This window comes from Aythya fuligula, chromosome 17 (assembly GCF_009819795.1).
Source record: "Aythya fuligula isolate bAytFul2 chromosome 17, bAytFul2.pri, whole genome shotgun sequence".
NCBI classification, from domain to species: Eukaryota; Metazoa; Chordata; class Aves; order Anseriformes; family Anatidae; genus Aythya; species Aythya fuligula.
The window spans coordinates 2,786,621-3,725,756 of NC_045575.1; the positions used below are offsets into that span (position 1 = coordinate 2,786,621).

General features: G+C 44.0%; 36 protein-coding genes across 83 annotated transcripts; 20 read left to right on the forward strand and 16 right to left on the reverse strand.

Moving 5' to 3' along the window:
* The first annotated feature begins 13,228 nt into the window (after positions 1-13,228).
* Positions 13,229-87,775, forward strand: KDM2B (lysine demethylase 2B). 8 transcript variants are annotated; one of them, XM_032199163.1, is made up of 17 exons: positions 13,229-13,303; positions 16,661-16,754; positions 17,651-17,804; positions 28,821-28,936; positions 35,287-35,413; positions 43,485-43,939; positions 51,396-51,482; positions 70,056-70,280; positions 73,801-73,944; positions 78,606-78,692; positions 79,235-79,504; positions 82,167-82,840; positions 84,276-84,439; positions 84,938-85,099; positions 85,352-85,453; positions 85,781-85,999; positions 86,512-87,775. In XM_032199163.1, the coding sequence occupies exons 2-17, from the start codon at positions 16,671-16,673 to the stop codon at positions 86,691-86,693; spliced, it is 3,252 nt and encodes a 1,083-aa protein (XP_032055054.1). In that variant the 5' UTR covers positions 13,229-13,303; positions 16,661-16,670; the 3' UTR covers positions 86,694-87,775. The 8 variants fall into 8 exon arrangements, with proteins under 8 accessions (XP_032055054.1, XP_032055053.1, XP_032055055.1 ...); XM_032199162.1 differs by lacking the exon at positions 13,229-13,303 and adding an exon at positions 15,653-15,882; XM_032199164.1 differs by lacking the exon at positions 13,229-13,303 and adding an exon at positions 15,653-15,882 and having other exon boundaries at positions 79,244-79,504.
* A 713-nt stretch (positions 87,776-88,488) lies between these two features.
* Positions 88,489-97,799, reverse strand: RNF34 (ring finger protein 34). The gene is made up of 6 exons (XM_032199213.1): positions 97,774-97,799; positions 94,105-94,323; positions 92,309-92,698; positions 91,938-91,994; positions 91,473-91,674; positions 88,489-90,123 (listed from the first exon to the last, which is right to left on the reverse strand). Exons 1-6 carry the CDS (start codon positions 97,777-97,779, stop codon positions 89,936-89,938), a joined length of 1,062 nt encoding a protein of 353 aa, XP_032055104.1. The 5' UTR covers positions 97,780-97,799; the 3' UTR covers positions 88,489-89,935.
* A 3,011-nt stretch (positions 97,800-100,810) lies between these two features.
* Positions 100,811-115,446, forward strand: ANAPC5 (anaphase promoting complex subunit 5). Of its 2 annotated transcripts, none has more exons than XM_032199223.1 (17): positions 100,811-101,034; positions 101,688-101,767; positions 102,348-102,457; positions 102,789-102,984; positions 104,774-104,843; positions 106,222-106,323; positions 107,219-107,409; positions 108,327-108,408; positions 109,092-109,181; positions 110,130-110,311; positions 110,800-110,935; positions 111,171-111,245; positions 111,996-112,117; positions 113,293-113,400; positions 113,888-114,035; positions 114,648-114,810; positions 115,222-115,446. In XM_032199223.1, the coding sequence occupies exons 1-17, from the start codon at positions 100,831-100,833 to the stop codon at positions 115,434-115,436; spliced, it is 2,274 nt and encodes a 757-aa protein (XP_032055114.1). In that variant the 5' UTR covers positions 100,811-100,830; the 3' UTR covers positions 115,437-115,446. The 2 variants fall into 2 exon arrangements, with proteins under 2 accessions (XP_032055114.1, XP_032055115.1); XM_032199224.1 differs by having other exon boundaries at positions 104,777-104,843.
* Positions 115,447-116,877: 1,431 nt separating this feature from the next.
* On the forward strand, positions 116,878-131,595 carry CAMKK2 (calcium/calmodulin dependent protein kinase kinase 2). 7 transcript variants are annotated; one of them, XM_032198750.1, is made up of 18 exons: positions 116,878-117,070; positions 120,705-120,818; positions 121,245-121,714; positions 122,463-122,510; positions 122,871-122,924; positions 123,062-123,113; positions 123,214-123,347; positions 124,029-124,065; positions 124,251-124,272; positions 124,365-124,453; positions 124,557-124,756; positions 124,839-124,892; positions 125,177-125,250; positions 125,501-125,588; positions 125,834-125,929; positions 126,344-126,472; positions 127,533-127,633; positions 128,362-131,595. In XM_032198750.1, the coding sequence occupies exons 3-18, from the start codon at positions 121,301-121,303 to the stop codon at positions 128,435-128,437; spliced, it is 1,668 nt and encodes a 555-aa protein (XP_032054641.1). In that variant the 5' UTR covers positions 116,878-117,070; positions 120,705-120,818; positions 121,245-121,300; the 3' UTR covers positions 128,438-131,595. The 7 variants fall into 7 exon arrangements, with proteins under 7 accessions (XP_032054641.1, XP_032054640.1, XP_032054639.1 ...); XM_032198749.1 differs by having other exon boundaries at positions 116,878-117,050; XM_032198748.1 differs by having other exon boundaries at positions 116,878-117,020.
* A 340-nt stretch (positions 131,596-131,935) lies between these two features.
* On the reverse strand, positions 131,936-139,320 carry P2RX4 (purinergic receptor P2X 4). 2 transcript variants are annotated; one of them, XM_032199298.1, is made up of 12 exons: positions 139,148-139,320; positions 137,511-137,658; positions 136,473-136,544; positions 136,306-136,378; positions 135,732-135,828; positions 135,443-135,523; positions 135,195-135,336; positions 134,744-134,880; positions 133,586-133,679; positions 133,437-133,502; positions 133,255-133,350; positions 131,936-132,552 (listed from the first exon to the last, which is right to left on the reverse strand). In XM_032199298.1, exons 1-12 carry the CDS (start codon positions 139,276-139,278, stop codon positions 132,520-132,522), a joined length of 1,170 nt encoding a protein of 389 aa, XP_032055189.1. In that variant the 5' UTR covers positions 139,279-139,320; the 3' UTR covers positions 131,936-132,519. The 2 variants fall into 2 exon arrangements, with proteins under 2 accessions (XP_032055189.1, XP_032055190.1); XM_032199299.1 differs by lacking the exons at positions 131,936-132,552; positions 133,255-133,350; positions 133,437-133,502 and adding an exon at positions 134,173-134,258 and having other exon boundaries at positions 133,621-133,679.
* A 387-nt stretch (positions 139,321-139,707) lies between these two features.
* Positions 139,708-156,412, reverse strand: P2RX7 (purinergic receptor P2X 7). Its single transcript, XM_032198983.1, has 13 exons — positions 155,982-156,412; positions 154,250-154,382; positions 153,637-153,708; positions 152,668-152,740; positions 151,622-151,718; positions 148,498-148,578; positions 147,823-147,952; positions 147,247-147,377; positions 143,812-143,905; positions 143,316-143,381; positions 143,102-143,218; positions 142,211-142,306; positions 139,708-141,744 (listed from the first exon to the last, which is right to left on the reverse strand). The coding sequence occupies exons 1-13, from the start codon at positions 156,104-156,106 to the stop codon at positions 141,274-141,276; spliced, it is 1,686 nt and encodes a 561-aa protein (XP_032054874.1). The 5' UTR covers positions 156,107-156,412; the 3' UTR covers positions 139,708-141,273.
* A 5,077-nt stretch (positions 156,413-161,489) lies between these two features.
* Positions 161,490-203,985, forward strand: IFT81 (intraflagellar transport 81). The gene is made up of 18 exons (XM_032198960.1): positions 161,490-161,850; positions 162,670-162,773; positions 163,456-163,636; positions 166,627-166,716; positions 167,772-167,837; positions 168,157-168,267; positions 169,553-169,637; positions 176,923-177,086; positions 179,506-179,601; positions 181,570-181,716; positions 189,883-190,032; positions 192,045-192,173; positions 193,280-193,369; positions 194,565-194,651; positions 196,255-196,326; positions 196,413-196,498; positions 201,410-201,455; positions 202,409-203,985. Exons 1-18 carry the CDS (start codon positions 161,707-161,709, stop codon positions 202,589-202,591), a joined length of 2,031 nt encoding a protein of 676 aa, XP_032054851.1. The 5' UTR covers positions 161,490-161,706; the 3' UTR covers positions 202,592-203,985.
* Positions 203,986-237,291: 33,306 nt separating this feature from the next.
* Positions 237,292-281,688, forward strand: ATP2A2 (ATPase sarcoplasmic/endoplasmic reticulum Ca2+ transporting 2). The gene is made up of 21 exons (XM_032199123.1): positions 237,292-237,552; positions 238,616-238,633; positions 238,724-238,806; positions 246,769-246,873; positions 249,614-249,752; positions 260,450-260,530; positions 262,320-262,405; positions 263,328-263,792; positions 266,476-266,564; positions 269,088-269,190; positions 269,728-269,859; positions 269,949-270,071; positions 270,241-270,459; positions 271,763-272,098; positions 272,330-272,550; positions 273,242-273,444; positions 273,876-273,961; positions 274,412-274,545; positions 275,580-275,697; positions 275,811-277,374; positions 280,908-281,688. The coding sequence occupies exons 1-20, from the start codon at positions 237,435-237,437 to the stop codon at positions 276,078-276,080; spliced, it is 3,129 nt and encodes a 1,042-aa protein (XP_032055014.1). The 5' UTR covers positions 237,292-237,434; the 3' UTR covers positions 276,081-277,374; positions 280,908-281,688.
* A 9,825-nt stretch (positions 281,689-291,513) lies between these two features.
* ANAPC7 (anaphase promoting complex subunit 7) lies at positions 291,514-299,482 on the reverse strand. Its single transcript, XM_032199217.1, has 11 exons — positions 299,245-299,482; positions 298,737-298,923; positions 298,288-298,407; positions 297,041-297,152; positions 296,650-296,803; positions 296,402-296,544; positions 295,918-296,035; positions 295,286-295,482; positions 294,588-294,812; positions 294,044-294,194; positions 291,514-293,184 (listed from the first exon to the last, which is right to left on the reverse strand). Exons 1-11 carry the CDS (start codon positions 299,343-299,345, stop codon positions 292,995-292,997), a joined length of 1,698 nt encoding a protein of 565 aa, XP_032055108.1. The 5' UTR covers positions 299,346-299,482; the 3' UTR covers positions 291,514-292,994.
* A 1,157-nt stretch (positions 299,483-300,639) lies between these two features.
* Positions 300,640-305,901, reverse strand: ARPC3 (actin related protein 2/3 complex subunit 3). The gene is made up of 8 exons (XM_032199066.1): positions 305,821-305,901; positions 305,157-305,444; positions 304,208-304,307; positions 303,361-303,437; positions 303,007-303,075; positions 302,634-302,760; positions 301,974-302,068; positions 300,640-301,119 (listed from the first exon to the last, which is right to left on the reverse strand). Exons 1-8 carry the CDS (start codon positions 305,899-305,901, stop codon positions 301,057-301,059), a joined length of 900 nt encoding a protein of 299 aa, XP_032054957.1. The 3' UTR covers positions 300,640-301,056.
* Positions 305,902-306,016: 115 nt separating this feature from the next.
* Positions 306,017-311,183, reverse strand: GPN3 (GPN-loop GTPase 3). Of its 2 annotated transcripts, none has more exons than XM_032199114.1 (8): positions 311,089-311,183; positions 310,308-310,416; positions 309,981-310,148; positions 309,103-309,227; positions 308,288-308,403; positions 307,541-307,637; positions 307,245-307,373; positions 306,017-306,498 (listed from the first exon to the last, which is right to left on the reverse strand). In XM_032199114.1, exons 1-8 carry the CDS (start codon positions 311,137-311,139, stop codon positions 306,436-306,438), a joined length of 858 nt encoding a protein of 285 aa, XP_032055005.1. In that variant the 5' UTR covers positions 311,140-311,183; the 3' UTR covers positions 306,017-306,435. The 2 variants fall into 2 exon arrangements, with proteins under 2 accessions (XP_032055005.1, XP_032055006.1); XM_032199115.1 differs by lacking the exon at positions 311,089-311,183 and adding an exon at positions 310,532-310,671.
* DENR (density regulated re-initiation and release factor) lies at positions 310,774-317,036 on the forward strand. Its single transcript, XM_032199116.1, has 8 exons — positions 310,774-310,854; positions 311,392-311,506; positions 312,473-312,492; positions 312,731-312,815; positions 313,423-313,506; positions 315,147-315,263; positions 315,903-316,042; positions 316,760-317,036. The coding sequence occupies exons 2-8, from the start codon at positions 311,401-311,403 to the stop codon at positions 316,802-316,804; spliced, it is 597 nt and encodes a 198-aa protein (XP_032055007.1). The 5' UTR covers positions 310,774-310,854; positions 311,392-311,400; the 3' UTR covers positions 316,805-317,036.
* A 3,562-nt stretch (positions 317,037-320,598) lies between these two features.
* Positions 320,599-332,790, forward strand: CCDC62 (coiled-coil domain containing 62). Its single transcript, XM_032199366.1, has 8 exons — positions 320,599-320,671; positions 321,528-321,616; positions 322,641-322,741; positions 323,348-324,082; positions 327,818-327,998; positions 328,165-328,296; positions 329,933-330,025; positions 332,133-332,790. The coding sequence occupies exons 3-7, from the start codon at positions 322,725-322,727 to the stop codon at positions 330,017-330,019; spliced, it is 1,152 nt and encodes a 383-aa protein (XP_032055257.1). The 5' UTR covers positions 320,599-320,671; positions 321,528-321,616; positions 322,641-322,724; the 3' UTR covers positions 330,020-330,025; positions 332,133-332,790.
* A 2,165-nt stretch (positions 332,791-334,955) lies between these two features.
* On the forward strand, positions 334,956-350,986 carry HIP1R (huntingtin interacting protein 1 related). The gene is made up of 31 exons (XM_032199216.1): positions 334,956-335,071; positions 338,799-338,862; positions 339,247-339,389; positions 339,596-339,652; positions 339,962-340,042; positions 340,176-340,252; positions 340,589-340,650; positions 341,695-341,835; positions 342,030-342,087; positions 342,175-342,250; positions 342,442-342,579; positions 342,656-342,787; positions 343,094-343,277; positions 343,368-343,456; positions 343,723-343,839; positions 344,220-344,321; positions 344,490-344,684; positions 344,881-345,028; positions 345,237-345,323; positions 345,602-345,709; positions 345,857-345,993; positions 346,616-346,726; positions 346,854-346,912; positions 347,205-347,235; positions 347,369-347,431; positions 347,949-348,049; positions 348,453-348,558; positions 349,384-349,507; positions 349,602-349,663; positions 349,804-350,007; positions 350,090-350,986. Exons 1-31 carry the CDS (start codon positions 334,979-334,981, stop codon positions 350,135-350,137), a joined length of 3,198 nt encoding a protein of 1,065 aa, XP_032055107.1. The 5' UTR covers positions 334,956-334,978; the 3' UTR covers positions 350,138-350,986.
* Positions 350,987-357,916: 6,930 nt separating this feature from the next.
* On the reverse strand, positions 357,917-370,074 carry VPS37B (VPS37B subunit of ESCRT-I). Its single transcript, XM_032198852.1, has 4 exons — positions 369,932-370,074; positions 361,067-361,238; positions 360,349-360,431; positions 357,917-359,202 (listed from the first exon to the last, which is right to left on the reverse strand). Exons 1-4 carry the CDS (start codon positions 370,034-370,036, stop codon positions 358,705-358,707), a joined length of 858 nt encoding a protein of 285 aa, XP_032054743.1. The 5' UTR covers positions 370,037-370,074; the 3' UTR covers positions 357,917-358,704.
* A 6,230-nt stretch (positions 370,075-376,304) lies between these two features.
* Positions 376,305-389,864, reverse strand: ABCB9 (ATP binding cassette subfamily B member 9). The gene is made up of 12 exons (XM_032199157.1): positions 389,812-389,864; positions 387,794-388,478; positions 387,374-387,488; positions 386,863-386,993; positions 385,261-385,466; positions 384,510-384,707; positions 382,888-383,016; positions 381,736-381,924; positions 380,966-381,139; positions 379,449-379,608; positions 378,952-379,088; positions 376,305-378,066 (listed from the first exon to the last, which is right to left on the reverse strand). The coding sequence occupies exons 2-12, from the start codon at positions 388,398-388,400 to the stop codon at positions 377,728-377,730; spliced, it is 2,385 nt and encodes a 794-aa protein (XP_032055048.1). The 5' UTR covers positions 388,401-388,478; positions 389,812-389,864; the 3' UTR covers positions 376,305-377,727.
* A 5,993-nt stretch (positions 389,865-395,857) lies between these two features.
* OGFOD2 (2-oxoglutarate and iron dependent oxygenase domain containing 2) lies at positions 395,858-401,166 on the forward strand. Of its 2 annotated transcripts, XM_032199329.1 has the most exons (7): positions 395,858-395,982; positions 396,090-396,146; positions 397,165-397,275; positions 398,007-398,106; positions 398,954-399,078; positions 399,559-399,816; positions 400,489-401,166. In XM_032199329.1, the coding sequence occupies exons 1-7, from the start codon at positions 395,860-395,862 to the stop codon at positions 400,762-400,764; spliced, it is 1,050 nt and encodes a 349-aa protein (XP_032055220.1). In that variant the 5' UTR covers positions 395,858-395,859; the 3' UTR covers positions 400,765-401,166. The 2 variants fall into 2 exon arrangements, with proteins under 2 accessions (XP_032055220.1, XP_032055221.1); XM_032199330.1 differs by lacking the exons at positions 395,858-395,982; positions 396,090-396,146 and having other exon boundaries at positions 396,845-397,262.
* A 401-nt stretch (positions 401,167-401,567) lies between these two features.
* Positions 401,568-405,774, forward strand: ARL6IP4 (ADP ribosylation factor like GTPase 6 interacting protein 4). Of its 2 annotated transcripts, XM_032199244.1 has the most exons (6): positions 401,568-401,582; positions 401,989-402,184; positions 402,445-402,774; positions 403,201-403,318; positions 404,224-404,293; positions 404,523-405,774. In XM_032199244.1, exons 2-6 carry the CDS (start codon positions 402,001-402,003, stop codon positions 404,577-404,579), a joined length of 759 nt encoding a protein of 252 aa, XP_032055135.1. In that variant the 5' UTR covers positions 401,568-401,582; positions 401,989-402,000; the 3' UTR covers positions 404,580-405,774. The 2 variants fall into 2 exon arrangements, with proteins under 2 accessions (XP_032055135.1, XP_032055134.1); XM_032199243.1 differs by lacking the exon at positions 401,568-401,582 and having other exon boundaries at positions 401,698-402,184.
* A 653-nt stretch (positions 405,775-406,427) lies between these two features.
* Positions 406,428-539,128, reverse strand: PITPNM2 (phosphatidylinositol transfer protein membrane associated 2). Of its 6 annotated transcripts, none has more exons than XM_032199240.1 (26): positions 538,914-539,128; positions 523,799-523,898; positions 473,483-473,655; positions 458,263-458,477; positions 456,603-456,724; positions 454,696-454,929; positions 447,484-447,807; positions 444,396-444,491; positions 440,805-440,909; positions 439,853-439,923; positions 436,939-437,183; positions 436,277-436,466; positions 435,123-435,242; positions 434,626-434,837; positions 429,559-429,734; positions 429,027-429,197; positions 426,146-426,295; positions 421,046-421,207; positions 416,882-417,030; positions 414,211-414,327; positions 413,374-413,490; positions 413,017-413,165; positions 412,098-412,247; positions 411,825-412,008; positions 410,356-410,484; positions 406,428-410,060 (listed from the first exon to the last, which is right to left on the reverse strand). In XM_032199240.1, the coding sequence occupies exons 3-26, from the start codon at positions 473,558-473,560 to the stop codon at positions 409,713-409,715; spliced, it is 4,014 nt and encodes a 1,337-aa protein (XP_032055131.1). In that variant the 5' UTR covers positions 473,561-473,655; positions 523,799-523,898; positions 538,914-539,128; the 3' UTR covers positions 406,428-409,712. The 6 variants fall into 6 exon arrangements, with proteins under 6 accessions (XP_032055131.1, XP_032055128.1, XP_032055129.1 ...); XM_032199237.1 differs by having other exon boundaries at positions 421,046-421,210; positions 538,914-539,127; XM_032199238.1 differs by lacking the exon at positions 538,914-539,128 and adding an exon at positions 537,145-537,162 and having other exon boundaries at positions 421,046-421,210.
* A 2,125-nt stretch (positions 539,129-541,253) lies between these two features.
* Positions 541,254-567,409, reverse strand: MPHOSPH9 (M-phase phosphoprotein 9). Its single transcript, XM_032199227.1, has 23 exons — positions 567,281-567,409; positions 566,337-566,487; positions 564,917-565,006; positions 561,334-561,854; positions 560,225-560,348; positions 558,145-558,235; positions 556,787-556,893; positions 556,277-556,402; positions 555,014-555,450; positions 553,978-554,136; positions 552,777-552,864; positions 551,815-552,030; positions 550,892-550,939; positions 550,455-550,519; positions 548,650-548,751; positions 547,823-547,960; positions 547,226-547,401; positions 546,287-546,451; positions 545,849-545,969; positions 544,948-545,051; positions 543,866-544,077; positions 543,256-543,324; positions 541,254-542,610 (listed from the first exon to the last, which is right to left on the reverse strand). Exons 1-23 carry the CDS (start codon positions 567,385-567,387, stop codon positions 542,509-542,511), a joined length of 3,519 nt encoding a protein of 1,172 aa, XP_032055118.1. The 5' UTR covers positions 567,388-567,409; the 3' UTR covers positions 541,254-542,508.
* A 2,097-nt stretch (positions 567,410-569,506) lies between these two features.
* On the forward strand, positions 569,507-573,568 carry C17H12orf65 (chromosome 17 C12orf65 homolog). 4 transcript variants are annotated; one of them, XM_032198971.1, is made up of 4 exons: positions 569,507-569,567; positions 571,140-571,450; positions 572,074-572,314; positions 573,339-573,568. In XM_032198971.1, the coding sequence occupies exons 2-3, from the start codon at positions 571,175-571,177 to the stop codon at positions 572,284-572,286; spliced, it is 489 nt and encodes a 162-aa protein (XP_032054862.1). In that variant the 5' UTR covers positions 569,507-569,567; positions 571,140-571,174; the 3' UTR covers positions 572,287-572,314; positions 573,339-573,568. The 4 variants fall into 4 exon arrangements, with proteins under 4 accessions (XP_032054862.1, XP_032054865.1, XP_032054864.1 ...); XM_032198974.1 differs by having other exon boundaries at positions 572,074-572,309; XM_032198973.1 differs by lacking the exon at positions 569,507-569,567 and adding an exon at positions 570,667-570,767.
* Positions 573,569-573,614: 46 nt separating this feature from the next.
* On the reverse strand, positions 573,615-588,932 carry CDK2AP1 (cyclin dependent kinase 2 associated protein 1). Of its 5 annotated transcripts, none has more exons than XM_032198975.1 (4): positions 588,629-588,932; positions 578,209-578,315; positions 577,211-577,337; positions 573,615-574,443 (listed from the first exon to the last, which is right to left on the reverse strand). In XM_032198975.1, the coding sequence occupies exons 1-4, from the start codon at positions 588,693-588,695 to the stop codon at positions 574,376-574,378; spliced, it is 369 nt and encodes a 122-aa protein (XP_032054866.1). In that variant the 5' UTR covers positions 588,696-588,932; the 3' UTR covers positions 573,615-574,375. The 5 variants fall into 5 exon arrangements, with proteins under 5 accessions (XP_032054866.1, XP_032054869.1, XP_032054868.1 ...); XM_032198978.1 differs by lacking the exon at positions 588,629-588,932 and adding an exon at positions 586,997-587,199; XM_032198977.1 differs by lacking the exon at positions 588,629-588,932 and adding an exon at positions 586,151-586,461.
* Positions 588,933-599,576: 10,644 nt separating this feature from the next.
* SBNO1 (strawberry notch homolog 1) lies at positions 599,577-632,591 on the reverse strand. Of its 4 annotated transcripts, none has more exons than XM_032199335.1 (32): positions 632,471-632,591; positions 626,342-626,475; positions 625,644-625,748; positions 624,597-624,906; positions 622,368-622,468; positions 621,182-621,278; positions 619,887-620,047; positions 619,144-619,277; positions 618,914-619,004; positions 617,833-617,994; positions 617,123-617,258; positions 616,942-617,047; positions 615,507-615,660; positions 613,852-614,034; positions 613,630-613,727; positions 612,878-613,029; positions 612,088-612,285; positions 611,618-611,788; positions 611,351-611,520; positions 610,175-610,306; positions 608,821-608,956; positions 608,305-608,417; positions 608,129-608,200; positions 607,589-607,688; positions 606,990-607,064; positions 606,565-606,711; positions 606,392-606,486; positions 606,076-606,168; positions 605,513-605,650; positions 604,862-604,938; positions 604,102-604,295; positions 599,577-603,292 (listed from the first exon to the last, which is right to left on the reverse strand). In XM_032199335.1, the coding sequence occupies exons 2-32, from the start codon at positions 626,471-626,473 to the stop codon at positions 603,150-603,152; spliced, it is 4,176 nt and encodes a 1,391-aa protein (XP_032055226.1). In that variant the 5' UTR covers positions 626,474-626,475; positions 632,471-632,591; the 3' UTR covers positions 599,577-603,149. The 4 variants fall into 4 exon arrangements, with proteins under 4 accessions (XP_032055226.1, XP_032055225.1, XP_032055227.1 ...); XM_032199334.1 differs by lacking the exon at positions 632,471-632,591 and adding an exon at positions 631,395-631,766; XM_032199336.1 differs by lacking the exon at positions 632,471-632,591 and adding an exon at positions 627,829-631,313.
* Positions 632,592-633,957: 1,366 nt separating this feature from the next.
* KMT5A (lysine methyltransferase 5A) lies at positions 633,958-646,967 on the forward strand. 2 transcript variants are annotated; one of them, XM_032198784.1, is made up of 8 exons: positions 633,958-634,287; positions 637,105-637,199; positions 639,208-639,364; positions 640,488-640,704; positions 641,457-641,541; positions 641,899-641,958; positions 642,920-643,110; positions 644,230-646,967. In XM_032198784.1, exons 2-8 carry the CDS (start codon positions 637,113-637,115, stop codon positions 644,438-644,440), a joined length of 1,008 nt encoding a protein of 335 aa, XP_032054675.1. In that variant the 5' UTR covers positions 633,958-634,287; positions 637,105-637,112; the 3' UTR covers positions 644,441-646,967. The 2 variants fall into 2 exon arrangements, with proteins under 2 accessions (XP_032054675.1, XP_032054674.1); XM_032198783.1 differs by lacking the exon at positions 633,958-634,287 and adding an exon at positions 636,759-636,783.
* A 343-nt stretch (positions 646,968-647,310) lies between these two features.
* RILPL2 (Rab interacting lysosomal protein like 2) lies at positions 647,311-652,599 on the reverse strand. Its single transcript, XM_032198788.1, has 4 exons — positions 652,184-652,599; positions 651,279-651,430; positions 649,086-649,196; positions 647,311-648,627 (listed from the first exon to the last, which is right to left on the reverse strand). The coding sequence occupies exons 1-4, from the start codon at positions 652,532-652,534 to the stop codon at positions 648,603-648,605; spliced, it is 639 nt and encodes a 212-aa protein (XP_032054679.1). The 5' UTR covers positions 652,535-652,599; the 3' UTR covers positions 647,311-648,602.
* Positions 651,830-654,563, forward strand: SNRNP35 (small nuclear ribonucleoprotein U11/U12 subunit 35). 3 transcript variants are annotated; one of them, XM_032198786.1, is made up of 2 exons: positions 651,830-652,048; positions 653,340-654,563. In XM_032198786.1, exon 2 carries the CDS (start codon positions 653,343-653,345, stop codon positions 654,138-654,140), a length of 798 nt encoding a protein of 265 aa, XP_032054677.1. In that variant the 5' UTR covers positions 651,830-652,048; positions 653,340-653,342; the 3' UTR covers positions 654,141-654,563. The 3 variants fall into 3 exon arrangements, with proteins under 3 accessions (XP_032054677.1, XP_032054676.1, XP_032054678.1); XM_032198785.1 differs by lacking the exon at positions 651,830-652,048 and adding an exon at positions 652,601-652,770; XM_032198787.1 differs by lacking the exon at positions 651,830-652,048 and adding an exon at positions 653,119-653,138.
* Positions 654,564-657,264: 2,701 nt separating this feature from the next.
* RILPL1 (Rab interacting lysosomal protein like 1) lies at positions 657,265-679,371 on the reverse strand. 2 transcript variants are annotated; one of them, XM_032198769.1, is made up of 8 exons: positions 678,895-679,371; positions 675,396-675,546; positions 670,297-670,415; positions 668,899-669,117; positions 665,450-665,622; positions 664,939-665,031; positions 660,791-660,878; positions 658,266-658,329 (listed from the first exon to the last, which is right to left on the reverse strand). In XM_032198769.1, exons 1-8 carry the CDS (start codon positions 679,198-679,200, stop codon positions 658,324-658,326), a joined length of 1,155 nt encoding a protein of 384 aa, XP_032054660.1. In that variant the 5' UTR covers positions 679,201-679,371; the 3' UTR covers positions 658,266-658,323. The 2 variants fall into 2 exon arrangements, with proteins under 2 accessions (XP_032054659.1, XP_032054660.1); XM_032198768.1 differs by lacking the exon at positions 660,791-660,878 and having other exon boundaries at positions 657,265-658,329; positions 678,895-679,370.
* Positions 679,372-681,557: 2,186 nt separating this feature from the next.
* TMED2 (transmembrane p24 trafficking protein 2) lies at positions 681,558-686,766 on the forward strand. Of its 2 annotated transcripts, XM_032199121.1 has the most exons (5): positions 681,558-681,764; positions 682,661-682,853; positions 683,273-683,293; positions 684,999-685,106; positions 685,605-686,766. In XM_032199121.1, the coding sequence occupies exons 1-5, from the start codon at positions 681,585-681,587 to the stop codon at positions 685,727-685,729; spliced, it is 627 nt and encodes a 208-aa protein (XP_032055012.1). In that variant the 5' UTR covers positions 681,558-681,584; the 3' UTR covers positions 685,730-686,766. The 2 variants fall into 2 exon arrangements, with proteins under 2 accessions (XP_032055012.1, XP_032055013.1); XM_032199122.1 differs by lacking the exon at positions 683,273-683,293.
* Positions 686,767-687,472: 706 nt separating this feature from the next.
* DDX55 (DEAD-box helicase 55) lies at positions 687,473-694,094 on the forward strand. Its single transcript, XM_032199381.1, has 14 exons — positions 687,473-687,586; positions 687,811-687,861; positions 687,950-688,036; positions 688,309-688,400; positions 688,514-688,576; positions 689,282-689,431; positions 689,911-690,100; positions 690,367-690,449; positions 690,775-690,906; positions 691,029-691,121; positions 691,673-691,787; positions 692,558-692,726; positions 693,070-693,371; positions 693,861-694,094. Exons 1-14 carry the CDS (start codon positions 687,479-687,481, stop codon positions 694,026-694,028), a joined length of 1,803 nt encoding a protein of 600 aa, XP_032055272.1. The 5' UTR covers positions 687,473-687,478; the 3' UTR covers positions 694,029-694,094.
* Positions 694,095-694,261: 167 nt separating this feature from the next.
* On the reverse strand, positions 694,262-697,439 carry EIF2B1 (eukaryotic translation initiation factor 2B subunit alpha). Its single transcript, XM_032199186.1, has 9 exons — positions 697,331-697,439; positions 697,141-697,242; positions 696,909-697,045; positions 696,707-696,823; positions 696,115-696,227; positions 695,925-695,993; positions 695,397-695,472; positions 695,077-695,202; positions 694,262-694,638 (listed from the first exon to the last, which is right to left on the reverse strand). The coding sequence occupies exons 1-9, from the start codon at positions 697,425-697,427 to the stop codon at positions 694,483-694,485; spliced, it is 993 nt and encodes a 330-aa protein (XP_032055077.1). The 5' UTR covers positions 697,428-697,439; the 3' UTR covers positions 694,262-694,482.
* On the forward strand, positions 697,423-702,326 carry GTF2H3 (general transcription factor IIH subunit 3). Of its 2 annotated transcripts, none has more exons than XM_032199187.1 (13): positions 697,423-697,473; positions 697,628-697,707; positions 698,039-698,148; positions 698,542-698,705; positions 698,947-699,009; positions 699,265-699,294; positions 699,647-699,675; positions 699,760-699,834; positions 700,316-700,369; positions 701,064-701,132; positions 701,262-701,397; positions 701,479-701,515; positions 701,599-702,326. In XM_032199187.1, exons 1-13 carry the CDS (start codon positions 697,464-697,466, stop codon positions 701,666-701,668), a joined length of 927 nt encoding a protein of 308 aa, XP_032055078.1. In that variant the 5' UTR covers positions 697,423-697,463; the 3' UTR covers positions 701,669-702,326. The 2 variants fall into 2 exon arrangements, with proteins under 2 accessions (XP_032055078.1, XP_032055079.1); XM_032199188.1 differs by having other exon boundaries at positions 698,042-698,148.
* Positions 702,327-702,763: 437 nt separating this feature from the next.
* Positions 702,764-713,346, forward strand: TCTN2 (tectonic family member 2). Of its 3 annotated transcripts, none has more exons than XM_032199300.1 (18): positions 702,764-702,879; positions 703,208-703,321; positions 703,603-703,676; positions 704,756-704,951; positions 705,180-705,280; positions 705,522-705,718; positions 705,945-706,074; positions 706,684-706,819; positions 707,522-707,587; positions 708,226-708,354; positions 708,998-709,075; positions 709,374-709,454; positions 709,842-709,953; positions 710,350-710,453; positions 710,865-711,021; positions 711,554-711,679; positions 712,171-712,259; positions 713,051-713,346. In XM_032199300.1, exons 1-18 carry the CDS (start codon positions 702,807-702,809, stop codon positions 713,164-713,166), a joined length of 2,079 nt encoding a protein of 692 aa, XP_032055191.1. In that variant the 5' UTR covers positions 702,764-702,806; the 3' UTR covers positions 713,167-713,346. The 3 variants fall into 3 exon arrangements, with proteins under 3 accessions (XP_032055191.1, XP_032055192.1, XP_032055193.1); XM_032199301.1 differs by lacking the exon at positions 702,764-702,879 and adding an exon at positions 703,040-703,104; XM_032199302.1 differs by lacking the exons at positions 702,764-702,879; positions 703,603-703,676 and having other exon boundaries at positions 703,233-703,321.
* Positions 713,347-713,811: 465 nt separating this feature from the next.
* ATP6V0A2 (ATPase H+ transporting V0 subunit a2) lies at positions 713,812-730,694 on the forward strand. The gene is made up of 20 exons (XM_032198937.1): positions 713,812-714,067; positions 715,162-715,240; positions 716,480-716,577; positions 717,166-717,303; positions 717,831-717,931; positions 718,614-718,740; positions 719,840-719,922; positions 720,295-720,388; positions 720,720-720,932; positions 721,375-721,525; positions 722,298-722,437; positions 723,371-723,528; positions 725,027-725,117; positions 725,407-725,525; positions 725,991-726,201; positions 726,764-726,883; positions 727,142-727,261; positions 727,747-727,864; positions 728,455-728,626; positions 729,521-730,694. Exons 1-20 carry the CDS (start codon positions 713,951-713,953, stop codon positions 729,621-729,623), a joined length of 2,553 nt encoding a protein of 850 aa, XP_032054828.1. The 5' UTR covers positions 713,812-713,950; the 3' UTR covers positions 729,624-730,694.
* A 251-nt stretch (positions 730,695-730,945) lies between these two features.
* DNAH10 (dynein axonemal heavy chain 10) lies at positions 730,946-787,431 on the forward strand. The gene is made up of 78 exons (XM_032199067.1): positions 730,946-731,177; positions 732,029-732,174; positions 733,000-733,105; positions 734,467-734,582; positions 735,095-735,275; positions 736,256-736,413; positions 737,082-737,312; positions 737,956-738,146; positions 738,615-738,813; positions 739,548-739,742; positions 740,378-740,548; positions 741,001-741,177; positions 741,510-741,683; positions 742,007-742,176; positions 742,892-743,043; positions 743,441-743,605; positions 744,291-744,498; positions 745,395-745,551; positions 746,550-747,023; positions 747,481-747,639; positions 748,038-748,154; positions 748,224-748,326; positions 748,556-748,734; positions 749,426-749,637; positions 749,960-750,116; positions 750,528-750,761; positions 750,860-750,982; positions 751,133-751,366; positions 751,888-752,111; positions 752,596-752,865; positions 752,955-753,138; positions 753,426-753,560; positions 754,145-754,297; positions 754,849-755,037; positions 755,147-755,293; positions 755,697-755,888; positions 756,061-756,179; positions 756,353-756,511; positions 756,825-756,960; positions 757,086-757,208; positions 758,512-758,646; positions 758,951-759,167; positions 759,650-759,769; positions 760,676-760,821; positions 761,251-761,403; positions 761,969-762,229; positions 762,934-763,106; positions 763,487-763,580; positions 764,662-764,829; positions 765,149-765,337; positions 765,842-766,013; positions 766,937-767,140; positions 767,928-768,008; positions 768,423-768,620; positions 769,273-769,434; positions 769,974-770,148; positions 770,993-771,174; positions 771,938-772,074; positions 773,136-773,353; positions 773,741-773,962; positions 774,620-774,767; positions 775,283-775,562; positions 775,941-776,170; positions 777,229-777,502; positions 777,942-778,046; positions 778,586-778,740; positions 779,469-779,623; positions 779,859-780,042; positions 780,671-780,871; positions 782,047-782,256; positions 782,639-782,734; positions 783,421-783,592; positions 784,082-784,213; positions 784,709-784,920; positions 785,007-785,174; positions 785,452-785,632; positions 786,707-786,852; positions 787,118-787,431. The coding sequence occupies exons 1-78, from the start codon at positions 730,946-730,948 to the stop codon at positions 787,262-787,264; spliced, it is 13,755 nt and encodes a 4,584-aa protein (XP_032054958.1). The 3' UTR covers positions 787,265-787,431.
* Positions 787,432-787,567: 136 nt separating this feature from the next.
* Positions 787,568-806,480, reverse strand: CCDC92 (coiled-coil domain containing 92). 6 transcript variants are annotated; one of them, XM_032199234.1, is made up of 4 exons: positions 806,463-806,480; positions 791,868-792,014; positions 791,467-791,508; positions 787,568-790,419 (listed from the first exon to the last, which is right to left on the reverse strand). In XM_032199234.1, the coding sequence occupies exons 2-4, from the start codon at positions 791,995-791,997 to the stop codon at positions 789,644-789,646; spliced, it is 948 nt and encodes a 315-aa protein (XP_032055125.1). In that variant the 5' UTR covers positions 791,998-792,014; positions 806,463-806,480; the 3' UTR covers positions 787,568-789,643. The 6 variants fall into 6 exon arrangements, with proteins under 6 accessions (XP_032055125.1, XP_032055123.1, XP_032055120.1 ...); XM_032199232.1 differs by lacking the exon at positions 806,463-806,480 and adding an exon at positions 805,359-805,469; XM_032199229.1 differs by lacking the exon at positions 806,463-806,480 and adding an exon at positions 805,355-805,469.
* Positions 806,481-912,485: 106,005 nt separating this feature from the next.
* On the forward strand, positions 912,486-930,487 carry RFLNA (refilin A). Of its 2 annotated transcripts, none has more exons than XM_032199265.1 (4): positions 912,486-912,768; positions 922,758-922,867; positions 924,740-926,420; positions 929,842-930,487. In XM_032199265.1, the coding sequence occupies exons 1-3, from the start codon at positions 912,556-912,558 to the stop codon at positions 925,071-925,073; spliced, it is 657 nt and encodes a 218-aa protein (XP_032055156.1). In that variant the 5' UTR covers positions 912,486-912,555; the 3' UTR covers positions 925,074-926,420; positions 929,842-930,487. The 2 variants fall into 2 exon arrangements, with proteins under 2 accessions (XP_032055156.1, XP_032055158.1); XM_032199267.1 differs by having other exon boundaries at positions 924,740-926,310.
* Positions 930,488-939,136: the final 8,649 nt, after the last annotated feature.

Below are 939,136 nucleotides of genomic sequence, written 5' to 3' on the forward strand. Positions count from 1 at the left end.
CGTCTCCAAAGCTGGGCTTGCAATCCAGGCTACTGACAAAAGGGGTGATTTCAACACATGCTGAGGATTTTAAGCAGGGGGGAAGACTTTCAGTTATTGTGATCCCTGAGCTGAAGAGGTTAAAGTTGTGACCACAGCGGTCACTTCTGTAGGATCAGCAGCATTGTTGTGTGGAATTCACCGTGCACAGCCAGGCATTGTGTCAGTGGGAGCAGTGCAAGTACAGGACTTAGGCTGTTCATGGGGTGGTCTAACAACTCACAAACTTTTTTTTTATTTAACTCACTAAGAGTTTATTAATAGAATTTAAAAAATAAGTATGGTAGTAGCAAAGAACGTGCTATCAGTCATGAATTTTGCTATTAAAATCTGGCGTAGACTGAAGTGGGCCATAATGCTTATGTGGATGGAAGATGTTTGGTTCCCTTCATTTAGTTGCTTTGTTCTCCTCACAAGCTGTGGTGAAAAGCTTTGGAACTTTTAACTTGTATAAGGATCCAAGGAAAGCAGCAAAGCTCTTAATTGTGATAAAAATTTGTGCGAGATTTTCTGGAGATAGAAACTTGTCCCTTCAATTCCTGTGCTGTGCCCCTGCCAGACCATCACGTTGTCAGCCAGGCCAGCATCTAGCTTCTGCTGCTGCTGCCCAGCATGTGCCCTGGTACAGCATCTCTATCCCCTGTGCTGCCCGTTGGCACCGCATCTAACAACACATTTTTTTGGCCTTGCCAATTAAACAGCTCTAAATTGGTGTCCTGTGCTTCTCTTCCTTCACTCCCTACTTGCTGGCCTGGGCTTTGCTCTTTCTTGCAGTGAGCCTCACAAAGCTGAACCGGTAGAAACCTAACCCAGCTGTCCTCCTCCCTCACGGAGATGGGGAGGAACTTCCTATTTTTCTTCTTTTTTCCTCTGGTTTAGCTCCTGTCACTAACTGGTGCCGGGCTAAAACACAATGGGTGCAGCCACCTGCCTCGGTGGGGAGCATCCCCCGAGTGCCTGCAGTGAGCCTTGATCCCCAGACTTCTGGGCAGTAGAATAAACAAGAAGATGGCATTTGATGCTCCCTTCCTATGTTTTTTTTTAATTGTTGTTGTTCTTAGAAATAAAAGTGAAATATTATAACACTGGCCTATGTTTAGCATGTCCGCTGACTTGCCATTTTGGAAGTCAAACTGTCTCTATTTTTAGAGCTGAGCTTCCTGTTTGATCTCCCTTTAAGGTTGTCCTTTGCCTAACACAGTAAACCTCTCTTTATACAGAGAGAAAAATGTCAGCTAAACTGGGATAGTTTTGCTAAAAACAGTCCTGTTTGTGTCCAGATATAAACAGCAGTAAATCCACTTTGAACGAATGTTAGAATAAAAATTAAATCTCTAAAGTGTGGTGTCCTGAGCCCTCACGGGGTGCGCTGGGTAGGAGGACTGAGCTGGGGGCGCAGGGCAGCCACGTGCAGGCCTCTGAGCTGGACCCTTATTTTTTCCCTTTTGTTCTTCTGTGCCCTCTGGTGGATCTCAGCGCTGTGGTACGTGTTTCTTTTAACTTAAATTGTGTTTATGCTGGTTCTGAAACGTGGCGAAGGCCGTTAATAGCTCCATTTGAGCAAGGGCTCCCTGCTCAGCTTCCCATCCCTCCCGAGCTAGTAAAGCTTTCAGATTTCCTAGGGCTCTGTCCCTTATTGTTCAAGTTTGGCTCCTGGTTGTAGACAGCAAAGGGCATCCCTTAATCAATTCTATCACGAAGGGTTAAAATAATTGATGAAACCTACTTCTAGAGTAGCTCTGCCCAATTGATTTTACTTCCCAGCTTGCACCTCTGCAACAGACTCTTCCTGCTTTTGTCTGTGCCTCTTGTCAAAGATGGCACCTAGCTTGTCTCTTGGTTACTGGCTGTGATCCTTTGGGATTCACTTGTGCTTGATGAGTAAGCTGCTTCAGGGGAGGGAGATGTTTCTTCTTTAGGCAGCAAATCCACTCTAGTGAACCCTGGCATCGCCACTTCAACTCTGAGTCACATCAGCTGCAGCAGAGGAACTGCCACCCCTTAATCCCACACCATCCAGACCCTCCACAGCCAAGAAAAACCCTGGAGAGCCAAGGATGGGGCTGGTGATGTGCTGGAGCTTTCCATGGCAGCAGCAAGAGGTGCCCTTTACTAGCTGCAGATCCGTGTGCGTGTGCTGAGGCGAGGAATACAGCCCCTGTGAGGGCAAGAGGCTGCCAGGGTCACTGAGCTGCTGGGACTCCATGGGCAGCATCAGGCTTGGTGTAGTCAGGATATCTGGGAAATGGCTAACAGGGATGGTGCATCATGTAAAATGCGTGCAGACTGTCGGAAAGCCAGCCTGAACTGAGATCTCACAGCCTCTGTGTGCTCCTTTCCCTCGTTCTTCACCTGCCTCCCCTTCTGGATGATATTTAACCTTCTCCTAGGGGTGGGAAATAGAAGAAATAGAAACGTCTGAATATTTTCAGGAGAGAAAAAGCTGGCGGTAAGCCAGAACTGCTGGGAAGTGGGCAGTGAGCATGAGGTTGTTAACCTGTAATTACAGGTCTCAGATTTTGCAAGCGGTGCTCCAGGACTCATTATGCACGGGCTTGTTTGATAGTACTGTGGCTTAAGAGAAAAACATCCCCTCAAATTGCTCTTTAATTTGGAAGTCAAGAGACTTCCAATTCAAACCTTAGCTCTTCTGCTTGTAATTGATAATCGGGCACGTTTAACAAACCTGTTATTGAACTGGGCCCTGTATTTTTAATTCATCAGGTAACTGCTGATTTTTCTTTCAGAAAGTATAATTGAGAGGCTGTACAAGGTCATCTCCAGCAAGGCTGAGATCAAACCTACACTGTACTATGGCAGATCCCAGACTCGCAGCCCTTCAAATACAATTTTTCAGTACCAGTGTGCTTAACCCCTCTGGGCTGTAGCCCCTGCTTTAATCCCCTAGCCATGGAAGCGAGAAATCAGGCAGTGTCTAATTCCGGGACTGTTTAACAGGGCTTTGCTGCAGTTGGTAATTTGTTGAGTAGAAAACAGACTTTCTCCCTAGGTAGTAAAGCTTAAAAAGTTAAAACAAACAAACAAAACCCAACCAACAAACAAAAGCTAGATTTAATGTGCCTTGTTTCAAGCACAATACCGAATGTAAGGATTCTTCTGCTTTTTCAGACATAACAGAACTTTCTCCCCATCCTGCCTCAAGGTGGCAACACTAGGTACAGTCCTGAGCTCAGACCGAGGAATCAGCTCCTGTTGCAGCAGTGTTGCAGCACAGTTTGAGTGACAGGCCAGTGGGGCTCTTCCAGATTTACGCTGTATATATATATATTTTGATTACAAAGCTTTATGGTCTTGAGTTCCTTTCCAGAATCGTTATCACATCTGTCACTGTCATTGCTATCAGTGGCTAAGGATGGTTAATGGAGTGATGAAATCCAAGCTATCATTCTTGCTGAAATACTGTTCCCATGCACACAATAGGCCAGGTGCTGTAACTGTTAATAATTCCCTCTGACGGCATAATGTAGCTCCCCCAATTTTGTTTTAACATTATTTATTTAGAGTTATTTCTTCAGCAATGAAAATTGGTTTGGAGTGATTTTTTTTTGGAAGTGTCGGGAGTTTGTTTGCTGGAATCCTCTCCTGGAACTGAGGTGGGTCTCTCACAGGCTGCCGTTTGCTCACACGTGAATGAACTGCTAGTTAGGATGATGAAATTTCTGGGAGAGGTGAAACCTTCCAGTTGGCCAAAGAGAAGATTGTGGATTAATCTGTGTAAAGCTGAAGGCTCGCCTAAAACTGCTGTTCAACATTCTGGTGCTAATGAGGCTTGTCTGTCTGCCACTCGAGAAGCTGGAAGGATGTCCTGTAGTTCTTGGTTGGAGATCCAAAGTGGGGGCTCCCTCATGCAAGGCATTTACTGCTTTCAACTCCACCACCAATAACTGGAATCGAGAATATTCGGCAATCTGTATGAGGTGTTCAGCAGTTGATAGCATCCAGTTATGCAAGGTAGTTTGCTCTTTATGGATAATTTTTGTACATGAGCAAAAGCATCTTGAGAGGCATATGGATGTTTAGAAAATTGCAGAGTATGATTTGGAGAGCTGTTTGTCTTGCATGCCCCCTACTACCATTTTATATCAGCTCTTCATAGATTTTAATGTACTTCTGCTCGTGCCATCTATGTAAAGGAGGGAACTACTCTCTCCACGTCTCTGAAGCAGACTCACAGGTGACTTGCTCAGTGTCATACTCGGCACGCAGCCCAGTTCCAGGTTAGTTCCCTGCTGACCGTTTGAGCTGCTCAGGACTCGTGGAGGATCTGATGCTGGTCTCTTGTCCTCTAATAGCAGCTGACCTGCAGTTGCTGAGAGTTTACCCATTGAAAGCAAAGCAAAGACAAATGTTCAGGAGTGTTTCTGTCCGTTTGCAGGAAGCCGACGGATAGTGGATGTGATGGATGTGAACACACAGAAAGGTGTTGAAATGAGCATGTCTCAATTTGTGAGGTACTACGAAACACCCGAGGCCCAGCGTGAAAAACTCTACAACGTCATCAGCCTGGAGTTCAGTCACACGAAGCTGGAGAACATCGTCAAGCGCCCCAATGTGGTAAGGGATCCTGTGGGGACAGTGTTTGTTTTCAGCTTCTTCCCAGTCACCAGTTGCTTTGTGAGAAATAAAGTGTGGAGTTGTGGGATGAGCACTTGAGACAAAGTGAGATGAAGCACCTGCAACTCTTGCCCATTCAGGATCGCGCTTTTACCTAATAGAAAGCCGGTCTCCTTGACAGTGGAACTTAAATTACATGAATTAGGTACCTGGTGAGCTCTTAATCATGCAATTTGTACAGATATGCAGTTCTTCTGGAGGTATTTAGGGGGAATTGCAAAATTAAATACCTGTCTGTTGTCTTTGGTGTTCATGTGTAAAGGTAGCCTAATCCAAAATAACAGTAGAACTTTTTTTTTTTTTTTTTTTAAATTCCTAGCTTTATATTTTACATTTATTTGTGTGCATTTTAGAAAGGTGGAGGGCTCTTGTGACTTTATTACCCGATGGAGTCACCGGCAGTGACACCATGATCTTTATTAATAAGATCATTTCATTTATCACTAAAACATGGCCATGTGTGGGTGAGGATGAGAGTGTCAGCTCAGTAGTACACAGTGATGCAGCGGAGGAATTGGCGTTGGAGGTTTCAAAGTGTCTTCTCAGGACACTTGGCAGAGAATTTGGATATCAGTCCTGGTTGTTCAGAGGACAAAGGAACTTCTCAAAGCAGAATGAGTGCTGCTCCTTCCCTTTCAGTCTGCTCCTAGTACTAGACGATCAAGGTGCTGCTGGGTTTGAAACTGTAGCTCTATGATGCTTTTTTTTCAAACACTTTTCTCATTTCTAAATGCTGTTCTAGTTACACCAGCAGGTTTTTTTCACTGGGGACATCTCTTGCCTATGCAAACAGTATAAACACCACACTTGTCCCTGAACAAGTCAAAAATAGATGGCAGCTTTAATCACTGATTTCTGGATGTAATTCTGAAGTAGGCTTTTGTGTTCTGTTACGCACATATCACAACTTGAATATTAAGCACATATTTAGAAGTTTGGGCAGGTTTTTGTTGTCATTCAGACACCAGCAGGCAGTTTGGAGGTGCTCTGGGGAGTTTATGGTGTTGAGCTGATCCTAGTTTTTCCAAGCACATCATGCTCACTGAGCTTTTAGAACATCTGTGTACATTTCCTGAGTGTTCAGGACTGAAAAATGCAGTTAGGTAGCTGTTACCCCGTGGAAATGAATATCTCATGTCTATTTAATATGGCCTGAGTGCACAGTGCTTTGTAAAAGCAGCAATATTTGGATCTTGCATCTCTGTTAGGTATTGAAGTGAGAGATAGAAGAGAGGGTGCTGGGGGCTGTGAGAAGCTCAGTACACCAAGTCAGATACTAACCAAATACTACCTTGGTAGGAGTGGATCCCTTGAATGCTGCAGGGCTCTTTCAGCCCACATACGGCAGAAATACTTGATTCATGTTCCCTATTGTGTAAAGGACTGTGGGCTGCAGTTCAGGATGTGGGAATTACTTCAGAATCTGGGCAGTAACCATCAATTTTGTTTTCACGTACAGCCGTGATATTAATGGAATTGGTACTACTTCCACTGGCAGCACGATCTCCCCTTGCCTCTTCACAAAGTACTGTCTGTTATCAGCAGGACCAGGTGCAGATGGACAAATAGCTGAAAGCCAACTCCAGCCTGCAGGAATTTACCACGCTGGCTGCAGTATCATGAAAATGCTCTGGGGATACAAGCTGTTGGGCTGGCTCTTACAAACAGCATTCTTGTGATACTTTGGGCCTTTTAAAAGACCAAGCAGTCAGGATGCTAAGTCAGGTGCTGCCCATGACTGAATTAGACCTCTCAGTTCTTGCTGCACACAGGCAGAGGACGGCTTTGTGACCAACACCTAGGATAGGACTTGCATCCTTGTTGACCCACACAGGAGATTCATTCGCTCACCTAAAGTTTTGGAGCTGGCTCAGGATGTGCAGCCACGCTGTGGCCAAATGCAGCACTGCACCTGCCTGGCTGGACTTCCCTACTTCACTCGAGTTTCCCGTTTTGAAACCTGCACGTGTGATCCACTTGCATAATCAGAAGGGAGTGTTATGGATACCCAGCACAGGCTCCGTCGTTAAACAGACCAAAGAATGAGTCATGGGCTTGTCCTTGCTGTGGCTGCGATGGACAGAGCGAGCAGTTCGTGCTCTGGCACCCAAAGGAGATTTGTTTCAATGTCCCTGAACAATCTTCAGTTTCCATCTCCTCTTCATCTTGCTGGCAATGTCTTTCTCACTGCTCAGCATTCACTGTTTTCCTTCCTAAAAGTTTGGCTCTTGGACAAGAACTTTGATGAGTTTTATTCCAAGATAGAACAATGAAGGAGATGCGTGGTAGGCGATAATGTAATTATCCAAATCAGAATGTCCAAAACAATGGGGTTAATATTCCTTGAAATGTAAGGCATCAGAGTAATGTAATCTCTTTTCTGTTTATATTTTAATGTTCATAAATGCAGTTTCTAGGATACTGGCTACAAAAATGTGTTTGAAAACAGACAACAGGTGATGCTGAAAGAGGTTATGATGCTCACAGGTGCCCAGAGGCCGGACTTAACACCCAGTTAGATCAGTGGTAAAGCCCTCCTTAACCTAGGCTGCACAGGGCTAGGTTGCAGGGATGAAGTGCTGCTCCCAAACAACTTGGGTCCCAAGGACTCTCACTGCAACAGTGAGGTTCTCACTGTCTGTGAACATGTCAGCTGCTGATCTGCTGCTGTTGCTGTCAGAGTTTTAGCCAACAGGAGTAAATCCTACCATGTGCTCAGTGACTAACACTTGATTTTGGTGACACTTTCAGGTGGACTTAGTTGACTGGGTGGATAATATGTGGCCGCAGCATTTGAAGGAGAGACAGACGGATGCTACCAATGCTATTTCAGAGATGAAATACCCCAAAGTGAAAAAGTAAGTTTTTTTTTAAGTCTTTGCAATACTTTCCTCTTGACCTCCTTGTTTAATTCCTTTTGAACTTAAAAGCTGGTAGGAGAGGAAATAATGATTTATTTATTTTTTTCAGTGAGCAGGAAGGGGGATTGATATGGTTGACCTGCTTGAGCTGTGTAATACTGATAGACTGCTCCAAGCTTTGAAGGAGAACAATTTTGTATTTGAGAACTTTATAATGGATACATCATGTTCTTAAAGCCTGTGGTGAAGTTCTTTAGGAACAGAATATTCTATTTTTTCCTCTGTATTAATGTTAAAAGTTCTCAACACGTTTTAATCTAAATATTTTTAATTGAGAAGCAATCTAAGGTTTTAACACATTTTTAACCAAGTCACTTCAAAAAGTGCCTTTATTTCTTTATTTCTCAGTTTTGAGCAATTGTTCGGAAATGGCAGGCTATCTCTGATCTGAAATAATATTGATGTGAGGGGTGGTCAAACACTGCAACAGGCTTCCTAGTGAGGTGGTTGGTGCCCCATGTCTGTCAGTGTTCAAGAGGCCTTTGGATAATGCCCTTAATAGTATGCTTTAGCTTTTGCTTAGCCCTAAGGTGGCCTGGCAGATGTACAGGATGATCTACAAAGGTCCCTTCCAACTGAACTGTTACGTTTTATTCTCTAAAAGTGCTCCCTAAAGATACCATTTCACAGGATACAGATGTGCCATACAACTCGCACAATATAATTCAAAGTCCTTCCTCTGTGGACTGGGTTCAGATCCTTTCCAGGTTCTAAATTACTAATGGCTGAAAAGTTATTAGCTGAGAGATGTTTCGCAAAATGACCTTGCAGTCCATTTTTAATAGGCGTGGATCTCCCCCCAGCTTTGTCACTGCCATTCACAGGGGTTGTAGGGGAAGTAGGGGTTGCTGCTAATAATGTAATAGCTGTTGACCTGTATGGCCAATGAACAGCATTTAATCCTGGAAGCCCTAAGCTGCCTTCAGTGCTGTTTCTGGTTTAGACGCATTTTCTATTGGCCAGACCTAATGCTGGCAGCATCCCAGGCTCTGTTGTTGAACCGACCTCTCGTGTTTTGCAAACCGCTTAGAACTGTTTCCAAACTGTAATGTCTAAAATAGATTGATACCAACATATACAAAAGAGTGTGCAGTCACAAAGTGATACGCAGCATTTAGTCTCTTACTCTAAAAATACATGTTCTGGAAGGTGCAGGTCTCCATAACAGAAGGGGCTTTGTGGCAAGGACTGGAGGGAAGCCCTGTCCTGCAATGTGCTCAGCACCACTGATTTTGGTGGAAGTCAAAGCTGCTCTATCCTGAAAAAGTACACTGCTTGTTAGGGTAACCAGATAGGGATAGGAGTGCCAAATTTCATGCGTGCATTTAGAAATGTCCTAAGTGACTTGCCTAAGGTCACACGATCAGTCAGTGTCAGAGCAGAAATAGAACCCAGGCAACTTGCTTCCCAAGTGGTTAGTCTACTAAATAACATGCTTTGTTTATAATAAGCTAAAACTAAGAAACAAAATCATGATTTGGGGCTTCAGGATTCCTGGATTGTACAAGGTAAGAAATGAGGAAAACTGTCCCTTTCCTAGTACAGGCATTCTCCAGATGCTGAAAAAAAAATGCAGCAAGTAAACAAAACAAGGCAGAAATGCTTTAAAGGATAAGGTAACAACATGACTAACAGAATTTAGCAGAAAAAGCAGAGTATATTCTTGCAGTTCACTACTTGCATCATGAAATGCCAGATGGTAGGTTTCAAAGAGGGATTTTAGAGAAGTAGCAATTCAACAGATTCTGACATGGAGCTTTTCCCATTTGTGGGGGATGGCCTAGTAGAAAGGAAGGGATGGCTGATAAAGAAGCAGACACATAGCCATTGAGGTTGCTGTCAACTGGCAAAGTGAAGGTGGAGGTTGACAGCTTGATAAACTAGTAGATGTGATAGGTAAAGGGAAGCTAATCAGTGAAAGACTGAGTGCTTGAAATGTGAAAACAGTTTGTTGTGGGTAAAAGGAGTTACTGTGCGTGAGGATTAAAGGCAAGGGTGATGCAGCTGGAGTGAGGGTGTATGAGGATGATGCTAGATGACGATTACTAGCATCATCTAGCAGAAAGGCTAGAGAGATGATTTCCAGCACTGGTGGCACAAAACTCTCATTGGTTTGAAGAAGCATTAAAGATAAAATTAAAAACAAACATTGATAGCCCAGGAACATGAGAGAAGTTGTCCTGGATCGGGACAAAGATGCTTGGTGCTCAGTAACCTCCCTGCTGCTGCACGCTGTCGTAGCTGCTCTGAGAGAAGTGTGAGAACAGTGTGAGCATAAAATGGTGCTGCCCTTCAGTAGACTTCTGAACTTCCACTGTGTGCAGTTCAGGCAGGGCCTTTCTGAGGTGGAAGTGGTTTCTGTGTGCTCAGTTACTCAAGAGATTTCTCTTCCATGAACTTGCCCAGTTTAAATATGAACTCCTCCAGAGATTAGCTTTCTCCATCCCTGGGAATTCAGATTGACCCTTTTCTGTATGGATACCAGTCCCAACTATTGCTGGGAGTACCCAGAGGGCACGAGCCCTTATTAAAGAGATTGTGTTCAATCATGGAGCTAAATGTCAGTGCTGTCACTCGCTTCATGTGACCCATTCTTTTTCTGTGAATCACCGATATTCATATTCTTTAATACGGACTGTTGTTGCTTAGGAATCGCATTGTTTTATTTCATTCTTGTTTTAAGCGTGCTCATAATACCAGGAGTTTGCAGTATGCGATACCCACCATTAACGTGTTCCCTACAAACAAAAAGCACTCCAGCGAGCGCGTTGCGGTTTTGCAGACACAGATGGCATTACCAGACACAAATGTCTGTCTTGGCTCCTGCACGTCGAGTTCCGTGCTGGGAGTGAAGTTAGAGAACGCTCCATCTGCTGCGCTGCTTCAGTTACTAGGAGCACTACAAGCGCTGGAGACCGCCCTGGCTTTCACTTGGACTTGCACCATTAACTTGAAAAATAAATAAATAAAAAATCAGGGTAATAAGGTTATACTTCTATCTGTAAGTAAATGACTACTTTCCTAACGAGAGCCTTAGAGGACTGAATTAAGTGCGGCAAGAGTTTATGTCGAAAATATGTAAAACTTTCAAAGTACTACCTCTTAAGCAATAAGACAACAGGAGAAATCAGGGGGCTGGCCAGCTGAGACTGCAATGTGACAAACTTCAAACTGATAGAAGTTGGCATTGCCCCTGAAAAAAACAGTCCTGTGCCCACATTGTCCCATCCTCATCACTAGAACATGTCATTGTGCAGCTGCAAAGTAAACTGGACTGGGGACTGGTCTGGCTGAAAACTGACTCAGAAATAAAGAAAAATTGGTTAGTTTTCAGGCCATCCTAACCACCACATGGCTGCATAAATGCTTGTGCCAACTGGAGGGCAGTGCAGAAGTGTGAAAAAATCATAGCAGTGGGATCGTGGTCAAAGCCCTTCTGCAGCTTGCGCGAGGTGCAGGACCATGAGAGAGATGTTGGGGAGCAGAGAGCTGCTCAGTGCTGCTGAGATGAGGAAGCCTGTTTGCACAGCAGCTGCAGTCAAATAGCAACTGTGCCAGGACACCACAGCTATAGAAACAGTAACAGGCATTTCTGAAAACTTGATAAAGTTCGCACTGGGGAGCAAATGAGGATGAAACCCTCAGTCCCTGCAGCATGCTTTTTGCCTTCAGAATTCTTCCTATTAAAATACCGAAGCACTGCTGTAATAGGTCTTTTGTATCGCTGTTATCCTTCAATTAAGGATGGGCTATTTTACATGCAACATCCACCTGTTCACAGAAGGGTGCTGCTCTGATACTATATACTCTGTGTTAGCTGTTTCTTCCTCTGCCAGGCTGTTATTCACTCATCCATTCCTTTCTATTCATCTCTTTACTGAGCAGGAATGGATTTAAGCAGATGCTAAAATGCTTTTCAAACTGTGGTCTAGTTGGAAGCTGAGGGTGTGCCTCTGGAGACAGAAATTGCCCTTTGATTTGAGGGAGTTTGCAGGTCCTGCAGCGCAGCCTGGCACTGGTTTAAGCGTTTGTGATACTCACATGCACTTTGTGTGCCATTTTTGAATAGCTTTGGATAGAAAACTGCTCTACAGATGTAATTAAGGACAAGAAAATTGGGCCAGTAAGCACAAGTTCTCAGTCAAACTTTTTAAGCTAGCAAAGTAAATAGAATTTAATGTCTTCAAGTCATTGGATCCTCTTGGAGGATCAAGGAGCAAGTCCAGCTTGGAGGACTTGCAGTGTTACGTGTATAACTGAAATAAATGCTGGCGTTGAGAATTGCTTGTGGTGAAGCTGAAGCCGAGCAGCCATGTCACAAAGATGGAGAAATGAGTTGCATTTGCACAGGCACCAGAAGGCTGCTCCAGCTCCACGTGCTCACAGGGCAGCCAGGCCAGGTCTGCGGCAAAACGGCAGGTTTTGGTTCATCTCCTCGTGCCCGCCGCTGCCTCCTCAGAAATGTAAGCTTCCAATTAAGAGAGGCCTCTCAGATCTTAAAGTTCAAAGGTAACCTTCCCAGCATTAGCTGGACACGAGCTGTAGCGGCGAGGTTTGCAGGCAGCCTGAAATGGTAGCTGGGTGCAGTTCTGCTGTTCCTCTCTGCGGGCTGCTCGTGCCAAAATCTGATGGCTGGAATGTAAATAACTCCTTCCCTGCGAAGTCCCCGCATGCGGCGGGAGGCACGCGGGGATCATGTGCGCTCCGGGGCTTGGTATTTCACCGGGGCTTGGGGTTTTACTGACACCTTGGTTGGGAATGGGGTGAGGGTGGGATGAGGATGGTGCCACCGCTTCACAAAATCTCTGGTGCAGGCTGAGGTGAATGGCAGAAAATCAGCTTGCTCTTATCTGGGGTGTTGTTTTTGTCTGGCTGACTCAGATCGTAACCCCCCTCAGGGCAGGAACCGGCTCTTTTATGTGCTTTTTGAAGTGCCTGGCGCACGCACCCAGCTTAATGATTAGTTACTACTTCATCTTGATAGGTGCTGCTTTGCTCGCACCTCAGGCTGGAGGAGCGGCTCACTGAGGGGGGAACGGGGCTGTGGGGCTTCGCTGGGCCCCGGGGAGAGCGGCCGCAGGTGGGTGCCCGCCATGAGGGGACACCAGGGCCCCCTTCCGTGAGGGGAAGCTGTGGCCGTGAGGTGAGGGGAGCCCGGGGCCATGAGGGGAGGCCGCGGCCATGAGGTGAGGGGAGGCCGGAGCCCTTTGGGCCTTCCCTGCTGAGGGGAGCCCCAGGCTGAGGAGGCCGAGCGGGGGCCCTGTGGGGCTGGGGGCGTTGCAGGCCGGCCAGCAGCGGTGTCTCCCGGGTGACAATGGTTTCTTTTGTCTGGCGGCGTAATTTGTGGCTTTCGGTTACAGGGCCCCTGTGTGGGAGCGCTGCTGCTGCTGCTCGTGGTGGGGGGGGTCAGGCCCGTTAGGAGCGGGGCCTGCTCCTTCTCCCCCGCTTTGGCACTTGCAGCTGGCTCATGGGTGTGCGGTATTCGGTTTCAGGCTTAGGGATTTCAACCAGCCGGCGCTGCTCCTGGGAGGAAGGAAGAGTGAGCTATACTTTTCTCATTGGCCCGAACAAAAAACAGAAGCCTCTGCTGGGGTTTGGGAGTGGTTTATGGGCTGAGCTCAGTGGCAGGGGAGCCCTCGCAATGCCAGAGGGAATAGAGCCGTATGGTGCGCTGTGCCTCTTGCGAGAGACAAGGAGCTCAGCTCAGGGTAATGCTGCCTCCGCGTGTGCTCACGCGTCTCCCCCGAGTTCATGTGCATGTGCCTTGCGCCTTTGCATTTCCCTGCCTGCGCGTGTGCCTGCGCCTGTGCGCGTCCGCATCCCGGCGTGTCTGCTGCTGTCTTTGTTTCTCTGTTTGCTTGCGGGTTCGGAGCTCTGCGTGGCGAGTGCATTGTGGGTTTGCCTGGGAGTGCGGTGGCCGCGCTCGCTCCCGGAGCGCTGCCTCTGCCTTGTTCCTGCGTGCCCAGCTGCTCCCCGTGTTTGCTCAGCGGTTTGTCCTCGCTTGCAGCATCCCCCCTCAGCTCTTTCGGGGGGTCTCTGTGGTTGTTCTTCCCTGCGAACTCGCAGGTTACTCCATGTTCCTTCGCATCGTTTCCCTAACTAACAAATCCTCTCAGGTTTTGGGGGGAAAGCTCCCTTTTCCCTCGCACCATAGATCCTTCCTCCAAAATAACAGGACGTTAACCTGAACGATTCCAGGCTGGTGGAGAGCATAAAACAAACTCTTCAGTGGGGAAGGGAACCTCCCCCTCCACCCCCCAAGAGATTACAAGCAGCTGCATATTTTAAAACCTGAACTGATGCTATGCAGGGAGATAAAAGTGGAGCGTGCAGGGGCTGGATGTGGTGGCCGTTGCGAGGAAAATTAAAGTTGGGGCATCCTTTTGCATCGCCTGTGCTTTCAGGGTGTACATCTGGCAAGCTGCTCTGCCCGAGTGCTGCCTCGGGCTGTGCTCCTCTCACCCATGTTACCTGCTCCGGCCCAGGGCGCTGAAGCTGTGACCTGGAGGCGCTCAGCGGGATGTAGTTTCCAGATTTCTTTCAACATGGATGCTGTGTGATGGCTCTTTTTTTTTTTTTTTTTTTTTTTTTTTTTTCTTTTCTTTCCTTTTTTTTTTTTTTTTTTTTTTCCCTTTTTGGGCGGGCGTGTGTGAGGGGGAAAACCTGAAAAGTTGAGCCGTTCCCCGAATTAGCAGCTGTTAAGCGACGAGAAACCGCTCGCTGAGGTTAGAGCGGAGCGGTGTAAGATTAGCCGTGGCGTGGAGCTGCGCGGGGCCCATGTGACTGCGGTGTACATTGGAAGAGGAAGCTGTAGAGGTCAATGCAAAGGCATTGTGCCAGGCTCTGGCAACGAGGGACGTTGCTGGATGGCGGAAGATCGCTTTTCAGGCTCCCCAGCCCTTCGTTAGCTCCTTGGGGCTGGACAAAAGCAGCCCTGTTCGATGAACAGCAGAAATTAAACGTGGAATGGCTCGTTTGCGGATGGAAAGGAAAACTGTTTGCTTTCCAAATGCTTTGTAGGTTTTTGTTAACCACCATGTGTGGCTCTTACACTGAGCCCACCTTTATTGGGGTGGAAATTGCACTTAGAGGAGTTTCAAGAAAATAACAACAACAAAAAGTTGCGTGTTCACCATTCTCTCTGCCATGGTGTTTTCTCAGAAAACTAATTTTTAAACGCTTTGATTTGATGGTAGGATAAATCCCACTATTTTCTCTTTGAATGCAAACAGATCAACAGCTTCAGCTTCCTTTTATTGGCTGTTGAGGACTAAAATCTGGCTGGTGCAAGGCCATTTTCGCCTTTTAGAACGCCTCGTGTCAGCGGGCAATTGTAGGAAGGTAGCCCAGGCTTAGAAAATTGTTGTTAATGTGATGGATTTTACATCTGACCTTTTGCAAACTGACAATAATTGATTCCATCAGGATTTTAATTTTTACTGAAAAACAGTGGTTCTCAGCGCTGCCCGCAGACTGCGAATTTCCATGTTGTTTTTTGTTTTATTAGCAATTATTCAATCTGTGACTTTTTGCAGCTTGGCTCGAAGAAAGGCAACTTCCTTTCCGGGCTCCTTTTATTGTTTTTAATTTCTGTCTGACTTGTAATCAACAACATCTTGGTAGAAGAAAAAAACATAAAAGGAGAAATAAATAAAAAAAAATAAATGTATTTGGGAGGGAAGGACTCATATTTTGAAATGGAGCATATTGAGAGTCTAGACAGCTTCTTGGCTGGCTGTGATTTTTGAAGCATCTGAAATACCCCAGGGGCGGAAAAAGCTCTCTTCCTGCTCCTGCAGGAGGACGGATTCCAGAGCGGGCGAGGGGCGAGCGGCGTAATTGCGCCAGGAGAGGCTTTAATTGCGAGACGGAGGCGCAGGACCTTTCGAAGCCCGCAAATCGACCGTCTTCATGACAGCATTGCGCACGGGTCCGTCAGCTGGGCTCGGGATGTGGTTGCTTAGCAGCGGGCTCTTATGTGCCCACCGCCGCGCTGATTTGCCAGCCTCCCGCAGACACATGGTAAGGTCCTTTCCAGCCTATCATCTAGAGGGACTTCTGCACGCCGCCTGCATACTGCCGAGATTCTCCCTACCTGACTGTGATGAGAAAAAGACACAGTTAAACGAAACCTGTTTTCTTTCTCCTTTTTATTTTTTTCCTCCAACTCCCCTTCTGGTACTGTTTCCGTAACCAAAAAAAAGAAAAACAAAAACCAACAACCTAATAATAATAACAATAATAATAAAAAAAAGCCATGAAATGGAGACCGGAACAAGGAAAAGAGGTTAGTGGGTTAAGTGGTGTGTGTTTCCTGCGTTTGCAAAGGTGCCTATAGTGAGAAGGGCGGCTGTGTTTCGGCCATTAGTTACAGATGGTGGCTGGAGGCTTGAGATTCGTGCAGCGAGATGAGCGCTCGTGTGTATCTTGCCAGTGATGTCGACTTTAAACCGCTCTGAAAACCTGAATCAAGACGGCATAAAAAAATAGAGGATTTGATAATACCCAGCACTGCTGCCAGCTGGTTCCTTTATGCCTTTTGATGCAGAAATGCCTAGAAATGTGAACAAAAAGGAGTTAATCTGCCAAATGAGGTTTCTGTCCCCAGGTCCTTGCGGAAATGGCATTAGTGGCAAGTAGGTAATTAAACGTGTGGGAGGATTTATAAGCAAATTAGATTTTTCAAAACTTTGCTCTTTGAAGCTATTTGTGTACAACTTTTGCTGAAGGTTGTGTCTCAGTGCGAAGGAGAGCATTAAAGAGATCACCCCAGGGATAGGCAGTGGCATCAGAAATATTTCTGCACAACATAACTTTTATTATTTTTCCATTCCTTAACTCTGAAAGCTTTCTTTCTAGTTGTATGAGCAGCAGACTCAAACTTCAAGATGCACGTTTTTCAGCAGAAACCTAATTATAGTTACTTTGAGACAAAAAAAGCACTGTACTATAAATGCAAAAACTTGAGTGGATGGAAACAGTATCACACATGTTACCTCTGCAAATTAAGGCATGAAAAATACTGTTTCAGACTGATTCATTTTTGTCCTTTGCTCTGTTTTCAGGTACTGTTTGATGAGTGTGAAAGGATGCTTCACTGATTTTCATATTGATTTTGGTGGCACTTCAGTGTGGTATCACGTTTTCCGTGGGGGGAAGGTAGGTGAACCTTGTCTGAAATTTATTGTTAATCTTCTGTGCCTGTTGTGGAGGGATGGGGTTGCTTTATTTCATTTTTCTCTTTCACTCTTTTTTTTTCTTTTTTTTTGGCTAGTCAGTTAGCAGTCTATTTCATTTACCTTTGTTGATGTACATGGAGTGTGCTGAACTAGACGGACACCATTCACCTTTATGAAACAAGCAAGTGCTTTATTTGAAATATCTAATGTGTTATTCCTTGGTGGTTTTATGCTTGTTATTGCTGCATGGTTTAGAAGCGTCTTGCAGTGAGTACATGGCTGTGTGTACCCTTGTTGGGTCAGAGTGCCCTCATAAGTCTCCTTCTGTAGCTAGAGCTTTTCAGTTTCCTATTAGAGATTCTGTGTTCCTTTAGTGTGCACACCCAGCCTGAAATATTGCAGAATACAGAAATGATAGAATATACAGTGTGTGTGGCTACGTTCACATCTTTGCTATTTTAGGTTGCTTTTTCCTCATTCTAGTGTAGACAGCATATGGTGGGCAGTGAAGTAAATACAGCAGATTGAACATCTTTGTGGTACAGGCACTGGTCATCTGCATCCAGTGAAGTTGTGCTATGCCAACACATTTTTCTGAACTGAACGTAAACTGTGCAGGCAGCTTTTGAATAAGATGCTTCACGGAAGAGAGATGACAACTGACAGTTACCTTGACGTTTCCAGCCCCTGTACTAATTGCTGCTGCTGTCTGCTCTGGATTTCTGTGTACAGTACCTGGAAATCACGTGTTTTATGCAGAAAGCAGGCTGGGTGCTATGCATTCCTTCCTCTAACACACGATAAACTCCTCGGAATTTTTCAGTTGCGTGTTTTTGTTGATTGTTGGTAATAGTTAAATCGTTGCTTTATTTTTAGATCTTCTGGCTGATTCCGCCTACTCTGCAGAATCTAGAACTTTATGAAGAATGGGTGCTCTCAGGAAAGCAAAGTGATATCTTTCTGGGAGACAGGGTGGAAAGATGCCAAAGAATTGAGCTGAAACAAGGCTATACGTTCTTCATTCCTTCAGGTATCGTTTGTTAACTCGGTTTGGAATCACTGGAATTGTGCTTGACTAAAGTTGTCTGTAAAACAATTCTTCACATCTGAACCCCATGCTGACCTCTGTATTTCCTGGGCAAAGGAAAGGCAAGGAGCTGAATGCGCTTGATTTCCGAGCAATTGTCCCATTCAGACTGAGGAAGTGTATGCAGTGATCACTTGGGCTGTGCTAGGGAAAAGGAGAGAGGACTTGGGTCCCTGGGGCTGTCAGTCCACCTCTTCTCATCGGGGTCTTTTGTTACTGTTATTTGTCTTATTGGACAGGTACTTTTCTGTTTTTCTTATTCTGAGATAAAACTGGTGTTAAATGTATTCAGTGACCAGAGATGTCAAGCCTCTGGCACTCTTCTGGCAAGTTTCACCTGCGGTTCAGGAACCTACTTCTTTGCCTCTGTCTGTGGTCTGAGGTGGACTGAGTCCTTGATGGAGCCTTGTGGTGAAACAACTTTTATTTTATTGTTGTAACTCTTCAAGACTTCTGTCTGATGGAGGTCGTGCTGAGTCCGGGCATCTTCCAGGAGCCCAGCCGTGCTTTGTTTGTACACTGCTGCCCACCTCAGTGGCTGCATTGCATGATTCAGCCTCTTCTTGCAAAGCAACCAAATAGTTGCTGCTTTGAAGGCTGGTGGCTTTAGGCCTTTATTCTGCTGCCTAAAATGGATTAAGGATGGTGCAATCTGTAACGCTCTTCATTTCCAATGATATCAGGCTTTGCTCTCTTTGAGTATTACGGGACTGCAAGTTTTTTTATAATGGTATAATACATTGCCTCTGTCTAGCGGATTTTCCCAGGGAAAAAAATATGGATAGCCTTTTTACATGACAGAAGGACTGGTTGGTAGTTCTTCAGCTTCTAGAATTACTCTGTGGGGATAAGATTATTATATATATTTTTTAAATTTTGGAGACAGAATGCAGGTCACGAGAAGACACTGATAATGTTCCTGCTAACTAAGGAGCATTATTAGCATCAACCAAAGGCCACAAATTTGCATGTTTGGTAAGCATTTGGCAAGAATCTGCCTGGGATGTGACAGGCAGAATGACTTGGAGGGTGTAGGAGTTAATCCATTAAAGGAATTAGGTCTTCCCTTGAAGCAGGTCAGAATGTGCTGTTACTGTTTGAACTAGGTGTTTGAGTGTGCCTGTGCTGTTTGCTTAGATCCCGTTACTGCATCTTTGTATTTATCTTCGTTCCCTTGTGAGCAGCCTCCTACGAATAAGACTTTCTGTCTGTTAGTTCAGTCATGCTCAGCAGTTGGAACCCAGCAAGTTGTGGGAGCCTGAACGGGACACAACTGTAACATGGTGGCTGGAGCGAAGTGGTTCCAACTGTGTTTTTTGACTGTAGTTTCTGTTTTCCTAGGAAAGCCCAAAGAACAGAAATGCCAATACCTCAGCCATTTTAGGCTCCGTGCCACGTTTGAAAGGCATACATGAATAATTTCTCCTTAAGCACCTCACGGATTCCACGGTTTTGTTCTGGTGTATTTTGTCAGAAACCTTTTCCACAAATCTCTTACTTATGTGAAAGGATAATATTTCCCCGTTTGTTTTAAGAGCGTGGAAATGCCTAGTTAAAAGCTGTTCCAGGTCAGCAAATTGAGCATAGCCTTGTAAAACAGGTCAGTTCCTGTGACCTCTTCCCTCTGGTTTGTGAGAGTATCGCACTAGTTAATGTTTGAATGTGTTTTGTATGCACTCAGTAACCGCTGGTAGTGCTCAGCTTCTGGTGATGGGTGCCTGTAAAAGCAGCGTGTCCCCCACTTCCAGCTGAGCCTGATAACCTCTGAACCAGCCTCAACTCAGCCGCAAGGCAAATACCTCCTAATGACAGGTCCGGCCTCAGAAAGTGTGTGGAGTGATTCAGCTAGTGCTCAGTTGGACTGCGAATGGAGAACGTGTCGGTGACGGGCCTTTTTGCATCAAATCTCCCGCTGTGCCCTCATTTTCAAGTCCTTTTTGGGGGTGGTCCTAGCGATGCTATTATATCATCACAGGGTAAAGGATGAAGTCGGTAGAGAAGACTGTAACAAGACACATGGGGGAGTAAGATCATGGGCTGGTGGGAGATGGAAGGTTTCTTTGAGAATCTAGGATCAGCAGTAGATCCAGTAAATCCCTGAAACTACAAAGCACTTGCACAAGAATGGGAGTTATTCTTACAGAAGGCATAATTATAGTGCTCACCAGGGCCTCAGGGTATTTCCCTCTGCATCACCGCCTTCATCTTTTCAGGATTAAGTTTAAACCAGTTAATTTCTACCTGTGCTTCTAACCCTGGAAAGCACCAAAAGGCACAAATCACAGCTGTGGTATCAAGGAGAAAATGAGCCAGGTATTATCAGCGTAGTGAGTCGTCCTGGGTCAAAGTGCATCTGGCAGTGCTTTAGGAGTCCTTCCTAAGTATGGGGTGGAGGAAGTGAGCTGAGATTCAGAGGGATGCTGTATCCAGTGCCCTGTGTAGGACCCAAGCTGCACTCCTCATGGCCCCATAGGACTTCTCCAAGCAAGTGGTGCACTGTTACCAGCTCTCACTTCCCACTTTACCAGTTCCCACTGGTGAGTTAAGGATGATAAACTGGTAAAGTCTGCAGTAAAGTGATAATTTAACTAGGAACCCAGCCTTTTCCATTAGTACAATCTAAACCGATGTCAGAATTTAATTGTCAGTTGTCACCCCTTCATGACTTGTTGGGGTTTATGGCTCAAGGTGTGAGAGCAGCTGAAGGCTCAAGAGGGGGGAGGAAGCTACAGTAACTACTTGAGACAGTGAATGATTTTAATTTTTTTTTCCTGTAGAAATCCAGTTGTTTATCTCCAGGAGGGGAGATGTCTTTGTGCATAAGGACAAGATATTAGTGAAGAATGCTGTGGCCCTTAGGTGTTGGCACTGTGTGTGTTTATCAGAAACAATTTAACCTTTCATATGGTTGTGTGTTAACGTGGGTGAAATTTGGTCGAGGTAACACATCTCGCTGTGATGTAGCGGACACTGCATACCAGACCTACCTGCCAGACAGAAGGGAAGCTCTTTGTAGAGCGAATTTTTCTCTTTTCCTGTGTAAGCTGTGAGGGTCTTGAAGAGGAAACCATAATCTCTGTGTGCAGCTATTGTCTCAGCAGGGACACAACATTTTATCAATCACAATCAAATCTAGAGCTTGTCCAGCATTGTTTGTGCTGTTAGCGTTCTTCTGTACAGTGTGTGTGTGTGTGTTCAGTGGGGGTTTGCACTGAGGATGTGCAGAGTGGGAGCATTTGGAGTCCATTGTGGTGTTGGTTATGGAGAAAATGTTCAGGTGTTTGGCATCACTGTGGCAGGGATGGACTGAGCAGTGTCCCTCCAGATTTCTTCCACTCAGGATTTCTGTAGGCTCTTGTCTCTGGCTTGCATGCAGCCACTTCTTCAATTATCTCCTGATTGCTCCCCTGCAGCCTGCTTGCAATGTACTGCTCACTAAGTCAATGAAAATGTGCTACCTGGTTTTTGACTATCTTTAGTGCCCGTCTTTTTGCTTTGAGTATAAATATTTTTCTCGTTTTACATCACTGCATAACTTCACTGGAACCTGTTCTCTCTCCCCTTCGTGCCCTTCACCTGCCACTCCATTCTTCATGCTTTGTAAACCATCTCAACTATCTCTCACTTTTATCCTTGTGCTTCTTCTATATATTTTTTTTCCCGAACTGTTGCTTTATGCATGGAATTCCCTTCCCATCTTGGTTCTCTGAACATCACATTCATTCCTCTTGTGTACTTCTAAACTTCACTGTTGCTTCCTAAAGCTAAGCTCAAAATTAAGCATACACAAAATGAAAATTTGATCCTTTTTTCAATCCAGGTGCTCTTTTGAGTCTTCTAGTCTTGCTGACTGTGTCGTTTTGATTGTAAGTGCTGGGGGTCTGACAGGGATATTGTCTCTCTCCTCCTTCCCTGTTGTCCTCTACAAACAAGATCTTGCAGTAGCTGGGAATATGCTAAACTTGTTTGCTTTTTTCTCAATTTCCTCTGATACTTCTCTTCCAAAAAAGTGACCTTTTCTTGTGTGTGTGTGTGTTTATGCTTGGTGTAGGCGCTTGTACCTGAAATTCAAGAATGTTTGCGCATGCAAAATCAGGGCCTGTGAAAGCAGGCCAGCTTGTAGTCTCTTGAGGGAAATCTGTCTTGCAGTGTTTGTCTCTGTTGCTAATATTGTGAAGTAAGTGTGTAATTGTGCCTGGAAAAGGTGAACTCAGCTGGTTTTGGGTTGTTACCAACACTGCTGTCAGCTTGACCATGGGTAAGCTTGCTTTGGGTGTCTTTTACTGCAGGCTTTCCAAATCTGCAGCATTAATGTGAGTACAGGGAGGGATGTGATGTTGTAGTGTGAGTGAACTGGTAGCTGGGAGAGCTGTCTCTGGGGGGAATCGTCAAGTAGCCAGGCCATTCTGAGTGCTTTGGCTGTTCTTTAAATCTCACAGGAGCAGTTCAAGTAATAGGCCAATATGGTCCATAAAGAAATGCACAGAAGCCACCATGCATTTTTGATTTCCAAGACTCGACCGATGTACTGCCACTAGATCTTGTAGGCAACTTTTGAGCTTTTAAGCTTTTAGGCTTTCCTGTGATCAAAATCCAGGTGAGGTCACTTGCTGTCAGCTGGGCACGGTGTTCCTTTCTGCCTCCTCTCCAAACTTCTCCCTAGTGTTGCTGCACACTTAGGAGAGCTGTGTCTCACCCTGCAGTTAGCCGTTCCCCACCAAGTAAGCAGTTTTTGTTTTATTGTGTATGTTCTTTACTATAACACGCTGTGGGGCCTTGTGCGTGGAAAGATGCCATTATAATCTCTCAATTTCTTGAGAGATGAAAAATGAGCCACGGTCTAACCAAATATTCTCATTGTTCTGTGATGATTATTGCGGTAACATTAGAGTGCTCCAAAGTTCTGGTTCTCAGTCAAATACAGAAATAATGACTTCTCTTGGATGAACGCTTTTTGGGGGAAGGAAAGTAGCTGGAAAGTGTTAGACTGTGCTAGACTCTATGCTGTGGTTAGCAAGCACTCAGAGCGTTTCAAATACTGTATCTGTGGTTATCAATAAGATTCTGCCTGTTACGAGCGTGTGGTCCTAGGTCACCTCCGCCGTGCCAGTCAGTATTTGATGAATTATTGTGTAATGGGGCCAGAAGGTAGCACAGAGGCTTTCTATCAAGGAGAATGACAGGCTATTAAAATCTGACTGGTAAATTTTTTTGCAGGGAGTCGTGCTAGGGCTGCATAGCTGCCTGGCTATTTTCGGTTGCTGTTCACTTTTTCCATTTCAGGAGCTTCCACTGACATTAATGGAAGCTCCGTGCCTGGAACCTTTAGGGACCAAGCGATGGAGATCAGCGGAGAGCATCAGAGAGAGTTTTTGCCTCAAGTGGCTACTTTGAGATGGAAGGTGACAGCATAATGTTGGATTTTAGTTCTGTTCCTCTGCAGTGCTCTACCTGATTCTTATCAAATTATGTAAGATTGAGAATTGCTGGATTACTTGTATTACTGGGGACAAAAATCATTAATTTTTTACTCTAAAAATGTAAGGATGATGTTTCCTTGATATACTTGGTTATGGGTACTACTGTGACCCAATCATTATTCTTTTGAGGTCTGAGAAATTATATCTGGTTTCTTGGCATCCTTCCCCGTAAGGACATGTCTTTTGTCACTTTTGATTATTATTTTTTAAAATTTGTTTACATATTTTTTGCTTTTCCAGACAAAGTTGCTGTAGAATCACAGGAAAATATGTATGTATGTATATCACAGAGCAAAATACCTGTTCAGTTACTACTGGAAATGGATGCACCATGGTTTTGGCTTGGTGTTTGTGGTCCGTTTGCTCTGTAGCTTTCTTGATAAATTCATGTTCTGCTTTATTATTCTCGGAAGGACGATTCCATTCTTGAAGATATAGCAGGAATTTACAGGGCCCTGAAATATTCTAACAAGTTTGTAATGTTTAATAATACTTGTTTTATAAAATTCAGAAGATAATGAGATAGTATCTTTCTTTTAACTCTTAAGAAAAGCTTTTTTTACTGTTAATTTTACCTCCTTGATTTGCTAGAGATGATAACATCTAAATATTCGTGTGTACCTTAGTAGCAGTGGAATAATTTCTAACTGTAAACCAGCTGAGGGCATTTCTGAGTCTCCTGAATAAGATTCCTGCCCAATGCTGGTTTTACTTCATAAGCTAGGGGTGTTTTGGGAAGGAAGAAATGCTCATTAATCATCAAGAGCTGCAACAGGAAAGATCACAGTGGCTGGTTCCATGTTCAGTTGCTCGTTAGCCTCTTTCTTAGACAACGGGTGCTGGTTCAGCGGCATCTGCTGCAGCTGGGGTTCGGCCTCACCAAACAGGGATCAAATGGAACTGGTATCAACAGGCTGGTTTGAAACCAGTCACCTCTGAGGAAGGTTTCTCTTTATTGACTCATCCCTGAGGCCACACAGTAGGTGTCACATCTGTGCAATCTAGCAGTAGCTTTAGATAATGTTCAGCAGGTGCTGCTTTTTTTTTGTGTCTTTCAACCAAAAATTAACAATATCTTATTCCTCTGACTTTAGCATTTTTTTCCTGCCCTTAAACCCTTTCTTCCGATAACGCTCCAGTGCTTTTTTAGCGTTAAGGATGAAATTAAATTTGTGGTATTGTATTCTGTGTTGCATTCCTTTTCCTTTTTTTTTTTTTTTTTTTTCTTTTTTGAGAGAGAGGAACAGAGACAGAGAGAGGTTTCTGGGTTTGGGAATGCTGCCAAGGGGAGAGATGTTATCTTCTGTCTCGCGCTAACCCATGGAACATGCAGGGTTGTGCAGCAGTACCTGAGTTGATGTAGACAGTAGAAAGCAGCTGCGGAGGAGAGAATTGATGACTCCCTTCAGAGGTGTCTCTGTTGGAGGCTGTGTGGAAAAAATTTTGCTGTGAGAGCTGAAAGATGCAGACACAGGTGAGCAGATGTGACCATAGACACGGTGATGTGACCATACACATGTCAACAGACCTGTCAGTCTGTCCAGCAAAATAGCGGCGTAGCTGAAGTGAGACATGCAGGGTGTGTTGATGTGGATGATATCAAAGCAGTCCCCTTGGCCTTCATTGTTGTCTTAGGGATTACACACACCTCTGGAGGTCTCTCTTCCTCTTTACAAGCCTCCATAATTGGGAAGCTTCCAACGTGGGTGTATTTGTTAGCAAGTGGTCACAGTGAGCGTTCATCCTCCTCACAGTTTATTTCTGAGTCGTGCTTGCATCGAAGCTGTGGAAATTAATGGCATGTGCCATCCAAGTTTATCTGCTCTCAGAGCTCGTTTTCACAATATACAATGCTCATGGGAAGTGTTTCCTGCTCGTCTCTTTCCTCCTACTTCTGGTACTGGTGTCTTCAGTTTGTCTCTGTACACAGACTTGTTAATATTAGAACAGGAGATTTTCTTTTCCCTTGTAGCTTCTGTGCCAATCTTTCTGTTTTTTCCTACCTTGTCACTTCTCTCTCTTTTTTTTGTCTAATCTTGCACATAGTGTCCCGCGTCCCTGGAACACACCTCTTTGTGTTCATTTCTTTGCAGTCTCAATATTCAGTGTTCCTCAGGCGAGTTGAGACTATTTTGGGACGCAGTGTGACTGAAGAATGCTCAGCAACCGGGTGGCCAAGATCTGTGTTGCCAGCAGGTGACTCCTCTGTCAGGCCTGCATCCTCTCACTGGTAGAGGGGCTGTGGGCTGGATCCTCCCTCTGGGAGCAAATGAACTGCTGGAGATGTTAGGGTGTCCCTGGGGCTTGGCTGTGTCCCTAGCTCCATGCTTCCACATTGTTTCTCCACGAAGGGACAGTACCCACGGCATTGTCCTTTCTCATCCCTGAGCCGTGCGTGGAAGTTGTCTTACGCTCTGCTTTAGGTAGGAGTGGGGAACTTGACTTCCAAGGGCTTTACGGTAAAAGGCTGTCTGTGTGTGGCTTGGTCTCTGGTTAATTTTAACTTTTTTCCTGGCCCTCGTGGCTTTCTGGTGGATTTCAGTGCTTTATTATTGAGAACTATATTGTAAAAAATACTGAGAACTGTGTCATAAAAACAAAACAGTATTTTCAGTCTAGTTACTAGAGATACGTGTGTCTTGAAGGTCCTAATGCTTAGTTCATAAGTCAGGAGTTTGCATCTGTCAGTTGAAGGTACTAATTGTTTGTTAAATGAGTAGCTACCTGGTTTGGAAACATAAGTAGGAAATTCAGTGCATGATCTGCAGAACCAGAGGTTTTCTCACATATTTTAGGGAAGACTTCAGTTTGCACCTCTTCCAGCTTTTCTGTAAGGACAACATTGAAACTACATTTATGCTCATTAAGCTTTCTGTTGAGTTTTTGTCAGGTCTGGGACACTTTTTTTGTTTTGTTTTGTTTTGTTTTTGAGCATTGGCTACAGGCATTTATTGGTCTTTTCTAGCTTCTCTCAATTATATTGGGACTGCTACTGAGGAAGTCTAGAGGCTGTTAACGGTGACATTTAATGGGGACAGAGTTGAGAGGTCAGAGAAGGTGTGATGAGACTGAAACCCAAAGAGCAAAGAAAAAAATGAAATTGATTGCACTCCAGTGTGAAATTTTCACTGAGGAAATAAAATTTGTAGGAAGAGGCTGCTGTGGGGTTATATTAAAAACAGACACTTGAAGAACAATAGCACTGATGGTGTTTCATTTTATTTCTTCTTAAAATGAAGGATTTTACCTTTCTACCTTTCCTATGTGTCTAGAGAGCTCAGTTACTCTTCTTACTCGAGCTGTGAGTCTCTGGTAACAGGTTGTATTTAGAACGATGTTGATGATTCCATTAAAATACCTCGTTGCATCTGTCAGTCTGTGTTTACATTGAGTGATTTATGCTGGGAGGTGTGTGGTGTAAACAAGTGGCGAGGGCTCCTCAGTGTCCTGCTGCTAGCTGGCTGCTTGTGGCCTGTCTCCTGCCACCGCTCAGCCCTGTGGCCATGGATAAGTCGTTGCACTTGTTGGAGCTTCAGCTTGTTCACCCCTGGAACTGGCAATGAAGCTGAATTATCACACAAATTGACCCTGAGTTGTACCACCTATCCAATAAATCAGCTTTGGGGACCCAGCAACCCCTAAACTGCAGAAGTCTTCGATTACCTCGTGAAAGCAGTAGCCCCAAATTCCTTCACCTTGCATCTTTTTTTCCTTCCCGAAGACTAGGATCAGGAGTATCATTTATTTTGCAGTAGTTTGTTCTTAGTACAGGCTGATTGATGTATTTCATGTGAGGTGATGAACTTCTCTAACTGTGAAGTGTTTTCATGTTATTGACATGCATGGTTGCTGTACTACCCTTACAGGGAAAAAAAATCCTTTCTAGTTGGTCGTTCTTGATTTGGAAGTAATAAACATGCTGGATGATAGTAAGTGGCTTGTAGCTGAAATTACGCTAACTGGAGCAGGAAAGATGCAATACCTAGAGCTGTCAGAGCCACGAGCCACCTGCGTTTTTCTCTGCATCCAATTTACCACGTGGAGTCAGAGTTGTGAACTGACGGAGCACTGGGACAGGCTGCCCGGAGGGGTTCTGGAGGCTCCATCCTTGGAGATACTCAAAAGCTGCCTGGACGTGGTCCTGGGCACACAGCTCTCGGTGGCCTGGCTCACACGGGGGGGTTGGAGCAGGTGACCCCCAGAGGTCTCAGCCAACCTCAACCTTTCTGTGATGTTAACATTCAGGAAAAAATGTATCCAGAGTGATGTTTCCAGGGAAAAAATTCTCATGTTGATTTCTTTTCCTTCCTGACTCTCCTACTAATACGCCCTTAAATGAAAGCTGCAGTTCTGCCATCTGCTGGGGCTCGGGGACTTCTCAGGTGTGCCTCTGCAGGCCTTCAGGGTCTAGGGATTGCTGCAAAAGGCTCCCGTGGCTGCTTGCTGGAGAGCCCTTTAGGCTGAGCAGCATTTTCCTGCTCCCTCAATGATCTTGAAGTGAAGGAAAGCCACCAGAGCTTTAATGGAAAGTGCTGCCCAGTTAGGAGAAAATTGACTGTCCCTGATGTTGCTTTTATCTGCTGGTTTATAAACTGTAATACTTTTCATTAAAAATCAGAAAAAAAAAAGCCTCAGGTCTCCATGGGGCCCAGATCATTAGCAGGATCAATCCTTTCACCACAGAGATCAGAGGCTCCAGTCTTGCATAGCCAGGCCTTCGGCTGCTGGCACACCAAGCAAACAATGCAGAAGCAGACGAGCTGTGTGTGGCTGCCTGAATTGCTACATCTGGATTTCTGTTATGGCAGAAAGTTCTTCCCTCACTTTGGAGCCCGTGAAATGAATTCAGGCCCTTCCAGGATAGGGTCAGAACAGTCAGCTCAGGTACTAGAAATGTTAAGTCCTTTAACTTGGGGCTGGCAGTGAGGAAGGTTTCCAATTGCTGCTTCAGGAAGTTGATAATAGAACATAAAACTTTCACCCCTGAAGGAGGGCTGGCAATAACCTGAAATTGTTGACACCTGGAGACGTGTGCGCCAGAGCTGGCATGGCAGAAGTTTGATGTGACTCAGTCCAGTTGCGCAGCCCGAGCCCACCAGCACCACCAACATGATTTGCAGCCCTAGTGGAGGTGCCAGGAGATCATCTGAGCGCCAAGTGTACTGAGCAGGCTGAGTTTGCTTCTTAGTCATGGATGTGGTTGAGTCACAAGCTTGCGTGTTCTCAGTAAACACTGAAACCGTTCTGTGGATAAATAGAAGAACTCAACACACAGAGGGTTGTGAGACTGTGCATCATAAGATGCCTTCTGCTATTATTAGTCTTAGAGTGGCTATGAGCATACTATTTAACCTTTCGCTACTTAACTTCTCTTCCCCCCTCAGAACGGGGTTTATGGGGTTGTTAAAATGTGATTGTAAATTGCTCTGTGATGCTACATAGTGCGAGGCATTCTCAGTTCTTTGCTTTCCCTCTCTAGGGTGGATACATGCGGTTTATACTCCAGTAGATTCTCTGGTGTTTGGTGGAAATATCCTGCATAGCTTTAATGTTCCCATGCAGCTTCGCATCTATGAAATTGAGGACAGAACAAGGGTAAGGATACTTGATTCTCTTCTTAACTCTGTGACCGTGGTCTGCCCGTTTCTCTCTCTCTCCCCGCTTTTCCTTTCTGAGAAACAAGAACTGATGGGATCTCCATGCCAGAATTGTTAGGAGGTAAACATGAAATAACGAGACTTTCAAATGTTGGTGATTTTTAGTGATGTTTACTCATCTGTTTTTCCCTACTTCCAACAGCCATGCCCATTCTGTATCTTTTGTCTGCCTGCTAACCTTTATAAACAAACTCCCTCGTGCACACAAGCATATTGACCTTTACAGGGCAGTTCCTTTGTACCAGTACACTCCTGCTAACCTCCTGGAATGGATACCAGGGCTGGAGAATAATGGGACAAGGATGGTTTTACTGTCCACAGCTGAACTGAGAAAGCTGTGGAGGAGTTTACTATGAAACATCATCTTCTGTGCTTCTCAGGATTTTCTTCTGCAATGACTCCATAGAATGCAAAAATTTCATGGGGCTAACAAGAGTCTGGGCAGGGGCATTAGTCTGAATGGGGATATTCACCTGGCTGCAGCAGAGCATTACATCTGGAGGAGGTTTCTGTGCAGCCTCTTGAGGAGTGAAAATTATGCCCTTGATTAATAAGCTTGACACCTAGCTGTCATATGCTTTGCAGTTCCATGAAGCAGCAGCATCTGAAGGAAGTGCCGGTCTTTTACTAGGCTATTAAATAAACCGTGTAAGGCAATCACAGCATTTTGATGTAAATACGGACCAGTGTGTGTACAAATTTAGATGGGGCTTTTTGTGGCTGGCTATTTTGGAGGCACTGCACTGTGACAGTGCTGGTAGACTGCAAGCACAGGTGCCAGGTCAAGCGTTTGTGGAGATTTGGGCTGGCAAAACACACAGCGGGAAGCTGTGATGCTTCTTCACTAAAAAATCTTAAAATGGTGTGTGTTGAATGTCAGCTCATTGTGTTCACCTCTACAAGAGGGCACAGAGCTGGCTCCAAGTGGGCTTTTGCCCCAAATCCCTTTGCTTGCAGTGACAGTGCGTTAGTCCGAGACAAATACGTGTTGTTTCGAAAGGCATCTCTGGCTCAGTGAGAGGAAGGGTGTCCTCCCCTCAAGCCTCTCTCTGCCAGTGTTGTGTCGGGAACAGAGTGCTCCCGTGCTTCGCAGGGGTACAGGGCCTGTTAGTCTCCACACTGCAAAGCAGTGGTGGGAGAGATTGGTTTCCTGCAGTGATTGTAATGAAGAGAAGGAATCTTTAGTAGAAGAATGAATTCCTGGTGGAAGACAGATGAAGACAGAAGCTGAAATTCGGAAGAATTAGAACAGAGGGACTGCAGCAGAGGGCAGAAGTAGAGGGAAAGGCCATAAAGGCCAGAGTGGAGCTCAGCCTAGCTTTGAATAGGTGTTCCCAAGGCAAGATTGTGAAGTATCTTTAAAATCAATAAATAAATAAAGAGTAAAAGGACCAGACCAGAAAAAAGTTGGGATGGCAGAAACAGGAAGGGGCTCACCAGCTTCTTTTGCAGAGTGAAAGGCGATGGGATGAGCTGTAGGAGTCCTTCAGAAAAAGGACTGGCGGCCAGGGTTGAACTGTGGCTAAGTTCAACAAAGGAGCTCAGCACAGGAAGGGTTTTAGAGTGGCTGTAAGTAAGAACCAGCAATACACACTGGATACGTGCTGCAGCTGCTCAAAGGAGAGGCGTGTTGTTGCCATGAAGGGTGCTAGCACAGCTAACTGGAATGGAAAAGACAATTTATTTATTTCCAGTGATGTCTGGAAGGGAAATGCTCTTTTTCCTGATATAAGGAGAGCTGGCATCTTGTTCCCACAGGACCTGAGCAACCCAAAGCCACGCACATTTTATTAGAACTGCAACTGCTCAGCAGTGCTTCTTCATGTCAGGTCCTTCTGCTTGGGAAACTGGGGGCAGCTTTGATCTCCTGAGCTTTTATACCAGGAGGCCCCGTTAGTTTTTTGGTAACTTTCAGGATCTTATTGGGCAGCTACAGTGAAGTGTCTTTGAAAAGTCACTACTACCGTGATCCTGTGGGAAGGTTCTGTGGGTGTGATGTCTGCCTCTTCAAAAATGTCCTGTCACCATTTTTTGGAAAGGGGTTCTGTAACATTTGGAAATCCCAGATCAGACCGTTACTCTTGTTGGGTTTGATTTATTTTTCTTCAAAGTATCTGCAGTTCTTTATAATTTGCCCTCCAAGAAATACTTGAGTGCCTTAAAAGAGACTAATGAAAGCCAACAACCCAGAACTTCCACAACTTTACAGTAAGTTTCAGCACTTGTAAGTTGCTGTGCCAGCGCTGTGTCTTGCCCAACCCCAGGCCTTTGTTCACAAACTTGTGCTTGTGGGCAGCTGTATAATAACAATGCTGTGTGAACAGCCAAAGACTAGCAAGAAGTTCAAGACAGAAAATAGAAGACTTGCAACTAAAGCATACAGAAGTTTGATGAGAAAGAGGCAGAAAAATCAATACTGTTATTTAGAAATAATAACGCACGAAACAACTAAAAATATCACGCAGGAATCTTGAAGGGGCAAATGTTTTCAAAACAGAATTCCAGTGTGTACTACTTTATTTGCTTTGCCAATCAAATTTTGTAATTTCTTTGTTCAAATAATTTTATTCATACAGGAGCTAGAATAGCAGACTCAGTACAGTATGTAGTTCACACAAATTTGGCAGTGTGAACATACTGCAAATGAGTTTCTCATCAGTATTGATCTTTCCATTGTGTATAGCACAGAAGTAAATTACACGATGTGATTGACGAAGTAATTTGCCACGCTCAAATCAAAGTGTAATACAGGTGTGTTTCCCTTCTTCATTTTGCAGAGAGCAATTTTATGGAGGTTTCGCTGTGTTTAAAGCTGCTATATAATGCTTAATCATCTTTGATTGCTGATATTCAAAGTCATTTTTATGCTAGGTGTAGTTGTTATTGTCTTAGCAGCTAAGACAAGAATAAATACGTGGTTGAAACGGTAATGCTGATTTACAGCCTGATAAAATTGCCTAGTTTATATACTTGTCATGCTTATTCTAGCTTAATTTCTCAAATCCCTAGGAGACTTTTTAAGAGGGTTATAGCCATTTAAAAATAGTTTTAAGGAGTAATAAAAAACATGTCTATTGTTGGAAACAGCTCCTAATGTGCAATTGAGGTAAACAAATATTCTCCAGCCTTACAGTTTGTAGAGACTCTCATTTTGCAGTCTGGCTTTCCTAGAGGCCAATTAACAGCTAGTCAAATAGGCCAAGCTGTTTAGCTCTCTGCTAGACCAGCTTGAATAACCGCAAAGCAGGCTGCCATGCAGAGATTCATCATCTTGGCACAGGGGTGTTACAGCTCCGTATTACTGAAGAGGAAGAATGTGTCAAACTCACTCCCAACTCGTCTAAATTTAACGGCGTTAAAAGACTGGAACATGGATGGGGACAGGAGCACTCAAAATACATCTGTAAGGTGGTCACTCACAGATGACGGTGTTTGCTACTGATGTGGTTTTTTGGAACTTTGGATAATATCTAAAGTGGATAGATGGATTATTTTGTAAATAATCGAATGTTGTTTTTCAAGATTCTGATTAGAGTGATTAAACACAAGTAGAGTTTGTACTTGTAACAAAATCTTAATGGGTATTGTGGAAGAGAAATGATTTCGTAGGGAAACTTTGTGCCTTACTTCCTACAACGTTTTTTTTTTGTTTTGTTTTTGGAGGGCGTACAGGTCTCTAAAAGTATTTCACTTTGAAATAGATCATACTCCAGAGAGGATTTTTCTCACTGTACAGGAATAATTTTAAAAAATTATTCTGTGGATTGTAAATTATTAATCATAGAAGTTAGAGCTGGAAATGCTGGTTAGATGTAGTCTATTTCCCTGCTGGTAGGGGGTTTAGTCCTCTGGCAGAGTCCGTATCAGGTAGGACACTTTTAAATGATCACCTAACTTCCCCCCAAATAAGAGTTCATTTGACCGTGACTGTACAATGGAAAAATTACAGACTTGTATGTAACACAGCTCACACCCATCAATTAAGAAACGTTCAAGGCTATCATAAATAATGTTCCCTGTGCTTCTTCGTAAGGCAAATTTTAAAAGATTTTAAAGCTCCGTTAGACTTACTCTAATGGCGAAGGCCACGGCAGGTCTCTGCACAGTACCTCGTGTTGGATGTGGTAGCTCTTAGTTCAGAAGGCTTGCAAAGGCAGAGCCTTCCCAGGCAAACAGTGAATTACAGAGGCATGGAGGGATTTGCTGTGGGTTGGAACATTGATAGTGAGGCAATTAGGAACTCAAATTGAATATTAAAGATTGATATACATAATGGGAGCACTGCATGCATTACTGCCTTGTCTTTCACATTGAATTAACATTGGTAACAACTAAATTTGGTGAAGCTCAGAATCTGTCAACAAATGTTGAGCAATGATGTCTTTAATATTCCCAGGCATGTGGCTGAAAACCTTTTGAAGGCAAGGCTGAGGGGTGGAAGGCGGCTTCCTGTTTGTAAGTCAATTCTTTGCAAATTTTGTTTCCTGCAGTGCTCTCTTGGAAAAATTTGAGTTCCTTTATTAGCATATATTTTAGCATGGCTAATTTCCCCTGTGTTCCGTAATAGTGATACGTGACTCGAGCTCTTCTTTATGACAAATAACTAAACCAAAGGAAAGAAATTCTCCACTGCAAAAAGGCCCTGGGGTTAAATGTTCTCACATTTAGGGGGATTCTGGTTGGTTGGTTGGTTATTTTTTCCATTTTTTTTTCTTTGGTGTCTGTTCTTTATAACAAACATCAGGGAAACATATGAAAAGTTGCAGCATTGCTGGATGCATGACCCATCGCACCACACAGTTCAGATTTGCCAGCTCCACTTGTGGAGGATTTAAGAAATTTTAACTTCGGGGAATTGCCATGGAATATCGAAGTCCTACACTGTGATACATTTAGTGGGATGACACAGTGTGTTCTCCCTTAATTACATGTTGTTTCACTGCTGAAAGTGCTTGTGCTCCCTGTGGGAGCAGAGGCAGGTTCTTTGCCCATGTTGGGGACAGTTTTCAAGCCTTCTTGTGTCTTTGGCGTGGCCGAGTGGATGCTGGTGTCACCAGGCAGATGTGCAGACTGGGCCTGCTCTGCAGAGCCGGATCTGAGTTTCCAGGTGTTGCAGTAGTGGGTCTCTTTAGACCTCACAGCTTTTTGGGTGATGTGTGGTGGGGTGGTGGTTTTTGTTTTCAATCAGTTAAGATAATGGTCCTTCTAGTGCAGTCCAGCTTTTCATTAAACGTGGGTGGACACCTCTTAGCTAGGGGAGCAGTTAAAATCCATAAAATGCCTTAAAGCGATTCTTAAATACCAGCGCAGTGCATGCATGCAAACCTGCAAAATGCAATTTCTGTGTCACCAAGAGAAAAAGAAGCGTACAGAGCAAGTACAAGTGCAGGCAAGATGCGTGGCATCCGTTTCTAACAAATGACAACCAATATTTCTATGTTCTTGCATTTGGGGACCTTCCTAGGTTGTTCCTTGGTACAGTGACCTCCCATGGATAGAAAACTATTGGGGAAGACGAGGAAACCCACTTTTTCTTCTGAATCTGAAATGATCTCACAAATACATACCATTACAGATTAAGATTTTTGTGTACAAACAGGTCTGAGATGAAAGAAAAAATGCGCAGCTCGACAGTCTTTTGTCAAAATCCCGCTTTCAGTTTTGTTTGTAGCAAAAGTTAGCTCCCTACCAAAATGCGAGGTGTAAACCACAAAAGGGATTTTTGCTTTTAATGTGTATACTAATCATCAAGAATTTGTGTTTGTTCGTTTGTTTAATCAAATTGTTGGGAAGGTGGTAATTGGAAAAAGATGTATTTCCTGCTTGAGTCATTTTAGGTAGTGCTGCCATTTTGATTTAAAAAAATGATGATAATATAATCATGTGCTAGTGCTTTGGAAATGAAATAAACCACTTCTGTTTTAACTTGGATTTTAGTGACTAACATCTGTATGTGACCACCCTATGTTTACACAGAAGGTAAAGAATGCCGTGGGGGCCATCCATCAGTTTCATGATTTCACAAGAACACAAACCCTTTCCTCTCCCGCCACCCCAAGAGGATACAAATTAGTGAACCAAGAAATGATGCTATCATGGCAGGCAGGCAGGCGGCCTCCTCGCTTTGTATGCTGAAGGCATCCGTCTCACGCGGCTCCCCCCGCCCTCCCCTCCCCCTGCTGCATACTGTGTGTGCTCGTGCTAACACGATGAGAATGATGGCTGGCCCTTGTGCTGCAAACTTCTCCTCCCTTCCCCGTGGACTGACGGTCTCAACCTTGCTTTCAGGTGCACGCCAAATTCCGTTATCCTTTCTACTATGAAATGTGCTGGTATGTTCTGGAGAGATACGTGTCCTGTGTGACCCAGCGCTGCCACCTCAGCAAAGAGTACCAGAGAGAATCAATGTTAATTGGTGAGTGAGCCTGGTGTTAATTGGTGAGTGAGCCCGGTGTTAATTGGTGAGCGAGTCCTCCGAGCGCGTGTTCAGAAACGATGCTAGCACCTTAGGCTTTGGTTGCTTTGGTTTCTGCAGAGATATTAAATTGCATTGGAGAATTGTGGAAATTCTGGTGAACTGTTTCTTTATTTTGAGGTGGGGAGGCTTTGGCTCTGAAGCATTTTCATGAAGTACCAACTTACTTTGAATGATATTTATTGAGCATTCCTTAGCAAGTGGATCCTAGAAAAAACAATTTTTGGTTGCATCTCTTTCTTGGTTTCAGTACTGTTTGTGTTAAGGTGATGTGCCAAACAGTTGAGGATTTACTGCTGTGTTTGGCACAGTACCTTAGTAGCCAGAAATGTGTGCGTTGCAAATGTGCTCTGGTAGGATGGATATTTAGTCCTTTTATAGCGTGTCTCCTCCACAGAACGCTCCACAGTCACTATACCTGGCTTCTTTCTCTTCTCCTTTTTTAAATCTTGACTTCAATTCTGTCTGTTTGGTGACTGACTTCTGCTTCAAGAGAATACCAAAACCACGAAAACACCTACACAAATCTACATGATCTATAACCTCAGTGCAGGGAGGTCAAGAAACCTTTAAAACAGCTGAAAATGGACCAGAGCAGAGATGGATGGACGTGCCTGCAGCGGGAAGGCATTGCTTGACGCTGCTGTGAGCTTTACATCAGTGTGTTGCAATTCCAGTTGCTGCCTTTCTGAACTGCCCTTTTTTCCTTCCCTGGGCTGGAACAAGGCAGCAGGCCACGTTACCTCCCTGCACATTTTAAGCACAGAATGGCTGAAAGGAACACAGCACCAGCTAAATCTTCACTGATACGTATTAAGTCTGGAGGAGAACTAAAGTATTTCTGTGCTTCCCACCCCAAGATGCCAGTTGGAGTGAACTTGGACTGTGTGGAACTGCTCTGGACAGGAGGGAAATGATTGCTCTAGCATAATCTTCAGTAGGGGTTGAAGAACGTATAAGCCCATAAGCCCCACTCTAGACATATTTTCTGTCCAAGACTGACTGAAGGGACCTAAAAGGCCATGTAGATCAGCCAGAGAATTTTTTGGGGTCCCTGGGAACTTGAGTAGTACACATTTTGTGTCTTTGCTCCATGAGTCCCTGATCAGAAGGGATTAGTAAAGCAGGAATTCCATGTGGAAGAAGTGTGATGTAGGGTCATCCTAGAGCAAAGGACAAATTAGCCCTTCAGATCTGCTCTTCAAAAAAGCAGCAACAAAGCTGGTAACTGTGTGCCTTGGAAAATGCAGAACCAACCTCCCGTAGTGAAAACCAGTGGCATGAGAAGAGGCTCTTCCTGGTGGCAGGGTGAGGGTGCCAGATCACCGAGGTGTAATTGCAGAGCAAATTAGATGTGGGGAGTGGATGGTTCAGGATATTGAGACAGGACCTTTTCCAGCTAAATGACCAGTGTGAATTGAAGCCCAGCTCAGTGATTACTGATAATGGGTTGGTGATCCCCATGAAGTGTGTCTCAGTCCGGTTACTAGCTGAGAGAGGCTGAAATCATACAAAAGCTCACTGGGAACTGCAGTTGTCCAGCATCTAGAGGGAAAAAGATTGTTCTGCATGACTAAAGAGTGTCAACCGCAAAGGCATCAGCAAAAGCAACATTGGCAGCAGTTTCTGGGTCTTCTTGCCTCTTTGTGGTGGCTTTGGTTGTTGGCCTGCTGGAAGGTGAATATTAAACTGTTTACATATTGATTCAGTGTGGTTTTATGGTCGTTCCAAGCTAATACAAGAAACATGCTGCTCTCATAAGATGAATCTCTTCTGTGAACCCTCGAGGTCGTGTGGCTGCCCCGTGAGCTGAATCAGCTCAGTGACCCGACTGAAATGAATCCTCCCCAAAAAGGAACACGTTTGTTATCGGTAGGACCAATGAGCTGATCTCACCTGCAGCCCTGCTGCAAGGCTGCTAGTGCCAGCTCAGTGCTGGAGTGCCTGCCTGGCAGACCTTGGGCTGTTGGTGCTGTCTTGAATGAATTGGTTCCTGCAGTGTGCTCAAGTGGTATCTGCTGACAGCGTGTGGCTCATCCACCTGCCGGCTGTCTCTTGACTTCAGGGTATTAGCATGCTGATAAAATCTCTGACATTGACATCCAGGGCCTTTCTCTCCAGGAGTGACAGATTCCTACTTTGTCAGGCACTCGCTTTTTATTTCTTAGCAAAATCTTAACCTTAAAATAATTATTTAGCTGGAGATTGCAGTACAACAGCCCAGATCTCCTACTGGATCTTTCACTACGGCATTTATCAAATTCTCTGCAGGAGTAAAGGGACATCATTTACCTTGACAAAGCTGTGATGTTTTGTTTTGCTTGAGTAATACTGTTTCATAGACTTGCTTGTCTTTCTTCTACCTGGTCTCAGTGTCCAGCTCTTGACTCAAATAAATCTCCGTGAACTTCAGTCCTTGAATTACACTCGTTTGTCCTGCGGGGTCTGTATCTTGCTATCATTCACCTGCTATGGGATGGGAGATCTAAATGAAGTCGCTACTCCAAAACCCCACTGCTTTAGTTTTGAAGTTTTTCTTCAGAACTGTTAAGGTCCTTAAATTGTTAAATGCTCTTCTCTTCCTTAGAGACTTTCCTATCTGCAAGCAATGCCTTGATTTCCCATGAGAGAGTATCCCCTGACGAAGAATTTCCCGTCGTTCTCCTTAAAGAGTAATGAAACAAAGTACTTAACTTCCCTGCAGGCCCCTCAATAGATTTAATTGTCTTCTCTCCTCCTTGGTTTCAGAGAAAAAAATCTTCATGTCCTTGCATTGATTTTCAGAAACTTCTCTTGAAGAATCAGTGTTTCTACTGCTTATTTTTCCCTTTTTTTTTTTTTTTTTTTTTTTTTTTTAATTTTCTTGAAGTACTTTGTTGTGAATGTCTACTTAATAACTTTCTTTTGGGTTCCAGAACTTGTTTTTTTCCCCACCCCTAAGCTGTGCTGCTCTCTTTCCTTACAAACCATTCAATATAGTGGGCCCACTGGGTCTCAGAAGCCGCAGAGATGACCACAAGTTGATGAGGACACATCCTCCAGAGAGAGAGCAGCATGCTGCCTGTGATCTCTGGGATTCACAGGGTGGTGACTTTCATAGAGTCAATAGAAATCCAGTTCTCCTCTTTGGGAAAAAAACAGACACTACTGTGGTGATAGAGAACACCTTGGGAGAATACAGAACTGAGTTCATAATGGTTTGTGCTTTAAGGATATCTTTAGACCCCTCGTGTTATGTTTTCATCGCGTAGTATTTATTTACCCTGGCATGACGGCTGCCAAATTCAGAGTGACTCTTTCAAGATAAGGCCTACTCAGGAAAATGTATTCCTGTGATACCTCTGCCAATGCAGTTATATGCTAATATAGCAATTTTTACTGTTCTTTGTATTTCTGTTTCCTAAATGTCTGGACTCAGAACTTCAGAAAACAAAAACCAGCCTCAGCATAGGTGAGGCTGAAACCTTGGAGTGTTCCACTCCTGAAATGAAAATGCCAGCCCTTCTGAAGGAGTCAGAGGAAGGCTCTGTGGCTTCTTTTCCCATTCTTCAGGCCTGGGACGAGATTTCAGGCAGTTGCCTCCTAGGTAGTGAGTGTTCTTTGTCTGATCTCTTCCACAGAAGGGCAAACACTCAGGGGAATGACGGCACGACAGAAATCACAGGCTGCTGTAAAAGCACACAATCTCTTTCTCCCCCTTTTTCTTTTCCTTGTCCCCCTCAGCTGTGACATTTGTCCTGCCAGCTGAAATCAGAAGGGGATCCTATTCGGGTTTCCACCTAGATTTGAACACGCGCTGCTTCAGGAGGGATGTGTCTTCATTATTTTTACTCTTATCATGAATGAGTCTGTACTGGTTGTTTTCAGCCACAATTGACCTTCAGCGAGATACGGATCTGGAGAGTGAGCTGACAAAGAGTAATTGGGAGAAAATACTGGGCTATCAGAAATCCACTTTCTCTGTAGCCTGCAGCTTTTAAGATTCCCATTGCTAAAATTTTAACGGGATGGCTCTAACTATATATTAAGCCTGATGGATGAAGAAAATGTGCCCTATGGCATGGCGAAGGAGCCATGTCGTCTTTTTTTTTCCCTCTCCTTCTTCTCAGAGGATGGAATGGGTTTGCTTATCGGTAGGCAGGTACTGGACTACATTGAGTGGTATCTGTATGAGGTGCTCCACACAGCAACACATTTCCAGTATGCACAGTTTTGTTTTTTCCTTTTTTTTTTTTCTGCTAATGAAAATGTAATTTCTGTCTTTAGCAGGCCAATAGGAACTGCTACTCCCAAGCCACAGTGCCAAGGTTTGAAACTGGGAATGGCAAGGTAGATAATGGACACTGGACTTTTGTAAAGAGTTCAGAAAGATTTTGTACTCATACCTCACCCTCCTCCCTGTCTTTTAAGTTCTGTAATACAAGTCACTTTTCAGCAACGAAAGAAACTGTGTGTAATTATCTTTCTTGTACAAGTGGGTGACTGTAGGGAAAGTTAAGTGATTTGCCCAGAACCACAGGGAAGTGAATTGCTGTAGGGAAAAAAACAAAACAGTTTTTTCTAGCTTTCTGTCCTGTGGTCAAGCCTGTGCTGCTGCTTCTCCTCACTGAGTTCTGTCATTGATTGGTTGTGTAATGTGGTTTTATTCCCTCAAAATGGGGAGTGTTGAAGGTCTTTTAGGGCTATCTCAACTGGGTGGGAGCTTGGACTGGCCAACCACTCTGAAAGTGGAGTCCCGAGCAGGTATTGGTTGGGGCAGTGGCTCAGGAGGAGAAACCACAGTTGTGCTTAGCAGGGGCTCCTTTCCATGGAGACGCTTCATAAACTAAAATACTACAAGTCAGCGGAGCCCTGGCGATATAGTGCTTAAAATGCCCTTCTTGACAAAGTAAATGCAGATTTCGTTTATGTAGGACATAAGTGTACAGCATCATAATTCTGAGTCAGATACTGTTTTCATTACAATGAATAAATAAAACTCATGGCATGTTGCATTACACCAAAACACTTGGAAACACAAACTGAAACTTCCTCACTTTGAACTTACCCATCCATTATTGATTCCCTTGGAATTTTTTAATTGTTTTTAAATTAGCAACAGTAGCAGACAGTTGCTGCCCTTTGAAAGCAGTCCACTCTCGCTCCCGATGGTATAACAGGGCTGTAATCCCCTGGTGCTCCAGCATGGGCTGATGCACTTCAGGTTATGAGCAAGCCCCATCCCCACGGGTAAAGTTAGGGCCAGTCATCGTGTAACTGTCAGGCTGGCAAAGAACTGGCCCTTGTTTGGTGATGTTCATTCATCCTCAAGTCAGATTGGGATTATTTTTTGCATGTGATTATGCTTGCTGATTATCCGTACCCAGGTGTAGCTGGGCCAGCAGTGCCTGGTTTGTGCAGGCAGCAGCAGCTGGCAGAGCTGAATTGCTGAGCCCCATGTGTGCCTGCTTCCCGTGGGAATAGCCCCCAGGATGCTGCGATGCTCCTCTCCTCTCCTCTTTTGCCTTTTGCTTCATTAGATTAGAGCAAGAGACAAAAAGTGGAGCGCTGTCTCAAAGGCTGTTTTCTCTTAGCACCCGAGAATTCCTTGCAGTAAATTATTCACACCTCCATAACGTGATCTCCTTCTCTTTCCTTAAGCTTTGGCTACGCTTGCGATTTGCCCCACTTACAGCCAGCAGTTCGTGTTCAGCAGAGCCACAGCATAGGAAGACAAAAGCACGGTTTTCTTTGTAGAGTTTTACCCCAATTTCAGTCAGTGGCACTGCACTAGTACCACTAGTAACACAGTGGTACCCGCTTTCACCTGCTTCTCTTTCATTGCTGGCTTCTTCTCCCATCTAGCCTAGGCTTCTGTGCTTCAGGCAATTAATTGTTAAATGCTTCACCAAGGCAGTGTGGCCTAGAGAATGGGCTCCAGCCCTGAATCCAGCAGTCTGTGCTCTGATTCCCAGTTTTGCCCTAGATTTGGTGTGTGACAATGAGCAACTCGTTCTCCCAAGCATCTGTTTCCTCAGCTGTAAAATGGGAAAATGACATAAGCTGATTACATAGCCCTTTGAGGTGGGTGAGCGTGCTAGCTACTGTGCACAAAGGAGAAAGCAGTGTCAAAGAAGTTGGATAACCTCATGTTTTTAAAACGTCCTGGTTAAGGTGTTTTCTAATCCTGTTTATTTTTCTAAGAGCAGCTTGGTGGGGGCGTGTGAGCACAGACCAGAGGGGAGGAGCTGCTTTGGGGCGCTGCATGCCCCCACCTCAGCACGCAAAGCAAACTGCTCTGCTGTGCACGGAGCTGGATTTGGCTGAGAGCAGCCTTGCTGGTTGCTGGTATTTTTTATGAGTGCTGTATTTTCACAGGCATTTCAGCTTAAATATGTTTTTCAGGAACGATTTTATGGCCATTCTGGTTCTGAGGAAAAATTCAGATGTGCCTGAAGGAGCAGTCTGGACAGAAGTCCTTGAGTTTTGTGCACGCTGTGCCATTGGCATGCTTGCCCTGAGGGATAAAGTGGCCAACTCCTTTCTCAGGCCCTAATGCCCAGAGGTGCGCCTGGCCCTACAGAGCTTTTCTGTGAAATTGCAAAGCTAAGCAGGGAGGGCAGCTGCCCTAGGACAGGTACTCTACCACTGCCTGTTACATCTTTGTTACCTAGCTGACAAGCAACACGTGTTTTGTGAGAAGATGCAAGAGGCAAGGAGTTGCTCTGTGACAAGAATCAATTTGCCAGTTTGGAACTGGGCTTTGGCATTTGTTTTGAGCCTCGCTGTTAAACAACCGGATGCTGAGCTTTCTTTAATGTTCATTTAATCCTTCCTTACGCATGAGTCACCTAGTCCTGATCCAAAACTACTGCACAGCAAAGCATGAAAGTACTCAGGGTTTTGGCTTGCTGAAAAAAAAATAAAATAAATGAAAGAAACTTTTAATTAATGTTAACTCATTTTTCTGTACGACTTCCATTTCCCTTGCAGAGTGTTTTTGTCTACAGCTTCATCTCCTACCCATTTCAGTCAATGTTAAAATCCACATTGACTTAACTGGGTGGTGCTGGTGGTAACTGTATTTTCCACACAAGTTCTTGCTGTTGCTAGCCTGCATTCAGTGGTGTTCACTTAATAAGGGAAATTGTGTCTAATAAACAAGGGAAGAGCAGCGCTTTAGAGAGTCCTGGCTACCAGTTTCCTACGTTGCTTTTACTGCTTGACTGCATGCAGTTGGGCAACAGTGGGGATTTTTAGGGGAAACCTAGTATAAAGCTAAGATTAATAGTTCTTTGGACTTGGAAACTTGTATTTAAATTTTCCTAAAAATTTTCCTAAAAAGTACCTAGAACGTATGAGGGACTGCCTTAATTAAAACAATATCATGTGAGTGTCAGTCCTTGCATTTCCCGGTGTGTTTAGGCTTCTTGTACATGAAATAAGCAGAACTGTAATCCTCTGCCTCAGAAGAGCACTGGGTATGCGTGCAGTAACAAGTGGTAGTCCTTGTTTTACTAATTGGTGCTTGCAAAGAGAGAGTATTGGGAAGTTGATTTTTTGCTGTGCAGAGCTCGCGTAAAAGTGATGATGTGCTTCATTTTAACATGCTTTTTTTCCCCCCATAATTTTCCCTCCTTTCTTTGCTAACTTTCATCTTAAAGCTGTAAGATTACTGAATCCGGTCTTTTGGGTTTGTGGGAAAAGTGACTGTATGTGACTTAAGAGCTTGGCGTACTCTTAGTTGAAGGCACAGAAGGTTGAAGTTTTGAAGAAAGCATAATTTTTCCCTTAATTTTTCCCAGTCATTTGAACTGAGCAGATGTTAACAAAAACCAAAACCAGCATTAAAAACAACAAGAACAACAAAATTGGCTGAATGCAGCTCATTCCTTATGCATGCTTATCAAGCAATGTCAAAGGGCATTATCCAGTCCACTTCTAAATAGGCAGCTCCTGGCCCCAGTCATACAAGTGTTTAAGTTCCAAACTATATTGGGTAAAGCTTCAGCATTCTTTTTCTACCTTTCAGATGCAAGAAGAAAACACAGCCTAGATAGCTACTCATCAGATTCGTGGTTAGACATGGATGAAGAATCTTGTGATGCCCATATCCAAGAGGAAAAGGATGACAGCTTGGATAAGAACTCCAAATCCCTGATGGATGGCTCCTCCTCGCCCAACAGCACGCACTCAGAGGACAAGGAGGGTGCAGGGAGGAAACAGAAAGCCACAGTAATGAGGTACCTAAAAAGAACTTTGTCTAATGAATCAGACGACAGTGTAAAATCCACGACCCCCACGGATTATCCCAAAACGCCAACGGGGTCTCCAGCTACAGAAGTTTCAACCAAATGGACTCACCTCACAGAATTTGAACTGAAGGGTTTAAAAGCCCTGGTGGAAAAGCTTGAATCTCTCCCAGAGAACAAGAAGTGTGTTCCGGAAGGCATCGAGGATCCGCAGGCTCTCCTGGAGGACATGAAGGTGGGTGTGATCTCTCGCTGATCCACACAAACTGTACGCTGTGGGCAGGGCACAGGAGAGAGACAGGAGGAGGTCAGAAGGCAAAGTGCTGCAGTGTAGGGGTGGCAGCTTGTGTGGAGCGACCCCCTCGTGTCAGCCTGCTGTGCCGTGCTGAGGGAAATTATGCCTCTGACAAAAGCCATCTTTGCACTGGGGAGGCAGCTGTTCGCAGCCTGATTTAATTGATGCGCTCCTTTCTGACTGTCGCAGCTGTGCTCAGGGGCCAAAAGTTTACATCCTTTCAAGGCTTAGCGCTTGTTATGGCCCGTGTGTAAATATTATACCTCAAGAAGTCTGTTTATATTTATGGTCTTAATCTGCCCCTTTTGCTCTAGTTTCTTCTCTGGAGTATCTCTAACTGACACGTACAAAATACGCGATTTTAATGCAGAAGATTATCTAATGTTTGCTGTTGCGTTTTCTTTTCTTTTCTTTTCTTTTCCCCCCCCCCACCTATTTCATTTTCTTTTCCTCCATTGCCCTCTATAGGTTGGTAATTATTCTCCGCTGGTACAATTCGGAGGCGGTGTGAGCAGTGCATGCCCAGTAGTGACACAACTTCTGCTCAGATCTGTAGTGTACTGGAAGTGGTACTCATAGGAGGAATCTGTCCCTGTGTCCATAAGACCAGCACAGCCTTGCTGCTTCCTTATCCGCAGCATCCCTCTGAATTACTCGGTTAGCTTTTCTGCATCTTGTTTTCACGTTGTATAAAATAGGCATATTAATGCGTTTTTAAATAAAGCTGAGACCAGCATACTCCTCATTTTGCTTGTACTTGTTAAATAAGGCTAAAATTGTCCTCTAGTACTGGATAGATTTGATACCACGGAAATTTGGCCTGATTTGAAACTATTGGTATTAATTCATGATCTTGTGTTTGGACTGCTAGTTTCGTGCTGCTGCTGCATCGGGTGTGATTCTTCAGCTGTGCAGGTTCTGTGCATGAGCTGTGTGAGGCAAAGTCTGAGGGAAAAATGTGTTTATACGGTAAAAGGGGGAGCCTGTATTTTTTTAGTGCTGGTGCAACAGCTGCGTAGAAAAGGCTTCAAAGCCAGCTGAAGAAGGCTGGGCGTACGCAACGTGCAGTGGAAGCTTATTCCGCAATCTTGGAGCCTGGAAGTGTGATACGCGGCACTCGGTTTGGTAAACCACAAGAGCTCAGAAAGTCTCTTCTTGCAAAATCAGCTGCTTTGTGTATGAAAATGGTGTGCGTGCCCACGGTCGTGGCAGTAAGATTCACAGGCTTGCTTTGTGATCAGTCACGTTCTAATCGGAAATCAAAATGAAATTTCACAACCAGGGGTTGAGCTTGGGGTGAAGGAGGAAGAACGGCAGCATTACTTTTCTGAGCTTCAAGCCCAGACCAAGTTCCACCTAAAAATAAACGGCCCCTTCGTGAAATCCCAGGAAGGGGTACAACATGATAGATGGTACAGATGTTCGGAGTGTGATCGTGCATGCTCCTTTGGTGACGTACCCCGTACGCTGTGACACATCCCACTAGAGCCCGGCAAGATGCCATATGGGAGTCTGCTTTCAAGCACTTCCTAGGAGCAGGGCTGCTTTAGTCCTCTCCAGAGCAGTGGCTTCACAAGCTAGAGGTGGAGAACTTTGAGTGGACGTTTAAGAAAGAGGTCCAAGTCATGCACTTTCAGTGATTTAACCGTGCTTTAGCCAGTATTAAGTGGGTATTTGCCAGTTTATTTTGTTCATCTTGGCAGAGTTGTGATCTTGATGTTCCATCTCCTTTCACAATTGCTCAGAAAATTGCCTGCATCTCAACTTCCCTCCCCGTGCCAGCACACACTGTAACCATCAGGATGTAGCCCAACATCTGGATCTTGATGGTTCCCTGCTGGTTCAAGAGCCCATGACCACATCTAAACATCATCCATGCTGCAGAATTGTTTTCTCTGGAGTCACCTCTGTATGTTTGGCGAGCCTGGGACTGATTAGTCAGGGCAAGGCTCTCAAAAGGACGTTGACTGACAAACATTTGCTTGAATGGTGTTGAAAGCACTGTTAAAGAACTTTCTTTTCTTACCCATCTTCATACAGAGTGGGCCCACATACATGTATATGGCAGCCCTTAATTTTCAGAGAATGAGAGTGAGTACAGCTCAGTAAATAATGAACCTCCCCCCAGCCTGCTTCCTCCACACCTCCCCCTGCAGTTCCGTTGTCTTCTTGCCTGGTGCTCTGAAGGATTTGGGGCAGTTTGGGTGAATTGTGTTCAGACCAGTGGTTGCCTGAGTTATGTTGCTTCTCACGTCGGGACTGGAGTTCCCCAACGCGGCCCTGCCCGTTGTTTGCCAGCAGGGTGTCTGAGAAAGCTGCCGACAAGGTGCATCTCGTTGCCATCTCATGCAGGGACCCTGTGGGGACTGCTCTCTGTCACCGTGTCAGTCGTGCCAGAAAATAAATGGTAGAGCCAGAGCATCCTATCTCCCTGTAATCCCTGCGATACCGAAGCATGAAGTTTGTTTTAGTAGGTTCGTTGGCTTTAATAAACAAAAACAAGCACATCGGTGCGTGCTTAGGGCATCCACCTTCAAGGGACAGAGCTTACTGATGGAGAAGGTGCCGAGTGACTGATTTCAGCCCCTTGAGTTCCTCTCACATAACGATCCTTGCAGGGTTACTGTGCTGCTCGGCGTTTTGTTCTGTCCTTGCTGTGCAAGGTGTGCTCGGACCCGCGGCTGAACACGGAGATACGAATGTTCCCCGGGGTTCTCAGAGGTGCTCAGCCCTGCAGTACTCGTGTGTGCTTCACGAGTGCTAATTGCTGAGCTGTTGTTATCTCTGGTTCACAGGTGGGGAGCTAACGTGTGAAGAGATTCAGATAGAAGTGACCATAATTTCGGGTGCTGTTTTTCCACACCTCTGATGTGACTTTCGGAGCAGTTATTTAAGCGTTATTTAAGAATGATATTTGCAAAAGATGATTTTAATGGGATTGAAACTGCAATTGCTTAACGTTTCTGCAGCACGGAAGTTCTGAGCTGTAGCATCCAGTTCCCAAACCAGGCGTGAGAAGAGAAGGTGCACATAATTCTTGACTGCCTGCGGAAACTTGATTTAAAAGGTTTGCTGTGTGTCACTTAGAGACATAATGGCAGAGGAAGAAATAGAGTCCATTTTTCCAGAATGGTGTTTATCTCCTTGACCACCAAATCATATTTCCTCTTACTTTGCTACCAGTTTTCCAACCTGAACAGCAAATAACGTGGGGATTTTGCTGATAGCAATAGCAGTAGAGTGAGCGGAAGCCCAGCACCTCTACCTCAGCTCTGATGAATATCCAGAGCACCCGTCATGTGTGTGATTGAATGGAGGCCGAAATCCTGTAGAAAGAGCTTTGGCTTTGCAGATCCTGTGTGCTGGGACTGTATTCAGCTGTATTCATGAGGCTTGTGTCATGGGCAACCTGAATTTTGTGCACGTGATGTATTAATAATGCAGCCTATAAAAAGCACCCTTTTAGTGCTCCCGCTTGAGAGTTATTTTTAACAAATGTGTAGCGAGAACATGCCCTGACAGAAAGTCCGTAAGTCTGCTTGGAAAGTCTTAAGCAAGTTTCTTTCTGAAGAAAATCAAACCCATGTTTATTGTAGTAGCTTTATTTCTTAATGAAGTATGCTCAGGAACTTTTCTGTATGACGTGCAAGTCTTTGTGCCTCGGTAAGATAATTAACATTTTTGGAAGACAGGACAAGGGTGATTAAACTGGAGAAAGGAAACCATTTTATTCAGTGATGCAAAGTTTTACAGAACAACTCAGGGTAACTTGTAAAGAATTCATGCTTTCCTGTCTGAAGCAAGGATACAGTAAAGGATGGGTGAGTGGATCACTGCTCTTGGTGGTAAATACAACTACAGCTATATGCAGCTGTTTAATGTCAAGTAGGTGAGGCTCTCTGAAGTCAAGTAATTTATTTTCCTTATGGGAAGGGAGAGTGAAAACTAATCTAAGCCCGTGTAAATTCCTTACATGTCATCTAAGCTCCTAACTAACTGTGACTATCTAGTGGGGACCCAGCAATCCAGAAGTGTCCAGCTAATGCCTCTGCAGATTGAGATCCCATTTATCAGCATGATCGATGGAGTGCAGCAAGAAAAGGGAGGCTTATTTGCGGAGCACAGCACAGGCCTCGCTTGAGGAGCAGGTCAGTTCTTCCCTCAGCTCAAACGAGGAATTAAATAATTGCTGGATGCAGCTCTGCTGTATGGGAATTGTGTCCCATGAGCCTTGTGTTCACCACCGAAGGAGCTTCTCAGAGGCTCCAAGCAGCGATTACTGACAGCAACGTTCTCTCCCTAGCAGATGGCATCTGAACAATCGTCAGAGGAGATGCAGCATTGTCTGTATCCAAATATCTGTGGCTGGGCTCTGTGTGAGCGTGTATGTGCAGCGCATGTGAGGGGAAATCATTGCCCAGGTAACACGTCCTCTCCCTGAGGTGCTCGGCTGTCCCAAGTGGCAGAGGAACAGCAGGCTCAGCAGTGTAGCTGGTGGCAGGGTGAGCAGCCAGGAGATGCTCCAGCCATTGCTGCCACATCGCTGCTGCTGCTGTTACCTGTTGGAGGCACACACAGCCTGCAGTTACACCTTGTTTTCCATCCATCTGTGCACCCAACCATGCCTGCTCCCTGTCTTTCAATTAAAAAAAATAAAAATGAAGTAGCAACTGAACAGTTAAAGTACTTACAGTGAACAGATGATGAAGAAAAAAAAAAAAGGGATAAATATTCTTAGATGGTGACCCCTGGGACTGGAAGAGTTTCATTGTGCCACTTCTCTGTTTCATGTTTAGCTGCCAAATGGTACGGCAGCCTGCTAAAGATGCAGTTGGGGTGGACTTAGGCATGAAGAAGTGAATGGAGAATCAACCACCTTACACCCTGGTGTAGTTTGCGCACCCCACATCAGAAGGCAGGTAAAGCTGAGCAGTCTGCATCCCACATTAAACACTGCCAGTGATAGCTGTCTGCATGCAGGCTCTGATTTCAGCACACGGTGTTTCTGTTGTGTTGCTAGCAGGATGGTAATGCCTTCGCTGCTGTTGGGAAGGAGGATTGTGAGATCTGCCTCCTAATAATGCCACAGACCTTCCCCACTTCAAAGCAAAAATGCTGCTCTGCTTTCGAAGGGACTGTTGAAGTCCATTAGGGCAGAAGAAACTCAGTTTGCAGAGCAGAGTTTGTCAAATATCCGCAACTCCTTGGCAGCAGCAGCAGATTCTTGTGCAAGACAGATGATATCTACTGAAATATGTTCTTACTTTTTCTTGCCAAGAAATCTTACCCCATTCTTATTCTGATGGCAGAAAAACACTCCCTTTACTGAATGCATTTCAGGGGAGTCATTCCTTGCTGTGCTTGTGAAATTCATGGCTAAGCTGGATTCTTACATACTTACTCAGTTTCTTTCCTTCATACCTGCCATTGTCACCACAGCCTTCAAGTGTAGTGAATCGGGCGGTCTTGTGCTGGATGAGCATCGTGTTGTTTGTCTAACTGAAGCCCCACGGCTTTTCTTTATCTCCTTTTTTGTTTTTCTTTTTTAGCAGGTGAAGTGTGCATCCCCCAGCCCGTTGTGTGCTGACCTTTGGCACCAGTCAGTGCAGCTGTGGCTTGGTTATGGTTCTGCTGCTGAGACATCCGTTGTTTTCAGCTGGCTGATACGATAAACTGACATAGTTTTAAGTTTCTTCTTGGATAATATTTTCACGTGATGCATACGATAAGAAGAAACCCTCGGTACCCTGCCAAGTTCCAGGAATACGCTCTGCTTGCTATTGAACTTGGAGTTTCTGACAATCATGAGTGGAAATGTTAAGGTTTTCCGTCTCGCAAACTTCCAAATTTAAGAGTAACAAAGTAATGAGGGATGAATTTGTCCTTTGTTTATATGGCTCTCAAGCTGCCTTCTCGCTCTGGAGAATTTGGGCTTTGCTATAAAAATACCAAGCCCTCTCCATTTTTAGGACTGAAAACTGGCTTCCAGAATGTGCTCACAGTTACCACACTGATTGCTGCCTCAATACAAAGGGGCTGTGGGAATGGAGGTGCTCACTTGGCCTTGCTCTGCTTGGTCAGGAGTTGGTTAACTTGCCGTTAATTAACCTGTCTGTAGCAGCTTTTGGGGCTGGGTGTTTGCTGCCTGCCTGTGCTCCACAGCAGGGACAGAAGCCTGGAGTTAGGTGCCGGTGCTTGGGCTGCTGGGGTCTGGCACAGGGCCGTCGTGTGCCCAGCCCTTGGCGGACGATTACAGACAAATTCCAAGTGTGTTTCCTATTAAAAATGCCTGTATTTTAAGCTCTCTTTGTATAGTGTGTGAAATTTCTCATTATTAAATTAGAGAGTGCCGGCGGTGGTGGTGGTTCTGAGAGTGCCTGGTGCCTGTTGCTGTCTAATTAATTTTTTTTCAAGAAGTCGGTATAATTGGGAGCAATGGTGTTGACTTTTATTGTCTGGGGTTATCTCCGAAATTCTTTACAAGGCGGTTTCCAACCTGCTGCCCTTGTTTGTGTAGTTGGAGCAATTTTTTTCTTCCTTAAGCTGTTAGTACTTATTTGGGCCTCAGTTTTCAGCAGCTCCGCAGGATCCCCCTGGTTTGGGGTTTTCGTTTGTCGTCATCTTCAGCTGCTGAACTCCACCTGAAGAGCTGTGTAGCGAGGTTAGTAAGCGTGTACGGAGTTGGGGAGCGTGGACGATTCCCAACTACACCACTGAGTACACTTAAAAGGAGTCTTCCCCACCTCAGCCTTGGGTTGTGTGGCAATGGGAACAATTCTCAGCGGCAGAAGCTGTGTAGGGCAGCACAACGCACTCACGAGGTGTCTGGGCCAGTGCTTCAAGGCAGAGGATTTGGTGGGGGCACGAAGACCAATCTTTTCCCTTCGTCCTGTGCCATCCCAAGTCAGTTGGTTTCTTAGTGAATACTCAGGAAACTGAACGTCTTATCCGATTACATGAGTGAATTAGGTTACAACAGCTTGGCCTGCCCTTTGGTGTGGAAGGAAGGCCGGTGGAGGTGTTGGTTGTGGTGGTTGCTTGGGTTTTAGTGAGCTAGAGTCTAAAGGGAGAGCTAATGGTTGGCATTACCAGTGGAAAGCACTGGTGTGTCTTCTGGACACACCAATTTTGAAGAAATCTGTAATATTTGAGGCAATTCGTTGATTGGTTTTGCCGTCTGTTGTGCAAGAAACTGCACTTCTGGCATTTTAACAACGTGTGAGCTTTGTTGTGAATCGGAAGCTCTGAAGCAAAATTAGCTCGTAGAGGTGTAACAAGTCAGCAGGGATCACGTCAGTCTTTTTCATCAGGGTAGGTGTTGTGTTCTGTAAGTCTCTGCACTCGTCAGCTGGAAAAATATTTCTCTGGTTAATAAAGACCTTTTCGTTCGCAACAGAACATTCTGAAGGAACATGCTGATGATGACCAAAATCTTGCCATTTCGGGTGTCCCTGTGGTCAGCTGGCCCAAGAAGACCCCAAAGGTAATGAGACACAATTCACAATTCCTTACTAATCGTTGCCAGATCCTGGTGTTTTCTAGCTGTAATCTGACAAGTGGTTTCTGTGATACTTTGGCAGCAGCTAGCGCTTTTAACACGAAAAGTTATTTTTAATAGTTTTATGACCGTGTGTTGAAGCAGCACACATAAAGGTGCCTCAGTAGGGAGAAATTAGTAGGGTTTCTATTTTAAAAAGGATTTTTTTTGCGCCTTACTTATCTGTATAAAACTTTGATATGTCTTAGTCATTTACTAATCATAGTTAAATTTGAAAATGTTGATGCAACATTTTGTGTAAATTTAAATGCTGCGTAAATCCGACAGACTGATCACTTAGCAAATACTTTGATCTGGATGAGAGGATGTTTTTTGTGTCATACTGCACAAAATTTTTCTCATACACATCTTCCACTAACTTTGGAGGGTTTTTTGTCTCTGTACCTTCATTTTTCTTCCTATATATGGGAGTAATTCTCTCCACTTTGCAGAAGAACAGGGAGGTTTGCTTCATTAATGCTTATGAAGAGTTTGAAATAATTAACTAAAGAATAATGTCAAAAGGCTGAATGTTATTTATAACAGTGGTATGTTTACCACACTCCAGTTATTCAGCGTGCTGTAAAAGCAGCTTTGCTTATTTGGATGATGTCTCATCGCTTCTATTTTTATTGTCCTTTTTCACTGAATTAGTTTTATAATACATAATTTCTTTAGAAATCCTGAAAGGGTCAGTCAACTTTAATCAGGCTTCTAACTGAAAATCTGTTGTTATTATCATTGTAAATAACTTTCAAATCATTAACTGCGAGTGAATTATTTTCCCTGTTCTCTCTTTGCTGGTGTACTTGCTGTGGCTTGGTATATAATCACTTGTAGCCATGAGAGTTTGCTGGTTTCAGACGGGGAGTAGGAGACCATGGACTTCAGCAGCCGCTAGGGAAAAGTGGAGCAAAGGCAGCATGAGATCCTGCTTCTGCCTTATTTCTGGCTTTTAGCTGGGTGCATTTCAGATAAGGTACAGCTTGCTAAATGCCAATTTCCCTTTTACTTTGTAATAGGTCTGTAGGAGCATGCATTGTGTTTAAAACATTGAGTTGTTTAAAAACAACGATTTGTTTAAAAACCTTGAGAGGAATAGATGTCAGATGCTCCACTCCTCTGCTTCGATAGCTGCTGTTCACCAGCCAAGTATACTTTAAACATCAAATAAAAAAAAATATGTCTGGGACCAGAGGAAAACTGGTGTGAGAAACTTAGAAAGCAAAACTAAGGAACAGTTGACTCTTGTGCTCAATTTTTTGAGCTTGTGTTAAAAGTAAGCATCTTAATATTTGGAGGGTTTTTTTCATAAGCTTTGGTGTTTGTTCATGTTCTTGTTCACTTTATTTTGGAATCCTTGATGGATGTCTCACTTCTTATATTTTATTTCTGTGCATTGGCAACATAAGTAACTGTAAAAGATTGAGATTCTGTTTTTTTTTTTCATGATTTTAATCTCATTCCTTTTTGCAAAATCCATCTTGCTGCCTGCAAATTTGTGTATGTGTTTTTTTTTTTTTTTTTTTTTTTTTTTTTTTAACTTTCTGGTGCTTATTTTCCATCAGCCTTTTTGGAAGCAGACATTTTTAAAGGCATCATTCCTAGTGCTAAGTTATAATAACAAACAATTCTACACATCACACAAATAAGAGGAAAACTTTATAGAAAGTCAGAGTTTAGCTTGAGATTTGCAAATAAAAAACATTTACTTACCATAGTATTCATACTTATTTTGCTTAATCAGTAATCAGCTGGTATTATGCTTAACTTGAAAGGTACACACAGGTTTGGCTGAATGTTCTGCAAAAGGAGTTTGTTGGATTCCCTTCTGATGCACAAACGTGTGCATCACCTTTCATGCCACAGCTATTTCCCTTCTTGGAAGCAGAGGCGAAGTGAGCAGGCTCAGAGGACGTGTCTTAGTGTTGCATCTTTGGGCCCCAAATTAAAATAAGTTGGAAAGACAATGTAAGGGAAATTTGTATAAAAGCAATGGTGTAAGTGGTTAAGGTTCATTATTTCTCCTTTGTTCTTTGTAAATCCTGATAATGAAACAGATTTTACAGAGAAGAAACCCCTAAGGGAGAGGGAAACTCCCTTTAAAATTGGAGTGTAGCTGGTGGAGCAGGTCTCCATGGCTGGAAGATTCCACAAACGTTGAGGACAAGGCAGGGGAGTAACGCCCTGCACTAATTTTGCTTCTGTAGTATGGTTCTTCTAGTATATAGGAGAAATGCCAAATATTTAAGAGTGCCTTTCCGGAGATACTGATGTGTAAAGCAAGCAGCAGATAGGATGCAGCACGGCACTGGCTTCTGTGGGGCTGGTAAGATGTAGCTGGTGCACCAGCTTCCAGGGAAAGGAGGATTGTCTGCTTCAAAGTCCTTAAAGTAAGAGAAAGGAAATGGAATTCAGAAAGAGGAGGCAATAAACGAAAAACGTGTCTCTTACTTTCTCCCAAGAGAAGCCTCCAGAAGAGATTTAGAAAGACAAGAGCAGCAGATGGAGAAGGAAGAATAAAGCCGGCACTAAATGCCAAAACATTTCAAAGAAAATGGAAATGACTGTAAAGAAAGGAAGGGAAGAGGCTAGAAACAGCAAGAGAGCAGGATGAGGAGAGAAACAAGTATGGAAAAGATGGAACAAGGAAAACGTAGAGCAGAGGTAGAAAACTCTTACTAAGGTAAGAGATCCCCGAAGAAGGAAGGGACAGCAAAGAACTTAATTATGTGAATAACCCATGTTGTGAAAGGGCTTGCTTAGTTATGTTGACTTCCTTCTGAAAGAGCATGCTTTTAATAATCTGAGTGATTTTAGAAGCAGCAAATAATATTTCTATTTAGAATTGACTCACAGGTTCTTTTACACATCGTTAATGTGCATGACAACAGTGTGTGCAGTTCTGTGCTGCAAAACCATTGTTTGAAGACTGAAATTCCGGGTTTTAGGAAAGAAATGTTCACTTGCCTTGATTCACAGCTCACAGCAGACAGGGCGATGGGCAGACACTCAGCTGAATGCATGGGAGTCCCATCCGTGTACTGTGCTCCCCTCGTGCTGCATCCATCGCTCACGTCTACCCTTTCTAAAGATATTTGAGGCTGTCTGTTTTTCTGCAGCTCTCTCAAAAACTTTGTTCACTGAGAAAAGAAACGGAAGTATCGGTGAGATGTATTGGTGAGGAGATGAAACAAGGAGGTGACATTTGAAGGTGTAATGTACAGAAGGGGAGGCAAAGGTCTGCGTTCTGCTCCCAGCTCTGCTGCAACCTTCTTGGGCTGCATGCAGCAGGCAAGTGGCACCTCTCCGCTCCCAGAGCTCATTCCTGGTAGATGCTGCTGCTTCACATTCTGGGTTGTGATGTGGAATTACTGTTTGTAAAGATCTGTGGAAAATTTCAGCAGAAAGTTTGGTAGCAAACCATTTCATCTGCACAGGGATTAAGGCTAATGGCTTATTAGAGGAACCCATAGTATGGCCCAAGCAGCAAATGTATTTTTTCAGATCCTTTCCTATTTCTGGAAGACAACAGTCAACTACAGGAGCACGTAATTACACTCTGTGGCAGTGCTTTCAGTTTTTAGTGTGATAAAGATCTTCAGTTGTCTATGAAGAGTGGCTGTAAAGAAGTAAAACGTGTTTGGACTCTGTTGCTCTGTGAAGGGTTAGAAATGCAGACTGCACCAGATTCTCATCTCTCTCACCTGGCATAAACCTGAAGGCACTGCATTTGTAATGATAGCAAGTGTCCAAATATGTATAGCTCTGGCTGTGAGCAGGAGATGAAGCTGTAATTTTCAGTGGCTGGTTAACAATACTGGAAAATGTGGCTGGTTTTCTGACCTCCCTGTTCATACGCTGCTTCTGTGTAATTGTTGCTTCTTGCTTTTAAGAGAAAATACTTGAAAAGTATCATAGAGCAGTGCTAATATCCCTACTTAAAGGAGTACTATTAATTAGTAAATGCTACAAATCGAAATTTTAATTAAACTTTTGTTTGTTTTATTTTAAACACCGTTCCCTGCAATTGCAATGCAAAATAATGTTTGTAGCTATGTATTGGTGTGTGTGGGAATCAGGAAAAAAAAAGTGATTTTAAAAAATGGTTGAGGAAGCACTGACCTGGACATACTCGGTCAGACCAGACAGTCTTTGTATGCGGTGTCCTGCTTCGACAGTGGGCAGCCCCACTGTTAGAGGGGCTGTAAGAACAGGGCAGACAGCAGTCTTTCCTTTGCTTAACTTCACAGTTAAGCTAGAAGGTCGTATCATCAGCTTTGTTTTGCTGTCCCTTGGTAGGTACTTTTATTTCCTATGAATTTACCTAATAATTTGTGGAACCTGTTGATCTTTCTGGTAGCCATAGCATCCTGCAACAGTGACCCCGTTGGTTAATAAAGTTCCATGTAGAAAAGCAGAAAAACAAGCTGAAAAACACCAGGAACTTCAATGTCTTCTGGTATACAAACCATACCATATGTTCGATCATCTCTATCACTATTCTAGTTCCACTACAGGTGGTTTTGAGATGAGGGCGGGTATGGGACTCCAGAACCACATATAGAGTTCAAGATGTGATGTTTGAGAGAGGAGACTAGAAGAGCATGCCTTGTTCAGCATGGCACAACAAAGCTGAAGGGGGAGATGATTGCTGTGTGTAAGTACTTCAGGGGATATAAATACCACGGGAGGAGAAGAGTTATCTAAGTCAGTGGACAATGTTGGCATGAGAACAAGTGAGTATAAACACGCCATAAATAAACTTAGTCTGGAAATAAGGTTTCTGATCACTGCTCATAGTCTGAAGCAAATAGCGTGCATACATGCACACGCACAAAGTAGACTGGTGGGGAAAAGGGTGTTAGATTCTTCAGAATAACTTGTATTTTAAATAATAAAAGGCAGTGATGGTTTGTCTGGATCTGGATCCCATAATGGTCCTTTGGCACATGTCTGCTGCCATTTTCTAGCAAGGAAACTTCTCTCTTCTTGGTATTTCACATGAATAATGCTGGGAAGGGAAGATGATCTACCAGTTTCTAATAATAGAGCATCTTTATGCATAGCTCCAGTTTTATGAACATGTATGCAACTTTGTGCATGGCATCAAATGCCAGAAATAGTATTTAAATGGTCTAAGAGTTAATAAAATTGGAATGTATGTAGAAATTAGAAAGAAAAATAGCACGAATTCAAGAGGTTGGGTAAACTTAAACTTGAAAAAAAAAACTTAGCTGTGGTTAGCACCACTGATTTTTCAGAAGTGTTGAGTGTTGTTTTACATCGGGTTTTCTTTCAATTCAGAGGAAGAGGTGCTAGGTGGACAATGAATGTTTTTGAAAACCTTTGAATAAAAACTTCTAGTTTTTACTTGCTTGCTTACCAAGAATTCCTACCATAGCTACTGCTAGGCCAGCTCCTCCCAGAGCAGCAAGAGCACTGAGGTACTCGTTCCAGCAATTAGTGTTTTAACCGGAGTGGTGTCTGAAACAGATCTGAGCACGTATAAATGGCACAGCATCAAAACAGCATCAGTATCAGGAGCCTGCCCGGGGGCTACCACCAGGAAAGCTACATTCCTAGCAGCAGGAAACCTGTGCCAAATTCCCTAGGACAGAGCAGCCCTTGGAGAGCCATTCAGGGTACTTCCTGTGAAAATATGAACATGTTAGAAAGCAAAAACTGACAATTAAAAGCAAGCATTGAACGACTGTTTTTTTAGTTTAGTATTTATAGTGTAAGAAAACAGCTAGGAAGGTGGAGAAAGGGAAAAAACAAAAACAAAAACAAAACAAAAGGACATCAAAATAATTCTGTGTAATTTGTTGGGCTTTGTTTTTTTCTGGTTGTGATTCAAATTAAGTTTTATATCAGTCATTCCAATGACACAGGAGCAAGAAAAGGCAATTGAAACTGTTGAAACTGTCACATTTTGTCCTTACCAGGCACCAGTTTAAAGGTGTTTGAAGTGATCTCACACAGCAGTGCTTCAACTCTGCTAGGTGTCAACAACAGATACAAATGCCCATAGTCTGCAAGATTTGCATATACAAATCCGTGTGTATTGTGAACCCTATTTGTTGATAAAAAGTACTGATTATAAAGTTCATCATCTACTGCAAATCAGACATTTCTTGATAGTTATCAGATGCTAATATTTTTTTCTGCCAGAAAGTAACTTAAGTACAAAAGAAAATCAAGATTAAAATCAATTTAAATTTGTTTTTCTCTTTACCGATTTCATTTGTGATTGGAATCAGTGATTTAAATAATTTTTAGTCATTTCTGTTCTTTCACTCTGTAGGAATAGCAGTTGCCATGTGGTGGGAGAACCCTGGAATGTATTCAGACGAGTACCCCAGTTCTGGCTCCTGACAAATCCATTAAGAAACAAAACCACATAGTTGAGGTTTGGGGGATTTTTTTTAAGGGGACTTCCCACAGTCGCTGTACATACACAAAACGAAGCCCTTTCCTTGCTAAGTGCACTTGGGAGCAGGAAGAAACCTGATGCACCAGAACTGAAGGCTTCTTCAGGTTCTGCACAAAGCAGTAAGAGTTGCTGAAGCTACTGGGAGCTTCTGTCAAATGTCTGCTTTCCTGGGGCAGCGCTGGTGAGGAAGGCAGCTCCTTGCCTGGCTTGTTTATCTTTCTGAGCACTGCTTCAGCCTCTTCCAAACATTAGTTCTCGAGACAAATTCATTTCTGTGGGAACTCCACGCAGGCCAGAGGAGTTTCAGGGTTTGGTGTATGTATATCATACATAATATCCCCAAAGAGCTTCACTTCTATTGCCTCAGCATTCTTCTAAAAGCTTTGCCTGGTGACTTGACAGATTATTTCTCACCTCAAGAGGCTGTACTTGAAATATTGTGTCCCTTCAGGGAGTAATTATAAATAGCAAGGACTTGAATGAGCACCTTCTTAATCTTCCATCTTTGACTTAATATTTTCCCTTCTTATCAACTCTCAGCCACTTGCTTTGAAATTTGACCGATGCCTTTATGTGATTAATACATCAAACAGGTAAATTAGAGCCATTTTGGCTCTGAGTAGAAATTTGAACAGATTGGAAAAAATGAGCAGACATCTCTATTTTCAAACTGTTGTGCTCCAGGTATCATAGTGGAAGATTTATGTGTTCTTCCCATTGTCATTCTTCCAACATATGCAAGAATATTCAGTAACATCAATTTTTTCCAACTAAGGTCTTGACTGCCATTTTTCAAGATTGCCACTTTATTTCATGGCAGTAAAAGTGCTGATGAAAAAACTGCGTGAGTCCTAAGACCTTTTCTGAATGTGGTGCGCATGAAATGGGTTGATGGGTCTCAAATTTTATCACCAGGAGCTGGACTACATGCCTTGCCGAGTTGGCCAACAAAACCAAACCAAAAGCTAAGATTTGAATCTGATTAAATATTTGAGCATCCTTAGGCTCTCCCCCGCCCCGACATTAAAACCATTCAAGCTTTGAGTTCCGTATCTGAGATTTAATAGTTTTGTTTCTGGATCGAAGCACATTGGCAGAGCAACGTGGAAGGCGTTTGTCATTCCACGGTACGTGCTGCGCAATTATGGACATTAATCCTGCGTGCACTTTTCAGAACAGAATTGAATTGTATGTTCTGTCCCTGAGAAGATGGCTTCCTTTTAGTTCCATAGCACACTGAAATTAAAGTCTGCTGAGAATATAAATGAGGTCTTGTTTCAACTTTATGACTTTCCTGCAGGCACTGGTAGACCAGATCTAAGAGGCACAGAAGCGCTCTCCTTTTTGAAAATTAGCTAATCTAACAAAAGAAATAGAGAAGGTCTGATAAAAGTGAAGCAGCTTTGAGACATAGTTAAGCGTGTTTTGCTTGTTTTTGTCCTGCATGTTTCCCTACAAATCCAAATAGAGGTTGTAGTTGACAGCCCAGCACCTGAGCTCTCATGAGGAAAAACATACTTGAGCGCTTTCTTTGCTTACATTTCAGTGTACCGTTTGTTTGCCACTGAATGTTTGGGTTTGGTCTCAAGGTTTGAGAGCTGCTGCCAGACATCGGACACAACTGATTGTCTCAGCGAGAGCGTTTTGTGCTGTGTGTTGAGAGTGCAGAGCTACTTAAAGGAAAGCAGGTTACATATTCTGGTTAATCCACTCTTTTAGCTAGGAACCACATTTATTTGCATGTTCCTCCACAGCATGGCAGTCATTTCTTACCTTCTTTTGAGCCTACTTCACTAGTTTTTGGATTTACTGGCAGGACATGGCTCTTGGAGGTGAGCCCTCTGTGATATAAGGATTTGTGGAAGGAAGCATGGCAGGATTTTCCTCATTTCCCAGCAGATAGCCCCCGTCATGCCATGGCTCTTCATGTAGAGAGTATATTTGTACATCCCGATCTCAGGCACTGTTGAGTTTCTTGGTACCTCTCCATTTACACAGATGTGATGCTGTGAAGATAGAAGACCTCAGTTCTGTATCAGCAGGTTCCCAAGATTTGGAGCTTTTGCCTTATGTGGCAATGAAGTCAGTGTTTCAGCACACTTTCTGTGGTCTTATTATATTCTTAAGATGATGGGATGGCTTTTTTTTTAAACAAGGCTTCTGAGAAAGATTTGAGCGCGTGAGTTGCCACCAGCACGTTCTGTCTGGGCTCCTGTTGTTTCGTGTGTTGCTCCTCAGCTACCCTGTAATAGCCCAAGGTTGTCAGTCTTCAAGAGAGTCGTACAGCCCTTGCCTTCTTTGCCTCTCATGTGTTGGACACTGACTGGGTAGAAAGTATGTGCAGGAGGCATTATGTGGAGGGAGCAATCAATAGATTATTTCATCTTGAGTTACTTTATTTGATCTAAGGTTGATCAATCGGATGGTTTATTAAAGAGATTGCAATGGATACTCAGGGCATCTGATGACTACTCTTATGTCATAGTTCAGATAAAATAAATAGTGGGAAGTAGTAAGATCAAGACACGAGATGGATAGTTGAAGACAAAAGGTTGCCAGATTGTTTCTGACAGTGTTGAGAATATGACTGAAATACTGGCCAGAACTCTTGAGAAAAGTGTTATGAAATTTGACCAGGCCCAACAGTTAGGATCATATCTCATACGAATGGACACTTGCACCAAAATAATGATCCTTAGAAAGCTATTGGGTAACTTTCTTATTCTGATACAGGTCAAGAAGCTGACTCGTAAGCATCTCAATGGGTTTGTTTTTCAAAAACATACCTACTGGCCTACAGAAAGCAGCACAAGCTCAAATCACAAGATCTTTTTTCCAAGAACTTACATATAAACCAATTTTGCATTTTATTTTTTTTTAAACTTTTCTCTTAAATATTTTTCTACTGTCAGCAAAATACAATTAGTCTATAAAGAAACATAAGAAGCTTCAAAGGAAGGTTCAAATCAAAGGTATATTTGTATTGTATTGAAAACTTGTTCACCTCAACTTGGGAATCGTAGAATCATAAACTTCAGTGTGTAATACAGACACACGGGTGCTGTTTAGCACTGAGCACTGATAGCAACAGCTGAAATCTGTTGGTAGTAGAGCTGCTCGAGAGCAAGCACGTACAGTGCAGGTTGTAGTCCGTCCGTCCATCCCCATCTTGGTTTTACTAAAGGGTATTTGCATGAGAATGAAATCTGGTTGTTTGGCACTCACCTCCTCCTGCTGTTTATTCTTCACTTGAGGTTTATTGTCTCAGTTGGTGACAGTGTAATTGATTTCTGTGGAGATGGTGGTATTGATGAGACTTATATGGGACTTCAGGAGGGACACAATCAACACAACAGTTCAGAATGGGAAGTACTGGCTGTTTTCATGCCGTTTCTGTTAAGGCTAGTTCAGTGGTTCAGTCTAGGATGTTATTTATTCCTTATTACATCACGCAAATTACATCGCACAAAGCTGAAGTACGGGCACAGTTACACCAATACAGGCATGGCTAGGGTCAGTACTGCTTGTTTTGTTTTCTGAACTGCTGTAAACCGTAGCAGGACAGTGAAGTGTGCACTGCTAGAACAATTCGCACAAGGGTTGCTCACTATTTGTTGTAATTTAGTGTTCTCCAGAGTAGACAAGCCGAAAGGATCAAGCTGGAAAATGCTCTTTTAATAGTTCTTTCTGTGTATTAAATATATCTTTGAATGCTTAGCTGCTCTTGTACAAGATGAGATTTTCAGAGAGCAATTACAATTGGAAAGGTTCATTTTGTTGCGGTGTTTCCCCCCCCCACTGATTCACAATTTGCTATTTTATGTCATATCCTATCCGCTTTCTTTTTTTTTTTTTTAATGCCAGCTCTTCAAAGTTTACCTAGCATTTGAAAATCACTCTGAGATCTTGGCGCGTGCGTCTTCAGTGGTTAACGCAGGCCTCGTAATTAGAGCTAATTTGTCAGTTGTGTTGCTGTTGCAAGTGGCAGACTGGAACACGCTCGCGGGTGGCTGGGGAGCGTGGCTCGATGCGACCTGCTGCAGCCCAGGTGGGCTAACGCCAGTATCACCAGTGCTGGGGCTTGTCACAGATGAGAGGAGGAGGATCTATGTCATGATTTAATTCGTTGTGAATGACATTTCACCGCGGTGTGACCGGTGGATTGTCCTTGGGGGGTGTCATGAGTTGTTTTTTCTCCCATCTGGATTGTGGAGCTAAACGTGGAGTGGGGAGCCTGGAGTGGAACCTGAGCCTGGGCTGGAGGCTTGGCCTGCCCCAGGCAGGTGTGGGACCCAGCATATCCTTCCCGATGTTATCTGTTCTCCTGCCCCTGCTGGAGGCCGACTGCTCGAACCACAAACACCGCGGTAAGCGTGTCGGTTATCCTCGCTTTGTATCTTTAAGCTCTCCTCTGTAGGCCTCTAGCGGGAAACGCATCCCCCCTTCCCTCTCTCCTCCAGAAAATGTTGGATTCTGATCCTACCTTGTGCTTCTGAAAGCCAAGGCCTTAGGCACATGCCTTGCGTGCCTCAGCTTTCATCTGTTCCCGCTCTGGGTTGTGTACAAGCACAATGGGGGAGAGAGAAACCTGAGGAGACGGGCTGAACGTAGCCCATGGCACGCTGGAGAGCCACACCATAGGCTGCAGGTAAAGGCCTCGCTCCTGGCATCACAGCAAGCAGGGGTTGGGAGAATACCATCGCTTACCCATAATGGGAGCTTGATTTGGCAAGAGGACAGATGTGCAAACAAGAAATGGATCTTTAATGCGTTCACAATAAGGAAGGGGTGTAATGACACGATTCGCTTGGCTTGTCCAGCAGTCACCTGTAACTGTGTTTAAAGCTGGGCTGAACTTTGCTGCTTAAAGCTGGGAGGTGAGGCTCTGAGGGGCAAAGGCACAAGGCAGCATCGCCGCTCGTGTGCCAGCTCCTGCCTGTTGCTGCCTCTTCTGCCAGGCCACCGCCGGGCCGGTGCAGCCACGTGGTGCTGCAGCCCAGGGCACCGAGCCGCGACTCGTTTGGCAAAAATCCTGCCGCGAAGACCATTGGATCTGCCGCTGTATGGCTTCTCGGTTGCTCGGCACATGCAAATATTTAATCTCATCTTTAATTCTGCGTTGTGGGCGTCGGAGCCAGAGGCGAAATCCTACCAACTTGCATGGAAGCGGGACTTCCCCTGCAAGCAGCAGGCCCAGCGGCGCGATGGGAAACCCAATTCTCAGCACCCTGCTTCAGGCCTGCCTGCCTTGCCCCCCAGCAGCACGCCCTCCACCGTGCCTCCTGCAGCCGAGGCGCTGTCCTGGGGCTCCCCAGCAGCTCCCCCCGTGCCCATCTCACCCCCCAGAGGGGCCTTTATCCCCCTGGGCCCCTCTGAGTTGTGCAGGGCCAGGGGTGCAGAGGTTCAGGGGCAGCATCCCCAAAATCCCAGCTCCGTGTGGGGGTGCCCGGAGCCGTTCCCAGCCCGGTTCCTTTGTCTCCCTCTCAGCCCGTGCAGCGCCGCTCGGCCCGGCTCAGCCAGGCAGGGCCCCGCTGCTAGAGGGGGGAAAAAAAAAAAGGGGGAGAACCGGGGGGGTGCCGGGGGTGCCCCCGCTGTCCCCGCTGTCCCCGCAGGCCGGCTTTGTGCGAGCGGGCCGCGATTGGCCGTGCCGCCAGGGCCAGCCCCTTCCTGGCTGCCTGGCATGAATATGCACGGCCCCCCCCTTCCTCCTCCTCCTCCTCCTCCTCCTCCTCCTCCTCCTCCTCCTCCTCCTCCTGCATGTGTGTGTGTGTGTGCGGGGAGCGGGGCTCCGCCAGCAGCGCCGCTCCAGCCATGTCAGCTCGGCTCCGCCTGGGCCCACCATGAGCCATGGCCATGTCTGGAAGCGCCGACGAGGAGGACTACGAGTCGGAACCGGAGCCCGAGCCCGAACCGGGACCGGAGCCGGGACCGGAGCCGGAGCAGGTCCGGAGCGGGCGGGCGAAGTTTGCAGCGGGAAGGGAAGGGGAGAGGAGAGGAGGAGGAGGAGGAGGAGGCCGGGCCGGGCCGGGGGAACAATGTGGGGCCGGCAGCGGGCCCGGCTCGGCTCAGCACGGCCCCGGGCACCCGGCGGCGGCTCCGGGCGTGGCGGCGGCCCCGGGAGGAGCGGGAGCGGAGCGGGAGCCCCCGGCGGGGCCGGGCCGGGCCGGGCCGCGGGGCAGCTCCGTGAGGGCCCCGCGCCCCGCTCCGCCTCATGGGGGGGGGGGGGGAGCCCGCGGCTTCTCGTACCCCATCGAGGCTCTTGGGAGCCAATTTGGGTATTTTTTTACCTCACGAAACGCCTCAAATCGCTTCGCGACTTCGGGAGTGCTGAGCCCGGTTACCTGGCCGCGGCTCCGGGCACAGCCTCCTCGCTGCCTTCCCAGGGATGGGGGATAAAGGGGAGGATGCGTGGGGAAATGGAAAGAGAAGTTTTATCACTTCGCCCAGGGTTTATTCCCTGAAGGGTTCCCTTTCCCTCTGGGGGGGAAGGAGAATAAACTTTTTGAATTTATGAAGTAATCTGTGAAAAATAATCCGGAACGTGTGTTCTAGATCACGCCTTTTGCTATCTAAGAACTGCCTAAGCAATTAAAAATGCACCAGGGATAGAATTAAACATGCGTCCGCAATTTAAACACAAACTCGATATTTTTGTTCGTAACTCAAGGTGTTTTGCTCTTTGAAACCACCTCATAACGTGCTTTTAGAGACGAGTTGGTACGTAGGCTGGGTGTTGAGTCTGCCCTCCAAAACCCCTCTCATCCCTACCAGCTTTACTGTGCTTTTCTTTATAATTTCCCCAAGAAAACAGAGCTGCAGGAGCTGGGCCCGGGGGACAGCGGCGTGCCCCGGGTGCTCCCCGTGGTGGCAGATCCAGCGTGGAAGCATCAAGAGAGATGGGGCTGCGCCGCCCAGGAACCTCAGCCGGGTCTTGGAGGAGTAACTTCATTAAGCCTTTGCTTAATGCCGTGGGTGGTGTGGCACCTAGCAAGTGAAACTGCAACTCTCCATGTGTACCTGAACGGCACGGCTCCCATACGTGGGTAGCACAGTGGCTTTTATCAGTCACTTTCTTCTGATGTTGGCCTTCAGCCTCTCCCCTTCCCCTACTCCGTGTCTGGACTGAGCAGGTAAAGCCTGCCGTGTGCTCCAGCAGGAGCACAGATAGGATTTACCACGCTGAAGTGGCAGCCGATGCTGGCAGCAGGGCTCGGGAAGGTGCTTGCCGGGCGTGTGTCCTGCCTGCTGGGGGAAGAAGCGCGGTGGTTTTTGTTGGGCCAACCCCGATGGTTGGTCCCACAAAAGCTGCGTGCGTAACCGGACTGCGAAAAACGCTCCCGGGCGGTGGTAGTGGAATTTCTTCCAAAGATGAGAAGCTGTGTTTGTGTGATGTGCCCTAGCTTTGTGTAGCTTCCTGGTGCCTTTCTTTTTAAGAGCTCCTACTTTGGATGCGGCTTATCTACAAACGCATGTTTTTGCCAATGTGTCTTATTTCACCCTCCAGGCCTAACTTCTGCCTCCTCACCACCAGAGGAAAATACATGGGGGCACTTGCTTTGGCACTGACATGCCGGCTTATCACGCCCTGCACAATGTCGCTGCGTTGGCAGATGGACCTGCAAGGTAGAAACTTACGTGCAGATGGACCTGCAAGGTAGAAACTTTCCCATTTGGTTGGGAACGAAGAAGTTCCCCTGGTTTCCCTTACCCCGATGTGCCCCTTACTGCTCGGCTTGGGCCAAAACCTGTCTTGTTGGCCACATCCACCCAGCAGGAAGGTACAGGTGATGTGAGCATCGCCACCAGCAGAAAAGAGAGATCTGAGTTAGCACGTGTACACTTTGGGGCAGATAGGCTGGAGTCAGATGCGTCGAGTCTGTGGCGTTGGCTTCTGCTCTTCGCTTTGTGTGGCTTTTAAGGATGTTACTGGCCATCAGCCTGATTTTTGCTGCCTTACACTAGCTTCCTCCTCGTCGCCACCGAATGCTTGCAGCCACATCACCCTATCCTTTCTTCCTCCTTCCTCTGGCTAGGGTTTGTGTTAATGGTTGAAGGAATTGCATCGGGATGCAGCGCCTTACAGAGGTCTGTACAGAGGACTGGTGCCCCTCAAGTCCCCAGGTCCTCCTCTCTTTTGTTGCTAATATTGTTGCGTGGGTTTGGTCGGCATAACTGGAATCTGTCCCGTGCTACAGCAGGAAATCATCCCGGTCTTGGGAGCGGAAGGGATACGTTTATGTGGCACAGCACCTCGGAGCAGTGAAAACCACAGCTGTGAGATGTCTGCTCTTGGAGAGATTTACGCAGTGGGATACGTAAGCTGTACAGATCATACTTGGGTAGGAAGTGAAGTGCTTCGGGGTGTCAGAAGGGCACTGCAAGTGCCCTTGGATGTTTCTGGAGGTGCTCAGGCTGAAGTTGTGGTGCGGTGCTGCTGGCAGCAGCAGGCAGGTTGCTGAAGCTGGGTGGTGGAGCAGGACCCATGCCCGCTTGTAGAAGAGCTTGTTTCTGGGCTACAGGCTTCATCAGCCTTGCTTTTAGGGCAGGCCAGGACTCCTCCCGGACTGGCTCAGGCTGTCAGCTGATGTTCCTCTCCAGAGCAGAGGCGTTTGTATGCAAAATTGCCTGGTGACAACTCCAGCAGAGCCCGGTCAGTGCTGGGATAGCAGTTGGGGAACATCAGCACCCACTTAGCGATGCATTTACAGCTGATAGCTCTTGAAGAGTTGTCTCCAAAGTTTGATTTGGTATTTTTTTGCTAATCTGAGATCTTTTGAGTTATTCTTTGCAGCTGTGAAGGTCAGAAGCATGTTGCTGTAAACACCAAAGCTGTGATGCTGTTGCAGACAGAGTGTGGAGTTCAGAGTGTATTGCATCTGATGGCCAAAATGTGCTCCCAGCACCCAGGTGTTGTATGGGTCATGCTGTGTCTGGTGCAGGAGCAAGCTCTGAGCATTTAAATTTTGGTTGGTGTGGTTACCTTTGTGTGTTTCATAGTGGTAATATGGGGAAAAAGCCAGCAGAATGCCCTGTTATCACAGCTTGTTTTAGAGGGTAGTGCCAGTCCACCAGCTTTCTAGGTCTCAGTGTAACAGAAGTAAGTATTTAGTCTATTAATCCTAATAGGTTTCGGGAGCTGTTTGCAGAGCCTTTGTTAGGAGCCTGGGAGAGAGCTCAGCATCACTTCAGCATCCTCCTGCCCCTCTTCTGGAGGCTCTTCTGTGGCCAGAGAGGTGCGGGCAGGTTCTGCGGAGGTGCCAGAGAACACGGGACTGCTTTTGGGAGCAGTTCAAGCAGCTCTGCCTTGACCCTCTGGTGTTTTTTGTATGAATAGGGGAAAAAAAATTCTCTTCAGGTATGGTGGAAGCCTTCTCTTTGGGACAGCTGACAGCGGTGGCTGCAGGACAGCTCCATGGAGTCATCCTGGGAGGGTGCTGAGCTGGGCAGCCCCTGAGAAGGAAATCTCCACCAGGTTAACTACCTGGCTGCTGTACCGTGAGCCTGCAGGCTGAGCTGGGGGTCCTGCAGCATCTCTTCCCTAGCATTGACCTGGAATTCATCGGGCTGGCTGCCACGTGCTAAATAAACCCCAAGTCGTGTTGGAGGCTCCTTCTACCCCCCCTGAATCCCAGCACCTTTCTGGGAGAGCAACCCACAGGCCAGCTTTTCTTCTGTTGAGGTTTATAAAGCGACCGCATTCGAGCCCCTTGAAACTGGATACGAGTGGGAATTCCTGCTGGGCCTCTCCAGCCCTGCTGGCTGGGATTGGGACATCCTGGTAGGAAACTGGGGGAGGATCGAGGCTGGTGGGTTGTAAGTGAGCACAACCCCAGCTGGTCCAGTTGCTTGGGTTTCCTGAAGAGCAGTGAAGAGGGCCGGGCACAGATCCGTTACGTTCAGTGGGGTCAGAACTCTGCGTGGCTGCTTTCCGCTGCGTGGTGGTGATTTACGAGGAAATCTGAGCTGTGTGGTGTGCTCTGGCTTCCCACTTGTCCTTACAGCTTCACCTGCCTGCTTCTTTCATTTGTATTTTTTAATCAGGATTTTCCGTTTCTGCGTTCAGCGATGCCTCTCCACCACTTGAACCTTCCTGGTGTCCTTGTGCTCAAGAGAGTCACCAGAATTGGGGCTTGGTTTTTCTCACTGTGGCAAAATCAGGAGTTGCCTTTGGGCTGGGAAAAGCACTGAGTTTGAATTTTCCTTGCGAGAGATTGCTTTTAAAAAAAAGACCGTGCTGATGGCATTGTAACTGCTGTTTGCCCTCTTAAAAAACTTAATCGTGTTCAAACCTAGTGGGAAGGAGCGGGGCTAACGCAGAACCTTCCACGTGCTGTCGGCAGACGGGAGCTGCCCGGGTTGCTGAATGTGTTTCAGTTGAACTTAACTCCCTTCGGTTCGTTTTTCTCATTTCCTCTGCTGGTGGAAGGAGGTTGTAATAGAGAGAGTGGAGGGGTGATTCATGCCGAGGAAGGAAATTATCTCTTATCTAGGTGCTAAGCCAGTCCTGCCACAGCCGACTTTAGCCTTGAGAGGCTGCAATGTTGGTCTAAAAGGCAAATATTTATTCTTTAGAGTGTCTGAAATTGATCTGAAAGCTGTGTCTAGTGCAGTTTCCGATGGGAAGCTACACCTCTCTGCGTTCACAGAGCACAGCGGGATTCAGCTTGCGAGGAGAACAGAAACTGCTGTGGAGGAGCGTAATTAAAAACTCGCAGGGATCCGTGTAACGTCGTCAGCTGAGTAATGCTTTCTCCCACCTCGGTTACAACAGTGGGTCTGTGGGAGAGGAGGCAGAGAGGTGCAGCTCCTTGCTCTCTGCTGTGTCCTAAGTCACTGGGGGCTTGCTGGGACGGATGGGAGGAAGGTCAAATGCTCACCCACGTGGCTTTTTGTCAGGGTTACCATACAGCAGGACGCTTGGAAGCTTTTGCAGTACCAAGCCGAACGTGTCCGTAGCTCTTTCTTTTAAAAGCTGCGGTGGAAATTGCGCGTGGCTTTCTGTAGCCAACCTCCTCCTGCCTCGGTGACTGCCCAGAATTCAGCACAAACAGAAAGTGAAACTGCTTAAGTCTGGCCTCTGTGTGCTGGGGGGCACCGAAAGTGGAGGAGTTGTGCAAATACTAAACCAGATGAGCTCTGCAGTCCTGTCACTGTCATCTTCATGGTGAAAGTTGTCAGTGGTAAGAAAGCCACGCCAATCAGTGGGTGATTACCCCGTATGATGACACCGTGCTTGGCGATGTTTGGCTTGAGCTCTGTGTTCTTGTGCTGAGCAGGGAGTTTCTTATTTAACGTGAAATTCAGATATCTGGAGTGAATATGTTGCAGTTAACCTCATCATTTAAAATCTTTTCATGTTCCTTTAGCTTCTGCCTCAAAGGTCATTGAAATCTAGACCCGGGATGCCCTTTTTAGCCTTTGCACAGCATCAGTTAGTGTTCTGGTTTTGAGCACTTGTTAGTGTTGGACAGGAGGGGAGCTGTTCTGGAAGGGGTTTTGCAGGATTTGTGGTTTATTTCCTGGCTTGTCACTTGGCAGCAGTTTGTGCTTTTCTTTTAGGGAGACTGCTGTGACTTGAGCCGTTGTTGCAGAATGTTTCCCTGCTGTATCTAGCCTCGGAATTACTTTTGCTGCCTCCTTGGACTCTTCTGAAGGAGGAAAGTAGACCTGACTTAACCTGAGCACAGTCCTAGGAGCTCCCTAGCCCAGAGCTCTGCGCTGGCACGGGTCTTATCTTTGACCTAAGCCAAGAACATTACTTGGGGCTCGGTCCTGCATTGAGTTGTGCATAAATAGTTTCTCAGCGCCCTCCTGTCGTGTTGGGTTTACGATAGATTTGGCATCTCTCACTTGTGCCTAGGTTTCTTTGTCTTTTTACAATGCATCTTTCCCTCTAAAGGTGACAGAATTCCTTTAGCTCTAAGAGTGATTGCGTGCATCTGCTGGGTATTAGCCATCTGCGTATGGCTGATACATCTGCCGGCTTTACGTCTGCGCCGTGTGCGGCTCCTGCCCAAGGACTTTCTGTAGCTCAGGTGTTCCGTGGGATGTGCAACTAACTTTTGTGTGTCTGGCTCTTTCAGAACAGGGCGGTCGGACGGCCCAAAGGGAAGCTGGGCGCTGCCTCTGCGGTGAAGCTCGCAGCTAACCGGACGACCGCTGGAGCCCGCCGGAGGAGGACGCGATGCCGCAAGTGCGAGGCGTGTCTGCGGACAGAGTGCGGCGAGTGTCACTTCTGCAAGGACATGAAGAAGTTCGGGGGGCCTGGCAGGATGAAACAGTCCTGCATTATGAGGCAGTGTATCGCAGTAAGTGCACCTGCTGGTACAGCTCGTTCGGAGATTTCTTTCCTACAGCTTCCTCTCCTGGTGACAAGGTGTGGGACTGAGCCTAAAGCTCAGTGACGTGGCTTTTGTTCTCAGTAGTATAGAAGGTAGACATGGAGGTAATCAATTCACCAGAAATTGGCACTCAAATCACACTGAAATTCTGGGATTGTGGGGAGAAGAGAGAGCGGGAAGTTATCATTCAAATTTGAAGAGGCCTCTGCGGTTTGAGCCTCTGAAATTTCTAATAAAAGCCACCTTGCAACAATCTTTACCACCTTAGCTGCTTGACCACCTCAAGATGTGCAAAAGTCTTTGGCATCCCCCAAGACTTTGGCATTGGTGACCAGAGGCTACTTGGGATCCAAATTTCAATTAATTTGCCATTTACCTAAGCGTACAAGAGGGGTCTGATGGAGAAGAGCCAAAGAGCCATCCATCCCAGGGCCTTCTCTTCCTCAGGGACTGGAAATGGCTGTTGGGGGATGCGGTGAGTGTCAGAACAGGGCAAGTGGTAGTCAAAGGCGGTTTCCTGGCCTATTGTGATGTGTTTCTTAGAAGCTTCTTGAGTCGTAAGTGATAGCTTTGTGTTTAACACGTATTGACAGATTAGTCTTCCATGAAGTTCTGAATCATTGCTTTCATATCGACTGTCACTGAGCTCCTCAGGCCTTTTGTCCACAGTGCTCTCGTTGAAGAGGAAAAATTAGCTTTGGCTTTCTCATAATTCTTTGGGAAGGCCTTTTGTGTAGTGTTGTTCAAGGTTTTGTTTTGGTTTGGTTTGGTTTTCTTAATTTTTTTTGTGTGTTGTTTTTTGTTTATTTTGTTTTTAAGGGAAGGAATGTTGTTTATTCATAACTGAATTACACCATCTATCCTGATTCCTCAGTAACTCTTGATTCAGTCTTGTTACAGTTCCTTTCACTTACATTTTTTTCTCTAATCCTGATGAAGACACTGAAGTGGTGGCATTATTAAATGGCTCGGGTCAGGTTTTACAAACTGATTCACACTCAGGGTTTCCAGTAGTTGCTCCTGGTAGCCCACGCTGTGTCCTGCTCTAAGCCATGCGGTGCTCTTGACAGAGGATTGGATTCAGCTCTCCTGGATCTTTTAGTAAAGTGCACAGAATATCTATCTACCTTTCCTCAGAGTGCTTTTGCAGCTCAAGTGTCTTTTCTTTGAACACTTGATTTCCTGGAGTGTGGCATGAATCGAACAGCATGGATGAAGAATTTATCATTCTCCAGGGAGAAGAACTAGTGAAATCATGCTGCCTTTTTAGTGGAGGGATTACGTTAGGGCTGCAGTGTGCTTCCTCATCCTGCCTGTAGAAGGAAATTTTCATAGTAAGGTGTTTCAGTCTTCACACAGGCTGGGCCTTGTGGAGCAGAGGAGCTGGGTTCTCTTCTGGCTGTGTGCAGTCATCTTCTCATCCCCTCTTTTCTTCTGAAGAAGTAGTTTCCAGTTGTTACCTGCAGGTTTATTTCCAGGAGCCGTGTTTAGAAGACATGGCTCTGTAGTCGAGGCACTTTGCTTCCTTGTCCCATCTGTGCATGTGCTCAAGGGATATCTGCTCTTTGTGAGGTCTCGGCGGTATGAGTAACGGTGGGAATATTGCAAACTTCCTTAGAACAGCGAGAGCGCAGTAAATTAACAAGTTGAACCGTTGCAGTTTTTAATGGTGCCTTCCGTTTCTATAGGCAATCCAATTGTCTTTACTCTTGTTCATTATGTTCTCTAACAATCGCAGCAGTAATATATTGTGGTACGCATCCAACAGCTCCCAGCTAAAGGAAACCACCAAAGCGAGGCTCTGTGGAAGTAATGATCCCCACAGTGCTGGGACTGTGCCTTCCTCTGCTTAATAACACTGCCGATATTAACTAGGCGCAGGCTTTCATTAAACTCAGAAGCCTTCAGAGAGCCAGCACTGCCGCTCAGAGAACAGGAAACTCCTCTGCATCACTGCTTCAATCAAGGGAGGAAGGAGGAGGGCCTGGGACACTTGCTGCTGCGTCGAGTAGGTCTGAAGGAAGTGGGGGGCTCTGTGCTGGGAGGTCAGGTTGTGACAGCAGAGCTGCTGTTCACTCCAGCAGTGGGACAGAGCTAGGTGGGGCACAGAGGAGGTTCCCGAGACACCCTTGCTCCCAGCAAGAAAAGTTGTACTGCTTCTGGGCTGTTTGTTCCTCGGGGGTGGATATAAATAGGTGTCGTGTGGGAGATGGGACAGAACAGGAGGACAGAGCTGTCGCAGCTCTTAGCTTTCCTCTGGTTTACCTGCTGGCGGAGTGGGATCCTGGGGATTCCTCTTGTGTGCACGGAGGAAGGTTGGGAATTCAATAACATTTGCAAAATGCTTTGAAAAGGGACTGTGGGTAAGTACTGGCATGAGAAAGCAGAAAAGTGTTACCACATCTGATGCTGGTGCGTGGGGCAGCACGCTGTGCTCTATTGGCTTACCATAGTTAGTTTTATCCCTGTCTGAAACTTCCTGAAGGATGGGCTGTTGCTGCAGAGGTTTGATTCAGTGTGCAGTTTTTCACTTCCAGTCTTTATTTGCTCCATAAATGAGAGAGCCTTGCCATGAAAAGCCACATCTCTGCTTCCAACTACCTAATAGTTAGGGAGTTACAACCTGATCGATTCCATTTCACGTTATAGCCAGCTTCTTACAAGGATCTTCCGTTTATTTCTTGTAATGGCTTGTACCTTATTGCAGGAAACAAGAAGTTTGTTCCTCATTAGCACTAAGGTAGCTTTTTAATTAGACTGGCATTCAGTGCTTTGACTTGGGTGATGGATATAAGAGATGCTGCAGTTCCCTTTCTGCTTCAGCAAAAGATAGGAAAAAAAAAACACAGAGCTTCCCACTTGTGACACTTCTGGAAGAGGAATTCTCTCTTTAAGTGCCTGTGCAGTGCTTTTTGCAATGCTTTGGGAGCAGGGCCTCCTGTAGTAGGCTATCAGTCAGCGAAAGGTCTGTTCTGGGTCTGTCGTGGGCTTGCTGTGAGGGCTGGGTTGGGTCCCACAACATCTGCCTGCCCTGCCTGTAAAACAGGGGCGCTGCCAAATTGCCAGGCAGCCTGCGAAGCTTCACGGATGTGAACGGTGATGTTGCAGGTTGCTTCTTTTGCCTCCCATTGTACGGTAGAAAAGTGACACACGTGCCAATGTCTGTGTCAGCTCACAAAAAAAGAGACCCGCAAAAAAAAACCCAATGCTTTCATCCCTGCAATGCCCCGTGGATTAATGTTGCTAGAGGGAGGGCACTTTGATTCCCTCAACACGTCCTGCGATGCTTGGTCTGGGTACCCAGCCCCAGTTACCAGTTTTTCTTGCCTTTGTTGATGTGCTGGGACGGAGCCTTCAGCAGTTTGCACAATTAAGCCCTATTTATCTTCTCTTTGGAATGAAAATACTGTAAATGCATTTTGAATTCTTCTGTTCCCATATGTCTTATGTGCCCTGATCAAGACTTCCTTCTGATATGTGTAAACAGCCGGTGTTGCCTCATACTGCTGTATGTCTGGTGTGTGGAGAAGCTGGGAAAGAGGACACTGTGGAAGAGGAGGAGAGCAAGTTTAATCTCATGCTAATGGAATGCTCCATTTGTAATGAAATAATACACCCAGGATGCCTTAAGGTGAGTGCAAGGATGTAATACCTGTTGGAAACAAGCAAACTAAAAGTAGATTAGATGTCACCTTAACGTAAAAGTAGGGCACAGAAGTTAGAAAACTTTCACGGTTTCATCTTTGGAAACTGAGTGAGCGCAGAGTTGGGGTGAGAAGCAGGACTGAAGCCGTGGCGTGCGCGGTCCTGGCTGGCAGGAGGGAGCTTTCTTCTGATGTGACCAGCATCCATCCCCTGGCCGCCCAGAGCAAGCCTGCAAAACGTGCGTGCATGCAAGTGTTTTATTTATTTTTTTACTTCTTATTTAAGTGAGGTATCTCAGCTGGCACAGGAAGCTCAAGGGGGCAGAGGAATCTACCTGTACGTAGCGTTGGATGAGTTCGTCACAACCCAGCAGCTCCTTCCCGTGTCCCACAGAGGACAAGGAGCAGTTTGCTGTCTGGGTTTGTCCAGGCACAGAGCTGCCTTTTGGTGGCAGCTGGCTTGAAGGTGCTGTGAGCAGAGGTTGCAGTAGGACTGCAGCTCTAGAGAACGAACTGAGCAAGGTTCAGGCTGCAGGAACGCTCAGCCTTGGCTGCCTCGAGCGCTGCGAGCAGATACCCTCCTCGTCAGTACCAGAAGTGTGATTTTGGGCAAGTCCGTGTGTCTGAGCACTTGGAAGCCTCCTTTCTCCAGAGCTGCTCGTGTCTCGGCTGCTCAGCCATTTCCTGTTGCTGATTTGTTTATGGTTAAAGTGATTTGCCAAAGCAAATGTGCTCTGACATACCGTGCCCCACGAAGCAGCCTTGGGCCCCCGGGGATCTCCGGGAGGGGAGGCGCGTTCCTCGTGCAGGCCCGGGGTGCTGCTCTCCGTGCCTTTCACTGTTCCTGCACCGTGTGCTGAGATTCACCAACCGACCTGTGTGTCCCTAGAGCAGAAAGCAGGTGGCTTTGATACCCACAGCTCCTGCCACTTGAGGACTCGGGGAGCTTTGCTTGCTTAAAACAAAGCTTCAGGGGGTGAGGAAGCGAGGGAAGGAGCTGCTCCTTTCTCGGTGTGTCCCATTTCTGCCTTGCAGCTGCTGCTTTCCTACTCCAGCCCCCCTCAGAGTGCTCCACACCCCCCTTCCCTCTCCTTGCAGTGCCAGTTACGCTTTTTGGCTGGGTCCAGAGGCTGGGATTGTTGTCTAGTGGCAGTTCAAGCGTGGTTTCCTCTCACCGTACCACATCTGGGACTGGTTGCACAGGATGTGGGTCAGATCTGTGAACTCAAGCAAGTGCTGTTTGTTCCTTTATGCATATGTGATGTTCCGAGTGATGTTTTGGTAACTAGGAACAATGTTGCTCGAGGTATTGCTGAAAATGAAGCGGTGGGAGACTTGCAGCGTGTCTTGTTTTTTTAATTACTTGGTGCTTCTGTTGAGCTGGAACAGTGGGAGAGCTGGTGGTGGTCAGATACCCAAACAAAAGGGCTCCAGGAGGATTTCAGAATCACCTTGGAAGGCGAGAGGAGAACAGCAAAAAGCAAACGGGACCTTTTCCTTGGTTCCCTCCTTGCTCTTTGTTCCTGGGTTCCAGTTTTCTGTGAGACAAGAGCCTGGTGCTTTATTTATGTGCTGCCCCCTGATGTGGGCTTAAAAGCCCCGCAGACAGAGTCCCATAAACAGCCCTTGTGGGAAGTGCCTTTGAAAGCAAACGTGGCCCCAGGGCAGCTGCTGTGGGTGCCCACCGAGAGGAGATCCCCTCCTGGCCTGCTCAGAAAGAAGGCAGCAGGAAGACGTGTGAACTGTGGGGGTTGTCTCCAGTAAACATACTTTTGGGGGAAACCAGCAGAAATTGGGCAGGGAGGGGAGGAGTGAGGGGAGAATTCTCTCCGGGGTGCATCTCCAGGGCTTGGGCACAGGCACTGGGCTGCTCGTGGGTAGCTTGCTCTGTCCTGTTCCAGCTTCCCCCTTTGGCTTTACGTGTTCGTGGTGGGTTTTCTCCAGGAAAAAACAGTGTCAGGGGGTGGCCTCTGCTGCGTCTGTCTTGTGCTGGTGCCTAATACTTGAGCTAGCTTTAATGCTAGCTTCTGGAGGGGCTTTTACAGCTGATCTTTAAGAATTAAATGATCCTTACGGTTCCTTCCAACCCGAAGCATTTCATGAAGGTAGCTGGGGTGCATCTGTGCTCTGCCACACTCGCAGCCTCGAGGAGCTCCTGCGGGTGCCCCGCTAGCACAGGGCACGTTACACGCCTGTGTGGGAGCTGTGTGAAGGGCAGCCAGGTTGTGGCATGTCCTGAGGAGTGGCACGGGGTGCTTTCCGACACGCTGCTGCTTTTCTTGGAAAACACAATACCAGTGTGAGCGCTCGTTCTGCCGAGCAGCTTCTTAGGAAAATCATGTTGGCAAGCTTTCCCCCAGCACAGCGCTGCTTCCAGAGGAAGCTGCTGAGCTTTTCAGAGGGATATTGCCTTTCGCTGGAGCAGAGCGTTCGAATTGAACCGGTATTGATGGGTTTCTCTTGCTGCAAGCCCCATTACTAGTAACGCTGGTGAGCACGGGTGACCAAGTGCAGTATCTGATGCTGTTTCCTTAAGGAAAAGGGGTTCGTTTTCCCAGTCAGATCCTCTTCTTTTTCATCTTACGTAAATGTAGTGATAACGATGGAAAACGGGATATTTTAGTTGCATTGACAGAAAAGCAGAAAGAGTAAATGAAAAATAAAGACCTTTGCCAGCACAGCTGCATTTCTGCCCCTGTCTTCAGCCCAGGTGTGTCCGTGCCTGGGTTATTTCAGTCTTGGTGCTGCCAGAAGTCAGGGCTCTCGCTCAGCAATACCAGACCAACATCCCGGGGTACTTTACTCCCCAAAAGGCAGGGCAGGCTCACGCTGAGGCTTCCTGAACCTCCACCCTCGTGCTGCAGGTACGGTCCTGAGGCTGCCTCCCGCCGCGGCTCAGACGCCCACCTGCTGGTGGTAGCAAACACCCAACTGGCTCCCACCCAGCCCAGGAGGCTTGGGACAGATTCGGTGGCAGGTTTGTGTGTGTCTAATTAGTTTGCTTACAGTTCCTCACATCTGTTCGGTTCCTTCAACTTCACAGAAGGGACGGAGCTGTAATGCTTTCCCTTTGGTAGCATTTGTTCTATATTCGGTGCGGGAAATAACTTGTTCCCAACTTGGGCTCAGGCCAGGGATTGTTCCCCCGAGGCAGAGATGTATACAACAGCTCCTGGAGTATCTTACACCTACCATGGGAAAGAAGGTTCAAAGGCGCACAGTTGTGATAAAACCAGTATTTAAATTCTGCCCACTTCATTTACTCGTTTATTAACTCCAAAAGACTTGCTGAGAGAGACTGACATGTCATCACTCTTGCTGGATGGTGAAACTAGCAGGGCTGCTGTCTGGCTCGGGGACTGGAGGAAGCAGTTCCCTAAAAGCGGGGCTCGCTCCTGCACAGCCAGCACGTTTCCACCCAGCTGGGAGGAGGAAATGTTTCAGAAACAAGAAAAATCTGCAGATCTTTGCCCCTGCCTGTTTCAGCAGCAGCCTCCTGCTACTGTGCTGCTGATGCCCAGCTGTTTGTCTTGACTGTAGACAACAAAAACATGCTACTACAGCCACGAAATCATCTTCCCTTTTTCCCCTCAAGGCTTTTGTCTAAATATATATCGAAATCCTTGAGATGTGAATGTGCCATCAGTGAGCATATGTGTTTGTGTGGAGGTGCTTTTAGCCTAGCTGTACTGTTCCTCCTCAGTTTCATTCACAGAAATTTCTCTTCAAGCCACCGATCTCCTGTTTGGAGAGTAACGAGGGCTCCCGTGTGGAGAGGCAGAAAGCAGCTTTACAGCCCTCTGCTTTTGGCTGCGATGCAAAATGCAAAATGTCCCTGTCCCGCAGGGGTAGCTGAGCAGTAAGAGCTTCTCTTCCTCATGCTGGCTGGATAACTGGGGGGTGAGGAGCCCTGAAAATGATTTCATGTGTCCAGTCTTCTGAATAAGTGTGCCTGTTCTCCAGCTGACTTGGCAACCAGCGTTTTTACTGGCACATGAGCTTGGGGGCTGGGTGCACGGGGCTGCGAGCTCCGGCCATAAAGAAAAATATTTCAAGGAACACTTGATTACAGTGCAGGGTGCTCTGCTTCTAAAAATGCCTGCCAGTATTAATATATGTGAGAACGTGTGTATGGGAAAAATCCCTTCCTATGAAAAGCTCAGGCTGTGCCTTGCTTTGGGGTGGGGGGGGGACATGGGATGGGGCCTGAGCTTTTCATATCGAAGTGGGAGGCCTTTGGAGATGGCACAGTTACAGCCCTTCTTGGGGGGAGCTTTGTGTTTTGTTTTCTGTTTTTGCTTTTTTTTTCTTTTTTAATATTTTTGCAAGAGCAGAACGTCCCCTGTGTTAATTAGGATTGCCCCTGACCTTCACAAAACCCCAAACCTGAACCCCGTGTCACATACCAAGTTGACCAGCACGCTTGCCTCCCGTCGGTGTTACCACGAGGGTGGTTTTGTGGGACTGAGGCTGTGCTCAGCACCAGCACCTGTGGTGATCGGGGTTTCTTTCCTGTAGCCATCGGGAGGGCAGCAGTCGCTCAGAGAGAACGAAGAGCTGTAAGAGATGCCTCTGAATGATTCTGCCTGTAGACTTTTACAGCTTCCTGTGGCTTGCTGTGAATTGAGTTGTGCCTCTCTTTCACCAGGTGAAGGAATCAGATGGTGTGGTTAACGATGAGCTGCCGAACTGCTGGGAGTGTCCAAAGTGCAACCATGCAGGGAAAACTGGAAAAGTGAGTTTAATGGGGATAAGTGGTGCTGGAACGACCTACAAAATCTCAAGCTATTCCCTCTGGCTTGTAGATACAATTTCGCCCAGTACCAGCTTTTGTTTTTGTGTCTAATTCAGTTGAGTCAAAGGAAATAAGCTCTTGGCTTTCTGTTTGTTCCCCAGTCGTTTTCTTTATTTTTCCCCCATGCGCTTCACCCAAAATCTGGGGAGAATGTAGGTTAGTTCTGTGCATTGCTGCATGTTAAATTCTAAGATGAAAATACTTCTTTGGATTTTGTAAAAGGGAAAAAAAAATAGGCAAAACCTGAAGTGTTGTTTGTTTTCTTTTTTTGTGTTTTGTTTTTTTTTTTATTTTTTTTGTAAACTGAAACACTGCAAGTGTGTATAAGAACTTCTTAAAGGTTGAAACTACTTCTCCTGTAACTCCTTGTTAATGCTTTTGTCTGTTACAAAGTGATCAAGCCACCAGTGCTGGAGACAACTTACATAAATAGCTGAGAAAGGCATGAGATATAAAGTTTGTTTGTGTTTTGTGTCTCTTTGGCGTACAAGCAAAAGCGCGGACCAGGATTCAAATACGCATCAAATCTCCCAGGCTCATTGCTGAAGGAACAGAAAATGAACAGAGACAATAAGGAAGTAACAGATGCTGCAAAACGGAAAGGGGACTGTGAAGAAACTCCCAGGCGGAAATCTGAGGAACATTCCAAAAAGACTCAAGTTGACTCAATACTGAGGAGAAAGTCAGACGAAGTACATCTGCGGAGGAAAAGGAAATTTGAGAAACCCCAGGAACCCTCTATGAGAAAACGGGTATGACAAAACACCCTTATGTACGTACGCAGATGCGCGTGGGCTGGTTGGGGCTGATGTCTCTTGCCTTCTGGCTTGTACCTCGTCTTGAAATCCCAGATTGCTACAAAAGAAACGGCGATGTTTTACCTTCCGCCCTGAAAACTGCTAGTCTAACAGGACAGTAGTTTGAATGGTGAAGCTCGGGTTGACATTCAGAGGCTGAAAACACTGGGCTGTGGCTGTTGGTTTATTCAAAGTACTGGAAAACCCACTTTAACTAAAAAGTCACTACAAGATGCTTGGAGTAGGATCAAGGTGAAAATCAATTTTTTATGGAAGCCTTTTCATCTTTAGCCACTTGGTGGCGCGTGGCAGCATGTTTTGTGGCTGATTCACAGATGTACAATGCTCGTAACTGATCAGAGGACCTTTAGAAATGACACCTTCTGTAGCCTGCAGAGAGGAGGAGCTGCTCACAGCAGCATTGTAGGCAGAGCTTCTTCCCCGAATTTAAAAGTCAAAGCTCTTGGGCCAGGCAGGGACACTCCGAATTGTCATGTGGATTACAAAACACACTAATAAGGACATACAGAAATGCTGGTTTGCAGAGATAGAATTGAGGACCTAGATTTCACTTCTTTCACTAATCATCAGATGGCTTTAACACCAGGATCAGTAGCAGGTTTTGTACTGCTTGTGTAGTTCGTTAGGACTTGGTAGTCGGTCTGCCCCTCACGGCTTGGCAGAGGGAATGCTACGGTACAGTAAATACAGGGATTGTTGGTGCTTTGGTGGAGTGGGAGAGCAAAATTCATGACACCAGGTTATGCACATCTGCTTTCTGGCCATGATTTCCTTTTCCCATCCCTGCGGACTCACTGGAGTGTTTATGGATGGCTTGAATTGCTCCGTGAAAGCCCCCCAGCGTGTGAGGAAGGCATTGCTGGTCACCAAACCTTCAACAGACAGCAGAACAAATGTCATGTTTGGGGGTTTTTACTTGTCTTTCTTCCAACAGCTAAAACTTGGACAAGAAGAGAAACTCTTCAGGAAGAAGGTGCTTTGCCTTTTTAAAAGATGTGTTCTCAATCCCTTTTCATCCTTCTCACGTGAGCCGAGTGGTGAGCCAGTTCATCAGCCATGTCTTTATGTCACAGCAGGCATCTTCGTTATGCCATATACATCTTGAAGTTACAGAGTCTCTCTCTTGCAAGCCTTTACGCTCCAGAATAGTTAGCTGCAGTGTCTGGTTCTGTATGTCCTGGGTTTGTGTCCTGTATTAAAACACAGTTGAAAGCTGTGTTTTGATGACACCGAGGAATGAAATCCTGTTTCTGTACTGATGTTTTGCTCCCCCTGTGTGGCTGAGCCCTGTCCCTGCCACGCACCCCCCCAGCAGTCTGTGCCACAGCACACATGAAGCCCCCCGCTGGCACAATATTGATTCACCTCTCACAATCTGCTGTGATAACAGGACTCTGATACCTTTAAGTTATGCACTCGTCAGTACCCTGCGTGAAGGATGCTGCAAGCTGGCAGCAGTCTGATGGTTTACTTCTTTTCTTCTAACCTGTCATTAACGTTCTGCGACCTCTTCCTTTATAATGTGTTTAAGGACAGGGTGATCAGCTTTCTCTGCAGTCTGGAACACAGGAGCAGATCACTGACTTGATCCCAGTAGTTCATTGCAAAGGGATAGGCATTCTGATACAGCGAGCGTGTTCACAGCAGTTCTCCTTTCCTTGCCAGTCCTGATCTCTTCTCATTAAATCTGTTTCATTTTAACAGTTGCTAGCTTCTTCTTGCATGCAGCGATCAATTACTCTTGAAGTCTTCCTTGCTTTTGGCTGATCCATCTCCTACATTTCCATCCGGTGCGCATCCAGGAGAGACTAGATTAAAGCAAGCGAGCGAAGCGCGGTTTGCTTTTACGAACAGTGACCAGGGCAGGGAAGAAGGCGCCAGCCAGCCCTCGTGAGCCCGCGTTGCGTCGGAGATCGTGGCAGCGTGAGGTCCCGTCCGCCTAGCAGTGTCAGAGCTGTCAGTCGCATCCCCTGTTCTGCATGCACCGGAGGCGGGGGAAGCTTGAGAAGATGAACCGAGTTCAGTAGGACATAAAGGGGCAGCTAAAGTGTGGTTGACCGAGGCTGTGAGTATCCAGCAGTAAAGGCCACAACAGGAGCACAGCCACAGTGCGAGCCGGGGATGGCAATCCAGGAGCTTTCAGAAATTCAACTTCTGGCCATTGGGCACCCACGTGTGTCAGGCAGTGTTGACAGTGGGAGCTTTGCCCAATGAACGCGTCCCGAGCCTGGTTTCTTCTGGCCCGTTGGGGGAAAAAAACAAACTGTCTATCGTACGCTGTTCATCTCGTGTATGTAAATTGTCTGGTGTGTAACAATAAGGCCCTTAAATCTGCAGGATTGTGCATGCTGAATCAAGGCGTTTATCGCTCCCTTGGAGTCCGGAGAGCCCATAGCTGGCCTCCTCATCCCTGTGATGGCACTTGAACTTGATACCTTTGGCTGGCGAATGTGCCCATGTGCTGGGACGGGAGGGGCGCTGTGCTGGCAGGCAGCCCGGCCCCCCGTGCACGGCTGCCCTGTGGAGCATCAGCGTTGCCCAGTGTTGCCGGGCGCCTTCTTGCTCAAATAGTCAGCCCTTGTCTCTTCCTTTTCAGCGGCGATCGTGGAAGGCTTCAGATGACCGAGCTGCCATGATCAAACCCCTGCGGCGCCTCAAGCAGGAGCCGGAGGATGAGCTGCCAGAAGCACCCCCCAGGTCCAAGGACAGCGACCAGTCGCGCTCCAGCTCGCCCACCGCGGGTCCCAGCACGGAGGGTGCCGAGTCCAGGGACAAGAAGAAGTTCAAGATGAGGCGGAAAAGGCGGCTTCCCAATAAGGAACTGAGCAAGGAGCTCAGCAAGGAGCTCAACCAGGAGATCCAAAAAACCGAGAACAGCCTTGCCAATGAGAATCACCAACCCATCAAATCCGAACCGGAGAGTGAAAACGAGGAGCCAAAGCGCGCTTTGAGCAACAGCGAGAGACTCCATAGGTTCAACAAGGGTTTGAACGGGACTCCCCGGGAGCTGAGGCACCAGCTCATCCCCAGCCTGCGAAGCACCCCTCGGGGAATAACCCGGCCCCCGCCTTCGCTCTCTCCTCCCAAATGCATTCAGATGGAGCGGCACGTTATCCGGCCGCCTCCCATCAGCCCCCCTCCGGACTCGCTCCCCCTGGATGACGGGGCAGCCCACGTGATGCAGCGGGAAGTCTGGATGGCTGTCTTTAGCTACCTCAGTCATAGAGACTTGTGCATCTGTATGAGAGTTTGCAAGACCTGGAACAGATGGTAAGGAGCGGGGGAACCGAGCTGGGTCTGATGGGAGGTGGGTGACTGGCAGTGATAACGTCCACTCGGAGAGCTGTGCAGGTTATTACTGAAGCTCTGCTGAGCACAAGGGGAGAGGGTGCCCAGCAGCATCTGAAGAAGTAGCTTGTCTTCTTCTGGTGCTCTCTCAGAAGCAGCAGTTACCGGCACTTTTGGTGGGAGTTTTGTGTTTGTGCACCGGGCTGCTGGAGCTGTAGCCCCCAGAGCAGGCTGTTCCGTACGGAGACACCGCAATGTTCCGCACGCTGGAGCAGCCAGCCTGGGTCGTGCTAAGCCTTGGTGTCATTGTGCCCCCAGGAGCTGCTCACTGCTAGCACAGTTGTTTTTGCAGCTCAGCCATTAAATAACTGTTCAGATACAGTGAGGATCTCCGGTGCCCTCAGTGTACTCCAGAAGGTCCGTTCTGATCGTTGCCCTGTAGAGGGTACACAAAGAGCAATCCCCGTTGCTGATTCTCTACCAGCAGAGCTGGTGGAGGAATCCTTCATCATCGCCTTTATTTACAGTGTGTCTGTTGGGTGCTCAGGGCACCGGAGTGTAAAAATTAACAGGGAGTGACTGTACCACAGCAGGAAGCATTAGTGGACAGGTTTCCATGTTTCACTGAACTTGCAGTAAAATATCTTTTTGTCATCTGAGGTTGGGATGTGGTGTGCACACAGGTGGGCAAATCAGGCAGAGGCTCCTTGGTAGCACAGTGCAGTAACAAACTGGGTAAACACCAAAAAGGTCGATAATTTGGGGCAAGGTGATGCCCATGGAGCCCCCCCTCCCTGGGTTTCTTGGTGTCACAGAAAGGTGTTAGACTCTTTTTCCACTTAAGCACAATATTTTCTAGTGGAAGATTCAAGAAAATCTGGAGTCTCACAAACCCATTCGGGTTTCTTGTTGGTGGCCCTTAGAGAACCAGAAAGACAGTGTCAAAATGCAGAAGCCATCTAGATGGCAATAATGCAAAACCACAGAACCAGGAGAGGGGGATCTGTTTTATAAAATTCACTGGGTTTAGGTGGAAAGTGCGGGGAAAATCAGAACAGTAACTTTTAACCAGTCTTTTTATTCGAAAGATAAGAAAGAAGGTGCTTATGTTCAGGCTAGGAGATGGATTTTAATAAACAAACTGATGACTTAAAATGAGATCCTAAGTTGCTGACACTTGTAATTCCGTAGAAATAATTCCATACTTTATTGCATGATACATTTGATGGAGAAACTTCAAACCTATATAGCGTTGTTTCTATTTGCGTGCTCATCTTAGCACCACTGAGCCTTATTTTGGCTATTTCCCATTAAATGCTGTAGCTTTCCCTCCCGTTCAATGACACCTTTTAAAGTCTCACAGAAATGAAAACGAGTGCCAAATTAAAGCGCTGTTGGCTTTTTTCTTTTTGGGTAGGTGCTGTGACAAAAGATTATGGACCAAAATAGATTTAAACCATTGTAAATCCATCACTCCACTTATGCTTAGTGGCATTATTAGGAGACAGCCTGTAACCCTTGATCTTAGCTGGACAAATATATCTAAAAAGCAGCTGAGCTGGCTTATCAACAGACTGCCAGGTAAGTGACGTTTTCTTGATCAGTTTTCACCAAATGTGGCAAACCCGTTTGTATCTAACCTGCAATCTCTGAGGGATGGCTGGCGGGATCCCTCTTATCTGATGCGAGGAATAGATACGTAGGGATGAAGCATCAACATGTTAAAATGAGCCCAAAAAATAGTTATGCTGTGACTACTTGGCGTTGTAGGTAGAGTAATTTGAGGCAGGTCTCAGTCTACGGGTAACATTGCTGGGGGGAGTGCCTGTGCTGACTTGATCAGCGAAGCGTGCGGCTGAGGGCTGCTGCAGAACTGTTCTCCCCCACAGGAACGAAGTTGCAGGAGGAGGGTGGGAGGGAGGGCTGGGCAGGAGGAGGCTCACGGGGTCCCTGCTTGCCCTGGAGTGCTGGGATCATTTCAGAGCAGCACTGGGCTCACCCCAGCCTGCTAGGGATAGCAGATCACCGTGCACGCCTCTCTGGGTAGGCCACATGCTCCAATTTCTTCTGTATCTGCAGGTCTTCGAGACCTGCTGTTATCAGGGTGCTCATGGATAGCAGTGTCAGCACTTTGTAGTTCCAGCTGTCCTTTACTCCGAACTCTGGATGTGCAGTGGGCAGAAGGCCTGAAAGACGCCCAAATGAGAGACCTCTTGTCGCCACCCACAGATAACCGGCCAGGTAACAGGCGGGGGGAGCGCGGGAGGCCTGTCCCATCTGCTCTGTGGCACGTTCTGCTGCTAGTCCCACCTGCAGGGGATGGGCAGGAAGCCCTGCAGCTAGCACCGGCGGGGTTCTGGGCTCTGCTTGAGGTGGTTCAGTAGTGAGTCGCAACACCTCGCTGGAAGCCGCTGGGTATTGAGTGATGTTCTGACTGCTGAGCAGTCATCTGAGCCACTGTGCTGGTTTTCTGTCTGACTTTCTTCTCTTCAGGCTGCAACGGGTGTACTTTAGAGAGTATGGAAACACTTTCTTCCAGTTCAGGGAAGGAGCAGTTCTGTGGGTCATGCCACATTCGCCCGGATTTCAGCTCAGGTGAAATTTTGAGCAAATCAGATCTGCTTTCTGGCATGCACTGCACAGCCTACTGCTTATTCCCGACTTGTAATTCCGCTGGGCCCCTGCAGTTACTTTTATCCCTTTTTGTTTTAAAATCAGGAGGTGGTTCTTGCCCACGTGCCTGTGCCAAAAATAGACAAGTGTTCCTGCTGATGTCCCCTCCAAAGCAACAGACAGGCAAAAGCATCTGAAGTTAACTTAGGGCAGCAGTGTTGTGTGTCACAGTGCATTTCCTAGAGACGTGCAGATGTTCGCGATGCAGCGCGAGGCTCGGAGGAGTGACCTGCCTCTCCTGCTTTCCAGGTCAGATCGACAACCGGAGTAAGCTACGGAACATAGTTGAGCTGCGCCTGGCCGGCCTGGATATTACCGATGCGTCTTTGCGGCTGATCATAAGGCACATGCCTCTGCTCTCCAAACTCAATCTCAGTTACTGTAATCATGTGACAGATCAGTCTATTAACCTGCTGACCGCAGTTGGAACCACCACGCGGGATTCGTTAACAGAAATTAATTTATCAGGTACGCAGCACGAACTCTGGGGAGGGGAGGATGGGAATGGCTCATCGCTGTTAGACCTGTGTGAAATACTCAGCAGTGGAAGTGGTTTTCCCCAGCTACCTCTATCCATGCCCCCTGTGTAACAGCCCCACCAGCGCTCCATTTCTGTGCTGCCTGTGTAAATAATCCCGCAGCTGCCCGGCTTTCCCAGGGCCCTCCCTCCTCTGGCTGATGTGCAACAGCCCCTCCCTGGGGGGAGCCACGTGCTGTTACCTCGCTCATCCTCCTCCTCCTCGTGGGATTTACAAACGCTGCCGCTCTGTGCAGCTGGTGCTCTGCTTTATCTCAGCAGTTACACAACAGAATCTCAGGGATCAGAGCACGGCAGCCGGGCTGTTTGGGGTGATTTTGGTGTCAGCACAGCACAGGAGCAGAACGGGCCTTACCGTGGTCAGGTTAAATTGTCCTTGTGCTGAAGAACAAACCAAGACACGCTGTTACATTTATTTCTCTCCCCTCTTTTCTTTTGGCAGACTGCAATAAGGTTACTGACCAGTGCCTGTCTTACTTCAAACGTTGTGGAAACATCTGCCAGATCGACTTGAGGTACTGCAAGCAAGTGACAAAAGAAGGCTGTGAGCAGTTCATAGCAGAGATGTCAGTAAGTGTTCAGTTTGGGCAAGTGGAAGAAAAACTTCTGCAAAAACTGAGTTAGTTAAAGGACCTGTGTAAATACTGGGGCGGGGCGGGGGGAGGGATGGGACTAAGAACATGTAGGGATTTTATTTTCAATTGGGAACTTGGAATATTGGAAGATGCCGCAATTGGATTTTACAACTCTTGTCGAGGAGAGAACAACGTTAAACTACCCATGTTAAGAATTTCAACTTGTGCCACTAATTCAGTCTACCTGGGATGTCCTGCACTGGCTCTTATGCAAATTCATAAGGCGACTGTTATTGATGATAATTGTTCACACCCGGAAGAAGACTGATCTCCAAGAAATACTGTTATTTAAAGTACCACAGCATGTGCTTGGTAGTGTAAATTTGATTTCTGCTTTTCATTTCTTAAAACAACAAAAAAAAAGTTGGTGTCATTAAAGTGGACCACGCACTGCATTTCTGCCTTCTTAACACATTTTGTTTTGTTACATCTTACATTATGCAGAACTATTTTTGTACAAAAATTGTTTAAAAATTATTTATGCAATGTTTGAATGCATTACCAGTGTTTCGGTTTTGATTGCCAATTTTTATCTTTACTTATGGTAGGAGAGAACTTAACCTATACTTCGTAGACAGTATCTATCTACAAACGTGCCCAGGTCAGGAAAAGTAGGTTAATACTTTCAACTTAAAGCATGTTTTAATGGAAGTTTATATCCTGCTTTGTATACTTCAGAAGTGACATAAGCATGTTGTGGAAATAAGGTGTAAATTATAGTTGAAGTAAAACACTTTGCCAAGTTTTATCTGTATAGAAATCACCTTTTTCTCAAAATTTTAAAAATTCCAATTTCAGCTTTTGCACATAGGAGGGTTTCACTCTGTAGCATGAGCTCTTGTACTCAATATAAAATTAATTTATACAGTGAGTCCAGCAGTAGAATAAATGGTCAAACGTAGTCTCTCTTTCTTTGAAGTGTGAGTTGAGTTCTCATTTAAGGTTTATAACATGGTTATTTCCTGATTGTAAAATTCTGCATTCATAAGTGCCATTGTTGTAAGGTGTTGTTTTCGTAGACCTTCCTGATGCAGTTTTACCTTTGTTGAATTTGTATAAACAATTGTACAAAAACAGACACTGGCTCAGAGGGCTTTTGTTCCAATTTGGGATTGCCGGTGGGGAAGTTGTGGGGACTTTAGGGGTGGGGAGTGCTTGTAATTAGTGCAACTGAGCAAAGAGAGCAAGTAGAGGGACTTCTTGCTGAGAAATGGGACTTGTTGACTTCTCTTTCATGTGTTGTGCAGAGCCAGAGAAAGTAATTGTATTGTGCAAGACTTAGAGCAGAGAAAATTGCCTGGGTTGTTGGTTTGCCTTGTATAGCGTAACACAGCCAGGTCCTGGTTCTGCACACTGAGAAGGTAACTGCTTGCAGCCTTGGTGGAAGCCCTGACTTCTGACACATTACAACCAGGCTTTGGCCTGTGCCTCTATGGTGGCCTATTCCAGTACCTTATTACTGAGGGAAAATAGAATACACGTACCTTCTTCAAGCTGGTGTCTGCCACAGTACGTACCTGTGAAAGACGGTTAAAGCGCAAGCTGAATCTCCAACACCTCCTGCAGCTGGTTAAGAAAAGAGCCAGAGGCTGAGAAAGCCCATCACAAATCTTTATTGAACTTGTGTGGCTAATGATCAGCATGGAAGTAACATATATAGTAAGTCTGTCTTCATTAGCTTACCCATTGAACAGAGACTCCAGGAATTAAGTATCATTAAAAAGTTACTTCTAAAAAATAAAGCCATTGAGAGGTTTGCTCCCTTCTGAAAAATAACCAGCAGTGTCTTTAAGCTGCATATTTTAATTTAAGGAGGAGCTACTTTCTCTTTTTCAAGCCAGCCACGTAAAAGACGAGAGCAAGAATGACAGGCAAGGTAGCAGAGGTAAGAATTATCAGATACTATATCCATGGCAAAACATCTTCGTATCCATTACTTTGTTAGCATGGGGGAAATTTAAAGACAAAACTGTGGCTTTAGGTTCTTTCCTCAGCTTTTTGGAGCATGAACTTACTCTGTTAAGTGCCAGCATGGCCATGCTTAGGTATCCCGTCCCCACAATTCTAGTGATTTTTGCAGCTATTTTCCCTAAGAAGGCTGTCACAGATACCCCACAGGCACTGTTAAAACGTTTGCTCCAAGAGCACACTTACCCCACTGCGATGGCACAGAGCCCTGCTAGAACCCGGGCCAAGGGCTGACAGCAACACAGGTCAGGCAGCAGCTGATCGGAAGCGTGATTACTGGTGCCGCAGCCTTGGTTAAAGTCCATGAGTGTGAGGTTTTAAACAAACACCAGGCTTCCTTCCCCCTATCCTTAATAAAACCCTTCCCGTTTAAGGTTAGTAATACCGTACATTCCACATGTTAGCAGCAAGTAGTTTCATGACCCTGATTAGTATTCACAGTAATATCAGCTTGTCGGCACATGAAATACAATCATCACCTGTAAGTTAATAGTTACAATAGGCATGAGTGGATTAAGAACCACAAGAATATGGTTTACTCTACCCCCTTTTTAAAAAAATACTTTATTCCTAAACTAAAAACTAAACAAAGAAAAAAAACCCTTAGTATTTGGACACCACATAATAGAGCCCTACATAATGACAGCTTTTTGCACACTTAGAAAGAATGGCCAAGACAATACGCTGGTAATGTCAGACATTCTGAGCGAAGCAATCACCAGAAAATAGATTGCTTAAGGACTTCTGTGCAGGTACAGTTAATGGCAGTGCTTTCTACAGTCTTTATACTGTTACCACTGTTGCAGGAACAGTGCCGGAACAGTTACATTCTATATTTAATTACATAAGAGCTGAATATTCAACTGATAAAGTTGTTGCTTTTAACAGGCTAGACAACCTAACACTAATTTGGTCAAGCAAAGGTGTTTTCTGCAACCACTTGCTGAGTACTGAATGCGATAAATAGGGGTGGTATTCTTCAGAAGAGAGCAAGAACTGCTGTAAACAGTTTGACTCGGACAGTTTGCGGGTTTAGAAGGTAAGTCAGGCAGCTCTATTACTGTACACACAGGCATCGGCTGGTCCTGCCCAACCATGACTCAGTATGCTGTAGAAAAGTGGTTCATAAACTTCTGTATCCTGATGTTCAGACTGTTGTGGTTATTTTGAGAACTAAAAAGCTGACATATGCCCCAAGGGTCAGCACTCCTGCCCCCCAGAAATCCTGGTGGGATGACCATACCATCCACTTTTGGTCTTCGTTTATGATTTGAACACATGCACAGCCCGCACAACGTACTGTCGGCAGATGGGGCACTCGCTCATTCTCTTGCCGCACTTTGTGCATGTGACCATGTGGCCACACTCCAGCAGGACGCAGTCGATCACTGCATCCATGCAGATCCGGCACAAGTTGTCGTCATTATCGTTCAGCTGCATCTTCTCACCCTCTGAAAAGCAACAGAGAGAGAGGTCACATATTCAGGCCCTGAAAATCCTTTTAAGTTCTAGCCCAGACAACAGCTAAAACACCATTAGTTTAGCATCAAGTTGTGCTGCTCCATGCTTAGAACTGTTCTAATTGAGAGCTAAGAATTTCTATTCCTTAACCTCTACATGAACGTCTGATTCTCGACTGAGCATCTAATGACAGTGTTTAAAATTCAGAGCATGCTGCTTTTCTATTGCTGAGCTCACCTCACTTGGCAGAATACTTTCCTTGTGATTATACACAGTAATACAGAATAAAGTGAACCAAGAAACCAGAAGCATGAGTAAGCTGTGAAGATGGCAGAATTGAACAAAGCCTGTCAAGTTTCACTGCAAACAGACATCTCAGTAACCGTGTTCTGTCAGACCATACTGAAAAAAAATGAAGTTTAACACTTGATTTCAGACAGGTTTTCAATTCTAGTTTAATCACCAGACTGAGGTCTCATTTGAGCCATGCTTTGACATTCATTAGCAGTACCACCAAAGAAGTGAGCAACCATCACTTTCAGAATCATCCTTCTCCACCCTGATGAGCTGATTATTTCACACCTGACTACTGCAGCCACCACAGCACAGCAGCTGGCAGCACCTGGCTGTGAAGCAGCCCCAGGCTAGCAAGCTGCTCGCTGCTGTCCCCTCTTCCTTACAACCTGACTGGTGGATGCAGGAATGAAGAGCCAGGCAGGAATTTTTCAAGCCAGTGGTGTCTCAAGAAGTTGTTTCTCAGAGCACACTTTGTTAACAGAAATCAGACTGTAGCTATACTACAATCATGCAAGTGAAAGACTCCAATTGTTGAGTGGAACAGAGGTTAGAATATCAGTCATTGAGCTGCAGCCACGGGAGCACCTTATCATCAAAGCATGGATTGAGACCAAACCACTTGAACTTGGACTTTTGCCACTGTAGCTTTTAATGCTGTACCACAGCAAAAGACCTGAATTACTTTGGTCTGTTGACAGCTACAGAGAAGCTCTCTTGTTAATGCCTTGTGAAACCTAATAAAGGATGCGGAGGTGCCAAGTTTCACGTTCTCTGAGAAACTAGTTCTCTGTTGTGCAATTTTACCTTCCCTGTGAAAGCTGAGCTCTCTTATTTTCCAAAGCTGTCTTAAAAAAAAAAAAGGCATGAATCCTGAAAAGCTTTACGCACTAGTACGGCATTCAGCTCTCCTAGATGCAGCTCGAACTATGAAGACACATTGTCAGTTGTTCCAGAAAGGCAGACCAGGTTAGATACCAAGTCTGTTGGCAGAACCAGCTACTGGAACCCAGGAAAGGAAGGAGAGAGTTAAATATCAACCTACGTGTCTTGTGGTTTTCCTCGCTCTCTCTGTATAGCCTGCTCACTTTTTCCACAAGTTCCCATTTCTCACAGCATCCTGAGTAGTTGACAAAGTTACACGCGAGTATTTCCTTCAACTGCCGAACAGTCAAGCCTTCAATGTCTTCCAGACTTGAAATATCAGACAAAGATGCCCTTGCTCGTTTTCTGGACAACCCAGGAGTCTGAAACACAACAACTGCATGTTTTTAAACGTCCCGGTAAGTTCAAAGCACCAGGTTTATCCATCTTACCACCACAAACTACATTAAGCTGCAGCAGCTCAACTGAAGTTGTATTCTTTTTAGAGCAAGTATTTACAGATATGCATTACTAGACAGTTCTTCCAACATTAGCTCTACACCATGATACTGAACAGTGACAGAGATCTAAACACTTTATGGTATCACAGGCCAAAAATGTATTCTTTGCATAGTTCTTGTCTTACCTGCTCCTCAGCACTTTCTTCTTCTTCGTTATTTATAGAAGATGTTTCAGTTTGTCCCTGTGTACAAAATGAAATTAATCAGGATTTAAAAAAACCACACATGATCCCTTCTAAAATATATTCCTTTCTGCCAAACTAATCACAGATGACAAAGACATTTTGAAGTTCAATTGCTACTAATCATTACCAATTTAAGTCAACCCTATCATCTAAGCCAGCAATCTGATCTAGTAATCTTCCATGTTCAGGCCAGAAACACAAGAGGCATTTTTCCAGCCACCCCCAACTGTACCAGTTGGTCTTTTGTTTTCTTTTAACATGATGCGTATCCATTAAAAAAACACACATAAAACACATTCTAGTTATTGTACCCGTAAAGGTGTTCCATTTCCTGTGCTTCCCCTTCTGTTTGCAAGTTCTCCTTGAGAAGACACCGATACAGACATAGAAAATGGATGAGTAAAAAACCCAGAAGTCTGTGATCGTGATGAGCGCAAGCTACCAGCGTCCGTATCCTCCCCAGGACCTAACCCATGATGGCACAGCACAAGATCCACCAAGTCTTCTTTCTCTCTGCACGTATCTGTGGGTATGTTTCTGAGAATAAGGTACTGACGCAGATCCTTTACTTTGAGTCGCATTAACTGAGGTCGCTGAAACGCTGTTTCTTGCAGCAAGTGACAAGTAGAACACCTTCTGAGATTCTCTTGCGAGACTGAACAAACCGAGCAAAAATCCTTCTTGCAGTCACAACACACATGCTAAGAAGAAAGAGGAAGAAAAAAAACATTCAGCTGTTTCATAGAACACAAGCCTATAACCCTATTCTTTCTTTTTCCAGACTCCATTATTTATTATGTGTCTTTCCACCAATTTTGACATACATCAGTTTTAGGATCTAAGTCTAGCAATTGCCCTGTCAAATAGTTCTGCAGGTGTTCCAAGTTGGTCTGTTGCTTTTGTAGCACTACCACACACTGACTTGAGATTTTAGTAAGTAAAAACATTATGAATAAATAACCAAATAAAGTATTCACATTTTAGTTTACAAAATAAATGAAGTTGAAAGCTAATCAATGTTATGGTATGTTAAAATAGTTTTGAATATACCACCACTGCTCTTTTCACGAGTCTAAAAGCCAGTATAATCCCCAAACTTTAAAGAGCATTCTTCTTCCTCACTCGATTCAATGAGCTGTATGTAGGTCTTAAACGTGACAAATCAGGCTGTAGGTAAACAGTCTGCAAGCACTCAGATGTCATTTCTGCAGAGAACTGTGCTCGAAAGGCTGGCCGCAACATACAAAAGCTCCAATTGAACTTCCAGCTGCAATTTTACATGGTTCACCGTGGATGCACTGTGAACAAACACAAACTCATCCCCAGAGTTTTCTGTAAATTAACATTAGCTCTGGAAAATGACCCTACGCAACCTTTACTTCCACAGCGTGCTTGTATGCAAACAATGGGGCTCATGGAGAAACAGGACACAGAGGAAAGGGGAAACTAAATAGAAACTGAGGGAAGAGGCTTTATGTTTCTCCAAATGAGCTGCAGAGAATTAGGTCGCTACGTGCACAAGATAACGCTGCTGGATGGCCATCACAGGTAAAGGTATTACCAACAATCTCAGCTTTATTTATCTGGAAACTTCACTAACCCACCAGCTTGGCTCCAAATGAAGCAAGAGGCCGCTGGAGTGCAATAGCATTTAGTAGAACTAAGCCTGTTTAGGAAACAAGGAGAATCATGCCAGGATTTCACAGGAAGAAGCTGTGACGCTAAACTGAGTTTTTAGCTTTTCCATCCTCCAGTTTATTCATCTCAGCTCCCCACTTTTATGTTTGGTGTTACCTTCAAAACCAGATTTGCCTTACTATTCAGGATTCTGAAATTAAGGCACATATCTTACAAGTTAGAATCAACTAATTTTCAGATCAGTCCAGATCCAACATGTACCCGACTAATGACCATCAGACCTCTTAGCTTCTAATCCTGTCTGACATTAATTTCCTGTAGCCTCCGAACAAGGCACTTTCACCCTCCCTGGCTATCTGCCTTGGGCTTCCTCAACTAAGGAAATAAGATCCAATATATTCATATCCCAATATGACTACAGATTAGTTCATATTAGTAAAAAATGTTGTGTAACAGGAAATATACTCACTTTTTTCCTAAAAACTGAGAAGGAAAGTCCACAGGCTTTGCAAACTATGTTAGCACCTGCTGCAGCTGGAGACGGGTATGCCGAGAAGTCTGTATTTGGTGCAAACCTGAAGGGGCCAGCGCCTCCCGCAAAGCCAGACTGTTGGCCACGGACAGCTCCAGTACCCATGACTTCATTCAGCAATCCACAGCAGGAAGCCCACATGGAAGTAGCTCCCGCCTGCAAACATCCATAGAGCAAAAAAAATTAATATCTTAAAGCCCACGTCACGTGTGAGTTGCTACTGAAGAGCCACTCCATCTGTCATCATCCCAAAAGCATGTTGTGCGAATTCCCAGAGCACGAGGAATTCAGTGCACAAACATCTGCACAGCCCAGTAATCTCTACTTCCCAGCTGCAAACCAAAGTAGGTAAGATTTGCTTCTGAGACGCGCTGGCTTTCACAACTCCTTTTCTAGCAGAGTTCTGCACAAAAAGGGTAAGGAATTTGAGGAGGTAATGCAAGAGCAGAACAAAGAAGGAAGAGGCTAACAGCTAGTCTTAGGTGAGGGCCGTGACCTGAAAGGACAAGCCAACAATACAACAGTTTATCATAATTAGAGCAGAGCTGTCCCCCGTGGGATCTTCTCCAGAACTAATTCAGTTCTTATATGACTCACAGTGAAACTCTAAGAAAACATTTCTGCTTCTTCAAACTAACCAAGCTTTATGCAAAACTAGTTCTGCTCTAATTTCTCTGAGGGAAATATCTTCCAGCCCTCCCTGGACTTGCTGTTCTGTTGTCTTATAGAAAATTTAAGAAAATTAAAGTAACTATGAATCACCTTATTCCACAATGACTTCAGTTCAGTTTTGAATCAGACTCTACTATCTTGAACTCTAGAAAAATAGAGTAAGCAGATCTGTGGAGCTCTTTGCTACTCCTTTCTCCTTGGAAGCCTCTAGCACTAGATTCTCTATCAAAGCGCTCATTCTACTTTACGCCAGAATTTGGAACCCGTGTTGCTCAGGTCACACATTTAATTACGGTCATGTGGCTCACTGAAACCCCCTGAACAACAACAGCAAGCAACCAGAAGCATGCTGGGTTCTTTTTGGAAGGAAGCCGAGTGGTACAACTTTCCAAACATAATTTTTAACTATTCTGGTAAAAGCTGTTCTGTTTTTTATTCCAGGACAGCAACTCCCTTCCCCTCCCTCCCCAAGCACAAAGGCATGAAGTTAGTGGTTTTGAGCTTTGTAGTTCTTGCTGCAAAAGCTAAACCAACCAGAACGCGCACGTCAGCTCAGTAATGGCAGTGCTCCTCTAGTAACTCCACTGATTTCTACACTCAGGTGCTTAGTTCCCCTGGCTGAACACAGTCCTGTTACATTTGTGGGAAGTTAACGCAACAACTGGCAATACACCAGGACGCCTTTCTCCAAACGACTAAGCATTAAAGGCAAGAAAGGAGTCCTCTGGTTTAGTGGGAAACTACAAGACACAAGGCCATAGGACTAAACATGCTGTACTACACCACTGTTGTGTAACTGCCTTATGTATGGAACATCAAAAGTATCTCTCCAATGTACACAAACCTCGTGCTTTGCTTTTACTCCTGTAAGCTGACATTACAAGCACTGCAATACGAGCAGAACACCCCACGTGGTCAATCATTTTGCTTCTAGGCTGTATGACAGGTAACACTGTGAGCAGTAAGAACATCAAATGCATACACAACGGATTGGATTCACCGGTCTAAGGTTACAGGTATTTCGAGAGCAAAGGCCACCCCGGGTGTGACAAAAACCCCTCCCAACCCGGAGACAATCTTCCTAAGCCAGCTGTGAGCAGAGCCCAAGGAGGGTGAACTCCCACGACCCCTGACCCCAAACCAGACACAGGTATCAGCAGCACGCGGCGTGCAGAGTTCACCCCGTCTGACATGTGCTCAGACCTTCGTGACAATTGTGAAGCAATCAGGCTAAGACTTGCCTTCTGCTTCTCAATGACAAAGAATGGAAAGGTCGATGTGCACTCCTATACAAAACTAATCATGCATAATTATCCTAGCTTATTAGGCAAGAGTTAAATAACTCCTCAGGACTGCATTCTTCAAACTAAGGACTTAAAACTTGGAGCCCTCTCAGACTAAAAGCTGGTCTTTGAAAAGTGTTCTTCCTCACCTTAAAGGAAAGTTGTCAGTTACAGAAACACGACTAATTCTTCACATATCCTTAAAAATTGATGAGTTAGCTTCATAGCTTAAAAAATATTTTATAAATAGCTGCAGGCAAATTAGCACAAAGATAAAAACCAGTGACCCAGAAGCGTGTCAGAATTCAACTCGCTCCCTTACAGGACTACTGCCTCTTCAGAGGGCCCCGGCAGCAGCACACACAACGAGGCACTAACACACTTGCTTCTTAAACTTTATTCATGAGCTTCTAACAACTGATCAGACATCACCATCCACACTAAATAAATACCTACTTAGGAAGTTCATTAGCCACTTTTGATACATGAAGATTGTACGTATCAAACGGAAAAATCTTATTACATTTTCTTTAAGCCTGCGCTTGTGCAGCTGAAAGGTGAGGCAACACGGCATCGTTAATTTTCTCCTTAACCTAAGTCAGCTGTGGATTCTTTCTAAGCACTAATGCCATTAAGCAATAATTCAATTACAGAGTCTAGACTCTTCATAATACTCTGTAAAAGAAATGAGAGCATGCTGAAAAGCACCAATACAAGACACAAATGAGACACGCTGAAACTAAAAACTCCCTCTCTTGAGAACTAATTAAAACCTAGCCAATTTCTGCAGCAAGAGCCTTTGCAGCTACACCAGCCACCACTTCCTTATTCTCTTCTCACACTGCCATCAGTTATCTTTTCTCTCCATACTATACGTACATCCTATTTGGCTAAAAAAAAAAAAGTGTTTGAATCCCTCCAGTCTTTTTTTTTTTTTGACTTTAAGTGCCTTTAGTAACCTGACAGGCACTGCCATCCACCAAGGAGCTGGGAGGCTGCCCGCCTGCTCCTCACACATCTGTGCCAGCAGGACTTGGTATCAGGCGGTGTCAGCGCCAGCACGCCAAGCACAGGGTGACAGGAAGGCTTTCTGTTGAAGCCCAAATGTCATTAATTTCAAAATATTGGATATAAATCCATGCAACTCCTAGGTTTAACACCTGAGACCAGGCCGAGCTTTATCAGGCTCCCCTCAAAACCCACTGAACTGGGAGTGCTGTGAACGGCACCCCACAGCCCTGGCCTAAAGGCACCACAACGACAGCGAGGAAGCGGCTGTGGGGAGCCCCCTGTCACGCCGTCAGCCCCTATCACCCGCTCCAGCCTCCTCCAGGCCCCTCACAGCCCCACCAGTAGCCATGTGGAGCCTGAGCTCGGCCTCAGGCAGCATCCCCAGGCCCTCTCCAGGCTGCTCAGCCAGCGGAGGCCCCTCAGCGAGGCGGGGCCCGGCCCAGATCCCCTCAGTATCCCCCCGGGAGCCCTGAGGGCGGGGCGGGGCGGGCCGGGCGGCGTGAGGGGAGTGGGGAGGCGCCACCCAGCCCACCAAGGTCCCTGTCCCGGCCCAACCAAACACCACTTCGCCCCCTTTCTCCCTCCCTCCATCCCCCCAGCGCGGACAGAGCCGCGCCCCGGCCGGAGGCGCCGCCGTCACCTTCATGGCCGCCCCGCGCCGCCGCCGCCGCCTCAGCCGGGCGCCGCCCCCGGCCCTGCGCCGCTCTCCGGCGGGCCGCCTCACGGAGGGCGGGCCTAACCGCCGCGCCACATCCCATTGGCCGCTGTTCCCCTGACAGATAGCGGGAGAAGCCAATCGGAGGAGAGGAAGCGCCGCCGGCTGGGCGGGGGCGGGGGTTGGGCGGGAACGGGGCCGCCCCTCAGCGGGGAAAAGGGCGGGCACGGCGGGGCCGTGAGGTGGCGGCTGGCAGGTGCCACACGGACTTCGCCGCCTCGGGTCGCCCTTTTAGTGGTCGTGGGGCGGAGGAAGAGGCTGGCTTCTCTCCCTCGCCACAGTCTTTGAGAACTGAGGAATTTTATTATTTAAAAATCCAGTTTCGGCTGGCTTCCAAGGACCTCTTGCTTTATCTGTGCTAGGAATGGGGTGTGTCAAAAAATAAAAATAAAGAACGGTGTATAATAACTAAAAGCTTGCAGCCAAAAAGATTTCATTTAAAAAAAAAAAAAAGCCTTGAGGCAAGCTTTACATAAGAGCACACAGAGCCAGGAACAAAAGAGGCTGCTGCCAAAAGGAGGGATGGACAAAAGTGGCTGAAAATAGATTTTGACCACAAACCCAATTTACTCATACAAAAGGTTGCGTAGAGTCTCTAATAATTTGTGCAGGCTGGATCTATTTTTGGAGCAGGGCTCATGGAAGAACTGAGTCCAACAAATGTATGTTATTGCCACCAGAATGTCACAGTCTTGGCAGCTCCAGCAACAAGAGTGGAGCCAGCTCCTGGATTTGCTCTGTTCCCATGCTTTTGTTCAAACTCAGGTTGTCTCTTCTTGGAAGCATTTATGTTTCTCGAGAAGCTTCTGATAGACTATTAACTTTACACGTGTTTTAATAAAAGATATTGTACTAATATTTTTTTTTCCCAACAATAGCCTGCAATTTTAGTCAACGTACTCAAGAAGACAGTTGGAAAGCTTTATTTTCTCCTATCAGTGGTAGAACAAGAGGTGGCACATATCCCACATTTCTCATGAAAGAGATTGCTTTAAGACACCTTAAGACACCTTGTTTTTTATAAACTTTTATGTCACTTAAACTCAGTTGATTCAGAGAGTCATCCCTGCAGTACCGAAGTATACGCAGATATTTTGTTAATGATCTCACACTAAAACATGAGAGCTCCTCATGCAGTTGCTGTAAGTGACATAACAGCTCTGTCCCACAGATGAGAAAAAAACGAGCAAAACCTAGAGTTTCTCTTTTAGCTCTGGTGAGGACTTGTGACAAGAAATCCTCCCCAGCACAGATGTTTTAGTGAGCAACGTGGGCCTAACGGAGCTGAGATCTGGTGACTGTGCTGACAGCTGCAGTTGCCACTCCCGCCTTAGCTTGGGCAGATCTTGATGATTCATATTTGTAACATGTGATTTGAGATCAGTTTATCATGTCTAAATTGTAACCACATGAATTGTTTTTAAGCAGGGGACTTGACTGCATAAAAACCAGTTTAAGAACAGAACCCCAGCTGCTACTGTGTGGCTGACGAGTGGCATTTGTGGAGGTTCTATTAATAAGAATCTTGCCCTTGCTGAGCCTCTGGATTGTGCCAAAGAAGCATTAAAAGATTTAAATCCATTAATGCTAGATGTCCCATTTACTTCTGTCATGAAAGAACAAGTAATGATGACTCGCTGCAGCTCTGTAATCCCCCAAGGTTTTACACATCATGAGAGAGTGAGGTAGGGAAGTGATTCTTACTAGGAATCATTTTTTTTTTTAATGTAACAGTTTGCAAAATTTTACATTAATGTTGAAATAAAAGTTAATCTCTGGATTTTATCTGGGAATTTCAGACTGGTTGTTACCACGCATAGTAGCACCAGGCATTACAGTAGTCACTTTTTACACCAGAGACACAATACTTCGGGATTACCTTTTGAGAAGGTTTTCAGATTACAGAGTCTTGGTTCAGCAGATTTAGTGCTGCACTAAAATACAACAGTTTCCAAATCTATGTGCCAGCTATTTAATGCTTCATAACTTCAGGTACATTACACGGGGGCTTGAGCCTTGTTCTGGTGTGATAAAGGATGACTTTTCAATTGTGTAACTTAATCTTTAACTTAATATGACCAACATAATCTCTTGCTGTCTATTTACAGGGCTGGTTATTGGGTATTGCGGGTTAATTTAAATATACTTTAAAAACATATTTTAAACTTTACACAATATACTGTACAACACGCTGAAGGTTTATCACTTTCATTTGCATGTTGACTTTGGAGAGTTACACAGAAACGTCAGGATTTGGGCCAGATGCGTGTCACTTCCTTTTTATGCCAACTTCTGCAAACGCTGACCGCAGCGTTGGGTCTCTCTTCTCCCACTGCTCCCTGGCAGCCCATGTTGCTATTTCAGCGTTTCCGCCCAAGCTGTCATGCTTTGTTTTCAGGAAATACCAGTAAATTAACTCGTATAACCTCACAGCTGTCGCTACTTCCTGCTCTTCACATTCAGATATTATAACAGAAGCTCTTTATATTCAGATATTATAACTAATGAGCATTAGTTCCTTGAGATCTAGGGTCATGCCAGCAGCAACTAACCACAACACCAAGTTTCTTAAATGGAAACGAATCCTCGGAAATTACTCCTGGCTTGATTTGCCTCCTCCTCCTCTCACAGCCCGCAGGCATGAATCCAGAGCAAGTCAACTGAGATCCCTGGGGACACGCAGATGTCTAATAACAGCGGTTTGGGGTTCTCTCACCAGAAATGGAGCTGTTTTAAAAAACGGGTGTTTTGTTGGAAGCACGACACCTCAGGGAGGAACCAAAAAGCACCGCCCCCCCCCCTCCCGGAACGTCTCCCCGCGGCCCCATCCTCCGGCCGGCCCCTTGGTAACGGTGCACAACCCCCGCTCCCGATTGGCCGAGGCCCCTCCCACGTGACGGCGGCGGCGGCGGCGATTGGCTGGGCGGGCGCGGGCGGTTGCCTTGACGACGGGGCGGCGGGTGATGGCGGCCGGGCGCCGCCATGGCGAGCGTGCACGAGAGCCTCTACTTCAACCCCATGATGACGAACGGCGTGGTGCACGCCAACGTCTTCGGCATCAAGGACTGGGTCACCCCCTACAAGATGGCGCTGCTCGTGCTCCTCAGCGAGCTGGGCCGCTCCGGCTCGCAGCTCGGCCTGCTGGAGAGGCGGCGCCTCAACAGGCTGCTGCTGCCCCTGCTGCAGGTCGGGGCCGGGCCGGGCTGGAGGGGAAGGGAAGGGAAAAGAGAAAAGAGAAAAGGAAAGGGGAAGGGAAAGGAAAAGGAAAAGAGAAGTGGAAGGGGAAGGGAAAAGGAAGGGGAAGGGGGCTGCTCCCTGGCACCATGGCCTGTTCACTTTTGGGCACCTCACTACCAGAAGGACATCGAGGCCCAGGAGTGTGTCTGCAGAAGGGCTCTGAGGCTGGTGAAGGGCCTGGGACACAAGTCCTGTGAGGAGCGGCTGAGGGAACTGGGGGGGTTTGGTCTGGGAAGAGGAGGATCGGGAGAGACCTCATTGCTCTGTGCAACTGCCTGAAAGGAAACTGTGGAGAGCTGGGGGTCAGCCTCTTCTCACAGGTAACTGTGGTAGGACTAGAAGGGATGGCCTCAAGTTGTGTCAGGGGAGGTTCAGGTTGGAAATTAGGAGACGTTTTTTCTCAGAAAGAGCAGGCAGGTGTTGGGATGGGTTACCCAGGGAGGTGGTGGCATCACCATCTCTGGGGGTGCTTGAGGAGAGGTTGGACGTGGTGCTTAGGGACATGGTTTAGTGGTTGACATTGGTGGTAGGGGGAAGGTTGGACCAGATGATCTTGAAGGCCTTTTCCAACCCTAGTGATTCTGTGTCACTGTCCTCTCCAGGGTCCCGACATGCCGCTGTCACGGCTGCGCAAGGCCATCGAGGAGTCGTGCCCACACCTGGCCAGCTCCGTGCACATCAGGTGGGTGCCAGGCCCTGGCAGGCAGGGAGCTGCCCAGCACAGATGCTAAGTGGTGCTGCAGCTGGGGCGTTCCTACACTCTCACATCAGCCCCACTGTCTCTTGATAACCTCTCTGCCCATGTTTACGTGCCCAGTTGAAAGGGCCGTTTGTCCAGAGCGCAAACATGCTTCTGCAGCTTTCCTAGTTGTCACAAACAAGTTCTGAAAGGCACACAAATCAAGCATTGAGGAAATCTAGTTTAATTAAGTGTCTATGATAGAAACCACTTGTTTCAACATTAGCTAATTCAGAAAATGACAGCTTTAAAATCAGTATTTTTTTTGATTCCTAATTTTTGTTAGAGTAAAAATTCCTTCTGTTTGTTCTCTTTATTACAATAGCAGTTTAAAAAAACCTGATCATTAATTAGATTCTTATTAAAATTTAATGTGTTTTGATTTTATTCATTATGTAAAAACCTTCTGGACATAATGAACTATCTGCCTTTTGGATCTGTCAGTGCTTATTCATCTATACCTGAAATAGAGGAATATTATTTGATGTATAATGTTTAAATCCTATTTTTTTCCCCTTTTTAGGTTGAAACTTATGGCAGAAGGAGAACTGAAAGATATGGAACAATTTTTTGATGACCTTTCAGATTCATTTTCTGGGACAGAGCCAGAAGTTCATAAAACAAGTGTAGTAGGTAACTAGCTATTGCCTGTACGCTTTAGTTGATATGATAGCTGTTATTGAAGGAATTCACTCAAGATACAACTTTGTAACCAATAATTTTCCACAATCTGCAGTTCTTGCTGCTGTTAATTGTTCTGCGATCAGATAATCTGTGAGCTTTGCCACTGAATTAATTAGAGATTTATACTGAGCAGACCTGAATTTTATCAATTGGTAGGCTGAGATGAGACACTTAAGCTAAATTAAATAGTGCAATTTAAGGTTATTACACTGATTTGTAGTCTCCTCTGAATCGGAAACCTTACCTAAAGGTGTCATAACACAGATGTTTTCCTTTGCAGGCCTGTTTCTGCGCCATATGATCTTGGCATACAATAAACTTTCTTTTAGTCAGGTCTATAAACTTTACACTGCACTTCAGCAGTATTTTCAAAATGATGAGAAAAAAAGTGGAATTGATGAGAATGATATGGAGCTGACGAATACAGAAGAACAGGAGGGGAAAATGGAGAAAGAAGAACTTGATGCACCTCTAAGGTGATATATTAATACGTTAAGTCTTTTCCACTTCTGTCAGCAAATTAGTTGCATTTCAGATTGCTTCTGTACACATCAGTGTAAGCTGAACCTTTGTCCAGGTCAAGCTTCTACTCCTGTTAAACTTCGCGAAGTCCATGGACGCTCATCTGTGCCTGTCCTATCACAAATGCCACATTACAATCTGGGATAATTTAATTTTAGTGCAAGTGGACAAATTATAGGAACTTCAGCTGCAGTATTGAGATGTAGTGTACCATAAACTCGTATTCGCTCATATCCAACTTAGAGCAGGATGTCGCCGATTTGTCTAATGCATAAAGTTTAGGTCAAGGCCAAAACTTAAGAATATTGGCTTAAAAATTCATGAACAGTATTTTTGCTAAAGAAGTGATTATCATAGTAATCTGATCTTGTTGATTTTTTTTTTTTTTTTTTAGGCCTGTGTACAGATCACAGAGCTTGTGCTGATGTTGTTGGTTTGCGGTTACTCAACTTTAAATGGTTATTGTAGTTCAGCAATACACACTGAATCTGGTTTCTTTCCTGTAGCAGCTGCTTACTGTTTTCTGCACAGATAATGTTAAAATACTGCATGTTAAATGTTAAATATTATGTTTAAAATACCGATTTGCTTGAGGAGGAGGGGAAGAAAGGGGAAGTGATGTCACCTTTGTATTCAGAAAGTTCTGTCTTTATATTACTGATTAAGGCATGTGAAGAGGAGATAACCAGCTGTGTGTTGTTTTTTTTTTTTTTTTCTCTCCTGGAGCCTAGTGCACTCTGGCCGAGTTGGGTGGCCTCCCCGTTTCCGTGGTGCCACCCTGTGGTATCATTTGTAAATGGCAGCAGTTGTGCTTGCTCTCAGAAGATGGCGGTGCCCCATTCTCACGCTCACACAGGGAATTGCAGCCTAAAGGCCAGATGCTGCCCATTTTCCTTCTGTACAGCCCGCTGCTGAATGATTCTTACCTGGTTATGCTAGGGTGTGATGTGCTAAAGCTGTTGGAAAGAGCACTGCTGCTTCCAGCAAGGAAAGATTCCTCTTTGAGGAAAAAAAAATAAGCTTAATATTTTGGTTTCTCTTTTTGCTTTTCTCCAAATAAAAATAATGACATTTATTTAAATAAAAAGATGTATGGGAGGCATTCCACTCGCTAAAATGTTACACTGTAAGAATAATCCTCAAAGTATTTTGTGTATCCATTTACTTAAAGTGTGCTTTAAAAATTGTCTTCATATAAGCTCATGCTTGGGCATGCTCTGCTGTAGCTTGAGTCAGTTAACAATTTTGGAGTCTTGCTTTGTGCTGTAGCTGTTGTCTTTCCATGGAATGAACTTTGGGCTGCTTTGCAGAGCAGCTGTTTTCTGGAGTGATGTATGTGGTGAAAGTGCCAGTTCATTTCTTTGTGAATATCTTTAGAAAAAAAGGAAGAAGGAAAAAAAAAAAAGGAACCAGACATTTAAGTATATCACCACAAATCTTGTATCTGCTGTTGTTGTTTTTGTTTGTTTGTTTGTTTTTAAATACATGTGTATTTGGGGTAACATTCATACTGACCACAGTCTGTGCAGGCTGAAGATTGCAACTAAACAGTGTAAAATCACTTGGATTGTTAAGTTTGATGTGGTGGATTTTATTCTGTATTATTTTTTCTCCTTTTATTTTCCTTTTGTGCTGTTGAGCTCTACTATCTCATAAAAATTCATAAAGCGAAAGTGTGGAGTGTCTGATAAAAAGTATTTTCTCTATTTCATTGCCATTGTTTCTAACCAGAGTGCTTTTTAGCAGGGAAGAAGAGATATCTTGCAGTGGGCCTCTTTCCCAGAAACAAGCAGAGTATTTTCTTTCTCAGCAGGTATGTTAGTTCTGAATGAAGTTGAGTAAATGATCTGTAAGATGATCTTCACCTTCAGTTTTATCCACAGTGTCAAAATGATGTTTTTTTTAATATCTGTTAAAGGTTTGTTAATTATCTCAAATGTAGTTGCTCAGTATGAGCACTTGGGGTTAGAATTGTTTCATCTAAGCATGTACACCAGATGATGATATTTGATTCTGAGAAGGTCACTTCTGTTCTGACTGCTTGCTTCAGATGTGCTGTCTGCTAAATGTGCAATGTTGTTGGTTATTTCAGCTGGTAAATACAAAAAGGAGCAAAAATACACATGGGCACCATTGTTAGTAAATGCGCTGGGTGCTTATAATCATTTGCTAATAAAATAACATAATATGTACTGTTTCGTACGCATTTAAAAAGCTCAAAGTGACTTCTCAATCCCGCTAGGACCTTTACTTTTAAGGGTTGTTGCATCTAGCAGCCTGACCGCAGCAAGGTTCTGCAGCTCCACGCCCCCTGGTGCAACCAGTGGCAAGGCTGAATGTTACCTGCTACCCCAGTTCCCTCTGGCTGCTCAGGGTGAAGGTCTGTTAGGGGAAATGTGTGCATACTTTTGCACCCTTGCTCTCTCAATTCTGCCAGTAGTTGAGCTTCAAAACTCAGTTTATCAAGTAACTGTCACCTGGATTGCCCTGTGTCTAGTTCTGGCACAGGCACGCAGAGTCCTGCAATCCAGCTCCAGTTGCTGGCACTCTAGCTGCCTTATACACACGTGCATGTGGAATGGAGAGCCCCTCATCCAGGAGCAGTTAGAAGTGAGATTAATTGAGAAGACAAGACAGTTATGATTTACAGATTTTTTTTTACCTGTGTGTATAACAAACCTTTTCTCTCCTAATTAGAATATTGTGGAGGAATCAGATGCTTAGGATGGTTCTGAAATGTGAAGTCCTTTTATTATTCACTAATGCTTATTCCTGTAAATAGATTATTAATTTTGCTTATCAATTGATCTACTTCCTAAAGCAAAATATGGATTCACTTTTGCTTAGTTTGGTTTCCTGATTGTTTTTTGTTCGTGAAAGAAGCGTGTAATTCCAGTGAGCAATCTGCTGTACTAGTTCTTAAAAAGGAAACTTAAAATTCTTTAAGTACCTTTGAACAGTCATTTGAATAAGCTTTTATTTTACTCAGTCTCTCTGATCTCTGGAAAGTGAATGCTGTAATATAGGATAGAATAAAACTGCCACGGATGTTTCAGTGTCATAATAGAGCTGTTCTGAAATCTTCTTTAACGCTTTCTCTGGAGATGACAGAGAAAATGACAATCATGTACCAAAATGTATTCCTAATGCTCCACTTGGAGTTACTTAGCATTGGTTTCATTTTTTTCCAGGCTTCTTTACTAAAGAACGATGAAACAAAGGCTCTTACTCCAGCATCGTTACAAAAGGAATTGAACAACTTGTTAAAATTTAATCCAGACTTTGCTGAAGCAGTAAGTGTCTTTTTCTTCATCTGAAATGGTTTTAAAGGGATTTCTTCATATCTCTAGGATGGGATTATTTGGGAGTATTTTATTCTATATTGAAACATAAGCAGATGATGAAAATGTGAGCAAGTTCCATGTAAATGTTTAGTAATTCAGACCGAAACTCCTGAAGGTACCGAAACCTCAATTAAGCTAAGTACTTAACAACATGTCTGGCTTTATGCATAGAAATAATCCTCTTAATTTTGGTGGGTCTGTGTCAGTGCATTCTTATTGAACTAAATCTAAAACTTTTTTCCTCAAAAATGTCAGGCCTCACACTCGTATAGATTAAAAACTAGCATTGGGTGGAATACCTGCTGATTTTGATTTTTGATGTTCACTTCACTTCTGGAGCTTAGCTGCAATTTACAGTGAAAGCAACAGACAGCTCATGTTGAGAGTTGGTTCCAGACCTGCACTGCAAGCATTTGCCTTGTTCCTAGAGAACTTACTCTTGAGCGGGTGCCTTTCTTTCTGCACAACATTTGGAAGCCGTGTTCATGCTTCTGAGTACCTTCCTGAGTGCAGACACAGTAGGAGTTGTGCCTCCATTCCCACTCAGCACATAAATACAGGCATTCTGCCTATGCAGATGTCTTGGGCTGGGTGGAATAATTCTCATGGCCTGATCTTGGAAGATCCTGTTAGGAGAATGACCAGCTCTATTCAAGAATTAGAGAAGTTCTGCACATTTCATTTTATCAGTGTCATTGTGACTTCTGGTCAGCACTTTTCCTGGCCATATCTATCACTTCATGGTTGTACTTGCTGGACAGTAAGACAACACATGGTAAGTATAAACAAAAACTTTGTTTTAATAGCTCCATATAGTTAAAACTGATTTTGTTTCAATTTTTAGCATTATTTAAGCTACTTAAACAGTCTCAGAGTGCAAGATGTCTTCAGTTCAACGCACAGCCTTCTTCATTATTTTGACCGTTTAATTCTCACTGGAGCAGAAAGCAAAAGCAACGGGGATGAAGGTTATGGTCGGAGTCTGAGATACGCTGCTCTGAATCTAGCTGCGCTGCACTGCCGCTTTGGCCATTAGTAAGTCAAAATGTTGTACTGCACACTTAAAATTCATCTCACTGCATCCCATAAGTACTGATGGATAGGCCTTCAGTTCATTTTGAAAATCTGTTTGAGAGAAGGGACTTGTCTAATTTGATAGCAGCTATAGTTGGCTTGGAATTTTCTTGTAATCCTGATCTGTTTTGGTTTGTTTTTATTTTGACATTTATTTGGTTTCCATAATAACCGGGCCATTTACAGCACGGTGAGAGCTGACATTTGTCTGCATCCGTTTGTGACCATTTCCTAGGGATTTAAGTTCTCCATTGCTACATTTCCATGACCTCAGAAAGGTCAGTGGACATAAGTGCTTATTTCCAACTATATTCCCAAGAAAGTACAGTTGTTCTTCTGTTATATTCAAATCAATATAGAGCTGATCATCTGGAAGAAGAATAATTAAAGAAAAAGCCATTTAGGAGATGCATATTTTTAAAAAGCCGTAGCGGTGGGCGTTATTTTATTGATAAAGCTGGCTCACCTATCTCCATGTACAGTTTTCATTTATTGGCTGCTTCTTGGATGGATCCTGTAAAAGGACTGGAGATGGAAAGGAGATAAGAAAAATTAATGACCATTATTTCTATATAGGGAGATACTTAATGTTGCCCCTGTTCAAACACTAATTTGGCACTTTGGCATGTACACAGGTTTGAAAGCCTGCTCAGGGGTTACAGTTGCATTCTTGTAGTGGCTTGCAGATGCCATCGTGCTCATTAGCCTTGGGTCTAGAATATGTTGCTGGACCGCTAGGCTTTGCTGTTCAGTCTTTTAAATCAGTTTTCTTCTGAGTGCGATATGCATAATTTAGATCAGTATTCCTCTGTGGTGTTGTAATGCTGTATTTTAAGCACGGTGGTGATCCTAATATGTTCTTTTTTGTTTGCTGATAGTCAACAAGCTGAACTTGCGCTTCAGGAAGCCATCCGAATTGCACAGGAGTCTAACGATCATGTTTGCTTGCAGCACTGCCTGGTAAGATAGCCATGTTGAAACAGAGGTTAAGTCACCTTTGTCTGTTACCTCAGCCTTTGAACTGTTGCAGAACTACTCTTACAGTAACATTTTGTCAAGCGGATCAATAATTTGAAGGTGACTGTCCCGCAGTGGGGTGATGTTTTTAGCAGATGGGTCACCAGGAGCAACAAACACTGGAGAGTAGGGAGATCACAGGACAGTTTTGTTGTGACTCGGGTTTACTTCCTTAAACAGGAGTTGTGATCCCAGAGTTACTCAGTACTAAGCTCAAAGTTTAGTCTGATTTGCTTTAAAGAGCTGAAGTATTTCATAAACTTTCTTCTTACTGTCTTCTGGATTTTCACAGAGTTATCCTCCTTTTCAGCAAACAAAAAGGAGGAAGGGAAGACTTAATTTTCTCGCTATTTTTTTCTGTAATGAACATCAGGACTGTAATGAGAGAGAATCTCTGCAACCAGACTCTGGAGGTGCTGCATTCCACAGTTGACTGTATAATGGGTTTCTGTGCATTACTCTGAAACCTCCGGTATTGACTCCAGTATTGTCAGGCCCGTGCCCAGCCAAGCTAGACTTTTGATATATTTTGGTGATTCCAGAGTTTTCATGCATTCCGTGCAATGCTGTAAAATGCTGTAGCAATCAGCTATTTGCAGTGACATTTTAACTTTTTCCCTTACTAGAGCTGGTTATACATCTTGGAACAGAAGATATTTGATAGCTGTGTTCTGCTGGAGCACTCAGTAAACAAATCTTTACACTTTGGTTTGCCTGTAAGTCTGTTTCATTTATCCTTAACTGTATTCTAAAACCTTCATACGGGAGTGAAGGGGTGTGTGCATGGTAGGTTTTTTGCTTGTTTGTTTTTTTCGGGGTGGTCAAAATTATTAATACAAAATATGTAATTGAATTTAAACCAACCTATTTTATACTCCAAAATCTACCTGTTTCTATTATTTTGACTCTTTATATTAACAACCAGAATTTAGTTGCTTTACTGTGAGTGCATTATCACAAGGCATACTGTTTTTCCTTCTGCCTTGTTTGTTTTTCAGGCAGGAGAACTGTGGCCACTAGCCTGGCCCTATGCACCATTTAGGTCCATAATGCAATCTGCTGGTGCTCAAGGGAGGTTCTTATGCCTCAGCCTTCCCTGAAACTCAGTGCTGATGCCTCTGACAGGGCTTTGAATGCATTTACTTGTATGGCTCTGTCCCAGCTGTGAAATCTTGTATGGTAGCTCTCCCCTTAGATGGTTTTATGCCCTGTACTAATTGCTGTTTTCCCCAAGATCTGCAACCTCTTTGAATTGTTCTAAAAGGAACTAAACTGCTGATGTTGGGAAATGAAAGCAGACATGGCTATTTGGTGGGGAAGGGGAGGAAAGGCTCTCTGTTTTCACAGCTGTTTCATCACTGGAGAAATCCAGGTACAAGTCCAGTCATCCTCTTTAAGACTCCTGTGTGGAGGAGTGGAAATTACCTTTCACATCTATCAAACTGGCATTCATGTATGTGTGGGTGTGTGTAAGTGTGTATTTAAAGAAATGCCTGGAGCAGTGTTCTTTGTCTGTACTGAATAACATCACATCTTTTTCTTTGGGATTTTTTTCTTAATTTATAACTCTTGCTCTGGTATAGTTCACAGGTGTAGTGCGTAGCTATCATCTATCATCTTTCAATGACTTTCTTTTATGTTGTTTTTTTTCCCCCTCTTCCCAGTACCTTGCTTCCCTGGGAATACAATCCTTGGTTCAGCGAAGAGCTTTTGCAGGAAAGGCTGCCAACAAACTAATGGATGCCTTAAAAGATTCTGATCTGTTGCACTGGAAACACAGCTTGTCAGAGCTTATTGATATTAGTATAGCACAGAAGACTGCCATTTGGAGACTATATGGCCGCAGGTATTTCATTTCTTTTCAACTCTTGGGTGAGCTCACTGTACTTGGTAGCACATAATGCATTCTGAGTTATTTATATAGATGTAACAAGTGACTGTGTCTCTCCAGTGCACTAAAATAAAGCAATCAGATAGTGATTTGGTATAGGCTGGGTTCAATTATTTCCATTTCCTTGTGTTCATTCAAAAATCATACTGGAGAAGAGATTGAGTTTGCATTTAGTAGTGGCAAATAGTGCATAAGTCATTGCCGTGTCCCCGTTTTCAGCATCACTGTGCTTGGACCACGTGCAGCTTTTGGTTTGTAGCGCTGGATGTGCTTGCATAGTCTAGAGTTCCTGGGTAGCAGTTGTTTTACAAGTTTGCATTCTCCCCCAGGCCACTGGCTTACCCTGAAAATCAGTCTGTAGACCACAGTCATAACAAGACTCTAGATTAAAAAATGGTGGTTGGTTGTTGCTTGAAAGCTAAAAGATGTTTCTCTTGCTCAAGCACGATGGCACTTCAACAAGCCCAAACATTGCTGAGCATGAACAGTCTGGAGGCTGTGAATGTGGGCGTTCAGCAGAATAACACGGAGTCCTTTGCTGTAGTATTGTGTCACCTGGCTGAGCTGCATGCAGAGCAGGTGAGTTTTATGGCTAGTCGCACAAAAAGTCATTTGGTTGAGAGGATGTGTGGGTGGTGTTGACAGAGAGTGCGAGACTTGAATCATGTTTTCTTCTGCCTTTAATGTCTGTATTAGGAACAAAGAAAATAAAGGGCTTTTACCTGGCGAGTTCTTGCCATGAAGGTTGGGTCGAAATCAAGGGGAGTGGTGCTTGCCCTGGTCTGTTTATCAGAGTGCTGTTTTTGTGTTACAGGGATACTTTGCAGCTGCTTCTGAAATACTGAAACATCTAAAGGAGAGATTCCCTCCCAATAGCCAGCATGCACAGGTAGAATATATGCGATTTAGCCTGTAACTTGCATAACTGTTACACAATAGGACCTGAATTCATACCCTCTTTACTCTGGATGCTTTGGGTTATATGTTTGCTGATCTCATTTGGCTCATGACCCCTCCCAAAGCCACATAGCATAAACTCTGCTGTAAAAGCATGAAGAAGAAGCCTTTGTTTTAATTGCCTCCTAAGAAAAGGCTGATTAAATAGAACTGTAAGTAACAGAGGAATATACATCTGCTTCGTGAGCACACACAGGAATCAAATGGTCTGCGTCAATGTGGAGCTTCAAAGTACTGTTTAATTAGTGGTAATTATTTTGATATATTACACTTCAGAAATAACTGAGAAGAGGCTGTTTTTGTGCAACACTGGGAAACGTTAATATGTCAGTCTAAAAGGCACTGTTTATTTTAAAGTGTTTAAGATTCTATTAAATTTAGCTTGGTCCTTCTCTTTTTGTTATAGAACAAGTCTACTATTTTAAAGTAATAGTAATGGTTCTAAAGCTTTTTTTTAACTTAAAATATGGTCACATAGGTGAACTGTGCCATTGAAACACTACTCCAGGCCTAAGCATTTCTGTTGAGGACTGTAATTTAAAAAATACAGTAATTGGACAGTCGAGTTAGTTGTGTCTAGACATAAATATCCACGGGGGAAATAAAAATTAAGTTCTAACTTGGGGTTAGACAGTGAGCAGGTGCAACTTCTAAAACATGTTCCTGGATGTTCTTTGTTTAGCTTTGGATGCTGTTTGATCAAAAAATACAGTTTGAAAGAGCCATGAATGATGGCAGATACCATATAGCAGATTCTCTTGTAGCAGGAATTACAGCACTTAGTAGCATTGAAGGAGTATACAGGTAAGAAATCGTGAATCCGCATATGTTTGCAGGTGTATCCCATGAAGATAATGAAAAACATAGCAAAATGGTTGCTGGCAATCACGTGTGTTTGTGTTCTTCCCTTTCCAGAGTTAATTACAGTCGTGTTGTCTAATGTGTAGTGCTTATTCCATTACAGTATATCCTGTAATCATCATTTCTAGTTGTTTCTCTGGACGTTCTAAGAACAGGAATAGCACCGGTGGATTTCTTGTTGTTTTAGCGGTGTAGATCTGGCCTGAGAACACAAAATATTTCTTCAAAATTTGCCATGGTAGCTGTAGTCAAACCTGAGCACTATGCAAAATTTTATAAAAAGACAGATCTAAGGGACCTAAGGCCAAATCTCAACTCTGATACAGTCAGAGCTTGAGTTATGTCTTCATCTGTGTCCTAGTTTCCACATCCGCAAAATGGGACAATACTTTTTTCTGTCACCTCAATTTGTTCTCGTTTCTGAATGGAAACGTTAGAAATAGAATAGGGTTAAAACTTGTTATTTGCTGAGCATGAAGACAGTTTGCTGTTGAAATCAATTTCTTGTTGTTTTGCAATGAGGCAAAACACCTAAAAACATAGCCGGTGCCAGTAAGCCGGAAGATCGCTATTCAAGCTGTGGGACCTGATGCTTGTCCTTCTGGAACTGGACTGTCTGTTACTTCCCTGATCTTTAAATATAGCACTCAGTATATGGGTTTGGGGTGTTTTTACACATCCCCTACAGCTATGTATTTGTTTTTTTATTTCCTTGTTCTCACTCTTTCCCTCTCACTCTGTGTCCTTGTTAGCTTATGCCAATTTTAGCTACCTTACATCATACCTGTTTTTCATCCACAAATAATTACTTCTGCTTTCCAGTTTGCATGCCCTCCCACTTCTGCTGCCTCTTTGGCCTTTGTTTTTGGCAATCCCTATTTTCTATCTAAAGCTGTTTCGTGAGTTTGATCCTTTCTGCTGTGAGTTGTCCAGCAATCAGAGCTACTTGGTTTTCCCTCTGCCTCTGTGCATAGCACGAACATGCTTTGTCAGAGTGCTGTTCTGCTGTCACAAGAAACAGAGGTCACAAAATAAAGACCTGTTTTACCGTGTTCTGAAGAGCAGATTTGTGTTTAAAATATTTATATATCAGTGATGTCTTCTTTCTACCACGGCAGAAAAGCCATTGTATTGAAAGCCCAAAATCAAATGTCAGAGGCGCACAAACTCTTGCAGAAACTGTTGATCCACTGCCAGAAAATCAAGAACACTGAGATGGTGATTAGGTAAGAATGCTTAATTTTCAGAGTATTAAAGCCACTTCGCAGTGATTAGAATCAGCCACTTCAATTTGTCTGTGTTCGGACTTCACCAGTCCTCAGGTTACCTAAAATGATTTGGAGATTGTGAAATAATTATTTCATTTGTTAAACATGGTATGGAGGAATCCTCAAAATATCACGGAATTGAAACCTAGCACCACGTTATATATGTATATGTAACCTAAAAGGTATTGAATGTTTGCAAAATGAATAATAAGAAGAAACATGAATGTAACTGTGCCTTTGTGCCAACCTTCAGAGTAGTTAATGTTATTTCATCTTTGTAAGGAGGTGGGATTTCCTCTTAAGGGTGCAATTTAAGTTTATTGTATGTACAGTAATGTAATTCATAATAAAATCAATACTGTTACGGATGGAGTAATTGGGAAACAAGTGGCCGTGTTTCATCAAAAGAAAACAGTTTATAGTTCTCTCCTTCTCTGTTGATTAGCGTGCTGCTGTCAATAGCAGAGCTCTACTGGAGGTCCTCATGCCACACCATAGCCTTGCCTGTTCTACTGCAGGCTCTGGCCCTCTCTCGAGAATATAGTCTACAGTACTTGGCTTCTGAGACTGTGCTGAACTTGGCTTTCTCCCAGGTAGGTTTGATTTGTGTTTTCACAGGGCTGTGTGGCAACATTTTTGCTGGGGATCTGGGTACAGTTTTCACTCCTGTGAGATTTAAAACCATAACCTTGTCGGAATTAAATTATCGATTCTGATGAAGTACATTCTAAATGTAAAATCTTTTGGGGAAGCTAATAAAAGTTGAGTTCCATGTGTATCGGTAAGATGGGTAGCTATTGTATATACTTAAGTAGGCAAGCATAAATTGGCCCTGCCTTCATTTCTCCAGTTGTTATTTTTATGCTGTTTTTTCAGCTTTCTAGTAGCACAGTTTGGCATGTGGCTGAATTAAAAATAATGCTGGTACTGGAGTTCAGTTACACTGTTTATTCTGAGCTGGCAGGGACCTGGTTGTCAGCACTGACTGGAGTGGAGGAGCCATGCCTAATCATTCCAGATAGTAGTTCATGTCTCCTAGTAAATTTTGATTTACAAGAAGATTGTGGGGAAGAAAATGACGTCCTTGTCTGTAGCATTGCTGTGTTGGAAACAGATGTGGCTTTTGTGGCTTATTCTGGTCTTTGCAGAAGGTCATGATCTCACCAGTAGATTCCAGCATTAGACAAGCAAAGTTTCTCTTTCAGCTGATCCTTGGCATTCCTGAACAAGCCCTGAATATTTTGCATATGGCAATTGAACCTGTCTTGGCCCATGGAGCTGTACTGGACAAAGGCTGTGCCATGTTCCTGGTGGCCAAGTGTCAGGTGGCTTCTGCAGCTTCCTACGCTCAACAGAAGAAGATTGAAGGTAATGTGAAGAGTTAACTCTTCCCCACTGAAACTGCGCTCAGTTGAGAGATACAAACCAGGGCATTTATTGGAGTCCTGCTATACAATCACCATTAATGAAGTTTAAACGATATAGGGGAGTGTATTACCTGGTAATCAGATAGGAGAATTAATTTGGAATTAGTTGTTCAACAGATGCGGTGTTTATAACGGCAAGTTGTTTATGCGGTTTATCTGCGTGCTTCAACACCCGTATTTTGCAGCAAAGGTTGAATAACAGACACTAGCTGAAGGACCATGTTGCTAAGACACAAACTGTTTTGAAAAGCTGAGGAATTTATAATTGGGCTCCTTAGAATGGAGCTGCATTGCTCGGAGTTGTTGTTGTTGTGTTATTTTCTTAAGTATGACTGTCCCACCTTTCTCACAGCTTTGGAATCCGCTATTCTGAATCTAAATGAAGCTAAGACTTACTTTGCCAAAGTGGACTGCAAAGAGCAGCTCAGAGATGTTCTCTACTTCCAAGCCCGGCTGTTCCACACCCTAGGCAAGACCCAGGAAAGGAATAAATGTGCCATGTTGTTCCGTCAGTTGCACCAGGAACTGCCTGCACATGGTGTCCCCTTGATAAATGCATTCAAGTGACGCATTTAAAGATGAGATTTGTTTGTTTTCCTCTTTTTCTTCATTTTTTTTTTTTTTTTTTTTTACAAATGTCTTTTTACTATATTCAGTCATTTGTGTTTCAGAATAACTGCCAATAAATCATGGTCTTCTATGGAACATGCTTGTACTTTGTTTGCAATGACTTAGGGGAATGCATAGGTTTTCACCCATTTTGCTTTTCTTCTGTGCTTGAAATTAAGAATTGAAAGAGGGGGGGGGGGAAAAGAAAGGAATCGACTGCATTACAGACATGCTGTGGGGAGCAGCACTGTCACGATGAAATCTCTCAGTGACATTTTCAGAATCAGCGCTGCCCTTATGAACACCGGGGTACAAAAATAGTGAAAAATGTAGGTGAGGCTTCTTTGTGCTCAGTTTAAGTGGTACAGAAGGGGAAGTCTCATGTGAATGCTTTCCTTTCCTTGTGCTTAACCTGCCCATCATCTGTGTTACTCTGTAGACATGGATGGTGCTGGCAGAAGGGGAAAACAGGATTCAGTTGGAAGGCTTTAATGGTACAAAGTCCCGGCACTGTTGTGTTAGGCACGTCCTTGTGCAAAGAGTGGCTCAGAAAAGGAAAATGTGCAAACAAGAGCCTTAGCTCAGCTGAACTACGTTTACTGTGTGTGTTCTTCCTTAGGTGCTGGCTATAACTTAACCTGCGCTGGTTTTATCTGTGGATGACCGAGGACCGCAACTAACTCAGTATCTGATCCATTGCCATCGAGTGTAAGCAATTAAATCCTTGTTTGGGGGGAAAAAACAATTCGGATGCCATGTGGGATGTCATGGGCAGGTGGGATTGCACTGGTGCAAGTGCAAATGTGTGTGCTGAGTGAACCCGGAGCACAGGGCTGCCGCCGGTCCCTTCTGCTGGTACATCCTTACACCCCGCTGCTGTACAAAAGCTGAACCTCCTGGTTGTAAAGGCGGACAGGTACCGTGGCAGGAAGCGCTCCGTTAAGCCGTGGGGCTGGTAGCGATGAGAAAGCAGCTTTGGGACCAAAACCTGCCTCTGCTGGAGCCCTGCCAGGTGAGGCAGGAGGATAGTAATAATAATAATAATAATAATAATAATAATTTAGCCATGTTTATTAAAATGAAAAGTGGTCCGTGTGCCCTGAGGGATGCTGGAGCCCCTTGGGCCGAGGCCCGTTTGCAAACCCCGTGTGGGGACAGAGAGGAGGCCGAGCTGGGGACCCCCCAAATAAATAAATAAATAAAATAATATTAAAAAAATATATACAAACATCCCCCCGGTACCCCCAGGGCCCGGCTGCTGGCGCTGGGGGCGGGCAGGATGCGGCTGCCCGAGGGGGGCGGGAGGGGGGAAACCTCCCCTTCCCCGGGGCGGAGCGGGGCCTCCCCCCCGCCTCCCTGCCAGCCTCCAGCCTCCATCCCATCCTCCGTGCCCGGCTGCCTCCCTCCCTCCCTCCTTTCCTTTCCCTCCTTTCCCTCCTTTCCCTCCTTCCACCGGAACGGAACCGAAAGCAAAGGCGGCGCCGGGCGGCCCCGCTCCGGCCCCGCTCCGGCCCCGGGGGCCGCACCCTTCCCCGCGGCCCGGTCCGGTCCGGTCCGGTCCTATACAGCCCGGTACGGTCCTATACAACCCGGTACGGCCCGGTACGGCGCGGTATCGGTCCGGCCCACTCAGGTCGGTGCCTGCGGGCGGGGCGGGGGCGGGGGGGTTGCGGCTGAAGCCGAGACAAAGCCGAGCCCGGTGCTGGGGGACGCCCCGGTAGCAGATCCGGCCTGCGCGCGGCTCCGCCGTTATTTATTTCATTTAATTATTATTATTTTTTTTTATTTTATTGGGGGGGGAGGATCGGTGCTGGCACTGCCCCCAGCCTGGGTTGCGGGGTCCCGGTGGCATCCCGGGGGGGGGGGCTGGAGGCTGGAGGCAGAGGGGAGGCCGGTGCCAGGGGGCTCCGAAGGGGTCTGGGGGCTTTTGGGGTTCCCCGGGGCTTCCCCTGAGCCTGCAGGGTTCATGCAGAGAGCAGCAAGGCTCGCTTCACCTTCGGGACCAAGTTCCCATCTCTGCTGCACGCCGCTCGCAAACCCCCCCCGGGGAGCCCTGCGGCTCCGTGCCCCCCAGGGTTGAGGGTCCCAGCCCCTCCCGGCCCCCCGCCACGAGCCCTTGGGGTGGGTGCAGTGCTTTGGGTTAGGGCAGAAGGATGGAGCCTGCTCCAGGGAGCACTGGCATCGGATGTTCCAGGGGTAGGCGGCCTTAATGAGGCTGGGGAGGTAATTCGGGGGAGGTTTTGCTTCCAGCTTGGCCCCAGTATCTTTAATTAGTGTTGGCAGCGTGCGGGGCCATAGGGCGAGAGGCTCACAGCCCATCCTGATGCCAGGTCCGACGCTTGCACTCTCATTTTGGGATGCTCACTGTGTCCCACTGAAGCAACGTTAGGCGGTATCATCGCCGTTAAAAAGAAATCTCGTTCAAGATGCTTTTTTCTTCCAGTTTGAACCTGCCACGGGATTTTCTTCCCCCACAGTGCTCCCGGCCAGCCTTGGTGGTTTCCTCCCCAGCTTGTCCCGGCCGCGGCGATGAGAAGCCCGGGGACACCCGGCCTCGGTGGGGGCTGGGTGCCTCATTCCAGTACCTCGTTATTTTGGGTGTCCTCCGACTTCTGAAGAAGCCGCTGAGAGATTTTTTCCATTAAAAGTCAGCCGGGGATGCATATGGTCTTTGTATACTACGGTGACTAATAGATTTCTGGCAAGGTCCGAGCTCGCCCGTAGGAAGGGAAGCGGCGCTCGATGCCCCGGAGCTGCCGCTGACACCGCTCCTGGCACCGGTGCTTCCACCGCTCGCTGGGACCACGGAAAGCAAACCAGAGGCCAGATTCTGCCTGGCCGGAGCTGCCCCAGGCAACTTCCAGGCTGCTTTCAACTTCTGGGAGCAGGGGGAGGACGTGTGGGGGGAGCCTCTGCAGTGCAAACCGGCTTTGGTTTAGGTCTGTGCTGAAATCAGTAATTTTTGGATCGTTTTTTTGGGTAGCACGTGAGCTGATCCCCCCCGAGTGGGATGGATGGAGGTGGCGGCCTCTGCTTGCTTCTGCTGTGAAGGTGAAAATGGGGCTGTGAGGGGCTCAGAGCATCCCTCACCCTGGTGTTTTAGGGTCCGTGGGTGCCCCCTGGGCTCAGGCAGGACTGAGTGCCACCTGCGGGTGGCTGTGCTGTGTCCCCATGCTGCTGAGGGGCTCCTGGCCAACTCGGGTTAGGGTCAGGGGCACGATGTCCACAGAAACAACCCCCAGAGGTCTTGACTCTGCTTCCACCCTGAGCTAGGCATTGGTTTCTGTGTGCTCTGGCATCTATCAGTGTGGGGCCTACATGGGGACCCCGCTGGGTCACCTCGGTGGCCACGTGGGCTGTGTTGGTGGCTTCATCCTTGCAGGGGCCACTTTTGTCCCCATTCGTTTCCACCAAGCCACGTGGCCACGGTGCGAAAAGGAGGGATGACGCCCGGGCTTCCCAGCCCTCTTTCCCTTTAATGCCCCTCTCCTCGGTGAATTAGATGCGAGACTGATTGCTTTGATAATCCTGCTGCAGCCGCTATGGGTTAGACGTGGCTCGCAGCCAAAAGCTGGCCCGATAAATCATTCCTATACACCAGGCTGCTACAGTTCCTGAGGATTTTGTGGCATGTGCTTTTTGCTTTTACGTAAGGATCTGCTGGATTTCACACCAGAACGCGCCGCTTTTCCCTGCACAATGCTGGGGGTGGGCGGGTAAAGCCCCCAGGCTGTGTTTCTTCCCTTTGGCTTCATTCCCCCACAGTCAATTTTGGTTTTCCTCTGCCCAGTTACACGGCTGTCTTCCTCCTCCTCTTCCTCCTCCTCAGCATCCCTAAGTGCTTATTAAGGCTAACTGGCTGCGTTATCCTTAGAGGTTATTCCCCCTCCCTTCAGTAGCTGGGTCTCACTTTTGGGTTTTGCTTGGGAATGGCATCCCGGCGTCCTCTAAAAGGCCGGATTCTGCATCCACCCTTTTTTCCATACGGACAGAGGGGAAAAAGAAAACCACAAAACTTATTCTCCACTGTAGGAGTTGTGAGGATGGTGCTGGGGTGACTTTTAGCCTCTTCCCAGAGCCCTGGGACGCCTGCTTGAATTAATCAGCCCTGAGCTGTTTATCCTGCTCAAGCCAATTAACTCCATGGTCCAGGGCACGCTCGCTTCCGAGCCTTATTTCACACCTCCACTTTGCTGTGGCCCGGCAGAACGGCTCTCGCGTGGCCACCGGGAGGAGATGGGGACGGCCACGTCCCCCTGGGGACCAGCAATCCCCCGGGGGTGGCACTTGGCCGTGGCCCCCCTCGGCGCTGCCTTTTTTGGTGCGTTTTGCCCGGGCGGCCGCGGCGCTCAGCCAGGGTGCAGGGCACGGCGTTTGGGCCCCGGCCCCGCTGGGTGGGATGGCTATTTATAAACGCTGCCTGGCGCGCTTCCCCAAGCGATGCGGGCAGATGGAAACTGCCGCCGGGTCCGTCCGGGCCGATTTGGGGCAAAATCAAGGGGAAGGAGGGGTGTTCCTAATTATTTTAGCGTATTTTTGAGCGTGCTTTTAAACGAGCTGCCGTGGTCCTAACGGCTTCATGCGTCTTGGTGCTGGGATGCACTGCCAGCTGCACCGGGGGAGTTTCGCAGCCGTGGTTTCGCTGGCAGCGCCCGTGGGTCCCGGCTTTCTTGAATAACGAAGCCCCGGCCAGGAGCGGATTGAGCGGCGTTTCTGAAATAGTTCTGTCCTTGTTGCCGTTCGGCGGCTTATTTATAGCTGTCGCATCGCTCGCGCTTCTCCGGAGCGGCGAGCTGCGCTGTGCCGACTCGGCTGCGCTCTCGCTTCAGTGCCGGGGGTGAAATAACTCAGGTTTACAGATCAGGGCTGGAAGTGGCAATTTGGCCTTCAGAAAGTCTGGAGGAGGGGGGCACCGCTTGAGTTTGTCACTTGCCTTGTAATCGGTCTAAAGCACTTGTGAGCTGGGTGCAGCCTGGAAACTTCAGCACGGCCGAGCGGAGCTAATTTTAACCTGCGGCCCTGCCAAGGTGCAGGAACTGGGCGGAAAACCCAGCGAAGCCTGGTCCTGGGCACTGACCCGGGGTGGTTTTATTCATTTGCAGCTTGTGGCAACTTGGAAACCTAGAAATGAGAAATGATGGCACAGCACGGCACAGGAGGAACGGGTGTGTGGCTGCTGGCCCCATGATGTGCTGCTAACAGAATCGCTTTCTCGTTTCTTCCAAGGTGCAGAAATCCTGTCCTTGCCAAGGAGGAAGCAGGGAGGAGGAGAAGCCGTGTGGATGCGGCGCGGCGGGCAGAGGTGGTGAGCCTCAGGGCTGATCCCGCACCCCGCACTTGGTAAGTGTCTGTACGCCCCTGGGAGCAGCTTCGTTTGGGGGCAGTTTGGCAGAGATCTGCCCGTTGTGAGAAGGAGAGATGGGAACCGAGCGGTGTTTTTGTGTGCTTCATGCAGGGCCTGCTCCTGCCCACGTAAAATACCACTTCGGGGGCCTGGTTGCTGAGTTCCCATGGTGGTGCTGTGCCCTGGGGGTGCTTAAATAAAAGGGGTGAGCAGAGAATTAGCGGTGGCTGATAAAGGGGGAAGAACCCTGCCTGGTGCCACTTGGTTTCCTCCGGTCACTTCACCTAACGTTAGCTGAAGCCAATTTTTAGGTGTGAAAGCCCTTTAGGGACCTTCCCCATGCGGGATCCTACCGGTAGGTGAGGGAAGGGCACAAAACCTCCAAGTCCTGACGCAGCCCTTGTGCAACACCGTCCTTGCAGGTGCACATCCCCGTCGGAGCACCGCCGGCTGCCGGGATGAGGCCGGCGGCCTCGCCATGCCTTCCTGCGTCCCCGGCAGCTCCCCCACGGCCCCCCGGCCCCCACGCCACGCCAGAGGGCGCAGCCAAGCACCCGAGCTGCCGCTGAGCACCTGCCGCCGCCGCACCATGGAGTCGCTCATCGTGGTGACCGAGTGCGAGGCGACGGGGATGGCGAGCGAGGAGGAGATGAGCGTGGCCACCGGGGAGGACGGCCGGGAGCCGAGGGCGAAGCTGAACCTCTCCGGCCGAAAGCTGTCCCTGCAGGAGCGCTCGCACACCGCGCACTCGCCCAGCAGCAGCGACGGCGCCAGCGAGCGCTTCATCTACCCCTCCCTGCCCTACTCGCCCGTGACGTCCCCGCACTCGTCCCCGCGCCTGCCGCGGAGGCCGACGGTGGAGTCCAACCGGGTCTCCATCACGGGACTGCAGGTGAGGCTGCAGGGCCTCCTTCCTCCTCCTCCTCCTCCTCCTGTGTCCCTCCCTTGTATTTTTGGGATGAAGTCCGCAGGAGTGTGGGGGGAGGGTGGCAGGGTCCTGGTCCATCCCTGGCTGTGGGGACAGCCCCAAGCTGGGGGACAGCACAGCTCCCCGGGTTAATGCAGTGGGGAGAATGGGTTGGCTGTGATTCCCAGTGCTGCCAAGCTCGCCTGGCTGTGTTTTGGGGTGCTGGGGTGCGGAGCAGCCAGAAATCATCTGGGCAGATTAAGCAGGACCAGGATCTGCAGGCAGCTTCACCCTTTAGCTCCTTTCAGGAATTGGCAGTTTTTGGGTTTACCCTTAAAAAAGACAGACCTCAATGAGGCTCGGAGAGAAAAATTGTACTGCCTGCCCTGGCCTTCTCAGCACCGACAGCAAACGGGCAGCAAACACCCCCAGGGCAGCACTTCGGCTGTCGAAATAAAAAAAAAAAATTGGTGCCGGGCAAGCGTTAAAGCCCCGGGGCTGCCAATCGCCGCCGCCGCCCTTCATGCTCTCGTTTCGCATGAGCGGACAACGCCGCCTGCCCGGCGGTGAACGTTGGTAATTAGCTGTCTCTAAACGAGCCGGCGCGTGGCCGCGTGGCGTTATTGCCGCTGAACCCGAGCTCTCTGGCTCCATCCTGGAGCTGCCAGCCCGGGTGTGGAGGGCAGTGGCCACGCGCCTCAGCTCCTGGCAGATTTGCCCTCTCTCCCCGCAGGACTGCGTCCAGCTCAACCAGTACAAGCTGAAGGATGAGATCGGGAAGGTGAATATTCTCTGGCTTCAGGGATGGGGTGGGAATTCGGGGTGGGAATGCGTTGGTTTTGCTCTTGCTTTCAACCCGGTGACATCGATTGTTGAGTTTAGCCCTTCTCCGTGGCAGCTCCCCTGGCTCCATGCTTCAATGCTGGTCTTTTGGGGTTGTGCCCGATGATTTATTTCTTTTAGTGATCATTATTTGTCCCCTTTTGAACAAAATGGGGTATCTGAGCCTTTCTGTGTCCTCCTGGGAGAACTGTGCTCCCCGCTGACCTCCGGCATTGCCTGGGCTTTGCAGAGGAGCCTGGCTTAGTGCTGGTTTTTGTTTTTTTTCGGATGGGTCACCCATGGCTGTGTCCCTCTCTAGGGCTCCTACGGCGTGGTGAAGCTGGCCTACAACGAGGACGATAACACCTACTATGTGAGTGGCACACGTTCCTGGAGCACGCAGCGGGGACAGGGATAAGGATGGTGATGGGGACAGGGATGAGACAGGTCCCCTCTACTCACCCATGCCCAGTTTTTGCCCCAAATCTCACCGCTTCTCCCTTCTTGCAGGCAATGAAGGTTCTCTCCAAAAAGAAGCTGATGAGGCAGGCGGGCTTCCCCCGTAAGTGGCACCCGGCGGCATGACAGCTCCAGGGCAGGTGACACCTCGGGGACACGGAGGGCTCGGAGCCATTCCCACCCCATTTTTGCCTTTCCCGCAGGCCGCCCGCCGCCCCGCGGGGCCAAAGGCGCCTCAGAGGGCTGCGTGCAGCCCAAGGGGCCCATCGAGCAGGTCTACCAGGAAATTGCCATCCTGAAGAAGCTGGACCACCCCAACGTGGTGAAGCTGGTGGAGGTGAGCGGGGCGGGCCACCAGGACATCAGCATGGACAGAGGAACCATGGAGGGGCTGGGATTGGGGTAGAGGGGCTGGGCAGCTTCCTCTTGTTGCAGATTCATGTTTTCCCTGTTACGAAAGGTCTTTTCTTCCCTCCTCCCCCCACCTAATAATTTTCTTTCCTGCACAGAAGGGAAAGTGCAGAAATAATTTGCTTCCTTTGAGGACGCGGATCAGTTTTGGGGAGGAAGTGGTGTGCCCGTGGGCTCTGCAGCCGCACTGCCCACCACCCACTGCCTGCGTGAAACGGTCCAGAGGAAACAAAAATTGAGAATTAAGGACGGGCAGGCTGGAATTCATTTGGCTTATGAGTCAGATGATGCTTCCTGCGTGTCTTAAATATTTATTTCCAACTACATCTTTTCTCTTCTTCTTCCCCCACCTTGTGGGTAGAAGCTCCGAGATTAGCAGACCGAACCCACATGTTTTTAAATTAAAATGTCATGAGCAGGACCCGAGGGTGGGTGGGAGCTCACAGCCTGCCAGCACCCCCCTCCTTGCCCGCCCTGAGCTCCTGGGGGGGCTTGGTGCAAAATTGAGGTGGCTGATGCAAAATAAATTGCAACATTTCACTTGCAAGGCAATTTCTTGATTTTATTTTTGTTCATTGTCTAATTTCCTTCCTGCTTCTTCTGGCAGGTGCTGGATGACCCCAGCGAGGACCACCTGTACATGGGTAAGTGCCCACAGTCCATCCTCCCACATCTCAGTGTGGCTGCTTATGGGGCTGGGTCTCTGCGGGGTGCATGGGGCATTTTTCATATCTTCACCATTAAAATAATTGCTTTTGTGCTGGGACCATGCTTGCAGGAGCTCGCACCTGTACGTAATCAATAATTCCTGTTCCATTCTCTGTTGCAGTGTTTGAACTGGTGAAGCAAGGGTGAGTTTTCCCAATTTGCCCCCCGATGCATTAACATGGGGCCCCTTTCGGCACCTCCAGCCGGGAGCCAGCTCTGTCCTCTGCCTGTGCAGCCCCGTGATGGAAATCCCCACCCTGAAACCTCTCAGCGAGGACCAGGCTCGGTTCTACTTCCAGGACCTGATCAAGGGCATTGAATACTGTGAGTGCGGACAGCACCCGATTCCACATTTTTATTGTTCTTACCCCCGGGGGCTTGGCTCCTGCCTCCTTCTGCTGCATCCGTCGTTTCCCTTCGATCGCAGTGCACTATCAGAAGATAATCCACCGGGACATCAAACCTTCCAACCTCCTTGTGGGAGAGGACGGGCACGTCAAGATCGCCGACTTTGGTGTCAGCAACGAGTTCAAAGGAGCCGATGCCCTCCTCACCAACACGGTGGGCACCCCCGCCTTCATGGCCCCGGAGACGCTCTCAGAAACCAGGAAAATCTTCTCTGGAAAGGTATTTAATAGCGATTTTTTTCCCTAATAACCCTCCTTGCACATGCTGTTGCAGATCTGAGGATGCTTTCTTCTCTCCGCAGGCTTTGGACGTGTGGGCCATGGGAATCACGCTGTACTGCTTCGTGTTCGGGCAGGTAATGGTGTTTGGTAGTGCTGGTTTTGTTCTGGTGCCTGCATCCAGCCAGGCACTGGCTGGATTCTGGGGGCAGGAGCTGTTGTAATAATTTGGCCATTTTTAGTCAAATGTTATTTTCACGGCTTTTCAAATAAGACACTGCTATAATAAGAAGCCTTCCAGTATTTCCCTACAAGCATCTCCTTGTTCTCCCTGGGCCCCATGAGCCCCCAGCGTTCTCCAGGCTGCCCTGCTCCTGCTCAGAGGCTGTTCCTCTCCTCAGTGCTCTTTTCTTTGTGGCAGTGTCCTTTTATGGATGAAAGGATCCTGAGTTTACACAATAAAATCAAGACCCAAACGTTGGAGTTCCCAGACCAGTAAGTACTCAAAAAAAAAAAAAAAAAAAAAAAAAACAACCCACAACCCCTAAACCATCAGCCCTTATTTTAAAGCATGTCTGTGCTGTTGTCCTGGGCAGATTCCAGTTTTTGGGCTCTCCCAGCTCCATGCATGTGGGACCATGCTCCACATTGCCCAAAACAGGGATATTTTGGTTGTCTGGGGAGGACAGCGGCTCCATGCCTGGGGCTGGGTCCCCGTCTCATCTCTCCCCTCTCCTCTCCCAAGGCCAGAAGTGACGGATTTCTTGAAGGATCTGATTACACGTATGCTGGATAAAAATCCTGAATCGAGGATTTCGGTCCCTGAAATTAAGGTACTGCCCCCAAAACCTGCTGGTGGCTGTGGCCTCACTTTCGTGGGGCTCTCCTCGCTCGGCTTTTTTGGGCTCAGTTTGCTCGCGCCAGGCTAGGTTCTCCCCATGTGCCCAGGCCCCTCCCGGGCAGGTAAGTCCCTGCTCCTTCCCCTGCTCCGGGGCCCGCTCAGATTTGGGACCTTTGGTGCCTCCAGAAGTCGCAGGCAACGGAAATCCCCTGAGCCTGGTATTTCCTCTGCTACCAGGCAAGTACCTTGCAACAGCCTTTGGCAGGAGATTTCTGGTCCTTCGCCCCTGCGGGAACCTGGAAGGGGCGAGAAGCTGAGAAAATGGAGACGAAGGTAGGGGGAAAGGATTGCGGGGGATTTGCCGAACCGGTCCGTGCTCCTCCAGCGGCTGCCCGGGACGCCAGCTGTGCGGGCAAGGAGACCAAGGGGTTTCTGCCTGGATTAATTCTGATCCGAGCCCGGGGCTCGATGGGGCTCCCCATCACGGCTGTTCCTGCGTGCGGTCTGGAGGAAATCCCCTCTGTAAGATACGAGTGGCGATAGGTTTTCTGTAAAACCCACGGGGACGCGGTGTTGCGGCGCTGCACGGTGCCGAGCTGGGACGCCGCGTCTCTCCCGTGCTCCCTCGCATTTCGGAAGGGTACAGGCGCCGTAGCTTGGGCGAGGAGATGCGTTTGCCAGGCCTGTTGTGGTTGGAGTTACGAAAAAGAGGCAATCGTCCCTGACAGGCTGTGTTATTAATTGAAGTTGCACCCTTGGGTCACCAAGAACGGAGCGGAGCTGCTGCCCACCGAGGATGAGAACTGCACCCTGGTGGAGGTGACGGAGGAGGAGGTGGAGAATTCGGTCAAGCACATCCCCAGCCTGGCCACCGTGGTGAGTATGGGCAAGGCGCGGTGAGTGCAAGTGAGGCACGGCCTGCAAGTGTGCAGGCCCAAAGGGGAAAAGCCCAGGATGAGAGCTCGCTCTCAGTGTGTTTCCTTCAGCCCCAGATAATTCAACGTGCAACTCTACCTTTCTCCATGCAAGACTAAAATCCTGCTCTTGCTCTAAAGTGACTGCAGCAGATGAGGGTTGGTTTTTCCCCATTTGTGAATTTTGGGCTGACCTCTGTGGTGGGCGCTGGCTGCAGGGGCAGGCTGCCCAGCACTGCTGGCCCCCTCAAAAACCCAGGTGGGTTCAGCCCAGCTCAGGGTGAATCAGGGGAGTGTGTTCCTGGGAACCTTTTTAAATAACGCACTGCCTGTGGGTAGATTTGAATTTTCTCATTTGCATTTGTTCCTCAAAATTACCCTCCAGCCCCTGATCTCCATACATCCAACTGCGGGCATCACACTCGAGTGCCAGCCACACGTGGCTTCGACTCTTGAATTAAATTCCTTCCCCCACGGGACCTGGCTGGCACGGGCATTTCACATGTGTGAGGGCTCTCGCTGCACGGTGCTGAGCAGATGGAGAGCCCAGAGAGGGAAGAGAAGCAATAAAAATTCAGCTGGGGGTTCCCAGGTGCCGAGGGAAAACTGCACTGGTCCCTTTCTTCTCCTTTCCCCGTCCCTTTCCATTGAATTTTTCAGCCAGATAATAATGGGCAAATGGGGATTTGCAGTTACGGGATGCAGGAATCGGTGAAACCTGCTCCCCTGGGTGGAGGAAAGGATCCCAGACTTGGTTTTGCTCTCCTGCCCAGCCTCGCACCAAGCGTGGCTGTGATCTGCACCCTCATCTGTTGTACCACGGCTTTCAGATGAGGATACAACCTCTGCGTTAAGCAGTGGGAGGCTTGTCAACGTGTGCTTATTTATTTATTTTCTTTTAAAGAAAGGGAATTTTGTTTTCAGTAGTTTAATTTGTTGAGCACAAGGGTTGGGTGTTCCTGCTGCTCTTGAATGAAAAGAAAAGCAGTAACGCCCTGCCCAACCCCAACCTGGTCTTGCAGATCTTGGTTAAAACGATGATCCGGAAGCGATCCTTTGGGAACCCGTTCGAGGGCAGCCGGCGGGAGGAGCGCTCGTTGTCCGCCCCTGGGAACCTGCTGCCGTAAGTGTGAGACGCCCACGACCTGCCCTGCACCCCAGCCAGGATGTTAACACGTGCTCTGTCTGATCACAGCTCCTTTGTGGGGCCTTGGGGGGAGCTGGGTTTGTGGTTTCGAGCACCCCTGACCCTCCCCTGGGGTGCAAAGCTTCTTTTCCTGGTGTTTCCAGCCTGTCACCAGGAAGCTGGGGTTGGGGGAGCGTGGTCAGGATCATGAAGGCTCTGTGGTGGGGACGGTGCAGGTGCTGGTGTCACCTTCTGCTTTGTCCCAGATGCTCAGCAGGGGTTAGGGGGCTCCTCTGGAAACTCGTCCTGCCCAGAGGTGACTTGTCCTCAGCCCAGGTGACCCCTGCTGCCCTTAAACACTCCCCACAACTCCCAAAATATGAGACAAGGCTCAGTTTGCCTCTTTTCTCAGCCACGTTTTCTTCTTCCACACTGGAATGGGCAGGCTGAACAGCAGCACATTTTGTTACCCCTCTGGAGAGGGATCAGGATATTTCTGGGTCTCCCCCATCTGCCCATGGGGCCACTTTGTCCTGCGGTCCCAAGGGAGGGGGACTGCCAGGAGCACTGGGAGCTCCAGCCTGGCTCTGGTGCCTGCCCAGTCCTCCAGACACCCACAAAATGACATGCAGGGAGTAGAGGCAGCTTTCTCCTCCCTCTGTCCTCACCCTGCCCCAAACAAATTGTGGTGGAGGAGGCTTAAACCGCTTACCGTCCTTTTAAAGCAGGAAGCAAGGCAGTGAAGATAACCTGAAATGCAACGACTTGCCCAACGTGGGAGAGGAGGAAGTCCTTTCGTGAACGGCCGCTTTACGGTTCTGTTGAGCAACTCGGTCCGGGGCATGTTACAAAGCGTGCGGCTGAGGATGAGCGACATTAACAGAGCCCACACCAAACGCAGCATGACGCGGCGCTATTTCAGTGTAACGCTGGGTGTAGAGCTTACATAGCAGCATGTTGTAAGACATCCGACTCCCGTATCCGTCATAACCATTGAACATCTCTGATTGCTTGGACCGCAGACTTCTCGTGGGGGGAAAAAAAAAGGTGCTGGCAGATCCCGGAGAGGTGAGCGATGGTGTTGAGCAGCAACAGCGCATTGCAAAAAAAAAAAAAAAAAAAAAAAAAAAAAAAAAAAAAAAAAGGCAGTCAAACAAAAAAAGCATTTGGAACTGCTTTTACCTGGTTTTTCATGCCAAAAAAATTTCCAGGCACTATCGCCAATGTCCCAGGGGTGTTCTATGCCCATCTCGTGCGCACGTGCAGAAGTGTGAAGCTTTTGCAGAGCGGCATGCGCGACAGCAAAACGACACTCACGCACTTGGAGGGTTCACGACCTGCCAGAAATGTTGCATCTATTCCTCGTCGTCCTGTTTTGGTTTTAATTGACACCTTTTTAACTGCATGAGAACAAAGCAAAACCCACCTTTTCAGCTTTTTTTTTTTTTTTTTAAGAATGCCTACCTTTGTGAGCCGAGTTGTATTAAACAGCATCTACAGGATGTTCAGAAAGTGAGGCTAATTGCAGCGTTTCAGGACGCTGCCTCTCCTGAGGTCTTGGTGTTGGTGGGACTGCCAAGGGGTAAGTTCAATACTCAGTGTATGAAAGGAAAAGGTACTTAAGGGCTTAAGTTCAGTCTGAACTATTTTTGCTGCAGACATAAGAGTGAAAGGTGGTGTTTAGCTGGATGTTTTGAACAGCAGAGGAAGCACTAACAAAAGTTTGTTTCTAAATCTTTTACTTGATCTAGATAGCTATACTAGTAACTATAAAATTCAGGGTAAAATCCTTCACTTCCATGTACATTACATGGTTTACTACAATTAAAAATAATACAACTTATGCTATTTTTTAAGTATAGACTTAGGGCTTGCTTAGACTTTAAGATCTTAACGAAATACATAGATTAGCTAGTAATTTTCAAAGAAACCTTTGTTTTCCAAACTCTTCATTTGGATTTTGGGGCCAATGCTGTGTACTTTTTGCAAGTTCGTTACCAGTAATTTGTGAATGCCTGTGGATCAGAGACTTGTTAGTAAATTAAGTGTATACCTAATTCATGGATTGTTTCTTATGAAGAGCTCCTTCACCTGCAGTCAGATTTCTCTGATCATTTTTGTGGTGCTTGTTGAAAAAAAAAAAATAATCGTGTAGTGGGAGAGACTCTGGCTTCTGGACTCATGTTCACAAGGTCTCTGTGCTCGGCCAAAGCTGGAGAGCGGCAGCGTGTAGGTGAGCTGGCGGAGATCAGGGTTTGGCTGAGCAAAGGGGTCCGGGTAAGTACGGCTGGGCTGTGGCTGGAGCATGGGGCCAGGAGGAGAAGGTGTTTTAGGAAACTGAAGTGTTAGGAGTGGTGGGATGGCTGCCTGCTGACCCCGCCACAGCTGCCCCATTGTAGGCTTTTAGGACGTGACTGTTCCCTTGTCTTCCGTCACCTTGGGCACTGCTGGCAGCAGAGTGCTGAGGCTCTTGGCTGCGGTGGGAACTGGCCCAGTAAGTTCTGGCTCTGATGGCTCCTTGTTGAAGTCGGGTGGTGTTAGTGAGCGCACAGGTGCCTACACAAACTGCCCCATATGTCTTTTGATCACCTGAAGCGATGCTCCCCGAAGGTCGCAATTTGTTACTGAAAGATTGTGCTGCTGGCCTCTCTCCAAAACCAGTGCCTCTGGTTTGTGGTTTGGGAGCAGTACGGTGGATTTGGGAGCCATAAGATGCACTGTTCTCCTCCCATTTTTTGTCCAAGGCTATGCCAAAGCCCTGCAGCTTCAGCTTTGGGAAAACCAAACAAGTAACTTGGGTGCCAGCACTACTACCACTGCCTCCTCCCCTGTCTCTGAACAGAAATTGTTCATCGTGGAAACGATGATTGGGGGTGGGCATCTTGGTTCTATAACCTTGTAAATGGACTTATTCTGAGGGAAAAAAAAAAAAAAAAAAGAAAAAAGAAAAAAAAAGGGATCTGATTACTTGTAGCTGGTGTGTAGTGATGTGTGTGGTGTGTTTTTGTTAGAGGTGGGTGAGCTGTAGCGATGCTCCACGCTGAGCATCTCCAGCTGGTGATTTGGCAGGTGCCTAGCAAGACGGGTTAAATTCACCAAACAGGATTGCCAGGTGCAATGCAGCTTCTGAACAGAACCTCCACCAGTTCCTTGGTGCCCAGTCACAGTTACTGGGACTCAGATGCTAGCATAGATCGGTCTTATGGACAGTGTGGGCTTGGTTCGTATGGATCCTAAGGCTCAGCACTTCCTGAAGGTGCACTGCAAAAGGCTTGGATCTTAGTGCCAGCTCTGGTAAGGCTGCAGCCAAATGCACGTTTCCAAACGAAACTCGATGTAGATTTTCTTGTTGATTTGTTCTGTTGAAAGCGTAAAGCTTGGGTGTGTGAGGAAGATGTATCTCAATGCATGACCTGTTAGAGAAGCAGTACTGTATGTTTCAATCTGCCCAGTTCCCTGTCTGCTGTTCCTTAGTAATAAAGCTCGCTTTTTTCTTATAGTGAAGTAAACATTTTGCTTGTGCCTTGGAACTGGGCTACAGCTTGATTTCCCCAATTCCCCTCCTTTCAAGCGAGCCCAGTGCTGACTGTGGGGTTAATGCTGGGTACGAAGCCTTTTGGGCTCTGAAAGCACACACAGGAAAGTGCTATGGGGAAACCGGGCCTCTTGTGCTGAGTAGTTTTCTTGGTGGTCCCCTCTTACCTATCAGGCAACTGATCTGTTTCTTTTTTAGAGTCCTGAATATTGGCAAATTTTTATACTGTTTGTTTAATGACCAAGGCTTGTGTTTCATTCCTACCCCTTTATTATGCATTTAACTTTATCAGGTGTATCGAGTTTAAATACTGTGTATTTACCACTTTTAAATTATATTACCGAAGAAGAAAACAACTAAGTGTTTTTCCACACAGCTGTTCAAGCTTCTCTGTACAAGTTGAAATAAATGACATGCAACCACACCTTGAATTAGTTGATCAAGGGGAACCGTTATCCTGTTTGACTGGTCTTTATCAAACAGATTTTGCTGGTTGAAAAAGGAGTCTGAAAGCTCTTTCCTATGTTACTGGAGCCTGGTGCTGTACCATTACTGGGCAAGGAGGAGACAATGTGAATTATTTGTGGGCTATTCGTGTGCACAGACTGGAGAGCTGACTCTTGGCAAGACACCATTTGAGTTGTTATTCTCAGCTTGGTGCTCAGAGCAGCAGCAGGCAAATCAAGAATGAAACAAAAACAAAACCCAGCTTGCAGGACGCCAAGAGGGCTGATAGAAGTTAACATTTTATTAAAAAAGAAAGCAAATTTTAGCACAGTGGCACAACAAAACAGAAAACAGGATTTATAACCAGTAAACCACGTACCGTAGCACAAGGGAATGGGGCACCGCTTTATCTCAGTTGATGGCCACTGGAGCCTGGGGACAATTAAATAGAAGGAAGTCTCACCTAAACATCACAATCCCTCATGATGAGGAAAAGTGACCTGATAACTACTCTCCTAAGGTTAGGCAACACATGCCAGGAGCCACGTTTGCTGTAAGGAAGAGCCTTTGCTGCTCTCTGCTACCACTGAGCTCAGGGAAAGGAGGACTGTTGAAATGACAATGATGTTATCCCAAGCTCATCTGTGCAGAGGTCTGGCACAAAACCACGAGGCTCTGTATGTGCTTAGTGCGGTTCACCTGGAAAGAACAGACAGATCCAGTTCTCCTCTCTGGGGGTTGGTTCTGGCTAGCAAAAGGTGGCGAGTAGTGAAGAACATCCCTTTCTTAGGTTTGTTCCCCCCTTCCTTCCAAGGAAGAGAGGGGCAGGTCTCACAGCAGGGTCAGGGAAACATTCACAGCGTCGGTTCACAGCAGCAGCTGGTGCTGCAGCAGCAGGAGATCAGGAGTCGGTTCCGTAGGTCTCGCCGTCTCCCTGCAAAGATCAGAGATTATGTTTATCTGCCAGAGAACTGTTCTTCCACTTCCTCTCACACAAAACCCTCTCTGCACAGGCAATCTACTCTCTGCTACTGGACTCAGACTTTACAGTGCCAGTGGCAGCAGGTCTTTTGACTCAGAAATCCTCCTTTTTCTGCACTGCCTACTGAGCACAGGGCTGCAGAGCACAGCTCTGCCCTCAGCACCAGCCAAGGAACCCCACCAGAGGCAAGAGGAGGGCTAAGTCCTACTGGCCTGATGGATCCTTTAGCTCCAGAAAGGGAGTGGAACTGGCCATCAGCAGCCTGATCTCAGAAAGCAACTGCCCAGGGGCTGTGTTCGCTTGCAGCAGCAGGAACCTCCAAAGGCTTTAGGGGGATTTGAAAGCAGCAGAACTGTCTGCAGCTTGTGGGAGGCAACTGCCAAGGATGGCAACCCAGAAGAGAGATGCAGTGGGAGCACAAGTTCTTGAACATACACTTCCCTCTCCGAGAGTGGTTGCCCAGGAAACACAATATTTTTTTCTAGTGCTTCTCCCCACAACAGCTCTGAAGTAAAAATGAGCTGCTCTGAGGACAAAGTTTCCTCACAGCTGTGGTGCAAAGCCTGTGTTTGATGTGGACTTTGTACATCCTGTTTCAGAATGCTTCCTCCTCTGATTCCACAGGCATCTTGCCCTGCTTTCATTGATGCTTACCATCTCATAATCCTCCACATATTTGTATTTCTTCTCCCGATAGTAGTATTTCTTCTTCATGCAGTTCAGGACAACAAGGTCGCATAGCACTGTAGCCTAGTGGAGATTGGAAGAATTTAAGGCAATGATCCTCAGAACTCAGCCACTAACCCAGAATTCAGTCCTAGTGCAGCATCACTTACCACTCCAAACAGTGCTAAGCCAGAGCCAATGTTAATCATTGTAGGAATTACATCAAACTTTCCTGCCTGGAAGACAGTTACAAGGCTAAATATGTTTTTTCTGTATCTCTGAGAGCCCTCACCCCACAACCTCCATGAAGTTGCCCTACCTTTCCAAACACTATGATGTCAAAGCGGATTCCATAGGCTTTGACAAGTGTCCGCGATTCAATGCCACTGCTATCCTTGTAGTATTTTGCAAACCTAAAAAAAAAAAAAAGGTAAGTCAGAGCTTAGCTGGAAATATTGAGGTTCCTTATGTGATCTTCATGCAGCATCCAGGTGTGTTCCCCATCCCAAAAGGATGGGCTAAACATTTGTACTTCCACGGATTAGTTTACATGCAAGCAAGCACATACAGGAGAAAAGCCCAGAAGAGGCAAGTTTAAAACTGCAGTTAGCACCAGCCCAGTCAGGAGACTTCTAAAGGATAGAGAAAGGAGGAAGTTAGGTGAGCAGAAGGACAGATGGGGAGAAATTCAGCTACACATGAGAATCAGCCCCTCACAGAGGCAAGCAGGAGGCTGTAGGAGCACAGCAGCCACAAGAGGGCAGGGCCGGGAGCAGGCAGCGCAGGAGGCAGCAGAGCTCACAGCTCAGCTCGGCACACAAAGGCGGTTCCTTGTCCCACACAACGTGACTCGCACGCAAATGACACGGAAAAGGAATATGAACAAATAAGTGAGATTAGACTTACTCTGTCACATGGTTCACTAAGCCAGGAGGAAGCACAGAAGAGGGTAGAAGAGAACAGGAAGGATTGGTAAGGGCAGGCACCATGGTCTGCAATTAGCAAGAGCATCTCAGAGCCTGCACCAGCTGGGCTGTGATATCCTCCAGCCTGAATCATCTGACACCCCAATACCTGCAGGCCTGGCACCTCCCAAACACGGACGTGCTCTGTCTGCATGGCAGCAGCTTTACTGGTGGTACTGAACCCACCCATACCAACCAGCACCCGTACGTGGTGGTGTACGCCAGAAGGATGCTCCTGGTACAGATCTGGTCTCTGACTGACAGAGACACCTTCTAGAGGCTAGTTTTTCCCTCACCTTGTACAGTGAAGGAGGCCCTTCAGCCTCCCACCCCCGTGCTCCCTGCCCCTTACATCTCACAGCACCAAAGAAAACCTCCAAGCAAGTTTTACAGCATCAGAGGAAGTCCAAGGACCAGCTGCAACTGCCAGAGGAGCGCAGGCAGCCTGCAACACTGTGCCAATGGCAGGCGGAGCCACGGGCACAGCAGGGTCCCTTCCATTGCCACATTACCTGAAGTTGTACCCAGGTGAGACGGTGTGGGCAGTGTCCTTGTTGTCAAGGCGCCGGAAGGAATATTTCGGCACGCAGTAGGAAGCACCTCTGTCAAGGTTGCAGTCCCAGTTGATCTGCAGCCCCATGACTCCACCCTGCAGAGCAGAGGAGAGGAGCTGGTGAGCAGTCCAAGAGCCTGAGGAGCCTAGCACAGGGCTCTGGGCCAAGCAGGACCCTGATCACTGGTTCATGATGCATGCCCAGTCTTTCCCACTGCTACAGGAGAACATAGCCCCACCAAGGCACCCAAGGCCAAATGTTGCTAAGTAGAGCTGACTCTGCTCCCTCTGGCCAGGGCAGCTCTCCATTTTGCAGCTAATGCACGTCCCATGGCTCATGCCACCAGGCGGGGGGGATGATTACTTACTGCTCCTATCCTACACACCCGAGAGAAAGGTCTGCCAAATACCTCCACAGCCATCTCCTGGAAGTTCTGCCCTGCAGCTTCAACTATTTTCCCTAGGCGAAAGATAGGGCAGAAGGGATCTGTCTTGGAGTCATAGATGCAGTTCTTGAGGTAAGTGGAGTTGATAGTGGGGAGGATGTTTCGTCTATAGGGGAACAGAGAGAGGAGATCTGTTGCATCTTCTTCCGCTTCTCCAGCTCCCCTTTACTGTCCAGGAGGCCAGGCAGCACAACGCCTCGCACACTACTTACTTGGTGAAGTTGAATTTGGGATACCAAATATTGTTCTTCACCAGAATGGTGAAGTTCTCGGCTCCTTGCAGGAATGCTGGCCTGCAAAACAACAGAAAAAAATAAGTAAGTTTCATTTATATTTTCACATACAAGGTCTTCATCACTGCAGGGCCTTTGATGATAACCTCTTTAGCTTTTCCCAATAGTAATGCATAAGGAAACACCATTGGTTGTGGCAGAAACCAGCTGTGTACTGCTGGCCTGCTCTCAGGAGGGCCACCACAGAGTAAGAAGACAGAGCTCTCACTTGGGTACGTGATAGTCATCCTCCACGGGGCACCATGCAAAGACTTCACAGGTCTTGATGCTGTCGTTGTAATTTACACATTTCCCAGTTTGGATGCCTGGAAAGACATGCACACGGAGACACTCCCAAGGAAAAGTAAAGAGGTAGTATTTGCCCTGTGATGTCTCCTCACTCTTTAAGGTGAAAGCAGTCTGCTCGGAAGGGAAGTGCCACTGTCTAATCCTCATTATTTTCCATTGCAACTTGTAGTACAATTTCAGAGAAAGAAGCATTTTCCAAGTCAAATCCTCATCTATACATGTGAAACTGCTTCATGGACTTAAGGTCTTGAAAAAGCTCTCACACTGTTTACTAACTCACCAAAGCACACATCCATCCAGTATCCACCCAACGCAGTTAAGCCCATCTGCTCTTCCCTGGAAGAAAAATGTGAGCTTCCTTTTCAGTTCTCTTAGGTAGGAAAGAATGAGAACAAGGAGACTCAAGTGGAATGCTGCTTCCTTCACAGGAGAGTGGGCACAGCGCAGAGATATCACAACACAGAATGAAAGAGCCCTTGCAACAAGTTTCCTACCATTGCTGTGGGTGCTGACATATCCTGGAACACAGCTGTTGTTCTTGCTGCACTCTGTTTTATCATCTGGAAGCTGGACAGGAACAACAATTAAACAAAACTCCAAAACCATCCCTCCCCACACTCCTGACCACACCACGTAGGATTAAAGCAGACCCTGTACCTACCTCTGGACATCGGCCCTGGGTCTGGTTTAGTGTGAATATCATGTTGGTCATGACAAACACACTGTTCTCCTCCTGAGCATGCAAAGCGAGAAGGAAATTTAAGAGTGACAATACTATGCACAGCATATCCACGGCACTGCCCCAAATGTCAAAATGTCTTTACTGACAAAGCTGAGATGGTCCTGCAGAGGGGGCTTGCTAAAGGAGCAGGATCCCACGAGTATCGCCTGATACCACTGCCTTTGGGCAGAGGAAGGAATGTGGGGCTAGCAACCCCTTCTGTCCTCCCACTTGGCCCCTCCTTTACAATATGAAAACAGATCACAGAGCTATTCTGGAAGTTACAAGGCATGACTAGGAATAAAAATCCAACTGCAAGCTTGTTCACAACTCTCACTTTTTTTTTTTTTCAGTATATCTACTGAATATTTGACCAGTCTTGGTTTGTTTCTGCAGTGAACACCACTTCCATTACTTTCAGATCTATATGAGTTGGGATCTGTTCTTTCTTCCTGCTCAATTAACATGCAAATATGATCACTCAGCCAAAAACTGGCTGGATACTATCACTTTCTGCACCACAACTGACGCAGACAGAGTGACCCACAACTAGCAGCTTGGCCACGTCTGCCAACCCTGAAGGCCACGTACTTCCCACACAGCGCAGATTCCTGCAGACACACCACCAATCAGTAACTACAGCAATACCTCCTGTTCAGTTCCGGATCAGATGAGTGGCAGGCTATTCCTTGGGCTTCTGCCAACAAATTATCTTTGAATTGTTTGCCTTTGAGAGTAAGAGGGAGGATGTGGTTATTGCCACAACTTTTTCCTTAAGTCTGCAAAATTATCCTTCATATGCATACACACACACACACACACTTTGCTTGAAACAAGCTTCCTAATCTGCTTTATTTGCTACATTCTCTTGTATAAAGGCTATGCTGGAGCAAAAGCTGCTCCAGACCTCAGTGGATTTTGGCAGAGCAGCAGCTGTTTCTTAGAAAACCCACCGCCTGCATGTGAAATGATTCATACCTGAGGAGGGATGACATAGTCAGCTACATCCCAGACCCTGGCTCCCAAGGAGGATGTGTTTGTCAGCGTTACTCCTTTCACCTTTGTGGTTACAGAACTGACCACAGAGTCTGTTTCCTGGTAGCCCTTCTCCCACACAAAGACCCAGCTGCAAGATAGGGATTGCAAGAAAAAAATAAAGAAATCAAACCACACAGCACACAACAAAAAGCAGCTAAACATCATAAATTAGCACAGGCAGTGGGAATTTCACCTTTTTCCATATGTAACCTGAAAAGGCAGGTCCATATAGTTTCACAGTGTTTTGCTACAAAAGTCACAGGATCAGCCATCTCCCTTCTGTTTTTTTTTTAAGTGGTTTGGCAGTGTCTCATTACTGCATAATTGTATGTATGTCCTCCCACTCCCACAGGTGAAGATCAGTTCACAAGAGGGGAAACAGCACAGGGCTTTGCCATGGTCTCCACTACAATCGCCAAGCAAACATCACCTTGACTCGGGGCAGTCAGGATGGCCCTTACTGCTGTATAGGTGGTGGGTCAGGCCCTTTGGCTCTGGTCCACACCATCTATTTTTGGCTTTTTATTTAGGTATTAAACGAGAATAGGATGAAGTTTCCTTTCACCAGCTGTGTGCAGGAACAAGAAAGAGACAGAGAGTGCGCTGCAGAAACCCCCTGTTAGTGAGAGGTGTAAGGATGCAAGAAAGCAACTCTCAGGATAACCAGTTCGTGACTTTTCCCAACTACATGCCTTAAATAATTACAGTTTTCAGGTTTCCACTGGCACTTACTGTAAAAGCTATACACTCACATCCTTTGCTGCCAGTGAAGGATCCATCTCCTCAAAAAGCATTTCAGAACAACTGGAAATTAGGTTAACTTTTACAGCTTATACCGATATTTCATATCTTCTCAGACTGGAGCAATCCACACACAAAGCACAATCTTTGCTCCTGTGACCAGGAGGGGCTGCCCTGGTTTTTCCTTGCTCCTAGGGATGGGGCCACACTGCAGGAGTAATTCCTGTCAGTAAAACATTGACCTGCTGCCTCCCTGGTCTCTCTCATGGCGGGCTGTCCACCACCTGGTTGCCAGGTCTTTCCTCACAACACAACGCTCTTTGCCTCGTGCGAGCTTTTAAATGTTTTAAAATGCTACCTGGGACCTGGCGACAGGTGGGAGGGAAAGCCACCAACCCCTCTCCAAACTTTACGCCATTTACATCCTTCTGAAAAGTGATTTGAAGCAGCCAAGACCCAGTTACCGTCACCAACAGGCACACATCTGCCCTATTCCTGGAGCTCACCCCACATTTCTTCCCCCAAAACGCCTCTATCCCACACATTTCTTCCCCCAAAACGCCCCCATCCCACACACTCCCTCTCCTCAGGCACGACCCCAGCCCTCCCCTCAGCGCCCCGGGGGTCGCTTCCCGCCTCCCAGCGCCTCCCTGACAGAACCGGGGACCCGGGCAGCCGCCGGCTCCTTCCCCTCAGCCCCGGGGAGCCTCCGCCTTTACGGCAGCCCCAGACCGACCCCTGCTGCCCCCTCAGCCCCTCGGGACTCCCATGAGGAGCCTCCCGCCCTCCTCCCTCACAGCAGCCCGCCTCCCTCAACGCCCAAGCCCCCAGCTCACCCGATCACGTAGGCGAGGATGGCGAGCTGCACCCCGCGGTTGACGAGCCCCACTTTGCGGCTGCGGATCAGGACGATGCGGGGGGTGTCGTACTCGAAGAGAAAACTCTGCACGGCCCCGCACCACACCATGGCGGCGGCCGGGAAGGACGGGCGGGCTGCCCGCCGCCCTCCGGCCCCACACGGCGGGCAGAGGCCGCCGCCGCCCCGCCGCGGAGCCACAGCGCCCCGAGCAGCCCGGAGAGCGCCGCGGCAGCCCCCGGGGCTCGGAGCGGCTCCCGGCGCTTCCCCAGCTCCTTCCCCGCCCGTTCTCCACAAGCTGCCTGCCAGACGCCCCTGCGGCCTCTCCCCGGGCTGTTTTCGGCAGGGTTAAGGGGGTGCCCCGCGGCCCTGAGTCCTGTGGGGCGCCCCGGGATGAGCCGGGTCAAGGCTCTGCCCACAGGCTCCCCTCAGCTACCCCGGCAGGGCAGCGGGGGTGGCCTGGGGCCTAAAAATGCGTGTTAAAAGAAAGAACCGGGCACTTGTGGGTCCTGTGTTTTTTTTTTTTTTTTTTTTTTTTTTTTTTTTTGCTGGTTTGTTTGTTTTTCCACACTCCTCGTTGTTAGCAAGGTTACGGGGAAAGAAAGTAGCAGGCAAAGAATTAGATGAAGAGAGCTCACCAAGTGGCGGTGGGGTTTTCAGGCATTGCAAAATCACTGAAGAGATTCTAACTCAACTAGTAAAAATGCTCTGTTTATTGCAAAGCCAGTTAAAAGTGACAGGAGAAAAAAGGGGGGGGGGGGGTATTAAAGAAAAACATACATGAGAAAAGTGAAAAGAACTTAAAAATCACAGTTTTAAGTGAATATCCATTGTAATTCTTCCAAAAGGAAAAATAGCGCACATGTCAGAACAGGAATGCATTAATGCCAACTGTAATCTTTTCTCACTCCAGATATATAAAATGATGCAATGTGAATGTTAATACAATTAATGTATATTACAACTGAAGATAGAAATATAGCTGACAATCTCCCAGCCATACATCTCAAAATGTATGTTGGGAATTGAAACGGCAAACTGCTGGTTTAGCTCGGAGAGAACAAAGCTTAGTTGAAAGGAGTGCAAAATATACACGTTACAATCCTTCTCACCCTGTTTCTACAAAAATAGAACATGGCCAAGTACAACAAAAAGAAAGAACTGAAAAGGTGTTGGAGCACTGATTAATCTACCCTAAATTTGCTGTTCCTTGGCTGTGGCCTTATGCATCACTGTAAAAAGCAACTTGCACTGTGCTGCATGCAGTAGGAGGAGGTGTAGGAGGCAAGGCCTGTTAGAAGCTAAGAGCAAACAGGAGGACAAAGACTAACATTAAAATTCAATGAATATGAATGAAATGCCTGAAAATATTAGACAAAGATGGTAAAAGTACTTTCCACTGTAATTCCCGGTTTAAGGTAAAAGGACCAATACAAAGAGAACAGCTGGGCTTTTCAGAAAATGCTTTCTCTGTGCCACTGAAATCTAAAATAAGCCTGTTTAATCTGGACAGACTGTCAGGCCTTTAACAGCGAGTTATGAAAATGCATACTCACTGGCCTCCTTCCAGAACCTCTGATCCAGAGCTGCAGCAAGGTGGTGAGGCTAGGGGAGAGAAATGCTCAGGACTACATCTTCAACTGATCTTTCTTTTGGGCTTCCTTCTTTCAGGGGTCATGCTTTTAGATGGTTCTTGGCTCCATCTTATTTTCAGGGTGCTGGTCATCTCCTCACTCATCTGGGAGTCTGGCACACGCCAAAGCAAAGACAGGAGACCTGGAACCTCTCACTAAAACGTAGCCTTAAGAGTTCACCCCAGAGGCTACATTTCTAAACCACACAGGGTGAGTCACAGAGCGAAACAAAGGGAGAAGTACGTACTTTAGCTCAAGGTACTTGTTCCTCTAAGTCAAACAGTAGGCAACAGTCCCTCTCTAATGACAATATACAACAATTCAGCTGCACAGCAAAGATTTTGGGAAGTCACACACTTTCTTTTTCTTCTTCTTTTACACGTATCAAAAAAAAAAAAAAAATCCTATGAAAGAAATCAAAGGTTAAATGCCCAAGGTAAGCCACAGCATGAGCTCAAGTTGTGCTGCTTCCTCATTCTATCTTAAAACCAGTATAGTTGCCATCTGCTTTAGGATAAGTACTTCTAATCACCCCTCTGCAGCAACTTGGGATGACAGCTCTGTCTTCCAACTCAAAAGAGCCAAAACGCCAGTGAACATACTGCTTGTAAGCAGCATGACGTAGCTGATTGCTGGTATTGTCATCTTTCAGGTCCAGAAAGGGGTCTTCGTAGAGAAGGGCTTTATTCAGGGTTTCTTTGGACAGCACCAGCTTCTTAAACCAATAGGTGGTTGTGATGCATGGCCCATCTGTGCTGCGGCAGCAGAGCTGCTCGTGGAACTTCTGCGTCAGATTGCATTGGCCACAGCAGCACCACTTGGGGCACTGCGGAGAACGGGTGCTTTGCATTAGCCAACTAAGCTGAGATTCTTCAGTGTCATGGTTCTCCCTGGGCTCCTTGGTGAAGAATCTGCAAGGATCACTGAATTTCACAGGGTGATTCTGCAAAGCAATTCCCAACATAAATTAGATGATAAAGCATTGCTGCTGTTTCATCCATCTGCAGAGAGAATTTACAAGTGATCCTCACCACTGGGTCTTTCATTTGACACAGCACAATAAGTATAATGATGATAGATCAGCAGATCTGGAGGAGGCTTATCTTTCTGTGTTGCCAACGCCCACCCTTGCAAAATCGAATTGACACCTTACAAGTTGTTTCAACACCAACACACTCCCACTAGCACATGCCCACTACAGGAAAGCAGCAGTTTTTAGCTGACTCTAGAAAATACATCCTCTGGTCACAGGACTTACTAACTTTAGGGGGGCAATAGGAATCCATTTTTAGTCCCTCAGGATCTAATCTAGAAATATGGGGAAGGGGAAATCCAAATCAGTTTGATATGACATTCCTCAGTTCTCCTTTCTGAAGAGGGAATCCCGAAGGTTAAGTGTCTGCCTTTACCTCAAAAATGCTGCCTTCAGCATACTGCAAGCTTGTTTTCAGAGGCTTCTTTATCAAAATAACATGTGGCTTATCAACATAGGACACAAGCATCACCTGTAGAGCAGAAGAAATGAGCACTGTCAGCTGGAATAGTTACCTAGAAAGCTGGGGATATAGCACAGTTTTGCAGTCTGTATGCTGACAACAGTTCCCTGCAACTGTGTGCTGCAAGGGTAGATGTATCCCAGTATCTGGGATAGCAAGGACATGGGCAGCAGCAGGGACAGACAAAGCTAAGAGGAAGAGAGGTTATGGAACTAACTGTAGCTAACTGCAGGAGTGCGGTTGTGCAGGGCCTTTATGTGGAGAGTTCATCTTTGCCTTTCTTTAAAAAACATGTGTCTAAAATGCTGGGGAATTAGCAGGTGTACCCAAGAGTAATAACTGGTAATGCCTTGAAAAAGAGGAAGAGGAAATTCAGGTTGGCAGGGAAGAGCCTTTGAGCAAAGCCCTCTTTGTAGATAACCCTTCTGTGACCTCCTTCCCCTATTTTAAAGGGTCACTACTCCCAGCGTGTTTCTCTGATAGAGATGGTGTTGCTCTGCTCTGCCAATGATCTATGTGCAGAGCCCACTGCAGCCATGCAGTGCACAGCTCCATGGAAGCTCCCTGGAGATTCTCTGGCATGAAAAGGAGGAGGCAGTTCCCTTTGCCAACTCCTTTGTGCACTGGATCCCGCAATCCCTCTCACAAAAATCTCTGATCTCCTAAATCCACAACTGCAGGCTGCACGCAGGGTGCAGAAGAACAAAGCCCAAGCAGTGAAGCAGGAATGAACCACACAGCGATTACGAAGGGTTTGATCTGTGGCATTTGTGTGTCTACTGAACAGCAATTTGCATTCTTTACCTGTTTTGGCTCCAGCACAGTCTCATACTTCTTCCTGATTATATTATCACAGAATGGTATTTTGCAGCAGCAGGAGCAATTGTATAAGAAAAAAAAGATTTCAATGGCAGTAAAAGCCTGCATAAGAAAGAAAAGCAAGTAGTGATTCCACTTTCTTAATGAGACTGGAGTTCTCCAGAACTGGCTCTATTAACACAAAAACCAAGTCTCTCACCAAACCAAAATAGGTGATTGTGGATCCAATGAATGTGAAGAGTTCAACACTTCCAAATTTTCCACCCTAAAGGAAGCATAAAAGAATATCTGGGTAGCAAGATCTATAACCACTCACTCATCTGAATGCCAGTTCTCTTTTTGTCCTTTCACAATGATTCATCCATCCAATCCCAAGATTACATAAACTATCTCTAGCACTTTGCAGGGGAAAATAAACAATTTGAGAGGGAAACAGCGGTGACACACAAGGTTCATGATAGACAAGATACCTGTTATTCTTTGTCTAAACAACAATCCTGTCTCTCTCAACCCTGCTATTTCATTCTCAGTTTTGTTCTCCTATGCCAATTGAGTTTAGATCTACTAATCTGACATGACTTCCTTTCCAGAATGATGGACAGAAGAGGGGAAAGGGGAATATGGCAGACGTAGGGCTAAAGAAATGGTAAGTTTTTTTCTCTCCTCCCTCCACAAAGAAAAACAATTGCATTTACTGTGCCAAAGACGAGGATATCAAACCGTATTCCATAGACTTTGAAAAGTGTTCGCTGCTCCTTTCCATTTAGTAGCTTGTAGTACCTTGCAAATCTGCAAAAGAACAAATGAAGATCAGTGTGGCTTCCCTAGGGAATACAATGATACAACGGTGCAGAACACAAAAGGGGGTGTAGTTTCTTTTGCCTTCTTCCTTACAGCCTTCTGAAATGCTGGAAGAAGCATTCAGGAACAGTTCATGAAGCCAGCTTCATCACTGGCAGTCTAAACTAAATTAATACACATGTATGTAGAGATTTAAGCAAATTAAAAATCTAGGTAAGGTCCAAGGAGTGTTTTGCTGTCACCGTTCAAATCAGAACCTAAAGCTACAGAGAGAAGTTCAACCATGGGTAAAGCAGTTAGAAAACCCTAGCAAGAATATGTGAGGAACTGGCAATGGCAAAAGTGCCCATGTTCTTAAGTCTTTTAATGCTACATTTTCCACTACCTGCTCTGAACTCCTGAGGACACTTCAGCATGCTGGATTATCACTCATTTCCAACTCCTTAAGCAGCAGAGAGTGCCAAGAATCACATGGGCCTTTATGAACTTCCAGTTTCTTATTCTATCAACAACATGACCCTCCTGATGCACAGCTCACATCAGCTTATGGATAAATAAACAGTCACAGAGCATGCAACAATGAGATCTTTTTCAAGCCTGACAATGAAAAGCTGGCAGTACAGACAAAATCATTACATTAAACTGAAAGACTTACTAAAACACACAATGGCACTAATTCTCAGCTACTGAAAACAATACCGTATGTCTTTTGCCTCAGACTTGCTGTCAGGATTTAAAATGCTGTGTTGTTCTTGACTGGTTTACTTGAGTGATCTCCAAATCCTCTTCTCCTTCATTTAGATAAATAATTTGAATTGCAATTTGCTGAGCTAAAGGGCTGCAAGGTTAGTTCCGTGGGTGTCAGATACTCACAGATCACTCTGTCATTGTTAATCAAAGTTTGTTTTTATAGTTGGCTGCCTGTTCTACTACAAGAAGAGTAACTGTGTTTAAGAGGATATGTCTAGCATAAATACTATCAGCTTAGCCTTCTGATTTCCAGTGTCTTGGTTTACTCATTCAGATTATAGAGACAACTAAAGAAGAAATACTTTTTCCTCCTTTTTTTACTCTTTGGGTTCAGTCCCTGCAGCTCTGCTTTGCCATCTTGATGCTAACGAACCAGCCCAGAGCAAGCTTTTACTTGATTCCACTCTGTATTTCGCATTCCCTTTGCATTCTACTCCAAGCTAAGTTTGTCAGACTTTTAGACTACTCTTAATCAGTTTCCTAGATCATTTGCTTCTCATTCACAGAGATACGATATAAAATTCTCTGAAGGAAAGTCACTCAGAAAAACACAGCATAATGTGTTCTGCTTTCTTCTTGCTTGCACAGGTATGAAATACCCTTTTTGCTTGTGCTGAATGGTTCCAAAGTCTGTGACCAATGCATGTTTTACCAGCCAGCTCTTAGCCTCCAAAGCTTGCAGGTCATTTAGGCTTTATTTTAAAGTTTTCCTAACTGTTTTCAGGATCAGAGGTTTTCTCTAGCCCTCATGGTAGAGGTTATTCATATTTCTTCTTGATGGCATACAAGCTTTCTTCTCTGTAACAGCTTTGTGCTCAGAGATGACCTGTTGGGACCTTTCTTGACCACCGTCTGAAGCTTTGCTCCCTTGCACCTCAAGTAGTTATTTTCTTTTAGAAGGCTTACATCTTCCCATTCAAGTCTATCACAAAATTTCCTCTGGAACTGGGCTAAAAGCAATAGGACTCCATGCAGACAGGTTATAACCTGCCCAGAGTCCCCATCTGGACTGCAGGGGAAGCAGCGTTCTATAACCTGTTTCTTAGGGTCTTTTCAAAGTTTTCTTCTGCTACTGATCTCTGCTAGCTTTGGGATGCTTGGCTGGATGGACCTCTGATCTGATAGTATGTTACATTCTTATGAAATGCCACACTGATGAATACAAGTTTTCTTGAAATATATTTATTGTAGGATCATTTCCTTTGGGTAATTCTACTGAAATCAGCAGCCGTTTATACAGGTTTGCATACACTAGCTCAACACTGTGGCATAGTTTGTGCACATTCTTCCCTGAAACACCCATGGCTGTTTTAAATGGTATAATGTTCAAACTATTCATCATCCTTCAACTTTCACTGTTTTCACTTTTTGAATTGCTGCACAGACCTACTCTGCACCTCTTTTTTAAATTTTGCAGACATCAGAGAATGGCTTTCTTTTGCCAATAAAACCCCTTGATTAACAGCTGTAGAATCAGGCCATCTGGATGTTGTCTGGTATCCTGTACACTCTCCCAGCAGGCTTGCCTGTGTTCTCAGATGAAGCTCACTTCCTGGATACTAGAGTTTTATTTCCTTTCAGCACACATTTCAACTGCACCACAGCAAAATAATCTTTCCACTGGTATTTTGATGCTTAAAAAACAGGATTTCGGGCAAACCCATTCTTGGCATTTTGACCCTAGCTGTTAATCTGATACTAATATCCTCAAAACTACTCCAATCTTCCTCCAAAAGCCTAAGAAATCCCCTTTGCCTGCAGAAGTCTATTGAATAGAAACATCGCTGGCCTCAGCCTTGTAGAGCTGTCCCACTTTTAACTTGTGTTCTCCCCCATCTCCTGTCTGTGGTTGTCAGCTGAGAGGGAACACCTATTTGTTCCTTGTTTGCACAGCTCCAGCAGAACTCAGCTTTGACGTATATTGGCAGCTCTTTGACAGCTCAGACACTCATGCTAGCATCACCGACATATGAAAACCCACGATAATAACCAAAGTCAAAAAGTGCCGTTACACAAAAATTTTGTCCTAGATCTGAGGGATAACTTCAATTTTAAACACGCTGATATGCATTTGATAAATTGTGTAACTATTTAGAACTAGAGTCACAACAAGATTTTTTGTCAGAATTTTTCGTAGGTCTGCTGTATGAACACAGAACCAAATGCTCTAATTTACTTTTAAATAAATCTTGATTCAGTGAACTGTAGGGTTACCCAGATGTTAGCAAAACATTTTATTTTATTTTATTGCCTCAGGAAACTCAAAAATTTAGGTAGTTTAAAGCTTCAATTGCCATATGGTGGAAGCTGCCCAAACTATTTTCTGTGTTAGCTCCCAGAACACTTGTGGAAAATTTCTAGGCCTTTCAACACAGAAATAAAACCTCCTACCATACAACCATGCTCACCTGGAAAATGACCATGATGATACAACTGCAGTAACTGCAAGTTAAGGACATGAGTACTGAAGCAAAGCAGAATCAAATGTTCAGTTGTTCCAAGCTGTCATCCTCCATACCTCATCACATCTTCGCTTCAACTCAGAAAACACCTTACTTGCTTCATCTAACATTTTTTACCTGAAGCTGAAACCAGGGTATTGGGTTCTTGTTTTGTCATCAAGGCGGCGGAAACCATACTCTGGACTGCAGTAGTAAGACCAGCTGTCTAAGTTACAGTCCCATTTAATCTCAATGGCAATTATTCCTCCCTAGGAACAGAAAAAGTAAGTGTGAGGACTAGTGTGACTGCCTTTGCTGAACTTTTTAATGCCAAACATAAGCCACTATTTGTGCCAGTCCGACTTTTGGATAATTTTTTCCTGAAGTAACATGATTTATGACGTGCTTTGGTAGAATTGAAAGATGATCATGAGTGACAGCCTTATATAGGGCCTGTTTAAATGAAAGGTGGTACAAGGGCCTCTACAAGCTACAGTAATACAAACCAAATAGTGTCAACTCTGTCAATGCGGGTTTCATCCTGTGAGATGGTAAATACATTTATTTTTTAAAATGTGAGGCTATGTTGGTTCTCAAACAACCTGTTTCTAAACCTAGAACACTTCCATTATATGGCAGTCAGCAAAATATTCAGGAAGAAAAAGAAAGAAAAGTTTCCACGCTGAGCATAAAAAAGAAAGTAATATCACAGACCTTTACTGCCACCTCTGAAAAGTTCTCTTTTGCTTCCTGAAGGATATCTCCCAGACGGAATATTGGACAGAGAGGGGAAGTTATCTTGTTGAATGTGCAGGAAGAATTGAAATTTGGTGAAATATTTTGTCTGTGAAGAACACATAGAGTTGTTTAAAATAAAAAACAAAAGCTGGAGCAGCTATAAATACAGCTAAGGGACTTCACTCTTAATAGAAGCTGTGTTAAATGTGCTCAGATTGTACTTACATGAGCTTTTGTTTTCACATCTACCAGATCTATATTTCCCTAAGTGAGATCTACAAATCAAGATGAATTCTTTACTCTCTGAATATATCACAGGCAAAATTTACCTGAGTAAGCTAAATATTTTCACTTTATAATCTGGACCACACACCTGTTACATTGTACTTTAGTCGTTTTAGCCCAACATAAACCAGTATATCTGAACGAGCGATTTTATTGTCCTGTGCCTGGGAGGCTGTGATCCCAAGCTCTTCTATTTCTCTTGGTTCCTGAAGAATTAATAGGACTAGAGACTTAACAGCTGTTGCTCATGCAGATAAAGCCCTGAAGACAGCCTTTCTGAGTAAAGAAGGTGCCAATTTACACAATCCTTTCTTTAGAGCACAACCACTCACTCTTCAGAAAGCATTTGGGAATGTTTGCACTTACATGGTGTAATTAAATTTTGGGAAGTGAATGTTGTTCTTTATTAGCACTGTGAAGTCTTCAGAACTCCTCAGAACAGCAGGCCTAGAAGAGAAACATCAAATGAAGTAACTTCTTGTACTTAAATGCATCATTTAATGCTATGCTAATTTATTACCTGGAAAATTGTCAGTAGGAAGAATATTTTGCTGAGAAAGAGATTGAAAAGCAGAGTTAAGTGACTCAGGGAACCAAGAAAGATAAAGGTCATTCTCTTAGTTTTAGATATAAATTGTTCTCTCCCTCTTGCTCTTGCTTGTGTGGGCTGAGCCTAAATGTGTGCTACGTGCAGCTAAAATATGAGCTCACAAGACTTCTCATATAACTCTTGCTACAGAATAGTAGTAAGAGCTTATACCATTTGACAGCTGATTATTTCTGCACAATGACAAAGGCAGTTTCATTGCTGGTCTCCGCAGACAGGTGGTCATTTATGCCAGAGCTGCACAGCTAGTAAGAATATAAGAATGAGCCATGCTCTTATTCCTAGAGGATGTCTCTGGAAGTCAGGTGTCAATCACATCATCAAAGGCTGTTCTGCCTTTCTAGAAGATACCAGTTCAAGGGCTTACCCTGCAGACTGTGGGGAGACAGTGGTTTGTGTCACTAAATATGTTGGTGAACTGCAAACACCATGGGAAGCAGGCTGCCAGTCCTACCCTTCCTCAAAAGTCATTTCTCTGAAGCTAATGTGGCAGGAAAGAAGGCACTTCTCTACAAGTTGCCAGCTGAGTAACCTTGGCCTAGATTGCATGAGACAATCTCTGCTACACCCCAGGACTTGCCTGGGCTATAGAAGAGTAACAGATGCAATTTTTAGCAGTATATGTCGTGCACAGGGACAGTGCTGGACTGGAATATTCGCACAGCTCCGTTTTGAAAATGAGTCAGGAAAATTTTAATTTTCATCAGGACAGCCATTCCAAGGGGTGTAAACAGTCTTCAAAGCAGTCATCCATATCAAGGACAATGCTTCTAAGCATGCAGTATTTTTCCTATCATTGCACTTTGAGCAATGCCTCTGCATCAGAGATCTATGATGACTAGAAGCACATTAGTTGGGTGACAGTTTCCATGAAGGACATCTCACAGCATCTCCTAAACAAAGTCAATGAATGAGAGACGTGGCTGCAAACCAATTTAGTACTTGCAGGTACTATCTGGACATAAAAGCTTCTGAAGAATTTCAGTGTATAACAGTCAAGACATGAATAATGTATGTTAACTGTTAAAGAGCTAAAAATGAATGAACCTATAACGTGGAAGTGTCTGCAACTCATCCACTGGGAGGCATCTGAAATCTGATCCAAAGATGTTCTGGAAAACGCGGTGTAAACACCTATCCTTGGGCCAGCTAATCTGACAGCTGTGCCCTGTCTGAAGCAGAAATTAACAATCAAAAATAAAAGAATCTTCTTGCCAAAATGCAATAGCTTTGTTTGGCTCCTTTGTTCAGCTCCAGCCATAACTAACGGGAAGGAAAAGGAGTACTCCTGTATAGCTCATGAAACTTATCTTTCAAAAGAATTTGGACAATAAAGACAATCATGGGTGTAACCAAAACCCAACATTGCTCCCTCAGTATCTCAACCAGACGGCAAAACTTCCTGGGCTCTGACCTTTCTCTTATATATTGTTCTGGTAGCAAACAAACACTCAGCTTTGCTATTTAGCAATTCCTCCTTTTTTCCTTGCCAATGAAAATTGTGAAGGAACATTTTACATCAGAGGTTTGGATCAAACCTCTCATCCATTATTTTTGGTCCCTGGTAGTGATCAACTACTGGCACTGTAGAGGACGATTAGGAAACAAGACAGAATGTGTCAACTGTACAATGTAATAAACGACAAAATTCCCTTTGGAACACACGGCAGTAAGCCTACACAACATGGCATTTGGAAATGACTGGCAGTCACTGAGACTTTATCAAAGAAATCCTAAGATTCCAATAGCTCAGGAAGCTCATGCATATCTTTCCAGGATGCTGTATGAACAGTAATATCCTTCCTGTTTCTGGGCAAAGCCTTTTTTTGGATCACAGCTCTGTCTGCAGAAGTAATGGCACTTCCTTTAAAGAGCTGAAAAAATCTCAAAGTTGCTGCAGGAAGTGTTGTGAGCCCTGGATGGAACCTGGCAGTGGAAAAACTTCGCAGTCTCTGACATAAAGAAAAGATGGGATACATACACAGAATCATGCTTGTTATCTTTTAAAAGCAGTGACTTAATGGAAGTGGTAATTGACCTGGTTTCTTACATGTATATTTCAAAAGCTGGTTGAGAGAAGCTAAAATTGATTACTCATCCACTCTAAGTCTTAGAGCGTAATTTCCAGCATCTCTGTAGAAATCAAAACGATTATAAAATTTCTTCATGCTTTGGCTGATACAGAAAGAAAATGGACCAGTTTCTTCTTGGAACACTGCACACTTATGCGATTACAGAGCAAGATGGCCACAGGGCTCCTCCATTCCACTCTCTGGGTCACAGCAACATTGTTTCCCAGAGTCTTTTTCCTCCAGTTTTCTTCAGCTCACTATTATGTATTGCCAGCATTTCATCACTTGTCTAGAAAGTATGAAGATCCTGTTCTTCAGTCTGGAGAGGACCCCCAAATGCTACTGTGCAGCACAGACAACCAATCCAGTGCTACTGTTCTGAGTGGTGGAAGCAACCTTGCTGTGGTAAATGCACCCATAAGGAGCTTCTACACCCCAAAGCTCTGAGCCTGGCAGAAGAGAACCCCAAGTCAGGAAACCTATCTCACGCTTTCCTTGACATTTGAATTCATGATCTAAATGCCTCTAGTGAACTTAAAATGAGCCTGTGACATCTAAAATTGTTTTTCTGGAAGCTGTATGACGTTACAAACTGGAGGCTTCGGCTTCACTGCACAATCAGCAGGACAATTGTAGAAGGAATTCATTTAGATAGAGTAAGCATTAACAGTATGGCTATGAAGAAAATAGCTGTTTTACATGAGATCTGTACGTGCCTGAGCAAAGTGATTATCCTAAAATTGTATGACTCTGTCAAAGCAAATCCTTTTTTTTTTTTCACAAAAAAAAAAAAGGTATATTTTTTACTTACACAGGGGGGTGTTCCTCCATTGGCACAGGGCACCATGCCATGACCTCACAGGTTTTAAGAGTTGCATTATACTGCACACATCTTCCTGTCTGAACTCCTGTAGAGAAAGAAGCTCTTATTCAGCAAACACGAGTTTTGCACCATATAGAGAGTTTCCACATGGCAGTGGATTCCTCCTCAAATATAAAGCAGAGATTTTGACATTATAAATTCTTGCAGCTTTCTGTTCAGGACCAAATCATGGTCCTGCCACACATCATCAATCCTTATTTAGCCCTTTACTTGAGTCAACAATGCTTGCTGTTGTTTGGACTGAGGATGAAGTACTTTCCTGCAAAGTTTTACATGAAGTTACATATCTGAGTCTTGGTATAAACTGAGAAATTAGCTGTTTCAGTCAACTGAATTAATTAACAATTAATTAAACAATTAACAAGTTTAATTCAACAACATAAGCAAATTAAACAAGGATATAAAGGTAAGCAGAAAAACTTAATTCTTTCTATATTCCTGGAGAGTCAGCATTTTTTGTGAGTGCCCTGTCTTTACCAGCTAAAGCGCTAGTTCAGCCAGATGCCTGAATTCAGGAATCCCAGCACTACAAACAACTCACATAGCTGATGAAAACTGGACAACTGGCCCTCAAAAAAGGACAGATGTCATTGTCTCATTCTGAGAACTAATTATCATGGGGATGTTACAGACCCTTCAAAAAGATCCTGTAGTCACTCCCCTTGCTGAGCAGTCACGAACTTCAATGGGAGTGACTGGGAGTCTTAATTCACATCACGGTCTGCACTCCTCTTCACATTTGCCCTTCCTCTGCTCCCTTTCACTGTTTTTCTTTTTAGAAAGGGCATATACAAAATGGTAAGAACTCTGTTTTGTCATTTCAAAAATAGGTTATCAGATATCTCTCAGGATTCTGTATTGTTCTACTGCAATTCTTCTCCAAGTTGGAACTTGTACGTTCTGCACTGGTCAATAATGCAACAGAAGGTAGTACCCACAAACAATATTTAAATCTGAAAATGCCATTTACCTACCATTACTGTGGACATCTGCACTCCCTTTTTCACAGGACTTGTCTGTAGAGCAGATAGCTTTGGCAAAGGGAGCCTGAAAAAATGACATAAAAGAGCAATATAAATATATTCCTCTCCACACCTATGTAAAAAGTCTTTCTTAACTTCAATGCAAAAATAGTAAATAATGAGAAAATAATGCAGAGAAAGTATAATCCTTACTTATTATTATGCTTATAACAAGCACAAGGCTAAGCTAGCTGAAAAAAAAAAGGAAAACAAAATATTTTTCTCGCTTATAATAACACTTTCCTTTATTATGTCCTTTCCTGTTTTGTGTACTCTTTTCTGTACTACTAGGTGCAATAAATCTAATACTGGACTATTTCTTTGTTTACTAACAGCTCCATAAACTTTTGCCAGTGAAAGTCAACTTGTGTTTAGGAACTACTCTGCAAAGTCCCACTTCCAGGCCAGGCAGATGAATGAAGAGAAGAGCTACAGCTGACTACCACATTTGGGCTACAAAAAGGAAGGAACGGAACACGTAGGAATGAGCGACAGCAAGAGCACCATACCAGGAGAGAAGCCTGATAGCACTTCTCTAACTCTGTCATCCCTTCAAGTTTTTCTCAAGACCAGCAGCAAAGCCAGCGATGCTACACTGGCCTGAATGTCACCACTTCCTGAAAGTGATGCAGGTACATTTGGCAAGGTCATTGCTACAAGAAAAAGTCACAACTGACAACTGAATCCCCAAGAAACACCAGAGTAGAGGAAAGAAATGGAGCAATTAAAATAGATTTTGCATGCTTTCTGTTGAGATACAAGCATTAAAAGCAGCAGTATTTGCTTGCACAGGATGGTCCCAAGGACAGTCCGCTCTTTTACATCAACGTTAATATTTGCTCCTAACTACTGTCTATTTGTATTCAATACCATCATCCTAAATATAAATTACCAAAAAAAAATATAAATATATATATTTACCTCAGGGCATCTGCCTTGAAGCTGGTTTTCTGTCTGAATGACGTTGGTCATCACGAAAAAAGAATCTCTCGACTACACGGAGAAAAGAAAATGAATCTTACTGAAATTTCACAGACTTGTTTCAGACCTCAGTCACTCCAGATCATTACCTGGAAGGACTGTGAGGCTGTTTCTGCTCTACCACCCCCTTAACAGACATTAAAATTCAATCTGGCTTAAACAGGAAAAGCCAGGGACATCATCAGGGCATAAATGAGCAACCAGGGCAAAAAGGCCCTGATTTTTTATTTTTTAATCTGGCATTGCAGCCAAGAAAAACATGCTGGCAATAAGTAGTAATGATACTACTGTGTTTAGTACCACTATACTGGAATAAATCTTTTGATTTTGTAAAAATTCATAACAAATAGCACCACAGAATTATCATAAAGGAGGATAATCTTTTTCCTTGTACCGGGGAAGAAAGGGTAGATTTGGTTTCGTAGACTGCTGTCTCACTTGTAAAGTCTCCTTTAATGTTGCTGCTCATTCCAGGAGAGACATATCAGGAAAAAAAAACCACAGATGTACCAACAGAAGTTGAACATTATGCTGACATTAAATTAAGACTTGCCTGCATTGGTATGGCATATTCTGCTGTATCCCAGATCCTGCTGACTGCATGAGCCACTCCCTTCACACTAGTGCGAACTGAGCTGGTAACTTCTTCCTTCTCCTGATAGCGCTTGTGAGCGATGAGGGTGTAACTGGCAAGATTAAACAGAAAGAACAGGTACACTCATAAAAATAAAATTGGGTCAGGTTTTTTTGCATCATTTTTGGACAAAATGCAAAGCAAGATAAAGTCAAGCATTTTCAAGTAACTGAGAGCCTTTTGCTGTGAGACTGATGCATCAACTGGGCCAAAGTTTCCCTTGGATTCACCTTTGCAATGTTCAGCTTTGTCAGGAATGAGTTCAAATACACACAGAGAATTTATATTTTCACCACTTAAATGCTATAGACAGCATTAGGTCACATCCTGGTTCTTCAGATGCCATTTGTGAAACACCAACTAACTGCAAGGGGGCTTAATGTCATCCAAAAACTTTTGCCCATGGTGCATTACTCTACTTAGACTTTGACCTTTTGTGTCACAAACAGTAGTGTCCTCTCTATATTTGGGATTTATATATATTTTTTTGGGGGGTGGAGAGCTTAAAATACTTAGTCTTTAACTTTCCAGAGTGAGTACTCTTGCATGTCATTCTGATAGCTTTAAAAATCTTGTCCTAATGCTTTTACTTCCTCGTGCATTGTGTGTGTTAATAGAAAGTCATCTCTGTTTTTATGCTGACAGGGAAGTCATTTCACTCATCTAATTCATGAAAGAACTGACAACTTTGAAAACTATTGTATGTTCAGAAGGTACTTTCCTCTCTACATAAAAGTACCATAAAAGGCTTTATTTGACAAACAAACTGGCTGCATAGCCACAGGAGCCAGCACCATTTCAGTTTAACAACAGACTCTTCTGGAGGGAATAAAAGTTTCTGAAGGACAGAAACCGAAAGCAACCGATCAATGCTCCTCCATTTATAGTGTCTATTATAACAGTGTTTCAGCCTTTTCCTTCAGGAGAACGGTACTTTGGGATAATCATGCGTTTGGAAATTGGCAGTAGGAGCCCAGGTCTGAGCAGCAGTAGGTGCCTGCATTTCCTGCCGAATTGATTCTTACTGAGATTGCAATCAGTGTGCTCAATGTCCTGGCGTGTTGCCCTCCCATAAGAAAGAAACCAACCATCTAAATTTGCAGACTTTGTTCAGCAAAGACTTATCACTGAAAACAGCCCTACTTTGGGAGCAAAGAGGAAAATCTGCCCTTTAGAGGCAATGAATTACTGCATATTCCTAGAACACCTTATTGTTCTTGAAATCTGCTTCAAGGGCTAATTTGGCTATTTCGTCTGTTAGGTGTATCTAACCCTAGATAGGAGACTCCGGAACAAGATCTAATCTCAGAAACACTGGTGTAAATCTGAGATTTTTAGTGCAGGTAGTGTGGTTTTAATAGAACAAAAATGAGAACCACACAGCAATAAATGAAACTGAAAGCATTTGTTAGTAGAAACCCAGCTCTGTCCTAGTAACCCCACCCTGTTAAGTAACCTCCTGTGCCCAACTCCCACCACCAGGTTCCCACTGCCACATCCATCTTCCAAGAACAGCCCAACACTAGAACAATGGTCTTGAGTTGCTGCCACAGAGCTCAAAGCACTAAAAGCCACGTTGCAAGCCAGACAACCTGCGAAACAAGCAACATTTCTTAGTGTACAACACCGTGTCCCATCACCCTGCACTTACCAAATATATATGGCAATAACTACATAAATGAACCACTTCGCACATACACATCCAACGCTCCAAAAGCGGATCGATTTTGGAGAGTCATAGTGAAATGGATCCTTCAGACAGCCACACGAGACCATCGCTGACACTTCCTTTGAGAATGAAATTTCTAACAGTTGCAACTGGTTGGTGCTGTCTTTTTCCACTACTTCTCAAGCCACACCACTTAAAGGCACAGGCAGAAACCTATGCGAGTACCGGGGTTCCCCAGGCCTTCTACAGAAAGGCAGGTAGTGGATCAAGGACTGATATTAATCACAACTAATATAAAGAAATGGCAGACAGGATGCCAAACACCTTCTTTACCTGTCCAGAGAAGGAAAAGGACAAATTAACCTGTTTTAGTTTTATAAAATAAGGCGAATTCCACTAAAAAGCAGTCTGACTCAGCCTGTTGACAGAAAAACAAGCTCTTTGCAGCCACCCACGTTTATGTACGACAAAGACAGTTTTCAGAGAGGGAAGATTTTTTGAATTCCCTTCAACTGAGTACCCCTAGTGTAAATTTATGAATTCAGACTTTTTTCAAAGAGAAAAGTCAAAATGCCAGATGCATTAATGCTGCTAGTATGGTCCCCAGCTAGCCCAGCTTTCTACAGTTAAAAAGTTCTGGTTTGGAAAAAAATGAGAGAATTTCCTGCTAAGTTCTCAAGTCCTACTTGTTCAATGTCTGGGGGAGAATTTCCTTTCACTGAATCAATCCAGACATCAAGCCTGACTTTGAAAGCTCCGTGAAGCAGTAAATACTTTCAAGCCCCTGACCTGACTTGAAGAAGGATGTGAAGCTTTTATATTGCTTAAAAGGCTTGATTCTTCTGTGTGAATTCAACACTTTTTTTTTTTTTTTTTTTTTCAAAACGCTTCAGCAGGAACAGGATTAGGGTTCACATTAAATTTGGAACAACTACCGTGGATCAAACCACGGGACTGTTAGCACAGGACACTTATTTTGTCTCCAAGAATGGCCATAAATAGATGCCTAGGGAAGAACGTAAGGACCAAGAAAGCAAAAAAATGATTCTTCCAAATAGTTTCCCAGTCTGTTTGCAACTCAAGGACACCCTTAGTCAGATATGATTATTATTTTTTTTTTTATATTCAGTAACCTTTAATAAATCTCCCTTCCATTAACTTATCCAGTCTTCCAGGTAAAATTTTAGCATCTTCAAATCCCTCTAGTAAGCATTTGCACAGCTAACTGCACATAGCCTGAAGAGTCACAACCGTTGATTTGTTTAGAGAAGGAGCACTGAATTTCACCCTAGAGCTCCAAAGCTGATTGCTAGCACTGCTTGTCACCTTCTGCCAATAGCACCATCCCTCTGCCACCTGCAAACAGCACCACCAGCACTCAATCTTTCTGCTCCTCTGAAATCCCACAGACCAAAGGCCTTAAAATACAGTGAAATGGGAAAATGGAAGCTCACTAGTTTCTACGATGGAATTACTGTGCAGCCTTCCTCACATCAAATCCCCTTCCAGTGCACCTTACTCAACATCTTTAAAATGAGCTGATCATTTACTTCCCACTTCCTTGGCAAGCTGTGGGTGCATCACTAGCTCTGGTTTACATGAGGAACTGGGTGGCCTCAGCCACCACAAAAGAACCTTGCTGGGTGTCCCTTGTCCACATATGCAAGGGGGAAGCTGAGAGCTACAGGAGCATAACGGCAGAAGCAGCAGCTCAGACAGTGAGTCCCTGCACTGGGAGACAGCAGTACAGGAAGGTCAGGAGGCTCCTGGCCATGCTCCTCCCACTCCAGAGGTGTATTCCAGGCACTAGTGCAGCTCTTCTCAACAACCATATCAATAGGCATTTGCAAAAATAAACTGGGTTCTGGTTGCACCGGGAGCTGAGCACTGCACTGTGAATTATGCTGCTTGGCTTTCCAGGAGAGGGCACTGCTACATCAACCCGCAGGCCAGCACCTCACTGGAGGAGCCTCCTTGTGCATTGTATGTCAACAGCCTTGCAACCCTTGCTCTCAGCATCTCCCACAGTGAGCAACACTCTTGCAAGCAGATGCTTTGCCTGAAGCTGGGGCAACTGTAGAGATCAATCTAAAAGGACTGAAACCTGCACGATGTTGGCCTCCTTAGCCTGACTCCCCACCTCCCAACACTTTACATCAGTGCAAAGAAGGTGCCATATGCTTCCAGACTGGACAGATGCAGATGACTTTCATTTCACAGGGTTGACAATGATGACACAAGGAGCAGAGCAACAATAAAGCAAGCTTTGGGGACATCAGTGGCCACAAAGATTTTCAGCTTTTTTACCTCAGGTTGCATGGGACACAGTCCTGTTTGGTCTCAGGATAGTTTTGTGTCAGGTAGGATTAAAAACAAGTTCAGCTAGCTGACCAAGTCCCTAGTCTGAAGGCAACACAAAGTATGCAGTTTGGCTCCAGCTTCTGATACGCCATAGTTCCATGCACAAGCTGTTCAATGTGCTGCAAGCCAGCTACTGGCATCTGGCTCAGGGGCTCAAGGAGCAGGTGTGAGGCCACCATCTGATGCTGTAAACACAGGAGAAGGAGCTGTAACGAAGTAGAGCTGTTGAGGTGGGACCTGTAAATCTCATTTTCAGAGTCAGAGAAAAGAAGACTGGATCAGAATATATTAGATTAATAGGACTAGGTTCCTTCCTCTTGTAACAGAAGACCCACACAGAGGCACAAAATGTATAAAATCTGCAGAACAGATTTTTTTTTTGTTTGTTTGTTTTTTTGTTTTCCCCAATCTTTTACTATTTTAAATCACCTAGGATGCTATGGCTGTATTTGTGATTAACTATTCAGAACCAGTTTTTTTTAGCTGTTAGAATTGTCTTAAATGCTTTTAGCACACAGGAAGAGGTCACATTCTGACCACAAATATGCTTGATTGTTTGAGACATCAGTGATCATTCCTCATGCTTTTGCTGACCACAATCCATACCGCTACACTTGATATTAGTGACTTCAGCAAGCAAAATCCTGCTATGTACTAACAACTGCCAAAGCTGCAACTGGGAGGAACTAGAAACAGACCTGGGATGCATTTAAGTGCTAGAATAGCCAGAAACAAATTGATTTTTAATATAAGCCAGTCAGACCTAACTGTACGTATAAAAAAAACACAATAGCTATAATAAAATAAACAAAAAAAAACAACACAAGAGGACCTGGATTGCATAAGACATGCTGCAGTAATTGGTGTCTTCACTTCCTAAATACTCTCATTTTCACATTAACGTCTTCCATCTGTTTGGGATCTGAACTCAGCAGCTAGGCCGGATGCATTCATCTTCTTCTCCATGGATGTTCCCATATAAGGTGATCTCTCTTTGCCTGTGGAGCACGATTTCAATTTGCTCAGGTTTCGTTCCTCTCTGATTTGCTGGCCTCTATGGTCGAGCTCCTCTTGCAGTTTTGTAAGGCAGTCATCCACGCAACAGTAGCTATAAAGGGAGGAGAAAGTAATGAAGATGTGCCTCCAGATCTAAAGAGACCTAGATAGCTTATTTTGCTTCATTCTCTTTCTTCTGCACACTGCCTCTGCATGATACCCTTTTAATAAGCAGTTTCCATAAGCCTTTTCCATTCAGTATAAAACATGAGCCCTATCCAGAGAATTGGACAGAACTCTAGGGCAGCACTGTTGCAACAACTCACTTGTCATTAGAAAACTTTGCTTCAAATTCTGTATAACTCTCTATGCAAACTAACTTGGGAATTTGGAAAATGCCTGCAGAATTGTACAACAAATATGTATGAACATTGGCCTTCAATTCTGTGAGACCTGATCCAGGCATCACATCACCTCAATTAAGATCCGAGTTCATGGATTTTCACCACAACAGTGATACAATCTCATGACCTTTTTTTTTCTTATTGTTGTGTTTTCTAATTTTCAAACATCCTTCCTCTTCTTTATCATCTCTGTAACACTAAGGAGACATACAAAGAGGGGAACTGTCCTTTATTTCTTAGAAGGTGTGAGGAATGGAAGACTTAACAAGAATCAGAGCAGCACCCTCCCACCGTGCCCAGCCCAGATCCAGATCCCTCTCGCTGCCCTTGGCACTGAAGGCACAATCCATTTTCTCCCCTGTACTGAAACAAGGATGTGTTTCTGTATTTGCAGAAACATGGCATTTCTCCAGCATTAAGGAAGTACTGCCCAGGATCCATGGGTCTGCCACTTCCTATTACCTTTCTGTGCAGTCTACAGGGAGCAGAACTGGTCCCCAGTGCCTCCATGGGAAATACCCTTCTCATTTGCTCCCTCTGTGTATTCTATATGCTCAAAATACTCATCAGAAGAAAAGCGTAACTGATACCAGGAAAGCATGACAAGGGAAAGTAGATCTCTTCTGGGAACTTGTAGGTAGATACGATTCCTAAAGGTCAGTATACAGCCTGAAAGCACAAAGGAAACATGATCTGGTTTTTAAAGTTCAAATCCAGGAGTCAGGAGACTCGGATTATGTTCCTGGCTTTCATGCGCAATCAAAAGCTCCTCATCCATCCCCTCTGTGACTGAGTTTATCCAGTTAAAAGCTAGGACAGCAATGTAGTGTCACTTTTCAGGCTCTCAGAGAAGATCAGTAAATTAGGATTTTATGAAGCATTTTATATTCCTCAGAAAGAAGAAAGGAGCTAATCTAAGATAGACGCAGTACTTAGAATTGCAAAGCGTTACATTTATGATTGCTATTTACTGAATAAAATTCCGCAGTGATTTACAACCTGTGCATTTCAATTGGCACCAATTTAATATGACTCACTGCGTATTTTACTCCATCATCTGTGGACTCACGTGGGTTTCTAAGACAATCCAAAAAGCTAATTGTAGTAGCAGAGGCTCCAAAATCCACCTATTTGAGGTCTAAATGTGATTTTTGAAGGATCTGCAATTTAAAAAATGTGCAAATTGGAGATACCACTTTCATGAACAAGCTCCGGAGTCTATTTTTGATTGTTTGGTATTTTTGAAGCGCCTGTCCTCGTTCAGATGTGGTATTGCTCACACTGACTGTGTGCTTATTGCTCTGCTGAGGCACACTGGCAACCCAAGGACATAATTTGCCATTCCCCCCCTCACGAAGCGCCCCGTTTTCCACACAGATCCCCCGTGCTTTCCTCCACAGCACGGAGACAACCATTCCAGTCACGCACACCAGCGCCATTTCCCATCTTTTTATTGTGCCAACGACCGCCAGAAACCCTAACTGGGTAACGGCAGCAATGCTTTTATACATCTACACGCCACAGCATCCCCCTAATAAACCGGGGTGCTCATTATACGCGTTAAAAGGCGAATAAATTCCACCAGCGCCCCGCGCCGCTCTGCGCATGCGCAGCCCCCCTCCCGCTCTCAGCCGTCCCGGCGCGTTGGCTGAAGCGCGCGCGCGGCAGCGTCGGAAGTGACGCAATCGCCCCGGCCTGGCAACCGTTACCATGGTAACCGGGAGGCGCTGAGGGGAGGTGAAGGCCCAGGCGGCCCCGGCGCCTCAGGGCGCTGCCCCCCGAGGGTCTCCGAGGGTCCCGGCCCTTCCCTCGGAGCCGTGGGGCTGCCAAAATCCTCGCTGAGGTGGTGCCTGGCCCCGCTGCCCCTGTCAGCCCTCCCCTGGTCCCGCCGAGGCCTCCTCACATCACCTCCGGCCCCGCCGCTGAGGCTCGGCCCGGCCGCCACCATGAGTGACCAAATGCAGTTCATTGTTGAGAAGCTCAATCAGGAGCCCTTCAGGAAGAGCTACAATCTGATCACGTTTGACTCCTTGGAGTCCGTGCAGCTCTTGCAGCTGCTCAATGATGTGCTGGGGGAGATTGACCCGAAGGTAAGGGGGGCAATCGGAGCTGCTCAGGCCTGGGGAACTGCAAGCGTCATGGATGGGCTCGTCACAGAAACTGCGCTGAATGCTTTTATTTAGGTCTGGCTCCGTGTTCCTTGTGGCATGTTTGGTTTACCAAAATAGCTTGTATGAATCTTCCTGGAAGTAAATGTGCCTGGCAAAAATCCTTTTTGTCTCTACATCAACGTGGTTTTGGCAAACAAGCAAATGGTTCTTGGGCCAGGGATACTGGACCCTTGCCCCCTAGAGTCTGATGACTATATTTTATCTTGGGAATCAGGACACAGATCTTACATTGCTTCAGACTGACAATGACTCCATTCTTAAGTCAAAAGTCAGGCTGTGTCTTACGCACTTACACAGGACAGCGACTGATCAAGAACTGAGCCTTGTGATTTCTCACTTGTGATAGATATTGAGTTGTTAACTGCCTCAGCCTCGAGGCTACCAAAGGTGTGTGTGAGATCAGAAGGGTTCATTCACGTACTTGGGTGCAGATACATGTGCCCTGGTCTGGTAGGATCCCAGACTTCCTTGGTGGAAGCAGATGGTTTGTCTGTATAGAAGCAGTCCTGTGAGCAGGGAGAACATATGCCTAGAATAAAATTACCTAAATACACATGTAGGAGAAAAATCTGTTAAAGAGAATCAGAGCTTGGTGATAAAAAAGAATGTTCTGTATGGAACATCTCACTTCATTGACGTATCATATGAAAAGTAGATGAAGTCAATTCTTTTAATGTTACCAGTTAATTAACATGATTTGAACAAATACTGTTTATTTGTTTATTTACAACTATGTAGCATGTTGTTGACATCAGAGAGGAGCTGCCAGAGCAAACAGCTAAAAGAATGTTGACTCTCCTTGGTATCCTTAAATACAAACCTCCAGGAAGTATATCAGACTTGTAAGTATCTTTTTGTCTATAAATTGCAGCAAAATGTGCTTTACATATTATGTGCAATGACCTGTAATTCAGTAGTTTTTAAAATTTTTGACCTTGACTATTCAAGCGGGCACCTGTAGAGCTTCAAAGATTGTTCCTCGACTGTCCCCATGGCATATGGCTCCAGTGGTGGCAGGAGAAGGCTCCTGCAGGTGTAGGGCAGCCTCTGGGGCTCTGCTGCAGTGGCCGCCGTGCCCGGGACCTGCTGTGAGAGCTGCTATTGCGGAATCGGCCAGGAGAGGGTGCCGCCTGCCTGGCAGGGTCAGTCCTGCCCCGTCCCCTTCAGCCCAGCCGCACAAGGTTGCCTTGCACCGTCCTGCTTCAGGTTGTAGCCCCCAAAACCTGTGATCTTTCCTCATTGAAGACTATACTCTTCCTGAAGAATATCTCTGGATAGGAAGAGGTGTTGGTGCAGGCTTTAGGCTTTTTATGTGATACAGGGTTTTTATTTGCCTCATGGTAGCAGAGTTAGGATCATGACCAGCAAACTGGCATCATGAGTGCTTTTTGTTTTAACACCATTAAGAGAACCATTAGGCAAGTGGAGAGAGGATGTCAAAACATTGCTAACTGTTCCCAGCCAGCATTCTTGAGTTTGAGATTTATTGGTACGTGATGTTTGCTTTTTCTTGTTTTTGTATAGGAGTGCGTTTCGCCAAGGGTTAGTTACGGGAAGCAAACCTGTAATTCATCCTGTCTTATACTGGCTTCTTCAGAGAACCAATGAACTCAAGAAAAGAGCTTATCTGGCACGTTTCTTAGTAAAATTGGAAGTGCCAGTGGAGTTCCTGCAGGATGACACTGTGGCTGACGTCAATAAACAGGTAGTAATTTTCATGAATGCCAATGTTTTCTTGACATTAATTAATTGAAGTGCCAGTAGGAGAAGGGATAAATGAATCAGGGAGTTACCGTTGAAGTAGATGTTCAAGTGACTTATGCTAACAGTTAAAAGCATGTTGGAATCAAGGGTGGGCGACAATTCATAAAGAAAAGTATATGTATTGACCTGCTTTCTTCCGGTAACCCTGAGATTGTATGGTAATAGGTAGCATTGAATTAAAAGGTTTTAAGCTAATTAAATACTATGTGCTAAATAATGGCTAAGACAAAGACTTATTATTTTTTAAAACACTTTTTTTTCATTCCTGTGATCTCTGACATGGATACTTTTAACATTATAAATTACCACTTTAAATCAGAAAACAGTATGACCAAAAGCCACTGCTTCCTAATTGTCAACTGATTGTATAATATTTAGCCCCTAATATTTATATTAGCATTACCCCACTTCTGCTTCAACCATTTTTTAATTTTTTTGTGTGTGAATAAATCTTTTTTTTTTTTTTCTTGGGCTGACATTCCTACTCATTATGTTCCCACTTCTTTTGTGAGCATTAAATGTTGATTTTAGATAGTGAGTCTGGGTGGGTTTAAAATGCAAAGCTTAAAGTGAACCAATGTTATGTTTTTACATTTGTGTTATCTGAGGTACATATTTACTTAATTTTTATCCAGTTTTCTCTGCCTTTTGTTATATATAGTTGCTTGTAAAATCCCAGTGTTTTTTTAACGGTTGTAATAGGTAACTCCATTTATTAACTGTGCACCAGCAAAGCTGCATAGCCTGACTGAAGCTTGACTAAGCCTTTTCCTTTTTTTGTTACCACTTCTACCATATCTGATTTATAACTTAGAATAACTAAGCGGAAGTAGCATGGAGAGAAAGGAATGCAGATTGTAAGTTTTTTCAGTATGTCACAGTCCCAATATATATAAATATCCAACTCCATTAATTCCATTACATAAAATGTGTTCCTTTTTGGGATTACAGTAATGTAACCATCTTATTAAAATAATACCCTACTGATTTAATTCAGAACAGAAGCTGGGGTAATATAGTGCCTTTATGTAATTTAGCATAAGCATGCAAATAATTTAGATACTAATGAATTAAATAATTTTGCCTAGGTATTTAGATAGACAGGCACGGAATAGTGCATTTTAATAGAAACATTTAAAGTACGAGAATCTGGAAATCTTAGAACATGATCAAGTTTTATGGGTGTATAGAGTCAAACTCAAGTATAATTTTGCAAATAATTTTAAAAAGATTGTCAGAATACCTACCACCTTCCCAGTTGTATTGTGATTTGGACATCGGATTGGCTGCAGTGTATAATTGTAAAAACAAGCAAATCTAGGCATAAATCTAGTTGTCCACTCTGAAATTAGTAGCTCCCAGGTGCCAGGAATCTTTTTTTCCGTGGTTTAAACCTGGATGTTCTTTGGTCAATGAGTGTGTCACTTATTTCAGGTGTGCGTGGGCCAGCTGCAGAATGTTTTTTACTCAGTGAAAGTAAAAAAAAAAAAAACAAAAAAACCCTTTATTATGATTTGGCAAACTGTGCTGTGCCCTTGTTTGAATTTTGCCATTGGTCTTGAAATTTCATATCCCAATAAGGAAGAGGCTTGCTAAACTCACTTGTTGAAAAATAGCGAATCCACACAAAGGAGAGCTGTTGGACATCAGCAATCACGAATACAGTTGCTCAGAGATTCAGAGATTACTTGCTGTTTCATTATTAGCTGAACTACTTCTATAAAGCCTAAGTAACTGTAGGCTAGTTGCTTTTCTGCTAGTACCTTTTTTATTTTTTAACTCATTATTCATCATCCAGCCTGTGTATACCTTCTTATCATAACTTATTTGTTTAACTAAGATCTTTCTATTATTTAATCTGTTTCTCAGTAGCTGTTTTGCTTTTTTTTTTCTTTTTTATTTTTTTTTCAAATTAATTTCAGCTTGTCAGTGTGAGCCTCATAGTGAAACAATCAGAAACAAATGAAGTATTTCTAGAGGCTGGTTGCTCAGGGTTTTATAGAATAGGATTGCTGCTTCACCACTCAGGGATATGTCATCTTTGTTTGAACTGGCCTTTGCTGTTGCTATTTTGTGTTCAACAGTCATATCAATTGCTCTTTCCAGGAAGTAAAAAATGACTTGATATTCTCTGTTTAGATTTCTCCATCTTACTGAATGGCTGTTTCTGTGGAGATTATTCTTCCCTATATCTCAGCTTGCGTTTCTCCAAGTTGAATCTAAATTTATTTCCTATCCATATTTCTAAACTCTTTCTGTCCCCTGTTATTTCTCTGCCCACACAGACTTTCACACTGCCTCTCAGTTGAAGATTACTGGTGGGCAACGTACTGGTGTGGAGCTAGCACACTGTCTACTTCTCTCTAGCTGTCGAACTACATATATCAATCTCTATAACATACTGAGGGCACGATTATGCAATATGTCAAAACTATTTCTCACATGTTAAGTCAGGTGTGCTCTCGGACTGCTTTGCTGGATAGAAGTTCAGTGCTCTATAAATTCAAGCCCTGTTGCTTAGCTCAAGCATCTTGTTAGACCCAGCTCATCCTTTTTAGCCTGATAATTTTAACATGTGTGATGTACACAGATTTGTAGTAAGAGAGAATAATTTGTTAATGTAGCTTTGTCCCTTTCAGCTAACATCTTATCCTCCTGTTTTGAAAATACAGTATGCATTGCAAGGGAAGAGGTGAAAACATCGAAGACGTTGTGAAACTTCTCAGTGTACCTTCAAATGGAAGATAATTCACTGACAGTTTTTACTTTTGTTTTATAAGTTGATAAGCTTTAGTGGTGAAAAATCCCTTGAATTCTTGTCTTCACCTTATTTCTATTTCTATATTTACTGTCTCAATAGTAATGCAGCATGTTGGTCTGAAAGCCCATAGCCCTAGAGCTCATTCTGTGTATTTTTATCTCATTTTATAGTATGAAGAACTGATGGAAGCATTTAAAAACCTACATAAGGAGTGTGAGCAGCTCAAAACATCTGGTTTTTCTACTGCAGAAATAAGAAGGGTAAAAATATGAAAAAATAGCACAACTTTTGAGATTTTTTTTTTGAATGTCAGTTTTATTTTTCTGGTTCTGTGGACTCACAGTGTGGAAGTTGTAGAGGTCAGAGCTAATAGGCACTGCAGTTGCTTTTTTGAAACTGTTCTCTGTTGGCAAACATTAGAAAGTCCTCTCTCATGCTTAGAACTGAGCTTTCTGAAGCAGATTGGGAAACAAGGCTGCCAAGACTGTGTTCAGCATGATTTTCAAATATTAGAACTCCTTATTTTTTGTGACCACAAACTGATATAAAACCTTTTCCTTTACTGATACAGGGTAATAATGTCAGAGGTTGTTGAATGAATTAAGGACTTAAGTCAACAAAATGGTGCTTCTGTGTGGCTAGGGTGTTAAGTAAAGATATTTGCCCCATTTCAGCAAAATATTTAAGCATGAATCTAGCTTTCCAGTAAGACACACACATAAGTTAAGCAAGTATTGAGATAAAGACTAAATTGGAGAAGTTATTTCCTTTTCTCTCACAACTGTCAATCTGTGGAGTCCTGCTGTTGTAAGATAGGATTAAAGGAGGATAATAATTGGGTACATGTTTTAGAACTATTAAGTGTTTCTTTTAACAAAATTTTAGTGGGAAAAGTGGAAGCAAACATCACTCCTATGCAATTTCATGCAAATTATCTGCCAGGAAGTGTGTGATGGTGGTAACCTTTAAGAACATGTGACCACATCAGTTCTTGAATTCATGCTGATTTTTGCTTGTTTCTGTTTGTTTTTTATTTTAGAGAAATACACAAGTTTTTATTTTAAATGTTCACATTAGTACTCAAGGATGCAGATAAACTATTGTTAACATAAAGAGTATTTGAGCTGAGGAGGATGTAAGAGAGATGAAAGAGACTGGAATCCTGTGTGTTCTGATCATAGATTGATAAAATTATAACCAGTTCAATGTATTCAGAGAGGAATTATGATTTTCATGTTGGTTTGTACAGTATTTAGTCTCATCCATATTATATAGTAAAATACATTAACATTTATTTATTTTTGCTGCCGTTTAGGATATCAGTGCAATGGAAGAGGAGAAAGATCAACTCATCAAAAGAGTAGAGCGTCTTAAGAAGAGGGTAATAAGAGAAGTAATGCTGTTACATTTCAGTGTCATAGTCCTTGGCTTGCAACTCTGATTTTGGAATGCAAACAAGGATTAGGATAAACATACCGTATGTCTAGGAAGGAGTCAAATAACTAAATGACCCACAGGGAATCTCCCTAGGCGTTAGTCCAGAGCTTTTAAGAATCTTGAGTCCAGTACTTTGCTGTCATTTCTGAGTAGTAACATGTATGGAAAGGAAGTGCTAAGTGGGCTTGTGAGACATATGATCTCTTTTAATGTATTTCTCAACTATCTGACAGTAACATGCACTATTTATCCACTTGCTGTAGGTGGAGACAGTACAAAATCATCAACGAATGCTTGAAATAGCAAGACAGCTTCGCTTAGAAAAAGAGAGAGAAGAGTCTTTGGCTCAACAGAAACAAGAACAAAAAAATCAGGTATTGACATAAGAGAGTACCTATTAAAATAAATAATTGTTGACATCTGTTTGGGGGTCATGCATATAAAGAAATAAATCAGAAATAAACAGAGTTTCTCCCAACATCAGAAAATTAAATCTCGTTTAAAATAGAAATAGCTGTGTACATTTTAAAGGAAGAGGCTTGACCCTACAAGTTTTGAACATCTCATTTAAGATATTTGGCTGCCTCAGCTGCCCCTGACATAATCATTTAGCAATCCCAGGAAATGTTCCATGACTTATTGTGGTAGCACCCAAAGAGAGGTCATTATATTTATGGTAGCGAGCAAATGTTTCCTTAGTTTGATTATATCTCTGTACACTTGCACTAAGATTTCAGCGGCTAAGTGATACAGCAAGTACCCCAACTTTTTGCTGTGGATCAGTGCAGAGGGAATAAATATTCAGGAGCAACCTTTGGGTTTTGGTCCCTAAGTCTGACAAAGATGATGCTGTAGGAAGCACTGGAAGCAGCTGGAATCTGACTATAGGGCAGGGTTTATTCCTAAGATATGTTGTGGAAACAAGATTCTTTAATAATAAGTCCAGCACCAGACTGTTGTATCATCTCACCAAATTCTGTTGATTTCAAATATAACATGAGCTTCCACACTGTATTAAAAGGAGAAAAACTCAGATTTCTAATATTGCAGTCTATATCTGGATTTCAAATTAATGTGAATCAGGGTTTCAAGCTGTTGGGTCTTTGCTTGAGGGAGATCACAAGTAGAATGAAAGGGATGTCTATCTAATTCCACTTCTTTTTATGCCTTTCCCGAAATTGCAGAAATGCTATTCACTTGGATGTTGTTTGGCAACAAGCTTTGCAGTGTGTTCTCCACTTGGCTCAGCGTTAGAATGGTGGATTGCTGTGACAACTCAGCTGCCTTGCAGGAACTGCAGTAAAAGATAGCTAGAATCAGGGCTGCAGTAGAAAACTGTCTTTTTTTTATTGTTGTTTTAATGTTCAAACCACTTGAAGGTTTGGTTAAAAAAGAGTTGAATGATTTTCTGCCATAGAGAAAATATCGCTTGGGAATACAATAACACTTTTCTTAATTAACACTACAGAATATCAAGTCAATCCAGGCCAATTGTTGAAAATTTCTTTTGGCATGTTCCCTTGCGAACCAGCTGCTTATAGCTACCATTTTTTTTTTTTTTTTTGTATTTGGGGTTCTTTTTGATACCTTTTTGTTTTCATTGCTTGGATATGCTTTTCAAATGAATTAACTTATATGTGTCCAATTGTGTCTCAAAAGTTGTTCCATGCAGAGCAGAGACTGCAAAGAGCACAGCTCCAGCTGAAAGAGATGCATCATGCAGTAGTGGATTCAAAACCTGAAAGTAAGTGGTAATCTACAACGGTTGGGGGTTTATGCTTTTTCTCTGTTAGAAATGAAATCAAAACTGTATGACTGTCAATAATATGGTAGTGCCAAAAAGCCTATAGGAATACTGAGAAGCTAACAGAAGAAATAACTTGTGTTCTGAAGTCACATGCTTGAGATCCTAAGGCTGAATGTGCCTTGCCATAAAATGCCAGGTTTAGTGAAGTTTTATGTTTTTTGTGTTTGTAATTGAGCATCAGTGAAATACTGCTTCTTAAAATTTTTCTCAATGAATGTACAAATACATTGAATACTATGTTTTAGTCAGTGTAGATTTGTGGGATTTTTTTAGTTTCATTCAATAAAACATTCGCGTGAAGGGCTTTAAGGTCTGTTTCTTATTGTATTTTTGTATGGTATCAAAAATAAAGCCACTTCCTAATTAAGCTTTTATAGAGCATGGATTTTACACACACACGTGTATATACATACACACATACACCTATACGTAAGATTATATACACTAGATACTTGTATATTAATGTATAGACTTAATATAAATATTTATAATATATAAAATACTTTATTCTCGTGATGTCACTGTAGCTGAGTTATTCGTATGTTGCTGCATTACATTAATAATGTCGAGACTGCTTCTGCTCATTTTCAGTGGTATCTCAGTCTGCAAATAAACTCAACAAAATAAATTATACTACTTGTAGAGTAAGTTAGTCCTCTATGATCATTTATAAAAATAGCAGGTGGGAAGGAATTGTGGTTAGTAGATTAAATGCATAATAACTATCTCCAAAGGCTACAATTTTACAACATCTAAGCTGCTGATGGTGTAGTTACTTTGAAGGAAATGTAAGAAGGATTAGCCTGAGTCAATGTAGGGTTCAGTGTTTCTGATGCATGTGACCACAATAAGGTTATCAGGAACCCATCACAGGATTGATACAGGTTTTATGCGCTGTTTATACAGGCATTGTGGATCATCAATATAGAAAAATTCTACTGTATGGAGGATTGTATTGTGAAGGCATAAGACTCAGAATGGTTCTTTTCCCAGAACTTTTGCAGTTGCATTCGAAGTTGCTCTGGTAAAAAAAAAAAAAAAAAAAAGCCATAGAATGATTTTTGTTTTATCTACAAATTACTTCCCAAATGATAGCTATAGATTTAAATTTAGCAAAGTAAGTCATTGGCCTACTTTTTCAAGTACATTTAGTATTTCAGTTGCATCACAGAACAGCTTTGGCAGTTGTTTTGAGTTAGAGGATTTTTCTCAGTCAACAGCATGTTATGTTTTTATTAGTTCATAAATTTTATTTTTTTTTTAAACAATGTTCATCAGCTGCTGAACCACAAATGGAACTAAAAGAGTATCTGAACTATCTTCTTTACTCTGAGGGACCTGCAAGTAATTTTGTAACCGTTCCATTTTTGCAGTAGCTACCAGAGAGTTTATACAGCAAAGCTGTGTCAACATTTCTATTTCAGTTCCAGGGGTATTTTTAAGGCCAGTGGAAACTTGATGGGTTCAGTTCACAGAAGCAAAGGTAACATAATAAAAAGTCAGTAAATATGTCGTTTAATCATTGAGATGAAAATAAAGTTTACTCATTTAATTCCCTTGTCTTGAGTCCTGCTTGCAGGGGAAAAAAAAGTGTTTAGATGATCTGAAGATAAACTTGGAGTCATTACTTAAGAAAACTTCTTTTGAAATTTTGCCCAAACAAAGACTTCAGGACTTAGCTTTGTAATTGCTTTTCTCCATACTAGTTACAAAGACGCTGCTTGTCGTAGCAATTACAGAATGCTTTTTTATTTATTTATTTTTAATAATTAAAATTAGGTGACCAAAGTGCATTGAGTAGGATAACATTTATTTTAAAAGCTTTGTTGGTCTACAGTTAGCACAATTTATTTTACATAAAAAAAAAAAAAAAATCCCTTTGGCTGAAGTTCTGTATCTCAGCTGCATACTCGCATCAGTATAGCTTGTATGCTGACAATTCAAAGGCTGTTTGGTAGTTGTGGATTTTCTGTACAAATCAGATGCTTTCCCTTAACATAATTGAGTTCCATTTTTAATACTTAGGTGTTTTTACTTCCAAATCAAGATAAAATTATAAAAATTGTTGTGAATGAGTGGAAACTTTTTTATATGTCTTACGGACACATGCTGCTTCAACTACTTCATCTTATAATTACTTTAGGATGACACTTTTTAAAGAAATGTAAAGGAATTCTTTAAAGGATGCAACTAGCATGTATTTAAGAGTGGCGTTAATATGCAATTAGCATCAGTCTGCTTTAGCTGTACCAGGGAAGTATAATTTATGGTTAGTAGTTTACTTACTTTTAGAATCATAATAAGTTATTTAGAAAATCTTGTCCTGTTTCATGAAAAACAGTTGATCATTGTCAAATATCTTTCAGACTAAAATTGATAACATTGGTTTCCATAGTGCACTCCTTCCTTGTTTATTAACTTCAGTACCACCCAGCATGTTGCCTAACTACAGAGAGGGAATTCCTGCTGCTAGTACTGACATGAATTTCTGATTTTTTTAAATTCATCTTTCTTTGTTCTGGATATGAATAGTATTTTTATTGATACTGATCACTAGTTTGAATAACCTAGCCCATGATTCCTCATCAAGGTTGCCGTTTTTTTTGCTTGGAATATCTCTGCTGGAACAAACACAAATTGTGAATGCCAAGAAGTGAACCGAATTACTGAAATTCTTTATCTCTGTCCATTTTACAGAACTTTATTGTTCATTTTATTAGCAGAAATATCGAGAAGTAGATGACTAGCTTGAAAATATTGATTAAAGAATGGGTTAAGAGGATTTTTGTTGATAAACAGTGAAATGTGTGATTTATACACTAAATTAAGTTGGTATGGAACAACATTTAGAGCAAAGAGAACATCAAAGATACCAGTTAAAGAGGAAATGTTTTATACAGATGTCTCTTTTATATCATTTGAAACATTTTATGAAAAATAGAAACTTAGGAGACTATTACTAATATCTTCTATTTGAATGAAAAGGTTAACATTTTTCTTTTCGTTAAGTTTAAACCTTTTCATTTGCCACAGAGCTATCTTTCCCTAAAATTCCAAGTTTAAATAACTTCCTTTCAAAACTACAGACCAGGTTACAATTATGGCAAAGGAGAATGCTTAGGTGGAACTTGATAATAAAATTGCTTATAATTATCTATCGGAAATACAATCACTGTCAATTCATACAAGGTTAGGGGGAAACCACTTTTAAAGTGGTTTAAAAAACTAAGAACTCAGCACGACCTATGTTAAATGGATTAAAAGGAGTTTACTGGAGCTCCCAGGGTCAAAGAGTTGGTGCTATCCTTGCATTTAGTTGTAGAAGGAAATGTAACAGAAAAGTTGTTAGCTCTTTTTTTAACTCAGGTATTTCTATCACTGCAAAACCGCATCTGTGGTTTAGAATTTGAGATGGTCGTTGAAAGTTAGATTTCAAAGAGACACAATAATATTATAACATGGAAAGCATGCCTTACAGTACAAGATTCAGGAAGCTGTTTAATTTTTGAAGGAGATATTGAAGGGATGATCTGTCATCATCTGTCATTATTTGTATGTCCCAGATCTCTTTTTAATATGGGGAAATGGGAAGTGATATCATTAGAAGCTGTGGACTGAATCACTTAAATACTGCTTTGTAGAAGATGATTGCAGACAGGGAAGTGAAGGCTTTGACGTTTAGCAAGTGAATGCCACGTGGAAGTCTATTCTACACCTGCCTTTGTCATAGCCTTTCTATGTGATATTAAACAAAGCGTTGGTCAATAACCTATAAAATGAGCGCTCCTTTTTTTTTTTTTAATTATTAAATCAGTTAGTGTTGCAAATGTTTTTGGTATAGAATACACAACTGGTAGCCCATTGAGGGGAAAAAAGTAGTAATCTGAGCTCAAGGTGGATCAAACTTTAGCTCAATTAGCAGAATTATGCAGGGAAACTTGCCTTTTTCCTACATGACTGAGCAAGCATCAAGAAACTCTTTCTCCCACCCATCTCTTTGCAATAATAATAAAAATTGAATGGAAAACATGAGGAATTACTGTTAATAGCTCTTCACATGTAAATACATGGTTGGCACAGTCTTGCTAAAATAGCCTTAGGGCACGGAGCCAGGCTTTTTGTGCAGCTTACGTATGTAGATTTTGTAATCATAAGTCAATGTTAAAACATTAAAAACAGGGTTTATGTGTGTAATGGAAAGATTTAAAGTATGCTTGCTTTTCTTTCCTTGAGCCTGGGAATATGAAAAAGGGATGTCTTTCACTGAAAACAAATCTTAAAAGAGCTGCCCTGTGTTTGTTTTCTAAGGTTCAGTTAAGCAGCAAAAATAGCTCTTAGGTAGTTACTTCTCCATATGTCAAATCATATAGGAGGAAAATATCTCCAGAAGTATTTAGGAAAGAAACTACATTAGTCATGAGGGATGTTGACATCATCATGTCTTTCCCTGTCAAGATGTCAAGTTTTAACTTGCTTCATTGCTTGGTGCACCTTCAACAGCAAGCGTGAATGCAGAACCAGCCAGTGTTTAAAAGAAGCCGGTAATAGCTCTTGGGTTATCTGTGAAGCAAATCTAGATAGTGATCAGGGTTTTACCCTGTGAAGCCAATAGGCCTCTGCTCTTTTGAAAGCAATCATTTAGGCATGGTTGTTTCCTGAGTTTAGTGTCATATCTATGATGAATTATTTAGGCATATTTATGTGGTTTTATAAGAAGGCTGGAGTAGGATGAGAAATAAGATATGGTATGTATGCAGATTTTCTTTTGCTACCAAGAGGAAAGCTAGAAAACAAGAAATTAGTTTGATTAAACTGTTAATATTAAATATCAGGGTAATTTAATTGACATCACTTTGATTTCCACGCCAAAGTTCTTGGTTATAAATATCTAGTTGGGAGTTGTGCTTCTAGTCAGTTCTGAGGTGATAATTCAGCTCACGGTGTACGTGGGAAGCTTTGCTGCTTTTGCAGAGGTGGTGGATTTCTAGTGAGACTTGAGAATGTAGTCCTTCCTGCACAGCTCTGTGGTGGGCCGAGGAAGACTGGAACCCAGTTCTTTTGCAGGAAAGAAGTGGGAATTTTCATGGGTTGATTAATGTTCCCTCTGAATGTCCAGGGGTGTTTCTCAGGTTACAGCTGTAGCGCCCAGTGCCTAATGGTTATTGCATGCATATAGTAAGTACGCTTTCCATTCTGAAATTAGTACTGATGCTGTTTATTTTGTGCAAGATGAATGACCTTTCCACATAGAGGAAAAGAACCTATGACATTGTTGCTTTTCATAAACACAGAGATCAACAAACCGAACTGCTGGAAAAGAGGAATTCCCACTCATTTTTAGTTTGCGTTGACTTTATTTTTTTTGCAGCACTGCTTTCCCTAGGGTCTGTTTCCTTTCTTCTCATTCTCGAGGCTTTCTTAGAACTAAGAATGGCTTATTTCCTCTCTGGCAGCTAGACCAAGTAGCTTTCCTTTCAGTCTAAGCTGAGAGCAGAGGCTGAAGAGGATCTATCAGTACTGTTTCTAGAGGTAAATAGTTGCAAAAGAATGGGCCCCCCTTTTCCAAGGCTTGTATTTCACTGTGCTCTGTTTTCTTTTGCCAGTCAGTGATATGGTCAGCAGGCTCTTTAGCCTGAGAGCCAAAACTCTTCTTTCAACCTGCATCCTTTCCTCTGTCTGTTTCAGCAAGGTCAGCTCTGTTATTGTATCTCTGTACTCAAGCTTTTCTTTGTGTAGAGAAAGACAGAGATTTGAATTTCTTGTTTTTCTTTGTGTTTCATAGTAATTCCATGTTCTCAGACAAACAACAACAAAAACCACCCCACTCCCTCAGCAAGTAGTTTTAAAATGTACCCAGGATACGTACCTTTTAGTCATCTAGATCATGAAAAATACTCTGAAATACCTGTTCCCACTCTCATCTGACATGTAACTTGCGGATCTTACAGTAGTCCTTAGTAGAGGTGTCTTGGAGGAGTAATTGCACTAAACTGCCTGTTGTCAGCAGACGACTGTGTAATGTAATTTAAATAGCAGCTTCATTTTATTCTGTCATATTTTTCTAGCTGTGTATTGCTCTTACCTGTATATGCCTATGTTTATTTATAAATTATCTGTAAAGGAGGTTAAATTACTTTACCTAGCAAGAGCCAAGTCATAAGCATGGTATCATGCAGTGTGCATCAGGCTTGCATAGAGAAAAACTTAAGTGTCATTGCTTTTCTCAGTAGAATTTTTGACATTACACAGCATTTTCTTCTTTTTTTTTTTCAATTCTTTTTTTTTTTTTCAGTATTCACAGTCAATATACTGTCCCAAGACCGAACATTTGTTCATGAAAGAAAAAGTAGTCTGTTCCTTAGAGAAAAGCAATTTATAAGTGTTACAGCAATATAGAAGACTATTAAGTGTATGTAGGCATCCATTTAATTCCGCTCATTTTAAGGGCAAATTTTAGATGCCAAATTAGAACAAAAGTTTTATTTTAAGGAAGAATTTCCAAGTGTATAACAGGTCTTACATGAGGCTGGCCAAATTAAGATCTTTGTTCTATTTTGAGACACAGATAAAGGATTCATGCTGAGATAATTTCTGTCTGTAGATGATGTAATTCACATGAAACAATGACCCACGTAATCTATGGGTAGAACTGGCTTCAGGATGCTTGCTCCTCTGCGCCAGCCTGGGAAGCTGTAAGGGATACAATCTTCAAAGGAGCCCTGAGCAAGTCAGCACAGCTGTGATGTGTTTTGCTGTCCCTTACCCTGAATGCATATAAGCAACCCAAGCCTAGCCATCAACTTTTAAAATTTATAAAGAATGTAATTCACAACAAAATGTAACACAGAATCAAGTATCTGGATGTGTGAGACATGCACAGGGTTATCAGTGTTGTGTGTTGAATTTTAGAACTGATTCAGCTAGACTTTCGTCTAAGGGTTTTACTTGTTCATTGATTAAAATAATTTGTTGAGAAATTAATAGTTACATGTTAGAGATGCAGATGGATAATGAATGTAATGCATATTGTATCATTTAACAGCCAGATTAAAAAGCTAAAACGAGTAACTACCTGTTTCTTTGAGTTTTGAGAAGAAGACTTAAACGTTGTGCTGTTGTTACTGTAATCTGCTGAATACTTTAATATGTTGGGGAAATGAAACTTAATTATCCTCTACATGACTTTGGCTATAGACATACATTGATTTAATCTGTTTTTAAGGTTTAATGAAGAAACTGGAAGAGGAGATAAATTTCAATTCATACCTGACTACTGAAAAAATACCTAGGGAGCTTGAAAGCAAAAAAAAATCAGTATATTTCTTACAAAAGACAGTTGGAGAGCCAGCTTTGAGTCAATCAGATCTCAATGTACTTGAAATGAAGGTAAGCACTTAATTGGTGTTCCATACCATCTCTAGAGTTCTTGTATATTGCAGTTTTCCTATCCTTACTTTACACCCATGAAAAAAGGTTTAATTCCCAAAGGAACATCTTTCAGCTGTAAAAGAAAAGATGCGCTAACTTGCTGAATGCAAGCTCTTAGATAAGTTAAAAAAAAAAAAAATCAAACCCCAAACCACAAAGCCCACCCTATCCTTAAATGCTATATAGAAAATCATGTTAGCAATTTGCTATGGTATGAGCAGAGATGTTAATTCAGCGTTAAAGGTTTGAGCAAGTTAAATATCTGAAAGAAAAGTTGTTTATGGAAAAACTTAATTTATAACTCAGAAAAAGAGCAGGATTTATTGCCACTTAAGTACATTTGTATTGTTTTTATATTTGTATCATTCTAAATTCAAGATTAAATATGTAATGTGGTGGTTTAGAGGAATTTAGAGTAACACTAATCGTTAGTATTTCTGTTGATGGTGTTGAAAGTTTACAACAGTCTTAGCTAGGGTAGGAAGAGCAGTTCTAAGTACTACTATGTACACTGTTCAGTCTTAAATGTCCTCTCCTTCTCTCACCAGTTGGAGATCCTAGAATTATTAAAAAAATAAATTACTATGAAAGACAAATAGGCAGAAAACAACGTATTTGTAATTGATCAGAGAATGATTACCCCATGGAGGTGTGAGGGCTGTCATCCACCATTCTTCTGGTGTCTTATAGAGAGGTTTAACAACTTCATCAACATCATGATAGCCTGCGTGTGCCTGCATGCATTTGCTCTGTGGCACATGTCATACTAATGTAATAAATGCCCATAGTTTGGTTGTTTTTTTTTTTTTTTTTTTTTTTTTTTGGATCAGTCGTGAATCAGCAGTTGAGTGTCATCAAGAATACGCTCTATTTTAAGGTTACGACTACTTTTTGTGAAAGAAAAAATAGTGACAACCCAATGCCATTTTGAATCCTGATCGTTATAACTTCAAAGAATGACAGCATTATTAAACTGTAGATTAGGTCTGAAACATTAAACTAGCTCTGTGATTCAGCCTCTGCTTTCCCAGTTTCTTTCTTTAAATCAAAACAACATTTGTGGTTGCAGTTATTTCTTTTAGGCATAGTCGAAGCCCTGTTTTACACCTATCTTTTCCAAAAGTATTCTTAGGATTTTGGCAATATTTCAAAGAGCTTCAAGATTTCTTTTTCACCATGAGGTAACCTTTTAATTTGTTATATTTTGGAAGTGTGTTCTTAACAGATAATAAAAACATGTCATATACTTGGCTGTAATCACAGCATGGCCTTAGCATTTCTTTCAAAGGCAGTCTTCTATTATCTCAATGTCTTTAAAAGGAGCTGAATTGCAGTAAGTATGATATTATCATGCATTTTATAATATATAAAACAGGAATTTTATTAAAAAAAATTGAATCCTTATGCCATCTTCAAATTCAGACCTGTTCTAACCACCAGTAGGAAAAGAAATAGGCTTTTGTAAAGGAACAGAATTTACTAGTGAGTTTCTTCAGGTGTTGGACTATTCCTGGTCATATTAAGCACTTTATTTGAAATATTTAGCTTTAAAAATTCAGATATTACCCATAGTAATGTTAGGGTAATGTCCAGCACTGCACATGTATTATGTTTTGACTTTGTTGGATTTCAGCACATATTTACACTGCTTGCTTATCAACACTCATCTAGGTAGCAGAGAATTAAAGGAAGGTTGCTAGGGTTGTGGTTCAATGGCTGATGAGAGCCCCAGTTTAGCATTAAGTCAGGAGTGGAAAAGCTGGAATCAGTTCACTGGTGTAGCTGTTTATTAGTTTCCCGGTGCAGTTAAGTTTCAGCTAGAATGAAGATCAACAGTTTGAGCCTATGGACAAACAGGTGCATTTTGCGTCAGTAGAAAAAAGGTACCAGAGAGATGGAATATAATGAGACTCTTCAAACCACTGATGCAATTTAGTATCAGTTCAATTTTATCTGTTCCTCTTTAAACTTCTGATAGATACTTGAGTGAAAAGGAATTTTAGTTAATATCGCTAAAAGCACATTTTCATATAGTACATGACAACACCGTTCTTTTTTCTCCCTGTGTGTGCCAATTTACATGCGTCTTCTGTCTACGTGTACCACTTTACTTAATTTTCAGAATAAGCTTCATGCTTCTGCCTTATCATAAAGGCACAGAACTGGAAATAGAAAAACATAGTCTCTTCCTGGCCAATACTGAATGACTCATTGAGTTGTTTTTTTTTTTTTTTTTTCTTTTTTCTCTATTTTAAAAATGGAACTGGTAATATTTCCTTGTAACTGGGTTGTTAGTCTGGCTTGCAAAGCATTTAATTCTTGGAGAAGACAAAGAAAGAAAGCTCTGTTTCTTTTAGTTTTCTGCTCTGTTTTTCAGATAAATGAAGTAAATGCACAAATAAATCAGCTTATTGAGAAAAGAATGAGCAAATATGAGCCAATTGATAGTAAATTTTCCATGTATCGCCAACAGGTAAGGAGGAACAAAGCATTTTTTAAGTAGAAGCAGTAAAGCAGTTTTAGTCACTGACTATTTGACAGACTGATTTTTTTCTTTAATTTATTAAAGCATAAATCAGAAGAAATAAATAATAGTGCATGACAAAACCAAAATCAATAACTGTTGAATATATGTATGTTTAGGGCTTAGTCAAACAATTGTTTTCAGTCATTCTAGTGAGTTTACGTCAATTGCTGTCCAAGGTGTTGCCCTCACAGTAATTCTGGAAGGATCATTTTGGAGGAGCTATTTTGGTAAGTCTCCAGCTGTGGACAGATTCTTACAAGGCAGCATGTGGGCTGACTGCTGCAGTCAGACCTGGATGCAAAGCTTGCTTTGTGTTTGACCACATGCTACTTTTCCTTTTACATCTGTTAAGAAGGTATTCTTTGATTTTATTATTTTTTTTCATCCTGAGGCTATAAAATAGTCTCTCTGTAAAATGGGCTCTGTGGTCTAGTCTTAGTAAATTTGTAAGTTATAAAAAGGATTTATGAAATCTAAGATTTTTGGAGCTTACGCAGAAACATACGTGATTTCTTTTCCAGCCGACCTGTGTAGCTGCTGATTTTATTGAAAATTTTCATAATGATGCTTATGGTGATGAAAAAAAATAAAAACCAAAAAGGCTTGGGTAAAATATTCAGTGGTAGGAAAAATTGTGATAAAATGTATACTATAGTTCAATCACATATGAAATATGAAACACCCAATTCTGTTTTGTAAGAGATACGCTTCTTCCCTAAAGAAAAGCCTGCTACATAATATGCTGGTGCCAAAGACCACCTGGCTAGTGATACTCCTAGCTATTCTAGGAGTTCAGGTTGCTGCTGTGAGTTGAAAGCATATGGTGGTCTTTGCTTTGTTCTTCTAGGGACAACTTGCTTCTGTTTCACAAAATAAACATATATATTGTACTACAGTTTGTTGCTGCAGATAGCTCATGAAGCAAAGAGCTGAGCGGATCCCAGCAGAATTCTGTTAGATATATCTGTTAGAAATAAAGCTGGCCCTCATAATGTAGTGTGAGAAAGCCGTTACGTTTTGCTTCATTTTTTCTGATTTTTTTTTTCCTTCAGATGAAGAAACCAACCATGCATCCAAATTCAGGCGCATACATCTAAATTCATGTGTTGTGTTAAAATATACTTTGGCAAGATAAAAATACTTTTTTTTTTCCTGAACTAATGTATACTTATGTTCCTAAATCTGTTGACTTCCAGTCAAACATTAGGTACTTTTAAATATTCTGCCTGGTACAAAACATTATTTTTTAAATGCTTTATCTTCTAGACTCAAAACAACAAAAAAAAAAAGTAATCTGTAATCTACACTATTTCTGTACTGTACTGCTTTATTCATTCCCTTTTAGCTATTTGCCAAGATTCAGCGGCTAGGTTCTGCTGTTAGCATAACATATTTCTGTAGGTTGGAGTAGGTTGGAGTTATAAAAATCTGTATTATGACATTTGTGAAATCTTGGATATCTTTCCAGTTAAGCCATGTTGATGTATCTCACATATGCACAAAAAGGGACTAAATAGATTAAATGGAGCAGCTAAAATGTGTACCTTTTTCTTCAATGAAAATGAAAAATGAGGTGAAGAAACATACATCCAAAATGTAAAGTAAATCAGCATGAATCTGAGAAAAAGGCTAAGATAGAAATCTTGGCTATACTAAAGAAAGTTGGGAATTTGCAATTCGCTTCAATGAAGCTGTGGTTTAACCCGATGTGTATAATGTGTAACTGATGCTTTTTTCTTTGCAAAGAGATACGCTCATGTTTCCTAATGAAAATTAGTTTGCTACAATTGAAATGTGTTTACAGTGGTGCCGTGCCTGAAATTTAAGTGTTTATGTTTTACTAATGATTAAACAAGTCTAAGCAAGAGCAATTTGCACTTTACTTGTCCTTATACATTTGTAATATTCATGCAGGCATCTATAATTTCCCGGAAAAAGGAAGCTAAGGCAGAAGAACTTCAGGCTGCTAAGGAAGAGATGTCCAGCATGGAAAGACAGATGCTACAAAAGACAAATCAGGCCCAAGAGTTAGAAGGCTCTGAAGTTTTGAAAGGGGATGAGGTATGCAGTATAACTGTGCACGTGAGGAAAAGGAAATTTGTAAGAGAGATTAATTTTTTTGTTAACTAATAGTTTCCATTTAACTTCACATTTCAAAAACTGCATCTACAGTATCTTATCCATTTATATAGTATGGTGTCAAACTACATGGCCTCAGCACTGCAACAGGCTGGGCTCTGCTTTTTTATGTATTCTCAGTAAAAATTGGATGACAAACAATGTATATGAAGACATTTTTGAAGTGCAGATAGTACAGTGCTGTCTAGTGCTTTCTAATGCTTTCCAATATTTATGCTGTAACAACAGTTTTTTAAATACTTGATTTGTAGCTGTTTTCAAATTAATAATTTAAATTATTCACATTGTATCTAATAGATTATAAAGTACATGCAGACTTAATGTTGGGCTGTCTTAACATTCCAGAGCTTTGAGTTAAAATAATGTCAATATCATCACAATGGTATGATGATAAATAACTTTAACCAACTATAGAAGTCAACAAGACTAATGAGGGGATTAGGACTTAAAGTGATTAGTCATGTAGATCAATTTAATTATTCAATGTATAATAAAAACCTACAATGTTACTATCTATTCTTTATATGATAGATGATCATAAGGTGCAATACCAGCAATTACCAGAAATGCAGGTTTTTTTTGTGTGTTTATTACCCACAAATGCTTTTACTTCAAATAATATTTTCATAGACCCACCCTTTAGGTGCATCATTCTCTGAATTAGTGTATCTCTTTATTCCTCATGTACTGTCTTCATTTGTACTGCTATACTTTAGTAAGAGTAACGCTCTTTCCTTTCTTTTTCTTTGTCTGTTTCTGTGCTTTTTTTACATACTACTCAGTACGGTGAACGCCCTTTGTAGAAGGAACTCCCTTCCTGATCCCATAGGACATGCCTGTTCCACAAAAATCTGTTTTCTTTTAAAGGAGTCTTACAGAGTAAATAAGTATGGGAATGTATGTGTCCACTCATGCATAAAGACTTCCTGCATATTATGGAATCCGTGCATATTTCTCTTGTGCCTTCTTGCCTGTCTACCCTTCTCTAAATCAAGATGAAAACTATAGATGGAATTATCATCCAGGGTTACGTTTAGAGCAATGAATATCTCAAGTCTGCTGAAAGTAACTCATGCTACAAGACTTCAGCAAATCTTTGAAGAATTAACATGTTGATTTCTCTTACTATGATGTACTATAGACATTCATAGGTAGCAATAGTAACAAGACCACTGAATTATACTTCTCTCCACCACAAGGTTTTTATCTCCAGTGGGCACCTTGATAGAACCTTTGACAACTTTAAGACAAGAATAGAAAGCAGATAATCTGTGTTTCTGTCATGGGAAAGAAATGTTTAATTAATCATCAGGAATGCATTACAGAGACATCACATATGTTTTACATTATCTGTAAATACACTTGAAAGGTAAGAAATACTTGCGCCTACTCCTGAGCGGGGACAACATACTTTGATCAATAGCAATTTAAGGAGAGCAGGGCAGGTGGGAAACACAGTTACAGAACCTAGGCTTGATAATGAAAAAATGAAGTTAACTGTCTGATACAAGGAAGAGACTCAATACACAGGGGGAAAAAAAAAAAAAGACCTGTTTTGAACATAACATGCATTCCTTTTGTTCAAATCTGTTCTACTTTTGGCTTTTTAAATATTTTAAAGTCTTCATTTTGATGCATGCAGAATACATGATGGAGCACTTTGGGCAAAACATCAGCTTAAAATAAGAAGTGTTTGCCTTTTTCTAAAAACCATTTCTTGTTCTGTAAAATACTTTCTGTATGTTGGCCCAAGGAAGCCAGCATTATATGATCAATGTTCTGTTCCTGTTTATTAGTTCATTATTAGGTACACTGTAGTGGCACTCACAGGCACTCCAAAGCAGTAAAAAGTGTTTTCTATGGCTTAAAGCTAGCAAAGAATTTGGATTCTTGATGATTTTGATTGCTTCATTTTCAAAGGTCACAGTTACCTCCTCATCTGGAAGAAGGAGATAGTGATGTTATTATTATTTTCTTAAATGTCAGCTAACAAAAATGCTGCAAAGGAGTTTGGTGCTATAGTTTTCATATCTCCTTAAAGTAAATGCAAACACGTATTATAGAAGCAGTCCTGCTTCACAGTCAAAGCTGTGAGAAGATGAGACTGATAGATGATACAAATAAGTTGTTGGGGAAGAGGTGATGAAACAAAAGTGAATTGAACAGGTTATCTTTCATCAGTAAGTTTCAGTTCATCGCTCACCTAGACAACCTTTCACTGTAGATTTGTTTCTAATGTGATATGTTTTTCAATTTGTATTTTCTGTTTCACCGCTCTGTTACTCCAGCTTTGAGCCAATACCAAAGGAAATCTTGATTAGTGTAATGGTGAATCACTACTGCACTACGTATGTTCAATAGAGACAGACAGGTTGTAGATTCAACCTTCACTTTCCACTGTCTGACAACTGAGAGCTGCTTTTATGCTTTCTTGTTGCAGTCCCACACATTAGTATTTAGTTCCTCCATTTTCGAAAAGGAAGAAAGATTTATTTATCTTTTAAAACAAATAGATTTGCTGTCTTAAGTCGTAAACAGGCTTTAATCCTGTCACATTTAACTTATCTAAATGGTGTGTTTAAGTCAAAGAATTATTTTTCTCCTATGCTCAATGTTTCTCATCTTCTCTTTGTCTACCTTTACTGCATCCTCTTACATCATAGCACCCACAAGATTTGGCAATCAAAGAATTAGTGCCTTCCTAGCTTGTGCTCCTGTACCACAATTTGGATCTTCAGTTGAGGTGGTCTTAGCACTTCATTCACCCAAAGGTCAATCCTGGCTTATGTTTTTAGGTGCTAGTATTTTGCTTTCTCCTCTAATCATAAAAAGGAATGTTACAGCATTCCAGTTGGTTCAAGAGGTTGTACAGCTAAATAGAACTTAGAAGAAACAGCAGGGAATAATCAATTCATTTACATCAAACACACACACAAAAAGGTAGGAATAAATTGTCTGCTTCAATGATTACGAAATCTTTTTAAGTACTTCAAACAAAGTACAATGAACACGGGGCAAAGTTGGCAGGCTCCTAGCTGCAGCTGTCAGATCCTGAAAATTAGGGAATCAAATGTTGACACTTAGAAGGCTAGATGGTTCAATTACAAGTGATCCTAGGTAAAGCTGTGATATTTTTAGTTCTTTACACAACACATTGTACTTTTCAGAGTTCAGCATAGGGCCCCAAGAGCCTAGACTTTCCCAAGGTATCAGAATAGACTCGTACCATGGCTGTGCTTAGCTACAGTAGTTAAAATAATGTTTTTGAGAATGTGATATAGAAAGTCCTATCTGTTAGTTAGCAGATATGTGAGGTTTGCGTATTAATGAGTTAATGCATATTAATTAATGCATATTAAGGAGTTTAATCTGTTCATACAGATGCCTGCCTGTACCCTGGTAAAACTATAAAAAAGGTAGAGGTTGATACCCTTTGAAAACAGAAAACAAGATGTATGGCCAAAAAATCTGTCATTCTTCCTCTAAAATGATTGAGTCAATCCAAATCGATGAGAAACAGTTTTCAAGCCCCAAACTAGGCAGATGGATTTTTAAGAGAGTAGCTGATAAGGAGCTCACTAGTTGACCATTAAATGGCTTAAACCAGACCGAGGACATATTATCCTGTTTATTACCTTTCCCCTGACCTTTTCATTAAAGTCCTAGGTACAGTTATATTCCTGTTTGTCAAAGGCTCCTTAAACATGAAACGCGGAGAATAGATGGCAGCGAAGTCGAGAGAACAAAAGTGGCAAATCTGTAGGATTCTTACAGAAGCCAGAAGCTTTTTGCTGTAAGAAGTTAACCATCATTTAAGCCAAATGTATGCGGTGATTCAGACATAAAATATAGCTTCACAGAACTGCATGCTCTTTCAGCACCCACTGGCATGAATAAATCATCGATTTTATTGATCTGTGCATTTCCTGTGATAACTGAAAATGTTTTTTCATTAAAAATATTCTGATTGGCCCAAATTATTAGTAATGGCTATTTTAATATTTCTTTCCTGACCAGAAGCAAGCACTCCTAGAAAAGATATCCTAACTCAGTGCTAATGAAGAATTTTCCTGATCTATCTGTCTAATGAGCAGATTATAGGATACTTTCTTTTCAATAGATTGAGATAATACTGGTTGGATCTTTTAGAAGTTTGCCCTTCTGTGTATGAGTTAATAACTATATCCAACAGTGGCTGTACTTGCTCGATTTTAGAGCCTCTTAAAAAAAATTACTGAAAATCTGTCATGATAAGGAACTTTTCCTAACTGAATGTTAATACTTTGGACAGTCTGTATCCCATTAATTGGTCTAGTTAAAAAAATTAAAACATCTGCTCCTTAATTAATAGAAGTAGAGATAATCAACTAAGATTTTCTGCAGTTACTGTCCTTATGCAAATGTTATTAACAAAACTGTTTATTTGGAATCTTCTTTTGATTTTGTGTTTCAGAAAGATTTTTTTTTTTGGTACAATTAATACTTTATTTTCTGTAGCACTTTCATGTGAAGAATATTTTGATGATTATAATACAATCAAATTGATACAGTAATCCACAAAACTTCTAATTGATTTGAAAGTGAGGGATTAGTCTGTGGTCTGTTCTCTTCTGTAAACAAGTTTATCTATTTTCTCCTTTAATGATAATCTTAGAATAAGAACTGTAAAAACTTCACATAGGGCAAGTGTTACTTTTAAGGAGATGAAAGGAAGGATTTATAGTTACAGTATAGGCACAAGCATTCGAGGAGCTGGACTGTGATCATTTGATAGTTGCAATTCAATTTTGTCATATGTAAAATTACAATAACACTTACTTCAAAAAAGCGTTGAGAGAGAACCTGTTGATTGCAATTGCTTTCAGCTAAAGTAAGTGGAGAAGTCTAACATACCAGAACTGGTGGATTTTTCAATAAACATGGAACACAATACAGGAAATCTGCCCAGGGATGCTAGATACCTGCCTGCTACAGGACCTTATATGAGATAGCAAAGTCCTGCTTCCATTCAGTCTGTTTCACAGTCTGGATTCCACGCTTTTTATGTTACAGTCGCCCATAAAAATAGCCAAGGGGGAAAATCATAATCTTTCGTTGCTTTCATTTGGATAGTTTTTATATCTCAGGGGGCTCTGGCTCGGCTAGCAAACATGAGTCTACAGGCTTGTTTACTTTAACTGCTAACTCAGTGCCAACATTTGGTCCTTGTCCAGTCATTTAATCTTTGAAGCTTAAATAACTATTTGCGTTAAGTTGCTTGAGAAAGAAAAGCTCACTGGCGGACACAGCCTCGAATGGTGCATTACTGGGGGCACTGACAGATCCATGGGAATTCTGTAGGTTGAGCCTGCTGAGTTTCTACACAGGGAGCAGTTGACCTGGTCTATGGGAAAGTGCTGTTGGTCAAAAATGCAATCCTTTTGGGTGGTTAACTTTACTTTAAAGTGATATGTCTTGACATAGCTATTCTTTCTTGAACTCTTTGTAGTATTTAAGCCGCAGTAAAATCCAATCTTTTATAGCATTTTAAGGGCTTGATTTTTCACATACATATAGATGGGAGCGTGAGATATACAAAGCTTGAGAAGTAATGCTTACAACAGTGAAAGCACTATTATTTTGCAAGAAATTTATTTGTAGTTTTTGGAAACCTAACAGAATGATTCTTAGCTTTTAGACTGGAGAAACCTAATTTTTCCTGAAGATCCCTATTAGCTGCTGACTTAAGTGGAGTTAAATCTAACAGCTCCAGCTCTGCGTTTGGCCCTGGATCTAAAGAAGGTTTCAGTTAGTGAGATTTTGAGGGGTAATCTGTGCCACAGTTGGAGTAGGTGAAGTCTTTTGAAAATTCTGCCAAACTATTGATTGATTTTCTACAGGCATTATATTATCATTTTGCTGCTGTTTTTTGTATCTTGTTTCACCTTCTTTGTGGGGGGGGGAAAAAAAAAGTTATGTGAAAACTTGCTTACTTTTAAAAAGCCAGAGATTGCGGTGAAAGATAGACATCTATCTCCTAAATGAATAGATTTCACTTGTCAGTGTGAGCAGCTTGTAGTTCATTTTGCATGAATTTTTTATTATATAGACTTAATCAACTAATAATAGAACTTCAGTGGAATCAGTTCTTTAATCAACAAGATCCTTTGACTCCCATTGTAAAATACATTATGCTGTGCATATTGAATATGCAAATACTCTACCTCCCACTCAAGCTATTTTCAAGACCTTAGAAGTAGTTATAGAAGCGAAGAGAACAATAGTTTGCTTTTCACCCTGGGATAAACTGTCAGAAAATTGTTCAGTTTTGATTGGTGTATGTGGTCATACAAAATAAGTTTAATCCTTTACATAATTTTTTACTATATTCCACTGATCAAATGAAATCTCTTAGGAACTACTCCATCAAGACCAAAGACTCTGCTCCTCTTAAATTTTCCTTGGTTTGCTGGAGAGATTCTATTTATATTCTTATAATCTCTTGAAAATCACAGAAAACTTGGTGTTACCTAAATGAGAAAAAAAAAAAAAAAAAAAAAGTCTTTTATATTAACTAGGAGGATAGAAGTGAATTTGCTATGAAAAATAATTAATTCTGGTAATACCACACTAATTTGGCAATCATATAATGAAGACAGCAGGACTGTAGCAGAACTGCCTCCGTTGTGCAGTGCTGTGGCTTAGGTGACCTTGTCTATCCTTGTCCTAGGTAGTACGCACAATGTAAAATGGTATTCCAAAGCCACACATAGTCCAATCTGCATAGAGCACATTGAGTAATTTGTGGGTTTGTTCTTTCACCAAAAACGTTTATAGCTTTTGGCTTTAAAAATAGTTGTGGAGCATAGCAAGGGAGAAGCAGCTTTGGCCTAGATATTGCACAGGATGGCAGATGAACAGGGTTGATTTCATTTTGGGCGTTTTGCCCAGGACACTTTTTATAGAACATACAGTTACTCTGGGGGTTCTGAGGCTGTGGTCACATTGTTTTTTTGAATTTCTTCTTTAGAAGGGAGAGTGGCATCATTTTGCAAAAACAAGAAAATAATGTAATTTCAAAATCTAAGTTCTTTTGAGTTTTAAACTCCTATCAGTGGTAGCAGGGTTCCCATTTTCTGCCTGGGCCTGCCTGTTTTGCACTCACTCTGCACATGCTGAACCCTCCTCAACGAGGAACATTCTGCAGCCTATTCTTACGCTATTTACTCTAATAAATTGTATTTGTTTTCCATCTTTGGATCTGAATGCATTTAGAGCTGTGACTGGCAGCTCAAAGAGCTAAGCCTGTTTGACATATGGAAAGCATTCAGGCAAAGAAAAACATTACATGTTTCTTTCAACACCTGATTTTTCGTATCTCTTACAAATTGAGCACACTTGGATTCTGATATAATTTAGTGAAGGCTGCTATCTGTAAGGATATGAATTATTATGCTTAGTCTTTAATAAAAATACAAATTCTCCATTACATTAGGTTGGGGTGAAACATACTGCATTTCTTTGCTTTTATTTTTCTGTTTTTAAAACCCTAGCTTGTGATATCATTTAGTTCTGCAACAGTCAATGCAACAGAACATAAAATTGTAACTATTGAGAACTAGTAATCAAAAAGAAAGCTAATGTTTTTCCCATGCTCTATTTTTCTGCACTTTCTTACCATGTTTCTTGGTCTGCAGAGCTCTCTGCGGGTAGGCACTGCTGAGATCTGGTGCTCTGTTAAAAGTGCAAATTCCTATTACATTACCTTTTTATCATCCATGATTCTCAGAACATTTTGCAAACAGTGATTAGTTTTCCAGCTGTCAACTGGTGATGAGTAGAGCTGAATGATCTCTGTATTACAAATGAGTGAGCTGGGATGCGGAGCAATATAGCTGGTTTTCTTATCTCACACAGCAAACAGAGAGCTGGAACTAAGTAGACCCTGGGAATCCTTAATTCCAGTCCTCTATTTTAAACACTTAACCTTCAATATGCAGTCCAAATAGGATAATTACATGTTATATAGCAACAGTCAGTGATGAGGTCCTTTTTTGCTTTACATTGAATGACAAATGCTTCGATTCTCTCTCTTCTCTCTCATTCCAGTTTAAACACTATGTTAATAAGCTCCGGAGCAAGAACACATTTTATAAAAAGAAGCGACTGGAAATAGCAGAAATTACAGCTGAGTATGGTATCCTCCAGAGGACAGAAGAACTTCTAAAACAGCGCCACGAGGCTATTCAGCAGCAGTTGGTAATACAGGCATTTACTACTCCCACAGTCCATCATCCTTGCTTCCCTGATAACTAGCTATATAATAAGATAGATGCTGTTTTGTTAGTTTCTAATATATATCATCCTCAGTGCTCCTGCTGTCATTAGTCATTAGGGTACAAAATTTATTTTTGTCTGTTGATTGTGCTAAGCTGCTGTACTTTATGTTCAGCAACTTTTTTTTTTACAAGCAGTCATGAATGTTCTGCCATTTCTTAGAATGAGGGGCTTGACCCTGCTTTTTGAAGTCAATGGTAAATCTTCACTAACTCCAGTTAGAGCAAGGCTGGATTCTTAAATTAGTTTTTGGTATCCACATACATAGTAAGGGCTTTGAAAATAATACCAACAGCAAGTAGGATTCAAGTTACTGCTACGAAATACATAGGAATAATGTTTAAAAAAAGAGGGGGCAGGAAGTAAAGATTCTATCCCCAGAAAATCTAGCAGAAAATGTGTTTCACAGTAAGTGAAAAATGTTAAACTGGATGAATGATTTTTCTAGGCCAGAAGAGTAAAAATCTTTTTGCTCTTCTTAACTGTAACCATGTGGGCTGTATACAATCATCCCAAATGCAAAGAGATTCATTTTTTAGCTCACAAAAATCAATTGTTGTAGAATTTTCTTTTAATATCAGTACTCTTGTTATCAAAATATTTTTATTTATATCTGTTTTTGGTACATGTACATATTTTGCATTTTTTAAACATAAAACTATTTGCTCAATTAAAAAAAAAATACACAAAACAGTCTGTGAAAAGATATTCACATAGTTGCAGTGGATGATGTCATGGTATTTCAGTAAGGCACTCACGTTTAATTAAAAATAAAACCAGAACTGCTACTGGGTAGAAAGAAGCACCTAAGCAGTAGGATCAGAGCTGTTCTCGTGATTGCTACTCAGGTAGAAGGAGGGTGTGTGGATGTATGTTGTCACTTACGATGTGTTTATTTACAGCAGGATAACTAACGTACACCAGTCATCTCACAATATAATCACTGCAGACAAAAAGCACTAAATGTTTTTTTTGTGATGCAGCTACACATGGTCAATACCGTGTTCCTATACGAGTCTGACCTTTTCTAAACTACCTTGTAGCAAAACCAAAGAGCTTTGACTTCATAACGTTCTTGTTATCTGTAGGTTCATTCCCGGTGCATCCTGCCAATTCTACATTCGTACCCTCAGATGACTAGTGCACACGTTTTCCCTATGATATCAAAGATACCTTTCCTAGCCTTGGGCACAATGACCTGTCAGACTATACCCTGCTATTAAAGTCAAAATGCTCCCATCATAGTAGCAGTAGCTAATAGTAGATATAAATCTTTTCTTAAACGTATGGTTATAAAAGGTTTTGGAGGACAATGGGCTTGGAGTTCACAGATAGACGACGCTTTTAAGAATGAATATTTTGCTTTTTAATAAATTGTGGATGCATAATCAACACCTAGCTTTCAAATTAGAGCTCTTCCTTACATACTTAATGAGCAAGCATTGCTAAATACCATTACATCAGCATTTAATTAAATGTAAAGTTTATGTAAGTATATTATGTAGTATAATATATTACTATAGTATAGTGTATATATATATATAGTATTACTATAATGAATACAGTGTTCACTTAGTTTAGCTTGACAGTTGTTTATAAAATAATTAGCTACATTGCATCTTCTGATTAAGCATCTAGATTTACAACAGAGCCTGACCTAAAGCTTAGTTTACTTTGTGGAAACTTTCTGTTAATTTCATTGGGTGTTAGATGACACAATAGTGGTGTATTATAGGAAGTTGTTATTATCTTGCTGTACAGGCCCTAGATAAAAAGTCAGTTGTTGGAGCAGCTAAATTATTAATCACTTTCAAAATAAGTTGATTACAGTACGTTTCCACTTCCTTTACAGTATTTCACTTCTTTGAAGGAATTTGGTTTATTACTCAGTTAATGGACTCACACTCAGCCTTTGTTTGTGTGTGTGTTTGCAGCAAGCAATTGAAGACAAAAAAGGTATTTCTGGATATAGTTACACTCAGGAGGAGCTGGAAAGAGTATCTGCAGTAAAGAGTGAAATGGATGAAATGAAAGGCCGAACACTAGACAACATGTCTGAAATGGTGATTTTTGTCTTAAATTGTTGTACTACTTCAATCTCAATTTCTGGTTCCTCAGAGTATAAAACTAACTTTAATATTTTTGGTTGTTTTTTTTCATTTTCCTTTAGTATATGTTATATAAACATAAACATATATAAAAATGTGTATTTTCAAACAGTATAGACCTGCAAATGTATATTGGAAAGGTTTACTAAAATGTACATTTCTTTTGATGAGTGAAGAAGAAATTTAGAATTATTAAAAAAAAGAAAGAAAGAAACACCTACTTCCCTCCTCTTCAGAAACAGTAGAGATATCGTCTTGGTTTTAACTTTTTTTTTGTGTGTGTGGTTTCATATTTGTTCCTGCACAGTATTTGAAAAGTTAAGAGGTTTGAATTGTTAACAGAATCTTTTTTTTCCTTGTATCACTGGAGTTAAGCATTCATTAAAAACCAATATTTAACATTCCCAAAGAGCTAAATATTTTTTTCTTTTTCTGTGTAGCCTAACTTTCAATTATACTTAGATCTGTGGTCTTCCAACTTAATACATAGCCACAGAAGCAAAATAAAAGAGCCCAAAGCAAAACAGCGTTCTTTGAAATCATTAAGGCACGTTAGAAATAAAATGGTATAATTAAATAGAATGAATCTCAAATAGAAAGCTGGATAGAATTTGAATTTTCAGTATAAATATTTTAAATTGACTCTGTTTAAGCATGTTCCAATTTTATTTAACCTATGCAGGGTGTGTTTGTTTGTTTTGTTTTGTTTTAAGGATCTCTTTTTTTTCAGTCATGTCTATACAGCTCATTCCTTTTTCCCACTCCTTAAGTTGTTTAGGTGTCTGGCACATAGACTGTCTTCTGGACATGTCTGTGGTGTTCTCACTTCAAACAATGGAAACAGAATTTGTCTGGTTTGTGGTACTGACCCTACTGCAATATGGCCTCTTTCCCTTAGTTAATTAGGCCTGCGCTTATGTTTTATTATACATAGTTCAGTCTCCTTACGTCACATGTTTTTTCTTTCCATATTTTGGTTTTCTTTTTTCTCCTTACATGCCCAATCATGTAAATGTAGTATTAATATATTATTAAAGTATATTATTTTGTCACTCTATCAGGTAAAAAAACTGAATACTATGGTGGCAGAGAAGAAGTCCAGCTTAGCTCCTGTTATCAAAGAACTGAGACAATTGCGCCAGAAGTGCCAGGTTAGTAGAAAAACTTCAGAGAAGCTTTAAACAGTGCTTGTTAATGAATTAGGGTAGGCAGCAGCAGACTTTGGGAGGCAGTCCTATGTTTTGCTCTGCAAATTTGTCCATGTAGTCAAGTCTTACAGTTACAGCAGGAGTTTATTGTATGTACAGACTTCTAGTGTTTATATGTCTATGCACATCCTCTCCCTCATAAGGCACCAGTAACTTCATGGCAATGCAGTTTAGAGGTTGAGCTAAGACCACATAAAAATGGAAGTCAGAATATGATTAGTTTGATTCCACTTATCAGATGCCTAAATGCTTCAAATAATGCAAATCCCTTGTGTCTCATCAACTTTATTTAATTGCACACCTTGTTTTGTGTGTTTTTTCTTGCCTTTGAAGTAGGTTTATTTTAATCTATTAAACCTTCCTCTCATTCTATGTAAATAAGGTCAAAATTACAAAGAAACATCATTTACAGCTCTCTGTTGTGTTGTACAAGGACATAATCAACCCTGAAGGAAAGCTGGAAATACCAGAATAGGTCAACAGTGATTTTTAACAAGCAACAAGAATGGAATTCTTAAAAGCTGACAGTACAGGCACAAAATCAGGCAAATATTTTGTCCTTTATAGTAATTTCTAAAAATAATCTAAATAATTAAATAAAATAATCTAAAATGTAATTACTATACCAGGGGAAAATTTAAAAAATCGTAGTTTGAAATCATAGCAAAGTTAATTTTGAAATTAGTTTCAAAGCTTTTTCTGCTTTAAATGGATTGCAAATAATATTTAATTGATCTAAGACCTATATTAGTCCGTATGAATGACAGATTTCTCTCATTGCTCTAGAATTAAATAGAGCTATGAAATTTGTAAATTCTTAATTTTCAGTTTTGTAATTATATTTCCTTTCTTCTTGCAAACACTGCCATATTTGTCTACCACATTAAAGCTATGGCTGTGGCTGTAAAGAGGAAATTTGCATGCTGTGTTGTGGTGTATACAGCTGATCTGCCAGTATGCAGCTTTACCATGTGTAATAAATAATACCCACGTGCCAGCTAGTTTTATGTAAGTGCTGGTGAGCATGCCAATAGCTGAGGTTGATGTGTGACACCAACAAGAACGGAGCCTGCTTGAATGTCACATGTCAGTCAGTTGAAGGCTTTATTTATGTACTCTTTTGCCCTTTTCACATAAGGAATTAACTCAAGAATGCGATGAAAAAAAAATCCAGTATGACAGTTGTGCAGCAGGGCTAGAGAGCAATCGCTCCACGCTGGAACAGGTAAGATGGTGCCTTGGTCACACATTAATAAATGCTGTGCAACATGTTATTTATTATATATATTTATTATGGTTTGATATATCCCTGTCTTCCCTTTTGATATGGAAGCTCACTGCAGGTGGAAATGAGTAAGTGGTGATCTACAACTACATAAATCATGCATGAAGCTGCTGTGGACTAGCTACAGACCCACACATCTCCTGTTCTGAATGAGCTCAGTGGTACATCGCTCCATCCACTGAAGTCCAGCACCGGTTAGCAAAAGTATTGTAAAAGATCCATCTGCCAGAAATCCTGCTGACCTAATAGTATCCGTTAGGAAAGAATCTGACAACGAAATGTTAAGGATTAATTTGTGAAGACAAATCTTCAAATGCATTTAGCAGATTCACTACATTAGCAAAACCAATCCAATGGTTAATTAACGCACTGAAACTGATGGCAAGGATACTTATTAAATGTGATTTGTCTTGCATTCTTGAAAATTATAGACAAAAAAAATAAATATATATATATATATTTAAATGCAGCCATATAAGTATAGCTAAGGGCTTGTCTGTATGTAGTTTACATATTGCTTGCACTACAACACTTCTAGGAAGGGAGGTACCTAAACTAGTTTTATACTCTGATGTGGGGTCAGTATTAATGTACATGAATCTGCTTTATCTCACTAGATTACCTCCTATGAGCTTTGTCTGGACTTGGATTTCTCAAGGGTTTGCCAACATAAGTAATGTATTTTGCAATAAAAAAGGTGTACATTTAAAGTGTAGGTGGATATATAGATATTCTTTCCCTGCAGTAAAAGTACCTATATATGGTTTAATCCAAGAATAATAAAAGAACGTACAGATGAACCTGCTATGAGGTAGACCTTCTGTAAGAACTATTTTGCAATATCAACCTAGGCTTTTTCCTTGGCAGACAAACCTTAGTCATGTTCTAACACACGATGACAATCAAGTCCACTGATTAGGCTGGACGTGACTGTTAGCAAACTTTTGCAGCGGAACTGGTGAATTCAGTTTTCCAGCTGATGGTCTGAAATTCATATGGTGACACAGCTTTGGAGTTGACAACTTCATTGTGGTTTGGGAGTACATGTAATCCAAATTCCATTGAATTACCAATATTCTTGGTATGTTTTCTTTGACCGTTAAGGGATGGGACTAGCCCCCTATCTACATACCCCTCAACATAATTATTGATTGCTAATTGACATACCATCAACGTGTTCATAGCTTCTAACATACGTTTTGCAGACATGTTCTAGGAAAGGAACCATATTTAGCACTTAAGATGTGCTTAGAAACAAGACTTCTGGTAGTGCTTGTGTCTTGTAGAAGATTTATTAGTAAACAACAATTAACAGTCTTCTCTAACTGTGACTGAAACTGCACATCTAAAAATGTTACCCTTTCAGTTATCTTTCCCTTTAAGAGAGATTTCTGTAAAGCCCAAATATAAACATTTAAGAAAGGATCAGTTCAGAATTATGCCTGTTTCTGTTATGGACTCTCGTGGTTTATATAGCAACACAGGGCATGTACTATGGACTTTGAGTTATGTTATCCATTGAAATCTTATTCCTGTACTACAGGAAGTGAAAGGACTCCTTGAGGAGTGCATTCAGGAAGAAAGCAACTACCGTTATGTAAACTGCATGAAGAGGGTAAGATCACAGGAAGGACTAAATCGTTCTTTGTGAAATGAAATAGGAATTATATATTTTTAAAACATTTGTGTCTTCATTTATAGAATCTAGAAATACAGCTCCAACGTGCTAAAGAAGAAATGAAGATGTACGTCTCCCCAGATCCTCAGGAGAGGCGAAAGGCAATTCGGTAAATGGATTATTGTGTTTCCTTGTGTTAACTTGAGGGATATTCATAAACTAAGACTAAAGTTAGGAATTTTCTCACTGGCATTTGAACTGAAGGAGTTCACCTGATAAATTTAGAAACACTATAATAATCTAAAAATAAGCATCTTGAATTCCAGTATATACTGTTGTAAACCTATGAATTCTCTCAGACATACCAAAAGATTTTCCCTTCCTGCTGGAGATTATAGGCCCCAGATAGTGGTTTTAACTTGCAGCCCCTGCTGGCAAAGGCTCAGAAAAGCTGTGCTTCAGCTAGGTCCCGCAGGAAGTGTGACTCTACCAGACATAATCCCTCTGCCAAGTCTATACCAAGACTCCAGCAGGCAGGAGTTGGTCTACCACCTCTCAAAGACAGCAACCACATGCTGCCCTCAGATTCTGGCCAATTCTTACAAATCTACTGTTCTTTCAGGTGTAATAGCTATCACCATCCCTAGTACAGAAATGGAGGACTGCATAGACAGATCCGAAATGCATTTTGGTTTGCTACTATTTGCAGTTTTCACTGGAGGTAGAATGATTAATGTTCCATACCGTCACAGTAACCTTCATTTTTACACTCAATTTAATTGACAGAACGATTGCTTCAGACTGAGAGGTTTTTCAGGACCCCTTGCCTTTGTCTGGTAGGAAGAGAAACAGAAAAGGTTATGAATTGAGCTGATAAATTATTTTGTGTAGTTTTCCATTTCAAATAATGCAGTCCTGCCAAAAAGATTGAAATGTTTTTTGAGAATGAGATATTTTGGTTTAATTATCTGTGCAAAGAAATCTAAATATTACCATGTCATACAGATTTTTTATGCTTTACAACATACCAAATATTTTTGTAAAAGTATCCTGTTTAAAATTGTGTATATATTAAATCTTTTCATACAATATAAAAGTTGAAACAAAATTTAGGCAATAAAGTCCACAGGCTGGTTCAGCCCCACCAAAATTAAACGCCAGAAAAAAAACATAATGAAATATTTTTAACTTTCATTTGATAAAAGTGTGAAAATACCTGTTTTATTCTTCATATATTTTTTTAATTTTAGAAATTTGTATGAAATAGCGATCCTGTTTTCCAGCTAGTTTTATTTTTGACCAAAAAAAAAATCTTAAATTCTAGTTTTCGACAAACTGAGCAAGTTTAAGTTGTTGTGACTAGATTTATGAAGTTGTCTGTGGCTTTCACACAATAGTATTTATCAGTCATGAAAATATTTACCCAAACAGTAGATCTATAGTAGTAAAGTTAAGGTCTGCTGTGTTAGACCAATAAGTCTGTTTTTGTTTTTTGTTTGTTTGTTTTTGTTTTTATTTTTTTTACATTTTTAATGAATGGAATGAGTGAAAAACATTTTGATCTTTTGAAAGTACGATTGGGCCTCCTCAACAGTGCAGTCACACTGTCTAAAGGAATCTCTGCAGAGTACACCAGTTTTAGTTCACTGCAGAGGGGACAACAGCTCTGCCTTGTACCTCTCCATCTCACAACCTGCATCAGTCAGCATTCCTACAGTTTGCTTTATTGTGTAGGCTTTAAAAAGCCACAGCAATATCAATCTTTAACGTGAGGCCTCTTCCTAAATTCCTGCGTTTGTATTTCAGAGACGTGACAGATTGTTGCTTGAGATCTGTATAAACTGTCATGTCAGAGCTGTGGTTCATGTACAGCTTTCTGTGCAACATGCCAAAATGCTTCGCAAAATTGTCCCATTCACAAAACGATTCAAAGACATGACTGAGTGGTAAAGCAAAGACAAAACTAAATTAGATAAATAATAATCATTCTGCATTTCATTTTAAAGCTTTAGACAATCCATCATGCAGATGTCACAGCAAGAAAACAGAACCACTAGCTTTTTATCACTTCTTAAAGAAAATGGAAGAATAAGTTAATTTCCCAAGATATCTGTCCTCTTAGGTCTCTACCTCTCAGAACAATTTCTGGACAGTTCTCTTGCGGTGGTGGCAACTAGGGAAGGAACCGTAAGTGGGTAGTAAACACAGAATCATGGAATGGTTTGGGTTGGAAGGGACCTTAAAGATCATCTAGTTCCAATACACCTGCCAGGGATACCTTCCACTAGATCAGGTTGCCCCATCAAACCTGGCAAACAATCAAATATCATTCAGTATCACCTGAGGCAATTTCTTCACTCATTGGGGAAGTGGAGTGGAAAAAGGCAGTAGCTGATAGCTAAGATTTTACAGGCTCTGGAGTGGGGCCATTGATAGAGACAGCCACATGTCAATGAGAAAACTCCAAGGATTCTGTCAAGAGACACTGAGAGATGAGATCGTCTCCTCTGTCAGATCCTTCATAAACTAGAAATTGTCCTGATGCACCTTGAGAGTGGTGCCAGTGGAGCTGCATCTCTTGCTGTTCCAGAACATGAACCAGAAGTTGCTAGGAAATGAAAGGCTAGATTAATATCCTTCTGCAAGGATCCAAGCCATGAAAATAGTGAAATACTATGCAGAAAACAATGTAGGAAAAATAAGAGTAAGAAATGAATTAAAACCAATAATGTTATGGTGAGAGAAGAAAAAGATGTAAAGACATAAAGTGAGTGGAGGCTAAGGAGCTTCTTACTCTCACAAAATAACAGAAAGCTGAAGGATGCAAAAGATTTATTGAATGAAGGCAGATTAAAAAAAAAAAAAAAAAGAAGCAGAAGGGTAAAAAGAGAAATAGCTGTGAGAAAAATCTTAGTGATGATGTGAACATTCATTAGTATGAAAGGCAGCAGAGCTCAGCCAAGCAGCTGAGAGGAAATGCGGGTCAAGCAGCAGGCACTGGCCTTTTATGGCCTTGAAGGGAAGGGGAGGGTCCGAGTTTATTCACAAATGTTAAGCAAAAAAATGCTCCAGCTCAAACACTTGTGACAGAAACATCCACAGTGTCGATACTCACGCAGACAAGCCCCCAAATCCAAATGCTGGAATTAAGGGTGAGTCCAGCTATGTCATTCCAGGTATGGTGAGGAGAATGCGAACAGAGCATTATCTCTGCTGTCCCTGCTTCACTTGCTAACTGTGGGCACAGAAGCTAGAGAAATCATCCCTCTCACGGTGACTACACACATTTCTGACCTTCCGTAAGAGGTCGCAAACCAGTTGTGTTTAAATGAATTACAACGAAGTTCCATATAGAGATTTTTACAAAAAATGAGAAGATAACAAAATGTTTCTAGACATCATTTTAGAATGTGAACGTATTTTTCAGCAGGCACTGGAATGTAAACGGAGTGAAAATGAACCATAAATAGAACAGCACTTTCCTAACAACGTATTGAGCAAAAAATGTCTTAATTCCAACACTCTTTTTTTTGAACATAAACTCTCTGTTCCGTGGAGTCAGTTCTTAGGAATGTGAAAAGTTAATTTTCTTCTCTAAAAATAGAAGTTTGTGTGTGTGTTTTTTTTTTTTTTTTAATGAAGTTATCAAGTTGCATTCTTTCCAGTCATCATTATAAATAGTAAAGAAAAACTTACTAGGAAAGACATCTTATTTTCTGATGATTACTTTGAAAATTCTATTAAAGAAAAAAAAAAAAAGCACGTGTTCTTGAGGCCAAATGTGTGTGAACATACGCTATGCGCCAGTGGAAATAAGAAGATTCAGTGTTGTTCTGATTTGGTGAGGATTGCTAGGGATCAGCTGTGTCTGCACAGTGCTTGGAGCAGTCTCAAGACTGCTCTGATTTGTTCTGGCTTGAATTGTCCGAGAGTGACAGATCATAAAACGATCCAGCTGCATTCCTTGCACATCCCTTCTGCAGGGAGGATGGCAGGCAGGACCAGGTGGCCTGGGGCCCAAGTGCTCCAGTTGAAATCCTGGAGTAGCTCATAGAAATAGAAGGAAGGGATATAAGAAACATGATGCATTGGTTCTACACGGCTGCTCACTATGCTGTAGCAAACCTTCACACTGATAGCAGAAAGGCTGGTATTTCTTTCTGGAAATTAGGATTTCGCTATACCTAGTTCTTCTATCCTGAGCAATTTGAAAATTTCTTTAGATGAACTGGGTTAATTTTTATTCCACTAGCAAAAGCTCAGTCTCTAAGCGTACCATGACACATGAAATACAGTAATTTATTTTTAGATTGTTATTGTCCTATTTCAAAAACAAACAAACAAACACAAACATAGTAATGTATCTGAATCATGCCGTTATGGTTTGCAATATCGTATTGTCAGGTTTCATGTATTAAGTTTGCCTGTGTCAGAAGGCGACCCAGCCACTTGTTACAGGCAAAGGTGTACAGCCAAGATTTTTAATAACGAATGTCAACAGTTACACTTCTAAACCTATATTTAGGCACCTAAATGTGACGGCTGTCTTTGGAAGGTGAGGGACACACAGCGGTTCTATTGCAGTGACTGGATTTGTTAAACCTGGACTGAACTGCTATTCTTCATTCCTCTACTTTCCCACTCATTCTATCCCTACATTCATGGCAATTAAGGGCTGTGGATTTGTAAACTCTGATGTTTGTACAAATTAGGGCCAAGGGCTAAGCTTAGAATACCACTAGCATAAATACATCATTAAAAAGGGATCAAGTATGTCTTATCTAAACGATCTTGCTGTTGTCTTCAAGCTGGAAGCAGCAGTAATTATGCCTGCTTTGAAAATGTAAGGGATTTTATCCAATACCACTTTTGCCAGCTGCACAACTGAGAGAATCAAGGCAATCCCTGATGTCAAGGATATGTTGTCTAATGAATAAAAGGTTCCTTCATGCTTTCTCTTCTGACTATCTATGCATGAACCTCATAATACCTTCAGAATTTTCCATGGTTATATCATTATTCTGTCCTATTATTTAGAACCAAATAAAATCATAATAAAATTATCATATATTTCCTTTAGAGAGCAGTATACACGAATGATCCTTGAGCAAGAAAACCTGGGGAAGGTAAGAATGAGGTTTTTACTCTGTAAAAACATCACACAGTTCATATTTTTGTGGGCCTTACTACCAAATGTTGTGGTCAGTCTTTTATAAAAAGCACATTGCAGCCTACAAAGAAAATTCCATTACTGCTGGCAATGGTAATTAATACCCTGAAAAGAGATCATGCTCGCTCTTCAGGGCTTGATTTCCTGCAGAGTATAGCATGAGCCACTTGTAAAAGATAGTCAAACAGCTTAATGTGACAGCACATTCCCTGTAAACCATTTGGATAAGAAACTGAAACATGGACATAACAAACTGTGCCAGCTCAAATTTTATGTTGTATATAAAGCAACCCGTTGAAGACAATAAATTTTGAGCCTGTCAGCTTTATCACTGTTATTAAAGGCCAAGGGATCATCGTTGTAGCAGTGCTAAACAAAAGCAGTTGTCCGTTTTTAATCTTGCATGAAGCTCAGATCAGCGCGGAAGAAGTTAGGCTTACGATTCATGCTAAACATCTTTCTTTTATTAGTTTTCTTTTTATGAGTCAGTCTGTGAGTGATTTCTGCAGGTTTGGGCCACCACTATTAATGATCAATAGCAGGTTTTGCTGTGAAACTTTAATTTCACGTCTATAATATGATAATATGAATGCATTGCAGGCTGCAACTTGACACTGCAAGAGCTCTGTATGGAAATAAACTCAGATTTCTACCATAACTTCTCAAGTATATGAGACCATTATTTAGGCGGTTTTAAGACACTGAAAGGATTGTCAATCCATACAAAGCAGATAGATAAGTCCCAGGTGCTGATTCATTTATTGCTTGCAAGGAGTGTTATTAACTTGAACAAAAGGTAATAATATTTCAGTAGCATATAAAAATCCTTGTCATTCCAAGCTGTCTTTGTAAGCAATTTTTGTGGTTTAAAACCGTTTCAGTAATCTAATATTTTTGTATTTTTAACAGAAATTACGAGAGAAGCAGAAAGTTGTACGGGAAAGTCATGGGCCAAATATGAAGCAAATTAAAATGTGGCAGGACTTTGAGCAGTTAATGGAATGTAAGAGAGAATGTTTTCTAAAACAACAAAATCAAACAGCCATTGGTCAAGTCATTCAGGAAGGAGGTAAAGATAGGCTTGTATTATGAATTCTGCCTTTTTTATATCAGCATAAAGTGGGAAGACATTGCATTGACTTCTTAAAGGTAACCTCTTTCTCGACATTGTTGCTTTCATCATTTCTGAAAAAAACTGTTGTATTTTATTTGGTTTTGGTGGATAAACAAGGAGGGCAACTAAGCACTCGATGAAGCTTTTCCTCCATTGTTTAAGTGACAACAAAACATGGTTAGGAAGATCTGTTATGAAATCTGCACTAGGGTGAACCTCATCGTAAATCTGTTTTATGAGTCTGGGAATGGCATGCATCTGCAGAGAGATCAAAGGGAAAAAAAAAATCCTTTTCCAGGGTCACGGAAAACTTATGTAATTGCTCTGCTCCTTATTCTGTATCTCTAAGATTACATTTTTGCAAGGTCTGGGACTCAATATTGTATAATTGTGGACCTCCTGGCTTGGCCCTCTCCTTCCCTATTGTATTTATTCATCTAGTGTGACTGGCAAGAATGGAGCCATTTTCACTCCGAGCTGCACAGACCTTGCCTGCACACTCCTAGTCATACTTTCCTTGCATGGTTGAATTAAACTGATTGTGCTTCCAGGAGACAGTTCATTGCTACAGCGTCAGGAGTAGGTTCTGAGAACAATTACTTGGATTCTGAATTTTTTTCCATTGTCTTTTGTTGGTTTTAACAAATGCATTTTTCTTGCACATATACCTTTTTCTCATTTTTCTTAGTTGTCCACCTGTGCCAGCTGTGGTCCCCTAAAGGCTTTCTCCACTGAGGGCATCTTGCTGTTTCATCTGTGCAGCCTGATTCCAAAGTGGTTGCACTAGCCAAGGAAGGACATCCCAGGGAAGGAGGGCTATTGATGGATGTAAATATGGCACAGTGGTTCCTGTATACGTCCAGCTACACCAAACAGGTAGATATGCAAGGCTCCCTCGTACTGTGGTTTTAACCTGTGAGCCACAGGCAACTGCCACTGCCCTTAAAATTGCATCGTGAGACCCATGGCTGACCCAGGGTAAAAGGAATGCAGATGAGGCTTGAAACTGTCCCTCACGCTTCATCATTTCTGATGAGCGCCTCTTAGTCACAATCAAAGACTAGAAGCAGAGAGATAAGTCTAGGTGACGAGAGCTCCTGCTGTTCTTCTTTAGTCTCTTGGCTTAGTGAATTTCTAGATAGGTTTTTTTCTTCTCTTTTTTTTTCCTATTTCCTGCCTAAAGTAGAATGGACTTTATCACTGATAGTTCTTTCAGATGTAATTTGGACACAAAAAATTACTTGGTTTTCTCTGATACATACCTATGAAATCTGCTGCTGTTTTCTCTATCAAGAGAGAGTCTGGTAACTGTACAGTTCCTAGTTTGCCTTTACATTAAATATATTTGATAACAGAACTAAAATAAAATATGATGACTCCATTTTGGCTGTATGGTTTTATTTTTCACATTTTGTAGGTGAAAGAAGTGATAGAAGATAAATGCTTTGTGCCAAGTTTCTTGCTGGGTTACAGGAAAAAGAGGTTTGGAAAGCTCAGGGTCATTTAATGACATTTATTTCAGATGCCCCCCAGAAGGTTCAAAACCCCACCAATGCCTAAGGAGCACGTCCACAGATGCTCAGGACATCCTCATGTAAGCCCTCCCACACTGCTGAATAGCTGAAGATAGTCTTTCTCAACAGCTGCACGCTAATCTTTCCCATGACAAGGAGAAGCAGCACATTCTCCCCTACGCACATTTTCAGGGAGCGTGAAGGGAAGGCCGCTGTGTAGGACACAGGCACAGGTAGAGTTAGCTGAAGTGAGGGGAAGGCGATGCGTTGCCACCAGAGGCTGCTTCCATGATGGCAGCAAGAGAACAGGCTGGAGGAAGGCGCTGAAGGGAAACCGTATCAACCAGAAAGGGAGAAGCTCAGGAAAAAGGCATGTGCAGACTACACAGTGTGGGCACAGCCATCTCTAGAGCCATCTGTAAATTTTCTTCTTGCTAGCTCTGTACCATCATTACCATCATGTACCACCATCACCATCGTTACCATACAATACCCGCATTGCATTGTAGAGCCTATAGGTCTGAAGGTTATGGGTGTCATGTGCCTGGACTTCCAAATGAGGGTTTGCTGAATAAATGCCCCCAATAGTAAGATAACATAGACATCTAGACATAAGACATGCTGAAAACTTGGGATAATCACCAAAAACGGGCATCTAGGTTACTTAGGATGCAGTGCTGGAGGACTGCCTGTGGTTCAAAGCCAGCAGAAAAAGGGGGAGGGAAAGGGGATATCATACATTTCAATTCAAAACTTTTACCAAAATCCTAAAAGCTCTATTTGACTAGACCATTTATACAGAGATTTATTATGTGGATTAGTCTGCTGCCCAGGCAAAAGTAATGCTTTTGAAATTCATAGCAATGATGTAGAGTAAGACAGTATAATCATTTTCTGTTTTTCAGTTCAGAGTTACCCTAAAAATAGTTCATCTTTCTTCCTTGTAAAAACAGTTTATTGCTAGTTACTCAACGATGACGTGATTGTTGCTCTGATCTGATTAGTGCTCTGTCATTTGTACTGCACCAAGAAAGGGCACGCAGATTATACACTACAGCAGCAGCAAAATTACTTTCTGAGATGAAGCAGAAAATCATAATAACTGTTATGAAAAGAAAATTGGAAAAACTCAAGCTATTTTTAGCTTTTATATAAGTGGACATTTAATAAATGCAAATTTAATGGATTCTGTTCACTGGCTTTTCCACATAGTTTGGGATTTGATGGGAGCATTCAAAAATCTTTGAGTTTTGCAATTGTATCTTTACTTCCTAACTTGCAACAAAAAGCTTACTTCTGTTTTTTTTTTTTTTTTTTTCTGTTGTTATTATTAATAGTCTAGCTGGTTAATTAATAAGATTAAACATACCATAGAGAAAAAATACCTGCCTTTCCCTTGTGAAGGCTGAAATAAATAAAAAAATGTGCACAGTTAAACTTGGGGTCTCAGCACTTACCAAATTTCTTCCATTTGGAACACCGATCAGAGCAGTCACGAGCAGCAGCTTACTTTGCTTCAAAAGGCTTCTCCTTATCTTTATCCAGAACTGGATGAGAAAGTATTCCAGCTATAAAAACTCTTGTAGTGTTGTGCAGCTTTGCATTAGTTAGTCACGTTGACGTCAACTGTCCCTAGAGCCACAGGAGATTTGCACATAGTGCTAAGAAATGAAATAGTTACAGGCATCAGAAACAGGCATGAGAAAACATCACATTCACCATATTATTTAACCAGCCATTTTATCATCTGGAGATCAGATTATTTTGTTTATATTCACAGTACCATTTTACCTCCATAGGAGCTATAGTAAGTAAAGTAAATGTTCTTAGGCTTCCTTAAGTAACCCAAATCTATGAATACTTACTTGTACACCTTTATTCGCATAGGTATTACTGCGAGTGAAGTCATGTATAGTTGCCTACAGACATCACAGTTAGGTGCTGCTATGGTGTTTTATTATGTTTAAATATAGTGATTTCCAGAGCTTTCTTGATAAGGCTTTCCTACAGCTGTGATGGTGATCACTGTTATAAAACACAATACGGCAGAAGCATTTAGAACAGTTCAGAGCCTAGAAAACAGCCTTATGATGAGCATGAAAAACTGTTCTCCGAATGACTTGCTGGTTCAGGAGCTGGAAATGAAGTCGAGAGCCTTTTTTCCTTAGATCACTGTTTCTTGTCTGGCCCAAATCAACAGCGACTGAAAATTCTCTGTTATACCCAGTGGCTGTCCTCAGCAAGTGCTCTAAGCCGAGCAACTTGGCAGTATCGCTCCAGTTCCTAAATCACCACTCTGGCAGTGTCTGGTGAGCCTGGAGTCAGCGGCCACGAGAAGGCAGGCAGACACGGCTGGGAGGCCGCAGAGGCTGAAGTGCTGTCGCCTGAAAGGTGTCACCTTGGGAGAAAGGTCGTGACACGTGGCCGGGGTGGTGTGGGAAACTGGAACGCCGTCGTCTTGGTTGTGGATGAGGACAGCACGGATGCTTAGAGATCTGCTTTCTCTCATTGGCCCTGCCTGGATTTGCTCAGATTTAAGTGAAAAAGACAAAGAACTCATTCTCAACGTTTGCCCTACATTATCTTTTGTAGCACTAGGTCTCCTGCTGAAGGAATGCTGTTAACTCTTGAGCTGCCTATCGCAATCGGTAATGGGAACAGATTTTTTTTTTCAGGGATGTGTCAGGGTTCCAGTGAGGAAATACTACATGAATCAACATTTTGTCACAAGGTACTACCTGTCTTGACAACATCCAATTGATTAATTGTTTTTTAGCAATCAGAATTTGACCTACTTTCAGCTTGTTTAAAGAGTTCTTTAAATCTTCAGTATGAATTTAAAAGGGGTTCTCCACATTCTCAGTGTCTCTCTTTCTTTAGTGTTAGTTACACAGCAACAGTCTCCAAAACCCCAAGGCAGCCCATCTTATTCCAAGGTCATTGGGTGAAAAGGGTATTTTTCACAGTCGCATTACACTGATTTTCACGATTGTAACAAAAAAAACCACGCTGTCAGCCACGGTGCCGCGGTAACGTCAAACTCGGTGAGGAGCTCTGGTGTTAGCAATCATACTCCAGATAATCAGCAGGAACTGTGAGACAAATCGTGCAGTCCTTACTCTCACAAAACCCTTACTGACTTCAGTGGGAGTTTTGCCAAAATAAGGTCTGCTGGATTTAGCTCTGTATTCTTCCTCCTGACAGAACAAGTAGGAATTAAAAGGGCCAGCATCAGATTTATGAGACAGAGGAAAAAAAGAACTATAATTATCTTTAAAGTAATGACTTTCATCTAACACAAATCAATGTTCCATTAGACACATTCTAATTTATAACAAAAATTGTTTGTGCAAGTTTTTCTCAGCACAACCAAAATCCACAAGTAGTTAGCAATACGATTTGATTTTTATTAGACATGTATGAGAGGCTGTCTTGCACAAATCTAGTGCTGGAGTACTTAGAGTGTTTAAAATGCAGCCTTATGCATTACCTTGTGTTTAACGGCATTATTTTTATTTATTATAAAAATAAGAAGTATATTTTTACCTTTTTTAAAAATCTCCATTTCTCATAGTTTTGAGAAAAGTGTGTTTTTGCAAACTGGGATGCACACAACTGGCATTTGCTGAATGCCAAGAACTAGAGTACTTTTTCTGCAAGAGGATCTGCACAAGCCAATGCCTATTGCACCGTTTCAGTTCAGTCTGTCATTACAGAACAACATTTCATTTTTAAGCTTCTAAATTTTATTGCAACTGCTCAGGTCTTAAAAACACTCATTTATACAATAAGCACTTAATTAGGTCTACTTCTAAAACAGGATAAAGCCAAATCCTGCACATTTTGCTAATAACGGAAAAAATGCAGTTGATAGGAGTATGGAAAATGGGATCTTACCAATTTTCAAAGATAAATTCTCTTCTCTCTCCCTACTTCTTTTCCCTCTAATGGAATAGAAAATACGCCTGGCATGTAGGAAACAACAACAAAACTATAAAGGCATACATCTTATACAAAGAATAACCATGTAAGGGAAATAATAAAAGAAATAATCTCACAATGTCTTTATTATATATTTTACAACTGGTTCATGCTGAAAAAATCATGATTGAGATTTTTCTCTAATTAAAATAAGTCTGAATGCAATTTTTTATCAGATTACTGTTTTTTAAATATGTTGAAACTCTAAGGTTATAAAATGGGAAGAATAAAGCAGTTTATTTGGTTTACATTATTGCAGCATTTTCTGGCAAGTAACAGTGTTTAGGCATTTCTTTGGAGTTAGCACATAAATCTTAGAGCCATTAGTGATGAATTAGCAAAAGCAAAAAGGGTTGATTAATTTAGAATTCTAAAAATTGAAGATCTAAAAATTAAAAATCATGTGAAAATGATGCATTTTGCGTATCAACTAGCATTTAAATGATGCATTTCTCTGAGACAGCATCCTGTGGACTGCAACATTCAGAAACTGATTTTTTTTAGAGTATATATAAAACATCATACCCACCTCCCTTTTTCCATGTTTTAAAGCTTGCCATGATTTCACAGCATATTTAAAAGAAAACAGAACTGTATCAGAACACTGAAAGTCACCCACAGACAACCTGTTCCACTAATACTTTTACATTTATACAGCATCTTTTGTCCTAAAGGATTTCTCTACTTCATTTTCATTTTATGTAGGCTGATTAGAGTGCTCAGGTATCTGCATGAGTGAGTCAGGAAACACTGAGAGATGCAGTTAATGTTCAGAGGACAGCAACGAAAATTGGGAATTTATTATCTCATGAGCAATGACAAAGTCATCTCAAATCTCCTTAGGAAAATAGATCCCACAGCTACAAATGAGAAGAAAACCTGAATCCTTCTAACAAAGAGATGGAATGTGGCATACTTCGTAGTGGGTTGTTACTGATGTGCCTACTATTCCTTTTGTATTTACCACACTGTACTTCAACCATTTGTATGTGAAATGCATTGCTTTAAAATCTCTATACACTAAAGGTTCTTTTCTGCTTGTTGATTTAATTGCGTGAAGTGAAGCTTGATCATAAAATATAACGAGAGGGGAAGAGAGAACTCTTATCCTGGAAAAAGCACTATAAATATTTTCCTAGGATCATTAACACAACCTTGTAACACTTCGCTCAGTGCGGCGGAAAGAATTATACAATCATTTTATGAAATTTCTAAAAAGTGCTTACAATTCCATCCCAAATATATGTGTTTTTTTTTTTCAAGTGTAAAAAAAACATCCTAAAATTCTTAATTCTGTTATCAAAGTTATTTTCAACTTTTGAAGGGATTCACTTGCTAGGGACTTGGCAGTGTCAAACAAATGTTCGACTTTTATTCTGACACTTCTTGAAGAATTTGATTGAAACTATATATGTCTAGATAACACCCAACAAAGTGCCCCTCTTGCGTTTGTTTCAAGATATTTTTGGAAACAACAGAGGCGACCTTGGATGGAGCTGCTTTTCCAATTTAGGACTTCATTTGGTCTAAGAGAGTAAAATTATACTCTTCAATCCTTTTGTGTAGCCACAAACAAAACAGTGTTATTATTTTATGCTGTTGTAAAATTGTTTTTCTGTACCTTGCTAGCAGTGTCTATCTGTTTAGGATAACAATTATTTTTGGTAATCAACAGTTACTTTCAAATGTACATATAAATAGACCTCTAGTGTATCACATGTCCCTTTAAAATATTGTGTAATCAAAATGGGCACTGGTCCTTTATGGAATACCTTTGTTTCTTAAAACTAGCGTTAATAAATGTTACCCTTTGTCTTTGCTTATAGACAAGAATCTGATTTCAAGCCAGGGCTCGCACACACTTGATGTAAAGTCTAAATGAGGAGAGTGGTAATGCTGGCAAGTGCTCTGTGATGGGACTGCCACCTGTCCCGATCACAGGAGAAATATTGTTTGTCAAGCTTCAAGTTTAAAAGCCAAGGTTAGGAGCCAGGTTCTCTGTACATCTAGAGTGGGGTGATTGTTTTCTTCTGACTTTGGTCTGCCAGCTGTGCAATTGTGTCTGCAAACTTTTATTATATTTAATCACTTAGGAAGTTTTAAATAGTTTGCACTTAATTTTTGTTACAATCAATATAGTTTAATTAATTTGTATTAGTGTCTGTTACAGGCACAGTGCAATCTGTAACAAAATGAAATTAGCTTGTTGCAATGATAATGCAGTTTCATTGCTGTGAATAGAAACAGAATTGACAGAGTATGGTATTGTCATTTATCCTCTATAATATTTACTGTCTTAAATAATAATTTAGCCCTGTGTCATCTAATGGTCAAATGCAAAATATAATATGGAAACTAAAGCTGGGATCTATTTGGCATATGTGGTATATGCAAATGCAGATGTAAATCTACTGCTCGGGTATATTGTTTAAACTCATTTGGTCACGCTCCAATGTCAATACATATTTTTATAGCTCCATTTTCCACTCATTATGACTGATGGTTCAAGAGCTAACTCTAGAATATGTAGTTCCCTGATTTTATGGCATTGTCATGTACAGTAGCTGCAGACAGCTTAAGAGAAGTAACTGTTAATTGATCCTGTGAACCTGTATGTATATGAGTATGACTATATTAGCACATGCACAAATCAGGTTAAAATAAACTGTTTGGTACAGCAATTTTCATCACAGAATCTCAAGATAATTTACAAACAACCTTTACTAAAGTCTGTTGACCACACAGCCAGACAAACAAGTTGCTATTATTGTCTAGGTGAACAAACCACGGTACAGAATGAAGCAGAAGCAAAACTAGGAATCTGGTCCTTGTCTCTGGTATGCCCAGGATCCCCAGCTCGATGCTCTGCAAGAAACCTGCCTGAGTCCTCTCCTGACCCTTCATGTTCAGAAGCCCTAACCCTCATTCTAGCCTGATGCTTACCAGTGCAGTTGTCAGCGTCCCAGCTCTGAGTATCCTCGCCTGACCTCTGCCACTCCCTAAAAAGTAACTCAGAAGTAAAACATTTGTACATTTGCAATGTATTAATTTATTGAAATATGTAAAGGAAAGGTCATAACAGGTACTGATAAACAGATATGATACGAATGTGAAGCCATTTTTCTGAAATTTTAAATTAAATTCTAACAGGGAGTTTCAAACTATAAAAAGCATCACAGCTACCTTCACTGAGCTCATGGAGGCAACAAGACCAAATGTGAGATTTTCTGTTATCCTGACAGCTTTTGACAATCACGAAGAGAGAAATACCAGGAGAAGCAGTCCTAAGTAGAAACACGGTGTGCACATGCATACATACATGCAAACAAAGATTAGGTTATCTTAGTTATAAAGCAGTGGACAGCATTTTAGGGCAACATATTTGTGTGCCTGTCCTGTATAAATTTTTAGCCTTTTACAAGTGCCTACGTTGTGCTGTAATTGGAACATTAATTATACAACTAGAGAAATAACAAGAAACTTTTTCTTAAACACCCAGAGGAAATCAAGCTATTTTTCACTATTCAGTGTTGCTTTCAAAAATTTAAAGAGGCGTGACTGAAAGCACATGGGAAAACCTATCAGGCTTAGAGCGTGGTGAGGGATGAGAAAGTGTGTGCTTCTGGTTCAGTGCCCTGGCCACTTGTGGTCAAAGCTGTTTCTTCTGCTTGCTTGGTGTAACCTCAGTGTTCCGGCTGCTGGAATTGGTTGGAATTGGTTGCAATGAGACCCTCTCAAATACGCAGGAAGCAGATTTATCACTGGAGCACTAATTTTTGTTTTTATATGTGAGAACAAATCCAGGGTCACCTCAGTTAATGAATAACCCAGTCAGTGGTGATAGGCCCTATTTATTCTGATAAATTTGGCTTTAAACAAAAATTGAACTTTTGGTGATACAAGCGTATATACCACAAGGGAATAAAAAAACATTTTCCCTACGAAAAATACTCAGTGTCAACAACACAAAAGACTTACATATTAATATTGTATGTTGAAGAAAATCTGGAACATCATGGCTTTCACTAAAAAACAAAACAACAAACAAACAAACAAACAAACAAAACACCTTTTTAATGCAAAGTTAAAACTTTCCAAAGAAAAATTATACTTTCTGAAGAAAAAAAAAAAAAAAGTTTCCTCAGCAAAACAAAACAAAACAGAACAAACAAAACAAAACAACACTATTAGCTTTAATGGAAATCTTCTCCTTACTTACTAGATATTCAGCCTGTAATTCCATTAGAATCAGATGAACTGTTCACAGCAGGCTCAGTGATGCTTACAGCATTGTATTCTCCCTGGAAAGGCATGGATACTGGGGTTTAATAATAAGGGAATTTTTCTTTGCTACAGCAGCTGCATCAGAGCCAACTTTACCTGCAAATACACAGTGCTAATGCAATTTATCTTTGAAACAATCCCTATGGGTACATCGAGGTTTTATAAAAGGCATTCAACAAATAGAGCGGGTTGCAGTGTTATTGCTTCACTGATGCATAAATATTGAATATCCAAACACAACACTGGTTAATTAAGTTGGGGGTGACTATTGGTCAGAGATAAGGCACACGGTAAGTAAGCATGGATTAAGCCTGCCCTCTTACTGTACATACTGTGGTTGCTCCCTGCATACAATGAGAATGGAGGTTTCCAGGAAATTAAATCCAGCAATAATTTACACCTGGAAGCTAAAAGAAGGTCAACAAATATTAGATGGAGCTTCTTAAATTGCAGTGTGTTGTACAGACTGCATGGAACTTCAAAAACAAGTAAAATAACAGTGAGAACCTTGCATTTAACTGAAAGCATTACTTGGCATATACTAACACCTTCATGGAAAATGGTCTTTGCAAGGCAGGCAGTAAACGAAAATTCACAAAATGATGCTTCAAAACCTGACATACATGCAAACCATGCAGGCACGCACCCCCTGCCGCTAGACCAGAGCCAGCAGCAGGCCCAGCCAGCCAATCTGCCAAAAGCAGAGACATAACAAAACATGTTCTGTTTACACGATTTTATTTTCCAACATGACATGGTTCACAGCCATTACTGCACTGATGGTAAAACACTCAATCCTCATACCTATGTGCGTGCAGTTGTACCCACCTTGCACAAACTGCTTGCACAGCTGACTCCATGTGAAGAGTTTTGGAGAACTGACCCATCTGAAACCCCTTTTTCCAAAGGTTTTCACAGCCACCCATAGTGGACACACAGGTCCACAGACTTAGCTACAAGAGTCTGTATGCAGGCTCATGCAGCTTGCATTTTTTTTTTAAAGATAAATTACTACATAAAGTGCTGTCAGTGAACTAGAAGGGTCTACACCAAGAAGAGTGGGCAAGTTAAAGAACATGAAAGAAGCTAGGTGATGGGCAGAGCACGCTCCTGCTCCCACTTATCCTGCCTGTGGAACAAAACTGCTGTAAAGAAAACCCAGACTGCCCAAACAGAAAGTTATGCAAGACAGTTGCTTCACATTCAAAAGAATTCTGTCCCAGATGACTTAAAAAAAGCCTATGTTGGTATGTTCATTGACAGGTTAGACTAGCAAAGCAATGCACGTTACTGAACAGTTAGGAAAAACCACCTGGTAGCCCGAAAGAGGTGGGACTGCCCTTCTCTGCAGTACCATTGTTTAAACCAGCCTGCAATTATTGTGAAAACATTTCTTCCGCTGTGCTGGCACAAATCTTTGTGGGGCTGCAGAGCCAGCCTGTTATTAACTCAGTTACTCAGCCTATAGCCACAACTGAAGGGGAGAGCAGCAAGCAAGGAGCTGGGAACAAGTGGGCATGGATGAAGAAAGGGGTCTGGAGCTTCCGAGATTGCCTTCACTGTCAGAGAAAATGCAGAACTGCACGAAAGTCTGCCTTTTCTGTTGTCCTTGATGTGCTTCGGTGATTAGCCAAAGACATTCTGAAGACAAATTAGAAAAATAACAACTGTTTTATTAAAAAGCTCATGAGCGAAGGTGAAATATCCCCTTCATCAAAACCTACGTCCCTAATGGGATGTTAAGTGATCGCAGAGTGAAATAAATAATAATTAAAAAATAGACAGAAACGCTGCATCATTTAACAAATGCTTACCAGGCGACCAGTAGTGGAGGGCAGGAAATTAATACTCATAACTTCTGATTAGGTTTGCCAGAGGAGTCACATGCTGCTGTCCTTTGTGTGATTCTCAGAAAATGAAAGATGCAGAATGAGATTAACACATCCAAACTTCCCAAGCTCATACAAGCCTTTGATTTTCCAGGGAATGTTCTTCCCTCCATCGTCCTCCCCTCACAGGACGTATGCATTTGTTAACTAGACCAAGAAGTGGGGGAATCTGTTTTCCTAACAATTTACCTGATGGCATAAATCAGCCTACATCACTTTCCTGATACAGAATCTTGGGCAGATCCCTTCCCACTTCCTGACCAGGATTTTGGAACAACCAAAGAGAAAACAGTCTGCCCTAATTAGTGTACTCCATCATTAACACTGAGCCCTGCTTGTTAGAAGGTAGGACTTCACCACTTCTACTGAGTGTCACCTTAATGTCCAGGCACGTTGGATCTGTTCTGTAAGGCTGACAGTTAATGTGAGATAAAATACAGCAATAGGAGGATCATAAAAACGCTTATGCAAAAAACAGTGGAAAGTTCCAAAATACTGGAATGCAGTTATGGGTCATTCTGTAATTCAATTAGACAGTATTTTTCAATCTCTTTAGCTATGTGAATTTAAAATATGCAAAAAAAACCTACTTCATCATGTGTCATGTATATGGTCAGCTTAAGGTATGAACACATGAATGACAGGCACCACAACGGGCTGTTTTTCATACGTTCCTTTGCAAAAACAATACTGCTTTGTTACAAAAGAAGCACTCTTTAACGGTATTTTTCTAAGTAAATGCTTTCCTCCTGAGCTTCATTCAAAATATACATAACTAATACAAATGTAATAATAACATATCTAACTGCCAGCAAATCATGTCATAGCATTACGATATGCTTAACCATTTACAAAAAATGTCGTATAAAGTCAGAATATTTGCTTATGGGAAATATACTATTTTTCTAAGGATTAATAGGATGGCAATTATTAGGGGAATGATTCACTTGTGCTGTATCTTCTCCAAACTGAATGAACTAACCTCTTTTAAGTCAACCAAGTCACACCTAGCTAGGAGAAAAGAGTCCGACCCAAATAATCCATAATTAGATCATCAGCTGCTAACACTATTGATCTCCTGAGATTTGGGGTGGCCTCAGCTGCCCTCATTCTCCAGCTGCAACTCAGACTTCATTCTTGAAAGAAAGGAGAAATTTTAAAAAGACGTGTGGAATAGTAAAATAATGATGTTGACTATCTGCCTTAGAATTGTCTTAATTTGTTAACGTATGATCAGAAATCAGTTTATGACCATGTCAAACAGAACAGCAATTATATTATTGCTTACATAACTGGGGGTCTGGTTGCTGCCTTTTATTACAGCTTGCAGGAAAATTCAGGGGCTGTTCAAAGAGATTTAAGTCGATAATATCAGGCTTATACTGTCAAAATCACTGCATAAGGTTAAGCAGCAAAGACAGCCTTTCCACAGTTCCATTTTTACAAAGCCAAACAACTGGATCAACACTGAAGATATAAAACAAAAAATTTCTGTATTCTCACGTATTGAGTATTTTATGCTTAATGCCTTTAAGAACATGATATTCTTGGAATAATTCAAATTGGTATACTGCGTTTCTAGTATTTCTTTTCCAGTGGTCAGTATACGAATGTAGTAGGTTACACTGAACTTTCTTAATGATATATACTAAAGTAAAAATAAACATTTCAAATTTAGTAGCTTATGATGTAATTAAACAAAAAATGTTAAGTGCAACAATTTTACTTTGATTTAGAATATCTGACTCACAGCACAGCTCTGATGACTATTAAATCTGCTTGAAAAAGCAAATCTTATTGGTACCAGGTACAAATAAAACTCACAATCCTTTCCAAAAATATCTGTATTAAATCCTGTCAAGCACAAACATACTGAGACACACAGGATCCTTCAGAAGGATCAGAAGGCCCTCACACTAACTGCAGGGTTTTTTCCTCATTTCTATGGCATATGTTGTATCAAAAATCACAGCAAAAAGAAATTTCATGCTCAAAACTGAAATTTTTTCTCACATTTAACTCAGCCAAAAATCCTGTGATGGCAGAATTAAATTTGGGTTTGTTCTTAAATGGTAAGGAAGCTACAATATGGAACAATTACTGGTTTTTTACTCCCAACTACAAAGACTGTTACTTTCTCTGAACATTTATAATCATTTTAAAGTCATCTGTAGCTGTCAAATAAATCCATTGCCTCTGCCCAGAATTTCTTATGAACTTTGTTAAAGGAACTTGCGTATGTACTGATCTAGAAGAAATAATTAATCTTTTTTATGTAAAATGCAATGAGTAGAGCAGATGGGAAGTGACATTCACTTATAAACACTTACATTTAAGCAACATCTTAACCTAAGCTGAGGCTCTCTTCCTCAGATGAAAGATAAAAAGTGGACTGCTACCTTAGGGCCAGATCAGGCAGCACATCTAAAAATTAAATTCTAGACTGGTCAGACTCGGGCTGGGGAGAAAACGGTTTTGGTGATTTCAGTGTCTTTGTCTTCCGCCAATATTTTTATTCTCTTGCGGTATAAATATCCTTAGAGGGAAAGATCTCACTGCATGTAACTCTTTTTTTCTGTTGAGTCATTTGGCTTGTTTATGTATCCTATGTAGAGGTGTAGTTTTACAAAATGCCTACTGCATGCATGAAGAACTCCTCTCTGAACAGATCCTCTACCTGAGCATCAGGGAAAGAAATAAATGTGTAACCGATGATATTTCAAGGGCAAGGAAGACAACTGTTCAGAGGAGAATTAGCTGATTTGGTTGGTGTTTATTTTTACTTCTATCTAGCAATCTGCTCTCCAACAGAAGATGCTTATTTGCAGCAGAGAAGGCTGTCTCCTGTTTGGACTGGCGCCCGATCTGGAGAAAAGGTGCGACTAAGGACAAGAGGTATGTCTTAAGCATGTATTGGCTAATGGAATAGGGTCCTGGTGTGGGAAGGGATATTGTGTGTGTCATGTATGATAGCTAATGAAGGATAAATTCTGCATTTCTTCCCATCATGCTTCTCATCCACTACCATATATTAAATCTGCCTTACGCTCAGGAGTACTTGTTCCAAACTAAGATATTCCACATCTGGAATTTTAGAATTAATTATTCATCAATAACTTATGTAGGGAAGCTCTAAGGTATAGCTCAGTTAATTTATTTTACACATGCTTACTGCCAAGTTGGAGGGCATAACAATTTCACAAGTCTGTTCCTTTCAAGAACTGTTTGGAGAAACTTTTACAGTCCTGGTATCCTGTAATGAAGGTCTGAATAGCTGCAGATTGCAAACTGAAGTAAAACAGATTGCAGCAGAATGGCGAATAGGTTAAGAAGCAGAAAAGAGCTGTTACTTTTTGCTGCAATCCCTAAGAAAAATGTAAAAGGATAAAATCCAATTCCATCTGCCTAAGGCTCAGCCCTTATTTTTAGGTTATTTCTACTGTAATGATTTTGTCTTGCATGCTCTCTCACGTAAGACATTAAACAATGCCGAGTTACTGATGTGCCAGCTATGGTATCCAGTAGTTACCGAATATAAACCCGAGTGTTTGCTTTCTCCAAGTCTTTGCCTCGGTAATATCTTTAAACATAATAGCCTCTGCCTGTTGGCTTGCTTTCTCATGGGGAGGGTGACAGAACATTTTGTGTTCTCTTATCTTCAATAGCAATGAAACAGGAGGAGCTCCACAATGCGAAACCAAATCTACTGCTATTAATACAACATCCCAGCCACAGAGAAGAGATTTGTTTATTTATCAAAGCTAGAGATGCCTCTCTCTGACCTTTCCAGAGCTTGTGTGCTTTAGCTGGGAATAGATTCCATAGAACTGGATGCTCTTTTTAAAAATATACAGTAAAAAACTTACCCGTCCCTGAAACAGAGCCAAGGCTCTATCCCCAATTACATGAAATGCCCCGTAACTTGGAATATTTAGAGTCTAACCAGGGCAACAGTCCGTATTCAGTTTTGATTACTTTGCAGCTGCACAGAGACCGGCCAGCTTTCCAAAGCCCACTCGCCCTTCTTGCTGCCACTCAGCGGCATGCTCAGCTGGCTGTAACCATACATGGGCCCACTTCTCTCCGAGGCCTAACATCTGCCTGCAGCCTAAGAAACCTGCCAGCAGAGCTTGTTTTTTCTTTGCAGAATTAAAAAGTGTTTCAGACCGTACAGTTTTGTTCGTTTTTCTTCTTTTTTTTTTTTCTCCTCGGCCATCGAGTTCCCCAGCTCAGCACATCGATTCAAACACCGCTCACTTGGTGCCTGCTCCATGACTGCTCGGTATTTCAGCCTACACAGACTGTTAATGAGTTACAGAAGCAAACCTGGGAGTAAGAACTAGAAGCCCTATGTGTCCTGATTCCAAGGCAATAATCATATTATATAAACGAAGAACAATATTTATGCCATCTCCTCCTCCCCCAACAGTTACAAGAAGGCAGCACACAGCCCTAGGAAGCCTCAGTCTTACCTGATAGCTGTGCTCGGAGCGTGCCTGCTTAACAGGGCCCTTCCAAAGACCAGGGCCTATGTCTGCCTTTGTGAAATCCCACAGACTGGGTTGGTTCCCCTCTCTTGCCCGCTGTCCCTGTCCCTGGGCAGCTGCAGCATCCCTCAGCTGTGTTGGTCCAGCGCCCATGCAGAATTGCCAGCCGCATCACCGAGCTGTTCACCTGAAAGGTAACACAGAGAAAAAATCATAAGCAGTCAGTTCAGCAACTAATCTATCTGTCAGTTGTAGTGATAAAACCGCTTGTGGGGCTGAACAGGGAACCTTTTTTTTTGCTAAGTGACTTTGCAGTGCCTGTACCCGTGAGGGAAAGTAAAGGGACTGAAATCAGCACCAAGGTGTAAGATGGGAGCACTGCTGCTTCTTTGGGCAGAAGTACCAGATTTGGGGTAGGGTAAGTTGTTTGTTGACCTGTCTTATGTCAAAGTCTTGTTTTAATTATCACTTGCAGTTTTCTAGGCGTTACATGCAGGGTCCTGTGGTTTGACAGACCAATTATTAAAGTAGCCTTAGAAATAAAAGGCAAGAATCCAAGATAACTGTCTTCTCTCTCTAACCATTGGGCAATATTATCTATAAATAAAATCTCCAAATATTATTCTGAACCATATAGCAGCTTGGAAGGCCAAAAATCTGTCTTTCATTACTCTAGAAACTACTTCACACTTTTGAGGGAACTGGTTTAGCAGTGATGCATCCCCTCATGCTCTGACCAACTTCACACTTCATTTTTTATCCAAATCCAAGTAACAGGCTTTGGGGACCTTGTCTGTATTCCTTCCTACTCAAGTCTGTTCCCATCTGCCTGATCCCCTCAGTGACTTTATAATACTTCTTTTGTGTCACCAGAACTACTGCTGCCTCCCAGTCAAACTTCCCACACTGGTCTCTAAATCTGCACTCCCTGCTTTGCCATGTTCAGATTTTGGATCTGCGAGTGCATGAACAAGGGCTTGTTCGGAGGCACAAAATTTACTACGGCCATTTTATATTTTGGGTTCAGACTGAGCTCTGTCTCTGTGGAAAATCGCCAAAAGGTATCTGATCCTGGTAATTAGGGGACGGTTATGCGAGGAACCTGTGGAAAGAGGGCCCTCAGCCTGCCCGCTCTGCAGCTGGGGTTTCTCCCTGGCAGTTGAGCCCAGTGATGTGAGAGGTTAGTCAAGAGTGGGAGCAGATTCCTGTGGGGCTTCACCAGCCAAATTCCTATCTAGCAAAAGGTTGCTACAGCAACTCTGAGCCTCCCGAGATACAGAAATTATTGTAATGGCTGCTGAAACGCCTCCCTTCTGCTCTGAGACTGGATAAGGAAAATCCTTCCCTGTGATACAGCCTGGTTGCCCACTACCATGCTGCCACACCAGCTCTGTACAAGCTCCAGGCTTCCCAAACTTGCTCAGGAGCTGTGGCCACCTTTCACCTGAAAGCAAGATGCAGTTACCCATTTGCATGTAATGCAAACATAGGAATAATAAACCCAAACGCTACACAACTAGCACTACGCTCCCAGCACATTTTTCCCATGGAGAGGATATGAGAAAAAAAAAAAAAATCATAGGATAGGAGTGAATATTCTAATGAGTGAGCTGAACAGAATATAGAAACCTGTACATAGCCAAAATGTGTATAACCAGGGTTTCTCATTTACAAAAAACACATAGATACGAGAAAACATAAACAAAGCAAAAAAAAGGGACAAAACCCCTCATAGCTTCCCAATGACTGTCCAGAAGTTTTTTGGCTGCCTCCAGCCTGAGCATGTTTTCCTCTGGCATTTGGCCCGCTCACAGGTCATTCAGTCCACTGGCGTATGTAATAAATACCAGACAGAGATGATGCTTTGGACAGAATGGGAACACTTGTGACCTAAACAGGACCTGGATCTAGTACGGGGTGGACTAAGGATAACAGGGGCATAGAACCAGCAAGTGTCAGCATACTCCTAAGTGCAAAAACTTTCTCAGAATTGTTCCTGTTTACCTCCCTTTTGCTTTTGAGCTACTTGGTTTGCTCTGGAAGCCGAAGATGAAAACAGCCCAATATCTGTTATCTGAAATCGTAAGAATATCTGTTATCTGAAACAGCACCTGTGCTTACCTGAAATAACTGAATGACTTTTAAAATTAGTTCTTTAAAAGAGAGGCCGTAGCTTTTTTACAGTTGCTCAGTTTAAACCTGACCATTGCATTTTGGTCACAACAAAAAAGGATCAAATTGCTCTGGGTACAGATCCAGTAAAATTGATACAGTTACCTCCTGGCAGAATTTGGCCCAACACCCTTGGAACATCCTATGGGATTATTCAATTCAAAATATTGCACTAATCCAATCTTCTAAAGTTGCCAAATGTTGTAATGTCTGGTATCAGCATGTGGCTGATATTTTTTGATGCAAGCTTGGTCTCTAGTTAATAGGGTATTTCTCTGGTTTCTTACTTCCACCAGGTCTGTGAGTTTTTGGGCTAACCCTGAGAAGCCTGAGAACGAACTTTGCTTTCAGTACATCAGAACACCGTGCTCAAGTCAGAGGAAAGTTGTTTTTTTTTGCTTCCTTCAGTGTAGTGTCTCCTGTGAAACTGATTCTCACAGATCAAGAAAAGCATAGCATTTTTAAAACAAAACATTTGTTAACTAAGGATTTCCTGGATTTTTCTGCTTTCTTATTTATACTGTGATCTGGATACTGTGAAACCACTGTTTAACTTCCCGTATTATTTATGGAAGCCAGGCTGTTGCTGTTTCCAGCCCTTACAGAGAACTTTCAGTTTGCAGTTTCAGTACCAGGTGCACAACCCTGGCTTAAATTAATCAGCTGAGAAGTAACACACTGTAAGTACACAACCCTCTGGCGCCCTGTCTGAAGCTCCACAGGTAGCACCTTTTCTGCAGGCTGTAAGCTACCTCAGTAGTTGGGGTCCCGAATCCTGAAAGCTCCACATCAGTGACATCAGAACTTGGGATTCTCCAACCTTTTCAGTAGGTACAAGTTTGGGAGCATTCCTGTTGTGCACAGAGAGAAATTTGAAGTTTTATCAGCAGACTTCATGCCTAAGCACAGAAACAGATTTTAGGAAACGAACAATTTTTATGAGGCTTTGCATGTTACAACTACTGATCAAAACTCTTCAGTTCACAATAGAAGGAAACGAGCAAGGAAAAATGATTTAAGCAAACTGGATCCAGTTTCTGTGCAGTCAGTGTGACTATTCTGACTTACAACCATGGTGAAAACATCAGTTTGAAGTGTGACTCCCCCAGCACATGGGCCCTGGGTTTGCATGCTGTGGCATTATGTGCTGCCATTCACAGCTGCATAAACTAAGCGCAAGTAGTTTGAAATTGTTAGAAAAACAGAAATCATGATTTTTAATTATTTTGCATGAATAAAAATGACCATGTACGAGACAGTACAGAACCAGGTCAATGAAGCTCACGTGACTGCTAAGCAAGGTTGTTAATGATTGCACAATAGGGAGCTGTAACGAATACAAGAGGATGAGAGAGAGCAACAATAAGTAACTTATTGCAAACTCTGCTCAGGTGCTCCTTTACCTTACAGTTCTCCTGTCCGACACCTGCAGCTTTCTGTCACCTGGCAGAAGACCTGGCATCATTGCACAACCTTCACCATCACATCAACATCAGTTACAGCCGCCAGAAGTCTTCTAGGACAACAGATAAAGGTTACAGCCTGCTGAGGACCCAAGTAGATGTCAGTAGGATGGAATACCATTGTTTTCAAAGGCTTTTTTGAAAACCCGGGGAAACACATCCTCAAAGTCTTCATTTAAAAGTATTAAGACTACAAAACCAAACGCTTGCTGAAATTAGAAAATGCTGGGTTAGAAAAAGAAGCCCGGAATCACGTAATTAAAGATTACTTTAGGGTACATGCTTGGAAAGGCAACCTTTCTTCTGGCATTTTCTAGCTTCAGTGTGCAGCGAATTATTCATATTTTGGCAAAGATGTTGGATATGTAAAATGTATATATTATATATAGAACCGTATTTATCTCTGGTATATTTTTGTCTCATAAATGCAGTTTCCTGTTTCCATGTTAGAAATTACAACATTAACATATTCAGATGCCAGTTGCTGGATTTATTTGCTTCTCGATAATCCAAATGCTGAGCCTGGATGTGCTCAGCCTCTCCATACTTCAGCCTTATCTAGCACTTTTTCTAAGCCACCCAGATAAATTATCTCAATGTCCTGAGGTAAAATGATTCTCTTGTCCAGGGTGTCTGGATTGCTCCACTTTTTTTTTTTTGCCACACAAGCATAAGGTCTAGTGTTAAGACCGATGAACAGAAGTTTTCTATATTTCACTAATTTAATTTTTTAAAAAATGTGCAATGCTGTACCAAGAATTTTGAAATAAAAGAATTGGCTTTAAAAATACTGCTTTAGCAGGAATGTGGCCAAGTTATTTCAGTGTGCAACAATCCACATAAATAAAAAGCAACATATGAATCTGAAAATAATCTTCATGTAGAATGAGAAAAGCGGAAAAAAGAATAGAGAAGGAGACCCGCTAATTCATCTTCTTTCAAATCATGTAAGAATGAAACATTCATTTGCACTTGAACAGATTTAGTTCTCCAGAAGGAAGCAAAAACAGTTTCCCATGATTTTTTCCCTGTAAATTTTGTAAAAATCCTTTGAGTTACTAAGTTAATATAGAAGCAAAAGGAACATATTTAACTTTTATGGCATTCAAATTCTGAATCACACACCTCACTAAAAGATTTATTTTCATTCACGTCCTCTTTCTGTAATATGGATGTTCTGCAAAAGCAGCAAAACACTGCTCTTTGTTGCTCTGTTACTGTTCAGTATCTCAAAGTGCTTTAAATGGAAGTAAGTTTCGCAACGTATTGTGCAGACACTTCAGTTTCATTTAGCTCAATGCAAACTGAGGCACTGCTAAATCTGAGAGCAGAGTGCAGTGCCTTCAGTAACCCATCTGCACGCCCATTCCTTAGCCTTCCTCCTTCTTTCCAGCATATGCACACTTCCAGAAAATAAAAGGCAGGCAATGCACTTTGCATACTCTGGCCTGGTTAGGGAACTAACACGACACAGACCCCAGAAAACATACATGCAAGATGCAGGACACTGAACTTGTTAGTTTCAGGAAACCCTGATTGCCTCCATTCAGAGGTTAATGAAAGATAATTGTGTACATTTGCAGTTTGTTACTCAAATATCACTTCCTTATGACAATACATGTTACCTAATCTGCAAAGGTCAATGAATTACTCTTTAGTTCCTTCCAAATGCCTGTGCAATGAACTTTGCCATTTCTAATACAGACCTCTCAGTAAAGAACTGGTGGTGCAGGTTTGAGGCTTAGAGCACCTCTCAACCTGAAAGCACCTTTCATGCCAATGTACTTCTAGCACTAACCATAGACCTTTGTAACTCTCAGACCCAAGCAGAGACTTCCCTGTAGAGCTGATTCAGAATTTGCACAGAATCCAGCGCACACTAAGCACATAAGGAGTGTAGTTACGGGTTTTTTTTTGAATACTCATGTGATATAAATATGATTACCCAACGTATTGGTCCTCAAACACACGTGGAAGGAGATTTAGGAACACTGAGATGCACTATCATCTGAGGTATGATAATAGGTAATAGCTTGGGTGAACAACTTACTCCGCATTGTCAATTGGATCACTTGGAAAAAAAAAAAGAGGAGCAAACATGGAAAAATTGCAGATCCACAGCTGGTTAAAACTGCATAAATACACAGAGGCTGGTACCATTGAAATCAGTCCTAACGCTGCACAGAGCTGCTGACTTTTCACCCCCTGTGGGGCTGCACTGAAATCAGACATGTTTGTAGAGATCCTCAGCACAGCTTACGGGTTTGGGGGCTGTGTTCTGAACCGGTGTGGATAGTTTGAATAGCACCAGAAATCTCCATGTAAAACCAGGACAGCAGGGTTTAACTTAGCAGGTAGTGGAATGCACAAGCACAGCACAGAGACAAGGCTGGGGAATTAGGCTGCTGGCAAGGAGCAGCTGAAAGCTGATTGAACACAACAGATTGGGCTTTCATACTGGACAGATAGGCAGCAGCTATTTAAATGGAGCATTAACAGTTTTGCTCTTAATTATTTCCAAACCTTCCAGCTAATGCAAACTCAGTATGACATGTATCCTGGCCTCATTTACTTGCTGTTTCTGTAGGAATCCAGTTAAAGGAGAGTTGAATGGCTTGTTGAGAATTTCTGTTTAAAATCATTCTCCTGTAACTGCTGGGCTTCTTTCTTCAAGCAGCTCTCATGTAAGTAATCAAATATATACCTCACAAAAACGCTTACTTTCTCCGTTTGAATTAGGATTTTTTTCTGAAATGACGCTGCCCTGCAAGGCAAGGAATGGTCGTCATTCTGAGCCGGCAGCAGGTGGAAGGCCAGGAAACTCCAGAGCAAAAGAGAAACTTTATACCTTCACAAAAGGGAGATTCCTGTCCTCACAGTTGTGGATCATTTGCTTTTTGGTCTGGGATGACCTGAGATCGTGGCATTTCTATGTATAGCACAGCTTCTTCTAGAAGTTTTAAAAAGTGTATTAGTCACAAGTTTTATCTCAGATAATTGTTCAATTAGACTTGTGAAAGCCACAAGGGCTGGTTTATACCTCAAAGCACAAAACTAAATAACCTCATAAACCTTTACTAATAAAAACGTCAAATTCAACTCAAACATCCCTGAAATAAGAGAATGACCTTCCAGAATCATGTTCCAGCAAACTGTTCTAATGCAATTACTTCCAAAAATGAGCACTTTGAGCCTTGTTTTCGGACTTGTACTTTCTATACATCCTCTGATATACTATCTGCCAACAAAGATTGGAAACCCTCATCAGTACTAATGTAGTATGGATCCAGGGTAGGTATACAACAGCACTTGTGACAACAAAATGGAATGGAACAGAACAGAAGAGAACAGAATAGAAGTAGAATAGCTCAGTTGGAAGGGACCTTCATAGTTCTTGTAGTCCAACTGCCTTCAGGGCTAACCGAAAGTTAAACCATATCAAAGAGGGCATTATCCAAAGGTCTCTTTAACACTGACAGGCATGGGGCATCAACCACCTCTCTAGGAGGCCTCTTCCCGGCCTTGCCCACCCTCCTGGCATAGAAATTTTTCCTAATATGCAGTCTGAACCTCCCCTGGCACAGCTCTGTGCCATTCCCATGTGTCCTGTCCTCAGTTAGCAGGGAGGAGATCGGTGCTTCCCTCGCCATTTCCCCTCCTGAGGAAGTTGTAGAGCAATGAGGTCACCTCTCAGCCTCCTCTCCTCCAGACCAGGCAACCCAGGCGTCCTCAGCCTCTCCTCACAGGACATTTCCAGCTTTGTTGCCATCCTCTGGTCACATTCAAGGACCTTAACGTCCTTGCTGTATTGTGGAGACCAGAACTGCATGCAGTACTCAAGGTGAGGCTGCACCAACACTAAATACAGCGGGAGGATCACCTCTTTTGACCAGCAAGCTATGCTGTGTTTAATGGATCCTAAAGTGCAGCTTGCCTTTTTGATAATCTGTCATAATGATCTATCATAAAGACTGCTGACTGGCACAAATCCAGCCCATCAGAAATCTGTCACGGTGAATTTACAGCCTGAGATTTGTATATTCCTTTCATTAAAAAAATATGCAACGTCTGCTTTTTATTTCATCGTACTCAGGAAAGGAAGAACATCCTCTCACCAAAATGAAGTGAGAATGAATTTAACTGAGCCTCTTTCCTAATCAGAGTAATTGAATTCATTCTTCTTTGAGCCAAAATGGCAAAAAAATAAACTACTGGTACTGCCTCAGTTTACCGTGGTCATGAGGTATCTGTTCTGAATGACTGAGAAATTCAGAATGAATGAAAATGCTCAGAAAAAGAAACAGAGCACAATCTCACACGTGTCAGCCAGGATCAAACAGAAGGATTATCTGGAATGTCACAGTTTCAGGTGGCAACCACAGCTTTACATAAAAAGTGCAAATGTAAAGGGGATAAGTGTTTCCATCAGAAAGCTGGACATGCCACTTATTAGCAGTTGCGATCAGTAGTCTATATTCCTAGCCACATGGAAAGATAGAGGTTTTTCTCATCAGCCAAGATGTCTGTAGAAAGAAGAAACAGAACCAATAGGAGCTAATGGCTCTAGCACTTCTTATTCAGCACAAAAATGATTGTGAAATGCCCACTTCTAGTATTTTGAGGCCTTAACAGGTGTCACGATGTAGCACAACCCCGAATTTGTCTCAACATACAAGAATGCTGACCATGACTCTCTGTTTCCTTAGGGATGGTGAGCATCCACTGGCTTTGACAGAATGCCTGCGGAATTACCACAGCTCAGTGAGTGTGGACATTTTGAAAAAAGTCCTTAAAGGTGTTGCCTTTAAAGGTCAGTCTAAAGCAGTAGAGACCTTCCAGCTTTGCAGAGCAGCATAAAGATCTGCACAGTAAATAGGAATTAGCAGATCTGCTCATCCCTTCCTACAGCTGTCATAAACAGGCGCTATAGGCACACAAGCCAGAAACAATTCATGTCTTTATCACTCTCAACGAGATTTTCATTTGTCTTTCTGCTTGGTCTTTTCTGACACATTTGAACTGTGAAAACTCTTAAATGTGAAAGGTAATCAAGTTCACACTTGGGAATGGTACATGAACTCAACATGCTGCCCCAAGGCTTAGGCCTGAAGGAATTTCAGCTGTGCGGAGATCCGATGGAATAAATGAAGACAGAAATACAAGGCACATGCTGACATCGCTAACTATGAGAACAGACAGGCATTATGGGACTGATAAAAATAGGATGGGGGTAGAGGTGCATGCAAACCAACATGGCTTGCAACGACAGTGACTCACATTCCTTTTGCACATTGTTCTAGCTGCCATGTCCTCCCCAGATGAAGGCAACACCACCCAGCACAGCTGAGCCCATGTGGGACAGCAACAAGGCTTGCTCTGTTCTCAGAGGCTGCTGCAGAAGTTCTGCCACACCTAAATTATTCCTGGAGTACTTGGTCCTCCTCCTCCACTTTCTGCATGGCTGATTGAAGCTGCAACCTGGCCCTAATTTTGCAGCTAGTCTCAACAAGTACAGTTAACAGCCCAAAGCATTCCTGGCACCCTGGAGCAGACATGAGCAAGTCTTTTAGTAGCTGATACCCAAAAGAGACAGAATATATTTTCCAATTATGGATTTTGGATAAAAGTTAGGAGTTACGAACTCCAGCTAGACAGTTTGTACTGTACCTTCCAATTCAGCTACGGATGTGAAAGATTCTTGAATTTGCAGTCAGAACAAGGTAGGACAACGTCTGCTAATGCTTTTACTTTCTGTTTGCAGAGACTGGAAGAAAAAAATCTAGTTTCTCCACAATGAAGCAAGTTTTTGTTCCAAGCTTTATTTCGCTACTTCATTGAAGACAACATAGAGTGCTGTATGTTTTTCACATTTCTTGTGCTATAAACAGGAAAAATATATTGTTTTTTCATATTTAACCATCCTCATACCTCATATTTATCAGTTTTTATATTACTGTATCATCTGTGCTAAATGTCGTTATTTTTCTTGTACAAATAGGGCACTGAGACAAAATGCTTACCTACATAAGCCAGAGGCAGAGTTGGAAATAGAATTGTGGTGTTGTGATTTTTTTTTTTTTTTAAATTCCAATTCAATATTCATCAACAGAAAATTCAGAATCTTCATTGACAATGCACTTGGATTTAAAACATTATTCTGCCCAGTTTTAAGATACTGTATTATGTCTCCAGATGGCTTTTTCTTAGAGCTATACAGCTGGAGTACAAGTGTTCTGAAATGTCCCAACTGAATTTCAAATGAATATCAAAAATAGGCAAGGATATACATGATACATGCAGAATATGTATCTAGGGAAATCACAGAAGATCTAGTTTCCACTAGTTGGTTATACATAAATTATTTAGGCAATCTTAGTAAGCCTGTTGATTAGCTGGAGGCAAAGATATCTATTTTAGTTGTACCTAGGGTCAGGATTAACTCACAAAACGTGGATGGCATTGCCAATAAAACAGCTAGAATCATTTCAGCAACCTCATTAAAAAATGAAGTAGTCTCCTTTTATCCCTTAAAAAAAATCTTTTAAGCTTTCCTTAACAAAGAAGATGAGATTTTTGAAAATCATGTGATAAATGTCTTCCAAAGCTATACTAGAAACTATTTAGGGTGACTGGAGAAGGAACAGGACTGAGAGCCAGGAGACTATTTCTATTTCTAGTTCTGCCATCGACTGTGTGACTTTGAACCTCAGCGCCTGTTTTTGTGAAATGGGGATGATAATATTTACTGTTCTCTCAGGGATACTGTATAATATCATTTTCATCAAGGCTTATGGAATGCCTAACATCTTAGATTAGAAGAAGTTTCAAATTATTAATAAAATAATAGAAACCGCAATATCAGCACTACTATTAAAAATAATGTTTGTTAATGCTATTCATAATAAATTATAAGCTTGATAGCACGGTTCTCAAGAAAAACCCAACCTGGTCATAGCAGGAATATCATTCTAACACACTTCTAGGAACAGGAAAGCTGCCGGCATAGCTTCAACATGGGAGTGGAAAAGAATTCATGAAGTTCTCTGAGCAATTGTAGGTGGTAGAAATGAATATCTTTTCAATAATGCTTTGTGACACAGGAGCAGAAGCAGCTTTAAGAGCTGAGCAGTATTTTTAAAATATGACTCAGGAGAGGTTTTCTTTTGCTAACAGAATTGGGAAAAAAAATGCAAAAAACCACCCAGGAGTCAAACAATCTTTTAGAAACCAGGAACCTTGAAATAGAACAAGTATTGTAGGTCAGGATAATTTGAGTTCACATGTAACACCATTGGCACAGAAGAAATCTATGCATAATAAACAGAGAAAAGCAGACCTGATCTACTGGAGGCCTTGAGCTCTGAGAGATTAATCATAAGATTTTTTATTTTCTGAGTGACCAAAAACTACCACAAGTAATTTGGGAGGTTAAAACCCCCTTCAACAACCTATCATTTTCATGAAATACCTAGATAGATTGTATTGAACAGCAGAAATGAGATAAGGAAGCAGAAACACGAAAGATCAATACAGCAGTTATTCCACTAAAGCAAAATGCATTCAGATTTGGTTAGAGTCACATTAAGAGAAAATGAAGGCAGTCCTGCAGCTTCTCTTTTCTTCCTGGACAGCCCACATTAGGAAGCTGATGTGAGGACCTTAAGAAAGGTAGGGGAAGGTGACAGACATAGTTTAATTGCACCCTTTAATTGCACACTGAAATATTGCCTTTTTAAAATAAAACCCACACAGACTGTGGGTTACACAGACTTCTGATGGTTCAGACTGGAAGAATGTAACTGGTAAACCAAAGAGAGCATTTGGGTTTGATCTCTACTTTTTTTTCCTACATCATGGGAAAGGAAAAATATCCAACATAAAAGAATTTTAAGTATTTTGGAAATTCTATATAATGTATCACATGACTCACAAAAGGGCTTTGTTTGATGGTATAGCAGAATTTTATCAATGTCTGCAAACTGAAGTGTGCTCCTTCAGTACGTTGATAGTAACTGAAGATGAAGTAATCTCCATGACTAAGGTGCTACTCACCTACATGGAGCACATAAGGATGTCGTGCTTTCAGTCTTGAAAAGTCATAGAGAGTGTGACTTCACTGTGATTCAGCGAATATATTAAATGATAGATATGCATTGCACAGGGGAACTGATCATGGCACAGTACTGTAACACCGGAAAACACCCAAAATATACTGTTTACATACCACCCCGATTATAGCCTCTGATAGTGTCAAGAGATGCAAACCAGAAAGTTTTAAAAATAAGTAGTTCAGATAGTTCACTTCAACCTAAGGCTCTTACTATACAAAGCTTAATTAAATAGAAGGTGGAAAGACAAAAAAAAAATGGCACCTATGAGCTACATTCTGGCTGTCATTGCTGCTCACAGACTTATATGAACATATTAAAAGCATGTACTTTTCTCAGCCATCCTTCTTTCTTTCTTCCATCCTATCACAGGCAGGACCATGCAAAGCACCGTGTCCGAGTAATTTCCATTCTCTTTTCCTTTCAGTGTACAAGACTGGTTCTGTCCCCATAAATATCTACAAAGCAGGAAAGGAATTTGAATTTATAGTGCCCCTAGAGACGGATACAATGGTACTATTAATCTACAGTAATTATTGCCCTACCTTGTAGCTGGTAGTTTCTAGGACTTGTCATTAGCCTGCTAAGCACCAGACTAACTCACTTATACCTGATTAGTATAGAAACAATGTGCATTACACGTTCAAGAGAGCACACAATAAAATCTGAATGCCATGGTAGCATTTCTAATACACTTAATAATCACACAAAGAAAACCATCCAAAATAATTATCTTAAGTTTTAATACTGTGAGAAACCAGGCTGTGTTGTGTGTTTGTGTGTCCAACTTGGAGCTGGCACCGTTCTGAATGCCGGAGGCTGACTGATGGCTTCAAACCTGAAGCAATTTCCTTGCTCTGAAAGTGGTGGCCCGCTAAATTCTACAGGTAAGTAATATGTAGTGTGACCAGAACTATGACATCCCAGTTAGCCATCAGCTTGTTCCAGACATAAAATATAGGGCAATTTTATAACGCCTCCCAAACAGCAAACTCTACCATTCAATCAATATTGTGGCTGACCCCACATCCTTACAAGCTTGGCAGTATCCCTAGCCACTTCTACAGATAGCAAAATTGAGCTCCAGAAGCACACAAGGGATATTTACAAAGGAGAAAAATGGCAGCTAGCTGCCAAATTAATCAGAATTAGACCTTAATTAGATGGAAAATTCAGGTCAGGATGAGAACATAATTCAAATCTCATGGGCACCGACCAGTGCTTTGTTTCTAAAGTTGTTGTGCATTTTTAAGACAGCAGTCAAGCTGATTTCCCTTTAAGAGAAATGACTCGGCCAACAAATAAAGATAAAATTATTTTTTCAGATATGATGGATCTTGGTTCTGATGCTCTCTCCCATACTCCTAGATCTCCTATTGACGTCAGTATTAGGATAGGCAGATTTTTCCAAACAGGGAAATGGAGATGATCGTTGTAAATACTCTGATGGATACTTCAGTGAGAAACTAAGTGACTATCAATAGGACGCAGAAATCAGAGAGGAAATCTACCAACACAAACTGTGATCTCTTATTGATATTGGCACCAAGATCAGAATCTGTCTCGCTGTCGCTTTTACACTACTGAGGCAGCAAGCAGCTGCTCTGTGCAGGAGCAGTGATCCAGTTCTAGAAATCTCCCAGCAGCAACCCTACCCTTTGTGTTCACGCTCTCTCAGGTCTCTATGGTAGTCACATTCTACCTGCTGCTGATACAGGAATGCACGTTGCCTAAGCAGAAAACAGATAAAGAGTAAACTCAGATTATTTTAATTGTCAAATTTCAAACTCATATTTAATCCCTTATTTTTCTACTGTTTCTGTGTAACTGTTTCATCGCAAAATTTTTTGCATTTTGCTGTTTAAGCCATAAGCTTCTTAAAGGGAGAGAGGGGAAAAAAAAACCTTGACATAATACCATGAAATCAAAGAGCAAGCTGACTGGAAAAAAAAGAGTTACTATATTTAAACTGCATTATCCTATCACAGATTTGCAGTTTTTAAACCTTTCCACTTTGATCCAGCATTTTTGCAGTATTTTAATACATTTTGGTAGATTTCAAGTGGCTGAAACATTTTAATAACTGTAATTTAAGAGGAATAAAATAGCACTGTGGGAGGAAGAAACAATGCCCCCATTTGTCACTCATGGAGATGTGTGTTTGAAATCATCTGGGGTAGTAAGAGCAACGAGTCTGGTGGTCTCAACCTAAGTCTCATTAGGCAATTAGCCAATCTGCAAAAATTATTACACATTTTGGCACAGTTAAGCAGTATAACTTTATCTGTGTCCGCTGAAAGAGATCCAGGTCTGGAATAAAAGGCTATTGCTGGTCAGCACAACAAACTGCCATTTTGTGTGGGGCGCGCCTCTCTCTGCTGCTGGTAGATCCAGTTAAAACTATTAATCTTTGAAACTTGAGCTTGAACTTGATGTTTTTGTGTACAACAAGAGACAACTCACGTTACAACCAGTAACTCTGCTGTGAAGCTGCTTTGCAGCAATATGGATGAGTTAATGTTACTGCAATTTGAAGGAAGGCATCCTGCAGTCCTCTCTCGGGCCAAATTCCCATTTACTTCAATTAGTAAGCATTACAGGAACAGTTTTAATACTGCTGCCTGAAGTGTTGGCTTCTTCTTCTAATATATTACACTGAAAAAAAAAAAGATAGCAGGCCAAATGCATGAATGGTGTACTTCCATTATGTGAATGGAATTTCATCAAGGCTAAAGCTTGTTGTGCTCCTTTCCAAGGTAACACTAAAAACAAACTGCAACTTTATTTTGTAACAGCAAAATAAATCGGTTTCCTTCTTCCTTACAGATGGAGAATGTAAAGCTATCTCCACATGCTGGAAATACTTGTCTCCTGGAAGCTTTCATCGGGCTTGGACAGCTTAGGCGCGCTGAGGTGCCTTCCTTCTGATTGGGGTGAAGATAACCATATTCTTTAAGAGACAAGACAAGTTTCTTAGGAAACTTTGTGAATCCCTTGATAACAAAAGATGGGACATAAGACTGTCTTCAATTCACACTTTTAAGTTTATACGATATCAATTGATGCCAAAATTATCAGGTGCTTATTCTGCTGCAGCATCTGCATGGGTATTTGTAGTTCATTCTGCACTATGTTGTGTAGGCCAAGCACTGTGTCTGCAAATATTCTTCAAATTTTCAGCTGACAAATGATCTTTAAGGATTTGAAAGGTATCACTTGTGTAGAAATCCTCAGTGATCAGCTAGCATCAATCTTGCACATCTATGGAAAGGCAGGGAAACAATCCTAAAGGAAATGTAGATCTTTATCGTGCTCTGGAAGAGAAAGACCTAGAGCAGTCTTTGATTCAGCCATTCTTCTCCTGATGTTCACTGAGCTGTAACAGCACCCAGAGTCAGAAAAAACACAGGCAGAGAACTGTACTTTTGGGTTCTTTCCACATTTTATGTAGGGTCTGTGTTCAAAAGATGCAAAAGAATGGGAAGGATCAAGTCCTCTGTTCACAATGGAAGAGACAGAAACAAAGGAAGTGGAGTTGTCAAGCTGTAGCTGGACTACTGAATCCTAGAGAATGCCAAGAGTTCACCAGGATTTGGTAGAATGAAAACTCTACTCTCCTAGCCACATTTCTGCCTGCGAACAAGTTGAAAGGACACCATATCTACTTTTTTTTTTGTACACTCTGCCAAGTTCTAATTGCACATGCCATTGTTTTGGTATGCTTAAATAATTTTCCGTAAGCCTTTTTGGAGGCAGGCACAAAAAGGAAAACAATAATGACATACAAAATATATAACAAAGGGAAATGATTATGAAATAAGGCCTTTTTTTTTTTCCTAATACCAGTTTGTTTTGAAAATTGTTACTGATACTTAATTATATTGCTTTTTCTATAACATTTACAAATAATACTTCAAAGTAGTAAGAAAACGAAGCGCATGACTTTCAAGTGCTTTACAGGGGTTCTTGTATACAAAGTCTAGTAAAATATGTTTGTGGGGAAAAATGTTGGTGTGGTAAATGTATTTTTACATAATGTTACATATAATGTAAACTGTGTTAATATGGTAGAAGATTGGAAGCTACCCAGGCATACCATACTGCCAGTCAGTGAAATATATTAATTGAAGTAGCTGGGCTTACTGTGTATATATCCATTTGGGAAATTACATGTCCCTTAACGTTGCACATACACATGCTATGGGGACTGACACTGAGTCTATCATTTGGAGGTGCTTGATGACAGAGGTACATATGCACTTGTGTGTTGGAAAACTGAAAACTTAGGTGTGGCTTAATTGGGCCTGTGACAGGCATTCATTGGTTGTTCTGTTGGCACTGGGTGTTTTTTTTTCTAGGACATTGTTTTGTAAGAATATGAATTTCAGATGCATGTGTGCCCTCTGATTTCAGTTATGTTTTTGGGATGATGGAATCATGTATTCATAGAGCACCACGAAAAATATCAAAACAGCAACAAAATTATACAGTAAACTGTATATAAACTATATAGACTCTCATGTTAACATTCTTGCCTCTGTCACAGGGTATGTGTACGTATATGCAGGGTGATGCGGTGATACACGAAGCAACATAACTGTATTCAAGCAACATTTGGCCATGCAGATTAATCCTGCTGATAAGCAAGATAAAATTAATACGAGCATGGAATAACTAATTCTCATACTTGAACTAGGTCATCTGATTGTAACTCATGAATTTTATACAGAACTGCCCTGTGAAGTACAGACATACAGACACTAAATCCTTATCTGGACATTGGCTGGTTACACAGGAATCTCTTCTAGGACAGCTGTACTTTTGCTAGAAAGGATAGAGGGCAACACACAGCTTATAATGTCATCATTTAATATTGGCTGTCCCCTCTCCTCACTTCTCGTGCCAATACAGAGGTAAGATTAAGAGATTTTCCTTCCAGATCAGCCAGTTCCTCATAGCACGATATTGTGGGTGGTTTTTAACACTGGTGGATATGCAGATTGTATGTAGGATCTGCATTTATGTAAGCCAGGACACATGTACAGATCAGCTTTTGTGGTTGCACACGCATACACAAGAGCGTTGGTTGGAACTGAGTGCTTTTAAGGGAAGGTATTTATATTGTGTCCTGTATTGTTTGCTGTGTGTTATGTATAGCTGGTGTCACTCGTGGCGGTCAGTGCTGATCCCTCTAACAGCTTGTGTTGTGTTCCCTGAAGTTTCTGTGAATTGTTGGGGAGGATGGCTAAATCAGTCAGTTTTCTGTATTCTATATTAGTTTTTCAGTCTGTGTCACTTACCGAGATACTGCGCTGCGGAAGGCTGGTATCTCACACCACACACGCTGCTGAAATCACACCGTGCAGTTTCTACCTCCTCATGTTATCTCGGTGCAAGCCGGGGCTGAGTGTGTGTGTTACGGTTATGCTGGCGGGGCAGGGTGCGACGGTTGGAATGGGAACTGGGGAAGGCTGGAATGGGAACTGGGGAAGTCTCGTGGGAGGCACTGCTCTGTCAGCACAGGCCCCGTCACAGCCGGGGCACGATCTTTGGGGCACAAACCCCTCAGTGCATGCACGTTGGCACACAACTCGTGATTTTTTTCCCTCCTCGGGTGGATTCAAGGCTGGACGAGACTCCTGTCACCACAGAAGTCGAGACAGTCCCACTCCCCCCTTTGGGTACTTGACGATCCTATCACGACACAAACAGAGGCAACCCCACACGCAGCTCCAGTCACGACAGGCCGCTGCGCAGAGACACCCATCACCTCATCCCTCCTGACGGGGCTGCACCCCCGCGTCCCCTCAACCACCATATCGAGACCGCACCATGAGGCGGCTGCCACCGGGAGCCGGACCAGCTCGCCCCCCACCCTCGGGCCTCATCCCCCGGCAGGGCGGAAGCTCTCCCGCCGCCGCATGAAGCCTGCAGCGCCCGCCTCCTCCTCCTCCTCCTCCTCTTTCTCCTCCTCCTCCTCCCCCGGGCGGAGGGCGGCCGCCCCGCGTTGCGCAGGACCGCGCCAGGCACCGCCACCGCCACCGCCATCGCCTCAGCGGCCCCCGGGCGGGGCCGCTCCATCCCCCGCCCCGCTCCGCTCGCCCCGCCAATGAGCGGCGTCCACATGCCGCGGCGGCGAGTGGGGCCCCGGGCGGCCCAGCTCCCGTAAGTTACATTAGAGCAGCCGCCGCCGCCGCCGCCGGTGCGCCACGGAACCTCGCGGGGGGGAGGGAAGGAGGGGGTTGAACGAGCCCGCAGCCCTGACGGCGGCCTTGGGAGCGTGTGTGTGAGGGGGGCGTAGCGACCCTCACCCGGCTGGGAGGGAGGCAGCGGGGCGGCTGCGCCTTTTTTTTTTTTTTTTTTTTTTTTTTTTTGTGTGTGTGTCCCCCCTCCCCTCCCCTCTCCTTCCCCGCCTCTCCGAGCCGTTATCGCCGGCCGCGGGGGCGGCTCGGAGCGAGGCGAGGCGAAAGGCGAGGCGGCGAGGCCAACCGGCCGCGCTCTGCCCCGCGCCCCTCAGGCCGCAGCGGCTCTCCTCAGCCAGGCTTCGGGGGTGCCCGAAGCCCCGCTCGGCTCCCTCAGAGGGCGTGTGGGGTGGGAGGGGGGGCGGGGGCTTTTTTTTTTTTTTTTTCATCGGGTTTTTCCCCCCCCCTTTCCTTTTTTAATTTTTTTTTTTTTTTTTAACGTCCCCTCCTGCCTCCTTCGGGAAGAGAGAGGCGGTGAGGTGGGCTCGGGGGCTCTCCTGTGGTGCGGGAGGGGGTCTATGGTGATAGCACGGGGGCGGTGGGGGACAGAGCCAGGCGCTGAGGGGGCTGAGGAGGGGGCTCGCCGCTGCGCCCGCCGCTGACGAGGAGGAGGAGGGAGAAGAAGAAGAAGAAGAAGAAGCAGAAAAAGCCAGGCACCATTTGCTGCTCCTTGCCCCAGCCATGGAGAACGCGCACACAAAGACTGTGGAGGAAGTTTTGGCTTATTTCGGGGTCAACGAAAGCACCGGGCTCAGCCTGGAGCAAGTCAAGAAGCTGAAGGAGAAATGGGGCTCCAACGGTAGGTGAACCGGCCCCCTCAGCCGCGGGGATGCTGTCGCTGGCATTCGTCTTCTTTTCTCCCTCCGCTCCCTATTTTTTTTTTTTCTCTCCACTCTTTTCTCTTCCGCTCATCGTTCTGGGGGCCCGGCTTCAAGGCCTGACGTGTATGTATTTGCAAAGCCGGCATCTCTTACAGGACCCGGAATAGGAGCGAGGGAGAGAAGATGGCTGACTTGAACTCCACCTCGTGGGTTTCTTTCATACCCCGAGCTCGCAGGGCTGCTTTGGGAAGGAGGATGTCACCTCCGTTTCCTTTCACCTTAACGGTGGGAAATCTTCTTCCATTCTGAAATGAAACACCGTGGGGTTTTTTGTCCGTCTTGACCTTCATTTTTCTATGCTTTCCGATACCTTTCTGTCCCTCATTTTACATTCTTCTCCGGAGTCGGGACACAAAATTCGTCAGATAGGGCGATTTAAAAAAAAATCTTCATTATTTGTCCTTACTAGTCCCTTTTGAACTATGATGGCATTGTGTAAAAATGAAAAGCTGTGAGAAAATTATGTATATTTCTTTTTATTAGCTTTAACTCCCCTTTTATGCCTCTCGTATTGCTAAATGTAGTTGTGGGGAAATAAAGAGAGAGCAGAAATGAGAAAATCCTGAAATGGAGAAAAGCACTTGAAATATTTTGAACCAAGTTCCTTCTTTTATTTTTTTAAGTGGTTGTGGAGGAAAATCCGTGTCAGAAAGCATTTGGAAAGCATTTTAAGCCTTTGACCCTTTGTATGCAGCAACAGCAGAAGTCACACAGCTGGCTGGAGTGATGACTTGGCTGAATTTACAACCCTTAGCAGCTCCCAGCTAACCTGTATGTGTCTTAAAATGCAAGACTAGCAGGCCTATTCAGTTCTTACAATGAAAAGAGCTGCTTTAATGGCTCTTAAGGTATGGCTCTCAAACCCAACTGAGTCAAGTGTATGATGCAGAAGCAGTATCTGGTGGATGCCTTATAATGCTCTAATGTTTCTTCAATGATTTCTTCTCTTTGACATGCTTCCTGAAAAAATCTGACCGACAGAATTACCAGCTGAGGAAGGTAAGCATTTTTTCTTGAAATTTTCTAGTTCTTGTCAATAGTTCATCCTTTTTTATATTCATGACTAAATGTCATCTTTACACATTGCAGGAAAAACCTTACTCGAGCTTGTGATTGAACAATTTGAAGACTTACTAGTTAGAATTTTGTTGCTGGCAGCTTGCATATCTTTCGTAAGTATGAATTGTTCTTATTTCATTGGCTTGTATATTGCAGACTCAGAAATGACGTATGTTCCAACATATAGGAGCTGTACACCCTTCTCTTTCTTCAAGAGGTAGAAGTATAAGATGCTTAGTCAATCGCTCTCTCTTAAATTGGTTGCCTTGTGAATGGATTTTTTTTCCTATGCTAAAGAAGAAAGTTTTGGGGAATCTTTCACTGCATGAGTCAGAAGTACGTAACTATGCTAGGCAGGTATTTTAAAAGTACTTCTTATTCAACCCCGCTTGCTTATTTGAAGTGGGATTTCCCAATGCTTTTGTTGGCTTTGAAAACTAACCTTGAGTAAGTGTTTAACTGGTCATCCTTCTTGCCTTTGAGTTAATTGTTATCAAGCTCAATGTATAATCACCGCAAGACATTTTTGGACGCAGTGCAGACTGTAAATAGAATTTACATGGCGAATATTCCAGTTGCCTTCCCTTCCTGATAATAGCAAGGTGACAGTTGTTGCTTTTGACAGTGACAAGAATGATGACGGCTGTGATGGCACCATTGTTGACCAAATTTGGTAACTGACCTTTGGATAGTCTAGTCATAAAATGAACATCTTGCTTTGCGTACAGGATTAAAAGAACAAGAATGAAATTTAATTTTTTTTAAAAAGCACGTTTAGTTGGTCATCTTATGCAATATGTAAAGTGTATGCGTTTACAGAAAAAATAGAAATCTGAACAAAGTTTTAAGTCTAGAAGGAAGATGAGAGCTATGCATCTCAGGGAGCTGGATGACAGGAAAAAAAAGTGCAGAATATTAAATTGTTTCAGTAGAAGTAAAAGTTTATAGTAGACTTTACCCTCCAGTTGTAATTAACTACTTGGGAAAAAAAAAGCTGCAGCTGTTAGGGGGTGTGGAAATTGTGACTCTAGCTAAGGGCAAGGTAATTAGATGGGCAGAGGAGAAACTGTTCTGTAATGGGGGAGGATGTGGAGTTGGGGGAAGGGTTGACCTGTTGTGGCTGCTGCCGCATGCTGTGGTGCTGATCCTTGACCAAGGGAAGTTTTATCTATCCCCACACCAACACCTTTCAAAATGCGCTGGGTTTTGGTGTGTATATACCGTTACAAGCTGAGCAGTGGTTGGTGGCATTGATCTTGGCTGTGGACACAGAGGTGCTTTACTCACTCTTCTGTTTCCTGGGGAGGAAATTGGGCTGCCCATAGCAATTTGAATAAACAGGTCATTCAGAAGCCTTTTTTCCTCTTCTCTTTCTCATTTTCTTTCCCCAGAGGATGGAAAGGGGATGAAATAAATGACAGTACAGAATACTGTTAGCCTTTCCTTCCAACATATATTTTGTTTTTATTGTAACCAAGTGACAAAACCAACTTTACCAAACTTAAAAGATTTAATTGCCGAATGAGTATTCAGTACATTACTAGACTGACAGCAGTCATATAATATGCACTGCCAAGCACGCTTTGCAAACTTTATTAGTAACTGGATTCAATTTCTCTTTTTCAGTATGCTTAATTTTCCTGCCTAATTAAGGGGAGACTGTAGTCGAAAGGAGCATAGGGTAGATCTGGGTTCTCTGCTTTTGTGCAACTGGCATGGTGTATGACCTTGGGCTGCTGCTTTGCCTTTTCTCTGTCTCCTATTTAAGAGTTATGGCTACCTGCTGTAGGATTATTTTGGGAATAGCAGGGATTTTCCTTTTAATGAAATGTAAAGGAAAAAACTTGATACATTTTATTTCTGCACTTTAAAAGCACTCCTCCTTTGTGTTAGTTTCTGGCTTTTTCCCTGTTCAGAATGTGATCGTGCATTGTCTGATTTTATTTTGTTTTGACACTTCTTCTTGATGAAAGCATATTAGAGACTTCGGTAGTAGCTGCAAGGAACTGTTGAATGTGTTCATAGATTGTATTGCTGTAAAATTGGGTGGAATTAACATCAACTAAATTCTAGTGCTCCTGAAAACGTTTGAAGAGTGTGTGTAGCTGTGTTAAGCATGTGGACAGTAGTTTTTCCATGAGAGAACTTGAAAATACTACATTAAATACTGGAGTCGTACGTGAAGTTGAGACTAATAAATTATGCTAAGTCATTCTTATGGTAGAACAACTTAATACTGGAAGTTAACTTAAATGCATGTATTATGCTGTCTTTTGCAAGCCTTAAGAATTCAGTCTTGCCATTTGTACTGTTGGAAAGCATGCAAAACTTCCTGTACCTTAGAGATCTTGAAATGGATAATTAAACTTAAAATGGAGTCAATTAAATTTGTGTTGCTTTAGGATATTGAGTAATACCACTGAGAACTGCTCTTCCATCTAATAAGACTTTGCCTTTCTTGGGGGCAGTGTCAGACCCCTCAGACTTATGTGTGGGACGGATGTGCGCATTCACACTTCAGTTCAGTGACTACTTCTTCCTATATTTTATTGTTTGATAGACACTACAGTACTCAGGTAGGGTGTTGGATAGTGTACCAGCAGAAGGAAGACTGGATAATGGCTCTGGGTTGAAATAACTTCCAGCTGAAGACTTACAGACCTGGTGTACTTATAGACCTGGTGTATATCCAAAAGGGAGTTTCTGTGGAAACTCAGACAGACCCAACACAGATGCTTAAATGAATTGTTTACTTTGCATGACAATGGGGGAAAATGGCTTAACGAGCTTGGGTTTAAGAATGAATGACCCCCAGATCTTGCTAAGTCTTTGAATTACTAGTGAGAGGGCCAACAATTGAAATTAGGCATGAGTATAGGATTGACTTTATTTTTAAGCTTTGCGTGTGTCACTAAAACTTGCTAGAATTTGAGCTGTTGAGTTTACTGAAGATCAGATGGAGAATGTACTTCACCATGCTAGTGGCAGCCAGTTGGCACTGTGTGCTTGCAGGAAAGGCATGGGTGCTGTTAGGGCAGTGAAAGTAGTGGAGGTCTTCATTGTCAGTTTGAAGAAACCATTGAACTTGAAGGTCCAGGTCTAAGAGATGGAACCTCAAGGTATGTTAGGGTACTAGTTTGTATCACGAAAGCTTCTCTGGTAATTGTGTTGTGATCTTAAATCGTATTAGATTTTTACTATTATGATTGATGGCACAGAAAAAGGTCTTTAACATTGAGATCTGCATTCAGCTACATTTTTGTGTAGCAACATCACCTATTACATACCATAATATTCTGTGTTCAGAGTGCCTTTTGTGTCCTCTACTCCCACAAGCCCTGTCAGGTATGTGTCAGTAAAATAAATCAGACTAACAGCTGAATCCTTGTCACCCTAGCTGATCGCGGGGGTCATATGCTGCCTGTTGCCTTGGCTGTAGATACCGTGTGCTACATTCCAAGTCGGAACTGCTGTTACAGATGTGCCAAGTTAGTAACAGCTTCAATTCTTACACTGTTGTTTCTCCAATATTTTTACTGGCCTTAAGTATGGTTTTTGAAGAGAAACAATGTCATTTCTGATTTGAAGTAAATGGATCTACATGCGCACTCAGATCTTGTCTCAGTGTTTTGTCGGACACGGTGAAGCTTTTACAGAGGTAACTAGTGAAATGCATCTCAGTTGTTCAGGGGCTTTGGTAGCTTGATTCTCCAGGTGTAAGTAAGAGGATGTTCAATTTACCATGAAATCCAGCTTTTAATCCTTGCTACGTCAATAACACGCACTAAAATCTACAGTATTTACGTTAAAAATAAGCTTGCTTTGCTGTATAAATCACTTCAAGTTGTAAAATATTACTTGTGCCCCAGATTGGGAATAATGCTTTGAAGAATGTGATGTGTGCTTAACTGTACAGTCCTATCTTTGCATCACATTTCTACTGAGTTTTCTTCTACAAGATGAAGTATGTGCTTGTAAAAGCTTGTATTTTAAAGTTAAAACTTCAGCATCCTGAGAGCACTCCTCTTTGGTTCAATTACTTCTGTAATGCGTGGACTAACTTAAAAGTGAATGTTCTGGGTCTCTTTCTGCTAGTGGATGTGTGTGTTTAGAGGAAAACAATATATTGTGATTTAGGCTGGAGATGTTGGTTATATCCTGGAAATTAGCATTAAAATATAGGCTCATCTGTGTTAAAAGGTGAACAAAGCCGCTGGTGAAGGGAGTTAGATGTGCCAGTAAAATGTTGCAGGCTTTGCCCTGGGATCACCCCAGAGCTACCTGGTAAGGTCAGGAGCTGTATGTGACATGAGATAAGGGCTGCTGAAGTACATTACATTGGCATGCTTTTAGCCAAACTCAGATTACTCAATAGGACCCGAGACACCAAATGATAGGTGGGGTGACAAAGGAGTAGGAAGCAATTGTGATTCCATTTTAATTTGTATAAATTAAACTATAAGTACTATGTATCTTTATTGTCCCTGGTTTTGCTACAGTAATCACAGGAATGTACTTGATTTAGAAGTATGGAGTAGCAAAACTATTGGATATTTATGATCTGCTAACCCAATAAAATTCTTGATTCCTTACCAATAATTCTGGCCAAGATTTTTTTTTTTCTTGTGTAGCAATTAAAAATAAAATCTGTTAGCAAATTGGGGATTATTTCCTGGTCTTCAGGGTAACTGTCAAGTAACTAGAACAAGTATCAGGACTGCTAAAAAAGCTTGTATCTGCTTAAAATTAAGCAAATTTGTATTGAGAAGAAAAATAATTTAAAAGATTTGTGAGCAATAGTAGCTAGTACTCTGTCCAAAACATTCTGAATCCTAACTTAGTGTCCTGTGAGAAGAGGGCTCTCTTAAAGGCTTGCTGTAGTTCTACATGACTAGCTTTAATTAGTCTAAAACTTTTTTTGTCAGGATGAGGTCTTAATCTGCCTGCTTGCTTCAAAGTTTCCATTGTCAAAATGAAAAACAAACAAAAAAAAGCCTTGTTAGGTTGCTGACAACAAACTGTTTGCTTTTCCTCTGGTAGTAGGTACAGCCTGCTGGGCAACAGAATTTTATCTTGAAACTTTCATTCTTCATTTTATTCTTTCTGTTACTTAATGACAAATGGACACCTGAGGCAGTTTGCCACCATAACTTAACTTCACAATCCACAGATATTAATTTGTAGAAATGCAAAAGGCTGTAAGGACGCTTCTGTTCTTGCAGCTGTATTGATCAGTAGTCTACCTCATTGTTGGCTGACTTCTGCATTGTACTTCTGACCCTCTTTCTTTAAATAACCACAAAAACTAAGTGCAGTTTGCCTGTTGTTGCATGTTTTTGGACTTAGTATCCTGCGGGTCCACCCCATTATGCTCTGGATAAAGTAGGCTTCTGTAAGCCATGTATAGCAACGCTAAATCAGATGTGCTGAATGAAAGTTGTCCTCAAAGCTGCTTGTGTGGGCTGTTGGTATGGGACTGGTAGGTCTTGCTAGTGATTTTCCTTATGCTGTCAGGCTCCTGTTTCCCCTGAGCAATTATTTTATCTTTTTCTTGCTTTTTAAAACTTAAATGATAGTTTTTCCTACTGACCTGAACAGTACATTGGGGACCAATGATGTGGTAATTAAGCTTCTCTATGTGTGAGTTGAAGTGGTTAAAATATAGTGGGGCCCTTCTGAGTAGTAGCCAAAGATCTTTCATGGAAAACCGCTTTAGGGTTTTAAAGTGTGCAAATGGAAGCTTTTTTGACATAGACTCAATGCCTTGGGCAAGAATTACAGTCTCTACTAGGCTTTGATTTACAATCTGTTATCAAAAATGCATAATGAAATGGTCATAAACTTACATGTATTCCTTGCTCTACCTTTTGAGCTTGCTGTGTTTGTTAACTTTAGGCTACTACCAAAGAATAACCCTCGTTTGTTAGTACAGCATGTCTTGTTGGTCACAAATGTCCTCAGTGGAGTGCTAATGTAGCAGTAGTTTGCTATAGCAAAACCAAGGACTCACATTCAGGTGTTCTGTTATTTACATGCCTATGTTTGCACTCTAGGACTACACAGCGTAGGTTCTGTTACACAGTTCATGATTGTGTGGAAATTTTGCGGGTGAGATGTGTGCTGCTTGCCTCCAGGATTAACTGTATTTCATTTCAATCTAGTCACAGATCGGTAACTTTACCAAACAAGCAACAGTGAAGATCTAAAGCAACTTGATAGATTTGTACTGTTAGGATTTGAGTTCATCTGCTCTTTTTGAAATAATGGTATATTGAAAGAAAGATCTCAAACTTAATTTTGGCTCTCCTTGATGCGCGTGGATCATGCTGTTCTTGTAGCTACTTTCCTTCCCTCTTGAAGTTGCAGGCTTTCTCGATGTTGCTTTACAACCCACATGGTCTTCAATCTGCAAAGATTGTGGTTTAGTATTATGTAAAGCAGATGTTTTACTTCAGTTAACCTTGCAGTTGTCTGCTCTGTTAAGAATGCTACAAAATGATTGGATTTCCTTGCTTTTTTGGAAGCAGCATTGGCTTTGTGGAATCCCAATAAAGAAAGGGAAGGAAGAAACAGATACTAAGCAGCTTTTCTGATGGTGTGTGGCTTTGTATATGCCAAGGAAACTGGGACATGCTGTTAGCCATTTCTATAACTCTGCTAGAGGCAACAGTGCTGGTGAAGAATAAAAGCTGCCCATGATGTAAGGAGTAATGTGTTGAGTGAAAACTACCGTGTAGGCTGCGCTTCAGCAGGTCAAATGGCAGAAGCTGTTACTGGGAATTGAAGATGTGTGGTGTGGGAGGAGGGAAGAGGCATTGAGATGTGAAGAGCATAAGAATTCCTAAGTAAATCTCTCTCCAGAGGGATTACACAGACCCTCCAAATTATGCATTGCCAGTTGGAGTGGTTCAGTCTTACTAATCATAACCTGGGTCTTACGAGTTTATTCTTTTGTAATAAAATTTGTTGTTGCATTGGGTTTGCTTGACAGTCTGCTTTCTGCTTGAGGCTTTCATGCTGCTGCTCCTTCTTCCTTTTAACGTCCTGGAGTGTTTCACAATTGAGCAATAGCTCTGAGCAGCATGTCAGTGGAATTATGGTGCTTGCTTTAGTAACGGTTTGCTCACTGCAGTCAGTGATTCAGACTGCTGCTGTTGCCTGACTACCAGTCCTAATTATCTCAACACGTTGTTCCTATTTACTGTCACTTTCCAGGCTTCCTGTTGCTCAATATGTTGACGAAAAAGCTCTTCCTCTCTGGTCACGTTAGCTTGACTTTTCTTTGGTAGCTACAGAACTCTGCAGAGGCCCTGATGCTTACCCATTCTCCTGAAGCCAAATGAATGGCAGAAGCCTAAAACTAGAACATGATTTGAAAGCAAATGGATTAAAATCTTCTTGGAGTCCTTTATGCAAGTTTTTCTGTTGATTTACTTTAAAAAAAAAAAAAAGTTTAATTTTTATCAGATCCTTGGCTCTGAATTCAACTTCAGATGTAATTGTGTCGTTCACTTAAATGCTTCAATAGGACATTAATTGTATTTTAATTAGCAGATATTTATTTTCATATGCACTCAGTGAAAATTTGTAAAGCTATTTTCATTTGTGTAAGTTACTGATAAAGACCAATTTAGTTAAAATTCAGAATCTAGCTATGCATAAACGTTAATCATGTGAAGCTTTAGTGCTCTGAGTAGTCAAGCTAATCAGTCTGCATCTTGTTTTAGACAGTAACGAAAAATTTTTGCAACTTTTCAGTGCTGGAGCCGTTGTCACAACTTCTGCTTTCGTTTTTGAAGCAAGAGTAGCAGTATGGTTCCCAAAAAAATAGCTTTCTCCTTTAAAAGAAGAGCAGGTTTCAGAATGAACTTCGTACTACTTCAGTAAAGATTCTTTTTCTCCTTTTCCATTGCATATTGCCAACTCCTTCAGGAGCTAAAGCTTGGAAGATTTGAGGGTTCTTCAAAATTGCTGAAGTCTGAGGAGTTGAACCTCAAGCTGAAATTCACTGTGTCTTAGGTTTGCAAGGTGTCAATGTAAATCACTTGATTTAAATCAGTGTTTCTCTCTTTCAGGTCCTGGCCTGGTTTGAAGAAGGTGAAGAAACAATCACAGCATTTGTAGAGCCTTTTGTAATCTTACTTATATTAGTAGCCAACGCGATTGTGGGAGTGTGGCAGGTATGCAGATATTTTACAATACCAAATCACAAATGTTTTGGAGTTTCTTGGTTTAAGAGGAACTGCACACTGTAGTGTCAGGTGCTTCATACAATGCAAGCAATATGTATGGCTAGATTTAGATTCCTAAGAGCCTATGTATCATAAATTCCAGACAAAGTATTGACTAAAGGTGAAATGAAAGCTTCAGAAGTATTGCCAACAAGGCAAAGTGCCTGTCAGTTTGTTTAGCCATACACTGATCAACACATCAACTCAACTGTCCAGAATGAAGTCCTGAATTCAGGAAATAAACATTGCAAAGCTAAGAAGCAGTCATTTGTATAGGCTTACAAAATGTGGCTTTGTTCCAGCTGAGGAACAAAGGATGGGACATCTTGTAATTTTGTTTCTTGTCTGTTTCCTTTTGAGAACAAATACTAGTTTTAGTGCATTTGTTGAGGGAATTAACACAGTATTCTTCCTCTTCAATTACTACAGCTCTTAGTTATAAAATAGTATTGGCAATAACGCATACTGACACTTCTTAAAATAGTCAGAATGATATGAACAATTTTGACTTGCCAAATTTGATCACTTTTAATAGAACATTTTATTAGAATTTTTTTCTGCAGATAGAAAGTATTACGGGGTTTTAGGGTAACTGAAGTCCCTTGCAGATTTTTTTTTAAAGGGGTAGTGTTAATGTAACATAAGTACTTGCTATCCTAGCAAGTCAGGCTTCAGTCTTTTTTAGAAAAAAACAAGCAAAGCAAAACACAACAAACAACACAACAAACCAAACAAATAATGCTCTCCGAAATAACAATGAAAACTAAGGGAGAGACCTCTTAGCATGTTAAAACACGTAGGAGTCGAGCCTAAACACTGTTAACCACCAGAAGTGTCTTTCAGTGGCATTGCTATGTGTTTCTACTCTTTGCTTTGTTCAAATACAAGTAGCAGATTGATTTTTCTAGCAGAATCCTGCTTGCTGCACAACAGCTAGAGCTGGTAATGGGTGCAGAGGTTACGTAGAGTGAAGAACGAAAGCAGTGCATGCTTAAGTGTCATTTGTATAAAGCAGTTGTGGAAGAACTAATTTTTAATAACTTGAAACTGTGTGTTACAATTCTGCACACAATCTGAAGCCTGAAATCTAAGGTAAAGCTATCCGTATAGTTTGGGAACTTGCTTGTGTAGTCAGATAAACTCTTGTAGGGAATAACCAATTTTTTCAGATGTGCTAAGTGTGCAGAGAGTATCTGTACATCTACATGCAGCGAACTTAATTGTGAAACAGAATTGCTGCACAGATTAAATGACTCATTCCCTTGTTTTAATGGGCATGGAAAAAAGTCACAGTACGTAGTCTCCACCCATAACTGTATCTGTTTCTACAGGTACCGTGAGCAACTGAGTCATTGCCTTAGCTCTGCCCTTTTCAACCTTTCTTTCCATGTGCACATTTCCCAAAATGCCATCTGCTAGTACTTAAGTGGTTGACAGGACAGCGTACCTACCCTTCAAATCAAGCAAACTGGGAGCAAAAAGATATGGTCAAAGATGCTGAGATGTTAACTCTTAGATAATGCTGACATTACTTTTCCATGCATTATGTTGTTGAGGAGCAGAATCAATTTTCCTGGTGGAATATGAGGCTAGTATTACAGCTTTTGGGACCTGCACTGGTACCTCTTCACGGCCTGGCACAGAGCTGTACCATGTAAACAGAAGTCCTTCGAGGTAGCTTTGGTGAGCTGCTTTGTTGTATGGAAACACCTCATACCTCAACCTTGGACTTTCTGAGGATTAAGTGTCTGTTTTGATACATGCTGGGTCAAGTTTTTATCGTCTAGAAAGGCCGGTATGTATTTGAAGTGAAGACTTTCTAAAAACTAGGTGTACTAGCTGTACCCTTTGCATTTTCAGGACTGTATGATGTTTGTACTTGAAAATTGAGTGGGAAAATGAGAAATAAGTTATTCCTCCTTGAGACAGAGCAGCAGTAATGATAGGCTGCTGGTTTTTATGTTGCCCTATCTCTGGGTAGCATCACTGCATTGACAGCAATCTCTGGTAGTGTTAAGCTGAGGAAACTGCAATTGAGATAGAAAAGTTATTGTGCTAGTGTTTGTGGAAATAAAAACTTGTGTGTGGGGATTCATCTAAGTTTGTAAGCTGCTAGAGAATCTGGGGAAGCTTCTTGTCAGTGTGCCTAAATTTCACTGTAGCATGACTTAATTTGCTGAAATGAAACTGATGATAATGCTGTTGGGGAAACTTTGAGCATCTTAACTTGACTCTTGACTTCTATTAGTAAATCAAACTCAGTATTGCTAGCCCACTCCAGTTTGAATGTAAGCTGGTACAGCTGAGACAAGACTAGGATTACAACTCGTGGATATACTGACAGATGCTTTTTGACATGAAAAAAAAAAATCACTGCTACATAGAACAGTTTGTGCAGCCTCCCTGTAACAAGACATAAAGGATTTTCTTGATAGGAAATACTGCTGAGTTTGAATAAACAGCATCAAGCTTCTAAAAGTCAGCTAATATCTGAATTACATTGTAATGATTTCCAGTCAGCAACCTCATAAGGGGATGGGTCACACAATTTTCGTTGTGAATAAATGTAGCTGAGCTGAGTCAGTAGTATTCGTGTGATACTGCATTTGAAAAGTTGGGTCTGACATACTTATGTCTCCTTACCTTGGAGGCTCTTTAAACTGCATGTTTTTTTTTTTCCGTCTTTTAGGAAAGAAATGCTGAAAATGCTATTGAAGCTCTTAAAGAATATGAACCAGAAATGGGTAAAGTATATCGACAAGACCGAAAGAGTGTTCAAAGGATTAAAGCAAGGGACATCGTCCCGGGTGATATTGTAGAAGTGGCAGGTAAGGCTCATTTATGTGATACATACATGTATTAGTTTGTATTGTAAAACTGTTGTGGGGGCCTTGTCTTAATGATTTGAGGCCCTGGGGGGAGTTCTTAGAGAAATCTTAAGTATATGCTTCACATAAAGAACAACCTTGCTCCTGTTCATCTGTAATTACTTTAAATGTGCGTTTGCACTGAGGGGATTGTTTTTCAAATTGCCACTTAGTTTAATTAGCAGGTCTAAAAGCAAAGCATCTTAATTGGAGTACAGGTTTTAAAACACTTGTCACTACTCTAAAACTGCATTTTCGGCAGTGTGGGTTCAGACTATCATGTAACTTGTCTGTTTTCTATCACAATTTTTTTTCCTTGCTCTTAAATGTGATGACTGAAATTTTGGAATGCAGAGATTTTTTTTTTTAGTCACACTCTGTCCTTTAGATAAAGAAAGCTGTAATTTAATTTGAATTTTTTTCCAACTCTTACGCTTGCAGCGGCAGTCCTTTTTCAATTTCTTGTTACAAATGTCTTCCTCTGTCCTCAGCTAATATGTGCCTGGCATGTGACATCATTGGTTTCTCATCTTTGATAATGCCTTAGCACGTCTTTCTTTTATGTATTGCTGTACAGGAGGCTGCAAATAGAATAATTATTAAATAAAGTAGAGCATCCTGTTCTCTACTGTGAGCATTTGAACCCCATGCCTTCATTGCTTCTTTTTAAAATAGATAAATAAAGTCCTAGATCAAAAGATTTGATTCTTGCATCAATATTTTCAATAGACTTGTCCTAAAAGATGTATCTTTGTCTGGAAAGAGTACAAAAATGGAAGTATGAACTGAATATGTAAAACCCTTTCACTTTGGTGATAATGCCACAGCAATATCTCTTTCACTAAATTGGAGTGGTCAGTGACTTTGTTTCTGATTTCTTCCCGGATAAAAGTGGGTGGTTCTTGTTAAATGTCAGGAGTAATTGCATATTCATATTTCGTAGGTCATTATCAACTGTTAGCTGAGTGATTGCTCCTTTGGGAGCAATTTAGGGTGTACATCAAACTATTTCTTTTCCCCTAGCCTTCCTTTGCTTTTAGAAGTGGTAGCTGTCGAAGGTGGAGATAAATATATACCCTTAAAATTGACTATCCTGCTGTTTTAATTAGTAGGCAGAGAGAGTATGCACTCAAAATGAAGTTGGTGTTGGCTGGCTTCCCAGCTTTCATTCCTTGAGAAACTTTAATGTTTGCTAAGCCCTGTCCAGAGTCTCAGTCCTGTGCACAGGATGATTCAGCTACGGCAGCTCTGGCTCAGGTGACTGCAAGTGAGTGAGAATCGCATCAAGGCTGAAACTAGTTTGCTCTTAGTGTCCGTGGGTGAAGAACAAGTACAAATACAAAGTGCTGATAGCTGAAATAAAGGGTGAATTATGATACCTTGTCACTTACTCTGCTGTTTTACCTCGCCATTACTGTATTCTACAGTCAGTTTAAATCCATGAGTTCTGCAGTGAGATGTTGTTTAAGCAGCTGAAGTTTTCTTTCTCCCAATTTTAAGTGCTTGCAATAGACTGATAGTCCTGGAAGCAGTTTATCATGGGAGTATATTGATTTTTGTGGGGTACTTAAATGAGTATTGGTAGAACAGCAAACTGATGACTGTATTTTATACAGGTTTGGGGTATCCAGCTAAGGAAAAATGCTAGATTTTGTTGCTCTGACAGGTGTCTAGAGCACAGAAATTTCCCAACTGATTCTTTGTTATTTCAGAAGCGGCAGAGAAATCCCATTTTCATCTTGCAGAAAAAGACAAAGCTCAGGTTGTATGTAAAACAGCTGGGGGATGTGCAGGCTTTACTTACATTGCTGTGTGTTGTCAGTATCAATAAAATCAATTGCTTGTGACTTTAGACATCTCTTTGGAAAATCTTTGTCTGAAGGAGAAAAAGGAATTGGAAATAAATTGCTGACTAGAATGTCTATATTGCTAGGCTGTCTTTATCAAGCATGATACCCTATTTTTCACAGGGGAACTATTGCATTATTTTAAAATCTGATTGTAGATCAGTGTCTGATAGTTTGCGTGTGGAATGGATTTAAAAAAAAAAAACAAAACAAAACACTAGTATGCTTAGTAGGAAAACAAAATTGCCCAACTTTTGTGATTGTCCTTTAACATAAATAGTCTAGCCTGTTGACTGACTGTAGAAGTACTTACTAATTAAAACACTTGCTTAATCTGGTGGGTCAAATAGTCCTGAGCATGTTTTAAGCACTCATTTTTCTTACATTGGTAAGTAGTCAGTTGCATCTTCAATGAAAGTGACTATATGTGTTATATTAAGTATGTCATGTGGTTGTTTTATACAGAAAATTAGTGCTTCAGTGTAATATGAACAATGATACTGAAACAGTATAAATTCTAACTTGTAGTCAGACAATGATGAAATTTTAATCATATCAAACTCAGAAAAGCTCCCAAGCAAGTTGAGAAGAGCAATACACTATGTACCAGCTTTAGTGTCAAGACCTGGAGGTGAGGGAGAGTGTGTGCATGCCTGTCTCTCAAGTGCAAGAGTATTGTGATGGCCTTTGACATGGTGTTTGCAAAAAGATGACCATGTAGGGAAGTGACGGAGCACTTCATACTAGGATACATATCTGGGTATGGAATTCTAGGCAAAGTGCCAATGACATTTGTGTGTCCAGGCGAATATCTCTCAACCGAGTGGTGTAACTAACCAGGTGATAGGTTTCTCCCCTGTGTTGATATCTAATTTTAAAGAACTTTCTAAAGGTCTTCTATTACAGAACAGTTAATGCTATAACAGCTTTCTTAATTTGATGTGGTTACATTGGGGTCTGATGCAGAGAGAACTTGCTGTAGGAATTGGTGGATTGGTATTTCAATTCATGCAGAAGTATACATTTTTATATTTGCTTCTTTACACCGCAAGAGTTCTCTGAGAATAAGTAGCATTGAACCATTTCCAAAATCATTTGGTCTGTCTTGTAGTTTTGAAGCCTTTAAAGGTAACCTGTGCAGTTAAACATAACCAAAAGACAATACAATAATGGCTAATAGATTACTCTTTATTTTGGCTCCTTAGGCTGTTCCATGGAGCTTGACTGTGTTCATTACATAGACAACTATGCCTCTTGGCCTTCTAAAATAAAGCTATGTGAAGATACTTCCTTTAATTGTTCTGTCAACTGGGGAGATGGATGCTGGGGTATTGAAGTAATAGGGGGAAACTGTAGGTCTGCATTGTCACTGTGCAGTAAATGTGGAGTACCTTGAAATAGATTAGGCCATCTATCTCTTGAGGGGCACTGTCTTATGCTTATCTTGGGAATCAGTGTGCACGCAGGCACTGTGGAGCACTTGATGAGCAATTACTGGTTATTATGCCTGGCAGCTGACATTCGACATAAATGCCACGCTATAATTTTGCAGGTGTACCAGCAGACAGTTGATGGTTTGAATGCTTGGAGACTATGCAGACATGAATTGCTTAACTGTATATGTTCAGAAACTTTTCTTCCACATCTGCCTCAGCAGAGCCAGTGGAAAAGATACTGTATAATCATCAGGAAATCTGTGGGATGGAGTTGGAGTTTAGGGGTTTGGGATATATGCCTTAAATTGGCTTGCAGAGCTCTAGGGGGCATAGTTCTCAGAACTGTAGTGTTTGAGGGTTACTAAGCTACGCTGTTTGTTTCTTAGAATTGATGAACTGAAAAAAAAAAGTCCAGATGCTGTCCTCAAATGGCTTCTCTGTGTGCCTGTCTTAAATGGATTACCACTCTGCTCTAAAACCTTAAGTTTATTGGAGGATGCACTCTAAATTGGTAACTAGCAGCTGCCTTAATAGATTAAAGATGCCCTTTGATGTTTTGAGTGTTTGCCTTGGTTAAAGTAATATTTTAAAGAGAAACTTAAAACAGCAGGGCTTTAGTTCTTAAAATTTTATATGAAGCCCAGTCTGACAAGTTGGGATAAACTGGTTGCAAATTGCTTAATTATAAAAGAAGCACAGTAATGAATTTTGTTCTCTTTTTTGCATTATCCTGTCTAAAGTGTTCTGGCTTAGATGGTGTATCTAATTAGATTTCTGTGATTTAATAAATGGATGTTCACTAGTCGTAATTTGTAAGTGACCAAGCTGGAGTCATAGTAGTCCCTTTTTCCCTGAAATGCTGAATAGTGGTTTCTGTCATCTACTGTTACATCTGTAAGTACTCAACAGCTTAAAAATACACAGACTTCCCAGAAATTGATGCTTATTTAATTGGTGGATATGCTTGAATACTCACTTTTAAGTTTATACCTGGCATAAAGTATGCAAGTGTTGCTTTCCAAGGCTTTTAATTCCAACTGCAGAATATTTCAAGATACTTTCTAAAGCATAAATACTTTATAATTAAGGGAAGGTGAATTTTGGCATTAAAGTTGGGAAGGAATATTCTTGAACTGAATTACGTCAGACTCCAATGTGGTTATGAAGGAGCTACAGGTTATCCGTGTAGTATGAACAGCAGACATTGATTTTTGCAGAATTTATTCTAAAGCAACTTGCTCTCTGCATTTAACTTTTTTAATGACTAGAATTGATCTTCAGTGCTAAAGATACAGGTTTATTTTCTGTGGAGAAGTAGTTGGAACGGGTGAGGGTGGCATACCAAACAGCTACAACACAATGGAGTGAGAGTTCAGTCCAAAGTGTTGACCTTCTGGTGACTGTCCTAAAAGCATACTGCTGAAAGCAGCTCTTGATATGGGGGGAAAAATCAACTGTAGGTATTTCTTCTTGCCTAGTGCAAGTTGTTGGGTTTGCTTTGTAAAAATGAAGCACCAGCTGTTTTGCTTTTTCCATAAAGTACTGCTTTTGCACCAGAAAAAAAACACACACAGAAATAAAAACAGAGGTTAATAAATACATATATGCACAGTACATAAATCTGTGGGCTGTGGTGAACATTTTGGCTGTCGGACTCTTCTAACACATCAGAGGCAGTTCTGAGATAAGAGTGCAGTCCAAACTTCACTCGGTACTCCACTGACATCATTACCACGTTGGTGGTTATGCATGAGGTTCAACTCAGGGCACAGCCTAAACCTGTGTCACTCACTGCATGCATTTGTAAGTTTAACAGACTACTCTCTTGTTTTTTCCTGTTTCTTACAGCAGTTTCCTCTGGAGTTGCTGAACTGTTAGTGAAAAACAGTGACTGTAATTCTATTTTAATTGTTGGTATTCGTAGTATATCTGGTGTTCTATATTCTGAATAGAACTGATACTGCAGTGGGGTTTTAATACAAGTAGTACTGAACAAAATACTTGATCATCAAGATAATGTTCTGCTAATACCGTAATCACCCTTGCAAAGCAAGCCTTTCCTTTTTTAAGACTAAGGAAAACTTGCCCTTTGGTGCTGTGCTGCACTTCCAGAATGCTTACTGGTTGTTCTTGGATTGCCCAAATGCAGTCAGATTTGGAAATGGGATTTCAGCTTTGGTGGGGAAATGTCACCTGCTGCTCTACCTGATCTGGCAAAAGTGGAAGCTTAATGTAATGGTTTCTTCTTTCTGCTATTAGATATTTTAATAGGCTGATCACAAGAGTTTCCATCTAGAAGGTGGTGTTATAAATAAATCCACTGATTAAAAGCTGAAGCTAGACCAAGTCAGATTAGAAAAAAGTGCAGACTTACAGGCTGGGTATCACGTTGGCACAACTTACTAAATGTTCTGGTGCCCTCTTCAGAAAGACTGACATTCAAATATGATTTTCCAAAATGGAAGCATTAGAATAGGAATGATTTGTCTTATGTATTGCTCAATACACTATATACTTCTAAATAAAAACCTTAGTTCTGGCTTTGAAATATTTTGCTCCCAGAAAGCTGAGTTTTTTCCTGTTTTTTTCCTGTCTCCTTGGTTGTCATTTATGAGAATGCAACATGAATAACTTATGTATGATGTTTTTCTTCTACCTCTAACAGCTCTTAGGTTTGGATATTTAGACCTCTGCATGCACTGTGCAGTAAGCTCCAAGGATAACTTCTGTCTGTCCAGAATGGAGAACAGCATGTGGTAGAGAGGGCTGTTTTGTGAATGCTCTCTAATCTGTAGCATGTGTCATCAATGCAAAAAATTGACTCAGAATATGTTGTTTTGCTGTCTTGGCAGTAAAACCAAATGCTGTTTTACTAGTATGGTTAAAACTGAAGGGACCACTATTTTAGTCTACATCTTCTTGAAAAGAAATCCATCCTAACCGTCTTTGGGTGTAAATTCAGGTTTACAGTGTATTTCACAGTCACTCCTCATTTTGATAACTTGATGCTTCTGACCTTGTATGAAAGAGTAGGTGGACTTCTTGTTTTGAAGAGCTTCTGATTTTTCATAGCATTTTTTGTTGTGCCCTATATAGGAAATGTTAAATTTTATTCCTGTAACAACAGGTTAAATTTGTGGTCAAACACAATAGGAAGACTGGGCTGTATGTGAGAGGAAGACTAGTATGTGAAGAGGGAAGAAGATGAGCTAAGCTGAGTTCGTTAAAGAAGTTTAGTATCAAAATCACGCTGCAACAAATAAACTTCCAGATAGAAGCAGTTCATTATGTTCAGATGTAATTGCAATTGTTACTGTCTGTCCAGCAGAAACAATACTCAGCACTGTCTAGGGTCCCATATTAATTGTCCATACTTAAGCCTGCTCATTTCAGTTCTTAAATCTTGTGGTGGTATCTCTACTGTAGGGATTTTTTGATTGCTTGTTTCAATTACCTCAGTTTCATAGGCAGTTTATTAGTAAATACTCCCCACTGGTATGTATTCTAATTTAGAAGATAAACTCTATTTTTGGGCAAGAGTGGACTTTGAAATAACAGATTCTTTAAGAGGCTAAAGATCTCATTAGGAAAAGTGGCCTAAGTAACTGTACCCATAATAGTATGTAATGTTGGAACAGATAAAGAAAACGGTTGTTAACCCTTAATGTTTTGGCAAAAAAAAATAATACTCATCTTTTTTTGATGGCTTTAGTTTTTTTTCCTCTAACTTCATGATTTATAGAACATGTCTCATCACTTCATAGCTTCCTGGGCTGTTGGAACCATAGGCTTCAGCATGCTAAGTGCATTTCTGCTGTAGGAGTCTCCCAGTAACTGTCTCTGTGTTCTGACAGTTCTGAAAATAAATGTTTAGTGTTAACTGCTATCTTGGAAAGTGGTAAAGGGATATTGGTTCTCAAGGTAAACATTTTGATAATGAATTGATCGTTCCAGGACATGGTCACAGCGAGGTGTTAGATTAGGACTCAATGCATTCTATGCTTGAAGTCAGTTTGAAGACTTGAATCATTCAGGGTCACTTCCCAAGTCCAGCTGGGCAGCCTGAATGCTGGTTTTTCATTTAGGTTTTTGTTCATGAGGAAGCCCTGCTTAGGGAACTGCAGTCACATCTGCAAATGGCACCTGTTTTACTTGAAGTGTGCTCCTTTGCCAAGTAGGCTTTAAATTGAACACATGTAAATGATTGCACACACAAAGAGTGGAAATTGACCCATAATGCTGCCATGGCACTGGGAGGAGTCAGATAAGTGGGGAGCTTTGAACTCCAGAAGAAAGGCTAGGGGGTGAGGTGTAATCAAGATAACATTGCTAGGTAGTTGTAAGTAGCTGAAAAACTCAGGTATTAATTGTCCATATTTTCAGTGAGGCAATGTGGCTTGTTTAAAATACCTTTAACTTGTATCGCAACTAAATGTGAGTCCAGTTTCTATCAAGGAGAAGAGACTGTAAATCGTATGCTACAGTATATACTCACATGCAGTTAAATAAGTGGCTTTCTTTGGCCTCTTCACGTGGACTAGGCTTTTTTTTTTTTTAAGATTTCTTTGTGGGATAAAGCTCAGTATTATAATGCTAAAATGCTATTTTGTGCATGAACAAAAGGATTGTGAGGAAAGCTGTAATGATTTGAACCAAGCCCTGCTAAAACTGTTCCAAGTTTAATTTGTTAAAAATAATTGATGAGAATACTTCTGTAACTGACTTGTGCTTTTAGGCTTAAAGCTATGAGATTATCTAAAGTTAGACTATCTAGACTGTAGCAGCTCTGTATTAAGCAACGCAAATACACATTCTCCTAATTTCTTGTTGTCTTCTAAGTAATGGCTTTGGGTAATACTTGTAGTTGTTCTGTGGTCTAAAATAGTTTATTATCACAAAACAACATGAGATTGATTTGAGTTAAAGTATATGGAAAAAAAGCCTTCTACTTATAGATGAGATCTGCATTAGTCTGCTCACCAAAGAATTTCCTGTCTATCATAGGATAAATTCCTATCTATAGTAAGTTTCACTTATGCTCATTAAAGTGTATTTGAGACCATAAATGCCTTAGTGTTGTAGCTGTTTTTGCAGAGAGCTGCTCAAAATAGTTCTGTAATAGATCCTGATATAAAGTTGTTTTTTTACATATTGGAAATACTTTGAATGTTTTACTCCAGCCTTCTCAAATGGAGATGGTGAGGGAATATAACGCATCTTACCTTAAATTGTTGAGATAAACTTAAAAGCAGCAGTATTGTAACATTAAATGCTTCAGTTCTGATGATAGAGGCAATAATAATAGTGAGTAGCTCTTGTGGCAATATTGTTGCTTGAATATCAATCTACAAGAGCAGGAGTCTCTCCTGGCACATCAAATTTTTAGGAATATTGTGTTTGAGTTTGAACAATTTAGAGCTATTCAGAAGTAGTGCACTGGGAGATAACTCGTGCACTCTTCTGTCCAGTTACTTGAAGGTACTTGTTTACAGCTGCTTTTTGTATTAAGAAGCAATGAAGACTTCAGCATAGTCTTGGCAAATGTGGTAGTGTGTTGGAGTGGGCCGTAGCTCTCCAGCTGCTGTAAGAACTACAAAAATGTGTACGTGGATTGACAGGCATTATGCCCCATCGCACTGAGGCATTAGCCTGTTGTTCAGTGATATCTGAAAACCAGCTGCAATTACATGTCTGCATATGAACTTCCCCACGATGTCAGGAGAGCATATTGAATACTTTTGCCATTTTTGGCTGAGGTCACTGTTCGTCTAATGCTATTTTCTCTTGCTGCTCAAGGGCACGGTGGCTTAAATTAGTTTTCATATGCTATAAAGATACAAAAAGACAATTTGTGGCTATTTATGGGATCCCTTCTTATACACATGCTTATAAAAAGATGGGCAAATCCTCAAGCTAAACTGCTGGTTTTAATGGTGGTTGGGGCTTTTTTGATGTTATAAAAAGTCACGTGCAAATTTACTCAATGTTCAAAGTAGCACTTAATTCTCTTCAGCATTTTGTTCCTTAGCTTTCCTGTCTGAGTGATTGTATGTTCGAAGGCTGTAACACCAGTGCTGACTTTCTCATGGCATTATTTGTTAACGTGCATTATTGCTGTTAGTTGCATAAGCAGTTCCTGCAGGAATTGCAGCTTGTTTTAATTTTACTGCAGGGACACAGTCCATTTACTGAGAAAATCATCTCTTATTAGCTAGTTATTGAAGTATTCTCCCTTGTCTCTATGCATTCTTTTATAATAAAAATGAACTTAACACTTGAATAACTGCATTGCTAAAATCACGTTAGGAATAAACGTGATTATATGCATTTGTTAGAAATGCTGATGTGTGAATGTAGACCCCTCAAACATCAGTCAGAAATGTGGCAAGTTAAGTTGCTTGCATGCAACAATTTATTTGAAGTAGTAACAAAATAGTGAGGCTTAGTTCTTTTACTTTAGTTACAAAAACAGGAAAAGCTCTAGATAAGAGAAAGTAGAAAGATGGAAGAATTAATTGTGGGATGATAAAGATGCAGGAGCAAAACTGGCCATGCAGCTCTGGCAGCTGACTTCATCACTCTGCCATCTTTAGGAGTGTGCTGTTAACTGTTCTACCATCTGCTGCCTTGGTATCTCAAACACTTGATAGAGGAGGTGGTTCTTTATTATTATTATTATTTTCATCCAGTGTTGTGCTCTAGAAAATAGAAATGTATGACAAACACAGCATAGAGTTCTGCCAAAATTTTATGGGGATTTGGACTGTGGTATATTTCATACAGTAGCATTAATGAGAAGTAAAGCTAGTTCATGATCTGAATTTAGCTTTCAATTCTTAAATATCTGGCAGTATTCAAAGGAAAACATTTAAAAGAGCAGATCTGCATAAGCAGTTTCTAAATAAACATGGATAATGTTCTGATCTCTGGAGAACAGAAAACTGACTTTGTGCATAAAGAAAACAACCAGAAAACTGGCCAGGACAGTTTCTGAAAAGGAGACTTGATTCAACTTATAAATAACCAAAATTTGTAGCTATGTATTCTGAAATTGGTTATCTTTCTCCTGAGAATGTTCTCCCTTCGCTGTAATGTAGTCATGTGATTAGAAATACAAAATAGTGATTTTCAAAAATGTTTCTTTGATGGGGTGTAGAGATCTTGAAGACAAACATACAATTTCCAAAGTATATACTGGATACTCATAAAATGAGAGTATTGAGAACCACAAAATATTTAAGAAGCTGTTAATAATCTTAATCACCTAAACATTTACTGGAAAATTCATTTTCCTGGCTGATAAAGCTAATAGTAATTTGGTTAGAAATCTCACCAAAAAACAAATGCTAACTTTGTCTTATTAATTTCTTTGTAGTTGGAGACAAGGTTCCTGCTGATATAAGGATTACATCTATCAAATCTACAACTCTAAGGGTAGACCAGTCAATTCTCACAGGTATGAGTTCTGTGACTTTTGGAGAACTACGCGTACATTTGGAAGTGACTTTTTACTGTTCTAGAATACTATAGACTATTTCCCTATGGATGAGCCAGAAGCTATAGAAGTACAATGTTGCACTTAAGTGCAGTATATTTCAGATCTAGTTACTTAAATTTTAGTGGTTGAATGCGTTAACATTGTCACTTGTGCTCACATTTGTGGGGTGAATATTTTTCTGAGGTTTATAATACCTTTTTGATATTTTTAGTTGAGAAGCACAGGAATCTTGTGAGGAATAATTTCTTTCCTAGTTTATGCATTCTTCTAGGTCTGAACATCCTGTCACTGCTTGAATATGAAAGTATGGAAATCTTGCTAAATGTCTTCTGTAACACCAATTTTCTCTCACAAGAGCTTCTAAAATACAGGCAGCTGTTAAATTGCTGTTACTAAAGCCTTATTTGCTGAAATCCTGTCCATGCACATTCATGTGTTTTCTGATACTAGCTCTCAAGCGCAGGAGCTATATTTAGAGCGCTTGCAGATTAGTTGAAAACAAAACAAAGTAACGGTACTTCTGAATATAGGAAAGAAGCTAGGAATCAACCAAGCATGTTATAAGAGTTTTCTCAGCTGGAACATGAAGATCTATCTGCCTGTTTTGGTAGTATAAATAACAAACGTCAACTAGCTCTGAATTTTGAAACAGTAAATTATTCATCAAAAATTTATTTTTGATCCTTAAATTCGTCTTGAAAAACAGGCTGCAAATTTTCTTAGTACATATCCTGAATAGCACAAGACTGGTCAAGCTTACTTATGTTTAGCATAAGAAAATGTAAGCACTCTGTGTTTGTAAAGCTATCAGAACTGGAAGAAGTAGAAGTAGTCAACTGGAAGCTTGCATAAGGGGAATAATGAATTCCCTGCCATTATTTAAATAACTGAAAATATTTACTTTTTTAAAAGAAAACACTTTTTGAGCCTATTTTAAATTGATGTTTGTCTTCTAATTAGTAAAACAGGACTACAGTCTAAGATGCTCATCAAACCTTTTAAAAGTAGGAAGCTTTGGCTCTCTTGGGCTTACAAAAAGTAGTATGCTTAAGTAGTATGCTTTTAGCATCAGTCACTGAGTTACCACTCTTTTTGAAATATGATGTAGTAATTAACATCTCTTCTTACTGAGAAGAAGCTTTGTATTCCAGTGTGATGTTTATGGAAATTGAGACATTGAAGGTTTTTATGGAAGAGATTTCAGAAGGCTTCCAGCTAAAGGAGTTAACTGACAGATGGCTGCATAGCGTTAAAAAGAGAAAATCAAGGTTTGCCAATAGATGCATAACTGGTAACATGTAATTATTTAAATGAGAATGTAACTCTTCCAATGCATAGAGAACAAACTCATGAATGCATGAGAAGCACAAAACAACACTGAAGTAGAAACTTCCTGGTGAAATAATGAGAGGTCATCCTTGATGCAGTAGATCTTGATAGGTTAAAATAAGGAGTGGTGTGACTACCTATGTGACCACTTTAATGTCTCTTAAAAGACATGGTTTATGCTTCATTGATTTCTAACTCTATAAAATGTTTACTTAAATCTTACCTTATTTTTATTAAAAGCCAGCTGTTCAGTTCTTTGGTCAGTTGAATTATTTCCTGTTTTACTTAAGCAATTAATTTAAAGAAAGCAGTTTCACACACAGTCTTTTTAGGACTGAAGATTATAACTTTTGATTCCCTACAGGACTCAAGATGATACATGTATAATCTCTTCTTAAGGCTATTATCTTCATTTTAGGTGAATCTGTCTCTGTTATTAAGCACACTGACCCTGTACCTGATCCTCGTGCTGTAAACCAAGACAAAAAGAACATGCTATTTTCTGTAAGTTGTTTTGAAAGTTTTAAAACATACAAAACAATACAGATAAGCTGATAAACGAAAGTGAGGAGAATTTAAAGCCTGAATCTAAAGGCCATATGACTTTGCTATATTCTCTGTGCCATATGTATGTAGTCTCCATGTGCATCAAATGGAATGAAATAAAAGTTAGAAGTAACTTTTAATGAAAGCTGTCCTTAGGGAAGATGCTTGTTGAAACCAGTTTATGTGAGGAAATTCATTTTTGTCCTTTACAAGAAAGTTTTGAAGGTTGGAGCACGTGCACTTTTAAAGTGCGCCTAAATGACTGCTCTTTCTAAAGTAATTGTTCTCAAGACTGATAAGAATGTGTACCTGAATTGTGCTATTGTGTTGCTAAAACTGAGAACTAGCTTGATAAAACAGAAATACGGAGTTGATTTGAAATTTGTTTCATGGAAGTGTTGAATGCCTTTCAGACACTGAAATAACTCTTACTGTTGGTGAACTCCCTGTAGAAAACCTAACTTCTTGCTCACGTTAAACATGTTCACACAATCCCACAGAACATGTCTATTACTCACAGTAAATAACATAATTAGGATTGGTTCTTGCCAGGCTAAAACAAAAGAAACCCACTTGAGATGTCTGTAGACATAGGTACTGAATGTATAGCAGCTGGGTTTGATTTTGATGTTTATAGTACACCAGTATGGGTTCATATTGGGCCTAAATTGTAAATGTAAATTATTCTGTGCTAGGACATTCTCTTGCATATATTGGGGGAATGTCATTCTTCCTCTCTTCTCCCTCTTCCATATCCTAACTCAAACATGTTCTCTAGTCTGGCCTTGTATAAGTGTGTGTTGTTTTTTGTTTTCTTTATTAAAGGAAACTGTTTACAGTTTGAATGCAAGTTGTTTTCTCTTCCCTTTATGTACATTAGGGTACTAACATTGCTGCTGGTAAAGCTATGGGAGTGGTTATTGCAACAGGAGTAAACACTGAAATTGGCAAAATTCGTGATGAGATGGTGGCTACTGAACAAGAGAGAACCCCTCTCCAACAGAAGCTGGATGAGTTTGGAGAGCAGCTGTCTAAAGTCATCTCACTTATCTGCATCGCTGTTTGGATAATAAACATTGGTCACTTCAATGATCCGGTTCATGGTGGCTCCTGGATTCGAGGTGCTATCTATTACTTTAAAATTGCTGTTGCTCTTGCTGTTGCTGCTATTCCCGAGGGTCTGCCTGCTGTCATTACCACCTGCTTGGCTCTTGGAACCCGCCGAATGGCCAAGAAGAATGCTATTGTTAGAAGTCTTCCCTCCGTAGAAACCTTGGGGTGCACCTCAGTTATTTGTTCTGACAAGACTGGTACCCTGACCACGAATCAGATGTCAGTCTGCAGGGTATGTTGAATTGGCTTGCTCTGTTTTTCTTTCTCTCCTCAGCCATTCAGTTTGAATAGTCAGCGTTGTTTGAATTCTTTTGATCAGGATTTTTTTGTTTCTCATATCATGAAAATCTTGCTTTATTTTCCCAAGATAAACTTCTACTTTTAATTCAGTTTGCCAGTGTGTAGTGTTTAAAGGCTTTTATCTCTTCCCTTATTTAGTCATGGCCAAAAATAGCTGTACCCGCATTTGATGGAAGGAAAGGTTGTTTGAAAGCAGCTTCCTATGGGCATTCTGCAAGCATGTCAGAATACTGGTGATTAGTTAGTATGATTTGTCCAGTTTCAGAAAGTGGTAGGATGTGTAGAAGTATAAAAACATTCACTTCGTAGGAAGATTACGATGGTGGAGAAGCTTAGCAATGAGAAAAAGGTAGAAGGTTTACTAGCAGTAGCTTGGATGGTCTGAGTTATCTTCTCTACTGTTTCCACCTTTTTTTGGTCATCGTTGCTAGCTGCTGTTGCTCTGATGTAGATCCCTGTATTGGTTTCAATGTGCATGACTAATCTGGCAACTTGAGGTGCTGTTGACCCTGTCAGCTGCATTGCCAGGGTCCTCTTCAACGTATGGTGCGCTTTTATGTAAGCATAAGTGATGTGTGCACCTCCCTTTCTGCTAGCATTCATTCTTGTGCTGATTGAGATTTTTATAGCTAGTCACCTAATACAACACATGTTGTGTTGCCAGTTTTCCGTGCTTCCCATGTACTTGATATTCTGAGTAGGAATTTTATGGAGAAAACACTAAGTTCTTTTCACAATTGTAAATGTTCAGCAGCATAGCAAATTTATGATATCAAATGTTTGTTCAGTCATTACATCGGGTTAGAATTCCAAATGTGTAAATGTTGCGCACTACAGACTGGTATTTTTGGCAGAAGTTTTTAAGTCTTAACCACTTTATTCTCATGTGATTGATTTTTCTTTTTAATCGGTGGTTGACTTATTCTACATGCTTCAGTATTGTAGTATTTATACCTAAGAGACACAAAGCAGCTGCTCATCAGTATTCCAGAGGAGGTTACTTGCAGTAGAGTTGCATAACTGCCCTAGTCTTTGCAGAGATTTTTCATCACCAAATGCAAGCTGCCAAAAATGAAGATGCCAAAAGCAGAAGGCTTCATGGTTAACTCATTTAAGAACCTTCAGATGTATTTACGTAAAAACCCAAATGCTCTACTCCTTGGATTCAGAGGGCTAAATATTCTACATCTCTAGCAGTACAACTTACCAGGTCAGGCAGCTACAGAAAAACCTTAATTGCTTGACTTTGCGAAGCACAGCAAAATCCTAATATCTGTAACCAGTATGTGTATTCAGCTTCACTTGAAGCAGAGAGATTATCTAGCTTTTTAAGAAGCATTTTTACAATAGTAATTCCCTTTTGCAGTTAACAGTTTTCGTAATGTTAAGTAGTAATTCCTGAGTGTCCAAAGGAAATGTTTCCTAAATATTTCAGTCAAAAGCAACACTTCTTTAGGAGAAGATTTGAAGTCTTGTTTTAATGTCCTCCTGTCCTGTTATCTCAGACAAGAACACGTTTACTCTGTTTTATGATGTTCGTTTATCTGCTTGTTTAGCTTTTTAGTTTTTTAAAATTACTTTGAAGATTACAGGGACTTGAGACATTGCAGACCTAAATATTAGGCTGTATTTTGTGAATGCTTGCCTAAAACATAAGGCAGCAGAGTGAGGGGAAATGAAGATATTAAAATGAGGTATAGCAAAATGGCTCATAGTAACCAACTTCTAAGAAGTTGTATTAAAATACATTATCAATCAATGAGAACTTTCTCCTCTACTACCAGCTAGTCCTGGTAGAGTATGACAACTTGAGGTGCCACGTTTTTATCTCCACTTTCACTGATTTGAATCTGCTTGCAGCTCTCCTAGAATGAAAACGGAAACAAAGGACAGATGAACGGATGCATGTGTCTTAGAGCACAAATGCATCCTTCAAATTAGTGTATTCATTTGAAAATAACTTCAGTCTGTGCTGTAGGGACACTTGAGCTGTCTGAATGGTTCTAATCAACCAGTGTAGACTGATTGTAGATTAAGTCATTGCGAATGACTTAGAGAAACAGGATAGGAAATGCTTTGACTGATTTTAAGGGGAACTTGTAGTCTGCCTCTTGCCTCAAACCTTACCTGCTGCATAGAAAAGCTTCTGTTATTTGTAGATGCTTTGTATTTTTGCTTTGGTAAGAATTATCAGTGTACAAGCTGTCCTGTGCTGCTTTTGATTGGAACTGCTACTTCAAGCGTACACAGGAGAATTAATTTGAGTCTGAAGCCAAGGAAGAACTTAGGCACAGTCAGGACTGGGAGCTAGTCTAGTCCTAATAGCTGAAGTTAAGTGTACGCTCTATAGGACTTTTTTCATCTCTTTGATCTACTTGTGCCACAATTGAGTTTTCAAATAAGATCTGAACTGAAATGCTGTGTTCTGTACTTCATGCTTCAGTACAAGGAGCTGTTCAAACATGTATGGGAGTGAAGTTCAAAGTATTGTCTGGTTTTGTCTAGTTTGTTTACTGAACATGGACTTGCTTCTTGTACCTGCATACTTAAGGTTTAAATCTCATGCATTAATTACTTTTCAAAGGCACTTCTAACACTTCTAACTCTAATTTCAGATGTTTGTCCTGGACAGAGTAGATGGAGATAACTGTTCTCTGAATGAATTTACTGTAACTGGTTCAACATATGCTCCAATGGGAGAAGTGTAAGTGTTAAATATTTGTCTATTTACTCACTGACTGTTACTGTAGACTTGCAAAGTGATGTGTAAAATACTCAGTAATTGAAAACTCAACCAGTGAGAGTGTAAACTGCCTCAGAGAAGACTTTTGTTAAAGTATCTTATGAATGTGCTGAAGTTTTCTTGAATTTACTGTAAATTCCTCTGTCCTGCCCTCAGCAGTTTGTGGGGCTTGATGCCTCTGTACTTGGGTAGTGTATGTGTTTGTCTCAGCCTGTGGCATCTGAGTTGGTACTAAGCCACTGGCTTTGAAAAGGCATGATCCATTTATGTTTTACTTCAGCAGTTTCAGGTCTCTCCTAGTGGGATAGATGGTTCATCCTGAGAGCATCTAGAATCTTAGGGTTCTGATTCTAGAGGGAGAGAGCCTCCTTCTATCAGGTTGTTCCTGCTCCTTTTATTTGGCCAGTCTTTCACGTATTTTTATCACTTCAGTTTTACAGAATTAGAATTCTGTGTGTAAAGTAGAACTAGATTCAATTATTTTAAACATCTCGACCTTATGGAGTTTCACATACAGGCCTGAGACTTCATGCAGTCTTCACCAATCTCAGTAGCAATTATCCCTCTTTATGGTCTTAACTGCTATGAAAATTAATGTTCTCAGCAGCTGGAAATCTTAATTCCCCAAGTCTCTTTTTGTTTCAAAGCTAATTGCTGTCAAAAGCTTATGCTTCTGTTTCAGCAGACAGAATTAGACAAGGTGACACTCTAGATCCTGAAAAGCATCTAGCTATTATGCTTTTGCTGCTCTCTCAAGAACTAGAGATAAATGAAATAATAAAACTCAGTGAGGTGACAAATGTGAGTATAAGAAGTGTCATCAATGTATGTTAATGTTCTGTTTTTACTTGCTGAAACTGGGGAAATGTGAACAAGTGTGTGAGTAGCACTGCATTCATGTACATAGCATTTTGTAGTGACTGAAACTTTTCTAGTGACTGATTTCTCAGTTACGAGACTGTGTCCTGAGGCCTGACAAAACGCTCTAAACTGTTTGACAATGTGCGTGCTGGTTTGCAAAACGAGACCACAAAAGTAACAGTGATTGGTAAGAACTGCAGCAAAAGCTAGTAGACTGCATTTCTTCATTTTTAGCTGATCAAAAAACCTGAAGCTTAAGAAAAAGCTTCACCTAGAACTGACCCCACAACTTTGACTCCATGTGTAGTTGTGTTACTTCAGATGTTGTGATTGCTGATAAGGTACAGGCAGGGGAAAGCTGGTATAACAAGTTAGGGATATTCAAATATGCTGGTTGTCTGCAGGGTTCAGGACAGGTGAAAGCAGGATGTACCAGCTGTGACAGATGATGGGACAAACTGAGAGCTGCCGAGAACTTTAAAGAGTTAAGAGCTTAGAGCTGCTAAATTTTGCTTATGACTGTAGGATTATATGCAAAATGGAACTTTAAAGCATACTTATTTTTAAGATGCGTTTTGTTCATACGCTATTACGCGACGCTGGATTTCTTTTGCAGTACTACAAGAGGCTGAACAAAAAGCTTACATAATCAGACGTCATAGGCAGTGTTAAGCATTCTTATGGAGCAGTGATCCATTTCTTTCTATCAGACATTTTTCTCCTTGAGGGCTTTAATAAGAGATGGTACAAGAGAATTGTCTTGCTGATTCTGGTAAAAATAACAGCATTGAGCACTTTTTATGGTTCCTTTATGTTTACTCTAGAAGTGTGCTAATGCTACAGAAAATGAGTTCATTTATTATCTATTTCTAAATGTGGAAGCAAAGAAGTTCCTTTTATTTGTGATGCCTGAAGGGTATATTACTTCGGGAAAATGTACCTTTGCTTTCCTAAAGAGCTCAGATGTTCATCATTAAGTATATATAAATACAAAAAAGAGTATTTTTTTTTTTTTTTTGCTAGTGGAATTTGTGTTGTGAAATGACCTAGCTTTTTATTGGTTTAGGAGATTCGCCTACAGCACAGATTAATTTTTAAGAAATAACAAAGACCAAATCTACTGCCTGTCCAGTTCATGCATAGCAGTAAATCTGCAGAATGTGCAGTGAGACTAAGGAAGTTAAGCTCCTAATGTGTCCAGCAATATCCTTTTCCTTGGAACTCCCCTCCAAGTCATACATGCTGTAATACTGATTTCAGATTCTTCTTTCACTGAGCTCTTTATTTCTGTTCTGTGTTGCTGTATGACTGTCACTGGAGGAGATAAGGTTCTGTAATTCAGGTAGTAATTTCATCGGTAATGTTGTGCTGTTCATTTGTCTGATCTAAAATTCAGATTTCACCTTTATGAAATTTATATGATAAACTTAAATTTATTTTTATTGTCTAATAACTGCATATCTATTTAAAGGTATCCGGATTCTCTGGTGAACTCTGTAGTTCCAAGTCCTTAATAAGCATTGTATTAAATGGCAATACAGTAGTGGGTTTAAAGAAGGGAAACTTGAAATGCTAATTCTAAATAACTAATGTAAATTTCCCCCTTTTTCATCTTCTGGGAAGGCATAAAGATGACAAACTTATTAAATGTAGCCAGTACGATGGCCTTGTGGAACTTGCAACAATCTGTGCGCTCTGCAATGATTCTTCTTTGGACTACAATGAAGTAAGTATATATCCTGGAAATATCCTGGAACAGAGGGGAGTGTGAGAATGAGGATAAATGTTTGTTCTCATCTGTCTATGTAATACCTTTCAGTGGTAAATCCCCTTCTATTCAAGGAAGAGTATTTAGGTCTTCTTAAGCATTAATTCTGGGAATGACTTGTTTGTTGAACACTGAGGAAACTTAAGCCAGGCAGTAAGTGTAATCTGGAACTTGGAGATCTCTTGCTGTGTAGAATGCACTGCTGCTTTCTTGCTTTGCCTTGCCTCCTTAAGGTTGCTACATCTCAAAATGACTTGACTACATGATAAAATACTGACGTCATTCTCTGCTGGTATTGAGAGGAAAGGCTTGAAATTTTCTACAAATTAAACTCCTCAAAGTTGCTTTTTAAAAATAGTTTTGCTTGTTTCATAAGCCATATTAAGATTTGTTAAGCATTTTTTTTCCATTGCGAAACTTGAACTTTGTCTCCAGTAGGTTCCAGCTGAGGGTTAAAGTAAACTCTTGTGTTTGTTTGCTTTGTGTTAACTAAAGGCTAAGGGAGTATATGAAAAAGTGGGTGAAGCTACAGAAACGGCACTTACCTGTCTGGTTGAAAAGATGAATGTATTTGACACAGACTTGAAAGGACTTTCTCGAATTGAACGTGCGAATGCTTGCAATTCGGTCAGTACTCTTTTATCTGGAATTCACTGGGGAGTAAGTTTTGGTACGTATATTATCTAAAACATATTGTTACGCTGTTGTCTTAAAAGGTGATAAAACAACTTATGAAGAAAGAATTCACTCTGGAATTCTCAAGAGACAGAAAGTCTATGTCTGTCTATTGTACACCGAACAAACCAAGCCGCACGTCCATGAGTAAGATGTTTGTTAAGGTAGGTTCCATGCTAGAGAAGTGCAGTTATGGAATGGCTGCAAAGACACAGTAACGTTAGAAACTGTGGCCAAACTGCTTGGACATGAAGAACTTTGTTAGTGTAAGCAAATGCTGTGTTGGAAAGGAATTTTTTAACTAAGATTTCTTCTTTTTTTTGCCTCTGCAAGGGTGCTCCTGAAGGTGTAATTGACAGATGTACGCATGTCCGTGTTGGAAATGCTAAAGTAGCATTGACCCCAGGAATTAAGCAGAAAATAATGTCTGTTATTAGAGAGTGGGGAACTGGTAGAGACACATTGCGTTGCTTGGCTCTGGCAACCCATGACAATCCACCTAGAAAAGAAGAAATGAATCTTGAGGACTCCTCAAACTTCATTAACTACGAGGTAATTTTAGTTAAATGTCCTTTTAACATTTCTTCCTCTCCCAAACTGGGGAATGGTGACTCCTTATGTTTGACCCTTTTCTTGAGGTAGTTAATGCTGAGAATGTCTTACTGGGTGTTTTTGATGTCAGACACAATTAGCCACATCTATGGAGGGAATTATCAGTTTATAGAACAGATTGTATGTAGCTTTGAAGAAATTCAAAGGATACTGTCTGGTAATTCTGTGGTTTCTGGTAACTGTCTACCTTTTTCTTTCACCAGTTAATTTTGGGTTTAAAAGCAAAATGTGCATTTGTTCTTGATGGCTGGTTATACATGCTGTCACTTGGCTAAAAGCAGGAGAAATCAGCTAGAAAGCCACCTACAAGTTATACTGTTTTGCATATATGCATACAGTCCTGAAGGTCATAACGGCATAAACTGTTTCAGAGACTGAAAAACCTTCCCAAAAGTGCATTGTGGTTTCGGCTTCAATGATTTTTAGTTTGACACTGCTCAACTGCGAAGACCTCTGGGGATTTTATGATGAAACCTCACTACCATTTTGTGCTCTGAGGATCGGGTTTACTTCCCCTCCTCCATACTGTTGTCTGCGAAAAATCTGTCCATAATTATCATTTTAGCTACTCTGTAATTTTCCAATGAAATCTGTATCAAGGACTTGGGCTGGGGTGGAGTGTTGGGGGGCGTGATAGCAGTTGGTGAGTTTTGGTTTGTGCACTGTGCTGCTGGCTCTGATCATGAAAAAGAAAAACTTGACTGTAAGTTGAATTTGCAAGGGTAACAATTAGATCACAGATAATGAAATGAACATATTTGAGGCAAGACTTAAAAATGTAGGATCCCGTTTCAGTGTATGCTTGTGCTCTCGGAATTAACTATGTCCTCCCATGTGCCTCTCATGCATGGGGTACCACGTAGCAATGTGATTCCGAAAGCACCAAATGCTGCCTCACCTCCTCGTACTTGTCAATATGCGTATAGATGTGTGACATTTTGGTTCTCCCACTCTCTGAATTAAGTGTCAGACCTAAAGTGCTGTGAAAATTTAGCATAACAAAACAGGTAATCCTTCCAGAATGAAAACAAGCATATCACGCATAATACACTGGCTTTGGCTAAACATCAAGTTGACATAGGCTTCAGTGTCCAGTTGCTCAATATAGAATATTGGGAATGGGAGTAAACACAAAGGTCACTACACTGTGATGTATGTTTAGCATGCAAATAAAAATGATTGTTTTGCTAATGTCAGATGTCTACAGGTTTTTGTGCTAAAACTCAGTGCTGTATTGTTTCAGACCAATTTGACCTTCGTTGGCTGCGTGGGTATGCTGGATCCCCCAAGAATTGAAGTAGCTTCGTCTATAAAGCTGTGTAAACAAGCTGGTATTAGAGTTATTATGATCACTGGTGATAATAAAGGCACAGCAGTAGCTATTTGCCGACGCATTGGTATCTTTGTGGAAGATGAAGATGTGTCTACAAAAGCCTTTACTGGCCGTGAATTTGATGAGCTCTCACTTGCTGCCCAAAGAGATGCTTGCCACCATGCCCGTTGCTTTGCTCGTGTGGAGCCTTCCCACAAGTCTAAAATTGTGGAGTTTCTTCAGTCTTTTGACGAGATTACAGCTATGGTGAGGAATTGAACTTTTTACTTGATTTGAAAGGCAGATACTGTGTTTAAACCTAAATTATGCCCTGTCAGACTGATGCCTTGTTCAGGACTTCAGCTTTTTCCTGAACTCCATCTCATAATAGTTCTGTGCTTAAGTGATTTGATCTAAAATACCAGACGCGATGTGAAATTCTTTTCTTGTCCTATATAAAAGTGTCTGCTCTTCTTCAACTTTAAATTCTTGTTTTAGACTGGTGATGGTGTCAATGATGCCCCTGCGTTGAAGAAAGCAGAAATCGGGATTGCTATGGGTTCTGGTACTGCAGTGGCTAAAACTGCTTCTGAAATGGTTTTAGCAGATGATAATTTCTCGACTATCGTAGCTGCTGTGGAAGAAGGACGTGCAATTTATAACAACATGAAGCAGTTCATCCGTTACTTGATCTCTTCCAATGTTGGAGAAGTTGTGTGGTAAGTTTCAGGTGTTTTCTTTGGGCTAGAGTAGTGATGATGGAGTCTATTATTTATTTACTTCCAGTATTTCTCACTAAAACCAGAGAAACAGGTTCTGTTCTCCAGGTAGTAGCTCATTGTGACTGTGTGGAATGAGGTCTGTATACTTCCAGGGTCAGTAGCATTTACTGGAGAACTTTAGCATAGCACAAAAGCTGAGCGTTGCGTTGCATATAATACTCTAACTCAGTAGGTGGCTAAGATGCTTTAGTTACTTCTGTGTTTGGAATGCTTCTCTGTGGAACTTAATTGTAAAAATTAGAGGACAAAATCTTATAAGATCTGTTATTTCAGATAACATAGCCACAGATCCAATTTAAATGTTTCTGTAACTTAAACCTCAAGTTACAGAAGAAAGTCTCGTACATGTCCTGGGGAGAAATGTTGCCCCAGTGCCACAGAATGTAAATATTGATCTCCTAACTGTTGCTTACATCAAAGCATACTTTCTCCCTGAGCAGAATATAATACAGCATTTGTCTTGCCCTATTTTTTTGTATATTTTAAAGCATTAAGAACTTCAATGCTGTTTGTGATACAAAATGGATAACTCCATGTGAGAGAACAGAAAGGATACTTTAATCTTAAGCATTAAAGAACTTATTTGCGTTCACAAAAATAAGCTTATAATTGGTGGGTTTTCTTATAGTATCTTCTTGACTGCTGCCCTGGGTTTTCCTGAAGCTCTAATTCCTGTCCAACTGTTATGGGTAAACCTTGTGACGGATGGTCTCCCTGCTACTGCTCTGGGCTTTAATCCTCCTGATCTTGATATCATGAATAAGCCACCCCGCAACCCTAAAGAGCCACTGATCAGTGGATGGCTATTCTTCCGTTACCTAGCTATTGGATGTAAGTAGTAAGAGCTTTCTTATTTCTCTTAACTACAGCATGTAGATTTTTTGAGGCCCACTTTGAAATCAGTGTCTAACTTTTGCTCAAGTTCTGAAAACTAGCAATAGATGATCTGTAGAATTGGTATTCTATTTTGAGATTCACTGTTCTGTGTATTTGCAGGCAATGCCATGATAGAATGGTAAAGCGGTAACTTTTTCTGTTCATTGCTAACAACAGAGGCAGAAAAAGTTATAGTTGCATAACATCAGTAAGACATCTACCACTTCATCGGAAACTTTTAATTAGATTCTAGATATATCTTTTAGATAAATTAGTCTATTTTTTTTCAGTACTTGGAGGTTTCGAAGTAGAAGTTCAGGTGTGGCAAGTGAGATCTTCTCTTGCATAAAGTTCACAACACTGAAAAAAATTTTGTTTTCCTCAAGGTTATGTTGGTGCTGCCACAGTGGGTGCTGCTGCTTGGTGGTTTATTGCTGCTGATGGTGGTCCAAGGGTTACCTTTTATCAGCTGGTATGTGCTCTGCTTAGTTTCTCCGGGGAAAGGGGCACATTCCTTTTATACATTTTTTTTTTTCTTGAAATGACTGTAGAAAAACAGTAGCTTATTTTTAAAAAGATTTATGTAATGAGATATTCTTTTGGATTTGTTAAAGTAAAACTTATTTTAAAGACTAATCAATTGTGATCAAGCTCAAAGGTGGCATACCTGAGCTGCTAAACAATTCGGGGGACTGAGGGGTGTCTTGTAAATAAAAGACTAACAAATTTTTCTGAAGCTGGCAAAAGCTTTTTGTTTTTTTGGTGCTTGTAGTGTCATATTAGACACTTGTCTCTCCTGTAGTGTGGTGCTTGTAGGATTCATATTTGAAATTTTTTCTGATACTAATTACTTTCTAATAGCCTATTTTACATTTAAAAAGTTAACGAGCTGTAGAAATGAGTTCACGTTTTTCTGTTCTAGAGCCATTTTCTGCAGTGCAAAGAGGACAACCCTGACTTCTCTGGTGTCGACTGTGTGGTGTTTGAGTCTCCGTATCCAATGACGATGGCTCTTTCTGTACTTGTCACCATAGAGATGTGCAATGCTCTCAACAGGTTCGTATCTCCACATCAGAAAGCAAAGCTTTTGCGTAGCTTATCCAAAATCCCACCTTCTATGCAGCTTGGTTCAGAGTGTGTGGACAGCTCAACGAATAATGAGTCATACTTCCTTTCCAAATCCTGGCAGTGCAAACAAAATGACTCTCAGATAACAATTGAGATCCCTTATCATAAGGTGTATTTTTAATTCTGTCAGTTCATTCTGGCACTTTACTAAGCATAAGCAACTGACATATTTTCCGTTACTTTTAATCTGAGCTTAATTAATCAGATTATCCTTCCCATGTGATTATCAAGGAGAACTAAAATAAGAATGTTGAAGATACGGAAAATAATTTTTCCTGCCCAAAGGGAGTGTGGGTTTAGCCAATTAATGTTATTATAAATGGAAACCACTAAGTAGCACAATGTCAAGGGTATTTTCTTCAAATAGCTTAGAGGTCACTTTAAAGTTGGTTTTTAAAATTAAGTGTGCTGTGGTAGTCCTACATAGTGAGGTACTGCTCTACATTTGGTGTTCTGTATCTCAGACTCCTCTGCAGATTGAATCTGGAGTGGATTTAAAGAATAAGCATGAAGAAGGTACAAGTACATGACCTCCTCTATATTTCCAGTCTACAACTGACCTTTGGAGGAAATGGGGAGGGAGAAATAGGGCCCCAGCAGCTGACAGACAGGAGGATTCTGTCTCACACTGTTGTACCCAGCATTCTATTCTCTCTCCACACCTGTGGAGAGGATGTCAGGGTCTTAGCAAAAAAAAAAAAAAAAAGTAGATTAGGTCAGGAATGGGCAGAATGCACAAAAGTTTTCAAAAACAAACGTGAGACTGAACTGTGGTCACTCTGTGAAGCAGTCTTCCAGGGTAATCTAAAGTTGTAACTTACTTAAACCATGCTTTGGTGTCCTTTCCTTCATGACTGGGATAACTGGGGCTTGCCTTGCTGCTCTTTCCAGATCACTTCTGATTTACTGAATTTCCTATTGGTATCTTGTACATACACACACGTACTGTGTTTCTGTTGCAGTCTGTCAGAAAACCAGTCCTTAATGAGGATGCCCCCGTGGGAGAATATCTGGCTGGTGGGCGCTATCTGCTTGTCCATGTCACTCCACTTCCTTATCCTTTACGTGGAACCGCTGCCAGTAAGTGTTCTATATCCCCATCCCTGAGCTTGGAGATGGAGCAAAAACTTGTCGGGAGCTTGAGGCAAGGGGTGGAGGAGGAGCAGAGGTGTAATACTTGGCTTTTCTTTCAGATTATCTTCCAGATCACACCTCTGAATGTGACGCAATGGCTGATGGTATTGAAAATCTCACTACCTGTCATTCTGCTGGATGAAACACTTAAATACGTGGCCCGTAACTACCTGGAACCTGGTAAAGATAGTGTGCGGCCTGCCACCAAACCGTGTTCTTTGTCAGCATGCACCGAAGGAGTTTCCTGGCCGTTTGTGTTCATTACTATGCCCTTGGTTATCTGGCTTTACAGCACAGACACTAACTTTAGTGATATGTTCTGGTCTTGACTGACATGGTGACAGTTTTACATTGAAAGAAAAAGTTTAACTTAATCAATTTTTTTATTGTTTAGAGCAACTGTCTATTTCTGCTGAATTTTCACATGAACATATTTGCCGGTGATGGAGGTTTCATACTCTAGATTTTGGTTTTTTGCTTTTTCTGACTTCAGTGGGGGCAATATATTCCTCTTTTATACACAGTTAAAGTGTCCATTGACATGTACAGAGAACTAACACTATTTTATGCAATTTTTTTGTAGATGAAAAGCATGTACAGTGTTCTGTTCAATAGTCTATTCATCATGTAAAAAAAAAAAGTAAATTTTTTTGAGCCAGCGGACACTATCAAACTAAATTGGCAGCAGATTTTAGGGAATGAATGTGTGTTGTCTGAAACTAAAAAAAAAAAAAAAAAAAAAGAAAAAAAGCATGTAACTGTTTGTCTTCTGCATGATCATCCCAACTTAATTTGTCATACAGTCAGGTTTTATTTTTTTCATAAGCCGAACTTTCTGCACTGGGTAGAGAGTACTGCTACCTTGGTCAGGATTTCTTCTGTATCCCCTCTTCCTGCTCCCTTGCTCTTGGTTCTTGACTGTCCTTGTTTACACCAGTTTCTGTATGAGGTATGCCTAATCTTGCTCGTGCAGAAAATATCATTCCAGGTGCAGCCTCCTGGGGTTCTTCCATATTCTCAACACACAGTTTTTTTTAAAGATTATTTATTTAAGTGTCTATTGTATTTTTATTGTAACAGACCTTATTTTGCCAGTGTTGCCCATGATGCAGGGATAGGGAGGTTTTCTTCTGTCTACTTAAATCTAAACCAAGCCTTTTTAACCAACACAGCCTGTTTTAATTCCAAAAGAGGGTTTAAGTTGAGTTTTAATACCTTACTTACATGTGTCAGATCTTTTTTTTTTTCTTCCCCCTTTAAGATCAAAACTTGTAATGAGACCTGGAAAAATAACTTGCACTGCATAGCTAGAAATTGGATTTCCTACACTTAGGGCACTAATGCTAAGTTGTATACATGGAGTTACTCTGCTGGCCTGTTGTTAGCCTGACTTGAAGTAACAAGCTCGTGTGTGTGTTTTGTAAAATCTGTAAATAGCACATGACCAAATTGAACATATTGTATAGAACTATTTTTATTTTAATGTGGCACTAACCACCTTCATTATTACGGTAAATGTTAAAGCATGTTTTCAAATTCAGTCCTGTATCAACAACGTGTAAGTCATTAACAGTCCTAACTGTGGTGTTTTTCTCCAATGCCTTCCAACTTTCATCGACTAAAGTGAGTATTTCTCTTCCATTTCACCATGCCAGTGGTGACTTGCTGTAAAATAGCGTATGCTGTATACATGTTGAAGAATAAATAGTAATTTCCTTCATTCCCATGCTGTGTTTTGTCAAATTCTGCTGTGCTACATTATTATCACCACTTTAGACTCTCATTCTATGGTGTGAAGCTGAAATTACTGATTCTGAAGGTAAAGCGCTTGCTTTTGTTTTAGTGCATTTTAGAGCTTGTTTTAGAGCAGCCAGGAGCCTTAGTGTACCCCCAAGATCCTACAGCTTTGTCTTAAGTTCAAGATAAAATTGGATAAATCTGTAACTTAAGACAATGACAGGTGTTTATATGAATGTTTAGTGTGCAGAACACTAGTACTCATGGTCAGGTGCTGGTTTACTCTGAGGTTTTGTCCTCCTCTGAGCACACCAGCCCTTCTCTAGGAATAATCCACACAGTGCTCAATGTGCAGGTGCTTCTCTGCTCCTCTTTGCAAAAGCAGCTTATTGTTTCCAATGAATGGAAACACTTTGAACAGTGGTCATACAAAAAGACAAAAGAACAGTCTTGGCTTCACAGGATAGTCTTTGAAAATTGTACGAGGGTCATAATGCCTTTGTTGAGTAGCAGGTGCTGTGTTATCTTGTGTTGGCTCGAAATCTGCTTTAATAACCAAATTCAAACAGCTTTCTTACTCCTCGTAGCTTTTAACTACCATTTTCCTCTCTGCTCTTTTAGAGCCAGCTGGAATCCAGTGAGCACAGATTAATCCTTTAGGTTTCAAGCTTTCAGATATACATGCCAGCCTCAGAATACAGACCTGATTTGAAAGTCCACTGCATTGCGAATACTCCCTGTTTATGTAAACATTGATATACTTTAACTGATGCAGAAGTGACTCAGGTAGGGGGAGATAGAAATGATGTAAGAGGTTTTTTGTAGAACTGTAAGCGCTGAACTCACTTGAATGCCCTCTATGTAAGAAGGAACCTGTCTTTGCCAACCTGGATGTTTTGCATACCACAAAACCGATGGCCAGCACCAGTCAGATGCTGTCTGAATACTAACTGAGCATTTTAAGGCTTGCTCCTGTTCCTTCAAACAGGAAACTTACAGGTCATGTAATTTAGAATTCCTTGAGATCAAAATATATCCAAGTCCATTGTCATTTGTTGGAAACAATAGAATTGTGGCCAGATTTTTTTTTCAAGGGGGCAGGAATAGCCACTGAATCTTTGAGCAATGGCTCTGTGTAAACCTCCAGAGCACCCATGTTGCTGTGCTTTTCTAAGCCATGTATGTCGCAGTAGTTGAGAGCAATTCTTGTACAGTTCTTTTCCTGTCTATTACACAAAATAATTCTTGCATACAACACCTTTCTCCTTATCTCTAAGACACTGCAGGGGAAAATGGATGAATTAAAATTCAGTCTTTTGACACGTTCTGTTGAATCTTTGTCTGGCACACTCAGTTGTGCGTGTTGAAGACAAATCTTGCTGAGGGCTCACTTGTATCAGTTATCTCAGGGTCTCACTTGCAGTAGGAGCCTTCTGTTTCTTGGAGTTTACCTTTGAAAGCTAGGCTGTTGGTTGGGTGAATGGAGTGGCATTTATCCCTCCTGACTGCTTCTGCAACCTCAGGAGCCTGGTTTTGTAGGGTATGCTTAAAGAGCCCAAGCAATCTTAACCTACCTTGCTTTTCTTTATTATTTTTAGATGTCTCCTGGTCTTGCTGTCTAGACCTCTTTGCAGAAATGGAGCAGTAGGGTTCCCTATGATCAGTACTTCATTATTGCTGGTTCAGTGGCAACTTCTGTTATACTTCAGTACTTCTGTTCTCCAGGTGTTGCCACTATAAGATGCAGGCCAGCCTGGTGTGGTCTGGACTGGCCAAACATTAAGACTTACCATGTGCTTCTTCCCCTGTGGTCAAGCACCCAGCACTAAAATTGCTCTGCTGTGGGCTTTCAGGTTTTATTTCCCATCTCAACTTTAGAAGATAACTTCATACCTTTTGTTTCCCTTTGCTCTCATCTCACTGAGCTTCATCTCTCTGGTCTTCTGAATTCCTCACACCTTGCTTGTTTTCTAGCATGTGAGTGGTGTGTAAGATTAACATTGATTGTGACTGATGGTACCATATGTAAGAAACACCAGGAGGGATCCCAGCTTATGCTGGGAAACCAGTGGGTTTTGCTATGACAGCAGTGCCTCCTGAATTCAGTGTTCTGTGGGCTGGTCCAAAGCAGAGCAAAGAGGATGGTCAGGCAGCTGCAGTCATGCCAGCAACATGGAAACAAGGGCTTTTATCTTTGTCATGCCCCAGGTGCTCTCAGCTTTCAAATGGCAGTGATTCAAAGTACTGGTTTTGAGCTGCACAACTCAAGCTGCTCCTTCTTGCCTGTATCCAGGCACTAAAATTAGTCCATGGTTGGTTTCTCAAAGCATTACCGCAAATAAATCAGTATGAAAGAAGCTGCAGAAAAATACATCCCAGTCTCTCACAGTGCTGCAAAGCTGATGGTTGTAGAGAGGCCGTTCTGGAGAAAGCTCATGGTAAGAAAATGAGTTCTTAATCTGATGATAAAATGCAGTACAGCAGTCCTCTGTCACTGTTCGAAGAACACAGCTGATGCACAGAATATATGTGGTAAACTGCTTAAAGATGGTTAAATTTGCTGAGATGAAGGGAGGTAAAAACTGATACAAAATTGTCTGTCTCTTGCACCTGTCTTGTTTACCTTCTTGCACTTCTAACCATTAACTGTTTCCCTAATCTCTGCTAATTACATCCTTAATTACATTAATATTATGCGTTCTCAAATCCTAGCAGGAGAGCCTAAATTTTAGTGTTAAGCAGTGTTTTGAAGAGCCACCCTTTAGTTCTAGGCAATCAGAGTACACTTTTTCCAGACCCAAGGCTAACCTTACGCTGTATTTTAGGGGTAAAGTCCAGTAGTTATACTGTACTCTACCCTTTGCCTACGCATTAATCTGTGTAGTTTAACGACTTCTTCGGAGCTTTCCTACTGCTTCCCAGAATAAGCTGCGTAACTTAAAAAAGGGACATTGTTAGGTCACTTCAGGGCCAAACTTGCACTATAATGCCTCGATTAAAAGAACACTCTTCAAGATTATTTATTTTAAAGGGGAAAAAATAGCTCAAACTGGGTACTATAAGAAGCTGAAAGACAGACGAGTCTCCCTTTACTTTTTACTATTTACCACTAGTCAGGCAAAGAAATGCAAACGCTATCCAGACATACCTCAATTCATCTTCATTTATGGTCTTCTGGAGAAGGTGCTGACTTTGATGATAAAGGGAGCTCTGCTGAATTCAGAAGAGCTGAGACATAATCCAGAGTGTCCTGGGCTTTAAGAACAAAGTAACCTGAGAGTGTCCCTTCAATGACAGAGCAGTTGTTATCAGACTTAACATTCTTTCTTCTGTCACTGTTGATCTTAGTCTTGCTTTTACAATGATACTTTGCATTCATCCTTTTATTAACTGTTTCCTTTTCTTTCTTTCCTTTTCAGCAATACTGGAGTAATCGCTTCCTAAACAATTTTGCAGAAATGTAAGGTTGTTTTGTTGCGTGCATGTGTTTTTAGCAACACATCTACCAAAACTTCTGCATGTATCATGTGTAAAGATTCTTTGCTTTCCCTAAAAACAAAACTCATTGTGTTCTCTGTGGAAGAAATGTGTGGTACCATTAGGACTTCAGATGTACAAATGTGCAATATAGTTACAGAATTGGAAACTCTCTCCAGAGAAGTTTGGGTTCTGTGCAGCATGGAGAAGAGTTTGTTTATCTTTGAACAAGAATCGCCGAGCTGTCAGCCAATTTTCCATATTCCTGTATGTAAAATGTCAGTTTATAAAATGTACAATATCAAAACTGCATGCCTTCGGTTGTAGACAAATCTCTGTATTGTATCATCCAAACATACTACTCTATAACAGCTTATGTACAATGCTATCCTATTTATAAAACTCATTGAAAAGATTACAGATGAATGTTAAACTGTAAGCCTCCAATTCATACCTTTGGATTTTTTTATCATGTGTGCAAATCAACCTGTTTTGCACTGTAATGTAACTTATTTAAATCTAAGGCAGTAAGACAGATGTTGGTGCAATACAAAATATTGTGATGCATTTATTTAGAAAGCAGCAAATGATTTAGCCAGTTACCACAACTGCATGTATGACCTTTAGAAGTTGTAAATAAGATCAGTTGTCTATTTACATGCTGACAGTAAGAAGCATCACACCTAGTTTCATTTGTATCAGGTAAATAAATTTATTCTACAATACATACTTTGTGTGTTATTTTATGCACTTTGTTTTCCGCAGGTACATGCGTACATACTTCAGCGTGCTCTTATATTAATGCCAGGATGACACATATTTGCACCAACAGCATTGCAATCTTTCCTTCTAGAACTATGCAGATGCCAGCTGCTCTTCCAGCAGTATTGACCTCCTCGCTGGTGTGACTTCCTCTGTCCAGGGGCTTGTGTGTGTGTTTAAGGGACACTGTCAAGTACTTTGATCACTCAATTTTTTTTAAAATGCTCCATTGTTTGTAAATCCCTCTGAGAAACTTAAAATAAACATTTCTTTCCCAACTACATCTCTATTTTTTGTCCTTTTCTATTTCCTAAATTGCCCCAGCCCTCAGTAGCTGCTGGCCCCTTCCACCTTCCATAGGCAGAAGGAAGATAAACCAAGAGTTACATTTGCTACAAGCCACGACCAGCTTGCTTACAGCTGCTTTTGTTAGTCATGGCTTATTCCCTTCCTCAAGACTTAGGCAATTCTGCTGGTAAGCATGCTGCAGCAGTGCAGTTCCCTCCAGGTCACAGCATCAGAGCCCTCGTTACAGCGTTAGGCAAGGCTAAAGCACTCCGAAGGGTAAAAGCTGGGTTAGCCAAGTGTCCTGTAATGCTCTGCTCTGACTCCCATAAACCACGTTTTGTTTGGAGTAAGAGGAGGGAAGTAAGGGCACAAGCAGAGCCTCTCTAACTCTGCAACTTCAGCCAACTTCAAAGGGGAGTAATGCGTTTTAAATTAACTGTAATGCCTCTCCAACTAGCCCATGATACCAGCACAGCGCCAGCAAACAGCGTTACCCAAATTAGGTGACATGTCTGAGCCCCTTCAAACACAACAGCACGAGGTTTAAAAATACTAGAGCCGAATTCCGTGGCTGAGCTCTGCTATATGATGGTCGGCGCTGCATTAATACATAGGGCTGGAGGAGAAGGCTGCTTCCTACTATGGTAGTGTTGTTCCCAGCAAGCTGAGCTCTGCTCCTAACCTCTGGGCCAAGGCTGTCAGAACCGAGTTCAGCACAGCTTTTATCTGCAGCTGCAGCTCTTCCCTCCACCTTATTTATAGACCGGCTCCTGCGCACACCAACAGCACTGTCACCAAATAACCTCCCAGAGCTGCTCCCAGCACAGGCCAACAAACAGCAGCTGTCCATTACACTGTGCAGACACCTGAGCTAAACAATTAAAATCATTTGTTCAGCCCATTTGGGAAGAAACTGCCCCATTAGCAAACATCTCTAGGCTGGTGTTCAGGAAATGGTGAGAAAAACAAAGCTGTCTTTATCAACTACAGGCAGCTGAAGTCCAGTTTCTCAGAACACACACACACAGTGTAGCAACAGCTTGTAAAAGCTACTCCTGCTGCCCAGCTGAGCTGATGCCTTCTTTTCTACTTTTGTAAATACTTGCCAGTCTGTACGTTTGGTATCGGTGCTGTTGACAATTAATTCATTGTTCAGAAAACAGCTTCAGCTTCCACTCCGTACTGCTGCCATGGTGCGAGGATGGTTTCGGCATTTCTGTGTTGACAGCACAGCACTGGGGAGTGAACTGAGACCAAACCCTTAACTTAGCTTTAAACATTTTTTTTTTTAGTTATGATCTGCAAGCATAACTAGTCCCCAAATGAACTGCAAGCAGCACTTCTGGAGTACAGCCACACAGAGAAAACTTTGTGAAGCTCAGTGGGTTGCTAGGTACTCAAGTGCGAGAGCATGTGGGGTAAGAGATGCTGAGATAAACAGCTTCATCGCCCCCCTCCTCCTCCTCACCTCGCTGCACAGCCCTGCCTCCAAAGCACCGCATGGATGGGCCCCACTCTGACAGCTGTGGAAGGAAGAGAAATGGTTCCTGGCACCCTCAGGAATTATGGGCAAATTACATCAAGCTCCAGGACGGGGCAGAAAACAGCCCCGTCTCCTCAGCCAGGTGAATGTGACTGCGTAAGATCCGAACCCACAGCCACCCCCAGGCTGGTGGGTGAGAAATGAGGAAAGCACTTGGTAGAGGAGAAAGCTCATTTGTTTCACAACCTCAGCTCTGAAAAAGAGCCTCAGGAAAATCTACGGGCCGAGCCCACAGAAGCCACAGAATGAAGAAGAGCATCCCACCCTCTGCTCAGCCTGCAGAGCCCTGAGCACCTGAAGACAGTTTTAGAACATTTCATCCCCAACGATTCAGCTGCTCTAAACCAAACTCCACCAGAGCACCACACACCTTCCCCACCACCGGCTGACTTCTGTCCCCAGCAATCTAACACAAGCCCGCTGCTGTCATTCGATGCCCAAACCAAAGATGCACAATCAATACCGAAGGGAACCAATCTAACTGCAGTCATGGCCTCAGGTTCTGCTATCAGCCACAGACACCTCAGAAGCAGTTAACTGCAGCCCAGAGGTGAGGCTCTGCAAAGCCCGTGGGACGCTGCACAGAAAGCTCTAAGCTAAGTGGGGCAGCATCGAGAGCGGCGACCAGGGGCTGAGGTGGAAAATGTAGGTCAGCTCTACTGCTGCTGAAGAAACCCTGCAAGATCAGTAGTCACCAAGCTCGGAGTGCTCAGAAGCCTTCTGACATGGGTTTAGCAGGCTCAGCTGTCTGCCTAACAAGGTCAAGGCCCCTGCTGTGTGTTTAAATAGAGACAGAGGGACCTGAATTCATATGGTAAGAGTTATCTTCATCAGCCTCCTGGAGCAGCTTGAAGGGAATGCGCAAAATCATGAGAGCACCCAGAAACTTCCCTTTTAATTAGATCTTTTGGAGGCAGTACGAACTCCCACTTGCACATAATCCTAGGAATAACACAGGATTTTGCTGACATCACCAGCTTTAAGAGAAGTAAAATTCTCTACTCTTGCTCTTCAGCAATGGCCAGCCTCCAAGAGCTGCTTGGCATGTCCAGCTCAGTGTTTCTCCGAGACTGAGCTGCCATAATCAACTGAAATAGACTTCAGAAACAACAACAAAATCCCCAGACCTGATAAGCCTGGGCTGCTATAAACCCATGCTATTTTTGCAGGTGGCAGAGTCAATTTTTCCTACCGAGGCAGGCAAAGAACACTGCTTTACTATTGGGGTGAGATAACATCAGAGGCTAACAATCAAGCTGCAACCAGCTCATGCATCCAGAACCAAGTCACACAGCTCCAGCGCATTGTGATTGCAAAACAGCGACGCTTTGGTCTCGCGCCTGTTCCTGCCCTGCCCTGCATTCAGTGAGGCACGACACCCCAGACAGAATTTGTAACTTAAAAGTCAGTTTCTCTTATCATTGCCCTCCTGCAGGACTTGAGCACGAGCAGAGACCTTCAGTCGAGGTTTGAGACCAACCTTCACCAAGCAAAACAGGGGCACAAAAGAAAAAGCTCCCACCACCCCTGAGCTCACCCCAATGTGCGTCCTTTCCGCTCCTGGAAGAACAAACTCGCTGTTTCTCAGGACATCCACCACGAGGCTTTGTACCTTTGCTGAACTGCTAACACGAGAATCCACCCCCCCGTGCTCACAAACAACCGGCAGGTGCTGGAAATCTCAGCCTCTGCCAGGCAGCACTGACTGGGTGCGGACTGCTTGCCAAAACCGTGCTGCTCTTCAACACAGCTCCCAGGCGTTTCATGGACCAAAAAGAAAACCAGAAGGAAATGGGTGCAGCATTGACTCAGTCTCCAGCCCATCAGACGATGCCTGCAAACCACAGCTGGCCTCTCAGAAAACAAGGCCAAGCTCCCAAAGCACCCCGAGCCTGCTTTAACAAGTTCTCTGCCTTGCGGAATTACGGAATCTCCCAGAGCGACACTGCAGACATTTCCACCGACATCCCAGCGTTGTGTCAATCAGATTCCGCAATAAAACAGCAAAAAGCTGCACGTAACGTGCCAAAACTAGCCCAAAGAATGACTGTGTACACTGCGCAGCACTAGATCTGTATCAGCGCATGGAACAAACAGAGGAAGGCGAGTACTGCTGGTGGCTGCCCACAGCAGTGGGGAACGAGATGTTCCCTTAGTTTGGGTTGAGGGGCAGAGATAATAAAAGTGCTGAAGTAAAATTCAAGCACCTATAGTCCTGGAAAATTCCTTTCTCCAGTTGACGCTGACCCCGGAGCACACAGACTCCCTGCGACACTTCTCTTTTCTTCCTGGAACTGCTCTGACACCTTACGCTGCCTTTCTGCGTGCGCTCGGAGCTGCACTGGTAAGACCAGTTCAGCATTTAGCTCTTCCTGTGCTAATCAGGTTCCACACGCTCATTAGGCAGTCCTCAGCCCGAAGCACGAGGGCTTTTTTTCTGACAGATGTACACTGAAAGACTTAACACCATCCGGCCTTTCACAAAATGGAGTTGCTGTTGCCCTGCTTTTACAGCATAATGGGATTAAGAGCTCGCCTCCTCCCCTCACCAGCTGCCATTTGTCTTTGAAGTCCTCATCAGGACACTTCCATCTCAGTGAAAGCCCCACTGGCAACGTCCCACAGAACCACTCAATTCCTCTCCCTAGCATCCTAGTGAAAATGCAGCCATCACGGGGCTGGCACTAGGGCTAATCCAGGGTTAGAAATAGGACACACGCTTTTCCCTTCCCTCAGGGCAGGGGAGATGAAGAGCAGCCTCACCCACAGCAGGCAACGTTTCCCTTCAGGCCATGCCCAGGAGCTTTGGGAATTTCCTTCCCAAGGCCAAGAGCCCAGCAGCAAGTGAGGTTAGCCCCTGTGTGTGTCTCGAAACCCAAGTAAGGCCAGATGGTGCACGTTCTTCCTTCCGCCATGTAAAACCTCTGGATTGATGGCACGGATGGTAGATCACAGCACAAAGGGAGATCAAACCAACCTGCCTCCTATTCGCTCTTTTCAGACCATAGAGGCAGCAAGAACAAAAGCTGAAATCGAAGCACAGCATGGGAAGAGTTCAGCCCCTTTTGCAAAAACTCAGGTATTTCCAGGGATGGAGTGTTACTGGGTGGAAGGTCCTTAAAACTTCTTAGAGCCCAACATTTTGGTTAGGGAAGTGAACATTCAACAGAATCCTGCAGCCTTATCTAATTGTCTGAGCTGCTGCGTGACATCCTCTGCAGAACAGTGGTTAGCTGGAGCCACCTTCCTGCCTGCCTATTAAAAGCTGTCCTAGCGAGCTGAGGAAACATTAAAGTCCACCTCCATACACAGCTTCTCCTCTTGCAACAATCAGCAGCAGCACCAGAATCCAGCAGTTATCCAGGTCAGCTTGAATTTATGCTAACATAGGAAGGACTATTTTTCAGAATAATGCCAGATTTTCCCCTCATTAAACAGATATTTCAGCAGATGAGACAACTGAACTTACAGAAGGCACGAACTGCATGACCTGGGCCAGTTTGGAAGTCGCCTGCATTCCAGATCACTCAGGTCCACCAGACTGACAGCCCGCTCAGTCCACGCAAACGTTGCCTCCTTCTTGGTTCCACTGTGGACCTAAGGAGGAAAACCAAAAACCAAAACCTGAGGTTAGGCTATCTGCCAATTTGGTCTGCCTGCAGCATCACTGGCTACCAGCCCATCAAATATTCCAAGGCAGAAAAGCTCCTCAGTCACTGACTGCAGATACTCGCTGCCTTCCCAGCAGACAGGCTTTGCAAACGTTTATTCCAAGAACCATATGGACTGCAGCTTACCCAGACCAACCAGGGTAAAGAAGATTCATATCTGCATGCTGCTGTTCTTGCTCTACTGATGTCATCATGCTGAAGTTTCCTGGAAAACCGCTCAGTATCCAACAAGATGAAGCCAAGTTACCAGCTTCAGCTCTTCAAACCATACTACACATCGAGGGAGAACACAATATATTAGATAATAAACATTAGGCAAAAAGCAGAACAACAGAAATCTGATAAATAGTTCGGGGAAAGTGCTGGCATCTTAGTGACCTTTACAGCAATGCACAAGCAGTGTGCTGTCTCTCCAGCCAACACAGGAACGAAGTCTTTTGTGCCGCCAGATTGACCCAAGCTCTTGGATCAGATGCCAGCGTACAGATCTCACCTCTGCCAACTGCTAAACCCTCCCAGCTCAGGGAGCCCAACCGGGAGATGTTCCAAGCCACCAAAACCCCTCGTTAGCTGAGCATCGTGTGCTGCTGCCTGCCCGTCAGGCGACTTTGATGTAATTGGATTTTCTGTTCTCTGTGAATATTTTAGAAATTGTCAAGTCCAAGTCTCAGGATGTGGGCTTTTTTCCCCTCTTTTTCCTCTAGACAAGCATTCTGAGGCTCACTGTGCTCTAAAACAGACAGCTGACAGCTAAAAAGAAGCAAGTTGAAGTGATCAAAGGTAAAATTTCAGAATGCGAGGTCACTGTTTCCTGCCAGGCCACGCACTGGTTAAATATAATGTAGCCAGGACACAAGCAGGACAGCCAGTTCAGCAGATGTCATCTATTGTCCTTTAAGAAACGGTACTGCCTGTGAAGGGACAGATGTACAAAACCCAATCCTTTTTAAAACCTGTCTGTCAGGAATTATACTGCTGTTGGTAGATCCCCAAACCATCTGCATGCATCAACATTTTGATAAGCAGACAGAGAAAGAAGGAAGAGGAAACTGATCTCCAAACTTACAAAGCGCTTTGCCTCTCCCGGGAGCTGGTTGGGTGCAGGGAAGCTGTTTGAAATGGAGGCTTTTACAATGTAAACATCTGTCAGTGACCCGCCATGGTGAAAGCTTCCCCTGCACATTCCATATAGAGTATTAAACAGCCATTAGCATTAATGTTAGCTAAGTATGCGCAAGGCTCGAGACAGCAAGTGAAAACATAGATCATTCCTTCTGTTTTGCTGTCATCAACAGCAATCGATGTGGACTAGCCAAATAGTCTTCCTTAATACAAAGATATTGGACATTGTTACAGTGAAATCCCCCACATGAACAGTTTATTTTTCACCAAGCTGTGTTTGCATCAGAATACACCCTTCTTTTTCTGCACCCAAACACCCAGCTCTGTGTACTCTCTGCCTCCTCCTGACCAGCTTCCAAATGACATCTTAACCAGTCTGCCAGTTCTGAAAACAAGCAGAACTGCAGGAGCAGCAGCAGCTGCCCAGTTCTCTCCCTTTCCACACCACCACACCATTATTCTTCCTATCTTGTCATCCTTCCCTCCAAGATCTGGTCACTGGACCGTCACAAACCTGTTAATTATCAGCAGGGCCTTAGGCAAAGCTCCTACACAGCAATTCAACAGCAACACAGTTCCCAGCCCCCTCCTCCTCAATATCCTTGAACCAAGCAGCCTTTTGTGGGGCCACAAAGCAAGCAGATAAAAAGTAAAATTAAAAAAAAAAAAAAAAAAAAAAAACAGGATGGGAGAGGAGTGTGAATATTTCTGAGGGAATTTCAGGAATCTTGTTACAGGATTACTTTTCAAACCACTACCCAGGCAAAACGGGCAGTACAGGAACACGACTGCTAAGGGAGTAATTCCTTAAGCTCACACTGAATCCTTTCTATGAAGAAACTACTGCAAAAGTGACTGCAGTGTAATTGCTTTTTACTGGGTACTACATAAAGTTGTACCAATGTACTAAATTTAATCCCACCTAAGGCCACTAAATTTAAAACCCCTGGAGTCTGCATTAATTTAGATTATTTATTTATTTATTTATTTATATTTGGCTACAATATACCTGTGTAACTTGAAACCACAACAGTACAACGTAGCCTTTGAGATTTCCTTACAGCTGAGGTCTGAATGAAGAAATAGGGTTTGCTGGATAAAAAATATTCCTTGCCTCTATCTTCGACAGATCAGTTTCCACATCACTGAGCTTCTGAAAAGTAAGGATAGAAGAAAAGAATCACTACAAAAATAAAACAAAACAAAAAACCCAGGCCTAATAAGACAGTTATTGAAGAAAAAAAATCCCTAGTTAATCAAAAATCTCTCCATAATCAGCAGTAACAGAAAAGGAAAAAGCACCTCAATTAGAGAAAAACATTTATATTGGCCAGCAGTCCTCAGTTCTTTTCATTATCTCTGCTTCACAGTTCTTAGATTTTCAAGATCTGGAAATCGGAATTCTAAATACTGCCAGTATTTTAGTTATCAGCACATCATAGAAAGCACTGGCAAGTCGCTTGCTACAGAACATATATTATTTAGATAATTCCTAGCCACATCATTGATGCATGATACTTTTCGATTCCAGTAAATTAAGCCTTTTACCTCATCCCCAAGTCTATGTAAAGGCTTTAGATTTGAAGAAATCCCATCCCCTTATATCACTTCTGTATCTTGCCTATCATAAAGCAGGCAGGAATTAAGAACCTGTTAATGACATCTGTGATTTAAACGTCAAACAGCTGTCAGGATTTCAAGCAATCACTCTGTCCTTACCCAACCCAGAGACTAGCACTGGCAGATGTGTCAGTGCTGTAAAATACAACTGGATGGCAACAGCTTCTTGCCTCCCCTAAGAATTGCTTCACTTCTGGGAGCTTACATCACAGATTTGACACAGCCTGAACTTCAGGTTTTGGCTTTGTGATTTTTACTTCTAGCGTGCAGAGCACATGATTAATGGACAGAATGAGATCAACTACACAGAATTAGCTAATTGTTCCAGTCTCTAAACTAGAATACCAGTAACTAAATTTGAGTACAAGATTTCTGCAAAACCCAAGATCACATTCTAAAAGTAGAGCACTAATGAAGGCTCATTAATAGGCAAGAAAAACCCCTTTAGAATTCTCAAGCTAGTGCTAAGTACATCTATCTACATAATCTCAAATGCTTTGGCACATATGACATTTTAAAGTTCCTTATTCTCTACAATTAGAGACTACAAAAATAGTACAATTACTAGCAAAGACTACAAACAAGTGATATAATCCTAATACACCAGGTCCTTGCAGAAGCATTATTTACAGGTATCTTTTCACTGGAATTTTCACCTTCAATAAGGAGTAAAATTCTCAGAAAAATAAATCAGCAAGGATTTCATTCCATTTTGACAGCTATCTTAAGGTGTTCTTTGGTGTACCTAGACACTGTTTGCTTCACAGCATGCTCATTTATCTTGTAGTTTCACCTCTATCCTACAAGAGGTTATCAGGTTACCTACAAAAACACTACAGAACGATTTAGTAAAACTGTGGTTCTCAGCCTTCCTGTTCTATGCAAATGTTGTTTCACAAAAATGTGTAAGAGTAGTGGTTTCCACCTGTGATTAATGACTTATTTCAAGGAATCATTACAACAAAAAGGCCAAGCAGCTCACAAAATCTACATCATGTACCTCATATGCTTCTTTCATCAAAAATTAAATTTGCCTGTTCTTCAGTTTAATAACATTAAAAACTATATTCTTTCATCTACAATGGATGTTTGAAATAACAAAGCTAATGAACCTTCCTACTTTTCAGACATGGAATACAATTTGATGAAACCTTGAGTGTGAATAAAACACAAGGGAGGTGAAAAAGAAAAAATGCTTTGAATTTGCTTGTACATGTATACTTTTTCCATCAGACAGCAATAATATAAACACTTAGGTTCTTCATTAAAGAAAAAAAAGGGTTTCAGGCCTCTCATACACCAGAATGCAATTAACTAAGTGTTCACTAACTGAAACACAGCCATTTGGTGAATTTATTTAATTAAGGAGCAGTCACAGTTTATGCCAATTCAATCACCAAGATAGCAGCGTTCTGTTCTTTTCTGTTCTTCCCATATATTCTTCAATTAAGCATAACTCAGCTTGATATTTTGGAAAGTCTAAAGCCCCTAGAATTCCAGAGAGAACACATACCCAGATGTTTTGTTTTGTTTTGTTTTTTAATGGATAAACTATTAGACTCCCTTTATAAGATGTGACATAAAAAAGCATTTTCAAAATAGACTACGATAGGAGTAACTGCCTAGTCTCTTTGTTGTGCATTTTTCTAATTCATGTAGTGCATATTACAGAGGAAAAGAAATTTTACCCTTATCTGCATTGTACTTCTACAATTAGGGGGAAGCTTGTTTTCCATCTCATGTATTTGTAGCAAACAGGCATTTTTCCTCCAGCTGATACTCAGAACTACTTTTTAGTCTTGTAATAAAGTCTGTCTGCTCCAGCATAGCTGTGGTAACAGAATAAATACAAAAGGAATTAGATTGTCAAGATAAAAAGATGTTTTCGTAAGACTACGGAAATCAGAGCTATAAGAAAAGTAAGAGCACAAAGTAATTCCTCCTCCCACACACCAAGCCCACAGAATTGAGTTTCTGGATTACACGACAAAGCTCACCCTGGAAGAGATGATGCTGAGGAGAGAAAGTTGAGAATCTGTAATCAAAGCAATGTAACTTGGCTTCAAAAGGTGATGGAAAACACAAGAATTCAAACATTATCTCCCAAGAACAGGAAGTATCTAAACATGGCAAAAGCAAGACAATACATACTTGTATAATTTTATCATTTTTACAGTAATGCATGTGGAAAGGGATGAATTCTTTTTATATCATTTTAATTGTCATTGCTGTATGCTGAATGTGAAGTGCTTTGAGTCACTGATGAAAAAACATTTAGTAACATTCTGAAATAAAACTAAAGAGCATTTAAAAATAAATGTTAATGTACAGACTTTATGTGATTACAGAGTTCAGTAAAGATTGGGCAAACTGCCGTAATTCTCCACCATTGGTACAATTCCGTACACACAGAAAACGGTCAACTACAAAAATGTCCTCTAAGACAAAGCCGAGTGGCGTATCAAACGTCTCCTTTACAGCACACAGAAGATAAAAAGACATGCCTTATAAAAAGACAAATTAATTCAACAAACACAGCAAGAGAAAAGTGCTGCTTTCAGCCACACCAAAGCAACTCCTCCAGACTTCAACAGGAGTGTGAGCCCAAAAGGTAGCATACAAACAAGGGAACATACAAACCTTTTTCACAAAGGAATACAAACCGCTGTATTTACAAATCAATCAAGCACACTTAGCCCTGAACACAATTTAGACAGTTCTCATCATAACCAATAGGCTTATTATGCACTTTAGATTCTATAATGCTTCTAGTTTTAGCAGGGATTTTTTGAAATTAAAAGTTGCAAATAACCTTCAGTACAGTTAATCCCTTATACTTAATAAATAAGAAGCATTAAGAATCTTCATGGCATTGAGATGCATAGAACTATAAATGGTTTCAGAGTCTATAAAAAAAAAAAAAAGTCTTCTGTTACTGCAAAAAAAATAGCTGAAGTTCTTCAAAGAAGAATGGCCCTGGTGGTATGTTCATGTGCCAAAACACGCCTCAGTAAGAGAGGCCATCACTGCATGCCAAACCACTGTTCTTGATCTGCCCACTGGGCTGCTTCACTGTCACTGCCTTCCAAGTCCCCCTCTTCTCCACTTCCCTCCATATCATCCACGTCTTCTTCCTGGGTTGCATCTGTTGGGCTTTCCTCTTTTTCCATTTTCTGCATTCCTTCTAGTGACTTCTGATCGTTTGGATCCAAACTGAGGGAAAAGAAAGGAAAAGAAAGCATTGACTTAAAACTTAGTATTTTTTTTTTTTTGTATTTGTAATGCTATCATAGAAAAAAATCATCTTGTTTTGTGCACTTCCTGTTTAGCACCACCAAGAATTTCAAATTAGTAGATGCAGCTTCACCTCAGGCTGACAATAACACCAAGTATTAAATCTCTATACAAAACCATTTTGAGCCTCACGAATGCACTTCTCTAAACATCACACTCTTTAAGGAAACTTAGTCAACTCCTTCAGACAACACTAATTATAAGAATTTGGAAGTAATAAAAATTTAAATGACTATGACTAAACGCATCATTTACAAGACAAAAATAGCTGATCCATTTACGCAACACGAGTTTATTGTGGATGTAATGTGCTAGATTTAAGCTAAGTTTAACTTTTTGAAATCGAAATATGTAACATTTAACATAACTTTATAAGATAACATTTAGGTTCTTTATTGAATCACCTATTTAAATTTACATAATAGCTCATGCTCATAGAGCACCTTCTATTCTAAAGGAACAGATCCTAAAGTTGCCAATTTAATAATAAATACAAAAATCCACGCCTTAATCTTTTCATCAGTAAAGGAGCTGTACGCCTGGTGACATGTTTACCGTTAATACCATCCCTAAATTTTGCACTTCTCAGTTCAAAGCCTTATGAGCAACTAATTCATTATCAGGTCATGTTGTGTTACGTTTCTGTTTTAAAGGAGAATGAGGTAGAGCTACCTCTGATGCATGCCCTCACCAATTAGTGACTCAATGCTCAACTTTTTACTTGGAGTTGATTATGGATTCTTATAAATATGCTGCAACCTTGGAGTCTCTGGGTTACCTTAGGGCAATACTGTACTGGTCCATCGCTTCCTGGTATTCGTTGACAGCTACAAGAAAGTCTCCAAGTATTCGATGCAGAACACAGTCACTCTGATTAGCCAGCGCGTTCCTCAGCAAAGCAATTCCATCTTCATACTTTTGTTCTCTACCTGTTTATTTGCAAAACTACAGTTTTAATTAATAGTTTAGACGGATCTATAAAAGTCAGAGTGTGCAGTAAAAGCCATCAAAACACAAAACTATTTTTTCCCCTCAGAAGTGACAGCATGAAGGATAGTAGTAATATACTTTTTGTAAGCAGTAACTGCTACACTCATGACTACGTATACTTTGAAGTCAAAACATTTTGCCTGCAATTGTTTTAAGTGCTGCAATGCCAGTTGCAAGATGCAATTAATTCTTGTCCTTTTCCCTTCAGAATAGAACTGACAACCCCCTGGGCTGCAGCATCACCATCACATTCCTCGCATTGATGAGGCTGCATAATACTATAAAACATAATTAATGTTGTAAGTAAGTTGACATGGAAAAAGTGAACTTACTAAGAAGTTCTGCTTTCTTTACCACAGCTTTAATGTAATCAGGTCTTTGTGTCAGTGCTTTGTCCAATAACGTTTTTGCTTTTTCCTGTGTGACTGGGTCTTCAAGACAGACTGTTGCTAACAAAGTGAGGGTTTGCGCATTTGCTCCCAGAGTTTTATACACATTATTTGCCATAACCATAGCTTCTCGGATACTGTTAGATGCTAGGTAACATTCGATGAGACCTGATGATGAAAAAGGAAAACATTTTAACATTACTTTTAACTCTGCAAGAAAATCCATATTCCTCTGAAAATATATCTTTATATCTTTTCTTAACTACTTGCCATATAAACTTGTTCCTATTTAGGAGACAGTATGACAAAATGAAGTTCCCAGTGCAACTAACTACACAGTTCACATCATCATCTGAAACTGATTTTCCCAAAACACCCAAGTCTCTTTATAGCCAGATTAAAGAATTTAAAAACAAACATCTTTTTTGAAAATCATTCTTATAAATACACATGTTCTCTATTATCTCTCATCTAACCACTTTTCATAGAAATGTATAGTTTTGGGGGTAATAATAATGTACTTTCTAGTAAAGTCAGCCTGAGAAAAAAAAAAAGAATTCCTGTCTATTTTCTTGTTTGATAACAACAATAATCATCACCACCACATCAACGCTATCTTTCAATAGCTTCCCTTCACTCACCTTCATAGCAATCCAGCCTGCAAGGTGCAAGACGTATCGCTTCACGGAAGTGTATAATTGCTTCCTGTACCCGGCCCATGTTCCTAAGAGCAGCTCCTTTCAGCAACAGAGCTTGAACGCTATTACTATTAAGCTGGATAGCTTTGGCTCCTAAATATAAGGCACGGGAGTATCGTTTACTATAGAAACTATGACACCTACGGAAAGACAAGATGGATTGTAAACATGTACTGCCTGCACACATTCACTGAGGCTTACAAGAGAGAGGGAAAAAAAAAAGATTACAAGCAACTGTTGAGCTTCTTGGATTTCAAGTTAAAAATACATGTTCAGGTAAAAACAAACTGCTTTTCAAAAGCTAAAAAAAAAAAAAAAAAAGCAAAAATCAATATGAATATTAAACATTATAGCTATTTAATATATCATTACTACTGAACAGGTATAGTAACTCAAAGAGGTTTAGACAACCAAGATAGGTATTTATTACTAGCTAAAGTTGCCCCAAAACCAGAACACAGAGGTTAGAAAAGCACCCTCTGTACAAAAAAAGCTGAATCCACTCTATCAGCTGTAATCCACCTCATGCAGCAAATCAACAGGGTCAGGGTAAGAAAGGAAAGAGAACGTCTTACCCAGACACCACCCAGGGCTCTGCATGCTGATCAGAAATATTGAAGAGACGGCAGCCCAAGTTCTCCACATCCTCCAGCCGACCTTCCCGTGCCAATAAATAACCATATACATCCATTCCTGAAGCGAAACGTTTGAAGGTCAGTCATCAAGAAACGGAAAACTCATTCACAACAAGAAATAATAAAAGCAAACTTCTTAATTAAATTATTTTTAATATATGCTTCTTTGGCAAACCACATAAATGGCTATGCTACCTTTTAATTTTAAATAACTGGCAACACAAACACCTACTCTGACCTGTGCAAGTACCAGCAACTGGTCAGTGTACACAGTTTTGGAGTGTAAATTCTGAATTGAAAGCCAGGTAAAGCAATATTCAATATTCTACTGAATGTTTGTTTGCATGTATCTGCCACTCTAATGTTACTCACCAGATCATTACACTAAGTAAACTTTTTTTTTTTTTTTTTAGGATTTACTCACCTTTTATTAGGTAAGGATCCAGCATTTGTGCTTGTTCAAATTTTAGAATAGAGTTTTTATTATCTCCAGCTCTGAAATACAGGTCTGCTAAGCTCCCCAGTAAATCTACATTATCCCGCAGCAATGACTTTTTCTCTAAAGAGCTTTAAGAGAAAAGAAACAGCTGTTATTTATACAATGTCATTTTAATATAATTATACATAAATATAAAATATAATTTGATTACATCATGCTCTTTCAACTCTTACCAAATGGTATTGATTGCTCTCGTGTTATCTCCAGTATGCACAAAAGCATATGCCTTGATCCACACTGAAAGCCAGTCCAAGTTAGGAATACTCTGAATTACATTCATCGTCATAGAGGCCACTTCCGCACCTTTCACCGACAGTGAGAGCAAACCTATTCAGAAAGATACAAAAATGAATCAATTAAGTCAACATAAACAACATTAAATACAAATTAACTGTCTGAAGACCAGAAACTCCATCCCCTGACAAGCACAAAGAAGCAGTTTGTCACAATGTTCTTTATAATTTCCATAACGCATTCAAATTACAGTGAATTACCTAGTCCTAAATATAATTCAAATTATAACACTTTTTAGTGCTGAAGTACTTACAGTATGGAGAAACCTACCTAGTATGGCATCAAGTGCTAACGGGCACTGTCTCAGTACTTCTTTGTAGCTTGTAACGGAGGAGCGTTCTTGACCTGCTTTCTTGTACAGATTTGCCAGCATCATGTTGATCTGCAAGGAACACAAATGGCAGTAGTGTCAGGTACAAGAAAGAAGAAATCCTCACTAAGAAAAGGTCACAACTTTGCCTTCAAACATGCTCCCTCCCTCCTCTTCTGGGCAGAAGTTATAATTGCCAGCTTTTTTTCTGAGATCATTATAACATACTATATACTATAAAATTAAAATTGATTATTCTGAGTCCTAATATAAAATTTATATTCTTCTGTATTGACATAATACATCTTGAAATCTCAGTATTTTGCACATATGATGTCAAAAAATGGGCAAACATTTACATATGATGTCAAGAAGGACCTGTATATTCTTTGCATTAACTTTCAGTGCACATCTCTGATCAGATTGAGTTGATGCCTTTATCTTTTAGCCTTTATGACATAACAGAGCCAGAAGGCACAGACTCAACATATTTAGCACCTCAGTCCACAATGGGATCTAAATATTTAGCATTATCTAAACTGTTATTAAGAAGGATGGAGTGAACTGGAAAGACAGAGCATTGGCCTTCCTTTTATTTGCCAAAGTCTTCATCCTTTCAAGCATCTTGTGTTGCTCAAACTCTACAATAAGAAATGATGTGCAACTCCTTATACATTCTGGGCTCAGGAACATATTAAAACACTTGCTGAACTTTAATAATCATAGTTTAGCAAGTTCAACTGACTGCCTAGGCTACAAGTGTCTTCCCTTCAGCTCCAGCTGGTGACAGCACACCTTTCCTGTTCAGTGATATACAGCTTTTCCATGGAGGTTAGGACTCTGCCCAGCTACATCCACAAAATAAAGTACGGTACATTAAACCTGTACTTGGCTCTCACTTTTCGAGCCCCACCTCAAAACCAGAGCAAATTATTTGGTTATCTCGCACTCACTCGCTAACTTGCTGTAACTCAACAGTTTACAATCATATGAACTTTTTTCCTGGTAGAAGTGACACGCGTTTGTTGAGAGTAACCATGCTTTCCCCTATGAAAACTACTCACGACTACATCCAAGAAAGAATGGACAATGGATGGATAATACAGATTTCAAGCTCTATTATAGTCAAAGAGTACGTTGCTTTACTGGCCTAAGGATTAGAAATACACTGACCAAGGACTTGTGACAAACATCTGCCAGAACAAACCTTTGGGGTTCTCTGTCTGGAAGGAATCCCATCCAGAATAGCAATGGCATCTTTATCTTGCTTCAGCATTGTGTAGCATTCAGCCATTTTATATTTCACTTCAATTTCAGACGGTAAACACTGAAATAAAACACAAACATTAAAGCACATTAGAGTCACATAAAAAACGTAAGTAATATCTCCTCATTAAACGTTTACAGCATGTTAGAAAAGTCTAGTGCAAGAAAGTTAAAAATGCAACTGACTGTTGGTTCTCATGTCTTCAAAAAGCATGAATTGCATGTATAAAAAAACTCATGTTCCAAGACCACATTAAGGTTTTCATTAGAAAACAGGTTTATTTGACATGATAAATCCATAATTTAACACTACATCATTAAATGAGTAACATTAACTGGACAGAGCGGTGGTGATCATTTTATGCAGCACATTAGTCAGTTTTTAAATACCTGGCTTTGGGGGGTTGATGCAGCATTCCCAGTAGAAGGTCTTACTTTTGAAGTTTTACTTAAAGCCTTTTTCTGCTGCAAGGCCATCGTGTACTTACTGACAGCATTTCTATACTCCTTATCATGGAAAAGAGAATCCGCGTGATATACGAGGAGTTGGTATTTCTGAGATGGTGAAAACAGTTCCCTAGGAAAAAAACGCAAACAGACTGAGTTCAGCTAAGAGCCAAAGGGATTCCAAAGCATGTGAAGCTTGCTTTGTCTGCCTTCAACTCCCAGCTGCTGATGCTCCCTTGCTGCACTGGCAGGGCCCCTGGGTAACAGGTACAACCCCTCACAACGATGAACTGTGAGGATTTCAGAAGGGGATCGCGGCGTTAATTACTACCTCAAACAACTCTTTGGGGAGTTAGGGAGAGCCCTAACACTGAGCCCTCCTCCTCCTCGCCTGCTGCCCCCAGGCTCCCCGCGGGCCTCCCCCTCAGCCGCCGGCGGGAGGGCCACTCACGGGTTGTTGCCGCTCATCGTCAGGAGAAGCCCGCTGAGGAGCCGCACGTTCGAGTGGAGCCCGGCGGAGGCCATCTCCCGGACGTGCTCCACCACGCTCATGACGGCGGCGGCGGGAGGGCACGGCAAGGAGAAACGGGGCCGGGAAGGGACCGAAAAGGGACCGAAAAGAGACCGGGAGGGGACTCGGAGGGGACCGGGGCCGCCGCCGCCGCTTCAAAATGGCGCCGTCGCAGGCCCCTCACACGACGCCGCCTCCGCCGCTGCCCTGACAGGCGCTTGGCGGGGCAGCCCGCGGGCGGGGCCAAGGCCCCCCGATAGCTCCGCCCGCGCAGCGCCGCCTTCCCTCAGTCGGCTGAGGGGCGGGCGGGGGACGGGAAGAGGGAGGTTTGCCTCAGGCTGGGTACTGTGTTATACGGGGCTGGAAGAGGACTTCCCCAGCTCAGCAGTGTTTTGTGTAAAAAGATTTAGATTCTGTGTTTGCAGAGCTCTAAAACCTAGCCGTTTTTCTCTCATAAACCGAATTTTCTCCCCAAACTTCATTAGCTTTTGGCTGTGGCAGCTAAGTGTGACAGAGGTCTCGGAGGTAGCAGAGGTTCTGCCTGTAAAAATAGACAACTGAGAAGAATGAGCCTTTAAAATCCACGTTTCTTCTGGGACACAAGCAGAAGAAATGCTTTAACTTGTGCCACCATTAACTGTGAGGCATGGAACTGCCTCTCAGAGGGGTCAACCTCACACAGCAATAAGACAAAACACACATGTTGGGATTTTTTTCTTTCATCAACTTCATTTTTTCCACTCCCTTTTCTACTGTGAAAGGGAGTAAAACGTGCAAAATGTAGAACGTGGCTATTCTACAAGCATTACTGCCATCAACAGCAGGAGGAGCTGTCAGCTCAAGGCCACCACAGCTCTCAGTGACTGCACCAAGCAGCCCAATGTTAAGGAACACAAAGTGTGTTGGTGCTGTATGGTGGCAATGAAACAAGCAGTGCCACAATGTTTTGCCATTTACTGCAATTTTCTGTCTAGAAAATAAAACAAACTTACATTTGCAGATCTTCAGGAAGCCATCAGATTGATCAAAATAATTTTTGCTACTATCATGCTCATTGTTTGTCCAAATCTGCCATCACAAAGGCAGCTTTGGACTAAGTTGAGTGTAATCTGCCTGCATTACTCTTTGAAGATGTTTTAGTACAAGGAAGCACTGCTCTGAAGAAGATGTTAAATAATCAGGACATTGCTGGAGACCACAGCCCCTGCATTAATCCTGTTTACAATACAAATGATTCACTTCTGATTACTTTACCATTACACAATAATGATGGCTTTTTCACCAAAATTTTGATTTTATTTCTTTGAAAGCTATCCATAAGACATAAAGCAGTTATCACATTAATTACAAGCTAAGTTTATTGAAAAAAGGTAAAAATCACTGTACTTTAACACGTGATACTGAGACTCTAGCCAGCAGAGCAATTACATACGCCCCCAGGCACACACATTTCTCCTGTTTAAACAAAAGCCCTGTTTTAAATGCTAGCTGTAGCCACTGATAATAAAGCAGCCTGCATCTGAAACAGCACATTAGAAATCTTTTATTAAGCACCAGCTTAATATTTGCTTACAGTACTCAATGATCTTTTTGCTTTAACTTCCTTTTACCTCTCATTGATTATTTTTTCTTCGTAAGCACTTAATTCTTCCTTGGTACAAAACATACCCCAAAAAAAAAAAAAAAAAAAAGAGAGACAAAATCCTTTACACGTGTTCCTGTGGAAATGCTTAATGTTGCTACTTTGCCTCTTCACTGCCCAGGACCTGAGAGACTCTTGTTCATGAATTGTCTCTTCACGAAGCAGATCCACCACTGCAGAAGAAAGTACGAAATAAGAAAATATGCAAAAGCAGTTTCAATGCAATAAATGAAATAGTGACTTCCAAGTACTCTACCACTGACAAATAACAAATGTTAAGGCTCCAATTTTGCATGTACAGTTTTCCCTATTGGTTTCTATTGGAATTTAGGAAAACAAGATGACAGGAGTGGATCCAATGAGTTATAAAACAGGGCTGCAGACTCTGAATTAAGGTAAGACATTCTCCTTTCTACTATTTCAATACTATTTTTGCCATTATTCTGTATATGCTATCTCTTTCAATATATTTAGTCCAGTATAATAATGAACAAAGGGATGCATCAGAAGGCTATGCCTTTGAAACTAAATTAGCCTAACTACTTTCAGTATTAAAAACAGTCATATTTGCACATGAAACATATGTCCAAGAGGTAATTCGTGTATTGATAGGCTATTTTTTTAATCTGGGTATGAGGCAAAATGGTTTACTTCAAGGAAGGTATCAGATCAGAACCACCCAAGAAGATAAACAGCATTTCTCATGCCTGTAAATTTCTGAAAACCTGGAATCCTTAGCCAATGCATGTAATGCAAAACCTGGAATCCAAAGCATGTAATACTTTGAAGAACTGAATGAGACACCACTTATTACTACCCTGCTTTTAAAAGTTGCCAAAATCGTCATTTGCTGTCTTACAATATTACAGATGAAATGTATTGAAAACTTTCAGTCTGATAGCCATATAAAGTCAGGGAAGTCTGCTCCAAAGTTACGCACCCCTGATCTTTTACCCCATCACCTCACTTCTCTGAAAAAACAAGCAAGCCTCTCATTAAATCTGTGTTGATCACAGCAAAGCCTTACCTTACTAGGCTTGTCACTCTGAGGATCAAATACTTTTTCACAAAGCCGAAGACCGGTTTCTTGCCTGAGCTGCTGCAAGTAGGCTCTCATCACCTCTGAAACACAACACAAGCACAAAATAACACCAAGTGAAATTGAATTTATCATGAAAGCATCGGACATCAATGCCTACAGCAGAAACTGTGAGTTTTCACACCTTTCAGCTTGCTGGCTGGCTGAGTTGGTTCGTTCAATGTACAGCCACACTTGGGATTTTTATATTTAATTTTATATAATGTTAATATAATTTTATATAATTATAAAATCAGAAAAAAGGATCATCCAAACCATTCTTTTCTCTTTGGTACCTTTGCCCACAACTGGGGACTTCCTCTTTTCTCAGTGCAGAAGTTGTTTTGGGCTCTGTTACAGAATTTATCTAGCAATTATGTTGATGCAAAAGCCTCAGACCACTATTGCTCTGTTCTGTTGGATTTATGGACCCAGGGAAGTTTTTGAGCCCCTGAGGTCAGAAAATCCAGCTCATGCAGCCCGCAGAAGACAGAGCTACAGATTCAGAAGCTTCAGTTTTCAGGGTCACTTTTCTAGTCATAGTCCCAAAAATGCAGCTGGTAAAGTATGGGCCAAAGGAAGCCTTCAGAGTTCTTGGTTTATTCTTACCTTCCTCCTGCTTGTTGGTAGGTTTGGCATAAATGGCATTAAGTGGAAAGCCCGGTTCCCCAGGGATTGGGAAGTTAGTGATTCCTAGCGTGTACATCTCCTTTTCTCCTTGGCCTTTGGAGTTACACTGGAAGAACCAGGCAAACAATTGATTAAAACTTACAAACAAAAGCCTTAGACTCAAATATTTTACCAGTCACTAAAAGACTCATCAAAATTAGCATCACAACATCTCCTTGGAGATCCACAGCCTCAAGTATTTGTGGCTCTGACAACTGGGACTGTGGTGAGCAGTGTTAGTTGTGCCCCTAGGAGGAGAACATCAGCAAATATTCTTGAGTACAATCCCAGAACAGACTGTTTCCCTGCTTACCTTTTGCAGCTTTTTCAAGCACTCAGAAATGTAGAGAGTTATGTAGATCAGTGTTCTGTCGGCCTCATTCTGCAAAATAAGAGCACACAGAGTCCAGACACTGTTAGACTACAGGATGTTTTATGGAACTGGTAAAAGTTTGAAACAGGAGGAATTAATTCAAACCATTTGTGGTAACTTCCTCATCAAAAAGGAACTTGTAATTCACGACATTTATCCAATTAAAAAAAAAATAAGTGGGAGGAAGGGGAGGTTTTGTTATCTAATAGAACTATTTAACATGAAAAGAAATGTATATCTGTACCACCAAATATCCAAGTCTTACTGTATACACAGTATCACAAAAAAAATTACCTTAATTTCATAATTTTTGAAGAAAACATTGGCTTTGAAGTAGTAGATGGCTTCGTCTATAATATCTACATCCTTAGCTTAAAAAGAAAAAAGAAAACCAAAGTTAAACAGCGTACCAGTGCACCACATTTGATCATAACTTTTGTTCACTGAATTAGATAAACAATGATTCTTCCAAAAGCAAAATAATTCAAAAAAATGCAGAAAACAGGGCTACACTATAGTCTTTGCTACATGGAAGACTGGTGAACTCAGACCATAATATTTAAGTTTCCTACTCTAACAGGAGTTTTAAGTCCTTTTTCCTCCTTCCACCATGACTTCTCACAAGGGCAGCAGTTCGGCAGTTCCCCAGTTTCCTACCCGCTGAGTAACTTGAGTGTTCAGTGTTGGGATGCCCCAAACTAAAGTTTTGGTTTTTTGCTACCCTACAGTGCTGCCTTTCTTCCTCATCATCATTCGGCTTCTGAGCAGCCAAGCATCCTCAGCCTCTGCCCCAAAATGCGAGTTCTCTGCAGTTAAACCTCTGCTTCCTCTGACATCAGAGGGTTTGCACCACCACGTCCTCCTCAGAGCCTGCTGACAAGCACACTGAGACACTGGAGGAAGTGTAAAGATAGTAACGGTAGGCTTCATTTCAATTACTAAAGTAACCAAATTACCCAGAGCTGTTCCAGATAACTTGTATAATAATTTTCTATGGCTTGTAACACTTCAGTATCTGAAAACATCACCTACAAAGCAGTCCATTTCTAAGCCACAACTCCTCACTGTTACTAGGTCTGGTCTGGGACAAACTGAAATGACTACGAACAATACGCAAAGGGGCTTTCAGACATAAACTTACTTTCCCGGGGCGCTGGGCCTTTGAACTGGCTTCTGATGGGTAACAGCGCCATGTTCCCAACTAGCTTGGTATCAGAGTCCATTAAAGTTGAGTGGTAAGCCTACAGACAGGGGAGAAGACTTGTTATTAATGCCACTGAAAATGGGCATTTTGGCATCCACCTGGCAGTGCAGACTGATCACAGCTCTCTCCTGTATCCTCACCAAAGTCAGTTTTGTTGGTTAGCTGTGCTTCCAGCAACCTTTCCTTGCAGAAACAACTTATTTTTTCTAACTGGGCCCATATCTTAACACCATTCTGGTGACGACCACCACCCTAACCACCATTTCTGTTAGCAGTGATGGAAGAGAGGACAAAATTGGTCCAGCCAACCTGTGTGTGCTGCTCCAGCCCTGGGCTGCCTGAACCCAAGTAGCAGGGGGAGCAGCCCTGCACTGGGGCATGGCACAGGTCACGAAATTGGTCATTAAACGAGTTAGTTCTCCATCGTTAGAAAGGGATTTTGTTCCACGTCTAGCTAATAATAGGTAATAATAATTAAAATCAGGCTTATCGCATACACGCTCAAGAAGATTTCTGTGTGCTACAACAGGTGTAAGTGGGGTAAAAAAAAACAACCCTCTGAATATGCCACTTCCTACAAAATTAGCTTTGACCAGGTGACCATTTAAGAAGCCTTCCCCACCCCACAGCCCTGCCTTTGCGGGGCCGTGGCAGGCTGCTGCCCTCTAGGCGGGGGGGGAGGAAGAAGAAAGAGGAAGATGAAGGCTCAGGCCTTGCAGCAGCCTCCCACCGACACCAACCCCCTCCAAAGCGCCAGGCTCCAGCGGCTACGGCCCCGTTCCCCCCCCAACCCCAACCCCGGCCCCGTTCCTTTTTCACCCCCGGCCCCACAGCCGAGCCCCGGCCCCACAGCGCCCGCCCGCGCCCGGCCTCCCGGGCCCCTCACCGGCATCTCGGAGGGCAGGGGGCGGCTCGGCGGGGCCGAGCGGGTGGATGGCAAGGATGGGTTCCCAGCAAAACCTTCCTCTTCCTCTTCCTCGGCCTCCGGGGCTGCAGGAAATGAGGCAGCAGGGCGGTGCGAGCAGGGGAAGCCGCAGCCTGCGCCGCCCCGAGAGGCGCCGCTCCCGGCCGGGGAAGGAGCTGAGGTGGGGAGAGGGGTGAGGCAGGACGGAGCCAGCCCCAGCGGGGTGGGTTTTGGGGTGAGGTGTTTGAAAAGCCCCAGGTTCGTCTGGTACTAGCGACCCACAGCCCTCCCTGGGAGCCAAGGTGTCTAATTTCCCCCCCTAAATGACTCGTTGTGTGATTCAGGCAGGAAAAACGATGGGAATTTGAAGCTGAAGGGCTTGGACTTCTTTCCATGCTCCATGAGCAGGACACGGTCAGAAGGATGCCCCAGCCCCGCTGCATGGGGCTGGGAGCAGCCTTGGGACTGTGAGGATCCTTTCTGCCCAGACCACTCCCTGATTGTATGACTCAGCCCTAGGATGTGCCAGGCTGGAGGTGAGCTAAATCAGCAAAATTTAATTCAGCCGTATCAGGCCCCGACGTGATGGGGTTAAGGATTAATCCCAGACAGGCATCAAGACATCCACATCATGACGTTAACCTACCCTGTAACTATTAAAAAATGACTCGTTTTTTTGGCTCCATGTTTCAAAGTTCTGAAGAACTGCAACTTGGCTGATGTTCATGCTTTGTGGGAACAGACTTAATTTTTAATACACAAACCATATATCCCATATAGTGAGAGGTGTCATGCCTATACAGAGGCATCCACTGAATTTAAGCATTACATAACCATGAGACCTTTATGGAAAATATTTTAATTCAAGGACTCCATGAGCAAAACTCATTCCTTAGGGTTAAGGAAAAGGCAAGGCTGAAAGATACTTGGACATGAGCAGCAGAAAAACATCCTCCAATTCAGCTGAAAGTAGCTTAATAAATAATAAATTGGACTAATGCATTTTGGGAGAAGAAATAAAAACAAAATAAAATTGAAACATTTAAGAGAATCCAGGAACTTTCTGTACTTATAAAAGAATTAAAACCAACAATATAGTTCATAATATTCTGTCATATAAACTGACATATAGCCCACTTCTCAGTAGAAATGTTAGTTATCTTACAGATAAAACATCAAATATATTTGTACAGCAGTGGATTTTTCATTGTTTTAAACACACAGGCAAGGTATTTTCTTCCTCTTTCTGAGCATCTGTTTTTCACTCATTTACGTGATCTTGAAAATACTCATCCACAAGAGCAGATTTATCTTCTTCATTTTCCTGCCAGAAAGAAAACAAAAAAGGTAAAACCTGACTTTTTCCTAGTGGCTGTTTTACATTGTCTGTTCTGTGATGCTTTATTTTAGAAACCACAACAGAACAATGTCTAATATTGTTCCATAAAACAAATTGCAAAACTTTCTGAAAAGCTGTTTCTAGAGGTAGGAAAATGTATAGATCAAAATCTAAATGCAGGTATTTTGCATGTTCAGAGAGTACAAAACCAAATTAAAAGCATTATAGAAGCACTGGACTTGTTCCTTATGAGTTTTGAGCTGAGTAATAAAATTAGACAAACCCTGGATCTGATTTTAACCCAGTGGTCTTCTATCATGTATTTTACATGATAGATGTATGAGAGACACAGATGAGGAATAGCTTTGCAACATGAGATATTGATGCAGCAGTTTTTAGGGGAGTTTGAACAAACATGCAGGAAAAGATCTTGGTGATCTTAATGGCCCTTTCTGACCTTTAAAGGTTAAAATTCTATTATTTTTGAAATTAAAGCATTACTTTCAACACAACCATTTGAACGGTACTTGCACAAGCAAGACAGTATTAAAGAATCTCATTTTTTAACTGTAAACGAAGATGATATAAGCATTGTCACTAAAAGACTAAACATGGCTTCCTTTGAACCATACGAAGGCAATCATTTATTAACAAGGCAAAGAACACATTTATATTATGACTTGTATTAAGGAGCCCTTTTAGTTTTCATCTTATCATCAGAAGCACCTTACCTTTGGTTCTTTAAATTCAAGATCCTCTCCATACTGAATGGTAAGGTCTATGTGCTGCAGAACTATGTTTATACTTTCCTCATCAGAGCGATCAAAAGGTAGAAATCGAACCATACCATAATCATCGATCTAGAGAAAGGATTCAAAAGACATGAGAAGGAATATGCACTAAGTCTCCTCACAGCACTCTAAACCACCGCCTTAAACTACGCTTATATTTTTGTAGTCCAGAGTGCTAAAGCCATTTGACGAAAAACTGCAAACCAATGGTAGTTCCCAAATCAGAATATACGTACCAATCCACATATGGATTTAGTCAGTTTTTTGAACATTTTGCTTTTCAATAGGTTTGTAGAATCTTCAATCATAGAATACATATCCGGATCTAAGTACCTGGCAGAAACAAACTCATCATTAGCACTGACCTACTGAATATGTGAATCACTATGCTTTTAGACAGCTACCATAGCCAGCTATGATTGTGTGATCTGAATGAACCAACTTAATATCATGGCAACTTACAACCCCTGTTAAATATAGTTTTTGTAAATATTTAAAAATTTCAGATTATGATTGCTAGTAGAAAAAAGTGTTGGCGTTTTTACTTTTCTTTTTGCTACTATACTTCTATACTTAAGAAAGCTTTGAGAAAGACCACAGGAAATACTATTTTTTCGAATTGTAGTACAAATGTAAAAGTAACACCAAGGTAATTCAGTATGTTCAGTACCAAAACAAGTTAGGATCACCTTTAGTTTAGGTTTTCAAGGAAGTGCAGTATCCCAGAATGTCATTCAGAATGATGCAAGTTATTCAAGATATTTTTTTACAGAAAAATCTAGAGATATGTACACACATGGAACTAACTTTTTGACTTTGACTAAACTGTAAACATCCTATCCAGGCATTTAAAGACCACATTTGATGCAGAACAAATCCATCTTTTGCCATTCCAAAAAGACCATATTTTACATGGACTGAATTCTGAGTGAAATATACCTCAAAGTATCACACTACAGAGCAAGTAATATTTTGGAACTTACTTTTCTATTTCCTTCTTAGCTTTCTTGCTCAACAAATCCATTTTAGTCATGATGTTAATCTGTGGAATCTCTAAAGAGATCATTGCACTGAGTGCTGCCAGAATTCCAGAAATAAACTGAAGAAATATGAAAAATAACATGGTTAAGTACCAAAAAACACAAAACCGTCAAGCATGACACAATCTACCATACAGCAAGCCCAGCTAATGAATACGTGAAACATGGGCATGAGGCCAAGTGGGGAAGTCATTATCTCTGTTGGAAAAGGGAGGTGACAAGGCTCCTGTCTGCCAGCTGTTTCCAGAGCTTTAAATCTGGATCTGTCACAGAAAAAGACATTAACAAAACTCAAAGCCCTTCTCGGGATTCTTATTGCTGGCTTAGGGAAGGGTCATGGTCTCTCTCCAGATCTAAGAAGGCTCTCATAGAATCACAGGACAATTTAGGCTGGAAGAAACTTTTAGAGGTTATCTGGTCCCTACCAACACTCAAAGCAGAGCTAACTTCTCAGTCACATTAGGTCGCTCTGGGCTTTTTTCCACCGAAGTTTTGAACAACTCCACAAACTTCCATTACGCAGCCTCTCTATGCCCCTGCTCCCTCCTGACCATTCTCACAGTGCAGGTTATTTCCTTTACATCCAGCTGGAACTTTCCTTTTTACAACCTTTATCTGAGACAGCTAATGACAGAAATCAGATCTCCCTTTTTAGTATTCTTTCCTTCAGCCTAAACTCAGCTCCCTAAATCAATCAGATTCCTTGTTCTACATCAATATGAACTTTTACAATTGTTTACAAGATTTCAAATGGGTACCTTAAAAGATTCCACCATAAATTGAGAGTCAACGAGAAACACTCCACAGACACGGAATTCCCACTGCTGAAGCTGCTCCACCAGCTGTTTCATCACTGGCAAATGTGTATAGAGTTCGATCTGACCTAAGACACATTTGGAATATTAATATGCAGAAATGTAAAGATAACAGAAACATTTCAAAGTTATCGGTTATAGAAACATGGGCATTATACTTAGTATGAATGACAGCTGATAAAGAAAGCCCAATCTTCCAGACAACTGTGCCTGTATTTGGAAGGAATTGTACTGGCAAAGTGGAAATGAATTACGAACTTTGTTTTCCTTCCTTAACCTCCACTTAGCATTAGCATTGCCATAGTCTTCTCATGCTACATGCTGCTAGCAAAAGTCAGTGCTGTCACCCAAATTAGAATGGAGACAAGTTCACTTCTGAAGCATCTGGAAGCGACTCTGACAACTGTTAATAATACAAAAATACATGAAAAGGAGGCTGAACGAAGACCTCATCGATCTCTACAACTATCTGAAAAGGTGGCAGTGAGGAGGGTGTCAGTGTCTTTTCTCAGGTGACAAGCAATAGGACACAAGTTGCAGCAGGGGAGGTTTAGATTAGATGTCAGGAAGAATTTCTTCATGGAAAGGGTGGTTAGGCATTGGCCAAGGGAAGCAGTGGAGGTATTTAAGAGATGTGTGGATGTGCTGCTTAGGGACATGGTTTAGTCATGGACTTGGCAGTGTTAGGTGATGGTTTGACTTGATGATCTTATGGGTCTTCTCCAACCTAAATGATTCTGTGATTCCATGACCAGCACAGAAATCATCTTGAAAACATTATGCTGCGCACAAAGCACGACACCAACACAGGAATCGTTCACCTGGGCAGTCGAACAGTATGTAGTCATCCTCCACGTGCCCCAGGCTCTCCTCCAGCCAGTTGAAGTTATTGGCGAAGTACTCCATGCAGAACACCAGCCCCCCGTTGGGGCCAAACCGCAGCGAATCGTCCTCCATAACATCATCCACCTCGATCAGCTCGCGGATATCTGCAAGGACATCAGGTACACACGGCGCGTCTGTGGGGGGGGGTTCCCCGGCCCACCACCCCCCCGGCCCCCTCAGGAACCCCCCCAGTCCCCTCAGGAACCCCTCCAGTCCCCTCAGCAACCCAGTTTTCCCCTCAGGAACCCCTCCTTTCCCCTCACCTGCCATCACGGGGTACCCGAACAGCTCCGCCGCCGGGTCCAGGTTGACCACCTGCACGGCTCTGCCCAGCGCCTCGCAGTGCTGCACCATGGCGGCGCAGTAGGTGCTCTGCAAGGCACAGGCGAGCCGTCAGCGCCCTCCTCACGCTTCCCATCCCGTCACCACACCGACCCTCGCCCCCCCCCCCCCACCTCTCCCCATTACCCCCCCCGTCCCTCCTCACCTTCCCGCTGCCCGCCGGGCCCATCACCAGCTGCGCGTAGCGCGGCATGGCGGCGGCCCGGAGCTAGCGGGAGGATGGGGGGGGGAAAAAAGCTCCGCGAAGCGGCCCCGCTCGGTCTCTCCGCCTCCCCGTAGCCGGCTCCGGTCGCCTCACGGAGCGGCTCCGCCCCGAGGCTCTCGCGAGAGGGCGGCGGCGGGGCCGGGGGAGGCGCGCGGGGCCCGGGGCCTGCAGCCGCCGCCGCTGGTGCTGGAGGAGGAGGAGGAGAAGGAGGAGGAGGAGGAGGAGAAGGGGGAGCCGCGGCCTGAGGGGGCCGCCCGGTAACGGTGCGTGCTGCCCGGCTTTACCTCAGCCTCCCTCCCGGTCCCCGGGGTCCCTCTCCTTGTTCCCGGAGCCTCATCCCCGCACCCCACGTTCCTCCTTCTCCTCCTCCTCTTCCTCCTCCCGCGCCCTCCCGGCCCTTCAGGTACCCCCACCGGCCCCCAGCCCCTCACAGCCCCCGAGCCCCATCGCCCCCCGGCCCCGTTCCCTCAGCATGTTCCCTTAACATAATCCCTCACGTTTCGCTTAAAACAGCGTGTTCCGTAATCCCACGTGCTCTCCTTGCACATTTTTCTTCATTTTACACTACATTTCCTGCCACTTTTCCTCCTCCCTTGCGTCCTACAGTTCCAGACTGCTTGGAAGCTTTTGCAGCCATTTTCCCCTCATGGTTACTCCCGGATTTCTCCTGCTGTTCCTATGATCGCATGTCTTTTCTCTGGGCCTTGCACTTCCCTCAGTCTCCGAGGCTTTTGCTGAGCACAGGAAGATGTGAGTAACCTAAAACTGAAGCCCTGACTGTTTCGTTCTGTGACCCACAGGCTGGTGACATGGCCACAGACGTAGCCGATCCTGTGGTCCCTGACTGCAAAGGAGACGTAAGGAGCGGTGCCAGGTCAGATGCTGACTATCCTCTTCGGGTTCTCTACTGCGGAGGCAAGTGCTGAAGGGGCAGTGGGCCGCGATTCTTCCAGTGTGCTGTTTGTGAGGGCAGCCTAGTGGAAAGAGTGAGAGAATCGGAGGTTTTCTTCTGGTCAGCTTTTGTTGAAAAGATAGGCCGTGGTCAGCGTGACCTTTCTGAGCTTCTTTCTGAAGTAGCTTGTGTGGTGGATTTTATCCAAAGTGTTTTTGGTGAAATGGGGGGGGCTCATGTAAAAGTTAGATTAGCGGGAATGGTGCTCAGGCTACAAACTTCTGAGCAGATTTGTTCCTGCAGAAAGCTAGTAAAAAGCTAGTACCTTTAGCACAGATAAGGTCTCTGAGTATAAGTATGATAATAAATAAAGTTAGAATTAAAGTGATCGTTGCACTGTGTTTAGAATTCTGTTCTACTCATTACATTTTTAATTATATAGATGGATTTTTAGACAAGTATGTTATTTCATTTTAAAACATATCCCTCAAGATTATTTATTTCGCATTGTGCTTAAACACAGTTGCAGGGGATTAGAAAAGAATCCCTGCTGTGCATGAGTCTGCACAGTTGGTTTGGGTGTGTTTTAGAGTCAAGCCCATCCAACAAGTTACCCATCTTCTTTGATGGGCTTGGGCCTAGATTTTCTTGGATCTTTGGGACATTGGTAGCTCTTGGAAAATAGAGAGCTATCCAAATCTGTATCTTTTCTCCAAATTGTATGCATCTCCTACTCTTCCTTCACTGACTGATTGCTCTTGCTGTGATAGTTTTATTCTAACACACAGTATGTGATTGAATGACTGATGGGAGGAAAAACTGTGGGGTGGTAGCAATAAAGTAATGTTTCGAGTCAGCGTGAGGTTATAACCAGAAGTTGCAATGTAAGAAGTCATTCCTAGCTTTAAAATACCAATTTGAATGAACACCAAGGTTGTAAGTTGAACGTTTTTGTAATTTCTTTTTTTTCCCCTCCCTTCTTTCTCCAGTCTGTTCACTGCCAACAGAGGTGAGTTATTTTTTTTTTGTTTCTTTCTGACCTACGATTTCTATGATGATTCTTTCTGACTTTTAATTGTGGTAGTTCTGTGCTTCAGTCGCTCTCATCTTTAGGATGTCACGAGGCTCCTTATGTGCTGCTAGAATGTTGGTATTGAGTCACTCTAAGGAGAAATGGCTGAGCTAAGTAGAAAATGTATTTTGCTCTATTTGTTTGTGACAACATTCACATGTCCTTTCTTCTCTAGTACTGCGAATACATGCCTGATGTGACTAAATGCAGACAATGGTTAGAAAAGAATTTTCCAGATGAGTTTGCAAAACTTACAGTAGGTAAGAATCTTTCTCTGTGTTCTGGCTTATATGTGTACTTAAATGTACTCAGAAATCTTTGAGCTTGTCCATTTCTTAACTCTTCTATCTTGCAGTTGTCTGAAAGTTAAACCATTTTCTCAAAAGTCTAGTGTGTTTTTGGATGCTGTGAATATAAGTTTGTCAGAAAACCTCAGAAACGATATTTGATGTTGATTAAGGTTTCTGCTGTAACCAGGCATCTGTGCATTTGTTTCCTGTCAAAGTTAATGTATCCAATTCTGTGTCTTCCCAGTCAACTGGATTGCTGGAGGAAAGGTCATTAGTAGTAGGGAGCTTGTTGATTAGAATTTAAATGTTGTTAATTTCTGTTCCTTTTTGGAAATTATGCAGAGACTTTATTGAAACTAACTGCATCCTCGAGCTGAATGCACAGGTCTAATTTGTCCCAGCGGTAGAATGAGGTTGTAACGTGCATCAGTCAGGGAACCATGGCACTAAAGCCAGCTGCTTAGGGATCTAGCAAAACGTCACTGTGCCTTACTTCCTATTTCTGTAAGGGCGTGTGGTAATCTGACCACTAATTTTGTTCTCTTTCTTCTCACCACTCCGTTCTGATGTACGTAAGAAAATTCACCCAAACAGGAAGCTGGGGTTGGAGAAGGCCAAGGAACTGCAGGAGAAGAGGAAGAGAAGAAGAAGCAAAAGAGAGGCAAGGTCTAAATAGTTGTTTGTGGAATTGATTCATGAACAGTTTGGGACATCTTTTTCTCATCTGTAGGCCTGGACGAGGCACGGCTTTCTTGTGTTTTGGTTGTGTTAGCTACCCTTCGACTCCACGCAAAAGATACCCACTGGAAGAAGCGTATATGGTAGCAGAGTTGGTACAGCAATGTGTGCGGTGTTAGTGAAGAGACCTGGGTTGTGTATCTGATTGTCCCATCATTGCAATGGCGCTTATTCGGGGAGTAATTCTTTAATCCCCAAATCAGCTGGCATACCTCCACAAATGCCTGTTTCTGCCCTGTTTAATGTGAGCTTATAGGTTGCTTGCAGAGTAGAGCAAAGATTGTTTGCCTCTAGAAATGCCTCATGGTGCTGCTTTTGCTTTTTTTCCTTCCATCCTTTCCCAGTATTGTTAGTTATTTCTGTTTAATTAACACACGTCCCATCATAAATCAGAATGCTGCGGTTATTAATATGTATTTGCCTGCTTATTGTCAGCTTTCTATAGTGCTTCATAAATGATGGTTAATAGCCCAGTAGGATTCAGATTTTAAGCCACATATCGCTGCAGATGTTTTATTTTTGTGTCTTGGTAACCAGTTATGTTTACTTTGTCAGTGGGATATGTGTAGTGACAACAGTAACTTAGAATCTCTAGTTTGGATGCTTCTTCCAGAGACTTCAGAACATTTTCTTTCAACATTATTTTATTGTGTGGGATGTTGTGGCTAGTACGGGTTTAGTTATAAAATAAGTATTTAAAATCATTGAAGACTTTCTCCTAGAATCTCAAGTTTCTTGTAACTTAGGGTGTGGTGCTAAGTGTGATGGTACGAGATACTCTAGAAGAGAGGGTGAAGAAAATGAGCAAAAACTTAGTGCAGATGTTGACTCAAGAAACTTTGAGATGGCTGATAATTTAAGACAATAAATTGCTATCAATTTATAGTAATGTAGAACTGAAGTGCTGCACATTAAGGAAAAAATACTTGCAAGGGGTTAGTTTGCTTGTCATAAATTCTTGGTGAATTCTTGGCTTTCCTGGTGAGAAGGCTCTAGAACAAAATTTCACTTACCCTGTATAAACTTGAGTTTATACAAAGTCAACTACTGTGGCTGGCTTCTGTTTGAGGCATGTTTTTTTCTACTAACCCATATACATAAAACGTTTCATACATGTCCTGCATGAATATCTAGAATTTAACGTGCTGTTTAACCCAGCAGTCCAAGCAGGCAGGTTCTCCTGGCCTTAGTAAATGAACATGAGTAAGTTGCTTTGCATCAGACTCAAACCGTAGTGATTTTAAACTCATGAAAAACATTAAAGTAACAATTCATTCCTAAGATTACTATCAAAAAAACGGGCTACATGTAGACCAGAGTAAAGTGTTGAGAACCCCCCGTTTTCATCATTCTAATAGGGGTCTGATGTGTGTGCTGTGCTTTAATGCGTATTTGACATGCATAGGTCATTTTTTGTATACAGAGCTTTCTTGTGCAATGTATTTTTGTTTGCATACATAGATGGGGAGATAGGTTTCATTGTTTACAGGGTTGAAATCTGACAGTCTTTTGTCTTTAAGTGTTATGTCATTTAACTGTGTAATCTTACCTTCTGTTTTAAAGGTGGAAGAGGTCAGATAAAACAGAAAAAGAAGACTGTACCACAAAAAGTTACAATAGCTAAAATTCCTAGAGCAAAGAAAAAATACGTCACAAGAGTATGTGGCCTTGCAACCTTTGGTGAGTTTTGTTAGGTGTATTTTGTTTCCTTTAGATGTGCCTTTAACCTAAGATGTGCTTGCCTTTAACCTAATATTACCTAGAGTCTTGGCTTGCTTCCTGTGAGTAAAAAAGGTTTCAATTCTGAAACTTTATTCCCCCCACTGTAGGTATCTGGTCTTCTCTTCTGTTATCTCCTTCACTTCTTCTTCACAAACTTTTTTTTTTTTTTTTTTTTTTTTAAGTTAACTTAATGCTGGATACTGTCTTTTATTCTCTGCTGGTACACCTTGTCTGAAATATTTAACTAGTTCTTCATTCTAATTTAGCAATCATCAAATAAGAAGTCACTTAGAATTGATTTTTTTAATCAGTTCTGCATTTGTGTTTTTGGTGAGTGCGTGCAGCCTAGACCTGCAAAAGCAGAACGTATAGATGACTTTTAGTGATTTTGGCCTTGAAGAGTGCCAAATTTGTTAAGTCAGTTGTTTTGTATATAAATATCAGACTTTTGATTTCCATGGAAATCGTATTAAAGTTTTAACTATAAAATACCACTAGTCTTTTAATATAAATTTCAAAATAAATTTTGGTTGTAAACTTGAGGAAAAACTGGTATGACAATGACTGTACTTACACTGTCAATTTTCCCTTAAACAGAAATCGATCTTAAGGAAGCGCAAAGGTTTTTTGCTCAGAAATTTTCCTGCGGTGCCTCAGTAACAGGAGAAGATGAAATAATCATTCAGGGGGATTTCACAGATGACATTATCGACGTAATACAAGAGAAGTGGCCTGAGGTAATAAACAATTTATTCTGTAAGACCTCTAGTTTTCCACAGTAGCCTGTGACTTTTCCAGTGATTTTCAAAAATGGGTGTCACCTTCAGTAGCACAGACTGTTGTTCGAAAGTAAGACCAGTTGTTGCCCTTCCTCCTCCATGTGAACAATTAGGTTAAGGAGTGATTAAAGTTGAAGCTGAATGTTGCTTCCATTGTCCAAGAAACATTAAATCCTTAAAGATATAGTGTAGGGAGGAAGGTGTATCAGAGTAAGAGCTGTCAAATATCTACAGCTTCTCCCTGACCATTTCTTAATGGTGAATACTTAAGTGTTCTTGTGCTGCCATTCTATTTTTCAAAGTGTCTTAAAATATCGAAAAAAGTTGTTCTTTAGAAGAAGGGGTGAACTCATTTTGAGTCGAGCTGAAGTGTAGATGGTTGAGAATTTTGGTTGCACTGCTCTAAGTGCAGACAGTTTCTTTGACTCTCCCTTGTTCTGGTATTTCCTGGTTTGAATTCCTTCTGAATAACTCCGTAGGCTTGTCCTTCGTCAGAACCTCATAGGCTCAGCTGTGTGATATAGGCATGTGTCACTCCCTTGGCATTTACAGCAGAGAGTCTCAGATGGCGATGTGTGCTTCTCCTGCACTTCAGTACATGTACAGTGAAGAACATTGAGTGAGATGTGTAACAAGGAAATATACTTAACCTGTTTTGGCTTTTTTCCCCCGTAGGTGGATGATGACAGCATTGAAGATCTTGGAGAAGTCAAGAAGTGATAGCGAAAGACTACCTTTATTTAATTTTATGGTTATTAATGATGTAGCCAAAGTGAGGCTTCTAAATCCATTGACTCTGCAGTGAAACTGTGGAGAACCCGTATCCTTGGCATTTTCACTGTTCTGTATAGGCTGCTTCTTTTTTTTGTTGTGATATTTGCCAAAGCTAAATTGGGGTTCTATCATGCTTACGCATGAAGTAGATTTAAATAAAATTACTGTTCCTCACTAAGTAGTGTTTGTGGTCTGTAGAGCTACTTTCCATCCTAAGCATATAGGAAAATAATAATTTAAGTCATTAAACGTTTATTTTTCATCTGCTGCCCTTTCTGCTGAGCTAAGTATTTAAAGCATGTATCTGGTGTACAGAAACGTGTACCTCTGACTTACCTGCATAAAGTCTGACTGCTTGTTTGCTTCTGCACACTGTGTTCATGTGGCAGGTACAGTGAAGTGAAAGCTGTGCAGCCTTCCAGGCTCCTAGCGAAGAGCTCTGAGCACAGCTTTGGTGCTTTGTATTTCACCGCCCCATTTAAAGACATTAAATGCTCCCTGCTGGCGCTGTCTTGGAATTGCCACTATAAACTTAAACGACTTCAAACCCACTGTGTACATTATCCTCTGCCAAGTCCTTTTCTTTGCGATTTTTGGTGATAAACCCGTAGATGTAATTAGATTTAATTAGCGAGACAGCCGCCTCTCTGCAGCTGTTCCACGACAAGCCCGAGGGGGGCACTTGCCCTTCGCTGACAGCGCCTGGCGGGCGCGGGACTCGAACCCGCGGCCCTTCCCCTCCGGGGCGGGGCTTTTGCCTAACGGCCACCGGGGGCGGGGCGCAGCCGTGGCGTCAGGGCCAGGGCGCCGGTGGGTGGGGGGCTGAGGGGAGGGGGTCGCCGCCTCAGGGGTCTAGGGGTGGGACTCTCCAAGGAGTTTTACGTTTTTTTGTGATTATTTTTGGGTGTTTTTCCCCCTTTTCTCGCAGGGCTGCCGGATGAGAAGGCGGCTGGGTGGCCGTGCGGCGCCTCAGCCAGCGGGAGCCCCCCCCCCAAGGCTCCATGCCGGCTGCTGCCCGCTCCGGGCTAACGCCTGGCAGCGGCCCCGGCCCCTATGAACCCGGCCCGGCCGCGCTCCGCTTCGCCTCAGGTAAAAAAAACAAACAAATAAATAAATAAATACATAAAACGAGAACCGGGGCCCTGGGCAGGGGGCTGCTGGAAACGTGAAGCGCTCAGCGTGCTGCTGACGGCTTCGGGCAAAGCCCACAGGTGGCACCACAGCCGCAGGCAGCGTTTAGGGGCGGTCTCTGTGCCTAACATACAAAGATTTCAATTGAAACCGACCCGGAGTTTGTTATCAGGAAACTGGGACGCTTGTTCTTCGTGCTGAAGCGTGTTCTCCTTCTTGTGTTTCCTAGAAATTCAGCCCGAGCTTTGAGAGCAGCACCATTGAGAAGCAGAGGCGAGAGCTCCAGGTTTTAATCGCAGAACTGAAGGATCGAGATGAGGAGCTGAATGCCATGGTTGCCGTGCATCAGAGGGAGCGCCTCGCCTGGGAAGATGATCGGCAAAAAATACTGACTCTGGCAGAACGATGTGCCTTATTAAACAGTAAGCATTGTCTGTAAAGAATAGAATCCCGGTCTTTCAGTAAGTTTGGATGCTTTGAGCCCTGACTGACAGCGTTGAATCATGTAAGGAACCATTTCCTACACTTCAGCCTTACATTTAGTTCTTCTTTCTGAGATCAAAACTTCTACAGTGGTACTAAAATGGACTGATCATGTAGGACGTTCATTTGAATTTGTAAATTGCTTCTGTGGACTCATGAAGTAACTATGGAGAGAGAACAACTTGCAAGCATGCCGGTGGTCTGCAGAGCCCTGTGCCCTAAGGTTCTGCTGCAGAGCTTTGATATCATCCACGAGGCACCTGTATAAATCACCTGGCGGCTCCAAACAGCCTTGTTTGACAGCTGTACCACAGAAGTCACCATGGAGTTTGTGTTCTGTCTGACCTGGGTAACAGGAATCCTCATTTGGAGTGCACAAAGTGAACATTCATTTCTGAATTACGTGATTTTAATTGAACACTCATTTAATTAATGGACCCAGGATTAAATTCCTGTCCATACATTAGCATAAAATCACTGTCCAGTAATTAAAATCTCAGAAATATCTAGCCTGATTTCTCACAAATATCTTCTCTTTTTTTTTTTTTTTTTTCAGATGAACTGAACAAAAGAAATGACATTATAAAATCCCTAACCAAAAAGTTAAAGCTCTTAGAATCTCAGCAGAGTGACAGTAAGACAATATGCGAAATTACACAACAGAAGTTTAAAGAGCTGTCTCAAAAACTAACAGACATGACTCTTCACTGTCAGGGTCTGGAGGTAGGAGTTGAATAATGGTCTGATTTTGCAGTCCAAATGTGTGGAATGCCAGTGACACTTGTGAATTTCACTAGTGAATGAGTATTTCAGATTATCAGGCTCCTGAGTTGTGTGTCTTTTAGTACAGTAATCTTAGATCAAGGTGTCATGTGGGGGGAAGAAAAAAAAAAGCTTTTCTAAACTAGGATTTGGAACTTGATGTTTGCTTACTTAGTTTTGGAGAACATTGTTCAGAACCAACTTGCTTCCAAAAATCTCAGGAACCGTGACTTCATGTTAACCCCCAAAACTGTACTGGTACTTCACTGGGAAGTTCCAGAAAGTCTTACTTACACTACTGGTTACTATTAAGAACTGTTAATATTCTGTAACTGGTTTAAGGATATGATTTATTTTTTTTAATGACTTAGCAATGATGTGTTTATTGTAATAATCTTTCTCCGTGTCCAATACGGTAAAGCAGTATTCTGTGTTTCCATCTATCTAATAATTTTAAGGCATGCAGGCTATTAAGGCCCTTGATTACTAGCAAGTTTAGATGTGAAAGAACTGGGGAACAATTTCTGTTTCAGCCTTCTTTTGTCCAAATCCTCTGTTGCCATTCGTGATTTTTAAATACAGTTGTCCATACATTTGCTGGCAAAACTGTAACTGAATTAGTGAAGTAAAAATTGACATCGTTATTTCTGTTCACTAGGAGGAAAATCAAATTCTCCGCTGCTCCGTTTTGGAACTGTCTGCTAAGAAAGGCCAGCTGCAAGCTAGAGAACAGGAGCTTCTTAAAAAGCTTGAGCTGAAGGTAACATCTGTCATCTCATCAGGCACTAACTGTGATCAAAATGCAGTACATTTATTGGTGACTGACACAGTGTTTTAGTCTGTGTTGTTTTCACATCTGTTTAATTCTTTGGGTTGACTGAGAAGGAAAAAGTAGTCAACAAACAATAAGCTCGTTTATTTTCATAAAAAGGCATGTTTCCTGGCTTTTGATTTTTTTTCCCCTCAAAAACCCAGAAGGAAATTTGTGAAGTATCTACACCTACTGCAGTAAGGTGTACTGTTGTTTTGTTGAGATCCATATGTGAAGGTAAAACAATAATTAGGAATATGTTCTATACAGGGAGAGGCTGTACTTGAAACAACTGATTACATTGCTGAGTTTACATCTAAATTAAAGCTGGAGAGTGCACTGCGTGCAGCAAAGGCAGAAGAATTCAGTCTCAACAAAGAAAAGCAGGACCTCAGACTGAGACTGAGAGAACTAATATTTGAAACAGATAAGCTGAAAGGTAAATGTTTATACCAGGCACCTCATTTAGTATGGACCAGTGTGATTCCTTTTCATGCTGGGAAATACTATGTTTTGTTTTAAAGATGACCTCTGTGAAAAGATGAAAGAAAATAATAAGCAGCAGGAAGAAATCATTCACCTCAAACAAGAAAATGTCTTCTTGAAGAATGAACTTGCACTTAATGGTAAGTGCGGGCAGTTGGCTTTTCAAGCCTCGGCTTTCAACAGATCAGAACCTTCTAGATGACAGCAGTTCACTGGAATCTGAGGGAGGCAGCTTCCTTGACATTTAATAAAGGTAGATGCCCTTGTGTGTTATTCTGTGAAAGCAGTACCTAGGACTTCTGCAGGGACAGTTTATAAAACCTTGTAAAAGCACAGAGTTCACCAATGTGATGATGTGTGGAGGAGTAAATGGTTCAGAGGATTCTCTCTTGAGAATTTTTGAGACTTTCATGTCTCTCATGGTATTAATACAATAAATGGGGGTGGTGTTCTTCCTTCTGAGTTAGGTTGCATGGAAGTTAGTGATATACTGAAAAGATGCAACATGCAAAGTCTAGAGCTTAGGCCACGTGAAATTACTAGCCCGTTCACTCCCTCCTGTGGGCAGCAAGCAGGTGTTGCTGTTGAAGCAGCAATATGTTCACAAATTCAGTTTGGTACTTTGGTACTCAGTATTTCCCAGCACTTACCTGTACAAGGCATGTTTTAGAATTAATTGGTAAGCTTCTTTTCCATGAAAGAATGTAAACATGGAAAAGTAAAATGTATCAATCAATGAAGTTGAATATTGCTACTAGTAAAACTAGATGCTGGTTTAGGTGAAAAGCCCAAAGAAAATACCTAATAAATCTGTGAGACAACTTACTGTGTTTTTGTTCAGAGGGAAAAGAGATCCTGTTGATCTTAAGAAAGTGCTTTTATTTTGTTTAGGTACTAGTTTCTACTGCTACAGACATGCATAAACAAATGTACTTGATTTGTGTCTATTCACTTAAAGTAAGTAACTTGAAAACTATATAACATGTTTTGAAACAGTTGAGAAAGCAAAGAGAAAGGATCAACTTCTTCAGTTTGCCAAGTCTAAACAAGTACGGACTGACACGGAGCTATCAAGTTTGCGACAGGTATGACCCCAACTGTGCTTCTGTTCTGAGATTATAAAGACGTTTTTCAGTAACATCAGATTTGCACAGAACAGTGTGAAAGTTAAAACTGTCTGTTCTTAAATAAGAAAGAAAAAAAAATCAAATTTGCTGTTGCTGCCTTTTTGAGACACTATCAAATGTTGATTTTTTTTTGTTGTTTAAATTAAAAATCCTTGATACAAATCCTTGTATTTACACAGGCTTTTGGCCTCTATTGTGTAGTTGTATCTACTTAGTTCTGCAATGAGTAAACATCCCCGCAGCACCCTGGTGAGGTAACAGTTCATCAGTGTGTGTATAACCAGAAGGTGCTATGCTCCGAAGTCATCTGAAAGGCAGTGGGAGTTGGGTGTGCTGGCTCACGTGTGCCCAAGGTGAACTCCTGCAGCATAAAGGGCAGGGTGTACCAAAAGAGCTCGCTTCAAGGGAGACTTAAACCCAGTGTGTTCACCTGCACTTATTTGATGTTTCCAAGGCACGTTCAATATTCTTTTATTGCAAATAATTGATCAGTGTGTTATCTTTCAAGTTAGCTATACAAAACATTCCGTGCAGTGAAAACCAAAACTGCAGTCATCGTTCCTTGTTCTGTAATTTTGCTTTGAACAACATAATAACAACTTGTGCAGAGTACTGAATAGCAGTAATGATGTTTTATTTTTGGTTCATTGTGGTTTAGTTACAGAAGACCACTCCAGTCCTGTAATAAAAATACTGTTTATTTCAGAAAAATGTTTTTGTAAATACATGGAGAGAGAGTCCCTTAGATTTGGATGGCTTTGACAATAAATTGACTACAGATATATAAAAATGGGTTGTTTAAAAACAAATGCACAAAATAACAACAAAAAAACCTGCACATATATTAAAAAAAAAAAAAAAAAAAAAAAGCTTATAAAAATATTTTGAGGATCTATTTGGAACACCAGCAGTGTGTTAGTGCCTGACAGCAGTGTTCTTGCATTCCAGAACTTCATTAATGTGCCTTGCTATCTTTAAGCAGATCTATGTAAAACAGCAGCGTGACTTGCAGTTTCTTCATGTCAACTTGGAGAACACTCAGGAATTAAGGCAAAAGCATGAAAAGATGGCATATGAAAGGAGGTACAGAACTCTTTATTTTTATTTTTTTATTTTTATTTTTTTTATATATACTAATTCTCTCCAGGAGACTTCACTGTTGAGCCACAGTTGGCATTCTGAAATAATGTGTATTGTGTCAAGACGGCTTTGCTGGACTTGACCAGATATCCAGTGCAGTTGTCAGGTAGCTGTTTTACGTGGTCAGGACACCATGAGTATCAGTTACAGAACTGAAGCATTGTATGGAGGTCAGACAGTTCTTGATCTCTTTTAAAAACTGGAATATTCTGGTGGTACGGCTGTTAATCTGGCCCGCTATTCCACGTTTGAAAAACAAAATTCAATTTGCTTTCAGATTAGGAAATTGGTGCACACCCTGAAAGTTCAAACAAAATTATCAGTTGGGTAAAACATGAGGGAACTCTCAGACTCTCTTTTTACAAAGTAACGTGGTCAAATAGGGGCAGGCTTCTGTTGTGTTTGGGCAGGATGCAGCTGCTTCTTAGTATATAAGCCACTGTAGAACCATGGCTACAGCCTCTAGTTAATGTATAGCTTTATCCAGACTAGTTACATATGCTCTTTAAATACATTGTTTCTGATTATTTCTTTTTCACACCATTGTAGCATAGGTACTGTGTTCCCTGCTCCTGAAAGTAACAGCCAAACAGAGTCGGTTAGGACTGACGGTACCCACAGGGTGTGCGAGGATCATGGAACTGCACAAGTTCCGAAAAGCAGGGTAGAAAACACCTCTGAGATGTGTGAAGTTGATAATAGACTGTTACTGGATGCATCAGGCTTGGAGAAAACTACATCAGCACGCTTAAATCGGTGTCAAAAAGTTGTGAAAGGCTTGGCAGTGGAAGAAGAAGAAAAGCAGGATGTTGCATCAAGCTCTGATGAGCTAGACAGCAAGCTATTTTATGAGGCAAACAACACGAGGCTGTTGAGAAACAGGGAAATCTCTGAGAATGAAGTGGAAAGCAGAGACCAGCAAACTTTTGAGTCATCTTCACCTGAATATTGGCTTAACATCACTTCTTGTGTAGATTCGCAAAATACTTTTATCCAGAACGCCACATCTGACAAAGCTGATAATGAAAATAAAATCTGGGAAGAGAGAACTGGAATTTTGTTTGGTCAAAAAAGCAAAGAGACCTCTGTTGCAATTCACACATCTGAATCTGAGTCCTTTAGTAGTAACTGCATTATTAAAAAAGATGCAAGGTGGAAACCCATATCAGATCCAGAATGGCTGAAGATTTTCAAACCCGTAAAAGGGAATGGAAGTAAATTGCAGAGAAAAGATTGCAACTGTCCTAAGACTGCAGAAGAGATGACATATGCCAGTTCAAAAAGGTTATGTACTTGTTACATTTAAGAAGTAGACAGGGACAAACTAAAGTTATGTAGAAACTCGAGTGGACAAGCTCTCAATAATTTGTATTATTTCAGGGGATCTTTAAAGTAACTGCTGTTTTAAAATTAGACCACCAACTTGAAAAGTGGCAAATTTAAAACAAGTTAAAATAGCTCTAAGGTATCATTATTCTATTTTTATGCTGCATAACTCACCAAATAAACCAGTTGAAGAGAAAAATGCAGATTTTCAAAAATCTTTTGATTTTTGGAAATCCCAGATGTTACTTGTAAATCTGGTGGGTTCTGACTCAGTCCAGATGTGGACTTGTACAGTGACATTACTGTAAGGCAAGAAACAAGCCCAAATTTTGTGTGATGTTTTACTGACTGTGTTATTTCTGTTGAGAAATCACACAGCGGCTGGGCAAGAATGTAGGACATGGCTCTTCCGTGCAGGCTGCTTTTCCTCACTCAGGGCAAGATTTAAAGGACAGCATCTTTGTTCGTGGGGCTTTCTCCCTGTGTTTATACTGGGGGAGGAAAGCGGGATGTGTGGCTGGGGACAAGCAGAATGAGGTTTCTAATTCTGAGAAGTGTCAGAAAAATACTGAAGTGTCTCAGTGGCACTGGAAGGTGTCTAAAATATAAATGCTGCTTTGCAGTTATAGAAGTTGTTTTTATGCCTGCACAAGCAAGGGCATTCAGAGCTGTGACTGTTTCTATGGATTTTTTGTGCTGGTTCCTCTTCGTCCTTTTGAAAAAGTGACTGGCTTTCCAGTTAACACCTCTGAAGTTTTCTGAAGATTTCTAAAGTTTTACAAAGCAACTTCAGAGCTGCTTTTTAGATGGGCAAGGAAGAGGTAGCTTTCCAGCTGATAGTTTGACATGTACAGTAAATGAACAGCTGTTTAAACCTGAAAAGAGTTTTAGCCAGCAAGTCTGGCCCAATACTCAAACAATTTAATGTTATGGAAGGGAAGTATCTGATTGTACCAATGCTTTTATTCTATATTGCTTTTAAAACACAAATACCATAGAAATCATTACTGCAATGAGACAGACTTCTTCAGAAACAAGGTGAATGAGCAGCTGCTGGAAAAAATAATGCTGTCCTGGCACATTTCCATGCAGCTTAGCTGAGCTTCTTGTGTTATTGACTGTCTTCAGTTTCCACTGTCCACAAGTCATAAAACAAGACTTCCCCTTACGTCTACCCTCACCTCTCTGTATTTACTCTGTCCAGCAGCACAAATGACACATTGTCACCCCTACAAATCTCTTTTGAGGCTGAGTCACTCAAACTGCTTTCATTTTTTGACTCATCCTTAAGGGGATTTTAGGGGAGAAGGAAAAACTCAACCCAGGCAGTGCAGGCAGAATGGATATCAGTCAGTACAGGGGGGCTGCTCCAGCCATTTGGAGTTCGCTGAGCTATCAAGTTTCGATCCTAGGAGCTATGCTAGGAGAGACTGGAGATGGATTGACTCCAATGCCTGTTCTCCAGCCATTGCTGATTCTGATTTCCCACCAAATACATTCTCACCCTGTAAATGGGAGGGAGACTGTGGTATTGCAGTCCTCAGCATGGGCATCTTGTTTGGCTACTGCCATTAATGCCTTAACACAACATTCCTCCTAGGACTTGAATCTGGATCCTCCAGTTTCCCATTGCTGGCCTCATAGTGCTGATGATGTATTCTGTGTGTAGGGAAGGGTGCTGGCACCTCCCTGTCAGCCCAGCAAATATTTTTGACATGAGTTCTTGAATTCTGGACAAGCCAACAAGCAGCCTATTAACTCTGCCAAATACCATAGCCAGCTGCAGGAGCGATCGTGAAGTGCTGTAAGGCAGGAATCCTGTCTGTGTGCTCTGGCTTAAGTGACTCCATTTACGTTGGACCAACATTTACTGGCTTGGGATGTTTATCTCAGTTCTGTTTTTAAAGACAGCAGTTACTTGTTCGGTGTGCCCCCACAGGAATAAGCCACCCGTGCCTTGAGCCAGCTCCCTGCCTCAAAATCCAACCCATTTCTCCCCGCTCCCTCCCAGCCTGTGCAGTTCTTCAGACCTGTCTGTGCTCATTGCCTTACCTCTGTGTCCTGCTGCGAGGCTGCTGCAGCTTGTTTTGTCACAGCTCTCCAGAGCCTGCTCTTGTTAGAAGCTCACAAACACGAGCTCCTCTTTTTTAAGAGCCTATTGTACCCCTGTGTTTTACAAGAGAAGTGGAACGAGACACAGCATACGGTTCTCAGCTGGCACCTCTCACAAGGGTTTTTTCTTAGATTGAGTGGCACTGAAAAATAAAACTTTTTGAGGCAGCCTTGCCAGGTATGGAATAGATTGCACCACCAAAACAAGTATCTAAAGAATACTTAACCAAACATTGGAAATTTGAAAAGTCTTTTATTTAATGGATGTGTATTTAACTGATGCAGGCAGTGCTAGCAGTCATGTTTTGTTCAGAAGAGTGAGGAATATGGAGATGTTTTATTTGGGGAGATGGTTGCCATTTTATTTACTTTTTGAAAGCTTTATGAAGTGGAAATAGCAGCTGAAGATGAAATGCCCTGCAGAGCTCAAACCTGCTAGCAGAATCCAGGGCACGTCTTTGAACAAACTGCAGACTGCATTCAGTCTGGGGGCCAGGTGATTTCAGGGAAAGATTTCTTACGTATATTTGGGCTGCTGCTGGGTTCCCTTACTGCTGGAGCAGATGAGCCAAAACAATTCCTAATGTGCTTCAGCCTTTGTTAGTTTTAGGCTTGATTTGTGATCAGTTGTTGCTGGAGCTGGCAGAGGGATGTGGGACGTTCTGATAAAATTCTGATTTAAGCCACTGAAATTGAGAACTGTTTTTTTTGAAGGGTAGGCTTCAATAAAGTTAACTTTTCGTAGGAGAAAGTTGTGAGAAAGTTTCAATCCTTATACATGCATGTTAAGGGTTACAGACCCTATCAGGGCAAGCTGGTGGTATTTGTAAGTCAGTGTTTTGACAATAATAATGTTCTGGGCCTGATTTGTTGCTTTAATTGACATTTAAATTGCTTTTCAGATAGTCCTAAATATACTCAGATACACCCAGTGATAAATTAATATTTTGTTTTGCTTTAAAACCTAGGGGAAGATGCATGCCAATAGCTTGTGTGCGTCAACTCCACTCTGAAATCATAGGCAACTGAATGTTGGGTTTAATTGCAGTTTACCCAAACTGAACTTTAAATGTACTGTTTCCTTCTGTATTTGTAAATAAATATAAGAAAGCCTCTTTTGGAAAGCTCTCCTGTGATCTCCAAAGTAAGATAGTGGCGTTAAATGTCTGAGATTCTCTTGAAAAAGTTCACCTACAAATATTAATTTGCCTAAGTGGTGATTTCAAAAAAAGAAGAAAAAAGGAATAGTTTACGAGAGAAGGAGTACCACCGGAGTAGTGGGAGGAAGTAGATACTGCCTTTTGTATGCTCTTTGGGATATTAAATACATATCCTAGCACACGGCAATATCTTCTTGAAATTGGTTGAATGTCAAACCCTTGTCCTCAGAGACTGAAGCTCATCTAGTGAAGATGTCAAACATGGAACAGCTCTGAGAAACAGAGTGATCTCACATGTTTGGTTTTCTTGGGTCGGGGCCCATAAATATTTATTTATTTCTCTTTACAAGTTTAAAAAGAATTGTGTTGCTGTTTCTGGCAATATTTTCTTTTTCTTTTTCTTTCTTTTTTTTTTTAACAGTGAAGAAAATGTGGATCTGAATTCTTTTCACTCGGATTCTTCCCGTTGTTTGACTTCCACCCAGAAAGGAGACAGACCTCAAAGATGTGAGAAGTTCTCCGATGCAAACTCCCCTCTGGACATCGGTAACCTTTCAGTGATTGAGCCAAAAAATAGATGCTGCAATCCTACCGTCAACAAAGTCAGTACTTTATTGCAGAATGTGTTTTATTAATTTTATGGGGAATTATGACTGATTTTGAACTGAGACATTTTTTAATGGGAGAGATGATTCTTGCTGTTATAACTCTCTCATCTATTCTAGAAAGATGATTTCATAACTGCGGCTTGCTTTCTGTCTCCTCCAGGATGCCTGCTACCCCACAAGTAAGCTGCAGCGTGCATTGGCTGAGTCTCAACAGATGGTTGCTGATCTGGAGCTTAGCACTCTCCTCCACATGAGCCCTCACTGCGGTCCAAACAGCAGCAGCATTAATACGGTATTTGTTGCTCTTCTGTGACTAGATTTAGGTGGCTGAGAAGAGTCACTGTGAACACTGTGCTTGACCTGTGCGACAACATTATAAGCAATATCCTCCTCATGCTTTGCTGCAGAGCAAACCTCTGCATTCCTTCGCGTAAAATGCTTGGATTTTTTTATAGGATTCTTTAATGCTCCTCAAGGTCATGACAGGATTTGACTTTTGCATGTGTCTAAGCAGATGGAAGGAAGAAGGCATTTTGGAGCAAGCTGTAGGAGGTCTAGAAAAAAGCGAGCACAAGTATGACTTGCACTCAGAACTGGTTTATTATGCTGGCTATATTTGTGGAAAGGAGGACAGTACAGGAAATGGTGATATAAAGAATAGTTTTGTGTAGGAATATAAGCCTGACTCTCAGCGTAAATAACCTTTGAATTTTTGTGGGTTAATAGTTTTAGTTCTTTCATTGCAGGGTCAGAGAGCATACTGAAGGGGCAAAGAACCCGTCTAACAGCTGTCACAGCAATGCATTTTATGAACGTGAACTCTGATAGGAGGTTTCTGTCCTGAGTATGTGAGCTACAGGAGTCATTGGAGAAGGAGGCACTTGTTTGTTTTCATAAATAGCCTTAAGAATTTCTGCTTTGACAAGATTTGTAACAAAGGAGATTGTATCACTTGTCACTAGTGTTGATGTGTATCACAAAGGGAGAATTTGGGCTCCTAATGAGAAGGCTGCATGCTGAAACTTCACCTGTGCTTTTCCTCTGAAAGTATTACCTCTCCCTAAAAATGTTGCACTCCTTGAGGCCTTAGATGAACTTGACTAGAACAATATTACTGTAAGTACCGGACCAACAAAAGTAATTCTGATAACATTGAGAACCAAAAAACCTTAGTTGTGCTGGGACTGGCTGACAGAGGATAAAGGTTGCGTGCCAGCATTTGCATAAACTGAAAGAATATTTTGTTCAGAAGTTCATCTGCAGGATTTCATTCAGCCTGAAAGACGGCAGCAGTGTAGTCCTTTGCAAAGACTATCTTGTGGGATGGATTCCTGAAAAGCCCTCTGCAGAACAGTAGTTACTTGTGGCTCTTGCCCAGCCCCATCAGATGTCTGGCTCCTGCTCTGATTGGCATGCCACAGCTCGGCTGAACCAGCCATCCTTTAGGCGAGAGCACGACGCTGCTTTACAACCTTACACTGCGTTTTTCAGCTTGGGAATTGGCTTCTCCTTTGGAATGGCTGTTGCTTCGGCGGGTAGAAAATAAAGCACGCTCATATTTTCTGGCAAGGGTAGCTTCTGCACCACATCTGTAGAACTTTGATCTACTTTCGGAGCAGTTCTGGGCAAAAACTTGTCAAGCATGTTCTGGTTAATCTATGCAGGCTAACTAATCTGTGCTTAAAACCAGGTCTACCTGAGGCTGTTTTAAACTGCTCTTTAAAACACGATGCATATAAAAAAATAACCCTTAAAATTTAATCAGTGAGAATTTGTGCCTGATGAATTCTGTGCCCTCTTTAGGGGAGGGGGGAGGAGGGAAATAAAAAGTGTACCATTGCTGACCGCCAGTTTGAATGTGGGACATCTGTAATTCTTATTGTCCAAGTTCCTTGATTTCCATGTGGTGTTTTTGCATTACAATATAGACATCAGAACTTGCAGAGACTCTTCACAGAACGCAGTTGTCTGGTACAGAAGAAAGAGGTGCTAAGCTTCCGTTCTTTTCTCTATGATATTTTGTGAGTATGCTTTTTTTTTTTTCCCCACTTGATTTATTTTTGTTTGTTCTCATTATAAATGCATCTGCAATATTAATACAAGTCTCTGGGCTTCTGAGATGAGCCTGGCACAAGATTCTAAGTGCACTGCTCTGAATGCATTTCCAATAAAACTCTTGTGAGTACTGTAGCAGCAAACAGATACTAAGGCAGCCAGTAATTCCTTTAGTCAAATAATTAAACTTTTCTCAAGCATGTTTCTAACACTTCCTGCTCAGAAAAAGTCTGGGCTGTCAGATCTTGCAGGTCCATTCCTGAGCCTGCAGCTTTTCTTGTACCTGCACACAGCTTATTGTAGTTGGAGTCCTTCTGGGTGTTACAGATAACAGGATCAAGGATATGAACATTGTTGAGTAAGAGATTGGGAAGTGTTTTTCAATGCCACGGCCAAGGGCTGTTTTAGCATATTGTTCCAGGGCTCGGAGCTCCAAAAGTAGAATGTATTGAGTAGAGCTGTTTCAGAATATAAAAAAAGCAGCCTTGCCCATACCAGATTGTTCTTCCTTTTCTAAATCAGGAAATTTCTCACTGTCTGATTATTTGTTCTACCAATGTGAGTTGGATGCTTGCAATAGGCACCATGTCGTCTGGTTCTGAGGACAAAAGGGTAACCAGATATGGTTAAAACACAGAAAACCACATGAAACTGAGTAACAGCTAGCAACAATGGGGGGGGGGGGGGGGGGGGGGGGGGAAGGAAATCTTCCAGTGCTGACACAACCCCAGAGCATGTCTGCAAAGGGAAATTATTACTCTGTAAGCTGGAGTGTGAAGCTGTGTGGCAGTGGCTTTCTAGTACTGGTTCTTCATGGGGACACTGGGGGTGCTCTTACGCAATTTTGGGCCAGTGGAGGGCTCAGTTCTTTTCTCGGTATATTCAAACTGCACTCTGTGTCTCTTCTGTGTCTCTTCTGTGGAGCTGAACCTTTCATGCCCCTGGGAAGTGGTGTTGGTTTACAGCACCCCGACGTTCTGCTGTTTCGGCAGGTATGCTCTGCATTAAGTGCAGAGACACTGAGTCTTCTCTCAAAGTGAGTTGGGTCTGCTTACTGCACGCTAATGGGGCTCTCAGAGGAAATGGATGCTGAGTAGCTGGAATGCCCGGCCTCGCTGTGCTGTAATATTCCTGTGCAGAGATCTCTTCTTTTCCTATAAGGATAAGCCCCAAGCTAAAAGAAGCAGGAGGGTTTGTAGATCGAAACCAGTGCTGTGACTTGCATCCTGAAACCACTGATGTTAAAAAGTTTCAGGAGCAAATCCCCAAAATTGCTGAGCACCGTGCTGATGCAGCAAAGTGGTAAGCACATGCTTAGCCTACAGAAATAATCTCATTTGCTTAAAGTGAGAAAGAACTGATGGAACAAACGTACCCACAATTCACTGTAAATCCATGACCAGGTTTAGTGACTCTGCAAGTCACTGGTTGCTGAATAAATCTTAATTTTTTCTCTTAATAAAAGGCATTGAATCAACTGTGATGAGTTAAAAACAAAGCAGCTTTTGCAGGTTCAGAAGTAACTAACATGTTCATGTAATTTTGTATTGAAAAGTGATGGAATTTATTTTTTGTTGATTGCTTTCAAGTCACTTGATGGCAGATGCAGTGCTAAACATTAGGTTAATTTCCTGCTGACAGTGATTTAGCTGTTTTCACCAGTCAGTCATTTTCTCTTCAGAGAGAAACTGAGCTGGGGAGAGCTGAAGAGCCACACAAAGGAGGAAAGCATTGGGAAAAAAGGATCTGTTTGGTTTTGGACAGCGTACTGTGTGCCACTTCTTGTTAACTGTGACTCAGTGGCAGGCCAAGGGCACAAAGATCACTCCTTTTTGCAAAACAAAATGAAAACATTTTATTTCATAACACGCAAGTGGTATCCCTGAGAGTGTTGTCCTTCTGTGAAGCACTTCATTTACAAATCTGTCTCCTCTTTATATTTTTATTGTATTTTTTGGTCTGTCTTCAGTATGAAAATGCATATAGTAAATTGACGTATATGTGATTGCTTAATATATTTCAGAGGAAATAAAAGCCTTCTGTCTTTTAATACAAATCTTTAATTTTCTGCAGTGGATGAAGACATTTCCATTATAGAATTATTTTTGAGAACTGAAGATCAGCAGCCCATCAGCTACAATGGAAAGTTACCTAACTTTTTTTTCGATAGTTCTATGAGTGTTTGAAAGACTCACAAGTGGCAAAAGATGTGACTACGCTGGAATACATTTCAACTTGAAATAAAACATAGAATGATGCCAAGGTAAACAAAACTATTTTTTATAGCAATGAGGTCAGGTTAAATACTGGCTTGTTTTTCTAAGAATCTTCAATGTGTAATTGTTACCACACAGCAACTATTTTTCTTACCTTTTTTATGGTGGTTCAGAAATAATTTTAGAGCATGACACACCAAGCATTCATTTTTGTTAGTTTATTGTTTTTGTTCTGAACTTGCCATGTAGAGAGATGAATAATGTTTATAGGAAGTTCCCAATTAGTGTTGTAACCAGGAAATGCCTCCTACATTGTTGAAATTGGACAGCTGTCACCCACAAGGTGGGCAAAACAACTCTTCCCCAGTGAGCAGCTATTTATTCTAACAAAAGCTTACAGCAAGATCAGGTGTTTGTGTGGACTGTTTTAGCACTGTATGGCAATGGCTAACCATAATGTGACTGGCTTTTTAGTATTTAAACTCTTTTTATCTTTGACTACTGAGCAAGACATTTCATTTTCAGTTTGAACTTTTTTTTTTAATGAAAAGGTCAAATAAGATAATAAAAGAGATTATTTTCATACATCCTTCTGGCATATTTCACACACTGTCCAACACATTCCGTACTTAATTTGATGATTCTCTGGGACATGCGACACCAACTGCCCAAAACACGAGTGCAGGGCAGGCTCTGGGTGGCCACTCAGCCGCATGTGGCTTGCAAGCAGCCTGGGGCACCTCTGCCAAGTCCACGTCCTTGTACACAGTGCCAGCGCTTTCACTGTGTGGGGGTAGCTGAGCAAGGGGCGTCTCTGGCCCCAGCCACTGCTACGAATTAATTGCAGTGAAATAAAACACTTGCACCATGGTTTCCCCTTGTTAACTTTCACATAATTCTCTGCTTTCTCTTTAATTACCTAAATGACAGCCTGCTTTCTGTCCTGTACTAATGGCCTCAAAATTAGTTGAACAATTCCGGTCACAGCTGCCGTCCTGCAACCTTTCCCTCCTCTGCCTACAAGCGTTACAATTGGAGGGAGTCTCTTGGTTCTTTTTTCAGGAGACAAAGGCTATTTTCCACAAACCTTTAAAGCACATTTGATTCCTCTACCTGCAGAGAAAATTTCTACGCTCTAGCCTCAAAATGTAATGCTATGGGTATGACAATAATTCCCCAGAAAAAGTCACTGACAGCAATAGCACGATGCTCACCCTGAAGCTGTCCAGCTGCTACCACCCGACTGGTCAAGTTAAATCAAACCCATGAGAAATTCCTGCAACTTCCTAGCATGAGCTGAGCTTTTTGGCTAAAATGTGTTGTGTTAGCAAGCAACCGTACTGAACCCTCTTGTGAATTTAAAATGCTTTGCTGCTGGCATTAAGATCGGAGTGGAAAAGTGAGCTCAAGTGATATAACAAGGATCAGAAGAGCCAGAGGATTTCTTGTTGGGGCTGCCCTAGATTTCTGTTGCTGTATTTTCCTGTTGAGTTCCTGCCTGTGGAAAGCACAACCCTCCCACAGCACCCGCATGCCCTGGTTTGCAGTTGCTTTTCCAGCGTGCATGGGGCTTGTTCCGGAAGGGGAAGAAGCAGAATATTGGGGCACACTTAATCAGGCATTAAGTGACTTACAAACCAGCTGTATTATCTACTGCACTCTGCACTCTGGAGCTTGCATTGAAACTCAAGCTGTATCAAACTTGGCCGCCTTATTTCTGGAAGCATTACAAATACTCCAGGGAGCGCCTTTGCTATTGTACTCTCATACTGAATTATTATTAAAGGAAACAAAGCTCCTGTTCAACTGCAGCTTTCCACAGGGGTGGACGAGCCCTGTGCTGCTTGGTCGTTATGAATGGAAGGATGTGGGCAGCAATGAAACTGAGTCCCTGAAACGTGTGGTGGGGTTTAGGGAAGGGTAAAGAAGGGCTGCAGAGCTGGTGAAGGGCCTGGAGCACAAGCCCTGTGAGGAGCGGCTGAGGGAACTGAGGGTGTTTGGTCTGGAGAGAGGAAGCTCAGGGGAGACCTCATTGCTCTCTGCAACTACCTGAAAGGAGGTTGTGGGGAGCTGGGGGTTGGCCTCTTGTTGCAGGTTACTTGTGGTAGTGCTAAAGGGAAAGGCCTCATGTTGCACCAGGGGAGGTTCAGGTTGGAAATGAGGAGACATTTCTTCTCAGAAAGAGCAGGCAGGTGTTGGGACGGGTTGCCCAGGGAGGTGGTGGCTTCACCGTCCCTGGGGGTGTTTGAGGAGAGGTTGGACGTGGTGCTTGGGGACATGGCTCAGTGGGTGACATTGGTGGTAGGGGGACAGTTTAGAACAGATGATCTTGAAGGCCTTTTCCAACCCTAGTGATTCTGTGATTCTTCTGTGAAGGGGCTGGATGAAGGAAATAGGAGAACTCAGTCAGGGTGCTCGGGCACAAGCCTCCAACGCCCTGAGGCGAGGACGAGGGGGCCGCGTGAGGCCGTGTGGGACCGCGTGGGGCTGTGTAAGACCGCGTGAGGCCGTGTGGGGCCGTTTGGGACCGTGTGGGGCCGTTTAGGACCGTATGAGGCCGTGTGGGACCGCGTGGGGCCGGGCAGAGGCGTGTGGTGGCCGCCAGGGGCGCCGTGGGGCCGAGCGCAGTGCGCGGCCGGGAGGAGCCGCGGGCGGCGCCGCTCGCTCGGTGCCCGGTGCGCGGTGCGCGGAGCGGGGCCCGCCATGAACAGCATCAAGAGCGTCCCGGCGCGGGTGCTGAGCCGCCGAGCGGGGCACAGCCTGGAAGCGGAGCGGGAGCAGTTCGACAAAAACCAGGCAAGGGCAGGCGGAAGGGGTTGTGGTGTGTGTGGGGGGAGGATCGGGGATCCCGGGGATCCGGTCCCCGTCCCCGCGGCGCCGGCTGTGAGGGGAGCGGTGAGGGCGCTGCGGGACCGGCCCCGCTCCGTGGGGGCTCCGTGGGGGCTCCGTGGGGCAGCGGAGCTGCACGAGGGGCCTGGCCGGGGGTGTGTGTGGGGGAACACTGGAGGCCACCGGGCTTTGGGGACCCGCCGTCCGTCTGTCCGTCCTCCCCGGTGGGCACCGGGCTGCAGCACGGGGTTGTTCTCCCCTTTCTCCCCTCACATCGCCCACCCTGCCCCGGTCCCCGGGCTGGTTTGGTCCCGGAGAGCTCCCCCCACGAAGAGCAGGTGCTGGTTTCGGGTGTTGTGCTCGGCTATGCTAGGTGGGAAGCGGCGATTGTTGGGGTTGGGGTTGGGGTTGGGGAGCGACACGGGAAAACCGGCGAGTCCTGCTCCTGCCGGACCCGTCTCCTTCAACCGCCCCACCGGGCAGCGCTGAGAAATCACCACAGCGTGAGCGCTGCCTCCTGCACCCAAGGGCAGCTTGCGCCGGCTGGGCAGGAGCACGTCCCTCCACCTCCTTCCATCCCTTTCGGCTTTTCCTTCCCTTGGCCCAAGCCACAAGAGAGAAGTCGCATCGTACGAGCACGTCGTGGCCCCACACGGATGCGACTTCGCTCGCACGTCTTCACTCGCTGCAAGGCGTCCTACAAAAGCTTCATCCTAAGCAGGACGTTTCCAACATCGTTACAGGGGTATCGATCTGCCTTCTCCGTCTAATTATAGCTGCGGGGATGGCCACTGGGCGGTTGAGGCTGGTGGCAGGGTGGATTTCATGCCCCCACCGTGCTGCGGCAGCGGGAGGCTGAAACCGAGCGCTGCCCCATCACCTCTGCCCTATGCCGCTGGTGCAGGTGGGGATGCTGGGCCTGGTGTGAGCCTGGTGCTCGTGAGCAGTTTGGAGGCCGCTCAATTTTCCTGGAAGTTCTTTTTGAGGTCTTGGTGCAGGCATCCCCCTCGGAGAGGCTGCGTGTGGGACGTGGGACCCTGCTGTCCCCGCTGGGTGCTCACATTGCAATGTCATCGGAAGAAAAACTCATGTTGTTCTGTGCCTAAGTTTTTCCTTCTCTTAGACATGTGCCAAAAGGTAAAAATCCAACCAGCTAAGCATCCACATACGGCTTCTGAGTGGTACTTTTCTGGTATGATGTGGGGAGGAGAAGCGTTAGGAAAGGAGCTCTGGAGAGGATCTGCAGCTCAGCTGATCCAGCAGCCCCCGGGTCGCCCCAGGGGAAGTTTCCAGCCTGACATCCTGCTGCCAAAAATCATCCTGCTGCCAAAAATCATTCCCCGCCGTGGTGTGGGGACCTGGCATCCACCTGCCGGGTGGGGATTGTGGCACCGCAGGATGCCGGGGCTCGGGGGAGCCGTGGGCGGAGAGGCTCACGCTGTAATTAAAAGCAGCCTGGAAAGAAAGGGTGGATGTAAACCATTCTCCTTCATTTGGGCGCTTTGATCCCGGCTTTAGTCACCAGCTTGGTACGTGAGGGCTGTGAGTAAGGTGTTCGGGCTGTGCCCATGTGGGTTCCTGGGGCCTGCAGGCAGGCAGGTTTCGGGGTCTGACCCCCCCAGCTGTCAGCGCTGGGGTGGCGATGGGGAAATCGTCAGCAGGTTGCATAAAGGTTTCGGCCAGGCTCTTTGTGCACCCACGCTCACAACCAGGACGTGTCCATCTCCAGATGTCTCTGTTTTGAACCACTTTTTTGGGAACTTCCTGGCCAGCCCGGGGTTTGGAGGCAGCAGAAGCACATCCAAGTCGCTGTCCCCGGGCAGGGGCATCATTTTGGTGCTACCTTGGTTTATTTGGGACCAAGCTGGACGCGGCGTCTCCCATCTCAGCAGTGGTGAAGGTGGCCTGGGGGCTGCTCACCTGCTCCGGATATAAATCAGCTCAGTTCAGCCCTCAGCACCGAATCACTGAGTAAGAAACCAGCCTCTCCAGCAGCCCCCAGGCTCATGGGCAACAAGGCAATAAAACCACCAGCACCAATGGGGACTGCAGGCTGGTTTTGGGACAGGCAGGTTGGTCCCAGCCCATCCTGTTGGGTAGACATGAGTGGACGAGTTCACATCCCCTGGGATGGATCATCCCCTGGTGGTATTTCCCTTGTCCCGACCCCGTGGGGATCAAGGCTGAGCCTGGCTCCTGCTGATGATTTGAGCTGAGCTTGCTGTCACTCCTTGCAGGGCAGGAGACGGCTTTGCCCTGCTGCCCCCTGAGCAAAGCGCCCCGATAAGATGCAATAAACCACCCTTAGGGGCTCGTTAGGAGCCTTGGGGCTCGTTAACCTTCGGGGTTAAGAGGATTGCATCAAGTTGCCAGCTTAACTCTGCTGCCGCTTTACTGACCCACATGGCAGGGGAACGCCAGGGCTTCCCTGAGCACAACCAAAGCGAAATCGCTGCGGGCACAGCAGTTTTGGGCTCACTTTGGGCAATTTGGGGCATTAACGCCTTCAGCATCACCCCTGCAGCTGAGTGGTGGCGATGCAAACCCCAGAGCCTGCACCTGTGTCCTGAGGGCTGCTCGGCCCCAAAATGCTGAGACGAGGAGCGCTGATAATGCCCGTGGGGGGATCAGCTCTGTGAGTTTCTGGTCCCGGCTGATATCTGACGGGACGGCAGCGTGCTGGAGCTCAGGGCACCGAGTTCCTTGTGCATGAGCTCCTCTCACCATGCAGAATACCAGGTGACACAAACCCGGGGCTGATGTCGGGAAACCTGCGTGCTGCCGGGAGGTAAGGCTGGAGCAGGTTTTATGGCCTGTGCACAGGGAGGGACTGCGTTTCCCTTCCGGCACAAGCGCCAACGGCGCGCTTGCTTCCTGCCTTCCTGGCCACTTGGTTTTTCCTCCGCGAAGGCACCGGTGACAAAGGGCTCTCAGACGCAGGCACGGCCCCAGCGCTCGTGCCAGGGCGGAGCAGCCCAGCTCAGCTGAGCCTGGGACGGAGAAAAATCCTCGTGGTTCCCAGCAGCTCGGTTTTGGAGCCCAGCGTGAGCTGAGCGATGCGTCTGGCTCCTATTTTTGGGACCAAACCATAATTTGAAGTGTGATTAAATCCATTAATGTACTGATAACCATCCTGATAAGGGCGGCATGTGGCACTCCTCTCCATTAACCTCACTGCTCCCTGATCGTGGCATCGCAGCCCTGCTCCCTCCTTGCTTGGGGGCTGCATTTTCCTGGAGCTGCTCTCCCGCGGGGCTGCCATCAAAGCCGTGGAAAAACACCCGGTTCAAAGGCTTCTTGTGATTACACAAACAACCCGAGAATTTGGCATCTCGCAGTTGTGCTTTACCACTCGCCGGCGCTGAGTTCAGGCTCCAAAAATGCCGTGTGTTTACCGGGCCAGCCGAGGGTACCAGCGGCTCTTGTCGAGCCGCCAGCCATGCGCCGACGGGGAACGGGGAGGGCTTCCAACAGGCTGCTTTGTTCAGGGACAAAAAAGCCTGGGTTTGCGTGTCACGAAGGGTTTCGAAGTGACAAACGTGGTATTAAATTCAGAGTAGTCCCAAAGAGCCCCGGGTGGTTGGGCTGCTCCCAGCTGGCAGCACACCCGGCTCTTTGGTTGGGGGGGATGCGGGTTGGGGATGGGGTGGCCCTGAGGTTTGCTGCTGACTGCCCATCTCTCCTTCTCCTGCAGGCCATCAGCATCAGCAAGGCCATAAATACTCAAGAGGCACCGGTGAAGGAGAAACATGTGCGCCGTATCCTTTTCCTCAGCTGCTTGGTGATGTGGGAGCTCCGTTCTTGTCCCTGCAGGAGATCCGCTGCCTCTGAGCAGCGCGGTGCCAGGGCAGGAGGGTTTTGGACTCCTGCAGGAGGTTTGGGGTGTGGGACAGCTTGGCTGGGGTGGCATCTCGGAGGTTCATCCATCAGTGAAAATGCAAAGGAAATGCTCCACGGGATGATTTGAAATGCTTGTGGCAGGAAAACGTGGGAGTCCCTGGTGCACCCTGCAGCCAGGAGAAATAAACGGGGTCTTGTCTGTGGGCACAGCTCTGTGCTGGTGGCCTCTGAGCCCACGGTGAGCTCTGAGCCCACAACACGTCCCCCCTGTGTGTGTCTGCTTGGCCTTGACTGCCGGGAAGGGATCATCCTGGGGACGCACCATGAGAAGGGGGCCTTCACCTTCTGGTCCTATGCCATCGGGCTGCCCCTGCCCAGCAGCTCCATCCTCAGCTGGAAGTTCTGCCACGTCCTGCACAAAGTCCTGCGTGACGGCCACCCCAACGTGAGTGTCCCCTCCCAAACATCCCTCCCACCAGCTCGGTCTTTTTGGGGGGAAGCACGTTGCATCCCTTGGCAAAGCCCCCCGTTAGCTCCCAGCCCTGAAACCTCCCCAGCCTCTGGCGTTTGGGGTTGAGCTTTGAGTTTTGCTGTGAGGGGCTGGATCCTGAAGCTGGATCCCTGTTCCATTGCTCCCACTTCTGCCCCTAGGTCCTCCAGGACTGCCAGCGGTACCGCAGCAACATCCGCGAGGTGGGAGACCTGTGGGTAAGTGGCAAAGCTGGGGAGATCAGACGTTGGTGCCTCGCTGGGGGCTTGGGAGTGGGTGCTGGGACTTCCCTGGGGAGGGGATTTGGTCAGGGGCTGATCCCTGAGCACCTGCAGGGGATGGAAGGGCCAAAAAGCATCACGTGCATGGGGAAAGCAAACCAGCAGCAGAAATAACCTGCTGGGCAGTGGGTGTGGGTGAAGCGAGGGGCAGGTGGGAGAGGGCAAGAGCTGTGGGGCTGCTGTGGGTGGCAGGTGGTTTTCTGCATCGCTCCAGATACCCCAATTTTCCCTTTGTGTCTTCATCAGGGCCATTTGCACGACCGGTACGGGCAGCTGGTGAGCATCTACACGCGGCTTCTCCTCACCAAGATCTCCTTCCACGCCAAGGTGAGACCCTCCGCAGCGTCTGCATCCCCAGAGCTCCCTCCTTGCTGGGGCACCCGGCGGGGTTTTCAGGGGCACGTGCTACACCAGCAAATTTACCAGCTGCAACAGCTGTTTTCTTTTTCCTTTTACAAAGCACCATGAGTTCCCCCCGGGCCTCGAAGTGTCAGATGAGGTGCTGGAAAAGACGGCGGGGACGGACGTGAATAACATGTGAGTGTCCTCGTGGGAGCTGTGTGCTCCCGGGTGGGTGCATCCTGCTAACCAAACGGCCTCATGAAAGGCAGCCGGTGGCGTTTTCAAATCACCCCTGGTCTGTGAGGGTTCAACGGTGCCTGGTTTCTCCTAGAGCAATGAGACACAGTGTAAACACGGGGAGCAAACACACCAAAGTCTTGTAGATCAGAGGGAGGTGGGGGAAAAAAAGGACTCAGTGGGAGGAAATGCAGCCTGGAAAAGTGGCGTCCTGTAGGAGCACCTGTAGCAAGCATAAACAGCTGGAGCAACGATATCCGTGCTGCACAGTGACCCGTTTGTTTCTTTTGGCAGCTTCCAGCTGACAGTGGAGCTGTTTGACTACCTGGACTGCGAGCTGAAGCTGTCAGAGTCAGGTGAGGAGGAGGCAGGTCCTTCCCGGCTGCCCCGGGGCTCTTGAGCAATAGTTTCGCTCTTTGGTCAGGAAGCAAGTTCCAGTTTGGGTCCTTTCTCCTCCTCCTCCTCCTCTTCCTGGAGTCTTTGGAGAGAGTGTCTCAGCTGGTTTCCCTGTCGATGTTCTGTAGAGGCAGTTGTAGGAAAATATTTCAGAAATGTGGTTATTTTTAGCACACCTGAGCAGTGCAAAGCGTTGTACAGCACTGCTCTGAAATTCCTTTTTGTGCCTTTTCAGCGCAACGATGTTAATTGTGTGCATTACCCAAATCCTTTCCACCCCCCAAAGCAGAGCATGGAGGCTGTGTTCCTTTATAAATATTCATTTCCTTGTGTTGAAATACCTCCAGCAGGGCTGGTGGCCCCTGCCCCGTGTTTGCTTCCCTTGCCTCATTCTCCAGGAATTTTGAGATGGCTTAAAAATAAGGCGGTTTCTTCCCCTCCATCAGACATCAGGAGCACGATGCTGCCCTGGAGAACGGGGCGCAGCGGTGAGGCCGTGCTCCCGGCTTCGTTAGCCATCCACATCTCCTCCTGACCCAGTTATACGGAGAATTTATATTCATAAATATTTCAATGCTGAGCGGGGAAGAAGTCAATCGATGCGCTGCCTGGATTTCTGCCAGGGGAAGGGATCCATTTCTGTGCCATCCCTTGCCCTCGCATCCTGCCCCAGCTCTTTGCAGGGCAAAAAACATCACCTTTCCCAGCCACCCCTTGTGGTGGCAATTACCAATGGCAGCTGTCCTGCCCATTTATCATCTCGGGTTAAATTCCTCCTATTTGGGATCGGGGATATCCGTGGCAGAGCTGAGCCCCCATTGCTTCTGCCACCAAGGTCCCTGTGGGTGTTTTTCTTGCACGGAGCAGGGTTGTTCCCTGCTCAGCAGCACAGGATGGTGGTTGGCAAAGCCACAGCTGTCATGGTTAATGATCAAGCCGAGCTGGCTGGAGCCTGGTGGCTCTGCAAACACGTCCCCGGCGCCTCACCGTGCTCTCCCCTCCAGTTTTCCGGCAGCTCAACACCTCCATGGCGCTCTCGCAGATGTCGGCGGTGCAGTGCCGCCTGGCCCCCCTCATCCAGGTGATCCAGGACTGCAGCCACCTCTACCACTACGCTGTCAAGCTCATGTTCAAGCTGCACTCCTGTGAGTCCCCACACCCCGCGCTTCCCCTCACTGCATCCCCTGTCCCTGCTGCTGCAGTCACCCGGGGATGCCCCGTGTCCCTCCCGGTCCCACCTGGCCTTTGTAGCCGAAGGGATGTGGGCACGTGGGAATAAATTCACAGCTGGAGTGGGGCAGAATTTGCAGCCACTGCTGTCCCCTTCCCATTGCCACAGGTCTGCCAGCCGACACCCTGCAAGGCCACCGCGACCGCTTCCACGAGCAGTTTCGCAGGTACCTGGGGCTGACACAGGGCACTGGGGTCCCTCCAAGCCTCCCCGCATCCCCTTCAAGCCATTTTTCTTTCTTTCCCCCTTCCAGCCTCAAAAGCTTCTTTAAGAAAGCCTCCGACATGCTGTATTTCAAGCGGCTCATCCAGATCCCCCGGCTGCCAGAGGTACGGCGGGGTTTCGGCATGCGATGGTTTGAGAGGGTTTTTAGGGTGCACGGGGGTGTCCCCACAGCCAGGGGGCCTGAGGATGCTGCAGAGGGACACGCCAGCACCTCGTGGCAGTGAGGGGTCGCCTCCCTCCCCGTGGCTCTCCCGAAAATCCATGGAGGTGTCACCGTGACTTCTTGTCCCCACAGAACCCCCCAAACTTCTTGCGGGCGTCCGCGCTGGCAGAGCACGTGAAGCCAGTGGTTGTCATCCCCGAGGAAGCCCCCGAGGACGAGGAACCAGAGAGCCTCATCGAGATCAGCACAGCTTCCACCACAGAGCCCCAGGTGGGGTCACGGGGAGGGGCAGAGACCCGTGGAGGGGGGGGCAAGGACTCAGCCTGACGCCCTCTGTCCTCCCCAGGTCACCTCGGATTTATTTCAGCAAGCCTTCGGGCCGCCCAACGGCATTCGGGATGACAGGGATGCGCAGATCGAGAGCCTGAAGAAGGAGGTGGACACGCTCCGCGCGGAGATGGAGAAAATTAAGCTGGAGGTAAAATTGGGTGGGGGAGCAGCTGCTTTTCAGCGCTGTAGTGGGGAAACCCAGATGGGATCTGGCAGGATTGGGGCACGGGGTCCTGGTGCCCTGTTTTGGGACCTCTCCCAGTGCCAGCAGCCAGCTCCCAGGGAAGCAGACGGGACAGAGGACAACCTTGGGTGCTAAGGGGAGACTTTCCTGGGGCATCTTGCAGCTGCTTTGCCCAAAACTACAGCTGGGCACTTGAAAGGAGTTTTTTTGGGGTAAAGGGGGTGCTGGCACCCCCACGGGGCAGCACCCAAGCACTGTTTGACCCCACAGGCGCAGCGGTACATCACACAGCTCAAGGCGCAGGTGAACAGCCTGGAGGGCGAGGTGGAGGAGCAGCGCAAGCAGAAGCAGAAGGCGCTGGTGGACAACGAGCAGCTCCGGGACGAGCTGGAGAGGCTGCAGCAGGTGAAGCAGGACAGCGACCGGTCCCTGCGGCTCTGCGCCGAGGCAGAAAGTAGGTGCAGGGCAGCTGCTTCGCCCAGCAGCACCCGTGGGCTGCGGGAAGCCACTGGAGTGGGCGCTGATGTGTTCTCACCCCCTCCAGAGAAAGCCAACGCCACCGAGATTCGCTACACGAAGCTGAAGGAGAAGCACAGTGAGCTCATCAACACCCACGCCGAGCTCCTGAGGAAGGTAACACCACTGTCTGCAAGGACCAGATGCTGCCTTTGTCCCCCTGTCACTGTGTCCCCCCAGCCCAGCCCTGCGTCGATCCCATCCTCCTGCACTCAGAGCCCCCCGAGCACCCCTTAAATTAATGTCCGCCACCAGCCAACATATTGGATGCCACGAAAAAGGCATCGCCCCTATTGCCCCAGCCACGATTTAGGCAGAGGGAGGGTGGAGGTGGTTTTGCGGTGAGGGTCACCTCTCTGAAAGAGCCCCGTGTCCCTGCACAGAACGCTGACACGGCCAAGCAGCTGACGGTGACGCAGCAGAGCCAGGAGGAGGTGGCGCGAGTCAAGGAGCAGCTGGAGTTTCAGGTTGAGCAGGTCAAGCGGGAAGCAGAGATGAAGGTGAGCAAGCCATGGGGCCACAGGTCCTGCCCCGGCCCCGCATCGAGCCCATCCCAGCCTGGGGCACGTGGCACATGGGGAGGTGGCTGGGGACAATGCCTGGTCCAGGAGGGAAGGAGCTCCCACAGCTCTTTATCACGGTGTTATTTGATGTGTGCTTTGTTCGCTTCTTGCCCAAATCTGCCATTTCTTCCCCCAAGAAAATGCTGCGCTCCAAACCTCTGGGTTCAGTTGCTTTCGTTCCAGCAACCTGGGGGTTGCTCCCCAAACTCCAGCCCTTTCAGCCCCCCTGTTCCAAGACCCCCAGACACCATCCTGCTCCCACAAACTGCCACCAGGCTGGTTTCCACTGAGCCCCAGCGTGGGTTTTTTGGTTGCAGCTGGAGGACCAGAGCGTGCAGATGGAGCAGCTGCGGCGGGAGCTGGATGCTCGGCGGGACGAGCTGGACCAGGCGCAGAGCTCGCTCAGCCACGCCAAGCAGGTACCCGGGGAGCACCCAAATCCCCACTGAGCCCAAGAGCAAACTCACCAGGGTCCCTCAGTGTGGGTCCAGCCCATCGGTGTCGCGAGCTGAGCACGTTCTCAGCCCCTTCTGTAACTGTGGGGTGATGACCCGTGGGTGACAGGCGTCTCCTGGCCCTCCTGACAGGCAGGCACGGAGCTCAGTGCCCAGCTGGAGACCCTGCAGGCTGAGAAGGAGCAGCTGAGGCGCTCAGTGAGCGAGAAGGAGCGCGAGCTGCTCTCCACGCGCAGCCTTGTCCAGGAGAAGGAGCTGCAGCTGAGCCAGGAGGCTGACAAGGCCAGCAGGGAGATCTGCGAGCTGCAGGGCAAGCTCCTGGAGAAGGTACAGTGCTGCGCCCCTCGCTCGGTTTTGGGGAGGGTGCTGAGCATTTGGGGGGCTCTGCCAATCTGCTACCGATGCAGCCATCTGGATGGGACTTGCAGCATGGGATGCTGGCCTCTAATCCTACAAAAGGGACTCTTGGTGATGGGGTCGCTGTGCCCCAGCCGCGTGCCCACACCTCCCTCCCACCCCACAGAGCAACCAGGAGCAGAGCCTGCAGCAGAAGCTGCTGGACGAGCAGTTTGGCATCCTGCAAGAGGCAGTGCGGGAGGCCGAGGGCATCCTCCGCGACGCGGTGGCCAAGCTGGACGACCCCCTGCACGTCCGCTGCACCAGCTCCCCAGGTATGTCCTGCAGCCCCCTGTCCCCCTGAGACAGGTAACGTGGCATCTCCGCTTCCCCCAGGCATCTTCTCCCACCACACATTGAACCTGAGGAGTTTGGGGTCTGACTTCCAGAGTGGGGATTTTTTAGCTCTTCCTGAACTGGTCTTTAAGGGTTCCTTCCAACCCAAACCATTCCGTGATCCTAACGAAGCTGAATTCCTTGCAGATTACCTGCTCAGCCGTGCAGAGGCGGCGCTGGAGTCCACGGATGCGCTGGAGAGCGGGCACGCGCAGTACGTGGCCTCCATGGCAGGTACCTGGGGCTCGGGACTGGCAGCGTTGCTTGAGTGTTGCTGTGATTTTATATTTATCCAGCAGCCCCTGGCCGTTTTGGGGCTGTCAGCAAGCATTCACTGCCTGTGGCGGGGGGAGGACACAGGGGCTGGAGCTGGTGGGTCCCCACGTGCTCGTTTGAGGAGCCACCTGCAAGCTGGAGGGGTCAACGCCAACCTCTCCAAGCCCTTGTGCTGCCTTTGAGGGGGTGACAGTGCCCTGGGCTGGCTGTCCCTGACCTTATTCTCCTGCTGGCAGATGCTGCAGCGCTGGTGGGGGCTCTGTCTCTCTTCGCCCACCTAACAGCCGACACCATCGTGAACGGCAGCGCCACGTCCCACCTGGCTCCCACCGACCACGCTGACCGTGAGTGGATGCAGCAGATGCTCTGGGTGGGGTTGTGCTCACGGGGGTTTGGTTTTGGTGCTGTTTTTGGTGCTGGACCCTTCATCGGGTGAACATGGGACATCCCTGCACAGCAAGGAGCCCGCCACCAACCTGTCCTCTCCCCAGGGCTGACGGAGACGTGCCGGGACTGCGGGCAGCGGAGCCTGGACTACCTTGGCCAGCTGAAGGACAAGCAGACGCTGGGGTGTGCTGAGCTGGGGGACGTACGGCGGGCGCTGCAGGGTGTCCTGGGGCTGGCCCAGGTAGATGATGGAGAGCTGGTTTTTACTTTAAAAAAAAAAAAAAAAAAAGGAAATGTGGCTTTTCCTGTTGCCCAGAGCTGAAATTGGAGATGCTGGCTTGGAGTCAGCACTTTGGGGTAGTTTGTCCCGGTGACCTGCAGGTTCTGGTACATTTTCTGAGCACTGAGACACTTCCTGATGCATGGGGATGGTCACCCTCAGATCAGCTGATGTCTTTCAGCTCAGTACCCCTGTGGTATACTCCTGAGATATCAAATTTCCCAGCTTTCAGATGTTTCTTGAAGCCTCCTGTTAGTCTTTTCCATTAAAATACTGCAAATTTCAAAGGCCATCAGCTCTCTAGAGCTCTGCCATGTTAGCTCTGCCAAACTGCACCTGTATTTGTGTTTTGCCAACTTGGTTTGGGACATTTCCTACCTCTGAGGTCCTTGTGTTGTGTTTGCTGCAAGGTGCTGACCTAAGGGACTCTGCCCTTGCTGCCTGCAGAGTGCTGCTCTTGCAGCTTTATTTATTTAGGGGAGAAAAAAACAAATTCAATGCCTTCTGTGGTTTTATTCCTTACAAATACTTTCTTCTCTTCCTCTGCTGAAAACCTCCTGGCTGTTGCTGCCTCCTCTGGCAGGAGCTGAGACCGAAAAGCTTGGACATCAAGCAGGAAGAGCTAGGGGACATGGTTGAGAAGGAGATGGCTTCCACCTCCGCGGCAATTGAAGATGCTGTCAGGAGGATAGAGGTGAGACAAAGCCATGAGATGGGCCCTTGGGCAGCAAAATGTCCACTCCTCCCTGGTGTCTCCCCTCCTCCTGAGCCCTGCTTGCAGCAGCGTGGTGTCCCACCTTCCCTTTCCCATTTCCCAACAGGAGATGATGAGCCGAGCCAGGAACGAAAGCTCTGGCATCAAACTCGAAGTGAACGAGCGGTGAGTGTTGGGGGATTGCCATTTCGGTCCTGCAGCGGCTCTAACAGTGGGGCTGGGTGGTGTTCTGAAGCCTCACGTGCACTCTGGACCTGCATTTTTCTAATGCTAAGCATAAAATTGCCTTATGAAGGGTGGGCCTTCATATTGCACGTCTAAGTTAATATTTGATAGCTTCTCTGTGGGCTGCTTAAAGGTAACCTTCAGCAGGCTGGTCTCTGAAAAAACTAATTCGTTAACTCAGGCCAAAGAGGGCTCTCCTGGATGCTCAACCCTTTTTCTTGTTTCCCTACAGGATTCTGAACTCCTGCACGGACCTCATGAAGGTCAGTACTGCAGGAGCTGAGCTTCTCGGGGGGTCACAAACTGCACAAAACTTTCACTTCCCACCACTGGCAAAATTGATCCTTCTGTATAAAATCCACATCAAACACCAAAACCTGTTCTTCCTCGTTCCAGGCCATCAGACTTCTTGTAATGACATCCACAAACTTACAGAAGGAAATAGTAGAGAGTGGCCGGGTAAGTCCTCCCCTATGTTCATCCCCGTGCACTGACGTGAAATACCCACAATTTCCCCCAATTTGCAGAAACAATTGCAGAATTTCCCACAATTTGCAGAAACACCAGCTGAATTTCTCACTTTCCCCCATCAGTGGCACATTTGCAGCCCTGCTGGCTGGAGATGGGCTGCTCAGCCCCGTGCTCTTTGCAGACCTTACAAAGCTTTGTCCATCTAAAGATGATGGCCCAGAAGTGTCCTAAACCCAAACCAAATTCACAGTCTCAAGGTTCCAAAGTTAGTTTTCTTGGTCCATATTTAAGTAGGCCAATAAGAGCAACCTGAAGGGCACAGAAATGCTGCTCATCCCTTGATTTATGGCTTTATATATGGCTTAAAATACGGCTTTATTTATGGCTTTATACATTGTTATATCGTATGAGGATTTTTTGGTGGATTTTAATGATTTATGGATTTATTATACATTTATATGGTAGAAAGAAGCTAATGCAGGCCATAATATTCTTATAACAACAGGGGGCAGCAACAACTCAGGAGTTTTACGCCAAGAACTCGCGCTGGACTGAAGGGCTGATCTCTGCCTCCAAGGCGGTGGGCTGGGGAGCCACACAGCTTGTGTAGGTGTCCAGCTGCAGAACGCAGCCGTTACCCCACTCAGATACTCCCTGGCTGTTGGGGTGGTCGTGTGTGGGTGGTTGGGGTCAGGGCACCACGTCCTGAGCTGTGCTAGTGTGGAAAATGTAGGGGCTTGTTTGGAAAAAGCCCCTACAAGATTTAAATATCTTGTCCACTCTATTGCAGGGGCACAATCCTGCCTCCTGTGGTGTTTTATCCCCATCTAAAACTTCTGGATCTGGGGTTTGAGCAGTTTGCTTTGTAAATGAGCTTTAAATAACCAGACAAAGCTGTAGTTTCAGCATCTGATGCTGATTTCTGAGGGTATAGTGGGAGGCAAATAGCCCCCGCTTGTGCTGCAGTGCGAGGCGAGTGTCTCTAACACGCTCTCTCTTCTGACTGCAGAGAGTCAGCAGACAGAGTTGTCCTGCACACAGGCAAATACGAAGAACTGATCGTCTGCTCCCATGAAATCGCTGCCAGCACGGCCCAGCTGGTAGCTGCCTCCAAGGTGAGCGTCCCAGCAGGGCTGGCTGCACACCACGTGGCAGGTTTTGTCCTTTTGTTCCCATCGTTTTGTTCCAGGGCTGTTCTCAGGCACTGGTGCATGGCAGTCCTGCCCATGGCCTCCTTCCCAGGGAAGGGAAGCTCTTAATTGGAAGGGGATTATTAAAATTGGAAGGGGATTATTAAAATTGGAAGGGGATTATTATTTTCAAGTTGGTTTCTACTTTTAATATGTGTCTTCACCTGCATGAATGCTTCCACACCTCACAGGGCTTGCCTCTGATGAGAGGTGTAAAACCTCCCATCTTCCTCCTGCCCAGCTGATTATGTAAAGAAAATGTTAATAACTAGTGAGGAACCCAGGGAGAGCTACTGCAGGAGGCAGCATTGAGAGGGATGAATTTCGGTCCTTACCACCTTTCTTCTTCATGGTGACGGAGATGTGTTGAGGTTTCAGTGAGCAGAGAGTTGGAGGGAGGTGGGCCGAGACTGCTTTTTGTGGCAGATGATGTTAAAATGAAGAACGGGGTTGTAAAAAAATTATCTGTGCACCACTGCTGCTTGTTCGTGTGTCCTTGGCTCACGTGGGAGCAGAGGTGGCTTAGTGTCTCCAGGCTGAAGGAGGTCACCTTGTCCCTGATGGGATCAGCAAGTCCATCTGTCCTTTTCACATCTAGGTTGTCATTCCCAGTTAGGCCACTGTAACGTGGTGGGGTTGGTGTCCCTGCTCCCGTGCAGGATTTGGCTGCCTCACTGTGCACCTGTGTCCCCGAGCTGCAGGCTTTGGGGCCACGCTGGGGACCCGCGGCCATCTGTGTGTTCGTTGCAGGTGAAAGCTGAGAAGAGCAGCAGGAACTTGAGCAAGCTCCAGGAGTGCTCACGCAACGTCAACGAGATGGCGGCCAACGTGGTGGCTTCCACCAGGACGGGGCAGGAACAGATCGAGGACAAAGGTGAGGTTTGGTAAAGCAGGAAGGGAAAGCTAAAAGCTGAAGCCCTTGGTTCTTTCCTGGCCTAGTAAACACCCCCCCCCACTTTTCTCTCCAGACACCATGGACTTCTCAGGCATGTCCCTCATCAAGCTGAAGAAGGAAGAAATGGAGACACAGGTAAAGCCTCCGCACGGGGAGGAAATGAGGGCTAATTCCATTCCCTCTGGAGGGGGCAGTACAACATTTTGGGGGGTTATTGCATCTCCGTGGCTGTTGTTGCTGGGCACATGAGGACCAAGTGTGCTTTTGTGGTGCAGGTAAAGGTGCTGGAGCTGGAGAAGTGTCTGGAGGGCGAGCGGGTGCGCCTGGGCGAGCTGAGGAAGCAGCACTACGCCTTGGCTGGCGGCTACGATGCGGCAGAGGATGGGGAGGCCCGGCCAGCACCAGCCCCCAGGAGAGGCATCCTCAAGAAGCCAGCCCTGGCTCAGAAACCCGGCCACGTCCCGGGGCCGGACAGAGAGGTAGGGACATCAGAAGAGGGGGGACACGGGGCTGGGGACATGTTTATGCCCTGATCTTTGGCTTTGTCCCCTCTCGTTGCAGCCTGAGCAAGACGCCAGCCTGCACCGGGCGCACGCCGTCAACTTCTAGTGGGACCGAGGGGACGGAGCTGGGGCCCAGCCCCGGGGTTGGGGCAGCCACAGCAACGCTCTTATGTCTGTGTTTTAAACAGATCGCCTTGCCTCTGCACTGGTGTGCCTTCGTGCGCGGGGGTCTCCTCCCTGCCTGGCCTGAGAAACTGGATTTTTTTTTTTAAAGTGACTTTTATTTTTTTTCACTCAGTTCCTATCAGTAGAGTTGTTGGGGTCCTGCAGCTCCCCAAGCAGTGCAGGGTACCCTCCTCGTGGCCTGCTGAGCAGCTCGCCCAGTTTAACTTAATTTGGGATTCTTTTGGGTTGATTTTATTTTATTTTTTATCAGCTCTAGACATTTTCAGTAAATGTAGCTCTCTACTGTACTGCTTAGACCCTTTCAAAGAACTGTGAAATGTTTTTGAAGTAGGAAACTGCTGGGCTTTTCTTGCAACTGTTTTTTTAAATTGCCCTTTTTCAGGAATAACTTGACTTTGTTTTACCTTGGGATCAGCGCTCAGCAGAGAAGGGGAATTTAGCTTTAACAGGCGTGAGGAACGTTTTGTAAGGGAAAAAGCAGGTATTGACACACTGGCAATAAGGATATAAACATTTTTATTTCCTTTTCTATTTTGTATTACTACAGCAACAGCAGGGGATCAGTTGCATTATGTTTTATATGTAAGATAATTAGCAGAATTAAACCTAACCGTGGCCTGCAGGAGCCAGGGGACATTAAACGTGGCGAAGTCTGCAGCAATAAGGGAACGCTGATGGGAAGAGACAGGGGGCAGAGGAAACGTAATCAGCTGTATCTTCTCTTTGAACTACTACCATGATGTAGATTATTAAAGCAGCAATATTTAAACGAGGTGTGGTGCTTGGGCAGTGGTGGGGTTGGCACTAAAGGGGTGCTCCAGCAGGTGCTGAATTGCCTCCTGCTGGGGAAGTGCCTCGGGGGAGTTCAGTGATGGTACGGGGTGGGATGGGTGAGATGTGGCCGTGAGAGAAAGGCTCCTCGCTGCCCCTTTGGGCCCCCATGGGCAGGAACAAGATACCACCAAGGGTTTTGAGCCACGGTGGCTTTGTGGCAGATCATACCTGCGATGAAAGCTGTGGCTGAAGGCACAGGGCGGGCACCTGCACCCAGGGCTTGCTGCCGGCTGCAGGGCACCCACCCAAAGTCAACAGGGAAGTTTTTGGCAAACCTCAAGGTTACTGACAATTTATTTGAAATTGCTTCCGCTTTCTTCAGCCTTAGGATGACAGAAAGGAGATGTTTCAAGGAATCTCAGTTATTCTGCAGGGCTGAGTTTCACTTCAGCTTCTGGCACAACTCAGGTGCACCCATGGACACCTCAAGCAAAGACACCCATGAGAGGGTGAGCACAGCACCCACGTAGCTAAGAGGAGCACTGTGAGGGGCCATTAAAAAAAATAAATACGTAGAATCAACATTTTCATCCAGTTCCTCATGAAGGACTAAATCACTAAAGCAATTATAAAATTTCATACAAGCCACAGTACAAAGCCTGTAGTTCACCATTAAAAATAGACTGTGAAGCTGTTTGTTAGAATTACAACTTTCTATATCTAAAGAATGAAACCTTTAGAAAGCATTTTATTATTCAATAGTGTCGCTGCCTCCTGAAGACCTAAGTTTCCTGAGGTTACACATCACAAACCATATTATCGGGTTATAAACAACCCACCCTGGCAGCGCAGTGAGCTGTAATTCTTTCCCAACCAATCATACCCGTAAAGAAGAGCCCACATCTTGAAAATGGGCTTTGGTGTTTGTTAAATACTGGTGTCACTGGGCAAAATGAGCAACTAGTTGACTCCTGCAAGCTACAGGGAGTGCTTCCGCAGCCTGACAAGGCACATTCTTCCCTGGAAGGCAAAGCGAACCTCTTATCTGCAGCAGCACTGGAGGAAAGGCTTTAGTTTATTGGGTGACCAATAAATACCACACCGTGCTGTCACGTTACAGCACCAACCGTGGCCAGCCCTGTACTTCTAAGTTTCGTTTCTTCCTGAAACCCTTTCTCTTCACACAAGGAAGTGCTTGCTGCAGTAGCTTGCAGTCTATTTATAGGCAGTGATAAAGCTGTATTTGCTGGGAGACTGACGTCACCCTGGCCACTCACACCAGCACATCTCATAATGGAAATATTGATTAATCAAGAATGCTAACTTTCAAATTGCGCTACCGTAAAGCTAGCCACAGCTCTATTTAAAGTTTAAAGAATTCAAAAGCAAAGCGATATTGGCTTTAAAAGCAGTCCTATGGGTGAATGGAACTTGTTCAACAACGCTGCTGTTTCATTATGGTTTACTTAAATCAATACTTGCAGAGGCTGCAGGTAAAGTGACCCATGCAAGCATCTACAAAGTCAAAAAAAATAACAGCACACACTAGCCCCAAATGCCATTTAAAACAAAACTTACGTACTAAAGTAGTTTTATATCAAAATTAAGCTTGCTGTCCATTTTAAGATTGCCTCAATTCCCATTCTTTTTGGGAAGTATTTTCTAGTCATAGCAGTCATGAAAAAAAATAATAAACAAACCACATCACAAACTGTCTATGCAAAGGTTTAGTCTAAGATTCCATCAAGACGCCCTGCTGTACAGGATCCAATTTGCTAATGAGTTTTAAATGCCATTATTGTATCCGTAGAGCAAGGAAGATGCTTAGAACTGTGCCGAGAACAAATTTTACTCACTACTTGCGACAAAAACAGTGGAAAATAACCAAGAGAAAGATGTGAAACATGACAGTCTGCTCCCTCCTACCAAGGGTAGTTCAGTGCAGTTTATTTTTCTTGAAGCAGTTTTCAAGCAGCCTCTTATTGAAGCCCTCCTCTCCCCCACCCTCTGGCTTCCTCGGCAGCCAAACCTCATGTAACCACAAATGAGTTTGGATGTGAGCGCACAAAGCAGCTGAAATTGAGTACCTGCACTGCTAGAGAGAGCGAGGTTTAGAAAACACAAGTCTCCCAGATCACTAAGAAGAAAAACTCCATTGAAAGTAAGCACACAAATAGAAAAACGCTGCCATTACAAGCTCTAGGAAATCAGGTAAGAAAGAAACTTCTGTAAAAATGTTTTTAAGAGCCCTTAAAGCCATGAGCAGCCGCCACCCACTTGCGGGGTGGGTTATTTCCCTTCTGAGCCTAACCTTCAGGGCACCAGGTAAATGCTTCTGTGCAACACTGTTCTTGGCACAGGCATTCCCTGAATGGCCCAATTGGGAAAATTACTTGGGAAGGAAAGAAATCTCAGCCAAGACAGACATTTTACAAACACCCCTGGGGTCAGCTGGCTTAATTTAAAACAGCACGATGCAAAGAGGCTGTATATAGCCCTTGCAAAACATTACTGGTAGTGTGAGACAGCTAACACACACACACACACACACACAGGCACACACAGAGCACCCTAAAAGACAGCATAACATTTCCACAGCACAGTCAGCCGGAGCACACGAGTGTCATAAAGCTTCACTGAAGCTTCAGGTGAGAAATTCTCTCAAAAGAAATCAGTCTAAAAAGCAGCCCGTGCTTCAGTCACAGTGGCAAAGACTCAGAAGTAAACAGGCAAACCTATAGAAGATTCTGTCGGGGTTGATTAATGTACAACTGGAAGAGGACTCAAATTAGAGGAACAAGTGTTACAGAAGGACGTGTATAGGTTTGTGTGACCTCCAAAGCCAGCTTCCAAAGAGAAGGGAGGGCTCAAGACATGAAATACTACCTGTGTCACCAACACATCACTTGCAGCTGGTGTTAATTTTTTTTTGTTGTTATCCATTACACAACTGACATGTGGGTTCCCTACCTGGCAGCATCTCACCGCACTGGCTTTCTCTCCTTTGGCTAAGGAACGATCCCACCTAGATCAATGGTTTAGCACATGGTGGCCTTATGGAAGGGCATCCGAACACCCCCATTTTGGAACAGGCACTTCTTGAGGCTTGGTGCACACCTTCAAACCACGGGCGTTGCTGCAGATTCTTAGGAGAGCCGTGTTAAGGAGCTGCAGCTTTTACATAACACCACCTCCTTCCCTCGCCCACCTGCACTGAGTCAGCACAGCAAGCTTTCTGTAGTTGTAGTTCCCTATTTCTGCATTAGCAGAAGGTGATCAAATCTCTGCAGCCACCACAAATGGAACACATCAAGAAGAAAAAAGGAAAAAAAAAATTTAAAGGGATTTTCTCCCATATATTATCCTCAGTTATTCTGCAGCAGGACTTCTATTTAACATTGTTATTAAAACGACAGATATTACAGAAAATTACATCAGGTTCTTTCTGCTCTCTGACTCATATTCCTAAATAATTTTGGTTGACTCATTTCTCCTCACTTGGCTGAAATCTAAGTTTTTCCTCTATTAACAAATAAAAGCGGGCTTCCCCCTTCTCTCAGCTTTTCCAGGCCAAGACTAGACACTTCCACTGTTCTAGGGAAGTGCAGGAAACAAAACTGCAGGGATTTGACCTGGCAAAACAGCCCACCCACCTCTTCGCTATGATTAAGATGTGCAGAACCTGAGTATACATGTCCTGTATCAGCTGCACACACAGTGTATATCCAGTCACTAAAAATACGAACAATGGATTTATTATGAGCAGTTATTTTCCTGTAAATTTAAGTTCCACATTCAGCTACAACTGCATGTGATGTATATACATCATTAGTATTAAAAAACATGAGCATTATCTCCACCGTGATTGAAGGAAGCCGCAATGGGAACATGACACCAAGAGATATGATATTTTATTTAAAATCAGACCACAGTAGATTACAGAAAGACTTATTATGCAAACAAATCCACTGTACATTTCACAACTTGCTAGGCATATAAAATTGCCCCTTTATTCAACTGTCCAGCATTACACAAAGAAACCATTCAGGTGCAGGACGACTCTACCTCCTCTGAACTCAACGTTTGAAAAGTAGCTCTGTGTTCAGGCTCGAGGAATTGTCAGCTGGAGCTCTATGTCTAATTCACTATTCCAGTTTGAGAGGGCAGAAACATCCACAAGAGGTGGAGACTGAGGTTATGAAGTGGGAGCACTAAACAAAACGGCCACCCACGACTGGACTGTGCCCAGGGCCCTGCCTCCTGGAACTGCATCAGAGCTTGTATCCTAAAGAGTCCCTCCAGGGTCACGGTACAACCGCAACCCGTGTGGATCAGCTGTGTCGGAACAACTGACTCCGCTTCCTCCAAGAGACAGCACTGAGGTGCAGCAAAACTCATCCTAGAGTTAGACCCATTCAATGCTGACCACCATTCCAAAAAAAAACCCCAACAACCCTAACCACACACAACTGAATTAGTCATAACTTACAAAATCTGCGTACAAAAGACTGGCAAACGTAACGCCATCATTTTCAGAGAGCATTTTCAACCCTACCAACACTCTAAAGCCGTGTTACACATCAAGTTTAAAAGATTTTTCTCCGCTCCAATTGCTTTGGGGAAGTATATGCTATTTGCAGCAGACATGAAAAATCCTCAAGACAACATAAAATATATTTTGGCAAGCACACTGAGCTACCCCATCTCAAGTCTCGGCTTGCCTATGGCATTTTAATCTCACTATCTTATAAACAGTGCAAATTAGTACAATTCTAAACATCCTAGCCATAGCAGAATTTATTAACTATAACAGAACAGGAGAAGCTGTCAAAGGGCAATGGTTCAAAGCACTGACACAGCTCTTGCCCAACTCATTCAGATTAGTGTTCTGTAACATTTTTTTTTCTGAAAGGATTTAAACAGCTTTCCACAGTCATCTTTCTCCTATACCCTTAAACATTACCAGCAGTCAAGTACGTATTTACAGTTTGTGCGCACACACACACAATTAATGGCAAAAACATTTTCCATGAGCAGCTGGATTTCAGTTACGGGACTGCTATAACTGAAACATCACATTAGTTGTATCACCTATGTTCAAACTAACCCATCAGTGAAGGCAACTATACGCTCACAAATAGCAGATACAGCCTTTCTCGATTCTAAAGTATGAGGGTGAGATTTTTTTTTCCATTTTTTTATTATAAAGAAAGTGCTCTTGAAGAGCCCTTAAATTAGAGTTAAACAATGGCTATTCAAATGATAAAAATGCTAGTATCCTAGTATTACAATCACAGGTAGTGATCCTAAGGCACATCAGCCACATGCATATGCAATAATGCATTGTTTTGCTTTCAGACAGAAAAACTGCATTAGCTTTGTCTGTATTTAGTTAGCACAAGAGTTTGTTTTTAGATAAAGTATCCCTGAAAGATCATGTTATCACAAAAGTTACCAAAAGACAGAAAATTTAACAAGTAGTAAAAATACTTTTGGACTACTAATACCAATAAAGTTAGATACATAAAATGCAGTGCAAATTCACAATACACTTATCTATCACCTCCATCACTTCTGAGGATTTGCAACTCTCAGAAAAAAAGTTGGCACTTGATAAGTGTAAAATATACCTGGTTGTTTTTATTAAATGTTAGCAAAACTAATTTGGGATTGTTTTAGTTTGTGTAGCAGGCTCAACGTATGAATTTCTATACTCAACCACCACCCTGGTAGCCCCCACCAACTTTTATTCTTCCTAGGACACAAATCATTTCTACAGCAGATTTATATTTAGCATTCAGATACGACAGTTGCCATCCAAATACCAACACTAATAGCACAGCAAAATTTTTTTTTGAAACAAGTCATAATCAACCATGCTTACACAAATGCTTCAATGAGAAAATAATACCAAGAAAAGATATTACACTATTTTAAAAAACACATCCTGTACCATCACTAGATTACAGAAAAAACACACTTTGCAAACAAATCCAATGCATGTTGCTTCACAAACTCCCCCATCTACAGAAACTTTCCAGATTTACACTGGGGAATTGGTTCAGATGCCAGTAACACTGACCAACCTTCTGCCTTTTGTCTTCAGAAGGCAAAACAAGCCAAATAACCATATTTTCAGAATAGAGAGCTTCCTGTTATGAGATTAATTTCAGATCAGTATTTGCTAGCAACCACCACACTCCAGAGGAAATGATTAAGGGACAGTCAAGGGCCTTATGTAAAGAAAAAAATAATCAGATATTCTATTTTGACTGAAGCTGTTCGTAGCACAGACTTCCAAACAATGTAGTGCATTCCAGGACAATTATAAGAATGTTTTAAAATAGTGAAGAAGATATGACAGATTCCGGATCACGTCTTCCTTAAGTTAGCATGAATTAGTTGAAAGTTGTTTGTGGGTATGAAAAATTGATAATGAATTTGTGGACATATTCTGCACAAGCAAGTGTTAAAGATTTGCCTCTCCCAATGCTAGATTAGATTAGCAGCACGTGCCTAGAGTCATATTGAGAATGAGATCTGAACTCCCCTAAGCAGCCTCCCACAACAGTGGTATAAAAAGTCAAGAAAAGATGATATAAGAGGCAAACAGCCACCATGGAGATCAATTTTTTTTTTCCTGTTTCGACTGCCTGCACAGAAATGTTAACTGAAAATTCCAGATAGATAAGCATGCCAAAAAGTGCAAGACTAAAGGAAATGAAGAAGTTAAAAACAGTTCTGCCAAGCAAGAGATGGAGTTTGAGGGACAAAATGAAGTTGTGGGCAATTACATGATGTGAAAATCCAACACTTAATTAAGAAAATACCCTGCCTGGATTCCTGGAGTCACGTGGTATCAAAAGCTAAGCACCGGTATATAAAAAAAAATTAATTTCTGTATCCCAGGTGTGGAAAAAAAAATATGAAAATCTTAATAGGTAAAGAAATAAAAATTCCTGGTAAAATTTCTATAAAACCCTAAACTGGCTCTACAAACAGTTTAGTTTAATTTCAAGAGACCAGGACTTTCAGAGTATCAAACTATTTAGGAATGGGAAGAGTGCATACTTTTATTGTGAAAAATCTAAGGTAACAACTGAAATGTAGAACTGAAACTCTTGTAACTTTTACTGTTTAAAAACCCTAGAACGTTATCTGACAACAGTTTCAGCTCAGCGAGCTCTGAAAGTGTTGTGCACCTGGCCACAAATGCCACTTGTCTGGGCGCACTGTGAAGGCTGCTGATGCAGTCCCTTCCAACCCTTCGCCCAGCACTCAGATATGGCTGTTACCATCCAAACACTGGCACTCGTAGAGAATTCTTTAGAGAGACAAATAGCTCCCACTTGCCACACACACATCCAGCTGCAACAGGAATACGTCAGAACAGAAAAGGATGCTGATTTACCATCGCTAAAGAATTCGGAGATTTATAACGTCAGGAAATCCACTGTGCACTGTTTCACAATTTGATGGATTTACAAAATTTAGCCCCTATCACCTTCCTAGAAAGTTCTTGCTGTCACTGGTATTTGAAAACAAAAATAATCACATTTACTAAACACAATTTCAAACCTCTGTGCCAGAGCTCAAATTTTATACTCCACTGTGCAAAAAACAGAGGCTTTCCATTGCCTACATTAAGTCTCTGACAGGGAGAGAAAAAGGAAATATAAGCACCAATACATTAAGTCAGGCGCACCAAAATATTCACTGGAGGATAAAACCAGGATGTGGTGGGAAGCGAGCTGGTCTTTGGGGAAGAGCTGGAGGATACGGTGGTACGAACTGAGATGGGTATCCTGGCTGTGACACTTGACTTGCAGACTGAGCTCCCGGCCGAGGTGGGAGAGGAGGATACGGAGCACCTGGATAAGAAAGAGCTGGTCCTGAACTCATGGCTGCAGTAAAGGGAGTAGGAAAGCGTCCTGCTGGGACTGAAGGCGGAGGGGGTGGTATTCGTCGGGGCACAGCTGAAGGAGGAGGGTTTGCATCCGAAGTGTAGGAATCTTGAGGTGCTGGTGTTGTGTCAGGTGCTCTCGGCTGAGCCAGCGGCTGAACCTGTGGAAGTCTCTGTCCCTTCAGCACCATCTCTTGGAGCTTCTCAATTTTTACACGTCGCAGGTGAGCCAGTTTACGCTTGCTCTGGTACTCGTCAATGAAGGAATCCAGTGGTATTTCACCATCAAGAAAATTTTCTGCCATATTCTATCAAATATGGAATAATCTTTTAGAAAACGGCATACTCTGAGACAACCTAAAGGGCTTACGTCCTAAAAATAGGGTAATTTTGCCTGTGATTTTCCAGCTTGCATATGGAGGATGACTGGCATACTAAGAATTCGAAGCAGAATTTTGAATTAGTTATTACTTAGAAGCAGTGGGAGTTAAATACCATTTTTGCTGAAATTTATGCTGAAGTAACAGCAGTAAGAACATCTGAATCTGTCTCTGAACATTTCCATGATCATCAGAGGCAGGACTGAATCAAGCTCAACAGCTTTCCAGATTGCCAGCTAAGCTGAATTACGGTTTAGTACTGCTTGCAGTGCCAACAGAAACACTGAGAACTCTACAAGCCTCAGTACTGAGAGGTAGATTATTGCTAAACCAGATTTAATACTCATGCTTACTTGTGGCAAAGCAAAGCTTTGGGAAAATGATGTTTTAATAATCAAGAGAGGTGACCACACATACAATCATGAAATTCAACTTGACTTGTGATTACAAAAAAAACATTCCCAGGACAAGGCCAATAAGCAGATCTTTTCCTGGATGCTAACAAACTATGTAGTTATACAGAACGTCCTACAGGCAAATCCACTAACAAAACTAAACACTCCCATTGCTCTAAAAACAAGCCACCCTTCAAGCACTTGTAGTGACCGTTGGCACCTAGACAGGTATATTGAAATCATAATGGAATATTCCACCAGAACTGCTGCAGTCATCCCTCTCTTCTTACAGACCAGCACAGGCAGTTTTTCATTAGGTTACTAATTGACGTTTGTAATAGATTAATACATATACCAGGCAAACACCATTAAAAATATTTCCACGTTTGGATGCTGTTAGTTTGAAGGCAATGCCAAGGAACTAAGAGAGTTTGGCTTTCTCGTCTGAAAAATACTGTTGTGTCTTAAACCTCAAAGACCTTAAGAATAGAAAACAATTACTCAAAAAAAGTGTCACTGAAATCAAGTGACTGCTTAAGGAAGTTCAAAGACCAGACCACATACTTAAAAATATCCCTTTAGACTACTTATTACATATTCAACGGTATTATATACTTCAGCTACCCCAAGTCTTCACTAATGGGTATAAAGTGGCAGAATTGAAGTGTACTGTCATTACCTCTGTGTCTTCCTCAATCTTAGCCCCCTCTGTCTGAAGGAGTGCTAGCAGTGTTTCCAGTGAAGCATTACTGGATTGTCTGTCTGTAACGGCATGAAAACAAGAGTAAGTGACAGCTGTTTGTAAGTGACTTTTAACCGAAGCTATAAAGTATCATCAAGCATAAAAATCTTCTCAGGCACATCTGTATAAACAGCATACTCTACTGATCTAGACAGGATGACTGTCAGACTACAGTGAGACAATACGACATTTAAGTAGTTAGTTATATAGTCACGGTGCTACAAACAGAAATTATAATGTATAATAACGAAAAAAGCACTTCAGCAAGTGTAGTATCAGATGCACAATACTTCATAATTCAGTATTAGATGAGAACATTAAATACAAGGTTGTTTGATTTATGACTAATCACTGGAAATTCAAATTGGGTTTTACTTTTTAGCAAGGTGGGCAAATTTGATCATTTAGCAAACAATAGCTACGTAACCATATCAGTAATTGAAAGAATCAGTAGTGCATGTTCCTGGGTGTAAGAGACGCTTAAGTCATTACGTTCATGATCTATTTCAGAACTATGTGAGAATAAGATTTGATTTTATACCCTAATTCACAGATCTAAAAATGAGTGGAAAAAAAAAAAAAAAAGAAAAGATGCACAACAAATTTAAATCCTCTTAGGAAAGAGCAAACCATAATAACCAACAGAAAACATTACCTAGTTTTGTTTTCTTTATCTGGTATGCTTCAAAAAGAACTTGCAGCTCTTGATATTTTTGAGTCAAATTTGCTTTCAAAGACTCCAACTTCGGCTGGAACAGAAGATTGTCCTCTGCCAGACTGCGGTTGCTGGCAAGAGTCATGTCTTTGCTGTGTTGAACATTTTGGGCCTGCAAAAAGAAAGGTGTGTGAAGTGACAGTGAGGATGTTGAGCGAGATTAATGGTTATGTAGACAATATGGGAATTTCAAGACTACTACATAAACAGCAAAAGTAAGCTCTCTGCAAAAACCAGTACTACTGCACTGAAGCTGCAAACAACAACAATACTTTGGGATTTTTTATTTGGGAATGTCTCCTGTTTTGGCGGGTATGGTCAGCTCCAGCTATTGCGCCCATTTCCACTCTCTCTCCTACACCAAATCTTTCCTCACAAACTATTTCTGCTGCTCCGCGATATACTATTTTACTAGAAGAAATAAGGCCTATGCTGCAAACAGCACGTTAGGGACATCTACAAACACAAGCTCGCACACAGGGAACATCCCCTGAGCGATTCCACTACGAGCACGGTTCTCCCCCCTCAGCCAGCACCACCCGTGAATTCATCGCTTCCAAGCAGGAGTTAGCACTGACCTGAGGGCACCTCCCCACGTGTATTTTTAACCCCCACATGCAGCAGATGGCTCATTAAGCAGTATGATTTCCAGCTTGGAGAAGAACTACTTTTATTCCAAACATTTGAAGAGTTTGTGCTGTGGGAAAGGTCTCCTAAGAGGACCCTCCCCTCTGACAGGGGCAGTGGAGCTGGTGACGGGCCCTGCAGGCAGAATGGCTTTTGCTGGATCAGGATAAAAACATGAGTTCCTGCCACATCAAATGGCCTGCAAGAGTCCCGTTTCACCCCATTGCAGTGGTTACTGACTGGAAATCAGTGCCTGGGCACCCATTTGGACATCTCTGCTCGGTGGCAGAGGAGCACAGTTTGTGTCACCTGAGTTTCCTCTAATTCTTGTCCCCAGTTTTTGTGAGGCCTGACCTGTTGGCTGCCACGGCCTTGTAAGATCAGTTTTACACTCACACACTGCTACGTGAAGATGCTGTGTATGAATTCCTACCCGTTACTTAACCTGGATACTTCATCCCCACCTCACTCACCGCCTTAACACCCCATGATGAATACTGACAGATAAATCAACAGTTGCTCTTAAAAACCTTTGAATTCCACCCGTAAGATGCAGGGAGACTGCAGAAGAGTGTCATCCTTTATCTTACTATAATGCAAAAAAAAAAAAAAAAAACAAACAAGCACTGCATCATTATGGCTCCTTCTCCAGAATATTCTTCCCAAACTATGTTAAATCAAACCTGGATTAATGCCAAAAGCTTGTTTCAGCTCAATCCTGCTGCTTAACATATCCTAGCCCAAAGACATGGTTCTTAAGGAACAAATGACAATTCCCATAAAACCACTGCCAGCAAGATTCTGAGTTTGCTCACACATGCACGATTTTATCAAGACAGGCTTCAGGAGCTTTGGGAAAGACAAGTGTTCAGAGAAGCCTGCCCTGGACGTCACATTAGATTCATTAAAAAAAAAAAAAAAAAAAAAAAAAAGACATCAAAAAGAAGGGAGGAAAAAGCAAAGGATCTGATTTCAGTCTGAATCAACAAGTGGGCTAATTTTCCCATGGCACAACAGACTGAGTCTATTAAACTTTCTTCAAAACCAATTAAATGCTTGGTGCACTTCTTGAGACCTCCTACATTAATGTGCCCCTTCTACCCCACCTTCAGCGCAAGCGTGAAGAGTACAGTGCTTTCTTCCTTTCACACTCCTGGGGGGACATAGGAGAGGCTCACCTCTGAAAGGGCAAAAGAGGAAACCTGAATGAAAGGAAATCTGAAAATCCCTGAAAAGGAGGGGATTAGAACTCATGTGTTCCTGACAGTCTGAGCACAAGGCCATGTGCAACAGGTGGAAACATCTCCCCAGTATAGCAGCAGTGTCTTCATAAGGAGTTACTTCCTTTTAAAATTTTTATACACTGCTTTAACCTAACTTCAAATTTGACTCAGCATTGCTTAAATACGTATTTAATACTTAAATACATCCTGAGATATTGCTCCTCAAATATCCAAGCTTTACTTTTTTGCGCTGTTCTTGCTAAACCACTCAAAAAAATATCATCAAGTCAAGGATAATGCTGAGTCCTAAACTGTGCATCAATCAAAATAAAAGTCTATTCCAAGCTGTACAAATGGGAGGAACTATTTGTAATACTGTTTTGGCTTCTCAAGATTCTCACATCGAGCCTAAACAAGCTTCCAACCCTATGCTTGTGTTCAACTTGAATACTTTCCAAGAATAAAAAGAAAATCCTCTCTTCTCACTTTTGATTCCAATGCAAAATAATTTAAATTAAACTCATTGCTTCCATTTGTTTGTTCTCTTATGATCCAACGCAGTTAGACTCAATTTTAGTAAGCTGAAGTCCTTGTTTTACATTTTTTCCAAACAATAATGAATGGAAACCAAAGTACACGCTATTTAACAGCTTAATTACTGACATCCAGCTTCTTACCAAATTACCTGCCATCACCACAAGTTTTGTTAACTGGCTGCCTTGTGAACTGCCAGCCAAAGAAGATTGCGTGCAAAAAGATTTATGCTTTCTGATGCCTCTCCTCTTTCACCATTTTAACGAGCAAACTACTTCCTTCAAGTGACTTAAATTTGGTCTGGTGATCACATTTTCACTGCTTGTAGGGCTGACGTTCTCATTTCAAAGTAGTTGTGCAGTCAGGCTGGGAAGACCAGTTTTATGAGCGGACTTTGATCTTTCATCAGGACGAAGAACATGTTATGTACATTTTTTCTAGAGAAGTAAAAACAGGGGAATGAAAGATACGCAAATCTATAAACACTTCAAGAGTACAAATCTCTGGGAAAGGGCATTACTCAAATCATGTATGTAATAAGGAAGAGAAGAGCTCCAGGTAAACAGGCAGAATAAGAGAAAAGGCTTCTTTAAGTGATATAAAACTTCGGCTACTTTTTAAATAACTCTCCTCCTTAGGTACCATAATGTACTTAACCACGTACATAGCGTGCAGCAGGGCTACAGATATGAACAAGGAGACAAACACCTAGCTTTCTACAATGACTTTCTGAAGAACTTCACTTCTGAATCACTATGAATGTGCAAGATGAATAAACATCATCATAATAGGATATACTTGTCTCGTAGGTGTAAGAAACAAATGAATATTACAACAGCACTTGCAAAGTCAGAGTTACCTGGTTTGATGGCAGACAAGCACAGGTAACCCACCTACATCTGACGCAGTGACACCCTTTCCTGACCTTGCCACCTGATGTCTAGCGACTACAGACTAGCCTGTACTTAACTGGAAGTCTTACAAATATGTTTTTAAAGACGACAAAAAGCTGAGCTATTCTTAATCGCATTGTAAGTTACAGTGCTTGAAATTACACAAGCCCTAATGACTCAACTTCTCCCGTATTGTAGCACTTCTAAGAAGGGCACATTTTTCTAAGAAATTGAACAAAAAACACAATTCATATTTAATGATCAATGTTAATCTTGAAGTCTTTGCTTTCAGCTTTAGTCTCTGTGCCAAATTTCTTTTTGACAAATGGGCAGTTAAACAGATGAGAAACTCATATTGAATGTTTTTGAGAAACTCAAAACCATGCAAAGAATTAACTCTTCAATTACAAGGTAAACTTAAGAAGAACTTCTTTCCAAAACAAAGATAAAGACCCATTCACCTATTTGGGACATTTTAATGCTTCATTTCACTGAAAGAAGTTTGGGGAGGGAGTAAATTCTAATTCCTAACAAATAGAACTAATATAAACCCAAGCCAATGCAAACTGAATACTACGACAATTTTACAAACCAGAATAATCTCTGGCACAGATGTAAATTCAGTGCCATAAACTTTTCTGCAACTGTTCCACGACATTTAGAATTCAAGGACTCAGAAACGCAAACAGTTAAATTAGCCTAAAAAGCCCTAAAGAAAAGCTTTAAAAAATGTTGCCTGATTTAAAACCAAAAAAAAATAAATAAATTGCACAATCATCCAAGGGTCAAAGATACAGCATAGCGTGACCCGTCTGCTAAGAGTACCAACACTGCACAAAGCACGCTTTCAGCATCCATTCAATAGCTATAACAGAACAAGGAAGGAATAAATCCAAACCAAGTTATTTTGTTGTCAGATCTGCTCTGCAACAAAAAATTGTATTAATAGGGAACTGCTACTGCATTGGATGTTCGCCTGCCTAATGGAAGTAGAGGGAAAATAAGTTACCAACAGAAATAAGCTCAGAGCACGCAACTCGAGCAGAATTGCTAAGACGACTGTTGAGGTTGTGTGCAGGAAACCTGAATCTGAAAACAGATGAAAAATACCAGCCAGAATCATGAGACATAATGAGACAGGGCGATATTAAAGTAGAATGTGCTTTTTTTTTTTTTTCCCCCCAATTGTTTTCCTTTTAACTATCAAGGCCTTGCTATGAATTCTGAATGGGACAAACAGGGTGACACGGAGCTACTTACAATGGGATTTTGATGGCAGAGGGATTGCTCAGCACTGAGCTCTAAACCAAACTGTGGGCAAGGCAAGGCAATGAAGTCACATACACATGGAAGTTAAAGACAAAATCAGGGATTATGAAGTTATTCAAAACTTAAGATGCTTAAATAGTTTCTTTAAGAGACATAATTTGAGTAGTTTTACTCGAGGATTTACTTAATAAGCACTTGTAAGAACAGGCAGCAGCAACTGCTTTGGGAATGGAAATCCCACTGATCTCCTGAACTGCAGCTTTGTTTCATCCCACTTTTAAAGTGAAGAAAAGTGCTGGACAAAGTTAAAATACGAGCAAGTACTAGGACTAGCTTAGCAACATTTTTACTGTTTACCATTAATTCCAAAATAAATGTTTGCCCTAAGAGTGGTTTGTTCAAAATGACTCTGAGAAGCATCCCTCCTGTTGACCTAAGGCACATTCCCAGTAGAACACGTCCAGACCAGGTCCTTCTGCCACCGTCCGAGCAACTGAAACCCCAAGGAGCCACAAAGTGCACCCAGTGCTGCTGTAATTACAGGCTGGCTTTGGCAGGCGTCAGGACAAGAAGTCCACTGGTACTTTCAAGAAAAAGTCTCTCGAGGAGCTACAAATAAAACAAACACTCAAACTCTCTCTTTCACTTGAATTACATACTTGTAATTTAGGATTCCAATGCGCTGTCACACTGCAGAATTATAACTATGCACAGTTGGAGTGACAAATTAACCCTTGAAATAGGAGCCAACAGGTGCAGAGGAGGAGAATAAAGACGTCTTTTACAGAAGATTTAGGAATGCTTTTCATCAAGTACTGGTGAACGATAACGCACCCTCTAATGGCATCTGTTTGGTAATAAATATTAAGACATATTCCAAAATAAATAGATTTGCTAAATTTAGGTCTGATTATGCAAGTACTAGCTTAAAAATGAGAAAATAGAGGCTAAAAGGTAAAGTTGCAATTCCTAAATGTTTACTCCTGCTGCCCAGAACTGCAGTTTGTGCCCAGCAGACACAGGCAGGTTATTCATTCCGTGCTTAGCTGGAAAAGAAAATCCTATAGTTGTCACCAAGTCTAATTCTTGACTTTGTAGCTAAATTTCATGTTTGGCAAACAGGAACATAACCACTCACACCATGTGGTTTTAGGACAGGATAAGGAATCCAAGAAATCTGGGCATGCATTCACATCCTTTGAACTCGGACTTTCTGCAGACTGCCCGATCTTTTCAAACAGCTTTTGAGAAAAGGGCTACACTCAAAAACCCTTTCCATGCCTGCCAGCAAATTCCGAAATGCTGGAACAAGAGGAAGGCGATGCATTTCTGACGACTTCACTTCATACGATTAAGGTGTTGAAAAGCAAATAATTTTGGCAGGGGACATGGAGCGTTCAGTAACACAATGCTGCACTGTTAAAAGCAAAGTCCTAGTACGGGTCACGAGACGACCAATTCTCACCAGAGAAATTCATCGAGCTACCACCAGTATCCCATCACAGACTCACCTATGCTGTTTAGAATTAACATTCTGAGATTGACTTTTACAAACAATGTACTTTTATTTCGTGAAGATGAATACCATCGATGTACTACAGAAATTAACCTCAAAGGATTATCAAAAAACCTCCTCGATTTCAAAAGACGAGGAGTACCAGACAATTGGCTTCCTTCCTCTTTCTACCAGACAAGATGTTCGTTGTTCAAGCGCTAAAAGCCCAGAGGCTTCAAAAACAACCTTGCAGACAGAAAAAAAAGCAGCTTAGCTCTTTGATGCCATGTTTTTACACACCTGGGGTTACAGCATGAAGGACACTGCCTAAGCACATTACCCCGGTGAAATATATCTGCACACAAGCACACACACGCAGATATATATATGTATTTATATATATATATATATATGCCTACACCCCCAGGATGACATATACAAATCCTGCTCAAGTGCTGCACAGGAACACATTCCCTTCGGGGCTGGAAGGAGCCTATTTTTAGCTATTAGCAAGAAAGCCAAGTGGTTTTCCAATCCCTTCTCTCTGTGAACAAAACATTGTTTTTCTGAGCTGGGTTTCCCTCGCAACGACGAGTACAAAGGTTTTTTCAATTATGGGATAATCAGCTTTAGCCAATTTTGCCACTGAAAATACGAGTGACCTCAGAGAAGTGACTCAGAAAACATGATTTAATTGGCATGCCCCAATAAAATTACTAATTTAAGGACTTTGGAATAACGCTACAACCTAGATACATCCAGACTGCAAACCAAATACCTACACAAGCAGCAGTGAAGTTACCATGGCTTCCCCTTAACGTTCAGGATTTCCCTCTCTCCCTCTTCCTGCCACATACTTCATTGTGAAAAATCAGGAGCCAGCAGCACATACCCAAGGAGTAAACAATTCAGTGAAGGCAGTAACAAAACGAGGAAGTATTCAAGCAATTCCAGGATAGGTAAATGCTTCTGAGTTGAACACACTCTGGTAAAAGCCTCCATGCACAATAAACAAGGATTACACCCGACAGTAGTATAGCCCTATTTCCACACAGCTCAAATACCTTCAAACCTAGCCACACTTTCCTAACACCACAAAATATTCCCTCGGGCCCGGAGAACTTTACTCTACAATTTAAAAGCCTTGTGTTGCCAACTAAAGAGGGAAACCGGAGGGTCAGATCGAGAAGACGGTGTAATCCCGCAGAGAGAGACAAGCTTTGCCACGAAGGTCAAGAGGTTTTTTTGTCACTTCTGACCCACAGTCTGAAGTCTGCATTGACCGAAAACAAGAGGCTGGCTGGGCCAGCCCACCTAGCGCTGTACCTTGCCAGAGGTCACGCTGCAATCAGCAGCACTGCACCCGTTCCTATCTGCACCAAGTTAAGCCCGTTATGACCCGCTGGCTTTCCTTAAATCCTCAGTCTTGCCACGGAAGGGTTCTCCTGCCTCCCAGTAAGCCACTGGGGTCTCCAAGATCTTTTCACATTTTACTTTCCACATCAGCGGCATCTATTCCTTCAATGGTTTCTTAAGTCCTCAACATAAAAACTCGTACAGAAAGCTAATATGCCCAACCCTGTCTCGTAAATCTATTTACACGAAGTTTAAGAGACAAACGCTGCACAAAAAAAAAAGCAAAAAGCAGCTTCCCAGGACTCCTCGCTGCCAGCCTCGACCCTCAGAGGGCCCCTCCGTTGTCTGCGATACTTTAACGCTGCGGTGATCCCGAATGACTTCCTTGGAAGTACCAGAAGGGCAGGAATCGTACTTCCAGGAAAAGCAACAAAAAGGGACCTTACTCAACAGATGAGGCTTTTTAATCAGCTAAGCCATTTTGTTTGTTTGTTTCCCCTGGGACTTTGGTCCTCTGATTTAAAACAAAAGCAGTAACACCAGATCCTGGGAAATACAGCACGCTAGCTTCTTTCAAAAAAAATGTTCTCATCAGCAGCGGATCCATCTTACTTGCCGTCAGCTGACTGCTCGGAGCCTTTTTGGGGCGTTTGGTGGAGCACAAAGCTGGGGGAGGCTGCTCCCAGCACTGCCCCACGCTCACCCACCGGCACCTAAAAACCCCATAGGAGGGGGACCGGCAACAGCGAGGACCCCAAAAAACACTTCTTCTATTCGGTCTCAGCAAGCCCAGACCCGAACCCATGCTTTTAGGGCTGACAAAGAGGCTCCAAACGAGTACAAAAAGCCTCAAGAAGGCTGACAGCCTCCTCATTTTTGCCTCTTTTTGACTTAAAATCACCCTGAGCTCAAGAGCACGACCGGGACCGGCTTCACCCCAAGACCCCCCCCCCCCCCCCATCATCGGGGTTCGGCCACAAAACGAGGAATGTGTTAATGGGAAAAAACATATATAATAAAAAATAAACACGATACCGTCCGCTTCTCCCTAATTTAGCCCAAAATGAGCGATTTCAGTGCTGCCAGGCCCCTTCCTCCGACAGCCGGGCTCGGGATCGGGGGGAGCAACGGGAATCGGGGGGGCGGCAGACAAAGGGCGGGGGGACCGGGAGGGACCAGGGGGACACCGGGGGGACACCGGGGACATCGGGACAGGGCTGGAGGGGGGGGACCGGGGGAACCGGAGGACACCGGGACGGGGCTGGGGGTGTCCGAGGGGCACGGGAAGGGACGGAGGGGCACGGGGGGGGAGCCGTGGCACAGAGCCACCTGCGGCGAGGGCGGGGGGGGGCTGAAAGTCACCGGCACCCCCCGGCCACCGAGCGGCGTGGCGGGGGTCCCCGCTCACCTCCTCCATCTCGCGGGCCATGTCCTGCAGCCGCTCCTCGTCGTCCAGCAGCGCGCTCAGCTCCTGCAGGCTCAGCGCCTCCAGCCGCCGCGCGTCCACCGCCATGGCGGGCCCGGCCCGGCCCCGGCCCGTTGCTTTTTTTTCTCTCCCCCCCCCCCCACCCACCCCCCAAAAGCCCCAAGCGCAGCCCGGTCCCGGTCCCGGTTTCACCCCCCCCCCCCCGGTCCCTCTCCCGTTCCCGCCACCGCCCGGAAGTGGCGCGGCCCCGGTGGCCCGGCCCGGCCCCGCCCCGCCCGCGGCGCCCCCTGCTGGGAGGGGCGGGGCGGGAGGAGGAGGGGGCGGGACGCGGCGGGGCGGGGGGCGCTGAGGCGGTGCCATAGGGGATGGTGGTGGTTGGGGGGGCAGGATGGAGGTGCTGAGGGTCGCTGCTTTCGGCCTCCCAGGGCTGAGATGGGGGCAGCGGGGCAGGAGAAGGGGCTGGAGTGGTGGTGGGGGTGCCCCAGGGTGCGGAGGGGTGGGTGGGCTTCCCTCAAGGTGCCGAGTATCCGTCCTCAGAGCCCCTCGGTGCTGCCTGACCGCAGGGGCTGTGGGGCTGGCTGAGGTGTCAGGGCTTGGAGCATCCATTTGGTGGGCACCGACCAGCTCCGACTGGCCTCTGACCAGCTCAAAGCACCCCGCGAGTCCCATGTCCTGAGCTCTGTCATGACGTGACGGTGCTGCTGTGGGTATCCTCGTTCTCCTTTTTTGTGTGTAGCTGCAGCTGTAAATGAGGAAGGAAAACCAGGAGGATTATTTAATTCTCACTTCCTTACCTGGTAGGGAGTTGGCCACGGCAAATCGCAGAAGAGTGGCTGCGTTATTGTTCTCAAGCCTAGGCCGAATACCTATTTACGTTTAAAATAGCTAAAAATCGCATCTTGCTAAGCTTCAGTGCTATTCCTTTTGTCCATCATAGGCACTTTCTTCATCAAGCATAAAGGTCAAGAAATGATCTTTCTTTCACAATGTATTTTATAGTGAATTTGAACAATTTTGAAATAAAACCTGCAAGTTTTACATTAAGAAGCATCAATTAAAACATCATGGCTCAATTTGGTTTGTTTCTGATTTATATCCGTTAAGTACACTTGCAAATATATCTACATCATGGACATTTTGCTATGTACTTTGTGATAACACTTTGGAGCAGTAGCTCCCCAATCACTGCTGATGCTGGAGCATAGATGATACATACAATTATGCCTGGAAATAATTAATCGTGTTAACATAGCCTGGGCTGTATGCATCTCTAGGCACACACCACCTTCTGGCCTGCTTTCGTAGCTGATTGTGGGCATGGGTGCGCCCATTTCCCAGTGTGTAACTGGAGGGAGAGCCAGGATAAGCATGTGAGCCAAAGGAACAGGGTAGGAAATGGCCATGGGGTCTTTACCCTTTGTATTTGGCTTTTTTGATCATTCTGAAGAAAGAAAACAAAAAAATCAATGCGGTGAACTGAATCAATTTCTGATGTAATCCTACTCAAACATAATGACATTAGTCACGTTCAGGAAGTGACCCAGTACTTCCTGGCAGACCTGAACAAAGACAGCACCATTGTGATTGTTTCTTTTTGTCCTACAACTAAACTCAGCTCTCCATCTCCCCCAAAAACCCTCTCTGTCACCTCACAGGTCGCAAAGCCTGACAGTAACACACTGCCAGCAGAAGGCTTCCTGGCCTTCTGGCTGTTCAGTGCAGGGCTTCTGTGAGCTGAGTGCTAGAGGCAGGTAAGAGAGGTCAAAGCATCCGGCAGCTGAGCTTGCTTAGGGTGGGGAGAACGTGATTAGCGATATGGGCATGTGTCTGCTCTTCCACGTCAACATGCCTGCGTATCGCTGAGCTATGTGCCAAACTCCTCCTTGTGGGGGTGCTCTGCTCGGAGCTAAGATGAGTAAGCAGCTGTACCCCTTGGCTGTGACATGGCTTTTCAGGGCCACTACAGCCTGACCTTGTTATTTAAAACCAGCAGATAGCTGCCATGTCAACACGCTATCGCATGCCATATTTGCATACACCCATCAAAAAGAGTTGTAGCCTGGTGTTGAACCAGTCTTTAAATCTCTACATGCATGCAAGCATGTACACGTATGTGCCGACACACACATATAAACAGAGGAATTGGCTGAGGGATTAAAAGAAGCCCCTTCTTCTAAAGAACATTAGTGATTCTAACTTCATAGCATAGCAAGATAATTGGTATGGGGGGAGCGTGGTTTAGAAGAGTCTGACTCAGCTTCATGTTGTAAATCTAGTTTCACCACTGCCTCTTCGTGTGATCCTGAGTGGAGTTCTCAGCTTCCCTCAACCACAGGGCCTTTTGCTTAAAAGGAAAAAATCAAAATAACCACTCAGACCCATGCAGAGAGTGGAGAGGAATAGTTAACAGTGAATAATGCTTGTGGAGGTACTGTGGGTGAATATCTCAGGTGAAGGGCACTACAGTATTATCATCACTGTATTGTCAATATGCTGATGGGAAAGGTGATTCTATATTACAGTGACCTTCTCAGGGGATCTTCTATGTAATTATATAATTTGTTCTTGTTTATTTTGCATAGGGTTGTTCTTGGAATTGTACTGCTGTAGACATCAAGGAATGGATTATTTGAATTTGCCAATGGTAAACAATATTTAATTAGTTAGAAGCCATATAATGAAAAACAATGAAGTCCTCAGAAAATGCACAGGGAAAACAAAACTCATTTGTGCTCAAGTACAACATATATTGAAAATACTTTTTCTCCCCATGTAGATAAATTTGCATTCTGAGGTGTTGGGGAGGAGTGTCAATATTAAACATCTGGTCTGCTTTTTAGTACTCTGAACAGAATCTGCATGTGATTGAGAATTCGAGTTTGGCCAGAAAAACAACTGAGGTTGAGAGACAAAATAGGGGTCAGCTGCTTTTGTATAATTACATATTCTACTTGGATAGGTTGGAAGGTGCCTTTCCATTCAGCAGTCTTCACGAAAGATTAAGGTTTTGTGACAGCACATCACTTCGACAGAACGTGAAGAATAGCAGATAAACTAGGATTTTAGGCTACAGGGATTATCAAATATTGCAATGCTGCAGTTAGAGATTTATCAGCTGCCAAGCCCTGGTTCTTCTTTACCTTTGCTAAAATCCTTTTGAAAGGTGACAGTACTCATGAATGTTAAAAATGTAAGCAGGCAAAGTACAGAAGCCAGGATTTCTTATTAAAGGAGAAGTAGAACAAAAACTCTGGGAGGACTACAGTAGAAGCTGTGTCGTGGTGAATAAGAAGTCAAGCCACAGTCATGGGGAGAACTGGCATCCAGCCCAGTTGAAATTAAATGTTAGTTGTTGTTTTTTATTTTTAATTTTTTAAACCTGAGCCTGGATTTCCTTCTGTCACCTCATATCCCTTTACAGTCAACAGCACTGCGTCCATGCATATTTATTAGATTTAGACGTATTTTGCAAGTCACCTTCACAACTTCTTTTCTTTTCCTGGACAAACTGGTTGGTTACGTAGAGACTGAATTTGCAAGTCTAATCTTCGGAGGTTATTAACCCGTTTTAGTCTGGTTGCTCAATAGGTAGATAAGTTTTTAGGCTTCTTTGCAATTTCATTTCCTCATCGAAGTCCACGCTTCTGTCCAGATTTCACAGTTTAGATTCCTTCACACGTGAAATGAACTTTATATCCAGCCTCCTGGCGGAGAAACAGCAGTTCTGCTGTTAGTATTGCTTTCATTTAGTGAGCCAGAGGCGTGAAATGAGCAGGTTTATACACCTGCATACACATTCTTTGCCCTAAGCTCCCAGTGACGCTGGAGGAAACAAGGCAGACGCTATTTCTCCTCCCCACGCTAAGGTGCAGCTCCAAACCTGAACTGGAAGCACTCTGGGTATTTATTTGCTTGTGGTATTTCCAGCTCTGCTGAAGGCCTAGAAAGCCCAGCCACTGAAACACACACAATTACATATTGAGGCAGAGTTTGGGGTGCTGGGAGACAAGCTGTAGGAATAAACACAGCTATGTTTTTTCCATTACACCGCATTCACATTTACCTTCTCTGTGCAAACGTATGGGGGTAAATACATGTTGTTTGGGAATCGCTAAGAATGTAGGATCTGCTCTTAAACTTTGTCTTGGAGAGGGTTCTCCAATGTTTAAATTAAATAAAGCTGTGGTTATACTCATTACAGGGCATGGTTTGAGCTTATTAACTGTGAGGAAAACAACCTATTAGAGAGCATACAGTCAACCTTTGTCAGCACCTGTGCTTTTGAATGACCATTGGCTTCCAACTCTGCCATGACAGCCTTTAGGCTGTGCTCCACAAGTTCAGGTTTCGGAGAAACACATCTGAGTTCCCTGTGGAAAAAAAGACTCTCCCCTTCTAGGAGAATAAACTTATCCGCCTTGCTGTCATCCAGAAGTGCCTGAACAGATCTTCTTTGTGTTTCCATGTAAACATCAGCTCCGGGTAAACATGCAGCCACAAAATATTACGTGTCAGGGTCTCAGAGGGAATGGCGGCCTTTTTTCCAGAACAGCCTGAAATTCGGAGACTGCACACAGGCTGTGAGGCCCAAGGACAAGGGCAGCTCCAGATACAGCACTGAAATAATTGCCATTGCTACACCAAGTTAATATAGCCTCACTCCTGGCCCTTGCTTGACCAACAAGCATTTCTGACACCAATTTTTACATTACAAGCAAACCCTGAAGAGGAGATAGTGCTCCTATGGAGACTTAGCACAGTGTTTGTTTGTGCTCATGCTCTAATTTAGCTTTCAAGGAATTCTTTATGAGTTCAGGCACTTGGTTCCCACCCAAAGTTTCTTCTTCGGCTCCCTTGGGAGATCCAGTCCGTGCACGAAAGAGAGCAAGAGGTCTGAAAAGAATGCTTTCAGCTGGACCAGACATGATACTTCTCATGAAAACAGATTGAAAAATGCTCAGCAAGCAACTTCTGCGTACATGGAACTACAGCTGAATGCAGTGACCCCGTAAGGTAGGGGAGTCCCATCGTAAAAAGAAGTCATTGCCAGAATGATTTTGTAAAGCAAGATTTTCGTTACAGTTACAGGGTTTGTACAGGTTTGGGAACAGGGCCAGCAGAAATGCCTGTATTACGTTAGTATTGCTGGAGCCCTGGTGGTGTGTGGAGCTCCCACCACACTTCCAGGCCCTAAGAAAACCCTTGCAGCTTTAGCCTTCCAGCAGATCCACTCGTCACATGCCAGCAGCACAATAAAAGGACTTGTTCAAGCCCCAAGATGTAAAGCTCAGTGGAAAAGGAGCCTCGAGTTATCTGGATGCAAGAGAGAATTCAGCACCAGTGGCAGTGAACAAAGTCAGGCTCTGTTATCAGCTTGGCCTGGTGCCACCACAGAGACAATCTGCCCATTTCAATTCGTATTTCAATTGAAGCTTTTCGGACCCAAACTGGGAGTACAATGCTGGGATTATCATCACAACATGCTTGGAAGGCAGGGCTCCCTTCCCCAAATTCACTGTAGCCTTTGCAATAAAACTAATCCATGTGTATCCTCAGATTCTTCTTATTGCAGCACTGCCTGGGAGGCCACACACATCAGGATCTAATTTTCTTTTCTGCCATCTCATGTAATAGTGAGCATTGTCCTAACAGCACTTCTCAGGGTGTTGGCTTCCCTAATTCCCAGGTTACATGACTTTATTTTTTTTTCTTCCAGTTTTTCAATTAAGCAGCAATCAATTCCATTTCTATAACCCTAGAAATCTGCTCAGTCGCTGATAAGAACACAGAATTGCTTGCCCTCCAGCACTGGGTGGAACCCCCTCTTTATACCCACAGTGAATATTAGCATCAGGCAGGAACATACTGGCCACTTACTGAAATGGTGCGGAGAAATGATTTCAGTGAGCTTTTGCAGCATGATAGAGGTTTCACGAGTGGAGGAAGATAAGACAAAGAGAGCTCTCTTCCTTCCAAGGCACGGATTTTTATCCTATCACAAAAGCAAGCAGCTGAAAAGACTCCAGCCACAAAGCCCTGTGCTTTGACAACAGTCAGACTGCCTGTCCTTTTGTGTGGGACTGATTGCCAGATGGGATCCGAGATGGAAACAAGTTCTTAAACAAGTTATACCTAGTGTGATGGTTCACGGTCATTATCAGATGCTGAAGGCTGTTACATACCTCATTCTCCATAGGTACTTCTTGTTATTCCCCATGAGGGAACCAGAACATGTGTGGTAAGCAGCTGTATCCATCCATCATCTCAGATGAACATTACCTTGAAAAACCCAGATGTTCTGAATGCAAAAAAAAAAACAAAACAACAAAACATCCCCCACTAGACTGGCTCAATGTTGAGTGGCAGAGGTAGTATTTTATTTTTGTTTGAGCATCCCTCCTCAAGGACACTAAAGAGTTTGTAAAACATCACTGAACGAAATCAAAACAGTGCGAACAACGAAACTGCAAAACTGCCAAAAAGTAAAACACAGCAGCATTCAAATACTGAAAAACATGAGAGCTAAAGTGCTTGAGATCATTTCTTAACTATGCACAGTCTGAGTCAATCTTTCCCACAAAATCCAATGCTATTTTTCAATAGCATCTGCCTGGCTGCATAGGTTTCTTCACCAATCTATGGCAGCATTAACACTACTAAGCCAGAGCTATCACACGAAAGGACTAGGAGCAATATATGTCTTTCTTTCCCTCTTACTAAAAGTTAATAAATAGTACTCAAAGAAACACATTTCACAGTTCAGGCAGCGGAAGTCTGACTTCCAGGAAAGTGACTGTACGGATTTCCCATGCAGTGAAATCACTTGCATTGCCTGAAGCTGAACAAAGCTTTGGTGGGTTCTATAAAGTGCTGTCTTTTAGTATTTTATGCCTGTCTTTAGTAGTGTTTTTTTTCAAACCAGCACCGGGTTTGTGAGTTTAAAAAAATACTGAAGTAACAGACTGAATTTCAGTGGACACTGGAGCCAGACAGACATTGTACAGTGCACACAGAAATATAATAATAATTAAAAAAATCCCTAACCCAATTATGGTAAAACTCTTCGTCCTTAAAAAGAAAACCAAACACCCACCAAGCACCAAGAGTAAATCTGAAAGCAACACCTGCCTCCTGGTCCCCTGGCTCATTCCAGGAAGGATGATTACTACGTGAAACAAGCTCAGCAGCAATGGTTGTGAGCCTGAGCCTGCAGGCACTCAGTGCAAAACTCTCCCAGCATTCAGCCCCATGGAAGGGATCCCATTTTCCCCGAAGCTGAAGGGAGCTCCCTACAGACTTCAGCAGACTTTGGACTGACCCCATAGATTGACAGCAGGAGCAGGACCTTGTTTTACAGTCGCTGCTTTTCTACCCAGCCAAGAAAGCCACCCCCTGAAATTCCTGGAGGGGTTTTCAACCTTCCCCTCCATGCATGCATTTAACATCCAGTACAGTTAATAGCAGTTACACATGCATATCAATGGGAGAAAAGTCCCAGTCGAGAGGAATTACTGGTAGTAAGAAAAGAAACCCAGTAGAAATGCTGAGAATGGCTAAAGACCCAACTCCCCAGTCGGTTTCCCTGTTTAACCAGCAGGCATCTGCCCCGCCGGGCTGTACTGCAGGAAGCTCTAGAAGTGTGTGGTTTTGTGTGCACGGCTGCGTGGCGCACGCGGGACGGGCGAACGGGTGGCGTTGTGCGGCGTGCCGGCCCGTCGGCAAGCTGCCTCCTGCCTCGGCATCCCAGCAAGCGTCTCCAGCGCCGGCCCTCGCCGCTCTCACTTGTGAGCTGTGTTGTTATAATCGTCCTGCGCCGTGGCCGGGAGGGAATGGTCTATCCTGAACTCTTCCTCCAGCCCGCTGGGTGCCTTCGCTGAATCTCCCCGGGCTTCGGGTTGGTGGCCGCCCGTGCCGCCCGCCTCGAGCCCCAGGATCTGTCTCTGCACCAGCTTGGAATAAAGCCCTCCTTCTTCCATCAGCTCCTTGTGCGAGCCCTGCTGCACCACGCGGCCCTTGTCCAGCACAATGATGTTGTGTGCCTTCTCCACAGTGCTCAGCCTGTGAGCTATGACGAGCACGGTGTGGTTCTGCAAATCGCCGTAAATTGCCTGCTGAATCTGCACGGGAGGAAAAGCTGTTAGTGCATGAGCATCGCTGCCACCGCTTTGGGAGGGGAGAAGAGCAGCTTTGTGGCTCTGTGTTAAGAAATCTCTGGGCAGGAGGTTTGCTCTCCTCTGGCTACGCAGAGGACATGGGAGCAGGACTCCCTGTAGCACTACCAGCACCGGCATGTCCATCCTGGCTCTCAATGCCTAGCCACAAATCCTCTCAGTCCAGCCAGCTCACGGATGCGGTATGCACCCATCCACTGCCAGGAAAGGGCTAGGGTGGTTAAATGACAGGTCTGCTCTTGCATGCTGGGCTCTTGTTAGAGCTGGATGCAAATAAAGGCCACGCAGTGTTGGCACAGACTGCGGGAAGCTGATACCTGGGAAATGCAGCTGCTTAGAAAGGTGGGGCTGTTTCCTGGGAAGCTAACAAGGCAAACCAAGAGAGCAGCTTTCCAGCCAAGAGACAGACAAAGGCGCTAAGATCTGAAGGCTGGCAGATGGTCACCGGGCACACATCAAATTGACACCCCCAGCTATCCAAAACCAGCCCCAGGCCGGCATCAGATACCACGCATGATGCTGAGGACAGTGCTCTGCTGCTGGTAGAGCCATTTGGTTGTCACATCCCAGTGAGGAAAACCACGGCACATCTCACAGAGCTCAGGGCCTTTCCTGCAAGTATGGCTGGTTCGGTGCCTCAGCTGGGATTTCAGCTTGGGTAGTCCTACCCTGCCTACTGCAGAACCATTTTTAGAGTCTTTCCGTGCGTCTTGGCCCAAAAAGCTGCACGGTGTTGCTGTATGCCAGCTAACACTTCGCACACTTCAGCAGCTGGCAGGGATCCTGACCTGAGAGGGCTTGGCAGGCCCCGACACCCGGTCACCCACTCACCGCGTGTTCGCTCTCTGCATCCAGCGCGCTCGTGGCTTCGTCCAGGATGAGGATGGGGGGCGTTCGGATCAAGGCCCTGGCAATAGCCACTCTCTGCTTCTGGCCACCCGACAGCTGAGCTCCTTTTTCGCCTGCCTCTGTTGGATCAAGAGAGAAAAAGGGGGCAAAATAAAAATCAAGAGCTGCCACCAAGTTCAGCGCCCAGCCAACAGCACCAGGATGGTGGCACGCTTTGAAGCAAAGACCAGATAAATGCTACGGCTCCTGCTCACTTGGCAGATTAATTTAAATGTATTAAACACCTGCAAGGCTACAGTCCTTCCCTCCGGCAGCAAGTTCTCCAAGTCCCAGGGTGTGAGGGACTGATGCTCATGGAAACAACCAAAGGAGGAAGTCCCCAAGCCTGGGAGATTATCCAGGTCCCAGCTTCCCTCTCTGCCTTCTCATGGTCCCCTAGGTACAACTCAGGGTCAGGGCAAAGGGAGGGATGTCAGTACCTGTGTGGTAGCCGTCCTGTAGCTCCGTGATGAAGGCATGGGCGTTAGCCTTCTGGGCAGCCTGAACAACCGACTCGAAGGAGGCCGAAGCTAAGCCGTAGGAAATATTATCAGCAATGGAGCGAGCAAACAGCACCGGCTCTTGGCTCACCAAGGAGATCTGCAGAAAGAAAGGGAAGAGCAGGCAGTAAGGAGCTGGAGACACGACGTCTGACATCTCAGATCAGCAGCATTTGTTCCTGCCAGGTAAGGACTTGAGTGGGCAGAGCCCCACCATTAAACTGAGAGACAGAAATTCCTCAATGTGAGCTTCCAGCGACGCTGGTACTGACAGGGTGCTGGGAGGCTGCTGCATAGGAAAGAAAACGCAGGCAGTGCTGGTATGTTGGCACCTCAGATGGGCACCCCCTGTCCAGCACCCTGCTGTGGTTTTGCTCCAAGCCCATAATTCCCAGCACTGTCTGCTCTTCCCAGTATGGGAAACCAGTTGCTGGGACAAGGCAGACCGGACAGACCTCCCAAAATCTTGCTGATTTCCCGTTCAAGGCTAGTTGTCACAAATGGGCCCTGTGAATAATCCCCCCTGCGTCTTATAATCCAAAATTAGGAAGTTCTGGACATAGCTGATGCAATTCCTTAATTGCTTAGCAACGGTCTCCCTGCCCCACTGTACAGCCATCGCTGCTCACTCTCAAATTCCGCCTTTGTTAAACAGCCTATATTGAAATAAATTGAACCCTCCAAATTATTGCTCAGAACGGGACGTGAAGAGAGCCAGCAGGATACGGTCATATTTTAATTGACTTCTCCCCATGCTCCTAACACCACACCAGGCCTGCTAAGCTGAAAGACTTGCTTGTCTTTTAGTTTTCACTCAGTACAGGCAGGGAATGTAAATTAGTCACACTGACTTTGGCTTTCCAGCCTGCTTCTGATCAATTGTTTTCAGGTTTTCCTGCTGACTTGCGAGGCCATTCACTCTGGGGGCAAACAAAGCGAGCAGTTACTTGCAGAGGAGATGGAGACTGATCTGTGCTGACGTGCAGACAAGAGACAAGGGGCCCAAACCCCTCTCTCCTGGGGAAAGCACCCAGCCCCTCCACTGCTCCTGCTGCTGCTGGCATCCTGAGCAGTTTAAATCCCAAAATCTCATCTGAGAATTACTTTGAGATCTTAAGGTGGAACATGCTGGAGGACTGTAAAACACTTTTTCCAAACTCAGTTTAGACTGTAATTAATCAAACAGTGAAAACCGTATTTCTAATGGGTTGGCCAAAAAATACAAAAACACAACATGTTGCTTGTCCTGGTTTTGGAAGACTTCCCCCTCCCCACGAACCGATCACTGCCCCTTTCCCTTCTGCCCCCACAATCTAAATTTGTTTCCTGGGCCACCTCCAGCTTTCCAGACATTTCGGAGGCTGCCAGCTCAAATCCACAGCCACATGCACCACTGCCATCCATCCCCTCCGACCACGGCAGGCGCTAGCTAGAAGACACGTAGCAGTCGCTCGTACCACTGAGTGCAGGTACTTGTGATCGTACATGTTAATGGGACGCCCGTCGAGCAGCACCTGCCCGTCTTGCAGAGGGTAAAAGTTCTCCAGGATGTTGACACAGGAGCTCTTCCCGCTGCCCGAGGGGCCCACCAGCGCCGTCACTTTGCCGGGGTGCAGGGTGAAGGACACGTTCTGCAACACGGATGGGAGAGTGTGGTCAGGTGCTGGCCTTCACCAAGGTCCTGGGGCAGTGCTTTGGGCACTGTGCAGGGGATTTAGCCAAACTGTGGTCCCCACCTTGATGGCGAGCTGCTTCAGACATCTCGCCTACAAAAGACTAGCTGTTTGCTTCTCCTCCCAGCTCCCTTCCTCCAAGGAAGCAAGAAGCCTGCAAGCTCGCTTTGAATTTGCCTGCTTGCGTGGCAGGACCTCCAAGAACTGCACGGCTTTGCTGTCTCGCCCTGCCCTGTGACCCCAGCCCCTCTCTCACATGGAAGCAGCCTGAGACAACTTGGCACAAAGCCCTGTACCACGCTGACATGTTCAACGTCTGAGCTGGGAACAAGGGTTTTATTAATAAAACTCCTTCCCTGTAAGGAAAGGCAGCTCTGGACACCCACTGTTCATTATGATCTGTTTGCCAGCATCCCACTGAGCCTGCCTTTATGCATCTCCAGAAGGGCAGCTGACCTTCCCTGTGGGCTGGGGATCAATTACTGTCGTGACAGAGGAATATCGTGATAGGAATATCCTCCTGATGGGGAGTTCTCTGCACTGGTGGGGCTCACCTGGAGGACCTGCGTGGCAGAGCGAGTGCGGTAGGAGAATGTCACGTTTCTGAACTCCACCTTCCCATCCACGTGGTCCGGGGCCAGAGACCCATCGTTCACCATCGTTGGCTTGCGGTCGATGAACTCGAACACCTTCTCAGCAGCTCCCACCCCCTGCATCAGGCCGCTGTAGACGGAGCCCACGGACTGGAAGGGAAGAGGCAACGAAGAAACCCTCTCAAGTGATGGAAACAGCAATCACAGCCACTCGTGAGGAGAGTGGTCAAAGTGTTTCCAAATCCATCACCTGACGTTAACTAGAAGCAGACAGAGAAAGAAAGCTCTTACCCTCACCCAAGGTTTATTCCTCTCTGGAATAACGCCCCATCACGCTGGCCCTTCTCTGTTAAACCCAGAAGTGCCGAACAGCCTGTACTGCAACTGCCCCTCCCATCGGAGGAAGAAAAAAAACAAAAACCCAAACCATACGAAATGCACACCAAAACCACAGCCTGGAAACACCACCAGAGCCTGCAGTTATCAGCACAGATGGTGACAGCTGGGCGAGCTGTCTCCGGCTCTGCTCTGTCACTGAAGCACCGCTGAAACCAAACTTGGCTGCGAGGAAACCTGGACTTGCTAATTTCTGCCTCAATTAGCCAAAATGACACCTTGGCGAGGGGGAGGCAGCCCTGGGTGGGCTCCACTGTCCCGCCCACAATCCCAGCTCACTAACACGCTGCCAACACAGCAGCTTGCAGCCTGTTCCAGGGAAGTTAAAAAAAAATAAAGTAATGTAATTAAGCTCTTAATGAACCCTGAAATTTAACAGGCAGACGCACAATCTCGGCATCCTTCATACCACGAAACGTGCTTGGGAGACAGCCAGGATTCTCCTGTTCAGCGGGGCCAGCCCAAACCTTTTGGTGCTGATTGCCTTATTGGTGCTGAGCTGCTCTGGGTGCTTTCAGGTGTCCAGGCGTTAGCAGTGGCTGTGTTTGTGGGGCCACAGTGGGATGGGAGCAGGGAGCAGAGGGCACACAGGTGGGGGAAGCTGCCCGTGTGGCAGGGTGGGCAACACCGGGTCTAATCCTGCAACTGCAGAGACTGGGAACATCTGGAAGACGAACATCACCTTGATACGGGGTGTCCCAGAGGGATCAGGCTCACCTCCATGCAGTCTCCCAAGACGAACTCATAAATGATGAAGGATATCAGGTTTCCGCTTGTCATTTGCCCAGAGATCACGAGGTGCCCGCCGTAGTAAAGGATGCTGACCTGGACCACCAGGAGGGTCAGCTGAAAGCAAGCAAACAGCCCCAAATCAGCAAGGACGACCGATGTTTTGGTGTTGCTGTAGTTACCCACACAACAGCCCACAGCTCAGGAGCTGACATTTATTCTTTGAGCCCCAAACCAAGCATCCTTGACAGCGCATGGCTGACAGCAGCGAGGATGGATATGAGAAGGGAAAAACAACTCAGGTACTTGGGCTGGGATCTTTCAGCAAAACAGGAGTCCAGAGGGGCAACAGCCAAGGAAGGAGAATTTATCTGAAATCACAGTGCCTCATCGATGTCTCTTGAGCTAATATCCTCAAGGATAATGATCCATGCTCGAATTACCCAACACATGCAGTCACCTCGCCACTAAAATAAACTCTGTTACATGACTGTGACACATTTTAATTTAGAGCACCAAACCAAGCCAAGAGCTAATGCACAAAATCCCTGCAGCACAACCTCAGCTCTCGCTTGAGATCAGTGTGTGGGGGTGCCACCTACTCCGCGGAGACAGCTCAGCCCTGACGTGACAGATAACAGCCCTGTGCCTTTAGTCAGCCTGCTTCTTTCCACGCAATGCCCAGCGCTCTGTGCAACGTTTGCCACGCAGGCTGCTACTGGGGAAAAGTTCCTTTTCTCTCCACCAAGATCTGACCTTAAGATCCTCAGTTTCCTCTGAGAAAGGCTCCGCGAGGGCTGTGCTAAATCCGTCAGCTTCTTTTTATGTGAGCCCCACAGGAGCAGTTTTGATGGTTTTGGACTCCTTTGATTCAGCGGGATCTGTTCTGACCCAGTTCTTGCTGCTGGCTTCACCTGGTTGTGTAGGAACAATGCTAGAAATGCTCCGATTTTGCTTCCAGCTTTGGGAACCCGTAAGCCTCCCACAGCTGCACGAGGGCGTCATACCTCAAAAAACCTTTCAACAGCATCCCTGAAGTCGTGTGGGTAAGGGCAGCCCGACACGAGGGCTTTGCACTGCCTTAGCTGCTGGTGCAGAAGCCCTGGACCATCTGGTCCCAAGCAGTGAAAAAAACACCTTGCAAATAAAAATAAAACACAACAAAACAAAAAAAATCAGCAGCCTCCCCTCACCACTGCCCCCACACAGAAGATCCCTGTTTCTGAGCAGAGGCTCAACCAACGCAGCGGCTGCTTCCTGGCTGGAGCAGCCGGAGATGAGCTGGCACAGGCATGCAATGCAGCAACCCGAAAACACGGGGTTTTCCACGACCTTGAGCAGTTATCAGTGATATTTTTATTTACAGGAGAAAGCAGACTGCTCAGTGGCGTGATGCAATGCTGCCCTAAGGGGGAACGGAACGTATTTTCGATGAGTTCAAAAAAAATAATAAAAAATATCAAGAGATGGTGGTTTACTGGCAGCAGACACCAAGGCTGGGCTCATCCCACAGAGCTCTCTGAGAGCGTGGAGCAGCACGGACCTCACACCACGCGTAGTTTGTCACCTGAAGTGATGTCCCCTACCCGTCCCTAGTGCTGGACACCTACCCCGCTGGACCACACGTAGTAGGTGTAAGCCAGGGCCTCGCGCTTGTTCAGTTTGTACACCTGCTGCAGCTTCTGCCAGTACACGTTGGCCTCTGTCTCCTCGTTTGCAAAGCTGCGGACGGTCTTCATGGCAGAGATGGTCTCTTCGGCGGTGTTGTTGGCCTTGGCCAGGGCATTCTGCACGTCCTTGGAGAGTTTCTGCAAGGAGCAGAAGCACAGGGAGCTCAACACACATCCAGCTGCCCTTTCTCAGGCTCAGGAGACAGCACGGTGGCATATTCCAAGGCTATGGACTGAGCCAAGGCTGAGCACTGGGATGCATCCCCCACCTCAGGACAGTGGGGCACGTGGTGTAAGACTTGTGTGGGCCACAGGCTGTAGCATTAACCACGGGGGACAGGCCTTTGGCATAGAAATGGAGCTTGGGGCTAGGTTTAACCCTCCACCCGAGTCACTCCAAAGGGAGAGGAGAGGAGAGGACATTCAGCAGATGAACGAGCAGGCACATATGGGACATCTTGTGGGCAAGCTACCTCTCCTGTCAGCTCCTGAGCACGAAGATAACAGCCAGGCCTATGCTAATCTGCCCACATAGCTGTAACACTGTCCTTCTGCCCCCACTGCAGCCAGCAAAACACCCCAATATCAATCCCTGCAGCTCCAAGGCCACCCACAGTCCCCACAACAGCTTCCCAAGGGGGCCAGCCCAGCGCTGTGGCACACGACAGCCACACCAGCCCCTCCTGCCTACCTTGTAGTACTTGCCGTAGACGTCGGACACCAGCATGATGATGGGGAAGCCCATGAAGGTTACGAGCGAGAGCTTCCACGAGAGGCTGAACATGAAGAAGATCACCCCCGTGGCCTTCACGACGTTGCGCAGGAAGATGTTGATGTTCTGGGAGACCAGGTCGCTCACGATGGTCGTGTCTGACGTCAGGCGGGAGATGACGTCCCCTGCAGGACCGAGGGGTTGGGGAAGGGAGAGAGGGGACATATCACCACAGCAGGTCAATGCCTGGCTGTGTCCCATGTCCCATGATGGGACCACACACAGCAGTCCTGGCAGATGGAGGTCCTCACCCAGCCCAGGCCCTGACTGGGGGTTTGCTGAACAGCATGGACGGGGATCCACAACAGTGGATGAGAAGCAAAGCAGAGGAGCTCAGGCTGCTGGATGCACACGGGACATGAAATGCATCCAAAAGCACAAACTACATCCTCGTGTCACTCAGGACATCTGCAGAACTAAGGGGACTGCCTCTGCACTATACCCTGGAGGGCACCCTGTGGGCACACAGGCTGCCACGTGGGTGTTCACTGGGCTGAACACCCCTCTGGAGCTGTCACCCCAGCCCCCAGCTCATTTCTGAATGATGCCAGGAGCCCTCCACGAGCCTGCCAGGGGCTGCTGGCACCTTTCCCTGCTGTCCTCGCAGGACCAGAAGCACTCCTGGCACAGCACGCCCCGCAGAGCACGAGGCAGCTTTGGGTTTAGCTGTGTGTCCTGCAGCCTGGAGGAGGCCCAAGTGACCTGGAGGATGTGGGTGTGACAACTAAGGACAAAGCTCCTGCAGTGGAGATGAACATTAAGAGCCAGCAAACACCACCCTGAATTTCTAAGTACTTGGCCTGTCTTCGAGTGCAGCCAGGGCCGAATCCCCGTACTGAGCAACTGCTAGTCCAGGGTTACTGGATCCCACTTCCAGTAACATCTCCAGTGTCCTCAGCTACCAGGGCAGCTTGCAACGATTGCTAAATAGAGCGGTAACCTCAAAACTAAAAATATCGCCAGGAAGAAATTAAGTGTGGGAAAAGTTGCAGCCGACTGGGACCACGCCAGAATGACACAGCCGGGGACGGGACTGAGTGGCAAGCTGGGAAAGCCACAAGCAAGCACAGCAAGCTTTACACGCCCAAGGTTTCCAGTGCCTGGAGCAGAGATGGAGGGCAGCTGATCAGTGGGAACTGAAGGGAGGTGCAGGAAGGGGAAAAGAGGTGTTTTGGAGATGACATGGCCAGAGATGAATGTGTCAGCCCCAGGGCTGCTGGATGTCAGTCAGGTTGATGGCAGAGTGACATCCTCAAGGTGCTGGGCAATCCTGACTCCATGGCAGGGAGGTACCCAAAAGGTTGAAAAAATAAAAATAAAAATAAAAATAAAAATAAAAATAAAAATAAAAATAAAAATAAAAATAAAAATAAAATAATAGCTTTCTATCCCCATTTCTAAACACAAGCATTTGGGTGCCACTTCCAGCTACCTGCCAGGAGGGCAAACCAAGGGGAAAAATACCGTACGCTGGGACGGGATGGAGGGACTAGAGCAAACCCAGGGGAAAGGGGAACCCACCTGTACGGTTCTCATCAAAGAAACTCATCTCTTGGGACACCAGCGACCTGAAGAGGCAGTTGCGGAGGCGGATGTTCAGCCTTGCAAATATGAGCGTAAAAACGCCGCCCCGGATACCTGCGGCAAATGAGCTAATTGCAGATAAGAAACGTTATAGACCAGTGGACACGAAACCCACTCCTCAGCAACACAAACACACCAACGCCCACGCCGAGGGCTTGGGCAATGCTGTGCCGGTACCGTTTCCACCCCGGGAAGTGATGGTGTTACCAACCCCACAAGGGGGCACTGGTCCTAACCCCAGCAATGACACCCGTCAGGACGGGACACGGTGCTGCCAGGACAGCCTTCCCTGGGGGACCCATCCCCTGTGCCTGCTCCTGCTCCCCCACCATGGGTAGATGGACGAGGAGGGCTATGCGATGGCCTCCCCACCGCCACCACGGCCTCGCAGCACTGTGAAGCACCGAGAAGCCAAAACGCATCCCTGGGCGCCAGCCCCCGCGATTACCTTCCTATGGCGAGCAGCGACATGACCAGCACCGCCGTGGAGAAGCGGTCCATGCTCTTCTGCACCACGATGCCGTCGATGGCCAGCCCCGTGTAGTAGGGCAGGAAGGTCTCTCCTGCACGGGAACATAGGACGAGAGGTTACAGACACACCACAGGACCTGCATTCCCAGCCACGAAGGCCCTTGGCCAACCCCATCCCCACCATGGAGATATTCATACCTCACGTGAGATGTACCAGGAGGCACAGCCCTCAGCAACACGTCCCATTTCCCATTGCATTTTATCCTCCACTGTACATTTTGCCCTTTTAACCATTCCCCCAGCCCGTTTAGGAGGTGTCACCCATCTCAGGAGCCCCCTGTGTGGCTCCTTCCCTCCCGACGAGGGGCAGACGGCCCCCTCCAGCCCCTCTGCTCACCCAGCGCAGCCACCAGGAGGAAGAAGGAGGCGATGCCCAGGAAGAAGGCGTCCGGCTTGGTGTATGACAGCAGCTTGTGGATGGTGGGACCCGCCGCCTCCTCCCGCTTGTCCCGGGGGGAATCGCAGCTCTCCTCCGCCTCGGTGCGGGACTCGGAGCTGGGCCCCAGCGCCTCGCGGGAGGACGTCACGCAGGCCAGCAGCTGCCACAGCCCGAAGGTGGCCGCCAAAGCCACGTAGGTCCAGGCAAAGAGCCCCCAGAACCAGGGGTCCTTGATGGTCCTGCGCACCTCCGAGTAGAGCAGCAGCTTCACCATCATGTAGATGCCCATGAGGAGGCAGACGACGGCGATGAAGGTCCGCGAGGCCCTGAGGCGCCGGGGGCCGTAGGCTGTGTTGGTGGCCACCCCGATGGAAGCCCCCAGCAGCACGCAGCTGCGGTAGAGGCAGCCCCCCCAGACGTCCAGCAGCGAGTTGAAGATGTTGAAGTGCCGCAGGTCCTGCAGGATGTCCCGGCCGCCCCGGCCGTGGGCGTAGAGCAGCGTGGTGACCGCCACATCGACCCCGCTCAGCACCAGCGTGCTGGCCACCGCCTTCCAGGCACGCATCCTCCTGGCCGGGTTGGGAGCCACCGAGGCGGTGGGGGGGACGGTTCTAGTGCAGGGAGGACATGGCCACGGTGTCCTCTGCGTGGGGTGAGAAGAAGGGGATGGGGTTGGTGTTCGCCACCAGGAGGTGGTGGGGAAAGGGGAGCAGGGTGCGAGTGCCTGTAGGGAAAGCCACAGCAACCACCCTGCATCCTGATCCCAAACACCGCTATCTGTTCCTTCGTGCCCTCCTCTTCCCCTCTGTATATGCTCTGAGATAATTTCATGGAATTGAACGCCCAAATGAAGACAAATTCCCCCTCCCACATCTCTCCATCCATCCTAAATCCTAAGCCTGAAACCTCCCCTTGCATCTCAGTAGGAAACTTCATCCTCGCTTGCTGTGATGGCCCTGGGCCCACCCTGAGGTCCCAGCTGGGCGATGCCGGGACACGGGCACAGGCCCACGGGGCCAGGACATCTGTGTAGCCCTCGTGCCCTGCGCTATGGAGCCGTGTGCTTATTGAACCCAGATATTTGGGATCTGAGGGTCCCTCCCTGCTTTCCCTGGGAGGGAGCTGAAATCATGCACTTGATCAAAACCCTATGAAAACGAATCAAAGCAGAAGGGAGAGCAGCTCTGCTTTGTAACAGCTTCTCCTCTTAGAAAACCAACAAAAAATGCATTATCTCCAAAAAATGCATTATCAGTGGTGTCTTGAGGCCCCTTCCAACCCCTACAATCCTGTGATTACAGCTCCAGGAGCCACAGCACCCTCCCAAATAACCATTTGGGACAACCCTCCGAACGTGCTGCATAAAATTCAGAGGCTGCATAAAATTCATTAAAAAATCACGAGGGAAAACTACAAAGCAGCTGGAAACCCACAGCCGCATCCCACGGGAGAGGGAGGCTCCGAGGTGGGACACCGCCCTTGCTACCACGCGGGGCTCCGACCCCACGCGGGGATGCTTGGGACCGGCTCCGAAGTGACATAAAAAGCAGTTAAAAAAATAAAATTAAAAAAGCGGGACTTCCTTCCTGCCCACCTGAGCCATGCCCAGAGGTGCTGCGCTTCAGGACGAGGCAGCGTGACCGATCCACCCGGGAGCAGCCCCGTGGAGCAAGGAAGGGCCGTACAAAGGCCCCCCGCGATCCGTGGGCACCGGGGCGTTGCGGGGTCCACGGAGAGCCCAAAAGGGTGCCCGTGTATGGGGTCTTGCCCCACCCCAGCATCCTCCCACCCACCTACCCGCACAACCCACGCAGGCAGCTTTTCCCCGCGCCGCACCCCCTTTTCCCACCAACCGCCACCTCCGCCCACCCCTCCGTGCTCCGGCCATTCCGCAAAACCCCTCAAAACCGGCGCGGAGCCCCCCAAAACCCTCCCAAATCCCAACCCACGCAGCGCGCCCCAGCCCCGCTCCCTACCTGCGGCGGCTCCGGCGCCGGCGCGCCCGCTGCGGGAGAAGGTCGCGGGTGGGCGGGGCTTATCCCAACAAACCACGCCCATCTCCCCCTTAGCCACGCCCCCTCGCTGCGGCGCTTTCCCGCCGGCGCCACCGTGTGCCGGGAACGGAGGGTGACCAAAGGGGGGGGGGGGGGCACCGGTGTCGCCCTCCGGTGTCACCCCCCCGGTGTCCCCCAGCCCTGCACCGCCTTGGTCAGGGTCCCCTCCCCGCACCCTGCAAAATTTCACAAAATTTATTTTATTTGGGTAGGAAATAAGAGGGAAAAGATGAAAGGGCCCTAAACCGGGCTTGGCGGGGTTTTATATTGACCCCAAATACAAGGAAACGTCAAACCCGGCTTGATGGGGTTTTAAATTAGCCCCTAGTAATTAACCCCTACTACAAGGAGTGCTGCGAGGGGTCTGTTTTCAAGAAATCTGGTTTATAAATGTTTTTGAGCCCAGATAAGCTCGTGCCAGCACTCGGCCTCTTCCCTGCTCAGCACCCAGGTGGGTGACAAGTGACACCAGCGTGGCCTGGGTCAGGGGTCCTAGCACGGGACTTTAACAGGGTCTGCAACCCTGGCAGTGCGGGATCTGAGAGATTCCTGGAGTTCACCCCCTGTCTGGGGAGAACAGAAGGAAGAAGGCAGTTTTCTCCGCCTGGATAATCAACAAATGAGAATCTCGCGTTTCGTTGTCGATTTTAATTCTGCTAATGAGTGCTCACAACTAAACAGCTCGCTTCAAGCCATCCCCACGGCCACAGGGATGCAGCCAGACCTGGCGTGGCTCTTCCCGGGTCGGGCTGCCAGCGGGAAGGGCAGATTTAAGCTGGAGGAAGCAGACTGCGACCTGGTGAACGCCGCCTCCTTTCTGGTCCTTCCCCTCTCTGCCCCCAGATCGCTCCCCAGACCTCATTTCAATGATTCCCGTGTTGCAGGCGGAGCCTCGTGGCACCACCGAGCCCCCTGCTGCCCCCAGACGGGGATGGTGCCACTTCTCTGTGCCGTAGGGATGGTCCAAACCCAGACCAGGAAGGGACGGAGCAGAACTCCTTGTCTGAACCTTCCCCTTCCTCGCTCCCCAAGACAGAGCAGGTGCGTCCGCGCGCTGGGCTCCCACACAGCTGGGACACAGCCCTCGGGAACAGTTCATTCTGCTGGTCCCAGCCCCGCAGGACCCCCAGAAACTCCCCAGCAGCTAACTGGTTTTCTTCCCCCCGGCCATGCTCTGCTCAGGCGGCAGGACTGTCTCGATTTGGAAGGACACAAACTGGCCCTTCTTCAGCTTCTTGAGGGGAGAGGCGCCATTGCTCCCAAACACGTTGTCTTCCACTTTGAAGGCGAGAGAGGGCAGGCCCCGGCTTTTCCTCTTCATGCTCTTGCGCTCCCGCTTGTAGGCTGTGGTCATGTTGGCGATCACCTGTAAAGCAGAGGAGAGGCTGCTTAAAAAATCAGCTCAGCCCTGCTGCAACTCTGCGGGCAAAAGCTGTACCGACAGCGTCAGCACTGCTGGCGGCACCTCGAGGCACGGGAGGGACCAAACGAGGTCTTTCCACCTCATCAGCCCCGAACTCGCAGAACTCATGGTAAGAAATGACGATTTGTGGCTGTGCTCAGAGTTCGCCATCAGTAGAGGGCAGAATGGGATCTAGGCTGGAGCTTCAGGAAGCTCCGAGCACCTCCTGTCAACCACAGCTCCTGCTCCTGCCCCGTTTGCAGGTTGTACCAGCGACCCGGACACCAGACGGGGCAGGACACCTCAGTGTGACTTCGCCTACCTTTTTTTTTTTTTGGCACACAGGTCTCCAAGCACTTCCCAAAGGACACTGAGGCGATTTTTTGAGGCAGGAAACCAAGACATGGAGACAAAACACTTTGCCCAAGGTCACCCCACAAATTAGAGCCAGCCAGGAACTGAATGCTGGCCTCGCTCCTTGAATCCAGCCCATGGGGCCGCTGGCCTTCATGGGGGAGAGCCCACAGGCAAGGGACTCCTGTGGGGTGGCATTTCTGGGCAGACAGGGGGCTCAGCAGCAAGACTTACGATTTCTTTCACAGCATTCTGCTGCTCCTGCACGGCGGCTGTGAATGGCGGGAGGCCGTCTGCCTTGCTGGAGCTAACACCCTGCTCCTTGGAGTCCTTGACAAAATCCACCTGCAAGGCACAGACACGTGGGCGTCACCCCGTCACCGCACCAGCACCAAACCTCCTGCACGACTCCGCTCTGCCGAGAGGTTACCTCGGAGGACAGGCAGACGTATCTGTTGAACATGAGGAAGAAGGGGGTGTACTTGGTGGCGGCGTTGACCGAGGTGCGGAAATCGAAGAGCACGGGGTCGAGGTGGGCGTCCCACTCGCTGGGCTTCTCGCTCACCACGCTGCAGATGGAGGATCTCAGCACCTCGGCGCTGCGCTCGTCCAGGCTCGGGCAGTCGGCGGGGTCTGCGGGGGTGAGGATCTGTGAGATGTTCCAGCGCTCGCACAGATGCCGGCTGACCTGCAAAGGGCACCGCAGCAGTGAGCGGCCTCCCCGTGCCACGTGGCTGCAGGGGGAGGCACTCATAGCGCTGCCTGTAGCAAAAAAAAAATGGAGCAGAAACACTCCCTGAAGCCTGAGGTACTACAGGAGAGGGAGAAAGGTGTTAGCGGGCATGGCAAGCTCGCTGGAGAAGTCATGGCCTGACCAAGTATTTTGCAACAACCTTTGTAACTGAGCTTGAGGCTTCTCACAGCACTGGCAAACTGGGTTAATCCCAGCGTAGGGCAGAAAGCTCAGGGGCATCATCTCACGGGACTCTTTCTTCCGAGCAGAGAGGCTGCAGTGCAGCTGGAGGACTTGCACCACCCAACTACGGCCTCTGATCAGGGTGAAAGCTTTGGAAAGCACCTACAGGGTGGTAACAGGGCTGGGGCTGGGAGGTGGCAGCAGCAGCTCCTTGCACCCTGTGCACGGCGTGCTGTGGCTCTGCCTGTCGGACCTGCTGTCTAAAAAAAGCTTGAGATCACGTTGCTTTCCCCTGAACCACCCATCATGTGACCTACCTCCTCGCAGAAGTCCCAGCTCTGACTGGCGTAAATGTTCTTGGACGCTCCGAACCTGAACAAGAAGAGGACACACAATTGGTTTTACTCCACAGACCACAAAGCAGAGCAGCCGATCCTCACAGGAAATGGGGTACAGGAGGGACAGAGGGTCCCCAGTAGGGAGAGGCAGGCGTGACCTCGCCTTGCCGAGAGCAGGGAGAGCTCTGCTGCCCATATCTGTTCTGAAACAGCCAGGCCTGTTTGTTCAGGAATGATAAGGCAGCAGGAGAAGCAAGCAAAGTTTCTTGCTCTCAATGCAGTCTCTGCTGGCCCCACACATTTTCCACGAGGTACCGTGGTGAGGGGCACCACACGAGTGCAAAACAAACGCCTCCTGGAAGGGATCAGGGTACAGGTTAGAGCTTCTGCAGGGAACTGGGGCACAAACTTTCCTGACCTTGGAGCTACGCAGAGAATCATTTCTGCCTCTTTCTTCCTTCCCCTACTAACAGGAGGAGACCAAGCTGCTCCCAAGGACTTTGTAAAGAGCAAATGCAAGGCACTGCATGGCCTCTCCTGCAGGAGAGAGCGCGTGCTCTTGTGGGGAACCATCTTGTGGACACAGATCCTATCTGCAACACTTCCCAGAGTGCCCCACCTCACTGCAGAGGCGCAGTGTAACTGACAAGAGAAGAGCCCACCTGTAAAAAATTGTAGCTAGGGCTTTAGCCACTGACAAGGGATCTTTCTTCTGCAGAGGAACAGCCTCAATCCACTTAGTGAAATAGTCGGTCACAAGGAGGACATGTGTATTGCTCTGGCTTGTCTCAGGAAAAGGTCCTGCATAAACAAGCACCAAGAAAAATCAACATGATGCCACAACATCACCCAAACGAGGAAGGTAAAAACCAAACCTAGCAAAACAATTGCTGCAACAAGGCAAACAACCCTGATTCTGTTCGGCTCTGTCGTTTAGACAGTACAGCTCTGTGACCTTTGTCATCAAAAATCCACCCAGCACAGCCTTAATCCTGAGAAGCAATGCACGCCCACAACTCCCATTGTGTGTTGAGTGGGAACCCTGCCAGTCCCTGGATCAGGTTGCACCTCGGGTAAGCTGCTACGGCCTCCGTGACACCTCCTCACCGCAGAGCTAGGAGGCTTTCACTCACGTGTGGCCCTAAGTCTGCCACGCTTCCTGACGGCTGGCGCGGAAGCCCTGAAGAGCCTGTTTGACAGCCGCAAACACTCACCGTGAACATCTAATCCCAGCACTTCCCAGGGAGATTCCACTTTAACAGGTCTGGCTTTCCGTGATACATTCTTGTTGTGCTCCGCATTCTGGCACGTTTCGCACATTTTGATCTGGGAAAGGAAAAATTCATATCAAAGGCCTTTAAAATAGGCTGACAATTTCCGTCAGATTCAGACTGAACAGGTTATGAATGGGTAGGAGGGGCACTAACTGTGTACAGCTTCCTTCTACTCTATAAAAATAAGGGGACAAAAGAGAAAGAGGACAAAAAACAACAGGCTGACACAGTTCACCTCTGACAAACCTCACCCAGACAGCTTTCACAGACGCAATAACCAACTTTCTGAATATGATCTATACCAAAGACATTTCTCACCCTGCTTTGGAGCAAATATTTCCTGTATTTTAAACTTCTATTGGATAGAAAAATTGTCAGCTCCAGGGTGCTGGAAGGGCACGGGCTGCTTGGATCATGCAACGTAACCACACTTCTCCAAAGCAGGCCATGCTGCAGAGCCCTCCTGGAGGGGACTTTCAGCAATACTCCGGGTGAGGCACAGCAGCCCGGAGGAGCTGATGGCAACACCAAACAGCTCTCATTGCAATAGTTTAGTGACTTGAGGAGCTCTGGCAGGGATCTATCCTGCTCAAAGCCAATCCCACGTTCCCATCCTGCCCAAAAGTGCCCTGCACAAGGATTCCAACCTGTGCAGGCTTCCTGAGGCTCTGGGGAAAGACACCCAATTTACTCAGCTGTCTCAGGCTGTTCCAGCAGTTCCACCTAGCAGACGGCTTCAAAGCAAGAGCACCAGGACTGAATCCCCCCTGCACTGGGGCTCCTCCAGCTGCTCCCTGGGGTCTCCTGCCTGAACCCCTTGGGATACGCCGGTGGCACAGCCACAGCCGATGCTCCGCACTCACCCAGTCCACCACATCCTTCACGATGCCCAGCCAGTAGTAGCGGCTCTGGATGCGGTGCACGGTCTTCTTCTGGCCCAGGTGGTTGCCGATCTCGGTGAAGTGGCTCTCCAGGAAGACCTGCCGCCTGCGCTCGGGGTCCACGATCACCTCGCGCTTCTCCTCCTTCTTGGGCCCCACGTAGTAGAGGCAGCCGCCTGCGGATGGGGGGGGGAGAAGACATTTTAGTGCCACACACCTCATGCCTGCTGTCCCCCTTACCCCAAACCCCACAAAACCCCCCACCCCACAGCGACAAAACCCTACTGCAGGCAGCATCACCCCCCTCACACACACACACACACCACCGGGAGGCCCCCTCACCCCAAAACCACCTCACAGACCCCCGGAGGGGGCAAAATTCCTGTCAGCATCCCCCTCACACACACACACACACACACACACTGTGAGGCGGCTGTTTGGGGGGAAGGTGGAGGGGTCGCTGCCCACCATCGAGGACGAATTTCTGGGCGTAGCGCTTGAGGTTCTTCCTCTGGATGGAGCAGAAGCTGGGCGGGAAGCAGCCCTCGGCCAGCAGCCGCTGGATGTCGGCGAACTTGCTGCTGGGGCCGCCCGGCTCGGCCGCCGCCGCCGCCACCACCTCCTCCTCGGCCACCTGCAGCGCCGCCTCCATGCTGAGGGGAACCGTGACGGGACCCCCCCCGCCCTCCTACCTTGGTGCGCGCTCCCGCCTCCCGCCTCCGGGAGCGCGCACCCCTGCCGGGAGCGCGCCCCGCTCCCCCTCAGCCCCTCCTCAGGAGCCGCTGCTCAGGGGCCGGGCGGGAACATGGCGGCAGCGCGGCCGTTCCGGGCGTGCTCCTGTTTCTTCTCCGCTAACCTCTTCGTGAGGCGCTGCGGGCTGCACGTTCGGTACCGCCACCGGGAGCAGCTCCTCAGCGACTACGGGACGGTAACGGAGGAGGGCAGCGGGCAGAGGGGAAGGGGGGGATCGGGGTCCGTCCCACTCGCCCCCCCCCCCCTCCCCCGGGTCGTTGCTCACCGCCGTGTGGGTTGCAGGCGCTGAGGGAGCGCGGCTGCGGCAGCCCTGAGGTGTTGGAGGCTGTGGTGAGGGAGGTGAGCGGCGGGGGGACAATAAGGGGACATTGGGGGACAATAGGGGGTCGGGGGGGGCTCGGTGCTGCTCTGCAGGGAGTTGGGGGGGGGCTGGGGGTCGGTCTCTGGGTGTAGGTGGTTCTGGTAAGGCTGAGGGAATGGCCTCCAGTTGTGTCAGGTGAGGCTGAGGTGGGAAATTAGGGTTCAGGTGGGAAATTTGGAGGCGTTTCTCCTCAGAAAGAGCAGGCAGGCATCGGGACGGGTGGCCCAGGGAGGTGGTGGCGGCACCGTCCCTGGGGGTGTTCAGGGAGAGGTTGGATGAGGTGCTTGGGGACGTGGCTCAGTGGTGACACTGGTGGTGTGGTGATGTTTGGGCCAGGTGATCTCAGATCTCATTTCCAACCCTAACAATTCCGTGATCCTGCTCAAATCAATTCCCTGGCTCCCCAGGCCAGCAAGCTGTCAAACAGCTGGCTCCAACCCCACCCCTCCTTCCTCATTTTCCCAAAACGTGCCATAACTAATCTCACGGCGGGTTATTAAAGATGAAGAGTTACCCGAATCAGCTGCTGCTCCAGTTGTTTGGTGTGCGATGACAGATCAGCCTGTCCCGACAGCGCTTAGCAGTAATCCCTTCGTGACAAGTCTGGTCTCCTTCCTAGCAAATGTCTTCATCTTGGACAGCGCTTGTGCTGTCAGGATGTAAGCCAGGCTCTCAAGGCGTAGGCCGGTGACTCACGAGGTGTCAGAAATGCCTGAAAGGGTTGAAAACTTGCAGCTCCACGTGACATGTCCATGGAAAGGCTTCAGTTATTTTTTTTAAGCCATCCGCTGTGAGAATGTGTCTCAAATCTCTCTTAGGAATTTGAATTTTTAAATATTTATAGGTTTTGTCTTGACTACAGAAAAGTGAGGCACGCACTCTGTCTCCCAGAGGTACCCTGAACAAAAATAACTGGTTTGAAACAATGCACAGGTTCCTTGAATTGTTTTAGTTACCCATTTGGATTTTCTAACGAGATGCTCTGTTTATTCCTAGATCGAGGCAGAAGTGCAGAGGAGAAAGCAGCTAATCCATCAGTCGGCGGAACGCAAAGCCATCATCGCCAGCCGTTACAAACGAAAACACCCCGAAGTGTACGTTCTTCAGGTAGACACTGGGTTTGAAATCTGTTTTGCACCCAAGCAGCTGGCTGAGGGTTTGTTTTTGCAGTAGGGAGCCCTCTTGTCATCAGGATTGTGCACAGTTCTAGAGCTGTGGCTCGTTCTCCAGGCACAATTCCGCCGGGTTTGTAGCCAGATGAGGGTTGTTCATTGTTAAAGCTGCACCAGCACCCAGTACTCAGCTCAGAATACCATCAGTAATTTGGATCTGAAGCATCCCTGTGGCACACAGGGTTAGTGAAAGCTGAGGGACAGCTACAGCAATCAGCTTTTATGCCCCTAACTCACAGAGAAGTTCCAAGTTGCTCTCAGCTGGAGGCTGGCAGCCTGCTGCCTGCCTGTGTGCACCCCTCCCTGAGTTGCTCTGTTGTGCTGAGGCCAAGACAAGATGCAAAATCCTTTAGGAATGACTTTGCATTTATCCGTTAGGTGTCCACGCTGTGAGTCAGGCTCTTTCCTGTCATGCTAAGGATAAATCTGGCCGGTTATATTTAGAAATACTCACAGACTACAGGAAAACACAATTTACTAAACCACTAAAAACACCAGTATCGTTTTCTGCCACAAAAATAACCCAAGTGTCACCATCAGCCTTGCTCCCTAGACTCTATAAAATTTCTGTGCCTTTGTGGAAGCCCGTTTCCCTCTGGGACTGTAAAAGACAGCGCAAGCTAATTGTGTGTCTGTTTGTATTTGTCTTCCTTCCCTGGATGCCAGGATTCTTTCCTGGCCCCGGAATTTTTAGAAATCGTTAGCTACTGCACTTCACCAGATGCTCATCTCGATGGCCTCCTGCGCTACACCGAGTCCTTCTCAGGTAAAAAACAAAACAAAACAACTCATCATCGACAAAGAGCACCCGCGTGACGCTGAGCCTCAGCGATGACAGCTGTTTTCGAGCCCTGTCTTTAATAGCTCGGATTTGATACGCAGCCGAGACGAGCAGGATGTTATTTTCTGCCTGATGAGAGTCTCTGGAGAGGCAGTGTTGTGCAGCAGTTGTGCTCTGGATGAGATCCTGTGTTCTGCCTTTCCTGTCCCAGCCTGCTGATGTCTCAGCAGAGGCTCTCACTGCAGCAGGGCTGGGGTTTTGGTTGTACCGTAACCTCGCAGGGGAGCCCGCTGAAGGAATCCTGCTTGCTAGGAGGGCTTGGTTTTCCCTCCCCAGTGCTTTCCCGTTTCAGACAATCCCCCTAGGTTAGTCTGAGCTGAAATATTCTCAGTCTGGCTTTCAGCCTTTTTAAAAGAGATCTGGGTTTTCAGCTTCCCTGGTGGCATTCGTGAAGCTCTCTTTCTACCAGAAATGCTGAGAAAAGCTGAAAAGTTGTCTCCTTTTCTCAAAGCAGAGAAGAATGTGTGTGCAGAGCTCTGCTCTCCAGAGCTTCTCAGAGCATTTCCATGGCACCTGCAGCAGGCATTTAAATCGGTGCCAGGTCTCCTGACTGGCTGGAGAAGCCTGGAAGCAAGGGCCCAGCGTGCAAAATAACAAACCCATCCCAGAGCCGATCCTCAGGACCAGTGCCAATCCTCTGAGCAGCTGGAGCACGACGCGAAGCGTGTGGGTGCTGCGTTCTCACCAACACGAGCCCAGTCTAGCTCGGCAGCACAACAGCCAAGCACCCTCCTGCCTGTTATTTCCCCAGCTGTCTCCCTTCTCTTGGCAGATAAGAGGATCTATCGGCTGCCAGTGTTCACGGAGGAGTTCTGCCGAGCCTTTGTTGAGGAGCTGGAGAACTTTGAGCAGTCGGACATGCCGAAGGGCAGGCCCAACAGTATGAATAACTACGGGGTAGGACTCAGCAGCTCTCGTGCTTCTGTAGGGGGAGCGTTCACGAGCAGACTTTGTTTACCTCGCTTCAGGATCCTTTCAGTTCCAAAATGTCTGTATTTGAGTCCAGCTTTGTTTGGGTACAGCCTCCTTAAAGGCTGAGGGAATGTGAGTGACTTGTCTGGAGACAAAAGGACAGGGAAAGGCAGGGACAGGGTGTGGGAGCTGGTATTTCAGAGCAAAGAGTGCCTTGCATTTAAACAACACACATCTAAATCGAGGCATCTGGTTCTAAAGAACACTCAACTTTTGATCTTACTCTGTTCACCACCACTTTCCACCCGATCTTCTTTCCTCTCCCTGTAGCTGGAATCTTTGTTCTTTGGCTCTTTATCTGAGCAAGCAGCAGTGTTGGAAGAGAACAAGGCAGCTTAGTACTTGATGAAGCAGCAGAGAACCCAGCTGCTGGTCAGCTGCTCCCAGCTCCTCTCTCTGTGGCAGGTCTTGCTCAACGAGATAGGGATGGATGAAAACTTCATCACGCCCCTGCGGGAGAAATACCTGCGGCCCATAACGGCTCTGCTCTACCCCGACCTGGGGGGCGCCTGCCTGGACAGCCACAAGGCGTTTGTGGTCAAGTACGCGCTGCACGAAGACCTGGATCTCAGCTCCCACTACGACAACGCAGAGGTCACCTTAAACGTTTCGCTGGGGAAAGACTTCACAGAAGGCAGCTTGTACTTCGGGGATTTCCGGCAGGTACTGGGCACATTCCTCACCTGGAGCCTGCTTCTGTTCCCCCCTAATCCCAATTCCAAGGCATCGACTGTTCTAAACAGCAATTATTCACTTCTGACAGTCCAAAGCACTCTGTCCCTTCCCCTTTTTTTTAAGGTACTGGTTAAACAGGAACCTTTTCTGCTACAAACAAGATCGCAGTGTTCAAGCTAACTGCAGCCACTTCAAAGAGAGGAGAGAGCTGTGGTAGTAGAAGGTGGAGTGAAACAAACCAACCCATCTTCTCTTAAGGAAAAGAACGAGCAGGGAGGTGCTGAGAGACAGGGAGAGATGTCATTTACTTCACATGAGACTTGCACCTAATTCTGTAGCCCCTATTCTCTAGGAATAGGGCTAATCCCCCTCTAAGAAGGGGATTCTTCACAGGAGAGGGGTTAAAAAAAACACCATACACTGGTGAAACTTTTTTTTTGGACTGAAACTCTGTCTTTAAGTTCCCTCTGGACCTGTCACTGTGAATGCCTTACCTGAAAGCAGTTGTACCAATGTGCTGCCAAGCCACCTGTGGCTGCATTTGAGGTACAGCTCATCCTTTCCCTGGTGCTTGTTGAAGAAATCAAAGTTTTAACTCGCTGGCCACTGTTCTCGAAGGATTTTCTGGTGTAATGCTGTACCCACCTCCCTTTGTTCCAGGATCCCAGCCCCATGCCGAGCTACATCGAGGTCGAACACGTGGGGACCCAGGGGCTGTTACACAGAGGAGGGCAGATCCACGGGGCGCTCCCCATCGCCTCAGGGGAGCGCTGGAACCTCATCGTCTGGATGAGAGCCTCGGCCATCCGCAACCGGCTCTGCCCCATGTGCAACCAGAAGCCCGAGCTGGTCGAAGCAGAGGGGTTCGGAGACGGCTTCACGGAAAGCGCTGAGGACGACGTGCCCGAGACTGTGGATCTCTGTTCGCTGTGGTAGCAGGTGTTAGGGCACCATTTCTCTGGACCAAGTTGCCTGAAGCTGCTTTCTGCCCTCTCGGGCTGCTCTGACAGACTCTGGTGGATGCGTGAGTCACGTCAGAAGTCGCTGTCACCTTGCTGGGGATGCAGAACCAGTCCTGTCGGGCTGGGGAAGCCGCCTGCGTCCCCTGCTGGTACTCAGCCAGGCGAGGGCTCACCCCCAGCCTGACATGGTGGGGGAATGCTTGGAAGGTGTAGAAAGCCTTAAGGTGGGGTCAGTGCAAGGGCTCTGTGAATATTTCAGGGGTACAGAAGAAATAAATGAAGCTGCTTGGCCTTTCTGGAGGCCTCTGTGCCAACAGCAGCGTTGCAAGGCTCTGTAAATGGAAAAGACCAGTGCAATAAAACCACATAACCCACAGAAACAGTGCAATAAAACCCGAAATTTGCCAATTCTCTGCTATTCGCGGGCAGTCCTGGCCTCTTCCAGGAGAAAAGCTTTTGGTTGCGGGGCAGCAGTGAGAGATCTGCCCCAAACTGAGATAAAAGTGGCTCAGAGCAGGCTGCTGGGAACGGCGTGGGGTTGTCACCACTGGAAATTCACCTAACACAGGCTCAGAAAAAAACCACCAGGAGCAGTACCGGGAGCTCTGGTCCCCTGCGGCGGCCGAGGGGGTGCCTCGAGGGCTCCAGGAGCTCTTCGGAGCCATGGGCCCTGCCGAGCCCCGGAACCAAAGCGCGCGGCTCCGTTTCCGGCCGGCGCCGAGCGCTGCGGACCGGAAGTGAGGGGGGGACCGGGCCGGAGGAGCAGCAGCGGCGGCGCGGCCCCGGCCCGCGGTGAGGCCCGGGGGCGCCGCGGGAGGGGAGGAGGGCGCATGCGCGCGGCGGCGGCACCGGGGGGGCGGGGGGAGAGTGAAAGGGGCCTTAAAGGGGCAACGCGGCCGGGGCCCAGCTCTTAAAGGGGCCGCGCGGCTCTTAAAGGGACCGCTCCCTTCTTAAAGGGGCCGCGCCCTGCAGGCCGCTGGCGGCCCCTGCTGCCTCCCTGGGGGGCGTCGAGGTGTACTGGGGGAGTCAGGGCGGTGATTACCTGGGGATCCTCGTGCCCCTCATTAATTGGGGGCCCTCGGAGCAGCCCCGTCCCCCAGAGCTCCGGTGGCTGCCCAAGGACGAGGTGGTCGCAGCCCTGGCTCCATCTGGCCGGGTTTGGGCAATTTTGGGGATCCCAAGGGCGCTGTCCCCGCAGGGCTGAGGCGCCATGGCCCGCAGCCAACCGCGGAAGCGATCGCGGAGCAGGAGCCGGAGCCGGAGCAGGCAGCAGAGGAAGGAGAAGCGCAGGAAGAGCAGCAGGGAGCTGGACTCGCAGCCCGGCAGCAGCTCGCCGGGGAGGCGGCCCTCGGGGCCTCACAGGCACGGGTCGAGCTCAGCAGCCGCCAAGGAAGGTAGGGAGAGGCAGCCACCTCACGGTTTTAATGGGTTTTCTTGGGGCAGGTGGACAAAGGGGGCTTGGAAGGGAGAAAAGGATCCCTGCCTGTCACATCAGTGCTTTGTGCCCGTTTTGGTGGCAGCACCGAGGGGATTTGCCCTGGGGCTTTGTCTTCGTGCTGGGAGAAGAGGGCACCATCAACTGCAGGGGCTAACGGGAGTCCCTGCTGCCACAGGGCCACAGCTGCTCTGCTCACCGTTTTCTTATGCATTGCAGAAAAGAAGAAGGAAGGAAAGAGCAAAAAGAAAAGGAAGGCGAGCACATCGTCCTCTGAGACGTCTTCTTCCTCCAGCTCCTCCTCGTCTTCGTCCTCTTCCAGCTCCTCTTCCGAGGACTCCAGTGACAGTGAGCCCAAAGCAAAGAAGAGTCGACACAGCAAAAAGAAGCAAGCGAAACACAAAGACAAAAAGAAGAAGAAGAAAATAAAAAAGAAATCCAAAAAGAAGTCAAAAGAAAAACCTAAGGAGGAGAGCACCAAGGCAGAAGTGGTGCCTGGCCCCTCGCTGGAGCAGTGGCAAAAGGAGTCGCTGGTGGACTCTGGGCCAGGTAACGTTCACATTTCCCTCTTGCTTAGCCAGGGAACACTGCAGTGGGGAAAAGCTCCTGCATGTTCCCCTCGTGGGATCCACGCGGGGTATTGTAGCAGAGCTGTGCACGGAGCAGTCCCTGACTCTCCTCCCTCCTGGGTGGCTGCCTTTGAGCAACACTAAGTAAAAGTAAGGAGCTATGTGCATGGATTGGTGAGTTTTTAGCTCTAATTGTGGCTGTAAGGTGGAAAAAAGAGACACGAAATGAAAGGATACAGCAGTACCAACCTGGCAGAGCTCTGGGGCCATCCAGCAGCCCTTCCTTGGCGTGGTTTGTCACCAACCCACAAGCACTGCCGGGATCTGGTGCTGTGTTCCTGGCTGCTTGTTGCAGGCGCACTGTGGTGCCCCTCGAGCACAGCTCTGACTAACGGGCACTTTCCAGTCCTGACAGACGAACAGAAATCCCGCATCCAGGCTATGAAGCCGATGACAAAGGAGGAATGGGACGCGAGGCAGAGCGTCATACGGAGAGTCGTGGACCCCGAAACGGGGAGAACCAGGTATGGGCCCTCAGGGCAGAAAGGAGGCAGGATGGCCCCATACAGGTGGCGAGGGGAGGAGGCTGTTCTGCTGTATGGGGCCACGTCCCTTTTATCCTCTTTGGCAGCAAAAGCCTGAGCTGAGGCCTCACAGATCCCTCCTGTCAGCCCTGCAGGTGGCACGTTGGGCACCCAAGGGTGACATTGTGCTGGTTCCCACACAAGGGGCACTGGGCTGCCTCCCAGTGGAGAGCTGCAGGCAGCAGAGCTCCCTTTTATTTAATCCGTGTGGCAGGAGTGGTTCAGCTGCGTCCCATTGAACGGGGCCCTGCCCCTGCAAAGCAAAAACCAGAAGGGGGTGGTGGTACCTCCCCACCCCTCTGCTTCATGCTCCTGCCTTTCAGGGCTGAAACGTGCCCTCAGCACCTGGGGCTGAGTGGGCAGGGAGTGTGTTTTGCTTGGGGTTACAGACAATCAGCCTGAAGTTCGTTTAGCTGCCAACTAGAAATGACCCAGATTTTAATAAACTGCATCCTCACAGCGAGCAGCAAACATTGTGCTGAAGAGAATTGGGCATGACAAGTCCGGTCTTAAAATAGAAGGCAGCCTGCGGGGCTTAGGGAGGTGTGGAGCTAAGGTCAGTTCCCCGGTAGGCACGTAATGAAGACAATTAAATTCCTGCTCGTGGTTGGAGGTGGGAGCTGCCTCTGACACTGCTGGAAATTTGTGCAGCCGAGATGCTCCGGGGCCTGGCTGCCTTTCAGGCCCAAACTGGCTCCTGTTTATGAGTGGCCCCTGTGTGCTTTGGGCAGTCGGGAGCAGACCTGAATTCAGTGCATAAACAAATAAAATAAGGAAGGGTTTTTGCAGAGGCTGGGTCTGAAGCAGTAGCAGTCACAACTCGTGGCCCTGTCCTTGTCTTCCAGGCTTATTAAGGGAGATGGAGAAGTGCTAGAAGAAATTGTCAGCAAGGAGAGACACAAAGAGATTAACAAGGTAACGGGGGGCTCGTCACCATCACTGACTGCTGGTGGGTGGGTTGGGGGGGCCACAGCTGAGGGGCTGCTGCACCCCGAGGTGTTGTTTTTTGCCTCCTGCGACCTGAGTAGCTCCACCAGGGCAAAACAAAGCCCTGGCAGCCCTGCAGCAGCCCCAGCGGGTGGGTGCTGGTGGATTTTTGTCCTCAGGAAGACCGTGCTCTGAGCGCCCATCTCTCCCTTTCCAGCAAGCCACCCGGGGGGACGGGCTGGCCTTCCAGGTGCGGACGGGGATGTTGCAGTGAGGGCCTGGGCTCCAGCCGTGCCGGGGGGCTGTTCTGCAGGCAGCAGCCTGGGTGTGATGAGCAGGACCCTGCAGGCGGCACCGCGTCAGGACGCTTCCCGGGGCAGTTTCCACCCGCTCTGTAAGTTACTGACTGGGAAGGAGAGCACCTTTAATGGTTCATCTCCCAGTAAACCCCTTCTCTCCCCTCTCTCCTGGCTGGGGTCAGTGTGGCTGTAACGCGCTTGGGTCCTGCTTGCCCTGGTGCCCCTTTTAAGGCCTGAGGAGCTCAGCAGCACCGAGAGGTGCTGACACCCCTCAGCTCCAGGCTTTAGCTGGCAGGAGGCATGGCTGTGGCCAGGGCATGCGCCAGGGCTACAGCACTGGCAGCTGGCTGCCACGTCTTCCTTTCAGGGGCTGCTCTCGGTCCCATCCTTGCTGCCCTGTGTGTACCCAGCTCATGGGCCCTTTGTGCTCACCCACCCTGCTCGGAGCAGAGCGCCCATGGTGCTGTGTGGCTCTGCTCAGGCTGCAGCACCCAGCCCAAGCCCTTGAGTGCCACCCTGCGCTGTGCCCCTGGGCAGGGGCTTTACTCATGCCCCTTTCCCACAGTGCAGGTCCTGGGCAGCAGCAAGGCTGTGGGGGGTCTTGGGGCCTTTGCCCACAGCAGCTGTGCTGCAAACAGCTGTCATTTTCCCCCACTACAAAGTCCATAAAGCTACAAACTGTTTAAAAAAAAAAAAAAAAAAAAAAGAAGTGGTAATTAATGGACAAATGAGTCCTGTTGATCCTCGCAGAAGCCCTCAGTGTTGTGTTTGTGGCTGTAACCCTCCATTAAACTGGCGCCTGCTCCCATCCCAGGCTTTGTGACTCGTGTTTCTAGCGGCTCCCAAAGAAGCAGACGAGAGACGAGCCTTCCCATTTCTTTAATCTGTGTAACTCACAATGGTACTGTACACAAAGCACACCCAGGCATTGGAACGATGCACTAACAGCAAGGAGGAGAAGGAAGTCGTACAGAAGGTTTGTCACACACAAGCACGTCACCTGCACGGTGCTGCGCACACGGGGGCAGACCCAGCACGGCCCGGGAGCGCCGGCTGGGCTCGGGCTGCTCGGCCCAGGCTGCGGGCGGGCGGCCGGCGCCCTCGGGCGTGCCCTCCGGTGGGACCCCACACGCGCGTCTGTTATCCCCCCCCCCCCAAAGCAATTTTTTATAAATAAAATATAATTAACATCGTCGAATATAAAATTGACAGTCGAGGGTATCGACAGGCAGAGGGTGCTCGGGACAGGGAAGGGACTGTAAGGCTTCTAGAACTAATAGGAAATGCAGCAGACGGTGGCAATACCTGAAGAAGGGGCTGCTACAGCAAGCACGGCGGCTGCTGGGCGGAGCGGGCGTTTGTTAGTAACCCTTTGGCTAGTTACTGCTCTCGGCTCGCGTATCGGACACTGTAAACGTTTTTTGGTATCAGAATTTCGCCTCACCTGACGGAGTGAGCTGGCCACCCAGGGAAACAACTCGGCGTGAATGCAAGGGGTCCTTTTTTTTTTTATTATTTTTTTTTCCTTTAAAAGACTTGAAAGGGACAGCGTCAGGTAGAAAGTCTGGCCCGATAGTTCCGTAATACAAAAAGCTGCTTTTTATAAAAATCTGAGCTCCACAGCAGAGTTTGATTCCCATGGAAACAATTAGAAAAAAAAAAAAAAAAAAAGGAAAAAAAAAAAAAAAGGAAAAGCCTGAGGCAGCCTGTGCAGTGCGTGCTGTATTGTGCTAATGTGCGAGTACAGGACGTGGGCTGCAGCAGAAGCAGCGCGACTGTCAGCGGTCGTGCTGGTGGCTGCCCAGACAACAGCGACAGGGAGGTGCACGAGAAACTTTTAATAGGCTTTCATTTCCAAGCAAACACGTCCTTTGTAACAAAGATAAGTTAGGTCTTGAACCTGACAGTGCCCCTTTAGTAAGGACGGGAGATACATTCATCTTTCCCTCACCGCGTCCAAGTGGATCCTCTTCCATACACATGGAAAGACATCGGGTCACATGCATCGCTCTCCAAAACAGCTCAGAACAAACAGGTTATAGACACAGAATTCAACTATTGCTATTGTTCTTTGAGTGAGTAGCACGTTGATCTTTGCTTCAGAGAGATGAGTGCCAGATGGGGGTGTCTGAAGATAGACTGATGCAGACTGTGATGGACTGAATCGGTGGAGAAAACTTATTGGCATATTTCCTGGTAACTACACCCACGTCATCTGGTATTATTGCAGCAAAAAAGGTCCTGCTCTACAATTGCTTCTCCATGTCGGATTTGTACAATGGCAACAGATGGGGGGCCAGGGAAAGGACCTGGGGAAGTTTCAAGAAGCTCAATAAAGGATGAGGACGGAGGTGCTATGATTGTCAGTCTAACTGGTTAGTAGCTGTTTAAAACGTGAAGTGATGGAGAGGTGAGTATAATATTGCACTTCTGCATTCATTGACAGTTACATTAAACTTGGTCCATGAAGTAATTGCTTTGTACATAATGCCTGAAACAAAAAGCTACATTTTTAAATATTAATAAACCCTGAAGGTTCCAGTTCCTCCAGACATTTCTTCCTCTACATAAATAAATAACTTTCCATTTTATATATCCACTTTGTATGTTGAACATTTACATTCGCCTCTGTTTTACACTATCTACACATAAGAAAATGTGAACATCTCATCAGCATTGGAAAATGTACAGACCATGCCTTGGTTGTGGGCTTTGAGGAAAAGTTGGATTTTGCAAAGGCCATATCCAAATTTGCAGAAATTGTTTTTGTGATGTGGTTTGGTGACTTCACAGGATGGATTGTGGCTTGGCTTCCTACTCGGATGGCAACTGTTTGATAGAACATTCGACTAGCAAAAAGCTGTGGGACGATTCACATTGTTTGGAAACCCAGCGAGCTCCGGATGTACATTCAGAGAGAGCTTAGCCGGGCCCACAGAAAGGGAAGTCAGTTTTCGGTAATAAAAGTCATCGGATACATTCTGCAATTGAATAATTATCAAAGAGAAGTGGTTAAGCAGTTTGCAGTCAGGCTGCAAGGACGTGGGAGATGCACTGTGCGGGCGGGCGGCTGGGTTTGAGCGCCCCGCCGGCAGCTCAGCACTGTCCCTCCGCTGGCAGCGCAGGCAGCGCGCGCGTTGCGTCTGCACCGACGCCCCGAACACGAGGTCTACCTTGGATGCCTGATGAGTTTAGGTTTGCCTACTGTGGCCCGGAGCCAAGTAGCAGAGCAGTGTTCACAGTGCTGTGTGTCTCAGTGCGGCCGTCCTGCACTTCATATTGAAACAGTTAATAAAATGAAGCAGCCAGTCTAAAAAATTGTTGTTATAAATAAGATCCTCGTAAGTAGAAAGTGATATAAATACAGGTAAGGGTGGTGGGGGAAGCGGGGTTACACACAGTCGAGGAGCTCGGTAGGACTATAAAATCTCCACGTGAAGAGGCCAACTGGAGGCTGTAAATGGGCACCCCGAGCCCCCCGGGGGGTGCCCCTCTGGCCCGGGAGGTGTGTGCAAGGAGGGAGCCAGGCCCCTCGCCGCGGCCAGAAGTCCCGGCCAGGCTGACCTGGGGGGGGACAGGGCTACAGGGCTTTCTGGAAGCCCCCACTCTAGGCACTGTTCTCCTCTGGTGCTGCAGGCACCGCACCGCACACCCTGCACGTCTCGGTGTCACCAGGGGGTGCCGGACAGCAGCGATGGCTTCCCCCACGCACCGGGCAGCTCCCTCACCTCGCACCCAGCCCCGGCTCGCTCCGGCAGCACACAAACCATCGGCTCAGGCACAGCCGCTGAGAAACACACCAGGAAAATTAAGATATGGCCTTTTCTTAAGCTCGCCTGACTTTGTTGGCACACTTCCTTACAGTCTCCTTACTGCTGGAAAAACTTCTGCACAGAGTTTTGTTGTTTGTTTTTTAAATATATACATATACATATATATACGTGTGTGTGGGGGCGTATGTATATGCACGTGGATGGATATACATACACACACACACACACCCTGGCTTAGCAATATTTCTTTGTCATGCACTACAAACAGTTAGATGTAGCTACATGAGATGGTAACAGGTTTCCATTCTAAAAATCATCAGTGCAAAAAACAATGAGGTTTTACAGTTCAGTAACTACCGGTAAAAGAAGCGAGTCTAGTTCCCATTGAAGCTGCTACTGAACTTGGAGAGAACCTGGGAAGAAGAAAATGTCTCAGAGGTGGGTGTTGAGAGAGTCAGACCCTGCATTTGGATGAGAAGAACTGCTTGCAAATATATGGTGGTTAGTTTTGGAAATAATATAGAGCAATATTTGGAGACTTTTAACAGCAAATTAAGTATCTGAGGCTTGTAACAACTCAGGGTAGCTTGTATTCTTCTTTTAACAGGTCAACACGTTAAATTCCATCGGCTTCTAAAATGTCTCTTTAAAAAATAACAGTAATAACGACCCCACTTGCTTGGGCGTGAATCTGCCGACATTCTGCCCCTACCAACAGCATCTTTCTGCTTGGCCACTGCACGTACTCCTTGCGAAAGTGGCTGAACTTGAAGCTCCTCGTACAGGTAAAGCTCTCGGTTGCTCTGCCTGGCGCAGCCCCTGGTAAATCCCTCGCTTGGGGCTGTCTGTGCCGGGGAAGCAGCGCGCTCACTGAACCCCAAACCCACCCCGTGCCAGCACTGGCAGAGCACCTCAGTCTGACTCCTGGGACAACCAAGAGCAAGTTCCCCCAGCCTCATCCCCGTTCCTGTGGCTCTGAGGACAGCACTCGGTCACGCGTATCGGAGCGATGGCTAACAAGGCGAGGAGGCACGTATTTACAGTCACTAAACCTGGATAAGAGAAGGAGGCAGGAGAGAGCGCGATCTTGACCTGGAGACTTTCCCCCCCCCGATTTCCAGCTGTTCCTTGGGCTCACGCTGCACAAACCTGACGCTCCCGCTTGCAAGGCCTGAACGTTCCGCGTGGGAAACATCCCATCTCTTCCCAGAACACCACGATGTTATTAGAGTAGCACCATATTTACCCTTCCAGCCCGTAACGCCGGCCTCGTCCCTCTTTCCTTTTGTTTTCCCCTCCGGTGGCTACAGCCGACAGTCGCTGGCTCTGGCTCGGCTACTTCTGCCCCAAGAGGCCAGACTCCAGGCGGGATGCCGCGCTCCGACCCCAGCACCCCGTGGCGATGCTCATGCTTCTTTGGCTGCGTTCCCTGTCCCTCTCCTTGTCGCTGTCGGACTGGCTCTGGGTGCGCTCGGGGCGGTGGCCGGCGCTGCTGCCGCCGGCAGCTGAAGGCTGGGAGGAGATGGTGCGCAGCAGGTGGTTCCTCTTGCGCAGGAACTCGGTCTGGCTGGGCAGCCCGAAGCTGCCCTTGCGCAGCGCCATGCGGGTGGTGTTCTTGGCGGGGCGCGAGCGGTGGTTGTACTCCAGCTGGGCCAGGTGGGCCGCGTAGCCCTCCGTGATGAACTGCGAGACAAGGGGGACAAGGGCAGGCGTTAGAGGGACAGGAGGCGTTTCCCTGCAAGGCTCTGGGAGCTGAGTGCTTTCGCTGTGCCACGCTCACTGGGTGATGTACAAGACATGGAGCCACCCAGAAAGATGTCACAGGTCCTGCTAGGTGGGACGTGGGACCTTCCTGTCTTGAAAAGCGCCAGGTCTGAGAGCAGCTTTAGGGTGACCAAATCCCCGCTGCTCTCCCTCCCACGGGAGGCCCTTGGCTTTTTGGGCAGCACCCAGGGGGCTCTGACGAGCTGACTCCTACCTGACACTGGCTCTGCAGCTTCTTAGTGGGTCGGCCAACGATGTAGATGTGGGTGGGCGGGAGGCTGATGGAGCTGTACACGGAGATGTCCTTCGTGGAGCCGTATGCTGCGTGGATCCTCATGTGGAGCTGCAGGGAGAGAAACCAACACGCAGTCAGAACATATGGGTGCTCCTCGCTGCTCAACAGGCAGGGCTGCTTTTTTTTTTTTTTTTTTTTTTTTTTTTTTTTTTTTTTTCTAAACAGCATTTGTAGGAATCTCAGGTCAATAACTTATGTAAGTTCCCAGCTGGATAATGCACCGCTGAGCAAAGCATTAATTAACAGAGCCGGGGATGTTTACAGGCCGGAACAAGAGGAATAACAGCAACAGGCCAGCAGATCTCCTATGGCTGAACGGCTGCCGTGCCTTGAGGTCCGCAGGGGGCAGGGATGCCGCACACTTCACTGCCTGCTTGCCACTAGGGGAGAGGAGAGTTTTGCAGCCCCCTGTGCAGTCAGCAGCAGCACGAAGCCTTCCCCTCTGCTGGCTGTGCTGCCACACGCGATACCACTGCTCAGCGCCGCGGGACGGAAGGAGCAGGGACAGACAGTGACACACAACTGCCTTGCGGGGGTTCATCTGCCTGCACTCGCAGCAGAGAGCAAAAGCAGCTCCTGGCCAAAGCCTTCATCAGGGGGTTGAAGCAGGGGAGGTGCTGACACTGGTGCCACCACAGACCAGGCTGCTTTGCCCCCAGAGCTGCAGGCAAGCCGGGGATATGGCCTCTTTGGCCCTGGTCACAAACTTGTCCTCCCGGAGGACAAGGGAGAGCAGCTAGCGCGGCCCTCGTGGCAGCAAGTCGGAGACAGCTGCTCCTGCCTCCATGGCTCAGGCCAAAATCAGAGTCCAAGGGTTAACGAGGGGTTCCCTGCTCTTCAAAGCAGGGCACGAGTGCTCTGGATGCTGACAGCTACTTCGCTTGCCAGGCAGAGAAAAGCTTGTTTTATTTGGAACTTTTCTGAGCCTCTGGGCTGAGTGACGTTACGGCCTCCCTCGGGTGAATGCTTGGGAAGCCGCTCTACGCAGTCTCCTGTCAGGGGTAGGTGATGCAAGGCCACTCCCTGCCGCAGCCCCACGCCCTCCAAAGGGCACCTCAGACCCGCAGGTTACACGATGGGCAGACAGAAAGCCACTGAGCAGGTGACAAAAGCACATGAGCAGGGAAGGGGAGGCACTGCTCCCTGTTTCACTTGGCATTTGGCGTTGGAAGAATCGGTGATGAGATGGGACAGTGCAGAGCGGAGATGACACAATTTAACAGCACAGACACTTTGTGGAGCAATAAAAGGATGAAAATAAAATGAACAGAGATTAATCTTCCACTGCAGGTCGCATTGCTGCCAAGAGACTGGTGCTGACAGGGGCAATTGGACAAGGAGCAATCTAAACCCGTGCTACGATCATATTTCAGCAGGCGCAGGCTTACGTCCGTGATGAGGGATTTCAGGAAGTTGGCCTTGTGCCGCAGCGGGTCGTGAACGAGCCCATCGCAGAACGAGACGATCCCATGGGGGAAGTTGTGCTGTGCTAACCACGCTACCACCCTCTGCTTCTGCATGTCGGGGCGGCCTGTGACGTAGATAATGAGGTAGCCAAGGTCTTGCCAGTGCCTAGAAGAAAACCCACAAGTCCATGGATTACAGACCTAGAGCAGTGCTACAGGCAAAGCAAACCGACTGCCCCAGGCTCTGCTGCTCACCGTACAACGTCGACCGCTCCAGCGCGGACTTTGGGGTCGCTGCCCATGATGGAGACACTGGCTGCAAAGGAGCCATCGATGCTGAACACCACAAACTCCGTCCCCTTGGGCAGAACTGTGATGTAGCTGTCCGCGTAAGTGTGGTCACCCCTGAAAGGGAAACGGGTATTTATACATGTAGGCATAAAGATACCAAGGTTCTTTCAGAAGTAAGGTGCACCACGAGCCCAAGGCAGCCCCAGACCTGGCCGAAAGGCTCTAACTGCTGTGCTACCCTTGGTTAGAGCAGTGATGGGCACTGCAGGAAGGACTCTGTGTTGAGATAGGGTGGGAAATAATGCTCTGGAGCCCTGGTGTCAGTGCCCGTCAGTGACTCAAAACACACTCCCAGAAGAACATAGCTGCTTCCACCACTGAAAAGTGGTGAAAAACCTCTTCTCTCCCTTCCAAAGCTGAATGCCAGCAACTGGAGCTGAGCTGAAACCTCATGGTCTGTGAATTACCATGAGAACAAAGTTCTGCCTCTCAAGGACAAGTTTATAGTCTTTAAAATATGCTCGGCTGTGCAGTTTCGTAGATGACAGTGAGGCCATACACCTATGGTGCAGAAGGCATGCAAGCTCCTGCAACCAGAGCTCAATTACCATCCTGTTCACGATGTAAGAGGCAGAATAAAACATGAATCTTCCTTTTATAGCTGCAGAGTACATATCATTTTGCTCCTGTTGCTGGTAAACTGGGCTTTGAACACACCCAACAATCAGAGCTGCCACGCAAGGAGGGACCGTACTCTACAATTATCAAATTCCTCTTTTATTCTGGGTTACAGGTCTATGACTTTGTCACGCAATCACATGGCCTGTTTCAAGCCTTTTTAATTCCCTTGCAAACTAAGCCACGGCCATCCAAGGTACATCACCTGACCACCATCTTGACAGGGTACACGCCAATGCCCAGGCGCCGGTTCTCAGGGATGACGTAGGAAATTCTGCCACTGCTGTTGCTGATCTCAGTGTCAAAGTAAACCCACTCTCCTGACGGCGGCTGGGTCATGATGTGGATGTCCACCTGGGAAGACAGCAAGTCTGGGTCAACAACGGCGATAAAGACGTGTTGTACAACGGGCCAAGCACAGGGACCTTCCATCCAAGCCCCTTCATTCAGCTAGACCAAGGCACAAGGGTAGGAAACCCAAGCAGGCAGTGAGGGAGCAGTTTCCGTCCCTGTCCCCCCCCTCTTTTCACCACACGGCGCACAACCCCACAGCAGACCGTACCTTCTCTCCCGTGAGTGTGACCATATCGAGTGGACCGTACATAAACCTCCCAGTTAAGGTCTGGGGCCCATCTTCATTAGCAATGGTGTCGTTTATCCTGTGGTTGGCTGCGACATTCTACACAAGTCAAGAAGAAAAAAAAGAAAAGGTTCAGTGATGAACAGTCTCATAGGGGAATGCCAAATGTGACTGCACAAATCAGTGTGGGGGTTTCTCTGTCATTCCCCACCCAGGTCACCCACAGCTCTCAGCTTCAGAAAATAATTTGACCTGGAGGGGAGGTGAGACTCTGTGCCCTGCACCGATGACAGGTACAAAATGTATGTGGCTGAAGAGCCCCATTTAAAAGGCAATTTGTATGTGCAATTCTGTTTCTGTCCATTGGATCTTACACTTTCCATTTAAGAGACAATACAAACAGTTGCCAGAGAAAGTTGCTGACATTGTTTCAGCTCTAGCAGATAACTGCCCTCTTTCAGGAATCAGAAACATTTCCTGGGAACGAAGGGCATTCACACAGGACTTGTGTTCTTGAACTTTGGAAGAAGCTGCTTCTCCTTCCCTGACCTCCAGCCACACTCGCTGCACTTTACACGGAGTGAAGCCAAGACCTTGCTGATACAGATCTTTCGGGTGCCTTTTTCACAGCTTTATGAGTGAAATATCACTAACATATATCAGCAGCATAGTGTCTCTGTCTATATAATGTGGCAAGAGCATGGACAGATGCAGGTGCCCACGGTGGCCACCTCCAGCACCATTCCTGCAGCCCAAACTGAAGCCCCCGTAGGTGACAGCGTCCCTGCCGCAGCAGATGCAGCCCCCAGACCCCCTCACCCGCAGCTTCACGTGTGTCCTCTTGCGGAGCCACTTCTCACGGGGCTTGGAGGGGGTGAAGACGGACACCTCCTTCCCATCCAGCTCCAACACGCTCGAGTTCTCGTGCCTCATCACCTGTGGGAGGACAAATCCCATCCGCAGCTTAGCCACTTGCACAGTGCCCCCTCTCCTCCTGCCTGCGCTTTCCGCATCTCCCCAGCCTGTGCTGAGGGAGGGCAGTGCCTGGACAGAGACAGACAAGTTCTCCTGCTGGGCATTTGGCTTGTCAGCTAGCACTTTGAGAGGCTGCTCCCTTAAGAGCAGGGAAAATTGGTTTCTTCTGAGCTAGCAAAGTCTGTGGCCAGCACTCATTTAATCCTGGCTGGGATGCAGGTAAGAAGGGCGAGTTATTTAGACTGTCAGGAGGTATAAAACTGGCTCAAACACAGCAGAAAGGGCTGCATTTAGAGGCCTCCCTTCCTGCAGGCACTCACTAGTCCCATGGTCTGGCAGGGACTGATCTCCAAGCCAGTAGGTGTCACTGCACGGGAACAGAGATCCGAGAGGGACAAGGTCACGTCCCCCAGCCTTTGGGAGCAGCTCCTGCCTGCCAGGACACAGGCAAGGATGGAGAAGGAACCCAGAGAGAGGAGGGCTATATCCTACCTAGGTTGCTCTTCAACCAACCCCAGAAGGGAAAAGGAAGACTAACACCACAGACTTCAAAGGCGAGGAGGTGTCTCAAAGGCTGCTCTAAGGCTGGGGGGTGACCCTGCAAAGAGAACTCCAGAACTGGCAGCAGTCTTTTGTGACCCTGACCCTCCAAAATATTAAGAAGACTCTCGTGTGTCAGCTCTTCTACAAGCTCTCAAGCACAGCCTGTGGGGTCAGCAGCTCTCCAGCTGACCCAGGCAGTAGTGGTCTGGCACAGACCAGCTCGCTTTGCAGAGCTGAAGTTGTTTTTTCTTCCCGGGAAACAGAAAAAGGACCCCAGGGAGGGTGAGCTTGCTGGGGAGGGATTTCACAGAAATCCAAGGCAAACAACATAACAAGTTTTACCGAAAATTATTTAAATCGGGAATCTATTTTGAGTCCCACTTGGGCTTATTTTAACAAGATTCAGTCTTTGGAGGCTAACACTATCCAACGGCTTTCTTTTACACTTTGTCCAGAGATTAGAAACAAGTCCTTATTAGGGGAAGAAGTGATGTGGTGCTCTGGAAGGACAGCAAGAGGAGAGGACATGAGAAAAATGACAGTCTCGAGGCAGAGATGAGCGAGTAGAGACAGGCACTGGGGAAGCAGTGGTGCCACACTGCAGAGGCAGCCACTGGCAGGCTTTGAGCGGACGGAGAGCTGCAAGAAATTAAGTTCCCCACTGTGCTGCAGACCCAGGTTTGGGCTGAATCCTGAGTAATTGGCTGTGCTATTTTGGGAGGGGGGCCTTTCACATGTGAGACCATCGTGGCTGTTCCCACTCAGGCACAATTACGGGTCCCTCACTGCCTTCAGCCCCGCTGGGCTAAGTTTGATGCGGGGCTGTGGTTTCACAGCAGCTGAGCTGGCGAGGTGTGTGCCAGCACGGAGACGTCTCGCTGGGCGAGATACAGGCAGAGAAGAAAGGGTCTCGCTGGATTATGGCTACTGCTCTGCTGCCACCAGCACCGACATCTCTGTTGTTTATGGTTCGCACACAATTTGGAAAACAGCACTGAAAGAAAGTTTGCCAACAGAGTCATAAATAATTGAGAGCTGCAGTCGAGGAGGCTGGAAGGGAGCGGGGACAGCTTAACAGCTGAGCTAACACAAAGCAAATCCAAGCGCCGTAGTGGGCAACACAATCCACTGAGTTGCTCTTTGTTTTGTTGTGTTTTTTTCCACTTCCATGCTCCAAGCACCATTCCTTGAAGGGGTTCATACTTTGTAAGGCAAATAACACACTTTCATCCCCCAAGGAACTGAAGAAAAAAAATTGTTGAGGAAAAACAGATTTTAAACAGTGAATTTAAATCTCAGGCCAAATTTAGGTTGACAGTCTGAGGCATCAGACTGCAGAAATCCCCATTTACCTAGCCCCAGGAGAACTGCTTTGTACTGGAGGAACAAAAACTAAATCCCAGCACAGTGACGATGGTCTGGGTTCCTACAGGAGACTGCAGTAACTCAGAAACTGAGGAACCCAGCCCTATTTATCAACTCATGTCAAACTCATACAGAACTTCAGTTTTATCGAATTTGGTGCTATTTCTGTTTAGACACCATGAAGTTTCTTTAAGTTTCAGACTTGGGATCCAAACTCACACACAGAGAACAGCTCACTTGCAAGAAACAAGTGCCTCCGTCTTTTGCCACTGCGATCTGATGGGAAACAGCCCCAGGCTGCTTGTCTCACTCCAACGCTCCTTGGGGAGACTGCCTAAAGCCTGCTTTGATGGCAAAACCCAGACCTGAACTAACTGGGTACAACAGCACCCGTCCATTAATTTTACATGGGTGCAGCTCTGCTAGCAACATAGGTCAGGAACAAAAAAACAGGGAAGAAGATGGACCTGCACAAAGGCTATTTTCTCAGCTCTATGCATCAAGAAGAGTAATGGAGGGTACAGTGGAAAAATAAAAATCCTCCTCCCCTTTTTTCCCCCAGCAGAAACGGAGCCCAAGGGAGATGAGGGTGTGAGGATGACCGTACCTGTCTCAGCAGGAAGGAGACAACGTCTGTGGACTCCCAGTAGCTGGCGTGGAAGAGATGAGGTAAGGCAACCGTGGGGAAAGCTGTCAGGGCGTCAGGACAGTAGAGAGCGTAGTCGATCCTTTTGGTTCCCCACCATTTGGCAGCAACTAGAAGGAAAAGATTAGTTCAAAGCGGGTTCATGTGCATGCACAGTCTGTCACAAATGGTATTTCAAGGCGCTGGCCCCTCGCTCCAGGTAGGCCAGGAAGCTGCTCCCCAGATGGTCGCACTGTTAAGAGGGAACAACCAACCCAGGGCTTATTGTCTGCTCAACCCGAAGGAGGAACACACGGAGGCAGCAGCACTTGAGCTCTCCTTTATTTAAGGACATACGAAAGTACTAGAGGGCAGGTATTAACTTGTCATTAATCCAGACCACAGGGAAGGGATCTAAGGCTCACATGCAGTGAGCCTGGGAATCCACGTTCCAAAGCAGAAGACAAAATTGTCTCCTGTGGGAGGAAGGATGTGCGTGCTGTCCACTGCAGTGCGTGCCCAGGGTATCTCCAGCCCTGCTTCAAACTCCTTTAGCTCTCACCAGGGAGTGAAAGACTCTTTGGCACCCAGATCTCAGCCACACTGCACAGGATCTGAACGCTGGGAGCCCACGTGAGATGTTAAAGGTGCCACAAGGCAGGGTGCTATGGCACTTGCTGCCAGGATTGGCAATCCCCAGTAAATCCTCGTTGCCCTCCGAGGCCACCATCATGCAGGTGACAGAGATGCCTGGCCCAGCTCTGGGCCAGGGGCTCTGGGACTCCACTGCACGGGAGACTGAAAAATGCACCGAGATTTGGGTGGGCAAGGTCACAGAAAATTCAGAAGAGTTTCTTCTACCGAACAGCTCACACACAAGTGGCTGACAAGTGACCATTCGCACACCACCACACTTCAACGCTGCCCTGAAGACACACACATCCTTTCCAGCTCCAACACAAGCACGTTTCAGCCCAAAGCCTCCGACCCTGATGGCGCGGGCAGCTCTCCCAGCAGCGAGGAACCCTCAGCTCCTGCACCCTCTGGCCTGGAGGAGCAGCCATGGAAAGGAGAAGATGGGTCAGGTGAAGACAGCAATAGGAAGAGCTGAGTTTGCATGCAGGTCGCAAGCTGGGGTTTTGGCAGAGTTTTTCCTCTGACTTGTTTTTCTCTGTAACAATTTTCCCTTTATATGGACTTCCAGGAAAGCTGCCAGGCATAAGGTGCAATCCAACAAAGCCTTCTTATTAAGGGAAAGCTGCTGGTGATGAGCCCCGATGCTGAACTTAAAAAATGGACCCATCAGCTCCTTCCAGAGCCCAGCACAACCACTGTGAAGTGCAGAGACTTACAGCATCAGCACTTCCCCATGGCCCAAAACCTGGTGTGCTGAATGCCCAGGCCACCTGGGGCCATCCTAACGGCCCTTGAGATTCCGAAGAGCCAAGGGAAAGAAAAGGAGGGCATTGCTGGATCAACACGGCTTTTCCAGATCACACAGGCACCTCCTCGCAGCCACTTCTGACTTTCTGCCTTCCAAACTGGCAGCTCCTGGTCACGTCCCAACCTTTCATTTCTCATGCAAGTCCCCAGCTTGGGTGACTCCAGATTCTTTGTATGAAGAAGCCAGGATTTACTCTTCTGTGTTCAAAAGACAGCATGAGGGTGGTAGAGGCAGAAGCGTTGTCCCCACAACTCTGCCTAGAAGAACTGCTCTTGCCAGGTGTTAGCACTGTTATTTATGAGTGACCTTTGGAGCAAAGTGACATAAGTACTTGTTAAAATGCTATCAGAAATTGCAAGTGTCTCAGTGAAAGCACATAGATTTGTTGTGAAGATCTGTGACCACTGAACGAGAGGAGGTTGACTGGAGCTGCTCTCTCCAGAATACCTTTCTTGATGTCCAGGTTGGGTATCCGAAGAGCACAGTCTGCATCCTGACTCGATGGCCCTTTGAGTTTTCTTCCCTTTGAAGGGACTTCGTCATGTTTATGCTGCCTGCGTCTCTTGGATGAAGTCTGGGTGGGGGATTTGTGAGGGAGTGCAAGTTGGGACAGAAGGCTAAACCCTCTACAATGGTTAAGGTGGTGTTTGGTTTCTAAAAAGAAAAATAAATACAAAAGCAAACAAAAAAACAGAAGTCATACTTCTTACATCACACACGATGCAGGCAACACCACTTCCATCCTCCAGAAGCTCACGCTGTGAGGAAGCTGCACCCTGGGGAGGGCTCCCAGAAGGGAAGCGCCATTTTGCAGCGCCCTTGTGGCTTGCAGGCCATGTTCAACCCTCAGTGTATCACCTTCAGGCTGCTGCTGCGCTAACAAAATTGAGTGTATGAGCTGAAAGGCTGGGGCTGAGGGGTTGTGCCAGCACGGGGAGGTGAAGGAAGGGGCTGAGAGCACAGCAGGGAGAAGGAACGGGGCTGGTCACAGGCCAGGTGCCCTGTGAGACCCCATGCTGCTGGCTGGGTGCTGCCCAGCATTTCGGCAGCTTTTCCCCACACCTGGTGGGGCCTCTGGAGGGCCAGATGTGTGCTGAGGGCTGGACTTCTCCCCTCTGGTGTCACAGACAGGTTTTGATGGCTGTGAAGTATGCACAGGAATAATTCCCACAAAACATAAGTCAAAATAACTGGAGGAAAGCCGGAAGACTCCCCAGATCTCTGCAGGCAGGCAGGGGGATGTGCTGACGGACACGAGGGCAGCAAAAGGTGCCCCTCATGTTGACCAGTGGGTTCCCCACCTACACAGCATGAGCGCCGTGCAGGCCTGACCCTGCCCTCAGCTGGCGGAGGCAGGATGGCTGCGGGGCCTCACGCAGGGCCGTCAGGCAACATCCTGCCATGAACCCTTCCTAACAAACAACAGCAGCCCCCAGCTTCCCTTCTGGGCCGGCTGAGCTTGGCAGCTCTCTGTGGGTGTGAAATGAGCACAACAAAAACACCTTCTCCCTGAGAAGCCTTCCTCCCATGCAGATTAAAAGTTAGCAAGAAAGCTCGTCAGAACGAACACAAGAAGGCACGTTGGGCTTACAGCATCGGCTCTCGGATGCGCTTCAGGGAAGAAAAGCTCATTTGTCCAAGGGCAGGTAGTGTGTTCCTGCTGCAAAGGTTGCCTCAGACAGGACAAGAAGCCTCTGCCCTGTGCCCACAGACTTCCAACAGCTCACACTTGCCTCAGGGAGTGTTACTAAGCTCAGTAATTAATTATGAAGCAAATTGTTCATAGTCCTGGAATTTAATGTGCTGGGAACGGATTATCTCTAAGTTTTCATCACTTTCTGGGACAAAAGTTTGGGCTGAAGGTTTTTTGGTTTTTAAATTTGTTTGGTTTTCAGCCTCTTTCCATCCGAGTTTATCAGAGGTCCCTGAGGATATATTCTGTTAATCTCACACCTTCAGCTGAAACAAGGAACAGGCTGAACTGCTAACAAAGGCTGTTGTTCCTCACCATGTTAGCTGTAAAGTTATACAGGTTTTGATAAAAAATTAAAAAAACATCCTTTTTCTCCTCACTCTGCTCTGGGACATGGCTCATAATTGACTGACTCTTGGAGCTGCCCTCCAGGCTACAGACGAGCTGAATTTTCGATGCGAAGTAATAAATAACCCAAACCTTTTCCTGCCTTTCAGCATTACAGAAGGGCTTACTCGTCCCCTCCTCTTGTGGATCACGTTTAAATAATGTGCATCAAGCCACGCACCACATCCTGCATTACTAATCTACAAGTGCTGATCCCCACTACTTCTGCCAGACTCTTATCAACAGCAGCACACAAACATCCCTTTGGGTTAACCCTCACCACAGAGCAGCCAAATGCTGCTCAGAGTTATCAGTTATTACCATTTTTGAACAATTTACACCATAATCACCAGCACAGTCCAACATGCATAACACGGCAATGGCCCCTGTGTCATAAACTGGCTCCTCCAGGGGACACGATAACACGCAGCACTGACTAGGACACAATCAGGTGAAGGTGAAATAGTTCCAGGTTTGGTTATAAATGGAAAGCATACCCCAGACAGACAGACAGACGGACAGAAGCTGCGTGGCTCTGAGCCAGAGCGGGGCGGCTCGGTGCACGGCGCTGAGACAGCGGTGTGGTGGCGAGCAGAAGTGTTGGAGGGGGTGAAACACTTACTGTTGGCTATGTTGGAAGCAGTGTAACTGTCTGCCATTCCTGAGACCTGGCTGGCAATGCTGATCTCACTGGCTCTCCGGAAGCCCCTGAACTGAGGGGCTGAAATGGGGGTGGACAGGGACGCGCTTTCCATGAAGACGGCACCATGAGACTGAACAACATCTGCTACAAAGTTGAAACAGGGAAATCAAAATATTAGACCAACAGACAGAGGCTGGGCAAGATGAACTTGAGAGGAGGAAGAGGAGGCAAACAAGGCTCGTAGATGCAAAAAAAACCTTTCAAAACTGATCGGAATGAAAAACATTTCATTGGAGCTCTAGTTTGAAAAGGAAGCAAACACCACAGCAGGCAAAGAGGCATGTGGCAGGAAGAGCAGTCTTTGATTGAGAAAAGCAAAATAATTAGCTAAAAAAAAAATCCAAAACCCCAAACAAAAATCCAGGCACTTACTTAAGCAGCAAGAACAGAAGCATGTGTCATACATACAGATGTGAATATATACAACTTTATATATTCACACTGAGACAAAATAATAACCAGGGGAAGGAGAACAACAACAAAAAAACAACCTTTAAAAAGGGATATTTGTTTTCTTGAAACATTTAGACTTAAATGAACATCTCCAAGATAGAAGCATTAATGCAAAAAACATCAAGAAAACATTTTCATGCCTGGCATGGACTAAATTTGAACTTGTATTTCATTGCTGATGGATACAGCCAACACTCGTTAAACTAAAACAGGGGCTACTGAGGAAAAAGGAGCCTGGTGCTGAGCACTTACATCTCCAATCGGTGTTGGTGGCTCGGGGAGCACTCAGTCTCTGTGAAAACAGAGCTTCTTTTGTACAACGTGCAAGTCTGGATTTTAGATCCCAACCTGAGGTTTACCAAGTGTGGCTTAACCCTCTAGTACATAAATACAGAAAAGGAGGATTTAAAGGCATGCTCACGTGGCCCTTATACATGTATTAGGGGGAAATGGACCTAAAAACGTTCAGGACTGGCAAACCAAGAGATGCTGAAAGTCAAGATAAAATCTCTGCGTTTCATTTTTCCCCCTGTAACAGTGGTATGAGCACCCACCCCTCTGTGGATGCTCTGAGGCCAAATTAAGCGTCTCTGGGACATCCTGCACTGCAGAGGGTTTGTGGTGCCGATACCACGTGCTTCACAGCAGGCAACACAGGTATGACAGTAACATGCAAAAGCAAAGCTATTTACTACTGCTGTAATGTTGCCCATCTCTGTTGTACCTGAGTAGCAGCATCTGAGCTTTTTTTTCCAGACAGGGCAAAAGTTTGTGCCCAGCTGGGCAGCAGATGCCACGGGGAACAGAAGTAAATTACTCCCCCGCAACAACATCCTCCGCCTACTTCAGCCAGTTTGGCAATCCCTGGATTTGATCCCAGCGTGCGGCTGACACGAGGCGTTGTTTTGGCAACTGGTTTATTTTAATACAGATCTTTTTGCTTGGGGCTACTGCTCTGCTTCCTCCGATCTTTCAGTTCACAGCAGCAGTGTCTGTGCCCACACAAATCCTGCTGCAGCGGAGGGAAAGAGAATGTATGAAGCAGAAAATGTGTAGATAAGTGTCGGTAAAAGAGTTCTATTCTCTGCAGGGAAAATCAGGCCACAAGCTGCTCTGTGTAAAAGCTTTGTGGACTGCAAGATCTGAGTCCTAGCGGGAGCCTGACCTGATGATGAGCTTCACACACTGCCCACGTTGTGCCTGAAAGGCCATTACCAGCATCACTTTCTCAGCACTTTCCTCCACTTTTCACCTTGCCTCAAGCTGCTGGCTGTCAAGGCTGCTACCAGCATCCACAGCCCAGCCAGCCCCACTAGGCCAGCAGAGTTTTCTTACTGCAGAAAGCACCAGCACGAGGCAGGAGAGACAATTCGACCAGAGGCTGTGCTTGGGAAACATGAGCCAAGCCAGGAGCTGGCTGAGTTCAACCCCACAGACAGGGTGAGGGGTCTCACTCCCACTGCGGGCACCTACTGACTGCAAGACCTGGCACAGCCCTCTCACCTCTCCAGGTTACCCCTTCTTCTCCTTGTCTGTACAGACTGTGAGATCCTTCTGCAATAACCCCTCCCATCACACGGGTGCCCCAACACAGCTGCAGCACAGGTGATGACTGTCAGCTCCCCTGAACTTGGTCAGATGCAGGGAGAGGTTTGGCTTTGTCCGACTAGGAAAAATGCCAGGCTCAGGTTTAGCTTGCACCTACCAGCGAGGCCTGAACTTCTTTTTCTCCCTTAAAAATAAACATCTGTGGCTTGAATTAGGAAGCAGCTGGAGTCTTACACCAATGCTACACAGGAGGAAAGGCTGGGCCAAATGGGTTGATCACAGCTCTGGCTCTGTTAGCTTATCTTCCCTTAGCTCTGCGTGATTTTTTACCTCCTTTTTTCATGGGCCCGGGAACTGGAAAGTACATAAAGTTAAAAACAGTGGCACTCTGGGCTTGCTTTCTTAGTCATCTGTCTTTCTGTGCCTAGCTCTGGATTTTTGAGTCTGAAGAAAAAACAAAACAAGTCAACACACAAAAACCACTTCAACAACCCCTCCAGCACCATGCAAGCTAGTGTCACACAGGATTCCTTCTCCACTTGTATAAAAAACTATTCTGTTTTACTGTTACTGAGCTGTGTGCTGGTGGCAGGAGTCTGCTCTGCAGGGGCTGACGTGCAGCCTGACTGCACCGTTCCTGCGTCCAGCCCACTTGGGTGACTGTCATGTTTCTCCCTTTTCCCAAGCTATGCACGCTCTGTTCCTGAAAGATTACAGTTTCTAAGAAAAAATGAGGGCCAGGAAGAAACAGGGCAGGAAACGTGGACAGAAAACTGCCCCTTTAGCCAGGCTTCCTCAACCCCAAAGCTGCTGTGACAGCAACTTCCAGATAAAAACCTGTGACCTGACCCACAGGTGAAAAAAAAAAAAAAGAGAACAAAAAAACCCACAAAGAAACAAACTAACAACATTTTTCCTAAACTCTGTGTATTCTTTGTACCAAATCCCTTGGGCAGGAAGGTTCTTGCCTTTTGGAAACCAAGGGGGCTGTCTTTGGGAATGATGTGACCAGGACAGGATGCAGCAGATGCTACCACAGCGGCACAAAGTGACCAAGCCCCTGCGACAGCTCCTGCTCCAGAAGGGCCCTGCTTTCTGCTTTTCACAGGTGGCAGCCTGCGAGGTTTCTCCAGCAAACACTTCCAACCCAATCCAGATGCCTGGAACAGGACCGGCACCAGAAAGATCAAGTTTAGCCATCAACCACCAAGTTCAGCTGTTCCTTCAGGACATACATGTAGATAGAGGTGGACAGAGGTGCCACTGTTTTGCTGAGCTGGCTGAAACGTGCTTTGTACCATGTCTGAGAGCAGACCTCACCAGAGTGAGGAAGCTCCCAAAGCTGGAGACCTGGCCCGAGTGGCACCCTGATCATCCCTCTCCCGGCAGCACACGTCAGACTGATGCGTGAATTGAGATTTAACTGCACTTCTGCAAGAGCTGCCGTAAGAAGCAAAATCACTTTGTTTTTGCCTGGCTATGGCTCTTTAATACTCATTTCAGTGCTGTACCTTTTTGTTTATGGACCCATTCGTCAATGTTCTTACTAATTGTTTCGCACTCAGTGAACGGCACCGGGCCATCCTTCTAATGTACTGCTGGCACCGAGTTAAGTCCTTGGGGCATCCAAATGGCACATTTCAGTATATGCTCTTTGCAGGCTGAGCTGTGCCACTGAAGCAGGGAGTACTGAAAGCAGTTGAAGATATGGAAGGTTCAATAAAAAAACAAAGAAGCCAGCCAGCTGCTCAGCACAGGCCAGACCCTGCCTGCACCAGTCACCAGCCAGTGCTGGGCACTCTGCAATCGCTACCCTGAGATCAAGAGCCACACAAATTTCCACACAAATTTCTGTTGTCCTTAAGTTGTTATGATTCTGGAGATCCATTCCCAGTGGCTGAACTGGGAATCAGCACCTGCTGCAGTCACACCAAGCACTGCTTGGCCACATCATGCTCTTGAAACACAGGGTAGAGAGCAGAGAAGCTTCTGAAAGCCCTGTCCTGCCAGCAGGATGTATCAGATAACAGCTAACGGGCATTTCATCAGCGACCTCCGAAGTGATTAATTAATAGTGCCAGATCCTTTCCCTCTGCTTTGTTACAGAACATCACAGCACGGGCAACATGGCAACTGCACACCTGAAAACCATCAGGGAGAGACTATCTGGGATAGTCAGCGATGTTGCCATCCTGTATGACCACATAACGTACTGGACTGCTCATGAACAGCAAGGGTCAGCTTGTTAAACAAATAAATAAATAAAAAGCAGCTGAATCAGGCTCCCAATGCAAAATAATAATAATAAAAAAAAAAAAGTGAGAATGGGCAAGTAAGACATGGGAAAGAAAGAACCAAAACAAAATCAAATCTCATTAAAATCACGATGCAGCACCAGCCACCACCAGAATAAATGAGGCCATGCAGCATTTACAACAGTAAAAAAAAGGCAAAATGAATGCGTCAAAGTTTGCTTTTAAGGCAGAAGTCGCGAAATTAATTTTCAAAAGCCAACACATACAGCTACCTTGGGGTCTGAAAGCCTCAGTCAGTGTATTCAGCAGAGCCACAAGCACTGTCCAAACACGAAATACTCAAATGGACAAAACCTGGTCTGACAGGCATTACATTTCTGGCCACGGTGCAGTGTGGCTGAGTGCTGGGGAGTTGCACGCTGTGGACAAACCAAACTGTTTCCAGGGGATCCTGCACACGAGCAGGGCCACCTGGGGACTCCACATCTCCGTGCCAAAGCCTCTTCCCAGCAGCACAGCCACCACAGAAGGAAAAAAACTGAGCATGTGGCAGCAGTCTCCCCTTCCAAACTCAGCACTGTAATGCCAACTCATTCATTTTCCTGCTGGGTCTCCCAGACCCCAAGCACGATCCCATGCAGTTTGTTCATGTGGCACAGCCTGAGACACAGCATGAAGATTTCAGCTCCAGGAGGTAACAGTATGATCTCCAAAAAGCACCCCAAGTACCCAAGACAACAATACAAAAGTGTAGATTACACACACTCAGCAAAACCGGCACTTTTATTGGAAACATCTTGCCAATTCAGTACGGGAACAGGGATACTTGTTTCCATGAAGCTGTCCTGGTGCTGGAGAGCACCCAGAGGGCTACTTTCCATGAGGAGGATGGGATTGTTCTGGATTGTCTCAACTAGAAGCAGATGGGAAAATAAAAAAACAACAAAAAACAAAAGAACAGAAGGACAAAGAACAACAGACATGCGGCCACAAAGTGTTAACATACAAACAGTTACAACTGAGCACTTCAACTATGAGTCAGGGTCTTCAATGAAAGGAAAACCTTCAAATAGAGGAAAAGAAACAAAACATGGGTGACTTTCCAAATAGACCCACATCAGAGAGATTAACTGGTAGCAGAGGAGAGCAAAATGATGGCATTTCAACCACAAAAGAAAAAGGAGTCTCTTAACCAGCTCCTCCAAATGAGCTGAATTCACAAATACCCAGCAGATCCAGAGAAATCTTTTTTTTACTACAAGGAGAAAAAAAATATATGCTCTAAGGGAGATTTACTTGAATCAGACTCACAGCCTACACAGTGCAAAGCACAGGAGTAAGCAGGGATGTGAATTTGATTTCACTCTGCACGTTGGTTGTAATCAAACAGGGACCCAGCATTTAGTACAGATGGCAAAACAGAAGTCTAAGAGGCTTCCTGAGCCCTGGACCAAAATAAATAAATAAATGAAAAGCCAGCTATCTGTGCAAGGAGATACACACAAATAGTGCTACAGAATGTTTAGTACATAACTAATTATAATTGAGCACCTGAATTGCACATGATCACCAAATCGTATCTCTTAATTATAGCAACAATTAACTTTTCTGGAGCACCCTACGGTGAACGCTCCTGCTTTAGCAGTGGCATTGCAAATCATGGTCAGAACAGCCCTTCTGGGTAATGCATAAATCTCAACATAATTTTTACTCTAATGGAAAGGAATAGTCTGTTACTTTATGATAAGCTAACGAAGAGGCTTCATCTTACTCAAGAAGAGAATTTAAAGGTGCTTTTTTGTCAGTTCTATTCACCATGGTAAATAAAGCAGCATCTCTTTTAATAACAAAGCTCAAACCTGGAGAGGGTTCTGAAATCGTTCAACCCTTCTCAGAGTTGAGCTAATTGCTGTGTAACTCCTCTCCATTACATTACATAGAAGTGTCTCTCTAAACTTAAGACACAGCCAACTTAACAAAGGTCCAGGGAGGCCCAGTAAATTAATAAGATCACTGCTTGTTGCACAGAATGATAACCAGAACGAAGGTTGCTCAATGGCAACGGGGCTTTTGCTTCAGGCTTCACTGAGAACAGGGGACTTGAAATATAGTTAAGAGGAAGAAGGTGTTTAGGAATTTTCATTTTAATTTTTATAAGAAGCCACTTGCAGCTGATACCTAAAGCATACCCCCAGAAAAATCTGCTTGTCAAGTTGCTACAGATTCCCTGAGCTGTTGTAACTGGACTGGGTACAAATGCAGTTGTGGGTGGATCCATTTTTAAAGAGTGTTGCAGCAAGATCTTTGCTAAATTTGATGAGTGAGTAGGGCCTGCAGAAAGTATTTTATTCACTCCATTAAACATGGATTTTAGTTTATGCCCATTTAAACAAATCAGATTCAGCAATTAAAACAATCCTTAAAGATACAGATACATACAAGACCACTGTTCTGCATTTTCAGTTTAAAAGTGATGCAGAGCATCAATTTTTTATTCACCTCTGGATATATATTTCTCTTCATTTGGTCCTACATGATTAAATAAATGGGAAGTTACCAGAGTTTTACAGAAAAAAAACTCCCAATCTTTCTAGCTGATGGCTTTTGTATTTAACTCTGGTTTGCCAGCATGATTTCTTGTATGCTGTAAATCTAGTTTTACAGTAGAGACTCCTAGTTGCTCTGTTTACTGTAAGTAGCCTTTGACTAACAACCTAGAACAAGGGAAAAATTATGGTGAAATTTTTCTTCTTGCCCCAAAGCCTTGACCCTGCAGGGAGCCAAAGCTTTAGGTGAAGCAGGAAGGTCAAATTTAGTTCTGCACAGTGCAGAAAGCTTCTCACAAGCTTCCTGAAGAGCTCCTTGCAATGAAATCTTGCACTGAAATGGCAACAGACTATGAGAGTCTAGGCACAGAAGTGAGGTGAAGATGGTAGGAAATATAATTTATTTAATTAGATCAACTGCAAGAGCACTGATGTAATGGGAGCCGAGGCAGGGCATGGTCAGGACACAATTGCTTCAGATGCAACCCAGGCAGCCAAAAGGACATGCAGACAGCCATTTTAGACATTGTTACTGCTGCAATTGGGCTAGAGCAAGTGAAAAGGCCACTGATGGCAGAGGAATCCTAGGTATCCTAGGAAAACAGTCTCTCACTGGCAAGGTGGCAAAGGCAAGGCACTGTCACCAGCCCACCCGTGGGCAGTAGCCAGTCCTTTGGCTGGTTCCATGAAAAAGCAAAGGGTGCAACCAAGTAAATCATCTCATGATGTCATTATTGACTCTGCTCCTTCCAGTCTTCACTGGCGTCCCAAACATCAAGGTCCTGAAACTCAGCCAAGTTAATCATGCTTCATCCAGCCCCAACCACAAGCACCAGCTTGGGTGTTAAGCAGGGACCTTCAAAGAGAGGTCACCACATTCCGACTCTCAGCAGCTGATGGCCTTTGTGTGACACATGTTAGGCATTTGAGTCACAAGGCACTGATTTTGTTGGAAGAAAACTACTTTTGATAAAGCAGGAACAAGGTTAACATTACGGGGCCAATTCCCTTTCTTGGCCTTTCCAATTGCTTTGATAACCTCATGTGAAGTGTGGATATAACCCTTCAGACTGCTAATATGAATCCGAAGTGACTTACCCAGAACAGCAGAATTGCCATCACCCAGTGGGAACCTCTGGTAACGGGGAATATTAAAGGGGGGCAAAAGGTAAAATTTTCTCTCCAGAAGAGGCTCGAGGCGTGAAGCAGATGGGTCTGCAGGGTGGAACAGGTTATAGACCTGCTGGCAAGCTGGTCTGAGCTGAAAGACTGAAGAGATGGAGAAAAAAAATATTCAAATATCACATGGTTATTTGTTAGATTACTGTAAATATTTGTCTGTAAAACAGATAACAGTCAAGTTTACAAAAACAGAAAAAGCACTGAAGATTTATCATCTCCCTCATCTTCCAGTTTAATCAATGGAAACAATTTATCAGCACATCATGTACAGATTCAAAAATTTCCCAGTATTTTTAATGTTTTGAACTAAATGACAAATAAATTGTATCATCAGTGTCGGCTAGAGCATACAGTGATCTGATTCCTTATGGTGCAGTAAGTGTTATACATAAATATTTGTTTTTTACTGGATTACTCAGTGAGCTCAACAGTTTACATCAGGACTTACTGTCAAGAGCTGGAATGACAGTTTTTCGTAGTGCAAGAACCAGACCCAGGGGAGAACCAAAGAGGAAGAAGTCCGTGATCTCAAACTCAAACTTTCCAATATTTCCTCCATCCAGCATAGTGGAGCTACTAGATCGTCTGGACCCCGGGTCATTTCTGAGAACACTAGAATGTAAACTAGAACAAGAGCAGAAAATAAAGACAAAATTTTATTCATATTGTTTTTTCATAATTGAGGACCAGATAAGTGATTAACAGCAAAAAGAATTCTGTCTCTTTAGTGAAGAAACGGTGCCAATCAACTCTCCATGCCTCTTCACTTTAGTTTATTATCCAGCAAAGTGTCCCCCCAAACAATGACCCAATTTCATTGGCATCACATAGACTGTACAAATCCAAGCTTCAAGTGGGTTCATTTACACACTCCACTCTCCTCAAATATTTCTTTTTTAGGAGTCAAAAACTTGGTTACTGCTAGTGGAACAGTCACTGGCAAACTAAAATAACCAGCAAAGCAAAATTACTATAGCACCAAGGGAAAAAGCAGATTTACAGCGATTCACTCTATTACACACATCACTGCTATGCTTTCTGGCTGTCAACATTTGAGTTCCTTCCATCACCTTACTCTCAAATGTTACGGAAAGCTTTGCTTACCCATTTCTTCCTCTTGCAAGTAGTTGGACAAATGTTACAGTATTAAAAAGGAAAGAGAAAAAGAAAATGGGAGGGGAAAAAGAAAAAGGAAGATCAAAATTTGCAAGAAGATCCTTGTGTACCAAGTTTGAAGCACAGTTTCATGCATGTGCATGGCACACACTGGGAATGGAAATGTGGGGTAATTAACCCAGTGACCACGGGGTAAATTGTTTCTATCATGCACCCAGGACCCTCCCACCTCTCTTCTGCCCATGAGATCACGTATGCCAAGTTATTACCACTCAAACTACCTCTCAACCCCAGCCCAACAACTCCAGGTAACTGCACCTAAAAGATACAGAATATGTCTAAGCTTTTTTCTGTTCCTTTCAGTTGTCAAATCTCCTTGAAAATCTCAACCTGTGTGCAGTGCAGGCTGGCCGATACAGAGGTTTAAAACAGGGATTTGACGTCACATATCCTTTGGACACGGAGGCAGAGGAAACAGGAACCCTCAGATAACAAGCCTGGGAATCCACCCCCGTGCTAGGAAGCAGTGTTTCTTTGCAGGCTAGATCTGGGATAAAGCTGAAGAGGCAGATGTGTAACTCTAATAACCCGGTTCACAAAAGGTTTTCTGAGATCATTCTCTCACGACCGCAGAGCAATAAGCTGCAATTTCTTTTCCTCTCCAGGTTCTGCAGATTCCGACTGCAGCCTTGCTGGGCTCTCACTGCTACAGCTGCAAGCGGAGGGCTGCAGACAGGCTACCAGCAACATCTTAACAGGGTGTTTTCCAACACTTCAACAAGCATCTGAACAGAGTCTATAAAATATGTAGGATAAATGGATACCACAACAGTTGGGCTGGATGAAAGGTTTACTGGCCTGAAGTCAGACACGATGCAAATGCAAGTCTCTACCCAGCCCCAAGACGAAGTCCCAGGTGCTCAGCAGCACTTGCATGGCTCCGCGTGCCACAGCACTGGCTCCCTGCTGCTGCTTCTGAATGCAGTGTGTGCCTGCCCAGCTGGGCACTGCCATGCTCAGGGAAATGGGGATGCTCCCTCCCCACCATCTGGAGCCCTGGAACCGTTGCACTCGCTCACCCCTGCGCACGCTTCCCCTCTGGGGTAGCTGTTTTTCAGTAAAAGAAAAGCTGCAAAAACGCAGATGGGAAGAGAAGTGGGTTTCACTTGGACTGAGTTTTCTTGGCAAACAGCACATTGCCCCAGAGACAGCACCTCTGCTCTGCTGGCCGCTGCTCCCAGAGGTGCTCAAAACCTTTCTCCTCGTGCCCTGCTGCCAGGTACTGCCTAGAGGAGCCCGCCTGCACGCCTGCGGTACTATTCTCCTGGTTACCATCCGCAGGGAAATATAACAAGCTGACTTACGCCAGACATACAGATCACAGAAAGTCAAAACAGTGATGTCAAAAGCGAGAGGAACAAGAGGTTACGGCAGTGACAGCTAAAATGAGTATGTTCCCAGTTCTGTGATGTGAACGAGCCTCCCCGAGATCACACTGCCAAGATGTGCAACGCTGAAACAGATTTAAAACAAGCCACCTTCACTGAAGCTACAATTATTTTAGCTGTCAAGACTGCAACGCATTAAGTGTGCCGTGTGTAAGGAATACGAAGTTATTTAGAATGAGTTGGGTTTTGCCAAAGACAGGGCAGCGGCAGCGTGATCTGAATGAACGTGCCACAGAAAGGATCCTGACGGCGGATGCGTTACGGCAGGGCTGGTACAAGGCTTTTTGTGTATTTGCTCCTCTTCCCGTGGCATCTCTTCGTGGGGAACGAAAGAGAACGAGAACAGCCGTACTGCTCAGCGATTTGGACAGCTCCTCTCATTTTACCAGGAACTTGATAGTCTTTTTTGCAATCAAAAGAAACGAGAGCCAAGGGGAACTCTGAATCCATCATGCTCCAAGCAACCTACAGCGCCCTGTTCTCCCTTTAAAAAGCAGCAGATGTACTGTGTGCATTAATTAAACAAGAGCTTATGGATTTCAGAAGCAAATCAACTCATTTACAATAATACAAGTACAGCACAGCCAGAAATAATGTAGTTGTGCAGAAGGACTGAATTTAAAAATAAATGTGTGATTGTAATCTCCAGATGCTGCTCTGGCTTGCTGGGCATTATCCCAGAGAAGCGGGTAGGTCTGATACATGAATAAAAATGAGTGTCTTTGGCACAAGCTGAGATCTGCAATAGGCACGGACAGAAAGGCCCCCATATGCCAGGCTGCCAGTATGCGGTGCCCATTAGGAAAACTTGGCTCTGCTCCGCCAATCTCCTGCACGAAGCTGTGTCACATCAGAGCTTAGTTTTCATATGGGAAAATCATTATTTAGTGACAGCGGGAGCGCTGGGGCACTCAGCCCATGACTGTGCTGCTCGGCGATGATGGCTGTGAGCACGAGGTCTGGGGACGGGGCCAGGTGTGACACCCTGCCAAGAGGCTGGAGTGGAAGAGGAGAACCCCTGCCCCCGAACCGCCCCTGCGCCAGGGACTGGAGGGGGAGAGATGCAAAGACAACTCACGGCATCAGGCTGCTCTTTTTCCTGAATTAATCTGGCTCTTGAGCTGTGGGAGAGGCTTATTTTTGACCCAAGGTCTAAAGGTTGATTAGAAAAGATATGAAAGCCCCAAAGAAGTAAAGGTGCAGCAACCCATCTCACTGAACACTGACAGCCCTTTCCAGGCTCCCCTCGAGTGCTTCCTGAAGGGAGCAGCCACGCTCCTTAGGAGATGGAGCAAGGAGGAGCAGGACAAAGCTATCTGAAGAGACAGATGGCACCGTGCAATCCCTCAGCCATCGCAGGCCCACTGCTTCTGCTAAACCAGATGCAAAAATGCAGCAAGACTCCAGCCCACTTCCCTGCACTCAGTCTGTGCTCTGGAGGTCAAGAACAAGGAAGAGAAAGCACATTTTTGCATGACTCATATTTTCTCCTGTAATACAGGAGGCTGTTTCAATAAGGTATGAACAAGAGACTGATTGCCTTTTATTAACCTGCTAGAAATAGCTGAGAAGCTTATTGTGGATTTTTGTTTTTTTGTAAATGCAGCTTATCTTTCTGAATATAGTAACTCTGTGCCCCAATGACATTCCCTTTGGTGTTTTCTCTCTCCTATGAATCTTTTGCAAAAGGGCCCCTGATGTGGCAGGACAACAGGAGCCCCTGGGCTGGAGCAACAACTGCAATTAATGAAGAAGGAGAAATTGGAGACAGGATTTCAGCTCAGCACAGGGCAAAAGAAACAGCCTTGGACACAGTTACAATGCAGATAACAGCGTTTGCTGGGGGAGACGTTGCTCCTCAGTACCTGGGTCGTAGGGGGGGGAAGAGGGATTAAGAGGATGATGCAGCCTGTCTGGTCCTGTAGGAGAGAAAGGGATGGGCTATCCAGTTCCACAGGCAAATGAGTCAGAAAAAACAGTCAGAAAAAGCCTCTGGGCTTACAGAAGTAATCCCTGAATGATCAGCAGCAATGGAAAGACCGCTATGAAAATTTTATCAGTTATGTTAACAGATACGTTTCTGAAAGTCCATTTGAAGAAGCTTTGCAATGTGATACTGAGGGCTTTGGTAGTGAGTAACAAATGTGAAACGTGACCTTGGTGCAAGGGTGCAGCCCTGGCAGGGGACAAAACCCAATCCCCTGTCCCTGCTTCATGCAGGGGCCCAGGTGGCTTCGCCAAATAGTCATGTAAGACAGCAGAGAGACAACAATCCTCGTGTGTAGGTGAAGGCTGCTGCCTGAGTCAGCCAAACAGTGAGGGCTGAGAACTTCTTGCCTACAGCATCTAACCATCCCGGCAGCAGAAACCTACTTCTATGACTGGAAAGGGCACTGCAATTCAATCTCACACTCAAACTAGGCCAAAATTAAAGGACACAACACATGCTCAGCTTTCCCAACAACAGGTCAGCTTTCAAAGATGCTTAGAAATTAAAACAACACTCGATCCCCAATCCTGCTTCCCTGTTTTCACTCACCCTATTTATATATTTGCTTTTTGACCTCCCTGTCCACAGCAGGGGGGTTGGAATTTGATGATTTTTAAGGTCCTTTCGAACCCAAACCATTCTATGCTGCAACTGCAGCACAGCAAAAGAAGCAGTTACCTGACTGCCTGGGTTGTCAAGAGACAGGATGAAGGGCTGCTTCCTCCCATTGTAATACAAAGGCAGTAGAGCAGCTGGATTCTCTCCCTGCCACTAATGGTGCTGTTATTTTTTTTTTATTTTTGTATATACAATGCACTCAATGAAATCTATACTCCTCCAATGTAAAATTACACTTTCCTCCACCTTCCTTGTCACAGGATGACAAAGCAACATTGAAGTTTCCTAGGTGCACTGATCTCAGCTCCAGAATATTGCTGGTTCTGTTTCTTCTAAATCTTACCTTGAAAGAAAGGCTTGATGCTGCTTGATTGTGTCCAGCTCGTAGGTGGATGAATCACTCCTTTTTCGTGGCAGCTGCTTCTTTGGATCTTCTCCATTGCTACGGGGAATATCAATGTTGCTCCTGCTGAGGTGTCTGCTGGCTTCCAGATTAGAGCCACTGGAGCAATAGGTGTTGTTCACTGTTATTCCAGGAGACAGGAGGTCGGTATCCTGGGATTTGAAATACATGGATTTACCACTCTGGCAGTTGAATCAGGAATACACCCACATTTTATCTTTCTCCTTCCATCCTCCTTTCACCATCTACATCAAGATCCCATTCAGGGCAAAGCCACCAACTCCTAACACATGCTCTAGGACATACCTGTTGGCCTGGCTATCAATTAGGAAGACCGTCTTTGGCCTTTCATGCAAAGATCCTTACTAAAATCAGGGGCTGTGGAGGTGTTGTGGCCAGCAGACCCATTCCCAACAGACACTGACAACCAGCGTTACCTGGACACTCACAACACTCCCTCGCCGACTGCTGTTCTGGCTCTCGGACACAGTCTGATTGCTGTAGCATAAGGCATCAAATCCCAGAATTCCTCCAACACAATCTCCTACCAAACAGACCTGAAAAAGGCAACAGAAGTGGGGCAGGGAAGAGCCCTTTGACTTCGGTTCAGAGATGACAGTTAAAAGGAGTGCTGGCTTATACCTGGGAAAGCTGCTGTAACAGGATAACCAGTGCTTTCATCAGTAAATCTATTTTGTCGATGAACATCCATTTAGACCTGCAGACTCCTACTAGCTAACACAGCTAATATGTTCTAGCTGTCCCCACCAGCCCACTGGAACAGGGTGGAAGCAACACAGAGTGCTGACTATTGCCCTAACTCCAGTCTCAAAAAGACAAGCTTGATTTCCTCCTCACCAACCGCCTGTGCTACTTCAGGCAAGCTTCCCTGTGCTTCTGTTCTCTGTTTGTGCTGTGAGGAGATAATGCTGTCCTGCCTCCAAGTGTGTTCAGCAGATAGGCACAGTACAGCACTGAGACCCCTGAGTAGTAGAGGGCTGTCTGGGGCCCCAGGGCTTGGAATAAACTCGGGGTGGATAAATCACACTGCAGCAGAGCAGTGGGCACAGCCTGTTCAATAGCTTAAATCCCACTGGGCTAGAGAGTGCCTTTGCTCACAGAGGTGTGATGCTCAGTCATGGTATTTACAGGGCACAGCAGCTGTGCTGTCTCAAAAAAGAAATCCACTTTTGCAACAGGCAACCCCAGTGAGAGCTGCTGAAGGTCCTTTAAAGACAGGAACACTCAAACAGCCTTGGTTTGCAATGGGAGTAGAGATCACATTTAGTAACAAAGGTAGCATTCCTGATTTGGAAAGGTGTGTCATGCTGAAAATTGATTAACTTCACAGCTTTGTAGCTTCATTTCTGAACACAAGCTCTGACTTTGTTTGGAATCCCAAAGGTTCTAGACAGAGCATAAGCAATAATCTCTCTCTCCTTCAGAAAGAAATGGAAGCATGCTTTCTTATTGCAGCTCAACCCTGTCGTGTTTCCATCCCTCCTGAGAGAGTAATGAAAATAGAGCTTCAGAAGGAAATTGCTTCACTTGCTCTTCCTTTCATTGTGGCTATAAACAGCTGCTGGCTCACCTGGCCATTGAATGACATGCCCTCCTGGGATCTGATGAACTCGCTGTAGGCCTGGTTGGCTCTGACGATGACTGTGGCTACTGCTTCTTGGTACTGCGGGGATGATGTCGCTAGCAGAGGGAGTGCAGCAAGGGGGATGTGGTCCTGGCTGTTGGATAGGCAGCCTTCATCATAGCTATATGGGCTGAGGCTGGAGAGGGCAAGAGAGATGGGAAATACTCAGCCTAAGATGCAGAGTGGGGAAAGCCATTTACAGACAGTACAGTTAGTAATGAGGATTGCTTAAAAAAAAGAAAAAAAAAAAAACAAGATAGCAAAGGCCATTTACTCCAATGTGAATGGGTGAGAGCTTAATAAATCTTTCCCTCCCATCAAAAGTAAATCTTCAAGGACAACATACTTACAGTGATGGAACAACCCTCAGACAAGGAATTAAAGCTTTAGTATTTATTGGATTAATTAGAATAAATCAATCACAGAACTCTTGCTGCATGATTACTGTATTCACTGCAGCTAAGTATGAAATCGAGATTGAATGCCTCTCTAGTATATTAAATAAGTGCATTCTCAAAGCGTGGTCAGAGCGATCACTACCACATACAGAGCATTTCATGGATTAAAAAAAAAAAAAGGCAAGCACAAAATTTAAACCATCCACTTACCTGGACACCAGCGAAAAGGCTTCGGAGCAGATGGCTGGGCAAGGGACTAGCCTGATGGCAATGTGTCCAAGAGCAGCTGGGTAATGCACCCTCATCACTGTGTCAAACACGGTGGTGATGGTGTTGACATCCCCTTGCTTAGAGCTCTGATCACCACTTCCCGAGTCCAGGATGTTCCCCCCGTGGAGTACCAAAAGGAGGACATGGATTTTACTTGGCTGCATTAACGGCTGCACCGACTCGTCCTAGGATGAAACAGAACACAGTAGGGAGGCTTGTTCTGCAAAGAAATTGTATTTGCCCCGTATGCATTTTATGCAAATTTTATCACATTTTCTCCCCTAAGCTAATACATAGTACCTATAATACATGCATTAGCCACATCAGTGCCACAGAAGGATGAAATGCCTGCTCTCAAACACAGTGGAGATGAGAAAAGAAAGCTAGGAAAGGAAAAGAGATACTTAATTCAGAGGACAGTGTGGGCACAAGCACAAAAGAGCATAAACTGATCCTGAGTAAGTGTGTACTGAAAATAAGGTTTCTTAACGCAGGAAGCATGAAATTTTAGAATAATCTCTCCATGTTTCGGGTAAGAAACTAAACTGTCTTGTAGAGAGAATGTGCTTAATTTATGGAAATGGACCTCAGATACACCTGGATGCAACAACAGAGAACCTGACTTCCCCTTTCAGGTCTTATTTCCCACACAAGAAAGAGGAAAAAAAAAAAAAAGAAAGAAAAAAAAGTTCCCTGTAACCAAGAATGGCCAACATCTGGCTGGGAGACTGCTGCATGAACACAGTAAAGGTTTATATCATGGCTGTCCAGGTACTTTGCTTCCTACATCAAATAAATTCCTTGCCTCAACAGACAGCCTGTAGTTTGTATCTGAACTGGGGAGCATTATCACCACCAGAACAGCTGTACACCCAATTGTGATGCCCCAAAAGCAGGTACAAGATCATCCACTTGCACTGGTTGCACGTTATAACACAACGGAGCAAACTATTTTTAATAGCTGTCCACTCTCAGGGCTTTCAGTGTTAACAGCTCCCATGCAGACCCAAATCCCACTAACCGTACACCTCTGAGACATGTGGAAGCAGGAGGTGCTGATCTTTGCTCCTGTGCCTCATCCCAGGGGATGGCAGAGAACATCTGAGAACATCCTGGCTCCTTCCCCAGAGGAAGGCAACTCCCTGCAGCCATTGGGAGGGGGTAAGGAAGGGGTGAGAGGCAGAAGGGTTTTCTATTTGGGAAATTCTTTTCATTTTTGCGTCTTTAGTCCCCTGTTGTCTATTGAGCAGTAATTGAGCCCCTGACGAACATGCTGGTGGGAGGGAAGCATGCCCAGGCACACATTAGCAGCCTAGCAGCTAGCTTGCATTTTTACCAGATAATGTTAAAGCATGTGTTAATACACAGCCCACCAGAAGCATTAAAATTCACATCCAAGGCTGTAATAAAGATTTTCCAGACTTCCTGCGCAAGAATGGCCTTTAATTATTTAGTACCATTACATTGTATTAATGCCTGCTCTTTAAACCCCTGATTCCAGTTTACAGTGCTTGCAAGGTGAACTTTTGCCTGGCTGGAGGCATGGGAGGAGTTCTCTCCACATCTCAGCACTGCTTTTGCTTTCAGCCAAATGTTTAAGTGCTCATTTGGAGAACAACATGAGTCACCAAGCTCAGGTCATCTGGAGGCTTATCAGCAGTCATTTGGAGGCACCTTTGCCTTCCAGTTCATTAACCTCTGCCCTTAAAGGAAGTGGGGAACATGCAAGCAACTGCTGATTACTTTGGGGTGGAGGTGGCTGTTTCGAACTTTCTTGTGAGATCTGGAGTCACTTAAGATCTGGAGTCACTGATTCTTGGACTACCTTTTGGTAAACTCGAAGTCCCCACAATGGTGGCTAGGAATTTCAAACTGTTTTAGTGGACTAATTGTGAACAACTACAAACAACAGGCATTTTCACTTCACTTTCAAGCTCTTTTTTTAAAATGAAGCCAGAAATGGGAGGGATCCGAGTCCGTATAGCAAGATAGCAACTTCTCTGCACCACTTCAGCCTCTAGGTGAAATCTTTGGGCTGTAACTTGTGGATGGCTTATGTTGAGTTGGCTGGAGCCATTCCCATCCCCATCCACTCTCCCTATAGCCCTCAGTCTCTAAAGCAAAACCAGAGCACCATGAACATACAGCTTGGCACGTAGAATAGTACCAAAGACCATACCAAACTCATCATTTTTGAGTTGCTGTGACATAGCTTGGGCTCAGCAGGCACTCTGCAAGCAGCTACATCTGTGCCACACAGATGCTTGCAAGGTAGGATGAGTACAGCCACTCCACAACACGCGGTCTCGCTAGGACTCTGAAGTACAAGAGCCTGTATATTCAAAATCTGGAAAGCCAGGGGGGTAATTATTTATTATTTTATCCCGAGCTCTGATACAAGCTGTGCTATAACTGGTTTCCAAACAAGTCCCTGAGCAGCTCGGAGGAGTGGGCTACAGCACAGCTGTGTCAGTGGGACTACGGCAGCCTGCACCGTGGTGCTGCAGGAACACGGCTCTCCTGTTCCCACATCTCCACCAGCTCATTTGGCATTATCAGGGCAGCTCTACCAGCAGTGCCTCAGGCAGCAGTTATCCCCACAGGATCAGTGTTTTTTCCAGCTGGATACCTGACACTGCCTGCAAACGACAGAGAATTTTCGATATGATGTTCAAAAGACAGGTGAAATAATCCCTTAAGCCTAGCCATGGAGTACAGAGTATGCCAGCGTGGCTCCAAACAACACACAAAGACAAGACACCGCTCGCAGCAAAGGAAGCAGTTTACCCCATTTACCCCACAGGGAGACTTTCCAGCAACAAGGGATCTCATTATAAGAAACCAAAGCACTTACTTCAATGATGCTGAGCCTCTCTACGCTGGAGCCAACGTGGTACTCTGCTGACGTCTCGTGATACAAGTCACCTGGAAGCACATAGGTTTAAAACATCAGCACTGCAAGACACTTTGGCAAAGACAGTCTTCCAATAAAGGCAGATTGTGCCAATGCCTCTCAGCCTTTTTGCCTCATAGCGCTTTAATTATTTCATCTAATTGCCCTCTCCTTCCCACCCGCCTCCTTCCACCAGAGAAGCCTGGGCAATGGCAGGTCACTTATTTTCCAGTAATTTCTCATAATCTCAGTAAGCAATAGAACACAAGCACGCTATCCTCTCATTACAGCAACCCAGCATCCTTACTGCATTAAGCATGGCAACAACGGGAAATCCCTGCGCAATTGTCAGAAATGATCAATTTGTGGGGAAAAATAAAAGGAACGGCTTGAACTGTTCGGGGGGAGCAGAGATCTGATGTGCTCGTGTGTCTGTGCCTACACAGACTGACTTTGTACCAGCAAGCCTAGGTGTCAGCTTCTACTGTGCTGCTACATGAATCGATCTGGTTGAGGAGTCAACTTCTTTTCAAAACAAGCAGGAAATAAAACCAAGGCAGGTACGGATAAGAACAAAGGATGGAGCAAGAGGAAAGAAAAGCTGGGAGAAATTCGAGTGATTCAAGACGGAGCTGGAATATTTCATCATTATAAGAGAGAATCCTGGCTGTGGCACAAAAGCACCCAACCAACATGGAAAATAAAGAGAATCGAGAGCTTCCTTATCCCAGCTCCCACTGGGCAATTCTTTTTCAGCAGCACTGGGCAGTCATTTTTGTGCTCTGTCTCAGCTTTTCCTTTTATGAGTCGAAGATAACAAGTTTTACCTTTTTCAGACTGGGGCTGTAACAATTACCTGGAAATACTGTGAAATATCACATGCAGTTTTGGCTAAGAAAAAAAATGAAATTACCCTGGACATCATCGCATTCCGGGGTTTCGATTTTATCCATCAGATCATTGGAACTCCATTTGGTTATTTCTTTCGGGAACATTTCCTCATTGTCAGACAAGTCCTCTTTAAAAACAGATGTTTTGAGAGTCACACACAAACAAATATGTATACAGGCAAGAGCACAGAACAGAATTTTAAACAAAAGACCCCACAGCTCTATGTAATCTCATCAACATTTGAATGGTTTAAGTCATAATAAAACATGATACTTTACCAGCTTTTGTTAAATACAGCTTTTGTTATATAATATATTCAAAAGCCTATTCTGAAACGAAAACAAAACCTTTTAGTTGCATGTTGGTAAACAAAAATCCTACGATGTGGAAAAAATCCCATGGATTTTTAACACTACCATTTGAGGCACCAAGGTTGATGTTTTCCTTGCCATGCTTTCTGCTTGGCACCACCTTGTAACACCGCCCGAGGATGCCAAAGCAGTCGGTAGGTTCCAGTATAGGAGAGGACAAAGCAACGTTGGCTGCAAGGATCCTCCCTGAGTTGTTTGAAAGCCAAGTGAGGTCTTTGGGGGAAGCAGTGATAAGGATCACTATTGTTAATAGGACTGAATACCTAAAAAGGCATGAGTAATAAAGGAAACATAAACTCCCCAGGCTATCTTTAGCCCAATTTCCTTAGGAGACAAGACCACACTGCCTGAGTGTCTGCCATTTCCCTCCTACCTTGAGATCCTCTTCCCTGGCTAATTTTACTACAGTTGATTAAGAACAAGGGTCGCAAAAATATGATGTTCCTAGGAACATAACAAAAAGGAACAGGCACATGAAGGACAATCCCTGTAAAACACCCCACTGGCAATATCCAGAAAGGGTAACAGCCTTGCTCTGTATGAGCCCTCAAAGGATTGATCCCAGGCAGGGGACAGGGACAGCAGGCTCATGCCCTGAGCCCACACAACACATGGATGCACTGCACAGCCCTAACTGCAAGCAGCAAAAGTCCAAATTGGGCTTTCTGGGAAAAGAAACAGCCCAGAGCCCTGGAGCTGCCGTCTGAACCCACAGCAAAGCAAACAGCAGCAGTTCAAGTCTTACAATGATGCTTTTGGTATGAACTGCTGGTTCCTTTTTTGCTTTTTTATATTAAGGATGCATCTTTTACTGTTGCAGAGGTTAATTGGCTTCTAATTTATTTATTGTTCTGTGCTTATTATTTCTTTCCTGAAAATTTTGGGCTTGTAAATTTAATAAAGAGCTATAAACATAATAATAACAGCAGCATTTACAGATGCCTTGACAATCTAAAAGCTGTAATCTTTGGAGACCCAGCCTTGGATTCCCCCTTGTTGCTGTACAGTTACAAAGATAATTAGTTGGAAGAATCCTAGAATCAGGAACAAAAAGATTATGAGATATATTACTCTTTTCAACATATCTGAGCTAGCAGCTCAGATCCAAGCGCAAGCCAAGCACAGACCAATCATTTTTAGGAGTTTCTATTTACACATTGACCATAAAAAGACAGCAACCTGGACACTTGCTATCAGCATGCCATTTCCTTTTTCAGCTATGGAAAAAATCCGAGTAAATCCCCAGTTCCCTGCACGAGGCAGCACAGAGCTACCTGATCAGAGCAAGGGGAAAGCATGCGCGTGCGACACGCGTGCTGGCAGAGAATTAGGGGGAAAATAGCACTCCAAGCTCCTTCAGCAACTTAAGCTAAACGTTGAACTTATTTCCTCGAGAGGTTTAATTACAGCCCTTATTACTGCTTAAGTGATCACTGAAAGGGATACTACTCCTGTTATTAGCATTTATTACAGGATAGAAATTAGATATTACTGTATTTGTCACCATCTTTACCATAGCATGCCAGTGCACGGCGATGAGTGGGAAGCCCAAGACAAGGCGGCTTCCTGGGCTCGGGGTACGCCCACTGCACAGCAAGGAAGCACGTGTGTGTTTGGGAAGCACTGCTGAGGATGCTGAGGAACTCTGCTGGGTGTTGGCTCACATCCTGATCCATGCCAGTTCTTGTGGCACCAACCCCCCTGGGCAGGATGAGCTGCACCGGTGCTCAGCCCCTGCTCAGACCCAGAGCTGGGAGGTGACACCTGTGCTCATAAGCCAGAATCCCATTAAATTAGGCAGACCTTTCAAACCCAACTGTGCGGCGACTGCAGAGCACAGTCTGTACGTAAAGGGAGGTGCATTGTGTACGAGCAGAAGAGGAGCTGCTGCTTTTCCTTGTAAACTCCTCAAAGTATTGCAACAGAGGGGCAGATGCCAACCGCAGCACGCATTTTTGTTAGTTCTCCTTCCCAGGCCCCTCAGGAGCACTCCAGGGATTCCCTGGGGGCCTGCATCCCAGGCAGAGCTGTCTCCATCTCAATTTTATTACTGAGTAGTTAAAAAGCCAAAAAAAAAGAGGGTGGATAGCAGCAATGCCATTTCAATGACTCACTCCTCTTTTCTTGTATGTATATTGCTACAATAAATCCCTACAAAGTTTTTGTAGATGCTACATAAGTTAATAGAGACACTTAAATGAAGTTGGCCCTTCTCTTTCTGAGCAAAAGACACATTCATCACCTTGACTTACAAGCACACTGGCCACTTGAGCTGCTGTTGTGCAAGTCCCAAAAGCATGCCGCATTTTACCCCAGAATTTAGGATGTGTGCCTAAAGACTTGATGAGACAAGTCCTCTGGAGCATGATACTATAATTTTTTTGAGACTGAACTTTAGCTGAACATTACTGAATTTCTGCTTTACAAAACTGGGGTGTGATCTTCTAACAACTCCATTTCACAGAAAGGTCACCAACTCCAGCAGCACACGTTGCGCACAGAACTTAGATTAGCATTACGAGCCGAGAGAAGGGTCCATCTGTTGTCAGCAGAGATGGAGCCTCTCAGGCTTAACCACACATAAAGTACAACATATAAAACGAATGCAGTGGCACAAAGCTTCTTCACAAACATGCACAGAAAAAAAGGAAAAAAAACACCATGGCTTTCTCCTAATATGAACAATAAAAATAATTCTGGGAATTCTGGAATGAACACTGATGAATTTTGGTACATGAATTACCCCAATGCATTCATTACTGTATTTCTAGGAACAGGAGAATAAGGAGTTAATAAGGCAAACTTTGGTCTCTTCAAGCCCAGACAGGACAATTAATCATACCTTTTACTGATTAAAAAATAATAATAAAAAAACCTTGCCTTACTGAATCAGAATCTTTAAGACACACCCACCGTCCAGTTAGCATTGCTGAATTTTACCCACACATATGCACCAAATAAAATACAAAAAAAAAAAAAAAGCTTGAGACTGCTCAAGATCACTTCAGATATATCACAAAATCTGAAATGTTGCTGTTAAATATAAGAGTCTGCTGAGTGATGCCGGGGAAGCTCGAAGAAGCTGCACTGACGCTGCACACAGCTTGGTTAGAAAGGAATGGACTTAAACAAAGCCAAAAAGTCTTGCTTCCTTCCCCACTCACCCCCCAGCCTCTCATGCTTTCCGTCCTCTTCCCCCACCATTTCAGGTAACAAATGATGGTAATTTAGGCTCCACGTACCATGTGCATCAAAGTATTCATCATCTGAGCTGTCATCCGAATCCCTGGCAATGCTCTGCATCCTCCACTCAGAGATACTATGGCGTGAGGGACTTGCTGGAAGAAACAAAAAAGCCTTATGCGATATGCTACATCGACAAGACAGAGAGTTCCCAACATGATCGTTGCTAGAGGAAGAGTCGTGTGCTCTCTATGAAAATTCCCTGCTGCAATATTAAAAACACAAAACCCTGATGATGCTGGTGTGATGTCAGTGTACCGTTTTACAGATCCTGTTTGTTTACTGTTGTTATAACCTGCCAGCAAGATGTTACATTAAAGCAAGCTGTTTGTACCACTCTTATGCTATTTTGAATGGCAGCTATTTATAATTGTTAGTAGGACGTGCAAAATCAGCTGGGTTTTAAAGTTTGCAATTAGGAAGGAAGCAGGCTGATTGGAAGCTTTCTTCGTGCCTTTAATCAGCACACAAGCCAAGCCTCTGCTTTGCTAACTTTTGGGTGGGTAGCTCAGCAGAGCAGCCTGGATAGAAATAATCTGTTTTCTGGAAGGAAATTGCTTCCACACAAATTGGATTAGAGATCTATTTAAACTTTAAACTTGAATGATTTAAACAACATGCTATCCAACTACTTCATAGGGGAGCTGACAGAGCAGCGGTCCTGGTGTAGCAGAGAGGAAAACCAACAATCCTGGTTCCTGCTCACTCTCCTTTCCTCACGCCCACCTGCTCCCTTTTACTTTCCCCTCCGGAGCTCCCTGCACCATATATAAACGCATTACAGCACTATTTTATTCAGATATATTTTAGTGATGATGCAGCCTGAACTCTGCTTGACTGAACTTGTCCCAGAAATGCAGTCCGATGAAGGGAACTGCTCAAAGAACAGGAGACACAGTTCCTCCCCTCTTTCAGATCGCTCTTGCATGTCACAGACGGAGCACACACAAAGCCCTTGCAGCAGCCACCCAACCTAACACAGCAAAAACCTGAAGAGACTGACAAATTCCCATTTAGCGTGTGCAAAGACACTGAAATGCTCCAGTTCCTGCAAGAGCTGCACGAGCTCTTTTCAGGCTGTTGTAACAGCATCGAAAATGTGAGCGAAACGCTTCTGATTCTAATTCTGCTCCCTGATTGTCACATGCAAAGACGATGGAGAGCCTGTGCAGTCATCTAATTGCAGCTCAGCGCCGGCTGGGCAGCCCCCAGCTACCCCACCGCCCTCTCCTTTGGGAGCAGGGGGAGCTCGGCAGAGCAGCGCTAATTCACGCCGGAGTGACGTCAAGGCACTCGCATAATAGTTGCTAAAAATAGAGCATATAATAACATATGGGATGGCGACAAGGGTCCTGCTATCACCAGAGGTCTCGCTCGCATGGTATGGAAAAGACTGAGATCTTCTGGGGAGCGGCGCTGCTTTTTTCAGCCGGAGGTAGCGGTTCGTCGAGACAGCCCTCCTTGCTTCCATATGTTAATGCGCTGCCAGCATGAAGAAGGATTAAAATATCCGTGTGACGTACTTCTCAGCACATCACAATTCATTTCTTTCATTACTTTTCCTGTAAAAGCTGAGGCAATCTGCAGAATAAAGCAAATTCACGCTTTGCTACCAGCGAAAACCTTTAAGTAAAACCCTAAAAGGGCTGAAAGCTACGGCTGCCAGTGAACGTGTCAGCACTGGAAGAGGGGTTTCGTAACAAAGAGCATAATGAGAGATGGGCACATCGCTATAAAATCCTGGTGCAAGAGAAGTAGCCAGCATTTTTATCCTTATCCAACGATTTATGAAGCGTCTGGTAGGTTCTTCCCCAGGGCTCACTCTGGTGAGTCATCACGAGGTAAAACTACTGCTCATATCTCATTCACCCTGTGATGAAATCAGTGATGGAGTGGTAAATAAAAATTGAGAATCAACTCCCAATATTTAGTACATATGAGAGATGGATAAGCTTCTCTCACTCAGATGCCCCTTCCACTGTCACTGGAAGAAATGCTGCCCCTTGGGGTTTTCAGGAAAATCAAGATTTTTTTCCCTCTTGCTGCAAGAGCTATTACCCAGATATCAGCTGTGCCTGACTAAAAGGAGAGGGAACTGTTGAATATTCAAGCCTTCTTTCTGTCTCTTGCTGAGGATTCACCCCTTTGTAGACCATGGTTCAAAGAAAGCAGGAGTTTAACGTGGGGGAAAAATAAAAGGAAAAAAAAGATAAAGCTGACTACTGCTGGAGAGGTGAATGATGATGTTCAGGACTCAAAACTGAGCCCTTACAGGGGCTTTAACAACAAAATCCTGAAAACTTCCTGAATGGTATTTAAAGGGGAATGTAAACTCGATCCATGGACTCACCTAGACCCAGGCTGGGAGTTTTGGTCCCCAAACAGCCACCATGCATTACCACCCACGAAAGGCAGCAGCCCCCACCCACCTGGTTTCAGAGCACAGTGACCTGCCTTAATTTCTCCAGCAGCTGATGCAGTACAGTGCTGTGTAAGCTGTGCTGCGGCACCCACAGAGCCAAACGTCTGCTTTCGAAATGAACAGCATGTGGTGAGGTGTAACCACAGCCCAGGTGCCCAGGGTGCCTGGTAGTAACTGCCTCCTGGAAGATGGGAGCAGTTAACAGCCACCTGCTGCTGGGCTGGTTCCATAGGGCCACAGCACACAGGCAGGCATCCAGAAGGGAACATTCCTGAAGGACCAGGACTTCTAAAAGCCATCAGTGGCTTGTGGGTAATGGGGCAAAACCTCTCTGCACTTTGTCATCTTCTGCCACCCAGCACTACTACCCAGCTCCTTCCTGCTCTTCTACCGTTTTCCATAATTTCTCTGCTTTTGAGATTTGTAAGAAGTCTGCCACGTGTCATTTTGAGAGTCACACTTATGGGATAACTACAAACATTTCCAAGCCCATAAGAGGCCACATGAGAAGACTGAGCCTACAACACCAGCAGAAAAAGCCTCCTATGAGCGCTGAAAGGACTCCCAGGAGAAACGTGTGTTGTCTCAAAGGTGCTGCCATAGTCACACATCTAAAGCCCAACCTCCACACAGTTCAGAGGAATAAATCATCATCAGCATCTTACCTCCTCTCTTTGAAGACCGTGAGGACTTGGAAGAGGTGGACCACTGCTTGGTGAGCGATCTCCCAGAGGCTGTCTCGCTGTTACCAGCAGCATCTTCTGTGTCCACAGGTGAAACTATGTCGACTTCAACATCCTTCTCACCAGGAGTGTCCTTCACTCCATGCTGCTCAGTATCATTTTCACCACAGAACTGGGCCATCTTCTGAGCCAGCATCAGCTGTGCCTCTTTCTCCAGCTGCCGGATATCCTCAATGGTGAGCCCGTACCATTCGTCCTGCCAGCACCATGCCTGCCGATGTGCACGGACCATGACCTTCCGCAAGCCTGCAAAATCAGAATGTCCCAGTCACCAAAGCTACAAAACTGCAGGAGGAGATGCGTTCCCTTCCCCCAAACCTAAAGACACCATGGCATTGATATTACAGCAGTGTCGACAACATAATGATGCAAGCTGCAGAAAAGGATTCATTGCATTTATCAACCACGAGGATGGCAAATTGGTCGTTTCTGTACTGTAGCTCTGCAGTTCTTGCTAACCAACCGTCCACTGAAAAAGCAGCTGGTCTTCTGCTGCTGCTTTGAACTTGGGAAGGGATTTCCTAATTCCAAATCCAGGAATTTGCTCTGTGACTGCCTGCTCCGCAAGGAAAGAACCAGGCACAGACCACATATGTCATTCTCATGAAGCGCTAGGAAGTTGCAACATTTAGATCCAGCCCTCAAAATGAGGCATGTTCCCAGAAAAAGAAAAAAAAAAAAAGAGAGAGAGAAAAAAAAAGCCAAAACCAGCAATTACTGCTTAAAAAAAAAGAAAAAAAAAAGTTGAGAGATTCAAGTGGATCCTTCATGAATACTACACAGCCCACCACAGTATGTGACATGACAGAAGCACTTCCCACACTGCTTGGTGCTAAGACAACCAAAACCTCTCCTTTTCTTGGAAACCTGGTTTCTGCAAATGGTTTCTATACATCAGTGAAACAGCATCACAGATATGAGATAATGGGATGGGAAGCAAAGGAAGGGAGGGAATGAAGACGCTTTATTTTGCAGAGACTGTCTTTCTTCAGCAGCATGAGAAAAATGAAGTGTGTAAAGCTAATTTAAAGTATTATTTCAATGTGTCACATATCTGAAAGGAAGAACCATCTCAAAAGCAACACAAAGAGCTCACAACAAGGCAAGAGAAACTTTCCACTGAGACTTAAGCATATTGGCTAACATCATCGTATCACCAAGACTTCTAAAACCAAGTATTCACTGTGGATTTCTGACAATATTGCTGCTTAAAAGCTCATGCCAGGACCAAGCTCCCAACAGCTATTTATTACTGATGGGAGCACACAGCAGTAACGCTGCTTTTTAAAAGCTTCTATAAATACTGACAAACTAATCCTCAGGTGCCCTTTGGAAAAATCAATAAATATTGTTCCCCCTTTCATTACTGGGAAACTGAGGCAGAGAAGGGTTGATGGACGTGCCAAAAGCAGCAGTGGGTTTATGGATCTACAGCTCTGCACTGCTGAGCCTGGACAACAAAGCCGGCAGGCCGGGAGCCCAGGCACTCGCTCTAATGAAGGCCCTGGCTGAAGCCCACAGGCCGCAACACCACTGCTATTACGCACTAGAAAGCAATCAATAGGCTACATTAAAATCATTTTGGTTTCTAGAGTGGCAAACTGAGATCTCTAAGCACCACCAGAAGTGAAGATGGCTCCCACAAGCCACCCTCCATTTGCAGGAGCGGGGCCAAAGCTGAAGGGTCCCACCACACCAAGGGTTTCTGAGCTGTTCCCAGCCAGCAATGTTCACTTCACTGTGGTAAAAAAAGTCTTAGATCTCACTGCTGTCATGGTTTCTGTGATATTGATCCTAAACATCCCCCTTTTTTTTTCAGTGATTACTTTTTTAAGCATACAAAAAGCTTGTTTTTATATATTTATTTCCTTCCAGGCCTAGGCACTTTATTTTCTGCACTGCACTTTGGCTAGTCCTTAATGCCACCAGCTATTGCCAGTCACCCTATCAGGAGGAAATAAGCCTAGAGATCAGCAGCTAATAGGATGGACCAGCTCAACCTGAACTTCATTTGCACAGTAAGATTAAATCTATCAATATTTTATGTAGTTCTCTGCCTGACTTTCAGATGGGAGCTCCACGTAACAGAGGCAAGTTTGAGCCAGAAGACTGCGACCTTTTGGGGGCAGAGCAAGGGGCATCAGCAACTTAATTCTGTTCAACCTTAGTCGAGATTCAGAGTTATTTCCTTCACCAGATTACTTTTTGCAGAGCTACGGCAGAATGTTTTAGCCTCTTCACCTCCTGTTATGATTGACAATCAGCAGAGCTTAAAAAGCAGAGATTAAACTCCCATCACATCCACCCTGAAAGCCAAGAAAACGTTCCCTTGCTGTAATTCAGTCCCTCACACTAGAGCCATTCTCTAGGCTTTCTTGTCCACAACACGCAATTCTGCCTCACATCAAACACCTTGAAAACAGACTGTGATTAGGCACAGAGGCCAGCGACCCCCTTGCACTCATCCGGAGGCTTCCTCAGCTGCAGGGCTCAGCAGGATTGTGGGCCCCCAGCCTCTGTTCATACTCCTGCACCCAGCCACGATGCCACCAACTCCTCAGAAATGGGCACTGATGCCACTGACTGCATGTATTTGTTTTAATGGACTAACATCCTAGGGAACACAAAAAACACTTGGTGTAATAAAGTTCTCATTAAGTTCTTCTCTGCCTTCTCTCACATCATCCCTTAGATGACCAAAAAAAAACCCCAAACCCATCACTGCCCATTTCCCAGCTTCCCAACCCAACAGAACCCACAGACCTCCCCATTCTGCTCATGTCAGGCTGATCAGACATCCCAATCACCCTTTCTTTGGAAAAGGAGATGGCATTATCCATCATTCTAGATCAGTTATTAACCAAAAAACTCGAGATTATTTTCCTAGCCTCCAGCCTTCACCCGGGACATGTCAGTGATACTGCTTTTTTCTTTCTCCAGCACAGGGAGAAAACCTGGAAGAGAGTGAGGCTGTCCAGGTAGAAAAGAAATTGAAAAATAAACGTCATGGCTTGCAGAAAAAAATCTCCACTGCTAGCAATGGAAAACTTGAGCAGTCTCTGTAGGCACACAGCACTGAGTACATCACTGAATTCAACTTCAACTTGCAGCACTGAAGCCTTCCAGTGGGCAGCAGAGACCCAGAGGAAAGGCGAAGTGCCCCCATGCAGCTACATGAATTCAAGATCCAGCTACAAATGACTGACCTCACCTGTCAGGACATGGCTTCCCTCCCCATGCAATGGAAAAAGTTGAGTTTTACAGCAGTTTTTCCTTAAAATGTCAGTGAAAAACAAGCCTTTTATTTGGAAAGCGAAGAGGGGATGGATCAGACCCATGAAATAGAGCATAATTGGGAGCAATTTTCTTTTTAACAGATCAGAGATGCCCATCAGGACAGTGTTGAAGGCAATTTGTGGGCCAGTTTGCCTTCATTTTTCTCTCTGGCAGGCTGGGAGGTGCAAAAGCCTCCTGCTCAGCCCGAGAAGTCACTGTCCTGTGCTCAATCCCACATGTGGTGCTTCCAAGCTGTGCCTCACGGCCAGTTGCAGCCCCTTTGTCAGTTTGCCTCGCAAGCCTGCAGCATGCTGCTGGGCTGTGAGGCTGGCTGGAAAAGGCAGGAAGGGTCCAGCATCCCACCCACCACTTTATTCCAGGCCAGACAGAACCCAAGAAGCCCAGTGAAGAGCAGGCTCTGGGCAACACAACGCTCCTGTATCCCACCCAGGTGCCTGCTCTCTTCTTGGCTAAAAATTTCCTGTCCTCAGAGAGCAAACAAAACGAGCTATGTGGAAGAACAAGGGGTAGGAGTAGTCTCCCAGAGAGGTCTTTTTGCTGTGAAGGGAGAACTACCACACATGCACATATGTATACATGCAGATTGAGTTCAGAGGTACTCGTCATTTCTGTGTTGTTTTAATTATAACATTTCCCACTGCTGCGTGCAGAAAGATGATCTGTGAAGAGTCTAGCAGGGTGCAAACATTTAAATCACTCACCCTTCAACTCACCACCTCAACAACTCTGCCGCAGAGACTGCCTAAATCCTTGAAGTGCTGACTTTTGTAAGTGATTTGCTTGCAGATTGTGGTGTTGAACTTAATTTCACAAAAGGAAGTGTAAATGAACATGAGACAAGCCAGGATAGATGAATTTTAAAAGCCTTTGTCTACAGTGCTGGATTTGTTTTTCAATCTGAAGCAAAAATAGCAACTGCAGAAAAAAATCCGTATTAAAAAAAGAAAAAAAACACCACACCAAACCTTGCCCAAGCCTCTCTCAACTATCTGCATAGGGCAACTGTTCAGACACCCATTGATTATGTACCCAGTGGCAACATCCCAGAGCATTTTATAATGCACTCACACAACTTCCTGGCAGCCAATAAAGGATGCCTGATTCTCCTCAGGCAAAATTATTTTGTTGATGGTCACAACAGATCCCATAACCCTGTCAGTACAGTTCTGGTTGTCTGTTCTGATCAAGGGTAGCAAGCAGATATAACTGTTAGTTGCCTTATCTGCTCTTGCTCAGGCCACTCACAAAGAGAAGTGTGTGGTCACACCTGCGTGGTGCTAACCACAACCTGCCTTCTCTCAAAAAGGCAAAACCCTACTGCAGGCCCCAATGGGCAGAGCCCATTTGGATGAGCTTTCGCATTTTACTGCTCAAGTGAAGCAAAATTTCTGCAGAAGAGCTTTCTAAAACCTCTTCCCCTTCATCGCTGTGTGACAACTTGGGCATATTTAGCCTAAGATGCACTGGCTTAGACAAAGCTCCAGTTACTGGGCCGGGAACGCACTTTGCCGTGGTGTATAATCAATAACCCATACACAGTCAACACGCTTGTTTAGCAACAAAAGAACCAGAGCCCACGTGCACAATTAGGAAGCAAGTGGGAGCAGAACATTATGCAGTGCCAGTCCAATTAAACTTAAATTCTATGGGAAAGGAGTAAAAAAGCATACAAATATTACAGCCAAGTAGACTAATAGCCCACAATTTTAGTCTGTGTCTCAGGCTGTCAAAGCACTGAGTAACTGTCCAATTAGTCATCAGAAAAAATGGCTGTTGCACTCAGAAAGACTGAGAACATTTCAACACCATCCCCCAGAGTCACTCCCTCCGCACTCAGTAGCCTTTCCACATATTACAATCCATCCATCACCTAACTCAGAAGTTTTCTTCGTTCAAGTCATTCTTTAATTTTAGTTTGCACCACCTTGGGGAAAGTTTTGATCCTACTCTTGGTTTCTGCCTTGGTTTTCTTACTGTCTTGATGACCCTGTGCGGGGAGGGCTAATTCCCCAAGAAACAGGCTCACAGGAGCCAGGAACCAGCAGAAAGATGCCAAGGAGGGGCTGGCAGACAAGAAATCCCTGAGTAATTCAGTAGCCATCCAGTAGCACAACACACAAAGGTCTCCACCTGCTTTGGGCCATCAGCTGAAACCCCAAAACTGGGATCGCTATCTAAGTCATGTCTTAGCCCCCATCCTTCCAGCTTACACATCCTCACGCCTAGCTAGATGTCTTTTCTACACAAGCCCTGATGCTTTTTCCAGTCACTAACAGTGTGCCCATGGCTATCCCACTGCACAGGGAGGATACACATCTCTGGGCACCCAAAGCTTTTGCTTTCATTTTTCACTCACTCAACTTTGTCTCGCCTTAAAGACTTCTCTGATTTTATGCATCTTAACCACTTTGAAAAACAGTATTTGCCATCATTATAACAGAGTGGAAAGGCTTTTGAAAGGCAGACAATAAGCTGGCTCGGCTCTCGGCAAAGCCTCAATCAAGAGGGAAATGGCAGGCAATCTTTTATGAAATACAAAAGAAACATTTCTAAGAGACCACAGTTTAATCTATGCCAAACACCTCCGAACAACTGGAAGAGTCACATGCTTCTTTCTCATTTAACAGATACAATGGAGTTGTTATTCTGCCCCCATGTTTTGCAGCATACACTAAATTAACCCATGTCACTGAAACACCAAGGGAGTTCATTGCAGAGAGGCACTTGTAATACAGCCTGTAACAGGTAAAAACTTCCATCTAGGATGAACTAAAGCCAAAGGAGCTCTAGCAAAGGGAACAGACCATTCAGAGAATGGTGTGCACCATTCACCACTGCTCCTTCAGTGTTTTTCACACTAGGAGCTCCATTTAGAAGCACGGTATAACTAAGTAGAGCTGTAAAATTATTTATTTATTCCAGCATCAGGCACTTCAAAGAAGCTTTGCATATAGAAAGGGACAGCTACCTGGGTCACACAGGAGAATTCACTGTGTACAGAAAGCAGGAGACATCATTTACAAAGTCTTTCTTTGGCCTTTTCTTTGCCAGAGGACAGCCATAGCTCTGAACTTCTCTTGAGATGGGAATGTTTCTTTAAAACATTCTTTAAGTTATCCAGCTGGCCATAAAGCCTGTCTCCTCCGGCAAGGCTCAGAAACTATATCAGTTGTGTTATAGATTTTCAGTGGAGAACAAATTACTGCTACCACCTGCACAGTCCCCACTTAGTTACTTCTGGGACACAAACAATAGGCTACCTCCTTAAAAGCATTGACCTAAGAATGATGCACCAGTCAAAGAAGCACATTTACTCACAACCGAGAGCTGTCAGTGACCCATGGAGAGTTATAACACAGCGAGCTGGGGAGCCCTGAACACCACAGCCCAGAGATGTATGGCCGCATAAAGACCCACCTGCCCTACTGTAAGCTAGGGACGCTGCAGGGACTGGTTTCCTGGAACCACTTGTGACACAGAGTTGAAGCTCATTTATTTGAGCAGCCCTTGAGGACGTTGTCCAAAACAAAGAAAAAATGGCAGATTTTGAAAAAGATCCCAGTTAAACAGACAAATCCTGATTTAAAGAATAAAATACACTTGAAACCCTTTCAGTAGCTACATGTGATTAGTACTTACACATACCACAACCACAAGTGATAGAATAACACTTTTTTGAACTGACCAACAGGTCTGCAAAAGAGTAATTGGGTCTGAGAGTCTTTTCACAGACACGCCTTGGGATACCATACATTGCACATACCTCACTGTTGTATTTCAATTTGGAAACAACATTAAGGAGTTGATTGTAAACCTTGCAAGACTATAAATGCTCACCAACATCATGGATAAACCGCTCGATTTTCGACTGCATCCCCCAGTATCTGAACTCGACTTTACAAAGTTTATATGCACACATGATCGGGTATTTCCCAGGGTTGTTCTTGTACTCTTGAATCCAATCTTCTGAGAGAGGGCCTCTTTTAGTCTTTACTGATTTATACAGCTTTGGATCTTCCTCAGCTTTGTATTCATGTGGAGGGATAGGATCTTTAACAATATCAATAGGATCTGTAGGAAGAATAGAAACAGTCAGACATTTCCTTTGCCTGAACAAAAGAAGAAAGTAAATTTTCAGGAGTTATTTCTGTCTTAGTAAGTACCAGAAGCATTACAACAGTATCTGTTTTTACTTAAACAACTGATATATGAATTGTTTATACGCTGCTGCTGGGTAGTGATCTGCTCTACCAGAGCAATTCCTATGCACACTTCCAGCAAACAGAGGCTTTGCTGTAAACATTTTTGCCCAGTGACTAGAGGTCCACAGCAGATCTCCTCATGACATATTTCTAGCTCCAAAGAGTTCTTTTGCACGTTCCATCCCTCAGCTTTTGTAGTATCACTGACAGTATCAGTATTACAGCTCTACCTAATTTGGGACACTTAAATACACCTACCCCTTTTTAGTACTGTTATGGAATAGATGTTACCACTGAACATCTTATCTTTGGAATCCATCAAGTGAGGTTACTGTTACCTCCTCAATCTTTACTGTTACACCAGATACACTACAGAAGGCAGAAAGTTTAAAGCAAGTCAAATCGTCCTCATTAACACTTCATCAATGAAGAAGTGGAAAGTGCAATGGGAACAGAGTGAGTGAACATATTTTTAAAATCTGCAACCGCCAACCCAAACCTCAGCAGCAGAAGTTCGGACTGAAGGGCAGGATCTCACTTCCCAAGGAACAACAGCTCTCCCGACACTTCTCAGGGAGGCAGCATGACTCAAGCCTATTTGTTCAGGACTGAAAACCCAATCAGATAGGCTTTGGAATGTGGACAGTCAAACTGAAGTTCAAAATGAAGCAGTTTAAATCAAGTAATGCTCAAAATTGCACCGGGTTATCACCGTGGCCAGCATGTCAACAGAGCTTAAGGAGCCTGAGCAGCCACTAGGTGTCCTTCCCCAGAGCTCCTGCTGAGCTCAGCCCTGGGACTGCAAGAAGTCAGCCTGAGCTCAAGTCACTTCTCAAGCCTCAGCAGCTTCAGAGCAAGGGATGCTTTGGTTCAGTGAGGCTGTAATTGCCAGCACTCCCTGCTATGCAGCTGGGCCTCCAGCAGATGCTATGGGCATGGGCCATGACGGACAGCAAGACAGAGGAACTGCTCTAATGCTTGCCATTTTCTGCCTTTTGACAAGATGTTCCGTTCTGCCTTGTCTTTTGTTAAATCCTTAAGTGTATCAGGCTCATTAACCCAACCTCCCAAAGACAGCTGTGCAGCTGAAGTGTTAACTTGCATAAGGGCAACAGGACGGGAAGGAAAAATGAAATACACCTTCATGCTTTGGAAACGCAGCTAGGAACATTCTTTCATATACCCAAGGGAGATATTTAATTATACAGCTACATTTTCCCCAGTAGTTATTTCTATTTATCATCCCCATTATCATTAGCTGTCCAACTTCTCTCAGGAACTGCACAAATAAGACAGAAAAGCATCAGCTTCATTTTAGACAGGGGGATTCAAATGGATTTCCAGGTGCTTTATAAGCATGGAAGAGAACCCAGGTACTCTCTCTACTCAATGTAACCCTGCCCAGTAGGCACACCACTGATGGGGTGCACACCAGGGTTAGGAGTGGAAGGGTCAGGCCAAGGAGATGGGGCATACCAAGCAAAATCCTTTACCCAGCAAAAAGCAGAATGAAGGAAGAAATAAAAGAAAAGGGCTACTCACCTAGAATGGTTTGTCTTTTTTCTGCAGGAGAAAGGTTGAAAACGTTGGCGTGCTCTCCTGGATCAGTTTTGTAGTACGTCTCAATATCAATAGAGAACTTCTCCACAAAAGGGCACGTATACCTGAAAGCAAGAGCAATACAGCTTGGAGTAAATCCTGCTCAGTTTGGCAAGCAGAGAAAATGCTTTCCTAAGATGTGTAAAATCAGCCTGAAATCCAAGCCAGCCTTCACTCATTTTACTTCAGATATACTTAAAATACCGACTGTACAGATTAAAAAGATTTTCTTTATTAAATTCTTAAGATAGGAGCTTGCCTTGGACTTGTGGCTTCAGTGGAATAGCTCTGGTTTAGTGAAAGCCCAACCCCATAGCACAAAGGGGTTTGCTCCCCCTGAGCTGTTACATGGATTTAAGGGTGAGAAGATGCCAATGCTCCCACACTGGTTGGGTAGTCTCACTTTGCAGAGACACTGACAAAAGCCTGTGACTTAGTTTGACAGTGTCTCCTCCAAAAGACAATTGTCAGGGCAGACCACATCTGAAGAAGCAGTGTTCAGCAAAGAGATAACTTCTGGGTCTGCTGTATTAACAAGTTCTGTTATCCTTACAGATTTGACACTGGGACACCCTGCAAGTGCATTTTTAGCAGGAAAAATGCCAAGTTCTTGCCTGGAATTTACAGCAGAATAGAATATGGACTGGTTCCACCCAAGGCCAGGTTTCCTGGCCAGGGCACTGACTCACAGACAAGAGAATGGATAAAAACAAACTGAAAGTGGACTTTAATCACTGGAAAGTCATAAGATCCATGTTATTTAGTCATGAGCAATTGTCCATACACACACACTGGCTACCAACCTTTCCCCAAATTCATGTTACTTGTAGAGGCCAACTAAAACAGAACTATGAAAGTTACCTACATTTCTGACAAAAATCAAAAGATCCTAAAGCCGTTTTATTATGACAGATGACAGAAACATCACACTTGCAAAGCTGGAATAGGGGAAATGCTCTAAACCAGAGTAACTGGTATACAGGCTATTTAGTCCAAGGCATCTGAAGTCCTCCCAGACAAAAACTGGCTGAAACAAAGAGAAGCAATCACCTCCCTGGAGCCTCTGGCTCTCTTCTCTTCTCAGAGTGAAAACCATTGGGTGTAGGTTTGTTATTTTCTAGCTAAAATACAGTAAGATAGTTCCCAGAAAAGCAGCATCGTATTTATTAACAATTTTTAAACATTCTTCTCTCCCTCTTCTTTCCCTCTTAGGGCAAGTGAATCCTGTTTTATTTGATAGTGTTCGACATGACAACTTTCCCATCACTGTGAACATTTATAACTTCACTGAGCTAGCAGATAACTGCAACGTTAAGTAGAACACAGTGCAGGATACCAGACTAAATAAAAACTATTCAAGATTTCCCACGCTTTGATGGACAAAACAGCTCACATTTTAAAGCAGCCCATCACAAATTCTTAAGTACACTTACAGTCAGCCCAGGCAACGCTGATGCTTCTGAGATAAAGCACAGTGTAAGAATTTCAGGACTCGATGCCACGTTTTCTCTAAAGGATATTACTGGAGATGTAAGAGATGCCACTGCATCAAAACCTCTCCCTGAAGTAGGGAAACACCTCTGGACATTTTGATAAGTTTTACCTCGTCCTGGTATAAGGATATGCATTCCACGATTCCTCTTCAACTCGCAGAGCTGCCTTGGGCAATATTGACCGAAACCAGCTGGGTATGTGCATACCAATGTGGTACACTTTGTGAGTATACTGCCCGTTGCCTCCTGGTCCATCCATGTACGGCCTGTTCTCCAGGATCTCCACTCCACTGCCTTCCCCACATGTCTCCTCTCTGCTCTTTTTCTGAAAAGGAAAATATATCACACAGTTAGGCTTTCCAGTGTTTTGTACATACCAGGGTCTCAAAGCACATGAAGATCGGGGTGGTTTCTAGGACTCCTGTTGATCACAGTTTTATAGCCACAAGACCCGTAGCAGCACCCTGGCAGTAAGATTACCAAACCTTGAAATCATAAATGACAGATTTAGAAACTCATCTGGCCAACAGAGGAACCGGGATGTGATTTATTACAGATCCACTAGAAATCTGGATTTGACATCTCTATAGCTACGAGAATTTGCATGGAGACCTCATGACACAAATCCCTCCTCTTATAATAGGTAACACATTGCTCTTTCCGAGAGCACACTAAACCTTGGCTCCAGCTTTGAACCACCCAACGACACAAAAAGCTTTTGCATCAGTGGATGACATGGCAAAGGGGAATTTGTCCAACTTGGCACATTCTTGTGGTGGTGCATCAGCGTGAAGAATCACACACACACACAGCACAACACTGCAGTACTAAAGACTGTTTTATGACCTAAACCCACAGGATTTAGGGGCTTGTTGCTTGTGGTCTGGCAGAGCAGCAGCTCTCCAAGAACAGCTTGGAGACTACGCTCTGCTAATTAAGATATTTAGAAGAAAGAACTCAAGTTTGCCAGAATGCACACAGTACCCCCTGGCAGCTTCAATATTTTGGCTTATTTGTAGCACTGTCCCTCATTGAGGGACCTGGCAAAAATTCCTTCAATAAAACAAACAAATAAACAAACAAAACACCTAATTTCAGTGCTTCTAAGAAGAGCTAGAGGCAAACCAAATATTTGTTCAGCTATAACACATTTCAGCAGATTGGATGATGGATAACCTTCATCATTTCCAACCAACAGATTCATATTATTAGTGCTTTGAGTTTTTCAGTTTACTGTCTTTATTTGAGAGGACGGTACCCTGGAAATTCAGAAAAAAATGGAATTATACACAAGAATCAACTGTGAAATGCAATGCAATAACAACCTCTCACTTCTGGCAAACAAACAATTCCTCGGAAAACAAGACTTAACAGAAAATGATTAATAAGATGCAAGCAATCGGCTTCTCGTCTTTTGAGGACAGCATGATAAGCCAGCGGAGCTATTTAAAAAGAGGGCTATTTACTTCTAAATAACTCTCAAGCGATTTTAAATTTAAACAGCTGCAACCAACAAATCTAAATAACTGACAATCTGAATAGTCATTTTTTCCTACCCCACAAACTGTGAAGTACTGCAAAAGAGAAGCACTTTTTTAAAGTTTATGTCTAACATTCAGCTGGCAGTTCATTAAAACACACATCCTCTTAAAACAAATTACTGTCTTTCAGTTCCTATATAAGCATTGACCAAGTCTTGTACAAATATTTATGACAATAACATTAAATAATCTTGATGACCCAAAAATCTAGTTAACTCAAAGGTCTTGGAAAATGAAGCAACCCAGCAGGCATGGAGAATGTGTCAGACAGAATAAGAGCGCAGCATCTGCTCTGAACAGTTGATACAAATTATGGAGATCTAGAGTCTTATTATATGGCAGAAGCACGTGGAAATCATAAGCAGAGGAAATACAGATTCTCCTTGTGCCAAATTACCACATGTGGAATCATACATCAGCTAGATTGAAAATTACTGTTCTAGATTATGTGGTTACCAACAATTCCAAGTCCAGTCTGACAGTCCTTGTTTCGGACCAAAACCCATTTAGGAGTTTTTCAAGAAATCCACAGCACCGAGTGAACTCAGCACCTGGTAGGGTGGTGCAAAGCCAAACTTGCACAGAAGAATCGTGTCCCTAGACTTACAGCTGCTTGCATTGTAATGGAAAACCAAAACGCTGAAGATTTATTTTGTTTTAATAGCCACGGTTGAAATTGAAATTAAAATGGATAAAAACACTCTTAGGCTTTTCTTCTGGGAACGTGATTTCATGCTCTTCTTTTCAGAGATACCTCTGAGAAATGCCTTATCCCTCTCCGATAGCTCTCCACTTCTCCCTGTCTGATCGCTGGAGATGTGGCATGGTGTCATGCTCCCAGCACTTGGAGAGGTAAGGAAGAAGGGAAAACCCCAAATTAATTGAGACTCTTTGGGGAAGTCAGTTTGCATCCCACTTCTGATTTCTGGTTATTTTATTCACTTCTGCACACCTGCAGGAGACCACGAACCCTGTTCTGAGAGCAGTGCATGCTTCCTCCTTCAGCCTTTCCAGATGACCAGCTCCTGCCCACAGCCTCTTTCACCCAATTGCAAACCTCAAGCAAGTTTTGGCCCTGTGTGTTCCTCCAGCTTGTCACTTATCTACACAAAAGAGGACAGCAAGAATATTCTCTGAGATGAATGTGAACTAGGAGCTGCACCTCTGCATGGCAGAAATCAGAGGTGCAAAGTTTACATCTCAAACTCTGTTTTGAGCAAGGACTGAGGCAGGCCAAATTATACTCAAAACATAACACAATTTATCACTGGGAAGAATACTACAGTCAAAGAAAAACTCACAAGAAATCCCCAACAAAGCTGCCTCCCAGCCCTGCATGCTCTCAATTAGCATACAGAGAGGGCTACAAGCACAGTGAGGTCAGGAAGGAACAAAGAGGCCAGGTTAGATGGCGAATGGTACAATTACTAACCAGTCATAAAAGCAAAAATAAGATACATATCTTAGACAATAAAATAAAGACATCAGCAACGCACACTCAACAGACCAGGATGATACTCTGTGCTAAGTGGTTCAGCGAAAGTACACCACTTCTGGAAGTGAAGAGCAATTTGCTTTCAGCCATATAGCCTCTTCACGTCTATTGTGACTCAGCTACAGCATGGAGAGGGCTCGTTACAAGGAAGTGGTCTGTAAACAACAATTAAAAAATAACCATCGATTAGGAAAACATTTGGCTTGAGAAGTGTCTGGCAAGCCCTCTCCAAAGACTACCCGTCTGCTGGGAGTGGCAGCTGTGCAGGCATTTTAGGGTCAGTCTTTAAGGTTTCAGCCTCGTAGACCATGACCCTACAGAAAAAAAGACACTTTATTTAGCAGATCACCTGTGTTACTGCTACTTGCTACTGACAACAGCATCTTCCCTCTACATAAATGTCTGAGGAACAGTCCCCAGCAAAATCAAAGAGCAGCTAACAGCCTTTATATGCAAGATATCTAAGCTGTAATCACAGTAAACCGTCTTATATTGTATTACAACAGGAAATCCAGTCATCCCTTTAGAAGTCCCTCTCCTCTGCTGATGCCACTTGATGTTCTGCACAGCCCCATCAATAGCTTTCCAGGACAGATGGTGACACAGATCCCTCCTAGCTAAAGTAATAGCATTAAATTACTCATAACAGGGAACCCAGAGAAGCAGATGCACCATGATTAGCAAGAATGCCAGTTACTTAAAGGGTTCTATTAAAATAAATCTCTTGGCACTGCAGCATAGCATGGGACACAGCACATGACCTCACCATCACAATCACGGAATGAATAACTCCGATGAATGTCGTTTAAACATCGGGCTAGCCTAACCCCATTTATCATCTGTCCTTCACAGCAGGAGACAAGCGGCTGCAAACAAAGCCTCCCGCCAGCGACGACAGGGTGATCAGCTTGCAGGTCTTCCGTCCCCCTGCCCAGCAAGACACATGCCTGGTGTTTCATCTCCAGAGTAAAGCACAACCATGTACGGGCTCAAGTCCACACACAGAACATCTCTGCAAAGTCTACGGTTGTGTTGCAAATGGTTCAGTGCTTCCATTTCTTCTATTTTTTTTATTTTTTTAATTGTCACTTACTACTTTGAGCAATGTTGCAGAGAAGGAGTAAAGATGGGGTGGGTTTCATGGTGATAAACAAGCAATCCAAGCATCGTTCTAGCTTTTAAAAACAGGTTACAGCTATAATCTTACCTTGTTTACCACTGATTATTGTTTACACTTCAACTCCTCAATCCAAGTAAGTTAGACAGTGATTATAAAGGGTTGACATGTTTTAGCTTCACAGTGAGGTTTCTTGGTGCGTTACTGCAATATATTTACACAGTGCCAGTGGCTTATTTCAATGACCCATGAGAGTTTTGATTTGAGATTATTCAAGTTATGAAGACTGACAGCACTCATTTGGTAGACCTATTGTCCATGAATAACAAGGACACAAAACCATTGTCTGGAAACAATAACCAGAACAATTTTTTCCCCTCCAGCTCCCATTAGGCAACAGGATATTTTGATGGTCCAAACAATTTCTCCTGGGAGAATCCATTAAAATAACACTCAAGTCTTGGGATTTCTCATCCCGTTTGGACACGGATACAAGAAGCTTACTGCTGGTAGATGGTTTCAGCTGATAATGATAGCAAAGGCATCTACGTATCCACTGAACAAGAACATGACAGCGAATTTCCCCAGAGGATCCTGCTAACACTTCCTCATACCGTTGTGGCTAAGGAGGCTGAGATAACATTCTCTATGGCCAATTACTGGGTTTTGTCGCTTCAGATCCGAAGGCTACCACAAGTGGCAATGAAAACCCCAGAAACAACCCTGTCCTTTGGGAACCAGAGAAAGCCTGAATTGCCTCATGCAACTCACCAGAAAACAGAATTCCTGAGGCTGCTTAAGATGGATAAATCTGGCTGTGTTTGGATAGCTTTTAAGACCTGGTTTGACTAATCAGAACTTTTTTCCCCTGTTCTATTTTAGAAAGGAAGACCAAAGGCTCTGAAGATGTAAGGTGCTGAGGAACAAAACTTAAGATGGGAGAGCAGTAAGTTACCTGCGTTCAGTTTCTTCTATATGTTAAGGGAGAACTATTCCCAACCATCTCTGGTTGGATGTCATTTAGGCTGGCCGTGATTTCACTCTTCTAATTGATTTTCCAAAGCAATGCCCCTTTCCCATCACCAACTGCCTGCCCCTGATGTGCACCTGACACGCACTTTCAAGGTGCACACACTAAGCGACACACCAGGGCTGCAAGCACCAAGAAGGTGCCAGTTACACCACAGCTGGTGCGTTGCAGGTGTGTGTAGTGTGACAGTCATTTTACACCTTTCTTCCCTCCCCTATCCCCCCAAGAAAACTCACGAGAAGATCCCATCCCTCACAGTTTTTTCACTATTTTATTAAGTCACAAAAGTCAAGCGTTAAGTTTGGGCAGGAAATTAAATTCCCTCCCCTTCACTTTTATGCTTAAAAATTACCTTTTTCCCCCTCATCCTTGATAGACAGGAGTTCAATAACCCTTTCCAGAAATGCTGGGAGAGCTTAGAAGCAATGCAGCCTGTTGGCTGGGCTCACTGTGGCTATACCAGCATCGAGCACCACAAATAAAACAGCACGACAACAGATGCACAGTTGCAGCCATAGCTGCTGCAAGCCAGAATTACACAGCACCTAAAACCAGAAGGCCAATGATAGAGATGCTGGAAAATACCGAAAGGTCCCGAGCCCAGTACATGGCTTATTCTTCACACATTTTTCCAGCAGAGGATTTTTGTATGTGGATAACAGGCACAGTGACGGTGTGCACACACACGGGTGTATCCTTTCTGTCTTCAGCTGTCTCTTGCCGCGGTATGACTCAGCACTGGGTTCTGTTAGCCACTCCTTTTTGATCATTTGAACTGACATCTAATTCATTACGAGCAACCAGCTTTCACCACCACCAACCTTCTGTCTGCTGACACAGATTATCTGATAGACCAGGCACCACTCGTGCTCAGTATTTACTGCAGGTACTCCAAAATCAGGTCTTTGACCGTGAAAATGAAATGTTGTTTTATCCCAAAAGCGTAGTTGACCATATGCCTCAAACCATTTTTTCCCCCAAAAAATGCATGTGTCAAAGCCCATGAAACATTCAATTAAGGTGTTATCACCTTAATCAGTTTAATACCCGAGAAAAAAACTTTGTTAGTGTGAAAAAAGAAGGGAGCAGGGGAGATGGTGCTCTTCCGCTCTTACAGAAGCCAAGAAGGAAAACTTTTGATGAGATCAAAATTGACATAATTTTATCAGTGCACGGCATCTTCTAAGAGCAAACAGGAAGTTACACGAATTTAATTAAAAATAAAAAAACACGCCCATACTGTTATTAATACATTAGGCTGCTGAAGTAGAACAGCACACACAACCTTTGGCTGTCAGTCGAAGGCTTTTGTACTGCACTCGGCGGAGCAAAGTGCCATTAGTGCCATGCATTAGAGAGCACAGGCTCGGTGAGGGAGCAGCCTTTTAAAGAGGGAGAAAGTAACTTGAAGAGACAGAGCTGCTGGCAGGGCCGTGTGTAGCATGCAGATCTTTCAAGCCCCATTTCAACAAATTAACTGTGATGTGGCAATCTTCACTAGGCTTGAGTCGGGACCTTTAACAAGATACAGCAAAACAGTCTGCAGACACTCAGCAGCCCTGCATCAGGGAAGGCAGGTCAGCTTCCCTGCTCCTGTTTTGCAGGAGTTGAGCACGTGCTTACTGGTTGCATTGGGCAGACGATATTAAAGGAGGCAGGAGAGAGGAACCTTGTTCCCCCCTAGGGCTGGGTTTTAATGGTACTTCTGAACCTGCACTTTGTAAAGTACAAATCAGAAACAATCCATGTCAAGCAGCGTTGCTGGAGGACAGTGAGGAACTCGTGAGTTTGGTTCTTGTTACTCAAACTCAAGGCTTACTGCACCTCTTCGTGCACTGCGACGGTGGCACTGCCCGAATGGCAAACCAAGTTCCACCGCAGTGGGATTTCCCACTCTCTACATCCTTTGAGAAGTTGCAGACGCTACAGGACCCTGATTTTGCATACACCACGTGCATCACATTACGAATACAGGCAACTCCGAGCTGCACCATCCGTTTCCATGGCAATGGGACTGCATCAGCAGTCAGCTGGGTTGAGTTTAGGCCATCCTCACCTCGGCTCCAGCGCTGCACACAAATCCCTGCTGCTAACACAAACCAAGTGATGTCACCAGTAACCATGGTGCCCGCACCGAGCTTTCCATGTGCCCTTTGCGCTCTAACATGCATCCTTCACGCATGACAATTGCTTTAATCCAATTAGTGCTCGTAAAAAAAAACTGCACGAAGGGCCAGTGTCAATACTTATTTAGCAAAGGAAGGTTAGCTCGAGTCAACAGGACAACAATCCGAACACGAAGCTCTACGATTGCACTTCCACTTCTCGTTGCGCTGCACACATAGGAATGACCTGTAACTGGAGAGAGGAGAAGGAAATCTGTTCCTCGTCAATAGTTTTATTAATGAAGGCAGAGGAGCAGCTGTTTTAAATATCCTCTTTCTAGGTTTGATCAATAGCTGGGCAATGCACAGTGCTTCGTTCCAGCTGGGCAGTATCTCTTATCCCAAACATCAGCACTTTGCTGGTTGAATATAAAACCTGTTCTGAAGTGCTCCTACCATCCGTTCGAAAACAAACAAAAGGAGTCCTACAATGAGAGTGAGTTGTAAAGAGTTGTAAAGAGTGGAGAAATCAGAAGACTGCCCAGACAGACAGACAGGAACCTGGCCATCATACCACGAAAAGACACTGCCATCTCCCACGCTGCTGCTCAGAGCCACCAGGAGGGCCAAGCACCTCCTGCCCTTCCCCTTCAAGCCAGTCTGGTTTCACTGGGTGTACCCAAACACATTAGATAATTAGGTAGAAGATTCTGAGAGTAACCATAAAGTCGTTGTCATCTGTCTTCCCAATCGAGCATCGCACAGATGTAATTTCCAGGAAGGCTGACCCTTCAGGTCCTTCCCTGCTCTGCAGGGAGCTGCCCTCTGATCACCTCCCTGCCAGAAGCAGGAACATTATGGGGCTCTTCCCTCGAGTTTACCAAGCAAGAATTGGGACTATCACACACAAATGGCTGGCCTTTTGTCCCCTGCTTCAATCACTGTGTAATGCTGCCTCCAAGTAGGCAGCAAACACACCAAGAGAAAGAAAAGGATGTCATCCCTGAAGGGTCTTCCTGTCAGAAGAGCCACTTTCTGGCGGTAAGTATCTTGGTGTCCAGGAGATTCTGGGTCTGATCCTGCCACCCCTTCACTCTCCTGAGAGCTGCCTGAGGTGACGGTCACAGACCTTTGCACTGCCCCCAGCCCCAGGCATGACCAGCAGCTCCACCAACCTCTGAGGGCAGAAGGGCATCGCCACCAGGAGAACTCAACATACTGGGAAAATCCTGCAAGAAATCCCAGCCAGCAGAAGCAGAACAAAGCTGGACATTAAGAAGGCCCTGACCCAAAAAAGGGGCTGTTCTCACCCCAACAAGCACAGGTTACTTGTGCCTCATCTGAAGCACCATCACTCTTGGGTAATTTTCTTGTAATGTAAGACATATTCCTAAAAAAAGCCCTAAAAATTAAAGCCGGGACAGGTTGTCATCAGCAGGCTCTTGCAAGACAGAGCACAGGTATGCACAGCATTAATTTGTAAAATATTGTATGCGCTGCATTATTTAGAATCAGGTCTAGAAATTAATGAAGCTGTTTGTACAATACCAGGATATTTTGAGGACAATCAATTGCACTGGACTATAAATAATTTACAGCATTAAGAGAACCGTTCTCATGGCCACTCATTAATCACCGCCTTACAAAGACACCCAGCCACACTCCTACGGAGCCAAGGCTGTATGTGCCAGAGGCACGTGAATTAGGAATCACTTTATTATGGAGATACCTCAAACTTGTTTACCCCACACGCTCCATCTTTCAAAATGTCTGCTACACTTCCAGCACAATATTTCATCTTACCTCAAGTATTTCCTTCCCTGTCTTTAAATGAATTTTTTACTGCGTTAGCTATTCCACACACACTGTCCATAAGGATTACTGTCCCTAGTGTAAGGAGAAAAAGCAAGTTGCCCATTATTGTGCTGTGAGTCAGAGATAAAATTTCAACTCCCTGTTTCAGATCAGTTCTGATCCTCCGACTATATCCCAGATTTTAGGAACCAAGTGCAACTATTCCCTAATGGACTGTACAATGAACTACCAGAGGACTGGCTCAGAGAAATCCCCAGAATTTTCCTAATACCCGATTCATTACTTGCCTTCAGGTCTTAGAAGTGAGGACCTAATCCAGATCAACAATCAATATTTTGTTCACAGGTAGACAGATCAAATTTTCTTTCATAAGAATACAAATGAAAGAGAAGGAAAAAGGATTTTTGACAGCCACAAACCCAGTAGGATTATCGGTGCTGCATCTTTTATTAAAACTACTACAAATATGAAGTTTAAAATCATGTTTTGTTATAACCTTCTCAGCTTCACTGAGTTTTGTTGGAGAGCACAAGCATGCCGACTGTAAAGGCACCATAGCTCATTACTCGAAAATAAAAACTTTCTTTACCAGGTATGGAAGACCAGCCAATTTAAGAACTGTTCCAAGATAATGACTACAAAAGCAGGAAAAAAAAAAAAAAAAAACTTTGCTATTTCTGTAGGTTTTTCCAAAACATTAATCCATATGGGTGTCAATGTCAACTCCTGCAAATTGGACTTTAAGTCTGGGAACACCGAATGCAGCCCTCCCTTGTTCCTGAAACAATGCAAGTGTGAGCATCTCAGTGTCCTCTTTCATAAGGACACAAGCCTTTGTGATCACAGACAAAAGGTTATGAAAACCAGAGGAGGAAGAGAGAACATAAAAGTCACAGGTTTTGAATCCTGCAGCATAGAAATTCACTAAAATCCTCAAACCAGGGTTTTGCTTTTAGGAGACTCTGCATCTTCCAAGGTCTCCAGAGCTGTCAGCAGTGTCACCTGCTTTTGAAATTAAAGCATACATGTCTATCTGTCCAGATGGCCAAGGCATCTGCAAACGAAAGGAAAAAATAATCAGCCATCCTGTTCTTCGGTGTCCAGAGATGAAGGGTTGGTTTGCTTTCCCCCCCTCAATCTTTCACCATCTGCTGAGCCTGCTGGCAATTGCCAAGTGTAGCTAACAGTTTAAGGGACGAGACTTTTGCACCCAGATATCAGCACGTGGCCTAAAGAATTACCGAAAATGGGCTTTGTGGTGGAGTCTGTTCTCAAAGGCCCAGCCTGAGAGCTACAGCCAAAGAAAGGAGAACGCAGGGTGGTGCAGGGGTCCGGAGCCCGTGATGAGCGACACACCACTGCCTTTTGGGAGGGAGGAAAGCGACTCCACCAGCACTACGACAGGTGAGCAGAGCACACCGCAGATGATTGAAAACACGCTCTTAATTTTCAGCAAAGCCAATAAATGCAGAGCCCTGAGGGACCACAGAAGACGGGCTCATGTTAAAAGATGCAAAGAGCCCTTGATGCCCAGGATCCCGGCCACGTTCAATGGGCAGTGCCGAGCAGATGGGTTTTCCTAAAGAGATTGCCACAAACAAGGGCCAGAGTCCTTCCCCAGCTGTGGACCCTTGAAGTGCTGAATGACAAAAGTATTACTGTTATTAACTCAAGAGGATGAAGTAGCATCTTAAAATAACTCCCATCCTCAAAAGGCAATCACTAGGTCCAAGAGCGCCTTTCTAAAATACGCCGTCTTGGGAGGAAGGTCACAAGTACCCAGAGAAAACTGCTCGGAGCAAGAGAGGACTGAAGCTGTTTACAACAGAGAAACAGAGAAAGCAAACTGTGCATGCTGGTATAAATATAAGATTCAATAATGTGAGGAATCCTCTCATCTTATGCAGGGGTCAGAAGGGGAATGGTCTCTCGGAATCCCATGCCATATGGAACTGCAGTAATTAATGGTATTAAGACGATAAATGGGCTGACCTTTGGCTAATAACATACTGATCTTCCTATGAATGCATTCAGATCTTGGAATATAAACTTTCAGGAGACAGAGACTTAATATTAAAATGTGTGTTGTTCCTGGGGCAAAGGGGAGACACAGAAAGTACATTCAGTAAACACACAAGAAAAGAAAGTATATGTTACAGGAGAGGATAGCTGCTGAGACAAATACGCAAACATCTAGAAGGGAAATAATTAAGAGTTCCTTTAATAAGATCTATCTAAAGTGTCATAGAGAAAAAACAGAGCGGTCCTATCCTTTGTGCCCACAAGACTTCGCAGTCCTTGCAGAGACAGAAACATTGCATGTGCCTTTGGGGTGATGCACAGAGTCAGAGAAGACATCCATTATAGAGTTCTTGGTTCAGCATTTCTGCAGAAAGAAAGAAATCCCTACAGATGCTTGGAACAGTCCCCTCCATCAACTGTTTGTGCTTCATTTCGGGTCTCCACTGCCAGCACTCACCCCAGTAGCTTTCTGCTTATGTTAGGATAGGAGCCTGCAGTTCCCCCAGTTCTCCTTTGCAGTCCTGTGGGCAAGTCTGCAGGTCAAGTTTATCTAGACATCTCTCCCCCTTGGAAGCAGCAGTGGGATTTTAAATGTGTGCGTACAGATCTTATAAAAAAGATTATAATCTAAAACTCTTGTCTAGAAAAGAGATGCAAAGACTGATTTCACTGGTTTGAAATATTTTTTGCCTTTTTTGCACCAGAACGACAGGCCACAGTAGACCCGAAGATCACTGACTCTGAGTTCAGATATAAAAATTAGTATGTTTTAATTGGACAGAAAAAGAGAGAAAAGTGCAGCTATGATGAAAAAAAACAAACCACAACCATTGTGCACACGGAGGAGCTGAGACCTAACTGCTCCATGGCTAATGCAGCGAGGGTTCCCAACCCAACCACGCCGACAATGCTGCGTGAGAGGTTTCCCATGAAAACAGTGATATTGATAGACTAAAATTTAATAGAGGAAAGCTATTCAGTTTAGACCTGCTAGGCTTCAAGCAACTGAAGGGTACATTAAGCCCTTTGCTGTAATGTAAAATTAACTTATTTATGGAAGAATCTAAGTGCTACTTAAAGTACTGAAACCACTGTCTCTGTAGATAATATTTCAGAAGCTAGCAGAAAGCAATACTTCAGAGACTCCTTGTTTCTCCACCCTCCGCCTCCCCCAGAAAAGAGGAAAAACCAAAAGGAAGCAGCAGGCCACTCATCTCAGTTTTCGAAAGGTTCACAAACCAGCTTGGGGAACTTCAAGCACAAGAGGAGCTACAGAGCAACGTGGGCACGGACACAATGATTTATTGTATGTCTCGCCTGCCGAGTGGCACAGCGTACCAACAACAGTTTATATAATGTGCAATTTTAATTCTCCCATCCTGCAAACATGGTAAACGTGAGTACAGCCTGTCCTGGCTCGATGGAAGGATCCTTTGCTACTTGGGCATGATGCTGCTTACATCAAAACTGGTAGAAATTTTGTTATGGCTTGCAACACGATGGAGGGACTGTTCTCTCCTGGAAGGAGATGAAAAGATCTTCCACTGCAAAGGCAAAAACCTCCATAGAAATGTCTTAAAATGTGACCACAGTATTACAGCTTGAGACTGAACGTCCATGCCAACATGTCTTGGAGGGGCTACTGCAAAAAGGGTTCCCAGAGCAACTGCATGGAGCAGTTGTTTCATCCCCAGCTAGGAAGATCTTTTTGGAGATCTGTAGTTGGGAGGATGCTGAAATCTGGGAGAATGATATGATTGCTCTTGAAAGAGCAGCTTTCTACCAACTGGTTTGGAGCTTAATAGGGAACTTCACTCATAAGCTTGAAGTTAAATGAGTGATCAACTTCAAGGACGTGCTTAAGACTGCCTAAAACCCTTGAGGAATACTTGTGACATCTCCTTTTTACCTTGTTGGAAAACTGCTTCTTACCGAATGGGCTGATTGGCGTCTCCAGTGGTAACAACACCGTATTGTATGCAATAAATGTCTTTGAAATGAACCTTTTGCTCTTAAGAATTGCTCCTCTCCCCAGGAACTACTCTAAATGGTTCTGCTCTACACATTTCAGACAAACATTTTTAAGAAATGTCTCTACACTGCTGTTTTATACAGATATCTCTGCTTGTTCCCCTAAGGAGGCTCAACCTACACGACTTGCTTCTCCTGTGGCCTCCCTGCACATTTCAGAGGCAAAATAAAAGACAGACACGAAGCACTTTCCCATTCTCTGAAAGGAACGCAAGTCATGCTCCCCACTGCTCTCTCTCCAGCAGCTGTCTCACAGACAAAACCTCTGCTTCTAAATCACACTGAAGAAAAAGGACATTTTATAGCATGGTCTAGGAAAAGCTCCCATTGAAGCTAGCAGGAATCTTTCCACCAATTTCAAGAAGCAAAATCCTACCTAATGCTAATAAGCAGAACATAAACTCCGTATACTACCATAAGTGACTTTTCTGTTTTTGATAATTTTGGTTTTTTATTTTCGACTATTTTCAGTGTAAAGCACAGCTAACCTTTCCTCCTGTAATACTCATAACAGAGTAAAGTCACTTGCTTGCCACGTACTTCTGTAGCTCACCTGCATCTTGGGCTACATCCAGCATCTCTTACTGTCCTGCGCTGGGTAGGTGGAAGGAGAGCAGAGACCTGGTAACATCACTTCCCAGCACACCAGCTACTGCACCTGACCTATGAAGAAACCTAATTTTGCTGCATATCAAAGAATCAGAAAATTAGAAGCAGGGCTGGATGGAGGCGTAGTTTTGCATGTAGTTTCCTGGGCCACTGCACTTCCCCCCTGCACGAAGCCCTCACTGCATATCCAGTCCTTTGACATGAAGAACTTGCCAAAATCACTGTTAAGTGGACAGAGTGGAGCCCAGTGCTCTGCATTAATTATTTTAACTGCTGAAAGCGAACAGCAAACTCATCCCACTGACCAAGTCCTCCACAGCCAAATAGTTCGTCTGACAGCATGCCTCATGCAGGCACTCCCCAGTTAACAATTCATCCTCCGTTAAATTAGGTGGGCTCTGCCTCCTCAATCACATCGTTCTCCTGCACGCTCTGCTGCTCGCTGAGGAGTTCTGCACAGCTAACACACCGCTTCCATCAGCCAGCTCTTTATTTAAAACAGCTGGGCTAAATTTGGAAGAAAAAACTTGTGACAAAATAGTTACAACAATATTCAAAGCTACTACAGCATTAGGAAAAGCTAGACAAAAATGATGCCACCTAGGAATAATGTTTACTAATTTACGTTCACATTTAGGTCAAGCGCACAAAGATGATACATATCCTGTATTAGTGTCAGAAAAAGGAATTGTGCAGTTATCACTCGCAAATGCACACCATACGCTACTGTGGCAGTCAAGTCCAAGTGTATGAGTTCACAAAGAAATATAGTTGGATGCTGGGGGAGAGAAGGGGTAGAGTTGTGCTTTTGCTATATTTTTTACCTTAATTCTAAGTCATTTTAGGCTTTAAACCAAATCAGATTCTGCTAGCATTCATCCCACCACAGAAAGAGGAGTCTAATACTGCCAACTCAGTATTAGACATGTGCTTTGTTGGATAAGCAAAATTAAATTTTATTTAAGGTACAGGACAATGAAATAACTCTTCAAATTCATTTCCTTTTAAAAATGCTCCCAGTTGGATTTCAAACACTAGGAGAACATGGGCACAGAGGATTTGAGTTATAAAAAGCCAACATTTTTATTAACTGTTTTATTGAAGAGAGGGGATTTAACAAAAAGTCCCACCAGTATTCAACAGCCTATTAAAAATAACATAAGTTTTATGCCTTGACTGATTAGTATCTGTCTCATAGTGGCACATAAACATTACATCTCGATTTTTCCCCTAAATTCCAAGTTACGCCTGTTTCTTCAGCCCAATATCCTCCAGTTCAGTACCCAAACCCGTAGCTCAATGCTTCCCTCCTTTTGAACAGCCTATCCATGAGTCAGTATTTCCCCAGGTAGGTAGAACATACAGAGGTTTTCTAATTTAAGGACGAAAGGAGGCAGAACTTCAGGAATTTATAACTGGAAGTTCATGTTCCTTTTTCCCCCTACTCAGAAAACCTCAAATTTAAAACAATTAATTCTCCACATGAATGAATACATTCTCCACATGCTCTTTCACACGAAGCCCTGTGTCAGCCTGCACCAAACACCAGCAGAAGCATTACTGACCTGTATCATGTACAGCTGCGCGATTCGATATTCTTCCACGCTCATTGGAAGGGGAATACGATACTCCTTTATAAGCATTTTGAATACAAAATCTTTCGTCCGCTTAGAAACACAATCCAGAAGCTTTTAGTAAAGGCTCCTTAAATAATGGCAAGCAAATGCATTGAGGATCCCTGAAACAGAGCGAGAGAGAGCAGCAGTTATTTTCCATTCTTATTGGAGAACATCCTACCAAGAAAAAAAATAAATAAATGAGCTCAAACGTTAATTTTTGTAATAGCAATAAGCTTAATAGCAGAGATGAGAATCCCTGGAGTGTTACCAGACCCTTAATATCAAATTGAACAGAATCTTTTAGAGGAATTTTGATTTGCTTCATGGGATACCATTAAAGCTATTACCCTCCTGACCTTTGCCACCGTATCAATCAGACTTTCATATGCAATAGCATCTCCATGGGAGAGATGTGACAAAAGCTCAAAATGAATAGGCAGACCTTTTGTTGCTAGACAATAAAGTATCTCTCCAATGTCAGCAACACACCAGAGATGCATCTACTCAAAGGTACCATGTTTTATCCTCTCGCATTCGTTCAGCTGCAAGAAAAGGCAGTAATTAGACTCCTTCAACCCTCACAAACTCTGTGAAAAAGAATGTCATTTGGATTCTAACAATGAGGACAGCCAAAATGCATTTTTCTTCCCTCTTTTATTTGGAATTACTGTCTTGGTAGGATCCATTCTTTTCCACCTCCGAACAGTCTACAGGCACAATCCTCCCATCATTGATGGTGACGTCAGACTCATTTTTATACTCCTGCTGCATAAGAATACAGCCAAAGATCAAAGTGCAACCAAAAAATCCCATCATACCCAGCCCTGAGGCAATTTGATAAAATTATGGCTTAAGAATATAGGGAATATAGCATTTACTACACTAAGGGTTAAAGCAGTTTCAAAACAAATGTCCTTAAGATTCCCCACAGGCTGTAGATAAAGGCAATGAAATAAGCTAAGGAAGGGGAAAAAACGAGACCAGGGAGGAAGAGAGGGCACAAGGGGTGAAGTTGCCTGCTATCGGCACTTTGAAGACTGCTTTCCTAGCATGGAAAGCACTTGCCTGATTCCTCTTCATCATCAAAACTCCCCTTTCTGCTGTGCCTGCTTATTGGGAGTCCCCTAATACAGCTGCTGGAGGGAACGTGGCCCCAAACCCTACACCTGGGGAAAAAAATCCCCGAATCAAAACCACCGACTTATCTAGTGGATTAAACTGCAGCCTGGGAACCAGGAAACTCCCCCCCGCTATCACGGCTGTCCATACATCTCGCTGTTTGCACAGCACTTCACTGACCTTTTACGAGGTTCAGAGAGGTTAAAACACATGCCCGTGGTCACAGAGCAACCAGGGACGAAACGCGGCGGTGAAACCCAGGTCTATGACTCCTGATCTGCTCCAACCTCTCTGCCACACCTGGCCCAGCACCGACCTTGTGCAGGGGCATGGACCACCACCATGGGCCAGCCATGGGCTTGGCACAAACCAGGGCTGCCCCTGCAGCCCCCTTGCTGCTTCGTTGCCAGCTCGCTGCTGTTCGATGGCCACGTTTCTGGTTTGGCTGTAAAGCCCATCCATCCTGGACCGACTCTTCTGGAACAAGCTATCCGTCTGGTCCTGCATCAGCTGAACGATTTATTTTCAAATTCAATTCCATTTCATTTTATTGCTGTCAGAGTAATCTGTGTGTATGTATGCACGGAGGGGGGAAATAATAAATAATAATAATTTATCTTTGCCATGCAAACTCCGTGGAAAACAGTTCTGGAAAGCCTGCGCTCCCCAACGCTGCCGTGCCTACACGCAGGCGTCTGCATGTCCGCAGGCATGTGCAGGATTTCCTCCATCAAGCTAATCTTCCAGAACAGGTGGGGATAATCTCATTAGGTGGGTTTTAATTAGTGTCATGGCAAAGAACAACAATAACCTCCATAAGATGGATCTTAAACACCTTCCCAGATCTGCACTGGTGAGATGCCAGGATCCCAACTCTTGGAGCTGATGGGAGACTCAGCAACGTGGCTGGAGCAGTTCTTTATACTTCAGAGATCTTTGAAAATCTGATTTAAAAGCTTCTCCCCCCCAAAAAAATGCTCTGGAAGTGATTCTGCTCCCACCAAAAGAACGTCAGTCACGTCTGCCTCTGCTGCTTGCTAAAACCAGGATATTTCCTATCGATTGGAAGAGATGAATAAAACAAAAATAGAACCTTAAAAGCAATAAAATGGCAGGAAACCAGTACCAAGAAGGAAAAAAATGTGTTTATAATGAAGTGCCAGGCAGGCAATAATTCAGATGGCCAAGACACGGGAGAGACTGCTTTATTACAGACACAAAACCCAACCGTTTTGGCCCCAAGCAGCTCAGCAGCAGCCACCACCAGCCGCAGCACTCACTTGCTCGAGTGCACCAGGCTCGAGGAGCATGGCTGGTCCCAGCCACGGGTCCTGGTCCAGCTGGCTTCTGCTTTCCACTTTTCTGTGGTCAGTATGGTTTGGTTCAGCCTGCAGGTCCCCAAGGGGCAGCAGAATCTGCTCCTGTGCCTGAGGAAAGGCAGCGCTCCCAGGGACTGCCCTCTGCAGCCAGACCCAAAGGCTGGGCAGAAAGCAGTCCTGGAAATACCCTGGGCAATAGCAAAAGGCAGGTTTCAACCCCACCCTGACTGCGAGGGAGGTGCAAAGAGCAAGGCAGGACAAAACGGCACTTTCAGGCAACTCATAGCAGCCTCTTTCCAACGTCTCGGGGCTTTACAGAGAACCAAAGCACACCAAGACCGCTTACTGTACTGCCCAAGCGAAACAGAGAGCACAGCAAACACTGCAGAGAGAAGAGAGAGCCCTTCTGGGATGACACAGCTTTGAAAATCAGGTCTCACAATGTGGTCTGTGTCCCTGGCACTCACCCCCATCCAGCTGCATTTCGATGGCAGGCTGGATTTCGGCTGCCCGGCCTCCAAGCACCGAGCTGCACCTTGACGGGCAGCACGTTCATGCAGGCCGTTATTCAATTTGTACACAGAGCTGTAGTAACTGTGCGAGCCAGGCACATAATTTTATACCTCAATTATTTTAGAATCAGGCTTTCAAAGCATCATAATTATGCCGCAGAGTCAATATCCTGCCGCGATGAGTCAGGTCCACCTTTGAGCTATTGCTTCAGGCTGGATGAAGGCTAAGGCACTGTGTGCTGCATTTCCTTCTCATTTTCACATTTTCCCTCGTAACAGCGGCAAGTTTCTTAAGGAGGTGCCCTTTCTTTAAACGGAGGAGCCATCAGGATCTGCAGAAGCTGAGCAGATCGAGAGAGACAGCAAAATCCTCAGCTTAGTCCCCGAACTTGGTGTCTGGGCAGTCACTTCGGGAGCATCAGGGCCAGGCTCCCCGTTACTAAATGAGGTAGCAAAGGGCTGATGACAACCAACAGCTTGCAATTAAGGAATAAGAGCTAGTGTGTGAAGGGTATTTAAACTGTGCTATTTAAGTCCAGGAGGCCAAACCGTGGCCAGGCTTGACAGGCTGGCCCTGAAGGGCATGGAAATTGAGCGTTAGAAAAAAAAACCCTGGCTCCTCTGCACGTCAGCTGGGCCCAGTGCAGGAAAACCACTCACACCGATACATTCAGGCTAAAAAAGGCCCGTTCCTGCTCCGTTCCCAGCTGACTCTCCGAGCTGTCACCTCAACGGCTGATTTTTGACCAGCTCTCCTTTTCTGTGCCCCGGTTGCTGAGCACAGGCTTTTTTAGGACTGGAACGAGCCAAAGCACTGCAGCCACAACACACCTCATGCCAGGACCGCCAGTTTCTGTGTTCAGGAGGGAAGAAATAAAGCCCTGGAAGCAGAGAGCAGCTGTAATGAGCTTTTCCTAGCTTCACACAGCAGGCTCGTTTTACACTATTATAAAGTTTAAGGACTCATGCTAGGGAAGAAAAACCCATCACGGAGGGTCACACAGCAGCCAGAGGCAGAGGCAGGTCCCAGCCCAGGGACTGCGGTCCCAGGCTCTGATAAACCATTGCCTGCTCAGGGCTGTGCTGCCTTTTGAAGCTGAGAAAGCCTCTCACTCATCAGCTCAGCTATTGCACAATTTTCCTTGGAATATTTTCACTGAGAAATGAGAGATATTAAATAAACAAAAGCTGTAAGAAACAGGTAAAGGTAAAAGGACAAGCAAAGACATTACCTGGAGTCCTCGCCTACCTTCCTAAAGACTTTCTTTAGGTTTTCTACATCTCCTTAACCCCCCAAGTAGATGCCTCCTTGAAGAAAATGATATTTAAGAGATGTTAGCGTTGGTCCCAAGTGTATCAAACACTTGCACCTTTGGGAAGCAACACCAGGCTTAGGAGCCTGGCCACCACCGCCCCGCTGCAAAGTTCCCTGAAGGAGAACACGGTGCCCTCACAAGACGGGAAGCGCTGCATACACATTGCACTCTGATTTATTTATGCCATTAGAAGAAGCTGCAGAAACGTAAAAGATCCCTAGGACTTAAGTCAGCGTTTTTTAAAGGCACCCTCAACACTCACACCTTGATTAATGCAGCAGCCTCCCTGCTGGCCCAAAAGCAGCCTTGCTCAGCCTTATCCATGCAGAATATCAGGGCTGCAAAGACCCTTAGTTATAATTTTGACCGTATCACCCCTCTTATTGGCACCTCTTTGCCAGCACCACCTCCTTTTCCACATCAAACCTCTACTCACTCTCACCTTCAACCCCTTCAGGCCATCCCTCTCTCCTTCAGCACTTAATGGTCGATCCGGGTTTCCAAATGAAGGCTGCCAGCCTTCATTTTCCTAACAAAAAAAAAAAAAAACAGAGAAGCTCTGTCCGTGCTGTCCCCGACTCTCAGGAGAAGCTCTCCGTTAGGATCTGGGAGGCATCACTGCCAAACCCGGCTCATCAGCAAGGCACAACCCACCACACCGACCAGTCACGATGGTCTCCTCATCTGGGAAGGTGTGATGCTCTCTGTGGGATCGGCTGGAGCAGGACTGTCTCCTCTGATCACAGGAATGACCAACGTAAAGGTCAAGGGGAAAGCACAGTTTGTGAGGGCTTTCCAGGCAGATGAATATTGAGTGTTTGTGCTTTATCATCCCCTCCTCTCCACCCTGCTGAAGTGATCAACCTGCACAGGCTGGCTGAAAGGTTAAAAAAATAAATAAAATCTATTTTGTGGTTATTTGTGGCTACCATTATTCGCAATAACACTCAACGCTGCACGCAAAACCCTCCCTCACACACACACGCACGTGTGCAATATATAAACTGAAGAGACAGAACGAGAGGCTTTTTTTAAATCAGCAGTTTTCAGTTTTAGTACTCCGGTCATATCTGCTGACTGGCAGCTACGCAGATTTAAAAATTCATCAGGCCTTGAAAAAAAAATAAATTAAAAGTTAAAGTTCCTTAAAAGTTCACGGCTCACGCTATTACTGATTGAAGGATACCGTGTCAGTAAGTAATGTTCTTTGTAATCATTCATCTTAATCATCCATCTCATCTGTCATGTCTTTTTTAAATAGAAGTTTTTTATGCAGATGCTTACACACCCGAGTTTCAAGACTGAGTTTAGGTCACTTCCAGGAGTGAAGGAGAAGCTAGTGAACATTTATTTGCCCGCATCACAACAGGAGCCCTGGGGGCCTGCCCTGCCTCCACTGTGTCTGGCCATAGCCTGCAATGCAGTCGGTAAGAAAAGGGAATTGGGAGGGGGGGGATAAATAAAATAAAAAAGGAGGAGGATGTAAATGCAAGTATGCCTGGAGAACGGTTTTCCTCAGGTGTAAGCTTCAGGACAAGCTCACCAGGGTATTTCAAATGCAGGTAGGAGTGCAAAGGGCTGAGAACAAAACGCTGCTCGAAAAGGAAAGCACAGAGAGTGAACACAACTCGCATTTACAGTACTTAATCTTTTTTCCATTATTAGATACAATTTGACGTCACTTATAGAATTTAAGAGCTCATTGTAAAGCAGACGTTTATTACAACAGAAGGATGGAATCGGTCCAAATGCAATATAGCTACACTGGAGCTATTAAATCTTGTTATAGTTCACTGGGCAGCCAAATACTAGCTTGAAGCAATGAGAGGGAAAAAGAAAAAAAAAAAATCATCACACCACACCAAAGCACCTACACACCCCTATTTCTCCTTAAATATTCAATGATGTTGTACTGTCTCTTCATATTTTCCATTTCTGTTACTTCTTTAGCATTTGGGGAAAAGCACAAGCCTGACTCCCTCACTTTGGCCTTAGAAGCGATGCTGTGGTGCTCAGCAGCCAATCCTCTACTCACACGCTGACTTCAAGGGGACCAGGTAAAGTCCATCAGCAGAACTTTGGCTGGAAAATTAATGTTTCAAGTCATGCCATGCCTGCAGGTTATGCAATAATGAACTAATAAAGAAGCCATTAAAAGGACTAATATGCACAGTGAAGTCAGCGATGAGTTCGGAGGGAAAGACAAACCAGTCTCTAATCCTTTTGCTGATGCTGAGGGATAAAGCTGAATATTAAAAAGAATGCAATAGAAATTAAAGGTTAAAAGTTTCCAAGTAGTCTCCGTGCTCTGCACAAACAGGGCAGCTGCAAAACCCCGAGTCTGGTGGCCTTGAGCAGAGCCAGACTCCTCCATCCAGCTGAGCTGCAGAACCTGGGCAGACCCTGCCTTTCCCTGGCTGCTCCGAGACCAAGTCCCTCACTGTCACCTGCTGAAAATAGGCAGAGATTACACACACGCATGTAAATAGAGATGTGTCATATAGATTTTATATGTGTATGTATATATAGACACGCACATGTACACACACACACACAGAAACAAAAATAAAAGCACTGACGATGTGATAACTGCAGTGTGTTGGCTGAAAACAGACTGAAAATTGCTGGGGTGGGATAAAATACTGTAAGGAAAATCTATGCAATGCTACAGGCACACAGTGATGGACAGTATTTGGCTTTTATTTGGGAAACGTCCATTAGCTGAAGGCCACTGCCATGCAGAAGTCTGGGCACTCAATGGTCAGTGGTAGCAGGGAGATGGGATGCTGGCCAAGTTAAATAAAAAAAATTAAACAGCAAACATGTCTAATTTCTAGGACAGCCCTGGGAGACTATCACATTTACACTTCACACCTTTGGTTGCTCCAATTCCTCTTCCTGAAGGAACTGAGGAGAGTGAACAGAGAGAACACTTGGTGCAGTCTCCACTGGTTGTTCAAGGCCTCGCTTGGATTAAATAAGTGAAAAAAAAGCCAAGAACAAGCCCAAACATAACCATGCTCTTCACGATCCATGGAACAACCCTTTCACCTAGCTCACAGAAGCGCTGGCAGCAGCATGACACAGAAATTTAACCAGAAGAAAGACAAAGGATGAACCAGAGTCAAGGCACCACCTCACCTCTAACTCAAGCCATCATCCACCTCTCTCTCCATGAGCTGCTGCATTAGAAATTGCATTAACACTACAACATACCCTCTTTTTTTCTTTTTTTTTTTAATAATTACATTATTATAATGACAAGAGCAGGAAGTCACGAGAGCTCCTACTCTGTCATCTTAGCAGTCACCAAGCATGCAAATTTCAAGGGTAAGAAGTTCTGGGAGCAGCCAGGCTGAGGTGCAAGAGCTCTGCAAACCTCCGGTGAGCAGCCCCCCAGAAAGTGCTCAGGAGGAGCACAAAACTACCGTGCTCGGACCTGCTTTGAAAACATGTGGTCCTACAGCTAGAGCTGCTTGGGAACCAGGTCTATTTCTCTGAAAAAAAAAAAAAAAAGACTGTGAATGAAGAAATATACTTCAAGCTGCAGAACCAAGGAGTCTCAGTCTGCAGATTATTTACAAATGTAAAAGGCTTTCACTGCCTAACCTAAGTTATTCTCACTACAGTTCATGCCTCTCCTTTTGTGCCAGTCTCAGGAGAAGTTAACTATTCTTCTGCAGTTCTCATTTTCATATTGAAAAATATATGCCTCCCTCCCTCGTCTTTCTTCTGAATTACAAACTTTCAGTCTCTCCTCGAGGGTCACATTTTCCAACCCTCTTCTGATCCTTCTGTTTCTTCACCCCTCCTCCCACTGATCCACCACCAGACCTGAAGAAAAAGGGCAGCTTTTCTTTCATACATCTTTCATATCACTCTTGCTCATCTATATTCCTGCATGACATTTGCCTCTGGCATAAAGCAGCTGATGGTCACTCAGTCCAAAACCCACTGCAGCCTCATCTCATCTCCTGCAGAAGGGCGACCACACCAGTCATTCCCCGTTAGACAGTTTATTCACGGGTCTTTGCACTCATTTTACCAAATTATAGCCCAGTTCAGATTGCTCGAGGTTAGTTTGAATTTTTATCCTGTCCTCCAAATACCTGCAGACCCACTAAAGCTGACTTTGAGACATGAGAAGTCTATTTCCAATTTTGGGATTTGAGTCAGACAGACCCTGGACTGCTTTCTTTGTAGCTCCCTATCACACTGAAAGGGGACATCAACCACAACTCCAGTTTTTCAGTAGTTACAGTCTAGATGGAAATAACATTTTATTACTTCACTTATGCAAATATCACGTGGAAAAGGGAATGAACATTCATAGCTGGTTTTAAAAGACTATTTTGTAGAGGGAACAGTGTATGATTGCAAAGTCAGTGTTATAGCACCATCATATTTCATGCTGGTTTCATTAGGCTGAGATTTGCCTTGCCTAAAGGCAAGATAGGGAAAGAGAAAATAAGTCCTACTCCATCAGAGGAAACTTGGAATGACACCTAGATCCTTGCACGAGAAGCCAAACACAGCAGTGAAGGTTGATGAACAACGCTGCAATTGAGATGGAAAGTAAGAGGCCATTTTGCACAAGAGGGGTAAATGTTTAATATCTCTATTGCTTCTTTCATCCATAACATCAATAGATTAACACTGCTTCTGTGGCTGTGTAATTTCTTTGGAGTTTTGATCTTGGAAATAATTACACTAAATATTTCATAAGTGCCTTTGAAAGTTTTTTGGTTAATAAAGAAAAAAGAATTGCCAGCTGCTCTCAGATTGCAGCGGGATAATGAAGGTGCACGGATAATCAATAACCATTTTCAGTTCGTTATTCAGCACATTTTGGGCTGGTGCTATTTCTTTCCCTCTACCATTCCGCATCCCACATGCGGAGTGACGGAGCATTTTTAAACCATCAGATCTTACCGCTTTTGAGAAGCATTCTTCATGCTAACCACAACGTGGAACCCCCAGCCTCTAATAACGCCTACAAAATTTATAGCTTTCCAGGGTGCTTTCAGCTGAGCAGATTGCAAGCTGGGGCAGAGGAGGCCAAACTGAACTACTTGACGGATTGAAGGAGTTTCTTCTTTGGTGTAAAAAACAAATCGCTGCATTTCTTCAGCAACTCCCGAGTGCATAACAGCTCAGACTGGATCTTGCATTAAGTTCCACCGGGCCTCCTGCACCTCAGGGGAGGAGAGGTGGTGAGGCGAGATGGAGGCCTGCAGCTCCATTTCTACTTCTTGGCAGCTGGGGGGGGCTCCGCTGGTTTCTTCCAAACCAGGATGCCTGTGACAGACATTGCTATGAGAGACCCCAGTGACACTTCCAAGCATTAACCTGTGTGTCCAGCCTCCCCTGGGAATAGCCAGCCCCGCTCCACCCACAAAAAAAACACCAAGGGATATGCTGTGAGCACTTAAAATATAGCCAGAGCTGGAAACTGAATCCAGGACCTGGGAAGGAGCAAGGCACACGGGTGAATCCATCAGGCCACTTGCTGAGAGGATAAGCAAAGGGAGATGAAGCCATGTTGCAGAAAATTCTCTCCTTAAGAAAAATCAAAACCTCTTGGTTTTACAGAGTGGAGTTAAATTGGAATCTGCCCGAGACATCAGCATCCCCAGTGTAACCTTCAAAATCCCATAAGATCTTGATTTATTAGTTTAGCTAGAAACTTGAGGGAAAGAAAAAAAAAAAAAAAACTATTTATTGATGCCTCAAAAAAAAAAAAAAAAAGTTTTCATGGCAAAGAAATGAAAGTGGACACTTTTACAGACACAATGCAGGAGGCAAATTGAACATGTTCTTTGCAGTCAGATAGAGCTGGAGAGACAAGATGACAAAAAATGACAAAACAACTGCTGCACGGTATTGGAAGGGAAAATAAAAGCCAAATAACAGCTACACCTTCCATGCAAGCAAACCTTGGGAAGGAAAATTAAAAAGTACCCACAAGAGATACCTGCAAAGCATTTAAAGTGCTAGTTTAAAACAAACATCAGAAAAAAAAAGAAAAAAAAGAAAAAAAAAAAAAACCAACACATTTGTCTTCACCTACTTGCTATGTTTTGCTTTTTTTAATCACCTCTTTTTCTCTGACCACCTTCTCAACAGCCCTGCTATTTCTCCACCGCCACAGCCATCCATCTTCTGATTCCCTACAACACAGAAACCTTCACAAACCTCAAGGCAGAGGACACCTGCAGGAAAGCCGACCATAATAAAACACCCAGGTGCTGAGACAGAATTGGACCAGCGGAGGCTGATTACACCGCCGAGTGACATTGTCCCTCCCAGGAGGGAAGCCAGCTGCACCTTTGTATATTTAACTTCTGCATGAGCTTTTCTGAGCACAAAGTACAGCGTGTTTCTACAGAATACTTATAAACTCTCCTCTGATTAAACTCGGGGCCAGCTATATAGCCTTGCGCTTGTTTGGATTTCTCGACATGCAATTCAATTACTATTCCTGTCATTTTGCAGACTCGTGAAACAAGACCCAATATAATAGGGAATTAAAACGGCACTGTGGAAGGAACATGAGCACCTCCAGCCACTCTGGACACCCCTGGGCTGAAACCCCCCAGACCCACCATGGCAGGCTGGGCTGCCCAGAGGGTTTTCTGCTGCTGCTGCTCTGAAGTGCAGAGAGATGGCAAGAGGGGTGAAAAGTGGGGAATTCACTGCAAGCCAAAGACATTGAGCACTGCTACAGAGACAAGTGGAGGTACGAAGGTAAGTTCTGGCTAGAAAAAAGAGGAAACAACACTGTTTGACTTAGTCACCCAACTGGAGTGAGTGTATGCAGTCCAAATCCAAAAGAGCAGCACTGCCTGGCTGGCGCCCAGCTGTGCTCCTTGCAACCATCACACAGCACTTCACAGATGCATTAAAGCTTTGCCCTGGCCTCAGGAGCTAGGACATGTATCATTATCCCTCATCTGTTGGGAAAATTGAGCTACAGAGAGAAGTGATCTGGCCCAATATTCAGAAGAAAATTAGTGAAAGCCAATTCAGGAGTTCCTGGGTTCTGTAAAAACTTCCCCATTTTTTCCCCTTTTAAATAAAAGAGGAAGTCAGAGAGATCAAATAAATCAAGTTTTGCTGATAACTGGCATAATTCTGCAAGACTGAAGTAAAGACTAAAGCCCGCCGGCTGCAGGGAAGTGCCTGGAAGCTTCAAGAACTTTTCTTTTTATCTTAAAAAAGCAGATAACAAGCACAATCCATGAGCTTGACTCAGTTGCTTGAATGCAGCCTGCCACAGCCTGTGGCTTCATGGCCCTCAGGACAAGCATGGCCACAACTGCATCCCTGCCTCTCCTACAAGGGCTATGAATGTCCTCAGAGTTTCTACAAATGTCAAGGAATGAAACCAGCCAGGATGAAGAGACGGTTAAACCCTCACTTCAAACAGCATCCTCACAGAAGCTTGTGCAAATAATCCTTGCTGTGGATAATGTTATCAGACATAATTAAGTTTTGCTCTGAACCCAATAGGGACATTAACATCTTGGGAATCACAGAAGAAACTAACTTCTCAGTTGTCAAATGCACACGACAGAACTCTGAAGCAATTCCTGCCTCCTGCGTCAGCCTTTTATTCTGGCCTGTTCAGCTGAAGAACTCCTCCCCGCTCCCTTGAGTTTCAAAAATCCAAGGTCTGAGTTTACTCAGACTCCTCTCATGGAAACAATGCTATTTCCTAAGGAGAATTTCTGGATATAATAAAGCATTCAACTGCCCAAGACCACATATTGTGGTTTCAGTACAACAATATGAGCCGAAAGTCTTCCCAAGGGCAGATTTCTCGTGTTCCTTGAGGGCTTGTGTGGAATCATGTGTGGTTTAATTCCTCAAATTAAACTTGATTTCAATTGTCTTCTCCAACCAAAAATTAAACCTCACAAGTCAGTCACGGTGTCCTACAACAAAGGGTCATTCTGTGCCCATGGAACAAATGAAAGCTACTTAATAAGGACCAAAGCTAAAAATTTGTTTCCTGACCTGCAAGGCCAATTCAAATAAACTCTTCTGCTCTGTTCCCCATCAAATATCCAAATTGTGTCTGGAATGTCCTCTTTTTTTAAGTGTCCTTTATAAGAAAGCATTACAAAAACAAGTCCAGAGAGAAAGAAGTCCATAAAAGTTTATGGCGCAACATTTTCCTTTTCATTAGAAGTAACATGGGATGAAAACCTTGCTCCAACCTGACAGCAGCTGAGGAGGCAGAGCACAGAGCAGAAAGTGTCAAATCCCATCAATTCAGGTTTCAGGGACAGCTCTGAAGGCCTCAACTGCCTCATGCACAGCTTCTCTCTCCTTAAACTCCTCCTGGCCCTGTCAGGGCAGGCACACTCATCAGGTTGTCTCATCTGACTGGTGCAGTTTCCAGTCTGGGCTGTACAGTTCTTGTTACAGTCTGGCCCACTGTTTTACACCTTGAGAATTTCTCATCCTCACTATTTTGGCTTCGTGTGGCAGCTGTCAGAGAGCAGGAGTGCCACACGGCTTTTGCGAGAGCCTCACATGCCCTTCATTAAAGGGCATTACAGCTGTATTTATATCTGACATAAATCTGCTTTGTAAACAGTGACCTGATTCAGGATCTGCACTTTCTTAGACTGCAATATCAGGAGCACACGTGTGCTGGCCCCTAACGGGCAGCACCAGACCTGCCTGGCCCTGGGAGGAGGCACTGCTCACCTCCAGCAGCAGCCCTTTTGCTTCACTGCAGGTTACCTTCTTCTGCTGCCCACCTTCCTCGCTCACTGCAAACGTGATGGGATCTAGGAGAGGAGCCAAGGCGCTTGAAGATGTCAGCTTTGGTCATAACATGGCACAAAGAAAAGGGGAAAGAGAAGAGAGGATGATTATCCTGAGCAATAAAAGTTATTTACATGTTACAGGTAACACAAGTGTCCGAGGACAGTGAAGTTTGGGCAGTTTAGACCAAAACACACTGCAAGTGCTGTCTCACGGCCTGACCAGAGGTAAGTAGCTGTTCTGAAAACCAAAGGCGTGCTCTCACTCCAGGCACCAGACTGTTTTCTCATCTCATTTCTATTTGCTGGCAATTCCAAACGCTATGACAAAAATGTCAGCTCATTAGTCTTGTTCTTAGAAGTCTTAAGCTCTCATATATGAAGTTGGTATTATCAACAGAGTCCATAAATTGCAGCTAAAGTCCATAAAGGAAGCAGTCATGACATAACCCCAATTTAATCTGAATCAAGTTGCTAGAGTCAAAGAAGTGTTTTCCACAATGGTAATTAATTTTTTAAAAGAATGGATGAAAGGGGTTCTCAATTAATAGAATAGGGAGACAAGCTAGAGACGATTGTCCATTTTACTAATACTGCAATTTAACAGCTATTCAGCATCTAATAACTTCTCATTAAAAGTCAACCCTCCCCTTTCTCCAGCAGATTAGCTACCCATTTGTCAAACACAATGCAGCCTCATTAGCCTAAAAGTTCAATTTCTGCTTTCCCACAGATTTGCTTTTATTTTGCTGATACCAGTAAGCTAAAACCCTGAATGACAGCAAAGTCCAGAAACCAGCAACACAAACACTCCGTTTGTTTTTCACAGGTTCTGGATGGCATTTGGGATGCCACATTCCCAGCAAGTCCAACTGCAACACCACATACATGCAGTTGGAGCAAGAGCCAGGTAGGAAACCCCTGGGTCCTCTTACACAACGCACAAGGCATGTCCATACTCTGGAGCTCACCTGACAGAGGAGACTAGGGCTGCCTTTTCCTAACACCTTTTCCACCCAAAGAACAGCCCCGTAACACTGCAGACTGTCTGGAACTGGAGGGTATAGCTGAAAAGGAGACATAACAGCAATTTCTGCTTTTACCAGAAGTTTCAGTTGCCATTACTTTGAATTTTTGGATTATGATTGGTCTTCACCTATATAACACAGAGGTGGATGTGTTGTTCTGGGTGGTTGTTTTAACCACCACCAGAGTTCCACAAACCTCGCAGCAGGGTGGGCTGGCAGCAGGATCACTCCTAGCAGTCAGAGCTCAGGCAGGACAGCAGCCACAGCCCTGAGGTACAGCACCAGCACCCTTAGAGAAATGTGTACCTAGACATGCCATGAGCACAGGCAGGCGATGCATTAGAAGATAAAAGCTCCTGCCAGGGCAACCCTAAAATAAATAACAACAAGAAAAAAAACCCACACTGACACCAGCAGGGAGGACTGGGCTCTGTTGAGGAAGAGTACGGCCGCACAGCCGTGCGCGGTGTCTGGGCACGTTATTGAGACCTAAGACCTCAGCACAGAAAGAATCCGTCTGCACGGATTTCACCGCAGGATCAGAGCTCCAGGAAGCCCCTATAAAAGATAACAGAAACTGAAAGAGGTTACAACTAAGGCTAATACCACCCAAAAGCTAAAGCAAACAAAAACATTCCAGTCTATCGGCTTTATCTGCAAAAACTATTCAGCTGTGTTTAAGGCTGTAACAGCCATATGCACGGGCTTCAATACAAGGGACACCTTTCCCCCAGCTCCTGCTGTTGTAATTCGAAGGAACGGATCCAGACATCAGCAGAAGGGGAAGTTCAGGATATATACAGCATTGGTTTCCAAGAGAATATTTCTCGTGTTACGTGAGACCAACATTTTTAGCCAACTTGGCAGAAAATAGACAAGCTGCAAAGCTATCCTAAAAATACCAGTCCTGCTAATTACAAGAAAGAACAGCAAAGCATAAGCAACGGCAGCACTAACAATCCATACTTTTAGTGACACCCTGCTAACAATTTATTTTTTTCCCTAAATCCACACCATTTCAAAAAGATCATCTCAGTTGCTTGGGTGTGCAATAGATGCTTCTAGTTTTATGTCATGCAATTGAGACAAGCCAAGCTCATCTCAGACTGACTTATGGCTTCATCTGTGTGATTTACTAACATGTTTGTCCTCCTCCACCTCTCCTCAGCACAGCGAATATTTGTTTTCATATTCTGGAATTCAGCTGCCCCCAACAGGGACCTTCGCAACACACCTCCAGGTGCAGGGGCAGGGCACCAAGCCACCAAGAAATGCTGGAGGGAGATCAGGGAAAAAAAAGAGAGAGAAAAATCACCAATGTACACCAGCTCCATGATCCATCTCATCAGGCAGGGTGTCTGAGAGAAGCACAATAACTCTCCCAAGCAGTCACTTGTACCCTTCCTGCCCACTGAGGAAGCTTTTCCCAAACCCCTGCCTGCTGGAGGCAGGCCTACACCTCAGCGTAACATGACAAAGCTTCATCTCCTACCAGGAGCAGGAACTCTATCTGAGGGACAGCACGACAGCTGGAAGGAAAGGGGGATCACTGCATCGTTATCTGTGAACTGAAGAACCTTGGAGCTGAGGGCAGGTTTTCAGCTCGCCCACAGCTCCAGCAGGGTCTGTGCAGCCAGGGCACCTTGTGGCCGAGAAGCTGGCCTACGTCTCTGACCTCTGTGGGAGGCAACTCCTTGCAAAACCAAAGCAAGGAGAAAAAAAAAGTGGCAGGAAGGAGCAGAAAAGGGTAGTTTGAAATTGCTGACCCCACGCCTTCTCAAGAAGCACGAAGCACGAGGCCCTAACCACTCCCCTCGCTGCTCTTCCCCTGAAGATAAGTGCTGGAGACCATACAGGCCATCTGCCCTACTGATGTCTTCCAGTCATTCACCACAACTTCAGTGTAATTATACAGAGAACAAATCAGAGAAGAAAGCAGAAAAGCATTAAGACAGCATCAGCTAGAACCCAGGAGCTTATCCTCTGCTCTCCCACTAAAGCACGAGCTTTTGCCAAAAAGCAGCTACCCCTCCTTCCTCAGGACAGCACCAGACAGCCTCAGAGTTTTTAATAAACTGATAAAGATCAAAAACCTCCAAAAGCTTGTAAAAAGCTTAACATCTTAGCCCGGGCTGGAGGCGTGCTGGTGACAGCCCGAAGCACAAGCCAGAGCAAACTCGGGCCCGTGCTCCTGCGCCGAGGGTTGGCAGCGCTCGCAGGAGTCTACGGCTGCAAAAGAAAACTTATTTTTGTCACTGAAATCAGCACGGGTGACTCACAATAGGCTCAGGGAGCCTCGTTGAGTGTTTTTTTTTTTTTGTTATGCAGTCACTTTTCACCCTTAATTTTCAAAAATGCTTTGAGTGACAATAACGACAATAGAGCATAATAGCCATAATTAGCTAGCGTGAGAGAAAACTTCCAAGTTCCAACCTAACCAGAATTACTACTTGAAAATAGGCCTCACAAATGAGTAACGCAGTCAATCCCCATTGAGTACTGAAGCTAGAAGAGAACAATCTCAGGGGACTGCCCGTCACCTTCTGCAAATTCAGCAGCACAGTCCAGACAGCCCTGGCAGCAGAGAGCAGGAGCAAACACTGCTCAGACGGCCGCTCCGAGGGCGATTTACTGCTGAATAAACCACTGGAAGCATCTCCAACTTACCAGATAAATGGGTCTGACTGGACCAAAATCAAACAAATCACTGCCTTCTCGAGCACAGGTTAATGTATTTTTTTTTCCAGCAGGACTAAGAAGGTAGAAAGCACACGGGCAAGCTTTGAGAATGACTCGCCAACCGATGGCTCGACATGCACCTTTTGGAAATCCTTCCCTCGCACATTTTACGCAACCCAAACCGCCCACTTAAAAGGACAGAAGGCACCAGCAACACTGAGAAGTCGATGCAAAATTTGCTCCATCGCCTTGTGTTGTCACAGGGCAGAGAAAGGCAAGAAGCAAGAGCGTGCAAAGAGACAAGGAGGTGGGATGTTCCTTCAGCCTTTCTTTCACCTGCGTTGCTCCCTGGGCAGAGCAAAGGCCAAAACCCAACCCTAGCCCCAGGGCTGTCCCCAAATCTGCGTGCTCCCACCCAGGCAAGTGCTACCTGACCACCAGCACAGACCCTCTTGGGTTCAGTGACAATGGTCAAAGGTTTGAGCACCCCATACGAGCAGGCTGGTGAAGGCAGCAGTCAAGTTTAGGACAACCACCTCCGCTTCTCAAAGCGCCAAAGTTGGCCAGAATCTTTATTTAGGACTAAAGTCCAGTAGCTCTCCTCTGAAGAGGGGATAACATGGAAACTATTCTTGCAGAGTTTATTTTGAGCTGAAAATATTTTCCAGTTTCATGTTGACAAGCTGGGGTTCTAACCGCGCTGTGTTGCAGGATAATGACTGGATTTCCAAGGCCTGACACGGGGAAAAGCAGAGGAATCTCCATTTTTCTCTTTAAGGTGTTTGTTCCTGCAAGAATTTTTATGCTTTCAAAATAAGGTCATGCACTCCTGCAGCACAAAAGGGCCCCAAAACCAGACCACAGCCGATGCTATCTATCATCCCAAGTAAACTGTGATAATCAGATCAGCCAAACAGTTATAAACTGACCGTATCTAAAGGAGAAGGAAACAATTTTCTCAGATTCCTCCCCCTGGCAATCACCTCGGAGATTTTCCAAACAGCCAAGCAGCGTCAGCCTCCCGAACACGTCCCAGTGCTGAGCTCCTCTGGGACTCAGAGACAAATTCCTTCAGCCCTGCTGGAAGCCCGGGTCAGCCTGTCACATCTACTGGAGAAAACGCTTTGCTAGAAGGACACAGTAAAAGCATGCATCAAAACCTCTCGTTTTATCCACACCTCCTGCGATGCCTTCAAAGAGCGTTCCTGCGAGTGGCTACAGAAACCCCCCGGGAGAAAACCTTCCACTCCTCACCCAACGCAATGTGCTTTGGTGCTGCACAAAGGGAGGTTGCAAGGGCAGAAGGGACGATTTGCTGTGTCTGTACAGCACCTTCCCTCCCCAGTGGCTCAACACATCGTGCTTCAGAAGTGCTGCCAGCCTGAGGACACCCACAGGGAGAAAGCCACTGAGCACGAGGAGGTTTTGAAGGTCCAACGCAAAGGAACAGAGCGAGCTGCACAGCACAGCAGCGGCACCAAAGGCACGTCTCCGAAATCCCACCTGGGCTGCTTATTCAGGCTGTGAGGCACCCACGGACCAACGCTAATTACCGCTTACACTCTTACTCAAAGTGAAAGGGGTTAATTAACCAAATGCATACGCGTACCTTCGGAGCTCAGTCCCAGCAGCTGGAGGCACCTGGGTGCTCGGCCACCCCCACTCCTTGGAAGCAGCTCCCTGAGGGGCACGGAGGACGGGCGCACGCAGCTACAGCAGCAGCGAGCAGGGCACTTGTGGCTCTTCAGCTGGGAGGTGGCGAAACGCCTTGCTTGACACGGGACCATCAGCTAGAGGATACCACGTGCATTTTTTTTTTTTTGTGAACAGGAAGTTGCTGCTTTGCTGGAACACAAGGTGCTTCGTTTTTCCCCTGTAACACACCCCTGTTCCTGCAGGCAGAGCTCAAATGTCTCCGCTGCCCTGCTCTCGGTGTTGAGAAATGCTGTAAAAGGAACTGCTACGGCTCGAACTAGGGGTATTGGAAAGAAATGCCATCAGTTTTTATTTTTAAATGCATTTAGCTTTGTGCAGAGAGTTAAAAACTCTCCCTCAGCTCCCTCAGATGTTCTGGCACGTAGCAGTTCTGCAAAAGGCAGCAGAGACAAACCTTTCCCTCAACAGAAACACGCTGCTCGGGGTCACCCACACGGGTCCCTGTCCTCTTCCACTCCCAGAGCAGCAATGCCCTCCCTGGGGCTGCTCTGAGCAGGCAGCAGCATCAGGGGCTGCGGAGCACAGCAACCAGCCCCAAGCTGCTTTTTGCTTACTCTTCTCGACTCGGTGGGATGGAGGAGGCGTCTGGTCTGGACTGCAGCCTGTAATTGGCACCTCTAGTTACGGTGACCTTAGGCACCCCAAACATTAATGTCAAGCACCCTCTGGCCCTTTCCCGAAGCATGATTCAGGCACAAATTTAGCACAAGCTAAGCAATTCAGAGAGTGACTGTGCTGCAGTCAGGAGGGTTACTACACACCACCCAAACCCATGACATTTCCATAGAAACCACAGTGGGAAAGAGAAAAGCCTCAAAAAGCTGACAAGAGAAAAACACTTGGTGAAGTAAGTTAATTCTGGAGGGAGAAACACACGTGTGCAAGGTCCTCCCTGGTTCTCCAGCAGAGCGGGCACTCGGAGGTAAGAGTTAGCATCAGTTAGTGATCTGCAAGGGGATTTTTGCTGTTAATGTGTCACCAAACGTAAAGGAACTTCCTCAACTTTTTTCCAGATTGGGTAAAGTCTTCCAGAATATACGTGGGATTGATTAAGCAAATAGATACTGGGGAAAGTGTAATGGAAGCAATTGATTCTTTTGGTCAAACAACCTCCCTGCTGAGAGCAGGAATGAAATAAAATTTAAAACTAACATTACTACCAGGTGCACACATTTTCAGCTGCAAACTAATAAGCCACTCCCAGCAAAAAAAATAGCTTAAGTATGTTCCATTACACACATGCCTACTCCAGAGAAGTGTTATGTGACATCAAGGAAAAAAAAATCTGTCAAGAAAGCAATGGCTTTTAAATAATTCAGGATGCTCTGCTCTTGTTCTGGAAACCAGTCACATTCCAGTGCTTGGCAGAAGCGAGCCGGCTCTACTGGGAGCGACGCAAACATGCACGGAAGGAGGCTGTTTGTTCCAAACTGAATCACTCGGTGAGATGCCTGCTGCATCTCCAACCCTTTCCAGGCAGAGGAAAAACATCCCCAGCTTGCCTGGTGCTCAGCTCAACCGACTGCACACCCCGGCACCTTTCCACAGAAGGAAAAGCCACGCCGAACTCCACGAGGTTCGAAAGCAAATCTGCAGGCGAGCATTTCTCAAAAGGTCAGGGATGTTTGGTTCAGGCTCATTAGCTCAAAGCACAACAAGGTTCTCGCATCGCTGTCGGCGGGACGGTACAGAAACCCCTGTGACAAACACCCTCAGCGTGCAATAAAAAGCCGAGTCGCTTACCGTGGTACAAGGAGAAGCTGCCGGCAGCGCTCGCAGAGCTGCTCCACTCACACAGCACACCTCAAATTAACGTCGCTGGCTCCAGGCACACACGTCTCAGATCATGTGCGACCTGCACCCCACCGAGGCTTCGCCGTTCTCTCTGCTCAGCTGGTACGAGCCTACAAATCATGCCAGGCATCGAACGGGGAGCTGCACGAGCACGCGTGCGACGTGTGCACCTCGCTCTCCTATCGGGGCTGTGCTGCTGTGAGCCGATTGCCCCCGTTCTTCCCTTTGGCAAGCCAAAGCTTCCCTGCTAGCATCCTTCATAAACAGCACATGACTTTCTGCCTAGGAAAAAAACGGGACTGCTTTTCGGGTCTTGAAAAATACTTCAGCCCGACGGATGCGTTTTTCTCTGGAATTAGTTTCTAAAGATATACTCGAGCTGCCACTTCATCAAAAGCAGAGCTAAGGACACTAAACAAGTCAATACATTAAATGGTTTATCTTGTTAGAGGTTTTACAGCTATTTAATAATGAGTTCCAGTAACTGCTGCCTGCATATGTTTATTATTGTATGAGAGTCTTTAAAAAAAGCTCTGTGTAATGGCCCAACCTTGCCTTTCAGCTGCGTAAAAATTCCCTGCTCCAATCAATATCATCATCATTAGCAAGAAACTAAAAAAAGATCAGCAGAAGCTATAAAATACAGTAAATTACATTCTGTGAACAGCTTCACTGCCACCATATTTTACAGAAATCCCATTTAAAATTCGCACGTGGAAAAAAAAAAAAAAAAAAAAAAAGAGAGGTATACGCAAAAAAGCAAATCTGGGCAGGAGACAGAGCAAATATGTTGTGTTCTCCGATGAGCGGGATAATAAAAGCAGAATGGTAAACTCCGAGCTGACCTTTAGGGGTCAGTCACATTTTCCATGTGCTGTTAAATATCGCTTGCAAAGGCGGGGGGGCAGCGGGGGGAAATCAATTCAGAAGGAAATAAATAATACGCGGTGTTTACAGGGAGCAACCAGCCAAAAGTCGTTACTTTCCAAACCAGAGCGAATCGCCCATCGCTTCTCGGGACCAGAAGAAAGCTTCGCATCCCTCTGCCGATGTGTTGGCACTTAAAGGTTTTACACACCGCAGGGTCTGAGCCTCTGAAAGCAGGCAGGCGCTTCCATCAGGCAGACGAACGCGCATTCCTCCCTCTCCCAGCACTGACGGGCACGGCAGCTGAGTTCACAGAGCACGAGAAGAGCGTAAGCGTTTCTTCGGCCAATAAAAACAAAACTCAAAGCTACAAATATAAACCCGACCTGGACCACGAGCCTGCTGCTGAGGAACGAGTCGTTTACCCTTCAGCTTCAGCTGTCTTCCCAACCAAAAGGCATTGAGGGATGCTCACACTGTTACCCAAGTTGCTGCCACCTTATTACCTGGACAAGGCTTACACCACAAAGCCTCCCCTTCGTTATCTCACACCAAGAAGAAATCTAAAATTTTATTATTGGGAATATCTAGTTAGGAGGATTTCACTTTAAATAAAAAAGAAATGGGTCTGAAATGTAGATGAACTTAGTCCAACTCTATTCAGGACCACATGAAATGCCAAAAAAATCCCAGAACCCAAAGAAAGGGGCAAAAAAAAAGCCCCATTTTTTTTTGGCTGCTAGTTTCACACAGGCCTGGAGCAGCCGCAGGAGCTGCCTCACCAGGACGCATTCGCTGGGTGCTCTCAGGGGGTTGCAGCCCAGCTCATCAGAGCTGCTGTGGGGCTGTGGCCACCCCTCTTCATCTGCCCTCGTCCCAGCCGCTCCTCTCACCCCCGGCCATGGTTCTCTTGGCCCAGCTCCTCCAGGCTGAGGCTAACCTGAGCCAGACTTGGGCAGATGGACGGGAAGGAGATGGAGGCACAGTCAGGAGGAATTGGGATGCCAGGAACCAAACCAAGCCCAAAGGCATGGGTTGTGGGGAGGCCACCTGTTAGTCGCAGTCTGAGTGGATGGTCCCCGTTTTATGGTAAAGGTGGTTCTCGTCTTGAAGATGCTCCTTGATGAAAGGACTCACTATTTGATATTGGGAAAAACCTAACTCAAAGCTAACAAGCAATAATTCCATTTATTTCCATTTACTTTGCTGTGCCAGGTGAGGCTACCTCCCACACCCAGTTCAAAAAATCAGAAGTACCCCTACTTTAAACCTAGAATAGGAGTTTGAGACAAAATAGCCAGGTGATGTTCGCGTGCAGAGCAAATACAGCAATACCCCATTTCTCTCTGAAAAGTTGGCTTTTTCGAGTTGGCTTTTTCCAGGGATTGTTGCGTAGCGGCACGCTTTTTTCCTTTTTACCTTTATGCCAGCTTCTCTAGAAGGAAAGCAAACAAGCCGCTGTGACTAATCCTTAGCTTTGCCAGCTGACAGAACCCATTACATTACCACACCGTGCTTTAAAAAAAAAAAAAATAAATAATAAAAATGACAATTTTTTGAGGGGAGGAGGAGAAAACGGGATGCTGTGGGAGATCCTGCCCTGGTCCCTCTGTGTTCTCCCCAAGGCATCACCCCAGGCAGGGGCTGGCACTGTCCCCTCAGCCCCAGGAGCCTGCCCGGTTTGGGGACAGACACCGGGCAGAACAGCCACGTTCAGGCGCAAAAAGGGAAAAGCGGCTCTCTGCGATACAGGAGCTGCCACGGTTAAGTTGCCATGGAGAAAAGGGAACTGCTGAAGTGTCTTGAGGTACACGGTGCCGAGAGACATTACAGCAAAGCCAGAGGGAATAGAGAAGCAAATGGATTTAAGTGCTCCCACAAACCTGAAGCTTCCAGACAAGAAATTACCAGTAATTACTAATAATATAATTTTCATGCAGCACTCATCAGTACGAACCAGTTCTGTCCTCACAACAAAGAGGAACAACAAAAGCCACAAACAGTTACCAAATTAGCTTATTAAGATCTCTGGGATTTTTTGAACCTTCATAACCATCAAAATTGGTCTGAATGCACAAACACGATTACAATAAAGAGGCCCAGAGATTTTCTGGGCACAGCAGCAGCAGCAGATGCAGCTTCATCCCGCAGGCAGCGGGCGCTGAGGAAGCTCTTCCACAGCCACGACGGCCGCTGCCCCGGAGCTGCTGCTCGCCTCCCGCGCTGCTCCTCGAGCTTAGGAAGCTGTTGTTGCTCCTCTTTCACACTCGCTCCTCTATTTAAAAAATAAAAAAGCACACACTGAATGGCAGAGCTGGCTACGCAGACTGTACAGCCCACAGCCCACAAGACAAAGCTCGCAGCAGAGCGAAGAGGTGCTAAGTGAGAGAGCCCGACGGGGGCTGCTGATTTTCCTCCCGTGTCTCTCCCTGTTCCCCATCAAGGCACGGCCCCGTAAGCCACGATCAGGCGCTCACTTTGTTAAAATCCAGGCACAGCAACACTCAGCCAAAGCAATCTTCATCTGTCCGGCAGGACCTACATGCATCAGAGGTGGAACCGCTGGGCTGAAAAGCCCCCACGGTGCCTGGCTGACTCGGTGGAGCAGCTGCAGTCAGCTCAGCAGCACGGCGAAGAGGAGAGAGGTGCAGCAGGACGGAGGCAGCTCTCTCTGCTCCAGCTTCTGGCCAAGGAAAGGGGAAGAAGAAGAGGAAGAGGAAGGGGAAGCCGCACAGCTTGCTGTCCCCAGCCACCAGAGCAGCAGCCAGACCAGGACGAGGACACAGCTTGCTCCAGAGATGATTTTAGCACTCAGGGAAGGGCTAAACTATCCTGTACGGCTGCGTCCATTCATTTTCCAGAATCTCAACCTCCCTAATGATAACAGTTCCTGGAAGAGCACTTCTAACCGAATTAGAGGACGTCTCACAAGCACATCCTTGGCAGCAAGAAGGCCGTGATGTGGGAAGACGCCTGACTGCGTGATCCAGGCCCTCCCTAATTCAGTTACGTGCCCCGTTGAGCAGAGGTGAGAAGCAGGTGTTGGAAAAGCAGCCTGAACCCGAGTTTGTGGTCTGTGGGTTGTGTGCATGTGTTTTTTCTCCCACACACCCCATTTCTTTTAAGTAGTGGAATGAGTTGCTTGGTCTTTCACCTTTACCAGCACCAGCTGTGCTGCTGAGAAAGGTGCAACGCTCATCTCCCAGTAAAGCTGAAGCAGGGACCTGGGTTTTGTTGGAGCAGGAAGGACAGAGAATGGAAAAAGCTTCATCCTACACTGAGTTAGGCATCACCCAGACATGCTTGCTCAAGGAATTTCTATGCAGTAGAAGAGATTTCCCACAGCGACAGATACTTTGTCCAGTTGTCCAAACTAAAACACCCATTTGACAGGGGATTCAGCCCATCCTTGGACACACTCGTGCTCTGAAACATGCCCTTAAAAGGAGACTTGGTTGTTCTTTTGCATTAAGCAAAGCTGTGTTAAAATGTTTGTTTCCAATGGAAGAGGGAGACAGACATCAGGAGGAAGCAAGCTGTGTCTGAAGAGCAGAATTTCTGGCAGATGGGTCAAGAGCAGCAGCTGTGCTCACAGAAACACACGCATCTTTGCATACTTCGGGTTGCCATTTGGAAAACATCACAAAAGACAGCCTAGAGCAGAGGGAAAAGGGGCCAGTTTTGACAACAGGTGTCAGGATACACTTCTCTTGTACCTTTCCAGGGGGTGCTGCAGACGGATGGTCCATCGGGCAGGGAAAAGGTCAGCATTAACAACAAAGCTGTACTGGTTATGGCAGTACCTGAGATACCCTGCAGAGATATATATCTTAACTGTGGTGTGATCAACACAGTGCCTGTGTCCAAGTTGAGTTGCTGCTGTTCCCAACCAGGCTTCAATCTCCTTGGCAGCCCTCTGGCTCCGTGCACGTCGGCAGCACGTCTCTCCTCCCCAGGGACAGGGTGGAAGTTACCTACACAGTGTGCACGGGGCGTGAATGTGGAGAACAAAAGGCTTCCATCACAAAAGGCTTCCATCAAAACAAAGAAGCGACACGTTTTGGCCTGCGTCCTCGATGAGAAGCAGGTGGCGAGCGCAGGGATGACCAAGGAAGACTGAAGCTGAGGAGCTGGAGTCCAACAAGTCAGCAGTGCAAGAAGTCGTGTTTAATTTCTACATCACCACATCCTACTGTGCCCACTACCCACCGCTTTCTGCAGCAGAGCCAAAAAGCAGCGCCACACAACTGCGAGGCAGGCACGATCGAGGCAAAGGGCTGCTGCTGGATTTACTAACCTGTGTCACGGAAAGAGCTACAGATGCCTTATCATCGCTGAAATGTTACAGAGATAACGCGTGTGCGTGTTAGCTGCCTCCTGGAAACGCAGCTAAGGGCACTTTTCTGCACTGAAAGCAGTGCATCAGATCTTTTAGGCTAACAAAAGTCCCAGGCACCCAGCAGAAAATGAGAGCTTCAGCATCAGCACCACCAACTCTGAAACAGCCTGGCCTCAGCAGGCTCTCCTTAGAGTCTCCTCTCCCTCCTTCCAAGACGGTACAAATTGGTTATTTTCCACAGGTAGGGCCAGGAAGACCAAGGAATTGTTACAAGCAGGACAGAAGTAATGAGTTTGCCAAACCCCATGTGCCAATGACACTTAAAATGCTGCCCTAAACACAAAGTGCGGTAACAGCAATTAAATAAGCAACAACTTTGTACTGCTGCAACCTTTTCCCTGAAGGATTGGGAAGTGCTTAGAAGAGATGCTCTTGTCATGGAGGCACAGCTCCTGCATCCCAAGGTTGGGGAGGCAGCTCTCCTGTTTCAGAGGAGCCTGCACAGGTTAATGAGCTCTCCTGCCTTCTCCCTTACAGCTCAGGGATACAGAGGAATGTCAAGTGTGATGCTGACATCTGGTACAGCAAACATTTACAGGAGGGCTGCAGTAAGAGGAGGAAGAGCATTAGAGAGGATTGTGTCAAAGCTGGGAGCCAGTCCTACGAGCCTGTTGTAGGTGACTGCACCCAGGATTACTCCTGGAAAATCAGCCTGATGTAAAGGAGAAAGCAGGACAGCAGGAGGATAACTCCGTCAGCAACACTGATTACAGAGGAAAATAAATCACCGCCCTATTGCAGGTGCCCTCAGCACCATTTCTTTACCCTACTGAAAGCCTGGAAAGAGCAGCAGGACTCCGGAGAAGGAGATCACCTCGAGTTCAGCCCCGGCTGACTCCCGTTCTGCGGGACAAATCCCATAACCTGCAGGTTACCCCTTACCCCAGCCAGAACCAGCAACCTAAGAGCTGGCAAGCACGAATCCCTTTGCTGCATCAAGTATTCAACAGGGTCAGCTCTTGGCAATTGTTATTCTGAGGACCCGGTCCTTCAACTACTTGCTATTTATGCACATTGTTCATCTGAGCGCGCCTCGCACTTGTAAGCATTCGCAGGGCTCCAGATAAGACTTGCTCTATTCATAAACAGCGAGGCTCAAACAGAGAAAAGATCCCTGCCTTATTCAGGGCTATTGAGAGAAGGGAAATTAGATAGCAGGTACCGAGAGAAAGCCCGAGCGTGTGTGTTATGTATTTAAATGGAATCGACATTTCTTCAAAGCCTCGTCGGCTTGGGTTTTTTACGGTTTAGGGGATTTCTTTGGCTTTGGTGTATTTTTTTTTTTTTTCCTCCAGAAGGCTGCAGTTGCAAAGGTAAGATTCTTAACGAAAGTGATCAAACAGCTCCTCTTGTCACAGCAGGAGAGGAAGAGGGTAGGAGAGGCTGAACGCCACATATGCGACATGAGCAATAGCCGAGCTTACCGGGGATAACAGGAGGAGAGTCAAGCTAGAAACCAAACAAAAACAAATAAAACCACGCATGATCTAGAGAGTTTAGATATTTAATGTATTGTCACAGGAGACAGATTGCCCAGAACAAAGTAAACACAGAGGAGGATGCATGATGTGGGGTGCTCGGGCAGCGGCGCCGTAGGTTCAATGCTTCCTCACCGTGTTCCCCAGTCTGCAGCTGGGGCTGGACACAGCCTCTGCTCGGGGCTTAACGAGCCAAGGGGACTTCTCTTCAGGAAACACAGTAAATAATAAATACAAAGACAACTCTATTTTGCTATTGTATCTTCTTAATTCCTTACCTCATTAGCTCAATTGTAAACTAACCTTTTTGCTTCTGTTAAGATTTTCCCCCTGTAGCTGCCATATCACATTCGTGCTTCACTGCCATTTCTAGAACTTTTCCCCCTCGCAGTCCAAGAACCAATTTTGTCACTTCAAGCCCCAAACCTGTAACCACATGTGCTGACAGCTTTCCTGAAGTTGTGACTACAAACGTAGGTAGGGAGCACAGGCAGGGTTTGTGCTGCTTCAGGAGAAAAAGCAAGTGAAGCTCAGCACACCTCCACCTTCGGAGAAACCCTGCTCCGCCAGCTGCTCAGACTGAAAGCAGCTTCTCACAGCAAGGTTTCAGCAATCCCCCACTCCCTTCTGCTGCACAAAGGGAACCGATCCACCTGGAGCACCGCACCGCATTGCAGGCACTTCTGTTCCAGGAGCGCACTCACCATTTTCATCCTCTGCTCTACATGGGCGCAGTAACCTCTCTCCAGGCTAAAACTCACATAAAGCAGTTACAGGTTGAAGAACATGCAGGAACAGCAAAATAAAACTAGCATTTCTGACATTATTGGGCTGGTGAGTCATCAATTAATGCTTGTTTGTCAGCTCCTATAAAGGCCGAGATCTTCAGAGGCAGCTGGGGCCGGCAGACCCTTGACTGAGCAGGCAGCCGGGCTCGGGCCAGGCTGCCCAGAGACACAAATGCCCTTCCTCCCCCTTTAGCTGCCAGCAGAGGCAGGAAGGGATTAGAGAGGAACTCCAAGTGACAACATCCTTCCCTCCGGCCCCTTTCCCAGCTCTGATCTCCACCACGAGCCGCTCGGCACAAACCCCAGCAGCATTTTAGACAGCCCAGGCGCTGCCATCAGTTCTGTCCCTCTAGGGAGGCGCCTCTTCCACTCCAAAAACCCAGGGCTTAGCTTCTGTCCCTAGCAGAGGGTTCCCTCACAGCTGTGCTCTGGATTCGGAACAGGACCATCCGTCACACATCCAGGAGCCCATCACTGCAGGTCTAACCCATGCCCAAGCCCCAAACAACAGCTGCAAGTCAGAAAGCACCACTGCAGATCAGAGGCAAGACAAAAAGGCAGCTTGCTTCAAGCTAGGCACCCTGATTAAAATCCTGTCGGTCAGGATGCAGAGGGAAAACGAGGGATGTATTTGCATTTAATGGCAGGGCCCGCATAGTAATTGGCAGTCTCTATACCCAGCCTCACAAATATAACTTGTACTGAACGCACGCTTTATTGCTTTTATTCTTACATTGGAGTTTTTCTTTTCCTAAGGCAACCCACTGAGCCCTTCCCATGCTTTTCCTTCTCCCCTACCACGAACTCTGTTTGAGAATAGTTTTGCAGAACAGAAAAAAATCTGTCCCCTGCTGGAGCCAGCCAGATCAGACTATTTTCTCTAAAGGTAACAGCATTTAAATATAATAGTAATCTTTCACAAGCAGGAAATAATAAGCTGGTTATCAACAATTCCAAAAAAAAAACAAAAACAAACAACAAACAGTACTTGTCAGGGACCAAGAGTCAAGTCTCTTATACCTAAGAACAGTTTCCACACATGCGCATCAGCTAAAAAACCTCCACGACATGGGGAAGGCAGCTTGTTTGAGGCTTTCTCTAAGTGGGATCAGAGGCAAAGTGTTCACAAGTCCCGATAAGAAAGTAGCAGCCTCTTGACGTTTAAGTGGCTTAATGCTTTTGGGAAGCAGGCCCCGAGTACATTGGTGACCCAGGGTGCTATTGGAAAACTGTGCTTCTGGTACTTAAGTTTTCCTAGAGTCACCAGCTTCTGAGTTATAGGATAGCTTCTGAGCAATAAAACCTCCCGTTGAGCAGCTTGAGTTTTCCCGTAGCTAATTACCAAAAGCTAATGTTGGCAAGGAGCATTACGTGCTTATCCAGTGGAGTCAATAAGAGATTGCTCATTTGTGCACATTTTGAAAGGGCAACCCCGTCTGCCTCGCCTGTCTTTCATTGTTATATTTAAATACATTAATATTTTAATCTTCTAAAAAGCAAAAGCAATTTATCTCTTCTTTAAAAATAAATAAGGTGGGGAACGCGATCATTTTTAGACAGCGGTATCTAGAGAAACATTTTAACGCAGATGCGCTTCAGTACCCCTACAGCATACAGAAAGTCAGATCCAAAGTCACGCAGGACTAAAAACAGCTCTGGGTGCCCAAACTCACACCTTTCACAAGGAGCCAGGCTTTTAAAAGATAAACCCACAACCACAAACTAATCTCTTGAGAAGACAGGAACAGATAGATTTCCATCACTTCAAAGAAATATTTCCTCCCATGTTTTACAATAAAAGAGATAAATAATAATAATAACAACAACAAAAGAGACAGAAAGAGACAGACAGACATCTGGGTTATGTTCTAAATGTAATTAGAAGCCTGACAACAGGACAGAATAATGTCAAACAAATTACAAGCAATGTGTTTTCATTCACAGGGTGACAAGTCAACAGGCAGTCAGTTAATTTTAAGACTGATTATGTACCAACTCCTTAAACAAGATAAACACACTCACATACACGGAGAGCAACAGGGAGTCCAAACACACCATCGATTTCCCTTTGGGTAAGGCTGAACATCGCAGTTGAATCCGAGAAATAAAGAGAGGGAACATTTTAGGAGTTTTGTTTGTTTTAAAAGCAGTTGCCATTCCCTTCAGGGTGCCCAAGCCACCGTGCTTCAGAGCCCGGGTTTGGGGCTGCTGCACATCCCCAGCATGCACCGAACACCGACACAAGCTGCTTAGGAGAAAATCAGGTATAAAGGCGCTATGGGGCACAGCTCCCACAGACAGTCCCGCCTGATGTGATACCTTTTGGGAAGAAAAGCAGCAGGATCTTGAACAAAGATCCTCGGAGAGCAGCACCCTGATGCTGCGTCAGATGGCTCCAGGCTCCCCAGCACCCCTGGGCACCGCGGTGCGCAGAGGCAGGGAAGGGCTCTGCCACATGAGCACACTCGAGGGCTTTTGCACATCTGCTCTTTTGTTTTGTTTTGTTTTTCCCCTGCTTTGTTTCCCCCCAGCCCATCAAGGTAGGGAGACGCAGCCCCTCATGAGCAGAAGGGAACCTGCTAGTTGGCAACTGCATGAATTTGATGGTGGTTTTTTTTGTTTGTTTTGAGCAATCTTAATTTATCAAGTAGCAAAGGGGGAAGACGCCCCGCCCAGGCAGCTAGGAACAAGCAGTTGCAGAGGGCATCTTTTCTATTCTCTTGCAGTGATAAGAACTCTCTATTTGTTTGAATGATGGTGGCTTCACGGGAACACCAATGCAGAGCCAAAAGACGACAGCTGTGACGTAAATAGAGGAAAAAGCAAACAGACTCGGTACTACGCGTTAAGGCAGCAACGGGACACGACGGTGGAGACGCCAGGCTGCAGGGAGAAACAATGCAGCAAGACAGAATGACAGATGAAAAAAGAAAGGTTACAAAAGCAGAACAGACTAGAAAGGCACTTATAGGATAATAATCCTTGCCTCTGTTTCTAATTATATCTGTAATACTTAAAGCTGAAAGGATTTTAGAAGGCCAATTTACTTTTCGTCCTCTATGCCATTTTCTGTTGGCGTTTGCCCCAAATGCCTGAAGACAAATGGCTGGTTTCAGCATCTGCTAACACATGCGTGCAGCTGGGGTGAAACACTGCCCAGGAAACTTCACAAGGGATGGAGCCAAACCAGGGATGGACACAGCCCCAGCAGACCAGGACAGGGCAGGGGGAGAGGGATGGGCACAGGGCTGCAAGTGCATAGCACTGGATGGCAGCACTCACTGCACCGGGTGGTAGGAAAATGAGCCACTGCCTGGGGCATGCTAACCACCTGCAGCAGTTTCCAGCTTTCTCCAGGATTTTAAAAAGGGCAAGGGTTTATTAGGGGAAGGCTGGTAACATTTCCCCACTGCTCTGTCTCAGCTTTCAAGTCTGGCTTGTTTGGTATTCTCTGGTCAACAAAACCCACAGGAAAGGCACCACGGCAAGCACAAGAAGAGAAGCATCCCTGGGGGTTAAAATCCACCCATGGTGGCCAGGGCAAGCTGGGCAGCCCCCATCAGACATGTCCCTGTCCTCAAGCCTGCCCAAGGAAATGCAAACCCAGCAATACCACTGCAGTGACTCTGGGCACCTTCTGGTGATGGTTTTAAACCAGAAAACTGCAGAACAACACCGGACTGAAAGTTAGACATCAGCTCAAAACACTGTGTACTGGATTAACCAAGCAGAGATAAAAATTGTAATCTCAGAGCTATTCGGAGCAGACTGCTCTGGAGAGGAAGCCGTACTTAGCTTATCTCCTCGCGAGCAGTAGTACTTCGGTTTCATCTGGAGTGCTGTCACTGTAAAGAGATGCAGTGCTCTGAGAATTTTAATGCCTTATGCCCTGCTTCAAGAAATCAACCCAAGTTTCAGAACACCAAAGCCTGTCCCAACAAGCAATCGGTACAAACCATCATAACTGGAAACACTTACAATTTGGAAATGCACAAACATAATGAAAAATGCAGCAGCACTGCCAGCACACTGAGAATTAATGCTGCTATCTGGAGGGAAGGGGAGCATCTCTACGCTCACTATTTGCTGCATGATTCACCTGAATCTCTCTGCTAATTAGCGTTTTCTACCAGAAGTAGGGGGAAGGGAAAGACTTTTGGAAAAGAAAAACTACACCAGAGATGTTGTTATAACAGTTCCGAATATTTCCAGTAATGCTTCAGATGCTGCAGTGAGAGATCTTACCCAACAGCTTTTGGAAACAAGGCAGTAATATTTATCATCATCACCTTCCCCAGCTCAGTATGCTGAAAGCTGAACAGAGAAAAAAAAAAACAGACAGCCTTGGAACAGTTAAATGTTTGGGGGGGGTTGTTTTGGCTTATTACTGATAACTGAACCAAAGCAGGAAAACAGTCTGAGGGGACAGGCTGCACACACCGCACCAGACCTTGTCCCACAGCAAAGATAAACACACTTTTGCAAAAGGAGGAAACTGTTCCAACATATTGAGCAGACGTTCTTGAGATTTCTAAAATTATCTTTCCGACTGCCGAGCCTGAATCCCATACTCCTTACAAACAGCACTGCCCGAGACTCGTCCCCCTACAACACAATGTAGCGCCCCCATGGCCTGATACCATGGTTTGGTACATCAAGGACATACCTGCTCCTGGAGAGGGCTCTTCCAGGTGCTCTTTTCTTAACCAGAAGCTTATGAACAAGGGGCCCCACTGCTTCCTCAGGCAGCCAAGGGTCAGATCCCAAAATGAGGACAGATCAGAGCCAGTGTGAAATCAGAATGGTGCGAGGGGCTCAAACCAGCCACTTCCCAAAGCCACAGGGAAAGGCAAAAGCGCTACCGCGTTGCACTTGCAATTATTTTGAGCAATCAGCTTTAGAAAAACACTAATAAATAAGGTTCATTACTCCTTTCGCATAACAGTACAACTTGTACTTAACCTTCCTGTCACTAAAGAAATATTACATTTAAGAAAGCATCGCAGTATCAATTTAACAACTGAGCAAACAATACCTTCACGCTGTTATGCCTGTTGACCTTTGATTTACAGCTACATTTTTGTCAGGTTTCTTTTTTTTTTTTTTTCTCCCCCCTCTTTTTAAATTAAGATGCTTATATCCTGATGGGTAACAAAGTTCACTCTATTAAATTAACATCTGCCATCAATAATGCACTATCAGAGAGTCAAACATTTACAAAGCATCGAAAACAGGTGACCGAGCATTGAATGGTCTTCTTTTGGATAGGTTAAGAAATTAAAACCCAGTCAACACGTGAAAGCTAAACACTTTTTGCACACTTTTTTGGTCTGTGAACAGTGGGCTCCAAACACTTGGCTTTGGGGGTGCCACCAGAGGAGCCCAGTGGGACGGCGCAGGCTCCTCGCCGCGCAGAGGTGACCAGGCCGGACGCTTCATCGGCCTCGTGTGTAGAGCACTGACTGATCTTCCACAGCTATTTTGATTAAAATAAAGTTTTCGAGAGCAGCCCTTCTCCTTCCTCAGCCCCAGAGGAAGCTTTACACAGGGTTCCTGGAGACTAATCCTGCCCTTTCTCCCATTTTAAGATGGGAGGAAGAAGTTCAGCAGTTTCTTACACTACGTGAGTGTGGATATTAGCAGAAACCAGCCCATGGCTTGTATGGCCTTGGCTTCCCTGCCAGTAGGAGCAGTATGTGCTGGGTGAAAAAAGTTGTATTTCTTTGTGTGAACCCTTGTAGCTCACTGCTCTCATATGCAAGTACCCACTGTCACTTCTGCAGCATTTAAAAGAGGCAAAGGAAATGAAATGAAGACATTATCCTCTTAAAACAAGCGCTTTTTTGTGCTAAGGCCTTCAGTGAAGAAATATAAAACGCGATTGCAACAAGAGCTCGGATTGCTGTTTTAGACTCTAATGGCTTCATAACAGTAATTAAGGCTTCTTCCTGACTTCATAACTATGCCATAATGCATTTATCAAAAGCGTATTACCACAATGGACACATTCACTCTTCCTGCAATATTCTGCAGCTCCCTTTGGACACTATCAGTAAATAAAATCTTATGCGGTCCAATTAAAGAAAGCATAAATCCAAATCATTTCTCTGTGGCTATCTTTGTTTTGAACACACTGCTCTGTCAAATTTCTAAAGGGAGAAATGTGCAAGCATTTTGAATATAAAAAAAAAAAAATCCCCAGAACAACTCCAGGATGCTGAGTCTTTCTTTTCTTAAGAGCCATAGGAAGGAAGGAGGAGCATTACTCAGGAGCTTTGTTTTTATCACAGAAGGAGAGGTTTTGACAGCAGAGAGACTATTGTCAAGTGCATTTGGACTCACGTCAAGTTTCTGCCTTGACAAATTGGACTGGGAGCCCTCTCACAGTGAAAGTGCACGAGAGAACATAACATGCAACGCAGAGCCATTTCTCCACTTCAGCGAGCAGCAGAAGGGAATTACAGACCTCTCCCCCTCTACAATTCCCTCCAGCGGGCTGCAACGAGCCCAGCAGAGCAGCAGCGCTCCGCAGGGAGCTGCTCACGTGCGTGTGTCCTCCCACCAGCCCCCTGCCCACGCAAACCCCACTATTTTATTGTGGGGAACACACATCGCTGCTGCCAGCTGAGCTGCAGGAGAAGCGGCACATGTGTGAAGCTCACACTGTGTAATGACTGCTACCAAAAGTGCAAATGCAAGTGGGTGAGTATTGGCATGAACTATGCTGAATGTAGCTAAAATTAGGGCTGGCAATATGGAGAATCCATAATATCCTCTGCACCTGGGTAGCTCTGGGGACTCGAGCCCAAACATGCTTTAACTGGAGGCTGGAGGGAGGGGAAAAAGAGGGAAGATGCAAAATACACATGACCTTCTTCACCATTTTTTTCCTACCCAGCAGAAGGGATTTTGCATTAGCTACCCTGCAGAAACAACAGCTAGGGTGGAGGTATTTGGGAACACATTATCATTTCTTTGAGCAAACGAGAGATATTTTAAACCAAAGTGGTACTCAGTTCCAGCAGCAATTCTCAGTCCTTGAGATACTCTTTTTGCTATGTACTTCTCCCACATCTCTTTACCACTACCCTAGGAAAAATTTGGCAATTTGTTTAAATATAGATCCATTATTATTGAGTACTCAAGCCAGAAGTAGCAAAACCTACTTCACATAAGGGAAGCAGAGTGCTTACCATCCCTTACTAGTTAATCTGTGTTCAGTGCAGAAGGTTTTATAGCAAGGAGCTCTGACTCCTCCTTGGTGCAAGGACAGCTGTGGGCAGGAACCAGACCATGACTTTTCACAGTATTTCTGCTCCTCTAAATTTAGTACCTATGCAAAAACCACCACCGAATTTCCCTAGCAGCACCGGAGAGGTGAGGCACAGTGAGCTCTTTGTTTTTTTTGTCTCTGCATTGTGGGGAAAGGGGCTGGATCTCTCAAGAAGTCTTCTAGAAATCCTGTGGGTGAAAGGAGAGAGTACTAGAACTGGCTGCAGCAAATGAAAAGTGTAATTCAACATACTGACACGTGCCTCACCAAGGTGTTCTATTAGCTACAGAGGAAGGAGCTGCACCAACATCTATTTAAAGAAAAAATAAAATAAAACCCTAGGGACAGCATTATCCAGGGGCTGTTCCTGAGGCCACCAGCCAGAAACCGACTACCAAGCTTTCATTCAATAAGGTACTGCCACAAGAAAATTACCTCTTGGTGCTAATGGGCTCTTAGTTATAATCCACCTCTTTGAATAAGGAAAAAAAAAGCACTTATCAAGGAATTTACTACAGATTTCCTTTAATAAGTCCTTCCCCCATTCAGTGTTTCCCAACAGGAGCTGGCCTACCAACTACCATCACCAGTAATTCTTCCCCACCAGGGAGACAGTAAAATAAAGAAATTCAGACCATACAAATGCAGCTTTCATCTTGGGAGCAAGTTATTAGGGGCCTTCTCGCTGCCTGGCTGACGTCTGTACCCACCGCTGGCCCTTTCCTTCTCCATTAACTGCTTGCAGAGGTAGAAAAGAAGAAATGCTGAACACGTAAGGTGCAGTCAGAGACTCAAGATATACATACTCATTTAACTTTATTTATAGTAGCAATTATTTTAGTTAGTTAGTTTTATTTACACTAAGAATAATAGGCCCAAAGGCCCCTGGCAAAAGCATCCTGGTAGGGCAGCTGGCTAAACCGCCATCGTGCTGTGCCAGGTATTCCCTATCCGAATTGCCTACTCTTGGCATATCCCAGAAAAAAAAAAAAAAAAAAAAAGTCAAAAAAAAAAAAAAGATTCCCCTCTAATTTCCCAGAGCTCCTGAGACTTCCTACCTGCTTGGACTGCTCTCTGCCAGCTCCATGTCGCTGCCAGCCCAGATCTCTTGGCCAGTGCCCTACTTTGAGAGTGCATGCGGGGCAGCCAGCCTGCAGAAACCCCGCAGAGCTATCAACAGGGCTGCACAGGGAATGCACCGACAGGTTCCTATCCAGAGCTCAAAACGCCTGGAAACCCCCTTTATTTCACACTTCTGCAGCAGATGGTGATGGAGCACATTGTGCACACTTGCAGCGGGGTGAGCACACGGAGCCTCCCAGGGCCAAGACCCCCGGACAAGAGCTCAACAGCAGCTGCGTGGCACGATGAAACGCCCGAGAAAACAAGCACTGCCCAAGCTACAACCCTTCTGCAGGGTTCTCGCATCCCCAGGACATCACACTGCTGCAGAGAAGCAGCTTGGACAAAGCTGGGCTGCTCGATTCAGGCTCTGGACGGCTGCACCCATGAGGACGGGAGCAGAGGCAGAAGCAGCAGCCCTGGGGCTGAGCCAAGAGCTTGCAGGGCAGGGAATAACATCGGTTTTTCCTCAAGCAAAGCCCAGCCTGGCAACTTTTGTTCCACTGTCCTTCAAGTGCATAAACACGCTCCTCTTAAGGAGTTTACCAAGAATAAAGGAACTAACTCTAATAAAGTTTTATCGCTTCCTACACCCGGTCCTCAGGGGAGGACCAGCAAAACTTTGTGGGCAGCCCTAGCAAGCGTCTGAGATTACGCTGGGACACATCTACAGTGGAAAAATAGATTCCTGCTGATATGCTGGCAATCGGAAGCGTTAAACATATTCAAGATATGTTTAGCCCCAAACCAGAAAGGAAGAAAAAAAAAAAAAACCTTCGCCCTCACTTATAAGCTGGTCACACCCTTGAGTTCCCAAGAACTCATAAAATCCTCACAATCCCTTTGGAAAAGAACCACAGGCTGCCCTGCAGCCAGGGAAGCACGAGGTTTTGCAAGTGGAAGGGAAGCCACAAGGAACCAGGTACTGAAGGGCAGGCGAAGAGCACAAATTCATGTCAGGGCCCAGCTACAAACACAAAGGAGTAGAAATCAGAAGGGTTTCTGCCCCTTATATCCACAAGGCACTTTATGCAAAGAAAAGCACAGCGCTTTATTTATACAGAAACCTTCTTTTCAGCCCGCACCACTTAGCTATCCATTATCAACCCCAAAACAACAGGGCACAGGAGGCTGCTTTAGTGAACAGCACGAGCAGGAAACACAGAGATGTGGAGCAAGATTTAAAGCTCAAATGATTCAGGCACTGTATTTTACAGGAGGTCATTCCCTGGGCCTTTATACTTCATTTATCAAATTACATTTGAATTGGTGCAGTCATCCTGATTCAAGAAACCATAATGCACCTTTCCCCTTCAAAAAGGGGAAATAAATACTTTATTTTCAAAGCATTTTGTGCCAGAGGATCTCAAAGTCCTTCCCTGCCACTGTGCTTCATAAAACCACGGAGGCAGCCAGCTGCTTACCTGCGGACGGCCGTCAGAGGTGCCAAGAAGTGCTCTGCCCGGGGTGGCCGGCATCTCACAGCCATTATTTAGCCCCTATGTGAGCCACTTACCCGGGCTGCTGCCCATAACAGCTGGGATCTCACAGCCATAATGTTTTTCTACTGCTTCCACTCAGAAACACCCCGGTGTTTGCTCAGGAGCCGTCCCATCACGAACACACACGCTGCAGCTCCACGGCAGCGGAATTTCTGCAGAAAGTCAGCGAGAGCAGCGCTGGCTTGCCAGCCACCTGCACCACCTCCCCCTTTAACTCCAACCCAGAGGCATGTTACAATTGCATTATTCCTGCTAAATAAAATTATTTTCCCCTGTTCCAAGACATAAAACAACCGCGTTATTATAGTCATAGCTACCGTGATTTAATAATTTGAACAAAAGACACATACAATGATAGGAGCATATTAAGTAGCCCAGCACTTCATTACAGCTGGAACCAGCATTTATGATCCCCGAAACCAAAGATGGTCTTGAAAATTATATGCCCAAATGCGTCACTTCAAAATTACAACTTAATCATATAATATTCAGCACAGAGCTTTAAAAAAAGCTGATCGCCTTTTGTTTTTTTTTTTTCCAGAGTGAAGAAAAGCCCTGAGATAATAAATCATTTAATGCATCGGTGGAAGCAGATTACTTACGAAACAGGATTTGCAATGCAAAAAGTGAATCATGAAGCATCACCTTCACACTTCACCCTTCCTCACGCACGGCTGCTGAAGGCTGCCTTCCCAGCTCGCCCACCGCCTCCCACGGCGGGTCAGGGACAGGGCCAGCAGCCCATTTCTCCAGCATCCCCCTGCACAAAAGGGTTTGTCACGCTCTCGGAGCCACGCGAGGAACGAGCTGAAGCACAAGCCAGCCGCCCCAAATCCCCAAGTGCCACGAAAGCCCTAGGCCAGCTCCAGCTGTACGGAGAAGTTAATCTAGCAGAACGCTTTGAGCACTTAGCTACAGCCCAAATCCAGTTCTTCGCCAAGACCGAGGACAATATGTTATTAACTGAAGTTTAATTATATCCACATATCCACAAACATACATTTCTAGCTGAGGCACACAACTGCAGCTCTGTAGATTTGTTTGCTCTTCTAGTGGTCCCATTAAGAAATTAGTTTTGTGCTCACTTTCGTAGTCCAGAACACGCATTTATCTGGGATTCAATTTGCTCCTGTTTTGTTTCCATAGGAATTTCACTGGTTTCATATTAATTAAATTATGCCAGCAACAGACAACACTTCACAAAGGACCCTCTAATCAGTGGCTAATAAGGGCGGGCTGTAATACTGCATTTGTGTAAAATTGGTAAGATTATTTTCAAAAGACAAAGCACAGCCTCAAAGAACACGCTGCTGTCTCCCCACCTATCAAGCGCAGAAATTAAGTAGATCTTAATTATTACGTTTGCAATGCTTTGGGTAAGGCGCGATCGATTTCCAACCAGTATCGCTTCCCTGTAGGAAGAAGAATGGAGCTACTCGTAATATATGGACGATGCATTTTGCTTTGATGAGAAAATCTGCAGGAAGAATGAGTCAGCAGCAGACACCTAGCCAGGTCTCCACAGCCAAGCAACGACTCTACGGGAGCCTCAGCGCGGAAGCCTTCCCACTCCGAAAGACCCAAGTGTAAGAAAATCACGTTGAAAGGCTGCCCACTCTCCCCAAAACAACCCGATAACCCAACTGCCACAGAGGCAAGGCAGCTAGCTCTGCATGTTTTAGATCTTCCCACACTCTTTCAAGTGCATCGAGTGCATGTGCGAGCGAAGAGCGCGCGCTCCCTTTCTAATGGAGGGGGCAGAATTCAATTAATGACACCGATCTTTAAAAGTCAGCAGAGACTGCACAAATGGCTCATTCGGGAAATTTTTCTTTCTGAAAGCTCCCATGCACCATAATAAAGCAACCATTGCAGGCATTCATTTATTAATACAGAAAGATTTATTTATGAGAGATCTGCAATCAGCTTAACCTCTGAAAGCGCAGCCTGATGTAGCTTAGCCCCTGGCTAGAGTTTCTCGGCTGCTTTTACGTCAGGAAGCGGCGCCCATCAGCTCCGGGGTGAGCTGAGCACAGCCCAGACAACACCCGAGCACTCGCTCGGACTGGAGGCTGCCAAAGGCAGCGGGCTCCCAGGATCTGCTGTGATGCTGGGCTCTGACACAGCAGAGGGACAGCAGGTAAGGAGAGCTAGGAGGTGGTAAAGCCTTCACGAATGCCGTGGTGCAAGCCCTGGGAGCTAGAGAACGCTGGCTGCTTTCCTTAAAGGCTGCTAACTCAAGGCTACGTTACCCAAACCCTGCCCTCCTGCTAGAGGCAGCCCGCTCTCAGCTGGTCGCAGCACAGAACAGGCAGCACCTGCACATCACCAGGTCTCTGCTGGGCACAGCACTGCCAGAGCCACCGGCAGCAGGAGGTTGGCAATGACAGAGGCACTTTATTCCAAGCAGCAGTACAGTAAGTTCACTTTTATTCAGGACACAAGCTAGCTTACATTTAAGAGAAAGGGGAAGAGAATGGCACAGGGAGTTACTTCAATTCGTAACAGGCAGCTACTAAGAAATGAGGAGGGAAGTTTTACCAATTTATTTTTTATTTTTGGAGATGTTCTTCCAGCATTTCACAAAGCCCAAAGAGTCAGTAAAAGCATACTTCAGGTCTTTAAGGAAGCAGATCCACATACCACCTCAACAATCTCTTATAAGAGACAAGCCCAAATGAAAGCACTGTCCATTATCCAAGTATCTGGATCCCAGCCTTCCTCAGCTTGGCTTTTATCACTAGCAAACAGCCACGGTGATAACGGTGAGGCTGAGGACAGCTGCCTGGAGAGACAGCGGGGACTGCTGAACACAGTACAAACTCAAACACAAGTCTCACTATATCAAATTCAAAAGCAAGAGCAGTTTTTCCACCCACAGTAGCCCAGGACCATAGTTTTCCTTCCTGCTTTCCACCCATCCTGTTTGGGGAACTCCTTCATCCCTGGCCTCAAAGGGCAGAAAGCAGCCATCAGCACAGACGTGAGCACTCTGCAGCCCTTTCAGCACACCTAGAGGGCTGGGCCAACCCCTCCAAGTTATCGCAGTCCGGCTCTGCAGGGCAGCAGTGCCCTACACACCGTGGCCTTGCCAAGAGAAACCCTCCCTGCCCCGCTGCTCCTGGCTCCGCACAACGCAGGCGCTGGTACCGGGCCAAGACTGAGCATCCGTGTCCTCAAAACACGGGGAGAGGGAGAACTGCTCAGCGCTGCCTCGAACACGAGAGCCAACAATTACAGTGGATGACATCTTGCATGTAAAAAACCTTTGAGATGTTAATGTTTGTCAGCCCCATCACTGTGTCTCCCCCAGAGCCTCTCCCCTGAACTCCAGGAAAAAGCAGCAGGGTGCTCAAAGCAACGGGGAGCATGGGCCAGAAGGGTGACATGAAACAAACGGCTCAAGAAGCTTGTTCCACATGCAGAGGACGTTACCAGGAAGGACAGAAAGTAGTACTGAAAGAGTCCACCTGAACGAACAGCACCAAGTAATTGCCTAAGAGGCATCATGGTCAACACAGCTGCCAGGTCCACAAGCCACAGGGATGCCCTTGGCCGCTGCTGATGGGGCAGCAAAAGGGACAAGAGGGCTCAAAAATCCTCGAAGGGTTAGCAGCTGGGGAGCAGTCACCTCCCAGGGGCTGGGGAGCCCCTAAACCACCCCGACAGGAGCATCTCTGCCCACATCCCCTGCTCCCGCCTCACGCGGTAGCTCCTCACCAGCGGCTGATTAAAGCTTGCACTGACATCTGAGGACTCAGAGGCAAATCGAAAACCCTACACTTCTTAATCTGATTCATGCTTTTTTAATGACTGGAGTTGGTATCATGCGGAAAGCATCTTTTGCAAGACAGTACTTTGACCACTGCTGTTCATAAATATAAAAAGACTTGCTAATGCTTTGCTAAACTCCTCGCAGAAGTATTTATATCAGCACCCCTCTATTTTTTCCAGCAATAATCTAATTCATGTGCCTCTTATCTTAGCTATGAAACAGAATGTTAAATCCAAGATCACAGCTCATTTAGATAAATGGGATTGGGCACATCCAGCAAATCATTCCTGCTGTGACATTTCTACTATTGACAGAGTTATTTCCAGACCCAGCGTGGGCAGGGAACTGGGAGGACTCGCACACTTCAGCACAGTCCCTGCCCCTCTTTGAGGTTAAACAGGAATAGCCAAATTTTCAAAAGGGCCTGTACCTGGGTCTGGGCACATGTTAATAAGCGTTCTGGCAGCCCTTCCCAGAAATAACCTTCAGCAGTTACCTAGAAACATAATCCATCAAAATAAACCTCATCAAAAAAAACAAAAAAAAAACAAAAAAAAAAAACTTTTTACTGGTAGATTGCATTCTAGCTATATACAGAAGAATTAGTACCCAAACTAAAGCCATTGATCAAGGAAATGAAGCAAATTAATTTCAAGATTATTTCCTTAGACAGTTCATATATAATCACAAACAGTGCTGGCTGAAAGCTTCCCTTCCATCATTCTTTGTTACTCGACCTCAGTCCTTAAGAGCAAACCCGAACCTCACAGACCTGTACAAGACCTCAAAGCACCCAGGGGAACCTCAGCACCTGGTAGGCGATGGCCTGAAGCTAGCCTATTGCTCTTGAGCTTAGCACCCAAATCATCGGGAGCAGATTAACCATTCTAGCCGAGTAAACTGAAAGTTCTCCTTCAGCACTGGGCCATTCCCCTTTTTTCTAGAGCTCCTTCCCCATGTTCCTTTCTAATCTGAATAAATACGGTATTTGCATCTCCCTCCTCTTATCCTCTTTTTTTTTCTTCAAAAAAAACAAACAAAAAAAAAAAGCAAACACGACTGCTGGGATGATGCAGATACAGCACGAAGATTTTCTTCAGATCCTCAGAGCGCTCCTGATCTGCATATTGATTTTTAGTCATCATTCTTCACAAACAAGCTGGATACACAGGAGGGTTTGTCAATAGATCTGCTGGAGCAGCTTTCTGCCTGCTCACAGCCAGCGGGGCCGGGCACGGGGACTGAAGCAGACTCACCGTGCAGTACTAGAAGTGGTGCTTTTTTGGATCACTTGAAGCTTTCGAGCCGACACGCAGACAGAAGTGGTCGCAGCCGGTCAGCCACACCCGTCACAGCGCTTTCCGTGCTAGGGTTATCTCACTGATAACCTGCAGGCACCCCAGGGACAGCCGAGCCACGTGCACATCCCCACGCGGATGTTTCACGGGACATAAACCCAAACTTGGCTGCAGCACGCGATTTCCCAGCATTGCTCCCGAGCACTGCGTGAGACATGCTCCGCTTGGTCTTCAGAGGAGAAACCAGCATTGATATAGGGGAGCAGACGTGCTTCGTATACAGATGCAACACAACTGCTTGCTAATACCCATTAACAGCTGTACACCTTCCTAAGAACCTGATTTTGAGCCAAAGGAAACGCAACTCACTATTAGGACAAGGATCTCTAGACCCACACGCTGCAGAAATTCAGTTACTCCTAAATCAGGGAGCTGGTACTCCACTCAGCCCCATCACAGGTGGTCTGCTTCTAGGAATTTAACAGCTGTGGGCCAAAGAGACACACAATTTCAGGATTTCCATACGTTCTCTTACTCGGGTAAAATTCCCACACTAACCCTTAAGCACTTGCTGGCTCTGGATCCACGTTCAGCCCCTGCTGCCCTGGGAGGGAGGTGTGGTGGCTCCACCTATCTAAAGTCCTAGGGCGGGTTCTGCTCAAGTCTATGAAGTTTTGCTTTTGGCCTCAGTAGCAGTGCAATAAGACTCTAAATAGGTCCACGGACAATAACGTAGAGCAACCTGAAACAAGTGCAAGAAACCAGTAGTAGGAAAGAGAAGCTCCAAGGAGCGTAGTTTCTGCAAATAAGGTTGTTTTCTTGCAATAAAAAGATGTTAAACATCCCTCTTATCTGCATAACACCAAACAGCCTTTGCTTCCCAAAGGCTTTAAGGCAGCAGTTTTCTGCTACCTTTCCCCCACCTCTACCTCCCCTGGCATTCCTGCTCTTCCTCAGCAGCCTCCTGGCAGCCCCTGGGAGGTCTCACTGGAAACCATTAATTAAGTACGTGTTTGTCCTGTCTCTTTCACAGTTAGAAGGACGTTTAACAAGTTAACCCCACATTTCTTTTCTCTGTCTTACCAGCAGAGTTTTGGATGACTAATCAAAAGACTGAATATATTCTAAAGATCTAATTCCCCCTTCACTACTTATGCCAGGCAATGTCACTTTGACACTAGGCTGGCTTTCGACTGCAGCAAACTTTCCCACTTAACAGCCCCATAAAACCAACGTGCTCTTACCAGCAGACAGAAGTGCTTTTCGCTCCATCTCTCCCTCTCCCGAGTCAGCTCCAACTGTCACCAAAACCACAGTAAGCATTTTCCTCCTTGGGAACTGTGTGTTCTTGCAGTAATATTCAGTGGACCAGAAGAGTCTGGCATGAGAAAAATATCTGATTTCTTGGACTAACTGCCAGAGAACCTGTCTTGGCCAGATAGTTATTACCACCAAGAACTAAAAATTCAGCTGAGTAGGTTAAAGATGCCCTCGGCAACTAATACTGGCATTGAAAACAGTGATCAAGCATGCAGCCACTGCAGATAACAGCTTCGGGGCCAACAACTGCTCCTTAAAGAGTGCTTCTTCCTGCAGTTATTTGTAACCGTGAGCAAAACGTTCACTCTGTAAGTTAGTGCAAAGATGTGCAGAACTCCCAGCCGTGAATCGCTACCCCTACTTCAGTAAAAAGAAAAGCAGTCAATAGCTGTGCAAGAACCTTTCATTTTTATTTTTTTAATCTGTTTTCAGATTCGAACCAGTATTTTGGCTTAAATCAGACTAAGCATTTAAAGATTGAATTTATTGTTTTTTGTGCAGTTCGTACCACCTTAGACCTACCTTGAACCTTGATGTACTGACCCTGGGAGCATCCTGCACATCTTCCCCTGCAGGGCAGAGAGCTGCCGCGCTCAGATGGCGAACGGCTCGCCCACGTGGCCCTCAGCCGTGGCAGGGACCGCTACCTCTGGGCAGCACTGAGGAATAAGAACTGACTGACTTGTAGGAGACAAAACAGACACAAACCAGTTTCAAACCAGCTTCCTAAAAACCTGCTCAAGGCAAGTTTCCCCCAGATCATTTCAACCATGTTTTCGCTTCCCAAAAATTGTGCTTGTGTGTTGGAAAAGATGAAAACCATCTCTGAAAACTTCCCAACAAGTTACCTCTCCACCCTGTTCTGCCTCTCTAAGGAGCCTTCAATCACTTCATGAACCATCCCTTTCCACCATGCATTAAGGCATCACAAAAGTGAGTCTTCAAGCACGTGTTCTGCTGTCTGTCCCCCTCAGGAAGGGTCCTACCCCACTTCACGGAAGGTTGCCATTGGGAATTTTATCAAAAATTACACAGCACCTGCTCTGTGCTATGCTCAGGACACCCTCCTCTACAGAGCTTTTCCATGAGGGGTTGTTCATCAGGTCTTTTTTTTTTTTTCTTCTTTTAAAAGAATCTGGGCCAAGTCATCCCTGCTGTAGCTTTAATGACGTCAATGAGCTACAGCAAGGGTGAAATTGGGCCATTATTTTTTATGTCCATATGTCACGTGCCCATTAAAGAAAAAAAAATGCGAAAGAAGATCAAGCAAGAAGAGTTATTGAATCAAAAGACTATCCTGTGCAAAGATTAACATCTAGATGTGGAAAGTTTCTCTTTTGTTCCTGCTGTGCATTTATAAATGTAATAGTTTATGGAAAAAGAAATACTTCTGTAGCGTTAAGGTAAATGCAAGCTCTGCAGTGACAAATTATATTCACATTTTATATCCTGTTTTGATAAAAGTAACAAAAAAAATCTTTACCAGGAAAAGGCCTCTTCAAAACTCAACAGAAGAAGTGACACAGTTGCCAGTAACTGTTCATTTCTCCCCAGTAAGCCAACATTAATCATACCCTGCATACCACCAGCCAGTAATAAAGGCCACTGGACCTTGTTTTGAGCTCATTTCTTAGTAAAACCTAACCAGGATTATACAAATGTCAAAATCAAAACATATGAAACAGAAATCTACACCTAAGCGATGTTTTCTGTGAATGCTCAAAGCCCTGAACACCAACGTGGAAAGGAACACAGCTGGGGAGACCAAGCCCACCAGATGTAGGGCGCCGGGCGTGAAACGCAGCCGTAGCAGCCACCGCAGCCCATCTGCCTGCTGCCAATCGGGGCAGAATCTCAAACCACACAACGTGCCTGGAGCAGGCGTGCACGATGTATTTTCCACTGACCGTGCCCCAGACCATCGGGTCCTGCCCTGGGCTGTCAGCAACGACTCAGCCCGGCCAAACCACAAGATGCATCACAGCCAGCGAGACCCACGGGCAGAAATTCTCAGCCCCATATTTAAAAGCTCGCTTTACTCATACGCTCAAAGGTCACTTAACACATTAATGCTGTTCATTCATCAGCGGTAAAATTACTCACCACTATGCTTACAGAGTCCTGTCAATATGCCTTTAAAGCTGGACAATTTGTTGGAAGCATCCAGGAACAGCACTAAATCACAAGAGCGTGGTGTCCAGAATCTCTCCTTCATAGGTGACTTTTCATTCAAAGCTTAATAGGAGATTCCTCTGAAATCCTTGAGTCCAATTCTCTAACCCTCAGCTTTAGTCAAAGACTGTCTTTTTCCCCAACTGCTCTCACTCATAATTACAAGTTGTTTATTTTCACAATAAACCAGAACAATTTGGGGTTTTGCTTTTTTTTTGATCCCTGTCCCCCCCCCACCATTCCAGCACCGAAATCAAAATAACTTGAGATGGAGAACGTGTGACCTCCCAAGCCTTTATTTACAGTGTCACAAACCACAGGGGAAGGATCTGTCCGAGTTTTCCAGCTGGAATGGGAACAGCAGGGAGAAACGTGGTCTCGTTTTTGCGGCCGTGATATTTAACACATCACAGGGAAGGAGGATGGGGAAGGGGAGGAGAATTAGAAGCACGTAACGATGCCATAGAAATACTGGATGAAGAGGTCTCAGGCATGTAGGTTCATGCGATTACATCCTATCACCCCAGAACTAAACAGCTTTATGCATGTAAATGTAATTACAAAGCCATTCTGACACACGTTTATTGGTGCTGCTTCTTGACTTCTACATTACACGAGATCAGAAGATACAGAAGCCTTCTGGACTTCACCAGCCATGAATTTTTATTAGGCCTCTAATGATCTTGCTTCATGCTGCCACCCCCCAAACTGCTACAACAAAGCCTTCATCAAAAACAAGAAGCCTAGAAGCAGTGGAATCTGCCTCAGCTATTTAAACAGCGCAGACAAACACAAGCGAATGAGGTTTAGGTCTATAGAAAGTTACTTGCAGCAGGAAACCGTCAGTTTGTGGTTAGAGCCACACCAGTGTTACAGCTCTTTCCTCCCAGTTAAATACGTATGTCCAAACAGTTCCTCATGTCTAGGGCTTCTATTATAAAAAGGAAGAAAAGGACTGAGGAAAAAAAGAAGAAAAGCCACCCTAGATCCACCAGAAATTTCACATCAGACCATTCAGGAGACTACCTTTTTTTAACAGGGATATTTCTGTGCCTTTCCAAATATTTATGATCTGGATGGTCAGGTCTAACTCAGCTCACCTGTAACCACCTCCTACCCATACAAGGCCCCCAGTTCCCCTCCCTGACCTGCTAACAGCCTGGCCCCATAACGCGTGTCACCCGAACCCGTAACCTTTACACACTGAGGTACGGGAACACCGCGGTTGTAGTGCTGTTATGCTGCCAAACAGGGTTCCCCTCCTTGCTGGCACGGCAGCAGCCCTCACCCAGCTTTCTGAAGCGTTATCACCTCAATCTAACTCACTGTACAGTGTTTTGCAGTATGCGAAGGATCCAGCTTGACGACAGATTGCACACAATTCAGGCAGTTTCCTTAAAGCCAGCCCTCACAAGGGGTACTATTGGCATGTCACAGGTCATGCAGCAAGGCCCCCGGCAAGTACAGGGCACAGAAAAAGTACAATTCAGTCCCAATCTGTCTCCATGTAGAAGGGTGCAGGGCTCTGGGAGCGTAAAGCCACGTTCTGCCTCTTCTGACAGAGAGGCACTCACTCATCCCATCCAGCTTCTGCTCTCGCAGAAAGGGAAGAGGCAGAAGCAGTGCAGTGCCCCTGGACAGCTGGAGGCAGGATGCTGAGGGACAGAGCAGGCACCTCTGCAGCTGCATCAGCACCCTCCACGTCCCCTTACCATGCTGCTTCCACAAGCCAGCTTCTCACTGCGGTCCCACAGCCACAATAGGAGCATTGCAGGCGTTCAGATCCTGCTCTACCTTTCTGCTTCTGCCAGGGATTCAGGTCGCTTTCCTAGATTTTTAAATAATTCCATGCAAAATACTCCCAGGGATGACTTCCAGAGGACTGTCCTCCCATTATTTTTGCTCTGTCCTGCTTCAAAGCCTCTGGGCTGCACAGGGATGCTGGTAGAATGCTACAGCATTTTCCTGTGCTGTGGACATTGTTATTCAGCCCTTTGTTTTCATGAATGCTGCATTCCCTGATGATGTTTAAAACCCATTTTTCTTCTTATGTTCCTCACCTGCCAATCCAGGGACGTTACTTGCTCTCCAGCGATGCAAGAGGCATGAATTTGTTTCACTGGGAACACACCGAAGGCACTTTTCCCCTTACCCGCCCAGGCTCTCAACAACCACTCGGGCACCTCTTGGAGAGGAAGATCAGCCCTGCGGAGTGCTGAGTCCTTCAGGCAAGTGAAAAGAGCCGTGCCACAGTCCCAAAGCCATGAGAACCTTAAACATCGCTAAGGATTGCAGTTCTTTGCTGTTACTGCTAATTCAGAGAAATGTTCTCCTCTACAACACCCTACAGGGGAGCAAGGGGACATCGAGTGATCTATGGCAAGGGAGGCATAGTTTTTGAGACAGAGATGTCCTCCCTCAGCATGGGAGCACAAACTCACATGGCAATTAATGCCACTACATCAACTCCTCTGGTAAAGCTGCTGACAGCGGCGTCTGTTCCCGGAGAGACCTGTCCACAGCTCCACCACAGGGCTGCAGTGGGCAGAAGAAAAGCCGCCGAGCTCTCTCAAGAAAATTAGGTATCCCACCGAGGGACAAGCTGCAGCATCGTGAGCAGCCTACTTGAGCCAGCCCTGGGCTCTGCTGATGCTAAGAGAGGCTTCAGGGAGGGAATCAACACGGGGAAGGGCAATGAATTCACCGGGAGCCAATTTGCTGACAGGAGATAATTAAAGTATTCAAGTGACCCTTAATTTTCAAGGATTTCAGGTATTGCACATTAATACAAAGCTGGTGTCACTGTGATTTCAGTATAAGTGCTACAACTTGGAAACGTGTTTTCAATTTCTCTGGATTTCCTCAGTCTGATGTGTGAGCAGTCTCAGATCCAAACTCATTTACCCCTTCTCTGTTCTTCCCAGCAATCCATTACTCTTAAACCAAAAGTTGGGAATTTCGAGTTTTAGCATCCTGCAGCAAAACTGCAAAATTGCTACATCACTGTGTCACTGCAAAGAGAAACCTTTGGTGGAGTTAACAGTTAAAAACACTTCTTGACAGAGGGGAAAAAAATAAGCGGCAATGAACTCACTGGAGGAAAGTAAGGAGATGCAAAACTACCCATTCTGGTAGTTTAAAGGCTGACACCCCATCTACTGAAAAAAATTGCTGTTCAGCCACTAATTTTCTGTTCAGATTTAAGAGCACGATACACGCTTCTAGAACTCACATAAAGGAGGCTTTGCAGGAGCTGGAGACACACAAAGTGAACCCATAAGCAATACTCCAGAGGTTAGAGCACAAGGAAGTAGCAGGTACATACATTCATAAAAAGCAAAAGAGTCTCTTAAGATTTACATCCCCATCTACACTCTACTACAGAAGTTTGGCACGGCAATCCTCTTGAAATGTAAAGCAAGTTAGAAGTTCAGAGGATGGGAGGAAAAAAAAAAATGAGGGAGGTAGAAATGAACAACATTATGGCAGCACCATGGGCTGCATGCTGTTTATTTCAGTACAAATAAAATGTAATAAGGTTAAGATTTTTTTTTTTTTTAGGGGGAGACGCACAGAATATTTAAATACACACACAAAGTTTATGTTAATTGCACATCCTGCACAGCCATTTTCCCTTTTGATTTATTTGTTTGAAGGATTTAAAATAAACAAGAAGACTGACTGACCAGAAAAAGGGGGGGAGCATGAGTTTTCCTCAAAAAGAGGTTTATCACCAACACATGTCTACGTAATTTAAGCCAACAACGTCCTGTGGCTGCCAAGCCCTTCTCAAAGGCAACTTGTACAGCCATTCTTCCAGACTCCATTTTATCACGTTTCCCCTCGGCGGATATTCAAGTGGAACCCAAGCTAAGGTTAATCCCCTCTCTCACCAGCAAGCGAGTATCCACCGGCCTCATTACCATTCTCCCTAGTAACATGTAAATGTTTTCTTTTTCTAGTATAGGAGAGAAAGAACAGCCATCCAGCTGAACTGCCAGAACCTACCTTCTGCAAAAAATCTCTCTAGATGCTTCTGAATGCAGGAGGGAGCGGAGACAGCACTGCTGGAAAAGGATGTCACTGTTGGTCCACATGTGTCAACATCCTAAAGAAAGATAAAGCACAGTTGCTTAACTGCCTTGCCCATGGGAAATCAACAGCAAGACTAAAGCTGCATTATTTTCACAGTTATACCATGCTAATGGCTCCTATGCAAACAACATACAGCTACAACGTTTTATAATTGCACATCAGAGTTGCTCTGCAGACATCCCTCCGGTATGTCAGAAATTCAATACGTGATGGTAGGCGGCAATGAGCACCTCAGGGATTTAAAGTGCGTTCCAAGCTATGAGTCATCGCCATCTCTAACTCATGGAAATTTAAAAAAAAGAGAAGAAAAGAGGGAAGAAAAACACACACACACCGCACTGACCACTCGTTCGCTCGCTCTGCACAGTATCACAGCTTCCCCCCAAAGTGTTTCCCTTTTAAGTAGAGCGTTGAATGATTTTCACGAAGGGGAAACCATCACAAACCTCACTCCAGATGAAAATTAAAAAAAAATAATCATCATTAAAATCAAAAAGAATAAAAAAAATCAACGTAGCAGCATTCTTCCAGACAGCTCCCTGGGGAGCAGGCAGGATCCCACGTCCCAGCAGCAGAACCAGAGCCACCTCTGCAGCCACCCCCAGTCCTTTCACCGCGGTGGGGCCAGGCCCGCAGGACAGCAAGGGCAGGGTATGAAGCAGCAGCACCCACGCAGCTCAGAGCTGAGAGACACCAGGCCAAGGCGGCCCTTTACACCTCATCTCACCACCACCGGCTTCCCTCCAGGGCTGTTTTTGTCGGGGGAGCCGGGGGGAACTCTTGTGGTTTGCCTCGCCACGCCGGGCAGCATGCTGCGCTCCTGCAGGACTCCTCCTGCAGAGTCCCTTCGTTACCAGCAGCCTGGAAGAACTATTTTTAATGCTGCTTTTACAGCATCTGGCGAGCACTTCGGGTCACACACACGCACACGTGCTCCCCCCTCTTAAATCCTCCCAAGGACGTTCAAGTTCCTTTAGGTCTTTTTAATTTCTCGGCCTTTATTTCTGCCTTCGGTCTTGTCCTCGGTTGCTCTGCCCCTGCTGTCACCCAGGTGGGGGCCAGGACAGGGACAACCAGAGCACCTGCAGCCTCCCCCTGATGCCAGGCAGCCACAATATTCCTGTCCCTTTTGAGGATGGGTGCAGCCATCCCCCCTGACAGCAGGAGCTGTGGTTTGCACTACAACATGCAAATCCGGGTCCGCACACACACAAAAAGAACTGGACTCAAAATGCCAACGAGAACGAGGCCCCTGCCCTTCCCTTGCACACTCCATGGGGAGAAAAGTTGCATTAGCACGGACCAGCCAAGCACCTCTCAGAGCATCCCCTCTGCTGGGACCCAAATCCAAGCCCTAAGACCAGCACCCACAGCCAACAGGTTACAAAAAATATAACTAAAATATAACTAAAAACTATATAACTAACTATATATATATATATATATATAATAACTATATAAAAATATAACTAACTATATAAAATATAACTAAAAGCACACACCGCTTACTGCACCAAAGGACCTGGAACATTTGGAAAACACGGGGACCTTTAGCCATGACACCCCGCTCCAGCCAACAGATTTAGGTCTCATCAAGACTTAAAAAATAACATAAGTGGGATTGCTTGCTATGCTTGTACCTTCTTGCACAGCAACCCCAAAAAATAAAAGTGCTCGCATGGGTCAGATTCCTCCTGGAGGAAGAGCAAGCATGAGTAACATTTCGGGACCATTAATCTCAGAGATCTCACCAAGAGCAAGCAGCCAGACAGCTTAAAAATATATTTAGTCCACAAATGCTTATTAACGTCATTTGCTGATTCACAGCTGAGCCAGTCGCACGGGGCCCAAACACCACTTCTGCTTTCCCAGCCCGGGTAAAAAATAAAAATAAAATAAAATAAAAAATAAAAATAAAAAAAATAATTAAAAAAAAAAACATCGAAATAGCTGGACATCAAGTGGCTGAGCCTACCTCCAAACCTTCTGCAATGCAACTAAGAGCTCGTGCACACAGCACAGAGGCAATACTCACACCACACGATGATATTCAAGGACTTTCTTAGCTTTGTCGGGCGCTCTGGAAGGTGGAAACACCAAGTATTGCCCGCCAAGCTAGCCAGGATGGCCTACAATTCAATGTTGGCCGTTGCATGGTGCGGCATCACGCTCACTAGATGGCTGCAACGTTGGGTTACTGAGATGAATTCGTCTTCTGTCCCTCCACCGACTACAGTTCTTCCTCAACACTAACGTGGTCCACAGCAGATCACATTTAAAACTGACTCTGCAGGCTTACAAGACGACCAGTGAATAGTTACTATTCTTAAAATTACACCTTGAAATCAACTGAAGAACTACTTGATGAAAGTTTTGGTAGATATAAACCTCCGTCAAGCAGGTTTCAGGTCTCTGCTCTTTGGGGCGGACATAAACCCGCTGAATTCTCGTGGAATTCCTAACTCAAAAAAAAAAAAAAAACAATTCAAAATGGAAGTTTAAAAGGGCTTGATCCCCTGCTAGTATACGTGATACCATGATTTAAAGCCCAAAGGATTTTTTTTCCCTAAATCACTTAATCAAATCTGTACGATGGAGATATATTTAAATATAAAATTTTAATCTCACTTTGCATTTGAACTTGTGCTTTCCTGGAAAATAATTTAGTCAAATTATTCCTTTTAACCACTCTAACACACCGATCTGTAAACAAACAGGAACCCTCACACTCCCTTCCCTTTCTTTTTTAAGAGGATTAATTACATTCACATGGTTTTATAGACCAATATACATCTAGCCAGATCGAGTCTTGCTATTTTTAATGTTTCACAATAATTCACTCCTCAGCTGCATCAGGATTTACTAGCGTCCATTCCACATTTGCCTTCACCAGGTAGAGAAGTTTATGAAGACGCTGGATACGCCAGATATCCTCCCAAAGGGCACATCCACCGCACCGCACGGTTAAATAGATATTTTTCTTACACAGAGTCCGCCCAGAGCCTCATTTCACCAGCTCTGCAAAAAAAAAGTGCAGTTCTCGGAACGAGCAGGGGCGTGTAAGAACAGGTTTCGGTGTGCAGTTGACCCATCACGGGGACAACCCTGAAGGTCTCACCACGCAGTTACACAAAACTGCACGGGCGGCCACAAAACCTCCTCAGTTTTCAAGCAAAGCAATCCTCCTACCTGCTTCGTTCTTTTTTGGTTCGGGGCTGGGTTTCTTCCCTTTTTTTTGTAGGTTGGGGAAGGATGACCAACTTTCTTATTTTCAGCGACAGCGAGTCTGAAATGATTATTCCAAACAGAAAGAGCTCTCTCTGCACTTGCTAACTGTACCGAAATCAAAAGTGATTAAAAGCAAAAGCATTTCTGAGCAACAGAAACCGAAACTACACCCTTTGGAAAAATGTAAACACCAGCATTTTCTCTACAGTAAACTCTGAAAGCAGCAGATAATGAATGGAGCCTAGGACATTATGACACACATACACAACTTCTTTTTCTGGAATAATCACAGAATTCACCTTGATTGCATGCCCAAGTCAGCACTTTTTATACCCACTGCAGCTTGCAGAGGCCTCGCTGATGGTATCCTTACTTTTATTTTTAGGTGTGAGAACAGCTTACCAACTCAAAATTTAAACTTAAATGTTATGCTTAAATTAAAATTAAATTAAATATTACAGCCCTTTTAGATTAACAGTAATTAACCCCGCCTGAATTTCAGATACACGTTGTGGTATGTGGTTATCAAATCCAAGTTAAAACTGGTTCTGTTCCATAACTGCCCTACTGAAACCCAGGGGACTTCATGTCCCTGTTAAACAAGGGGCACAATTGTCCAAAGCAACCGAACAAAACCATTTCAAAGCACGAGTTAATGCAAGAGTTCCCAAAAGGTTGGAAGAGTATTGTTATTCCGGGTCATTAGCAAAAGATGATCGTTACAGGTTTCCTCCCAGGAAGCTTCTCTCCAAGAAGTCCTGGGGAGCTGGGGTGGCTCAGACCTGAACCCACAGCGGTCACATCTGGCCTTGGAGCAGCCCCACGCACATCAGATGAGGGAAATGAAAGATGCAGCTGTCGGCAGACAGATTCATATGAAAACACCCTGTGCGAGGAGGATGAGGAGCCACCCAGCAGGTGGCAAGCAGCTCATTTTTAGCACAGATGTCAAAAACGCTGCATTACACCAGTAGAACTGGCACCTGCCTTTCCAACGAGGACGATTAATTGCGAGATACTTTCTCCTGGCTTCTGAAGGCTTGCCTGCTTAACCAAAGCGTTGCACTCCAGTTATCAGTCCTGCTCCTAAGAGGCACAGTCACTGACACCACTGAAACACTTCATACTGGTGGACAAACACACTTGGTGACAACCCCAGAGCAGCCCAAGCATCTGCCCAAGAGCAGAGACCTGCATAATGCAGCCACATCCACGTGTGCAGCAGCTCTTGCCCTGGGAAACACCCAGGCTCAAAACTGCTCCTAGCAAACCCTGCAGCTGCTTGAGCTCAGCCCACTGCCTCTGTATATCTGCATTTCTGAATACTTAGCCCTAAAAAGTGTCAGCTGTGCTCAAACCCTGCCTGCTCCCAGCTAGCAAGCACCAGTTTCAGACCATGGGAGAGTCAGAGGAGTCCCTCATCCTCAGTGAAGGCGTTTTCCATTCTCACCCACCAGTTAGTCACCCTAAAACAATAAGGGGATATAAATGAGCAACTAAAAAGCAACAAAGCAGGGAGAAATAATATCAGAATTCTGAATAACTCTGTAATCACATGAAAAGGCTCCAGGATGTGCCAGGAAACAGAGGAAATTAATGAACAAGCAAGACAAACACAGCAGTTAACTAGAAAATATGAGCAGCTCCGAAAGGCACCCAGATAACTCTTCCCACCTGATGCCTGCAGCACCTGCCCCCTCCAAAGCACCCCAAGGAGCACTGGGTCCTGGCCTCGCTGCCAGCACCCAGCCCCAAGGGGAGGGAGAGAAAGCAAAAAGGTTTCCAGAAATGCCCTGGCCTCTGGATGTCCCTATAGCTGTAAAAAGCTTTTCAGCTGCAAAACCCCCACCCTCCTCCAAGAAAATGCATCAAATATAAGTATGCAGCTCCACTCTCCATCACCCAGTACGATGGAAAGGGTTCGGGTGTATCACAACAAACCAAAACCTGCTCCCCAAATCCCCCAGGACACCTCTCAGCTCCCCAGACGGGTGCTGAGCTTCTGCCTCCAAGGCAGGATCCCAGGAACCACAGACACCAGCATCTGCAGCACGTGGGCATGGCATTGCTCTGAGGTGGGTCCTCACGCATTCAGACCTTAAAATCTGCTTCTACGAGCATTTATTTACAGCCCAGCTCCCGACTCCCCTCTGAGAGGGGTATAACCCAGGTGATTTTTTCCATGAGTGAAAACCCAGAAGTGGAGGGAATAAAAAAAGCCTCGTGGTGGGCTCAGCACCTGCGGCTGCTGAACACACCTGATGTGTTATGCATGAGATCGCTACCATCCCGTAAAGATTTCTTAGTGAATCAGCCAGACAGGGTCTCTACAGCCTGCTTTAGGAGAACCTTTCTTCCCCCCACAACTATTTCAATCCAACCCCATGCATTATGTTACCTTCCAGTCATTTCTACTGCCTGGATTTCAAGCAGAGACCTCTGCATCAGCTTCCACCTTGCCCCTTCCCATATAAACGTGGCAATTAACAAAGAAATTAGTCAACTATGCAGCATTTCACCTTAAATAAAACGGCTCAAGCAATAATACACCATTTAATCCATACTTGACAGGCAGGGAAGAAACATTGTGTCTCAGTAACAGGCTTAGAGAGGGTTCAAAATCCATTTCATAGACCTTGGTGGAAGCCTGTCCTTGTCAACGAAAGCCCCAATCCATAATAATTCTCAGTATTGTGCTTTTATCCTCCTCTTTATCAGAGCTCATCTGCTGATCAATGAGGAGTCCCATGGAATAGCACTTTGAATTTCAATGTCAACACAGCAGTACTGTGGTAATGATTGAAAATATTTACATATTGCCTCATTGATCGTGGGGTGTTCTTTTCCAACCATCTGGCTACTGGGCACTCTTTTTTTTTTTTTCAGGGCTTTAAGCAGTTATAAAGCAGGTTATCTGAATATCTTCGGAGCTGATGTCCAGCGTTGCACCTGAACCAGGCTCTCCTGTCATTTTTAACCCGAAATATTAGCGGTGGCATTGATCCATTTCATCACATCTTAAGGGAGGAAAGAATTCTCCTAAGAACAAAACCAAAAAGCCCGCAGACACCTGCTCCGAGCCTATGGGAGCGAGATGTCAATTCAGCTCCAAGGTCTCATTTTTAATGTGACTCAAGGGTGTCGCCACTTTGACAACAGATGAGTCAAATGGAAATATGTCACTCATTCTGCACTCTTTGCCAGCCTCGAGATAAAGCAGCCCTGGAAGGTTTGTTTTTTCCACCTCCAGATGGAAAACCTTCTGATAGCTGCAGTGCCGAGCCCCTGGGCTCTGGAGCACGTGGCTGTGCTTACACCACCTTTAGGAACTGCTCGAGTTGTCCAAGCCAGGAGGCTCAGGCCAGCTGCTGCCACGCAGGCTGCAAGGACGAAGCCTTGACGAGCACCCAGGAGCCTTCCTCACCTTCCCGGGCTGGGGTCTGCGCACCCAGACCCACCAAATGATCCCCAGCTGCAGCAGGCTGCCCATTGCCCCACGTCCAGACACACAGACCTGGGCTACATGCAAGAAACTGCAACGAGAAATAGGAATTTAACCTCAGGAAAACCCAGACAAAAGCAAAAAGGAGGAAACACGGGAACAGAGGTGCTCTGAGCAATGTGGCCACATGCTGCACCAAGCCCCAGCCACAACGCTGCTTGTGCTGTGCTGGCTCCTGCCTCGCTGGTCCCAGCTTTCCAAATATATTTAAAAAAAAAAAAAAAAGCTTTGAGAAGCTCATCTGCATACAATCTCCTGGAAAGTTTAGCAGGGAGCTAAATGAAACGCACGGGAACGACTGACATCTACACATTTGCTGCAGGAGGCCTCTGCAGAGGGCTGGGGAGGAATATTAAGAAGACGGTTCTCAAACAGTTGTTGAGCTGATTTCAAGGCTTTTTTTTGATGGCTCCAAGCCTGTTTATAATCAGGAGGAGACTCTCTGAGCTGCTGGTGCCATACACTTGATTTAGGAAAAACAGAGATCTAAAAGTCAAATTATACTCTGCCTTAAACCAGGAATAGGAATAGTCTCTCAGTACCGTTCAGCTGATGATTTTGATAATGATGTTTAAGATAAAACATTCTTCTCTCTTCTTCAGTTCTACTTTACCAACAAGGAATAAAACACAAATTCTGCCAGCAAAACGAAGTACAGGCAACGTAAGAGAGAGCAGGGAAAAAATTGCTCCAACTTTCCTACCTCTGCTAACGCCGGTGCTCAGTCAGGCAACAAAACCTCTCCTCCAGGGCAAGGTCTTTTTCCTGGCAGGGCACTCGTGTGAAGGACTGGGCAGGAGAAGGCTTTCTCCTACACAGCTCAGGGGATTGTACATCTACAATGCAGCAGATCTGGCACTTGACCTAACGAGGGCCACTGAAAGCCAGGCACAGAAGGAAAAGCACCCATGAAACGTGGGGAGCAGTTTGCCGTATGGCTTTGCAAAAATGCTGCTGTGAGCAGCCAGTTAATGAGACACTAACTGATGAACTTTGCTACCCAGGGTCTTCCCCCTGCCATCCTCGCCCCGACACAGCGATGCTGCATTTCCAGTACTAGAATTTCCAAGCAGAGCCTCAAATACCAAAGTGCACACCCTCAGCAAGGCAAGTCACAGAATCGTTTAGGTTGGAAGAGACCTCCAAGATCACCTAGACCAACCATCTCGGCTCTTCTGACCAAAGTGAAGCCTTCAAACTGGGAAGCCAACATGCAGAAGCTGTCCTAAAAGGCTATACTTCAAGTAGGTTGACCCTATTTACTTCCTTCCAACAGCAATAGTGTGCCAGATAAAGGTGCCCTACTGAAATGCCTATTTATAGGAATTAAATGTAAACAAAACGCAGCATTAAAAGTGGTTTTGTAGTCCCAAAACAGAGGACACATTGTGTCCACGCTGAATGCGTTTTTAAGGATATTCACTGAAGGACGTTTACCATCTGTTGAAGTTAAAACCTGAAACAGTTTTACAATCCAGATACAGGTTAGACAAACAACGGGTCCCAAGAGCCTGGATAAACGATGCTTAAAAACAATGGAGAGAGGGAAAACAAACGAGCTGTTTGCTCTTCTCATTTTCCATCACTCTGCTTTGGTGGAGTTGCACAACGGGCCTCAAAGCACCGTGCCAGCCCTACCCAAAAAATACGAGCCCACCTGGAAGCGGGGTCCACTTGGCTCACACCACTGGGTGCTGGACCACGCCTGGAGGCAGAGCCACTGGGATTTTTACTGCCCCTTCTCCCAAATCGTGCCCTGCAGCATCTCCCATGCCTGCTGCTGGTTATCCTTGCTCAGGACAGAAGCCACCTTCCATCTTTGCTTGTAAAAAGCCCGGGAAGTCAAGCACGGGGAGCGCTATAAAGAAGATAAGGTTGACAGAGAAAAAGCTAGCGCGAGGCCTTCCTCCCCCTTCTGTTCCTTCCCACCAAATATCTCCCAGTTATTTACATCCTCACGTCCTGAACTCCCCCTCCAGTTTCACAGTTTGCAGTTAACCGCGTGCTGCTGGAGGTAACACATGGTTAGCTTTCGGCATGTTTAGGCTAGAACACCCTCCGAACGTAACGCCAGGTCGCCAAGCCCACAGAGGGAAGTATTTCCAGCTGCAGAGGCTGAGGAGAAGCGAGGGACACAACCACGAGGCTGCATCTCCCCAGCACCCGAAGCGAACCAACCTACTCAGCGCAGTAGGTTGACTAACAGCTTGGGAACGCCTACAATTGGTTCTCAACCTCGGATTCAGAAAAGAAAAAAAAAAAAAAAAAAAAAGTAAATATTTAGATTTCCATTTCATCGGATATGATAAATATAAAATGCCTATTTCCTTCTTAAAAAAAAAAAAAAAAAGAAAGAAAAGTAGCGCTAACGTAGGTAAACCACCCACACAAAGTGATTCTGTGGTGTTTCTACCTTGAGGAGGTTACCTCTGTTACAGTACCGATCTAAAACCAAATTACAGTCCCAAGTGAAGTTATACCCCCTGCACTGGGCATACGTAAAGCATACTTACAGCCATGCCCACGTACAAACACACAAGCAAAACCCTTGGTTGCTCTCTGCAGGCAGCTGGTGCCTGACAGTCACTACCTGCACGGAGAAGCCAGGGCCCTTCGGGGTTCCCGGTGCCGCCACTGCTCTGACTCCGGCCCAAATCAGCTGCAGGAGCCCCAGGGGCAATCACCGAGCCCTGCCGCAGATCTGTTGTGGCCAACCTGGATCAGACACACAGGAGAAACCGAACTACAGCTTACCACAGCTGTGCTGTAAGAGCCTGAATCCTTCCACAGCCTTTTAAAGCACCTAATGGAATTACAGCCCCACCACGCAGCCAGGTTAACAGTCGTGCGAACAGCAAACTCCGCTGGAGCTGCAGATAACAGGGCCTCACCCCAAACCACCAAGATATGCCCGGGCACTTGACGTGCCGATGTGATTACAGGTTCCTGCCTTCCAAATTAGTTATTGCCCTGTTAACAAGGAACGCCTCCAGGTCATTGCTCCGCGGGTTAAGGCAGCTAATACGCCTGAATTGGTGTCCCGGGCTCAGTGCTCCTTACGTAAGCAGAGATCCAAACAAATCACGGCTCGCGTCCCGGGCCGTCACAGGAGCCGCTGCCACGAGGATGGACCAGGAAACTCGCAGCTGATCGCTCGCTGCTCCCTTTCCTGATAGCCCACAGGAGCAATAACGCCGCCTGCCCAGCTGACACCATGCCCCCTCTCGCTGCTGGCTTGCCCATGCCCTAGCCAGGCTGTGCCAAGTGGCAAAGAAGCCCGAGGAGGAAGCCCCCCACAAACCCAAGCCACGTGAAGGCACAGACAGGACGAGGCAAATCCCTTTCCCTCGTGGTGCTGAGGCAGGCTCTGTATCCTCAGCTCATCCGCTTTGCTGTGGAGGGGAGCTGTAAGGTCCTGTTCACTGCACTCAGCTGGCCAACACAACCGAGACAGGACAAAATCCCACACAAAGCCCTCCTTACCCAAAGCATTCAGCACTGAGATTTATTTTTTTTTTTTGTGACAAACATTGAGGTCCACGAGGATGCGGATTTCAGGATGCTGTAAGCCCTTCAGATCTACCTGAGCAAGATCTCCTGGAGGCTGCTTAAAAATGCTTAAAAAACCTGGCGAAAAATCTCCCATGCAGTCCACAGGCGCTGACTGGGCTGGGGGAAGCTTTAGAGCAGCCACAAAGGGTTACACTGGCTGCTCGGCCGCCCACGCTGCTGCCCTGACAGCTCCGCTCTGCCCAGCCTCTGCATCAGCCGAGGCGTTCGCCTTCCTCCCAGCCTCTGCGGCACGGCTGCAGGCAGCGTGCTGCCCCACGGCAGCCCTGACCCCATCCCCAGAGTGCTCACGTTCAGCCCCAGTGTGCCCAGTTGGGCTGTAGCCTTCAGCAGCCTTGCCACCAACCCCAGAAGCCCACACGTGGAGACGCTGCTGGACCGCTCGGGAAGAGACGCCGCGGTGCAGCTCCTGAATTCTTCGCTGCAGAGCCAGCACCGAGGTGCTGGGGGCTCCGGGGGATGCTGACTGCATCTCCTTCTGCTCTTCTTTCAATTTAAAATTAAAAATAAGCACTTTCCTCTTATTATTTGTTAATTTAAGAACATCTGTTCACAGTTACACCCGTAAAACCCCTCACGTGCAGAAAACACGCGACCACGCGCGCCTTCAGGAGCCCTGTACCGACTTGGCTCTGCGCTGACCGAAACTCCCCGACGTGACAGGATCTGAGTTAGCTCAGTGCTAAATTGCTTTGCTGTTCCTACGTTAACAAATGATATTTACACGTTCCTATTTTGTCCACTTAAAGTTTCGCAGAACTCCTGGCACAGACGCTACCAAGAGAGAAGCCACATTCCCTTTCAGGTCGTGGCTGAGCTCACGCTCAGACTCCGCAGCCCCAGCACAATGTTGTGGTGTGTGGATTTCCTCCAACATCCAGGAAACAAAGTTAAAAATAAATAAAGTGTTTTATTTATTCCCTTCCTCGCCCCTCACCCTCCAATTACTCCATTTCCATCCGCTCTGGATTCTACAGAATAGTGTTGAATATAAGATGCTCTCGGGCTCAAAATTAAATTTAGACATATCTCACTAATTTGGGGATACACAGAAACACTAATTGCATCGTATCTATATCAGCCAGCTTTAAAATTAAATTAGAAGATATCTTCACCATTTAGAGAAATTGACTGTTAAGAAAACCGTGGTTTTCTTACATTGCTTTTTGTTTCTACGAAAATTAAAATCTAAGAAATAAGGAAATCGATGTTCATTCCTCCTCCCTTCTCAAAGCGAGGCATGTTTTTCATAGAAGTAGCCTGAAGAAAAACTCTGCCAAAAATTGTTTCTCAATGGATTGTGCCGGTCCTAGAACTGGTTGCTATCATGAATAAGCAAGAATGGCACGAGTCAAGTGACATCCAGGAGTCAGCAGCAGCTTTCGTTTGCCATTTTCTGCAGCTTTGCAGTCAGGCTGCCAAGAACAAAACCAAATGGCAGGATTTTTATTTGGGTGTAAGGGGGAGATTAATGCTGGCTTGGACCGATGGAAGGCACCTTCTTTATATTACCTTCCTCAAGGGATGTGATGCTCTGTGGCCGACTTGCAGAAGCAGTAACAAATTTGAATTAAAAAAAATAAAAATAAAAATAAAAATAAAGAGAGACTATTTACCTAAATTCAAAACCCCTCAGCACCACTGTCAGTTATAAGTTTTGAGAATTTTTCTTTTTTTTTTTTTTTTAATAAAAAAAAAATCAGGACAAGGTCTTTCCAAACTGGTTGCTGTCAACTAAAATGAGAAGTTAGATAAAACTCCCACGTGCCAGATGGTAAATCACAATAAACGCTTGGGCTGTTAGATGCACAACAAGCAGCAAGTGCATCGAAATGCACCATCAGAAGCGAGCCCGAAATAGAAAGGATATTTTAATAAAAAGTTCTAATCTGGGGGAAAGTTCCTGGTTGAGCTCACCAGAAGCAAAAGTCCTGCACCGAGGGCTTCTTGCTTTCCTCACCACCTCATGTAAGCACGAGGAACAACTAATGATTTTAGCAGAGTTATTTCAGGCTACTGTCAGCAAGAGCCTCGGAGTTCACTATTTAGACATCACTTTTGACCCTTTCTGCCAAGTTACTTAAAAATATTGTTAAAGGATACCAGAAATTTGTTTACTCAAACCATTACTGTTTCCTGAACACAGATGCAAGAAAAAGTTATATTAAGAAGATAAACAGCTGCTACTGTATGCTGTTTAAATGGCAACAAAAGCATCTAAGGGCCATAAAGGGAATAGTAAGGGAATTAAAACGCGTTTTTATGCATGAAGATGGCTAACATCCGTACATTCATTAAAGTGGTATCAACCATGCTTTTAATTAAAAGTTAGTGACAGAAACTTAAATATGATTAATGAAATCTAACAGCCTACCAGAAGCCTGCTCTATCAAAAGCAAGAAGCACAACAAGCGGCGTTTTCAGCCCTTGCTCATTTCCCATCCCTCTCGGAGATGCTGCCACAAGCAGAACATATCGCAAGGACGACAAAGCAGCATTCCTGTGAAAAACAGCAAGCTAAGACAAGTCTGCAACCACGCTTTCATGCTTGGTCATTCCTAATTTTGTGTATCCCAGGGAGGCGTTTCAGGTACCGAGCAGCCCAGGGCCAAGCTGAGGAGCTGGTGACCTGTCAGAATAGGCAGCTACGCAGCCCTCTCTCGAACGTCTCAGGCACGAGGTCTGCAAAGGACAGGAAAGGCTGTCCTACAAACACCAGCCTCCTACTCAACAGTGGAAAAAATCACTCAGAAGCCAGCGCTGAACTCTGTAACACAGGCAGACTTCTTGTGTTACTCGGGGGCACAACACAGTCACGACAAAAATAAACTACACGATAAAAATACAGCGCAAGCAAAAAGACAAGGCATGGGGAGGGAATCAGTACGCCAAAAGGAGCCCTACAAACCACGTATGTTTCAACAAGAGACCAAACCACTGCCCATTTAAGTCACAATACCTGTGAAAGCTGAGCTGTGACCACTGTCCTACTGAACTCCTGTCCCGTGCAGAGCCAAGCATTTGCAGATTATGTCTTCAAAAGACTTAAGATGTTTTTTGGCACCACATTATCTACTTTGCTGCTTCCCAGAGCACACAGAAGATGGAAGTTCTTACTTCAGAGCGGTTATTAGCAGAGGAAGAAGTTGTTTTTGTGTGGTTTTTCTTTTTAAATGCACAATTTGAATAAACTTTGTCTCAACCACAGCGTTTCAACCTAAAGCGTTGATCGGACTGCGTTGCGTGGCTGACTGCACAGGGCACTGCTCTGCACCAGGAGATGGGCTCCTCTCCTCGCTCCTGGCTCTGCTCGCGATGCTGCAGCCCAGCACGCACCTCGGCACGCTCCTCTGTGCTTCTGCTTCTTCAGTGAAGCAAGAGGGGTTGGGGAGGTGAAGGAAGTGACATTAACCCTCCTGCAGCTGGGCAGGGAGCGAGAACTGCTCATGCTGTAGTCTGCTGGCACGGGGCAGCAACGAATGCTCCAGAACCAAGCCCAGGGTTGTTGAGGGGCGCCAACACTGGGCCCTTTTTGTCAGGTTGAGCCCTTTTTATCAGGTGGAGAGGCACCAAGGGACCGCCAGGCCCTGCAGCCTCCCAGCAGAGAGCTCCCTTCTTGCAGCCCATCATCTGGCTACAGAACAGCACCACTGCTTGTTCCGAGGGGAAAACCTCTCCCTCCCACCCTCTCCGGTGCAGACACCGCCTCAGGAGCCTGCCCGATGTCCCCAGCAGTTCACTGACCACCGGGGGTGCCTAAGGCCCAAAAACCCATGAGGATTTTTGCGGGCTCTACCTCAGAGGTGTTCCTCCTGCACGGCTGCTGCAGGTCTGGCCCCTGCTCTCCTGAGGCAAACCCCACAGGCAGAGGCCGGCCTGGGCAGCGCCTTCACCCTCCCCTCATGGCAAAACTGGGAGGTTGTGGGGCTGCCACCACCCTGCCCCTACCCCACGATACCTGGTAACTAAATTCAGGTAGATTCAAGCCCAGGTGAAGTGCTAATTGGGAAGCCAGGATGAGGAGGGCCATGGCCAGAGCGAAGCACCTCACGGGGCGTGCTGTGGCCTCGTGCCTGGCGTGCTTGAGGGCTGCCCTGACACCCAGCACGGCTTCGTGCCACCGCGCTGAGGGTGCCCCTCAGCTGAACGTGGCAGGGGGATGGTGGCCGGGGGCTGAGGAGAAGGGAGGCTCCAGCACTGAGGGGAAGGCTGGGGCACAACCCAACCGCCCTGATGTGCCAGAGACCGCGTCCAAGCAAGGTTGCGCTCGCTTATCAATTTCACGTGAAACAACCGCCAGCCGAGGCACAGCGCTGCTATGGCTGCAGCGCCAGGCGCATCCCTCCCCTCTCCTTTATCCCAATATTGGGGAAACTTTCCCCACCCAAGCACCCCCCTGACCGCAGGAGGCGACCGAGGCGGCCCACCCCTGCCCATCCCCGTCCCCGAGACCCCGCGGCACCCCCGGGAGCCCCCGGCCGGGCACCCCGCGGCCCGCAGGGGCCGTTCCTCCACCGGCTGCCTCAGCCCCACCGAGGCCCCGGGGAGGAGCCGAACCCAACCCAGCCACCCCAGCCCCTGCTGGGGGGGAAGAGGCTGCAGCCACCCCCTTGGGGCCCGGCCTTTTCCCTCCTCACCCTCCCTTCTCTTCCACCCCCCCCTCCCGCAGCGAGGCACGGCCCCGCTGCCCGCCAGGTGCCGGTGCCCCCACCCCGGTCCCTCACGCACCGGCTGCTCCCGGCCGCGGTTCTCGCTGCGGCTCGGCGGCTGCCTACGAGTCTCTGCGTGCCGACATGCCGGAGCTCCGCTGGCATAATCCCCCCCCAACACACACACACACGGCGAGGGTGGGCCGGGAGCAAGCAGCAGCGACAGCGGCGGCAGCGGCTTCTGGCTCGGCTCTGCTCCTTCCCTCACCCGCCGTGGAGCTGGCGAGGGGGGGAAGAGAGGCGGGCGGGCTCGGTGCTGCGGGGCGGGGAAAAAAGGCGAAAAGCCTCAGCCCCCCCCCCCCCAGCCCCTGCACCCTTGCTCCTGCCGCACGGTTTGCTTCTTCTTCTCCCCGGCCCCAGCCGTGCCCACCCGCCGCGGGGAGCCGCCACTTCCTTCGGCGGGCCGGAGCTCCCGCACGCCGGGCGGCTGGGGGGGGGGCGCCGCCTGCCGGCCGCGGGGAGCCCCGAGCCGCCGGGGCTTGGGGGGGGGGACACCAAGGAACGCGGCCCTTAGGGCTGGGGGTTACACCTGGGGTATCGGGCCCTTCAAAAGCCGGAGGGAAAAATCACGGTTTTCACAATGTCTGGCGTTCGGAAATCTCGGAGAAACGGCAGCAAAAAGGGGGTGGTTTAACTTTGAAGGTGTTGTCACCCGTCTGATTTTTTTAAGGGTGCGTCGCTTCTCCCTGCTGCAGGTGTAAGGTATTATCAGTAACCAGCCTGTTGGTCAGCGCTGGGTAATTCCGAACTCATCAGCCTCAGCTGCCGTCAGCTTCGTGCTTTGGTCTCAGCCTCGAGGACTTGCACACATCTCATCAGGACCTGCTCCCAGGGCTGCTCCATCTCGGGTCCCACCCCTGGAGGTTACCCGTGCTCCTGGGTGCCCAACATATTGTCCTTAGTTTCTTTTGCAAGGACTACCTGCATTGCCACTGTAAATTCTAATCAATTTTTTATTTACTAAGAGATAAAGTTCCCAGTGGAAGGCAGATCGTAACTAAAGTTATCAATGGTACAGAGACGTGTTTTTTTTTTTAAAGAAATGTTTTCTATAGAAGGGGACAAATAAGAGACTATTTTCCAAGAGTTAAAGAGTTAAATCTCAATAAACGTTACTACTCCTGCAACTCTCATCACAGAGAAACTATGGATAGAAGGGCTTGCAAGGTCAGTCCGAGACTGAAAAAAGCTGAAGATCTGAGCAAAACCTAGTAGGGTCAAAATGGTGATGAATGTCTACATAGCTGAGAGGTGCCAGATGGGAGAATGCAAGAGGAAGACAAAGTCCTGCTCAGAAGAAGCCGAAGTTTCTGCTTCTCTAGGCCTTATTTGTCCCCAGCTATGGAAAGAGACAATACGGTTGTGTTCAGGCAAAGCACTTTGAAAGGGCTTAAAATTTAAAAATTTAAAAAGACATTATCCAGAAGAGTGCACAGCAAGTGCAGTCATATTTTCCAAACGTGCCCCACTTTTTTTTTTTTTTTTTTTTTTTTGGTAGTGCTTCAGGTCTGATTTTCAGAAGCACTAAGCATTCAGGCCTCCCACTGATTTAATCTGGAACTGCAGATTCTCTGCCCCTCTGAAGAATCAGGTTGAAGGCACCATACTGAAACAGGTCACCCTAAGCCAGACATTTATTTGAAAAGGTTGTCCTAGAAGTTTACGAAGAGCAACACTTAGATATTATTTTTTCCCTTCAGTGTTATAATAGAACAGAAATAGCCTAAAGAGCTCCAACAGATGGAGGAGGACTTTTGATTAAAAAATAAATTCTGACTCACACTTCAGTTTTCTGGATGTAATAAAAAAGTACATGAATATGAATAGCACTGGAGAGAATGGAGTGAAAGTAAAGGGAGGTTATAAGGAAAGGCACTGAAAGAGCTGAACCGATTTACCTGCTTGTTTCAAATGCTTGTCAGGAAAGTTCTGTTTGTTTTTGCTGCAGTGTTGATGAAAGAACAAGACCATTAATGGACCCACGCTAAGTTTTCTAGTGATGGGTTCCTTGTGAAAAATGCTGCTTTTGAAGGATACTTCTAAATTCTGCCTGTTAATAATTTAAAATGGTGGGAAAAAAAACTTGTTCAGCTAAATACTGGAGTTACACTGGGAAGTCACTTTTTTTTTTTTTCCCCTCCCTCAACCCCTCTTTTGAGGGAAAATGTTAATTAAGAATATGAAATACCATGAAAATTCTGAATCTATTGGTGTAGCCAGGAAGTATATTCAAGCAAGTCATCTCCAAGCATTCAGGCCCAATTTTAACATTTTAGAGTAAAAGAGAAAATGAGTAATTAGCATCCTTGACTTCTCACCAATTCTCATCCTATATTAAAAGCAACCCACATGGCAGAAGTGGAGGCAAAAAACACTTTATATAAAAAAAATAAAAAGACTGTGCATGGGTAGGACAGTTCTTCATTAAATATCTTAAAACAAAAGCGCTCTAATTTTAGAAACAGACCTTCACAAGCTTCCTTTATGACAGCTATTCTGGCCTTTCCACTGCAAAATAATCACATAATTGGTGGCTAAACATCTTGAACAAGGACAGAATTTGAAACACACAATATGATTAAAACCTACATTATCGCTGATGTAATATCCCAGAACCTATTATTGTTCTTGGGCTAGAGGAAAGAATCTAATTAAACATTTATTTAATATTAAAATGCAAACTAAAATATCAATGTTGAACAGTAATTCAACAACATGCCAGCTAGCAAATACATATTTTTCACCAAGAAAAATGCATGTATGGTCACAAAAATAGCTTGGATTTCATTTGGAAATGCGTGCTTATAACTGCAGTCAGAACACTGGCATGGCACAAAACCCCAAACTAGCATTTTAAAACAGGAGCTGCAGTTGGGTAGTTACACGTCCCGCGGTGTCGGCTGGAGTTGAGCTGCTCGGTGGGAGGTAAGCTGGCCGCTGTCAATCTCACGAATCCTGGTCCTCGTGATATCAAAGAATTACTCCCTGAACTGTTGGGAGACACCAAATAATTTAGAGCAGTATTTTACAAAGGTAGCCAGAGGCGGCCAAACTAGCAAAACATATACCGATTTGCAGCCAGCCAGCCATAATGAAAGTATTCCTCACAGTTGTTTGTCACAATGGAAAAATATCCAAGTTGTAAGACTTAAAAGAAAAGGATTTACCATATAGCAGCGGTTATAACACTGGTAATTCATGTTGCCTTTTGTATGAAAATTCAAAATTTACTATTAGCTATATTTACAACATAGCATAGATATTTATAAAATGGTGAGGAAAATGAAGTGCAAAAAAGATAACACGGTCATTTTCCAAAAACAAGCTGCCTTTTAGTTTCTTCTTATTATACATTGAATATCATTATTTAAAAATAATTAATATTTCTAAAAATATTACAATACAGGATAAACATCAATTTCTCAACGGTAACAAAAATATGTTTAAAATATAGGTGGCTGTTTGAAGTACAAAATATTGCTGTGTGTAAAGGGTAACATAGTTGTAAAACTACTATTTAGGGTTTATAAAAATACAAAACAATTCTGCATTTACTGAGTGCATAATTATATATTAGTGCAAAAAAAAGCTTATTTGAATTCAAGAGTGAATTGTCAAAGATTTGCAGAGGTACGTAAAACATGAAATCTTTTCAGAGTCATGCGTATTGATCCCAAATCCCTGTTAATCCTTTCCAAGCGATCTTCCAGGGCTTCCTAGCAGTTAAAGAAAAAGAAAGGGGGGAAAAAAAAGGATTTAATAACATACAACAAAATCCAGTGATCCTTCTAAAATTAATATACTACTGTTATTCCTTTAGTATCTAGTAGTATTTTTAGTATCCTTTCTGATATTTTGCTATCATATTCTGTTAGCATCTAAAAACTAGAGCCAGACCTATAGATTTCTCATATTATTTTTTAATGTGTGTGTGTGTGTGTGTGTGTGTGTGTTTGTGGGTTGTTGACTTTTTTTTCCTCCTGCTGCTCCCATTCCTTTTTTTTTTGGCTTGGGCATTTGGAGTCACACCAATAAAAATATATAAACATATAACTATTATTTTTTGAATTATTGTCATAAATCACACTAACTTACACCTTTTACAAGATAATTCAGAGTGCATTTATGATTAAATTGATGTAAATTCCCCATTATCTTTTAATGCTTCAAAGTCTAGAGACAACGTTTTAAACAGATTTGCAATTCAGCCATATTCAGGAACAACTCTCAGTGGAAAGGTAAAATTCCCATAGTAATTGCACTTATATCAATTTCAAAATTTGAACTTTCATCTAAACTATGTGTCCTCAAATTGTGGAAGAGCAACTGAAGAGAACAGTTGTAGGTAAAAGTTTTTGCACCTGATTTAATCTTGCTTGCAAAGTCATTCTTCCAGCAGAACAAGGAATTCGACTCAATGCAGCCTCAATCTAATAACAGAAAATATTTCAGATGTAAATTAGAGCCTCAAGAGCCAATATAAGCCTTCCTAATTAATCTTACACAGAGAGGTGAGCTACATAAGCCACAGATACATGTCCAATGTTGTTCTTAAACAACAACTTATGTTACCATAACACAATGCCACACCAAACTAATACAAAAGTTAATCGTAGAAGTAGACACTCAAGGAGCATTTTGAAGAGAACACTCTTAGTTGCCAAAATAACCTTCCTGGTTTGAAAGGCTGAGTTAAGCTACTGTCCATTAAAGAAGAAAGAAAATTTACTCCAACCCTTCCATCCACACTGTGTTCAAGTTAAAATGACTCTCCTTTAACAAAGTTGGAAACAGTAAAGGACTATAGTGTCAGAAGCAGAGCAGTGAATGATAATGGCACGTTCCCACATTAACGATGGAAATTACGCATGAACTTCAGCCATGCATGGGGTAGGTAATACAGCTATACCCCTCACCTCTCATACAATAACTATGTTTAGTCACAACATTAAAATAAAAAATCATCTTTGCCTGTTGCTTTTCTTGAGTCAGCTCATCAAAAAGCCTCTCTGTTTCAGCCAGAGTCTTCATCCTCGGTGCATACTTGAAGTCTCCCTCACAAGGTGACAGCAATGGCTCATAGTTCTGTGCTACGCTCCTCTCATCCCATGCTGTTGCCTTCTTCACTCCAGGATTGACAGATTCAGCACAAGAGCTGTGTCTGACACCTGAATGCTGCCTTCCTATCAACAAAACAGGTTGCTTTTATTTGTTTTGTAATTGTCTATTAAGTTATTAGATAGGATAGAAAAAGAAAACGAGAAAAAAATGAAAAAAAACAGGAACAGCAGTGTGATCTTGGAGGTATATAAAATGATAGGAAGTAGCAAAGCCTCATTAGCTTGCCTTAAGCAAACTTCCCAGAAGAATGCAAAACATTTGGATGGGTCATCTTTCAAGCAATCTTTATAACACAGCATATTTTTTTTTGTTAACAAACAGATTAATGTATTGTGCTCAACATTTCTAAATATCACCATGTAGACTAGCTGTCATGAAAACACCCATCTCAATAATTACATTAATAAAAACAAAAGCAGAACATTGTGACAAGAATTAGAAAATTAGAAAGATTTGGTTCAATCAATCATTTAAAAAAAATCTTAAACAACTGGCTTTATTATATTTACTCTTTCTGTTACTAAACATTGCATTACAGATAGGAATTTTATTAGTTTGACTGAGTGTGTACATCTTAATATAGACTCCAGTAAGATATGCATTGCATAACTGAGTTAAGCATAGGGAAACATATTGCCCTTCTTTCTCAATTTAATTATTTTTGTTTTTCTGTTGCGTTTGTGCACACACACATATACATAAAAATAAAATCCTGTATGAATGGTATTTCTCAGTCTACAGTAATAAGACAAGATATAGAGGATTTTTAGAAATTGAACCTTATGGAGTAACATGTCAGCTTTCTATTTAAACAGCAGTTACCAATGTGGAAGAAATTATGGTAAAAATGTTTCTGTTGGGAGATAAAGTACATTTTATAAACTCAAAAAAAGAAGTACAAAGAAACATTTTCCCCTGCTTTGGAGGATTACCTTCTGTATCATCTAGCGAGAGAAACTGGAGCCTTTTTCTTGGATTACTGTGCTGTAAAGTAGAGGCAGGACCAGTTTCCAGGTCATCTAGAAGTATATCAAATCTACAGAATGAGAAGCATGCAACAGTTATTCGCTAGAAATGATTTATCAACTGATGCAGTATTTAACCAAGATGGTTAAAGGTAGGACATAAACAAATTGTTTAGAAAACAATTTCCATAGTAGTACCATGTCCCAATACACTCCCAACTTCACATTCCAAAATGCTTCATTCATGTGTCTTTCTTCTGGAATAGGCCAAACCATCACTCCCGAACATACTCAGCTCCCACACAGTCATTCCCAAAACCCAGAGTGGTGCTACACATTTCTTCTTCCTCATACATGTGTCCTACACTTTAATCTTGCAGCTAAGCGTGTTCTTTAAAAGTCTACAACCTTTACCAAGCAAAGACCTCTACAGAAATCATATTACATAGCTCGGTTACCAGAAAATTCAGCTTATGCATCTTCTAACATGCTTATAAATGACGCAATACGTAGATACTAGTTTCAACTTTTATTTACATTTCCTGATAAGCTGCCTGTAAATCTGGACTTACTCCACAAAACAATTCTTTTATAACCTTTTTGTCACCGATCAATGTCATTGCAAGACACATAACAATAAACACAACACTTCTCCTTGGTAAACACTAGATTACAGAAAGCATTCCAGATTTTTCTCGCCATGTTTTAAGAAGTAAAACTTAGGTTTATGTTTAGAAATCTTCACATGACTCAGATTTTCCACAACTTTTTAAATGAACAAAAACCAGCAGGAACAGTATTAAGCCTGCATAAACATACTGCTGCTATTACAATCATCAGAACACAATTGTATTCACAAAATTCATACCTTGTCACTGTGTTTTCATTTTTGCTAAGCAAATGGCTAAATCCAGGAGAGAGGTTTTCTTTTGGAGATCGTTTTGGGCTGTACGTCACAGACACTGGCGCCAACATTATCTCTCGTCTTGCTGTGAGAGACAAAGTACATTCAAGTACCTAAAATTCTCTCTGCGCAGTATTTCCCATTCATGTGATCTTATGTTTACATCTTTAAAGAATGCTTGTCAAAGCTATGTGTTTATTTAAATTATATGACAAGGTCAACACAATACAGAAAAATGAAATTATTGGGTTTTCTATGATTTTAGAGCTTTTTTCCATATTGTCTACTAGAATAATGCAGAAATCATACTTTTATTTTTCTTTCTTCTAGAGCAGCCTTCCATTATTTATATACCTTGTGTGCATGCAAAAAATATGAACCAAACTTCAGAAGAGCACTTACTTGGAGTATTTGATTTCCTGTTTGAAGGAGGAAGGGAGGATGACCTCTGGCCACAAGGGGAGCTGTACCGTTTTGGTCTCTGTTGGTCTTTACCTTTCTCTGGGGACCGGTTAGCAATGCAAGAAGTTTCAACAAATCCAACTGTTTGACGTCGAGTTGTTGCTTCTAATTAAAAATAAAAAGTGACTACATCAATCAATACTTTTTTGATACAAGAACTCACAAATACTCTCTTGTACTCAGCTTTTACAACAATTGCACTTAGACTGCCTCGTGCAAACATTTGTGCTGTTTTACTTAATACTCATTTCCTGCCCATCACATTCACGAAATAGTTTCACTAACTTATGAGAAAGGGTGCTTTGCAGCACAAGGGAAATATGATGTTAAATAACAGACAACGAAAAGCAGGATAAAAGCTTATTTTGGTTAAGAAGCTTGGAGTACCCGCCTGAACCAAGACCATAAGCATTTAAGAATGACTCGATGTTTTGTAACTACAAGGCTTCCCAAATCAACATTATTAGAATGTCTCAGTGCAGTTCCACAATACATATGCCAGCTTTCATAATAACATTCTGATACAGCACTATGGGAACAAAACTAAAATGGATTTAGAGCCAGCCAGAATTCTGTTAGGACTCCATTAACTGTTTATAAATACTACGTTATTCTTAGAAAAAGGACATCAACTACTCTCTAGCTTGAGACCTAACAGCAACCTTTGCATTCCTTCTATTTTAAACAAGCCCCTTAGCTGTATCATTTTGAATTTTCTTAGGAAAACTCCAGAAATTTGCATACTAAAAACCACATTCATTTCACCCCATCACTGAAGATGGATGACCTTTCATGATGAGAACAAAACCAAAAGACATGCAAACAAAGAAAGGCCCATAAAGACAAGCTTAGGAAAATAAAAGTAAATTAAAAAATTACTAGCTGATGAGTCTTCTTTTTCTGTCTGTGTACCCCAATCTTTAAAAGCTTTTCCTTCTCCAAGTTCTTTGAAGGCTTTTATAATTGGTGCTTCTGACATCCCATTTTCTTTCTTTTCAATTGAGTTTGTTGAAGAGTCTTCCTGTGAGGAGTCTTTTTCAGGAGGAGAATGATGCCTTAAAGAAAGAAGCAGGAAGAAAGATCAATTTTTCCAGCTTTATTTCAGCAATCCAAATGCAAGCTGAACAGAAAAAATGGGAGAAATTTATTTTGATCTTTACAGTTGACAAAGCAAGATTTTTAGAGTTGTTCTTAATTTCTGCCAAGAACCTCACACAATTGTGTTACAGACAATCCAAGAATCCAAAATATGAGATAAGCTTGATAATTTGACATCTTCTTCAAAGTAAACAAATACTGACAGAGGCCTTAGCAACTTCTGAGGAAGAAGGTAAACTACCGAGAAATGAAACTACACCTGAAGCTTTGCACTAGCAGCAAAGTCTGGAAATAGGAATCTGGTCAATTTTGAATAAAATTATGTTTTAGAATTGTTCAACTTCACATCACATTGGAGACTGAAGGAAACCTGCTCACCTTGAAGGAATATAGGTTTCTTCTAGTCTGTTGTCTTTCGGGCTTTCCTGGACTTCCAAGGGCTGGCCAGTGAAGATTGAATACTCTGCTCCTGGTATCAGCCACTTTCGCCTGCTGACATCAGGAGTTGCCAACTTGCTGTGGGAACAAAAAACAAACAAACAAACAAAACCTCTGAATTATGAATGGTTTTGAATTTTTCTTGAAAAAAAAAAAAAAAAAAAAAAAAAAAGTATTACTTATTTGTTCTACTTAGAATCAAATAACAAATATACAATAACTTTGTAAATACTGTAGAAAAATAGCAGCTTTTCGGGTCTTTAAGACATAGAAGCACCAAAACAGAAGAGAGACCAACTTCTAACTTCTTTAACATACATTCACAATCCATACCGGAGTATGCATTTTAACTGAACTTCCACACTACTCACAGCATACCCGTACAAACTATAGTTAGAAAAATAAAAAGCAGTAATGAGCCTCTTAAAACAAAGACGTAAGGGCATAAAGAAAACTTATAATGTCTAATTGGACTATTAGATTTTATTCCCAAGATCTTTGCTGAGCATGGAAATCTCTATTCAGCTTAGCAACTGAGACCAGTCTTCATGTAGGAAGACTAGAGACAGTCTGCCAAATAACACGTGTGTTATCTGATTATTATTTTTTTTTAATAATTTCTTGGCATATGAAGTCTTGGGATTACATCACATGTGCTTAATCCAGTTTAGCCTATGGACTGACATCTTTATACATTGTTACCCAAAACACATTAAAGTATTCTAAAGCACGTGACCTGTTTTCATATTATTGGAATATTCACTTACTTGGCACAAGAGGTTCTTAAACGACTTTCAGTAATATGGCGAAGTTTCAACATATTTTCATGTTCTACCTGCTTGAGCTGAGCTTCAAGTTTTGAAATCGTCCTAATGGAAAAGTAGCAAAGATGCATAAGATGATTTAAAATATATAAAGAGACATCATATTTCCTGGAGTTTACTCATTTTTATTCAGATATCCTGAGTAGAGCAGAAGAACAAGAATAACTATGAGATTTCTATCTATCCATAAATACGTAGATAAATATGTGTTTGTATTCTAAGTCAAATAGGTTAGGTGACCTAGCTAGAAAGACAAGACCAGGAGATACTGCTGTGGATCAAAGCGTTCAACTCCTAGGGGCTTTGGGAGAGGCAACCAAATGTTTTTCCTCTTTGAAATGAGGAATCTACGCAAAGGACTCCCTGACTGATTTTAGTGGGTGGCTCCTTCTCCTGTGTGTCACTCAGGTTAACTGCCAATCTGCTGCTCATGCAGCCCACATCTTCAGTGCAATACAATTTTAGGCATTCGCTGCTTGGAGAATAGAAATACAGGGTTTTAGAACAGGATGTAAAAATTGCTTTTTTCCACTTTATGAGTATGGAATGATCCCTAGCTAGCAGCATCAACAGTCAGGCAGGAAAAATAGAAGCACTAATAGAAATACCACACTGAACTTTCTTTCACACTCTCTTTATTTCCTCAACAGTACAATAAAAATTGAAGGCAGTGTATTTTTGGCTCCTTTCTACTCCTTCCTTAAATTCTTGCTATTCATTCTTTCCATTCTTCTTCTTTAAAAATCAGGTGATCTGAGTAACAAAGGATTGCAACACATATGCCTGAAAATGCATTTGCTTTTTCTTATTTTAGTTTTAACTTTACACAGGTTAATGCTTGGTTGCTATGACATTTGGAATGGATTTTGAGGTGAACTTGTAGCCACATCTCTAGAAGAATCATCAAAAACCATGCACAAAAAAAATAATATTTCTAACAGTCTTGGTTTCAGCTGCTCATATAAAACAGGAAAGGAAATAACAGCACATGCCCCCAGAAAAGCACTGAGGGAGATGAACGACATCACACCTCACCCCACTGCAGTTCTACAATGCCTGCCCTAGAGCCCTCTCAGAAGTCCTCTCCTCCCACACATCTCTAAACGCCACTGAACAACCATGCTGTTTTACACCCTTGATTAGGAGTAGCTGAGAAATCCCAAACTGGAGGACACATCCATAGCCATAAAACTCTTGATGGTCACGACTGTTGCCTAGTGCCTGCCCAGAAAGCATAAAGCTCAATACGTATCTGTTCTCCCAACCACGAGACAGATCCAGGCTTCCTGAGGGACATCCATAGCAGGTATTATTTCTGCTATATATGGAACACTTTCTGTCCTTTATTCACATTCAGGAGCCATAATCTCAAATAGTGGACTCCTGTCAGCATCCTCACTCCTAAAAACCTGCATAGAGACTGCTAAACTGAAGATGGGGGCTCCTGAGGAAACAACTTTGGTAGCAAAAGCTTGAGCAGCAGACTGGCTGGGTTATCTGACTGACAACAGAGAGGAAGCAATTGCTCTCACTGGAAGAGGTTGTGATCAAGGAAGTAAAAACACACACCACATTTCTTAGAAAAAACAAGATTCTTCATATTTGTGCAAAGCCGCATAAAGCAACATGAAATACTTCATAAGATGTAATTAAGATTGCAAATATACAGACTTGATAGTCCAGGACTAAAAGTCTGGGCCACAGGCTGTATTTCATATTGTTAAAATAGTAATAACGTTCACATTTACCTTTTCAAATCAGAAATCTGGGTGTTTGCGTCAAGCAATTTGTTTTCAGTTGCATTTAATGTATCCTACAAAGTACAAAAGGAAAAAAGTAATAAGTCTGGAAACTACATAGTGTCTACAGAAGAAAAACAATAACTTAGATCTTGAAAATAATACATTAAATATGCCTTCCTATTTGAAATAGAGTTCCATTACATTTCTTCGGCTTTGACTTCACAGTATTTTTGCTGTCTACAACTAGAACACAATATACTCTAAACTCATTCTTTTTCCCTTTTCAGGGACTCTGAAGATGCAGTAAAAAGCTTTCAGCAAAAAGATATATGGATCTTTCATTTTGTCTTTTTCCTAAATACTTGTGTTAAGTCAGTTAATTCTACAATACATTACAACAGATTTTACCAGCTTGGGTTTTTAATTAACTAGTGCATACTTACCTTTACTCTTTCATGTTCTTTTCCAAGGGACTCATATTCTCCTAAAAGCTAAAACAAACAAAAAAACAAGCACATATGAAGAGTAAACATAACTAACATTTTTGTTGAGTGCTATAAAATAAATTACTTATCTAACATGCTTATAAGCACTATGGGATATACAGAATGCATTTAAATATTATTTGTTAAGCTCTAGCATCTTCTAATCAGAAAAAAAGTTATAGAAGGGACAAGAAATACATGCACAACATATTTCTTATTGTCCTATAATTTATCTTTAAAAGGAACTGAAGAAGCTGAAGTAGAACTCTTCACAGAACAGTAGAACTTTTTCCTGGCTTTAAAGTTGACTTTGTATTTGAGGTTTTATTTGGAAAATAAATAAATAAATAAAGGATTTAAAGCATCATGTTTCTTTTCCTCCTAGTACCCATTTTCCCGAAACGAATCAAACATTCCATAAAGCTGTTACTGAAGAATCAGAAGAACAATCACTTTGATTCAGTCTAAAATTATACATAAAATTAACAGTGATGACTTACAAAAGAGATTCAGTCCATTCCACATAAACTCAGGAGAACAAAAAGTAACTTGTTCTGAAATTATTTTCTACAATACCTCTACAGAAAGATGAGCTAATAGTACAAAGTAATAAAATACCTGAGAAAGGCTACAGCAAATGTTACCACATCACGTACATAATCGCTGCCTTAAATAACTGTTTTTAAATATCTATCAAGTCTGTAGTATAACCTAACACCTAGCCTACAAAGCAGTCTACAGAATATTTCTGTTCCCTCAGATGCGCATTAAGTCTTGGAAAACTACTCAGAGTATGTATACCACTGCAAAAACACCCAGGACTTGCTGTGTTAGTAAGATGCAATGCAACTGTAAAAATCATTTCACATTTTCTTACTTACATTTTGAAACATTTTGTTTTCTTCTTTTAACCTTGCATTCTTATTATCGGATAATTTATAAGCTTTTTCAAATGCTTCCTCTAGATCTTTAAGCCTTGATTTTAGTCTACTGATTGTGTTATCCTTCTCTTTATTATTTGTGCGCATTTCTTCAATACGTTCCTGTAAAACCTTGGAAGTATTACTAACAGCATAAAAACGTTCTCTCCAATCTGTCTGTAGAAGAAAAACAACATTAATTATAATGCTTACCTTGCAGATTTTTAGTTCAGAAACTAAAATCATCTAAACAGAATAGCTCATCAACAGACGTACAAGATTATGTGCATTTCTGTGAGGTATATTCATTTTATATGACTTAAAACATCTAGAGGTTACACCTCCAATCCCAACTTCTTGTCTTGCTTCCCAGCAAAGAAAAATGTCTAAAAGGTGGAATGAATTAGTCTCTCCAGGCATTTAACTTCCATGACAGAATGCCCTGTTCTTTCATCAATAAATTCAACTATGCAGTCATAAACAAACAGGTCTGACCTAGCCAGAAAGGCTGTATAAGTACACTTAAACAGGTAATATTTTTGCCCCAGTGCAAATGAGATTTCCTCTTAATTACACAGCTCTAATTAGAAATCAAAAAGGAAGTAATTAGATTTTTTTTTTAATTGATTCTGGTTTAGAGTGAGACATCAGAAACGAATGACAATATTTAACTATTAAACTTCATTTGGTCTCTATAAAGGATTGTTTATAAACAAAAGTGATTATGATTCAAGCAAGGAGCCTTCAGAAACACGGCTAGGAAAGTCGCCTGTGTAACATACTGGCTGATGTTGTATTAAGAGAAAGGTTGAAAATAAAATACAGAAATACAGATTAGCTTAACAATGAATAAGTACATTCTCTTACCCTTTTAGTTAAAAAGCAACTTGAATTAATATATGTCACCACAAACATATACTTACCACTTGCTTTTCTAGCATATTATTCTTATTTTCAAGGGCTTTTATGCGAGCGCTTGCTTCATTCAGAGCTGCATCTAGTTGGTCACACCTACATGGAAAAGAGAGATAAAATCAAAAATCTCTTAAGCTTTCAAATAATGAATCTACCTTTTATAGCTGCCTTTCCTTCCTCCTTTCCCCTCTAATTTTGGTACCCAGCCTGGGACCTCTTCGCATACTATACAGCTGTTGCAGTGAGCACCCAGCACCTCTGCACAGAAAGGCTGCGGTGCTCAGAGGGCAAGCAGCAAAGCGGGAACATTTGCTCAGAACCATCTGGAGTCTGTGCACAAGAGCTCCACGACCAGAAGCAGCTGAGAGGCACCAGAGTGGAGTTCCACTTGAGCTAATTGATGATGCTGTGTGATAATTAATGACTGAAAGCATACCACAAGCTTCTTGTAACTCAGTAAATGACTGCTCAGAAGTCACTTTTAATAGGTAGAACCCACTACTGCTAAAAGAGAAGTACGGAAGAGACCCAGCTACCCACACAGTTTTTTAATTACTCCGAACGCCATAAATTTTGCAAAGTATTTTAACTGTCTAAATTTTTAATATGTATTTTGACTGGCAGTAATGATATAAAATCACATTGAACTTCTACAGCAGTCACCCAAGTGGCACCAAGTACACAGGCGAGGCACACAGCCCCCGGCAGTAATATCTGGTCAAAGAGCACTGACTAGTAAATTGGCTTTATAAAGCTACCAATAAATTCAAGACTTTTCCTGTAACATCTGGAAACATCTGGTAGTTTTGATGTGAAAGATAAAGAGGGATGATGTTCATCAGCACGACAGGCAAGTATTATCTTATGACAGCGATACTTCCATTACAGATTGCTCAGGACTACCTCAGCCTGCCAGCCAACTGCTTTTGAGCAAAACTTATCCTACCTTCAGCAAAAATCAGGTCAAACAAGACCTCTGGTCAAAACATCCCACTTATCACCTAGCAGTCATTTTAAACCAATCTTAAAAAGATGCATTAAATAATGCAAAATGTGTGTTTAGTAGTAAAATATTAGTATCATAGATGCATGAAACATTCAGAATTGAGGAATGACAGACATTGCAAGATATTCTACACAAGCATATGTAGTTTTTAAAGTAGAAATAATACCCTGTAACAGAGAAAGAAAAAGATGGATAAACAGTACCTGTCAGCAAGATTTTGATTGATTTTCTTCAAATCTTCAGAAGAAGCAGCTTTATGGCTTGCCTCTAGCTGCTGTTTTAAGCTATGTATCTCAGCATCATAGTAAGCTCGTAGATCAGCTATGTGTCGAGCATGTTTTTCCCTCAAGTTCTGCCTAATCCTATATTCAAAATTAAGAACAAAAAAAAGTTTCCAGCTATCAACATGACCCCGCATTGCCAGATACACTGACTCAGATGTAATGAACTCAGCACATCAATATCTCTTGCAGAGCTTTGTTACAGTCAAATTGAAGCAAAGGAAATTTGTCATCTAAAGCAGTGGTGTCAGACACCCAAGGCCGGCATGGAAGCATTCACATTAATAACACAAAGCTTAACTCCTTCTCTCCTTTTCTACCCAGCAGAAAATATGCACAAGAAATTAACCAGGAAACACACAAATTGAACCGTCTTGAAACAGTCAAGACCCTCTGCATAAGCCCTCACACATGGAATATATGCCACATTTGCTTGTCACTGCACAAATCACGAGAGCCTCAGTTGTGATTGGGGGATATTTATTTTTCCTAAGTACAGTAATTCTGGGCTTATCCTACCATTTGACTCTTAATTAGGAACCATACCTATGACAGAACTTTGAAATTCTCTACCTAAATCAACACCCTCATACAGCCTATGAATTAAGCATATACTTTTATTTTAATGTATAAACAGAAATAATAAAAATTAAAATATGGAAAACTGTTTTGTGTTCCAGTTAAGGCTCAGATATTCATGGGGATCAAGGAAGACAGTACAAACACCGTGCTTTAGATTAAATAGTATGGTCTCAAAGGCATTTATAACAAGTGGAAAATAACTGTTCTATCTCCATGCCATTTGTACTTCAGGAAGAAGAAAAAGAAAGAAAAAAAAGCAATGCCCAGCTACATTCTAAGCTCACAGAATGTGCATGTTTTGTTCATGTCACCAGTACTGTTCTTTCATGAAAGAACTAACTTTAAAAAAAAAAAAAGAAAAAAAAAAAAAACTTACTTTGACATTATCACAGGATCTTCAACAGATGCCACTGAAAGATTATATTCTGGTAAACTGTTGTCAGCACACTGAGTAACAGAAGATGGAGTTAGAGTTAATGTTTCTTCCTCCTCAGTGTTGAGTAAAATATCACTATTAGCATCGGTATATGCCATTGGAAAAGGACAGCTGGCCTTGTTTTCATTTGGAATTGCGTGATTTTTCCAGAGGTCCAAATGCACAGCTCTGCTACCAGCAGGATATTTCGGGGAATCATCACACTGAGATGAATTGCTTGTCCGTGAAAAAGAGTCTGTATCACAATGACTTGAAAATCCAGGTTCTGCCATAGAGTCTGGAGAAAAAGGAGTAGTCTCTTCAGGAATATTGAAAAAGCAATGGCCTGGATTCTGCTGACCAGGTTTCATGTGCAGGGTTGGGTCCAACGTCAAGATCTAGGAAATAAGTTACAATACTAAAAAGAATTGTTTTAACTTTTGGTCATGTAAATGGAATTAATCTGTATACATTAGTCATCCATACAATGTATTGCAGGAATTACACTGAATATTACTACGATTATTTGATATTGACAAGCAAGTGCAAAGATGGAGAAATCTGTAACAGCTCAGAAGATGATACATCTACCCAATGCTTGCAACGTGTGTTTCTCAGTTTCTGGTACGAATAAATGATATATCCAGCATCTGTAGCTGTCCAGAAAATTTCAGCCATATATATAAACGAATTAGGATGTTTGCTTGCAGGCTACAGCAATAATATTGTGCAGTTACTAAAATCATTTTGTGGATTACATAAACAAGACAGTCACTTATTAGCCCCTGCGTAGCCTTGTACATTACATACATGAGGAAAATCTAAAGGCTATGTCCTGGATCTGGGTATGGAAACAGAATTAATAAAGAATACTTCCACAACCCGTGCTTATTCACTTTCTGAGGTGGAAGAAACTTGTCTTGTAGGAAATAATAAGAAAACCCTGCTTCTGCAACTGCAGTCCCACGTGCATTTCATCAGCTTCAGCAGATTCACCCCTGTGTCACCTTCAAGGGTGTGCTGCAAAGGTGCTCCTTCACCCAGAGTGTTCTCAGGGGTTCTTTTCAGCTGGATCCCCTCCCAGTCTGGCTCGTTGCACAGTTGCAAAAATTGCTGTTCCAGCACAGCACTGGAGGTGGCAGCAGGTGCCGATTAATGTGAAAGCAGCCTGTAAAACCTATCATATCTTCAAACTGAGATGTGGAACAAAGATAATAATGTTACCTCTGGTGGGTGACTTGACTGAGAAGAAGGCATAAAATTCATGTCTGGCAGCTGCTTGTTTTCCCTTTGTCTCTTCTGATAAATATCCTTCAACGACGATAGCTTCATTTCATCAGCAGAAGATGACTGAAGGAGGTAAAATTGCTACATTAGTCTTGCTGAACACAACCCTTCATCCCCAATTACTTTTTTTTTGGCTAATGAAACAGTTCAGAAAAAACAAAGGCTCTATTCAATGCACCCAATTTAAAGAACTGTCGTTAATGAGGCAAATACACCTTTAATACACTAGTTAATCTCTTCTTGTCTCTTACACCATTTCCTTTAGATGACAGAAGGTCAGTAAATTCCAAGTGGAGGTAGCCAGGGTAAATGAATAATGGAGACAGTGAGCTAACAAAAGGAGGCTTCACAGAAAACTTCTTTTCTGAAGGGCTGATTCTTTCCATTTGTAGAAAAGGGGAAAGATGACAAATATAACACAACTTTTAGAACATGAGCAAAGTTTACCTGATCTGGTGATACTTTTGTGGAGAAAACATCAGTGAACTCATTTCTGAAGTTCTCTGGTAAAGAGTGATACATGTCCTTTTCATCTAGTTTCCAGTACGAAAGTCCTAATGAAAAGAATCATTGGAGAAAAAAGGTTAAAATTTCAATCTCACTCCTATGGAGATGGAATCCCCAAAACCATTAGAAAGATGTTACTCTGCCAACGAACAAGAGTAGTGTATTAATCACTAGCATCTATTGCTTAGGGATTTTACTGAAGTATTTGTTAGCAGAAGTTACAAAAATCTCAATGCCAAACACAAGCAACATACATTATCAGTATTACATCACACAGCATCGCTAATTAAAGGCGCAAATTAGTGAAAATATAGATATACTCTTTGGTGTTCAAGGTCATAGCCTCATTTACAATAAACTGCCACATTTCTAACAATGCCAGTATAGCTCTTAAAACTTATAATGCCGAAGGAATAATTCTAGACAGCCACTCAAGGTTACAAACTCTTCAGGCTGGTGCTCACCGTAACATGCAAAAAGACAGCCTACCGGGACCCACCTACTGTGGGATGGCACAAGAGGAACATTTAAACAGTCTTTATCCCACTTCAGTTTCTTATATGTGTGGTTGTGTAGAAGAAATATACATCATTTGCAGGGCTACGTCTCCGTATCCCTGTTTGTTACTGAAGTGGATCCACCGTGTTATGATCAAAATACATAAATTAGTTGTTTGGCTTTGACAAAAAATAAAATAAAATAAAGCAACCAATAAAACTGTATCAGCAATACCATACAAAACTACCCCCCAAAAGAACAGAAGCAAAACCACACTAAAACAAAAAACAACCCCCTTCACTCACACACACACCCCAACATAAAAAATAATAATAATCCTCACATTACACACTGCATTATTTTGTTCTTGTTTATTCACAGAACTACTGAATCACTCCTTTGGCTTACAGGAATTCTGCTTCTATTACCATGCACTCTTGTGATTACTAAACCATCAGTGGTGCTAATATTTTTAAAGGTCATTTTATCCCCTACCATGATTTTAACAGTAATTACATTATGAAACAATTTTAAATACAAAGCTCAGCCTTGAAGCATCGAGAAATTTAAAGAAAAATAAAATTGCCCAAAGCCCTGCATCTGCCAGCAGTGATACACAGGAGCCACCATCAGTTTGAAGCAAGACCATGAGCAGCAGAATTATACTATATCAAAAATTAACAGTTTTTCTGTGCTTATACCCTCTGTACCTCTCCAGAAGTATTGGAGGTACGTTCTAGTAAGCTCTAAAAACACAAATCAACAGAAAAGGAAATTTAAGGAAAAGATATTAACAATACCTGAAGCTTCGGACACTAAGGAATTTGGGCTTTCAGTTGGTTGATTGAGGTAAAAAGTGTAAGGTGGCAAAACAGAATCAGTAGAGTTTGTCTAAAATTAAAAGGAGAACACAAGCTTTTAACAAAAACTGCAAGGCAAGAAAAAAAATTGAGAGTCTAATTTAAAAAAACTGCATGTAGATGCTGTTAGCCTTTTTACACAAAGGGATTAAACTTAGTGATGATGATCCAAACCTATACAATTTATTTTAAGGGCAATCAAAGCCAGAAGGGGGAACCAAGATAAGCCATATAATTAAATGATGCTGGTAGCTTCTAATTCATGTGCCAGTCCACTTATTTTTTAGATGAGGTATTATAAAAATACACTTTTTGGATAGTCACCTAAACCTTCCTGCTCCTTAAAAGGTGCAAGTATATAGAGGGATGATGACTTACCGATAGTGTTACTCCTTGCTCACCCTAAGACTGGAATTTCTTATATTCAGCTGTTATGCCTCCACCTACCACAAATCAGGAGGTAATATTGTCTAACATCTCAGATAGACAAGATACTACATACCCCCTGTGTAAGATACTACATAGCCTCCTCCTCTCCACTCCAAACTTCCGCCTTCCCTTCACTCCAAACTTTTTAGGAGCTAAAAAACTTTCAGCTAAAAAAAAAAAAAGTTTAGAACTAGAGTACAACTTTTTGAATTATGTAGGGTATTACCTCAAGGCTATTTTGTCCCTTTTGATGTTTTTATTAAGGTATTCTCCTTTGTCTAAGGAGGAAGAAAGGAACTTGAAGGGGCAACAACTGAATTCTTACAAAGGAACACAAAGATTTTTTTTCAAAATCTGTGTTTCTGACACTAATTTCCATTAGCCAATAGTGTTTGCACTGACAATAGAAGACTAGAAAGAGCAAATACAAACTGCTATGATTACCCTTTCTGGATCACCCTCAAAGTGACCACAGGAAAGAAAACTGACCCTGCCTTGTATCAAGTGATTCATATTTTCTAGCTCTCCTATTCTCTTGTAGGTGAAGCCTTTCAGAATTTCAGGAATTATTTCCTTAAAAATAGCATACAGATGCTTGTGACAATTAATATATTCAAACTAATTCAAAAACTTCAGTTACATGTATGATGAATACTCATGCAATCATGTTGCATAATGTCCTTTTGGGTCAGAAATGTTATATATGGTTAAACTTCCCAAAATAATTAGATTTATGGACATACAGAAGGAAATATTTAATCACAGAGGGTGGGGAAGAGGGAAGGGACACACAAAAAAATAAAATTCATCTCAAAAGAAGCATTTTGAGCCAATTCTGCAATCGTGGCAATAGGCATTACCACAAATAGTTCTAAAAAGCCAAAATTTCTCCTAAACTTCTATTGTGTGGGTTGTTTTTTTAGTAACCAGTGCTGTAACTGAATTTGGAGTAGTTCATTTTAGCCAAATCATGACCATATAAAAGCATAAAATTTATTATTCTTACAGAAACAATACAAGAAAAAAAAAGTTTGGATTTTAGCCTAAGAGTTTGCTAAAAACACACACACACACAAAAAAAAAAAAACACTATTAGTCCTGAACAAAGTGGCTAATGTCTCAATATGCAAAAAGTTTAGCAGCTTGCATTAAATTCTGTATACCAAAAGAGACATCAACAGCTGAAATGAAGACAACATTTGTAAAACAAAGATCCTTTAAAAAAATGACGGGACACAATAAGTTACCATGACCTGATGATTTAGTTGAGAATGTGACTGTTATCTCTACAAGGAAAGAACGTGTGCCACTGAGGCAAGTTAAAAAAAAAAAAAAACTAGGCAAGGAATAAAATAAGCCAAAATAGCAGCGTTGAATAGGCATAGAAGGATCCAAGTCGTAAACTCTGCCCACATGAACTTTAGACATATCAATGGAAAAACCACTACTCAGATGCTCAAGGCAAGCAAAACAAATTTCAAAAATTTCAAATTTCAAAGCAAACACTGAATCAGACCATACTATAACTCTAAAAACTAGGAGTGACAAGAGTAAAAATTTAAAAATAAAACTAAATCGGAAGGCGACTTACATTCTCCAGTGGTAATTTCTTTGCTTGTTCATTTCCTTGCATAGAGGCTACTTGTACTTCTTCTGCATTTATTCTTTTGGGTTGGTTTTGTTTCAACTTTTGTGCCCATGATGTTAAAGACTTACTAGATGATAAGAAACACACATATATACCATAAACATATATTCCCTTTTTCAATGGAGAAATGATCCCTACAGAAATCAACTTCAACAGAAAGAAGGAAGAGAACGTGCACATCAATGGCATTATGATCTACCTTGTATGTTGAGATAACACATCTCCAAAACCAATCCTCTAAAGAAAGCTGTTTCTGTGTTTCCTAACATAGTAGCAAGACAAGTTCATTTTCACAATTCTCTGTTTTTCCAACAGACAGAGCGTTTTTATCTCTGCAAAATACTATCACGGATTCGCAGGCAACATGCTGCCCATGTGAGCTTTGATATTGGTCACGGCTGTATGAAGCCACTGCCTTTATAGTCTAGCCTGACAGGGAGAGTTGAAAATTCTCTGCAAGTAGAGCAGAATTTGGTCAGTTATTATGGCTTACAGATGAGCCAAAGTAACTCAAAAAAAAAAAAGTTTACTAGATCCACTCACCTTTTGGACATAACAAAAGAAAAACAAAACTAAAAACAAAATAACAACAAAAATAGAAAAAGTCACACATTTGGCTGTTGTCTGATACAAATTATTACTGTAATACATTCATATAAAATAGCAAAAATGGCTGAGTACCACAGCAAAATGCGTCATGTAAAATTGGTAATCAGCACCTAAATTTCCGTGTGTAGATAAAACAGTATATGCAAACTTTATCTTAGCTCATGCTTACAATAAGGAGAGTTTTGTATTTTTCTCCCAACATATCTACAATAGGTAAACACTGCAGAAGCAAATATGCATCACACAGAAACGTCAGACTAAAGAAACACATTTATCTACCAAGTACCTAGGTTTTTTGGGGGGTTCATGTGTTTACTTTTGCTTTTTTAGTTCTTACCATCAAGAAGTTCCATTCAGTTCTTACATATTTCTAGTTACCAAAAGGCATTTACTGAGTGAGGACTGTATAATAAATTAACAAATTTGGAAAGTTTACCACTTACCTGCTTTTTCTTCCACATTGCGCTTCATTTACCTGATGTTCACATTCAACAGGAAAACCTAAAATATCATTCCTTCCTGATGAGCAGTTTTCCTCTATTTTTTTTGGTAAAAGTTCTCTTGTATTTTGAACAGTGGCTACAGCTGCATCACTCTGCAATACTGCTGCATCACCCTGTCCTTGAGAAGTTTTCTCCGTGCAGTCTGTGCACTTGACAACGTCATTAGATTTGCTAGCGTTCAATTCAGAGGCAGAAAGGGTGCCATACCCACTGTTCATCGAAGCGTCATTTGCAAAACATTCCTGATACAGATCAGATGCATTTGGCTGAGTTTCTGATTCATTAGATCTAAGCTGATTGACAATGCATTCATTTTCTTCAGAGACTTCAGATTGCATCCCCATTTGACTTCCTATTGACGAAAAAGTGTCTGTAACCTTCACAGGCAAACTTCTGCTCTTGCCAACACCCCAATTGCTGATCTGCAGTTTCACTAACTGCCTTATTTCATCCTGAATCAGCTAAAGAATAAAAACAAAAGGCAAAATTCCCATGAGATCATGCTACAAGTCGTATTTATATCTTGATCCATCTTCAATTCACGTTATTAGCAAGGGAATTAGTGCGTTTATTTCAAACAATTCCAATTTTTCAATGCGTCCACATCTCATGCATAAAGTAGATATATGCATACTGTGCATAACAGTAAAAGGTGAATGGTAACAACTCAATATCCAAGCAGTGAGTTACAGGTCTCAGGAGTCATTTACTTATATAAAAAACCATGCATGCGTGTATTGGCCACATGCCTTCAGAACTACAGTTACCTATCAGCCACCTAAAGAAATACCAGTTATCTAGGCATATCATTAGAAGTGGACAAAGTCATTGGCTAAATCAAAGTCTAAAAGACTTTTCAATTTGGATTTACATATTTGAAGATTGTAAGGATGCTTTAATGGAAGAATAAACCATTACTCTGTTACACAAATAGGAATAATGTACCTCTGTAAGATTATTCACATAAAACGTGGCTTCAAAATAGCTGATTTAAGTAATGCATTATTGGGTAGTTCATTTAATAAAAATATTTACAGTTTGATTTATTGGTTTTTGGTCTCTGATAGAGTGGAGAAAACCTATAAAAAGGTCACTTGAAGAGACTTAACAGGTTATTTACTTTTTAGTCTGCAATGCCTGCAAAGAATTATTTTACATATTTATATATATATAAATATATATATGCATATATGAACTAATCTACTATACTGAATTGTTTAGTGGTGTACTAGTATACTGAAATAACTAATTTTTCTGTCAAGGGCTATGAAAAGACTTCATGCTAGTGCCCACAGCTGTGTCCTTTGACCAGGGAGCTGCACTTCTGCAGAGCAGTGCTGCAGTTCCTGAACTCTCTGGGGGCGCACAGCTCTTATTACACATTACAAGACCAGAGTATATGGCAGTTTTCAAGAATACATTTCAAACCAATTTCTCCCTGGTAAAAAAAACTCAACTTTCAATAATTTTAAGAACATGAAACTCTAGTACTGCTTTATTCACAGAACTACAGGACATTACTCAGATAAGAATAGCAGGTGCAAAGCACAAATTGATCAAAAATCATTTGTTCTTTTAAAGTAAGAATTATTTTTTTAAAAAGGCTTAATTCTAAAGGAACTGACGTGCAATGCTAGTCAGAATCAAGCCTTGTATGTTCTACAAATTTGCAAAACTATTAACAACTGAATTTCAGGTCAGTCTTCCTGTTAAAAAAAAAAAAAAAAAAAACAGGGATGACATTTCTGCAATAACAAAGTTTTTTGGTGATTTGAATCATTTTGTTGAAGAAGGTAAGGAAGGGAGCATAAAAGTGAAAAAACAGAGTTGTGGGTGGAAAAAACTGATCAGATTCCCTGCTGGCATTTAATCTTTGTCAATAGTACTTTGCAGGAAAGGTGAAAGACTATTATTCTAATTAAACAGTACTTCTACTTCTCCTTGTATAGTCACAAATAGTTCCAAGAGAAGAAAAGACCTAGGAAAATGAGATTTCAGAAATTTGTATAGAGTTTGGGGATTATAGGTAGCTTTCTTATGTTTTTGAATCTTCTTCAATAAATCCTGATCTTAAGATGATATGCAGTTGGTGACAGGATGTCATTAGCACACTTGTATTTTACTGCATAATTCAAACCAGCTGAGGGCTGACCCCAGCATAATTCCAAAATGAACTCAAGGTCTTTTGACCCATTTTTTGTTATGACAATGTATTTTCGTAAGAACAGTTGGTCTTGAAGGACAGCATAGAGCAAGTCTTATCTCAGAGCCATGTCAATGCTAAAGCAGCGCCTTGCTCTTTGACCCCAAATAGTAGGTTATTAATTTGAAGTTTTATTTTTATTATTACTAGAACATGTTGAATCCCCTGTGTTTTAGAAAATTCACTAGCCTACCAGTTTAAGTTTGAAATAGTTCCCTCTAGTTTACCTAATGCATTCATACAACTGAAAATACGTTACAGCCATTGATTTTTACATTTAGTGTGGCAGTTCATGCAGTTAGTTAAGTCCCTGTGGATACCATGAACTAAACTCTTCCAGAGGTAGCCTTTCCTATTAATAAAGACAAAAAACAGCAAAGGCAACACAATGGATTAGTCAAGACTACCATTAGCAACAAGTGAATCAAACCACTACAGTAAGAGGAAAAGAAATATGAGGATAAGGAAACACTGGTGGGACAAAACCAACAAGATGGGAGAGAAAAGAAAGAAAGGTGGAGGGGGAGAAACAGGAGATAGGATAAAAGGACAGTACCTCTTGTTAATTCAGTTCAGGAACTGTTGATTACTACTAGTGTAGAGGGCATCAGGAAAGGGAAGGGAAAAACAGCAACCAAAATGATGAAGACATTAAGCATTATATAGTTAGAGAATACTGTCTTTTATACATACATATACATTTCTTCTGGTTTAATGGATAAATACACTTCAGCAAAAACGTGAATCTTCATGTGAGCCATCTGTCTTTCTTAGAGAGGAGACTGTTTAACCAAAGGGTGAAAGAGGTGTTCAGCTATTCCAGTGAAAGTCCTCCTGTGCTATATACTGTCTAGACTAGGGAATCACAAGTTGCACAACAGTTTCTGATGAAAAGAAAACTGCATTGTTTCAATGTTAGAAATGACACAGTCTAACAGATAACATAAAACAGCTTGTACCTACAAAGTCCAATTATCGTGTGGGCGTTCTGAACCGTTTTTGACAATAAACGCCTGAAAACAAATAATCCAAGAATCCTCAATTCTGAAATGGTTCCTACCAGTTACTTGTTTAATTAGCCAAGGCTATCTCAACTATATACACTGTAAATTGCCAGTCCAGTCCCAGTAACTGGCTACCTGAATTGCCAGGCCCAGTACACTTACAGGAATGGAGGGGAGGAAAAAAAAAAAAAGGAAAACAAAAAGAGAAAAAAAGTGCCCGACACTGTAGTGTGCTGTTTTGCATGGCAGTTGGGAAAGAAAGAAAGAAAAAGAAACATTTAACCTAACCCACCCACACGAACAAATCACTACTCACTTGGATTTGGTGGTGGAACTGTTCTTGCTGGGCAACTATTTGTTCCTGGCATTGCTTTTCTACCAGTCTCAATAACTGCAGCCACCTTGTCTATTAAATCACAAAGTAAAATAATTAAGGCGTAGTCATACGGAATCTCTTACCTTCTACTCTAGTTACATAATGGTTTTGCAATCTTATACTTAAGCACTGACATAATACAAATTTTATCACTCTGGTTGTGCACCCCACAATACATACAGACCCCTGTCACATCAATCACAGCAAACAATTCACTATAGACATACTCACTGGAAAAAAAATCCTTCTACGCAAAAAGATAGTACATCTCTACAATTAATTTTGGCTTTAAAAAAAAAATGAACAAGGGAAGTGAGTTATTCTATTAAAAAAAATAATAATAACTTAAAAGAAAACACAGATGGCAGAAAAATACAATTGAAGTTTGGAAAGGCAGGTTCCAGTTCAATAAGATCCAGGCAATCTTAAAATTGGTAATTAAGTATCCTCACGTCCAGTGAACCACTTGCTCCAATACAGAAAATCTTCCTTTCAACAGTTCAGCCAAAGAAAAAGATGTATAACTGTTTAGTGAAAACTAAAAGATAATAAATAAATACATAGTGTTCCTAACATGTGGTAAACTCTGAATTTTTATAACTAGTTTTATGCTAATGTTTATGGAGCCTGGTATTTGATGCCTAGGACACAGGACATAAAACACGTGCCTAAATGCAGATATCTACAATCTTTTCTTGGAGCTGTTAAAGAGCACCAAATTAAGCATCTGTCAGAAGACATTTTATTGGAGCGCAGCCAGAAAGCTCAAAAATTCAGCAAGAACCAGCCCATGGTGTGGAAACTTGATGTTCCCTGCAGAGACTAAAAATAATGATAAAATATAAAATTTAAAAAAAAAGGGGAAAAAGGGATTGTGAAAATCAGCTCATTGCACCAAGATAATGGTTTTTGTGTTGTTTTAAATCTGAAAACGAACTAATAATCTATACCTCTTTACAAACAGAATAAATAAATGATGCAACTGAGACAGACATTTTTAGAAGAAAAAAAAACAACTACTTTCTAGGATCTCTTTAGACTTCATCTTGAAGTGCTGAATAGAGGTTTAAAATTTTCAGTTCAAAAATTTGCAACTGCTGTCTTAACACTGAAAAAAACATTCATGCCAGAATTGTAATTGTAGAACACTCATACATAAAAAGCGAAGATGAAATCGCAACAAAACCCATCCACATGATTAGTTCACAGCACTGTAAAAGCATTTGTCCCATCACAAAGGACAAAGATGTATTTAATCTCTCACTGCTAAACTGTACTATCACTAGATTCATCTTCTAAAAGGCAAAGCTGATACATTAATATTTTTTTCTTCTTTGATATAAACATGAATATCAAATACCTCACAGTTCTTCACAATTTCTGAGTCAGCATTTCCAACACTCTGGATATCTCGCACGAAGGAGGAAAGCAGCTCAATGGAACCAGGTATTAACGAGGACCTGCTATTCCCTGAGTAACCAGAAACTCCATTGGGATTGGACGAGGGACTTCTGGCGAAACATGAGGAAAAACATTTCAATTATTTATTGTGCCACCTGTCCAACATAGTGGCCAAAATAATATGCTACAGACCCTATACAATCATAAAGGAATTATATGCTTAATTTACATTTGACCTTAATCATGCTGAAAAAAGCAACATCCATAAGAATGAGGTTGTTTTTCAAGAAAGTGTCTCAGAATCTACAGTGTTATCTTACATACCATTTAAACCCAGGAGCTTTCCAAGACAGCATAATCAGCACAAATGTTATTGCTCACTAGTACAAATGTCAATAAAGACAGTTTTTCATCAAATCTGTATGCTTCTTCATAGATTCTAAGGTCCTCAGTTTACAGATATAACCTGAGAAACAACGAGTTACAAAATTCAAGACTACTGCCTCATTTTGAGAAGCTGCACAAGCAGTAAGTGACTTGTAATTCTTATCTCGGCACATCAGCCAAGGAGAACTACTCCTAATCTGACACTTGGGCCGTTAGTCTATATTTGCCCTTCTTATTCATTGAATATATCTTAGACATCGAAAAGAAAAACAATTCCCTCCCCATTCTAAGATGCACAAGGCAACAGAAGTTACAAAGTTTAAGGAAGATTTTAACACTTTTTTCATTAAGGCTTTTCTCATTAAACATTTTACCTGCAATTGTAGAGAAAACTAAAATATATTAGAGTATTACATATTACTTCACCTCAGTAACAATGATATATCAAGCATGCTACATATGAATAACAAAAATAACAGAAGCATTTGTTAGTAATGCCTTCAACGTATCATTTACCTGTTACAATTCAAATTGCAAACAGAGCTGTGGGTATTTCTGACATCAGACTCCACAGAAGCTGAAGGGACTTCTTGCACAGCATTCACCAAGTCATGGTTTTCCATATCTTATGTCCCAGAATGAAGTGACCCTGCAAACATAAAGAATTAAGTTATCACCCTCCTATTTTAAAAAGTCATTGGACTTTGTTGTTTGAAGAAACAGAATTTGATTAAAGCAGCATTTTTTTTCAGCCAAAGCACCCCAGGAAATGCTGGCATTCCAAAACAGTCTCCTCCTGCCCTGTGCTATGCCTGCAAATAGCTGCTAGTTGGTCAGCATTGTAACTGCTGTGGCTCCTCTAACTCAAAAAGAAATCCCCATCACACATCGAAGCTGGGACATAAGGGGGGTGTCTCTGAATCCCAGTAGAGCAAAGTTGTGGAGTTTATTTGTCTAAAATCTGGGACTGCACAGTCCATTTTTGAAATTTGCGTGAAGCACAATTAGAGAACGGGCCTGTTGTCAATGCATTTACATCTGCAGAAGGGGGCTCTGTGCCTTCACTGCACTGAACACACTCCTCAGAAACAAAATCAAGAACTACTGAGCTAGGCTGCAGCTCACCCATTCTACCACAGAGTTATTTGAACACTTGTTTTATTCTTACTGTAGAACGTCAATTCAAAAATGCGTTAGAACTGGTTTGAGAGAATTCATTGTCAATTGGTAAAAAAGAAAAGGAAAGTCAAACAGGAATCACACTTAAAAACACCATAAATAAAATACAAGCATACAAAACACTTGAGCAACGGACTTAGTGCCCAAAGCAGCAGTTTACAAGAACAACAGCATAAAAACATGCTTCCAGTATCCGTAATTTCATCAAAAATAAGGCTTTGAGACACATTGGTGATTCACTTATTTCAGCATCTTCTCTGCCCTAGCGGATTCACCCTAAGCTCTGCTGCTGCAGAAAAACCTTATGATCATCTTGCAGATGGAGAACAAGAAGAGGCATTAAGAAATAAATGGCATCCTGGCGGTCCGTGACAACACCACATCGCCTTGGGGCAGCCCAGTGCCTTCACAGCGTGACCATTCCTCAGAGGGCTCACAAGGTCACGCAGGTTTAAACTTTAATTATTTTTAGGTATCTGGAGCCGTATTGCACAGAGGTAGTTTTGAAGTATAAAAACTCATTTCCACCCGAATTAAACCGCTGGATAACTGCTGCTTTCTCCCTGTTTCCCTGGAGCCAGGGGCTTTAGCATGTTCTCCACCGGTTTCCCTTGGGCACGGCTGGAAAGGTGCAACCTGAAGGGAAGCTACCCCGAGACACGCACCCCTCTGACAGAGATTTTGGGAATAAAGACAGGGAAAGGAAGTAAAAACCCTTTATTATTTTTACAACGGCGCAGAGCCCCGAAGGTTATGAGGCAGCAGAGGCACCCTGAGAGCAGCTGGGCGCCAAGAGGGGGGACTCCGGCAGCCACCGACATCGCCCCGGGCCGAGATCCCCCCTCAGGGCTCCTCCGCCCCCTCAGGGTCCCCTCAGGAGCGCGGCGCCCCCTCAGCTTCCCGCCCAGCCGCCCCCAGCCCCGCGCGCGCGCAGTCGCAGCCCCTCAGCGCCCCCTTACCTCGGCCCCGCCCCCTCCCCGCTCCAAGCCCCGCCCCCGCAGCGCTCCCATTGGCCGCCAGCCCCCCTCGCGCTCCTGTTGACAGCGCCGCGGCTCGCGATTGGCCGGCGCAGCCGTCGCTCAGCGAGGGAAAAGGGGCGGGGCGCTGCGGGCGGCCTGGCGGCGCGGGGGGCTGTGGCCCCGCCGGGTGTCCCCCCCCGGGGCTGGGCCCGGACCTTACCCGCATGGCCGGCGGCGGCCTGCATCGGCGGCCGTTAAGGGAGAGCCAGGCTTGGCCCCGCCCCCTCGCCGCCGATTGGCGGCCGCTGTTGGAACGCGGGAGGGGCGGAGGGAGCGCCCGCCGGGGTTCCGCTCGCTGATTGGCTAGCTTGGCCGGCCGCCAGGCCGCGCCTCCCCCCGCGATTGGTTCGGCGGGGAAGGACGCGCGTCGCTGCGAGGGGATTGGGCAGCGCGGCTACGCGCCGGATGGCTTCCCTCAATCCGATTGGTGAAGGGCAGAGGGGAGGGCGTGCGCGAGGCGCGATTGGCTCTCAGTGGATGCCAATCAGCCTGGAGGTCGCTCCGCCTGCAGGGGCTGCGCGTGCGCAGAGGCGAGCGGGTGCGTGAGGGGACGCGCACGCATGCGCGGTGCAGCTGGGGGGCGGCGGCCAACGCGGGGCGCTGAGGTGAGGGCGGCGGGGCCGGGACGGGACCGGAGGGGCCGGGCGGGGCCGGGCCCTGAGGCGCCCTGAGGCTGAGGGGGGGCCGGGAGCGGGGACCGCGGGGCCCTACAGCCGTGAAGCCGCGGTGCGGAGCCTCCTCAGGGGTCCTGCCGCCGCTGGCGCCGTTGCTCCGGGCCCACAGCGCCCCCGGTAACCGGGCTGCTGGGCAGGGGCTCTGCGAAGTTTGTCTGCGGGGTTTTTTTGCGGATAAAATAATAAAAGTTGCCTTCTAGTGCCGCCAAGCGGAGGTGTTTAATTGCAAATAAAAGCTTTTTACGTTGGCCTCATCGGTGATGTGTAACTTGTGTGGGTATCGGTAGCTCGGTGCTGCTGCTTCGTGTGCTGAAGTATTTTCCGCTGAAGCAAATTTAAATATTTAAAGCATGAAATCATTTACTAATTGCTTACCTAACGCCTTGTTGAAAAACATTTGACAGCAGTAGAACCTGGCGTTCCTCATTGTCCATAAGGAGCTGAAGTGTAGTGCCAGCTCCTGTGGCTGTGTTAACAGCCTGACCAGGAGGACATCACTGGGTGAAGCAGTGTGTGAAAACCCGGTGGTCTCCTTACCCTTTGGTTCTCTCTCCTCCCTCGAAGCACTCTGATGGGCTGCATGGGAAGTCACGAGAGCAGAAAGTGAAGCTTGTTAACAGGATCAACACAGGATAATGCTTCTGATTTGAAATTTAGCTCACCACTTCAGACCACTCACCAAGTTCTATGTACGCTCTATAGCCTGACCACAACGCTTAGAAAACAGCACCTTAACGGGGCAAGTTCGAAAGACAAGTCCAGACTACCTAATCCATTTAGGTAGGGATTACTCCATATCCTGTACTAACCTAGCATAAAATAAAATCTCAGAATTCAAAGTCATAGATTAATCTAGAACTGCAAATGTACATCTCTAAGTTCTGCCCTGTACCACCAGGCAGTTGTCTTGACTGACCAGTCGTGCGTCATTCCGACAGGCAAAAATCCCCTTTCCCGTTCTAACTTTAACTTCTCAAGCTGTGTTCTCCCAAATCTTTACAGCCCATAAATTTGCCGCTTTTTCCAGCAGGTTTCTTTCAGTAATTTTGAGTGCTGGTTAAGGCAACAGAGGATTCCTGCACCCGCAGCAGTCCCCAGCAGGTTGAGCACGTTTTGACAGGTGGATTGCAGGTACTGTTGACAGCAGGACAGAACCAGGATGCACAAGGAGTGTCAGCAAAGGCTTTCCTGTCAGGCTGCAATACAAATTTGTTATTCTCCAAGTGGGGTAGGAATACTGATTTAATTTATTTACTGTTTTCCAGATCCATTTCAGCAACGCAAAAATAATCTCGACTATTTTAGGAAACCTAATTGCAATCAGAACTGAAATCCCATGTGGCATGGTAAATGTTTTGAGGCAAATAGCTATGAAATCAGTTCAAAAGGCCTTGAAAATAAATCTATAAGTAAATAAAAACATCACACAGGATGTGTAGCTAAACTAGAACATCTTAAAATAATGATTCTGATCGTAAACCCTATTCCCTACATCTGTTTCAGGTTTCTTTCCAGAGAAACTGTGTCTTCATTTCTGTATGAATGTCCCAAGTTTATTGCATTTTACATTCTTACTGAGAGAAGCACGTACAGCATCTTGGAGGCCATGGATTTTGAGGAAGCAGCAACTTTCCCTGCTCAGAACGCCCTTGTTTCAGGCAGCAGGAAAGAAGAACTCTCTCAATCTCCTTGGACTAACTGAGGCAGAATTAGAAGAACAGTTTGTAAGAGGTGATGGCCCGGGAGGTCAAGCCACTAACAAGACAAGCAATTGTGTTGTCTTGAAGCATGTCCCATCTGGGATTGTAGTGAAGGTAATGACATTTTAATTCGTTTAGTCCCAAGTTGCAGCATGTCCTCCAAGTCTCCTTTTATAGCGAGCATAATCACAGCACAAGTGTCACAGAGGAAAAGTTTATTTAGACGTATTGTAAAGAACCTCAGCACAAAGCAGTTTTGGTTAATGGTAGCTAAATAAATGTGGGGTCACAGCCCATCTTCCTAGCTTGGGCACGCAGTGCTATTTCGTAGTTTCAATAAATTGCATCTCCTTACCCTGCCAGTGACAGCCTTTGAGTTCCTGTCTCCTGCATAAATGTACTCATTAACTCATCCTAATCTGCAAATTCTTTTTAAGCATTACTCTTAGGTACCTATTGTGGGTTAATACTTTTCAATTAATCTTCACTTCCTTATCATAACAAGGGGGAGACACAGTTCAGTTAAACTCAGAAGCAGGCTTCCGAGGTAATGCGGAAGCGATCTTGTTTGCCAGCAGAATTACAGATTAATGCAAAGGCTGGTCTGACAAGTTCCAGTAGCAAGTAACTATGAGGCAGCCTCACCAAAATACATCATCTGGATACAAAAGTTCTAGCAGGAAAACAAAATAAACAGGTCAAAGTTGCAATAGAAGTGTTGTACTGTGTTTCCTCAGTGTCATCAAACAAGATCAGTGGAGCAGAACCGAAAGATAGCCAGAAAAATCCTCCAGGAAAAAGTTGACCTCTTCTACAAAGGCGAAGATAGCGATGTTTTTAAAGAGAAGAAAGCAGCAGAGAAGAAGAAGCAAGAGAAAAAAAGAAGAGCAAAGGAAAACCTAGAGAGGAAAAAGCAGTTTAAAGAGATGCTACAATTGGATAGCAAATAAACATGAAGAACCGACTGGCTCTGGTAGGGTAAGGGAGAAGTTTGTCATACCTAAGCACAATTTTCCTACTAACTATAATGTAGGGTTTCATAAGCACAGCTAAAATATTGAGTAGTGACCTGCTAATACAGTAAGACTGGAGTGTTAAAAGCAGGATGTGTTCTTACATCTGTCTGCCATCATCTCATTGCTCATATTTAATAATCTGTTCTTCTGCCAAGTTCAAAAGATGATAAAGCAAGCAGATCCTTCTGCCTGATATGATAACTTAGGCTGTTTCATAGGAGTTCCAGTAAATAAGGAGAACAGACCTTAAAGGTCTTTCCATCCTTACTCAGACAATGCCTCCACTGATAGAAATCCTTCAGAAACAGTGGCCAGGTTTAGATGAGAAATGAAAAGTTGCTTTGTGCTATTGGTCCTGATGATGGAAACAGATGCACTGATACAAGGAGCCACCAGTCACGGGCTGTCTCCTTTAGATCTGTTAGCTTAACTGCCTGCACAGATGCTCCATCCCTCTCAATTCTGAAAGAATTCTAAACATTACCTTTATGCTTACCTAGAGTGGTGGTGAGCATTGCTGGGGAGCCGGGGAAGGTGCTCCTGCAAGTGAGGGCTCGTCAGACATTTTCTTCCGCTTCAGAGGCAGAATTAGGTCATTAGAAGTAAAGAACAACGTGCATTGGAAGCTGCCTGCCAAGGCAACAGAGTCCAGTTCATCCAAGCTGTGAAGCAATTAACTTTCCTTCTTCATACTATATTCTCTTCAGGGATTTGTAGCTCTATATGTATTAGATATCCCAGATATCCTGTCTTCCTTAGGATTTAGATTTGGTTGTACTGTAGTGAACTACAGTTCTGTTTATGCTATGCTGCAGTTAAGCTTGGGTATTTCTGTAACTTCACTCATTTTGATAGTTACCCATTTTATGCAGCTGCTTTTCCTTTGTTACTGTTAATTTGGAGCCCCCAGTGAAGTATGCTTTCCTATTTTAATACCGTTAAAATGCTAATTGCTTAACTAGAGCTTCTCTTTAATTTTCGGACAGAACTCTCACAGACTGCCACTGCGTTCTGACTTTCAACAATGAAGGGAGAGAGCTTCAAGAACCGAAGCTGTTATACGTATTTTGAAGGCAAGGTACCCTACTAGCAGCTGTACCACCTGCTTAGAGAGATCGACCGCATCAAGGGAAACTCCCCAGCAATCCGCAGGCCCGTTCCCTTGTCCTGAATTTGAGCCTCCTGCATGAAGGTTAAGCCTTTGCTTCTCGTACGTAGAGTATGGATCTGATTAAAGTGACTGTAGATACTTTTAATACAAATTGTTAATGAAAATAAGCTTTATTACATCAAGTAATAAATACATACAAAGATGCAAATAACAGTTTTAGTAATTTATCCAGAATTTTCTTTTTTTTTTTTGTCAAACAAACTGAAATCTCCAGCCTTAATGTAGAAATTAGCTTTTCAGGACGTTGTTATTATTTAATAGGTTTCCCTATTTTCCATATAACTCATGCACTTTAAATGGACTTCAAAGCACTAACAGTCATGCAAATGTTTATGCAAAACGAACAAAAAAGGAAAAGTAAGAGGAGGGGAAGGTTATTTCTAAGCAGGGTCTATGCTGTATGACAAATTGTGACATAGCAGACTACTAGGTACAGCATGCTATTCTGCATTTATTAAAAAAATCCTTAGAGCTTATGTCAAACTTTGAAAGATTGACCATTTGGGGTTAAGTGAATATAGTGAAAATTAAAATAAACAGAATGGGACCGTGACTGGATAAAAAGAGAACTGAAATATAGCCTGGGAGAGAGAGCATTCCTCTGCATGCAGTTCAGTTTTCATGTTTTAGAAACATTTTAGGGAGTTTTAATGTCTTTACAAAATGCAAACCCTCAGTAAGTCGAAAAATCCTTGTTTTATCATTCTTAACTATACATTTTTGTAAGGGCAAAAAAAGAAAGATAAAACATTCAAAATAAAGGAATTTGTCTGAACGTTTCAAGAGTCAAAAGGAATAGGTATTACTTTTTCTTCATTAAGAGATGGAAAATCTTGCAACTGCATTGGTGGGCTAGGATCTTGCATTTCGCTCAGTCTCAGCCAAGCATTCCCGAACTAATCCTCTAGCATGAATAATGCCTGCAAAAGAATTGGACATATTTTAAATGATCTCATTAAGGTGACATTTGCAATGACAGTCCACAGAAAGGTTTATGTATTTCTGTCCTGAGTTGCTAAGGCTACCACAGCTTGCCAGAGAAAAGGGAGAGATCCTTCACTTACCTAACATCAGCCACTGCTAAAGAAGTTTGCTTTCCCAAACTGGCATTATAAATTGAAAATAGCCCAAACCAGCCATCAGAGCATTATGAGCTCTGCAGGTCTGCAGTGAGAGGTACAGCTTAACATGCAGTGCAGGTCTATTTACAATCAGGGACTTAATTAGAAAAAAATAAATCTTACCAACCTGTCAATTATTTTGCTACAATGGGGTGAAAGAAATCCAAAGTTATTTTAGCAAGGTCTAAAAGTCTTAATTAATACCTTGGAATAATTTTCCAAGTGGATGCATTAGAATCCAAGCCTTCAAAAAGTTGCCTAAACACAAGTTGCATCTCTTGTAAATATAGGAGGATATTTTTTATGCTGTGTGCAGAAAGTCACCTCCTAACACTGACTCAGCTCCCAGTGTAAATCATCGCTGCTTTACATGCTGCCATATCTACTCTAATCTGGTAGACATAATGTGGAATTTTCCACTAAGAGTCCTGTTGCCTTGAGTTCCAGCAATCTGGACCTTGAGTCTTAATCCTGGATCTGAATCTAGGTTCATGTTCACAGAGCTGCCCAAAGAGTAGAGCTCGAGTTAGATTTTATAATAGGAGACAGACAGATTTCTCTCCAACAAGGTTATGTTTTAATGTCAGGAAAAGACGGGTGATTTCTCTGCTCATTCGTGCTCCTTAACAAGGGTGGACAAATGACAATAAGGCAATAGATGAAGTTTCATCTGTATTTAGAGGTAATAGATTCTGTCTCTAGAAGGCTGCTAGCCCAGAGCAGCCTCTACATCCAAGGAGCAGTGATTTGGGACTTGATGTGTGCCAGGCTTTGCAGAGGGTTAAATCGACACAGACAAGTAAAGCTGCATCCCGCAGCTGTGGGAGGCAGAAATGCACACTCAAACCAGTATACTGGGCCTGGATCGGGTGGCAGGACGCCCAGTTTATGCAGCAGAACTACCCTGAATTATGTAGAACACTGGGAATTTGGCCAATTTTAGAGGTCAGCAGCCTTTGTGCTTAGAAGCAGGTGGAGCTGGGGACAGGGACTTTATTCAGCAATAACCTCCACATGGCCATGGAGGCTGCAGTCACATGGTTACTCTCAATCATTTCTACTCTCACACTTGCCCATGCTCCTTCAGCCATATGGCTCCCAAAATGCAAAGAGAGGTACGTCTGTGACCAAAAGATGGCAGCAGAAAGTACTTATTTTGGATTTTCTGCAACATTTGCAAGTCAGTCACAGTGGCAGCACTGAATCTTAAACCTACATTAGCTAAGTAAAGACTCGCTGCAGGAAGGAGCAAAACAGCTTTGTCTCAACTAACTGAACTGTTCTGTTCAAAGAACGTCTGCGTCTCTCCCGGTCCCTCTCAGGTTGTCCCTGTTAGCCTATTGCCATTCATGATCTATTAATACTGACTCAGGCGATGCAATAAAGAGAGACTCCAGCAACATTGATTTTAGCTGGGCCAGATTCCACTTACCACTCATCAGCAGACTTTATTGCATCCTTTCCCAGAACAGCTACTAGTCATTTTATTGCATGTCACGGCAGATATATTACTCTCCCGTAATGGTTGAGCCTTAAATAAAGCTTTGTAGTCTTGAGTGAAGGTAAGGGGGATTTGCGAGGTGGTGAAGTTAGTCTGTTACAATAACATTCCCATTCAGGTTCGAATGAATGAGCCAAACTCAGCACAAGGACCAAGGAAAGGGAGGAAAAGGTAACTCCGTATACTGGCAAAGGACAGAGCTGCCAGCGCAACCATTGTCGGTGGCATTCAGGGTCACTCCAGGAGCTGGAGCAGCGGAATGTCCCACTGCTCCTTCAGAAATATCCCTTGCACGTCCCCTGCAGGGGACAATGTCAAGCTGATGTCAGCAGTGGGGAATGTGGGGGTTTCTTTTACACTGCGAGGAAAGGGCATTTCTCTGACCCCTTTTAGCTGACTAAGCAAAGCTAAAGAGACCTCATCAGCCAGGCCTAAAAGCTTCTGCGTCCCTTCCGAGCGGACTCCTAATGACATCCACTTGAAGCAGGTAATGGAGCCTAAGCAGCCCGACGCTCCACAGAGAGCAGGATCACGTATGTTTGACATCTCGGTCTGAACAGCTTTCGCTGATAAAACCACCTTGTTTTGCCTGTCTCTCTCTCCAGCAGCCTTAGTGATTTACCACCGTGTAATTCACTGCGTATTTCTCTAATCAAAATGCACTTCAGTAAAGGGTCTTGGGTCAAGTAGGTGGGTGATGTTTATGAGAGGAGTGAACTTGGCTGCATATTTCTGAGGATAGGGAGGAAAGGCAGTTGAAGGGGCAAGCAAGTGACTAGGAACCTGGCAGAACACCTCCAACTGACAACATTAGGGTTCTAAACTAACTTAAAACTACTAACTGAAAATCCCCTTGTGCCCATGAAACACATTTGGCCACTAGTTTATCTATCAAATCCAGCAAGAATAGAGTATACCAAAGTTTCAGTTACTGGTTAATACACCTCGTTTACTAACAAGCCCCAGACAGATGTCTGCTTTCAAGGGGAAGCACTGTTACAAAGCTGTATAGAAGCAGTCAGCACACAAAGAGTATGGGACATTTGAAAAAAAATCAAACCTTACCTCGTTTTAGCCTCTCCATCGCGCTTTTACTCCCAGCGTACGTGGGTCTGATCTCTTTTCCTAACTCTTCTATGATAGCTAGAAGTTCTGCGTATTTGCTTTGCGGTACTTGACTGCTGCTGGTACCCTGTAGTTGAAAGTAGATTGATCTCAATTAAATGCTGCTAAAAACAAAACAATAAGAACAGACAGCAACTGGAAATTCACAGAGGACCAGAAATAGCCCTGGAAGCCACTTTTTTTTTTTTTTTTTTTTTAATAAAATTTCCTATTTGTTACATAAACATTATTTTCTTTTTGCCCTTCCTGCTACAGTTGGACAAAATGCTACGTGCCCTTCCAAAATCAGGGTTAACTGGGAGGATGCAACTACAAGATTGGAACCTTACGTGAAACAGAAGTTAAATCAGTTCTACAAAAACAGCAAACAGAACTACTTATTTAACCCCCTCTCTGCTTTTATCAATGTTCAGATGTATGTTCTGTGGAGGAGTTAGCTAGGTAGGGAGAGTGAGGTGTAGATAAAACAAAACTGCCCATATGATAAGGGGAATCCTGCAAAGTGGTTAACAAATTTCACAGAAAAAACAGCTGGATTCCTGAAGCTGCCCATAGGAATGTCTGTAACACGCACTTCATGAGACTGTAAATCTTATGTTATCAGTTTGCCCAAGGAAAACAGTTAAAGGTGTAGGAATATCACTTTTTGAACAAATAATTTTTAAAAATGTCACAGCCCTTCCTAGCAGAACATAACTCAAGACACGGTTCACTGTGACTCAGAAGGGACTAACAGTTAATTAGTAACTAATCTCACTCAGCACTCTGCTTAGTCTAATTTGATCCCAAGACATGTGTGATGAATCAGTCTGCCATTTGGGTTTGATTTCAAACCTTGGTGGGAGGGAGGAACACCTCAGATTACAGGCCACAAGCCACGCAAACCATGCAGGCGTAGGGTCGGTGACCTGGTTAAAGCAAAACAAGCAGAGCTGTACCTGCATCCCTTGCGTATACCCTAGGGACGGGGGTCCGTAGTCGTTTATAAGCTGTCTGTATTGCGCAGACGTTGCCATACTTGTGGAGGGAGAGTGAACGCTCCCAGCTGTAGAGAAAAAGAGAAAAAAATCTATTATTATCTAACGATGGATTAAACGGTTACATCGGGACACGCTTGAGGTAGCTTTTCTCTTTTCTAAAGCTGTAACCTCTCACCTTTGTCTAAGCCGACTAACGCCATGCCAGAGCCACACTATTCCCTAGGAAAAGAACAGTTAAATGAACGCTTCCCCAATGTTTGCTGTACATTTGAAAATAGCACAGCCTGCAACATTATCAGCCCAAATTGTTTGCCTAAGAGTGAAACGGTGTAACATGACAGGTTGTTCTGCCGCGACAAACCAAATATTAAGGAGCCCTATTTTTGCATATATACATTCCACAGAGATGAGTCTAACATACTGGGCTATTTTTACTTTTTCGGTGCAAGTTATCTGAAAGCAATTTTGCAACTCAAAGTGTCATCACATGGTCAACGCAAGTTACCCTCGGCACTATTTTCAGCTGATGCCAAAACTATTCATAGAGAACAGTCGGTTGAGGTACATGGGATCTGCTGCTCATTTAGTGACATCGGAGGTGAAGAGCGCTAGCGTTATTCCTCTTTGTGTGATATCAAACATTTTTAGCAAGTCAAACAGGGCGGCGTAAGTAAACCTAAGGAAAAATAACATCTCTTTGGGTTATGGTTACTTTTTCTAGTGTTATAAAAAAATATGTATACGCATACAGGATTGTGACTCAGCTAAGAGTTAAAGAAGCAGACTCAGATGTGATCATTGGCGAGCTGCTCCAGAAATGAGGAATCAAAACACCTCTCCACCCCGCAACAGGAAGAATTTGGGGCTGAGAAGCAACCTTTTGAGTTTTCTTGAAGGCCTTAATTATGCTGCCCCTTTTACAGCTGCTTTAGGGGACCTGCTGGTTATGGACTGCGCACTCAGGATGAAGGCGATGTTCGACCTAGCTGCTGCTCTTTTTCACTCTTGCAGCTAAGCGCCCCTGCATCCGCTGATGCTGCTGTCTTCGCCTGCAGGCACAGACACAGCCTGCCTGCTGTCGGAAAAAATCTCCCCTCTTACAAACTTCCTTGCTGCAAATTCCCTACTGCCTTCCCCAGGAGGAACAGATCTTATTCACCAGCCTTCATTTGAATCTAAATTAAACTGATGCCAAAAGTCACTGGGGCTCAGAACTATGTAAATCACTAGCTTTGTTTAAAAGTTGCAAGCGATTTCATTCCCTGTTTCCCCTCACTACAAAAAGAAACAGAAAGCCAGTAGTTTGTGAAAAGCACTGCTGAACAGACTCTCCTCAGTTGGGAAGTCTCTTTCCACTTCAGAATTAATCACAGGATATCACTGTGGTGGCGTCTTTGTTAGGAGAAGAGAGCGCGTTCTTAATTTCAACTAGACGTGAAATCCTAACGAAGGTAAACTGGGCTGGTCACTAGGTCAACTTAAAAAAAAGGAAGGTTTCTCTGTCTTTAACTAAGCTAAATTTTCTGGCTTTCCAGTGTGCGTTTCTGTTACTACAGTCTCACGTGGAGCTAATTGTCACATTTTGCTGAAGCATGGTAAAAAAAACTAAACACACCCATGGAGTACGGCTCCTGCACTGTGAAGAAACAGCACGGATGCCAGCTCTGCTCTCAATCAGTTCTTCACATTATCAGCTCGAAATGCATGCACAATTGCAAGATTTCTGTACTTACAACTCAGCCAGTATTTCACGTCCAGATGACTGAATTTCAACACTTATCAAACACAGCACAACAGCAAACCGCATCTTTCCTCCAAAGATTTCAAAATGCTCCAAAAACCTTAACAAACCCTTTGTGCTATATGGTAGGAAGGTTTAATTACCTCGATTAAGTAAAGAAAGACTTAAGCGATTTTTCCTCACGTACAATAAAACAAAAGACCCATCCTGTAAGGACTTGTTCCTAAGCTGTTCCTGCAGGCAGTCACCCATCATGCACACAAGCCCTGGGAGCTCAAACTGGTTCTGAACCAAGGCAAGGACTTGGTTTTTGTTCTGCTGAGTGGGTAAATCGGGATGCCCGAGCCTGGTCATCCAAGACCATTTTCCACCACCCTACCAGTTAATGCCAGTATCGATGGTAATTGTTTCAGGTCACGCTGATTGAAACAACTACACGTGCTTCGTCTGTATGAAATAACACCGCAGGGCACGTCGAGGTAAGAGAGAAAGCCCTACAAGAAACACAACATGGCAAAACAAAGCAGTGAATCCGGGGCCAACCCAAGCTTGGCGGACGCAAGGCGCTGCAGTGGACAGGAGCCGGCCTCGGCACGGGAGCACGAAGCCAGGAATGACTCAATCAGCACTCAACTACGAAAAGAAATGAGGAGAACTTTGACCAGGCAGCGATGAGTAAGGACCTGCCGCTGGAGTCTGAGCATCACCGCCGACGGGAATCAGCAGTCAGCTCGGTGGCGGGTGCCGCTTCGCAGCCAGGGGTGCTGTATTGTCTCCCGTACCCAGGCGTATGCAGAGCTGTGCTGCAGACACTAGAGGCCATCGCTGAGTACGGCGTGCCCTGCCAAATGACAGATCGTGGTAACCATGGTGAGTTTACCCGTTTCTTTGCAGTCTGCATCAAAAATGTAATAAGACATAATGCCATGCGCCGACCACTTTATCAGCAGCAGCAGGCCCGGAGAACAAAGAAAAGGATTCGACTTGGCCGTGGCACCGGGCTCCGCACACCCGTGCCAGAAGTTGCGCCACTCAAACTCTGCTGGAGGGAAAGGAAAATGAAAAATCCCCGATTTTACCCCAATTCAGGATGATGCAATCGTGAACCTGAAATTAATTGTGGGGGTATTATTATCTCACAGGGTAATGGACCTTAGGCTTTTTGACCTATCACTCCGTATGTTAATCTCAAGGAGAAGCCGTGGGTCTTAGATGCCTATTAGTCAATTAACCCAAAATACATCTGCCATCTGCATGTCTGAACATCCTGTACGTCTCAGATTTTAAAAAAATAAATATATCGCCAGCTACTGCTATTACTGTTAGGAAGCAAAATTAGGCCAGCGAGTCTCGCAGTCAAGACCCAGTCAAAAATCAGTTTGATGATTAGGTATTCACTAGAGAGGAAAAAAGGAGGGGGGATCTAAACAGGCTTGCTCTCTCATGTTAAAATAACAATGGAGACAAGACAGTTACGAATTGACAGGATCGAAAAGGGAGTGTGCTTGGCACTGAATTCGAGTGACACCGTGTATCACCTCCCAAATTGTCTCAGCGCTTGCTGCTGTTTAAAACCTAAATTAATGTACACACTTTCCTCCCTCCACTTTCCTAATTAAATGTATACAAAACCTTTTATATACCCATTTATTCTTGTGCCAACAATGTCTTTTATTTCTGTATTCACACAGAAGACTGACAGAAGCGGTTTTTTCCCCACAAAAATACGGTGATTTTCTTGTTAATCAATATTACCCTTTACCAATGGGTGGGTAGGGAGAGGTCTACAATACAGCAAAAAGAAATGAGATTTTTTTGCCAAGATCTCTTCCTTCCAGTGGTCTCTCAGAGCCCCACTGAACACCCTGGAAGACAAAGGACCAAGAACCAACCTTTGTTAGCCGGAACTCCCACTGACCAGGAATCTCCCCATTAATTTCCAATAGGTTTGTAGGGATCCATTCGGTTCCTCCGCTACTGCTTCCGAGCCAATTTGCCAGTCTTGAGTTTTAATTCTTAATTGCTGTTGCTCGCTGGAGAATTAACTGGAAAGGCAGCTTACTGTGCACCCCGCAAGGAAACGGTGGGAGCAGGAACGCTGGGGGTACTCTTACCTGATCTGCTCCCAGCAGATGCCATGGCATCCACGCAGCTCCTACAGCACCCAGTTTAACTTGCACAAACAGCAAGGAAAAATCAGGAATAGCTCCTCAACTCAACAAGTTACTCCCATAAAACTGACTTAGGCAAGTAGAGCCAACCCCACTGGATATGTGTTTCTCTACCACCTGCACTTTGTAAGGTCCTAAAAAGCTCCATGTGTAAGCTCCTGCCATTTTACTGACTCTGTATTCAGGAACACGATGGTATCTAAGAAGAGATCCCTGCAGGTATGCAGGATGAGACAGCCAGGAGTTTCCCTGCGAGGATGTAACTTCTGCCCTAAAATGGCCAAGTTTGCAGCAGAGCACATGAGGAGCGTTCACGTGAGCTGCTCCCAACGTACACCACAGGGCAAGTACCTTCCAGCCTGGGGAGAGACAAAACCCATCGCAGAGCAGCTGCTTCTGCAGCGGGTGTTTGCACACAGCCTGAAACACGGCTGTAGTGTTCTGCCTGGCTACGAGAACATTTGACTCCCTAGCCCTCCACACACTTTGGCTGAAGCTCAGCGAGAGCTGAACTTCATCCATCCGTGGGCCACCACATGCGTGTCTGCACAAGCAGATCTACGGCACAGCCAAGCAACACACCGAGCTGTGCAGGAGCTGCCAACCCAGAGCAAAAAATGCTGACAACCCCTATTTCCCCCAGCCCTCCAATAAAGTTTTTTTTAATTTAAAATAATGGACCCCGTTCTCATTCGCACAAAACGTTCCTTATAGGACTGGCTGTGAAAGTTAGATTTTCACCCACTATTTCCCCCCTCAAACAGCCCGTGTGGTAGAAACAGACCTTTCTTTGAATAAAAGTATTTCATTAAAAAAAAAAAATCCAGCACACACATATAAATATGTTCTCAAGAACTAGGACATTCTTTACCGTAACAGCCAGAGGCCTTGCTCTTTTGATCTGTCACACTCTGGGCCTTTCCTCTGGTACTCTCGTTCCATTTAATCTTTCCATGTGGATAATGGCCATGTTTTATGTCTGCTCTTTCTTCCTCCTCCCTCGCTTTTTTTTTTTTTAATCAGAAAAACAAAAGACAGTCCCTCAGACTCCCCACCATTCTTCTTTTCTAGCTTAAGATGGGCAATTTCTACATTACTGAGGGGGAATCACAATGGGAATGGTTCAAACGATCTAAGCATTTAAGACGTGTATATCACATGTAGCTGGAGTGAGGGGGTAGGATTTAGGACTAGATTTTAGTCTGGTCCCCCAGACCAGTGTTTGCACCACGGATATGGCTCGAAGTTGTCTTTGGTTTGGGCCTTATGTTCCCATTAAAGGATGCAGTGCCAGTGTTGCACAACTGGAGCGCAGCTTCTGGTTTACTTTTATGCAAAAGGAATGAAGTTTGCATGAACCAAAACCACCCTGTAACTCAACCAACAAGTGGTGGGTGGGGACGATGAGGAGATTTGCTGGTTGTGAAAACCATACCGTTCATTGCTTTGAACCTAAGCGCTCTGGTAGACAAAGCCAAAAGTGCCAGCTTTCTAAATGTCCCAACAAGTCCACTCAAAAATTGCTAATTCTGAAACATGCTTACTGTGTTTCTTTTCAGCCTGCTCTTTACCTCATGTGGATTTCAAGTAAACAGGGAACCAGCAAATTTCAGATTGAATCTTGAGGGTTTGAGGATGGAATATCAGCTACGTATCCTAAAAACTATCCCCTCTGCTAAGACGTGAACACTTTGCTCCCTGTATTGCTTATGACAGCATTCCTTCCAGCACTCCCACTCTAAAAACCAGCTTCTCAATCTGGACAATATGAAACCTAAGCTGTCTGCAAAGGGCGACAAGCAAGGCATTTGCTCATGCAAGTGTGCACTGCAGTCTTAATAAGGAATGACCCAGTAGTGTGCTCAGTTTCACCTTGCAGGACTGGATGAAATTGGTCTCTCCAGTTGCAAGAAACAGCCCCGGTTCGGGAAGTTCTTTCTGGTTCACCTCTCAGCGAGAATTTGTGCTGAGAATTTGTGCTCACCACAAGGCTCCTGCTCGCTGTGGGGTGCAGCAGGTGCTCTGTCAGCCCCGTTGGTCCTCAGCTGAGGCAGTGCCTGCTGCACAGGGCACAGCTCCTTCCTTCCCTTGTCGCAGTCTGATGGAATTTGTTTCCTCAGATCCTACACACACAGGTTTTTAAGCTTTATTACAGGAGTAGGGGTTTGTCTCCATGCCTGCCATTTTTGCAAGAATTGGGATAAAACCAAGGGAATACCCCAAGCTCTTTCTGCTGGCTTCTGGATCTTAAAACTACTGTTCTCAAACCTGTGCATACTCTGAACAAAATGCTGGTTAATATCTCCGACAGAGCCAGAAAATGCCTAGAAACAGGGAAAATAATAGAACTATGGAATCACAGAATGGTCTGGGCTGCCCCTGGCCCCATTCAGCCTGGCCTTGAGCACCCCCAGGGATGAGGCACCCATAGCTCCTCTGCCTCGCCACCCTCTGAGTGAAAATTCCTCCTCAACACTTCACCTGAACCTGCCCTGTTTGGTTTAAAATCGTTTCCCCGGCCACACGCCCCCAGCTCCCGGCTGGCCCCACAGCGGAGCCGCCCCGGCCTCCCAGCACCCCGCGGCCTCCTCTGGCCCCGCTCCAGCAGCTCCGCGTCCTTCTGGCGCTGGGGCCCCTCCAGGTGGGGCCTCACGGGGGCGAGCAGAAGGGGACGATCCCCTCCCTCGCCACACTACTTCCAATGAGGCCCAGGGGACTGTTGGGTGCTGGGCTGCCAGTGCACGGTGCCGGCTCTTGTCCTCTCGAGCCTGGGCAGTCCCTCTGGGTGGCAGCTCTCCCCTCTGAGGTACTGATGGCACCACAGAGCCTGGGGTCACCCGCAGACTTGCTGAGGGTGCCCACAATGCTGCACGTCACCGACAAAGACATTAAACAGCTCCGGTCCCAACACCGCCCTGTGAGGGACGCCACCCGTCACCGGTCTCCACCTGGACATGGAGCCGCTGACCACAGCTCTCTGAGAGCGGCCATCTGGGCAGTGACTGCGACCACCCAGCCCAAATATAAACTAAAAACCAGCAGTCTACAAACTGCACGGCTGCTGTAAAGCTCTCTGCTCCCACCGAAGTCGATGGAGAAGCCCCTCTTTACCTCAGCGCAGTGGCCGGCCCTCTCGCAGAGGAGCTGAGCTGAACAATATAAAGCACAAGGCGAGGAGGAAGCTGTGCCTTGCCGGGCTCAGTACCATAAGCAAGAGAATAAAAACAAAACGCTGCTGTTAGAAAGGGTAACAGAGGCTCCCCTGGGACACGGCAGGGCCAGGTGAGGCTGGAAGGAAAAGCCGCAGCAGCACAGGTCCTGCTTACCTGCCGTGCAGGGAAGGTGCTTGAGAGGGAGGTTAAATGGGGCTCCCCGAGCACAGGCAGTTTGGAAGCGACAGCACTAAAAGCAGAGGGCAGATTCCCAGAGCACAGGCACCCCAGGAGGGAGATGGATAATTTGGCCAAAACACTACAAGCCTGGCTGCAGGCACCCCTTGAAGGGTGTCACCAGTGACCCGGGCAAGGCGAGGAGGAACAGGCACCGAATCCTGCTGCGCCACCACGACCTCCTTCCCACAGCCTGGTGTGAGGCAGAGCAGTCGGCACCCGGATGCCTCCAGCATCCTGACTCACTTGCGGAGCAGCTGCGTCTTCCTCACCCGCAGCCATCCCCGACCTGCCCACGGAGCCTTCCTCCCAAACTGCCCCCGTCCCGAGGCAGCCCCTCTCCCCCAGGACTCCAGCCCAGGTTTCCCAGTCCCCAGCACGCTCCCGTGCCAGGACGGAGCACAGTCACCCACCGAGCACGACTGCTTCACCTCACCGGGCCACTCACTGAGCGCAGTTTAAGCACGATTTCGCAGGGCAGCCGCTCTCGGGCTAAACTTGAAAGGAGTTAGCTCTGCAGCGAGGACGCGGCTCCAGGAGCTGAGCCTGCCCAAGCACTCCTGCACCAGAAGCCCTGCACTGCAGGGAAGCGGCGTTACCTCCCAGAGGAAAATCCCTGCGAGATCCACAGCTGGCCAGAGCCCTCCGTCGGCTGAGACCAAAATACTCAGCATGCACACGGAGAGGCTTCTGCAGGGCTGGTTTCAGGCCAAAAGGGACAGATTTCCTGTTTTCCTCTCCTCTGCAGGACGGGGGAGGGGGGTTCCTTCACCCCAGGTTTAGAAGCGACCCTGGGATTTCTGCTCCTGGCTGGGGGGGCATTCAGTGCAAGCACAATAGCGAAGCAATCTCCTGCAACTCAGAATCAAGCTCCAGAAAGGAGGGGGCCATCTGCAGTCATATCACTCCGAACGCGATATGTGCAACTGCAAGGACTGCTTTGTCTAACTCCCTTGGCCTTAGGCCACGGTGCTGGCAATACCACTAGCTAGAGGAAGAGCTGGTGCGTGAGGATAATGGCAGAAGACAGGGAGGGAAGAGAGAGCCCATTTTGGATTCCGAGGAGGACGTTCTTTCATTGAAAAGATTCTGGGGGTGTTGAGGATGATCCGAACTGAGGAGAGAGGACAACTTAGACAAGAATAGTTCTAACATGACAGTGAACTGCCACTAACTTGCCATTACGGGAGGGGGATAAAAAAAAAAAAAAAGGAAGCGGGGGTAGGAAAGATAAAACTGCCTGAAAGAATCTAAAACCCCGATCGCAGCAGGAGCGTTAGAAAGCACACGGGCACGGCAGCAGGAGGACCGGAGGCAGAAACTTCACCGCTCAGCTCGTGCCGTGAGCGGCAAGCTCGCAGCCCTCACCAGCAGAGCAGCCAGCCCCGGGTCCCCCCGCGGCACAACCTAACCCGCACCCCTCACCCACCACCGCAAAATACCACCTTTGTTCCCCCTGCAATTTTACGGCTGTTCCGGAGCGCCAGGCACAGGTTCTCGTGGGAGCCGGCAGGAGAACGGTTTCCCTTGCTGGGCTTTGTTTTGTTTCTTTCTTTTTTTTTTTCGCCCTCCAGTGACACTTCTGCTTTTTGTCAAAAATCCTCAGCACATCCCCTGCTTCCTGACCCCCTTGGCGGGGCGGCGCGCGGCCCCACGGCAATCCCCACGCTGCCGCCCGGCTCGCCGAGCCCTCCGGCGCTCGCAGCCCCACCGAGCTCAGCTCCAAGCAGGATCGGAGCACGCAGGATCAGATCCCGCACGCAGGCAGCTGAGGCACGGGGACCTCGGCTCCTGCACCAGCCGGTGACAATTCCTCACCGTAAAATAAGCTCGCCGCTCTCCCAATAGCTAGGGCAGAGGTGCACCTCGCTAATCCCTTTCGTTCACCCACATCCCAGGATTACGACCACGCACCGGGGCAAGATCTCCCTCCCTCCTACACCGAGCAGCCAAACTTTCCCCTTCTCAAAAATCAACGAAATTACAAAAAAAAAAAAAAAAAACAGCCTTTCTGCCTGCGGACAGTCTGGTGGCATCCCCACCGGCTGGCGCAGCAGGGGAAGGGAGACGGGAATATTAATTTTAAGTCGGCACTTAAACTTCTCCATTTTGGTTCGGTTTAATACGAGCGAGATCCCCTCCAAATTATCCCAGAGCCGAGCGATCGCTGCTGCGGCTTTGTTCGGGCTGCAGCGGGGCGGCCGCGCACCCTGAGGCGCAGACCCCAGCACGCACCCGCCCTCACCTCTGGAAGGCAAGGGGAGGGGGGAAAAAAAATAAATAAAAGGAAAAAAAGTTAATCCCATCAAGGAAACTTTTCAGAGAGGAAACTTGGAAAGGCTCCCGTATGGATCCAAGGAGGTGTGTGGGGGGGATAAGGAGTGGTTTTGGGGGAAATAAAGAGGAATTCCCGTGCACCCCCATACACACACACACACACACTTCCAAAAATATTTGGGGGTGAGCGGGGAGGGCTCGCCCGCCTGGGGCCACCCCGCCGAGCTTCGGCCGCTGAGGGGCAGCGGGGAACCGAACCGAGACCCCCCCTCGACCCCCCTCAGCGGCGGCGGAGGGAGCGGGGCCGGGGTCCCGGGCGGCCCCTCAGCCCCTGAGGAGCGTGAGGCGAGGCGAGGCGCGGGGCGAGCGGCACTTGCGGCGTCCCGCCAGCAGCGGTCCTCGCTGAGGCGCCGCCGGAATATTCCTGATCCAGATCAATCAGCCGCCCCGGGGAGCCGGGCATGGAGGAAAAAGCCGGCGGCCGGAGGAGAGCCCCCCCCGCTCCCTCCCTCCTTCCCTCATCTCCTCCCCTTCCCCGGCGGCGGCTGAGGCGGCGGAGGCGGCTCGGGGGGCGGCTCGCGGCGCCCCCGCGGAGGGGCGGCGCGGGGCGGGCGAGCGCCCGGTAATGGCGGCGCGGAGCCGGGCGCGGGGAGCTGGCTGCCCCGCCATCGCGGGACCGGGCACCGCAACTCGAAGCCGGGGCTGGCCGCGGGGCTGCCGGGGGTTGGGGTGGGGGGGGGCCGGCACGGCGGAGCCCCCCGCCGCACGCCTCCCAAAAACTTGGCACCCAGTTGACTTACCCGGGGTGAGGGGAGTCCCGGGGATGTGGGCGTTCAAGTTGGGCTTGTAGGACATTCCCAGAGACATGGCCAGCGGGGGCGAGGAGGAGGAGGAGGAGGAGGAAGGAGGAGAAGAGGCGTCCCGAAATTCCCCGAAGCGTCTCCGCGTCTCTCCCAGACACTTTGGGTTGTTTACAGCGGTAGCAGGCACCGGCAAATATGGCCGTCAGTTATATTGACACCCACAATGCAATATATCATCCATACATCATGAGGAGACGCCGATCCCAAAACTTTAGGGGAGACGAGGCAGCCGCCCGCCGCCCGCCGCCGCCGCCCCGCGCACCGAGGCGCGGCGGGGGCGCGGAGGGGGCGCGGCGGCGGGGGGGTGCCGCCGCCATCCCCTCCCAGACAATGGAGCTCCCCTCAGGGACGCCGCCGCCGGAGGAGCCGGGGCGGGGAGGGAGAGAAGGAGGGGAGAGGAGGGGAGAGGAGGCGGTAGAGGAGAGAAGGGGGGGAGAGAGAAGCCGGGAGGGGGGGGGGGGGGGCGTTTTAATCAACTTCGCAAAGTTTGGCCGCAAACTTCGCCTCCGCCGCGGCCCTGCCCGCGCCGTGAGGGGAAGGGCTGCAGCCCCCCGCCCGCACTCACCGGGCCCAGCGCTGCCCCCCCACACACACCGATTTCTGTAGAAAATACCTGTTGATAATTTTAGAATATCGTGGGTTTTTTCTCCCCTCGGATGCCGCCAAGGAAAAATCCGCCTTTATTTTATTTTATTTTTTGCTTTCTTTCAGACCGCTTATTATCTACCCGCCTGAAGGTTGAAGGTCGACGGTAGATTGCGGCTTCTGAGGGATTAAAAAATAAATATTTTTGTTCGTAATGGACTCGATTTCTGCTTGTGAGCAGCTGTAAGCTTGCCCACCAAATATATATATTTACTTTTCTAAATTTGCGGGATAAATTATGAAGCTTTTTAGCCTGCGTCTGCCACTCCACAACTCATCTTCCATCCTCTATCATCATTACATTGCTGGGGTTTTATTAATATACAACCACTCAGGAGGTGGATAACCCCTCCGAGGGTACACTGCCCGACCTGAGACCCCCAAGGTGAGACCCCCAAGGTGAGACCCCCATCTCTTACCAGAAGCCACTCCAGGAGCAGTGAGGGTGCCTGCAGTTTTATTGCCCAGGCTAACGTCTGCCCAGTGCTATCTGCTGCTTTCAGTGCCAGAGATGGCAAAGGCAGGGAGCCCAGTCCCACTCCTTGGAAGTCAGGGGCAAATTCCTTTGAAGTGACGCTGGTTCAGGCCTGTAGCATCTCTGGTCGAGGGCTGCTCTGCCAAGGGAGGCAGAGAGCATCTCCCTCACACAGACACAGAAAAAAATCGTGGGGCAGCTGGGTGATTTCCTCAGCAGGGAGAAGAATTGAGCGAGCCAGATATTGAGCTCCCCAGCTCATGCCCTAACAACTGCACGCTGCGTGAAAGAAGCACCTGAAAATTAGGACATACATAAATTTATTACAGTTTTGTATTTTACCTCACGTCCAAGTGCACGACTGCAGCTATTGTGGTGAAGCCCAGAGTAGCACAGATTACTCTTACAAGTGATCTGTGCTCTCACCTCTCAGAGAGGAGACCTGAGAGCCCCAAGCACAGAATTATATGCTAGTGACAGTATTTTGACAGCGGTGCACAGGGCTTCAAGAGTGTAATTCTCATGAGTCCTGAAAGATTTTGCAGGTAAACCCTCACACCCTGCACTGTGTCATTTAGAAGTCTGCATCCCCAAAACTTCGCATTCAGCTTTGTAAATCGCTGCCTGCCTGCTGGTTCCTGGACGGGCAGCGAAGTCCTGCAGGCGAGGGGCACGCCACACTGGGATTTTCCATTGCTGCGTGGTTGTTTACAGCCACACCAAGTGAGTGCGAAATGGGAGTGTTCAGAGCCTGCCGTGTTTTTCACGGCTTTGCACCAACTCTAAAAAACTGCACTCAGGGCAATGCTGTGAAGAACAAGATCTCCTGTGTTTTGCCTGGTTTTATAATGATGGCTTAAAAATATACGATATTCCGGGACATGGGTGGGGTGGCATAAGGAGATGATTTGGTAAAGATTAACCTTTTTTCAGCCCAAGATATTACTAGCTTTGGAGGAAACTGATTTAGCGTGAGATGCTCAGGCTTGTAGGGCCAGAGTACTTGCCCTGTAAGTGGGAACCCAGTAATACCACAGCATCACTCAGTCTCAGTATTTTATGTCTGCTCTTCTGTTCTCCTGGTGAACGATCTCCTGGTCTTACTGCTTGGCCTCTGAAGTTATGCAAGCTCCAACTGCCTTTGCTGGCTGCCTGTTGATTTTTGCAGATACCGCGGACGTTGGCTTGGATAGGAAGTACCTACAAGTTCTTCCTATCTGCCATGTGCTCTGTGGAGTTTTACTGAAGTTATTTTGAGCCAGGTGTGGCCACAATAAAACCACCACCATGCCTGGGCCCCAGGATGACAGTTTAGCTGGGTGACCACAGACTCGAGCTCCCTCGGAGGGGCTGCCTGCAGTTTCAACTTCTTTTGCATCACGGCATGGCTTGCACTGCTGAGGATTTTGTTCTGCCCCTGCATTGAGGGTAGCAGCTACAGTTCCAGCAGCCTTTGTGCTCCAGGCTGCTGACAGCAAGCTGCAGGTCTCTGCTCTGCAAACTGATGGCACAGCCTTGTTTACTGACAGCAAAAGCAGCTCTTAATCACCAAGTGGCCAAGTCATAGTGCAGGAAATACAGCAGAGCAATTTTCTCTCACACGTGACATGTTTCAAGCCTTCTCCACACTAAGAAGTAACTTAAAAATAAATGTTCCTATGTTTTTCAGCAAGGGAAAATGGACAGTAAGAGGTGCCTGTCTCTGCAGTCATCTGCAATTCCACTCACAAGCTGCCACAACATCTCCCGTATTTTCCAGGTACACCAACCTCTTTCTCAGTGGTGTTAAGATCTGCAGCTTTCGCCCTGTTCCCCCCCCCTTTTTTTTTTTTTCCTTTGTGTCATCTCAGTTTCCTCTCCTGGTTTGACTTTCTCACCTCTGCTCCTCCCAAACCACTGGGAATACTCAACAGCCAGGGTTTCCACAGAGTGAGCCTTCCAGCCCCTGCTCAGCCAAGCTCTGACTGACATCGAGGAGGTTTTCCCTTCGCAAAGCTCTGCGAGGTTGGATGCCGAACCCCTCTGGCAAGGGTGTAGGGAGCACAAATGCAAAGTGTGATGTTGGAAGGCGCAGGCAGCTGGCTGTCAGGACGGCTCTCCAAGGCAGAGAGGGGCCTTGGCCCATGCTTCAAGACAAACTCATTTGTCCCCTTGCATCTGGAAATCAAACTAATAACCATCAGTGCCTGCAGAGCTATGCTGCAGCACACTCCGAGACGAGACCTGTGAATAGAGTGTAAACGAGTCTTGTTTCTTATCTTCTTGGGTGAAATGAACAATGAGAAGAATGAAAGATGGCACAGCAAGCCCCTGTTTTTTTGCTGGTATGTCTTTGACATGTAAAACATTACATGCGTGCATTAATTTCAATGTAATTAATTGTTGTCAAGTTTAATGAATTGAGTGACTTGGGGATTTTCTGACACTCACCACAGAGATCCATGCAGCAGTGAGAGGAAAGATATGGGAAGTTTGTTCCTTTTTCTGCGGGGAGTTCATATTTAAATATTTATCCCCACATTTCCAGGGAGGCAGCATCATAAATAGAATAAACATAAAGGTACCCACAAGTTTCTGAGCACTAATTTCATCTGCAAGTCTCCAAACTGTTCTTTGGTACTAAAACTAAGACGAATGTCTAAAACAAAGTGAAAAGTCCCTGCTTGGCCCAGGCTGAAAATGAAGCCTTTGAATTCCTGAGTGTGGGTGGGTTTAACCCCTTTGAAGAGCACAAGTGGTCGATGCATACCCCGAGGCTGCTCCCTCCAAATCGGCGAGGCTGCAGGCTGGGAATATGCAGTGACTGCAGCAGGATTTACCCAGTCTTGGGGCAAAGACATGCAAAGCAGCTTCCTGCAGCGCTGCTTATTTTGCCTGATACATACCAGCAGCTCTGGGGGCTCAGCACCACGGGTAACCTGGGGAAGCCCAGGCCTGTGCCATGCTGCACTGTGCTGCACGTACGGCTTGGGCTTTGGGCTCGCGCTGTGCTGCACAGCTCCGTGGCTGCAGGCTGACCTTGGCCAGCTCACAACAAAGGAACCTGCAGGCGAGTCCCACTTCATACCAGCGATTACACCACCTGCGTGGCCTTGCCTTTATCTAGAAGTGCGGAAAGTTCTTGTGTGAACATCCTTTCTGTTTGACAGAAAGGACAAGCAGAATTGTTTTCTTTCCAGAAAAGCCTGTAGCAGCTTGAATGACCGAAAATGGGCTAACTCTTTCCACAGACCCGGGCATGCTGCACGCCTTTCAATACTGAACGACTTCACATTCCTGCATCTGAAGGGACACAAGTTTATCTATGCTATTTTCTCTTTCTTTTTAGCGTTAGCGCTAGCAAATAACATTTTAGAAGACACTTTCCAGAGCCAAACACCTTCCTCACTGATCGTAATGAACCAGCACTTCCTGGTGCAGAACACCTCCTGCCCCAGGCCCTGCTCCAGGGATGCTCCCAGGGTCGTCTGGGACGCTGACAATGAGGGCAAATTGTGCATTTTATCCTTTTGGGCTCCATTGTTGCTCCCTTATCAGCTTGCTACAGCTCCTCACACTGCTGTCTCTGTTCCCTGCAACTGCATCCTCCAGGTTTCCGTCCTGCTCATTTTGTTTCCAAGAGAAAGCTGACAGCCCTTGGTATCCCTCCACTATAATCTGCTTTCTGGCTGATGTTGGCTGCTTACTGCCCCGTCCTCATCAAAATGCACAAGGAACACTCGATCCTGGATAGAAATACAGATTCCCTAGTTCTACTCTGATACCTTTTCTCCCTGAAATACCCCTGAAAGGACTGGATTGCTCCCCCCAGCGGGAAGCAGCCCTCGGAGACCCTCTGCGAGGAGGGCTGCGATGCAGCGTGACGAATCCAAGAACTCTGCCGCAGCAGCAGCGAGCCAGGCCCCAGGAAATCCTCTTCCAGCGCCTGGCCCGCATCAGCAGACAGGCTCGCTGTGATTTTGGATATAAGTTTGGACGCCTATTCCGGACAGACTCCCCCATAAATTCTGCCAGATAAACTTTTTCCCAGCCGAGCCCTGCTCCCCACTTTCAGATGGTTCCTCCCAGGCCAGATGCCATATTATCTGGAGCGACTTTTCCCTCCCAGCCTTGTTTTCCTCCTACTCCTGAGCCCTTTGTCTGTCTGCCAAGTGGAACAGCCCTGCCAGGCAGACAGCTGCTCGGCATCGCTGCGCGGGTGCTGCCCTATGGGCCGAGGAGCTGCTTCCAGGCTCGTTCCATCTTTGAGGGGGATGCTGTGCCTGAGAAATGGCGTGTGCAGGAAGGAGGGAAAAACGAGCACCTGTGAAGGTGTCAGAGGGGACTGGAAATGCTTAAGATAAAGAGGCCTTAATGCTGCTTGGGTTTGCCTTAGAGACAGCGTGAGGAACGAGGCTGCTCCCTCCTGCTCTGGCTGGAGGTCTCCCTGGAGGACCGCAGCCCGGCACTGAGAAGTTTCCAAGCCCTCAGCCACAAAAGCGCAGGCCTGGAATCTCTCTAATGAGAGTTTTCCTCTTTGCCAGGCGAGCAAGCACCAGGCACCAATATCAAAACCAGCCAGATTCCAATGAAAACCAGCAAAGAAAATACGAACGGAAAGGAAATCGGTCTGCTGGTTAAGCCCAGGCAAATAGAGGCACGGAGCCCTGCAGCCAGCAGGACGGCCCTGCTGGGAGGGAGAGGCTGGCAGCTCCACCGAGGCTGCTCCTCCTTCTCTGCTCGCAGGGACAGCTCACCGCCTGCAGAGCATCCCGCATCGTCTTCCCAGACAGGCAAGGGCTCCACCCTGCCCCATGCCTTCAGTTTGCCTGCAAGGACTCTCCCTTCTTGCCCTGCGGGCTGGACTCCTGCTTCCCTCCCACTCCCAAGCCCTTGAAGGCCGAGCCAAGGCGGGCGGCGCGGCCCAGGGCGCAGTCAGCTGGCACCGCTGCCCTGCCTCTGCCTCCCGCCCTGTGGGCCCCAGGCGGCAGCACCCCGCCCTTTGGCTGGGGCAGACGAGGTTTGGAGACTTGCTTTCATCCCAGCCCTGTCTGGGAAAGCTCCTGAACCTGCTCTGCAGCTGAGAAGTGGAGGGATCCGCAGCAAAACTGTGCGCTGGCCGCCTGAAGTGCTTCCCCTTCGTGGGCTGTGACCGGCGGTGTCAGACACCCCCGTGCCCAAATTCGAGTGGTGCGCAATAAGCGGCCCTGTGACAGCTGCGATGGCTGCAGGATCTCGTTTCCTTTTGGAACCATGCACTGGGGTTAAGCTTTTGGCTTTTGTGGCTTCACAGAAACCCTTCCAAGTGCAAACCGAGTGTCACCAGACCCGCGACATCTTCCTGAAGCAAATAATGGAGGGACACCAACTCGCCAGTCCCTCAGCCTCCTTGTGACATCAAGCTTCGAGCCTGATGGGAGCATCCCCAATTGTTTTGTTATTGGTCATGTGAGCAGAGGAAGTGGAGGAGAGAGTAGAAGCAAAGCCCAGGGATGGAAAATGGAAATGACTGCGAGGAAAGGAATGTGGAGCTTCACAACAACTTGGGGAGAGGAGAGCAGAGCAGGGAGAAGGGGGAAGGAGGAAAACCTGAGGGTAAATTGCAGCAACGCCATTGCAGATTCTTGCAGAACGTAGTCCCAAGTCAGTGATGGGCTGTGGTCTCCAGGCAGGCTGTGTGATACTGCCTGCAAACCCCTTCTCCCCATACAGAAGCAGAGAGAGGCTCAGGTTCCCCCATGGTCTCCCTGGAGCAGAGATGCTGTGTGTTATCCCCATGGAGCCACCAGCCAGCCTGGCAGCGGCTGTGCCAGCTCACCTGGGGCTCTCTGTGCACGGGGAGCAAGAGGGACAACCCTAGACGTGGAGGATTTACAGCCCTGGCAGATGCTCGTCACAAGAGCAAGCATCACCTGTAATTTAAATAGTGCAGGCTGAGGCTCAGAGACCTGACAGCAGCCCCACACAACACGGCTGAGGCAGGAGCCCAGTGCAAAGCCCCCAAAGCCCTGAAGGAGCCACTGCCCTCCTGCTGCTGCCCAGAAAGGGGAGGCCACAGCATCCTCCCCTCCCCAGGAGCACACTGGCCTGGGACAGGCTTTTCTCTTGCCAGGGAAGGAAGGAAATGCCAGTGTTGGCTCAAGTCCACTCTGAGAAGCAGCAAATGGCCGGCGGGACGTGCACAGCTCAGCTGCTGTCCTGCAGCCCCCAGGCCCAAGCTGTGGATGGACAAATTGAGTCCTCCCCCCAAAAAAAATCAGGTAGGAGCTGGCACCAAGAAAGGCCCCATCTGAGAGGTGCGAGTGTGGCGCAGCACTGGGTGCTCCCAAAGCCTCTTGCACTGAGGGCAGTGCCAGCAGGTTGTGGAGGCAGCGGCAGGCCCAGATCTGCACTCTGCTTTCGTTGCTCACATCTCCGTTTTTATTCACTCCAACTAACTTCAGGGGAGATCTTACCTAGAACTAATTAAAGTGCTGGCACCCTGGTTCATGACTTAACTTGGCCGCTCTGGCTAAGCTGATACAGATCTCTGTTTCGTGCCCTGCAATTCACTGTGAATTCAGCAGGCACAATCAATTCTCCTGGCTTGTAAGTGTGTAACGGGACCTCAAGTAAGGAACAAATAAACTAGACCGGGACTTCCAAGAGTAGAGGCCATCAGCTCACTGGCTGCCTCTCTGGCATTTTTAAGGTGTATTAAATACGTAAATACAAACACACATTCATACACACACAAAGCAAACAAACAAAATATCCAGTATCTTAAGACATTTCTCCCTTACACACCAAAGTCTGCTGCTTTATGAGAATTACTACCTAAGTTCTGAGCTTTGGGTATCTTCATTTATTGCTGAAATCTTGGCATCATCGCTTTTCTGGATTTGGGGAAAAAGAGAATAAAAATCAACACAAAATTATTCACAGTGACAGGATTAGATTAGCCTGTTTATCCCAAACATATCCCAGACATAGGAAAGATGCTTCCATGCTATGCATGGAATATAAAGGAGTTGATACTTCCCAATCTTGATACAGCTTTCATAAACTCTCCTCCCCTTTGTAAGATTACTGCAGTTAGCATTCAAAGAATCCTGCGAATCTGCTCTTAGCTACCAGTCATGCCAATGCAATGAACCAGCGAAACACCCTCTGTCGTTTAAGAAGTGCCAGGTGCCTAAATAGATAGCAACAAAGATATTTGGCTTATTACAGCACAACTTCTGCTACTCCGAAGGATCCTAAGATGGAGCAACAATTCGTATGTTTAACGTATGCACAAGTGTTGCTGAAAGGCATTCTGGTGTAAACAGCCTCTGTGGGGAAGTTCCACAACAGAAAATTAAAGGGGGAAAAAAAAAACAAGGTAGTAGTCAGTTTAATTTATTTAGCTTTTTTTTTTTTTTTACCAAAAAAAAAAAAAAAAAACCTCAATACATAGTTTGTGTTCCACAGTTTGTCATTTTTGTGAATATAAACCATTCTAAACACTGTTTTATTGCCAGGCACTCACAATTCTGCCACTTTGTATGAGAACAGTTGGCCTGTGCAGGTATCGTCTGCTGAAATGGGGAACACGGGGATGTGCGGTGCAACACTGTGCTGTAGGGTGAAGTTTTTAAGGTTGGCAAACATTTCCCATTAGGATAGGCAACAACAGTAACAAAAATAACCATACACAATTCAACTTGAATGTTACACGTCTTTGGAATTTTGTCACGTTGGATTATTAAAGATGCAGACTGAAGTAGCATTAATAGGGAAGTCCTGCTATAAAAAAATAGCGTACCCTTCGTGCAGAGGTAGTCTCACAGCAAAAGTTATTGCAGGGGTGCAGTACAGACCCTCCACAGGATTGCCAAAAGCTGCTGAGGCAAAGAACACCCACCTCAAATAAAATTCAGTATGCTGTGGGGCTTTCTGTAAATAATTAAACAATAAATCAAGTGACCCGGCAAATAAAAATGCCATCGTGCCTGCAATGAATCTGGCATTTTACTGAAGTTAACCTCTCCAAATCAGAAAGCAGACAGGTACGTATGCTTGCAGAAATGTCTCTTTATCCTTCCCAGTGCAAATCAAATGTAGGAAACCCACCCTGCTGCAGGTGACCTAATTATGCCCTAACAGCAACCAAGTTCAGAATCACTAGCCAAACTTAGTTCTTATCAAGCTTAACGTGTGTTGATTCAGCTACTTCACCATTGGAGGACTTTTTTTTTTTTTTTTTTTTTTTTTTTTTTTTTTAATGCACCATTTAAATCTGGATGTATTTCTGTGTTGGTTAAGCTAACTGCATAAGTGCATTGAATCTTTTCCCTTCAGTCTGTCCTCCCAGCACAGCTGTCTTTCTTTTACACGTGCAGCATGGAAATCTGTGAAAACCTGCAGTGTCAGTTCATAACACAGCAGATTGAAATTCTATATGCTAGTTTTGGCCTCAACTTAAACCTGCCCAGCTCCTATTCTGGAATCTTATCATAGCCTCAAATCTTGTCCCCTCAAAAAACGTTTTGGGACCAATTAAGGAATAGTGAAGCAAAGCTGATTAAGAAAGTTCTTCCTAGGTTTTTACTTATCAGCCAATTCAGCATAAGCTTTTAGAGGTAATTTGCCCTCAGCTGTTCTAATTGCAGCTGAGACACTCCTATTTCCAAGTCTTTTCTTCTCTCCTTCACGTTTTTCTCCTCAAAAAGAGAATTGTTGCTTCTCAAACTGGGTGCACAACCTAAGCAGCAAAGGAGGCCAACACCGCTCTCGGCTGTCTGAAGCGTCAGCCCTGGAGGTTTCCCATGTCTCATTCTGCACTCACGCATGTTTGTGGTTGCATTACTTCATTACTTCTGCCAACTTTGTCAGCCTTTACCATGAGATTCCGCAACGCAGAACCATACAGCTACCAGCACACGACCAAAACGCTTCTTTCTCAGCATTCATTGTTAAGCCTGTATTGACCGTAGAAATTACCAGAAGTATTTCGCTGCTATTTGCAGCTGGATGCTTCTTACAGTGACTCTCCAGTCAATGGACTTTGCAAACCACTTAATTCTGGAAAAAAACTATGGGCACAGTCCATCCCAGTGTGAACAAAAGGGGAAGGGCAAAGCTGGTGTGACAGCTGCTGGAAGCTCAATAAGCTAAATTGGAAACAGACAATTCAATGAAATTCTCATCTGTCTCTAACTTAGATCTAAAGATACGTGTTTTTATCTGTCAATTAAAAATGTGCACCATTTTTCAAAGGTGTAGAAATCCCCTTACCTCTGTTTTGCACATTTACACATTACAGGAAGCTCAAAACTTTCCCAGGAAACAATCTACAAGAGCAGCATCTTTTCTACTGCCAAATTATCCCTCTCTTCTAGAGTGCTTTTAAGACAGTTAATATTTAATATGGATATAGCAATCAACTTTTTACATGTTAGGCTAGCGGGCAGGTTCTGATGCTGATGTATTTAATTCCCTAGAACTGTTCTTGTAGGCGCTCACAGAAGGCGTAACTGGAGATACCAGTAGGTGCAAGAAAACTGAAATTTACCTAGGACTGAAGCTTAAGATCTGAAACGCACTGAAAAGAGTAAAGAAAAACAAAGTTTGTTTCTTTCTGATACAGGCACTAAAAGTGAATAGTATGAGTCAACTCGAAGATACTGGGAACCAATTTCTTGCAAGAAAATGCATTATACACTAAAAATATCAAATAAAAACACACAGCATGAAAAGGACCGTGGAAGACAGACAACTGATAGTTTTGAAAAAAATGATGACAACATATTAACATCTACAATGTATGCAGACATCCCTTGGAAGTTTTATATATGCTATATATATTTCAAAGTACACACAAATTGCCTATTTGGCAAGTTGAGAAAATAGGAATACATCTTGGGAAGGTCATGAAGAAAAAAACACACAAAGGAAAACAAGAGTTATTTACATTCATTAATTCAGTAGCCTTTAACATCTCTATATACATACATATTCTTTCTATATATGTACAGACTGCAATAGGATCTGAACGAAGCTTATTCCAAACGCAACTGAAAAATACAAAAACCCCTTGATAATTCACTTGACAAATGTTTACAGGTTGCAGAGCTTTCTTAATTTACAAAGAAAATACCACACATCGAGTAGACAACTAGCATCTTTGGGGAACTTTAAGTCCTTACGAGAGGCGTATATTCCTAACACACCACACAGCAATTGGAAAAAATCCGAAAACTTGCTGTGCAGAGTGGGTTTTTAGGGGGTTATAACTGCATTTGCTGTGTCAGACACATCTTAAGTATGAAACTAGTTAACAAGTCAATATTCAGTAGCTGTCAAGGGACATTTTAAGAAAAGAAAACCCAAGTTTTTTATCCCTTCATTTCTCAAGTCAGCTTAAAGAAGTATCCTCCCCTTCTACAGTGTGCTTCCAGAACTCACCCAGTACAGGAATTACCACCAGCATCTTACATTTAGGCTTGCCTCTGTTATCAGAGGCACCTATCCTTTATAAATTTAACATCCATTTCAGATGCTGATTTTTGTGAAACAGTTCTGTTGTTCCAGAAGTAACAAATATAGATACAATTCTAGCCTTATAGTTTATATGGCATAACAATTGGTCTCTCCTTTTTCCTCCCTGTGAGGATGTTTTTCTGACAGGCAGTGCTGCAAGATGTTAACACATAGCTGTCCTTATCTCATCCATAGTGCTATTCATAGTCCTTTTCTTCCCCAAGTTTTACCAGCAGTTAATAGAAGGATGTATTGCCAAATAATAATAATTAAGAAGATCTATCAGGAATTTTTGAGAGAAAATTCCTGTAGCTTGAAGACTAACTTTCCTTCTTTGATGTTAACCTTTCAGATGTTGCAACACTCTGGAGCTGTGGATGCAGCTGTGTTAGTAACAGAATGACAGAGCCAAGGAACTGAGAGTGGCAAGTGGGAGAGAACATGCAAAGAAGAATAAGTAGGGGGAACCCAGTACTGGAATAGGAGCGAATCTTACAGCTCGTTTAGTATGGTACAATTTTTTCCTCCAGGTAACGCAAGTCTACGGGAAATTTAAGAGGGTGTGAATGGTTTGGGTTGGAAGTGGCCTTCAAAGATCTAATCCACCCAGCCGCTACCAGCAGGGACATCTTGTGTATTTACTACTCCATTTTACTGAGGATTAAGATGGAAAATACCATGTCATCCTCAGAACAGAAGTTATTTCTACACTGATTAAAAAACCACTGAAGTCCACATACACAGCTTGCTGTTACTAGCAATTTGGTTCACTATCTGTTGCAATAGTAATCTGTCAACATACTTCTCAAAATCCCATTGCTTTTCCTGGAGTGGATGCCAAATACATCCAATGGTGGGTACATAACACACGAACATCCTCCCCCACACCCTGTCTGTGGTCTTGAGTTTTCCAATGCACAATCAGCTTCTACTGATATCACAGCATTCAGGCAAGCTTCCCTTCACTACCAGAGGATTAAAAAAACCTCAAGACACACCTACCACCTGCATTACAAGTACTTTACAGAGATGTAGCAGGTGCTAGAGCAATAGCATGCATGCCAATTTATTCTGGATCTGTATTTCCAGTTTGTCAGAACTGTGTTCCGACCATTTCAGGTTGTGGAGTTGAGGAGAGCAGGTGACTGCCTTCCCCAACAAGCATGTGCACCGTTACTGCACGGGGGTGCTGGCACTGGTAGCACTAACAGAGCCTCAATTGAAATAATCCATGCAAGGGAGCTCACTTCAGCCTGAAGTGATGGAAATTCTGGCCCCATTACTTATGGAAAAACTGAGACACTTGAATCTGGCTCCCTGAAGGTTTACAAAGTGACATGCTACGATGAATTGCTGCTCTGGCAGGAGACCCTTATTTAAAATCTGCATCAAGGTCTAAATGCAGTTTACCTCTTGCCTCTCTAATGAGTTCAACTGAAATATTTGGACTGCAAGACAGAAGCCTGGTTAAAGCAGACCAGAACATGCCAAGTTGTGTAAATTCCAATTGTAAAGACTTGTTAGTTGTTTTTTTTTTTTTTTTTTTGGAATACAGTGATTGCCTAAACAAGACTCCACTTCTTGTTAGTACAATAACTTTTATTTGACATCTACAAGATCATTATCTTGTAGTTTTTTTGGACAGGTTTATACAATCTCAATTTTTCAATAGTGCAACCTGTGCAAGCAAGAAATGACAAACATTGTCCTTCACTTTCTTATAAACATCTACTATTATAGGCAAAACAAAACTTACCCATATTATAGATAAGTGACTATTCACATTTGTACATTACAATTTCTTTTAAACAGCTCCAGATAAACTCTACAATGTCTTACAACATATTAAACAGTATTCAAGTTACTGGGTAACAGAAACAGCACATACAGCGGAACCCTCAAGTGTTTCCCATTCTCTAATTTACAGCTCAAGTAAGGTTTCATCTTACAAGTGACAAATTAAATTACATTAATGAAGTAAAAAATATAAGATTGTATGCGAGATGGAAGTGAATTTGCACTTAAGTTTCCATAACCACCTCGGATTAAGGAAATGCTTCAATTTAAGGAAAAATAGGCATCCAGCCATCTTTGCAGTACACATTAGGAATACCATTAATACATTAAAAATGAACTAATTTTAATTTAAGATGTTTATCACAAAAAGAACATGTTGTAGACTCAAATATATAACCCCCAGGAGAGAACCAGAAAAAATGCAACACCTGGGTATAAACACTATAAAAATGCAATAACCAATGCTGTACAACTAAGATTGTGTTTCTCTCTGAATTCCTGTCTCGTGTATTTATCCTGTCCATGCCCGTTTCCAAAGACATGCACTGTCAAACAGAAACTGGGAAGGAACCTGAATGCATGATGTGCAACCTCTAGGTTTCATGCTTTTATAAACTTATAAATTGAAGAGAAAAACCCAATATATATTTTCTATATATATACTCAATACATGCATTCAAGGATATCTCCCACAGCAATGGCATTGATGCACTGCGTTAAACCCTGAGCACTGTATGACAAGATAAAAATAAAGCCTGCTTGGGGACTTTCAAGCATTTTCAAACAAATTGTGGTTTGTAGCTTAAAAGGCCAAAAGTAAAAGCAAACAGGAAGCACTACAGAGAGCATAAGGAAAGACAGATGCACCACCATGAACAACTGCTGGCTTTCAGTTCTACCAACCTTTTTAGATCTCTTTATTTCCCAAAGTATTTGAGAGCACACAACTGAACTGAAAAAGTTATATTTCTTTGGAATCTGTCCCTGATTTTTATGCAAGTGATATGCTTTTACAGCCTTTTCCTCAAACACCAAAGTCAACACCTGTAGTTTGTCCTCTTATGCATTGTTGAAATTGGTGATGCTTTGTGGGTGATGCTGCTGCCATATCTGCTGCTGTTGTACTGCAAGCTGTTGAGACTGGTCTGACGTCGACAGGAGGTTTACAAGGGGCGATACACAATTTGCAGGAATGATCAAGCCTGAAAACAGCAAGAAATCAGTTGTTTCACAAGCATACAATTTTGTTCCTTAAAACTTCAGGCCAAAGGCTGATGATTCCACCATTTAATTTAGGCAACACAACAGTGCCTATTTCTAACATCAAGTCTAACCAAGCATAGCTACAAGTTTTGCCATGTAAAACCAGAATTCAGCTATTGCTGTTTTTCTAGGCTCAAAAAAATTACAACAGCATGAAAATTTAAACACAAAACACCTAGTTTCACCATCTTATAGAACCGGCACTATTGTGACATTACAGATCATGGAAAGTCCACATTTAAAAAAAAAAAAAAAAAGATTTCAGACTCTAGGATATCTATGCTATGAGAGCTTCCCTAAACGGTTTAGCAATAAGACATTACACTCTTATCTCAAAGTCACTCTAAGCTACTGGTTACATGTGCTCAAAAACCACAAAGGCAACCATTTCAAGGGCTTACTGTTACTTGTGAGAAATGGAAAAAAGCTGAGCCCTTATATTTTCAAAGACAGGCTGGCTGGAACATGCTGAATTTTATTGCTTGTGAAGGAAAAGAACTGAGAGAATAAGTGTTTCAAAGCCTGTCTGGAAAAAAAATTCTTCCTTAACTTGAGTCAAAATAGTGTTTGCACACCCAGATCCCTATTTTAATAGTACTTTCTGCCCATCTTCAACATGGGCACAGATAAGCCTTTTCTCTTGTAAGCATTTTCATAAAAATATCTCCTACATGGCTCTCAGAGGGACTTGTAAGTTACAACCACCTCTACCTCAAAATGGAAATAAAGGAGCAGACAAGCCACTTACCTACGATCCTCTGACCGTCTTCTGTTCTTAGACGAACTATTTGCATTTTCACATTTGTACCACTCACAGAGGCTAGAACGCCTTCTACTTTTGTCCAGACGCTCAATACTGAACCACACAAGACATAGTAAGTTCGACAGCGGAGTCCCACTTCACAAACTAATCCCAAGCCTGCCTTCTTACAATTGCCTCTCCTAGAGGAAAGAGGAGAAAAAAAAAGCTTTCAAACCAAAGTTCAGTTAAAAATAAGCCTTGAAGTTATTTAATATCATTCAGAGTTAAATAAGTGCTCCAAGTAAGTATGTGGAGGATACTTTATCCACAGCCACAGAATGCTTTTGCTGGGTAAGTTTTGAGAAGTTTTTGCCTATTTAGAACCACATCTTCACAATGTGAATCTTTAAATCAAAAGATACCACTAATTTAACTCCCCTAAATCTGTTACATATGAAACCAGTATCTGATCAGCAAGTTTCAGAAGCTCTGATAGCAACCTGAAAGTTCTGCCATTGTGCTGTTCCCCTGGAAGGAGGACATTAGCAGCTGAGTTCAGACACTGCTAGAAGAGGTAGCACGAGAGCAGCTGTTGCTGAACAACTGTTTTGTCTCTATATGAAGGATGAATATTCCTCCCCTCCCCCAAATAATACCTTAACTATTCTATCACAAACAAGGTCTCACAAATACAGAACACCATTAATGATAAAACAGTTCGTGTGAAACAGCTGAAGAAAGCATCTATCTGCATACAAATACTAACCAATACGCATGTGTGCAGGTGTCTGCAGAAGAATTGTACTGCTCTAACCAGTGTGGTAAAGCATCTTCAGAAGGTACCTGGAGAAGTAATTCAAAGTGGAAATAATATTAGTAAGATTGTAAAACACAACAAAAATAAAACACAACAAAACTTGCAAAAAACAAAACCAATTTGTTCATTATTATGAGAAAATAGGGAGCACCAATGGTGAAAAAGGTACAGCGTTCTATAATTTGAAGAATATTCAATCAAAATGCAGTCTTGAAGCATGAACAAAATACTTGACACAATAGAATCTCAGGAAGAATAGTGGAATTTCAGAGTTTTTCAATAATTAACCTAATTTCAGTTTCACTTAGAATACACCATACATAGCTGCTTATTCAAGAGCATGCCTGTACAACTTACAGAGAAGTAAGGCTTTTCCTTGCCAGCCCTGAAAAACCAACCCATTTTATATTACCACAATACAAATTACTTGTATTCAGAAAACTTTGGATATAGCAATACTGAAAGCATGTAGCTATACTTGCAAAACCATGCTATGCAAATATAATCCATAACTTTGATTTGACACAATTGTATACAAACATGAGAAAAAAAAAAAAAAAAGAAAACAAAGCTTGAAACTAGCATCATTTTAATGGTTACCTTCTTATATTTCTTTTTCAGGTCTGCACATGTTTCTAGTTTGAGCTGTTTCCCAGTATTTGGTCTGTATACTAAAAAAAGCTTCTTTTTAGGATTCACTTCCTTCACGAGAATAGCTGTTTTCTTGTTATTTCTTATCTGGAAAAAAAATTAAGTTTCAACATGGTGACAAATCCTACATTAAACAAGTCCATACTGTGTTCTTAGCCACACTTCATAATAGCATATGTGCAATAAATAATAACCTTAAAGAGTATCACTATATCAAAGTTTTCCTTATAGTGAAAGCACCTGGCTTTCTTGATGAAGGTTTTACATGAAAGCTTCTCACTTAAGCTCACAGTCCTATCTGTAAATACCCAGAGCTATTAATAATGAATGCTTCATACTTAAAGAGTTAGAAACAAACTTAACATGAATCTTGAAGTAAAATTAAAAGCATTCTGAATAAACTGAACAGTGACTGACTTGAACATTACATTTTTCAAACTAGACAGCTTATTTGGTTAGCCCCAAAACAGACTTCTCTGAACATACTCGTAGACATGAGCAAATGATCTTACCTGTAGTGATAAATAAAACCCATCGTCCGGACCTGTTTGTTCTGCCCAGAGCTTAGTTGCTTCATCCCAAGACATTCCTCTCTCTACGCTGATCTAGAAGAAGGCCACACAGGGATATTTGAAAAGGAACAGGCATTTGAACAGTTACAGAAACGGGAACTAATGGACTACAGAACCTAATATCACCCAATGAAAGGCATGGAACCCTTCACTCAATGCAAGCTTAGCTGATCACAGTATTTTAAGAACTTACTGAAAAGCAAGTTTTATTAGTTCACACCAAAGAGGAGGGGGGGGAAAAGGAAAAGAAACTTACTGTGTATAATTCTACATGTCCAGAGGTAGAATATCCGGGAGTTAAAAACTTCTTAACATCTGCCTTCCTTACTTTCTCATCCCCAGAGCCCAGATCTTAAAAGGAAAGAACAGAGTTATTCCTCTTATCTTTTCTTACCTAATTACAAGAACATTGACATGTTGAGTACTCACCTAAGATGCCCATATCATATCTTCCATTCTTCTTAGCATTTTGAATAACAGCATTTAACGTGTCAGAAAAGTACTGGAATAAAGCATTCTGCTGATGTACTTCCATACCAAGAATTCTATTCAGAAATTTTCCTATGTTGTTATAATCTAAGAATAAGAAATACATACATCAACAAAGATTAAATTTAACAACAACAAGCTTTCAATGAATATTCAAAGCATCTCAAAAGGTTTACTTAAATCCATTCTTTCAGAATGGAAGAAAGCATTCAGAAATTCTTCAGTCATCTTTTTTTTTTTGTTTTTGTTTTTTTTTTTAAAGATAGTTACAAATTCAGTTCTGCTGTTAGAAATCCACTATCATAATATGAGTGGACAGGTGATTTTTCTTAGTGACATTCTAAAGATACACTAAAAGCAAATACCTTTATCAAGCGTTAGAATTCCAGATCTGTCTTCTACGTTTATCAAGCCCACACCAATCAATCCTTGACGAACATCTAGGGAAAAAAAAAGTTAGATCACAGCTGCTTTGAGATCTAACAATAAACCAATGACATAACAACTTGTTTAATCAACCTTGTTTCAAGTTTGAATCCCAAAATTTCGATACCCCCAAAATATATCGCTTGCAATTACTACCTAATATATTGATAAGTAAGACAGAATTTTGCCTTCTGTCCTTTCAGAAAGCACAAGTAAGGAAAACTACCAATGACGTTACACATGAACCCACAGGAGAACAACATATGTTAACTTTGACCATTATCTGTTATAAAAGAGCTGTACTTAATACTTTGGCCAACCTGATGCAGAATGTGTTATACTGAGAGAGTTCACTTATCTTGTTTCGTATGTGAACTTCAACATTCAGCAAAAATACATAGGAATAAAAAAAATCCACTGACAACCGGCTGATCAGTTCAAAGAGCAACAGTATTTTCTAGCTCTAGAAATACTTGCATTTTCTGCATTCTGCAGAATGACCAAAAACAAGTAATTAAATCCAGTGGATTAAAATTACCTTTGAAGAAGTCTCCAGGAAAATCAGGTGGTGGAGAGACCATTGGGGAGTCTAAATTCACAATGGATTTCATAACAATCTCTAAAGCATTCCTGCCATACTGCATAAGAAAAAAAGGTTGTTTTAACAACATGATTCAGTGTTTGTGCCTCAGCTCCTAGCATACACGGGTTAAAACAAGCATTTCTGATTCACAACAAAACTTTCAGCTCTTTATTAACTTTTCAGTTATAAGTTACACTACTAACAGCCCAGTGTTAATTTCTAATTACAATTGCCAAATTAATCTTTTAATTTTAAATGAACAGGCATCATTGACTTCTGACCTGGATTGTTAGCAGATGCAGAGAACTTACATGCATATTTCTGCTCTATGTTTTCAGGCTATTTGTAAAGCCACAATCTTAATTCTATTTCAGAAAGAGGCCTTTCATCAAGAAGTAGCAGTTAAAAGTATAAAATGCTTCACATGAGATGGAAGAGGTCATTTGTGGAATAAGCACCACAGCATGAGCTTTCAAACAAAAATAGAACTGTCACCTTGTTGTCAAAATTGAATCTGCTGAGGTCTCGAGTTTCTGTAGCCCGCCTGTCACCGTGGGTGAGGGCTCCCTGTTAAGACACACCTTTGTGATTAGAACAAATTATGGAAACAATAATTTTAGCTCTATTTTCTCAAACAAAGGATCAGATTTCTTGGAAGGATCAGATCTTACCAAGCTTTCCAGTCTTTTTGCAACTATGGATGCAAATCTTTGCTCTCCAGCCAACTCAGAAATTAGGAATACATACTCTGGAGCAGTCACTTGATTGGACCTGTGAGTTCTTCCTGGATAGTTAAACAGAAACACATATATTAAATAAATTCCACTTCAATGAACATTTGAATTGTTGAGAATTAAGAAAATAGTTTAACCCCACTGAAAATCAGCTTCTGCTGTAATACAACCAATGGAAACCGGTACAAAAATAGAGTTTTGGTAACTCTATGAAGAGATTTGATATATGCAAAACAAACTAAGCTGTGGTGTAAATTTGTTCACTAGGTTTCTTTCAAAGCTTTTGAGACTATTAGCTACATGTATGACTATTAATAAAGGTGAATCCACCACAGGTGAAGGAGATTTCTTAAGGATTCCTTAAGAGGCCACTTAGTCATTCTTCACATGAATTAACTGTAAATCTAGTATTACTGAATCTGCTAGGAGAAAGATACAAGAAGAGTTATTTACCAAACTGCTGTATTGCTCTATCCGCACTCCATGGCAACTCCAGAGTCATGTGAACTCTCCGCCTCTGATTCTTAGCTCTACGGTCTGCTTGCAATGAAATACCAGAGCTGGCAGCCTCTGAGATTATGGCAATGTTCTTTTATTAAAAAAAAAAAAAAAAAAGATATTTAGTAATAAATCCAAGATCAAGTTTCAGTTTTTAGTTTCACAGAAAAAAAATATTTCAGAATTACTAACATGTCTGGAGTAGTATCACTGTCATTTGGTCTTAATATCTCAAGAAGGGAAAGAGGGGAGGGAAAAAAAAGTCTGGTTCTCTATCAGAGTCAGAAATGCTAACTTTTTTTTTTTTAAGAAAAGTTTTTTTTTTACTTTTTGGCAACACCTTTCTATGCAAGTGAAAAAAGGCAGTGTTACAGTCTTGCCATTCTAAAGGACACATTTCTCTGATGGGAATAGAAAGAAACGAGAAGGGACAGAGGGAGACCTGTTCGACAGCAAGCAACAGAGAATAACTACAAAAAGTTGTGGCTAATACCACATAAGGAAGAACACGTGGCCATTCTGGTATCTGCATTTGCCTTGGAAGAATTTAAGCTCTTGGACTGTGTGCAAGTCACTTACAGGAACATGAATATTTCCCCTCAAGTGTAATAACAGATCACAGAAGTTCCACACAACAGCTACATTTACTTGATTTGCCCTCTTGTGGTAGCATACCCAAATGAATCAGTTATGGTGTTTGGTTTTTCCTCCTCCTTTTATCAGCTCCAATTCTATTATTCCAGTCATCATTTCTTTTCAGAGTATAATTTAAAGGACAAAACCTATTGCTCTTCCCAGCATTACTTCTCAATCTGTGTTAAGGTTACCAAATTCCCACCCTTTCTCATTGAAACTTCTTCCCCCTATTGCACCAAGTCAACCTAGTTTTTCCCCCTCTCAACTGTTTTCTCTTTGTAGGAGAAGTACACATTAATCCAGATAAAGGAATCTGGAAGACATGGAAGGTTTGTCTGCTTTTTAAACACATGCTGTTTCAACAAGACTAGTTTAAGGGTGCTAGCTTTCCAACTGGCACATGTGTACGTGCCTCCTAAGAACAGGCCTCCATGCCCACCCAAACTAGAGCCTGACCTATGAAGAATGTTGTAGCCACATATTAGATAGGACTACTCATCACACTGGTTTGAAAAACAGAATGCACAGCACTGAATAGGAAATGCTTTCTCGCTGGTACTTATTGTACTTAAAGTCACTTACAGTGAGATAAAAGTAGACTGAAATATTCGAGTTGTTGCTCTATGTGACTGACTCATCTAGCAAGTTCTTCTAAATCGTATTTAAGAGCTACCTTATCTCCATCCATGAACCTCTGCTTTTCTGTGATGTTCAGAATTTCAACAGGCACATCAAGTTCAGATCTTGACTCATAAGATATGCTGCCATCATCATTGCTCACAACTCTCCCTTTGCGGCCTGTCATCTTTAAAAACAAAAAGGGAATATAAACTCATTATGGTAATAACGAAAATATTACACGCCACAAACTTCAAGCAATGATGCTATTTATTCATATACCAACCTTAAAACACAAATTACTGATTCTGAAATTTACCAAGTACAATACTCCAAGCACAAAGCTACATTTGAGAACCTGCATTTTTTTTGCTTGACGTCATTATCTGCTATGTGGAACACTTATTCAGAGGTGGCTGAGGGAAATCAAAAGTACGAGAACATATTTATGCAGAAACATACACTACACCACTGTCCATAATGGATTTATTAGTCATCAAATAATTCTACAGACTACTGTTGAAGTTATGTCTTAAAAAGAAGAGTCTAATGCCTGTCAGAAGTGAAGAAACGCTGTCACATACTAAGAGCTTGCTATTTTTACTCCTGACAACAGCAACTGGGGACATATAAAAATGCTCACAACTCCAGAGGCCTCCAAAGGTACTAGGAAAATGAGCTAAAATGGTAGCTGAGATTGTCAACGATTTTAACATGGTCTTTTAAATCATGATGATGTTTCTACCTGACAAGGACAGGTAGCTTAGAGACATGTTCCTAAGATTTTTGAGAAAGAGATACGATTGCTCACCTGACTTTTCACAAAGTCGGTTTTATTATACAGGTTCTTAATCTTTATTGCTCATACATACCAGCTTCAAACTGACAACAGCTAGTTTGAACTATATACCACTATTAAGAGAAACACAAACTAATGTTATTTATCTAATAAAAAACTACCACCAATCTCAGAAACAACCTGGTTATCCATCAGAGCTCCTTCCTGTATTCCAGTAAAATCTTCAAGTTTCTCCTTCATGCAGGGACATTCAGCAAAAATAAGTTACATTCTCACACCTGTGAGATGTCTAAAACTGATGATCAACTTCTCTTTTAAGATACTTAGGCAATACATAACCTTGAATGACAACAGTGATTTACTGCTGCCAGATCAGTAACACAGCTGTGCAGTAGAAAAAACAGTCTTCTCTGAATGTAAACATCAACCTACCTCTGCAACATTTTCAGGACCACCCAGTTCATCTATAAGCTCATCCAGTGTATTAGGTGGAAGATCTTCAGCCAGCTTTTCCAGTTTATCAAGCAGTTCTTTCTTCATTTGTTGGGCCCTTTCAACAGCATCCTGACTTGTTACAAAGCTGCTGTTTGTGTTACTGTTTGCTGAAATTTAAGAGAAAACCTTTATGATTAGAATTTCACTGCTGAATTGCAAAGTAGGTGAACCAAGCAAGTGAATTCCAAAGAAATTTATTCTTACCTGATGTGTTGGTGCTAGAAGTAGTGGTACCAACAGTGGAAGTAAAACAGCTAGGTCGTTTTGAGCCAAGACCAGAAGCTAATAAGGCACTTTGAATAGAATCCGGGTCTATACTTTTCTTCTTTTTCTTGTCTTTATTTTTTTTATGCTCTTTTCTAATTAGCCAGGGATCTAGGATTAAATAAAATATTTTCAAAAAGTTTATAGGCATTTAACAAAAAAAATGCATCCTTTCCTCTGAAAACCAACATTCTTGTCACAAAAGGTGACTTACAGAAGTCTGAATTTTAGTGTGTAAAAATCTGCTGAAGAGATGCAGATCACTCTAGAACTAATTCCTGTCTCAGTAGGATTTAACTACAAGCTTGTCATTCGCAGTCTTATTTTTGGGTCACTGAAATATTTAAGACTTTACGCTTACTATCTGCAAGTGCAGATACTTGCTTCATGAAGCACTTAAACTGCCTTACCATCTTCATCATCTTCACTGGATTCATCTCTGAATGGGTTGAAGTCATCATCATCTCCAGAACTCATATATCTGAGGCTCTCATTGTCACTTTCTTCATTGTCTGAAGCATCAGATTCACTTTCACTCTCATCAGAGCTGCTACCCGCAAGGCCACCTGTTTTACGAGCTTTTTTGGCTTCTCTGCTTACTTCTTCACCTAATTCCATCACCACCCCAGGACAAAGAGGTAAAAAAAAAAAAAAGTTAGTTTAGACCGTGTAGTCTACTTTTGACATTTGTTTTCAACATGACAACATACAAACTGAAAAACTATTCAACATTAAACCCAAATCTGTTTAAAATAAATTTAAATTTTTTCCAGTAACCCCTCCCCCCAACACTTTTAAAATCACTTTTTTTTGGTAAAAGTATCACCAGCCTGTGGAAAGAGGGTGCTACTAGGCTTCTCTTTTCTTAGTCATGAGAACAAGAAAGCAGTTATTTGCTTGACTGCATCAGGAAGTGGTCTGATATACAAGCTGCTTTGGGACACAATCCCACACTAGATATCAGCCCAATTTTTGAATGAATAACTAAAATTTACAGATTGTATTATCTTGGCAGCAGTTTTAAGTCTATTAACAGAAATTTGTAACAGAAGTCTTAGAGACCTGTAATACATGCTCTTCCATGAATATTGGTACTGATACTTACATTCCCACAATTTATTCTTTCCCCCTCAGAGTTCACTTTTCAGCAGTTGTAAAATTGCTATTTTCACTATATTAGCGTAGCAACTCAAGCGTTACCTTTCCGCTTCTTTATTTTGTTCTCCTTGCAAGGGCTGTCTCTGGGTGAATTGTTGTTGCTTTGAGCAGTCAAGTCAATTCCCAACAAGCTAAACAGTTTCTTCCTGTCAGGAGCTGGAAAGTGCTTTTCAATAAGAGACTGGAATACTCCTCTGTTTAAGGAAAAGAAAGTTCAGTCCAATTTGCATTCATCTAAAGTAGAAACTTGTAACATTTGAACAGCTTGACTTCTGTGAAGAATTATTCCTCATGAATGCAATTACAGATGCACCCTGTATAATTATCACCCATGTTACTGTGTTTGTCACCCTCTAAAAAACAGTGGTAGGAGACATTTACTTTACAGCACTGTTACTTTTAACTCATTAAATTGGATTTTGGTGTCAAGTGTTATTGCTGCTGACATTTTCTTACTGCTCAACGTTTAAATGATAGATTAACCTAAATTATTAAGAACTTCAGCAAGGTAGTCTCAGTATTTGATCTGGCTCATCTGATAGAAGTTTTGCTGCAAATGCAGCATGCACTTGACACATCTACCCTCCCTCACACTTTGAGGTAGAACAGCACCAGCTGTTCCACCCGAAAACATCATTTAACATAGCATTAACAGAACCAGGAACTACAGAATGGCTTATATAAGTAATACTGTCAGACTTCACATACAGGCAGCTTAAGCACAAATTGCTACATGTATTCCAGTATTCCAGTCACTTTGCTAAAGCACAGTTCTGACAAACATCATATCTTACTTTGCTGTAGAAACAAAGTCATTCAGTTCACCACCACCTTCCTCCAAAGCTTCTAGCGTCCTTGCTTCTCCTGTTGACTGCAGGCCAATAACAACACACTAAAGGACAAATTAACACAAGGTACACGTTTCAATACCAGAGTACAAAAGCACGTTGCTACCATACCTTTTAAAATATTTGATATAAACAAAAATATTCAGAGGTAAGTCTTCATCAACTTACTTTCCCATTCTTGATTTCTTCCCGAGCCAGCTGCACCACCCTCTTCACTTTAGATGCTATGCAAAGGTACTTGAAAAACCTCTGATGAGCTGACCAAAATTGACCCCACATAGACTTTTTCATTCGTTGTTCTGCATCAATAAGATCAGCTGCTTGTTGAAATCTTTCTCTAGCACAGACCCACTGAAAAAGAGAATGTTAATTGCTTTATGTGTCACATTTCAAGGCTATATAGATACATTCTTTAGTATCCAAATAAAGACAGAAGAGAAGTGTAAAGTTAGGATACTACAGGACTGCAAGTCAAGAAACTCCTTGTACATCAAAGCACACAAAAAGAAAATAGTTATGGCTGAGTGAAGTCAAAATATAATTACTTTCATAATGAAAAGCAGATATTTCCATTACTGCCAATGCAAATGCACAGTTTTTTCTAATTATCTACTTTCTCCATTAATATATTCAGGCTAAGAAAGTCAAGAGAACTGCCCATAATTAGGCATAAGCAACAACCAAAAAAAGAAAACTACTGCTTTCACATTTACAGTGTTTTTTATACTCTTTAAAACTTGTCTAAGACAAGAACGGTAAAGTAAGACTTCTGCATGCTTTTAAGTAAGCTTTGGATATGAGTCTAATGACTTTTAAACAACTTCATAAAGTACAATGCTGTTTTGAAGTTGATGTTATAGCTGTCAAAGAACAATTTTAATTATTGTAGCTATGCAACATGAATACTGAGTCATGCTTAAGCACTTATTCAGCAGGTAAAGACCCTGTTCATTTTAAACGATGTCCAAGGAACAATTAAGCTGTGTCAGGAAGTTCAGATTCCCTATTAGGAAAAAGTTCTTCACTGAGAGGATGGCAAAGCACTGGAACAAACCCCAGGCAGGGGATCATGGCTCTAAGCCTGCGTTCAAGAAGCATTTGGACAACACTCTTACATATATGGCTTAACTCTTACATTGAGCTATGTAGAGTCAGGAGTTGGACTCTATGATGGGTCCTTTCCAACTCAGGTTATTCTCATTGTAATATTTTTTCCTAATACAGTGGTGATACTGTACAAGAATGTGTACAAATGAACGTGTTTTGTGGACAATGTTAAGAACAACAAGAGATAACCAGCCAGGAAATAATAACATTAAAGGCAACGACAGCTTTGCCAATCTAGACTTGATCCACTGCACATGTAAAACTACTGTCCTGCACTGTTTAACTACAAGCACCACTCTACCATACTGCTTCCATGAAGAAGTGTGTGCAGCCTGTCTAGCGCTTTTGCAGCTTGTTTTCAGCTCAGTTGCCTAAAGGGGGAGACTGGAGCAGCTATGACCAGCAGGAGAACAGCAACATCTAAGGCAACAGTGACCAAGGTCTCTGAAGCACTGCTAGAGGTCTGTGGATCAGTCAGATATTGGAAGATGCACCCTAAAAGCACTACAGCTTTTATGACTCCAAACAAGAGCTAGCAGCTTTTGCCAAAGTCTTAAATGCAAATTTTTACACTAAGATGATACAAGTAGATGCCATTCCTGTCTTTCAACAAGCAACAGTACTATATTTCATTTCAAAAGCATTTAAGTTTAATGCAAGTAACTCGAACCTCTCAGAACTCAAGACAGGAAGCAAATTTAAAGAAGCGTTCTTACCAGTTTCACAGATTTATTGTACATTTTAACATATTCCTGTGAAAGCAGAACTTCATCAATTTTGAAAGTTACACCTGAAAAACTCAACTGTCTAGCTATGTACATTCCTCTCAGTTTCATATCCATAGCAACTATTTCCATGGCACCAACACCTCTAAAATAAAACAAAAAGTGAATGTTAGCATTTTCAAGAGCAATGATTTGTTAAAAACACAAAACAAAATTCAAGTGCTTTACAAATAAATAGCATGCTTACAAACGTGAAGGAATGTTTTCAAAATCATTAGGAGTGTTTAACTAAACAATACTAATAAATAAGGTCTTGAAATCTAGCCTCCACATAGAACTACATGAACTACATCCCTGCTCCTTGAGTACTACATGTACTCCAATGGGTATAAAACACTCAGCTACTTTTTCCCCCAAAATGACCCAGCATGCATTAGGATATCAACTCATTAAACGTAAGTGAACGATGAAATTGGTCCAAACATGTAACAGAATCTTTTATTGCAATTTTATAAACTCCAACGAGGATTTAAAATAATGGATACAAACTATATTAAGTTATTTTCATACCAGTATAAATCTGAATAATTAAGTTACCTAGTAACTTAAGTTCTCTTCAACAGAAACACACCTTTAGCAATACCTCGAGAGCACTGAAGTCAATTGCAAAGCTAAGCTACTCACAAGCTTGGGCCTGTAATTTCATTATTGCTCGTTTGATGCATACTCAGTAATAAAGTGGAGACTCCACTTGCACAGTCTAGAAAAAGCATGCATCATGTAGATGGTATGTGAGAAGATGCATACTAAGCCCTATTGTAGCATTTTGAAGTGTTCAAAAATCCTTGTCAAGTAAGGCAAAAACAGAATATATTAAAATGCTCACCTACCAAAGAATGCAGCAGTGGCATTATCTCCCAACCTCACACATTTAGTTTTCTTTAAAAGGTCTGAAATACGAAGTACCTTTCAACAGCACACATCATTTCTCTGAACTGGGTTCTTATGCCAGAAAGCATAAGAACAAGACTTCTTACTGTTAAGCTGCCTAAGCTGAGCGCATAAACATTAAAGGGCTTTTGCATATAGGGAGACGCTAACTATACTGAGCATACTCAGTATACACAGTGTGTTTTCATAATTAGCAGCAAAACATTTTCACCTCATACCACCACCCACATTTTGAGAGGGCCATTCTCCTAGCCAGCTTCTAAAGCTCTCAAAATCTTCTGCAAGTAAGGGAAGCATCTCATCTTTCACCACGTAAGATAAATTACATTTTTGCTAGATTTAGAAGCTAGAGGCAGAAAGTCCTTAGTGACAGGATGGGTTTGGGGAGGACTGTGTGTGAGCAAAGACAAAGAAACTGGAAAGCACATTCAATCACAACCATATGTGTTCTTGCTATAGCTCTTCAAATTATTACCTTCTTTCGACAGCCTGAATAAAGTCACTGAATTCCCTAAATGGAGTTCCTTCACCCCATATTCCAAGACGGTTCATGTATGCCATATTTCTTGGCTCAGATGCACCTAGGAGAAGAACACACTTTGTACCAGTGCCAGTAAAAGCATACAAACATTTAATGTGAACCAAGTAGTACATACCTGTGGCACTAGCATAAACAACCCTAGCTTTTGGAAGTTTATTTTGAAGTTCCAGTACAGCCAGACCTGTTTTTGTCGGTTTTGACGAACCAACAGGACACAGATTCTTGGCTTTATGACACTCATCAAATACAATCTGAACCATAATTAAGGAAAACGTTTGCTCCACTGATTTTTTTTTTTTTTTGACCTGAGAGTTAAGAAGAGAAAACAAGAAAGTCTACTAATTAGAGGTAGGTTACAAATGGTAAATTACACTTTTTACTAGTCACATTTTACAATTAACACTTTAGGAAAAAATATTTAGCTAGTATTTAGTAGCACAACTACCCATACTCTTCAGAATTGAATCCTTCAAAGCATCATCGATACTCCCAGACAAAAACACTTAGTATACTGGAGAAATGGAATATGTAAGCTTAAGATTCTTAAGTAACATTTTAATTTTGTGTTCTTTATAGAAAATGCAAAAGCTCTTCTCTTGTACAAGAGTTGTGTGGTAACAATATGATGGTCGTAGATTGCCATGAAGTTTTTTTTGGTAAGACTTCATGTCTACTGTCAATGCATGAATGCAATTCATTACTGTGTGACAATACTGTGAGAAAGAACAAATACAGAAGTACCAGAAAATAAAAAAAACGGGATTGTCTTTAAGGATGTGCACTGAAACAACAGCTTTGTTACAACCAACTTCAGATAAAGGATACGACTCCATCAAAGTCTTCACCACACCAGTGAAGAAGCTGCTTTAATCTGGTCTTGTATTTACCACCAGACTGACTTTCACCAATAAGAGAGGAATATGTGGCAAAAATGACACCCTTCTTCACGCTTCCATTGTGTTTGGAAGAAATCTTCCCATACTTGAACTGCCGTAGAGATAAGAAATCAATTATTCAAAGGATTCCTCCTCAGAACCATCTACCATATGACTAAGGCATGCTGGTGGTCTTAACTTTATGGTTTGTACACTTTGAAACCCCTAGACCCTACATCATGCTTAGGGTATATCTGGCTTATGGGAAGTTGGTTAAGAGGTTTTACAGCACTCTGCTTATCCATATACTTAAGAAAGACTAGATCTGAGGCCTCAAAGATTAACAGCCAAGTTCTTCAACTTGACGGTTTTCTTAGCTTAAATACAATTAACATTTTTGTTCCGATGCATTCCTTAAAGCTATTTAGAGAGTGTATTTATTGCTGCTACTATAACTGACAATTTCTAGAAGCTTTACTGTATTTTAGAAAAAAAGCAAGAATACTAACTCAAAAGGAATTTTAAGTTCAGACAGGGAACTCAACCAGTAATCACACTTCACAATTTATGTAAGTGGCTAATCCTAAGCAGACAGCACAGAAAATAACTTCACGCGCTGCTGCCATTTTAATACATTCCAAGAAAGTCTATTATACAATAATTACACACAAAGTGTACTACATACAAACTCTGCACTGGTGGTGTAAAAATGAAAACATGCTACAAAGTCTAAAAGATTTAAGGATTATTTCAACTTCTAGAAAATACTCTACTAGTAGTATCAGTAGTGGTTTGAAGAATAATGTTTAAAAGTCGCATGCTAAGATTTAATCCTACAAGGGGCCTATTTACATGATTATCTTAAAGCACTGCATGGTTCTCACAAGATTAAGGCCTGTCAAACAAGACCTAGACAGCAGTTTTATTGAAATTAGTACATTCTTGCTCTTAAAACAGTTAACATGCACAACTTGTCACACAAGCGTACCTAAAGTTTTGCCTCAACTGTACATAGTAAAAAGTTTCCACACCTTGTTTAATGAATGAACCAAAATGTTTTTTGCTCCAATATCTCTCAAGTCTCTTTCAGCATCGTATTTCAGATCATTCGACACACTAAACCTGAAGATATAAAAAAAAAAAGCATTTAAGTTACAACAGTTCAAAGAGCAGTTCAAACATTTTTCAGAAGACAGATTACGCTGAATTTAAGCACTACAGTCACTGTAACGTCTGCTCTAACAAATCCTTACACACTTACCAGACTGCTCTTTTTCTGCCTAACAAGTAATTTTCATAGATTATCCCAGCTATGGTCCTTCCTTTTCCTACACCAGCACCATCACCTATCAAGAATCCAGCTCTGTCTCCATTGGGCAGGAATGTTTCATGTTGCTGTAGGAGAAAACAAAAACTTGTACTCATTCTCCAAAACACATCACTGCGGATTGTCATAAGCAAGCCAACATAAGAAACATCCTATCAGATGAGACCAGTGGTCCACCCCACCAAGCAGTTTCTGACAAAATTAAGTTTCATTGAGGGAGAGCATATGAGCTTGACTGCTCTACATGGTTCCTGATCCCTGCCTTCTTCCCTCAGCACCTGGAACTGGACTAGAGGATATGCATCTGTCTAGTCACTAACAGAACACTAACAGAATTTTCTTTAAACCCTTTGATACGGTCACTGCTTACTTTGTAAAGATTCTCTTATCAGTTTCACCAAGCTCCCATTTGTGCCCATTTTGGGGAATCTGATGAATAAATCATAAATCTTGATTTTCATCCCCCCTTTATTCTTCCCTCTTCTTCAGCCTTAGGCCCAGCCTTTAAGTCTCGAATACTCAAGAGGCAACTTCTTCCTACGACCATTTTATTTGTCCTCTAACCTTCACTACCTTCCTGATTTACAGAGAGCTGCATACCCATTATCAGACACGTGCCCACTGAAGTTTTTAATACAGCAGTAAAACACGTACAAGAGATGTTTTATCTAGCATACCTGGGCTGCATAAGTGATCGCTTCAAGTTGCAAAGCCGACAGCCAGCCATTATCAATTGTTTCTTCTGATATCGATGTCTGGTACCACACATCAGGAGGAGTTACACTGGATAACGAGCTGGTTTCCACTACCGGGTCAGGATGACGTAGACCAATTTTTACTGGTTGGGAAGGTAAGAGGAGGAAGGAAGAGGATGAGAACATCATAAACAGATCCGTTGCTACAAAAAAGGTTGGTTTATTTACTAAAACAAACTGCAGTTGACCACTGCAAAGGTTGAACTCAAGAAATACACTTCATTGTTTACTCTAAGTCATGTTAAACTATCACATACAAAGGAATATATCAACCTGGGTTTACATAACTGCAATTCTTAACTGTTTCTCTTCTAACCACCTTCCCCCAATTTTAATGAAGTTATATAAAAGCTCATTGTATTGAAAATTAAAAATATTTATGTACTCAATATGTTTGAAACTGCCCTGAACTTTGCCTTCCCCAAAAAAATAGAGGCAGCCTCAAATGTCAGAATCACAAAAGCAACATTCTTCTCGCTATTTATACAGTGCTGTTTTTAAGTAGTACGAGAAAAGATTTAGAACAGACATGGTTTAATTACTGACAGATATCATCCGTGACAATAAAAATTAACCATTTAGCTGCAAGCCTCACACAACTTTTTTGCTTTACTTTTAGAGCTGATCATTAAGTAACTAGTAAATAAGATTAGACCTTTTTGTCACTAATTACAATAAAGAGGGAAAAGGAGAAAAGAGAGGAGATGGCAATCAACAGCTGTAAGAGATTTGCTTCCTTTTTAGAAGAATAAAAAGGCAATTCTAAGAAATAAAAGTCAGGAACAATACAGGAAGAAAGCACTTAGGGTAAACTTCATACTGAAAGACTCAAAATGGATTTTAAGGATAGTAGTGAAAAATATAAGACAAATTCCTCTGCTGAGGCAGAAAACTTAGAGCTAAAACAAAACAAACAAACAAACAAACAAACAAAAAAAACTTAGAGGTAAAAAACCCGATTTCAGTTCAACTCTATTTATGAAACAGACAGTGCTCAACTAACTCCTTTCTTATTAAAGAAAGGAACGTTACCTTCCAAAACTAAGTGCTATGGAAGAAAAAAAATCCTAGGAAAAAAAAACACCATAAATTCAGATTTTTTCTTCATTCAGATAGAAACCTATAGAACTTATGGTGTATGCTATTCATTCCTCTCTAGTTACTAAAAGGCGTCAAAACATTTCAGCATTTTAATGCAATTAAGCTTTAGGTCATACATTTTATTGGCATATACTCAGCATAAGTTTCTGCATGGCCCATTTCTTCTTCATCTTCTTCCTCAGGTTCCTCCTCCTCTTTTACTGCTGGCACTTTCTAGAATAGAGGAATATCTGCATTAGAGTATTAATAATGTACTGTTTGACTACGTCCTGAAAATTTAACTGAGAAACAGAATGAACATAAACTTGCACTTGACTTTTCTTAGAACATGCAATAGAGCACAAGGGCAAACTACAAAAGGAAATGTACATCTCTTAGGCTCTGAAGGTATCTTCAAACACAACATCATGGAGCTTCCTCTCCCTTACAGAGAGACTCACTACAGCATTTTAAGCCCAAGCTTAAAGAAAGAAACTTAAAGAAAACAACAAGTTAAAAACCTAACTTTCAGGTACTCCCATGAAGACTCTTCTAGTTGCACATTCATTGCACAATTTCACACCTTCAGGGAACAGTTACAATAGTTACCACAGTTATACCCAGTATTCTCCCAAACTTGACAGTTATCCATTTTTACTGTGATTTTCATTACCGTAAATACACTAGTATTTTAAAACTCTCTAGACAGCAACTCAAAGTCTTTCACAATTGATATTTAATATTTCAAAATTTGCCCAAAGAAATTTTTTGTGCCAGTTACTGAGGAGCACTGCTCATCATGATCTTCAACCCAATTCCATCAGTGAAGATGCTGAAACTCTACAACATGTTCTGCTGCTGTAAACATCTATTAAAATTTAAGGCTATTGAATGATACTCTATTTACATCTTAAATCAAACCACCTAAAATGTCAGTCATGCTAGAGAAAGTCTCCTGGTTTCCTTGTTGCTAGCTACACAGAGATATTTAAAAGAAAAACCTCTTTAAAAACACACAGCAAGTGAGGTGTTTATCAGCTTTAACTGGAGCACATCCTTTCATATCCAAACAACAAGGTGCTGTTAAAGATAACTTCAAGTAATTGTCATTTAGTATGCAGGCTGCCTGGTCTACACGGCTGTTAGTTTTAGTCATCTAATCAAGTACTCTTAGTGGAGAAGCAAACCTTTTGAAGAAACAGATGCACTCAATGCAATTCTACCACAACAGGCAAATACAAGTAACCACTGAAACTAGTCACAGTTGGCTGGGGCCAACAAAATATAAACTCAATTAGCAGATTAACTACTTGTACTACTTACCATAGTAGGTGAAAAACTCCTCATTTTAATATCGTTTATCCATATTCTTGCTACCTCTTTTGTGGAAGCCTCCTTCTTCACTGCACCATTGCTTAGATCAGCTACAAGAAAAAAAAAACACCCGCTGTGTTTTACGGGAATTCCCTCTAAATGCTGACTCAGATTTCAACACTTCTCTTCCAGCTCATTAACAGAGAAGGACACTACTGTTCAGTAGGACACAGGTGCTTCATAATGCTATCATTATTTATGTCCAAAAATAATGTATCCAAGCACACAAGGATTAAGTTCCACTACTACTTAAGATTTCCCATGCAATACCATCACATCTGACATAGGTGTGTATTAGTTTCAAAATAAAGAAAGAAACCTTCACCAAATCTAGATACAATATTTAGAAGTACTCCACCTTGTGAACTTCTGGAGTTTAACAACAAACCAGAAAGCCCCGTGTTTCAACAGAAATGAACGTACCTGGTCTGGTGGCATTTACCACCTTAGGAACTACAATTATGTCTGAAAAAAAGAAAACCAACTTTGGTCTCATTGTTTAGAGTTTATAACAGGATCCTTCAAGATGGAGATCTACTAACTTGCCTGTCCTCACCCACATTTGGCATCAACTAGCAATACGGTTCAGTACAGAATTAAAAGAAATTCATGCAAGGATACATGTAAAACAATTAAAGGAGCTGTCAAGCTTCCATGAGGTTGATAGTCAATGCATGTATTAGATTTCATGCAACTGACCATAGGAAACAAAACAATTGCACAGAAAGCATTTGCATAAGAAAAGCTGTATAATTTAAGTTTTTGTTTACAACCTGTAACTTCTGCTGCCTGAGTTGTATGAGAACACCACGCTTCCTTCCACAAGCTCCTCTGCCCAGAGTTTTCTATAAGTACTTACCAATTTTTTAAAGTTATTTTTGAATAAGAACAAAAAAGGTCCAAAACCACAAGCACATAAATAAGACTAGAAATGTGGTTCTAGAAGTCATGTCCCCTCACTTGAGAGGATGCATATTCAACTACTTTCTGCAGCTGTGCCACTACACCACCTATGGGGTCTTGCTACTTCCTCATTATTTACATGCTTCTGTGAGCTTTCATTTAGTACAAAGGGTCTGAGATCCTATAAAACTCTTTCCTGTTCTCCCTCACTGCTTTTCCTGCCTCCCACCCCTCAACTTCAGTTGGTTTTTCAAGTTCAATTCAAAAACAGTGAGCAAAGAGGAACATTCTTGTTTCCATCCTCACAGCTGGCTTCATTTAGAGTGCATTCTACCTGCATATGAAAAAAGGCATACTTTCATCTCTGCCTATAAAAATTAGCAACATTTATTTCAGAGACAATGATAATATAGTAACACAGAAGAAGCCTGTGTACTTCTCAGGAAAAGCAGCAATAGAGCTATTTTCAAACTGAAGTAGCCTAATCTTACCTCATGCTAAAAGCAGAATAATTCAAAAGAATGAAACCAGTATGTTTCATGCAATACTTTAGACATCAAATTGCAATTTAAAAATACACATGCACGCAGTTTTTCCCCTTTTATTTAAGCTAATCGTGTAAGTTAACTACATGTTAGGAATAGCATACAAGAAAAGACTATGAAAGGTATCACAAGGTGAAGATTTAGAGCGTGGTAACATAATACTTCTGGCACATAACACCATCTTTAAGTGGTAACATGGAAGCAAACAGCAAGTTTTTAGCACATTTTCTTAACACAACAGGTCTGATGCTTCCCATGAAATTTACAGGGCTACCAAGATTCTCCTTTCTTGGGAGATACTTTAGAGAAACACCGTATGATAGGAGTACTACAGATCTGTTTTGGAAGATGCAAGAGAACAAGCCCATCTGTTGTAGATCCACAGCAAACATACAGCAGAACAAGAACTCACACAGGCTCAAGACAGCTAAGCCATCAACTTCAGTAATGCCCACAAATTAATTTTAAAAATTTGCCAGCTGCATTTTAAAACATCATTTTCCCCATTCCTTATGGTAAACTGAAGGTGTTACTTCTTAAAAGCCTGTTATTTTTATTATTTCATCCTGAACTGGAGTTTGAACAGAATTTATAAGGTTTTCTAGACACTTTCATTTTACTGGGATATTCCAAAAATCAACCAAAATACAAGATGTACAAATATTTTCACACAAGATGATTTTACCATTTAACCAAAATACTGTAATTACGAAGAAAGAAGAACACTCACTTGCTGCTGTTGCCACTGGTTGGGCAATGTTAGGAGGTGGCTTCAATTTCATTAGTTCATTAAGACTATTATTCTTCAGAAGATCTTTCAGCTGAATCTGGTCCTTCGATGGTGCAGTGGTCAAGGCATTCCGTACTGCTGGTGCTGCAACTGAGGGTCGAGTAGTTGTGCTGGTCTGAATGATTTTTGCTACAGTAATAGTCTGCCTTGTGGTTGTAACAGGTGTTGTTTTTGTCATCACTATTGTAGTCCCCAAAGTTGGAAGCTGATTTATTTGATTCAGCACAAAGGTTGTGGTGGATGGTGGTTGCTACCAACAAAGAACCAGGGAGATTTTTCAGACAGCAGTGAAAAAAGCAGACTATTAGCCTTTCAGCTAGAGCACAAGAGTCGCCATTTAAGAACTCTGTTAATAAGAATTGCCTTGTGGTACAACAGTCTGAGCACAAAGTGTCTTTCAAAACATTTATCACTATATTGCTGTTTTTGCATTTTTTTTTTTTTTTTAAGATAAGGGAAAGTAAATAAATAGGATGAAGGATTAAACATCTAGGCACAGAACACAACTTCTACAGGTATAAAAACTCTAAACTGAAGAGAATTTCCACCATACAAACTATCTCCACAGTCGTGAAAGTAACTTGGATTACTTCAAGTACTTGGTGCAACCTTTCAGACACACTGCAGATCTGCCTTTTATATTCGCCCTTTGGGTGCAACTGCCACACTTGTGGTACTCAGAATTATCTGCAGTTACAAAAGGTAATGCATAGTTCAGGTACAGGCTTCAAATTCACGCTTTCACATACCCAGAATATGCATGCAGGGGAAGTAAAAGGCACACTGGACACCCCAAAATGTTTTTCTGCATGCTGTTTGTCTTCTTTGGTGCTCCTTGACATAAAAATCCTATCAACCAATGGGTCTGTTCAGCTTTCACAGGCTCAAAATACATAGCACCGAGATGATGGCTAACTGGCATGTTACAGTCCCACCTCTTGTACGTGTACCTTAGTGAAATGTCACAAAAAGCCCTGAAGTTCTTACCCGAACATTTAATAAGGCTGGAGTTGATACAGTCTCTGGTTCTTGTTTCACAGCAGCTGTGGCCTCGGTTTCCAAGCCTAGCTCTAATGCACTAAGTGGCACTGACTGCAGAGGGAAGAAAGAAAGTATCACTAGGTACTCAGATTAGCAGGAAATCGAATTCAAGTCTAAACACCCACCCACAAAATGAAAGTTAATGGGGAAGTCCTTAACTGAGCTTATTAACAAAGGCTGCACTGGAAACAAAGGTCATGAAGTGGTTATTTCCATCCAGAAAAGTTGAAGACCATTAGTTAACTGCAGAGACAATGTTATTAGGTCCGTGATGTCACTGACATTTTATAGGAAGCAGCCAGAGCCCAGTGATATTAAGAGTGTGCACATTTTAAGGGAGGGCAAGAAAACTCCAGTAAGGCAGAGTCCTCTATGGACACATGACACTACATCCCCATTTAATGTAACGAAACCAGGCAAGTTAAATATATGACTATAGTGACCTCAATAGCGTGTTTCAGATTGCGTTAATTTAAAGTTTAAAATAATCTAACAAGTCATTTACCAATCTCAGCACTATGAAGCAACAAATTAATGAAAATTCCACATTCTTTGAACATTTGCTATGGACCCTCCCTCCTCTCCCAATACATCAAGTACAAGCTCTTATGTCCTCTAGCAAACAACAGTGTTCTTGTTTTAACCTGCTGAACAGCTGGAGTTGGAGCTGGATTTGCAAGAACCACGTCCGGAGAGTCAATATCAAATAGATCATTTGGACTGATTCCACTCTCACTCAAAGCAGCAAGCAACAGATCTTGTCCTGGCTCCACCATCTCTAAAAAATTAAGATCATAAATACAAGTTACATTTAATTGAGGTTTAGCGTGCATGTGCACAGCCAGTTCAAGTTTCCTTCCCTAGATTTAAGAACGCGTGCAGTGCAGTCACCTGTCTACACAGTTTCACTTTCTGTATTTGTTCCGGCTCCTTTGTTCGTTTAAAAAAATAATCTACAAATCTTTTCAGTATGCCCAAACTTACAAGTAGGTAGGAAAAAGTTTGCTACAAAGAATGCTATGACATTCATAAACTTACAGAAAAAAAGGCCTTTTTAGTCTTCATCACACTACATTTTTAAGCACAACAAGAAATATCAAGAGGCAGAAGTGGCGAGACTATTATGCTAATGATGTGTCTCTGTCAGAGAAGCACAATTAAAATTCATTTAGTTTATCTTGTAACAACAATTTACTGATAAAAAGCTTGTAAGGAAAGCTTTTATTTCTTGCGTACCGTTTCATTAGGTAGTAATTCATTCATGGGAGAAATTTTGTTTTGCATAGTGGGAAGAACAAATGTTCCATATTGTAGTATGTTAGCTACACATTAAATAGGACACTAGCATCAGGTCACAGGCTCCTTCACGTGTAGGACAAGCAAAATTAATTCCAAAAAGCTGTGCTAGGCAGAGTATAAACTTCTAAAACAGCCAAATGCTGTTCAAGACAGATGTGTTTTGCTCTACTAAGGAAGCCCATTTGCCCTAGTCCTAAGAGAAAAACTGAATTTCACTCATTACCTCAGCTATTGCTTACATATTCCAAAATACACTTTAAGCAGAAATTTGTTTCACTTGCTTTCCACACCACCACCCCCCCCCATTGGTAACAAACCAGAAAACTAACAAAGCTCAACACATACTCTAAAGCAGATAAGAAGACAAAAATATTTGCCATTTCCGACACATTCACAGAGGAAGCAGCATTCAGTCACTCATCCTTCTCTACGCGTACACTGAGCCACAGCCAGCTGGTCGGTTGCACACACCACCTAGCACGTTTGGCAGAACAGGTAATTCTTGTAGTAAATAAAGCCTCGGGCATTTAATTCTTGTTCTTCCTAGTTCTAGTATGCCTGATAATAGGGAGAGACCTCCTTTTAGTGGACCAGCTCTCAGACAGTGGCATCACAGCTGAAGAAGTGGACGTACGGTACAGGGACAAGGGGAAGATGTACTTTTAAGCCTCAAAGACTGTTCTGTCCAGAAGAATACCAAAGCAACAAAATAATCAGTGAAACTGCTACTAACCCAACGCCATCCGCTATGTCAGAACTATACTCTGACCTTTTTTTCCCTACGAAAAATAAGGCACTTGAGGTGATCAGCCAAGTCGGCAGAACGGCCTACTTTGTAGTTTATTGGCACGGCAGATCTGAAGATAGCGAGCAGACAAGTTCCGTGTCAGCCCCTTCAGAGGACGTCACCTCCCACGAGTCCGTCTCCTGGAGCCCCGAATGGGTCAATAAAAGCGAGTAAGAGCAGACTGCTGGCTTTACCTTTCGGAAGCATTAAGCCCCCTATCTCATGAAAGGGGTCTATAAATACATACGCACATCGAAAAGGGAAGGATAAATCTAATTTTCCTCAGGCTAAAATACTGACAGCGATCATTTTGTTTAAAGGCTTGCAGCATTGTTGCCTAATTATAAACTGGTGGGAGGAGAAGGATGAAGCCTGCAAAATGAAGTTTAGGCTTCTCAATCCTTTTGGGGTTCGGAACTTCAGCCACTGCAGGTGAGTTTGTACAGTGGGGAGAATTAGCACCGGTCACTCCTTCAAACTGGCGGCCCTGAAACACTTCACACTTGTAACTTCGCAGCTTTCATTTGAGAAGGAGCAGGCACTCTTCTGTACAGCACAAACACCTTTGCTCAACACAGTCAAACAAGAACATCTAAAATGTACAAAAAGAGTGACAGTTAGGTCATTGTTCAGCCTGCACATAGCTTTGCTCGAGCCATCTCTAGGAGGAGCTATGGCTAAAGCCCAGCTGAGAGGTAAGTACGCCCTTCTGTACAGAACAGGGGGCATGGGAAAACAGAAGCTTGGAGCCGTTTACTTAAGTATTCTTTTGTTCTAGTTCCCTTTAAGATAACTTCTAGTCTAGTATTGCAATACAAGGCAAGGACTTCCTATGAAATTAAGACTCAAACCAAGGCTAGGAAAAATAACAGCACCACACACAGAAGCACACCTTGCCCAACCACTCTAAAATGGAGCCACAACCTATCAAGTCTGTTTAAGGTCAAGTTTAACAGAACAATTACACCGAACACTTCATTTTTAGCCCTTAAAAACACAATGGCTTGGATACTTCAATCAGGGTGAGTTCTGAAAATCAGTCACAGAAGTAATTTGTTAATTGCTTGCTTCAAAGTTTCTACGAGATGAGCAGCAATAAAAGCCAGCATAGCAATTCCTAGAATTCCAGAGTGCGTACGTTCAGCTCCGAACCCCCACTTTCCTACCAGAGCTGTCTTCATACGAGAAATCCCCCAGCTGTATTCCTCCCATGCTAACTCCTGGTTAAACAGTCTTAAAAAGTAGCTTTGGCTGGACTGTTAGCAACCGTTAAGAGAAACAACAGCAATTGTTTACTTGTCTGTCAGACAGCCTGGACAATGAAAGTTGGACTAACTAGTTTCATTTATTTTGTTTCTGGATGGTGGGAACAAAGCTGCATTGTTTGAAACTAGAACAAAAGGAATTCTGAACTTCTAGAATTTTTACATTAAAAGCCCTGAATACTTGGCACCAGTTTTAGATTTTGTGAACCTTCCAAGTGCCACCGCGCTGCCACCCCCCCCTTTTCTCCCTTGTAGTTTTAGATTAGTAAGGGAGAGAAGATGAAAAAAATACATAGGAAAAGCTGCATCTTGATAGCTTATTTTATTTTTTGTGACATACACTAGTCAAGCCTAAAACGTTATCAGGCTGAAACAGCCCCATAATCTTGCAAGGTAGGAGGCTTCCTAGTTAACATAAGTGAAAACAACTTTATCAGGCTCTGCAGCTCAGCTTTGGCAATACTATATAAGGACCTGTTTGCCACATCTTAAAAAACTCCAAAAGAAAATATTTATAAAAAAAAAAAGTTGTGAATATTACAAGCTGTTCCCTGAGCATTTCACCAGTCGAAGAGCCGTTCTGAGCATGCAGAATCTTGCAGACAAGGTTGTCTATGTTTAGTCAGGCTGTCCAGTGTCACAGAGCAAGAACCAACCTGTTAGATAAAAACTAAAAATATGGATTTATAAAATTTCAATGGTAGTGTCCCAGCTAGTCTTTGCATTAAAAAAGAATACAACCTGCTGCCATTTCAAGAAGGCCTATGAAAATATACCAAACATTTTTGTAAGGTGCTATACTGCTGAAGAACAGGGCCTGAAACTTTGATAAAACGACAGTTTCCCTACCACTGTGCATTATGTAAATAATTCCTGATTTAAAGAAACAAAACCAGAATGCCATGTTTAATATTACGACATGTATCCATGCCAACCTGGCTCTCTCCCTCCCTCCATTTTAGATTTGTTAGAAAGACAGAAAACAAAACAAAAAAAAATCTAAAGCACATGGAGAGCAACCTGCTCTCCAGTTCCCCCAAGAAGAATAGGGTAGAATCTGAAACCATGAGAAGGTTTCATTCCTAAATCTGTCAGTTCCACATCGTGACACTGTGTAGGTTAAGAACCTATAAAAGGCACTGAACTACAGTATCACAACTTAGCCTGAAGTTAACATCCCAGTCAGCTAGGGAAGCTATTACCAAACCCTTCAGACAGCCGGCCTCTGGCATGCCCAACCTGCAAACTCGGTTTTAATGCTCAGCCTGCAACCCTACCACAGTTAAGCAACTAGTTCTCCTTTTATGAGGAGGAGCTTTCTGAGGAACACACGTCACTTAAGCTATATTGGAAGCCATGTGAGGTATCATGCAAATCGTGATGCAGCACTGAAAGGCAGATGTGTACCCCGGCTGCCTGACCCGTGCACTAGTGGCAGCAGAAACATTTCACAATCCCATGGCAGCCTCGCACAAGAGATGTGTGAGGGCTGTTAACTCCCAGTCCCACTCTATGGGATTCGCTGGATATCCACAGGGGTTCGGCTCATCCCAGCTTTTGCCTCTAGAAAGTAGCCTGGGTAACAACAACAGCAACAAAAAGCCTGAGCTCAAACCCAATCCCTTCTGCTCGTTTCCAGCCACTACCCAATCAAGGAGTACAAGGCTAATTACCAAACTCACCCATGCTTTCACACTTTAACCTCAGAACTACTGGCTAACGCTGCAGTTAAATGCACAAAGTTATCTTCAGATTTCTGTGAAAAGCAGCCCAGTCCTGTAAATACCCTGCCAGTTGTTCAAACACTGCTTCTCTCCCCAAAGAGAAACCCACGAGGACACGAGGCACAGCTCAGGATAGCACACCGTGGGATTCAGCTCTGCCCTAAAGCTCTCTCCCAACTGCCTTATGAATTTTACAGCAGGCAGGACGTACAGAACCAAGATGGGAAATCCAGCTTTTTTTTTTCCTTAATATTAGAAGGAAAAACAATGCAACGATTTGACGTGAAGTCAGCTTTCAGACTAGACACATAGAGGTTAAGCTAGCTGACAGGAAAGGTTTTTAAGAAATAAAAACCCAAAAGAGGTGATCACAGCACCCGAACACCAGAACCCTTCCTCAGTTCTGCCGTGGGAGTCAGTTCCAGGTGTAACCCAAGGCACAAGCTCCTAGAGCAGCTATCAACCTGTTCTGACACCAAAGAACTTGTCCGGACAGTAAGACAAACTACCCACGTTTTTATTTTTAAAGACTAAGATCACATTAAAATATAACAGCACACCAGCAAGAAAGAAAGATAACAGAAAAAAAAATCTGAATGTCATGCTCTTACACAACTCCTACCGTAGTAAATTATTTGCTTGACATCATCAAGTTCTTCAATTTAAGAAACTCGCAGAATATCCTGGTATTTTCACTTGCTGCTTTAATCCAGACAAATTATGTACTTCAAAGGCAAACAGCCTATCGCTGAGTTAAGAATTAACTACAGGTTTTGTGTTTTTGTGTAAGAAATCGTCGTTTGTTCACGCTAATAACCTAACACGTTAATTTAAATGGTTTTCACGCGTAAGATACTAACCTAACCTTTAGCAGGCACCAAAGACCAACAACCACGCCGCAAGCACCTAGAGAAAGAGCTTCGTACTCCTCGTTTCTCCCCTCCAACAAAGCGCGGAACCCGGCCAGCCAAAAATAACAGCGGGACGAACGGGAGGGAGCCCCGCAAGGCCTCCCCACCCCACCCCCCCCACACACCTCAGGGCTCGGCAGGGACGCGGGGCCCGCTCCCCCTGGCAACCCGGGGGCGAGGCGCGGCGGCCCCGCAGGCGGCCGGGGGGAGCCGGGGGGGAGCCGCCGCCACGTGGGGCGGACAAAAACTTCCGGGTTGGGCCCGGAGCGGCTGCGTAACCCCGGTACCGGGGGGCGCTTGGGCTGCGGAACGCCGGTACCGGGAGCTGCCTGGCTGCGAGGCCCCCCCCGCACAACGAGGAGAAGGGGAAAGGGCGCAGGGGGCACCGCGAGGCACCGGGAATCCCCTCCGCGGGCAGCGCGGCGGCTCCGCAGCCCTGAGCCGAGCACAAAGGAGCCGGGGGGAGCCGCGGCGGGGAGGCCGGGGGCTGAGGGGAGAGGCCGGGGGCCCAGGGGAGGCCGCCCGCCCCCGCTCCTCACAGCCCCGCGGGGCTCCCCGCCCGCCCGAGGCCCAGCCCGGCCCCCGCCCCGCTCCCAACCGCCCCCCACCGAGGCCCGGCCCACGCCCAGGCGCTGAGGCAGGCTCGGGGCCCGCCGCCACCCCCGGCCCCTTCCCCTCAGAGCCCCCCCAGGCCCGAGCTGAGGCGCTGAGGGAGCCCCGGGAGGAGGCCTCGCCGCGCAGGGAACGCCCCGAGGAGGCCGCGGGGAGCGGCGCGGGGCTCACTCACTCGCTCGCGTCTCGCTCCCGGTCCCGCCGCGGCCGCTCCCCGCAGTGCCCGCCGCCGGCCCCGCCGCTCTCTAACTGCCGGCCGCCATCTTGGCCCTCCCTCCCCTCTCACAGGGGAGGGGAGGCCGGAGGGGGAGGGGGAGGGAAGGAAGAAGGGGGAGGGGGAGGGCCGCCCGCCGCGCCGCCCCACGTGACCGCCGCCGCGCACCGCCCCCACGTGACGCCAGGCGCTGCCCGCCGCTGGCGCGCGCGCGGCGGGCACGTGACCCGCTCCCCCCCCTTTACCCGCCAAGGCCGCGCGCGCGTCACGTGACCCCGCCCTGGCGCCGCCGCCGCCTCGCGCCCTTCCCCTCCCCCCCCCCCACCGCCCCCGCCGGGCGTTTTGGCGCGCTCCGGCTCGCGCTCGGCCATCACGTGACGCGCCGCTCCTCTTCCCGCCCCGCCCGGGCGGCGGCCGGCCCCCGGGAGGGGGGAATAAAAATTAAATTGAAAAATTAAAATAAAAAATAAACATAAAAAAAAATAAACGGCGAGAGGCTCCCGAGTTCTCAAAAAAGCGCCGGGCCCAGCCTCGGGGCGGCGGCCGGAGCCGGGAGGGGCCGGGCCGGGCCCGGTTCCCGGGGGTGGGGGAGGGGAAGGCGGAGGCGAGCGGCTGCAGGCGGTCACGTGATCCCGGCGCCTCCAAGATGGCGGCCGCGGCGGGGACGCGAGAAGCGGCGCTCTCGCGAGACCCGCCCCGCGCGGGGCATCATGGGAAGAAAAAAGAGCCAGGGGCTGCGCGGCTGGGGGTGGGAGACGGTGCGCATGCGCGGCGGCAGGGCGGGGGTGGCGCTCAGGCACATGCGCGCTGTTGAGGCGATGGGGGTGTGCTTGTGCGCATGCGCGCCGCTGAGGCGCCGCGGAGGGGTGCTGTGCTGAAGCTCAGGCGCATGCGCAGTGCTGAAGCGGCGCCTGAGGCGGCGGAGCGGGGCCGGTCCTGAGGAGCCGGGGGGGGCTCGGCCCCGGCCCGCCGCCATCCGCGGGGCTCTCCGGGGGTCTGCGGGGCTTGTGCACGCTCCTGCGCCTCCACCCCGGCGTTGATCGCCCCTTTCCGCCGCTCCCCTGACAGGAGCTGCCCGACCCCTTGAGGAGAATGCGGTCGAGGCCGGCCTGGGGGTGCCCCCCGGCCGTACCCCCACACGGCTCGGCCCTGCCGGGTGGGCCGCAGGGTGTGGGAATCGCTGCCGCAAAGACCTGGCTGCTTGAGAACCCGCCGGCTGCACGGGCTGGCTCTACGTCTGGAGAGCATTGTGCCACTGAAGGCCCTCAGACTCGTTTTTTTGCTAAAAGGAAGGCTTTCGTCAAAAGATTTACCCAGTTGTGTAAGAATGCAACAGTTTCGAAGGATTTTCACAAAGCTGAAGCAGGCATAAAGCGTGGGCGGTAGTGAAATCTGTTTAAAATGTTAAGTACTGCGCATTCAATTTTATCCAAGTCCACCCCCTTCTTTTTATTACACAAAAATCAAGCAATAAAAGTTAGGCAATTTAAGATCTAAGTAATTTAGATCAATCAGTGATGCTTCAGACACTAAATGGAGGAAAAGATGACAGACGGCTGGCCAGAGATTAGAACAATTTAAATGGCACCTCACTTCTTGACTGTTGCCCTCTACATACCTCAAGTAAAGGCACAAAGGAGTACAGGTCACGTGCAGCATATTTAATGCTAAATGCATCTGAACAGCACCACACAATCATGACAAGAAAGTGACATTTCTGATGTCTTGAGTTGAAAAGAGGCCCAGGAACAGAGTTTATGATCATCCTCGACTGGGAGGTGAGTAACCCGCTGGTGGCACTGCTGCTCCCTGCTCACGTGTAATTACCACATGAAAAGCTATTTCCCTATGACCTGAAATATGAAATAAGTATGTCACCGAATGCACTTTTTGGTTAGAGAAATTATTTTTTTACCACTGGGTACAAAGCATTTACAGGGTAGATGCTACTCTGAATGTATTTTTATAATCAGGGAAATGGAATTGATGCCTACTAACATTTTTCTATACAACTTTGCAAAATAACATTGCTTAGCGTAGTATTCAGCAGTTACCCTCAAGGCATTTATTTTTACTTCCTTTCCGAGGGAGAGGTACAGTGGCTGAAACACAAAATTGTCAGCATTTCATCTCGTAGAGAAGCAATCTGTGTAAATGTTGTGATGCTTCATCGCAAATTTGACAGGTGGGAAAGTGAGATGCGCAGCAATCACTCGTGCTCAGTTGGAAATACTTAACAAGTGTGTCTTTGTGGTGTGTCTGAAAGAAATTTAACTGTCAGATTCAGAGGCACCCAGTCCTAAAAAGACGTTTAAGAAACTCGTTGAAGTGTTAATGGAGACTGGATGTATTTACTCTTGAAATTTTCTTTCTTTTCTGAGCACACCCAGCGCTTTGCTCATTATTTCTCTTGCTGTCCATTTCACATTTCACTGTCAGAAGGCAGTGCTCCGAGGAGCTGCTCCAACACTCTCTGGGAGATGAGAATTGGGTCACTGGGTTCCACAGCTGGTGCGAGGAGGAGCCCTGCTGCTCTCTCTGGAGCACTCAGCAGGCCGACGCTGCACGCCGAGTCATGGTGACTGGCACTGGCAGCAGGCACATCCTCCGTGGGCTGCGGGCTGATAACGCTGGAACTTCCCCTCGGCGCTGGCTTTTTGGCCACAGCTCCCCGAGGAGCTGACGCGGGGAAACCAGCCCCTTCTGTGGGGAGCGGAGGCCAGCTGGGGTTGACGCCGTTTTCTTTGTTGCTCTAGAGATGAAAATGATTTAGCTTGCTTTGCCCTCTAGCGGCTGCCTGGACGGCTTCGATGCCAACTCGGTTGCTTTGTTATACATACATAAAATATTAAGAAATATCTGAGATTAAATAAAAATAAACTGAGCAAAGCGATAGGAATTTCCAGACCTTCCCCAGGATACAACAAATACTATTCCCAAATTACTGCAGGAAGGGAATCGTCATTAACAATTTATGCAGGATTTTTTTCCCCCGTGACATCGTAGTCGTGTCAAAAGCACAGCGTGAACTGGGGTGGAAAAATCAGCCCAGATTCTGCCAAGAGCTCCAGTGCTTCTCCAGAGAGCCTGGTGTGCCTGTCGTAGTGGGGCTGCCTGAGGACACAACGCCCAGCTGGCAGCAGCCCCTTCTCTGCTAAGTTTACAGGAAAACGCCCTACATTGGGGTCACCTCCCTGAAAAGCAGCAGCGTTGCCACGGAGGGTGCAGAGCTGGGCTTCTGCTGCCTTTTCTCAAAGCACCTGGGCACCTCCCGAAGCTCACAGTGTTGTTTTTTATTTATTTTCTGTTTTCTTCTTAAGGAGAGGGGTAGTTTTCATTGGTACCGACACCTTCAGCAGGTTGACAAAGCCCTGTGTGGATACCCAAGAGGACAAGTGGCCACTGCTAAGCTGCCGGTGGGCAACCATTCGCCACGGTGGAGGCACAGGGGCCGCGTGGCTGTCGGTCCATGCCCCGGGCATGCCGGTCGCTGTCGTTAGAGGAGTCCTAAAAGGGAAATAGGGCAGAAATAAGGGAGCCTGGCGGCGACTTGCTTCTCGGTGTCACTGCTCTGCTTGGCCATGCGTGCGCAGCAGCTTCCTGACTTCGCACTGCCAACACAGAGCCTCCCGCTGGTGCGCGCCGCGCCGCCGGTTCCCCTTCACCCGGTTCCACTCCCTCGTGTCCCGGCTTTATCACCGGTTCCACCCCGCTGACGCCAATTCCCCGGTATTTCACCGCATGCGCTTGGGGCTGCGAGCAGGGCGCTCGCGGCCCTGCAGGTGCTTCGGGCGGCCGGGGCGGCCCGGCCGTTCCCTGCTCGTTTTATTCCGGTGCCCTTGGGCCGCGCCCGGTGCCGGTGCGGGGAGGACCAGAGCGGGCCCCGGTGGCGCCCTCCTCGCCCCCACCCACGTGGCGCAGCCCCGCGCCTTTGGGGGCGGTCCTCCTGCTCTCCGCCAATCAGAGCGCCCGTTGCCCTTCGCGCGGGCCAATCAGCGCCCGCGGAACGCGCGTTTAAACGCCGTTCCCGGGAGCTTGCCCCAGCTCCGTTTGACACGGAGAGGGCGGGGCTGCGCCAAGACACCCAATCAGAGGGCGCGGCAGCGCTTACTGACAGTGTTCTGAACCAATGGGAAGGCGGCGCAGGGCGCGGCGTCTCCCCGCGGAGCAGTTGGCGGCGGCGGGGGAGCTCCCGGGGAGGGCGGCGGCGGAGCCCGGCCGCGGGGGGCTGCTGAGCGCCGGGCCCGGCCGCGCCGCCGCCGCCATGGCGAAAGGTGCCGGAGCTCTGAGGGGCGAGGCAGCAGGGCCGGGGGTGGCGGCGGGGTCTCCGCGGCGCGGGGCAAGGCGGCGCTCGGGGCTCCCGGCGGCTGCGGGGCGGCCGGGGCGCGGAGGCTCCTCCCGGGAGGTGCCGGCGGGACTCCTCCCCCGCGCGGTGTGCGCAGCTCGCCGGGAAGGGGCTGGGCCGCCGCGGCTCGGCCTGCCGGGAGCAGCGAGCCCTTTAAACATGGCGCAGGCCGCGGCGGGCGGGCGATGACGGCGGCCCGGAGGCAGCGCCGGCCATGGCTCAGCTGCCGCTCTTCTCCTCTCGCTTCTAGGGAAGAACATGCCCAAGGCCAGGGCGGGCGGCGCGGAGGAGGCGAGCCCCGAGAACGCCGAGAGGAAGGGCCCCGGCCGCCCCCGGGCCGGTGGGGTAAGCGCTGCTCGGGCCCCGAGCGGGGCGGGAGGCTCCTGGGGCCTGCCGTGACCCCCGGTTACCCTCACAGGGCGGTAGCGGCCGTGCGGAGCCTCGGCTTCTCAGGAGACGGGCCTGTGGGGTTCCTGGGGTGCATCAGGAATCGGGGGGGGTGAGGGGAGTTGGGCTGTGGCCGTGTCCCTCTATGCCCTGCTGCCAGCTGTCCTGAGAGCGCCGGGTGCTGCTGTCAGCCAGTCAGCAGGCCCCAGGGTGGGTGATATTCTTGACATTTCCTGTGCCCTGTGGTCGTTCTAGAGGCATCTAGCTAGAGGTTGGTAATCCCTTTGCGTTTAAGTCTCCGTGGAAATAACAGTGGGTATTGTATCAAAACCCAGCCTCCCTCAGCAGCTCTTAATGTGCTCTGCTGTGCTGAGAAAATGTTTGCTCTAGGTCTGAAGCCTGGCACAGACAAAGACATGGCAGCCGTGCCTCTGTAGCTGACAGCGCAGCAGGAGGGGAATTGGGAACTGGGGAGGAGGCTGTGCTGAAAAAGTGGCTGTTTAGTGCCTGCTGACAGCAAGCTCAAAGCCAGGAGGCTTCTTTGGCAGGTGAACTGCTGCAGTTGGCTGCTTCTGGCTTTCTCCGGAAATGCCCATATTTTAGGTTCTCACTAAACTCAAAGATTTTCTCAGTGCAGGGTTCACTGCTTGCATTTGTTAAAATGCAGTGCTTTTGTAGCACTTAATCCTTACAGTCAAATGGACTTGCTCCTTCTCAGGTTGTTCTGCTGCAAGCTTAATTCTTACTGAAATTTATTTATGCTCTAAGATTTGAGCCTTTAACTGGCTTTATTTTGAGTATGAATTATGTATGCACTGAGTATGTTACTCATGTCTTAATAACTATTAAAATTATTGTTGGTATTCTATTGCATGCTTTGTTTACTTTACTAGTTTTATGGGACAGCATACACTGGACCATTAGTTTAGTCAAGTGACATCTTTGAGCTATTTTGTTTTTTAACCAATGAGAACCTTTGTATGCTTAAAAAGGAGGCATATTTTTGTTGTTTCATCTGGGTTGCGGTGCCTGTAAGTGCTTTTAGTTGAGTCGAAATATGCCAAGGCAAGCTTGCTCTAGCCAAGCTGCATCTGTTTGCCCAGACACTGAGGCTCACAGCTGCAATCCGTGTGCCCTCTGCACACAGTGCAGTCAGGCCTGGCCAGGTGGCAGAGACCATAAAAGCAAAGGCGGCCCAGCTCCACGGAACTGCTAGGTCTGTGCTCCTCACGGCTGATGTTCTCCGAGCCTGAGCCCACACACAAACCCTGGTCTTTGTGGTGTTTAACCACATCAGAGCCTTCACCATTATCCTCCTGGGACCACGTGTTTTGCCCAGGCTCTTATGTGTTTTTTATGCCGTCAGCAACATCTAGACTTTATTTTGTGTTATAACGGATAAAGAAAAGATAGCATTGTTTATCTCCCAGACCTTACTGAGAGATGTCACTCAAAGTAGGCTGTCCAAAACTGATTCCTGTCCTCAGTGTTGCTCAGTAGAGCATGTAGTTAATGGCAGTGATATTTGACGCTTTAAAAGAGTGTTTGGGCAAGCTCGTACCTCTCTGACTGTGAGAGATATGTCTGAGGCTTGTGCAGTTCTTGCTGTGTTATTTGTACTTCTCTTGGCTTGCCCTCTGAATAGCTTGGTTATTTTTTTAGTACCAGAGTTCACATTCTGAAGCACAGGACGGAAACTGTAGTTATGAATATCCCATCCTACCACATTTCATGTGAGTCTCTTCTTGAACTGAAAGTTTGCATTAGTAAAGTTCTCCAAGCGCTTACCACAGTTATGTTTTCATGTAGTAGAAATAGCAACGGTAGCAAACATGAGGCATTACGGCAATATAACTTACGTTTGCCCAGTCAGCTGTCAGCCTTGTTTTTGCAGCGCGTTGTGGATACCAGCTGGAGGTTCCTGGCACGTCTGTAATGTACTGATTTTTGTGTGGCTCTGTTTTAGGAGAATGTGTTTATTGGTCAATCCAAAATCTGCAGCTACCTGAATCCTAGCAAAACTCCTGGTGCTCGCCCCCCACTTCAAGAAGAAAACTCGGTCATGTATCACGAGGTGAAATGTCAGGGCAAAACACTAAATGAAACCAACAGAAAAGGAGATGGTAAGCTTGATATTTGGATTATTGGCTTTACGAGACATTCTTTCCTCCTCCCTCCCTAGTTTCAGAACCTCAGGAGGCCAGGCAGCTCCCTGCTCTGGTCGCTTTCCCAGTCCTACAGCTCTTATCAGCAAACAGAGACTCTATAGGGGTGATGGTGTCCTTATCCTTTTCAAAACTTAGGTCCTGGATTTACGGGGCATTGATGGAAAAACAGATCAGCTGGTTTCTGTTTAAAGGTGTGGTTGTTAACTGTGGTAATCTGTCAAAATGTTCTGATGCAAACACTTGTAGCAAGTAGGTGTTTTAAGCCCCATTTAGCACAGGTTTTCTGGGACCTGAGAGCTTTAGCTCCCAAGTTTTAACAAGAAGGTGAAGATGGCTTTAGCCTGTTCTGCAGAGGAATTGTGGCCTTTCAGCTGTGCTTCATTTCTCTACTGAGATTGAAGCATCTGTTTTGTCATGTGGGGCTTCAACATGGTAATTTGCCTTATATAAAAACTTTATTAAGTCTTAAGGCATGCTTATTTACCTCTAAATCAGTGAGCTGAGCAGGAGGATGTGGTCAGCTCAAGGTATGATGCGCTCAGCAAAGAAAATGGAATGGGCGTGGATTAGGCTTTTTCTTGTGTCTGACCTTTGGATTCCTGAGTGGTATTGACTGCTTTGTACCAGCCTGCGAGGCTATTGATCACAGCAGTGCAGGATCCAGAGACCTGTGCTCCTTCAGTGCAGGGTGCTGATTCATCAGTAGCAACATGATGGCTTAGAATGCCAAAGGCACCGACTGGCAAACTGAGCACTTGGCTCAAATACCGCACTGAAGGTGCTACGGGTTCAGGTCAGGTTTGCTGCTCAGTTTTCCGATCATGACAAGGTACTCAGGCTCTGTTTTATCTTTTTCTCTGTTCATGCCTCCCTCTGTACTGCATGTATTGTAGCAATGAGCGCTCAAGAGTCTAGTAAGTGTCTGGGTTCTAGCACAAAGAGATTGTATCATTCATTCCCTTTTTCTCCTGTTTGACAGAACTAGAAACTTGGACTAGAAACCATTGGAATTCATTTAAAAGCAATCTGGTATAGATGATCTTGAGTTCAGAGCCTTACTTTATTTTCCTGTCACCAGAAAAAAAGAATGGTAGCAATATAATTGAAGGTGCTATGAAACCAGACGACCAGAAAGAAAAAGAAAGTGGGTGCAATACTCCGGTACCCTCTTCTGATCAAAACCAAGAAACTGCAGAAACTGAGAAGACTCCCCTGCCTTCCGATGGTGCTGATGAGGCCAATGCAAAGCCAGCTCAGAAAAAGATGGTTAAAACAAAACGCGGACCAAGGAGAAAGTGAGTGGCTTCTGAATTGTAAAAGCTCTTCTGCTTTATGTCCTTTTGTACTGGGAGGCTTGATCTACATTTTATGCTCAGGGGAGATATAGTCAGACTTGTCATTAATGTTTCTCTTGTTTGTTTAAGCACATGGCTATGTTGGAGGGAATAAATTTTAAATATGACTTTTCCTCAAGAATAGCATGTTTGAAAATATAAAATAGCACTCAAAGTACGCATCTTCATGCAGATGACCTCTTCCTGCAAGCAGGGTTTGTGTATTTTAACTCAAGTGAAATACTTGCTGATCACCTCTAGAAAATGAAATTAACGAACCATTAAGACCTACTTTTCTGTGGACAAATGGGAGTGTATCTTGCCAGAAACAGGATATTGGATTAATTGCAGATGGTGGCTTTCTGGCTGAGCTGGAACCCTTTCTCATGTTATTGCAGTGATGTAACCTAATATTAATGAATTCTTTGCCAAACAGTTTATCTAAATTTTAGAGACCCTTCTGGAAAGGGCAATAGGGTTTCAGAGTTGTTTCAGTTGATTTCCAGTGGTATCTCATTCATGTGGATAAAGGACTAGTAGAGGATGTAGCTCATGGCTTGGGAGGAAAAGCAGTGATGAGAAACATTGATTCATCTTGATCAACTTTCACCATACCAAGCTGAAAGCAAAAACTTTTTTACAGGTCCTTGTTCTAGAGGTGTAACTTCAGAAATAGTCTGATATGTGTGATCCTTATTTTTCTTATTCTTTAGAACGCAAGGAAGAACCCCAAATCGAAAAGTGACAGATTATTACCCAGTTAGAAGAAGTTCCAGGAAGAGCAAATCTGAATTGGAGGTAGTGCTTCTTGTTAAAATCACATTGCTTATAATGTTGCCATTTAATTGAGTGTTTGAGAAAGCATATAACTATCAGTGTTTCCACTATGTGGAAATGTTAATGTTAGCCAGTTCACTGGAAGTATTGTTAAAAACACTTCTAAAGTACAGAGATGTTGATCCATTTCTTTTAACATAGAATCTAGATGATGATACGTCTTTGGGGCGGGAGGGTAGAAGTCTCTACAATTTTAGGAGGATGGGATGGTTTGGAAAAATGAGTGTCACTGTCTAATTGTTTACTCTTAGCTCTGGTACAAACTACAAAATCTGAAAGAATAACGTGGCCGTGTGTTTTGTCTTGTTTCTTCCCCAGACTGAGGAAAGGAGGAAAATAGATGAACTAATTACAAGCGGGAAAGAGGAAGGAATGAAGGTAATTGCAGTGTCAACCCGAGTAGCTGGGCAGTCTGTTGCTCTTAATCTGTTTAAAGAGAAAGTTGCAGAACTCAGAACTGTTCCAGTTCCTTGGTAGAAAGATGAAAGTGGAGCACACTGTCTACCCCTTTTGAATGGGTAATACTTGACTCTGAAGAACATATTCTTCCAAAAATGGGGTTAGATATATCCTCTTAACTGTAATACGTACAAAAGGTAATACCCATATACCCACTGAATGGTTACAAATTCTCTTATCCTGTGTACAGCTAGTTGCTGTGGGTTCTTCATTATGGCACTGAAGCTAATTGATTCTACTGGTTCTCTTCCCAGTGGCAGCAAATGTTAGTTATTGGCACCAGCTGCTTACTGTTTGGGTTACTCTGACCACCCCTTCTAGAGTTTAAAGCAGAAGTAGCTCCTGGAAGTGCAAGAGAGCTGTGAACCTCCCCCTCCCCCCCCTGCAGTTAACACTGGATCTTCTAGGATGGTGATTGGATAACTTTCTTGGAGTGGGAGAGTTGCCCAGGTTAGGCTGGGGGCAGAATAATAAAATACACGAGTGACAAATGTGACTTCTGTGATTGATCTTTCTGTACCTCTGACATTTCTTCCTGTGCCTGCTGATGGTGCCCTTGAAATGGAAAAGCTTAGTCCCTCAGTAGGTAGTTTAAAAGGGAAAAATTGATAACTTCTGTGTATGTAATTTATTTAAAGTAATTCTTAGTTCCTTTTTATCAAAATCCATGGTAACTCGTAGGTTGCATCTTGAACTCATCCTGATTCTTCCATGATGTCATGCATTGTGCTTCCCCAGCTCTGTCTGCAACACATTAAAAACTGCTACGGCATGGTGTTTGTGACAAATGTGACGCACGCTCATTTCCTAGTAAATGGCATATTTGCAGTCATGTAAATACTTTGTAATTTCCCAGCTGATTTTCTTTTCAACTCAACAGATTGATTACATTGATGGCAAAGGGAGAGGCGTAATTGCTACTAAACATTTTAATCGAGGAGAATTTGTAGTGGAATATCATGGGGATCTCATAGAGATCACTGATGCTAAAAAGCGGGAAGCCATGTATGCTCAAGATCCATCCACAGGCTGCTATATGTACTATTTTCAGTACCTCAGCAAAACGTACTGGTAAGCTTCTTTGGACTTAAGTGTAGTAGTTGAGCAGTAGAAACTTTGGTTTTTCTTGTGTTGTTTTCATCCAATTTTTATTGGGAGCCATGAATTAGGGAATTTTCTTGGAGCACTGTTTCACAGTCCAAGAGCCTCCTGTACCTCAAGGCTAAAAGGAATGGCAGATGACTCAAAGCTGCCTTCTCTGAAGCACAGCACAAGCTATGTGGAAAGCTGTATCTGCTTGGATGAGGTTTACAGCTTTGCCATGGATTTCTGCCTCAACTCACTGTTCTGTAAAATTGTTTACTTCTCCTGAGTTGTAATGACTTCTTTGAAAAGCAGTACGGACAGACCCTGTAAGAGAAACACCTCCTTCAGCCGTACTTGACTGGGTCTTTCTTTCTCTAGTACCTGGCAACAACCTCATGTGCGTGCTTTATCACTCTGCTGTTTTATTTGCCCCTAACTCCAATTCTTCTAAAGCAAATGTTCTACCTTCTTTCTTCCTTGGCCGATGTTACTATAGACTGGAGTGTGGGTTAGTTAACCTGTCTGTTAATTACCTTGAAGAGCTCTGTATTCTGAGTATCTGCCTTGCAGTCTAGATGTCATAGCAATATCTGCCGTTGTAATTCTTAGAGCACTGAGGCACTAGAGCTTTAAGATGTGTCTCTGGAAGCTGGACACGTAGCCTTTGGGCATTATCTTCTCTGTGAGTAGAGGCTTTTTCATTTTTCATTTGCTTACTCTGTGGGGAGTATTTAGCTTTGACACAGTTTTCTTGAGGGAGATTTTGTGAAGGTATAAAGCCTTTCTGGTGTTGTCCTGCATTTGGGTTGTGCTATTCCTTGGAAACAATAGAGAGCTGCTTAGAAACAGGCAACTTGAGAACGTAGTCTGAAGCATTCATTTCTCTGGTAACTTACAAGTCTTCCATAATTACTTTGGTTAACCTACATAGTTCTTACATACTGTTTAAACATATGAATATTCCGTGATGATATTTTTCCTTCATTTTTTCTGAGCCTTGTGTGAATTCCTAAGTCTTTATCTGTCTTGCACTTTGGTTTTTGTCCCCTGACATGACTTGTGCATGACATGGAGCAATCCTGCACTCTGTTCTTGTTCTTTCAGTGTTGATGCTACAAAAGAAACTAATCGTCTGGGAAGACTGATTAATCACAGCAAATGTGGCAATTGTCAAACAAAGCTCCATGACATTGATGGTGTGCCTCATCTCATACTGATAGCTTCCAGAGACATTAAAGCAGGTGAAGAACTGTTGTACGACTATGGAGACAGAAGCAAAGCTTCCATTGCAGCACATCCATGGCTGAAACACTAACTCTTCATCTTTGGGTGTGATTTTGTGTGTGGGTTTCTATTTTTTTGGACTGAGCACGCTCTACAAGGAGTCAGTGGATTTTTATTTTATTTTCTCCTGCCCTCATTTCCCTCAGCTTTCTTAGTGGACTGCTTATGGTGTTCTGAGCTCCTTGAAAACTACCTTTTTGCTTTGCAGTTTTTAAATTCCTATTCCAGATCTCCAGGCAGGCTTGAGTAATTGACATTAGATTGCCAAAACTTTTATATTGTAAAAGGAAACCCTCCCTAAAAACTGAACACTTTTTCATAGTGACCCGTGCCACCTGAGCATGCGAAGACCTGCACAGATTGAAACGTAATCATTTGGGTTGTGCTTCTACTTTTGCAATGAAATCTCATGCTCCGTTTTGTGGGGTGATGAACTTGGCATTAGCTTTATGACAGCAGATGTACTTTCGTATGCTGACTCTTACATCCAATGGCTTGTCTACTTGTCAGACTTGTTTACATCCCAGTGCTGACAGGATTTTTTTTGAGATGGATGTTATTGTTTCTATCATTCTCAAATCTGTGTTAGGGATCTAAGTCTCTTCCAGTGCGGTGTCTCTGGCAATGAAGTTTAAATGCACTTGTGCGGAGGGAAATGGATGGTCAAATTGGCTGCTTTCATCAGAGAAATGACTCCAAGCCAAATGTGGATGGATTTTGATAGACTGGGTTGATACTGATTACAAATGTGGAGCTGTAACTTCACAGTGAGAATCAATGCTTGACATTACTTATTTTCTAAATTTGAGATGGTACCTTTTTATAGTTGACGGCTGATTCTTGGAGGTGTCTCCTAGAGGGTTTTAAAGAAGCAAAAGAAGCTCTCTCCAAAAATTTTTTATTGCCTTTCTATGCTAACTAGCCACATCAGAAGCTATTTATTTACTGTGAATGCTTGAAATAGAGCATAGTGGTTCCAAAAATAGGAGTCATCTTCATATGCAGCTTCAAACTGTAATGATGGAGTTCATGCAATGAAGAAAGTAGATTCCTTATTGCCTGGTCCTGTAGGTCTGTCCAGCACGGTCTGGTCCCACTGTCTTAAATGGGAGCTGAGCGTTTGGCATCTTACAGATGTTTGTAACACGACTGTTGGAGAACCAAATGGGTGGTATAGGCGGGCAATATACAATGCAGGTCCTTTATGTTAAAGATTAATTCTTACCGGTTGGAATTTTTGCCAAGGCAGGCTTGGCATGTGTGTAGATGAAGATGGCTGTGAGCCATCAGCCACGCTTGCTGCTGGAAGATGTCGGCAAGGGGTCTGTGGCTCTGTTAATGTCTTCTATTCCTCAAGTCTTGAAGGCTGCAGCTGCTCCAGCTAATGCCCTCTAGGACAATCTTACATGCTTGCCTATGTGATAGGTTAGACAGCAACAACATCGTGGTTGTATGCTCCAGCAGCAAGAGAGGTGGCTTAGTGATGTATTTTTTAAATTAAAAACTTGAAGACAATGTCTCTGTAAAATAAAGAATATATTTATTATTGATGAAGTGGCTGCTATAGTACCTGTCTCCATTGCAGATCGTTAGCATTTTGAAGGAAAGCTGTGAAAATCATTAGCCATTAAATGCTTAATGTTATTTACCATTTAACACTAGGCAAGCTCAGCAGAGAAAGCCTTTGTATTTTCACAATTTCTGAAGGATTAACTGGAGACCTGTTACCTTACATGTACTGAGTTACAAGTAAGCTTCTTTGGCTGACTTGTTCTAGTTGGCAGTGATTTCTCTCCGGTCTCAGTAACAGAGACGCTACAGCAGTGTACAGTACCCTGTTCTAGTAGAGTGCTTCCCTGAAGTCAAAATTGGAATCAAATGCTTCTTTATTTGTTCTTTATTTAAACATTTGCTTGTTCTATATCAGGTTAAATAGCTTAAAACCTCTGTTCTTCAGCATCACTTCCGTAAATGAGAAAGGGAGAATCTCTCCCTGTTTTACATAAAAAGGAAAATGTCTTCTCTGAAATGCTTAACTGGTAATCAAGTAGCACTGCATCGGAAGATGGTAATAAAGCTGATATTGCACTGAGAATGTATCTTTTACTTTTCTAGGAGCTATATATACAAGTGTATGTATATATGTGTGCATATATATGTTTGTGTGTATATATTTCAAAATAATTTTCACAAGAACACACAGTTCTGATTTTATCCTTGTGCCTTATAGGAAGGATTCGCCTTCTAAATAAGGTTTAAAGCACTTAGCAGGGAAAGACGTCCTTGGGTTGGGAGTTAAACGTCTCTCATAAGGCTTGTTCCTCTTTACCGGAGGCAGCAAGGTTGCTTTAGCAGGGCTTTAACCTGCCCTAGCCAAGGAATTTGCTTCCATTCTGAGAGAAGTTGGGCAGTTCACTTGATACCAGACTGGATGGATGCAGCTGTGATGGTGCCGGAAAAGAATAGCCCCAAAAGGTTGGGGTGCTCTTCTGTCCCCTATAACTGGTGAACCCCTGCTTCTAGTTTTCAATAAAGAACATCTTCAGTAGCAACTTGAATAATTGCTGCATTCATTGTCTCCTTCAACTAGCAGTAAAGAAGGGCTATGTTACAGTCTTCTGTACCTCCTTGGCAAGCTGGTACTCTTACACTCATCTGTTTAATTTCTGTACTTAATGAAACAACTTCAGATAAAGATTTGATAGCATAATTACTGTGGGTTTGGGCATAATCCCCAACACCTCCCCCCATACCCGCCCACCCCCCAAGGATCCTGGAAAATACATCTTTGGATGAATCACCCAGGAATTTGCATTTCAGAACACGTTTACATCTTTTCAGGTCAGATATGTGTCCTGGCTGTTGCCAAGGCCTTACAGTTTTTTTTTTTTTGTTTGTTTGTTTTCCTTTAACTATAAACCCTTGAAAGAAGGTACAGCAACTTCTTCCCTGCTACCATGCTCTAGAAAATTTCAGACAGGAGCAAGGCTTATCGGTATTTTGAAGATGACAAAGTTATCTCATAATTTCAATGCATTGGCTGTGTTAACTGTAAACTAACCTACCTCGGTCAACCATCTTTGTCACCTTGCTAATTAATGTACAGTTGCCAATAAATTCTGAGCCTGCAGTCCTGCCTTCTGCAGAGCCACGTTTGCATTGTGTGTCTGAGCAGATATGCAAGGTGCCCTACATTTTTCATGCTGCTAGCATATGAGAGGGAATCAAAGGACTTCAGAACCTGCTTTTATTTCTGAAGAGTGTAAGATCATAGTTGGGTTCCTGTCACTTCTCTTTTTATGTCTGTTCAGAGACTACTGCTCTTGAAATTCTGCTTTTTCTAAATGTGGAATCTAATTGGTATTTTTCAAGCTTTTTCTACTCTTCTGTTTGCCCTATATCGTTCTGCTAGTGATAAGTGTCATTACTTAGGCTAATACACAGCTCATATCAGCTAACTGCAAACTGGAGCTTATGAAAAAAACACAACTGTCTGCCACATAAGGCCTTCAGCTGTCAACTGAAATGTCTGGTGCATCTGTTCCAGTTTGAGTTTGTCTGTGCCTCTGAAATGTTACCAGTTCTTGATGTGTGCGAAGCACAATGTGGCTGCTTTTCCCTTGCTGTGCTGTTCTCTGTCTTTAGTCTTAACCCTAAAGGGTTGCTCCTGCGTGTGCCCCTCTAATGCAAAGAAGGGCAGAACAAAAGCAACAGGGGACTTTTCTTCAAGCAGTTTAGAAATTGCTTTCCATATAACATCAGTGAGAAGTACAATTGGAATGGGTGCTTCTTTCCCAGCACTTTGCTATGAAGATGTGTGAATGGCATATATCCTTTACAAATAAAATCTAAATCTCATAAAATCATTTTGGGCTGAGCATTTTGATAGGCAGACCAGATAAATGTGTGGCCACAGGCTCTTTTATTAAGAATAAAAAAAAACACTCATATAAACGTTTATTCTTTCCAGATGGGTAATGTCTGGCAGGAATCCAACAATGCAAAAAGTGTCAAACAGTTTCTAAAAAATTAAGGTAAAATCTTCTGTGAAAAAATATACAACAGAATTCTTAGGAGATTATTCTTTACAGTAAGAGTGATGTTTTATTTTCCAATCCTTGACTCCGAACTCCTTCAGAGGCTTTCAGCAGTGCCATTTCTGAACATAAGTGGTTAAAAGTTCTCAAGTATGTTCATTTTCCATGTTTAAAAGAGAACCTGCAAAAGAAAAAAGTACAAATGGAAAAGCAGGATCATACGGTGCGACTGCTGTGTCCTGCTATTTTGGGGGACTTTTAAGGACAAGGCTTGAGCATGTGGGTACTGCGTACAGCTGTGTACATACAATGTAAACAAACCTCCAGGGACAGCTAGCATGAGCTTTCATGTGCTAACAGGGCCCAACTCACACACATTTGTTCTGAAATGCTGATTCTTTATAGAAAAAAGTGATACCCTGCTTGCCAGGGTGGAGCTTGCTTTCCTGTAAAGTACTTTTTCCACAGGAAATTATTTCCCTATCAAGTTTTAATTTTATAGAAAGGAGAGAACAATGTCCAGCTAACTAGGCCAAAGTTCAGATTTCATCCCTGGATTCACTAAGTGTGAGGCATGTCCTTGTCCCATGTTCTGCCAAAAAAGGTGAAAAAAACAAACAAAAACCAACACAAACTTACAGACGCTTGGTGATTTTCTTCTCTTCTTTGTCCTTGCTGGTTCTTGGGCTGCTGCCATGGGATTTTTTTTCCACTTCTTGAGTTTGGTCCTTTGTCTGTGAGATGACCCCACTGGCAAGAGAAGTGGATTTTTTTTTGTGGTTTTGTGCATAGCATGGTATAGCATTGCTGTCCACATTTAGTCCTTCAGTGGGCAGCCTGGGACATGGGTGAGGGGGTGTTCCCAGGACAGGCGCGGCAGCCTGGCCCACTCCTTTTAATGAATTATTCATATTTTCCTTGAATAACTACTGCATTGTAATTTTGCTTAGGCTATGCTGTGATGAGGACACTAAAAAAAAAGTAATGAGCTGACTTTTCAATGAAGGAAAAATGACAAACCATAACACGAGTGAAAGGGAAGTGTAGTTACATACTGGATTTGTATGAGTCCAAAGACAAAAACAAGATGCAGACACAAATAGTGATGTTCTGCTTGGATGGATCCATTGTACCTTCAGCGCAGCCATAGAGGCTCAGGCCACACAACTGGGAACAGAAGGGAGATTCCCAGCTTTCCCTGCAAGGTAGGTGAGTGTTCCTCTTTCCATCCTATAGAGCAGAAAAGACAGGCTTTGCCTGAGCTGTAGATTTTGTCAGGCTGCTTTCGTGCTGTTATACTTTACAAGGTTGTAATCACACATTCTTCAGCTTCACCAGCTTTTCCTGCTTGCAATCAGGCTAAATTTTTACCAATTGCATATTACATTGTATTTTTGCAGCATGCTAACTTACTACTCTGAGCTGACCTCTCTTATCTCAAGAACTGAGTGGATCAAAGTTTGTTACTGCAGTAGCTGAAGGCTGGAAGTAGCTAAGCAGCACTGCTTTTTGGCCATCGAAAACACATACACAAGACATTTTAGAATACATGTTCAGATTTATCCTCTTCCCCTGCAGTTTTATGTGAACGCTTAAAGGGAAGGTGGTTTTTGACTTAACCTGTAACACTGCATGAAGAGAAAACCACATGGCCGCTTTTTGGTTCATGTAGTGCTTTGATGCATTTTCTAGGTACAATGCACCGTGACATTCACTCAAATATGTAAAACATTCATACTGTTAATTTTTAACTTGCCATGTAGAAAGCTGTATAACACAGCTGGGAAATCAAAGGCAAGAAGCTATTCCAATGGTTGCACTGCAAAGGTAGTCAGCTGGGAGGGGGAAGTTGGTGCCTCACTGTTATGTGAGAACTGCTGCTGTGCAGTTTGTAAACTGACTTTTTGGATTTAACTTTAACTTCTTTGCTTAACTTGATTCTTACAGACAAGGCAAAGGGCAGGCTTAGCAAATCTAAGAGATTGTTGCTGAGATAAGTCAACTGAAATCTTATGTGCTCAGACATCTTGTGTCTAGATTAAAAAGTAATTTCTTGCCCCAAAGAGCTTATAGTACAGCCAGATGATGAGGGGCATGGGTGGGTGGGGAGAACAGCCTTGTAGGTGAAACAATTTGTAGCGCCAAGAGAAAGACCCTTCCTACATCCCATCCGTTGGAGCACACTGATTCTCCTAGGCTGTTCCCTTCTAGAAAGGCAGAGATCCTTCTCTGAAAGAACCTGTTTTGCATCGTTTAAGTGTTTTACACAAATCCCTGTTGGTACTCTTTAAAAATAAAATCTTCTCAGTGATAATGAAAGAACTTAAGAGTCTGCTGCCTACATTAATGCTACACTCACTCTGGGGACAAAGGAACAGTAGGTAAGCTAGCATACCCCCATTTGTACCCAAGAGGCACGTTGGAGGAGGAAGGAAATTTTGACTAAAGTGAGATGGAAATCCCCATGATCTTCTGGTATGTGGCTTCAGACGAGAACAACACGTGTGCAACTGCTGTGACTATATAGGTTAATTTGTGTGCATGAGAATCCAGCTTGTGCGTGGAGTTGCAGTATGTAGACTTTCAGTGGGACAACCACCAGAGCAGGCTGCTAACTGTACAGACTAAGAGAGAATTTAGTTTTAAAACTATATTGCATAGGTACTTCATTGTTCCCCCATATTTCTTCGCTCATTTGTAGGCTCTTAGGAGCACAGATGTCTCTCACATATTTTAACAGTGCCCAGCCTAAATTAGATGCTCAAACCTGCAATACTTTGATCTGATAAGCTCCCCAGACAATGTTGTTAGTTCTTTGCATGATATATGTACCTTTTATAGCACTGTAGCTCCTCTTGCACCACTAGAAGCTGAGCTTTCAGCTGGTTACGCTCCTGCAGGACTTCTCGCAGCTCTTGTAACGTGAACCGAGGGCGATTTGGATCCGTGAGGTCTATTACCATTTTGTCTGGTCCAAGGTTGAGCTGTAAAATAAAGGGGTGAACGTGATCTTGTAACCTGTCATAAACTGGGCATTCCTAAAGTAAAATCTCGGACTTTTGTAAATCATAGTAACTCTTAGTATCTGTTTTTCACAATCCTGATTTTTTTTAGGCAGTTACTGTTTTTCTTATTCTCTGTCTTCCCTAACAAAGTAAGGGGCCTACCTGTGAGGCTCCGACCACATCTAAAAACAGCTTGTTCCAAAGAGTTTGCGATCTCATTTGCCAGGAAGCTGAAAATGAAAGCAAGCTTTTCTGGTGGTGAGAGAGGCTGAGAAACCTATGATCACACCGAAACACTGTAGCGGAGAGACTTCTGTTTTCCTAAGGCCTTTTTCTTAACGTCTTTTTTTTTTTTTTTTTGTCATCTTCATCAGCTTTCCTTGTGCAGAGTACCAAAGCTTTATTGTATGATAAACGGCAAAGTGTCTGTATGGGACAGACTGGTGCTGAGAGCTGTACAACTGTGGATCCACGCTCTGAAAACCTGCAGCTGTGTGCCTGAACTGCTGCGAGCACTACATGTAAATCTACAGCGAGGGATCGTGGCCCCTCCGAGACCCCTTGGGCTGCGACAACAGCTTGCAGACGGTGACAAAGGTACCCTCCAACCCCTCTGGCGTGAGCCTGGGTTTCGTGACAGACATGTGGCAGCTCCCAGGGCCTGTCCCGGGGGCAGGGACCCCCGCAGCTCCCTGGCAGCCCCCCGACCCTCTCTGGGGGTCCCGCACCCACCTGCGGGGCGCTGCCCGGGGCTCCCTCTCCCCTCAGCGCCTCCACCTCCATCCTCAGGCGGTCCCGCTCCAGCCTCAGCCTCTCCTCGGCCAGGCTGCCGCCGCTCACCAACGCTTCCAGCATCTCCAGCACCCTGACGATGCTGAACTGCAGCCGGGCCGCGGCGGCTGACGCCCGGGGACCGGCGCTGAGCTGCAGCAGGTCCCGGCCCACCACCGAGGAGATGTCGTACACGTCCTCAGCCGTTAGCTGGAAGGGGCTCTTCTCCAGCGCGCTCTCTGCGCCGCCGCCTTCATCCTCCTCCTCCTCTTCCTCATCTTCTTCCTCCACCTCCTGCCGGCCGTGCTGCATGCCCTCCGCTGCCTCCCTTCCCCGGGGCGGGCCGGCCGGGCTTAGCACCCCCCCCTCAGCCGCCCTCCTTCCTCCTCCTCCCCGCGGGGGTTTCCATGGCGGAGCCCGCTCCTCGCCCTGCCCCTTCCCCTCAGCGCTCGCCTCAGCCCGGGGGCGGGCTCGGGGGAGGCGGCCGCTGCTCCTCGCCTCCTCCTCCTCCTCCTCCTCCCGCCTGTAGGGCCGCGCCGTGAGGAGAGGTGAGGGGGAAGGGAAAAGGGTTTGGGGCCGGGGGGAGCCCCTCAGGACGGGGGGCGCCGGCTCGAAGAGCCCCGGGGCCCTCAGCGCCCGCCCGGCCTCAGGCGGCGGCAGCGCCGGCCGCAGGCTCCGGGAGCTGCGAGAGGGCCCCGCCGGGCCCCGGAGCTGGCTTCGGAGGTTTTATTTTTATTTATTTTCTGAGGATTGTTGTGTTCTGGGAAGAGTTTTTCAGCGTAATGCAGTAGGAGGTGGCCGGCACCGCCCCGTGAAGGGTTTCACAGCGTTTTATAGATGTTTGTGCTCACGCCAGCTGCTTGCTGCTGTGGAGGCAGAACGCTGCTGCTGGGCCTCAGCACCTACCTGCAAGAGTGTAGGTAACACTGTGGTGTCCTGCTGAAAAATCAGGATCTAACAACAGTGACATGACCATTTTGTCACACTTTTGGGGTTTCTTGGGTGAAAAATGCTGTACAGCAGTGCTAAAAGTGCTTCTCGCACCACCTGATTTTGTTTATAAAACATCAGCAGTGACCTGTGTGTGTAACGCTTATTTATTTATTTTTTCCACCAGACAATGAATGACTGGGCCCCCATAGCAAAGGAATATGACCCCCTCAAAGCAGGGAGCATCGATGGCACGGACGAAGAGCCCCATGACCGTGCCATCTGGAGGGCTATGCTGGCACGTTACGTACCCAACAAGGGAGTTACGGGAGATCCTCACCTCACCCTGTTTGTGGCAAGGCTCAATCTTCAGACAACAGAAGAGAAGTTAAAGGAGGTCTTTTCCCGGTATGGAGACATCAGAAAGATCCGTCTGGTTCGAGACTTGGTCACAGGCTTTTCCAAGGGTTATGCGTTTATTGAGTACAAAGAGGAACGTGCTCTGTTGAAGGCCCACAGAGATGCCAACAGGTTGGTTATTGACCAACATGAGATCTTTGTTGATTTTGAACTGGAAAGAACTCTCAAAGGATGGATTCCTCGGAGGCTTGGAGGTGGGTTTGGAGGCAAAAAAGAATCTGGGCAGCTACGGTTCGGAGGACGGGACAGACCTTTCCGAAAGCCCATCAATTTGCCAAATGTGAAAAATGATTTCTATGGAGAAGGCTCAGCAGAGAAAAGAAACTTTTCTCGAGAGGGATCAAGGGACTGGAGAACAAGGGACCGAGACCATGAAAGGAGCAGAGAAAAGAGATGGCCAGAAAGGGAGCGGTCATGGGCTTGGGGTGACAGTGAGAGAGAGAGGGACTCCAAAGATGAGAGGAGCAGAGGAAGAGATAGGAAAGACAGAGATAGGAAAGACAGAGAGAGAGACCGGAGCAGAGAGAGAGAGACCAAGAAGCAAAGAGATGATGATAAGCATCGATAGCTGGCAGCACCACGTCTTACAGGAACAATGGGAAGTTTGGGTATGGTGACTATTCTTATCATCCCCTAGAATATTGTGAGCCAAGTCCTGCTGCCCTTAGTGCTGCCTGGGACCTGCCTCTGCTGTCCTGGTAAATGAACTGGTGTGGAGGAGGTGATGCGGCAGGTTTGGCTCCCTGCAGTCTCTGGATAAAGAGAGTCTGCTGCACCTTCTGGAGGACACGGACATGATTCAATTGCAGATATCACCGTCAGCTTGGGGCTGTGAGCTGCGTTCCCTGAACCATCAGCGGTCGTGTTACTGTCTTGTGCGTATGACTTTGACCTGCTAGCAGCTCTGTGTAGTTTGGTTCCTAGTGCAGTTACAATACCTTTTGTTGAATTGTTCTTCGGAGAAATTAAATTCTTCTATTAATATTTTGAAGTGGTGAATACTGTAAGAAATGCACTACATGTACTGGCACCCCACTGAAATTGAGTACACACCTCATTTGATACTCAGCTTGCTGCTTGGATGAGTGTTCGTGAGAGAGCTCCATATTTAATTCTTTGTGTGTCAGATGTTCACACTCGTGAGACAGGTGCCCTTTATGAAGTCACTTGTGAAGGAATAGAAATGAAACAATAGCAACAAACAAAGCTTTTGAAAAATGTGGCCCAAACCAGAAGCTGAAGGGAAGAGACTTTATTTTCTTGAAGACACTGGGACAGGTGAGATCTTAGTAATACTCCATCCTTAACTAGTTCTGTAAAGTATGAGAGGCATGTAATAAGAAATCTATTTTTAACATCATGGGAGGGTGTCATTCCCTTTATTAGAGGAATGCACACCGCACAGCAGTAAGCAGGTCAGAAAACATCCCCAGTCATTATGTCAGAGGTCACTTAAGGACGGTGTCATGGCTCGATGCTGTGGTTGCAGCTGCATCCAGCTCTCCTTTCCTCCTCTCTGCAAGTGAAGTCCTGTCTGCGCAGGGTTTGAATGTTCCAGCAACTGGGCTTGCTGCTGGTTCTAGCTGAACTGGGGAAACCAGAGGGCAAAGCACCCTCTATTTTCTGGCAGGATGTGTGTACAGGATGTGTATCCAGACATGCATCTTCCACTGAGGAGCTTACAGCATTCCTCAGTGAAATGGAAAGGATCTGTGGTGTTCTTTGCCATCATCAGCAACTCCTAAATGTGTGCTAATATATTTTAAATCACATTCTTGGCAGTTTTTCAATGGCCATATCCAAAACCTTGCCCAGTTTGAGGCTGTATTTCCATTTATAAGCCTTTTTCAGGGGAAAGAAGACAGACCTGTACACTGCATCCCCAGAACAGGTAGTATTAGACTTCCACAAAAAAAAAAAAAGGACACAAGTCTTTCAGAAACGCTTGTTTTTCAGAAATATTTATTAAACTGTTAAAATGATTTACTGCCCAACCAAAACAAAACCAAAAAAAAAAACTTCAGTGATCCTGCACTTTGGAGACAGGATTGTTACGTCCCATACCTGACAACATCCCGGCCCCTTTTTTAAAAGCAGATTTTAGTTAATATTGAGAAACTACACAACAGATCTTCAACTCTTTACATACTCATCCCTACGTGCCACCTTCTCAGATGACACTTGGTGTGTATAAACTCAGCGCTTCTAACGTGAGAAGGAGGAGCGAGGTGGTTAATACTAGCAGGTCAGGAGTGACTCATCAGATTTTTGAGGTAATGGGCTACAGAGATGAACGGGGAAGGTTGTACTGCTTAGTGCCATTGTTTGAAATCAGCTGCAGCTTCGACCTAACAATAGCGCACTGGGCTCTAGCGTATGGGACTAGCTGTACGTGCACTAGGCCTGGAGAGTTTTTAATACATTAGCTTAGATGCTGGGGGAAACAGTTCAGCCTGTGGTTTCCTATTATCCCAGCTCAGTGCTCTTGGCTGATTTGAAAGCAATGTGCTTATTCAGGCTGGGAATCTGCCGCATTCTTGCATTGTTTCTGATCACTGCATCTCTTCTAAATGTGTCAAATGACTGTAAACTATGCTAGGGAGAGAGAGGAATCATTCACAATTTATTTAACTGCCTGATCCAACTGTAGTGTGCTCTTTATTCCTCCGCCCCCGTGCGGAAGTGAAGTCAGGATGTTAACAACTTAACGTTACAATAAGACTTCCCCCATGTAAGAACTGACTCTCACGGCAGCGTGAAGTGCTGCTCTTTTATGGATACAGCTTTCTGTAAGCCTAAAACTCATGATGTGTTACCAAAACGTAACCAGGCAAAATTATCTCTGCCTAATATTAGCATCAGATGCTAGTGTCACTATTTCAAATGGAAATGCCTTCCGTGTAAGGCCACATTTCCCCCTCCTGCCCCAAATGGCAATGATGCCTGGCAGGCACCGTAAACACTTTCTCTACCTAGAACCCGCTGAGGGTCTGTGTTCAAACAGAGCAGTTACAGGTGGGAGCAGAGCAGCGTTCAGCCCACCCCAGCAACAAAATGGTTCCCGGGCACAGCTCCCCAAGGAGTGAACCGTTTGCTGCCCTTACACATTTAGGAATCCGGTTGGGGATCATCCTGGACTGAAAACAACTGGCCTGCACTCAACACCGGGCTCTTCACAGAGCAGATGCTGCACTGCCACCAGCAGCCCCCAGCACTAAGCAACACCTGCACAAGCCTTGCTGTCACTCGAGGAACTCCTCACCAGCAGTGCTCTGCTTCAGCACCAACTCTCCTGGCAGGCAGCGACGTTCACAGGTGACCTCCTCACCAGCTCCCTCACAAGGAGGAGCAGCCGGTGGCTGTGTTTGTGCTCTCCCACTGGGCCAGAGCCTGGTGAGGTGCAGAGCCAGGGTGCCACACGCAGCACTTACGCTGCACGGAGCTTTAGTGTTAAGGTTTCTGTAAGCACAACCTCAGGCGGTCCCAAGGGTCTCACACTTACTTAACTGCAAAGCGGATCTAAAACCCACCTCCTGGCAGTTCATGTGTGGGGCTTTTGGGGGCAAATTAAGGCCCCTGTAATTGCAGGTTACCCAAACATCAATCAACAGCAGCAGAGCAACCTGCATATGCAGAATTTGCCCACTCTGCCACCCAGAATAGTGTTTAGACTAGTCAGAAAAAAGGTTTTGAGTTGGGGTCATCTCTAAGTTAGTTAAAATAGCTTGTGTCAGCTACTTGAGGATGTCTTTTACTCTGAGTTAGGCAGAAAAGTGGAGTGTGACTTAAATCAAAACCTGTCTGTGGGAAGGGGACCTAACTCCTTTACAGCAACTGTGCTACTCTAGGGGGAAGTCCCTGGTAAGAAAAAAAAATAAGTGTTAGAATTCCTCATAGTAAGCAATTTGTTTTCCATTAATACTGCAGAACTCATGGCAAAATGCAAGGCACGCTCACCTCGTACATTGGTTTCTTCATGCTTTAGGCACTATAAGCAGCAAGGGAAACGTATACACTCACTATCCCTCTCAAGGCTACTCCAGTTTATCGATTTGTATCAGGTGAATTTCCAAGTGGTTACTCTGCAAAAGGCAGGTGCCAGCTGAACTTGACAGGACAGAGCAGCGCTAAGACCTGCCACGGAGAGTGGCCAGCTGTGGTGTTTTCCTCTTGAAAAAAAAAAATCCTAGCAAATTATGAAAAAGCAAACAACCCAAAATTTTAACAAACAGGGTAACAGAGTCTTTGCCAATAGATATTGTACACTGCAAACAAACTTCTATTAATGGCACAGGTCCTTTTTTTGGTTTAGAGAAGCTCGTGTTACTGTAGTTAATGCGTGAACAAGAACGTAGACTTGTTATTCAGCATGAAACAAGTCATCTAGAAGCTTCAACGTCCCAGGGCATCGATGACTGCAAAGCTTGGACTCTGTTTTCAACAGTCACCAAGTGAACAGTGCAGGATCCCTTTGGAGGAGTACAGCTGAGACACAACCACAGAGGTGTGCAAGGCAAATAAAAACGACGAGCTGCCAGATTTGTTCACAGAAGCTTCTTGTTACTAGACTGTCGAGATCTACTGCAGGAAGCTGACCACCTCAGGGTTTTAGTCACAGGTGCTGCAGGGCTTCTTGTCCTTGTTCGGTGTAGGTGTCATCTCTATTTGAATTTGACCATTCGCCAAAAGTATCCTGGAAGTGGACATTTTTCTGGGATGCCTGCATGCGTCTCTTATCACGAGAGAAGAAACTAAACCTTCCGGGTAGGAAGGAGGAGGAAGGGAGGGGAGGGAAAAGAAAGAAGACTGTTTACTGTCTTGAAAACACTTCAAACCCCTGACACAACACACAGCACAAAAAAACACAGAGCAAAAAACTCCATTTGCATCTGCAAAAACTAAGGCAGTGAAGCCTGATGGGAGTGCATGTCAAAATGTTATTAGAGATGAAGTCATTGCAATCTCAAGCAGCTTTGCTACGGAAGCTTCACGTAAGCTCTAAATGCTGTTGACTCTGCGAGGTGCAGTTATTGTTTTAGGTGTACAATCCGCCCCTTCCCCAGCCTTGAAACCCAAAAGCAACAAAATACAACACGTTAGTTTCTCAGCATAAGTAAAGTGGTATCTTTAGCATTAAATCTGTATAATTTACCATGAAGCAGAAATAAATAATATTTTTAGGGGTGCCAGCAGGGAAATTCATAAGATAAAAGAAATAAGCCTCCACCATTTTTTTCCAAGTGAACAGATTTTGATACATACGCTAGGTTCCTGCAAAAATAATTGAACAAATGCACATGGGCTCACAAGAGTTTGCAGGATGAAGGCTCTAAACGAATGCACACAAGTGTGCACGTCATTTCCTGTCACACAGCTTGGGTGCTCTAAGATAATGACGTACGTGAACCAACAGCCATTTAATACAACAACATATTGCCAGCTGACAACACAGCTAAAAAATAGTCAGAAAAGCGCTTAGTGTCATTCTCATTTGTATAGAGTGAGATTACTTGATTAAGCAAACTCAATATTCGTAACGAGTTCAGTACAAGAGGTGTTAGTGCAGTGTTTAAGTCTGCTGAGAAATGCAAAAGTTTTGGTTCCAGCTGCCGAGGGTTCGAGTTGGCTGCATGCCCTCTGGGCTTCACTGGTGCACTTCAGGGGGAAGCACTGTTGTGCTTGCACAGGACCACACACAACACGGTGCTGATCCAGGACAGGACTTGCTAAATGCTTCTACAGTAAGAGATTACACAAATATAAACGCAGCTCTTACAGCAGATGGACTGTTTGCCAGGGCATAAACCTGGCCCTGTGTCTACACCCCACTGTCATCACTGTTCCTCCTCTGCCTGCGCTCCCTTCAGCCTCCCCTCAGTATCCAATCCCAACCATCCCAGCAGGCTCGTGCAAAACAGGGCATTCTGCCTCCGATGTCACATAGGAGGCTGAATTTGAGTGTCAGCTGAAGCTTAAGGCAGCTTTCCCACAAAAACATCTATGATACGTGCAGGTAAGGACACTGGTAATTATTAATAAGCTGTTCTTGACTAGAAAGTGATATAAAAGGCTACCCAAGTGCACTGCAAAGCAACGGATGTTGCTAGCAGGACCTGAACTTTTGCATTTCCTGGCTTCAAATTACAGCCTTAACAGTGAAATAAGTCTTTTGCACTTAATTAGTCTGATAGTTTTCTACCACTTTCATCACAGGAGCTCAAATTCACACATATATGCTCTATCTTTTCAGGGCCAGGTCCAATTCCAGCTGACACGTGACGTGTGCAGTCACTAGGGCTTTCTGCTGGGCACCTTCAGTCCTGCGTGGTCAGGTTGAGCACCCTGAAGTCCACGCAGAGGACTGCTCTATTTATGCTGTAAGTTTCAAATGTCAGCCTTCAGTAATTTCTCACTTTTTATCATGAAATAAGTAAGAGAAAAATGTTTTTGTAAGATCTCGACACCAAGCAGAAGGATTAGGGGGGTTTATTCCTTCTGAAACAATGAAAATGGTTCTTAGAACTTGAAAATGTTTATGGAGGATGTTTCAAAAAAGCGTATCTGTGGAGAGGAAGGGAATTGTGTATACTGTGTTGCTGCTGTAGATGTAAAGACCTCTAAAGCAGCAGTTCTAATGCAAAAAGAGTTTGCTTTAACAATTATCAGCAAGTACCTCCTCCAGGGACAGCCAAGAATAGGGTGACAGAATTGATTATTGAGTGTATACTCTATTCCAAAATACATAATTAGAGACAAAATCTACAGTGCATAGAGAGAAAGAAAACATGGAAGCAACAACCTATAATTAAAACTGGAAATTACTGTAGATATCAGCCATTACATTCTGCAAATCTAACTTGTTTGTAACAAGTCATTAGAATGACATTTTTATTTAAAAGCATTCGTGTGAATTATGAATAGGCTGGCTTAGTAAGCAAAATTAACAGATTCTGGTTAAAGATGCATATTCCAACAGTTTTCTAAGGAGTAATGATTGGTTTAGCATGGTAACAGTAAGGCAAAAGGTGATCAAATGTCAATAATTGAGGATGAGCACGGAGGACTATGACAAGTTGTGCACTGACTGGTCATTCTGATTGGCACTTTGTGCTTCTGTGATCCCACAGGCAGCCGATGAGAATGCAACCAGCAGTGTGTGTTAACAGAGGGTCATGCAAAAGGAAAACACAGTACCAAACATTTAAAAAAAATTCCTACAAGGGACACAAGTCTTCTTATTGGCTGCAATGTGGGATCATCTGGAATCAATCCAGCTGCTACCATGGGCATTATGGCTGTAAAGATCCTGGTCAGGAAAGTACAGACACAGAAGAGGTAAGACTGGAGCAAGGGAAAGAAAAAGCATTCCATTAAAAAGAAAAGAGGCAAACATGATACACGGGGTTACTTTGAATTACCACACAGGACATACTACAGGGAGAGGTGGATCTGCATCACCTAAGACAGCTCTTCTCACTGAAAAACTCTCATTTAGAAAAAGTAGTCACCAAAACAGTTTAAATTGCTCTTGGATTTCTAAAAGATACCACTTTTCTGTTGTGAGGCAGCCTGCAGTCTGGGTTGGATTTCATCAGGGTATCACCACCTCTAGCAATGCAGAGCAGAGTGCACACATTTTTCTTCCCAAGAAACAAACAGGCACAGACATAATGAAATGAACGATGAAGGTGTATGTTAAATACAGAACAGGACTGTGCTGTGACTACCGGCTATTTGCACAGAAAACAGGGTTAGACAGGACGAGCATTACAGTTAAAAGACTTTACAAATTAACATTTGTTAATAGTTGATAGTTTTGAGTTAAAAATCACCACAGCTGAAATCTTAAAATCACCTCCTGTGCAAGCTACTTTGTTAAAGGGCTTGGGTACCTCTTCTAGAATAGCCTGCATTGTTTCACATGCAGAAAGATGCTAACTGCAGGCAGCTACGTACTGGTTTGAGACCCTGCAGCTACTCCAGCAGAAACACTTTCTAGCTGGCTAGCAGCAAGGTCATTTCTTTGTAAGGATTCAGCACTTTCACTAGGCATTGGACAATTCATGCAACTTATAGGCTGAGAGCATGCCGGCCGGGTGCTCAGCGCCCAGCCAGCCCCACACAAGCCTGCCAGCACACCTTCATCCGTACCTGGAACACCCTCTGTTTTTCTAAGGGTTCTCCTCAGAGGTTCTCCCTTGTGCCAAATATTTTTTTGAACTGTGGACTAATGTCAATTAAAAATTAAGTTGAAATCACGAGAGACATTTCACTTGTGACCAAACGCAGCTCTCCCCAACACAGCCACCCTTAACTGCTATTCTTAGATTCCAAACAAAAACAAACAAACATTGTTCTACCATTAGCAGTAGCTAGGACTTTTACTTTTACACACTGTGGCACACACGGTTAGCTGCAGCAATCAGAAAGACACATCAGCTTTTGTAGGCTGCAAGAATAGGAAGAAAACGTATGGCTGTTTCAGGCATTACATCAGTGACAAACAAGCACATATCCGTGAGGAGAAAACAAAAGGGTGTTTTCTGCTCAAAACAGAGGGAGCATTTTTAATCCTTGTACTCTTTCTCCTCGATAAAGCCTCCTGGTTATATTATTTCATCAAAATTCTGACATGTGATGTGGCTGAGACAAATGCAGTATGATGAGATCAGAACCCAGTTTGCCCCAAACCTGCAAACTCTGGCAGTGAAAAAATGTGGATTACTGTGACTTCTGTTTCCTTTTCTTTATGTGGGTGCTGCATAGAAACATCTGAGCACATCTTAGATGGCACAAGCTATACATATCTCATTCCCTGAGATACTGCATGGTCAAAGAAAAAGGGGCACACCACACAGGCAAGGATAAAACTTCTCCTGAGATGACAGCATCAGTCTCTTACTTTTGTACTTCAGCTTTTTGTTTAGTTAGGAGGAAAAGCCTGAAACAGAGGACAAAAAAAAACAACTGCTTTCTTTTATAAAAGCACTCTGCACGCAGACTTCAACCTTACGAGCTTTCCTCACGTCATTAGGGTACACAGAGTTTGTGTGTCAGCCTGTTACCAAGGTGTCATAGGTGAGGTGCTGAGGGTGTTCGGCCTGTGACAGGGAGAAAGCAGCTCTGGAGACAGCTTGCAGCAGGCCAGGAGTGCAGGTGGAGGTGTTAGAACAGGACAGGACAGACGCTACACTTGGGTTCCTTGTTTCTCCCAGCAGTGAAATTTCCTGTCTTTTTAAAGCCGACAGCCCTGCCACCAGCCCCTTCTTAACCACTTTGAGGACTGCTTGGGTTGTAGGAGTAACCAATCTACAAACACAACACTGATGAGACGCACAGCAGAGGGGGCAAAGAAAATAAACCCACACTTGGCAAATCCCATCCAGACAGGCTGCAAGAACATGACATATATGTAAACAATTACTGTCCTTCAGGTTATTTAAATAGAAGGTTTTATCTTCCCTTATTTAATGTGAAGGCTAAGTAAGGAGAGAGCAGAAAGAAACTGAGGGATTGAAGACAGCAGCTAAAGAACATAATTCCATCCCAACAGCAGGCTCAATACGCCCTTTCACAGTCCAGAAGACTCTTACCTTCTCTGGAAGGGGCCAAAAGAACACGTTTTCACTTTTTATTGTGCGAGTTTTCAATTCTATGAATTTAACCCAGAATCTGAGAAACAGGAAGATTAGATAGGCACCTGAAAATGTGCACTGATCAACTGGCCTGACGCTCAGCAGGTACTCGCTGATAAATTAACTGAGAGGAAGAAAGCAGCAAGCACCACAGCTAGTTGGACACGCTCACGTTCCTCCTGCTATGGCTCCCTGCACTGTGATGTCTGCATGCAGACGGCAGAGCCAAGGCTGACACCCAGTCAGCGTGTGCTTTGACTTACAATGGCTGCTTACAGCTTCATAAATTGACTGTGGGACTGAAATCAACAAACCGGGTATGCTGAAAACAGCCACCCCCCCCCAACAGGGCAAGCTTTAAAAAGTACTAACATAAATTTAAAAGAAAAAGAAGCATTACAGGGCAGAGATCTGGTGAGACAAAGCATTATTACCAGTCACTTAATGAGTCCAAACTCAAAGTGTGTTTTCCAGTCATACGAGAGGAAGGGCTCTCAGCAAACAAAGCAGCACAGGGGGAAGCTGGGGACTCTTGAAAATAATCAAAAGTGCCCTTCTGACTTTATGGTGTTTTGGACCAGCACAGATCTTCCCATGAAACTTACTCTCACAGGGCTGCTGCTATTATTAAACAAAATCTGGAGGTTATGGACATGAAGACAGGATGGAAGAGCTTTTTATGCTGAAACAAATGATTGTTCCAAAATCATTTATGCAGTTAAAAAAATCTATGCTTCTGGTGTCAGAAAAAAATCCAAAGACTTGCTTTATTATGAGACTTAATTTGGAATAAATCTAGAAGGAAGGAGTTTCAACTTCACTTTTGGACAACACTGTTAAACACTTTACCAGGAGAGGGTGGGGTACTTTCTAGCCAAGAAAGCTGGCATCCTCTCCAGCAAGGCAGCTGTACAGCAAACAAAAGGTTTTGTGCTGTCACAGTCAGAATCTAAAGACTTAGATCAACAGGGAAACAAGCCCAGCAAGGTCATGGTGAAACCTCATTCTCCACACCCAACTGCCAGAGGTCTGCACTTGGCTTTACTTGTGAACAACACTCTTTACACATCTTCCGAGCATGACCTAGGGGCCAGTGGTTTGTGACATTCCACCACCTTAAGGACTGTGCATTAAGGAGCTGGGGCTTGTGCTTGAACAGGAGCAGTGCTCCTACAATCCTTGCATGCTGAGATTGGTGCTGACTTCAGTTCTGGGCACACAGGACAGGCTGAGTGGTGCTCTGGATAACACCACATCTATTAGCACCTCCCTTTGGAATATGACTGCATGGTGGAGACAAAAAAAATCCTCTGGGAAGATCAGGTGTCTGTCATTAAGCGCTCACTGGCTCATACAGCTATAATGAAACAAAGCAACACATGCTCTTTTGGCTAGCCTGAATTACATACTTAGGAAAGAAACAGAATTGGAGTGGGCTTCTTGCACACGCCCATCTAGCCTATAAACACAAGCACATGGAACAGTTGTATTCCCTACTGCTGTCTGCATGTAGGAAGCAAAAGGTGGCACAGCAAAATCTGAGGTTGGAAGCTCACCTATAAGTAGGCTGGAGTTTTGGCCAAAGCCAACTCTTGTTTCACGACACCTATCCAATGTTCCTTTCTGAAGAAAACACTTGCAGACATTCAGGACCTCTCCCATATACATTAGGGATGTGGCTATCAGCATTTGCATACTATATCCAGTATCCTTAGAAAACATGCTACTTACAGTCGTTTGATTCCAGATTCAGGCTGAGTCGAGGGTTTTGACTGAATTATGGGCGGAGGTTGAGGGGTTCTGGTTTCTTCTTCTATTTCCTCACTTGAAAGAAAGAAAAGGTAATTAATATTGTCCTCCAAGCCACGGAAGCACTTTCAGTTCTAAAATTCAATCTGAAGGTGGACTGTTTATGAAGAAAGGGTCTCCTTTCAATATTTTATTCCCATTTTGACAAACAAATAAAAAAGTAGAAGAGGAATGCATGGAATAAAAGTTCTATAATATCCATTTTAGACCCACAATTACCCTCATTTTTTAAGTTCAATTTTTTAAAATGTTTCTAATCTTTCCAAGAATCGGGGGAATCTGGGAGTTAGGGAAGGATGTAAGTTTTTCCCAATATTGAAAAACCAGATATAAAAGCTTGTTGGACACTATTTAAGAGCACATTTATTCTTTCTAGACCTGACCTATAGCTCCTCTGTGCATAGCATGCAACAGGAGAGAAGACCTAACCTACCTTTTGTAATATAAAAGCTCCTCTTGAAGTAAAAACACTTTAGATTTCAATTCATTCCTCTCATGAAGGACATCCCGGAGCTCCTGCAAAGTGAATCTTGGACGATTTGGATCTTTTAAGTCCATTGCCATCTTTTCCGACTCTGAGAGGCAGTCATCATTGTTTGGTTCTGTCTAGGAAGCAAAACACAGGCTTTAAATTCACCGTGTGAATGCATTTCTGAGGAGTTTAAAATATTTATCAGTCTAATCCCCAACATCTTTCTTTTCAGCACTATTAAATATTCTTTTAAGAGAAACAGCAGTTTTAAGAGAAAAAATACGAGAGTTTTTTATTTTATTTTTCATGTTAAAAACTGTCAGCAGGAACAGCTCAGAGATCTGATCACTTTGTTCTTTCTTGTGCTCAGATTGACCGATGACACACACAGGGCTGATGATACCATGGCAGCACTCTGAAAGATGATCTGAGCGCTGTTCTACCGCTCTTCACTCGGTGCTCAGGGGAACCTTGCAGATGAGGATGACCTAAGTGACCTTCAGTCAAAGCCCTGTGCTCACAGGAACCTTTCCCAGAGTTGTATTTTTGGGAAGATGAACACACACAGCCCAATTGTTTCTAGCAGCCTAAAGACTGGGTCCAAAGTGGGTCACCACACAGGTGTGAGCTTTCTTGTGGAGAAATTCCTGTGGAATCCAGATTGCTAGAAAGCCTATTGAAAATGTAAAGCCTAATTTTCGATAAACAAGTCTGTTTAAGGAATGTATACTTTTAACAAATAGGGTAAATTAAACATCAGCCTTTTATATAAATACTGAAAAAACAGCATAGCAAAAATCATGACAGTTCCTTCCAGTTCTCCCACAAAGAGAAAATTTGTTTGGATGTAAATATATTAAGTGGAGATTTAAGTTCTTATTGCCTTAATGCCTTTATTCAAAAATGCAGAATTGGTATTAGCACTAGGATCTAGCTAAAAAGTGGAAGAAACCTGCAGACAAAACAGCAGAGCAATGTTCATCTGTCCATTTGTTTGATTCACCCCATTAACCCAAACGCATTCCTTTACACAGACTGTATTAAATAAAGATAGATGCACAAGAGGTTCACAGGAACCTGTGAAACACACAAACACTTTTCTTCTTCACCCTCCTAGGTTAGAGTCTGAGCTGGTTTGTACAAATAACCTCTTTTTTGCTAGATTTTGCTCAAATCATCAAAGACTGAGGGCTGGTAGCCAATGCAAATGTACTTGCCCAAAGCCAACAAGCGATGTCCATGGCAGAGCACGCAGCTATTTGAGCTGCACGCCTGCCACTGCAATTCCTGTCTAACCATCAGCCTGGCACAGAGAGCGGGGAACGGCTCTAATTAGAAGAGGCACCATTGCCACAGACCAGATGAGCTAGAGAGAGGTGAAGAATGCATCCTTTCTCCCCAGAGACTGAAGACACTTTCACTCCTGCTGGCTTCGGGCCTGGGCTCGGTGGCCCCGTTTACAAAGCAGGGTGTCCTGGCTGAATCAGCAGCAGTGAAGTCATCCTCTTATTATTAATACACTGCTTGCCCAATTCAGCAGTGACATGTTAACAGTGGCTGTTACATTCCTGGGGGTACCAGGGCACCCCATCAGCCTTTGCCTCTGCTTCCTGATGTACAGCCCTGCCTCCTAAAAGCGAATTAGATGGTTTGCTCTCTGCTGCAGTCCGTCAGGCACGTACAATGCTGCTGTGCTTCTTCAATGGCTTGGTACTGGAGCTCTTACCAGCACAAGCTCTATACCACAGTGCTCCTTGAAGTTCTTTCATCTCGTAATATCCCTTATCCTACAGCACATTTGCTTGAGTAAGACAGAAGTGGTGTCACATGCACAAAGGAAACTAATAGGAACCATGAAGAAGACTGAGAGATACAGCAGAGCAGAGAAACATCCCCTTGGATTTGCATTTTTACTACTCTGATCTCAGCACCAAGCCAATTTGCAGATTTTCATTTTGCCTGTTCCAGCAAGTATTTGAGTATGCAACATTTGCTCTTCATGAACATTTGTGCTAGTAACGCTTCACTGCACAAATTCTAGTGGGAAGCAAAAGCAGGAATATGGCCAAAGTTATTTCCTCTAAAACATGCCTTCAAATATTTATGTGTTGATTCTGCAGCAATAGAGCAGCTCTGTCCCGATAATTAGATCAAAATGCCATAAGTAGTGCAAGAGTCAAGTGTGCTCTCACTCATTTTTGAAGCACAAGACCCCAGTTTTCCTGTCACTTCTTGGATTAAGAAAATTCTTATTCAGTTGTGAACAATCACAGTGAGGCAATGGATAGAAGCATGGTCAGTAAGAACAGAAAGCACAGCAAGTCTCTGCAAAACTTGGATTTTCAAATCTCTGGACACATACTGAGGGGTTGCAGTGAAATGCTGTTACTTGTTTGGTCATAACAGAGCATATCACGGAACTGTGACTGCACTGTGTTTTGTTTCTACCCCAAAGGCTTATACGCTATTAATTTGTAAAGCCACTGTAAATAAAACCCAGAAGATACAAATAAAAAAATCACCCACAAAGCATGCAACGAGCAGTTGTACTGGAGTTGCAGAAGGATGTTTAGATTGAGTTGCTCAAAATATTCAAGGGAAGGGGGAAAATGACATTCTTCTCCCTGTGCAGAGCTACAGATACGAATTTACAAACCCACAGCACAGCTTTGTTCTGGACATGGCAATGGCTGCGTCTCGTGCATGGTTTAGACAGGAACCATTCTAACCGCAGGGCTCCTCAGCAGTTACAGACCCATAATGACCATCACGAGTATCACAAGATTCATCTCCCTGAAATGACTGAATGCCAGAAGCTGGACTAACATTCAGGCCTGTTTGTCCCACTGCAGACCGAGATGTGAGACAGATCTAGTGTTTGTAGAGACTCAGCAGAGACTTTTGTAAAGAGTGTTTGTAAAGACTCTTGGAGATGCTGTTCCTAGTCAAGTCACTGGCACAACCTAGGCTTGCCTGCACACGCAGCCAGGGAGAGCTTTAGCAGTGTGACAGCAGCCAGCCCTCCCTCCACCTTTTGTTCTTCATTCTTTACGTTACGTCCAGAGGCCTGAAGAGGACAGGTAACATTTTAAGATTATGAAACAGAGATTTCAGGCAAAGCAGGCATATTCCACTGCATGTGAGCGTTCTGTCCTCAGGCACTGTCTGCCTGCAGAGTTCTGCATTGCCTCTGGGACCCCTTCCGACACAATTTCTTTTCTACTGTGGTTCTCACGCCACCACTGTCATAGTGCTGTGCACCTTCAGGACCTGTTGGGGCTTGCAGATTTTCATGTTCAACCACCACTGCTTCTGATGCATGTTGATCACATTTAGCCAAAGAAGAGGTGTTATGAAGACTAAGGCTCTGTAAAAGGCTGTTTTAAGAAGTGATTTGTAGTGCCTCTTACCTTTATTTCCTCCCCATTTTGGCTGTCCTCACCCTGCAGTTTTTCCCTCAGTTTCCCCAGCTCTGCTCGTAGGCTGCCCATCTCTTGCTCCTTGGTTTGCAGATATGCTTCTAACTCCACCTTCTGCTCGATTAGTGCCTTCCCCTGAGCCTCAACAACAGTGATCCGGTGCCGCAGATCGTGGTTAATTTTCATTAACCTGTTCTGTTGCTGCTGAAGCTGCAAATGTAGAAGGTCAGTAGAAGTTCAGTATCCATTCAGCTATCAGCCATAATGGACAAGTCCCAAATATTACGTTAAAGAACACGTACTGAGTTCCTGTTAAATCTGATCTGGAAAATTCTCCTCACTCCCTTACTCATTTTTTAATATCTAATCATCTAATACTGTTGCAGGCACCAAAACTTCTTTAACTGGTTTCCAGAGTAAAAAAAAAGAAGTACTCTCCCCAAAGCACAAAGAATTCTCCAGCTAAAATCAAATCCATCACTTCCAATATAATGTTTCAAAAAAGCAAAATTCAAGGACAGGGTGGATTACAGGATTTTGAATCACTTCTTAAACCCAAAGTAGAAAAGAGAAAGACAAGGCAGAGAAATCCTTACTATTCAATTTATAAGCACTTTCCTTTGAGCCTGTAGGTGAAGATGGGAAGCAAAATACATGTAAGGAGGTCATAACACAGACAGAACCATGACATCAAGTGACTGCCAAGGTCATGATGAAGTCTGTGACTCACTTAAGACTAAATAAACTCTTTTATCTTAAATCTTTTGTGCACTCCCCATCCCCTCAGAGACCTTCTGGTCGCTGCTGGTGAATGTTAAGTGACCTGGGCTGGGCTCATGCCCCTTCCTCCCTCCCTCCTTCCCTTTCAGTGTGCACAGAGGTAATCCACATCGCATCCACGGCGTGCGAGTGCATGAGTGGAGTCCCTGCTGCCAAACTCTGTGGAGAGTACATAAAAAATACATAGTACCTGCTCACCCAAAGCAGGGGTGGGTTGAGGAATGGGACTGCTGAGGAAGGCTGCACTGCCAAAGCAGAGATTCATGAAGCCAGAGCAGGTTACCTGTCCTGTTCCCATGAAAGGAGGGAGGTGTCAGGTCTTCAAGGAAACAAACAAAACAACAACCTGTCCTTCCTCCTCCTTCCTCCCTTGTTACACTGGTTTCCAGTCACGTTCCAAGTGTGCCTGGTCCCTCCAAACGCAGCAGAGGGCGTATGCCTGCACCACCTGCCTCATCATTTGGGGCATTCCACAGTTGTGCTGGACGTGTCGGTTTCTGGACTGATAATCTGACATTGCTTAAAAATTCCACTTTAACTTAAATTTGAAAGAAAGCTACAGAAGCATGGGTGAGAAAGAAGGGAAGTAGGAAGAGCAAGACCACTTACAGCCTCTACATCCTCATTTTTAAGTCCGAGTTCCCGGTCCTTTGCCCTGATTTCATCCCTCTGTTTATCTACGACTTCCTTTAGCTTCTTCATGACTTGCCGCTCTCTCTCCGACATTCCTGGTTAAAAAAGGAACACAGAAAACAAACTGAGGACAAGCAGGAGCTGCTCAGACTGAGAACAATAACAGTTAGAAGTATTTGGATAAAGACTCTGGAAGGTGCCTGCTGGTAGAATTAAAGAGAAGCTGCTGGGAGATGCTTTGAAGGTTACTTTGAGGGCAGCAGGGAACACAGATGACAAAGTTCACTCTACAAAGCCACTGCACAGAAACTCCTTGCAAAAGGAACCAACATTCCTCAGAAACATTTAAAACAGTGAAGTGATACTGCTGTATGTGCTGCCTCTGTGGCTTTACATCAGTGTTCACTTTATGCCCAATGGAGCTGATTTATTTGGGTGATAAGCTATAGAAACAGGTGGCTAAGACCTTAAATTTTGTCTTGCAACCCGTTCCCCATCCTATTGTATAATAATTCACCTTCAGGATAATTGTACTACAGAGAAAAGTACCATAGGGCCTTTCACTTTGGAAAGATATTTGGAACACTGCCAAGATTCCACCATTGATCCTGTTTGAAGATGAGTAAGGGATTAGCTTAACCTGAAGTCTGACCAGTGAATCATTAAGATATGCCATAAATCACAAAGTAGAAAGTGTTATTCCATAATCTGCCATTACAGAGATGATCAAGAACTCCTGGACTACAGCAACGGGCTCTTCAGAGCAAACAAAGCAGAAGATTTACCTTGTTAGGATGATAAATCTATTGCACTAACTTTTTCTTGTCACTGTACAGAGATGTGCAGTCTGATGATCCTGAACTGTCACGTAAAATCACCTTGCACAACGTCCCTTTTGATGGCTTGTAGATTAGAGGCAGCAACCAGGGCACTGTGTGGCTGCTTGTTCTGTTACCTCTGGCAAAGCACTTCGTTACCTGGGTCCTCAGCTTCCTCCACCCATGAAAGCAAGTAGTGATAATTGACTCAGCTCCCTGGGATGGCTGGAAAGCTACTTCCTTCTGTATTAATGCAGTTCCCACATGAAACCCAGTGCATGCACATCCAGTGGAGCCAGCTGCTCAAGTCTCTACCTTCTGACATCAGCTCTGACTCCTGGTTATGTTCTTCCTTCATCAGAGAAATCCAAAATAGCTCCCATAAGATGGGTATGTTGCATGCCTTTAGGGACTCCAGCTTACAGAGTTTAGGAACAGTAGCTTACAGCTACATTTGAACTGGTAGATAATACAACGGAGCAAGACAGACCTGAGAGGGACAAAGGGAGCAGGAACTCTGGTGGGTGTGCACTTCTGCAGTAGCTGGGGGTTCCAATGTGGGTGTACAAAGCATGTCACTGCAAACAAGAACAACAGCTCCAGTCCCTCATTAAAAAAGCACTTGGAATCTCCCGGAGCAAAGACCAGGTAACTGCTCTGCTGGGAAAAGGACTGGGGATCAAGGCTGGCTGGGAAGCTAGTTCAGAGGACATGTTCCCATCAAAGCCCAGAAATCAGCTGAGTGACGACGTGGTGTTCATGTTCTCGTATTACATTCTTATCTTTTTAAGTTCTATGATAAGTCTGCTCTATTTCGGGAGCCTGGTCCTCTTTGTGTTGCAGGTTCTAGTGTTTTGCAGGATACTTTTCATTCTTCACTGCAGTAAGGGCTCATACCCACTTAGGAGGACAAGTAGACACTGACACATGCTGCTGCTTGCTCTCCTAAAAGATCCACACTCCTATCACGACACAGGGCTGGAGGGCTAGAAGCCTGTACCCAGCCCTGACACCTTTCTGATCCCTAAACCTCTGACTTAGTTTCCTGACTTGCAGGGACATAGGAAGACAGGAGAACTTTGATAACAACTGAAGGGAGCTGTGTAGAAGAAAGAAAAAACAAACACAACCAACCAACAACCAAAGAGCCAGACGAGGACCCTTGCACCAGCCAGCACAACAGACCACTGGAACCTCCCCACAACTTGTTCTTGTTTACCTGCAGTTCCTGAACCCCGCTGTATCTGCAAAACCCTGCTACAGGTTCCTGGATCCACCCTTCCCCAGCCACTCTCAGGGCTGGGGCCTAAAACATCGGCTGTATCTTAAAACAAAACAAAACAAAACAAACAAACAAACAAAAAACCACTCCAAAACTTTGCCCTGAGGTACAGAGGAACTGCAGTGAGACTGACCAGCAGTTGTACCCCAGTAGGAGCTAAGAATAGTGAGTGCAGCTATATTCATTAGTATTTGTGCAAAGCTTTGAGATTTCTAGATAGCAGGTGCTATTTAAAGAATAAAGTACCATTTCGGTGCTGACTGCTTTTCCTCCCACTGTACTCATTTTTCTCTGTAACATTTGGTGAGCATCAAAGACTCAACTGTGTGCACGGATCACTACATTATCCTCTTTATTTCAGGAGGAGAGGAAAGAAAAGGTGGGAAGTGTTTTGAATCAGCCACTCACATCTTCCATTTCTCAGGCACTAGAGAAGAGGAGAGGGAAATCACCAAGTGCCCTAAATGTAACGTAATTATCTCTAAATGACTCAAACTATGATATCTGCAACATCTTAAAGGGCACACCCAGCTGGCTTCTACAGGCACATCCTATGAATTCAGAGCTTCCTGTGAATGGCTGCGATCACAACATTGTTCTAAGGAGCAAGAGAAAGGAAGGAAAGGAAGGAAAGGAAGGAAAGGAAGGAAAGGAAGGAAAGGAAGGAAAGGAAGGAAAGGAAGGAAAGGAAGGAAAGGAAGGAAAGGAAGGAAAGGAAGGAAAACCATCCTTTATGTTCATGCTTGGAGACGTGTTTACTGTTGAGTTTATACAACATCTGTTGCAAGAAGCCAAAGCGTGGTCAGGGTCTGTGGCACTTCTTAAACATTCAGAACAGAAATTTGCCTTCACTTTGGAAAGGGAACAGCAGGCTGCGCAGCAGCTGAGCACAAGAGGTTTACATGACTGTGGGCACCCTGCTGCCAGTCCGTATTACCATCACCAGCCTGAGAAGGCAGCTCCTCTCGCAGCAGAGACGCAGCAGCCTGCTTGTCCTGTTTGACACACGGGTCAAGTCTGCTTGTGGCATTTCACTAGGATATTGTGATCAGTCAGCACCAGAAAATATGCACTTGGTTTGAGCTCAGGGAGGAGCAGTATTAACGGAGCTTGCAGATTCATCTTTAACCTCTCCTACGTATTTTGTTATTCTGCCACATGGAGCCTTTCATACAAAGACTGCTTGGCTCAGGCTCTCAGGGAGCACATGCTCCTCTTATTTATATGGGATTGTGTTTGCCTTTCTCACGAACACCTTCATTATGCTAAACCAAGGCTCTGTGAACTATAAGGTGACTATTAATTGGCAAGATTGAATCTCAAAGCCTTAGTACACCCAGATCACTGGCCTCTGTTACCCGTACTAAAAACAACTCCTTCAACTAACTGTCTGGTGAGCAGGCAGCAAGCTGCTAATCCCAGGATAGTTAGCCACTAAAGGAAGACATGAGCACACCACCAAATCATGCTGAGATATGACTGGAGTCTGGGTAAAGTTCGTCTAGCCAACAAAGCGTTTAGCTTGAAAACCTGCCTCTGTAGAGCCTGCATGTATCAGATCAAATGATGGAGAGGGGAAAAAAGCAGCACGACTGCTTTTTGACATTATCTAAACAAGTAGTTGGAGACAAACCTGATTCCACTCATTAATGATAAAAATTCCTAAAAAATTAAAACAATTGGGCTTGTTTTAACAGGTCCCACTAACAAGCTGAGGTTACTGTAAGTGAGGGTGATTTGACTTGTACTGATCAGTTCAGCTAATGAATATCAGCGATCCCAGAATCTGATCTCTGGAATGGGTTTTGTTTGTTTTGTTATACTTGCGTAGACACAGTAAAAATAACATGCAAAGCATGTGTGGCATTTGCTTGGGTAGCCGAATGTAAAGAGTATGGCTATATTTAAATGCAAGCACATGAGCTGCAGTGATCTAGATACCCACTGGAAAAAAAGACGAAAAAACAAAGGGGAAGATGGTTCTTTATAACAACACATCAGTCTTTATGGTCTGTGACACATCACTGCCACTCTGACACTTGCCATGGAGTTTGTAAGCTGGCATTGAGCTACTTCTTAGAGATTAATTGACTACTAAATTGAAGGAACTGCATTTGTTTTAGAAAAGTGGTAATCTTTAAAGTTTTAATAATTTTTGCTTTGAATTGTGGAGCAAAAAGACATCTGTTCCTCTCCCCCTGCTCTTTGGAAAGAGCTGTTTGCTGAGCTGTGGGTAAGAGCTGAGGACAGCAGCTGTTTCAGTCACTGCAGCAAAATCTACCTGCAGTTGCCAGTCAGAACCTTTTGTCTTGAAATTCATTCTGCCTCCAGAAAGGTGCTCATGAATTAATCAGTTATTTCAGCTCTTCGGGATTCACCCACTTCCTACTTTCTAAATCTCTTCACCTACTCTAAACTGATTGCAAGTGTCTTGAACAGGTGAGGGAATCCTAAAAGGTAGTAAACCAAGTAAAATCAGTCTCTCAACGTATTTTTATAGCATATCGCTGCATGGTGGATTGATGTAATTCAGACAAATCTTGATTAGTTGCTTTACAAACAATTATCCTGTGTAGACTGACAGTTACACTTATTTTTGTGCATAACGGTGTGAAATTGCTGAATGGATTATTTTTTGTGTTAGAAAACGTAAGGAAGGATTAAGAATGTTTTTGCAAAATGCTAGCTAAAAAGAAAAAAAAACAAAACACAACAGTAGACCAAACAATGATGCTAGACTACTTTCAGAGATGCTTCTCAGCCAAACAGAAAGCTGTTCAGGCTTCTCTTTCCATCCTGCCCCCACCTCTTATGCCTCCAGTGTAATCACGTGTTCAGAAATTGTCACTTCAGAAAAAAAAACAAACACCTGCATTAGTCTATAGAAAAAAGAAATCCAGAATATCCAAAGTATTTTGATAATGTATTGCTTTTCATAACAAAAGCAAGTACTGAATTTGAAATACCAAACTTGCCTTCATGCTTCTGAAATTCCTCTTCCGTGAAATTAATGTCTTTGTGAGACAAGTTTGTCATCAGTTGTTTATTCTCCTCCTGCAGCTGTGCAATTTGGGTAAGAAGGTCCTGTGCTTCCCCTCGCCAGACATCCTCCACCAGTTCTAATTCCTAAAAGGTAGATTTAAACACATTAAGAGTCTTGGACTGGACTATTCACAGATCAAACCAGCAACAATCCTACTTCGATTCTTACGGAAAGCAATTACAGGAAACTACTTTGAATTTCTTGGAAAATATTTACTTTTGTGATGCCAGCATCAAAAAAATGAGTACCAGTCTCCATATGCTAAACGCTGAATGTAAACACACAAGGAATTAATTCCTGATGCAAACGTTTTTGATGTGTGAGTTACCCAAAGAGTGGCTACTTACTCCCCATTTTTCTGTGAGAAGATTAAGCGGCTTGCAATACAGCTAAACTTGAGCAAGAATTACCTCTTGCATCGCTAAAAGCAACCACGAAGGCTGTTATAAACGCCCCAGAAACAACACAGCACACACAAGGGGAGGCAGCGTTAGGCATGCTCATTTGGAAGGAGCAGCATCTGAATTTCTGTTACAAAACAAGTGTAAAACATGGAGTGCCTGAGACTGTGCCACAGACTCAGAGCTCATAGTCTGAATGGTAAACACAAGACAAAACTGTGCTGCTTCTTACAGAAATTGTTCTGTATGGAAGTCTTGAGGGACATCTACGTTAGCGGCAGCGAGAACGGTCAAAACACCAGCTCCCATTTGTCAGGACACCGCATGTCAACAGCAGCTGTCGCCAATCCCAGTAAAGGTCAAATTAGGACAAAAAGTATAAGTGCTCAAGGAAAAACGGTTGTATTAGAGTTTCATTTGTTCCAAACGTCTTTGCCATAAACCATATTTTTGTAGTGGGGGCATTCTCTACTCCATTTTCATGTGCATGCTTCAAACAGAAAAAGCTGCCTGCAAATCACTGCAGCCAGGCTGAGTCACTTGCTGACTTTTGCATTCATCCAGCAGGCCCCTCTCCTACCTAACAACAAAACACTCAGACAACAACCCCGCCAAGCACAGCTCTAGGCTAAAATAAGCTCAGCTGAGAGATTAAAGGATAGCTCTCTGCTTTGAATGCATGCTCTTGACACTGGGAAATCACGTTCCTATTGATTTCCGGGTCCAAATAAAATGCTATTTTATTCCAGCATTTATTATTGCATCACTGTCATTTTATAACCTCTGTTAGTGTGCTACGAGCTTTGCAGAAAACACTACAACAGATTATAAACAACATATAGAGCGTTGTAAACTATGCAGACTTGATTAAGAAAATTTCATGAATCACAGCTATTTTTACCTGAAACTCTTTTTATCTTGAGAAATACAAATCTGTAATGAAACTGTTTACTGCCCAATAATACCTAGACGATTTACAGTGATGCTGCATGTTTTAACTCTGTAGCCAGAACAACGTGCTGACCTAGTTTAGGAAATGAAACAGCACATTCACCAGCTATAAGCATACTGATAAAAAATAGAACACACAAAACCCCAGACTATCTAAACTTACCTAGTGTACAGGGAGCTACCCTGTAAACACACAACTATACCAAGGTTTAACCTGGCAAACGTTCTTATTTATTGCTACTGAAGAGCCCGAGGAACTGGAGCAGAAGTAAACTCCTGAATCCTCGCTGGCAGAGGTGTCTGACAGAGCAGGCAGGAGACCTGCGGGTCTGTAAGTGCCAGCCAGCTCGAGACACTCCAGCCACTCTCAGCCAGGCAAGAAGGATTCCCACCTGAAGGCTGAGTGCTCTGAGTGCTAAGACCCCATCAATTGCTGCTTGCCAAGGATGCTAAAAGCTGCCTGGATTGGCTTTTGGATGCTTCTTGTTCACAAGTATGTCCCAGTCTCTGGCCTTTTGTGTTTACCAGTATCTGTCCTGTGAGAGTTCGCCTTGAAACGCTCGCACTGGAAGACAGCAGGATGTGACACTACTGGACTGCAGCAATGCAGCGTGCTGGAAATCGACTTAATTTAAAAAAATGCATCGTATATTTTATTTTCCCCACTGAATGTTTCCACACAAGTTTCACATGGATTGTCTGAACGCTCCGTGAGCCACTCTGTGACTACTGGAGAAACCAGCAGAGTACTGGTGGTTAGCTGGCAGGGGCTGGGTGGCACCTGGCAAGCACAGCCATACGTGGCTGACATGTTTAGGAAACTTCTTAACACAGGCGTGGACTTCAGAGGCATCTATGCAGACTGTCAGCTTTTCCAGCGATACTGGGTGCTGCTACCAGGCTCAGGTCAGTGTCCATTTCACCAGGCAGAATTTTTTTAGTATCTAGAAATAAAGAATTCCTGCTGGCTGACAGTACAGTGGCCTCAGGGAAACAGCAGAGATCTGACTGCAGACACAGCACAGGACCAGCACAACAGCCCACCTGCTTGCTTCCATGATCTGTTAGAAGGCAAAGGCATGGGTTTGGGATGTGCTGTAATTGCATCCATTCTCTGGACCAGTAGCCTTCATTTTCTGGAGACTTACCAGGGCTTTATACACTAAAGATCTTCTACCATCCTTTTCAAGACCCTGTCCTAAGACTCCTTCTGCAAAACATTGCAAGAATTGCCCTGGATTTTTCATATGCTAAGCACAAGTCCCCCAACTGATCCTTTTAAACAGACCTAAAACTTCCTCAAATAAATGCAAACTAACACTTGGAGCTTGGGGTCTCACTTCCAGAAATTCCCCATTTCCTCTTTAATCTGGACCTGTCTGAGCAAGCAGGGATGGATCGAGGCAGCAGCGATGCTTTAGCAGTCCCTTGCTAGAAGAAACATTTATTTCGATCAGTTATCCACCTGGTGTGAAAACTAGATCTGGCACTTCCATTGCACCAAGTGGCACAGCTCATGCTGTCCTGCCGCATGAGGGTAACAGGATATGGGAAATGATCTCCATCCACCTTGGGCTTTCATGGGGTCAGGGGATGCTGCACCAACCCTGGGTCAAGCCGAGGGACCTCGTGCTGTCAGAGGATGGAGCAGGAGCCTGGGGGAGTGCTCCTCCCTACTCTTCAGCTCAAACACTGACCTGAAATCCTCGGTCCTCTGTCTCTCTCCTATGCCTTGCCTACCTGATGAGCGTGCCAGGAAGACCGGAGGAGCTCCGGAGACACAAGGGTATCGCAGGCACTGACTTCTCCTGGCCTAGCAGGAAGCAGCGCAGTCAGGAGAGAGGAGGACTTGGAGGGAAACACACTGGGAAGGAAAGGCGGCGACTGGGGAAGGGCTGGGGGACGGGAAGGAGGCAGGGAACTTCCAGGAGGGAATTAAAACACCCCGATGACAACCACACACCCAAACCCGTGGCGGTGGTGAGGCAGCATCCCCATGGGGCTCTCCCAGCCTCCTCCTGGCTCTCCCCCAGGCCGTCGGGGCCCGTATCCCCCATATCCCCCCGTATCCCCCCGCACCTTCTGGTGCTTCCTCTCCTTCTCGATGCGATCCATCCTCTCCAAGCGGAGCCGGTCGAGCTCCAGGCGCAGCTCCTCCAGCTCGGGGTTGATGTGGTTGCGGCTCACCAGCACCTCGAGGATCTCCAGCACCCTCACCACCTTGGGCATGAGGCGGGCGATGGCCTCGCAGCCGTGCTGGTCGATCACCCGCTCAAACTCCTGCCCCACGGCCGAGGCGATGTCGTACACGTCCATCACCGTCAGCTCCGCCGCGTTCTTCTCCAGGGCGGGCGGCGCCACCACGCCAACGCCGCCGCCGTCCATGGCTCGCCCGGCCCCGCGGAGCCCTCATAGGCGGCGGGGAGCCCCCTCCTCACGGGGCGCTCTCCTGGCCGGGGACCCCCTGCCCGGCTCGGCTCTGCCCGGCCCGGTGCTGCTCTGCCCCGGGGGGACGCGGCTCGGATGGCTGGGGGGGGCTCGCACTTGGCCGGGAGGGAGAGGAGGGGACGGGGAGGGGACGGGGAGGGAGGGCAGGGGAGGGCGAGGGCTCCCCGCCGCCGCCTCCTCCTCCTCCTCCCGGCCTCGCCCCGAGCTCGGGGCCAATGGAAGGCACCGGGAGGGCCGGGGGAGGCCCCGCGCATGCCTGGGACCGGCGAAGGGAGGCCGCCGGGAGAGGCTGCTCGGGGCTCGGTGCCCGCCCGAGGCTGCTGCGGGGAGAGGGGCACCCGGCGAAGGGGTGCTGGGGCTCTGGGTGCTGCTTCTGCCCGGGGTTCCCCAGGAAAAGCCTCGTGTGGGTGGTGGAAAAAGCGCGGTGAGGTTTTGGGGGTCTGCCTGAGTGCTGCCCAGCTCTCCAGGCTGTACTCAGCACTGGTAAGGCTTCACCGCAGTGTCTGTGCAGCATCCAGGGGTCACCACAGCCCCCGTGTTCAACGCTGTCCTGTAGGCATCAGGACAGGAGGCAGGGAGATGATTCCCGCTGCAAAAGAGTTAACGAGGGCTGAGGGTAACGGGTGGCTCCACGCAAACGTAATGGGAGCCACAAAACCAAGTTCTGTGTGATAGTAATGGTCTTGCTTGCAACGTTTTTGGGTTTAGGTCCTTGCTCTGCAAGAGTAAAGAGAGTATTTATGCCTGGACACGTGTTCAGGGTATCACTGAGGACATCATGTGCAGAAGTAGTTTGCTGGCACAAATCAGCTTAGTGATGAATCACATTAAACCAAGATACATTCTTCTGGTTAAGATTTTCAGTACTTTTGCCTTCAGGTGTGACCGTGTGCTTTTGAATGTTCTTAGGGTGATTAGTGAGAGGTGCTGTGGATGAGACTTAAGATATGAATGTGCCCTGAATTGCTCTAAGTTCTAATTCCACTACTTTACACAGTGCAGGAATACTGCATTAAATTTTGGACCAGAGACTGTGAGTGATGTCAAACATTGGAATTAGTCAATGGAAATAAAACTGAAGTTACGAAAACAAAGCTTGGAATGACTAATACATGCTGCATGTTGGGAATACAGAATTAACTCTCTTATTTTTGGCAGATGCAAAATGCCAGCGCAAGTGAATGGGAGGTTTAAGGAACGTGAAATGCAATGCTGTGACACTCAAACTTATTTGTGCCACTGTGTCAGCGTTGCATTCAGTCACATGTGATGTTTAAAAAACTTCCTTGTGTGCTGTCAGCCAGCTCTTGTCTTTGTTGACCTGGATCATTAAGTTAAAAAAAAAAAAAAGCCTCTATACATCTGAGTTTGACATTCAATTGCCTATTTTATAATAATAGTCAATTATATCCTGTGAAAATGTATCTACATGTAGTTTGTGAAACTTCTTGCCAAAACTGAACACCACAGGAAGCTGCCCAAAGTCCCAGGGAGAGCAGGAGGAGGATGAATAATGGCACAGTCATCCTTTCCTGGCCAGCGCTGCTTACGAAACCATGAAACGTGGTAGCAGCGCGAGCAGCACATTTGGAGAGGGCTCTGCAGAACCTCGGGGGATCAGACGTGATGGGGAGTGAGGATTTTGTCTGAGTTAGCGATGAGAACGCGTTCATAACACCAGCACTCAGTATCTGATTTCCTGTTGTTATGTACAAATGCATGTAGGGGAAAAAAAAGTAATAATTTAGAAAATGTGCTAGTGACAAACTACTTTGAGGCAGATGACCTGGGGGGCTCACTGAAACGTGTCAATGTTTCACACGGAAGCCGGTTTGTGCTTAGTGTGTAAACGCTACGGGGCTGCTCGCAGCCTCCCGTGCTGACGGGAGCTCTCGGTGCTTCCCCGGGGCCGCCCTGCCCGTTACCGCCCCCCCCACCCCGGGGCCGCCTCAGCGCCTCAGGCCCCGCGCTCCCGCCCGGTTGCCAGGCAACGCCCCCCTCCCTCAGCCAACGCCGCTCCTCCGCTCTCCGATAGGCCCACCTTCCCCGCCGCACGCTGATTGGCTCTCCCCAGTGCCTCTCCGCGCCCCTCTCCGTTCTCATTGGTCAATCCGCGCACAATCCCCGCCCCCTCCCCATCCCGCTCTCCCCACCCCACCCTCCCCTCCTTTTGTCCCTCCCCGGCCGCCGTCTCCCCGGCCCGTACGTGGCAGCGGCGCGGAGCTGACCAATGAGCGTCGGCCCCGTGCCCCCGGAAGCGGCGTGGCTCGCGACCGGAAGCACCGTCCCCTCTTCCTGCCGCCCCGCCGCTGGGCTCCGCCATGTCGGCGCTGCGGGCGGTGCTGGCGCTGCTGGCCGCGCTGGGCGCCCCGGCCGCCGCCTACTTCGTCAGCATCGACGCGCACGCCGAGGAGTGCTTCCTGGAGCGGGTGCCGTCCGGCACCAAGATGGGGCTCATCTTCGAGGTGGCGGAGGGCGGCTTCCTCGACATCGACGTGGAGGTGAGGCCCGGGCCTGCCCGCGCGGGGGGCGCGCTGAGGCGAGGAACCGGGACGGCAGGGGGCTGGGGGGGCTCCGCGTGGTGCTGGGCGGCGGGGGGGCTGCCCGTGGCCTGGCTGCGTGGCTGCTCGGTGGGTGGTTGCCCCCTGCAAAGCGTTAAAATCCGTAGGGGAGCAGTAAACGGGAATTGTTCTCGTCCCGGTGGAGGGCACCTCGCTGCTGGCCTGTGGTAACGCTAACGCGAGGGAGCTGCTGCTGAAATGGAGCGGAGCTCTTTACGTTTGCCCGATGGCCCGAAGCAGGAAATAGTCAGGAAGCCGCGAAACCCCGCTCGGTTATCGCCGGTGGAACCTCGGCAGCTGGGCCTGGCGGCCTGCTGGGGTGGGAGACATCAGGCCACGGCGAGCCCGAGCGTTCGCTGCTCTGGCCCTGTCAGAGAAGGCAGTTGCAGCACTACAGGGTGTTATAGCCAAAGCCGTGTTGACATACTGCAGGATGCCCTTTTTTCCTTTTTGTTTCCTTACAAACACCGGAGATAAGGTTTCTCTGCAGTTGTTAATTTGGCTAACAGCCAGCCTTGTGGCCGGAGTTGCAGCCAGCTCACATCTCCCTTGTTGAATGCCTCTTATCTTGAGGACAGATGGCCAGTAATCGCAGCCAGAGGGCGAGGCTTCTACGTGGCTTGCCTTACTGAGAGTTTTAGAGATTCCTGTGCAGAAAAATGCAGCGTTACTTTGGGTTGTGGGAAGGAAAACAAAAGAATGCCAAAGCAGTCAGAGCATGGGTGCTGTTGTGAATCTGACTAGATAGCTTCAGGATGTGCATGCGATCTGTCATGATGCATTTTAAAGCGCTGTATGTTAAATAAAATGTATGATATCTTGTTTTCCCTGTTCAGATTACAGGGCCTGATAATAAAGGGATTTATAAAGGCGATCGAGAGTCCAGTGGAAAATACACATTTGCTGCCCACATGGATGGAACTTACAAGTTTTGCTTTAGTAACAGAATGTCCACTATGACTCCCAAGATAGTGATGTTCACAATTGATATCGGGGAAGCTCCAAAAGGGCAAGATATGGAGACAGAAGGTGAGGAAGACTCCTGGAAAGAAATTAGCTCCAGCTTGCGAGCTTTTCCGTACATGCATGACTTGTGAACTTGCCTGGCATTCTCAGAATTCCCGATTCTTCAGGCGGTCTAGGTAGCTGTTCTCTTGCACAGCTAGAACGGATATGGATGTTTTTAGACCTCGTGACCCAACTTAATGCAGAATCACCAGGGAATCTCTTGGCCATCTGCAGAAACTAATGCTCTCATCCTTTAGTCTTTTCATCAGCCTCATTCTCTGATTTCTAGTTTGCTCAGCAGTACGTAGATTACTACACGCGTTAGTTGAGCTCTTTGATAAATGTGCTAATAAAAAAAAAAGCTCTTAGCCACGTAAGTTACTGTTTTATCTGCAGCCTTTTGTCCTGTACTTGTGTTCATCTCTTACACTTTTCTCTAGGTGGTGGAGATACCTGGGATGGTATGTGTCCTGATTTTTGAAAGCTCATTAGCATCTTGTCTTTTGCAAATGTTTATTCACTAACAGCTAACGTTTGCTTTTTCTCTGTAATGTTTGTTTGTAGCATGAGAATGTCTTTTTAATAAACTACATAAAAGGTCTGATTCTGAGCAATGCTGAGCACCTGCAAGCTTCCATCGAGGCGTTTATGTACTTAGCAGCTCTTGGGATCGGGTCCTTCAACGGGCCGAGACAGTTGGTCTTCAGTTGGTTATTTATGGCTAATGCAAGACCTGATTAGGAGGATTTTAAGGGAGAATTGAACTAAAACAGTGAACATCCAGGAATTAGATATTTTAGATGCTGTTTACTTTCACTGAAACAAGTGTTGGATAATCAAGGGCTTTTGGAAGCAACAAATTCCATCTCCATTATGAATTAGCAGTAACTTTACAAGAAAACTTCAAATTTGTCATTTGCTGTAAAATAAATGTTTGGGTAACAAGTTCTAAAGTTTTCTTTAGAAATTGCTAACTAAAGCTAGAAGGAAAAGAAGCCTTTTTTGTTATTTTAGCAAGTAAATAACTGTGTGCCTTGAGTGCTTGATAGCTTTTGAACAAATTTAACACATTCCTAACTTGAACTTTTTATAAGTCTTTTTATTGAATCTGAATAGACTCTAAATATGCATCATAAAGAATATTAATGCAGCTTTAACTTTTAAGGCAAACACTTTCCCTTGAGTGTGCTTTTAGTGGATTTAAACAATCCCTGCAGCTGTGGTTTCTTCTCTTACTAATAACTGCACGCATTGCAGTGACCAGTTGGCCATGAAAATAAGGGATTTACAATATTAGCAAAGTGTGTGTGGTTTAGACATCTATTTAGGTTTTAATTATAGCTCGTATGAGTGTTACTCTGTCTGTGGAATGACTGCTTGAACTTCTCTTGGTGCTAGAAAACTTTGAAAATCCCTTGCATCATTCATAATTTTTCTAAGTGAGCAGTTCTTTGAGCATGAAGGTGTTTAAAGGACTCTGTGATTGGCAGGGCACTAAACCTCCAATCTCTGATCCATCCATGTGCTGAATTATCTCAAGCTAATTTCCTGTCATTATTAGTTTATTTTCCTACTCTTCTGCTTTCATGGCATACCAGAACCTGCCCTGTTCCAGGCCCCTTTGGCAATGTTTCTGCTGAATGCCGTGCTTCAGCTAAACAGGAAGATCACAAGATGTGCCACTGCTTCAGAAAGTCATCTCATTTTGCCAGCATCATGATCTTAAGCTAATTCCTCAGTTGTTCTATTTTTGCAAGCTTAACAACTAGAAAAGGCTGTATTGTGAAGATAACTTGCTTGGAATATGTTGAAAGGTATTTGCGAAATAGCTAATGGTATGGTGCTGATCTCATGTGGTCTTACGCTCTGTTTTTCTGGAGAAGTATGTCCAGATGGGATACAAGTGGGCTGCACTGCCTGTCCTGGGTGTCCTCTGCCACCCAGAGAAAGGTGTTTTCTCGCTTGTTAAATACCATGGAGATGTGTTAGGAAATGTGGCGGTGCGGTAACAAAACCTTATGGTGCTGTAAGGCTGGGAAGTGCAGTTGTACGGATTGCATTTCTCAGAACTTCCTCTGTGACAGGAAGCTAATTACAACTGTTCGTATGTTCTAACAAACTGGTTTTGGAGTCAATAACAGACTTTCTTCTGAAATTATTCTGCAGCTCATCAGAACAAGCTAGAAGAGATGATTAACGAGTTAGCAGTGGCCATGACAGCCGTAAAGCATGAACAGGAGTACATGGAAGTTCGTGAGAGAATACATAGAGCAAGTACGTGTCTTTGAATTAACTGCCTTCTCCCCTCTCGAATGCATTTGAAATCATCTTTTTTTTTTAGGTTAAAGTCCATAGCAGCTTTTTCATGTTACTAAAACATTTAGAACAAGTCCTGGAAGTTCTGTCAGTATGGTAAAGAACGTGATTGACACTTGCTATCTTCTTTAATTTGGCTCATCTCTCATGTAATGAAGATCATTATGCAAAATAATCTTTGCTTAATTGGTGTAAATTCAGTAATTCTTTGAATGTCTTACTCATGAAGATAGCAGTAACGGTGTCGTTCCTAGCACTGGACTAGGACTATGGTTCCTAGTGCCTGTCAGGAATAAAGGGCTAAGACTGCAGAGTCTCAGAGCACTTGTACTGACATAATACAAATATCAGTGATGTAACTCGAAGGTTTATGTGCAATTGTTCAGTTTCCGTGACTAAATAAAATATGTTTAAGTTTGTTTTAAACTGTTGCTTTTTTTTTTTTTCTCCTAACAGTTAATGACAACACAAACAGCAGAGTGGTCCTCTGGTCATTCTTTGAAGCTCTTGTACTAGTTGCCATGACACTGGGACAAATCTACTATCTGAAGAGGTTTTTTGAAGTCCGAAGAGTTGTTTAAGAGTACTGTTCCTGGTCCTGGATTTCAGTTCACTATCTACCAAACATCCTGGTCACAAAAAAAGAGTCATTTAGTTTCTAAACCCTCTTTACTGAACTGTAAAACTTATTTGCTTACGTTCCTTCCTAGTTAAAAATGAATTGTTTTTATATATCTTCTGTAGCAAAAGCTATGCTGAAATCTCATCACTTGATTGGCATATTTTTTTCACTTCAATCTGCCTAGTCTGTATGCTAAGCGAGGTCCAAGCAAGCTGCAAACGCTGTAACTCAACTGTAGTAACAAGCAATGTCGATGTCTTTTCTAACTTTCTGTTTTCATAAGTACTTGCAGTTCTGTCTAGGGAAAACGGTACAAGGCCCTAATGTGACTTGCATTTTTCACGTCTTTAGCCCTGCAGTAGGTGTTATGAAAGAATCTCTTCTTCACATATAGAAACTGCCAAGGAGGAGCGATTGGAACCTTATTCTGAGGAACTTTATTCTGGTAATGAATGGAAGACAGATGACAACTTCCACTCTAGTATGTATACCTGCTTAAAATTGAAAAGGAAGTCTTTAGTAACAGTCCCAAGTACTCCAACTTATTTCTGAAGCTTTTTAATTAAGTGGTCGATTATCAAAATACATTCTCTCCTCTACCGAGTGTTCACCATATGGTTTTTAGTCTCTCACCGGTTTCCTATCGAAGCCAATCGTGCAGTGTCTTGGCAAACAATAGTTGGCCCTTTGGTTTTTGCAGCTCCAAAGCTCAGCCTGTTGGTGCTATTGCAGAATGCAGTAGTGTTCAGGAAATCTGGATTCCAGATGCCAAAGGGTTAATGATTCTGGGGGTTTATTGCGATGCTATGCAGCCCTTGTATTTAAGTTAAGTGGCAGCCTCTGCCATTAACTGGTCATAATTAGCATAATGCTAAATACTGGTGTGTTTTCTTTTTCAGGCACATGTAGATTTGTTTTTGTATAAAGTTACTTTCCTTGGTATCTGATGATCGGTTTAAAATTAAAGCAGCGTCTGGTGTGGGTGCTGAGCCAGGATTATGTTGTGACTGATGTACATTAGTTGTAATCATTTTTGGGGTGGGGGGGGACCTTTTCCAGGGGGGAGCCTCTACAAGTTACACACAACAGTTTTGTACAATTAATTTAAAATTTGTTACAGGTTTTCATGTTCCAGGTAAAGATTTTTCAACCTCGGGCAAACACTTGCAGCAGTTCTTCAGCAAGGTGGCTGTTACACCTTATTGCAACTGTTGTGTGCCAATATTTTTGTGTAAAACACGCAAAATTGAATTCTAAGATGTACATTTAAAATTGCTTGTGAATCTACATATGACCCAGGTTCGATAAAATAAACAAATTCTTTAAAAAAAGAAAAAGAAACAAGAAAGCTTGTCTCTTTCTTCTTTGAGCCTACGAGGGGCTGCTTGGCACTTGGAATTTTTTTTTCGTGAAATATTTCTTTGGGTGTTGGGAAGTTGTTAGGCTGCTGCCCTTGTGTTGAAGGAATGAAAGGTAATTGTACACTGGCATTCGTGGCACTGGGCTCTGGCACTGCAGGGCTTTCAGCAGCGCCTGAAGGGGCGATTTCCCTTAAAAACGGGATTTTTTTGTGGTACCTGGGGCTGCCGCGGGGCGTCGCGCAGGGCCGGAACCAAAGCTCCGCGGGGCGAGTTTCCGGGGGGGGCCCCGCCGCGGCCTGACGCTGTGAGGGGGAAGGGCCGGGCCCTGGCGGCGGGACCGGGCCGGGATGGAGGCGGTGACGGAGGGGCGCTGGGAGGCGCTGCCCGTGGCGCTCAGCCCCGGCGTCCTGCGGGCGCTGCGGGGCCTCGGCTTCACCGGCATGACCCCGGTGCAGGTCAGGGGGGAGCCCCCGGCCCCGGGGGAGGGGAAGGAAGGGGAGCTCCTGGCTTTGTGAGCGTTGTGCAGGCGCTCGGTCGCAGCCCTGAGGCCTCCCCTCAGCTGTCCCCTCGCTCGGGTGGCTTCTGGAGAGCTCTGGTGGCTCCTGGGGGGAATTTGGGCTCGTTGATACTTACTTCCAGCAGCGCAAGTTGAACTGTTCCTGTGATATTTCTCTTCCAGTCTGCCACCATTCCGCTCTTCATGAGTAACAAAGATGTCGCCGCGGAAGCAGTGAGTGTTGTGAACCGCGGGAGCCTTCTGTTTTTCTCGGTTTGTCTCTGGTGCTGAGGAAGGGCTGATTCCGTTTCCCATTTCACAGGTAACAGGCAGCGGCAAAACCTTAGCCTTCGTAATTCCCATCCTAGAAATTCTTCTCAGACGGGAGCAAAAATTGAAAAAAATGCAGGTAAGATTAAGATGTTCAGTTCTGAATGGTTTACTATGTTCTTATGATCCCTCAGTAAGACTGGGGACCTCAGTGAAAGCACCAGTCAGTCAAACTGAATACACGTCAAATGTCTGTGTGCTCAGTTCAGGTATACCAGGAACAACAAACTGTAAAAATTGAAAACAAATATTGGGGTGCTTTCTTTGCACTTACCTTACAATGGACAATTTTCCTGCAGTCTTTCTCCTGTTCTGTTACTTTACATAAATTCCTTCTGTCTTCTGGTGCAGGTTGGAGCTATAATTATCACACCGACAAGAGAATTAGCTATTCAAATTTATGAGGTTTTGTCACACTTCACAGAACACTTCCCCATGTTTAGGTGGGTGAACTTCAGGCTTTTCATGACCTCTGTTCCCTTTCCTTTGGACTTGTGTCATTTGTAGATTAGCAACATTCAAAGGTGACCTAAATCTTTCTGTTCTCTTGTTTTAGTCAGATTCTTTTAATAGGCGGTAGGAATCCCATGGAAGATGTTGAAAAATTTAAAGAACATGGGTAAGTTGATTGGCAGTAATTTTTATCAGTGCCTTGCAACTCTGATTTTCTCCTTCTCGTTAAAACATTCAAATTATGAATTTGGTCTTGCTGGTGGTAAAATTTGATGGTACTGCATAAAAATGTTTGGTATATGGTGAAGAAATTGTGGATTCTTGAGTGGGATGCACCATCCTGAGATGGTAATGAGATGACAGGAAAGGCTCACATGAAATTGGTACAATTTATGTGCTGTCCTAGTAAAGCACAGCGTACAGCCTGGCGAATTAAAAAACTGTTTTCACTGACAGGTTTTCAGTTCCTTCTTTCGTTTAAACATTTTACTAGCAGTAGACTCTGGTGAGATTCTATGTTGAATCATTTTCTGGAACTGCTTGGTGCTGATACTGATGGGGAACCTTTGGAGCAATTATATTTGCTGCTGGCTTTTGCATGGAGGTACCAAATATTTCTTCTAGCTAATGGTTGTTTTCCATAGTTGATGTTCTAAACTTTTATTGCTGCAAATAGTGTGCTTTCTCCTGAGGGCTTTTTCTCCCCTCAACGTACTTCCTGAGAGGTCCTGAAATAGGAGTACAGTGGGAAATAGCACAGGAATTGTTTTATTGAAGAGTGCAGATGTGTGCTGTGGTAATTGTTAGCAGATCCTCCAAAGTCCTTGCCTTGTGAGGTTATAAAATTGCTGTATGTCGTTAACCCAAACAGTGGGAACATCATTGTAGCTACGCCAGGCCGCTTGGAGGATCTGTTCAGAAGAAAAGCAGATGGGCTGGATCTTGCAAGCTGTGTGAAGTCTCTTGATGTGTTGGTGTTAGATGAAGCAGACAGACTTCTCGATATGGGCTTTGAGTCAAGGTATTTAAATACTAAACTCCAGTTATACTTCTGAAGTTTTAAATGAGTTCCTGTGTGATTGGTGTGAATGAGCCTGGCCTACAATAGCCTCTAAACTGAGATTTGTTCTGTTTTGGTCTTTTACCTCTCTTGGCTCTGCAGACTACATAAAGCAGTTGCTAGAAGGGGAAGAGGATTGGGAAAAGGTGATTCCTTGATGAGTACAAAACTAAAGATTTATTTTTTGGTGATATATATTAGCACATACTCATCTAAGGGCTGGTATTTACACACTGCAATGACTTAAAACACTGTAACAAATAAGCTGTGACATTCTTTGCCTTTTTCTCAAAAAATTATGATGGTTAACTGAATAGAAGATGCTGTATAGTTGGCACTCAGTAATAAAAGCTATTTTTTTTAATAAACTCACAGTTCCAGTGATTAAACTTCTGAGGAAGATCTTGGGACATTTATGTTTTACATGTGCTTACTTGCAGTTTAAATGCCATTCTGGACTTTTTACCCAAGCAGAGACGGACAGGTCTGTTCTCAGCGACTCAGACTCAAGAGGTGGAGAACCTGGTGAGAGCAGGTCTCCGGAATCCTGTCCGCATCTCGGTGAAAGAGAAGGGAGTGGCAGCAAGCAACACACAGAAAACTCCAACACGCCTGGAGAACTACTACATGGTGAGGACTCTGTGCCTTGTGGTATTTTGTTGCTCCCTCTCCCTTTTCCCTGGTTCCATCAAAAGGTTTTTAAATCTTGGCCAGTTCATGGCCACATTAACAGGGGAATCAGAAGTCTCAAAGACACAAAGCTCTTGCAAGTCCTCTGAAGATCAGTAACCAAGATGGGGGAAAAAAAAAAAAAAACAACACTAAATTAGCAACTGTCAGGTCAGTTTGTATCAAGTCCATTTACTTACACATTTTTTTTCCTTTGCATTGTGTAGATATGCAAAGCAGACGAAAAGTTCAATCAGTTGGTGCACTTTCTTCGACAGCACAAACAGGAAAAACATCTAGTCTTTTTCAGGTAATTCCATTTAGCTTTCACAATGAAAACAGAGTGGTGTTTTATTACTTGAATTTCAAAACTCTGCCCTGTGTTGACAAGGACACAACTACTTTAAAAGTGTTTCATTTTAATAGCAGTCTTACAGAATATGCTAATTTTATACATATTTTTAAAGTAAAATGTATATATGTTATATATGGTGATTAAAAAAAATGTACCTCTTTTAAATAAAAATAGGCAAAAGTGGCTGTTTTTGAAAGGGCTCAGACCGCTCTAGCTTGACTGCCTAAATCAGATGAAAAATGCAGCATAATCTTTTGCATTTCTGTCATCATCACAACAGCACATGTGCCTGTGTGGAATACTACGGGAAGGCTTTGGAGTCCTTAATTAAACAAGCCAAAATAATGTGCATTCATGGGAAGATGAAACACAAGCGTAACAAGATTTTTACCGAGTTTCGGAAGCTCCCAGGGTAAGACCATACAAATAGGCTAAGCCAGCCAAAAGTAGTAGTACAGGATATGAAATTGTCTCTGAAAATATGCTTCTCTCAAATGACAGTTTAATGAAAAAAATGCTTTTTCTTCTTCCTAGAGGCATCTTAGTTTGCACTGATGTGATGGCCCGGGGCATAGACATTCCAGAGGTACACTGGGTTTTGCAGTATGACCCACCTAGCAGTGCAAGGTACAACTTCAGATCTTAAGAACCTTTGCTTGTGCTCATGTTATCCTACTGTTAGATACAAATTGAGAACGCAGAGCTGTGGAAAATGCATTTACTTGTTGCCTGAAAGTTGGTCTGAGTTTGTGCAAAATAATGCATGAACAAGGGAGGATGGAACATTGCACTTTAACTTGACATCAGTTACAATAAAAATGGTGTGTCGTGCAGAAGTCAAACAGGTTGTCACCACTTGCACTTGTATGAAGAGGCTTTCTGTTCTAAGGGTTAGTATGAGAATACCAAAGAAGTAATGAGGTGAAACTCCAGGGTGAATGAGAGCAGAGAGCGGGTACAGAGCTCTTCTAGGAATGGTACATTGGAAGCTCATTTGAAAGGAGCTTTTCCATGTGTTTTGACTTCTATTGCCATAATTCTCCTGTTGCTAAAGTTATTAGGTTAGTTCAAAAATAACCAGCACTCTAGGTTTTCCATTCCATCAGATTTGCCCTTTTGCTCACTAACACTTCTGAATCTGACTGAGCATCTCTTAAATGAGCTCTGTTTTGTTTCAGTGCCTTTGTGCACCGGTGTGGTCGAACAGCACGGATTGGCAATGTCGGCAGTGCTCTTGTATTTTTGCTTCCCATGGAAGAATCCTATGTTAACTTTCTCTCAATCAACCAAAAGGTTAGTAGACTTTTATTCTGTTAGGCAAGGGGACAGGCAAGCTCACCAGAACCTTACTGACAGTGATGTTGAAATCCAGATTCATAGCACTTAAGATCATATGCATAGATAATGTTCTAGCAGAGTTACATAATAAAAAAAAAAAAAACAAAAAAAAAAACGAGCGGCTTATTAATCACCAAATTCAGCTGTTAGAATGTGATTGCTACCTGTGTGTGTTTTTTTTTTTTTTTTTTTTACTGAATCTTTGATAGGAACATGTGATGCATAGATTATGGAAAGGTTTTGATTTTCTAACGGTGTGTAGGTTCAGCATTTCCATAAGGCAGCAAGGGCTTACACTGCTTCTGCCTCAGATCTTACCACAACCACTTTATATGCTACACCCTCGGAGCTGCTGAAAAATGGCCAGAACAAATTTGTTCTTAACTTGGAATATTTTAACTTGAATTATTTCCTGGTCCTGCATTTATGGGATTAATTGTTTGAGTTCTCTAGAGGCCTGCTAATGGGAACATAGCTTGATAAGGCATGAGATAAAGGTGTTGCCTTCTCTTGAGCTGTACTGTGTGAGCTCTTGTGCTGGGCTAGGATGATTGTTTGTGGGACTAAACAATGAACTGGAGTTTTTAAATGACACAGTAAAAGATGGAGAACTGGGCTCAAAGCTTAGTGAAGATTAACTGGGAAGAAGCGTGTGTTTGAAGTTTCTTTCACAGCACGTTTTAAATCGTTCAGCTGAACTTTTTGTTTCTTTTTTTGGTTTTCAGTGTCCCATGCAGGAAATGAAACCACAGAAAGATGTGTTGGATCTTCTTCCAAAACTGAAGTCTATGGCCCTAGCTGACAGGGCTGTGTTTGAGAAAGGGATGAAAGCATTTGTGTCTTACATCCAGGCTTATGCCAAACACGAGTGTAATCTGATCTTCCGGATAAAAGGTAATTCACAGCAGGACTGGTATCTTTTACTGTTCTTCAGAAGACAGTGTTTGATTTGGCAAAAAAAACACAACATAGTAGTGTTATTCAGGAGCTACAACTACCCATTCCTGTTCTCAAAGTTACTTTCTGCAATGTCAGATTCTGACAAAACTCCTATTTTCTCAAGCAAATCAGACAGAAGATTTAATTAGCAAGTTTGACTGAAACAGACATAAGCACAAGTAAGCATGACTTAGCATTGTTACTAGTATAAAGTATAGAATGAAAGATAACTTAAAGAGTCATAAAAAAAATAACTTTTTATCTAGTGGGATAATCTTTATAATCTTTATTTTAACAGATCTGGATTTTGCTACTCTTGCGAAAGGTTTTGCCTTGTTAAAAATGCCAAAGATGCCTGAACTAAGAGGAAAATGTTTTCCAGACTTTACTCCAGTCACTGTTAATACAGACTCCATTCCATTTAAGGATAAAAATAGAGAAAAACAGAGACAAAAGCAACTAGAGCAACTAGAACAACAAAGAAAGGAAAGACAGGAAAGTGGAGGAAAAAAGAAATTAATAAAGAACAAATCCTGGTCAAAGCAGAAAGCCAAAAAGGCGAAGAAAAAGAAAGCAACAGCTAAAAGGAAACATGAAGAGGTAAACTGTGCCCATTCTCTTAAGAAACATGTCATTGTTATAACATCGGTGCGTACTTTGAAAAGGCAGAGAGCAAAGGGATTTTAGTCTGACATAAGTGAGATGCACTGCAGAATTACAGACTGAAAATTAACTTTCTAGGCCCTTGACAGGTAAAGTATAAAAATAAAAAGCACAGAAGAAGCTTTTCAGAGCAAAACACAAAAACAACTTACTAATGGTAGTGAATAATGCTGCCAGCATAGGCTGCATGGGTTTTCCTTCCACAAGCTCCAGCAGCACTTAATTGGACAGTACTTCGTTGTTGTTATTGCTTTTTAAATTCTCAGTAGGTGTAACAGAGTTAGTTTCCTAGGTAGAACCTGAGTATTATTTCCTGCTTGGACACTCCTGGCAAAGTGTGGGTTGTAAAATTCTGGTGTGTTCAGATGTATAGAATGAACACGGTTTGGTGTTGAATTTAATTTTCTGTTTTTCAACTGCCAACAGGGCTCTGATGTTGACGATGAGGACATGGAAGAGTTGCTGAATGACACAAGACTCTTGAAAAGATTAAAAAAGGGGAAAATTAGTGAAGAAGAGTTTGAGAAGAGACTAACAGGCACCCAAAGCAAACTGAAAGCAGAAACTGTTGCTGACTTAGAGTCTGAATGTTGACAGTTATTCTAACCAGACTTTTATGTTGATATTGCCTATTTCAATAAAACAAAATATTTATAACAAAATAATGATGCAGAGAGCAGAACTGATCTAATTTCTTCATAAAGGGACCTAACAGGTCCCTTTCTTCAGGTATGTACCACAGATCAGTAAGTGACACCACACTTTACAGTGAGTCTGAATGCACCATAAGGTATTTTATTTTACAGTATCAAAATACTCCACCCATCTTTAAAACATTTCAGGTCTTCAGAAGCAGTAGCGACTTTTTTTTTAATCAGTGGTCCATCCACTGGTAGTGCTTTGCCTTAAATTCAAGAAGGCTCATAGTTACTTTAATCCTTATAATGTTGTCTTCTTACCACATCCATATAACTTACATCATCTTCCAATTTTTTACAACTGTGATAGTCGTTGAAGATGACACATTCTGTACACAGTGTCCTTTTTGTTACAGATAGAGTTTAATAAGTTCATCACTGACAGCTGACGGAGTTAACACACCAAGGTCTGTAAACAGTAATGTGATTAGTGATGGTGATGTGTAGTCAATCCAGGGATGCTCCTCTGTTAGATTCTGACTTGTTTTCAGAGTGTCTGCTTTGTACTAGAAGGAAACGAGACCATTAGTTATTACACATCTGCAAGCTAAAACCCCTTTTGGGCAAGGGTGGTTGTGAGCAGATGTTTGTGGTAAAACTGAAGGAAGTCCATTTAAAAACAAGGCACAGGCTGCCACCTTGGTCCCAACTGTTTTGTCTTTTGTACAAACTACAGTTTGTAGTTCTGAAGTGTCTCAATCTAGCTATTTCTTGTCCTCAGCTACTCTTCTACCCCAAAGGAACCATTTTAGGAAGTCAGTGATTGTATCAAGACAACTTACGGCTGTCTGACATTTGACTTTACAATGGAGCAACTCCATATTATGTCAAGTAAGCTAGAGTAGAGACATCCAAATAAATTAAGACATGCTCAGAAGAAAATTATTCATAGACACGTGAGTGGATCTTAGCCTGCTACGAAAAAAAAAATGCACTCCTCTTACCTTAAACTTATCTGGGACATCCTGTTGATTTAGAGGGAAAAGCCTCACAAACTTGAAACTTTCTGCTACCACATAAAATGGCTTATTCTGAGCTTTGGCGCACACAGCAATTTGATTTGTGCCAATCTGTGGAGACATGTAGAGAACAACATGCAGACTTATGCTAGTAGGACATAATATTGCAATATTTTCAACAACAAAAAACCTGACATACTGGATAACACCCCAACAGAGCAAGGATTTTTCAGAAATCCCTGAATTCTTCAAATTTTTAGAGTCCAGAGTTTACAGAATGTTATAGTAAACTCACTACTTATTACCTTGTTAATAATGCCTCCACTTTCAACTACACCTTCAGCACCAACTAAGACCAGGTCCACTTTCTCCATAATGTAGCTGTTGAAGGGGGAAAAAAAGGCATTTTGCACTTAAGCAAGAAGTGAGATTCAGAATTGTTATAGTTTCTTTTGTCACATTTTGGATTTATACTAAGCAGTAGTAATTTAGTAGTTAGCTTAAAAAAAACCACAATGATAACACATGGGAAGTAGAAAAAAATGTAGCTGTTTTGTTTAGCACCTCAGTTCCTTTTTCCAAATATCCCCAAGACCTAAGATCCCTTAGGTCTGCCTCTATTCTTCATTCTAATAGGCAAACATCAAATACTTGTTTTGTAGTAGGCATATTCTGCTAATCATGCATCTAAAGGTGTAACTTGTTTAGCTTGTTTGATGACTATGACAAACTAAGGAACAATTTCTGTAGTTTGAACAAGCTGCTAGGAAACATACATATAATTTAAAATAAAATTGTGACAAACAATATTAAGGTTTAATGATCAGACTTACCCAACTGCAGCATCCAGAATCACAGTCACAGGAATGTCCAGCTTCCTCAGGGCTTTTGCCATTTTTTGCCTATTGAAATAACACATATGAAGCTAAGAAGACTTATTTTAAAAAAAGCTACTAGGATATTTGACGCTAGCTGAAACTTAACCTGCTAACCAAGCTCAAACACAAATTAATGAATACTTGCCCTGCTTGGTCTGGCTGTGATTCAGTAACATAAACGCTGAATCGCTTCTTTGACTCAACAGCTGCTTCTAACACTCTGAGGACCACTCTTGAGTAGGCGTGTGTCAATATTCGCTGTCAGAAAAGATCAGATATTACTTTTTGCTGAACTTTAAAAAAAACTTTAGTTCTGTTAGTGGTGCCAGAGCTTTAATTCACACATCTGTCAACATTAAATAATAACATGATGTTTGTGTACTACAAAACACAGGATGGCAAACACTGTGAGATGGATGCTATGTGGCCAGCCCTGATGCTGTCAGGGGGTGACAACCCCCTAATACTTTAAATGGAAAGTTGATGTTGTGATGCTTCAGCACCTCATAGAAGTAGGCCACTGCTTAATGCTGAATTGCATGGGAACTGAAGTAGGGGAGGGCACAAGCCTTAACAAAATAAAGCAGCGGGTGATGTTATCCCTATGTACTTGCAGAAGCCGTATCAGACAACACTGCCATGAATGTGACTGAACTTCACTCCCCTCCTCTTCTTTTCTCCATCAGTGCAAGCAGCAAAGCACCAGAACAAGAGCAGCCCAGCCTTGGCCTACTTACAGCACCGTCTCTGATGAACGGATGACAGAGCTTGGCGATTTTGTTCCTTGAGAGCGAGACCTTCCTCAGGAAAATCTCCCCGCGCTCGATCATGATTTCTTTGCATTTGGAGTAGTCCTGGAAGAGACGGTGAGGCGTCTGCTGCGAGCCCGCCGCGTCTCGGAGCCAGCAGCGTGGCCGAGCGGGAGGCAGCCGCCCTTACCGAGTACTCCAGCGAGGTGAGGCTGATGAAGCGCAGGAAGAGCTCCCCGCCGGAGGAGACGGCCACCGAGGAGTCCACGCGTGACAGGGTCTCGATGGCGTCCAGCAGGCTGCTCCTCAGGCCCTGGATGGTCTCACCTGGCGTGTGTGGGGAGGGCAGAGAGAGGAGCGCGGTCAGGGCCGGGCCCGGGGGCTGGTGCCTGGCCCCGGGGGGGGGGGGTCCCGGTGCCCACCTCGGTCCCGCTTGAGGAAGCCGAGCAGCGCGCGGATGGCGGCCACCGCCGAGGCCACGTCGGGGTCGTCCCTCAGCTGCGCCCTGAACGCCTCGATCAGGTCTGAAAGGGAAAAAGGAGGCGCCTCAGGCCCGGCCCGGCCCGGCCTGCGCTCGGTCCCACCCCGTCCCCCTTCCGCGCCCCCCGTTACCGTCGGTGCTCATGGCCGCGCTCCCGGCCGCCTCCCCGCAGCCGTGGGCATGACGCGGCACCCCTGGGCGTGACGTCACGCCGGCCCCTGACGCCATTTGGAAGCGCCTCGCAGCGGCGGCGGCGGCAGCGGCATGAGCGCGGGTGAGGCGGCGGCGGCGGGAGGGAGGGAGGGAGGGAGCGGGCGGCCCCCGGGCAGGGGGGAGCTGAGGGCGGCCCTCAGGGGACCCGGTCCCGGCCCCTCAGAGACGGCCCTGCCCCGGGGAGGCCGCGAAGCACGGCGCTGTGTCTGTTGCAGATGATGAGCTGAGCCTGCTGGTCATCGTTATCGACACCAACCCCATCTGGTGGGGGAAGAGGGCGCAGGGGGAAGCGGAGGTACGGCTGCGGGGGCTGAGCTCGGAGGGAAAGGCTCCTTTTTTGCTTTTTTTCCTCAGTCTTATCGAGTGGGCCGCGAATGGGGGTAGCTTGGGGTTCCTGAGCAATGCTTGTCTGGTAGAATGGATGTTAGAATGCCTTTTTAAAAAGACCTGCTGCTGTGTATCCATCAAAGCCTTGTATGAATGCTCCTTATGAAGAAAGGAAGCTCCAGATCTTAAAACCCAAGTTCTTCCAGCTGCAGTTATTCCAAAGCTTTCTTGTAAATTGTTTAACTGTAGATATTATTGTGCTGTTTCTGATTTCTTTCTTTATTTTTTATTTTTTTCAGCAGTTCACCCTATCAAAATGTATCGACGCAGTGATGGTACTGGGAAATTCACATTTGTTTATGAATCGTACCAACAAGCTTGCAGTAATAGCAAGTCACACACAAGAAAGGTATAGGTGCTTCTTACCTGTGTTAAAGTTTAAAGGGGGCTTTTCTATATATGTCTCTTGATACAGTGTAGGAGAAATAATTTGACTTAGTGCCTTACACAAAGCAAGAAAGAGACAATGAAAGTGACAAGTTTCTTATTTAAATGGGTATTTTTTTACCCAGATATTCATGTGTCTCAGGATCTACATGTAAGTGCAGGAATGGTATGTATTTGCTTTTTTAAATGTCTTGGAAGGACAGTAAATGTTGGTATCACACCATTTGGGGTCTGAAGATTTCGTGCCCTAGGTTGCATCTTTAATGTCTAAATTATTTGAAATTATATTTCTGAATATTGCTGTTTAACAAGCTTAAAGTTGAAACAGAAATGCTTTTTACTTCCTTTCTTTCAGCCGTTTCTTGTACCCTGGGAAGCGCTGGGCTTTTGCTGATCTCCTTGGAGATGGCAGTAATTCTGTGGAATCTAATTGTTCTGGCAGCAAAGATGGAAAATATGAATTATTAACAGCAATAAATGATGCAATTGCAGAAGAGATTAAAGATCTCATGACAAAAAGTAAGGAAAATAAATTTCTAGGTTTAATATATTGAATTGCAGAGCACTTAGGCTATCAAGGAGTTTTAGGAATTTTCTTTATTTTGATAATCTAAATTTGAATACGTTTAGAGTAGATAAGTTTATTATGTTGGCACTTGTTGCCTGTCAATTAATCTAATATGCCAAAGATAAAACTTGTAGAATTTAGTATGGTCAGATTGAGCAACTGTCTTTGTAATTTCTGTAACTTGTATTGCAGCTGACATGAGGGGCCAGCAAACAGAAACTCTGTTAGCAGGATCACTTGCTAAAGCACTTTGTTGTATCCTTTTTATTACGGAACTTTCAAAACCTTTATCTGTTTTCTAAGACTGTTTCCTATAATATTAATTGTGCTTCAATATAGGCTTTACAATTACTGCATTTTATAATAACATTCAAAACTGAAATGTTTGCTTAATAACTGTGGGTCATGCTTACTAAAATGTGCGTCATTTACGGTGATGAATACATGGTACAGATATTGCAGTTACTTCCAAGGAATAGAACATAAATTCCTTAACATCATCTAATACAGATATTAACAAGATGAGCAAAGAGGTAAAAGGTAATCCCTTTCTTTTGAGTATTTACACAAATATGTAAATCAGAATAATAGAAGAAAATGCATAACGATCAACCTTGAAATTTCTAATCAATATTTAATTGTTTTTGGACAATAAATGAAATGGCCTGCTTTCATAATAACTCTGAATTAGTGTACAGATACTTGTCACACATTTCTGCTGCTCTCTATGCCACTGGTACTATAAGATAGTTTTGTGTATTTTAACTGAAATAATAAATGTAACACCTTAGGTGTTAGGTACTTAACTGGAATGTTAAATGCTATAGAATTACAAGAGCAAACTACAAGGGATGAGCGTACTCATACATTTTATTTTCTTTTCAATACTTAGCCAATCAGGAAATGAAATCAAGGATTTTGGTAAGAGCTTTGCTGTTACTTTTCTGTTAGTCTTTAAATCTAGCGATACTATGTAGGTTAACAAGTCTGACTTGCTTTATTTAGGTCATAAAAGCTGCAGAAGACAGTGCATTGCAATATATGAATTTCATGAATGTGATCTTTGCAGCACAGAAACAGGTGAAGCTGTCATTTCATTTTGATCTTTTATTAATAAGTAAAAGCTTAAAAAAATGTTCATTTTTGTTATGATTGTGATCTGATTAAAGAATGCTTGAAAAGAAACCTGTCATGCTCAGGGGGAAAGCTAATCAAGCAGTAAATAAATAAATAAAATTTCACATCGCTACATCTTAACATAAAAGGTTTGCTAGACTAGTTTAAGATTCCTGTGTAAGTATGGACAGTAGCCTTTTGTCCTGCCTTGCAGGTAATGTGTACAAGGTACTTTTGCTGGTAGTTCTTTTAATGCCATGTGAGAGAACAGAGATGAGATTTGACTTTGTGTTCTGACCAAGGGAAAGAGCTTTGTTATTGCTGTGGTGGTCCTGCAGCTGTAAAAACATGTATGATGGTAACACTGGTGAGGGTACATTGTTCATAGCTGAATTTCTGTTGTTTTTTGTTTGTTTCTTCATGCTTTTAATCTCTTTGCTTGCAGAGTATTTTGATCGATGCCTGTGTCTTGGACTCTGATTCAGGTCTTCTACAACAGGTACAGACTTTATTTTTACTTGCTGTTTATGTGAATTCATAGGTACTTGATGCTAGGCAGTTTGTCATATTGTAAAGGGAAACGTTACACCCTTTTATATGACATCTTTTGTGCCATTTTATTGTAACATAGATCTGTATTCCTTTCTTCTTCCTTTGGAACAATTACTATAAATTGTTTTCTTCTTTATAGGGCTAAACATATTTCATAGCAATTCACTTTGTTTTTTGAACAACAAAAACACAATGTGGGATAACACAGCAAATACTGTGAGCTTACTAGGGTGTAAATTATGCCTCACAGCACATTATTTGGAGATGCTGTTTTTCAGAATTCTTCTCAAAGGAGGATTGGGGAGGGTAATTAGCAAAAGCCTATAATTTTTTAGATATCATAGAGAGTATCACAGAGACTGAGGTGTGAGTTGAACAATTGAGATGAATGAGAATAACTTTTTTCATTTGTCTCTGGATGTGAGATCATAGTTTATTTTTACACTTTAAATGTTTATTTTCTTTTCATAAGAGCAAGAGAGATACTTCATGATGGGAACAGTTGCTACCATTTCAATTTTTCTCAGTACTTTCATTTCTAGTTCTTTGAAACATGCAGACCTTGAGCAGCATGTGGATATTTTAAATAATGTGTAAGTTTAATCAGACACAACAATCTGATCATGCTTTCTGTTTTCCAGGCCTGTGACATTACAGGTGGCATATACTTGAAAGTGCCCCATATGCCATCACTTCTGCAGTATTTATTGGTAAGATATTTAAAAAGCACTTCAAGTGTTTTTTCCTGTGTTAGATGTGAAATCTTACTGATTTCATTGACATGTTAATACAGCAGTACCCTTGCAATTTCTGAAATACATTTTCATTTATTTGTATAGTGGGTATTTCTCCCTGATCAAGAGCAAAGATCACAGCTTGTGCTTCCGCCTCCTATTCATGTTGACTATAGAGCTGCATGTTTCTGTCATCGAAATCTCATTGAAATTGGTTATGTATGCTCTGTGTGCTTGTCAAGTAAGTTTATAAATATCTAAGATTCTAATTTCTTAAATTCCAATGGAACTATTTTAATGACAGAAATTTTTTATTTTTCAGTATTCTGCAACTTCAGTCCTATTTGTAGTACGTGCGAGTAAGTGTTTCTTCTTGTTTCAGAGTTGGGTGTGAAAATACGTTCAGTGTATCTGATAGCTCTTTTTTTTTTTTTTTTTTCAGGACTGCTTTCAAAATATCACTGCCACCTGTCATGAAAGCTAAGAAGAAGAAATTAAAGTTAGCTGCATAACAACACTACGTAAATACACCATTATCTCCTCCAGTAATTCCATGAAATGGAATGTACTAGAGAAATTGACGGCACTTTTTATAGGATATGAAAGAGAACTGTATGCAGTCTTACAACTTGTTTCTTACTGGATAAATATTTAAATCATATTTTCTACACAGTAACAAATCACTGTATTACCATGTAACCTGTGCTGTTTTAAGTACTAATTCTTAATTGTAATAGTAAGCAGAAGTTGCAGCTTGTTAAGATGTAGATCTTGCAAAGTTAGAAGGTATTCTTGCCATTGCAAAGCTTCTACCTCCAAGTTATTTTCAAAGATAAAGCTCTGATTAGTTTTAGTCCTATGTTGGTGTAAAGATAAGTTATGACTACTCCTGATGTGTAGGTTCTGAGTCTTAGCACTGTGTTATTTGGGGACTTTGACATTGTTAACCTTTGCTACCTATTTTTTGAGTGAAACAGGCTCAGTTTCAGAATAAAGAAACAAAAATTTTCAAGATGGTTTAGAAATACCCCCCTTCCATTTAAAGATGTTAATTCCTCTGCACGTGCACACTCACATGTTTTATATTCTTTTATTCCCTTTGATTGTGATTTTCTCCCAGTTGTGTTCTAACTAGTCTTCTCAAAGGAATACAGAAAGTTGTTATTTCCTACTTAAGGTGCATACAGGAATTTGTGTAGTCTCAACGCTTGCATCATCAGGTTTTTATCAGCATAACTTGTAATCAGGGCCCAACTCTTACTGGCTTGTTTCATTATCGAAAGCCATTTTGTTTGAAGCCTGTATTTATACTTTGTACAAACCATTTGTAATAAAACCTGCTCCTTTTCTCATACAGTTACTGCTGTGGCTATCAGATATTTTTACGGGTAAGCCACACGGACTTGTTACAATTCCACTGTGTAACAGCAGAGGAGGGTTGGGCAGGGAGGACATCTCTGTGGAGGAGTCAGGAGGGACCCCGAGACCCCGGGCCCGGCCTCGTCCCGCTGGCGGCGCTACGGTGCCCGCCCTGAGGTGCCGAGGGCCCCGCCGCCTTCCCGCCCCTTCCCGTTGCCATGGCGCCGCGCTGCCGCCGCAAAATGGCGGCCGGGCGCCCGGCTTCTCGGCGGCGGGGCCCGCCCTGACGCCATGGCGGTAGCGGGCCTCGGGGCGCTGCTGCTGCTGCTGATGGCAGCGGCAGCACCGCGGGCTGGGCAGCCCGGTGGGTGCCGGGGGGCGAGGGGAAGGCTGCTGAGGGGAGGGGACGCGGGGGGCAGAGTGGGACCTTCCATGGCTGACTGGCGATGGGCTGGGGAGGGAGGGCACGGAGCCCCCGAGGGGTGGTGTGGGGACGTGCACAATGTAAATACAGTCCTGTGGTAGGCAGCACGGGATAATTTGTGATTTTTGTGGCAAAAAAGTATGGAAGGGTGTAAGAAGCCTAAATGTGAGACCTGAATGCATCTTACAGATAGTGTCTTTTTCAGTTTCTACGTGTATTAAGATGTGTTCCTCCCCCCCCTCCCCCCTTTTTTTTTTTTTCTTTTTAGTGTTTCAGCCTTCGTTTATCCATATGTCTGGGCTAAGAGTTAATTCGTTTTTTCATGGAAATTCTTCAGGAGTTAATTTTTATATAATTTTAAATCCTATAGATGAAGAGACAGGTAAGAATGCTTTTTTTCCCCCCTGAAGTAGCATATAAATTATCTTTATTTTTTTCCTGCTAAAGTTACTGGAGCAATACGAGTTCATTTACTACTTTAACAGTTACTAAAATAGTAACTCCTAAGGACTTCTGCTGGTTAAGCCCTTAGTCCTCTGTCTGCTTGTCAGCTGAGCTTAAGGATGTGCCTACTTGAAGCCACAGTAGAAATTTAAATTTACTACTGATTCTTTTCAGTCTTTTTTAAATGAGAACACAGTATATATTTTTATTTTAATATAGGAAAATTGCAAGTTTCAAATTGCAGTGGAAGTAAAACAGCTGGTGATTGGAATTTGAGTGTAACGCCTGGTATGGTATGTAAAATGCTGATTCTTCCCTAAAATGGGGAGGATTGAACTATCATATGTTAAGGGCTAATGAAATGTCAACAAAATGTTAATTTACTAGCAACCTGGTTTGTGCGTCTTGCTCTTGCCATTTTTCCTTGATATACCTTGACATGCAAAGCTGGTGAAAGGCCTGGAGCACAAGTCCTGTGAGGAGCAACTGAGGAAACTGGGATTGTTTAGTCTGGAGCAGAGGAGGCTCAGGGGAGACCTTATTGCTCTCCACAACTACCTGAAAGGAGGTTGTGGGGAACTGGGGGTTGGTTTCTTCTCACAGATATTAGCAATAGAACAAGAGGGAATGGCCTCAAGTTGCGTCAGGGGAGGTTCAGGTTGAAAATTAAAAGAAATCTCTTCTCAGAAACAGCAGTCAGGCAAAGGAACGGGTTGCCCAGGGAGGTGGTGGAGTCACTGTCCCTGGGGGTGTTCAAGGAAAGGTTGGACATAGTGCTTAGGGACATGGTTTAGTGGGTGATAGTGGTGGTAGGGTGATGGTTGGACCAGATGATCTGGGAGGTCTTTTCCAAACTTAAAGATTCTATAGTTCAAGACTGTTATAGATCTACTGGAAGGAGCTGGTAACACAAAAGCATTTTTATATAGCATGAGCTCTAGAACATCCACATCTATTACAGTTGTCTTCGGCATTGGTTACATTACATATAATTCTTTAAGGCTTTTGTCAACTCTGTAGCCATTTCAACCTTCAGCTGAAGGTAGCTATAAAAACTGAAATTTACATTTTTGGTTATTTTTTCTTTTCTTTAAAGCTATGTGTGTGATTTCTGAGGGAACTTGTTCTGCACGTATTCCTTACAATTCCGTGTATAGTTCATATACTTACTTTATTTGCATATTCCAGTAGCATACCCTTTGTCATTCTGACTTCAACAAACATCTGATTTTTATATTGGAAGAATATCATTGCGTTGTGGCGCTGACAAAGTGGTACCGAAACTTCTCTTTTGGGAACTGATGAGTGATACAAATAAGAGCAATTCAATACAAGCTGTCATATCTGTCAAACTTTATTCTGCATTTTTCAGGACACATCCAAAGTGATCATAGACTTGACTAGAAATCTTCAGTTGTGTTTGCCCAATGCCACTGACTGCTGCACAGCACCTCTCTGCGTGCTGGAAACGCTTCAGGTTTTAGCTTGCCATGATTCGGTGGTACTGGCACATCTCCTGATTCAAGCTGAAATATATGCCAACTCTTCCTTTACAGGAAATGTGTCAGGTAAGTGTTTAGATATGTTCAAGAAGAAATTGTATTTTCTTTTCCTCTATATACGAAAAAAGAAAATCTGGGACTTCAGCAGCAATGATTGATCCTTAGTAATTGTTAATCAAATTTAACAAAGGATTTATACACGGTTGGAATAAACTGTAATGTGCAGGGCCTACTTCTTGGGATTCTAGTTCATGTGGTTTAATTTGTCTCTTCTTTTTTTGTAATTCTTTTTAGAAGATGCATCTGTTATCCCTAACCAGGCGTTTCAGCCCTTGGGCCCTTGTCCTTGTGACCTGACAGATGGAGCTTGTGATGTCCGTTGTTGCTGTGATCGGGTACTTATTTCATACTAAACTTTGAAATGTTTCCAAAGTTTCTAGGCTCTGGGGAAAGTGAGGAGAGGGAGAGGTACTGAATATTTCAAGCTAGAAGAAGGGCTTGTCTGGGTTTTCTGGTATTTCTTATAGTATATAACATATCTCTTTACAAACCTGGTTTGTTTAACTGTGAGTAGGCTGTAATGGCTTTGGTAATGCAATTACTGAGCTAAAAAGTGACTGCTCTTTTCCCTTTCAGGAGTGTACACCAGATTTGAAGCAGTTATTCAATGAATCATGTTTCACTGGAGTGTTTGGTGGGGATGTAAACCCACCTTTTAATCAGCTGTGCTCTACAAAGACAGATGAATATACTCCTGATTGGTTTCCCTTCCTTTGCGTGCAGTCTTCTCTTAACAATACACCATTTCTTGGCTACTTTTATCATGGCTCTATGTAAGTTTTATTTTTTTTTTCTCAACACATGCATTAGCTGTGCTACTGAAACTGTAACTTGTTTTTTATAACGAAAGCTATTTTGTAACTGGAATTTTAAGGTGTGAATTTTAAATGGTAATGGAGAAATATAATTGGTACTATATGAAAACATGGTATTTGAGAGCAGATGTATAATTATTTGCATGAGATAGGGAGTAAAGAATTGTTTCATTTTTGAACTTAGTTGCAGATCTACACCAAGAGTTCCTTCATTTAAGATCCCTTTACAAACGCCTCATGCGAAAGTTTTCACTGGTTACAGTCAAGGAGATCCAATTATGACAGAAGAAAATGAGTACTTTACCATCCCCCAGGTAATCATGTCCTGTTTAGGAGCTTCTGATTCCTCTTGGCTTGTTTGGCATTCTCTATCACATTCCTTATGTCTTTGTAACCAAATTCTGTAACTTGCTGTTTTGAACTGGTAAAAAATATTTTTCACCTAGCACAAAATCATTATTAAAAAGAACATTATCCTTCCTGTTTTCCCTACCCAACTCCCAAAATGGTAATGTTTTAATTATTTCAAGAGGTAAAAACAAGCTTGGCACCCCAATTAGTAGTTTATGGCTTATAATATTTCTGTATGTTATTTGTCTGTTATATTGTGGAGTACTATAGTTGTTTTCCTCTTGTCTCATCTGGCTGTATTCTTTTAATTCCTTCTGCATTATAGAGAGAGGCTTGTTAGTTATAATTAATTTGACAAATTGAGATGAAACTGGACTGTGCATTATAACTATTTTGAAAGCTGTCCATTTTAAATTGTAACCTCTTTTGTGATGTTTTGCTAACATCAGATCACTTGTTTGTCAGTCATATATGGCTGTAGTACATATTTGGATCATTTCACTGACAAATAGTTTTAAAATGAAAAGCAAGAAAAAAGCCCAACGTACGTATTTCTGTTGAATTACCTGCAGCAATCCATGGCGGGGCAGTGTGTTGGAAATGCCCCTGTAGCTTATCTTCATGACATTGATGTTAAGTGCCTCACTGATCTAACATCTTACAAAGAAGGACTGCCCCATGATGTGAGAATAAACAGTGGTACAGGAGGTATGTTGCATTAACCCTAACAGAAATGTATTGTATGTTTTCCCAGCTGATAGAACAAAAGAAACCGGAGGACTTCTGACATGTCAGCTACTTGTAATATCATTGATACCTGGTAGCTGTAGTTCAGCATTTGGGGATGCTCTAATCAGCATTTAGGGTGATTTCTTACAGCCTTCTAACAAGATTCCCACAGTTACCCAGGACTTAAGATATAAGAAATAAACGGGAAACAAAAGCCAATCCCATTGTCTGTTTCTGGTGACTCATCCTGAGTATGGCTACACATGACAGAATAAAGCATCTCTTGCTGTTGTTTTGCAATTGTTGCAGAGCCCTTTTTCTGTCAAAAGGGTGCAGTATCATTTTAGAATTGGTGAGAGGTGCTTTTTTCTGCATTAACAAAACATATACTTAGGAAGTGTCTTTCTGGAGTTCAAGATGGCATTATTAACAGCATGAAGATAATTTATTTTATACCGCCTAATTAAGTTGTCTAATTTTTTAATCTATACTACCTTTGTAAGATCCAGAGATAATTAGCTATGCTCTCATAATACATAAACAGTTTGGTCCTTTACCAAAAGTAATTTTCTAAATAAATTTCTGCTCCATTTCCATAATAAAAATGATTGTACCTTGGATGTGAAAATACTATCTATTAGTCAGGATTACTGCAGTGTTTTTTTTTTTTTTTATTCTCAGACTTCATCCAACAAAATGTGATCTATAGGACCATTGCTGACATGGGCAAATTCATCGCTAAAAGCGGTAGGTCTCTTCCGTTTAATAAGTGCGCTTCTTACCAAACCTGGATGAAACAGTTGATTTTGATGCCTAAAATGTTTACTTGCATGGATTCTTAGGAGGGATCTTGTATGTCTTCTAGTACTCAAATAAATAAGTGGCAGGGCATGTAGTCTGTGTAAGCTCTTGTGCCTCTTTAGGGACCCTTTTCAGTCAGTGAAGCAGCTCTTTGATGTAGAACAGTGGCTCCCAGTTGGTGTGTGTGTACCGCAGCACAGATGAAGTGTTGAAACCAAGCTGGTGTGTTTGTTTTTTTCTGGGCAGTTATGTTCCTCTTAGTGGGATGAGATGAAATTAGAGGGAGTCCTGTGTCCAGAGAGCCCCATCAACTGATGAAATAAAGCCCAGTGCTGGGCTCTTGAGGCTTAGCTATGAAAGGACTTGCAACTACAGATGTTAAAACATTGATAAGCCAGAGGACTGTGCTGTAAGTGCAGCATTCTGACCTTATATGATGGGACTTAAACAGTAAAATAATTCTCTAAAAGATCAATGTTATAATTTCCAGAATTTTGGTAGAGATTTTTAAGGTGTTCTTCATTTATTATACAGCTTTCTAATTAGCAATGCTTTTAATTGTGTGGTTTTATTTTCTTCTGCAGAAAGCCTTCCTACTACTGAGATTTTGTGTCAAAATGTAACGTTCGCAGAGAATTATACATTCATTTGCAAAGATGAGAACATAGAGGGAATAAATGTCACAGTCTTCCTTGGACGTTTATGTGATGGAGGTATCACGATACTTCTTTTACAGATTTTTTACTTACTTTTATAGAATATAATAGAATAGTTCAGTTGGACAGGGCCTTCGAAGAGCATTTAGTCCAACTGCTTGACTACTTCAGGGCTAACCAAGAGTTAAAGCATATTAATGAGGGCACCATACTGAAGACTGACGGGCATGGGGCATTAACCACCTCTCTAGGAAGCTGGTTCTGGTGTTTGACCACCCTCACAGTGAAGAATTTTTTCCTAACATCCAGTCTGAATCTCCCCTGGCACAGCTTTGTGCCATTCCCACGCATCCTGACATTGGCTACCGGAGAGATCCTTCTTTTGTTCCCCTCCTCAGGAAGTTATAGAGAGCAATGAGGTCACCTCTTGGCCTCCTTTTCTCCAGGGTAGACAACACTTTTTTTTTTTCCTTCAGCATGAAAATTCTTTAATAGACTGTCTTAATTAGTTATTCTGCTTAAAAAGAATTTCCTTTGGATTCTGGAAGAAAATTTATGGGTCTGATTTCTATTAATTTCTATTATTTTGAATCTTATGTTACTAATGAAGGGTGGAAGTTTGCATCCTATATAGAGTTGAACAGAATACTTCTTGTTAATTTACTTATTTAAAAGTAAAGTCATTTTTTTATTTTACCAGAAATACTGACGCAGAGATTCACAGCCAAATTTGTAAGTTTGAACAGTAATAATGCAGAAGAACTGTCTGGGAATCCAGGTATTAGTTCTTTATTTTGCTTCTTAAATTAATATTTTTTTGTCCTTGACTGACCATCATCAGTGGCCATATTTTATACCTCTTTCATACTTTGTTTTGTTGCTAGCCTCACTCTCCTATCTTCATTGTACTGTCAGTTGTAATAGTGGTGATTGGCTTTTAGGCTAAGCATTGATTATTTTAAGTGAGGCTACTGTAATGGAAAAGCGTTTACTGTAAGACTGTTGATATGTATTATTAAAACAATGTCAATGCTTGTAGATTCTTACAAAATGTTTGCAATTTCTCCTACATTTAGGTTATCAAGTTGGGAAACCAGTGAGAGCTGCAAATATGAATGCTTCTGATACTTCTGGCAGCCTAAACATTTTTCAGCCAGGTACTGTCTTGTGAGGTTGCAACTTCAACTTCTTTTGCTGCTAAAATGCTTTTTATTTTGTCCGTATCTTACTTCAGAATCTCCTCTAAGCCAAATTTTGCTTTTTCTAGACTATTTCATAGCCTTCATTCAAACTTCATTGAGAAAGCCTGTATTAAATACCTGTGTTAGTGAGTACAATGTACTTTAGGTATCCAAACATATTGCAAAGGAGACAATTGCAATGGAATTTAGTATCAATATTTCCAGTTGAACGGACTTGAATCTATTTGAATTATGCTACTTAGTGTTTTGCATCCTAATACTTGATATTTTTGCACAAAATTGAAAGCTAGAGATGAAAAGGTAAATATGAGAAACCTCTAATAATATGTTTTTGATTTACAGCTGGGAGAGGTTTATGTACATCAGCAACCGATACACCAGTTTTGTTTGGATTAGATTCCTTCTCTGGATGCATACTAGAAGTTGGTATTAATGAAGACTGCACACTTTTAAGGTGAGCTACACAAGATGAATTGTTTTTCCCTGAATCCCTCTTGCTGCTCCTTATGTGATTTTCTACAAGTTTCTACTATCAACACTGATACGTTCTTTTTAAATGTTCTCGCATACATCTCAGCTTTCTGTGGTTGAGATCATAAAAATCTCTTGTGGTTGAGATTATAAAAATTGTTTCACTCAGATTTCCTGGTATTCAAGTGAGGATTACATTGAAGTGGGATACTTTGTTATTTTGTACCTTTAGCAGATAACTCAATACTTGAAGCTTGTTTTAACTAAATGATAGCATCTTTCTGAGGAAACTGTTGTTATGATATAATAATACTGTAACCCAGAGTGGTTTACACTATGGATTTACTTTTTGCTTAATATATAATGTTTTTATTTTCAGAGGAAATGTAACTGAAAGATTGAATTCGTTAATACAAGCTACTCATGTTGGAAAGAGGAGAAATTCAAGTTACAGTGATGTAAATGACTGGGTGGAAATTATACGTAAGTGAGGTTTATGTTGTTATTCATAGTCTAAATGTTTAAAATATACTCTTGTAGTACGATTAAATCATCTCAAAATAGAATCCAAATGTAAAGTCAAGTGCCTGAAGATACTGATCTGTGTCTGGATCCATCCATCCATCCATGTATACGTTCGCGTGCACACACACACATAACTTCACATATGTATACTGCAGTAAGATGTTTACAACTGTCAGTCAGTAGATATAATAACTTGGTATTTTTAGTTCTCTGTGGATAAACTACTCCTTTATGTATATTTATATAGAAAAAATGTTTTTGCTGTATTCCTGTGGGACAGTTAACAACGTTTCACTGGAATGTGATGATAATATAATTACTGAAAAGATATTTTCTATAATATTTTAATTTAACTCTGTTCTTCCACAGGTCTTGATCCATTTAATCCTAATACAAGTGTGAGCACTGGAAACTTGAAAGGCATTTGTCCAGATATTCCTGCAAATCTGAATATTCGCATAATTTTTGCAGATGTGGGTGCAGTACAAGGGATTCCCCGTCAAGAGATACTTGCTGTGCAGATTAGGTAGAACAGACCTGTGTCTCTGGCTATTTGATAAATGTTTCATTTTGAGACTCACTTATGTGTCATACTCAGATTAAATTTTACAAACATACACATTATTTCCAATTTTTACATGCCTTGTACTTGTATTTGGAACACAAATTCTTTTGAACCCAACCGGAGGCTGAAACTTAGGTTTGCATGTCTTCTTCTGAAATTAAAAAAAATAAATTAAAAAAAAAATAAATGGTGATCAGCAGGCAAGTGAAGAGCTGCTTCTTGAGAGCTGTGGTAAATGTTTTCTTCTTTCTTGAAATGGAGGAGTTTCATATTGCAAACACTTTTTTTTTAAGTCAATCCAAATCAAATAAATACATTGTGTTCAATCTATCTCTTTTTCCAGCCTTTGTACATTCTCCCTCTGCACAGTGTTGAGAATCCATCAATCATCAACCTCCTTCAAAATAGTGTATAGTTTGTCCTTTTATGGTTATGTTTAGGCTCTGCATTTCCACTTTACAGCCCTTTAGTAATGTTATTCATGTTCTTACAGTTACTCGACTGTCATATGGCAATTCCAGTGTGGGCTTACCTGTGAAAACACTGTCAGCTTTCTTCCCATCACTGCTTCTGTTCAGTTCATCAAAGTGCCAGCTCAGCCACCGATTCCAATGACAAGGTAATTCTTGTATTTAAAAAAACAACACACAAACTTGTCATTTAGTTAAGCAGATGTAATGTAAAATGCATTGATCAAAAGGTTATTTTGGTTTGCTGGAGTACAGAGCATGAAGGACTGCTTCTAATATTTATTGAGTAACAGTTTTGTAGGTGAGGATCTCCCCAGAAGCATGCAGTGTGGGAAGGCCTGTAAAGTACTCTGCCAAGTTGTCATTTGGTTTTGGCAGAAAGCATCCGTGCCTTTTATTTGAGTGAGCAGAGATTGTTGTGTGAGGCTCCTAAACTATTGTCTGAAGATTTGCTCATCACAAAAAGAAACACCTGGCTAAAGATGGCAGATAGGGAATAAAAAGGGGCTTCTGTTTTGTTAGAGGAACTAGAAGCTTGCGTTTTTTTTTCTTTCCTGTAACCTGGCCACTTTTCCAACCCTTTTTTTCTATTTGTCCTAGTGTTCTGGTGGTATTGTAGGTAATAGACATGTTTTTTCAGGTTTCAGATTAATTATACAGAATTTGACTGCAATCGAAATGATGTTTGCTGGCCACAACTCTTTTATCCAGTGACACAGTTCTACACAGGTAAGAATAATAAGCAATGTGGAATGCCATGAACTGGCTGTATTTTTTTGAAACATAACTAAGTGTGTGGATTTTTTCTGAAATAATAGTTTGTAGTAGGAAATTGGGATTTCAAAAATGTGCTCCAAAAGTTGGGTTACATTTCTTTCTTACTAATGCATTAATTTCTTAGTTATGCTTGCAGAAAAGTAACTGCTAAGAGTGCTTTGCTGATTGAAATTTTGTGAGCATCTGTTCAACAGATTCTTTTTCATGCCTGTTTACAGTTGGGAGGGAGGTATGCTTTCTAGGGAAAACATTGCTTTATGATAGGGTTCTGTTTCTTTGTCTTGTGGTAATTGTGGCATTGTATTAGTGTGGGCTGTTGCCCATGAAGGGAGACTCTCATTTTGCCAGTACGTGCTGTTCTGTCTACCCACGGAAGCTGCAGCAAAATCTTGCCATGTTGGTAAGAGAGAGACCTTTGAAGTTTCGTTTGTGAACAACTGTGATGGATTATGTCTCGTGGGAGGCTGTATAGATTAAGTATCTGGCATTTCAGAGGGCATCAAAGGCACTTGGACTCTGTTCTGAAAGCTGCATGGACAGAAGCACGTGTCTATTACCTGTACTTCAGGGACTCAAGTTCTACAAAATACAAAATTTTATAAACACAAAGGATCTTTTTTGTTTTATGCTGTTATTTTATTCAGGTTATATATATACTTAAATCTGTATCTGACAGTGGGTTGATGTCCAAACTGAAGCTTAGTTTGTGCTTATACTTTATCTTTTTTTTTTTTTTTTTGCAGGAGAACCCTATTCCCAATGTCTCGCTAAGGGCCTGTCACTGGCATTTCTTGTTTTCCTTGCAGCAATTTTGAGTAACCCTTGGTTTTCTAAAGTATGGGATAACTTCTTGATTTAGAAACGTTGATGTAAAGAAAACCACTTTGTAAATATTTTAAGTACATTTTGGTAAAATTTATGGACGGATATTGTATTTTGCAGACGTTTTATATGAACACTTAAAAGACGCATGAAACGAGTGCGCATAGGGTGCACAGAAACTGGTTGTATTAATAAAAAAAATAAAGTGGTAAATTAATTTTGGGTGCTAGAGCATTTGGTACAGCAAGAGTGCAGAGCTGACTTTGGCAGCGGGGCTGGGGGCCATCAGTCTGGGTGAGCGTGTGGTGGGCCCCTGGGGCAGCAGACCCAAATAAACCTGGTGTGCGCCCCTTTCTGGAATAAGGAACTGAGTGTTGCTGCCTTAGAACAATAATAAGGCTGTTTTTTTTTTTTTTGGGGGGGGGGGCTGTAATTTGATGTGGTGATCACCTGCTTGGAGCTGCCTATCCCCCACAACACCCTTCCTACAGCTTTTCTTGCGGTTATTAACCACTGTGCCACCCGCAGGTACATTCCCAGGGATTAGAGGATCCCCTTTACCCCTCCCAGCCCTTTATTTTCTCCTTTCCCCTCCTTCCACGTGGACCCCCTTGGCTCCCCCCCCCCCCCCCCCCCGCTCCGGCTCCGCCTTTCCCCGCTCGGCCCCCTCGGGGCCCTGCCCCCGGAAGCAGCCGGGCAGGGCCGGGCCGCGATGGCCGCGGCAGCGCGGGGCAGAGCCGGGCCCCGCTGAGCTCTCCCCCCCCCTCATTTTCCCCTCGGGTCCTTTCCCCCGGAGCCCGTTCCCGGTGCCGGGCCCCGCCATGGGCTCGCTGTTCCGCGGGGAGCCGCTGTGCCTGGCGCAGCTCTTCCTGCAGAGCGGCTCGGCCTACGAGTGCCTCAGCGAGGTGGGCGAGCGCGGCCTGGCCGAGTTCCGAGACGTGAGTAGCGGGCGCTGGAAACAGCCCCCGGGGACCCCCGGCTGGGCGCCGGCTCCGTGTGGGGGGGGGAAAAAGAGGGCGATGGAAAGGCCGCGGCCTTCCTGAGGCAGCGGGGAGGGCCCGAGCCCACCCCTCACAGGGGTATTGTAAGCTCTGGGGGTGGTGGAGCATCCTGCCGACAGGCTGTTATGCACCTGAAGCCGCCCTGATTTCGCTCTGTAGGTGCTTAGCCAAGAGGTGCAGCCACCCCACTGACAGACCGATGGAAACATTGCAGTTCTGTCAGCTCATTCCTTCACCATCGCACGCTGCTGCTCTGTAAAATGCATTTGCTCCCAAAGCAGCAGTTCACCTTGAAGGAAAGCAAGTGCCTTGCTAATAGAAGATGGGTTGGGCAATAATTAACTTTGTTTCTGCATAGTCTCATTGTAATTATATGATCTTTGCTTGCTGACTGAGACTTTGGAATTTCTCTCAGGTATTCTTCATAAATGTAGGTTACAAAATCTTAGTAAGGAAAACTTACATAACAGCTAATTACCAAATAGAATGGGTAGAAGGATCCTGTAAGAATTATTACTTGAGTTTTGTGTTTAAACACCGGTTCAGGTAGTCCTGATTTTAAAGCCGAACGTGTAGCAAGAGACAATGCACGCTCATGGGAAAGTGTGGAAAAAGATCTGGTCAAAGTTCAACATTTCAAATAGATTTTATGGAAACGCATAGCAAAAAAATGTTTATCGATAGGTTCATGTTTATTAATTTGAAGTCTTTAAACAGTAATTTAAAATGGTAGGAATGATATGGGGGTGGTTTCTCCAATAGACTTGAGTTAGTTTGTTATCAGTGTTTTTCGTTCTTCTTACTCAAATCATTCTGTTTTACTAAAACCTTGCTATTTGAAGACTTCTGCATTTTTTTAAAATAGCTTCCTAGCTGAAAAGCAATTTGTAGAAAGAGAAGGCTTGTAGAAAGTATAAAGTTTTGCATACATGATACATGCAAAACCGGCTCCATGGAGTCAGAGAAACAGCTGTATTTTTTAGGGGTGTTTTTTTGTTTCATCACCTAATAAGCATTTTATCCTTCTTCAGCTCAACCCAAATGTAAGTGTATTTCAGAGAAAATTTGTGAATGAAGTAAAGAAATGTGAAGAAATGGAAAGAATACTTGGTGAGCTTTATTTTCATACCTATTTTCATCTCATCTGGGGCTTTATTAAAGTTCATTTTGCCAGAGGATCTATAGTGGAGGTTTCAGCTAGAAGTTTTCTTGTTTTTCCTAGTGTTGCACTATTCTAATGTTTTGGAATCTTTTATACATTTTTCCTATCTGTGAAGAAATAAAATGCATGCACTCAAGTACGTAGAGTGTCTGCAGCTCTTCACAGCTGGAGCTGGCTTGTTTGACTGCAATGCTGAATTGGGTCAGAACATACAAGTATGTTCCTTAATCTGCATTTATACGCTGTGTCAGCTTTGAGTGTATCACAGGTTTGTTTAGGTTGGAAGGGACCTCTTGAGATCACCTAGTCCCACCTTCTGCTCTAGCAGAGTAAGCTAGAGCCCATTGTCCAGGGCTGTGCTCAGTGAGGTTTCCAATACATGTACAGGTAGAGACTCTACAGCCTCAGGGCTGCTTGGAAAATGGAAATGTTACTCTAGATGTTCCCTTGACTTAAAAGAAAAAACAAATTTCTCATGTAATGCAACTTAGTGCTGTTGAACTTCCAAGCACTCTCCAAAACATTTTAAGTTACTAATAATTGTTTTCACATGATAGTCAAGGAATAGAGAAAGAACATGAAGAGCATTACAGCCAGGATGCTGATTACTTCAACATACCCAGAGGAAAAGCTGCTGTTGAAAGATTCTTTTATTGGAATCTCTTATTAGAGCCACGTGCTGGTCATGCCAAATATCCCAGTAGCTATCGTGGCAATCTCACTGCCCAGCATGAGCTGCAGGCGTTGTCAGGGTTTCTTAAGCTTCCTTGTTTGAACACCTTTTATTCCAAACATGGGATGTTGAGCAGGGCATCAGTTTTTGGCAGATGGCATTAGGAGCAGAAAGTAGTGTATTATGAAGAGTCAAAAGCTTCTTAAAAAGTGCTTGTGCTTGGAAAGTTTTGGTCTGTGGTCCCTGAAGATAGTTTACTTCTGCAAATGCCCAAGGGAGCAATGCTCTCTGTTCTGTATTGCTAGCACTTCGTAAGTCGCTCTTTTTCTCCATGGAGCACTAATCTTTATCCTTCCTTTGTGTTCTTCTTGAAGACTCTTTGTGTATTGTTGCCAAAATAAATTAATAAAATAAGTAGGGCCTGATGCTGCAGTGTGATCAGTGCCCTCAATAACAGCTGAAGATCAACTGTGCAGTTTTCAGTTTCATTTCTGATTTGTTTTTTTTTCTCCAGGGTATTTAGTACAAGAAATTAAAAAGGCGGATATTCCTCTTCCTGAAGGAGATGTTGCTCCTCCTGCGCCCTTGCTGAAACACATTTTAGAAATCCAGGTAATTTTTTTTAGAAATCCAGGTAATTTTTTTTACACTCCAGATGCCCGAACTGTTCTCAGTTTAAAATATAAATTAAAATAAAATAAATAAACAAAAATAAATATATAAAAACACAGATAAACAAATTTTTAAAGTAATAAAAAAATAAATAAACATCCATGTTTTCCAGGGTGTGTGGGAATTTTATATGCCCAACACTCTGTTTTCCCATGTTGGTTGTGTAATGAAACACGGTGCTCTTTCCTGTGAGTGCTTACAATTTTGAATAGCATTCTGTTCTGCTCTAATTCTATTGGTAGAATAGGTAGCTGACTCATTCCAAGTTCTAATTCCAAGTCTGCCTTACTTAGCTCAAACACAGATTAGAGTCGTAACAACAGACTTAATGGATGCTAGTGGAGGATCAAGTATACTTGATACAAAGCGATCTTTGGCAGGCTGAGGAAGAAAATCTATGGAGCTTAAGTTAACTAAGAAATTGAGAAGCTCCTATTTTTAAGCCAAATTAACTTGCTTAAAATTCATCCTCCCCTGGTTTCCGAAATGGTGTAACTGATTCTGTATCACTTTTATTTCATGTAACAGGAACAGCTGCAGAAACTGGAAACAGAATTGAGGGAAGTAAATAAAAACAAAGAAAAGCTGAGGAAAAATCTGCTTGAACTGACAGAATACACGTGCATGTTGGATGTCACACAAACGTTTGTCAGGAGAACAGCAGAGGTACTACTTGTGGTGGTTGACTGTAATTGTGTGTCATGTGATGGTTCTGTTGCGTGCTGTTAGTGCTTGTAGTTAAGTGCATGACTTCCTGTTGGGTTTTACACCACCGTACATTATTTGTTTGCTTGGTACCTAGAGAACCTGGCTCACAACTAATTGTGCTTGTATGTACAGGCATTAGGCATATCCACAGCAAAACGCAGCCCTGAAACTTGGGAGCTCTGTGATTTCTCTGATTCATCTGAACGTTACTGCTGATGCCAGCAGATGATGAAGTCATATTCGTGTTATTTTGATGTGTAAATTGTGCTGAGAAATTTATCACGTAACCTTTGCAACAGTGACTATAATCGCTGAGTGACTCACATGAGATCCCAAGATATCTTTGTTATCTGAATTGAACGCAGGAAATGCTTTTGTAGTTTTACTGAAAGAATTTACTTAATTAGCTTTTCTTCTATAGAATAATAAATGAACTAAAATATTTTTTTCTGAATGCTGTGAATTATCTTTCTTTTATTTCATAGTATGAATCCCATTTACACATGAATTATGAAGAATTTCCATCTGTGGAAAACGAGCCATTTGTGGATTACAACTGCATGCATAGACTGGGTGCCAAGCTTGGGTAGGTATGGTTCAGCTGAGGTATGCCAGCTTGTCATGGTGTGCTGTTTCAAAACTGCTGGATGAGCTGCTGCAAATAACAGGCTGGTTTCTCAGGATGGGATGTTGTGTGACTCCAGTGATTTAAGATAAGCCAAACCATTTTAGACTGAGTATCCCAAATGCATTTCTGAAACAAAACTGGATTCTTTAAAGGGATAAGTAGGTCTGCACCAAGAATACTGTCATAAAGCTTTTGTGTGTGTTTAAAGCATCTTCTACTGTACAAACTGTTTTTCCAGGATAAACACATAGTGTTTCAATGAGCTGTTTGAGTCAGTTGTAAATGTAACATTATTAATGGTATTGCCTACTTGCCTTTAAAATGATATATGGACACAGCTTCCTGCAATGTCATTATTAGAGTACCTTACTGAATAAAAAATTAAGAACCTTACTACTGCAGAAAGAAATTGCATTAAATATTCTAGTTGTTTGTTCAGACCTATAATCCATCTGTTTTCCAAATAGAAATTGTATCTTTATTTTATATATTGGTTAGTTCCTATATAAGGTAGTGCTTCCTTCTCTGGAGTTGACAGATATTAAATTCTTGTGACTGATCTGGAGTGATGATGTGCTCTGAGATTTTAACTCGTGGATCTTGACTTATTTTTCAAATGTGTTTTTTTTTTTCCCCATAGATTTATATCTGGGTTAGTTCATCGAGCAAAAGTTGAAGCGTTTGAAAAAATGCTGTGGAGAGTCTGTAAAGGTTATACTATTCTTACGTATGCAGAGTTGGATGAATGTCTGGAAGATCCAGATACAGTGAGTAAACATTGTAACTATTGGTTTTTGTTTGTTCTCTTTGTATGATGTGAAAGAATTGCTGCTCAGGTCTGCAGTGAATATAAATGATGTCCTAGAGCCTTTAGAGAGAAAATAATTTTCAAGTATTATTACTTCCAAGACTTCAAAATTAGAGGTCTCAATTCCATCGTAACTCTAAGAATAGCAATTAATTTTTCATGGCTCAGCTTGATGAGTACAGAATATCCCAAGTTAGAAAGGACCCACAAGGATGATGGAGTCCAACTCTGGGCTCCACACAACACTACCTAAAAATTAAAACACATGTCTGAAAGTGTTGTCCAAACACTTCTCCAACTCCAGCAGGCTTGATGCTGTGACTGCATCAGGCTGTGAGTGGGAGCCTGTCCCAGTGCCCGACCTGGGGTCTGCACCTAGGGTGCAGAACCTTTCCCTAACACCCAGCCTGACCTTCCCCTGTCCCAGCTCCATGCCATTCCCTTGGGTCCTGTCGCTGTCCCCAGAGAACAGAGCTCAGCGCCTTGAGGCCTCCCGTCAGCCTTCTGTCCTTCCAGCTGAACAAACCAAGTGACCTTGGCTGCTCGTCATATGTCTTGTCCTTTATTGCAGAACTTTATTGTGGAATAGTTGTGTCTTTGTTTGGCTACCTTGATCAAAATGCGTGGCATAGATGCCTGCTTGGATATTTATTAACCAGGTCTATATAGGCCATTACCTTTTAATAACCCTTTTATTTGTTCATTCATTCAGTAGTTAAGGAAAAAAGTCTGGAATATAGTCAGCCTTCTATGAAGATTTTTCTCTAAACTTACAAATTCACTTTGTAAATTAGCAGCTATGGCTGTCTAATATTTAAATTTTGCTTTGCATCTAATTTGTAACAATTTTTTTCAAGGCTTATGTTACTAAAAAAAAAAAAACTTGAAATATTGGTACACTTGAATTTTTGTTTTTTGTTCTTACCTAAAATGGTGAAATGTTAATGCTACTAACACTTTTCTAATTATATAGTAAAATAACAAATTTGAATAAGTACAGCACAGGAGAGTTGTCGGTTAAAAAAGAAACTTCATCAACTTAACCTTTTTTTTTTCAGGGTGAAACCACAAAATGGTTTGTGTTTTTAGTGTCCTATTGGGGTGAACAAATTGGCCAGAAAGTTAAGAAGATTTGTGACTGGTAAGAAGTAAATTTTATATATATATAAATAATATATATAATTTCTTTATGTCTGGATTGTTTTTTTCTTTGTTTCCCCCCCTCCTTCCCTTCCTTGGAAATGTTGATTTCATGCAAGGTTTTGAAGTTAAATCTGTTTTTTTCCTAGCCCCTCAGTTGCATCTAGCTTTATAATTATCTCATATACAAATAAATGTATGGGTCATTTTATTTGCAATCCTTATTAAGTATTGGCAAAACAGTGACTGTCAGTTGAATCTGGTCTGTGGTTATTAGGCAGCATGTATAACACACAGATTTGACTAGGGCCTGGGGTTGGCTGTTATTTTGCTTTAGGTTGGTTATTTAGTACAGACTTCTGTGTTTCTGTAGCTATCACTGTCATGTGTATCCCTATCCAAATACCATGGATGAGCGCACAGCAGTTGTAGAAGGACTAAACGTTCGTATTCAGGATCTTCGTACTGTGAGTAAATTCTAATAGTATATTCCCTTTGCTGTAGTTAACGCACTATAGGAAATCACTTAATGTATCATAGTATTAAATACATTAATATGTTTCTAAAATGTTTGCAGCTATGGATCTGAACTTGACCCTATGTAGTGTCCATGGTCTTGTGTTGCAAGTATTTATTATACTTCAGGGTAATTCTACTGCCTAAAACAGAAGGCAGTGCTTATTGTGGCCTCCTACAAATATGGTTTATCACTGAACAAGTACTTGGTGCTTTACTGTGGTTAACATAAATGTTCCTACATTTTCAATGAAAGTTTTTTGTTTTTCTTCTTGGACAAAGGTGCTGCAAAAAACTGAGGATTACTTACGCCAAGTTTTGTGTAAAGCATCTGAATCCATCTATACGTGGGTTATCCAAGTAAAGAAGATGAAAGCCATTTATCATGTACTCAACTTGTGCAGTTTTGATGTCACAAATAAATGTTTAATTGCTGAGGTTTGGTGTCCAGTGGCTGATCTGCAAAACTTGCGCCATGCGTTGGAGGAAGGTTCGGTAAGTCAGTTGAATGCTCACAGATATTAGAATTTCTGTCTTCAACTAACTATACACATAAGGAAAGAAAAAAAATAATGTAAAATAGGGTGAAAATCAGTCACAGGCAGGTCTTGGTCTCTGTGTACTCATATTAAACAATTCCTTTAGGGACAGAGCCTTTTTTAGTGTTTTGTATAAGAAAATTATTAAAATTTGGCATTTCACATAAAATTTCACATAAAGTAAGGATTAGAACACTGTATGTTAGTGTTTTTAGAGGAACAGATTAGTGTAATTTTTATTTTTTTAAAGGCACAAAGGAATAAATATTAAGTTCGAGGGTTACTTCAGGCATGTTTCAAGATCAGTGAAACTGTTGATAGAGAAAATATTTTCACTTTGACTAAATTGTCAACTGAGTTTTCATATAAATGTATCATCTCTTTCTGTTTGTAATTAGAGGAAGAGTGGAGCCACAATTTCTTCATTCATGAATACCATCCCAACAACACAACCCCCTCCAACTCTGATACGTACCAATAAATTCACCTCAGGGTTCCAAAATATTGTTGATGCTTATGGAGTTGGAAACTATGGAGAAGTTAATCCAGGTTGGTCCTCCAGAATCTGAACCGTGAGCTGTGCTGCCGTTATTGCTTGTTTTGTAAGGCTGTGTGTTTAAATACCTTGCTCAACTAGACACCAGTAGTGGCAAAACAGTGACAACCATACTGATTATTAGTAGCTGTTTTAAAACCTCAGTAGCTCATCAAAAGTACAAATGGGGTTCCAAGCAGTAAGATGGGATTTAATTTTAGTGCATTATTTCAGCATTAAAACAGCAGTAATGATTGTATATTGTTTATAAACCTTACCTTGGATAAGAAAAATATTTAGGGAAAAGAAGAAAACTTGGTAATGGCTACTGTTCTTGCTCAAGTGTCCAAGCTCATCACTTGAAAAAAAAATCCTGCTTGTTGTATGGCCCAGTTAGTTTAACATCCTTATGTATTTTTGTAGCTATCTTGAGTATGAGAGTATCATGTCACACTCTGCAGGAGAATGTAAGTTATACTACAGAGTCAAAATAACTGTGGAAAATAACTATTTTCTCTTATATATTTTCTCATATATGATAGAATTGTGAGCTGAAGCTCATCTGTGGAGTTGTCACTACAAAGGGTATATTTAGATAAGCAAGCTTTAAACTGAGTTAAGTTTATAGTGTGGGTGAGATGTCTGTTAGCATGGGGTGAAATGTCTTTCAAACTTAAAGCTGAACAAATCAAGAGGTTAAAAATACTTCAATTGCTTACACGTAATTCAGATACCACCATCATCTATTGTGCTACATGCCTGAAATCTGTTATGTTGCCATTTCAGCTCTTTACACCATCATCACTTTTCCCTTCTTGTTTGCCGTTATGTTTGGAGACTTTGGGCATGGTCTGCTGATGTTCATCTTTGCACTCCTGACAATACTGTATGAAAACCATCCTAGGTTACAAAGATCACAGGATGAGGTAAAGAAAATTATAAATAACTTAACCTCCACCAGCAAGATAGTTTCAATTGGATAGTTACTGTGTTTCTCGAAAGTAATATTTTTAGTGCATGTGTTTTTTCTTTGTTTTAGAATTTTACAGGTTTAAAATTACCATATTTCTCAAGATTAATGCTTGTTAAGGTTAATAATGGTTGTTAAGATTAATTTTAACAAACTTTTATTTGAGAGAGGGGGCTTAGCAATGCATCAATTTTACGGAATGGGATTACAGTGACTAACCTGAGGAGAAAATGGCTTTTCAAATTCCACCTTCTTTTATTGTTTCTGAAAATGAGCTGTAGTTTGAAATTAATAACACTTAATTTTATCTCATCTTTTAATGACATAAACTTGGAAAGCAGGAACACTTGCATCTCTTGTTAGAATTATATTTAATTAAGATTAACTTCACTTCTTGAAAAACAGTCCAGGGGAAGAAACGTGGCTTACGAAGGCTATTCAGTTAGTATAAGGATACCAGTGGGAAAAGTCTCAGTTTGTGTCATGGGAGCTTGCACGGGGAATTCAAATCTCTGCATTCACCTTAAACCGAAGTTGTCTTTCTGAATGTACTTGCTGCTAGCTCGATGTCCTAATGCAGCCTTTGCATATAAATCGCTTGGCATAAAGTTGCAAATGTGGAGATCTGAACCTCAGTAATTTAGTGACTGGTATTTGCAAATTGCTTATTTGCATGCTTAAAGAAAAGGTGTTTGTTCCATTTTGATTGATCTTGGGTTTCTTCATACTACTTATAGATTATTTGCAAGAATTTTTAGTTTTTTAGAAGTTTTGTGAGGCGAAAAATGTTTCTTTTAGAAACGTGTAGATAGCAATTAATTCACATAGCAGATGATGAATAATGTTTTCTTTTTTTCTTTATTTTTTTTTTTTTTTGAAATACTTACAGATAATGAAAATGTTATTTGAAGGCCGATATGTCATTTTATTGATGGGTTTGTTTTCTGTATACACTGGACTGATTTATAATGATTGTTTTTCAAAGTCATTGAATATATTTGGTTCCGGATGGAATGTTTCAGCAATGTTTGAGCAGAAGGTTTGGCGGTGAGTAGCATACCTCCGTTTGCTATATCATTAAAGCAAATCTACTTCCTGTAACAGTTTAACCCTTTGGCCCTTTAGCTGTCCTTTTACTGAGAGTCATAATGAAATCTAGCAAAATCTAGTTAAACTGTCAAATGCTAGTGAGCTAAGCACTATGTTTCTTCTAAAGTTTTGTCTACTCTTAAAATAAAAAAAAAAAGCAGTAGTAGTTATTTAGAAACAAAATAAAATTGCTTGCTTAAATTGGAAAATTCACAGAGAACACAATTTCTTCCAAAACTGCTGTTGGAATCGGAGTATGTATAATTCAGTCGGTCTGTCAGGTTAATCTCTTACCAATACTACTTTACAGGGTTATCTTGCTGTCATGTTCTCAGTCACCGAGATCATTTTCTAGACTTTTATAATTAGATGTAGATAACAATCAGTCTCCTCCTGGACCAAATTTCATTGCAGTACCCTCACGCTATCTATGCTAGCTAGGAACTTGTATTAAAAACTGCAGCTAGCATAATTATCGGTGGTAAGAGCTCACATGCATTAATTTTAGAGGCAATATTTCTTGGGTTAATTCAGTGTCTAAAGCTCCTTAGGGGTGTTCAGCATCTCTTCTTGTGGTCTTCTTGAGATTAGTTCAGGATGTTTATTTACTGATAGCCAGCAGATTTCTTTTAAAGTGTTAAAAGTGTACAACTGTTCTGTTGTAACTAATGAAAATAGAGCAAAGTTTTTGAGAGAAATAGAAAACAGAGGGCAAGTTTTGGAGAAACTTGTCCCAGAATACAGTTCTGGAATTAGCCAAGAAGCACGGGTATCTACTGTAAAGGTACAATGACGTTAATTATCTAGCAAATATAAGTCTATGCACAGCCTTTCTTGATAGCGCAAAAAAAATAAAGCAGGCTCTGAAAAAGTAGTTCTGATGAATCACATAAACTGGGATAAGCTTATTATTTTAGGGTGTTAAGGCCTTTTGGTATTTAAATGTTCACAGCTTGCGTTTCAAAAACAGGATGTGGCTTAAAGTAGAGTCAAAACTACTGACTTTGGTTCAAATGTGACAAGGTTGTAAGTAATTTGTTAATTAAAGTAAGTAATTTGTTAATTAAAAACAGTTTGAACTTATAGTGGAAACCTTATTTTTCCCTTTTACATTTGAATATGCAGTCCTTTGAGTGGTTGTTACTGAATTTTATGTAAAAGCAAACTGGGAGCCTTTACAACGAAGCTTTATTCTAGGGGAATGCAGAATTAAAAAAATCTAGAAACTTTCTTTCAAAGACAGTGAATTAAGCACAGGTTCAGAGCCTTGATTTTGGTTGTTATTTTTACTAGCTGGATCCCTTGTACTTAGAAGTTGCTTTATCCTTTTACAGGCTGAATCTGGGTGAATGCTTTAGTTATGGAAAGCAGGAGTAGTGTCCTGCAGAATGCAAGGTACACATTGCCACAGTGTTTAAACCATGTTAGATCTGATTGTGATTTTCTTTCTCTGCAGTCTTGAGGATCTGAAGTCTAATCAATTTTTAACGCTGGATCCAAATGTTACTGGTGTATACAATGGAGCTTATCCCTTTGGAATCGATCCGGTTAGTTTTATTCTTTTAAATTCTCCTTTGTGATGATTACTCATCTTTAAATTAGACTTTGGTATGCATATTAGGAAGATAAACAGTTTTTTTCCCATAGTATGTTTTTTCTCTCCATTCAAAATGTTTGTTCATTTATGAATCAAAGAAAGATTTAACTATTTTCACAGACTTCAGTTGTGATTTCATTTTGAGGTAGAATTCTGGTGTCCTAATAGAAGAAGAATACTGTTTTATTCCTGCTATTACATTGTTCTGAAATGTGTGTTTTGTCTTGTTTCTTCCTCAGATCTGGAATTTGGCAAGCAACCGTCTTAGTTTTTTAAATTCTTTCAAAATGAAAATGTCTGTGATTTTTGGAGTAGCTCACATGACGTTTGGAGTTGTATTGGGGGTATTTAACCACTTGTAAGTACAAGAAGTTAAGATAATATTATCATTACATGCTTTTTGTCAAGTCTTGAATTATAACAGTTAACCTGCCAAGAGAAGTGAAGATCTATTATCGTGTTTAAAAAAAATTAAAAAAAAAAATTGTAGTAAGACAGTAACAGGGAGATTTCCTTTCACATAAATGAGGTAATGGGTCAGTATTATGCCAAAAAATCTGAAGCGACTGATAAATGTGATGTCTTATTTTACTTTTTGTTAAATGCAAGTACATGCTTCATATGGTCTTGATTTCCACTGAAATACCTGGTTAAATTTTACTGAATACGAAGAAATTCTTTTTTTTTTTTTTTTTAATTCTAATTTTAATCCTTCTCCGTAAAAGTGCAACCACTGTTCTGTTTCATTGAAATCATGTTTGGGCCCCATACTTACCCTGACCTTTCTTGGTAAAACTTTTTTTTTCCTTTTTTTATCTTTCAGGCATTTCAAGAAGAAGTACAATATTTATTTGGTTTTTCTTCCTGAACTTTTATTCATGATGTGCATTTTTGGCTACCTTGTGTTTATGATCTTCTTTAAGTGGTTAGCATACTCTGCAGAGGACTCTACATCTGCTCCTAGCATTCTGATTGAGTTTATTAACATGTTCCTGTTTCCTGGTGGTGAAACAGATGTCTTTTATACTGGGCAGGTCAGTACTGTGCTTGCAAGCTTCTGATGATCCTGTGTTCCCTGTGCAGTTAACTGCTTTACAAGTCATGTTCCCCTGTGAAGGGGAATGTATCAGACTAAGGGGAAAATGAATAAATGGTACCATTTTTTCATTCTTTAGTTTTAAGATTTTATGTAGTGACTTGTAAAAATATGTGTCTAGAACAAAATCTCCCAGTTTATAGTTGAAGCTAGAGAACAGAGCAGTATTCTTGTGATTTTGATGCTTTCCTGTGTACTCTTAAAAAAAAAAAATAAAATAAAAAAAATAAAAAAATATCTTAGTACACTGAGCATCAGTCATGCATTAACTTAGAACCAAGGCTTGAAGGTGCCAGGTGCCTGTATCCCCATTTAAGGGCCTGATTAAGTAAATACTTGCACGTACATGCATTTTCAAATTGGAGCACATGCCCACTGAAATCAGTAGTATTTTTCTCATATTTTGCTCAAACAGTTTTTTAAAGGAAAATGGGAAGGCTTTTACTAATTTTGATTTTGGAACCTGATCTCATTTTTTTTTCTTTCCTACTTATGAACAGGTTGGTCTACAGAGGTTTTTACTGAGTATTGCTTTCCTTTCTGTTCCTGTAATGCTTTTTGGAAAACCACTTTATTTATATTGGTTGCACAGTGGAAGACGAGGCATTAGAACGTACAGGGTGAGTATTGAGATACATTTAGATATATCTTCAATATAGAAAAATTCAGCTAGTAATATGGCATACAGAATAATGTCCATAACTAGATGCTTCTACGCAACATGGCACATTTTCAACTGTAATGTATGATAATGCTTTGTTCCTCTACGCTCTGGTCATTTTTGCCTTTGGGAATGTTACTTCTTGCAACTACTTTAAACAAACTTTGACACTGAGAGTCCACTTAGCAAACAGACATGATGCATTTCAATTTTGCAGAGTGGCTACAAGCTAATACGAAAAGAGAGTGAAGAAGAACTTTCTCTGCTGCGATCTCATGATGTGGAAGAAGGAAACAGTCATTCAGACAGTGGGCACAGAGAAGGGGATGAAGAGGAGGTAATTATCTTACTTAATTTCTAATTAGTGTGTCCTTGAAAGCAAATGAGAAGTTGAAAATCAAGAAGATTGTTTGTGTACTGAGTCCATGGAAGTTTCTAAGAATATCATCGGAGCCTTTTCAAATACCTTGATGCATGAATGCAATTAATGTATTTTTGTTTGTTGCTATTTTATCATTATTTGTTGATATGTTCGGATTGTGGTACAGCAAATCACATCTATCTGTGGCGGAGAACATGAAGAGGGCTTTATTTGAATCAGACTAGAGTTGTTTTTTTATTATAGCATCTGATTTTTTGTGGTAGTGGTTATTCTGTAATGAGGCTCTTAAACGTGCCAGGGACTTTTAAATTTGATATGAAGTCAGTGTATTACCCCTTAACGGATTTTTCTGTATAATAAGATTTGCAGATGAATGTTTTTGTTTTTTTCATGCTGTACTATGTTGTTCAAATGAATACAAACGTATTTTCATATTTTAGTTTAATTTTGCAGATGTTTTTATGAATCAAGCAATTCATACCATTGAATACTGTCTCGGATGTATTTCTAATACAGCCTCGTATCTGAGACTCTGGGCATTAAGTCTTGCTCATGCACGTAAGTATTTTTGTTGGTTTTTGGTTGATTTTAAATCTGTTTTGATTTTTAATGCCAGGTAGAGGGGGGCTGGCCTGTTGAAGCGATACTACTATGAAATTATATTTTACTTTATAATAATAATAATAATAAAAACTATTTAAACTAATAACCATCTACGGAAAGCCCCAAAACTAAAATTGTAACTTACTGTTTGAAACCTAGTAACATTTTTCATTGATGGTTCTTGGCTGTGTGGAAGTTGATTTATCTGGGTACAATGTTACATAATAGTATATCAGTGTCCACAGTACCATTTTTTACCTTCCCTTAATTGACCAGTTTGAAAGGTATTTAAAACTTGCTGAAGTCTTAATATCATAGTGCAAAATGTTGCCTACAGTAGACCTTATTTTGAAACTGACATGTATCTTTAAGTATTTCTTGAAGGAAAAGGAAAAAAAAAAATGGAGTAGTGTAAAGAATTGGTTGTAGTTTCCATGCTCAGCAGATCCTGTAATCCTGGTTAAGATACAATACAGGTCAAGTAGAGTAGCTCACTTGGTGGATGTCTGCAGTATCAACATGAATTATGATTTTTTTTTTTCCAGAACTATCAGAAGTTCTTTGGCAAATGGTGATGAGAGTGGGTCTTCGTGTGGATACAACATATGGTGTCTTACTGCTAGTTCCCGTTCTAGCCTTTTTTGCTGTGCTAACAGTTAGTATTCTTTTGGTAATGGAGGGGCTTTCTGCTTTTCTCCATGCTATACGACTTCACTGGTAAGTTTTAACTCGCCATTTTATACTTACCTCACTACAGTGTATACTGGCTTCTTTAGAGGAATTTTTGTTTCAAAATATTATGTGACTTTTTAATAAGTGTAAAGTTAAATAGTCTAATGTTATTAGTAGATCTTACCTAATTGCATCAAATAAATGGCTTGTTAGTTGAATGTGAATATTCCTCAGGAATACTTTCAGTACATTCAAATATTATATTTGATTATGGTGTATATTGACCTCTACCACATTGAGTTTATTATGTGAAATATGAATGAGGACATTTGATTTATAGTATTTTAGCTTTTCATACCATAGAATGTTAGTCACTTTGATAAACATTTTAAGTTTCCATCTGGCTATATCACCGAATGGCTCCGGTCTGTTTTATTTATTTGGCTCAGAACATTATATCTAAGTAAAACTTGCTAAAGTGGGACTGCCAACCCTTAAATATTTTCATCCTTTTTAGTCTCAATATCACGAGTTCCACATTTTAGAGTGGATTCAGGGACTTAGTTTGAAACTTGATAAAATTTACAATGTAAGAAAAAGCAGACAGAATATAAACACACGATACAGAGCTATTTGCATTGCTAAGAATTGTCATCATGATACTGTAGACTGGCAAAACAATTAACAGCAACTCAAAAACTAATTAATAAGACAGAAGTGAGATATGAGCCATAACAGCAGAATGTCTGTATGTTTGAGTCTCTTGAGAAACATCAAATTTGCCTGTGACTGTGATAGGAAAGTTAAGTAGCTGTACAGAAAGTGTAAGTGATGGGATTAGGATTGGTTTCATTTGGTTTCTCGTGTTGTACAGTTCTGTTGTTTGACAATCAGTCATTTTGGATTAATATCCAGATTCTGTTTTTTATCTTGTTTCAGGGTGGAATTTCAGAACAAATTCTACACTGGTGGAGGATACAAGTTTACGCCCTTCTCTTTTAAGCACATTTCTTTACATTTTAATAAAGATGATATGGCATAGTTTGGTTGCTGTCAGCAGAAGTGTTTGGGATTGTTCTAGTAGGACAGTGTTTTTCACTGATTGCCTTATAATGCAGCCAAATAATTTTGTAATATATACCTCCCATAGAACTACATAACAACTTGGAGCATCTTGTATAGATATAAACTGTACATTTTTCTTGATAAACTAATGTTGTAAATTAATTTTATTCTTAAAAAAAAAAAAAAAGTGTTACTGCTTGTCCTAAAACCAGTGTAGGCATTTTTTTGTTTAAGCTGTTTATTTTATTGACCAATTATTTCTAAGTTATCTGAAAGATTTTAATCTTACTCAACATTCATTACTACTCATATAATCATATACTTAAGCAAGCTCATGTACTTTGGGAACAATTTAGCAATGCAACAGAAGCAACATCTATTTTCAGTATTTATTCCAGAAGGATAACATAATTTAAACATGTACATAGCAACATGACATGCTCTTCTTTGGCCGTATTTAAAATTGCACTAAAAATGTTAACTTTATGGTCAGAGTTCTGCCCTGAATTACTACTTTAATGTTTCAGAAGCTACAGTCATATTTAATGGTACAGGAGGCAGGATTAGGTGTGGGAACTTGAACTTTCACCCCTTTTACTTCTCAGTAATGAAGAATTTTGTGATACCTGCTGGTCTGTAAAGCACCTGCAGTGATTGTTATGGGTAAGAGCCTCAGAAAAAACTTGCACTGTCTAAAACATTTTTGTGCAATGTGGTATCATCATGTGGAAAGTTTCTACTCCTATGAATAAGGTTATCATCAAGAATGAAGAATGGGTCTTAAAATCAGGTGTGCTTGTTTGGCTACCCCATGACACAAGCCTGGTTTGTCTAACGCTGAATCAAAGTTGTTTTTACCCAGCAGGATGGGGGGAGGCTGCAGGGAGACTGCAAAGGGGTCATTTTTTCCATGTGTAATAATGGGGATATTGCCATAATGCTTAACAGCTGTGGAAAGGGAAATATCGCCATATTGTTTAATAACCGTGCCAGTTAAAATTTGCACTTATTTCATCCTAATTCCGAATAAAAACCACTCTTTACGCTGTTCGGAGCCGGCCCTTACATCCCTACGTAGCCACTTAGGGCCCTGGCCGTGCCTCACGCAGAGCCTGCCGGGCGGCAGGGGCTGAGGTAAACGCGATCGGGCGGGAAGGGGGCCGGGCGCGTGAGGCGGCCGTTGGGCGGGCGGGAAGGGCGCGTGAGGCGGCCGCTGGGCGGGCCGCAGCCATCGCTCCTCCCCGGGCCGTTACCGCGGCTACCGCTCGGCGTCGGGCGACCGCCCGGGGCCTCGCCGCTATGAGCCTGAACGACGTGCGGGTGCGGTGGCTGCGGGACCAAGCGCTCGCGTCGCTGGGGCTGAGCGATCCGGCGCCTTTCGAGGAGCTGCTGAACCGCCACGGCGGTGAGGGGGCGCGGACCGTGCTGCGCTTCTTCAGCCGCGGTGCTGAGGATGATGAAGAGAAGAAAGCCGCGGGGGTGTTGCTGCTGCGGGTCGAGCGGCGCCCCCAGGAGACCGAGGAAGCAGCGGGTGAGGCTGCCCTGCTAGCCCGGCCTGCGGGACCCTCCCCTGGGTACTGCCTAGTCCCCAAACCCTTCCTGCTGCCCTCTCTCCAGCTGTTTCTCCCTCCTTCAGGTCCCTACATGTCTGACGCATGTATAAGTAGACTAAAGGAGTGATGTGACGCAACTTTCCACTCTGTACCTCTCAGTGGATGCACCTACAAGTTGGTGCTTAAAGGCATCAAGACAGGGAGAATTAATATTGCTTCATAATAATTATAGCACATATGTATAGTGCGATCTTTCCAGTTGGGGATGCAGCTATGCTTCTTCCACCTTTTAACTGTCTAGAAGCCTGTGCTGAAAGGGGAAGGAGACATGGCGCAACATCTGAAAGACAGGAAAAATAACATTTGAAATTCTTGAATGGCCCTGGAATTCATGTAGTTGTTTCTGTGTTACAATGTCTTCACCTTTGCTTCTTGGGCGTGGCATTGCCACAGACATTTTCCTCATCATAGATCAGTCACACACACACACAAAATTTTTTTTGAAGGTTCATTTTGCAAGATGCTTTCGTCTTGAAATTTGTTAACCTATTTATTTTATACTAAGAAGTCAATTGTGTTGGAAAATGCTGATGAAGATATTGTAGATAAAGCCCTGTAGAATGTAGCATGGTCACTTCCATGTTTGGATTCAGTCCTTCAGCAAGAGTGTTCTCCTTTGGGAAAATGTATGGATGTCTGATTGTTGAAAGGCAGTACTGTAGGGAGAAGAAAAAGTTCAGTTACTTAATTTTAGAAGAAAATTGGAAGGATCCATCTTATGTGCATGGAATACCTGTTCTTTAAGTGAGTTCTCTTGTGTTGTTCTTAGACACGACTCAGAAAAGTAAGACATCTGATCTGGAACCCTCAGACAATAAAAGTGTGTCAGGTCATGTATCAGCTCTCTCTAGTGTGTCTGAATTGAGTGAAGTAGAGCAAAGACTTGCAGCTGACAGTGTGGAACACACACCCCATGTAAGTCTGTTGTATTCACTCTGTTCTTTTGGGGTATGAAGATGCTGGCTGATGCAAATATTTCATTAAAACTGATGGGCTAATTAAGGAGGTACAATGCAGACCAAGGACTCAGAGCAGAACAGAACATTTTACAAGAACAACAATTTTCATTGAAACTGTTGGCCTGTGGTGTGTCTACCACAGCCTCTGAAATTGACTGACATTACAAAGGTAATTTACTTAGCAAAACTCTATGTTTTTAGTGAGGAAATGTGGTAGTGAGTTACTCAGCTACCACATTAGCTATTCCCAGGTTTGCTTGTAACAGAAAAGTTGTAGTTAGAATGATTGCTAGATAAAGACACCATGGGAGGATCCTGTAAGGGACAGTGAAAAAAAAGGCTTTTGTACCTCAAGGCTTTTGCCTAATTAGACACTTGGGATGGAGTCTGGTGTTTATAACTAAATTTAGTTTATGACTGAGATGCAGTGGGAGAGGAGTAGGTGCTTGCACTTTCTCAGAAAGGCTCTATGGGGGGCATTTACCTGTGGCCCATTTTTTTATGTTTCAAGCACTGTTGCTCTTAGTCCTGTTGGTCTGGAAATTAACGTTTACAAAGCTGATATTTTTTACTGTTAGCTGAGTGATTTTTTATTTTTATTTTTATTTTTATTTTATTTTTTTTTTTTATGTCACCTGTTTACTTGGACAGCAACGTGAAGATAACGTAGTTAAAATAATGATTCTGTTCCATTGCTCATAGAAGGCAAACATTGTCTTGCTGTTAGGAAACTTGGCAGCAAATAGTAACAGTCATTCTTCCTTCATGTTTCCTGCTTCAGTTAACAGAACAGAAAGCTGACAAAGTGTATTTGTATGCGGCTCTTGATGAAATTCCTGAAGAATTTGTGTCAGATGTTAGCGTCTATTTTTTGAGAGACACCAAAGGTATTTGTCCTGAATAACTGCCGGCTCTATGTTTCCAGACTTTGTATCAATTATAGAATCATTTAGGTAGGAAAAGACCGTTGAGATCATCAAGTCCCACTGACAACCTGACCTGCTGTGTCCCATCACTGTCCCTTAGCAACACATACACACATTTCTTAAATATTTCCAGGGATGGGGACTCCACCACTTCCCTGGGCAGCCTATTCCAATCCTTGACCTCTCCCTCTGTGAAGGAATTCTTCCTAATGTTAAATCTAGCCTTCCCCTGGAGCAAGTTGAGATCATTTCCTCATGTTCTATAACTTTTGATCTGAGAAAAAGGGGCTGACAACCTCCTTGCTGCGACTTCTTTTCCAGGAATTGTAGAGAGCGGTGAGGTCTCCCCTCAGCCTCCTTTTCTTCAGACTAAAGAACCCCTTTACCCTCAACTCCTCCTCATAAACCTTGTTCTCCAGTCCCTTAAGAGGGACATACTGAGGAAAAGTGATAACAACTGGGACTTAGGCTAGTGCCTATCCATTCCTAACTGGGTAGGAATGCTCTTAGAGTAGAGTAGAGCCAGGAATCAAGAACACTTTTCATATTAAATTTTTGGAAAATTACATATCTTCCACATTTTGCCGACAGGGATGAAGCTTTCAAGCTGCTCTCAGAGGAACTAATGAGATTTAGTTACTATAACTGCTAGAACTGTGCAAAGTGTGTTGAGAATGAGGAGCTGTATGTGAAAGTTGGACCATAAGGTGGCAATAAGCACAACTGGGGTATCAAACCTGCAGACCTGACTCAAATTTTGATATACAATAGCAGCATGTGAAAGAGAGGTTCTATTCTGATAGTTCATACTTTTTATAACTAAGCCAGTGACAATAGCTGCTGTTTCTGGTCATGGTCAGACTTCAGTATCTAGTTCCAGTCCCACAGGAAATGGCTTCTAAACTGAAACAAACAAGTATTTCCATGCCTGTTTCCAGGAACAATCAGCTGTCTGTTAACTAACTTTTTGCCAGGCACTGATCCCAGCATACATTTATGTGGATTCACTCACTGAGTAGCAGCATGTGTGGTTTAAAGCTACAAAGTATTTTGTATGTGCCTATTACTTTCAGTTTCTCTAAAATCATGAAATATGAGAAAATAAAACTTCATCAAAAAAATCTGCAACATTAAAACCAGCAGCAGTTTTGAAAGTGGCTTGCATCAAGCCTAGTTTATTATTACAATGGCAGTCTGCTTTATTGGAGTTTTAACTTGTTATGGAAAACAATTTATACAATTGTTTTAATAATTGTGTTCTGTACAATTATTAATTACTTAGTTATTGTATTCTGTATGCTAATTGTTTGTATACTGTTTAGAAACAGTTACTGAACCTAATGACCTGACTGAAGCTAATGAGGTTCTTCCTAAAATGATAGAATTTGGTTTACTGACTGCTGATACTCTTTTGATGCTAAAGAATGTCATCTCACAGGTAAATGTTTTATGGCTTTTATATGTGAAGTTTTCAGTTTTCTGTGCGTGATTTGCCTATTTTTATTCTGCTGACCATGTAGACTACGTATATGAAATCCTTTCATGAATGACCTTCTTATGCCAAAATGAAGTTTGGGGTAATGCTTTTTATTTTGTTTCCCAAATTTTTATAAGGATGTGGAGACAGTCATCATTTCATTGATTTGCCTGACCCTATATAAGAAACATTTAAGAATGTGACACCACATACTTCTATTTTTGTGCTGATAGACTTTTGTGAAAGTATGCTGGAGCTATTCTCCTGCAGAACTTGTGGAGAGAATAGTCCTAAAGAGGTGAAATGGAAAGACATACATTTAAATTAAATTTTAGAACAACCTATCCGAATGCTTAAGTGAAGTAGTAGTAAGCTGAGGGTTTTGTTTATTTGTTTATAAATACAAACCATCTAATCTATGGTTCCTGTTTGAATTATACTTATTTTCTCCTGCTCTCTCCTGTAATTGGCAGCGGTCTGAGGAAGCTTCCTTACAACCAGATAGTGAAAACACAGGCTCTGAAAAAAGAAGTTTATCTGAGACTGAGGTTGCAGGAAAGAAAGAACAGCCTGTTGAGTACTGTAATACTCAAATGGGGAGTGAGCTCCTATCAAGCACACAAGAATTTTCAAGTATTACTCAGCAAATTGAAGGTGAGTATTCTGCCTATTCCAGTGCTGTGTTGATTAGAGTACAAGACAGTAGAAGAAGGTTCACCTAGGAATGGCTTTGTTTAGAATAACACATACAGTTTCTGGGGAAGTTCCAGATCTGATTAAAGTTTCTTTTGCTGATCACAGTAGCATTTTTACTGCCCTGAAGCATAGCACACATATGAGGAATGGATTAAATCAGTTTCAAACAGCCTGGAGTAAGAATTAGGAGAGAGGGTAATCATGCCTCAGTTCTTTCCAATGTTCAGGGGACTCAGGCCATAGCAGGATATAGAAGGCAGAAGACCAAAGCAGACTTGACACGAAGTTTAGCATCGTGTCTCTGACAGGGGTTAGTGTCACGCCATTGAGGAGAATGTAATGGTCTTCAGTTAACAGACTGATAATCTTCTTCAGCAAAGCCCTATTCCTAATTTTTAATACTTAGAGGTTGTGTTACAGAATCACAGAATCACAGAATTTTCTAGGTTGAAAGAGACCTCAAGGTCATCGAGTCCAACCTCTGACCTAACGCTAACAGTCCCCAGTAAACCATTTCCCTAAGCTCTACATCTAAACGTCTTTTAAAGACCTCCAGGGATGGTGACTCCACCACTTCCCTGGGCAGCCTGTTCCAGTGCCTCACAACCCTTTCAGTGAAGAAGTTCTTCCTAACATCTAACCTAAAACTCCCCTGGCTCAACTTAAGCCCATTCCCCCTCGTCCTGTCACCAGGCATGTGGGAGAACAGGCCAACCCCCACTTTTCAGTTACTTCTAGGAATATATCTTTGTTTTCACTGTATTAACTGTGAAACAACTGGATGCTTTTTGTCATATTCTCAAATAGGCAGAGCAGATGGTATGTTACCTGTACTCAAGTAGCTAGCAAAATGGAAGGTGTAAGCCATTTCAGTGATGTTACCTTAACAGTGCTGGTGGAACAAGACAGTTAATTTCAGATGCCTTTTCTCCCAACAGGAGAGATTAAACTGGACATGCCAACTATAAATCTAAACAGTGATGCAAGTGTTCTTGCCACAGTTCCAGAAGTGGTTGAAGCTCTTGAAAGCTGTGCAATGACCTGGCAAAAATTAATATCCGCAGCTCTAGAGGAACAACTGAAAAGGGTTCCACAGGTGATGATGCCCATAGCACTAAGCTTGTTTTACTCCCAGAGACATTTCTTTATTCCCACAGTAATATCTCTGAATGGTTTGTGCTCTGTTTTAATCAAACTTTGTGTTTCATTGCTGGAAAGCCCATTTACTAATTGAAGTAAAGTAGAACAAAGGTAGTGAGTACTTGCATGACTGCAGGAAATGGAATATAAAGCAATTCTCTGCAGATCCTATCCACCTGGGAGACTGTGGAAAACTAAGGCACTTTAGCTAGTTGCATTCTTACTTCTAAAACCAGTGAGATAGGCATGAAATATTAAAAATGCAATGCTTTAAAAAAATATAGAGTACTATATTTTCCCTTGAAAAATCATCTCTCCCAAACAAAATGCAATCTAATTGTAAGGTTCTGATTCTGCAAACAGTTACACATGAGTAATACCATTTAACATAATAAGACGTTTCATGTTTACGAAATAAAGTGGGCATATATTTTTGCAAGCATGAAATCTTCAGATCCAACTCAAGGATGTAATCCCCATTTTTTTGTTGAATCACATCTGGGTTTTCTCAGTATACAGCATATTGGAAAAAAAAAAAAAAGAACAAATATAAACCTCGTCATAGGTTTTCATCTTCGAGTAATTGTAATTTAAAAATTTTATTTTTCTGCACATATCTTGTAGGGCAATGGTCCACTTGCAGAAATTTACTTCTGGCGTGAAAGACACGCTGCTTTATCTGGTCTTACTGAACAGACAAAGCTTCCAGGAGTTGAAAAAGTCTTGGCAATATTACAGGAAGCTGAATCTGAGCGTAGCAAAGATTTACAGGCAGTCTTAAGCGACCTCAGAAAACATCATGTGGAAGCTCTAGATAATGCTAGGTTCCTTTCAACTCTTGAACGCTATTTGAAGGTATGTATCCTTAAGAAAACTGTGGAGTTGTAGCTGTATTTGCTCGAGTTTGGTTTCTTTGTTGGTCTATTATTATTATTATTATTTTACCAGCAATAAAGATATATTGCAGATTTTTTACATTTAGTAATAAAAAAGCTTGTTTATTTTGTCTGAATTGCTACTGTTCTAATACCTGAAAGCAGAAGCACAGAGCTGTGAACAGCTTGGTTTGTAAATCATAGCTTTGGAAGAATGAGATAGCACAGCTGAATTAAGAAAAACAAAGATTTCTCTTCTCCAATTTTTGAGTTAACTTCTATCACTGGTTAGAGCTGATAGGTCAAGTTTAAGTTCTGTTGAAGATTATTCAAATAAACAGTTGGGCTAAAACCAGTTTTAGGACATCTTTTTCAGAAAGTAGAATACTAATGAGACAGTACCTGACAAGCATTTGGAGCAATAGATGCAAATCTGCACATCCTTAACCATCTGTGTAATTTGGTCACCAGGGTGTTTCCTTGACTGGGTTCTTAATTTACTAATGTCACAGATTTTCTTGACTTCAGCTATCTGTAGAATATTGAATAGAATATTGGTTTATACAATATTTATCTGTATTTACATGAGAACTTATTCAAATTATTTAAAATATATTTAATAGAATTTAACACATGGCACTGGGTTTGATGTTGTCTTGGACACAATTCCTTTGCTGATGAATGCCCTGAGAATGGTATGGGTTATCTCACGGCATTACAACAAGGATGAACGGATGGTACCCCTTATGGAACGAATTGCGTGGGAAATTTCAACACGAGTGTGCAAAGCCGTGGATTTACACACGCTGTTTAAGTAAGTACTGGATTCCTATTTAACTAGGCTGCATTTATTGAAAGCTTTGCTTGTTTTACAGGAAGTGTGATTGGTAACACTTGCATTGAATATGTTTCAGTGTTTCTCACTATCTGAAGTTGTATTAGAAGGTCAATTAAAAGCCAATTAATGTTCTAGTTTTCACAAATTATTGAATCAGCCTGAAGAAATAGGTGCTTGTCCTCTTTTCTCTTGAAAGGACATAAATCAATAAACACAATGCAAATACTCTGGTACAAAAGTGGCATAAATATCATAAAAATCAGTCCTGAAATAACTTTTTCAAAATCAGTTTCACTGAAAATGAAGACCTTGCAGTTGTAAGTTTTGCCTAGATCTTGTACGACTAGAAGATACTAAACCAGGATAGATTGATCCAGTTGAAATATCATTTTATTATATCTATAATCTTTCCATCTATAGTATCTTAACTCTTTTGATTAATAGAGAAGATAGAACTGCTGCAAAAAAGAAAATAGCAGAAGGAAAAAGTACTCTTGAACAATGGAAGAAATCTTATTTGACTGTTCGTGCCCAAATTGAAATATCAGGAAGAGAGCAACATTGGGAATTTGACCGAAAACGTTTATTTGGAAAAACAGATTATATGGCTTCCATCTGTCAAGATCTGTATGACATTTTGCAGGTACTAATATAGACAATAATTAAAGAGGACAGTTTGTGATCAGTGTCTTCTTCAGGAGAGGAGATTCTTTTGTATTATAGTTGTTGAAGTGTTAATAGCCTTCATTTATTTATTTATTTGTGTGTGTGTGTTCAACCTTAAGAGAAATGAAATAACTCTTCTCAAGGTACTGGTTGGTGCCATGAGAAAGGTATTGCTGTGTACAGTACTGTTATCAACCTGCAAACTTGTAACAGTTGTTTCACAGGTTTGCAGTTTTCATGTCTTGTTAATTTAATGGTATCATTTCAGATAAAATAATCACTTAAGTATATTGTAATATAAAATTTGACTGTATATAAATCAATGTATCAACTGCAGGATAATATACATGAAAGATAGGTGCTATGTGCAGGTTCCTTTAGGGTAGGGCAACTAGAAATATTAGTTGTCCATCAATGGCCACATGCTATGTAGACTGTGTATGTGAAATCCGTAGTGAAATAAAAAGAAAAGAAGTAATAACTGAATGTTATCTGTTTTGACAAATGTGGTGTTGGGGCTGTATTTTTTTTTTTTTTCCCAAAAAGATAGTTCATGTCTTTCATAGGCGTATACAAAATGTAAATCACAGCAAGAATTGATTGTTCTCTGGGCTATAGTTATCTTTAAAGGAAACAATAACAGAAGAATATTAAATAGCAAAGAAAAGCATTAAAAGTAAACCTTTCTGTTATGTTCTTCTGAATTAACAGGTTGTTGAAGAGTTTTACAATATATTTGGTTCTGAACTGAAAGCTGTCACAGGTGATCCAAAACGTATTGATGATCTACTGAGAAGGGTAGATAGACTAACTAGTCCAATGGAAGAACTGACTTTTGACCCTTTTAGCATCAAAAGCACACATGATTGGAAGTTAATTATGGGAGAATTTAGAACAGAAGTTTCAGTAAGTACCATGTACTGTGATTTTTCCCCCTTATTCCTTCCTATATGAAAATCTTTCTAGACTGTCAACATTTTCAATTAAAGAATGAATGATATGCTTTTTAAAAAAAAATATAAATGAGTGAATACATAAATGAAAATGTGAGAAGTTTTACCAAATTTTTAAAGTCAGTATTTTGTGTTCAAGTTCTTTTTGTTTATAGCTTCACTTCATCTTGCAAACCAGTGAAACGTGTTTTATGTTCATTGGCAAAATAACTAGAACATGAGCAGAGGCTACATATTACCTCCCTGTACTCATGTGCTGACATCTCTCAATCATATTCTACAAAGAAATCAAACTTTTTTCTGGATTTACTTCTCCCATTCAGCTAAGAATACCCACAAATGCAAGTTGTTACAATGCCTTCTGTGACTTTTATACCTGCCCAGCAGACACTGGGTTAACACTAATTTCCTGTAGTTTACTGGAAAGCCATCAGTTTACTATTTGGTCTTATAAATTGCTAACAGTAAAGATATGTCTCAACACTATGGAAAAAAAAGATATTTTAATATTGCCTTCCTTTCTTGGTTTTGCAAGATGAACCTCTAAGTGACAGGATTTCTTGGCCTTCTTCCTTTGTCTCTGTCTAGGTTATTGAAGAAGAGGCCAAAAACTTTATTGATGAATCTTTCAAGACCCTTCGATCAGCAGAAGCTGCATTTGACATGCTGTTAAACTTCAGACACATCCGCTCTCGTGAAACCATTAATAAGCAGATGATGATGAAATTCAATGACGTTTTGGACCAATACTGTAAAGAGGTATTTAATTTAGCATTTCTTAGGTAGTATATGGAATTCTTTAGTGAAAATAATAAATCTGTGTATATATCTTTAACACATATGTAGTGTCATTTACGATCCAAAAGACTGACAGACTTTAAAAAAAATAAACATAGTAATTGTTCTCACTTTTTTGGAACCTGTACAAGAAATAGCATGGTTAATTTGCTGAAATTATGTGCACATCTGTATATTTGTAGCACAGTACAGGAACTGAAAGATGTTTACATGTGCAAGGAGGCTTGAGACACAAAAAGGAAGGTGTTCTGTGTAATGCAGTTAATGCAAACAAAAGATGAATTAAAAAAATGAATTATTTTTATCTTGTTGCTGAAATTAGCTTCAGAGCCTGTGCTGTGTACCAGGTTAGATACTTACCGTGGAAAAACAAGTGGAGAAATGATTCTTAGCAATGTTTTATTCTCTTTTAGGTCGAAAATGTTAAGCAAATCTTTGTTCAGAACCTCAAGGATCCACCTTTATTCAAGAATCACCCTCCAGTGGCTGGAGCAATATATTGGTCCCGATCCCTTTTCTATCGGATCAAACACACTATTATTCGATTTCAAGAAGTAGAGGACTTACTTACTAGTGAACGTGGAAAGGAAGTATGTTGTTTCTTTTGCTGTTTAATAAAGGAAGAATACTTTCCTCATACCGTTCTTCTGGGGAGGTGGAAATGTTCTTAAGTGAGCAAGAATGTCTTTGCACATAGTAAGCAATGTTAGACGTGAAAAGCTTAATGGTACCTTCCCACTGTTTTCTGAAGAAATAGTGTCAGAATAAATGACAGAACTCAAGAACCTGAATTCTTCATCACCTGTATTACAAGGCATTATTTGCCCTCTCATCTGATAAAGATCAGAAACCTTATTAAGACAGGATAGTGGAACATTTCTCGTGATCTTTAAAATGAATTATACAGAATTTTCCTTTCTAGGTAAAGCAAAAGTATCTTAAAGTGGCCAAGAGGATGAAAGAGTATGAAGATCAGAAATATGGTCAGTGGACAGAAGGAACAGAGCAGATGCTCCCATTGTTACTGAGAAAACCTCTGCTGATGGTTGTTACTGGTGAGGCAGCAAACCATATTAATCAAGAGACTTCTGAGCAGGTGAGAGAGGAAAATAACATACCTGATTTCTCTGTGGGAAAGAACTGAAACCTATCTGATGTTTGGTGAGATTTTTCAAAGAATGATGTCTTTAAGAGAAACACTGTTTTTTAATGGAAAATTTTAAAAAGTACTGAGATCAAAATTGAAACTAGAATGCTGAGATTGCTGTCAAATTTTATTGGCATTTCCACAATCTGAATATTAGCTATTCTGTCTGACTTTTACCTACTGTCTTATCAAATGTCTCCAGGAGTTAACTTTTTCCTTGTGTTGTAACAGTCTGGTGTTTCTATGCTTTCTGCTGCTTTCTTGTGTTGTAGACCTCAGTAACAGAGGAGCCTCTCACCACAGAGAAAAGAGTGCAGTTCATAGTGAATTTTCCTCCTAGACTCCAAGAGATTATAACTGAAACAAAGTACATGGAACAACTGGGGTTTCCAGTCCCAGAAATAGCAAGAAATGTGGCATTACAGGAAGACAAATACCTTGGGTAAGGTTATAACAGAATACCTGCTCTCATACAGATTTTCAGCAATGTTTCAAGTGATTTCACTCCAAACCAGAGTGTGCCATGAGTCATCAACTTTTGGAAATATGAGAGTTCGTAGTGACTTCTTTTAAGGGTAAAATTGCTGATGGCCATGGTACACTAGCAGTCTTTCCTCTTTTGCAGTCTGCATCCTTCTCCCTGTAGCACTACGTTTTACAAATGAACACCTCAAAATCTGAAGGAAAAACAAGGAAAGAAAGTACTTTTTTTTGCAATGAATTCTTAAAGCCATTTAGATTTCAGTTCACATTTGAACTCACTGCCGCTTTTTTGTACAGCCTTGGATAAGTCACTTTTGCTCAAATTATCACAGGCACTTAGGCACAGAGGTGTGACAATAAGAGACCTAACTAGATTTTAAAATTTACCTGTTGAGTTCATGTATGTGATTCAAACTGAGGCTGTCTTAAATACTTCTTCTGGGTTGGGGCAGGAGAGGATGGTCTAGCTACTACTGGAGTCATAGATGATTTTTCTTTTGTTTGTGAGAGGAAGAGAATTGTATTTATGATCAATACATAGTCATTATTTCTGAAAATTTTGATTTATGTGGAAGTTTGAACAGAATGAAGAAAGTGATCTGCCTTGTTCAGAACGGTATTTCCAGAAAATAATGATTTTTATTTTTTGTTGTTATGTTTCTTACACTCATTAGATATACAAATGGATTAAAAAACATGCTGGATCACTATCACAACTTAATGGGAACATTGAGTGAAGCAGAAACCAAACTTCTTGATGACCATATTAAAGAGCTCTGGAGAGTATTCAGATTAGGGCACAGAAGACTCAACTGGAACTCCCTAGGTAATGGAGATACTATTTTAGAATGGCCTTTGCTACTGATTCGCAGTTCAAAAATTCTCTTCAATTCTGCATTCTATTTGATTTGTCAGATTAAAGCTATGCATCCTTAAAAAGGATATCTTATTGCCACGGTGTAAGACAGAATAGTATGTTAGACAGGGTCTGATCCAAGTGGGTATTTCTTATGTTTTTATTATATGTAAAACACTGAGTGGAAATGGATATAGACTGTTAGAGCTAGAAGGGAGATAGATGAAGGATTAGGTGATAAAACATCTAATCTATCTTTCTGCAGAGTATCAGTTAATTCTTAAACACATCTGGTTGTTGACAATTTTGATTCATTGGTAAAAGATTTGGTAGAAGAAAGAAAACAAATGATTGTAATTTATTTCAGGTATTGGTGACTTTACAGTCCAATGTACACAAGCCATCAGGAAGTTTGAATCACTCGTCCATCAGATTCATATTAATTCTGGAATCATAAGCGACAAACTTCTGTTGATAGAATCAACAAATCTTTTTAAGTTTCCACTTCCAAAAAATGGTGATGAACTTCCTAGTAAGTCTTCGTATTTTCATTTTGGAGCTCCGTGATGTTTTATTTTGCTCTGTCTGCTACTTTGCATTTTTAGTTGCGAAGATCAATCCTTATAATAGTTACCAGAAGAAGTTACAGCAGTATTGCGTGGTTTAATACAGGAAGCACAAGCAGAACTTCAGTACCCTAAGCTGACAGTGTCAATGAGAGGAACTTAGAGACAAGTATATAAATAGATCATTTGACCTTGCTTTTGATTACTTTCCCCCTAGCTTTCCCTTGGATTCTTCTTCCTTCTTCTATGCAGTAATGTAGTCTTATTGTTGCAATCTGCATGGACTGTCAGCTCCCATCTGGGCTATCTCAACCACACTCTTCCTCAGAGGGAAATTGCAGTGAGGTGATTGTCTCCCAGACCTCCCTTTTGCTTCCAGTGACAGGGTAGGGGTGATGTAACACATTTCTTCCAATCATTTGTGAGTTTTACAGAGGTTACTTTTGCATCTAATGGTTACTATTAAATAATTGAATCCATATAAAATCAGAGGGCTGAAATATTAATAAATTAGCATTACTTAATGAAGATATTTTTCTAGTGTGCAATATCAATTTCATGTTTACAAATAAAGACCCGCTAATTGTTCCACTACTGAAATCTGTTAGATCTTTTGCAGTTATTAACACTGTTTTTTGTAATCTTTTGCAGATATGAAAGATTTTTTTGTATATGTTAAGGGTGAAAGAGAAAAAGATACAGAACTCATGGTTAGAAATTATACTGCCATTCCAAAATCATTAACAAAAGTAGAAGGACGGGTTGCCAATTCAAAGAGTGGCAAATCTCCAAAATTAGCTTCCTATTATGCATACTGGGAAAACAGGATTTATCAGGTGTTGACAGAGTTAATTTTGAAGTAAGTCAGTTGTTTGCTTTAATGGGTTTTTACTCTTTCATCTTTAGTATTTTCTAGATCTGTTGTTCTAAACTCATGTATACTGATATTCTGTTTGAATACCTGAGTGATTTGCAGTTTGCGACAGACTTACATTTGTACTGTTCTGTTTGTTTGTGCAAAGAATGGAGAATTGATAAAAATGTAGAAAAGAAACCCAAATTCTGAGAAAAAAGATATCAGACATGTTGTTGGCAGAAGAGAGAAATGCACCTTTTCTGCAGTGTATATAGTTCCATATCCCGACTTTATTTTTAAAGTCAGTGCCTTGCTTTAGTAAAGAGTACAATTTTGAAAATTTGGAAATTTGAAAATGTCTGGGTGCCAGATGCATCCCTGTAATGCAGAGAACACCAATACAAGAACAAAGGTTTGTTGGATTACGCTTTATCTGGGCCCAAGGAAGTTCCTGTAGCTAGATATTACAATGGCCTTTTAGAGCATCTCTAACAGAGCGCTGCAGGGTTCTAGAAGCTTCCCAGCCATCTCTTCTTCTCATGATCCATGTCTTTGTATTCTAGTCCATGCTCAGCTGACTTCTGTGGGCTTCCCTGGCTGGGCTGTTGCGTAGGAGTTGACCATAGTCTCAGGATCCTTTTGCACCAGAGTATTCCCATTCCGTCCTTCCAATAGCTTCTTTTAGCCAGCCAAGTTTTTGCATTAAATCAGTCCTAGTGGGACAATTTTGCTTAGATACACATCAGTGTTTCCAGCTGAAATAACAGTTAACTGACTTCTGACAGATCTGATTGCATATCTAAGTGCGTACCTTATAATTGCAGTCTCTGTTGGACATTCTGTGGAGGGATCAGTACCTGATCATTACTTTCTGTGACATGATTTTTTTCCTCTTGCAGGAATTTGCAAGCTTTTAATGAAGCTGTTCTTGCAAATGTGCCATTGTTCCAAATAGAAGCTGTTTTATCTCCTCCCGAGATAATCTTGCAACCTAATGCCAACAAGATTGACAAAATGATAGCACAATGCATCCAAGACTGTGTTGAGGTCACTAAGGTGATTTTTGATTAAAATTTAATTGTTGCCAGATTTTGCTTGTGATGATTATGAATTAATTGGGCAAGTATTAATGTCAAAGGGAATATTCATATTTCTCTATCTTGAAATCAAAATATCCAGTACATAGTTCTAATTTTACAGACTGTCTTAACTTTGCAACCTGGTAACAAAGGAGAAAAAAAAAAAAAAAAAAAAAAAAACACAAAAAAACCCAAAACACCATAAAGCTTTATGTACTTTTTACTTAGGCAAAATTATTTGCTGCTCTTCAGCAGTTATACCATTGTAAGGACATCATTTGGTTCTGTAAATCAGCATACATCACAAGGAAATAGTTTTCACTGCAGATGCTTTTTTTAAAATGTATGAATAACCTGATGGGAGTAATAAATACAGGTAGCCTTCTCCATATTACAGCTTTCCACAAAAGTAGCAAAGAAACAGTTCAGAAAATGTTAGGAGAAGGACATCTAGGACAGCAGGTTAGCAGTAGATGGAATATGTAGCTTGTTGACAAAGATGTAGCAATATTTTCTTTATTTCATACCATAAGTATGATCATATTGAACTTCCAGAAAAGAAGCCAAATATTGTGGCAGTAGTCCTGCCTCTGATGATGAAGAAATGATTCCAGATATCACATGAAACGAATAAATTTAGATCAAGTGTGCTTTCTATACTCAGATTTGCTGTTCTGTTCTACTGCTGCATCCAGCCTTTCTAATGTAATACTTCTTTTCCTGTGCCATGCTATATTGCAACTCAGTGGAGATTTTAAAACAGACTGAATAATGCATGGGAAGATTTTGTTAGGATGAAATTAACTCTTCTCTCAAGTGTTTGTGAAAATATAATTTCTTCTCATGCTGTCAGAAAAACAATTGATTTGAGAAATCATTCACTTCTTACATAGTCTCCTAAATAATAATGAATTATTTGAATAATATTACTCTCTGAAAAGTTATTATTTTTCAACCCTGTCTTGAAAATTCTAGCATTTTGTGCGCTGGATGCATGGCACATGTATTGAATGCCCTCCTCAGCATGTCGAAGATGAAGTTATCACTTTCAGCTTTTACAGTGACATCTCCCAGAATCCTCTGATAATTGAGCAGGCTGCTCTCATCACTCAGAATGTCCACAAACTCCTGGCTTCTCTCAGCAACTATTTGAACCAGTGGAAGAGGTATCACCTTTTGTGGGAATTAAACAAAGACATAACTATACAGAAGTTTGCTGCAAAAAAGCCTGCTTGTGTCACCTTTGATGAAAAGTTGCAGTTCTATATGAAGATAACTCAAGAAGTGACTCAACAGCCCTTGATTAAAGATGAGCAATTTATCAGGCTTCACATGGGTCCTTTAGTTTACATGGTGAAGGAGAATGCTAGAGACTGGATGATTTCACTTGGAAAGCTGCTTAATGAGTCTGCAAGACAGGAACTCTTCAGTCTTCAGGAAGAGATTGAGGTAGGTGTTCTCAGTTCTTCTTGTCCTATGCAGCTAGTACAGAGTAGCAGGTGACCATTTGAACTACTCTCTGAATTGGTTGAAACTGTCCGGTGTACTCTGGTGTGCCATACATAAAGAGGTGAGCCATCAATCAGTGTAGCTGGTAAACAAGAGAAAACAGTCACACACACAAAAAAATAGGAATTTCTCACTCCTGTGCTTGTGAAGGGTCCAACTTAGTAAGTCTGAAGTTCCCTTTAAAACACTGCTTATAACTATTTTTTGTAGTAAAAACATCCCTACTGTAGTGGTGTTTACTTTGTGTTGATTTGTTGTTGTTGTTATCTTTATCCCATAGACTATCAATGTAAATGAATCAGCACATTATTTACTTGTGTTTTGTATTTCACTAATAATTATAATTTTGGCTAATTGCTTTCCTGGTGTTGCCTCTGGAAATTATTTATTTTTACAGAAACTATCACAGAATCTTCAGATACCACCTGATTCCCTGGAAGAGCTCAAAATTGTCCTCGGTACAATTGCAGAGATCAGAGGCATGTCACTCAAGGTGGAAATGAAATACTTAGACATCTGGGAGAGATACCGAACTCTTGCAATGTACAGTATTCCAGTAAGTGAATGTTATGCCTTGTCTCATAAAACAATTTGCGTTGGAGCTTGGGGCACAAATGCTTCACATGTGAATGAATAAATGTTTTCTTATTAAGACATTTCACACTATCACTGTACTGCTGAGGTGAGAAGGGAGATTGTCTAGTCCAACCTCCCTTCTCAAAGCAGTATCTCCACTTTAAATGGACATATTGCATGTGTTTAAATCTGATTCATAGAATCATCTAGGTTGGAAAAGATCTTCCAAATATCCAATCTAAACCTCCTCCAGTGCAACCTGAGACTGATTCAGGTAACTTCAAACTGTTTTCATGTTTTGCACATTTACTATGTGAGTACATCTTTATTTCCTTGAGACTAGTTATTGCTTGTGAGAGATTGCTTGTTTTGTTTTAGATAGCTGAAGAAGAGCAAGAGATGGCAGACAAGATTAAGGAAAAGTGGGAGGCTCTCTTCTTTGAAGCATCAGAAGTTGATCACAACCTTGGAAGCATAAAAAAGAAATTCACAGAGGTAATATTTGTAATTAATATAAGAAAACAGAAATGGAAAAGAAAACAACTTAAACACTGTTCTCTTTAGATGACACAGCAACAGATTGAGGAGTACAGTAAGGAGATAGCAGATTTCTTCCATAAATTCATGGCTGAAGGGCCTGGTGCTGTTGGGGAAAATCTTGATACAGGTAAATGGATTAATATGTGTAAAGTGACACCTTTTTTACAAAACTAGTCTTTAGAAAATTCTTCAAAGGTTAAATAAAACAAGCAAATTATTATTTCCTTATTGACATAAAAACTGTTCAAATGGAAATGTGACATTTTCGCTACTATAATTTCTACAGAAATGCCATCTTACTTATTCACTATGATTGATGGGACTGTTTGTCTAGAAAATTTTCTCTCCTTTCCCAGGATTGGAACTCCTGGCCATTTTTGAAAAAGAAGTGGAGAAACTGGAAAAAGTTCAAAAGGAACTGGGCAGTGTTGAGAGACTTTTTGACTTGCCAGCCACAGTGTACCCTGACTTAATGAAAGCACAGAATGATATGAAAGGTCTAAAGCAGATCTATGAAATTTATGAATTACAAAAAGTAAGTGTATGCATACATACACGTGTATTCAAAGCACATACCACACATAAAGTTGGAAGGTAGAAGCTCTTTAGTTACTATCAACCCTGTATCTGAGCCTTTGCATGAAATAAACTGTGACCTGTAAATGACTGTCACCATGAAATGAGTTTAATGTTAGCAGAGAAACAAAACAACGTCTCTGGAGTGAACCAAACACATGCTCTTATCAGATAGGACCCCGGTCCCCCAGAAATTATTGGGTGGCCTTATAATGCACAAGTCTCATGATTATAGCAGTTGAACTACATTTAGCTATAGTATGTGTACAGGTGACAATGTGGTTCTCGGGCTTTAATTGATCTTATATATTTAAAAAATAAAATAAAAAAAAAAAAAAAAAAATATATATATATATTTAAATTAAAATGCCTTGATAGCAACAGCCAGATCAATCACCTGTAAAGTATGCTCTTACAGATGATTTTCCCGTTGTCTGTATTTTTTTTATTTCTTTGTTATATAACTGCTTGTGTTTTGTTATGAATCTGTCTTGAATGTGAACCTGTCTCTTCCTCTGTTTGTAAAATGTTAATACAATTATATGTACATAACGACTGTGGTCTCTAGATCCTACTATACTGATTTTTTTTTGGGGGGGTCAGAAATAAAAAGAAATATCATTTTTTCTTTCTGGTGCCCTTGTTCCCAGGCAGCTAAAGAGGAGTGGTCTCGGACACTCTGGATAAACCTCAATGTCCAGTTTCTTCAGGAAGGAATCGAAGGATTTCTTAAAGCCTTTCGAAAGCTGCCCAAAGCAGTCCGCAGTATGCCAGTGGCCTTTCACTTGGAAACAAAAATGAAGGCATTTAGAGACTCCATTCCTTTATTGCTTGATTTGAAAAATGAAGCTTTAAGAGAAAGGTTTGATTTGATTTATTAAAAAAAAAAAAAAAATATATATATATATATATATGGGAAGATTTTATTTGTTTTGTTAGAACTTTCAATTTTAGTTACAGAGGTCATGCTGTGTCCTGCAGCTTGAAACTTCACTTTCTGCTTAATGAACTGATGTAACTGATATACCGTGATTACGGTGACTTAAGTACTTTGTGTATTTAAAATACTAGTTCTTTAAACAATGAGAAACATGGTTTCATTATTATATTTAAAATTACAATTGTTTTCATTTTTACTGTATTGTGATGGTTGGTATAGTTGTTGTTGTATCAATTTAAAACAGGCATTGGCAAGACCTTATGGAGAGAACAGGCACAAGATTTGAAATGACAACAGAAACATTCACTTTGGAGAATATGTTTGCTATGGAACTTCACAAACACTCAGATATTATCAACGAAATAGTTGGAACAGCTGTTAAGGAACTTAGCATTGAGAAGGTAATTTAAATATTGTAATAAAACTAAAAAGAGATGACAATAGTTTGTTTTATGTGAGATCTCTATTGGAATGGCAGAAAGTTCTGCCATCTTCAGGGAGCTGCTGGGAAGTAACTAATAGATCAATAGCTCTGTTAATAAGCTACAACATGGCACAGAATCTTAGTTGTCTTGACTTCCGCAGCAGTATATTGGATTTTTGCTATTACATTAAGCAAGTCTAGTTTATGAAAAAGGATCTGAAATGGAATTTATTCCATTTTCATCACAGTGTTGTGAAATAGACCTCCTTATAAACCAGGGGTGAAAATCCGTGCAAAAAACTTTTCTGAATTAATTGATTTTAAGTTAAGATTATAATTCCCTAGTTTTTGAAGACTGAAATACGCATCTTATTATGCTCACATGCAGGGTGTGAAGGACATAGCAGAAACATGGGAACAAATGAAATTTACTGTACAGATATACTTCAAAGGCACTGAGAAGAGAGGATTTATTCTGGGATCTGTAGATGAAATTCTAGAGGTTCTTGATGATAACAATGTCAATCTTCAGAGTATCTTGGGCAGTCGTTTTGTGGGTCCTTTCCTTGCAACTGCTCACCACTGGGAAAAAACACTGTCATTGATTGGTGAAGTAATTGAGGTAAGGAGGAAAGTGCTGGACTAAATAATTAATGCTTATTTATAATCAGGGTTTTCTATTGTATTTTTTTGTCTTTGATGGCAACATTTGACTCTTAGATCTGGATGGTGGTTCAGAGAAAATGGATGTACCTGGAGAGCATCTTTATTGGTGGAGATATAAGATCACAGCTTCCAGAGGAAGCCAAAGTATTTGACAGCGTAGACAGGATGTTTAAAGAGGCAAGTAACTGACTTGACTTGTGATCAGCACAGTTATTAAATGTGTTTTGTTTTTTTGTTTTTGCTGTGTGTTTTGTCATTAGCTAAATATACTTTAGTATAATCTATTGCTGTTCGGTATTTTCTAGTTTTTCTTTTCTTCCCATGTAGATAATAGATGAAACTGTAAAAGAACCAACGATAAAAAAAGCCTGTGAAGCCCCAAATCGTCTATCAGACCTCCATCATATAAATGATGTGCTGGAGAAATGTCAGAAAAGCTTGAATGATTATTTGGATTCTAAGCGAAATGCCTTCCCAAGATTTTTCTTTATATCTGATGAGGAGTTGCTTAGTATCCTTGGCAGTGGTAACCCACTTTGTGTCCAGGAACACATGATAAAGGTACAGTGTCTGGTTTTCCAAAGTGCCCTGTGCTTTTAGGTGCTTTTAAAAGTTGAACAGACTATACTGTACATGCTCTTAAGGGTGCACTAATATTTCTCGCATACAAAGAATATCCTGGCAGCTTCTTGAAGAAACTTCTGAATAAATAAATCAAATCTGATCAATGGTCTCTCCTGGCTCTCATACTGGACAGTAGTGGTTATGGTAGAGAAGATTCAAGACACACCAGAATGATCAATCATTAAAGAACCTTCTTGTCGCTCCCGATAGGTCTTTATTTCCTAGAAAAAAAAGGAAAAAAAAAAAGAATGTAATTTGAGGCAAATCATTTGCTTGTTTACGGTGCGGTTGGGCTGCTGAGCTATACATCAGCATTTATATTTGATTACTTAGAGCCAGATCCATTTTTGCTTTAGAGTCCATGGAAATTTCCTTTCAACATTAAATGGGGGCTAGATATACTTAAATCTCCAAAGCTTGGTTTCTCAAATGCCAGTGAGTTTCTTTGTTGATTTCAGATGTATGATAACATAGCTTCCCTGAGGTTTCAGGATGGTGATAATGATAAGAAAATCGCAACAGCCATGATTTCAGCTGAGGGGGAGGTGATGGAGTTCCGACAGGCTGTAGCTGCAGAAGGCAGAGTGGAGAATTGGATGACAGCAGTGCTAAAAGAAATGAGACGAACAAACAGACTCCTTACTAAGGAAGCTATTTTTCGATACTGTGAAGACAGAAGCAGGTGAAATGATCAGTATCAAGATAATACAAATACCTTATATGTTATTACAAGCCTGTAGCGATATAGGAAATGAGAAACTTAATTTTTAAATTTTTGCACAGTTTAACCTGTATTTCTGTAAGTGGAGGGGATATGCATGTATATCCGGCATTTCAACTGACCAGAAAAAATTGTGTTATCTATTGTATGCTATTTCCTAAGCCTTGAATTTTCATTTTCAGTGATGTGTGTAGTGTGTTTTTCTCATTGTGGATTCTACTTGGCAATTGTTACGTAAGGAATAGGTAGTTTTTCTCTGAGAGTATTTCTTAGGCTTTAGAAATAAAACATCACACCTTGATGGAATTCTATACATCTTTATAAACCTTTGTCCATGTTGTAGCTGTTGCAGAAATAGGAGGAGCTTCTTTTTCTTTCTTTGTTCTGATGAGTTACTTAAAATAAACAGTAACTCAGACTCCCAAACTATATCTATTTCCCACAGAGTTGATTGGATGTTACTCTACCAAGGCATGATGGTGCTGGCTGCTAATCAGGTGTGGTGGACATGGGAGGTGGAGGATGTCTTTCGGAAAGTGAAGAAGGGAGAAAAACAGGCAATGAAACTGTATGCTAAAAAAATGCACCAGCAAATTGATGACCTGGTTACTCGCATTGCAGTGCCTTTGAGCAAAAATGACAGGAAAAAATACAACACTGTTCTCATTATTGATGTTCATGCCAGAGACATTGTCGATACATTTGTAAGAGACAGGTAAACTTCCCAACCTCTTGAGAAAATACCATATCCACAAATTGTATTTCCATCGTTTTATCTCATATAAGCACATTTCTCTTGTGTAGCATTCTGCATGCTCAGGAGTTTGAATGGGAAAGCCAGCTGCGTTTTTACTGGGACCGAGAGCCAGATGAACTGAATGTGCGGCAGTGCACAGGCACATTTTCATATGGTTATGAGTATATGGGTTTGAACGGACGTCTTGTGATCACCCCGCTTACGGATCGTATTTACCTTACACTCACACAGGTATATATTAAAGTAGATTTTTGCTAACACACATTTAAAAAATATACTTCCATGCAACCGTGTAACTGGCAACTAAGAGATAAAGTTGAAAAAAAACAACCACAACATTTTGAACACAAATTTATCTGAACTAGGTGGCAATAGCCTTTTCAACTGATTTCCTCAAAGATAATATAGAATGCATTCACAGATAAGATTTAAAGCTTTTTGCACCCACAGATTTGTTCATGATTTTGCTACCAGCTTAATACAAATGCTTTTCTTTGCTTTTTGCTCTGTCTTCAAAGGCTTTATCAATGTTTTTGGGAGGAGCACCAGCAGGGCCAGCCGGTACAGGAAAAACAGAAACAACCAAGGATCTGGCCAAAGCACTGGGCTTGCTATGTGTAGTGACGAACTGTGGAGAAGGCATGGATTTCAAAGTAAGCATTTAAGATCTGTATTCTCTGATAGCAGTTACTGTTCATTTTCAGTGCCCAGGGTAAGGGCATAATTTCAACTTTTGAATAAGAGTAGTTGGATCTCCTGAAGGTGTCAGATCTGTTGTCATTAATGCCTTTTGTCAGGCCAAAAACAAGTGAGTATATTTAATAATTTGATATTTTTGGAATTCAGGTTGTAAAATACCATAGACTGCATTATTCAGACTTGTGTAGTCATGGCATGATCAAGAATTAACCATTCCTCCCATAGAGGTACTGTACCGACTGATAATGAAGTATAGTGAAAAAAATGTCTATTTTGAATAAATTCTCAAAGGAATTTCAGGATTCAATCTATGCTTTAGGCAGGGAAACAATGACTAGGTGATGTGTACCTGAGCTCATCATGGGCTATCTGCACTTGACAAATGTTTATTGAAAGACCTTATGACAGATTGCTAGTTCCTGCATATATGGATATCCAGAGGCTTTTCCTGGTCATTAAGACTTTTAACATACTTTAAAGTTTGCTGGTTTTTTTTATGTACTTATTGCTGAGATATTTTTCTGCTTGTTTTTGTTAGGCAGTTGGTAAAATCTTCTCTGGTCTTGCCCAGTGTGGAGCATGGGGATGCTTTGATGAATTCAATCGTATCGATGCTTCTGTGCTTTCAGTCATTTCTTCTCAGATTCAGACTATTCGAAATGCTTTAATGAATCAGTTGAAAACATTTCAGGTAAAGATTAAAAAGGAAGAGCAATTGTGAAGGCTAATCTTGTGCATGAAGCCAAGATTCAGGTCTAGACACCATCAAAGGGCTGTTTCTTTGGAAATTACTTTGTGCTGAACATTTCAAATTCCATAATATGTACTCTTACATACTTTCAGAGATATTAAATCTTTCCTTATTTCCTAATCCTTTCCTAGCTTTTCCCTTTGTGAAGTGGGATAAGAGTAATATAAATAGGATAACAGTAACTAAATGGGATAATAATATAGTAGTAGTTATGGAGAGGATTAACTTAACTTGATGCTTAATTTAATGATGTTTATTGGAATTCAAAACCCTTAGACAAAAAATTCTATTGAAAAATTTGAAATGTCTTGATGTTTATGTCCAGGATGCAAATAATGAGTTGAATGTACCTACATGACTATCTAAAACTGAATTTTTAATATGTTGTGCTTACTGGGTACCCCAATATTTCTGTTTTTCTCTTTTATCAAATGATACTATTTATTTCAGCTCCAAATGCACATTGTTCTGAAGTTTTCTTACACTTTCAGTTTGAAGGACAAGAAATTAACCTTGATAGCCGAATGGGCATTTTTATTACGATGAATCCTGGTTATGCTGGCCGAACTGAGCTCCCTGAGTCTGTAAAAGCTTTGTTCAGGCCTGTGGTTGTTATTGTACCAGATCTTCAGCAAATCTGTGAAATCATGCTCTTTTCTGAAGGATTCCTTACAGCAAAGGTAAGAAAATTGTATTGCTATCCATACCCACATATACACCCATGTATGTGTGGTCAGTGTTTGGTCATGACTTACACATTTGTGATTATCTAACTTAACTCTTAAACAGATCCTTGCCAAAAAGATGACAGTGCTATACAAGCTGGCAAAAGAACAACTTTCTAAACAACATCATTATGATTTTGGACTGCGAGCTCTTAAGTCAGTGTTGGTGATGGCTGGAGAACTGAAAAGAGGATCAGCAGACCTCAGTGAGGTAGACTTGCCACTTAGTTACCCTCAGCAGATCATCTTTTTCATTAGGAATAGGATGTGTTGACACATCTGCTGTTTGTCTGCTTTGGAAATAGGAACACTGATGTTATTTGTCTCTGTATTTTCTTACTGAGTTTCATCATGCCTTCTGCCAGCAAATTAGTATCAGAACTCAAAGTAGGAAAACCTATAAAAAAATACGGTGCTTTACTTCCTGGTATATATTTCATATGCAGTTTTGATGTTAAATCTAGGATGCAAATAGCCTCTGGGTGAATTAATTTGCATTCTCAAAGCTGTACTAAAGTAATCAGGCAATGGTTTTTAGAGGTGTTTGAAAGTGCTACATATTAAATAATTGGTTAGCTATTTGGTAGAGATTGATTCTGCTATATTTTGTTTAGGAGGTTGTACTGATGAGAGCTCTACGAGATATGAACCTTCCCAAATTTGTGTTTGAAGATGTACCTCTCTTCCTTGGCCTAATATCTGACCTATTTCCTGGTCTGGATTGCCCTCGAGTCCGCTACCCTAACTTTAATGATGCTGTAGAACAAGTGCTGGAAGAAGGAGGTTATGTTGTTTTACCAGTCCAGGTATAAAAAAATGTTAATTGCCTGACTTTTTGTTGTAAACATTAGGCTGGGTGTGCATTGCTGCACTCTGGAGTGGTTCCAGGAAAGCTAAGCAGATATAGACCAGCTGCTGATCTTGTCCATAGAAGATTTATGGACAGCAGTCTATTGAATTAATATGTTTTTTTTTTAGGTGGATAAAGTTGTTCAGATGTATGAGACAATGTTAACTCGGCACACTACAATGGTAGTTGGACCTACTGGAGGTGGCAAATCAGTTGTCATTAACACTTTGTGCCAGGCCCAAACCAAGTGAGTATATTTGATAATTTGATACATGGAATTCAGGTTGTAAAACAGCATAGACTGCATTATTCAAACTTGCGTAGTCAAGACAGGATCAATAGTTAACTGTAATATTTGCTTGGGTTAACATGAAATGGTATCGTGTCATCTTAAAATTGGTTTTCTTGTTGCGTTTCTAGGCTGGGATTATTGACAAAACTTTACACACTGAACCCTAAAGCTATGAGTGTGATTGAGCTGTATGGGATCCTTGACCCTACCACACGAGACTGGACAGATGGAGTACTGTCAAATATTTTTCGGGATATTAACAGGCCTACAGATAAGAAAGAGCGAAGGTAGACTGCTAGAATTCATTGTGATGATTTTTAGATACTAAGTTTTGTGTCAATATTTTATTTTTATATAAAACAAAATATACTGTGCACGTTCAGAAACAAATGCAAAATAAAGTGTCTAGGGGGTCTTTCTGTCTCTTGTGAATTTCAACCCTCAGTGAGATGGAGAGAAACCCTGCAGTTATCAAAGATGCATGGGAGGCTTCAAAGCACTTGGATTGACATCGGTATCTTTCATGGCAACTCTGTATTGTGAAACATGTAAGTGAAATCAGAGATTAGTCACTGTATTCCTTGGATCCTGTATCCACAGATACATTCTGTTTGATGGAGATGTAGATGCTCTCTGGGTTGAAAACATGAATTCTGTCATGGATGACAACAAGCTACTGACGCTGGCAAATGGGGAGCGGATTAGACTTCAGTCACACTGTGCTCTGTTGTTTGAGGTGGGTAATGAATATACCATTCAATACATGGGAAGGGTTAGATACAGCTAGGTCTACAAAGCCTGAAAAGCAGTTACTCTGGCTATTCTTTAAGTGTATAGTTATTTAGTATGTTCGTTTTATAGGTTGGTGACCTGCAGTATGCATCTCCTGCCACAGTATCCCGCTGCGGAATGGTTTTTGTAGATCCTAAAAATCTGAAATATAAGCCTTACTGGCAGAAGTGGATACAAAAAAGAGAAAATGAGGTGGGAATTTCTGAACTTGGTCATAGACTATTTATTAAATACTGAACTGTAGACAGATGTTAAAAAAAACACACATCACCTTTGTAAAGTCAGTCTGATTTTCTGAATTGCTTTACAGTTCACTTGTCATTAAGGTCTTTGTTACTGAGTTTCATTAAGTGTGTAAGTTGGCCTTCAGTCCTTGTTCATGGAAAGATGCTCTATTAGGATGGGAACCAGTGAGAGAGGGCCTGATTTCTAGAGTTAAAGGCAGAAAAAACAACTCACATTAAAGAATATTGAGTCTATGGCCCTTTTAAATGCACATTGATAGTTTCTTTGCAGTTTTATGTTATACTATGACAAAAATAAAATACAACATACTAATGTAGAACAGTTTATTTGAAGAGAGAGCCTGTGTTCTATATTAAGTTTAATTATAAGCCCAAGTACCCATCTTCTCCTTCATTCCTAAATTGATTTCCTAATGCATGTTAATTTATTTGAATATTTTAGTAAAAGTTACCGGGTTAATTAATGATCTTTCATCTTTGTGTGGTATTACCTGCTTTTCATGTAAATGAAATTTTAATTTTAATATTAAGTGCTCAATTTTTCTCTGTATGAACTATTGTGTTTTATAGAATAAGTATCTTTTGTGCAAACAAATATGATTCCAAGTGTTACATTCTTTCCAAATGTCCACACTTAACTGACGCATCAAGGTCAGGAGAGTAGTTGCCTTACACTCTCTCCCTAGTCAGTGCAGTAAGACAGGCACTTCCAGAGCGTTGTTAAGATCTTAGCAAGGACGAATTCCATGTTCTGTACCTGTCTTTCTCCATTATGTAGGGGGTAACCTAATGCAAATATGATCCAAATGTACAAATCTCAGCTAAGTACAATCTGGGACAACAAATCCAATCGCTAGGCCTGTGGCAGAGGGCTAAACAGAGTTCCCAGAATTTCTAACTTGTAGTTGCTTCTGAGCAGAGAAGAAACAATAAAGCAGTTTACATGATCTCCAAAGAGTTAAGTGAGATTGCTTAGGTCCTTATTTCTTACATTTAGATTAAAAACTCAAGTCCACAGGGAACTCAAGTAAGACAACTTAGTTGCTATCATCGGATGAATCCAGATCCTCACCTGATGAAAACCCAGTCCATACAACAATGTCAAATTTCTTCATGTGACTGTACCCTGTCATTGGTAGAAGTGATTCCTACAAGAGCAATTGTATTTGGTTAGCCACATGTTGATGGAAAGCTTTGCTTTCACAAATCAGCTTTCAATGGGATGAATTCTTGTCCTTTTCTTCCTTCAGCAAGAGAGAATTGAATTGAATCGTCTCTTTGAAAAATATGTGCCCTGCCTTATTGATATGATTATGGAGGGAATTGTGGATGGCAAACAAGGAGAAAGGCTGAAGACCATTGTTCCTCAAACAGATTTAAATATGGTGAGGAATAGAAAGTAAAGGTTGAAAAATCTTATCTTAAAAGTGAAACTGAATAATGAAGAGACTAAAACCTCCCAAGGAAATCACAAGAGTAGACTTCACACTTGAAATGTCAGTTTGCTAACAAGAGACAACAGAAAGAGTCAGTTCTTAACAATGCTCTTCTGTCATTAAAACTTATATCAGTAGATATACCTGTAAGAAGAAAAGATCAGTAAACACTCAGGCATCTAAAAACATATTAAGAGTTCTTATGTATCTAAATGGTGATTCTGTTTATAGTTTTGTCTTGTTTTTTCAACAGGTGGTGCAGTTGACTGTGATGCTGGAAGCTTTAATTGTGGTACAACCTGATGATCTTGATGTTCTGGAGTGCTTCTTCTTGGAAGCTTTATATTCCTCCTTAGGTGCTGCTCTTCGTGATACTGGAAGAATTAAATTTGATGAATATGTTAAACATATTTCCTGTATGTCAACTGTTCATGATGACAACATCCTTGCTAAGCCAGGGGAGTTGCCAGGTAGGATTTTTTTCATAATTTACTCTGAATCCCTTTGATTATGTTAGAAAAGTCTTAGTTTCCGTAAAGGTACAACACTGTTCTTCCTTCCAGCTAGCTATCCTGGCTGCAAAATATGTTTGATGTTCTCTGACTATCAGTAAAAATCCCTTATAGTTCCTAATGCTAGATGACTCTTAGCAACTGGTTTATCCTCACAGAACAGTACTTTTCTATGCCAACCTGAAAAGATAAACAGTGAAAGGAAAAACAGAAAGGGAAAGGAAAAACAGTGGAAGGATGCTAATAAGCAATAATATGATCCAAGTACAGGACTAGGAGAATTTTATTTAATGTCTTACTGGGTTAAATGATAAGTAAATGGAACAGTGTTGCACTGCATGGTCCAGAAATCTTACCCTTCATTTTCATTTCAGTCAGGTTATTTTCTTATGAAATATTTCAATGTCCTAGAAAACTTCCAGCTCTTTAATGGTTTGCAGGTCAGCTGCCAACTTTGTATGACTTTCATTTTGATGGTATTCAAAAAAAGTGGGTACCTTGGATGAAACTTGTTCCTGAATATATTCATAATCCTCAAAAGAAATTTCTTGACATTCTAGGTAAGTATAAGATAAAATATAGTGATGTTATATTTTTAATTTATAATGTGTGGCCACTGAGTGGGTGGCACTTAACATGAGACCTCCTCTTTCTGTGCTGAAGGTCATCTGCTCATGTTCAGTTTCTGGTGATGGCAGAAATCAATTTCTTTAATGTTCTTGTCACCGTTTAATAGGGATAGAGTTGATATATACAGCACTGTGTAATAAAGAAATGAGGAAAGGATGAATAGATTTTTTTCAATGCCTAAAGCTTATTAGGAGAGCCAGAAGAGCAGAAAATAGATTCACAATCTGCTCTGCCAGAAACCCTAGGAAAAATCGCAGACCAGTGGTTCAAATGCTCAGTAGATAAAAATTACATTCTTACAGCCATTATTGGCTGTTACTTAAAGCACTCTATAATGGTGAAAAGTGCTTTCCATAGTTAACGGCAAATTGACCCAGGCTGTTTTATAGTAGGATTCTGCAAGCACAGGTTAACTTTACTGACACAAGAGATAATGGTATGATCCCTGAAGTTGCTCCTGATGGCAGGCTATTCACAAAGAGCAAAATTAATCTCTGTAGAGTTCAGAGAAAATGCTTAGGATCCAAATAAGTCCTGATTATGTCCTTGAAATAGGACCTAACCAGTCCATGGCCCTCCTATATGGAGGAAAAATTCTTTTCTAATAGATCTATAGTAGAAAAGATCCCAATGATAAAAGCTGAAATGAGATAGTAAAGCAATTAGAAATTTCCTTTGACATTGGTAGTGAATTGATATTTCATATGATGTCTTTGTGCAACTGCACGTTAATACTTGGTGAGTCTGATCCAGCACTATTCTATAAATATAAATCTCCCAGCTGTACTGTACTGCATTTTAATTTAACCTGCTGTCCTATTCATAATCTTTTTCAGTGCCTACAGTGGAGACAACACGCACTACTTGGTTGCTAGAACAGATGGTAAAAATAAAACACCCAGTTGTTCTTGTAGGAGAATCGGGTACTTCTAAAACAGCAACTACACAAAACTTCTTAAGCAATCTGAACAAAGACCTTAATGTATGTATTGAGTCATTTTGCATTTTTTGTAAAGCTGCATTTTCATGTTGTGTCCTTGTGTTAAATTTCCATTATGAAGCCTGAGCCTGTGGGTAGCAATATTAACTTTAGCCTCACATGGGTTCAGAGATCAAACTGCAAACTCAGACACAAAGTGTGTGGATGATTTGAGAATACCTAAAGATCAGAAATGTTTTGTTTTGTTACTTTATAAAGTAAAGCAAATGTATATTGTCAAAGATTTAAGAACAGGATTTTTACTTTTTTTTGGTCATGTGTAATTAAAGTGAATAACTGGACCAGAGGAGTGTTTCCTGTATGTCCAATAATTTAACACAAAAAATATCTTCTAGAATGATCTAGTTTAAAAAAAAAAAAAAAAAAGGAAAAGGTAAAAATCCATTCTTAACCATTTCCTCCCCTTTGCAGATGCTGCTAGTGATTAACTTCTCTTCTCGTACAACGTCAATGGACATTCAGAGAAATCTAGAGACAAATGTAGAGAAACGAACTAAAGACACTTACGGCCCTCCCATGGGAAAACGTCTCATTGTTTTCATGGATGATATGAATATGCCAAGGGTAAGTTGTGAATGGTTTGCCAGGTAGGTTAGAAACATCTGGGGGGGGGCGCTGCTGTGGTCCCTTCATATATAGATCCAGCTGTATGAAGACACAAGATCTTGTATTACCAGTCAAGGAGATTCGTGGTAAGTGTATAACTGGATTTCAGCTTAGAAACTTTGGAACAGTTGGACTTGTGAGCAGCATGGAGTATTTCTGTCTATTACAATCTTTGTCTTCTATATAAAAAAAATCTCCTTTTGGATCACTTCTTTATGCCAATAAAATCATTTGTCTGTGGCCTGATACTGGTTGCAGGTTGTCTCCTGTAGAAATCATGCCTTCCTCTTTGCAAATGGGTCAGGAGAGTATGTGTGTATGAAGTTTATCTTGGAGAAGTGGCACTTCTGCTATATGAGACATTGGAATGAACATTCACAATCAATGTCAGAGCTTTACAAAGTGTCATTTAGTCCTTGTAACGTTCTCTTGAGTAGGGAGCAGAATATTTCCACATTTATAGCAGTATTTGGCGTGGTGATGTACTGTGCTCTAAATATCTTACCTCTTTTCCGTTGCAAAGGTTGATGAGTATGGAACACAGCAACCCATTGCCTTGTTGAAGCTACTACTAGAAAAAGGTTTCTTGTATGACCGTGGTAAAGAGATGAACTGTAAAATTTTCCGAGACCTGGGTTTTATTGCTGCCATGGGGAAAGCTGGAGGAGGTCGGAATGAAGTTGACCCTCGATTCATCTCACTCTTCAGTGTTTTTAACATACCTTTCCCTTCTGAGCAATCACTGAATTTGATCTATACCTCCATCCTGAAAGGCCACACTGCGGTAATTTCACTTTTTAAAGGATTCCTTAACATATTAATAATTTTGAAATAGACATTTATTTCTGTATTGTCACAGAACCTGAAATCATCTCTTATTTCCTGCTTATTTAGAATCTCATGCAAACTTTTCCCTGCCTGTATTTTTTTTTTTTTTGCGTTCACACTGTGTAGATAAATTCTTGAATAATATGTGAACTTTCAAGTAAGGAGGTAATTTGTAAAACTGGTACTTTTCATAGGTTGAGACCTGTGAATCAATTGGTTATGGTTCCTATAACCACATACACAAAGGTCAGCGAAGTCTATCCCAAAGGACAGTGAAAAATTCAATGTAATGCAGTAGACTGCATTACTATGCAAGTGAACTGCAACATCGAGTTAGAAGAGAGCAGTTTATTTTTTCTCCAATGGAAGTGCTTTAAAAAATCCCAGTCATGGAGTGTGATGTTATTTTCAGCACTGTGCAAACCTGGGGGTAAAGATGGACCCTGCCCAAAACATTTAACTTCAGAATGTTAATCCTGCACAGGAATATGAATTTCTAAAAATTTTGCCCTTAAAAAAAATTTGCCCTTAAAAAATTTGCCCTTAGTTATTTGAAATATGCCAAGTAGGGTTAAAAGCTAGAAAGCAGAATATGTTTGATAGTATTCAGTTTTGTATGGGCAGTTGCATGAAAACTTCTCTTCTTTCTCATGTTTGCAGGTGTTTAATGAGTCTATATCAGAAATCTCTGAAAGAATGACAGAGTGTACTTTGAAGCTTTATAAAATGATTGTCTGTGACCTACCCCCTACTCCTTCCAAATTCCATTACATTTTCAACCTGCGGGATCTTTCCAGGGTCTATAATGGACTTACTCTTACAACCCCAGAGAGGTAGGAATATAAAAATTGCCTTCAGTGGTCCTAAACCTATTTATATGGGATGAGGCTGGGTGAAAATAAGGCAGCTTGATAGTATGAGAAATCAATCACATTTTGTCACTTTTCTTTAAACTTTCAGCAAAATGAGAAGATGTTTAGGAACATCCTAAATTGTGATATTATTATTGATGACAAATATTGATACATCAGTCTTTCTTAAGTAAGATATCTGGAGGTAATAATGAAAACTGTTTTTTCATTCTTATGAAGAGAACAATACCAAAAGAGATTTTTTAAAAAAAGCCCAGACTTCAGTCAATGTTACTAACTCTGTGGCCTTAGGAATCTTATCAGTTTGTTTGGTGCAGTTTGATATTTTGATGTTAATGCAGGTTTCAAACAGTCACCCAGATGGTGAGAGTTTGGAGAAATGAGTGCCTGAGGGTTTTCTATGACAGGCTGGTTAATGAAACAGACAAAGCATTGGTGAGTAATTTCTTTAATTTTTTTAGTAGTCACTGAGTATTACTGTGGCGACTAGCAGTATTACCACCTGTAAAGCAGTATTACCAACTGTTGCATTCCAGTCTTGCACTTGTAATGCAGATTTGTTTAAATACTATGTTGCTTGATTAACTTTAAACATGGTATGAGGAGTTTTTGTTTCTAAAATAAAGTTACCATGGCAGACTAAGTGAGCAGATCTGCTGAAGGAAAAAAAAGTGTAACTGGGTTTGCCTGTCTGGGAAGGTTGATTAGCAGTGGCACAGCTGCCAGAGTGTGAGAGCAGTGCAGGAGAAATCTCAGGAAATGACTCCTGTTTCAAATCAGTATTTTCCTTTAGGAAGGATTATATCAGAATGTGACTTTACAAACAAGTAGGAAAAAGAGAGGTAAGAGCTAAGTTTCATTTCCTCAATTTTGGTTGTTATGGAACTCTAAAATTCTCCAAATTAAGATGAGAGAATTAAGCATTAAACATTAAATCAAGAGCAAATTATGCCAGTTTTATAGCTTGAGGATTAGGAAAGGATTTGGATAAAGTTTACTTCCATGTAAGCTACTTGCGAAGCAACTTGCTTAGATAAAAAGTAGTAGACTTAGGTGGATTCGTATTTTTCAGCTTAAAACTTTTTCTTCTAATATAGAATGACAGATTTCCAGATCAATTTTCACAAATGAGGGTAATTATGTTGCAGCTTTTCTGTATTTCTACACTTAATTCAGATTTGCGAGATTTGTGAGAAATCTTGATGATAAGACATCAATATGAATGCTGAGAAGAACATTCATTAATATAATATTAATACAAATATAACATTTTTTTTATCAGATTTGTCCTTTTTTTGTCTTAAACTTCTGCAGCTTAGTATTAGATCATTTTATATCATAGAACATAAACAATAGGAGGCTGTGGTCTGTGGATCTTCTGGTGACATACTATTCCCTTGAAATCAGTTAGTGTTTTAGCAAAGACTCTGCATTATCAGTGTCACCCTTCTGAGTGTTCCTGGACCTAGAAATACCTGCTTTGTTAGGTTGCCTGACTAATTTCATTTATTTGAAGGTACAAGGCCATATAAAAAAACTGATTGAAGAGAATTTCAGAGATGAATTGGAACAGGCCATGAGGGATCCTATTCTTTTTGGAGATTTCAGAATGGCACTGAGTGAAGGAGAGCCTCGTATTTATGAAGATATCCAAGACTATGATGCGGCAAAAGCTCTCTTTCAGGTAGTGTGCTTCAGCTTGGAACTGTGCATGATTTTGTCTCTCTGCATGCAGAGTGTGCTGGAACCTGCCTCAAGCAGTAAGAATTTTGTTCTTCTATGTGCACATTGCAACAGTGAGCATAGAAGAACAACCTCCCACCCCCTTCTGTGGTCTGGAGTAATGAAAATTGAGGATCATCTATGGAGTTGGCTGTGCTTTCCAACTGTTTACTTTCCCTGATGATCTTTTGAAGCAGTAATGCTGCAAAATAGATTGTTATTTTATTAAAATTATTGTTTACTTGGTTTCCTAGTAACATTCGGACCACCTTTCTCTGCAGGAGATTTTGGAAGAATATAATGAAGTTAATATTAAAATGAATCTAGTCCTTTTTGATGATGCTTTGGAACACTTAATCCATGTACATCGCATCATGCGGATGGATCGTGGTCATGCCCTGCTTATAGGAGTGGGAGGCTCAGGAAAGCAGTCTCTTACAAGATTAGCTGCCTTTACAGCTGGATGTGAGGTTAGTGACTGTGCATCTTTGCAGTGAAAGAAGAAAAGGAAAGCAATACTGGAATCAGGATTAAATTGAAGGGGGTTAGGAAGAGAAAGTCAGTCAAGATACAATCAGGCTGTTTTTCTCTTCCATGTGAAGAGAAAAACATTGCTTGGAGGTCTAGACAGTGGATGATCTAGGCAGAAACCCTGCTGTGATTGATACTGTAATATTTTAGATAGGAAATGTTCCTCTCTCAACAGCCTCTTACAGAGGCTGTTGGCTTGGAAGAGAAGAACAAAAAAGGAGGGTGAATGCAAAGTGCAATCAAATTTTGAAAGTGCGATCCTGCAGGGCTGTACAAATGTAGTTGTTTAAAAAGAACGTAGCACTTAATTTTTTTGATACTTACATATTTACTGAATTTCGTATATAAACCAAAACCTTTGATCCAATCTAATTAAAATTGAGTTTCATAGTTACCGTCATGTCTTGCATCCATGTCTTCTCAATATATGTTTGCATCCTTAGGTATTTGAGATCATCTTGAGTCGAGGATACAGAGAAAATAACTTCCGAGAAGACTTGAAAAATTTGTACCAGAAGCTGGGTATAGAGAACAAGTCAATGGTCTTCTTGTTTACAGATGCCCATGTAGCAGAGGAGAGTTTCTTGGAACTCATCAATAACATGTTAACTTCAGGTGACACAGGCAGCCTGAATTACTGCCAATTAATATGCTTGTGAATTGTAATCTTGCGTGCAGCCTTGGTCCAGCTATTACAGTTTCACCCTGTGTCCTCTGCTGCTTTAGTTAGTTGCACCTTTCAGTACTACCTAATATTATCTTGGCCTTAATGATGGCTTTTTCACATCATCTTATTGTCATTTATATGCATCTGGGAAGGCTATAAGGGTTAGTTCACGCTGATCGTAGTGTTGCAGGAGTCTCAGATTTCTTCCAAGACTGGACTACATCTTCACAGTTGCATTTAGTCACATGCCCACCTTTTCTCTCATTTGCTTTGGAATTGCACTCACCTGAAATGCATCAACTGCTTGTATGTTTATTCTAAACTATAATTTAGTATCTTTTATTGTATACAGCAGTTGAAAATGAGCAGCAGCTGGCACTGTGTGACCACCCTCCTTATATAAGTTCCTTTAGAGTCTGATTTGAAAGGAGATGTATTAAATCTCAGCCCTTTCCTTGTGTAGTTCTACAGGTTCCATTCTTCTTATGGCAGTCATTAGGGAATTTATGCGATATTACCATGTGACTGAGAGAATGAAAATGAATTGATGGTTTGCAGACACTAATGATGATTTCCTCTGCTGAGTTAAAAATGTTTTGTGTTCTTGTGACATTTTGTTTATGTTGCTGAAGCCCAAACAAAACCAAATCTTCCCCTAAATCCCCTTGCATCATCCTAAGTACTTACTCTATTTTCCATAGTGGCCTGGGGTAGAGAAGGAGGAGAGATTAATAGGTTCATCCAAAACTGCCCAGAATCATTTTTGCTGAACTAAGTTTAAAACCTGTGACTCTGATTTCTCATCTTCTCTGTCCCCAGCACTATGGCTACAGGTTGTTCTCACTAGCATTCTTCTGTCCTTATGTTCCAGGAATGGTGCCAGCCCTTTTTCCAGATGATGAAAAAGATACCATAATGAGTCAGATTGGAGATGAAGCTACTAAAGCTGGTGTGAATCCAACTAAAGAGAGTGTCTGGCAATATTTTGTAAACAAATGTACAAGCAACCTTCATATTGTCCTGGGAATGTCCCCAGTTGGAGACAATCTGAGAATGTGGTGCAGAAATTTCCCAGGTATTAATCGTATATGCTGGTTAGTCCCTTCCCTGTGAAACACAGGTTTGCAGGCAAGAGAAAATCTCCAGCAGGCACTCACACTTTATGGCAACTAAAGCTAAGAAGAGCAGGTTTCATGATTAGACACTTGTGTAATTTTTTTTCCAGTTAATTACCACATATCAGTGTGTATTATTGATTAACATTTACCAGATCAGTTCATTTTCCAGCTGAATGGTTAGAAATCAATTAGTCATCTTCATTGACCTGGACGTACACAGGCAGCCTATGTCTGCAGCCTCTCTTCTGTACTTACAGAGGAATGCATCATATTAAATCGTTATGAAACTAGGATGGTGGTAAGTGAAACATTTGTGTATCCAAAAGCAAAAAAAGAGCAGAATGATAGGGACACCTACTGAGAGAAAAACCACCTGAGCCAGGTGGACATTGCTGTATAACAGGTGGCTGAAAGGAGTCTTGAGAGACAGGAGCCACATGAATGAGGGGTACTGGTGGGAATCCCAGCCCAGATACTAAAACATCTAGTTACTGCTCTTGACTGTATCCTGCAGAATGTTACAGTCTAAAAAACAGTATGATAGTGTTAGCAGGACAGAGATGCAAAGTTGACTGTTTACTATCAAAATAGAAGCATTGGCTTTGTGATATTGTTCCTAAGTAGGAGTCAAATAAGACAGATCCTGCAAATTCTTTATGCAAATGAAACACAGGATGATCTGGCAGATTAAGGTCTAGTTTTACAAAGGAATTGTTTCAGGTAACATTATGCTTTTATTTTAAGGTCTTGTCAACAATACTGGTATTGATTGGTTCTTGCCCTGGCCCCCACAAGCCTTGTTTGCAGTTGCAAAATCCTTTGTAGGTATGTAAAGTGTCAGTATTTTAACTCCTTAACACTTGGGCTAGCCTAAGAAACGTGTTCTTTAGTTTGAAGTTATTGTAGGTCTCATTTTCCCATTGTCATTGCTATTGTAAGTCTACATGGGTAATGCAAAATCCTGGTCAAAAATGTTTTTGGATGCAATTTTCCTACTCAATTAGATTTTAAAAAATTGGTGAAATTCAGTCTCCCAACTCTGGAGACAATGTGACGTGGCTACCTGCTACCAGGAGGTCTGTGTTCTCTTCTGAACTCTGTCTTGACCTTGCTTTTTGCTCCAGAAAGCAGATTTTTTTTTTCTCGCCTGGCTTAAATGTATGTTAAAGAAGGAAGATGGTCATTGACATACTCTTAAAAAAAGTCTGATCTGTTTTTATTTTCTTGGCCCAATTTTAGGAGGTAACACACGTGTTCCAGCAGAGATTTCCAAGTCAGTGGTTGAGCACATGGTCGTGGTGCATGAATCAGTAGGGGATTTTAGCAAGAGGTTTCTGCAGAAATTGAGACGTAGCAACCATGTTACACCAAAGAATTACCGTGATTTTATCCATACTTATTCAAAACTGTTGGAGGAGAAAAATGAGTTCATTTTAGGTAAGGCTGTGTAGCCATTTTCTCCTTTTTAATAATCAATTTAAATATTAAAAATAAAATAGTGAAATGTGGTGAAAATGGGTGAATATCCCACATATTACCCACATTATGCAAAAAAAATGTTATCTATACTATCTCAAATGTTGTGCTGACATCTGTTTTTGACACTGGACCAATATCCTGGCCATATATGAATGTTCATAATCTGTCTACTGGTATGTTTTTCCCAAAGTCTTTTGTGGATGAACCTTAGCCAGAGTTTCCAAAACAGACACTTGTCTGCTTGGGAAAGAGTGATTAGATTTAATACCAGCTCAGCCTAGCTCACGGTTTTACATTCTTCCTCAAGCAGCAATTCTTGCTCGTACTTCTGTGGGCACTGAAATATGTGAAAAGGATAAAACATGACAGTGTAATAGGAAAAATAAGCTGTGGTGCTGGGCCACTATGTGGCAGCTCAGGTGACATTAACACCATCTAGGGTGAGCGGTTTAGGAAACAAAAAATCTCTCACAGTGATTTTCCTTTCACAACTGAGGTTGCCCTGCTACAAAGTGCACCTATAAGTACATTTACCTTCCATGACATTGTCTATTGCTGTGCAATAATTCCAATGAATCAGTAATATTTCTCTCTTTTGTTTCCTTACTAGCACAATGTAAAAGGCTGGATGGAGGCTTAGATAAACTGAAAGAAGCTAGTATACAGCTGGTTGAGCTGAACAAGAAACTTGCAGAGCAAAGGATTGTGTTAGCAGAAAAGTCAGCTGCTTGTGAGGCTTTGTTAAAAGAGATTTCGGCAAACACAGAAGTAGGTAGGTGGTTTACAAATACTGAAGAGTCCCACAGGCTAAGCAAGGCTTACATAGTCTGTGTTGGGTCAGAAGACACTCTAAGAGCTCAGACTGCTTCTGGAGATGACCCTTTTGTTCTGTCTGTGCTGATTTAGTATCTTGCTAGAAGAGTAGGTCCTGTATCGTACTCAGATTGCCATTGCTTTGCACACCTAATTACTGTGTTCTGCACTTGTCTTCCCTTACCAAGGTATAGGGTGTAAAGTGGGAAAGAGAAATTAGCAAGATTAGCAAGGGACCTTGTCATTCAGAAAATTGCTTTTAGAGGAAAGACAGGGAAGCATAGGAGGAAAAGAGATTATGTATGCTTTGTGTGGAACACTAACAGTGTTCCTAGACTGCTGATGGATGAAGCCCTGTAAACATTGGCAAGCTAGCTGTAAAGGGTACTGAGTTGATGGTAATTTCTGATTTTCAGCCAAGAGCAAGTCTATATTAGTACATGTTCTGCACACAAATTTTAAATAACCCACTTATGGTCCTGCTTTTACAATTCATAGCTGAGGAGAAGAAAAAACTGGCTGAAGAAAAAGCTGCAGAGATACAGGAACAGAATAGGATTATTGCTATGGAGAAGATGGAAGCTGAGTCAGCTCTGGCAGAAGTCATGCCTGTTTTAGAAGCTGCCAAACTGGAGCTGCAGAAGCTTGACAAGTCTGATGTTACTGAGATCAGGTGATTCATTCGGATGTACAGTAGCATAAACCCTTGGAAATTCACTGCCAAGACCCTTGTTTGTAGGTCTGAACTTTAGCTTCATCTTCCTTGTATTCACAGTGTGTGGGTAAAGGTCAGGACATCAGTTGTCCGGGAGCAGAGGTCACAACAGAATCTCCTGACTTCTAGCCCAGGACGTCTCCTGAAGCCTGTTCTTCCTGTCCTTCATTTGATGTCTTCCCTGTAATTTCTACCCTGTGTCTGATGCACTGGAAACTGCTTTGGTTTCTGCTTGAGCAGTGGCTGTCCAAACCCCTTCATTCTTCCTCAGTTTTTGTTCTGCATGAGTAGGAACACATAACAGTTACTTTTCAGGGATGCTTTGATAGCATCAAAGTATACTTCTCTGCTGAATTACTTCCTCCTTTGTTTTTAAAATACACCTTGTATTTGGGGACACATATGAAAGCACATCCAGTCCTTGGCTCTCCCAGAAAAAGTAAGAGCTTTCCATTCCCTGTCACACTTGCTTATTTTCATTTTTTTTAGTAGATCTGTGGATTTATCCTGTACTGCTACTCCCAGAGGACAGCTGCCTCACTGCCCTAGGGAAAAATACAGATTAGGGTTTTAGGCCTTCCACTGCTGAAATCCTTTAGTCTCTTATTGATCAAATTGCTCAAATACAACAGTTGGTTTTGAGCTCATATCTAGTTATTTGTTTCTTGTCTGGGCTGGAATATGTTTTTCCCTTTGAGTAGGATGTCTTATGCACTAGCTGTTGTTGGCAGTCTTAATAGGAAGCACATGTTTGGCATCATGTGCTTTGTCTCCTCCATTATCTATTTCACCTGTTTTCTAGATCATTTGCGAAACCCCCCAAACAGGTGCAAGCTGTCTTGGAATGTGTGCTTATAATGAGAGGGTACAAAGAATTAGACTGGAAGACAGCCAAAGGAATGATGTCAGAGGCAAATTTCCTGCGATCCCTGATGGACATAAACTTTGATGGAATTACTTACAGCCAAGTGAAATCTATCCGAGGTAAGTAACTGACCTGTGTACTTGGAATGATTGCAGTAACTTGTTAATGTCGTTAGCTGTGTCAGTGGCAATCCTTCTGGTGTTCTTTGGAAGGGTAGGATTCACTTTGTGCAAAGGGACAGCCATGTTTGGGGTGCTGCAGATGTTGTGCTGTTGGCATTACTGGATTTTTCAGAGTATAAACACCTTCTCTGTGTTACATCCAGTTTGTGCCTTAGCTAGGACCTCATACACTTTGGCTTAGAGCAGGCAAGAAACAAACAGGACAGCTGAGCAGGCCCCCTGTTTGCTTTTAGATACTCAGAAAGTAGCATTACAACCTCATCCACGTGGTTACAATTCGGATGTGATATGTACACAGTGGAAGAAGATGAGCTATATATAAAGCTTATTGGCCAAACTTTGCAGGTACTCCCAAAGTTGTAATCCATAGCTCCATTAAGAGGTGAATTTGATTCTTTCAACAAAATGGCATCTAACTTCTGTGGCGAAAATAAACCATGATACTGAGATATGCTTAACAACTCCTGTATGCACTCCTTTTTTGGAGAAAGAACTTGAGAAATCGCTAGCAGTATTTTTTTGTTATTGTTCTAGCCTGGTACCTTCATCTTAAGTTCAGAGTCTCTTTAATATTTTGACAAATGTTTCATATTGTCTGTCATATTGTTGCTCAATATTGCTGGTATGGAAACCTTATTTCTTTGAGGATTTCTGCACTATAATTAACTCACTTTCAATATTTTTGTTTTTGCCCATTTAGCTCTGTTAAAGAATCTTAATACTACTGCCACTGAAATGGAACTTGTTAGCAGAGCAGGCCTGGGAATGTTAAAGTTTGTTGAAGCAGTGATGAGCTACTGTGATGTAATTAGAGAAGTCAAGCCAAAGAGAGAGAAGGTAGAGTGTATGGATTCAAACTCTGAGGAGGACAAAACATGATTGTTATTAGAAAAATAACACATCAGTTTCACAGACAGCCCCACTTAAGAACTCTGAAGTGCTTAACAAGAGGTGTTTATAAATATTGCAGTAGGGGTGAGAAATGTGATATTCAGTGATAAACTGCTGTGTTTATTGTGCTGTGATGCTGTGGTAGGGGTTCCCATCCACTCCATTGCATGAAGGAGGTGGAGGAATTTGGTCAGGTGGCATTTGGTAATCTAACATGGTTAGAAAAGCACAGTTTTTTAACTGTCTACTAAAAGCATACTTCAAAATGAATGGCATTTGGACAGAGTAGAGCTCAGTAGTACACAATATCCATGCCCCTTGAGCACAGACCTTTCTATTAATTTCTTTCTTTTTTTTTTTCTTTTTTTTTTTTTTTTTATTTTTTTTATAAAGACTGGAAACTTAGCTGTGTTACCAAAGGAAATCTAATGTCCAGAAGATGATGTAGAGAAAATTTCTTCAAGAAAAGCTCTTTACATAAAAGACGTTTAGATGTAGAGCTTAGGGATATGGTTTAGTGGGGACTGCTAGCGTTAGGTCAGAGGTTGGACTTGATGATCTTGAGGTCTCTTCCAACCTAGAAATTCTGTGATTCTGTGACATGCATCTAACCACTGATAAACTATATTCACTAGATGATGGGCCTCACAATTTTTGAGGTCATTGTTACTGAGTGGACAAACCTCCCTTTTTGTACAGGATAATAGTCTTGCAGACCTGCCAGGTATTGGTAGGACTGCTTACATATACATGCTTAATATAACTTAAGTGTTGAAAGATCTGGTTTAGGAGACTTATCTGCTTTGTAACTACAGTTTCAGACCATAATGTATATATTTAGGATGGGGGGAGGTGGGTGAAAAACTGTGCCAGTTATTTTGACTTACACTGTTTATTACCAGGATGCTTTAAAATAAATGAGATAGCCAAAAGAAATCCAAGAATTTAAGATTTCTCTCAAAAGCCTTTCTTTCCTCTGATACTCTTATATTTCCTTCTTAATGTAGGTGGCGAGGCTAGAACGGAATTATTACTTAAGTAAGCGGGAACTGGAAAAGATAAAGGCAGAGCTAGCTACAATTCAGGAAGAACTTAAAGCTTTGGGGGACAAATATCAAGAGGCAATAAAAGAAAAACAACAGTTACAAGAAGAAGCAGAGATTATGCAGCGGAGATTAGAAGCTGCTGACAAACTCATCTCTGGCTTGGGATCTGAGAACGAGAGGTAAATCTAGATTCAAAGAGGATCGCTCTTGACATTAGATGGGCATGTGCCAGGAATAAAATATATCAAACTGAGACATTTTTGGGGATGCCTCTTCCCATGATTTTTGTTTTTCCTGTGAAGAGTTAATATTAATTCTAACTAATATTTATGAGACCTTGAAAAATACTAACAACAATTTTAATGCAGATGAGAAAGGTGAATTAAGATTAAAAGGGAGAAGGTTCAGACCAACTCAGTGTCTGATGCCATCACAATAATGAGAGAACTACTGACTGTAAGTTTCAGGGTCTGTCTCAATTTGCAGCTAAATTAGCAGCAGTTAATGTACATAATTCCCATCCCCCTGTTACAAGCTCACCCAGGATTCCCTTATTTTTCTTTCAGGTGGGCAAAAGAATTAGAGGACTACAAAACACGAAAGTTGAATTTGCTTGGAGACTGTCTGCTCTGTGCTGCCTTTCTGAGCTATGAAGGAGCATTCAACTGGGAGTTTCGTAATGAAATGATTTATCAAATGTGGCAAGAAGATGTCCTCTCACGAGAGATCCCTCTCAGTCAACCATTCAGGCTAGAAAACCTTCTGACTAATGAAGTGGAGGTTAGCAGGTATGTCCAGTAAAGAAGTCCAATGACTACTGTATGTGAAATCATAAAGTGGGAGTCTGGATCTGAATCTGTAGCATAGAATTGGCATTGTGGATGGAAGTGCACAGCCATTCTAGGGAAGAGAGCATTTTACTTTCATGCCTCAAAGATGGCAAGGAAGGAGACGTTTTTTTTTTTCCTGGTTAGCAGAGGCTATTTGCTATAACAGACCATTGTTCTTTATATTCCAAGGACATTCAATGAACCTGCACGCATATAATACCTTTTTATATATACATATTTTTTTGTGAGTTACCTATAATGTGTGTTCAACTCAAGGCCTAATAGGAGTCTTTTCATTGAATTCAGTGCATTTGGAAATAAACGCATGCCCAGGTAATCCATGTTTCAACTGCTGCAAGATTCCTCAGCAAATACAACAGTTGGTGTTTTGAGTGGTGTAGTTACAAATGACTCAGGCAATGAGTCAGTCCGAGTTTTGACGCTGCTCTTGCAATCCCATACGTTATATTGCTCTTGCAATCCCATACATTATACGTTTGCTTGTGTTTCTAATACTATGCTCAATGGATTGCATAATTTTACTGCCTACTGAAATGTCCTGCTCTCCACTCAAGTTTTCATTCCAGCTTACTCTTTGATCCATTGCCTTCCCAGGTGGGTTTCCCAAGGATTGCCTCCAGATGAGCTCTCCGTCCAGAATGGCATCCTGACAACATATGCAAGCCGCTTTCCACTCTGTATTGACCCACAACAACAGGCATTAAATTGGATTAAGAAGAAGGAAGAAAAAAATAACCTGAGGGTAAAGATAAATTTTTAACCTCTTTACTTGTTGTTTTAAAAGCTGCATCAATACTTGTTACCTTGAATGGGGAACAATTATGCAGTTATATAAAAAAAATGTGATGACTATTGTGTCTCTAAAATGGATAGCAAGTATCACTGTTCATATGACCTTCAAGTCCTTGGGGATGATTATTTTTTCAGGATCTTGGACAGCCTCAGTACAAGAAAAATAATATAACCAAAATGCTGGTGTTGCTTGCGTTCTGCCTCAGCTCCAGGATGGAGTTCTGTACAACAGTAACGCAGTCAGAGGCATAGTTGGAATAATTCTTCAAATGGAAGTCACTCTCAACTGATTAGAAAAAGAGCATTTTTACTGTTCTGTACCAGTGTAGTTTATATCATTTAAAGAGTAAAGGCAAAGAGCAACATAGAGCAATCTTCATTAGTGCTAGCAGCTATTGTAAAAATAACGATGTTCAGAAAATTGAATCAGTCCTGTTTGCATATCTTCCCATTCTTCTCTTGCAGATGGCTTCCTTTAATGACCCAGATTTCCTTAAACAATTAGAACTTGCCATAAAGTATGGAAATCCTTTCTTGCTGCATGGTGTTGATGAATACATTGATCCTATGATAGACAATGTCTTAGAGAAGAATATCAAAGTTGCACAGGGGCGAACATTCATTGTCCTGGGCGACAAAGAGGTTGACTATGACAGTAATTTTAGGTTGTACCTGAACACCAAATTAGCAAACCCAAAGTATACTCCCTCTGTGTTTGGCAAAGCTATGGTTATCAATTATACAGGTAAGCAATAGTTTGTGTTTAGTAACAAAGTAGTGATTATGCTGTAGTGCAAGTTTAGGGCATGTGTGGTTTTCTGAAATGACAACAAAACTCTAAAACTTCATAGTCTCCCTTATACTTATCATCTGACTTAATATAAAATTCTTCTCACTTCTCTCTCTTAATTTGAAACGTAGCTAAAGATCTGTTCGTAGACCTGCCAGGTTAGGATGCATTGGTAGAATCAATATATACAATTACTAACCAGGTCACTCAGTTGTATTGCTGTAGTTTTATGAGATGATTAAGATGAAATTAACTGTCTAAAGGCTGTCCTTATTTAAAACAAAACAAACAAAACAAACAAACAAAAACCTGTGTGCTGCGTTCTATCTGTAGTTACACTAAAAGGTCTAGAGGATCAGTTGCTCAGTGTCATTACGGGTTTTGAAAGAAGGGAATTGGAAGAACAGAGAGAACATCTCATCCAGGAGACAAGTGACAACAGAAACTTGTTGAAAGATCTGGAAGACTCTCTCCTTCGGGAGCTGACATCTTCCACAGGAAACATGTTGGACAACTTAGACTTGGTGCAAACCCTGGAAGAGACGAAATGCAAAGCTACTGAGGTACCAACTCTGTTTTTTTTTGGGAGAAGGATATTTGCTTATAGGACTTCTTTCATTTTCATTGTGCTTCATCTTCTTTCATCCTTGAAGCTAGAAACTAGGTTGAAAGCAATGAAGAAATCTTACAAGTTTGTTGCATCTTTCAGTATTGGGCAGTATGTTTTTGCATCCAAGAAACAAATCCTACCTTCAGGAAAGTCCTTATAAGGACCAAAGTAATGGTTCTTTACAGTTCTAAGTCAAAGGGTTTGTGATGTATTTGTTTCAGAGCTGAAAGAATCTCCATCTTGGATTGTATCAGATCTGAAATGAAAAATTAAGATATTTGTTATTCAGAGAGGATATTGAATCTCTGTCCTTGGAGGTTTGCACCACTAGAGCAGGTCAGCTGGGCAAAACCACAGCTGACCTGATCTAGTGGTAGTGATAGTCCAGTACTGTGCAGAAAGTTGGACTAAACATCCCCAGAGGGTTTGTCCCACACTATTTCCATGATTCTGTGTTAAACTTTGTCTTTCCATAATAATACAAGGTGGGATGTTTATTCTAACCTTTGATTTTTACAGTTCATACTTCTTTAGGGTTACTTGCCCAGATTCTGAATATAGTCAACAGAGAGGCACTGGTAGGGCATGATTCTTTTCACATAGTTCAGATGTCTACAGTTGGATGGGGACTTTGCCTCATCAGTATCTTTTTTACTCCTCAGACTATAAGGGGACATGCAAGATAACTAGCTCTTATTTCTTCACAAAGCCCTGTTTGCCTTCTAAGAGAAATTTTGGTACAGTGTTTAAAGATGACTTGCATTTTTACATAAATATAGTCTTTTTAAAAGTAAGTTAATATATGGACGTTACTAGTCTTTAGTATCTTGCCTCCTGATGTTCATATGGTTTTAATGCATGCCATTACACGCAATATTTTTAGGTCCTAAATGTTCGCCATTATTGTTTCAACATGGCTTAGCCACAGAATAGCTTTGCTTATTGTGACATGTTATATATACTATGGACCCGTGTGTTAATTACTTGTGCATAATATCTATGTATGGCTAGGTGATTGAAAAACTTAATCTGGCTGCGACAACGGCGGTGGATATTGATCGACTTCGAGATGGCTACAGACCAGCTGCCAGGAGGGGAGCCATTTTATTCTCCGTTTTGTCTGAAATGTCTGTTGTCAACATCATGTATCAGTACTCCCTGGTCTCCTTCTTAGATGTTTTTGGATTCTCTCTTCGGAAATCCATGCCCAGTCCCATTCTTCTGAAGAGGTTAGAAAACATCATGGATGCATTGACTTTGAACACCTATAACTATGGCTGCACAGGTTAGTGCAATTTAGTGATACTGTGGTGTTCAAATGCTTGGTAAAACCATGCTTTCAGTTGGTTTACATTGGAGGCAAATTACCAAACACATTCACTACTGTTCAGATCTCAGCATTGTTCCTGGTTTATTCTTACTACTTCTACTTCTGTTTGAAGAAACTATGCATGTTACAAATATAACCTAAAAAAATGCTTTAATTAATGGATTTACAAATGGCAAATTGCTGTTATGGATCTTGCATTCCTGGATATTTCTCACAGATGCCATTTTGATTCCAAACATGTAGCTGGTCCATACTTCTGTAAGCCTGACCCAAAGCCCTGTCTTTGATCACCCAGGTCTTTGTGGGGTGACCAGATGCAGAATGTAGATTTAAAGGTTGCTCCCGTTCCACGTTTTAGCACCATATTTTTGAAAATATTCTCATTTTAATGCAGGCTTGTTTGAGAAGCACAAGTTATTATTCTCCTTTAATATGACTATCAAGATAGAGCAAGCTGATGACAATGTTCCACAAGAAGAACTTGACTTCTTTTTAAAAGGTAACATGAATATATATATATATATATATATATATATATATATATATAAATAAATGTATAGCTATATGTGGTGATAGCTAGATCTTTCAAAGATAGATTTTGTCTAGATATGATCTGCTGTGAGAGCTAGAACCTGAAGTCAGCTGAAATATGTTGGTTTACACAAACTGTGGATTTTTACTTTTTTGTTGTTGTTGTTTTAGAATTTGTTAAACAGTGAAGAGGCTAATCTGTTTTCACTTACAGTTGTTGACAAATCTTGTATTAGCCATGGACAATTAGAATGTTACCTGAGCAAATAATGTCTTGTTACTTTCTAACTTTTTATAATTAATTTTAGAAATGGTTGAGAAGATACACCTTCGGCTTTTGCAAGCACTTGTGAAATGGCATATTTACTTTAGCAGACCAGTTTAATCTTATAGTGCTTCCAGAGACAAATTTCCAAATGGTTCCTCTGTGCAGTGGGACTGTATGTGTGGTCATGTATTGGAGAATTTATGCCATGGACAGTCACTCTGGTTTCTGAATGTGACTAGGCAATATTTCCCTGGAGAAGAGTACACGAAAGAAACCGTTCGCTTGGCTTCCAGATCAAGGCTGGGAAGACCTAATTCGCTTGTCTGAACTATTTCCTGAGCAATTTGAATCTCTTCCAGATGATGTGGAAAAAAATCCAGATGTATGGAAAAATGTACGTGCTTTTCTGCAATCCTGTTCTCTCTCCTTGTTTTTCTTCTGGAATTAAATGTTCAAGTATGATGCAATGTGCCATAGGACTCTGTAGGAGGCATGTCACCACTGGCTTTTTCTGTCAAGGCCTTCCTTTTCTTCTTGAACTCAGTGATTGGCTTATTTCCAGAAGAATTAGAGCTCTTATTTAAATGGCAACCCCCCCCAGTATTGTCTCTGATATATTGTAAGTATTTTCAAGTCAAATGCCTTAGATGAGTTCTTTGCCCCATTCGAGTCAGTGGAATTTTTGCTGTTGGATATCAACAGTCAATATTTCGCTGTTGTTTTTGTACAGCTAAATTGTACTTTGATCTTCTTGTGGCAATGAGTTTTATAGGCTAGTTACAAGCAAAGGCTTTCCTTTGTTCTGCCTTCAGTTTCATTCCATGTCTTCTTGCTTTATAAGAATCTTTCTGTAAGCAATCTGCTAATACTGTTTGTTGCTGTTTTCTATATCTTAAGAGAATTACTCGTCATATAATTAAAGTACAGATGTGTTTTTGGACTTGAATGCTTTATGCTGTAAAATCTTTCAATATGTTTTTTTCAGCTGATTGACTTTCTTCTTTGTTCTCTTTGAGTATCTTAGCCCTTCCTCAATCAAATAGCTTTGCTCTGCTTTTCCTAGTAATTTCATTGATAGATCCATTTGATCCATCTGCATTGTCTCCCACCTTTTCTTGCCAGTGGTATGACACAGATGCTCTGGAGCAGATGCCATTCCCCATGCAGTACCAAAACAATCTCTCAGGCTTTCAGAAACTCCTACTTTTGCGATGTTTCCGAGTGGATCGGGTATATCGGGCAGTAACAAACTATGTTACTCTGACAATGAGTGAGAAGTAAGTCAACTTGTTTTAAATTAGAATACTACTGTTAAGGTATTTCACACAGAACTGGAGTTGTACTCAGTTATGTAACTGGTTTGTATACTTTGTCTAAACAGTAGAGCATGTTTTGTCTCTGTTCCATTTCTATGTAGTCTGCTATGGATGTTGATGTCTGTGTAAGAGTCATCTTTTACACATGATGGCTACTTTTTTGTAGAGCAGCTTATGGTGCTTCTTTTCCTACCAGGTATGTGCAGCCCCCTGTGATCAGCTTTGAAGCTATCTTTGAGCAGAGCAGTCCCCACTCACCAGTTGTTTTTATCTTAAGTCCTGGCTCTGATCCCATTAGTGACCTCATGAAACTGGCTGAGAGGACAGGCTTCGGAGGGGACAGACTGAAATTTCTAGCCATGGGACAAGGCCAGGAAAAGGTAGGTTCAGTGGGAGGTTGAGACATTCTGTGGGCAGTGAGTTAGTGTGAGAATGGCATATCATGCTGTTATTGTCACGGGCCTGGCCAAATTTCCTTTCCAAAGGCCTGCTCCATTTAAAATGGAGTTTCTTTGTGCTTCAGACATAGCGTACAATATGCCAGCCTGGGAATAATGCTTTCCTGTAATGTGAGCGAGAGCATTTGGCTGTTAGGCTGATTTTATGGGTTTGGTTAGGCTACATTCAGAATTAGGTTTTCATGTTAGAAAATAGTTGAGCTGAAAAGACATTACTCTGCAGCCTTTCAAAGGTTAATCGGTGACCCTGTCTTTGTGTAAGGACATGAGCTGATTGGAAAACAGTGTTCGTTACGAAAAACAGGATCCTGCTGCTCTTTCTGTCTTTCTTGTAGCTTTCTTTTTTGGTTGTGGTCACAGCTTAGCAGCTGACTGAATTTGCTGTGTTTTTGGTCAGTGGGAGAGTTCCAATTAGCTTTGTTTAGACACCACTTCCTAGGCTCTGATCACCTGCTAGCAGGAAGAAATCTGTTGCACTAACCCATTAGAGCTGGTTTGCTTGCAGGATAAAGGGAGAGTTACTAACAGACGGTCCTTTCTTTCTCTCAAGATTGCTCTGCAGATGCTGGAGAACGTGGCAGTTAGTGGAGAGTGGCTGATGTTGCAGAACTGTCACCTTTTGGTGAGGTGGCTTGTCACTCTGGAAAAGGCCCTGGAGAAAATTACAAAACCTCACCCAGACTTTCGCCTCTGGCTGACTACCGACCCTACCGAGGGCTTTCCAATTGGAATATTGCAGAAGTCATTAAAGGTACTGTGCAATGGGGAAACCCCAGTCAGGAAGACATGGCCCGCGTATTCAGCAAAACAGAGGGGCTTTGGGAGGAGCATGACCTGAATGTAGGATGTTGACTTGGGCTGTATGGCTTTTTGTCTTCATAAGCCAAATACATTCTTCATCATCCTGTTTATTTTCTGGTGATTTTTTTTTCTTTTGGGTAAAAGCTGTTCAGCATATTTTTTCCTGAAGCAGTTATTTCAGAGTCGAGGTTTGTGAGTAAACCTGGAGATGTGACAAATGCTCTTCAGACTGAAATGCTGCCACAAGTATATCAAGTCAGAAATAATCCTGTCAGTCCTAGATGCTGAAGTACAGAACTGAGGTCTGTGCCTAGCCTGGCAATAGTACCAGCGGAGCAGACGCTGTAATAGGATAATGGTTTCCAGCTGCTAGTTCACAAGCAAGCTGAGCTGATTATTTTGAAGGCGCAAGCCATGATGCTGTCCTAATGTTCTTTTCTGTGGCTACTTTATTTCTGTTGTGGTGAACCACTCCTGTAAACATAATAACTGTATTTCACAGATCTGAAGGCAGTGGTATAACAGATCCACCCAATATGTGCTCTAGTGTATCAATGACAGCTCTAGAGTATTCATCTCCAGCAGTGCCTAATTCTGCAGTGGGGGAGAAGTGAGCATGAACATATCTTTGATTTATGACTGCAGATACGCACTTTGTAGGTCTAGCCATGTGCAGTGAGATCAAAGGTTTTATAGCACTTTGAAAATGTTGCCAGGAAGCTGGCTCTGCCTTCATTTGATCACCAGTAAAGACATGTTAGAGACTGTTAAGCCGTTTTACTATTGTGATATGTAGGACACAGCAAAATGTGTAAAGTACTGGTAATATTTCAGTAAATTTGATCTTCAAGTATGATAAAATATTGATGTCTTTCCAGTAACATGGCTATTTCTAAAATAATATTAAGTTTCTCTTTACATATGTATTTTTACCTTGATGTACTTAAAAGGTCAGTTTCATGTCTTTACATAAGAAAAAATCCCATATTGATATGAATTCAGGAAGCTGATTTTTTTTTTTTTTCACGTTTGCATTGTGTAACTTACTTAGAGAATGTGATGCATTTGCTGTTTATTTTCCTGAGGCAATTCAGTAATTGATGGCTTCCCTGATTATTTTCATAGGTTGTAACAGAACCACCTAATGGTCTGAAGCCAAATATGCAAGCCACCTACTTCAAAATTCCCCAAGAAGCCTTAGAGCAATGCCCACATCCTGCCTTTAAATCCTTAGTCTATGTCTTGGCATTTTTCCATGCTGTGGTTCAGGAGAGAAGGAAATTTGGGAAGATTGGGTGGAACGTTCCATATGACTTTAATGAATCCGATTTCCAAGTAAGAAAATAGTGACAATAGCTCCTATATTTTTGACTTGCTCAAATTATTTTTGAAAACGATATATCCAGATTTAATCCTTTTTCACAGTAACATTTTGCCTCTCCCTTTTCCTTTTTTTCTTCTGCTGCTGTGGACTCATGTAGACTCACCATCTTCTATAACATCAATTTCGGCCACTAAAGATCAGATTCCCAGTCCTTCATTATTATATTGCCTCCCTTGCGGGCTTCCTTTCTTAACAAGATGTACATTTAACTTTCTAATTCTTTGAGGAAGAAACTACTGTTAGTTTTCAAACAAGAACTATGTGAAGTAAAATCTATGGACTTGTATAGATGATTTATGAATCTTATCTCGCACATTTAAAAAACTTTATTAGGTCTGCATGGAAATTCTTAACACATACTTGACGAAAGCTTTCCAGCAAAATGATGATAAAATCCCGTGGAGCAGTCTCAAGTATCTTATTGGTGAGGTGAGTGCCTACAATGTCACTAAGCAACATGGGTGGCTAAAGAACCCTGACAAATGAAGCTTCCTTTCTGTATGAGCTGCATCATAAAGTAAAGCTGGTTGAGAATCTCTCCTGGGCGGTTGTCTCACTGCCTGAATGAAACAGGGCCATTGTGTTTAACTGCACAACAGGGGAGTTATGGGGCTTAATTAATTTGGAGTGAAAGAGCCCTTGGGATCCTCTGATGAAAGGTACTGAACGGCACAGCGTTACAGTATTAGTAGTACAGTGGAGTACTGCTGATGTGAGCTGTACGAACGGGTATTTCTAGAGCTCTTGCAGTGCTGTACGTGGTATGCGCTGTGTAGCAGCTGGCCAATTCAAAGTCAAGTACATCTTACAAGATGTTATTTTGCAGCATTTAATCACAACTGAGATATTATCTAAGGGAGTTCCTGTTACACATAGATCACCAAGACTGGCTATTACAAGTGGGCTGGAGCAGTTAGCAGACTGAGTCAAACACTTCATGTGTTCCCCTTGAGAGGGAGCTAGAGAAGCCTTGAAGGGAAACAGCATTAATCATCCAGTCACTGCAGCAGCCAGTCACTGCAGCAGGAAGTCCTTTGGACCTTTCAGTGATTTTATTTTTTAAACTGTATTTGCTGCCCCAAAAGCCAGTGGTGTATTAGTATTATTATTTCTAGGTCATGTATGGTGGACGTGCAATTGATAGCTTCGATCGTCGCATTCTGACTGTCTATATGGATGAGTACCTTGGTGATTTCATATTTGACACATTCCAAACCTTTCATTTTTATAAAGATGATAAGGTTGATTATAAGATTCCACGAGGGATTGTAAAAGATGACTTTGTTGGTAAGCAATGCTTTTCCTGGACTTAAGTTAGCATTAGAAATAAATAAGGCTACTTACAGTATTCCTGCTCTTCCCATGGCCAGTGTTGGACATGAGAAATCGGAAGTAACTTCAGGCGTAGTATTTGTACATGTTGCAAAGTTATAATCCACAGCTGATAATGCTTTTGCCTCATATGAGCAGGCCCTCTTAACATGTGAGCTTACCAGCCAGCTCTTCACAGTTCTTAAAAACTCCAACAAACCCTCCCCAGATAAACAGCATGTTTGAAATGTGGTACCTTTCCATGGTGGGGAGGGTGTGGCTGTGTTTCATGCTCTAAAATGTTTATTCAGTCCTTGCAGTATTTCAAAATCAGCTATAGCATTTCATTTTTTTCAATCATAACAATAACAAAAACCACTCATGGAATTCTCTACGGCATTCTTTCAGTCTGGTAGCTGTGGCTTAATATATGGTGTATTTATGAAACATGTTTTTGTATTGCAGAAGCGATAGAATCTCTGCCACTTGCTAATACACCAGAGGTGTTTGGGCTTCATGCAAATGCTGAGATTGGGTATTACACAGAGGCAGTTCGTGATCTATGGTCTCATCTCCTTGAGCTGCAGCCTCAGACAGGTACATTCACCATCGCTTTGGACTGTTTCCATGAATAGGAACTAAGGTGGTGAGCTCTGTGCTAAGAGACTGCAATGCCAACCGTGCCCCTGCCCACTTCAGGGGGTCTGGGGCCTGGCATGGACGCTGCAGCCAGTAGCGCTGCCTGCACCCTGCACGTTGCCACGCAGAGGTTTCTGTGGCTACACAGGTTAGTGTTTGCCTGCCAGCACAATGTGTAGTGGCCTCGTGGAACAGAGGTGGCAAAACAGCAGGGACTGGGAGGCAAGCAAAGCAGCTGAACTGCTTAGTCCTGCCAGCACGGAAATTGTTCAGCATGTGCCCAGAGGCACAGTTTGAGGCATGTGGGAAGTCTTCTAGTGCAGATGTCAGTGCCACAGGGACTGGGCAAAGAATTTGGTGCCAAAAGGTGAGTCAGCCCTCAAAATGGTCTTAGAGAATAACAGGAGGGATAATTTATTCTGATTTAGTCTCACTAATCCATTTTTGTTTCAGGTGAATCTGGTACAGGAATTAGTCGAGATGAATATATTGCACATGTCGCTAAGGATATAGAAAGCAAGATACCACAAGTATTTGATCTTGCCCAGATACGAAAAGGTTTTGGACTAGACATATCCCCTACAACTGTGGTGCTGTTGCAGGAACTGGAACGTTTTAATAAGCTGATCATTCGCATGGCAAAGTCACTGGCTGAACTACAGCGGGTATGTAAGAGCACAGCTACTGGGTGAAATCAGTTGGGTTTTAACTGCGCCCATTCAGGCACTCAGGACTCTCACTGTCTTTCCAGGCCTTGTCTGGGGAAGTTGGAATGAGCAGTGAACTGGACGATGTGGCTCGGGCTCTCTTTAATGGGCAGATTCCTGGAATCTGGCGGCGGCTGGCCCCTGACACCCTAAAAACACTTGGAAATTGGATCATTTTCTTTAGAGCTAGGTATAACCAGTACACCAGCTGGGTGAGTAAGACATTCTAGATAAAGTTCTCTTTTTTGTTAACCTGCATGATATGCTGTGCAAGTTAGTGCTGGGGTGCAGAAGTCATTGAAACCACGCTGCTGTAAATAAGTTACTTGAACTAATGTCAATTACTACCTAAAATGAGACTGATTCATTGTACAACAGTGGAGTTAAGGAAGCCCGGCCCCTCGCTTTAAACTGGTTGGCCTCTGAGTTGAGTGAGGTGGTAGGAGAAGAGAACAAGTGCTGCAGGTTGTCTTCTTGGACTGATTGCAGGTTAATGAGTGTGAACCAAAGGTGATGTGGCTCTCAGGCCTGCACATTCCAGAATCGTACCTGACAGCTCTTGTTCAGGCCACCTGCAGGAAGAACAGGTGGCCCTTGGATCACTCCACCCTCTACACTGAGGTGACTAAATACAGGACTGCAGAAGACATCACTGAAGGGTCTATACAAGGTAAGTGGTTTTATGATCATTTGAAGAGGAAAAAAAAGCAGTTAATTGGGGCCAGAGGGGTGAGGGAGAGAAATTGCTTGGCCTACTGAATGGAATTATTTAGATCATACCTCTGCAGACAATGTGCATGGTTATGGTTTTAACAGTCCGTGTGATTACAAGCTGGAAATCAGCTAGGTTCAGGTTCCTGCTTTGCTGCTGAGCAAGTGTATACACAAATGATGATCTTTCTTCAGCTTCTTTCACGCACACCTGTATATTTCTTCAACTTCCAGCCTCTCCTTGTCTCTCTCTTATATCTCTGTATGTATTTTCTTAATGGGAAAAGCATTATAAACTTGCTAAGACTAAGTAAAAATGCATTTACACTGCAAATAATGTATTTAAGCAAAAAAAAAAAAAAAAGTAAATATAACTGTGTTGTATTACGTATTGTGTATATATATCTCTTAGAAATGCCAGTGTTCTAATTACTAAATGCAACAACCTCTGGCTAAAGGTCCAGGTAAGCAACTCTTTTTGAATATCATACCTGACTGGAAACAGAGAAGAAAAATCTGTTTTTTTGCCAAATATAGCTATCAGTTAACAACAAAAAAAAAAGGTCACGTCAAGCCTAGATTATTCTGTATTTACCAAAATTTCAACAAAAATGCTTGGTATTAGAACAACTCTGTCCAAACCCACACCTTTTGTCAGCATGAGCTAACCTTCAGTCCCACAAGAGTGAACAAGTTCTCTCATAACTTGGCTATTACGTGAGCAAATACCAAGGGTGGTATCCACTGTGGGGAAGAAAACTGGTAGGAAATTGGTATTTATTCCTGTTTATCACATATAATGCAGCTGAGCCAATTTTAATTTGAAAATGTTTTTTTAAACCCACAGCTCACAGCTGTGCTATACAGACAGACACCACAGGTAAATATACCTCTGTGTAGATGCAGTTTGAAAGGATAAGTTTTGTCATCACTGTATTAATGCCAAGGAGATCCACTGTAGGAATAACGTTGCCTTAAACAGTGTTTTTTAGTGGCCTGACTTACACAAGATGTCGCGTTTCTGCCTTTACAGGTTGCTTTGTTTCTGGCCTGTTTCTGGAAGGAGCAGACTGGGACATAGAGAACAGCTGCCTTACAAAAAGCAAGCCCGGAGTGCTGGTGGTGGAGTTACCCATTCTGAAGATAATCCCCATTGAAGCGCACAGGCTCAAACTCCAGGTACGTTTCCTCTGGGGACACTGAGATACATTTGTTTATCACCTTCTTCCTGTTTTTAAATCTCAGTAGCTGCTGGTCATTTCCCTCTTAGCACAACCAGAACTACCACTAGCATTTTAGAGTATGCAGTGTGAAACTTCTCCTTACAGAAACAGAATGAGTGAATTTCTGAAGTCAACCATCTCTCATAGAGGCTCCTCTTGTTTCCACTTTCATGCACTTTGAGAACTATTCAGTGTCTTCCTTTTCCTCCACCCTCTTCTAGAATACCCTCCGGACACCAGTGTACACCACCTCCATGAGAAGGAACGCGATGGGCGTTGGCCTTGTTTTTGAAGCTGATCTTTACACCACAAGGCACATTTCCCATTGGGTGCTTCAAGGTGTTTGTCTCACTTTGAATGCAGATTGATAGCTTGAAGTTAGGCACTAGATTTTTCTCATAGAATTCACTGCTTTAGGGAGGGAAGGAAAAAACAAAACAAACAACAAAGAGGCAAAGATTCACCACCCTGGGTAGGGTAGTGTTCACTTAGGTGTACTTGACCTTAAATAGTATGTTACAACTAAGCTAGTAGTCTCAATAAACACATTTGAAAAGGAAGTGTTTTTCATCATTTGCATTTTGTTTTAGAAACGCTCTGAGTTGCTGTGTATAGATATAGGAAAGATGTAGTAAGTTTGTCACACACACACAAAGACTAAGGTTTACCTGTATGGTTGTAAGAAACATTTTTAATTGCCCAAAGCATCGCTTCTGCTGTGTTTAGAAGCGATGCCTTCCATCGGCCTTGAACAAGTGGCAGGGTAGTTCACTCATACAATAGATAGCCATCATAATATGGCAACAACAACCAAAAAAACCCAAAACCGAAACCACTGCTGGGTAATGCAATACACTTAGACGTGGTAAACCCTGGAATAACAAGCTGTCTTTAACCAATCATTTTTCAGGAACACAGCCTTCTCCCTGTCCCTCCCCACAATTCATGAAACAAATCCTACCACACAACTGACAAGGCACAACACTGACGAGTGTTTCTTGGGCTTTAAACTAGCAAGTGACTGAATTGTGAAGGTGCACAGGCAGACGACACGGGAGGCCTTAGGGCTAGTGGACATTCAAATCCTCTCTGACTGGCAACAACCCTGCTGTAAGTTATACGTTACACAGGAAATTTAGCATTACCACAATTAGGAAGAACAGCTGTCTTCATCCTGCCAGTGCCTTTTTTTTTTTTAAGGGAAGCTGACAAATAGTTGTTATCCAAGGCTCCCAAAGGAAACACACACCAACACACAGCTGCAGAAAAAGCTTAAGGGGTTAAGACTACAGCTGGCAAGAGGAAGGAAAGAGGGCAGGCAGGAATCCTTCACCAGGTTTCACAAAGGTTACGTGTTCCAAGTTTTTGAAGGCACATCATAAGCTTTAGCAGCATTTGGGAGCCATTTTTTCTTGCTTGTCCTACTCAGAGGCTGCAGACAAGAGTGAAGCAGAGGTGAGCTGGAGGTGCTGATCAGAATTTAAGAAAAAAAACTGTCAGATTTGTGCTCCCGTCCAAAATTACATACTCACACTGCTCTCAGTATGCCTTTCTTTCCTAGAAAAAAAGAACAAACATAAAAATCAAGTAGTCTAACAAGAGACGTTGGGGCTACCTGTTGCTAACTAGGCAGGAGTAGGGGAACCAGGACAAATACAAGGCAACCGTGTCCCAGTTGGCTGAGATAAAACTCGAGGATGCCAGGTTCTCCTCTTGTATGAATTGGTTAACTCAGTTACATTTCAAACTAAATGCACACATTTTAAAGGGACAGCATGGGCTTCTAATAGCTTAGAAGCCCATGCTGTCTGATGATACCCAGAACAAGTCTATGGTTTTCAGGAAACAAAAATAATCCCTTTATAAAAAAAAAAAAAGTGCAGGTTAGAGCATAAGGAACCATTCCCATATTGGATAGTCGGTTACATTTGCTCCCTGAAAAAGGAGCTCTGAGCCAGTATGGAAGGTGCCACAAGTGCAGTGTACAGACTAGTGTAAAACGTGCAATGAAGCCATTCAATTTAAAAATAAAAATTAAAGAAGTGTTCTTACTCTTTCTGTGAGAACCATTAACCACTGAAAAAGAGTGCTTTAGCCTCTCCTTCCCTTTTTTTTTTTTTTTTTTTTTTTTACTTAAAGCCACAAACCAAAGTATTTAAGACTAATAAGTAATACTTGCTGGGACTCTCAGGATTTTTGAGCCAGAGAAACTATGAACACAATTTGCAACCAAAAGCCTATGAAGGTAAAAAGTCCTTAGTGCCTTTTAAAGTTTAGCTGCAGCTGCATTATGTTCAATGCTACCATGAGAAAAGGCTTTGTCATGGAAGTTAATGTTTGTGTACGAATTGCTAGATACACAGTGGAGACAAAAGACCTGTTGCTATTTTAAATGCTAACAGCCGTTACCTATTGCTGCAGGGTTAGAGCTAAGTTTGTTTTCATTAACATTAATAACACAGCCTGCAGCCTGTGCCTTTGTCCACATGTGTAGTTACCATAAATGGAGCAGTGCTCAGAAGCAAGCAGTCAGGTACCCCTGATTTGGCCACAGCATTTAGTAGTTATATGCCTTGCCATATGAACACAGTCCTATTAGGGTTCATTAGAGGAGAATAATCTATTAATGATGTATCTGGAAGAAGTTTGGCATGCATGGGGCATCAAAAGAAACTTTACTGCAGGTGCTATTTATCCTATAGGATCACAGTGCATAAACAGCAACAGAATAGAGCAAGTGATTTTACTTAAACAGTTCTGTCTGTCCCTGAGTGCTTTCTGACCACTTTGCTTCCGTTGACCTGATCCACTGCCAGCGTTTCAACCTCCGGCTGAGGCTGGGACGGCGCGACGTGGTGGATGCGATGCGCCACCCCAATGTGTGCCTTGTGTGGCTTCTCTCGGGCTGGACTGTGTGATTCACCGGATGCTCGATCTGAAGCAATTGGTGGAATAACCAACGGCCTCTCCTTGATAAGGTGGACCTCTGCCGTTTCTCTGGCCAACAAAAACGGAGTGGGATCAGGCATGGCATCCACAGGCTCTCTTAGCAGCAGCTTCCGGCTATCCGATCCTATTCTGTAGGCCTCTTCAAACTCAGGGTTGAGTGGTGTTGACAGGCTCTTCTTCATTCTGCGTCGTGGAGTCTCAGGCAGTTTGTCTTTGGGAGGGGCTGGCTTATAGTTGGACAACACTGGACTGCCAGAAGGGGTCCCCTCTGAAGTCCCACTGGAACTCAGCAGCTTCTTCTTAGTAGCGTGCAGTTGAGAAGTTAAATAAGCAATAGTGCTTGCTCTCTGCTCCAGTTCACTTGACAGCATATTGAGCTTATGGCTTTTCATTTTTAGCTCTTCCAAATACTTCTTTTCTCTTTCTTTAATAGTGTTTTCCAGCACCATTATCATTGCATTCTTTTGTTCCAGTTCTTTCAATAATTCATTGTTTTCAGCCTCTTTGCTTTTCAGTTGAGCTTCAAGATCTTCACACTTTCTTTTGAGTTCATCACTTCTTGAACTACCATTTTCTAGAAGAACAGGAAAATCAGAAGTGTTTCAAGTTAATGATAGTCATTAAGTAAAACAGTGGAGCAGGGTTCCTTTTGACAATTCAAACCCATAAGACCCCAAAGGCTAACTTGTGCAAATGCTGTAAGAATCACTTTATCTTCAGAAGCACTGGGATGGCTCTTACAGAAGAGATGAAGAGCTACTGCCACTCACCACAGTTTAAAAGAAAGCTGTTGACACCAAGTAAAGATGCTTCACGCATTGAGGTAAATGGGGATTACAGAAACCATGCTTGCTATACTTGCTCAGAATTAGAGCCATTTTGCAAACTGGCTGGTCATTAAGAGGCTCTTCTCTCACAGCAAGCACCACAGTGGCTGGTGAGCAGGCCGGAACAGCTGTCCCAGCTCACCAGGAAGACATGCCCAGGCTTTAGCTTTGGTCCCCCATGGACAGCTGAAGCCTGTGACTGTAGGCAGAGATGTTCCTCTTCGCAGTTGTAGAAGTCTCTCTGGGGATGAGGTGTCTGAGCCTGGCTGCCTCCTTTTCACAAGAACACGCCACCCTGTACACCAGGGGATCTTGCACTGTGGGCATGCCCTACAGGCTGACCCCATCTCCGCACCTGTGCCCTCACAGCACACATGGGGCATGTGGGGTGATTTTGTCACTCTTTAGTTTTTACAGCTGGACAGCTTTCCAACTGTTCAGCAGGGACCTTCAGCCCCAAATTCTCCAATAACAAGCACTCTAGTCACAGAACTTTCAACTATATATTGTTAGACATTGTCCCCTCCACAGTGGACAATGTCCATGTCTGTCACAGCACCAACACACCGGCATTACTAACAGACCACCTACTCTAAAAATAAATATGGTTATTTACTCCATAAATAATCATAACTCTGGAAAGTAGAAAGCTCCTCTTGTATCTTTTGAATCTGTAGAGTCAACATCCCACATGCAAAATATTCTCAGCTACTTGTAATGGAGAAAGTAAAACATTAAGATACATGAGGCAGTTTAACATGAACAGTAAACGAAAAATGTTAGGTATTCCTTACCTGAAAAATCTGAAGTCTTTACAGTCAGCTCATAGGTTAAATCTGAAGAGGAAAAAAAGTTGTTTAGCTTTCTTTGTTAGAACAACAACAAATAAACCACTTGGTGAGCATGTTTACAGTAACAGGAGATCCACTGCAAAAGATCAAATCTGTAAAACAAACAAACAAACAAAAACACAAAACAACCCAGCCACAGAACAATCCCATGACAGTTTTTTTTTTAAAAAGGCAGATCTTTGCTTACTGACCACACTGTCATGCCCTGAAATACACACACCCTAACTATACCCCAATGGGGGGCTCTGTTGCAGAGGCCTCACTGCTAAAATAGGAAGCAGTTACCCCATTCTTGTGAAGAGAGTCAAGCACTGACCCAGCGTATCAGCACGCTTTCCAGTTACCTGTGCAGTGCTGCTGCAGGCGTCGAATCTCAGCGTGCAGGCCTTTCAGTGTGTTGGCATGCTCTCGCTGGAGAAAGAGTAGATTCTTCTGGGCACTGTGTAGCTGGTTCTCCAGGTTTGAAGTTGCCATCCTGGCATGCAGTCGCTCTGTCAGTAAACAGATGTAGAACGGTAACACGCAGTTATCTTGCGGATATAAAGATCCTCACTACAACAAGAATCAACAGAAATAATTGAATTATACTATTAACAAACTGATATGCAAGCAAGCAAATGCCCCAGAAGTGCAAGTGTTTTTCTGTTTCATGACTGTTTCATTGAGTAGTGCTCTTGGTTCATAGAAAGCCTAATTTAACTCCAGGCCAGAGCAGCACAGGGAACTCATTTGTTTGGAGTTAACACATTTAAAGGATTAACTTCAGACAAAGTCACTAATCCTGTTACAAGATATAAGTGGAGTTCTGAGAAATGGGCTAGTATGTCCCTCTGTCTGGTTGGGTGTTCTCCATGTACCTCCTGGGTTACAGGACTCATTAACATCTCTGGACAATAAAGAGGAAGAAAGGACTAAACTACATCATCACTAAAGAGAAATGCAAAGTAAGGAGCCCTTAACACGCAGCTGAGCCCAGCAGTGTGCATGCATGTGGCTGCTCAGGGGCACCTTAGCTGAGAAGTGCACACTGGAAGGGGGAGGAGAGCGCTCTGGCTGCTGCTGCATTTCAGCTGCACTACAGCACGGACGCTGGCCCCATGGCACTGCAGCCTGGTGTCCCACACAGGCCCCAGTGACACTGCAGTGAGGCTGTGGAAAAGCACAATGTCCCATTTAAAGACAAAACAAGCAGATATTTGTTGCTGAGGTTATGAGTAAAAGGAAAACTCTTACACCACTGGGGTTTCCTCGCAGAGCAGTCTCATAAAACTAGGCCCCTGGCCACAGCAGCGCTCAGATTCAAATAAAGGCAGAAATGGTTTGCAGTGCGATGCTGAGAAGCATCTTTGAAGACCCCTGCTGTGTTACTACTGCTCCTTGTAAGGCAACAATGGTTTTAAAACATTGTATACCCACAGGCCAAACAACAGAGAAACACCTGTCTAGTAGAACTGGAGACACAGACTCACAAATGAATTCTCTGATAAAAGGTATAAGTGCCTCCTCATACAAGGTGCAGCCAGATGCTTCCCTGGGGCTCCCTCTGTGACATCTGAAGAGTACCTGGTGAGCTGCGGTGGCAGGATGACGCTCCAGAGGAGCATGGACAGGAGTTACCATGTCCCTGGTGAATCTAATCAGTCTGTCATGACACTATTTTCTTCACTGTCCTGCTTCCTAGGGAAATTTAACTCTAAAACAAGTACACTAATGAAAAAGTGCAAAGATGACAGCATGCCACCCTCCCGCAGCATAAAATTACTCAGCACAAAATCCTTCTAGTTGCTCTTGAACTTCACAGTATGACCATTGCCCCTCTCTGTGTACATAGGGTGCTCTAACATGAGCAGCACTGCTACAGCGAGGGCACACAATGCTGCTCCACCTACAGCTGTTTTGCAGAGGCTGCTGGATCTACCCGAAAAGAAGGTTTGAGAAACATATGCCCTCAATTCCTCCACATTGCTAGATTTCTCCTTTCTTTAGCAAGGAATCTGTCAAGTTTGGGAAGCCTTCTCCTCAGACAGCCCAAGAGTGTAAGGACAGCACAAAAACAGGTGGGCAGACAAGTCTGAGAGCCAGGCTGGTGGGAGGGGGAGTAGCTCATGCTGGATGGGAATTGCCCAGGCTGTGCTGGGGGAAATGCCAAATTTTCAGGGCGCCACAGAGGACAGCTGCTGACCTGCTCCCAGGAGCGAGGAGGAGAGGGCTCCCAGGTGCCCTGTGGCGCCCTGCACACAGCTGCTGCTGGTGCCCACCATCCAACAAGGAGACGGGACCGACAAAGCTGCTACCATGCTGTGTCAGACGCTGCTGTTGCACAAGGAGCATTAGCTTTGCCATTTCAATACTAAGGATAAATTGAGTTATTGGTGTAGCTTTGTAAAAGCAATTCCAGCTTTTAGATTGCAAAGATAAGACTCAGGACTCTCACCATCTGCAATGGCATTACAGCTACAGACTGTAATTGTGGGATCACATTGTGCAAGAGATGGACCTTAATTCTGTCCCCTGGCTACCTCGCAGGCAGCCTTAAGTGGTTCATATTGCTAGGTAAAACATTTCCCATTGGGCTCTTTTGGTATGTAGTTTTGTGACAAAGATTTGATTCTATAAGTTTAAAGTTAGTAGAACATACAGAGGACACAACATTCATTTGTCAGTCCTTAAGATAACACAGACTCATTTTAATTTTTTATCTTTCATCCCAAAGATGTAACCCAGGGAACATGCAAATGACCACAAAGAAACACCAGAGACAGAGCCTTGATAAAACATTTGAAAATTAAAAATGTACGTATATACACACACACAATCTTCTTGGCTTTATGCGTAACCATAACTGACATCATCAATGACTTATTCCTACCACAGAAACATATATTTGACTGTCAAAAAATAAAGTGAGGGTGTAAAAGACTTTCATGGAATTGATTTCTATGCAATAGGCAAAACAGAGCTTTCAGTTACTTTATAACGAAGATGAAAGATCAGGTTCAGTGCTCAAGAAGAACGAGGGAAACAGTGCCAACGTGCTTTATTGTGTGGAACTGGTCAGTTTGCAATCAACACAATTAAGAAAGAAGCAAGGTACAGATCAAAAATACTCTCAAAAGAGGTTTCTGGGTTGGCTAAATATGAAGTAACCTCAGTCATGCGTGCAGGCTCCTGTGCAGCCACTACATGAGAGCGCCTCGCTGAGCTGGGACTGCTTTCTGCCCTTCAGCAAGGGGACTCACTGGGAGCCCCATGGCCAGCCCAGGAACCTCTCGTGCTGCAGCCTCAGCTGGTGCCTCATGGTCACAGCAGTTACCACGGGCACTGTTAGTTTAAAGGATCGTTGATGCTTTTGCTGTTACATTTTCAAAGTGACATCATCCTGTCCGCAAAGCTGACTATACACAGAAGCTACTGAATCATCCAATTTTGTAAGTGATCATAAGAGTATTATTGACAGTATGACAGCAGAACAAAACCTGCTTCAGAGTCCATTCCCTCAACACAGCTGGAGCTGAGACTGCATGGTACACTGAGGCTCAGAAGGATTTTTACTAAGAAATGTATTTTCTAAAAAACATGAAGTACTGACAGTGCGATGTGACAGAACGGTCTACATATAATGTCCTGGAACCTTTCCCATCCCACTTGTTACTAATCACTTACATGCTTTATGCTTCTAACTATAAACCCAACAGAAGAAGTCTTCATCACCAGCAACAAACTTTGATATGAAACGTTCATAACTCAATTATTGCAAATAAATGCATTTTTAAACTAGTTTTGCGTGTTCTCACATTCAGAGCAAGGCTGTCACTGTTAATGCCTTCAATTATTTTTTCATCTTCATCTCTTCCACGCTAAAGATCACACTAAGATTACCTCATCTGAATAAAAACAAATCAGAGGCAGGCTAGTTTTATGGGTTTGGGAAGAAAAAAAAACAAACTATCAGCACCAGAGCATCACCTCCCCTGCAGCACCGGTACGTGATCAGTGAGAGCAGTTCCATCAATCCACCAGGAGTTTTAGCTACAGCCCCTCCACGGTAAGTCGGTCCTCCCTCCTCTGAGGATGAAGGACCAGAGGACTGGCGACTTGCAGGCCTTCTGCAGTCCTCCGGGGCTTTCCTTCCTCACTGCAGCCTTGCAGTCTGCCTGTCCTCTCCTTCAGCCATTGCATTGGCTGTCTAGGAAAGGGAAGGCCACTGTGGTAAAGTCACAGTTTCCACAGAGTTCATGGGCAGCAGCTTCAATCCAGTCCCCATTCAGCCCTGCCCTGTCACGTCTTCGTACACAGCACATAAAACACAGCGCAATCCTGTACTCAGGAACAGGTGAAACTACCACGGGAGCAGGGAAGATGTTTTGCAGAGACAGTCACTATACAAAGCCACTTATGCTGAGAAACCTGCTTCAGCTACACAAATTAGTATTCATAAGCATATACTCCAAGACACTATTCACTTTATAGCTATTTTACACCAAATTTAAAACACAAACCTAGGCCTATTATTAAAGCCTGGGATCTGGATAAAATAGATTTCTACTGAATCTGCCAACTGAGTTCATTAATATTAAAAATATTTTAGTTTATTTTTCTTCCCTTATTTGTGCATCAGAAATTTCCTTGTGAGTTTACCTGCAAATACATTCACATTCTCAGATACCAAGGGATCACATGCATTTCACCCACCTCTTGTTTTTCCCTGTAGGAACTTTTTAGCCAGCACCTAACCAGAAAGCTGGCCAAACTACCAAAGCAGAAGCCAGCCACAGAGAAAATATCTCCCTAGAATAGCATCCAGTCCTTTTATGTCCCTAGAGATAATACAACCGAACTGGACAAAAGGTACCTGAAAACACGGATAGATGTGCATTAGGTCAGGCAAACCTAGCCAACTGATACGTTTTGGGGCAAGTTTACCAAACAGACCATGTCAGAAGATCTAACACAGCACTAAGAGGAAGGAAAAAGCCTCCTGACACGACATCCCAGAACAGCACTCCTGAGAGCTGGGAGCTCCAAAAGCTGGACAGCACTGGTGCTCCCCCCGAGGAACCTAACACATTACACACTATGCTACATACAGAAAAACCTACAATTCATGCCTCTAACACCACCCTATTTATGCTGCTTGCATGGCTTGTTCCAAATTCTTCAGCTCTGTCAATGGAGTTTTATTTTTTTGCTTTGCTGGTGCAGCTTGTCATTTTGGAATCGTTTACTATCCTAAAAGTACTGCCGAGCAGACTGATTGCGGAGTAATTCCTCAGTAAAAGCAATCGATACAAAGGACTTAACTTCCCTACTGAGAATACTGGCTGGCACCACTGTTTAAAGACTACTCTGGCTACGGCCTACTCGACTTACTCCAAGCTCCCTAACAATTGTTAACCCCCTGTTTTGTGGTACCACACGTAGCCACAAATCACATCCAACAACCGGTCTCATGGGCAGCTGAGATCTTACAGAAATGACTATCAGTCTTCAGAATCTACTCAGGTATGTTCCTGTTGGAGTTTCTAAGAGGAAATCCTATAAAGCAGTTCCGGGATTGCAATAAGCTCATTACATCTCCTGCTCTTCCAAGCCTTAAGGAATGTGAAGCCATGGATACGATTACAATTAAAAAGCACAGGATAGATATGAGAAATGCAGACGTCACCCAAGTCCTCTGTAAGAGCCAGATGAGCAATCTTTACTCTCACTATGGAAATCAGCAGGACAGATTTCAGAGCAGCTAAGGCAATGCCGGGAAGAAAGCTGTAACCACATACCGCAGAGTAGTTTGGGCTCTATGGTTTTTCTTCCCTCTCTGGTCTCCAATGCAAGTTTTTTTTTTTTTTTTTTTTTTTTTTAAAATGCTTGCTTTGTTCTTACACAAAAGGGACTGTGAAACACAGAGCTAGGCAAACTCCAACTAGGAATGCATCTGTCACTTGATAAGGTTGATAAAACATTAAAAGGGGCATCCCAGTATTCAACACTGCACTGGTAACACACCTGGTTCACAGGAAGACCAGCATTAAAACCAATTTCCAACCTGTCACAGTCGCAAAGCTTTATCTGTATGATGTGCTGCATTCCACCCTTAAACATACAGTATTTCTCATTTCTTGACCACTACAAAACATTTCTAGATATAGCTAGAGATTTAGATCCGGAGACATCCCCCCAAGCAGTGGATTTAGAATTTGTTATGAATACAGTCTGGGAGAGCAAACTGAATGAAGCAGCTCTCCTTCAGAAATGTGAAGTGCAACACTACTCCCTGCTGCACCTGAGTCCTCATCTTCTCTTTACTATGGGAAGGTAATTGAACGTTCTTGTAAGCTCACCCTAAAAAGGAACTGTTCCATCTCTTTCCTGAGTGCGTGTTCCCTTAAAAAGGGAAAAAACGTCTTAAATTTAAAATAAAAAGAAAGAAACGAGCTTACAATATCCAACATCATCACATGCTCACCATAAACAACTGCTAACATTTTAACAGCCAAATCCTACCTTGTAGATGATGAACAGGCTCCAGGCCTTTTCTGATCTCAATTATTTGGATAGAGTTCAAAATATTTCAATGAAATGAGTGTAATTTTCTGGCTCTGTATTATTAGGTGCCAGCGCACAACATCAGAGCATATCCATACCTTGCTGCAAGATAAGAAGAGGGAGATGATAATCTATGATTTTAGACACGGTCTAAAGGAATCTACTGCAACAAATCTCAACTGACCACAATTATTTAACATTTTCATTCCTGTTTGGGATCCACTGAACAAAACAGAAAACAGAACAATCTCCTTCAAAAGAGATGGGGCAATTATCACCTGGAAAACCAACCACTTCAGCTCCCTGCCAACAAATATCCAAGTCTTTTTTGGAGACACATTTGGGCAGGCCAGCCTCTCCCTCTAAACTGGTATCTAGCTGTTGCCCCCTCAAAATGTGACAAAAACTGCCAGAACACTTTTTGCATGCTATACAAAATACAATTTCAAGAACTAATTAAGGACATGGGTTCTCTTGGAAGAACCTTGTAAGTGACAGTCCCCATTTTACAGGCTGCCACTGACCTGACCAAATATTGCTCAGTACTGTAAGCTCTAATGATAAAATGCCCAACTGCCGGACACTTAGCTGTTCTTTGCTTAGATCAGCTCTCCCATCTCTAGAGACTTATGCCATCCGAAAAGTGTTTGGTCAGCTTGTTTCAAAGGACACGCAGAGAAAGCCTGCAGTCTCCACAGCCAACTCGAGGGCTTTGCTGAGTGGCCTTCTGCTCAGACATTTCCTTTACCCGCACAGCTGATCCAGTACGACTGCATGTCCATCGACATAGATCCAGCAGGACATCCCAAAGACAGTCTGCTACGCAGGAGCAGATGTATGACTCCCTCCCCACCCCACTGTGCATTAGAACAGACCACGTTCACTAGCTAGCAGCTCTTGAAGTTCACCCTGCCTTTCAGACTACACACTAGGCCATTGCAGCCACCTTCAGTATGCAGCTCAGCTTGTAGCAACAACTCCGGACACTATTCCTGTGATTCTGTGCCAACGTCTATCAGTTCTTATCGCATCTAGCTGTGGTCCCAGGACGCTGTTCTCACGCCCTTTTAGTTTATGTCTTTAAAGCCAGACAAAATTAATTCTTTCCTGGAGACAGCTGAAGGCAAAGATGAAATGTGCCACCCCCCTCCTAGAGGAAGGATGACTGTTTTCTCAGCACCCCTTCTATTTCTAACACTTTTTGATGTTGTTTCACTGGGTAGATTTTCCACCCCGTTTCTTCTTCATTTTGTGATTAGGGATTCTGCAGACTCTTTACAGGGAATCTCTGAATATCCCTGAGGAAGCAGAGTTTTAATATTTTAGTAAAAAGAATAAAATTTTGTTACTGTAACAGCAGTGGGCATGGCAGCAGGAAGAATAATTAAGAGGACACATCTCTGGTAGCAACGCTTTCATTCCTCCAGATGCCTTAACCTAACAGGCTGGTGGTGCAGGAACCACCGACTGCTTACACGCTGCCCTGTGTGAAGCCATGAGGACTGACAGGGACAACAAACACGGTTCCCGTCCTTGAGACCGCACCACCCTGGGGCCGTCACAGTGGAAGGAGGCTAAAAATAAGCCAACGGTAAGACCGCTGGTATGCCAGAGACTGGAAGAGAATCACATTGAAGTGAAGCGGTCCTGCAGCGGCATTTTAGACCTGCGTATTTTCCAACTGTTGCCAAGGTATCCCAACACTATGGCAACCGATGCTATGGCTGTCAAGAAGAAAGGGCTTACTCTGGCAGAAAACACTGGAAATGACTAAAGTTGGGCATTAGGGAAATGGGGAAGGCATCACCTAAGTAGCACCAATTACTTCAAAAACAATACTCTTCTTTAACGATGATTTTTTTTTTTTTTTTAAGTTATATTAAAACCCCTCATGAGTAAAGGGGTAATTTAGCAGAACTGGCAGGCTCTCATCAGTAGCTCCTGATGAGTGGATTTTCTATTTTATTCACCCCTTCATTCATCCCGGGAAGGAAGGAGTTTGTCACTTTAATACAGCCTCCATCAAAGCTTTCACAAATTGCACCCCAATCACAACTGGATAATATTGGAAATATATAATATTGGAAAGAAACATACTGCTCTTTCTACTAAAGCCAGTTTCTTTTGCAAGAAGGGCAATGAAAAGGAAGTTAGTCTCCAATTCCCCTCAACACTAACATAATATCAGTGTTGCACATAAGAATGACTCTGATCCTATTACTTTCACAGTCATTAAGTTCTCCGGCTTCAGTTAAAGCTAAATCAGGCCTTCACCTTGTATAGCACCTGTGGGAGGCGTAGAAGGGTATGTTAAGTACAACTACAAACTTACGCTTAGAAATTATACCGTGATGGAAAAGTCTTTTTTTTCCCTTATGAACACAACTTTGTGCTATCTTTTGAGTTCACTCTCTATGACCAGTAAGCGATGTGTGAATCACAGAAAGAAGTCACAGAAGGTGTATGTGTGTCATTTTAAAACGTCCCAGTTCTAAAGGCTTAATGAAACGCCAACCAAAGCAATTATTATGGCTGGTTTCACATAAGTGACTTCTTTTTTTCCCCTCCCACTTAGTAGAAAAATAACCTGCCACGATGCAGATGTGCAATTGTTCAGCTATCCAGACTAGCCACAACTTTGCCTCACAGCTTCCACTCGGATATACCGAGAAAGTTCACTGCCACGTTTGTGAAATGCTCCAAATCCACCTTCCCCCGGACTGTCTAGTGCTGCAGGCTGGGGAATTGGTCCCACTGACACAGAGCCACCTTCCCACTGACTGGTTTTCACTGAGGGATTCACAGTGCAGCCACCTGAAGGGGAAAATGGGTGAGCAGAACAGGTGAGTGGGATGGGCAGAAGTGCCTCCTGAGGCAGCAGTGCCAGCTCCTAGCACTGCCCTGAACTTGAGCTCCCACTGCGAGGACAGCAGAGGGCATGATTTTCAGAGTTCACCCAGGATGAAGAGTGTCAAGAGAACTGGCTGGATCCCGCTGCAGAGCACAGCTACTTGAACTGCTCTGCAGAATAAAACAACATTTTTCCAGGCAAGTTGAACAGGCTGAGGAGTATGTTTGTTCTCTAAAGCATTCTGTGACAGTCGTTTCCTAAGGCATCGATTTGATTGTTTGAGAACAATCAAACAGATGAAAATTACTCTCCATTTTGCTGAAGTAAAGGTTTTGAGAGCTGCTGCTGACAGGAACCTAGGGGCAGTGATTACCTATGTCTAAGTTCTCCCCTTAAAAAAGTACAAGATTTTTTATTAAATAATATGATGCTGAGACCTAGGTACCTTGTACTCTTACCTACATAACCCAGGTACCTGGAAGACAGCAAAGCTAACAGAGCTTGAATCAAGTTTTCATGAGGAACGGAAAGCAAACAAGCACATATACTTGTGTTACAAAGGAAACCTGCCACTAATGACATCATTCAGGCTTTTTCCACACAGACACCCCCTACGTGCGACACCTCTGCCCCACAGTGGTGTGATCAATGGCACCTTGTGTGCCCTCCCTCTGGGCACCGCCTCGAATTACCAGGAGCTACCTTCCCTGGTGAACCTTCAGCCTTTCTACAGGCAGGCACTTGTGGGAAAGGAATTTGCAGGTGGCTTCGCGCTGTTTCACATGTCCCTGAATTAGAGAGAATGAGGAAACGAGTGGTAGAAACAAAAACTCGAGCAAGGTTTAGATAAAAGTAAATTGGCTACAGTGTTAAAGATGAGCTTTGGGCATTGGCCACTTGCTGGCTGGCTCAAGGCGCGTGTCTGAGGGTCTCTAACCAACTGTATGACAGATTCGGGCGTGAGGACAGCGCGTGGGGCTATGGGGAAAGTAAATGTAGTAGTGAAAAAGGGCAATAAATGTCTCCTGTTCAAGAGCTATCAGGAGTCTGTGTCTTGCATCCCTTCAGCACTGTTCTATTTGGGTGGAAGTCATGAAAAGATCCAGTTTTCAGTGAAGCAATACTTTTAAATAACTTTGATCTTGAATCCTGGCTCTTACACACATAATTAAGACTGACAAGCAGCGAGATATTTTAATGATATTTTCAAGTAACACCCCAAGTTTTCCTAGGAGTGAAATGAGAATAAACGTGCTCCTCAACAGCAGGAAGGACAGGGATCCAAATAAAAGGCTTTTTTTTTTTTTTTTTTTAAGAAAATAAAAAGACTATTTTAAAACCAGCTTGCAGATATTCCAATACACTCAGAATACATTATTTTCAGAAAAGATTTGCCACATCTCTAACTTCTTGTAGCATGTAAATGTACTGCTCCCGTTTATAATACCATGCTCCTTCATATCATCAAGGGAAACAAGCTGATGCAGCATCCCCAGACAACGTTACTGATCCCATGGAGATAATGACCAACACCCATTATCAGACTGCTGGACAGCTTCACTTAGAAGAAAACAGTTTTGCTATCATTTAAAAATGAACACCAACAGATCAGGCACACGCTCACTGAAGATACTACAACCAGATATATGAAGGATACTGGCTCTCAGAGAAGTGCAGGAATCGGAGACAAGGTGCAGCAGGCAGCACCTGAACACCAACACTCAAACCCGGCTCTCCAAAATACAGCATTCATCATCTTCAATTGCTCTTTCAGGTGGTGCGTTAGACACACGCACACGAAAGGAGCTGGGAGTGTTCTGGCATGCTGCGGATGCAAAGGGAAGCCAGGCTCTGATGACAGCCTCCTGCTTGAACAAAGGGCAAGCGCCACGCTCGGGCTCCACCCTGGCGCTCAGCACCACGTCTCCAAGGGACAGGACCAGCGCTGCCACAGCCCGGCCTGCCCACGCTGCTGGCAGCTGCACAGCACCAGCTGACTGCAGCATGCTTCCACTGCCGACAGCGTGCAAGCAGAAATAAGGCACACAAACCTGTGCTTTTCTACATCTCACAGCCACTCCAAGCACACACGATGTTTTATTGTATGCTGCAGAAAACTGACATGAACAAAGCTGCAGACAGCCAGACCACAGATGGTTCATGCAACTGCCTTTTCTCAACACCAACACCCTTAGGTCTTTCTTTTCTCAGCCTGTGACTTTGTTTTTCAAACAACCAGCTGCAGGAAAACAAGGAAGATCTATGCACTTGTCTACTCTGACTACCCCTATTTCCCCTAAAGCACAACAGCAAGCTACCCGACACAGGGATTTCTTCAGTAAGTTGCTGCCTGTTAAAAACCCACTGCTGTTAGTTACTCACAGACGCATTTACACAGATACACAAATCCATAGTGTCACTTGTTACTTGTCACCAAAAAGATCTCAAGCATTATGAACTATTTCAGAAAGATGTTTACAATTTGCTACGTTTTTTTTTTTTTTAACTACAAAAAATGAGGTGAAACATGAACTTGAGCAAAAAATGGATTACATAACAGCATTCTGTTTACACAAGTAAGCATTGCAATACATTGTGAATCTTGAGAATATAATCTTGAGGATTTTGCAATTCTAAAACACAATTTCTTAACCCATGGAAAAGCAATAACACACTTAGAAATCAGTGCCTAATGGTATTAAAGGCAAACTAGTTTGTACACAGTAAAGTAGAAGGGCTACAGTTGTACTAATGTTCCAAAAATATTTTACCGTACGTTATGCTTCACATTCTGCAATAATAGGACCAGGGAGTTTTTCTTCTCCCTGCTGCTGTTAAAGGACCCACTAACGTGGCAGATGTGAACAAACAAATATATTGCCCTTAATGCCTACAGCCCCTTGAATTAGGGCATATGGAAGAAGAGCTTGATTTTTGTAATTAGAATGATAAAGAATATACATTTTAAATACATTTAAAAATAATTTAGAAACCTTAGAAGTATGCAATTATACCTGGAATCTTAAGTAAAGGAAAGAGCTTTATGGAATGAAATAAGATTGCTATTTCTGAGTTTACAGCAACCGCTGGACCTAAAACTGCATTGAGCATTTGGACTGGTCACGAGGCCTTTGTCTTTTCTAAGGTGATAGGGGCGGAAACTTTACAGATACACAAAGCAGAAGTATGGCAATAGGATGAAAACAAACAGTTATGCATCGGTTCAGCCAATTTTCTAATATATTTCTACATATTATATAATCAATATTTTCTGCTTAAGCAGATGATACTTTCCTCTGTTACAGCCCTTTTTCACGAAAAATCACTGCTGGAACCTCAGCACAACATTCACATAATTACAAGTCTTTTATTATCTGCTTAAAAAACGCTAGCTTTAAATAAATCAAAAAGTGATGCTCAATTCAAGAGCACGAATGTCTGTTTTTGTTTAAGAGCATAAACATCCAGCTTCCCTCAGAGGTTCAGTCACAATAAAGCACTACGGAATTACATTTGCTAACGAGCAAGTTATACAGAAAAAAATGCACTGCATTTAGTCTTATCTGTTTATTTATTTATTACGTTAAGGAGCATAGTTTATATTGCCAAAGCCTCAATAAAGCCTTTTAAGCTTGAGCATCTTACCACCGAGGCAAAGCCAACAAGTACCCTGGGTGCCTCCTGTGCACCTGCAATGCAGATCAAAACGGCCAATTCCACCCTCCAAGGCCGCCTCGGCGTCTGGGCTTTCATTCACCTCCACGGGCTCGGCTCTGCCCAGTTTTGCTGCCCAGCTCCCACCCTGCTGCTGTCACCCCCGGAGGCAGCGCCCCTCCTTCCTTCCTCCCGTGTCCCACCCCAGGTCTCGGGTGGCAGAGCCTCCCCGCAGCTGGCAGCTCTCCACATCCGATGTCGCGCCGCATTTCTTTGCTGCCAGGCGTTCCCTCGGGAGGAACCCGCTCGCCTCAGCCCAGGGTCGCTCCCCACCCACCTGCTCCTGCCTTAACCGGCACAAGGGCAGCGCTAAGGCCGCCAAGCAAAACCCGGGGCGGGGGGCGGCAGCGCCGGCGGGGCCGAGCTGCGTTTTCCAGACAGGGAGAGAAAAACGGGGGCGGCTCCCCGGGGCCGGGGGCACCCAGACCGAGGTCCCCGGCCAGCAAGGAGCCGGCAGCCGCCCTCCTCCTCCTCCTCCTCCCCTCAGGAGCACGAAGCGGGGCTGCCCAGCCCCCGGCCAACCCCCCCCGCCCCTCTCCTCTCCTCACCTCACCGCCGCCGCCCCCGCCCCGGAGCCGCCTCACAAAGGCCGGGGGGGTCCCCTCAGCCCCTCACGACAGCGGGGGGACGACGACGACGACGACAACGCGGAGCCGTTGGGGCCGCATCCCCTCAGCCGCAGCCCCACAGCCCCGCCACCCCCCACCTCCGGCCGCCCCTCACCTGCCTTCGGCCCCTCGGCGGCCGGCAGCGCTCAGCCCTCAGCCGCGGCTCATGGCGCCCGCCGGAGCCCCGCGGGGCCGGCGCTCACCGGCGGCGGTGACGGGGGGGGAGGGATACGAAGGGGGGGGGGGGGACACGGACGGGGCCGGGGGCGGCGGCGGCGCAGGCGCAGGTGCGGTTGCGGCAGCCCGGCCCGGCGCTATGGCAACGGGGAGGGGGGGGGGGGGGCAGCGGCCGTTACCGCGTTCCCGCCCACGGAATGTGGGGAGGGGGGGGACGGGACCTGGCCGCGCGCTGAGGAGCGGGAAGCGCGCGCGGGGGGCGGGAAGCGCGCGGCGGCTGCAGGGGGCTCGCGCGCGTGGCTGCAGCGCGGAGCGCGCGCACGGCGCGTGTGCAGCCCGCGGGCGGGAACGGGGGGCCGCGCGTGTTGCAGCGCTGTGGCGGGGGGATAAAGGGAGAGCAGCCGAGTTTGGGGGATTTTTGTGCCGATTTCTTTCTTTCTTTTTTTTTTTTTTTTTGCTCCCGGCCGCACGTGTGTGCGCTTTGCTGCAGGGTATCTGAAATAGGCACAGCTGCATCTGGACTGCTGCATGGGTGTGCTGCTGGGGGTGGCTCTGCGCTCCGTGCGCACCTCTGCACGTGCACCGTGTTTGTGCGCTGCTTTCTGCACCGACACGTGCACGTGAGCTGCACTCACACCAGCTGGGCACATCCTGGATGCGCAGCCCTGGATGTCTGTGCATCTGTGTTGGCTGCACGAAGCCACGTGAGATGAGGCCGAGTACCACAATCACATTTCTGTCTGCTCATACAAGTTCATGTGAGCATCAACAGACGCCCAGAACCCCCTGCACCCAACAAACGCAGTGAGGTTGGGGCAGTCGGGGACTTGGCCATCACTAGGACGTTTTCCCTGTGAACACATGGGGAGAGCTGAAGCTTCGCCTTGCACACAGACTGTGGCTTTTCTGTGTTTGTAATGGAAATAAAATACTTCGTTATGGGGGACTTCAGAATGAAGACATAGAAACTTGATGATATTCTAAGGAAAAAGAAACATGCCCAACACAGGCTGGGTATATTTCAATATATGCATTTCAAAACTTACCCCAAACCAAACTGAGCACGAAGCAGCAAGCTGTTGGGTCTATGGCTCCTTAGCATGATTCAGTTGCACATAAACAAATGGAGGATGATCTACGTGTGCTTTGCACCGTGGGGCTCCTGGAGCTGGGGGAAATGCAGCACAACATCGCCTAGAGGGAAATATTTTCCAGAAGGCTTATTAGTTCTTAGTTAGCAAAGCTAAAACCAAAAATAAAGGATAAGTTTTAAATGGATAAGTGTTAAGTGGGAATCTAGGCGTGAAACGACGAGCAGAGAGGAGGCTGTGCAGGGATGCGCAGGAACCGGCTGGCAAGGTCAGGCAGAGCTGAACAAGCCCTCTCCCACTCGTGGATTTCCTTCCATTTTATCTCAGATCCATCCAGCTTTTTATATAAAACAGGCCGTAACAGGGTGGACTCTTAATTTAGGATCCTGTTAGGTGATGAAGGAATGGTCTGAGGAGCTGATTCACGTAGGACTCGTGCCAGGAGAGAAATGCATTTTGCTGTTTGACTCATCCTGGCAGGGAAGATGGGAGGATGTTAAATTCAATATGGGTCCTTAATAACCTAACACAGATGAAGGAACCCCCCAGCCGTGTTGCTGGACAGAAACTGCTTTTTATGAACTGCCCTTGGGAGTGTGACGTTCAGACAAGAGAAAGAGATGCCTGCAGCCCAACAGTGTGTTGGAAACAAAAGGACAAAAGCACAGACATTTAGAAATGAACTAGAAATAGTGCTTAACAGTGCAATTTTTTTTCTGAAGTTTTCAGTTCTGTGAGGTTTCAGCCTGCAAACGTCACCCCAGTTTGTGGCTCTGCTTCAGCAGCTGCATTGGCTGCCAGGTGAGTGGCATGCTGAGCTGCCCCACTTTCGTGTTCAAAACGGGAATATCTTGGTCGTGCAGGGTGCTGCCAGCTTGGTAATTAACGTGCCATGAATATCTGCAGAGCTCTTTAAAGTCCTGAAAAAGGGGGTGCTGAGTAGTACAGCTAACTGTGCTCAGTGGCTCCTCCTTGCAGAAGGGGAGGAAGTTCAGGCCCTGACCACAACTCTTGGCCAAGGGTTTTGTCCCCAAAATGCAAATCAACAGGTCAGCAAAGGGTAAATCCAGGCCCTTAAGATAGGAGTGCCCTCCAGTAAACTCTCCATCAGGGATCACAAAGAGCTGTGACTTGCTGTGCAGCAGTCCTCCAGGCCCTACCTGTGCTGCCTGTGGCCATGCCTCTGGTGTAATTGTCAGTGCTTCCCAATTACAGCTGCCTCTGAAAAACGCAGGCACTCTTTTGAAGACGGGCTCTAAGCAACCACCCCAGGGTCAGATGAGGAAACTGAGATAAATCCCAGATCTGACTCCCATGATTTGACCGGATCAGGAAGAAAATCCAGCAAGCAGCCACCCGATCTGTGGACCTCCGAGTCCTGGCTGTCGGTTCAAAGACCTCTGTCCCTTTATGGCTTATTCAACCACACAGTCAGGCTCTGCAGAGCGGGGAACTCCTTGCAGCAGTGGATTTACCTGGATCTGACGGGATGCAAGCATCTGCAGACTGCCAGTACCCTGCTGCTAAGCGCAGCTTGGCCAGTTTGCCTGGGAGCAGCTGGAGAACCGCGCTGATCCCACACCACGCAGCCCTGCGTGCCCTCTGCAGGCTGGCTGGGCCGTGCTGGAAGCATCTCCAAAGTTTATATATAGAAATAAACCAAGCGGCTGCAAAGCCTGAGCAGGCAGTGTAATGCCCATGCAGGCAGGAGGCTCCCAGCAGTGCCGGCAGCAGCAGGAGCTCTTCTCTGTGCCATGCTGCCTGGGGACAGAGAAAGGGATTGTGTAAGGATGAGTGGAAATCAGTTTGTACTTGGTTGAGGGGCCATGTACACTTTAAAAGGTCCAAGCTAATTAATGGGAGACAAGTGTCAGGGAGAGGTGGGGGCAAGGCTGATGCTGTCCTGTACCTGTCTCAGATGATCCGCCTCCTATCCCGTGCTTTCTGTAGTCTTGGGTTTGCTCTCCAGGCCTTCCTAGGAGCAGGGATAGAGATTTTCCTGGACCTTAGAGGCAGTGTATCTTCCCCCTGTTGCTATTTGTTTTTTAAGGTGCCTCTCTATTTTCTGTCACTTGCTTTTTTAAAGAGCACAGATTTCAAGGAGAGGAGACAGCAGCAGGCTGCAGGGCTGGAAGCAGAAGGGGTTTGTCACCTCTCCTGAGATGCTGCCTGTGGATGTTGTTTCACTTTGCCATGCATCTGTGACACCAGCACACACTGCTGGCCGTGTTTCACTTCTGGTGATGCAGATCTAAATCCAGACTCCTCCATTCCCTAAAGCCAAAGGCGTTACCGTTAACTAGATCAGTGTGGCTGAGACGAGAAGCTGGGATTAGCTTCACATTCACCCCGGTGGAAAGAAGATGGTGCTGGAGCAGCTGCCACCCCCTGCACGCAGGCAGCCTGCAGGTTGCATGAGTCCTCTCCTCTTGGCAGCAGGGTGATGCTGGGAGTGGGACGAGGGAAGAAAATTGTGCAGAGCCTCTCCCAGAGCTTGCGGCAGAGCGAGGAACAACAGCTGGGATGAAATTCAACCAAAATGTTAAAATCTGAAGGGTGATGTGATCCCTCCCGAATCCAAAGGGAAGACTCCAAAAATCAGAACCAAATGTACATAAGTGCATGTATGAGACATGTGTATACTAGTCCTCATTTAGTACCTCTGCCATCAGACATCCTATTGGGGAGGCATCGGTGAAAGTACCCCAGCTGTGGCAGTGCCACTGGCCAGGCCAGCGTTCCTCCTGCAGCCCTGTGCTGGAGTGTTGCCTTCGGTTCCTCTGCTGCATCTTACCAACAGCCTCTAAGATAATTAGCCGTCATCAGATGAGATCTGATTTTTAACAAAATGAAGATTAAGAGAAGGGGAAGAAGACTTACTGAATGGCAGGAAAAGTCGGCGTCAGGGAGTGACAACAGTTCTTTTTATCGTCCTCTGGAAAACAGTGCCATGACCAAGGATTTATTTACAGCAGTTGAAAGAAATAAGGGAGGTGCTGCCAGCTCCTTAAGGCAGAGACTGGTTTTAGTTATTGTTGTTTCACCTTTGTTTCCACAGCACTTAGGCCAGCGGGGTTCCTGGTGCGAGACGAAGCCCCCTGCCGCAAAACAAATAGCATCTGATGACAGGGGCTGAAACAGGGGCTCAGACATCGACTGAGGAACAGAACTGGAGAAAGCGGGTCAGGATCCAGGAGGTGCCTGATCCAGGGTTGGAGGATGGGAGCAGGCTGCCGTGAGCCAAGCACATGGCTCTGTGCACAGAGGGAGGCACAACAAGAGATCCTTTTTGCAACATTGCTGCAGCGTGGGTCGCTGTTGGTGAAACAGTGCTGAGCACAGCGTGGTCATCAGCCGGCTCCCGGAGGCAGCACGCTGGGCATCACTGCCTTAAGCAGTCCTTTGCTCTACAGTGGGATGCTCAGAAGCATCCCTGTTTGTTTTTAGTACAAGAGCGTCATCTCTAAATAGATCTGCCTGGCCTTGCTCTGGAAGTACACGCAGGCAGCTCCCCGCAGCAGCGGGAGGCCAGAAGGGCTTTGCATCCTTGATATCTATCATACATTCACCAGAAAGCTAATTTAGTGCAAGCTGCCCTTATCTCATCCATTAAATGTGCAAGTGAATTGACCAGCTCCCTGATTGGAAAACATTGCTCTAATTGCTGCCTGGGAGAAGGCAGCAGACCCTTGCTGGATCAGGCCCTTATCTGCACTTTACCAAGCACACACTTAGAAAATCCGTTATTTTTCAGCGTTAATTCATGGGGTGGATGTTGGCCAGAATCCTGTGATGGTACAAATCCTAACAATCTCAAAAGCAGTCCCCACCTTTCAATTATACAGGCCTTTCCCAGGGATCTGGGGAGCAAGGGTTCCCATTTCAATTAGAAATGGTGTGATTAGGGCCAAGAACAGCTTTCAAAAAGCTCTTCAACTACGCAGCTGAGCTTAGACAATCCATCCCCAAATGACAAAGGACAAATTGTGAATAGTTTGGAAGTAACAGAAGACCAAACTTTTTTTTTTTTTTTTTTTTTTTTTTTTCCTGGGGCAAAAGATGAACTGTGCCATCTGCATTTTTGTTTCCAAGGCTTTTCCAAAAACAACTAAATAAATAAAATAAAATCTATTCTAAGTGCACAAGCAATCACTGACAGATTTATGTGTGTGTGCCCAGGCTCTGCCTATTGGGTTCTATCACAGATCATCACGATAAAGGCCAGTGACCTCTATGTTCAGGGAGCAAAATACAGACAGAGAACCTTCTCCGTTTTGTCCAACCCGCTAGATGTGCTGTAGCTATTACCATGCATTAACTCTCGTCACATACATTTACACACAGACCATGATTGCTTCCTTTCAGGTCAGTGATAAAGCGGCTTTGGAGAAGCAGATTTGCAGTGGGAGATGTACCCTTGGGCCAAAGAATCGTTAAATCATCGGCATCAAGAAACCTACTGCAATGCGACTTGACAGCTGTACGGTGCTAGGCCGGGGCTGTGTTTACTCTAGACTTTTTGCCCTGGCTCATGCTGAGTTTTTTTTTCTTTTCTCTGAGTAATTTCCCATCATTGCTACCACATGGGTTCATTTCCATGGCAGAAGAAGAGACGAGTCACTGAAGCTGTCGATAGCTGAATCAGTACCATCATCTCCGCAGGTCCTGGGGTCAGCAGGCTGATGCCTCCCCCAGCGAGGCAGGCAGGCAGGTGGACAACTCCAGATCCTGGCTGTACCCGAGAACAAAGCCAAGCACAGCAAAAAGTGCTAGCCCAAACAACTGCAGGGGGTCTAGAAACTCCTCCAGCAACCAAACTCTGTGCTTTATAATCCTGCTGATTGCTTCGTGTCCCACTGAATCACCCACTGGCTCCATGCAGTCCCACAGCCAGCCCAAGGTCAGGCTTGTCTTGCACACAACCAGCCCGCTGCTGACACAGCTCCCCCTTGCCTCGTCCTAATAAGCAATGCCCACTTTGAAGAGCTTTAAGCCTTGTTGGACAAAGGGTGGGAGGAATACAGCATTCATTTTTGCAGATGGGAGATTCAAGGCATGGAAATATTAAATAACCTGCCAGAGCACACTGGGAAGCTGAGCTACATTGCCTGAGGGCTTGCCTCACATTTTGAGAGAGATGATCTCTATTCCCATGAACAAAACAGGCTTACTGTTAGCTAGGGAAGTACAGATGCCTATAATCTGGTTTGCAAAGAAAATGGGTTTAAATGATCAGGAAACAGCACAAAGATCTGAGCTTGCTTTGGGAACCTAAACCAGCCAAGAGGTGCAGCATCCTGCTTCCGTACAACTCCCGTCTGTGGTCTTCAGGTGAGGAAAAATGAAGGGATTTTGTTTCCTCTATCCTGATGGTGAATGGTAATGACCTGCAAATTGGTGTCATGCGCAGTTTTTGTTTGTTTGTTTGTTTGTTTTCCAGGCAGTAAGACAATTAGGCCTGTTCCACGGTTATAGGTTTGCTCCTTGCATTCAGGAGGGTTTTGTGCTTGCTGCTGGGCAGCACTGCGTGTCTGGGAGCTGTAAAGATGTCTGTGGTTTTACTGCTACACTTTTACAAACCCCAGGTTTGTATTTTTATTATGATTGCTGCTGTGAAGACATTTTAAAAATATTGTGTTTCTCTTTGCTGATGTTTCTCTTGATGTTTCAGGGAGTTGGGAGGTACTGGCAAAACATGCCGGGTGAGCCAGGAGAAACTCCCTCACCCCAACCCCTACCTTCACTAAACTGGGGAGGCACAGGATGTTTTCCTTCATTAACATCCTGTTAATAATTATTTATATTAACACATTTCAGCAATTAACATAAATTATCATTATTAAACCACAATACATTTATTATCTTAGCATAAATTAACATAAATTAACATGCTAGTGTGAAGCTGTATCAGAACAGAGCACCGTATGGGATGTTGTTAGCAGCCCAAGATAATGCCGTTTTCCCCCAGCCTTCCTTTTTGCTCATCCAAACCTCATGTAAGTACTCCATTCTTGGGGGTCATAGACAAAGTGCACAGGCATTTAACTGTCACTCTTTCAAACCTGTTTTCAGACTGGGGGGGTTGTGTTTTGGATTAAGTAAATTATATACAAAGAGGAAATTTCTCCATCCCTTCCCTCTTACCTGAGGTTAATGGTAAACCTGAGATGCAGAGATGCACGGGCATTTGGCTGCTCTAGCACTGTATCAATTCTCTCTTGTGACTAGCCAGGGGAACTCTGAAACTTCATCATCCTGCCTTGAAGACACAGAATTGTTTCCATTAGCTTGCTTGCTGAAAAGACCAAAAAGGCACGTAGGAACCTGCAGACATGAAACGTGTGGTCAGTGTTGGCTCACATCTTTCTATTGTGTTTGGTTTCAAAGGGCTCCAAAGAACCTGGCAAGTATTAAGGAGTTAGTGATATAGCTGTAAATTACATGGCAGCGTCCTGAAAAGAGCCAGTTTGCAGTATTTGGTAAGAAGAAAGTTAAGCTGCATTTACTGTATAAGCTGTTGCAAACATTCAGCCCTTCTGATTGATAGGATGAGGATGGGAACAGCTTAAGATAGGATATTTTTAGATGCTGGGAGTAATCCTGTATTATTTATTATCAGAGATGGTTTGGTCCAGCCAATGATAATGACAGCGCTGCAGTCGCTGAGTCTCAGCCTTAAATAAAGTATTCATGGATGCCATTAAAATGCTGCTGCTCATGTCCTCAGCAGATTTTGCAGGGATGAACTCTGAGATAATGCTGGGAGAAAAGGCTGCGTGAGCAAGTGGCAGGAACCCCTAGGGGGTCCATGCTACTGATTTTCCATCCGGCCCTACCACTGATTCGTGACCTTTAGCGAGGCAGATGCCTTCTCTCCGCACACCTCCTGCCTGGCTGGGACTGTCAGTGGCTGTGCAAGCCTGCAGCACCTGGAGCAACAGGACCGAGGTGTTGGTAGAGGCTTTGTGGCATTTGAGGGATGCCAGCAGTAGATTATCACCAGCTTGAATCACTGCATGAACAAAAAGCTGCTCCATCAGACACAAGGCTGTGCCTCGGCCACCCCTTTTCTGGCCTTGCTGTGAAACCCTGCTGGTGGCAGATCTGCCCCTGCTGCAGGTTCCTCCGGGGGCCTCCACGCACGGCCAGGGCACAAACAGAGCTGGGCTCCAGGGAACGTTTCTGAACAAAACTACACGAGATAGAAGGTTTTGTATTTTGTTTTGTGTTTTTCCATACAGGGTATGGTGGTTTGGCATCTGTCAAGCGACCAGATTAAGAACAGATGGGGAGAGATGTGAAACCCCATTGATCTCTGAGGGATTATTTCAGAAACGCAGAGCACAAGCGCATGCTGGATTCTGGCCCCTGCTCTCACATCCTTCCTGCAGGGACTGCCCGAAATGGGTTTCATGCTGGTGGGGAGTTCTTCTGCTCCCGTGCCTCGGGCACCTCTGATCTCTTGTCCCTTTCCTGCCCCGTCCAGCCTGCACCATCTCATGTCTTTTTGGGGATGTCCGGGGGGAACTGCTTGGGGAGAAGGGCTGCTCCCTGCCCTGCACTCCCAGCCTGAAGGCACGGACACCCTGACACCCCTCCTTTGTCCACGCTGTGTGCTGCAGGCAGCAGGCTTGTAGCTCCATTTCACAGCTGGATTATTGTCTATCTTTAAAACAAGTCAGGTTGCAAACTCCACATAACGTTCCTACTCCAATGCTGTTCCTAGCCCGGGTATCACCACATGCATTTTTTGCTTGCAGCCAGCAGAGGACACTTGCTTTCTTTGCAAAGAGTTTGCCCTCCACTTGGATGCAAGAAGGCAAAAGAGGAAAAGATGCAGAGCTTGGCCACATGTGGGCACTGGAACAGCAAGAGATGGGCCTGTCCCAGGCTGCATTTCAGCCCCAGGGCTCTGGTGGTGCCTTTTTATTTAGCCTTTCATGAGAAGTTTGAGCTGTGCCTGCAGCAGGCTGTGAACCAGGCAGGCTGGGTGTGCTGGGCTCCCTGGGCCACGTTAGTGGCCATCCCCTCAGGCTCGTAGCCCCCAGGTGAGGCATTACCGGGCTTCGTGTCGCTGCGCCTGACTCCGTGGGTGGCAGGAGGACTGTGGGCGGACTTGGCAGCGTGGATGCTGGTAGCAGTGCAGATCTGAGTGCAAAATGCAAAACCTTGGCAAATGCTCTGTTACTGAGCTCGCTGTTACATGGCTGTGCAACCAAATGAGCTTCTATCGGGATCAGATACGTAACTGTGCACACAGAGCGCCTGAGATTCAGACAGCTCAAAAGACTGTACCAAAGCCAAGCCAGGACTAACCCCTGACCTCTGCAGCCTGCTGGCTGCTCTGTCGGCCTGGAGGAACATTAAAGTTCCCCAGTATTCAGCTGTGCATGCCGGGGAGTGCTGGACGAGCCGGGGTTGCAGCCCACAGCCCCACGGCTGCTAAGGCAGGTCCTGCAGTTCTGGGGCAGTGAACTGCTGGGGTGAGAGGTGCTGGGGCTCCCAGGTGCCTGGAGCAGCTCAGCCCTCTTGGAAGGAACCTCCCTCCTGCACATGGCCCACAGCCCTGAGCCAGGCTTGAATGCAGGACAGCAAAACTCCCCATGTGGCAAACGGCCCACAAACTGCCCCCGTCCCATCAGGGGCTGATCTGGTGAGCAAGGGCTGGGACATCTGCAGGGCAAGGTGTCATGGCACTGACCTCAGTGTCTCTGCCTGTAAATACGCTGCTCCTGCTCTCCTTTTTCAGGCCAGCCCTGTTTGTGTTTGCAGGGCATGCCTCTGGGGAGAAGGAACTCAAAAAGGCTGTTTTTGTTTACACTCGTGTTTTCTAAGTGGGTAACTTTTTGTATAAGGGTTGCTACTGGCTTTCCCCACCTCATGCGGAACACTGATGTGTTTTAACTCTGGTGATTTATGGGAAGAGAACCAACAAAAGGAGGAAGAACACAAGTGAAATCTCAGCAGAAAGAGCAGGAGGTGTGGGCCACGTGTGACAAACACTGCTCTCACTGTGCTCTGTAAAACCAACACAATCCTATCTAACCAGTAACCACGTGTCCTTAAATCATCGTCTTTGAATCACAGCAGAAAAGCGATGTACAGGAGACGTACAGGCAGACTTTGGGTCCACACCAAGCAGCTGAAAAGCTTTGCCCAGTGAAGCCTGACCCTGCTCTGGCCATAAAAGTCCCACATTGTGCTTTAAAGATTTGCTAGCTGGGGTTAAGCAGCTTTCTGGTCCCGTTCTGGTCATATCAGCTAGATGTACCAAGCCTTCCTAGTCCATTAACAAAAAGAGCTGGCAGGCCTAGATTTGATGACTGTCTGAACAATATGAAGAGGTGGTGATTTGCTGGCAATGTGTAAAAACAGGCAGCAAATCAGCTGGCAACATGCGCTGGATTGAAATTAAATCAAAGCAAAAGGCAGATGACTTTGAATGGGCTCCAAAGGTCACAGAGAAACAAGCACAAAATGATAAGGTTCACTGGAAAACAGAGCAAGCAGAAGGAGCACCGCATCTTCTTGGCACTGGGAGCTGCTGGCATCTATTTGCTACAAATGTATTTCGGAGTTAAAAAAAATATAAATTTATCTGGAGGGAGGCTGGAGGCATAAAAAGACAATTAAGTGGTACAGAGAAGCCTGCCATGGCACTGCGGAGAGCGGGCAGAAACCACGGTGCTGGGAAGGGCTGAGCACACAGCGGGGTTGTGATGCTGTGGGGATGGGGATGGTGGTCACGGGCTCTAAGGTGGCTGTGCAATGGGCACTCCGAGGGGCTGGCTGTGGGGCCATTTCTGTGCCTCACCTGTGCTCCACGCTGGCCCAAGCATTCCTCACTCACTGGGAAGGGCCTCCTTCACGCCATATGGGCTGCTCGAGTTGATGGCTACCGGGTAATTGAATGTGTAAATGCAATTAGCACAGAAGAAACGTCTCCAGCACTAGAACACTGAGGCCAATGGTCCCATCTACAAGGGGAGATGTAACCAGCAATGAGCAAAAACCAAACAAGAACCTTTGCACTGAGGACACAAAACAACAGTGTACCAAGTCAGCGGCAGAAGCACCCTTAGGGCAGTGCAAGGAACAGATGGGTCAGCCTGACCACGGTGGGATGTCTGAGCAGGAGAATGTGAGTGAAATTTGGTACTTTCCTTATCACAGGGTCCATGCAATACCATTGAAACACATGAGTCAAAAGTTTTCATCACCTGGCAGTTTGGTTAGCACAGCATTAAATTCTCTCTGCAGCTTTGGGGCTGGCAGCAGGTGATTTTCCTACACCTGGATGTTCTAGCAAGGATAAAACAGGCAGGAAAAGTGCAAATATCCCCTTCTCTCTTGGCTGGTAGCGAGGGAAGACTCTAGCCCCCCTAGCAGCTCCTACACAAGGTGTTTCCTCAGTATGGAGTGCATGCAATCCCATGCATGCCCCTTGCCATGGGGCTGTGAGGGATACACAAGCTTCATCCAAGGGAGGAACTGTCTCAGTGCTGTCTGCCTGTGTGGAGGAGTGGGTGGTGGGTGATGCCACTTCCAATTCCTAGCAGCAATCTGGATGTGTCCGTGCTGGGAAATTGCAAAACACTACGTTGTACTAATTAATGCCAAACGGGAGGGCTTTGAATATACACCATCAAACTAACCTTTAGCAAACCCCAGATTCCTTCCATCCATGGGTATCTCATAAAAACATTTATATTTATTACGTGGTAATGGAAACACACCTCAAGAGCACACTGTCCAGCACAACCATAATGCTGAGTTAGGCTTAAATTGTCTAACGCGCCCAGAAGGAAACACCGCTCTGTTCATTCATGCTCCAGGACTGCTATTTTCACCACTGGCAGCTCCTGCTGCACTAACTAAAATACTTCTGATCCAGTCCAACAAGTTTTTTTCCAGGTTTGCTTCTCCACAGCGAAACCACAGATCGTGCTATATGGAAAGCTCGGAGCCTCGAGAAGTGTAGAGTTACTGTAGGTTGCAGCGGTTGGATTTGATCCTAAAACAATGAAACCGAATGTGAAAAAGACACAGATGGCTGTCGCCTCTGTGCCATTTGGAGTGGTTTTTGGTTTCTAGCCAGTCAGCCCCATGCCACAGTTATGCAAATAAAGGCAGCAGAGTTCGATGCAGTGGTACACACATCTCCAACAGGCTGTGGCAGGAGGGATGAAATAGCTGCGTGTTTCTGAAGAGGGCAAGAAGATCAGCACGCCAGCTTGAAGGACAGAGGATTTAAGGACACAGAGTGAAACCTGTGGAAACCTCCTTGGGATGGGGGCACACAGGAGCAGTTCAGCCCTGCTGCCCTACCACCAGCAACGAGAGGCAGAAAAGGAAAGTCTGACGAGAACAGGAATGAGAAGAAGCCATGGGAAAATGGTTCAAATTGCCTTGACAGAGGGCACACTGCTGAGGTCAGACCCTGAATTCCGCAAGGTGTAAGGGGATGTACATGAAACTGCATCCTCTTACTCCAGGGTTACACATAGCCCTGGTGAATTCCAATAAGAAACACACAGATCTGCAGACCCCTTTTAAAAATGCTGCTCTTCAGTGAGACACCAGCAACAGAACAGATTTTGATAGCTGATAATTAAACTCCTAATCAAGCCCTTTTTAAAGATGCCTGATGGTTCCCTTCTCAATCTCCTGTAAGGATTGGGAAGGCTTAGAAATGTAATACAATTCTGTGGCTGAGTTAAACATCAGGCAGGTTTCAGACTGTGTTTTACTAGAACCAGATGAATTTCTAAGCTTGAAATCCAGCGTACAGAATGCTGATTAAGTTTGATCTGGTGACCATCTGTCCTTGTGTTTGTAGTATGAGTAGCTAAATGAAATTCTGGAAAAAAAAAAGGTTATCTTAAATACACACAGGATAAAGCAAATTGAAGAAAGCCCCATTCACTGTTGCTATGTGAATCTTCTCAGCAAGAGGGGAAAATTAGGTCTGTCTCTGAAGTTACATATGCTCAAACTCACTTTTTTGACTCTTGGAAGCTGAAACATCAAGCTGTAAGCTTTGCTTTAATTGCATCTTGTGAATTTTCCCTTAGCTGCACACTAAAGCCAAGCAGACAATACATTGATTTCTGGTAATTAGAAATGTTTTAGAGCAAGTCAGTATCTTGGAAGGTGTAAACTGGTGCTGCTCAATGCAATTTCTCACCCTTTCTGCCTCTGCTTGGGCCATTAATCACCACAAATGACTCCTTCTCTCTCTTTCTCTCTCTTCACCTTTATATCCGTCTATGTATCTATCCATCTTTTCATTTAGATAGAGCATGAGAAGACAACTGAACTGTAATATCTCAATAATCAACCAAAGGTCATTAAAGAGCAGAGGTGATGGCTGCCAGATTTTTTTTTTTCCAGTCATAATGGAAACTTGCTGGAGAAAAGAACAGCATGAGAAGTGGTGGCATAACATAATGCCCTCCTTTCAAGAGAGACACTGAGAGGCTGGGCCCATCAGCAGCCTTAAAGGGGAAGAGAAAGTATCAGGAAAAGCAGAAAAATAGCACTGGGGGATCCCACATACAGAAACAGAGACAGTGCTTGTGAGGCTGGCTAACGGAAATGGTTTCTGACATGCAAAGGCACCAACGTCTGGTCCCCGAGCCCCAGCTCACGCCACGCGGTTCTCCTCCCTTCGTGTGAAGAACCGCAGGGAGCGCAAAGCAAAACCAAATTCAGTCCGTGCCCCGTGCCAGTTTTCCCCGGCTGCCCGCGGGACTTTGCTCTTTGAAACGGAGGGTATCTGTTCTTTAAAAGGATTTGTTCACATGTCAGCAAGTCCGTCTGTGTACCAAAGGGAAGCCGCCAAGGATGGCTGCAGGGCTCGGGCTGGGGCGCGGGACAGCTGCACAGGAGGAGGCGGCTCTGCAATAACCACAACAGAAGCGACCGGCTGGGAGCTGGGGAGCACCTTGGGTGTGGGAAGCTCTCCGCTACTCCGGGAGCTGCCTGCTCCAGGCTTTCCCACCGCTTACCCTGAGCCCGACTGCTCGATCTCTCGACAAGAGGGAAAAGCCACGAGAAGTCCTTGCAGGGGCTAGAAAGGAATTTGGCAAGAAGAGCCACCCGGGCGCCTTTGAAACTCCAAGTGTGTTGGCTTGTCTGCTCTGGTGACTCCCTGCGTCCCCAGGCACGTGGATTCCACAGGTGTTAATGCTCAGTGAGGTGGGCCCTGCTCATTTCCAGTGGCCAGGAGGGAGGCTGTAGGGACAGTACCTGTGCAAGTGCATCTGGCTTCGATAAAACCCTGCTATTAGCGTTCAAAGTCTCTGGCTGACACAAGAAAATCCAGTCGTTAGGCTGCTTTCTACCTCAAACAACCTAGGAAATGAACACATCGGGCATCATTGGACTAAATTTATGCTTTTTACATGGCCATTTTCTTAGCATTTTTTTTCCTCTCTGAAGTTTAAGAGACGCTTGTTTTTCTTGCTAATTCTTTCCTCCCGGGTGCTGATAGGGATCTCTGTAACACGAAGCCAGCTGGAAGAAATTCAAGCTGCTTTCTAAATGTTGTTATGATAGAGTGCAGGGGACGTGTCTTTGAAGCTGCTGGACTCCAGAGATGTCCCTGATTCAGGAGAAACGCAAGAGGCAATTAAGCTCTTTTTCTGGACCAGGCTTGGAGTCCCTCCATGTGAAAACACAACCACTGGCTGCTGTCACCCCACACTGACCTCCAGGGAGAACAGAATTTGGGCAGCTGTTATTTGGTCTATCTGGGAAGATGGGGGTGTTTGGCAGAGCCACCTCCTGGTGCTAGGGAGGCTGCTTTGACTTTGTTCAAACTAAATAGCCCAGGTCAAGGGGAGGCGTGAAGATCCCGTGATTTGTGGTTCACATCTCAGACACATTACGTCTTCTGTTAAGCCTGGAGTAGGAGAAGGAACAAGGGGGTCCCATCTCTCTGCCTTCACAGAGTTGAAGACACTTGTTGAAAGCAGAACCTGTTGCTGGTAAATGTGTGAGGTGAGTCAAGGCAGCAACCTTGCAACAGGACATGGGAATTGTGAAGATTTTCATGCAGGAGATATTGTTTTATTTTTTATTTTTTAATTTTATTTTAGTTCCTTTGCTTCTCATTGTCCTTTCTTGCTGTGTTGATCCTGCTGTACCTGCATGGATCCCTGTGGGAATGGCCTCCATGACACTGCTCTGACAAACAGTGGCTGTCCCTGGATTAACACGAGTCCATGTGTGGGACAGAAAGGGGGTGATGATCACCATGGCCCTACCTGGATTCTGCTCCTGTCCTCTCCGTCTCTGGTGGGCCCTCCTCAGACACCACCACTCAAAGTTAATTGAAAAGGGACCACGGAAAGGGACAAGGAGCAAGTCCCACTTCCTGGTCACACAGACAGCTCTTTTTATGTTCAGTGAGCTGACATGCTTTACTCTGCCTCCCCAGAAGGCCCAAAACACCCTTGTGTAAGGTGAAGTGAAAATCCTGGCCTCATGCCTGGGAGCTTCAGGTGTTCAGGCCCAGGGGCTCACACTGCCTAAACACAGCCCCGGCTGCTGGAAAAACTGTCTGGTTACTCCATCCCTCTGCCAGGGAAGGCTTGTTCCTGGTTCTCTCCTTCCTGGTCCTTTCTGCAAACGGGGTTGAAATCCCCACGTAAGGGGGCTCCCTTGGTCCTGAGGGAGGGAGACAGTTCCAAAAGGCACACACGTTGGTTATCGGCACCTTGAAGCAATACAGGAGGCAGACAAAGAAAAAAGTCCTCTAGGGAAGAGATATTCAGCCTGATGTTTGTACTACTGGTTCAGTCCTAGTTCAAAAGGAAAAAAGCAAGCAAAGGGCTTTCCTCTGAGAAAAGCCCAGTGGTTTATTGAGCTCTGGCCCTGTTTGAAAATCTGGCTTCAGTCATGGCTCCAAGTTTCTTCTTCAGAGGAGAAGAGGCTTAGCGGGACTCCGGCATGGTGGGAGGCTGACAAACCATCGTGAAAACCATTTGTAATGTGTGGGGCCTCGGAAGCAAAAAGAAGAGACAGCCAACAGCCCTGAGGAAGTGCAAGAGGAGAAGCTGCACATGGGTTCCCAGTCCACAGAGATGAATCCAGGTCTGCGCCTTCATCTCCCTCCCCCCTTCCCTTTGTAGATATTTCCTGCGCAGACAGTTTCTATAGGCATTTCCTGGAGAGGCTGCGCAGCCAACGTTGCATTTTTGACATATTTTTTAAAAACCACACTTTGCAAAGTTAAGGGGTGTGTGTAGGGGGAGCACAGAAGCAGAATTGCCGAGGCAACTTTATCTGCACAGACAAAGTGTAAGCAAGTTGCCAGCCAACTCTAACAGACTCTGCATCAAACTGTACAATCTCCTAAAGCACGCAATGGCAAAAGCATCAGGTTGCCTGTCTGGAGTCAGCCTCTCTTGAGCTTTCCAGGGCTCTGCTCCCTCGGCTCAGCCATGCCCTGCTTTTTGCAGGGTGCAAAGCAAAACCCAGAGCAAGGAAAAGCTGGCACCTCCGGCAGCCTCCTGGCCCTGGGTGCTGTTACTCTCATGTCCCTGTGCTCGAATATCCCTCCTCCTGCACCCACCTGCTTGCTCTTGCTTTTTTCACGATGCTACGAGCACTTTGGAGCAGGTCTGTTTTACACGGCTGCGTGCAGCACTTTCTGTGAAGCAACCCTGGTTCCTGGCTGAGAGCTCTGAGCACTCCCAGATCTACATCTGTATTTCAGTCCTCTGCCTTGGGAAGACAGAGCACATGGCCATTTTCCCTCCGTCAGGGTGCAGGGAGGCTGGGCCATAGCCTGAAAACTGGATGTAATCCCTTTGCTGGGGGTGCAGTGCCTGTGGCAAAGCCCCAGGAAAGGCTCCCTCTGTTGTATGATTTCAGGGTAGATTTACAGCTCTGAGGAAAGACGTGCACATCTCTGGTCCTGCCCCACAGGGTGGGGAGGAGCCGGGACACCGTCACCAGGGACACCTAATTGCTATAAATGATGGCAGCTGGAAGTAGAGAAATCAGACAGACAGCTCCGGCTCTGCCTTGTTTCTCTTGGCTGCACAAAAGAACAAAACTAGGCTGACTTCTGACAAGCCTAATGCCCAGGCAAGGCAGGCACGGTAGTCTGTAAAGGAAAGGGACCCCTCTGGACCATCCTGTCTCCCATACACATACTGGTTTACAAGCATCAAGCACAGGGAAATAGCTTCAGAGGATTTCAAGTCCATATAAGACCACGTAAGAATAGATGCCAGGCTGGCCCTAAGGATGTGGTTGAGACCTGCCAGCTAATTAATTCATCAGTTAAAGAAGTGACTCAGCCAGTGCCGATCCTACCCACTGGTGGCACCTGTAATTAACACGACGCACAGAACTGGGAGAATATCCACAGATAACATCCAGGGATGGCACTTGTGTTGCTCTCCCTGCTTGAATTTCTCAAGACATGTAAGAACACAATGCAGCAGCTCAGGTAGAGCTGCTCAAGGGGAAATAAAAAAGAGGGAGCACCCTGGCAAGAGCACTAGTGGATGAACATGTCCTGTGAACTCCCTGGGACCACTGGGGGCAGGAACTGCCTTGTCCTGAGCCATGCTCAGCATCCACCCCTCCCAAATCAGTGTGCTGAGTGATGCTCAGCCTCACACAGCGCAGTCCAGCAGCTGTAACTCTTCCTCCCCAGCCTGGAGCGAGCACCCAGTGGGTCTCACTCCTCTGACTGGCAAACCTTAACACTAGGAGTGTGAAGCAGCCTCCTGAGTCGCCACCCTCAAAACCCAAAGTAGAGAACATGTTTCAAAATAAAGGCTGCTTGAGTGGTGTCAGCTCTGCTTGTGTTTGTTTCTACGGAAAATTGTTACTCTAATGTGAGTCATGGGAGTAATTAAGGGATAAATAGCAGCACTGCAGTTCGTCAACACCCTGGTGCCATTGCAAAAGCGAAGGGAAGTGTACACATTCTTAGGGAGACACAAACCCAGCCAGGATGCAGGCAAAATAACCATTCCCATCCTCTGGGCTTTGGCAGTCTGCTCTGGCCTTAGTCAGGCTGGTGTCAGTCTGGAATAGCCTTGCTGATGTGATTTACCAGGGAACCAGTGAGGTCAGGGTTGTGACTGTTCAGTTTATGTCAGGATGTACCAGACAGAGAGACCAGTGCAGGAGCCCAGCATCATAAATGTTGTAAGCCCAGATGGATGTTGTTGTTAAACTGGACAGTAAAGGAAAGCATAACGCACAGTTGCATTTTTTTTTTCCCCCTTCAGGATATGTTGAACAAAAAGAAGAGCTTACAAATGCAAAAGCACTGAGTTGAATGGGAACGGTGACAGTGCTGTTTTAGTCCTGGCATGATCACTGGAGCTGTGCTAGGGCAAGGAAAGAGTGCATGAGCAAGGAGCTGAGCTGTGTTTGAGCTGGACATCTGCAGCCAAATCTGATGCTGAAGAAGAAAGGTCCACTCATTAGGGACTGCTGATGCTTCTGAACTACTCTGCCACGGAGTAACATGAAGTTTCTCTGTAGACAAACGAAACAATGCCAGGAAATAGTGCTTGGAGATAGCAGGGAGCTAGAAAGTGACAGCAGTTCCATGCTACTGCAAAACAGGGCAGTGTAGAGGGAGTCTGGAAGCGAGATGGCTCTCGGATGGGCATTGGCACTCTCCAGATATAAGAGGGAGCCCCTGTCCCAGCCATACGGCTGAAATGGCAGCTTTCCAGGCTGGCTGGAGGCTGCAGCAAGTGGGTTAATGTGTTCCAAGTCACGATCCCCCCTGCTAATTAATCAACAGTTTGGCAAATGTTTACTACAGCACCCTCGGTGCTTCTGCACACATCTCCCTGGCACAACGAGCGCCATTTGGACACGGCCAATTTACCTGGCTTCAGGGCTGGCTCACCTGGTGCTCAGCAACCCACGCTGTCCTACAAGAAATGCCTGCAGCCTCCGTTCCTTCTGCCCAGCAGATCTGGCACCACGGCCCCTTGGGGGTGCTGGCATGGGGGGCACTGACAGCTGCTCTGGAGGGGGATCTGAAGAGTAGTGATGTGTGCTGCAAGTGCTCTGTATTTGCACCTGTCCCTGTGGAAAGACTGCTTCTCATCTGAGATCCATACTGTGAGCCCTTCATTCTCCATTCTCTTTAGTTTTTGAGGATGATTTCAAGTGACTTACTTTTCCACTTTCTAACAAGCAATTTAAATGCTAAAGGGCAGCTCCTCTGCTGAAGGCAGCTGAAGCCAAGAGAACTGTGACAGTTTATGCCAGCTGAAGCGTTGCCTTTAAGTAAATGTTTTAAACTTTCCACTAAGGAGACTAAAATAAGCCATAGCATGAAACATTAAGAGCAAAGAATGAACTCTGGAGACCAGAGGGATTTGGGAAATGAAATGAGATCCATCTTACTGGCATATTTTTCCCTCTTGTCTATTTTTGGAATTTAAAAAATTCCCCCAGATTCGTCTTCGACAGACCAGCTTTTTGTTCAGAGACCAGCAGTGAGCAGCCTCCCCTTTCACACAGAGCAGGTGAGCTTTGGCAAGCCAACATACAAAATGCAGACCTGGAAACTATTAATATCTTTTACTGCTGGAACATGGCAGGGCCTGGCACAGGTGCTATTTGTTTTCTTTAACAGGCTTTTCAGCTATGCAACTTGCAACCAAATACTAGATGAACAAGAAGATTTCAAGTTAGTGAGCAAGCCGTGATCAACCCAGCTCTTCTCCAGAATGCTGTGACACCTACCATGACCAGGTGGATTTTACTTCGGGCGTTAAATCATGGGTTTGACCATGTGGCTGTGCTAGTTGTGTTTACAGGGTGGAGTGGAAGGCAACCTGGTCCTGCTCATTGGACTCTGGACAGACTCAGGAAACCTGGGCTCCAGCTCCTGGCCGTGGTATTAACTCTCAGTGGGACCTCAGCAAGTCACTTCAAGCTCAGTTCTCCAGTTGGCTTGCAACCCACATTTTCCACTGACTTTAAATGGGGCAAGGGATCTTTGTTGCCTATGAAAACCAAGCCTCCAAACACTTCAGTATCCCCATGTTTAAAACAAGGAGGAGAATATTTTGAGATCAATGGATAAGAACACCTGCATGTGCTAATACCTACGCACCCTGCCAAGATATTGGGAGATTAAGCAAATATTTTGAAGGGCTGTAGGATCTTATGAGGCGGGTATGGGGCTGTTTAGTTTGTCCAGGATATATTTTTCCCTCCTTTTATTTTTTTTTTTTTCCACAAATGGGGAGATTTCAGGCAGAGAAAAGAAGAAACATATCCTTTACAGGTTTGGTTTCAGCCGTGCTGATCTGCTTTGTGAAAACTAAACTAAGAACACCTGCACAACCCCTTCTGAGACACAGCAGAGGGACTCTGAACTGAGGAGGAGCACATCTGATGGTGCCCTAAGATTTGGCTTGAATATCTCCAAATGGAACATAGCTGAAAAAGCAAATCATTTAGGGAATGCTCTGTCTGGGTATCACAGACCACAACTCCAAACAGGATGTAATGAAGCTGATAAGAGCTCAGACGAGATTTGCTCTGTAGTGGGAGACTTGATCCATACAGTGTGAAAGCTAGGTCCAGTTTGGGGCGGCGCATTTCAAGGAAGATAATAGACTCAGTGGAGCGTGCGCAGAGAATGAAATGAACGATAAAAAGGTTTTGAAAACATGACCTGTATGGAAAGGTGGAAGGAAGTGACTTTGTTTAGTCTAGAAGAGAGAAGAATGAGTGGAACATGATAATGGTTTTCCAATATTTGCAAAGGGGACAGCGACTGCTGTCCAGAATTCCGGAAGGGCATGAAGAAATCAGTTTAATTTATAGCAAGGAAGTTTAAGACAAGACTGTAGGAGAAGCCACATAAATAGAAAATGCTCAGACAAGCTACCTATGGAAATGTACATCATGGGAAGTTTTTAGGGACTGGACTGTAGCAATTCATATGCAAAGCCAGGTACTTCATAAATCAAACAATCGTGTTTGCAGATGCAAAGGCATAAGATCGTGTCAAGTATGGGCAGACTGATTTACACAAAACAGATCTGAAAGTCACCCAGGTGTGACAACACTGAATACAAGTTGAATCATTCCAATTAAATAAATACAACTGGTGTGGAGATAGCAAACAGCATTACTGTCTTCAAAATTGCTTTCAGACCTCATCTCTATAGCATAATGCATTCCTTAAAAATCACTAATGACAAAGGAAATTACAAAGAAGGGTGACTGTGGTACTGACCTCAACAGTAGAGTGCTACGGCACCTGGAAGGCTTTCAAATCCAGCACATCACAGAATAAATAAGTCACTACTTTGTCTGACTCAGGCAATGCACCTTTCTCTTTATCTCTGTCTATTCTCCCTCTCACCTTCTGTGTCTTAAGATTAAAAATAGCAACTTTATGTATATTTTCACCCTCCTAATCACTGGCTCAAGTCACCGTTCTCACAGCCCTGTCTCTGTAGCATGGGCAATTAATCTGCCTGTGCAGCAAGATGGGGACGGTTCAAGTGTGTCACCTCCAGGTCTGAATATGGAAATGCTACAACAGCAGAAACACGGCGTGCAGGTGGCTCACACAGCCAGTGAACGTATCTGCAGGCACAGAGGCCATCCACTTCACAGCCCATGCAGAAACCTGCAGGCATCTCCTGACAAAATCCCCAGTCCCAACTCTGATTTCCTACAGGCAACAGAGACCCTTCCCAGAGAGCTGAGCCTTGAGTTTGTGAATGCTGCTGGTGCGGTTGTTTTGAAATGAGAAGAGGGTTTGCAGGAACTACTGCTCCTGTCCAAAGGGAAGTTCCGTGTTCCACATGGGAAGAGGCAGCAGCACCTTGGCGGAGAGAAAACTGCTGATAAGATTTGGGTGAAAATCCACTCCCAATGATACTATTTGTCCCCCACTGGTCTTGCAAAATCTCTTCCTCTAGGGCTGTTTTTTAATAGTACACCGATAAATTCTGCTGGAGGACAGTAGCACAGGCCAAAGAATGAGTCAAAACCACCCACTGGTTTTAAGGAACTAAGTAGCCTGCAAGGACCAGGTGCTATCATGATGAAAGCTGGTTGTGTGGCACTGCCGCATAGCAAACACATCTCTCCAAAGCTCTAGGTAAGAATAAGGACAGTTACTCCAATCCTGCAGACACAGCCTTGCTCTCTTCCCAAAGTGAAGGCAAAGTCTGTGCTGAGCCAGCTTCTCTGTGGGAAGAGAGATGTGTTCAACACCAAGACGAATGAGGGGATTGCCAGGATGGAGCTCACAGCTGCATGACAGTAATACAGCCCTGCTGGGCAGGGGGAACTTGCTACAAGCACTGACCTACCTAATCCACTGGAGATTGCCTGGCCTTTCTCATCTGCTTGCCAGAAAGGCTCTCAGGTCTGTGCCTCACTGCAGGGATGCCCTGTGTTAGTTCCTCTTCCATTTTTCACTTTTTTTTTTTTTTTTTTTTTTAATTTTTATTTTTATTTTTGTCTAGGAAACCTCGTTAGGCAGGACTGAACGTCCTTGAAAGCACCAGTTATAACAAACAACCAGGGGCAGATCTCAGGCGAGCACTGCACGAGTCAGAGGTCACAGCTGGAACTGCTTTTAGGGGAAATTCAAAATTACTGTCAAAAGCAGTTCTCTCTCATTTTAATTGTAATTGGTTAATCTCATTTTATTTGCCTTGTGGCTATGGCTGTGAAGCTTAGGAAACTCTCGGGGCCCCTGCTCCGCTCTCCGTTACCCTGAGAGCAATTCTGAAGGCTTCAGCAAAGTTGCACTGGATTTATTCCTTGTGCCACTGAGACCACAGGCTAGTGCTTGGAGAAAGCTTCGGCAAGGGAGGGAATGGATGTGGCAGATGGCTGTTCCTTTTTCAGAAAGGAAGACAAACAAATGGTATTCACCGATTTAACCCTCCTCATGGCCACTCTGCTAGGAGCTGCCAGTGGCCAGTGCAGGGAGGGATGGGCAGGGCTCCAGGTGGTACAGCTGCTCTGGGAAGGGTTGAAGAGGGTGTCAGGGCAGCATCAGCCACGGATACACCCCATTAGATTTGGGGAACAGAAAGTCTCCGGGAGCAGTCTGTTCCTGTAAATACATAACACACCACGCACAGTGCTGCTGGCAAACTCTCCACTAACATGTCGAACCTACCTCTGCCGTATGCTAACAGCAGGGCAGTGCTTGTCCAGTGATAGCTCATGGAAACGTGGAGCACACAGTAAATACAAGTTTGCACAGCAAGACACTGCTGCAAGGCCAGGCGGTGCACTAACAACCTGCACCTCGCCTGGTTTGAGGCTGGCACGGATCGAACACGTCGCTGGCTTGTCTGAGGCCACCACCGCCCCCGCCTCTCCTCGCACACGTGCGCAGTCACAAGGAATTTGCTGCTTTGACTTGCAGGCAAGTCAAAAAGCTGTCGAACAGCGATCACATCTAATACCACTCATCATCACCATCAATTGTTCTCCAAATGAAACAGCCCCCGTCGCCAAGCAAAATGATTTGGAAGATGTTTTTCCAGTGGACACACATCCAAAGTAAATACAGGAAAATCTCCTTCTCCAAGCACTTCTCCTGATTACTTTTCATTCAAATCATTAGTAAACCCGAGATACACACACAATAGCACAAGGCTGATGAAAACCCACTTCAACATAGTGCCCCCTTTTTTCCTTTTTCCCAGAGATTAATCCTCTTTGTTGCTCTCAGCCTACAAGAAAAACATCCCGTCAGCCTGTCCAGAGCCAAGACGATGTGCACATCTTCACACATCCTGCCTGCGAACATCCTTCGCCAAATAACCTGCCAGTTCTGATGGGACCCTGGTGCTGCAGCTTTGGGATTTTGTTTTCAGGCCACACCATGCTCCACCCTTCTGACTAAATCCCATCTCATCCAGAAGCCCAGGTTGTCTGCCTTGGTGTAGAATGAGTGGAGGGAACTTCTTCCTTCTCTAGGGGCTGGGAAGGAGCCCCTGTCTCTCTGAGAACTGAGAGCAACCCCACATCCCCGACAATGACAGTTTGGGCCTGGGAAGAGCTGAGATCTGCAACCAGAGCAGAAGCAGGAGGAGGAGAGAGCTTGGAACAACAGCCATGGCTTTCCCTCACCGACCAGCCCTCACCAACTAGCCTCATCAAGGCCAAAGCTTAGTTCTGCCAAGATTTGAGTCCAAACCACACACAGCCTGTGAGCTTCAGTGGGTCCCACCCAAATGGCCCAGGTTCACTCAAACCTCAACCCAAGATCTGGCCCCAGGCTCTGCAGTCAAGAGCTTCTCTCTTCTTCTCTTTGCCCAAATCCCTGCCTGCAGCAGATGTCCTGGAAATCTTGGCTCACTGTTCGAGACCGTAAAGAATGTATGAAACATTCACTCAACTCCAGTGGCCCAGAGATGGCAAAGGCAAATTACAGCCCTCTAGTTCCTGGCCTCTGTGTGCCGGCATTGCCTTTGTGCTAAATGCTGTGGGCTAGAAATGTTCTGGTTTGCAAGAAAGTAGGCTTCCACCCAGTTGCTTTTCCCTGAGGATTTTCGGATAAATCACTACCTGTCTCTGCACTTGTCTCTGTTTCAGTGTGATGAGACGGATCACAAGACCTGGATGCTCTGAGCACGGCACTTGCACTGTGCAGGCAGGTGGGACTGAGGATGTCAGCAGGCTCCCTTCCAGACCTGCCATACCAGACACCAGGCTGGTTACCTATTTCTGTGCCAAGTACTAGGCAGCCCAGATCCTCTTCTGGAGGTGCCTGCACTTCAGTGGAAGACATTTCTTTCAGTCTTCCCTGACGTAGGCACGGAGCAGAGCCCTGCTGCATCTGCAGTGAGAGAGGGAGTGTTCAGATGTTAAACATGCCAGAAGCTAGGACTGTACCACTGCTTGGACAATCAATATTTCCAGCATCTCCGGTCTTAATTCCTAATGCAATTCACTTTCCCCTGCCTTGGATTGCTTCCTTTGCAAGAACACTTGGCTCCTTTCTAGCCTGCTCTCTGTCTCGCACTGAAAACAGGCTCGGGGCCCTCCTTCAGCTCTCCCTGGGATGCTCCCTGCGAGTGGCACGCAGCTGGGGGTCTGGCAGGGATGTCTGCTGCTGCACCACGGCCCCGGCAGCACCAGGAGGCTCCAAACCAGAGCCCTGTGCCAAAGGGGCCGTGCTGTCCTCAGCTTCTCTGTATGTGCTGGAAGTGCCTGGGGCAAACGGGGCTCCGTCCCCTGCAAAGGCAGTTGCAATCACTGTCTGGAAAAGAAAAGCTCTTTCTTTTTGGCATCTGGATGTCTGTCCTGATGAGCAGGACCTCAGTGCTGAGGAGCCTGGCAGAGCTCTGCTTCAATCAACAAGCCTGGCACTGCAGTCAGCCAAGCCTGTCCTGCCGTGCCCTCGGACCAAGAGAGGCTTTGGAGATCTCTGCCCTCACTCCTCCTTTTCTCTCCTGTGATTTATGTAAGCTCTCCCCCTCAAATGAAGGTTCCCTGTGTGGTGGCCTCTGAGCCACTGGCGACATCCACCCCTGATTTTTCTCACCTGCACTGGCGAGGTGGATGTGCTTCCCAGAGCTGCTGGTGACTACAGCCCTTCAGGGCAGACCTGGTACCTGGCATGGCTCTGCCTGCCCCTCCGGCTCTGCTGGCAGCAGCCAGAAGGGCAGAGGAGGGCAGTGCTCCCAGCCAGGCGAGGCTGTGGCAGCCCCTGGGAGCTGTGCCTCAGCAGGAGGCCTTGCTGTCAGTGGTACAAGATGACAGGGACCTGGGGGAGAACTGAGACGCTTTCACAGAAAGCCCACCCGTCAGCAAACCTCCCAGCCCTGAGACTTTCTTCTGTGCAAATGCCTGACATTTACTAGCATAGCCTGAATTTTGGGCAAGACTATTTTTTTCCCCTCTTCTTGCTCCATAGCTCACTGCTGACATTTTAAGAGCAGCGATTCTGATCTCACATGATAAGCTAAATCCAAACCTCCCGAGGCTGCAGCACAGAGAGCAAACAGCTCTGACTTTCACCACTTGGAAAGCGGGACTCTGGAAGCAGCCCTCTGGGTGCCCAAGAGCTGTGCAGGACCATGCTCAGCTATAACATAACCAGGAGCCTTCCCATAAGTAGTCAGCAGCCACCAGCCAGACTGAACACATTGTTCAGACTGCTGTCTCACGAGCAGGGCTTGCAGTGATGGATTATGTTTCCGTAAAAAAGGGAGGGAGGAGGTAGCAGCCGTGACAGTGACTGTGGTTGGTAGGAACTGGTCATAGCTGCAGAGCAAGAGAGGAAGGGAGGAGGGGGCAGGAGCTGCATTGTGCTGCTCTGTTAGTGCTGACACCACGACAAACCAGAGCTTGGAAGAAATTCGACTTTGTGTTTTCTCCCCCTTCCCTCTCTCAACCCACCACATTTCTCATGGAACAAAAATCCTAGCCTTTGCCCAGCTCTACCGCTGGAGCACTAACGCTTTGGCTGTGGCAGTGAATTAGGTCCTGGTCCCTGAGAAAGCTCTTCCAAGGCACAGTGAAGATTTTGTTTGTTGGGGTCTAACCCATGTGGCAGCTCATAGCTGCCATGGTTGTGAAATTGTGCTTTTTCTTTTCTTTTTTTTCAAGCAGCCCATATGAAACAAGGATAGGAGGGCTGTTCAGAGAGACTATTCTTAATGGTCTGAAAATAAACCCAGTATTTTTCTTGGCTTGGAGAGGAAAATGGTTACCTTGATTGAAACTTGGTTCTAACATACATTGCAGACAGTAATGAAGACTGCAGATATGAGACTTGTACAGGCTCTGTTACACAGACCTTCACAGATGTCTTTTTTTTTTTTTTCTTTTTTTTTCTCCTCATTCTTTTCCTTCTCTACCCAAAATGCTGCCTGGTATAGCTAGGAACCTTCAATAGCTTGTTGGGAAAAGGAGCTTTGTCTGAGGTGCAAATGTTGAGAGCCACCTTTTATTCTTTGCCATACTGACAAAGGTTAATGAAACAGCTGGCATTTCATCAAGGCCAGCACTGAAAATTAGGGACAGAGCTGCCATTAAAAATAACCAGATGCATGAGCTTCTATCCCTGACACACCGGTCTTGAAATATCTCCCTCTTGGGCTGTACAGCTTCCAAGGAATAGCAGGAAATTGCAATTGTTACACTGTCCAGAGAATGGATTTAATTTGTACTGTTTTATCCTCCCTGTTGGAAACTATCCTCTTTTTTCTTCCACGCCAGCTAAAAAGAAAAGGAAAAAGGAAAACAATCCAACAAAACCAGCACATTTCTCTATAAAGCTTTCCATGCAGTTGAAGCATGGTCTACCATAAAGCATGCACACTTCCTCTGCTAGAGGTACGGATTGCATCCTGCAGAGCTTCTTGCAACATATCCATATAGAACATTTTATGTGCAATATTGAAGCTGTTTAATTAAAATCAGTTTGAAAGCCACTGGTTGGTTAGTTCAACCAGCACACAAAGTTGATGCTAGAGGTGTGGGCATATATTTGCTAAAGGAAGGGCTGCTGCCTTGTGATGAAGAAGAGCTGGTAAAAGGGGTTAAACGAGTGCTGTCATTGAAGCCGTGTGAAGGCAAAGCCAGAAGATTACAGTTAAAACAGTCTGCAAGGGGGGATTAAACTGACCTTTGGATAGAGAGGAGGAAAGAAGCTGCAGTACAAGTAACACTTTGAATTGCCCAGCAGCGACTGTCCAAGCAGGGGCTCAGGAGTGCTGGCTGGTTTAGATTAGATCAGCAGGCACCAGTTTCTTCCTAAGGCCATCATGTTGCGTAAGTGAAGTTTAAGAGCTGGGCAAGTTAAGAGCATGCACACAATGGTGATGTTGCTCCAGCTGAAGGGCAGTGACTTGTTGAGCAACCATAATTTAATTGCATTTCATCACATGCCTGTACAAGGAGGGTTGCATTCAGCTAAGTCACCTGTTTTCCTTAAGTAGGTACAGCTCTGGCTACGCAGGTGGAACCAGCCTTAGGAAGGACAAGTTGCTGGCCTGGGCAGACAGCAGAGTTGAAGGTTTATCAGGGCTGAGCAACACTAGACACATTATTTAAAGGGGAATTTTGTACTCTTGTGACATCACAGTGGGAATATATTTGGCCCTGTTAAGACTGGAAAGATGATTGCAGTGATTGAGTTACGGAGGCGTAATGAATTACCACTGCTCATCAGCTGAGCTGCGGTAACCGACTCTGCCTGTTGAATGCACAAAGTACAATGTGTTAGCTCAAGGCTAATTTCAAGCAGAGTGAGGCATAATGTGGTTACCCAGAGCAGAAGCTGGCCTGAACCCATAGGCTAAAACCCCCTTGCTTTTGGAAAAGTACCTCGTAACGTTAATTGGCTCCAGAAGGGTTGGTTTAACAGCTTATCTGGCTCCAGAAGTGCAGCGATCCCCAAGCTCACATGAGGACCAAAGGTGGCTGCTCGCTTAGAGATGTGCAGTCCTGTTCCAGCCGAGCTCTGAACCTGCATCGACAGCACAGTCCCTAGTTTGGCACCAGAAGCAATTTAGTACCGTCTCAGGAGGGAGGAATTGTAAAAACGCAGTGAATCATTAACAGCCCGAACCTGGGAGGTCTAAAGGAGGTCAGCAAGAAGGACGGCGGCTCTGCAGCGAGGCCATGAGGAAGTGCTGGAGCTGCTCCGCTCCGGTGCTCCCACCCCGAGGTGATCTGGCTGGAAGCAGATGAAAGCAGCCTGGGGAGGCACGGTGAATCACTCCTGTTGGGAGCCGTTCCCTCTTTCAGCAGTGACTGTAGCCAAGAGCTGAAGTGATTCATGATTGTTTTGGCTGAGGGTGGGAGACAGACAGAGGATGGCACAGCCCTAATCAATGCCTGTCGTGGGGCCAGGCCACGTCAGGTCCTACAGCAGCCCCAGGGCAGGAGAGCTGCAGACCCAGCACTGCTGGGGCTGCCACTGCCAATGTTGTTGGCTCATTACTGAAACAGGCTTTCCGGCTTTCTCTTCTGCCTCCTAAAGCTTTATTCTCCCCTCTCTAGAGAATAGGAGCTTCAAGAAAACTTGTCTCTCCAGCTGTCTTCAGCCCCATCCTGTCCATGTGGGGTGCTGAAAGAGGGAGGACGTGGAAGGGAGAGGGGATCGGAGAGCAGGGGTGGGAAAGGGAAGCAAAGGAGAGAGCAGGGCTTGGAGGGGAGAGCGTGATCTGGCAGGGGGCAGGCTGTGATGTTGGGGTTCTGAAAACCAGCACTGAAATTGGGCAGTGAGGCCGAAAGGAGGGGCTGCAAGCACAGATGGAGGCTCTGGCTGCTGTTCGTGCAGTCTCCCTTGAGGGGCTCCTAGCTTGACATGGCCTGCAAAAATGCCCAGAAATCCTGGGCACCTTTATAATGTTCTGGATAAAATTTCCAACAAGAATGAAAGCCCCAAAAAAACCTGGTTCCATGGAAGCCTGACACAAAGAGCAGTTAATCCTGGACCTTGCTACCTGCCACGGAGCATTGCACCTCCCCACAGCTGACCCCCAGCATGAAGCACTGCTCCTTTGCCTAGCATCAGGACCGCAGTCGACAGATCTGTGTTAGTGTTCAAGAGGGCTCTTACCAAATGGGGAGCTCTGGGAGGTGGGATGGAGAGCAGGCAACCATCAAGCCCTTTTATAGCTGGTCCCAGAGGATTTTGTTTTCCTGCTATTTTTAAGTTGAACAGGATTGAGTTTCACTGCAGGAAATAGTTCTCCTCCCTCCCACCCACCTTTCTCTTTTCTACAGCACATTGGAAGAGCAGCCTGCTGTCTGCTGCAGGTTTCCAAGAACCAGACAGTCAAACCACAGACAGGGCACTTGCGATCTGCAACCAGAGAAATAAAGGGCGAGACGCTTGAGAAGAGATTCCCCTACTTGCAAATGCTCAAAATGTTAGGGTGTATGTGCTGGTGAGATTCATCCTTCCCCATTCCTTTAGACTGGGCTGAGATTGTAAATGGGATCTCAGAAGAGGTTTCTGTGAAGCCCCTAAAGATGGGTTGTTCATATCCCTGGAAGTTGCCCTGCCTTTCCTAGGAGAGCAACACTACAGAAAGACCTCAGGGTGCGAGCACAGCAACCTGCACTCAATGAATCTCTTCTGCATTATATCACTTGCAGAGCTGAACATTTATAACAGCACTCAAATATGGGCTTAACTCTGCATTCCTGTTAGAAACAAATTCAATCAGTCAGTGCAATGCTCCTAAAACCTCGACATGTGTGGGCTGCAGTAACATTGTGACATGGATTCCTGCACACCAATAAATCTGCACCTCATCGCAGATGCAAAATGGGCAGGCAGCACCCATGTTCTGGGCAAGATGCACGTAAGCCAGCAGACTTGAAGCTGCAATTCCAACTCCCAGCCCATCACCTAGGATTTAGAGCAGGGGTCTAGCTAATTAACAACAGCCTGTTAGATGCTGTCTACAGTACACCAACTTTTAATCCACAGAATTCACAGCCCAGCAACAACTCCCTCAGTCCTTCCCTGTTCTGCTGATACCGATCAATTTTGCTCACCAGACACAAACCCACCTTTCCTGCAGTGAGCCCGAGGCAAGGCACAACTCATTTCTCCCATTTTCCTTGCAGTGACAGTGCAGACAATGCCTCCTTTGTAGGTGCTTCTACATGCCTGGTGGAAAACCTATTGGAGACTAGCACAGTTATATCAATAATCTCCTGTTTATTATTCCTCCTGGCACAGGGCTTGCCATTACCTTCCTAGCACAGGCAATGCTTTCCATTCATCTTTTCTCAGCCAGATGTTTGCTCATTTGCAGCAGGGGGCTTCAAAAGAGACAAAGCTGCAATTGATGGGAAAAAGAAGACCAGGCTGCTGCCAAGACGGGTCCTCCCTGGGGACGTTCATAGTCATAGAAATGATTATTACAAAGTCTTTCAACCGTGGTTCTACACACCTGCTAAAAAAGCCTTGACTTTGCTTTCATTGGACCTGCCTTTCTGATGACCTTTGTTGGGCACCTGTTAGTCAAACATTTTTTGGGTTCACATCCTTCCAATGCAGCCAGTCTCATGCAAATAATTCCTTCTCACTCCACTGAAGCCAAGGGCCCAGCTCTTCTGGGGTGTGCAGGAGGGCTGTGCCTGCAGTGGGACAACCCCCTCAAAGTGCAGGGCCTGATATTGTGTTTTTGGCCTACAGTGTGATGGCAATGTGGTTTCAGGCAGATTTAAGCATGGTCTTAAAGTGCCATAGCTCTTTCTTACCGGCTCTGTGCGCAAATAATTCCTTGTCTAGGGTAAGGGAGTCCAAAGACAGCGAGTTACTACTCGGGAATAACTTCACACAGACCAAAGCAGAATCAGGTGCTGGCACATGGGCACACCTGAGCACAGACAGGGAGCAGCAGCAGGTAGGGCTGCTGAGTACACAAACCCAAGCAAGTGCCTATTAATGAACTTGCAACACAACTGCAGAGCAGAATCCAACAGAGACTTGTCCACAGAGACCTGTTTCAAGGAAGTTTAAGCAGCTATCTGCTCTCTTTGTTTCTATTAGGATAGCACAGAATAGCTAAGTACACGCACTTCCTAGGATCTCTGCTCAGCATCACAGAGGTTTAAGGATTAAGTTAGGTAAATTTATGGTAACCATCCTCAGATAGCTTTCTGCACATCTGCAATGTATGGTTGTAGTCTGGAAAGACCGAATACCTGATCATACACGTGATCCCAAGTAGGAATTCACTTTGCCTGTTTCAGTACCCTTTGTGGATTTGTACATCCTTTGTACAAAGAAGGGATCCTTTGTGCAGAAGGGCTCTAGGCTTCCATCAGCATAAGGACCAATTTCCAAGGGGCTATACTGTCTTATCTCCTATCCCAGGACCTTCTGACTCTGATAGTTAGCTTGTGAGGGTGGACCCAGAGTTAACATTTAAACAAAATCCAAAAGGGCACGTCAAATTAACCAAGTTCTTGGCTTTGGCTTGGGTGGAGAGCTTCAGAAACACCCACTCCCTTCATGTGACACATTGGTCTGGGAGATACGGCCTCCCCTCCAGATCTGGGTACATTTTAGGTGCATAAAACTTGAATCTTCCATTTCTCATCCAGTCAAATCTCACAGTGTGAGCTGCAGCAGCACAGCTGCAGATGTGGCAAGCCTTCTGCAAAATACTTGGGGCTAGAAGACTTCTTGGCAGGGTCTGCTTGTAGAGTCAGAGCATCTTCCCCTTTTTAATTGCATGAGGGCAAGTAGGATAAGTAGGATGCTTTGCTGGAAAGTGGTGGAAACATGGAGTCCTGAAAACTGAGCAAGATGCACAGGACAAACTAAGAATATCAGATTTGGGTTTGCAAAACAAATCCAGCTGGTGGAGGGAAGACGTGAATTAGAGCAGACACAGAGCAAGAGTCCAGCTGGGAAACAGACCACAGCTATCCTGGAGGAAAAGAGAGCTTTTCCAGCCCACCCTTCCCTGCACTTTTGCGGCAAAGCCTCACAGATTTTGAACCAGAACTGCCCTCTTCCTCCTCCTCCGCTCCCACATGGACGGGCTGTCTGGGACATTAGCTCAGCTCTGCTCAGGTCCCACTAGGTTCTCTCTCTTCCTGCAGCTCCCAGCCTCTGGTAACAGATATCTCCGAGGCATGAGATGAACCCATCGCATTGTGGTTACTTCAGTTCCTTCCCTTTTGTCTGCTTTCTGGAGCCAGCACGGGCTCCTGGATGCAGATCACCCGGCTTGGCTAGGGTCCTCACCAGGGAAAGACCCAAGTCATTGCTGTTCAGACACTGCAAGTCCTGAACTCTCATTAGTAGTGCGAAATTGCTGCCTCAGTCACAGGAATTCACTCTGGTAATCCCATGCACAATCACGAGCTGGCTGCTCAGCAGGATTCGCATCTCATGATCTCGGGGACAAGCTCCTTCTCCACTCCCTTGGCCCTCCAAAAAAGCTGGCAAGGAGCTGCAGTCAAGCTCTTTGTGTTCCAGCAGGGTCACTCTTTGCCCTGCCTCCCAGGGAAACGGGCACAGAACCTGGGCTGCTCATTCAGCCCAGCAAGTGGCAGGGGCATCCACAGCCAGGAAAGACACTGGAAAAAGGCCCTAGGAAAAAAAGTGAAGAACACTGCAGGGCAAAGAAGAAAAAGGAGGGGAAGTGCTGCTGGCTAAATGTCTTCATTCAGAAGTTATTACTTTGTAAATACAGCTCTTGCTCCTACTATATTTTCACCCCTTGGCATCACAGAGGAGCTATAAATATAGGTACTGATTATGCCAAAGTCTGGGGAAGGTGCTACAGCCTGCCTCAAAATGTGGGCTGGCACCCGTCATGTGCAAAACAAGAATGTGCTGTTCCTCTATGCAGGTCTTAACTTTTCGAGCCAGACAGAGGGAACAAATGCCCGCAAACCACTTTATCATCATCAGAGACTAGCGAGACCTCATCTACATGCCTGCAGCCCTAGAATCTTTCCATGAACATTTCCAACGTGCGTACTGCAAAAGAACATTTTTGTCCTTGGAACAGCACCATGGCGGGAGACTCTCACCCAAGGAGGGATGTCTAGGCTTGGCTCACAGCACTCTCCGACCCTGAGCACAGTTTGTTTTGCTTCTGGGTGCAGAAGAAGGTAGGCAGCGAGGAGCTAGATCCTCCCGTTCAACCTTCAGAGCTTCTTCACAGCTCAGTGCTACTCGAATCAAATGCCAGCTCTGCTGTGCAACTGAGAGCCCCGCGAGGCATACACAGGCACTTTGGAGCAATTTGGAAGTTTACCACCAGGCAGCCCCTTGGGTAACAACATACCTGTAAATACCATGGGCAGGAAAACGGGCTTGTGTGTGTGTGCGTGCAGTAGGTTCCTAGTGATAATGCTGTCTGGATTTGCAACTGTCTAGACAATGGGAAAATTAGCATCATGAAACTGGATAGTTTTGTGAAATGCCCAGCCAAATATCTGGGAAATATTTTTGTAATGGTTCTCCTCAGAGGGAGATATGAGCCTGAGCCGTCCATTAGAGATGCAGGTCTTTTGTCTTGCTTTCTGGTGTGGGACAGAGGGCTTTAACTGAGCCTGCTGAGCCTCATCTGCCATGCTTTCCAGCCAGATGCTGGGTGCTACTGTGGAGGAAAATAAGCCCACAGCACAAGCATGGCAAATGAGCTTTCTGTAGGATGGAATTGCTGCTTTTCTCGCATGGAAAAGAAATTTCATCCTTAAAACTGGAGGTTAGGACCTCATGAGCAGTGTTTTACATCTGGAGATAAACAATTAAAAGCCTGTCTCCCCAGCTTGCTTTACAGCACACAACAAAGTCCAAATGATTTCTAGGTTGCAACACTTAGCTACTGCTCCCTATGGGGTAAAAGCTCACAGAGAGCAAGCAAGACTCATTCTGAACTTCCAGCCTGGAGCCCTGGGAGCCGTTTTCTTAAATGATTCATCTTAGAGAGGCACGGGGAGCTCTCCTCTCAGCTAGGACAAGAAGACGCAGCAACCAGGATTTTGTTTATGGCTAAGGCTCAGAAGTCATTTGCCTCTGTGGTGTCTGAAAGGCCCTCCTCAGAGCTGTAAAGACAAGTTCTGCCTCTATGGTTCTTGCTCCTGTAACAACCTGACAAGTTCAGCTGAGCAGAGTTGGTGCCAGTGGGAAGAGGGAGGGAGGTAGGACCCATCCTTCCTCAGATGGCAGATACTTGAGGCTCTTGCAGTATCTCCATCCTGTGAAGAAATCTGAACAAGCTCAGACCACAGCGGTTCTTGGGAGTCCTTCCACAAAGGTAACAAGCCTGCTGCAGCTGAGCCCTTCTCAGAAAGGCACCAGTGTCCACAAGGAGAGAACACCAGATCCGCACCTGGAGGTAGGTTTCCCCAAACCAGGAATTTGCTTCAGTTTTGGTTGTCACTTCATTGTCTTGACATTCAAATAATAAATTAAAAAAATAATAATAATAAAAAAAGGATGGAACAGGGCAATACATCAACACCTTCTGTTGCTTCTCTGAAAACCTTCAGAAAGGGTAAGGGAGACCAGACATCAAGCATTTTATCTTTACAGAGCAAGGATGTTATCTTTCCTTGAAAGGAATGGGCTCTCAATTCATCTCAGGACAGCAGAGTTTAGGTAGTGGCTCAATATTATTGATGATTGTCAGCCAGGGAACCTTTGGCTTGGTTTACCTTGTGGGAAGCCTTGAAAAACTGCTCTGAGCTTCCAGTGGATGTGTTATACAAATAAACAGAATAATATTTGCGAGCCCTGTGTAGATTCCAGGAAAATGTGGTGCTCAGACTGGGGCTTCTCCCCACGAACAGCAGTGGAGGCTTTCTTTCAGAGTCAACAATGACAACCAAAGGTCTGGATACAAAACACAGAAGGACTTTTAATGCAGAAGCTGAAGTTGCCATGGGTCACTTTTTGAGAGCTCACATTTTCTTCTGCGAGGGGTTGTGTGATGTTTCTGGATGCTGTTCAGCAGCAGTTGAAAGAGATCTGGAAGGAGAGTGTGTTGTAGCATGGGCTTTTGAAAGCAACAGACCTGGCTAACCTGAGGAGGGAGATGTATGGTAAGGGATAAACTGCTGTGGGAGGCATGGCCAGAGTCATGCTGGTGCTAACAAGAAAGCTCCAGGAGAATCAGTGCTTGTTTGGGTATGGGTGGCTTGGCTGCCTAGGGCATTAAGCTGGTGCAGTGCCCCAGAGCACTCACAAGAGGAAACTTGAAACAGAAGCCCGAGCAAAGGATTGAGCTAGTGACCTTTTCTGTACTAAAAGACTCCTGTGGCATGAGGACACGGCTGATCCACAGCCAAAAAACAAAGCCTTCAAAACACAGCATGCAGGAAACGACTGGCACACAGTATGCTGCCAACCAGACCTCCGTGTACCCGATGGGTGTGTGAAGAGAACCCTACGAGCCACCAGGGACAGGTCTTCCTCTCCAGCAGGGCACAGCTAAAACACTCACAAAACCTGAAAAAACAGGTCCAGGGGTGTACTGAAAATGAGAAGCTGCCTTGCACTGATCCCACCATGTCGCCTGTCAGCAAGCAAGGAATTTTATTACAGCTGTGCTGGCCTAGCTGAATTTGTTCTTTCAGAGACAGCGGAGGCTTAAATGGAGAATATGGGGTCCTGAGAATAGCAGTTATGGGAAAAGCTCTTAGCTCCTTGACTGGCCCTGATTTCTGATGAGGTGCCCCCAGTGCAGTGACCCACGATGCAGAGCAGCACCCACAAGGCAGCCCCGGTGGCACCCTAAGAGACAGTTTGGATGAAGAAGGGAGGCCAGAAGCATGGGCAGGTAAATGCAATCTAATGTTGAATTGGCCTGGAATATTTGGAATACGTTCAATGGTTCCAAGGTGTTGCACTTTGCCTAAACTGACCCAAGTGAAAGATTTTATCTGTGTTTTCTTGACAGAAATATTGAGAAGTCGCTAAACAACAAAGTCCCAGAGAAAGAGGGGTAAAGCTTCACCCCATACACTCAGGATTCAAACCAAGGAGGCCTGCTTTGCTCTGGAGATGAGTGCAGAAGCAGTTCAGAGAAACCAAACAAAATAAAAGCCTCTGTCCCCCATTTTATGTCAGAGGAAGATGGTATTTAAATACTTTTCAGGTATCTTTGAAAGAATTTCCTACTCATGACAAAACAGCAGCACCAGAAAGCTAACATTCTTGTGCTGCAGATTCTGTTGTTGTTTGACTGTTCTGAGCTATTTCCTTGCTCCCATCCATCACAACACTGACTGGCTCATTTTTTCCCCCCTCCAGTTTTTGTAGAACTAATCTTTTAAGTTTTGTGGAGTTGATCTTGGCTCATGGCACACACCCCACATCTGTTTTTCTAGGCCTTACCATTTGACTCGGAATGATTGCGTTTTAACTTCATCCCCCCCACTGCTACCGTCAAGTTTCAAAACAAAGCACTCCCACCACCAAGGCATACCCAGTGCCTGCGAAGGCACATGTCCCCTCACCTCCTGGTACTGAAGAGCGGAAGGTTACTCCAAGAATTTCAGCTGCTTATTTATTATTCTTTAAGATGATATGGTGAGAGCTGACAGCATAAGTTAAGTACAATTATTCTTTATGAATGAATTTCCAAAGCTCTCCTTTTGGTTCTTACCCAAAATCCTTTCAAAGCACACCCGCAGATCAGTGGGACTTGACATACTCTTACTGGGCCTGTTGTTTATGCTCCCTTTTAAAATCAAGACCTGATAAACTGTCCATCCCTGTTGGGCAAGTGGCCAAAGACTTTGAGGAGAGCCTGGCTTTGGACTGAAGACCTCAGCACTGCATGTCCCAAAGTGACCATGGCTTGCCAGAACCAGCAGGTAGAAGGTACTTGGTCTCTCAAGGTTCTCCCAAAATTGAAGCTTCTAAAATAATTAGCCCTCTTTGAAAACATAAGGCCTTAGTTTCTAAATGCCCTTCTTGAATTTCAGTTAGGGAAATTGGAGGGGAAAAATACAAGTTTCAGAAGGACAACTGCTACATCAGAGATAAGATATACTTAAGCAAGAGCATGTCTCTTGAGCATGTAGTCAGAGAAACTCTGCTGAAACTCTGCAGATTCGTGACCTTCAGTTAAATTTGGCTAGATATATCTGGAGTGGATATGCTTTCTACCACTCTGCATCTGGTAAGACAGTTAATAAATACTTCTTTCAGCATCATCTTTCCTGTGGTATTTTGCTCATTCTAATTCTGCTACTAGGCAGAACTCAGAAATGCAGGAATGTGAAAGTTAGAGGGAAGGTTTTGTCCCAAGTGCAAAACAGTCTGGGCTCCAGTGCACATTTCCTTGGGTGTGGGAGTCAAAACCCAACAGAAAAGATGAAGGCCACAGGTTAAAGGTAAATCCCTGCCGAGGTAACCTCCCTTTCCTGGCCTGTGAGCGCTGCAGAGTCCTGACCACCTCTGCTGGGTTAACCCAAGTGATGGATGGCTACAGAACTAAAATAGTAGCATTAAAAAAAAAAAAAAAAAAAAAAAAAAAAGAAAAGATAATTGATAATTTTGAATGCTGCTATTTGGTAACTTAACTACCCTGAAGAACAAACAATGAGGGAAACAGTTTTCATAGGGGAAAACTAATAGGACTTAAGGAAAAAAGGTGAAGTCTTTAAACTTTTATACAGGGTAAGCTCTCTGGTTGCAATTAGGAAATGTTAGCTCAGTCAGGCATGGAGAGCTCTTCCTTGCCAACGTCCGAGTCTTGTTTTGTCTCTGATAATTCCACATTCTGCAAGAGACAGCTCATGTTTGATGGTAGTGGGTTCAACATATAAGGCTAAATGCTGTCCTGGCCCTTAAGTATGACCCTTAAAAAAAAAATAGGGAGGGACATTTTTTTTTTCTTTTTCTTTTCTTTAGTTACTTTTTTTTTTTTTTTTTTTACTGACAGTTTTATTGAAGATAACATGTTAAGCACTAAGAATGATTATTAGATATGTTTTTCAAACTCTGGACAAATTAATTCTCTTATTCAAGCACGAAGGAACAGCTTCTCTAAAATATCTTAGCTGTGTTTTGACATGCAGAGAAACGAGGGATCTTCAAAACAGCCATTCTTTGCTATGAATGGTACCAGAATATGGCTTGTATCAGCGTACAGGACCGATACTGTTTGGTGTCTCCACTTTCTCCATTCAGGTTCCCCTGTTCTGTTCCCCATTCTCAGCCCTTGCCAACTATAAGCCCAAGAGTCATTCATGACCATTAGAACAGCAGCAACTGACTGAACCAGCAGTACCACGCGTTTCCTTCAACAGCAACTCCACGTAGCTGTTATGCCAACAATAAATGCCACATAACAAGGAATTAATCCACTCCACCCTCAGTCAAACCCTACTGACATTAACCCTTACAGCTCCTCACTGTATAAGGAAGCCTGGGGTGAAGAACAATCTACATGTATTTCTTAGAGTTATTCCTGCAAAGGGCTGCGTCAAAACAGGGAAAACTATCAGGCAGAATAGCTGTGTTTGAAACACCTCCCTCTAGATACGTACTTGGCTGCAGGAAGGAGGAATTTGGAGAGATGGCTGATGGATGGACACGTGGATGCATTTTAGTGCAGTATAACACAACAGGACTCCTTGGAAATGAATGTTCCTCACTTCACTTGGCCCAGAATTTCTTGTGTCTCCTTGCAGCAGGTGGCTCTTGAAGTCCAGAGAGCTCCAAGCCACCCTGCTGTTTGTAGGATGGAGCTGAGCAGCCCATACTGCTAATTGGCCTCAAGCCTCCTATATTCATTCCTTCTTCCCACCCCCAACACAAAACCTTTAACAGAGCAGGCGCACCTTGGAACAACTACGAAAACCCAAAGATCCAGATTTGGGAAAAAGCAGGGGGAGAGCACGAGCAACACATTTACAGTGGTCACCTGAGTGCAGCACTACACAAAATACCAAGAGGAAGAGTTGAACATTATTTTCTTTTAAACTACAGATGGGATGCATTAACCACAAAGGAAACACAAGAAGAGCTTGTATCTGGGAGGAATAACAAACATTTGCATAATATGCATGGTGCATTCAGTGCTAGCAGGAGGTGCTGCACGAACCGTCCAACAGGCTGAGGACCTCTTTTGTCAATGGGATTGCAAAATTAGAAGCCTCCTCAGGAAAGTGGCCTGAAAGCAGTTAACTGGGAAAGAAAGTGGGTCAGTCTCCCAGGCACAGAAACAGTTTCATCTCTCAGAGTCTACACAGCTTCCATGTAACCCCCATATTGTGCGGCAACCACTGTCAGGATTCCATAGGAAGATACACGGAGCAAATTCATATGACCCCACAAAAAATACAAAAAGTTTTACTACTTAAACCTGTACTGAAATTTGGGCACACAAGTGCCCTAGGTGGTGGCATAACAACCTATCACACAGGAACACCACAGGCTGGGGCTGAAAGCTGTGTAACCGCAGTGATATAAATATGCTGGTGTAGCAATACCAGTCTTCCTCTCCACTCTATCCTGGAGATTGCCAGCACAGCTTCTCTACACCACTCTACGCTGCCTCTCTCACATGTGTTGAGGTTGTAATAAATTCCGACTATTCTCTCCTGCAGGCATCAGTCAATAGTAGATGGCTTGAGTCAACAGAACTTAAAGTCATTTCAGATAAGTCAGACTCCTTTATCTACCATCTCATCCCTTTTTTCTTCAGAGGACGATGTAAGAATGGATCCATCGGACCCATAACATATAGGATCACCCAAAGCTACCTCCTCACAAGCTGTTGCCACATGTAACATCAGGGAAAAAACCTTGTTCTTTAGCATAAGTAATAAGGGCCTGCGTATTTTGGAGCAAAGGGAGTGTGGCTGAAATTCTTCCCTTGCTGACATTCTACAGTGCTGAGCTGTTGGGGCAGGCACCAGGAGCAACAAATGTAAAGTCAAAGGCATTGTAATGTAAGGAAAGGTTGGAGAAACCCAAACTGAGTTGTCATAATAACATAAGCCAGAATTCATTACCCTTGTAACCAAAAAGAAACTACTGATATTCCAATTTCCACCCATAAATAGCTGTAGTTGGGGCTCTGAGTTTAAAAAGAATTGAATGACTTACCATATGTTGTACTGGGTGGTTTCAGTCGGAAGTCCACAAAGGATCAGTTAGACAGCAATTTTTCCTGTTGAGACAAAAACCAAGAGGTAAAAACTGCCTTGCCAAGCCCAGAAGATAAGCACAAAGACACATTGTTTTATATCACAGGGGAGCAGAGTATGCTGGAACACATAAGGCACAAAGCAAATACAGACTCTTTGGGTGTTTAGACTACCGCTTGTCTGCGTTTTTGCAAGTTGGGTTGAATGAAAAACAATTTACAAGGAGTTCAGGGTTATTGCAGGCATGCCAGAGAGTCTCAGCAGCACAGGGAGTTGTTTAACCTGGGAAGTGAGCTTATTTACAGGTAAAGGTTCCAGGTGTTCAAAAGGCAATGAGGAGATGCAGCTGAAAGAGTGTGGTAGTGAGGAGCTGGCTCACAACTTCACAGCAGCTAGCCCTTGTCCTGCTTTTCCCTCCATCACATACTGTGATGTCCAAACCTCTTGGCAAATGGGTCTCACTGCAGCTTCCTGCCTTTATCCTGGACAGCTTCATTCCTGGAGATGCAGCAGTGAAGGGCATGGCCAGCAGGAGACATCCCAGGTTTTCCCTGGCCTGTTTCTGTGCCCTGAGCATCCCACTTACCACCAGAAACAGGCCTGGCATCCAGGCTTTCTAGTCCAGGAAACCATGAGTTTACTGATGGGGGAGGTGTACAAGAGGCATGGAGAACCAGCAGAGGCCCTGCAGACACTTCACACCGGTTACTCAGTAGATCAGTCCTGGTTCCTATGGGACAGGCAGGTTTTCTCAGTCACAGAAGACTGCAGACAGCAATTGATGGTTGCTGCAGCAATGGCTGAGGCTCAACAACCTCTGCCTTCACATCTCTTCCCCTGTGCCTGCAGAGATTGCAGGTTCTCTAGGGCATGGCATATCTTTTACCTTCTACACTTGCAGGCAGCATTGCAACGCTTACTGGGATCTATGGAGTATCCCTCAGCAAAGCAGTAAGGGGAGGCTTTCCCTTACTCCCAATTTATCCCAGAATAGACCACTCCAGGATATTACCCAGAGTGTATTTGCCAAGCTGGTTTAAACAAATATGAGGAAGCTCCACAAAGCAGGTCCCCTGGCGTCCCAGCCTCACCAGCTCCTGAAGGTCCCAGCCCAGAGGTTAAAAGGCAGGAGGGGAGCAAACAGCACTGGTTTTGTGTGACGCAGAGGGCTGAGAAATTTTGAAAGACAGATGATTCAAAATAAAAAAAGTGGTGCAAAAACAGATTAGAAAACTACCGTGCCGTGACTATTAATGAAGCGATAGAAAATATCAATCACTCCCCAGCCTCTGAAGCTTGCTGCGAGAGAAGAATTAGGAGATTTTATGTTCCAAGTACCAGGAAACCGCAGGGCCCTGGTGCCTAGTTCTCAAAAGAACACTGTTTGAATCACAGGGAGGAAAGCAGAATGCTGCAAAGAGAGCCAAAGGCAGGGTTTAAAAATAGCAGCTTTCAGTCTAGTATCTTTTTTCTTCTTCTTAAGAGCCTGGATATAGGATCAAGTCAGAGGGTGGATGAAGAGAGCAGATTAGCCCTTGTGGAGAGAGTTTCCCTAAATACAGTGCTGCTGCTGGGTGGTGGTGGTGGGGTCTCAATGCCTGGGGAAAATGTGGCGCCATTCTACCACCTCCCATCCAAAACAACAGATGAACACGTTGTACTTCTGGAACAATTCTGACCCTGGCTGCATTTTGGGGCTATGAATGCAGACAGCAGAGGAGAGGGGGACACAAGAGGGACTGAAGTGGAAAGCTGGCAGCAGTGATGGATATGATGGATGCTTCCCCCGAGTCCAACCTAGGAACAAGCCATGCACAAGGAATGCTGCATCCTGCTTACACTTCCCAGGCATGCCCTGGACTGAAATGCTGAGGGATTCCTGTACCCCATTAGCGGTGGCTGCAAAGTGGGCTTTCCTGTAATTTTAGAGACCAGCAGTACAAAGCTACTTTGGAGAGAACAATGCTGTTAAGCTATATTATGGTACAGCAGCAGGAAACCTAACACTTCTCCAAGAACTGTTTCACAGCCAACCCCCAGCACCCCAACTCCCCTGAAAAAAACAAACAAACCCCAAACCAAAACCCATCAACGCTATCCCCTAACACACTTAGAACAAGCATTTGCATAACCCTGCAGTTTGTAAACCCGTGGCAAGATGTTGCATGTTTAGAAACTGTGAGGCAAAAAGGAAAAATTCCTTCCAGGAAGTGGAACTCAACTTCTTCACGTATCTAAATTACGATCAAGGGCTGATCAGGCTCCTGGTACCAAACTGCTAGCTTCCTCATATCATCTGTGGCATATATAAGACGATATGGAAGAACTGCACGTCTCAAATCTCCTTTCTATGCATTTAGAACCTGATTTAGGGTATTTGAAGTAGTCTTGCAAAGAATGAAGTTCTGGCAGAACCATGTTTAGAACAAATTTGAATTTACAGCAAAGACCCAGACGCCCAACAGAGAAAAGCAATTCAGTCGTGTTTTGACACAGGAAAGCTTATGTCATGGCCTGGCCCAGGAAAACCAGTGGCAAAATTCTTTTCTGAAGGAGACCAAGTGGTTTGAAGCATGCTTATACCAGCAGACAGTGGACCTATGTGTCTTACTAGCTACCAGTTTCATGCTTTCCTTCTTTGTTTATCGGATAACTGAGGCAACAATATCTCATTCACCTCTCATTTTAAAGAAAAAAAATAATCCCCCTGAGAAGCCTTCAGATGCTGTTCTTTTCCCACGTACAGCTCCAGCTGTTTTCACCTTTGCATTACTTGTTCTGTGCAGATCCAGGTCAACTCTGCAAATAACTTCCTGGCATTTTTAAAAGCCTTTCACTCTGTGATTTTTAGGTGGAATTTCAAAGCTTTCCAATAAGATACTTATGATTGGCCAGGAAGAACACACACATCATCCTTACTCTATCTCTGTATTGGCTGAAAAGCTCCAGGATATATTTGCCAGGTGATATAAACTATGTTTTCCACATATCCTTGTATTCAGATTAGCTTTCCGCTAACAGCAATTCACCAGCAGTAAAATTGGCTATAAAACTCCGTCATCAGGTGCTTTGTGAGCCAAATCTCTGAAACCTTACACAGGATGACCTCCTGTTGCCCAGACCTAGAGAACAAGACAAAACTACTGCAAAGAGCTCGTTTTCCATTATCGCTGCACTGAATGGGCTGCATCATTAAGGCCCCAGCAGCAGGAACTGCAAGGCAGCCCCTGTCCTCAGGAGTTTAAGATCTGAGCCAGACAAAGCAGAGAATAGTCCTGAATTACCTTTTCTTGTGCTGGAATATTTTAGATGAATAAAGCTGCAGGTTTTGGCACGCAGCAGCCACCTCTGACCAATTTGCTTTGTATCCAGACTGCTTAAAAGGTACCAGGGTGAATTCATCCCTTTGATTTTTGCTTGGGCAGAATTCCAGGTCTCTTATTCAACTCCCATTTTTGATTGCACGCCATAACTGTGCCAGACAAATATCCATCCAAAGCAACAGCAGCACGTCTAGCAGATCCCCTGGGAGTTTACATTAATGTCAGTGATGTTCAGGCACCTTCTGTCCTTGTTCCTCCGCTCAGGACCATGTGGCCAGTGCAAACTGAACGATCAACAACACTTTACATGTGTGCAGAGGCAGGCCTGAGCTACCACAGTTATAACATGATGTCAACATGGGGAAAAAAAAATGGAAACAACAAAAAACCTCCACACCTGTGCTCCTGACATGGTCTGGAGCACTGGAAGCCTCCCCTGGGAACCCAAAACAGTTGCTCACGTCTAATCTCTGCCTCAGTTTTAGTGGGGAATTTCCTCTCTGCACTTCAGGTGGAACAATATTTTAAGCAAAGCTATTGCAGCCTGATGACTGAAGAGGCAATTTAAGGGAAGGCATCCAGTAGCTGGAACTACAGCTCCATTACGTTATATTAACTATTGAGCTCAGTGTAGGAAGCCAGACAATTGCATACTGAATTAATAACGTTATTTATTCCATTTGGTGGAGCATGGAGGACACTTAATCGTCACAGCGTTTTAGGTCACAGCTGGCATCAACAGCTCAGCTCTGAGAGTGTTTTATGGAAAACATAGAGGTGGATTGAGTAGCTGGAAGTGAAAAGAGTGTGAATGTGTGAAATACAGCAGGTTTGGTAATAATAAAGTTATATGGTCTTGATTCTTCATTTCACTTCTAATGCTCTGGCAACACTTTGTCTTAGGGAAGAATAACCAAGTCCCTAAAGATAAGTTTGGCTTGGAGCTTGTAGAGAGATTGAAGATCCTATAGACTTTTTTTTTTTTAATATAAAAACATTTATTATTTTTAAAGCAAAAAGTATCTGCTCAACCAAAGCAAGAAAATGTCACAGGGAAATCTGAAGCACTCCTTTTTTGGGGGGGAGGAAAAAAAGTAAATAAAATAATAAAAGCTCTGAGAATGAAGAATTTTATTTGGAACGATCAACTATTAAGTAAATGTTTGCAGGAAGTTTCAGCCGTAGGAACTCTACCTTTTGAAACAGAGGGTTTAAAACATTACAGAACTACAACAGGGCTTCCAAGATATCTCCCCTGTTATGCTTCTTTCGTTTTTCTACTTCTTAATTTGGGGCTCTCCAATTGCCATCTCTTTCAGCCATACGAACCAGCCATCATGAAAGAATCAGCATTTTTCCCCATCACTCAGCAGGAACAGCCTATCACTACATTTCTCAACCCTAATCACCTCCAACTGCTGTGGGTTCTAAAATTCAGTTTACTGGAGAAAAAAAAACCTATTGATCTGCCATTTCCTGGAACTCTGATTTCCATGCCTTTCACGTAACAATTTCATTGACTTCACAGCAGCCTATCTGGATTTACACCTGTGTAAAAACAAGGCAAGGAAACTGACCCTTGGTGTGGAATATCAAGTTCATAAATGTGTTTTGTCTCTCCATGAATCTCCCCATCTACCAAGGCGAACAGCTGTTGCTATAAATCAGACAGTCTGAGCTGGCCATTAGAACTTCATCCAGATGATCCGTTTAAAATATACAAAGGCAAGGTTTTGGAAATAAAATCTACCCTGATGTCCTCAGGGACATCTTCTGTTGGAGAAAATCTCACAATTCAAAGCTAAAATTAGCTCACTTGAATGCTTTTTCAGGAGAGCTATGATACTCAAGAGTAACATTGCCTCGAGAAGGCCTGTTAGATGACTTAAGGGATCCTAAACATCTGGCAGCTTGGTACATACTGCTTTGGAGACATCTAGCATCTTTTTCAACTTCTCTGTGGGTGTAACTCTGGACTGTTAGCTCAAATGGCTGTATCTGGTCCAGTTCCCATCAACCATTCTCTCTATTTCAGAAGGAAACACTTGCTAAAGTCTGGAAACAGCTGGCAGAGTTGGGCGTAGCTTGTATTAACAAAACACGCTCTTGTTTCTGACCACAGGCTGCCCTTTAAGTTCTGGCTGCAACTGCCAAGGGCTCTTCACAGCTTTTAGGGTGAGACCGCGTCACCCAGGATGTCCAGGCTGACTGTTAAAGGTTGACTCTTGGAGCATAACACTCACTGGCAGGACAGATAAAGCTTTATGCAAAGGTAGAGGAGAGCAGGATGAGTCCTATTTTACCAACTGGGAAACTGAGAGACAGGGTGATTAAATTACTGGCCTCGTATTACTTCTCAGGGAGAGCAAGAGAACAGTATCTTCCTTTCTCAGGGGTACGCACTAATTCAGGTGGGTCAACATGCACGACCTAGCTACGCACCATTCACCAGCAGTTTAAATCCAACCAGGACAGGGCTGCTGGACTGAACCTCCCACTCCTTTCTGTACATAGCACACATCTGCTCTCATTCACATAAAAAGGTTAAATGCAGCTCAAAGGGGCAAGATGGTTGATCAGTCTCACACCAACCACTGCACAGTCACCTATTCCCACAACAGCAGTCTCCTCTACCTTCATGGTCACTGCTTTGTCCTGAAAGGTAAGGGCAAGTGAGGTGTCGCTGTCCTGTTAGGCTTTGTTGTTCATCTTTCTAAGGGCAGTGGAGTGTCAGACACAACACGAACATGGAAAAAACAATTAAACCCAGTCAGAGCACTACCTTGAGCCCCCAGACAGTCACAGAGAGTAACAAGCCCAGCTTCTTTTGCTCAGTTCCATATGTTCTGAGACCATGAAAAGGAACTTTATGGTATGCTGGAAGGGATGAAGTATTAACTATCAAAAACTAGACTGAAGTAACCAAGAGTATGGATTATTTTTTGCTTTGATACATGCTTATGTAAATTCAAATACATATGCTTAAATGCAACCTTTCTTCAATTCCAGCAGAGCTTATTAAATCTATTTAAGTGAGACAAGCTAGGCTCCGTGTAATGCCAGGAACTCCCCAGACAGTTTTCCTTCCTACTTAATATGATACTCTACAATTACACATACCAGAGCCTTTCATTCAAGCATTTAAATTTACAAATACTTTTTACATTTTTTTAATATCCCTATGGGCAGGCAGGCATTAAGAGTCCACTTTATTCAAGAGCAATCAATCGAAGTGAGGAGAGGCGGCCTGTTTTGCTCCAGATCACACACTGAAATACTACCAGAGCTTAGAAACCTCCTTCCTTGTCCCTGCTTAGTAGTCACTCAGAAATACAATTTCCACAATTTGATAGCAGATACATTCTCTGAATGCTGGACCAAAAACTCTGAACAGAGATGTGGAGAACAAACTCAGTAGCCAAAGAAAAAAAAAAAAGGAAGCAAACAGAGACTAACCTTAACCAAAATTGTCCACAGTGAGGACCCCCTTCACCCTTTCTTCGGTAAGTTCCCACCAAGGGAGCACTACTCTCCGTCATGCAAATCTGTCAGGCCACATGTCTTCCCAGCGCAAAGCATTTTCTAGGGGAGAGAGGTATTAATTACTAAATACTTACTAAAATACTTGAACTCAGCTGTGTGTTTTCTCAGCTATCACACAACAAACTGCACAGCTGCATACAATCCCAACACTCAGGCATATCTTTTCTTTTTTAACTTGTCAGTTCCATTATTTCTAAAGTTTATGATGAGTTTTAAGAACGTGATTTGCCCCTCTCATGGGCCCAAAGACAGAATCTGGTTAAGTCCAGTCTCCACAGCTCTGTGGAGCTTACAGGAAGCAGCCCAGTACCAAGAAATACAGGCTCCAATGGGATTCTTACCAGAGCCAGCCACAGGACACCAGCTTGTCTTCTGCTAGGACTTCAGATTATCTCTATCACCCCCTAAGCACTGAGAAGCACTGCTGCTATTAATTCCAAGGTTTAAAAGCAATCCCTAAGAAGAGACGCCCCTTCAAACTCAAATTTTTAAATAAATACCACACAGCCAAGTACCTTCTGCTCAGGAACGAACTCCCACATGACACCTTTGCTTCACACCTGCAGGAGTTGCACCCTTGGGGTGGAGCTGGGCTGCCTGGGGCAGGCAGGTGATGCTTTCTTTGCTGGGGTGCAGCCAATGGCTTCAGGTGACATAGATTTCAAATGATGGGTAGAAATGAAGGCTGGAGAAAAACACTGCAAGTCCAAACCAAGCTGTGGCAGTATTTTTCCATATGCTCTTTGTAAGTGGAGTGTAATTGTACAGATGAGGAAGCTCCTACCTTTACACTAGAACTGCTTACGAGAGAAGCAACCTTTCTGGAGAGGTCAAATTTAGGTAACTGGGGCCAGCCGTGCTGGTTCAGGGCCATGCAGAATCAACAGCCCCTAGGTATTACAAAATAAGCATCTCCCCTGTCTTTGCTTGGGCTTTATGGTGAGACAGTGACCTGGCTGCAGCGAAGACAGAAGACTAAACCCAAGGTGCAAGGGGCAGGCTGTATCTGTAGGAAGTGATCTGGGCTGCAGCAGTGAAAGCTGGGAGATGAACAGCCCCAGGGATGGCTCAGAGCAAACCTTGCCCCAGCATTTCTGTTTGCAGGTCTGTTCCTGAAACGCTCTGCGCACGACGTTTAAAGGGGATAAAATGAAATCTGCCATCCCTCCATGTAAATAAAGGGATTTGTCATAAAGCTAGCAGATCCTGCTCTTAAGTAGTTCCCAAGAATATGAAGTGACAATGAGGTGCCTAAGAAAATAACTTTCCCACTGCCTGGGAAAAACCACTCCTAGGACAATAACTTTACAGCTGTGATTGATACAGACTTTGCAAGAAAACAGGGGTCTGAAAGACTCTGTGTATGGTCTCAGCAAGGAGAACAAAGACGACAAAATAAAACAGATATTTTTTAAGGGTCTGTGTCTTACCTTCAATTATCAGCTTGAAGGAAAAGTTGCTGGAATGGTTACAGCCGGCCAGTTGCTCTGTGGGAATGTGATATGCACCTGGCAGGCACAGGGAGCAGCGAGCTGCTGCTTGTAGCATGTTGCCCACCCAAGGGACCACCCTGGTAGGTCACGCTCATCGTGGGTTCCCACTAACTGTTGCGGTGCCACTCTCTGGCTGCCCTATCACTGCAGAGGTGATGTGGACTTTTTTTTTTAAATGGCCCCACAGAGAATTTTTAGAGTTGCATTGTACCCAAGAGGCTGAAGCAGAGAAACATGAACCTGTGACCTCCAGAGCTGAAACTCTAGGGCTCCACAGGAGTTTTGTGGTTCATTTACTGTGAAGTTAGATTTGCTGCCATGTTTGAACCCCCAAGACTTCCTAGTGCTACACCCTGATGGTCTCCCTTCGGGATACAATACTTTCTCCTACCATTTCCCCATCTCTTCCCATGGGCTTGTGAGAACAAAGCAGCTCATGTTTGATAACTGCTCCACGCAGAATAATTAGGTGTGATCACAGAATCCAGCGATGGAAATCATTTACCCAGTGGGTCAGTCTCACTTTCCTGCAGAGGGCCCAGACCGTTGGCTCTCTCTTTTACTGAAGGTATAAATGGTTGCTGCTTTCTAAGAGCAAAGTTCTCCCGAAACTAAAGTTATGATGGACAGAGAACAAGCAAGCTCAGTTCATGAAGAAATACAACTTCCATCTTCATGTCACTCCACTGACTCGAGGGCAACTGCAGCAGCACTGATGGTGGACTTACCCATCAAGGGGAAAACAAGGCTTCCTTCAAATCCTCTTTTATTTACTCCAGTCAGCTGTGCTGAGTGTATTGATTCAATCAGCTATTTCCTTAACCATAAAACCAGATGTGCACCGTCACGGCCCATCTACAGGGACTGAATCAATGCCATTTAGAAAATGCAGAATAAAAATAAAAAAAATCCCAAGAAAGCTGAGATATGCTGATGTTTGGAACTCTGAGAGTTTCATAGGTAAATTGCTTTTCTTCTGAGTCCCATTTATTTTTGTTACCTCCAAAGAAATGCTGTTTTAGCCACATTTCTTGGAAGCAGTGTTGAGATCTAATGGGTTGTTACTGATTTGAATTCTCAGGGGAGAGGCTGGAGAATAGAGGGAATGCAGTATTATCTTTGCTTCTGGGCATCAGCAACTTCTGCAAGCAATACGGTGCGGTACATGTCATTCTTTGCTGAAGCAATTAATTACCTTGGTCCCCAATGAGAAGAAATATTCGGCTTAAAAAAACACTGCAGCCCTTTGGACTTGGGTTAACTTCTGGGCGTCTGGGTAGATGTGTGGATTAGGGAGGCTGGAGCACTCAGTTTTTCTTCTCAGAGCATGTTCTGATTTTCCACTGTACTTCTTATAGACACTGTCACCTGAGGCAGTTCCTCTTTGAGAAGAGTCCCGTATGAAATGTGGCCTGGCTTCTTCCCAGCTTTGAGTTCTGACTACCAGGTCTCCAGGTCACCTATTCCTAAGGAGCAGAGGAAGAAAAGGATCTGAGGGCTGTGATGATTTCTCCATTTGCTGTGTCTTTCCACCACGGCAAAGGTGATAAGGTGGGGTCCACACACCCACGAACACCTGATGAACCTCCTCGTATCCTGCTCTTGCCAGGCTAGAGAGGCAGGGTGAGCAAATGCCAGCACTGCAGGGGACTGGGGCTGCTATGTCTCATCTAAATCTGCAGCTACAAAGAGGAGAATTGTATAGGAGTGGGGTGGAATTTTCTGCAGAGTGCTTTAAGCAGTGTAGCTGGAATAGGCTACGTGCCAGACTGTAGACATTCCTAGCGCAGCTTTCCAGAATGTGAATAAATTTGAAATATATGTACAAAACACCATACAAGATGTGCCCTGAAATGCCTGGAGAGTACATGGCATTGCTTTTGTATACTTAGGATTGGAAGGGATTTCTGCAAGGCCAGGTGTCCCCTTCAACTCTAGTGTCCACGTATGCTGATCAATTCTTTCACTATATTGAGAAATTACCTCACAGTGTCATACCTCTCTAATGCACAGACTCATTTCCCATTGAACTGTCCCTTAATTGTCACCAGAAGATGATGTAGCTGTAAAATACCACAAATATCATGGGTAGGGAGGCAAAGGGAACTTGAGATTGTGTTACTTTGGAAGGCCTGAGTGGGCTACAGAGTCTCAGAGTTGGTCCATCCTGAGATCCAAGCCACTAGGGTAGAGTCAGAATTGATTCACTGCAAAGGGAAGTGTTATTTTAGCAAATGGATAATTCAAATTTAGGAATCACTGCATAACACTCAGGTGAGCCATATCCTAATGTCTACTTAAACTCTATGCCTAATGTACATACCAGCTCTATGTCCAGTCCTGTGCTCTTTTAACCCTTCATGGAAAAAAACACAGGGGGAGTATATGGCATCACAGGTAGCAAATATTCCAGACCAACATAGGGTAAGTCCTTCTCTAACAGCTGAGCGGTCTCTGGGGAAAGACTTCTGCCATATAGATGTGGTTTCCTCTGGTACAAGAGTCAGTGGGGATCTTTCTGCTGACATAATAATAATCCTTCGTATCACTGAGCACTGCTAATTAAAACCAAAAGCAACAGAATATTTTCCAAAGATGACTTGCTATTTTTCCGCACTTAAGAAGAGACTTGTTTGACATCCGAAGAGTGGAGCTCTGTGTTGGCATGGGGCAAGCACTTAAATTAGTCCAGAGGTAGCTTGTGCCCTTTAGTAACTGTCATAGTTGCAGAAAGAATTAAGTCAACAGCAACAACAAACTCTGGAAACACACACAGCCAAATGTTGGATTTAAAGGCAGGAAAATGGCCTATGTACTGTTCTGCTCCTGACCTGTTCTTTACACTGTACTATTTTGCACGTTGCTCTTTCTCTTCCCCAGAGCGGAGAGAAACCAGATCTTAAAACATTCACAACGAATTTTCAAATCAATAACATGTGAGACTTTGTCTAAAAGGTAAAGCTGTTGTAAAAATCAATGTCAGAGAGAAGGCTTTGCCAATTCAATTATACTTGTTCTTCTCAAGCTGAAAAAAAAAGGAGAAACAAAAAAAGGAAAAAGATGTGGGCTTATTTCAAGCCCAATAAATGTTCCTTGGGCTAACATCCCAATTTTGTAAATATTCTCAGGGTTTCTCAAGCCAGGTCCCCTCAAGGGGTCGTAATTAACTCTAAATAGGGTTACCTTGATTTAAAATCAGCCTCATTTCAAGCAGTGTTTCTGCCTGTGTCCACAATTTTAAAATAATGTTGTGTCCATTAGATGGCATGAAAGCTTACCAGAAATAGGAATCAGCTTTCAAAACTTAAACACAAGTAAGTGTGATTAGACATGGCAGCTGTCTAGAAAATATTCAGCTTTATCACTGAGTATTGGGCAAAATATGAATGATTGTACCCATTCCAGTAAGTGCAGAACCAGAAAGGCTCCCACATTACCCTCCGCTTCTCAAGGCAAGTTTCATTTTAAAGCTTGACCCCAAAGAAAAAGAAAACAGCAGATATAAGTACAAACAGCTGTGCTCCTGCTGGCTTAGCTGGAGACTTCAAGGAGCTTGTGAATCACTCACCCAAAGACATGCTGTATACAGCACCCAGCCAAAGTGCTGAATTCAGGCCACCGCGGGTAGAGTGAATGGTGCGGCAAAATCCTCATACAGCTGTGGTATCACAAAGGTGCACGTGGCACAAGATTTCCTCTCTGGCCACGATCTCTCTTTGTCCCATACTACCTGGTATGCACCGACCTCTCTCATGCTGCACATGGAATGAAAATTTTTTGGAGCAATAATACTCTTTTTGATCTGCATTCGTAGAGGATAGTCCTGAACTGTATTTCAGGTGCTGGAAGCTGCTTCGATGCCAAATAATATAGACAGAATCAAGAGCTCCAGTCTCTGATCTGGACTACTTGCATTTTTTGCCTTAGCATGGTCATGCCACCTCTGTGCCTCATGGATAGGAAATAACACGTCTGTCCGGCAGGGCTGACTAATGCACACCCTGATGTGCACTTGGTACAGTTTAATGCCAGACACTTCTCCCTCCACCAGAACAAAGACATGGCAATGTCCTCGTATCCAGGTATAAGGCTTGCCACATCCTGCTCCTTGCCAAAAGGCTGTCAATAATCTTCTCACAGCTGAAAGAAAATGCCTAGGAAATAAATACCAACACCAGTAATTAAGGTGCAAAGCCAAACTCTGAATGACCCTAGCCTCTCTCACATGACAGAAATCACTTATAAATATACACCAAATACAAAATCAGTTACAGAAATACCCTGAAAAATCTGTACTTGGTTAAACTGAAACTAAACCACGTCAGGAATTTGGGTAAGTTTTTGCTTAAAGTCTATCATTATTGGCACTTGATCAGATACAGATAAGTTAGATTTCCAGCTTGTAAAGAGAATAACACAAAAGGAATTGGAGTAGATTAATTTCACATGTTTCGTTTCAGGACAGGTAGTTTTTTAAAGCACTAAAGCTATGTTAATATAAATCTGCATTACAACGGAGCTGTAATTTACAGGAAAAGTTTTAAAGCCTGTAGCCCATGCATTTTTGCAATGTTTAAAAGGCTTTTTTTTTCCCCAATATGGTGTCAAGTGAGTAAAATTCAGAAGGTGTTGAACACATTATTTTATTTATTACTGTTTTTACCAAACACTTAATCACATTCTTTTATCTGTTCCTCACCAGGAGAGCAGAGTTCAAAGGTCTATTTTGTGACTTTTTAAAAGTCACGTTTCTCATTACATTTTCTTTCTATGCTACTGTAACACCAATCCCAAACACAACTGGGGTTTGTCTGTGCCCTCCGTAGAGTACCTGCACTGAAGAATTTACTACTGCAACAGACAAAAATAGAAAAGGCAGAAGCACTCCTTGCATTTCACGTGGGGAAGTGTGACAGGGACAATTCAATGCTCTATCCAAGATCCTGTGGTACCTTTGGGAAAGGGAGGCATACAACCTTTAAATCCCTTGAGCTTTGATCTGCATCCTTAAACACATCATCTGTTGCCCAAGAACGATACAGATGGGTCTCCTTGGAGGAGTGATTGTTCCCTGCAGATGTTCCTGACAGCAGCTATCCTACCACTGTATAGTTTCATGGCTGTCCTGCAGGTGATGCATATGAAGTAAGAAGCTGCTGGTCATTTTCCTTCTGTGCAAGAGGACAGCAACTGTGAGCATGAAGCAGAAATAGGGAAGTAAATAACTGCACATGACCATGAAAAATAGTAGTGGAACACAGTAGTTTTCAGAGGAGGTTATGAAAAGCACAGTAACATGCTTTGAAAGGATGTGGCCATTTGGAGTAACCGCATCTCAGATGCTAGGACCAACCCATTTACGATTGCTTCTTCCCAGAGGAATCACTTCAGGGAAAACTGTGTTCATTCACAACCCCTTACAGACACAAGTCAGTCTCCCTCCAGCACCACACTGAAAATGCAGTACTAATACACTTCTCACTAGGACACTGAAGACAAGTGATGTTGATAAAGAACTCTGGAATTTGCATTTCTAGGGAAGAGGGTTATATCACCAGGATTTATGATGAAAGCCTCAATAGGCAGAGCACATTGCAGGACACAAACCTCAAAACATCCCCATCAAGCCTCCTTTTCTCCAGAGATCTCTGCTAACACTGCAGAAGCAATAAAATACTTTAAACATACTGCATGGACAATAAATAAAGCCAACTGTCAAAGTACAGACCAACAGATCAACTGGATACACTCCAAAAAATATCACAGTGCTTTTAAGCTATTTCCTTTTCTGTTAAAAAGGTATCGTATCTGGTTCTTTACCTAAACCATTGCTAGACGAGAGGGAAGAGATATTAAAACTCTTGCAGACATTAAAGTATTAGAACACTCTAATGTTTTACTGGGGAAGAAACACACAATGGGAAGGGAATATCCTTGCAGTATCTTTTCACAAGTTAACTGGCAGCACTGAAAGCCATTTATTTCCAAAAGCCTGGACTGATGTTACGTTGGATCTCATGAACATAGCCATAAAGTCTGATTTACCAAAATGACTCCAATGGCTTTAAGCCTTGGTGAATGACAGAGAACCCTAAAAGTAGTGTGAGTCTATAAAATCATCACAATGTTTGATATAAATATGGTTTTGCAAGTTAAAATGAAAATATTGAATTTTCTATTAGGAAATCACAGATAATAGACCAGCTAGGAAAAAAAAAAAACAAAAAACACAACTGTTTGAAGGCCATGAACTTTGTAGATATCGGTATGAAAGGCAAGCTTTTTTAGAGTATAATCTCATTTTTATTGATTGTCAGAAAAATGAAAAACCCCTTGCACAAGGTGATGGAGAAGTCCTACTGTGATCCGGCTGTAGATATAGGGACTTGAATTAATCTTGTGACTTGTTTTAACTGAGCTGCTCCTGCATGATGCTGGTATTTCTCTCATCAGACACCCCTGTGAGCCAGACTGTGCTGTCATTTCTACTCTACAGGTGGGGAGCAAGGGCAGACAGGAGTAAGGAGTAAGGGGCCAGAGTTCTAACTGCACTTGTTTAAGGAAATTAAAGTATTTGTTGAAACACAGCTCAAGCATGCCCATACACGGCTTGATTCTTTTCTAGCCCACTCAAACAGGAGTGTACTAAATAGTATAAAATACAACACCTGGATGTTATGATGAAAGGTCAGAACGACCTGTTGCAGAATATGCCAGCTACTGTGATCCCAATGGCTTTCCTGTGCTCATCCTCACTGTGACTATCAGCAAACTACACAGAAAAGTTGCAATTTCACTGGCCTCAAGACTGTGAATGATGCAGCTTGTAAAATACAACAATAAGGATGCCATTGGTATCTGCTCCAGTCCGTTCATATGTCAACAACCACACCACATGGAAAGGTGTTCTGAATGCCTAGTAAATGGTTTCCATATAATTTTAGGGAGGAAACTGGCTTTTCAAGTTAGTCCCTGTAAATTCTGAAGACAACTTAATAGGTCAAGGAGTTTCTGCCAAAGGAGCTCTGCCTCTGCTGTAGAAGAAACTCGCTGAAATTTGTAGTCATTCCCTTGAAGACTTTCTGAATTGTGCCTTTAAAAAAAAACAACACCCCAAGACAAAGCCAGCATCACTCTCCTGGTGATAATGGTGCTTACAGCCCTTAAGAGAGACTGTCCACAAGTACAATTTCTCAAGGCAAATCTGGACTGTTTCTTAGCTGCACATTTCTCTTTTAGTTTATGTTTGAACGCAGACTTGGGATAAGTCCAAGAGCTCCTTCAGTCATCCCATGCTGCAGTTTTACCCACGTACTTAGGAGATGCAGAGCATCCACACTCTGGTTGTATTCCTGTGTGGCAGGCCCCTGAGAGAGACTGCAAACTCCCAGAAAATGAAGGCTTGTAGGTGCACATTCTGCCAACAAAGTAAGCAACCTTTAAAAACACAGGCTTACAAATATGATTAAAAGGCCAGGTAGTCTCTAAGCCAGAAGAGAATAATCTCTCTGTCTCTGTGAAGCCCCTTCCTTTCCAGCGGCTGTACTGGCTGTTGCGGCCAAGCCAGAATGAAAGATGCTTTGCATGACTTTCAGTATTTACTCTCACAGGAAGCTCAGTATCCTGTCTGGCTGTTGGTATGCTCACCACCTGATTCCAGCACACTCCAAACAGCAAAGTCTTTTTACACAACTGGAATGTACTGCAGTCCAAATGCCGGGAAGAAAACAAGCAAGAAGGGCTGCTCCTGATTTGGTAGGGCAGCGCGCTGTTTGCTTAGGCGTTAGCATTGAATCAGGCTCTTTCTGTGGCAGCCCAGCAGAGAGGCACGGCGCTGTGTGGCTGTGCACTTAGTGACTAATGCAGTGGGGACACCCTGAGACCTCAGAGTCCTGTGGATCCTCCATGCTACAGCCTTCAGCCATTTGTGAGGTGGCAAGGACCACGTCAAGGCCATGAAAAGGAGTTAAGGCCTGCTTTACTCTTTAGGGCAACAGATATTTAGCGTGTGTGCAAAAATTGTCCTTCCAATCAACATTTCTGTGATTCTGTGGTGGGAATTTACCAGTAAAAGAGTGATTCCATCACCTTTCCATTCGGTTCTGGGGCACTTTTTGTGGTATGGGCTTGGGCCCATCACTCAGAGTATGTTGATAGACTGGAAAAGATTCAGACAAGAGCTGTGAGATGAATTAAAAGGCTGCAAAATTGCTTTTAATCAGAAGCATCCAAGACTGCAACTTACTCTTCGTGTTACGGAGTGATCTTGCATTCTGTTGAAGCAGAAGTATGGGGAACAAAACTGATCATAGGCTTTTCATTCTGGCAGACAAGAGGTATAATGAGATTTGGTGGCAGGGGCCTGAAGTGAAAATTTCTAACAACTGGAGCAATTTATTAAGGTAGCAATCAACTCTTCACTACTGGCAACCTCTGAAGCAAGATTGGACTCCTTTCTCAAACACATATTCAGTTCAAAATACATTGATCTGGAACTGATTTTGATTACTGCAGCCTGTGTTATATGGCAGACAAGAACTGATGACATAGATTCTCTCTTTATGCTTCTACAAAACTAGGAATCTTCCAAGAAATTTGGCAAACCTCTGATTCCTTTTTTTTACAAATATTCACTGACTTTAAGATACACGTTACTAGACCTACCCAACCGACCTGAAACTACAGCCCAACCACAAGTAACATCTCCCAGGGAGGTGGTTCATTGCTGAACCCCTGCAATTTTTCCCCCCTAACTGCATTTTTGGAGTTGAATATACTTAGGGAAAGTTCACAGGTAACATGTGATCTGTAATTTCATACAATAGCTAGCTGTAAACCCTCTGCCTGCGTTAATTCAGAAACCAAAAAAAACCCCAAGATACATTTCTTAAAAAGCGATTAAGAAAACCCTCCCAACAGCACACAAATGAACAATCTCAGGTTGCACATAACACAAAACACACCCGGCATTTTAATTCCTAATAAGCAGAGCAATGCAAACACAACTACAGACATTGTTTCCTAATTAAGAGAACGTACCCCGGGATGTTTACAGACCCCTATGGAAATGCTTGGACGTTTGGTTGCCTAGCAAATAATGCAAGCTGAAAGCTGTCTCAGCTAGGACATTCACAATTAGGCTGGCAGGGGTGGAAATAAAAGCTCTAGGAGCAAACGTAGGGAACAGTCCCACACTGAACCAGGAAAGGCAAAGACAGAGCTAAGGGGAGTTATGTAGAGGTACGCCGTAACGACGATTTCTATTTGGATATTAGCTTACCACTACTCTGTGTGTGCAACCAGCTGAATTCAGACTGCCTGTAGGAAGGAACTGGTGGAAGCACCCACACGTGGATGCTGCTGTGTGGCCTGGGAGCTCCTTTCCTTCAGGGCACAATATTGCTGGGCAGATGGTGCATTCGTGAGAGACTGGAGTCCAGTCTGCTCCAGCATGAGGCAGTGGTGTGTGTGCAAAAAATCAACCAGAGAGGCTCATTTGCCACATGGAGGTGAGAGCAAAGAGATGCACATGGCACACCATCTACAGAATGTGTTTCCTGATGGCTGGGTAGCAAAATGCTTTGGACAGCTGGATTTACAAGCTTGCACCATTCGTGACTGTGGCCTGGGTCTCTGAAAGGAGAACCTCCTGGGGTCTCAGGCTCAGCTGTGTCTGAGAACTAGTTCATACCAACCCCCCAACCCTGCCTTTGCTTCAAGCCATGGAAAGCAAGTTCCTATGCTGCTGGCTTTTGTGTTTCAATAAACAAAGGAATTTAAACGAACAATTTAATTTTTACTGCCATTGGGGCTAGCTCCAAGCTACATATTCTGAAGTTTTGTTTTCGTTGCTGTCACAAGGAAACTCTTATACACAGCAGCTCTACTTCCAAATTATAACACCTTCATGCTGTTGTTGGTTTCATCCTCTTGGGAAGGGGAAATAACAAAGCCTGGCTCAAAGAAACAACGTGTTTTCCTTTAGGTTAAGTGGTCAAATAGATGTGGGAAGATGGATCATGCACTTGCTTGTGAAAGGAACAGTTTTCCCCAGCATCGTCCCCCATTGTGGTATTGGTTACCACAGAACAAACTTTTTCCATCCCAAATACAACAAAGAAGTACATCAGACAGAACTACCTCCAGACTATGTTGTCCTTCCACAGCATTCCTTCACCCTGGAAAAGCAGAAGGAAACCTGCCTGTATGGCAAGCCAATCACAGCCCTGCTGCAAGCATTTCCTGCCTTACTAGCTTCACCCTCTGTGCTCCTACAGCTGAAGGGTTCCAACTCATAGAGCCTGGGTTTGTAAGGGGAGAGGAGCATAAGTTTGCTGGGATTTAAAGGTTGCTCCAATTTACAGGAGCTCTTAGTGCCCTGTCATATAACTTAAGTTACCAAGTTACTGGATATAACTTTAAGAGAATTTGGTTTTAACCTGAAACACTGAATTTTGTGTGTAGAACTTTTTTTTTTTTTTTTTTTTTTTTAAATGATGAGGTGGCAGGAAACAAGGTGAAATTAACTCCATAATCATTAGCCAGTTCTGCTCCTGGCCAAACAATTTCTATGATTAGTAAGTGGTGTTTGCAGCAGTTCTAATCCCTCTTTGAGAAATATTTTAGATCAGCAGTTTTCAACCCTCTAGAAATTTCTTTTTCCAGTGCAAATGCAAGGCTTTAAATCGTGAATTTTAACCTGCTGATATCACCTCTCTTACCCATCACAGACCTGCAGCAACAATCCACTGCCCTCACTAGGTCACAGCTGCTGCTCATATAACTGGCCCTATTTGTGTCACTCAGCACCAGCATTTCTACACAACTAGAAATTTTGCCTGCCTTTATTTTAGCACACAGAAATATAAGGTGTGGTGAAGCAGGGGGAAGGGATGTTTGCAATGGCTCTAATCTGCGAAGATGGTTTCCAGCTGCATTTCACATACGATTTGGGGTTTGGATGAAGTTTTGACAGAATTTCTCCATGAATTATGCAAGAGGCTGCTGGAACACTGCGAGTACACAGATGCACACAGAGACTTGTTCAGGCAGCGCTCAGACAACACGCTGCCATCTGACACGTGAACCAAATCAAAGCCCACTCCACGCTGGGGAGGGAAAGGGAGCAGTGGACCCCAGGGCTGTGGGGTGTCGAGGTGGGGAAGGCAGGCTGCTTGCAAGGAGGTGCTGCGATGCAGCACTAGATGGTGCTGTATTTTAGAAATAACGTTGCCTTGTGGGTGCTTTGATATTGGATGCGAGCTCAAAGATGTGGCGAACACATACACATGCTCCTTTTAAGACACTTTCCTGCTCTCTCCAAGGAAAGTATGGGTTTGTTTGCTGGCTGGTTTAAAGCATGGGATTTAATATGGGTTATTGACTTCAGAGCTGCTGAGTGGTCAGTTAAACTCTCCAAATGTTGCTGTTTTCCCTTGGGTGGATAAAGGCAACTTCAGGGCACCATGGAAAGAGTGTCAGGAACAATGTTGTGTACCCATGTCTGCTCATCTCTGACTTAGCCTCTTCCTCCTGATTTACACTGGTGATAGTCTCCAAAAGCCCAGCAGCAAACTCATGCTTAGGTTTTGTTATCCCTCAACAGAAACTCACAGTTGGTGTTCAACTGCCAAGAAAGCTGAAACTGGGTAGCATTAGCAATGTGGCTTGTGCCAGGAACGTCCACAATGGTGCCTTTAGAGCAGCATCCTTCCTAGGGTTGTCACATTGCCACAGGTTGCATGATGCGAGGTGCTAGAACCCACCATGTCCCTGCTGGAAGCAACATCACTTGCTGAGGTAGGGCTGTTTAGATGTGACAGGGAAGTCATGGGGTCCCAGGTAAAGGGAAGGCAAAAATCTTTTAAATGAGTGGCCTAAAAGTCAAATCCGCAAGAAGACAGGCTACCTCCAGGGTTCACTCCTACTGCTGTTTCTAACTGTCCTTCTGCTGGATCTGTTTGGTGTGTTTTTAAAGGTGCCAGACACGGATTCAAAGCTGGCCAGAGTTACCCTCACTCTCAGCCACTCCAGCAGGCATAGCAGGCACTCAGCAGTTGGCTGCATTGAGCAAAGCCTTCTAGGAGCTCTCTCTGGGATAGGAAGGTCTCAGACACCTGCTTATTGCACTGAGCTGTCCAAGGAGGAAGACGCACTCTCTTTCCTCCTAACTCCAAGCACAAGTAAGTTTGGTTTCCTGGCTACAAACAGGGCAATCCAAGCCAGGAAAGGGTAATTAATGTCAGAAAAGATCAGGGACGCAGTGCAGCAGAGCTCACTTGGCAGGAACACAAAGTAGGGAGGGGGAGATGTCTTTCAGTGAATCTGCAAAGTGCCAAACCAGCCATACAGTCGGCTGGGCCAGGCTGTTAACCTAGGAACCAGTCTCTTCAAGGGGTCAGTCAGCTTTCTCTATAGGGCATCAGCAGTCTAAGCACAGTTTCTTAGGAGGTAAGGATGGACCAAACACTTCTTTTTAAATATTTTTTTTTATGGAGAAGGTGGTTCTACATTGAGGTAGTTATAGAGGTAAATATGAACCTGTAAAAAAGACCGTGTAGAATGGAGGCTGGCATAACCAGGGTATCTGCAGGGATGCTCAGCAGAGGCCGTACTCTGGCTGGGTGCTGAGCAGCCTGTCCCACTATAAAGCATGGCAAAGTTTAGTTTGGCAGGAGAGGCGGTGGCTAGCTGCCAGGGCCTTGGAGGGGAGTTGGAAGCCAAGGAAACAGTGTTCCAGTGGACTGATGCTTGGGGTTGGCTTCACTCAGAGTCAGCAGTTAAATGGAGATGGAAGGTTTGTGATCACATTTGCTTCATAGTCTGCAAAAATCCACCTTGTTCAGATCTCCCACAGCAGATAAAACTCAGCTATAGGATGTACTGTGCTCTAATCCCAAGAAAAGCTTGGTAGCTAAAGGAAATGAAGCCATTCTAGGGCATGCCTAGGAGCCCTCCAAGATACATCCTCATGCTGTGGGAATTAGCTCTGCAAGAGTTACCTCCTCTTATCCCCAGGTCCCTGCCCCATCTCTAATAGGGGAAAGGATGCCATGCCCAAGGGCTATGTACAAATTGGAGCACGGATAAGCAGAAAGAGGAGACTGCCTACGGCAGAGAGCAGGGCAACAGAATATGTCATGTCACACCTGAGGATGCTATTTTGAGAGCTCAAGGCAGGTTGAAGGAAGTAGAGTTATTCTGCTCACTGGGGAAAAAAATGTTGGAAGGGGGCTGGCATCTCTCCCAGACTGGAGCGAGTGGTGCTGCAAACAGCCCAGGAAAAACAAAACCCGCTTCCCTTTTGTAAGGAAGAGCAGCCAAACTGGGACTCACAGCCTTGGCTCGGAGTCCATCCACAAAGTGTCTGCCACAGTCTGCCCATGGGTTGCGTGGGCAGGAGGACGCTGTTGGTAAGAGTTTGGGGCAACATGACCAAGCCCTCAGAACCCCTCCCTATCCTGTTCACAACGAATTTTAACAAATAGTAGGAATCAAAGCCCTACAGCACTCCAGGCTTTGACCTCCCCTCACTCATCTGTCAAACAAATAAGCTATCAGGGGTACACCATGCCACAGCCTCCCATTCTCTTCCAGTCTCACGCTGTTCTGCTTAGTTCATCCAGTTTTCAGTTCAAGTTTTGTCTTTGCTACTTTGGCTGTATCAAGCACAGTATTTTTACATGGGATTCACCACATGGTCTATCTAGACAAGGCCTGTCTTCTATCTCTATGATTAACACTGTGGAAAGGAGACAGATCTATAGAAATCCTCAACAGAAAATACATAATATGAAGACATTAGGGGCTACTCCCACTACAGATTACTTCAGGGAAAAATGAAAAAAAAAACACAACCATTTAAGGTTGCTACTGCAAGCTTCAATGTTGGAGGAAAAACATCTTGAATCTAAACTGCAACAGCCCACAACTTGGGGAGAGAGTGACCGAGGGACTGCCATGCTGGGGTACTTGATGTCTTCCAAGATTATCCCCTCAGAAAGCCAAGCTAACGCAGCCCACTGGCTGGCTCTGCAGAGATTTTAGATCTTGCAGCAGGACAACCTGATGGCCAGGGGACACTTTTAAGCAGATGAGAGAGGTAAAAATCCTGCTTTCAATTAATTGCATCACAGGGGAACTGGAGGGCAATTTGGATTAAACTATTAAGGCTCTTTCAATCAGTTCCCAGGGCAAGATCGAGCATGGAGAATCCAGCCAGGAACAGCAAAGAGGGGAGCAAGAGAAACATGGGAAGGGTTGTGAGGAGGGACTGACATAAATGCCCTGCATGAAACCTTGGGTTCACACCCGTCTGGACCCTGCCACTGGCAGCAGTAGGGATGTGAGGAGTTTGAGGCAGCTTTCATGAAACCTGTTGCTTGCAGATAAGGGGTTCATTAGAGAGTGATTTATTGCGTGCTGACCTGCCTGGAGATCCCTCAGCAAAAGAAAGAGTGGTGCCCTGCTACCCTCATATACCCACTTTGTGTGTGGCCCAGTTTCTAACTACTTATAAAGTAGCCTCTGTTTTAGAGGATCCAACTTCTCAGTCTCTCCATGGGCAAAGCCAGGATTTTTTTGGGTTCGCGCCTGTTGCTGTCTTTGGGATCTGCCTTACTGCTCCTTCTTGGATTAGAAAGTATGCACTACTGGCAGCTAGAAGCAAAGTCTCCTCTCCCCACATAATGCCAAAGACTCATTTCTTCTCTTCAAGTTTAAATAAAGCTCTACTGTTTTGAAGTGCTATAAAGGGCTGGCTTTTGTTCTGTAACTACTGATCAGAGCCTTGCAGCTTCAGGCCATCAGGCCACCACTCAGCTCCTCTGCACTCCACAGCCAGGCCAGATGCCCCTGGCTGGACAGGGGAAGCATCTGTCTCACTCCCACTTGTAGGACCAGTTAACCAGACTGGATCCCCTGCTGGGAATCAGCCTAGAAAATGAGGTGAGCCAAGCGCATCTTCTGTACCCAGCTTAAATTCCTAAGGTACAGCATAAATACCTGACTCAGGCTGTGATATGGCAGCTTTTTTGGCAGGACTTGGGGGCTATGGACTTGGGGGATGGCTCTAGTAGTGTTTTCAGGCCTTAGAGGAGCCATCTTGTGCACAGAAAGCAAAAGGAAGATGAGCAGAGAAAAAAATAGGTTTGATGAAACAGAGCTAGTTTGTTCATGGTATATAATTAGAAAAGTGGCCTGGTCCAGACTATATCCATCACTACACCTAGGAGCAACTAGAACAAGTCTATCCGAGTTCAGTTTACTAAAATAACATCCCCCTCAAAGTAGCTGGAAATTCTCTGTATCTGCATTTTTGTTGTGTCCTTTCTCTGCCTTTAAAATTCAATGAATGCCAGATGTCCCTGATTTTGCTCTCCAGCAAACAGGTATCTTGCCCAAACCATCCTTTTCAAATTAGACACCATTTGCTGCAAAGTTAGTTTTATGAAAGTGAAAAGGGGGCAAATGGGAAGGGACAAGTGAAACACAAGAACTGCCGGCATCTATCATGTGCAAAATGACTGTGAAGGAAGTGGGGGACATGCTGCAGCTGTCATGGCAAACAGCAACAGATTGAGGGCATGGCATAAAGATGCACAGAGCTCTAATGAACAGGAAGAGCAAAGCCAGAGCTACAATTTTATCCTGTGTTGATATTCTACAAGAAAAATGATCACAGAGCGTTTATTGTCCCCTTAACAAGATCAAGCTTAATAACAAAGCTACACATGTTATTTACTACAATGTTTGCCTATTGCATAAGCAGAAATATCTGCTGCCTGGATCCTCGCTGCCTGCTGAGGTCCTTTCTCTAGGAATGTGGGTCGAGAAGACCCGAAATCCGTGTTTGCATGAGAGAGAGATTGGTGCTGGGGAAGGGCACGCATATGTGGATTACACTGGGCACCAGCTCAATTATAGTACAGACAGACAGGTAACACAAAACCCAGCCCATCGTGCTGCTCCCCTTGCCCACAGACCCTGCACAGCTCCCATACCCTACAAGACACTGGTAACGAACAGGCCACAATTTGCATAAGGCAGCTTAACCCAAAGGGGGCTGTCATGCCCAGAGGCTCAGCTTCATATCGGAGTGACTCTCTAGCAAGCCTGCTTAAAGTTCCCAAAGGCTTAATGTTCATAGTGCCTTCTGCATAGAGCCTGAATCCCATCCTTGTACAGAAGCCTTGGGTAGAAGAACATGTGCTTATAATGCAGAGAAATAGAGGATACAGGAAGGAATGCAGAAAGATGTGAGATGCACAAAGAACAGCAGAGGGGACCTGGAGCATCTGGGTGGAGTAACAAGACTCCAGAGCTGCAGGGAGCAGTGGTGTGGAGTCTTTTGCTCAGACAGAAGAGACACACACAAATGGGCAAATCACAACTCCTGTACTTGGTGGCTTCGTGCCCCAGCACTCTCAGAGCTGCAGCACGTGCTCTTGTTATATACATTTTCTGGAGTGCTCCCCCTCAGCACACTCCCTAGAAGTAGCACCTTCTCAGAAGTCTTGCTGTAGAGAGCAATGGGCTGGTTACTGCTCACTTGCTCGCACTGTGCTCCATGACCTGAACCACTTGAACTTAAGCCCTGCTTGAACAAGCACACTGTAAGCCATCTCTCCCCTAACTTTCTTCCATGTTTATGAGCTTCTGCTGACTTTCTCACCTCCTTGCTCCAAAGAGGAACAGGAGGGAAAAAGATCCTCACATTTGATTTTCATAAGACACAGTATCTGCTTTTATCTTATCTTATCCACTAGAATATGCCTGGGTGTCAGGGAGAGGAAACTGGCCCTGGCTCAGCAAAAGCAGGAGTTCCAAAAACTCTCCCAAACACAGCACAAAAAAAAAGAAACATCTTTATCTGTCAAGCACTGTTTTACAGTTACACCCTGTGGGTGCACATGATTGATTGTTTGGGTATGTTTGCCACATGTGAAAGCATCCCAGGAGCAGTCAAACAGGAATATGAAACTATTGTATTCTTATACTGATATAATTTTACCTCCTCATTAATCTTTTAAATCTTTTAAAACTCCAGAAGACATTAAAAGCCTGCATTTAAACAAGGTGCAGAGGACCTGGGCAGAGTGATGGAGGACACACACGAGCCAAGTAACAGAAGAGGAAGGTAGGAAGTATCAGTGCATATCAGCAGAAAGCAGGGTTTGGAGGGTACTGGGGATGTGGAAACGTAAGGTGGCTCAGTGGGGAAAGCAATGGCTGATACTGCATGTATCTATGAAGTAATACCAGGACATGTTTTCCTCCAGGGATAAGAAAGGAAGCAACAGGCGTAAGAAAAAAAGGAAGGTAAATAGGAGAGTGTAGTGTGAAAGGATGAGGGGCTGAACTGTGCTCTCAGCAAACACTGACGTGGACAAGAGGTTCAGGATTTTCTAAGAATCCTTGAACCCTTTCAGGACTGCTGAGATGCACAGAAAAGGGAGACAAAAGCTGAGTGAGCATCTTACTTCATGCCATTGGCCCTGGTAGCAATCTGCACAGCCTTCTCTGCTCCTCCACCATGGCAAGCTCTCTGCTTCCTCTTAGCTGATGGGTGGTGCTGGCCAAGCTGGGAGACTTGCTGCCTGAGCAGTTTGGGTCTGGATGCAGTCAGGTTGGTGTACCAGCGTACTGCAGGGTCCAGCTCCAGCAGGAAAGTCCACACTGTGAAAACAAAGTCAGATCTCCCTGAGCAGCTGATAAAGGAGAAAACAAATCAAAGCAAACAAACAAAAATGGGAGAAAGCAATTTTCTTCAACTTAGAAACAGTGTCTAAGCAATTCTGTCATGCTGTTCAGGTCATGCTGCTGCCATGCTGCATCAGGCAACATTCCTTGTAGCACTGCTGATGCAATACAGAAGGAAGCAGGAGGAAATTAATTTCTGATGTGCCAATTACTCACCAAAGGCTTGGAGCATCAAACATACTCTCAGTAGCCATTTCACAGGGCAAAATGCTTGCATGGCCCTTGCATTGGTTTAGCTTCTGAAATTCTACTGAACCACATTATCATTGTATTGCCAGTGTTGGAGCTGCCAGGAAAAGGTGGACCCAGCTCTTACCTGCTTTTGTTATTAGTTGGCTCAGGTTTCGGTGGTAACTCTCTGCCTGCAGAAAGCTGTATGAAATATAGCAGGGGTAGCATCTGGCTGGGAGGTCTTTAGAACAAAAGCATTCATCTCGTCCTTCAGTACTGCTGTTTTACTGGCAGGTCTAGCTGCTCTTAAGTTCCACAAGACAGATTCCCAGCCCTGTCAGAGTGAATCAGTTCCTTTAATTCCTGAATTTGGTTCCTTTAATTCCAGAGTTTGAGCATGACTCTGGGATTCTGAGCCTGCTCAGGCAACGTGCAGTCCTCATCAAATAAGCCCCACAGTATTTGGTACAGCTGCTGCTATACAGGACATCTAGTGATGACTTGCATTTACAGATTAAACAATTCTTCTGGTGATTAAGTTAGTTTGTAAATATTGTTGTATGGCATAGATCTACTCTTCCTTTTTCTCAAACAGTGGCTGGTGGGTATGCTGCAGTTCTTGTCTCCTACAACAGAGTTAATCAACTCACAGTGCACCTGCATAGAAAAGAGACATTTCAGTTTTAGAACCTTGACTCAAAACATCCCTGCCCATATAAAGAATTCACAGGAAAATGCTGTCAGCATGTGTTGCTGCTTGGCAGAAATGAGGTAGAACCACTCCCGTTCCCAGGCTCTAAAATCAAAAGTCTCTCTAGTCTGCAGGGACTAGAGAGCCAAAACTGATACATGTAGGAGCCGTCTTCCCCCCACCACTACACAAGGCATATGAACAAGAGATGCTGGTTTCCTCCCCAAAGAAAACACAAACGTACAGACATGACAGAAAGAATAGGTAAAATCAACACTAGAGAGCCAGTTCTGCTTCTCACTGATGCATGTGTTACCCTCTTAGAGCTAGTTGGGACACATGCATGAAAATAAGGAAAGAATTTGGCATTTGGGCTTTGAAAAACATCTAAGAAAGCTCCACCCTACCAGCATTATTTTTTTTTAAATCCATTCTTTTTTCCATGGGGCAGAAAGTTACATTATCTTAATTTAACTGAAGGAAGGATGGAATGGAAGCACAGAGAGCCCTAAGGTAACCCCATTTCTGTGGTAGACCTGCATCCCTCACCATGAGAAAAGCTTTCACCACCAAACTGTTTTGCTTCAGCTCAAGCCTGACATCCAGAATGCTTTCTCTGCTGTCTCTTAACCCCCTTTACTTCTCCTAACTTCTCCAACAAGCAGACTGCGAGCGTACCAGCCACAGCATCTCCATTTCAAATGGTTTGGCTTTCCTTTCCACAACACTATTTCCTGACTCCTTTTTCCAATCTGTAGCTTGCTGAGCAGAGGATTAGGAGAAACTGAATCAGGCAGAAAAAGGTTTTCTCGAGGCTGGCCTGCAAATACCACCTTCTCCCTCTAATCTCAGGTACCCAGCAGCTCCTGCTTTGTACTGGATACACAGAAACCTCCCTAAATTATGTGCATGTGAGCAAAGGGATTGTTTTGAAATCAAACCTTCTGAAGTGTATCTTGATCCCAGCTCAACTTTGGACACACTGTTGAAATTTGGATTTAATTAATTCCACTTGAGTTTTGAAATGGTGCGATACATTTTTCAGAGTTTTTTTTCCCCCCATTTCCTGGATCAGAGCCTCAACCGCATTCATGGAAACACTGAAGGGAAAAAAAATCCCTAGCAATAATTCACCAAGTGGGAACTGAAAACATTCGCTGAAGAAGAAGGAACCTCTTGGTCTTTGGATGCTGGGAATAATTCAACCTCTCCTCCCAATTCCCTGAGGCTCAAACAGCCCTTTTTCCGGCAGAGCTGTGGTTATTTGAGCAAGCTGCCCTGGGGACAAGTGCATGTTACTTGTAGGATTTAGGCTGGGAAGATCAAGCGCATGGATTTGTAGGCAAGAAGGGTTTTGTGTTTTAATAACTGCCAACAGGCCCACAGAAGAGCCTAAGCTTGCAGGAAGAAAAGCCTGCTTGGCAGAACTCAGCTCAAATATCTTGGAAGCACGCAGGGAAGCGCAGACATGTCTGTGAGCATCATCTCCAACAGTACAACATTTTGCATGCAACAAATGTACTGATCCAGAACTCATATCATCTCCACTTTATGCTTCTTTCCTATATTGCTATTTTTGAAGACGTTTCCCAGCATACCACATGCCTAATCAATAAAATTAATATCACTCAATAAGCAGTAAGCCGTCTGCCCTGCGCATGCTATTTGCAGCTGTACAAACAGGGCCATCAGACATGGTATTGGAGTAGTGCTACCTCCAGGCTGTAGATTTCCAGGGCAGTGAGGTGTCTGAATCTTTGGGAAGAGACAAAGAGCAAACAAGGATGCTGCCATGGCATTCCCTCCATCTCCTGCAGGTAAGTAACTGAGACATACTTTGATTGCAATGAAAACCCCATGCAGGGCCATGGAGGGTTCTAGCATTACCCTTCAGTTTCTCTCTTCTCCTTAAAAGAAGATGTTGGGTTTCCACAAGTGATTTTCTTCCTCTGCCTCCCAGAACAGTCCCAGCAGCATTACAGGGGCCTAGAAGGAGGCTGAAGAGGGCAGGAGATCTCAACAGGGAAACTGAACAAAAACCGTGTCATTCTGAATTCTTTGCTGTTGGTGAGTTGAATCCTCTCAGAGCATCCACTGACCTACAATTCCAGCCATTGTGGGTGGCAATGAGACCCTCTCCGCTTCACCCCAGCTGTAATAGCTCGTCTCTCTGCTGGGGCAACAGAGGTTCTCCTTACACCTTGACGGAAGCCAGATACACCCTCTAGGACTACAGAAGTAGTTCCAGTTCCTGATGTTCAGCTATGTTATTAACACACAGTATCCATTGCCTGAATTCTCCCTGACAAACACCAGAAACACTCAGAACCTGAACCTCCTAGACCATCCTCGTGTTGTTGACAGAAAATCGAAACCACACCCTATTTACAAACAGAGCAGGAGAGGCCAAGAAGCTCATATGTAGAAATGTGGAAGAAACTTGGTCCTGATATGCAGTGAGCATGTTTGCAAGTGGTCTGCAGGGTGAGAATGGGTGACACAAACTAATCCCAACCAGGAGTTAGACTCACAATGAAGTCCTGAATACCAGTCTGACTACTAGGAGCGCAGTTTATGAACTAAGTGCTCTCTTCTTCTTGTAAAGCACACTCAGAGCAGCAGAACGTGTTAATGCCTGGTCATCACCCAACCTCCGCTCTGTGAGCTGCTAGCAGGTAAAAGTACTGCCAACCTGCATGGAAAACACATCCATCTATTTCCCATCTGTCATGTTTTCCCAAATCCATTACACATAAACCTAGAATGCACAGAGGGCAACGTATACACCAATCATATAAATTCCTCTTCAAAAATATACAGCATGACCAAAGACAAACCACAATCCCACAACTGAGCACACATACAGGACAGATGCACTACACAACTCAAGTTTCCTTTACTGCTAAGAAATAATTTCATCAGTTTTGTTCTCCTGTATTTTGTGATAGCTAACTGGGTCTCTCCTCAAGATTCCTGGCACCTCTAACGACCTCTGAACCTAAAGCAAAAGACTCAGATGGATTCTAATTTATTGGACTGCAGACCAATAGTCACCAGTTTACATGGTACAGCGTCTGTAGACTTTAGCCCTCTGAGTGCCACTTGGTGATGCAGACAAGAGACAGCAGTGGAATCTGGCACCTCTCTGGAACAGCCATTGTGTCCCTCCAAACACCTATAGCCCAGGAATTGGACTGAGGGGGGCTTTCTTCCTCAGCAACTGAACCTAATATTTTCAGATGAAGTGTTTCCAGGGTAGAAATTCTTTAAACATTTTGCCACCGGTAAAGTGCTTGTTCATTGGCAGAAAATATTTGGGTGTAACTAGCACCTTGAAATATAAATGGAAGACAAAGCACCTTTGTTTTGATCAACTGGAAACAGAAATGATCCATTTTGATTTGAAGTGACTTCAACTCAACAGTTAAAAACAAACTTAAAAGAAATTAAAATGGAAATGAGTTGAGGCTTTTACTTGAACCAAGATGCCTCTTAAATGTTTTGGCATGAACACTGAATTTCCCAAATCTCTTTACACTGTTTATTTCTAAATACCGGATGTCTGGTTTGCTTGGAGAGAGTGTGTGCGTGTGTGTGTATAAAGTATTTGCCTGGCTCGTCTGTCCCAATGTCACAATCATAAAACACAGACTTGAACTCCTGGCACTGGGGGAAAACACAGCAGACAAAGAAAGGGCAGGAGAGAGCAGAAATTATGTTTGGAACTGCTTTTCCAGTAGTATGTGCTAAGGTTCTCCTCCATAGCAATTTCTGGGAGCCTAAATCACTTGTTATGCTGGCATCACCTGACACAGAGGGAGACGGGGATCAGCACAGGGGATACAAGTGAAGACAGTTCTGCTCCTTTGACAAGCCAGTGGTTTTTCATATATCCAGATGAGTTTCTTTTGAGTTTTCCTGTATTTCTAGGGAGGGGACAGGCTCTGTAAGGCAGAATAAAAACTTACTTTCTGAGTGTAAGCCCCGTGGGACAAGCACTGGCTTCTCACAAAAGCTTTGCCCAGCACACTCCCCAGCAGGGCAAAGCATGGAACAACTAACACTGTAACCATGTGAGGTGTCACGAGGCATGTTATTCCATCCCGGTCCTTCCAGCACCCTGAACGAAGAATCTATGGTAATTACTCATAATCAATTCCAGATTGCATTTCCAAGGACCTAATCTTCAGCTTCGTAGCAAAAGCACAGCACCTAAGCCCAGCTTGAGAAAGATGCTGGTCATCTGCCATCCAACAGGCACGAGGTGGCTGGGCAGGGAACACCAAGCCTTTGTCTCCTTTCACATTTAAGAGAAAAGCAGTGTTCTTGCTCTTGGGCTGCTGCCAGAGCTATTTCTATCAAGTGAACCCACCGTGGACAGCAGACTGTGTAGTCAAGAATTTAACAAGCCAAAATGTCTCCCCTGATATTTGGGCTACTAAAGACACACAGCTCAGCACAGCAGGTTTCTTCCAGCAGCTGAGCTGTCAGCCACGGGCGTCCCTTGCTGTCTATGCACACAGGCTGGGAGCACAAAGGGCCAGGCACGCTCTTCAGCTTAATGAACCACAGAAAGACCAAGCCAGCATGACAGCAGATGCAAACAAGAATGTAATTAGAGGTGGATTATAAATCTCTGGCTAGGTACCTGGAAACACTTGCATTGTGAGAGAAAGCAACAGCTTTGCTGATGGCATTTGGACTTAATTTAGGTCACGATTACAGACAGGGTGCTCTGAGCTGGCAGGGGTCAGATGGCAAATCAAAAACAGGCTCCTATTTGTCTTGACTCCTGCTGCTGGCCTCACCTTTCCAGCCCCACAGCCCAGACAGAAGCAAGCACTGTTTTTCCCTGGCCAGCTGGTGAGCAGTGAGTGTGGTGCAATTCATGCTCACTCTACTTGCACTGTGTCTGTCCGCAGAGCAGAAAAAACAACAACATAGTTAAGTTCTTTTGCTCTAAAGAACATTTTTAATATCCAAAAAGCAGAGGAGAGCTCTAAACCCAGCAGGGGGAAAGCACAGGTCAGCTGCTCCACAAGGAATCCCAGCTGAAGCCACGGGCCCTACATACTCAGGGAACATTCAGAGAACCCAGGGACAGACTTTTGAAGAGACCTCCGTGCCACTCTGCACCTCCAACTCACAGCCTGGAACATTTCTTGTCAGCCAGGGCACCACCCCAGAGCATGGCAGCTCCAAGACCTTTACTGGCTTGTTTCTTTCTCTGTACAAAATGGGGTAAGTTGCACATGCTGGTAGGGAGACCTCAGCCAGGAGAGAATTGGTGGAATATGTCTGCCCACAGGAGCACTATTTCTGTTCAGAGCTGTTCATCTGCCTCGTGATACAGCTCCCAGGTGGATCTTTGCCAAGTTTGGGGCTGTCACTGGAGTGTTTCTTGCTCTTGGTGTTGAAATTTGAAAACATCTTCTTTGAACTGTCTCACTTACACCATGTCACACTTTCTAGATAAGCCTGGCATAAAGCTTAAACCTGCACACGCTGTCTCAGGCAGGTGCCAGTGAGTGGGAGTTAGCAGCAGAGCACCGTGAACTCAAAAACTCTCTCCTGTTCCCAGAACTACCCCATGCCAGTGGTATCTGCAGCCAACTAGGAGCAGGCACACACCTCTGAAGTGATCTCCAATCCTTGATACTGAGTGGAAGGAGCCACAACTCACCCAAAGCTGGAGAGCACATGCTTGGCAGAGCAGGTGGGAGACTTCAGACCTCCGTATCCCACCACCAGATCTCACTGTCTCTCCTAGAGCACCTCGGGGAGGTTCTTTATCCTTGTCTATGTAGGACAGAGAAGCCACAGTCTGATCAATCCAGGAGACAACCCTGTGAACAAACAGCATGGAAGGACATTAACGAACACATTAATAAATGAGCTGATTTTTCAAAGGGTTGGATGGCATTTGAAGTGTTAATGACTGAAGGCTACTGTACGATTTCAAAGCTAGCTGCTATGGACACTGGCTGGCTTTGTTTGAGGTCGTTTGCATTTCAGGCCCACCAGCTCTCATTCATCTCCAGAGAGGCATATTTAGTTGTCACTTGAGCTGAACCCTGACTGACACTTCATGCTGATTTTCTCAGGCATTGGGTGGCTGGTCAGCGAGCCCTGGCAGAGCAATACAAAAGTAGCTGCAAAGGTTGGGGTCTAATCTAAAATCCCTCAGAGTCCCTGCAAAACATTCCTCTGCTATCAGTAGCCTTTGGATGGGGGCCATCACAAACAAGACACATACTATAGTACATCACAGTTATTTCAATCCAGGAGAGCAAAACATGTTTCTAAGGGACAACTAGCAGCTGGAGAATGGAGTGTGAGTCCAGTCCCCTGAGTTTTACTCCTAGCAACAGCTCATGACCCATCAAGTGCTTTCCTGGGGAACCCCGCTCACTCTGTTTGCAGGGGGACCCTTAAGACCCTCAGTTTTACTGCTAAACCTTTACATGGTCTTGCCCCAGTCCTCTTCCCTGCTACCACACCACAGTGCAGCACTGCTGCTTGGACCAAATAAAAACATTGCTCCTAGTCAGAGCCACTCCATCCCTAGCAGACATGGCTCTGCTGCAGAGCCCCACAGGGGCCATTCGATGCCTCTGAGTTCACAGTTCTCTAAATAACCCACTGGTGCCAGAGGGCACATCTGCTCTACACGTGCTCACCAGCACACAGGTGAGGTTTGGTATCATCTGAATAATCCATAAGCACTGTTTGCTTTCTGGGGGGTTTCTTCCTACAGCTCCATTTTCTATGTTTACCTGAAAGACATCAGGGCAGTGTGTGGAGGTGCAGAGCCTCTGAACATGAGGGGGAAAAAAAAGATGACCAGAGAAAGGGGCTGGGAAATTCGGAGAAGTAAAGGGATAAAATAAGAGGAACAATACACACTGCATCGTGGGGTGAGCCTCTGTGTGTGTGGTCACCCATTTGTTGTTTATTCCTTCCCAAATTCAAAACAGCCCTGTTGTGCTAGTCACAGAAACAAGCGTGTCTGTCCTCCTTCAAGGGATCTGCTCCCTCCACACAGTGGCCGTATACTTCACTGGAGCCATGTTGGCTGAGGAAGGACAATGGTCACAGCTTTTGCTATCGTTGTTGATGCTGAAGTTGGATCCCAGCCTCTTGGGCACATCTGGGGCTCTGCCAATACGCTTGCTGATTTTTAAGCATATAGGACAATATACTGGCAATTATTCTGCTGCAACAGAGCCACTGTCCTTGGGAATCCATGGCTTCACTTGGCTTCTGAAGCCGATCCTGATGCAACATTCACCGAATGGTGTTTTACTGCCCTTGCTGACCAAATTGAAAACCTCAGCAGCCTCTAAAAATGCAGCCTGTGTGGGACCAGTGGCTCACCTCACCTGTTGTTCAGGGATGCAAACAGACTTTTTCCAGATAGAACTAGAAACCATATAAACTGATCTCACCCCCCGTAAAGGGCTTTCCATTTCTTGTGTTCCACCAGTTTGCAGATATCCTATTACCTGTAGCATTTTTACTCAACACCACACTATTCTGAATAGGACTGCAAATTAAAACAGACGGCACATCAGGAGGTGGGCAGCCCAGATTTTCCTCCAGCAAAGCAAGTCAAAGAAAAGTTAAGCACATCCTGAGCTTCAAAGAGCAGACAACTTCTGAAGAACAGACAGCTAAATACACTGACTTCCATCATAGCCCACAGTTGCAGCCCTTGACAGAGAGAAGACTTAAAACTAAAGCTGTCCTAGGGCAGAGTGGGTCAAGCCCAGCCAACTCTAAGATCTTCCCCGCCAGAGTGCAGCATCAGACAATTAAAAGAAGAGTAGAAGGCCTTACTAGAGGGATACACGTATCCTTCTAGCAATTAGCAGCTGGGGATGAAAGCTCTTTGTGCACACAGGTTGTAGGAGAGGATTTGTGTTTTGTAGTGCTGTTCCCCATGGCTCCATCCCCCGCTGCTCTGTGCTCAGCCAACTTGAAAAAGATACTTCTGAAACCCAGTTACATCAGCACTCATGTGCCACAGCCAATTATTTCTCTGTCAAATGGTGCCTAATTATGGACAATCAATTATTTAGTGCAGAAGCTTTCCTGCTTGGCAAGGTGGGAGGCATACCTTGCCTCAGGGCTCTCCGTGCTGTTTGTGCCCAAGCAATGGGGGGTTACTGGGGGGGTCACAGACATTACACTGGAGTCACGAGCCCAGCAAACACAAGGAGATAATCCACCAAATGTGCTCAAAGAGACCAGCAGCACGTGTGAGCGTGCCCTTCAGTATACTCTGCCTTCCAAAGCAGCACGGTTTAAACCAGATGGTCCCATGACGATGTTCAGTGTGCTATCTTGGATTAAAAATATCCTTCTTTTCTGCCACTTATTGCTGTCTCAGGTGTTACAGAACCCCTCTATACATGAGACTATCCAGGTGAAGTCTTACTTACATCTGTAGCTGTCTGGGGGCTAGCCTGGAACAAATGCCCCCTAGATCAGACTGGGTTAGGGCATGACCATACAGGTCACATACTGTTGAGGCCAGTAGGTGGGAGATAGCTGAGAATTCCCTCATTTTATTTAGCATCGATGAGGACAGCCTACCTGGCAATAGCCCTGGATCTTCTTATGCTAGAAGGAGGGAACTCTAGATGGTTTGTGAAAAATAGCCATGGCAGTAAGCATCAGATGCTTTTCCTGCTCTAAAATATACAGAAAAGGTATTATTTTAGCCAATCTAAAAATGCACTAAGAGTACATGAACAATCCAGTTATAGGAAAGAATAGGGCAGATGCCAACCCTGTTAGGGGAACAGGAGGAAAGCAGAGATAAAAGCAATTTATGCACTTTAAAAATAAATCGATAAATAAAATTGTTTCACTCTTTTCCTCTCAACCTGCTAAAATATGCAGTTAGCTCACTTACAAATCGAACACCAATGGCTTACAAATTGCTTCAAGTTCTTGTTTGTTCCCCTTAACCTCTGAAGGGTGAAGTTAATGCTCCCATGGAAAAATTACTGAGAAGTTTCTAGTTTGGTGTGTCTTCCAAAGTTACATGAATTTCAGTAAAACCAAAACATTTTCTGAGAAATTTTCAATCCCCTCCAACCTCTGTCAGCTTTCCACACCTCCCAAACAAATCTGTGAAAAAGGATATTCGTGGTAAAGTTTCCATCTGGATAAAGAACGTTTCATTAAGGAACAGAACGAGACACTGAATAAAGAGTTCAGACCAATTCTAGTTGAAACACTGGCTAGATGCATTTCCCCAAATTGCTTTTCTTCATCTACTTTCATGCTATTTTCCTGCATTTTTTTTAAATGGAAAAAATATTCCAATAAAGAGGACTTGGAGGGTCCCAGTTTGCACTATACAGAGCTTTTATAGCTGCTGGGCGCTTAGCAGATCGGGGCTCTGTTTGTTTTAAATATGCATTACATTTATTCCAAATAAACTCCATAAATCAATCTGAGTAATAGAAACCAGAAAAGTTTATGCAAAACAAATATAGAAAGTCATAAATACTGCGTTTAAGATGTCATTTTTGTGGCTGGTATATTTCTATGGTATGTTTTTACTGTTCGTGGGATAAATTTTTCAGAAACATTAAAATCTTTCCTCCCCTCCATTCTCTATAGGTTTATCCCAAAGAAATAATGAGGCTAGCTCTATAAACCAGCATTTATTAAATCCAAATGGGCACTTCATCTTACAGTAGCTTTCAATATAACCTATTTGATCTTTCAAAGTAGTTGGAAAATGATTTCAAGGGGAACTTTCACAGAACAAATTAACTTGAAAGAAGAGAACACTTCATACCCCAAAGAGGGAGGAAAGCAATTTCCTCAGTTCGTCTGTCTCCGGATTCCCCTTAGCCTGACGGCAGATATGCATGCTCCAAGAGGCACTCTCTCTGGCTGCTATTGCATGATCTCAGCAGCGATGCCAGGAGCCTATGGAAAGGAGGGTCACAGACTCACAGACCCGTAAGACTACAGTCGTGACAAGTTTATCTCTGGTGAAACTCCAGCTTACAGAAGAGATAGGAAAAAACAGGCTCATATGGAAACTAAAAACTGTTTGTCCAAGCTGCAGTTCAATTCTGCCTCTTAAAAGTGTTTTTTTTGTTTTTTTGTTTTTTTTTTTTTTTTTTTTTTTTTTTTTTGAGGGACTTTATTACCTGCTTGCTACAGCTCTTCAGAGTAAGCAAAACCAGCACCGGGGCCATAACCTAGTCAGCAGATTCAGGGACTTGGATTTTAAGAATCCGAAGCTTAAGGCATTACAGGTCCTCAGGGAAAGGTCAAGACCCTGGGACAGATGAGGTGCCAATTTTTGGGGTGTTCCACCAAGTACTAAATCCATCAGCTGGGGAACATTATGGCTCCCATTGCCCAAAATTTCTCTTTGGATTCCTTCAACTCCTGCATGCATCAACAACCCTGTCTGAGCAAGTTCCTCAACTAACCAGGATATTAGGAATCTCCATTCAGTCTGAAAGCTCTGTATGAATCATCTTCATTAGCCTATTTTACAAATGCTAATTTTCTGTCTCCACACACGTGAAAGCTGCAGGAACCAAGAAGAGAATCGAGCTGAGAAGGATGAGGCATTTGGGGACATGGGGTTAGAGAAGAAAACAAAGAAGGTTTCTCTGTTTGAATGCCAGAGGAGAGCTCTTGGACTGCAGGAGCAGCCTGGCTGAAGCATTTCATCCTAGGCCAGGATAAAGGGAAGAAATAAAGAGCCAGAATTGAACTGTTCCCTACAGCACACTGAACTGATGCTCTCCATCTCCAATGTCTGCTGTTCTACAGTCCCTTGGAAGGTTAACAAGTTTATTTGAGGAGTGCTGGCTTTACCTTCCAAAGCTGCATAAGCTCCCAGGAGGGAAAACTTACAATTTTGAAAGGCTTTAGAAAAAGAAGATTTCCTTAATTTGTTCTTTCAGAGACCAGATATTTTTGTTTCATCCTCTTGGTGAGGTTAGGAATGGTATGTACATAAAGCTTCCCTATAAACTGATTTCTTTTATTACTGTTAAAGGCATACAGTGCTGGGAGTAATAATGCAAGATCTAAACCAGTACCTACCAGGTTTTCTTCTGTAACTGTACTGTGGGGCAGGGAAGGGCTGGTCCTTATTTTAGACATGGGGAAACTGAGGCATTTTGTGAGGACAAACGTGACTTGGCCAAGTCAAATAAATAGCCAGTGGCACATTCCAAAAGCCTCATCTTGGTATCCTAGCAATAACCACCTATCCTACTTCTCTAAGGATAAGGCTGCCTTTGAGATGTCTACACCTTTGGTGCTGGAGGAGGCTGAATATGCAAGGCAAGCCTTTCTTGGCTCCTGATGAAAGCTTTGTGCCCCACTCAGCAATGCTCTTCTGGCAGACATACTGGAGAGACTGCCTGCAGGCAGGCACAAAGGTAGGATCCGCCAAGAGCACAAACATCATCACCTCTCACTGGTCACCTACCTTCTGCAGCACCTAAAAGCCTACCCAGAGCCAACAACAACCACACTCCAGACAGGGGTTACCTACTGGCTCAGGGCTGTGAGGAACCTCGGTTCACCTATAATCACCTTTCCCAGCACAAGCAATCTTTGTCCGAGCTAAGAGCCATGGCCTGGTGCTTCCCTATACTCTCTGTAACTTTCCAAGAGAGACAAAATCATTTGCTGCTCTGTGTTTAAGCCAGACAGGTGGTTTCACCACATGCTGCTCAGTGGATGCCATGTTCCAGCCCTGGCTGTATGTCACTAGTTTAAAGCAGGACTGGGGGAAAGAGGCTAGGAAAGGAGGCATCCCTCTCACATGTTTCCTGAAGGGGTTTTGTGAAGCTTAACTTAAATTCAAAAGCCTCCTGTTCTCATCTTACAATTAAAAATAATTCTACCCTCATTTCTTTCCTAAACGAAGCAGAAGGAAGTTGCAGAAGTACCACGGATACCAGAGAACTCGTTCAAGGGCAAGGGATGCACTGAAGAGGCTGGTGGCCATGTTATTAAATTACAGAAGTAAAACTCGATGGCTGGATCAGGTATGGTTCTTCAGGACATCAGACTTCCCTGCTCCAGTCCGGGAGCTGCAGTCACGCTGGATCAGGTGCTCTGGGCATTTGCAAAGAGAGCTGTGTGGTGACAGCCTCTCAGAGCTATTGCTACAGCCAACTTTGAGAAAGGCTGTTGACAAGGAGGAGAACTATAATAAATGGGTAACTCCCATGACAAGGCAGAAAACTATTTATAGCAACCTTGAACTCCACGGCTGGCTAAACCTACTGTGTTACTCTGCAGATGCAGAGAAAGAAAACAAGACACCCGTTCTCTTCAGGTGGCTGGATAAACCAAGCAGAGCGTGAAAGCATGCACAGGGAGACTGATGCTCCTGTGCGTTGATCCAGCAAAAGGACAGTACACTATCAAGCCCACGAGGGCTTGGAGCAAGTCTCCCCCAAGAGAATCTCTAAACATCTGCCCTTTTCTACTCCAAATAAGAAAACAAGTGAAAGAAGAGACATTTGGAGAGTCTTAGACAGATCTGAATTCCCCAAAAATGTCTGTATGTGGGCCAGGGTTTCGCAGAAAAGACTGATGATGTTTCAGGATGGAAGTGCAGAGAGGTATATGTAAATATACCAGAGACATGGGGCCAGGGTAGCTGGCCAGCAGGCTGGGTGTAGAAGTGGAGCAGCTCTGCTGTGCCGTGCAGCAAGCTGCCGAGGAAGCAGAATTGCCATGTAATAAAGTAAAGGCAAGATGTGCGGGAGCAGGGTCTCCCTCGCGCAGCCTTTGGCAAGCTGCTGGAGGGAAGCAGCATGCTTCTGCAGATGCAGAGGAGCTGTCAGGGGACAGGATGCTCCTCCCAGTTCTGGCTGAGGCTCTGCAGATGCTCTAGCCAAGTCACGTTTTAACAGCCCCATGCCTCAGTTTCCCCAGCTGTAAGCTATTACAGGGATGTTTTGCGGCTGAATACAACCCCGTATCCACAAGGCAAGCACAGCTCTTTGGACAGATGATCCCAAGGAATATAAAGCATTTGCTTGAGATTTTTTCCTCTGCTTCTCTCTGATCTTTGATGCTGTCACCTAAATAATTTACAACGTGAAGAAGGAAAGAAAAGACCAGAAGCAATCACACCAAAGCACCCAGCCTCCTCCAGGCATGGCCCAGGAGTTTTGAGTTTTGGGGAGAGAAGGAATGTGCTCCCACCCCACCCCCTCATCAGACGTTCTGCATGATGACATGCAAGTGATTGCTGATCCTTTTCTGGATCTGGGGACTGACAGACTTTGAAGGCGGCTTGGCATCCCCAGTTATAAACCAGGGCTTCAAATGATCAAAGGTGCCAGCATTTTTTGAGGCCTCGTGAATGAAGTGGGTTGGAAATGGGAGCTCAGAATTTGGGATTGGCTGCTAATGTCCCCAATGGTGTCATGAGCACACTGCAGGCAATCTGGTGGCCTTTCCTTGCCTGCTTGATGTGTCACGAGCAGCACATGGAGGGCAGGCTACAGCACAGTGAGACATTGTTCCTTATCTGTTTCCTAGCATGAAGGATATATTCTGGAAGTAATTCTAGCACAGGATTTCCTACATGAAAACCAGACCTTCAACAAAGAGGCACTAGTGACAACAAAAATCGTAGTCAAGCTTTTTAGATCACAGCTGGAGCTTGCAGATGTGACAGACAAGGGAAAATACCCCTTCTTTTCATGGGAGTGACTTTGGTTTAGGGACTACACTCTGTCCTGGGTGTGTTACGTGGACTGAGACTAGACAAGGGTTCTTTGGTGTCCTAATCCTTATTAAATGAATGGATTTAGGCTGGAGAAAAGGAGACAGGAAGACATGGAGTGGCTCTGAGTTTACAACTGCCTATCAACAGCCTGAGAGCAGCCCTCTTTCATGTGAGGCATATGGGACACAGATACGAGCTGCTTCCAGCCTGATGTGGCTGCAAGGGGTGGGGAGGGCAGGATCAGTGTGAGAGGTTTTACAACCTGCAGCCTGAGTGCCAAGCCACCAGCCCCCATGAGCTGTGTCAGGTGCGCAGGTATAAATCAAACTGCTGGATGTGAGACTTTTGATTAACATGTCCATGGACTCTCACATTCCTTGCACCGTTCTTTGAAATTTGAACAAGCAAAGCTCTGTACAGCAGTTAATGAGAGTGCTGGGGCAAGCACGTTGCCTGGTGGAGAGAGGAGCAGCAGGAACACAGGCCAGTCAAATAGCCTTTTGATAGACCAGGCTCACTCAGCACAGAAATGCTGCCTGAGCCCGAATTCCAGCTATGAACCCTGACTGCCCTCATCCCGAGGTCCTCTTTGGGAGAACTGCTCAGTGTGACAGCAGACCAGACCCTGACCCTTCGCTGACTGACTGGCTGTCCTTCCAATTCCAGCCTTGTAGCTTTGTACCATTTCACACATTCAGAGCCCTACAATTACACCATCATCCACTGCCACAAAGATACTTGCATGTTACACCATGACAGTCTGTCATCTTCATGATCAAAACCATGTCGTGTATGTTTTTTCCTGGATTTACACACGTTAACCAAAAGCCATGAATTCCAGACTCCCCAGGCACTAATAGATTTTAAATGAGCCAAGTGATATTCATTACATTGCAAAGGGATCACTGACACGTTACCAAGAACACCTTTGGAGTTCTCCATACACCTCCTGAACAGAGTTTATCAGTATCTGTCCTAACTAGAAGGCAGTTATAGGCTATAAAATCCACATCACATATTCTGTTACTGAGATACTGTTCTTGGCCCAGAGGTTCAGTTCAAAGACACCTAAGCCTCATGTTTGAAATTCAAGACCACCTTTCTGTTTCCCCTCCACCCCGTGATGAAGGGATCAAATTCACCCTTTGCTCTGACTTACCTTTTTCTTTTTTTAACTGGAAAACCATTAAAGACTGACATGCTGTTCACAGACATCTCACAGCTCTGAACTCAGTCTGGTCTTGGTGAAAAGTGCCCCCATACTTTACACTGCCCAACACAAGTCCAAAACAGTCTGCCTGATTTTTATTTATTTATTTATTTACTAACTCAGACAATATTAAAACCAGGAAGGCTGCATTAGTCCAAATAAAGTGTCTCCTGAGAGCATTCAAAGATCACATTCAGTATGAAAACAGTGTATACGGAAAGCAGAATCTACTCAGTTATAAGGCTTAATATGTGGACACAACAAATGGGAGACTAGGCTACTTCTTTGAGCAGACCCCCAGTTTGACCCTGACAGTATGGGAGCTTTGGACAAAGTTCTCCATCAGGCTGATATTACCCTGTCTTGCAACGTATCCAAGGAAAAATCAAATGCCTGTGCATTTTCCCAGCTTCAGTAGTGAGAGCTTCCAATAGCAGACAGACAAGATTATGTTCTCACTGTGTTTGCCTCCTTTCTTCCCCATCTCACTGCTGCTCTTTCTTCTCTGGCTTCACACTACACATTCTGGTTTCACCATTCCAAAGCTCATCTTTGCTTGGCCTTATGCCTTCTAGGAAACAGTCAAATTCCAGCAGCAGCAGCCCAGCCCATCGTGATTAACTTTTCTCTGAAACACCATTTCTTGAAAGCCATCTGAACAACCCTTCAAAAGCTCTCAACTAGAAAGGAATTAGTACTTCCATTAAGAACCTTAACCTCTCCGTTTTACACTTTAGCTGCTTTGCACACCTGCTCTGCTTTGAGTGATAACTTTATAACTTAAGAATTCAAGGAGGTATCAATAATAAAATAGGCGCATGCCGAACTGGCATATACTTGGTCTTGGGGACCTAAGAATTTACACAGATGTGCAACCTAGGCCATCTTCCTTTGATCCGAAAGCTCCTTTAAGTACACACTTTGGCCAAACTTTGAAGAATACCAGGTTTTTGAGTAAGAACTGAAATCAGAACTGCTTTTATCAAGCACCATCAAATGAAAAAGGTCATTCAGAAATCTTGCGTGATTTAATAAATACATATATAGTTTAGCTGCTTGGGTTTCTTATTAAGGAACTTAATTGCTGTATTTTAGTTTACTTGCCATTTCTTAACTAAAAGCATTTTCATTCTTTATGAGGCAGTCAGCAGGTGTACACCTAACTTTATGTCAACATCTGAGAACTACTTATTGCTCATTTACCTCAGAGAAAATTTAAAAAATTGGACCACATCTCAAGAAAAATAAATAAAAGGAGAATGCTGTGGAGTTAGAGCAGAGGTTTAAAAAAAAAAATCAAAAACAGGAGAGGCTCTCTTGAATACTTTTTCCAAGCGCTGTTGTTATAGGTGTTTCCTGAGGAAGTGACTGACTTTTCCCTCCCCTACCCGCTTCAAGACTTTTTTTTTTTTTTTTTAAAAGCAGAGTCTGAGAGGTGTAAGCAAACCACAGCAAGCAAGCATAGTGGACAGTTATCTAGCTTTGCTTCTTGAATAAACAGATGGGAAAGAAATAATTTTTTTTTTTTTTTTTTTTTACTCTAATAAAGTAAAGCAGTGAATAAAGGTAGTCATGTGCTTAATTTTAGGCAGGTGCCTTGCTAAGCTATGGCCTCTACAAAGCCACACAAAAGCATCAGTGAAATTAAATGCCATCTAGTTGTTTTATGACTGTGCTTCAGTGCAGTGCTCTTGCAACTGGAAGCCATCTGGCCGGGGATGGTTTCACGTTCTCTGATTTCACAGCTCCCTGCCCAGCAGGTCAGGGCACAGGGAGGACTCCTAGGACCTCCAGCAGCATGATTCTACCTGAGCTTTCCCCTTGGATTAACATCCTTACAATCAACTACGCAGAGTTGCTGAAGCCAAGTCTTGGTCCTTTGATACCCTGAGTGCCAAGAGCTCAGAGAGAAGCTATTACAAGGCCCAAGCTTTGCTCTTCATGAAAAGATTCCAATTAAGCTCAATCCAGAGTATGCCCAGGTTGGATCCTACAGGATTCAGGCCTTGGTGCCAGCTCTGTGCATCGAGGGCAGCTGCCCACAGAACTGGCTAAAGGCAAGTATCAAGCGTGCAGAAGCACTAAGCTGTAAATCAGGGTAGAAGGCAAAGCTCAGATCTTAACTCCCAACGCAGACACATAAGCAGCTGGCAAAGTTGTCCTCTGGTTTTACACCGACACACCTCTTCTCAGCACTGCAGAGTGACTCCAGATTTGCACCAGCACCACTGAAAATCAAGCCAGCAACCCCTACACCTCAGCTGAGGTTGCTAGTTAATCAGGACAGGGGCAGCATATTTCGGGCAACAGAATTCCATAGGCTTTTGCCATTGTTCCTCAGCCAGCATTGATCAGAGAACTAAAAATGGTTGCCAAGTCCTCAAAAGATTTTAGTGTGAGCGATGCAGACCACATGTGCTGAATGGTAAACAGTTCTTGAGGATCAGAATAAAAAGGTCTTTATAGTCCAAGCAAACAAAAGTAAATGCCAGAATCTAAATGAAATTGAGCTTTCCAAAAGCCTGAGGCTACTAAGATTTCAGCACTGAAAGTGTAGCCTTGTTTGTTTCTTAGAAAGTCCGACAGAACATCGCATTATCGAGAGGTGACCCTGTCCTATTCCCAGCAAAGCAGTGTCCTTTGATTCTTTTCTCGTTTCATCCCATCTGAAAAATGTCAGCCCCAACAGACTGCTTGAGCCTCCTATTAAAGCAAAGTGTCATTGATTACTTTGTAAGTGGGTAGCCAGCAAAGAGGGGAATGCTGCCAATGAAGTAAATACCATTTATTACTGAACAGAGTAATATGGAATACAGCAATCCAGCCTAAGCCACACCGCCCAGAAAGACAGCCCTAACACTGAGAAAGCTTTGAAATACTTTGCTATTCAGTTTTAAAGATGTCTGTGAAAAAACACAGACCGAATCAGAGGAAGAGTTGTTACATTTGGGGACCACAAGTCCCCAAGAACCGAGTAAAAGCATGTGTGTTGGAAAGGATTCCAATTTAGCCACTGTAGAACAACTGATGCTGCTCTGTCCATGCTGGGCATTTAAAATTACTCCACAAAAATCCCTGGTCCTGCTTCAAACAACCTCAGCAGCAGATCCTTTCAGATCACTGAGCCTGTGTGCAGAAGACTGCCTAGAATTTTAATCCAGCTGAGAACCAAAGGCTCCTGCAGGATAAATCCTCAAGCAAAAGTCCCAGTTGGCCCCCAGACACGTTGCCTCTGTGAAGGCTGATGAATGCCTGCAGCTTTGAGGTTAGACAGCTTTTGGTTTGTTTAAACTAAGTTTTGGCTGCTGCAGCATAAACCTACTACTGCTCCTGCAGTCCTCATAGGCTGTGCGGGGCTGCCTCCACCACTCCAGCACAACTGGCGTTGCAGCTGCCAGCAGCTGCTGCTCGGATTCCTCCAAGTGCATTTACTCCTTGCAGCTCTGCCCATGGCTTCAGAGCACTGCTGGCACGGAGCAGAATGGAACATGCTGTCTCCCCACCACCTCTCAGCCCAAATCCCTCCTTCTTTGGCTCACTGCTCAATCTTTCCCTATCTCTGTTGTTTTCCCAGGGCACTACCTCGCTGATTTAAGTGGCACTGCTCTGATTCCTTCAGTATGAAAGCGCAGGTCCAACCTGCGCAGTAGGTCTCTACAACTGTGGCAAAACAGGGCATGAAAATTCCCTGAGGAAGTATGTCCCATCTCTGTCAGAAAACTTGCTTTATGTGGGCAAGGACAGCTCTAATCAAGGGCAGGGGAGAGGGACAGGACATGAAGACATGCAGTGTCACTAAGGAGTTTGGAAAAGGTAAGGCAGTTCACACAAGGAGAGAGATTCTAAGTCCACTAGCATGGCTGGGAAGATGTTTTAAGATTAGAAATGCTTTTACACTTGAAGCTTATCCCACCCCATACAAACCACAGAGATACCATTTTGATATTACAGAAAGAAGCCCTGTATTGCATCCTCTGCCCCTTCTCTTTCTCCCCAGATCTGTACCCAGTACACACACCAACTACAGTAGAGCTGACAAGTTAAGAAAGCTTGTAAAGCAGCACCAACCCTATAGTTCCTTAGTTAGCTCTTTTATGGCCCTACGGGTGAATAGGGGAAAAAAGTATGGTTCACCTTGGGCCTCTTTTTCCCCACAGAAATTCTTTCCAGTATTATTTTACAGGTTTACACATTCCTGCAGTGAACAGAAACCCCTAGCATAACAGGCATTTAAAAAACATGCTAAGCTACCGTGAAGTAAATTACTGACTTAACAGCCAGGCACCTACAGGTATAATTGGATTTCATTTGAAGAACAAATTAAAGCAATGTGCATATTAGCCTCTGAGTCTGCAAGGGGCAGAGAGATTCTGGAAACTTTCCAAAGCGCATAAGATTAGAAAAATCCTAACGAAAAGCCCCCAGAGATAAGAGTCTCACTGAAGAAGGACCATCTCCCAGGGATAGCCAGACCCATGCCTAGCTACAGCTGCCTCCAGGCTCCCACAAGACGTGCCCTGTGAAGGCTGCATTTGAACTATGAACTGCAAGGCACAGGAAGAAAAGGCACATCAGTGGAGCCTAACGTGGACACACAAGGAAGCCGAGGGACGAGCAGTTTGATGGATACTGCGGTTACTGGGTCACGATGTTTCATATTCCACTGAACTGTGAAGTTAAGAACCCTTTTCTGAAAGAAAGCCCAGAGGCAGCCACGCTGACTTCCCTCTCCTCCAGTATCACATCTAGCACTTCACTATATCTTAGGGCTTTAGTAGTGCCTGTACTCCTGTCACATCTCAGTTCACACACTACTAAAGACTAGGATAAAACCCCTGAAAAACTGAAAAAGGCACTCACCAAAATTTTCTCCCAGCAAGATACTCTGCTGCAGTGACAGTATGCCACAGGTCAGTCTCCTCAGATGTCAGTAATCACCACTGGAGGAATGCTGACTACAGGATGAGTTTCTTCGGGATCTCTCTCCGTAAAGAGATGGGACTAGCTTCCTTGCTGCTTTGACTTGCTCCATCCACACCTCTTCTCATGCTTGCCATCTCCTCTTTTCTCCTGCCAAAGAGAAGAGAAAAGGATGAAAACAATTAACCAACTGAAAAAGAAAATAAATAACAGCCACTGATGGCTTGAAAGTTAAAGCAAGGAAGTAATTTGTGGAACAGCTGAATGAAGAAGGCATCAAGGCACAGCGTAAAACAAACAAACAAAACAATAAACAGATGCAAGAAGTAGAGTGAGATAATGAGAGATAATGAACAGTCTGTTAGCAACTTCAAGGCTGTCTTGGATGTTATCCTCCAGTTATTTCTAGGTTTCTCTTTACAACAACCCTGTCCCTAGAAGAGTTGCTTTCCTTCAACCCTATTTCATTTCTGAACACTCTGCTTCATGAACAGGGCCCAGATCTCACTGGTGCTTTCTCTCTTCTGACTGAGAAGGCCACTCAAAACCTCAGCACTCAGCTCACCCAGACAAAGCACCTGATTTCAGCTGCGCAGCCCAGTCCAAGTTAGGCAGCGAGTAACTGCAAGGCTGTTTTTTTCTTGACAGCACTGTTCACAGCCCTGCCCTGTGGAGTCAAGGGACTCAAATGACTGTGCTGAAGGGCACCGTCATCATATCTTTGGAGAAGGGGAACAACTTGACATGAAATCCTGCTAGAGCGGTGCAGAAGGGCGGCTTGGCTGGTGTCGATTCAGAATATGAGACTGTAATAATATTTGCCGTCGGTTCAACCTCATATACTGCGTACAAAAGCCTCTGTTTGAATAAAGGAATAGCCAGTGAGACATGAACTGAGAAGAGCCAAGAAACTCAAAGCAAAGTCCCAATTCTCTTTGTCCGGAAATTTAAGTGTTTTGGAAAGAAACAAAAACACACTGAAGGTAGACATGGAAAGGGCAGGACAGATTTCTTGCTGATCTTTCTCAGCTTTCCTTGACATTATTTAAGAAAGAATGAGAAAATGTGCGTTCCACAGAAAGGGTTCAAAAGATTATTATTTCCCCTCATTTAGGGGGACTTGTTTGGCTCTCTTAGACCAGCCTTAGTTTCCTGGATAAATAAAATTGTGGTGTGTTTTAATAGCACACAGGTTAGAATGGAAAGAACCAGGAATCAGGCAATCTAGGCCCCACCCTACCCCTAGGACAAACCACTTGCTCATACGGCTCACAATCAGTCACGAAGGGACACGTGCCTCTGCCTTTGTACCTGCCTAAGCCAAAACACCTTCAGTATCTCCCAAAGACCTGCCTAAAATGTTTTCAGAGAGTTGGCATGCAGCACACTGAATACCAGAGCCTTTGTTGATATCTGATCCTGGAACACCAGAAAATCATAAAGTTGATTATCAGGAGAAAGGTAAACATGGTCCAAGGCCAGAGGGGTATCGGGATGGAGTAAAGTTTCTCAGGCTCCCACCTAGACCAAATTACTTTTAGCACAGCATTCAGATGACTTCTGCCAAGGCAGTTGTTTTTGTAGCTAGTGACTCAGACTGACCGTCTGGGAGACATTTGAGCCTGTACACAACAATAAATATAGCAGGTGATCAGTTTGGTCATATGAATACTGGTAACAAAGTTTTCAGGGCAACAGAGACCAGTATAGCAGTGCTGAGGCACCAATATTAGGATATTCCATTTGACTGTGTTTTTCCAAACATGGTAGAAAAGGCCCAGGCAGCCTTACCTGCTCCAGACACTACCTCTTTCTCCTTGAGGTGTATTTAGCCAGATGGCAGGTATTTTATATTTAGAAAAACATTAATTCAATAGGAAAACATTTCTGCAGGGTTGACGTCAAAAGGCTGGAGAGGGCAGTTAAACACAGTTCAAATGCAACAGTCTAAGAACCTGAGCAGCACATCACTAACAGCCCTATGAAGCACCTATGAAGTTCTGTCAGACTCCTCCAGACACCTGATGCTCTGTTCAAAAAGCAACAAGAGCAAACCAGTCTTGAAACAGGCAGAGAGCCTCACATAAATCCAGCCAGGAAAGCAAGAGAAGTTTGAGGTTGCTGTGACCTAAAAGGCTGTATTTATTCAAGATAGTTCCCTTACTAAAGGGGGCATCCTCCATGCAAAGATCTGGCACGGAGCAGCAATAGGCAGCTGCTCCCTATATAGCTGGGCACCAGATTTGAAGCATAGCTTGTGCCAGGCCCCTGGAAACCTACTCCCAGCCCCACAATACCTGAGAGGGGTGAGCAAGGCAGACGTGGTGGCAGCAAGCAACTTCAGCTGAGTCCAGATCATCATGAAAAAAACAACGCTGATGCAGCAGGTCACACACTACTACAAAAAGCCTGAGAAGGAAATAGAGGCCCAGGTCTGAGCTTATATACTGCCATGCAGCACAAAGGCAGAGAGGCGGTGGTAGCGGCCCCAGGTGAGGCTGGCCAGGATTAATAAGGCCTATTAATGTTCTCAGGGGCAGCTGGCTGCCTGAGCTTGGTGGATTGGGTAGAAGTGGGGGCTGCAACTGTAAAAAAGAAAAAAAGAAAAAACAAAACACAACACATGAGGACAGATTTCAGCTCATGTGATTAGAGTTTATACTAAAAATAAATGAAGAGGTTCCTCCTATGTGAGGATTTTGGCAGGTTGAAACTTGGTAAATGGTTTGTCTGTAATATCTCAATAATAGATCCTGCTACCAGCACCTTCTCTAGCTTCTGTCAGATATTGTGTTGTTCCCATTCTCCAAACCATTCCTTGTTTCAACTATGGTGATCTGCATCTGTTTGCTAAGGAGAGAAACTGAACTGATCACTGTTAAAGCAAACAGCAAAAGAGAGTACTATGACCTCTATGATACAACAGGAAAATAGGCACAGAAAAGTTTCAGTAACCCTGCTGGTCTAGCCTCCTGGGGGATCCCTGTCTGGTGCTCTGTTACATCATGTTGCCTTTAATTTTATTTACGCACTGCTCTCCTTCCTCACAGACCAAGATTTGGAACCTAACATCCTCCTCCATGCTTGCTGCAGTTTGAAAATTGGATGCAAACCCTATCACTAAAGCCTATTTCAAAACAGCTAAATAGCTGACTAATTTGTCTTTTTCTATATTTTATTTTTATTTTTTAAATCTCCAGGTCTATTCATAGTTCAGTTGTTTTCCAGAGACAACTTGTTGCAGTTTGCTTTGGTTTGAGTGGGGCTTTGAAACTAGTACCTAGGGTGCACCACACTTCTACACCAGATCTTGAGGAAACAGCAGGGTAATTTATGAGACAAGCTACTAGTCTTCAAAGGATAACATCTTTTTAGCAGAAGTCCCTTTTCTTCAAAGGAATTTGCCTTTGCCTTATAAACTTGCATTTATATATATAGTTTTATGTATATTTATAAATAAAACCAGTATTTATTTTACACTTATCATGTCTGCATGATATGTGTATAAAGGTCAAATGAAAGCAATTGTCCTCAAAGTTTTGGAAGAAGTATTGTCTGAAGACAACTGCTCCCAGCCCTTCCACAACCAAATGAGGGATTGTCACACACTCCATGGAAGCAGCCAGCAGGGGCTGGCCTCCCACGGCCCAGTGCTGGAGTGCGAGCAGACAGCAAGCCAGCATGTGCCAGAGAAATTTAACCTGTGGGGGAACTCTGCAATCAAGGAATCTCCAAGGAAAAGAAGCTCAAGCAGACAATTAGAAAGGCAGGAGTGCAGTGCTGCCCTGGGAAGTGGTGGCTCTGCCCTGCTACGCCCCTTTTGTGACTAGATCTATCTGGAAAATACCAGAATGTTCCTAATTTGCCCCCCACAAAAAATCCTTAATGCTCTCCCCTGCTGCTACAGAGAGGGTTGAGGAATGGCCCTGGATACAGCCTCTGGCCTCATCTCTCTGCCTCCTTCCTATAGCAAGGCTTCCCAGGAAGCAATCTGCCTGCCTTAGCAGGATTGCTTGGTCATTGCAGTGTGCTGAAGGGCAGCCTCAGGTCGTGCTCACAGCTGTGCTTCCCATTCACAGCCTCGATGGGTGACACACTTGGCCTTGGAGGCAGACGAGAGGTGCCTCAGAAACAGTGGTGATACTGTCCTGACCCAACACCGAATCCTGGCCCCACCAAAAAAACAAAAACAAACGAACAACAACAACAACAACAACAACAACAAACAGGACAGAATTCTCAGAGGCTGAAGCAAGAGAGTGTAGTCATAATGAGGCAAATGGTGCATTCTCTACACCAGGCAAGATCATGAATGCATCTGCCAAGACCTCTACATGCTAAAGGATACAAACAGCCTGGGAACAGCCTGGATGTGCAATGCAGTGCTTCCAACTCCATCTTCCTTTCCACGTGTTCCATGGAACACCTCTCTCTTTACTTAAGGAAAGCTGCATCCCTACACAAAATGCCTTCTGCTGAGTGCTGAGACAATGAAAATGGATCACAAGCATTGCTGGAATTAGTCCTAAGATGGGGACTCAACCATTCTGGAGCACAGATGGGGTCAGGTCAGGTTTTTCCCTACAAACAGGAGAAGCCATGTGGTTTTCGTATAATTTGGAAGGTTTTCTTACAGAATGAAGATTGATTAGATGTCTGGAGTTCCCCAGAAACAATGTTGATAGTGTTAGCAGCCTGCACACTACAAGAACCCATTCATGAAAAAAAATAATCCTCATTTTTTAAATCTTTTTTTTTTTTCTTTAACTTTATGTTCTTGCAGAAAGAAGCTTATTGGGTAACTATCAGAACTCCTCTTTCATTACCTTGTCATAAATCCCACAGGCTCTGAATTCCTTTAACAAACTCTCAGTTAAATTGTGACCTGCCTATTCTAATAAATAAACCCTTTTTCCCCAAAAAAAGCTGGAAACAGCCATGAAGTTGCTCCCCTTACCCTTACTCCAAGTTCTGCTAATTGAGGCATCAAAGCAGATGGAAAATCAAGGTTGTGACTGTACAATCCCTGAACATTAAACTCTCTCTCTCTAGACCATTTCCAAACAGGGCAGCTAAGTTTTGTCAACACAAATCTCCCTCTGAAGTTTCAGCCGTATGTTATATTCTTTTATCACTGTTTCTGTGAATGATGAAACAGCTGCTGTCTTTCACCCTGAGGTGGCTGTACCTTGGGGGCCGTTGATGTGTTCCTGGTTACATCTCGTGGCAACTCTGCCAGTCAGGCAAACTCTGACATCCTAACCCAGCTCCATGTCAAAACCATGCTGTAGCTATAAGCAGAGAACATACTGCCCCTTCCCTCCTCAGTGGTCACATGGAGCAGTGTCTCATTCACAAGAATATGTCAACATTTCATTTACATCCCAAGAAAAGATAGTGCATGGCCTCTGAGGCCAGAAAGGATCCACATCTTTTTTTGTAGCTGGTTGGATGGGATAACATATGTGTACCCATGGTAAACCGCAAACAGAATGCACAAACTAAGGTTGCTGTTGGGTAAGAATGGATCATGTGGTGCTTGTTTTCCCCCTAATTTGCTGGCATTGTTTTTCTGCTGATGAATAACCCCAGTGAAGTTCCCTGGCACATTTTCACTCAGATTTATCTCAGGCCTCTGAACACTGAACAATTAGGAGAGAGACTGAAATGGAACCAGGTTTCAGTGAAAAGTTAGCACCTACCACACGCATTTAAATGCTCTATGCACTGGACAACTGAGTATGTTTAGGACAATACGCTGATCGCCAAAAGGCTTTGTAGATTTCCTTGTAAAGCAGACAATGTCCAGTGACCCAGTGCCATCCTCGGCCTACAATGATGCACACCTACTGCAGAGACCCAGTGAAGTTTGCTGGGCGTCCATGTCCCGCAGCAAGAGCCCAGACATCCGCAGTCAACTTGGAGCACCAGCGCTTCTCTCCAAAGCTTCCTGGCAGGCTCTGACTTGGAGGAGAGGGAGGGAGAGAAGAAATTTGAAAACACCCTTTCCTCTCTCAGAGGAGTGTGCTGCAAACAGCTCTGCCTGCCAGCTCTTGCGGTGTAGTTGCCAGGCAGTAGTACTGCTCTGCAGTCCAGGATCAACAAACTACACGTTTGTATTCTCACCAGAGCCAGCATTATTACTGCCACAACTTAACACCCTTCAACAGAAACTGCTGCAGCTGTGAGAGCTCCCTTGGGAATCAAGACAATTGCAGCAACCAGGGGACGGAGGAAGCAAGAGTGGCCGCTATAAACCTCATGGACGAGGCAAACACTCTCCTTCCAGTTATGGGTAGGAAACAAAATATCCAGTACTCTGATGGATGTAAAAAGTTGTGTAGGAAGGAAACGGACCAACCAAACTGAAGATTCAACTGAAGATGCTGCAGAACATGTGGCCACTTGTACAACCTCAGCAACCGTAAGTGACCAGTTACTTGCGTTCAGCTTTAAAGACTCATCAGCAAGCAGTGACGGACTGTTAAACTCTTGTGTCGGTAAAGATGAATTGAAATGCTGGAAACACTTTGCTTTTTCTGTGCACAGGTCAGACTCAGGCCATTCAAGACAGTTGGAGCAGGCTCCAGATGAAAGAGTTTAGGCGTGGTAATTACAGTGTGAGACTCGCTGTCAGTGTTTGTAGAGCAATCTTTTCATGATGCGTAGCAAGAGGAATGGGTGGGGTGAATGAGATGATAACAATTCATTGCAATCAAGGGTATTCTTCTTTCTCTCATTCCAGTGAACCTATGAGACCATGGACAGGATACAAATAATAGAAAGCACAAATTCTGTGCTTTGAGAAGTTCTTTTTCTCATGTGGGACATCACCTTTTGCTGGCCCCCAAAACTACTGGTGCAGACAAACTGCATCATGGAGGGACTTCTCTGTTTCCTAAACCTGAGGATGACAGCATTACATATTCCAGGAGCTATTACTGCTGCAAAACCTCCTGAGCAGAAAACCAGATCATCTCCTGAGACAACATCTTCCATCTGGAGCTGATGCTTTGCAGGGAAATTATACATAAAGAAATCTTAACATTGAGCTTGCAGAATGCTCTCTCTCTCCTTGTTTATTTCAGCAAACAGAAGATAACTGGCCACAAAGGTGGCAAAATCATCTCATCATCTTCTCTCTGACAAGCTCATACCTTCATACTATCGTGGTGGCTAAAAAGCTGTGGATGGCTCCAAATCAGGATTTATTTTTAGGTTTCCAGACTGTGTATATTCCTGCCAAAAAAGCCTGGTCCAAAGTTTATTCAAGTCCACGATAAAAATGTCTAATGGCGTGAATGACCTTTGGATCAGCTCCAAAGAGTGTGCACTGATATTAGCACTGGGGCTGGCTGGGGATTCCCTTTGGGAAGGCTGCCCAGTAAAGAGGTGGTTTTCACAAAATTGAAATTTTCAGGGAGAAAAACATCCTGATTTTGAACCCTCTTACCTTTCAGAAGCAAGAAATAAAAATACACTTTTTTTTTTTTTTTTTTTTTTTTTTTTTTTTAATTAAGGAAAGTCAAGAAGCAGCATTTTCTACAGGGCCAGTTGGAACAAAATCAGAAAACTATGTTTTGGTTTGAATGTGTTCAATAAACCTTTAAAACCTCATTTTCCTATAAGTACACTGCTTCACTGGGGTTGTGGTTTAGATGTCTCATCTTTCCCACAGGCTCTTTCCTTGAGGACTCCATTCTCCTTGATGCAGAGTGGACTCCAAGGTCTGCGAGACATGATAGCAGCTACACACTGTCCCCTGAGAAATATGGGTATTAAATTCTCAGATGAGAGCTGCCAGGAGGAAATGCGATTCAAGGCTGATGCTCAGGGTTGAATGTAGTTCAAGCAAAGCGTTATGGGTTAATTGAACAAACTAAAGGGAAGCATGTCAACTTGGAGCACGGCAACACATACTTTTGATCCAAAAATGTCAGAGTAAAACTTACTGACCTCTGCAAACCAAGATGTTTTGAAATTTTTTGCCATGAAAAATTTGGAAACATCAGTGTTTTTTCACAGCCAAAGAGGGAAACAAAGGTTAAAAATTCCCAAGACAGAAATTCTGCATTTTATTTCACTCTCAGTAATGCTACAAGGAAGCAAAACTTCATGTCATTGCAAGTAGCAAGAAATAAGAATGGTGAGACAGAAAGATGTAAGAAGCTAACTGCTCTGTAGCTGAAAAGCCCTGCAGAACTGAGCACCAAACATCTACCCTCTCTCAGCAGCTGTCAAGGGTCCTTTCCCAAGTTAACACACAATCCCCCGAGCTGGAGGGATTTGAAAGTTGCCAGCTGATCAGAGAGCAGATAGTTTCGAGTAGCCACTTCCCTGGATGCCCCAGAACACCATGGAAGGATGCATCTCTAGGGCTTTGGAGAAATCAATTTGACCTTCATTGCACCATTTGCTTCCCTGGAGTTATTCATGGTTCATCTAAGGGAGGCCAGCAGTCGTCCAGTCTCACATACTCACCACCCAGTTGACAGGCAGTAAAGTGGCATGTGTAGCAAGCACTGGGAAAATCACCTTTTGATCTCATGGAAGGTGGTCCTCAAACCAGGTCATGCTTGAGAGAACTGGCAGGGAGACTGAGGAGAGGCTGGGCTGCAGCTGTCTGTGCTGAGGCGGTCTCCAGTTCAGCAGAATATTTGCCTTTCTCTTGCTGCCAATTTTGGAGCCTTTATAAATACCACACCTAAATAAAATGGAATAAAATAAATGATCCTCTTCAGGCACCCCACGCCCTTCCATCACCCTCCCTAAGAACATCTCAACATCCAAGGGCTGCAGAGATGCACGGGGGAGAGAAATTATTGTTGAAAATAACTAGTATGTGGAAGAAAACTATTTATGCTGGCTCTGGAGCAAGGACAAGGTTCCATTACCTACTGATAATCAAGTGAAAAATGTCATCCCAGGGCCTGCTGTGCAGTCAGCAGTGACTTTTGCAGCAGCACAGCTTGTAACTTGCAGCAGCAGAGATGCAGTCAGAACATGGTGTGGGGGAGCAGCCAACCCCTTCCATGTCACTCATCCCCAGCAGTAAATACTTCACAAGTATCTCATCATGTCCTCACTGGTAAATCTGTCCCTTGATGTGCTAGGTTCTGTTTTGCCATGAAGCACAAAGCTTAATATTTGCTAATTATTTCGCAAGATGCCTTTGTCCTTGTGAATGCTCCTGGTCCCCATCACGGGGCTATTCCCTGGGGGTCTTACACTTAAAGGGCAATATTCACCAAATCCCAGCATGTAAAAAAGAGCTCTTGATATTTAGACACCTGGTCTGAAGAAGGTGCTCAGCCAGGGATGAGACTGAAGGTAGATGTAACACTAATTAGCTCTGAATCAAAACACGGCTCCTAGGAAAGGGTAACACCACACACCTTCAAACTGGACAAACTATGCAATCTATAAAAGTCAGCTCTGGAACATACACTACAGTGTGCTATTTACAGCACCCTTTTATTAATGTTATTATTATTGTTATTATTTTCCTTTTTACCTGGGGACTGAATGTTTGGGGACTGTGGAAGGAGAAGGCCGTACATCTGGAAAGCGTCAGATTTAACGCCCGAAGTCATCAGCCCAGGTCAGCTAAAAGTACATGTTTGCTTCCAACAGCAGCTGTGCAAACTCCTGTTGCCTTGGTTGTGCAGGGCTTATGTAAAGATTCCTCAAAGACAGTGCCCTCTTTGTGAGCCCAGAGCTCTGCTGATCCCTGGCAGTTCCAACCCCAGTTTCAAAAGAAACGGGCCTAAAATGGCACTCCCACCGCAAACAGATGTGTTTCAGCCTCTGTCTAAGGCAGCATTCATTTCATCATGAAAAGGAAAACATCATAATTTAGGGTCACACGTCTCTCGCCTGTCAGTCAGGCACTGCCAGCTATTTTTACAGCATCCCAGGGTGTTGTGGCAGTCTAGAGAACAAGTGACACACCTTTCCAAAGGCTGTGTAGAATGATACCACTCAGTGAGGAGCTCTGAGCTCTGAGCTTTGGTTTTGTTCCTGACTTTTTTTTCTGAACAGAAAATATCTCTGTGTGTATCGTGTGTTTTTTTTTTTTTCTATTGCACATTGATTTTCTTTGCTTCCCATTGCTCCACAGACTTGCTCTACCCAGTGCAAAATATGTATTGTAGTGTTAGAACCTTTCTCATAGTGCTGTGGCATGTGGGTGGACCAGATGTACCATGAAAACAAGCTCTCTCGCAGCAGTAGCCAACAGTCGAACAAAACTAAACATACTGTGAGAGAAGCCAAATTTCACTCACTGACTTCAGTAGCTTTTGGTTGCTCCTGTTTTACATTGTGATTGAGTCCGGCCAATTTATTTAACCTAATAAACAAGATTATAATTATAAACAGTCCAGTAAAAATACCGGTCATCTGAAAGAGGCACAGAGACCATTATAGAGAACAATCCCAAGCTTCCCTGCCTTGTAGCCAAATATTAAATCTGCGATGCAAATAAAGCACCAACATATTTACAGTTCAGCAGGAGTTTTGATCATGTAATAGCTTTAGGGTTCAAACCACTGTTCATTAAAGTCATAAGAGTCTTTGCATTGACTTTAATGAGCTCTGAGCCAAGAATGGAACATACAGAATTTTACCAAGAATTCAAAGTGGAAAAAACCCCACCTTTGCCAAAGCTCATACCTTTGGTCTTTCTGAAAGCCGAACGCCTGAAGGGACCATGCTCCTCTTGCTGTGCAGTTTCAGCCTCCAGGGGCAGAAAGCCCTGCTGTGCCCCTCTTGGCAGTGCCAGAGTTCCTCACGCTGGAAAATCCGCCAGCAGATTTCATTACAATAATTGCACTGGAGTTAATACTACATTGTAGAGAAAGTAGGCAAGAAAACACAAGGGAACAAAATCCAGATGATCAATCATCCTTTTTTACTGACACTGTCTTTATGTGGGTTGTTTTCACTGGAAATATACACCTAATAATTGCCCAGGTTCCTTGTTTTTTCAACATCATTTCTATGGTAAATGCCATTAGTTACTGTGCCATGGTGATTTAAAGCTGAAAACCTACTGTGACCTGAACCAAAAGATAGATTAACTTATCTGCTTTAACAAGGAGTTGCTTGAAAGCCTTATAGGAAATATTGTATGAACTTAAATTTCATATGGCCAGTAATTACTTTTCCTGTTATTCTTCTATTAAAGAAATACAAACGGAAATGGGGGCTCTGTGCATAAAGGAGACTGGGTTGTAGTGCTTTTAATCCGCAGGTCATCAATTCAAGGTAATTTAGCTGATGACTCCAGTGGCCTCAACCCAGCTGAGGGGACTGTCGGGGGACAGGTGACCTCACTTGGCCATCCACCATTGCTAAATTCTGGAAGACAATTCAGTAGACTCAGAGGACTTTGACCAAGCTTAAGCTTCCATCCCGTGTATGGGGCTGTTGTTTCAGGCCAGCTGCTAAGCAGCTGGATACAGCACGGTCAGACACCAGGGACCTAGGTCAGTCCCTCTGAGCACCACATACAGAGGGGTCAGTCTGTCTCTAATTATTACAGAAATCAAAAGAGACTCCCATTGATACAGGGTTATTCCTGGATAGCCACGGGGAAGAGCAGTGTGAGAGCAATCTCCAGAGAGCCTGCTGATAAGGATAAACAAGAAGAAAAATGGATTTTCAGCTCAGTGACCTCTAAGAATGAAGTTACCAATTTCCAGGATCTATGGTCTGATATCCTTGAAGAAAGTTCAATTCATAGCTTCTACTCTTTCATGAGGAAAGATGCTGAAATCACGAAGCAACTAGTTTTCAGTGGGATATTGTCTGAGAACCAAAGACTTTTAACTTGAAAAGTTCCCTAGGACAGTGGATTCTAACTTTTTTTTCCCATTTGTGGACTCTCAGCAATGATGCAGCTCCTGTACAGTGAATTTAAGCTGACTATAGGCTTGCTTTTCTTGGCTTCCTTCCACAAGTGACAAGTTGACAGCTACTGCTCTTGGAAGAAGATGGCCTTCCAATCCTCAGGTCACCATATGGTGCACAAATCATTTCTTTCATGTCATACCTGATTTAGAGCTGTAGGAAATAGAGCTAGGAGACCAGTGAAGCCATCTCCCCCACTGTCCATCACGTGTTACTGTGTCATGCCCTGTTTTCAACGTGCCATGTCTCAGCAGGCAATTTGAGAGCTGTGGCTGTCCTTCCAAGCTTTATAAGTGTGCTAAATGGGGTGGATACCTGGAGAAGAAATGTGCCATTGACTGTGAGACATTACAGAGGGAATAATGTGTCGTAAATCAAAGAGACACAACACTACACCAATAGACTAGCCAAGAATATGAAATATAGGAGTCCTTACAATAACATCCATTTGTGGAGTCAAGAATTTAATCTGTAAGTTGCTCAGTGAGGATTTACATCTCCCCTCTGCTCCTGCATTCTAAACAAACACCAAAAAATCTGAAAAAAATGTTTATTCTTGGGAAGAGTTATCCTCACTGTTATTAATGCTTCTTCCATTTAAAAAAAAAAAATCCAGAAAATCATAAGCTATGAATCACTTGCTTTTTTGAATTATTATTTTTTTTTAATTCACCAGGGTAGCTTTTGGTATGCTTATTTTTCTTTAACCATGCTTAGAACAAAACTGTCCTTCCCAGAACAGTATTTTTCCCTTGCTTGCCATGAAATTAAGTAGGATAGAAAAACAGAAGTCGGAAACACAGTGTATGTCTGGAAATCAGGGAGTGTAAACATACCAGCAGAAAGCGACCTAGTTCTCGCTCTGAATGGAAGAGTAACCAAAGGAAAGCACATTAGACATCTTAGCAGCTTGTACATGTATTCCTCCACGTGGTCTTTCTTCTCTGGCTTTCCCATCTGACCAGTCATTATTAGCTCTCCTACTCTGTCCTATGGATGGAAATGGAGACAACTAGAGTCAAACATCACTCTGAGTAATTCCAATAGACTTTGCTATAGTTAGCAGGAAAATATGCTGTAAACAGTTGTTATCCATGACTTGCAGGCAGGGTCCGTTTCCAGCTGGGCTGTCTGGGGACAGCCAAGAGCATTATTCCAGAGCCTAAGACTAGCTCTTCTCAACCTAAAGAGAGATGCTGTGAGCGCTGTTGGTCATCCATGGCAGGGAGGGCAAGAACTGCACAGAAGCACTCCCCCTCCTCTTCCTCTGAGGCACAGCAGTTCAAATAAACAAAGCAAGACAAGACACAGTTTGGATCAGAGACAAGCACCTACCCTGCAGCTGGAGTGTCAGTCCAGCCCTCCATTCACACTTGGCTACAGATTTCACCATATCCTTACAGCTTTAAACACCACGATGTGCAAGTACAGATAAATTCTGAATGCTTTACTTGCGCCATGAAATGGCACTGGTCTTATTCCCCTTCCGCAATCAGACCCAGAGGCATGCTGCACTTGAGCTAAGAGGGTCTGTTCTATGGGACATCCTGCCACTGCCTCCCAGATGCCCCATTTGGCCTCTGCTGGCACCCGGCAAAGCTTTAGTTCTTTGCTTTTGATGCCTTACTCCAATCCTGCTGCAGTCCCTCCAATTGCCTGCTTGGTGTGAGAACAGGCCCATTGGGGTTGCAGAGCGCTCCCCGCAAGCGGGCAGAAGGGCCATGTAAAAATCAAGTCCACATGACTGTATTTATAGGCAATCAAAGAGAGGGCTGCTCTTCCAAGAAAAACTTTTCCATGTAAAAGAATTCTTAATCTCCCCTTTGACTGTCATTGTTGAAATGATGGCTTCGCAGGCTTGAAATTTAAGACCCTATCGGCGTCTTTTCTGTTAGCTGTGATTTATGAATGGTTTTGCTGTTGATTATCCCCCAAGATTACAGCATGTCAGCCCTGACAGACAAGCAGAGGAAATTTCACAGGATAACGGGTAGATCCTTCGCCAAGGCAGTGAGGCAGTGAGGTGTGTTTTGACTCAAGCGTGTAACAGTATCAGCAAATGCTGACTGGACTCAACAGGCAATTGAACAGACTACATGCAGCACCTTACTCAAAGGCAAGCAGAATCAGCAGAATTCTTTATGATGGTTTCTCTGGGCTTTGGACCTTTTGCTCTCTGTGTAATACAGCATTCAGGTTTTTTTTTTTGCCTTGGTTATGGCACAAACGGTACAAACTGCAGTCAAAAACGAGATGGTAACATTTGCTGCAATGTAACCATCAGAGATCATCCTTCCTGACTGCAATATAAGTCTAGTGTCTCGTCTGGGAGATACGCTGTCATTCTGTCAAGCCCAGAATATTCAAAGGAAATTTGCTACCTTTGATTTATTGCCAAGAACAGACACTCCTGACCCCAGAAAAGATTCTGTGGCTTTGTTTTCCATTTCTTGCTAGACAGTTTGTTCCAGGTCACTGCTAGGAGGGAATGTTTATCTGGTGAAGGTAACAGGGCTAAGGCAGGTGAAGCCACAACTTGAGGGAGCTTTGCAGCATTCTGGTTTCTCCCACAGTACAGTACTGACACACTGCTAAAGGGAGGCAGAAACAAGCTACAAGCCCTTGAGGTGGCTTGGCAAAGCTGTGCATGAGAGTGTTCCAAGGAGAAGCAACTGCTTACGTTAGTTTGGTTCCTTCTGGGCTGTGGCCTCCACTCGACCAGACAGCCAAGACTCCAGGTTGCAAGAATTTCTGATGTGGGGGCTGCCTAAAAATGAATGAGCAGGCCTGCTCATGAGAGAGGTGCTTTCATCTCCCAATAAACAGCTTCTGCTTGTCAGGCAAAAGGCTCCCTTAATTTGAACTCTGCCGCACTGTTCTGCAAAATGAATTGTTATTGACATGTGGTTTCCAGGTCTGGCACTATGGATGTGCTTCCTGCTGCTCGTAACATCATCTGGACCTGTGCAGTGAGTGGCAGTATAGCACCCTCGTGCTGTGGAACAATTTTTGCCGAGGTAAAAAAACAATCCAGGAGGTATCAGGCAAGGGTGATCTGCACCTGATGTACCTGGATCCTGCTCTGTGGCTGCATTCCCCTCCGCTTGAGAGATGTGCTGCTTTGGGGCCTTTCAATACCATGATCACGAAGACACTGAAGAGAAGAAAGGCTGCACCTCTTTGGAAGAAACCAAAGAGCAAAGCTACATCCAACTATGTCCCAAGCCATTCTTACTGGGGCTAGTTATGCTGTGGGTGTTCTGAAGGATCGGGTTCAACTGTGAACCAGAATGGACATTCCTAGCATTCTTCCAATTTTGCCACCCAGCCTGCTTCAGAAAAAGTCCCAATGTAGGTGTTTGTATCCTGTCTCTTTCTTCTCTCACAGTATTTGTCTTTCAAGCCTGGCAGCAGTGGAAGGAAACTTAGCACGTGATGCTGACATTCTGCCATGTCTGTGGGACTGCAGATTCCTAAAGTACTCAAACCTAGCTAAGAGAATAGCTAGGGAAATAGGAGGCAGAGGACCTACCCAAGCACACAGAGGTTTTAATCCCAGTGGATTGAAGGAAAGGTGAAGGCTTTTATTCAGCAGCTGGGCTGCTCACATCAGGAAGGCTGTCTGGGCTCCTGCCTCCAGTGCCCACGCAGTCCCCTTCTCATTGATTCCCACCTGCACTACACCATTTTGTGCTAGTGATCTGATCATTCATGACGTCTTACCTGTAGGGTATTCATGGGTGTAAAGGGCTGCTGGATATTGTAGCACAATTGTGCTGGAGAGATGAGCTTTGCGAGAATCTGGACATAGGGAAGGGAGGCAGAGAAATGGTCAGGGTGGTGGAGAAGCTGCAAGGGGAATCCAGGAATACCAACAGTAGGAGCAGTGTCAGACATGAGTGCCATGGTACTTGGCAAGGCAGCCAGTAGCAAGGGGAAATGAACATACAAACATGGGGACAAAGTCCCAGCACTTAACTGAGGGATCTGTGAAGACCACATAGCCCTCAGCAGGTCTTGGTTTGTAAAGCCTCTCCTGGAAACCTCAGACACAATTAAACAGAGACTGGTGAGCCTGGGCTCAGTTCACATTGCATCCCTGATGCTCTGCTTATTACCTGAGAAAAGCTGTCAATGCCCCGTGCAGTATCATCTGTTTGGCACACAGCAGGTCTCTCTCTGGTCCTGAGGAGCACCGAGCCCCTGCAGCTCCTCCAAAAGCTCAGAGGTTTCTTCATGTGGAAATATTCACCCGTTTCAGGACTGGGCCTGGGGTCATGTTCTAGAACAAAACAGACCAATGGAAAAAAAAAAGTTGGAGAAGCTGTAAGAACTGTGTTTCATAGAGACCTCTTTAATCAATGTTGGCAGAAATACACCTCTGTCTGAGTGTGAATCTTAACAGATACAGTCCAGCTGGAATTTTCCCTGGTTTTCTGCTGCTTGACTCGACACTCCTTATTTATTGTTGTTTTACACTCAAATTCCCAGCTAAGTAGGGTTATTCCTCCAGAGTTAGTGCTGGTAGTAGAGACTGCTGTGCCACAGTCTGTGCCTCCACACACTGCTGCCCTTGTATCACTGTGTTTGCACCTGTTTGTCTACACTCAGCTGCTTCAGAAAACTTCCCTCCAGACTTTTCCTTCCTCCATGTCCCACCATGCACACAAGAGCCCAGTTTCCCTGCTCCCAAGCCAAGACACAGGAATGTACTAGTCCCCAGTGATTCCCTCCAGCAAATTAGGAATTGCTGAACCAAGCAGGGTTTCAGTAGAGCTACATAGCCTCCACTGAAAATCCCCTGCTTGCTGTTTTTCTTCTTCAGCAGGGCACCATGAAATATTTACATTCAGTTTTGACAGGGCTAATTCTACGGCCCCATATATACATCTGTGTCTGCACGCTGTATCCTTCACTGAGTTTCTACTCAGCCAAATTTTCACTGGCCAAGAACCAGACCCTGTGGCTTCAGGAGGACTTCTGACCAATGAACAAGTCATTTCTGTCACAGCCATCAGGACAAGAGGCATTTCTTACTATCTGCCACCCTGTGATTTACACAAGAGCACTCCATCTTGGTTAAGCTACACAGTACTAACTTTAAACAGACAAATAATAACACCATCATACGTGTATACACATGCCCTGCAGCACCCAGCAGCAGTTTAGCCAGTTATAAGTGAAGTCAATACCCTTATAAAGGCTCGGGGCTGCTCAGTGGTGCCTAGCACATCAACAGTTTAGAGCTCAGCAAACCCTAAAACCATGAACACCCACTATTGTGCTGACCATGCATATTGTGCTGAAATTTGCTTTTAAAAATATACATTATTTAGCTCCAGGAAAAACTGAATTATAGCTTCTCAAAACAAGAATCGGACCCCCCCCCCCCTCCAATTGCTCCCTAAATTAGAATATTTCTGAATAGGATTGCATACTCACCCCTGCCTAGAGTCCCAGTCCTTTGTCCTGCTCCGTTTTTTCTCTTTGGAGGAAAGCAGCTTTGAAGACGCTTCTTCTCCTTGGACATACAGCCTCACCAGTTCAGTAGAAGGGCAGGGGAACTGGGCTGCAGGGGAACTGCTGCGCTGAATGTCTGTAGTTCACAGCATTAACTGGCCAGAGAATCCTATTACGTGATAGGTAACAATCCAAGGCCTAATTTATGGAAATTTTGACCTTCAGTCCCCTTTGACATATTCGGATCAGCCACAGCCTGTGTGAGATGTTAAAGCTCTTACAGTAAGGGGCTCTAAATCAGCCTGTGCCTCTGCTGGAGCCAATGAGCGGGTCAGAGGTAAGAATTCACTGAGGTTCGTGTGTGGGCTGCTCGGAGCCTGTTTGACATTTATAAATCAGTGACATTCTTCTACACAGCTCAGTGCATACAAATCGCTTCAGTCTCTCTGAGGAGGGCCCCTCATGTCAGTGAAGGCTGAATTTGGGCATCCTTGGCCTTTCCTTTTGACTTGTGCAGAATAAGCCTAAATAAATCCAGCTTTATTAACTAGCAAGGTCACCTACCACCATAAGCGTGACCTGCTCCCTCAGGATGGTGGAGTGAAGGATCTTTTAGAATCAAACCTATCTCCAAGGACTTCGTGCCGTCTTCAGGGCTTGGTCATGAAAGTCTTCAACACCATGTGCCATACCAGATGCCTCATGCTTTCATCAGCTGCCATAACAAATGTTGTGTTCATTAATATTGTTATTAGTGTAGTACAAACAGCCATGGTCCTGTTCTGCTCAGTGCTGGGCCAAGAGGAGGTGACCAGCTGGATGTCAGCAGCTTCCCATGGAAACCTACTTGCTGCAAATAAAGGTCCACCAGGCCGAAACCTTTGAGTGGGCCTGCCCCAGATTTCTCACAGTCTGGACTCTATATAGAGAGAAAACATGATGAGAAAAACATAACCAGGGCTGCGGACAAGGTAACGTTAACATCAGCCAGTTATTGTGCAATAAACGTCCATCTTGGCTTCTCCAAGCCTGACCTGTTTAACCACTGCTTGCTTCTCCAAACCCCGAGGGTTTGCACGGACACCCTGTTCCCTCAGCACTGGCAGTGCCCTGGCACACCCTGCTCCTCCCTGCTAGTGGCTGTGCTGGTCTTTGGGACTCCTGTTGTGCTTAGGGTGGCCCTAAGCACACGATGGTGGGACATTGAGGCCAGTTTCTCAGCGGTTGTGGACCTGCAGCCGTGGAGCTGGCTACAAAAAGAGACGTTTTGGGCTGTGCTGAGCCCAAAGGGCAGCCATGAGGGCTGGGCTGACAGAGAGGGGCCGATGGTGGGCTCCTACACCATTGGGTGCACTGCCACGGCCACCTGCTGCCCCTCTGAAGCTGTCCTGAGGTGATGAGGGACGATGGCCCTTGGAAACAGCTCTTCCCTCATGCCCACACGCCTTCACGCTGAGGGGAAACTGCTGGGGCAAACGGGGGGGGGGGGGGGGGGGCAGAAGGCGGCAAAAGAACTGAGGTAAAAATCTGATAGAAGTGAGGTAAAAATCTGACAGAAGTGAAGGAAAAAACCTGACAGAAGTGAAGAAAAACTCTAAAGGGAGCAAAAACTCTGAAGGGAGCGAAATCAGCGTAGGGAAAGCGCAGCTCCGCGATGGCGGGGGGGGCTGCTCGGGGGGCGAAGCCTGACGGGGAGAGGGTCGGGAGGCGGCCGTGGCGCTCCCCGCCTGGGAAGTGCCTGAAAATGTCGGGCCGGGGCAGAGCTGGGGGGCCGGGGAAAGGGGAGGGCGCTCCCCGGCTCCCCTCCCACCCTCTCCGAATAAATGGGCCGGCGGGAGGCGGCGGGCGGGCGGCAGCAGCTTGCGGCGGAGCGCGGCCCCTCCGGCCTCGGCTCCCCCGCCGCGCCCAGCGCTCCCTGCCGGCGGGGCCGGCTCGGGCTCCGCCGCGTCCCCCGCCGCGTCCCCCGCCGCGTCCCGGTTCTTTCCGTGGGGCCGGGGGATTGCGCCTCTTTTCTTCCCTTCTCACCCTCCCTGCCCCGGGAGCCGCCTGGGGGAAGGCAGCCGGGGCAGCCCGTCCCGCCCGGGCTCCGGCAGACTGGTGGCGGCCAGCGGGACTCGGGGCGGGGGGCCCCCGGGCGCCCTTCTTCCCCTTCCCTCCCTCCCTCCTTGGGAGGCGCTGGAGGATTTTCTCCCGCTGCGACCCCCTCGCTGCCCCCCAGACATGGTAGGTCACCTCCAGCTGCAAGGGATGGACGAGAGCCTGAAGGAGAAGAGCCGGGAAGGCTTGCTGGACAGCCCGGACTCGGGGCTGCCCCCCAGCCCCAGCCCCCCTTTCTACTCCCTCTCGCCCGGCGAGGGCCGAGCCGGGGGGGGCGGCAGCGGCGCGGACCCCCCGGCCCAGGGGCACCGGCGAGAAGCCAAGGACGGCAAAGTGGTAAGAGCCGGAGAGGGGAGGGAAGGAGAAAAGCGCCGGGAGAGCCCCGGAGCTGAGGGGGGACAGCGAGGACGCGGAGCCTGGGGGCCCCCTCGGCTCCCCCGGGGCTGCGGGGCACCGCTGGGGGGTTTCTGCTGTGCTCAGGGGTGGTGGCACCGCATGGGGGGGGACATCAGCAGCGACAACAAACCGGAGAGCGAAGCCAGGTCTTCGCTGCCTTCCTGCAACACACGCAGGTCCGTGCCGGCTGCCTCCAGCATCGGCTGCGCGCCTGCATCCCGCATTCCTCCGGGCCCGCAGTGCAGCCACGTCTGCTGCAGCCCCTGCTGCAAAGAGAGGGGGAAGAGGTGGTTAGGACGGGGCACAGGCGGCTGTCTGGGGAGTTGGTGTGGGGACATAGGCTGGGGAAGCTCCCTGCCCCTTGCTGGAGCAGGGTTTTGGGGCGTGAGGCTGCACGAGCAGGGTTGGTGTGGTGGTGGACCATAGGTTCTGGTTAGCCTGACGCGGTGCCTGGCAAGCAGCTGGCTGTGGGGTAGGATTTGGGTAGGTTTCCTGTGACTATTATTCAGCGTTATTATATTTATTTCCATCCCTCGGCTATAGAAAGCCTCTATAAAATGCAGAGTTCAGAGCATAAGCGATGGGGGGAGAAGTTTTTAAAGAACGATGAAAGTTGGTCCCCAGGGACCTTTCAGATTTTTTTTCCCTAACATATAAAAGGCTTTTGTAGATGGAGTCAATACAGTTAATTGACTGCTATGCAGAATAAAAACTGCAACACTAATCTTTCCATGGGGAAAACTTATCTGCCAATGGATTAGTGACAATTCGGAGACTTCTTCCCAGTAGAGACACTTTGCAATAACTTAGTACAGCCTTATTTTCTTCCTCAAGTTCTGAGGCTATTTTAGCTTATTGAAAACTGCTTTTTACTCCCAAGCATGCCAAAACCATCCCCAAGAACAATGACTCCGTCTCATCAGAGTACGGTGGGTAGGGTGTGAGATTAATTATGAAAATAAAATCCCAAACCCTCTAACAACCACTGACTGTGGATCCAACTTCGCAGCCTTACCTGCTGTTGCCTGGGCGTGTGTGTTGTCTTAATGGGACGACTTATGTTCAAAGAGTTACTTGCATGCCTCTGATTTGGCAGGATCAAGCTGTTGCTGTGCATTTGTAAAATAAAATGTGGGAGGATGATGAATGAAGGTTTGCTGGACCAGAAAACAGCTGGGGTGGAGGTGTCTGTGAAGCTCCACAATGGGGATATAACAGCCTCCATCCCAGTAACTGTGACAGTCAGCCACCACTCCTCTCAAGAAAGCCCTTAGATATCAAAGGTGAAAGATCGTAATAAAAGAGAAATCTACCTCTTGAGCTGCTTGGATTGAGAGTTTTAGTGCTCCTAGAGGAGAGAAAAAAAAAATATTCCTGTGATTTGTGTAAAGCAGAACTACATTTTCAAGTTACTTTTCTTATTGATTGCAAATTAGTATTTTTAACATTACAGAGGAACTCAAAACTGTGGATGTTTCTGATTTTCATATCATGTTGCAACAGCATTGGTAGCCTTGGGCCCCAGCTGTTAGGGTAGGGGTTTCATATACTGTGGATATTTCCATGCCCTTAATAGGTCCAGAACATTGCATAGGTACGAACAGTGAAGCCAATTTGAGTGCATTATCTGGTGTGGTGCAGGACTGTGCTCTGTAACTCTGGTATTTTGCAAAATAAAGAACCAGGCTGGAGTTCTCACTCCACTTGACTGCACAGAGATTTTTCACTTCTCACTTACAGCCTGCAAATACTGTACTTGCAGCTGCTATTAAGAAAACAGGAAAAATACAGAGAGCATTGCTTGCTTTGTACTTCTAAATTTCAGTGTCTAATTAGCTTTAACCTTACCATTTAACAAGGACGTGCAGATCTATGAGCAATTATGCAATCCATGAATGTGCTTCTGTTTAACTCCACTACTCTGCTGTTCATCAGAACATGCAGAATTGGCAAATCAATAATTGCAGCTATTTGCACACCAACACATGCTTTTTTAATTGCTTATTATGCTAGTGTTTGTTTTGCTTATAAACGTGACAAAACCAGGAATGCAGTCACCACTCGTGGTGCTGTAATACTATAGAACCATATGGAAGCTCACTTACTAATGGCCAGAGTTCTAGTATGTACAGTTACAATAAATTGCTGTCAGGTGAACAAAACAACATTCCAGATCTGGGGGAAGGATTTCCTACCATTCCTTGCTGCAGACCTATCAAAACCACCAGTCTGAACCCAGTTGCGTTCTTTTGCAGTCAGCTATTTTGCTCCAACTTGACAAATACGTTGAATTTTTCTGCTCTAGGATAGCTCTTCTCATACAGACCAAAATGAGACTGCAAGCCCTTATCGAAGACTTTTTTTGTGTGTGTAAAACCCACGCTCTCCCTGCTTTGTGTCATTAACTGATTCTGAAAAAGTAAACTCTTTTCTCTTTAATAAGCACGACTTTGTTTCAAAGACAATGCACCATTTATTCACATTTAACCAGCCAATTTGGCTACAGCTTTGGGATCCAAGAAAATATGAAAGGCAATTTAGGACCAGAGTCATAAATACCATAAGTTCAACACCATTTAGGGACTTTTTTTTTAATTTTACTTGCAGTGCAGGAGGAATTTACTTTTATTTCTTCAAGTAAAGTCTATGTGGGGAATTTGTCAGTTGTTTTGTGCTAAAGTGCAAATATCCTAATGAAAATAGAAGGTAACTTTGACCTAGTTTTGCCTTTTAAATCTGAAACATGATTAAATTGATCTTTCGTCTTGGGTTACTGAATTCCCTAGGCTTTTCCTGTAATGCTTGGGCAAGGGGAACACACATACCATGGAATAAATGTCTAATAATACACACAAAGAAGCAGTTGCTGGAAGGGTAGGGAGTGAAATGGCATCAAGATAGCCAGATCTGCTTAGAGTTTTCCTTCTTGTTGTTGCTCTGTGATATAGTTTTAGGCTAGAAGGACTGATTTTAAGCTCTTTCTCGTGCTGCACTGAAATAAAGACTTGGCATCTGATGGCATCACTCCTAATGGATACCAGAAGAGATCAGAACCATGTTCATCTGCAAAACTATGCATTGTGCTTTCTCGAAGCAGCATACTTCTTGTCCCCTCCCAATGCTGCTGCCACTGCAATGAGTTCCTTCTCATTTGAAAGATTAAATATTTATGAATTCAACCAGCCTCACCGTGTACTGACTTCTGTGGGACTATCCCAGTGGATCAGTGTTCAGATGAATGCCCCTACATAGGGAATTTCTACTTACGGTCAGGAGCTGTTTGACAACAGTGTGGTGCCAGAATCTGCCCTCTGTGGTGGGAAGCGATTCCAGCTTCATCTTACATACCGTGGAGGAGGAGTGTAGCTTGCCTCTTGGTGTAGCTTTCACAGGCATGGTCCTATCAATAGAGTCCAGGTCAGCGTGTGTGCCAAGCCTGTTGGATTTTTTGTCAATATAAAAAAATAACAACAATAAACACATGTCCTTGACAATGCCACTTACTGAAGAGCTTTTGGGGCCACAGAGCCTATATCCTGCTCTACACTGAAAGAGCTCCAGGAAACGGGCTGTATTCTGGGGTCTGGGTGAGGAATGTGTCCATCGAAGTGTTTCCAGGTCTGCCACCCCCTCCAAGGAAAGCACCTGGAGAGAAAGGCCCAGCACCCCCAACCTAAGCCAGCTTGCAGCCCACACACGCGGCAGGTGACACGTCTTCCCAAGCCCTCCCCAGGCTTGTGCAGAGAGGAAGGCAATTTCCACTATTGGCATGGTGCCTTTTGCCCCAAATGCTGTTCAAATGAAGTGGAAATGGGCAAATTTCTCAGCAGGCATCAGTCTGCATCACTGGTGCAATTAGCAGCGAGAAGGTAGTGTCAGTACACATAAGTTGGTGTGCTCTGCAGCAGCTGTGGGGTCGGCAGGCAGGTATTCCTGATCCAGGCAGTTCGTGATAACGACAAGCAGGGAAAAAGTCATAGGACTCTCATCTCCTATGCTAAAAATGTGGCTCTAGATAGAGTGATGTCTTCTAGCTGTTTAATTTCTATTGCATCTCTAACACTGGACCATAAGTGGAGTAATACTTTTCCCACTTGAAGTAGAAGAGGCAGGAAGGATTAATTCTTTGAAATAATAAAGCCCGGCTTTATACTTGAGCTCTGCATTTACTGTTATCACTTCCAAATAAAATCTCATCCGGCTTTGGTATAAATTACTTGTAATGTGCAATACATAAAGATACTGGGAAAATAAATGGTCTGTAAAACAAATACAGCTTATCAGCTAGTGCAGAGAATGTAAATGTGTGTCAAATAACTCAGCCAGATCTTTCATTACAGCTGTAAATAACATCTGAGTAAAGTGACATTTTCATGGGCCTGACATGTTACCATAGTGGGAAAATGTGGTGAGAGATTTGCTTATGCCCTAGCGAAGTTAGGAGCTGGGAATTTGGGAAGCTGTATCCTGTTTGTATCCCTGATGCTTGGAAAACCGTTTCTCCTTACAGTCCCCAGGGATCTAATGCCAAATCCTGGTGCCTTCCACATAACGACCGTACCTAAAGGAGTCAGTTCTGGTCTGTCTCGCTTTCTGGGGAAAAGTTTTTTTTTGGGGGGTTTATTTTTTTTTCAAGTCACATTAATTTCCTTCCTTTCTTTTTGCTTTGCTGCCTGGAATGTGGCAGCTACGAGAACAGCCAGTAGACTGCAGGCCCATTTCATGGCACGTTATTTACCGTAACTCCACTTCCATTCTTATAAAAATACCCCAAGCGAAAAGCATCTTAACAGAGCCCACTGATTCTAATTATTAGGGGTAACAGAAGGTTATTCTGCCCACCGTATTATCTTTGCTGTTGTTCTCTGAGGTCTGAATACCCCCAGGAACAAGTCACTGAGGTGTCACTGCTGGCAGGTACAGAGCAGGGACACGGAGCTGAAGGCTGTGCATCAGGCCTAAAGCAAGAAGTCCTCTGCAGTACTAACGTCAGCACGAAGGAAGTGCTCTTGATTAGCAGTAGGTTGAATTCTGTTCAGCAACTGATTTTATGTGTATTTATTTATGTACTCCTTGAAAAACGCAGAGCTTAGCTACCCAGGCCTTTACATGCCTGAAAGGCATCAGAGTTAAGGCAGGGGGAAAAATGCAGCCAAACAAGAATCACTTCAACTTTTTGAATAATACTTTAACCCTTCGCTGGTTAAGGCAAAAACATGTACTGGAAAGGAAATAAAAATGCTGACCTATTTACTGCTTAATTTTCATTCACCTAAGGGCATAATGTGTACTTCTGCCTCCTCAACCTTCCTGGACTCCCAGGCTCATGTTCTCCCTGCATAAAGATGCGGGGTTGTGGTGGCTTCTACTGGGCTGTGGAGGATGCTCAGTTAGATGAGTTGCTCAGTTTTGTGCTGAGCATCTGCTAAGTAGCAACACAGCTCTAATTACTGGGGACGGATTAATTAGGTCCCAGCCATAGCCTTCCAGCGCAGCAATCCTAGGGTTTCTTTGAACAGACAGACCTTGACTTGTGGGCAGCCTGCTCTAAACGGCTTGCGCAGGGCTACAAAGAAACTCACCTTATTGTGAAGTGTCTTGAGATTGCTGGATGATTGCTAGAGATGAGCCAAGGATGGTCATTTCTCAGGGCAGGTCAGCAGTCCTGTGTTTCTGTTCTTTCAACCATTCCTATGCAGAAGGAAAAAGAATTGCATCAGTTTTTTTTTTTTGTTTTTTTTTTTTTTTTTGACAGGCAGAACATTTTTGTTTTGTTTTTACCTTAAAATAGACTGGAAGGAGCTGCTGTCAAACTGTTACCAAGAAGCCAACTTTTGGCGTGTGTGAAGCATTTGGCATTTCAGCCCCAAAGACAAATCTGGAAAGCTTGGATGCCCTGTTACTTGCTTCCAAACTCCAAGTGAGATTCAGGAGCAGGTATTTCAGAACATCACTGGAGGCAAAACAAAAAGTCATCTGAAGTGCCTTTTAGTTGCTGCTCTGTAAAATGTGCGCTCGCTGTTTACTGACCCTTGCATCCCGTGCAAGCAGCTCAGCTGCTTTGGGAGCAGACTGCAGGGTCTTGCTGATGATTTTTAATTTGTAGACCATTCTTTGTAAGGTATTTACATCTTCCATCTGCAGAATTCCAGGTGACTTCTGAGGTTTCCCACCTGCAGCAGCTGCTGGTACTGCTCATGGTAGATGAGTGTGAATCTGTAATGGTGTCTGGTGGGTGGCACAAGTCACTCACTGGCTTTGGCTTATCAATGTCCACAATTGTCCAAGCTTTCTAAATTAAGAGACTTAGTCTGCAGGTTAGAAGTTGATGCTAGTTTACAGCATACATGTATGAAATGTATGCCAGAACTAACCTGGAAAGAAACAAATCCTGCTCTCACCAAATGCAGTGGCAACTTTTTGATTGATAGATTGCAGTCAAGCATGAGATCCTTCATTCCTTCCTGCACTCTGTCACCACATTCTGGCGGAGCAGCACCCCTGGCACACAGCAGTCTGCAGAGCCCGTTCCTTTACAAACGCTGGGGGCCAGATGCCCACAAACATTCCTGCAAAGCCACAGAAAGGACCTTGCCTCCTACATCCTTGTCTCCAGGGGTGTTCAGAGCATGCTTACTGTCAGAATATGTTAGCAAGAAGTGGGAAGGTTTGTTTGCCTGGGAGCACTGAAGTTGCTTCTTTAAAATTGTTTCTTTAAAACAGCACTTCACAAACACCCTCTGCAGAGTTCTCAGGAGATCTGGATTTCTCTTGTGTTAATCCAGAAAGGACGGTCATGGTTACCACCCTGCCAGCTTCGTTATTTGGTGTTCTAGCAAGCTAGTCTGGAGCTGAAAAGCAGCTTAATTCACAACTGTTCACAACTTTCCCTATGGAAAAGGTGCAAATAGAAACAGGCATGCGTGTTTGTCTGACACCAAAACAGCTTTATGGAAGAAACATCAGCTGTAGCACAGGCTCTTTTACATAGGAAAGAAAATCTCCTGCACGAGGGGCACGTATCTCCGGCCCTTCTGCCTTCACCACTTGAGACATTCTGCATCTCTGCAGGTGACCCCCCAAGAGAGCAGTTTGCTTGCCTTCAGCAGAGCCCACGAATGTATGTGCACATGGGGTTTGATTCCAGCACCCAAACGAACCTCTTCTCGTGCACAAGATGTCTTTAGAAAGAGCACAGGATGTTTGCAGGCTGTTAAAAGCAAGAGATCTGCACCCTTGTGAAGTAAAGCTTGTTGGATCTAAACTATTCACATTTCTGAAGGAAAGGGCTTTATTTACAACCAGAAAGGCTGCCCTTGCCCTTCCCTGTAAAGAGTGTTGAAAGCAATCCAGGAATGAACTTTGCCTTTTAGCCAGTGTTTGCTAGGGAGAGGGAACACATTTTCCTCCCCCCATACAAATTTCCCCATTTTCCCCCTCATCCCTTGTACAAATATTGTCCTTTTTTGGCAGCGGATTAGAAGCACTCAGTCAAGAAGAGTGGCTGGCCATTTTACCTTACAATTTAACACACTAGTAAAGCGCAGGGATATTTCAGTATGGAAAGAGTAAACAGCTTTGTGGCTTTGGGACACAGAATTGAAGGGCTTGGAGAATTCAGATGAAGCAATGACATTTTTTGCCTTAGCCTAAGGCAGCGAACCCAAGCCACCAGAGAAAACCAGACCTCAGCTAGTGTGAGCTGACACTGTCAAGCGGACTCCAGAGTTTGGCCAGTTAACAGCAGCTGAGGGGTGACCTGGTGAGCATCGTGGGGATCTTTATGCTGTATAGGGCAGGGCACAAGGGGAGGCACCTCACCCAGCACCAGCAGTAGGAACAGGGCCACAGCTCCGGGATTGCCCCCGTTCCTCCCAACCAGAAGGTGCTGGGGAAGGTGGAGGGAAATGGCACGGGAAGAACAAGCCAATTGCTCTGTGTCCTCAGCTACCTTCAGCAGACACCATGAGGCCTGAGATGATCTTACTGACCAGGAGACCGATGAAAAATCAGTGTGATCCTAGCACACGTATGGCTAACGTGTGGTGGAAGGTGGAAAAAACTCCATGAGCTTTTCAGCCACCTAGAGACCTTTCAACCCTGCCCAGTGGCTGCCAGCCATCTCCTTTAAAGAGACCCTATGTCCCTGTGTGCCATAAATCACTGCTGACAGAAAAGTGGTGGCAGGGACCAAAACCCACAATGACATTTTTCCAGGATTAGGCTTAATTAGCCGCTGGGCTGGGTCCAGACACCAGACACAGGACCCCTGTATGTGGGAACTCATGTTTAAGAGCGCTCCACTCTAGAGAAGCAGGATTATTCATTTTTGTGGTGGGCAGGGGAGCCCAGGCTGGACTGTGACAATTTGTCAGACTAATTAACTGCAGGATGAAATTAATCTTAAGAACCCACTTTCAGTGGCATGATTTGGAGCAGCTCCATTCATTAAGAAGTCCTGGCTTGAAACTGGTTCCCTGCATCGCAGCGGCCACGGGGTGCCCCAGTGTCTCACCCTGCGCTCACTTGTGCATGGTTAACGAGAACATCCCTTGGAACAAGCCAGCTGCTCCTGGCATGAAGACTTCAGCAACAGCTCATCTACCACATTCCCCACTCGATCGTTCCAAGGGATACATTATTCTCAGCACACATTTATTTATGTGTCTGTATAAAACATATAGAAGCACCACGCACTTAAGTAGAACCACATCCTTTAAGTCAGCAGACTTGGGCCCTCTCTCTGTGTTACATCAGACTTCGAGCCCTTCTTCATGCTTGGAGTCTTTGTAAGAGCTCGCAGGCAGAAGAACGGTTTTTGTTTTGCTTTTTGGTAATGCAGAACTTCCCCCTGGTTGATCCAAGGAAACATTTATTTCTGAAATATTTTATACAGGACAGTTTTAAAGCGCTCTGGGCCCTGAAGTGAGGAGGTTGTCTCCACTCATCAGCCAGGCTGCAGCTCCTCACACAGATGTACCAACCATTGCAAACAAGTTTAAAAACCACATGTAAAAAACTCCACTTCACTTAAGCACCTGAAGCTTGCATCTACAACCAGGTCTAGAAAGCAGCTAACCTTGCCTGTTTTGCCTGTGAAGTCCTGGCTAAAAACCTAGCTCATGAGAGGCTGTGATAATTCATAACAGAGAAGGCAACAACACCAGGGTTAAAGATGACATGTAAAGAATTGCAGTTCTTATGAGAAATGGGAAAGGAGGAAGGAAAGGAAAAGCTAAATTTTAAAGAGCAGATACTGCAGCAGAGAGTGCCAGAGGTCTGGGCAGAGTCACTTACCTGGGTGGTGAGCTGGGCAGAGCAAGGTCGGTCTTAGTGGGTCCAGAGGGCAGCCCGCTGCGCCGCATCAGTCCTCTGAGCAGGAAGGCAGCTGCAAACAGAGACAGGAGGGTGGAGGTGTCTTAAATGCAAGGCCTGCGCGAGGTTTGTCTGCGCAAGGGCAGGGATTAATGGTCCCATTCCATGCCAACCATCCTAAGGCTTTTTTGTTTGTTTGTTTGGCAACTTGACAGTGGTCCTCCCCTTTGAGCTTTCTGCATGGGGAGGAGTGGCTCCGTCCTTGTGATGAGCACCCCTCTCACCTGGGGCCTTGCTACAAACCTAGAAAGGGCAGGGATTATGAGAAGGAACTGGATGATGCTGAGACAATCAGCAAGGCGAGCTTAGCTTGTGTGCAATTAAAATCAGTGCTGCTGCAGTGATGTGTTCTCATTGCTGAGGAGCCTGCCACCTGCAGTGTCCCCTGCAGGACTCTGAGGAGACCGAGTTCAGCAATGCTGGAGGCGCTGGCGTCCCCTGCCAATACTGAACGTGCTGTTCCTGACTGCTCAGCTCTTAGCCACAGCATGTTAAAAACTGTGCCAGCCTCATCTATTGTGTTACAATGCTCACTGTGCTGTTCTTCCCTGCAGATGCCTTACCTGCTCCTGAACCCGACCATGCCAGAGATGAGGCCTCGAATGTACCCTGTGTTTTTTGGAGAAAGTATTGAAGTCAGCCCTGAGCCCGTGCAGGAAATTAGGTACAGATGGGATTGGGTAGGTGGGTGGGGATTTCTGTCCTTTTCCTTGTTCTTTTTCTTCTGAAAAAAAAATATAATAAATGTGTTTAAAAATGGGAGTCATAGTTATTTTGATGGAAAGGGAGGGAGGCACAGGTAGGAGGGTAATGCCTGAATTAAAGACACTGACAGCAGCAGAAGTGGAGGCAACTAGGCAAGAACTAGGAGGAGGCTGTAGGAGAAGACGACTTTGCTTCCAAGGCCAGCTCATTTCCAAGGCTATGAGAGAAAACTGTTACCATCTGTAGGCCTGCCAGCCTGTACTAAGCAACCTAGTGGTCTTCATCCTGTTGCCTGCTGACTTGTATCCTCAGAAGAAGCAACATCATTATACTTGGCACCTGTTTTTGTTAGCCCTTGCAGCAGAGAAACCAACATTAGCCTAGCTCACAGAGAATTATCCTTCTCATGCCGGGGTGGTTCCTCAGGCCAGCAATCAAGGTGTTCTGACCTCCCGTGGGACTGCAGGCAGTGGCCTGTGGATAAACGTTCCCTGCTCTTCTTTTGGCATGGAATGTACTCTGCAAACAGCACGGAGTGGTTACACACAGCTTGGGGCACGGATGGTGGGAGGACTGTAAGCCCAGTTCCCACCCCGCACAACCTATGCGAATGTCTCTCTGGAAATGTAGCCCAGTAAATCTCTGCTTGCTGAGGAACTGCCGGCGGGCATGGTTTTATGGTGATTACATCGGAGTCTTGTTTTATGTGCGCTGAATGACTTGCTTACACCCTAGCTGTGCAAAATACATTACAGCAGCTCGGATTACATGCAGTGCACAATCAGTCAGCCCCCCTCCGGGTGGAGGTAATGACAAGCACACACCCAGCTTTTAATCTTTTTTACGTGGAACTGCACATTCCTTGGCTGCTGATTGCCAGAGGAGCGTTTGGGGAGTGGGGAAAACAACTGAAAGCCCTGCAGTTCCCCATGACCAGGGATTCTAGCAAAAGCACTTTATTTGGCTTGGTTTCCATCCATCCCTCCTGGAGGCCAGCACAGAACATGCAGGGCAGCGACATCCTGCATTCTAGGGGTTCTTCATCTGATAGCTTTGATCATGGCCACTTCGTTGGAGCCCAACAGCGTGGATCCTTGTCAGCCACAGCCCACAGCACCTCTTTGCTTTATCAGCTCTTTGACCACTGCCTATATTTTCTGAAGGCCCCAATAAGCAGCCTCACCCCTCACCTCCCAGTGCCCTGATTTTGGCTAGCTTGGGTTTCTCTTTGTGTTCTGATGGCAAGGCAATGTAAAGTGAAAAAAAAAAAAGGACAAACATACAACTGTGATAACAAGTGTCTGTTACACCATGTTTCTGCCACCCATGAAAACCTTATTTATGGCATTATTTTCCTGCTGAAACAGAGCTTGCATAGACAGCAGGGACTGTGAAAGCAGCAGCAGGTGTGTTGTGCAGGGAAGTTAGATGCCCCCTGACCCCAATGGGATATTTACCTCCAGCATAGCTCTCAGGATTGAGCTGAAGCCCCAGTGGGCCCATGGAGGAAGACAGAGGAAGCAGCAGCTGCCTGGAGCCTGTGCAACAAGGTCCTTTCTGTGCTGGCACAAACAGGCAGGCTATGTCCTCTGTGAACACACACTGCAGAAATGTTGAGATAGCTTCCCAGCAAGGTGGGATTCCACCAAGATGCTCCAGCAGGAAGGAGTCTTCTTGGCTCTCTGCTTTGGGTTGTAGGGTTTGCATCAGTTCCAGTGTCTGTGCACTAAGAGGTCCCAGATATTCCCAGCTCCATATGGTTAGAGGAGTCCTGCGTATCCTCTCCTTTGCTGCCCGGCATGTGTTCATGACACCTTGCTGTCCTCTCTAGGTGCAATTCCGAGGTGAAGTACGACTCTGAGAAGCATTACCGGGATGACATCTTCTACGGCCCCATCCCCACCGTCACCACCTACAGCGAGACGGTCATCGCTGCACCCAACTGCACCTGGCGGAACTACAAGTCCCAGCTGATCTTCGAGCCTCGCCAGAAGCCACTGAGGTTTCAGAGCACGACCATCATTTTTCCTAAGCGTGCCAAGAACATTTACCGGACCACCCTCAACTACAGCCTGGGCTGTGCCAAGCGCTGGTTTTCTTCCAGCGTGCAGCTGGAACTTTGCGAGGAAACCAGCCCGTGTGTCATCTACAGCGAGACCCTCTGATCCACCCTGCCGCTGGCAACCTTGTGACCTCAAGGAGGCTGTGGCCTTTGCTGGGTCTCTGGTTGGGCCCTCACTGATGACGACTAAATATTAATGGCTGGAGAAAACGTCATCTTGGGTGAGGATGAACTGGCTGGGAGGAGGCTTGCAGGGCATGGGATGGTTTTGATCAGTGGAAGGCTGGCTTGCATTTTGCGACGTTCCTGACATTCGTGATCTGGATTTTATTTTATTTTATTTTTTTCCAAGCATATCTATTTTTGACTTGTGCTTAGATGAAATCAAGATGACTAAGGACCCTATTACCCATAGCAGAGTGCTGCCTTGTGATCTCTGTAGGTCTTGTCTAGCATATAGGCGAGACTCACTTCACAGCTATTTTGGTCTTCTTCAGAGAAGACCAACTGCAGAGTCAGCATCCGGCCTGCCCAGCACACACCAAGCCCGGTCTCTTGGAGTTTAAATGCAGAGGAAGATATTTGTGTCAATACTTCACATCCTGCATCCAACAGCTTACCTGGGAGATAGCTGCAATATTGTACCACTGCAAGAATATCAGGCCTAACTTGCTTGTGGGAGTGGGGACTGTCATCAAGAAAAAGAGGAGGAAAGCAGGTGCACAGTGCTCTTGCCAGCAGCTAGCTGTTTACATACTATAACAAGGCATGGCGCAAACAGGTGATGGGAGGAAGGCCTACCCTGACCCACAGCCACCTCTTCTGTGACCCCAGCCTAGCCACAAGGATTCAGGGGAGACTAAGGAACCTGAATAGCTATGGGGCTGTTTTCTAAGAGTGTCCAAGGGGCTTAGGAGCCCTTTTTCAGAAGTACTGGCAGCCCAAATGTTGCCATGCTGTTTGTTGTACCTAACACCCAATTTACAGGGACCTTTATGCACTCGCAACCCTTTGAGTTTCAGCATATTGCAGAGAGGAGCATAGCACAGCAAAATGTTATCTAGCTTTAAAAAAGCTGGTGCAGTGTTAACTCAAGAGCAAGGTTTCTCACCTTCTCAGTAGTTTCCATACCTGTGTCATGGACAGCTTACCTGACTGTGGAGGAGCATCCAGACTGTCTCTGTGTAGAGCCTGAAGTATTGAAGAGCCAAAATCTGTGCAGGATTTTCTTAATCAGCCAGGTTGTAGCAATTAAACAGGTATTTCACAAACAGCTGGGCTGTCCCTGCAACAGGATCAAGAAGCCCAGAGATAACAAGAGTCACTACAGCCATCCTAAGGTAAACCATTCCCACTCATGAATCACATCTCCCAGTATCTCTTCACTTCGTTAGCTTGCTGAAAATCTGCAGGAGCCTGGATTCCTACAGACATATAACCTTTGAAAATGGTATGGAATTGTCTCCAAAAATCATACCAAGAATTTTTGCATGCTGCTCAGAAGAGCCCAGACTTAGAAAATAACCACATAGATCTGGAAATTAATTTCCAGTGTTCATTCTTCTAAACTTTCCATTTTTTTCTGACTTGCTGCAAGTCTGATTGAGTTATTTCAGAATGCAGCTGAGAAGCCAAGTCAGAAAACCTATTAACAGTGTCAACAAGACACAGCTGATTGCCCAGAACAGTTGACGCACAAACCCACAGAGATTTAAAAAAAAATCCCACAAAAAACAGTCTGACAAACTTTAAGAAAAATAGTGACCTACAAAGATACTTTTTTTCCATCAATTTCAAAAGGCAAATGGGAGGTGTGACCAGGACTGTGACCTTTATGAAACAGAGTTCTCTTGTTTAAAATGAAGCACTTTTTTTTTTCATTTTTTGTGTGTTTAACCAAAGGTAAATATAAAGTCTTTATATACAACCTTAAATCCTGACAATTGAAGCATCAACAGTACTGAAACGTGTATTATATGGTAGTGGTGAGCTCTGCCTCTGTCTGGGAGTTAGATGTGGGTAGGGAGAAATGTCTCATAGGATTTCCAAGGCTTCCACCTACTGCAGAATTATTTTCAGCAACACAGAAAGGAGGATTGTATTTGTTACTGGTCAGATTTTGCTGTCACTCACCATCAGCATCAAAGCCCAGAAAAGCAACATCTGCCCCCATGGGGATCAATTCCTGAAGCAACCCTTCTCCCCAGCAAATGTGAGAGCTGCAGAGTTAGTTAGACAACAGAGCGCCTGAAACAAGGGTGAACGTGGCCACAATGCAATGCAGGATGGTGATACACTTACTTGCTAGCTTGTCTTGAGGACTGTCCCATATCTCCTGGTGCTGTGGGTGAGATGTACCATGGAGCTGTTGGGCCGGTGGAAGCACTTGCCTGCCTTCCTGGGCACGCAGTGAAGGCCTGGGAGGGCTCTTTCCATGCACCCTTGAGAGTCTGTGGCAGAAGGGGAAGGTTTCCAAGCTGAGCGACAGTGTAATCCAGGTTCAAAAGCAGCTCGGGGCCAGGCAGAACCGAATTGGGTACCAATAGGAAGGTCTGTCAGGCCAGTCCGTGCACCCAGAAGACCCTTGTGTGACGACAGATCAGATCGCAGGCATCTCTACTGAGCAAGCGTGGGGACAGGCTTGCTGTGGGCCTCCAAGCTGAAGGATTGCCTGAGACTCCTTACTCTGATCGTACATCAGGCTTTTCTGCTGCTAACAGTTGAATTAGTCCCTTGCTCCAAGCACAAAGCTGCAGCTTCTGATCTTTGAGCAGGGCAGGTTTTCCCCAAAGGCCTGTCTCCTTGGGTCACAGCGAGAGGCCTGCCCAGCCATGGGCCTTCCCAAGCAGACGAGTCCCACACAGTCATCCCCACACTTTCAGGAATTCTGCCACGTATTTATTTTGCATGACAGACCTGGCTTCAGCTTTTCTGCAAGTTCTTCCTGTCCCGTACATGACAGAGCCAATGTACCAGGTTGTGATCTTTTTTATCCTGGCCAACTGCAGTCTTCTACCTGCTTTGTCTGCTGTTCTGATTCCTCAACGTTGGCTGCAATGGAAAAGGAAAATTAAAAAGCTAGTGTGCAAATATAAATCCAGTGGGTTTATATCCACCATAGCCTGGTCTTTGACCCAACAGGGACAGGGGCTGCTAAGGCAACGTCTCACAGGTGGACGTGGCCCCCAGGAAGGTGCAGGGGAGGGCTGCATCCTTGGCAGTGCAGGGTCCCCACCCTCCCAGGCTGCTTTGAAGCCTTACACTTTGTTTTCTCTGCAAATAGACTAGGAATGACCTAACAAGCTCCCACTCCTTTGAGCTTAAGCAGTTTTTTTTTTGGTCCTGCCATGCCAGGAAAAAAAAGCCAGCAGGCAGCTTGGGTTTCTAAGCTGCCAGACACACCGAGCTGCATAGCCAGGGACAGGCTGTGGTGGGCTACCACCCTGGGCCACATCCAAAACTGTGATATTGCCAAATAAGTGCCTGTAGGAATTTTTCAAAAATACCATCTTAGATGGTGTCTCCATCGGGCCCATCACAAGCTGCTTTTCTTCTCTGCGAAAGCTGGCAGTGGAAAGAGACTTTGTTCTTCTGTGCAAAACCACAATGGGCACGGATCCCACCCTGCCTGCCTACCCTCTGTCCTTATTGCTCCTGGCCCTGTGGCTGGGTGAGGGAGTGGTAAGAGACAAAAGTCATCTTGCTCTGAATTTGTGAGTGCTGATTATTATTATTATTATTTTTGTTTTGTTTTGCTCAAACACCAGAAATTGAGTTTTGGGTGCATGTTGCCAATAAACCGCTCCCAGGCACCAAGTGCTTTACTTCAGTATGTTTTGTGCGTCTAGAAGAAACGATTAGTTCCACTAGAGAGGTCCTTTTCTTTTAAATGGAGCATTATTTATCTCAACCAACAGATCTTTGTTCAGGTGTATTTTCTCAAAGATACAAATGACAGATCTAGCCCTTGGAAAATGCTGCTCAGAAAGGTGAATTTCCTTGAGCAGCTGGGACTGTGACTACATGATTTCTCCCCAGAATCCTAACATGCCTGTTGCCCACAGCCCTGCATGCTTGGTGGGTAAATCACATTCTGCCTTTACAAATTATTTTCCACCAATAGTTATTTTGGGATCAGAATCTTTCTCACAAGGCTTCTGGGTTTTGGTTTTCTTTTATGTTTTATTATTTTTTTTTAATTATTTTGATTTTTTGTGCTTTTTTGGGGGGAGGAGTGTCTCATGTGCTGTTTTACATCAGAACAGAACATTTCAGAAGGTCACTCTCTGAAAAGTGAGGGGTTTACCCTTCTGTGATGGTTTTACCCGTAAATGCAACAGAGTATGCTTGTGTCTGGTCTGCCTGCGTTGCTGTCATTGCATTTGGGGCCAAAAAGGGGGAACCCTAGCTAAATATTGAACTTCAAGAATCTGCATAATACTTTGCACAAATGCAGAGAACAACTTTGACCAAAACAGTTTACGGTTTCTTTCATGTTTTTCTATTTTCTTTCAATTTTTCTTTCTTCCTAAGCCAGCTCTACTTTTCTCAATGTGAAACATATTCGCACCCTAGGTGCAGACTTTCTGGGAATGATGAAAATGAGGTTTGGGTGTTGATAGCAGTGTTTGAGTGAACTGCTGGTCAGAGAAGCGAATGCTATTTACTATTTATGTTGAGTGAGTCTTACAAAAAAAAAAAAAAAAAGGAAGGGTCACTGGAGGGTTAATGAACGAAAGTCTTTGCAGAGCAAACTGAGGACTGAAGGCTGTGTGAATCTGAGGTAGACGTGAGTGGTTCTGTGTGTGAGCACTGTGAGCTAGGATACTTAGCCATTGTACTTTAACTTGCCTTTTTTTCCTTCCCTGCAGGGAAGGGCATCCTTGCCTTCTTTAGAGCTGAAACAAAGTCAGGTCCATCCTCTGTCACAGTCACTCAGTCCCACTGAAGTCAGCGGACCTCAGCGTTCCCCAGGCTTGCAGGGGACTTTGTGCAGAGCTGTGCCTGTGTACAGAAAGGGGAACAAGTTATAATGATGGATCTTGGTGTGGGATATTCACATTTCTACTGCCAGATAGTCTGCTCCCTGAGGATTACCCCATCACTCACAAGTTCTGAACATATCCCCTGCAGCTCACCAAAAACCATTGTATTTGATGTCTTGGGAGGCACTCATTCCTCTTCAGATACTGTGATGGCCAACAAAATGAGCAAAGTATCCTGCCATGTGAATCGTGACCTGAAGATGGGGTTGAAAGATGTTTGAGGGTTAGAGAAGGGAGAACATATTACTGGTGGAAATGCAGAAGGATGTGTCATATTTTTATTTTTGTAAGTCTGATTCTCTAAGTGCTTGTAAAGTACTTGACTGTTGTATATGTGGTGATGCAGTAGTTCTCAATATCCTTTTATTTTTGTATATTCCCCATCTCCACAATAATCCCTTCCTGTTCAACTCATAGAGAGTAATTTAAGAAGACAAAATTTATATATCATAATAAAATGTGCAAACTGTCATGCTGATGTATGTGAGCTTCGTTCATCTTCTTTACCCATTTTCTTGGTGCCTAATGCTGCTTTCCCATCCAGAGGGAATGTTTTTGGTGTCTTCCTCCCTCGCCCATGGGATTTAGCCCAGCTGCCCCAGGTTGGGAGGCTGTGGACCCATACAGGCAGTGCCATGACCTGACACCTGCTTTGTCCTGTGTGCCCAGTGGAAGTTTAAGTGACTCAGGCAAAGGGCACGAAACTCATGCTTCCTGCAGAGGCCGTTTTGTTCTTCAAGATTTTACCGATCAGCAGTTTTACAATTTCTTCATCTTAAATTTCCCTCTTCCTGCTCAATCTTGTTCTACCCAGCTATGAAGCCCTGGTGCTCAGTCTAGTTAATTCCTCTCCCAGCTTTTCCATGACCTTCAAGGGCAGGCAGAACCACCGTAATGCTTCTTTCATGGCCAGGTACCCACATCCTCGTACACTACCAGGACCCACGCTACTTCCTGGCTTTCCAAATCACGAAGGCAGATGGGTTGCATCAGGGCTAAAACCCTGCCTAGCCATGAAATATGTTTTAAACCCATTGCTATAAATGCCTGGGGCTCACCAGCCAGCTATTAGTAGAGCTCCCAGCTGTCTTCCAAGACCTAAGATGTCTGCAGGGAGAATCTGACACTAATCCTTATGGAAAAACCATATTGGATTTATAGGGATGAAGTCAATAGGCTTGGATGAAAACGGCTGTTAAATGCTAAGGAATGGAAAGGAGAAGGAGAGCCACGTTGCGCAAGAGGCTTGCTTCAGGTGCACGGGAAATGCCCCTGTCCTCATCCCAAGTTTTTTTGACACAAATTATGGCTGAACTGCTCCTAGGATGAAGGATGGGAGATGCTCATGCTCAAGCACCTGAGGAATGGCAACAGCATAGCAAAGGCAGGGGATGCACAGACTGGGCGAGTTTGATGGTCGAAACTCAAACGCCAGACGAAGGACACGTGCATCCACTCCTGTTATTTAAATAAAACCGTAAGACATGAATGCCGTCCAAAGAAGATTCCTGAGGTGGCAGCTAAATCCTCAGAAGCAAAAGCAGTATTAGATGCAGGATATGTGTTTTGGCAAGCGCACTCTGATGAGCTAACTCCTAGTGGCTTTTACTGTGCCATTTGGATGTTGTAAATTTAAGCAGATGATGCTTGGTATTAGTTTTGCTCCTGGGATATTTCAGAGAGTAATTGCACATATCTCTGAGGGATTACAAGGTGCTGAAGTTATAATGGATGGACTTTGAGCTTGGACGAGATGCCTTTATGAACAGAAGGAAAGGTTTAGGCTGGTTTTACAGACAGCACGAATGCTGCGTTTGAAGTGCCAAAAGCCTCACCTAGAGAAGTTGCTGATAATGGGCAGATACAAATTAATAATACTAAAAACCCACATGCTGGGATCCCAATTCCACCTACGCCTTTATCAGTCTAACTCCACAGCTATGTACAGCCAACAAACAGTGAAGGGATTTGACAGAAAAAGAACCCGACCTGATACTGGAGTAGGAAAACCCCGCTGCCAGTCTGCCAGCTTGGAACTGCCACGTGCGAGGCCTTGGGCTCGATCTCTGCTCCTTTGGCTCAGCAGATGGCAATGTCACAGCCTGGACCCACAGAAGTGTCTTTGGAAGATCTAGGCAGTACCAAACATCAGGAAAGATGTGTCACAGTCCTCAGAACGGTCACAGGCCTGTGCCTGTGCAGAGGAACCACCAGCAGCATGCTTCGGCTGAGGCACAGACTGCCTCTGCTGCGGCACAGGACATTGAACGGCCACCAAAGGCAGCGCTGTGGGGAGCAGACGTGGGTGGGTGGCAGGCTGTCACTGCAGCACTGCGGTAGCTCCCAGACCAGTGGCAGATAAGCGCTGGCACCCGACTCCTGCCTGCTCCTGCCTCTCCTGGCTCGTTGCAGAGGAGAGGGCCAGGACCTGCCCGGCCCTGCACAGCTTCTGCACCGAGTCCCCTTCCTCTGACAACATGCTCAGCCACAGGGGGCAACTGATGCAGGAATAGTTTGTTCTCAAATAGGATAGAGGGTCCTGGAATTGTTTTTTTGAGGGGCGTAAGGATGGAGTTTTTATGAGCTCCATTTTCTGCTTCTAATAATGATGCTGGATCCAAACAGCTCCACGCCTCAGAGTCCAAGGCAGACAGGGAGTTCACATCTATGAGGATGAAAACGCTCGTCCTGCCAAGCCTTTGATGCTCCTCGTATCCTTCCTACCCGGCAAACAGGCGGACAGCACATTTCTAGCATAAAAATATCCTCCTCTGCAGTTAACCACCTCCAGATTCCCTTCCTGAGCCCATCCTAGCCCGGTGATTAGACATTTCTGTACACATAAACATCCAAATCAGCTCCCTGGGGCTCTTCCTCTCTCACAAGCAGATCCTGAGACCAGCGGCTATTTCCAGCTCCTTGAAATACAAATGGGATCAGGGTTTTTCCAAGCTGACCACTGCAGTCAGGGGCCCACTGCTCCACGCAGAGCACTGTGCTTGCTCCCTGGCCATGCAGCCCCCCAGCACATCACCCACCGCTCTGGGGATCAAGCTGCTCCAGGTGCCCTGCTTTGGGTGGGAATGCCAAGGGGCCACGTGCTCTGGGAAACCTAAAGTGGCACCAGGACGTGCAGTAGGGGTGCACAGAGGAGGGACAGTGCAAAGCACCCCAAGTGCAACACAGTAGATGAACAAGCAATGCGCACACACACATACACAAACATGCATGCAGGCACACGTGAGTACAAACTTCTCTTTGATGGGGGATTGTCGAAACGTTACCCTCCCTTGGGGCTCTGCAGTGAAAAAATCTGCTTATTCATAAACCAGCTAGAACCATCAATCCCCCATTTATCATTTTAACATAAATAATAAGGGCAAGAGGAACATGCCGGCAGGAAACCAGCTATAGATGTAGTGTTGAAATCTGCCCATTTCTTTTAAGCATGCCCCACTTACTGATAATAAGCAGCGATCCAACCAATTCCTCATCTGAGTCCACAAGCATTGGATTACAAAGGACACAAGCCAACACCCTGCTTTATGCTCGTGGAAGGCCATTTGGGTGGGAGGCCAGCTAGGAGAACGCAGCAAATTTAAGAAAACACATTTGTCTTACTGACAAATGCCTCAGGAAATAAAAGCCTTCGTACTCTTCTTTGACCTCTTCCACTCACAGATGGGTTTTTGCCGTGCTTCTGACTGAGTTTGTTTAGCACCTGCCCCTCCAGGGCGTTCGCTGTAGGATGGTTTTAGGAAGGGGCTCCCCAGTGCCTGTATGCTCCCACGGTGCTGGTGCCCACTGCTGTGTTTCGGGCGGGTGCCATGGAGCTACCAGCACGTTGTGGTGCAGAGCTGGCCCTAAACTGGGTTTTAGCTTTGGGTCCAGCTTCCTGTGGGGCTCTATGGGATGGCAGCAGCACAGGCCTCTTAAAGCATCTCTGGCTGGTTGCTTGTGGGCTTCACCCTGTAAAATAGATGGAAGCAGGAGATACAGCACCCAGAGCCACCCACTCCCCATCAGCAGGGAGAGGAATTGAGCATCTCTACCCCCTTCAGCTCCAGCGGGAGCCCACTGTCAAAGAGAACGTGGGGAGCAGCCGAGCAGCACCCCAGGCTCGGGGTCCTTTGCTAAGCACAGCGCTGCTCTGCCTCTGGCTCTGCCCTTCAACTTTGCAGCCTGGGCCCTTTGCGAGTCCCCCAGCACTTGTAAACATTTTGGCAGCGCCAGCCCTGTGCGCAAGCCCCAGCCGTAGCCGAACGCACTATTAACGAGCCACGTGTTTCGACAGCCTCCAGGCTTGGCACTGGACCCTGGGGACCCAGCTGAGCCCGGCTCCAGCAGCGCTGGGTGCAGCTCTTGGCAAAGCTCCGCTGGCAGAGGGGCGAGCACCCAGCTCGGGGAGAGCCCCGCTGCGTGCCCATGCCCAGCCCCTTCCCTGCTGCTCACCCCCTCCAAAGGTCTCTCCTCGATGTGCACTCAGAAAGAAAGAAAGAAAAAAATCTCCTATATTTTTAAACACTGCCTAATGGTGAGGAGTAACATCTGGAGCGCAGCCTTGCCCCTCACGCACAGTCCTCCCTGCACAGCGAGCAGCTCACCGCATCGCCCCACGAACCCGGCGGGACGTTGCCCAGAAGGAAGCACGAGCTCCTCTGTGCTGGCCCTCCTGCACCTGCTGGTGGCCTGGGGACAGCAGAAGTGGCCGAGTGGCTACCAGAAAGACCTGGGGAGGTGGGTGGCTGGTTAAAGCCTTGCTTGCAGCTGGGAGGTTCTTGGTCACTGAAAGAAGCAGGGCTGCTCAGATCGCCCCCATCGCTTGTGCCTGTGCCTCCTGTGCCGGCCCCAGCTGGCCCATCGCCCTGGTGCACCCAGAACATGGGGGGCAGGAGAAACCCCGCTTCCTTCAAGCCTGTTCCCAGCGAGGCTCCTCCAGCCAACATTAACACACGTTGCTTTACTTCCCAGCACGGCCCGGGGCAGAAAGGAACATCTGGACCTAATAAAAAGGTTGTTCCTCCTGCACAGAGACCCAGGAGCAACCTCTGCTGCATGGTTCCAGCCTCTGCCGCTTGGTTTCTCCTTCTCCAGTGGATGGAGGAGCAGCTCTGCAGGATGCTCCGGCAGCCCACGGGGACTGAACTTTGCCTGGTCGCTTAAAAGTGGGCCCAGTGCAGGGCAGTGAGATGGGTTTCACGTCTCAGGGGCCAGCACCACGTGAAATGGTTGTGACTTGTCATCTGGGTCTGGACACGGGGCATAAGGATTTGTTGAACAGAACGGAGCTCTTTTTCTATTCCAAAACCACAAAAGCTGGAGATGGCTCTAACCCAAGGCCCAGGATTAACATCCCTGTGGGGAGAAGCTCTGATTCGGTCCAACTGGAATCCAGCTCCAGACCTGGCGCCCACCTCCAGGCACGCACCGGCCAGGCTCCTTGGGCCTGACCTCTGGCAGCCACTGCGCTTTCTCTACAGGGCTCGGGACAAAGCAGCAGCAGCAAACATTCCCTGCATCTCGGGCAGAGCGAGACCAGGATTGCTTGCCTGCTCTCCAGCCTTTCACAAAAAGAGGAGCTCACACTTCTTCGGCATCTGCCTCTCACCAGAGCGGATTTGGGGATGTCGCAGTGCGCACGGTGGAGCTGCTCTGAGCAGAGTTTGGGACCGCGCTGAGCCAGCACGCAGCGTCCTTGGGAGCAGACGTTTGGATGGGAGCGTGGTGGCGCTCCCTGCCCCTGCCATCTCCTCAGCATTACCACCAGAGTTTTCTCCCAGCTGGCACATAGCCAGCCATCAAACAGATTGCAAATGACTAATAAATACAAAAAGAAGCTGGGTGAGGGCAGCAAAAATCTCTGGCCAAAGATCAAGCTTCACTGACAATTGCTGCTTTTTCTAAGTACCCTGCTGAGCTTAAAGCAGCGTTGGCTTCAAAGCAGAACACCCTATAGCAGTAGCTCCTTGCTGCTCTCTACACACCACATTCGCACCATTCACACCCTTCCTGGCGAAGGGAAGCACCCTGTGCTCTTCAAAAGTACAGACCAGGAGCGATGCGTGGCTGCTGCTCTACTCTGTGCCACGCAGGTGGCAGAATCCATCACCAGGCAGCGCCGTGGGCAGTAATCCTGCCTGCTCTGTGCTCACAGGGGCTGACAGCAGGAGCTGAGAGCACTGCACTTGTACTGGCGGTGACACTGACCTCGCTTCAGACACTGCTCAACCTCCAGTCAGTGGCAAGTGATTTATTGCCACTCCGCTGCCCGGAGCCCTGACAAATACTCCGCTTGGTAATTACAGGAGGCCAAAAATGAGAGGATAAACAAACCTGACAATTAATTCAGCTGTTACACGCGCACAGTGACACCTTTCCCAAGTTTCATGCGAGCCCAGACCTCCCTGGCTGGGCTCACAAACCAGACAGCATTAGCCAAAGTTCCCCGTGCCCTTGCCCAGCACCGATAAGAGCCAGGCATGCATCAAAAGGCTCTCTGGTTTCCTTCCAAGCCACTCGCCAGCCTGCGACATCTCATCAACTGCCAAAATCATCTCTTCAGCCCTCCGCACCGTTATCAGAGAGCATACATAATTTCATGGCAAATCACAAGAACTAAGCAGTGATTTAGACTGCCACTGCCAGGACGGTAAGAAACGCTTCCTGCTTCAGGGCTCCTAGGAGCCATTACCAATTTTTTCCTCACTTTGCAATCCTGTGCTCTGCTTAGGGGCTGCTGGGCACAACCTGCCTCCTGTGAAGGTTCAGGGACAAGTGTCCTTTGTATTCTGGTGTGTTTTTACCTGTTTTTATTTATCTTACTAAGCCCATTGCTGGGTGCCACAGCCATGTCTCTTCCTGCTACCAGCGGGGCGCACGGGGCGATGGAGAAGCTGGAGCACAGAGATGCAGGGAGGACAACCGCTGTCTCACTCCGTTTCCTCACGGTTCTTCTGACTCGTCCAGGCCTGTCTGAAAAAAAAATAATCTTCCTCTTGCTTTAATTCTTTCCGAAATAAAAGAAAACGAAGGAAAACACCAGCCCCATCATCCTAACTAAACATCAATTCACCACCAGGAGAAGGTCACGGTGCTCCTGCACCTCCTTATAGCCTCTGTCCAGGGCAAAGCCATCAGGGAACATCTTTTATGTTTCCTCTCCCCTCCAAAAATCCCTGTTTGCCACCAAACCAAAACCCGAGTGAGTCTGGGTTTCTGACATTTTTCTTTATTGCTGGTTTTTGAAGCCATCTGCTTTTGTCCCATTTCATTTTCATCTCCTTATGTAAGAGCTTTTCAAGTAGGCCTAAAGTTTTCCATCATTAAATCATGAGTGCTGGCCCTGAACGTAGCGTTTTCCCACCTTCTGTTCCTTCAGCATCAGTGTGAATTATTGAACAGGGCAACTGCTGTCAGCCCTCATCACCACTGAAATCCTGAGGCGGGAAGCTGAACAGCCTGGCTTCTGTTTGTGCTATTTATTAACTTCTAATTGCCTCCCGAGCAGCAAGGCTTTCCAGGAGGAACTTCAGCAGAAACCACTCTCATTGGGCCCGGAGACCTTCAGGCTTTAGGAGCCAGCACATCTCTACCTCGTGCATGCAGCTGTAGGCTCGCTGTGCCTGGGTGCTGGCAGGGCTCTCAGGCTGGCGTGGATCCTTCTCCAGCCCAGGGACAGGAGCCTTTCGGACACCTTGAGCACCCGGACAGAGAAACGGGGTTACACAGGACCACAGACAGCCCAGGAGCATCCCCCACGATTTGGGGCAGCCTGAATGGATCTTTAAGCACCCTAAATGCTGTGCCTTATACCTGTAAGCACAGATGCCCATTGCTCCTTTGAGAAGGAAAATGGTATTATTATTATTACGTGTAAAACCCATTTCTGAGCCACAGAAAAGGCAGCTGAAGGGTCTCAGTGCAAAACCGGTAACAGCCCTCTAATGGGTTAAGTTCCACAGTCACACACATATCCCTCAGCCCCAGCACCTCAGCGGGAAGCCAGTTCCCCTTCACCACTTGCCCTGTGAAACAAAACCTCCTCCACATCCCCCTGCAGCACAGCCCCAGGCCCCTTTCCTCCTGTGGGCCACTTTCTGAGACAGCAGCACAAACCCTCGTGCTCCAAACAGCCCCCAGACATCCTCCAACACAACCTCCCATGCCAAAAAATAATCCTGTGGGTACAGACGTGGGTGGGGGTCTGATGGCTGCGGCCCCAGCCAAAGTCAACCAAAACCCACGGGACGGACATCAGGGGTAAAGCAATCCAGAGCAGCAAACAGCTACCAGCGCTTCTGTCCCAGCTGTTAATTAGGTAGAGCTAATTAGCTTCCCCAGTAATTCCCTACAGGGCTTGGGAGGGTTTATCCACCACCAGAACTTTTTCTTTTTCCAACCACAGCTGAACACTGTTTTTCTTGGCTGATATTCAAGGAGCATCGAAACCAAGGGGTGCATTTGGTGGCATTTGGTTAAGGGGTCCCAGAGCCATCCTTGGGGCCCAGGGTCCCCCAGCCCCTGGGTCCGTTCCCCACTCCTCAGGCCCAAACAGAGCTCCAGGAGGCTGTTTTGTTTTGGGAGAGTTTTCTGTTTCCCTTGCGAAAAGCCAACAAAAACAGTCTGGGGCACGCAGGGTCGGGGGAAGAAGCCTCGGTGGCCAAACACATCCCGCTGCCAGGAGAACCCGGGGGCTGTTTGATGTCTGGGGAGCTGCAGGCAGCAGCTCAGTAAAATAAAATGAAAATATAAATAAGAAAAATAAAAACAGGGGAAGAAGAAAAATCCCTCTTCTGAGATGCTTCAGGCTGCTGGGAGACACATTAATGATGGGGAAAGATAGGGAAACCGAGGCAAAGAGGGGGCTGTGACTCAGCCAGTGCACCCACCTGCAAGCTGTAAGAGAAGCGTGCGATGCCCCTCGGGCTCCAGCCAGCAAGCTCCCCCCTCACCCACCTGGGGCAGGGTCCTTCGGGCAGCCCCAGCACCAACGCTGGGTCCTGGGGGGGACACGATGCAACGTGGGGCCGACGCTGTGCCAGTGCCAAGGCCAGCCCGGGGCACACACCGCTGCTCCCACCTGCAGAGCCACCAGCAGCCCTTTTTCCCCTACTCTCAGCCC

What these genes read in the sequence shown, in the direction of transcription:
- PITPNM2 (XM_032199237.1), bottom strand. Translation starts at nt 473,560, where the DNA reads ATGCTTATAAAGGAGTATCGTATTCCCCTTCCAATGAGCGTGGAAGAA. An exon ending in GGAATGCGATGATGTCCAGG is followed by an intron (nt 439,924 to 440,804) that starts GTAATTTCATTT and finishes ATGTGCTTCCAG; the next exon opens with GTGACTTGTATCACGAGACG. An exon ending in AGAGGCTCAGCATCATTGAA is followed by an intron (nt 437,184 to 439,852) that starts GTAAGTGCTTTG and finishes GTTTCATCCTAG; the next exon opens with GACGAGTCGGTGCAGCCGTT.
- GTF2H3 (XM_032199187.1), top strand. An exon ending in GCAAGTCACACACAAGAAAG is followed by an intron (nt 698,149 to 698,541) that starts GTATAGGTGCTT and finishes CCTTTCTTTCAG; the next exon opens with CCGTTTCTTGTACCCTGGGA. An exon ending in TAAAGATCTCATGACAAAAA is followed by an intron (nt 698,706 to 698,946) that starts GTAAGGAAAATA and finishes CTTGTATTGCAG; the next exon opens with CTGACATGAGGGGCCAGCAA.
- CDK2AP1 (XM_032198975.1), bottom strand. Translation starts at nt 588,695, where the DNA reads ATGTCTCTGGGAATGTCCTACAAGCCCAACTTGAACGCCCACATCCCC. An exon ending in GGTATACGCAAGGGATGCAG is followed by an intron (nt 577,338 to 578,208) that starts GTACAGCTCTGC and finishes TTTCAACTACAG; the next exon opens with GGTACCAGCAGCAGTCAAGT. An exon ending in GATGGAGAGGCTAAAACGAG is followed by an intron (nt 574,444 to 577,210) that starts GTAAGGTTTGAT and finishes ATTCTTTTGCAG; the next exon opens with GCATTATTCATGCTAGAGGA.
- OGFOD2 (XM_032199329.1), top strand. Translation starts at nt 395,860, where the DNA reads ATGGCGGCAGCGCGGCCGTTCCGGGCGTGCTCCTGTTTCTTCTCCGCT. An exon ending in ACAGTATGAATAACTACGGG is followed by an intron (nt 399,079 to 399,558) that starts GTAGGACTCAGC and finishes TCTCTGTGGCAG; the next exon opens with GTCTTGCTCAACGAGATAGG. An exon ending in ACTTCGGGGATTTCCGGCAG is followed by an intron (nt 399,817 to 400,488) that starts GTACTGGGCACA and finishes CCTTTGTTCCAG; the next exon opens with GATCCCAGCCCCATGCCGAG.
- MPHOSPH9 (XM_032199227.1), bottom strand. Translation starts at nt 567,387, where the DNA reads ATGGAAAACCATGACTTGGTGAATGCTGTGCAAGAAGTCCCTTCAGCT. An exon ending in GATCCTGTGATAATGTCAAA is followed by an intron (nt 554,137 to 555,013) that starts GTAAGTTTTTTT and finishes TTTTGAATATAG; the next exon opens with GATTAGGCAGAACTTGAGGG. An exon ending in TGACTCAAGAAAAGCAACAG is followed by an intron (nt 543,325 to 543,865) that starts GCAAAGATGATT and finishes TTCTGTTATTAG; the next exon opens with ATTGAGGCTGCATTGAGTCG.
- ARL6IP4 (XM_032199244.1), top strand. Translation starts at nt 402,001, where the DNA reads ATGGCCCGCAGCCAACCGCGGAAGCGATCGCGGAGCAGGAGCCGGAGC. An exon ending in CTCAGCAGCCGCCAAGGAAG is followed by an intron (nt 402,185 to 402,444) that starts GTAGGGAGAGGC and finishes TATGCATTGCAG; the next exon opens with AAAAGAAGAAGGAAGGAAAG. An exon ending in GCTGGTGGACTCTGGGCCAG is followed by an intron (nt 402,775 to 403,200) that starts GTAACGTTCACA and finishes GGCACTTTCCAG; the next exon opens with TCCTGACAGACGAACAGAAA.
- C17H12orf65 (XM_032198971.1), top strand. Translation starts at nt 571,175, where the DNA reads ATGAATGTCCCAAGTTTATTGCATTTTACATTCTTACTGAGAGAAGCA. An exon ending in CATCTGGGATTGTAGTGAAG is followed by an intron (nt 571,451 to 572,073) that starts GTAATGACATTT and finishes GTGTTTCCTCAG; the next exon opens with TGTCATCAAACAAGATCAGT.
- IFT81 (XM_032198960.1), top strand. Translation starts at nt 161,707, where the DNA reads ATGAGTGACCAAATGCAGTTCATTGTTGAGAAGCTCAATCAGGAGCCC. An exon ending in TCAATGTACTTGAAATGAAG is followed by an intron (nt 177,087 to 179,505) that starts GTAAGCACTTAA and finishes TCTGTTTTTCAG; the next exon opens with ATAAATGAAGTAAATGCACA. An exon ending in ATCGCTCCACGCTGGAACAG is followed by an intron (nt 194,652 to 196,254) that starts GTAAGATGGTGC and finishes CCTGTACTACAG; the next exon opens with GAAGTGAAAGGACTCCTTGA.
- TMED2 (XM_032199121.1), top strand. Translation starts at nt 681,585, where the DNA reads ATGTCGGCGCTGCGGGCGGTGCTGGCGCTGCTGGCCGCGCTGGGCGCC. An exon ending in GCAAGATATGGAGACAGAAG is followed by an intron (nt 682,854 to 683,272) that starts GTGAGGAAGACT and finishes ACTTTTCTCTAG; the next exon opens with GTGGTGGAGATACCTGGGAT. An exon ending in TGAGAGAATACATAGAGCAA is followed by an intron (nt 685,107 to 685,604) that starts GTACGTGTCTTT and finishes TTCTCCTAACAG; the next exon opens with TTAATGACAACACAAACAGC.
- ARPC3 (XM_032199066.1), bottom strand. Translation starts at nt 305,901, where the DNA reads ATGAACATCAGCCAAGTTGCAGTTCTTCAGAACTTTGAAACATGGAGC. An exon ending in CATTTTTTAATAGTTACAGG is followed by an intron (nt 305,445 to 305,820) that starts GTAGGTTAACGT and finishes GTGGGTCGCTAG; the next exon opens with TACCAGACGAACCTGGGGCT. An exon ending in TACCAACAAGCAGGAGGAAG is followed by an intron (nt 302,069 to 302,633) that starts GTAAGAATAAAC and finishes GTTGTGTTTCAG; the next exon opens with AGGTGATGAGAGCCTACTTG.
- GPN3 (XM_032199114.1), bottom strand. Translation starts at nt 311,139, where the DNA reads ATGTGCAAGGAGAGCACGTGGGATTACGGAACACGCTGTTTTAAGCGA. An exon ending in CGGGTACCCCGTGATGGCAG is followed by an intron (nt 310,149 to 310,307) that starts GTGAGGGGAAAG and finishes ATGTCCTTGCAG; the next exon opens with ATATCCGCGAGCTGATCGAG. An exon ending in CATACTGTTCGACTGCCCAG is followed by an intron (nt 309,228 to 309,980) that starts GTGAACGATTCC and finishes AATGTGTCTTAG; the next exon opens with GTCAGATCGAACTCTATACA.
- SBNO1 (XM_032199332.1), bottom strand. Translation starts at nt 626,530, where the DNA reads ATGCACGCTAAACCTCAATTAAATGTAACTTGTATTTATGATCTTAAT. An exon ending in TGTTTATGCTAGTGCCACAG is followed by an intron (nt 617,048 to 617,122) that starts GTATGTACTACT and finishes TTCTTCTCCTAG; the next exon opens with GTGCATCTGAGCCAAGAAAT. An exon ending in AATTCTAACGCTTGATAAAG is followed by an intron (nt 606,712 to 606,989) that starts GTATTTGCTTTT and finishes TCTTATTCTTAG; the next exon opens with ATTATAACAACATAGGAAAA.
- CCDC92 (XM_032199234.1), bottom strand. Translation starts at nt 791,997, where the DNA reads ATGGCAACTTCAAACCTGGAGAACCAGCTACACAGTGCCCAGAAGAAT. An exon ending in CCTGCAGCAGCACTGCACAG is followed by an intron (nt 791,509 to 791,867) that starts GTAACTGGAAAG and finishes TTTCCTCTTCAG; the next exon opens with ATTTAACCTATGAGCTGACT. An exon ending in AAAGACTTCAGATTTTTCAG is followed by an intron (nt 790,420 to 791,466) that starts GTAAGGAATACC and finishes CTGTTCTTCTAG; the next exon opens with AAAATGGTAGTTCAAGAAGT.
- TCTN2 (XM_032199300.1), top strand. Translation starts at nt 702,807, where the DNA reads ATGGCGGTAGCGGGCCTCGGGGCGCTGCTGCTGCTGCTGATGGCAGCG. An exon ending in CCACCGATTCCAATGACAAG is followed by an intron (nt 711,680 to 712,170) that starts GTAATTCTTGTA and finishes ATGTTTTTTCAG; the next exon opens with GTTTCAGATTAATTATACAG. An exon ending in AGTGACACAGTTCTACACAG is followed by an intron (nt 712,260 to 713,050) that starts GTAAGAATAATA and finishes TTTTTTTTGCAG; the next exon opens with GAGAACCCTATTCCCAATGT.
- RILPL1 (XM_032198768.1), bottom strand. Translation starts at nt 679,200, where the DNA reads ATGGACGGCGGCGGCGTTGGCGTGGTGGCGCCGCCCGCCCTGGAGAAG. An exon ending in GGAATTTCAGAAGCATGAAG is followed by an intron (nt 670,416 to 675,395) that starts GCAAGTTTGGTA and finishes TTTTTTAACCAG; the next exon opens with GAATGTCGGAGAGAGAGCGG. An exon ending in AAAATGGGGAGGAAATAAAG is followed by an intron (nt 665,623 to 668,898) that starts GTAAGAGGCACT and finishes TTTGCTTCCTAG; the next exon opens with ACAGAACCAAACAATGATGA.
- ABCB9 (XM_032199157.1), bottom strand. Translation starts at nt 388,400, where the DNA reads ATGCGTGCCTGGAAGGCGGTGGCCAGCACGCTGGTGCTGAGCGGGGTC. An exon ending in CCTCCTGGTGGCTGCGCTGG is followed by an intron (nt 387,489 to 387,793) that starts GTGAGCAGAGGG and finishes GTTCCCGTGCAG; the next exon opens with GAGAGACCTTCCTGCCCTAC. An exon ending in ACAAGTACCTGCACTCAGTG is followed by an intron (nt 379,609 to 380,965) that starts GTACGAGCGACT and finishes TTCTTTCTGCAG; the next exon opens with ATCTCCTTGGTGAGCCAAGA.
- KDM2B (XM_032199163.1), top strand. Translation starts at nt 16,671, where the DNA reads ATGAGTGTGAAAGGATGCTTCACTGATTTTCATATTGATTTTGGTGGC. An exon ending in GAGAGAATCAATGTTAATTG is followed by an intron (nt 35,414 to 43,484) that starts GTGAGTGAGCCT and finishes TCTACCTTTCAG; the next exon opens with ATGCAAGAAGAAAACACAGC. An exon ending in GGCCCAAGAAGACCCCAAAG is followed by an intron (nt 51,483 to 70,055) that starts GTAATGAGACAC and finishes TGGCTCTTTCAG; the next exon opens with AACAGGGCGGTCGGACGGCC.
- KMT5A (XM_032198783.1), top strand. An exon ending in GCCGCCCCCGGGCCGGTGGG is followed by an intron (nt 637,200 to 639,207) that starts GTAAGCGCTGCT and finishes GCTCTGTTTTAG; the next exon opens with GAGAATGTGTTTATTGGTCA. An exon ending in GGAAAGAGGAAGGAATGAAG is followed by an intron (nt 641,959 to 642,919) that starts GTAATTGCAGTG and finishes TCAACTCAACAG; the next exon opens with ATTGATTACATTGATGGCAA.
- ATP2A2 (XM_032199123.1), top strand. Translation starts at nt 237,435, where the DNA reads ATGGAGAACGCGCACACAAAGACTGTGGAGGAAGTTTTGGCTTATTTC. An exon ending in TATGCTCCAATGGGAGAAGT is followed by an intron (nt 266,565 to 269,087) that starts GTAAGTGTTAAA and finishes TCTTCTGGGAAG; the next exon opens with GCATAAAGATGACAAACTTA. An exon ending in ATGTGCAATGCTCTCAACAG is followed by an intron (nt 274,546 to 275,579) that starts GTTCGTATCTCC and finishes TTTCTGTTGCAG; the next exon opens with TCTGTCAGAAAACCAGTCCT.
- CCDC62 (XM_032199366.1), top strand. An exon ending in ACATATGCCAGTTCAAAAAG is followed by an intron (nt 324,083 to 327,817) that starts GTTATGTACTTG and finishes TTTTTTTAACAG; the next exon opens with TGAAGAAAATGTGGATCTGA. An exon ending in GCAATCCTACCGTCAACAAA is followed by an intron (nt 327,999 to 328,164) that starts GTCAGTACTTTA and finishes TGTCTCCTCCAG; the next exon opens with GATGCCTGCTACCCCACAAG.
- ATP6V0A2 (XM_032198937.1), top strand. Translation starts at nt 713,951, where the DNA reads ATGGGCTCGCTGTTCCGCGGGGAGCCGCTGTGCCTGGCGCAGCTCTTC. An exon ending in ATCCCTTTGGAATCGATCCG is followed by an intron (nt 725,118 to 725,406) that starts GTTAGTTTTATT and finishes TTTCTTCCTCAG; the next exon opens with ATCTGGAATTTGGCAAGCAA. An exon ending in CATGCTATACGACTTCACTG is followed by an intron (nt 728,627 to 729,520) that starts GTAAGTTTTAAC and finishes ATCTTGTTTCAG; the next exon opens with GGTGGAATTTCAGAACAAAT.
- HIP1R (XM_032199216.1), top strand. Translation starts at nt 334,979, where the DNA reads ATGAACAGCATCAAGAGCGTCCCGGCGCGGGTGCTGAGCCGCCGAGCG. An exon ending in AGCAGTTCGACAAAAACCAG is followed by an intron (nt 335,072 to 338,798) that starts GCAAGGGCAGGC and finishes CTTCTCCTGCAG; the next exon opens with GCCATCAGCATCAGCAAGGC. An exon ending in GTACGTGGCCTCCATGGCAG is followed by an intron (nt 345,324 to 345,601) that starts GTACCTGGGGCT and finishes TCCTGCTGGCAG; the next exon opens with ATGCTGCAGCGCTGGTGGGG.
- RNF34 (XM_032199213.1), bottom strand. An exon ending in GAAATGGAACACCTTTACGG is followed by an intron (nt 91,995 to 92,308) that starts GTACAATAACTA and finishes TTTTGTACACAG; the next exon opens with GGACAAACTGAAACATCTTC. An exon ending in CGAGGAAAACCACAAGACAC is followed by an intron (nt 90,124 to 91,472) that starts GTAGGTTGATAT and finishes GTTGCTTTTCAG; the next exon opens with AGGGTGAGAAGATGCAGCTG.
- ANAPC7 (XM_032199217.1), bottom strand. Translation starts at nt 299,345, where the DNA reads ATGAGCGTGGTGGAGCACGTCCGGGAGATGGCCTCCGCCGGGCTCCAC. An exon ending in ACGATGAGCGGCAACAACCC is followed by an intron (nt 298,924 to 299,244) that starts GTGAGTGGCCCT and finishes TTTTTTTCCTAG; the next exon opens with GGAACTGTTTTCACCATCTC. An exon ending in CAGGCTGGATTGCTATGAAG is followed by an intron (nt 294,813 to 295,285) that starts GTGAGTGAAGGG and finishes TTTCATCATCAG; the next exon opens with GTCTCATCGAATGTTACCTA.
- DNAH10 (XM_032199067.1), top strand. Translation starts at nt 730,946, where the DNA reads ATGAGCCTGAACGACGTGCGGGTGCGGTGGCTGCGGGACCAAGCGCTC. An exon ending in GATACATTTGTAAGAGACAG is followed by an intron (nt 752,866 to 752,954) that starts GTAAACTTCCCA and finishes TCTCTTGTGTAG; the next exon opens with CATTCTGCATGCTCAGGAGT. An exon ending in AATGAAGTGGAGGTTAGCAG is followed by an intron (nt 773,963 to 774,619) that starts GTATGTCCAGTA and finishes TTGCCTTCCCAG; the next exon opens with GTGGGTTTCCCAAGGATTGC.
- DENR (XM_032199116.1), top strand. Translation starts at nt 311,401, where the DNA reads ATGGCCACAGACGTAGCCGATCCTGTGGTCCCTGACTGCAAAGGAGAC. An exon ending in GTTTGCAAAACTTACAGTAG is followed by an intron (nt 312,816 to 313,422) that starts GTAAGAATCTTT and finishes GATGTACGTAAG; the next exon opens with AAAATTCACCCAAACAGGAA. An exon ending in ATGTGGCCTTGCAACCTTTG is followed by an intron (nt 315,264 to 315,902) that starts GTGAGTTTTGTT and finishes TCCCTTAAACAG; the next exon opens with AAATCGATCTTAAGGAAGCG.
- ANAPC5 (XM_032199223.1), top strand. Translation starts at nt 100,831, where the DNA reads ATGGCGAGCGTGCACGAGAGCCTCTACTTCAACCCCATGATGACGAAC. An exon ending in GAACTTGATGCACCTCTAAG is followed by an intron (nt 102,985 to 104,773) that starts GTGATATATTAA and finishes AGTGCTTTTTAG; the next exon opens with CAGGGAAGAAGAGATATCTT. An exon ending in TCAACAGAAGAAGATTGAAG is followed by an intron (nt 114,811 to 115,221) that starts GTAATGTGAAGA and finishes CCTTTCTCACAG; the next exon opens with CTTTGGAATCCGCTATTCTG.
- EIF2B1 (XM_032199186.1), bottom strand. Translation starts at nt 697,427, where the DNA reads ATGGCGTCAGGGGCCGGCGTGACGTCACGCCCAGGGGTGCCGCGTCAT. An exon ending in CGCGGCCATGAGCACCGACG is followed by an intron (nt 697,243 to 697,330) that starts GTAACGGGGGGC and finishes TTTCCCTTTCAG; the next exon opens with ACCTGATCGAGGCGTTCAGG. An exon ending in GTGGAGGCATTATTAACAAG is followed by an intron (nt 695,203 to 695,396) that starts GTAATAAGTAGT and finishes ATGTCTCCACAG; the next exon opens with ATTGGCACAAATCAAATTGC.
- SNRNP35 (XM_032198786.1), top strand. Translation starts at nt 653,343, where the DNA reads ATGAATGACTGGGCCCCCATAGCAAAGGAATATGACCCCCTCAAAGCA.
- P2RX4 (XM_032199298.1), bottom strand. Translation starts at nt 139,278, where the DNA reads ATGGTGTGGTGCGGGGCCGTGCAGAGTTTTCTCTTCGAGTACGACACC. An exon ending in ATCCTCGCCTACGTGATCGG is followed by an intron (nt 137,659 to 139,147) that starts GTGAGCTGGGGG and finishes CCTATCTTGCAG; the next exon opens with CTGGGTCTTTGTGTGGGAGA. An exon ending in ACATCATAGTGTTTGGAAAG is followed by an intron (nt 133,503 to 133,585) that starts GTAGGGCAACTT and finishes ACTGTCTTCCAG; the next exon opens with GCAGGAAAGTTTGATGTAAT.
- P2RX7 (XM_032198983.1), bottom strand. Translation starts at nt 156,106, where the DNA reads ATGGTCTCGTGTGGCTGTCTGAAGGATCCATTTCACTATGACTCTCCA. An exon ending in AATATGCCATACCAATGCAG is followed by an intron (nt 153,709 to 154,249) that starts GCAAGTCTTAAT and finishes TTCTCCGTGTAG; the next exon opens with TCGAGAGATTCTTTTTTCGT. An exon ending in CCAAAATTTAATTACACCAT is followed by an intron (nt 147,953 to 148,497) that starts GTAAGTGCAAAC and finishes TGTTCTTCACAG; the next exon opens with ACAAAATATTTCACCAAATT.
- CAMKK2 (XM_032198750.1), top strand. Translation starts at nt 121,301, where the DNA reads ATGCCTTCCTGCGTCCCCGGCAGCTCCCCCACGGCCCCCCGGCCCCCA. An exon ending in GAGGCAGGCGGGCTTCCCCC is followed by an intron (nt 123,114 to 123,213) that starts GTAAGTGGCACC and finishes CCTTTCCCGCAG; the next exon opens with GCCGCCCGCCGCCCCGCGGG. An exon ending in GGAAAATCTTCTCTGGAAAG is followed by an intron (nt 124,757 to 124,838) that starts GTATTTAATAGC and finishes TTCTCTCCGCAG; the next exon opens with GCTTTGGACGTGTGGGCCAT.
- RILPL2 (XM_032198788.1), bottom strand. Translation starts at nt 652,534, where the DNA reads ATGCAGCACGGCCGGCAGGAGGTGGAGGAAGAAGATGAGGAAGAGGAG. An exon ending in CCCCGGGCAGCGCCCCGCAG is followed by an intron (nt 651,431 to 652,183) that starts GTGGGTGCGGGA and finishes TTTATTTTACAG; the next exon opens with CTCAACCTTGGACCAGACAA. An exon ending in AAGAAAATCACCAAGCGTCT is followed by an intron (nt 648,628 to 649,085) that starts GTAAGTTTGTGT and finishes TTTCTTTTGCAG; the next exon opens with GTTCTCTTTTAAACATGGAA.
- VPS37B (XM_032198852.1), bottom strand. Translation starts at nt 370,036, where the DNA reads ATGGCGGTGGACGCGCGGCGGCTGGAGGCGCTGAGCCTGCAGGAGCTG. An exon ending in TGGCCCGCGAGATGGAGGAG is followed by an intron (nt 361,239 to 369,931) that starts GTGAGCGGGGAC and finishes TTCTTTTTGCAG; the next exon opens with GCCCAAAATGTTCAACACAG. An exon ending in AGATTGAGGAAGACACAGAG is followed by an intron (nt 359,203 to 360,348) that starts GTAATGACAGTA and finishes CATATTTGATAG; the next exon opens with AATATGGCAGAAAATTTTCT.
- RFLNA (XM_032199265.1), top strand. Translation starts at nt 912,556, where the DNA reads ATGGTAGGTCACCTCCAGCTGCAAGGGATGGACGAGAGCCTGAAGGAG. An exon ending in AAGCCAAGGACGGCAAAGTG is followed by an intron (nt 912,769 to 922,757) that starts GTAAGAGCCGGA and finishes TCTTCCCTGCAG; the next exon opens with ATGCCTTACCTGCTCCTGAA. An exon ending in GAGCCCGTGCAGGAAATTAG is followed by an intron (nt 922,868 to 924,739) that starts GTACAGATGGGA and finishes TGTCCTCTCTAG; the next exon opens with GTGCAATTCCGAGGTGAAGT.
- DDX55 (XM_032199381.1), top strand. Translation starts at nt 687,479, where the DNA reads ATGGAGGCGGTGACGGAGGGGCGCTGGGAGGCGCTGCCCGTGGCGCTC. An exon ending in GATATGGGCTTTGAGTCAAG is followed by an intron (nt 689,432 to 689,910) that starts GTATTTAAATAC and finishes GCTTACTTGCAG; the next exon opens with TTTAAATGCCATTCTGGACT. An exon ending in TTCTCTCAATCAACCAAAAG is followed by an intron (nt 691,788 to 692,557) that starts GTTAGTAGACTT and finishes TTTGGTTTTCAG; the next exon opens with TGTCCCATGCAGGAAATGAA.